This window comes from Ovis aries, chromosome 4, assembly GCF_016772045.2.
Source record: "Ovis aries strain OAR_USU_Benz2616 breed Rambouillet chromosome 4, ARS-UI_Ramb_v3.0, whole genome shotgun sequence".
Taxonomy (NCBI): domain Eukaryota; kingdom Metazoa; phylum Chordata; class Mammalia; order Artiodactyla; family Bovidae; genus Ovis; species Ovis aries.
Window position 1 is genome coordinate 58,347,696 of NC_056057.1, and position 1,153,433 is coordinate 59,501,128.

The 1,153,433-nt window shown below is 38.1% G+C and overlaps 2 protein-coding genes across 11 annotated transcripts; one reads left to right on the top strand and one right to left on the bottom strand.

The window, feature by feature from the left end:
- Positions 1-5,015: 5,015 nt before the first annotated feature.
- On the top strand, positions 5,016-963,949 carry IMMP2L (inner mitochondrial membrane peptidase subunit 2). Of its 10 annotated transcripts, none has more exons than XM_060414758.1 (7): positions 5,016-5,250; positions 5,576-5,648; positions 49,558-49,694; positions 88,785-88,888; positions 648,066-648,131; positions 731,627-731,729; positions 963,303-963,949. In XM_060414758.1, exons 3-7 carry the CDS (start codon positions 49,560-49,562, stop codon positions 963,438-963,440), a joined length of 546 nt encoding a protein of 181 aa, XP_060270741.1. In that variant the 5' UTR covers positions 5,016-5,250; positions 5,576-5,648; positions 49,558-49,559; the 3' UTR covers positions 963,441-963,949. The 10 variants fall into 10 exon arrangements, with proteins under 10 accessions (XP_060270741.1, XP_027824415.1, XP_027824414.1 ...); XM_027968614.3 differs by having other exon boundaries at positions 5,016-5,074; XM_027968613.2 differs by having other exon boundaries at positions 5,016-5,051.
- LRRN3 (leucine rich repeat neuronal 3) lies at positions 452,594-492,535 on the bottom strand. The gene is made up of 2 exons (XM_012176787.5): positions 492,155-492,535; positions 452,594-455,604 (listed from the first exon to the last, which is right to left on the bottom strand). The coding sequence occupies exon 2, from the start codon at positions 455,243-455,245 to the stop codon at positions 453,119-453,121; it is 2,127 nt and encodes a 708-aa protein (XP_012032177.1). The 5' UTR covers positions 455,246-455,604; positions 492,155-492,535; the 3' UTR covers positions 452,594-453,118.
- Positions 963,950-1,153,433: the final 189,484 nt, after the last annotated feature.

Here is a 1,153,433-nt window from a genome sequence, read left to right on the forward strand (position 1 = left end):
CTGAGTGAACTCCGGGAGTTGGTGATGGACAGGGAGGCCTGGCGTGCTGCGATTCATGGGGTCGCAAAGAGTCGGACACGACTGAGCGACTGAACTGAACTGAACTGAACTCTGCATATAAGTTAAATGAGCAGGGTGGCAATATACAGCATTGACATACTCCATTCCCGATTTGGAACCAGCCTGTTGTTCCATGTCCAGTTCTAACTGTTGCTTCTTGACCTGTGTACAGATTTCTCAGGAGGCAGGTAAAGTGGTCTGGTATGCCCACCTCATGAAGAATTTTCCAGTTTGTTGTGATCCACACAGTCAAAGGCTTTGGCGTAATCAATAAAGCAGAAGTAGATGTTTTTCTGGAACTCTCTGGGTTTTTCTGTGATCCAACAGATGTTGGCAATTTGATATCTGGTTTTTCTGCCTCTTCTAAATCCATCTTGAACATCTGGAATTTCACGGTTCACATACTGCTGAAGCCTGGCTTGGAGAATTTTGAGCATTACTTTACTAGCGTGTGAGATGAGTGCAATTGTGTGGTAGTTTGAACATTCTTTGGCATTGCCTTACTTTGGGACTGGAATGAAAACTGACCTTTTCCAGTCCTGCGGCCACTGGCGAGTTTTCCAAATTTACTGGCATACTGAGTGCGGCACTTTCACAGCATCATCTTTTAGGATTTGAATTAGCTCCACTGGAATTCTATAGCCTCCACTAGCTTTGTTTGTAATGATGCTTCGTAAGGCCCACTTTTCACATTCCAGATTGTCTGGCTCTAGGTGAGTGATCACACCATTGTTGTATCTGGGTCATGAAGATCTTTTTTGTATAGTTCTGTGTTCTTGCCACATCTTCTTAATATCTTCTGCTTCTGTTAGGTCCATTCCATTTCTGTCCTTTATTGTGCCCATCTTTGCATGAAATGTTCCCTTGGTATCTCTAATTTTATTGAAGAGATCTCTAGTCTTTCCCATTCTATTGTTTTCCTCTATTTCTTTGCATTGATCACTGAGGAAGGCTTTCTTATCTCTTCTTGCTATTCTTTTGAACTCTGCATTTAAATGGGTATATCTTTCCTTTTCTTCTTTGCCTTTAGCTTCTCTTCTTTTCTCAGCTATTTGCAAGGCCACCGCAGACAACCATGTTGTTAGGTCCTTCCGATTCTGGAAAATTCTTTCATATATTATAAAAAAACAACTTACCCTCAACAGCAGTTTGGTTTTCCGAATTACAATTAAATCAAGAAATACAGTGAAAGTTCTAATTCTTTTAATTGACATTTTTAGAATAAGCAGTGTGTGCCCTAGTTACTTCAAATAGTGTCTAGTGAATTTTGTTTGTTTGTTTATTTTTGTCTCCCTCCTTTGAAGCATGATTAAATGTGTTTCAAACAACAGTATTTATTACTTTTTTTGATTGTCCCATCTTTAGCCACAGAGACCCTTTGATTTTGATTTCAGTCACCTTGTGACACACTTTTTTATTATGAATGGATTCCTTTGTTTCGCAAGACATCACATTTGTCTTATGTATGTATCCTCCCCAGAGCTGAAATCAGACACTCTTCTGAGTGACCCAGGTGCCTTTTAGTTGGAAATTGTATTACAAATCCACAATGGATGACTTAAGTTATTTCATTTGTAGTAAAAATGAAAGTTTATACATATAAAGTTTTATTCCAAGGCAATAACTTTAGAAGCTAGTATTTATTTAGGTAATAAATAAAACTGTAATTGCCTATTTTATTTTTAGCTCACTTTTATATTACTTATGTAAAAGATGTGCATTGTTCATTATAAGTATACCTAAATTGGTTAATAACCATATACCAAGGTTTCATTTTTCCAGATGGCACAATTTATATTAAAAATTTCCCCAAAATGTTTGTAACGAAGGATATAAATGAAATCTCAAATGTTTTTATATGTACACAAAAAGAATATCAATTTCATCAGAGTTGCTATAGTAAAAGCCTTAAAAAAAACTTTCAGAAATTGGATGGGTCTGAGGTTAGCTGTCAAGTTAGAGTTTTAACGTGAAATAAGTGAAGGGCTATAATTTCAGGTATTAGTAAACTCTGGTGTGGGAATGCATGATATTCAAGTCAATGAAATGCAAAATGCTATCTAGCAGCAATTTTCAAAGTGAGGTCTGAGGACCCTTGGGTTTTTTTGAGACCCTTTTACCGGATTTGCAAGGTCCTTCCTTCTTCAACCAGGAGTTTAATTGAGGGCCAGTTTTCTCCATAATATCTTAGCTATTACAACATATCACAACCGACTGAATGCAGAGCTTCCAGCTCTGTCATGACAGAGAGTAAACGGACTTGCAAAAGACATGAAGAAACCCATTTTTCTCACTAATTTCTTTTTTAATGTAGTCACCATTAAAAAATATTCTTTGGGGTAAACAAAATGGTTTCATTATCTTAAAAATGAGTTAATAAACATATATCTACATTTTCTATGTTAATTTTTAATACAGTAAAGAGGGGCATATGTAAGCAGCACAAACAAAAACTCTTTAAAGTCCTCATTTTTAAGAATGTAAAGAGAGAATTTCAAAAACATTTATTCTATGATATCTTGCACTATTTGCTTACTAATTGTAAGTATGTATGGATAGGAATGGGCTTCCCAGGTGGTGCTAGTAGTAAAGAACTTGCCAGCCAATGCGGAAGACATAAGAGATGCCAGCCATAAGAAGATCCCCTGGAGGAGGGTATGGCAACCCACTCCAGTATTCTTGCCTAGAGAACCCCATGGACATAGGAGCCTGGCAGGCTACGGTCCATAGGGTCACACAGAGCTGGACATGACTGAAGCTATTTAGCACACGTGCATGCATGAATAGGAATAGATTTGAAATATAAATATATTCACAGAATTTATAAAATTTATTTCAAGTTAACTTTGCTTAAATATCTCCTTGCACATTAGACATGCTCTCTAACCACAGTTTAATTTTGTACCTTAGGAATACATGATTCATTTTCATCCTGATGACATTAATGCTGAATGGAAGGCAACTCCACACAGGAAGCCAAATATCCAGTTTGGAATTTAACTGATGAATTTGAAGAATATGGGATGTTCTGAGGCTTTACCCCCTCTTCTTTTTCTTTAGAAGTCTATTTCTTTTTTAAAGACCAGTTTTATGTTCATAGCAAAATTAAGCAGAAACTACAGAGACCCCACACCTGCACAGCCTCCTCAACTATCAACATCTCAGCACCTAAATGGTACATTTGTTACAGCTGAGGAACCCACAGTGACACATCACTATCACCCAGTCTGCAGTTTACAACAGGTTCACCCTTGGTGTTATCCATTCCGTGGGGTTTGACTAACGTATGAGGACATGCATCACCTTGATATCATACAGAATATTTTCACTGCCCTAAACATCCTCTATGCTCTGCCTTTTCGTACCTTCTTCCATCATAACCCTTGTCAACCACAGATCATTTGACTGTCTCCATTGTTTTGCATTTCGCAGAGTGCTAGATAGCTGGAGTCAAACAGTACACCATAACCTTTTCAGATTACCTCAGCCTTTTTTTTAGAATTTCGTATGCAAACTTTATTTTTAAATATATTTTTAATTGGAGGATATTTGCTTTACAATGTTGTGTTGATTTCTGCCAGATGACAATGCAAATCAGCCAAGTATATATGTATACCCCTAACCTCTTGAGCCTCCCTCTGACCCCACCTCCACCCTACCCCCCACACCACCCCTCTAGGTCATCACAGAGCACATAGCTGAGCTCCTTGTGCTATACAGAGGCCCACTAGCTATCTGACTGACACATGGTAGTGTACATGTGTCAGTGGTACATTCTCAGTTCATCCACCCTTGCCTTCCTTCTTGTCCACAAGTCTGTTCTCTATGGCTGCGTCTCTATTCCTGCCCTGCAAATAGGTTCATGGGTACCATCGCGTCAGTTTCTTTAGTACATTTGATGACTCTTAGTGACAGGTCAGACTTAGCCACTCTTTTTGTATGTTTAATTACATGCCATTATTATAAAAATCACACATACTTGTCTTGCTTGTCCACATACATTCCATTCCAGACTGTCAGTTCCTGGTTGCCAGGAACTCCATCTACTTAATTTGTGGCTGTTGCTTAGTTGGTAAGTGGTGTCCAACTCATGGTGGCCCTATGGACTGTTAGCCCACCAAGCTCCTCTGTCCATGGGGCTTTCCAGGCAGGAATACTGGAGTGGGTTGCCCCTTTCCTTTTCCAGGGGCTCTTCCCCACCCAGAGACTGAACCCATGTCTCCTGCACTGGCAGATGGACTCTTAAATCTCTGAGCCACCTGGGAAGACTCAGGAGATTCTAGAAGTTCCAGCTATCAGGTTCATCTAAGTCTCTGAATAGATTTCTAAATCTTTAGAATTAGTTTTGAACCCAAAGTACCAGTGTCTTGTCCTTTGATTTATATTGAATGATTTGCACAGATCAGTTTGTCAGTATCCAGAAAGAGAATAAAGGGAAAACGTGATTCCAAGTTCCTCTTTCTTTGAAGGTTTTAATAACCCAGTTTAGAGTTTGTCATTTGATGGCAAAAGCTTAGGTATGAAATTCCAGTTTCTCCAAAGTAAACCACTTGTTCTGGATTATTCCTTTGCCTGTGCCCACTTTAGTATAAACAACGTCATAATGAGGCCTCCAGAGGGGAGTGTCCCCATAAGATAGTTTGTCTCCGTAGCTGTGCACTCAAAGCAACTGCTGGGGTCTCGGTTTCCTCACCTGTAAACAAGGGGAGAGGATGGAACCACAGTTTCATACATTTTCAACTCTTGGTCTCCCTCTCAGCGGATAGTACAATGCAGAGCTCAGAGCTAGCACTAAGCAAGGGTTATTTTTGATCCGCTGCAGATCCAGGCCGGGTTTTGGGCTTAACCCGCGCAGGCTTTCGGAAGCGCAGCTTTACCGCCGGGGGCGGAGCTTCGCGTGGCTCCCGCTCGCTGGGGGCGGGGGCGGAGCTTGCCGCCGGCGGAGGGCGGGGCCCGCGCGGGGAAGTCCCTTGGGCTGAGCGGCGCAGCGGGTGCGGAGGGCGGGCGCCGGGAGGCGAGTCGGGGGGTTGTGAGGTTGGCGGGGGTGGGCAGGCGCGCTCTTGCTGCCGCCACTTGGTGATCCGCAGGGCTTAGGACCCTTCCCGGGGAGTTAGCTCCAGAGGGGAAGGGCTTTGCTGGGAGGCGGAGGGCTGCTTGGCCGCGAGTCCTTGGCCGTGATCGCGGGCATGTGTGCGTGCGCGTGTTTATCTGAGGCTCCGCGGGGCAGCGGCCCCCTCGGCCCCTTCCTCCTTCCGTTAACTCGGGTAGGAAACCCGAGCCGGAAAAGAGCTACGCCAGGCCCTGAGCCGGCCAGCCGTTCGCCGCTGGGCGGGCGCCCCATGTCGCGCCCTCTCTTGTACCCCCTAGCAGAGGGGACAACTCGGGCCCAGAGTCTGGCCGTGAGGGAGCGCTGTGGAGACGCTGGACGTGTCTGGACGAGTTGGGCAGGTGGTGGGAGTTCCTGAGGCTTGAACGTCAGGGTTTTAAAACACGTGTTTGTCATTTTTACTTTTAGGGTTTTGGCCAAATTGGGCGAGGGCACAAAATAACCACTTACCCCTTCTCACCGAGGAAGAACGGGAGAAAGGGTAAGTAAGGAATGATTAAGGGTGGAAGCATCTAGGACTTTATGCTGAGAGCGAGCGAGCCAGGAAGAGAAGGACTAGATCCAGAACTGCCCTTGCGGGATCTTGGGGCCAAATGCTACCTTCTTCCAGGAACCTGAGAGCCACCTTCAAGGGTCACAGGCTCCAAGCTCAAAGAGCTTATTTCAGATTTTTCGGAATCTGTAGAGTTACCTGGGAGTTTGACAGCTGGCATGCGTCCCCTTTAGCCACTTCACCTGGAGAAAACTGCGATTACCCTTAATCTCTCTGTAGTTGTCTGTCTCAGTCCCCTTAGCTCACTTGGACTAATCTCTGAGACTGTAAAATTAAAGCATCATGGCTCTCCGTGATAATTAACACGAAACTCCAAGGATCTTTACATGTAGAACTCCAAAGCATAAAGTTAATAGCAGTATTACAAGTGTTGACGTTCCTTTGGGATCTTCTTTCCAGCTCATAGAGAAAGGTATTTTCGGAGGGAAAAGTGACCAGACTGGGCCTTTTTCTCTTGACGTTCACTTTGATACCCATCCCCTACCCCCCAGCATTCTCTTCACTACTGAAAAGTTGCCAAACAGCACATTGACATTTCTAAAAGTTTGCTGTGATTTTCAGTGTGGGCTCTTTAAAAGATTCTTCTTTGGGACTTTTACATTCTTTCCTGAATCCACCACTCCATCCTCCCCTTGAATCGGTGAAATGAAACACAACTGCTCTCAGAAGTCTGGGAACACCTTATGCATCCCTGATGTCCTATATAAAGAAATGTTTTGAATTAGTTAAAATTCATGTTAGCCACAAGCAAGGAGTTTGTAAGTCACATTCTTGGATGCTTACACAGGAAAACTAGAATGGTCCTCCGTGACATCTTGACATTGGTTTCCTGTGTCCTGAACCTGCCTTCTTATTTGTTTGTGCTCAAGTGGCGGATGGCCCTTTAATTTCCTTTATGGAAAAACAGAAAATAGTTGTGTATTTGTGATAGGTTCATTTATTGATTCAATTAGATATTTATCTTTTTTATCAAAGTGCTGAGCACTTTGATGTGAGTAGGATGGGGGTAATGAGGAAAGTATGTTGGAGATGGCCATGGAGGTCAGACCTTTTACCAGTTTTCTGTGACTTTTCTAAATGTGCTGTGCTGTGCTTAGTCACTCAGTCATGTCTGATTTGCATGCCGATGGACTGTAGCCTGCTAAACTCCTCTGTATATGGAATTCTCCAGGCAGAAATGCTGGAGTGGGTAGCTATTTCCTTCTCCAGGGGATCTTCTAAACTGTGGGATCAACTGAATCTCCTGTATGAAGGTAGATTCTTTACCATCTGAGCCACAAGGGAAGCCCATAAAGTAGTGTGTATATGTCAGTCTTCTGTGTTTTTTTTTGTTTGTGTGCCTGCGTGCAACTTGCAGGATCTTAATTCCCCAACCAGGGATTGAAACCAGGCCTGTGGCAATGGCAGCACCGAGTCCTAACCACTGGACCACCAAGGAATTTCTATAACCTCATTTTTTTACATCGACATGAAAGAAAGTGTCTTTTTTTGGGTTACAAAGATTATATAAGGTTAAAACAAAGTTACTTAAATCTTGCAAGAATAGAAAAGGAGTGGGTTGGCCAAAAGTTCATTTGGATTGTTCTGTATGATCTTAGGGATGTTGCAATAGAAAGTCAATCTCAATCAGTGTCAGATGACTGCTGCTTGATAAAATTCTGAGTTTCTGCCTTTTACTTCTATATTCTTGGCTGTTTACCACTGCTCTTTGTTCCATTCCAAATACTATGTAAAAGTAGCATGCTTTTTATATAGTCTATTAGACATGGATGTGAATCTTGATTCTTATTGCTGAATGTATTAGCTCTGCTGCTGTTGTTCAGTTGCCAAGCTGTGTCCGACTCTTTGCGACTCCATGGACTGCAGCACCCCAGGCCTCTCTGTCCTTCACTATCTCCCAGAGTTTGCTCAAACTCATGTCCATTGTGTCAGTGATGTTATCTAACCATCTGATCCTCTGCCACCCCCTTCTCTTGCCCTCAATCTTTTCCCAGCAATCTTTCCCAGCTGACTTTTCCAATGAGCCAGCTATTCGTGTCAGGTGGCCAAAGTATTGGAGCTTCAGCTTTAACATCAGTCCTTCCAGTGGATATTCAGGGTTGATTTCCTTTAGCATTACCTGGTTTGATCTCCTTGTTGTCCAAGAGACTCTCGAGAGTCTTCTCCAGCACCACAGTTTGAAAGCATCAGTTCTTCAGCACTCAGCCTTCTTTATGGTCCAACCCTCACATCCAGACATGACTACTGGAAAAAGTGATAGCTTTGATTATATGGACCTTTGTGGGCAAAATTATGTCTTTGCTTTTTAATACACTGTCTAGGCCTGTCATAGCTTTTCTTCCAAGAAGCAAGTGTTATTTAATTTTGTGGCTGGCTGCAGTCACCATCTGCAGTGATTTTGGAGCCCAAGAAAATAAAACCTGTCACTGTTTCTACTCTTTCCACATCGATTTGCCATGAAATGATGGGACCAGATGCCATGATCTTAGTTTTTTGAATGTTGAGTTTTAAACCAGCTTTTTCACTCTCCTCCTTTACTCTTATCAAGAGGCTCTTTAATTCCTCTTCACTTTCTGCCATTAGAGTGGTATCATCTGCATATCTGTGATTGTTGATATTCCTCCAAGCAATCTTGATTCCAGCTTGTGCTTTATCCAGTCTGGCGTTTCACATAATGTACTCTGCACATGTTAAATAAGTGGGGTGACAATATATAGCCTTGATGTACTCCTTTCCCAAGTTTGAACCAGTCTCTTGTTCCATTTCCGATTCTAACTGTGCCTTCCTGACTTGCATATAGGTTTCTCAGGAGATAGGTAAACTTCTTTGCCCCTTAACTCTTTGTGTATCGAAACACAATAGTGAGTATATTAAGAATTAAGTGTAAAAACAGTGCCTGGCAAACAGGTACTGTTGACTTCCCTCTCTGTTCTCTATCTGGTCACAAAACTTTCTTTTGATCTTGCTTGGGATTATAGAAAGCAGTCTGGTCCTTACTTTCCTAAGGGTGCTAAGCTCCCCAGGTATTTACATTTTCACAGGTAGTACCTGTTCTGTCTGGTCCTCAAATTTCTGGGACAAGGACCAACACCTGATTCTCCCTATCAGATCGTTCCACAGCCCTGAGGAAAGAATGTCAGCTTGAAAAGTGAAGGGGAAATGTGTCCACCAGGTGTTTTAAAAAGCTCTGACACTGTTTCCAAAGGGAGAAAGATATACTACCACATTTAGCTTAAAGATAGGATTTCTATTTCAGAAATGTCTTTGGTTTATAAGAATTACAATAAAAATGCTGATGCTTCACATCCAAACTGTCATGATTCTGCCAAGTTGTGGGTTTTAACATACAGCTAAGCTGTGTATTTAGTGTAGCTAATGTTGCTCTGGAAGCCAAGAGAGAGACAAGTCCCCAGACATCTGCTTTCACTTTGCTAAGGACTATGTTTTGTCAGTAGATTACAGGCATATCAGCTGTACTGCTATAGTCTGTGGTATTTCTATCATAAGCTCTAGTCTGTAGGGTTTAGTATAATGTTTTATTCAAATGACAGCACACTATCAATGAACACCTGGTCAGATAAGCACATTTCCCACAGGTGTCTTCTGGTGTCATTGTTCTTACAAGTTAACAAGGCAAAATGGTTTCTATCCTTACTGATTTTTTTTTTTCTTTTTTTGTGGATGAAAATATTCTTAAGGAAAAGCTTCACTGAAGAACCCCTGGTATTCCCCCAATAAAATTTCAAGACCACTTTTGTCATTTTGAGCAGTGTCCTTACAGGATAAAATAACAGAGTATGTAGATTTCCAAGGCAGGATCCCAAAACCTTGTTAACTCATTGTGTGCCATTATGTATTTGTAGACTCTAAACCTGAGGGCTTCCATGGCAGCTCACTGATGAAGAATCTGCCTGCCAAGCAGGATCTGTGGAATCTCTGAGTTGAGAAAATCCCCTGGAGAAGGAAATGGCACTCCACTCTAGTATTCTTGCCTGGAAGATCCCTTGGATGGAGGAGCCTGGCGGGCTACAGTCCATGGATCACAAAGAGTCAGATATGACTAAATTACTGAACAACAGCAAGATTCTAACATACACTTACAATAGTGTTTTGGAGAATAATGTATTTTGAGTTCCAACCTAGAATCTGGACTACATCCCTCTCCATTTTGAGGTGGTCAGGGGTGTAGAAATACCCTGGAGGCTATCATTACGAGGTTCTTGGGCCAGCTCTGTCTTTGCTTAGCTCTGTGACCTTGGGACACACATTTTTCATATGTAAAATTGGGTCGTTACTTAGTATTACTGTGAGATTTAGTGAGCGTTCTTAACACAATAACTGGTACAGAATAGATTTCTCAGTAAATAGCAGTTCCTTTTCATTCCTCTAGGTCCTGGCCATGAGAACAAAGACTCCCCCTCTCATATCTAGGCTCATGGCTCCAGCTGAAGGGAATTACCCTTGGAAGCTGGGCCTTAGTGGGATGGGGAAAGGGATATAGAGAATCCTGACAAAGGAGAAGAGTGGGAACTGAGAGAGGAAGGTGCCAGTCTTTGCTCATTCTCTGGACTCAAGTTGATGAATTGCTTGACTCAGAGAAAGAACCACCTTTATCTCTGACCTTTCTGTTAATCTTTTGTCAGCTGCTCCATTGGAGACGATTAGCTCCTTATTGCCTGCTTAGTCCGATGACAATTTTTTTTCTTTTTCACCTTCATAATTCATGAATAACTATATATTTCTATTTTTAAAAAATGTGTGGGACTTAATAATGTCTGTACTTCCTTAAGATCAGGATTTTTTTTTTTTAAATTTTAATGCTTAAAGTCCCGTTGGGGCTTCCCTCGTTGCTCAGCTGTTAAAGAATCCACCTGCAGTGCAGAAGACCTGGGTTCAATCCCTGGGTTGGGAAGATCCCCTGGAGAAGGGAAAGGTTACGTACTCCAGTATTCTGGCCTGGAGAATTCCATGGACTGTATAGTCCATGGGGTTGCAAAGAGTTGGACACTACTGAGTGACTTTCACTTCACTTGACTTCAAAGTCCAGTTGATCTTCTTGTCCTGTCATTGGTCTGTAGTTCATTAATTTCTTTTCTTCTTTCTTTTTTCCTTTTTTTTATTCTCAGTATGCTGTGTGCCTTGAACTAGTGCTGAGGATACAAAGTTGAAAAGTCACTTTCCTTGACCGAAAAGCTTATAGTTTAGTAGGGCAGTAGACATCTTGACCAACAGATGAAATGTTGTGTGAAATGTGCTCTGGCGGAGATAGGTACACATGCAAAGCATGCCTAGCAGAAGGGCTTTAGCTGTGGTTGTATTTGAGCTAGGTCTTGAAACCTGAGTAGAGTTGGGCAGGGTGACAAGCAGCTCAGAGCATTTCCAGGTGGAGCTAATAGCACGAATAGTCACATGGATTATGAGAGCATTGTGTGTTCTGGAACTGTACGTGGGTCATTCTATTAGAGTGTGAAGGGCAAAGTCAGGAGTGAAAGGAGATGCAAGTGGAAAAGTAACTCTGGGTGCATTTGTTATCCCGTGCCTTGTAATGAGCTCTGAAGAACTCTTGAGTGGAAGATCACCATGAGCATAGAGTGCTGGGTAGCTTGGGGTGTTGTGTGATGGGGATGTGGTAAGATTGGGAGCCAGAGCGGACAGTGTGATTAGTGTGGATAATATGAAGTTGTGAGCACAGACAAAAGCAGAAGTTATGGTGATGCTCAAAAGTGAGAATGTTTAGGGAAATATTTAGGAAGATGGAAAATTGGCTGGTCTTTGGGATTGTTTGACTGTAAAGGGAATGGGAAAGTGAGCAGCTAGAATGACTGCCAGGTTTCTGGGTCGTGGAGGGATCAGAGCAGAGGAAGCAGTTCTGAGGAGGAAGTTCAGGTTTGAAGACATTGTTTACTGGGCATATCATTGGTGCGTTGGAGGCATCTTGAAGGCAACTGGGTATAGGATCCTGGAGCATCATGAGAGCTGGAGAGAGGCTGGAGATACAGGTTTTTGAGTGCTTGCCTTATGGACAGTAGTTGAAAGCATGGTAATTATGAAAATGCTCAGAAGAACTGCCTAGAAAGAGAAGAAAGGGCTGAATGTAAGTTTTAGAGGATAAACCAAGTTTGGGACAAACCAAGAGAAAGAAAGATATAAGGATGCTGGAGGAGAGTGACCGGATAGGCTGGGAGAAAAAAAAAGTAAAGCTTCTCAAGATTCAGGACAGAGTTTCACAAAGTCGAATGCAGTTAAATTTTAAATCTACAAATCATCAAGTACAATGAAGAGTGTAAAGTGCCTGTCATTAGTTGGAGTGATGGGCTAGACACTGAACTGCCCTGGGGGAAGGGGTGAACAGGAGAAGGGGAGTGAGGAGAGAGTCGACAGTCCTGGCTTCCTCCTCAGAGCTTCTGGCTTCACTGGTCTTTAGTCCAGAATTTTAAAAGCTCTGTTGAAAATACAGTTGCAAGCAATCGCTGTTCTTTGTCACACTTTCTTGGAAATGAAAAATCAGATTGTCCCTTTGTTTGCATAATCCTCCCTTAAAAAAAAAAATCATAACTGATCTTACTTTGAGTGTCTCATTTTATCCCATTCATCCTATTCTTTCTTGGGCTAGAGTTCCACCATTGTCTTTTTCTTAACCATATTTGACCTTTTTGCATACATTATTCTCTAACCTAATCCAGTTGTGTGGGGGGCATGTCCCCTTTGTTTTATTTACGTTGAAAAATTTCAGAAGAGTGTCTACTAGGAGGCCAAGGGGAAAATAACCATACTAAACATTAAAAAAAAATCATACCATTCAGCTTTTTAATATCTTCTATCTTCAAGGCTCTGGATAGACAAAATGTATTAGATGGAAAGGCTAAATAAGATAGGGACCCTACCCTTAAGGAGCTCCTTAAGAGAATAAAAGAATCCAGTAAGTGAAATGTATGTGTAAATAAATGCCTTGTGCACTATATGCTGTTTAGAGGTAGAGTTCAGGTAAGATGGATGCAAAACAATAGGTTTCCTTATTTGGTGTGATCTGGAAGGGTTCATGGAAGAGGTGATAACTTGAGTTAAAACTTGCAGTGGAGTTAAGGTATAGAATGGTGAGGTTCAGGGAGTGGGATAAGGGGAATAAAATATTCCTTGGCCCCAGGAAAGCTGTAGAATGGTCTTGACTTTCCCATCTCCTCTTCCTTCTTGTTCTGCTTCGTTTGTTGCCAGATTTCTTTGTCTTAGAGGATAAGGATATTTTAGCTTACATGGAATTGTTCAGTCATTAAGTTGTGTCTGACTCTCTGCGACCCTATGGACTGCAGCACACCAGGCTTCCCTGCCCCTCACTATCTCCTGGACTTTGCTCAAACTCATATCTATCGAGTCGGTGATGCCAAACAACTGTACCATCCTCTGTTCTTCCCTTCTCCTCTTGCCTTTCACCTTCCCCAGCATCAAGGTCTTTTCCAGTCATTTGGCTCAAAGTATTGGAGCTTCAGCATCAGCCCCTCCAATGAATAGTTGGAGTTGATTTCCTTGAGGACTGACTAGTTTGATCTTCTTACTGTCCAAGGAACTCTTAAAAATCTTCTCTAGCACCACAGTTCAAAAGCATCAATTCTTCGGTGCTCAGCCTTCTTTATGGTCCAACTCTCACATCCATTCATGACTACTGGACTTGTTCTGCTTTATTTGTTGCAAAGTTTTTTTGTCTTAGGGGATAAGGATATTTTAGCTTACATGGAGAGATACCCACAATTTCTCCCTTTGTGGCATACACTTTCTGTGAATTGATCACCACTGGTTTCTTATATGTGTATGTGTGTGGGCTGAGCTGCTTCAGTCATGTCAGACTCTTTGTGATCCTATGGACCATGGCCTGCCACACTCTTCTGTCCCTGAGATTCTCCAGGGAAAAATTCTGGAGTGGGCTGCTATGCCCTCCTCCAGGAAATCTTCCCAACCCAGGGATCACATCCGAGTCTGTTACATCTACCTGCATTGGCAGGTGAGTTCTTTGCCGCTAGCACCACCTGGGAAGCCAGTTTTTCATATATCAGATGACTAAAACAGACCAAAGCAATTAAGTCAGAATTTCTGGGGATGATGTCCAGGCACTGGTAATTTTCAGAGTGCCCTAGACGTTCAAGGCAGAGAACCACTGGCTAAAACATGGGGCAGAAGAAAAGTCTGGGATATGGAGCTAAAATATTGTAGGTTGAATTGTTGCAATTCCTTTTGATAACCATGTGTCTTTATTTGAGTTACTTAGACTTTCCTAAGCCCCATCATCTTTTGGAAAATGGGGGTGGTGGTATACCTGTCCTGTCTGTCTTGTAAGATCATGTGAGTCAAAAGGGGCAATTGTGCAAAGCAGCATTGCTTACAGATGCGGTTGTAACAGTGAAATGTTCTGTTCACCTTCTCCAGCGGTAGACAGGCTAAGAGCCAGCCATTATGTCTTGTAAGATAGTAGCCATTTGGTGGATTGGGACTTAAGATTTCACCATAACAAGCATTTTGATAATACATTTCACAATGTTTGTGTAATGTTAAAAGTTGGAGACTGAAAGCACAAAATCAAATCCTTAAAAAAAAAAACAAAAAACAGTGAGCAGTTGAGCTTTTCTTAGTGTGATATATGAATTCTGTTTAAAATTATACAAATGTATATTGTGATTAAGATTGTAAAGTGTATAAATATTCTCAATATCAGTAATGTAATTGTTTGGTGTTAAAATTCTATTAATATGTTAGATTTTAATTAAAAAAAATCTGTACATTGGGGAAAAAAAAAGTTCTTTTAGAAGATAGTTAAACCCCCCAAATATCATGTGCGGGCATAGTTGCTTCAGTGGTGTCCAACTCTTTGCAACCCAATGGACTCTATCCCTCCAGGCTCCCCTGTCCATGGGATTCTTGGAGAGTCACAAATTCAATTATATGGCAGGCCCTGTCATGTCTGTTGAATTTGTGGAGACATGGCGTTGTATCCCTGTGCTGTGGAAAGCCTGGTGTGTTAGTGCCAATCATGTGATCGTATAGGAATGATTGTTCTTATGGTATTATAAATTATTTTACTTGAGAAGTGGTGTCACTTAATGGCAAAGAAATTGAATCTGAAGCCTAGAGACTGGCTTCCAGATGTGACTTAAGTGCTCACTCCTATGACAGGAGGTGAGCTAGCCTCTCTGAGCCTCCTATGTAAAATCTGGATGCGTTTATTCTCTGTTACTTTGTAACGTGTCAAAGATTTAGTGGCTGCAGACTGCAGTAATCGTTTACTATCTCATGGTTTCTGTGGGTCTGCCATTCAGGTGGTTCTTGCTCAGGGTCTCGTGAGGTTGTCATCAGATGTCAGGTAAAGGTACAGTTAGTGAGGACCTGCCTGAGTCTAAAAGATTCTTCCACAGTGGCCTGCTTAGGGGGTTGGCAAGTCAGTGTTGGCAAGTTGGTTTCTCTCCATGAGGAAGTTGGCTTTCCATGGGGCTGTCCCCACTCAGACTTCCCCAGACTGTGATATGGGAGACCAGGGTCTCTTTGCTGTCTCCCTGCATCTTTACCCTAGTACTTTGTTGATGCTTAATTGGTATTTCCTAAACTGAGATGGGTTGCTGGTGAAGCTCCAGACTTTGTGCCTCCCTTGAAGCTTGAGATACAGAAGGTTGATTTTTGCTTAGGTGGTGGTGGTGGTGGTGATGGTCATGGGTCCTGCCAGAACCACTTTTAAGCCTGTCTTATGGGTCCCTGTTTTTGCCCCTGGAGTCCTGAGCCTCTTCCAAATGACTCAGGTGTTTGGGGCTTCCAGTGCTTGGCCTGACCTCCTCATAGGTAAACGGAGCAAGCCAGTGAACAGGCAAACAAGCACCCCCACTGTCTTTTCTGTGTAACTGCTTCAAGATCTCGTTGAACTCCTGCTTAACTTGGTAGCTCATAGCATGTTTCTGACATCTGAGATTAAGAATACCCAGAAGATACAAGTGTACATCTTTCTTCCACATAATAAAGCATCAAAATTTAATCTTTGCCATTTTATCCAAAAGTTTATTCTGAGAGCTAGGTCTGTGGCACTTTGACACACACACTTTTAGACGTATCTTTCTGTTGAAAAGTGTAGTATTTATGGTTTACTATTGAAAAATCATCTTGCTGTGACTGAAGGACACATTGTCAACGCATTATCAGGGTTGAGTTTTGAAACTGTGTCCAGCAAAGACATTTTTTAAAGAAAAGAAATGCTTGTAAGATCATGTTTTGTATTTTAAGGACAATTTAATTTCATGTGATTTTTGCATTATGTAGACCAGTAAGTTCAGAGCATCTTAGAATTGGTTCCTCCTCTTTACTCTCTCTTGGGAATTTTTCTGCAGGGATTATTTATCTTCTTAGTCACTACCTGACTTCTCCATCTGTTGTTTCTATTTAATTTTTCCCCTGTCTTTGGACTTAGTTGACCGATGTCATATACAAGGGTGAGCTGCTTGCGAGGGGTGGAGCAGTATTGGGAGGAGCAGAGGGTATGTAAGGCAGAATATCTCTGAAGGTTAGGGTTGATGGCCAAGGGTAATTTTTCACTAAATAGGTAAAAGTGGACCACTAAAGCACTGGTAGAAAAGGTTATATTTGCCACAGATATTTTAACCTTAATTTTTAAACTACACCTTATTTTTTTGGAGTAGTTTTTGGTTTATGGCAAAATTGAGAGCAAGTTGCAGAGATTTCTTATATACTTCCCATTCCTACACATGCAGAACTTCTCCCATTATCAACCTTACTTTCCAGAATGGTACATTTATTACAGTTCATAAACCTGTGTTGACATGTCATCATGCCTAATGCTCATAGCTTCTATTAGGGTTCCCTCTTGGTATTATACATTCTGTGGGTGTGGGCAATGTATAATGTCTTGGATTCACTGTGGATTCATCACGCAGAGTAGTTTCACTGCTCTAATAATCCACTGTATTCACGTAGTCATCCCTCTTCCTAACCCCTGGCAACCACAGATTTTGTTAGTATCTCCATAGTTTTGCCTTTACTAGAATATCATATACTTGGAATCAGTGTATATAGTATGTTGCCATTTTGCCTGAATTTTTAGTTTGCCTGGTGTAGCAGCTTATTTACAAAGCATTTTGGTATTTTTCCAAAAGCTTATTTGTTTAATAGTTACTTTAATAAGAGTTTTATTAGTGTCAGAGGAGGATGCTAAATAACTGTTACTTGGTTTGTTAAATAATAACTATTTAGTGTTGCTATTATCAAACAGTTTGAAGCACTTTATAAACTAATTAGCTTGTATTTTTTATGGGTCTCACTATTTCTTCTGGGTAAGAAAAGTACTATAATCTGAACAAATAGGTTGTGAAAATACATTAGAATATTAATAGTTTGAGGCATCTTTGTTGTATATGGTTGCATGGTATTAATACTGTAAATGATTTATTCAAAATCTTATTTTGAAATTACAAATAGGCATTAAATGTAAATTTCTAGACATTTATGTGGTGATATATAGTGAAAAGAATATGGAATGAGGTTATGAAGACTTTTATTCAAATGCTAGCTCTACTGTTATCTATGTGAACATGAACTTTTGGTCTCTGAATTTCATTTTCCTTTTGGGAAAATAGAGATAAAATATACTTCATTGGTTAATTTTGGGGACTGTGTATGTAAGCTGTTAGTGAGAATCCTATGTAAATTTAAACTTATTACAAAGAAATGTGAAAAATTATTTGGTTAATAAGTCATACTTGGTTACTATTTCCAACTTAATTTTTTTTTCCCAAGTAATCAAGGAAAACAATGATTTGGATTTAAGAAGGCAATGCTGCTGAAAAGATGCTTATTTAACTGTGCCTGAGGGGGGAAAAAACCCCTGCATTTTTAATCTGAATTTGTCTTACTGATAGGCCTGGTTGCTTCTTCTTATGAAAGGTATACACTTTGGGGTATTCTGCTGTGTACTTGGCTCCTGATCATATTTATTACCTGTCAGCTTGAAATGTTAGTCCTTCTTGCAAAAGCATGAGTTATAGTGCCACGTTCTGTACAGGGTCAGAGACACATTATTTCTTATTTATTGTGAGAAAAGGCTGGATTCTTAAGCTCTTATGACCAGTCTCTTGTGTGGTTGAAGTGACTGGGGCAGAGGAGAGTTTGGTAGAAAGATTCTGGAGTGAGAGAATAAAAATAGTCCCATAAAGTTGAAATCCTGATGCACCTGGTAAATTTAATATAACCTTAGTTTACAATCAAATGTCCCTCTTGTTTAATATACATAGAGGTATGGTCAGTGATATTGTGATATTATACAAAACTGTACACTTCTGAGTTTGAGAATGCTTGACAGAGCTTAATTAGTACAAGACAAAAGTGTAATAGTCACTTCTTGGCAGGACAGTTGGCATCTTTATTATATTGCAATCTCAACTTTTTGTGTCCCTACTAATTTACAGTATTTTAAGAAGGTTAATCTGACAGGTGTATGGAATCAGTTGGAGGTAGAAGAAGTAATGGGAAGTAGACTATTTGGGAAGCTGTAATTTGCTTACAATGTAGTGAGGATTTTCACTGTCATAATTGTGTGAATGGAAAGTAAAAGATGTTACCATTAAGAAAAGAACAGTAAAACCTGACTATATTAAAATTATGCATTGCCAAAAATAGATTACAAAACTATAAAAAGTGAAAACTGTAACAAAAAGCAAAGACAAGCTCGGAAGATTTGCAATGCAGACCATAGAAATAGGACTAATTTCATACATATATTAAAAATATCAACAACTCAATGGGGAAAAACCAACAATCAGAGGAAAAATGGGCAAAGATATGAAAGATTAGGAATAGGCAATTCATAAAAGAGAAATGCAAAATAAAACTTCAGTGAGAAACTCTTTTTTTAAACCTATCAAATTGTCTAACAAAAAATTTTGAAAACCTGAGGAGTTACTGAGAATATGAGGAAATAGACAATACCATTATTGCTAATGGATGTAGGTACTTTTGTAGTTTTTGTTGAGAACAATTTAGAAATAGTTATCAGAACTTAAAATGCACATATTATTTTATCCTCCTAGAATTTAACCCATAAATCTTGTACTTGTGTGAAATAATATATATTTAAGGATATTCTTGGCAGCAATTTGAAACAAATGCTCATCCTTAGGGGACTGGATAAATTATGGTACATGTAGTAGAATATTTAATGACACAACCCTTATGGCAGAAAGTCAAGAGGAACTAAAAAGCCTCTTGATGGAAGTGAAAGAGGAGAGTGAAAAAGTTGACTTAAAGCTCAACATTCAGAAAACTAAGGTCATGGCATCTGGTCCCATCACTTCTTGGCAGATGGGGAAACAGTGGAAACAGTGTCAGACTTTATTTTTGGAGCTTTCAAAATCACTGCAGATGGTGACTGCAGCCATGAAATTAAAAGACGCTTACTCCTTGGAAGAAAAGTTATGACCAACCTAGATAGCATATTCAAAAGCAGAGACATTACTTTGCCAACAGAGGTCCATCTAGTCAAGGCTATGGTTTTTCCAGTGGTCATGTATGGATGTGAGAGTTGGACTGTGAAGAAAGCTGAGCGCCAAAGAATTGATGCTTTTGAATTGTGGTGTTGGAGAAGACTCCTGAGAGTCCCTTGGACTGCAAGGAGATCCAACCAGTCCATTCTAAAGGAGATCAGCCCTGGGTGTTCTTTGGAAGGAATGATGCTGAAGCTGAAACTCCAATACTTTGGCCGCCTCATGCAAAGAGCTGACTCATTGGAAAAGACTCTGATGCTGGGAGGGATTGGGGGCAGGAGGAGAAGGGAACGACAGAGGATGAGATGGCTGGATGGCATCACTGACTCGATGGATGTGAGTCTGAGTGAACTCCGGGAGTTGGTGATGGACAGGGAGGCCTGGCGTGCTGCGATTCACGGGGTTGCAAAGAGTCGGACACGACTGAGCGACTGAACTGAACTGAAAAAGAATAAAGCTGCATATATACACTGAAATGGAATCATTATTAAGTCAAAAAAGCAAGGTACAGAAAAGTGGGTATTGATAGGTTACTATTTTGGAGGAGACTAAGATACATATTTTCTCCTAAATGCATATAAAGTCTCTGGAGGGAATTACAGCAAAATGGAAAATGCCCCTGGGGGTTGAAACTCAGATATTGGATAACTGGGATGGGAGGGGGTTTCATTTTCCACTATGTACCCCTTTTTGGATATTCTGAATTTTGTATTATATATATATATATAAAATCCTAAAAAGAAGAAACGTGTTCAACTCAAAATATATTTCTGTAATACTTACAGCCAACTCTGAAAAATTAGAGAGTAGAAAACTAAATTTAAAAAGAAGTTGTTATTCATATATTTGATAAGGGATTCATATCTAGAGTATATGAAAAATTCTTATAATGCAACAAAAGCAAGCAGTACAGTTAAAAATTGAGCAAAGGACTTAAACCATTTCTTGAATAAGATAGATAAGTGACTGATAAGTGACTGATAAGCACATGAAAAGCTGAAAATCACGAATCATTAGGGAAATGCACACTTATTAGGATGGCTGTTATTAAAAATAGAAAGTAACAGGCGTTGGTGAGGATGTGGAAAAATTGGAAACCTTGTGTACTGTTAATGAGAATGTGAAATGCTGCAGCTGCTTTGGAAAACAGTTCCTTGAAAAAATGAAAATAGTGTTTCCATTGTTGTTCAGTTGCTCAGTCATGTCCGACTCTTTGCAACCCCAAGGATTGCAGGACACCAGGCTTCCTTGTCCTTTGCTATCTCCTGGAATTTTCTCAAACTTATGTTTGTTGGGTTGATGATGGCATCCAACCATCTCAGCCTCTGTCGTCCCCTTCTTCTCATACCTTTGGTCGTTCCCAGCATCAGGGTCTTTTCCAGTGAGTCAGCTTTTTGCACCAGGTGGCCAAAGTATTACAGCTTCAGCTTTAGCATCAGTCCTCCCTTTGAATATTCAAGGTTGATTTCCTTGAGGATTGACTGGTTTGATCTCCTTGCAGTCCAGAGAACTCTCAAGAATCTTCTCCAGCACCACAGTTCAAAAACATCAATTCTTCGGTGCTGAGCCTTCTTTACAGTCCAACTCTCATATCCATACATGACTACTGGAAAAACCATAACTTTGAATATATGGACCTTTGTCAGAAAAGTGATGTCTCTGCTTTTTAAAATACTGTCTAGGTTTGTCATAGCTGTTCTTCCAAGGAGCAAGGGTATTTTAATTTCATGGCTGTGGTCACCATCCACAGTGATTTTGGAGCCCACGAAAATAAAGTCTTTCACTGTTTTCCATCTTTTCTCCATCTATTTGCCATGAAGTGATGATACTGGATGCCATGATCTTAGTTCTTTGAATGTTGAGTTTTAGATAAGGTTTTTCACCTCCCCTCTTTCATCTTCATCAAAAGGTTCTTTAGTTTCTCTTCTCTTTCTGTTATTAGATGGTGTCATCTGCATATCCGAGGTTATTGATATTTTTCTTGGCATGTTTCCATATGATCCAGCAATTCCACTTTTGGGTTTATGCCCTAAAGAACTGGAAGCAAGATCTTGAAGACCCATGTTCATAGTGGCAGTATTCATAATAACTAAAAGATGGGAGCAACACAAGTATCCATGGCGGGGTGAATGAATAAAAAAAATGTGGTATATGCCTGCAGTAGAGCTTTATTAAGTCTTAAAGAGGAAGGACGGAGAAGGCAGTGGCACCCCACTCCAGTTCTGTTGCCTGGAAAATCCCATGGATGGAGGAGGCTGGTGGGCTGCGGTCTGTGGGGTTGCTAAGAGTCGGACACGACTGAGCGACTTCACTTTCACTTTTCACTTTCATGCATTGGAGAGGGAAATGGCAACCCACTCCAGTGTTCTTGCCTGGAGAATCCCAGGGACAGGGGAGCCTGGTGGGTTGTCGTCTATGGGGTCACATAGAGTTGGACACGACTGAAGTGACTTAGCAGTAGCAAAGAGGAAGGAAATTCTGACACATGACAAGATGGACATTATGCTAACTAAGCCAGTCATGAGAAGACAAATACTGTATGATTCAATTTATATAAGGTACCTAGAGTAGTCAAATTCATAGAGGCAGAAAGTAGGAAGATGCGTGCCAGAGGCTGGGGGTAGGAGGGAATTGGAGGAGATGTTGTTTAGTGGGTAAAGAGTTTCAGTTTTACAAGATGGTGGAACAATGTAAATACACTTATCACTACTGAGCTGTATACTTAAAAAATGGTGAAGACAGTAAATTTTATGCCATGTATACCACACTTTGAAAAAAGATAATGTAACTCCACCCTGCCCCTACCAAGAACCCTGTGGTGTAGAGGTAGGGAAGATGAATATGTAAATAAATGGCTGTAATTCAGAATGTAATCTGTGTCCAAAATGGGTATAATTGAAGCTTTGGGGTGGCGTAGGATGGGACGTAGATAAGGGAGATTGCTTATGATTTCACATAATAGGGCCTGGTACTTTGAGCTGATATTAAGATGCAGCATTGATAGGGTAGAGAAAATAGAAAAAAATTTGGGACAGGAGTAGCACAAGTAAAAGTGAAAAGAGGGAAAGTGAATGGTATCATCACAGAGCAGAACAAGATGATGCTGGAAAAGAATCAGGGTAGATTCTAGGGCCAACTCTGGGAAATGAAGATGTGGTCAAAAGAAGTTTCATGGAGTTTGTAGGACGCCTCTGTGGGGTGGGGGGAGCTGATCAATCAGGCAAAGCTGTTTTCTTCTTGGTTTTCTCTTAATGTAAAATACGTCATCCTTTTGCTCTGAGAGTATGAGAGAGAGGGAAAGAGAGAGGGAAGTAAAGGAAGAGAGAGAGGAGTGAGGGAGGGAAGGAGAGAGGAGAAAGAGAGAACCAGAGCACCTGAATTCTGGGTTGAGACTTTGTTCCTGGTGCTGTATCTTATCCTATCTATCAGAGTAAATGAGAAGGTGGGGTTTTTGTCTTTTTCCTGCTGGAGTTTTCCTCACTCTTGTCTTGTTTGGGGGCGTAAACCACCCTCAGGGCTACTTAATCCCCTTGCTGTTTTGTTTCTTGCCAAGTTGATTCTGCCTGTTTCATTCTTAGAGTTGCCAGTTACATTCCGTTCCCTGTAAAAAACCCAGTATATTTGATTTTTACATAAATTGAATGTAAACCTTCCCTCCCCAGCTGCTTTTCTCCCATCTTGTTTTGCTTTCCTGTTAAAATATAGCTTGAGTCCTATTTGCCCTCCACCCAGAGGCCATGGAGACATTATATTTCACAGTTTTTCCCTAAGTAAGTCTGTGTACAATATAAATTCATTGAGCCTTATTGATTTTTCTCTGTGACAGGTGAAGGTATCTAATTTAGTTCCTTTGTTGATGTTTCATTGTTTTATCTCTTCATCCTGTAACCTTTTTCATTCTCTCTTTGCATTAAAGAAATATGAACTGAATTCCTAGAGTTGATAGAAACCATATTCAATTCTAAAGAGAGAATCTGTCCTTTAGCCAGATATTAGATTGTTCAGCTTGTTTTCTTGAAGTCTTTTTCTTCCTAATTCTCAAGTGTTAAAGGCAGTGGGATATATACATCTGCACCATTTAGTAAATGGGAATGGGGTAGATTCTGATTTCATTTTTCTGGCTAATTTTTCTCTCCTACTTGGAGAAGTGTAGGAAAAAAAAGTCTGAGAAAATGTATTTTCTGATCAGCTTCTATTGAAAATACTTAATCAAAGTAGTCAAAAGGGAAAGAGATTCTCAAGGATTGCTACTTAATTAGGAAATAAAAAAATTATGAGTGTCGATTTATCTCAAGTGTGATTCTCTCATGGGGAAAGTTTGCCATCCCATTAGCATCGATTTGCATATCTTTACTTTTAACAAATGTATGATTGGACCTGAAGTGAGAAGACTACATTTGCTCTCATTCAAAATTTAATTTTATGATAATATCAACTACCTAATTATTGTCTTTGCTTGAAGTATCTTTGATTGAGGAGACTGGTTGGTTAGAAGATGTGCTGTTGAGACCAGTGCTTTGGGATTAATCAAGTGTGGTCTTGTTGGCTGTCAGAGAGGGCCCAGTTGGCCTTTTCCCTGGTAGATATTTTTGCTCTCAAGCAGATGAGTATGGGTAAATTGGGGGAGAATTAGTCACACTAGTAGTCCCTACCAGTTGCAGGAGGTGACGGGTTTCATCAGCTTTGTATTTGAAAAGCTGAGTACCCTAATAGGGTTATGGATGTTTAAAAGGTAATGTAACTACTACAGAAGAAGTCGCAGTTTAAAATTAATTGCAGCTTTTGTTTAAAAAACGTGCTTGATTTTTAAATACTTTGTTCTGTATTTGTTTTTATATTTGCTGCAGATATTACACATGAAGATTATGCTTTAAACACTGTAAAATGTTTTTCTAGTATTAACTAAATGATTGTGGAAAATGTTACACTTTAAAGGTCACGTTGATTTTGCGACATTTCCAGTTTTACATTTTACACATACATTTGAATTGGTTTAGCTTCTGGTAGTGTTTAAAGATCCAGGGTAGTAAATGTGGAAGGGAAATTGCAAAAGGGCAGAATGCTTTTGAATGCGCTTGTGTTCCACCTTTCCTTTGTTTCAGCAGTGGAATTTCAAATCCTAAGAGGCAGTTCAGAGAGCTGAAAGGACTGCGAGATAGTATGGGTTTTGGGTTTTCAGTGCTTATTAAGTTCAAGGACAACTCTAATTATATCTTTCTATTAATTGATTCTATGTATATGTACTATACTTCCTTTTGTATCCTTTCCTGATTTGAACATTTATTAGAAATGAAAGAGACTTAAACATATGTCCTTTATATTTGTTGTTCAGTCGCTAAGTTGGGTCCAACTGTTATGGTGGATTGAATTAATTGTGTATTCAGACACTTTTCCTATAATTTGCACCTCAATGCTGTAATAACAGTTATGAGATCAATATCCTGATCTATGTTTACTGGGAGTGGTGAATATTTACTGGGAGCCAGTGGAGCATAGTGCTTAAGTGTACAGGCCACAGGGTCAGATTATCTGGATTCAGCTCTGCTGCCTAATATCTGTGTGACCTTAGGAAGATTACTAAATGCTCTGAGCATCAGTTTACATCTGTGTTTCGGGATAAAAATAGAGTTAATGTAGGGATTAGTTGATAGAATAACAAAAATTTTTTTTGTAGTGTCTGTCATTGACACAGTGATATACTATTTTAGACAAGACAAAATGAACTTTCTTCATTAGACTAAAATTTTTATTTCATTAGTTTCACAAAGTTTTTCTTTTTAGTGATTTTTCCTTCTTTTTCCAATTAAGTCTTCTGTCAGGGTTTATGGATTTGATAATTTGTGGAAGAGTACTTTTCACTGATTTTGTATGATTGGCCAATAGCTCTAGCTGTTAAAAATGAAACAAAACTCATGTTCTGTTAGTCAAAAATTTTTATGCAACTGTTTAATGTTGAGGTTATTGGGTGTTTGAGGTTAATACCTCAGATGTCGCAAATGTAATATGCTCAGTCTTGTCTGAGTCTTTGTGACCTCGCAGACTGCAACTGGCCAGGCTTCTCTGTCCGTGGGATTCTCCAGGCGAGAGTACTGGAGTGGATTGCCATTTCCTCTTCCAGGGGATCTTCTGGATTGAGGGATCAAACTCACGTTTCCTGCATTGGCAGACAGATTCTTTGCTACTGAGCAAGAATATCAAAAAGTGTTGGTGTAATTTTCACCAAGGAAACATAACATTTAAATATTTCCTGGAGGATTCAGATACCTATATCTCACTTGTAAAACTGGACTTTTGTCTGGATTTTATCATGGCTCTTTTTTTCTAGCTAAGAAGAACTGAAATTGCCACCCTACTTTTTAATTAATTGCTTAACAAGTTGCTTGGCTAGGGAAAGGTCTTTGAGTGATATGCCTAGTCATTTTGTAGTACAGAGATACATTAGGTTCTGCAAAACTTATTCATTATTTAAAATATTAATTTAAATTACTTTGAATTTCTATATGACTCATTTATTTTTTTATCTAGCTTATATATTCATCCAAATCTATCAAAAATTTTACTGGATTTTCTTTCTAAGTCATTTACTGTAACATTGTGACATTCCCTAATATCACTTAATGTTGATTAGACAGTAAGTTTCTTACAAAATTGAAAAGATCAGAGTATTGTTTTCAGGGCCACTGAGCTGTTGATTAGTTTGAGAAGAACCTATTTGGTGACCAACATGAAGATAATTTAATTTTATTTATTATTACTGGTGCTTCTTTGTAAATAGGGGTATACTTGTCTTTGCTGCTGAAAGCAGGGACATGTTAAGAGGTTTCCCCAAGTGTGTGTGTGTTGTTCTGTACTATCCAATTAGTTTCTTGATGTGTGTTAGTTACATAAAACACAGATATGAAATAAAGATCAGATGAGAAATTTAACAGTATCATCATTAGAAATGAACATACTTTCATGAGTATGTTAACTTACAGAAATCCGAAAGGTGTTGGAGGACAGGTGCAATGATGATAATGATGAGAGGGATCATGAAAGACAGGTAATTTTAGTATGGGAGGAAGGGACCATTCCATGAATTTCTGATGTGGAAGGTAAAGGTTTGAAATTAGTCTCATAGAATTAGAGATAGAGCAGAGAACCTCAGAGTTAGTCTACTTATGTAGATGAAATGTATTGCCTAGTCTTTGGCATAATTGGGTCTTGAACCCAAGTTTTCTGACTTCTAATTTGGTACTGAGCATGGGAAGAGGAGAAGAGGTTTGGTTCTAGGAGAAGCTGGGTACTTGGTTCTTTGGGAGTGATACATGCGTGGAGGTATTATCAGATTGATTGGGTGAATCTCAACACAGGCTGTTCTGGCCGACCGATTGTTCCCTTATGCTCCCAGGCGTTTAAAAGAATGGAGTATCAGACACAACCACGCCAAACTGTCTTTCCATCAACATTGTAAGTGGGTATTAATACAAACCATATGTAAAACTAAACAAACAGTCAAGAAATATTTATTTAGCACCTGCAAATGCTTAGTAAAATTCTCAGACTTTTAGGATATATAGGAAGGAATGAAACATGGTGCTTGCCTGTTGGTGGCTCACAGACTAGCTGGGGATAATGGACCTTCTATTAAAATATAACAATACTGGCTGGCATATGTGGGTGTGGCTAGTACATGCCAGAGGATTTGAGGGGTGGCAGATGGCTCTGTGAGTCAGGATACTCATGTAAGTTTTCCCAGAAGAGGTAAAAATGAGGTTCGTTGCTTCTGTTAAATAAGGAGGCCATTTGATCGAGGTAGCTTTAATGCCATGGGGAGTGACCTATATAAGCCAAAATCTAAGCCTGTAGGTGCTTCAGATTTACAAAATTGAAACCTAAGGACAACGAATCACCAGCTGCCAACTCAACTTTCATCAGTAGCCAATCAAATATTTCCATTCTTTGCTTCCTTCTTTTCGGTTTAAAAATGTCTCCTGAACTCCTCTTAGTGTAGCACTCCTCACTACTTTTGGTTTGGCACTGACCTGTTTGAATTGATTTTTGCTCAGATAAACTGTTAGCATTTTAATATGCCTCAGTTTATCTTTTAACCTTTCTCAGCTTATTAGAGCTTATCAATAATTATATGTGTTCAGCTCTAAAGATTTTGGATTCCCCTAACTTACTTCTTGGCTTCCCTGGTGGCTCAGATAGTAAAGAATCTGCCTGCAATGCAGGAGACCTGGGTTTGATCCTGGGGTTGGGAAGTTCCCCTGAAGGAGGCCATAGCAACCCACTCTAGTATTCTTGCCTGGAGAATCCCTATAGACAGAGGAGCCTTGTGGGCTGCAGTCCGTGGGGTCACAAAGAGTCAGACATGAATGAGAGACTAAGCACACACACACAACTTAGTATTAATACAGAGTTGAGACTTGATTGTGGGTGTTTAGCAGGTGTTCTGGGATTTCCCTGGTGGCTGAGATGGTAAAGAATCTGCCTACAATGCAGGAGACCCAGGTTTGACCCTTGTGTCGGGAAGATCTCCTGGAGAAGGGAATGGCAACACACTCTAGTATTCTTGCCTGGGAAAATTCCATGGACAGAGGAGCCTGGTGGGCTACAGTTCGTGGGGTCACAAACAGTCGGATGACTGAGCGACTAACAATTTCAGCTTATAGCATGTGTTCTCTAGTGTGTACCATTCCACAATCCCCATGCTGTTGTGCATAGACAGCAGAAGCCTTCTATTTGAGAGAATCCCACTTCTGCGTCTCATCTATGAGTGTGTTCAACAGCAGATCAGACTCTCCCCACTGGTCTTCTGAATGTTGTGTGTTAGAGGGCCTGGTTTCAGTTATCTTGTTCCTCTTCTGTTTCTTGGCAAAATAGCTAAAATTGCTCGTTAAATGTGAGTGTGGTAGGTTTTTCCACTTAAGACGATCTTTTTCCTAAGAGTATTAAAGTGAGATGGGGTATTTGTCGATAGTACATGAAAACAGCAGTAGCTGGCATTTACAGTGGGGTTTTTTGTTGTTCAGTTAGATTATTTTGGTAGTCTGTGTTATGAATCGTTAATTTGAAGATTAGTACATAAATAATGCCATTAAACATTATAAGATAAATGAATTTAGAAACAGTGGCATCAGAGATTAAGTACATTTCTTAAAACTCATGCTATTTTCTCTCTACCTAGATATTTCTGTATTCAAATGGTATTTCTCATTTTAGCACAAATAAGGGCCTATAAACATAACAGAGATGAATGTACTCTAAACAAGAAATATGAAAGACATTAAGGGCTTGAATTATAGAGTGTGAGCCTCAATCTACCACTGATTCTTTAAGGTGGTGATTTTTTTAACCTTTTTTCTTTTCTTCTTATTTTAATATGGTGAACACTTTTTCAAGGAAATTGTTTTTTTGGAATTCAATTATTATTTAAAAAAAAGATAAAAGCATAGTGGCTCTGATTGAAGCCAGGAGTCGGGGCTCAGAGCTCTGCTCACTTAGTGCCTACGTCCTTTGGCCCTAGGGAATCCTCAGGACACCATGGAGCATGGATTGAAAAACACTGCTTTTAAGGAAAAACAAGCTAAATACTTTGTAAAAGTAAGCCTTTAAAGAAAGTTCCTGCTGTCTGGTAATTGAACGGATTGTGAAAGTTACTTGATCTTTGTTACCCATCCTTACTGCCTTTAGACATGAGTGCTGTGCTATGATTTATTGAAGAAAAAAAAGGAAAAAAGCACCAAAAAAACAAAAAGCAAAAAAGCTCTGGAAGTTACACACACACACACACCACACACACATACACACACATCCACATCAGATGAGAAATGAAGATCATCAAATAAACATACACACATGCTCACCGGTGTGCGCACACACATACAACTCACAGTTTCTTTCATGTGACTGGGGAATTGCCTTTTCTCAACCCATGCATCTCCACCAGCCATCTTGTTCTGCATCTAATATAAATAGTTGACCTGGACAGGAAATTTTGAGGTTAGCGTACTAAAAACCATTAAATGAAGAATTATTTTTAGTAATGTTATTGGAAATGATTTAGTCATTGATAAAGCTGTATTGAATATTGAACACTTCATTGCAGGGCACTGAGGTATGGCAGTGAACAAATGTCCCTGCCCTCAGACAACTCACAGCTAATTGGAGGTGAGGATGAGAAAATCAAGTGTGATGAATGCTGTGTTGCTGGGTTTGGCTAGAACATGATATGCTATAGGAAGTGGAAACATTAAAGGACTTCAAGCCAGAATAGTTACTGTTTGTATTTTTTCAGGAGAGATCCCTTTGGTTAACTACCATGTTGACCTTGGGGAAGCTGTTTGGGTGATAAAGTCATTCTCTGAGAGTAGAAGGGCCAAAGATTATAGAATACAGTGTAGTTTGTCTTTCCATAACATCCCCAATCACCCCTGTCCTTTATGAAATTTGTCTGTCTTCATCTTATTTTTATGGCCCTTTTAACCTTATCACGAGGCTAGTGTAATTCAAAAGAACAATGTTTAATGTTCAGTATCTATACAGATACACAGATATATCTTCATTCTTTCAGTAAAGACCCTGGTATGATGCCTAGCACATAACAGGTACTCAATAAGTATTTATTGGCATGAAAGGAGTAAATGCTGAAGGAAGAGATGCCAGCTCAGTTCTCCTTTTTTGGTACTCATCACTCAGTTCCCCCCGGCCCCACCACCCTGGTCCCATATTTAGGTTTAGATCATTTTAATGTTTCATAAACCTGCAAAGATCTAATCATTTTATACTACTGGTGTAATTACTAAAACTGTACATTTGAAATAGTTTAGATTCACACACTGTTCCATTTTACTTTCCATTCTATACCTTCCCTGACCAGCCCTGGAATCAATCCTTTCTTGAAGAGCCCTGGTTCTTTATTGTAACAAATCATATTAGAACCTAGCATTCAAGTTCTGGATATACTCTTTGCTACTAGGGTGTCTTTGCTTTTAGGTGTTGAAAGGTTATTCCTTGGTTCTCCTCTGTGTATTTGTATCTCCTCTTTTCCATAGTGAGCACCCTGGCTCCCAGCTAACACCATTTCTCCTTTGCTCAGTTCTACAATCTATCTAACATGGTTTCAGAACTGCTCCCCTTGTTGTTTGCATTTCTCCTCCACCTACCTCAATTATTGTTGTTGTTCAGTCTCTTAGTCCTGTCCAACTCTTTGTGACCCCATGGACTGCAGCACTGCCAGTCTTCCCTGTCCTTCACCATCTCCCAGAGCTTGCTCTAACTCATGTCCATTGAGTTGATGATGCCATTCAACCGTCTCATCCTCTGTAGTCCCCTTCTCCAACTGTTTTCAATCTTTCCCAGTATCAGGGTCTTTTCTAATGAGTCGGCTGTTTGCATAAAGTGGCCAAAGAATTGGAGCTTCAGCTTCAGCATCAGTCCTTCCAGTGAATATTCAGGGTTGATTTCCTTTAGGATTGACTGATTTAATCTCCTTGCAGTCCAAGGGACTCTCAAGAGTCTTCTCCAACACCACAGTTCAAATGCATCAATTCTTCGGCGCTCAGCTTTCTTCACAGTCCAACTCTCACATCCATACATGACTACTGGAAAAACCATAGCTTTGACTAGAGAGACCTTTGTTGGCAGGGTAGTGTCTGCTTTTTAATATGCTGTCTAGGCTTGTCATAGGTTTTCTTCCAAGGAGCAAGTGTCTTTTAATTTTATGGCTGCAGTCACCATCTGCAGTGATTTTGGAGCTCAAGAAAATAAAGTCTGTCCCTGTTTCCATTGTTTTCTCATCTATTGGCCATGAAGTGATGGGACCAGAGGCCATGATCTTAGTTTTTTAAATGTTGAGTTTTAAACCAAGTTTTTCACTCTCCTCTTTCACCTTCATCAAGAGGCTCTTTAGTTCCTCTTCGCTTTCTGCCATATGGTATCATCTGCATATCTGAGGTTACTGATATTTCTCCTGAAAGTCTTGACTCCAGCTTGTGCTTCATCCAGTCCAGCATGAGGTACTCTGCGTATTAGTTAAATAAGCAGGGTGACAATATGCAGCCTTGACATACTGCTTTCCTGATTTTGAACCAGTCTGGTTCTAACTGTTGCTTCTTGACCTGCATACAGGTTTCTCAGGAGGCAGGTAAGGTGGTCTGGTATTCCCATCTCTAAGAATTTTCTATGTTTTTTTGTTGTGACTCACACAATCAAAGGCTTTAGCATAGTCAATGAAGCAGAAGTAGATGTTTTTCTGGAATTCACTTGCTTTTTCTGTGATCTAATGGATGTTGGTGATTTGATCTCTGGTTCCTCTGCTTTTTCTAAATCCACCTTGAACGTGTAATTAAATATGATATTCAAAAATTAGTGGGATTAAAAGAGGGTGGGAGAAAACTTTTGGAGGGGTCTGCTATGTTTATGATATATATTGTGGTGATGGTTTCACAAGTGTATACTTGTCTGTAAACTTACCAAGTTTTGGATACGTTAAATATGTATTGACAAGTTTTCTGTGAGTATGGTTTCAGTGTGTCTGCCCTCTGATTCCCTCTTGCAACACCTACCATCAAATCCCTTATGATTATACAGTGGAAGTGAGAAATAGATTTAAGGGCCTAGATCTGATAGATAGAGTGCCTGATGAACTATGGAATGAGGTTCGTGACATTGTATAGGAGACAGGGATCAAGACCATCCCCATGGAAAAGAAATGCAAAAAAGTAAAATGGTTGTCTGGGGAGGCCTTACAAATAGCTGTGAAAAGAAGAGAGGTGAAAAGCAAAGGAGAAAAGGAAAGATATAAGCATCTGAATGCATAGTTCCAAAGAATAGCAAGAAGAGATAAGAAAGCCTTCCTCAGCGATCAATGCAAAGAAATAGAGGAAAAGAACAGAATGGGAAAGACTAGAGATCCCCTCAAGAAAATTAGAGATACCAAGGGAACATTTCATGCAAAGATGGGCTCGATAAAGGACAGAAATGGTATGGACCTGACAGAAGCAGAAGATATTAAGAAGAGGTGGCAAGAATACACAGAAGAACTGTACAAAAAAGATCTTCATGACCCAGATAATCACAATGATGTGATCACTAATCTAGAGCCAGACATCTTGGAAAGTGAAGTCAAGTGGGCCTTAGAAAGCATCACTACGAACAAAGCTAGTGGAGGTGATGGAATTCCAGTAGAGCTATTTCAAATCCTGAAAGATGATGCTGTGAAAGTGCTGCACTCAATATGCCAGCAAATTTGGAAAACTCAGCAGTGGCCACAGGACTGGAAAAGGTCAGTTTTCATTCCAATTCCAAAGAAAGGAAATGCCAAAGAATGCTCAAACTACCGCACAATTGCACTCATCTCACATGCTAGTAAAGTAATGCTCAAAATTCTCCAAGCCAGGCTTCAGCAATATGTGAACCGTGAACTCCCTGATGTTCAAGCTGGTTTTAGAAAAGGCAGAGGAACCAGAGATCAAATTGCCAACATCCGCTGGATCAAACAAGAGAGTTCCAGAAAAACATCTATTTCTGCTTTATTGACTATGCCAAAACCTTTGACTGTGTGGATCACAATAATCTGTGGAAAATTCTGAAAGAGATGGGAATACCAGACCACCTGACCTGCCTCTTGAGAAATCTGTATGCAGGTCAGGAAGCAAGAGTTAGTACTGGACATGGAACAACAGGAAAATAGGAAAAGGAGTACGTCAAGGCTGTATATTGTCACCCTGCTTACTTAGCTTCTATGCAGAGTACATCATGAGAAACGCTGGACTGGAAGAAACACAAGCAGGAATCAAGATTGTCAGGAGAAATATCAATAACCTCACATATGCAGATGATACCACCATACGGCAGAAAGTGAAGAGGAACTCAAAAGCCTCTTGATGAAAGTGAAAGAGGAGAGCGAAAAAGTTGGCTTAAAGCTCAACATTCAGAAAACGAAGATCATGGCATCCGGTCCCATCATGTCATGGGAAATAGATGGGGAAACAGTAGAAACAGTGTCAGGCTTTATTTTTGGGGGCTCCAAAATCACTGCAGATGGTGACTGCAGCCATGAAATTAAAAGACGCTTACTCCTTGGAAGAAAAGTTATGACCAACCTAGATAGTATATTCAAAAGCAGAGACATTATTTTGCTGACTAAGGTCCGTCTAGTCAAGGCTATGGTTTTTCCTGTGGTCATGTATGGATGTGAGAGTTGGGCTGTGAAGAAGGCTGAGCACCGAAGAATTGATGCTTTTGAACTGTGTTGTTGGAGAAGACTCTTGAGAGTCCCTTGGACTGCAGGGAGATCCAACCAGTCCATTCTGAAGGAGATCAACCCTGGGATTTGTTTGGAAGGAATGATGCTAAAGCTGAAACTCCAGTACTTTGGCCACCTGATGCGAAGAGTTGACTCACGGACTCTCATCACGGACTTGGTGGACATGAGTCTGAGTGAACTCCGGGAGTTGATGATGAACAGGGAGGCCTGGCGTGCTGCAATTCATGGGGTCGCAAAGAGTCGGACATGACTGAGCAACTGAACTGAGCTGAACTGAAATATGTATAGCTCTTGGTATATCAATCATAAAATAAACTTAATAAGATAACTTAAAAATAGATGACAGATGAACTGCCATGGTGGGCAATGTAAGGTCAGTTTAAACTGCCCACTTCCAGAAATTTTTTATATCAGGAAAAAAAAAACAACAACTATCCCGTTTGTGCCACTTAAAAAAGTTAATCGAATTAATGCCCCTTCTTCCACCATAATTGATGCTTGTTTAATTTTCTGTCTTGCTTAGACTCTGACTTGCATAGCTATATGTATATAAATGTGTGGTCAAAACCAAGAATATTGAGATTGTTTTGTCCTGTATTTCATATCTTTTCTTAGAAACTCTTGCTGAATCAAAATAAAGTTTAATGTTTCTTTTCATTTTTCTTTTTTACTTATGGAATGTTTCTCTATCTCTATGTTTTACTCAGAATAGCAGAGGCAGTTCTCTCTTCCTGCCGTGTTTGCATTCCTGGGAAATCTTTCATTCTGCAAAATCTTGTGCTAAACGTGATAGAACTTCCAGGGAAAATAGGCTTGGGAACAGATGGTTTGAAACCAGTGGAATTTTGTAAACAGAACTGGCACCAAGAAATGACAATTGCAATAAAAATAACAGCATGATTAAATCTCAACTGGAATTTATACCCAGCATCACCATCAGTCCTTGGTCTTACACCCTGATTTTCCTCCTTTGAGTTTTTGGTCCTTAAAGTTACTCACTTTTAACAGAAACCATTTTCATCAAAGTTAAAACTCTGGTCCAGGGTGTTGACTTATCAGTTTTATTTTAAATACAGGGGGAAATACTTTTCATTTCTTCATCTGCTACTCTCAGCTTCCTTGGATAGTTTATTGTAGTGGAGAGTCTTGAAGGCAGGAAATGAGACTTTCCTGCTTGTGAACTGATTTACATTAAAGAAATACCTCTTGTAGCAGAAGAGGCTAATGTTAATTTGCTTTAGTCTATAAACATAATATATACACATTATAGAGAATTTAAATAATATGGGAAAGAATAAAGAAAGTAAAAATCCGTTGACTGCCAGTAAATACTACTGTCATTATCTGTGTGCCTGCTGTTCTCCATCTGACCTCTTTTCATGATGATGTGTGTATATAATATTTCACATAAATGAGTTCATGTTATACTTAGTGTCTTCCAACTTTCTTTTAAGACAGTGTCAAACAGTATAGCTATACAATGTCCGTTTTAAGGATTGCAAGTGATTTTACTATATGCATGTCGAAGTTCATTTCTTTATTTTTTTGTGGATGTTTAGGCTGTTTTCAGTTTTTCACTATTATAAAGAGTGGTGTACTGAAAATTCTAGATCATATCTTTGTACCCAGGAAGTGGTGTCTCTGCATCAGAGGTATGTGTTTGCATAACACTTTGGTCCTTATTGCAATGTTGCTTTCAAGAAAGAGTGTACCTATTTATGCTCCCAGGAGAGCATGGGAAATTCTATGTTCCTACACAGGATGGTTTTAGTTTTCTGAATCTTTGCCAGTCTGATAGGTTAAAGAGGCGATATTTTGTTTTTATTTGTATTGGTTTTATTATTAATGTGATTGAACATTTTTTTATACCTCTGTGTAACATCCATATTTTATTTTGCTTTCAGTGAAGTGCCTTTCTTGTATTTCATGTTACTCTTCTCTCGGAACATTTACCTTTTAAAAAATAAGAATTGTGTGATTTTAGAGATATTACACCTTTGGGGTTAATATACATTGCAATGTTTAATATCATGATGATTATTTTATAATCTTATTTATGAGATGTTTTGATTTTTATGAAGTCAAATCCATCAATATTTTTTATTTCCTGGATTTGTAAAATGTTCAAAAATGCCTGTTTCCACTCCTAAAAGACTGTCTGCATTTATTTTCTTTTATGGCATTTGTGTTTATTTCTTATATTTAATCTTTGAGTTATCTGGAATTTATCTTTCTATAATGAGTAAAATGAATATCTACCTTTTTTTTTTTCTCCCTCCAAACCCTGATTATTTAACATCATTTGTTAATTTAAGCTCCTCTCCATCAATGTGAAAGTCTTTATCATATACCCAGTTTCTTTGTGTCTTTGTTTTTATTTCTGGGTTTACTATTATGTTAGTTATTTCTGCAAAATAAATTACCTCCAAACTCAGTGGCTTTAGACATTTATTCTCTTTCAGAGTTTCCACAGGTGAGAAATGTGGGAGCAGCTCAGCTCCACAATTCTAGCTTATGATTTCTTTTAAGGTTGAGGTTAAGATTTCAACTGGAACCACTGTCATCTGAGGGCTTAACTGAGGTAGGAGGGTCTACCTTACAGGTGGCTCACTCCCATGTCTGGCCAGAGGGTGCTGGCTCTTGCAGGGAGGGAGGCCTCAGTTGTTCTCTGATTGAACTTTTGCTAGGTCTCGCTGTCCTCTGGACCTGGTGCTAGCTTGCCTAGAGGTAGTCATCAAGCAGAGAGAGGCAAGAGAAAGCTATCTTTTTTTTTGACTAGCTTCGGAAGTCACACAACATCAGTTCTACCACATTCTCTTTGCTAGAAGCAAGCCTCTTTCTAAGACCAACCCACCCTTAAAAAGACGGGAATTGGATTACTAATTTTGAAGGGAGACCTGACAAGGAATTTGCAGGAATATATCTAGACCCCCATAGGTCCCTTGACTGTTCCATTCATGTGTTTGGCTTGTCGTTTAGTTGCTAAGTTGTGTCTGACTCTTGTGACCCCGTGGGCTGTAGCCCACCAGGCTTCTCAGACCATGGGCTTTCCCAGGCAAAAATACTGGAGTGGGTTGTCATTTCCTTCTCCAGGGCAGGGATCAAACCCATGCCTCCCTCTTGGCAGGCCGATTCTTTACCACTGAGCCACGTGGGAAGTCCTGTATTTGACCACTTCTCTAATATCACATTAGTTCATTTAAAGAGTCTTATATTGAACTGATGGAATGTTCCATAATACTCTGCTAAGCTGTATTTGACAGACGGCCATCAACTCTTGCTGGTCAAGTATTTGAAAACAGATCCACAAAGTAATAATGATAATAATGGAGGGCTTTTTAAATCGCTCTATTTCTCCAACTTCAGAGAATTCTTTGGAATTATGTAATGGGAGTCATAGAAGTAGTAGTAGTGATCTGCTCAGCCATGTCTGACTCTGCGACCCCGTAGACTGGGGCCTATCAGGCTCCTCCGTCCATGGGATTCTCCAGGCAAGAGTGCTGGAGTGGATTGCCATTTCCTTCTCCAGGGGATCTTTCCCAGTCAGGAATCGAACCCGGGTCTCCCGCATTGCAGGCAGACGCTTTTACCGTCTGAGCCACCAGGGAAGCCCAGGACTCATTATAGTTCATTGCAGATCCGTGGTTACCTTACTGAACCTTCTTTTCCATACCCTTCCATATTTCTATGAGTAATTTTAAATACTTTGGCAGATACATTGGAACTTTAGGGCATTGCGTGTTAATGAAATTTCACAGATATCTGAAACAGAATCTTCTAATATACCAGCAAGGAAGCAGAATCAAAAGAAGGCATTTCTGTGCGGGGAGCAATCTAAATAAGCATCTCAGCTCCATATGCTGTAATGTTCACCAGGAGCTCGTCACGATCCCTGGACTTTCTGAGCAGCAGACACTCGAGTCCATAGAGTGCTGTGCTCCATCTGCCTGTACAGGAAGAGCCTCTTTGTACTCTGACCTCTAGGCTGCCTTAAAACACACACACACACACACACACACACACACAAAAAAAAAAAAAAACAAAAAAAACACATGATGCCAGCCTGGCCTTTGTTGCCATTTCAACAAGTGTGTGTGCCTGAGGGTGCGCTTACACTTAAAAGTTTAAAAGACCACAGCCACTTGCTCTCAAGACCTTGGTTACTGTTGCTCTCCATTTAAATTGCACGAGTCTTCTCATCCGGCTGCATCTTTATCTGGTTCTGAGCTGGCACAGCCACTGTGTTAGCTCCCCATGGACATGCAGCTGCTGTGGACCGGCCGTGGCAGCCTTCCAAAAATTGCGACCATAGTTTGGACAGGCTTTATTTTTGACAGACTAATAGAGCCTTAATGTGCTTCCCCTGCTGGGGGAGCCTGTGTTTCTAATTTATATTTCTGATTCTCTGAAGAGTAGAATAAGTCCCTGGCTGGCTATTTGCTGGTTAGCTTGTATTTCCTGGTCTCACATTTTTTTGTGACTTTCTCTTCCCATCTTTGCCTCTTTGGGGTCTGGTGGGCTTGGCTACCTTAAGAAACTTGCCTACATGCTCTTTCCAATTCTGATCAAAGGAAAAGTCATTAAAAAAAAAAGGGAGAATAGTTGCTTTTCAATGTTGTGTTAGTCTCTGCTGTACAATGAAGTGAATCAGCAATATGTATACATATATCCCTTCCCTCTTGGGCCTGCCTCCCACCCCCAGCCCCCATCCCACCCATCTAGGTCATCATAGAGCACCAAGCTGAGCTCCCTGCACTATACAGCAGGTTCCCACTAGTTACCTATTTTGCATTGTATTAGAGAAGGAAATGGTAACCCTCTCCAATATTCTTGCCTGGAGAACCCCATGGGCAGAGGAGCCTGGTGGGCTATGGTCCAGGGGGTTGCAAAGAGTTGGACACAACAGCGACTAAACAACAACAACAAAGTGTGTACATGTCAATCCCAATCTCCCAATCTGTCCCACCCCCTCCCTCCCCAAAAGCCATCTTTTTGCTTCTTATCTCTTGATGTGAAGTTGAGTTGGTGTCTATTTAAAGAAAGTAGCCTATTTGAGGCATGGTGGGGAGATGGGGTCAGGATAGGATTTTCATGAGACCCTAATAGCATATTTGTTTTAAAAAATTGCCTTTTCTGTCCAACCCACTGGAGACCCTTGTACCATATAAAAATAGGGCAAAAACAGAGGTATTGTGAAAAGTAGCATAAATGAGTATGACTTAGTAGTAGACAGTAGGACAGCTGTGCTCTAGGAAATATATGTCACATGGTATTTCTGGGGCCATTTCCCCATCACCCATATTATTGCCTGCCACTTACTTTCTAATTTTCTTCTTGTTTATCTTGTGTCCTTTTTCTTATACATTCTCAGTGTCATTATTTTTTCATTTCCCTTGTCTCACTTTTATTTCTTAGTTTTGATTTTTGAAGGGTTTTGAGATTTTGCTTTTGAGAAGCATGCTTTTTCCTTTTACAGGCTCACTTAACTTTTTAAAAGCCAATTGCACTCATGGCTTAAATGCTAAATAATGCGGTATTTTCTTTGCAGCTGTTCAGCAAGTATTCTGATGCAGGAAATAAGTTCTTTAGCTAATTCAAAATATTATTGCTTTAGGAATAAATAGGCTTATGGTGAAATAGTCCAAAGTCCTCTAATTACTTCGTTTGGGTTGTTGATAAGTACCTGGTCTGTTTCATTTACACATATATTTAAGTTGCCACATTGTTACCTTAATATCCACATTGCCTTTAGCTTCTTCTTAATGACAGCAGTTATGCTTTTCTATTAAATTGGAAAAAAATATATAGAGTGCAGTGTTGAAATTTCAGTTTTGTGGTTATTACAGTTTAAATCTTACCTAGCTTCTCCTTGCTAATGGTTATCACTTAATAGGATTTTTCTCATTCCATAAAGAACTATTTGCTGTCCTGTTAATTTTTATGGTAAACTGTTTTTTGCAGAATTTATGGCATCTTAATTACTGAAATTTGTGATTGGGCCTTAGTTGTAAATGCAGTCAAATGGTGTCTATGTGGAGTTAAAGGATAAGGATAATCCGTAGGATTAGGGTGGCCTGAGCCAGCTCTTAGAGAGGGCAACTGTTGTGATTTTGTTTTATGTGGTTTCCAAAAATATTGGAGTGATGAAGATTTTCATATTGCTAAGAAACAAAGCAAAACAAAATAAAAATAAGTATTAAATCCAGTCTTATCCCTCACTGCTCTTAATATATCTCTTGTTCCTGGTTTGGCCAGCATTCACACTATCTCAGTAGGCCCATATGTGCCTTTACTCTCATAATCACATTTTCCTCTTGCCTGAGACATTTACTAAGTGTAATTTATACTTCTTTTATTTTTCAACATTTCAATGAAAAATTTTAAGCATATGGAAAAGTTTTGAGAATTTTATAGTGAACATTCCTAAACCTGCCACCTACATTCCAATTCGTTTTTTTTTCTTTAAAGCTTCTTTCATGAATTTTTCCCTTCCAATTCTATCTCTTATTTTTCTTTTCTTTTTTTTCCCAGTATCTAATATATAATTTATTCCTGTGGTCCAATTTTGTTGCTAAGTCATATATTTTTTATATTCTGCTTAAAAATAATCCCCAAGACACCTAAGGCATTGCTGGTGTTGGCACTCATAATTCTTATTAATTGGCTGGTATCAGGAACTATGATCATCCTTAACCCATCAAATCTTAGAAAAAGATCAGGTTCAAAGCAGAAGAAAACTATCACTCTGGATATTAGGTGTCCCATTATTTAGAAGTAGGCTTTATTGGTTTAATTATAAGTAATGGACATTCTTAAGTTTCTTGCCCTTTTAAAATTTGTCATTGTTAGTCCTCTTCTTTGTACATGGCTAATGCTTTTATCTGAAGAAATAACTTTAATTGGATTATCTCACCATTGTTCTCTAATACATTGCACATAATATGCTAGTTTTATGGGTGTTCTCTTTCTTCATGCAAATGTTTACTAAAACACACACACACAATATGAACATTGTGAATATCCAAACCACCCTACAGGTTTTCTTATATGAAAAAAATTGTGGCTTGGAAAGATGAAGTAATTTGCCCAAATTCACGATTGGATCATGATTTGACTTGAGATCTGTTTCCTAGGTTGCACTAGTGGTAAAGAACCTGCCTGCCAATGCAGGAGACAGGAGAGACACAAGTTAGATCCCTGGGTCAGGAAGATCTCCCGGAGTAGGAAATGGCAACTCACTCCAGTATTCTTGCCTGGAAATCCTATGGACAGAGGAGCTGGTGGGCTACAGTCCATGGGGTCGCAAAGAGTTGGACATGACTGAGCGACTGAACATGGTTGGATTCACTCACCGTCCTACTGAGTTTCCCTGTTTGGTGACTGTGCCTCTGCAGAGCACTGCCAGCCTCAGCTCCAACAAAGGCAGAAGGAGAGGTGGGGATAAATGCCTGAGGTTTGCAAGTGGAAGGAGTCTTTCCCTAAACTCAGGAAGCTTATATGAAATTTCATTTCTTATTGATTTCTGGTGGCATTTTCTCTCTACATCAGTGTAGTACAACATGCCCTTAGAGTTCATTTGCATTTTAATATTTCTGACTTAAAATTTCACCTCTTTTAGCGTCCAGGTGTTCATCAGTCTCCAATAGACAATTTATTATCTCTGTCAGAGAAGTGGTTTTAGGTCAAAATAGAGGACCTTTATCTTCATCAGTCTACCAGTGTGGACTTTTAAAGTTGGGTTTCTTTGCCAGAACATGATTCACTTTATTTCTAACCCTATTATATTTCTCCCCTTTATTACTTTTGACAGTTTTTCATTCTTTATTTTTGCTTGCTCCTTCTGAGAATTTTTGAGTTAAACTATACATACAAGTCACACAGTTCAAGATAAATAATTTGATGCTGGAGTTCACATTTCTAAAGATTACTAATTATCTTTTTGTTTTGATCTTCAAAAGATATCTTTCAGAAAATAAAAAAGCCAGACACAAAGAAGGAGAAAATATGTGCAAAGCGTGTATCTGATAAAAGACTTGTACCTATATATCTATAATGATACATATACGCATGGTCTTCCCTGGTGGCTCAGATGGTAAAAAAATCTGCCTGCAATGTGGAAGACCTGGGTTCGATCCCTGGGTTGGGAAGAAGCCCTGGAGGAGGGCATGGCAACCCACTCCAGTATTCTTGCCTGGAGAATCCCCATGGACAGAGGAGCCTGGCAGACTACAGTCCATGGGTTCACAAAGAGTCAGACACGACTGAGCGACTAAGCACACACACACACACATACACACACACACACACATCCTTACAACTCAATAAGAAGAAAAACCAATTACAAAATTGGCAGAAGATCTGAGCAGACACTTTAATAAAGGCAAGACTTCCTACTAAGCTCATGAAAAGATGTTTGACATTATCAGTTATTAGGGAAATGCCAATCAAAATCACAGTTAAATACCATACTGCATGCTCATTTGAATGGTCATAATCTAAAGGACTAAGAATGCCCAGTGTTGGCTAGAATCTGGAGAAGCCAAAAACCTTCATGTATTGCTAGTGAAAATGTAAAATGATACAATCACCTTGGAAAACAGCTTGGCAGTCCTCAAAATAAAAAAAGTACACTTTTCATATAACCAAGAAATTCCACTCCTAAATAACTACTCAAGAGAAATGAAAGCATATATTCACACAAGGACTTGTATGCAGAGACTTACAGCAGCCTTATTCACAATAGCTCAAAACTGGAAACAATCCAAATGTCCCATCAGCTGATGAACAGTTAAATTATGACATATCAATACAATGAAATGTTGTTTAGCAATAAAAAAAATGAGCTACTTATAAATGCAACATGGATGAACCTCAAAAATATTGTGTTAAATGAAACAAGCCAGACCAAAAAAAAAAAAAAAAACCTACTAAAATTTCTTTAAAATGCACATCTCTTAAAGAAGAGAGCAGTATATTCCTGGGGCTTGGATGGGAATGGGAACTGGCCTTCAGATAGGCATGGGTGAACTTATGGGGGTGACAGAATACTCCAAAAATGTATTGTGATGACTCCACAACAGCATAAATTAGCTAAAAATCTTTGAAGTATATACACTTACAGTGGATGAATTTTATGGTATGTAAATGATACCTCAATGAAGCTACTAAAAAATATTTCCCTCTAAAATGATTTCCTTTTTTGAGCTAGTGGTTCTCTAATGAGGGTGAATGAGGATTGTGGACAGGGAGGAAGACCAGAGACAGCATATTAGAATCATCTAAGAATTTTTTTTAACATGCATGTATTTATTCTTCCCTATAGTATAATACTAGAGATCACAGAATATCACCATGTATTATGAGGGTTGGGTAAAGAATCCTCCTGCTATGCAAGAAATACAGGAAACTCGGGTTTGATCCCTGGGTTGGGAAGATCCCCTGGAGAAGGAAATGAATACCCACTCCAGTATTCTAACCTGAAAAAATCCCATGCACAGAGGAGCCTGGCAATCTATAGTTCATACAGTCACAAAGAGTTGGACACGACTGAGTGACTAAGCACACGTATATAATTTGCAAATGCTCCTCTACATGATTCTGATATACGTGATCCACACATCTACCCTTGAGAATCTCCTCTTAATCAGGTTGAGTCCCAGGAGTCTGTGTTTTCCATAAGCAACACAGGTGACTTTTGTGATCACTTAAGTTTAAGAAACTCTGCCCATGTTCTACAATGCTAAGAACTTTCAGCATTGTGGCAGAGCACAGTGGGATAATTGTTACTCTGGGAAAATCTATTTTCTGACCCTTTTAAAATCACATCTACCTAGATACTGGGAGCAGCCAATTACCTAGCAATTTTATTGAATTAAACCAATAATTAAGACTCCCAATTACTCCACTTTTGGTGGGGATTCTGGTTCATTAAAAGGAATCTGTCTGAACTCAATACCAAAAAGGCCAACCATTTTGTTACAATTATGACTTATTCATATTCATGAAATGTGTTAGCTGTGAGATGTGTGCTTGCATGCTCACTTATGTCCAATACTTTGTGACTCCAGGCTCCTCTCTTCATGGGATTTTCCAGGCAGGAACACTGGAGTAGGTTGCCATTTCCTAGCTATGAGATAATCTGCTATATTTGTGCCTAGTTGTGGTCTCTTATATGCAGGTCAGGAAGCAACAATTAGAACTGGACATGGAACAACAGACTGGTTCCAAATAGGAGAAGGAGTACGTCAAGGTTGTTTATTGTCGCCCTGCTTATTTAACTTATATGCAGAGTCCATCATGAGAAACGCTGGGCTGGAAGAAGCACAAGGTGGAATCAAGATTGCTGGGAGAAATATCAATAACCTCACATATGCAGATGACACCACCCTTATGGCAGAAAGAAAAGAGGAACTAAAAAGCCTCTTGATGAAAGTGAAAGAGGAGAGTGAAAAAGTTGGTTTAATGCTCAACATTCAGAAAATGAAGATCATGGCATCCGGTCCCATCACTTCATGGGAAATAGATAGGGAAACAGTGGAAAAAGTGTCAGACTTTATTTTTTTGGGCTCCAAAATCACTGCAGATGGTGACTGCAGCCGTGAAATTAAAAGACACTTGCTCCTTGGAAGAAAAGTTATGAGCAACCTAGATAGTATATTCAAAAGCAGAGACATTACTTTGCCAACAAAGGTCCGTCTAGTCAAGTCTGTGGTTTTTCCAGTAGTCATGTATGGATGTGAGAATTGGACTGTAAAGAAAGCTGAGCACTGAAGAATTGATGCTTTTGAACTGTGGTGTTGGAGAAGACTCCTGAGAGTCCCTTGGACTGCAGGGAGATCCAACTAGTCCATTCTAAAGGAGATCAGCCCTGTGTGTTCTTTGGAAGGAATGATGCTAAAGCTGAAACTCCAGTACTTTGGCCACCTCATGCGAAGAGTTGACTCATTGGGAAAGACTCTGATGCTGAGAGGGATTTGGGGCAGGAGGAGAAGGGGACGACTGAGGATGAGATGGCTGGATGGCATCACTGAGTTGATGGATGTGAGTTTGTGCGGGAATTGGTGATGGACAGGGAGGCCTGGCGTGCTGCAGTTCATGGGGTCGCAAAGAGTCAGACACAACTGAGCGACTGAACTAAACTGTGGTCTCTTGGGTTGAAAACTCTTGGGTCTCTACTTTCCCTTTTAAAAAGTAATGTCTTTTCCTTTGAAGCATTTTGTCATTCCTGAGTTGATAGAAGTCTCCCATTCTTGGAAGAATGCAGGAAACAGAAAATATAGAGCATTTGCAGTCACCTTCAATGGCTTTATTTTCCTGATTGTCAAGTTTGCCAAAAAAATTAGATTGCTAGAGATGATGGCTAAATGTTCCTATTGTTTTTAGAAAAACACAGTTTTGTAGGATAGAAAACATGGGAACTTCAAAAAAAAAATTAAAGTGCTGTTGCTATCCATTGAGGGGTCACTGCCAGTTCTGTGCATGTCAACAAGATTCCTGTCTAGTAAACTGCCTGAAATCCTGTCATTGTTCAGCATTGAGAAAACCTTAAGCGTTAATTATCTATTTTTATAATACATTATTTATTCATAATCTGAAAGGAGGAAGTTAGCGCCCTAGTTTTTTTTTTCTAGATTAGGATCCATCGATTACTTTCCTAGATCTGCTTCTAGTGGAATCAAAATTGTTCTCATTCATCAGTTATTATTTTTTCCCTGATTTAGTTCAGATGCCTCCTGCCTCCTAACATGCATGCTTAGGCTATGTTTGCAGAGTGAGATTATTGGCATCAGGAGCTCCTGGAGAGACACATGGAGAAGGGTAGCCAAATCATGTGTGGTCGTCTACTAATTTCTTGTGATCTTGTCACAGGCCCTTTGGGAAGGAACTGTGACTCTGTGTGCCTTTTTACTCTTGGCATCTTAGTGAGACATAGGTAGGCCTTGCATGCTGCAGTCCATGGGGATCACGAACAGTCCAACACGGCTTAGCAACTGAACAACAACAAAATCTTAGCATAGTGAGTAGCGCAAAGTAGGTACTTAATGAAGAAAGAATGAAAATGTAAGCTCCATGTGGCCAGGGACCACGCCTTCCTTGTTGTGCATTGTATGTGCCCCTTAGCACAGTTACATAGTAGATGATCAATAAAATATGACTGAATCAGGAATTTAATGTCAGATTTGTTTGGATCCCTGCTCTTGTATTTTCTGACATTTGTAGTTTGGTATACACTTTGAATTTACAAATAAAATTTTGATTTTGTTATCTAAATGTGTGGGCTGATTTCTATGATCGAAAGGTTACACTTTGTATAGGATACTGCTTTGTCATTTATTGTTTTTCTCTTACCTCCAAACCTGCCACACAGTTTTAAAATAGTTTTTATAATTAGGATGACTTGAGGTATATTTATTCACTTGGTTGCTATGGGTGAGTGATTAGTGACTTTGTATAAGATGAAATGTATGGGAATTTAAGAATGATTTTAGATGAATTCATGCGTGATCAAACCATAACACATGTGAGAGAAAAGACAGATATTTAGAGTGGAGGTCATTAGGCAGTTGAGGTCAGTAATGCCCCCAAAAATTTTACTTGCAGGTAAGTAAGTAAGTAAGTAAGTATACTAAGTGGCAAATATGATTTCAATGGAATCTGAAAGCTTATTTAAAAATATTCTGTTTAGGTACTTCAGCAGTGAATCAGGTGTGCCTACTATTTAAGCAGTAATTTTCTCAGGAGCAATGTTTTGAACCTAAATGACTTGCATGGTTGCTGGAAGAATGAGGTTACTGACAAAAATTATTCCTTTTTTGCTTGGGATACCACATTATTATTGCTTTAAGGGAAATTTTCTCAGAGAAAGCAGATGCTCAGTGCTTATTAGTATGGTAGTTTTAAATATTTAAGATGTGAACAAAAGACCAGATCATCCCAATGATTCTTTATAGAAAAGGAGATGCATTAACTTTACCAAAATGTGAATGTCACAGCCCTTTAAACATTTTATTTAATATAACTTGACATAGAAGTGTAATGTTCATTTCTTCCTTTGTGTATAGCTTTAGTACTTTAATGATAGAAGTCCCAAAGAGGGTTTTATTATTATGAGTTAAAGGTGTCATTCACAATTCAGATAGGACAGGACTGTACTGAGACTTTTGCTTTGAGCCTCTGAAAATAATGGCCCCTAATCTGCAAGGGAGCTTTTATTTTCTCCCCCATGCTTGGGCAGAGTCTGCATACCCTCGATAGATACACCTCCCACATAATTTTCATGGCAAATAGAAGGGGAAAAATAGAAGCAGTGACATTTTGTTTTCTTAGGCTCCAAAATCATTGCAGATGGTGACTGCAGCCATGGAATTAAAAGATAACTGCTACTTGGAAGGAAAGCTATGGCAAACTTAGACAACTATTAAAAAGCAAAGACATCTCTTTACTGACAAAAGTCCATATAGTCAAAGCTGTGATTTTTCTAGATGTTGTGTACAGTTGTGAGAGTTGGCCCATAAAGAAAGCTGAATGCCGAAGAATGGATGCTTTTGAATTGTGCTGGAGAAGACTCTTGAGAGTCCTTTGGACAGCAAAGAGATCAAACCAGTCAATCCTAAAGGAAGTCAACCCTGAATATTCATTGGAAGGACTGATGTTAAAGCTGAAGCTCCAATACTTTGGCCACCTGTTGTAAAGGGTCAGATCTTGGAAAAGACCCTGATGCTGGGAAGGATTGAAGGCAGGAGGAGAAGGGGGCAACAAAGGATGACATGGTTGGATGGCATCACTAATTCGATGGAATGAGTTTGAGCAAACTCCAAGAGATGGTGAAGGACAGTGAAACCTGGCATGCTGCAGTCCATGGGGTCACAGAGTCAGACATGACTTAGTGGCTTAGCAGCAGCAACAGCAACAGTAGAAAAGTATTCGTCCTGAGTTGTGCAGGAGATGGCAGCAGTGCTTGGATCAGCAGTGGAATTGTGAGCCTGAGAAGGGAAAGGGCAGTGGCTTTCAGGTCTTACTTGTGTTTAATGTCTTGTCACATAATTTGCACTAGTTCCAACTTTATCTCTGCTTCCCTTTTGTAACTAGTTGTATAATAAAAGTCTTTTTTCCTTTCAACATTAAAAACAACAACAACAAATTCTCAAACCTAAAATTCTCAACATAATTTCTCTTCTTGGTCAATAATAACCTAAGTGCCTTTCTTTATTTTAGTATCTTCTCAAAGACTTGGAGAAACAATAAAAAAAAATATATAGGGATATAGAATGACAGCCCTGGAAAGAATGTTAGAAATTGAATCCGAACCCTTACTTTTTTTTTTTTTTTTTTTGACTGCACTGGATCTTAGTTGCCATATGTGGGATTTTAGTTGCGCATGTGGGATCTAGTTTTCAGATCATGGAACAATATGAAGTATTGTTTCAGGAGGGTATTTAAATGATTTTATACTGTATATATATCTATCTTTATATCCCCTGCACTTAGCATTGGTGGTTAGCAGGCAATAAATAAATGTTTACTGAATTAAACATTAGCATATTAAAGTTTATGTATATACGAAACTGAATTTCTTGTAGTTTCTTAAATAACTTATGTTTTATTTCGCTCTGAGGTCTTCATGCACACTGCTGCTTTTGCCCGAAGTGGCCAGGTCTTACCTAGAATGCCTTTTCCTTTGGGACACATTTCTTAATCATTTTCTAATGCATGCACTTCCTTGCCCCAGGCACATTGGCTCTTTTCAAGGCTATTTTCCCTTGGAAATATTTATCTAAAGGCAATCTTCCCTGGCACTTTGTAACTTCCTGAGAGCAAGGACTGTGTCTGCTTTTCATTTGTGTATCTTAGTGGCACCCCACTCCAGTACTATTGCCTGGAAAATCCCATGGATGGAGGAGCCTGGTGGGCTGCAGTCCATGGGATCGCTAAGAGTTGGACACAACTGAGTGACTTCACTTTCACTTTTCTCTTTCATGCATTGGAGAAGGAAATGGCAACCCACTCCAGTGTTCTTGCCTAGAGAATCCCAGGTACGGGGGAGCCTTGTGGGCTGTGGTCTATGGGGTTGCACAGAGTCGGACACGACTGAAGCGGCTTAGCAGCAGCAGCAGCATCCAGCCCATGACCTTGTACTTATTAGAGTTTTTAGGAATTGAATTATTAGCATGTTTTTAGTACTTTGGAATGTGATCCAAGGAAATGATAAAATAACAGTGCTTGAATAGATCACAACTACCTCAACACTTTTCTCATCTCTTCTCCTCTCCCCAATCCTTGTCCATCCATTTTCATTTCTGTCTGTTTAACCTCCAAAATGCATATGTGAAGTTTGCCCATTTTGATCCATTTCTATCACTACCACCACCAACACTACAATCCATCCTACCACCATCTCTTGCCCTAGCCCACTAGAATAATCTGGTCTTCCTGTATTTATCTAGTCCTAGTCAAGAAATAGAACAGACTGAAATTATAACCTATCACATAGTATGAATCAGTATTATTTTGAGAAACTGGTAAACAAACTGGTCATTTATCTTCCCCAGCCAGGAGGGTTCTTCATCTGTTGGACTGGGTTTAGCTGCATTTTGGTCTTGTAGGGCAGAATCTCTTGATCTCTCACTATTTTGTTTTTCATTGTACAAGACCGTTAAAGGATTGCATTAGCCCTAGAAACTCTGAAAATTAACCAAGTGGTTACAGGGCTAAGTGAGAGTTGATAATTATCTGTACTGAATTCACATGCAGTGATATTTTTTCTTGATTTCTCATATATTTCATGGTTATATTAGGATAAATTTGGCTGCCATAACATAGGCCCCATAACATTGGTTTAAACATGATAGAAAGTGATTTATCTCTTAAATAACAACTTGAACATAAGCAACACAGGGCAGTTACAGTGCTTCCATGGTGCTGGAGACCTCAGAGGGGATGAGTATGAAACATATTGAGATGAGGTTGCTTTTTCTTAACTCTTATTTTTCTTGCACTGTTTTTTACGTTTTCTTTCCTACCTTTCTTGGGGCTGATCTCATATTTATTTTTGTTGTGCTTTTAGGCATGGCGCAGTCCCAAGGCTGGGTGAGAAGGTACTTCAAAGCCTTTTGTAAAGGCTTCTTTGTGGCGGTACCTGTGGCAGTGACTTTCTTGGATCAAGTTGCCTGCGTGGCAAGAGTGGAAGGAACATCGATGCAGGTAAAACTGATATGACTCCTTTCTTTGAAATGCACATTTGGTTGTTTCTCAAGCACTAGAAATGAGATTTCTGTATATTGTGTCCATGCTAGAAACTGAAAGGTTTTTAAAAGGCCTTGAATGAAATTTTAACGTTACTAAATGTCTTTATAAGGTCTTCTAATGCGGTCATATTATAAGCAATGGTGAATAAAAATAATTCTTTGATGCTTCTCTATATCTATAGTTCCCTCCCCCTTAGGAATGATAAATTGAGATTCTAAAGAAATTTTATAAAATAATATCACTTTCTGTGGCTGTGGCCTGAGATTTTAAGTTTTTTTTTTTTTTTTAATTATCCATATATGACTGAGATCACATTTATGAGTTCAGTTGCAGGATGAATTTGTCTCCAATTCAGTTACCTGGTTGTTTTACACTTGCACACATGCACTCACATTTATGCACACACCGAATTCTGATAGGTGGAAAAATCTACAGCACTGATTTCAGATATTCTAGTGTATTCTTTAAGCATGTTGCTGATTAAGAAGATTAAATGTCATTTACATTGGAAAAACTTTGGAGTAGAGATTTCCAAAAGTTATACGCAAGTAGTCTCCAGTAACTCAGAGAAAACTTGATTATTCTAATGCTGATGTCTGAAACCTAGCTGTTTCAGTAAGTTTATCAACTAAGAATTTGCATTTTGTAATATAATTTGTTTTCTTCCATTTTTTTGTGTATTAAGTTTATGCATTATAGTAAATATTTCTATAAAACAAATAAAATGAATATATCAACTTCTAAGAATTTAAAATGATACAGAGTAACCAGCTTACTTCCCGCCCCCCCCCCCCCCGCTCCTTTTTTAGTCTTTAAACTAGGTGAGGGCATAGACATCAGCTTTGAAGAGTTAGAATGAAATTGCTTTGTTAAAATTGTAACTATTGTACTGAGAATCAGGTCTCTTCCTGAGTTCAGGTGCTTAGTGAGATCCTGAGTGAGTGCTTTTGGGGTGAAGTTCAGTTCAGTTCAGTCGCTCAGTTGTGTCCGACTCTTTGCAACCCCATGAATCGCAGCACGCCAGGCCTCCCTGTCCATCACCAACTCCCGGAGTTCATTCAGACTCACATCCATCGAGTCAGTGATGCCATCCAGCCATCTCATCCTCTGTCGTCCGCTTCTCCTCAACTAGGGTTCTAAAGCATGTCTGCCTGAATATTTACTTATTGACTTGTGCTTCCATCATTTGAGAATGACGGGGGCCTTCTCTTGGGTTGGGGCTTCTGAGTTAAACCCTGTCTCTCATGTTTACTGTAGAGTGGGTCACCAGCTCCAAGCAAACTGGTCGCTTACTTTGAATGCAAAAATATTGTAGTGCATGGGTACAGCAAACAAAGGAAGAGGGATTTATAAGTGTATGGCTTTATTCCTAAATGCAGTTTAATAGATTTAACAGGAACGGGTTTTACATTTCCTTCCTCTTTATTTTTCAATTCCTCGCAGCCTCATCTTAGACCCAATTCTTTGGGGAAATTAAACTTTCTTTGTTGAGCTTTTGAATCAGATTCCTCATTTGAGATTAAAACTGCCTTCTCCATAGCCATCCAAATTCCTTTTGGACCCTTTCATCCCTTTGAACCCGGCAAGTGTTATTTTTGGATAACAAATAATCACACAAATAATGACTTTTTTCCAATTTTGTTAGTGCTGTGTTGTTACACAACCCTCACTATCCTGAGATGGAATTTTTCCAGAACACAAAACCTCATAATCTTGGATCTCATGATATTCCAGAGAATCATATGGCAATCATAGTTTGCAATTCTCATGCCTTTAGCCCAGTATATACTATGTTCATGACTTGTGCTCAGAGGGAAAAAAACACAAGGAAATAGCCATTTTATGAAAACACAAAGCTTATCCCTAGTGAAGAAGACAGTGAAGAAAGTCTTGAATATGCCAGATCTTGTCTTTTAAAGCCTTTAGATGACAAAATCTGTCATTTAAATGCCAGATCTATTGATTAAATAGTAAGCTTATTGCACATACATTAGAATTTCTTACAGTATTCCTGGACCACTACCCAAGAATCAAATTTGTTACCTTGTAGTTTGTTTGGTAGGATTTCCTTAGCTGTTGGTTAGAGAAGAACAGTCTGAATTGACTTTGATCTACAGGGAAATGGATTGGAAGGCTTATGAGTACGTTGGTGGAAGGCAGGAATGTGGCAGTCATCAGGAACAACTGAAAGCAGGGACGTGAATGCTGCCAGGGTGCTCAGTCTTTTCTCTTTCAACATCTGCTTCTGCCAGCATCTTGGCTCAGTTCTCTCAGACCAGCTTTCATCTCGACTCAGGGCACATGGCTGCTGGCAGCTCTCATGCCTTTAGATGCCCAATTTCTTTACCGTCTGAGCGAGATTTCTCCTTATGCCTTAATTTCACTTTGAGAAATCTTGAAGAAGGACTGTGATTGACTCAGGTTGGACCATATGCTCTGATCCATGCAAATACAGATCAACTTTGACCAGAAGGTTAGGGTGCCATGATTGGCCTACCTTTGGACAGGTGCATACCCCTAGCCTTGTGGCTAGGAGGAATGAGAAAGCAACAACATATATTTGAATCACATTTTTCCTGTGGGCTTTCAAGGTGAGGTAGTGGTGATACTTCCCAGAAGAAGAGGAGGTGTTATTTTTGAAATAAAAGGGTAAAGGATATTCTGGGAAGAAAGGAAAAAAAATGTATGTTTATATGGTTTTATCTATATTATAAGAATTTTAGATTACTTTTGAGGATAATGGATAATTTGTTTACACTTTCATTAGATATCACTGAATCATACTTAAAATTATTTCAGACTAGAAAATGCAGTAATGAGATATTGTTAATAATTAATTCAGCATATTTGAAGATATCTTTGCTATGCTACAGCTTTGATGAACTGAACATCTTTAGGCCATGGGGTTCAGAATTTTTGACAAAAAATTCAAAAAAATTCTTGTCTTCAAATTTCTCTAATGACGCAAGTACTAAATAGTTGGCAGGGTGTGTGGTACTCTCTGGAAATCCCTGAGCTTCCTGCAAGGCACACACCTGCTTTTATTGACTCTGAGGCCTGAAAATTATTCCCAGATTATTGCAGTTGGTTGATTTGTTGTGAACAGAAGGAGTATTCTGGATGTGTGGTCATGTCTTGTTATACCAAGGCTTAAAAGTGTGAAAGGAAGAGAGATAAAACAATAGGCAAGAAAGAAAAATATGTGGAGAAGAGGAGGAAGGAAAATAACACAGATCAGTTGGGTGACGGAGAAAATTAAACACCCGAGACACTGAGCAGGAGACGAGAGTGGCACAGAGAATCAGTGATGAGCAGAGAGAAGGCTGCTCCAGTGAAGGAACTCAGGGCTCCTTTTGAGGAACCTTCCTTGGAATTGTACCCTTGAATGCTGACCCATTTCTGCTGCATATCTGTGTATAACACCATGAGATTTGTCACCCAGCCATCCATTCTAAATCTCAGTATTCATTGAAAGAATCTGCGTGCCATTTTGAGGGAACTCCTGTTGGAACAGGTCATCAGTCTTCATTGGAAGGATTGATGCTGACACTGAAGCTCCAACACCTTGGCTACCTGATGTGAAGAGCTGATTCATTAGAAAAGACCCTGATGCTGGGAAAGATTGAGGGCAGGAGGAGAAGGGGGCAACAGAGGATGAGAGGTTGGATGGCATCACCGACTCAATGGACATGAATTTGAGCAAACTCCAGGTGACAGTGAAGGTCAGGAGAGCCTGGCATGCTGTAGTCCATGGGGTCACAAAGTGTCGGACCTGACTTAGTGACCGAACAACAACAACAACCAGTCTTGAGCGTCATTCGTTGCATAGTACCTGAGTGCTGCTGTGTATTCAGGTAGAAAGACCATATGTAGTCACTTCTTTCATTTCAACTATATGAATAATTTTGTGACTCGGGGCATTTGCACATTTGCAGGTATGGACAATAATAAAGGCACTGGCAACTGTGAGTTGGAATAGGGAATCATTTATCAAATGGCTGGTATGTGCAAAACTGCTCTTGAGGTATGGGAGTCAGATACAGATTCTGTATTCAAGGTCGTCTTGCTATAGCAGAGGTTTAAGAATTATTAATCCTAGATACTTGCTATATCTTCAGATGAGATTTGATAATGAAGATATCAAGCTGTCAGATATTTGGTCAGTGCCTAGCACATCCAGAAATGGAAAAAGAAAAAAAAAAAAACCAAAAAACCCAAAACTTGTTTGATTTAGCATACTAGTTTAGAGAATGAACCTGGAAATTTTAATTTGAGATAGAATGGTACCAGAAAAATAATACCTTGAGTCCTTTTATAGTTCAACACTATTATTTTTATTGTGGCAGCAAACAACCCCCAAATTTTAGTGGTTTATATAACATTTTTATTTCTTGCTCATTGGTCTGCAGATTGATTATAGTCACTCTAGGCTAAGGGTTTGGATCAGTCTGCTTCCTGTATCTCTCACTGTGGGCCCTCTGCTGAAGGAACAGTGACAGGTCTGGGGTGTGCTCTTCTCATGGGTGAGAGTGGGACACAGGGTGAATGAAAACGCTCAGAACATCTTAGGGCCTCCGTTCAGAACTTTTGCTTTTCTGTCTACATTCCCTTGGTCAAAGCAAGTCACACAGCAAAACCCAAAGCAATTAGATGGAAGTATATTCCACCCATAGGGAAGTCATGGCAAGGTAAGGTGGCGAGGATGAATTGTGAATAGGTAGGTATATCTACCACAGCCACTAGGATGCCAAAGATACATGCTAGATTTCAGAGGTAATATAAAAAGTTGTATTAACCTTTGAGTCTACCTAGAATAACCCTAATCTTTGTAGTTCAAGTCTGACAAAATTGTAATGGGTTTAAATTCTAAGTCACTGAATTCTGGAATGGATTGAAATAGCCCAGGGCCAATTGGATCTTTAGAATGACTTCTTAAAAAGGTTACTCTGCAACTTGTATACATGTTATTTAAGAAAATCCAAGAATTGAGAGTTTGAATTTCATTAAAAGTACATATAATGCCAATCTTTTGGAGTTTATTGAATAAATACTGTTATAGCAACCCTGGAAATTGGTTTTGAGTGACAAATTTTGGACTAGAGCTCTTTTTATGTCTTAAAAAAAATTCTGTTGGCTTGAGGTTTAATAGGAGAAACTCATTTTCAGGATTCTGTCTTATAAAAAATAATTCTTTACTTTTAAAATACTACTCAGTAGTTCTTTTTTGAGGTTAGGTTTTCCAGTATTAATTTACACTATGACTAGAAGGATAGAGGAGGTCCATCATGAGGAGTCACAGCTAGTTAAAGGTAAGTCATCAATGCAAACAAGGTATATGATGTAATTCAATGGAAAATAGGATTCAGTTTATGAAATAGTTGATCTTTTTTGTTTTATCAAGTTATATAGGCATGTCTCTTTTATTGGATGAGACGTACCTTTAGCCATGCTCTGCACACACAGAGCACTAGCAGACGTTGTTGGTTAATGATTATTCATACTGACCTCTTCCCCTCTCATGCCCATGAATCACTTCTACAGGCTGCTGAAAGGTTACTATGAAAGTAGATGCACCTTTTTTTTTTTTTTCAAGAAGCACCACATTACTCAACATTAATTTAACTCAGGAAACAAAGGCTGATATTGCATACAGTTGAAACTGCAGAGGGAATTTATGTCGGTGAGATGCAATTATTCAAATTAGAAGTTCAATCGCTTACAAAGGCTTTTAGAATAAAAAGGTGCCCTAGGAATAGTTCAACGACCTCACGCCAAAGTTTTAGAATTTATTTGAGCAAGAATGCCTGAAGCAGGGTCACTGGTTCTCATAAAAGGTGTATGTCTTCTACATGCAAAATTAGGATGTAAGACTTAAAAAAGCAACTGAAAGAAATCATTTTGTGTCACTGTCCTGTTTTTGTTGCAGTTGCCACATAATTTTTATATAGTATGCTGTTTTCCTTCCATAACCAGAGGGGAAAATGTTTGAAAACAGTGCTCAATACTGTCTCTTTACAATACTCTCAGACTTCAGAGAAAGATTTATACAGCATAGACTAGAAAATTAGAAAATTTGAGGGGAAATAGAGTCTAATCAACATTGAGGTCTTTATTTATCAATACCACACATTCATTGGTCCAAAATTGTCGATTTTCAGTTACCTGAGAATAATGATCCTGAAGAACCTGGCTTGTAATAAACCTCTTAGACTTCTGGCTGGCTCTTTGCACTCATTGTCTGTTGCCTTCTGAGTTTAAAATTAAAAGTTCTATCAAAAAAATAAGCAAAGAGGTTGATGCTCTTTCTCTCTTTTTGTCACATTATTTATTTTATTAAAAATAATTTAAACCTAAAGCTTAATATACAATGGTTGTGGTAGTTGTAATTATTCTTTGATATTCTGAGACACTAGATGTAAACAGACTCTCAAGAAGAGATGTATCATGATTTGCCTGCCATGGTTTAAGGTAGAGTTAGGGAGTTTTTGTTACTTGCTGAATTTGCACTTCCAAGGTGCTGGGAATTGCCTGGCACATATTTCCTGTGAAGCTGACTGCTCTGTGCTCTTACTACTTGCCCTTGGTGGGCTAGGGCTGACTTTGGGAAGCCAGGAGTTAATGTTGGAAGCCTTTATTGGCTTACATGTGTGCATTCTTCCCAAATTATTTTTGGCTCAAAAATCTCACCTGAGGTTTTTACACCTTAGGATGTAATGCATTTTTATATAGTTCTGCAACCTGTCATTAACAGAGAATTCAAATAGATCAGTTTGCATTTATAGCAACAAACATATGTGATACTAAAACCATGAATGAGTGATGACTTTAAAATGTTCCTTTGGAGATTTTCTCCATGTCCCATGATAGAATAACAGGGTGCTTCTGTTCAGTATAGCCAGGGTTAGATCTGTTATTTAAACATTGACTTCATAGCACTCTTTTTTTAATGTTGGAGTATTTTTAGACTTATAGAAATGTTGTAGGAGTAGAGCAGGTGACTCCCACATGTTCTCTGCTCGGATTCCCCAGCTTTCAATATTTTGCCACATTTATTTTATTCTCTTCCTCTTTCTCTTTCCTTCCCTCTGCACCCCCCGTTTATAACATATGATAGATAATATATAACATATATGCACCCATGTTTCTATGTATATATATTCACATGTATATGTGTTAAGTTGCTTCAGTCATGTCCAACTCTTTGCGACCCTTTGGATCATAGCCTGCCAGGCTCCTCTGTCCATGGGATTCTTGAGGCAACAATACTGGAGTAGGTTGCCATGCCTTCCTCCATGGATCTTTCAGACCCAGGGATTGAACCCATGTCTCTTATGTCTCCTGCATCGGCAGGCGGGTTCTTTACCACTCACATGTATACATGTATGAGAAGGTTCTGTTCAGTTGCTCAGTCGTGTCTGACTCTTTGCAACCCCATGGACTGCAGCACACCTGGCTTCCCTGTCCATTACCAACTCTTGGAGCTTTCTCAAACTCATGTCCATCAAATCCATGATGCCATCCAACTATCTTTTCCTCTGTCATCCCCTTTTCCTCCTGCTTTCAATCTTTCCCAGCTCTAGGGTCTTTTTCAATGAGTCAGTTGGAATGTATGAATAAATATACCCACAAACATTGCTATTGAACCAGTGGAGAGTAGATTGTATACAGTACTTCTGTATTCTCTGCTGAGTATATTCATGATGTTTGCTAATTGGCATATTACTGCTTTTCTATGTTTTTAAATTTAAAAAATGATTAAAATTTAATATTTTATTCAGATTCGTATGCATAGAACATTTGATACATTGAGATATTGATTCAAGTTCTAAATTTTACATTTGAAAAATGGAGGCCAAACATTGGAGATGATTTACATAAAGTGGCATAGCCATTAAGTTTGAGAAATGATTTGAACCAACTCTGTTAATCCTTTCCATTTTACTAAATAATAACCCACGAAAGTTGTGCTTTATGGCTGTGCTACAAGTGCCTACTGATAGTATTCCTGCTCATGGAGATATGTTCCATTTTGATTTTTATTTCTTAAATGATGTTTTTAGTAAGTTATTTAATTTGGGGATGGTTTTATAGCATATTTGGTATTTTAAAAAGATAGAAATTACATTTATAAGTGGGAGATGAAAGATTTTTAAATTTTGAAACTTAAGTTGGTAAAAGATACCCTATTTTAAACTGAAGGCTATAGACTTTCTAAGAAGGAATTAGACAAAATTAGGCAGAGTAGACATATTGAAAGTATTTCCCATGCAGAAATCATTAAAAAGCATAAATAAAACATTAAGAATCTTTAAAAATGCATAGTGACCTTGCTGGAAGGTAAGGGAAATGATCACAGACCACAGATAAGAGTAAATACATTTCCAGAGTAGTAAGTATGCATTAAAATAAGTAGCTTTCCTATGGACATTTGTCAATACCTGGTAACTTAGAGTTTTGGTTTTAGTGGCTATAAGGAGATCAGAAGACAAGGTCCTGGGTTCATACAAGGTAGTTGGAACGGGAATTCTGAATAAATTCAGGATCATGAAAGAGACACATCATTAGGGAATGAATAAACTAAAATCAGAATCTGTTCTGAGGGAAAAGTTGTCTAGGTTCTGAGTACAGAGGAAAAGCCCTAATGTGGGATTGAGATTTGAATTCACATTCACTATAACTGAAAAACCCTAAACAAAGGTATTAATTTATAGTGGCAAGGGGTTTAGGGTTGTCTCAGGCACCGGGCAGGAGCTATTTTCAGTCCTCCTGGGCACATGCAAAGTTTGATGAGCATGATCTCACAGTGAAAACTATCATACAATGAAGTGAGTGCTACTAGAGTTAGTAACAGCGTTTAGTAGAATCAGATCTTAAAGACTTTGGATATTAGAACTATTGTCTGTTAAATGTAGCATGTTCAAAGAAATAAAAAGGAAAGTGAAAATAATGTGAAAGCAACAAAAGCTTATTTAAAATGGTCAAGCAAAGTACCATTTTTTAATCACTTGTGCTTTAATAAATGTTTTAAGATGTAGAAATGGAATTGTGATTAGGTTAAAAATCCTTATCTTCTATACTATGAATCTTCTAAATTTTCAATGAAATATATATACAATAAAATATATATATAACATATATAATATATTATATATACCATATAATATATATATTATATATATATAACAGAGAGTTACTTTAATATGGAGGAGGAAAAGTGGAGGGAGTTACAGATGAAACAACATTGGTCATGAGTTCATAATGTTGAATCTAGATGGTAGATAACATGGTAGCTCATTATTTTATTCTGTTTCCTTTTTTAAAAAGAAGGTTTATACCCATTTTGAATGATTTAATGATTTTTAATAAATTTATAGAGGTATATAGTCATCACTTTTTAGAACATTTCCAAGATCCCTCATACCTGTTTGAAGTTAATTCTTGGTTCCATCTTGTGTTAGGCAGCCACTGATCTGCTTTATAGATTTTCCTTTTCTGGATATTTCTTGTAAATAGATGCAAACAGTATGTAATCTTTTTGTCTGGCTTCTTTTACTTACCATAATGTGTTTTGAGGTTTATCTCTGCTGTGAGTACATGCTAAGTCACTTCAATCATTTCTGACTCTTTGTGACCCACCAGGCTTCTCTGTCCATGAGATTCTCCAGGAAAGAATACTGGAGTGGGTTGCCATGCCCTCCTCCAGGGTATTTTCCCCACTCAAGGATGAACCTGTGTCTTTTACATCTCCTGCATTGGCAGCAGATTCTTTATCACTGAGCCAGCCACCTGGGAAGGCCTGTCTCTGTTGTACCATATACCAACTGTTTGTAAAGTTTTATTGTTGAATAGTATTGAATTGTATGGATATACCACATTTTGTTTATCTGTTCACCAGTCAATGAACATTTAGATTATTTCTGAATTTTCATTATTGTGAATAATGCTTCTGTAGGCATTTGTGTACAGGTCTTGTAAATAGGTTCCCCAGGTAGCGTTAGTGGTAAAGAACCCACTTGACAATTCAGGAGTTGTAAGAGATGCAAGTTCCACCCTTGGGTCCAGAAGATCCCCTGGAGGAGGGCATGGCAACCCACTCCAGTATTCTTCCCAGGAGAATCCCATGGACAGAGGAGCCTGGCAGCCTGGGAGGCTACAATCCATAGGGTTGCACTGAATTATACACAACTGAAGCAACTTAGCAGACATGCACACTCTGTAAACATGTTTTCATTTCTGGTGTTGGGCCAGGTTTTCCTTTGGTGTTTGGCTGGATTAGGACTGGTATTATAAAAATATTTTTTGTTCCCCTTAGCCATCCTTTTCCAGTCTTTTGGCTAGAAAGTGGGCTCTTCTTCAGTTTTTTTGTCCTGCCTGTTGGTATTTCCTGGTTGCAGGTTTCTCTGGCACCTCATCTAGGATGCACAGAAAGCAAAAGGGACACCCAGGGAACTCACCGCCATGTCATTCCTTATGTCCTCAGGTCCCCAGACTCCTGTATATCTTTACACCTTTCAGAATCTTCTTGTATTTGTTAATTATGTCTGGAATGTTTTAGTTGTGAGAAAGGACCAGTGATGAATAGAGCTACACCATTTTAGAAGCTAGACCATTTTGGTCCTAGACTGTGATTTTTATTTTTACTAGTAGTCAAATGTGAATGAGTTCTGGCCTGTGAAAAAAGACCAGAAAAGTGAGGTGCCATTTCCAGGCCTGATGCTCTATCTCCTGTCTGTTGGCCAGACAGAGGACCCGGTTGAGGAGTCAGACGACAGGCGAGGTGGTGAATCTACCATATAGAAAGAACCTGGGTTTCTCAATGACCAGGTATAGTAAATCCACTTACTGTTGTATCATACACTGAGCTTTGGAGATTCTTTTCACAGTTAGCCTAGTTCGGTTATACAATAAGACTTAATACTATACCTTTTCCTCTCTGCTTTTTCTTATTTTACACTTCTTTTAAAGCTAAACTCAAATTCTGTTGTTTTCATACAACTTTCCTTAATCCCATCATTCACTTATTTGAAACCCTACAGCCCTGTAAATTTAACTTATGATTATATATATATATATTTTTTTTGTATATTGTTCTCTAGTCATCTTAATCACATGTTAATACTATAAGCTTCTAAAAGATAGGGATCATATTCCTCTCACCTACCTGTTCAGGGGGATGCTGAATAACTGCATATTAAATTTGTTCTTTGAAGCATTGAAGTGTCTGAATAATTAAACCCTACAGCAATAATGATAAAATGAAATTATCATCATTAAATTTTTTTTCCTTTGAATTTGAGGGTGTTTCTGCACTTTTCACCTGAACAACTTTTAGCTTCTTGATGACTCTGTCTTATTCTTTATAGCAGAAATTTTCAAACCTTTTTACCTATGACTCATATCATAGATTTTCATTGTACACACAGACACAGAACTGAAACAAAAGTTTCATGTAATAGTACTTAAACTGTAATTGCCATCATTACGTGCAATGCCTTCTGATATTTTTTATTTTGGTCGCAATCCATTAAATTGATTCTATGATTCATTCGTTGGTCATGACCTGTAATATGAAAAATGCTGCCTTACTGCAAGAGGGAGGATTGAAAGGGTGAAGCTGCTCAAATTGAGCTATTAGCTAAGGTCGTGGAACACGTTAGCCCTTGATTCTGAAATTTTAAAGGTGGGCTTGTCATAAGAACTTCAAGCAGTAAATGTAACACACAAAGGATAAGGAGGCCTGTGGTCTGAGAAAGCCCTTTTCATAGTTAGTGTTGTCCTTGGATCTTTTAAATTAACACTACTTGGGTACCTGAGCCCCATTTCAGATCTATGGAATTAGAATCACTGCTGGGACCTTCGAATCTGCAGTGTGACAAGCTCTGTAAATACTTAAGTTTGAGAACTGTGGTGGTGGTTGTTTTTTTCCATAGAATTCCAGCTCTTGGGTATGACAAATTGTTGGGCGATTTACCAAGATGAGAACTACTTTTGCTTGAAAAATCCTGATTGCCTTGGTTTGTCAAGCTTTTGAATTCTCTTAGTAATTTTTAAATAGTTTTGTTTGTTGAGTTATTCACCATATACTTGGGCTAGTTTTAGCTTATTTTTGTTTCTAACCTCATACCAATTGTTATATAAATTTATATTTTCATTTTTGATTTTTCTAATTAGTTTCTAAACTTTGGTTTTATTTCTTCCTCCTAATTTTACTTTTATATTATCTTCCTATTTTATTGAATCTTTAAAAATGTGTGACCTACATTTTCTAGTTATCTATTGTGAAGTGAAGGCACTCAGTCATGTCCGACTCTTTGTGACCGCATAGACTGTAGCCTACCATAGACTGTAGCCTACAGGCTTCTCCATCTGTGGGATTTTCCAGGCTAGAATACTGGAGTGGGTTGCCATTTCCTTTTCCAGGAGATCTTCCCAACCCAGGGATCAAACCTGGGTCTCCTGCATTGCAGGCAGACACTTTACCCTAAGAGCCACCAGGGAAGCCCATAGTTATCAATTAATGATAGTTAACTATTAACTATCAATAATAATTAACTATTAATGATAGTTATCTATTAATTTTAAAAATCTAGTTTATTTGTTTTCCCAGCTGTGTTGTTCAGTCATGTCTGAAAGCATGTATCACTAAGTTGTGTCTGACTCTTTGTGACCACATGGACTACAGCACACCAGGCTTCCTTGTCCTTCACTGTCTCCTGGAGTTTGCTCAAATTCATGTTCATTGATTTGGTGATGACATCAAGCCATTTCAATCTCTGTTGCCCCTTCTCTTCTTGCCCTTAATCTTTCCCAGCATCAGGGTCTTTTCCAGTGAGTCGGCCCTTTGAATCAGGTGGCCAAAGTACTGAAGCTTCAGCTTCAGCACCAGTCCTTCCAATGAATAGTCAGGGTTGATTTCCTTTAGGATTGACTGATTTGAGCTCCTTGCCATCCAAAGGACTCTCAAGAGTCTTCTCCAGCACCACAATTTGAAAGCATCAATTTCTGGATGGGAGATTTGTAGGGTTTTATAGTAATTGCCCCTCAATGAATCATACCTCTCTCATTGATTTATATAGTTGCCCCCACCCCCCACACCCACTCATTGACTCTGGCCTTGTGCCTTGCTAGCATCAACGGATGTTATCCAAGTGGAAACTTGGTAAGCACTTGTAAACTGGGAACATGCAAGACACTCAGGCTATGCTTCTGGAGGGGACATTGGAGGACCAAAGAGACATTTTGGCTAACAAGCCCTAGGTAGGTGCCTAACACGTGACTAGGGCCATGTTGGGCTTTCCAGTTCCATTTGAACCCTAGATGGTTATGGCCACCTGAGTGACCACAGGAAAGAGCAGCAGAGGATGTGCCCCACTGACTAGAGCCCAGATTGCAGCATCACAATCAAATAAATTGTTGTTCTTTAAGACACAGATTTGGACTGATTTGTTAGGAAGCAATAGGTAGCTGAAACAAAAGCTGGTGTTATTAGTGAGGTGCTGACATAACAAGATCCTAAAATGTGTCTCATTGGTTTTGGGACTGGGTGGCATTTGGGGGCTAGGAAAGTGGTGATGGGATTGTTGGCAGAGGCTGGAAAAATGACAAACAACTATCAATGGAAGCTTGAAAGGTGGTGAGGAAACTGCTTTTAGAGATTGGAGTGGTGGCGCCCCATTTTTATGGTACTGAAACCATTTTAAAAGCTATTACCTGCAGGAACTTAGAATATAGATCTGTGTACTGAATTTGTGAATCTAGCTGCAGATCCAGGCAGAGCATTGATATTGTCAGTTGGGTTCTGATAGCTCTGTGTAAGGTATGGGGAGAGAGAACTGAACTTAAAGCAGAAATTAGAGGAAATACAGGGTATCCAGGAATTTCTGTGTTGGAAAATAAAACTGTCTTTAGTTCTCCCTGGCAGGCAAAAGATTCTCATAGTGAGAAGTGGTCTGGAGTAAATATCAAGTATTCTTTATTAAGATCTTAGAAAAATTTAAGATAGATCCTTTTAGCTAGATGAAAAGGATGATAAGATCATAAGAATGTTAAGGGTTTTGTGCCCTAGCAACCCAACACTTCAAAAATAGAGAAAGGTATAGTTTGAAAAAGAGTTATGGTTATAGTTTTAGGGGGAATAGAGTGAACCTCAGTTAAATGAATAGAAAGTCTATAAAGTTTTAAAGGGTTGGAATTAGCTTATACTAAAAGGGAAGGTCAGTTAAAAAAAAAAGCCTCTGGGCCTCAATTTCCTAAGAATAGAAGCATTTCTGTTTAAAAAGAACCCCAAAGCCTAGATGGTGCTAGTGATAAAGAACCTGCCTGCCAGTGCAGGAGATGGAAGAACGCAGGTTCAGTCCCTGGGTTGGGAAGATTCCCCTGGAGAAGGGCATGGCAACCCACTCCAGTATTCTTGTTTGGAGATTCCCAAGGACAGAGGAACCTGGCAGGCTACAGTCCATAGAGTTTGCCAACTTGGACATGACTGAAGCGACTGAGCATGCACGCAAAGCCCAGAGCCCTGGAGTTATAGACTAGGAAACCATTCCAGAGAACAGAAGTGGGCCCTAACAAAAAGAACATTTTTGTCCTTGAGGTAGGAGGCTCTCAAAACACCTGCTTCTGGATTTTAGACCTGCTGTAGAGAAATGACTTCTGTGTTTCTTCTCTTCCCTTTTAAAATTCATTGCAGTTATACTGTCCCTGTCTTTCCATTGTATGTTGGCTATTTGGGGGACAGACAGTTTCTCTTTTTGCTTTATAAACCTCTGATTCAAGATGAGCTGCATTCAACTTATACCCTAGGATTCTCACCCATATTTAGAACTGGTGCATATTATGAGGTAATAGACTTTGATCCTTTTGCAGAAGTCAGATGAGACTTTGGGAATCCTGGAAAGGGTCCTACATGTCTGCATGTGGGAGGAATGTGATTCACTGGGGCCAGAGGGCAAGACTTTGATAGAGTGTTATGTTAACATCACCTCCCCTGTCCCCAACCCCCATAAGTCATGCCTTTTGGTTCTCAAGCTCTTTTGTAGATCATTACCCTGACTCTTGACTTGGCCATAGGATTCCCTTTGGACAGAGAAATGATAGCAGACATTACTCAACAGAGGCTTGTTAAAGTTTACACAGTGGGGCTTGTCCTCTGACATCACTGCTGTCCCTATGACTGCAGTTGCCTGAATAATCTCAGGTCAAACTAGCTGACTAACCTCTCAGTTAGTCATTTGGTGGTGGTGGTTTGGTTGCTCAGTTGTGTCCAACTCTTGTGACTCCATGGACCGTAGCTCACCAGGGTTCTCTGTTCATGGGATTTCCCAGGCAAGAATACTGGATTGGGTTGCCATTTCGTTGCCTGGGTCAGGGATTGAACTTGAGCCTTCTACATTGGCAGTTGGATTCTTTACGGCTGAGACACCAGGGAAGCCAGATTAGTCATTTAGCATAGCCTAAATGCAGAACCAAGAATAAATAACTGAGTATTGTTTTGGAGTAGTTTGTTTTATAGCAGCAGGTGAGTAAGGATTGTTTGCTTTTGTCCCTTTCCTCTGCCACAATGGTTTTTGATTCCTTTCAATAGGTTCTTTGTTTTCTAATCCCTTCCATTTTGTTTTTGATTCCTTTCATTCTAATAGCTTTGATTTATATAATTCAGAAGTCCCATGGGCCAAAATTTCTGCTGATACCCAATCATGCTGCTAGAATGGAGTCTTTCCTCCACCCCTCCCCACCATATGATGCAGTATCAGGTTCAGCAATGAAGAGCTAAAGGGTATAAAATCCATGGTCTTATCTTCTCAGATTTGTTCACAGATATTGTAAAGTGAAGTGACTAGATTGCTGTGCACTGTACCTGTTTGGGAGGTTGGACTTTTCAGTTATGTATGCCTGAGGAAATAATTCCAGCACCCTTCTAAAATCCTTTTTATCTTTTGAGCCAACTTCTTGATGTTGCTAAATACCTTACTTTGAACTTCTTTTTAGGTCAGGAGGATGCATCAGAGGGAAACATGATTTCTTCTGGGCAATGGGGAAGGACATAGTGGTGAATAAGAAAGCCTTATTCAGTTTTATGAGGATGTTGAAGATTCATTGGTATATAGATGTATCTTGGTGTCAGTACATAGACATATCTATGTTGCTGACTTGGATTACGTATAGTAATCTGTCTTCTTGTTAATATGTAGACATGTTTATTATCTCAATTTAATATTTCATTAATTATATATAATCTATTTCATGATTAAAACTATTCATTTGAAAAGCTATCTCAATATCTGTTTTATTAGCAAGGAACACCATACACATATTTAATAGTAGTGTTTTCTAGTAACTGAATTATTTCATTGAACCAGAAAGTTTGCAAAATGTACCCTTGCAGTTTAGTTACAGTGATCTGAATAAAGGGGATGCTTAAACACTAAAGAATTTGTTAAGAAGACAGAAAACTTCAAAAGTATTTGTAATAAGAGGGTATAAGAATCAAATGCTCTTTTTTCCTTTAAAAAGTTAATTGCTTTATTTTTCCTTTAAAAGCATTACATTTTGATTGAAGAAAACTTGGAAAAAATTAAAAAAATACACAAAATAAAAATAATCCATACCACCTTCAAAAATTAGTTACTCTAAAATGTTATTTTATGAAACTCACAGTTAAATACTGAATGATCTATGTGTTACAGGCATTATAGTATTGTATTCACTTTAAATAAAGTAGTTTAAATGCCTGCAAATCCTGTGATGAAGGAACTATTACTAATCCATTTTATAGATGAAGAAAGAGGAGCAGAGAGATTAATCTGTTGAAGATTACATAGATTTAAGTCCAGACTTTTGACTTAAAAGTTTGCATTTCTAACTAACAGAAAATTAACAAGGAAACACAAACTTTAAATGATACAATAGACCAGTTAGACCTAATTGATATCTATAGGACATTTCACCCCAAAACAATGAATTTCACCTTTTTCTCAAGTACATACGGAACCTTCTCCAGAATAGATCACATCCTGGGCCATAAATCTAGCCTTGATAAATTCAAAAAAATTGAAATCACTCCAAACATCTTTTTTGACCTCAATGCAGTAAGATTAAATCTCAGTTACAGGAGAAAAGCTATTAAAAATTCCAAAACATGAAGGCTGAACAACACACTGCTGAATAACCAACAAATCACAGAAGAAATAAAAAAAGAAATCAAAATATGCATAGAAATGAATGTAAATGAAAACATAACCCAAAACCTGTGGGACACTGTAAAAGCAGTAAGGGGAAAGTTCATAGCAATACAGGCATACCTCAAGAAACAAGAAAAAACTCAAATAAATAACCTAACTCTACACCTAAAACAACTAGAAAAGGAAGAAATGAAGAACCCCAGGGTTAGTAGAAGGAAAGAAATCTTAAAAATTAGGGCAGAAATAAATGCAAAAGAAACAAAAGAGACCATAGCAAAAATTAACAAAGCCAAAAGCTGGTTCTTTGAAAGGATAAATAAAATTGACAAACCATTAGCCAGACTCATCAAGAAACAAAGGGAGAAAAATCAAATCAATAAAATTAGAAATGAAAATGGAGAGATCACAACAGACAACACAGAAATACAAAGGATCATAAGAGACTACTATCAGCAATTATATGCCAATAAAATGGACAACTTGGAAGAAATGGACAAATTCTTAGAAAAGTACAACTTTCCAAATCTGAACCAGGAAGAAATAGAACATCTTAACAGACCCATCACAAGCACGGAAATTGAAACTCTAATCAGAAATCTTCCAGCAAACAAAAGCCCAGGTCCAGACGGCTTCACAGCTGAATTCTACCAAAAATTTCGAGAAGAGCTAACACTTATCCTACTCAAACTCTTCCAGAAAATTGCAGAGGAAGGTAAACTTCCAAACTCATTCTATGAGGCCACCATCACCCTAATACCAAAACCTGACAAAGATGCCACAAAAAAAGAAAACTACAGGCCAATATCACTGATGAACATAGATGCAAAAATCCTTAACAAAATTCTATCAATCAGAATCCAACAACACATTAAAAAGATCATACACCATGACCAAGGGGGCTTTATCCCAGGGATGCAAGGATTCTTCAATATCTGCAAATCAATCAATGTAATTCACCACATTAACAAATTGAAAAATAAAAGCCATATGATTATCTCAGTAGATGCAGAGAAGGCCTTTGACAAAATTCAACATCCATTTATGATAAAAACTCTTCAGAAAGCATGAATAGAAGGAGCATACTTCAACATAATAAAAGCTATATATGACAAACCCACAGCAAACATTATCCTCAATGGTGAAAAACTGAAAGCATTTCCCCTAGAGTCAGGAACAAGACAAGTGAGCCCACTTTCACCACTACTATTCAACATAGTTTTGGAAGTTTTGGCCACAGCAATCAGAGCAGAAAAAGAAATAAAAGGAATCCAAATTAGAAAAGAAGTAAAACTCTCATCTGTTTGCAGATGACATAGAAAATCCTAAAGACTCCACCAGAAAATTACTAGAGCTAATCAATGAATATAGTAAAGTTGGAGGATATAAAATCAACACACAGAAATCCACTGCATTCCTATACACTAATAATGAGAAAATAGAAAGCGAAATTAAGGAAAGAATTCCATTCACCATTGCAACGAAAAGAATAAGATACTTAGGAATATATCTACCTAAAGAAACTAAAGACCTCTATATAGAAAACTATAAAACACTGGTGAAAGAAATCAAAGAGGACACTCATAGATGGAGAAATAGACCATGTTCATGGATTAGAAGAATCAATATAGTGAAAATGAGTATACTACCCAAAGCAATCTGTAGATTCAATGCAATCCCTGTCAAGCTACCAACGGTATTTTTCACAGAGCTACAACAAATGGAAATACAAAAAAACTTCGAATAGCCCAAGCAATCTTGAGAAAGAAGAATGGAACTGGAGGAATCAACCTGCCTGACTTTAGGCTCTACTACAAAGCCACAGTCCTCAAGAGAGTACGGTACTGGCACAAAGACAGAAATACAGATCAATGGAACAAAATAGAAAGCCCAGAGATAAATCCATGCACCTATGGACACCTTATGTTTGACAAAGGAGGCAAGGATATACAATGGATTAAAGACAATCTCTTTAACAAGTGATCCTGGGAAAACTGGTCAACCACTTGTAAAAGAATGAAACTAGAATGCTTTCTAACACCATATGCAAAAATAAGCTCAAAGTGGATTACAGATCTAAACATAAGACCAGAAACTATGAAACTCCTAGAGGAGAACATAGGCAAAACATTCTCTGACATAAATCACAGCAGGATCCTCTATGACCCACCTCCCAGAATACTGGAAATAAAAGCAAAAATAAACAAATGGGACCTAATTAAACTTAAAAGCTTCTGCACAACAAAGGAAACTATAAGCAAGGTGAAAAGACAGTCTTCAGAATGGGAGAAAGTCATAGCAAATGAAGCAACTGACAAACAACTAATCTCAAAAATATACAAGCAACTCCTGCCGCTAAATTCCAGAAAAATAAATGACACAATCAAAAAATGGGCCAAAGAACTAAACAGACATTTCTCCAAAGAAGACATACAGATGGCTAACACATGAAAAGATGCTCAACATCACTCATTATCAGAGAAATGCAAATCAAAACCACAATGAGGTACCATTTCATGCCAGTCAGAATGCTGCAATCCGAAAGTCTAGAAGCAATAAATGCTGAAGAGGGTGTGGAGAAAAGGGAACCCTCTTACACTGTTGGTGGGAATGCAAACTAGTTCAGCCACTATGGAGAACAGTGTGGAGATTCCTTGAAAAACTGGAAATAGAACTGCCTTATGACCCAGCAATCCCACTGTTGGGCATACACACCGAGGAAACCAGAATTGAAAGAGACACGCGTACCCCAATGTTCATCGCAGCACTGTTTATAATAGCCAGGACATGGGAGCAACCTAGATGTCCATCAGCAGAGGAATGGATAAGAAAGCTGTGGTACATATACACAATGGAGTATTACTCAGCCATTAAAAAGAATACATTTGAATCAGTTCTAATGAGGTGGATGAAACTGGAGCCTATTATACAGAGTGAAGTAAATCAGAAAGAAAAACACCAATACAGTATACTAATGCATATATATGGAATTTAGAAAGATGGTAATGATGACCCTGTATGCGAGACAGCAAAGAGACACAGATGTATAGAACAGTCTTTTGGACTCTGTGGGAGAGGGAGAGGGTAGGATGATTTGGGAGAATGGCGTTGAAACATGTATAATATCATATATGAAACAAATCGCCAGTCCAGGTTCAATGCATGATAATGGATCCTTGGGGCTGGTGCACTGGGACGACCCAGAGGGATGGTACAGGGAGGGAGGAGGGAGGGGGGTTCAGGATGGAGAATACGTGTATACCTGTGGTGGATTTATGTTGGTGTATGGCAAAACCAATACAATATTGTAAAGTAATTAACCTCTAATTAAAATAAATAAATTTATATTTAAAAAGTTTGCATTTCTAAACCATTATAAATTTCTCCTATCCTTTTCTGTGATTTTCCTTCTTCCCTCCCTGCCTCCCTCCTTTTCTTTTCTCCCTTCCCTTTTTAAACTTGATCACACCAATTTATTTTTTTTTCATTTATCATATTTTCACCTAATTTATTTTACCAAACATATCCAAATATCTTTAAATATTTCTCTGCAATGTGATTTTTAAGAAATTCTAATATCTAGTGTAGACTGGTAGTCTACAGTCCATGAGGTCGCAAAGAGTTGGACACGAGTGAGTGACTTCACTTTTACTTTCGGTAACCATATACCAGATGGTTTAACCATTACTATTTTATTTTATTTTTTTTACTTTATTTTACTTTACAATACTGTATTGGTTTTGCCATACATTAACATGAATCCACCACAGGTGTATGCAAGCTCCCAATCCTGAATCCCCCTCCCATTTCCCACCCCATATCATCTCTCTGGATCATCCCCATGCACCAGTCCCAAGCATCCTGTATCCTGTATCGAACATAGACTGGCGCTTTGTTTCTTACATGATAGTATACATGTTTCAATGCCATTCTCCCAAATCATCCCACCCTCTCCCTCTCCCTCACAGTCCAAAAGTCCGTTCTATACATCTGTGTCTCTTTTGCTGTCTCGCATACAGGGTCATCATTACCATCTTTCTAAATTCCATATATATGTGTCAGTATACTGTATTGGTGTTTTTCTTTCTGGCTTACTTTACTCTGTATAATCGGCTCCAGTTTCATCCATCTCATTAGAACTGATTCAAATGTATTCTTTTTAATGGCTGAGTAATACTCATTGTGTATAAGTACCACAGCTTTCTTATCCATTCATCTGCTGATGGACATCTAGGTTGTTTCCATGTCCTGGCTATTATAAACAGTGCTGCGATGAACATTGGGGTACATGTGTCTGTTTCAATTCCGGTTTCCTTGGTGTGTATGCCCAGCAGTGGGATTGCTGGGTCATAAGGCAGCTCTATTTGCAATATTTTAAGGAATCTCCACGCTGTTTTCCATAGTGGCTGTACTCGATTGCATTCCCACCAACAGTGTAAGAGGGTTCCCTTTTCTCCACATCCTCTCCAGCATTTATTGCTTGTAGACTTTTGGATCGCAGCCATTCTGACTGGTGTGAAATGGTACCTCATTGTGGTCTTGATTACTATTTTAATCAGTTTTCTGTTATTTGTATTTAGGTTGGCTTAGGTATTAAGCTATTATAAATCATGCAAGATGAGCATCCTTGTACATGTTTTTGATTATTTCCCTGAGGATAACTTTTCAGGCCTAAGGATAAGACCACTTTAAAGACTTAGATATATTTTGACAAATCACCTTTTGAATAGTTAGTAAAGATTTTTATTTGTGCAAGCAATATATGGGAGTGTCTGGAGTGTTTGTAAAACATTAATGTATCACTCTCTGTATATAGAGAGTACAAGTGAAGTCTAGGAGAATGAAAAATTAGCAACTCACTCTACTTCTAAGTTAAAATTGTATGTATCCATTTAAAAATTTATTAATATATCTTTAAAGGCTTGCTTTTTGAAGAAAAGTTGAGAAATTTAGTATCTACAGAAATGCAAGTTATTTTTATGTGAATAAAATTTCATGCAGAAAAATCAAAAGGGTGAGGAAAATATTCACCTCAATTTAAAGTGGATATTTTTTTAAAAGCTGAATAAAATGTGATTAGATTCATGTCTGGGCTTTCAAGGATATGGAATCCTGTTGCCTAACACAATGCTTGGCAGAATCAGAATTCCGAGTTTTTCAGTGATAAAGGAATGAACGAGTGAAAGAAAGCATAAATAAATTTTTATAGCTTCACTTCCTTAACGAAGGCATCCTTTGTTATCTTTTAATTTGGACATATGAAAATATATCTCTGTTCAAGCTCATGTGAAACCTGTACGAATTCTACACATGTGAGCAGAGAGAGGCTGCCAGGATTGTCTGGCCAAGGTGTGGTAACTGGTCTAGGCCAGAGCTCTGAAATAACTCTACAAAGGGGGCTTTCTCTCTGGGACTTACTGATTGTCACCAAATGCTCCTGTGGGCAACCTTTGGACATGGAGCAGGTGTGAGGAGCCCATTATTCTATACTTACTAATAAAGTGTCAGATGTCACTAGGAGTTAATAAGTATGAATTTCCTGAGATGCATTATGATTTGAATTTCTTCCTTGTAGTACTCAAGTGTAACTGAGTATGTATATGTGACTCTAGGCTTTAATCACCTTGCCAGGTTAAGGGCTCTGAGGTCAAAAGTTTGAATAATTTTTAAATTAGATGGATGGTCACTGTAGGGGGTCAAGTATTAAAGGCTATGGGTAATAAGTACCTTTTACCTGAAAAAAAAAAATGCCCCTTTTCTAACTTAAAGCTTCATGCAGACTTGGGTACAGCATAGTCCATTTTATTATGCACACCTAGTAAGACAAATCTGGTAACTCTAGAAGCCATGCAAACAGTTCTCTTCAGTTCAGTTGCTCAGTTGTGTCCGACTCTTCATGACCCCATGGACCACAGCTCGCGAGGCCTCCCTGTCCAACAGCAACTTCTGGAGTTTACCCAAACTCGTGTCCATTGAGTCAGTGATTCCTCCCAGCCCTCTCATCCTATGTTGTCCCCTTCTCCTCCTGCCTTCAGTCTTATCCAGCATCAGGGTCTTTTCAAATGAGTCAGCTCTTTGCATCAGGTGGTCAAAGAATTGGAGTTTCAGCTTCAGCATCAGTCCTTCCAAAGAACACTCAGGAGTGATCTCCTTTAGGATGGACTGGTTGGATCTCCTTGCAGCCCAAGGGACTCTGAAGAGTCTTCTCCAACACCACAGTTCAAAAGCATCAATTCTTTGGTGCTCAGCCTTCTTTATTGTCCAACTATCACATCCATACATGACTACTGGAAAAACCATAGCCTTGACTAGATGGACCTTTGTTGGCAAAGTAATGTCTCTGCTTTCTAATATGCTCTCTAGATTGGTCATAACTTTCCTTCCAAGGAGTAAGCTTCTTTTAATTTCATGGCTGCAGTCACCATCTGCAGTGATTTTGGAGCCCCCCAAAATAAAGTCAGCCCCTGTTTCCAGTTTCCCCATCTATTTGCCATGAAGTGATAGGACCAGATGTTGTGATCTTAGTTTTCTGAATGTTGAGCTTTAAGCCAACTTTTTCAGTCTCCTCTTTCACTTTCATCTTTAGTTCTTCTTCACTTTCTGCCATAAGGGTGGTGTCATCTACATATGTGAGGTTATTGATATTTCTCCCAGCAATCTTGACTCCAGCTTGTGCTTCATCCAGCCCAGCATTTCTCATGATGTACTCTGCATAGAAGTTAAATAAGCAGGGTGACAATATACAGCCTTGATGTATTCCTTTTCTTATTTGGAACCAGTCTGTTGTTCCATGTCCAGTTCTAACTATTGCTTCCTGACCTACATACAGATTTCTCAAGAGGCAGGTCAAGTGGTCTAGTATTCCCATCTCTTTCAGACTTTTCCACAGTTCATTGTGATCCACGCGGTCAAAGGCTTTGGCATAGTCAATAAAACAGGAATAGATGTTTATCCCTCCTTGCTATTCTTTGGAACTCTGCATTCAAATGGGTATATCTTTCCTTTTCTCCTTTGCTTTTCACTTTTCTTCTTTTCACAGCTATTTGTAAGGCCTTCTCAGACAGCCATTTTGCTTTTTTGCATTTCTTTTTCTTGGGGATTGTTTTGATCCCTGTCTCCTGTACAGTGTCATGAACCTCCATCCATAGTTCATCAGACACTCTATCAGATCTAGTCCTTTAAATCTATTTCTCACTTCCGCTGTATAATGCAAACTGTAAGACACCTGAATAGTAACAGAAGGAAGATGGCATTTTAGACCATCTTATACATGTTCTTTCAAAATTATGGCATCTAATAATAATAATAATTTTATGATCAGAATATACATTTACCTTAGCTGTACTTCATTGCTTCCTGGCTAGTGCTACAATGTTAAAAGTTTACAGCAGAGTACTATATCAGTTTCTTCTCTTACTTTAATAGTCCTCCACCCCCACCCCCTACCCCAATAATTTCTCTAAAATAATGGTTCTTCAAAAGAAGTTTGAGGGCCACTGTTGGTTCTTCATGGCTGCAACTGGGGACTATGTCATTGAAAAGCACAAGTGAAAATCGCTCAGTCATGTCCGACTCTTTGCAACCCCATCACTATACAGTCCACGGCATTCTCCAGGCCAGAATACTGGAGTGGGTAGCCATTCCCTTCTCCAGGGAAATCTCCCAACCCTGAACTGGGATCTCTTGAATTGCAGGCAGATTTTTTTTACCAACTAAACTATCAGGGAAGTCAGAAAAGCACAAAATTTTATTTAAACATTTTAGATTGTATATATAAGCAGAGTGGGTGGTGCTCTTTATAGAGGTCTGAAAAGGTTGACAGTATAGCTCCCAAAGAAGTGAGGTTAAAACTGGGCTTTGTTGGTAGATTATCGTTAGTGAATTGTGGCTGTGGACTTTTTTTTAAAAAAAATTAAAAAGTGAAAGAGAAAATGAATAAGAAATTTATAGAAAAAAATTGAAACTGTAATAATATCATGTACTGATGGATGGCTGTGGCTAAATCTTACAAGGTGAGAAATCTATCATGTCGCTGTTTAATTCTCTAGGGGAGTTTTATTTCCCTAAATCAAGACATAAATTTTCCCCCAACTGTCATATAATTTGAACTTAGACACAAGCTGAGAATTTAGGATACCTTGACAATAATATTTGTTTGTAGGAGGAATAAAAATCCTTCCACATCGTCTTTGATCAGGGAGAACATTAAAGCTCAACTTCTGTGTTATATTTGTTTCTAAAGCAGGTTTGATACCTGCTGTTTCAAGCTTTAGCATAATTTACTAACATCTGTTGAAATCTGCTGACTTATATGGTCTTTCTTAGAGTAAATGATGTAGTACTTAGGTCAGAGCAAAGCATGTAACCTTTTTTTCATGTAACTTAAAATTTTTCCAAAAGGAAAAGAAAATTGTATTTCATCAACCAGAGCTAAGAACTTAGATTTTTTAATGTGCACCTTTATTTATATATGTATATATGTTTTAAAAATGAAACTTGAAAACATAATGAGCATAATGTGTCTGAAGAAGATATTTTTCTTCTTCAGTAGTTATGCACATTGACGTTTTTTCTGGGTTAATTCCTGAGGTAGAACAATTGAAATCTAAAAAAGTAGGCTTACTTTATTTGCTTCGATGAAATGAAACACTGCACAAAGAATTTAGTAGTGGGGTGTGTGAAAGAAAGTCGCACATGTCCGACTCTTTGCGATTCTTGGACTGCAGCCTGTCCCGCTCCTCTGTCCATAGAATTCTCCAGGCAAGAGTACTGGAGTGGGTTGCCATTTCCTTATCCAGGGGATCTTCCCAACTCAGGGATCAAACTCAGGTCTCCCGCATTGCAGGCAGATTCTTTGCCAGCTGAGCCACAAGGGAAGCCTGGGGGGTGTGCGGTGGTAGTAAAAATTTCAGCCTGAAGACTTCCAGATTAGTCCAGGCATACCTCAGAGATATTGAAAGTTTGGTTTCAGACCACCTCAATAAAGTGAATAGTGTAAAGCAACTCACATGATGTTTTTTGTTTGTTTCCCATTGCGTCTAACAGTTACATTTACATTGTATTGTAGTCTACGAAGTGCAATAGCATTATATCTAAAAGTATTTGTTGTTGTTGTTGTTCAGTTGCTAAGTGTCTGACTCTTTGCAGCCCCATGGACTATAGCCTGTTAGACTCCTCTGTCCGTGGGATTTCCTAGACAGGAATACTGGAGTGGGTTGCCATTTTCTTCTCCAGAGCATCTTCTCGACTGAAGGATCAAACCCATGTCTCTTTCACTGGCAAGCAGATTCTTTATCACTGGAGCATTACTTAATTAAAAAATACTTCATTACTTAGCTTCTAAGCCTTTGAAAGTGAAAGTGAAGTCGCTCAGTCGTGTCCTACTCTTTGCCACCCCGTGGACTGTAGCCTACCAGGCTCCTCCATCCATGGAATTCTCCAGGCAAGAATACTGGAGTGGGTTGCCATTTCCTTCTCCAGGGGATCTTCCCGACCCAGGGATCGAGCCCAGGTCTCCCCGCATTGCAGGCAGACGTTTTAACTTCTGAGTCACCAGGGAAGCCTTTAGCTATTCATAATCTTTCTGCTGGTGTCAGGTTGTGTCTCGTTGCTGACTGCTGACTTATCAGGGTGGTTGTTGCTTTAAGTTGGGATGGCTGTAGAAATTTCTTAAAATGAGACAAAAATGAAGTTTGCTGCATTGGTTGACTCTTCCTTTCATGAAGAGTATCTCTGTAGCTTGTGCTATTATTAGATAGCAGTAGAACTTCTGCAGAATTGCAGTCAGTCCTCTCAAACCTGCCAAAGCTTTATTAACAGAGGTTGTATAATATTCTGAGTCCTTGTTGTCATTTCAGCAGTCTTCTCATCATTTTCTCCAGAAGTAGATTCCATCTCAAGAAACCACTTTCTTTGCTCAGTAAGGGAGAAACTGCTCATCCTTTAGTGTTTCATGAGATTGTAGCAATTCAGTCACATCTTTAGACTCTACTTCTAATTCTAGTTCCTTTGCTTTTCCTACCACGTCTGTAATGACTTATTCCCCTGAAGTCTTAAATGCCTCAAAGTCATCCAGGAGGGCTGGAATCACCTTCTCCCAAACTTCTGTTAGTGTTGGTATTTTGACCTCTTCCCATGAATTACAAGTGTTTTTTAATGGCATCTAGAATGGTGCACCCTATAGAGTAGGTTTTCAATTGACTTTGCCCTGATCCATCCAAGAAATCACTGACTGTGGTGGCTAAGGCTGACAGCTAAGGCTATAGAGTTACAAAATGTGTGTGTGTGTGTGTTTTTAAAGTACCAAGGATCTTTATTCTTAGGTCTGAAAATGTATTTCTTGAATAATGAGACTTGAAAGTTGAATTTACTCTTTGATCTATGGACTGCAGAATGGATGTTGTGTTAACAGGCATGAAAACATTAGTCTTATTGTATAATACATCCATCAGAGGGCTTTCTTGGTGGGTCAGTAGTAAAGAATATGCCTGCCAATGCAGGGGACTCGGGTTTGATCTCTGGGCTACAGAAGATCCCTTTGGGAAGGATATGGTAACCCACTCCAGTATTCTTGCCTGGAAAATTCCATGGACAGAGGAGCCTGGAGGGCTACAGTCAATGGGGTTGCAAAAGAGTTAGACACGACTGAGTGACTAAACAACAACATAGCCATCAGAGCTTTTTGAGAACCAGGTGCATCATTGTCAATGAGCAGTACTGTTTTGAAAGGAATTATTTATTTTTTTCCTGAGTAATATGTTTCCACAGACCTTAAAATATTCAGGAAACCATGTTGTAAACAGATGTGCTGTAATTCAGACCTTTTTGATCCATTTACAGAGCACAGGCAGAGTAGATTTAGCATAATTCTTAAAGGCCCTATGATTTTCAGAATGGTAAGTGAGCACTGCTTCAACTTAATCTCCAGCTGCATTAGCCCCTGATCAGCCTGTCCTTTAAAAGTTTTAAAGCCAGACATTGACTTCTCTCTAGCTATGAGAGTTCTGGATGGCATCTTCTTCTAGTATAAGCCTATTTCATCTACATTGAAAATATGTTGTTCAGCGTAGCCACCGTCATGAATTATCTTAGCTAGATCTTCTAGATAAATTGCTGCAGCATCTACATCAACACTTGATACATCCCCTTGTACTCTGATGTTAGGGAGATGGCTTCTTTCCTTTAACCTCATGAAACAACTTTGCCAGATTCAAACTTCCCTTCTGCAGTTTCTTCACCTCTCTCGGTCTTCATAAAACTGAAGAAATTTAGGGCCTTTGCTGTGAATTAGGCTTTGGCTAAAGGGGATGCCATGGCTAGTTTGATCTTCTAGACTTAAAACTTTCTCAATATCAGCAATAAGTGTATTTCACTTTCTTAGTATTTGTGTGTTCACCAGTATAGCACATTTAGTTTCTGCCAATAACATTTCCTTTGCATTCACAATTGGCTGACTTAGGGTAACTGGCTTAAGAGGCCTAGCTTTCAGCTTTTTTTGGCTTTCCACATGCTTTTCTCATGAAGCTTAATCATTTCTAGCTTTTGTGTGCAATTCTTTCTTTCCCTTGGACACAGAGGTGATTGTAAGGTTATTCATGGACCTGATTTCAATATTGTTGTGTCTCAGGGACTAGGGAGGCCAGAGCAGGGCAGTGGCTAGTTGGTAGAGCAGTCAAACCACAAATGACATTTATCAATTAAATTTGCTCTGTTACATGGGTACAGTTTGTGATGCCTCTAAACAACTATAATAACATGAAAGATTACTGACCACAGATCCCTACAGTAAGTATGTGGTGAAATGAAAAAGTTCGAAATGTTGCCAGGATTACCAAAATGTGACATAGAGACATGAAGTGAGCATATATTGTTGGAAAAATAGCACTGGTAGACTCTTGATCCAGGGCTGACACAAACCTTCAATTTGTGAAAACACAGTATCTGTGAAGCATAATAAAGTGAAGAGCAATAAGAAGAGATATGCCAGTATTTAAAAGGAAAAACATTCTAGGCAATAAGCAAAGGCTTGATCTTGTCTTGAATCTTATGGAAAGGATATTGTACTTGATTTTGTTTCCCTTTGTCCTATTGTTGCTATAGTTATCATTATCATCGTACTTGTTGACTGGTAAGAAATGAACTGTTAAGAAATTTCCTATATCTCTATTTTAACCTGGAACTGCAACCATTGATGTGGAAATGAGGTTTGAAAAAGGTTAAGTAATTTGTGTCAGATAATCTGGCTAGTGGGTTTCTCAGGTGGGTAAAGAATCCACCTGCCAGTGTAAGGGATGAAGGAGATGTGGGTTTGATCCCTGGGTTGGGAAGATCCCCTGGAGGAGGAAATGGCATCACACTCCAGTATTCTAGCCTGGAAAATTCCATGGACAAAGGAGCCTGGTGAGCTACAGTCCAAAGAACTGAACATGACCAAGTAACTGAGCACACACACACACACACACACACACACACACACACACATGCACACACACACACACACACACACACACACACACACACAGTCTGGCTAGTAAGGAAGAGGAGACCAGATTTGAACATAGTTTTTTCTCTTTAGAGGAAGGGCTATCCAAAAGATTTGTCTCCAAAAGATTGGTCTAAGTTGTTTGATTTTTTCTTTTTTTTTTTCCAGTTATAGATATACATGTATCTATTCTTTTTCAAATTCTTTTCCCATTTAGGTTATTACAGAATATGGAGCAGTATTCCCTGTGCTGTATAGTAGGTCCTCAGTGCTTATCTGTTTCAAATATAGCAGTGTGTACATGTCCAAAAGACTGATCTAAGTTGTTTTAAATATAGCAGTATGTACATGTCCAAAAGACTGATCTAAGTTTTTTGTTTTTTAATCCTAGTGCTCCAGAACAAAAGCTTAGGAATTGATTGTGTGAGAATGCAAGAAAAGAAAATTCTCTTCTTCATTTAAGAAAAGAAAGGCATGGCTGCTTTTGTTTTGTTTTGTTTTTTTGTCAGGAATCCCAATGACTAGTGATGTTTTCCCTCTTACTACTGGAAATCTCCACTGCTGGTAGGAAGATCTGATACGATCACACATTTTGAGATACAGGTAGAAACTCCTGCATAGGAAAGGGTATGGCGAAATGTAATGGTCCTGCATTGTTGGTAGGAATATAAATGGGTGCTGGCCCTATGGAAACAATTATGGAGGTTCCTTAAAAAATGAAAAATACAGTTACTATATGATCTAGCACCCCCACTCCTGGGCAGCTATTTGGAGAAAATTCTAATTTGAAAAGATACATGCACCCCAGTGTTTACAGTAGCACTATTTACAGTAGCCAAGACATGGAAGTAACTTAAGTGCCCATCAAAAGATGAATGGATAAAGAATGAAGTAATAACATTTGGAGCAACATGGATGGACCTAGAGATTATCATATTAAATGAAGTAAGTCAGAAGGAGAATATGATGTTACTTATATGTGGACTCTAAAATATGATACAAATGAACTTATGTACAAAACAGAAAGATGTCCACAGATGTAGACAACAAACTTAATGATTACCAAAGAGGAGCGCAGGAAGGGATAAATTAGGAGTTTGGAATTAGCAGATATACACTACTATATATAAAATAGATAAATAACAAGGTCCTATTATATAGCACAGTATTCTATTAATATAAAAAACCAGAATGAATATATTCTGTTACATATATATGGAAAATAATATTTAAAAAATATACAACTGGATCATTTTGTTGTGTACTAGAAACTAACACAACATTGTAAATCAACTATAAATAAATTAAAAAACCTCCTAAATTAAATATTCTCTGCTATTTCTTACTTCAGAAAACTTTGTTATTTTCTGTTGGTTGTAATTTTGATGTAGTCTCTGGGAATCTAGGATTTAAAGTATTAAAAACATGACAAGAAAATATAGACTTTCTGGTTACATCAAGTTCCCAAAGTTTATGACTTTTAATTTAGATTTCATACATATAACTTCTTTGGTTTGAAAGGACTGCTTGTTCTGTCTGAAGCAAACTGCCATTCCCATAGTGGGTAAAAACAAGATGTAAAATTTCTAAGAAATAACATGGTTTTACTAATTTTTCTAAAATTGCAGCATCCAAATGAAGTTTCTTTCATTTCTTATATAATATTTTCATTTTGAAGTTAGAGCATTATTTTTCTTCTGAAAAGTTTTTTAGAAAACTCAAGAAGTAAAATTTTTTTCTTTTTATAAAGAAATTTAATTGAAGTACAAACAACTGTGGGTTTTTATAGTGATGTAGGAACAGTTTCCTGATTAAAGAAAGTTTTTCTTTATGAATAATGTTATTTATATTCATAAGTATTATTTATATTTATAAATGAACTGTAAAGAAAAAAATTTGTGATGTTCTGATTAGCATTATTTCATTATGGATACTGTCCAATTTTATTCCTGAGGCTTAAATTACCTACTTGGCCCAACACAAAAGGTTTCTTACTATGCTTACTCATCCAGAGTGTGTTTTCTTTGAAAGAGATGTATACACTGTTAACATAATGTACATTCGGTAGGAAACATCTTAGTTAAATATGATTTCAAATTATTTTAATCTTTTAAACTTAAAAGTATAGACCTACTATTTTCCAGCCACTGTTCTGGGGTTGGGCATATACAAAAATGAATGAAATATGGTTCCTGTAATTGAGAAACTTACAGTTAAGTGAATGAAAGATTCATCTGTATAGGCAGATACCTATAATGTTTTAAGGGCTATCCCTGAAGTTTACCTGAATTGTTAAGGGAGCACAGATTGGGAGATGATTAATTTAGCCTTGTGCAAAAGAGCAAAGATAAAAGAAACTATTGTTTCTTTTATAAAATCAAACAAGGTCTTCCAGGTGTTGACTGATGATTCTAATATTTTACTGCTTGGAATTTGACATGCTTGCTTTGGGGATTTTCCTTTCCTCTGCATGAATCTGTAGTTTACAAGGCATTACCTTTAGGTTCTAACAATTAACATTAGAAAAGTTGGTGGATGATTGATTCTGTAGGGGAAAGATGAATGGAGGTGTCAAAATTTGAGTCTCTAGAGATTATTCTGTCCCTAACCATGGAGCACCAGCATGTAATTTGCTAATTTCCTCAAGGAAACTTCAGCTTCTGGGTCTCAGATGGAAAAAGGGCTCTTTATTGGGTATATTAATTTGGAAAGTCTTTGGAAATTTCATTAGTTTATTTTAAAAAAATTCTTTCCATTAAATGTATTAATATCCTTACTTTCCTAGGTGTCAAAAACCCAGACTTGAGAAGTAATCTCTTCTTAAAATGCTTTTATACTCTTGGAAAGAGAGACAATCAGATAATTATAAAAATGCTTAAAACTGCTATAATTGGGCATCTTTAGTGGTCCAGTGGCGAAGACTCTGAGCTCCCAATGTAGGGTCTCAGGTTTGATCCCTGGCCGGGGAGCTAGATCCCATCTACTGGGGGAACTAGATCCATATAACTCTTGGGAACCAAGAGTTCCCAAGCCACAGCTAAATATCTTGCATGCTTCAACTAAAAGGATCCCACATGCCATAAATAAGACCTGATGCAGCTAAATAAATTAATGTTTAAAAAACCTCTATGATAGTAACAGTCACAGGTTTTGATGAGGAACTTGGGGACATTTGTTTATCTAATGGAGACTGAAGACGGGAATGAGGAGGAGAGGTGAGGAGTGATGTGAAAGAATTCCTGGGAGATTGCCTCATGGAATTCAAGTGTTTTGTTTTTTGAAGTGTGAGTTAAATGGTGGGAAGGGGAAAGAGGGAAACATTTCAGCCAAAAATTTTGCTTATATTATGTCTTGGGAACTATGGACGGAGAACTATGGATGGAGGTTCATAACACTGTAAAGGAGGCAGTGACCAAAACCACCCCAAAGAAAAATAAATGCAAGAAGGCAAAGTGGTTGTCTGAGGAGGCCTTAAAAATAGCTGAGAAAAGGAGAGAAGCCGAAGACAAAGGAGACAAAGATACACTCAACTGAATTCAGTGTTCCAGAGAATAGCAAGGAGATCTAAGAAAACCTTAAGTGAACAGTGCAGAGAAATTGAGGAAAACAATAGAATGAGAAAGACTGGAGATCTCTTCAAGAAAATAGGAGATACCAAGGGAACAAAGATGGGCACAATAAAGGACAGAAATTGCAAGAAATCTAACAAGCAGAAGATACTAAGAAGAGGTAGCAAGAATGCACAGAAGAAGTATATGAAAAAGGTCTTAAAGACGTGGATAACCATGATGGTGTAGTCACTGTAACACTCAACCAGAGCCAGAATGCAAAGTCAAAGCATTACTATGAACAAAGCTAGTGGAGGTGATGGAATTCCAGTGAATTATTTCAAATCCTAAAAGATGATACTATTAAAGCACTGCACTCAGTATGTCAGCAAATTTGGAAAACTCAGCAGTGGCCACAGGACTGGAAAAACTCAGTTTTCATTCCATTTCCAAAGAAAGACAATGCCAAAGAACGTACAAACTACCATACAATTGTACTCATTTACATGCTAGCAAGGTAATGCTCAAAATCCTTCAAGCTAGACTTCAACAGTACATGAACCAAGAACTTCCAGAGGTACAAACTGGATTTAGAAATGGCAGAGAAACCAGAGACCAAATTGCCAACATCATTGGATCATAGAAAAAGGAAAGGAATTAAAAAAAAAATCTACTTCTGCTTCATTGCTTCATTGAAAGCCTTTGACTGTGTGGATCACAACAGACTGGGAAATTCATAAAAAGATGGAAATACCAGACCACCTTACCTGTCTCCTGAGAAACCTGTATGCAGGTCAAGAGGCAACAGTTAGAACCTTACATGGAACAGGGAACTGGTTCAAAATTGAGAAAGAAGTAGTACATCAGGGCTGTATATTGTCACCCTGCCTATTTAACTTGTATTCAGAGTACATGATGCGAAATGCCAGCCTGGGTGAATCACAAGCTGGAATCAAGATTGTCAGGAGAAATATCAACAGCCTCAGATATGCAGATGATACCACTCTAATGGTAGAAAGTGAAGAGGAACTAAACAGCCTCTTGATGAAGGTGAAAGAGGAGAGAAAAAAAGCTGGTCTACAATGCAACATTCAAAAAACTAAGATCATGGCATCTGCTCCCATCATTTCATGGCAAATAGATGGAGGGAAAGTAGAAACAGTGGTGAATTTTATTTTCTTGGGCTCCAAAATCACTGCAGATGCTGACTGCAGCCATGAAATTAAGACACTTGCTCCTTGAAAGGAAAGCTATGACAAACCTAGACAGCATATTAAAAAGTAGTGACATCACTTTGCCGACGAAGGTCCATATAGTCAAAGCTGTGGTTTTTCCATGAGTCAAGTATGGATGTGAGAGTTGGACCACAAAGAAGGTTGAGCATTGAAGATTTGATGCTTGCCAAATCACTGCAGATGGTGATTGCAGCCATGAAATTAAAAGACGCTTACTCCTTCGAAGGAAAGTTATGACCAACCTAGATAGCATATTGAAAGGCAGAGATATTACTTTGCCAGCAAAGGTCCATCTAGTCAAGGCTATGGTTTTTCCTGTGGTTATGTATGGATGTGAGAGTTGGACTGTGAAGAAAGCTGAGCACTGAAGAATTGATACTTTTGAACTGTGGTGTTGGAGAAGACTCTTGAGAGTCCCTTGGACTGCAAGGAGATCCAACCAGTCCATCCTAAAGGAGATCAGTCCTTGGTATTCATTGGAAGGACTGATGCTGAAGCTGAAACTCCAATACTTTGGCCACCTCATGCAAAGAGTTGACTCATTGGAAAAGACTCTGATGCTGGGAGGGATTTGGGGCAGAAGGAGAAGGGGATGACAGAGGATGAGATGGCTGGATGGTATCACTGACTTGATGGACCTGAGTTTGAGTAAACTTTGGAAGTTGGTGATGGACAGGGAGGCCTGGCATGCTGTGATTCATGGGGTCGAAAAGAGTCGGACACAACTGAGCGACTGAACTGAAGTGTGCTAGAGAAGACTCTTGAGAGTCCCTTGGGCAGCAAGGAGATCAAACCAGTCAATCCGAAGGAAAATCAATCCTGAATGTTCATTGAAAGGACACATGCTGAAGCTGAAGCTCCAATACTTTGGCCACCTGATGCCAAGAGCTGACTCACTGTAGAAGACCTTGATCTGGGAAAGATTGAAGACAGGAAGAAAAGGTGGTGACAGAGGATAAGATGGTTGGATGGCATCACTGACTCTATGGACATGAGTTTGAGCAAACTCTGGGAGACAGTGAAGGACAGGAAAGCCTGGTGTGCTGCAGTCCATGGGGTTGCAAAGAGTTGGATGTGACTTAACAACTGAACAAGAACAATACGATGTCTTGGAGTGTGAGGAAGTAACTTGTGCATGGAGTACTGCTTGTGATTGAGTGTCACTTGTAGGAACAATATAAGTAGGGATTGGTAGGGTCCTATATGTCGTGTGTATTGATTTTTATGTTGGAGACAGTCTTGCTGGTAGTCAGGGAAGCTTATTATAAAGGATTTTAGGTAGGGGAATGGCTTGATGAGATTTGATGCTGAACAACCAGTTAGAATCATGTTCCAGAATCTCAGAAATGCAGTTGAGGGTAGAGTATAAATTTAACTAAGGGACATAATAATGAGTAAAAAGTACATCTTGCTTGGTTGTGAGGCAGGTAAGTAAATATGGCATTACTGCATTCTGAGTGTTGTAGTATGAAGTGGTATGGATTGTATATACAAGAGGAGCAAGTTGTTTGGGACTGCACATTTAAGAGTCATAGGTCTATGGGTGGTATTTGCACCTAGAATATTCATGTGATTTTCTAAGAAAATAAAACAGAGCTGAAAGACCTGAAGGTAAACTTCTAGACAAAAGCAACCTTCATAGGATAATGGTTAAAGAAGAATCATCTCAATCTATGATGTTAGCACTGTGGGTTATAATTGATTATTAGGTTGCAAAATCAATAATGACTTAGCGACTAAACCACCACCACCAAAATCAATAATAGTGAATGGGAAATTAATATGATTGATTATAGACAGGATTTTAAAAACATGGATTAGGAGAGAATAGAAATTATGATATCAGGGTATGTGTGGTAAAGGTGATTATTCTTTTGTGATGTTTTGTTCAGATATGTGCATTTGTACTTTGGGTACAGTATAAAATGTCTTTATTATGAGTTGTAATCACAAACTTTTGAAAAACAACAAAAGAGACTAAGGAAGAACAGTTGGAAATAATTAAATCACTTTTGTTCTTCACTTCTCTGATGGCAAGGAAAAGAAATGGACCCAGTGAAAGTGCAGTGGGAAGTAGATTTTTCTTTTCATTGTACAGTTTCTTTCCCCCTAGGCCACCTTTACCACATCAGCTATGTAAGGAGGAAAAATACAAAGAAATAAGGGGAAAAGGCTTGCAAGATAATGAACTGAAGGATAGAGAAGGAGAGGAGGAAAGAGAAAATATGAATGAGAAATATGGATGAGAGAGAACAAACCACATATGGACGGCTGGCTTTTAGCCTAACCTGACTGAGTGACTCCAGAAGCTCCACTCCCTATCACCATGGCCCAACAATGCCCCTTGGATTTGTCCTGCCACTGCAGCTCTGTTTCTTATTAGGGATAAAGCTGGATGAAGAACCTGGGGTAAGGGTACGAAACTACCTCTAATTAAAATTGTGATTTAGTTATATGACTAATAAAAGTTATTGAGGGCTTAACTAGGGGTCAAGAGCCATTCTAAGCACTTTAAATGCATGATCTCACCAAGTAAGTAAATATTTGTTAAGCCCTTAGAACAATGTCTGGGACACGGTAAGCACTTGGTGAGTATTGGATATTATTATTATTTAATTACTAATTAGAGAAAAGTTACTAAATATCACCATTTTACTAGTAAGGAAATTGAAGTATAACAAAGTTAAGTAACTTTCTCAAAATCTTATAGCTGGAAAGAAATAGAATCATTCACTTTTGAGTTGGAGGTGAGCAACTGATTAGTATAGGTGCATAGCTACCCACTCCAGTATTCTTGCCTGGAAAATCCCACGGACAGAGGAGTCTGGTGGACTACAGTCCATGGGGTTACAAAAGAGTTGGACATGACTTGGCGACTAAACAACAGTGAAGGGTTATATGCTGATTGGTGCTTGAAAGATGATGACAGAAGAGAGAATAGACAAAATGGGTCTTAAGTGAAAGACATTATGAAAAAAAAAAAATCCCTTTGGCTTGGTGACTGGTTGGACATGAAGAAAAAAGGTAAGTAAGATTTAAAGTTGGTTGTCTGGGGAAATAGTGAGTAGGATGTAAGAAAGGGAGAAAACTTACGCTAGGGAATGAGGACAATTCCATTTAATAGTATTGAGTTTTATGTCAGATAGTCAAGTAAGGATTAGCAGGGAATTCAAAACTAAAGTTAGAGATGTTTAGGCATTATCACATAAAGGAGTTGCAGAAGCTATAAGAGTGTTTGAGATCCCCAAGGATAACCAATAAGTTTTTGGTCACAAAAAATCTGGGGAGTCAAAAATAAAGCAATAATAATAGCCCCCACACATTTCTATGCCTTTGTTCACAGCTGCTTTTTAGAAAACCTACAAGTAATTCCAGGAATCTTTAAAAAGAGTATGTCACTGCTAGGGCTTGTCTGGTGGGTCAGTCTGCAAAAAATCCTCCTGCAACGCAAGAGTTTGATGCCTGTGTCGAGAAGATCCCCTGGAGAAGGAAATGGCAACCCATTCCAATGTTCTTGCTTGGGAAATCCTGTAGACAGAGACTGGCAGGTTACAGTCCATGGGTCCTAAGAGTCAGACAAGGCTGAGTGATTGAAACATCACCGTGGCACTACTGCTCCAGGGCAGCCTGTTGCTGGACATGTACTGTTTTCCTCGCTGCTGCCCTGGCTTCTGTGGCTCTGTCTGTTCTTGCTGCCAACCCACCATCTGTGAATGAGGGGAGCCTCCGTTGTGGTCTAGTACCTTCCCTACCACCACAGCAATTGCTCTTTTAGACCAATGACGTTCCCAGAGACCCTGGAGAGTCAGTGGTGAAAAAACTCTCCTCCTTTTTCTTATTCTATCATCAAGTTTCAGACTTGACATCCATTGACTTTTTCAGCAGTCCTGTCCAGGTGATAGATGCATTGGCTTTATGGTTCCTTAATCAGTTTCTTATGCCTAGATGATTCCTGACCATCAGATGAACTCTTACAGAAAATCTTTCTCCGTGTCTGCCCCATTGGTCCTTAGGCATATCTAGACTTATCTAAATCCTAGGGTGAAGGCTGCTTACTAGGCTTAGACTGAAGCCAGGACCCTTCCTGCAAGCTCTCTGTAGAAAAAAGAGATCAAAATGGGAAATTCCCATATTTTCCAAGATTATTTCATCACTTGCTACTTCTGGTCTCTTTACTGTTTACTATGGTATTTTCCTGGTTGATTTGAGATTATTTCTTCTTCTCTCCAAATGGAGCAAGCGGATGTACCTACTATGGAATTAGGTCCTATCTGAATATTCTATGCGGAGGCTTGATTCACTTTTTTCTTATATTTCTTCTTAAGATTTTCCATGCCTCTTTAAGGGGTTTAGTTAAGAGTTGACTATCTAGCACATTTTCCTTTGAAATGAGTATTGGTAATTTTTTTTTCTGGTTACCTGTGAAGAATCCCGATGAGCCTTTTTGAAAACTCATCATTTGCAGTTATTTTAGAACAGCAATTTATTGAAAGCTACTATATTAGAAATGTTTTATTGCACGGCACTACAGCTATGAAGTGCAAGGAACCATGAAGATTGAAAATTACAAATGACAGATGTGTCTCTTTCTTCTTATTTTTTAGCCTTCTTTGAATCCTGGGGGGAGCCAGTCATCTGATGTGGTGCTTTTGAACCATTGGAAAGTGAGGAATTTTGAAGTACAACGTGGTGACATTGTGTCATTAGTGTAAGTAAATCAGAAACATACTATATTCCTATATAAGATGATTTATAATTATCTGATTTAGCTAGTAATTCCCTGTTTATACCATATTGTCAATTACTAAATTAATAGGTCATTTAAAATGTAATACATTTTTGAAAATCTATTTTGAAATGTAACAAGACTACGAAAGAATATTTTTTTCTATGATACTTAAAATTTATCACTTGATTGACATACTTGGTTTGGCCAAACGTGTTTGATGAAATATTGATTAGAAATTATTATATTGATGATCTAGAGTACGTGTATCTGGTATTTGAGTTGTTTTGAAATACTGTATTTTGGAAGCAACTTGTATGTTACTCTTATACTTTATTAGCTGTGTAGCTGCAAAGTATTTCTAGACCATTGTAAGTGTGACTTGAAATTCAGTGGCATTTATATATATGTATCAGTGATTTAACTGAAAAAAGGAAGTTTGGAAGATGGTAGACTGGAGGCTTTTGTTTGGGACCAAAAGGTGGCACTGTTTCTCTGTTAAAGTATTACGACTGGTCAGGAACAAGAATTTCATTCTAATCTTAGTGTAGAGAAGGAATGTCAAAATGTACATGACTGACACAATGATATTCCTATGTTTGAATGATTAAGATTTGAGGTTTGTTTATTTTAAAAGTAAATTTACACTGAGAAGACTGCAACAGAACTTGCCTAATTTCTACTCTTTTCAGCTACTTATACAAATGTTATAACATGATTCCCTGTTATGTCAGTTAGTGCATTGGGGAAGCAATTAATGTAGTAGTTACTGTTATTTGTTTTAATGATAGTAAAATCCTACTGTTTGGTGAAGACTTCGAACATATAAGTATGATTCTTGAATTAGAATAATTGTTTATTGTTGGGTGATAATTTATAATTGGTAAAAGTAAAACGTTATCTACTTGCTTTTACTTATCTTTGGTTACTGCTTTGTGGAAACAGATATTTTCTAAATGTGTCTCAGTCAAGCCTGTTCTACTAAGATTTATTTGAAAACATATTAACTAAAACTGGTCAGTAACTAATGAAATAAATTTGAGTGGAGTTTTGTATGGCAGACATCCAAGGATGGGGATTAATGCTTCTCATATTCTTGAGTGCTTTCTTTAATATTAACCTACTCTTCAGAGTATCCTTTTACTTTGTCATTGAGGGAACTGTTTCTGCAACCTCCTTAACAACCTTCCCATGCTGGGTTAGCCTGTCGTGTGCTCATTATTCTTTCGCTTTTGGTTTGACAAGGTTACATCCTCACTTAGTCTGTGATGGAGAGGATACCCACCCAAGTGAGAGAGGTCACCTTATAAGCAGACTATTGTGCGGTGTATTTTCTCTGTGAGAAACATGCTGACTGTCTTTAACCAAATGAATTTGAATAGGTAATTGGGGATAAAAAAAGGCTCCTTAAAATCCAAGTCTGCATGGATCCAAAACGGTACCCTAGCATATCCTAGACTAGATATAAAAAAAAGAAAATGTTATCCTTTTATGTAAATATTAAAGTGATTGATACTTATTATATAAATTAATTTCAAAAACAGTATATTCAAATTGAGGTTGATATACTAAATGATAGCTACCTCAATTGAACTGTATTTTAAATGAGTAAACTATGTGATGTGTCTCTGTTAGGTACAAATAACACAAATTTTCTTTCATAATGCTTGTTGTTAGTAGGAGCTATTTACATGTAAAAATGCTTAGTGATTGGTATCATATTATTTAACAACAAATAATCATCAAGCAATAACTGTTGCTTTCTTTTGGTGAACAACCAGGCTTATATTTGTTTAGTATGATGCAATACTAATAAAAGACACTTTTTAAAGTATCTTTTTAGTTTCATGAGCAAAAATGCTTTCTGGACACATGTTCTTACATTAGAATATCCTGTCAATATAAGAAATGTGTGACTAATACAGAAACACATGACTAAAATTTGAATTTATGGCTAAATATAAAATACAAAGATAAAAAATTGATGTTAATTATGCATTTTATTGATACATAAGTAATCTTTGGTAACAAAGTAGTGTGACAGCTTATATTTTAAATCATTCCTGGACAGCATTTTATGTATTCAGAGTATGTGGAAATGCAGCATTTCTACTATAATATTATATATGCCTTTCTGGAAAACTCTGTGGTTGGCAAATTCATTCTTAAATTGCTAGGGCTTATGCATCTTCATAACCTAGAACACCAATGAAAATCACAATAATTCCAATAGCATTATTTAAAAGACATCTGAAGTTTCTAATAAATAAACACTGCAGTAAATGTTGGATTTACTTAAAACAATAAAGGTGAAGATAGCTTGATGGAAGAAGATATAAGGAAGGTTTGAGGCTATCTATGTTTTCAAGGGCCAGGGTTATTATTACCAGAATTTGCAAGAAGAGAAAGATTGCAAGCTATGTACAAAATGTACTGATCGCAGAGATGGATGTTCAGCTCATTGTTTTGTGTTGTTTTATTTGTTGTAAGTTTTTTGTTTTAAGATCTGGGTTAAACTTGCAGTAAACTTTCTAGGAAAAAAGTTGAATGTATAATACTGATTCCGTCTTAGCTTGCTGCCTTTAGTGTACTCAGCCTTCAACTGATTTTAATGAGACATTGATGATTTTGGGAGAAAATCAGATGTGAACTAGTGAAGCTTCTGCTTTATACTGACTTCTTTCTCCATTCTTTCTCACCAGCTGCCTATGAACTAATTCATGTTACAGTAAGACATTATGTAGCAGAGAAGACTGTCCCATCTATTTCATTCAGTTTATTGACCAACTCTATTCCCTGATGCAAGGAAGGTCTGGGTGGGGGAAGGGTACATATTGGAATATGCCTCTTTGCATCTCTTCCTTCTCTTTTCCTGTCTTTTTCTTTCCGTAAAAGACTGTAGCAGTGTAGCAACTGTTTAAACACGTTACTCAGTAATGTTAAATCGAAAGGTGTCTTTGTTTAATAACATCACACAAAACATTATTTGCTGTCATTGAGTCCTTCATTGAGTCCTCAGTGTTACTGAGTGTATACAGGAGACATCATACTCTCTTGGTGGATTTGCAGACTAATAGTGGTGATTAAGGTGGATTTTCTATACCTCGGAATTGACTTTTCATTAACCTGTGTGATGGCCTTACTGCCATAGATTTAACATAAGTAGCACTATTTTATAATGATATATCAATTAACAGAATCATTGGGACAGAGTTTCCTTCATAATAAAGTTTCAAATAATCATGTTTAAGAGTGTTTCAACTTTTCATTTTGAGATATTATGGACTTAAAGGTTGTAAAAATAGTACAGTGAGTACCCACATATCCCCTTATTTATTTTTTTTAATTTTGCTAATATAAAATTGACAAAATTGTAAGATATTTAAAGTGTATACTGGGATGAACTGATATATGTACACATTGTGAAAGAATTTCCCTCATCAAGTTAATTAACTCACTCATCACCTATTTACATTTTGTGTGTGGGGGGCAGGGAGGGGGTTGGGCATAAGCTAGAAAGAGAGTGAGAGAACATTTAAGTTCTACTGTTGGTGAATTTCAGTTATATAACACAGTTTATTAACTGTCATCACCATGTTATACATTAGCTTCTCAAACCTTATTCTTATGCCCTCCAAATATTAACATCATACACAACCATCGCATAATTATGGAGACTGGGAAATTGACACTGATACAATACTGTTAACTAATCTACAGACCTTATTTATATTTCACTAGTGTTCCCACTAATGTCCTCTTTCTAGACCAAACTCCTACCCAGGATCCTATATTTTGTTTTTATTTTCTTATCTCTCTAGTCTCTTCTAATCTTCGACATATCCTTGGTCACTCTTCATCTTTTTTAAGCTTGACAGTTTTGAAGGGTCCTGGCCAGATAATTTGGAAAATGATCCCTTTGAATGTTTGAGGGTCAGTCTTGTCTCCAGTGAGGAGGTGGTGCTGTTGATGGCAGTTGCTGGGGAGGCTGCAGCAGTGGTAACAGTTGGGAAGGTGGATAAGACAGGGTCACAGGAGATGGAAATTGTCAGGCACAGAGCTTTACAGGTTCTTGGAACCACATATTTGTGTCCTGACTAAGAAATCCCATAGCCTCTATAAGTCCACACAGATAATTCTTTAGATGCTAGGAAGCAAGGAAGGAGGCCTGTGCAGCTGGGGAGAGCTACAGTTTGTAGTAGGATTAGAAGGGAAGGAACTAAGCCTAGGTGACAGATTATACTACACTGAGCCAGTATTCACTTCTACAGTAGAAGGCGAGGGTGAGCGAATTCTCCTTTAATGAACACTCCTGTATGTCAGGCATTACACTAAGTGCTTTGGGTTGCCATTTTATTTCTCATAACAGTAACAGGAAATAGTTATTATTTTTGTGGGTAGTGGACATTATTTATTTATTTTTCAATGTACTTTTTATTTAGGTAACTGGTTTATAACATTATATGTTTCATATGCAAACATTATATTTCTACTTCTGTATACACTAAATCTTGCAGACATAGTTAAAGTGATAAAACTAAGATTTAGCAAGTAAATGGCAGAGCCAGAATTTGCATACTGGTCCATTTGAATCTGTATTTGAATACAGGTCCAATTAAACCTGTATTGCTTGATATAGTACGCATATGTGGCTATTGAGCAGTTATACGTGGCTTTTGTTATTCAGTCGCCCAGGAGTGTCCCACTCTGCCACCCCATGGACTGCGACACACCAGGCCTCTCTCTCCCTCACCATCTCCCAAAGTTTACCCAAGTTCATGTCTATTGCGTTGGTGATGCCCTCCGTCTCATCCTCTGACACTCTCTTCTTCTTCTGTCCTCAGTCTTTCCCAGCATCAGGAACTTTTCCAATGAGTCAGCATTAGATGACCAAAATACTGGAGTTTCAATTTCAGCATCAGTCCTTCCAATAAATATTCAGGGTTGATTTCCCTTAAGATTGACTGGTTGGATCTCCTTGCAGCCCAAGGGACTCTCAGGAGTCTTCTCCAACACCACAGTAAAGGCATCAGTTCTTTGGCACTCTGCCTTCTTAACTTATGCTACTGTGTGCTTGTTATGTAATGTGGCTACTGCTGCTTGTTAAAATGATAGTATTTTGTATACCAAGTGCTTGTGTGCTTAGTCATGTCCAAGTCTTTGTAACCCCATGGACTGCAGCCCACCAGGCTCCTCTGTCCATGGAATTTTCCAAGCAAGAATATTGGAATGGGTTGTCATTTCTTTCTCCAGGTGATCTTTCCAACTCAGAGTTTGAACCTGAGTCTCTTGTATCACCTGCATTGGCAGGTGGGTTCTTTAGCACTGAACCAATGGGAAAGACATATTTTGGATATATTCAGTCAAATAACATGTATTATTAAAATTAATTTCACCTGTTTCTTTTTCCTTATTTTAATGTAGCTAGTAGAACATTTGAAATTACCTGTGTGACACACATTGCATCTTAAGTGGACAAATGCTCTGTCTAAATCTTCTTCCATTGCACCTGCTGCTTTCCTGGAGGGTGTCTAAGGTGTCTCATCTAAGGGTGAACTAAGATGAGATCCTAAAGTGTGAAGTGGAGAAATACTAATGTAGTTTCTATGAAGTACAGTAGACTCCCAAAGAGAGGTAAACACTGTGTTGGTGAGTGTTGGGATGATCAGGTTCAGAGACAAAGGAAAAAAGACATGTAATTTACAAAGAGAGAAAAGTACCCACTATAGTTTATAATTTTTTTTCCTTGTAGGACTGAAGTCTCTTTATTTTTTAAAAGTATTTATTTATTGAAGTGTAGTTGATTTACAACATTAGTTTCCAGTGTATAGCACAATGATCAGTTACATATATATCTATTTTTTCATATTATTTTCCACTATAGGCTATTACAAGATACCGAATATAGTTCCTTGTGCTATACAATACATGTTTTTTTTTGCTTATCTATTTTATATATAGCAGTTTGTATCTGTTGATCCTAAGTTCCTAATTTATTCTTTTTTTACCTCTTTTCCCCACTTTGGTAACCATAAGTTTGTTTTGTGTCTCTGTAAGTCTGTTTCTATTTTGTGTATGGATTCATTTGTATTATTTTTAGATTCCGCATGAAAGTGATATCATGTATTTGTCTTTCTCTGACTTACTTCACTTCATATGATATTTTCTAGGTCCACTTATGTTGCTGTAAATGGCAATATTTCATGCTTTTTTATGGTTAAGTAAAATTCCATTGTGTGTACATACCTCACATTATATATTAATATATATCTCATCAATCATCTCTTGATGGGCATTTGGATTGCTTCCATGTCTTGGTTATTGTAAATAGTACTGCTGTGAACTTTGGGATGCATGTTATCTTTTTGAATTAGAATTTTTATCTTTTCTGGATGTATGTCCAGGAGTGGGATTGCTGTATTATCAGTTCAGTTCAGTCGCTCAGTCATCTCCAACTCTTTGAGACCCCATGAACCGCAGCATGCCAGGTCTCCCTGTCCATCACCAACTCCCGGAGTCTATGCAAACCCATGTCCATCGAGTTGGTGATACCATCCAACCATTTCATCCTCTGTTGTCCCTTTCTCTTCCTGCCCTCAATCTTTCCCAGCATCAGGGTCTTTTCCAGTGAGTCAACTCTTTGCATTAGGTGGCCGAAGTATTGGAGTTTCAGCTTCAGCATCAGTCCTTCCAGTGAACACCTAGGACTGATCTCCTTTAGGATGGACTGGTTGAATATACTTGCAGTCCAAGGGACTCTCAAGAGTCTTCTCCAACACCGATGTTCAAAGCATCAATTCTTCGGCACTCAGCTTTCTTTATAGTTCAACTCTCACATCCATACATGACCACTGGAAAAACCATAGCCTTGACTAGATGGACCTTTGTTGACAAAGTAATGTCTCTGCTTTTCAATATGCTATCTAGTTTGGTCATAACTTTCCTTCCAAGGAGTAAATGTCTTTTAATTTCATGGCTACAGTCACCATCTGCAGTGATTTTGGAGCCAAGAAAAATAAAGTCAGCCATCGTTTCCACTGTTTCCCCATCTATTTGCCATGAAGTGATGGGACCAGATGCCATGATCTTAGTTGTATCATATGGTAGCTCTATTTTTAGTTACTTAAGTAACCTCCATATTGTTTTCCATAGTGGGTGCATCAGTTTACATTCCCATCAACAGTATAGGAGGGTTCCCTTTTCTCCACACCCTCCCCAGCATTTATTGTTTGTAGAAGTTTTGTTGATAGCCATTCTGATCAGTGTGACGTAATATTCCATTGTAGGTTTGATTTATATTTTACTAATAATTATAATTGAGCATCTCTTTTATGTGCTTCACAACAATTCTAATATTTATTGATTGTTTATCATTTCCCAGTCCCAAGACTGAATTCTGTATTCATTTTTATTTAATCCTCATTAAAATAAACCCCAGTAAAGTAGGTATGTGGTTATTCCCATTTATAGGTGAGAACGCTGAGGTACAAAGAGGCTAAGTAACTTGTTTAAGATCATAAAGCCGACTGGTAAATGGAAGAATGAAGGTTTGAAGGGCTTCCCATCAAACCCAGTGTTCTTGACTGTCAAAATGTAAAGCATCTGTATATAGTGGTGATGGTTTGGTTGAGGATCCTTACTCATTCTTAGCAAAGAATTCACACAAGCCTTTGCATCTCTACATCAGTTGGATTATCCCATGAAATTTCTGATACACTGGTTCTTGAAATGTAGTCTCTTCATTAATAGCAATAATACTTTATTATAAACATAGAATCTGCATACAATTTTGACAGCTGGTTTGCAATATGCTAAGCTAATTGCCGTTTTCTGTGATGGCTACATCTATAGCAGTAAATATGCAAAGAGTTATGGAGATGTGAGCCAGGGAAATAGACGAAATAGAATAGAGCCTTTGGGGAAAAAAAGAAAGGTGCTAGTTCCTTTGTGTCTTGAGTGCTCGTAAATCTTTAAAGGTCCCTTGACCCACCATTGGAAATTAACTGTAGTCTGCTAAAACATGGAAATTCATGTTTTGTAACAAATGCCCAGGGCAATGATAATACTGAATAATGACTTATAATTGTATTAAAAGCCATTTAATCTGTTGAGCTGGGAGGATATAATCGTGAATACTTATCTAGTCTATCCATTGTACTTATTCCTAATTTTTTTGGTTGAGAGCGATTTTTTTTTTTTTTTTTAGTTTGTAGTTAATATTGTACATTTCAGGAACACAAATCTAGAAAGAACATGACTTTAAGAGAAAGGTTCTATAGGTAGGAGGAAGTGCCTAGGCTTTTGTTCATTGTTTTTAATTAACTGGTATTCAAAATTCGAGAGAGTGAAGTCTTGGGCTGTAATTTATTTTGATGAGAGATTTAGGTTTTGGCACTTTCAATTACCCATAATAATTTGTATTCATTACTAAGTATATTTACAAATGATACTTTAAAAATGAGATAGTGTAAGTTTTGTTTGCTATTATTTGATCTAGATTAAATTGATTTTATAAATACTGTTTAGAGGCATATAGATAGAAAGTTGGTAACCTTAAGGTGGTCCTTAAAAGCAATTTCCTTTCTTGAGCAGGATGAATTGGCTTCACGATTTTTATACATTTAATTATGCAATAAAACATTTTCTTAGTTCAGAGACAAATTATAGCTTAGAGATGTTTCACTGATCATAAATTTCAATTTTGAATTATTGATATTTTATGGTAATGTAACTATAGGAGCTATCCATAGCCTCTGCTCACCCCTTTTCATAAATCTTATATCCTCTGAGAGATGACTAGAAGTTGTCAAAGAATGAAGTTATATAGGCAGCAGTCCATGAAATAGTGGTACTTATGTTTGTAACTTTTTATTTTTATTGTGAAAAAAACCCAGTCTCTGAGGACACTGTTACCTTACTTAAAAAAAAAAAAGTGTAGGACAGCATTTACAGAAAAGACACTCCTAAATGCTTGTTGTTTGTTATATGTAAGGTGTCAGATGAACTGTGAAGGAGAGGCATTTTGAAGATAAGCTTTAAATAATAATTCTAACAGAGGAATAACTTAAAATTTTAAGAAGTAAATAGTTGAGCTTTCAAGCAGAAAATATAATACACAAAAAACTAACTATCCCATATGTATGTCAACCCATCTTAAAATCAATCAGATATGCATGCACATATAAACAGAGACCACTGAGATCAATCAGTATCTGATTTCTTAGTTTATTTCAAACTAAGGCCCATTTTGAAAAAATGAGAAAATACTGTTAAAAAGAATATCTAAAGGCATTATAGTACTGCCAAGGAGGAAAGATCCCAGAGTGCAGAGCCACACACTGAGGTGAGCCCTGTATTTAGTGCCACTTCTCATCTTGGGTTTTTGTCGCTTTATAAACAGCTCATGCCATGAGGCTGAGAAGCGAAGCAGTGCAGGCTAAGATGGGAGATGCTGGGCATAATTTTTGGCAGTTTCACAGGGCTAAGAAGCCACAAAGTAGAATTCAAGCATATGCAGGACCCTGGTGAAGCGTTTTCAACTTTTAATTGAAATCCCCAAAAGGCTATGTCCTAGGAGTTAGGGAGAACTAGAGATAGACTATAAGTTACAAAAATTACAATGCAGCCTCTGATAAACTCAATCTTGATTTTAAGGTAATCTGCCTTCACTTTAACTATCTGTCATTGCCAGAAGCAACAGTACCTCACATTCTATAAAAAATTACCATGCATATCACAAGCCAGGTCCAAGCTTAAAAAATATAAAACAGCAAACAGTAGAAACACTCTCATGGTGTTCTAGTTTTTGGAGTTATTGGACATGATGTATAAAATAATTATAATCAATATATTAAAAATTGATGAAAGATCGAGTTTATTAGAGAATGAGAATGTAGAAGAAGAATTGAAAGGGATTCTAGAGACGAAAACTAGTGTAACTGAAGAGCTAGATCAGTTTAGTGCAAATTAGAGACAACTAGGGGGAGGATTATGAACTGGGTGATAGGTCAGTTAGGAAATATCTAGGCCATGGGTGATTGGTTCACTGGTGGGCACTGCATCTAAACAGGACCAATCTGAGTCATTCCTGGAAATGGATGTATAAATATTAAGGGTGAAAATTTACATTTTTGTTAGAGTTGTTAAGTTTGAACAATATGATCTGTTAAAAAAAAAGTCACATTTCTTTAAGGTTACATCAATAAAATAGGTGCTAGCTATAGTAGGCAGAATTTTGATCCTCAAGTTTCCATGCCTAATTCCTAGGACAGTGAATATGTTGAGATATTGTGCCCATGGATACGTTACCTTGTATTGGCAAAGGGACTTTGTGGTTGTAATTAAGGTTGACCTTCAGTTGACCTTAAAGCGAGGAGGCTAGCTTAGGTTATCCAGGTGAGTCCAATCAATGCTGTCTCAGGAATCCTTAAGAGCAGAAGCTAGCCTAGATTATCCAGGTGGGCCCAATGTAGTCACGTGAGTCTTTAAAAGCAGGCAGAGGCGGAAGTGAGGAAAGTGCAGTGGAACAAGTCAGAGAGAGCCAGGGAATGGGAACTCTTCCATGCGCTTTTGCTGGCTTTGAAGATTCAAGGACCATGAGAAGAAGAAAACAGACTACCTCTAGAGACTAAGAATGAACTCTTGCCAAAGGCCAGTCATACACAGAATTGAATTTTGCCAACAAGCTAGTGAGTCTGGAAATGGACTCTACAGTAGTCTCTAGAGAAGGACCCAGAGTTGCCTACAGCTTGATTTGGGCCTTTGGAGACTCCAAACAGAGTACCCAACTGAACTTGCTGGACTGCAGTCCCGGAGGACGCTGAGCTTTTTAAATTTTAAATGGCTGTTATTTTAACTTTAAACCCCTTCATTTGTTTTAATTTGTTAGAGTGGCAATATAAAATTGTGTTTAGCAAAGGAAAGATGCAAATAGTTCTAATATGCTTTACCGTCTGAGCCACCAGGGAAGCCCAATATTACCCTTAGAATGTATAAAGAGATCAACTTTTATGGAAGACTCTTACTAAGTATTTGAAAAATTTTATTAACCACTTGCCTAAGTAATTAAAAATTATTTTCTTTTATGTAAAACAAACCTGTAAGCCTCTACCTGCAAGTTGCTTTGTATAAGAATATAAGAGTGGTGGTGGTTTAGTTGCTAAGTCATATCTGACTCTTGTGAACCCAGAGACTATAGCCCACCAGGCGTCTCTGTCTTCTATCCAAGGAATTTTCCAGGCAAGAATACTGAAGTGGGTTACCATCTCCTTCTCCAGGGGATCTTCCTGACCCAGGGATTGAGCCATGGTCTCCTGCATTGCAAGCAAATTCTTTACCAACTGAGCCACTAGGGAAGCCCCAGATATAAGAATAAGCTTCAGAAAATATTGTTCCTTTTAGCTGTTTTCAGTCACTAAGTGGCTGAGTGACCTGGGAGAGATTTTCTTAACTACTCTTAAGGTCAAGTTTTAGCACCTGCAAAGTAAGAGGTATAGACTAGTTGATCTTTAAGATGTCTTCCATTCAAAGTAAATTATGTGAAATAGATTTAGGAATCCAGATGAAATTGTTAAAAGAGCTAGGCATAAATCTCAATCCCTCAGAATATTGGAAAAATATGTTGCAAACTTTTGAAGCTGGAGTCAAATTGATAAGATATTTTTAAAAGATGAGAAGCTCTGTAGATACATTAAACAGACACTTTATAACAGATAAGGGGACTTTGAACACCAGGGCTTTTTTTGTCTAAGAAGTCAGATGAATATATGCTTATTAAGATTGACTTCAGTTGAAATGATTAAAAATCGAAAAATCTAAAGTTGGCAGGCAGATATTTTACAAGAGGATGAGTGCAAAATTCTTTTTTTGTTTAAAATTATTCAGAATACGAAAGCTATAGACATCTTCTATTTCTTTCTCTATTGTCGTTTATCGTGGGTGTTGAGTTTTTGGCTCTACTGGTTAATCTAGTTCTGGTTGCTTCCATCTCCTTTGTCGACTTCATATGCACTTTGCACCTGTTCTTAGGAAAAAAAATGATCCTAGATCCCATAGTCCATTTCATAGCTTAAGTCCTGGAAAAGTGGAAGAAATCTCAGAACTTCAATATCACCTTATTTGATCTAAGGTCAATAGCTACCTTCCTGTTTTTTTTGTTTTTTTCCCCCCTTTTACAAAAAAACAAAAACAAACAAAAGCACTGTTTTTGATGAGAGGAGGTGGCATTGCTGGGAAATGTGTCTGAGGCTGATAAGAAAGGGAGAGAGCTTAAAGTGACAGCCACCAAACTTTATCAGTGTTTTGTAGTTCAGGAAAACATTTCTTTCCAAGAACAGAAATACCTTTTTTTTTTTTGGCAATTGTTTATTTCCATTAAAGAGAAGCCTCAATGACCCATTATTATGAAAGGTTACTCCTTGCATAATCTTGTGACTGGTTTACTCATATTCAGAGGTCACATTAATATTTACTGAAGGCACAACAAGTATCTATTTCATTTTATTAAAAACTGTATGGAAACTGCTGACAGAGGCTGACTCAGTTTGATTTGGCTATGAATATGATAATTGTAATATGGCTCTCTGTGCTTTTAGAGGTCATAAGTCATATTGCAAAGATTTGTGTATTTGGATTGCTGCAAAGTTACTGTAGAGTATTAAGACAACACAATAGGAAACATTTAAGTGTTAGTTGTATGTCTCACGTAAATTGTACTATATAATTAAGTATGAATCATCAAAATGTTCCAGGTTATTAAGAATTCATTATTCTACTAGAGGATCTTCAAAGAGCAGTAAGAACCCGAAGAAATAATAGGAAAGCTTTGGTAACAGTGACAGTGTGTTAATCGAGTTGAAAGAAGGTAAAGAATGTATTAACAGAATGGATACAAGTTTGGCAAAAAAAGAAAAAGATATGTAATAAATCAACGGGAGAAATCAGTTAATAAAGAGGCCAATTATCAGTGAAGGAGGGGGGTGTATTTAATGATTCTGAATGAAAGTTTAAACTGCTTCTGTGAATTTCTGTTTAACAAAAAGGAAGAAAAGCAATATGGATAATTAGACAGTAATAAGATCATACCAAAAAAATCAGAAAACTGCCTTAGGTGTTAGGGGAACATTGGCTAATGAACTTCACCTGCTGCAGTTATCTTCGAATATTCACTTTTGGTCTAGGAATGGAGAGGGTGGGGATTTTGGTTATTGTCAGGGAGGAAATAGCACATTTAGCACTTTAATTTTACTGTGGATTTTTAAAATGGTAGCAAATAATGAAATGGATAAAGGATTTCTCATGAGAGGCATATGTAACATCTGTCACTTGTTAAAATACTGTAATTTTCACTATATATGTTACTGGTTATTTACACTTGGATTCTGCTTTACTCATCTGTTTCATAGTAGAAACAACTTTAGAGACGATCAACCTACTTGACTCATTCACAGAAATTCAGTATCGAATATTACAATTCTTGGAAGAAAAAAATCTTTCTTTACACAATATTTATAATTTTTACTTAGGTGTTTTTAATAAGACCATAACTGAGATCCCAATAACATATGTAACATATGTATAATTATATATACACATATATAAAAATAAATTACAACTTTTAAAGATGGTAGATTCTTGGCCATTTTTAAAGCTTCTTATGCTTCTGAATTAAGGGAAGATCTTGGTGGTAATTTTTGGAATCAATATAAGGACTAATTTTATATGACCTCTATACTAATGATCAGTTAAGAGGTAATAGTAACCAAGATAATTAAGTTCATAGATGATTCCAAATTTAAAGATGGTATGAATATAGAAACTGGGCTAATCTCAGCTCCTATGATGCTATGTTGAGGAAAATGTCATTTGATTTATACAGAACTATATAATTATAATCTGTCTTTGTCACTGATAGTCTTACAATTAGTTTGGCTTTTCTTTATTAGATATTCTATCAAATGCTTTTCTGTGTTGGATTTCAACATTAATATACAGTGAAAAAGTCTGCTGTTCAAAATGTTAGCAGTTTCCCAATAGGTTAATAGCTCAAATAGGTAATAACCCAAGGGGCAGTTAATGATTACCTAGTCAAAGAAGATTTGGACCAGATACCAAGAGACCTGAGTTCTAGGCTTCCTCTGGCACTGTGGGACTGCATGTCAATTAACTTGTCAATTAACTACTGTGGAAAGGTTTTCCTTTTTAATAAAATGAAGGGATCACACCTGATAATTTCTAAGGTATCTTTTAACTTGATAGTTCTTTTCTGTATGATTATTTTATTTTCACATGTAGGTTAAATTTATTTTATGATGGGAGGCATATAGCGACTCCTACTGAATTTTACATGGTATAATTGACAATTAATTCCTTTGGCAATTAATTTTTCAAGTGTTTACTCTGGGCCCAGAACTAGCCATTTTTACAGCTGTAAAGAAAATAGACAAGCATCTTCCCTCATGTAACTTATGATTCCACGAAATAGATGTGTTTTGAATGAGCCCAAATTGAAAAGAGACATTTTTGAAAACTGTCAAAAATGTAGCAGGTGGGCCTATCAGAAGGGGAAACTTAATATTCAGTAAATTATGCTCAGCACAACTCAGGAGTTGTGGTGAGCATGGCACAATCCTTTGTTCTGGTTCCAGAGTCAGAGTGCCCATATCTTCCTATCCCAAGATTCAGCGACTTTATGTTGGTTGCTTGAAATGAGCCATGGTGGGAATATTTATGTCATCAAAATTGGTAAACACTTCACATGAGGGTTTACAGGTTTTAAAATTATCTGGTTTAATAGCATATCACTTGTGGAAAATGTCAGGTGGTGCAACAGAAATGGCAGACATAGTTCCTATCTATATGTATTTTATGATTAAAGTAGCCACAGCAGAGACACCAGGTGTATGCGAGTTTATAGAATCATGCTGCTGCTGCTGCGTCGCTTCAGTTGTGTCCGACTCTGTGTGACCCCATAGATGGCAGCCCGCCAGGCTCCCCCGTCCCTGGGATTCTCCAGGCAAGAACACTGGAGTGGGTTGCCATTTCCTTCTCCAGTGCATGAAAGTGAAAAGTGAAAGTGAAGTCACTCAGTCGTGTCTGACTCTCCGCGACCCCATGGACTGCAGCCCACCAGGCTCCTCCGTCCATGGGACTCTCCAGGCAAGAGTACTGGAGTGGGGACCCATTGCCTTCTCCAAAGGAACTGCTATTGATGGGATACTGAAAATAATGAGTTAGTGAAGGGAGAGGCATTGAAAGAAAAGTAGGTGTGAATTTGAAACCTGATTTTAAAGATGGAGTGGTTAATGCTTGACCAGAGAAGCAAAAGAGTTCAGAGATGGCATGTGTAACAATTTTGAGGCATGGGGAGGAGGTGGCATGTGTAAGAATTTTGAGGCGAGAATGAATAGCTGTGTGGGAGAAGTGGTTAAGTAGGTTTGTTGAACAAGATGTCAAAGCTTCACCTCATAGGAATATAACAATGTCTAAATCATGTGTTAAGCTGTATCAGAAGTCCTAAACATGACTAGGTTTTCACTAGCTCTGTAGTTTAAAATGGAAGACCATTCTTGAATTTTTTGACTTTATCTTAGTGATACTTTGAGAGTTAAGGAAATAAAAATCCTTTACAGTAGAATATAGACTCTATACCAAACTGAAGGCCTATAACATGTTGCTTGCAGTAAAAGTTTTATTGAATATTGATACTGAGTGAATCACAGATACTTATGCACTTTCCTCAGCATGAACTGCAAGTTTCTCTTACGGTGCAGTGGGTTGGCATGTGACTGTGCTCTGAAGGAGCAGGGACCCTCTGTAGCACCATGCTGGATTACGGTTTCCAGGAGTAGATGACAGTGGGACACCTGGCATCTCCTCTGTGTAGTAAGCTGAAAGAGGCCAGTACAAGTAGGGGAAACTGGAAAAATCTTTTAAGAATGTGCTGAAGCTCTGTTTTAAATGTGATGTCTGGAGCCGGTGGACAGGCTGCCATACAGGAATCTGGAATCTTTGAAATAGATGAGCACACTAATTCCAGTTATGTGAGGAGGGGTCACAAACAGCAAGCAAAGAAATGGAAACATGCGGATCAATATGGAAAAGGCCCCTTTGGAAAACCCAATTGGTATGTGCATGCCTGACTACATTAGCTAGATTTGCATCAGCCTTTTATCAGCCTGGTGCAATGAGAGAGCAGCACATAGACAAGAGGTGGAAGCTGGCATTCTTTATTTCGCTCAATCATGTCATTTTTGAAAACCAATAGTAGTTTTCTTTGTTAAAATAAATACAGGGTGTGTATATACAATATGAGATAAACATGCTGCCTAATCAAATACTCTTCATTTTTCAGCACTGCGTTTTGGAGCAGTAACTCTACAATGAAGATAGCTGTCATCATTTTGGCAGTTAATAGCTTATTAAACTATTTCACAAAATTTAGTACTATGTACTGTTGAAAGCAGTAAGTTTATTTTTTCAGTTTCTTATGGAAAATTAGCTCTAAAAGAACAGGTCATTAACAATACAATTGTACCCATTTTTACATGGGAAATATAAACAGATTTATAGGAGCTTGGAATATTGAAGAAATTATAACCAGAGATTTTTGGTTGGTTATAATTATTGGTGAAACTGTGGCTAACCTGTAACATAGAGATTAAATGAACTTTTAGGGTTTCATTGGACAAAGTTGGACTTTAAATTCTGTAAGAATTTGAAATATAGTATATTATATACTGTAGCTATGCTTTGGACATAGTAATTTTTAACTTCTCATGAGTATTGCACTAAAAACCCCTGCTGTTTTACTGAGTTACCACTCATGAATGGCAGACAACAATACAGGAATTGAGAAGTAAATTATTTGAGCTTTTTCAAATTTTTTCTTAAACCTATTTTTTAAGAGACATATACTTGAATTGATGATACTGTCTTTAAAACTAATGTATAATTGTGTTGAAAAAATTCAGAGTGCATAGATGCCCCAAATAAAAGCAAAACCTAGCATGGGTACCTTAAAAGATTAGTTCCAATATGGATTGAGTGGTGAACATAGGATACTGTTTTTACTGAGGTCGTGGTTTTAATGTTTCGAGGTTGTGTTTTTTGCTGTAAGTGATTTTATTAGATGTGGCATAGAATGGGATCTATATTACAGCCAAGCTGCTGTTACCTTTTTAAAAATTCAAACTTTTAAAATTTTCACTGACATTCCAAGAGATGGAATAATAGAAGTAATACTCATGGATGAGTTCTAGTTTGAGTTTTGCTTCTGACTAGCCAGAGAACCAGAGAAGGAAATGTCAACCCACTCCAGTGTTCTTGCCTGGAGAATCCCAGGGACAGTGGAGCCTGGTGGGCTGCCGTCTATGGGGTCGCACAGAGTTGGACACGACTGAAGTGACTCAGCAGCAGCCAGAGAACCAGAGTAAGCCACCTCATCAGCTAGGACCTAAGTTTCTTTTTGTTTTTTGGACCTAAGTTTCTTAAGTCACATTGTCATGACATTGTCCTGGGTGACCATATCATAAACTTTTACCCTAAAGTGAAATAGAAGGGCTGGTTTCAACAGAACCTTTTTGATTCCTATTCTTATTCCAATTTCAGTATTTATTCTCTAGATCAAAGATGCCTAATAAAAATACAATGTGAGTCATATATGTAATTTTAAATTGTCTACTTGCCACATTGCCAAACTAAAAAGAGATAGGTGAAATTAATTTTAATAATTATTTAGCTCAGTGTAGTATCCCAAATATTATTTCCACATGTAATTAATATTAAACTATTAATGAGATATTTTACCATGTTTGAGATGCTAAGTCATAAATCTGGTGTGGCTTTCCAAGAGCACATCTCAACTTGGGACTAACTCCTTTTCCCGCATTCGGTAGCTTCATGGAGGCTCATGGCTACGGTACTGGACTGTGCAGCTGAGATTACTGGATCTTTATATCACTACCCATCAATCAAATTTAGGGACTATAGAATCACCCTTAATTCCTCTTGTTTTCTCCCCTTTTCTATTGAGTAGTGACAGAGCTTAGAGCTGAATTGGCACATTTTCTCTTTATTTTCAAACATCCAGAAAAGAGTAGCCTGAGTTCTCTTCAGTTCCTTAACATACTTCCTTAGTTTAGTGAAATCAGACTTCTATGTTCAATACTGGACAGAAACTCCTTGAAAAAGTTCCCATACCTTCTTGGTGCTAAATACAGTGGCCACAGTGTGAATGCTTCCTGATACCATAGCTAACTCAGGCACTGTAAATACTTTCTCCTTGAAACTTCTCTGTCCCTTGTCATATATGGCACTCCTCTTTCTTGGTTATTCCCTGAGTTGTGTGTTTTGCTGATTCTTCTCTTGGATCTATTTTCTGTTTCCTTTGCCCAGTGTCCTTGACGACTTGCCTAAGAATCAAACCTATACTTTTAGCTATTTATTGGATATATCTGTACGATGATACTCTGTGAATTATTCCAACCCAACCTAGCCTTTGCTCCATACCAAACTTTTCTTTCCCTGGTTGTTATTTTGATTCTTGACCTCACCATATTTGGTTACAAGTCAAAGTTAGAGACTTTACTATAATCTTCAGCTTCTTTCTTTAAAAAAAATTTTTTTAAACAACCTCATACAATTAGATACTCAATATTTTTGGGTTTACCTGTGAAATACATACTGAATGTTTTTATTTTCTCTTTTTTTTCAGTGTTTTACTTCATGTCCCTCCCACCTGTGCTAAAATCCCACACGGTCTCTCTTTGTTTCCTTTAATACATTTTTGATATTGCTTCCAAAGTTCCTAGCACAGTTGGATAATACCCTTTGCCTGTCAAAACTTTTACTAGTTCCATTTGTTCTCTTGTGTGGCATGTAAGTCCTAGACTACTCTTCTATCTTTAACCGTAGACATACTCTTCAGTATTTTCCTTTCCTCTGAAACTCTTTTAAGACCTAAATTTATTTTAAAGATGGAATTTTAGGCTTCTTGATATTAGTGGAAGAAACTTGGCCTCAAGTGTGGATAGTATGGCTTGACAGCACTTGGACACTCATAATAAATTGGGAAATACATGGTATGCTTATGTGATACTCAAAGCTAGGTTAACAAGCAGATTTCTTTGTTTCCCTATAAAAGAAGTCCTGTATAGCGGTTTCAGTTTCTGAGCAGCAAGAATTAATAACATCCTGGCAGCAATGAATAATGTATGTTTTATTTACAAATATACTTTCTGTTCTTGGAAACTAATATAGAGAAATATCTTAGTTAAGCTGTTCAGCTTGGCTGACTTTTATAGGAAAACAATATATCCCCTGAGGTACTACTAATGTAAGTAGAAAGTAACTATGGCAGTTAGTACATCTAGTTGCATTGAGAAAGAATGACTTGTTGCCTGTTTCATATTATTACAATTGGTTGTCTCCTAGCTTCTTTATTCTCCTAGCATATTTCACTTGGATGAGATGTTCATTCTTTATAATGCAACGTATTATTTCATCCAGCCCAATCTTATTACTAACCTCATGTGCCTTAGGTGGCATGGGGCTTCCCTTAGGCAGCATAGTCACTGATGCTGGGAGGAAGAAGATAAATATTAATTGGAGGGTGTTAGATCTGGGAAACCTTAAAAAAATACTAAATATGGAGAGGAAGTCATTTTTGCTGCTATGTTATGGAAGTTTGTGTAAAATCTAATTGCTTGATTTGAAAGAAAACTGCAGGTCATAAACAGTGATGAATAAATTGTCCACAGGAATGTTTTTGCATATAGTAAAACGTTTTGCCCTTGTCTTAAAAGGAAAGCAAGATAACAGCCATTAATCATATTTAAAATGGTAGTGATACCTTCTCATCTCTAATTCCAGGGAAGTTCAGACATGAACTCAGGATTCAGCATATATTGTTTTAATGTAAACATGGGCCACGAGTGAAAACTTACTTTCTAAAATCAACAATATAATGGTAAAGTGAATATGAGCAGTGAGAGTTGTAAGTAGGAGCAGAAAAAAGTCCCAGACTGTAACTGCCACAGAATATTTCCTTTAAAGTAAAATTAATCTTTTTGTTTTAACAACATTTACTACCATTTATTTGGCACATACAGTCTTCTAGATACTCTGCTAAATACCTTTTAAACATTATTCCTCTTTTTTCTCAAACAGTATCATGAAGCAGATATTGTTATTTTTCCATTTACAGATAATTAAGCTGAGGCTTAGAGAAATAATTTGCTTGATTCCATCCATTTACCTAGTATGTGACAGAACCAAATTTGACTCAAATTTATTTAACTCCAAAGTTTAAGCTAATCATGCCATTTTTCTGTTAATTTTTAAGGAGAAAAAAATGCTTCCCCACATCCAGGTTCCAGGTTCCCTGTGAAGATTACTAAGCATGTTTTTGTTCTTTAGTTGCTGAGTTGTGTTCAACTCTTCAGTGACCCCGTGGACTATAACCCCTCTGGCTCATCTGTCCATGGGATTCTCCAGGCAAGAATAATGGAGAGGGTAGCCATTCTCTTCTCCAGTGGATTTTCGTGACCCACGGACTGAACCCTTGTCTCCTACTATTGTGGAAATTTAGACCCCACATTATTTCCTTACCACCATCACATGTTCTTCCTAGTCCAGAGTCTGGGGTATAACAATGAGAATGGCCCCTTGTACTCATTTTGGGCTTTATATATTCACTGTTTCATTTCAACATCACAAGGAGCCCTTGAAACTATGTTATGCTTGTTTTACTCATGAGGATGCCAAGGCTAAGGGAAGTCAAAGAACTGGCCCACATTCCCAGGTAATAATTAAGAGAGGTATTCAGAATATTATAAAAATGATCTTTTATGGAACTGTATGTAGTTCTGGATTGATTATATACAATTGGAAGTTTTAGAACTGAAAGTGTTTGAGAGTTTACTGTGTGTCAGGAATTGTTGTATTAGTGATTGTCCTAAATACTTTGTACATATCATCTCATTTAATCTTTCCAATATCATGGGAGATAAGAACTATTATTTTACAGTGAGGAACTTCTGGCATGTGGCAACTTTAACATGCCCGAGATCATTAAGTAAGTGTGGGAGTGAGGACTCTGACCAGGGCTTTCTCACCTCAGATCTGTGCTCTTGGCCACTGGGCCTTTCTACCAACTAGTCCACAAGGTCAGCTAGTCTGTCTGGTTTTACAACAATGATCTCTATAGCTACCAGTCAACTCAAAGCTAGTACTCTTATTTCTAAGTTGAACCTCTTTTGGGATGTTGATAAAATATTTTGATGTGTTAATAAATAAGTGCTTATATAAAAACATAAATTGTTGCTGTTGTTCAGTTGCTCAGTTGTGTCTCTTTGCAACCCCATGGACTACAGTATGCCAAGCTTCCCTGTCCTTCACCATCCCCCAGAGTTTGCTTAAACTCATGTCCATTGAGTTGATGATGTCATCCAACCATCTCATTCTCTGTCACCCCCTTCTCCTCCTGCCCTCAATCTTTCCCAGCATCAGGGTCTTTTCAAATGAATCGGCTCTTTGCACCAGGTGGCCAAAGTATTGGAGCTTGTGCTTCAGCATCGGTCCTTCCAATGAATATTCAGGGTTGATTTCCTTTAGGGTTGACTGGTTTGATCTCCTTACTGTCCAAGGGACTTTTGAGAGTCTTCCCCAACACCACAAGTGGAAAGCATCAATCCTTTAGCACTCAGCCTTCTTTATGGTCCATCACTCACATCTGTACATGACTACTGGAAAAACCATAGTTTTGACTATACATTATGTCTTTTTTTGAGTGACATCTTCTCCACAATTATAAAACCAAGTGTAAACATCTTGAGATGAAAATCTCTGTTAAAGACTGTCTCTCTGACTGAAGGAGGATTTTGATAACTATTGTTTAAAAGGCTGAATAGAGCTTGGGGTAGTGGGTGGAGGGTGGTGTCTCACATGTAGCCTGGAGTAGCCCAGATTGGGGATTGATGAACATCATGGGCTTGTCTGACAGCACGTGAAGTCATCAAAAATGAATTGTAAGGAAATAAAACTGACAATTGAAGGTATGTAATAGTGGTCAGAGAGCCAGATATGGCAGGAGCAACAGGTCTTATTGGCCTTCTGAGTTTGGTAGTTTGGATGGTAAGAGTTAAGGGTTGTCTGTGCTTTTATGTATTTCTAGCATACCTTTGAATGGGCAGTTGGGGTCCACATAAAGTGATGAGGCTAGATGGACTTAAAAGCATAGATCAAGTGAAAAACATCAAATTAATATAAGTAATTTAATGTTTGTCTCATATAGCAACCCTATGAATTATATACTATTACTTTAATGTCCATTTTATTAATATACAGCAGAGTTAAGTAACTTGCTCAGTTTACACCGTCTGGTAAGTTGTGGAGGCAAGAGTCGAAGGGAAGCAGTCTGCCTCCACAATCCATGCTCTTAATCCTAAGCTCTCCCATATATTCTCCAGATGGCGATGGAAGAGAGAGGGCAAAGAATAACAAACGCATATATGCTATAGAGTGATACCTTTACTACCACTTATTTAAAATATCGACTGGAGGCATCCATGCCTGAGGTTGCACTCTTGTTTGGAGTTTTGATAAACCATGTAGATCATCTGAAGTAAAAAGTGGCTTATCCCTATGTATCACACAGGGTCTTGGTGAGAAACAGACAGCACATGAGTGAGGGTGATGGAGAGAGGTTAATGAGTGGGGCTGTTCACAAAGGGGTAGGCAGTAGCACAGGACTCAACCAGAAAGAAACAGTGCAGCACCCAGGAACTAGTGGCGGTGGGAGGTCATGACAGCTTTGTGCTGGAGGGTGAGGAAGAGGGAACGGACGTCACTGGTGAGAGTGCGAGGCATGGGAGAGGGGCCAGCGGGCAGGAATCAGGGCCCTGAGTGACTGAATGTAGTGGCTGCCAAAACAGCAGCCTGGTGGGAGATCGGCAGTGGCAACAGATGTCCCGCCTTCTCTCTTCCATTAGCTTGTGATCTCCTCCAGGCGCCTCCTATTTGCTGAACCCAAATGGAAGCTAGAGGCAAGGAAGCTTGGGTGATGTAGTTCACAGACTTGGGGTGGAGGTCTCTGGGGTAGAGGTCAGAAAAGATCAGGGAATGGATCTAGAGGGCAACAGGGATTAACCAGTGTGCCATTTATTATGGGTCCAATTGTGTGTACTCTCATTCCCCTCCCCCCGTCCAAAACCTCATATATATTGAATTTTTAAACCTCAGTTTCTTAGAATGTGGACCTTTTCAGAAATAGGTAATCATATGAACTGAGCTCATAAGGGTGATCCCTAATCCAGTAAGACTGGTGTCTTTATAAAACGGGGAAATTTGAATGAACATACATAGAAGAAGATGACGTTGACACAAGGAGAAGATGGCTGTTTACAAGTCAAGTATTAACTGCATCTACTAGAAACTAGGCAAGGTGCCTGGAGCAGATCTCTTCCTAGCCACTTGAGAGAGAATGTGGCTGTGCACACCCCTTCATTCACACTTCTGACCTCCGTATCTGTGACACAATACATTGCCATTGCTCGCAGCCATTTAGTTCTTGCTACTTGGTGATAGCACATCCAGGAAGCTGATATACCGTATATGGTGATGAAGTTTCTCATTGACCAGCTGTTTTTAAAATTTTACTTTAACCTTTTATAGAATCATAGAGTCATAAAGAGTTTAGAAATGAGAACTAGTGTAAAACTCTGATTTTGGAGATGAGAGCTTTTCCCAGGGTCAGAGAACTTTAATGGTGGAATCAGAGCTAGAGCCATACAGGTAATACATGTATTTAGACACTGCATTGTTCAACTTTTAGGTAAGAAAAGCCTTATCACTATAAGTTTTCAGATTTTTATATGTTAATAATTTGGGGGCATTAATTGTTGGTATGTTCCTAGTTTGTACTTGAACCAGCATTTTCTTGTTATATGAGGTAGCTTAAAAACCATATGATAAATATTCCTATAGGTAAATAACTTAATTTTATTCTGCTTAAGATCATGTTTGCATGATAAACAACAGAGCATCAAAAAAGCAATTGCCAGTGTCCAGAATAAAGTGAAAACTCAGCATCATATCTCAGTAGAAAAAAATTTCAGTAGGTTGGAGAGATATGCCAAAGTCAATGTATAAACAAAGATTTCAAAGTTAAAGAATACTTCACAATAAACCTTAAGCTATATGTTGGAAGTAAAAATGATTACAGTCCTTGAGGGAAGCAATGTCACAATGTGCAGAAAGAGTCTTAACTTTCATGTTTGCTAGTATTATATAATGTTTGTGTATATATATATATATTTTTTTTTTTTCTCCCTCAGGACATTACCTGCTTTTTATTTTTGTTTGAACATACTGTTCTGGAAAAATTTAAATATATACAATCTTATTTGATCTGTAACTCCCATCCATTTTGCTACTCTGTATAATTTTGTTACAAATCCCAGACATCACATTGCCCTTTAATTTTTGATTATTGTTTTTGATAAATAGTTCAATTTTGAGGATTATATTCCAAGGAAAGAATTTGAAATAATTGAAAACCTTTTTACCCAATATGTTCCTTACAGAATTATTTATAATGGTAAAAGAAATTGAAAGCAACTATCGAGTACTAAGGCAAAATATAATTTGTAAAATGTCCATTTGATAGAATGTTGTATTAAACTGAAGCCTGTAAACAGTTGTAGGCAACTGAGTAAAGCTTATGTTTAAATAATGAGAACTTAAAAGATGTATAGAATAAAATAAGCAACAAAAGCTTGGCTTGGAGAAATCATAAGAAAGCAATCAACCAAAATATGAAATGATGATTTACTTGAATCATAGTATTGTGAGTTATTTTTCCTTTTGTCTGCTGTTCAGTATGTTCCATATCATGTATAGTTTTATGATGGGAAAAGTGCAATAAACTTGAATTGTGAGTAAAAACAAGAAACATGGTATTTGACTTTTGATAATCATACTACCTGGCTCTAATCATTTATGGTAATTGTGGGACCTACTTACAGGAATGCCATCAAAGAAATAATAGGATTGTCCTGGATTGCAAAATGCACAACTGAATGCTCTCTTTCCCTCCTTTTCTTAGTTACCTTTTCTACCTTTACCACTTCAAAAAAAAAAAAAAAAAAAAAAGGCAAACATTTATTTAAAAATCTCCCACAAATACCTTTACCTATGAAATACAAAGAAAAACAATTATAAATACTCCATTCTTCTAACTTTTGAGATGTTGATTGGCATTAAACTTGGTCCTCATTTCTGATTGGGCTTCCTTTAAAGTTCTTACTGGTCTTGAAATTTCCACTAAAACTCGTAATCCCAATGTTTAGCTGCATTTGTAGAAGTATTCCTTAAGAATCTGCCTGCAATGCAGGAGACATAGGAGAGGTGGGTTCGATTCCTGGGTTGGGAAGATCCCCTGAAGGAGGAAATGGCAACCCACTCCAGTGTTCTTGCCTAGAAAATCCCATGGACAGAGGAACCTGGTGGGCTAGTGTCTATGGGGCTGCAGAGAGTCAGACATGTCTGAGTACATGGCAAGCAATTAAAGTGTCTTTAAAAACTAAATTTCTGTATGCACATCTTTATATGTTTATTCTATTTGCTTTATTCTTTGCAATTCAGATATGTTGAGTTTGAATTACATTTTGTATCCGAGGTTCTGCCCACTTTCTCTCCTTTATCCACCCTGTCTTTCTGCTAGGCTAGCATTTCAGTCTATACAGCTGAATCTTAGTATGAAGCATTTTGCCTTGTTTCTAGATGCCTTTTTGGAGCTGGTAGAGCTGCGGTAAAACTATCTTAGAGCTGTACAATGAAGCATTTTTTTATTTCTTCTGAAACCTATCAAAATTTTATCTGAATTCTCTGAATTCAGATATTCTCTAATTTTTGAAGTCAGCTTGATTTCAGTGATCCTTCTAGTTTTTAGCAATTTCTTTTATTGCTCCACATTTTATCTTAGAAGAGGGGACTGCATACCTGCAATGTTCCTGTCAAAGGGCCTCCTTGCATTGAGCTCCCTGTTAGGAAGTTCCCTGTGACTTTCTGTTCAACAAAGAGGACATGTTTCAAGGAAGAAAACTGCATTTTACCATATGAAAATAATAATGATTCATTATAATAAAGTAATAGAAACTTTTGCCTATCATTTTCAGTGCCATGATAGAGGAAAAAATCTGACAAATGGCTCTTAAAACTTTTGTCTAGAAGTATCCCAGGTCACTTTCGCTCATATTTTATTAGTCAAAACAAATAACATGGTCACTGTTAAAAGTAAATGGAAAAGTATAGTGAGTATATAAAATAATGTTAAGTGTTTGAGAGTATTTTCATAGCTATGATTGATTGGTTAATTTATTTAACTAAACCTGAGTCCTTTTTGTTGTACACTGTTGTATTATCATACCTGCAATATATACGAAACAGTATATAGCTCTCCTGGAGCCAATATTCTTGTGGTAGCACTATTTAGGAAATCAGCTTGTCAATATTAATTAAGAATCTTCATTATGAATATATCTTCTGGCCCCATAATTCCACTTCTGAATTGCAAGAGTAAAGCAATATTCTTAAATACAAAACTATGGGAAATGATAAACTTTAATAATTCAACTTGTAATACTGAAAAATTAGCAACAATTATCCAGTAGGGAAATAGCTGTAATAAATTTGCTCATGGAATATTATGAATTTATGAGTTTCTACTGAAAGCAGTTGTTTCATTTGTAGTGGTGACTTAGTGACCATTATAGCATCTCTGATGAAATAAAGCAGGTAACATAGTTGTATCTGAGCTTGGGGGCTAGCAAGATTGTGAGGATTTTAAGTCTTTAGGATTACATAGACAAATTAGATATCTCCAAGTATGATTAAAAAGAGTCAGACATGACTGAGAGACTTCACTCAAGTATGATTAAATGGATACGAAAGTAAGGAGGATGGAGAGAAAGTTTTGAGTTCTGATAGGATGTCCAGTCATTCAAGTAGATAGATCCTGTAGGCAACTAGAAATATGGGATCAGAGATTGGTTGGAGATGAGGGTTAAAAATGTTCTTTGGGGATTCATCAATCTAGAAATGTTAGTTGAACTTGGAAATAGATGAACTTTAAGAGGAAGAAGAATGCAGGCAGAAAATCAAAGAGGAGTGGTTGTGGGAGAAAGGATGAAAAGGATCCTGGAAAAAGTGATGAAAAGTTGAGAGGGACAAGAGAGCTAGAAAATTTGCAGTTTGGGGAAATTTTTGAGGAAAGAATTTTTTGAGGGAAATAGAACTGAGAGGCAAAGGAGAAAGAGATTGGGGGAGTAATTTTATTGGTTATTTAAAGTAGTTGGTTTTTTTTTTTTTTGGAACAGGCTGGTACAATGCTAGATAACTTATTAAAATTGAAGCATATGATAGATATTAATGGTAATAATACCATTCCATAAAAACTGACAAGTTTTTTGGTCCATTTTAAAACTACTTTTAGTAAGAGGCTTAAGTGATAAGTGCAAATAATTTAAGTCTTAATAGAAATTTACTCATACAAAGTACATGTACTCATACAAGGAAAATTCATATAAAGTTACATGCTAACCAAGTAGTCAAAAATACCAACCTTATTCACTTACCAGTAGTCATGTATGGATGTGAGAGTTGGACTGTGAAGAAGGCTGAGTGCCGAAGAATTGATGCTTTTGAATTGTGGTGTTGGAGACACTCTTGAGAGTCCCTTGGATTGCAAGGAGATCCAACCAGTCCATTCTGAAGGAGATCAGCCCCGGGATTTCTTTGGAAGGACTGATGCTAAAGCTGAAACTCCAGTACTTTGACCACCTCATGCGAAGAGTTGACCCATTGGAAAAGACTTTGATGCTGGGAGGGATTGGGGGCAGGAGGAGAAGGGGACGACCGAGGATGAGATGGCTGGACGGCATCACTGACTCGATGGACGCAAGTCTGGGTGAACTCTGGGAGTTGGTGATGGACAGGGAGGCCTGGCGTGCTGCGATTCGTGGGGTCGCAGAGTCGGACACGACTGAGTGACTGAACTGAACTGAACTGAACTGAACTGAGAAAGATCAGTACCTTATCTTATGGCCTCTTCCTCCATCACTCATTATTCCATGTTACTCTTTTCTTTTTTTTTCCCTTCTTTTTGGCCACCCTATGTAGCTTGCCAGATCTCAGTTCCCTAACTAGAGTGTGAACCCAGGCTCTGGCAATGAGAGTGCAGAGACTTAACAACTGGGGCACCAGAAAACTCCAGAATGATACTAATTTTGAATTTCTCATATCTTGGGTCAGTAGATTGAATTTAGCCCAGATTATATTTGGGGGTAGAGAAAAAAATGTAAAAAAAAAAAACAAAAAAGAATTTACAAATTAAGAATTGGAACTTCCCTGTTGGGTCCAGTGGTTAAACTCTGTACTTTCAATGCACGGGTAAAGAGTTTGATCCCTGTTGGGGGAACCAGGATCCCACATGCTGCACAGTGTGGCCCCCCCCCGCCAAAAAAAAAGAATGCTTACTGATTACATAACTTGTTAAAGCCCAGCTAATTAAAATAATTATATTGCCCCAAGAATAATTATTAATAATGAAATTATCCAAAGTAAAAATTTCTAGTGATACTTTCTAGAAATGTTTCTTTGAAACCATATAAACAACAGATTCTTAATGAACTTAGCTATATCTGAAAATGATTCTTTGTATTTAATACCTTGTATACTTTAGTGAACTGAGAATAAAATGTTTCCATATTTTGTGTGATCTTAAATATGGAAAAATAGAAAATCATGTGTGCTTTGTAGAGAGAAGAATGAAAATTATTATAACAAAATATGTATTACTTCAAAATTGAGAGTAAATTAGCAGTTTCTTACTGTTTTTGACTCATTAATTTTGGAAACAGGTATTTCATTTTCTGGTAACTGTATGGCTGAGCATAAATTGTCACTTGAGAATTACTTCAAATCAAAAGTGTCTCAATTTATTGTTACAAAACTGCCTGTGTTGAATATATGAATGCATAAAGATCTTATTGAGTATCCAGGCACATTTTTTTTCATATGCTAATATGTTGGTAATACACATTTTTGAGACATAACCCTTTACCTAAAAAAATTTGGCATTCAATTTGGGCTGAATTTCCCAAACCATAGGGAGGTACTCATTAATTTAGCAAACATTTGAGTGCCTTCTGTGTACTAATCATTTGTAAATTGCATGTTATTTTAAGGAGTTTTTTTCCTTTCCGCAACTGAAAACAGGAATGATTGGGCTTAACTTTGTGGAAGTGATTTAGGGTTAGTTTGAGACTTTGGTAAGAGATAGCTTACCTGCACTGCTCAAAATCACCCTGTACATTAGTGGCAGCTCCCCTCCAATCTTTTTTTCCTGTCCCTCACTGATTCAAGGACAGATTGTAAAGTCCATATTAATAGTAACGGTCATCTCTTTGTTTCATCTGGTCTTGTAGGTGACATTAACCTCTATATGTACTTAATTTAAGGCTAAAGTTGACATCAAATAAAGCTACAACTTAATTTGAATACTTTTACAGTAATACATGTTACAACATCCATTTGTAAGTTAAATAGATTCACAAATGTGTCTATGAATCTATTACTAAGGAACTTTTCTTTTCTTGATCTTAAACAAGAGACATTATTTTCGCACAGTTCTAGAGGCTAGAAGTCTGAGATCCAAGTGTTAGCAAATGTTGGTTTCTTTTTGTTAGGTAGGTAGAATAGGGAAAAGGAGTCCAAAATGGCAGTGGCTAAAAGACAAGGAAGGGAAAAGCCCGCGAAATAGAACAAAAGAAGGTCCGAGGACCAGAGTGAAGACTTCAGGTAGAATAAACAGCACTCCTGGCTAAGCCCAATTTGCATAGGGCAGGCCCAGCTGGAGGAAAAAAACATAAAAGGAGGAACCAAAGCACTTTCTTTCTCTCCCACATGCATGCGCTCTTTCTCTCTCTCTCCCTCCCCCACACGCTCTTCCACTCTTTTCTTTTCAAGTCTTTGGGTTGGCATGCCCTCATGCTTCGAGGATGGATTCTCCTGCTATCTCCTAAATAAAATAGAGCTGTAACACTGATTTGCCTAAGAGCTATAACACGGTTTGTCCAAGACCCAAGAGCTGTGATGCGCCGAGGGCTTTAATGTCTATTGCTCCAAATCTTTGTTGTGATGAGACAAGGAACCGAGGAACATACACTTGCATGACATTTTAAAGGCTCTCTTCTTGCCTTGTAGTTGGTTGACCTCTTGTGTCTTCACATGATCTCTCCTTTGTGCACAAGACTCTTTTCAGATTTCCTCTTCATATAAGGATGGTGATGGTGAAGTCGCTCAGTCGTGTCCAACTCTTTGGGACCCCGTGGACTGTAGCCTACCAGGCTCCTCCGTCCATGGGATTCTCCAGGCAAGAATACTGGAGTGGGTTGCCATTTCCTTCTCCAGGGGATCTTCCCGACCCAGGGATTGAACCCAGGTCTCCTGCACTGTAGGCAGACGCTTTAACCATATTAGATTTGGGTCCTCCATAGTTATTTAATTTAATCATTACTATCTTTTATGTAGGGACTTCCCTGGTGGCTCAGACGGTAAAGCGTCTGCCTACAGTGCAGGAGACCTGGGTTCAATCCCTGGGTCAGGAAGATCCTCTGGAGAAGGAAATGGCAACCCACTCTAGTGCATTTGCCTGGAGAATCCCATGGACAGAGGAGCGTAGTAGGCTACAGTCCATGGGGTCGCAAAGAGTTGGACATTGAGAGACTTCACTTTACTATCTTTTATGTTAATAGGTTTCCATGGAGGTTGTTGAGGGACTTTGTTGATCAAGGAAAACTCAGAGAAGTGAATCTATTATAAAGGTGGGGCGGAGCATAAAGTAAACAAGCTAAAGGATTAGATGCTTCCATTTCTTAAGGCCATAAAATGAAATCAGCAGAGAAGTATCCTTAAAGCTTTAATAAAAGCTGATCTGTACAGAGAGCAGTTTCAGTTGTTTTAGACCATTACCCATGATAATGACAATAGAGTGAGAAAAGTCAAATGCAAATTAAGTAACCATAATGTATGTAGTTAGTGCAATCTCAGATGGGGGATTTGGTATAGATAGAGCCTCAGGCAAAGTGATAGTCTCTTCCTTCTTCTTTTTTTTTGAGTACCTATTATGTTTCAGGCACTGGTCTAGGTACTTGGGATAGGTCAGTGAACAAAAGGATAGAGATCCTCCTTGTGAATAACATGAGTGGTCTAGTATCTCCTAGAAGTATCTCTCTAACTCACTTCCACTGCCTATTATTCTATTAGTGATTAAAATTGTTTTAAGTCTGTATGGAAAGACACTATTAGTTTTACATTTCCAATGACCTATACATTTTATATTCTGTTCTGCTTAAGCCTTCCTTTTAAAAAAGTATTTAGTGATTTCTTATGCTATGAATGCTTTGTCCAGAAGAAATGAAGGATTTATTTCTTGACTAAGTAGCATTTGGGCATTTTGTTTTGCTAATAAGGTGTTTCAATCACTCATTAAGCTATTAATTTGTGGCCTTTGTGCAGTTGGTCTGTTTGATAAGATTTCATCCTTTAGGTGTGCCTTTCCTCCCTTTTTCTTTCCTACTTTGCTTTTTTGTCCCTCCCTTTTCTTCAGTTTCTCACGATGTACTCTGCATATAACTTAAATAAGCAGGGTGACAATATACAGCCTTGACGTACTCCTTTTCCTATCTGGAACCAGTCTGTTGTTCCATGTCCAGTTCTAACTGTTGCTTCCTGGCCTGCATACAGATTTCTCACGAGGCAGGTTAGGTGGTCTGGTATTCCCATCTCTTTCAGAATTTTCCACAGTTTATTGTGATCATGAGAAACGCTGGGCTGGAGGAAGCACAAGCTGGAATCAAGATTGCCGGGATAACCTCAGATATGCAGATGACACCACCCTTATGGCAGAAAGTGAAGAGGAACTCAAAAGCCTCTTGATGAAAGTGAAAGTGGAGAGTGAAAAAGTTGGCTTAAAGCTCAACATTCAGAAAACGAAGATCATGGCATCCAGTCCCATCACTTCATGGGAATTAGATGGGGAAACAGTGTCAGACTTTATTTTTTGGGGCTCCAAAATCACCACAGATGGCGAGTGCAGCCATGAAATTAAAAGACGCTTACTCCTTGGAAGAAAAGTTATGAGCAACCTAGATAGCATATTCAAAAGCAGGGACATTACTTTGCTGACTAAGGTCCGTCTAGTCAAGGCTGTGGTTTTTCCAGTAGTCACGTATGGATGTGAGAGTTGGACTGTGAAGAAAGCTGAGCGCCGAAGAATTGATGCTTTTGACCTGTGGTGTTGGAGAAGACTCTTGAGAGTCCCTTGGACTGCAAGGAGATCCAACCAGTCCATTCTGAAGGGGATCAGCCCTGGGATTTCTTTGGAAGGACTGATGCTAAAGCTGAAACTCCAGTACTTTGGCCACCTGATGCGAAGAGTTGACTCACTGGAAAAGACTCTGATGCTGGGAGGGATTGGGGGCAGGAGGAGAAGGGGACGACAGAGGATGAGATGGCTGGATGGCATCACTGACTCGATGGATGTGAGTCTGAGTGAACTCCGGGAGTTGGTGATGGACAGGGAGGCCTGGTGTGCTGCGATTCATGGAGTTGCAAAGAGTCGGACACGACTGAGTGACTGAACTGAACTTTCTTCAGTTAATCCTGTTTTCCAACCTTTACCCTTTCAGCATTCCACAAAAAGGATCTTGTAATTTGAGCTTTCAGAAGTATTTGAAAATGCTCATATCTTCAGTGCACTTGAACTCCTATTCTCTATTTGTACTTTAAATTACTCTCAGTCTTCAAATTGTGCCCCTTTTTATTCACCATAACCTTGTATGGTGTTGTTCCTTTGAAGCCTACAACGGTTTAAACTGATGTGTGTGTGTGTGTATGTGTGTGTGTATGTTTGTGTGTACACACATTTTTGCCAGTGCATTAGCTGTGTGTGTTTACTAACAGATATATAAACATGCAGATTGTGTTAAAACGTAAGAGAAAGTGATAGCTTACAGTGAATGATGTCAGATTCATGATCTCTGAAGACTTAGCTTTGGGACCAGGGACCAAGCTTGATCACTTAAAGGTTTCTGTGTAGCAGCATTTTATTAAAGTATAAAAAGGGACAAGGGGGCTGGAGGGCTGCAGTCTGTGGGGTCCCAAACAGTGGGACGCGACTGCGACTAAGCACAGAAAGGGACCGAGACCTCAGAAGGGGTGTCCTACTCTCTAGTCGTATCAAGGCATTATAGACTTTTACCAGATCCACTCCCACTACGTACATCCTAAATTAACAAGGCTGGAACTAACAGTAGAAAAGTCTTACCAGGCCCACTCCCATGTAAGATAATCAGATTAGTCAGAAGCTTCCTGTTAAGATGGAGAAACTTTTCCTTGAGCAAGATACGTGTTCTTATATAATTGTTAGTATAGAGCTTAAGGAAGAATATACCCTTGAGTAAGATGAGTTGTTTTGTTGTGTAATCATTACTGTGCCTCACTCAGTCCTGTCCAACTCTTTGCGACCCCGTGGACTGTAGCCCACCAGGCTCCTCCGTCCATGGGATTCTCTAGGCAAGAATACTGGAGTGGGTTGCCATTTCCTTCTCCAGGGGATCTTCCCAACCCAGGATCAAACCTGGGTCTCCCGCATTGCAGGCAGACGCTTTAACCTCTGAGCCACCAGCTCTGGGCTTAAAGAAAGTTAAAGATTGTTGTCATAACAACTCAGAGTTTAAGAAAAAATGTCTTATGTGACAAAGACAAAGCAATGTAGAAAAACAAATTCATGAGTTGGATAATAGGGAAACAGAGAAGTAAATAACAAGCTTATTTCTTCCAAAGGATGAGGGAACCGTTTTTTTCTTTTTAAATATACTGCATTTAAAAATTACTTTCATGGTAACTAAGGCTATACATTTAATGTTGTATGATTTATAGAGAAGTAATTTGAAATTCTGTTTAAACATTTTTGTTTTTCAAAATTGGATACTGTCAAGATATATACACAATATTCTTTACAGTTAAATTTTCACACATATAATGTATTTAAATTATATGTGTGATATAACGGATAGAAAATCAAATTACTCCCCTTCTACCACATCCCCATTTCTTTCCATTGTACCTCTGTACAAAGAGTTGAAAATACAGTAAGTTTTAGAATGTTTACAGTGATCCATGTATTTAAAAATGGAGGGAAAATGGGTAGTAGCTGAACACATTTGAATTCAACAGAATAGCTTTTGAGATTTTATAATTTCAGCCTTTTCAGTGTTTTGTCAGAGCATTTGAAAAAGTAGACTGTGAAATCCCACTTAGATATTTTGAGGAGAATTCTGTTGTGTGAAGGTTGGACTTGGAATGTAAAACAGCACTCTAAGATGTCCGCATAGTGAGAACTGTTCAGAGGGGCCTGATACACACTTGAGTTCTATGTGCTTAGGTGAGCCAAGATACTTCCGATTTCCTGGGGATTAAGTTCACACCATTAAGAGCGCCATGCTTTTGTTCTTCACCAGTCCTCTCAGGTTTCCTCTTCTGGTGACTGTGGTCATTGTGCTGTTTTGAAGGTAGCCTAGTGCTTGGATAGACTCACAAAATAACTCACTCTGTTGTATTTGAAGAAAGGGCTGTGTCATAGGGCACAGGAATTTTTTGTTTAATATATTGTGTAGTATTATGTGACTTACGTTTTCTAGGCTTTATTTTCTCACTTTTAAAAGGAAGAGGATTCATGAGATAATCTTGAAGTCTCAAAAAAACCCAAAACTATGTTATTATATGTATGTATTTTCATGGACTGATTTAAAAGTTTTGTTGGATATTCTGGGAAAAAAATAAAAGTGGAGTGAACAGCCCTCAGTATTTCTAAAGCAGTTGTGTAATTGAGACATTCTAGATTTTGTGTTGTGTTCCCCTTTGATATTCTTGTCAACATAGAGGCTTTTGTTCTGTTGTATTTAAATGGTAATTATAACTAGGACCAAGCCAGCTCAGTTTGGTTTTTGGATTCAAAGGACTTGCTTGGGTAGCAGCAGTTAATTATATGGGAAAATTTAAGGTTAAAAACACTTTTCTTCCTATGATTTACAAGGAGCCTCCTCACATGAAACTCTAGAAAATTTTGTTAGTATTTACATTCAGCATTACAGTGTTTTTTGCCTCATTAATTGCATCTAGTCCTACTTTATTTGTACCAGATTTTTCTGGTTGGTAGCTGGCAATCTTTTGAGGTAGCTCCACATACATTTCAATGAACACCTGGGCCTTCTCATTAGCACAGGCCATTACTGAAAGCTAGAGACATCCTTGTGTCCCTCTTTAATCTGACACCTGGTTTCAGGGTTATTTTGTCCAATATCCTGGCTTTGATGAAAGTTTATATTGGGAGCAGAAGGTCATTAAAGGGGTAAAATCCAGCATTTGGGAAGTCTAGAAAATCAGTCAACTGCAAATGATGAAGTTCTCAAATGTATGTCTCTAAAGCTACTTCCAGTGATTGAAACCAATTTTGAAAATGTGAAAACTTGAAATAGTTTCTAATAAAACTTCCTGTAGAAAAAGTGCAGTCAGACTATCTTGGGACTGATTTGTGGAACATGGTAGGTGGCTCCCAGAAGGGAATCTCTACTCTCCAGTGAACACTTATCTGTACATCTTTGGACGTTCCTGTGATGACCAGCTCAGATCACAGTACCTGCAGAGCTCTCATGCATTTTCACCCTGCCTTGTGTTCTAGGTAGCTGTGTCCTTGACTTTCTCTGATATAATGTGCAGACACAAGTTTGTTCTCTCCAGGTCATCAAGTCTGGGAGTGCAGTTCTGAGGAGGTTTGAGAATAATTGAGGCAGACAGAGTGCCTGAGATGGGGACTCTGGGTGGTAGAGACTGGAAGGATAATTTGGAAGAACCATTTCTGAAAAACAGAGGTGAGAGCATTAGCTGAGGAGTATCTGGGTGGAATAGCTAGGTAAGGAAATAAGCGCCAGAGGGAAGCAATTCTAGAAGAGGAGTAGATACTGGGGTGCATGGTTTGAGATGAGTCTGTCCTGGGTCAGTGCATGGCCAGGCTGCTTCTATAGCTGGACCCCACCTTGATTTGAATCTATTTCCATTGCTTCTTTGTTGCCAAATCATGCCTTCATATGAATGTGAAGCTTCTCTGGGGGCATTTAGTGTTTTTTCAGTTCAGTTCAGTTCAGTTGCTCAGTTGTCTCCGACTCTTTGCAACCCCATGAATCGCAGCACGCCAGGCCTCCCTGTCCATCACCATCTCCCGGAGTTCACTCAGACTCACATCCATCGAGTCAGTGATGCCATCCAGCCATCTCATCCTCTGTCGTCCCCTTCTCCTCCTGCCCCCAATCCCTCCCAGCATCAGAGTCTTTTCCAGTGAGTCAACTCTTCGCATCAGGTGGCCAAAGTACTGGAGTTTCAGCTTTAGCATCAGTCCTTCCAAAGAAATCCCAGGGTTGATCTCCTTCAGAATGGACTGGTTGGATCTCCTTGCAGTCCAAGGGACTCTCAAGAGTCTTCTCCAACACTACAGTTCAAAAGCATCAATTTTTTGGCTCTGAGCCTTCTTCACAGTCCAACTCTCACATCCATACATGACCACAGGAAAAACCATAGCCTTGACTAGACGGACCTTAGTCAGCAAAGTAGTCTCTGCTTTTGAATATGCTATCTAGGTTGCTCATAACTTTTCTTCCAAGGAGTAAGTGTCTTTTAATTTCATGGCTGCAGTCACCATCTGCAGTGATTTTGGAGCCCCCCAAAATAAAGTCTGACACTGTTTCTACTGTTTCCCCATCTATTTCCCATGAAGTGATGGGACCGGATGCCATGATCTTCGTTTTCTGAATGTTGAGCTTTAAGCCAACTTTTTCACTCTCCACTTTCACTTTCATCAAGAGGCTTTTGAGTTCCTCTTCACTTTCTGCCATAAGGGTGGTGTCATCTGCATATCTGAGGTTATTGATATTTCTCCCGGAAATCTTGATTCCAGCTTGTGTTTCTTCCAGTCCAGGGTTTCTCATGATGTACTCTGCATAGAAGTTAAATAAGCAGGGTAACAATATACAGCCTTGATGTACTCCTTTTCCTATCTGGAACCAGTCTGTTGTTCCACGTCCAGTTCTAGCTGTTGCTTCCTGACCTGCATACAGATTTCTCAGGAGGCAGGTCAGGTGGTCTGGTATTCCCATCTCTTTCAGAATTTTCCACAGTTTATTGTGATCCACACAGTCAAAGGCTTTGGCATAGTCAATAAAGCAGTGCGGGCAGAGCGATGCCGAGGTTGTGAGTGTTTTTTAGTCATATGTTATCCTATTGTTGCCTAGCACATATTTTTATATTTTCCAAGTGGGTTATAAGGGTTGTAATTTATATTTTATGTGTGTGGGGAGATGAGAAAGTTATTATTTAGTAACTGATAATCTTACTGATCAGCATATGTCTTCTAGAAGATGAGTGACCAAGCTTACACATTCTTTTCAAATTGGCCTTTGTGTGCTTTCTTTTGGCTATCAGCTTCATCCAGACTGTAAACAGCAACCCAGAAGACAAAGGTTTTATACTCCATTATACTTTCTTCTAGCCAAACAGTTTTGTGTGAATAGAACAGTCTAGTAAAGGAGAGGTTGTTTACCTTTAATTAGGCTTCCCAGGAAATAGTTCTAGCCTTTACCTTTGATTAAAATTGGAGTTTTTGTTTTCCAGAGTATTTCCAGACATTATTATAAAAGAACCATGTTTGGAAGCAGTAGGGGACTCTCAAATAAAATAATAATTTAAAACTACTTTGTCTTAGTAGTTCTGTAACTAGTTCTGTAATTTTTAATGTTAAAAATCCCTTCTGTGTTTACAGTTCAAATGGATTAGATTATGGTGTATGTGTGTGTGTGTGTGTGTATATATGTATGCATGTATAAGCAGTATTCTTTAAAACTACCTGGAGGTCATTTTAAAATTAAGATGTACCCAGTAGTAGGAAACTGAGTATTTTTGATTGAGAGATACTTTAAAAAATGTAGTGCTATCATCACTCATTATGGATGAACCTTTAATAGGTGAAGGCATTGGTTCACCAATCTTGTGGATTGGTTTCTGCCTCAGGAATATTTTGCTTTTATAAATTTCATGGCCTAACAAGAAACAAATTCACACATGCTAATGTGAAATAATATTAAAGAAAATTTAGGAGTTAAACTTTGAGGAACAGGTTTTTCTGGTATGCATGCTGAGAGTGTTGCATCATGAGAGACAATGACGTTGTTAAGATTGTGGTGCTTTATGACATGTATATAATTAATCATTTATAAGCAAGTCATATTCAGTTTTATAGGTTGTGCATTGCATAACTATAGAGATGTATATAGAGCTTACAAGTCTATATGATGCAACTCTGGGGGTGAACAAGATGGAAAATACTATTTTATTCTTGAGGTCTGTATTTTTGTATGCCAGGAGATCCAACCAGTCCATCCTTAAGGAGATCAGTCCTGAGTAGTCATTGGAAGGACTGATGTTGAAGCTGAAACTCCAATACTTTGGCCACCTGATGCGAAGAGCTGACTCATTTGAAAAGATCCTGATGCTGGGAAAGATTGAGGGCAGGAGGAGAAGGGGGACAACAGAGGATGAGATAGCTGGATGGTGTCACCAACTCAATGGACATGGGTTTGGGTAAACTCCAGGAGTTGGTGGTGGACAGGGAGGCCTGGCATGCTGCAGTCCATGAGGTCACAAAGAGTCGGACAGGACTGAGTGACTGAACTGAACTGAACTGCAGTAGTAAACTAGTAGATATTTCTGTCGAGTATATCAGATAAAAATAAGTGCTATACAAAAAAGTGTGATGTGATAGTGGCCTGATAGCTACTTTAGATTAGGTGGTCAGAAAGAAGTAATATAATGAGAAAATAATGCAAAAACCTTTAAGTGGCACAATTAAAATTATTTTTATACATCTTTTAAGATTGTCATTTTTGTACTTCTGTTGCTAAGGATACTGAGTCTGACACAGTTCTTTGTTTCACTCTGGAGGTTTTCAAACTGTTTTAGCAGTGGATATATTTTTTAAAAGATTTATTTTGGCTGGTTTTCATAAATAAAGAATAACTATATAATGTCAAATTCTTTGAGTTTAACTCAATGACAAGATTCTAAGTATAAAACAGAGTTTTAAAAAATTTGAGTAACTTTGTTTTTATACAATGAGAAAAAAAGTTTTTTTTTTTTTTTAAGTATTCAGTGATATATATATCTAAACTTGAAAAGATTCAGAAGGTAACTTAGTCTTCAGTTAAAAATGAATCTTTATTTAACTTTTCTAATGTCTGTGAAATGTTATGAGCAGTTTAGCTTTTGTGTTCTTACATTGTTTGCTTAAAAATGTTCATTTTTTAGGAAATACTGTATTTTTTTCCAGCCTACTTTCTATCTCTCTTTTGTTTTTCACAAAGTGTTTCCATGTTGCTACTTGGATTTTATGTCAGTTATTTTAAATAGCTTCAAAATAGAAGATAAAGTAGGTATGCAGTAATTTATATACTCATTCTTTTTTTACAATTTTAGAAATTATTACTGGAATTTCACTGTTATAAGTATTTCTGTAATAGACATTTTGTGGCTTACCGATTTTTTTCTGCATGTTGGGTATCTTAAGGGATATTATCCAAATGTGAATTTCTAAGTATTAATTTCTTTGTTGCCAAAAGAGTGTAATTCATGTCAATGTATGGCAAAACCCACTACAATATTATAAAGTAATTAGCCTCCAATTAAAATAAATAAATTAAAAAAAGTGTAAACATTTTTTTACATAGAATTTAAGGAAGTTTTCATTTTATGGTTGTAAGAAATTATGATTAGCCATTCTAGGAAGGTTTTAACTAGAAAAAACAAAGCGAAAAAATCTGAAAGAGAAACTATACTTTGTAGAACAAAGTTTAGAACTAAAGTATTTGGTATAGTTTTGGTAAAGTCTGATGGTGGCAACGATTTATTCAAGTGGGTATTCAAAGCTTGCCACCAGTTATATTTTTCAAAAAGCAATGTTAAAGTTTAACTGATTAATTTATGTTCTCATGTCTTAATTTCTTTGGGATCCTCTGAAAACTTTCTAATTAACAAAAAAAGATAAAAGTAGATAGTTCTTCAGCTAATCCTCAACTGTGCAGGTCATTTCTTTCTCTTACACTCTTCAGTTCAGTTCTACCATGCTTTTATGGATCTCCTGTCCTCTTATTTGTTTGATGACATTTTATGGACTTATCACCCAGTGATCAGACTTAGAAAATCTTTGAAGATTAATCAGACTAAAGAGAACCTTGGTTGTTTGCAGCCTGAGCATTGTTTCTCTGGCCACTTCTGGGTGGATTGGTGTTAGGATTCTGTGGTCTTTGCCAACGACAGGTTTACGGATTAATAAAACTAATAAGTAAAATGCTCTATGAGAACTGGAGATCTGGTAGCCAAACAGATTGCTTGTGAGTATACAGCACTTTCCTTTCTCATCGACCAGTGAAATCTTGAAGGTCTTAAGTGCATTACTGGTGGATGTTACCTTGTCATGAATTGCATTTCTTCTTTTTCTTATCTGGGTTTTATTATCTAACAGAAGTGCTATAAATTCTGGTCTTATACCATAGGAGTGCTGCACTTGTAGAAACTATTACTGAGATCGAGCATTTTTTATCCTCAACATAAAATAGGGCACAGTAATAATTAAATTTAATAGTGTGCATTATTTGTTCACTTCCTGGAGTAAAAAAGAAAATAAAAATATTCATGAGCTGGTAAATATTCTTAGTTTTTGCATACAGCATCCAGGAAAATACTTTGTTACCCTACTTAGATTCTTTAAAACAAAGTCCAGGGGTTAAGATTCTAAACTTCCAGTGCAGGGGGCACAGGTTTGAAGTGTGGTCCAGAAACTAAGATCCCACATGCTGTGCAACAGTGTGGCCAAAAAAGAGTTCATTATATTTGGCTTGCTTAAGTAAGGCTTTTGGTTTGAGGATGGAGTATCTGTTAAATTAAGAAAATTGGGTGTAAAGTACAAAAATTTTATCTTCAATTACTTATCTGTTCTATAAGCTAGTAGCAACAGATACTCTCCAGAATTATAGATCTATTATAAACGCAGATTAAGAAGAAAATTAAACAAGGTAAAAGGTAAGCTTGATATCTAACTTTCCCTAAAAATTTATATTTACGTGCTTTAAAAACTTCTGCCTGTGGTTTAATTGCTAAGTTGTGTCCGACTCTTGGACCACATGGACTGTAGCCTGCTGGGCTCCTCTGTCCTTGGGATTTCCTAGGCAAGATTACTGGAGTGTGTTGCTAATTCCTTCTCCAAGGGATCTTCCTGACACAGGGATGGAACCCAGATCTCCTACATTGCAGGCAGGTTCTTTACCAACTGAACCATCAGGGAAGCCTAAAAACTTCCTCCTACCGGGAATGAAAGGAAGAACAATATTTTCGTGTGTGTTATTTTTACATAAAATAGCAGTAGTTTCCAGATATATGTCATTTAGGTTATTCAGGAGGCATATTGCAGATATTGTGAAAATATTAAATACGTTTTTTCCTTGTATTAATTTCCAATATCCTGACCTTATTATATATTCTCAAAATTCACTTTTTTTTTTTCCCAATTAGAATGTTCTAATTTGGACCTCGAACAGGGCTTTTTATATATGAGATAAAGCCAGACAGGAAGTAGAGTGACTTAAGTATATAGTGTGTTATCTTGTGTTTGCTTTGTATACATGTGGCAGTAGCTACTTAAAGCCAGATGTATTATGACCATTCTTGTCTAGGAATTCTCATCCATCTATCTAGTTTTAAAGCTAAACTCCTAAGCTTTCTGATGTAATTCTGGTCCTGCATGCTTTCCATGTTTCCCTCTCCTGCTGTGAATTTGATTTTGCAGTCTGCATTTCTCAAAGTGTGAGCTGACATGTCCAGTAAAGAAACTTATGAAATCATTTGCCACCATGATAAATGTTTGTGAAAAGCTGGAAAAGGTCCCTGAGAAGGTATCATTTCTCTAAAGTTCTGTTGCTATTGAAAGGCAAAATTTAGTGGAAGAAGTTTCAATTTAAGAAACACTGTTTCATCTGGGTTGGAGTTAAATTAGATGAGACTTTAAATTCTTAATTCTTCTTGACTATTGTGAAAGGCTTGATAAATATGAAGTCAGGAATAAAAATTTTTTTTTGTTGTTTTGTTTTTGGCTGACTTTCAGTGGCTTTGTTATCTATTGGGTAGACAGTATCCTGCTGCTGTCAATTCAGGACCCATGCCTGCACCATCTGTGAGCACCAGACCTGCCTAGTCTGTGCAGGGAAACTTTGCTTGTTCAGGCTGCCTTGCCAGCCTCTTCACTTAGGTCTTGCTGCTTTTGGTGACAGATGAAAGACTCTGCTGAAGTAGACTTTTAAGAAAGAGTGGGTTAATATGTTTCTTGAGACAGAAGAAGGGACCTTTGGTATATACTTTACTAATTAGAGAGATGGTTATGTGTGTCTGTGTGTTCAGGTGCGCTGTGGGAACTCTGGAGAATTTTCCTTGCATAGAGTACTCAGTGCTGACACCTGAGAGCTTTTGCCTTCTAACTTCAGTTTCATTAAAAGTAAGTTCCGAGAACATTAAAAATGAGTTTTTGCCCATTTAAGCTTTTAATTTCATATTTTAAAAAGTGCTTTTTATGTTAAACAATACTATTTCCCACCTCTTAGGGTAGCTAACAACTCTAGTTAATGAGAGCCCTGAGTTTGAGTCTTTGTTTGCTTGAAATTCTTAGTATGGTTCCCCAGCTTAAAGAAGACTATCTAGTATTGCCCTACCATTTAATTAAACAAACAAAACAATCTAAAGTTGTGGCCCTTAGTCTTCTTCTAGGTCACTTTACCTTTTAGAAGCTCTTAATCTAATTCAGAAATACATGCATGAATGGATGTCTACACACATTCACCTCTCTACCCCAGTTCATGTGTATACTCATATCAACATGCATCCCCATCCATCCTAGTTCCTGGAGATTCATAAATCCCCTCTTGAAGTACATTGACAACCTCCAGTTTAAGAACTTACACAAGTTTTAACAGAAAGGAAGAAAGCAAGATGTTGTTCCCTCCCACCGCCCCCCACCCCCACTCCACCCTACCCCACACCTTGGGTAAAAGGTAGCTTATTTATTTAATCACAGGTCATTCTTCAGCATGTGTTCATCCACCCACCCATCTATCCATGTTTTATCAGGTGCTTTTTTTGTTGTTGTTGAAACACTTTATTTTCTGCTTCTCCTTTCTTTTCTTTCTTCTTAAATCAGGAACTAGACTGCTTTCTAAACACAGAAAATGGAAGAATGATTCATGGCAACTATGAAGCTGTTCAAGTAGAGAATATACACATATTTGCTTTTTTATAATACTACAATTTTAAGCATTTATAACTTTGGGAAAGTTGTACAGATATTCATTTTAGCTTGGCTTGGTTTACCGTCATCTCTTTTTTCCTCCTTTGCCAAGTACTCCTTTGAACCTTTTGTTCTGCTGTAGTTTTAAAATAAAGTACATTGTCAGTAAAGCAGAATAGGATTTTCTTCGGTAAAAATAAAATCACTAGGCATCTGACCATTTCTTCCAAAAGGTACTCTATCAGAGTATTTTTTAAAACATTTAAAATGAAGATTATATTCCTTTTACCAAAAGTTTCTTTTTTCTTTTTGAAGTTATTTGTTTATTTCACATATGAATCATTTTGTGAAGATATTTTTAGGACTGTAGGGATTCACCTAAGTAATTTTAGACATGAAAAATTTTCGTATTAAATTGTTTTTCTCCTAGTCCTTATTACTTAAAAAAATTACTGTTGAAACCTTATTTCTTTTTGATGTTTATTTTCAGTATTCATTTTTCTACTGTCCATGTCTTTCTCACTTAGATAAGAAATTAAGCATCTATTTTTTTATGTAGACAAGGAAAGCAAACTGACTTATTTTCTAAATAAGGTCCTCATTGCCCTATCATTTTCATTAAGACTGAAATGTAAGATCAGGGAAGAAAGAGTCACTCTCAGAGTACTGCACATGAGAAAAGCAGTGTGTTCACATGTGTACAATCTGCTGCAGAGTCTTAGCCAATGAGGAGTGCAGCCTGAGTGGATCCTCATAGCCAACACTTGTATCAAGAGCATATCATGAAAGATTAAAAAATACAAGTCAGCTTTGATAGCATTTAGGTTTTCAGTAAATATAATATTCTAGCAAAAAAGATTCATTCCTCTATCTTAAATTAAACATATTTCATGAGAAGAAAATGTCAATGTTATGGACTTGCCTGAGACATTACTTTGCTGACTAAGGTCCATCTAGTCAAGGCTGTGGTTTTTCCTGTGGTCATGTATGGATGTGAGAGTTGGACTGTGAAGAAGGCTGAGTGCCAAAGAATTGATGCTTTTGAACTGTGGTGTTGGCAAAGACTCTTGAGAGTCCCTTGGACTGTAAGGAGATCCAACCAGTCCATCTGAAGGAGATCAGCCCTGGGATTTCTTTGGAAGGAATGATGCTAAAGCTGAAACTCCAGTACTTTGGCCACCTGATGCGAAGAGTTGACTCATTGGAAAAGACTTTGATGCTGGGAGGGATTGGGGGCAGGAGGAGAAGGGGACGACAGAGGATGAGATGGCTGGATGGCATCACTGACTCGATGGACATGAATCTGAGTGAACTCCGGGAGTTGGTGATGGACAGGGAGGCCTGGCGTGCTGCGATTCATGGGGTCGCAAAGAGTCAGACACGACTGAGCGACTAAACTGAACTGAGCTGAATACAACTAAGCCTTAGGTTCTGTCTTTGCTCTTAGGGTTTGAAGGAAAATTTAGCTGTTTTGAAATATATGATATGTTGGGGTAGATTTGTAATTTAATGGTAAATATGAAGAATATTTCTTTCCCAGTGGAAATAAAGCATGGAGATTAATAAGCTCATCAATAGAAAAGATCTTTTTCTGTCTCTAAGTGACAATGTAGTTTTTTATTAAATACTGTGAGTCATTATTATATGTACTAAAGGATGAAATCAGGCTTTCTGTTTCATTTTTTTTCATCCTAGATATCTCTTTTCTGTAGACTTTCTGAATATTCTGCCTCTCCTTTAATAATGCAATGTTCAGTCTTAAGAACTCTCCACATATTACTTTTCCTACCTAACTTTTTCTCTAAGAACAAAAATATCTCATTCAGCCAGGGGATCATTTGAAGGAACCTATAGAAGATGGTTTGAAACAAATTATAAAGCGTCTTGAGTCTGAACTTCTGGCCCAACTCAGTCACTCAGTATTTTTTTAGAGGATTATTTGAGGTGAAGGTCCAGTGATATTTCTATTCTTGGCCACTAACGGATAAATGATAAAAGAATTTTAAGGTCTTTGCTAGTGAACTCTGTAAAGAGTGCCAGTCTTGGGTGAGCAGTGAAGTAAGGAGTTTGGATCTGAAAGAGAGGAAATGAAAAACTATTATCACTCTGAAGTGGTCAGTAATGCAGTAAGACTAAGAATTGGGACTTTGTAACTAAACAGAAAAGATATAATGAATTCTGGTTTACGTTTACTCTAGTTCATGACCCAGATTAAAAAGTGCCTGTGGAATTGCATGAATATGTATGGATAAACATTTTAAGCACCAACTGCATTTATTTCTAAACAAAATATCATTTAATTCTCATTAAACATGTGAGTATTTTAGTGATACCTACATTTTGTAGATATGATACATTGAAGTAAACCCACATATGCTAGAATTTTGTTAGAGTTGGTTAGAGAGGCAGACTGCTCTTTAAAGGTAATGTGACTATCCATATATGCCTTAAAAAAGGTTTAAAATATTTAAAATACCTAAGTAGATTATATACAATCTAGACAGTACTTTGATATCAGTATTTGTCCTTTGTGCATTTTCTAGTAGGCCAAGTTGCTGTGTGAGATAGTTACATTTTCATTTGCTGCCTTGTCTAGGAAACTTTTCTAATTCCAGAATATATACTCTTGGAATTTTAAGACTTTAGAGCAAGTGTTTTATGTAGTGAGTTCCAGGTAAAATTTGTAATGGAAAAAAAAAATCCCTATGAAGTAATAAAATCAGATGTGATATACTTTTAGTTAGGTTTCCCAAGTGGCTCAGTGAAAGAATCTGCTTGCCAAGCAGGAAATTTGATCCCTGGGTTAGGAAAATCCCCTGAAAAAGGAGATGGCTACCCACTCCAGTATTCTTGTCTGAGAAATCCCTTGGACACAGGAGCCTGGCGGGCTACAGTCCATGAGGTCATAAAAAAGAGTGAGACCTGACTTAGCGACTAAACAGCAACATACTTTCAATTATTTAAAATTCATTATTTGCAGCTTGGGTTGAATAGTAAACAAGAAATGCCTAGATTATATTGGAGACTGAAAAGATTGAAGAGTTTTTCAATAGCAGTATATTAGATAGTAAAAGAAGAGTCATATATATATATATATATATACACATATATATGTATATATATATGTATATATATATGACTGAAGTTGCTCAGTCGTGTCCGACTCTTTGTGACCCCATGGACTGTAGCCTACCAGGCTCCTCCATCCATGGGATTTTCCAGGCAAGAATACTGGAGTGGGTTGCCATTTCCTTCTCCTATATATATATATATATATATATATATATATATATACACACACACACATTTATTTTAAATATCTTGATATATTTAAGACACAACTACCATAAATGTGTTACTTTTTGCTATAAAATAAAGTTTTTGTATTATATGTTTATGTACACATTTTTCTACAGTTTAGAATTAACTTCCTCTATCTGGAAAAATTTCGCTTATCCTTCATGGTCCAGAAAATGTCCTTCCAGCCATATTCCTGAAACAGTAAAAATTATGATGTATTACAGTTAAGTTGTCCTCCTTCTTTAGGACTTGGAGACATCTGGTACATAGAAGGTGATTGACAAGTATTTGCAGAATGAATGAAAGAATGGGTGAATAGGTTATACTTTTAATTAATTTAACAAAATTTTTAGCTGGTTTTAGCTATTCAGATCAATTTATATAAACATCTGAAGCGTTCAAGTAAATGAGCAACTGCCATCATAGTTCATTGTCTTTGGGAACACTTGCTGATTCCTCTTTCTTTACCCAGTGAGTTTTAGAGTAAAAAGGGTTATGAATAATGACATTCTAAATTTTAAAGCATTTTATTATGGAAGTTTTCATACATAGGGAAGTTGAAAGAAATTTAGTGAATACCAGTTTACCTACCACTCATTTTAGCAATTGTTGTTGTTGTTTAGTTGCTCAGTTGTGTCTGACTCCAGGGACTGCAGCCCACCAGGGTTCTGTGTCCCCAAGCATACTGGGGTGGGTTGCCATTTCCTTCCAGGGGATCTTCCTGACCCTGGGATCAAACCTGTGTCTCCTGCAATGCAGGTGGATTCTTTACTGCTGATCCACTGGGGGAGCAAACATTTGTCAATTATCTGTCACGTATCAATTTGTCAAGTATCTGGTCCATTTGTTTGTCCCTCTCTTCGTCCCTCTATTCCATCTATCTTATGATACATTTAAAGGTAAATGCTTTAGCATGCATATCATCATCTGGAATTCAGTAAGAGTTTCCATTTTTTTTTCTTCTTGAGGTAAATTGAAGTACAATGGACATGCATAATCTTAAGTGAACATTTGCTAATTTTGACAGATGCTTATACCTGTTACAAACTTCTATCAAGATAACATTACCATCACCTCAGAAAGTTCCCTCATGTCCATTCCCAGTCAGCTTTTACCATCACACCTCATGGGAAACAATTTTTCTGACTTTTTTTCTGTTCCTTGGTAAGTTTTACCAAAACATGACATCTTTAAGGAGTCAAAGTATGTACATGTTTAACTGGAAAACATAGGAAGGTGACAGATTGTTGTGTGAAATGATCTTAAGAATGACAGCTCTAAAACCTGAGAGGGCAGTTGATGAAGGAAAGCTAAAACGACTTCTTGAGATGACTGTCACACAAATTTAGGGCAAGGCCAGCAGTACACACAGGGAGCGGCCGTTAAGTCTTGTAATTGCTTATAATGGTATTGGACCATATAAATCTGAAAGTCACTTGACAGATTTTTGCCTGGTTGTCAGTGAGAGTGACATAATTCTATGACCCAAATAAACGCATATCTTTACAAAGGTTATAAAGTTGAAATATGGCATTTGTTTCAAGTATTTTGCTTTTGTGATTGAGCTAGCTAATACTTGGCTTTTATAATGATCTATTATAAAACATTGATGCAAATACAAACTTTTGATTGTACAATGGAGAAAAATATTTTGGAATGTATAAAATCACTTTGTATTAAGAGTCTTTGTATTCAAAAATACAGTTTTAATAGTGTAGGGTTGTGCGGGTATAATGAATTAATCATGTACTTTGTATCCATCACTAATATGTTTAAATTCTGAACTTTAGCCAATAGAAAAAGAAATCACTATTAAAATCTATAAAATAGTAGAACATAGTTTGGGAACTGATCTTCAATTTATCACTATTTCTAGTCTCTAACCTCTCTTTTGCGTAAAAGCTGAATATTAGCTGATGGTTTGTTAGAATGTACACCACCAACTCCCACGCCCCACCCACCTTTTCTCTCTTCCTTAATTCTCTCCTTCCCTTTCTCCTTCGTTTCCTGCTACTTAAAAATGTATTTATTGTGCACTGACTATATAACATTGTATAAGATTCTGGAGATACTGTGAGTAGAAAATATCTTAATGTAAATCAGATTCTAAAACTAGTACTTGGATTTGTAAACATTAAATTCTGATGAGTTAGAGCTCACTTTAAAAGCAATCATGCATCTTAAAGTTTTTCAGTAGTTTTTGCAGAAAATGAAATATGGTGGTATACGTGATCTAAGTTGATTGGATATTTGTGGTGTGGACATAATTCTTTTATTTTCACAACTGAAACACTGGACCTGGTTTATCATTGACACCTGCCCTACCCATCAACTCTTCATGCTCAGTGTAGTCATCTGAATATTTAGCTCTCTTTTACTTTAATAAAGATTCACTTGTGCCTCTGCTTCTACAGGTAGTTTTTTATTTGTTTTAAAAGAGCTGTTCTTGGTCACATAAGTCTGGAATTTCTTCTGTGATCTCTCAATTTGCATAGTATTAGAGAACAAAGTTCATGGAGCTAGAAGTAAGGAAACTGATTTTCTCCATTTTATTAGCTATGACCTGGGACAACTTAGGTGCTTAGTTGCTGTTACTTACAATGAAGTACTTTCCAATTTAGGCTGCATCTCAGAAAAGAAAAAATATGTGTATACAAAAATTGAAGTGTAATTACTTTAGAACTATTTTTTTTAATTGTAGGAAAATATGCATAACATAGAATGTATTATTTTAACCATTTTCAGTACCTTAAACATATTCTCCTTGTTGTACCACCATCACCCCCGACCATCTCCAGAATTTTTCATCTTTCCCACACTGAAAGTCTGTACCTGTTAAATAGTAACTCAGTGACTCCTCACACCTCCCTCCCTGCCTCCTTTCAGTTCAGTTCCGTCCCATTCAGTCACTCGTGTCCAACTATTTGTGACCCCATGGACTACAGTGTGCCAGACCTCCTTGTCCATCACCAACTCCCAGAGTTTACTCAGACTCATGTCCACTGAGTTGGTGATGCCATCCAACCATCTCATCCTCTGTTGTCCCCTTCTCCTCCTGCCTTCAATCTTTCCCCTCATCAGAGTCCTTTCCAATGAGTCAGTTCTTTGCATCAGGTGGCCAAAGTATTGGAGTTTCAGCTTCAAACATCAGTCTTTCCAGTGAACACCTAGGACTGACATCCCCTAGGATGGACTGGTTGGATCTCCTTGCAGTCCAAGGGACTCTCAAGAGTCTTCTCCAACACCACAGTTTAAAAGCATCAATTCTTCGGCACTCAGCTTTCTTTATAGTCCAACTCTCACATCCATACGTGACTACTGGAAGAACTATAGCCTTGGCTAGATGGACCTTTGTTGGCAAAAGAATGTCTCTGCTTTTTAATATGCTGTCTAGGTTTATCATAACTTTGCTCCCAAGGAGTAAGCGTCTTTTAATTTCATGGCTGCAGTCACCATCAGCAGTGATTTAGGAGCCCCCCAAAATAAAGTCAGCCACTGTTTCCCCATCTATTTCCCACGAAGTGATGGGACCAGATGCCATGATCTTAGTTTTCTGAATGTTGAGCTTTAAGCCAACTTTTTCACTCTCATCTTCACTTTCATCAAGAGGCTCTTTAGTTCTTGTTCAGTTTCTGCCATAAGGGTGGTGTCACCTGCATATCTGAGGTTATTGATATTTCTCCAGCAATCTTGATTCTAGCTTGTGCTTCATCCAGCCCAGCATTTCTCATGATGTACTGTGCATTTAAGTTAAATAAGCAGGGTGACAATATATAGCCTTGACGTACTCCTTTTCCTATTTGGAACCAGTCTGTTGTTCCATGTCCAGTTCTAACTGTTGCTTCCTGACCTGCATACAGATTTCTCAGGAGGCAGGCCAGGTGGTCTGGTATTCCCAACTCTTTCAGAATTTTCCACAGTTTATTGTGATCCACAGAGTGAAAGGCTTTGGCATAGTCAATAAAGCAGAAATAGATGTTTTTCTGGAACTCTCCTGCTTTTTCCACGATCCAGCGGATGTTGGCAATTTGATCTCTGGTTCCTCTGCTTTTTCTAAAACCAGCTTGAACACCTGGAAGTTCACAGTTCACGTATTGTTGAAGCCTGGCTTGGAGAATTTTGAGCATTACTTTACTAGCCTGAGAGATGAGTGCAGTTGTGTGGTAGTTTGAGTATTCTTTGGTATTGTCTTTCTTAGGGATTGGAATGAAAACTGACCTTTTCCAGTCCTGTGGCCACTGCTGAGTTTTCCAGAAATCCCGCCTATGGACACCACCATTCTATCTTTTGTCTTTAGGATTATAGAAGATTTTGTTGTTGTTGTTGTTAAGAGGGCTAAGTTTTCTCTTTCCTTCCATTCCTCTTAGTTTTAAGAAGTGTTTTTCTTTTTAATAACTGTATTATTGAGGGTTCACTACTAGAATTATGTATATTCCAAGTCTAAATTCAGTTCTTTAATGTTTTAACATATTCTATATTTTTATTCTACAGCCGTGGAGACAGCAACAGAAACATTTTGAAATAAATGTGCCTAGGCAATTGTATAAGTGTAATGCATTTAAACTAGCCATTTATTTGATATTAGGCACTTCATTTGATTTCCACCTATGGCTATGGCTTTGAGAAGTTTGATTTACAATTTATTTGATGTGATTTCAGGTTGTGTATCTTTGTAATGCAATAATTAGAACTTAGGTTATTTGAAGTATGGCTTAATGAAGTGTAAAGGGTATGAAATGAAAGATAAATAACATGTAACCTAGGGAATATTTGCATAAATGGCATTTAGCTGTTGGGCATTTTAAAATTTATACTGCAAGTGCTTTTTCATAATATATAAAGGTGGTTTTACTAATGTTGGTATCATTTAGAACATTTTATAAAGGTAATTAGATGATTGAAATTTTTGTTTTTTATTTTCAATGATTCAATATTTTCAGGCCAGCATTTGGTTCAATATATTATGTACTAAAAGAAAAGTCCTAGTCATTTGAATAGCCATAACTCTAACTGTATGAAGAATTTCACTGGTGTAAGCAGTACAAAGCTTAAAGGCACTTGGTGTAACCTAGTTACCAGAAATGATGTTTGTTGAATGCCAGTGAGATATAATGATGTTTCTGTTTTTGCTTCTTTTTGGTATTGAAGGTTAAAGAGATACCAGAAAACGTCCAGAGTGGATGGGACACATGTTTTTCAAATTGACCTTTTTAAATCCTGGGATTCAATGACAGTGATGTAGCTGAGTTATTAATGACTCCTGGAATGAAGAAACAAAAATGTAGATATTGCTAATTGGTAGATACTTTAATCAAGACAAAATTTCCTAGTTTCAGGGGCATGAAGGCTTTGTTGCAGACCTGAAATTTAAACATTTTTTGAGAAAATTCAAAATTGCAACTACAGATTAATGTGTACAAGTTTAATGGTTACAATGAGAAAAGAAAATGGATGACATGTTTTTAAAAAGATTGCCAATGACATAATCATCAGAATATTGAAAAATGGATGTTTTTGAATTCCTGATCATACTTTAAAACTACTAAAATTTAAAAATTGACACCTATAGGATGTGTAGTCTTTGATTGCCTCTTCCTGTGGCATGGTTATGTTACATGTTTGTGCTCTACAAAGAGAGTTTGAGAAATTCTATTTCAAGAGTCCTACAAAGATGAAAAAGGAAATGTGTGCTGTATTTATAATTATATAAGACTTATCAAATATATTCCTAATAAAAGAAAATGCCTGATTTACTAGGCATTGACTACAGACTGAATTGTCTACTTATACTATTTCATATATCATGATTGGAAGAATTTACCCCAGACTACCTTTTAGCTGTGTTTGTTTCAGACTTCCTCCCCCACTTACCACATACTTGTAGTTCTAGTTTCCATGGGGCACATCATATGTCTCCTCAGACCTCTGTCTCTAAACTGTCATTTCATGACTCCAGGTAGTTGGTGCAATGGGTAAAAAAGGTGTATTCCTAGAAGCTAGTCCTACAGAGAAATCATTAATTACACATGGAAATGAGTGAGAACCACATACATACATCCTACTAAACCCAAATTGAATGTGTCACCAATTCCCTCTCTTTGTTAGAACCTCAAAGTCCCTGCTATGACTCACACCATTGACCTGAGAAAATAACCATGAAGCCTAAGCTTCATGAAGCAAATTTATGGTAAATTCACCTCTGTGGATTCTGTAGTGCTGTTTTTATGGTGAAGGAAATTTGCTATCTAATATGGTTGCCAATAGTCATATGTGCCTGTTGAATACTTGAAATATGATTAGTGCCCCCAAAGAAATGAATCTTTAATTTTATACTTTAAAGTTAAGGAGATATTTGTGACTAATGTACTGTGTTGAATAGTATAGGTCTAGCATCTTTATTACTATTTTATGTAAAGTTAGTGCTCCTGTAATCCTGTTAAATATACTATGTATTAATGTATCATATTCAGCTTTACTTAGTTTATTTAGATATAAACTCTCCATTGTAACCTGAGTTCTTGATTGCATGATACTGCCTATTGAGCAAAGTAGGGAATTCTCATAATTATAAACAAGATTTATATTTGAAAACCTATTTAAATTTAAGCTGAAAAAAGTGTTTCTTCTGATGGGGATATTATCTTGCTGGAAAATTGTCTTGAATCAGAAGTATTAAAATATTATGGGCTGAAATGTGTTTTCGAAGTAGGGGTTAAAGCCTTTTTGTATGAAGCATTTTATATTTTTCTTTAGAAACCTAATGGAACATTTCCAGAGACAGAGGGCAAGTGTAATATTTGGTTGATGTGTTTAATATTATTTTTGGCTGATTAGTTTGCTAATTCAAGTGCTCCAAACAAGATTCCAAGATTTGGGCTAGATCTTTTTTTGCTATGACTTGGCATTTGACAGTAATTCATGAATATTTAAATTAGTCAAAGAAAAGGGGAAACATGAATATTGCTCAGTAGAGTTCTGGGAACCACCTCTATGGCTTACATACAATTTTCTGAAACTTTGCAGATTTTATTCATTATATGCCTCATGAAGAATGGAAAATTTTCATAATTATTAATGCAGTGTACAGGTGACCTTTCAAGATTTGTGTATAAAATTTCAGTGTGTATTTGAGTGGAATAATTAATAATTTTCTGTTCATGTGCTGGTGAATTTTATTTGAACAGCTAAGTGTTGATAGAAATTGGGAATAGATGTTCTCTGTACATCTGCATGTAATAATTATAGTTAATATTTAGATTTCTGAATTGACTTTTTAAATTGAGGTAAAATTTGAATAATATAAAATTAACTGCTTTGAAGTATATAATCATTGACATTCACAATGTTGTTTTACCTCTGTTTAGTTTCAAAACATTTTCAACATCACTGAAGAAATCTCCCATATTCAAAATGGATACAGGTATTCCAAATCTTTCATAGAAATGAAATAATACAGCACATGGACTTTTGTTTCTTGGCTTCTTTTGCATTTTAATATAATTTTTTCAAGGCTTATCTTTGTATTAGTACTTTATTTCTTTTTAAGTTTGAATATTATATTGTAAGGCTTGCCTTGTGACTCAGTGGTAGAGAATCTGCCTGCCAGTGAAGGAAATGCACGTTCAATCCTGGGTTTGGGAAGATCCCCTTGAGAAGGAAATGGCAACCCACTCTAGATTTCTTGCCTGGAGAATCTCTTGGACACAAGAGCCTGGTGGGCTACAGTCCATAGGTTTGCAAAAGATTTAGGCGCGACTTAGTGACTAAACAACAAACAATAGCAATATTCTCTTGTATAAATATACCACATTTTGTTTTTCCATTCATCAATTAGACTAAGTTTTAAGAAATTAAAAAAAAATGAAATTGAAATAGAGTTGATTCATAATGCTATGTAGAATAGCTTTTAAATAAAATTGAAACTAGGAACTCCAGGAATTTTTCTTAATCAGTTCTAAGCCTTAATTGACCATGAACCTTTTTGTTTATTCAATACTCTTCAGGTTTAGCTTATTGAAACCAGTGTTTCATTTTCTACGCTCGATCACATTCCCATTCACTCATTTTTTAATGCTGTTTGTGCTAAACATTTTATATAAACCTCTCTTAAAATTATTTTTAAATGTTAGTGAGATAGTCTGATATAGTCTGCTGCTGCTGCTAAGTCGCTTCAGTCGTGTCCGACTCTGCCCCATAGATGGCAGCCCACCAGGTTCCCCCATCCCTGGAATTCTCCAGGCAAGAACACTGGAGTGGGTTGCCATTTCCTTCTCCAATGCATGAAAGTGAAAAGTGAAAATGAAGTCGCTCAGTCATGTCCGACTCCTAGTTACCCCACGGACTGCAGCCCACCAGGCCACTCTGTCCATGGGATTTTCCAGGCAAGAGTACTGGAGTGGGTTGCCATTGCCTTCTCCCTGATATAGTCTAAATTTATTCTAAATCATAGAATGATAAAGCTGAAAGAAAAATAAAATTTGATCTATGAGACTAATATTTTAAACTCTAATTTGATAAGAAAATAAACAGTAAAATCAAATATCCTTTTTATCCATTGAGGAAAGTCATTTGTAGGGCAGGAATAGAGATGCAGATGGAGAGAATAGATGTGTAGACATGGAGCAGGGGGTTAGGGAGGTGGGATGAATTGAGAGATTGGGATTGACATGTATACATTACCATGTCTAAAACGGATAGCTGTTTTAGACATGGTAATGTATACACCTGCTGTATATCACAGGGAGCTCAGCTTGGTTCTCTGTGGTACCTAGACTGTCTGTGGGGGGATTTGAGAGGGAGGTCTAAGAGGGAGAGGATAAATGTGTACATGTAACTAATTCACTTCGTTGTATAGCAAAAACTAACACAGTAACACAATATTGTAAAGTGGCTATACTCCAGTTTTTTTTTAAAAGGAAAATCAAAAGAAATCTCCAGATATTAGATTTTTAATATTCTCTTTCCTATCAGTGAATATAGATGTCTTTAAAAAATGGTGAGCTTCACCATATTGAATCTGTGATATAAGATGTATTATATCATGTTGTAAGGGCTCTTTGTTTTTAATCTCTTGTTCCATTAGGCTGGGCCTCACTTTTCTAGAGAGTGGCACATAGAAAGACATGAACATTGCTCATAGTAAATCTCTTCAGAAACTCAGGACTCATGATATGTGTTATTTGCAGATTTTTAAAATTTTGTTTTCTCTTGGTATTTTTTGGAGGAGCAGAACCTGTCTATGTTTTAAAAAAATTATCACTTGGTGACCATTGGCAAAAATCTCAGTAGCATCTTAAAAAGTTGCTTCCTGATGGATTTATTCTTGCATTCTTTCTTGATTGTGCACTTTTTTTTTTTTTAAACAGGCTGTGGTTGTGTCATATATGCTTGTTGTAATTTGGCTTTTCAAAATGTCAAATGCCAGCCATATGCAAAATAAGGTAATTTACATTTTATGACTGTGAAATTTAGCTCATTTTTCAGAATAAACAGAAACCTCAAATGACTTCTTTTAGTCTAATTTGTTGACTTTGGTGATTTGTCAGTGTGTGAGTAACAGACTGTATTAGTTTCCATCCCCAAGTAACAAGTTGCCACAAACATAGTGGCTTAAAACAACATAAGTAGCAGATCTTACAGTTTCTGTGGGTCGAGAGTACAGGTTCAGAATAGATGGGTTCTGTGCTCAGGATCTCACAGGCTGAGTTCAAGGTCTTGGCTGGGCTGAGGGCTCATGGGGTCTTCTTGCATATTTGTCTTGTTGTTGAAATAATTCATTTTCTTGGGGTTGTCTGATTGAGGCCCTAATTTTTTTTTTTTTTTGGCTAGCTGTTGACTGGAGACTGCTCTTTGTCTCTAGAGGCCCTCTTAGGGTCTTGCTGCATGCCCCTCTTATGAGGCCCTTTCTTAAAGGCAGCAGGAGAATCCCTCCTAGGCTCTGAGGCTCTTCCTTCAGAAAAGGCAAAGTCTCTTCTGAGAGCTCCCCTGGTTAGCCCAGGATAATCTGCCTTTGACAGACTTAAAGTCAGCTAGTTTTTAACTTTAATTACAGCTGTAAAATCCTCTTACCTCTGTCATAGAATATCATCTAATACAGAGAGTGAACCCTATCCTATTTATAGTCCTGCATTACTCAAGAGGAAGAGATTACAGAGACTCTACCCTGGGGACCAGGCATCCTCTAAGATGGAGGCCATCTTGGAATACTGTCAACTACACAGAAATTAGGTGATAATTTTAAGTTGTATCTGTATATATTTTTAAAAATAACAGGCAATACTTTCAAGAGAAACTTTAGGTTTACAGAAAAATAGAGCATAAAGTACAGAGCTCCCACATACCCCTTTCCCTCTACACAGTTTGCTGGATTTTTGTTGTTGTTGTTGTTATTGTTGTTGTTGTTGCATTAATGCAGTATACTTGTTAAAACTGAGCCAATACTGATACTATATTTTTAACTCAAGTCCATAGTTTATGTTAAGGTTTACGCTTCATATTGTTCTATGGGTTTTGACAGATGCATAATATCATGTATGTACCATTACAGTATTGAACAAAATGATAGCACCTCCCTAAAGAATCCCCTGTGCTCCATCTATTCATCCTTCCCTCCTCCCTCCCCTGGAACCTTTGGCAACTTCTGGTCTTTTTCCTATCTCTAATAGTACTGCTTTGCCAGAATATCATATAGGTGGGATCATAAAATGTATAGCCTTTCCAGACTGGTTTCTTTCCGTTAATAATAGGCATTTAATATTCTTCCATGTGTTTCTGTGACTTGATAGCTTATTTCTTTTTATTGCTGAAAAATACTGCATTGTATGGTTGTACCACAGTTTGCTTAATCTGGTAGGCTGCTCTCTAGGTCTTATTTGAATATTGCTGGGAAATAGCCTGTAGAGGTGTCTGTGAAACTCACTAGGAAGGCTTCTTTAGAATAGAAGGAAGGGGTTTCTCTTTCTGGTTCCAGTGCACTTTGCTCCTCCTGTGTGTGTGGTGGAAGTGAGCCAACCCCTAAGGGGTGGACAGAATCCACTGAGAAGATGCTTATGGGGTTGCTACTGAAACTCTCAGAGACTGCTGTTTATGGCATCTGTGAGACTTGCTGGGGAGACTACCTGGGGGATGGTGAAACTCACTAGGATGGGCTCATAGGGGTGCTGATTAAAGCTTCTGGGGGGTGATTGTCCCTGGGTGTCCCAGGAATAAGAAGAGCATAAAGCTCTTCTGTAACCAGAAAAAGAAGACCTCTATTCTAGCAATGTTCATGTAGCACTCTGTGCTAATAAAACTTAAGGCTATGGATACTGGCAAAGAAGAAAAGATACAGGGTACAGCTTCAGTATCATACAGGACAGTGAAGGACAGAAGGAAAATTTGGAGTTGACAGGCAAGAAGTTGATAACTAACACACTTTCTGTTTCTACTTTGCTGAGAGTTTTAAAAATCAGGAATGAGTACTGGAAGAAGATCCCCTGGAGAAGGAAATGGCAGCTCACTCCAGTATTCTTGTTGGAAAATCCTATAGACAGAGGAGCCGGAATGGCTATAGTCCATGGGGTTGCGAAAAAACTGGACATGACCTAGTGCCTAAACAATGACAGCAACATTGAATATTATCACATGCTCTTCTGCAGCTATCAAGATAGTCATATGGTCTTATCTTTTAATCTGTTAAAATGGTAAATTACTTTAATTGGATTTTTGAATGTGGAACCGATCTTGCCTTCCTACCTAAGCCATACTTGATTATGATGTAATTCCTTTATATATATATAAATAGTTGATCCTTGAAAATGTGTGAGTAAAGGACACTGACCCTCTGAATAGTTCAAAATTCAAGTATAATTTATAGTTGGCCTTCTGTATCCAAGGTTCCTCTGTATCCCTAGTTCTACATCCTTGTATTCAGTCAACTCAGATTTTATAGGATTGTTGTATTTATTTATTCCTGAAAAACGATCTGGGTAAGTGGGTCTCGATAGTTCAAACTGGCAAGTTGCAGCAATCAATTGTATTGCTGGATTGGATTTGGTAATACTTTGTTACATACAGGTCTTTATATCCATTAAATGGGTTGTCTATGATTTTCTTTTTCTGTAATGCCATTTGGTTTTGGAGGGTTTGGTGGCTTCATAAAATAAGTTGGGAAGTATTCCTTCTTCCTCTCTTTTAGTGAACAAGTTTGTATAGGATTTGTCTCAGTTCTTTCTTAAATTTTTGATAGAATTTACCAGTGAAGCCTCTGGTCGTGGAATCTTCTTTGTGAGAATACACTGAGTTACAAATTCAATTTTTGAGATTGATGATGAGCTTCTTTTTGAAACACTCGTACTTTGCATCTGTCAAGCAATTTATCCATTTAAGTTATCAAGGATATTGATATCAAATTGTTCTTAATGTTCCCTTATTGTTTTAGTGTTAGAAGCATCTGTAGAGTGTCTTTGTTTTTATTTCTTGTATTTGTAAATTTTATCTTCTCTCTTTTATTCCCTTAGTCATTCTAGCTAAAGTTTATCACTTAAGTTCTTTTTTTCTTTAAAGCGTCTTTAGTTAGTAAACTATATTCAAGTGAAAATGTAATATTCAAGGTTAGATATTAGCTATGGTGCTATGTATTATTGTGTGTGTGTGAGGAATAATGAACGAAAAGAATTCTGGAAAAAGTAATAAATTATAATTGAATGTTAAATACTATTTTTCAAAATTCAATTTTGTATTAGGGTGAGCTGATTAACAGTGTTGTGATAGTTTCAGGTGAAACTAATCTCCAAGTGTTGCTGTAAGTTTGTTTAGCTCATCGTTCAGTTCTATTAATTGTTGCTTCATGTGTCCTGATAACTCTCTGTTATTAGGCACATATACATTAAGGATTGTTAAGTATTCCTGATGAATTGACTCATTATAATAAAATGCCCATATTTATCTTTGGTAATATTACGTATTCTGAAATGTATGTTGCTATTAATGTAACTACTCAAGCTTTCTTATGATAAGTGTGTGCATGATAAATCTTAAAAAAATTTACTTTTAACATATTTTTATAATTAATCTGGATTTAACTTAGCATATATTTGGTCTTATTTTACTTACAATCCAAACAATCTGTGCCTTTCAAATTGAATATATACTAGCCTCACTCAGGTAGACTTATGCAAGAGAAATAAGTCTACAGAAAATGATTTGAATAGGTATCTTCCCAGTTTTCCTGAGTGTGAGGCTAAACACATCTCAATCTAGGTGCTCAGGGGAGAAGTTAATTTACTGCATACAATAAATGCCTTAGGCACTAGAGCTTGATTCTTTTGGGGAGCCCTGCTAGAAAGGCTGGGTTGAATTTCCATGTAATATAATTACTTAACTCTGTCATCTTTTTGTTCCTTTGTTTTTTCTTTCTTTCTTTCTTTTTTTTTTTGGTGGCTGTTTGTAATTTCTTCTTTTCCTGTGGCCTTTTTGGATAACTGAGTACATTTTATGTGCTATTTTATCTCTACTGTTATATATTGGTACTTTGCTTTGTACCAACCAACCAGTGGTTGCTTCGGAGTTTACAGCATGTGTTTATATATATTAGGGCTTCACAGGTGACACTAGTGGTAAAGAATTCCCCTGCAGTGCTGGAGATGCAGGTTCAATCCCTGGGCTGCGAAGATTCCCTGAAGGAGGAAATGTCAATCCACACCAGTTTTCTTCCCTAGGAAATCCCATGGACTGAGGAGCTTGGTGGACTATAGTCAATGGGGTTGCAAAGGAATTAGACATGACTTAGTGACTAAACAACAACAATTTATATATATTAGTACACAACTGTACTCCTTGGAAGGAAAGTTATGACCAACCGAAACAGAATATTAAAAAGCAGAGACATTACTTTGTCAACAAAATTCTGTCTAGTCAAGGCTGTGGTTTTTCCAGTGGTCAGGTATGGATGTGAGAGTTGGACTATAAAGAAAGCTGAGCACCGAAGAATTGATGCTTTTGAACGGTGGTGTTGGAGAAGACTCTTGAGTCCCTTGGACTGCAAGGAGATCCAACCAGTCCATCCTAAAGGAGATCAGTCCTGGGTGTGCATTGGTAGGACTGATTTTGAAGCTGAAACTCCAGTACTTTGGCCACCTGATGCAAAGAGCTGACTCATTTGAAAAGACCGTGATGCTGGGAAAGATTGAGGGCAGGAGGAGAAGGGGAAGACAGAGGATGAGATGGTTGGATGGCATCACTGACTCAATGAACATGGGTTTGGGTGAACTCCGGGAGTTGGTGATAGACAGGGAGGCCTGGCATGCTGTGGTTCATGGGGCCTCAAAGAGTTGGACACAACTGAGCGAATGAACTGAATTGAACTGACCTTATGTAGAATATGTATTAGTAACACCTTATAGTATACCTTCAAATAATTATATGTCTTTATACATAATTATCTTACAATTGTGTACTTCCAGTAACCCCTTCCATCTTTTGTGCTATTGTGGTGATACATTTTACATCTACATGTGTTTGAATTCCATAATACATTATTTTTGCAGTACACAAGTATCTCTTAAAGATATTAAAAATTTATAATAAACATAACTTTTTCCTCATATTCTTCACACTATTTTCTATTCATTTATGTAGATCAAAGTTTCTATCTTGGTATTACTTTTCTTTTAACTTGAAGAAGTTCATTGTTTTCTCTTAATGCAAGTATGCTGATGACAATGTCTCTGCTGTTATTTTGTGTTTATTTTTGAGAGACACTTGGGCTGGACATAGAATTTTAGTTTGTTTCTTTTTTTCCTTTTTTTGAGCTTCTAAAAAATGGTATTCCATTTCCTCTGGCTTACATAATCCTGATGAGACATCTGCTAGATTTTTATCTTTGTTCCTATGTATATATAATCTACTTTAATATTTTCCATGCTGCTTTTAAGATTTTCTATTAGTGGCTTAGAGCAATTTGGTTATAACATGTCTTGTGTGTGTGTGTTTTCTTTATGACTATTCTGCCTGGACTTTATTGAATGTCTTAGGTTTGTAGGTAGATTTTTTAAAAATTAAATTTAGAACATTTTTGGACATTGTTTTCTTTTCCTTCCCCTATTAGGACTCTAATTACGCAAATATTAGATAATTGATATTGTCTCACATGTTATTGATGCTATATTTACTTCTTTTCCTATTTTCCCCTCTATACTTTGATTAAGGTGATTTATATTGCTATGTTTATAGTTCCCTGCTTTATTTTTTTTTCTTCTGTGCTTAATTTTCTGATAATCCCATCCAGTGAAATGTTTATGTCAAATACTATATATTTATATTTTTACCTTTAGACATTTAATCTGGTATTTTTTGATATCTTTACTTTCTTTTCTCATTGTATTCATGTTTTCCTTCAAGTCTTAATTTCATCAAAGCTATTTTAAAATTCCTTTTATGTTAACATAATCTGTCTTAATTCTGGGCCTATTTTAATTGATCAATTTTCTCTGGGTCATAGGTAACATTTTTCCTGCCTCTTTTTTGCCAGTTTCTTTTTCTTTTCTTTTTTTCAATTAGGCAATGAGCATTAGGATTTATTGGACTCTAGGATTTATTTGCCAAAAGGTTCATTCAGGAAAGGAAAAATCCAAACGAACCTTTGGCCAACCCAGTACATTTTTTAGCTGAACTTTACTATTTCCTTTAAATAGGATTTAACATTTATTTATATATATAAATAACCTTTATTAAGGACTTCCCTGGTGGCTCAGATGGTAAAGCGTCTGCCTACAATGTGGGAGACCCAGGTATGATCCCTGGGTCAGGAAGAACCCCTGGAGAAGGAAATGGCAACCCACTTAAGTACGCTTGCCTGGAGAATACCATGGATGGAGGAGCCTGGTGGGCTACAGTCCATGGGGTCGCAAAGAGTGGGACACAACTGAGCAACTTCACTTTCACTTTCAACCTTTATTTATCCTATTCAGAACACATGGATACTCAGAGACTGTCTGGATTCCTATGCCAATTACTTCAGCTTTTTTCCTACATAGCTCTCCCCACCTTCCCCCCCAACCCCCATCCCAACCAGTACTCTGCCCCAGATAGTAACTTTTGTTTCTTACATGGTCTGTTAAGTTTCTTTTTTTGGATTCCCCTTCCCTATACCTGGAGAAGGAAATGGCAATCCACTCCAGTATTCCTGCCTGGTAAATCCCATGGACAAGGAGCCTTGTGGGCCACAGTCAGTCCATGAGGTCGCAAAGTGTCATATACAGTTTAGTGACTAAACAACAATTTCTGTACCACAGATTGGACTTTGCCTTTAGAATGAAATATGGGAAGTCTTAGCACCTGATTTGTTTCCCTTCTCTTAATTCACAGGGCTTATTGCCTTTTGTTCAATATCTGAAATAGCTTTATATATTTTATTCATTTTGTAGTTATATAGACAATTGGGAGAGCAACCTTACAGCAGTCCAGCAAAGTTACTTTTTCCACTGAAATGCATTGTGTTAAATGTAGTTGTTCTATACCTGAATATAGAATCTAGTTACTTTCAGAAGCAAGCTTTATGTTGTAGTACATTATTTTCAGAGATTTCAAAGAACTGTTTTATAAAGACCAAAAGATCACTTAATGAAAGTTATACCAATATCTTAGAATAATATCCATAGAGATTTTTTTCATAGAATATAATACCCTTTTGGTCATCCATTCCCTCTTTTTGGTGCACATCAGTTATTTAACTCATTACATTGACGATACCTACAGGTTCTTTTAAAATTGAATTGGGACTCAGAATGAATACATGCTGTTGTAATGGTTCTTACCATAGTGTGTATTGAGTTATGAAAGTCACTCATGGTTATTTGTTACTTAGGAGGACTACTAAATGTGCCTGGTTATATAAATCTGCAAATTTTTAGGTCTAGGCTGATATCCGTATTGAATAATAAATTTATTATTGATACATTGCTTTCTAGGCAAACATGTTTACATTATAAGAGAATTAAGGATTAGAATTACATTTCTGTTATGGAATGGTTTCTTCAACTTTAAATGAATGGTTTAAATATTCACATTACTGATTTGTATGCTGCTGCTAAGTCGCTTCAGTCATGTCCGACTCTGTGTGACGCCAGAGACGGCAGCCCACCAGGCTCCCCCATCCCTGGGATTCTCCAGGCAAGAACACTGGAGTGGGTTGCCATTTCCTTCTCCAATGCATGAAAGTGAAAAGTGAAAGGGAAGTCGCTCAGTCGTGTCCGACTCTTCGAGACCCCATGGACTGCAGCCTACCAGGCTCCTACGCCCATGGGATTTCCCAAGCAAGAGTACTGGAGTGGGGTGCCATTGCCCTCTCTGCTGATTTGTGTAGTCAATACATAAAAATAGTTGATTAATTATTAGTTTGGAACACAAATTAATTACAAAGTTTTTAAATAAAAATAGTAGATGAAAGATTTAGGGAAAAATAGTTCCACATAAAAGCAATTTAACTGACAGAAGCCTGTCAGTGCTTAGAAACATTTATTCTCAGTTATAAATGGCATTTTTAAAAGCATCATTTTTATTCTAGCCTTCATCGATATATCATTTAGGCAGAAAGTGCTGATGTCGATTTTTGTCTTAGGTTGGAAAGGTATTGAAGGTGAATTTAGTGTTATTTAAACATTCTGTTTCTTCTACTGTCTGGGTATTGTGTTTTATTAGACTGTTTAAAATAAATTGTTTTGAAATATATAGGCGTGGTGGTCATTTATTCAAGGTGCTTTAGTTTTAAAAAAATATTAGCTACTTACCAGATAGTTCATTTATCAGCTTTCTTGTCTAAATCTATACCTAAATTTAAGAGTATTTTTCTGGAAGATGCACAAAAAGTTATTGTCCCCAAGTTTTCCATTCAAGTTGGTTTACTGCCATGTGAAATTTATAACTAAATTTTTTTATATGAAAAAGACAGAATACATTGTCATCTCATCTTGTCTCATCATACATTTCAGTTATAGGAACAATGATATGCCTTCATTTTTGTGACATGTTGTGCTAGAAAAATTTTTATTATAGAGTGTATGTGACTCATCGTGTGTTTGTGTATGTTTATGCTTGACTCTAAGAGAATAAAGTTGTATTTACATAAAGTGTAGTGATATTTCTGTATCTGTATGAACATATTGATACAGTAGATAAGATCATAGATGTTTTTTGTATTTGTTTACAGTAATTCTCTCACTGAATATGCACCAGTTACTGACCAAACTGTCCTGTAATAGGATATTTATTGTTGGTTTCAATGGCTAATAGAGATAATTAGATATGTTGCAGGGTGGTCACCTGGACCATCTTAAGCATGCTTATGGTAAACTTGCCATGTTTATACACACATGGTATCTATTGTGATATCTTCTGGTTTTGCTGGTAATTCAGCTAAAGGCTATTAGTATTTCAAGGTAGAATGATTTATTTTTATGAGTAGGAGTCAATTAATATATTCTTAATATATTTTTTACTACTATATGAGCATGTTACTTAAATTTCCCTGAGCCTCAGTTATCTCACCTCTGAAATGAAGATGGGATTATGGTAAAAATTAAATGAGTTAATACATGTGAAACTCAGACTAATTCTTGACCCCTAGCAAACTCAGTGAGTATCAGCTATCACTGTCATTATATTACGTTAGTTAATTCAAGAATCAGCCAACAATCTTTTTTGTCCTTTTCCTTTATATCTCATAAAATTCACCCATGCTAAGACTGAAAGGCAATGATATTTTGAGAGTTGTGTAGTCATCACCTCTATCCAATTTTAGAACATTTCTGTGAACTCCCAAATATTTCTTGTGCATGTTTGCAGACGCTCCTCCTTCCTACCCCAGCTCCAGGTAACCAACATCCTGCTTTCTCCCTTTAATGGACATTTCATTTAAATGGGATCATAAATTGTCTTTTGTGTCTGGCTCCTTCTACTGAACATAATGTTTGTGAGGCTCATCCATATTCTAGCAGATACCAGTATTTTATTCACTTTTATTGCTGAAGAGTATTCCTCGTATGGATGTAGTCCATGTTTAAAATTTATTCACCATTCAATGGACCTTTGGTTTATTTGTGTTTTTTACGTATTATAGAGTGCTGCTATAAATATTCTTTACCAGTCTTTTCATATACATATATTTCTGTTTCTTTTGGTAGATTCCTAGGTGTGTGATTGCTGGATTGTTTGATAAATTTGTGTTGAACCTTTAAAGAAACTTTTAACTGTTTTCCAAAGCAGCTGTAGTACCATTTTACATTTCCACCAGCAATGTATGAATTTCTAGTTTCCCCACATCCTTGTCAACACTTGTTATTCTTTGCCTTTTTAATTATAAGTATACTGTCACTGTGTAGAGCAGTATTACATTTCCATAGTTTCTCTAAAGCATGTTCTTATGTGTCTTATCCAAAATCATGCCCCCTCTCTGGGAGAACTCTGAGCCCACATATTGGTGCATTATAACATGCAAAGAACTCAGGTTCTTGGCTTAGTTGGGAAATTCTGAAATGCCATTCCCACTCAAGGTTCCAGTGGCATTGACTGAAGTCTCTGTTATAACCTCATTGCAGTTCAACATCTCTATCTACCTGTCCTGCTTCCTTTACTCTCTTCCAGATGTTGTTCCTGAAAGTGCTCCCCTAAATGCATGCACATCTGAGTCTTGCACTGTTTCCCAGGGAATCTGACTACAGCTGGGTTGTAGAGTTGACAGGAGTCAATAACTCAGAGTGATTAAGGAAGGTGGCCTCTAGCTTAACATAATATTTGAACAGAGACCTGAATAAAATGAAGACGCACGGCAACTTGGTATCTGGAGGGAAGAATTTTCCAGAAGAACAGTAAGCGCAAAGAAACTGGGCAGGATGATACTTGAGAATAAGGAGGTCTGTATGGAGAAACCAAAGGAGCCAGATCCTAAAGGGCTGTGATGGTCATGCCCTGTGTGGCCTTTGAAGTATTTTCAGCAGTGGGATTCCATGATCACTCCAGATGCTTTGTGATAATACAATGTAAGGGGCAGAGAGCAGCAACAGGGAGCCAGTCAGGAGTTATTGCAGTGGTCCAGGTGAGAAATGGTTGTGACTTGAGTTGGAGTGATAGCATTACAGTGGGCAAGAAGTGGCCAGATTTTGAGTATATTTTGATAATATAATTTTCTGATGGTTGGGATAAGGATATGAGAGAAATGTAAGAGAAAGAAAAGAATTAAAGATGTATCTGAAGACTTTGGCCTGAACAATTAGATGAATTCTGATGGATATATTGAGACATGAAAAGCTTAAGAGCAGGTAGGGGTGGGTAGAAATCAAGCTACCAGTTTTAGACATATCAAATTTGCATGCCTACTAGAAATATGAGAGTAGATGGGCCCAAAAAGTTGGATGGCAATTCTGGGTCCAGACTGAAGATAGAATTCGGTGAGCTCTCAGAGTATAGATAAAAAGCTGTGGATCTGAGTGAGTTCCTCTAGACAAGGATTGACAAACCTTTTCTGAAAAGTCAGAAGCGCCAAGTTGTCTTTGTCGCAACCATTAAACTTTGCCCATCTACTGGCATTTTCTGTAATGATAATTAAGTGGGTGTGGCTATGTTCTAATACATTTTTATTTAGAAAAACTAGTGTTGGTTGCAGTTGGCTTGCAGGTAGGTAATAGTTTGCTGACCTCTGAGTTGGATAGTTGATAGAGAATGAGAAGAGATTTTAGCTCTTCCCTTAGCTGGGCCCTGGGCTAGTATAATACATGGAACCAGGGAGATTGGAACGAAGACAGTGATGCAGAAGGAAATCTCAAAGAATGTGTTTAGGTTACAATTTATGTTTATCTTAACTTACATTTGTAATTGGGCAAATAATGTAAAACATAAATATGAAATATTCTAATATTTTTTGGTCTTAGACATACTACTTCTTTAATATACTTTATTAATCATGCTCTAGAACGTATGGAGTGGTATCATGTAAAATGCTCAGAATTCTTTAGATATTTGGGTGTGAGGTTCTAATCACATTAGAATTAATGTACGTTGGTGCATTATTCCAAATACATTTTTTTGGGTATACTCTAATTTGTGGCATTATTAAGATGATATAGTTGAAACTTCCTGTTCCTGAATTTTCAGCCATTCTTTTTGTTGGGGAGAGCTGTGTATTCAGAAATAGTGAAATTAGAGGAAGAGACTTTGAAAATAACAGATAAATCCTTTAAATTTGAGCGTTTTTAATTATTTAAGACCTTTGGAGTCTTGAAGAATGTTGTTGTACCTTTCCTAAGTAACTAAAGAATGAATTCTGTAAGCAGGTGAGAAATCATCCAACTATAGTTGGTAAAAGGGATTTCACAGATGTGTGATGGCTTAGCTTAGAAATATGACTGAGACATTATAAGAAATCTTGGTTAAACTCGCATTTAATTTGTAGGTTTGGAGTTCTCACAAGCTATTCCTGGTGAAATTTTAATTTTTCTGACACTCTTAGAAGCAGCAGCTGCAGCTGCAAGGTGAAGTAGGAATTAAGGAACTGCTTAGACATATCTTTTTGGAATTTTGACACCAGAAGTGATTCTGAAATTTTTGCATTTCCTACTTATAGACATTATGTGTAGAAAACTCACATTATTATAGGTCACTGAATTAATTTTAGAAATACCAATTGACATGATTCCTTCAGGGAATTGTGGTTTGCTTTTTGATGTTATTGTCTTTGTCAAATATGAAAGTGTGGAATGAATTTGTTTTTAGTGTGTAGGGACTTTAAGGAAGAGGTAAGTTTTCTCTCCAAATTGAATTTTTTTTTTTTTCAAATGGACTGGAAGTGAAGTTTATATAGATTTTCTTTCTACCTCTCTTCACTGAGATAGTTAAGTGCTTGAGTTTTCTATGAACTGTTTTATGTAGTTGATTATTTCTAAATGGGGGAGGGGAAGTTCCATAAAGCACTAAAAACAGAGTTGTGCTCGAAAGTCATTTTTCACTTGTGGGTGAATGTGGTCGTAATTGGTATTCCTTATGTGCCTATTTGATAGCACTTATATGCTGTCAAATGTAATGTGTTACAGATGAGATCATTAGGAAAAATTTTCATTGTCATTACAATAGTGGTTGGGCAAGCCCTCTTTTGCTAAAAGGCTCTCAGTAAATCCTAATACTCCTAAGGCTCTCTATAATTTCTACAGCTCTTGGTATTTCAAACTGTGGTAACCAGTTTTAATTGTGTCACAATGAACCTGAGTTTTTTGTATACTAGTCATCTTTAGATAACTTTATGTCCTGTATTCCAAAGTGTTTTAGAAGAAACAGTTGACTAGTGTGAATTTATGTGGTATTTTATGATAAAGTCCTGGGAGCTAGGGCAAAAATGGGATGGGTAGGTCATGCTTCCATGACAAAAACTCCTTGTGTGTTACACTGTCATTTGGTATTAATTAGTGTATGTGTTTGGAGTTGTTTCAGGTATGGCCCTTACCATAATAAGTTGGTTAAAAAAACACCCACCCTTCAAAAGGCTTCAAAATAACTAATTTTGCCCAAATATTACTTTACATTTTACTACGATGGTCATTTCACATTCTGAGTTCAAGTTACTTTTTAAAATCAGAGGATCCCGACTTTAACAATATTATATGAAAAGGAAGGGATCTTTGCTCATACCCTTTCAGGACACACTACAGGATTCTTGGCAACCTGAAGAATACAGAATTTTAGCTTTCAGACTTGAGCAACCTGAAGAATACAGAATTTTAGCTTTCAGACTTGACTCTCAAACTGTTTGTGGTTTGGAACAGTTATTTAATGTTTTGTGGGTTTTTTTTTTTTTCATGTGTGAAGAAATTTGTTAGACTAGATTTTTTTTTGGATCCTTTTAAAACAGCACATACATTTTGAATGTTTACTATCCAACAAGTGGTATACTAAATATCCTAGGAGTTCAGTTCAGTCACCCAGTCATGTCCGACTCTTTGTGACCCCATGGACTGCTGCGCTCCAGGCTTCCCTGTCCGTCACCAACTCCTGGAGCTTATTCAAACTCATGCCCATCAAGTCAATGATGCTATCCACCCATCTCATCCTCTGGCACCCACTTCTCCTCCTGCCTTCAATCTTTCCCAGCATCAGGGTCTTTTCCAATGAGGCAATTCTTCACATCAGGTGGCCAAAGTATTGGAGCTTCAGCTTCAGCATCAGTCCTTCCAATGAATATTTAGGACTGATTTCCTTTAGGATACACTGGTTGGATCTCCTTGCAGTCCAAGGGACTCTCAAGAGTCTTCTCCAACACCACAGTTCCAATCCTAGGAAGTACAAAATAAATAAATGACAAACCACTTGACTTAAAAAATGTTAACCTAGTTGGTATGAAAATAGCAGATAGTAATTTAAAACTGAATAAGATTTGTTACCAAAATGAATGATACATGATAAGGAAGACAGTAGTAGGGATTTGGATGATCCAAGAGGACTTTCTGGAAGAAATGCTACTTGAGTTGAGCTGGAAAAAGTTTGGATAGGAGGGAGAGGATTTATTGTGTTAAGATGGCTATGGAAAAACAGATGTCAGTAGACATAAATGAAGATGATATACTTGTGGAACCAAGAGGGCATTGAGGCTGGAACAGAAATTTCCTGTTGGGAAGGTAATAGGAAACAGATTGGATATTCAGAGAGATGGAAGGTTTTTAATGTCTCCTTGTGGAATTTCAATTTGATTTGTAGTAAACGGAAGTTTAAGATTTGACTAAATAATGTGAACAAAGCAGCATATTAAAGAAAAGGGTGACTTCATTTCATTGTGTGGATATTCTATGTGTGTGTATTAGTTGCTGTCGTGCCAAATTCTTTGTGACCCTATGGACTGTAGCCCACCAGGCTTCTCTGTCCATGAAATTCTCCAAGCAAGAATACTGGAGTGGGTTGCCTATCCCTTCTCCAGGTGATCTTCCTGACCCAGGAATCGAACCAGGGTCTCTTGCATTTCACTTATCTATATATCCTTTAAATGCTAAAATTCTTTTATGCAGCTACAGGATTCACTTTTCTTTTTTTTTTTTTTCACTTTTCTTTAAAGAACCATTTTATTCTGCCTTGTGTTATTGTTAGTTGAGCATGCATCTCTCTATTTTACACTTGGGAGTATACACTTGGGACAGAAAACTGGTTTTAATTGCTTTTGGTCCCCCATATCTCTCAGTATAGGTAAGCAATCAGAAAATATTTAACATATGCTACTATTCTTAATAATTATGCATTATCACTATTGTTTAATAATGGAAGTTGAAATTTTATTTTACTGACTTAATTTTAACTCATGTTTTACCTTGGTGGGTTACATTTGGACCATAGGCTAAATTTTATTGCATCTCAAGATAATCTCAACACATGTCATCAAATCCTTAGAAAATAAAAGCAAATCTGTTTAGTCCAAAATGAAATTATTGCATAAATTTATGTAAATATTTAAGAAAAACTAGATTAGAGGAAAAAAAGCAGAAAATACAAAAAACCAAGCCTTGTTTTTTTTTTTTTTTTTTTTTTTTGGCTATTTGGGACAATGTGGATGTACCTTGAGGACATTTGTTAATTGAAATAAATTGGACAGAGAAATACAAATAGTGTATGATCTCACTTATATGTGAAATCTCAAAAGAAAAAAACACAAAAAATACTGAATAGGTATAGATACAGAGAATAGATAGCTGGTTGCCAGAGGCTGGGAGTAGAGGGTAGGTGAAGCTCATGAAGGTAATCAAAAGGTACAAACTTAGACTTAAGACTAAGTCCTGGAGATGTAATGTCTGCCATGGTGACTATACATAAGAATACTGTGTACTATTTTGAAAGTTGCTAGGAGAGATCTTAAAAGTTCTTATAACTTGAAAAAATATTTTAATCATGGATGAGTAACTAGACTTATGGTAATTATTTCACAATAGATACAAATATTGAATTATTATATTGTACAGCTGAAACTAATAAAATGTTAGGTGTCAATTACATCATGATAAAAACATAACCAATTTCCCCCACAAACAAAATTTTCCTCATCAGAATACATTTGAAAACCTATCAGTATAATCTTTTTTTTGATGCAACTATAAAAAAATCTAAGTGTTTTATCACTTAAATAAATCACTTTTATTGGCGATTATTATAGAAATGAGATTTGTAAAATTATGTTTTTGTTCAGTCACTCAGTTGTGTCTGACTCCTTGCAACCCCATGAACTGCAGCACACAAGGCTTCCCTTCCTTCACTGTCTCCTGGAGTTTGCTCAAACTCATGTCCATTGAGTCAGTGATGCCATCTCATCCTCTTTTATCCTCTTCTATCCTCTTCTATCCTCTTCTCTTGCTCTCATCCTTTCCCAGCATCAGTGTCTTTTCCAATCAGTCAACTCTTCGCATCAGGTGGCCAAAGTATTGGAGCTTCAGCTTCAACATCAGTCCTTCCAGTGAATATTCAGGATCGATTTCCTTTAGGATTGACGGGTTTGAAGGATGCTAATAATCTTCACTTTGAAGACATTATATTTCAGTAGATATGCAGTCATGTCTCATGCAGTATGCTTTTCAAAGATGTAAGCAGGTAGGCTGAGAGTTCCTTCCCACCCTCCATGTCTGAATATTCCATGCCACTGATATCTTCCCACTGAGTTTGGCAGTTTACTTGAATATAAACTGAGCATGAGGAAGATACATTAAACTGTATTGTCATTCAGACTACATATATAGATAGTTGATCATATAGAAAAGACTTAAAGAGAACAGGGTAGGAACATTTTAAATGGACATTGGGGTGAAGTAGAGAAGGTGAAGGTTGGAAAGTGGGCACAAGAGAATATCACCAGGTTGGAAGTGCAGCAGCAGGGAGTATAAAACTAGATTCTGGAAAGAGAAGTAACGTCATCATGGAATCTTGAAATTGTTGGAGAAAACTCTTGAGAGTCTGTTGGACTGCAAGGAGATCTAACCAGTCCATCCTAAAGGAGATCAGTCCTCAGCTTCCATTGGAAGGGCTGATGCTGAAACTGAAACTCCAATACTTTGGCTACCTCATGCGAAGAGTTGACTCATTGGAAAAGACCCTGATGCTGGGAAGGGTTGGCAGGAGGAGAAGGGGACAACAGAGGATGAGACGGCTGGATGAAATCACTGACTCGATGGATATGAGTTTGGGTGAACTCTGGGAGTTGGTGATGGACAGGGAGGCCTGGAGTGCTGCGATTCATGGGGTTGCAAAGAGTTGCACATGACTGAGTGAGTGAACTGAACTGAACTAAACTGAATAGGTAATCTTGTTAAGAAATGACCCATTTCTGAATTGGATGCCATGGCCTGTGAAGGTTAAAGGACTTGTTTGCTATTGTAATTAGTTGACCCTTGAACAGCATAGGTTTGAAGTGGTGAGTTCACTTACATGAGGATTTGTTTTTCCAATAATTCTATAGTACTGTGCATTCCTATGTTTTTGAATCCCTTGAGGGAAAATTGTCCAGTTAAAAAAAAAAAACACAAAAAAACAAACTATGTAATGTTGCCATAATTCCAATAATTGAAAAATAAAGTATGTATGTGTATACCAGACTGGAAGAATATATAATATGTAGACATTGTGGATATATGTATTAAATGTAATTTATAATTTAAAAACTTTTTTTTTCTGTAGCCTTAAACATTATAATAAGAAAATTAACAATAGCAGACTGGTAACATATGTTGAGTAATAGTGTTTTTATACTAGTAATCTGCCAGCCAGTATTTCTCTATATGATAGTCTGTGAGTCTGTGAAAGTTGCTCAGTTGTGTCCAGCTCTTCGCGATACTCCTAAACCCATATTCCTAGTTTATCCCTTCTTGCCTCGTTCTCCCCTATGGTAAAAAGATGTTTTCTATATCTGTGACCCTATTTCTGTTTAGTATATAGATTACTCTGTATTACTTTTTAGATTCCATATAAAAGTGTATCATGTAATATTTGTCTTTTCTGTTTTACTTACTTCATTTAGTATGTTATTTTTCTAGGTCCATACATGTCTCTGCAAATGACAATATTTCATTTTTTATGGTTGAGAAATATTCCATTGTATATGGTGTATATATATATATATGTACACATATATTCCACTGTATATGGTATATATATATCTATGTATATGGCGTATATACATACCGTATCTTTTGAAGCCAGTCATCTATTGATGGACATTTGGGATGTGCCTGTGTATTGGCTACTACAAATATTGTTACTGTGAACATTGGGGTATAGGTAACTTTTTGAACTAGTTTTCATCATTTTGAAGTATATGCCCGGGAGTGGGATTGCTGGGTCATATGGTAGCTTTATTTTTAAGGTGAGGAACTTCCATACTGTTTTCTGTAGGGGCTTCACCAGTTTACAGTCCCACCAACAGTGTAGGAAGGCATTCTTTTTTCCATACTCTATCTACATGCATCTGAAGTCACTTCAGTCATGTCTAACTCTTTGCGACTCCATGGACTGTAGCCCACCAGGCTCCTTTGTCCATGGACTTTCCCAGGCAAAATACTGGAGTGGGTTGCTGTTTCCTTCTCCAGCACCCTCTCTAGTATTTTATTATTGGTGGACTTTTGATGATAACCATTCTGACTGGTGTAAAGTGATACCTCATTGTGGTTTTTATTTGCATTATTCTAATAATTACTGATGCTGAGCTTATTTTAAAATCTGGCTATTTCTTATACTAGCACATCCATTAACAAGAAGTAAAATGATTTTCCTGAAGTTACCATATGATACAGTATACAGTAAAAACAAGTAGAAGTAATAGTAATATATGATTAGGAAAGCAAAATTGGGCTACAATTCGAAAATTTAACTGACTGCTCTCTAATTGAATTAGAAATACATTTCAGCTGATTGTGTATGGAGACAGAAAAAAATGACAAAGTGTAGCAGAGTGATGTCGAAGGAAAATAACATATCATTTGAAATTATAACTTGGTACTTTTAGTTTCCCTGGCAGCTCTGACGGTAAAGAATCCGCCTGCAATGCAGGAGATCTGAGTTCTATCCTTGGGTTGGGTAGATCCCCTGGGGAAAGGAATGGCTACCCACTCCAGTATTCTGGCCTGGAAAATTCACAAAAGAATCACAAAGAGTCAGACACAACTGAGCGACTTTCACTTTCACTTTTAGTTTTTTAAAAAAGAGAAAAGATTAGTGTCTTCTAGTCTATTATCCAGTGAGATTTTTTTATAGTACATTATACAAATAGTCTTTTGATCTGGTAGCTAGTGAAAGAATCTTATTGGATCTTAAAGGATATTAAAAGTCTTTGATATGAAAAATGCTAATCTATTGGATTTGGATACTCTGAGCCAGGTCATTTAGCATAACCTTTTGAAATTGCATCATATTTTTTACTGGACTTACATGTACATGGGGACAAATGAGAAGTATATAAAATTAGGACAGAAACAAACAAAATGCATTCAGAGACAAAGTTGAGTAAGGAGAATGCATCAGATCTCTAACTTAATCTATGTTTATTTTTGAATTTTCTGTTCTTTCATGTTTAGAAACATGAGCACAGCAAATACAATTTGAGTACTTTTCCTGTATTCCATATCCAATTCTAAGTGTTTTACATTAGTTATCTCTGGTGGCCAACCAGAGGCTGCTGGGAGAGGAACTTAAATTTTATCAAATCTGAGATGCATCCTTATTTTTATATACCACCAAGAAAGAAAAAGTTACTTAAACTATGCTGTCGTTGACTGTAAAATAAATGCTGATTCCAGAGATGACAGAATATTTTAAAAATTATATCCTAACAAATGCAATACATTGGTTGGCAGATGGGAGAGTGAACTAGCAGGCTGATCAATTACTGTTCCCTCTCTCAAAGATCAATTTTTAACAAGGTTATCATCACTGAGAGAAAATTTTGAAAATGTGACAGGATGGCAATGAAAAAAAATTGTTTTTCTGTTCAGAATGAAGTTTAGTTGTCTATCCTGTATCTCTTGGCTGTCTTTAGGCCTGTTCTTTTTGGGAAAAAAATACATGTATAGAACCCATTTATGTGAGCATAGCATCAGAGAAAAAGGATTCTAAAGGGACTGCTTATCTGTAAGTAGGGGTACATTTTTATGTAGGCAGAGACTAAGCTTTAATTTCCACTCATATTAGACATTAGACTGAAAAGTTGGCAGTTGGAAATGGCTGTGGGAGGATTTTAAAAGTCAAACAGTCAATGAACATTAAGCAATAGATATGTTCTTCCCAGAGGAATGGTGTTTCTAGAGACATTGAACCTGTAAGCAATTATTTCCTATATACAATGTCAGGAGTGAAGTTATTTGTGTGTGTGTGTGTGTGTAATTAAGTTTTATTAAAGTATAAAGGAGATAGAGAAAGCTTCTGACATAGACATCAGAAGTGGGCAGAAAGAATACCTGCCTGCTAGTCTTTAGCTGGATGTTATATAGTTACTAAGTAAAAAGTAAAAGTAAAAAGTCGCTCAGTCGTGTCCGACTCTTTGCGACCCCATGGACTGTAGCCTACCAGGCTCCTCCACCCATGGGATTCTCCAGGCAAGGATACTGTAGTGGGTTGCCATTTCCTTCTCCAAGGAGTGAAATTAAACAGCTCCTCCTAGCATGCAGAGTATACACACAGCAGATAGTCCAAGCAGAGCAGCTGACAGATTAAATAATCAAAATTGTGTAATGTAATTCTTAGCTGTTACCTGGTACAGACTTGGGCAAGGAAGAGGGAAAGAAAGGGTAAATGGGAGAAGTTTCTTTTAAGAGACAAAGTAAGTAAGTGAGTGAGTGAAAGTTGCTCAGTTGTGTCTGATTCTTTGCGACCCCATGGACTATACAGTCTATGGAATTCTCCAGGCCAAAATACTGGGATAGGTAGCCTTTTCCTTCTCCAGGGCATCTTCCCAAACCAGGGATAGAACCCAGGTCTCCCACATTGCATGCAGATTCTTTACCAGCTGAGCCACAAGGGAAGCCCCAGAGGTAGTGTGAGTGGAACAGTTAAAGAGGCTAGGTCACAGAGAGCTATTATTTGTTGTCTATAGCAAAAGGAAGAAAGAGTTAACTTATTATGGTCCTAGAGAGAGAGATTTGATCTATAGTTCCACCTTCTGGCACAGAGCTCCTAAAACAGTTGACGTTTTCTGAGTGGTAGGAACATCTTTTGTTCTAGTAAAAAGTACCTTGATGGATCCCTAGATAGCTTTGGATAGGGCTGGTAGCCAAAACAGCACCTGCCTTGACTGGAAACTTATAACTTTGAGCCCCACCCAACATCCTCTGGCTAGTGGAGAGAGACTGGAGATTGAGTAGATCACCAATGACCAGTGATTTAATGAGTCTTGTCTATGTAATGAAACCTCCATAAATGCCCTAGATGACAGGGTTCAAGGAGCTTCAGAATTGGTTGAATGCACCCATGTGCTAGGAGGGGAGCAGACCCCAGCTTCCAGGGTACGTATAGTCTCATGTTTGGGATCTTTTGGGATCTCATCCTATGTACCTCTTCATTTGGTTCTTCCTTTGTGTCCATTGTAACAAGCTGGTAATAGTATATAAGCATCTTCGAGAGTTGAATGAGCCATTCTGGTGAATTTTTGACTCCTGCAGGGAGAGTCTGTTGTGGGAACCCCTTGCCAAGTTGGACAGAAATGTGGATATCCTGGGGACTTGATACTTGTGACTGGCATTTATAGTGAAAGCAGGTTGTGGGGAGTCTGAAGCTAACCCCGGGAACTCAGTGTCACAATTGACTGGATTATAGGACACCCAGAGGTATTAGAATTCACTGATGTCAGGAGGAGAAACACTTGTCTGATGTCAGAAGTGGTATAGAATTAGAAACAGCTCAAGCATAATAGGGGAAGCACTGAGTTCAAGGCCAAAACGTTCAAGAAGGGAGGTAAGGATGTAATAGATTGATGGGAAATAGTTGAGTGGTAGCTCAGGAAGATGAGAGTAGGCTGGAACAGAGTAAAAAGTAGTCAGACTAGGTGCTTTGGGATCTCAAGCTACAAATGCTGGGCCCATGGCAGAAAACTATTTATGATAGCTCTTGAGCATTTCCAGTGGGCAGGAAATATTGACCACTAAAATGTGGCTAGAAGAATAAAAAGAGCCTTCAGTGGTCCAGGTACCCTTTTTCCTAGTTAGCCAGTATAAGCAAGAGTACTTAACAGGTTGGATATTTGTCTCACTAAGTAATGTACCTGTGGATCCAAGAATAAGTTCTTGTCTGAGTTCCATCTTGTGTAGCAGGTGTCCAAAGAGAAAATACAATTTTCAGATGTGATACACTGGACACAAAGAAAGTCTAGTTGGTAATGAAGGATCCGTATATGCAAAACAAGGCCAGGACTGTGAAGAAAGCAGGGAAAAAACACTTGCTGAGCCTTCGCTGGAAACCAGGAAACATTAGCCTGAGATGCAGGCAATGCCTATCGCAGATCAGGGATGAGGAGATGATGCTCACTGTCGTCCTTAAGAACAGATGGCAGTAATCGCATCTAATGAGTGGAGTCAAATGAAAGAGAGGTGTGGTTGAATTGATAGATATTAAAGAATCTTCTCCAGGCTTCCTTGAACTCATACTCTTATCTCTATTTGCCAGTTTCTGTTGTAAGGCTGAAACTCTTTCCTTTGAAAACTGTGGAATTTTGCATAATCATTGTTGTGTAAGGCACAGACGCGATGTGTTATCTGCAATAAATTAGTCTGGTTTATTTAAAAAGAAAAATTAAGACACAAAGCATTCTGAGTGTGGAATCCTTTTAGATATGAATAATTTTTTTCTAATTACCTAGTCTAGGCTTCTTCATACCGATTATGTTTATATTAATTTGTGTGTGTGTGTATGTGTGTGTGTGTGTGTGCACGCTCTAAGTCACTTCAGTCACGTCCAACCTTTTGCTACCCTATTGACTACAGCCCACAAGGTTCCTCTGACCATGGAGTTCTCTAGGCAAGAATACTGGATTAGGTTGCCATGCCTGTCTCCAGGGGATTTTTCTGACCTGGGGATTGAACCCGTGTCTCTTATGTCTCCTGCGTTGGAAGGCAAATTCTTTACCACTAGCACCACCTGGGAAGCCCCAATATTTTTAGTGATTAATCTTTATTAGATTTTAGTGATGTAAAGTACTTGTTTTTCTTAGTTACAATAATTCTTGCCTTTTTGCACTTTGCATCAGCTTATGAGCAATTTGCACAGCAACAAGAACAACTGATAATAAGTGTGGGAACAAAACAATCATCTTTGAGTGTACAACTCAGAGGGCTGGGAGGGAGAAAAGTGGTATATGGTAAAGATTGGCTGCCCAAGGGCTCCAGCCTGTATGTTTCACAGGGATGAATGGAGAGGCTGGTTAACTGAGAGTCTGGCAAGAGATCTGCTACTGTATTTGTGATGCTCAGAAATGCTGCAGTTCCTCTATTCCTCTGCTTTACTAAAGATTCTGTAGGTGTTTGAGAATCTTTCATTTACATATTATCCATAACCATACTTGTAATTATTAGTAAAAATGAACATAATGGGATATATTAGTAATTGGAACCGAAATTATAGTACATAATAGAGTCTCAAATAAAAAGTATCAAATTTTTAAGTAAGATTTTTTGTGATAGTTGAATGTATCCTGGTAGTAATGGTAGGGAGTGATAATATACATTGATGATCGAGATGTATTTTTTAAACTTAACCTTTAATTAGAGTTTCACTCTTCCTAGTTCTGTGCATATGAATTTGTCTATTTTCTTTGTTTCAAATGTGATACTGAAAATACACACACAGAAATTGAAATTTAGTCCCATCGCAGTCCTGTAATCTTCTTTTATTTTGTTCTGTAGCTAAGTCAGAATTCACATTTACTAGATTATTATCTATTGCCATGGAAATCATTTTGTTATATTTCAATTTCACTACAGGAACAGCCACAGGAGCTAATGGACCATAAGAGGGAAATTTGTTGTTTAAACAATGATTATCTTTTATATTTGGCTAACATGAAAAGGGGAAAGTACAATTCTTCTGTCACACAGCATGAGAAGGTAAATGGATGGGAGTTACGGGCAGAATTCACCTTAAGAAAATCACAACTGTCTTATGAATCAGAAATAATGTTGCCCGCTCAGAAGACAAAATTATAAAATGTGTGCCCATATCAAGCTGTGTCTTTACAAACAGTATAGGAGGAACTTGTTGTAGGTTAGATTCCCCAGAAGTAATCATTTTGAGATGGAATGGGGGTGAGATGGAATGGGGGTGCATGGAGTATGTCAGGGATCAACTACGGTGAAAGGAAGGGGAAGAAGATACAGGACTGGGCTGAGAAAGAGATGAAACTTGTATGCAAGAGGGACAGTCCCAGCCAAGCCAGCGAGGGTGGCTCTGGAGGTGATATTGACCTTGGCATTGTTTTGGGTCACCCCTGCTCTGTGGAAGGAAATGGAATGCCCAAGGAAGGGCTGCCCACTCTCTGTCTGCAGCTGAGGACGTGATTGCGTCTGCTGACGTGAAGACCCTCTACTGATCATACTCCTTACTAGTTCATCCTTGAAGCAGAATCTGGTTGACACATTTCTTTGTCTACATAGGTCATCTTATTTCATGAATATCAGGGATTTTCTGCAGTTTTATCCTGAAAGTATTTTTAATGCCCCCCAAAATATATCACCTCTAATCAGCAAAGTCTTGCATTAGAATTACTGTTCACATTTTTTTAGACTTAGAGTTGACAAAGGCCATTTTAATGTCCTTATTGTGTTTGAGGGCTTTTAGTGTTATGTAAGTTCTCTTCTATCTATAGCCACAGCATACCATTTTTTTTTTTTTTAATTCACAGCTGATTGTGACCCTTCATAGAAAGGTAAGGCTTTTTTTAATAGTGTATGAAAATTTATGACCAAATGTTTCTTTTTTGAACTTTTAGTTTTACAATGATTTCAAACTTACAGAAACATTCCAAGAATAGGACAAAGAACTCTCATATGTTCTTCGCTTCTATTCCACTAGTATTAACATTTATTACAATTGTCTTATCATATTCCCTCTCTTTCTCTATCCCTTTACTCTCACACATTTTAAAGATTTTTCTTGACTTGAGAGTAAAAGTTGCAGACATGATGCTCTAGTAATTCCTTAGTAATTCAGAAAGTGTTTCCTAAAAGCAAGGACATTCTCCCACATAACCTTCATGTAACCATCAAAATAGGAAATTCATATTGATACAATATTACTGTCTAACCCATGGATCCCATTCATAATTCTTCAGTCACCCAGTGATGTTCTTTATAGGTGCAGCGTCCAGGACCATGCCTTGTATCTATCATCCTGTGCTTTGATCTCCTTCATCTGGAACTCTTCCTAAGTCTGTCCTTGTCTTTTATCTTTGAAGAATACCACCAAATTATGCTTCTCTATTTGGGTTTATCTGGTGTTTACTCACGGAGAGTTTCAGGTGATGTGTTTTGGGCAGAAATATCACAGAACTGGTGCTATGTTCTCAATTCATCATGTTAAAACATAGTCCAGGCTTATCTTATACTTTTTCTTCCCAAGCCTCAGAATTATTAAGACTCATCTGGTTCCTTTGGGTGGAAATGACATTTATAAACCACCTCTAGAACCATCTGTTCTAGAGGTGCTCATTGCTATTAAGATATCTTTGTTTCTAGATCTTAGTAAACATACTTAGGAAATAGAGGTTTGTTTGTATGTGTGTATATGTATATATGCCTGTATATATCACATACCATATACAGTATGTATGTATATATCCCTGTGTATGTATATATCTATAAGTTGAGCTGTCTAAAAATATGTTCACCCTGATATCTCCAATTCCAACCCCAAACAGCAGGGTTTATTCTTTCTTCCATATTTTTATAGTTTCCTTTCACAGTGTTGAAAACCTTGGCTCCCATTATCCTCAATATGTTTATTTTATTTCTCAACTCCCCCTGTAATGTAACCAGTCTTATATCAATTGGTCACCTCCTTGGCTTGGCGCTGCTATCTTCAGCCAGCCCTGTTGAACATTTGGTCTTGGCCTTGCTGCCCATGCCAGCTGATTCTTCTGCCTCAAATGGGGAAGAGGCCCTGATGCCTTTTATGTTTCCTCACCCTTTTATTATTATTGATATTTTCCTTTCAGTATAAGGTACTGTAGGATCTCTAAAAGTGAGTCTGCTTAGCAGATAGCATTTGTTTTGGGTTATAACAAAAAAGAAATTGCTAAGTTAAAAATGGAATTTTCTAGAATTTTAGTTTTTTTTAATCGAAGTATAATTTATAATGTTAGTTTCAAGTGTAGACCAAAGTGAAGCAGTTATATGTATATACCTATATATACATATGTACTTATATGTTATATGTATATACTTATATATACATATATACACATACCTATATGTATTTGTTCCAGATTCTTTTACATTACGGGTTATTATAGGATATGGAGTCTAGTTCCCTGTGCTATACAGTAAGTCCTTTTTTAAAAAAAAAAAAAACTATTATTCTCAAGTATGAATGACAGGGTTTTAGTGCTTAGCTTGCCACTCTATTGTGGACGATAATGATAGCAGTGGGATTTGCGCTAGTGGTTTCTGATATAAAAGATAGTTTCTGAATAAGAAACCGCCTATATTGCAGAGGCAGATCTTTCTTTGGTTTCTTTTGGATTTATTTCTTGTCAGCTCAATAAGAAGCAGCTATTAGGAAAAATGTTTGAGCCTTGTTTATTGGTTTGCAATAATGAGAACCGTTACTGAGTCCTAATAATTTTGTGCTTTTATTTTCAAGTAAGAAAGCATTCTTGTTTTGTGATGATACCAAGGGAAGGTAGTTTAAAAGCTAGTTTTAAAGGATCTGGAGCTTTGAGAGGTTATAATTTAGAGTGGAGGCATGGTGGTCAGAGGAAATGAGCCAAAGTTAAAAGCCTTTTCTGTGCCATTGCATCTGTAACCATCCTCAAAGTACTGTGCACTTTATGTCACAAAAAGCCTCAGATCCTGTGGGTAAATGTTATCTGTAGGAACCTCATCACTTGTACAAACAGTTCTTTTATTCTTACAGTGTTTGAACAAAAATACAAATAATAGTGTTTTCTTTTTGCAGGGCAATATATGGATATCTGGATTCTTCTAGCTTTGAATAAGTGCTTTGTGATATAAAAAGAAAAATCAAATTTAAAATTAATAGATGGTAAGACAGAAACTGGAGGTGTTCTCTTGGTGAAATCTTTCTCTTTTTGTCTCTTTTGTGAAGCGAGAATACTAGTTTTTATTTTTCTTGAGACTGTTTTTATGCCTGATTTTCTTTTGGAGGATAAGATATAATTACTTTTCAACTAAAAGTTGGTGGGATAGGTGTTTTTGTAAACTGGCTTTAGAGGTAGATCTTGGTTGTGTTTAACCTGTAAGGAACATAGGGAGCATGCAGGATGCGGGCAAAGCAGTTAATGCACAGTCAGTATGATTGTAGACGGAAGATAAGTGAGTGAAGGCTCAGTTCATTCTTTTACTTTAAACATATTTGCATTTTCTTATGAGTCTCCATTCTCCTGACCTCATCTAGTGTAATTTTACTTGCTTCTTATCCCAGTCCCTTCGTTTTGTTTCTGTCTCTCTCATGATACAGAGTCATTCACACACATATAACATACCTTCATGCTTGAATCTAAATAATTGACATGCATAAAAATATTCCCGAATGAAGGTCACACAAGACCTATGTATATAATTGGTGTGTTATTGTGTAGGTGTATGTACATACACACATTTTTAAGTAGTTAATCACTCTGAGTACTTGGTTTATTGTAAATATCTGGCTCAGTTTATTAAGTAAATAAATATGAGCCTAAAACCAGAAGTTATTTTTAAGAACTGGCACAGATTGGGCAAAGGAAAGGACAGTCTTGTGGAGATGTCATTCATGCCACAAAGATTTATTTGTTGTAGAGGTGATTACTTCCAGTCACTTAGTAATTGTGTGCAAAAATTTTTAGGTAATCTCCTCATTTATCTCATCTTTCTGAATGATATTTTACTTGTGATTGGTAGGGAGTGATTAACTGGGCTGGACAAATAGTTCCCTGGGAAAGGTAAACCTTGCCTTGAGTGAAGACATGATATGGGACCATATTTTTGTACTTTTCCCTGGTAGTTCAGAGGGTAAAAAGTCTGCCTTCAGTGCAGGACACCCTGGTTTGATACCTGGGTTGGGAAGATCCCCCGGAGAAGGGAATGGAAACCCACTCGAGTATTCTTATCTAGAGAAATCATGGATAGACCATGGAGTTGCAGAAGAGTTGGACATGACTGAGCAACTGACACACTGCTCTGAATAAACTCTTCTTATTGCAGCCCATTTCCTGTCTTGTGACAGCTGAGTAACTCAGAGTAGAGTCAAATGACTTGCATGATAGGAACCATAACAAAGCACTTAGTACATCAGCCTTTGAAAACAGCAATGAAAGATCAAACAGTCTCTAGTTATAACTTCAACATTTTACAATTTGGGGTGGTTTGCTACTCCTGTCAATGAAAATGACTACGTGGCATCTTTTTGGAGTCTCTGACTCTGTGGTTGAGGACCCTGGTGGGCAGGGGATAGTGCTCTGTGTCTTGTTGGGGATTTGGGAACTGCTTTCCTAATGTGCCCTAAATGTCAAGAATAGGGCTCTTTCTCCTGCTGTTTTCCTGAACATCAGCATCTTCCTCTCCTAGAGGCAATTGCTTTAGTTTAAAGAGCATAAGCAGTGGAAATCCGAGATTTGGCTTACCCTTTACACTGGGACACCACCCACTTAGTTCTTCCTCCCCTTTCAGGTCTCTGCGCAAAGGTCATTTTGTCACTGAGGACTTCCTCCGCCACCAGAAACCCAACCTTCTGCCTATCCTGCCTGATTTTTTCATTAGCGCTTCATTCACATTGAGTCATGATTGATTTCTACTCTCTGTGGATCTTCCTTTGAGCCTGATGATTTAAGAATTTCCATAGCTCTGGGCCAAATGGAGCTATGATCTGCTGAGGCAAAACATTGCTCCTTTAGCTCTTCCTGGTTGGGCAGTCAGATTAGTTCAGATTGCTTATCTATGATACAAAATCCTTCCAATCTCTCCATTTCTTCCAAAAAAAAAAAAAAAGAAAAAAGAAAAGGAGTTGGGGGGATAGTGCTGATCGATTGCTACTGGACCGGGTAGGAGCCCCTCAAAGTGCTGTGGGAGTTCACAGGCAATGAGGTGTGCCTTATAGCAGGGACCAACCTTGACAATGTGCTCAAGGCCAGAGATGCACAGCTGATTTAGTAGGGGAGCTATATTTAAATAACTAATTAAAATAAAGTGCTTAATAGAGATATAAATAAGGTACATGAGGCGATAGATGAGGCGGTGATGCTTAAATCTAACTGGGCAGGCTGGGAGGATTTCCTTCAGAAGATGACATATTGAAAATTCATGGATTTGAATATGTGCTAGTAGAAGTGGGGAAGACTTCAGAAAGGTCAGACTGAGGTCAAGACACATGAAAAAAGAGAAAGAAAAACTTAGTGCAAATTTTCATTTGTCTGTTGCTGAGGGCTTCTGGATAAAGGGATTTCAAGGTGGGATTTTGACGTTTTCATCTTTCACTTTTACCCCTTCTGTGGGGTTCTGGACTGAAGAATGACTTGTTTCCCTACCAGCAGGGAAATGAAGTGCTGCTTCGTAGCTGGATGAATGCTTGGTAACCCTCCATGTCTGGCTTTTCCAGTGAGGGATTTGAAGGCTAAACTGTGTTTTCTGTTCCAAGGAGCCTCAGTCACAGTTACCTCCCCAGTTGTAGGTGGAGAATTGGGTCTGTGGAGCTATATTTGTAGTGACCATTAACCAGAGGAGCCTAGTGAGTCCTTTTTAACATGAAAGAAAGTGAAAGTGAAAGTCACTCAGTCACCTTTGACTCTTTGCAACCCCATGGAATGTCGCCTGCCAGGATCCTCTGTCTGTGGAATTTTCCAGGCAAGAATGCAGGAGTGGGTAGCCATTCCCTTCTCCAGGCGATATTCCCAGCCCAGGGATTGAAACCAGGTCTCCTGCACTGCAGGCAAGAGAGAGAAAGAGAGAGAGAGAGAATGACTCAGGTTCAGAAGAGTTGTTCACATGTGTTCAAAGACAATATTTAACCACCCAAATCAACTAGCTGCAACAGCTTGTACAGTGTTGTTTCAGTACTGGCTGACTGTGACACAAGCACCTGGGTGAAAATATGCTTCTCTTATTGGCTTGTATCTGAACCAGGAGCTCAGATTTGTTCTCTGTTTCTGGCACCATGGAAAGTGGTTAGCAGTGAGAGCAGTTGATGACTTTCTCTTAGAATCACTCCCAGATACTTAAAAGAAACAGTTTCTTGTACTTTTTTGTAAAGAGATCTGAACTTAAGTTTGTTCTGAGGTTAGCAATTTATGCATGGTATTTTAAAAGATAGAATGATACAACCCCAGAGTATATCAGAGATAAGCCAGATGGCTTGTTTCTAGACTAGTGTTACTGGTGATTAAAGAGCTGATTTTTCTCTCACATACTCAAGAGCGTGGACGTATTTATTGTCAACATATTCAATAGCTAGACAAGTTAAATTGGTCCGGGAAAACCTAATTGGGTGTTTTCCACCTTGCATAACTCTAGTGCTCCTATTTAAGACAGCCTGGGGAATAGCTGTTAGTGAAGGTATTGATTATAAGTCTGCTACTTTTTAATACCTGTGCATTAGCTCCACTTACATTTCAAGGGGCTAAAATTTAAAACAAAAGTAAAAATCTAAGCAGTTTGAGCTAGTTCTGTCACTTGCACTTAGGCTAATAGTTTTGCTTTGATTACTTTCTGAGAGTTGCTGTCAGCTTGGGTGAAGAGGACCACATTACTGGATCGCTCTTATTTTGACAAAAGATCATTATCTGGCTGGAACATGTCCTAGGAGCCAATAAATATATAATAGGCTCTTTCAGATTCTTTGAAGATATTACGCATAATCTCATTTGACTATAGACTGTGTTTCTTAATAAATGTTTAAAAACTCTCCCGGCAGAGCCTTGATATGACAACTAATAAATATACCATTGGATAAATGATAACAAAAAACACACGAACTACAGTTGATGTGCCTTCAAATTATTTAGGGGCAGTAATAAAATACCATTTTTTTCTTGACAAATATATTAGCCATAAGTGAATTCTTTCGTGGTACTTCATGTTGAGAAATATACACAGAAGGTTTTGCTGGGGAGTTACTTTTACTGACTGCTGGAATTCACTTTTAATTTTTATTCAGGTAGTTTGTAATAATAAATTATTTATAGAAAACAGTTGCTCCTTGAAATATATGTGAATTTTATTTTTTGCTTAAACTTACTGTGTATTTATGAATCTTGTCGTTAATGTTAGGAAAAAAATCTAATCAAGATCTTGGCTTAGAAAGTTGCTCATGATTGCTCTTTCATCTAAAAATTCAACCTAAACTGACTTGCTACTTGTCTTAATCTTAAAATGAGTTCCTGTTTATTTGATGAGAAGAGAGTTTGCAATTACCTGTTAAATAATTTTGTTATTTAGAGTTTGATATGTGCCATTTTGATGTGTATGGAGTTTTCTGTTCTTGAAGCTGAAAAGTGTTGAGATATATATTCATTAGTATCACCATTATTCAAGAAAGTGACTGCACTTTATTTGCTGTTCAGCATGGTGGGCTGCAGTCCATGGGGTTGCTAAGAGTTGGACACGACTGAGTGACTTCACTTTCACTTTTCACTTTCATGCATTGGAGAAGGAAATGGCAACCTATTCCAGTGTTCTTGCCTGGAGAATCCCAGGGACGGGGGCTGCTGTCTATGGGGTCACATAGAGTTGGACACGACTGAAGCGACTTAGCAGCAGCAGCAGCAGCAGCATGGTGTCTTACCAATATATTCATATGATTCAGTTCAGTTCAGTTCAGTTGCTCAGTCGTGTCCGACTCTTTGCGGCCCCATGAATCGCAGCACGCTAGGCCTCCCTGTCCATCACCATCTCCCGGAGTTCACTCAAACTCACATCCATCGAGTCGGTGATGACATCCAGCCATCTCATCCTCTGTAGTCCCCTTCTCCTCCTGCCCCCAATCCCTCCCAGCATCAGAGTCTTTTCTAATGAGTCAACTCTTCGCATGAGGTGGCCAAAGTATTGGAGTTTCAGCTTTAGCATCATTCCTTCCAAAGAACACCCAGGACTGATCTCCTTTAGAATGGACTGGTTGGATCTCCTTGCAGTCCAAGGGACTAACTGTTTTTTGGCTCATGAAGTATCAATAGGGTATTTCTGAGGTGCAGTAATCTAACATGGGGTTGTTTTAAAGTACAGCATATGTCATTTTATTTCACCATGTAAGCATTATGGCCTATCTTGCAATTAAAAAAAATGAGCTGTATTTAAATACCTGTAATAATGGTATCCCTGAAAAAATGAATATATAATTACATAGTCTCATTATATATAATTTATATACTCTCCTTACATAAGTTCTTTGACTAGAATATAAATTTGCCTTTACCTATCAGTTTACAAGGGAAACTGACATCGTACATGGTCTTTCTTATCTCTGATATGACTTCTTTACTGTAAGGTTTATGAGATACTTTATTTTTAATTTCAGTTTTCTCTGACTGTGTACAGATGTCACATATCTTGTTCTTAATAAACAACTTGTATTCTACCGTCTCATTAGCCTTTTAGTAAATGGGATTCAAAATGGTATCATTAGCCTTTTGATAAATATCATTTCAATTAGATATGCATAAATATAGAAAGATTTACTGTGTAACAAATGCAGCAATTACAATGTGTTCTATACTATTTTGTATTTTTATGGAACTGTGTACCTATTTCTCATGGACAATAATTACACCATTTAGAGTCTATACTAACCTGTTTTCTGTGTAAAGATCACAAGTCTATTGAGTATGTAGCTTGAATTAGTTTGATTTTGCCTTTATCATAATACTGAAGAAATTGATATTGTAACTTCTCATGTGCCAAGAAGTAAAGAACTCAGGTTTAGTAATTTTTCTGGCTGATTCAGAAAAGTAATTTGTTGCTTGCCGGGTTTTTGTAAATAGAGATGTTTTAATGTAATTTAATATTATAAAAACTCTTCAGTTCAATTTTTCAGCTGGTCATTAAAATCATTATGATATTACAGAAGTATTGGTTAAGAAAGGAACTCTTGGGATAGAAAGATTTGACTCTGAATCTCAGATTTGCCAGTTAAAGTGGTCATAATGCCCTTGGGTGATTATGATAACAATACCTGCCTGGTAGGATTGACTGAAGACATAAATGAGATAATAAGAGTTAGTAAGTACTAAAAAATATAGATGGTTTTTATAATCATAATTCTCAGAGTCATGGATGTTTTTGTCCTAAACATATTTAATTTTGCTGGAAATTTTATCAGTCTTTATATATGTGACAATTATAAAATATTGATTAATGGATGAGTATATCAAACTGTGAACTATTTTTCTGGATACCCTGAAGGATAATATAATCAGCACACTGAAAAACATTACATAGTTGATATTTAGTAAAATTGAATTGAATTTGCATAACTTCAACTGGTACAAGATGACTTGTGCAGTTTTGCTTATTTCCTAATACATAATTGTTTTGTAATTGTTATGTATTCTGTGTAAAACTAGATTGTAAACAAAAATTGATTAGAAATTATTTTTCACCTTCCTCTCATCTAAAAGTATGAAAAAAAATTTTTTCCCCAACCACCAAATATATTCAGTAAATGTTTATTGGATTTTAGCCAGATATATTTTTGATGGATGTTCCCTATTCCCCTTGATGCTAAAAGAAAAATGGATAAATAAGATAATGAACAGTTTGTTAGTAAAAGAATGACAAAATCAATTATCATGTAATCATGCTATACATACTGTTACACTGTTAAGACATATTTATATAGGTGGACACGTAATGGTATAGCCATAGAAAAAGTTGTCAGGATTTGTAGTCAGTTGTTTATGAAATTACTTCTAGACAAGGGAATGGAAGAGTGTAGGTGCTGGTGCTGGTGCTAATTCATTTCAGTCATATCCAGCTCTTTGTGACCTATGGACTGTAGCCTGCCAGGCTCCTCTGTCACGGGATTTTCCAAGCAAGAATACTGGGGTGGGTTGCCATGCCCCCCTCCAAGGGATCTTCCCAACCCAGAGATCAAACCCGAGTCTCTTACGTCTCCTAGATTGGCAGGTGGGTTCTTTACCACTAGCACCACTGGAAGAATGTAGAGTATATACCAAATAGTGTGTTGTGATTACAAGCAACCTAAAATGAGAGATTATTTAAGCATAGAAACCTGGGGGGTTTATTGGATAAAGTGTGAATACATCACAGAATTGGAAACAGAGTTGAATAAGTAAGCCTCAGGAAGTATAGAAATAGAAACAACTCAAGTGACAGGAATTTGTGAGCAGCTACTGTGGCTAGAGTGGCATTTGGGGACTTCCTGCAGTTGACAGCCCACTAGAATGGAGGTCATCATGGTGGGGTGTTTTCCTTATTATTTTAGATGAATCTTTTTAAAAAGTAGCTTGAGATTTAATCTGTACACCGTATGATTCACCCACTTGAAACTTATAATTCAGTGACTTAGTATATGAATCTGTGCATTCATCTGCACAATCAGTATTGTATTAGCCATGAAAGAAACCCTACTACCCTCAGCCATAATCAATATGCCACCCCCAACCTCTGCCCCTAGAAACCAGTAATATATACTGTCTATAGATTTTCCTATTCTAAACATTTTCAGTTCAGTTCAGTTGCTCAGTCGTGTTCGACTCTTTGCAACCCCATGGACTGCAGCATGCCAGGCCTCCCTTCCAACATCAACTCCTCAAGTTTACTCAAACTCTTGTCCATTGAGTCAGTGATGCCATCCAACCATCTGTCGTCCCCTTCTCCTCCCGCCATCAATCTTTCCCATCTCTCTTCAAATGAGTCAGTTCTTCACATCAGGTATCCGAAGTATTGGAGTTTCAGTTTTAGCATCAGTCCTTCCAATGAATATTCAGGACTGATCTCCTTTAGGATGGACTGGTTGGATCTCCTTGCAGTCCAAGGGACTCTCAAGAGTCTTCTCCAACACCACAGTTCAAAAGCATCAATTCTTCTGTGCTCAGCTTTCTTTATAGTCCAACTCTCACATCCATACATGACTACTGGAAAAACCATAGCCTTGACTTAGATGGACCTTTGTTGGCAAAGCAATGTCTCTGCTTTTTAATATGCTGTCTAGGTTGGTCATAACTTTTCTTCCAAGGAGTAAGCGTCTTTTAATTTCATGGCTACAGTTACCATCTGCAGTGATTTTGGAGCCCCCTCCCCCCAAATAAAGTCTGTCACTGTTTCCCTATCCATTTGCCACAAAGTGATGGGACCAGATGCCATGATCTTAGTTTTCTGAATGTTGAGCTTTAAGCCAACTTTTTCACTCTCCTCTTTCACTTTCATCAAGAGGCTCTGTAGTTTCTCTTCCCTTTCTGCCATAAGGGTGGTGTCATCTGCATATCTGAGGTTATTGATATTTCTCCCGGCAATCTTGATTCCAGCTTGTGCTTCATCCAGCCCAGCATTTCTCATGATGTACTCTGCATATAAGTTAAATAAGCAGGGTGAGAATCTACAGCTTTGACATATTCCTTTCCCAATTTGGACCAGTCTGTTGTTCCATGTCCAGTTCTAACTGTTGCTTCCTGACCTGCATACAGATTTCTCAGGAGGCAGGCCAGGTGGTCTGGTATTCCCATCTCTTTCAGAATTTTGCACAGTTTGTTGTGAGTCACATAGTCTGAACATTTTATATCAATAGAATTAAAGCAACATATTGTCCTTTATGATTCACTTCTTTTGCTTATAATATTTGCAAGGTTCATTAGGTTGTAGCATATGTCAATACTTCTATTTACGGCTGAGTAATATTCCATTGTCTGGATAATTCCACATCCTGTTTATCTACTCATCAGTTGATAGGCATTTGAACTGTTTTCACCTTGTGATTCTTATGAAAAACATTGCTGTAAACATTTGTATAGAAGTTTTTGTTTGAATACTTCTTTTCAGTTAACTTGTGTCTATAGCTAGGAGTGAAATTACTAGATCGTATGATAATTCTTACATTTTAGCTTTTGAGGAACTGCCAAACTATTTTTCAAATTGTACCCTTATTACCATGAAGTAGGGAGACTCAAATTTCTCCAAATTCTAACATGTTAAAAGTCTTGCTGTAGAACTATCCTAGAGGGTGTGATGTGGTATCTCATTGTTATTTTGATTTGCATTTCTTTGATTACTAACAATGTTTTTTTTTTTTTTTGGCTTATTGGCTGTGTGTGTGTGTGTGTGTGTGTGTGGGTGGGTGGGTGTGTGTATGTGCGCACACACATGCTCTGTTATGTCTGACTCTTTGCGACCCCATAGACTATACCCCTCCAGCTCCTCTATCCATGGGATTTTCCAAGCAAGAATACTGGAGTGGGTTGCCATTTCCTCCTCCAGGGGATCTTTCCGACCGAGGAATGGAACCTACATCTCTTGCATCTTCAGGTGGCTCAGTGGTTTTACTTGTCTTCCTAATCTTGTAGAAACAAAGATTAAATATCAAAAGGACCTTATAGTCCATCAGCTGTTGCTTTTGACCAATTTATAAATATATCCACAGGTTTGCTAAGGTCTGGTTGCTTAGTTTGGATTGTATGTTGTTTTCTACCTACATCAGAATCAGCTGTTTGTTAGAAATGCACATTTCCAGGCTTAACCCCCAGTTTCATGAATGAGTCAGTTGAATACCAGGCCCAAGAGACGCACTTTAAGCAGGTAGATGGAGAACCACTTTTTGGTGGTAGACATCTCACTATCTCACAAGGCCATTATTTTGTTGGATGTTCCTTCATTTGTTTCCTGGTAGCGTTTATCATTTGGCCTGTCTCGACTCTTTGCAGCAACATTCAGCAATCCTGTTCCCTTGTGATCGTTGGCAAATATAGTCCTGTTGTGCGTGGAGATAGGACATTTAGTCTTGCAGTTTGACCCTGCAAGTTCTGCTGAGTTAATCATTGAGTTAAGCATGTCTTGCTCAGCACCGCCTGAGTAGATGGTAGATAGCACCTCCTATGTATGAACTTTGTTATAAAAGAGGCAAAACTCTGATAGGAATTTTAAGTGTTAACCAAAAATACTGAAGTCTCCTTAATAGATCATGATACTGTATTTGAATGTATCTGATGTAAAAGCTTCATAATTTGTTATATAATGAAAGTCTAGTCTTGGTGATAATGGTAATTTTTTTGTTGTTCAGTTGCTTAGTCATGTCTGACTATTTTGCGAATCTGCGAACCGTAGCCCACCAGGCTCTTTTGTCCGTGGGATTGCCCAGGCTAGAATTCTGGAGTGGGTAGCCATTTCTTTCTCCAGGGGATCTCCCTGACCCAGAGATTGAATCTGTGTCTCCTGCATTGGCAGGCAGATTCTTTACCACTGAGCCATCAGGGAAGTCCGGTGACAGTTTTACCTGATTTCATGTAAGAAGTTTTCTGAATAGTGTGATAGCTTCAGCTAATATCAAGTGTAGCATCCAGTGTCTTAGTACAAGGGATAACCCCTACACTTTTTCTCACTTGAGTTGTCAAGCTGGGAGAGAATGTTGTTAAAGGGTCAGACTCATGTGTTCAGGCCCTATTAGCTTTTGATTTATGACCAAAGCCATCTCACTTATGTCCTTACTTTGTTTGACTCTCAGGATTGGACTGTCCTTTGGTTTTAATTTGATAAGAGTGGTATGAATGACATTCTTGCCTTTAATACTGTGAAAAAATGCAAGGAGCCTGATGATAAGTTGTGCATCAGATGAGTTATGATTGTTAGATATAAGGGCAATAATAATGTGGAGTTAGCATAGAGTTGGTAAAGCTCATCTTGTGAAGTTGTTAAGTCCCATCACTTTTTTCTAGTGTTGGATTTTTTTTTTCCTCCTGGGAACTGGCTTCTTATCACCAAGTTTTAAGGCTTTTATTTAGTCATTCCCATAGAATGCGTTTGTTTCCTTTCCATTTTTTTAACAAGTATCATTAGCCTCATTCAGGACCTTATCCACCAAAGAATGATCAATACTGGGAAAGGTTAAAAAGGTCAGATGTGAATTTATTACATGAATGTTCATTTGATTTACACAGATGCATTATCAACTGGTTACCAATTTGCATTATTCAATATTCATTTATAGGCACTTACGATGCTGTCAAATTCTAGCGTGTGAGCAATTTTAAAAGATCTGCTTTGCGCTTAGTTAAAGCTTTAAATAGTTTGAAGTAACTATGGTAAGGGTTTAGTTTTGTTCAGGAACAAGGTCTTTACTGAGACTTAAGTAGGAATTGTCAGAGCAAGCCAAGAATTAGAAGGAGGTAATAACGTTTTTTTCCTTCATGATTAAAAAAGCAGGGGACAAAAAAAAAAAAAAAAAAGCATTTTGTAACTTGGATTTGATTCGAAGCAGTGTTTTTCAAAGTATAAGCCATTCTTGTGATATGTGAGTGCTGTTTACTTTAATAATGGGTTCATTTGAATCTGATGTATTTTCCCAAGATCTCCATTCATGCTTAGGAGTAGGTGACTGATGAGCTACTACTCAGCAGAGGAGAAATTAACTTGGCACAGAATAAGTGGAATCAGCTCTTAGCTTTCTTGGGGGCAGGGTAAAGATTTATTCTACCCGCATTACCTCATTCTTGAAGGCATTTTCCTTTAGTTCATAATCTTCACTAACCAGTTTATCTCCTGGAGGAACATATAAGCATCTTGCTGCTGCTGCTGCTAAGTCACTTCAGTCGTGTCCGACTCTGTGCGACCCCACAGACGGCAGCCTGCCAGGCTCCCTTGTCCCTGGGATTATCCAGGCAAGAACTCTGGAGTGGGTTGCCATTTCCTTCTCCAATGCACAAAAGTGAAAGTGAAGTCACTCAGTCATGTCTGACTCTTAGTGACCCGATGGACTGAATCCTGCCAGGCTCCTCCGTCCACGGGATTTTCCAGGCAAATGAGTACTGGAGTGGGGTGCCATTGCCTTCTCCTATAAGCATCTTAGCAATACTTATAACCAAAATTGTAAAGAAAAATGGACAAATATCAGTGCAGTTTTTCATGTGGCCGCATGTAGAATACCAAGGGACCAGGGAAGGGATCCTAACCACATTGCTCGTTGTCGGCCTTGCCTTATTTGACAGCGATGAAAACCAGTTTTCTCTCCTTTAGTATTTTCCTCAGTTTTAACAGTTTTATGACCTGGCATTTTCCAAACATATTTACAAATGTCTCATCTAGTTCTCATAACACTGCTGCTGGGCAGGTGGTACAAGCCTTTCTGCAGCATGCCATACCCCCGCCCTCCATCCAAATAACTTTTCTGACCATCTTTGATTTGTTTTTCCTTTTCATAGAAAATCTATTGTTTTCCTTTCCCTAGTATATAATTTCAGTTAATATTAAATGCTTATTTAACAATTATTCTGTCTGAAGCTTTTGATCTCTCTTCCTCTGTAGTGTGTGTGTGTTGTTTTTTTTTTTAAATTTTTCCATTCATACCACTTTTAAGTGTTTTGGGGGAAGTCACTTAATTCTCTAAAATAAGAAAACTGTATACTTTTGTAGGCCCCTTCCCTTGTTAGGTAACAAAATAGATGGAATCAACTCTTGATTTTTCACTTTTGTCCTGACTGGGTGTTTACCTTAAGTGTGTAGACATATGACCTTTTTGTGAAAATGTTTTCGTGACCTCACAACATTTGAATAGGAAAATGAAAATGATTAGGAATTCTGACTGCTCACAATTATTGTTGATTTCTTTGTAGTCATGTAAAACTCATGTTTCTTGCCATCCCCACTCATACATTGTGTTCATGAGCTCTTGGATAGACTTGTAGCAAAGAAGAGATACGTTACATACAGCTTCAGCTTCCTTATCTGTCTGCTACTCTGTCCCCACCCTCACCATTTTCTTTATTAAATAGAATTAGCTTGTATTAAAAAAAAAAAAAACCTCATCAGAAGAGATGATGATGTCAGTGATCATTTGAAAGCTGGTAGACAGTCTGTTTATGCCTTTATTCAATTTTAAAATAATAAACTTTTTTTTTAAGAGTAGTTTTAGATTTACAGAAAATTGATCAGGAAGAACAGAATTCCTATATACCTCTCATCAGTGCTCACTTTGCAGTTTCTCCTGTTACTAACAACCTGAATTCGTGTGGAACATTTGTTGTAATTGGTGAGCAAATATTGATGCATTATTATCAACTGTATTTGCAAGTAATCATGGAAAGATTACTGGAAATCCTGGAAAGTAATCATTCAGATATGAAGGATGAAGAGTCCCTGGTGCCACTGGGGTTGCCTCACTATCCTTGGAGCCTTTTGGGAATAGAGATGACCTGAGATTCGGAGACATCTTTGGGAGCTGATGAAAAGAGGGAATAAAGGACATAATAAGATTAGTTTTGATGATCTCAGAGATGATACATTTGCCAAAAATGTGAATGTTTCTTGAGAGGAGGAAGGTTCTCAGTTTTCATTCCTGTCAATGGCTGTGTACACCCTGGAAAGACTGCTCCTGTCTGGAATTGCTGGGCCTCCCATTCATTTGTGCTGTGGAGGCCCAGGAGAAGGGAAGTGATGTCTTATCCCAAGTATGAAAGCCCCAAGGATCTTTAACAGATAAGTGAGAAGACTAGACCTGGGAAAGGTAGATGTGAGTCATAATCAGTGCCTTGACCAGGTCTGCGAACTCCCATTCCCGTAGCTCTTCGATGCCTTCTTTGGTATCTGCCTCCCTGTAAGCCAAGCAAGTCACCTTACAGATGTGTTTTTTCTTGTCTGCCATCAGAAAGAGAAAAGAGATGGGTATCCTTTTCTTTTATATTCCTCTGTTACTTTATTAAAATAATCATTATAAAGCAAATGGTAGTAATAGTTGTTCTGATTGCTTAGTTTTATAGTGGCTTGCAATTTTTATACATGAGGCCAGGACAGAGCCCTCTGGCTAGGAGTTGTGCAGTGCTGGCTGCTGCTCACTGGTAAAAGTGGAGCACTGAAGCAGGGGAACAGCTAGGCTGATTGCTCTCACCCAGTGTGGTGGCCATTTGTTCATGTACTCTGAGCTGCACAATTTGGAGACTGTCAGTTGTGGCTGAGTAGCTGAAATCTAAGACATGCCACTTTGCAGTGCATATTTGATGCTGACAGGCTCATCTTTAAAAATAGTGATTTTACAGTTTGTTTTCTATGTTTATATGTTATGTTTTTGTTTTTCTTTAAAGAATAGTTTCCCAGGCTGAGTTTGTTTTTTCAAAAACACATACCCACTTCATCACACTTTTTTTTGAATTTTAAATTCAAGTTTATATACTTGTTTCCTGTGCCTGTAAAGAAGTGGCCTTACTTTGTGAACATGACTTGTTCAGTCTCTGAACATACAGTCTCTGTGGTGAGACTGTATCTTTACATAATGAATACTCCGTTGAAGGTGCCTAGCAGTCACGCTGTGTCTTAGAAACTTCAAGATACCTACTGTGCCATAGTCTAATGAAGGGTGCCTTGTGCATATAATACCAAGTTGTCTGCCTCACCGTTGTTGTTCAGTTGCTAAGTCATGTCTGACTCTTTGTGACCTCATGAAGCACAACTCACCAGGCTTCCCTGTCCTTCAGTATCTCCCAGAGTTTGCCCAAACTCATGTCCATTGAGTCAGTGATGCCATCCAACCATCTCATCCTCTGTCTCCCCCTTCTGTTCCTGCCCTCAATCTTTTCCAGCATCTTGGTCTTTTCCAGTGAGTCTGCTCTTCACATCAGGTAGCCAAAGTATTAGATCTTCAGCTTCAGCATCAGTCCTTCCAGTGGTTATTCAGGGTTGATTTCCTTTAGGATTGACTGGTTTAATGTTGCTGTCCAAGGGACTCTCGAGTCTTCTCCAGCACCACAGCTCAAAAGCATCAGTTCTTTGGCACTCAGCCTTCTTTATGGTCCAGTTCTTACATCCTTACATGACTACTGGAAAAACCATGTCTTTGACCATACAGGCCATTGTCGGCAAAGTGATATCTGCTTTTTAATGTGCTGTCTAGATTTGTCATAGCTTTTCTTCCAAGAGGCAAGTGTCTTTCAGTTTCATGGCTGCACTCACTGTCTGCAGTGATTTTGGAGCCCAGGAAAATAAAATCTGTTGCTGTTTCCTCTTTTTCCCCATTTATTTGCCATGAGGTGATGTGTCTTACCACGTGACCCCATTATCCTGACCACTGGCTATAGGAAGGCAGGCAGAGGCGCACATCATGGAAGGGGCTGTGCGTGAGAACTCTGTTCCAGGGTGTACTGTCCACACCCCCTGTAGGATCGTTTCTCCTTAGAGGAGGGATGCAGTTATTAGAATGAGGTAGAAGTACTCAGATTTTCTAAGAGAAAGTAGGCTGCGGAATCCAGGAGGCTAGAGCAGCCATAAAGACAACATTGCCATGAGATAACGGGAGGAGGCATAGTAAAGAACTAGTAGCTTGCTAAAAGCGAGAAGCAGACCCAGAAGAGGAGTCCAACTGAGTTGCCCTGTGACTCCTCAAGTCACTGTGTTTTCTGAGGTCAATTCAGCTCTATTCTCATCTTGTATCCTTTCAGCAATCCACACCCTCCGCCTACCTCACCATCCAAATTCCCTGTCTTTTGACAAAATCTTGAGTTTCTGGAACTGCCTGACAGTTACTGAATTTTAAAATTACTTACCTAAGAATAAGTCAATTTTTGAAAACTGATAATATGATTCTTAAATAAAGACCTTGTGTAATGACATAGATGGTCTAAAAGCCAGAAATGTCAGATATAGAAGTGAAATATCTGAAAAAATGATATTGTAGATTTTTGTGTTTGCTTGCCATATACAGACTTTATTTATCTTTAAATAAAACTTACCTGGTTATATCATGCTCTTAAGAAACTATGTAATAGTTTAAGGAAGAAAAGGAAGGAAATAGTTTGAGGAAGAAAAGATGGCTGTATACTAAATTGGTTAGAGAGCTCATTAACATACTGTCTTTTTTTGTCAGGTTGCTAAGGCTCACTGATTGAATGTGAATTTAGAGAAACTATCATGTTAATGGCAGTGTTACTAACTATACTTCATCTTCATTTAAATTTCTCCTTTTGTGTTAATGTTTGTGTTTTTTCTTTTGTTTACCGGTGTTAACTATTTTAAATACACATGTCATACTTACAGGGAAATGATTGTGAACAAGGAGACAACAAAGCAAATAAATTATATAGATATAACTCAATATCTATCGAATTATAAGTTATTCAATAGATATTTTCTGTAATTTTCATGTGATTTTGGACTATTACATTCACATGTGCTAGAACACTGCCTGACATATTGTGGGTACTTAGTTGTACCCGCATATTGTGGGTAAATAGTTGCTAAATGAACACATCCAAAAGAGCATAGGAATTTCTGTAATATATAATATAGACTCATGTTAGAATCAGAGGGGGAAAGCTAAAGCTCTTAAAGCATAACTTCATGATTTCTTTCATAGATTTAGGAAATTGATGCCTAGAGAGGTGAAGAGAATTGCCTAAGATCACAGTTATTGGCAGAATAAGGCCTACTTTCTGTATTTCTAAACAACTTGATCAATTTTACATGGCCAACAGGAGGGTAGAACTGGGCTTGAAACTCAGATGTGAAAGGGTGCAAAGTCAATTATCTACATAGGAGTTTATTCATATTTTGAGGTCATTTTCATATTTTTGAGGTTTTTATAAAGGCTTCATCTGTTACCTCTTCTCTGTAGCTCTTTCTATGCCCCCACACAGAATTAATTGCATTCTTGAGAGATAGCACTGAATACCATCTCTTTTCTAGTTTGTGTGACATTATGTTGAGTTGGAATTCCTTGTTGAATTGTGTTGAGAGTTAGGAACAATTAGTATACCTAAGATTAGATTTAAGGAGATAAAACCTTCATGAGAGGAACAGAATCTCATAGTCTTTCAAATTCAGTTACCCCTTGATAAGTGTCAATATTGAATAATCATGTTTCTTGTAGACATGACTTAATGATTGTCAGTCTCCTTGGTTTGAATGGCTTTTGAGAAAGACTTTACTTTGTAATTTTTATAAGAATTCATAATAGTACTTTGCTATGTATGTAACGGTTTCAGTACTAACACAATTTAAAACATTTTGGCTGACCAGTATTTTTAGATCTCTCTTTTTTTTAGAAGATTTTTAGAAAAGTTTAACTGATGGTACTGTTATGGATATATTCCTTAGTAAGTGCACCAATCAATTTTATACACATTTAGCAGAATATATCTATCAAATCATCAACAAATTTTAAAAGGAATTATTTATTATATATTCTCTTGAACTTGAAACTTCTAGGTTACATTGGTATGGATATTAAAAATATAATAGTATTTACTGTGTAATAGTATTTCAAAACTATTTATTTTTTATAGGTAGATCTTCTGAAATGTGATGTCATTTCCTAAGGGAAATTGTCTGAAATTATTTTATTCCTATCTTACTTATATGAAAAACAATATTTAAAAGTGAATAGAAAATACTGAAGTCAACAATTACAACCATGTCCTAATTTCTGTAAAGAAAGTCTGTATTATTGGTGTTGTCAGTAAGACTGATCTTTTCTACAAAACGTTAACATTTTATGAATGCAAGAAAACTTACAGTTCAAACTGTCTTTATTCATAGATGAGCAAAAAAAATCGAGAATGAATGAATTCACACTGGAAATGTTAAAGCCTGCTAATGAAAGTCTGGACTAGAATCTAGATCTTCGTATTCTTTGGCTAGCATACATACCAAACTAATGGAAAAGAGTAAAAGTCATCCAAAGAAATGCTAAATAAGATTATATAATTTCATCCCCTTATGGCTTTATATTCTGTATGGTTATCATCTTTTTTGTCATCTTTGCCAGCAAAAGACACAGACTGATTTAAAATCAAAAGAGGAATTTACCTGAAATTTTTAGACTGAGGGAGGCTCTCAGGATTGAAGGGAGACTGCATAGTTAGATTGAAGGGAGACTCCTCTCCTTGAAACAGGGAGGTATCAGCCAGATCCAAAGGTCTTGGTAACAGGAACAGTCAACAAAATTGCCCAGGCTCTGTTGCTGACTTGGATCAATTCTGACCTAGTCCTTGGTATGTGCATAAGTTAGTAACTCAGTTTTATCCAACTCTTTGTAACCCTGTGGACTGTAGCCTGCCAGGCTCCTCTGTCTAAGGGATTCTCCAGGAATACTGGAGTGGGTTGCCATTTGCTTCTCCATGGTATATACATAGTCTGTTTAATAAACCAAGTCCCAAGAGACTGTGTTTTATTGACTAACCTTGTGTTTTGTGCTGGCCAACCGATGCCAGGAATAGTATAGAAATGATCCCAGAGCAGCCTCTGAAGGACACCTTTGGTTTCTGTAATTGGAGGGCATGCATTTAGATTTATGTTTCCATCAGGATGGTACAGTGAAGGAGAAGATTCCCTAAAAGAGAGGTGAGTAACATCAGGAAAGGGGCTGGGTGCCAGGCTGCCGCTAAATGACATATGTTCACTTCACCTGTCAAGTGATCGTATTATGCTGGAAAGCTTGTTCTACATCCAGTAAAATCTGCCTTTTCTAAATAACATACTAAGTATTTTTAAATGTGAGTTACCTAGTGTATATAGAATGAGACTATTTTAAAACCTTTTCTGTATTACATTATCTCTGGTAGCATTTTAATTACTCAACAATTTTTTCTTTTTTTCCACCATGAGGGGTCAGAGGAAGGAAGACACAGGGAAATTCAACTCTAAGATAGCACTGGTTTTTGAATTTTATATACAGCATTTGCTGCCCACAGTGAATAGAAATAATAGCTATAATTTATTTTCTACCTACTGGTTTAAAGTACTAGATGGTGATTTTACTGATATATTCAGCACAAGAAAAATTTGAGGTCATTAACTTAGGTTCAGGAAGGTAACAAAAACACAGTGGAGCCTAGAGTCTAAAAGTATGGGGTCTAGAATGAGATTTCCTGGGTTCAGATTTTGACTCTGACTCTTGCTCGCTGTATGACCTTGCATGAGTTACCTAATCTTTCTGTTGCTCGTTCTTCTTTTTGAAGAGTGGTGAAAAAAATAGGATCTACATCATAAGAGTGATTATGATTGCTAAAAGATACAATCTATATTCAGCGCTTACTAGTCAGACATGAATGAGCGACTGAACTGAACTGAACTGAACATGGTAGTGTTAGTAGCCTGGCACTTAGTAAGTAATAAATTTTAGCAACTAATATAATGATTCACATTAAACCTTGTTAACTGTACTATTTGTTGCACTACACTGCGCACACACACACACACACACACACACACACACACACACGTTTTTTGTTGAGGGGAAAAGACTTACCAAATTGAAGAAGCAGAAGAATTAAAGAACTGGACCTAAAATTAATACTATGCTCTTAACTCAGTGGAATAAAAACAAATTGATTATTACTTCAAAAATATTTATTAGTCTGTGGTGTGCTTCATTGTGAGGGCTTTTCATATTCTTTAAGTTTTCTAAAAATTGAGGTATAATTGACATATTACATTAGTCTTGGGTGTACAACATGATTCAATATTTGTCTGTAGTGTAAAATGATCACCACAATAAATCTAGTTAGCATCCATCACCATTCAAAATTATGTTATTTTTTCTCTGATTAGAACTTTAACCCATTTTTATTTAATTTTTATGAATGGTTTAAGATGTAATTGAGTTTTGTTCTTCTGCATGTGGCTGTTTAGTTTCCCCAACACCAGTTATTGAAGAGATTGTCTTTCCACATTGTATATTCTTGCTTCCTTTGATATAAATTAATTGACGGTATATGCTTGGGTTTATTTCTGGGCAATCTGTTACACTGATCTGTGTGTCTGTTTTTATGCTTATGGCATACTGTTTTGTTTGCATAGCATGTAGTGTAGTTTGAAATCAGGGTATGTGATGCATCCAACTTTTTCTTTCTCCAGCTTGCTTTGGCTCTTTGGGTTCTGTTGGGATTTCATACAAATTTTAGGATTGTTTTTACTATTCCTGTGAAATATGCCATCAGCACTTTGACAGGGATTGCCTTGAATCTGTGGATTGGTTTTCATAGTATGGTCATTTTAGCAATGTTAGTTGTTACAGTCCTTGAAAACAATGTATCTTTTCATTTATTTGTGTCTCCTTCAATTTTTTTCATTAATGTCTACAGCTTTCACTGTATAGGTCTTTAAACTCCTGAGTTAAATTTATTCCTAGGTATTTTATTCTTTTTCATATAATTGTAAATAGGGTTGTTCTCTGAATCTATTTCTGATAGCTTGCTATTGGTATATGGGCATATAACAGATTTTATTCTTAATTAATTTATTTTATTATTGAAGGATAATTGCTTTACATAATTTTGTTGTTTTCTGTCAGACCTCAACATGAATCAACCATAGGTATACATATATCCCCTCCCTTTTGAACCTCTCTCCTATCTCCCTCCCCACCCCTCCCCTCTAGGTTGACACAGAGCCCCTGTTTGAGTTTCCTGTGCCATACAGCAAATTCCCATTGGATATCTATTTTACATATGGTAATGTAAGTTTCCATGTTACTCTTTCCATACATCTCACCCTCTCCTCCTGTCTCCTCATGTCCATAAGTCTATTCTTTATGTCTATTCCTCCCCTGCTGCCCTGTAAATAAATTCTTCAGTACCATTTTTCTAGATTTCATATATATGCATTAGAACATGATAGTTATGTTTCTCTTTCTGCCTTACTTCACTCTGTATAATAGGTTCTAGGTTTATCCACCTCATTAGAACTGACTCAAATGCATTCCTTTTTATGGCTGAGTAACATTCCATTGTGTTATATACCACAACTTCTTTATCCATTCATCTGTCCATAGACATCTAGGTCACTTCCATGTTCTAGCTATTACAAATAGTCCTGCAATGAACAATGAGATACACGTGTCTTTTTCAATTTTGATTTCCTCAGGGTATATGCCTAGGAGTAGGATTTCTGGGTGGTTTTGGAGAAGGAAATGGCAACCTACTCCAGTACTCTTGCCTGCAAAATCCCATGGGCAGAGGAGCCTGGTAGGTTACCGTCCATGGGGTCACGAAGAGTCGGACACAACTAAGCGACTTCACCTTCACTTTTCACATTCATGCATTGGAGAAGGAACTGGCAACCCACTCCAGTATTCTCGGCTGGAAAATCCCAGAGACAGAGGAGCCTTGTTGGCTGCCACCTGTGGGGTCGCACAGAGTCGGACGCGACTGAAGTGACTTAGCAGCAAGTTTGAACTTTGTTCCTCATATTCTTATAGTAGTTTTGAACTAATTATTGAAATAACTTATAGAGCTTTATTGTACCTTTATTCTGCTTTGTAATATGCTACTTTACACATGTGAGAATAAGTAACATATATGTAGTTATAAAACATAGTAATAAGAAAACAGTCATGCATCTGTCGTGGAAGATATTACACTTCACAGTCACCTATCTGATTCCCCTGTCTGATTCTTCTGCCTCTCTTGTTTGGACTATGTGTTTATCATTCTTCTGCTTTTTAAAAATTTTATTTTATTTTTATTTTTAAAATTTTTATTTTTACTTTATTTTACTTTACAATACTGTATTGGTTTTGCCATACATTGACATGAATCCGCCACGGGTGTACATGAGTTCCCAAACATGAACCCCCCCCTCTGACCTCCCACCCCATATCATCTCTCTGGATCATCCCCGTGCACCAGCCCCAAGCATCCTGTATCCTGCATCAAATATAGACTGGCGATTCGTTTCTTACATAATAGTATACATGTTTCAATGCCATTCTCCTAAATCATCCCACCCTCTCCCTCTCCCTCAGAGTCCAAAAGTCCGCTCAAGCTTTTGATTTGGAAATCACTTTAAATTACACAGTCTCAAGGGTAGTACAGAGAACATCTGAATACATCTGTGTTTAATGATACTTATGTATACACTGTACACACACATACAGAGTGGGCATTTACATTCATGTTTTTCTTCAGAATCTTTTGAGAGTAAGTTGGTGATGTCATGTCATGAACCTCAGTCCATAGTTCATCAGGCACTCTATCTATCAGATCTAGGCCCTTAAATCTATTTCTCACTTCCACTGTATAATCATAAGGGATTTGATTTAGGTCATACCTGATTGGTCTAGTGGTTTTACCTACTTTCTTCAATTTAAGTCTGAATTTGGCAACAAGGAGTTCATGATCTGAGCCACAGTCAGCTCCCGGTCTTATTTTTGCTGACTGTATAGAGCTTCTCCATCTTTGGCTGCAAAGAATATAATCAATCTGATTTTGGTGTTGACCATCTGGTGATGTCCATGTGTAGAGTCTTCTCTTGTGTTGTTGGAAGAGGGTGTTTTCTATGACCAGTGCTTTCTCTTTGCAAAACTCTATTAGTCTTTGCCCTGCTTCATTCCACATTCCAAGGCCAAATTTGCCTGTTACTCCAGGTGTTTCTTGACTTCCTACTTTTGCATCCCAGTCCCCTATAATGAAAAGGACATCTTTTTTGGGTGTTAGATCTAGAAGGTCTTGTAGTCTTCATAGAACCATTCAGATTCAGCTTTTTCAGCGTTACTGGTTGTGGCATAGACTTGGATTACCGTGATATTGAATGGTTTGCCTTGGAAACGAATAGAGATCATTCTTTCGTTTTTGAGATTGCATCCAAGTACTGCATTTCAGACTCTTTTGTTAACCATGATGGCTACTCCATTTCTTCTAAGGGATTCCTGCCCGCAGTAGTAGATATAACAGTCATCTGAGTTAAATTCACCCATTCCCGTCCATTTTAGTTCTCTGATTCCTAGAATGTCGACATTCACTCTTGCCATCTCCTGTTTGACCACTTCTAATTTGCCTTGATTCATGGACCTAACATTCCAGGTTCCTATGCAATATTGCTCTTTACAGCATCGGACCTTACTTCTATCACCAGTCACATCCACAACTGGGTATTGTTTTTGCTTTGGCTACATCCCTTCATTCTTTTTTCAGTTATTTCTCCACTGATCTCCAGTAGCATATTGGACACCTACCGAGCTGGGGAGTTCCTCTTTCAGTATCTTATCATTTTACCTTTTCATACTGTTCATGGGGTTCTCAAGGCAAGAATACCAAAGTGGTTTGCCATTCCCTTCTCCAGTGGACCACATTCTGTCAGACCTCTCCACCATGACCTGCCTGTCTTGAGTTGCCCGGCAGGCATGGCTTAGTTTCATTGAGTTAGACAAGGCTGTGGTTCTAGTGTGATTAGATTGACTAGTTTTCTGTGAGTATGGTTTCAGTGTGTCTGCCCTCTGATGCCTTTTTGTAACACCTACCATCTTACTTGGGTCTCTCTTACCTTGGATGTGGGGTATCTTTACATAGCTGCTCCAGCAAAGTGCAGCCACTGCTCCTTATCTTGGATGAGGGTATCTCCTTACCACCGCCCCTCCTGACCTTGAATGTGGAGTAGCTCCTCTCGGCCGCCCGCGCAGCCACCGCTCCTTAGACGTGGGGTTGCTCCCCTCAGCCATGGCTCCCTCAAATCCCTTATGATTATACCGTGGAAGTGAGAAATATATTTTAGGGGCTAGATCTGATAGATAGAGTACCTGATGAACTATGGACTGAGGTTCATGACATTGTACAGGAGATAGGGATCAAGACCATCCCCATGGAAAAGAAATGCAAAAAAGCAAAATGGCTGTCTGGGGAGGCCTTACAAATAGCCGTGAAAAGAAGAGAAGCAAAAAGCAAAGGCGAAAAGGAAAGATATAAGCATCTGAATGCAGAGTTCCAAAGAACAACAAGAAGAAATAAGAAAGCCTTCTTCAGCGATCAGTGCAAAGAAATAGAGGAAAAGAACAGAATGGGAAAGACTAGAGATCTCTTCAAGAAAATTAGAGATACCAAGGGAACATTTCATGCAAATATGGGCTCGATAAAGGACAGAATGGTCTGGACCTAACAGAAGCAGAAGATATTAAGAAGAGCTGGCAAGAATACACAGAAGAACTGTACAAAAAAGATCTTCAAGACCAAGATAATCACGATGGTGTGATCACTCACTTAGAGCCAGACATCCTGGAATGTGAAGTCCAGTGGGCCTTAGAAAGCATCGCTACGAACAAAGCTAGTGGAGGTGAAGGAATTCCAGCTGACCTATTTCAAATCCTGAAAAATGATGCTGTGGAAGTGCTGCACTCAGTGTGCCAGCAAATTTGGAAAATTCAGCAGTGGCCACAGGACTGGAATAGGTCAGTTGTCATTCCAATCCCAAAGAAAGGCAATGCCAAAGAATGCTCAAACTACCACACAATTGCACTCCTCTCATGCGCTAGTAAAGTAATGCTCAAAATTCTCCAAGCCAGGCTTCAGCAATACATGAACCGTGAACTTCCTGATGTTCAAGCTGGTTTTAAGAAGGCAGAGGAACCAGAGATCAAATTGCCAACATCCGCTGGATCATGGGAAAAGCAAGAGAGTTCCAGAAAAACATCTATTTCTGCTTTATTGACTATGCCAGAGCCTTTGACTGTATGGATCACAATAAACTGTGGAAAATTCTGAAAGAGATGGGAATACCAGACCACCTGGCCTGCCTCCTGAGAAATCTGTATGCAGGTCAGGAAGCTACAGTTAGAACTGGACATGGAAGAACAGACTGGTTTCAAATAGGAAATGGAGTATGTCAAGGCTGTATATTGTCACCCTGCTTATTTAACTTATATGCAGAGTACATCATGAGAAACTCTGGTCTGGAAGCAGCACAAGCTGGAATCAAGATGCTAGGAGAAATATCAATAACCTCAGATATGCAGATGACACCACCCTTATGACAGAAAGTGAAGAGGAACTAAAAAGCCTCTTGATGAAAGTGAAAGTGGAGAGTGAAAAAGTTGGCTTAAAGCTCAACATTCAGAAAACAAAGATCATGGCATCTGGTCCCATCACTTCATGGGAAATAGATGGGGAACTAGTGGAAACAGTGTCAGACTTTATTTTTTTGGGCTCCAAAATCACTGCAGATGGTGACTGCAGCCATGAAATTAAAAGACGCTTGCTCCCTGGAAGGAAAGTTTTGACCAACTTAGATAGCATATTCAAAAGCAGAGACATTACTTTGCCAACAAAAGTCCATCTAGTCCAGGCTATGATTTTTTCAGTGGTCATGTGTGGATGTGAGAGTTGAACTGTGAAGAAAGTTGAGTGCCGAAGAATTGATGCTTTTGAAGTGTGGTGTTGGAGAAGACTCTTGAGAGTCCCTTGGACTGCAAGGAGATCCAACCAGTCCATTCTAAAGGAGATCAGTCCTGGGTTCTTTGGAAGGAATGATGCTAAAGCTAAAAGTCCAGTACTTTGGACACCTCATGTGAAGAGTTGTCTCATTGGAAAAGGCTCTGATGCTGGGAAGGATTGGGGGCAAGAGAAAAAGGGGATGACAGAGGATGAAATGGCTGGATGGCATCACCGACTTGATGGACATGAGGTTGAGTGAACTCCGGAAGTTGGTGATGGACAGGGAGGCCTGGCATGCTGCAGTTCATGGGGTCGCAAAGAGTTGGACACGACTGAGTGACTGAACTGAACTGAACTGAACTGGTGATATCATTGCCTTCCTTTGCTGTTAATTATTTCAATGTCATTTCCTAAGAATGAAGTCTATTTTAATATGACCAAAATAACCTAATATTAATTTTTATCTAACTTACTATATTTGAATTTTGTTAGTGCACCTGATAAGGTATTTTGTAAATATTTGTTTTTTTCTCTTGTACAAGATCCAGTATAGGGACACATACTGTATTTGGTTGTCATGTCTCTTTATAGTCTGAAACAATTCTTAGTGCTTTTTTCTCTTTTTTGTCTTTTTATATCGTTGACATATTTGAAAAATACAGAGTTCTGTTTTTTTTTTTAACAGAATGATCCCCATTTAAGTCTGATCTTTCGTCACAATTTAGTTTCAGGTGTCACCTCCTCAGACAGAATATTACAAGAGTGATATTTCCTTTCCAGATATTACATCTGGAAGCACTCAGTGTTCACCTGGTCAGGGTATTGTCCAATTTCTCCCCTTGTTGCTGGTGAGTAGGTTTTGGGGACATATTCTGAGGCCATACATACATCCTATTGCTAATAAAAAACTTTTCCTCTTGGCTGAGCATCCGTTGATAATTCTTGCCTGAACCCAGTGTTACGGTTGAGGTTGTAAGATAACTGGTTCCATTCCAATGCCAGCAGCAGTCTACTTGTATCAGTCAGCTCAGCATTCTATCAGCCTTTTGCAAGGCTCTATCAACCTTTCTTTCCCATTTCTATCTTTATGTTTTCCCTGTTTCTCCCCCAGTGACCTATAATCTTGAGTCTCTGTGACATGTCTTCTCATTCTTCGAATATTTCTTTACTTTCTGGTGTGACAAGATGCTCCAGGCTCCTCCTTGTGTACCTTCACTGCTCATCGCTGGAATCAGCTCTTTCTCCAAGGAACTATGGTTCTTGAGTGAGAAATGGAATGTGACATCTGATGCAAGGTTTATTGTCTTTGTAAGTTGATTAGTTGTGGTTTTTAAATCAGTTGGCGATTCTTCTTTTGTATTTAAGCCAAGTGGTTATTTATTGAGTTTCTCTGACTTAAGATACATCCTTCGAAATCTGTTACATTTTCATTCTCTTTGTGTTTTTTTAGTCCTTCATGTATCTGTGACACTTTTCCTCATGAGTGGCAGGATTGGCCACCATGTTGTAGGACATCCAATAGCTGCCCTAGTGTGTGATGAAATGAATTGGATTAGTATTGATACCCGTCTCAGGCAGGTATTGAAAAGGATGAACGTGAGGTGTTTTCAACAAATGAAATACTCATTATAGCAGATTGTGTTTTAGAAGCTGAATAGTTTCACATAATCCCTTAATTCTCTACATCCATCTTGAAATACAGGGAAGTAAAGAAATAAAGAATTGTTAATGTCACTCCAGGATATTAATATTATACTAAATTACATATTTAAAGTTCAGCAATACAAAGGTTAGGACCTTCTCATTTAAAGTTTATCTGTTTCTTGAGCAATTTCCTGTCAATTTAGCATGGTAACAGTAGGATTTGGTATATTGGATATGACTTTTAATAGAAATAAATGCTATGTATATAATATTTATAGTTTATATAAACATATACTTTTTTAAAGTTTATCTAAATATATACATAGATACAAGTATATGTACACATTTCATACTAGTTTGATACTTCCTATCTAATATGATCTTGCAATTATTGTTTAATCAATACAAAAAGTTGGGAATTCCCTGGCATTGATGTGGTAAGTATGACTCAGTGCTTTCATTGCTGGGGCTGGGTTCGATCTGTGGTTGAGGTGGTAGGAAACCATGCGGTATTGCCAAAAAAAAGAAAAAAAAGAAAAAGAAACTGTAACTAAGACAAATTATGTGGTTTTGTTGGAGACAGATAGCCGTGTTCTGTATATACATTCAAACCCTGCCGAGTTGATAAAAAAGAATTGAGGTAGATTATTTTTTAAAAATTGTTATGTACTGGTTTTTATTCTATCAGATGCCATAAAAATACTGAAGCATAAGAGTGGAGAAAAACAAATATGCTAATTGCAGCAGCTATTACAGTGCTATGATTAAGAACTAAATTTCATTTTATTCATTTTGACTCTATCTTCACCACCTGTTTCATGCCATTAATTTTATTAGTCCTTTGAGGAGGTTATTGTCTATTTAAGGAGACAGATTATTTGAATATGAAAAGTGATGTGAAAGTACAAAGCAAATAAACTTTACCCATTGTGTGTGTGTGTGTGTGTGTGTGTGTGTGTGTGGGCACACAGGCAGGCTTCCTGGAGGAACAGGTGCCTGAGTTGGGCCTTGAAGGACAGTTAAGAATTAGCCAGAGAATAAATAGGGCAAGGGTATTCTAGCCAGGGATAGCACTGTGGACAGTTACCACATGGTGTGTGCAGGGAGCTCAGATAATATGGTAGGTGATGGACAGTGGTTGCATGATGAAGCTAGAAAGGGAAATAGGGGCCAAATAATCATGTCCACTTTTTTTTTTTTTTTGAGTTGGAGACAGTTGAAGTGTTTTTAAGTAAAAGAGTGCCCTGTTAGACTTGTTATATTCCTCTACTCTTTCTGCTGTGGAGAGGATAGATTGAAGGAGGTAAGGACACTCTTGCAGTTGAGGATAATGAGGAACAAATGTGTTGCCAACATTTAGTTCAAGACTTATGGTCTTAGAAAATAAACTGGTGGTGCTAGTAAGGTGACAAAAATAGAAACATGAGGATCACCTAATTCTCAAGATCAGAAAGAAGCAGAGATTACTTTTTCAAAAGAAAAATAGTTTCTCTATATTAAAATGTTCAAAGAAGCATTTCTCCCCTTCTTATGTCAGTGTTTATATACTTGCTAAGTCGCTTCAGTCGTGTCCGACTCTGTGCAACCCCATAGACGGCATCCGATCAGGCTCTCCTGTCCCTGGGATTCTCTAGGCAAGAACACTGGAATGTGTTGCCATTTCCTTCTCCAATGCATGAAAGTGAAAAGTGAAAGTGAAGTTGCTCAGTCGGGTCCGACTCTTCGCGACCCCATGGACTGCAGCCCACCAGGCTCCTCCGCCCATGGGATTTCCCAGGCAAGAGTACTGGAGTGGGGTGCCATTGTTCTGTATGTAAATCAGAGTGGATTTTTGTTAAATCAAATTCTGATTTAGTGGGCTTCTGATGGGGCCCCCCAGTTTGTGTTTCTAACAGGATCACAGATGATACTTCAACTGCTGTTCTAAGTACCATCCTTGGAGTAGCAAGGATTTAGATCTTATGTAGTGTTGTGATGATTATGCCACTGACAGTACTTTTATAATAAATACAGAGGTGATCTTCTTGTGATTATGAATTGGCTTTGGGTTGCCGTGGAGAGAGGCAAGAAAGAACGGGAGGGAGTGAGGAGAATGGGGAAAAGGGAGTTAGTTTAAGATACTAAAATGAATGAAAGGATAATGTGTCCTTTCAACTTGAGGTCTTCAGGTTTGGTACCTGTTCATTTTGCAAGGGACACATAGTCGATTTTGAAGAAATCCATTTCTAAGTCCTAGATCTCCATAGTCTTGCCCAAAACTGGTTCACCTGGGACAGTGTTTCTCCAGCATGTTCTCTTTTATTAACTGCCTTCTCACAACTGCTCTTTCATATAGCAGGAAGAAATGTGGATAGGCCTCACACGTGCCTTTCTTACTTTGCTGCATTTTTCCAAACTGGAAAGTATCCCTTGCATCAAGCAGAGGATCAGTCAGAACTATTGGTATGGAGAAAATTAATGACTTCAAAACCCTAGGTAACAGATTCTTTTGCAGCTCAGATGGTTTCCTTTTTGTTGTTGTTGTTGTTTTTAAGAAACTTGTAGGAAGATGTGATTGAGTTATCAGCTGATACCTATTCTTAGAAATATTTGTATGATTATGTGTTTTTGAGTTATCAGCTGATAGCTTAAATATTCTTAAAATATTTGTATGATTATGTGATTTTGAAGAATTAATATTGCTATAATAAAAATGCTGCCTTTTCTAGCTATTTAAGTGAACAAGGTTTTTTCCATCCTTTCATAAAGAGAAAATGGAAAGAAAACTGATATGTAAGGTTATATTTCATACTACCAATATTTAATATCCAGAGGCCTATAAACAATTTTAGAAAAAAAAAGTCCCATCTATTTCATTAAGAAATGCATTTCCAATATATATTTTCAGTTTTAACTCAACAGTTTTAGGAAATAAAGTTAATAGATATCCTGTGCCTGATTCATGTTGATATATGGCAGAAACCAACACAATCCTATAAAGCCATTATTCTCCAATTAAAAATAAATTTAAATAAAATTAATAGATATATAAGATTTTAAGATATTTTTATTATAGGTAATAATATATTTTAATATAAGTATGATAGGGTGATCAATATAAACATTCAGAAATAAAATGTATTACTTAAGGGTAAAATTTACTGAAGAAGTGAGTATAAATGAAAGTGAAAGTCACTCATTCATGTCCGACTCTGCAACCCCATGGACTATGCAATCCATGGAATTCTCTAGGCCAGAATGCTGGAGTGAGTAGCCATTCCCTTCTCCAGGGGATCTTCCCAACCCAGGGATCAAACCCAGGTCTCCTGCATTGCAGGTGGGTTCTTTATAAGCTGAATCACCAGGGAAGCCCAAGAATACTGAAGTGCATAGCCTATCCCTTCTCCAGGGGATGTTCTTGACCCAGAAATTGAACTGGGGTCTCCTGGATTGCAGGCGGATTCGTTACCAGCTGAGCTACTAGGGAGTATAAATGAGTTCAAGCAAATAAGTTAAACATGTAAAATTTCATATTATTAAATATTGTATTTTACAAATGGATGATGATGGTATATATCAAATAGCTGTGGAATTTAGATTTCTTTGGTACTCTTAAGAGTGATGTGATGGTTCTGTTTAAAAATCAGAGTATTTTTAACATACTTGCAATTACATTCTTTGCCACTGTTCAAACTTGTAGTGAAACATTTTGAATGTCAACTGGGAAAGTGTACTTACTGCAAAACATTAGAGAATTCTTTTGGGAACATACGAGGGAAAAAATGAGAACTACCGCTTTGGAGCATGTTTCTCACACTAACTTTCCTTAATAAGACTTTGTAAAATTTAGATAGCAAAGTAATTGATCATATTCACTGAGAGCACATTAGATTGTTAGTAATGAAGGGTAGATTTCTGGGCTTTGGATGCCTGGTGAACAGGTGGTGAGAAAGTGGTCTTCTACTGGCAAAGATGAGTGTCCTAGACGGCTCTCTTAGATGAACACTTCTTCACTGAAAGGTAGGCGTATGCCTAGACTACACAAACATTTTCCTGAGAAGGAAATCTTTGCATCACGGCATACATTTGGACATGTAAGCATTTTGTAGAGACTCTATAAAATGGATACTTTAGGAAAAATTTTGTGATGGCTTGAGCGCTACTTAATTATGCTGCAACTGCTACAGCAGAATGTGTAACTCTGAACAGTGAGATAGCGATGAAATACACTCTCAGATAATTGAATTAATGTATATAATTATATAGAAATCACTGTGTAATCCTGGGTAATTTAACATTCAAGAATGCTTGCAAAATGCAGTGATTTTAGTTTTGATATGCTTACTGTTGAGTTTGTCATGTTGATATAAGTGAGAATGATAGGGACCAGATGTCCACACAGCTAATAAGTTGTGAAACTGGTATTTAAACTCATGTATTTAATACCATGTTTTTTTCTACTACAGGAATTAGAAAGGCTGCTAGTATTTTATACATGCAGAAGGCTGGTTAAATTTAATACAGTGTATCATTTCTATAAAAATTTCTGGCGGTGTTATAGGATTTTGCTAATTGGTTTACAGTTTTTTTTAAAAAAATCTTAAATTGAGGCCCCAAAGAGCTTTTGTTTAAATGGGTTATATTTGTTAATATTTAGCATATCAGAAATTAAAATTGGGAAAATTAAAAATGAAAACATTAAAAATAGTAAACCTATCAAATGTTAATCTAAATATTTCTATGAAATATATTTTTTCCTTAAACAAAAACACTTAGAAGAGTGGAACTGTTTTTACATTTTTGTAAATCTTTAATGTGTAGCTTAACACACACAGCTGGTTTCCCATATCTGCTCTTGCCTTCAGTCTGACATAATGTGTTGTTTTGTTTGAAGTGTATTTAGAAAAGAAGGCAATGGCACCCCACTCCAATACTCTTGCCTGGAAAATCCCATGGAAGGAGCAGCCTGGTAGGCTGCAGTCCATGGGGTCGCTAAGAGTCAGACACGACTGAGCGACTTCACTTTGACTTTTCGCTTTAATGCATTGGAGAAGGAAATGGCAACCCACTCCAGTGTTCTTGCCTGGAGAATCTCAGGGATGGCGGAGCCTGGTGGGCTGCCGTCTATGGGGTCACACAGAGTCGGACATGACTGAAGTGACTTATGGTATGGTAACCCTTGCATAGATACATACTTGGAAAACAGAGACCTTGTGGAACCTGTGACAGGTTCTTAAGGACCACCAGAGATCTTTGAACCACACTATTAGAAGTGCAGCTTTAAAATACTGTCATAAGCATTATATTACACCTTCATAATTTGTATGCACATAATAAAATAAGAGTACAGTTTTTGCATATACATTACTTTGATGTTATCTGCATTTGATTTTAGCTTCATGTACTATGAAAGTCTTTTCCCTTGTAGATGTGTAATTAAATTTATGACAAAATTATAATCTTAACCTAAAAACATTTAACTAAAATTATAGGGTATATTACAATATAAGTTTCTATAGGATAGCAATTTTGAACAAGTGTTTATCTCAATCAGAAAAATCAATAGAAAAGAAATTCAAATATATTATTTAATTAATGTGGTTATACTGATACCAAAGATTTCTAAACCTGAGGAAAATATGTATCCTATAAATCCTTTAAATTAATCTAGATCTCCATCCATCTGTCCATCTTTTTCCATTCTTTCCAGCTTTCCCTCCCTGTTTTCTATTCATTTCCAACTTCCTCTTCAAAATTCATTCAATAAATATTTGTTGGACTTTTTTATATTTTAGGGTAAGTACTAGTTTATGTATCAAGGAGGTGAAAATGTGCAGTGGTTCAGAAATTTATTTGTTGCTACATCCAAGGAGCATGTTTCTGTTTGAGATAGGGGTTGCTTATTGCGAGAGCTGGCTGGTCAGCTGGGCAGCTGTAATTTGTGCCCTATTTAGCAACTGTTTCACTACTGCTGGCTCTAGGACCACATGGTCTCAGCTATGATTCATACTGGTTATATGTATGACTGGCCCTGGCTCTTGATACTCCTGAAAATAAGAACTAGACATTAGGGTTTATCCTGCAGAAAAATCAAGCTTCTCTCCGACTGATTCTGCAAGTAAAAATAACAGAAGCCACAGTAGTCAGTTTGGGCTCTGCCTTGCTGTGTTCTGGCTCTGACTTCAAGTCCTGTTGGTGAATCTGCTTGGCAAGAGCTGGATTATGTGCCAAAGTCTAGCTGTCAGGGAGTATAGGAAGTGAGCTCTAGCTTTCTAGCTTAGCTTTCTTGTTTGGCATTCATTAAAGAATGCAGCTACATTTGGAGTTGAGGCACCCAGTGGAGTGGATTGCCATTTCCTTCTCCAGGGATCTTCCCAATCCTGGGATTGAACCTGGGTCTCTTGCATCTGCTGCATTGGCAGGCAGATTCTTTACGGCTAGTGCCACCTGGGAAGCCCGTAAGAAGAAAAGACTAAAAGAAATAGAAATCACAGCATCTTCTCCTTTCTTTACTGTCTTGATTTCTGTCCTTATGCATGTTAATCTTCCATACTTTAAAAGAATTTTGCCCTTTCTTTCCTGATTTTACTATATCTACCCTTGTTGCTATAAGGCCAGAAGACTAACTGTTAGAATTGGTCATGTCCAGTGGCTACAAGAAGACTGCTTCTAGTCTGAAAACTTTTCATTGATCTTGTGGGGATAGGGGCACATAGTGAACTGACTGAACGAGCCTTTCAGTGCAACTAACTACTGTACTAGTTGAAATGAGTCAGTCTAGATCATTCTCACTTTGCTACCTAGGGTGGATGCTTTGGGTTTCTCACTCCTAACTGAGCTTGGATATTAATGGTAACCAAAGGGTATCATGTCATGGAGGAAACCAAGATGATTTTATGCTTTGTGGTTTTTCCTTGAGCAGGTCAGAATTTCTTTTATCTCTTTTGCTCTGCTCTGAAGACTCTATATGGCAGATAATGGGAAAAGATAATTTGAGTAATGCTTGGAGATTGCCTAAATAACTGGTGGAGTAAAAAATCTGTCCTCAACTCTGCGTGGTATCTTGGTCTTTGAGGGACAAGAGAATAGAGGGTAATAAGGTCATGCCTTATGGTGGAGTTTGTGCGGTGCATGCTCAGTTGCTCAGTTATGTCCGACTCTGTGACCCTATGGACTGTAGCCCACCAGGCTCCTCTGTCCCTGGGATTCTCCAGGCAAGAATGCTGGAGTGGGTTGCTGTGCCCTCCTCCAGGGGAATCTTCCTGATCCAGGGACTGAACCCACATCTCTTGCATCTCCTGCTTTGGCAAGCTGGTTCTTTACCACTGGCGCCACCTGGGAAGCCCATGGTGTCAGTTAGGGAAGATGAAATGGTAGTAGATAAAATGGCGGAAAGGAAGCCATGTTCAGACTAGCTGGGTCTTCAAATCAAATGATTCTTTCTAGAGTTTGAGGGTGTAGCAACAGTAAGCCAAGTGGTTCTGTGTGTGTGTATGTGTGTGTGCTCATCATTCATTCAGACTCTTTGTGACCCCGTGGACTGTAGCCCTCCATGTTCCTCTGTCTGTGACATTTCCCAGGCAAGTTACTGGAATGGGGTGCCATTTCCCTCTCTAAAATTGTCTGTACTCTGAATCAAAAAGTAACTGGTTGATAGGCCAGGGAAAAAGGGTATACAGAGCTGAGGCAGGATGTCTAAAGGGTCTGGGCTGCCCTAGGGTGAAAAGCGTAGGGTTTTTATGGCTTGTGGGGACTAGTGAGTGTGGGGGTGGAAAGTGTGTGGTGTGGAATGGTAAAGCAGTAATTCCAACACTGACTGGTGCCTTTGCTTATCTTCAGTTTCCTAGTTCCTGAGAAGATGAGTATGTCCAACATGGTTAAAGATTGTTGTTCAGTCACTAAGTTGTCCCAGTCTTTGCAACCCCATGGACTACAGCACGCTGGACTCCTCTGTCCTTCACTATCTCCCGGAGTTCGCTCAGATTCATGTGCTTTGAGTCAGTGATGCTATCTAACCATCTTATCCTCTGCTGCCTGCTTTTCCTTTTGCCTTCAGTCTTTCCCAGCATCAGGGTCTTTTCCATCAGATAGAAATGGACAATAGCATTTATGTATATCTTTTCTATAAATTCTTCATGATAACTTGTGTTGTAGAAGATTGAGTCCTTTTTTTTTTTTAAACACATTGCTCATCTCATTAGGAGAATCAGTTTGATGGATTTAATTACATTAATTTGTTCAATAAAAATATTTAGACACAATAGCTAGAGCTAGTGAATGTTCCCAGTATAAGATAAAAAACCAAATGCAACATTTAGACAAAGCAAGTTAATTTAGTTGACACGATTCTGAGTTGTAAAAGCACAGACCAGCATCCGAAGGGAATGCATTTCGGATTTTTAATGTGGCAATTAAACATAGTTAGGGGGGCTATGTAAATTAGCATGTTTTAAACTGCATTTATGGTCATCTTAATCTGATATGGCCGACTTAATTTCATAGTCATTTGAGGATAGTTAATTCTACTTTATAGTTGCTTGCCAGAAAATTATGCTTCATGCTGTGTGGTGAGGTTTTGTAAAAGAATCTAAAGAAAATTGTTACTGTTGGAAAAAAAAAAGTTATTTGTTTAAGTACCATCTAGCATTGCTGCCTCAAAGGGATTGTTTCTGCATAGTATTTAAAAAAGATTTTAAATGTGCTTTATATCTTGCCAGTTTTTGAGCAGAAAAACATAGATGTGTGCTTAACAAAAAACTTAAGTACCACTTTGGGGCCAGTCTGGGTCCACATCTTCCTGAAGTATTAGTAATAAATCTCATGGCATAGATGAGCTTACGGAGATGTGTTTACAGTTTATGAAGTACTGTACCAGTTGTGAGTAATCTGGTTTGTACATATGTGCTTTCTAAGTCTTTCAAATAAGTTATTTGTTAAAATGTCAAATCTTTCTTTTTCGTTTAAAGTCAAGATTTTTAACCCCAGCTAAGCTGAAACTAATACTTTGGCTACCACATGCAAAGAGTTGAATCATTGGAAAAGACCCTGATGCTGGGAGGGATTGGGGGCAGGAGGAGAAGGAGATGACAGAGGATGAGATGGCTGGATGGCATCACCGACTCGATGGACATGAGTCTGGTGAACTCCTGGAGTTGGTGATGGACAGGGAGGCCTGGTGTGCTGCACTTCATGGGGTCACAGAGAGTCGGACACGACTGAGCGACTGAACTGAACTAAATATAGAAAAATAACTAATTTACTCATGAATAGTACCACACGAGAGAGGCCTGTAAATTTTCAATTCTGTGTTTAAAAAGTGAGCATTCTGGATCTGATATCAAATATCAACATAAAGATGTTGAATGAATCAATTATCATAAAAATGAATCTGAGTCTATTTAGTTTATAGCTGATTATACTTTGTTTAATACATGGCTTTGTATATTTGTGTAGTGTGTTTGTGTGACCAATTTTCTAAATTCTATGTTCAACCCCATGTGGCTCAATTATTGTCTTTGTGGGTTTATTTTTCAGATAATCACTGTATATTCATGGAAACAAGTATTTTAAGAATTGTATGGTTTTCTAACAGAATTCAGTATTTTCAGATGATCGAAAGACTTATTCCTAGAAAAATAACATAAAGTACTATTAATTAAGCTTAAATATAAATCTTTGAAATATAAAGGAACATTAAAACAGATTACACTATGTGAAGGTGTTGGTCACTCAGTCATGTCTGACTTTGCGACCCCGTGGACTGTAGCCCACTAAGCTCCTCTGTCCATGCTCCAGGTAAAGATACTGGAGTGGGTAGCCATCCGCTTTTCCAGGGGATCTTCCCGACCAGGTAATATACTTTGGAAACTGGGATTCTCAAAATGTATTTGAGGGAATGCTGAGGGATCCCTGAAATCCTTGTGGGGTGGGGGGTCTATGAGGTCAAAACAATTAGCATAATAATACTAAGAATTTATTTGCCTTAAAAAAAAAACTCATTCTCACATCAATGTACAGGGCAATTTTGCTGAAACTATGAGAGACATCAGAATATTAAGAGATATGAGAATCCAGTTGTCTCCTGAGATTCACAAATATGTAAAACAGTGTCACTCTTTAAAACTATTTTTGGGAAAATATTGATAATTTTAAACAAAACATGTTATTTGTGTTAACATGTAATGAGTAGTAGTATTTTCAAATGAATTAACAAAAGTTCCAGGTTATCAAATTTAGTTTCTAATATGTTATAACTCCCTGGATACAAACCATATAAAGGAATGGCTTTGGGAGAACTTAAAATGTTGTTTATTGTTTAGTCACTAAGTCATGTCTGACTCTTTTGAGACCCCATGGACTGTAACTGCCAGGCTTCTCTGCCCATGGGATTTAAAAATGTTAAGGGTTCCTAAATACAAAATGTTTGAGAATTATTGACTTAGGCTAATTAGAGCTAGCACCTGATTTGGAGGCTGAAAGTAAGAATAGAGATTGGAACTTGCCTGGTACCTGCATAACACAGAGTATGTTTATCAAATTTTGAGTCTCACTTTCCTTAGCTATAAAGTCAGAATAATATTTAATGTGTAAGATTAGAGACAATATATATGTACATTGTTCACTCTAATACTCTGTCCATATTAAGTGCCTAACACTTTTTGAATAGGTGGCTGATTCAAGGGATAGTTATATTACAGATATCATTGGGGATATTTATGTGTAAACAGCCTATAGTTTTCTTTTCTCTTATTCTGTCTTAAAACTCATTCAAGAATAAGAGTAAGAAAAAGGTTGAGAAGATTATTAATTTTCTTTCCGAAGGTAAAGTAAACACATTTATCGATACATATATGAGTCTATCTTACCCTAGCAGTTTTGAGTCACTCATTCATCAAGTGTTAAGTTTCCCTATGCCATGAATTTTTAATTCTTTAACTGCACGTCCAGATTTTTGTCACCTCTATACTGTGCATATGCTTTTTTTCGTCTTGTTTTTAAACACTTCTCCCACAGCCTGCCAAGCATTACAATTCATGTAGGCATCGTCATGACTAACTAAGGTGTTTGTGCTCGTGATTGCAAACAACTAGCTGATTGATTGCATGTATACCTTTTACTCTTGGTGATATGGACACATTTGTTGTCTTAACGACAGACAGCCTGATAAAAAAATGCTTCTTTAAAAAAAATGACACAGGAAAAGAAATATTCCCAGTCAAGTGCCATGTTTAAATAAGTGAATGTCATTTCACTGAAAAGCTGCAGCCTAATCAGATTCAGGTTTATATTAATAAATCATATGAAATATTTTGAGGTACTCTGTAGCAGCTGTCTTAAAATACACAAGTCAGAACCTACCTAAAGGGAGGTTCATTGGATGTGTGGTACAACATGGATGAAACTGAGATGGACAGTGTGTCTGCATTTTCTCATTTCAAAAGGACAGGTTACAGCTTAATATCGTTATGAAATAATTAGACAAAATGCTAAAGTATATTGAGTGAATGACTTTACTTTTGCAGTCTCATGTTACTCTAGCCACTCATTTAGCAATTTTTATCTGTGGTACTTGTTTAAAATCTATATATGTCAAAAGTAAAAGGTTTTTGTTGTTGTTATTGTTGTTGTTGTTTTTGGTTAGAAATGGAAGCAGAATTTGTTGAAAAATGATCTTGGTGATTGATGAATTGCTCCCATTGTTAGTTTTCTTCTTGTATTGGGGGTTATCTACAATGCAGTAGAAGAAAAACAGATGCCACCCTTATTCATTTTAACTTAGTGGGTTGGTATAGAATACAAGATAGCATTTTCCTCCAGCATACATGCAATAGTGAATTGAGTAAAAAAATGTATTAAGTAAGCTTTTTAGTTTTATATCAAAATCAATACCTGACTGTTGTTGAAAATTTTGATTATGATTTCCTCATCAATTTATGTTGTACTTTAATCTCTTACAGTGTAATAGTTGGCCATCTAATCTAACAGTATTTAATGTAATGATTTGAAAATGCAGTCAATTTTTCACCTATCTCATCATCCTGAACAATTACAGTCTTCATCTTTCTGTTTTAAGTCACTGTTACCTATGTGAGGAAATTAGTCTAGTGTGAAGTCTCAAAATTAAAAATAGATCAAAGGTGTAAAAGGTGAAAAATCTTCATATTGACTGTGAATAAACTGTTACATGTTTTGGATTATTTTTGGAGAAGTGTTAAATTCTGTTTCCATTTACTATAAAATATTCTGCAGAGAGAAAGTAAAAGAGTAGTGTTCATGGGAAAGTGAAGCTGAAATCTCTCCTTCTAATCAACTAGCCACTTCATATAGAATCTTCTGTTGTATGATTACTTATGGAGAATAATAGTAACATTCAGAAAATAAGTAGTCTTGACCCTCCTAATTGTGGGAGGAATATTGTCTTTTAGTAATGTATTGAGCATCTGCTATGTACTTCTAGACACTGGGAATACTCTTGCCCTCAAAGAGTTCATTACCTAATAATTTATAATAATAACAGTGCATGACTTCCCAGATGGTGCTAGTGGTAAGGAACCTGACTGCCAATGCACGAGATGTAAGAGAAACAGGTTCGATTCCTGGGTTGGGAAAATCCCCTGGAGGAGGGTATGGCAACCAACTCCAGTATTCTTGCCTGGAGAAGCCCATGGACAGAGGAGCCTGGTGAGCTACAGTACATAGGATCACAAAGAGTCAGACATGCCTCAAGCAACTTAGCATGCACAGTAAGTATAAAATAGTACTGAGTCCAACTATCTATATGCAAATGTACTGATATGGAATATATTTTATTACTTTAACAATTGATATCAAGATTTCCTGTTACGAAGGAAATATCTTTGAGTAAATAACATCATCAGTTCACATGGAGTAGATGAGAACTATGACATTGGAGGGCAATTAGGTGCTGAAGCTTTTCTGCATTAGGGAAGAAGGAGCATTCATTTTGATTTGAACAGGGAGCACATTCTGTGTGACAGGCGGAGAGAAGACCGAGAGGCCCAGGACTGGATTTGGGAATGTATAAGAGTCTTGCCTGCCTGGGGAAAGACCCACATATTTCCCTGGTCTGCCTCTCCCTCTGTTTCCCTGAGTGGCAGTTTGGCGCTTCTCTCTCCTTAAGTCAAGGTTCCCCCCTCTAGTCCCGTCACCGGCACTGCGTGGCCACCCTTCTAGATATATTGTTAGTTAAAGCTTGTTGTAGAGGGTTATCTGTTAATGTTTTATCACCTGTGTAAAACTCATATGGCGCTATGAAACCCAAGACAAATTTATTTGCTTTACTAAAGGGAGAAAAAAAAGCTGATCTTTAGAAATTTAAAAAGGAAGATACCTTGCTGTAAATTAACTGGCTGCATTTGTTGACTTCCTGCTCAAAACTTTTTATGAACTATTTTGTTCTCTCATGTACTTTCTATCCCACTTGCCTGTACAACTCCTGGAGGGTGGGAATAACATTTCCTGCGGCTTGGTTACCATCCCAATACCTCACATAGCTGCTGCCCAATACAGGTGCTCATTCATATTTTTAACCTAACGTTGTTCTCAATATTAGCAGTTAATCTTTTTTTTTTTTTCACTTAAATATTAGAGAAAACTAGAATGGAGATAGTCATTCTCTCTTCTGATTCTGGTAATTAGGGCTCTAGGAGGCTCCTCTGTTTTGATAATGTGGTTGTAGCTCAAAAATCATTCTTTTCCTTATGGTGCACTACTAAAATTGCATGAAACTGAATCTGGGCATGAGGGGGGAAAGCCTCTGATGTGTTCAGCATGGAAGACCAAGCTTATAAACTATTAACTAGTACACACAAAATCAGTCTACTTTGGAAGAAAATAAATAGTTGAAAGGATTTTTGATGAAGAAAAGATTTCTTTGCTAGTTTAAATTCATTCTAGGCAGGTCCTTAGGAATTTATGCTATGTATACATAAAAAGAACAGAAAAATAAATATTCCTTTCTTTCAGATATTATAACCCTTAGAAGGCAAGTCAGCCAGTAAGTAGATGGCAGAAGCTCAGTTAGGAGGACACCTAGGGCCAATGATGCATAGTTTAATGCTAATTTTATAGTTTCTAAAGACTGTCCCAGAATTCTAGTTCTGTTAATGATACTAATGATGTTATTTGGGCATATGGGGAAAAAAAATGTATGGACATAATGGCCTTATTTGTAGGGCAGATTCACGTGAATTATTTGCTATTATTAGAAAAAGATTTTATAAATATTCTGTATTTTACTTATGAAAAAATCTACTTTGGCTTCTAACATGGAGAAGTGTGGGACTGCAGTATAATTAGATGAATCAATAACTGGCTCCCTTTCTTTACATAAAAAGAGCATCTGCTATGTTTTAGAGAATGATTGGGAATTTAGCATTGAAGGAAACATGATCTAGTTTGAAAATAAACATGCAACTATTTTATCATAATAAATGCTTTAATAGGATTTTTAGATCAAATGTTAAGTTCTATTTATGAGAAGAAAGTAGTGGAGGATATCACAGGCCACAAATGAATTGGGCTCAGAAAGTTGTTTATCATAGGAATGCCTTTCCCTTGTCATTCTCACTCCATTCCCTTCAAATATTATTCTAAATCTTTGCTGCCATGCTCAAGTTCAACTTCCTGTTCCCTCCACCACCCTCTGCTCCCATGGAATTGACCTCAGATTATTATAAAATACAAAACTGGAAAAAAACTTCCTCAGTTTCTTACTATAAACATATCTACCTCTGTTTCTATACATTAAAAATATTTGAAGCACAGTTGATTTACAATATTAGTTTAAGATGTACAGCATAATGATTCAATATTTTTATCAGGTTCCATTTATAATTTTTTAATAAAATATTGGCTATATAATACATTCTTGTAGCATTTTTATTTTAAGGGTAGAGGATTCAGAGAAAGAAACTACTACCTTGCCACTTCTGCCTTCCCTCTCGCTGCCACTGGTTTGCTCTCTGTATTTGTGAGTCTATTTCTGTTTTGTTATTCATTCACTTGCTTTATTTTTTAGATTCCACATACAAGCGATAGCATAGAGTATTTGTCTTTCTCTGCCTTATTTCACTAAGCATAATACCCTTCAGGTTCATCAATGGTGTTGGAAATGGCAGTATTTCTTTCCTTTTTTTAAAATGGCTGAGTGATATTCTGTGGTATATGTATATACCACGTCTTCTTTATCCATTCATCTGTTGATGGACACTTAAGTTGCTTCCGTACCTTGGCTGTTATAAAAAATGGTGCTATGAACATTGTAGTGCATGTATGTTTTTAAACTAATGTTTTCATTTTCTTCAGATATGTGCCCAGGAGTGGAATTGCTGGTTAATACAGTATTCCTATTTTTAGGTTTTTTGAGGAACCTCCATAATGCTTTCCATCGTGCTTCACCAGTTTACATTCCCACCAACAGTATAAGAGGAATCCCTTTTCTCCAGCCTCACAAACATTTATTTGTGTCCTTTTTCATGATGACCATCTGACAGCTTTCCTGGTGGCTCAGATGGTAAAGAATGTGCCTGCAATTAGGAATTTCGATCCCTGGATTGGGAAGATCCCTTTGAGGAGGGAGTGGCTACCCACTCCAGTATCTTGCCTGCAGAATTCCATGGCCTCAGGAGCCTGACAGACTATATAGTACATGGGGTTGCAAAGAGCTGGACATGGCTGAGTGACCAGCACTTTTCACTTTCATTCTGACAGATGTGAGATGATATTTCATTATGATTTTGATTTGCATTTCTCTGAGTAGTGGTGTTGAGCATTTTTTTCATGGACCTATTGGCTCTTTGCATTTTCTCTTTGGAAGAATGTCTATTCAGTTCTTCTGCCCTTTCTCTAGTCAAATTTTTTTCATGTTGAATTGTATGAGCTATTTATTTTGAATATTAATCTGTTACTGCTTATATATTGTGCAAATTTTTCTCCTATCCTATAGGTTGTCTTCATGTTTTGAACACATATACCTTGTTCCAACTTCCTGTGACGTTATCTAGTTTAGACTTTTGTGCAGAGTTTATTAGGACTGTTGGGAGAGTTACTTTACTGCTCTCAGCCTCCAGTATGGCTTTCTTTCTATCCATCCACGCATATCAATCATTAGAGTTAAATGTAAAGTTACTTTAGTAAGTGTATAATTCTGTCACTTAAAGTATCCAGTGGCCTTGTAACTATGGTAAGCTCAGACTTCTTCCTGAGATATTGGACAACTCCATCCTCAACTTTGCCTGGTTTAGGCCCCCGCACCATTTTTTTGTTTTTGTTTTTTTTTCAATTTCTTGGAGAAGAGTTGTTAAACTGAACACATAGGTGGCTCAAGTCAGTTTATATAGAAAATAACATAATTAGGGTTTAACAGATGTTCAGAAACTTCTCTTACCCCCTTTTCCCCTCTCTTCTGCTCACATCTTGCCAGCTTATAAGTAGTCTTGGACAGGGGTCAGGCTTTGCAGTCAACCATGTATTCAATTCCTGTACTTGTCTCTAACTATACAAACTCTAACAGGAACTTCTATTTCTGTAGTTCTCAATATCCTCATTCTAAGATAGTACTTGCAGTTCTTCCCTTATTAGGATTTGATGGTATAAGATGCAAAACACTTAGTATATATGTTGGCTTTTAATGTTAGCTTAGTGCACTTGGCTTTGATTGTTGAGATATAGTGATAGCAACATACTGAGAAGACAGTGGTTAGATCATTAAAGTGACTCAACACCATGCCCTACAACCAAGGTTACAGTTAAATAAGCTACTGCAGTTTAATCTGAAGATAAGGAGAATGAGCATATGCACTGAACTTTTCAAAAGTTCATTCAGGTTTTTCCATAAGATGTTGCAGATGGACTTTGGCCCACCCAGTAATAGCTTTCTCCAAATGTTTGTAGGAATGTAGAAGACAATTTTGATTTATTCTGTTGGTTCTAGGGATTATAGATTATTTATACTGAATGGGTATAAATAGTTGAGGTAGATTTTCAGTTAATATAAAGAATTCTATAACAGAGCTGCCTTAAAAAAAAAAATCTACCCAATATAGCAGGTGTTTCAGTGGAGGCCAGGGTTGTCAAATGGGACATTAGTGCTTTGACTAGACATTCAAACCTGTTGACTATTACCCAGAACTGCCACCAGGTAATCCCCGTTGGTGCCACTCATCTCTGTTGTTCAGTGAGTCAATTCAGTTTTTGCACAACATACTATTTTTCAGCATTTCCCATCAGGGCCATTTACAGATCATAGTTTCTGTGGTAACCAATCCCTATAATAAGTTGCAGTCATCAAATAATCAAACACCATGTATTACTTCTCCTTCTGTAGTTGCTTGCTGGCTTTTATATTCCCCTGAAGTGTTAAATCTGGCCTTTAGGAATCAACATCCTGTAAACCCCAGGAGATGGTCTAATGTCGTCTGTGACATGGGGCTTATTGCACACAGCTGCTTATTGCTGAGTGGTGGGAGCAAATTATACCTCAGGTGAAAAATGTAAAATGAACCTGAGTGCATCCAGCTCTCATGACGCACAGTGGAAACATTTTCCTTAGAGTAGATCTACTTGGCATTTTTATCCGACCTCACATTAGTAATATTACACATTCAGCAATATTAGATTGGCCTAGGAGTTATAAAAGAATTGGTTGACTCATAAAATTTGGATTACATTCTAGGTCATCCTGTATGAAATTTCCAATTTTCATGCTGAATATTTCTGTACAGGGAAAATTCTAGGAAAAAAACCATATGTGAAATGTGAAATAATCAGGGTTTATCTTTGCTCCTCTGTCTATCCCCATCAGTATTATTCCTGTTTATAGTCACGTGTCTCTGGGGCTCAAATGTTGTTTTGCCTCATTTTTTTTTTCCTCCAAAGCCTTATCACAAGGTGGCTTCCTAATGCCACCACCCTTAAGTGGCACTTCATTTTCAGAACTTTCTGGATTTGTTTCTCTTATCAAAACTGTCAAGCACTTTATTTTCCATTTCCCCATGATCATATCTCACCTTTCTGAGGTAATAGCTATCTACTTATATTGACTCAATTATATCAATCCTTGCCTTATCTCAGGTAACTTATGCAATAACAATAATAGTCAGAACAGAGGGCATTTATCCAGCTTAACTGATGGATGTCAGACTGAAGGTGAATTTTAGAGAAAACAAGGAACCTGTGCTCACATCAAAATAGACTGCATATGTTCTGCCCATGTACAGCTTCCCTTCTTTTCTTTCTTTCTTTCTTTTTTTTTTTTTTTTACCTTAAAACATCTAAAGGAAATAGTCAGTTGCTGTGTACCAAGGCATGCCTCTGTACATGAGAATGTGCTGAATACAAAGAAGGAAAGCATGATAATAGAGAATAACAGGAATGCGAGCTGAGGGAAAAATTTAGATGCCATGTTCAGGGAAAATGTCTCTGAAGAGAAGTAACACTGAAGCTGAAGGAAGTAAAGGAACCAACTTTATAACACATGAAGGGAACAGTGTTCGAGGCAGAGAGAACAGCATATGCAAAGGCTCTGAGGCAGGACAAAGCTTGATACGATGCAAGATGTGAAAGGTGGCCAGTATGTCTGGAATTTTGTTTGGGTATAGTTGAATGGGATGAATTTGGAGATATTTTTAAGGGCTACATTATTTAATAGGGCAGTGGGATGTTATTGAGGGAGATTAAGTAGAGCAACAGTTAAATTTATAGTTTGATAAAGTTTTTCTGACTGCTCTGTGACAAATAACTTGGATGGTGGCAAAAATGGGAAAATATACCTGAAAGCCCAATAGAAAGGCTGGATTATCCGTGAGGAAAGAAAAAAAGAAATAGGGAGCAGTGGATAGATTGCAATATCTCTTTTTAGGTAGGTATAGACTTTTGGATTGGATTAGGTATGATAGAAGGAGAGAGAGGAAACAAGGATGATGGCAGGTTTTCTGGCTTTATCAGTGAATGGATAGTTACACCACAGGATGAAATCGTGAATGCTCCTCAGTTTACAGTAGCAGGAGATAAAGCTTGAAGAGGTAAGGTAATTTGGTCATGGTTACCTACTCTTATACTCTACTTTTTCAAGTTAAGCAAATGCCCAACCTAGGAAGTTATTTGGGTGGGAAATATATCCTTATTCTGGGTAGTGTTCCAAGAACCCAGTACCGATGTTATATCAACAGCTGGCATTTTATCATTCACTCATGTAACAGATAATGCATTTTCTAGGTGTCAGTGGGCTCAGAGCAGAGGCAGAGAAATAGTCCCTGTCTTGCTGATGGTGAGGAAGGTGGGTAAGTGCCATAACCCACCATGAGATGGCTGTAGAGGTGAAGCAGTGGGTATGTGGTGAGCCAAGAAGGTCTTCTCCATGAAGATCTTTCCTTTTTGCAAGTCAATATTGAGACTGAGTAGAAGTTAGGATGAAAGATCAGGAAGTAGTGTTCTAGGCAGAATTGACAGCTCATGTTTAGAGATGAGAATCCCCAAAGTTCAGAGAACCTGAAATTAGAGCCATGTGGTTGAAAAACTAAGTCCAGATGGAGTGGGGAGAAGTAAGGCCGCACAAGTAACCAGGGCATGTCACCCAAAGAGCCCTTTGAAGGAACTTATATGTGATCCTGTGGTAGAAGGGAAAAACATTTATGACTTTTAGAAGGGGTATGACTTGATAAAATTATCATTTTAGGAAGACCATTGTAATTATAGTGTGGAGAATGGATTAGAAAAGGCTACAGCTACACAATAAATATCTGTTGGTAATATTCTATAAATGTCTAGTGTGTATAATAGGCAGTTGCAAGGATTTTCAGCGTGGTTGGGTTTAACTGATGAAAGATAATTTGTGGCTACTAGGGAGTGGCAGAAACAGAGCAGCCTCAATGAGTTTCATTGCTGTTTTATTCTGTTATTTGAATTTTGAGGTGGTTTGATTTTAGTACCCATACATAAGTTTTTTTTTTTTTTTTTTAGTTTGCTTGTGTTTTGCACTTTTGTCCTAGAAGGTTATTAAAATAGATTTTAAGAAATAATATTGCTTTTTTAGAAATACATATTTATTTCTTTTTAAGAATGGTGTATTTACTGATACAAACATTCTTATTAACCTAGCTAGAATTAAAATAAAAATTGACATATTAAAAATACTTATATATAATATTCAGTAAAAAAGAAATATAAAATTTAATTTATGTTATACCATATATGTATAATTATAATAAGATTTTAAGATCTATGATAGAGTACTTTAAATATTAATTTATTATGAATGTAATTTTGTGTATGCCTTTTATTGTTTACATGCAATAAATATTTAAAAATATGTCATATTTTAATATATTTTCAAAGCTCCTAACTGATAATTTTATTCTTTGAATTAAATCATAGAGAAGTCTTGTAGGTCAAATCCCTCCCAAATACAAATTCTTGCTTCTTTACAATCCAGCATCAAGTTTCTCTTTTAACACTGCCTTTTAAAATATTTTGGTTGCTTAAAGTTCCTTCTTAATTTTGACCTAATCTCTTTCTTTGAAAACTCTGCCTCTTTGGTTCCAGTTCTGTCCTCTGTGATTTTAAGGAAATGCTTAAATATTTCATATGTTATCAAGACTTACTCATGAGGATTTATGCTGGAGTGTTAACCTTGGGAGAAGATTTACTTCAGAGAATAATGAAATAGTTATTGAAAGCGAGGTTCCCTTCTGTGTTTGTGTGTTCAGATGTGTTTATACTGGATTGAAAATTCATTTGGTGTGTGTATATCTATACTTTTCCAATTCAGGGGAGCCTGGCGGACTACAGTCCATGGGTTCGCAAAGAGTAGGACATGAAGGAGGACTAAGAAATCATACTTTCCAATTACTAATTGCAGTTTATGTCTTCCTTCTGCCCTTCTCATGTTTGCTGCATATTTTCTAATTTCTTTCCACTAGTGTAAAAGCGACAAGTTTCTGCAACAGTGTCTTATATATATTGGGTGAGCCAAAAAGTTTGTTTGGGTTTTCCCATACATCTCTATAAAAACCTGAACAAGTGTTTTGGTCAACCCAACAGTAAGCTCACATAAATATTTGTTAAATAAATAAAAATGATTTAATATTTTTCAAAAAAAAATCTCCAGAAGATCTGAGATGTGTTTGAATATTAGAATGATCAGTGAGGGGTTCAGTTCAGTTCAGTCGCTCAGTTGTGTCTGACTCTTTGCGACCCCATGAATCGCAGCACACCAGGCCTCCCTGTCCATCATCAACTCCCGGAGTCCACTCAGACTCACGTCCATCGAGTCGGTGATGCCATCCAGCCATCTCATCCTCCGTTGTCCCCTTCTCCTCCTGCCCCCAATCCCTCCCAGCATCAGAGTCCTTTCTAAGGAGACAACTCTTCGCATGAGGTGGCCAAAGTACTGGAGTTTCAGCTTTAGCATCATTTCCTCCAAAGAACACCCAGGGCTGATCTCCTGTAGAGTGGACTGGTTGGATCTCCTTGCAGTCCAAGGGACTCTCAGGAGTCTTCTCCAATACCACAGTTCAAAAGCATCAATTCTTTGGTGCTCAGCTTTCTTCACAGTCCAACTCTCACATCCATACATGACCACTGGAAAAACCATAGCCTTGACTAGACAGACCTTCGTTGGCAAAGTAATATCTCTGCTTTTCAATATGCTATCTAGATTGGTCATAAGTTTTCTTCCAAGGAGTAAGCGTCTTTTAATTTCATGGCTTCAGTCACCATCTGCAGTGATTTTGGAGCCCCCCAAAATAAAATCTGACACTGTTTCCACTGTTTCCCCATCTATTTGCCATGAAGTGATGGGACCGGATGCCATGATCTTCGTTTTCTGAATGTTGAGCTTTAAGGTTAAATTATATTAAAAATCACATGATTAGTTAGTAGAAAGTCATGACTAGAACTTGATGACTCTGATAACTCTGATAAATAATAATTCATTGCTAGGATGAATTCATTACTCCAGGATGCAGTCTTAGGAAAGTTCTAATGTATGATTAATGTTTGAAGTGATGATCTTAAGTCGAAGTATTAATATAACAGGCAAGGAGAAATGAGTATGCATTGTAAGAGTACTGCTTGGTAAACTTTGGCCAGGTGGTTGCCAGGTAACCACCACATAGATGAACGCAGAGAACATCATATTCCTCAGGCTCCCTTCTGGTCACTGTCTCACCCAAATGATTATTAGCCCCATAGATTAGTTTTGCCTGTTTTTAAAGGTGTATGTAAATCAGATTATGTACTACATACTCTTTTGTGTCTGACTTCTTTCACTCAACAATATGTCGATGACTTCATCCCCACTATGTGTAGAGAAAGTTCATTTTTACTGCTATGAAGTATTTCTCTGTAAGATTACTGGACAATTTATATTTCAGCTCTACTGTTAATAGACATTGGGGTTGTTACTGATTTTTTGGAAACTATAGATACAGCTTAAATTTTCTCATATATATATAAATGCCTCTTGGCTTTTCATCTAGGAATAGAATTTCTTGGGACATAGGGTATATGTATGTATGTCTTGCTATCAAAGATATAGCTAAAGATTATTCTAAAGTGGTTGTAGTATATTTTATGTATTAGAATATGGTGAACATTAGGGATGTGTTTTGATAAAATAGGAATCATAGTGGCAGAAAATACGCAATTTTAAAATTTAAGAAATGTAAATAGTATGTAATTAAAAAACAATTAAAATAATGTTTTTTATACTCTTTTGTTCCAGCTTTTTAATTTGATACAGAGAGAACTTGGTAAATATATTATTTTGCAATAGTAACCTTAATGTAAAAAGAGGTCTGTAACAGGACATTAAAAAACTTAATTTTTTAAGTTTAATAGGGCACATATTAAATTAACAGAGTGTACTTGATCCCTAGTACTAATAAGTTTTCCTATGTACTTTATAAAAAGTGAGTCTTGGAATTAAAATCAGAAAAAGACAAATTTGCAGATTTCAATTCACTTGACATCCAATAAATTTTTCTTTCTGTTTCTTTCGCTCTACTAGAGTTTCTTGGTTATGTTTAACATGAGCTGTCTACAGTATTCTGTATACAGAGTGGTAGAATCAGTGATCAATGTATGGTCTTTGGCAATTATAATTGCTTTTTAATCCCAAATTAGCACTTTAGAGTATATACGCAGGTCTTACCAATCATTTTTAAACATAGGTATCCTTATCTTAATATGATTATTGAATGCTATTTCAGGTTCACTTACATTAAGTGTAGAGTTAGGAAGGTATTTTAGTGTGTTGCAAATGCTAATGACTCAATTTTCACCAAATTCCTTTACTATGTAAGTGTAGGATCCAGAAGAAAAGGCTGAAGTTTTTAAATGACATAGAAGGATGAAAATATCACTAACTTTCGTATCTTTGTTTCATGTTTTGTTATCTAGCTGAGAGCAGCTTTTATCTAGCTGAGAGCAATAGTATAATATTGTTACCCCTCTTTACTTGTGGTTCTTTCAATCATCATTTGATTGGATAAACCCTTTACTGAGTCTTAGTTTCATTATTAAATCAGGGTTTGGGAGTTAGCTCCTCCTTAAGCTGATTTCTGGGTACAGGCTGTATATATTTATGTAGGGTATTAGATGTATATTTAATAAAGTTTTGCTTAGAGAGGCTTCTCTGGTTTTGTCTCTTCTTTACAAGTGAAAGGAAATGTTTCAGGAAGAGAATAACTGTCCTCCCCCTTCCAGATCTTCATAACTGGTGCTAGGAAAGAGAGAGATCTGCTGAATCATGGCATTGAACTTGGTGTTTCAAGCATTGTAATTTCTGATGAATAGTGTCTCAGGAGGCTTCTGTAAAATGATGCATCCTGACATCCGGTGACCTTCTAAACTAATATTTCTATTATGTAATTCAGTTGCTTCTGTTTCCTGGAGGTAATAGCATTAGTTTGTACTGAGGTAGATAATGATTTTGTTAGCAATTTCCTTTGTGGTAAGTGTTTTTGCTGTAATTTAGTTTGAAGGAAGAATTGTTTGTACAAATAAAATATAGAGGAACTCACCTACTAGTAGTGCACTGTGATCAAGAAAAAGGTGGTCCATGACTTCTGGGACAATATTCTTGACACTCTGGGTAAATACAGTCACATTGGCTCAATTTCAGGGAAAGATTGTTGCCAACTACTAATTTTTAAAAATCATATAACATGCACAGTGCTAATGACAAAGTAATGGGGATGTGGAATCAGACCTATTGCTAATTCTCTCATTGATGAGTAAGCAGTGCTACAAACTTGAATTTCATTATTTATAAAACAAGAGTAATGACAGGGAGGCCTGGTGTGCTGCAATTCATGGTGTTGCAAAGAGTTGGACACGACTGAGTGACTCAACTGAACTGAACTGAATGATACTTCACAAAAGTGCACAGTAAGTGTTAAGTGAAGTGATAACCAGAAGCATACCTTATAATACCTGACATGCATTGGTGTTTAATATGTATTATTAATAACAGTTTTCCTTTCCTTCATGAGTGCTATAAGGTCCTAAATGAGTCTAAGTTTTATGGGGTCGCAAAGAGTTGGACACGACTGAGTGACTGAACTGAACTGACTCACCTTTTACTGTTTTTATTATATTTTGATTCATGTTATATCTATTAACTTTTTACCCACAATTGACCATTTGGAATACCTGCTCCCCTTTGTTATGCCTGATAACAATTTACTGTAGGTAGAATGAGGAGGATGGGCTAGACAGTTGAACTCTTTTCATATTTTTATTTAAAATGTTTACAGTCATAGCAAAACAAAATGTGGTTAAAAGGAAGAGCATGTGTTTTCTTGCACAGTTTGCTTCTGTTCTTAGTCATGCATAACTTCCACACATTTCTGCTATTCTAAGCTAATGTCATTGTGGCCCACAGGTCATCATCTCTGCCACTGTGCATTTGATTGCAAAACCTTCTCCTCTACCTTAGTTGAGGGCTTGCCTGCTCCATGAGGTGCTTTTACTGTGCTTCTGCTCTTGACTTCTTCCATTTTCTCACCTTGTTCTATTTTACCTACTTGCCATTTGGTTTTGCCATTTCTCTGATCACAACTAGGTCACACTAGATTTGACTAATTTGAAATCAGATTTGCCTTTTCTCTGATCATAACTAGGTCATACTAGATATGACTAATTTAAGATCAGATTGGTGCTTTCTGCTGAATAGTTAATTCATTTCCATTCATCTGTTTATCTGTCCGTCTATCTACCCATCTATCTTAAATAAACTTTTAAGACCTTCATTTAGATAGTGCAGAGTATGTGCTAGGAGGTAGGGAAAACAGGAATAAATTAATAATAGAGGATGGTTATATTAATTACTTTTATTGTTCATGTATTCATGCTCAGTGGCTATATTCTTTCCAACTCTTTGTGACCCCATAGCCTGCCAGGCTCCTCTGTCTATGGGATTTTCCAGGCAAGAATACTGGAGTGGGTATTAGCTATTCCTAAATAGTTGTTTTGTATCTTTAAATAACATCAAAAGATTGACAAGTCAATGTTTATTTACATTTCTAAGTTAAAATGAACTATTTAATATCTTGCATTTCTCTTTATGATCCCTTGCTTAAAAAGAACCTATTTCACTTGACTGACAACTGCTGATCCTTGTTGTAGTATTTGGCACTTTAATCCTAATATAAAAATCTTAACTGAATAAAGAAAGTACTGCAAAATTTCTGAAGCCTGAATATCCAAACTTAAATAATACTGGAGTGGGTAACCTTTCTCTTCTCCAGGGGATCGTCCCAACCCAGGGATCGAGCCCAGGTCTCCAGCATTGTAGGTGGATTCTTAGCTGAGCCACAAGGGAAGCAATAAGCATATAGTCTTGCTTTTGAATAACTTCACGAAAATTTTAAAATGGAGTTGAAGCAAGATTGGAACAATGAAAATTAAACATTTATGATACTTGCTGATCTGTTTTTGGCACCATTCTCAGTTATTTGGTCTAACTCATCAGATCTAATATCTGCAGGGCCACTTTACCATATTCAGTATAAATGACATGAAAACATGAAGAAATCTACTTTTGAGAAAGACAGATATATCAGTTGCGCAAACATGAATTTGCTTTATATGTTAATAAAATTAGGTTAATGTATGGATCTGCTAAAAATTTTAAAATAAATATCCTTTTTTTCCCCCCATAGGGTAAGTGATAAAATAACTTTTATTGGACTAGAGTGAGAAATTAGTTAGTCAGGTGGAACCAAATAAGAATGTGTGGATATTAAAAAAAAACTAATTAGAAATTGTAGAAATGAAAAATGTTGTCACTAAAAGTAAAATACCATTAGAGATAGGATAAAGTTTTTAGACAATTTACTGTTAGAATTTTTGAACTGGAAGATATTATTGTGGAATCCATACCAAAATCTAAGATAGATTACAAAAATAGGAAAGCACAAAGGAAAGTATAAAAACACTGAGACTAAAGAATATGTTGAAAAGTGTCATTATAACCAAAAGTATCTGAAATATTCTAATCATACACAATATCTTTAATTTACTGTAGTCTTTTAAAAAAATAACTTAGGATATTGTACAAGTATGCATGAAACCGTTCTTGACATAAATATTCAAACATCAGGTGAGAATATATTGAATTAAAAAGTACAAGTACCTCTTTCCTCTTTTTACTCACATACAGTTCCTTTCCCATAGGAAACCATTATCCATTTGCTGCGTATTATTCCAGACCTTTATTCCTTTATTTATATGAAAATTTGCAAGTATGATTGTTTAGAATAAGAGAAAGTTAGATGTGGAAGTTAAATGGTATGTAGATTTTTTATTTTGGTGGGCATTGGCTCTGTTGCCCTCTAGTAAAGTTGTTTAATTTTACATTTTCACCAACATTTTACGAGAATGATTCTTTTTCCATATTCTCACTAATAACAGATATTGTAAAAATCTTCAGTTTGTAATTTCATGGCAAGAGTATCTTGATTTTATTTGTATTTCTTAAATTATTTGTGATGTTGGACATTTTTTAAATTTGTTTTTGTTTTAGTTGATATTGATAATCTCTGCCTGTTTTTATTTGAGTTGTTGTATATAATAAATATTAATCTTTATCTGTTACATCTGCTCTAATGTTTTCTTCCTGTCCATTTGCCATTTAGCTTGGTGTTTTCTACTCTATAGATATTTTGCCTTTTCTTGCTGTCATTGGGTTTTTAGAACTCCCCTGGGTTATATCACAATTTAGATATTTATCCTTATTTATCCTTAAAATTGTTCTTACATAAGAATGTATATCATTTTATCAAATGTTTTAAGTATTTAAGATAGCCATTAAAGAGAGAAGGTAAGGGAAGCTAAAATGCTGCTCTACTTGTCTACTTTTTCTGTAAGAAGGCCATTCTTGTCTCCCTTACTTCTTGTACAAGTGTTAAAAGCTTAAATACCAGAAGAGCATTAGTAACTGTGAATCTCTGCTGAGCTCATAGGAGTTGGCTGATAACCTGCTCCTGCCACAGGGTGAAAGGCCAAGGAAAGCTGCTTGTCAGAGGTCTGTATAGGATGATTAAAAATACAAGAGGGATGTGACTGCAGACAGAAGTGTGTCTCAAAATTTGGTTTCTGTAGGAACCTGACCTATTTTATCTGAAACTGACCAACTTTTTTCTTCTGTCTTTCTGTATATTAAGAGATGATGAAAAAGAGGGAATAGAATAAAAAATGAAGCAAAATGGAGTAAATAAATGAATTATGAAAAATCAGACCTGTCTAGTAGTCTGGTATCTCTGACACTAGGCCATATATTAATACCTTCAGGGAGTTCAATTCCCAGGAACTCTTTTGCCTTATTAGGACCAAAGAGAAAGAACAACGAGAACCTGCAATGTCTTTCTGTAGTTTTACATGTATGAATCACCATGTTATATAAAATTTTATTTCAAACACCTTTATGAGCTGATATTTTAATACATATATATCACATGAATCTTTAAAAGTGGAAAGCTTTTTTCTGACTGAGTCAGAGGTGGAACAGAAAAAGAGAGAGATGGAGAGTGTTAGAGACTTGGGCTGCCATTTCTGGCTCTGGAGATAATTCATTTGTTTTTGTACTTTCAGTTTCATTGAAAGGGATGTTTAAGGCTATGAGTTTTCCTCTGACCAGTCCTGTGAAAATATCTGATATGTAGGGTTTTCATGATCATTTTTAAAAGACAGTTTTTTGTTGGTATTTGCCCTTTTATCCAAAAATGGCTTAAATTTTTTTTTTTTAATGCCCCGTTAGGAGAGGCCTTCCACAGATCTGCTTAGATGATTTCTAGTTTTGTTTCACTGAAACAAGGGTGGTGTTTATATCTGTTTTATAGAACTTACTGATACTTTCCTTGTGACCTAATACATGATTCATTTTGTGATGTTTCATATAGAGAAAGGTTTATTTTCCATTTTCCAGATGTAAAATTTAATATATATAGGATCTTTCTTACTAATTATATTTTCAGGGTTAAAATTATTTTCAATTTTTAGTCTACCTCATCTATCAGCAGCGTGTTAAAGTCTCTTACTGGTTTTGCTCTAGCTATGCCTTTGGCATCTCTGAGTTCTTTATTTTTGTTTAAGTAGTCACATTTGTAATTTTGCCTTTATTCTCAACTTAAAATTTTAACTTTTTCATGTCTGGTTTGTCAGCTTTTAGTGGTATACCTACCTGTTTCCTATGCAACAAGCTTGTTCTACTTTATTCTTTCCCTTTCTTTCTTATCCCATTGTTTTATCAGCATTCTTTCTACTGTGTGAGAACATTCATTATATAATATACTGTGTATATCATGTAGCGTATTATTTCCTGTGTTTAACCTGTCTTTGTGTCTCATGTCTACAAATAAATACGTAAATGCACACTGTTAACTTTTAACTTAACTTCCCCAGTAATTGCTTAGTTGGGTGAAGTTCATCTTTTAACAGATTTCTCAAGGCCTTATAGACATGGAATTCCTTGAACTATTCCATGTTTAAAGCAGTTTTTTCTGTAGGTTTGATACTCAAAGGTAGATTAGCTGGATGTAAATCTTTAGGCGGAGAAGGCAATGGCACCCCACTCCAGTCCTCTTGCCTGGAAAATCCCATGGATGGAGGAGCCTGGTAGGCTGTAGTCCATGGGGTCACTAAGAGTCGGGCATGACTGAGCGACTTCACTTTCACTTTTCACTTTCATGCATTGGAGAAGGAAGTGGCAACCCACTCCAGTGTTCTTGCCTGGAGAATCTCAGGGATGGGGGAGCCAGGTGGGCTGCCGTCTCTGGGGTCGCACAGAGTCGGACACGACTGAAGCGACTTAGCAGCAGCAGCAGCAGCAGCAGCAGCAGCAACAAATCTTTAGGGTCAACTTTACTTCCTGGAGTTTTGTGAAAAAGCTATCAGTACTTTGCTTTGAGTTTTATATTTGATAAACTTTGCTAGTTTAATTCTCTTTTCTTTTCTTTGTACATTATTATAGGTAATTTTTTTTGGGGGGGCTGGATACCCTGATAATTTTTTCCTTTTAATATTTACTAGTTTTACTAGGAGTTGATCATTGAAAGTCTTTTTTCCGTGATGCCAAGTGGTCTTTTTCAGTGTATAGATTCAGCTCTTTCATAATGAATACCTTATTTAAGTAGTATTTCAAATGTTATTTCTATACCATTCTCTGTTCTATTAAAATATTCTTTAGAAATTTGATTTCCATGTAAATTGAATTTCCTTTTGCCCGTCTTCTATTTCAACCACTGTGTTTGTGACCCTTTGTATTTTTGTGTCAATTTCATTTTATTCACTTATACATTGCTATTTTTGTACTATCTCTTGTTATATTTTTGTATTATATTTTGTATTATATATTTTGTATATATCTTATACTATCTCTTGTTATATTTTCTTTGAAATCTTTTTGTTTAGTATTTTGTAATTTAGTCTTCACTGTGGTATGATGATCTCCTTTTTCTGAGTTCAATCAATTTTCATTTCTTTTTCTGATCATGCATTTCCTCTTAGTTTTACATTTATTTTGCATCTACCTAATGTCAGTTGGAGGATATTTAATCTTTGAGTGTTACATTACAGTTTCCCTTTGCTTTGAAAAATTTTGGGAGTGGGGTAGAATTTTCATCAGATGCATTGTTTGGGTTATCAGTCTCCACTTTATTTTTATAGAGTGTTTTGTTGCTCTCTGTCTGGTTTTTCAGTGTGTTAGGGTGGTTATGATGTTCCTAATTGAAATGCACTCTATTCTATCACTGCAGGCAAAGTATTGCTTTTTTCCTGGATGGCATGGCTTAGGAATTATCATGTGTCCTTTGATTTTTAAATTTTCTTTTGCTTATGGGATGCTAAATATTTCCTCTTATTTCTTTATTTCTCTGTGTATAGTTTCCTAAGAAGCTGTCTTCTCTCTCCAACATGAAAGCTTGCTGAGATTGCCTTGTCATCTCCAATGTATCTTTTCCAGTCCCTTCTCTATTCAGTGCTCATATCGAACTGTTGACTTTTCACAATTTTTACATATCTGATTGGCTTTTTGGAAGTGGTTGTAAATCACATTCAGATCTGCCATTAGTCCCCTCTTCTTTCTCTATAAATTCTCTTGAACTACTCTTGGTCTCTGTGAAAGCTAGTGGCAAGAGCTCCAGTGAGAGCATGCTCTAATTTAATGTTTACATTTATACTTACAAGTAATTTAAAGTTGACAAATTTCTGTTTTCCAGCTATGCTAAGTCATGAGTTTCTATAATTTAATTTGTTCCTCCTGATTTTTGGTTTTTGTTTGCTGTTTCTAGGGTATGTTGAGACTTTGAGATTTACACCACTCCCTTTGTTTTGGCTACCCAGAATCTTCTGTATCCATTGATTTCAGACAACATCCTATAGTAACTAAGATTTTTGAAAATTTGCTTAGTATGAAATTCAAATGTTGAATATATGACAGTTTTCCAAAAGAAGAGAAGATATTTTAAATAATTAAATTTATATATGGTAAGTTTTATCAGGCATGTAGTCTGAGCAGGTTAGAAAAGAGTGGGTTCTGAGGTCTTACCAAAGTCTTATTAATATAAAAATCAATGGCTTTTTATCTCTCTGTTATTAATGTTTAGAGTCCCTAAAGTGTTTTGTGAGACTAAATAATAAACAATGGTTTTCTTTTGAAGTGTGATGCATCATTCACTGCTGATTCTTTTTGCTAAAATTATCTGAGACAACTATGTATGTTTAGCAAGTCCAAGGACATGTTGAGATTTCATGTGGAATAGTTACGTGGGAATATGCTGAAGCAATTACTCTGCTGTTTAATGACAAGTAATTATCCACATCACTTCCCAAGCTATACATCTCTCTCTTGCCCTTCAGCATTATGAACATCTCACCCATTGGTGTGCACATTTATGCTGCACGGTATCCATCTGTTACCTACTCTAAGACGTAACACACCCCTAATTAATATAGCTAAATCTTGCTTCACTGGGGCTTGTAAATCTGAAGCATTACTTATTCTGATGGCCAATTTTTTTTGTATTATTTAGACTTTGTAGTACTTTAAGAATCTGTGGCCTCTGAAATGTTTTCTACCAATAACAAAGCAAGAAAGGATAATACTTTTTCTACTAGGGAAAGCTGAATTATCTTGTAAATGCATTTCTAATTATCATTTGTGGGCATCTTTTCATTTTTAGCTATCATGGTTTTCATTATATCATGTCATAATTGGTGTAATATAGTTTAAAATTTTCTGATATTGCATCAATTTTTGAAGTATCTTTAGTATTCCTTTGTAACCTGCAGCTGAATTGAAAAGAACCCCAGTTGTATTGACAATTTTCAAACTAACTTTTAAGAGCTTATAGGAGAATATTCTGAGAGAGCTTTCACTGGTGCTCTTTTTAAAACTAATACACGTTTTCTGAGTAAGATTGGATCATTGTACTTTCATTAGTTCTAATATGACTGAGAAGTCATGAAGTGGCTACCATAGTTATCTTTTATATTCTCTAGCTCAGCAGTGAAAAGATGGGAAAAATATTGAGCAGTTCTTGTGCTTCATGGTGCTTTATTTCTATGTTTATTTTCATATAGCATATATTACTATATTTACCTCTCCTCTCGAAACAGGTGATCATATATGCAGTTAAATCCCTCTTCACACTGAGATCAGGAGAGTTTCATATATAGACACCTGGAGAGTTCAGAATTTTTCACATTACACACTGTGTGTTTCTGCTTCCATTTCAGACATCAGGCAATTTGTGGTTCTCTCCTTCTACCTCTGCATTTATCTTGTGTAAACCAGAGGATTTTATGATAGCATTTAAGTTATTAAGATACTGTAGGACTGCTTTCTAGCTTCTAACTTACCTCTGAAAATAGTTTAAGATTTTACTCTTTTATTCAGAAACAGTGCCTTGATAAGCTAAGTTTTCCCATATGTGTTTAGCTTTTGTTTATTCACCCGTTGGAATATGAGGTTTGGAATAGATAATTTTAGATCATGTCCATAATAAGTTTTATATGGGATAGGAAATACATTGCAGAAAGGTAAATTTTAAGCTGTAATGTTATAGTGAACCCAAATGCTTACCTGATTAGTCAGCTGATTAAGCAGGATTAAAGAATTGCAAATTAACAATAAAAGTATGGAGGCCACCTTTAAAATTTTTCCTAAGTTGTTTTCCTTGATAAGACAATTATCTGTAGATGTCTATTTATAATTTAATATTATTTTGACTTTGGTATTTAGAGTTTTTTGTTGTTGTTCAGTTGCTAAGTCATGTCCGACTCTTTCGGACACCATGGACATCAGCATGCCAGGCTTCCATGTCCTCTCCAATCTCCCAGAGCTTGCTCAAACTCATGTCCATTGAATCAGTGATGCCATCCAACCATTTCGTCCTCTGTCGTTCCCTTCTCCTTCTGCCTTCAATCTTTCCAAGAATCTGGGCCTTTTCTAATGAGTCAGTTCTTTGCATCAGGTGGCCAAAGTATTGGAGCTTCAGCTTCAGGATCAGTCCTTCCAGTGAATATTCAGGATTGATTTCCTTCAGGATCGACAGGTCTGATCTTCTTGCAGTCCAAGGGACTCTCAAGAGTCTTCTCCAACACCATAGTTCAAAAGCATCAATTCTTCAGCACTCAGCCTTCTTTATGGTCCAACTCTCACATCCATACATGATTACTGGAAAAACCATAGCTTTGACTAAATGGACCTTAATTGGGAAAATAACGTCACTACTTTTTAATATGCTGTCTAGGTTTATCATAGCTTTTCTTCCAAGGGGCAAGTGTCTTTTAATTTCATGGCTGCATTCACCATCTGCAGTGATTTTGGAGCCCAAGAAAAGAGTCTGTCACTGTTTCCATTGTTTCCCCATCTATTTGCCGTGAAGTGATGGGACTGGATGCCATGATCATGTTATTTAGAGTTAATATTAATTAATTTAAACATTTATACTAGTCCTCTCCACACATTCCCAAGGTAATGATTTTTATCATTTTCAGAACTCTAATTATTATTAATATTACTCTTCCTATTAATCTTGGTTTTCAGTAGAGCAATTTGGGATTAGACATTTGAAGACCAATACTTAACATATTCATACTTACAGAAAAGATTAAAGCTATTCTCCTATATACCTCTTCACGTTTAAGAAAATTAGCAGTCATTTGTGATGTCATTTTGATATCCAGTACACAATTTCCTCCCCTAAATTTTTTGGATAGTTCCACCCCAACCCCGCCCCAGTACTGAGACCACTGAAAGTTTACAAGGTTGTTATGTCTTATACATCTTCGTAAATCTAGTTTTTTCTGTTTGTATCTGTGACTATGATAAAGAAAATGACTCTCTTGTAGTGAATATTCTTCCTCTTAAAAAAAAAAAAAGTAAGTTGGAAGTGTTTGCCACAAAATCGTAGTGATGTATAATGCTGAAGCCCTTGTTAGATTCCTGTATTGATGGAAGTGGAATCTAGCTTGGAGAGATGGTGTCATTTGGCTTCTTTATTTCTCTTCCTTTACACTTTGCCCTTTGACTTCTGCTATTTCATATTCATGAAGCAGAGATATTATTGGAAATTAAATACGGCTATGAGAATTTCTTTATTTTGCAGTAGAGAAGACAGTGGAAAACTGAACCATCTTGGAACCTTTCTTTCTGGAGGGAGATTACATATTACAATTTTGGAACTATTGTAACTTTGTCTAAAATGAAGAGCTATTTTATTACTTACCTTTGGTCTTCATTAAAATATTTTCTGTGGTTTTGAAAAATTTTTTAAACTTTCATTAAATTTAACAGTTGTTGGATAAGTACTCTTTTTTATAGTCTCACTATTAAATATTAATTCATATTCTTAATTGAGGGGTGATGATGGACCATGAAAGCTGCTCAGTCATGTCTGACTCTTTGCGACCCCATGGACTGTACAGTCCGTGGATTTCTCCTGACCAGAATACTGGAGTGGGTAGCCAGTACATTCTCCAGGGGATCTTTCCAACCCAGGGATCGAACCCAGGTCTCCTGCATTTCAGGGGAATTCTTTACCAGTTGAGCCACAAGGGAAGCCCAATGATGGACTAATTGCTTTTAAAATATCTAATACGTGAAAAACTCTTTAGGTATAATTTTCTTCATATTTGTATAAATCTGAATGAAAGAAGTGAGGAGATAAGACATTTACTCTGATTTGCTTTGGGAGATTTTATGAAATATAATTTTGAAAAACAGTACTGTATATAATTTAAGCACAGCATGTCACACTGTATGTGACTTCAAGCAATAATGAATTATAAATAGCAATTGTTGCTCACAATTCAATTATAGGACAAACTACATTATAGCTTAAATTCAAATTCCAGTAGATTATTACTACAGTAAAATTTTACAAGGAGTTCAACCTTTATAATAAAGAAATGCAAATGAATCAACTGTGATATGCTATTTTGACCTACCACATTGACAGTGCTGAACAGTAGTATCTAGTATGAGCAGGGGTTCAAGAGAATAGAAATTATATCCTTGTAGTGGGGATGTAAGATTATTCAGTCTTTTTAGAAGGGATTAGATAATATGCATTAAGATTAACAGCCTTTGATCCAGTAATTCCACCTCAAGGAATTTTTTCTAGGGAAGTAATCAGAGAGCTAGAAAACTAATTACATGAAGTGTTTTATTACAGAAGGATTCCTAATACTAAAATATTAAAACAAAAACATAAACACCAAAAAAATCATAGAATGGTTAAAAATGTTTTGGTAGGTACAAATGCTTAACAGTGTATATTTATTTAAAATGATGTTGGAATTTATTCACTGGTAAAATAAATTATGGTAAATTGGAAGGAAAGTTATGACCAACCTAGATAGCGTATTAAAAAGCAGAGACATTACTTTGCCAACGAAGGTCTGTCTAGTCAAGGCTATGGTTTTTCCAGTGGTCATGTATGGATGTGAGAGTTGGACTGTGAAGAAAGCTGAATGCCAAAGAATTGATACTTTTGAGCTGTGGTGTTGGAGAAGACTCTTGAGAGTCCCTTGGACTGCAAGGAGATCCAAACAGTCCATTCTAAACAAAATCAGTCCTGGGTGTTCATTGGAAGGACTGATGCTGAAGCTGAAACTCCAATACTTTGGCCACCTCATGCGAAGAGTTGACTCATTGGAAAAGATTCTGATGCTGGGAGGGATTGGGGGCAGGAGGAGAAGGGGGCGACCGAGGATGAGATGGCTGGATGGCATCACTGACTGGATGGATGTGAGTCTGAACTCCGGGAGTTGGTGATGGACAGGGAGGCCTGGCGTGTTGTGATTCATGGGGTCTCAAAGAGTCAGACACGACTCAACAACTGAACTGAACTGATAATAATATTAAAAAGTAGAATGTGAATTATAGTTGTTTTGCTTTCTTTGATATTTGTAGCTTTTTTTAAAGTGTATCTATTTCCATACAAGACTACAGAAGTGAAGTATACCAAAATGTTAAGAATTACTATTTATAATTTTAAGATAATAGATTTTTTAATGGTCCTATTTTACATTCCTGAATCTAAAGTAACTGGTGTTCCTTTAAAAGTAAATAGATATTTATTTAAAAAAACCTTATAATTAGCTCAAGTAATATATATCTATAAATATGCATGTAAATTATTTTATGACTAAAATCTCAGATTACTATTTTTTCCTTTTGACTAAGCTATTGTTGAATTTTATGCTAATAAAGTAATATTCACCAAATATTGCATTCTTTATGGATAGCATTTGCAAAACTCCTATTTAGAGAACACAATTATGTCAGTGAATTGAAATTAATGAAATGACATCCCACACTGGCACCATAATTTGCATATTAATTTCAATTAATGCTTTCATTTATATGACAGGATTATTCTAGACACATTTGATTTAAAAAGAAAAAAGATGGTTAAGCAATCAAATGCTGAGCAGTTGTTCCAGTAGATTCATAGTATTCCAAAAATATCTTTAATATGTTATTTTTTGGTACTTCAACTTTGGCTTATTTACTTTTTATTGCTTTTCCGAAGTACAAGTACATTTTGTTAATAAACAGGTCATTGTTGATGCTGAGTATTCTTTTTAATAATAAACATATGCCCTGGCCCCCTCTCCCTCCTGCCACTCCAAATACACATAACACTCTGTCAACCACTGATCTAGTCCCTGTATCTTTGAGGCTGTTTTCATTCTCTGTTTAGTTTTTTAGATTCTGCATATAAGTAATAACATACAGTATTTGTGTTACTCTAATTTATTTCACTTAGCATAATCCCATCAAGGTCCATTATGTTTGTCATAAATGGCAGGATTTCATTTTTTTTATGGCTGAATGGTATTCTGTGTGTATATGTATTAATACCACATCTTTAGCCATGTTGGAGACGGAAACGGCAACCTACTCCAGTACTCTTGCCTAGAAAATCCCATGGACGGAGGAGCTTGGTGTAGGCTACTGTCCATGGGGTCGCAGAGAGTCGGGCATGACTGAGTGACTTCACTTTCACTTTCACTTTTATCCAGGTATCCACTGATGGACATTAGATTATCTTTATAAATGTTTTGTAAATGATGTGGCAGTAAGCATGGGGTACATATATCTTTTTGAATTAGTGCTTTCATTTTATTTGAATAAATCCCCAGAAGTAGAAATGCTGGGTCATCTAGAAGTTCTATTATTAATATTTTGAGGAATTTTCACACTGGTTTTCATAGTGGCTGCAGTAAGTTATATCCCACCAACAACACACAAGGGTTCCCTTTAATTCATATCTTCAACACATTATTTCTTGTCCGTTTGATAGTAGCCATTTTATGATGGTGTGAGGTGCTATGTTAAAGGTGGTTTTGATGTGCATTTCCCTGATGACTAGTGACGTTGAGCACCTTTTCATGGGCCTGTTGGCCAGCTGTGTGGCTTTTTGGGGAAAAAAAAGTTTAATCACACCCTCTGCCACTTTTTTTTTCCTATTGTGTAGTATGATTTTTCTATATATTTTGGGTATTAACTGTGTATCAGATATATGATTTGCAGATATTTTCTCCCAAGTCAGTAGGTTGCTTTCATTTTGTTGATGGAATTTTCCTTTGCTGCACAGAATCCTTTTAGTGTGGTATCCCAGTTGTCTATTTATGCTTTTGTTGATTTTGGTTTTGGAGTCAGATTAAAATAATCATCAAGACTGCTGTCATGAAGTTTACCACCTATGCTTTCTTCTAGAAGTTTTATGGTTTCAGGTCCTACATTCAAGTCATTAAGCCATGTTGAGTTGCATTTTTTTATATGGTATAGGATGGTGGTCTAGTTTCATTCTTTTGCAAATGGCTGTCCAATTTACCCAATACCATTTATTGTGACCGTCCTTTTCCCATTGAATATTTTTGCATCTTGAAATTACTTGATCTTACATGTGTGGGTTTATTTCGGGGCTCTCTGTTTTCTGCTTTCTTTCTTTCTTTCTTTCTTTTTTTAAATCCATGTGTCTGTTAACAAGAATCAGCTGCTTGATAAGTTTTATAGTTTTTCTATTTATTAAAATTAATTGATTTTTTGTTGAAGGATAATTGCTCTACAGAATTTTGTTGTTTTCTGTCAAAACTCAACATAAATCAGCCATAGGTATACATATATCCCCTCCGTTTTGAATCTCCCTCCCATCTCCCTCCCATCCCACCCCTCTAGGTTTATATAGAGCCCCTGTTTGAGTTTCTTGAGCCATACAGCAAATTCCTGTTGGCTATCTATTTTACATATGATAATGTAAGTTTCCATGTTACTCTTTCCATACATCTCACCCTCTCCTCTGCTCTCCCCATGCCCATAAGTCTATTTTCTATGTCTGTTTCTCCATTGCTGCCCTGTAAATAAATTCTTTGGTACCATTTTTCTAGATTCCATACATATGCATTAGAATATGATATATATTTTTCTCTTTCTGACTTATTTCACTCTGTAAAATAGGTTCTAGGTTCTAGGTTCATCCATCTCATCAGAACTGACTCAAATGTGTTTGTTTTTATGGCTGAGTAATATTCCATTGTGTATATGTACCACAACTTCTTCATTCATTCATCTTTCCATGGACATCTAGGGTGCCTCCGTGTTCTAGTTATTGTAAATAGTCCTGCAGTGGACAATGGGATACGTGTGTCTTCTTCAATTTTGGTTTCCTCAGGGTATATACCTAGGAGTGGGATTGCTGGGTCATGTGGTGATTTTATCCCTAGTTTTTAAAGGAATCTCCATACCATCTTCCATAGTGGCTGTATCAATTTGCATTCCCACCAACAGTGCAAGAGTGTTCCCTTTTCCCCATACCCTCTCCAGCATTTTTTGTTTGTAGACTGTTTGATGAGGGCCATTCTAACTGGTGTGAGGTGATATCTCATTGTAGTTTTGATTTGCATTTCTCCAATAATGAGCTATGTTGAGCATCTTTTCTTGTGTTTGTTAGCCATTTGTATATCTTCTTTGAAGAAATGTCTGTTTAGATCTTTTTGTCACTTTTTGATTGGGTTGTTTGTTTTTCTGGTATTGAGTTGTATGAGCTGCTTATATATTTGGAAATTAATCTTTTGTCAGTTGTTTCATTTGCTATTATTTTCTCCCATTCTGAGGCTTGTGCTTTCACCTTGCTTATAGTTTCCTTTGCTGTGCAAAAGCTTCTAAGTTTAATCAGGTCCCACTTGTATACTTTTGTTTTGATTTCCGTTACTCTAGGAGGTGGGTCCTAGAGGATCTGGATTTGATTTATGTCATTGAGTGTTCTGCCTATGTTTTCCTCTAAGAGTTTTATAGTGTCTGGTCTTACATTTAATTCTTTAATCCATTTTTAATTTATCTTTGTCAATGATGTTAGGAAGTGTTCTAATTTCATTCTTTTAGATGTAGATGTCCAGTTTTCCCAGCACCATTTATTGAAGAGGCTCTCTTTGCTCCATTGTATATTCTTGCCTCCTTTGTCAAATATAAAGTACCCATAGGTGCATAGGTTTATTTCTGGGCTTTCTATCTTGTTCCATTGGTCTATATTTTTGTTTTTGTGCCAATACCATACTGTCTTGATGACTATGGCTTTATTGTAGAATCTGAAGTCAGGAAGGTTGATTCCTCCATCTCTGTTCTTCTCCCCAAGACTGCTTTGGCTATTTGGGGTCTTTTGTGTTTCCATATGCATTGTGAAATTTTTTGTTCTAGTTCTGTGAAAAATGTCATTGCTAATTTGATTGGGATCACATTGAATCTGTAGATTGTGTTTGGTGGTATAGTCATTTTCACAGTATTGATTCTTCCTACCCAAGAACATGGAATATCTCTATCTGTTTATGTCATCTTTGATTTTTCATTATTTTCTTATAATTTTCTGTGTACAGTTCTTTTGTCTCCTTAGGTAAGTTTATTCCTAGATATTTAATTCTTTTTGTTGCAATTGTGTAGTCAGAGAAGATGCTTGATATGATTTCAATTTTCTTAAATTCACTGAGGTTTGACTTGTGACTAAGATGTGGTCTATCCTGGAGAATGTTCCATGTGCATTTTAGAAGTGTATTCTTTCTTTGGATGGAATGTCCTGAAGATATCAATAAATTCATCTCATCTAATGTATCATTTAAGACTTGTGTTTCCTTATTAATTTTTTGTTCTGATGATCTGTCCATTGGTGTGAGCGGAGTGTTAAAGTCTCCTACTATAATTGTATTAGTGTCAATTTCTCCTTTTTTGTCTGTTAGTGTTTGTCTTATGGATTGAGATTTTCCTATGTTGGGAGCATAGATGTTTACAATTGTTATGTCTTCCCCTTGGATTGATCCTTTGATCATTATGTAGTACTCTTCCTTATCTCTTGTAATATTCTTTCAGTTCTATTTGTGTGATATGAGGATTGCTACTCCAGCTTTCTTTTGCTTCCATTTGCATGGAATATATTTTTCCATCCCTACCTTTTCAGTAAGAGAAGGCAATGGCACCCCACTCCAGTACTCTTGCCTGGAAAATCCCATGGACAGAGGAGCCTGGTAGGCTGCAGTCCATGGGATTGCTAAGACTCGGACACGACTGAATGACTTCACTTTCACTTTTCACTTTCATGCATTGGAGAAGGAAATGGCAACCTACTCCAGTGTTTTTGTCTGGAGAATCCCAGGGACAAGGGAGCCTGGTGGGCTGCTGTCTGTAGGGTTGCACAGAGTTGGACATGATTTAAGCGACTTAGCAGCAGCAGCAACAAGCAGCAGTACTTTCAGTCTATATGTATCTTTAGGTCTCAAATGGGTTTCTTATAGTCTTCATATATATGGGTCTTGTTTTTGTATCCATTCAACCAGTCTGTGTCTTTTGGTTGGAGCATTTAATCCATTTACATTTGAAGTAGTTATTGATATATATGTTCCTATTGCCATTATCTTAATTGTCTGAGGTTGATTTTGCAGTTCTTTTTTCTTCTCGTATTTCTTGACTATATAAGTCCCTTTAACATTTGTTGTAAAGCTGCTTTGGTGGTACTGAATTATCTTAACTTTTGCTTGTCTGAAAAGCTTTTTTATTTCTCCATCAATTTTGAATGAGATCTTAGCCTGGTACAGTAATCTTGGTTGTAGATTTTCCCCTTTCAGTACTTAAATATTTTGTGCCATTCCTTCTGGCCTGCAGAGTTTTTGCTGAAAGATCAGCTGTTAAGTGTATGGCGTTTCCCTTCTATGCTACTTGCTGCTTTTCCCTTGCTGCTTTTAATATTCTTCCTTTGTGTTTAGTCTTTGTTAGTTTGATTAGTATGTGTCTTGGCATGTTTCTCCTTGGGTTTATCCTGTATGGGACTCTTTGCGCCTCTTAAACTTGATTGACTATTTCCTATTCCATGTTGGGGAAATTTTCAACTATAATCTCTTCAAAAATTTTCTCATACCCTTTCTTTTTCTCTACTTCTTTTGGGACCTGTATAATTCGAATGTTGGTGGGTTTGATATTGTCCCAGAGGTCTCTGAGACTATCCTCAGTTCTTTTCATTGTTTTTACTTTATTCTGCTCTTCAGAAGGTATTTCCATCATTTTGTCTTCCATCTCACTGATTCATTTTTCTCCTTCAGATATTCTGCTACTGATTGCTTAGAGTATTTTTACTTACAATAATTGTATTCTTTGTCTCTGTATGTTTATTCTTTAAGTCTTCTAGGTCTTTGTTAATTGATTCTTGCATTCTCTCCATTTTGTTTTCAGGGTTTTGGGTCATCTTTACTATCATTATTCTGAATTATTTTTCAGGTAGTTTGCCTATTTCCTCTTTGTTTATTTGGACTTCCGTGTTTCTGGTTTGTTCCTTCATTTGTGTAGTATTTCTCAGCGTTTTCATTACTTTTTGAAAATGTTTGATGTCTCCTTTTCCCAGGCTTCAAGGTTGAATTCTTTCTTCCTTTTGATTTCTGCCCTCCAGGGAAAACTGCTAGATCATTCAGGTATGACCTAAATCAAATCCCTTATGATTATACAGTGGAAGTGAGAAATAGATTTAAGGGCCTAGATCTGATAGATAGAATGCCTGATGAACTATGGAATGAGGTTCGTGACACTGTACAGGAGACAGGGATCAAAACCATCCCCATGGAAAAGAAATGCAAAAAAGCAAAATGGCTGTCTGGGGAGGCCTTACAAATAGCTGTGGAAAGAAGAGAGGTGAAAAGCAAAGGAGAAAAGGAAAGATATAAGCATCTGAATGCAGAGTTCCAGAGAATAGCAAGAAGAGAAAAGAAAGCCTTCCTCAGCGATCAATGCAAAGAAATAGAGGAAAACAACAGAATGGGAAAGACTAGAGATCTCTTCAAGAAAATGAGAGATGCCAAGGGAACATTTCATGCAAAGATGGGCTCGATAAAGGACAGAAATGGTATGGACCTAACAGAAGCAGAAGATATTAAGAAGAGGTGGCAAGAATACACGGAAGAACTGAACAAAAAAGATCTTCATGACCCAGATAATCATGATGGTGTGATCACTCATCTAGAGCCAGACATCCTGGAATGTGAAGTCAAGTGGCTCTTGGAAAGCATTGCTGTGAACAAAGCTAGTGGAGGTGAGGGAATTCCAGTTGAGCTATTTCAAATCCTGAAAGATGATGCTGTGAAAGTGCTGCACTCAATATGCCAGCAAATTTGGAAAACTCAGCAGTGGCCACAGGACTGGAAAAGGTCAGATTTCATTCCAATTCCAAAGAAAGGCAATGGCAAAGAATGCTCAAACTATCGCACAATTGCACTCATCTCACATGCTAGTAAAGTAATGCTCAAAATTCTCCAAGCCAGGCTTCAGCAATACATGAACCGTGAACTTCCTGATGTTCAAGCTGGTTTTAGAAAAGGCAGAGGAACAAGAGATCAAATTGCCAACATCTGCTGGATCATGGAAAAAGCAAGAGAGTTCCAGAAAAACATCTACTTCTGCTTTATTGACTATGCCAAAGCCTTTGACTGTGTGGATCACAATAAACTGTGGAACATTCTGAAAGAGATGGGAATACCAGACCACCTGACCTGCCCCTTGTGAAATCTGTATGCAGGTCAGGAAGCAATAGTTAGAACTGGACATGGAACAACAGACTGGTTCCAAATAGGAAAAGGAGTACGTCAAGTCTATATATTGTCACCCTGCTTATTTAACTTCTATGCAGAGTACATCATGAGAAACTCTGGTCTGGAAGAAACACATGCTGGAATCAAGATTGCCAGGAGAAATATCAATCACCTCAGATATGCAGATGACACCACCGTTATGGCAGAAAGTGAAGAGGAACTAAAAGCCTCTTGATGAAAGTGGAGAGTGAAAAAGTTGGCCTAAAGCTCAATATTCAGAAAACTAAGATCATGGCATCCAGTCCCATCACTTCATGGGAAATAGAAGGGGAAACAGTCGAAACAGTATCAGACTTTATTTTTTTGGGCTCCAAAATCACTGCAGATGGTGAGTGCAGCCATGAAATTAAAAGACGCTTACTCCTTGGAAGAAAAGTTATGACCAACCTAGATAGCATATTCAAAAGCAGAGACATTACTTTGCCAACAAAAGTCCATCTAGTCAAGGCTATGGTTTTTCCAGTGGTCATGTATGGATGTGAGAGTTGGACTGTGAAGAAGGCTGAGCGCCGAAGAATTGATGCTTTTGAACTGTGGTGTTGGAGAAGACTCTTGAGAGTCCCTTGGACTGCAAGGAGATCCAACCAGTCCATTCTGAAGGAGATCAACCCTGGGATTTCTTTGGAAGGAATGATGCTAAAGCTGAATACTTTGGCCACCTCATGTGAAGAGTTGACTCATCGGAAAAGACTCTGATGCTGGGAGGGATTGGGGGCAGGAGGAGAAGGGGACGACAGAGGATGAGATGGCTGGATGGCATCACTGCCTCGATGGAGGTGAGTCTGAGTGTATTCCGGGAGATGGTGATTGACAGGGAGGAGTGGCGTGCTGCGATTCATGGGGTTGCAAAGAGTCGGACACGACTGAGCAACTGAACTGAACTGAAGGTTGGTCCAGTGGTTTGTTCAAGTTTCCTATATAGTGAGATTTGTGCTGAGTTTTTTTTTTTATATGTTTGTTTTTCCTTTGATGAGCAAGACTGAGTGATGTGATAATCCTGTCTGCTGCTGATTGGGTTTGTATTTTTGTTTTGTTTGTTTTTTAGATGAGGGTTGGGTGATGCCTGGTCTTGTATTCAAGTGGTTTCCTTTGTGTGAGTTCTCACTATTTGATACTCTCTATGGTTAGTTCTCTGATAGTCTAGGGTCTTGGAGTCAGTGCTTCCACTACAGAGGCTCAGGGTTTGAGCTGTGTTCAGGAGTCATGATTCTACAAGTGGTTTGTTATGGCATTAAGTGAGATTAAAACAAATACCCAAAAATGAGAAACCAAAGGTGAATCCCAGACAAATGGCAGGTGCAAAATCAGGCAAATAATCATTAAAATAATGGAATATACACATATACATATACACCCATCAGCAAAATCAAAATGGCCCAATAAAAATAGAGTAGAGTAGATTGACCTGGAGAATAAAGGAAATAAAAAATTATATTTATCATTTAAGAACAAAACTAACTAAAGCACAAACTGGTAATACTAAAGCAAGGTGCCAAGGGGGGAATAAAGCAATGAAAACAAAACTAACAAATATACTGAGAAGAAAGGAAAGAAAGAAAAGATAAAGAAAGACTAGATGTGCAAAGTTAAATAGAGGTAGATGAAGAAGATATATGTACATTAAAGATTAACTGTAAGGGGAAAGGAACCGTAGGAAATTCAAACAATTAAATAAATGTAGAAAAAATAATAATAGGTTTAAAAAAATTAAAAATTAAAATTAAAACGAGAGAAAAGAAAAAAACGGGAAGGAGAAAGAAAGAAAGAAAGAAAGAAAGAAAGAAAGAAAGAAAGAAAGGAAAACTCCACAGAGCTGCAAAAGTGCAATGTCGAGGCAGAGGTTTATAACAAGAATAAAAAGTGTGGCTGAATATACACATATATACCCATAAGCAAAATCAAAACAGTGAAACAAAAATAATGTAGAATAGATTGACCTAGCAAACAAAGGAAACCAAAAATTATATCTACCGGTTAAGAACAAAACTAACTAAAGCATAAATTGGAAAACAAAACCAAGGCAAGATGCCAAGTGGAGAATAAAACAATGAAAATAAGACTAACAAATATGTTGAGAGGAAAGGAAGAAAAGAAAGGATATTCAAAGTTAAATAGAGGTAGATAAAGAAGATTTATATAACATTAAAGATTAAAAGTCACAAAAACTTTTTCGTTTCCCAAGGCATAGGAAGGTTATATTTATATTATACTGTTAGTCTGTTAAGTGTTCAATAGCCTTATGACTAAAGCTAATATACATACCTTAATTAAAAATGTAATTCTATTGGGAAAAGTGGCACCAATAGACTTCTTGAAAAGAGTTTCCACAAACCTTCAGTTTGTTGAAAACATAATATCTAGGAAGTCTAATAAAGCAAAAGGATTATGAGCTTAGTCACTCAGTTGTGTCTGACTCTTTGTGGACCCATGGACTGTAGCCCCCCAGGTTCCTCTGTCCATGGGGATTCTCCAGGCAAGAATACTGGAGTGGGTTGCCATGCTCTTCTCCAGGGTATCTTCCCAATCCAGGGGTCGAACCCAGGTCTCCAGCATTGCACGCAGATTCTTTACCATCTGAGAAACCAGTGAAGCCCATAATAAAGTGAAGTGTAATAAAATAAGGTTTATAAAGTTAAAATAGCCTCTATTGAGATTAGTTCAGTTCAGTCACTCAGTCATGTCCGACTCTTTTTGACCCCATGGACTAAAGCATACTGCTGGGGTCCAGCCCCGGTGGATCCAGGGTAATTTGAAGTGGGGACAGAGTCAGTGTCCTAGGAATTAATTGCTTAATTAAAGATATAGAGGGAGATTAGAAAGAAATAGTGTAGCAGGAAAATACTAATGCAGAAAAAGAGGTTGAATAAGGTGGTTTACATGGAGTACCAATAAAATCTCAAGACAAGAGATTTGCACCACCTACGTAGGCCACCGGCACCCACTTGAATAGCAGAGGGTGCCCTGCCCTGGGCTTCCTCTCGGGTGGATCTTAGAAGCCAGGGCAAAATTAGCAGGCTTGGTGAGTACCCACGCTCCAGAGGGGAATTCAGCCAGAAAAGCGGAGAACAAGAAAGAATGACACGGGGGAATCAGTCTTTCCAGAAACTGATCCATTTTCTTTATTTTCAGGTTTGCTTATATACCTTTTGTTACACTTAGAGACAAATGGAAATTTTAAAGTCACATGGGGGTCAGCAGTCCTGACCTTTATCAAAATCAGGTGCTTCATATAAATGTATACAAAAAGGTCTTAGGGGTTTTACATCATCTTCTGGCCAGGGGGCCTGCTAACATTTTATGATCCTTTCTTTTCTGATAACAGTCAGTTAACCAGAAACTTATTTTCCAGGGGTGATTTTTCTTAAACCAGGCACCACCCTCTGAAGTTACCAGATAAAGTTGCATTCCTATAGGGTGAGGGTGTAGTGGGTTACAATTAAGAAAGGAATTTACTTAGCCTAAGGTTAACAGAATTAATCTTAAAGGTTAATACTTATTTCTCCTATATGTTAGTTATATATTTATTAGCATGTATAAGGGCAGGGGATTTAGCAGCAAACATTGGCCCAATAAATGAAAAACCCTTCACCAACATGATTTTTATCTTTAGAAAAACCCAGTGCTAACTAAGACTTTTAAAATACTCCAAACTCTCTGTGCTGCTTATGGTTGAGAGGTTGTAAACAATCATGTATGTAGTAGCAAGAGTGTGGATAATCCCATCACACAAGCTAGTCTGACAGCAGAGAGGTTTGACCTGAGACACCCTTGTCATGCCCAGGAATTTTTACTGACTAGAGCTGCAAGTTAACTCCTTCTCCGAGAGAGGTGGTGGACAGCCCCCCATAAAGTCAGAGGTGTAGGTGAGAGCATAAAGCAGTAAAGTAGGCAGACTCTGGTTTTGGGGGTAGATACTTGGGAACAGGTTGTTTCCTGAGGCTCAATCCTGCCTTTGCATATGCCGAAGCCTCCTTCCTCATGACCTTTGCCATGGGCAGAGTTCCTCACACTGGCTCCTGGCAGCATACCATGCTTCTCTGTCCATCACCAATTTCTGGAGCTTGCTCAAACTCATGTCCATTGAGTTGGTGATGCCATCCAACCATCTCATCCTCTGTCATCCCCTTCTCCCCCCACCTTCAATGTTTCTCAGCATCAGGGTCTTTTCCAGTGAGTCAGTTCTTCGCATAAGGTGGCCAAATATTGGAGTTTCAGCTTCAGCACCAGTCCTTCCAGTGAATATTCAGGACTGATTTCCTTTAGGATGGACTGGTTATATCTCCTTGCAGTCCAACGGACTCTCAAGAGTCTTCTCCAACACCACAGTTCAAAAGCATCAATTCTTCGGTGCTCAGCTTTCTTTATAATCCAACTCTCACATCCATACATGACTAGAAGCTGGAAAAACCATAGCTTTAATTTTTGGATTCAGTTCCTATTACCAACCAGAGTTTAGTTCCTTCTTCGTTTCTGGCACCTGGAGGTTTCTGTCCTTTGGTTTGAAATCTGACTATATCCCAGAATTAGTTTGTTATCTCCTTCTGCCTTATCATTTTATTCATTTGGAGGGAAAAGTGACTGATTTCTGTCTGCATAATCCATTATAAAATTGTTCTAAAGTTATGCTTATATTTTCTTCAGTTTTGAATATCTTTACAATGTAAACTAAAACTCTGCATCTACTGGGTCTGGGGGTTAATTTGAGTTCAGTGAATATTTATTTAAAATCTTTTATCTTGTCACATACTATCCTAGTGGGTCAGGCATAAAGGAATTTCTGTGACACTTTTTTATTTATTAGTAACTGCTTGGTAGATATCAAGTCCTAGAGTCATAGTGTCCATGTTCAGGTCTGATTATGCGGGCAGAAGTACAAATTTGAAGCCTTTATCTTACATTCCTATAAGGATGTTTCTGGGCATTGTTTTCTGTTGCATAAATTATAAGGTTCAAAAATGGAGGCAAGTACTATAAGTACGGTGAATGAAGAATGCGATATATTATGCTTTCAGTTTAACACAGGCATTTTAGGATTAGGGATTTATATCATCATAACTGGAGGTATTTTAAGGTAAGTTACTTAGTCACAAAGGCAAAGATGAAAGTAAAGTCTTAGAAATGTTTTACGGAACCTTTGAAAAGGCATGATGCATTTTTCTGTACTAATTACTGTATGTTTCTATACCTCTTAATTAAACAGTTATTGTTTTCCTCTTATTCTTGTAGTTTGAAGAGTGAGTCTAAGAGGATACTTAAAACAACATTCAGGTGTTTATATTGAAGGATTTCTGAAATTAAAGATTTAGGGCATAGTTACATAGTAACCCTGAGCTTTAGATTTAGGACTATAGTTGTCATTTGCAGAATTTTTGAGGATATCACCTACAGGATATGTTACAAACACCTGAGCAGTTCAGTCTGAAAGACAAATCATTTAGGAAAAAAAAAATGTGTAAGTTTTTTTCCCCCAGTCGAGAATATTTGCATTGAAGACATTGACTACATTATCTCAAATCAGAGATCTGAGCAGTTGTGAGCTTCCAAGGAGCACTCAGAATGGATGGAAAACATTTTTTATAATTACTGTCATTTTTTTAATCAGTGTGCTGTGATTAAATCATGTAATGAAGCAGGATTTTGATTAAAATCCCTTTCTTTCAATAGAGGTTTTGATCTGTTGACACTGAGCCAGTTGGGTGCTGACTTAAACTCTCACAGTTTGAACAGGTGCTTAATTGGTGTGATGGGAGACAAACGAGGATAAGGCAGACCTCAAGGCCAGCATCCCTCTATAGCTTCTCCATCAGAAAACTTTAGTGGAGTCAGTAGGAATGTCATGGAATTTCTGACAAACTCTTAGTTGTTATTTTCTTCTTCAGGTGGAGTAGCTTAGCCTAGTTCATGTACATTTGGTAGCCATTTTTTTTTTTCTTGAAGGAAGCACAGATTTGCCTATCCTCCCATCCCTATGTTTATTTATGTATTTTTTTATTCAGTAAATATTGAGAGTATCATGTGTTCCAAACATATATGAATAAGGTCATTTCTCCTTTTTAGTCAGGGGTAGGGAAAGAGAGGAAAAAAATGTGAACAATACAATATAGTGTGATAATTGTAAGTTCAGGGTCCTTACATAGATAGGTCAAATGTGAGAGGTCTAAGAACATTTCCTGGAGGGCTACAGACTGAATGAAACTAGGGAATGAGCAATGTGGGACTTGCTGCTGAGAGAGTATGGATTGTTCTCATTATATTATCAGTTGAAGTACTTCAAATATTTTAGTATTGTGCCATATGAAAAACAGCAGTGGTAAGAGAGGAGGCTTGAGAGTAAAGAGATCATAAATGACCTTGTAAGCTGTGCTAATGAGTTTGAACTTGATCTGAAGGTGATGGGGAACTGCTTAAAAGTTTTAGGAAGATTACTCTGGCTGTGTTTTAGGACATGAATTTTGGGGTCATAAAACCAGAGGTAGAGAAACCAGTTAGGAAACTGATAAAATAACCTGAATTAGAAATGCTTAAGCAAAAACTAAGACAGTCAGTTGGAGGCAAGTGAAGAGACAAAAGAGCTAACAGAAATTCTGACTGTGGGATGAAGGAAAGGCAAAGATGACTCCTAAGTTTCTGATTTGGTTGAGAAGGTGGATGTGTAAAGGTGATGACATTGTCTGAGGTGAATGAATGACAAGGCAGTTTGAGGGCCTGGACCTGTTTGGATTCACAGTGTGGAATTAGCTTCGGTCCTGGAATGACCGCCTGAGCAGATGTTCTCCACTTTGCAGCAGTGCGCAGGCCGGGTGTGAGTGCACTGTAGGTGAAGCCTCAGGAGTCTTACGCCTGAGGATCAGTAGCATGTCCTCTCTTTCTGAGTAGATGTCTTCCCAGGCTGAGGGATGCTGTGGTGATGGGGGTACTTTTTAAAAGAGGCCTTACACTAAATAAGCAGTAATGAATAGCTTATTTAAGAGTTTCATTAAGTTAAAAATATAAATGAAATAGAAAAATAGAAGCGATTTTCTTATAGAGTCATTGTTATTGCCTATAAAATGCTGCACCTGAAGTATTAGCCATTAGTTACTCCCCAGTAGGCCTTGGGCATTGCCTGAAAGTGGGCCCTGAAGGTATATTTTCAGCCAGCATTCTGACCTTTCTTTACTCTGTGTCCTTTTTTACGCTATATGCTGTTTTAGCTTTCTAGGCAACCTTAGGTTTTAAATGATCAGCACTGGAACTGAAACTCTTGCTTAAAATAGTACCTATCCCTGTAGAATGTAGTCACCCTTGAAACAGATTATAGGACCATTCTTGAGGGCTGATCATTGGGACAATATATAACTGTGAAAGATGATGAGAATTTTAATGGTTCACCGATAACTCTCCTCTGACTCTGCTTCCTAACCTCCTATGCCAATCCATTCCGTCTCACAAGGCAAAATGAGTCCTGTTTGGATCTGCTTTTCTGTAAATTTTTTACTCTTTTGGAAATGACATTGTATCATATTTGGAACATGTTGTTGTTACTTAGTCACTAAAGTTGTGTCCAGCTCTTTTGCTACCCCTTAGACTGTAGCCGACCAGCCTCCTCTCTCCATGGGATTTCCACGGCAAGAATACTGGAGTGGGTTGCCATTTCGTTCTGCAGGGGATCTTCCCCACCCAGGGATGGAACCTGCATCTCCTGCTTGGCAGGCGGGTTCTTTACCACTGAGCCACTAGGAAAGTCCTTTGAACATGTTGGAGAAGTCTGTAATATGTAGCATATTAGTATAGAAGGATATTCTACTTGTGTAGAGATGGCGTTTAGTACTTATGAGGACTTAAACTATATTCTTTATCACATAAAACATCAGGGTCACGGCTTGATATTGCTAAACAGTTCTCTGGATGCTGTGAGGGTGAAAAAAGAATGCTCTCAGCACCCTGTTGAGTGTGACATGATTACAAATGATTCCTCACAAAATCCTCAAAGTGTCAGGATGCCCTCAGCCTTGCTCTCCCACAGACAGATTTGGTAGTTTCTACTCAGACTCTTAAAGTCTAATGGAGTCACTTACCTTAAGACGCATGGTGATGTTTTGATTACTATGATGGCATGGGAGAGGGATATTTTCTTCTTTAGTTACCACAGTGTGTGGGCAAAATTTAAGATAATGATACAAAGAAATAGTTGCTATAGATGGCTAACTTCTGGCTGACTAGCCAACTAATCTTAGAGTTATTCAGTACAGTCTGCATAACACTGAATCTTGTAAAAAACAGACAATATATTTGCTCATTCAGTCCATGGGGTCACAAAGAGTTGGACATGACTTAGCAGCTAAACAACAACGACAGTGTTAACTAAGAGAAATCTTTCTTAATTGTGTCGCAGGTAGAGTCAGTCCTCCATATCCATGGGTCCATTTGTGAATACAGAGAACTAATTGTGCTGCACCACATTGTCTGCGGGAGTTCCTAGAACCAGCATCTGTGGATTATTGTCTCTAAGTGCTATCTTCGAGTTTGCCACGTATCAGAACTAGAAAACTGATCTGCGGTTTGATCTGAGCCGTACCAGTGTCCTACAATGAATGTTTTGGTTGAGGTTTAGTCCCATTGAAGACTGCTGTTGCTTCATGTCTGATCTGAGGCTTCTTGGTGATAACATTTGCAATGAAATCTTTTCATTAAGAGTGCATTCACAGATCTCCCTTTTCTCTGCTTCCTTCAGAGATCTGTCTGTAGCTGCTATCTATTACTACCAGATTTCAACCCTTGTTTCCCTTGCACTCAATTTGAAATTTTATTTGTGTACTCAACCTCGCTGTTGGTCTTTGTAAGGAACCCAAGTACCCTCTCAGCTTTCACATCTGTATTAACCAGGCAGCCTGGGTCAAGGCTGCCATCTGCTTTGTGGGCAGAATCCATCTGCTTTTCAATTCCACTGATACTCAGGCCCCTTAAAGGTCCTCTCCTGACACCTGTGGCCCTCTTTCACATTTTAACTTTTTAGCTTCTGGCCAATATTGGAAAGCACAACTGCAGAATCACATGCTAACATGGTTTCTATTTCTCCAGTCTTCCGTAGCTTGGATAAGTATAGCATTATAAGAACTGCATTAAAAATACCGTTTATATTCTATAAATAGTTAACATGGTGCTCATCAAAGGGCAGGTTGGAAAAAATGAATATTTTTATAGTGTAACTGCCTACTTGATAATCTTTTTTTAAAAAAGAAACAGAATGTATGGAACTTATAACAAATTGTATTCAGCCTTTCTTGACATTTTTAGTTTGATTTAATTCTGAGTAGTTTAGGAAGTAATGAAATGTTAAATTCACAAACATAAAAAATCTTATTTTTAATAGGTGTAAAGAACTGTAAGAGACTGAATTTTCCTTAGTTGGACAAAAAAGATATATATATCCTTTACTAACCTTGTGGAATCAGTGATTGACAGGCTGTTTCTAGCAGCCTTATAATGGTCTTTTTCAGTTCAGTTCAGTTCAGTCGTTCAGTCGTGTCCAACTCTTTGCGACCCCATGAACTGCAGCACGCCAGGCCTCCCTGTCCATCACCAACTCCCGGAGTTCACTCAGACCCACGTCCATAGAGTCAGTGATGCCATCCAGCCATCTCATCCTCTGTCGTCCCCTTCTCCTCCTGCCCCCAATCCCTACCAGCATCAGAGTCTTTTCCAATGAGTCAGCTGTTCGCATGAGGTGTCTAAAGTACTAGAGTTTCAGCTTTAGCATCATTCCTTCCAAAGAAATCCCAGGGCTGATCTCCTCCAGAATGGACTGGTTGGATCTCCTTGTAGTCCAAGGGACTCTCAAGAGTCTTCTCCAACACCACAGTTCAAAAGCATCAATTCTTCGGCGCTCAGCCTTCTTCACAGTCCAACTCTCACATCCATACATGACCACAGGAAAAACCATAGCCTTGACTAGACGGACCTTCGTCAGCAAAGTAATGTCTCTGCTTTTGAATGGTCTTTTTAGGCCATGGTAATTAGACTTGAGAGAGTGAAGATGAATTGTTGATTTCTATGATTTTTTAAAAAATTTCCAAATTAAAGAGCTCCATAAAATCTCATACGCTCTTACTAAGAATGTTTGCTTTTAATTTTGAGACGTTTGAATATTTTATTACTAGTTTATTCCTTTGCTTTATTACTTTTAGGTCTTCAAAATGCTAAATATTTAGAGTCTCTCTGAGTGATCAACCCCAATTTCCAGGGAGTTGTGTAACATTTTTTGCATATTTAATGTTGGATCTTAACATGTAAATCTTACGTTCAGCCAAACCACATTGAACATGGCTGAATCTTTCTTTGTACAATAGGTCTACATATCAAAAACGATGCACTGATAATTAGTCATCATTTAGATCAGGGTGGCTTTAGGTATTGTTAAATTTTATATCATATGTATCTTTTAGATAACATTCAAGAGTGGCTAAAGAATTTAGGGTCTGAGGCCTGAATCAGAATTTGGGTCTTCCATGTCCAATTAACCCCTTGATTCAGTTTTCACGCCTGGATGAGGAGGCAACAGTTCCTCTGTTACCAAGTTGGGAGAACTGATAGAGATGGTATATGTGAGGTCCTTTACAAATGTGCCTTTATAATTGCTTATAAATATGAAGATAAAGTTTTTCTTACTTGAGCATACATACTCATTCATTTCTTAATTTTCCCTTTCTTCCATCATCTATTGAAAACACTTGCTTATTTTTTCTTCTCCTTTATAAATAATTTTGTTAAGTTGAAGTCCCTAGTAGCTGGAGTATTCTAAGCTGTACCCCTTCAGAATGGAGTCTTAAAGAATCAAAAGAACTAGTATAGTGGTTTTATTCTTGGCTAAAATTTTTGAAGAATTTTTTCTTTTATCTCTATTGTTGTGTTTGTCCCTATATGGTACATTTAGATCACGGCAAAGAATTTTACTTTGTGGGCTCTTAACGCAATGAAATATGTATACTGACTTTTTGCCATGTCGTCTTCATCTATCAGTCTTTCAGTTAGGGTGGCTGGCTTGTGATTTGAGTACATTCAACACTTAACTGACTTTGTTGCTTATGGCTTTCCTTCCCTGGTGGCTCAGATGGTAAAATTGTCTGCTTGCTATGCTGGAGACCCGGGTTCAATCCCTGGGTTTGAAAGATCCCCTGGAGAAGGAAACAGCAACCCACTCCAGTACTCTTGCCTGGAAAATTCCATGGATGCAAGAACCTCATGGGCTACAGTCCATGGGGTCCCAAAGAGTTGGACACAACTGAGCAACTTCGCTTTCACTTTAGCTTTTACTTTCTTTCCACCTGCGTACAATTCCTTTCCACTCTTGAAGAGTGTGGAGTACTTTCCTATCAATAAGACATGGGGCATGGCATAAGACTTAACCTCCTCCATGACACCATGACATCTTTGCAGACTCCTCTAGCCAGAGTGGTTATTCTGTTTCTTACATTCCTATGGAAGGAGTGATTAGCTCCAGCACTCATGTTTTTATTAGCTGACTAGTAAGGAAGGCTTTTTTTTTTTTTTTCTAAGAGTCTAAGAAACCTTTTCATGTGTGTCATTTGCTTAACTTGAGCTAGTGTCGTCCATTACTGAAGCACTAGTTGGCGGTGAGGAGGTATGCCATGATGGTTTAAATTACTGAAGCACTAGTTGGCGGTGAGGAGGTATAGCCATGATGGTTTAAATTACTGAAGCACTAGTTGGCGGTGAGGAGGTATAGCCATGATGGTTTAAATTGCGTGCCTGGTGTGCATGTGTGCTCAGTTGTGTCCAACCCTTTGCAGGAAAGACCTGGTGAACTGGAGCTCACCAGACTCCTCTGTCCATGGGATTCTCTAGGCAAGAATACTGGAGTGGGTTGCCAGCCCTCCCCAGAGGATCTTCCTGATCCAGGAATCAAAACCGTGTCTCCTGCATTGGCAGGTGATTTCTTTACCCCTGAGCTACCAGGGAAGCCGCTGGATTAGGTTAAACAGAGCTTAACTCTGAAGCCGGGGTTGGATTTATTTGGGGGAGTAAACTGCATTATGTATGCAGATGATCTGACAACATTCCCCACCCCCCAAAAATGTCCATGTACATTTTTAAGAAACCTAAGAGCCTCAGAAATACTTTAAAAATCAAAGTCTTTTTTTTTTTCCTAAGGAATGCATTATGTCCAGAATTCTACTGAAAAAAAATTTAAATTGATCTTTGATACTTGAAATGGAAAGCAATATTTATTTATGAGTGATAATCCTGAAAGGACTAGTTAGAGATCAGATTGCTCTGGGCGATGCAGAGCAGTAGGCATATGTCATCTTTGACCTTTCCCTATTTTATCTTTCAGTACATGTCCTTTTCCACTACTTCTTTCCACATCTCTTCTTTAAGCATTTATTGAATGCTTATTGTGGGTCAGGCCTGTGATTTGTGCAGTGACGAATGAATTATAATTGTTCCTGCCATCAAGGACTCTCATAGGCTAGTGGAGAAGTCAGATAAATTTTTGGCCAAGTATTTTAAGTACTGTAATACAAATAGAAGCAAGATGCTAAGGAAATACTCGTGTTCTATGTTCCTGTCACTTGTCAAGGCTAGTTCTCTATTTCTTACCCTGTTGTTTGGGCTTCCCTCTGCCTAACTGCCCAAATTTTCCATAGCAAGAAGTTAATATAAGGTTTCATGCAGAACTATCAATTGCAATTGGAGAGGGCCACTTTCCTGGTTGGCAGAATAAAACAGGCTGTGATAGCATCATAAATGATTGCCTTTTATTATGATATACACGTCAGTCACTGAGGGATGGCGACCTTTCAAGCAATAACAATTGATTCTTAATTTTTCTGTGGGTGGGATTTGCCACTATTCCTAAAAATATTTTCCTTTTGGTTTGCTTTGGGCAACTTCTAGTTTGTCTAGTGATTATGTATGAAAAGAATATGGCAAAATTTAAATGATAACCTGAGCAACATTTTGAAGAGTTAGATTTGCTGTAAGAGAATTGTGACAAAATAGGTAAATAAAAGATAGAATATACATCACAATCTAATTCATTCTTTTTACTAGTTACTCTTTACATTCACATTCTACCTGTCTCCATCTTTTGTTTACAAGAGTCTATAGGGTGATTTTATTAATCTCAACAGAGAAATGGAATTATTTAGGTGGTCAATGAAAATATATGAATAGTTTTGAAGTGAGCTTAACTGACAGATTGATTAGAAATTGGGGAACTTACAAAAGGAAATATGGGAAGAGCTGAGCTTTCTTTAGGCTACGCATATGTAGGACAAGTGGGGATTAATTCAGTTTATTGCACCTTTAGTTCTGCTTTCTTTCACTTGAACAGCTAACTACTCTTTCATCCCCTCAGTGTTATCTTCTCTCATCAATCCTCCACTCCTCTGGCAGTTATCTTTCTAGAATGCAAATCAGATCTGACAATCAGTTCAGTTCCATTCAATTCACTCACTCAGTCATGTCCAACTGTTTGCAACTCCATGGACTGTAGCATGCCAGGCCTCCCTGTCCATCACCAACTCCTGGAGTTCACTCAAACTCATGTCCATTGAGTCAGTGATGCTATCCAACCATCTCATCCTCTGTCATCTCCTTCTGCTCCCACCTTCAGTCTTTCCCAACATCAGGGTCTTTGCAAATGAGTCAGTTCTTCGCATGAGGTGGCCAAAGTACTGGAGTTTCAACTTCAGCATCAGTCCTTCCAATGAATATTCAGGACTGATTTCCTTTAGGATGGACTGGTTGGATCTCCTTGCAGTCCAAGGGACTCTCAAGAGTCTTCTCCAACACCACAGTTCAAAAGCATCAATTCTTCGGCGCTCAGCCTTCTTCACAGTCCAACTCTCACATCCATGCATGACCACAGGAAAAACCATAGCCTTGACTAGACGGACCTTAGTCGGCAAAGTAATGTCTCTGCTTTTGAATATACTATCTAGGTTGGTCATAACTTTTCTCCCAAGGAGTAAGTGTCTTTTAATTTCATGCCTGCAGTCACCATCTGCAGTGATTTTGGAACCCCCCCAAAAGAAGTCTGACACTGTTTCCACTGTTTCCCCATCTATTTCCCATGAAGTGATGGGACTGGATGCCATGATCTTCGTTTTCTGAATGTTGAGCTTTAAGCCAACTTTTTCACTCTCCTCTTTCACTTTCATCAAGAGGCTTTTTAGCTCCTCTTCACTTTCTGCCATAAGGGTGGTGTCATCTGCATATCTGAGTTTATTGATATTTCTCCCGGCAATCTTGATTCCAGCTTGTGTTTCTTCCAGTCCAGCGTTTCTCATGATGTATTCTGCATATAAGTTAAATAAGCAGGGTGACAATATACAGCCTTGACGTACTCCTTTTCCTATTCGGAACCAGTCTGTTGTTCCATGTCCAGTTCTAACTGTTGCTTCCTGACCTGCATACAGATTTCTCAAGAGGCAAGTCAGGTGGTCTGGTATTCCCATCTCTTTCAGAATTTTCCACAGTTTATTGTGATCCACACAGTCAAAGGCTTTGGCATAGTCAATAAAGCAGAAATAGATGTTTTTCTGGAACTCTCTTGCTTTTCCACGATCCAGTGGATGTTGGCAATTTGATCTCTGGTTCCTCTGCCTTTTCTAAAACCAGCTTGAACATCAGGAAGTTCACAGTTCACATATTGCTGAGGCCTGGCTTGGAGAATTTTGAGCATTACTTTACTGTGCGGCAGTTTGAGCATTCTTTGGCATTCCCTTTCTTTGGAATTGGAATGAAAACTGACCTTTTCCAGTCCTGTGGCGACTGCTGAGTTTTCCAAATTTGCTGTCTAGGTTGGCCATAACTTTTCTTCCAAGGAGAAAACCTCTTTTAATTTCATGGCTGCAGTTACCATCTGCAGTAATTTTGGAGCCCAAAAAATAAAGTCTGCCATTGTTTCCCATCTATTTTCCATGAAGTGATAGGACCAGATATCATGATCTTCGTTTTCTGAATGTTGAGTTTTTTTTTTTTTCTGTTAAACATTTTTTATTATTATATTGCAATTAAAGCAAGCAACTCATACAAATTACTGCATTAGTAATTTTCTTTTTTGGATCTGTTATTTGAAACAATTTTGTGTATGTTGAATGTTGAGTTTTAAGCCAACTTTTTCACTCTCCTCTTTCACTTTCATCAAGAGTCTCTCTAGTTCTTCTTCACTTTCTGCCATAAGGGTGGTGTCATCTGCATATCTGAGGTTATTGATATTTCTCCCAGCAATCTTGATTCCAGCTTGTGTTTCCTCAAGCCTAGCATTTCTCATGATGTACTCTGCATAGAAGTTAAATAAGCAGGGTGTCAATATACAGCCTTGACATATCAGACAGATCTGACAATACTACTATCTAAATCCATAAAACACCATCTGATCAGCTGTAGGAGCTACAGACTCCTACTTTGCTCACTGTAACTGGTTCAGCCTTTTTTCTAGCATACCCCCTTCAATTCCCTCAACTCCTCACTTGATGTTGCAACCACCTAAAATTCTGCCACTTTCCAGACCTGCTTTGTCTTGTCTGTCTACCTCTGCACATTCTGTCTTTCTGACCTGGAATACCCCATTCTTGCTGTATTCTGCCCAAATTCTAATTTTCTTGCAAGAGTCACTTCTTTCCTGAAGTCTTCCTAGACTCATCCATTAGTCACGTTTCTCTTCTTTATCCATGGTACAAATCGACTAGTTCATATTATATAGTATTTTGTTTCTTTCCTCAGAGTAGAGTAAAAACTCCTGTCATTGATTTTGCATATTTAGCACAATGTCAAGTGCAATAAACACAGTAAATACTTGTTGAATATTATGAAAGGTAAGATAGAATGAAACTAGCATTTTGAGTACCTCTTTGCTACTTGTTTTTCTGTATAATTTACCATTCAGATTACTTTTTATATGGTTAATGAAGGATAAAAATGATCATACTTTAACCATTGCTGTTTGGTTTCCTGCCAGCTAGGGCTAACATCTCTCAACTCCATCCCTGCCCTATTCTACTCCATTGTAGAGATACAAAACATACGCACCATGAATGCCAGACCCCATTGCTAAAGCAAGTTCTCTGTCAGGTACAGTCAAAGGAAGGCAGTGGTGAAAAATGAGAGCATGAGAGGAGAGAAGCAACTATTTATTTCCTTTCATTGGATGGAAACATGCAGCATCTCTGTCTGTACTTCTGTGGAGTAATATGGGTTCCACTGAACAATAACAGAGCCGTCCCAGAGGCCACTGTGGCAGTGTTTCCAGGAGCTGAGCAATGATCGCAGGCGTGCGGTCTCAGCCCAGGTGGTAGAGCCCTGACTTTGATAGGCACCCCAGTTTTTGTTGTGTGCCTTTGGTTATGCCCCCTTCTCCCATTTTGTCTTCTAACCTGTTCAACATCTATATAATTAATTCCCTGCTCTATGTTTGAAATACCTAGAATACTTCCATCCTAGTTAATAATAATCAAAAGTGGTCTCAGAAAAGAGATTTCAAAGATGAAAATTTACTTAACTGATTGGGGTTAAACACAATAGGGTTTTACTCTCAATGGAGAAGTGCCCTGGGCATGCCCTGTTAGTTACTCAGATTATCAGCCTTCTTACTGAAAGTATTCTCTAAAATCAAAGCTTTGGGGAATCAAATGGAAGTTTTAATTGACTGTTATGGTAGGAAAAATGTCTCCTAGGATTCTCAGGGGAGTTGGTTGCTTTTCACTGCATAGAAAAAATTTAGAAAGGAAATGATGAGTTGAGGGCTTTAAACTCTCCATTCAGGTGTGGGGAGAGGAACAGAGCTCCATGTTGGTCCACTAAGATTGTCTTCCTCATTGTTGCAGTTCTTCTGCAGCTGAAAGTAAGACCCCAAATTTGACCCTGAGATTTGTAGTATTACACATTAAGTTGAATTCACAGCCTCCCAAGCTTAGTGATGTAAGATAAGAATTGATTAAGTAGACATGGGATCATGAGAATTGACATGAATATACCTAGATAAACTCAGATGAATCTGAGAGTTTTAAACCTTAGTTCTCTCTACACTTCACTTGCAGTTTCACCCATCCTTTATTGTGGAGCCAGCCCCTCCTGTATCTCTGATGGGATTAATTTTTCACAGCTTAAAGACTGTATAATGGCCTCTATCTTGCTAGGAAAAAATTTGAGGGAGAAGAGTGGATGTATCCTGTGTGACCCACAAGTACTTCGTTTTTTGAGACATTGGGAAATGTGTTAGTGAAGGGAGCACTCAAGTCCTGGAAAAATTATGGAATTTTCCCCTATCCTCTGATAGCCTTGGAATATGTTATGGTCCACTATTGAAATGGAAAGAAATGAAAGTGTTAGTAGTCTCTCAGTAGTGTCCAACTCTCTGCAACGCCCATGAACTGTAGCCTGCCAGGCTCCGCTGTCTGTGGAATTCTCCAGGTAAAAGTACTGGAGTGGGTTGCCATTCCCTTCCCCAGGGAATCTTTCTGGGCCAGCGATTGGATCCAGATCTCCTGCATTGCAGGGAAGCCCACTGAAGTGGGCTCTCATTTAAATGGAATCATGGAATCCTGTAGAGACAGAGCCTGGGTGTCTAGGTATTATTGCCAGAGGAAAAGTGGGCACAGTTACTGTAATGGGCAGAAGAGCCAAAGTGTCAGAACTTTGTGACCCCAGGGTTGTTATCATCAAGGTGGCTAAGCCCTTACAGTACACATTTAGGGCATAGACACTGTTGGGTCACAGGACCAGAAACCTGAATTCGTTCACCATCATGGAGCATCATGTCTCTTAAATTTCTAGACCTAAGCCAGTTCACAAGTCCACAATCCTTAAATAAGGTGGGAGAGTTCGATCCCTCTGAGAATAAACTGTTGCTATTGCTTTAAATATATACTGAAGATCTTCCCTCAAGTTATTCCCAGCGGGACCTCAGTTATTTACCAGACTGACTGAACATTATGGAAAGGGATGTTCTCAGCTCTTTTAAGGATTACTAGACATAACCCTTACTTGAGGCTAATCTTTTGAGGGAAACAAAATGCTACCATTGTTCTTGGGAAAATGAGACATTGGACAAATGGCGAATGGATGATGAGCTGATTTCCCTGTTTCCCCTCTGGATTGAGTTTATCTCACTGTAGTTCCAGGGAGTCTGTGTCTCCACCCTGCGGTCATTGTCCTAGTTGTTCAGTGTTTATCCTGCAGAATGCTCTACTGTCCCTGACTCATAGAATCAGGGACATTATGGGAGGGGCCAGGTGAAAGTCCTGGAAATGTTCTCCCGTCTAGCAGAGTAATCAAAAAGTACTGTGTCGCAGGAATTGTAGAGATTAGAGCCATCATGAATATGTGAAAAATTCAAAAATAGAGACTTTTGAGTATCACATCCTCATTTTACTCACCTTCTTGGCTTGTGCAAAAGGAGACTGGGCCTTGGAAGTTGTTTTATTGTAAGTTTAATCCAGTTGTGCTTCCAACGGCACTACCGTTCCAGATGTGAACTCTTCTGCAGAACTAGTCATCCTAATCTTGAGTCCTCAGTATACAGCGATTGATTTTGCAAATCCTTCCCCTCCTTATATCAATCAGCCAGGATTACAAGAAGCTGTTCACATTCACCTGGCATAGAAAGCACTATACTGTCAGGTTTATAAACAATCTGCTATCATAATCCAGTATACCTTGAAGTTATTTTTAAAACGAGTAAGTAAGGGCAAAAAATTCATACTTTTCCCGTTATTACTGTAAACTTTTAAAACAAAGAGCATTTCATAGATCCAATGAGGGGTGGAAGAGGAAGGTGTTTGTTAATGCTTAAAGCATTATTTTTGATGGGCTTCAGCCAGAATGATTGTTCTCTTGGGGTTAAAAAGTAAAGCAAAACTAAACAAAAACAAAAATTTACACAAAGTACAATTTTAATGTCCAGAATATCTTGCCTTCTTACCCTTCTTCTTACTTGTTAGACTAAAAATCAGAGGTGGTTAGCAGTTGTTTTTATTTTTTGAGACATAGTAGACTCCTTAAAGACACTTACTCCTTGGAAGAAAAGTTACGACCAACCTAGATAGCGTATTCAAAAGCAGAGACATTACTTTGCCGACTAAGGTCCATCTAGTCAAGGCTATGGTTTTTCCAGCAGTCATGTAGGGATGTGAGAGTTGGACTGTGAAGAAGGCTGAGCGCCGAAGAATTGATGCTTTTGAACTGTGGTGTTGGAGAAGACTCTTGAGAGTCCCTTGGACTGCAAGGAGATCCAACCAATCCATTCTGAAGGAGATGAGCCCTGGGATTTCTTTGGAAGGAATGATGCTAAAGCTGAAACTCTAGTACTTTGGCCACCTCATGTGAAGAGTTGACTCATTGGAAAAGACTCTGATGCTGGGAGGGATTGGGGGCAGGAGGAGAAGGGGACGACAGAGGATGAGATGGCTGGATGGCATCACTGACTCGATGGGCGTGAGTCTGAGTGAACTCCAGGAGATGGTGATGGACAGGGAGGCCTGGCGTGCTGCGATTCATGGGGTCACAAAGAGTCAGACACGACTGAGCGACTGAACTGAACTGAACTGAGACTCCTTTGCAATCTGAAGTCTGTGGATGTTGCAATGTTTTCAAATCCAATAGATTGCATAGGATTATGCAAGTCAATTAAGTTGAAATATAGTCAACAAAATATTTTAAAATCTCCAGTATAGTAATGTATCTATAGTATTGATAAATAAAAATTAGTATTACTAATAAGTATTTCAGTTTTGGAGTTAGTGATGAGTATAACAGTATTTCAAATTATCTGTGATTTCTATTGATCAAGTTAGTCTAATATTATTGTCATTTTTTGTCTGCCTTCTTAACAGAGGGATATTTAAACATTTAGTTAGATATGAGTAAAAATAAACATATGATTTCTTTTCCATCCAAATACACGGACCCTCCTCCCCCAGTTCCCTCTGTTGAAATTTTTGGTGGATGAGGGAGGGCTCCATGAATCTCACTTAAAAAGCTTCTGATCTGAGTAAGTTTATATGACACAATGGCTCTGAAAAAAATGAATATTTGTTATCTTTTGAACGTTTTTGCTTAATCACATATTTTACTACAATGTTTCATTTAGTTTACAGAGAAATAAAATTCTCTAACATAATGGAAAGAGGAGACTAAAATGAGTCTGTGTGAATCAGTACTAACTTTTTGGTCAATGAATTACCACATAGTGAATTAACACCTCTAATACATTAGATGGTGCCTCATGGACCTTTTGAAGTAAAATTATTTTAAACTTATGTTCTGTTTTCCTCTGTTATCAACTGGTTCAAGCTCATGTACTTGCAATGCTCACAAGACCGACTGCATAGTATGTAGAATTTTTGTTTCTGAAAGATTGAGTTTCTTCAGTAATCTGCACTAATTGACTGGTGTGAAATCATTACTAGAGTATTTACAGAAGTATTATTTGTTGTATATTGTTGGCTCATGCAAATAAAACTGCAAAAAATGAAAACAATTGCATTTTGCTCACTATAGTTACAAAATAATTTCTGTATCTTTTCCTTCTTTCTCCACATTTTCAGTCCCAAATTATGACAGTTTAACTAGCATTTGAAAAATTATTATGTTTATTGAATTATCTGCAGGTGGGGCTCTGGACTTTGGTCTACAAATCAGTGGTTAATTTAATGATGCACTAGTTTATATTTAGCAAAATGAAGCATAACAAGCTCAGCTGAAAAAATGATTCTTGTTTTAACCAGTGATCTTCACACAGCTGTTTAAATACCATATTGTACTTGTTTTTTTTCCTCTTTCCTTATTTAGGATGGCACATGGTACTTGTGTAATCTTTGCTTATTTTAAGCCAGCATAAAAGAATGGCTCTTGGCAAATTGGAGGCAATTTGCAAAACTAAGGGATATTCTTATGAATTCAGGCCAAGTTAAATTATTATTGAAGAATACATCTTTTTCCCCAAAATCTCTCCTGAGACTCTTTTTCATTATAATGTTATATTTCAAAGTTTATGACAGAGGAATGTTTTTTTCAATTGTTCCATGTAATTTTCTTTCTTTTGTATGATGATACCATTAAAATAAGATTGGCCAGGAAGAGTCCAGTGTTTTAAAATTGTAATGGTGCCCTTTTTGTGTTATCAATTTTATGTTCTCTGTCTAGAAAAAACTGTGGCTCTTTGTATGCAGATATAAATGATGACTCAAAACATAGCATAACACAGCATAACGTAGACGGAAATTTAAAATAATTTTCTATGACTGTTGTATTTATTTATTTTTTTCACTACTGGCTCATCCTCACTGCTTGTTGGATCCAGCCCCCAACTACTACACCACCACTAAAAATCAGTTCCTTTCCTTTGACATCTGTATGATGTGTACCAAGTGAAGCTTTCTCATAAGATTTCCTTATTTTGTTTGCCCTTATTTTTTATGTAACTTCCATTTTTTCATGAAGTGTTTTGTATTTTCCGATGGCTCCATTTTATCACAGTATCTTGTGAAGTAGGACACTGTGCCATGTCTACATCTTATACCTGCCTTTTTATGTGAAACTCTTTGCTGCATATTTACTGACTTAAACATATGATCTTGTAGACAGCGATCACAACTGAGATTGGAAAGACAAGGAATAGATACAGAACATAGTTACAACTTAGAAGATTGTGTTGATATATAAAAGTGTGATTGTTCTACTTAGTGAAACAATCCAGTCCACATTTCTGTTTCTTAGAATGTGTGGTATTGCTTAAGATGTTCAAGTATATTCTATATATTTCTTCTGGAGTCGCTGGATATCAGATCTGATTTTGATTGGTTGTACTCTTTTTTATTTGCCGGAAAGTAAAGAATCCGCCTACAGTGCAGGAGACCCAGGTTCCATCCCTGGGTTGGGACAGTCCCCTGGAGAAGGGAATGGCTGCCCACTTCAGTATTCTTGCCTGGAGAATTCCATGGCAGAGGAGCCTAGCAGACTACAGTCTGTGGATTGCAAAGAGTCAGACACAGATGAGCAACTAATACTTTCACTCTTGACTTGTCTTATTACTAGATTTAGATCTAACAGCTAGAAACACTGTCCCAAGAATGGATATCCTAATACAAGTTTGTACTGCTATGGGTTTTTAAAGAAGTTAGAAATGCAATGAGAACATGTAGGAAATAGCTGTAAGAGATGAATTTGTCAAAGAGTAAAGGTAAGCTGTGTAAAGTATGAGAGTGGGTAAAACTTGAGACTTGTGACTTATAGTTATTTTAAAATTAATAAACAATATTATATGTATAGTTATATTTTATAGAAATGTTTGTACCAAGTTAAACTTTATGTTTTATATATAGTGTGTATAACTTGAGAAGATGAGTTTTACTCTGGTACCTTCTATATTTTGACCTTCTGTGAGGTAGATAATCAAAGCTTTTCCTAAGTATTTTTTCTTTTTTTTTAAACAGAATATGGCATATATGAACATGTTTTGGGTAAAACTAAGGATTAAAATACTAAAGTGAATTTAGAAAGAATGGAACCAAAAATCAAAACTCAGTTACCAAAAATAAAAGTAAATGCTGATGAAATCAGAATAAAACACCAAATAGTAACACATATGATATAGCTCTCAGCCAAATAAACAAATGTTTAAAAATATTAAAATCTTTAAATTGTGAGATATATCAATAAAATACTCTTTAGGGTTAAACATTATAATGTATTAAGTTTTTGTAACATAGTTTAAGATGATGGGTATATGCTGTTTCTTTTCCTTTTTTGAGTTTTCCATCTTATTCACAGGTGAAAAATGGACTGAAATGATAAACTAAGAACTAAATGAAAAATGTTTTTAAAAAATACTTCTTACAGTTAATCAGTTCTTTAAATACCAGAAAAGCTCTTTTAATAATGAGTGATCAATTCCATAAGCATATGTTTTGAAAGTATAATGCTAATGTATACTGATAATTCATACACTTTTCCCTTCCATCTTTCTGAGGGTAGCAGGCTCGTAATCCTGTTAACTTCATTTTCACTGATTCAGCCTGAGGGATAGAAGTTAGACATCAGCAAATTGGTGGGGTAAATTGGTCTAGAGCTTTGATCATTGCTCCCTGAAATAAAAGATAGGCGCGATCAGCATCCAGTGTGGCTATTGTTTAGCACAGGATCTAATGCCTGAGAAGTCTGAGGTGGAGCTGATGCGATAGTGATAGAAATAATGTACACAATAAATACAGTATACGTGAATCATCCCAAATTGCTCCCCCCACTCCAGTCCATGGAAAATTGAGTTCTATGAAATCAGAGACCGCTGATTAAGAGCATGGTCCAGAAAAATAGCCAACTGATTGTGAGTTCCACTTAACCATGAAAGACTTATAGCAAAAGGATGATAGACTGTGCTTTGCTCGCCTTTTTCTTTCCATTTGCTTTCATGAGATTGTAGATTCTGATCTTATTGAGCCACCTTACATCTAAATTAGTAACAAACTTTGGCAGTTAATTGTGCTTTGTCCAGTTCCCCAAAATTCACATCAAAATCACTTCAAACAACTGAGAATGCATGCAAGCTAAGTTGCTTCAGTCAAGTCTGACTCTGTGTGACCCTGTGAACTACAGTCTTCCAGGCTCCTCTGTCCATTGGATTCTCCAGGCAAGAGTACTGGAGTGGGTTGCCATTGCTATCCTTCAGGGGGTCTTTCTGACCCAGGGATCGAACCCATGTTTCAGTCTTCTGCATTGGCAGGTAGGTTCTTTACCACTAGCGCCACCTGGTGCCCAAACTGAGAATAATTGGCTGTATTTTTAATTAAGATCAAGGAACAGCAAACTTGCTAGATATCAGCTATCATTTCATTCAATAAGCATTTCTCGGTAGTCTATTATGTGATAGATATTCTGGTAGGAACACAGAGATGGATAACGCTTGGGTTTTCATTGTCTGTGTGTACATAGACAATGGGGAACATACATGCATTGCACACATAATACACAAACGTGTATTATGTACAGGGTACAGTCCCGGGTTTTGAAGGATGTGTAGGAATTCAGCATGTAGAAGAGAGGGAAAGGGAGCCATGTGCCATCATGTGAATTGGTGGAAGAGATGTTAAATGAATTTTAAGTAGAAGATTAATACCAATTTGTGAGCTGATAGATTCTCTGAAGATGGAGTCATATGGAGTATGGAATCATATGGAGTCTCTGAAAATGGAGTAACTGAAACTGCCTCTGAAAATCTTAGGTCAATTATTATAACTACATTTCAGTCCCTTTGCTAGTTTGGGTACAAAGATGAGTGAAGTATATTTTTTGCCTTCTCCCAACTCTCATGTTGAATTGGGAAAGATAGATAATACAAAACACACCACAGCTCAGTGTGGTAAGTGCTGCAGTACTGTTAGAAACAAAGTCCTGTGGGACAATTCTAGGTCACTTACCTTTTCTTTTTGTAAATTTGCTTCTCTCAGTGGGTATTTTAAATGTATTTTCATCACTGAAAATCAACTTCGTTGAAGTAAAATTATATAAAATCCAATGCACCCTTTTAAAAAAGGAGGTGAAAAATATGTAAGAACATTTTTCCTGGTGAAGAATGGGTGATGTAATGTTATTCTTTGTAAGGAAAAGATTTGAATTTGGTAAGGCCCAAATTTGGCTTCCTCTGCTTAGATTTTTTATAACATTGAAAGTAGGCCTGTATTTCAGAAACAGGCCTTTTGCTTAGAAGGAAGTTTAGGGGCATCGAATTGAAGGATACTTTGTAGCAAGAATAGCAATCTCTGTAATTTTGACTGAGAGGAATAAAAGAAAAAATTCTATTTTTTATGCTAGTTTTAAAACTGTAAAGGGAAAAATATTTTTAAAAGATGTGTCAGTTATGAAGAGACATTAGTTCTAGGAGTATCAAAGGAATCAACAATAGAACACTTTCAGGTTTTCCAAATCATTAGTTAGGCTGAAGATTAAATGTAGTATTTATCCATATATGTGATCCCTGTAATTGAGTTACACTCCAGAGATTGGCTTTGCCACATTATTTTATCAGAAGAGCCCATCATTACAGCACCTGTAGCCTCTTCTCTGAATTAAAGAGGAAAAAACTCCATCCCAGTATCATCAATATGATTCCCTATAGAAAAATGAGAAGATTTTAAATCCTTCTGAAAATGTGTTCATGCTAATACCCAGTCAAGTCAGACCTGTGCTAGAATTTTTAAATGATTGTTTCTTATTCAAATTATAGACATGCACTTTGGAAAATTTTGGAATGTTAAATAAAATGAAGAAGAAAAAGAAAAGATAGTCATTACATGCATTTTGACCTAAGTCAGTTTCATTAATTAAACAAGAATATCAATCTGTGAAAATTGGCATACTCTTTTATTATACTTCATGATATTTAGAGATCTATATGCCTAAAATTGTTGATACTTGTAGAAGGTATCTACTGTCCTCTTTCCTATCTTAGTCTTTCTTTCACCACTTTTCCCTAGAAGCTGCTTCATAAATTCTCAAGTACTTTTTGTATAAAACACTGCAGGTAGCGCCAATGGAATGGAGACCTCATCCAGGGTAGTGGCAGTCTCAGGAGGCTGTTGTTTCAAGGACCTAGTTCTCAGCTTTGTCCTGAAAGTTGATGCTTCAGTGTCTGCACGTTCGTCAGTCTTTATGAGCTATACCCACCGAATAAATTAATAAACATGCATTTAATAATTTTAAAATTAATTTGTCACTCTAACCCTAAGGAAGTGAGTTTTTTAAAGACCTGAAATTCCTTTGTACTGTTCTAAGTTGCTGCCAAAATACCAATTCTTTTCCAATAATCTGTCCCTCTTTTTTGTTTAATCATACTCTGATTTTTTTTTTTCCATAACTAACTTACCACTTCCCTTCTCCCCAACCTTGCCACCCTCTGGAGACCCCATTTCATAGCACAACCGAAGAAAACAACCTCCCACAGTAGAACAATTTTTTTTCCCCCCGTATTCTTATAGTTGTCATGGAGCTCTTCTCTTCTACTTCCTTTCACAGCTAACATCTGCAACATGGAGCCACCTTCCTCAACAGAAGACTGTCTCTCAATCATACTTTCAAACTCTTATTTCTGGGGCTTTCCGTTTATGGATGTCATGTAGATCATTGTTCTTAGATTACTTGCTCTTTTTTTTTTTTAAGGAAAAATAGGAAGGGTCGTGTTTAAGCTTTTTTTATGGTCCTTCTCTCATACTTTTTGAAGTTACATGTGCATTATTCTGATTTTGGATATTGATGGCCAGATAGTTTGTTCTCCTGTTTCCTGATCTTTTTTTCTGAAAATATACATATATCCTATATTTATCATAATGTAAAATATTGAATAAAGCATACATTTAAAATTTATACATCTATGCACATATATGTATGTATCTGTGTGTGTGTGTATATATATATATGCATGTGTGTATGTATATAAAGGTATATGTATTTTGGCTCACAATATGCAAATGACTGAACATTACATTTTGATTCTTCCCAATTTATTTTCAGGGCCTTAATTTCATTTCCATATTGTGGCACAATATGTCCTCTGTCCATGGAATTCTCCAGGCAAGGATACTGGAGTGGGTTGTCATTCTCTTCTCCAGAGTGTTTTTCTCTTTCTCCACCCTACCAACCCGAGTATGTTTTTACTTTGGAAAAAGCTATCTCCATAAATGCTGTGGCATTTATTTTCTGTAATAGCTTTAGCTGCACATTTTATTTGGTCATTGATTTCTCATCATGTGACAGAAATGGCAAGGTTAGCATTTCAGGAGAGCTCCTCTCCTGTTAACAATATCTTCATCCTCTCATTAGTTTAATTCATGATAATATCCAGACAAGCTTTGACCATTAAATCCTTTTAGGCAGCAGAGTTTCCCAAAGGCCATTCTTTGTTTTTGAATAATAAGTTTCTTCAATTCATTTTAATGTATGAAGTTAATACTGTATGGGAATTCATTTTTTTCCTGATGCAATAAACTTTCCATTAATGTCTGAGGTTAACTTTTAAGTTGTTTTTTTTTTTGTTGTTTTCTTATATAGCTGCTGATTAGAGTATCCAACAGAATGTTTTATTCTCTTCTGAGTAAATCTCTTTTGGGGGAGATTGTGGTTTTTATAGCTGTTCCCTCCACCCTATTCCTCCTCTCACACCTTTTTCTTCTATTGCATGGAAAATGATGAGGCTTCGTCAAAAGCCATTTATGAAGAACCCTTGGGAAGGTGCTGAGATTGATTTATTGTGTTTCTTTTTTAAAAAAAATTCTCAAATTTGAGAAGCCCATATCTTTGGGAAGCTTAATATTCAAAAACTGTCTACCCAGATGTGAAAGATTGCCTTTGTTATGCCATTATTATTTCTGACAAAGGGATCAGGTATAGTTGTAAAGAACAGAAGAATCAAACATAAGTTATTTCTTCCCCAAATTAGAAAGGAGTGTCATAGAATAAAATACATGATATCCGAACTTTGCATAGTCACAATCATAGAATTGAAATCCCCAAGCACTTTCTAGAGATAAGGAAAGACATTGCAGAAATAAATAATAGATATTGGCTGCTTCCACACAGTGAGTGTGTGCAAGGACATAGAGATTTGCTTTACAAGGCTGAGCTTTTTAATGTTTTCAGCCAGAGATTCTTTGCTGTGAATCTCTGTCATTTCTATTGAAGGAAGGATTGAGGACATATTCACACTTGAAGTTGCTAATATTTACAGAAGTAATTTATAAATAGTAAATGTTTTAATTTTTCAGATTTCTATAGTTTGCTTAAGGGAAAAAAAAGCAGTACTTTGAGGATGCTTAGTATGGAGCAGAGCAAGGCAATCAAAGCAGAAAATGTTTACTTAGATATGCATTTGGGCTTTTTGAAGTTGATGTCTGGTTTCAAATTTGAAACTGGTTTCAAATGTTGAACTGTTTCAGAGTTCCAAATGAAGTTTATATAGGGGCATCTCTAGAAGACAGTATAGTCAACTCTCTTAAGGTTGCTAAGATCCAATTAAGTTTGAGGGGGAAATTTAGTGAATGCTTTATCTGGGGTTTAGGTCACTGGAGTCGAGTGAAAAGCTAGAGATGTGGCAGCCCTGTAATTATCTCACAAGTGAGTCACACTGAAGAAATTCTCTTAAAATTTGTTCTGTGTCATACCCTTTCCTGAGATAGCAATATTTTTCCTTGGAACTGGAACTAGAAGTAATCAAATAAAAGGTGCTAAGTAATAAAGATTTTGGCAATTGTCCTAATCTCTATCAGAGAAGCCAAACGGCGGGGGGGGTGGGGGGGTGGGGGTGGGGGTGGGGGGGAACCAAACACAAAAACAGTCCTTTAATTCACCTCTTTTTTTAGTATGATGACTAAGCACATAAACAGCCTGAGCTGAATCCTTGCGCTGCCGTTTCAAATGAAGGGTAACCTTGGTAAGATAGTCAATGTGTCTGTGCCTTAGTTTTCTCACTTATAAAATGAGGACAATAATAAAACCTTTTAGGATATTGTCAGAACTGAATGAACATATGTACATATGGCTTTTTAAGGGAGGTGATAAGTTAAGAACTGATGACAAAAATATGAAAATTTGGGGAAGAGCATTCTGGTAAAGTTTCTAAGAGGCGCTCAGAGAGCACAGAGCAGACTGATGGTGGGAATGAATAGCAGCCTGGGCACGAGCAATAAAAGGCACAAAGTGAAAAGCTGCATGAGATCTGGTTTTGTAAGGCTCTGTGAGTCTGCATAAGGACTTAGGATATCATTTTTCCATGCAACAGGGAGCTCTTGGAAATTTAGTTTTTAAGTTCAAGGCTGGCATGACCCATTTTTTTATAACTATTTTCATTAAGGCTTACTATAATCAGCACAGTGACACATAACTAAGTGGTACTGAATATGGACCCAAGAAAATGACCTGCAGAGAATTTTGACAAATTGAACTTAACAAAAGGGCAAAAGCAATTCAATGGGGGAAGGATAACCATTTCAACAAATGGTGATGGAGCAACTGGCCATTCACAGATAAAATAATGAAACTGACCTGAAACTCATAATGTAAATAAAATTAACTCCAAAAGAATCATTTGCACTTAAATGCAGTAAAAGGGTTTTAGAAAAAAATGAATTAACAGGATGAGATTTTTAGGATCTAGGGCTAGGTAAAGAGTTGCTAGACTATATTACCAAAAGCACAATCCACAGAATGGAAGGTCAATAAATTTGATCTCATTTGTTCTGTGAAAGACCTGTGTAAGAGAATGAAAAGATAAGTTTCAGACTAGGAGGAAATATTTACAAGAGACTTGCCTGACAAAAAAACTAGTGTCTAAAATACGTAAATATCTCAAAATGTAGCTTATAAAGCAAGCAGTCCAATAAGGAAATGGGCAAAAAACTTGAAGAAACATTTCATCATAGAGCAAATAAATACTTGAAAAGAGGTGCTTGTCTCTAATGGCATCATTTTCTATTAGGGAAAAGTAAATTATTGATAAAACCACAGTAGGTTAATACTGCACACCTGTCACAATGACTGAAGTACAAAAGAACAGCAAATACCACTGAGGATGTGAGGAAACTGCATGCCTCACACATTGCTGGGGAGGAATATAAACTGTTGCAGCCACTCTGGAAACAGTGCAGTGTTCCTTATGAGTCTAAACAGCAGTTACTGTATGACCCAGCAAAAGCATATCCCAGGGAAACCTGGACATGAATGTCCCAGCCCAAACTGGAAATAGTCCAGGTGTTCCTCAAAGGTGAAGTGTTAAATGATGACACATAGGTACCATGGAATCCTATTCAGCAACAAAAAAGAATGACACATGAAACAACCAGGCTGAGTCTTGAGTCAGTTATTCAGAGTGAAAGAAGCCAGTCCCCAAAGGTCACATATCGAATGATTCCATTTATAGAACAGTCTTGAAAAGACAGAGGTAGGACGTGGAGAACAGTAATGGTTGCCAGGGGTCAGTACCAGGGGTTGGGGGTAGGAAGAGGCAGGAGGTGATTATGTCTATGAATGGATAACAGGAGGGATCCATGTAGCAATGGAATCCTGCTATATCTTATCTGTATCACTGTGAGCTTCTTGGTTGTGAATTTGTGCTACAGTTTGTGAATTTGAGCTACAGTTTTGTAACTGCTTCCCTCGTGGCTCAGATGGTAAAGTATCTACCTGCAGTGCAGGAGACTTGTGTTTGACCTCTGGAAGAGGAAATGACAACCCACTCCAGCATCCTTGCCTGGATAATTCCATAGACAGAGGAGCCTGGAGGGCTATAGTCCACTGAGTCACGCAGAGGCAAACACAACTGAGCAACTAATACTTTTAACTTCTGCAAGATATTACCACTGAGAAAAACTGGACAGAGGGTACATGGCATCTATCTGTATTATTTCTTACAACTGCATTGAATCTACAGTTGTTTCAAAATAAGTTTAATTAAAGAAGGAAGCTTCCCTGGTGGCTCAGAGGTTAAAATGTCTGCCTCCAATGCTAGAGACCCAGGTTTCGATCCCTGGGTTCGATCCCTGGGTTGGGAAGATCCCCTGGAGAAGGAAATGGCAATCTACTCCAGTATTCTTGCCTGAAGAATCCCATGGTCAGAGGAGCCTGGTAGGCTACTACGGTCCATGGGGTCTCAAAGAGTCGGACACGACTGAGCGATTTCAACAACAACAACTTTGAAAAACCTCATTATTTCAGCTGATCACTAGAGAATATATGGCCTCCAGCCCATTTTTCTGATTTAACTGCTCAGAAACAGGATATTTGTCTTGTACTTTTAGGAGGGCTTTCAGGTGATGCTATATGCAAACAGGATGCAGGAGCTCTGCACAGCTGCACATTAATCCCCCTGGGCTTTGCATGCAGGATGTTGCTCATGCCTTCTTTAGGTTGTAATACCTACAATTTGACTTTATATGTCTATGACCTGATCTTAGGGGACCTGTGTCACTCTCTCAGCTGAGACCACCATCTAAGAATACTTAAGATGCAATGGCACCCCAATCCAGTACTCTTGCCTGGAAAATCCCATGGGCGGAGGAGCCTGGTAGGCTGCAGTCCATGGGGTCGCTAAGAGTCCGACACGACTGAGCAATTTCACTTTCACTTTTCACTTTCATGATTGGAGAAGGAAATGCGACTTAGCAGTAGCAGCAGCAAGATGCATATATGTATATCTATCTACACATATCTTACTATTTTACTCTTCAAAGTACATTTTACTGTTTTTTCCAGGGTCCATTCAGCATTTATTTCAGACACCTCAACACCTGTTGAGGTCCTTTCATAGCTGGTAGTTACTGTAATTTTGTCAGCAAGGATGCACAAACTGCTTGTTCATACCTGCAGATTGCTCTTCATCCTTCTGTTGCCACTTCTCTTGAGTATGGGCCCTGGCTGGCAGTCAAATCCTGTGTGTAAACACAACTCATGCAAGTCTTTTTGCAGGGTAGTTGTAGGAATCTATTTAAAAACAATAACAGCATCTGATTCAAATTTGGAGTTCCTCTTTTAAGTGCCTGCTGCTTATGATCAGAAACCACAGTAAACTTACTTTATAAGTTTTATGCTTTTTCATGAGAACCACTTTATCTTGTCTTTTTACAGTAATATTAGCATACATTTCATTTTTCTTTGCTTCAGCTACACTTTTAAAGAATATTCTGGCAAAACCCCACTGATAGTACGTTTGTATTTGCTCCTGGACTTGCCAGACTCTTGATTTTATATTGGCCACTTAATTCTCTGTTTCATTTTGAAGATTATTTATTTGATGTGGAGTTCAGAATGCTTAGCACATAGTAGGTATACAGTGATTGTTATTAAATAAGATTGACAGCTACTTAAGGGTTACTGCTGTGTATCAGCACTGTAGTAACACACAGTTACTACACAGTTGTCTGCATATAGCTTTCAATTTTGTGGTGAGATATATAAATATAGAAAATGGTCAATGGGACAGAGCTGAGAACCTGCAAACAGACCCACACCAATACGTCCCACTAATTTTTTTTAATAGACTTTATTTTCCAGTACAGGTCTAGATTCACAACAAAACAGAGCAGAAAGCAGAGAGAATACCAACACATTTTCTTCTTCCTTCCCTGGCCCCCAAAGCCTCCCCTGCTGTTAACATCCCCTACCAGAATGGTACATGTTACAATCAGTGAACCCACTTTGACACATTGTTATCACACAAAGTCCATAGTTTACTTTAGGGTTTACTGTTGGAGTTTTAGGTTCTATGGATTTTGACAAATGTATGATGATATGTTTCCACCACTATAGTATCACACAGAACAGCTTCTCTGCCCTACAGTCTCTTTGCTATGCTTATTCATTTCTCTCTCCCCACAACTACTCACAAATACTGATCATTTTACATCTTCATAGTTTAACCTTTTCCAAAATGTTATACAGTTGGTATCATAAAATATGTAGCTTTTCAAATTGGTTCCTTTCGCTTATTAATATGCATATGAGTTTCCTCCATACCTTTTCATGGCTCGATAGTTCATATCCCATTGTATGGATGTACAGATTATTTCCCCACTTATCTATTGAAAGATACCTTGCTTGCTTCCAAGCTATGGCAATTATGAATAAAGATGCTCTAAACTTAATAAGGAAATGATTCAAAACTTGTTAGAAAATTCCACTTGTTTGAACATGATGGAAACTCTTTCAAATTTACTTGGCACTCGTGTGTGTATGTGTGTGTTTGTATTGAATTGAACACTAGCCTGATGCCTTCTATTTCTTCTTTGCCTCTCATCCTCTTGATAAAATCTCACTGTCATTATTAGAGACCTGATGTTTATGGCTCTTGTAATTCAGGACAAACAGTGGAAATCTGTAGACTGTTCCTTTAATCAAGTATGGTCCAAATAATTTTCCCTTTTGATTGTACTTTCCCCCCTTTATTCCTTTTAAGTGTATAGAATTTGTTTGCTCATGGCAATTCTTGTTATTGCTCAGTGCATAGCCTCTTTTTATTTTAATTACTTTTTTCTATTGCCTGCATTCCTGACACTCCACTGTAAGTATCCATGTTTTTAGTGGTTGTCCTTATAATTTGCTCTTATAATTTGATACGGATATAATGATTTACCTGTTGAAAGACATTTAAATTGTTGCCACTCTTTGGCTTTGGCCAAAAAAAAAAAAAAACAAAAAACAAAAAACAAACTGCTATGAACTAATGTGTCTGTGCTTTTGTGTGGACGTAAATTTTCATTTCTCTGGGATAAATGCCCAGTAGTATATGTTAAGGTGTTGTTTTCGTTATTTTTTAAGAAACTACCAGACTATATTTCAGAGTGTTTGTACCATTTTACATTCCTACCAGCACCAGGAAGGTATGATTTGTCCAGTTTCTCCACATCCTTGCCAACATTTGCTATTGCATGCTTCCTGATGACAATCTGTGGCTATTTTATAATTCACTATTCTCATCTTTTGTGGAGGGGAAGGGTAAACTGGTGCTCCTTCCTGGCCTAAGTTGTGTCTGAATTATGACTACACAGGCTGAGAGTGAAGGCCTTAGGTTCTGGACCATTATTAGTTCAGTGCATAGGTGTTATGATAGGTTTTTGGCCAACTTGACCACTCTTTCATCTCCTTTTTGGTTCTCATCTTTGGTCCTTATTTTTCATGATCTTGAATTGTTGACCTCAGGTATGTGAGATATTAATATATATAATTAAGTGCCAAGTTGTGTGAAGATAATTTTTGATGTAGTTATGAAGGCTCTAGAGTTTCAGGTGAAAATATTTATGAGCAGATGGTGATGTGAGCAATAACTTCAGTACCTCAACATAGGTCACATCTTAAAAGTCTCTTATGTAAAGGATAAAGCCATCATGTTGAAAATATGCTGGGAAATGCTGTAATATGCACCTGGAAACTTTATGTATTATAAGAAAAACTTACATTGAACAGATGTTTCGAGTCTAAAGGATGCCAGTATAAACCAGTTAAATTTACATAATTATTTTATAGGTTAAAATATTAGTTGTTTTCTCACTGATGGAAAAGTTCATTTACTGCTACACAACACTTAGCTGGAGTAAGAAATACCTGGACCAGCATTTAACCTGAAATACTGACTGAGAAAATTACATGTGAAAGTGAAAGATTTCTTTTTTTAGTTTTCTCAGCTAAGTTCTTTCAGTACTAATATTAGTTTTGATTATATTTATAGAAACTGTCACTTGCATTAAATGTTGCTCGCATCTGGTGAGCGTTATTTCGCAGTATCAGCAATTTAGTTGGAATCTGTCCTTGCCAGTTTTGGTGTCAAAACTGGAAGATACTGAGAAATCTTTGAGCACCTTTGACAGGGTCTTGATAGTTTCTTTTCTATGAATGAAGTGTATATTTTTTTCCTTCCTACTTCTCTGGTAGTTTTGTGTTTAAATTATGTAAATACTGGGAAAAAGGGGGGGAAAATCACAGCATAGATATTATTTGCTTTATATGTGAGTTCAAACTGTTCTGCCTTGTTTAAAAAAATGACTATCACTGAACGTATTTTTTCCACACCATGTTTGATAGACAAATTTTAGTTTTTTTTCTAAGGCCATATATGATGCATTCTGGGTTGCTCAGGACAGTTCAGGTTTATGCCTGTGTTCCAGATGTAATTATTGATAGCATGTTCTATCACATGCTGTTAAACAACATGCTTGTCATGACCTACTAATTTGATTTCATGACCGGAACTGTATTGGGCTGAGATTTGTATCTAGATTCAGATATTCTCCAGTATTAGCCTTAGCTGTGTCATCCTGACTCACCTCCTTTAAAGTTCCATTTCTGCATCCATCTCTGGTAAGGATGTTGTGAGGATTAGAAAGATCATTTCTATAAAGCACTTCATATCATGTCTGGTGAAGGGAAGAACTTACTGTGTGTTAGTTATTCTCATTACTTATACCATAAACATGGTTTTCCTCTTCTAAAATTGTATTACACAGAATATAATTGATTAAAAGTGTTTTCCACATTATTGAGAGACCTTCCAAAATTAGAGATAAAACTGCATTGTTGTCAATCAGCAGTTTTAAAGCATACCCAGAAATGCCTAGACAAACAGTAGTTAAGTTGGTATATGACACCTATAAGAGAGAGAAATCTTTGGCTTTCCAGCTGAGTTGAGTTCCCCACCAAGAGGCCAAATGGAAGGGATAGCATTAGTGAAAATACATCATTTTGATATTTCTTACCCTATCCTGCGACTTTCCTTTCACTTTTCACTTTCATGCATTGGAGAAGGAAATGGCAACCCACTCCAGTGTTCTTGCCTGGAGAATCCCAGGGACGGGGGAGCCTGGTGGGCTGCTGTCTATGGGGTCACACAGAGTCGGACAGGACTGAAGCGACTTACCAGCAGCAGCAGCCTGCTTACTATTCACTATATCTTTAAAAAAATTGAAACGCTTTCATCTTGTTTTGCATTTAAAATAACATGTAGCCTCTTGATGTTGAAGCATTGATGCCCTTTTGAAATATTAGAATCAAAAATTATTTTGGTAAAGTCAAAGCATCAATATTTTGATAATGACTGAATCAATGTTATCGACTTCTTTTATAAAATGAGATGTTAAATTTGTATCTGAGCAGCCTTGAGCTAATACTCAATAATGACTGAGGTAAGTAGTCTAATTCAGATGTTTGGCTCCTAGGTTAATTTTGCCGTGTCAGATGACTGTTTTCTGAATTTCCCTGTGTTTCTTACCTATGCATGGTTGTCTGCATTCTACGTCTCATTACTGTTGTCCTGCCCGAAAAGCAGGACATGGTGAGGTATATGTGGAGAGTTAAGCCCTTTGACTTGTTAGTTTGATTAGCCTTGCATCCTCCACATTGAGTTTCATTCTGAGGAGGAATGAGTCCTCCTGACTTTGGCCATTGGTGCTGTGAAAGTAGCTCACAATGATTTGGATGGTTGTTTCACAAAGGTAAATAATAAATACTTTTCAGTGTTAAGGCAGAGTACTTCTTATTCTATCATATAATTTTTGTTTTTTTCCTGGCCACGAGATATGTGAGATCTTAGTTCCCTGACCAGGGATTGAACCTACGCCCTTTGCACTGGAAGCATGGATTCTTTTTTTTTTTTTTTAATTGAAGGCTAGTTACTTTACGATAATGTGGTGGTTTTTGCCATACATTCACATGAATCAGCCATGGGTATACATGTGTTCCCCATCCTGAACCTCTCTCCCCATCCCATCCCTCAGGGTCATCCCAGTGCGCCAACCCTGAGCACCCTGTCTCATGCATCGAACCTGGACTGGCAATCTGTTTCACATATGGTAATATACATGTTTCAATGCTGTTCTCTCAAATCATCCCACCCTTACCTTCTCCCGCAGAGTCCAAAAGTCTGTTTTTGCATCTGTGTCTCTTTTGCTGTCTCACGTATAGGGTCATCATTACTATCTTTCTAAATTCCATGTAGATGCATTAATATACTGGATTGGTATTTTTCTTTCTGACTTACTTCACTCTGTATGCTACTGCTGCTAAGCCGCTTCAGTCGTGTCTGACTCCATGCGACCCTATAGATGACAGCCCACCAGGCGCCCCTGTCCCTGGGATTCTCCAGGCAAGAACACTGGAGTGGGTTGTCATTTCCTTCTCCAGTGCATGAAAGTAAAAAGTGAAAGTGAAGTCGCTCAGTCATATAATAGGCTCCAATTTCATCTACCACCTGTGCCTCCTCATTGCCTCTTTATAACCGGAGGAACATTCTTTCCTCTACTGTCTAGTCTTGTCTAGGTTTTAGTGGAGGGTTGGTTTCTAATTAAAGTGACATCATAACTTTCATTATAAAGTTGTGAAATGCAGGTAAATACTAATATTAATATAGGATCTTTGTTTGGATTTCCTTTCTTTCCTCCTTTCTCCCATGAATAGTGACTGAAATCCTGCTAGGTACTAGGTACTGTTCTAGGCACTGGGGATACAAAACAGTCAAGACTATCTGCCTTGGAGAGGTGGATAAAAAGTCACATCTATAGTGTGATAAATGGTGACACGTGTCATTATATAGGACCCAAAATTCAATTTGAAACAGATTTGTCAGGAAGACCTCACATACCTAGGCACCACGGATGTTTCCGTTGCGTATTCTGAGTCTGCCTCCTTCTTGCCCTTGGTTGCCACGACAGGAACCAGTAGCTAGGCACATCACTTCTGTTGAACTGCTGACCTCTGATATAAATAGAGCCTGAAAGATTTAAGTCATTTACTTGTTTTTTAAAAAAGAAGTCCATCATGTTTTAATAAACACTGTGAAGTTGCTCAGTCGTGTCCGACTCTTTGCGACCCGCGAACTGAAGCCCACTAGGCTCCTCCGTCCTTGGGATTCTCCAGGCAAGAATACTGGAGTAGGTTGCCATTTCCTTCTCCAGGGGAACTTTGTTTAAAAATGACCTCTGAAAACATTTGAAACATCCCAATGGCCATGAATATGGCCAGAATTTAGCAGTCATAAAGCAGTCTTTTTCTTTTTTCTCTTTCAGTATATTTAGAGAAATATGTCCCCTCCCTTTATATCTCATTTTATGTTGTGTTTTGCAATTGTGATTTTTGCAAAGGTCGTCTGGCAATGGAGTATGAAAGGATTCAACAGCCACACTCAGAAAGCCCACATGATCACTGATGTTCAATAGCATAACCTTTATCTTACAAGCAAAGCCTTTTAAGACAAAAATAAGAATGATGTAGAATTATTGCTATAAGCATGGGAAGTAATTGAAGTATATCCTTGGCTTTTTTGTGTAGTGGTAAGTTTGGGAAGGGAAGGTGTTAAGAGATAAGGTATAGGTTAGAACTTTGCAATAATCACTAGTCTGAATTAATAATTTTCAGTGGATATATTTAATTAGGATGTGATTCAACTCAAAACTTTACTTTTGAGGTGTTGGATGTTAGGAGATATTTAACTGTTTTAATCTCCTGGCAGAGGAGCCTGGCAGGCTACAGTCCATGGGGTTATGAAGAGTCAGACACGACTGAGCAAATAGCACTACTACAACTAACTGTGCTAATATCTTATGTTCTTTAACATAATTCCCATCCAAATGGCCTTTAAAGTGATGTAAAACCTGGAGCTGTGTCAACATCAGGATTCTTCTATGTGTACAGAACACTTAAATGCAGAGTCTTAGCACTCAAGGATAAGAGAGGTGGGTATATTTTCTATTTCATTCTCAAGCTCTGAAATAGTTTGCGTTTTTTCGTAAAATTTCCAGAATTGGTCTTCTGGTTTGTACATCCCTTCAAAGGGATATTTCAAAATCTCTGAAAGAATAACATGTTGTAATTTCATGTCCAGGTTCAGTTCAAACCCATCATCACTGCCCAAATCATCCCTCAACATTCAAGGCTATTTAGAATTTGTCAGAAACTTGTCTTTCCAGGCTTTTCCCTACCTTTAAACAAATTGCCTAAGTCCAGGCAAACAGAAATCACCTGTTTCAGAATACTTTCTTTCTTTTGACAAAATTTAGTGTCCCCCACAATGACACATCTTTACTCTTGCTTACATGGGAAGTGATGTCACCTTTCTTTGAAATTCCTATCATTCTTTGTTTAATGTAGATATCTCACTGTTTCTGAAACAACAGTAATGAGGAAAACAATAAGAAAAAAAAAATCCAAAATAAATGACAGGTAAAACTTCAAGTGACTCTTGGAAATGTAATGTGGGTAGTTTTCAGTATGTTTATCTACGGAGTGAATTTGATTTTTGCTAATGGAAAGCTAGATTCTGTTTTGTTGAAATTTGAATCATTTATGTTTCTCAGCTTCGCAGATGACAGTCAAATGTTGCAGACTTGTTAGACGCCAAGCCTTCATGCTTTTTCCTAACTATCTCTTGTAGGAGGTGACCTAGTGAATTTGCCTGGTCTGTGAAACTGCTTGAGTACCCTTTCAAAGGGCAGGCTCCTTTACCTCACCCTGGTCAGCTCTACATTTCTGGTGTGATTGGGCACACAGTTTATATGCTTTTTAAAAGAATGATCCTTTTTCCTCCTAACTCTGGACTCAAATGTGAATATATGGCAGCTTTTAAATTCATTTCAACTTTGAAGCAAGCAGCCTTTGCAGTTTTCCTATTCAATGCCTTGAGGGAAATATCTTCTTAACAAAGCAGCTTTTGTTTATTAAAATTGTTTTGGTGGGGGAGGCTTGATTTTGGGGAACAGAAGGCTCTTACGTTACATTTATGTCTGTGATTTGAGTGTCCTTCTCTCTCTTCCATCCAGTTATGGTTCCTGTACAGAATAGTTATCGTGCTTAGTACCACAGTCAAAACCAGGGTTTGTAGATGTTCTCCTGACAGCTTAGTAGATACTTTTGAACAGTTAAAACTGGAATATGTTAGGAATTGCATTTTATATCTTAGTACAGTTCTACATACGTAGGCTATATCCCCCTTCTCAGTTTACTTCCCACCTGGAAACTAGAGAAATCAGGTTCTTTCTTATGCTGGCACTGTAAATTACCACAAACGAGGATGCAGGTGCTTGATGGTAGTGGATGTTTTAACGTAAAAACACATTTTATTGGCGTATAATTGCTTTACAGTGTTGTTAGTTTGTGCTGAATAACGCAGTGAATCAGCTGTATGTATAGTGCAGGGAACTCAGCTTGGTACTCTGTGATGACTTAGAGGGTTGGAGGGGTGGGAGGGAGTTTCAAGAGGTGGTAGTCTTTAAACCAAATTGTTTCTAACATCTAATTACTGTCAAGTTTAAGAATGGTGTCATAGAGCTTTCTCGAGTATCGATGCAGATGCCCTTTAACGTTTTATTAGTCTGTAGCTGACCATCCTGTAGAGCACGTTATGTCACTCATCTCTCGAGAGTAGATATTGCAGCCAGCTTATCTTGAAAGATAACTTGAAACATTACTCAACATGAATTATTTTTATAGATGGTATCTTAACAAGTCTTTGAAAGTGACTGGAAATGCCTCCTTTGGAAATTGGTTGTCCTAAAGCACTGGGGCCAGGTTCTAAGTCTCTGGAACCTCACACCCCTATTGATGAGTGTGACTGGTGACTGTTTTCTGAGAGAAATAGTCTTCTTCTGTTTACCATTGGGGTAATATCCATATGCAGCTGTTAGGTTCTCATGAGATGATGCAATCCTGCCTGTTAGCTGATGAGCAAGTTCAATATGCCCTTAATTGATTCCCGTTTCTTTTTGGAGACCACAGTTTCAAGCTCTGTGATGCTTTGTTCTTAACAGAACTCAGTCCTGATAAATAGTATTTGTGGAATATTACTGAGGAATATGTAATTTATCCATTCTGTTAGAAATTATATATTTTCCTTAATTCAAGCCAGGCCACTGTAGAGCTACCTTTTGCCTCCCTAGAGAATTGCTTATACTGAGTTATGCTGTGATGCTTTGTCATGGGCCAGATTGAGAGTCATTATTAATAAGCATCCTCAGGAAAGTCCTTATTGGATTCATCACAGTGCAGTGGGTAAGGAGAAGGTCCATTCAATGCACAACATTTGCTTTATGAACTCTCATGAAGAAAGTTCTCGAAATTTTCAGTGTTCGGAGAGACTGAACTTCCCTTGGGCAACTATTGCTGAGACTCCTCTGGCTAATGATATTGTTGCCCACCTCTAACTAAACTTTAGAGGTTAAAGCGTCTGCCTGCAATGCAGGAGACCCAGGTTCAATCCCTGGGTTGGGAAGATCCCCTCGAGAAGGAAATGACAACCCACTCTAGTATTCTTGCCTGGAGAATCCCGTGGAGAGAGGAGCCTGGAGGGCTATAGTCCATAGGGTCAAAAAGAGTCTGACAAGACTGAAACCACTTAGCAGACACACGCACTTCCTTACCTAATCTGCTTACCAAATGTGACATCTTTCTGGGTAAACATTTCTTGATTATGTAGTATTAAAAGATTTTAAAATTTAAAAAATAAAAACTAAAAATAAATAAATGAAAAAAAAAAGAACAGTTCTTTGCATTAAGGACTCTCCATGCATATTTTTGCATTAAATAAATATGAATTTATTGAACCTAAATGCTATTGAGTATACCAATATGAGTAAAATATGGTCCCTACTCTTAGGAAATTTATTTACATTTGAGAGAGAGAAGATTGTGTTAAGAGTTGTCACATGCTATAGGCATCTTGGGGAGGAAAAAATGAATTCTGATGGTGTGAGTCTAGAGATGACACTAAGTGGTCTGGAAGGATGAGTGGTATTTTACTGGGGGAGACTACCTTGGGCAAGTCCATTCTTAGCACTGAAAATTGGATTTGTATGGGAAATTTATGTAATTCTTCTATGATCCAAAATGATGTTCTATTTCCCTCAAGCTTCAAGTATTCTCCTTTAAGCTATTGGTCTGAAACGTGGAGAATTTACTGATTCTTACTGATACTATGATTTTTGTAGACTTCAGTCTACTCTAGTTCCAAACTTTTGAACCTTAATCTTTACAGTTTGTCTTGATACATTAACCTTTTCCTTTCATTTTCTGATCATTTGAAAAGCTTTCTCTGTACCTTCTTAAGTTAATTAGATCTTTCTCAAGAATTAAACCATGGTTTTGTACTTGATTTCTGCTTCTTTTGTAATTTTGTTTGTGTTTTTATTTTCCTCACAATCCATCTTATTTAGAAGATCCTGTGATTTGGGGATTGTTCTATAGGTCATGTCACTACATGTATTAAAGGCCATTGGTGGTCTCTGTCCTGATGACCTTTCCAGCATGTGTCCCTTTACTTGCCCCTCATAGGTAACACTGTTTCATGTCATAATATTAGCTTCTGCCTCTCCCTGGAAGGCACTTGTTGCCTCATGCTGTCTATACCAATTCCTTTCCATCAGTCATGATGCTTGTTCACCTGTGAAGCCTCTCCTGACCCCTCAACATAGTCACTTCATCCCTGCAGCTTATCACTCTAGACATACAACTCCTCCAGTTCTCAGATTGCAGATAATAATTTATATTTCTACTTCTTCGTTAGACTTGAGCTCACAGAAGGCCAGGGCTGCATTTTGCTTGACTTTCCTTAATGCTTGGTAGACTGAATTTCTCTGCATTTGCCTGTCTAGCCATAATCTCATAGTATATGAAAAATCTCTTGAACTTTCATTGCTTCATAGAGCTTATTGTCTTGGCTGAGCTAGAAATTTCCCTCTGCACTTCTTTAAAAACATGTTAAACAAGCATTGTATTAGAAAACATCTCTGAGGAGCACTAGTTTAAATTACTTTATCGGAAAAGTTTCCGTTCATTACAACGTTTTTTTTTTTTCTTCTCTCTAAATTATTGGTGATTAATAGAGCATTAGGTAAATACTGTTAAATGAATTATTGTTATTATTTTTTGAAATTTCTTGGGTCAAAAAAAAAAAAACAACTCCAATGCTGTTTAATCATATTGATTTTGGAAGACAGCAACTATATTCTGCTCACCCTCAATAATGTTAGGCAAAGCCCTCACCTATTTGTACACCCCTCAATACTTCTAATCTGATGTTAACCTGATTTTAAAAATCTTTTTAGTGTAAAACTTGATCTTGGTGTTTCTGTCTATGGACACCCCCTTGGGAAATTCAAGTAGGTTGGCCAGATGTCGTGTTTCCTTATGGAAACTGAAAGTGAAAGTCACTCAGTTGTTTCTGACTGTGTGCAATCAGGATGTTAGTTTTTGTCTTCCATGGTTCATGTATATGTAGGTATTTGGGTGAGAATCAGATACTAACAGGAAAAATGTTTTATAATTATTTTTATATTTTTCTTATGTATTTGTTCACCATAAGCTGGGTGCAAATTCATTTAATATCTGGTTCTGTCTTTTGCCTTCAATTATTTTGCAGATCAGAAGAAATTCTTAGTAAAGCTGTGGGAATTTACAGCAAGCTAGAAAGCAAGACTGTTTGCAAATTCTTTAATGCCTACATCTGGTTTCCACAAATAGTTCTTTGGCTTTAATTCTCCCTGATAGTTAGATACCAAGTACTCTCCTGATATTTTTACAAGGTAGGCAATGACTCAGAGCCCTATGATGGGATTATTTTATGTCTTCCCTATACACTGTATAACTAAGCAAATTATTTTATTATTGTGATTACAGTATTTTCTTGCAAACATTTTGAGTTTTTGGAAAATGTCAAGAAAAACTCTGAGTCTATATTGCTTTATCCAGTTGATTTTGGTTGATAGGAAATAAACCCGGCCAGTAGGAATTATGTTAAGCTGAACTGTGGTTTGTGTTCTTTCTAATTCCTTGCTGCTCAAAGTATATTCAGTGAACCAGCAGCATCTGTATACCTAAGATATTCAGAAATGTGGAGTATTTGGTCCCTCTTTAGACCTACTTAACCATAGTCTGCATTTTAACAAAATTCCAAAGTGGTTTCCGTGCACAGGAGAGTTTGAGAAAAGTTCCTCTAGTGCACGTGCCTACACGTCACACAGATTTTGGAGGTACTGAAATCTAGGTTCTTTTTACTCTTAGTGGTCTGCATTCCATCACGTCATTGTCATCTGGGAGCTTGTGCTCTATCTCCATCTGGACATTCTGGTCCAATCCCTGACCAAATGAATAGGAATTTACATTTTAACAAGATCCCCTGGTGATTTCTCTGAACGTTAAAATCTGAAGAGCCTTGATTTAGATTGCATCATCTTCCTGAAGCTAACTTAACTTGAATTCTAGTTTTAGAATAAATGCACAGTATTATTCTTTTTTCAAAATGCCTCTTTAGTAGTCTTTGCTGGAATATGGCCAGTTCTATTAGTATGCCTATTGTCTCTGCATACAAAGCTCTTCTGAGCGTCCTTACACCTTCTGACATTTGCCCTTGACTTTTCTCTCCAAACCCTTCAGTGGATGACTCTCCTACTCCCACTTACTCTCAAGAAAATAGAAGAGAAGTATGTCACATTTTCCCCCTGCCCATTGTGATTTCCAGAACATTGTTATGCAAGATGAATTAATGATTTCTTTTATGATAACACTTCTTTGTGTGTGTATCTTTCTCCATTCTTATTTTCCCCAGTCTCATTCCTGATGTTTGTTCTGTTTCTGGGCTTTTCCCCTCTTTCCTCAATTGCAGCTCCTTTCTCTTTTTACCTTCTCTCAAGGCCTGCCACTTTTCTTGTCTGTGGCATTTTCAGCTTCACTGACCTTTATTTCCACTTCCCTCTGGCTCGCCTTAAGTCATCTTCATCACTTCTACTTTCCCACTTGTACCCCCCGAAACCTTTCCACTTTCAAGGATCTTGAATTTCCCTTACAGTTTCTTTTCTGCAAGCTGCAGCCTTCTTTGCCACTTTCTTACTCCTCTTCTCTTCATCACGTCTTGAGTTCCTTAGGCTGACCACTGCAGTGAGCAATTGTAATGGAGCTTTCATGAGAATCTTTGGAAAGTTCTTTTTCGCTTTTGCATCCTTGAATATAAAAATAAATAAAGACGCCTCCTGCTGCCTGCTTTATCCACTTCTGTTTTCAGGCTATTAAGCTTTGCTTGAGAACTGTGAAACCAAGATGATGGAGTCATATTAAATTTTGAGCTTTATAACCTCAGCTGGATGGCTTCTGCCCCACTATCTTCTTATGTATTTCTCGTGGTCCCCAATCCCATGTGTATCTTTTTAGTTTCTTAGGCAAGGTGGGAGATACTCTTTCACTAGTGAATGATGGTAAGGCTTTATGCTTTGAGATTAAATTTGCTCATAGGCTCCTAAATTGCTGTGCTTTTATATCATTACATTTTTTTTTCCTAGAACAGTTAAAATAAATTTAATATATTTGGCACATTGCTTTGTTGCAGATTTTATTATGGTCTTTAGATGCAGATGGCTTTTACCTTCTTGTGGATATAAACAACAGTAACAAAGATCTGGTATCTTAATTGATCTTATTCCCTGTTAAGCTCTGTTGCTTTAAAATTGCTACACATAAGAAAGTCAAGTGGGTATTAAGTCTTTCCTAGTAGCTTTAAAGGGTAAAGAAACACAATTCAGGTCTAATTTGTTCAATTATACTGAATAGCCAACAAGGCTAACTAAATTTAAAAAATAAAAGAAACAATCTTCAGTTTATGGGTAAAAATAGCTCTAGGAATTTTGCACTCTTTGTGCAGTTAAAAAAAAAAGTATTTTATTAAGTTGCTGCAGTGTCCCCAGCACTGTGCAGTAATTGTGGTGGAGCCAGAGGAAATACAGAGTGTTTTGTTATTGTTGTTTAGTGCCCAAGTTGTGTCCAACTCTTTTGCAACCCCATGGACTGTAACCCCCAGGCTCCTCTGTCCATGTGATTTCCCAGGCAGGAATATTGGGTTGGGTTGCCATTTCCTACTCCAGGGAATCTTTCTGACCCAGGCATCAAGCCCACATCACCCTGCCTGGCAGGTGGATTCTTTACCACTGAGCCAGCAGGGAAGCCCTATACAGTGTATTTTACCTGGTGACAAAATCTTGTGTTTTATATTGAAGAGAAAATGGTGATATACACATGAACACTGTGATACAGAACGTGATGAAAGTTTGAAAGTTTAGCCACTCAGTCATGTCCAACTCTTGTCCGACGCATGGACTGTAGCCCACCAGGCTCCTCTGCCCGTGGAATTTTCCAGGCAAGAATACTGGAGTGGGTTGCCATTTCTTTCTCCAGAGGATATTCCTGACCCAGGGGTTGAACCCAGGCCTCCCACATTGTAGGCAGATGCCATCAGGGAAGTCCTATAGAATGTGATAGAAAATGTAAATCTGATCATGTGACTTTTCTTCTTACAAAAAGGTTAATGATGTCCTATTACCCAGAATAAAATTCAGAGACTTCCCTGGCTGTCCAAGGGTTAAGATTCTGCCTTCCAATGCAGGACATGTTGATGCAGTCCCACACTGGGGAGTTAGGATCCCACATGCCTCAGTCAAAAAACCAAAACGTAGAAAAACAGAGGCAATATTATAACAAAGTCAATAAAGAGTTTAAAATTGGCCCACATCAAAAAAAAAAAAAAAAAGAGAGAGAAAAAAAAGAAGAAAGAAATAGAAAATCTTTAAAAAAACCAAAGCCAAAACGAAGTTGATATTCCATAGACTAGTGTACTTGGTCATCAACCACCTGGCCCTAAGCTCCCTTGTAAGCCTCATCTTTCTCCACTGCATTTGTCCTATGAGGTGCCCTACCCTCCATTCACATTGATCTGCTTATTCATTCCAGAATGTAGCATGCACTTCAATGCCTCCCTGCTTTTGGTAAGCTGCCTCTGTTTACTTTGTTCTGCATTCTCATCTTTCGAGACCCACCTTAAAAGCTGCTTCCTGTGCTCTGTGATGTCTTGCATTTTGCCATAGTGTCTACTCTCTGTGTGCTCTTTTAGCTCCTTGCTAACTCGCATTCTGTTGTTTAGCACATTATTTTTTCTGATTGCCTTTTTCATTTCTTCTTTGACCCTTTGGTGATTTAGGAGTATCTTAGTCAGTTTGGTTTGCTATGGCAAAATACCATAAACAGAGTGGTTATCAATAACAGAAATCTGCCGTGGTTTTGAATTTGGAAATCTGAGATCAGAATGCCAGCGTGGTGAGGTCCTGGTGAGGATTCTTATCCTGCCTTGAAAATGACCATCTTCTCCTTGTAGTCTGGGAGTAAGCTATGTCCCTTCTTGTAAGGGCACTAATCCCATTTATGAATGATCCAACCTGTTTTGTTTTTAATTTTTACTAGAGGATAATTGCCTTACAGTGTTGTCCTAGTTTCTTCTGTAAAGCAAAGTGAATCAGCTATATGTTTAGGCATATCCCCTGTATTCTAAATTTCCTTCCCATTTAGGTCACCACAGAGCACTGAGTAGAGTTTTTTATACTACACAGTAGGTTCTCACAAGTTATTCTAATTATCTCTTGAAGACTGCACATTCTAATACCATCACATAGAAGGTTATGATTTCAACATATGAATTTGGAGGAACATACACATTCAGTTCAAAGAAGAAGTGTGTTTTTAAATTTCTATATATTTCAGAGTTTCCCACAATTTCCCATTTATTGATTTTTAAAGTTCATTCCATGGTGTTTGTAGAACATATGTTGTATTGTTTCTATTCTTTTAAATTTATTGAGGTTTATTTTATGGCCTACCATATGGTCTGTCCTGGAGAATGTTCCATGTGCACCTGAAAAAAAATGCATATTTAGTTGTGTGGAGTGTTCTGTAGATATCTGTTAGTTGGTTAGTTGGTTTTAAGCATTGTTCTAGCCTTCAATGGTTGATCTGCTATTTGTCCTATCCATTACGTAGAGTATTGAAGTCTCCAACTATTATTGTTGAATTGTCTATTTTTCTGTTGATTTCTATTAGTTTTTGCTTCATATATTTTAGCAGGCTATTGTCAGATGTGTATGTGTTTAAAATCGCTATATCCCCCTGATGGATTAATTATTTTATCATTTTAAAATGTCCCTCTTTATCTCTGAACTAGTACTAAGGAGAGAGGCTAAAGGCTTGGTTCAAATTTCACAGACTCCTGTTTTCTTACAGAATTTCCATAGACTTTCTTGAATAGATACTGTTTTTATTTACTGTTTACCTTGAGGACCATTTCCTGAAAGTTTTTATTTTTATTTTTTTAATACTTTTTACCACTTTTGCTGGACACCAGATCAGCAGAACGTTTTGTGCTGCTAGGCAAGAAGTTGATCCATTTGCCTTTTCCTATAATTTGTGTGTATGTGTGTGTTTAACAGATGATAAGTTTTACAAGCCTCATGCAGTGATTTATTCATGTTTATTTGCCCAGTACCTACCACAGTGATTTTGAAATATTGCAGGTCAGTGATTCTCAAACATTTTCTACTTTGGACACAGTTTTGAATGCTGAAACTTTTGGTGGTGCATTTGGAAGTGTTAAAATGGTCAAAATAACATTAAATGACTTAGCAAAAATGAAGCTTTTATTGGCAATTTAGCAGCCTCCATGTAGTGCCCATAAAAAGAAAAAAAAAAATCAAGGTGTCATCAGGGTTAGTTCTTGCCAGAGGGAGAATATGTTCCTTGCCTTCCTCCTAGTTTTCTGGTGGTTGTTGGCAATCGATAGAGTTCTTTGACTTCTAGAAGGAGCTCTGATCTCTGCCTCCATCTTTACATGGTCTTCCCCTTTGTGTTCCAGTTTGTATCCCCTTTTCTTCTAAGGATTTGTCTTTGAATTTAGGGCCAGTTTTAATTCAAGATGCTCTTATCTCAGGTTAGCTTAATTGCAAAGACCCTTTCTGCAAACAGGGTCACACTTATGGTTTCTTGAAGTTGGGACATGGACAACCCATTGTGGGAGGGTGATCACCATTCAGCTCACTGCAGCTGCCTAGGACCACTTGGAGGACCAGCTTTGTGCCCCTTCTGATGTTTAGTAACTCCTAGACACATGCCAAAGTCTGGTTTAAGTCTTTCTGTGTTGCTTAAATATAAAATAGTTCCGACTCTATGTGATTTGCTCTCCTCTTCAAGTAAAATCAATTACAAAAATATATTTGACTATTGGTATAAAAACAGCACAGCAGACTTGCTCCTTATAGATTACTTATGTGCCTTGCCCTTATTGATTATTCAGGGTGTTCAAATCCCCTCCTTCATGTTCTGTTTCTTAATGATCAGGACAAATATTTTATTCTCATGGAAACTTGTTTCAGTGACCCCAGAAACTGTTAGAAATGAATATTTCTACTTCTGTTAAGAAGTATGAAACATCTTATATGTTGGACTGGAGGTGGAGTTTGAAGTCTAATTTCTGGGGGCAAGTTATGCATAAGTTCCAAGGAAATAGTTTTGGTCACACACACAAAAGCTAAATTGTTGGCACATGTGAGACAGGTAGAGTAAAGTCAATGCATATAAGCTAGAAAATGGTAAAAGTGTTATGAATAAGAGACCATATTTTATTAGGTTTTCATTCCTCATGTTCAAATTCATAGCTTAAAGATGAAAAAGCATTCAGTTTGAGATTTAATACAAATACATATAAGTCATGCATTATTACAGAGCTTCACACCCGATGTGCATAAGTCATATGCTTCTGTATATGCCTATAGAGATAAGTGGGATAATGTTTACTGAAGCATTCACAGTGCTTATCTCTGAGTTAGTAGGATTTCCGGTGATTTTTGATTTTTGAAATCATCAGTTGTGATGGAATTTTTAAATTTACGATATAGCAATGTCATTTTATCAACACAAATACAGTGTTTATGGTGAGGGAGACAGAGAGTGGCTGTAGCCTCCAGGCCAGTGACCTCTATCTGCAGGAGTGGGTTTATATGTTTGTCCATGTTCCATGCAAAGAACACAATTTTTTCCACAGATGCTAGGATAGAAAGGACAGAGAGGTAGTGCAAAATGTATGTGTTAAGACTGAATTGTGTTGCTTTGTAAGTCACTCATGCACACACACATATACTTGGACACACCCACCCACCAGTCTTGTTAAGGTCTATATAATTTGTTAGTAGTAGACTCTTCATTATTAAAATTTCAATATACTTTCTTGTCTCCCTTGCCAGTCTCCCCCATGTGTTTGTGGAGTGTGGGATTAGTTATGGAAAGTAGTTCAAGTTAAACACGCAAAGGGAGGAAGGACAAGAATTCTGGTCCAAAGACGTTAAGAATTCATTCCATAACCTGACCATCATTTTTAACAAGGTGGTTCCCCTCAGAGATATTAGAGTTTGTTGGTAGACCTGCTTGTGTCAGAGTGCTTTACCATTATCACAGAGGAAGAGGCATTTGGGCCGCGTCCAGATCTCGTTAGAGGGTGCCCCTCCGTTAGTGGGCATTGTGGGTTTACTGACTTGCAGGCACTGACTTGTGGTCCCCATGTCCCTCTTAGCAGATCCTCTCAGAGCCTCTATGGGATTCTTATAAATATGTGCAGAGGAGTTGCATTTTTTCTGAACATGAAGGCATTCAAGTACACGGGAAGCTTGCCAAGTTTGATTTTGACACATGTCAAGATTAGAATGTGTAAATGGAACAGCATTGTGCTTTGGTACTACTGCTATGGGGTCTGAGGCTGAGAGTTGTCCAGGGGATGGAGCTGTAAATACTGATGTGTGAGTGCTTTACATACTGATGGAAATATTGGTATCTGTTCCTGTCTGTGCTCTGTTAATTCTCTAAACCACTGTAGTGTTACTCTTTCTGTTGGGAATAGCAAAAACAGCCAGTCTCTCTGTATTCCCTGCTCCTGGGACATGTGCCTATTTGCTTAAAGACTGGTCCTTGATTTCAGGGTTGCAGAACAGTTGTTCAGAAAACAAGCATAGCAGTCTACTTCAGAAAATCCTTCTCTTTTGAGATACAACTGGATTGGTGATTCGTGTCTGTTTGTTAATTGCAATAAAGCTGCTACTGTAATTTAGAATGCTTGTTAAGAACAGTCCAACAGTCCTCTAAGGGACAATAGATAACCTGCAATGTGTCTGGCTTATGGAGCTGGTAATTATTTTACTATAAATGAATCTAACAATAGCCTATCCGAAAACCACAAGAGGCACAGGCTTGAGGGGGGAGTGTTAAAATCAAGGCTCTTGTTTATTGACTACATTCATCAGCCCAAATAACTGGCAATAAGGTTTTAAGAGAGGCTCAAATAAAGAAAGTGAAATAATTAAGATTCTTTTCAGTTACTGTAAAAAAAATTCTTAGTATGAGTGCATCTTATTTAAGAATCAGTCTAACCTTCCTTTTAATGGAAGTTTTAAGGTTTCATGTTATATAATGATGACTTCTTTGCTTTTTAAAAGACTATCCTACCTGATTAGAGACTTGTCAATTTTTCCTGTAGGAATTGCTAGGCTATTCACACTAATTTTCCATCTTAGAGCTACCTACCATGTTGTATTTTGATTGTAATTATTTTTTTCCTTTGGGGAAAGTTGGTATAGTTAAAAACCAGGCAACAAGTAATAATTTTGGGTGGCATTGGTAGAGTATATAGTCTGCTATTCTTGCCTGGAGAATGTCATGCAGAGGAGCCTCTTGGGCCACAGTTCATAGGGTCACAATGAGTTACGCACAACTGAGTGAGTGAGCATGCACATAAAGGAAAAGCCAGAGAAGCACATTTTCTTTCCATGAAAAGACTTTCAAAATTAAGTATTGGTTGAGGAGACTCTAGACAAGATAGTAACTTTCATCAATTTCCAGAAATATCTATACTATATGAGCAAAAAGGAGTTGGTTATGTTAATAAAACTGATGATGCAGGTATATTCATCCTTCTGGCATTGGGTTCACGCCTACTTTGAGCTCTGCCCTTCTCTGTACTCCGCTCATGCTCCCACCAAGCCTAACTGTCAGTTCTCAGACTACTTAGTGCACCTCCAAGGGTTTGGTGTGATTTTCCCTCAGCTTTGACTGCTCCTAACTTCACCCTCCAAATGAGCAAAACTTAGGAACCCTTTGGACCCCACTCCCTCAGGAAGCACCCCCTAATCAGGCAGAATGAGTGTCCTCTGTCTGTGAAGTCCCACAGCAAGATACCCGCACTTCCTGTATCTTCAAGGCAGAAGCTCAGACTCTGTTCATGAGGACCCTGCTCCCACAGTAAGTACCTATTTTTCTGTCCTCTAGCATGTCCTGTATTTAGCGCTTATTACTCTGGAGTCCATTTAGTTTTCCAGATCTTCCCCATTAGGCTATGAGTTCCAACTCTTCCCATGCCTTTTTTCTCCATTCCTCCTGCTGCTTTGCTGGCATAGCTCCTCCTTGTCTGTCTGAGATGGCTGCAGTGACCCCTTTGTGCCTATCCCTGGTCTTGTACCCTCGAACCGCTTCTCCACACTTTCTTCTAAAAATATCTATCAAAGGGCATATCTGACTGTGCCAGTCTCCTCCACAAGACTTTACACTGATGTCATTTGTCACAAGAACAAAGTCTAACCTCCTTAGTATGTCAAGTAGAATATGGCCACCCATGATCTGACCCCCATCCATCTCTCCCATCCAAATTCCCACTACTTGCAACTCCATACTTCATTTTCCAGCCATGCTGAGCCATTTTTTTTTTCACTATGAGGCCTTTGATATTTTATAATTATGAACTTTGCTCAAGGCACTCTTTCTTTTTGTAATATTCTTCAAAACATAGTTAATTTCTGATTATCCATCAAGACTCCATCATCTCCTCTTCCAGGAAGAGATCAGTTAACTTACCTCTGGGCTCTTGCAGCATCTCAGTACATATTTCTTTGTAATAATCTTAGTGATCTCTTTATGTGACCTCTAAATGACAGGGCAATGTGATTTCTTATTTATTATTAAATCCTCAACATCTAGCATTGTATTTGTTACACAGTAAGTTCCCAGTATGTGTTTAAATGAATGTATGGAAGAACAGAGATTAACAACACTCCATAGGCCATATGAAAGACAAAAGTATGAATTTTGGTGAAATCAAGACATGAGTCTTATGACAAAGATTCTGTTGATAGCTTTCAACATAAGAGATGACTCTGAAAAGATAAGGGCTAGCAGTGTAGCTCTTGTGGAAGACCTGTATTGATTCTGCTTAAGTGTCCATTTGGGGCAGGCACATGCTTAGTGAAGAAAAGGTGACTGTTCAAGATTCAGACATATGGCTATAGTTGGGGAGGCTCTTAAAGGGATGGCCTGATTTTCTCTTTTATTTGAGGCTCAGAAGTATGCTGGATTTTGAGGCAGAAAAGCACTTAATGAGGATCAGGCTGAAGCACAGTCTTGCAGAATTGGCAGGGAGTTTTAGAATGAGGGAATCAGTCACAGCAACCGTATGGAAGCTTGTCTTTTGCAAAGCTGGGCTAGAACATGTAGGCAGTGCAAGAGGATTACTAAGCAAATAAGATGCTGTCTGGGAGGTTTTATTTTCTTTCTGCCATTGGCAAGGTTTGATCTGGATTCTGGGGTATGTGGACTAAAAGGAGGGCTAAGTGAGACCTGTTGAAAAAGTTGGAGCTGTTCTGTGAGAACAAACCATGGCCAGGCATTACAGCAAGCTTGGCCAGCCTCTTCCAACTTTTGCTTACTCCTTATCTCTATTCAAATAACAAATTTTTGCAATTGCATATTTATCAACCAATCAGTGCTTACTTTGGGACTGTTACTACTTGTTAATAAGCAGTAAACAGGGCTTGGGATTAAAATGGTGAACAAGACATAATGTTTCCTTGGGGAGATAACCAGTGAGGTCAATTTACAAGGAACAAGCAATTTCAAATGTGATTGATCAGGCTGAAGGGACAGTGCACAGAGACTTGGGAGAATGTGGTTGTGATTTAATTTATTCTCATGAATCAAGGAATGAGGGATTTGCTAGAAAAAGTTAGGTAGAGGATGTATAGAGGTGCCATCATAAGCAGAAGCCCTGAGGTAGGATAGAGAGAGATGTGACAGAAGGCCAGCATGGTGAAGCGGGACAGTTTACGCTGGATAAGCCTGGAGAGAGATAGTAGAAACCTTATTTAGAGGCCATAAGAAGCTATAGGAAGGGCTTCAGACCTTGTCTTAAAAGGTCTAGAAGTCATTGGAATGTTTTAGCATCACCATGCTTATGTTTTCAAATGATTGCTCTAGCTATACTGTGGGAAAGAAATGGGGCAAAAGCAGAAGTGGAGTGTCTGGTTAGAAGTCTGCTACTTGTTCCAAACATGAGATGATGCTGACCCTGATCATGGTCGTAGTGGGGATGAAGTAAAGTGTATCGATTGGAAAGATGTGTAGGAATAGATGAGACAGTTTTGGCCTTTTAGTTAGATGTGGCCAGAGAAAGAATAGTTAATAATGACTTCTAAGCTTTGCAGTTGAACAACCTGATATATAGTAGTACCACTTTTTTTTTTTTCCTGAGATAGGTTTTGGGTAGCAATTCAGTGTAGGGATGGTGCATTCAGGATCCCTTAAGACATCCATATGGGTAATGAGCCTGATAATGAGATTGGATGACTCCTAGAAGGCATCTGTGCGGATGCAGTTACCTGGCCAGTGGTTTTCAAAGTGTCACCCCCAGCCCAGAACCATTAATATCACCGGGGGAACTTAGACATGCAGATTTTCAGGCCCCAGCACTGACTCTGTCAGAAACTTTGAGTGTAGGGCCCAACAACCTGTACTAACAAGCTTTTCGCATGATTCCAATGTACGTGGAAGCTTAAGAACCACTAGCTAAGGTAATGAAAGGTAGACTGAGCGGGGAAAAAGTGGGTCTATGTAGGGCTTATGTGTATTTGTTATTTTACTCCAAAAACAGTTTAGTTTATGATGAACTTTATGTTATTCAAATGTTTTATGTTTTTCCATTCCATCATCTGGGTGTGTCAGTGGAGAATGTAGCAGTTTTAACAGGATCTATGTGGTCCTGGAATTGTACTTTTACATTAGAGTTTTGAGCTTTTTCATGTAAGGTAAGAGCTAAGTGCTCTTTTTTAGAGATGCCTTTTTTGTATGCATAACCTGAAATTCAATTGTTGTACCTTTTTGGAGGACTGAGGAAAAACTGCTCTTAGTAAGTCAATAAGGGATAAATACTTGTGTTTTCATTAGGTAGAGGTTTCTTCAAGGCAAACTTACAGTTTGTAAATTGTTGAAATAGGTATTGTGTAGGAGTTACTCCGATTAAACCTTGGAAACTACTTTCCAAAGGGTAGATGCTACTTGGTGAGTCTTTTAAAGTTGCTTTTGACAGCTAATTTACTCACATAATAACATAAGGTTTCCCCTCTTGTGCTTCATATTTTTCAAAAGAGAATTTTTTCCATTATAATGAACTCTGATAAATATATGAGATAATTGATGGACTACATCTGCATAAAAAGAATTCAACTTGCTAAATACAATGCTCATGACAAACAGAATGCATTTAGACTCCTCAGTTCTGGGATTGCGTTCTGTCACTGTGTCTCAAGAATAATGTGGAACATCATGAAGAAATGGAAAGTGGATCAGTAGAAGAGATTTCTTTAAGGTGGCACTGAAGTTTATTTATCATAATGGGAGGCAGGTAATGATAACTTTCAAGTAATGGAATCTATGCTATAGTACATTTGCTTGACACATTTTCTTTGAATGAAAAAGTTTCTTTTTTATTTTTTTTAATGTAAAAGATAAGCTGGCTTCCTTCTATCCCCATTTGATGGGCAGCTACATAGTAGATGCTAGAAAAGGCAAATTAGTGGTTTTTCAGTTGAGTGAGGAAGATACATACACATACACGTAATCACAGATGGTAGGAACAGGAATCACACAGATTCAAAGCAAATACCAATGAAGAAAGGTATTCTAGAATCAGAATACAGTGGAAATGGAAGATGGATGGAGGCATTAAAGACCGTGGCACATTCAGGGCAGTGCAGTTGTCCAAGATTGCATGATCAGAGCATTAGATGCTTGAGAAGCAGTCCAGTGATGCTAGAGAAATAGCTCAGTACTTGCTGGCAAATACCTTCCTGTGCAATGCTAGGAATTCTGACCTTGATCTTGAAGCTTTGGGTTTCAATGTAAGGATTTTAATGTAGGAAGTCATAAACTCAAATTCACATTTTAGAAAGATCATTGCATAATATTTCGTGTATCAGGAGGGACCAGCCTGAGATAGGTACGGATGTCTCCTAGGTTTTTGCCTCAAGCTATAGGTTTGACTATCTATGTCTTGGCCCATTTCTTTATTTTTCCAACAAAGTTTGCTGCTTATACAGGTTACAGACGAGGAAAGACCCAGGGAAAATCACAGAGAAGCATTGGATCACACAGAAGAAAAACAGAACACATTTTTAGATGTGGGATAGTGACTCAGAAGTGAAATGAGGGGAGAGTTTGAAATAGGAAGAGGGAGCCCACCGTGTCAAATATTAGTGGTGGGATAAGGACTAAAATTTCTCTAAAGGAAGTGTCACCGGTCAGTTTGAAAAGTGCAGTTTTGAGAGGCTTCTTGGGGCTAGGCAGAAGTGGAATTGTTGAGAGCTGAAGTTTGATTAAAAGCTAAAGAATTAGAGTTGGGGGTGTATAGTTGAGCAGAAAAGGAGGAAGGGACATAGATAGGTAGGAAACGGTATTATGTGAGGAGTGGTTTTCAATTGCAGGAGGTTTATGTGATTCCATATGATTCCATTACTTGAAAGTTATCATTACCTGCCTACCATTATGATAAATAAACTTCAGTGCCACCTTAAAGAAATCTCTTCCTGATGTTCAAGTTGGTTTTAGAAAAGGCAGAGGAACCAGAGATCAAATTGCCAACATCCGCTGGATCATGGAAAAAACAAGAGAGTTCCAGAAAAACATCTATTTCTGCTTTATTGACTATGCCAAAGCCTTTGTGTGGGTCACAATAAACTGTGGAAAATTCTGAAAGAGATGGGAATACCAGACTGCCTGACTTGCCTCTTGAGAAATCTGTATGCAGGTAAGGAAGCAACTGTTAGAACTGGACAAGGAACAATAGACTGGTTCCAAATAGGAAAAGGAGTATGTCAAGGCTGTATATTGTCACCCTGCTTATTTAACTTCTGTGCAGAGTACATCATGAGATACGCTGGACTGGAAGAAGCACAAGCTGGAATCAAGATTGCCGGGAGAAATATCAATAACGCCAGATAAGATATGCAGATGACACCACCCTTATGGCAGAAAGTGAAGAGGAACTAAAAGCCTCTTGATGAAAGTGAAAGTGGAGAGTGAAAAAGTTGGCTTAAAGCTCAACATTCAGAAAATGAAGATCATGGCATCCAGTCCCATCACTTCATGGGAAATAGATGGGGAAACAGTGTCATACTTTATTTTTGGGGGCTCAAAATCACTGCAGATGGTGACTGCAGCCATGAAATTAAAAGATGCTTACTCCTGGGAAGGAAAGTTATGACCAGCCTAGATAGCATATTCAAAAGCAGAGACATTACTTTGCCGACTAAGGTCTGTCTAGCCAAGGCTATGGTTTTTCCAGCAGTCATGTAGGGATGTGAGAGTTGGACTGTGAAGAAGGCTGAGCACTGAAAAATTGATGCTTTTGAACTGTAGTGTTGGAGAAGACTCTTGAGAGTCCCTTGGACTGCAAGGAGATCCAACCAATCCATTCTAAAGGAGATCAGCCCTGGGATTTCTTTGGAAGGAATGATGCTGAAGCTGAAACTCCAGTGCTTTGGCCACGAAGAGTTGACTCATTGGAAAAGACTCTGATGCTCAGAAGGATTGGGGGTAGGAGAAGGGGACGACCGAGGATGAGATGGCTAGATGGCATCACGGACTCGATGGATGTGAGTCTGAGTGAACTCCAGGAGTTGGTGATGGACAGGGAGGCCTGGTGTGCTGCGATTCATGGGGTCGCAAAGAGTCGGACATGACTGAGCGACTGAACTGAACTGAACTGAACTATGTGTTAGGTAAAAGTGCAGGAGAGGGAGGGAGAGAGATTAAAGAGTTAGAGGAGAGCAGGGAACACTGATAGATGGCATATTCGAGGGAAGTAGATTGGATGGGATCTAGGACCAAGGTGGTGGGTCAGTGATAGAGAAGAATAGATGTGCTTGCTCTCAGAGAAGGTGTAAGTAGCTGAGCTGTAGCGCCAGGTAAACTTCTAAGTGGACTTGGATTATGCTCTTTAGGAAAGCACTTCTGTGTGGTGGGTTTGCATTCTGTAAGTCTTCTTTTAGATGAGATAATGGGGGGTTAGCTCGATTTAAACACATTATTCCATATTTTGATAAAATAATTCCTTCTTTCCTGATGTCAACACTGGTTATTGTTTTTTTTAAACTGTAGTACATACTACAAGAAATTAAAATTCATATTTAACATCCTCTTACACATAGAGAAGAAAATATTGTATTCACCATAGGATATTTACAACAATCATTTTCATTCTTGAACTATAAGATGAAATAAGTGACTCTTTGGAGAGGCCAAAGTTTACATCAAACATTTATAGTTTTTGTATTAATATTTGTTATTCGGTTTTATAATTTGCATAATTGCTTATTTTCCGAGGTAATATGTACTTGATTTGGCTTAAACATCTTGTCGTTCATTCAGTCTTCTCCTATGAACGAATTTATCATACACAGATTACATTTCTTCATGTTTAAGTGGTTTTTTTTGTGGATGAGACAATGTAATAATACAAAAACTTAAAGACTGCTATTTGTTTTGACAAGAAAATGAATCATGTAAAGGTGTTCCTTATATGGGCAAATGCTGCTTTTTGACATAAATATTACATGAAAACCTCCTTTGTCTTCACAAACCCTGCTCTGCCACAATCAAATCATGCCTGGGTGTGTGATCGTAGACATTGACGGCTTTGCATGTAGACGTAGCATAGTCCCAATGCCAGGGTTCCGAGGCTAGGGTACTCTCTTCCTCTGAGGTGCTGGCTTTTGTGCCTTATGTGGTCACTGGGTTACTCTACCTACTTCAGAAACTATAGAATAGGCATGATTTGCAGATACTTCAAAGTTAGCAAGGATCAGCAAAAGTACCCTAGGGATATAGTTATCATTTTCTGTTTGTTTGCTGTTTGTTTTGTCTTTTATTTTCATTTTTCTTTTTTTGTGAGGTTGAATTTTTGAAATCAGCAAATTACCATTGTATTTTCCCGTTGCTACACCGCAAAGCGAAAGCCTATTACTGGAAGCCTGCCCTGGGCAAAACTGAGATAGGTGAAGTTTGTCTTAGACATCTGCTTCCTCGCTTTTCTAACTCTGCCAGCTCCCAAACACCTAATGCTCTGGAGTTCCTCCTGCCTAGGGGGATTCAGACAGTGTTAGTGATTGATTGCATCCTAATATCTACATCTTCCAAGGATATCAGCTTTTAAGAGACTATCTGGGAAGAGTAATATATAACAGAAAGGAGTAAACCTCTAATGGCAAAATACAAAACATCATTGATGGGGGGAGCTGATGAGTCAGAAAATGTGGGGCAGAGACCTTCTAATTATAAAGTAAGTGTGTAAGTGACTGCTTCCTCTGCTCTTTTTGTAAAGCTGAGGTTATTAATGATTGCGTGTACATGCTAAATCTCTTAGTCATGTCTGACTCTGTGCGACCCCATGGACTAGAGACAGCCAGGCTCCTCTCTCCATGGGATTCTCCAGAATCCTTTGAATTATTATACTTAACTGTGGTAACATACAGGCATGAATGGGCTGGCATTACCCTACTCTTCTTTGAAGAAGATACTCTGTAGTGATAGAGTAAATTGAGACTGTTTTTATACCATGGCTCATGAACTCAGAGACATGAGGGAATGATCCTTGTTTAGCATTTCAATTTGTGGTCTATCTTGGAATCATATTTTAATTAACTCAGCCAACACCTTAGTGGGTGATAAGTAATATTATCCCTGGAGAATGGTATATGAAAAAATGTAACCTAATCTGAAAGCTTGAGAGTGGAAAAAAAGATTGCCCTTATCAAGTCTGTTAAAGATCGGGTTAGAGAGATCACTCAAGGTTAAGAGTCTCCCGCTAAGAAGTTGCCCAGTAAATCAGTGAGAGAATTGCAAGGAGAATATCTGAGCTTCTGGCCTCTTAGGGCACAGAGTCACTGTTTACTTTAAGGCCACATTTTTAATCACAGTTAGTGACCTCAGGAGACCAGTGCTCCCAGCGATGAAGCAGATGGCACATTTCTTCTGTTACCCTACAGCTCATGAGCCATGATGCTAACCAAGTGAGATAGGAATGTTAAATAACAACAAATTAGGCTCTGTTAAAATCATGACATTGAATATATCTCTATAGCTTCCTGTTTCCAAAGGACTTTGCAGTTATATTTATAACTCTTTCAAATCACTTGAAATTCCTCTCATTGAAAATCACTACGCTTCTTTTCAATGCTTAAAGAAACAGCTCTCTGGTGGGATCATACATATTCTGATGGTAAGTATGTATTTAGGAGGAAGAAAGGTTATCCAGCTCTACAATTGGATGAGGTCTTATTAAAACTTATAGAAATATAGCATGTTAACACTAAAAGAGATCTTGGAGGTTGGGAGGAAATGAATTTCTAACTGGGCTCCTTGGACCAAACTCATGAAAACCACTAACAGATAACAGGGTGTTAAATCAGTTAAGGGTGGTCTTTGGAGAAACAAGTTTTTTGGAACACTGGGAAGCTAGGACAGAGAGATGGATCAAGAACATCTGGGCCCTGCTCTGCTTTCACCTTGTGGAAGAGGCTGTGACCTTGCCCACACTGAGCTTGATCCAAGAACTAGGAAAAATGCTGTTTGTAAACATCCTTTAAATGGAAACATGTCTATAGCAGCATAAGTTCTTTCTGGGTAAATGATTTTGACCATATGTATAAAAGGGCAGTGACATAATTAGAATTTGGCTGTTTCACAGGAAGGTCCTATATCCCAGGCTAAATAAATTGGGACTTAGTTTAATCCTGCAGTAGACATATAAGTTTAAGCCTCAGTTTTACAGATGAGGGAAACACAGTTTATAGAAGACAAATGACTTGCCTAAATTGACCGACCACCTTAGTGCCAAAGCAGGAGACAGAACCGAGGTCTCTTGACCCTGCCATAATCATCTATAACCTCATGACTCAGAAAAGAAAACCCTGATCCCACTAAAACCATTAATTTTCTGATAATGACACCATCATATTTCAGTCATTTTGGTATTTTTTCACATATTCATTAATTTAACCAATACTTAGTAAATCCCTGCAGTGGTAGTGTGAGTAAAACAGATTCAAGCCCTTGCTCTCAGGAATCTTACTTTATAGTTGAGGAAGATGGACCATAAACTAAATGAGTAAGATATGATGTAAAGTATGTTTTAGATTAGTTTATGTTAAATGGTGGTTGAGTGCTATGGAAAAAAGATAAAATGGAAAAGAGTGGAGTTGTGTGTCTGAGTGTCCTGATGTCATTCTGAGTAGAATGGCCAGGGAGGACCTTGCTGACTCTGTAGTCAGTCATTTCCCCAGTCATCGTGTATCATCTGCTCCTTCATGCCTACAGCATCTGCATTTCTCTTCCCATTCCCCAGAATAGCAACAGAACACTCCCTCTGTTGTTACTTGACCACAGTCTCTCTTTGTCTCATAAGCCAAGACATCCATTATCCTGCATCCAGCCTCAAGAAACCAGACCAGAATCCTGTCACCCTCTCCTGCCTCTGAAGCTTCCCTGATTCCTCTTTCAGCACAGCCTCATCACCAGGAAACTCACTGTTTGTGATATGAGCACCTCTACTGCCCACCTTCCCTTCTGTTTGGACAGGCTGCTTTCTTCCTCTGTTCTGTTTTTGCTCATTGAATGCTCTTCTACCAGTTGAAACTCTGACCATCTTTTACAGTCCATTCCAAATGATGTCCCTTTCCAGAGAGTTTCTGATCTCCTCATACCCTCCCCCCCAAAAAAAGTTCCAGTTTACTCTTTTAGTGTAAGACTTGGCCTCTTAAATCAGCTCTTCATTAGCACAGTTCTTGGTACATTGTAACTGCTCCATAAGGGTTTGTTGAATCAAGTTGAATGATACTTATCAGATTCCATTGGGAATCAGAAATCCCAACAAAAAGTTGAAGCTTCCATTTGGATTAAAAATACTACTCATGGAAATGTAGCCAAGATGTAGGAGAAAAAAAAATACCACTTTATAGAATATATTTTAAACAGAAAGAGGCTTTCAGTAATGTAGTCTGTTCTATGTTCAGGGACAGTTGCAGGGAGAATGAATTCACGTGAATTTATGTGGGAAGCTGGCTGTCAGCTGAACCATGTGAAAATGAATCTGCCTTAAACTGTTTTCTGCTAAAATAAGCAACATTTTAGAAATGTTGTCTATCTCTTTAGGTTAGTGCTAAATTATCCTACAGCTCTCTGAAGCTCATCAAGTTAATAATTGTTTCCAATGATCTGTAAACAAGCTTGCTTAAAATAATTAACCTTTTTACTTATTTGTATAAAAGGCTTGGGTAACAAAAGATTGGAAGTTGATGGGGTCAATTCAGGATATCTGGGTCCTCACCCATTGGTTCCTATCCTGAGTATCAGGCTGCACAGCTGTGGGTACCAATGACTTGCCTCTGGGAGATTTATCATTTTCTCCCCAATCTGCATTTGCCGTGACCTAAGAGCTGCTGCTTCACCAGTGGCTGGAGTATGGGGAGTAGACGGATGCTTCTATACACAGTGTCCCCAGCATTCGGATGGAGGGGCAACCTCCCTGGCAGTCACATGAATTTTGCTTGGATATCAACTTTACTGTCTAATCTTGTGTATAACTACTTGGCCCACTTCTGGTCTGTCAGTTTTGGTTTCTGGTTTGTAATTAATCCATGGCTAATGCTGGTATCCAGCCCTAAAGTTCCCATCCATAACTGAATTCCTCTTGAGCAGAAACCTAAAGAAAATTCCTGCTTAGAGGATTAGTTTCTTCTGGGCAATTTTTCAGATGTGTACTTGCCAAGAGGGTACATATAAAAGAAAACAAATGAAATCTTCATCTGCTGTCTTGAGCAGAAGTGATTTGGAAGCATCTTTTATACCTAAAGGATTAGACTCTATTGGGTGAGCTAATAGACCCAAATCTGGATCTCTTCTCTTAGAGGGCTTTTAATCCTGCATAATTTTGAGGACAGGCTCACTCACTGCCCTTTGTTTAGCACCATTCTTCCTAAAATGAGATTTCTTTAAGAAATCTTATTTTAAGAAGAGGTAGAAGGCAATAAATTATTTTGCCTTGAAACTATCTTTTTCAAGTTTTCTGGGCTAATATGTAGCTATTTTACTTCAGGTGTTAATACTTTAGTAGTGAGAAATATAGTAGAATATTTTAAAATTAAACTTGAAAACTGTGTGTGGAGAATCATGGCTGTATTTACTATGTCTGTCTGTGAATGTACTATCATCCACCCAATCACACTAGCCAGAACCCAAGAAATGATTTTTAGATAGAACCTATGCGTTCTACCTTTTAAATATCTCTTCTTATTAAGATTACTAGTGATTTCCATGTTGCCAAATACAATGAACAAATCTTAATCCTCATTTTTCTGGACTATCAGGTAAGGTAACTTTCTTCACATGGCTTCCAGGGAAGCCATATTCTTCTGGTGTCCTCCTTTTTCCCTAGTCACTTCTTAGTTGCTCTTTCCTTGTTCTTCTTGCTCTTTCTGATCTCTGATGACTGTAGTCCTCCAGTGCTCAGTGCTTGGATCTCTTCTCTAACAACAAAGTCTCCTGGTGATTTCATTCAGGCTAATGGTTTTAAAGCTTCCCTGGTGGCTCAGATGGTAAAGCATCTGCCTGCAATTCAGGAGACCTGGGTTCTATCCCTGGGTTGAGAAGATCCCCTGGAGAAGGAAATGGCAACCCATTCCAGTACTCTTGCCTGGAAAATCCCATGGATGAAGGGGCCTGGTAGGCTACAGTCCATGGGGTCACAAATAGTCAGACATGACTGAGGGACTTCACTTTGACTTTTGATTCCAGATTTATCTCCTACACTGCAGATTCAATTATCTAGTGGGGCCATTTGTCATCTCCATGATGCCTGATTAAATAAAGTCCAGAATATTCAAAACAGAACTCCTGATTATCCCTATGGAATCTGCTTCTCCCATAGTCTTCCTCTTCTCAGTAAATGGTCATTTTATCCTTCCAGGGTCTTAGGCTGGAAAACTTGGTGTTTATACTTGATTCTTCTCTTCTTATACTCCTCATCTAATCTGTCAGCAAATCCTGTGGGTTGTATCTTCAAGATACATCTAGAAAATAAGTATTTTTCACTACCTCTACCTCTCCAAGCCATCATCTTTTACCTACTTCTTATTCTAGCCTCCTAACTGGTACCCCGTTTTCTACCTTTGGGACCCTTTTCTTTTCTCACAACACCAGTCACAATTACTGTGCCATTTTTTTTCACTCCCAACTCTTCTTTGGTTTCCTCTCTCTCTCTCAGTAACTGGGAAAGGTCTTACAATGGCTTACATGGTACTGTACTTTCAGCCTCTCATTTACCACTCTGAACTCACCATTTTATGACTCCCTTCCCAATCATAATGTTCAGCACACTGGCTTCCTTGCTATTACTCTCTGAGCAAACAAATAGGACTATACTGTCAAATCAGAGAAACGTGAGTCAGAAATCTTACCCACTCAGTTCAGTTCAGTTGCTCAAGTTGTGTCTGATTCTTTGTGACCTCCATGAACTGCCGCTTGCCAGGCTTCCCTGTTCATCACCAACTCCCGAAGCTTGCTCAAACTCATGACCATTGAATCAGTGATGCCATCCAGCCATCTCATCCTCTGTCATCCCATTCTCCTAGGGTCTTAAATATTTCCCAGCATCAGGGTCTTTTCAAATGAGTCAGTTCTTCACATCACGTGGCCAAAGTATTGGAGTTTCAGCTTCAGCATCAGTATTTCCAATGAATATTGCGTACTGATTCACTTTCGGAGGGACTGGTTGCAACTCCTTGCAGTCCAAGGGATTCTCAAGAGTTTTCTCCAACACCGCAGTTCAAAAGCATCAATTCTTTGGTGCTCAGCTTTCTTTATAGTCCAACTTTCACATCCATACATGACTACTGGATATAGGCAATCAAAAGACTTAGACAAACTAGAGAGATGTCCAGGTTGGTGAAGGCACCTCCCAAGGTCCTACCCACATTGGAGCTGATCCTCTGGTTTAGAATAGATAAGATATCCAAGTGGGTTTCATGAGATTATCTCAGACAGAGCAATGTTTAAATTATAAGACATCTCCATTTTATCTTCTAGAGTTATATCTGTATATGATAGAGACAAGATACATATCCAATAAGGTGTCATTCAAGGAGACATCCTTCACACATCTAAGGTTCTATTCACTAGATAATCCTGAGCTAGGTACATCTTGCTGTAGGCATTTCAGAGATTGTCTCTTCTTCCTGGATAAACACCATTCATCTACTACTCAGAAGTCTAATAGCAAAAGATTTAGAGACTTAACTGCTTTCTCTGTTATCTTCTTCCATCCCTTCCCATTTCCACCTCCCCACTCTTTCCTCCCACTTAGGTAAGCACAGTCCTACTATAGTTGGTTGCACTTGATCTTATGTCTTCCTGAAGTGCTCTAGGCTCAGACTTCTCACAGGCTACTCTTAACTTCCTTCAGCTCTTCTACACTGACCTTTCTTGATGAGATTTCAACCCCATTCCCAGATACAGTCTTTTCCCAGCCTTTGCCCTTCTCTACTTATTCCTGTTTGAAATAGTATTAATTCACTAGTCATCTTTTTTATAGACAGTTTGTGTCATTAGAAAAGAAGTCCACGGGGATTGAGATTTATGCTTATGGCTGTATCCCTAGTTCCTAGGACAGTACATGGCAGTGGTGGGCTCTCACTCTGTGCTTGTCGAGTGGATTACTGTTTCTCCTTCCCCTACCCCACTAAGATGGCTGAAGACCTCATCTCTTCTCATGTTGACTGTTGTGGTCATCTCCTAACAGACTTCTGGTATACTATTTCCAATGTTTTCTTCCAAAACTTGAAGCTTCTCTGTGAGCATATCTCATTCCTGCTTAAAATCCTTCAGTGGCTCCTCATAGTTTTCAGGAGAAATTCCATCTTTCTTAGCATGACACCTGAAGCTTGATTACTCTCCAACCTCATTGCAGTCTTCCTCTCACTCACACATACGGGTTTTCCTTCTCATTTGCCCCCTAGATTTTCATACCTGAAATGCCTGTCTGAATCATCTGAATATCTGGTTCCTGATGATTTAGCCTAAGACTCTTTCCTGTAATGTTTCATCTTATTCACTTTAGTCTGGGTTAAACGTTCTTCTCCAATAGCAACTGTGCCTGTCTTTGCTGTAGCATTTATGCATTATGTAATAATTGTCCTTAAATGTATATGTCTTATTCACTAGACTTCAAGCTTCTTGAGTTCTATTCATTTTATATCTCTAAGACATTTGGTAATTTGATTCATAATAGACCCTCAAAATGTGTTGACTATATGAAACTCTAAACCAAAGGGCAAAAGGGACATTTAGATAAGGAGTAGCTTTAAAAAAGAAAAAAGAGTTCTAACTTGATTACACAAGATACAGAAGACTATCTCCTTAATCAGGTCTTGTAGAATACACAAGGTAGTAATCTTAGAGAGTAGCAACTAAGTAGGTACCCCTCCTCGGGTCAGGTCTGAGAGGGAAATGACATTGCCGAGAGTTGGATAATGCACAGGGAATTTATGCTGTGCATTTACTTCTAAGTTCTAAATTTTGAGAAAGGCATTTTGAGCAGGAGACTTGCTCATCTTTACCCCATCCTTAAAGGCCCTGGAGAAGTTGGCCACTATTGAATCCTTGTGATTTTATAGAATAGGTCAAGTTAAAAAAGTTAATGGAAATCTTTTGACCCACAAAATTATTATATTACACTGCAAGTCAAGTGTTAACTAGAGAGGGCACATTTTCCACTGAGACACACAACTCTTGGCCTCTTAGAATTTTTATTCTTGATTCCAAATATCAAATTTGTCATTTCCACCACATGTTTTATCATCTCCATGTGTGTTTACACTGAAATCAAAGATTAATAAGTGATAATTTTTAAATTGCTATTTTTATCTACTGATTCACTAATTTAGGCTGGTATGGCTTTTATTAAACTTGTTACATGGGGAACTTTATCAATTGGGTAAATAGAAAATTTCTATATACAATTTATCAGCTTCCTGGGTGGCTCAGCAGTAAAGAATCTGCCTGTAATGCAAAAGCTGCAGAAGACATGTACTCGATCCCTGGGTCAGGAAGATCCCCTGGAGGAGGTTATGCAATCCACTCCAGTATTCTTGCCTGGAGCATCCCATGGACAGAGAAGCCTGGCGGGCTACAGTCTACAGAGTCGCAAAGAGTCAGACATGACTGAAGTGACTTAGCATGCACACCTATATAATTTATATTCCTGTAATTTGTAATACCTGTTGCAATTGCATAGTTCTTTAGAGAAAACTATCCCTTTCTCATATATTTCACATAAAAACAACTAATTCTTGTAACTATTTTTCAGCAGTGCAATGCATTATGATTAAAATGTTTTGGGAAAAAGGTTTATAAGGTATATAAAATATTGTTATGAAAAGATTCTTGTGAATATAAATCTTCACTTGACTTATAGGTGTTCCCCTAAAATATCAAATCTGTTTTGATTTTATTTAATATAGTCTTTTTAGACCAAGTCCAAAACAGTCTACCTTAACTAGATTCTGCTCTGTAGTGAACTGGCCATAGGACCAGTAGAGTTTGATCTAAAAGGTTACAGTTTAGATAATTAATGTTTTGTTTCCTCAGTTATTTGCTAGTAACTCTAAGTACTGTAAAATGAAATTTTAACATGTTAACTTAAAAATATGCTCTTATTTTTTAAAAACCAGTATTTTTGAAGACATTGCTATAAATATGAGCCATTGCATAGATACAAGATACACAAACATGAGAGGGTGCTTAGTGAATTAATTGAAGACTTCCTGCTGTTTTGTGAACATTTGTTAACATATATTTGTGAGTATTTTACCCTTGATCTTCTTATTTTGAATCAATTCATATTTTTTCTTCTCAAGTATTTACCTTGTACTTCTTTGTGATCAACCCACATTTGAAGGATGACAAGTGAACTGATCTTTAATTCATTTCTCCAAATATCTGCTTCATTCAAATTTGTTATAGAAATAAGCACATAAGAACAAATCTTAGATCATTATTTTATTGATGCTCTGGCAATTTATTTAGTAGCCTTCATGCCAAAGTGGTGGGGTTTAATAATAATATGTTACTGTACTAGGAAAAAATTTTTTCAAAAAAACGCTTTATTTTTTTTTTTGCAATATGAATTTATTTATTTTAATTGGAGGCTAATTACTTTACAATATTGTATTGGTCTTGCCATACATCAACATGAATCCGCCATGGGTGTAAACATGTTCCCCATCCTGAACCCTCCTCCCTCTTCTCTCCCCATACCATCCCTCTGAGTCATCCCAGTGCACCAGCCCCGAGCATCCTATATCATGCATCGAACCTGGACTGGCGATTTGTTTCACATATGATATTATACATGTTTCAATGTCATTTTCCCAAATCATCCCACCCTTTCCCTCTCCCACAGAGTCCAAAAGACTGTTCTATTCATCTGTGTCTCTTTTGCTGTCTCGCATATGGGGTTACCGTTACCTCTTTCTAAATTCCATATATATGCGTTAGTATACTGTATTGGTGTTTTTCTTTCTGGCTTACTTCACTCTGTATAATAGGCTCCAGTTTCATCCACCTCATTAGAACTGATTTCAAACGTATTCTTTTTAAAGGCTGAGTAATACTCCATTGTGTATATGTACCACAGCTTTCTTATCCATTCATCTGCTGATGGACATCTAGGTTGCTTCCATGTCCTGGCTATTGTAAACAGTGCTGCAATGAACATTGGGGTACATGTGTCTCTTTCAATTCTGATGAAACCAGAATTTCCTCAGTGTGTATGCCCAGCAGTGGGATTGCTAGGTCATAAGGCAGTTCTGTTTCCAGTTTTTTAAGGAATCTCCACACTGTTCTTCATAACGGCTGTACTAGTTTGCATTCCCACCAACAGTGTAAGAGGGTTCCCTTTTCTCCACATCCCCTCCAGCATTTATTGCTTGTAGACTTTTGGATTGCAGTCATTCTGACTGGCAAGAAATGGTACCTCATTATGGTTTTGATTTGCATTTCTCTGATAATGAGTGATGTTGAGCATCTTTTCATGTGTTTGTTAGCCATCTGTATGTCTTCTTTGGATAAATGTCTATTTAGGTCTTTTGCCCATTTTTTGATTGGGTTGTTTATTTTTCTGGAATTGAGCTGCAGAAGTTGCTTGTATATTTTTGAGATTAGTTCTTTGTCAGTTGCTTTATTTGCTATTATTTTGTCCCATTCTGAAGGCTGTCTTTTCATCTTGCTTATAGTTTCCTTTGCTGTGCAGAAGCTTTTAATTTTAATTAGGTCCCATTTGTTTATTTTTGCTTTTATTTCTAATATTCTGGGAGGTGGGTCATAGAGGATCCTGCTGTGATTTATGTTGGAGAGTGTTTTGCCTATGTTCTCCTCTAGGAGTTTTATAGTTTCTAGTCTTACATTTAGATCTTTAATCCATATTGAGTTTATTTTTGTGTATGGTGTTAGAAAGTGTTCTAGTTTCATTCTTTTACAAGTGGTTGACCAGTTTTCCCAGGACCACTTGTTAAAGAGATTATCTTTTCTCCATTGTATATTCTTGCCTCCTTTGTCAAAGATAAAGTGTCCATAGGTGTGTGGATTTATCTCTGGGCTTTGTATTTTGTTCCTTTGATCTATATTTCTGTCTTTGTGCCAGTACCATACTGTCTTGATGACTGTGACTTTGTAGTAGAGCCTGAAGTCAGGCAGGTTGATTTCCCCAGTTCCATTCTTCTTTTTCAAGATTGCTTTGGCTATTCGAGGTTTTTTGTATTTCCATACAAATTGTGAAACTATTTGTTCTAGCTCTGTGAAAATACCGTTGGTAGCTTGATAGGGATTGCATTGAATCTGTAGATTGCTTTGGGTAGTATACTCATTTTCACTATATTGATTCTTCTGATCCATGAACACGATATATTTCTCCATCTATTAGTGTCCTCTTTGATTTCTTTCACCACTCTTTTATAGTTTTATATATATAGGTCTTTAGTTTCTTTAGGTAGATATATTCCTAAGTATTTTATTCTTGTCGTTGCAATGGTGAATGGAATTGTTTCCTTAATTTCTCTATTTTCTCATTATTAGTGTATAGGAATGCAAGGGATTTCTGTGTGTTGATTTTATATCCTACAATTTTACTATATTCATTGATTAGCTCTAGTAATTTTCTGGTGGAGTTTTTAGGGTTTTCTATGTAGAGGATCATGTCATCTGCAAACAGTGAGAGTTTTACTTCTGCTTTTCCAATTTGGATTCCTTTTATTTCTTTTTCTGTTCTGATTACTGTGGCCAAAACTTTCAAAACTATGTTGAATAGTAGTGGTAAAGTGGGCACCCTTGTCTTGTTCCTGACTTTAGGGGAAATGCTTTCAGTTTTTCACCATTGAGGATGTTTGCTGTGGGTTTGTCATATATAGCCTTTATTATGTTGAGGTATGTTTCTTCTATTCCTGTTTTCTGGAGGGTTTTTATCATAAGTGGATGTTGAATTTTTCAAAGGCTTTCTCTGTATCTATTGAGATAATCATATGACCTTTATTTTTCAATTTGTTAATGTGGTGTATTACACTGATTGATTTGCGGATATTGAAGAATCCTTGTATCCCTGGGATAAAGCCTACTTGGTCATGGTGTATGATCTTTTTAATGTGTTGTTGGATTCTGATTGCTAGAATTTTGTTAAGGATTTTTGCATCTATGTTCATCAGCGATATTGGTCTGCAATTTTCTTTTTTTGTGGCATCTTTGTCAGGCTTTGGTATTAGGGTGATGGTGGCCTTATAGAATGAGTTGGACATTTACCTTCCTCTGCAATTTTCTGGAAGAGTTTGAGTAGGATAGGTGATAGCTCTTCTCTAAATTTTTGGTAGAATTCAGCTGTGAAGCCGTCTGGACCTGGGCTTTTGTTTGCTGGAAGATTTCTGATTACAGTTTCCATATCCTTGCTTGTGATGGGTCTGTTAAGATTTTCTATTTCTTCCTGGTTCAGTTTTTGAAAGTTGTACTTTTCTAAGAATTTGTCCATTTCTTCCACGTTGTCCATTTTATTGGCATATAATTGCTGATCATAGTCTCTTATGATCATTTGTATTTCTGTGTTGTCTGTTGTGATCTCTCCATTTTCATTTCTAATTTTACTGATTTGATTTTTCTCCCTTTGTTTCTTGATGATTCTGGCTAATGGTTTGTCAATTTTATTTATCCTCTCAAAGAACCAGCTTTGGCTTTGTTGATTTTGGTTATGGTCTCTTTTGTTTCTTTTGCATTTATTTCTGCCCTAATGTTTAAGATTTCTTTCCTTCTACTAACCCTGGGGTTCTTAATTTCTTCCTTTTCTAGTTGTTTTAGGTGTAGAGTTAGGTTATTTGATTGACTTTTTCCTTATTTCTTGAGATATGGCTGTTGCTATGAACCTTCCCTTTAGCACTGCTTTTACAGTGTCCCACAGATTTTCGGTTGTTGTGTTTTCATCTTCATTCATTTCTATGCATATTTTGATTTCTTCTGTGATTTGTTGGTTATTCAGCAGCGTGTTGTTTAGCCTCCGTATGTTGGAATTTTAAATAGCTTTTCTCCTGTAATTGAGGTCCAATCTTACTGCATTGTGGTCAGAAAAGATGCTTGGAATGATTTCAATTTTTTTGAATTCATCAAGGCTAGATTTATAGCCCAAAATGTGATCTATCCTGGAGAAGGTTCCGTGTGCACTTGAGAAAAAGGTGAAATTCATTGTTTTGGGGTGAAATGTCCTATAGATATCAATTAGGTCTAACTGGTCTATTGTATCATTTAAAGTTTGTGTTTCATTGTTAATTTTCTGTTTAGTTGATCTATCTATAGGTGTGAGTGGGGTATTTAAGTCTCCCACTATTATTGTGTTATTGTTAATTTCCTTTTTCATACTTGTTAGCATTTGTCTTACATATTGCGGTGCTCCTATGTTGCTGCTGCTGCTGCTGCTAAGTTGCTTCAGTCATGTCCGACTCTGCAACCCCCAGAGATGGCAGCCTACCAGGCTCTTCTGTGCGTATATAATTATAATTGTTATATCTTCTTCTTGGATTGATCCTTTGATCATTATGTAGTGGCCTTCATTGTCTCTTTTCACAGCCTTTGTTTTAAAGTCTATTTTATCAGATATGAGTATTGCTACTCCTGGTTTCTTTTGGTCTCTATTTGCATGGAATATCTTTTTCCAGCCCTTCACTTTCAGTCTGTGTGTGTCCCTGGTTTTGAGGTGGGTCTCTTGTAGACAACATATATAAGGGTCTTGTTTTTGTATCCATTCAGCGAGTCTTTGTCTTTTGGTTGGGGCATTCAACCCATTTACGTTTAAGGTAATTATTGATAAGTATGATCCCATTGCCATTTACTTTATTGTTTGGGGTTCTAGTTTATACACCCCTTTTGTGTTTCCTGTGTAGAGGAGTTCCTTTAGCATTTGTTGGAGAGCTGGTTTGGTGGTGCTGAATTCTCTCAGCGTTTGCTTGTCTGTAAAACTTTTGATTTCTCCTTCATATTTGAATGAGATACTTGCTGGGTACAGTAATCTGGGCCTTAGGTTATTTTCTTTCATCACTTTAAGTATGTCCTGACATTCCCTCCTGGCCTGAAGAGTTTCTATTGAAAGAGCAGCTGTTATCCTTATGGGAATCCCCTTGTGTGTTATTTGTTGTTTTTCCCTTGCTGTTTTTAATATTTGTTCTTTGTGTTTGATCTTTGTTAATTTGATTAATATGTGTCTTGGGGTATTTTGCCTTGGGTATATCTTATTTGGAACTCTCTGGGTTTATCTTATTCGGGAATCTCTGGGTTTCTCAGACTTGAGTGATTATTTCCTTCCCCATTGTAGGGAAGTTTTCAACTATTATCTCTTCAAGTATTTTCTCATGGTCTTTTTGTCTTCTTCTTCTGGGACTCCTATGTTTCGAATGTTGGGGCATTTAACATTGTCCCAGAGGTGTCTGAGATTGTCCTCTTTTCTTTTTATTTGTTTTTTATTTTTTCCTCTTGGATTCACTTATTTCTACCATTCTGTCTTCTACCTCACTAATCCTATCTTCTGCCTCCATTATTCTACTATTTGTTCCCTCCAGAGCATTTTTGATCTCATTTATTGCATTATTCATTATATATTGATTATTTTTTATTTCTTCTAGGTCCTTGTTAAACCTTTTTGCATCTAAATCCTTGTCTCCAGGCTATTTATCAGTGATTCCATTTTTATTTCAATATTTTGGATCATTTTCACTATCATTATTCAGAATTCTTTATCAGGTTGATTTCCTATCTCTTCCTCTTTTGTTTGGTTTGGTGAGCATTTATCCTGTTCCTTTACCTGGTGGGTATTCCTCTGTCTCTTCATCTCATTTATGTTGCTGTGTTTGGGGTAGCCTTTCTATATTCTGGCAGTTTGTGGAGTTCTCTTTATTGTGGAGTTTCCTCACTGTGAGTGGGGTTGTACAGGTGTCTTGTCAAGGTTTCCTGGTTAGGAAAGCTTGTGTTGGTGTTCTGGTGGATGGAGCTGGATTTCTTCTTTCTGGAGTGAAATGAAATGTCCAGTAATGAGTTATGAGATGTCAGTGGGTTTGCAGTGACTTTGGATAGCCTGTATATTGAAGCTCAGGGCTGTGTTCCTGTGTTGCTGGAGAATTTGTGTGATATGTCTTACTCTGGAACTTCTTGGCCCTTGGGTGGTGCTTGGTTTCAGTGTAGGTATGGAGGCGTTTGCTGAGCTCCTGTTGATTAATGTTTCCTGGAGTCAGGAGTTTTCTGGTGTTCTCAGGATTTGGACTTAAGCCTCCTGCTTCTGGTTTTCAGTCTTATTTTTACAGTAGCCTCAGGACTTCTCCATCTGTACAGCACCATTGATAAAACATTTAGGTTAAAGATGAAAAGTTTCTCCACAGTGAGGGACACCCAGAGTGGTTCACAGAGTTACATGGAGAAGAGAAGAGGGAGGAGGGAGATAGAGGTGACCAGGATGAGATGAGGAGGAATCAAAAGAGGAGAGAGGAAGCTAGCCAGTAATCACTTCCTTATGTGCACTCCATAGTCTGGACCTCTCAGAGATGTTCACTGAGTTATACAGAAAAAAGAAGAGGGAGGAAGGAGACAGAGGTGGCCAGGAGGATAAAGGGAGGCGGGGATCAAAAGGAGAGAGATAGATCCAGCCAGTAATCAGTTCCCTAAGTGTGCTCCACCATCTGGAATACACAAAGAGATTCACAGAGCTGGGTATAGAAGAGAAGGGGGAGGGAGGAGATAGAGGCGACCTGGTGGAGAAAAAGGAGAGTCCAAAGGGGAGAGAGCAGTCAAGCCAGTAATCTTGCTCCCAAGTAAAATTGGGTACTAAAGATTGGGTTCTTAAAGGTACAAAATTGATAACAAATACCAAAACGCAAAGATTAAAAGTTTAGAATAGAAGTTGGATTTTCAAAAATACAGTATTAATGAAAAAAAACAACAAAGTCACAAAAATTATATAATATATATATATATGAAGTTTGCTTTAAGAAGATAGGGTCTCTCTTTTTTTTGCAAAGTAATAATAGCTTATCAAAATGAAAATTCAAGGAGTAATAGAGGACTTAAAAATAAAAAATATTAAGGAATGATAGTAAAAATAGTAAAAATATTTCTAGGACTTTCTCTGGTCTTGTTGTGGGCAGTGTGGAATCAGTTCATTTTCAGATAATTCCTTGATCCGGCTTATATTTCTCAAGATCTATAGGCCCCTTCCTATGTAGTTGGTACTAACTACAGGGTTTTATTCTATTGCACCTGTCTCTTCCAAGGCGGTTTCCTCTGTTTTAGCTTCTTCTGTTTGCTGGTCTCTTCAGTGTCTAATTTCCGGCCCTGACACAAGGGGGCGGTGGTGGACACTTTTTAGGCTCACTTGTTCAGTTGCACTGTGGGGAGGGAGGGACACTGCAAACAAATAACACTGGCATGTGCTCACGGTGTCTCGGCCACACTGGGTTTGTCCCCGCTCACGGCATGTGTGCTTTCCCTGTCTACACTGCTTAGGCTCTAGGTTGCTCTGCCGGGAACTGTCTGAGGCTGGCCCTGGGTTGTATGCACTTCCCAGGTCTAAGCTTCTCAGTTTCAGGTCCTTGGGTAGTCCTCAGAGGCGTAGACTCGGTTGGGCCTGCGTTTTGTGCCCTTCCCAGATCCGAGCAGCTCAGGTGACCATGTGTTTGGTGAGCATGGTTGCTGTGACTTATCGCCTCCCCTGTCCCTGCTGCTTGATTTTCTGGGTGTACAGCTGGCACACCTTCTCAGGCGGATGTTGACCATCCAGAATTCCAAGAAGTGTTGGTTAGCAATGAAGCCTGCTTGCAGTTTGATAGATAATGCCTCTCTGGGGCTGCGATTGCTCCCTTCCAGTTCTGGCTGCGCTTGCCTTCCTATCACTGGAGGGGAATAAGCCAGTCTGCAGCCGGTTAGTTCTGCTCAGTCCTTTGTTCTGTGAGCAGGCCTGGTGGTGTCTTAGGTTAGGGCTTTTCGCGTGGCAGTTATCCCACAATCTGGCTTGCTAGCCCAAGTTAGCTCCCTCAGATTGCCCTCAGGGCATTCAGGCCTGGTCCTTACTCTAAGCAATGCAGCCCGCACCTCCCTGACCAGCCCCTGCTTTCTAGTGGCGGGTGCAGGTGTCTGTGCTGCTTCTCCACTGGGGGAGTTACCGTTGGGCTTGTAATCTGTGGGTTTTAATTATTTATTTATTTTTCCTCCTGGTTATGTTGCCATCTGTGGTTCCAAGGCTAACCACAGACTTGGCAGTGAGAGTGTTTCCTGGTGTTTGGAAACTTCTCTCTTTTAAGACTCCCTTCCTGGGACGGAGCTTCATCCCTACCTCTTTTGTCTCTCTTTTTTGTCTTTTATATTTTTTCCTACCTCCTTTCGAAGAGAATGGGCTGCTTTTCTGGGTGCCTGATGTCCTCTGCTGGCATTCAGAAGTTGTTTTGTGGAATTTACTTAGCGTTCAAATGTTCTTTTGATGAATTTGTGGGGGAGAAAGTGGTCTCCCCATACTATTCCTCTGCCATCTTAGGACTGCCTCCCCATGCTTTGTTTAATTACTGGTTCAAACGGCCTTTGGAAGAAGGTGTTTTAGAGATGTATAGGGGTGTATATTTTGTACCAGAGTAATCATTCACTGTGTTGTTTAAGCAAGTAAGTTACTTTAAATAAGCTCATAATGAGTTTTTAATTTATAGAGAAATGAATCAGTAGGGCAAAGAGAGGTGCAAAGTCTTAGACGAATTTGCCTTGTATAATAATTGAAGAATCACTTGAGTAAAATCCCCACTGAACTAGCTTTTGTTGGATGAAAGAATGCAATTATATTAAAAATGAATACTTCAGTGTAATATGAAACCGATGCTGCCTGAATTATTATGTGCCAAATTAGGTTGCTGTAAACAATAACAAAATGGGTGACTGTGCAAATGAAAGCACTGAGTTATTTAAACTTGCTGTAGCATGTTTAATGAGATGCAGTGAAAGCAGAAAATGTTTAATTTAGTAACGGGTGACCTGAATCAATCTGTCCTACAGAATGACAGGCTTTGGATTAATTTTCAGTTAAAACAAAATAACTGAATAACCACCCTTATTAATATATAATATAGACTACTGCACATTATTCTCTTTTAGTAAGAGAAACGGCATCTTTCAGGAGGAATTATAAGTTCCACATGAAACACTGCTAACCAAATTAAGTCTTGTTTTTTTTTCCTTAGAGAATCTGGCAATGCTTTGTGTTTCTGGTTGGATTATATTAAGATCATAATCTAATAAACCCCTTGAAGGAAAAACTTGTGGCATTTGTCTGGAATATAATTGTGGAAGTCTAGTCTATTTTTATTAATTATAGGCAGTATAAGGTGGTTAAATTAAAATGATAGACTCCTTTCATATTTAGACAAATCTGTGGAGTTGATGGTCTACTCAGATATTTCTTAGTTAAATACCTGAAATAGGTATTTTTGCCCTTGTGTTTGCCTTCTTTTAGAGGCATCAGAATTCAGGAATTTTGAAAACTTCTTTCTCAGTGGGTGTGAATTCAGTATACCATGATATGTTTGGGCAATACAGGGCAGAGAGTTAAATTCTTGAAGGGCTGCTTTGCATCACTTGAGGGACACTCAGTTTTATGAGTTTCCTGTTATATAGAAAAATAATTCATGTTTTTTACTCAAATTAAAAAAAACTTTTCACTCTAGGCAGACTCTATAAACAATGGACATAAAGTGAGCATCCATATGGTAATGAGAAGCTGCAAGTATCTTTAAAAAATGAAATCTTTTATTTGGTGAAGTGAAATGCATTTTACTGTCTTAATCCTCCTCTAATGGGAGGTTTCCCTGATATATTTTACTCATTTGGCATTGGTTTCCAAACTGAATTAGAAGAAATAATGTGTAGTATCTTACACAGTGAGCCAAAATGTGTCCCAAAGGTCATATTTGCAACCACTTTAGTGTTAGGCATGTCATGATATTTCTGTGTCTAAATTCCGCACAATTGTGTAAGTATGGTATTTTTATATAATACTGAATATTGGAGTCAAACATTATTTTGCAAATTCAAAAATTATTATAGTTCACATGTGCAGCAGTTGGAGATGTAAGACCTTAAATCTGTTTGGTTTAAAGGCAAAATGAAGTTTTACAAATGCTGTTTTATTACTCTGTAACTTTGGTAAATAACTGTTTTTGTATTTAAAAACTTAATTACCATAATACTTTAAATCAAAAAGAAGAGTAGAAGCTATTTTTTATGAGTTTGCTAGAATATTATCTAAATCAAGTGACTAACTCTTTTGTTTAAAGTGAAAACAATCTTGTTTTTCCAAAGAAAGAGCACAGTAGTGTTTAATCTCTGTGTGTAAATCACTGTGCTTTAGTTTCTTTTTGGAGAAAATTTTTCATGGTTTTATTCTTTCCAGTGATGAGGCTTTATACTGTTAGAACTATTGAATCTCTCTAAAAATACAAGAAAAAAAAAGGCAAAAGCTTTTCTTGTCTGCAGAAACATTCCTTGGTAATTGTGGCTTTGAATAATAGAATGCAGATAAAGCTAGTATGTGGGAGTTATTTTCTAGTTAGAAACAGCATATAGATAACCTTTTCTTGAAAAGAATTTTAATGTTTAGTTAGAACTTTTGGTTTGAACAATGATTACTACAGGATGCTCTCTATACTTTGATTGTCCTAGAAATGCTCATGTGAACCAGAGCCTGAGCTTTGAAATTAGTATTCCTCTTTTCAAATCCTTGCTTGTCTCTCTGTGGCTCCTTTATTTTTTAGATCCTGGACTTTAGGGCTTATCCTTCTTGAGGCTGATTTTTTTCACTTGAAAACTTGTGTTCATAATTCATAACCCACAGAGTTTTATTAGGGCAAAGTGGCACATATGTGAAAGTTTTTGTTAATTATATACTATAATATTGTTATATATTATTAGACGGTACTCTATAAAGATATAATGAATCATTTTAAGTGGAGAATTTCTTTGTACAATGATCTCCACCTTCCTTTCTCTCTCACCATTCCTTTGTTCCCCTAATGTTATACTCTGAAATTTCAAACACTGTGTTTAAAATTGTGGCTGTTAATATTATAATATGTTTGAGAAAACATTCTAACCTCGTGGAAAATATGGTATTTAATTTGTGGTTGAATTATCTTTTTTTAATTATGATACTTGCAGTACTTTTGGAAGAGAAATTAGTCTCAGTATTGGCACCCATGTAGATCACTATGGGACAAATGCTTTAAAAATGTATTGATAATAAGTTTTTAAGTTAAGTTTTCTCCATGTCTTTTCATGGCTTGAAGTGCATTTCTTTTTGGTGCTGAAAAATATTCTATTGTCTGGATGGACCACAGTATACTTATTCATTCACCTACTGAAGGGTATCTTGGTTGATTCCAAGTTTTGGCAATTGTGAATAAAGTTCATGAGGCTTCTGTGTGTACAAAGGTTTTTATTACTTTGGGTGAATTCTGAGGTACTTGATTGCAACATTTCCAATCAACTATAAGTAAAACAAACTTTGAATCCCAGTTTTAAGGGAAATATGATTTCCTAACAAAGAATCCTATTGTCCACATTAGTAGACCTATTTACAAAAATCCAGTTACTATTATATTTTGGGTTTTTAAAAATAAAAGTGTGTGGAAATGGAAAAAAAATGTACTTGTGGTGGTGTTTATAATAGTAGGGGCTGTTAGAGTACCGGCGGAATTGCTTATAGATCTAGAAGTTTGATCAGTCCAGAATTACTTGATGTATTAGTTTGGAATATAGATGTAAAATGGGCTTCCCAGGTGGCACTAGTGGTAAAGAACCCAATCTGCCAGTGCAGGAGACTTAAGAGACCTGGGTTCATATCCTGGTTTGGGAAGATCGCTTGGAGAAGGGCATGGTAACCCACTCCAGTATTCTTGTCTGGAGAATCTCATAGACAGAGGAGCCTACCAGGCTCCACGTCCATGGAGTTGTGAAGAGTTGGACATGACTGAAGTGACATAGCACACAAGCACATAGATTAAAAATAGAAAGTGATTATATCTGAATATGGGATCATTAAAATTTTTGACATCATATTACTAGAATTTCATTGGAGAGTTGCTTATAAGCTTGGTATGTGAAATCAGCATTGTTAATGGCTGAAGATTGTTTTCCAGAAACAAAATGTACAGACTAGATAAGCATTTGTAAGTAACTTGATTTTTTTTTTCAGTATATAAAATGTTAATACTTTGAGCTCGTTAATTATACAGTAAACTAATATTAGGTATGCTGGCAGTCCACTGTGAGGATTAAAATAGTACTGTGAGTACAGTACTGGGGAGTGAAATATTCCTATTTCAGAGGAGTTTTTCATCCTTGAAATAGGATCCTGTGTTCATTTCTGTTTGCCAGATCAGAGATTGATAGATGAATTAAAAAATGTTCCATATTGGCTATGGTCTGTATTTGTAAGCTTTCCTCTTTGCAGACTTGCATATATTCAAAGGCTTTTAAGATCATTCAGGAATACTTAGGACCATCAACTTTGAGATGAGAAAATTCAAACCAAACAAAGGCTGATTTCTGCCCAAATGAGAACACAACAGGTTGCCTTACTTTTCTCTGCCAGTATTAGCCACCAAAGCAAATTTTTATCACTCAGAAATTTCTTCCAATGAAGCTATTTGGGGAAACATGTTAGCTCAAATCTGAGATAACTTGTTACCTGTACTCTGTGTCTTAATGAATTTCTTCTAAACAGTCTTGCAATCTGTGGAGTTAGATAATTTCTGAAAATATTTTTATATGGTACTTTAATGTTTTGATAAACGTTTACTTAGTTGCCATTAAAAATTAATGTATTTTGCCTAAAAATCTTGATTTCTGGTTTTCTTTAAATAAATGTTAAGTCAGGGCATGCTGCACCTAAAACTCTGCCAGGTAGTCGTTTGGGAGGCTGAGTTATCATAGACCTTCTGAGTTCACTACGGGCCCCTTTGGGCCTGTTCATTTGCTTATATTGATATTACTTGCCTGGCTTTTTGAAAGCATTTGATTTTTGTGAGCTTTTAAGTAAAGTTGGATGTAGCAGGTTTTGAGAGCTTTAGTACAAACTGATACAGACTTTGTGATTCTTGGTAAATTTGACCCAGTTAGTTTGTATGATTTTGCTGAAACACAACCTTTAGATCACCCTGACAAAAGCTCTTGGAGGGATTCCATCCATATATCATTGATGTTGCTTGCCATGACCTTGGCCTTGCCTTTCTCTAAAGGGCTTAATTTTCTGGCAGTCCCCACAGCCAAACAGAATCACATCTGACTTCTTACCTCGGAGCCTCGTGTGTTCTCCTGTCTGAAGCACTCTCCCACCCTCGTTTATCTGGCTTCACATTGTCCTTCTCCTCCGTGGACAGCCTGCCTCTCCTCCCTCTTCTTAGCTTGCTCACCGTGCCTGGCTGACGGCACTTTAAGACCCAGCAGGTGCCATCTTTGTTTCACTCTATCTCTACTCTCTGCAGGTGAATATTCATTAAATAAATGATTCTGAAGCTTTTCTGGTGTCATTTATGTGTCATAATTCCCTCACATCTGTGAAGTTTAGGTAGTTTATCTTTGGGGAAATGTTTCACCTTAGTGGAAAAATGACAAATCTCCCCCAGCCATGCCCTACCACATACCCCCTTCTCCTCCCTTTAAGCCCCTTCCTTACTTCCCGTAAATACTCTAGACAGGACCTTTTATCACAAAGAATTTTATTGGATTATAATGTCTTGTATCTTCCATATTCTCTTTCTTACCATATTTTACACTTAAAGTTGAAATTATTTGTAGAAATTAGAGGAAGCCTAGGTGATAGAATCCCAGGCATGGGGGAGCCTGGTGGGCTGCCGTCTCTGGGGTCACACAGAGTCGGACATGACTGAAGTGACTTAGCAACAGCAGCAGCAGGTGATAGTAGTAAAAGTTTTGCAAGGTTTTGATGCTCACCATATTTTTACTTAAAAAAAAACATTTTTATACAAATTCTAAATATTCATTCTTGTAAATAATGACATTGTCAATCTTGGAAGCTAGTAACTTTTTAAACATATTTTCAGCAAGACTAAGATTTTAGAATAATGCTCAATAGAAAACACCTTTTTCTAATGCTTAAGACTTAAAAAACATCGTGAATCAGAAACAATATCAAAAGATATCTCTGAATAATTATCTGCATATTGTGCCAGTGTTACTAATCTTAAATAGATATTTCATGGGTTCTCAAAAATAGGATTTTAATTTAAATGCTTAAAATGTCCAATTTAGCCTTGGCTTCAAGCCTAATGCAACATTGGAGCCTCATATGATTCTTCAGAAGCTGGTATTCTTATTCTCTCCTGCCTTACATTCCAAATTATTCCCTACCTCTTTTCCCTTTTCCAATGGCAAGGTCCACTAACTATTATCTTCTCAAGTTGTGTGACAACCATTTAAAATACCCCTGTGACAACATTTAGGATGCTTGCTCATCAGTCATACTACTTCATATCTCTGTAATCTGTCAAATCTGAGTTTATCCTTGACTGAGAATTTTTTTCACTGGCATATATCTAATAGCCCATAAACACAAGTGCACACATGCACAGACCTGCACACTCTTTGACTTCATTTGCTTTGTTGGTTAATGATGCCTACCTTTTGCATGATATGTAATGATTCCTACCACCAGATGGATAAACCATTGCTCAGCTGAACTCATTCCTGATAGAGAGAATCCTGTACATGAGTGTGGGATAGAAAGGAAGATCGTTCTTCATACTCTTGAATGACCCGCTTTAAGAAGCAACGGTTTGTGAGATCCCGAGATAGGTTCTCCTCTCCTTTTGTTAAAGCAAATTCTGTATCTCTTTTCGGTTCTTGTGACAGCTTTTTACAGATATGAGATGTTTTGTTAGGAGAGAGTGTACTAGGTGGGCCTTTGGAACCGAGTTTGTTTTAGAGAACACAACTCACGAAGAAAGCAGTTGATAGAGTGGCATTATGTTTTTAGATGGAAGATGGAAGTTCAATAGAAATAGTACTGTCCCCTCAGATGGATAGTTTTTTACCTTTAGAAGCAGTTTATCAATTTTTAATAACAAGAAGCAGATGTATGGAGTTGAGTTTTTACTTCTCTAACATTGAAAGTTTTAATTCTATAATAGATATAAGCTCCCTGTCATATAGGATTGTAGCCCAATGCACTGAGGACTTTAAGAACTGTTGAAATAACTACTCAATGCAAGAATATCAACCTTGACAGCTTGGAAATTTGCTAGTGCAGAGTACACTCCTGACAGGGCGCTTCAGTTATGTTACAGGTTTTAATTCTGTAAGAGGTTTAGATTGAGGATTACTAGTGGTGGTGAACACTTACAGCATATTAAGTATTTCATAATTCAGCATATTAATAAATATATATTCCATAACAAAAAATAATAAATATTTCTAGAATGATTGAATGGCAAGTGAACAATGCAACATCAAGTTTAAAAAATGCTGTTTTTCTGAAGCAAACTGCTATCTACTTGAGGTTAAAGAATATGGCAGGTGGGTTTTTTTTTTTTTTTTTTTTTGGTAACACTCTTTTTCACTTTTAGACACTTGAGTCACAAGGAAAAGTGCACAAAAAGAGATTTGTTATAGGACAAAAAATATCATATGGTCTTCTTTTTCTTCCCTAGTAAAATACAGCTTACTAAATGTAACAAGAAATGGTTATAGAAGATAGGATGATGGGTTGTTTCTAAATAATTGAGTCATTGTGGAAGATAACAGTATGTCAGAGTCCAAACTTAATTAGCTGATGAACATGCTCATTATTTCTGTTTGCTTTTTGGAGAAATTCTAACATATCTCCATTCTTAGCTGCTCAGATTTGCTATTCTTCTATCATCAGTAATCATGGTCTAGCTGTGCTTTTGTCTTTGGTTGAGTTGAAAGAGCATTTAGAGTGGTCATCTGACATGTCTGGCAATTTGGTGATGCAGGAGGCCTTCAGAAGGAAGAGCAATTAAAAAAAAAAAAAAAAGAAAGAAAAGCCCCCAGCTAGCTTATTTGCATGACGAGTGACCCACTCAGTGAACTATAACTGATACACAAAGAACACGGGTGGTTTAGGTTAATGAATTGTTCTTTGAGTCCTGTTAGATTTTTTTCCCACCCCTTCAGTAACTGCTTTCCCCACTGTTCCTTTATCTGGGTCCCTGCATTGTGAAGTATTGTCATCATGCAGTTCCCTTTTGTTTTCTTTTATGCTCCAGAGTTGGAACTGTGAAAGGCAGCTTCATTTATTGTTTAGTTGAATCAGAATGACTGCAATTCCACAAACAAATTGGACTTCAGTTAGGGGTGCTTTGTCATAAATAATCTTGGAAGAGATTGGATTCTTTCCTTGCTGATATGCTTTAGCCATGTGTTAAAATCAGCATCCCAAAGAGATTGATTTATTGCTACTCTGAGTGACAGCTGAGCAGCACATGCCTGTCCTCATCCTGCTCTCTTGCTGTCTCTTTCCCTAAAGTATATTCAGCAATAATTTATGGTAAGGGAAACAAATATTCTATTTTCTCAATTATCCTTTTTAATTTAGCCTTCACCTCAAAACAAAATAGTTCTACAATGCACAACCCTCTCAGTAAACACTTCTTCATTATCTGGAAAGAAACCTGTTTCACAGATTGATTAAGGGCCTTTTTCATAGTAGAGTCAGGTGATACTACTTTCCAAATAGAATGTTAGGATATTTTAAAATTTAACAATATGTTTTCCCTACAGGCTTCAAATACCTAAACAATAATTGTGAACACCTATTTTCATTGACTGTAAATTTTTTTTTTTGTCCATTATTTTTATTTTGTTTCAAGTTATTTGATGCTAGACATCATCTGGAGACATAGAAAATCTGGTGGTTTCCTCCTTGGTGGAAAAGATATATATGTGTGTATGTGTATGCATAAACATATTTATATATGTGTGTATAAATGTACTTTGTACTTGTGTATGAAGATATTAAAAGTGAAAAACAGTATTCATTCGACTAGACATTGGTCCTTAACTATAAATGCCATAATAAGTAACACTTTGCTTTCTTGATTCATAAATGCTGTGGTGAGTTATACTCTGTCAGTAACAATCATTTCATGTAAGTCGGATAATGGCATTAATTGGCATTAATATTTTTAATTGTTTTATTCATGCTTGATGCTTTACATGTGTTATTTAACTTGAAGCAAATATTATCTCCTTTCTTTCAGATGAGAAATTTAACATTTAGAACTGTTAAATGACTTACCCTCAAATCACACAGCTAGTAAGTTGTAGATACAGAATTTACATCTGTGTTTGTCTTGCTCCAAAGCTTGCATATTTCATCTTTGCCTTCATTTACTATTTTCTGTAGAGATAAAGTTTTGATGAAGCTGATCATATTTTCTATTTGATACATGATACAAAACAATGATGAGTGTGTTTAAGGTGATCTTTTTTTTTTTTGCAAAGATCTACTTATACAATGGAATTATTTTCCACAAATGAGGCACACCCATGGTAACTTAGAGTATATTTATAGATATTTCAGATGAACATACTCTTATGGTAATATTCAAAGGCATATTTCATAGTTTTAGAAAATAAGATGCAAGTATTAGTTAAATGTTTGTCTAATTCAAACATAAAAACATAAGGTATTGTTATATTAAGGGGTTTCAAGCAAGAGTGTGTGGATAACACATGTATACCTGTGGCGGATTCATGTTGATGTATGGCAAAACCAATACAATATTATAAAGTAATTAACCTCCAATTAAATAAATTTATATTTAAAAAAAACCAGTAGGATTGACTTGTGCCAGATGTGCTCAGGGATTACGGTTTTACCACGTGTGTTTTCGGTGCTCGATGGTTTACATTTTAAAAGCATTTAGTGTTTATAAGACATAAGGTCTGAGTAGGTCTTATATCTAATACATAGTTCATTGTGGCAGAGATTTAGGAGTGGGGATTGGGGTAGGTGATGATGTTTTATTTTTCTGACATCATACTAACACGCTTGAAAGAGAAATTTAGCAAAGCTAATTGGAGTGACTACCAATACCATAAATTAGGTCCATAGCTTAGACCTATGAGTACTAGCCTTTATAACAGACTTGACAGCAACACAAATCTGTTAAAAAAAAAATGGGACTGTTCCTGACATGAAATAATGGGATTGTCATATAGACAGCACATTGTGCAGTTTTTCCTTTTAATTACTGTATGAGAACAAAATTGTTTTGCAGCTGGTCCTTTTTCATTTCCATTTGCCTTGACTAAATCTCACACCTAGGAATTTGAAGCATGACAGACAACAGGTGTGAATCTGTGCTAATAACTGACTGTAGTTCCTATCCTTCCTTTAAAAATTGGCTATGTTGTAAACATCTGTAATACTAATCAAGAAAGCCTTTTCCCCTATGTGTTTAATGCTTTCCAAACCATGGTTAGATGCTATGTCTGAATCAGATCACAAACTCAAGTCAGGTTATTAAATTACTTTTGCTAAGGAGAATAGATTTTAAAGGAATGATGAGTTTCAGTCAGTTAAGTGCAGCTGGCAAGCAGCCATTCATTATGGCATAGTGTGACATTGATTTTTGACTAGAAGAAAAGGAAACATAGCAGTAACTCTGTATCCTTAAGGAAACATTCTATATTATCGATATACTTTGTTTCCTTAGAAGTCACTACCAAAACTTTATTCAAATTGAATTTTGATTGTACTAATAAGGAAACCTATTCATTGTTGAAGTCAAAACATTCATTATTATGAAAATAAGATGCTAATCCAAGACTATTACCTTAGCAACTATTTCTATCCCTCTTCCTTAAGGACACAAGACACAAGATGCTTTATTATAGACAAGAGCTTTTTTTTTTTAGCAAAAATTACAAAATACTCATAATTACCTTTAGTAGGAACATGTGGGCTGACTCATTGTGCAGATTAAATAGACTATTGAAACAAAATCAGTTGATTTGGCTCATTTTTTTTTTTCTCCTACATTTTCTCCAGTGATTACTGCTCTCATCTACTTGCCAAATTGATGGGACTTGGCAGTAAAAAATAAGCAGTTGAAAATGTGGGAGATTAAGTTTTCTGAATTTCATAGAGGGTCATCAGAGGGAAAGAGTATGAAAAGAGTTGATCTTCCTGGGTTGGCAGGATGCATCATAAATTGTCTGTTCTCAGTTACAGTCACCTAGACCTAATTTTAGAAACCTCACCTTAAGAGAGAGTTATTTTTATTTTCCAGATTTTGATAAATACAGTGGATTCTACAAAGAAAGTGTTTGTAATTCTTGCATGACTTGTCTTTGTCTTGTCATTCAATGTCAGAACCTTAGATTCAAATTGTATTAAAAGTATGTGAAAATTAATGGTGGAAAGTGGTACAGTGTCTAATTTGCATAAATTAGGTCATGTGGAAAGTAGGGTCTAGGATAGGATACTGAATGTTGGCTTTGAGATCTGATCATACTGAAAGCTATTCACAATAAAGTCTATTTGCATAAGGCAAGTAAGTGAGGGAGGTGGTTTCAGGACAGCAGGTAGTATTTACTCACAGCTGTAGCTTGGATAGCAAACTGGCTATAGAATAGTGTTGAATGTAATGGAGATTTGAGCCAGTCATTGTCGTTCCACTTGGCAGAGACCTGGAATGAGTCCAGATTTGCGTATGAGAAAGATGTTCTAAGGCGGAGGCGCTGGAAGGGCTGCTGCTACTTTGGGCTTAGTGACAACAAGGCTGATTCATCTTCTTCAGCTCGATTGGGAGGGGTGCATCTTGATCTTCTCTACTCCTCCTCCGCTCTAATAATGGAAACTACAACAACTGCAGTTACAGCTAGTACATTGCACATATTCCAACTTAATTTTCAGAATAATTCTGAAAGATAGTTGTTACTCTTATTTTTACAGATGTGAAAATTAAGATTCAGAGAATATAAGGAACTTAGTCAAGGTCATTCAGCTCATATGTGGCACGATTTGCACTCAAACTAGGTCCGTCTGATTGCAAGCCCTTGATTTTTTGACGCACCATACACTATTACAAAGTACCAAAAAAAATTTTTTTTTTCTCCATAGCATGTCTAGATTGGTTCAGCTCTCTGTTCAGCTTTTATCATTTTCTCACAGAAATATTTTACCTTTTAAGAGATCCTTATCAGTCAAATCTTTCTTTTAGGTCATATAGGGTGGGAGCTTAAAAGACAGGCAACTGCTGGAATTCTGTTTCTAGACTGACCCGGGCATCAGTGCTGCCCTGTTTTATCTGTCTCTACAAGCAAGAATGTGATGCCTTCCTGCCTCTCCGATCTCCCTGGCTTTTATAATATTAATTATTGAGTGTCTGCTATATATAAGGCTGATATGTAGTATTAATAAAGCATGAAAGAAGAAGAAAAAGAAAGGAAGGAAAAGAGAAATTTGTTGGTTTGGGGGGAAAAAAGAACCAAACTGCTGTATTTAAAATTGCTTCTCAGGTGGCTCAGTGGTAAAATATCTGCCTGCCAATCAGGAGACACACGTTTGATGATCCCTGGGTCAGGAAGATCCCCTGGAGAAGAAAATGTCATTTCACTCCAATATTCTTGCTTGGGAAATTCCATGGACAGTAGAGCCTGATGGGCTAGAGTCCATGGTGTCACGACTTAGCAACTGAACAACAATATTTAAAATGGATAACCAACAAAGACCTACTAATAGCACAAGGAACTCTGTTCAGTGTTATGTGGCAGCCTGGATGGCAGGAGAGTTCAGGGGAGAATGCATATGTATATGTATGGCTAAGTCCCTTTGCTGTCCACCTGAGACTGTAACAACATTGTTAATTGGCTATATTTCAATATAAAATAAAAAGTTTAAAATTATGTTTAAAAATTCATTGGTTTTGGAAATTGAGCATTTCAGAGACAGACTGGGGTTACTTGAGAGCCTGCCTTTCCAGTCTGTTTCTGCTGTGCTGTGCTGTATAACTTTCCCCTGAGCTGAGGTCTCCCCAGGTGATAGCTCCTGAGTTCATATATAGCTAAGTGACTTTTCTCTTCTCTTTTTTTAAAGCCCCCCAAATGAGCCAGTATGGTGAATTAACTAGGAAAGAATGTATGCATTTCTGTGAGATTTGCAAGTTATTTTTATTGGTGTTTGTAAATCCTTCAATTTGGAGATACTTTGTTCCTGACATTCTAAATTCTTTCCAGGTCCACAGAAACAAATATGCTGGCAAAAATTCTATATCCTAACACTTCTCTAAATTTTGTAAGAGTAATTGAAGTGTTGTATATAAATTCACTTTTTTCTGTCTACACTTAAAACTGTGAGAACAGTTGTAGGACTATTAGGCACTTATTTGTTTGTTGCACATTTATTATTTATTTTGTATCGTGTGTGATATTACATTTTCAGGTATGAGGAAATGATTTCGTTTAGTCGAGGATTTTATTTTTTAGTTTTTCTCCCCGTTTTCCATTTCGAATTGTTTTAAAATTCAAATTGACTTCCTAGAGGGCACTCTGAAATCTGGCAGTATTCCTTATCAAAAAATCACCACACTTGACAGTTGTGTCCTATGATACTGGGTGAGAAATTCTCAGAGAAGTATCTCACGTATTTTCCAAGTGTCTCCACTTAAAGAACTTTTAAATGAACATTGTAATGCATATTTATTTGTGGTTCTCTGGCTTTATTTTTTACTCATCTATTCAGTCATCTTTGATTCATTTGTTTTCACTTAATAAATATTTACTAAGCCCCTAAAATATGTGTTGCTCTTGAAAGATAAAATTGATGTGAATATTTCCCTTATGACTCTAATATCATATTAGGGAAGACAGATTAAACAAAGAAGCACAGTAAGATGACAGTTTTTACCTGCATGCATGCTCAGTCGTGTCCAGCTCTTTGTGACTCATGGACTGTAGCCAGCGAGGCTCCTCTATCCATGGGATTTTCTAGACAAGAATACTGGAGTGGGTTAACATTTCCTACTCCTGGAAAGATGACAACTGGCATGAGGAAAAGAACAGTGCATGATGAGAGAGGCGGCAAGCAGGGAGGGCTTGCTTAATATTCCCCTCCATGGGGAATATTAAGAAAACTAAGCAGAGACCTGATGGATGCTTAAGAGTTATTTAGCTTCATGGAGTTTTGGAAGAAAGCCTGTGTAAATTCAGTTAGCCACCTGTATTCACAGATTTTTATATCTGGGGATAAGGATGGACGACTGTACTGTGTCATTTTATATACAGGTAATGGATTTGAGATTTGCAGATGTTATTAGCCATGAAGATTCTAGAACCAATCTGCAGCTGACACTGTGGAGCACTGTATCCTAAGGTATGTATGGATGTGAGAGTTGGACTATAAAGAAAGCTGAGCACCGAAAAATTGATGCTTTCGAACTGTGGTGTTGGAGAAGACTCTTGAGAGTCCATTGGACTGCAAGGAGATCCAACCAGTCCATCCTAAAGGAGATCAGTCCTGGGTGTTCACTGGAAGGATTGATGCTGAGGCTGAAACTCCAATATTTTGGCCACCTCATGTGAAGAGCTGACTCATTGGAAAAGACCCTGATGCTGGGAAATATTGAGGGCAGGAGGAGAAGGGGACGACAGAGAATGAGATGGTTGGATAGCATCATTGACTCAGTGAACATCGGTTTGAGTAAACTCTGGGAGTTGGGGTGATGAACAGGGAGGCCTGGCGTGCTGCAGTCATGGGGTCGCAAAGAGTCGGACACGACTGAGTGACCGAACTGAACTAAACTGTACCCTAAGGAGGGAAAGAACTGGACTTTTTGGAAGAACCAAAGACCTGTGTGGCAGTTAAGAGAAAAAGTTAAATTTACAAAAGATAAGGTTTACCATTTGATTTTCATCTGTAAGTTTGAAGTGTAGTAAGCTTTCATGCAAAAAAGCTTAAAAAAGCTTGGGCTTCCCAGAAGGTGCTAGTGCAGGTTTGCCATTGCAGGTTAGACATAAGAGACACCAGTCGGATCCCTGGATCTGTAAGTTCCCCTGGAGGAGGCATGGCAACCCACTCCAGAATTCTTATCTGGAGAATCCTATGGACAGAGGAGCTTGCTCGGGGCTATAATCCATGGGGTTGCAAAAGAGTCAGACCTGACTGAGTGATGGACACTTTCACTTTTAAATATCAGAATAATTTACCTTAACCATTTGAAAAATGGAGACAGGTTAGGATTAGGTTAGTTATCAGTTTTTAAATACTTGGAAATAGAACAAGTACTTTGATTGTTGTAAGAGTTGTGAACAATTTTCAGTTTTTTTAATAAGTATTTTCCCTTTTTTTGTGTATGTATACATATACATTGCTTATTTAGCTGTTTTTCTTTTAAAAAGATATTTCTTATATTATTTATTAAAGTGTTTAGGAAGATATTAAAATTCTTATTTACCTACCATATTATCTTCATAAAGGCAGGGTGGAGATAATTTCCACTTTTGATTTATTGAATTATCATATTGCAAATGGAGAAGACGATGGCACCCCACTCCAGTACTCTTGCCTGGAAAATCCCATGGCTGGAGGAGCCTGATGGGCTGCAGTCCATGGGGTCGCTAAGAGTCGGACACGACTGAGCGACTTCACTTTGACTTTTCACTTTCATGCATTGGAGAAGGAAATGGCAACCCACTCCAGTGTTCTTGCCTGGAGAATCCCAAGGACGGGGAAGCCTGGTGGGCTGCCGTCTCTGGGGTCGCACAGAGTCAGACATGACTGAAGCGACTTAGCTGCAGCAGCAGTAGCATATTTCAAAATGAAAACCCAAAGTCTTCTTCCAAATTACTGTTTTAAACTGCTAAAGTAAAACAAAAGAACAAAAGACACATTAACCTCTGCGTTTGTAGGTGTACGTGAATGTGATTCTTTCAGGGACAGTGTGATCTTTGAACAGTGTAAACTAAATATTTTAAGCAAAGAGCTTCTGGAAGTGATTGTATTTTGTAACTGGTTTATTGTGTTTTATATGTCACTACCCCAAATTATTAACTGCTTTATTGTGATATTTATTATTAGTATAAAATATTCCAGTTGCATTCATTTGTTAAACTAGGTCCTCTTAAGTTTTGCTTTGTGGTCCCAAGTGTGGTCTTGAGAATGAATGTTTTTGTCCCTCAAGGTTACTTGAAATTCTTTGTTGCTTGGGTTTAAATTTTTAAATTTAAATATATTCGGTATTTTGTATTTATTCCTTCCAAAGACTTCTCTTGTGGCTCAGCTGGTAAAGAACCATCTGAAATGCTGAAATGTGGGAGACCTGGTTCAGCCCCTGGGTTGGGAACATCCCCTGGAGAAGAGAATAGCTACCCACTCCAGTATTCTGGCCTGGAGAATTCCATAGACTGTATAGTCCATGGGTTCACAAAGAGTCAGACACGACTGAGCAACTTTCACTTTCACTTTATTCCTTCCAAACTCCAGTACATTACTAGTTGACTAATCTGATAGACTGGTGAAGGAGTATACATTTGCTAGTTAATGTTTAATATCTTGCATCTTAATTAATGCTTTCACTACTTTAAAACCAAAGGAATAACAAATGCAATAGAATATTATTGTGAATTGAAATTAAGATCTCTAGAATATATACATATTTCATAACTGTTTCTTAATTCTTATTTCTTAAGTACTGTTTTATGCTAGGCATATTGTTGTAAAAATGGCATTTTTGCCACTCTTCTATTCTATCTGATTGCTATGCCAGATTTCTTATCTGAACTCCAGGCTTCATTTAATTATCTGTCTGACATCTCCACTTGTCTGTCTCAAGGGCACCTCAGACTCAGCATGCTCTAGACTGAACCAGCTTCTCTGTCAGTGTTTACTTAGTGAAGAACAGCCACAACATGTCCAATTGTATAAGAGCCATGTCTCAAATTTATCCTTGAAACCTTTTGCTACCTCATCTCTCTGTTGCTTCTACCACAGAGTCCTACTGATCTTATGTTCATCCACTGCTGTCCATCTCCCGTGACACATCTGAGTCCTGGAAGACTACAAACATTGATTAACCAGTGTCTCTGCATCTACTCAGCTTCATATACCCTTCTGCCCCACTCCATCCAAAGTGATCTTTTGAAAATTCAGTTTTACTCTCATGTGAATAGCCTTCATTATCTTCATTGATTTTAAGATGAAGACCATAGTTATTAATGTTGCCTAAATGTCCCCACAAAGTCTGTTACCTGCCTCCTCTCCACCCTTGCCTCCCATTTTCATATAACATTTTAAATAAAATAATGCATGCAACCCCGCTGTATTCGGTAAAACAAACAAAAGAAAAACAAAACAAAAACTGAACAAATATGAATCTGCCTCCAAATGAAAAATCACTGCATCTCCCTGTGGGTGTCTCTTCACTATCTTTATTATTATTATGTCTACGTGCTGAGATATGGACACTATCCTGAAGGTTCTCTTTTTATATACTTTGCTTAAAAAAAAAATAGTATGATCAGGGTGAGAGACTGATTTTTCTTAGAGATTTCCCTTACCAGAGTACATTAAATCTGGCTTGTTACTGGGTCTGCTTGTATGTCCTCAAGAGTTGGTCCCTATGTAACCTGAGGTAAAAGTCCTTTTTTAGGTTCCTCTGCTCACTTGATTTTTGATATTCCAGGTTCATTGTTTATTTTTGCTCCTTGGTGACCTCTTCTTTTTTCTATCTCCCAATCCCTGCCCATGATAGGGATTCTGTGCATTTTGTTGCTTTTGATAGATCTCACCTGCTTTCTGTTGATGTCCAGCCATTCTTTACTCTCAGTCCAAGCATTTCCTTTAAATAAAGCCTTCTTTGTCCCCTATCTTCAGTTACCCCAAGCCCAAGTTTGTGTACTTTGTTACAGATATTGCTAGCTCTGCATTTTCTTTCTTTGGATTGTACCTTATTTCATAATTGCATACTTAGTAACTTGTTTGATTACTATTTGTCTGTCTTTCTTTCAACCACTAACTAAACTGAGAAAGAGATATTATATAGCATTATAGTATCTTCAGGTCTCAACCCAGAGCTGGGCATCTGAGTAGTTGGTGAAAAAAAAGTGTGGAAATCAGTGCATATATGTAACACTACTTCAACCTGAAGTTTTCTATGAAACAGAGCTAGCATTGTCCCATATCCATTTTCTTTGAAAATAAACTATGAAGTTTAAGGTTTCTTGAAATTATACAACACTTTTATGAATATATTAACAGTATTATCAAAACTTTTTAAAATAAGTGCAAAATAAGTACTTGATCTTGTTGATCTTCCTTCTGAATTTTTTTTTTTTCTTTCCCATCTCTTTATTCCTCAAATCCCTCTGTGGTCTAGAGTATGGAGGAACTTGCTAACGTATAAGTTGATATCAGACCTCAGTACATGCTTGTAAAGCGAAGAAGTGAATTATTTACAAACAGAAAAGTATCCTTCGTGTGTATTAAATTAGTTGTAGAATGATTCAGGGATGAGGATTACTGAGCACCAGGTACTACTCCATTTTCATCATCAAAACAAATGCCTTCAGCACTCCTTTCTCTTTTCTTTTGTAAATAAAGGTCTTGGTGCCCCATTTAGCTTTTTTTTTTTTTTTTTTTTGTGCTTTGCTTTCTATTTGGTGAAGTCCAAAGAGATGATCTGTGGTTATGATTAGAAATTTATTGAAACATGCAAATCCCTGTTGTTTTATAGAAGTCAAAATAAACCATATGCTAGCCCAACCTACACTGTCTAGGGTCCTTCTTGAAATTACATCTAGAAAAAGTGTAGCACAGAGATTTCTACCAAAGCTTGCATAATCTTCAGTTCTGTACACCTGGGCTTTTTCTGAGCATTTTTCCAATGTAGAATTTCCTTCTCATTTAGACATTTAGTAAATGAAAAAATATGTCTAATTGAACCTTATCAAACATTTGCCTTTAAAATGCAAAAGCCTAGTACACCCTAATGGCATGGAGTGTTTAATATATACAATAATTCTTTGTCTCTTAGTCAAAAACATTGGAAATTCCTCAGTAAATCTAACTTTATCCCTTGTTGAGGTCATTCTCCATGATAAGTTAGGCACTTAAATGACATATTAACCTAGAAAAGTGGAAGATGGCTGGGAGGGGAATGGGGGAAGTGGTGTGGGAGCATTTGGAACACATGTATCATGTTCTGCAGAATCTTCCCTATAAGAAGGCAGGGAGGATTTCAACTCTTAAGAAAAAATAGTTTTCTTGATCACCTGATGATAATTTTCATACCCAGAGCTGATTAAATCATAATTGGTACATAGGTATCATTATCCTAACCCATAGATGGTATGCTTTCAATAATTTCAGTATTTGGAATACAAACTACTAGGTATAAAATAAATAGGTATAAAATGAATAATATTGTAGTTCAACTGTCTTCTACAATATAAAAAGGAAAAGGATTTTTACAAAATAATGTTTCAGTATTTCCTTGGAAACAGAAGTTGAGGACTGTTTAAATCAGTCACTTTTTAAAGAATTAAACAGGTAATTATTAAGAATTGATTTTGTTTCCATTGGAGTATATCTGTCATCAGTTTGGAGAGAAATTTTTTTGTGATAAATGTGGTTAAGTAGAAGAACTGTAGGTTTCTGCACTGTTGGTGTGTTGGTAAATTGTTAGTAATTCAGATATATGACAAATCAGGGCTTCGTGTGATGTTGTGTGTGTGTATGTGCTCAGTAATATCTGACTCTTTGTGACCCCATAGACTGTAGCCTGCCAGCTCCTCTGTCCATGGAATTTGCAAGGCAAGAATAGTGGAGTGGGGTTGCCATTTCCTTCTCCATAGGATCTTCCCAACCCAAGTATCGAACCCCCTTCTCTTAGGTCTCCTGCACTGGCAAGTGGGTTCTTTACTGTCTGAGCCAGTGGGGAAGCCCACATGTGATATTAATAATAGGTCATTAAAAGGAAAACCAATATTGCTAGTGCTTGTTGATTTACCTGTTTTGTACTTTAATGCATACTCTGTCTTGGTCATTTATGAAAGGTATAAACTATTTTACCTTTTGCCTTCCATATATTTATCGCTATTTTTTACAATATAATAAAATGCTTCTTTCCTAAAATGGCTGAGGTCCTTTATTAAATTTCTTTTTAAAAATTGATTTAATTTATTTAATTGTAGTCTTCCTTTTGTAAATAAATAGAAAATGTTTATGCATTTTGGACAAAATCTTAGTGGCAGGAATGCTGTCTTTGCTCAAGTTAAGAAGTCTCATACAAAACTTCCTGAACTTGCCCAATATATGATCATTTTCTGGGGATGAATACAGCTGTAAACTTCAACTTGTTCCCCAGTCCTCTGCACTTCCAACACATACTTGAGAGCTGACCTGAGGGACTGTGTTGGTCCCCACAATAATTATAGTCCCCACAATTATTAGGAAGCCACCCTGATATTTGTGCTTGGAGCTCCATGCTGCCTGGCATTTCGAAGATATTTCCAGATCAAGACCTTTTTTCCTTTTTTTTCCCTTCCTCATAAAAGGTAAGTTCTTTTTCTGGAGTTTGATTTTTTTTTTAAATGATAACCTATTCTTCTCCTGATATGAATTGATTGAAATAGATTAATGCAGCTAACTAACTGCATTATGTACTCTGATGCTAGATGCATGCTGTATCCTGGCACATGTCCCAAATGCTCCTGTCCTCACCTTGACAGCTTTTTAGTTCTGTGACTTATTTATATGCTGGCATCATGCAGCTGGTACTTAGTCTTAAATTTGGAAGAAGAGAATTATTTTGTGTTCAAGAAACTTTTAAAAAATAAAGTTCAAAGGTGAAACTATTTCAATAGCAGATCATCTCTCAATGGGAGGATTCTTGGTTAGCCTAACTGAAGTCCATCCTGATGCTATTTCTGAGGGATTTCTGTGTCCTAGGGCTGTGTTTCCATAGAAGCGGTTTAGAAATCACTTTATGCTTGTCATGTTAGGCTCTCTAACAAATACAACTAATAAAACAGATTAATAGTAGAAGGAAATTTTCGAATATCATTCCAAAGTATTGACTCATTTGAACTGCTATGAATAATAATCTGGGTTAATTTTTAAATGGGCTACCTACCATGTGATGTGTTTTTTTCTTCCTCATATGTCCTACAATTCTGCCTATAAGAATGCTTTATTGATAACATTTAAGCATAAAAATCACAGAAAAAGCAAGAGAGTTCTAGCAAAACATCTACTTCTGCTTTTCTGACTACACCAAAGCCTTTATTGACTACATTAAAGCCTTTGACTGTGTGGATCACAACAAACTGGAAAATTCTGAAAGAGATGGGAATACCAGACGACCTTACCTGCCTCCTAAGGCATCTGTATGCAGATCAAGAAGCAACAGTTACATCTGGACATGGAACAATAGACTGATTCCAAATTGGGAAGGGAGTATGTTAAGGCTGTATATTGTCACGTTGCTTATTTAACTTAGATGCAGAATACATCATTTGAAATGTTGGACTGGATGAAGTACAAACTGGAATCAAGATTGCCAGGAGAAATATCAGTAACCTCAGATATGCAGATGACACCACCCTTCTGGCAGAAAGCGAAGAAGAACTAAAGAGCCTCTTGATGAAAGTGAGAGAGGAGAGTGAAAAACTTGACTTAAAACTCAACATTCAGAAAACTAAGATCATGGCATCTCATCCCATCACTTCATGGCAAATAGATGGGGAAACAATGGAAACAGTGACTGACTTCATTTTTGAGGGCTCCAAAATCACTGCAGATGATGACTGCAGCCATGAAATTAAAAGATGCTTGCTCCTTGGGAGAAAAGCTATGGCCAACCCAGACAGCATATTAAAAAGCAGAGACATTACTTTGACAACCAAGGTCTCTCTAGTCAAACCTATGGTTTTTCCAGTAGTTGTATATGATTGTGAGAGTTGGACTATAAACAAAGCTGACCGCTGAAGAATTGATGCTTTTGAATTGTGGTGTTGGAGAAGATGCTTGAGAATCCCTTGGAGTGCAAGGAGATCCAACCAGTCCATCCTAAAGGAGATCAGTCCTGAATATTCATTGAAAGGACTGATGCTGAAGCTGAAGTTCCAATACTGGGGCCACCTGATGTGAATAACTCACTCATTTGAAGAGACCTATGCTGAGAAATACTCAAGGTAGGAGGAGAAGGGGATGACAGAAGATGAGATGGTTGGATGGCAGCACCGACTCGATGGACGTGAGTTTGGGTAAGCTCCGGGAGATGGTGATGGACAGGGAAGCCTGGTGTGCTGCAGTCCATGGGGTCACAAAGAGTCGGACATGGCTGAGTGGACTGAACTGAAACATAAAGAGACATAAGATGACAGACATGCATAGTCAATGATCAGATATGTTATGTGCTTGAAGTATTAAAAGGGATGCATTCCTGACTTAGGCAGAGTTATGAGAACAGTCTTATTGAAGGTCTCTACCCAGTTTTTGTCTCTTTAGATACTGACTTGATAGACACATATATGCCTAGAATTCTTTTGTACCACTGTCCTTTGAGACTGGCAAAGGAAATTGTTGGTAGATAACAGTTTTGTTCAGAACAGGTTTCTATGATGTGTGTTTTCTCTTGGGTGCTTAAAAAAAAAAGAAAGAAAGAAACTGGCTTTTAAGGTAAGCCTAAAACAAAATAGGTGGAAAATGTGTAATATATCCCCCCAACTTTCTTCTTTGCTTATTGATTTTTGGGGAATTGTGTGTTGCCCAGAGTTGAAGTTTGTGGTCTCTTTACGTAATGATTTAGGGAGCAATTGAAATGTAGAAAAAAGGGAAGAGGATAGAAAAACAGTGTTAATGGAATAATGCAGAAGAGCGTGCGAAAATGCATATTGGTCTAGGTGGAATACTGCCGAGAAGGAAATGGAGGTGTGGGTGCCTATGCTATGAAACCGGCTGTAATGTCTTAGGAGTACTGCTCTCTGTTCTGGTAGCGCCAGAGAAAAGAGTCTGGAACCTTTGAATGTTGCCTGCTCGCCTCACCTCTCCCTGGTCGCTCTCTCCCCTGCCTTGTTTTCCACTTCAGTATTTTCTGGGTGCTCATTTACCTTCTTATCCATTACCTTCCTTTTTATCCCGATCCTTCCCATTTCATTAGGGAAGTCAGTTCACCAGTCACCTTCTCGCTGGACATTGGTATTGTTTTCAGTCATTTCCTCTCCACTGATTATTATCTTGACCTACATCTTGCTCATATGGTTCTATGTACTTCTATTCCTTCTGTCCCATCACAGGATTGTTCTGGTATTTCCTTTTGCTTGTAGCCTGTTTTCTAAAAGAATGTTTTAATGTCGAGGACTCAGAAATGTTGCGTGTGATCATGGACTTTCTGAAAAAATGAAGCAAAGACCATAACCAGAATTTTGTTGTTGTTGTTGTTGTTAGCAGAGTTATACTTTCTCCCTTCCTAGTTCACTCACTTAATATTCAGCTAGAATTATGTTGATAGAAAATGAAGTTGTACACTACCCTTTCCATTACTGTGGTAATCAAGTTGATTATCATATACCAGGAATTCAAAGAGCAGCATTGATCAAATAAGTAAATGGCTTTTAACTAGCTGTTGGATGTTGGATTCTCTAGAAGCTACACTAGAATCTATACCAGTATCTACTAGAATACACACTAGCATTCTCTAGAATGCTACACTGAGGATTTATTTTCAAATAATAAAGTGAGAGAAGAGTTAAGAAGTAATAAATGGGAAAGGGCAGGACAGGGAAAGGAAAAAAGAGATGTAATTTCAGGCAAAGTGAAAGTGAAGTCACTCAGTCGTGTCTGACTCTTTGGGACCCCGTGGACTGTAACCCACCAGGCTCCTCCGTCAATGGGATTCTCCAGGTAAGAATACTGGAGTGGGTTGCCGTTTCCTTCTCCAGGGAATCTTCCTGATCCAGGGATCAAACCCAGGTCTCCTGCTTTGCAGGCAGACGCTTTAACCTCTGAGCCACAAGTCTCTCCAATTGCAACTGAAGTTTAAAATTTTGTGGGAGTTTCTGTAGTATGAGTTATGCTACTGTTTCAACCCAACTTAAATGAACTGGACATTTATACTTCTATACCTGTCAAACACTGACAAAAGACTACAGGACTAGAGGATAAGGGAGGGTAGATGCTTGCCCCAATTGGACAAAAGGGGTCTAGTTAACCTTAGGACAGAACATCACCTCTGAGTGCTCTTTTTTGAAGCAAAATTGCACGGAAGTGTGAGAGGTACAATATGCACTGTAGTGTGCACAGGTCTTGTTGAAGAATCATGTGATAGAACTGGATAATTTCCTTTCTTTCCACTGCGTCACTCAACTCCATTCTAAATCTACATTTCCTATGTTTTGGTTTTAGCCCGCTTCATTGATTGGAGAAGTGAGAGAAGTATTTTCATGAGACATGGACATTCTTCTTTAGGTCTGCACTGAAATTCGACAAGTGATGCTTTCTTAAGGATTATTCATAAACATTTCAATGAACTTTTTGTACCTTGTTTTAAAATCCATTGATCTATCATGTACTTTGAACAGTTACTTTACCCAGGCATAGTACTGTAATGTCATTTATTGGTCATTTAGAAAATGTTTGTTCACTGAGTTTTGTAGATTTTCCGGATGTTGATGCATTTCATTACACAGCATAAACAAATCCCATTTTTTAATATCACCACCAATCTAATCAGAAAATGTAGCACTGGGAAGCTGTTATGCTCTCAGAGGTTATTAGAAGTTTTTCAAACTTCTAACTTCTGCTTGAAAGCCTTAATGTTATTACTGGCAATGAATATTCTCAGTAGTTTTCCCTGAAGCAACAGTATTACCTCTCTGTTGAGGACTCAGTTGTGTCCAGCTGTTTGCAGTCCCACAGACTGTGGCCCACTAGGCTCCTCTGTCCATAGAATTCTCCAGGCAAGAATATTGGAGTAGGTAGCCATTCTCTTGTCCAGGTGATCTTCCTAACCCAGGGATCGAACCAGAGTCTCCCTCATTGCAGGCAGATTCTTTACCAAAAATGTCTGCCCCAAACCCAAGCCTGAAAAATTGTAGTCTGTCTGTCCGTTGTTCCTTCAAGTAAAAATGACGCTATATGAAAAAGGGCTGGTTCAGTTGACAGTTAAAACACACACACACACATAAGTGTACTGTTCCTTAAAATGCCTCTTACAGTTTAGTATGCAGCAATTGCTTTCTGTTTACTTGTCATTTTATCACACAGAATAAAAAAAAAATAATTGAGTCAAGGGTTGAGATATAATAGATTTTTTAAAAATTGCTTCATCAGGGACATTCTTATATGAGACAAACATTTGTTATAAAGCTTGCTAGTATGTGCCAGTGAAGACTATAAAGATGACTAATACTGTTTGGTCTCCTGGCCATGATTTGTGCTAAGGCACCAGCGATTCCTCCTTCAGTGCTTTTTCACTATCGGTGCAAGTTTCCACACAGCAAAAATGGCAAATGGCATCTTAGTGTTATTATGGAAATAATTTTGCCATCGTGAATTCCAGGAAGGTTCTGAGGGACCCTAGGTATCCACTGAGTATGCTTTATAAACCACTGCTTTGAAGAAAGCAAACATTCTTGGCGCTTTTCATCTTGCCACTCCCTTCCAGCTAGTGTCCACTTTAACTTTTAACACAGATTGCAATCACCAATTAATTCAGTCTCTGAATAATTTCTGAAGGAAGTACTTCAGTCACGTTCCTTCATCTTCCTTGTATAATCCTACTCTGAACAGAGTTCCATTATGATATCTTTAACAGTTATTTATATATTCTTGGAGATTTTCTTGCAGCAGATCTACTCACTCACATACAAACCATAGCTTCCAGAAACTGCCAAATTAATATTCCTTGTCTGTTTCTGAGAATTTTATTGTATCCATTTTGTGAGGATATTTTTTGGCTCTGAAAGGATCAGAATACTAACAGTCACACTTTGTGGTTTTTGAATGCTGTATCGTTCACAAAGCACTTCTGCGTGTGTCATCTCTTTCAGGCCTCACACCAATACTGTGAGGTTGGCAGGACATTGTCATTATCTCTGTGTGAGTAATCCCAGGTTGAGAGAGCGGGTGTGGGTTGCTTAAGGCCACAAGGAATGAGTGGCAGAACAAAACTGAGATGCTCTATTTTCAATCTCCAATTTCCTCCATTGTAGAGCCCTGTTTCTTTTCTTGTAATAATTTAAACTACATTTCATACTTTTTTCCATGGTCTATGCAGCACATTTCCGTTAGCATTTCATATCATGCGATGCCTGCACAGGCTGTTCACTTTGATAAAAATACTGTGCAGCTGAAGAAATGACCACGACCCGTAGGCTCTGTGATCTCAATGTAGCCCTGATGCTGCTCAGAATTCTGTTGTAACCATGAAGGGTAATACCTTTTTAGCCTTAATAAATATCATCCAACTCAGGTATAAAATTTCCAGCTTCAGGGAGAACTGCAGAAAACAACTTAAGTAAGCCCTGCAGCCAATGTGAGGCAAAACAATAAGAGAACAAAGATTTGCTGAGTAGTTAAACATATTAGAAAATAAAGTTGACTGACTAATCTATAATCATATGATGGGATTTATAATACAAAAGGCTGAAGTACGTGGTGTGAATTACTGAAAAAAGTGTTTTGATGAGTTTATAGTAGCAAAGAGTGTTTGCATATTATAGAAATTAATTAAACATTAGTTTATTATATTTTATTGTGGCCAAAGGTCCTCCTTTGTGGCCAAGAGGATTGAACTGAGCTTCTCTGCATTTATGTTGTTTAATTAGAACTTTTAAAATCTTTAAACAAAATTTGTTAGGTAATATCTTTGAAACACTGAAAATGATAGACAATGATAATATATATCCATATAGTCACTATCTAGATTTCTCATATTTTAGCATTTTGGTTTGCTTCTTCTCTTACAGAAATAAAATACTGTGAGGCAATTGAAGCTTGGTGTGTACCCTTCCTAGGTTACACTGGTCACTCCCCAAGGTTAATTATTATTTAGAATTTACTATTTAGTTTTCATCATGCTTGTTTTTATATATAGATACATATATTTGCACTGATAAATTTCTAGTACTTTTTATGTTTTAATACGTTACAAAATTTGGTATCATTGTATATCATTTGACAACAAACAGTTTTTCACATCAACATTACCTTTAGGATTATCCATCTTAACATATGTAGCTCTGATTGAAGTATTCAATGCATAGTGTTCATTAATAAGTATGCTGTAATTCATGACTCCCTGGTGCTACAGATGGTAAAGAATCTGCTTGCAATGCCTAAGACTCTGGTTCCATTCCTGGGTGGGGAGTATCTCCTGGAGGAGTGATGGCAACCCCCTCCAGTATTCTTGCTTGGGAAATCCTATGGACAGAGGAGCCTGGCAGGCTATAGTCCCTGGGATTGCATAGAGTCAGACATGACTGAGCAACTAACACTTTTGCTTTCATGTTTACATTCTATTTTTGATGACAATTTGATTGTTTCCAATTCTTGCTATAAGAAACAAAGTCACAAGAAACATTCTTACATATATTTCCTTGTGCACATGGTTAAGAGTTTCTTTAAGATATATATCTGCAAGTAGAATTGCCTTGTATTCTGCTCAATATGCTTCTTCAGCTTTGTTAAGTCCTAATGCCAAATCATTTTTTTTAATTGTAAAGATCAGATTTTACTTTTTATTTTGAAACAATTTTTACTTATAGAAAAGTTGTGTGGTAGTACAAAGAATGCTCAGAAACCATTTACACAGATTTAAGAAATTTATTTTTTTGTCCAGATCTTAAGACTTTGTCTTTCTATTTTGTGTGTGTGTGTGTATTCGTGTGTGTGTATAAAGTATTGTTTTTCTCACCAGAACCATTTGAGAATTAGGTTGCTTTGATCATATCTCTTCACCGTTTAATACTTAAGTGTGTCTTTCCTAGAACTGAGAATGTTCTCTTACATAATTACAGTACAGTTTTCAACTTAAATGCTGAAAATACTTGTATCCTTATTGTAGTGTTGTCAGTTGTCCCAATAATATCCTTATAGCAGTTTTTATTTCCCCTAGTCAAGGATGACATCATGTTAACATCTCTTCAGGCTTTTTACATGTGGATGATTCTTTAGCCTTTCTTTGTTTTTGTGACATTGATGTTTGTAAAGAACAGAGGAAGTTAAGTGTTTCTCAGTTTGTGTTTATCTAGAGTTTTCTCATGATTAGATTCAGATTATGCACTTTTGGCTGAAAGAAAACTAATATTTTAGTGATGATCTATTCTTCTCAAGGATTATTTATTAGCATCGATAGCATTAATCATTTTGGAATGCATTTACATATTTTAATTGACTAAAATTCTTAGCTCTGTTTTTTATATATATATGTATGTTGTTGTTGTTGAGTCATCCAGTCATATCCAACTCTTTACAACCTCATGGACTGTAGCATGCTAGGCTTACCTGTCCCTCACCATCTCCCGAAGTTTGCCCAAGTTCACATCCATTGCATCAGTGATACCATCCAGCTATCTAACCCTCTGATGCCCTCTTCTCCTGCCCTCAATCTTTCCTAGCATAAGGATCTTTTCCAATGAGTCAGCTGTTTGCATCAGGTGACCAAAATATTGGAGCTTCAGCATCAGTCCTTTCAATGAATATTCAGGGTTGATTCCTTTTAAGATTGGCTGATTTGATCTCCTTGCTGTCCAAGGGAATCTAAAAAGTCTTCTCCAGCACCAGTTTGAAGGCATCAATTTTTCGGCACTCTGCCATCTTTATGGTCCAGCTTTCACAATGATATTTTACTACTGGAAAGACCATAGCTTTGACTGTATGGACCTTAGTTGGCAAAGTGATGTGTCTGCTTTTCAGCACACTGTCTAGGCTTGTCATAGCTTTCCTGCCAACAAGCAGTCATCTTCTGATTTCATGGCTGCAGCCACCATCCACTGTGATTTTAGAGCCTAAGGAGAGGAAATCTGTTACTACTCCCACTTTTTCCCCTTCTGTTTGAGAAATGATGGGGCTGGATGCCATGGTCTTAGTTTTTTTATATTTAGTCTTAGGCCAGCTTTTTCACTCTTCTCTTTCACCCTCATTAAGAGGTTCTTTAGTTCCTCTTCACTTTCTGCCATTAGAGTGTTATCATCACATATCTGAGGTTGTTGATGTTTCTCCCACCAATCTTGATTCCAGCTTGTAACTCATCCAGTCCAGCATTTGCTACTTTCCCACCTATGAATAGCACTTTATGACACAGGCTGAACTAAACAAATATACAGTGTTACCTGGATCATTATGCAACACAGCTGCTAATATAGTCACCTTTGTGATAATGTTTGATAGTCTCAAGCCTGTGAAGCACATTATCTTGTAGACATTTTAAATATAAAGCTTTAATCAGAATAGGAAAACCACTTTAAAACAATGTTGAGCTGCATGTAAATTGTTCTTCTATACTTTAATTTTTAATAAAAATTAAAGGCATTGTTGACATTATTTTATTATTTGGTTCAACAGTCATTCAATTTCTCTTCCATATTTAACTTTTCTCCTTTGGAAATTAATAAGTAATTTATAGGGAAATACTTTGAGATGTTTTAAATATCCTGTTTATAATAAAAGCTTTCCCCTTAGATTTAGCATCCATTGATGGTGCTAGCCTAAATCAGGTTTTACTACTGTAGTTGGAAAACTGTGATTTTATAACTTCATTATTCCTTTGTTCTTTCAATATATAGTGACATAGATATTTAGTTGAACTTGAAGAAATACTTGTGAGCATAATTTCATAGTCTAAATATTAGATTCAGGATTTATTTTGTTAAATTTCTTTTCTTATTAGCCAGGAAAAGAAATTCCTGTTGGTTGGCTTTTGAGAAGAGAAGTTAAAATGGTATTCCCATTGCCTGAATCAATTGAGAACTACTCTGAAATCACTTATTGATTCGTTTATACCTCATTTACTTCTATTAAGGATTAGAGAAAGCTTTTCAAATTAAACACAATAAAACAGGACAAAAAAAGTCAAAAATCATGATTAACTTGGTGGTACTATTTAATCTTTATAGTTGAATATTGCATTCAGGTCCTAGAAAATCAGCAGCTAAACCAGAGAGACAACCATATTGAATTAGACATGATTTCTTTGTTTCATAGGACAAAGAATCCTATAAGAGCTTAATAAAAAATATTTAAGCAAGAATAGAGGCTCACTTATTTCAAATAGCTTATAACTTAATTGCATGACATCAAGAGGGCTAATTTTGTGCTAAGTCAGCTCTATTCATTGAAAATTTATGCGCTGGTAAAAACAATAGCTCCAACCAGTGCAGACTTATTTAGAACTTTTGTTTACAATTTAGGGTTGCAGGTCTCAATTTCCAGAGGCTGTGGTTCCTTAGGTCTTAGAAAGAGCCTGGGAGCATCACAGGTGATCTTTGGATCACACTTTGAGAAACAGTATCTCAAACAAAAACACAGAATTTGTAATTTTATTGTGATCAGGTCAGTATCGCAGACTTTATAAAGTGAAAGTGTTAGTTAGTCATGTCCAACTCTTTGCGACCCCGTGGATTATAGCCTGCCAGGCTCCTCAGTTCATGGAATTCTCCAGGCAAGAATACAGGAGTGGGTAGCCATTCCCTTTTCCAGGGAATCTTCCCGACCTAGGGATCAAACCTAGAGTTTATAAAGAGGCTTGTAAAATTCTTCCAGTAATCTCATATTTAAAGTATAATAACTTTTAGAAATTCCTGTTAAAGTAATAGGGTAGTTAATAAACAGCTAAATACTAATAACTGAACTGAACTGTTAGAGCATAGATTAGTAGTTGATTGAGTAAGTCTAGTTGATTGAGGGGTCTAGTCTTTTCCATTGCAGCCCAATACCCATGCTTCTTAGTATTTTTATAACCTCCTTAGTTTTTCATTAGTTTATTAACTTCATTAGTTTCAGTGGCTCAGCATAGATGACTTTTAAACTTGTGTACATATTCCAAGTTGCAAAGGTGTTGTTATTTCAACTTTTAAAAAGAAGCTTATTTTTTTAAAAATTCATTATTTTGTATTAGAAGAGACAGGCCGCCAGTTTCTAAGATTTATTACTCTTTTGCAATAACTTGCTTTAGCCAAGGGCCCAGATTTCAAGAACTGTTCATAGGAAAGTAATTTCCAGTGGTGTCATTGCTAACTAAGTGAATGACTTTGACATACATAGCTCTGGCCTACAACTGGCCAGCCTGAAATAATTAATCAGAAACAACAACTATTTTAGTAACACTGAATTCCATCCTTAAAGTATATGAAGTAGGTTAATTGGAGATCTTCTGTCAGTAGAGACTTTCACAATGGCTCTTAGGTTAATAAAAATATCTTAAGTCTAACTGAATGTGTAAGCCTTGGATGGGTCTGTGATTTCCTTAAGACTGTATGGGAGACATTTTATTTGTTGCCTGGGATTTATTGTTGCAATTCTCTTGAACACTATAGTGGAAGCAACTGATAAAAGTTCTGAAACTATACTGAAACTTTGTCTCTTTGTTTTATTAAATGTAGCAAATATAATATACAGTAGCACTGCTACATGCATCCTTGATTTGCAGCTCTTTCAAACAGAAGATGCTTATTTTTACAACAAATGTGAAACAAGGATTGAATAGCTTAAAAGTGTATGTACAGAGATTGGTAGGACCCATAAAACATTGGTTTACCATGCCTTGTTCATGACTTGTGCAAGACAACATTAGGACAGACACAGTGACTTAATTCCCAACTTGGAACATGTGTTTATACTTTGCTGTTTATTTATAAGATCATAGATGCTAGGTGAAACTATTTTCACATAGGGAAAGGATGAGTGAGAGAGAACATTCTTATTATTGTGCTTATGATTCAAATTTCCTGTCCACCGCAGTGTTTTGAATTTTGCTGCTTATTAAAGTACAGAGGCAAGAACATTTCTGTAGCTCATTATTTTGTAAGGGAAAGTGAGAAAAATGAAAAACAGTGATGAATTTCAGCATTGTAAGACCCTTGCTCCAAGAGAAGTCTTGAAGACCTTCAATTCAGAGTAGAGATCTAAACTTGTCAAAAATATGACATTTACTTCTATTACTTTATTATTATGTAGAAATACATGATTTCTAGAGTATGGGGGAATGTTGACAGTTACACCATCTCTAATTCTTTTTGTGCCTTATATTAGAGTTTTGTGCAAGTGGTTACTTTGCAGTTTGATGATTTTTGAGGTGAACGATTTCCTGAAGTTCAGTTCAGTTCAGTTGCTCAATTGTGTCCGACTCTTTGCAACCCCATGAATCATAGCACGCCAGGCCTCCCTGTCCATCACCAACTCCTGGAGTTTACTCAAACTCATGTCCATCGAGTTGGTGATGCCATCCAGCCATCTCATCCTCTGTCGTCCCCTTCTCCTCCTGCCCTCAATCCCTCCCAGCATCAGAGTCTTTTCCAATGAGTCAACTCTTCACATGAGGTGGCCAAAGTACTGGAGTTTCAGCTTTAGCATCAATCCTTCCAATGAATACCCAGGACTGATCTCCTTTAGAATGGACTGGTTACTATAATTAAATTCTAATCATACATAGCTGGCTCTGTTGTTGTTTTCTAAATGGAAAAAGTAAAGGAAGTGGAATGAGTGTGTGCATGCTAAGTCAACTCAGTCGTGAACTACCCTGTGCGACCCTATGGACTGAAGCCTGCGAGACTCTTCTGTCCATGGGATTCTCAAGGTGAGAGTCCTGAAGTGGGTTGCCATTTCCTTCTCCAGGGGATCTTCCCCACCCAAGGATCCAGCCCAGGTCTCTTAAGTCTATCTACATTGACAGGCGGTTCTTTGCCACTAGTGCCACCTGGGAAGTGCAAAGGAAGTAGACTAATTCAGTCAATATTGTCTACTCAGTATCCATTTCACTTCGCTGCTTTCCCTTCTGTACTCCTACTTTCTTTGTGCAGCTGCTCTGCTTTCTGAAGCATCCTGACAGATGTTTCAGGAAAAGCTGAGCCTTATCCCAGCTCCAGGAGTGGGATTGCTTTGTCTCAAGTGAACGCCCTCTTTCATACCTCTAGCAGATTCATATGAAGAGGGTCAAGTGAATGCCTAAATTCACTGATGCTAAATTCAGTGCTGCTGATGCCTTTTGGGAAAAATCTTCCTAATCCTCACCTGGAGACCTTCCAGAACTGATTCTCTGACTCTCTTTCTCCCCTGCTGGGCTACTGGCTGCCTCCTGAAGCTAAAGGGAGAACTAGCTTAGTGATAAACATTCATAGTGGATTAAAGAGCAGAGAAAAATGTTCCCAATTAGAAACCTTGTAATTCCCCTGTGAGTGCATGCGTGCATGTGTGTGTGTGTGTGTGTGTGAGAGAGAGAGAGAGAGAGAGAGAATGAGAGAGACAGGTATCAATAGATGAGGAACATCCTGGATAAGAACGTACAACTGCATTTTCCCCCCAGAAATTTACAGTGAAAATTAAAACATGCCATTTGTGGTTCTGCTTTAAAGTCCTGTATAAACCACATCATCTGCATGCCTTTGATGTCTTTTTTTCTGTTCCCCTCCCCCTCAAAGACACTTATTTTTCTTCGCTGAAAAACTTCAGAATGCTCATGTGGTTGACTGGATATAAAGTCATAAAGCCAAGCCTTCTGAAGTGGAAAGGTTTATTGCCTAAAATCATGTTCGTTTGATGATACAGTTGGTTTTCTAATATTTGCATATTTTGGTGCCTCATATGGTAGAATTGGACTTCTCATCTTTTGCTCAAAAGATGTTTAAACCTGAGAAACCATTTATTTGCAAATTTCAATTTATTAGAAATCATATCCTTAAAATTAAATTTCAATGCAAATGTAAAATGTGGGATGCACTTTGAATCATTCCTTTTTTTCTTACAGAAGAAAGAAAATACAGCTATAGGGAGTCCTTCACATGTTTTCCTGTTTTTCCATCTTGATAGGCATTTTAAAACAATGCTCTTAAAAAAGAGAATGCCTTTAAGAATATCTGCTTGGGGTCTCCTGGAAGGTGAGATGACAAAACTGGTGGTGTGTGATGCTGCACTCCTGTGACAGAGAAGATAATTGCAGCGAGGTCTCCAGAGTGATTTTGAGGTGAACTGGAATTTTCCATGAGAAAATGAAGTTAAATTTGTGAAGAAAAGACAGTGAGGGAAAATGTTATTTTAGATACATATTCTGGTTGTACATAACTTAAAGAGTTTGAATTTCAAGAGGACAATAAAAAAGAAATTATAATAATCAAGACAGGAAATTATTAAGGGCTTGGGAGAAAATTTCAGCCAAGAGGGAGTGTGGATGATTAAGGATAAATTCTCCCAGCCTGGCTGACAAGCTGATGAGCACATTTATAGATGAGGAATGCAAAAGTAACAAAAGAGTGACTTGCACAGTGTTATGTGAGAGCCGGTGCTTGCTTTGTGTTATAAAGAATAACTAGAATTTGAGCAGGGAAGTTTCTGAAAGGAGAAAAATAATGGTTTGCCAAAGTTTATTCTGAGATTTACCTCAAGATGGACACCCTTCTCTTTCATAGTTGCCTTTTTGTGGGTGGTCTGATGGCTTCTGTGTCTGACATTTCTTTTACTGTTGAGAGAAATAAGGTGAGGATTCAGAGAGGAGAGAATATATATATGGTTTTCAAGTTAAACTAAATGAGTATCTTTCTTATTTTGCCTGTTGTGTGTAGTACATTTTATTTGATGATGCAAAATTGGCTATATTCAAATGAAATAGAATATCTTCCTAAATCTTGTTTGAGAGAAATGTGTCACTCATTGCTAGCCATGTTAGCTATACCAAGACTGAAAAAACACTATATTTTGGGTCTGAACATGGAGAATAACATGAAAGCTTGTTATTTAGCAGCTTTTTACAGTCTGAGTGAGATGCTTAATGGCTTGAAGCAGAGGGTATGGTTGGATGTTTGGATGGAAGGCTCTCTAAGAAACAGAGTGGCTCCTGTATGTGATCGGGAAAGTGTCTGCAATGCAGAAGAAATAGTCCTTTTTTTTTTTTTTTCCTGTACACGTGCAATGTCTCTGTGTGGAGGCAACCACAGACTCTCTTAACCAATAGTAAACTGAAGAGTTGTGGAGACTGTGACAGACTGATCTGAATATGCCAGATTATAGGTTTTAACTCAGTGCAAAGCAATTGTTGACATGTGGGAATGCAGTTTTGCCAGAATTTGGATTTTTTGTTTTGTTCTGAGTTTTAGAAGCCTGAAATTTTCATTTTTCAGTGAAATTTCACACACACACGTACATGTAGTTAATTAAAAAGCAATTTTGCTACACTTGTGTATGAGTCAAACAAAACAAGTCTTTGAGCCAGATCTGCCCTATTGCTACAGTTTAGGTTATTCTTCTTTCTGGTTTTCTTAGATGTTTATTGAAATAATGATAATTTGCATAGCTTTATACTAGACTCTCTTTCGATGTTGAACAATATTCTAAGAAATTCCTAATAGGCTATTTTTTTACTTAGGTGATGTTTAAAATTTTACTTAAATTACTTAATAGGATTGAAAGTAAAGTTCCTAATAGTACACATGTTACTGGAGTGTGGGAAGGATTATAAAAGAAAGGATAATCAATTTCTTTAATTTTGTTGTTATTACCATAAACTGTTAGTCAATATTTCTTATATAATTTTTTAAATAATCAAGAAAAGGTACCTTTGAAAGACACTATGGACACTCAGAGGTGAAAGATGAATATTTATTAAAAAGTCTCTTCAAAATAAAACCCTCACTGCAGTATTTTAAAAAGATGTCTCTATTTTCAGGGTTACCAAAGCTAAGTAATGATAGTATATTTTCTGTTAGAAAAATATAAATAGTACAACCCTTCTTTATTTGTGTGATTCCATTCTGTTTTTCCCACAATAACTGAATTCTGGCCAGGTGATAACCTTTTGGTTTACATAAAACTCTGGGAGTACAGGAAACGGCAGTAGTTTGAATCAAATTACCCTTATGGGCGATTGGCTTCAGAGTGGGCATCTGTTTCAAAGACAGTAGGTCACTGGTCCTGTGTACAACCTGACTGAAAAATACCTGTGGATTTGACATATCAAGAAAAAGAATTAACATTTGAGACAAAGCTGAATGTCATGGAGTAGCAGATGGCCATGAGGGATCACAGAAAGTCCAAAATTTATAATGAAACATGCTATGGATAAGATGAGGATGCAGACATTATAAGAGACATGAAAACACGCCAAAGTGAGGACTGGAGCGTTGTAGAAGCATCCAAGACAAAATTTCTGCTCCAGGGCGCAGCCACATGAGGAATAGCTGGACCAAATGAATGCAGAGCACCAGGACGAAGATCCGCAAATGCTCAAGGCTGCACGCTCTAAGCTCCCTCCCATTCTTCCACTACTCAATCTGTTTTTCACCTTCTGTCAAGCCTCTTTCTTGGTTCTTCTGTCACAAGGTTTTTTCTCGTCTCTGGGTGTTTGCTCATATTGGCCCTTCCTGTTGAATTAATCCCATTTCCCTTCTCCTTTCCCCTTTACTGTCTCCCACTCCCTCTGTGGTTCAGCAAGTCTCACTCAAGATTGCTTTTCCTCCAAGAAATCTTTGACTCCCTCCTTTTCTACCCACCCCCCCCCCACCCCTAGAACCATGGAATTTTAAAAATACCTTCCTGGAACTGATTCTCTATTCTTTGCCCCCACTCTTCTTACGACCTCTTAGTTTGTCCCTCTTTATACCCTGTCAACCATGTTTACAGCCTCAAGCCCTCCCTTTTCTCTATCCCATCTGACCCAGTGTGGAACCCTCATTATTTCGTTTGGATCATGGGATTTAGCCTCAAGTAAATTTCTAACTGCAGTTCTCCCAATCCAGAATTTCAGATCATTTTTCATAAAGTAAGGGAGAAAATCATATCATGCTGCTCAAAAAATTACCACTAAATCAATAATTAATACTTGAGAAGTGAAAAAGTGAAAGTCTATTGCTCAGTCGTGTCTGACTCTTTGCTAGCCCATGGACTGCTGCCCGCCAGTGTCCTCTGTCCATGAGATTTCCCAGGCAAGAACACTGGAGTGGGGTGCCATTTACTTCTCCAGGGGATCTTCCTAACCCAGGGACCAAACCCACATCTCCTATTTGGCAGGTGAATTCTTTACCACTGAGCCATCAGTGAAGCCTTATTAATACTTGGAACCCTAATTAATACTTTCCCTGATGTTGGGAAGGATTGAAGGCAAAAGGAGAATGGGGCAACAGAGGAGGAGATGATTAGATAGCATTACCGACTAAATGGACATGAATTTGAGCAAACTCTGGAAGACAGTGGAACCTGGCATGTCCATGAGGTTGCAAAGAGTTGAACATGACATAGCAAATAAACAACAACGAAAGTGAGGTTCCAGTCTCCTGTCCTGCTTCTGACCGATACTCACCTGTGAGGATTCTGAGGGCATCAAATTCAGCCATTGACTACTTACACTCTTCTCCTTCTCAGCAGCCCTATTCATTCCATTCCCATCTCTTGGCTTTCCTCCTCCCTCTACCCCCATATATTTTTAAGCTGTTTTTAAGGTGGTACTTCTTCCATTCTGCCATGATTTGCTTGTTTGTTTTTCCATCACACATATAGTCTCACATACAAAAGGAAGTAGAGTAGAACTTTATCTATTCTTAAGCACCGTGATTTGAGGACTGGTCCCGGAGCCAAAGTGCTAAGTTTCTGTCTCTACTTCTTATTTTGTGGCCTTAGAGATGTTACGTAATGTCTCTTTGCCTGTGTTCTTATCTGTAAAAGGGAAATCATTAGTGCTTCTGTTACAGAGTTCTTGACCAGACTGAATGAATGAATACATGGAAAACACATAGGATGGTATCTAGCACATACCAAATCCTTAATATATGTTGTTATAGATTGTCAATGTATGAAACATTTTGTTGTAATGGGAGTGACTTTTTCATAGAAGTTAGCAAATATACAAAAAGAAAAGTAATAGAGAAACTCATCATCAACAATAGAAATTATTTAATTGAGTAAAGATTTAGTAAATTGGTAAATTAAGGCATTCTCTACTTCATTTTGGGCTTGGTTGTTAAGGTAATAACCATAGTCAACACCTCTGGAGTTTTAAGAATTTCATTAAAGAAAACTCAATGTGAAGATGGCTACTTTTTTCTTAACACTGAATTTTCAAGCTCTTTAGAGTAAAGGTAAGATCTGTGCTTATTTTTTTTTTTCTTCCATTTGAGATTTTGATGTCTTTTCTGTCTTATATTGCTTCCATTGATGAGAATGCCTTCCAAATCATGGTTTAGCCTGTCGATTTAATTGTGTTTCTCAGGAATAATAGGCTGTTTCATAATAATTGCCTGAATGACTAGATTAGAAGTGAAGCTGAGTACAAGTTGAAAAATTCAGTTTCAAAATGTGATTTCCAGTTGACCCTTGAGAAATGTGCTGTACAGAATGTGAGACACTGATAGTTTGAGTTTGTATAGTTAAGTATTTTTTGAAGATATGCCTTTAGTGAGGTAATACAGGGCATCTCTAACAATCTGCAATTTCCCTATGCATTTGGAACAGTGGGAGTGGCCTACAGTAGGGATGATGGATTCCCTATCAGATAATGCATTTCTTTTCTCTTCTCTAGTGAGGCTAATGTGAGTCGTCCCCCTGCCCTCCACCTCACCTCACCCTCTTCCCCATAACCCCTCTACCACCAAGGTTCTCAAAAACTGAGGGATGACATTTAGGTGGTATAGACTGATTTGTTCCTGGTTGGCCATCGTATTTGTTTGTCTGGGGGTTTTGGATTGCAAATGACAGAAATGCACATCAATCTAGCTTCAGTAAAGAATTAAAAGGAACAGATTAAGGGTCTTGGAGAATGGTTCATTGATGCCTGAAACTGGGAGGTCCAGGGGTGAAACTGACTTCAGAAATCAAGGTACTCAAATGATGCTGTGACATTGTTCTCCCTTATTGTTCCATCTTTCTCAGCTATGCCTCTCTGTATTTTTTTTTTTTTTAACTACACATTGTTTTAGTTAAGTTCTCCAGAAGACAGTCATTCTCTCTCATTGAATCCTGGGGAACAGCTCTAATTGACTTTGCTTTGCTCCTCTGGCCAACCATTGGCTTAAACACTGTGGATAAAGGTTCAAAGATCTGTGTAATTGGCTAGGCCTTTGGCAGAATTTGAGTAATAGGGATTGAGAACCCTACCAGAGCATGTGAATTGGGAGAATGGGAAGTCCACCCCAAGGACAGAGCAGAAAATGGGAATGAAACTGGGCAGTACCTGTCCCGTGATATTTACACATCTGACATTGGATTGTCTTTTACTTTTGGCATCGTTACTCTCTTTTCTTTACCTGAACCCTCAGTTGTGCAATAGTCATATTTTTTTTATAGTTGAGTTTTACCATCATTTTATTTAACCATTGAGTATAGTAAAGCACCTGTATTTTGTGATGACAGGAATAATATATAACTAGGGAACAAAAGTTGCTTGCTTTTTAAAGGAAAATCTATGATATATCCTTCTGTACAGTGGAATTAACTTTCTAGATAAGCGTTCCCAGACCCGACTCAGTGTTACAGTTGCCTGGAAATTTGAGAGACAGAGAGAGAAATATCTGGTTCAATACAGCAAGATGAAGAATAGGGGTATGAATGGTTGAGATGATTTAGTGATTATCCCAGTTCTTTTGAGGGTGAGAAAAAGCAAGAGCAACATTAAGCAGGATTTCAGTCTTCCACTCTGAATTTTTGGACCATCTATTTGCTCAGTCTTCTTATTTTCACGTCTGCTGGCAGAGGAGCAGGGCTTTCCCACTGCTGTTCTATTGTATGACTGCCTACCTGTTTGCATTCTGAACTTTTCCTTTCCTGTTTCCAAACTTCACTGTCTGGTGTTCTTGTCCCTCTCAGTAACTCATTTGAGGGAAATTCTGTCAATATTCCTGGGGATCAAAAACAAAACAAAACCCTTACTCCAAGAGCATGAGTTTCTAAAATGTAAAAGGTGAAGTTTCATTACAGGCTAATTTTCTTTCACCATATTGACTAGTGGCAACTCTTATATGACAATTGTAGCCCATTTAGAGAAGAATTGGATGACAGAAAAGTTGGTCCAGAGATGCTGTGATGTGTCTAGTCAAATCTGGCTCTTTGGAATGTGTCTTCTTGAGAAATCATACTCAGAATCTCACAAAGGCAATATTCAACTCTTTCTACTCTCCCTAAGTTTTTGCCCTCTACTTGCCATTAGCAGACCATCTTGACTCTTTCAGTTGTCTCAAAAACAGCTAAGCTTTTTGATACATCTTTCACCATTCTTTTTCTTCCTTAAAAATGTCCTTGGAACTTTTTTTAGTTTATTCCTTTCACCTTTTTCTATTATCTTGTTTAAGAAATGGCTTTCCCCTTATTCCTATATCTTCCATTGCTTCTTTTTCTCTGACTCAGCCAATATGCAGAATGTGTACCCTTTATTTCAGTTCTTCATATCTTACCCTATCACCCACTGTCAGATTTCTTCAAGGGAAGGGCAGTAGCTGTGGAAATTGATTTCTCTTCTAGCCTCTCGTTCTGGTCATGTGGCTTTGGATTCACCTCTCCACCAAAACGCTTGCTTTTGAAGTCACAGATGGTCAGGCTCAATGGCCTTTCCTTGCTGCTTTTCTTCCATGATCTCTCTGTGATATTTACTATGTTGCCCAGCATTTTCTAATTCAGGTCTCTTCGGCTTCAGGCTCTCTAGGTCCACTTCCTTCCTCTTTTCACCACCCTATTTGCTCATCTTTCTGCTTGGACTCTGTTTTGGATTTCCTATATATTTGATGTCCTATATTCTCTTCCAAGTTTTGTCCTTTATCCCCCCTCCAATTTCTTTTTTATCTTATCCCTTTAAAAAAATTGATTCTATACTAATAGTTTGCTGAACTTTTGCTAAATGTTTATTTTTCCATTCTTAGTCTTTCTTACAAGTTCTATTCTTTATTTTTAGCTCCTTATATCTAATATAACTTCCTTACTTTTGGTATTGCTCAGCTTCTTAAACTGCGCTTATTCTACCTCACTGATGCCTCACCAAACATCTTCTATTTCATTTTACCTAATGTCTGATCTCCCAGACACAGGGCAATACTTTGGAATTGCTATAATATCTTTCCATTTCCCTTTAATATTTATTTATTTATTATAATTATGTCAATTCTGAAATATGTTCCAAATAACTTAAAGTTAAATGTTACTATATGTAATAAACACAAAACAATACATGATATGCACAGTAGAAATTGTGTGTGTGTGTATGAGGCATAGTAACACAATGAAAATTCATGAACATATTATCCAGTCCAAGATCTAGATCATTCTATGTTCCAAACTTTTCTTTTCTAATTTCATTTAAGATTTGTGTTTCAAAAATCCTCCAATTGTTCCCTTGTTATATAATATGTTATGTTATGTTATGTAATATGCTTTAAAACTATATTTCTTTGCCAAGCTTGTGATCATGTGCCCTTGATCAAAAGCCTTCTTAAGTTGCCCATTACTTTCAGAGAAAAATAGAAAAATGGACTGACCCTAATACTCAACACCTCTTTGATTTGGTACAACCTGTGATACAGTCCCATTTCCCTCTATTGCCATTGAATCACTTGATGCTTCCTTCCTTCTCTCATTTCTTTCTTTTCATGAGCAAGCCATTGCTTTCATCTTTGCACATCTTTGCTCCTATAATTCCATACTGAAGTATTCCCTGGAATGTTCTCTGTCTTATCTCCTTGGATTAAAATCCAACAGTTTTTGTAGGGTCTATCTGAAATGCCTTCATATTTATGCAGACCAATCATACATGGCTTTTTTCCTCTGGAGCACTCTCACTCTCTGGTATTGCTTTGAAGTATTTATAGTTTTCTTATATTTCTTCCTATCCTACATGAGGTCTTGTATAAAGAATGCACCGACAAATATTTTTAAATGAATTGTTGAAGAGCATGAACTGAATATTTGTTCCTTTGTATAAAAAAGTGTATAAATTTCTTATTCTGCTTCTCTTTCCCTTTTCATCCAAGGTTCGTCCATGGAAGGCCAGAGGCCATATCCATAGTTAAAAAGTTGGAGGACTAATCATAAGATTCTCAAGTTCTGATATTTTCCATTTTGACTAGTATTACAGTTCTCATTCTAAGAAAAACATTATTCTTAGTAAATTTGAAGATTTCATAAATGCGTTTCTCCCTTCAATACTCACAATACTGCAGTAGTACAAGGGTACTTTTTGTTTTCGACTTTTCCTTAAATGGCAATGTCAGGATTAAGAGTATTTTACCAGCTGGTGAACCTAGAAGAGGAAGCACACTTTAAAATGAGTGATGGTTAAATATATCCGGCATAGAAAAAGAGAACTATTTCTTGCCTATACAGTAAGAAAACACCTTAAGAGGGTTACAGATAAGTTCCCAGATAGTCCTTAGAGTCTGTCTGGTTGAAGAGGCTTCCATCTAGAAATAGCGAAATAGATTAGATGAATTTTATAAGTTTTTGCAGCTTTCCAGTTTATATGTGAAAAAAACAAACCCAGCGTGAAAACTTCAAACTGACAAAGTAGAGATAACCACATAATTATGTTGGAAGTGTTCTCTATCTGTAAAGAACTCTTTACTTTTAAAGACAGATATGCCACCGAAATCTCTAGGAAATCTCTCTTCACCTCAGGAGTCCCTTCCTATGGAAATGCTGAGGCTGAGGTAATTTTAATTAAAATGAGTCAGGGAGTCAAGAACAGACAGAACAAAGTCTCAGTCAAAAGGCATTACTTGGAAGGGAGAAAAAGTAGACGGGCTTGATTGTTCACTTTGGAATCTGAAAGGACAGGGAGACCATGGAGCCTCCCTCTTCAGATTGGAGCTAGGCTGATAGGTAGTATGGGCTTCCAGGGGGACACAGTGGTAAAGAATCCACCTGCCAACTCAGGCAACATAGGAGATAAGGGTTCGCTCCCTGGGTCAGGAAGATCCCCTAGAGAAGGAAATGGCAACCCACTCTAGCATTGGACCATCAGTTCAGTTCAGTTGCTCAGTTGTGTTCAGCTCTTTGTGACCCCATGGACTGCAGCACGCCAGACCTCTCTGTTCATTGTCAACACTCAGAGTTAGCTCAAACTCATGTCCATTGATTTGGTGATACCATCCGACCATCTCATTCTCTGTCGTCCCCTTCTCCTGCCTTCAATCCTTCCCAGCATCAGGGTCTTTTCAAATGAGTCACTTCTTCATATCAGGTAGCCAAAGGATTGGAGTTTCAGCTTCAGCATCAGTCCTTCCAATGAATATTCAGGACTGATCTCCTTTAGGATGGACTGGTTGGATCTCCTTGGGACTCTCAAGAGTCTTCTCCAACACCACAGTTCAAAACACCAATTCTTTGGCCCTTAGCTTTCTTCACAGTCCAACTCTCACATCCATACATGACTACTGGAAAAACCACATTCTTGATTAGACAGATCTTTGTTGGCAGAGTAATGTCTCTGAAGTCTAGGTTGGTCATAGCTTTTCTTCCAAGGAGCAAGTGTCTTTTAATTTCATGGCTGCAGTCACCATCTGCAGTGATTTTGGAGCCCCCCAAAATAAAGTCTGCCACTGTTTCCACTGTTTCCCCATCTATTTGCCATGAAGTGTTGGGACCAGATGCCATGATCTTAGTTTTCTGAATGTTGAGTTTTAAGCCAACTTTTTCACTCTCCTCTTTCACTTTCATCAAGAGGCTCTTTAGTTCTTCCCTTTCTGCCTTAAGGGTGGTGTCATCTGCACAACTAAGCTGCATTGGGACCATATTTTGTGTTACTATTTGAGGGCATCTTACCCTGGGCTTCCCTGGTTGGGTTAGAGGTTAAAGTGTCTGCCTGCAATGCGGGAGACCGCGGTTTGATCCCTGGATAAGGGAAGATCCCCTGGAGATGGAAATGGCAACCCACTCCTGTATCCTTGCCTGGAGAATCCCATGGATGGAGGAGCCTGGTAGGCTACAGTCCACGGGGTTGCAAAGAGTTGGACACAACTGAGCGACTTCACTTTCACTTTCTTTCACTACCCTGATAAAGGTGGTAATTGTTTATCTAGATCAGCAACCTCGTTGATTGAATATAGTTGAACATTTGGCATTTGGGCTAAGGCATTCCTTTAGGCTTTATTGATATTGAGTAAATTTAAAATGACTATTAGTTGTACCACTTTTAATAGCTGAAATTACATACTAAGAGTTTAAAGGTAATTAATGATTGTTTATTTTCTGAAAATAACTTTTAAATTTCTTAAGAAATAAACTGTGCTCCTTATATTCTTGTCACTGTATTTTCTTAAATGCTGTTAGTTTTAAATTATAAACATGGAGTCAGCACCTATGGCAGTAAGTTAGTGAATGTTTAAGGCATCTGGGCATACAGTGCCTCAAAGGATAATTACATGATTATAATGGTGCTTGCTTTGAAATGGCTAATTAAAAAATCCTACAGCTCCCAAGTCTAGTTTTTTGAGTAATGATCACATATTAGCAACTATGAAACTTCATAGTTCATAGCCAACCTCATTGAAGAAAAAATAAATAAATAAGTTGGCAGTATTTTCTACAAAGAACTAAAGAATGACTCTAGACCAGTCTTTCCATTTTTTACTCTGTATTCTGTGCCCAACCTCTCATACATACCAACATTAAACCTCCTACGCTAGGCATCATTCATCTAATTTCTCTCTATTTGTTTTCATTTGTTTATAACTCTTCCTTTGGCACTAGGGAGGTAATTTTCTCCTTCTTTCCCACCTTTTGTGAACCTCTGAAAGAAAGCTTTTATAATTAGACTTCACAGCGTTAAGAAACATTTTATAACCTGCCAGTAAAAATGTCCATTCTCTGGACCAATGCATAATTAAATAAGTATCACTGTGTTAATTCAACTACAAAATAAAATCATTTTAAAGGGGTTATTAATTGAGAACTTGCTTTTATTTTGGAATTCTAATCAGTAATGAGCTATGTTATGGACAAAATCTTTCTTGCTTTCACCATTTTCATTACTTGGACTATTAAAAATACTAAATAAAACCATGTCAATAAATTTTTATTTTATTTTTCTGAATGGTTAATCACCGGAGAGAATCTTGTTAAAGTACCAACAAATTAGATATGGTCAAAATGAATGTTTTGCTATGAGTCTTTAAAAGCAAATCTGAGTGATACAAGCAATGTATAAAATGTTGTAATGGACTCTGTAGGCGGCCGTTACTCCCTGATTGAAAGCTTAAAAAAAAAGTGGAAAATTGAATTTTGGAGGCTAATCAGAGTTTGTTCTGTAGGAGTCCTTTGAGCTGAGAGCAGTAGGAGGAAGATGAGTGTGTAAAGTGAAGGGTACTGTAATGATGAGGTGTGGTAAAGGTTGATTAACCAGTTTGGGAAAGAGTAAATTTTGAGAACAAACTGAAATGCTGATGTAGTAAAAATCAATCTTTTAAAACTGAAAAGCTCAGCAGTTCCCTGGTGGTCTAGTGGTTAGGATTTGGTATTTTCACTGCTGTGGCCTGAGTTCAATCCCTGGTGGGGGAACTGAGATCCTTCAAGCTGTGCGGTGTGGCCAAAAATAAAAGAAAGAAAAAGAAAAAAAAAAAAACCCACACACACACACACACACACAAAACAGAAAAGGTCTACCTTTTGCTAGGAATTAATTGATTGGTTGTATATTTTAAAAGCTTTATTTGAAGCCTTGGAAAGATTAAGGGTGAGCAATGAGTTAGGTCTCAACATGATTATCACTGACATTGAACTTTTACTTTGTTCTAGGGGCTGCATTTTAAGTGCTTTAGTCTATCAACTCAATTCTTCCTACACCCTTGTGAAATAGGTCAGACTTCCTCGAGGAAACTGAGGCACTAATGTTTTATTAGTGATTTAGCTGAGGTGTTTAACCCAGGCAGCCCAATTCCAAAGCCCAGATGTTTGGCTACCACTGTATATCCCTTCCAGGGTAAATTTTCTTGATAGTGATGCTTTAAGAACATTTCAGCCTGGGCTGTATCCTAATGATGGTTTTTTAAATGGCTATTACTACATGGATGGATGGGCTTCCCTGCTGACTCCGTGGTAAAGAATCTGTCTGTCAGTGCAGGAGACACAGATTTGATCCCTGTGGCATGAAGATCCCCTGGTGAAGGAACTGGCAGCCTACTCCAGTTTTCTTGCCTGGAGAATCCCATGGACAGAGGAGCCTGGTGGGCTACAGTCCATGGGGTCGCAAAGAGTTGGACACGACTGAGGGACTAAACAACAACAACATGGTTGGATAGGAACTTTGTAGAAAGTTTGACGTTATATCCTATAATTAGGAAAAGCTTCCGTCCCACCCCAGTGTGAAGCTTAGCTCAGAGAATAGATTTTTCTGGATAATCTTTAAAACATTTTTGTGTGAAAATTATATTTATTCAGAAATGATTAAAGAACTAGATTGTTGATCTTTTATGTACTTGGTTGAAATGTTCACTTAATTATGCACCTCTGGCCTGTAAGATTAATACCTCAGGAAAGACGTCTCCTCTCCAACTTACTGTTTGCTTATTTGTTTTGTTCTGTTTTATTGGTCTCTTACTTGTGAGATGAAAATAAACTTCTAAGGCTATGCTCTCACTTAAAAAAGTATCTTAAGATCAGAGTTGCTGATTGTGTTACTATACAGCAGAAAGAACATAAACATGACCCTATGTTGACTGTAGTTTAAGAAACTGATTTAGGGGATTGAACAGAAAGACTAGAAAATTCGCTAGCAAATCTGGGCTTGTGTAGCTTAGAGCTGCAGCATTAAGGGGGACTTACTTGTATGAAGGGATATTAAAAGAAACGTTCTTGTTTGTTTCCTCAGGATGAATACAGAAGAAATAGGCTTGAATTAAATCAAGTGGAGTCCAGTGTTCTAAGATAAGATATAAGGAAAAACCTTCCGGTAGTGAGATCTCAAGGAGTTTGTCGATTTTTTAAAAAATTACGATGGTGTAAGAATAAGATAGTATATGAGGTGATTTTAAAGCAGTCTGGTATACCATTAGGAAAACCAATTTAGCATCATTGGGCTGTCTTTTGAAATTTAACACTGTGTATTGTAGCTTGTTGTAATTGTGCGCTCTAGAGTTGGGAGCTGTCTAGGCAGTTCTCTACTTAGAGTGATTGCGCTCCTAGACGATGCTGAAAGGCTTCCAGCCAGTTTTACCCATGTTGTTATGTAATGGCACTTAATGCAAGCAGGGCACAAATGAACTCACCCCAGCTAGTCTGGTTCCTGATGAGAATCAAATAAGGCCCCCTCATCGACTGCCTCAGCGTGTTCCCCGGGGCCCCTGGGTGGAACTCTGTTACAGGATTAAACCCAGCTCCACAGCAGCAGCTGAGAGAGCAGAGTGGGGAGTGAAATAGCAGGGTCCCCACACACTTCCTGATGTGATCGGGTTTTTTTTTTTTTTTTCAAGTGTAAAACCTTGCGTTTTTGTTATTTTCTGTAACTTAAGGTTATTTATTGTGTTTGTACTAAAATGGTTAGTATATACATTTCACTCATGAAATCAAATCAAAGAGATAAGATGGAAGGAGGGAGAAGAATGTGTTTGGCTAGCAGGAGAGACCTTTTTGACCTACAACGTCCTGTGACATTCAGTGGGACTGATTTCCCAGAGGAGTTGGTAAATTGGCTCTGTGACAGTTCCCATGGGGAAGTTCTAAAAGCGGCAATGACAGTGCCCTTGAAACAAATATATAGCCTGTCTAGGAAAATCTTTTGAAGGGCTGCTCTCATTTGATGCGTGAGATCTTGATGTCTTACATGTATGTATTGTATTTGATGTTTTTATGAGAAGAACTCAGTCTCAGAGCTCTATAGTCACACCTCACATCCCAATCTACCCTCCTTTTTATTTTTTTGGGCTAGGATAGAAAGACTGGGTTGTGTCAGTTTTGTGCCTTTAGTATATTTGCCATTTTTCAAATCACAGCTTTAAAGGTTTATTGTGTTGGTTTGTTTTTATATTGTGAAGGAATCATATGACAGAGATCTAAAGCAAGGACAATTTGATACAGCTGAGCACTGATTCATGCATAAAGTTCTTTCATGTCAGCAAAGGGCAAGATGGGAGTTTAAGTGCTGTTGTCCTGATACTCTCGGACACTAGCTATTCTGCCAGAGACATTTACTTGGAAAAATGAGAGTGGTACAACAAACTTTTAAGGAAGTTTTTTTTAGAAAAGAAAAACAGGCATCAGGGATTACTGTTTCACTCAGAATCTCCTCTAAAGCCTCTGTCCTTACAAACTCATAGTCCTTAATAGTTTATATTATGGTTATTTGTTTTTATTGCCCGTTTTATGTCAACAAGGACTCCTTCAAAGGTAAGAACCTTGCTTTCATCTCTCTCTCTTTTTTCCTTTGACTTTTCCTGCCTTGCATTTTGTCTGGTACAGAGAGGTGCTCAGAATACTTGTGTTTGATAAATATCTGACTCCTCAAATCTCTCTACAAAAATCTTTCTAAATGGTGTTCTTTTTTTTTTTTTGTCTCTTTTACTTTTTTCTATTTGTTTCTATAAAAATAGATCAAGTACACTTTTAGAAGGTTGTTGTGTCTTAGTGGAAACTTCAAATGGAAAAATAAATAGAATTAAATCTAGATTATTACTTTTTTCTTTTTATGTACTTTAAAATTTAGTTTTGTATTGTGGTGAAAATAAGTAACATAGAGATTATTTTTAGGTTAATTTATAGAAGTCTCAGAACTATAGTATGTGAAATAAAGAATAAAACATGTTCTTCTATGTTTCCAGATTCCTTTAGCATTAGGCCTTTGGTTAGAGTTATAATTTCTTACCATAATTTTATTTCTGTGTGAAAATAACATCAATTTATATAGTTCTTCTGTGTTTCCAGATTCCTTTAGCATTAAGCCTTTGATAAGGATTATAGTCTTATATTCAGAGAGGCAATGGCAACCTACTCCAGTACCCTTACCTGGCAAATCCCGTGGTCGGAGGAGCCTGGTGGGCTGCAGTCCGTGGGGTTGCTAGGAGGTGGACAAGACTGAGCGACTTCACTTTCACTTTTCACTTTCATGCATTGGAGAAGGAAATGGCAACCCACTCCAGTGTTCTCTCCTGGAGAATCCCAGGGATGGGGGAGCTTGGTGGGCTGCTGTCTCTGGGGTCGCACAGAGTCGGACACGACTGAAGCGACTTAGCAGCAGCAGCAACAGCATAGTCTCATGTTATAATTTTATTTCTATGATAAAATAACATCAATTTGTATAATTCTGATCTAAAGTTTGTTTTTGTTTTCTCTAGAAGGATTCTCAGAGAAAGCAATGGCACCCCACTCCAGTACTCTTGCCTGGAAAATCCCAGGGACAGAGGAGCCTGGTAGGCTGCAGTCCATGGGGTCACTAAGAGTTGGGCATGACTGAGCGACTTCACTTTTGCTTTTCACTTCCATGCATTGGAGAAGGAAATGGCAACCCACTCCAGTGTTCTTGCCTGGAGAATCCCAGGGACAGAGGAGCCTAGTGGGCTGCCGTCTATGGGGTCGCACAGAGTTGGACACGACTGAAGCGACTTAGCCGCAGCAGAAGGATTCTAGCAGTTGACTCTGAAAGACCTGGGGTTTGAATTCTCGTTCTTACTCTGTGATCTTGGGGAGGGGAGTTAACTTCTCCGAGCCTCAGTTTCTTTAAGTTTAAAACAGGGGTAGCAAAACACACCTCACATGCTGCTGTGAAGACTAAATGATATATTATATTAAAGTATTCAGCACAGTACCTGAATGTAGGTAGCTTCCAAGAAGTTTGTGTGTGTGTTAATAATTTGCTATTTTGTAACTTAAATAGCAAGGTATAGTATTATAGAATTTTTATGGGAAAAAGAGCTTATCCATCATTGCAATATTAATTGATATAGCTTCTTAATGTTTGTATGTTAATACTCATATGTCAGTCAGCATCACTGAATACTTTGTATGCGTGGAAAATTGCCCTGAATATTTTATTTTAATCAGATTTAAAAATATGTATTATAATGACAGAGGTGAGTATATGCTCTGGGATTTATTAAAGACTAAAATGAAATTTTCGTTTATGCTTTGCAGTTCATATTGCAATTCATTTAAGTAGAAGAGGGCTGAAACTGCATTTTAAAGGAGATGCCTCTCATAAGACATTTGCATCACTGAGCATTGTGGACTTTTGAAAGTATTTTCAAAACTGCTCACAGCAGAATTTATCTGAGTCATTGAAAAATTCTCGGACAGGACGTAATTTCTCATCCACTAGAGAAATGATATTATTTTAGAATAATATTTTAAAATGCAGATCCTGTAAAGCATGATAGATCGCTATTCTAAAGTGAGATTTATTTCCTTTCTGGGTGTAGATTGGAGTGGTTAGACTTGAAGAGCATGATTGATCAGTGAATCTGATCTATTCAGTTCTATAGTATGCAGATCCTCAGTATTAAATCAACCATTTAAAACTCATTTCTAATCAAATTCTTACAAGGACAGCACATGTAATGTGGTGCCAAAGACAGAAATCATTTCCAAGAGAACTTTTAGATTTTAGTGGTTTTTCAAACAATTGGGAGATATATTTTAGGCATTACATTGCCCTGCCGCTGATTGTACATTTTTATACTAAAAATCTTTAGGTTTTATGGTTCTTTATGTCAAACCCATGTTGCTTCTTACAAACAATGAAAAAGAGGAAGCCAGAGATAAATTATTTTGCCTCATGTTTGACAGTGACAGAAGTAGAACAGGTTGCACTCTGAGTCTGATTTTTGGGTTTCTTTGGTCTTCCAGCTCTGATTGAAAGAAAAACACTGGTGTTTAATAATGTAATCCTAGCCTATTCTTTTGCAAACATCATTAATTTTCTTCTTACAAACATATGCCTTACCTTCCTTGACACCTTATTGAAAATAACACCGTCCCCAGTATTGCCTATCCCTCTGGACGTCTTTCCTTTCCTCATAACACTCTTGCTGTCTGACTTACTATATATTTTTCTTGTTATTATCTGTCTTCTTTACTGTAAATGGCTTCCCTGATGGCTCAGGTGGTAAAGAATCTGCCTGCAAGGTGGGAGAACTGGGATTGATCTCTGGATCAGGAAGATTTCCTGGAGAAGGGAATGGCTACCGACTCTGGTATTCTTGCCTGGAGAATTCCACGGACAGAGGAACCTGGTGGGCTACAGTCCGCTGGTTGCAAAGACTCAGACACAACTGAGTGACTAACATTTATTATAAAAACTCTGCAAGAGCAGGGCCATGTATCTGTTTTATTTACTGATGTATTCCAGTGCCAAGAACAGCACCTGACACATAGGATGCTGGCAATAAATATTTATTGCATGAATGAAGTCAAACAAAAGAAAAATTAAGCCTTGTTTATTTACATGATTGAATAGTTCTTTTATGGAAGCATTTATTTCAATAATCTTAAATGAAATATACCTTTAACATTAGCCACTTGTTTTTCCTGATAATCTGGCTGAATATGTAGTCCTAGTTTGGGAGGTTTTAACTTTTACTCTTGATTTTCCAGATAGCAAAGGGCCTTTTTGTAGAAAGCTAGGTTGCTTCCCCATGACTATCAGTGTTCACAATTTAAGGTAGGAGATCACCTCTCAAGTCTTCGGTACTTGCTTAGTCTCTCAAAATGGTGGGCATTGGGCACTTACAGATTTCTTGAATTGTTTGCTTACTTGTTTGCTTATTTCTACCCACCACTTTCCAAAATGCATTTCAGGAGGCCAGCTTTCTATGAATCCTCAATGTTCCATATGCACTCATCTCTGTTTCTATCCTACTAATCAATCAGTGTTGGGTCAGCTAGAGTTCATAGAATAAAATCGCTTATTATCTCTTTATCCCATTCTTAAAACGAAGTAGTCCATTTCCCCAAACTCGCTTCTTGCTCAGATAATGTTTTCCTTTGATGCTATTTTTTTTTAAGCCATATTTCAACTAGTATCTGTGAAGAGTCAGTTCTACATATCCTCTTTACTGTCGATCATTAGAGTGCAGCCACCTAGAACAAAGAAGTGACAATTGAATTGCTGGCTGGGTTCACGAGCGAAACTAACTGTGAGGACACTCATCTTTGCCCTCTTGGATATATTTGGAGTAGATCAGCTTAAATGATGGGCCTCCATGGGAGAATGGAAGACACTTCTCTAACAATGAATTCTATGGGGTGGGAAACTCTGAGTGTGTGACAAATGAAGTTATTTTTGATTCTTGAAACTTGTCATCAGAGAATTATCAGACAGGTGGACTTTGGGGCCAGCACTTCAGTTAATAGCTCCCATTTTCAGACAAATTTAAGTTCCCTTAATGGATTTTAATTACACTGACTTTTTCTGCCAAGAGTGGGGATCACGGAAGTTAATAACCTGGTGTTAAAGTAAATAGAAATCCTTTATTTGACTGATTGTTTCTCAGTGACAATTCTGCTTTCTCTTTAAGAGTGGTATATTTATCACATGTGAAACAGGTTTAGTCAAGTGAAGAAGCTGCTTCTAGAAAGATGTGCTTTCAGATTAGTATCTAGTTTTTCATGTAGTTTGAGTAGCGTAAATCTCCAAAAATTGCATGGAGATTGCATTCCTGAAATTGAGGCAATTGCCTGTGGATTTGACATGATAAATATTGGTTGGGGACAACGCATTGATTTTCATTATGTAGTTGTAGGACTTAGGCATGCTCTGCATATTCCTTTAATGAACTGTTGCTGTTTAAAAGATGTCTTTGGGCCCTCCAAGCAGCTGTATGTGATGCTAGATTTTTTTATATGAATTTCTTAGAAGAGTAGGTAAGAACTGTTCTAAGCACCTGAATAAGTTGTGGGCTTCCCTAGTGGCTCAGTTGTAAAGAATTCACCTGCTAATGCAGGAGACATGGGTTTGATCCCTGACCTAAGAAGATCCTCTACAGAAGGAAATGACAGCCCACTCCAGTATTCTTACCTAGAGAATTCCATGGACAGAGAAGCTTGGCGGGCTACAGTCCAAGGGTTTGCAAAGAGTGAGCCTCAACTTAGTGACTGAACAACACAACAGCCTGAAGAAGCTAAGGTGGCAGTCAACATTGAATTATTAGGATTTAATTTTGCCCTTATGGGAGAAAATATATAGAAAGAACTGTTTTTTCCCCTCCCTCTATAATACTATATTTTTGAGATTTGTTGTTGACTAAAGTAAATATAAAGTATTCATTGGTGCACAGCGGCACAGCAGCAAAAGCACAGCGGCACAGCAGCAATCATGCAACATAGGGTTCTTCCTGTTGATTGCAATGACTTTGTATCTTTTATCTATTTAGTGAACTCCTAGTGATCTTTCAAGTTCCAGGTGGCACATCACCTCCATGAGGTCTTTTTCTCTGTTAAGCTGAGTTGGTAGCTCTTTCTCAGTGGTCCTTTTACTGCTCTGAATTATCAATTATGAATATGTGATGTCAGTTGCTCAGTTGTGTCTGACTGAAATGCTTTACTGGCTGAGTCACCAGGGAAGCCCCGTTATAAATATAGATATCTGTTATATCTACTATAGCCTTATCACAATGTATTATAATTACTTATGTCTTTTTTTTCCCAGAAGATAGTTTTCCTGGGCAGAGATGATACCTTAGTCACATTCTTAATGTCAGTTCCTTAATTAAGACCCCATATATAGTAGCTTCTTTTGCTGGGAAAGTAACAAAATTTCCTGCCTCTACCTTGAGTTTATTTGTAACAATCCCTGCTTTGGGGCCTGAATTAGAATTTGGTGTAAATAAAGCCACTATGTCTGAAAATCTTATATGGATTTTCTAGATACCATAAAGAGACTGATAAAAGATCCTCCAAGTTAAATTAAACAGAGTTACACTCTCCACTGCATCGTAAGTCAATTTAAAAGGATTTTATTATACTTTATTCAGAAAAGGCAATATCATGAGTCCTGCTTTATTAATACCTAAATATGTTATATACTTTGAAGTAGTCATGGTTGGTTTTGAAAGGTTCTGTATGATGGAAAGGATATTGAAGGAATCAGACTAGAAAGAGATTTTAATCTTCTGTACTTTTTCCTGTAATTTTGTAAGGTTGCATCCTATACATGTCAGTAAGAATAACCCTATCCCTTTATTAAAACTTCAGTATCTTCATTTATATTTAGAGTGGTAGCAACATAAAATTGAAAACTTGAGAGTTGTGAAGGATATAAAGTCATGTTTTAATAGGGAAACTAAATTGCTCCTTCAAAGAGCCTATAAAACTGAAAAGCATTCATTATAAATGTAATAAAAACTTATGAGTCCCATTTTATTAAAACTACACCCAGTTTCCTGTAGAGGCTGGATCATTTAGAGGTAAACCAGTGACACTTTATGTCTAGCAACAAACTTTCTGTGAGATAAGATATCTACTGAAATGAGGTTGGTGGTTTTAACATGATCCCTAATGGATATCCATTCATGTTAAAAGATTAGAATTTTTGCTGTAGCTGAGTTTGTAGCTTCTGATAATAATGCATCCACACCAGGTTAATGACCAGTAAATTTCTTACTACTCTAAGTTTCTTGAAGAAACAGAACAATTGTGAAAGATAAAGCTTATGCCTCTACTAATTGCTGTGCTACACCATCCTATCATACTATAAAATTCTTACTCAAGTCAAATTATGTAGATTAACACTGTCACAGGATAATAACTTTCCAGTGGTTACCTTTGGCCTCTCTTTTTTCCCTTCAGGTACAATAATATTTTTAATGTGTTACAGGAGAATCATTCTCTTTTAGTCTTTAGCTGCTTTTCAAAGTTTTCCAGTTACATTTTCCACATTGCATTCTATTTTGCTGGGAGGGATTGGGGGCAGGAGGAAAAGGGGACGACCAAGGATGAGATGGCTGGATGGCATCACTGAGTGAGTCTGAGTGAACTCCAGGAGTTGGTGATGGACAGGGAGGCCTGGCATGCTGCGATTCATGGGGTTGCAAAGAGTCGGACACGACTGAGCAACCGAACTGAACTGAACTGATACACATATTTCCATATTACTTTAATGGACTGTGGTTGTGTTGAAAGTGAAAGTGTTCAGTCAGTCATGTCTGACTCTTTGCAACCCCATGTAGGAGCCCACCAGGCTCCTATGTCCGTTGAATTCTCAGGACAAGAATACTGCAGTGAGTTGTCATTGCCTTCTTCAGGGAATCTTCTCAACCCAGGGATCTAACTGGAGTCTTCTGCATTACAGGCAGATTCTTTACTGTCTGAACCACCAGAAAAGCATGGTTAGTTAGGGGCAGTGTTTTTAAAATCCAAAAGGAAAACCCAATGAAGTGACAGCCAGTGGTTCAGTTACTCTTAGTTTTAGAATCAACTACTTTTAAACAGAGATACTTAAATGTTTAAATGAGAAAATTGAAGTGTTTAAGTTAATATGCGTAGGTTGTATTGATTTATTCAGAAAATAAGGCAAAGTTTCTGGTAGATGGTGACAAATTAAAAGTGGATTTATTCTAATTCCTTTCTTAACACACATCCAAAATCTAAATAATTATATGATTCTGAGAGCAGATCTGGAGCCTTGTTTACAGAAATTGTCATGTCAGGCCAAACCTTCGGCCACTTTATGCCGAGCAGAGAGAACATTTTCTTTAAAAAAAAAAAAAAAAAGAAATATGAGCAGAATGGAATCCTTGTTTATTCTCTGATTAGTAATTGCATTCTGGTGTTCTGGAGAATAAGAAGAGTGCTTGCCCCAAAGTGTATTGGAATCCTCAAATATTCTTAAACTTAGCTCACCTAAAAAAAAAAAAATTATTATTCTGTGTACTGTCATCTGATTTCTAAATTCAATGTTCTTTCCTTCTTGTTGATTTCCATTGTTACCATAAAGCAGATATTTGTCTCTAAATCCCTTCCAACATGTGAAAATGCCAAAGTTTGAGAAATCTTTTAATTTGAAAGTAATGATTTGATAGCAGAAATTTTCAAGGGAGTAAAATAATTTTAAAGTTTTGAAACTAAAATTTCAGCCTTAGGTTAATTTATCACTTGATAGAATTTGATGGTACTAAGTAAGCAGGTTGAAGGCTATTATATAGTGTACTAGTTCTGTTTTTCTTTTTTTTACATGATTATTTTTCACATCCTTCCAGTTGATACTTTTAAATTTTCTTGGAATTGGGGTTTATATTTAACCAGTATCTTCTTTCATTTTTAATTGATGACATATTTCACTTTGATATGTTGAACCCCAATTCCATAATTACTTCTACCTTTTTGTCCTTTTTAGAGATGTATGGAGACTTTTTCATCAGATAATAAACTATATTCTAAGATTTATTTCCCTATAAATGCTTAGTTAATTTACAGAGTAATTGATTGGTTTGTTGAAACGCCATGATGGCTGCTGTATTTCCTCAACCTTTTCAGTATTCTTCAGGTCATGTAAAAAAAATCTCATTTCAGGGAAACATCTTAAGTGTCCACATGAGAATGGTAGTTTGGTTGCTAAGTCATGTCCTGCTCTTGGGACCGCATGGAATGCAGGCCATCAGGCTACTCTGTCCATGGGATTCTCCAGGCAAGAACACTGGAGTAGGTTGCCATTTCCTTCTCCAGAGGATCTTCCTGACCCAGAAATCAAACCTGGGACTCCTGCTTTCCTTGCAGATTCTTTAACCAACTGAGCTACAAGGGAAGCCCTTATTTTAAGCCCTTATTTATGATTTCTAGAGACTGCATGGAAATTTAAAGTAATATTGTTTGTGATAGTGAGAAAGTGGAAGCAGCTCAAGTCTACCTCAATAGGTACAAAATAAATTGTGAAATAAGTATTCAATGAAATACTACACAGCTATGAAAACCAATCTGCTACCTTTGTATATACTGTTAAAGAGATGTATAAGATACATATTTTAAGTCAAAATGAATAAAATGTAGAGTGCAAATAGTATGAGTATGTTTATGTAAAGCTAAATATGTACAGATACATAAATAAACATATATACAGAGAAAATTTTTAAATGATTTCTGCTATTGACCATAGTTACTTTTGGGGAAAGAAACTAGGAAAAATGAGAAGGATTTACATTTTCATATTAATTTCCTATTTTTCTGCACTGTTTTGATTTTTCTTTTTTGTCTTTTTTTTGTCTCTGTTTGTATGCCTTAAAAAAATAATGAACATGTATTATTTTTAAAACAGAAAAACTTTATAAAAATAGTGCCCATTTACTTAGTAAACAAAGAATAGGAGATTATTCTTTGGGTGTCTTCTATAACCTTTTTTGAATGAAAATTGATTATCTTCTTATTTACAATGATTTTTAAGAAAGCTTTAGGAAAAATACCACATTGGTTTTCATTTAAAACTTCAAGTGTTGAGTAGTTCATTTTATTGAAAAAAATTTCCCCCTAATTTTCTGTTACTGTTTGATTCTGAGATTAAAGAGCAGGCTACACCTCTACTTGTAAGGTGTCACATAAAAGGTCACTTTTGTTGTTCAGTCGCTAAGTTGTGTCCAACTCTTTTGTGGCCCCATGAACTGTAGCCACCAGGCTCCTCTGTCCGTAGGATTTCCCAGGCAAGAATAGTGGGACAAGAATACTCCTTATCCAGGGGATCTTCCCAACACAGGGGTCAAACTCACTTCTGTGTCTTCTGTATTGAGAGGTGGATTCTTTGCCACTGTACCACCTGGGAAGCCCTTGAAAATTTACTACCCTAAAGCATTTTGTTCTTTAGAATGAGCAATGTAATCTTTTATTACATTCTCAACGATTAATTATCTTATTTAGTTCTCGTTAGGCCAGTATTAGGAGAAGGCACTGGCGACCCACTCCAGTACACTTGCCTGGAAAATCCCTTGGATGAAGGAGCCTGGTGGGCTATAGTCCATGGGGTCGCTAAGAGTCAGACACGACTGAGTGACTTCCCTTTCACTTTTCACTTGCATGCATTGGAGAAGGAAATGGCAACCCACTCCAGTGTTCTTGCTTGTAGAATCCCAGGGGTGGGGGAGCCTTGTGGGCTGCCATCTATGGGGTCACAGAGAGTCAGACACGACTGACGTGACTTAGCAGCAGCAGCAGCAGCAGGCCAGTATTAAGTTTGGTTTTAAAAATTAGGTTTGATTGAATATCACAGCATTCCATTCATATTGCCAAAGTAAAATTATAGATTTCGAGAGAATTCAGACAGACTCTTCTGTGTGTTAACTTTAATTTATTTAAAATGCCATCACCAACTCTATGGACGTGAGTTTGAGTGAACTCCGGGAGTTGGTGATGGACAGGGAGGCCTGGCGTGCTGCGATTCATGGGGTCGCAAAGAGTTGGACACGACTGAGTGACTGAACTGACCTGAACTGATAAATGAAAGCCAAAAATATCACTTGATGTATCTTTCATAGAATTTACAGTGTAAGTTACATGTAATGACTATTAATCTTTAAAAACAGACATTGTAAATATTACTAAAATACCAAACTCAGAAGTTTTGTATTTTTAATTTATTAGTTTTTAATTAATTTATTTTTATTGAAGGATAATTGTTTTACAGAATTTTGTTGTTTAAATAATTCATGAAAATGTATTATTTGAAGCTTATTATATGTAGAAAAGTATATAGCTCTGTTTCTGAAAATAATTAGTAAAAATTGTTTTATTGCAAGGGGGCAATTTACATGTATGGCAGAATAAACTGAAAATTTAGTGTCTCCTTACTTAAATATAGTTATAAGAAGTTGATGCTGACTGAATCAGTTTTGTTCTATATACATAATTTTGTGATTTAAGGTTGGAAATAATGGTAAATCTCCTGCCTTTCAGAGTTGGTGACAGTAATTTGTAAAATAAACTTTATAAATGAAATACTATGTTTTAGGTATTATTCTTTTATTTAAAAATGAAGAAAGAAAGTGAAGTCTCTCATCCATGTCAGACTCTTTGCAACCCCATGGACTATAGCCTGCCAGGCTCCACTGTCCATGGTATTTCCCAGGTAAGACTATTGGAGTGGGTTGCCATTCCCTTCTCTAGGGGATCTTCCTGACCCAGGGATCGAACCCAGGTCTCCCTCATTGCAGGCAGACTCTTTACCATCTGAGCCACCAGGGAAGCCCTAACAAATACTTAGTAATATTTTTATCAAATCCGTATGGTTTTATTGGATTGTGAGATAAGAGCTATTGATTCCCAAACATTTACTGAGTGTGTGGTGTGTACTAGACATTGTGCGGGAGTGGGTGTAGGGATAAATAAGATGAGGCTCTTGCATTGATAGAGTTCATTGTGGTTCAAAGGGAGAGAGCGTTAAACACAAATAATTATGATACCCAGTAACAAGTGTTTGGTAAACAGATGTAGAGAGAAAAAGGAGGAATTGATTCTGTTGGGGATCTTGGATTCTTTTCAGAGGCTGTGCTTGAAGCATGATAAATAGGAATGTTAAAAGTGAAATGGGATAATAGTGATCATCAAGTAGCCGGAAATTAGGTGAATGTTTACTTCAGTATTGAAAGAATACCCAATGCAGGGGAACAATACTCAGTTCATTAGATGCTAATTGAATAGCTTCAATGGATAAGCTACCAAGGGGCTGGAAAAGCTGCCAGGATCTGGTACCTGCTCTAAGGGAGCTCACAGTCTGGCCTGTGTGTGCAGGAGGAGCTGTGCCCCAGGGTGGGGGTGGAGGAAGTGTGCTGTGTAACTTCCTGCCTTCTGACCAGGTCAGGGCATAACTGCTAATTCCCAAAGAGATGCTTTGTGTAATTTAGTCTCTTGAGTACTGAGTTAAAACTGGACTGACACGAAAGAGGAAAGAAATTTTAAATCAATATATTGAAAAAACCACACACACATATGTACCATAGTGTTGAAGACTTAAAGTCAGTTAATGGATAGGGTGCAGTTTAAATAATGAGAAGGTGACCCACAATATGGCCAAAGTAAGTATCTGGAAGTAATAGGTACAAACAGGCACTTTCAAAAGGGATCAAAATTATGCTGTCTACAGATACTATTCCCTATCTCATCTTGAATCTCTTCACTAAGTTTACCAGTCAGCAGATTTTATTTATTTTTTATTTTTTTTATTTTTAAAAATCTTCATTATTTATTTATTTATTGCTTTACAATATTGTATTGGTTTAAGCTGTAGCCAATTATACAGAGTGAAGTAAGCCAGAAAGAAAAACACCAATACAGTACACTAACACATATATATGGAATTTAGGAAGATGGTAACGACAACCCTGTATGCGAGACAGCAAATTTTCTAGAGATTCCCTATTGATTTCTAGTCATTGCCAATATAAACCAGTTTTTTCTTCTTCTTCTTCTTTTTTTTTTTTTAACCCCTAATCTGGCCCCAAATCTCTAGTGTAGATCTCTGGTTGTGAGTACCTCCTGTGCACAGGACTGTATTTAACAACACCCTTCTCTTTCATCGCAAATAATCACTCTTCAGAGAATTCTAAAATCTGGGTGCTAAATCCCAGATTCCCTTCAAAATATTTTTTCTCTCTCAGTCAGTTCAGTTCAGTTGCTCAGTCGTGTCCGACTCTTTGCGACCCCATGAATCGCAGCACGCTAGGCTTCCCTGTCCATCACCAACTCCTGGAGTTCACTCAGACTCATGTCCATCGAGTCAGTGATGCCATCCAGCCATCTCATCCTCTGTCGTCCCCTTCTCCTCCTGTCCCCAATCCCTCCCAGCATCAGTCTTTTCCAATGAGTCAACTCTTCGCATGAGGTGGCCAAAGTACTGGAGTTTCAGCTTTAGCATCATTCCCTCCAAAGAAATCCCAGGGCTGATCTCCTCCAGAATGGACTGGTTGGATCTCCTTGCAGTCCAAGGGACTCTCAAGAGTCTTCTCCAACACCACAGTTCAAAAGCATCAATTTTTCGGTGCTCAACTTTCTTCACAGTCCAACTCTCACATCCATACATGACCACAGGAAAAACCATGGCCTTGACTAGATGGACCTTTGTTGGCAAAGTAATGTCTCTGCTTTTGAATATACTATCTAGGTTGGTCATAACTTTTCTTCCAAGGAGTAAGCGTCTTTTAATTTCATGGCTGCAGTCACCATCTGCAGTGATTTTGGAGCCCTGAAAAATAAAGTCTGACACTTTTCCACTGTTTCCCCATCTATTTCCCATGAGGTGATAGGACCAGATGCCATGATCTTCGTTTTCTGAATGTTGAGCTTTAAGCCAACTTATTCACTCTCCACTTTCACTTTCATCAAGAGGCTTTTTTTTAGTTCCTCTTCACTTTCTGCCATAAGGGTGGTGTCATCTGTATATCTGAGGTTATTGATATTTCTCCCGGAGATCTTGATTCCAGCTTGTGCTTCTTCCAGTCCAGCGTTTCTCATGATGTACTCTGCATAGAAGTTAAATAGGCAGGGTAACAATATGCAGCCTTGACATACTCCTTTTCCTATTTGAAACCAGTCTGTTGTTCCATGTCCAGTTCTAACTGTTGCTTCCTGACCTACATATAGGTTTCTCAAGAGGCAAGTCAGGTGGTCTGGTATTCCCATCTCTTTCAGAATTTTCCACAGTTTATTGTGATCCACACAGTCAAAGGCTTTGGCATAGTCAATAAAGCAGAAATAGATATTTTTCTGGAACTCTCTTGCTTTTTCCATGATCCAGCGGATGTTGGCAATTTGATCTCTGGTTCCTCTGCCTTTCTAAAACCAGCAGGAACATCTGGAAGTTCACAGTTCATGTATTGCTGAAGCCTGGCTTGGAGAATTTTGAGCATTACTTTACTAACATGTGAGATGAGTGCAATTGTGCAGTAGTTTGAGCATTCTTTGGCATTGCCTTTCTTTGGGACTGGAATGAAAACTGACCTTTCCCAGTCCTGTGGCCACTGCTGAGTTTTCCAAACTTGCTGACATATTGAGTGCAGCACTTTCACAGCATCATCTTTCAGGATTTGAAATAGCTCAACTGGAATTCCATCACCTCCACTAGCTTTGTTTGTAGTGATGCTTTCTAAGGCCCATTTGACTTCACATTCCAGAATGTCTGGCTCTAGGTGAGTGATCACACCATCGTGATTATCTTGGTCATGAAGATCTTTTTCGTACAGTTCTTCTGTGTATTCTTGCCACTTCTTCTTAATATCTTCTGCTTCTGTTAGATCCATACCATTTCTTTCCTTTATCGAGCCCATCTTTGCGTGAAATGTTCCCTTAGTATGTCTAATTTTCTTGAAGAGATCTCTAGTCTTTCCCATTCTGTTGTTTTCCTCTATTTCTTTGCATTGATCGCTGAAGAAGGCTCTCTTATCTGTTCTTGCTATTCTTTGGAACTCTGCATTCAGATTCTTATATCTTTCTTTTTCTCCTTTGCTTTTCACTTCTTTCCTTTTCACAACTATTTGTAAGGTATCCCCAGACAGCCATTTTGCTTTTTTGCATTTCTTTTCCATGGGGATGGTCTTGATCCCTGTCTCCTGTACAATGTCACAAACCTCATTCCATAGTTCATCAGGCACTCTATCTATCAGATGTAGTCCCTTAATTCTATTTCTCACTTCCACTGTATAATCGTAAGAGATTTGATTTTCTCTCTATTTCCATCTTTAAATTGCTGTTCTCACTCACTGTCTCTCTTTAACCATTTCCTATTAATGCTCCATCCACTGGCCAAACCATCCTACCATCTTACTGCGGGAGAGCTCGCTGAGACTGATGTGGACTTCAGGCTGCCAAAGTCTTCTCATAGTATTGGTCGCTGCCCCATCTACTGGTCAGCCATCCCGTCTCTAAATTCCTCTCTTGCCTCATCAGCTACCACCACTCCTCTTTTCTTACCTCTGTGACTTCTTTTTGGTTAGTGGTTTCCTCTTTCTTTATCCTGCTTTAAAATGTGGCTATTCACGTGAGCTCTGAATTTGATCTTCTCTTTTTAGACTGTGCACTCTCTTGGGCTCTCATCCACTTTTCTTTGATTAAACTGCCCATATGACTCCCAAATCCGATTCAGATTCCTCCCGAGTTCTAGACTTATAGCCCCATCTGGGGGGATCAGGCACTCCCGACTTGGAATATTCCAGCCCTTCACTGATTTTTATCTGTTATCCAGAACTGAGACTTCTCTCTTTCGAAACAAATAATACAATTTTATTATTATGAAATATTGCACATATTAAAGTTTATTGGAAGAAGGAAGAAAGAAATTATGGTTGGTCGCAATATTAGATTGTTCATTTTACAGAGTTAATACAAAGTTAGGGCAGTAGTATGGCAGGAAATAAAAAGTTCAACTTTTTAGAAGAATTTACATAGGATATTTAAAAAAATCATCAGAGGAAACAAAGAATTTTGAAGTTCCTTATACTTTCGTCATGGTGTAGTGTTTTTGCTTTTCCAGTGATACATAAGGGCATGAGATTTAATGCCCTTATCCATGTTTTAATCTGTGTTTAAGCCTTAATCTGTGTTTTCAAGGCTTAAGCTTTTTTGATCATGGTTGAATGGTGTTATGAAAGTTCATTGCTGTATTCTGAATTTTTTGGCTTCTGGGTAAGTCTGAAAGAAAATTGCTTCTTCCACTTAGATACATAGTTGATCAGCCACACTCTTGGTGATACCAGACATGAGGTTGCTCTGTGTAAGCACAGCTTCTATCTGCTCCAGTTGCCTTCTGACAGATCTTGATGAACACAGACTCCCATGTGGCCACTTCCCTCCTCTGCCTCTTGTCGACAATCCTCCTCACCTCCTCGTGCTGCACAGCTCCTGGCTGTAGAAAGAGAACCAAGTTGCCTTCTATTGCAGAATTTCACCTTAAACAGCATTTCTCCTTAAACAGCACTGGAGAACTAGGGTGATATGATGGGGAAAGGGGTGTACAGAAAGAGCGTGAAATGTGAGGTGCCCTTTTAAAAAGGTTTTCTTGCTTAGCTTATAGCGAATCAACTATTGCTTGGCCTGACTTCATTTTCTAAAGGCTTTATCTGGCCCCATGACACATTTAAGGGTAAGAGATGCTAGACTCTTCTTACTGTAAGAAGCTGGATTGTGCTACTAACCTAAAATACTTCCAAGTTAGGAGGAAGGGATATGCAGTTACTTGCCTTTAGGTGTTTGCTTTTTGCTTTTAAGAGTCCATGTCAAGTCAGTTCTAGTCAGGACAGTGTTTAGAAGTAAAAGCATACAGGTGGCTGGTGTGTGTGCATGTGTGTGTGTGTGTGTGTGTGTGTGTGTGTGTAAACAGCTGCATTTTATGCAGCTGGAGATGATAACTTTATTTCTGAAAGCATCCTGTTAGTAAATGTAACTGTGATGTAACAAATGCATTTTACATGCGGTAATGGAATTTAAATTGCTCTAAGAGGCTAAGTAAAATAGTTATTCTATTTTTGCCTTGATTTTCTTACCTGCAGTTTGGGGGTGGAATATAGCAAAGAATATTTTTTTAAAAAGGAATGTAATTCAAGATGCAAAATAATATACTGTAAATTATGTCAGTCACTGAACAATATTAAACTGGAAACTTGTAAGCCAGGCTAGCTCTGCAAAAAGTTGTGAGCAAGGCAGTATGCTTTTGTAGCTTCTCGCTCATTCTTATTGTCTCTTCAATGTTTTCTTCTCTCTCATTTTAAATATGCTGTGGTCAGTTCATTTCTATTCTTCAAAGCCTTCTCTAAGGAAAAAGGAGGAGCATCACTGATGCTTGCTATGTGTCAGACTTTGTACTAGAAGTTTTACGTGTATTTTCATTAACTACGATAATAATCATGCTTGTGACACTAGCTCTCCTTCCTCGGCTTCAAATTTTAGTTAAACTGCCCAGTTAAGATTGTTATGAAATTTACTTGCATCACATGATGGTATATACAAATACCTATATATCTACCTGTTGATGTAGATTAATAATCTTGGTCTGTGTAAAGAAGTAATATGCTCACAGTGGTAAAGAGAATAGTTTCTGAAGCCAGGCTACTTGAGGAAACCAGAGCTTTTCACCTGCCCAAGGTCACGTATCATTAGTGACATATCTTCTAGAAGGATTTGGACCTATGAGTGATCGACTCCAGCACTCATTCTTTCAACTACTTTCAGCCGCTACTCTCCACCCTCTTTTTCTATTTATTCTAGTATTGCATGAAAGAGTGAAATAGTTCCTGAAATCCTGCATTTTTGTCACATATGTCACATTTTATGCAAAACGAAAATAATTTTCACTTTCGGTGAGTCTAAAAAGTACATTTGATGATAAATGAAAAAGCTCTGTAGTCTGAGTTTGGTAATATGGTGATGCTAGATTTAATTTTACATTGGAGCCTGAAGGACTAGTAGAATCAGTGGAAACCTTGTTTTTTCTTAGATGTCACTGTTTACCTTGAGCATGAAAAATAGAGCAAGTAGTTAGAAAGCTCAGAGGAATAAAAAATAATAACCATCATGCTGCTCTGGAAATAAAAGGAAATGATAAAGCATACACCTACCAGCTCAGTGAATCAGTGATTTTAGCTGTTGGCCAGACATTTAATTTAGTGTAAAAAAAATGGTGTGAGAAACTGCTTTAAAACATGTATCTGCAGTTCTTATGTCACTATGTATTTTGATATACTGACCCATTTTAATTTGCACTTCTAGTACCACTGAAATTATCTCATGAATCTATACATCAGCACTCCTCCCCCACGTGGATTGTCCTGTTAAAAAAAAGAAAACCCCTATTATACTTGAACAGATATATGAGGGCTAATCTGTGATAATAGTTGGCTTGAACAAGCATTTAGACTGGAAAGGCATCCTTTCATCTTAAAAGGTATAGTGAGCCTTCTCTTCCCACCCCAAAGCCTGTCTACTTTCTATCACAGGGCTGAAATGGAGTTGGAGAAATCACCTTCAGTCATTTCAGTTTGATGTCATATAACCTATGAAGAATGGCAATTCTCTGAAACTTCACTGTATTAAAAATATCATCCTTATTATCTTACCTTCATCTTTGCCCTGGTTTTTTTGCTGAAGGATTCCATCATTTCTTCAGTACTTGTAGGGTTTAGGAGAATGTGGACCAATACATCTTTCTTCTTTTGATCACTTTCTGTTTGTGAGTTCTCAGGGAAAGGAAGGTTAAAGGATGGTTCATGAGTAGAGTGAGAAACATTAAAAGAAAGCTGTTGTGAAAATAACTCTGCCATATTTATTAAGGATTAACATGGGTTTTATGGTCATTAATGTTGAGCTAATTTTGTTTTTGGCAGGCCCTTGTAGTAGTTAATTTTTTTTTTTTCATTAAAAAGGTGGGTTCTGTGAAAGCACTGATGCCTTTCAATAGTTAAAATTGAACAGAGGATCCTCAGGTCTCTGGGGCCACAGAAACAAAGTTTCTGCTCTTGATATAGGTTTCTCTACTGTTTTTATCCCCCTTGAGATAAGTCTTTGATTTAAGAAATGGCCACAATAGAATGTGAATTTTCTCATGTTTTTGTAAGCTATTTTTATAGATCTGGTCTTACTTGAAGTTAGCTGTTTGGTATGAGGTTTGGCTTCAAAATAGGTTTAAAATTTGAAAACCTTCCTATTGAATGAGTATAAATTATTCTACAGGATTATTAGCTAAATAACTAGCTAGTGTGGGTAATGCACTAAGTCCCCCTCTTTTGGGGGATGTCAGAAATGGAAAGTTTATCAAGTGGCCACTCTCTGAACGCCTTCCCATCACTCACATGTGCCCAACTCTCTGTTTCACCAGGAGATTGACCCTTACCTTCTCACTGGTGGCTCAGCAGTCAAGAATCTGCCCACAATGCATGAGATGCAGGCTAAATCCCTGGGTCAGGAAGATCCCCTGGAGGAGGGTGTGGCAACCCACTCCACTATTCTTGCCTGGAGAATCCCATGGACAGAGGAGCCTGGTGAGCTACACAGTCCATAGGGTCGCAAAGAGTCAGACACAACTGAAGTGACAGCATACCTCCCTTGAGCTAAAGTGTCTGGCAACTTCAGGCAGATCCCACTGATAGTTGAGGTGGGAGAAGGCAAGCAGAACTGCCCTTGTGTTCCCCAGAGGGACCCTCCCCACAGACCCTTCCTGTGGTAGCCTCTCCTTCTCTGACCATGTACATCTACCTGGTCTCCTTCATCTCTCACCCCCTTAAAAATATATATATATATTTTCCTTTTCAATGCAAAGTCATCAGTGTAGAGGTAAACTGCATTGTGACTGGGCAGTGTAGGGGAGAGGTGAAGGCCCCAGACTCTGCCTGAATTTGCTGCCCAGGCCTGTAGTTACTGACGAAGTGATTTTTGACAGATGATTTAAGATCCCTGGGCTTTACTTGTGTCCTCTGTAAATAACACTCATGAGCCTTATCAAGACAGCTGAATGAGTTAGTATGTGTAAAGCCCTTAAAATAGTATCTACCATATGATAAGCTCTTTTCCAGTGTTTGCTATTATCATGATGATTTAAATATAATCATTAAAGAAGACTAAGGCACTCTTCTGTCCTGTCCTATTGACTATAGTATTCATTCATTCATTCAACAAATATTTAAGAGCATACTATGTGCTAGGCATAGTATTATCTCATTTCCAGTAGGCTCCATTCTATGAGTATGGCCTGAGCCCAATTATATTACAGCAGTCTGAATTTCTGTCCCAATACTGTATGTGAAATCTAAGAGTACATATGGCTTTTATTCCCTTTTAACCTTTTTTAAAAGGTTAAGTGCCTAATTTGGGCTTGGGTAGCATTGGCTTGAATGTCTGAGAGTTCTTGCTAAGTGGCAGGATCACACTCAGTTGACCCTAATAGGAAGAGCCTGGTGGCCCTAGAGCAGGGATCCTCAGCTTTGGGGATCTAATGCCTGATGATTTGAGGTGGCACTGATGTAGCAATAATAGAAATAAAGTGCACCATAAATGTAACACATTTGAATCATCCTAAAAGCATCCCCACTTTTGATGCATGGAAACATTGTTTTCCACGAAACCAGTCCCTGGTGCCAAGACGGCTGGGAACTGCTGCCCTGTAGCCTCAGCCAGCAAAACTTCCCCTTGTTCGTGTGGTTGCTCTGCTGCCGGAGGCTCACTGAGTTAAGGGGGTTAAGACTCCCTTTAAGCAGAGAAGAAAGGACCTAGTTTCCTTGGGGCCCACCGGCTGTTGGGACAACCCCGCCTCACTCCTCCTTTTCTGGAATGATCTTATGTCACACATCATGTGTGTTCCCTGGCCCCCCACCACAGTAATGTTTACTTGCATCTTACCCCCACTTTTTGAGTCTTTTCTTTTCCTACATAATAGTGCACACATTTAGGGGGAGAATAGAACCTACTACTAATTCTACTCCCAGAGATAAGTGAACTGATTTACTGGGGAGACAGGAAGATACAAAACCTGAAAATAAATACATAAATAAAAGGGTGTGGTTACAGACAGTTGTCAGAGCTTTCCAAAAACAAAAACAAAACAAGTGGCTTCTTCTCAGTGTTGCGCAGTCTGACCCTGTCCTTGTCACACGAATCCCAGAGATTCTTGAAGAACTGTGTAGTGAGAACCATTCTGAGATTATATATTGCTATTGATTTCCTCATCAACGTGCCTGATAAAAGCTGAGATATGGTCCTGGATGCTTAAAACGATAGAATGGAATGATACTAAGATATATTGTAGGCAAAAGAGAGGGATGATGCAGGCCTGAGTAGACGTGAGGGGGTGAGTATCTCATGGCTGTAACTCCACTTGTGGTGACAGACCTGTGCCAGAAACTTATATATAGGCATCACTTATATATGGGGTTGCCTTTACAAAAGATAACCTATACCCTTCCTTTGTATCATGGATACCTTTGGTGGGAATTTTCTATGACCTATAGACCCCTTCTTAGAATAAATTTTTAAATGAATAAAATATATAGGATTACAAGGAAAACCAGTTCTATTTCTACATATATATATATATATAACATCAAAATATTTTAAAGTTTGTGATGTACTATGTATGTGCTTCTTCATAATGTATTTTAATATACTAAATGCTGTGATTCAGTATGGGGTGTAAAAATGGTTATAACCTCAAGGTGGTTTTAAAAGGAAAAAAAAGTATTTCAAGATATAAGTGACTGCTAATATGGCAGAAAGTGAAGAGGAACTGAAAAGCCTCTTGATGAAAGTAAAAGAGGAGAGTGAAAAAGTTGGCTTAAAGCTCAACATTCAGAAAATGAAGATCATGGCATCCGGTCCCATCACTTCATGGGAAATAGATGGGGAAACAGTGGAAACAGTGTCAGACTTTATTTTTTGGGCTCCAAAATCACTGCAGATGGTGATTGCAGCCATGAAATTAAAAGATGCTTACTCGTTGGAAGAAAAGTTATGAGCAACCTAGATAGTATATTCAAAAGCAGAGACATTACTTTGCCGACTAAGGTGCATCTAGTCAAGGCTATGGTTTTTCCAGTAGTCACGTGTGGATGTGAGAGTTGGACTGTGAAGAAGGCTGAGCGCTGAAGAATTGATGCTTTTGAACTGTGGTGTTGGAGAAGACTCTTGAGAGTCCCTTGGACTGCAAGGAGATCCAACCAGTCCATTCTGGAGGAGATCAGCCCTGGGATTTCTTTGGAGGGAATGATGCTAAAGCTGAAACTCCAGTACTTTGGCCACCTCATGCGAAGAGTTGACTCATTGGAAAAGACTCTGATGCTGGGAGGGATTGGGGGCAGGAGAAGTAAGGGACGACAGAGGATGAGATGGCTGGATGGCATCACTGACTCGAATGACGTGAGTCTGAATGAACTCCAGGAGTTGGTGATGGACAGGGAAGCCTGGCATGCTGCGATTCATGGGGTCGCAAAGAGTCGGACATGACTGTGAGCGACTGAACTGAACTGAATATGACTGTGGTGGTTGGTGTTTTCCTACGTTCACTGTAGAATAAAATGCTAAGTTACAGGGAGAGATTAGCAAAAAAAAAAAAAAAATTTCCTCCCAGGTTTATACATATCTCTGAATTCAATGTATGGACGCCTGGGTTTGTGAGCCCTGGTTAGAGAACTCCTGTTTAAAAGCAGGACTGACGGCAGTACTGCCAAGGTGGGGAGTATGATAGATACTGTGAAGACAGTGGAAAATTCTGTATGCTGATATGGTAAGGGAGACTTGTCCTCCATTTTCATTATTTAATCAGAAATGTATGATTTTTAATAAATTTTTTTTCAAATTGCCAAGGCCCTTTTCATTTTCCATTTTAGTGCCTCTGCTGCTGCTGCTGCTAAGTCGCTTCAGTCGTGTCCGACTCTGTGCGACCCCATAGATGGCAGCCCACCAGGCTCCCCCATCCCTGGGATTCTCCAGGCAAGAACTCTGGAGTGGGTTGCCATTTCCTTCTCCAATGCATGAAAGTGAAAGGTGAAAGTGATGTCGCTCAGTCCTGTCCGACTCTTAGTGACCCCATGGACTGCAGCCCACCAGGCTCCTCTGTTTAGTGCCTACCTACCTGTAAGATTGATAGAACCTATGATCCTATGGGGGTTCTCTGGTGACTCAGATGGGAGAAAATCTGTCTGCAATGCAGGAGACCTGCATTTGATCCCTGGGTCAGAAAGATTCCCTTGGAGAAGGGAATTGGTATCCAGGGCTTCCCTGGTGGCTCAGAGGTTAAAGCGTCTGCCTGGAATGTGGGAGACTGGGGTTTGATCCCTGGGTTGGGAAGGTCCCCTGGAGAAGGAAAATAGCACCCCACTCCAGTACTCTTGCCTGGAGAATCCCATGGAGGGAGGAGCCTGGTAGGCTACAGTCCATGGGGCCGCAAAGAGTCGGATACGACTAAGCGACTTCACTTTCTTTCACTTTCCAGGTATTCTTGCCTGGAGAATTCCATGTACAGAGGAGCCTGACAGACTGTAGTTCATGGGGTCTCAAAGAGTTGGAAATGATGAGAAGTTTTTTTTTTTTTTTTTAATAATCTTCAACTTAATCATTGAGTATGTAATATTATAATAAAAGAATTTACGATTATGTTTGCCTATTCTGTTATATATATGTAACTAACTAAATAAATATATAATTCTCATTACAGTTTTTTAGATTAAAGCATATTCCCTTTCATTTAAAAAACCTAGGTGAGCCCACTCATTTCTGATTGTACTATTCTTGCTATTTAATACAAAATGCTTAGAACTATTGGAACAAATATTTGGATGAGCAAAGTCATTAGACAGGAATGCAAAGGGATCTAGCAATCATTTGGCTTCAATTTCCTTGCTATTCTTTTCATTACATTATAGAAATGAAAATTTCCTAATCTTGTTCTGACCTCTTAGAATACACTTACAGTGGGTTTTTAGTTTTGCTGGTTGCTGTTTACTAGTTGCTCTTTAGCTGCACCTCTCAGCCTGCAGGATATCAGTTATTCAGCCAAGAATCAAACACTGGCGCTGGCAGTGAAAGCCCAGAATCCTAACCACTAGGCAACCAGGGAAATCCCTTGTTCACTTTTCATGTACTTTTGTGTTTCACCGCTAAATTCTTTTAGAAATAAATCTTTGGAGGTAATGTTCTAGAACCTCTAGATTTTTAAAATTTTGTTGTCACTTTTATTTATTTATTTTTAATTTAAATTTATTTATTTTAATTGGAGGCTAATTACTTTACAATATCTTCATTCTTCCTATCGCCTGACATCCAGACTGACTTTTCCTCGTATATTTCTAGTTGCTAAATGCAGTGAACACAGTCAGACATAGTCAGGAAGAAAAGCCTGTGAGTTATGGGTGATTGCTTTTATGTATTAACGGTGCCTATGGAGGGTCTCATTAACACACACAGCATGGGGAATTTTTGCAGCTACCACATAGAGCTCAAAAAACCCAACTGCAAAGCAAACTTGATTGTTTATGTCTCAGTCTTTTTATTTGGGGCTTTAAAGGACGTCAGCGAAACTTCTTGGGGCAGGTGGAATGCCATATGGCACAGGGACTGGGCCACCGCCATAGCTTTTGAAATTTATTGAAGCTTCTCCTTGTGGTGGGAGTGATATGAGTCCTTGGACTGTTTCCATTCAGTGATGACATTCATGTACGGATCAGCAGTAAAGCTACTTGAAAGAAAGCAAACCAGTAACCATCTAGAAAGAGACTTATTTTAATATATGCTTATTGATAGGGCCTGAAAGAGAGTATTGTTAACCCTGTCTTTATTGGATTCAACTGTTTTTTTCACATATTGTCTTATTTTATAGGTTTTGTATAGATACTATTGTAGAGTAATTGGGGTGGGGATGGGGATATAGATGTACTGGTTTCCTATACACTAACTGAATACTCCTAAATTCAGATTTTATGTCATACACACACATGCCAAACCCCCCCCCCCCAACACGCATACATACATACATATCTAGGGATAGCTTTGAATGGTGGCATAGTCATTAAGAGGCAGTGTCTGGGAACTTCTAGGGTTACACCAAAAGTCCCGCTGCTGTTTGAGTTCTACAGTTAGCACAGGAGGCTTCCTTCACCAGTGTGCTTATGGCAGTCTTGAGGCAGGGTGGAAAGAACGGCCTTTCCAGTCCTGCTTGTAAGAAGTGCTCCTCATGGTCTCTATACTGAGCCCAGATGCTCTATAGAAGGAGAAGGCTTTTAGAGAAGGAAAGGGAAGCTTTTTCAGTGCTTGAGAGAGTGAATGGATTATATCCTTGTTTAACAGAATTAGGAGAAATTGAGTATTTGTGATTGTCACTGACTTCAAATTATTAATACATATGTGCCTTGGAATACTATAGATAATTGACTTTATACAATATAGTTTTCCTATAAATGGATGCTGTCATTTTATATGGAAGTTGGCTCTGCAAATAATTTTAAGACTAAAGTAAACATAGGACATTGACTTGTTGACTCCATTTTTACTATCCCCTACCCCCATTTCTGTTTGCAGAAGTATAGTTTCTCTCAGGAAGACCCCAGAGCACTCTGGTTCTTCATGGCTTCTTGTATACTTGTAATAAAGAGTGAACAAAACATACGACAAAAAAATTGTCTTTCATTGAATATAAAATATAAAAACTCCCATTCATGAGCAATTTCAATTTTTATAAATAAGTTATACTGCTTATATTTTCCCTATTATTGTGACAGCAGTACAAACTAGGTGCTATTATTTCCATTTTATAAATGCAGAAAATGAGACCAAGAGAAATCAAGTCACTTCCTCAAGCTCTCACAGGCATACCTATTAAGAAGCAGAGCTGGCTAAAAAAAAAAAAAAACCACAGTATCACTTCAACTCAAGAGTCCATGTTCTTTCCTTTATGTCTGAAATTCTATCTTTTATGTTAAATATTTCACAGGGATTTGCAATTTCCTGATTCAGGCACTTTGTTCTTTTGTGTTTAAAGACCCACTGTGATCTCCAAATATGCCCCATAGAAGAAATTGCTCTTTTAACAGTCGCCACGGCAAACTTAGACATGAAAGGTCATGCTAATGAGAAACAAGATACAATATAGCTGTTAAGGAAAGTGCCAACACAACTTCTGGCTGCTCAGTCTGAGAATATAGCTTCTGCTTGTCCCAGTTAAACTCTGAATGCATATGTAGTCATTTCCCTTTATAACTCTCTGTGGACAGAGTTTGTAATATCAGATGTGAGATGATAGAAGTGGCTCCCAGTAAAGTAAAGCCTAGGAAGTATGGCCTAAAATATAAACTCCTTTAAAAAAAAAAACAAAAAAACCTGTTTCCTTACTGAGCTTGCCAGTTTCCATAATTAGTCAGAGGCAATTAAGTACTTTAATTAGTTTGATCTTTATGGAATTTCCAACATATTTTTGTTTTGTAATCAGAACTAAATTTGAGTATGTGACTAATATTCCTTATAAAGGCTTACAGTAACATGCATCAAAATGATTCACTTCCCTTCCAGGATGGTGATATTTTATCAGTATAATTTTAACATGCATTTACAAAAGCATAGTGTTTATATACATTATTACTTATTTGAAATTTAACATCATTCATTTTTCAGGCAGCATGGGGTTAAGCAGAACATAATGGGTTTTCATTTTTAGTTTAGATGCAGCCACAATATAAACATTTAAGATGCACTTATAAATACTTAATGGCTTAGCACTTAACATGATAGTTTAAATTTTGGGTGCAATAGTATAAAAGTTTATAGAATCTAGCAAGGCATCAATTTAAGAGAGAACTGCCAATCTATTGTCTGTAAGATTTAGCATTCAAGTCATGATACAAATTATAGTTAATTTGATTAATGAATTGTAACTTCTAAATTTAAATTTACAATGTACATAAGGACTTGAGAGAATCCAAATTATTTAGAAACTAGCCTGAGTTAGTTTTCTCGTGCTTGTCTTTGCCTCTAGGTCCATTGAATATAAGTACTGGATCAAGGAGTTTTTTGTTTGTTTTTTTCTTATATCCACCTAAATCTGTTCTTAAAATCATGACTGCTTTCAACTCCCAACACACGCTCACTTCTACCCTCTACTCCCAGCTGTTTTCCCTGAAGAACACAATTGACTGTTTTGTTTTCTTATCCCCTTGAGTCATTTTTTTTTTTTAACTTTTTCATCCCTGGGGGTACTTTATGCTCTATTTCTACTTCTCATTTTTCAAACTTAATATCTTCCTTTATTTTTCCTTTTCAGTTGATAAATCAACTGACAAACTCTATCCTGAATCCCTGATGATTGCTTTCTTGAGTTTCAAAGAATCTGAAGATTCTTTCAGTGGAATCTATCATAGAGTTTGGACTCAGAAGCAGCCTGCCCCCTCTGTGCCTGAATCATGTTGAAACCACGGGATAGGTCTGGCTTCCTCAGATCTAATCGAGTCAAAGAAGTGGTAAACACCTGGGGGTAGCAGAAGGAGAGAAAGAAGAATGGATTTAGTTCCATTCGCTTAGTAAATGGGAATCTGTACCAGAGTTCCTTTGAGTACGCTGAGTCCTGAAAGCCTAAAAGGGATGACACTTGAACAGAATTGACTATACTGAGGATGGCTCATGGAAGGAAAAAATAAGATTCTGTATTTTATATATCAATTCTACACTCATTCCCTCTTTAGCCACTTAGAGGGAAGAGGTTTAAAAATCTTTTTTTTTTTTTCCCCTACTTATTTAGTTTACTGAAGTCAGAAATGACTGTGTATTGAAATGTTTATATTTAAAGCTTTTGAATCCAAAGAATTGTATTCAATATGTAAGCAAGGTCGGAGCCTGTCTAAAGTGACAGATTAGCTAGCTACAAAATCTATAGCTATAGGTTTTAGCAGTAAGAGGTAATGAACAGCATGGAAGCAACAAGAAGACCTCAGTATACTTCATTCTTGAGTTAGCTTTTATCATGCTGTTGAAAAACGTTAAGGGTGAGTCTTTTTTATTGTTTTTGGCAGGCAACTAGATTAAATAATGCTGGTCATTTATTTAGTATTACATAAAACCTTCACATTTATCCCAGAATCCACTTTCAGAACTGGAAAGTTCAACACTGTGCTGTAAGGCAACCGAGCCTTCCTTTGTGGCTCTCACTGAATACCTGGGTTTGGCTTCACCGTGCTGCCAAATATTAGCTGTGTATGTGGGGCTGTAGCCTATGAGTTTAGCTTCGGACACCCATTAGAATGTATATATTGGTTCTTCCATCTCTCCCTTCCAATCTATGACCTATTTCAGTGTTTCAGGATGTTCATATACATGATCTACTCCTTCATCTAATCCATGTATTGAGCACTTATGATATGTCAGTGAGTGTATAGAGGATTGCATGTATATAACGATGAACAAGACAGGCAAGCTTCCTGTTCACAGAGCTTACATTCTAGTAACCAAACATATAAAGAATCAGCATGGTGATAAGGGTGACAGAAGTAGCAGAGTGTTCATTAGAAGCTTGTCTACAGTATGAGGTTAGGGGAACTGTTATCCATTCCTACTTTAGAAAACCACATGAAGATACTGCTTTACGTGTTCTCCAGTAAATCACAGCAGGGGAAATTGGGCTCAGTGATCTTAAGACATTCTTATTATGTAGATCTCAAACATACATGCAAATTGTCTACTGGCAAAGAAAATAGTATGGTAATAAGGAAATCAGGTAATGTGTACTCCTAATTATATTTAAATAGGTCTACATGTAGTGATAATAATGGTGAACTAATATAGTCATAATTGTGTAATAGAAAGATAGTATAGAAATAATGGTATGGTATTTGGTGGTTGTAAAAACTAAATATCATTTTATTTTTTCAGTAGCTTCAACTAAGCACTATAATATGTTTTTTTTGTTTGTTTGTTTGTTATGCTCAATTTAACTTTAAAGAATAGTATTTTTCTATCCTGGAACCATCATAAGACCCTGATAAACAATATGTCAAAATTCTTCCTAGTTTATAAAATGAAGCACGTATCTTATATATAGCATCCAGAATGAAAAAGTAGTTTTGTTAATACCTGTGCATAATTGAATTGAAAGTAATTAATACATTCATTTCAGCAAAATTTTATTATTTGGTTCTGTGATTCATGGGAAAGATGCTTGCTGGTTCTTGGGAGTATGTAGATATTTGCTAACTAGTTGGAAACAGTAATATGAAAAGCATTTAGCATACTAAATCTTATACTGTGTTCCTCTCATGATATTAGATGCTTTCTTGTTCCATTTGATCCTCAGTAGGACCCCATTTTTACAGTGAAAGGAAGTGAAGATCCAGGCAAAAAAACCTAGGGAATGAGGAAGTTAGGATTGAACTTTCTGCCCTCTGATTCTAAGTACCTTGCAGGCTCTTCACACTCTCTGGGACATGAAACCTCCCACCCCATCTTTCTGTCATGTTTGCTGTACCCACATGTACATAAAAGAAATCTCACATATTCCTAGCTTTCACTGAAAGTTTTATGGCTAAGACTAATCTAGGTAAATTGAATTTGTGGGTCATCTCCAAAGGTCCTTGTAACAATGATTTTAGTCACTTCCTGGACTAATGGATGTACAGTTACTTCCTAACAACATTGACTGATCTTCAGTTTCATATTCTCTATATTACTCTATTTGACAACTACACCTTTTAAGTTGGAGATGTGGAAAGACAGAAAATAATAATTAACAGAAGGGCAAAGAAAAGAGGACAGATTTTCAAAACATAATGCAGTTTGAAACTCAGTAGTTAAATTATTTTTTTTGTTGTTGTTGTAGTGACAAATTACGTATTTCCCTGACCACATTCATCAATGAACTTGAGGGCTTGCTAGTCATCAACTGAAGTGTATATTCTAGAAGAAACAAATTGTATGAATAAACAGAAAGATGTTAAGGGGATCAGTTCAGTTTAGTTCAGTTCAGTGGTGTCCGCCTCTTTGTGACACCATAGACTGTAGCACGCCAGGCTTCCCAACTCCTGGAGCTTGCTCAAACTCATGTCCATCGAGTTAGTGATGCCATCCAACCATCTCATCCTCTGTTGTCCCCTTCTCCTCCCGCCTTCAAGCTTTCCCAGCATCAGGGTCTTTTCCAATGAGTCAGTTCTTTGCATCAGGTGGCCAAATTATTGGAGTTTCAGCTTCAGCATCCGTCCATCAAATGAATATTCAGAACTGATTTCCTTTAAGATTGAGTTGTTTGATCTCCTTGCAGTCCAAGGGACTCTCAAGAGTCTTCTTCAACACCACAGTTCAAAAGCATCAATTCATCGGTGCTCAGCTTTCTTTATAGTCCAACTCTCACATCCACACATGACTACTGGAAAAACCATAGCTTTGACTAGATGGATATTTGTTGATAAGGTAATGTCTCTGCTTTTTAATGTGCTGTCTAGGCTGGCCATAGCTTTTCTTCCAAAAGCAAGCATCTTTTAATTTCATGGCTGCAGTCACCATCTACAGTGATTTTGGAGCCCTCAAAAATAAAGTCTGTCACTGTTTCCATTGTTTCCCCATCTATTTGCTATGAGGTAATGGGACGAGATGCCATGATCTTAGTTTTCTGAATGTTGAGTTTTAAACCAACTTTTTCACTCTCCTCTCTCACTTTCATCAAGAGGCTCCTAATTCTTCTTTGCTTTCTGCCATAAGGGTGGTGTCATCTGCGTATCTGAGGTTATTGATATTTCTCCTGGCAATCTTGATTCCAGCTTGTGCTTCATCCAGCCCGGCATTTCGCATGGTGTACTCTGCATCTAAGTTAAATAAGCATGGTGACAGTATACAGCCTTGATGTACTCCTTTCCCTATTTGGAACCAGTCTCTTGTTCCATGTCCAGTTCTAAATGTTGCTTTTTGAACTGCATACATATTTCTCAGGAGGCAGGTAAGGTGCTCTGGTATTCTCATCTCTTCAAGAATTTTCCACAGTTTGTTGTGATCCACACAGTCAAAGGCTTTGGTGCAGTCAGTAAAGCAGAAGTAGATGTTTTTCTGGAACTCTCTTGCTTTTTTGATGATCCAACAGATATTGCCAACTTGATCTCTGGTTTCTCTGCCTTTTCTAAATCCATATTGAACATGTGGAAGTTCTCAGTTCATGTACTGCTGAAGCCTTGTTTAGAGAATTTTGAGTATTACTTTGCTAGCGTGTGAGATGAGTAAAATTGTGCAGTAGTTTGAATATGCTTTAGCATTGCCTCTCTTTGGGACTGGAATGAAAACTGACCTTTTTAAGTCCTGTGGCCACTGCTTCGTTTTCCAAATTTGCTGCCATATGGAGTTCAGTACTTTAACAGCATCATCTTTTAGGGTTTGAAATAGCTTAACTGGAATTCCATCACCTCCACTAGCTTTTTATTATTATTATTATTATTATTATTATTTAAATTTATTTATTTTAATTGGAGGCTGGGAGAGGAAGAGGGTGGGATGATTTGGGAGAATGGTATTGAAACATGTATAATATCATATAAGAAATGAATTGCCAGTCCAGATTCATTGCAGGATACAGGATGCTTGGGGCTGGTGTACTGGGATGACCCAGAGGGATGGTATGGGGAGGGAAGTGGGAGGGGGGTCCAGGGGAACACATGTACACCTGTGGCGGATTCATGTTAATGCATGGCAGAAGCAATGCCATATTGTAAAGTAATTAGCCTCCACTAGCTTTTTTCATAGTGATGCTTTCTATGGCCCACTTTACTTCACATTCCAGGATGTCTGGCTCTAGGTGAGTGATCACACCATCATGATTATCTCAATCATTTTGATCTTTTTTTCTATATAGTTCTTCTATGTATTCTTGCCACCTCTTTTTAATATCTTCTGCTTCTGTTAGGTCCATGCCATTTCTGTCCTTTATTGTGCCCATCTTTGCATGAAATGTTCCCTTAGTATCACTAATTTTCTTGAAGAGATCTCTGGTTTTTCCCATTCTGTTGTTTTCCTCTATTTCTTTGCATTGATCACTGAGGAAGGATTTCTTATCTTTCCATGCTATTCTTTAGTTTCTAATTTTCATTGTTTTGAAAATGCACTATGTTCAGCAATATGCCATAACTGGAAGGGAATCACTGGGAAACTGTAGGCAATAAAAGTCCACGCAATGGACCATTTATTTTTCTCTATGCTTTAAATGATTTTACATTATTTTTAAGCAACATATTTTAATTTTCATGATTAGAAAAAGGTGGAAGTATAGTGATTTTTCTCCATTACATTTATAAGTAGTTTAACAATATGCTATATACTTGACAAATGGCATCCATATGACAAGACTTAATTTTCTGATCCTTCTTCTCATATTAATGCATATATGATACTTCAAAGATGAAAGATATCTTTTGATTGTAATGGGGTAAATACATTTCTTCTGTTGACTTGTATATATATATATATTTCCCAATATAAAGTAAAATATCCTGCATTTAATAAAAGAAAAAGGTATGTTTCTTACATTTAATATATTTCACCTCTTATTTAAATTATCTTGTGCATTTTTGCTTTTAAAGTTCTATACTGCAGATCCATTTTGCATTTCTGCAGATAATTTCTGATCTTATTAATCATGGGATTCCTAATGGAGTACAAATTACAGATTCCTCTTTACAACAATCCTAGGATAGTCTATATAAATTTCTTTCCTACCTACTCCATTGTATATCATTACTCAAAAGTGCGTTTATAACATAGGAATTAAAATCATACACAATCCAGATAAACATTAGTGAATTTACAGTCTATGCCTCAGGGAAAGAAACTTCTGAAAGATTTGAAGTAACTGTTATGTCATACAGTTCAGATATCTCAAAAAATAAAACTCAAATGCATAAATTCTGAGAATAATGAACTGATGATCATTATGTGAGTAAAAGGTTACCATAAAGTGCTTGCATTTGCTATTTATTCCCCACCTCTTCTTTTATGGGGTTCCCTGATAGCTCAGCTGGTAAAGAATCTGCCTGCAATGCAGGAGACCCCAGTTCGAGTCCTGGGTTGGGAAGATCTGCTGGAGAAGGGATGGGCTACCCACTCCAGTATTCTGGCCTGGAGAATTCCATGGACTGTATAAGTCAATGGGGTTGCAAAGAGTCATACAGCATTGACTGACTTTCACACCCCTTTGTACTGATCAATACTTCTTGAGGCTTATTTCTCCTATAGATTTTGCTTTGGTATACAAGTTGTTAATGCCATTTTTTTCAACAAATTTAATTGAGCTAATTTACATACCATGCAGTATATTCACTGTATACAAGTCAATGGTTTTTATAGTCACAGATGGTTTTAACATCACTGCAGTGTGTGTTACAACACATGCATCACATCCAAAACAAAGCTAGGACCTGTTAGCTTTTGCCCTCTGCCCCTATCCCTCATCTCTCCCAACCCAGCCCTAAACAGCCACACATATATATTTTTTCTATGTAGAATCCTCAGTTTCAGACATTTTATATGTATGGCATCACATAAATGTGGCCTTCTGTGATTAGCTTATTTCACTTAGCAAAATGTCTCTAGGTTCATTCATGTCATAGTAAACGTCAAAATTCCCTTCCTTTATATGACTAGTACATTATTATATGGATATTCCACATTTTGCTCATCCATTCACATATTGACATACACTTGAAGTGTATGTCAGTACACTTGGGTTGTCTTCACTTTTTGACTACAGTGAATAATGCTGCTATGAAGAGTAGTGTATACGTTTTTGTGTGGATATATGTTGCCAACTCTCTTGTGTATATACTTAGCTATGGTATTGCTGGGTTATATGGTAACTGTCTATTGAATTATTTCTTCGCTTTTTATTCTTTATTGGAAAGTCCAGCTTACTTAGAGGAATTCTTTTAATGTTAAAATTTATATATGTCTACCTGTCCTGATTTTCATGTTTCTCTCTGACCATTTATAGCACATGTATTGATTTCAAAAAATCTTTCAGATTCCTTCCCAGTGATTTCAATTTGCATCTGTGCCAAGAAGGAATTGTATTTGTTGCCATGTACATGGGGCTATGTTCTTTTACTTTTTCAATAATTATTTTACCAGAGTCAATAGGAGGCTGGTTAATAGTTTTTCATATAGTAATAGAATTTTCTGAAGCAGAGAGAATGTAATCACAAAATGTAAAAATAAGCAAATAAGGACCAAAAGATTCAGGCTGTATATTTTTAGTAAGCACTGTGATCTTTGAAACCAGCAGTATATTCTTGAATTGGGAAAGGTAGTAGCTTCAAAAATAAAATGTATAATAAAAATATAGATTATGGCTCTAGGCAGTGTATGTGTAAATACACTTGAGTGTGTATATGGTAATAGGCATTGAATCAAGATTCGGAAGAGTAGGTTTTCTCACTCATCAGTTATTCAGTTCAGTTCAGTTCAGTTGCTCAGTCACGTCCGACTCTTTGTGATCACATGGACTGCAGCATGCCAGGCTTCCCTGTCCATCACCAACTCCTGGAGCTTGTTCAAACATTGTCCGTCATCATTGATGCCATCCAACCATCTCAACCTCTGTGGTCCTCTTCTCTTCCTGCCTTCAATCTTTCCCAGCATCAGGGTCTTTTCCAATGAGTCAGTTCTTTGCATCAGGTGGCCACAATATTGGAAATTCAGCTTCAGCATCAGTCCTTCAAATGAATATTCAGGACTGATTCCCTTTAAGCTTGACTTGTTTGATCTCCTTGCAGTCCAAGGGACTCTCAAGAGTCTTCTCCAACACCACAGTTAAAAAGCATCAATTCGTCGGTGCTCAGCTTTCTTTATAGTCCAACTCTCACATCCATACATGACTATTGGAAAAACCATAGCTTTGACTAGATAAACCTTTGTTGGCAAAGTAATGTCTCTGCTATTTAATATGCTGTCTAGGTTGGTCATAACTTTTCTTCCAAGGAGCAAGCGTCTTTTAATTTAAGGCTGCAGTCACCATCTGAAGTGATTTTGGAGCCCCCCAAATTAAAGTCTATGACTATTTCCATTGTTTCCCCATCTGTTTGCCATGAAGTGATGAGATGAGATGCCATGATCTTAGTTTTCTGAATGTTGAGTTTTAAACCAACTTTTTCACTCTCCTCTTTCACTTTCATCAAGAGGTTCTAGGTTCTTCTTTGCTTTCTGCCATAAGGGTGGTGTCATCTGCGTATCTGAGGTTATTGATATTTCTCCTGGCAATCTTGATTCCAGTTTGCACTTCATCCAGCCTGGCATTTCACATGGTGTACTCTGCATCTAAGTTAAATAAGTAGGATGACAATATATAGCCTTGATGTACTCCTTTCCCTATTTGGAACCAGTCTCTTGTTCCATGTCCAGTTCTAACTGTTGCTTTTTGAGCTGCATACAGATTTCTCAGGAGGCAGGTAAGGTGCTCTGGTATTTCCACCTCTTTAAGAATTTTCCACAGTTTTTTGTGATCCACACAGTTAAAGGCTTTAGTTATAAACATCATCTGTAGGAAGATGATGATGTTTGGCTATAAACCTGTAGGAAGTCATTAATCCATTTCTGCCTCAGTTTCTTATTTTTTCTTATTCTTGATACCTGCCTCATCTCATTTTTTAACTGTGCAATGAGATATACTATGTGAAAGGACTAGAAATTTTAGAGTTGTTAAATTGTGAAATAGTATTTTTATGAGTCTGTGTGTTTATAGCCAATTCACTGTTGATTTTAGTTCATTGTAATGAGTCTAAGGCTAGGATCCCAAGATTTACAAAACCTTACATGAATGTGTATCAGTCAGTCAGTTCAGTTGCTCAGTTGTGTCCAACTCTTTGTGACCCCATGAACCACAGCACGCCAGTCCTCCCTGTCCATTACCAACTCCCAGAGTTATCCAAACTCACGTCCATTGAATCAGTGATGCCATCTAACCATACTATCCTTTGTCGTCTCCTTCTCCTCCTGCCTTCAGTCTTTCCCTGCATCAGGGTCTTTTCAAATGAGTCAGTTCTTTGCATCAGGTGGCCAAAATATTGGCGTTTCAGCTTCAACATCAGTCCTTCCAATGAACATCCAGGACTGATTTTCTTTAGGATGGACTGGTTGGATTTCCTTGCAGTCCAGGGACTGTCAAGAGTCTTCTCCAACACCACAGTTCAAAAGCATCAATTCTTCGGCACCCAGCTTTCTTTATAGTCCAACTCTCACATCCATACATGACTACTGGAAAAAGCATAGCCTTGACTAGATGGACCTTAATGGGTGTATAATTTTTCTGTATGATATTCAGATAGTAAGAATTGATGGATGCTCTTTCACACTAATGGATGTGCAGGGTTTTCTACTTTTTTGTTTTTTGTGAGAAGTGTTGATGTTCGGAATTCATTTTAAGAGATGTTTAAGTTTATAAGTTAGCACTGTTACATTAATACATTTAACTTTATTGTAAGTTAGACATTTTTAGAGTATTTTGAAATTATAGGTTTGTTTCTTTCTTTTTGGAGAGGAGAAGATCGTGAAATGATAAAACAGAGAAAGGCTGGTTGATTGTTGCTTGTGGTTCTCTTGAAAGATAACATAATCTTAGAATTTTTTTTCATTATAATTGATCTCCATAGTCTTTTTTTAAATTGTTTTTTATTAAAGGATAATTGCTTTATAGAATTTTGTGGTATTCTGTCAAACCTCAACATGAATCAGCCATAGGTATCCATATTTCCCCTCCCTTTTCAACCTCTCTCCCATCTGCCTCCATTCCCTCCCCTCTAGGTTGATACAGAGCCCTTGTTTGAGTTTCCTGATCCATACAGCAAATTCCTGTTGGCTATCTATTGTGCATATGGTAATGTAAGTTTCCATCCATGTTACTCTTTCCATATTTCTCACCTTCTTCACCCTTCTCCACATGTCCGTAAGTCTATTCTTTGTGTCTTTTTCTCCATTGTAGCCCTGTAAATAAATTCTTCAGTACCATTTTTCTAGATTCCATTTATATGCATTAGAATGATATTTATCTTTTTCTTTCTGACTTACTTCACTCCGTATAATAGGTTCTAGGTTCATGTACCTCATTAAAACTGACTCAAATGTGTTCCTTTTTATGGTTGAGTAATATTCCATCCTAAAGGAGGTCAGTCCTGGGTGTTCATTGGAAGGACTGATGTTGAAGCTGAAACTCCAATACTTTGGCCACCTGATGCGAAGAACTGACACATTTGATGCTGGGAAAGAGTGAGGGCAGGAGGAGAAGGGGATGACAGAGGATGAGATGGTTGGATGGCATCACTGACTCAATGGACATGGGTTTGGGTGCACTCCGGGAGCTGGTGATGGACAGGGAGGCCTGGCGTGCTGCTGTTCATGGGTTCACAAGGAATCAGACACGACTGAGTGACTGAACTGAACTGAGTATTCCATTGTGTTTATTTATTACAACTTCTTTATCCATTCATCTGTCAATGGACATCTAGGTTGCTTACATGTTCTAGGTACTGTAAATAGTGCTGCAATGAACAATAATCTCCATTTTCTTGATAGGTAGGCTCTGTAATTGGTAGATCTTAAATTCTTCTTCCTTTCATTTAGTGCATGGATTACATTTCAGTCTTGCCTTGTTCTTCTGATAGTGTGGCAGACATCCCCGGATGTGCACTGTCTCTGCTGGTCCACTAGGGATTAAAAGATACACTGTTATGCCAGAAATACACTCACATCTAGCTCTCTGATAGGGAGCATACTAGTTCACTATTTACCAACGTGAGAAAAAGAAGGCATGCATGGATCCCCACACCACTGTGGTCACCAGTGTTTCAAGCCATGTAGAAAAATCACAGCCTCTGTGGTTCATTTTTTTCTGTTCTACAGACACAGATTTGCCATCTTCAGCATCTTTAGAAAGTTTACTAAGTAGCTCATAAGCAGTATGTAACAGAATACGTACGAATGGCCAAAGCCTGGACGAGTAATTCAATGCTTGAGGTGACCTTAGTTTACTTCTTGGAACAGTAATGTTTTTCTCCCCTGTGAGTATTTGTAGTCGGTCCTCTGTTGATTATTATAGATTATTCAAACTATTCTATAGACATTGTTCACAGTAGACATGCCAACGTGCCCCTGGTAGTATGTATGTTGTAGCACCTGATCCACAGTGCTTCCATGGCAGGGAAGTCCAATGTAGAAATAGTGTACAATAATAGCTCATTTAATATTGTAACCAGCCACATCGTCTATGTATTATTTTACAGATGAGGAAACTAAGGCAAAGAGTGTTGTATAACTTTTCAAACAGGTAGCAGCAGAGCTGCATGTTAAACTGTCTATAGTCCAAGTTTTTAATTCCTATGCTATGTTCCTTTCTGGTCAGTTATCAAATCACTCATTAAGTTAAGTGATACTTCTCTTGAAAATATGAGTTGCCCTACATGTCACCAATGGTGAAATTAGACCATGGGGTTTACCAGTCAGCTTGTGAGTGTGTGTATTCAGTACAGTGTCGGCTCATGGAGAAGCAACATAATGGCACCTTTTTAGTCTCTCAACTCAGATTTTGTTTGGAAAGTTGCTTGCAGTGGGTGTAAATTTTTACTGTTTCTATGATTAAGCAACTTGACCAATGAGACAGTTGGCTGAATCCTGCATTGGTAGTACTAGATGGCAGGTGCTATTCCGAACATAGAGCACATAATGGAGATTTATACAATGTCAGAGCAACTGGCAGCCTGGAGGTGAGCATTGCAGCCTTTGGCAAGTTAATCTGTTATGTGGACGTAAGACTCTTGGTTTACAAAATGAAGGAATTATTTTGCCTATGCTACATTTTATAATTTATAATACACCTAATTATCAGTGAAATATAACATGATTAAATACAATAAAAATTAAGTGAGCATACTTTTACCTGATGTAACCCTAATGAACCTCATTTAGATACTGGATTTTTTTTTTCTTTTTCAAATCAGTTATTTTTTTGTGTTAATAAATTTTTATTCATGTAGGAAAAATGGTGTAGAAATATCTTTTTAAAAGTCATTAAAATTTTATCAGAAAATGGTACTTTGACAGATAGACTTGTATTTTATCAAAAGAGAAGTTTTCAGATGCCATTATCTAGTTATATAAAATTCTGAAAAAGGAAATTCCGTTATTAGAAATCCCCTTTCTCTGACTATGGCACTTTGGTGGTGATGTTAAAGCTTTGTGAGAAAACGACTTCCAGGAGATTAGAATCTCCTAGAGCTTTCATGACTGGAGCTCTCGGTTATTCTCTGCTGGAATTCTTACTGACTTCACGTATTGTTCATTTGTCTGGAGCATATGGTGCTGTCACGGTCCCTCAGATTACATTTCCCTCCTTGCCATATAAAGAAGGGTAGTTCTGTTGTTTACATAGATTATCTCACAGTGGTTTTTCCAGCGTTTTACTGTGCATTCTCAGCCATTTTGCCAACTTCAAGTTGATTTTAATTAATTTAATGGTATATTGCTTTTAAAAATACCTTCATAACATACAGAACTTCACATTGAAGAAATGTTGACAGAGAATAAGAAATTGTCTCCTAGAGTATTTAAACTTAGAGATTAAATTTAATATGGATCTAATATCATTGCTAAATAAAGCTGTGAAGTTTCATTTTTTTCTTTCTCCAGAGAACTTGAAGTTACATGGATTCTGCTTAGGATCTAGCACCATGATGCTACTTGTATTTAGAAAGTCTCTTACGTTTCATACCATTTAGCTAACAGATTTAGCAAGTGACATACATAATTTGCTTATCTTCAAAACAGTCTAACAATGCTTGTGTTCACAATATTGAAGAAAGTCTTCTAAGCACACATTACTTTCTTGATTGAGATTAATAATGGTTTCTGTTAAACCAGAATAGAAATTAACAAATGCCCGTGCCCTTTTTCATCAAACCCATGATATTCACTCATTCTTTCCTTCAAGTTATGATTCCTTTTTGTTTCCCATCCCTAACCTTACTTTATTTCTTGGCCTTTATCTTTTTAATTCTTGATTTAATATATTCTAAGTTACATTTCTACCTGCTTTTAGTGAAACTACCTGGTAGTGTTGTTGTTTGGGGCTCAGAAGGATTATAGTTGAAAAGAAAACAATGTTCATGTTACTTCTAGTGTAATGGGCATCTTAAGACATATCTTAAGCAAATCTCACTTGATCAGAAAGTTGGTAAGTTTCCTTCCCCAACCTAGGTACTTCCCCCCCCTCCCCCAAATTTCTTTATTATAAACTGTGTGACTGTAGTCTTGAAACACTCAGTGTTATGCAATATATTTTCCATAAATGGTTGATCATGTTTTTTTTTCTCATCAAAAGAATCTTGAACTTTGGGACTGAAGGCAAGAAAGGCTGTAATTATTTCTGTTCTACAGATTATCTCTGAATGGTTCTCTCTGCCTCTCTGGAATTTAAAGACAAATATTTAGATATTCGTTGTGATATGTATAGACTTAGAATTTTTTCCCTTGAGATCAGTGATTCCCAGCATTGACTTTATGTTACCCTAGTGAGTTTCTCAGAGAAGGCAATGGCACCCCACTCCAGTGCTCTTGCCTGTAAAATCCCATGGATGGAGGAGCCTGATAGGCTGCAGTCCATGGGGTCACCACGACCCCATGAGACAGACACGACTGAGTTAGACATGACTGATTGACTTCACTTTCACTTTTCTCTTTCATGCATTGGAGAAGGAAATGGCAACCCCCTCCAGTGTTCTTGCCTGGAGAATCCCAGGGATGGTAGAGCCTGGTGGGCTGCCGTCTATGGGGTTGCACAGAGTCGGACACAACTGAAGTGACTTGCAGCAGCAGCAGCAGCAGCAGCAGCAGTGAGTTTCTAATGATTGTGAGGTGGTGCAGTATCGAAAGGGGCTTCCCTGGTGGCTCAGATGGTAGAGAATCTGCCTGCAGTGCGGGAGACCAGGGTTGCCTTGTGGGAAAATTTAATACATGGTGATTTTAAATATAAATGTATGTTGTATGGTGCTCTCTCTCTTTCCCATTCCTTTGGCCCCTCCTTCCTTCCCTCCCTCCCTCTCTATGCCTTCCTCTCTCCCTTAGTGAATGTGTATATGTCTGTCTATCTGTCTGTCAGTTTGTCTTATAGGCATATATTTCTGTTAGAAAAGGGTTGTTTGCAGTGCTTGTGAAAAACAATTATGCATTCATTGCTGGATACTTAGAAAAGTTTTGGATTTTTATACCGAGGTAAAAATGGACCTATGAAATACAGTCAAACACGTGATTGGAACTTTCCTCTTCCTTTTGAAGCAAACAGAACTATTCTGAATAGCCTGATCATGCAACAAAATCACTTCTTTTCCTATTTCATGCTCATGTGTCTGTAGCTTAGTTTTTCTGTTTTAAGAATCTTTTCAAGTACAAGAAAACAATATAGGTGAAATGATACCTTTGGTGAATAGTAGCTAGGAGTATAATGATGGGAAGTCTCAGATCCTGTTATTCATTGATTTGTTGATTGAATTATAGTTGATTTACTATGTTGTTTTAGTTTCAGGTATACAACATAGTGATTCAATATTTTTCTAGTTATAGATCATACTTGGTTTAAAGATATTGTAAAATATTGGCTGTATTACCTGTGCTTTACAGTATATCATAAATGCCCTCATGTTATCTTACCTCTTTGCCTACACCCCTTCACACTGGCAATCACAAGTTCTTTATTTCTGAAAGTCTCTTTCTATTTTGTTATATTCACTAGCTTATTGTATATATATTTTTAGATTTCACATATAAGTGATGACATATAGTACTTGTCTTTCTCTAACTCTTTTTACTAAGCATAATACAGATAGATCCACATTGTTGCAGTTGGCAAGATTTCATTCTTCATTATGGCTGAGTAGTATTTCATTGTATGTATGTGTGCATATATATGTATCATCTTTATTTTTTTGTCTGTTGAATACCTAAGTTGCTTCCATATTTTAAGTATTATAAATCTTGCTGCTATGAATGTTGAGGTGCACCTATCTTTTCCAATTAAGTGACTTTATTTTCTTTGGCTATATACTCAGCAGTGATCGAGGAACCTCCATACTGTTTTCCATAATTCAGATCTCTGTATCTAGACATGCCAGTCAGTGAGTGGTTTTGTAGGATTGTTATTGCTGGAGCTATTCTATATTCTCTCTACTTCTTATGTGTATTTCCAGTTAGATCAATTTCTTCTGAAAATGAGTGTCCTGGGCTCTAGTTCTTAAAATGCACTTGCGTAAACTCTAATATCATAGGCTTCTTTTCAGGCCTCAGCCTTCTTTCAAAAAATCATGTTTTTGGCCTTTCTGTTCTTGCCAGTTGTTCTGGACTTTCGCCCCTGCCATGGTCATCTGGAGAAAGTTTAGAAACAAACAACTCTTTTCTTAAATTGGCTTTAAACTCTGCCAATTCATCTGTTTGCTGCATATCCAAATTCTCTGGTGTGGAAGATGTCTTGATTTCTGAGTTTAGTTGTGTTTTCTGTGGGCTTGGGGGACCCAAGTTAATAAAGAAAGAGACCATATTTTATTTTTTAGGAGAGCATTCTTAGAATTATTTTTTCATTCCTAATGCTAATCCATAAGTGTCAAAATACAATGACTCAGTTTCAACAGTTTCACCGTTAATTCTTGGGTTGCTTTTCGAAACAAATCCTGAATATATGCATTTATAAAGAAGCAAAAAACAAAAACAAATTCTGCTGTTTAAGCCACCCAGTTTGTAGTACTTTGTTACAATAGCCCTAGAAGACTAATCAGATTTAATTCAGTAGCAAATGATCTAATATCCATTAAAAAAAAAAAACTGTAGTAACTTAATTTTTCCTATCAGGTGTAGAATCTAGGTTATTTCCTCACGATAATTTATTTCCTATAGAAAGAATGAAGGGGAAGTTTCAACTATCATTTACAACCTTGCTTAGAAGGTAAATCTTTAAGGTAATCTTTAGATCTGTTTTTCAAATTAAGGGGGCACTTGTTAAGGCAGATCTATATAGCATTATGGAAGATGTTTCAAAGGCAAGAGTACAAAACAAAGTAAATTTAACATAGGTCAATAAGTGTGTATATTGGCCCAGAAAGAAATATAAGCCAGCTAAGCATCAACACTCCTTTCTTCTTTAATGGTTTGCTGACCTTCCCTGGTGGCTATGGTGGTAACGAACTTGCCTGCAATGCAGGAGACCGGGGTTTGATCCCTGGGTTGGGAAGATCCCCTGGAGAAAGAAATGGCAACCCACTCTAGTATTCTTGCCTGGAAAATCCGATGGACAGAGGAGCCTGGCAGATTACAGTCAATGGGGTCATAAAGAGTTGGACCTACTCTCAACTTACAAGACTGGCTTATATCCAGAATTCCTGTTTATAGATGCTGCTAGGTAGTTTGCCTACCAACATACTTAATGGGACTTCAGGGAATTTCGTTTTCCAGCTAAATGAGTTTGGAATGCTCAAGTAAAAAGCAACGTTCAGTTGGAGGAAAAAAAAACAGGAAGAACTTAAAGCCTACAAGTGAGAACCAATCACAGATAATTAGATCATGTATCATATGCAGATAACTTTTTCAAGATTTTTTTCTTGGCAAATCTATATTCATAAATTTAGCACTCAGAATTCAATCTATTTTTGCAGAAAACATATCCTACAGAAAGTCAGGTTTTAGATTTCACCATAAAGACATTTCTTAAATATTCTTAAATGAATTTGCAAAGAACAAAACTTTATTTTTCAGTAACAGTACATTTTCCTGGCAGTGTTGAACTAAAAGGCAGGCATAGTAAGGGAGGGGAGTCATTCTTAGATGTGCCCTTGAGCTGTTAGAAATGATGTTAATATTTGTTCAAGTCTCTCACTGTGTGTGTGTTAGGGGAGGGGTGGAGGTAGTGCAATGCTTGGGATAGACAAAATCATTTATGTCAAAAGTGCTGTTCTTATAGGCCAAGACTGAGGTCTCGTTGAGAAGAGGGCTCAGAGAATCCTGATGAGGGTTTGGTAAAGGAGGGAGCATGCCAGCTCTGGGGCTTGGAGAGTACCCACTGTGGGTGCTAGAAAAAAAGAGACTAACTCAAGATCTAGAACTTCTGAGCTTCACAGACAAGACTACTGTAAAAGAAAAAACAACTTAACATCAGATAATAAATTAATCCCCAATGGAGATTGTGTCCTCTTTAGCTGAGCACGTTTGGTGACATACTTTTACCAAGTTTTGTCTGTTGTTCTCAGCACCATTTTTAAATGCCCCCTTTTCTCTTTTTAATTATTCCAAACTTACTTATCCCATACAATCTATGAACAGCATGTGTTTACTTGAGTCCATTGCTTCTTGATGTGATTTTTGGGACACATTCCAATACAAGTATAACTAAATCAAAACTTATTAAAAATTTCCCAATATTCTTCAGGTCTTAGACATTTGTAAAACCTTTTGTAACCATGGGCATATGCACATTTAGAGAGATGTTTTAGATGTAACAGTTTACGAAGAGTTCAGTTCAGTCTCTCATAGTCATCAATTTGTCAGTAATTAGTAAAAATGGTTGAAACTCGTTAATGATGAATGCAAAGTTAAATGTCCTTACATTTTTGACAAAGTTCCCTTAGTGTGTGATAATGTGTGATAATCCCCTGCTAGGGATTGAACCTAGACCATACCAGGGAAAGCACTGAATCCTAACCACTGGACCACTATAGAGTTCCCTCTATGAATAATTTTTATGCCAGTAAATTGGAAATCTTCTATGAAATTTAAATATATTTATAAAAATATAATCAATCTCAAGAAGAGATAATAATGAAAATCCAGATATATTTAGAACTATTAAAGAAATGGAACTACTGGCTTAAAAAAAAAAATCTTTCCGCAATAAGTATACCAGAATCAGAGGTCTTTAGATGTAAATGTTTTCAGACGCTCAGTAAATAAAGCATTTCAATCATGTACTATTCAGAGAATGGGAAAAAAGGGAGGGGAAAAAGGAGAGAGTGACTTGAAAACTGAGTGTGTAAAGACCCTTTACAAGTCATATTATTCAGTAAATGAAGAACCAAAAGCCTAAAGCTGCGTTGTACAATATGATAATACTAGCTGTAAAGCATCTGAAATATAACTAGTCCAATTTAAGATGTTTCATGTTTAAAATATGCTTTGAGCTTTGAAAACTTTGTATGAACAAAGGAATATAAAACATCTCATTAATAAATTTTATACCGATTGCATTTTAACGTGACCATTTTGTTTATATCAGGTCAAATGAAATACATTATCAAAAATCATTTTGTTTCTTTTTATTTTTTAATATAGTTATTAGAAAACAAAATTAATGTGTGGAGTATCTTAATTTCTATTAGACAGTGCTGGTCTAAGAGTTTACTTCTTTATGTAAACCTTCATGGCTAACTAGTAAGGAATTTAGAAACAAAAAGCCTATAGCATTTCAACAATTTCTTCTTTTCCTTTTTGTTTTTTGAGTTACTTTTTGCTGACTGGGAGTTTTCTTAATGTGGAGAAGTTATAAAACATCACCAAAAAAGCTATTGTTTCCTCAAATAAAGCACATGAATTAGATAAAAGTTATAAATTATAAACATTGCAAGCAGCAATATTAACAGAAAATACTCTTTCTTAGTAGAATGCTTCCAGAAATATTTTTAAATTTCAAAATAATTATAATTTTGAGTGACTGAGTTTAGAATGTTTAAAGTTACATTATTATACTGAGATTAACTCTATTATATAGATACTATAATTATAATATAGATATTAAGCATATATTGATAAAAGAAAATAATCTCAATTTAATTTTGGTCATGTTTATTTCATAGATAGTATAAATTTATGTGAATCTACAAAATATCTGTTGGAGAAGGATAAACTAACTTCTCATTTCACATTAGATTTTGTGTTATCCACAGACTGAATAGTTTGAAATGAAGGCTTAGATTCTACTCTACATAAACTTTTCATTGTTCTTCTTTTGGATAATTCAAGAAATGTGGAATTAACAGTTCTATTTAGTATCTACATTATCCAAGGGAACATACCTATGTGTGGATCTTTGAGAAAATGTATACACAGTATGGCGCCTTACCTGTCTAGAAAAAATAACACAAGAATTGTATAGCATTGTGAATACAGCAGTGCCCTGAATAACTGTAAGCAGTGTGATTTGAAAAATCAACATTTTGGATAGAAGCTGAATTTGTATTTCATAACATTTTTTCATGCTAAAATTACACTTAGTGATTTTAGGAGCACATCATTACCTCCAAGCTCAATTGCCACTACCTTCTGTATGAAGGGAATAGTGTTTAGTCATAAGTGCTATAATGGATTATACTGTACAATTAAAAAATCTCACCTTTATGAATTGTGTATTGACTGTCTATCATTGGCATTGAGTTTATATTGAATGCAACATTGTGTGTGCGTGTGTATATGTACCTATACCTATCAGTCATCAGAACTCTTTGAAGAGCTGGAAAAACTGGAATGTGTTCTTATTGACAAAAAAAAGAAAAGCAGCAGTAATTATAAATTCCTTTTGGAATTGTCTAATTATGTGCCACAACACATGTTTGCTTCTTGAATAGTTAAGAAGCTACAATAAGACGTTCATTTTGTAAATAGAGTAGGGGACCAGAGAAGAGTCACAGTCTAGAAGCGTCATGCAAATTCTGACAAGTGGTGCCGACAGCAGTGTCTTTCAATGTTGTCGTCGCAGAGTCTGGGTTTCCCCCCTGCTTGTCCTACTGTGTAACAGAACAAGTTAATGCACATTTAATAACCAGTAGTTTCTAGACAATGTGCATCCATTTTGCTTTTCCTTATTTTTTGGAACTTAAAATTCTGTAATTGAATGTTCTCTCAAAAATGAAGTGCATTTATAAAGTGTCACTTTATAAACTTTTATCTTTTCCGCCCTTTGGGATGTGTGTTCTATCATGTGGGGAAAATCAGTTTTCATTAATGAATGCTTAAGATTATTCATAGTAGAGAGAAACTCCAGATAATTTTCTCCAGGAGATACAGACTGATTGGGCAGAACTCTAATACAGATGCTCCTGAGTGTTTCAAATTGTAGTATTCTGCCAAAGTCCATTCCTTCAGCGGCAGCAGAGAATCCACCTATAAGACAGACTGTGTTCTGACCATTCCTAATTATTTCTAAGGATAGCAATTTTGTGGTTCTTATCAGTAAGGAGTTTTGACATTCAAAGTTCTATGGTCTTTAAAATATAGTGCAAGTTTATTTGCTGTATTGAAGGGTAAATCTGCCAGAGGATAAAAGTCTTATATGCATACTACTTAGTGATGTGTGAGGGGAAGAAAACACCTGTTTCACTACTCATAATGAAAAAGAAGTGGTTTCCATTCTTCTGTGATCTGTTTTATAAATTATTATGAAATATTAAACTGCTTGTACATGTGTTTGTTTTTTTGTTTTTAGCGCTATTGGGCTGAATTAGTATAGGACAATGATTTGATACTTTGTCCCGTAGTGTATCAGGGACCCAAGAGATCAAACCCTTTCAAGAGCAAGAAAACATTTTTTGTGACTAGAACATCTTGTATGTGCAAAGTGTTTTTCATAATTTTGTCTTTTAAACTTAAAACCATAATGTTTCATTGCAAATCTGCTTTTCTTTTTAGTCTGAAACATTCTCCAGACTAAACTGATACAATTTTTCTAGACAGGAGGATAGCAATATCATTAAGACTAATATTAACTTCTAGAAAGTTATTTTATGGAAGTAAATACTGTACAAAGATTTAGTATACAATAGAATTTATATTTCACTTATTTCTAAGTGGTAATCTGTTGGAAACAATGTCACTTCCAAGAAAAATATGTTGATTGAATTAAAAAATATATGGGACTTCTAATCTAATGGATTGGTGGTGATGGTTTCTTTGCTAAGTCATGTCCTACTCTTGCGACCCCGTGGACTGTAGCATGTCAGACTCCTCTGTCCATGGGATTTTCCAGGCAAGAATACTGGAGTGGGGTGGCATTGCCTTCTCCTGACTATTTACTCATGTCCTTTTAAAGATTGTCTGATAGTTTTTTAAATGGTACAACTAAATGCTAAGTGAAATAAAATGATAATCATAAATATATCTTGAATAGTATCAATTTTATATGAGAAAAAATTGCACCAAGTATATCTTAATTATTCAGCCTTGATATTGGATATATTACCCTGAAGCAATAGGTGTATGCTTAATATTTTTCTTGTTTTGACTTACTAGTGTTCTTGAAATTCTATACAGATGGATTTTGAGTTACTTCTATAATCAGTCAGTCACTATAAGTATTATTTCTAAAACCAAAAGCTGTAATAGGTTGTGCTGCCTCTACATTTCAGTTTCCGTCACCAGGTAACTGGGTGGCCTTAGCCTTTGGTGGTGAAAGTAAGATTCCAGTTCATATTGCTGTGAATTTCTTAAAGGTTAGAATCTTGAACTGTAGGTCTCTGTTTCCTCTTTACTTTTCATAAAACACATTTATGCCCTATTCTCATGAGGAGTCAGTCATTATTTCCCCACGCTATATCATGTCCTGGGAGGACACAAAGATAAAGAAGACAGAACCCTTGCGCCCCAGACTTTTTTATATAAGAGCAACAACAACAATAACAAGAACTGAAAGTGAATAACCAACCTATATGCAGTTGTTTTCCAGATAAATTTATTATCACTACACCACAGAGAACTGTTACCATCTCTTTTTTTTTTCTCTTGGTAGATTATACAAAAGAAAATAGTGAGACATATAGTTAAAGTTTTTTGATGTGAAATAAGTTTGTTTCTAAGGTTAATTATCAGTGAAAAGTCATCAATGGGCAGGACCCAGGCAAGTCATTCACTCACTTAATTCTATGAAATATATAAAGAAATACAAGGATTCCTTACTTGCATGTAAGTGAATTCAACTCCAAACGTGGTGTCTCTTGCTTATAATTACACAGCTAATAGTAGTTATACAGGGCTAATAGCATCGAGTCATCTGACTTTTTCTCTAAATGTACTGCAATTACATTACATAGTGCTCATATAGACTTAACATTTTAAGAGTCCTTCTAGTTTAGATTTTCCTCTCATTAAAAAAATTGTGAAGGAACTTCATTATCAGCTGTGATGATGAGTTGATGCTAATCTCTCCTTCCTGCCTAAAAGAACCAAAAGATAACAGGATAAATAACAAGAAGAGCCTGTTTGAAGGCATTGCAGTAAAACCAAGATATCCAAAGTTGTGGAGAAAAGATCAGGGTAGATGTGTGAACACTGCCTTCTCAGCAATTGTTTTTTTACCTCCCAGAACAATTGGAAAGTCTCAGAGAGCAGCATGGAGAAATAGAAAACAGTGGCTCATAGCAACAAAGTTACTGATATTAGGGATCAAACATTGGAATATAGAGTTCTGAGAAAGCCAGAACCTTCTGGTCCTAGAGAAAGAAGCAAAGACAGGGGACAGCAACCTAGTGTTTAGTTTACAATATCTTTTTGAAGTATTTACTCACTTCTTAGTGCATGTATGGAGAGTGAGACTCCAAGACACCAAGCAGAATTCGTGTAGCTTCATAGGACCTGAAAATTAGATTTCAGGACCAGCAAGGAAAAGTCCTGATTAATTATATCTCAAACTTTTTATTGGGTCCTCTGAAAAGGCTTTTCCTTAGGAGTAAGTTAGAAATATACTAACTTCAAAGGGATCCAAGGTAATGGTCAGTCTTCTATTTACTTGCCAGCAAAAATATCATATCTAATTTTTAGGGAGTTACTATACTGTATAGTTTTTATACATTCTAGCATTCTTTGAAAAATTGCAATTAATGCCCAGGGAATATGGCCAAATAAGGATAAAGCAATAGCAAAAGATGATCGTGACATTACAAAAGTCAAATATATACTTTAAAGTAGCTATCATTAACATGATAAGAAAATAGATGAAAATATTGATTATGTCACCAGAAAGCTGGACTCTAAAAGAAAAAAATCAAATGCAAATTCTAACTAAAAAATATAAGTAAGAAATATCTACCTTGAGCACAAAGAGAAACAACTTTGGAAAATAGAAACCAAATAAGATATAAAGGACATGCTGAAAAGATTTAGTAATTATGTAGTTGAGTTCCAAAAAGAGGAAAGAAAAAATGTGACAAAAGAAATATTTGGAGAGGTACTGGCTATACACTTTTTCAAACTAATGAAAGATACCAAGGTCTGTGAATAGCAAATGTAATTAATTCCTAGACACAAAAATTACGTATTGTGTGTTTCTGTTTGCATGAGACAAACAAAGTCAGTTATCACAAATTTTGGAGTCTTCTATTTCTTGAAACAGAGTCAGAAACAGACCGTATTCACCCTGTCTCTGGAGAAGAAGGTAGAATTATTGCCCGTACATCTCTAAATATATCTCTTGCACCAACAGAATTTTAATAATGACTGATTTATAGTGATATTTGCATCTAGACAGTCTCCTGAGTGAACGGTGAACTAAAGCAGCTACTAAGCACTTTATTGGTTATCCCTAGTTCACAACAATTAGCATTCAGAGTATGAGGCTCTGTATTCCAGTTAAAGTCCCTTTCTGTAGATAGTTACCTTTGTTGGTCCACCACCACCATTTTTCTGCTTTGTGAAATTAATTTGAAAGTCTGATTTAATAACTTGAGTGGTAAGAAAGAGACTTTTTTCCTTCATGTTGAAGTGGGGACTTTCTTGGTGTTTTTTTTTCCTTACTGTACTTTAAAAAGAAAATTCTGTTTGCTAATATGGTACTTATAAGTCTCACTGTACAAATCCTATACAATATATAGATGGTGGATAATAATGCTAATGCCAAGCTTTCAACTGTGATTTATCTTTGTAACAGAACTTTAAAAATCTCAGTGAGAAAAAAGCAGTCAGCTATTCAGTCCAGGATAAATCAGGAAAGATAAGGCAGCGAGGTTTTAAAAATATCCATTAAAGATATTGTAGAATAGTTTTAATTTCATTTTTCACGTTATTTAGCCAACTGTTGAATATAATACTGTGGCACAACAGGGCATATGCATCTTTAATTTTAATAGACTAAGAAACAGGATTAAGTAATGAATGAATCATTGTACTGTGAAATTAGTGGGAATTCTTTTCTTTTTCATAAAAAGCAAAAAGCAATGATACATGAGAGCCTTGTTAGTATGAATCTGACTGAGAGAAAAATGTGATGAAATGAGAAGACTATCTCCAGTGCAGTTTCTAGTCCAAAGAATTTGAATAAGTGTTAGGAATTATGAATTTGTTTCTGCTTCATCTAACTAGATTTGGTACAATGGGGTGTACAGTTAGGGAGAAAAAGTCTCTGGTACTTAATAAGGCAATAATTCATGCTGAATGGATATGAGCAGTCATTCAATGAAAAATTGATTTTCATAGTGTCCTAGACTTGGTAACTTTTGGAGATTTGTATGCTTACTGTGCAAGCACCATAAAGAAAATATATAGTTCTCATTAAAAGGTGAATACACTTTTTTCCCTGGATTTGATAGATATTTCTTAAAAGTTTGAGCAGTTTTCTTTGCAATTTTGGGCATTCTTACTAAGTTTCTAAGAAGAGTGTAGGTAAAGAGAAATAGCATGGCTCTAGAATCCACATTTTCTCTTAGTCATGAGTGAGTTTATACATAAATTGGTTGATTGCCATCCTTAGTAAGAGAGACTAGGTGCAGTTTAGTTCCTATTGCAAATCAAGACATCCTTTAACAGTTCAAAATGTTACAAGGTTCAGAGTACTCATCAGAATGCCTATTTATTATGCTGGAAATAAGACTGCAGCACTAATTCTACATGGTAGCATAGTGTTTATTGTTAGAGGGTGTCACACTTCGTAACACAAATAATTTACCTTTAGTAGATATAATGCCTTGCATTGACATTTTAATGACAGAGAAGTCTGAGTACTTGCAAATTAATCTGCTCTAATATTCCCAGATTCATCATGACTTTTAGACATTGCTACATTGCTTTGACAAGACATTACAAAAAAAGTTTGAAAAACTAGTTATTTGTCATAAGGCAGTACTCCCAAACACATATAATGTTCTTTTTGAAGAGATATGATTCTTTTTTCTTATTTTAATATTATATATTCTCTTTTGGTTTATGTAAAGACCTTCAGAATTCTTTACAATAAAACTGCAGGTTTTCGCATTTAAGTTACACACAGAATATTCCTTTGGAGCTTGGTATCCATTCAAATTATTTTTAAAAATTGTTGTCATTGTCCACTATATACTTGATACCATGCTAAGCGTGGGATACTAAGAAGAGCAATCAGTTCCAAACTTGTTAACTCACAATCCAGTAGTGATGGATAATAATTTAAAAAGAGACATTGAAGAGGTGGGACTAGAAGAAAGTAAGATAGGGATTGATGATTTTTGTAATTAAACCCCAGAGAAGATGAAATAATGGTCTGTTAGTAGGGAGGAGCTGAGGTGTGGATAAAGAACACAGAACATCCTGCTAGCATTTGCTATGTTCTCTTCGAAAGTTTTATGTGGCAGGGCTGAAACTAAGGAAGTGTTAATTCTCTTCATTAGGGAGGATGATGAAGAAATGACTCTGTGTAGCAATTTTCACTTTTATTTTCCCAAAATATTTTCTGCAGAAAAAGTTGCCAGCGTGGGAAACAAACCACAGTAATGTGTGATGCCTGCAGTAATAGAACGTGTGTAGCATGCAATGGGTGGGACAAGCAACACACTTTGCTCAATTGAGGCAAAATTAAGAGGCCAAGTGGTGTAAATATAAATACACTGGGGTGGGTCAGTACTTAATACAGAACTTTCAATCACTCCACTTGCTTCCTCTCTTCCTAGATTATTTGAAAACAAATCCCAGACATGAAATTATTTTATTTGTAAATACTTCCATCTGTATCTATAAAATATAAGGCCACCAAAACATAGCCATCATACCATTGTCACTTCTAAAATGTTGGTTGTAATTCCTTAATATCAAAAATTGTGTTCAAGTCTCCATGATTGCTTCATAGATATTTGTTTAGGTTTTTTTTTTTTTCATTTAGTTTGTTCAAATCAGAATCCTTAAAAGAAAAAAAAATCCACATTTTGAATTTTGTTTATGTTCTTTACATAGATTTTAAAAATCCATGGGTTGGTCAGTTTCTCTTTCTCTCTCTCTCTTTACAATTAACGTGTTGAAGAAACCAAGTCAGTTGTCCTAGGTAAAGTTTCTCACATGTTGGATTTTACTGATTAAATCCTTGTGTGGTTATTGAACCTAGTTTTCTGTGGCCTATATTTATACAAGCTAGTTATTAGATCTTTCTAGACATTTTAAAGATCTAGAGAAATGTATGAAAAATTACCTGCATTATCCCATGTAAGTGTCAGTAAAACTGAGACCTTCCCTCTTGCAATTATTATTTAAGTCTAATAAATGCTGATTGAGTCTTTTCTATGCTGAGGTTCTCTGACACATGACCTAGGCGTTCTGCAAATCAATAAAATTCAAGTTCTGTATTTAAGTGCTTATAATCATTCCTTGTTATACAGCAGCAAAGCTGGCCAGATTGCTCAAGACTCCCTGGGACTGTTTCCTCTGTAACATCCTGACCCTAACATAGGCAGACAGAGCAGCTCTCTGGTGGGAAATAGCTTTTCCTAAGACATGAAAGCCATCAGTGTTTATCATCTCTTCAGGCATCAGGAACAGAGTGTGACTAATGAAATGGCACAGCTGGTCCTACAGATGCTGAGCAGAACAGGTAATCTCAAGTCATCTGCTAGGAGACCCAAGGAGAAAACTGAGCTCCAGAAAGATTGGCAGAGTTATTGAAATAGATAGTACGCTTTTCTGCTGTAAAATGAATATATACATAGACATGTCTATAGACACACATTCATAAATATTTATATAGGTATTCTTGTTACTTCGAGTGCAAAATTATGAATAATATTTTGAGTATTTGATAGTAAAACAAAGCACAGGAAATATCCAAACCTTGCTTTTCTTGACTTGTCTCTGTTTCCTGTTTGAAACGTGCCAAGACACCCCAGGGGCAGAGCGAGATAAAGCAAAAGTCTGTCAGATCTAGTCCTAAGGACTCAGTCAGAAGTATGGTCCAAGATGGCACTGTCGAGATGAGTGGTTTGTTACATGATCTTAAAGGTAATAGCAGGTAATGTATTTGTAATGCCAGGGAGTTCATTTGCCTGTGCTGAAAGGGTACAGCCACAGAGGGAAGGTTTGTGGGCCTGTCAGAACAAGGGCCGGTGGACGGCTACTCAGGGATGAGAACACACCTGTGCTCTGAACATGCTTGAGAAATTAAGGAATTACTTGAAGACGTGATGAGAGGCCTTATTAAAAAATGTGAAACAGAGAGCATGCATCTCATGTTTTCTATCAGAGCCTTTGTCAGACTTGAATATTAGTGTCTATATTGAAAGAAAGTTAGTCGCACAGTTGTGTCTGACTTTTGTGATCCTATGGACTGTAGCCCACCGGGCTCCTCAGTCCTTGGAATTCTCCGGGCAAGAGTATTGGAGTGGGTTGCCATTTCCTTCTCCAAGTGTCTATATTAGTCAACATTTAACTAATATAGTCAATATTTAGCTAATATTTAATTTAATATTAAATTAGTCAATTTTAAGTATTAACTAACATTTAACCCTGAAAAGAGTTCATTGTCTTGTGTCTTTTCCATGTCCTGGATGAGATTTTAAATTTTCTTGAAAGTTACCACTTGACAAGGGCAGGTGTGATAGGATTAAAAATGCAAAGCAGTTCTGAAAATAAAAAGTGAAGTAAAATACTGCTAAGGCTTGGCTTTCTGACATGACCCAGATTTACTGGTTAGCTGACAGTGTGTTTCTTCATGGAGTATTAGAATAGCTAGGAGTTGTTTGGATGGTTTAGATAGAAGAGTAATTAGTTGTTTATACCTTCTAGTCTCTTAGAGAAAAGTAACCTTGAGCATAAAGTGATCTGTTTTTTCTTAGAAACAACTGTAGACAACTCACATGTCTATTTGACAATTTATGAATTTTGTTACAATATTTAAATTTCATAAATAATAATTTATTATTTTAAATATATTTCTTGTTTCTGCGGTTACCTGTCATGAAGAAAGCTTCAGTTTTTGCACGTATCTGCATCATCAGTGTTTTTATTACTAGAACCACTCTCTAAGTCATTAACAGTTTCAGAGAGCATCATCTTCTCTTCTGTGAAAGTTGAATTACATGTGATGTTCTAACTGGAAATTATACCCCAAGCTATAAGAACCTGTTTATAAAGCATGAGGAAATTGTTTTTGGTTCTTTTCTTTTCATTCTCCCTGAGTTTTGTGTTTGTGATACAGATACAGATTTACAATATAACTACTTATTGTATTGCTTTTAACATACTGCTCAGAAGTTCTTATTACAGAAGCTGCATGGCATGAGGTTAAAAGTACAGGCTCTGGAACCAGTCAGGCTAGATTCAGATTTCAGCCCCATCACTGACTACATCTGTGACCTTGGCCTAGCTAACCTTGTTTTATTTTTCCTATAGAGTTAATAATCGTCCAGCTGGCTAGAGTTGCTTTGAGAATTCATTGTTATTCCAAATGAAACAGTTAAACCAACTGTATGTGTTTGATGACTAAGTGTAAGCATTTGATAATAAATAAACCAACATAAGCATTTAGTAATAATACCACTCTACATACTCTCTCTCTCACTCCCCCAACTCCCTCTCCCCACTCCCCCCCCCCAACAATATCTGCTGTTTCCAATTGTGAGGTTATTTTCGCAGATGTAGTTTCTAGAATGAATAAAGTTGGAAGCCAATAAATCTGTCAGGTGACTTCTGCTAAGCTAAAAATACAGAATTATCTTCACATTTTCATGTTAAAATGTCTTCTTTAAGTGGTATTTTAGCCCCAGGAGAAAGCTGTCATCTACTGAAATGTTTTTAAAAATAACTTTATAGAGATACAATTCCTATACTATAAATTTCAGCATTTTGAAATGTGTAATTCAGTGGGATTTAGTATATTCACAAACTTTGGCAGTCATCACTGCTCTGTAATTTCATCACCCCCAGGAGAAACCCGTACTCTTGAGCATTCATTTCTTTTTTGTTTCTCCCACAGCCCTAGCACAGACTAATCTACTTTCGTTTTTTGTTTTCCTATGGATTTGCCTATTCTAGTTACATCATATAAATGGTCTCTTATAATATTTGACCAGTTATGACTGACTTCTTTTACTCAGCATGCTTTTTCAAGGTCCCTAATATTGAAGTATGTGTCAGAACTTCATTCTTTTTATTGCCAGGTAAAATTCTATTGTATAGATATACTATATTTTATTTATTCATTTGTTAGTTGGTGGAGATTTGGGTTATTTCTCCTTTTGCCCATTATGAACATGCTGCTATGAACATTGGTGTCAGGTTTTTGTGCAGACATTATGTTTTCATCTCTCTGGGTATACACCTAGGAGTGAAATTGCTGGGTCATAGTGTAACTCTGTTTAACCTTTTCAGAAACTACCAGATTGCTTACCAAAATGGCAGTTTAAAATGCCACTAAATTCACTCTTCTTAGCAAGATTGATCCATTTTTGTTCAGTAGGTGCTTCTCAGATTATTTCAAACCTTTGGTTAATTTGTAGATTTCTGAAAGAGTGTGTTTTAGCTATTGTGTTCCGATTGCTTTTATGGAAGAGAAGGTATTCAGAGGTCCTTAATTGGCTGGTCCATAAACGCTTCCTGGGTTCGATTCCTGGGTTGGGAAGATCCCCTGGAGAAGGAAATGGCAATCCACTCCAGCACTCTTACCTGGAAAATGCCATGGATGGAAGAACCTGATAGGCTACAGTCCGTGGTGTCTCAAAGAGTCAGACACGACTGAGCGACTTCACTTTCACTTTCACATTCAAAAGCTTCCCAGCATCTGCTAAAGTGGAAACAATGGGCCCAGGAATGGGTAAGGCCTCCAATGTGACTTCAGTCTGTGAGAGTAAGGCAAGATTGAGACTGAGGTGTCTCTAGAACTCACAACAGGAGAGAAAAGAGAGGGGACAGAAACTGCCTCAGGGAAGCATGCACAGGAGCCACCTATGGGACTGAGCTCTTTTCATTGGGACAGATAAATATCACCAGCACATTTTCTGATTTTTCCCATGCACATTGACACGATGCTTCCAGTTCTCATGCTTTCCCAGTTCTCTTAATACGGTTTGTTATAGTAACTAGAATGGTATAGATCCACTCATTTTGAATTAAAAGGCTTTTATGTATTCAGCTAAAAATTTAAAAATTTCTAGTTACCTGAAAAATATTTTTAGCCATTAAACTCATTTGTGGGTATATCACATTGTAACCTCTCTTCATTTTATTTTTCTATTTCTCTGCTTTTTTAAATTTTTTATAAAAAAAATATTTTTGACTGGTATTCCTTTAATATCTCCTACTAACTCAACTATTTTGGCTCCCGTGCTTTTCAGTAACTACTCTGACTTGACTTGGAATGACTTTAGAGCCAGCATGTCCAGAGAGCAGCTGTCCATTGGCATTTGCTCTAATAGTACATTTTCCAAAGCCATCCTTTGGAATTAAGTTTTTATTTATTAATTCATTTTTAATTGCCTGTAGTTTTACACATTGTTTCTCCTGCTTCCCCAGATTTTGCATCATAGACTTATGCTTTCTCATAAGAAGTGGCTCGTAATCCTTACAGTCCCTTAATATTGTTTTAATGTCTGTGATTAGCAGACTCGGCATTTGCCTGACGCTCAGTTGACACCCTGAGAGTGAGTGGAAGAGTCCACCTAATGACTCATCTAGGAGACACACCATTCCTCTGATATCTCCTTATTTGGCAAGTCCCAGTTTGAGTGGTCCAACTGATTCATATATCCATCCTAGGTGATTCCTTTCATGTGAACACTTAAGTTGATATTTGCCATCTGTGACTTGTTTATAATTAGATTCAGCCATCCAAAAAGTCAGTTCCATGCTGACTCAATACACTGTTTCATTTTGTGTTGCCCAAGAGACCTAGATCTGTTTTTTTTCATTTTACTTTTGATAAGACTTTTCCAAGAGGAGTTTATATTATTAAAATTTAATTATTTAAAAAAGAAATAGATATTCTCAATTTAATGCTATGTGTTAAAAGAACATGGATTGCTCTAGGTGATGTCATTTATTCCCATGGCTTAATAATTGTTAATATATTAATAGTTCAAATGTGTGACTTTAGCCCAGCTTTTTCTTTGAGCTCCCAGTATCTACACTTGACATTTCTGTTTGGATTCCTTAAAAGCATCTCAGATGTAAGCACGTGAAAAGCTGACTTTCAGTTCAAATCTCTTTTAATGCTTCCTTGGAGTAAATGATACTGCCATCCCTACAGGTACAAGTCAGAGACCTAGGATTCATTTTTGACAGATTTCCTTCTTGACCTTCATGATGCGATTCTGTTAGAATTGTTGACTGTTTCTCACTGTGATCTTATTCTCTTGCTGGCACCTAACCCTGCATATGCCACTGTGGTAGGCTTCTCTTTGTTCTCGTAGCTTTCACCCTCCCACTAATCATTTCTTCCTAACAGAGCCAGTGATTTCAAAATATTTACCGTTGTTTTCTTTTAAACAGGTAATAAAGGAACAAAGATAAATTTCAAAAGGCACAGCAGGCTGTCCAGTGAAAAGCTAATCTCCTTCCTGCCTCGGTCCTCTACAGCCTCTTGGTTCCTTTTTTCAGAGGCACTGCTAGTATTCCCTTCAGACATCATGTGCATATTTTAGCAAAACAACTTCTTTCTGAGTAAGACTTAAATCTGTAACTCTGCGTTTCCCATCTTGCTTGATACACTTGCCTGAATTTATTTCCTTAGCTATGTTTTTCAGCACTTTCGTTAGTTCCCTTCCCTCCAACCACACTGTGCCTCATACTTTATTTCAGTTGTTGACCCTGCCTGGCTTTCTCTAAACTCTTTACACAGGCTGTGTAAATGAAGGTTCTTTTCATTTAGGAATATTCTGCCTATTCAGCTGTAATATTCCAAGGTAAACTACATTTTCCCAAGGGAATCCTCATGCCCCCCCTCCCATAGTCCAGATCAGACCCCTCTGAAATAGGATCTCATATTTAGCCTTCAGAGTACTGATTGCAGTTTGTGTTTATATAGGTAGTGATGGTTTGGTTAATTTTTTTTTTTTTTTTTGCCTTTGCAAGATTTTAAGTCCCATGAGGGCTGTGTTTTGCTCATGTTGCTGTTCAGTATTAGTGCATGAACAGTCAAAAGCCCACTTGAGAGGACTCGGTTGCCTTTGGGAAACACCTCTCTCAAAGCACCCCATTGTTTCTTGGCTACAGTTATTGTACACACATTTGGTCCTCCACAACTTCCACCCTCTGTGCATTTATTTACCTAAGTAACCCTCAAATAAGCAGCAGTAAGTATTTTGGATAGTAAGGAAAGGGAAGAGGAGTAAAAACCATGGTAGCACAAAGGAAAGTGATTCTAGGAGTAGACAAGTTGTGTTTAAGCTAGTTTACCAGTCAGCATTATGATCTACTTCTCTATGGAAGCTGTGATTTTTCTCTTAGCAAACTCTCTAAATATATCCAGCTCCCATTTTGTGTGGTTTTTCACCTCTAAGATCCAAGAGGGCAAAAACTGTCATCTGTCTTGCTCAGTGCTTCCAGCGCAGCACAGTCAGCCCTTGGTATAGGGTGTGGGGCGGGAGGGTAGTGGCGGTGGTTCCTGTTCCTCCCTACTGCTGCTGCTGCTAAGTCGCTTGAGTCATGTCTGACTCTGTGCGACCCCATCCCTGGGATTCTCCTGGCAAGCACACTGGAGTGGGTTGCCATTTCCTTCTCCAATGCATGAAAGTGAAAAGTGAAAGTGAAGTTGCTCAATCGTGTCCTACTCCCAGCGACCCCATGGACTGTAGCCCACCAGGCTCCTCCATCCATGGGATTTTCCAGGCAAGAGTACTGGAGTGGGGTGCCATTGCCTTCTCCGTGTTCCTCCCTACTGTATGGATATAAAATTTGTGAACATCCAAGTCTCTTAGTTGGCTTCCTGATCCATGGGATGCAACCATGGATCTGAAACATAGTATATGTTCTGCAGTTGGTTGAATCTGCAGATGGAGAACCTGTGGATACTGATGTCAGACTATAGTTATTATTGTGTCTGGGAAATGGACGCTAAGTAAATATTTGCTAACTTGAAATTTAAATGTGACTGCATTGTGTATTGACTTAGAAATATTGTGTGAAAAGAAACAAATAATTATTCAGGGAGACTCTGGCACATTGTCTCTCAAGGCAGATAGTGGGGATGCATAGAGAAATGTTATTTGTGCTCCTAGTTTTGGGAAAAGTCGTGGATTTAATCAAACTATGGTGGGTTTGCTTTGCAAGTAAAATTCTTACAATATGGAGGTTTTGTTAGTGCAACAACTAAGTCTCATTTGACAAGGTTGCAGTGTACAAGTTGTGATGCTGAAAATTAAATAATAATTTCTAAAAAATTTTTTACAAAGCAAGTCAGAATAAAGAATGAATAAAATAAAGCTATTTTAAAGGTTTTGTTACATCACTTGTTTGTTCATAAGAGTAGTTTTGAATATACACTGTCTGAGTTCGTTGCTCTCTAAGGTACAACATGATTATCATTTAAAAATAGTGTATTTTCCCACAGAGGATGGCAAGATAGATATCCTGAGTCTCATAAAGGCCCTGGGGAAAGTTATTGGGTGTGGTTTCAGTTTACTTTTTTGTCCTTCAGTCCTGAGAGTCATTTTCATTAAAGGTATTATTCCTTCTCTTGACCTCAGAAGTATCTGTAAACAATGCTTTCATTTGAAATTGTGGAACAGGAAATATTCAAATAAGGAAACACATTTTAAAGAAATAAATACTTATAAAATGATCCAAGGTAAGATTTTTAAATGTAGACAGGATAGAGCATTTCTATTTTCCTTTTTAAAAATGTAATTCAACAATTTTGGCCTTTTACAGGGAATGGCTTCTCAGTATTTTAAGGGTAACCCATGATATCATGGATGTATTCCTGAAGTTTTTGACCTAAGAGTCAATGCTGTGTAGTCCGTAGTCACTGTAATCTACTCTACTTGTTTAGCCTGGGAAGAGGTTGTGGGAATAGGTGGGGGATGTATCAGAAAAGTAAGTTGTTTCTTTATAATTTGAGAAGTTATTATATAGTACCCTAATTATATAATGTCACTTTTTTTTAAAGTCAGTGCTTTTGCTTTTTTTTCTCATTTGTATAATAAAAGAGCAGTTTATAATGGACATCTTTTTAATGACATTCTGATTTTATAAAATTATATTTGCAAACTTTTTACCATCTTCTTTGATCTCAAAATAAACATTCAAACATAAACATTGATCGGAACTCACATAAAAGTTAGGAAATGTTTCAGCTACTTAATAATTAGAACTTAGCAAATTCTAATTAAAACTTAAAATATACAATTTGCCAGTGTAGGCGCTAACATAGGACAGGTTATGTTCTACTCTCTGTCCACAGCAACAAAAATGTTGCAATCTAAAAATAAAATCAGAATGATAAATTTCAATGACAACAATAAAAGTTTGGGGGCCAGGAGAGTTGTTCATCTAATTGAGGGCACCGCCTTCTGCTGTCCTCAGGTATAGAATATTGTTCCATTTTAAATCATTGAGGGAGAAGGGCTTTATATTTTAAATTGCAAGCTAATAAATGCTCTTTTTCTCATTAACACGCATGACCTCTATGATTTATGCTTTCACGCATGCTGGCCCACTTTCTCAGTCTCTGTTAATGATGTTGAGAACCTTTGTTTAACATGAATTATTTTCCAACTGAACCCCTATAAATCTGCAATAGACATTCATTGTAGTGATCTGCTTGTATTGTTCAGGAAGGAAAAATATCAAAATGAACCCTGCTTGTTGCACATTTTCTGATTTCTTCAATATATGTTGAAAATCATTCCATTTATTGGAATTTCACAGACTGCTTTGTCATACTTGTGATATTAGAGATAATACATGAGTCTCTCACTTCAAATATTAAGATATTTGCTGTTCAAATAGTAATTATTAGAGTTGGAAAGAGAGTGACAGATGAAGAAAAACTGATAAGTTTACAGGACTGTATATAATTTTATGTTGTTAATTTACAGTGAATTAAATATTCTCATATTATTTTGCCATCTTTGACACAGGTGGGTACGGAATTTGGAGTTAACTTCAAATCCACAATGTTTGCAGTAAAGCCCTTGAAGCTTCCCAGGCGATGAATATTAAAGAATCCACCTGCCAACCCAGGAGACATGTGTTTGATCTCTGGGTCAGGAAGATCCTCTAGAGTAGGAAATGGCAACCCACTCCAGGATTCTTGACTTGAAAAGTTTCCATGGACGGTGGAGTCTGGCGGTCAACAGTCCATGAGGTCACCAAGAGTTGGACATGACTGAGCAGACACACACACAAAATCCTATTAATAGAAAATTATAAATGCATTCCTAAATCTGCATAGTTCATTGACAGAGTTAATTTTTAGCTTTTTAAATTAAGGAAGAAGATAATTTATGGAATAGGGTTTAGCAAAATATGTCACTCACGGTAGGCCAGTACTCCAGCCTTTCCCCGCATCATTTAACATGACTGTTGGAATATCATTTCACTATAATCACCACAAAGATGTTCCTGGTAGCTCTCGTTTTGACCAACCTAGGAGGTGATATTGTTGGCAGCTAGCAAAATCACTCCATAATGAATAAAGTAGATTTTGTAAACTCATGGGATTATATAATATTAAAGTCATAAAGTGCTAGGGAGATTATTCAATTCAATCTCTTTCGAATATCTTGAGGAAACTAAGACTTAGTAAGACACGGTGGTTTGTCAAGTACATTTTGCCAGGTTAGTTAAAAGCCAGACTAGAATTCTGTTTTTAAAATACATTTGTCTTTATCACCTCGCTTTTTCTCTTAATTCATTTCTAATAAGAATGTATTTATATCTTAAGATAAAAGAGAATGCACTGAAACTTATCAAATAGAATACATGGAAGCTGTTGTATAGTTATTTGACTGTTTTTTGTCCTGGGTTATGGATAAATAGGAAGGTCTTTGTTATTCATGAGCCCTTTGTACCACGTCTAAGTTTATGGTGATAAAGTAACTGATGATGGACCCCTTGATAGCATCAGGTTAGGGGCTGGTCAGCTGAAAAGACCAACCACATGAAGAGAATGTTAAATTAAGGCTTTGTGCCATGTGATATTATCTGGCTTCCCTAGAGATTGAATTAAATCACATGACCTGGTAGAAACCCTGGACACTGGTCAGTGGAGTTTCCTGGTGGGTGAACTCACTGATGTGCTGGAAAGGTACATGGCCTGATTTAATGGGGAAAGAGCAGAGCAGCTCTGTGTTTTGGACCTTTTAGGACCTTAGCCCATGTTTCTTTTTATTTGGATGGTCTGGTTTGTATTATCTTTATTATACAATTATATTAAGTATAGTACTTTTCTAAGTTCTTTTAATCACTCTAGAGAGTGACCAACCTGAGGGTGGTCATTAGAAGCTCTCATATTTGTGTCTATTTGGTCAGATATGCAGGTGACCTGGGAGCCCAGTGCTGGCTGGCTTCTGAAATGATAGCAGTCTGATGGAACCCTGAAGTCCTTAACTTGTGGGGTCTGTGCTAATTTTACGTGATTAATATCAGAACTGAAATGTATTGCAAAATGCCAGTTGGGGTTGGTGTCAGAAAAGAACCATTGAAACATACATGCCATACCACTTAGCAGGACTGCATGTAATCTATTTGTTGATAACTGAATTGGTGCAAAAAAACTGGTCAGGTGTGAGTCAAGTTGACCATGGATTGTGAGTAGTGACCTGAAATGTCGGTTCCTCTTCCTATGGATGGCATTGTGCTTTCTCTAGTAAAGAACTTGTGTTCAGAACCATGAATTGGAAAACTTAAGAAATGTGCTAAGAATATATTTCCATGTTTGAGTAGATCTCCTCCAGTTTCTACCCTTTTTGTGACAAGATTAAATTGTACTTTCTAAAAGCTTGCTACTCAGGGTATAGTTCTTAGGCCAAAACCATTGGTATCATCTGGGGGCTTGTAAAAAAAGAAGACTTAAATGTAATCTATAGTTTAACAAGCTCCCAGGATGAGTCATAAGCATTGTAAAATTTGAGAAATGTTAATCTAAAATTTGGAGATAATGAGATTTTATATTAAACTAAAATCTAAACTGTTCTCTTGAAAAAATGAAGATGAAGGTTCTGGCTTTTTTTTTTTTTTAATCTCTTATTTTCCTCAGTAATCTAAACCCTTTTGTAATCAGTAAATTCTTCCACACCTACTTATTGTAATGATACTCTATCTTTCATGGCTCTTGGCATTTGCTAACATCTGTTAATATCTCAGTATTGCATGCAGGCATTAAAAATCAATCTCTAGTTCCTTGTTAAATATGGTTGATTGATCACATGCATTTATCTTCTCTCCTTGAAATGTCACTAAAATACCAATAAGGAATGAAAAGAAAACATCAACCCACAATGATACAGAGAAAGGAATGGATACTATGTTAGGCAAGAGATGTTAGCAGATTTATTGTTCTGTATAGAATTTGAGAATGAAATGTTCTAGGTACATTGAAAATAAAGTAACTGAAAAAGAAAAAAGAGTAATTATCTGAAGGGAGTCCAAAACTGTATAGGAAACAGTATAATCATAGTCATAGTATACTATGTGCTTCAGCACTTAAAATTTATAATAGGTGTATGCGTGAGTGTTAAGTTGCTTCAGTTGTGTCCAACTCTTTATGACCATATGGACCATAGCCTGCCAGGCTCCTCTGTCCATGGGATTCTCCAGGCAAGAATACTGGAGTGAGTTGTCATGCCCTCCTCCAGGGCATCTTCTCAACACGGGGATTGAACCAGTGTCTCCTGCATCTCCTGCATTGGCACACAGGTTCTTTACCACTAACTCTACTTGGAAAGTTCAGTATGTGATTTAGCAAAGTTGTGACAAAATTATATTTTGAGCAAACTTTTTGGGGATGTGGAGGTATATAAGGCAGCAAAATTCTCATTTTTAAAAAATATTATTTCTAGTCAGTTAATTATATCTAAGACTTTAACATTTAATATTAGTGGTATAGGTTTGGAATGTAGTAGTACCACTAGAAAAAAATAGTTGAGTTAATATTCTCTTTTGCTTCCTCTCAGTAAATATGTCAGAATTTATGGATACTGGTACACAGCGTCGAGATTATTGGAGTAACAGTCAGAAGATCTGAGTGCTAGTCCTATGCTGCCGCCATTGTACTGTGTACATGTCAATAAAAAGGATACTTTTTACCCACCATGATTCTTATTCCATTTTATCATCCAAGTTTTATACTATGCGGAGTAGCTATATTCCTCTGTTGTAAGAAGAATAGATAAGAGAAAATTTCTAATTGTTCCTTCAATGATACTGAATTTTGCTTTGCTTTGTCACTCAGCCATTTACCCAAGTGTCTTTAAAATTACCCTTTCACGGGAAGAATAGACAATTTTTCTTTTCAAGGAGCCGAATAGTTTTAATAACTTGGAGAACAGCACAGAATCATCATTAGCATGAATGAAGAGCAATAGTTCCTTTCATTTAGGCAGATGGAAACATTTTCAGTTCTTACATCCTGTAACATTTGTGAGAAGTTCAAATATTTCCAAAATTGCAAAATGCCATCTGGCTAAAATGCCTTGCCCCTGTTAACTTATGTCAACCCTGCCCAATTAATTATATATATTTTAGCTTTCTCATCAGTTGTGTTCCAAGTTTGTTTGTCCAACAGCAAATCTATAATAGTAAGTGAAGTTTAGTATCTTTGAAAGGCATGCAGCTATGACTTTGAATTTTGTTTATATTTCAGAGCCCTGTAGATTGCATGTACAAGCAGAAAGCATCTAGTATTGACCCACTTGGGCTGAGGAATATGTGATCCTTTCCAAAAGGTTCGTATTAGCCTTTGGTCATTGCCCTTTAGTGTCATATCTGCCTTTGCCAACCAATTTTCTAAAGGGCAGTAGGGAGCAGGTGATAACAGAGCGAAGCCAACATTTAATTAGGGCAAATAAGCTAACACGTCAAGTGGACAGAGGGCTTTGTCCTCTCAACGTTCCAAGTCTCAGTCTGTCTCCTTCTCTCCCTCCAACTCTGCCTGTTTTTGGTGCCTTTTTTCTTACCTTGCCTTTTGGTCTCTTTTCACTTTTTCAGCATTGATGTGCTCTGTTCTTGTTTTTCCTCCTTTTTTCTGCTTTTATTTTTTCTTTATTCCTGTTCATTGTACTTGCATGTGTGCATGCTTAGTTATGTCTGACTCTTTGCAACCCCATGGACTGTAGCCTGCCAGGCTTCTCTGTCTTATGCGATTTTCCAGGCATGGAAACTGAAGTGGGTTGCCCTTTCCTACTCCAGGGCATCTTCCTGACCCAAGAATCAAACCCATGTCCTTTGAGTCTCTTATATTGGCAGGTAGCTTGTTTACCTCTACACCACCTGGGAAGCCCATTGTACTACATAAAATCACAAAATAGGAAATTGAATTATAATGGTACCTGGTGTTTAGTAGATGAGACAATAGGAAGCTAGAAGGTTACTGAAGAAATAAATGAGACTTCAGTTTTTGACGTAATAGTGTCAATAGCATAAGGGCATCTTGTCAGATAAAAGAATTACCTAGTTGTCTCTTTTGCTGGGGAATTGTGAGATGAAGCATTTTCAGCAGGTGAAATATATCTTAATAGGTGTTCTTTTTTCCTAGCTTAAAATAGGATACTTTAATTCAGAGGAAAAATTATTTTTGTATTGTAGAAAATGAAGATTCATTGCTATTTTTATAAAGAGAGCAGGCACTATTTTATGTGTCTTCTGTTACAAAAGAACATGTTTTCAGGTAGGGGAGATTGTTATCTTGCATATCAGGATCAGTTTAATTACTATTATCTTAGAATTTTCACCAAATATATCTGGAAGCTACTTAATTGCTGTAGTATTTCTTACCTGTCTTTCCTCCTGCATAGTTTTTCTCACCATAGATAATTTTCTAAACTCTTGCAGGGCAAGTACATATCCGGTTCATCTTTGTATATCCTGAATCTTTTAACATTTTAATTTCTTAGTAAATACCAGTGAACAAAGAAATACCAACCTAGCCCAGTCTCTGGCAATTGTTATGGTTTATTACCTGTTTATAGAATCATTTAGGCTTCTTGCCTCTGGGTAATAGTGCTGCTGAGGTTCCCAGAGCACTAAAATTCTGTCTTAATTTAGCCTTTTATTAACTCAGTTCCAAAAAATTTTCTTCAGTGTACAATGTAAATACGAAAAAGATGAAAATACCAGATTTATCCTTTCTTTTCATGAAATACTTGACATCAGATGATCGTCATATTCACTTTTTTCCCCTCACAATAGCCAAATAGAAATTTACATAAAGTTTTCGATGGAGTTCCATTTTTAAAATCATGTCAGCTAAAATGTATTTAGCAGAATGGTATGTTCTGCTATATTTGTGGTACTTGAATGCATCCTAACTTTCAAGATTTTTTTTTCCCCTAAAACATAGATGCAAGCAGTTCTCTTTTGCCTTAAAGGGTTTTACAAGCAAGTTGTCTCTTATCTCTCATCTTTTTCTAGCTATGTTCCACTTTTCCTTCTGGACTATTTTAATTTACTGCAAGTCACTTTGCAGGGTTATCTATCTATAAGTTACACCTAACTTGGAGCAAGTGATATCATTTGTTTGTTTATGGATGACTATTAAAATTTAAGATGGGTTAGCATTTATATAACAAGCAATGAATTATAGTGCCAAGTAATAAAAAGTACCTACCACAAATAAACAGAGAGGCTCACTATTTCCCTCTTTCTTTGGTCCTCTGGCACCAGCCGTTAATGTAGGGCATGAAGTATCAGTGCGGGAGAGATGCCAAGTCACTGGGTAAAGTGAGTGCCTTTGGGTATTTTCTTTATGAGACTGTCACCCTACTTGTGCTAGTGCTGAACAGACAAAAGCAAAGGAAAACCTTTAGCCAGAGGGATCCTGTTTCCTCCGACAGAACGCAGGCATCAAGATTACTCTAGGCAATATGACATTATCCACATTCACCAAATACATTGAAAAGAATGAATGGAGTACATTTTTGTATTTTAAAGTAGGTTTATCCAAAGGTGCAGTGAATCCATCTGTTTTCTAACTGTATTTCGAAGTGAGATTTTTAAAAGTATAATTTCTTAACTCATTCATATTAAAGTTCTCACAAAATTTCAACACTGACTTCTGATCTTTGGGAAAGCTGTTGAAATACCTCTTGGTCTTAAGAAACTGAACTGCTTTTGACTCTGTTCTTTTATTATTCACAGCATTGAGGTGGTAATTTAATATCTTTACTCCTTAAATCAAATTTTTTTTCCTATCATTTGCCTGTGTCTTGGCTTATCAAGCTTGATTACATTTGCCTTTTCTTACTTTGGTCTGAAAGTGTGAAAAAAAAAAATTGGTCTTCCTAAGTATATAAAGCTACGTGCCAGTATTTTGTATAAGTTTTGTTTTGCATGATGGAAAATTGTAATTCCAGCTTAAGATCTTTTTTTTTTTTTTTGCCATGATTAGGAAATGGTGAAATGGATGATCAGCATTTGAATAAACAAGGATTTTAAAAATTCCTTACTTAAAACAGAAAAAAAATTAATAAGGCATCTAAATGGCTCTTTCAGCATGATAATTAATATAAATTGAACATAAAATTAATCCTCCTTGAAAATTAATTGAACTTTCTTTTGGTTTGCATGTTTGTCATACCATTGTGAAAGTTATCAAGAACCAAGATTAAGTTTCACAGCGTTTTACCCGTACCCTATTGCCATTCAAAGTTGAACCTACGCCCTATATCTTTACAACTTTCAAATTTTGACAAGAGTTACTTAGTTCACATCCTAGATTTATCCATTCTATCTGCTTGTAGTGGATTGAATTGCAACCCTAGAAAAGATATATTTAAATCTTAACCCCAGTACCTGTAAATGTAAATAAGGTCTTTGCAGATGAAATCAAATTAGTCCAATGACTGATACTTCATAAGAGAAACTGGAAGATCTGGGTATAGACAAGAGGAGAAGGCTGTGTGGTACTTTCTTGTGGCAGTGCTAGGAAATGAATGTACCACTCTTTCTTGAATGGAACTCAGGAAAACATTCCCAGGGATAGCCAGGGAATCTACCAGCATGCATTCTTTCTTAGAAATCTATATGAAGTTTATCTTAATACTTACACTAATACTAATACTTATACTAATATTAGTATAAGTATTATACTAATACTAATACTTATAATATACTTATAATGTATATACTCATTTTATCTGGTAAAATACTGATTTAAATTCTGAAGGAGATCAACCCTGGGATTTCTTTGAAAGGAATGATGCTAAAGCTGAAGCTCCAGTACTTTGGCCACCTCATACGAAGAGTTGACTCATTGGGAAAGACTCTGATGCTGGGAGGGATTGGGGGCAGGAGGAGAAGGGGACGACCCAGGATGAGATGGCTGGATGGCATCACGGACTCGATGGACATGAGTCTGAGTGAACTCCAGGAGTTGGTGATGGACAGGGAGGCCTGGCGTACTGCGATTCATGGGGTCGCAAAGAGTCGGACACGACTGAGCGACTGAACTGAACTGAACTCCCTGGTGGCTCAAATGGTAAAGAGTCTGCCTACAATGCGGGAGACCCGGGTTCGATCCCTGGGTCAGGAAGATCCCCTGGAGAAGGAAATGGCAACCCACTCCAGTACCCTTGCCTGAAAAATCCCATGGATGGAGGAGCCTAGTAGGCTACAGTCCATGGGGTCACAAAGAGTTGGACATGACTAGGTAACTTCACTTCTTCACTTCACTTCACTTGATACTGATTTAATTATTTTAAGATTTTTTAAAGAGTTTTTTAGTACAATATTATCAGACAGATGCATTTTAGAAATATTAACTATGTTCTTCTAGACTATTCTCTAATGCATATAAAAATTACAAACTTTGGTTCAGGTTTTAAGGCCAACCCTTCCTCGGGCAAGTTATTAAAATTTTCTGAGCCTAAATGTATATGTAACCTGCCCTTCCCTCCTCAATCCCTTCCCATAGCCACCTTTCAATAGCTGCCATTGCCATCTTTTCCTCTCTTCTCCTTTCCCCTTACTATCTTGACTGAAGAAACAAAATTAAACTTTGAACTAATAACTATAAAAAGAGGAGCTAAATGTCAATTCCATAATAATTCTTCATGTATGACTTATTTCTAACCATGGGTACTAGTAGGTGTTTACTGTTTTCCCAATGGCAAATTATAACCAATTGGTACCTATTTCAAAATGTAAAAGATGATGCTGTGAAAGTGCTGCACTCAATATGCCAGCAAATTTGGAAAACTCAGCAGTGGCCACAGGACTGGAAAACTCAGCAGTGGCCACAGGACTGGAAAAGGTCACTTTTCATTCCAATCTCAAAGGAATGAAATGCCAAGAATGCTCAAACTACTGCACAATTGCACTCATCTCACACGCTAGTAAAGTAATGTTCAAAATTCTCCAAACCAGGCCTCAGCAATACATGAACCGTGAACTTCCAGATGTTCCAGCTGGTTTTAGAAAGGCAGAGGAACCAGAGATCAAATTGCCAACATCATGGAAAAAGCAAGAGAGTTCCAGAAAACATCTATTTCTGCTTTATTGACTATGCCAAAGCCTTTGACTGTGTGGATCACAATAAACTATGGAAAAAATGGGAATACCAGAGCACCTGACCTGCCTCTTGAGAAACCTATATGCAGGTCAGGAAGCAACAGTTCGAACTAGACATGGAACAACAGACTGGTTCCAACTAGGAAAAGGAGTACATCGAGACTGTATATTGTCACCCTGGTTATTTAACTTCTATGCAGAGTACATCATGAGAAACGCTGGGCTGGAAGAAGCACAAGCTGAAATCAAGATTGCAGGGAGAAATAGCAATAACCTCAGATATGCAGATGACACCACCCTTATGGCAGAAAATGAAGAGGAGCTAAAGAGCCTCTTGATGAAAGTGAAAGAGGAGAGTGAAAAAGATGGCTTAAAGCTCAACATTCAAAAAACGAAAATCATGGCAATGGTCCTATCATTTCATGGGAAGTAGATGGGGAAACAATGGAAGCAGTGTCAGACTATTTTTGGGGGCTCCAAAATCACTGCAGATGGTGATTGCAGCCATGAAATTAAAAGATGCTTACTCCTTGGAAGAAAAGTTATGAGCAACCTAGATAGCATATTAAAAAGCAGAGACATTACTTTGCCAACAAAGGTCCCATCTAGTTAAGGCTATGGTTTTTCCAGTGGTCACGTATGGATGTGAGAGTTGGACTGTGAAGAGAGCTGAGCGCCAAAGAATTGATGCTTTTGAACTGTGGTGTTGGAGAAGACTCTTGAGAATCCCTTGGACTTCAAGGTGATCCAACCAGTCCATTCTAAAGGAGATTAGTCCTGGGTGTTCACTGGAAGGACTGATGCTAAAGCTGAAACTCCAGTACTTAGGGCACCTCATGTGAAGAGTTGACTCATTGAAAAAGACTCTGATGCTGGGAGGGACTTGAGGCAGGAGGAGAAGGGGACGACAGAGGATGAGATGGCTGGATGGAATTACTAACTCGATGGACATGAGTTTGAGTAAACTCTGGGAGTTGGTGATGGACAGGGAGGCCTGGTGTGCTGTGATTCATGGGGTCTCAAAGAGTCAGACACGACTGAGTGACTGAACTGAATTGAACTGAAAGTCAATTAATAATTTAAAATCATTCAGCAATTTTTTTAATTACAAAAAGTTTGAATTGTACAGTTAAACTTCTTTTCATGAAACTTTCATTTTATTTATGTGGGTGTCATAATGTATTATATTTACTTTAATATGGAACACAGTTAACAAGTTTAGAAGTCAATAGGTAAACAAAAACAACTTTACTTATTCTCATCTATAATTTCTTATTCAGTATCCTCTTAACTCATGATTGGGTTAGATTACTGTAAGTAAGTTAAGCAATGAAATAACAATGATGTGTCGGAATACCTTTCATTAGTTTTGTTTTGGGGATTGTCTTTTTTTGTGTTGACTAAAAGTCTTGTAACTCTATCAGTTTCTCTAATGACCATGGCATTAAGGAGGTACACTTGCTCTGTTCATATTTTCAATTTCTTAGGTTGTGTCAGGTTTTACTTCTAAAAGTATTCTATCAATAAAATGCAATTTTTAACTCAGTGATTCTTCATTTTCTGCTGTTAAGATTGAGAAATGCAGTATTCCTGCCTTATCAGTACACAAGGATTTCACAGTCCTCAGTGATTTTCACCCTCCAAATGTGACTTCCTGAGCCCTAAGGGCACCCATGAAGGAGAACAATACCTCTGATGAGGCAGCCACCAGGCTGCAGCCACTCCCCATGGTGAGCACTGAGGAACACAGAAGTGAAAAACACAAGATGCTGGCCCCAGACAGCTGAGATACACGTGAAATGAATATATGAAGGCATGATTTCAGTGAGCCTAGGCTTCTTCCTATACATAGAAAAGTGCTAAATTCCTTAACTTGGGATATCTGGTTTTCTTTAATTCAGAAAACACTTTTGATACTCAGACTACTTGCCCTTTGTTACAAACTTCTATATAACTTGACTCCCTTCCCCCACCTCCTCAGAACAGTTCTCTCAGGGTCACTTGAGGTGCTGTCTCCCAGGCTTATAGTCCTAAAAATTCCGCTGAATGAAACAACTCTCAACTTTTAGGTTGTGACTGCTTTTAACTGGACATTGCTGATGTTAATTAAGTTATCATAATACTTACTTTTACTACCTCCTTTGTGACTCTTATCTAAGAGATGATATCAGTTTATATGATAAATTCCAAAGTTTACAGTTCATTTCAGTTCAGGCGCAGTCGTGTCTGACTCTTTGCGACCCCATGATCGCAGCACGCCAGGCTTCCCTGGCCATCACCAACTCCCGGAGTTTACCCAAACTCATGTGCATTGAGTAGGTGATGCCATCCAGCCATCTCATCCTCTGTCGTCCACTTCTTCTCCTGCCCCCAAACCCTCCCATAATCAGGGTCTTTTCCAATGAGTCAACTCTTCGCATGAAGTGGCCAAAGTACTGGAGTTTCAGCTTCAGCATCAGTCCTTCCAATGAACACCCAGGACTGATCTCCTTTAGGATGGACTGGTTGGATCGCCATGCAGTCCAAGGGACTCTCAAGAGTCTTCTCAAACACCACAGTTCAAAAACATCAATTCTTCGGTGCTCAGCTTTCTTCAGAGTCCAACTCACATCCATAATGACCACTGGAAAAACCATAACCTTGACTAGATGGACCTTGTTGGCAAAGTAATGTCTCTGCTTTTCAATATGCTATCTACGTTGGTCATAACTTTCCTTCCAAGGAGTAAGCATCTTTTAATTTCATGGCTACAATCACCATCTTCAGTGACTTTGGAGCCCAAAAAAATAAAGTCTGACACTGTTTCCCCTGTTTCCCATCTATTTCCCATGAAGTGATGAGACCAGATGCCATGATCCTAGTTTCTGAATGTTGAGCTTTAAGCCAACTTTTTCACTCTCCTCTTTCACTTTCATCCACAGGTTTTTAGTTCCTCTTCACTTTCTGCCATAGAAGTGGTGTCATCTGTATATCTAAGGTTATTGATATTTCTCCCAGCAATCTTGATTCCAGCTTGTGCTTCTTCTAGCCCAGCATTTCTCATGATGTACTCTGCATAGAAGTTAAATAACCAGGGTGACAATATACAGCCTTGGTGTACTCCTTTCCCTATTTGGAACCAGTCTGTTGTTCTATGTCCAGTTCTAACTGTTGCTTCCTGATCTGCATATAGGTTTCTCAAGAGGCAGGTCAGGTGCTCTGGTATTCCCATCTCTTTCAGAATTTTCCACAGTTTATTGTGATCCACACAGTCAAAGGCTTTGGCATAGTTAATAAAGCAAAAATAGATGTTTTTTTCTGGAACTCTCTTGCTTTTTCCATGATCCAGTGGATGTTGGCATTTTGATCTCTGGTTCCCCTGCCTTTTCTAAAATCAGCTGGAACATCTGGAAGTTCACGGTTCACGTATTGCTGAAGCCTAGCTTGGAGAATTTTGAGCACTATTTATTAGCGTGTGAGATGAGTGCAATTGTGCAGTAGTTTGAGCATTCTTTGGCATTGCCTTTCTTTGGGATTGGAATGAAAAGTGACCTTTTCCAGTCCTGTGGCCACTGCTGAGTTTTCCAAACTTGCTGGCATATTGAGTGCAGCACGTTCACAGCATTGTCTTTCAGGTTTTGAATACCAAACTGACAATCTGTCAGTTTGCTTTTACATGGAGACTGAATCCCTCCCACCACTGCCCATTAAAACTTACTAGAAAAGACTTGGTAAGTCAGTTAAATTTTCTAAACCTGAATGTTCCCACGTATATACAAAATTGGGCTGCTGATATTATCTTCCTCTTAGGAATTCATTAGTTTATACATCTGCTTGGGCTTGCTGCTGCTGCTGCTAAGTCGCTTCAGTCGTGTCCAACTCTGTGTGACACCATAGATGGCAGCCCACCAGGCTCTCCTCTCCCTGGGATTCTCCAGCGAAGAACACTGGAGTGGGTTGCCATTTCCTTCTCCAATGCATGATAGTGAAAAGTGAAAGTGAAGTCGCTCAGTCGTATCCAATCCTCAGCGACCTTGGGGACTGCAGCTTTCCAGGCTCCTCTGTCCATGGGATTTTCCAGGCAAGAGTACTGGAGTGGGGTGCCATTGCCTTCTCCTCTGCTAGGGCTTAGCATTTACTAAATGCTGGCGGTGGTGTATTGGTGGTGTTGCTAACTACCAGACTTGGCATCAGAAATGTGACCCTTGTCTACATAGAGTCAGTGCTGCTCTCAATTGAGACTAATTCAGGAATTTTGTTAATACTGCTCCCCAACTAAATGAAGATAGCTTAGGACATCTAGATGGTTATATTCTGTTTCTGGTATTATATTTTAAGAGAGACTTTAATAACTTGTATCATCTCCATAATAGAGTGACCTAAATAGCTTTAAGGACATAGATTTCTTCAGTGTGGAGCAAAGAACACCTAGGGACATGATAGCATGATCAGCTTTGTGGGGCTGCCCTGTAGTACATATATTAAATTCATTCTTTTTTTTGCTTCCTAAAATAAAAGTGATAAGAACTAGAGAAGGGAATTCTCAGTTGAACATGAGCATAAAAACCGTTTTACTCCTAAAGCTTGACAAAAATACAATAGGCTGCTATATACGGGACTGATATAGGGAGTATGGTAACATCTGTCTATCATATTATTGGGAGATTTGGGGGCTGGGTGAGGAGATGATGGAGTGAGCAGTGAAGTCATCTTTCATCCTGAGACTGGAGGTTGTTCATGGCACTTTTCCAGTCTGGGCACCTCTAGTCTATACTAAAAGTGAAGGTAGTAGAGTCAGAGATCCTATAAACTTCATAAAAAATAGAATGACAGGTTTTTGTAAGAGGGAGACATGAATATGGGGCTCTCTTTTCTGAAGTTTTTGATTTTACATAATAACTACATGTTACTTTAATAATAAAAACATATTAAGGTAAATAATATAAAATTATGTACTTTAAATTATTTTAAAGAATAATGTGACATTATGATAAGTTTAGAATTTCAAATCAAGGAGATATTTAGGAGAGCTTTAATATAAAAACTCCTTTCTGACACCAGATTATTTAAAGATCATAGGGTTGGCCTTTCCCACTATAGCAAAAATCTTTATTGATAAGCCCAGTGCCACTGTGAAAGCACCCACAGGTGTTTAACAGTGCTCACTTTGGATCAGGGGAAAGATGTAATGGGTTTGCAAATTTGATAATACTTTTATTTAATATCTCCATTACTGGGACCAATAATTCATCAAAGTAGGTTAGCATAATTTTTATAACATCAGAGTAGCTGTGGATGATATATTCAAATGCTAGAATATACATAATACATATAATTCATAATATACATGAAAATATCTTATGTCTTAAAAAGTACTTGACAAATATATAATCAGAGGTTTATGATATGTTCATAAATTTAAGAGTGTAACTTTAGTTCCAACATCTGGGGCTACTGATCTCATAAAGTTTCTAGTATTTCATACTTTCTGATTTCAGTGAAACTAAAACTTGACTCATTTTTTCCAGAGTGAGGTGAGAGTTTGCGTTGAGCCACATACATACTGTTACCCACCATGAGTATTCACAATGAAAGACAGTTGGCCTGAGTACTACAGGCTATAGCACTGGGGCAGAGTTTACTCTCATCAATAAAACAATCGCTTATTACACTTATTCAGTATCATTTTGTTTAAAGGCTATGGCTCTTCTCTGTTAACCATACCAGACTGAAATGAAACAGACACCTTTGCCATGGTGAGTCAGTGTCCTCTTCATAATTAGGAGCTCACTTCAGAGTGTTGTGGAAGTCTTTCTTGGCATACCCAGAAATACTTAAAATATCATGGGAAGGTAGATGTGTTTTTACCCATTTTATTTTATATTTGGAATATTCCCTTCATTTTCAGGTTAAAAACTTCCAACAAAGTTTTCAAACAAAAGATATTTAAGGATTGAAAAGTAACTAACTTAATAGTCTTTGTATCACAGTTCCCCAAAACCTTTTTGAGAAAATGTAATAGCAAAACTATTTCTGAAATTTTATGCAAAAGCATATATTTTTATTTATTATGTCTATGTCTATTAATGTTTACCTCCTCTTAAATTTTAAGTACATCTTCAAGGTTGAACTTTCATTTATTGACATAGTTCACTTTTATAGTAATATAGATTAGGCTTGTATTAGACAATCTTCATAAAATTTTCTCCTTAACAGTGCTCAGTTATAAAATGAGTGTCCAATTCATGTAGGTCAGTATTTCTACCTATAGTGCTCTTTCTTACTTTAAGTTATTTTGAGTTCAAGGTCTCAACTGGAAACATATAAGAGAGTAATTCTTTTTTATATTATCTGAGGAAAGTGATATCTATGAGATCCACTTAGAACTATGTATGATATGGTAGAAAACATAATCCATTGAATTGAGACCACTGTTATTTCCTGGTGTTCCTAAATCTGTTTTTATTCCTAGTAACCTCTATGTAACATCTGTGAAATTTCTGAGAAATATACCTGACAGTGGAAATAGAACTGTATTGGTCTTAAGTTCAAACAAATAAACCCTAATTTTACATTACATGGGTTTCTGTGTACAAAACTGTCTTTCATTTATTTCCTCTTTAGGGAAACAGTGGAGATCTGGAGTAACATTTTGACCCTTTGTTAATTTCAGAGAAGGTGTATTTTTTTTAATATCTGAAAATAGAATACCTTGCATCTAATGGGCTATACTCACTCTGAACATGCATACTCTGTGCCTGAGTATTTGCTTGTGTCTTGAGAGAGACACTGTGTGTATATGTATGGTTTCAGATTAGGGAGACCTGAGGAGTAGTACAGACAGTGTTCCTCTATCTCTGTTTCCTTTTCTCTTTTATTTCCCACGTCTTCTCAATATTCCCAATGATGGAGGACTAAGAAAGGCATTGGATGAGAAACTGGCTTTGTTGTAGAGGGAGAGAGGAGTGAAACAAGCAAAACTAACATTTGTAACTTTAGGAATTAGTTCTGGTGTTTTAAATTTGGCCAAAGCTTTTCCCCTCAGAATATTAGTTTCCACCATGTTTGGTACCAAATAAGATTTGATTTTTTTTTTAAACCCATATCTTCATCTATCTTTTTGAAGCTAGCTCCAGCTTTTTTTCCTTCTTAGAACTTTCTCCCAGCTACTCAGCATGCTGTTGCTATTCAAAATCCTCAGCCTGTTGTGATCTTTACACTGTCCCTAGCCTGTTCCCAACATTCCTCCTCTCTTTAATTGGGAGATTGTGTAAAGGCAGTTTCAGTTATTAGAACCCTTTCTTGCCTTCTTTATAATAATCCATACCCAATGTATGTGTAAGATATCCCCATGCCTATCATAATGTTATTAACCTATATTGTAATTACCAGATTCATTTGTTAGTATCTACCTATAGGCTGCTGCTGCTAAGTTGCTTCAGTCGTGTCTGACTTTGTGCGACCCCATAGACGGCAGCCCACTAGTCTCCTCCGTCCCTAGGATTCTCCAGGCAAGAATGCTGGGGTGGGTTGCCATTTCTTTCTCTAACCTATGGGCTATAAGTTTTATAATGTCAGGGAATTTGTCTATCATAGGCAATATTGCATCTCTAGTAGCTAATACCATGTCTGGCACACAGCAGATCCTCAGTAATGAAGAGGGCATGGGTAAGATTCATGTATGAATGAAAACACTGGCCACACCTCCTCTGTATAGAAAGTTTGCTATTGTTATAGTAGCAAAGGAGTTCTTACATACAAGTGATTCATTAAAAAAGAAAATCAAAATGGAGTAGTATCTGTAGAATGAGAACATGGTTCAGCATAGTGACTTTGATATATTTGTAAGCACAATTAGTACTCATTAAATTTCTGAGATACTTCTCCACATATAAAATCTGCATGCCAGTTTAATTCCATAGAAACTCACTAATCTATGCAAATGTTCACTTGTTTTGATGAATCATTTTATTTCTTCCACTGGGACATACAGAAGATCCACTTCATAAATGGACATCTGAAGATTTTAATCTCATGGTTAAATTGATAGTCTCAAGTTTTTGCTTAATATTTTTTGCTGCCCCATTTATCAACAAACAATCCATGTTACCTAATCTATGGTAAGTAGTTTTTAATCCTCTAGAACAAATTCTTTATTAGAACTCCTCAGAACCAATTCATAAATCCTAATTCATATGTTAAAACTCCTCAGAACCAGAGGTTTGTAATAGACTACAAGTTGTCCAGCAAAGCTAAACTAAACTCTGTCAGAGTCCATTTACTTGTAATCTCTAAGCTGCTGATGTTTATGGCATCAATATACATGAAGATGGGCATGTTGGCAGAAAGTTGAAAAGATTTACCCCTTAAGCTTTATTGTATATGTACCTCCTTTCAAGGTGAGAATTATGTTCAGTTCAGTTCAGTTGCTCAGTTGTGTCTGACTCTTTGTGACCCCATGAATCACAGCACGCCAGGCCTCCCTGTCCATCACCAACTCCCGGAGTTCACTCAAACTCACATCCATTGAGCTGGTGATGCCATCCAGCCACCTCATCCTCTGTTGTCCCCTTTTCCTCCTGCCCCCAACCCCTCCCAGCATCAGAGTCTTTTCCAATGAGTCAACTCTTCGCATGAGGTGGCCAAAGTACTGGAGTTTCAGCTTTAGCATCATTCCTTCCAAAGAACCCAGGACTGCTCTCCTTCAGAATGGACTGGTTGGATCTCCTTGCAGGCCAAGGGACTCTCAAGAGTCTTCTCCAACACCACAGTTCAAAAGCATCAATTCTTCGGCGCTCAGCTTTCTTCACAGTCCAACTCTCACATCCATACATGACCACAGGAAAAACCATAGCCTTGACTTTGTTGACAAAGTAATGGCTCTGCTTTTTAATATGCTGTCTAGGTTGGTCATAACTTTCCTTCCAAGGAGTAAGCGTCTTTTAATTTCATGGCTGCAATCACCATCTGCAGTGATTTTGGAGCCCCCAAAATAAAGTCTGACACTGTTTCCACTGTTTCCCCATGTATTTGCCATGAAGTGATGGGACCAGATGCCATGATCTTCATTTTCTGAATGTTGAGCTTTAAGCCAACTTTTTCAGTCTCCTCTTTCACTTTCATCAAGAGGCTCTATAGTTCTTCTCCACTTTCTGTCATAAGGTTGGTGTCGTCTGAGTTATCATGTATGACAAACCTAAGCTAGAGTCAGAAAGCAGATAGCACAGGTAACTGACTATTCTGCACTTTTCTGTAATGGGATAGAAAAAGAGGACTATACATAGGATCATGAAATGGATGCATGGAAATAATTATAGAAAAGTCTTATAAGTTCCTAAAGTACCTTTCAGGCTTTGCAAGTGGCTCAGTGGTAAATATTCTCCTGCCAAGCAGTAGATGTGAGTTTGATCCCAGGGTCAGGAAGATCCTCTGGAGAGGGAAGTGGCAAAGCACTCCAGTATTCTTGTCTGGGAAATCCCATGGACAGTGGAGCCTCGTGGGCTGTAGTTCATGGGGTCACAAAAGAGTAGGACATGACTTAGCAACAAATAAGCAACAACAAAAGCCACAGAAGTATCTTTCAGCCAGTGAGTACTTAGTGAATATGCTGACTAAATAGTTTAATTTATAAGAATATATACAGGTCTTTGGGTTTTTGTTTGTGTATGTGTGGTTGATAAACCAGTGCTCGCAGTCTATCTTTGGCAAGCAGTAACACAGTTGGCAAATTGGAGCCCTTTACACCAATTGCTCATGCAAAACTGTGATAGGAATATAAAAATGAATATATTTACGGAGATAGTTAGATGATAAGCACAATTAATGAATCTGGTATACTATTAATATATAGTCCCTCCTCAAAATACCACATTTTAGTTATTTTTGTGAATTACGGCATGCCAGAAGAGTATCTGACTGTTACTCTATGATATTGTGTCTTTCGTTTATTTTTTTCTGGTCTATATTGTTATTATCTTGGGAATGAAAATTACTTCTCTGAGAATGATTTATAAAATGGGAGTGTTAGCACTGAACCCACAAGTATTTCATGAAAACTGAATTAATGTATATGTGTGTGTGTATGTGTGTGTGTGAGAGAGAGAGAGAGAGAGAGACAGAGAGAGGAACGTAAATATGGAGACACAGCAGGAGAGTGAGCCTGTATATCCGTCAGTATGCATGATACACAGAAAGATGGGAAATGTTCATTTTCCCCCACACCATTTCTCCTTTAGATCCAGAGTGGATTTACTATGACCATAGCACATTTTTAGTCTGGTACATATTCACCATTCAGTAAATGGCATTCCTTTCTAGTTTTTATCTTGCTACTCAAGGAACTATGAATGTATACCTGTTCAAATGCAATAATGTTATTAATGATATTTCCATTAGTTGCTATACATTATATTTGCCAGGAAAATCTCTCAAGCATCACATTATGATTTCAGGTCTGAGCCTGGACTGAGATGCACATAATCCGTTGTTTGAAAAACCTAACTTCCCTTACCCTGACACAGTTGTTTTTGATGTAACTGAATTTTTCAATGCAGCCTATTAAATCTCCATGAATGTGTGCATATGAGGATTTTGGCAGAGAAATAAATAGATGATTTTTGTCCTATGTTGAATCTTTTCTCTATTGAGTGAAGTGAAAGTTGCTCAGTCGTGTCCAACTCTGTGACACCATGGACTTAGTCCATGGAATTCTCCAGGCCAAAATACTGGAGTGGGTGGCCTTTCCTTTCTCCAGGGGATTTTCCCAACCCAGGAATTGAACCCAGTTCTCCCGCATTGCAGGTGGATTCTTTTCTCTATTGAAGAGTTCTTATGTTTATACTCACAGGTTTGGGTTGGTTAGTTAGAATCACATAATCATATAAATTAATACATTTTATATATAAATGTTTTCTAAACTCTAATAAAATAAGGAATTTAATATGAAAATCATATCAATATATGAATGTTGGTTTGTTTGGCAACTACCTAAAAAACAGGGATGGGAATTCCAGAAACCTTAAGAAGTTATTTCTAGACATGATTTTTGGTTCTTTTCTTAAACATATGACTCTTCCCTGTAATCATTATTAAAGGGATACCAGAGATATCTGTCTTTAATCCAAGTTTTGATAGTGAACTTCAGTTTATATAGTATTCTTCTGAAGAACTCTTTTGGTGTCTTTGAACATCAGTCAGTTCAGTCACTCAGTCATGTCCAACTCCTTGCAATCCCATGGACTATAGCATGTCAGGCTTTCCTGTCCATTGCCAGCTCCTGGAACTTGCTCAAACTCATGTCCATCGAGTTGGTGATACAATTCAAACACCTCATCCTCTGTCATCCCCTTCTCCTCTTGCCTTCAGTCTTTCCCAGCATCAGGGTCTTTCCAAAGAATCAGTTCTTCACATCAGGTGGCCAAAGTATTGGAGTTTCAGCTTCAGCATCAGTCCTTCCAATGAATATTCAGGATTGATTTACTTTAGGAGGGACTGGTTGGATCTCCTTGCAGTCGAAGGGAATTTCAAGTGTTTTCCAATGCCACAGTTCAAAAGCATCAATTGTTTGGTGCTCAGCTTACTTTATGGTCCAACTCTTGTATCCATACATGACTACTAGAAAAATCGTAATTTTGACTATATGGACCTTTGCTAAGTAATGTCTCTGCTTTTTAATTGCTGTCTAGGTTGGTCATAGCTTTTCTTCCAAGGATCAAACATCTTTTAATTTCATGGCTGCAGTCACCATTTGCAGTGATTTTTGAGCCCAAGAAAATAAAGTCTGTCACTGTTTCTCTTGTTTCCCCATCTATTTGCCATGAAGTGATTGGATCAGTTGCCACGATCTTCATTTTTTGACTGTTCAGTTTTAAGCCAGCCTTTTCACTCTCATCAAGAAGCTCTTTAGTTCCTCATTTTCTGCTGTAAGGGTCGTATCATCTGCATATCTGAGTTATTGGTATTTCTCCCGACAATCTTGATTCCAACTTGTGCTTCATCTGGCCGAGCATTTCACATGATGTACTCTGTGTATAAGGTAAATAAGCCTGGTGACAGTATACAACCTTGATGTACTCCTTTTCCAATTTGGTCCAGTCTGTTGTTCCATGTCCAGTTCTAACCATTGCTTCTTGACCTGCAGGTAAGGTAAGCTCTTTGATCATATTCCTGTAATAATGACACCTCTGTTGGTTTAAGAACTATTTGTCTTTATCGACCTTGAATCTGTTACCACAGATGACAGGGAGGTTATTTTATTACTGTCTGATTCTCTCTATTCTAGGATTAGGAGGGTCAACTTATGTCCAAGGTTTATTCCATTATTTGTTCCAGAGGCTGGTAAACATTGTAAATGAATATCACAACTGAATGTTGAATCAACACCTTCAGACACTGAACCATATGTTTTAGCGAGAAGCTGGGTTTTTCTTAAAATGGTCACAGAATTCCATTAGTTTCTTGAAGATATATCAGAATTAGAAAAGATATACACACTAAACACTATGAAAACTTCAAATATCATAACAATTCATCCTTCTGAAAGACTTGCTGAGGTCAGCCACAATTCATATTTTTTATGCTTTGTTATTCTGGATCACATTACACTAATATTGAAGTTCTATGTGATAAATTTGTTCTTAAGTCATTACTTACTTAAATACCTCACTTTACTTCTAAGAGAAAGCTATATCAATATATCTGTCATATACCTAACCCCTTATTTGATATCGACCATGTGGCTTTTTCTGAAGATAAGCTAAGCGTTCTCTGATGTATGTGTAACTGAACTAGAGTAAGTAAATTCATGTCTATATGGGTTTGTCTATTTTCAGTAAGAATAAAAAGGAAATGTGTCATTTTCATGTGTTCCAAATTTCATGTGTCTTCTCACCTGAGAATGCTGAATGCTTCCTAGTCAATTCAAGAGGACCTTTGCTATATCATTAATGGAATGTTTAGGCCAGATTTTGGTAATAATCTATATTTTAATAGACTATTATTCTTTAGTTTGTATTTTAATTCTTATTGGAATTTAAAGTATTTTAATATTTTAATTGGAATTAAAATTTGTATTTTAATTTTGGAATCTTTAGTGGATATACTGGCCATGGTAATAAAAATTAACTCAGATTTTTCCATTGTATTTCTGTGGATAAACAGTGTTTTATTTTTCCCTTGCCTCAGAGAAATAATACAAATTAATTTGGTGGCCAGCCTTAACAATAGATAAAGTTCTTCCTTTTCAAATTAACAAAGAAAAGTGGTCACTGTTGTATTGTTTAGAGTCAGATTCTTTCTTTTTCCAGACCTCCATGATACTGATTTTAGCATTTTGATTCTAGGCTGTTTTTGATATCAAATCATGGCTATTTCTTTCTCGTATAATACTGCCGTGCTCCTAAGCAACAGCCTAATTCACAATTCATCTGTTGGGGTAAAATAATATTATAATGATTAAAGACTGCAAAACTAAGGGTGAAAATACTAACATTTAAAGAGAAAATAATTTTAGTCTTTCTGTTTAGATTTATTCCCAAATGACCATTTGGGGTGTTTGATATTCTAAATTGCCTGGGATAATCATATTTTTTGAAAAACAAAACAAAACAAAACAAAAAACAAAAAAAACTTTTTACTTATTTGTTAGATTTTGTTTTGGCAATTTATAGAGATACAGAAAGACAGAGAATGAATCAAAGAACATGAGGCCACAATATAACTACTATTAATAATTCCCCATCTCCTAGAAAGTCAGCATTGTGGTGAACCTAAAGATGTTCTTGATAGTTACATATACGATGAGAATTCTTTTCAGCTACTTGTGATAGCTGTGAGAACATTTTTTAAAGGAGATATATAATTTTAGTTGTTTTGTTTGCTTTATTGGTTACTCACCTATCACTTCTAATTTTTCATGTAAAAGGCTAATCTATGAAAATGCTGTTCATAGCTGTTGTAAGATTTTATAAGAGTGGATAGGGTAAGTTGGTCTTCCTCATGAAATACATAAACATTTTGGCAGTGGTAGATTTACCTTCTTGAATTTAACTTGCTCATATTTCTTGGGCAATCAATCTGTGTTGAGAATAGGGGAAAGATAATAGTTATCTATGTTTCTGTGCTTTGAAATAACTTATGGTAAGTAGACAGGCATCTTGATGTTAACTAGTCTGAGGATGGTGTTAAGCTAGTGTGTATGTGTATTAAGAGCAATAATAAAATTAAGTTCCTATATCAACATGTGATAAATGAAACATTTTAGACCAAATGAAAAAAATTGATTTTCTGAATATAACCCTTCTGTGAAGGTGTGGATTGAAACTGCGTTTCCACTAGGTAACAGTTAACATGTATTTTTGAAAGCAGTGATACATTATCATAATGTAGTCCAGCCGAATAGAAGCCCCTTAATGGTGGTGAATTTGTCCTGTTCACTTCTATTTTTCCAGTGACTAATAGCCATATAATACATATATATTGAATATAAACAAAAGCAAATATATTTAAATGAATAAACTAAGGAATTATAATCTTGAAATTATGCTTACTGTTATGTAATTTTGCTTAATTTTTAATCTAATTAGAATAACATTTAAGTACTGTGGTAAATATTAAAGGACTGATGATGTATCATAAATCTATTTCATTTCTTGCTAAGCAAGATGGTCACACATGACTGGCCGTATGTCACATATTGTTACATGGCTTTGTTGATAGTCACGCATTTTACACCACATTGTTAGTATGCAGTTTTGTATTCAACTAGGCATTCTTGTTTTCCAAAAATTGGGATTTATTTTTTAGTGTAATTTATAAATTATTTTTTTCTAAAAAATGTTTTCCTTTATGCCAAGTGAGGGGGCCATTTGGCATCCATAGAGATATAAACTTTGGAGTTTTATGTATTATAGGAAAAGTTTTCATTTGTATTCATATGGTATCACCAAATTGTAAGTTACATGCATTGAGTACTCTGTTCAGTGCTTAGTTAATTTTATGTGAATTTTAGGAGGTAACATAGGGAGTATGAAGTGCCATTCTGTTGTTGAAGCAAATGTCTCCCCCCCCCCCAGTGGAAATTTAGATTAAAATTTGAGCAAGGAAATAGGATCATGATTTGCTTTGAGCATCTGTATTTATTCAGCTGTAACAGAAATACTTCATTTCTGTGCTCACTGTAAGGTATCTATTCAGAGTACCTATTTACTGCAATTTCTGTAAGAAAAATGTAGCTTGAAATGGATTCTCAGCTTCCCCATATGTTTGTTATAGTTCTTCATGCAGATAGACATATACAAGGTACCTAAGCAAGTTCTTGCTGACCTATACAGTACCTGCATCCTATCAGGTCATATTTCAGCTCCTATATTTTTGATAAATAGCCTGGCTCTTAAAAAGCTCTGTCCATGGTGCTGAAACCTCTTGTGATGTATGAGCATGTCTTGCTGATAAATTCTAATGTCAGCCTCTCTGTGATAGTGATTCATCAGGTTGTAAAATTTGTGTTTGGGAAACACACTGAATTAGCAAGTTTCATATTTTGTTTGTGGTTAAATTAACACAGTTTGTCCTTTTGTATTAAAGAATTTATAACAATTACTTTCAAGCATTGCATTAACAGCTTGGATTTAATTAGATACTGTTAGTGCTATCACAAAAGCAAATGTCTAGTGTTAACAAATACGTTGATATGACTTCAGTGCTAGAAATGTTTACAGGCCAGTGACATGTTGGTAATAAGAAGGAAGCTTCTATAGGAACAATTAAGCAATTGATGATGAACAGTTAAAGTAGCAATTAACAAGGAAGCCTTGTAGAGATAAGAAATTTGCATACAGAAAGTAAGGCTTATTACTATTGGTGATTTGTTTTTTTAAAAAAATAGTTTCAGGATGTTTTATTTGTACACAGATACATTTTTGGGGGCAGAACTATGGATTTTTGTTTGTAAATATGACTAAAGCCTTAAAAAATCTTGGTAGTTTTTTCCAGGTAAAATTCTTATATTTTTTGTATAAGATTCTAAATTATAAATATTAGTATCTCAATGATTCTCGATTTTTTAACCTGCATTCCTTTAGGTGCCTTAAATATTGTCATAGAGAACTGCACTTTTGTTTAATTTTATTCTAAATTAGTCTCAGAATCTTTTCATTAGTAAAACAGTCCTCTTAAATTTCTGTTTAACTCTGGAATTTCTACTATCAACTCTGTATATCTTAAGATTAAATTTAAAAATTCCAGTCTCAGAAAATTGTAGTCTCCTAAAATTCTAAAATCTATTGTTATCCTGGGATAAAGAACCATCCACTTTGATCACAACTATCTTTAAGTCCATACCAACTGGGTAAGTTGCTACACAATTATATAAACCTCCTTCTTTGGGGGTCATATAGAATATACTGTTTTCTTGCTGTATTTGCAACATAGAAGAGTATTAGGTTATTTGCTTGTTATTGCAGTGTCATTAACTGTTTACAATCACAAGATTTGAAAATTACACCTAGGTAAGTCCTACTGAGATTTGGTGATATTTTCTACAAAGCAAGCAGCCTAATATTGAGTCACTGCCAATTATTAAAATAAGACTTTCAGTTCCTTAAATATTGGGTTTATATTATGTGAACCTAAAAGTTAAATCTACTCCAAAAGCTTCGGAGAAGGCAATGGCAACCCACTCCAGTACTCTTGCCTGGAAAATCCCATGGGCGGAGGTGCCTGGTGGGCTGCCGTCTATGGGGTCGCACAGAGTCGGATACGACTGAAGCGACTTAGCAGCAGCAGCAACTCCAAAAGCTTCTTGTTAAGAAAATCTTTAAGTGAATACATAATTTCCTAGAGGATTTGTTTTTGTCAATAAGGGGTTAAGTACAATGTTATTATTGCTGTTCAATATTGATAAAGTGCCTTCCAGGATCCATTTTTGTGCATTATAGACATGTAGTTACACACAGTAAAAGTGTCCTACTCTTAGCCTTCCAAATTTCATTATAGAAAAACACTTTTGAAAACACTGTCATTTAAATATCTGGTCAGATGATATTTCCCAGAAATTATTCTTTATTTAGAAACAAAAACAAGACAAAAGCAACTGATTTTAATCCAAAATGTATTTTTCCTTATAAAAGAGGCCCACATACTCACTGTGTCTACTCTACAGAATTTGTCCATTTTATTACACCACGTGTCAATTCAAGTTTATCGGGTCACTGCGAAAACTCGTGGCTAATATGTGTAATACAACACAGGAGGAGGTATTGCTCAGTTCAACTATTCTTATATACTTAAAAAAGATACAGAAATGTTTTTGTCCACTTTAACTGTAGTCCAGACAGAAAAGTTACATGAAAGTTCTAGAAAATGGATTTATTTTATTTGGTTGCCACAGTACCCTTTGAAGCCAGTTAATTAAAATGCCAAACTTGTACATCTGTCCATTGGTCAGGAGCAGCACTGGTGAAGCTTAAACTTCTTTCTGCAAAGTAATATTTCTCTCCTTTTTTTTTTTTTTTTTAAGTACAACCACAGTCTTGAGTTTTTCCTTGAAGTAGATTTAGTTGGTTGTTTTTAGGACATGTTAGTTGGCACACCTATAACAGTTGCTTTTACTTCCAGTGCTGCACCTTTTTCTTTGCCTGTTTCCCAGAGGTTGATCAGAGGAGGGTAAAGCTCACTGAACGCAAAGGTTGGTTTCTGTAAGTAATTCCTTACATAGTTATGTCCACCATCACAGTTGACTTCTTGAGAGAGGAAGCTGAAAAGACAGATCACACCAATAATCCCCAGAGAGCCTCCAAGGCAAGCCATAAATGTTGTGGTGTTATTCTTTTCATACTTTTTTTGATCAGGGTCCAAACCTTTTGTGGTGACATTTACACATTGTTTTCTGCTTTTTTGATAGATGGTGGGGATATCAACACAAATCTTATACTCAGTTGCTGGGTTCAGATGAGTAAGATTATACACCTTGACATCAGATGGTATTCGTGCACTTTGGGCAGCATGGGAATTCTCAGCCTTGACAAAGGCTGTCCACTTAATACTGGATTTGAGAATTTTAGAACTTGCTTTCCAAGACACCAGAACTGAATTGGCCTGAACATCTTTTATTTTAATATTCAAGGATCCATTGTTATCCTGGGGAAGAGAGCCATCCACTTTGATCATAACAGACTTTAAGTCAGCACCCACCAGGTTAGTTGCTATGCAGGTATACAAACCCCCCTCTGCTGGGGTGATGCCACTTATGTCAAGTGTGCCTTCAGAATGGACATAGAACTTATTTGTTAGAGTATTAGGCAAGAGTTTTTTACCAGAAGGTGTTATCCAGTAGATTTCAGGCTGTGGCTCTGCAGTAGCTCTACAGTGTAAGGAAACATAACTCCCAGCTTCTAAATCCAGGTTGGAAGGGAAACTCTCAGGAGCTATAAGAGGGAGACAGATTTCCATCATTTCCCTAAAATGCACCTGCCGCACATTCTGGCCTTGGAATTCGGGCGGGTCCACACAAAACAGTGACTCTGGCTCCATAAATCGAATGTTGGTTTTGTTCATATTAATCCAACGGATGACACAGTCACACCTGATAGGATTGCTGTGTATGCTGATTTCCTTGAGGTTTGGCAGAGATTCCACTGTACCCTGGTACAGGGCACTAAGGGCATTGCTGTTAAGCATAAGTGATTCCAGCTTGGGCAGCCGGAAAAATGCATTTGGGTGAATGTAAGACAACCTGGGGTTGTTAGTAGCTTCTATTTTTCTTAAATCTGGTAAGTTATCCACAGCAAGACTGTCGATGGAAATCAGCTCAGGCATATTGTTTATTCCCAACTCTTTTAAGTGTAGCATATTGCTAAAATCTCCCCTCCGTATTCTGTTAATGGGATTTTTATTTAGATCCAAAAATTTGAGGTTTACTGCTTTTTGAAGAGCAACATTGGGCACTTTAATAAGCCTGTTGTCATAAAAAGAGATGCTTTCTAAGTTTTCAAGTCCAACCAAGGCGTTATCTGGTATTTCTGTGAGGTTTATACCAGCTATAACCAGGCTGCGAAGATTGATGAGAGGCTTAAAGTTCATATCTTTGATTCTGATGATTGGATTTTCCCCAATCATCAGAATCTCCAGATTGGGAAGAGCCTCAAACCACTTACTGTTGATCATCTGCAATCTGTTTGAATTGAGATGAAGTCGAAGAAGATTATGTAGGCCAATAAAGGCTCCTGGTGAAATTGCAGAAAGCAAGTTGTGATTAATATAGAGTTCTTGTAAGTTGCTTAGTCCAGACAGACATTTTTCAGGCAGCTCAGTAAGTTTGTTTTCTTCTAGGTATACAGAAAGAAGCTGAGGCATCTTTTTTACATTAATGTTGGTGACTGAAGATAAATTGTTTTGAGATAAGTCCAGGCCAGTAAGGTTTACTGGAAAGTCTATGGAGTATTCAATTTTTGCAATATTGTTAGTCTGTAGTAGCAGAATCTGTGTGTCAGCAGGCAGTCTGGTTGGGAAATTTGAAAGACCTAAATCATTACAATCCACTGTAGATGCCTCCATATAAATGGATCGAGGTGTAAACCAGGGCCGGATTTCACATGTACATAACTGTGGGCAATCTGCTTTTTTATCTACAGCTTGTACTAGGGTAGTGATAGCTAGGCCAAGTAGCACATGAATTCGGAGTAGCAGGTCCTTCATCTTAGCTTTCTTCTTCAGGAATTTAATGGGCCCTTAAGGATTCCACGGTCACTGCTAGTAAGATCAGTAAGAGCTGATTGATACAAAAAATAGTTGCTTTTGTCAAATGACGAATGCCAGAGAATGGCAAAGACTGTCTTCATGGAAATAAGTGCCAGTGCCCCAGTTGCACTGTCCAGAAATGCCATGCATATTACAGAAAAGGCTTCTATCTCCTTTACGGTAGGATATGGATATAACTTTTGAAGATGGAGTATGTATAGATGGTCACAGGAAATTAGGCAATTCATTTATTTAGGAGTATAATATTCACATCCCATGCTTGTTCAGTACTTGCAGGAATAGCAGCATGATGCTAACTATAATAAAATATAAAAGAAAAAAGAAAGATAATTAGTCCAAAGGGGAAAAAGAAACAATACCCATTAACTAATTATGATTCTTATATATAATAGTCTTATTTTACAGTTAATTCAATATGTTTTGATGACCTTATTCCCTGTTATGACTGCCCTTAATAGTAATTGACCCACACATTGGACAGGCTGAGAAACTGTATCTTTAGTAGACTTAAATTACATTAAACATAAAGAATTTTTCTCTGTTTTTCAAATCTTTGCTTGTTTTATTGCTTGTTATTATGAGCTATTATTTGTTGTTCTATTTGACAATTACGGTGGGGAGGGGAGAAAACCTTTCAGTGATGGCTTTTTTATTTTCTCTTAGAGAAGCAAAATTAAAAGGTTATAAATAAACAATAAATAAATAATGTTGTTCAGTTAAAAATCAAATGAGTTAGTCTGTGATTCCTCAGGTTTCCAGGAGATGACATTTAGAAACAAAATTATAAAATGATGTAGAAACTGTGGTATTCAGCTGAATTTTCCATTTTCATTCATACTTCCTTCCAAAGTCTCCTTTGTATAAAGTGACTTGAATTTTGTAGTCTTTGGAAAAGATTGTCTAACTTGCTGTAGATCCACTTGTATACTGTCATGCTGAGCTGAAATTCAGATTAATGTTAGACTGTTTGATTATCCCCCGAAAATAACTTACATTCCATTAGTTAGAACAATGAAAAAGTAACTTTATCACATCAGTAAGACACTTAGCTATACCTTCTTTTAAACGGTTACTGATGTCTTTGTTGTAATAATAAGCAACTGCAAAGCCAAGCTGCAATTTTGATATGTTCTATATTATAAAACACCCCACAACATTCAGATGTTCACTCCACCTGTTATCCTGCTGGTGAGTTCTCCCTGCAAATGCACGGGACAGCTGGAGCACGGCTGCCCTGTTCATTCTGAAGCTTGTGCTTACCAGGGATAACTGTGAATACTGTTCTTTCCTCTCTGCCCAGTATCGACATTCATAGTGGCATTGTTGACTGACTCTAACATGGGTGTTTCAATGACAGAGATAAATATGTTTAGAGATACGGCTGCCACAGAGAGACAAAACTTTTTTATTTAATTAAAAAATTTCCTTAGTTTTAAAACTTGTGAAAAATTTACAGTTCTAAGTCACATCTTCTCCTCCTCTTGTCCACTAAGACATCTGATAAAACTGGATCATGAAGCTCAGATAACTACTATGTTATCCTGAATTAAGTGTCTTTTTTTAAAATTACTTCACCTATTTAATGATCAGAATTCCTTTTTTTATAAAATACTCTTCAGATATTATTACTCTTAATCTGTTTTAAGTAGGCTCTAAGCCCCTTGAAAGAATTTAATGCAACTGCTTCTTCCCTGAAGATGCCTTATAAATCCTTAGACATCCATCATCTGGGGTCCCTCTTCTTTTTCTCCGTGTTTCTTGTCATTTTCTGCCATACTCCTGCATGCAGCCTTTTCTCTGCCTATAGAACTGTAAATCCTGCAACTTCTCTTTGCCTGGATTGCCTGTTTCTTTGTTTTAAGTTCATTCTTGCTCTTTTGTCAATCTTCAGTTCAAGCATCACCTCTCTAGGAAGCCTTCCATATAACTCCTCCTCCCAAGTTGTACTTAGCTTCCTGCTGGTACAGGTGGTTCCAGCGCCCCAGCACACATCTCTGCTAGAATTTTTAGTTGATTTTCTCCCTCATCAAATACTCACTTCCTTTCATGCCTGAGATCTGCCTGATGTTGCAACCCCAGCTACTGGGCATGATGATTAGAACACAGTAGATGCTCAAAAAAGGTTTTCAGTGAACTGATAAATGAATTACATTAATAAATATATATATATTCATCTTTCTATATGACTATAGAACCAACTTAAGCAGCTTGGTTTAATTTCCTAATTTCAAATCTAGTTGGTTTAACGCACATAAATCTACTATACAGAATATGTGTTATCTTTATTGCTAAAATTCAAGGTTTAAATTTTAATGTAATACAAAGGAACTAGATTTTAAAGAAAAGTCATCTAATATTATATCTTAGTTTATTCCTTAATTTATTCAGTCAAAACTTAATGAACACCTATTATGTGCCACTTTGAGATAATAGTTGGAGGATAAAAGGATGACTTAGATATGATTTCTTCCCTTCATAAGTTTTCAGTCTTTCAAGGGTGACACAAGTAAATAAGGAGAGGTACCAGGATAGAATTTGAAATAGAAAACTATTACATTTCTATTTTCAAAATGAAGAAAAGGCCTAGGTACAAAGTATAAAAGATATTTCAGTGTGTTGCCACAAATGTTAATAATTCAGTTGTGAACTGAACAATCATAATTTCGGCCAATTAATCAGTTAGATCCAGTTTCTCTAGCAAACAGAAACCTATATTCTCCTTTATGTTAACTAGAAGATTAGAAATGTTCAAGGTAAAACATTCTTTTAGGGGGGGAATCTTAACCTAATGCCATTTTTTGTTTTAAAATTTTTGTGTTTTCTTAAATTTATATTTACCTTTAATTAGAAACCCTTTTCTAACCTCATTTCATCATTTTGGCATAGTCATATGCCAAAAACAACCAAATCTGAACTACATTTATTCTGTAAGCTTTTGAAAATAAGGAGAGTTCTAAAAGTAGTGAACACATTTGAATTTCATTTTTCCAGGTCTGTAGGAAGAAATTGTCAGTATGGGAAGTACAACAGAGGATATGTAAATTGTGCCTTTATTGTAATATTGATTTTTTTCTCATTTGGAAATGATGATGATACTTTCACTAATGGATTATTTGGCATGGATTGTTTGCAGGATAGTAAGGCAGTAATAACATCTTACATATTAGTGCTTTGCTGTTTTCAAAGACCTTTGATATCCATTGTTTATTTTATGTTAATAATGACCTTGAAACAGATTGCAGAGGGATTTTAACCACTGTTTTTGTTTTGTTTTTTTCCACAATCTATCTGCCTGGAATCACACAGCTAATATTGATGAGGAGGAATTCGAACCCAGGCTTTATCTTTAGGCCTGCAGCTCTTTCTAGTAAGGCATGTTGCCTATACACGTAAACGTGATGAAATCGTATTGACAAAGGTAGTGCAGTGATTTATTTCTTAGCGTGGGCTGGCATTACCTTTGTCTTCAGCTTTTCAAATTTAGAATATTAATATTATCAATCTACTAATAGTGAGCAGGATGTGATCCACACTAACCAGACTCACAAGAGACAAGACCCAAATCCCAACACATTACAGTGAGAAATATGACTATCAAGAGTACAAATGTTAATACCTGAATCTGCCAGTCAATGCTTTGGCTTCATTTTAAAAATATACTTGGTAGTACAAATTATGAACCTGCACTTTGTGAATATAAAGTCAGGGCAGGGAATTTAGGTTAGACTTCTTATTGTCATCAGAAATGATAGTCTGACATGCTTGCTTTAGTAAAGAGCATATATCATCACAGGAAACTGAACCTCTTGAGCCTCATGGCCTTTAGCATGGCTTCAGCCCTCAAAAGCTTATTGTGGGAAACTTTTTCCAGATTTATTCTTGGTCACTTCTCATCTGTGTCATGATAATTATTTGTTTACACTTCTTTTTCCCCTTACTTGCCATAAAATTATTAGATAATAGATTATTGCTAGACATTTGATTATTAGACTATTTCCTTACTAGGTATAAGATTATTAGGTTGTTACTTTCTAAATTATGAGATCATTATTATTATTGTTAGAAACTATGTTCAGCTTCCTTTTGATTTGATTATATTGGTGTATTTGATTGCTTGATTAGTACCTAGGCCAGTATATAGGTCATTAAATGTTTGCTACATGATAACTCACAATTATCTTTCTATAACTTGTGTTAGATGATAGCATATGGACTAGTGATTAAAATTACTTTTGTCCTTAAGTAACTTACAACACCAAAAACAGTGCTTAAAATCCCTCTGTAATCTATTTCAAGGTCATCACCTGAAATGCAGGAGACCCCAGTTCGATTCCTGGGTCGGGAAGATCCTCTGGAGAAGGGATAGGCTACCCACACCAGCATACTTAGGCTTCCCTTATGGCTCAGCTGGTAGAGAATCTTCCGGCAATGTGGGAGATCTGGGTTCGATCCCTGGGTTGGGAAGATCCCCTGGAGAAGGAAAAGGCTACCCACTCCAGTATTCTGGCCTGGAGAATTCCAGGGACTCTATAGTCCATGGGGTTGCAAAGGGTTGAACATGACAGAGTGACTTTCACTTTCAACTTACAATTAGCAACACAGAAAAAAAAAATAAAGAGGAAAAGATATGCCCCCAGATTTTTATAGAATTTTTTTTCTTATTGTTCGACAGAAAGTAGAAATATCACAGTTATACTGCAAAGTTTCCAATGGGAAAACAGAAAATGGTTCACTTTACTAGCACCAACTTAAAAACATAGCTGGTCTTTAGGTACGCCTTAGCTTTATCAGTGAGAAAATGGTGTTTGTTGGTGGTGATTTTGAGACTTGGGCTAGATAGCAATTATATTGGTGATGTTGATTTTAGAAGGAGAGTTTGTCATTTGTTCTTTATATGCATTGGTGTAAAAATTTTTTGTTTTAATTAACAAACTAGTTATGTCATTAAAAAATAAATGGAGCAGCATCCCATCTTCACATTTTGAGAATTTTAATGTATGTGCCCTAAATCCTCTTACTTTTATCCTTCTTCTCCCTCATCTTTCCCTCCTCTGTTTTTCCTTTTTGAATATATTGGAGTAAAAAGAGAAACTCGCTGAAAAATTTTTTCAAACTTAGAAAACTTGTATTATACAATTATTGATATACTTACTGAATTTCCTATACTCCATCAATTTGCTTGGATTTTTTTTTTTCTCCTAAGGAATAGGAAAAGTATACTTGAAAATATCAGTATTTCAAGTTAGGTTTAAAGATTTAAGACTGTTGCTTGGGAAGATGATCTGGAACATTATATTGAGACTGGGATATAATAAGCCTTCAAATAAATACTTTATGATGGATGAATGTATGAATGGATGGATGTTTATAAAGTACGTATAGATAAAACATTGTCCTTCTCTTCTTCAAAATAAAGTAAGCCATATGCAATAAAACTTAATAATTGTAGATACATCTTCATTAAATGATTTCCTGTTGTTAGTGCACACATCATATACATGGTCATACCTAGGAGCTAAGGACCAATTGATACTTAACTATTGCTCATTTCTGTTGCTTTTTCATTTAAAGCTTCTTTTGTAAGGTCTTGTCTAGACTTCCTTTTAGTTTTAAAGGCAACAGAATCTTCCATATATTAAAGCAAAGGTAAGCTGTAATTGAATATTATACAATTTCAGAGGACATTGTTAGTGAAATGTCACCAGGAATGAAAACTGACATCTCAATGAAATGTATTATATCAAGGCTCTTTTAAATGACTTGAATGAATGACTCATACAAGTCTAAAGGCAAACCCTATTAGAGTTTACCATCTATCTACTTTTTCATTTATTCTTCCATTCAGTCTTTCAGTAAGTATTTGCTGAGAGCCTACTGCATCAGTCAATGTGCTTTCATTTCTAGTCATTACATTCCATAAGATTTTTAAGAATTGAAAGATTAAAAATGACTTTTCTTTGACAAAGTGTAATTGACAGTGTACGTAAGGCCTTTTTTGGGGTTGGCAAATTCAGAAGACTTTTAATTTTTTTAATTTAAAAGGCATTTTAAGATGTAATTTTTCTCATAGTATCTTTATTTTTTTTCTGTTGGCTTCCCCATGTCATTTTTGCCTGATATTCAGAATAGCATTGAAACATGTATATTATCATATGTGAAATGGATAGCCAGTCCAGGTTCAATGCATGACACAGGGTGCTCAGGGCTGGTGCACTGGGATGACCCAGAGGAATGGGATGGGGAGGGAAGAGGGAGGGGGGCTCGGATGGGGAACACATGTACACCCATGGTGGATTCATGTCAATGTATGGCAAAACCACTACAATATTGTAAAGTAATTAGCCTCCAATTAAAATTAATTTTAAGAAAAAATTTTTAAAAGTGTTTTATATGTTTTAAATTAAATAATATGTGCAAATTAGACTCTGACCAGCAGAGTAAAAGCTCCCAGTTTTAGCCATTAAAAGAAAGCAATTTTAAGAATTCTCATATCTTAAGGATATTTTTTAATATTTGTGGACACTCATAACTTTAGATTTCTTCAAAATCAAAATAGAAATAGTTTCTAGCTATAATTATATATGGAATTTTTGAGACCAAAGACTATTTTTTCCTTGGTAAAAAGATCTTAATTCTTTAGCTTCTTCTGTTTTTCTACGTTTCTGAAACATTGACCAGACACCTCCTTCTCAGCAGACACTGTTGTAGCCACTACACAGTCAACAATAGATAAGATAAATTGTCTGTTCACCAAGCTCTCAGTTATATTGAAGGAGAAAAGAGCAGAGGATGCTGCACTGTAGAGCTGACGTTGTAACAGTAGTATGTGCACTGCTCTGCAGATGCACAAAGGAGAGGAATTCCTAGGTCTCTCTACCCAGCCCGAGTAACTTGAGTCTTCTGTATTCTTTTATAATGCTTATAAAAACTCAACTGAAGTAGTGGGGAAACACATGGGTAAGGAGATTTAATATCCACTATCTTTCAGGTGAATTTTTACAATCCTAAAGCTTAAGAACAAAGTGTGGCTTCTTCCCCGTACCTCATTATGTGTATTATAGAGACTGCAGAGTCTGAAGAAGCAAAACATTTGGATGCTTAAGTTCAAAAATTGTTAAAGATAGGAGGTTGCTATGGCTACATTAAAGCCCAGTTTTTCCTTTTCTTCTACAGCAAATTGCTAGCTAAGTTCATTTGTGTAAAGAACTTAAATTCTATTCTCCCATTTTCTGACTTTACATTCCTTTGTTGTTAAGACTCAGTCTTTTTTCAATTCTAATTGAAGGTTCTGTATCCCAAAGGTATTGTTGGACTACATCAAATGCATCCCTATAAAAGGTTATTATTTTTTTTTCCTTGAGAAATATTTATTTTCCAGTTTTTCAGAACATAATTGTTCTCTGTCAACATTCAGGGAGTGGATAATGGTGACTATTTAGAGTAGTTTAATGAATACCAACTTAAAATATTTAGACGTTAATAAAAAAATTGATAAATGGGAAGAAAATTTGCTTTGCATTATGAAATATGGGTCAGGTTTACTAGGTGATTGTGTGATTGAGGACAGGGCATCTTACTTTCCTATGCCCCAAGTTATTGATCATTAGAATTTAGAAAATGGTTGTATGATCATTAAGGTTTTTTTTTTTCATATTCTAAGCTTATTGATACTACTCTGAACATGAAAAATATTTTTAAAAATATCTAAAAAATAGCTGTGGGTAAACAGTTTTAATCTTTGTATTTAATTGATCACTTGTTTATAGTCAGTGCTGTAGTTCTATGTCTTAAACACATTAGGATCACTGAATTTTAGTCATTACGGGTTTTTTTTAATGCTATCAGACTGATTACCTGCCGTTATTTCTATTTCATTTTATATTTATATCTAGTCAGTAAATGAAGAATAGAGTTACTTTAGTCATCATATTGAGGTACACTAACCACTGGGTAAGTAAATTGCCTGAATTAGGTCCCTTGATGGAATAAATGAAGCAAAAATGAGTTGCTAGTAACTATTAATATTGGCATATGAACAATATATGCCTTATGATGATTTTTTTTTGCTAATTTGAAGGATATGGATTTTTAATAATATCAAAGTTTCAGCCACCTCAGTAAACTTAGCATCATATTAAATTAGTGTATTTTTGATGTCATAGAAATTTTGAACTAGAGATGGGCATAGAGATCTATTGATTCTCAACCTCGTCTCAGTTATGAAACCCTTTGTTCAAATAATGTCTAACCTAGACTCACAGTATGTCAAACATAGGAAAGAAGATCTATTCTGTGATTAAATGCCAGGTGGATGGTAGAGGAGAGTCAGATTTGTGGAAATATTTAAATGCCACCCAGTCTGTCTTTACATCTGATCCTGAAGAGGCTCCAAAGACTGTGGTTTTCTGAACCATCTATTGCATCCTCTCTTAGAAATGAGGTAATAAAGGTCCTCAGAGGTGAAATGACTCAGGCAAAGTGGTTCATTCTAGAAGGGTGTTGAAAATCTGCAGAGACCTTAGTGGCTCAAGTGGTAAAGAATCCGCTTGCAATGCGGGAGATGTGGGTTCAATCGCTGGGTCAGAAAGATCCCCTGAGAAGGAAATGACAACTCACTCCAGTTTTATTGCTTGAGAAATCCCATGGACAGAGGAGCCTGGTGGGCTAGAGTCCATGGGGTCCACGAGGCCGCAAAAGTCATGACTTAGCAACTAAGCAGTAACAACTATGTTCTTAGACATGACTGAGTGACTAACACTTTGACTTTGACTTAGCCATTCTTTCTAATGCAAATTCCCCCAATGTCATCTCAGTCTAGGGACCTACCACAGTGAGGTCTCTCTTCCTTGGCCTTGAAGTGAAGTAGAAGTCACTCAGTCACTCAGTGTTCGACTCTTTGCAACCCCCATGCTCTGTACAGTCCATGGAATTCTCCAGGCCAGAATACTGGAGTGAGTAGCCTTTCCCTTCTCCAGGGGATCTTCCCAACCCAGGGATTGAAAACCCAGGTCTCCCACATTACAGGTGGATTCTTTACCAACTGAGCCACAAGGGAAGCCCTTGGCCTTGACTGCCTCTTAATTGGCCTTTGTCCTTTCAAGGTGGGAAGAATACCCAAGTGTGTTATGATAGCACCGAGTCTCCAAGGTAATTAGGAGCTGCACAAGGGATGGGGCAAGGAAGAAGGATGTGCTCTGGAGAAGAGTGGCTGTGGTAGGAGCAGTTAGTAACAACACATCAATGGCAAACAAGTCCCATGTAGTACTGGTCTTATGCCTTATGTAAATTGCCACAGGTATTCCTCATGTCATCTCTTCTTGTAAACTCTGACATCATTCTTCATTTTCACATTAAGGCCAAAGAGGTTACATGACTCTTTGGAAAATAAGTTTATTCCTCCTCAGATTCAAGTCCCTTTATTTTGCCTCTAATCCACTGCTAAATTAATTAAACACAGAGGCCATTAACTGATAGGACTCTAATTTTGCAGTGGCCTTTGTAAGCAAACCCAAATCTAAGCCTGTAAATGCTTCACGGTTACAAAATCAAACTGCTAAGGACAGCAAGGAAAATAGCTAAGCAGACTTTAAGCTACAGCCAATCATCCCTTTCTTTGCTTCTACATTTTCTCTCTTAAAGCCTCTTTCTGAGTTCCTGCCAATGGGGCCTCCTAACCACTTCCAGTTTGACTCTACTCTATTCAAATTGATTTTTGCTCAAATAAAGTCTTAAAATCTCAATATTCCTCAGTTAATCTTATCCTACCACTGAACCCTCATCTATGGAATTCTCCAGGCAAGAATACTGGAGGGATTAGCCATTCCCTTCTCCAAGGGGTGGGTCTTCACAACCCAGAGATCAAACCTGGGTCCCCTATATTGCAGGCAGATTCTTTATCATTTGAGATACCAGGGAAGACCACTGAACTCTACTTCGCCCCAAATGTTTACTGATATATACCACTCATCTTAGTAACTATTCAGAAATTTATTTCCTACAACTGGATGAGCACACTGACTTTTGTTGTTGTTTATTTCTCCTTCTTTGATAGAAAAGTTTTGCTCAGATGAAATATAGAAGGCAGTTGAGTGGTACAGAAGGGGAACTAGAATATGCAAAACTTATTTTCTAAGCCTAATTTTGCTGTGTGGTTCAGATAAATCATATTACTCTCTGAGTCTTAGTTTCCCACAAAATGTGGATTTTGGACATTTTCATTATTATTTCCAAATTGATAATGTTCTGGGAATATCACTTAAAGGTTTCTTATAGAGTTACTGTTATAAAGAAGTTCCCTTTATAGAGCAAAATTATTTTTGTTATTGTATAGGACTTATGCACGAAAATGCATATGATGAATCCCATATATTTAATTGGTACTATCTTTGAGGATGATTTCCTTAGATTCTTATATTTTGAGAATCTCAAATCATCTATTTTCAAACTGGCTAAAATTCTCTTTTGAATAATGATAGGAAATAGCTGTAGCTAAAAAGTAGGGGAAAAAAGAGATTTGATATCGTTTTGTGTCCTTGTCATATCCTGGACCTTCTGTTTAAACAGAGAATATTAGTGCAACTCTTAAAGCAAGTCATGTACTATTTTCATACCTCATGAAACTAGGCTCAGCTGACTCCTTTAGATTTAAATGTAATCCTTGCAATGAATTTCTTTTAGAGAAACCAGGAACAACTTAAATAGCACAAGTCTTTTTTTTTCCCCCTAAATCTTAAAATATGCTTTGGGCAGACTTTGAGAGTCTTTGGACTTTTTATCTTGTGTCTTCTGTCTTCTGCTCTTTTCAGAATTTGGGGGTTGTGCTATGTGGGGAAATCCATAGGGATAAAGTGAAAAAAGGATCAAGATAGTTTTCTTTAAAAAATAATTCCAAACATGGCACCCCAAAACAGCAGATCTGTGGAAGCTTGTTATAGCATAGCCAGAATCAGGAAGGATAATTCATAGTACAGAAATTCCTTATTTGTAATATTCTTTTAGAGAGTGAGGCATGCCATCTGAGTCTCAGGAAGGTTTCATATTGGTGTAGTGATTTCTGTATATTTATAAATAATAGCTTGTTGTGATACTGTCATTTCTCATCTTGAAAAGGATTCTGATTTGTATTTATTTTTAATTGTAGTTTTTGCTCAACTGAGCACTTCATTAATAGCATTATGTGTGAGGTTGATTTTTGTATGTAATTAGCAAAACAAACGATATTTCTAAGCCAGAACTTGTTCTGTTTGTTTATGCTTCTGTTTCTTCTATGAGAATAACTCTATGTATTCAGTTCAGTCTCTCAGTCGTGTCTGACTCTTCACGACCCCATGAATAGCAGCACACCAGGCCTCCCTGTCCATCACCAACTCCCAGAGTTCACTCAAACTCATGTCCATCGAGTTGGTGATGCCATCCAGCCATCTCATCCTCTGTCGTCCCCTTTTCCTCCTGCCCCCAATCCCTCTCAGCATCAGAGTCTTTTCCAATGAGTCAACTCTTCCCATGAGGTGGCCAAAGTATTGGAGTTTCAGCTTCAGCATCATTCCTTCCAAAGAACACCCAGGACTGATCTTTAGGATGGACTGGTTGGATCTCCTTGCAGTCCAAGGGACTCTCAAGAGTCTTCTCCAACACCACAGTTCAAAAGCATCAATTCTTCGGCGCTCAGCTTTCTTCACAGTCCAACTCTCACATCCATACATGACTACTGGAAAAAACCATAGCCTTGACTAGACGGACCTTTGCTGGCAAAGTAATGTCTCTGCTTTTGAATATGTTATCTAGGTTGGTCATAACTTTCCTTCCAAGGAGTAAGCATCTTTTGATTTTATGGCTGCAATCACCATCTGCAGTGATTTTGGAGCCCCCAAAAGATGTCCTTTTCCAAAAAGATGTCCTTTTCATTGTAGGGGACTGGAATGCAAAAGTAGGAATTGAAGAAACCCCTGGAGTAACAGGCAAATTTGGCCTTGGATACGGAATGAAACAGGGCAAAGGCTAATAGAGTTTTTCCAAGAGAACTCACTTCCAACAACACAAGAGAAGACTCTACACATGGACATCACCAGATGGTCAACACCGAAGTCAGATTGATTATATTCTTTGCAGCCAAAGATGGAGAAGCTCTATACAGTCAGCAAAACAAGACCAGGAGCTGACTGTGGCTCAGATCATGAACTCCTTATTGCCAAATTCAGACTTAAATTGAAGAAAGTAGGGAAAAACCACTAGAGCATTCAGGTATGATCTAAATCAAATCCCTTACGGTTATACAGTTAAATTGAGAAATAGATTTAAGGGACTAGATCTGATAGATAGAGTGCCTGATGAACTATGGAATGAGGTTCGTGACATTGTACAGGAGACAGGGATCAAGACCATCCCCATGGAAAAGAAATGCAAAAAAGCAAAATGGCTGTCTGGGGAGGCCTTACAAATAGCTGTGAGAAGAAGAGATGTGAAAAGCAAAGGAGAAAAGGAAAGATATAAGCATCTGAATGCAGAGTTCCAAAGAATAGCAAGGAGAGATAAGAAAGCCTTCCTCAGTGATCAATGCAAAGAAATAGAGAAAAACAACAGAATGGGAAAGACTAGAGATCTCTTCAAGAAAATTAGAGATACCAAGGGAACATTTCATGCAAAGATGGGCTCGATAAAGGACAGAAATGGTATGGACCTAACAGAAGCAGAAGATATTAAGAAGAGGTGGCAAGAATACACAGAACTGTACAAAAAAGATCATCACGACCCAGATAACCATGATGATGTGATCACTAATCTAGAGCCTGACATCCTGGAATGTGAAGTCAGGTGGGCTTCAGAAAGCATCACTCCATGTATTAGGGAACTCTATAACATAACAGTACTTCATTCAGTACTGTATAAGTACCAATGGAATTTGATTGCCTAATTGGGTTCTTTAACTTCCTTTTTATCATTCCCTTGTTAATTTAGCATTTGTATAGTCTCAAGTTTAGGTGTCTGTGAGGAAAAGTGCTCATTTATGCATTATCCTTAACATTCACTCATTTCAAGCATCTTATTTTCCAAATATGGAAAACTAAATAATGGAAATTTTGCTTCAGGTTATAATTAAACTATACATCTCTCTTTGGGTGATTAATAGTAGTTTAGCAGCCAGGTATTGTGAAAGCAAGGAGATTTCCCAAATTGGGAGAAGAGCTCACAACCTTTAGTGACTTGATTTCTAAAATGAGAAGGTCCTCCATGCTCTACAGTTAAATAATTTTTGTAATAATCTTAAATAAGGTCAAAACTGTTTGACTATATTTCCTGAAAAAACATCATATATTACTAACAGGTACTGACAAAAATTACATGAAGATTTCATGATATTTTCAATATTTTCAATATATTCAATATGTGGATGAGGTTTATCCACATATTTATTTGTATGTCAAACTATGGCATATAGATAGGGTGGGACTTTTTCTAGAATCAGAGGTAGTCCATAAAGGGATTCTTAGAGCCTGAACAATTCATAGGAATTTTGGAGATTTTTTTTTTTTACTTTTATGTCAGTGTGTAAAAAATAATTGTTCTCTTTGCAAACTGTGTGTGTATAGGCACATGTGTGAGATCCTTTCGCTCAGAAAATTCCCAATGTGACTGACAAAACTTAGGTACTAAGGTTTCCCATTTTGTTCTAGTTTTTATTCTTATCAGTAGATGTTTTGGGTGATTGATTTAGTTAGGCATCAATTTATATTTGAAAATTTTCTCATGGGTGGAGACGACAAGTCTGCCTAAATAAGCTTTCCTTTTTCCTTTGATGCTTTTGTTGTCTGAAAGCTTGTTCTTATTGTCCAGTTCCAGCTTATTTGAGAAGCTAGGGTGTGGGATGATTTGTAAATGATGCCATCCTTTTGTCTTCTGAGGAATTCCCAGCCGCATTTAGAGACAGCCTCTCTAGCAAACTCCTCTGAGTGTATGACATGAGAAATACTTAGGTGGTGCATTGTACTACAATGGTTTGGAAAAGGTTTCATGTAGACCTACTTTCAGTTTCCCTCCATTTCAGATAAAAATATATGGGGTAGTTTTCCAGGCAATTCAAACAATTTTTAAATATTTTCTTCTTCATTAGAAGCCAGTCATATATCCTAAACTAAGTCTTCGAAGTTTCCATTAGTGAGTCATCTGAGGACTGTCCACCTCCCTGGTGTAGTTAAAGGAAATAGAGTGATTCCAGCTTGAGCTGATTCTTTGGACCAGGTGCATGCATGCGGCCTGGTGCTTTCTGATCACAAGCACTGCTCTCCCTAGGGTCTTATACACAGGAGGACATGATAGGCATATAAACCACCCCCACCAAAAAAAAAAAAAAAAGGAAAAAAGTTTATTATGTATTGATTGCCACAAGTACAAGTAAATGCTTTCATACTGATCTCAGGAGGGTGTTTGAAGCAGAGACATACCATAAAGGATGACAGGTAGAAGATTTACATCATGTTTGTGTTCTTTCATTAGCTCACTTTGGCAGAACAGAAAGTCATCGGTTTGTGAAGAAGATAAGGAAGGCTCTGAACAAGAGTCCAATGAGGTACTGTAGACGGACAATAAAGAATGGTTCAGTGGCAATATTATTACAGAAAACTGAAAACTGCATTTCAGAAAGGGATGTTCCTCTGACGAGAATTCAGAGTGCAGGGTCTCTGAGTAGTTCAGCTTCTGTTCTGCATATAATTATTAAAAAAAAAAATGTTTTCATTGCTATTAAACAAAGCAGCATGAATATCAGTGTTTTGTGTTTTTGCTACGAATTGTGAAAATAAAACAAGTTTTGAAAGGAATTGACACAAAATGGGCTCCTGTGGTCAAACAGTTTCTTCAAGTGCAGTGAACGAGGGGTTGAATCATAGCACCACATTTCAGGTGTGCTGTGAGTCAGTGCTTGCCTGCCACTGAGGTTAGTGATGAATGATGCTCTGTTACTGCATCTGGGGGAGCTGGTAATACAGATAGGGTCTGTATTATTAGTTCCTTATAATGAACATGGAATTGCTTGTCCATTTTCATTTGAAAAGAGTATCTGATTTCCCTCATGCTCTGTGATTTTCCCCTCATACTCTTGTCAGACTGCTTAAGACAGCAGTGCTCTCCTTGAGCCCGGGGGCTACAAGAAAGATGTTAGAACAATAATACAAAGTCAATTGAAAGCTTGAGGAGACTTTTCTGAATTATGCTTTTGAGTTTTAAAAGTATCCATCCACACAAGGAACAGGGGTAGTTTTCACGCCTGTGTGCATCTTCGTGCATCTTTCAGTAAGAAGAAGCTTGTTACTGACAGGTCATGGGCTCCTTCTCTAACACTTGTGTTGACAGATGATCACTGTGAGATGATCTGGTGGGACCTTGAGAAAATCTGAAGGGGCAGACAAGGCTCGTTTTAATGCAACCAAAGTCAATGAGGCTTTATAATCTACCTCATGTGTAGAAATAGAAAGTGCCATATGCACCTTAAAGCTTTGAATTTTCTTCCTGTCACTTAACTTATAGCCACTGAACTTTTGAGGAGCCTCCCAATCGCTCTTTGTTTGGAATTAATTTTGTGGGACTACCTTCAGTAAACAATCTTGCAAAACTTGGTTGCCTAAAACCTCCTTGAATTCGTTTAAAATTATTATTGACAAAGGGGACACAATTTGATTATATTCTACCTGCTCATAATAGACTTTATGATGAATTCTACTTGAATGGCTCAGATGGTAAAGCATCTGCCTGCAATGTGGGAGACCTGGGTTGGATCCCTGGGTCAGGAAGATCCCCTGGAGGAGGAAATGGCAATCCACTCTAGTACTCTTGCCTGGAAAATTCCATTGATGGAGGAGCCTGGTAAGCTAGAGTCCATGGGATTGCAAAGAGTTGGACACAACTGAGTGATTTCACTGTTTGCTACCTAGTAATATTCAACGACTATACCATATAAGGACTAGACTACATTTGGGTAGTAAACATTTGGGGGATATGAGATGCCCAAAAACAGTGACATAAAAATAGAATTTGTGTTGCCTTTAAGTGGGGAGTAGAAAGGGTCAAAGTTAATGGAGGAAGTAAAAAAGAGCAAATGGCCATTTCTTTGAAAGGGAAAGTAGTACAACTTGTAATGCTTGCAAATTTTAACTGTATGTTAACAGGCAGCATAGGCTCTTGCTAACATGACTTCTTTTTACAACAATTACCTCGAGAAGAGCTTGGGCAGTATGCCAACTTAGCATATTTTTTTTGAGGTTCCACTTTAGCTGGAGATCTTGTCATGGAAATGATTCTAAATCTTAATTGAGAGAAAGGGTTCTTTCAAAACAAAGTTGTAAATTTTTCTCCACTTTACACTTAAAAGCCTGGTATTCATCTCATATGTGGATTAGGTAAACTAGATAACAAATCTCATGTTTGGGAGAATTTTTTAGTAATAAACTCTCCACAGAAAACACAGGAATACATTTCAAACTATCACTTTAGGCTTGGAAAAGCAAATAGTTTTATATCATTTACAATAGCTTCACAGGGTAGAATTTAATGTTTTTATATATTTTTGATACTGGATTTGAGTTAGGAGAAGAACAATTTCCCTTCACACATTTGGGTGATTCAGAACCTTTTAAATCTGATCTGGGACACTGACTAAAATTTACTATTCCCTTGTGCCCGAACTCAGATAGTAAAAAGCCTGCCTGCAATGTGTGAGACCTGGGTCCGGAGGATCCCTTAGAGAAGGAAATAGCAACCCACTCCAGACAGAGCAGCGAGATGGGCTATGTTCCATGGGGTGACAAAGTGTTGGATACAACTGAGCAACTAACACTTTGTGCCCCCAAAAAATTATTTTGTGAAGTCAAGTTAATTTCCCATTACTTTGTATTGCAGGAATATTTCACATTGTTAAGTCAAGAATTATTCAATATTAATTTGATGTTAAGGAGAAACTTTCCTTGAAGCTTAATTTTTTTTTGTATTGTTTGTATACTTACATTTTTCATATCATGCTTACATTTGAGATGTTTTCATAAGTATAGCCATGTAATAAAGTTTGCCTTAAGCCAGTAGGCAATTGGAATTTAAGATCTAAATTTCAAATAGGCTTATTTTTATGTGTGTGAATTCTTAAAATTGTAATATATAATGCGATTTAGTAAGCTATATCTTTTCCATTACTCCTGGTGTTGTGTAGGTTTTCTTGGAAGGTATAGTTTTGTTTCAGTGAGTGAAAATCATCCTCAGTGTATGAGAAGAATAATTAAACTGTGTCAGGATGATGAAAAATATGGAGTTAGAGATCATAAAGTTTCCTAAAGGTCTTGGTCATCTCCATGAAGATTTTGTTTTCTATCATATAACAGTAGGAACAAATAACTAAAACAATGGAAGTAGTAGGAGTCATACCATGCTAAATTCAGTTTCATATACATATATATACATATGTATATCCCAGAATAATCCCATTAGCATGTGTTGTTATACCTGCTGAAGAGGTAATGAAATGAGGTTCAGAGAGACTTAGTGAGTTGGTGTAAGCAAAAGGGCTGGTTAAGTTACGGCTCCTGAGCTTGATCTCGGATCCCTGACTTCATCATCAGTCATCTTTCTGTTAGGCTGTGCTGTATAAAGCTTTGTGTTGTAGATACACACGTACTTGATTGGCCCCTTGGTTAGTTGTTAATGAAATACTTTCTAGTCTATACCACTGTCTTACTCACTTCCTCAGCATACACAAAACTGAATATTCCTTTTTGTACAATAAAATTAAAGGATATGTGTGTGTGTTAGTCACTCAGTTGTGTCCAACTCTTTGCACCCCGTGGACTGTAGCCCACCAGGCTCCATCCATGGAATTCTCGAGGCAAGAACACTGGAGTGGGTTGTCATTCCCTTCTCCAGGGGATCTCCCCACTCCAGGGATTGAACCCAGGTGTCCTGAATTGCAGGCAGATTCTTTACTGTCTGAGCACCTTTTGTATAATAAAATTAAATGACAGTCCTTTTTAAAACTTATGAAGGAGAAGTTAATGGCTCATTACGTAGTTGGCAATGAACACGTTATATTGTACTGAAATTATTTTAGGCATTTAGACATTTGTTCTTTAATTTGGCTTTTAATTGTCCCATTTGGTGATACCTTGTTTATAGACCACCTTAACAAAGTACTGCTTCAAATAATTTTCCCTGTTTTGTTTTCTTTATATAGCATTCACGACTACTAGAAACTATTTACTTTTTGTTTATTGCCTGTTTCCCACCACTTCCAACTAGAAAGTTAGCTTTATTAAAGCAGTTCCTGTTTTGTTCAAGGCTATTCCTCTAATGTCTTGCTAGAATAGTGCCTAGCTAGTTAAGAAATTACCAAAAGAAAGAATGAATGAATGAATGAATGAATGAATATCAGTTGATTTAAATTGTAAATTCCCAACATAGCATTATAAAACATATTTACTGTATAAGATACTCATTTGTGACCTTGCTTTTCCTGATGAATGCTGGGTTCCTGACAACAGCTTCTATGAATGGAGTATTGAGTGATAACATAAAATTGGCAAACTGAGAAATAAATATGTATGTGTTTGTAATTTGGGCAACTATGGAAAGTGTTCTCTGGTGGCTCAGATGGTAGAGAATCTGCCTGCAATGCAGGAGACTGGGGTTTGATCCCTGGGTAGGGGAGGTATCCTGGAGAAGGGAATGGCTACCCTTTCCAGTATTCTTGCCTGCAGAATTCCATGGACAAAGGAGCCTAGGGGGCTATAGTCCATGGGATGACAAAAAGTTGGACATGACTGAACAACTGACACTTTCAAGGAAACTGTAGCAAAAGTCACTTATAAATAGTAGCAGGTGTAAAAGTATAGTTAATACAGATTGCTTCAATCTAATCAGTGCCTCTAATCCAGTCTTCACCATCATAATAGTATGTTGAATAAATCTGTCCAGAGAGAATTAATGACGGTAGTGTTTTATGAACATACCTTTTCACTTAAGACTTATTTTTTCCAGTTGATTTTTATAGGTCAAGTCTATAGTAGTAGTATAGTATAGTGAGGATGTAAGGTAGATATATTATTTTCTGAAATTTTGTGGCATTTCTAGTGAAGAATGTAGAAAGCTATGTGAATTTGGTCATAATATGTTCTTAATATCTGGAGTTGTCACAGACTTTAAAAAATATAAAATGCTATAATGGCAATAAAAAGGATATTAATAAACATTAAGATGGTATTGAGAACCCATACAAAACTGGTTTGAAGGGGCTGGCACACCTTACTCATGGCCAACTGATAATGATCAAATGGGAAGTGGTCATTATATCAACAATCTGATAAGCTGGCATTTTTAGTGAAGTAAAGAATTTGAGCTGGAATAATGTTACTTACAGAAAATAATGTATTTCCCTAAATACTCTGAGGCATAAAAACACCCTTGTTGTAAAGATTCATATACACACAGAGAAAAATATTGATACAAACCATAACAATATCTGCTGTTAGTCAAGACTGGGCAAAGATTATCAGTACCGATTTTTCAGCAGAAGTACACAGAATCCATGCAGTGCATGTTAAAATGAGTAAAATTTACTTAAATGTCAACTCTGTATTACTAGATTCTATAATATATATATATAATATATATATATTACTCTATATTATAACTCAGAGCTTTGAAATGGACAGCGAGTGTTGCAAATAAATCTTTGAAAGTTCATTATTATCCAACATTAATCCAAAATTATTGCTCACTATATCTGAAATAACAAATCTATGGCTTTGACATTTAATCAGAGCATGAACACATTTATTGAATCTCATATTTGAGATGATTATTTCAGTAGAGCCCCAATTAAAAGCATGTGGGTTTTAAAAATTCCTTTCAAATAAAGTAAAATGCACAATGCTTGTTTTACTTTGACAGATTCGTTTTATTCTTTGCTTCATGTTCAGTTGCTTTTTCTTAAACATGCTTATTCTGAGTTTTTAATGAACAGAAATGGCTGTAATGTAAGCATACAAAGAACAAACCAAGAACTGCTTTGTGTGTAACAAAGGACCTAGAAGGTTGAAACTGCCTATATTCCCCTGTGACTGTTCAGTTGAATATCAACTGTTTACAATAGAATGTGAAAGGAAGTTTCTATCTGCTCTGGGGTTGGTATTATAACGTAAGGTGTTACAGTATGTTTTATATGCTTACATAATTTAAATTATTAGACTTTAAATAAAGACTCCTTAATCTGAGTCCAAGAAGAAAGGAAGGAAGAGAAGGAGAGAAGGACAAAAGAGAGAAAGAGGAAGGAAAGATGGGAGAGAAGCTGGGTCTCTGCCACTCTCCTTTTTCACTTTCTAGTGAGAGAAACTCTAAGTATTGTCTATTCATGAGCTTCTGCAGCTCACACTGCAGCTTAACTGTCTCCTCTCCGATTTAATAGAAAATTTGATTGTTTTTCTAGGATTTACATCCAGAGTAATTGTTTTTGCATTTTAATATAGTAAGAAGTAGACTGAATAAATGCATAACATATTAGAAATGCTATTAAGCAAATGATTCTATGTGGTACTGTTGAATAAATGTTCTCCTTTTCTCTTATGAACAAAACACAAATTTCTCCAATTATTTTTAAATTGATTGTTCTCTATTGTTGCTGAAGGAAAAGTGAAAAAAAATCTGTGAGTTCACTTCATTTAATCTTCTGTATGAATAACTAGAGCAATAGAAGACACATCTATACAGTCAGGAACTTTTGCCTCCAAGACCTGGAAGGCCGGGATACATAGTGTTTTCACACACTGAAACTTTAGTCCTGTTATCTTATTGTTTATATTATAAATCACTGCTATCTTGTAGCAGCCATACCTCACCAATCCTTGCCCTATTTTAAGTCCCTGCCTTAAAATAATCAGCCCATAACTTGAGACTTGGGTGGTGAGAAACCTCAAAGAGGGTTTTCATATGGCAGTTCATGGTAGTGATAGAGGACATATCTGTTTTGTTTTGTTTATTTGCTTTTTAAGTGGGCCATTTTTCTAAAAGAGCATTCTGAAAATCAGTGAACTTTCAGAAACTTAGATTGTTCTGAGGCTGATAGTTCAGCTTTATTGTTTGTTTTTGTTTGTTTGTTTGTTTTTTTAAAGTTGACTTTCCCAGTGTGAACAACATCAGAAGTTTAAAAAGTTACCAGACTTGCCAATGAATAAGGACAACTCGAGTTTTTATTTTCAAGACCTTAACGGATCTACAGATTTGTGTCCATGCTTTTAGGTCTAAGTGGAGAAGTAAGTATGTAAGTAAGGGATGAGTGTTCTCATTTTATTCATAGTGGAGATGTTCATATGCTTTCTCCAGCATGCACAGATGTGGGTAACGTGATATGTTCTGGGGTCCTGCACAGCCTCCTGATTTGTGTTCCTGAGGTTAAGAATATGCTTCTGAGAAAATTAATCATCTCCTATTTGCACCTTGTGTTTGTTTTCAGTCCAGAAAAATAAGCCTGTCCTTGCTGATGCTTTAAGTACTGAGCTCTCGGTGTATTCCTTGGAGTATCATGCATAGATTTGATACATCAATAGAGTCAAATTGGCTAAAAGAGCTGTCAATGATAAAAGCGGGGATGCTATAAAAGACAATGGCCTGATCACATTCCTGTGACTCAGGCAATCTGTATCCATCTCTTTTATATATCAATGGATTTTTTTTCTTTCACATTTGCATAAATTGGTAGTATATATAATAAAACTGCAAACAACAGAAAGCAAGCCCATTTTTTAAATTATGAAAGAACAAAATTTCTGTCAGGAGATTTGTTCTCTTGGGGTGCAAGGAACAATAAAAATTCATGCTGTATTTGTGTTTTAGGAGGTACTTTGAGGTTTTTTTTTTTTCTCTCTCTCTCTCTCTCTTCCTTCTCAAGAAGCTAAATCGCACATGGCAGTTGCCACAGCAACCCATTTTTGTGATTTGCAGAATACGGGAGCAAACCAGATGTAAATTGTCAGTCAATAAATCTCTCTTCTCATAGAAGATGGTAACATATGCGGTCTTATTTGGTCAATTTATAAACTTTTGTGGTGTTTTGTTCTCATCTGTTCCTTTCCACATGCTGTCAGGAATTAGCTTTCTATTCTTTGGCTACATAATTTCCGAGTTTCATATATAATGTTAACTGGAATACCTAGATGGCAGAATTATAGAAGGCTGCTGTTGAAAAATGAAGGTTATTTGACATCAGTTGTGCCATTTTTCAGCATTTTGACCCATGAATTCTTTGGTTTATCTCATGGAGAGGAGTCAGATTAATTTTTATGGGGCATTTTAAAAGCCGTTGTGACTTTTACTTGGAAATCCATAATTTCAGTCTACAAAGATGGGTGTGCTTTTGTCTCCATGAATCCTTTGCTGTGGAAACAATTGCTTTAGGCTGGAACTGTTGGAAGTCTAAGGCCCTGCTTTTGCTCTCTGTATCCCGGCAAGTGGGCCCACATTTTGGGTCCAACTCATTTCAAATAGCTATTGTACTTCCTCTTCCTTCCTTTTATCTTTTCTCCTTTTCTGTGTATAAGGCTCTTCCCTTCCCTCTGCTTGCCTTTACTTTCTTCCCCAGTATTCCAGAAGTCATGATCCTCTCATCCTGAGGACATTTTGCCTCTGCTTCCAGTGGAATGAGAGCCTGGGTATTTGTGTGCATAGCTGTTAATTTGATAGTAATTTGATAGGTAGTGCAGTTTACAACTTATTAGGATACACTTGTATCTTTTCCCTTGCTGCCTGTTGGCAAGTCCTTCACCTTTTCTGTTCCTTTTCTGTTCCTAATAACAATCTTCCTTTCTCCTACATTTAATAATCTTTAGCATTTGTTCCAAAGAGCCGCAGCCTGAAAAGACTAGGTGGGGGAATTTATGATGAGACATTTCTAATGTTTAGCACTATTTTAAACAATTGCTGGGAACCAGATGGAGTAGTTTCACTTATAATATCCCCTCCTTCCTTTTAAAACTGCTGTCAGCAGCAACTGAAGTGATGGTGTTCCTTACTACACTGACAACATAAGGATACATGAAAATGTATAAATTTGGAACATTAGCAGCAGATGTGAAAACATTTCTGGAACTAAAGATGGCATTTGCTAAATCTAAAGTAGATGGCAGCAGATATTATTTTATTCTCTAGAATAATTTTGAATTGCGGCTCAAAGCACTGTACATTTATGGGAAAGCAGGCAGGACACAGAGGGAGAGAAAGACAATTGGATGACCACTGTCTCATCCTTACCTGGGGCTTCATCATTTCCCTCAAGCTGTGAAAAATGGAGGTATGTATGTGCATGCATGAAGGAAGGAAAGAAGGAATTCTTCAACAGCAGGAGACATTTTTCTAGCAAATTTGGCTTTCAGAGTGGTTGCTTGAATATAGGCCCAAACCCAGAGATACGAGTAGTGTTACACTTGGTAAGTGAGAGTGAAATTGCAGCCTTTCCCCCAAACCCTTATTACAGGCATGTAACTTTACTTTTCCTACTTCACCCCACATACTCCAATACTACTACTACTTCTTTTTTTGATATGGAACTTTTTAAAGGTCCTTTTTGAATTTGTTACAATATTGCTTCTGTTATATATGTTTTGGTTTTTTGACCACAAGGCATGTTGGATCTTAGCTCCCCAAACAAACATCAAACTCACACGCCCTGCATGGGAAGATGAAATCTTAACCACTGGGCCTCCAGGGAAGTCCCTCCCCAATACTTCTTAAGTAGCCAGTGCAAATGCTGTATCATAGTCTCTTGTTCTCTGGCACTCTCAGCTATGTTCCTTAGAGGCAGCCTAGTGATTAAAGGCTCAGACGTGGACTCTAGTTCCTCTTCCTCCTCTGTCACTGATTTCTCATCTATATAAATGATGGTTGATGATAGTACCTATGGGCTTCCCTAATGGCTCAATGGGTAGGGAATCCACCTGCACTGCATGAGACAGAGAGGCACAGGTTTAATCCCTGGGTCGGGAAGATCCTCTGGAGGAGGGAATGGCAACACACTCCAGTATTCTTGCTTGAAAAATTCCATGGAAGGAGGAGACTGGCAGGCTACAGTCCAAAGGGTTGCAAAGAGTCAGACACAAACTCAGCAACTAAGCACAAAAACAAGCAGAATATTACCTACCTCAGAGGGATGGAGTGAAAATAAAATAATGCATTAAAAGTTCTTAGGTAAAAAAATGTTAATATTAACTGCACGGGAAACAAAGTAATTACTAAATATTCAGTTCAGTCACTCAGTCGTGTCCGACTCTTTGTGACCCCATGAATCGCAGCACGCCAGGCCTCCCTGTCCATCACCAACTCCCGGAGTTTACCCAAACTCATGTCCATTGAGTCGGTGATGCCATCCAGCCATCTCATCCTCTGTCGTCCCCTTCTCCTCCTGCCCTCAACCCCTCCCAGCATCAGGGTCTTTTCCAATGAGTCAACTTTTCACATGAGGTGGCCAAAGTATTGGAGTTTCAGCTTCAGCATCAGTCCTTCCAATGAACACCCAGGACTGATCTGCTTTAGGATGGACTGGTTGGATCTTCTTGCAGTCCAAGGGACTCTCAGGAGTCTTCTCCAGCACCACAGTTCAAAAGCATCAATTCTTCAGCGCTCAGCTTTCTTCATAGTCCAACTCTCACAGCCATATATGACTACTGGAAAAACCATAGCCTTGACTAGATGGACCTTTGTTGGCAAAGTAATGTCTCTGCTTTTTAATATGCTATCTAGATTGGTCATAACTTTCCTTCCAAGGAGTAAGCATGTTTTAATTTCATGGCTGCAATCACCATCTGAAGTGATTTTGGAGCCCCCAAAAATGAAGTCAACCACTGTTTCCTCATCTATTTCCCATGAAGTGATTACTATTACCAAATGAATAAGTCACGCATGCATGCTAAATTGCTTCAGTCATGTACGACTCTTTGTGACCCTATATGGACTATAGCCTGCCAGGCTCCTCTGTCCATTGCGTTCTCCAGGCAAGAATACTGGGGTGGGTTGGTATGCCCTCCTCCAGGGGATCTTCTGGACTCAGGGTTGGAACCCATGTCTCTTACGTCTCCTGTACTGGCTGGTGGGTTATTTACCACTAATGCTACCTGGGAAGTCCAATAATACTCAAAATCATGGTCAAATTAATTTAGAATTTGTTGTAACTCAAATTTAGTTTGGAGGTGGCGATGTTAGAATAGAAGTAGCAGAGCAAAATAGAGCTGCCTGAATGACATTTGGCTGATTTGCATTAGAGGTTATAGAATTTTACTTGCCTTGCAGTTTGTTTGTTTGCTTTTTATCTTTGGGAGAATAACTCTTAAAATTCAACATAGTATTTGTTACCTCAGTTGTATGGCATGTCTGAGAAGAAGAAAAATTATTAGAAACCAGGTACAAATAAACACGGCTAGACACTGGTAAAAACTAACAGTTGACAGATGTTAAGGAAAAGTCCAGTGTCGGTGTGCATGCAAGTATACATGTATGTGCCTAATGCTTGTATTAAGTTTGCATTGAAATTGACAGAGTACTAGAAGTACACCGGTTAAATAGAAATCTGCAAAAATGCTAGCATAACTTTTTTGCGATGATGGGATAGGACAGCTGTCATTTCTTAAGATATGTTTATACTTGGGGGAAATAAATCTTAAAGAGATTGTTAGAATGTACTTTAAATGTCATTCATTAGTACTTATAAGAAGGATTTTTCAAAGGAGAGAAAATGAAAACTATATCTGAAGTCATTTTGGTAAATGGACACCGTTCTTTAAAAGAAATTCATGTTATCATCAGCAATTTAAACATTTTAATTTAGCAACTCAGGGCTTGGAGTACTCATTATTTGATACTACGCATTCTTTTGGAAGAAAACCTATGACAGGATTTGTAGAAAAAGTTAAAAAAATAAGTTTAAAATGAGATTTTTAATTTCAAAGATTGTAATTAATTTGTATGTTATAAAGCTTCTTAGGTTCCCAGCAAAGAGGATTAGGACAGAATGACCTAGAGGCTTTTAAATTTGGGACGGAACATCCAAGAGGTATAGACATTTCCAATAAAATAACACAAAGAACTGTATCATTCTATTTCCTTTTTGGATAATTATGAAACTTAGTTGGCTGCCATTTTTTAAATTTGTGACTTTCCATTTAATAATTTCTCTCTCTTATTTGATTTAGAAATGAAACAAACAACTCTTCAGCTAAAACCACTTTAGAGCACAAATTCAAAATCTGGGTCCCAAGTAATTAACATGCTTGATGCAGAGCAGCAGCAACACATTAATGTCAGTAAAATGTCAGTCTAGAGAGGCGTCTTGAGGAGTGACTGTATGATGGCATATTGGGCTTCTGCCAGACTCCAGCAGCAAAGAGCTGTACAAATACGGGCCCTTCCCAGGGAAGAAACTGCTGGGTTTCTCTACAAGGTTGAGTTTGGGAACTTTTGGTCGTAATGGTGCTTAAGAAAAGGAATGATTTGATGGGAGCATATGGTCCAGTCTTTCTGAAGCTCTGCCATCACAGTCAATGTGCTGTGAAATAACTGCTAGGCAAGGATTGAATCACCTGGCTTCTGATTCCAGTTATGTTTTTAAGTAGTGAGGTCACTTTGAGCAAGTGACTTCATATCCGTAAGATCTCTTTCAGTTTCACGATTCTGTTATACCAGGCCTGACTCCTTGTATCCTTCAATGGAATTTGAAGGCAAATGCCAAGGGAGTGTAGAACTGATTCATTAATGATGCCAGTGGTGGCTGCTGGGTACCCCTCAGTTAAGTTCCACAGAGAATGTGATATAATCTGAAAACAGGAGTTCATGAACATGTAAGGTAAAGGGTTTTGTCCATTACTGGTAGACATTCCTAAGAATACCTGATCTACCATCCTACAGACATCATCTGAGAACCAAGAGATGACTATAGGTAGTGGTCCTCTTTAGACTGGAGACTATTCTTACCACAGTCTCACAGGCATATTAACTAAGAATGTCTGCTTAAACATCTCAATCTTATCCCTGTCAATCAAACCCCTGTCTCATCTAGCTCTACCCTATTCTTGGTCTTTGCTTGGGAAAAATACAACACAATATACCTACTGCATGCATATTCTGTATGCATTCAAGCAAGTAATTGTTCACCAATAGTAAGCAGTTTTTCTAAACCTAAGATAAAAATGGCAGAAAATGGACAATGAAAAAAGATTTGAATCTTTAACCACTTGTTCTGAAACTTTGAAAAATCATTAGGTGTCACTCTTAGAGATTCTAAGATTCTGGGTTAAAAATAAACACTGTGAATTTGATGTCAATCATCACATTTACACCTTACTGAAATTTCCTTTAATGTTAAAAGTGAATCAAAATATAAAAATAAATGTATATGTTACACCTAGGCAATATGCTTCAAAATATTTTTGGAATATATGCCTTGTAAAATCTTAATAGAATGATACCTGTTGAGATGAGAACATTTAGATAGATATGGTTCTAGTTGTTGTATTATATACCAGCAAATAAATCATATACATAATTTCTTATCCATATCTCAAGGTTCTTTTCATTGACTTTGGATGCATTCTTAGTCATTGATTATATAGCCATGACGGGGCATGTCTAAGTGAATGAATAAATCATAAATTATTTTAGAATATCTTTCCTTTCAAAGATTCATAGAACTCTCTATCAAGTAAGTGGATAGAGTGGTACATTGATTTGTAATTAAACATAATTATCTGGAAAGAAAAACCTCATGCTTAAGTGAAGTTAAGAACGAAATTTACTACTACCTTCAGGGTTGGGTGGGAAGGAGAGTGGGGGCAGGATGTGGTGGTTGAGGAGGAGTTACTATTCTAGATAGGAAAACATTCTTTGTGGAGCAGATTCGAATTTATAAGTGTTTGTTATTTTTGCTCACAATGTATACAATGTACACAATGTATAAAAATATAAATAAGTTTCAACTAGTTCTCATATCTGGTGAGCTATATTGAAGGAGGAAGGAAAGAGTTGAAACATTTTTCTGCATGGTCAGTTTGCAAGGTATTTATGACCTGGAAAACTTCCCTTGTTTTATTCCTTATATCCATTCCCTAAAAAATGGTAAAGATCTTAGATGTTCACAAGTCCTTTCGGAATTCAACTATAATCATTTTTTCCATTACACTTTTGAAATTGCACAAATTAATGGCAATATTCAAATAGAAAATCTACAAGTAATAATTTTTTAGATTAGTTGTATTATAATAAGGGCTATTATATTGTTCATGAAATACTAATTGAGTCAGACATGTGACAAAACTGAAGTTTGATTATTATATGTTTTCTGAACTTTGCTGAGAAACTTACTACTATAGAAAGAAACTGTTGTTGAATGCTTCTGCGTGAAAAGTAAAATGCTTCCCAAAGGGGAAATAGATTATGCTTATTCTCATTTATATATGTTATGGGAGGCAAATAGCATGATTTTAAAGTGTGGGCTTTGGAGTCAAACATTCAGGATTCAAATTAGGACCCTGGTACAATGGAAAATTGGGCAAATGCTTCCCCTTCCTAAGCCTCTGCTCCCTCATGGAGCTGAGATATTAGGTGAGATGAGGTATGTAAAAACCTTAATGTTGAATAACTGTTGGCTAGCATCCCCCCTTTCTCCTCTTCCTCCTCATCGTTACGTATAAATGTAAGAAATATCAGGAAAAAACATCAAAACATTTAAAATTCTAAAAATATTTTATTTCATATCTGTGTTAGGTTATTCATGATGCACAGATATTTTACCTTTTATCACCTCCAGTTTAAATTCATTTTTCAGTTGCCTAATGGTAATTTTTTAAAAATAGTTGACTCTGACAAGAAAAGACAGCTGAATATGAGCTCTCTTAACACTACTCTTTATCACTGGGAGAATCCTCAGTAACATTTGGCCCTAATTTCACATTCAGCTTTTTCTATGTAGGACAGCCAGATTGAAGGACTCCCCTGATAGTTCTTTGAGGAGATCACTCAGCGAGAAACTCTGAAGTTTTGCAAAGGGCTGGGATAGAAGAGTTTTGCTGAAGTTTTAGGTTTGGCTCAGCATGCTCTGTTTGGAAAATGGATTGCAGCTTTCATCAACTATCTTTACAGAGCTAGAAGCTTACTGATGATGAGGAGGAATGATTAATTTCATTGACAACTGATGGTCATAGTAGCAGTGAAATAGTGTTCAGGCTGTTTTGACTTTCTTTGTTTAAAGGAGAATGCATGAAGAAAGGAAGGATCCACAGACTGGAACTGGACCCCAGAAGACTTGTTATAAATAATGAAAATTGAGACTTATGGGCTAAGCTTTGTATTTCTTCTTTGTGTCGGTTATTGTCCTGGGTGACCTCAGTTAAAGAAGCATGTTGAATTCTACTTGATGGAAAAATGGTGGAGGAAGAAGACTGTAAGCCCATAAGGTGCCAGTTAAATAATCTGGCTGTGCACTGCAGCAATCATTTTAGTTGAGCAAGTGGATGATACTCAAATACAACTAAGTAAATCATCACTTTTTCTTCAGAAACAAATAAAAGAAGAAAACATGAGTGAATGCTGCCAATAGATGATGCCCTAGTATAAGAAGAATGCATTCTGTGAAATGCTAAATTGGGAGATTGTATTTGGATAGAGAATCTGAGATCTGGAAGACAGTGTAGACTAGTTATATTTAGGTAATACCAACAAGGAAGCAGTGTTGCCTGGTGTACAAAGGCATGATCTTTACAACCAAACTGACTGTCTTTAATTAAGTGAGGCAAGTTGCCTTTTCTTCACTAAATCTTATTCTTTCAGTTGTAAAGTGGGATTGATACTAATTACTGTTAATTAATAATAATAGTTTGATATGATTATTGTGAGGGGTAAATGATAAAATGCACATGAAGTGTTTAGCATTGTTGGGCACAGAAAATGCCTGGGTGTAGCATAATAAATGAGTTCTGCTAATATCATGATCATTTCCTTAACCAGTAACGACTGTCAAAGAGACATAATGCAATTTTAACTCCTAAGGTCTCTGCTAACAGTATTTTAGGTCATAAAACACGTAATTCTTCATTCCTTTGAACATTTTGTCCAATAGCAGCAGTCTGTGACAGACACAGCTTATAGTATAAATGAAAAATGAGACTTTGGTATTTACATGGAATTTGCTTGCTCATTAAAAGTAAAGTAACTGATTAAGGAGATGGCACTTTGGCAAATGCCTCACTGATTTTCAAAAGTTTGCTGAAACTCACTTAATGACACTCTTTGAGTAGCTGGAGCGTCCGTGTAAAAAACGTGTGGATAACCAACTACAATAAGCAGAACAAGTATAACTTGTATGTTTGGTAAGTGAATCAGTTCATCTATTCACACAAAGAATTGACTTGGATGAATAGTCTAAGCTCTATCTTACAATGGCATTTTACATGCTTGTCATTCAGTAATTATTAGGAAAAGAGTGTCCAAGTTTTATAAGTGCTTAGAATATATTTCTTTTTCAGATATAGTGGTTGCATTGCCTTTTCCATTCCATTCTCTTGCCTTTTCTCTTCAGTGCTGTAGCATTGCAACCTGCTTTCAGGTTCATTTTCACCTCCTCTATTGTTTTACTCTCCATGCCTTAGGCACATTAACCCCTTGGTCTTTGTGGAAATCAAAATACCATTGTTTACATGTAAATTATCTCCTGCCACTATTGACATTTCAAAAAAAGTCCATTATGATCCCATATACTGTCTATTTGGTCTTTCTGCTTTTTTGATGATTTTTTGATTTTTCTGACTGATTTTTTTGATGACAACAAAATTAAACATGGGAGCCCAGAGACATTGTTAGCAAACAGCAATAAGACTGGTATGTCTCAGGCATATGAATAAAGCGATGAGAAAAACAGTCTAATGACATAAAGCCAATATGAATTGTATCTCAGAAAATACATGTCTGTTAACATTTTTTGAGTTTTTATTTTGTTTTGAAACAAAAGTAAGTTTCTGACAATGTAATTTAAATGCCTTGACCTTTCAATGTGATGAGACTGTAACATATTATGGACCAAATTTTATCAGTGGAATAAATTTGCTGGAACATTTGCCCTTGTTTCTTTGTAGTCATTTTATTAATATAATTTCCTAACTTTAGAGAGCATTGTAATAAAGCTCATTCCAGTCCTCTCTACCACAATGCCTCTTTAAGTATTTCCTAGAATCAAAATACTCAATATTACTTTTGCCACTGGTAAGTGTTGTGAGTCCAGAGACTTCCTGAAGGCCATTGCTTAGCCATGGCACATTAGCAGGCTCAATCCCAGGGGAATACATTCTTCCATTCCTGGATTCATGGCTTTGTACAAGTCAGGAAACTACCTCCTCTCTCGCTCCTCAGGGAATTAAATCCCAGAGGTTTTAGGCCTCTGGAAAGAGAAAATATTTTTTGTTGATGCTAAGCCTTTAATTGATTCAGTGGGTCATTGGGGAGTCCATGGGCCTTTTCAGTGCAGACTTGGAAAAAAGTGGTGATGTTTACACTCCTTCCTAAACAGAGTAGCTATTATTTGTGGAATGCTTTACTTTTTGGAAGTAAAGCTTGGCAAGATAACCTTTGGAACATGTGTTTTAGGAATTTTCATTTATTCCAAGGATGACATTACTTATGAAAGATAAAATCTCCCTCAGGGCCCTCAGAATAATCTGAATAAATTTACTGGCATTTTGAGTTCTTAGTGTGCCATTTTCTCTCCAAGACTAACTAGAAAAGAGATGCCAAACAGGCTGCTTTTCTAATAGACGTTATCCATTGGTGGTGCTTCAAATGACTTTGAAGACTTTGCTCATAATTTTCCAACAATCTGGAACATGCCTGAAAAACTTACTCATCACATTTTATCCAATTTTTGATACCTTTGCCAAGTATCTGTTTATCAGAGTGCTAATGCTGTCAGACAAACATATGGGTGAGTAGGTTGAAGACATGCAGAGTCTTTAACCTCACAGAGCTTCATTCTTCAGTCTTACAAGAAAAATGATCATCATCATTACTCCCCCAGCAGGTTGTTGGGAGGAAGAAACGTCATTTACTCTGTATACAGGATAGCTCTAGAAGAGTCACAATTACTGTTTGTTTGTTTTTTTTTACTCTCCTTTACTTCCCCTAAGTTTTAAAGTCAGTTCATTACTATTATCTTAGCAAAATTTGGAGAGCACACTGAGAAAGAAAAATTTGCTAAGAAGAAAAAAAATAGGGATGTGAAATTAAGGCACTAGGTCATTGTCTACAGTGGTTCTCACCGTAACGATGGAAATGGAAAGGTAAGGCAGAATGGGGGAGATGGTGAGATGAAGATAGGTGTAACTCTTCTGAGCATCTCCTCTGTGAGGTGCAGAAGCAAAATATGAGAATGGACAGTGCATATAAAGAGGACACCTATAAGTGCCTTAAAATATTACAGTTAAACCCAGTAAAATAGGATTGGAGAGTCTCTTCAGAATTCCTGGGAACTCTGAATTATAGTAGAAGACCAACAGCTGAATATGTGAAGAGTAGCAGTATTATTATTAAGATGTTTTCAAACCAGGGCAAGGGCCTAATTTTTATGACTCATTACAGAATACAGTAGACTATATCCCAAAGGCAAATTATGAATTTGAAATATTGGTTGTGAGATACTTCAATGAAAGGAAATTGCTCAGTCATGTCCAACTGTTTGCGACCCCATGCGCTTAACTTGCCAAGCTCCTCTTTCCATGGAATTCTCTATGCGAGAATACTGGAAGCCATTCCCTTCTCCAGGGGGTCTTCCTGACCCAGGGATCAAAGCCAGGTCTCCTGCATTGCAGGCAGATTCTTTACCATCTGAGCCACCAGGGGAAGCCCGAGATAAATAGTTATTGCTTCTATTGTTGACTATCTGCTCTAACTTTAAGAGTACTTGATTATCTGGATAAAAATCTACTTAAGGATTTTTTTTGGGGGGGGGTGGGTGCTCGTATCTATCAGCCTTTACTTATACTTTTTAAAGAATATTTTCTTTGGAAAAGAGGATAGGCAGACCTTTAGCAGACTGTTGGAGGGATCACTGTAGGGCATCTGCCCTAGACCTCCATAAAGAGCTGAGTGTGTTGGGGTAAAGATGTTAAACCCTTTGGGCCCCAGTTTCTTCACCAGTGAAATGAGCATACTAGAGCCTTTACTGAAGGTTGTATTACTATTACATGAAAACCTCTTCCCCGTCTTCATTTCCCCACACTGAGTTTGTGTGATGTACTTTTACGAATGGCACCTTAAAAAACAGCCCTCAGTTAAATGCAAATATGACAATTATGCAAATATATAATAATAGATAGCCCAGTGGGCACTGCATTTCTTCACAAAGTTTGAGATGAGCATTTGGAATCTCTGCTCCCCAGTCTTAACAATTTCTAAACAGCATCTGCCGAGATTAAGTTCTACTCCGTCATCAACGTAAACCATTTGTATTTCTCCCTGTTACTTCTTTTATCCTCTGGCACCACCTACGTTCTTTATGTGAAGTTTGATTGCCTTTTAGTTTGTGGCTGAAGGGAACAATTGCTGTCACATTCTACTTGCTAGGTGTCCAACCAGATATCACTTCATCAGGAGAGAGGCAGGGAGTTGTTCACTGCGCTTTGCGCGGGACCTGTGTTCAGTTGCTACAATGAGAAGCTTTCCTAAGTGCTGGTTGCATAGCCAGCATCAGAGAGTTTTATCTTTGGCAGCGCGGATAAGATACTGATCTGCTGCCTCATGTTTACCTGCTTTATTCAGTTGCTTGGGACCAAGGAGTGACACCTAAGTGGTTAAACTTTCACATCCAGGTCTCCATGGCCCATTTAGGTGGCTGCAGATGTGTCCAGTGTTTATCCAGATTGGCTGGAGCAACAATATTTTAAATTATTCTTTGGGGGCATCTTCACTGAAGCTAGAAGTAGGGACTCATTTTTTAGCATGTGACTAGCTTCCTTTTAAATGATCTCCTTCAGATTCCCCAACAAATATCTCATCTATGACCATCTTCAAGGGCTGCTAATTAAGTACTACTATTTAATTAACATAAGTGTTAGTTTGTAACTCAGATTACAAACCTTTCTTTTCAACATAATTATTTTGTAGTAAACATCACAATGTCACTTTACAAAGGCATTTTGCACCAGGAAAAATTCAGAGTGGAGGAGAAGAAAGTAAAATGTTAAACCATTTTATGACCGAAAAAAAAAGAGAGTTGGTATAAAATGAACAAAAATAATAAAATACAGTTAGTGAATTATAAGTTGATTATGGTTTTCATAGGTCCATAAATTGCTGGCTTAAAAAACTGATAACATGGTGTTTTAAGCCATTAACAGCAGTAACAACAACCAAAGGTAAAAATTCCACCTACTCATCAGCATTCTAACTCAGTGTGTTGCCTTTGACAAGCAACACTCTGAAAAGATGGTCCTTTGATGCTTGTCTTGCCAGAAATCTATTATTTTTGGTATAGCTAGCTACATGATGTGGGGAGACTGTGGCTTAGTCTTCCAGGCATGCTGATATGTCCATCAATTGGCATTGGTAGATGCCAATCAGATCTCTAAACTCCCTGGCACACATTGAGTGACAACCCTGGGGGCCTGGAGTGATTGTATCTCTTAGACTCAAGTGGGCACATTATTGATCTCCGTAATCCACAAGATATGTGTGTGAGCTTTACCAAGGTTAAAGAGTGAATCCACTGTTCTTAGGTGTCATTGATTGTAATTTTAAAAGAGGTTGGGTAGGATTTAAGAATGTGTGTGTTTGGTATGGAAAGTTTCCCCAGAAAAGGTCTGAGAAAAACTGAAATCAATACTGCAGTGCTACACTATACAGGAGTTTGAAATCTGGAGGTTGAATATCAGCTTCAGGCTTTTCTCTTGGCTAGGAACTTAGGAGGTCCCTCCAAAATATCAGATCTATTCTGTGGCAGAAGGTACACTCGCAGTAAATAGCAGAAAAGCAAATGCTACACCTTTTCCTCTTTGTAATAAATCATTTTGTTTTTCTATAGATTGTGTGTGGCATTTGAGGCAGAGCAAGCAAGCCTGCCGATATTTCAAGCTAATCCTTCAGCATCTTTTATTTTTCACTCTGAGCAGGAAACCTCTTCTTAAACTTGTTCATTTTACAGAGGGAAAATCGAAGCCCATGGCATGTTGTCAGAGCTGCTTTATTGTCATCATTTACAAAGGTCACTGGAATTAATTGACTTCTTACATTACACATTGTAAAGTGACTCATTTTTTGACACATTTGTGGGAAATTGGCAGGATCTAAGTGGCTGTTTATTGTCTCTTGCTTTCAGCTCATATTATAAACTAGAAAACCAATAATAACTCTGAAATCACAGTGGTAGAAAAAAATAACCTGCAGTTCAAAAGAAGCAGTCTCCATTAACTATTTGGTTAGCTGAACTAGAAGAAGGAAGGAGAGAGCTCCTGAAGATAAAATATAAATACTTGGTTTCTTTTACTGTCTTTACAGGATCCTCTAAGGGGGTAGTGAATATTTCCATGAACACACTCATGTTCTAAGTAGCTGGCTTCCTTTTACATGCCTGGAAGTATAAATTAACCCACACTGTATTCCATGAATCATCACCGCATGGACACTCATAGTTTACTGAGAGTAATTCTGTCTCAAAGGCATTGCTTCTGAAACTAAAGAGAAATACAGGGTGTAAGCAGTATTTATTGCGTGAGGGCACAGTATGTTCTAGGTAGGTTTTATGAATCCTTATTTCTTCCTTTTTTTTTGTTTTGTTTTGTTTTCACATTGTCCCCTTTTTACTAAATTAAGAAGGTTCGACTCATTCTCATAGCTTGGTTTCACGAAAATTAGAGGCACGGAAACAAGGACATATTGTTAAAAATGAATAAATTAGAGGTGAATTAAGCCTGCTAGCTGAGTAAGAGCAAAGGGAATATAGCAGTTGGTTTGAACAATCTTCTTAAATAGGAGATGTACTTTAAAGCCATCCTGCTGCGATCCTGTTAATTACCAAAGAAGATTAGAACTCTTCTGGTTCATGGGATCCTTTTACCTAGAGTGTATCAATTGCAGCTGCATTAGCAATCAGACATTTGCACTGTCCCTTCAGACCAGTGAGGGGATGTTATTAAAGGGAAGTCATTTACCCCAATCCATAAGATGTAGCCTGGCAGAAATTCAATAACTGTTTGTGATATGCTCTTTTCGCCACTCTGCTTAGTGGGTTTACTCTTGACTTAACAGCAGCATTTGCCTTTATCTCCAACCACTAGGTGAAAAAGGGAGAAAAATGCCCCATCTCTGAGATTGGTTTCACAACGCAGAATGATTTGTAATCTGCTTTTCATTGCAAATAATGTGAAGAAAAAGCAAAAATCCCCTAGCCCCTCTCTTCCTCTCCTTTTCTCCTCTGGTCTTCTCTCTTGCTGTCCCTCTCTCTCTCTCTCTCTCTCTCTGTCTCTCTCTCTCTCTCTGTCTCTCTCTCTCTCTCTCTCTCTCTCCTTCTCTACTCCCCCCAACCCCCAGCACTGCTTTTTCTCTCCCACTCACATCCTCTGATGGGCGTTCAAGCTAGTAAAATTCATGCTGGAGAATCCCACAAACACAGCAAGGCATACACAGAGCCGGAGGGCTTTTGCATTTGAATTTCGTCTCGAAAGTGAAATGGAAAGAAAACCGTTCTCAGAATTCACACAAGAAGAGAACATCAAAAGAGAATTTAAGTGTTAAAAAAAAAAAAAAGAGCATCAACTGAACAGGAAAGAGAGCATATTTAAATAGAAATGTATATTTCAAACTTACCCTGCAAAAGCGGTTTCAGTGCTACACCCCCTTCCGTGTCCCTGCGTGCTGGATTCCTCAGTTCCTTAGTAGCAATAGTCACATGGTTGCGTTCTTGCCCGGGTGGAAATTGGTGCATATGTGTGTGTACCAAAGTATACACAAATGTGTACTATAGGTATTCACACGAGCAAGAGAGCTTATCTCTGTATTCTAAAATATAAACGAAGGCGGGAGGTTACAGCGAGGATTCCTTCTTTTTCCCCCGAACTCTTTCTCTCAGTCAGCGGCAGGCTGAGCCTTTCAATCCAGTGAAGAGAGATCGTGGGAGCTGGCTTTATTTCTCCTGGTTTCCATGGTGGTTAGTGGTGCGTCGTTCACCCGATCAGTTGTCACACTGACATGGTGCTGCCTGCTCAGCGGTCATTAATAACTGAACACCCTCCACTCCCCAGAGAGGAGCCAATCGCTTCGGACTGCCAAGATGTAGCACTCGCAGCTGCTCGCGTCTGGTTGGCTGAAACAACCTGTCTGTTCTATGACACTGCTGCTTAGGATACAAATAAATGAAACAGACTTGCTTGTTTTGTTAGGTATTATTCCTCCCTTCCCTCCTTTCCTTCCTTCCTTCCTTTCTTCTTTGCTTCCTTTTTTTTTAGGGGGAGGGATTTTTTTGACAAGTTTTCTCATTTTGGGGTTCTCGGTCGCTCAGACACTGTCTTTTCTCTCTGAAAACAGCAGGGCACATTACTAACAAGGATTTCCCAAATATTAAAAGCACCTGGGAGAGATGCAGAGCCTCCAATGACTCCTCTGAGAAGTTCACCAAAGGCAGTATAATTTAAGAACAGCTTGAAACTGTTTTGAGTGGCATTTGGTTTTCTGTAAGTCCTACTTAGTTTAGGATATGCGTTTGCTGTTCAATAATTTTTTTTTAAAGCAATGGTTTTTCTTACGTGGAGTGACCAGTTTTTTGTTTTTTGTTTTTTTTTTAAAGTAACACATATATTTTCTTCATGACATTTCAGTACATTGGCATATTAAGGGGGTATATATTTTTCCAGTTAACATTCAGCCACTTTTCCTTATGTGATGAAGTTAACTTGCCAGCCACATGTGAATGAGTACATGTGCCATGGTGTTTGTGTGTGTGTGTTGGGAGGTATGCGTGTGGGTGTATGTGTGTTTAGGGTGTATGTTTTACTACTCTGGGAAAGCATTTCTGCTGAAATAAAATTAAATCCTCAAGAAAATGATTTCTCTCTGTTCTTAGACCTGCTAACTCTGAACTTATATTTACCAGAAAAATATACTCTGTACACATATGTAAAACGCTGAATTTTCTGAAATTTTGAAAAGAAACACAGCAAAGCATAACGGTTTATATTTCTGCAAGGACACCTATGAGCAAATAGACAGCAGTTTTTTAAAATGCATGTGTTAAAACCTTAATTAGCACACTAGAGAAAAATTTTGTTGAAAACCATGATACATGAGGATTAATTTAGCAACAGGTCAAAAATAGGTTAGATTCCTGACTCCAACCCTAGTTTTGAGAGACTACCCTCTAGTGGAGTACAAAGAAATGGCATTTTCATGTTGCTGGATTTACTGGGGGTGGGGATGGGGGGGGGGGAAGCTTCACATCTAATTACTCCTTAAGTGTTTATTGAAATGACATAGACCAGCAGTTTACATTTATTATAATTATAATACTAACTTTGTTTCTAACTACTAAATATTTTCGTTCTGTGGTTTTCCTTAAAATGTTCCCAAATGCTTTATTTTTTTTCCTTTTAAAAAACTGTATTCAAATAATCCTTAACCTTTTGAATAAAACTAAATTCAAGACAAAAGTAGTAGCTTCTCCATTAACCTAATAGCACTTATTTCAGAATGTTACTGCAAGATTTTATTCTTTACGCTAGGTACTCTTGCACTTCGTCTGTAAATGTTAGGAATTTGTAGTCCAGTGTTGGGGATGTTGTGATACACTGTGTCTATACTTAATTTAAAGTACTTGTGATAATAGTAACTCCCCCCAGTTTTATTCTCTCCAGCTCTAGTTTCTTGCCTATTCAAGATAATTTCACCACTGGCAGATTTTTATTTTCGCCTATGGAAAACTTACATTAAAATTGTGTTAATTACTTGAAAAAGGAATTTGAGTTTTATACCATTGGTTCCTTAAGCATTTCATTTTGGTTGATTGGTGTTGACCATACAATCAACAAATCCAATAATCAAACCAAGTATAATGGCCTCCCATAATGAGAGTGAGTAGTGATAATCAAGCAGATAGATGATTAAACTACTTTCATGGTTTATAAATAAAACCAACAATTGTAACTGATATAAATTTTAGTCTCAGATATCAAAAAAATCTAAGTTTTAATTTAGCAAGAGTGGAATATTTTAAATGCTACCTTATGCTCTATCATAGGAAGTTATTTTAACTTCCTTTGATTACCTTTTTGACATGTGGGAGATGAGATGGCATTTCTTGCAGTTGTCCTTTTTGTGTAGGTACATGATAAGTTCAGAAGATTTCATGGGACGTTAGAAATGAGATTTCAGTGTGAGAGAAAATAACTGACTTTGGATGAAAAGATGAGGATTTTGTTTCTTGGCTGTAGTTTCCTTTTTGCTACAAGAACAATAGCTGCTGAGTAGAAGCAGTGTATGTTTTATACGATTTACTATTCCACCGCATCAATCATTTATTAGTAATGAGAGGTCTCCAGAAAGACACATTAAATTATTTAATTATCACATCTATGTAATACAGTACCATGTGAAGACTTTAAATTGTGTCAGGATGAATATTTCAGGGCTTTTGAATTAGCACGATTGTAAATGGTCATCAAATGAGAAACATAAAACTTTTAAGCTCGAGTGCCTTGAGTCCTAAAGTTTAAGAGACTTAATACATATATACATCTGGTTACAGAGAGCAAGACTAGAACTCCCCAGGTCTTTCAGGATTTTTCTGTTATATCACCCTCTCAGTTCAGTTCAGTTCAGTTCAGTTGCTCGGTCATGTCCGACTCTTTGCGACCCCATGGACTGCAGCACACCAGGCCTGCCTGTCCATCACCAACTCCCGGAGTCCACCCAAACCCATGTCCATTGAGTCAGTGATGCCATCCAACCATCTCATCCTCTGTCCTCCCTTTCTCCTCCCACCTTCAATCTTTCCCAGCATCCGGGTCTTTTCAAATGAGTCAGTTCTTCACATCAGGTGGCCAAAATATTGGAGTTTCAGCTTTAGCATCAGTTCTTCCAATGAACACTCAGGACTGATCTCCTTTAGGATGGACTGGTTGGATCTCCTTGCAGTCCAAGGGAGTCTCAAGACTCTCTTCCAACACCACAGTTCAAAAGCATCAATTCTTCAGCGCTCAGCTTTCTTTATAGTCCAACTCTCACATCCACACATGAATACTGGAAAAACAATAACCTTGACTAGATGGAACTTTGTTGACAAAATAATGTCTCTGCTTTTTAATATGCTGTCTAGGTTGGTCATAACTTTTCTTCCAAGGACTAAGCATCTTTTAATTTCATGGCTGCAGTCACCATCTGCAGTGAATTTGGAGCCCAAGAAAATAAAGCCTGTCACTGTTTCCACTATTTCCCCATCTATTTGCCATGAAGTGATGGGTCTGGATGCCATGATCTTTGTTTTCTGAATCTTGAGTTTTAAGCCAATTTTTTCACTCTCCTCTTTCACTTTCATCAAGAAGCTATTTTGTTCTTCTTTGCTTTCTGCCGAAAGGGTGGTGTCATCTGCATATCTGAGGTTATTGATATTTCTCCCGGCAATCTTGATTCCAGACCTTCTCATCTACTGAATGATTGATAGATTTCCTGCTTTTTCTTCTTTTCCTTATTCTTTATTTTTCTTATTTTGTTTTTTTTTTCCCCCTTTAGAATCCATTGCAAATACAGTGTATTACTTACATATGCATGTCAGCTACCTCAGAATAAATGTATGCAGGGTTTCCTGAATGAGTACTTAGTTCTAATGAACATGTATTGAAATGATTTTTAAACATAAATGAGTAATTGTAGCCCTTAAATTATGTTGACAGAGTTCTGCCCATATCATCAAATAAGAAAATATATGGGTACAATAAATATTTATTTGTTGATTTAATGGTTGAATTTAAGTTACTCATTTGTGAAGGTTTATTGCTATTTCATGGACTCCTAGACAGGGTTTGCCTGTGAGCTTTCGTTAGAGAAGTAATTTATGTAGTGAATCAGAGCACAGCTTCTGAAGACAGACAACCTGGGTTGGAATGCTTACTTTGCCACTTTCTAGCTTTGTGACCTTGAGTACAAATTTAGCATCTCTGTGTCTCGGTTTCCTCCTAGGATTGTTTTGAGAATTAAAGTAGTTAATATATATAAAAGCTTAGAAAAGTATCTGGAACATATTAAGTCTAAATGAAATGTTTGAAATCACCATCACTTGTCATTATTATCATTGTCATAGTCATCACTATTTCTTCCACTGTGTCCTTTGGGGTGCCCTTTCTACCTTCTATTCTAAGTCCCTGCCTTTCACTTATCAGAAATAGTTAGCTCAGTTCAAATGCTGCTTCCCCCGTGGAATCTTCTCTGACCCTCTAACAAGATATGATCGCTCATTTGACCCATACTAGCCCACTTCAGTACTCTTGCCTGGAAAATCCCATGGGTGGAGGAGCCTGGTAGGCTACAGTCCATGGGGTCGCTAGGAGTCGGACACGACTGAGTGACTTCACTTTCACTTTTCACTTTCATGCATTGGAGAAGGAAATGGCAACCCACTCCAGTGTTCTTGCCTGGAGAATCCCAGCAACGGGGGTGCCTGGTGGGCTGCCGTCTCTGGGGTCGCACAGAGTCGGACATGACTGAAGCAACTTAGCAGCAGCAGTAGCAGCATTCATTATCCCTCCTATGACATCACTTTTTAAAAATACATTATAATTGTTTATGTAATTTCACTTTATAGTTTATAAGATTCTCCAGGAGGGACAGTCTATATCTTATTCAACTTCAGTATCCATAACATGGATAAAATTGTTCTTTCATAGTATTTCAATTTTAAGAGTTACTTAATCTTCACTACATCTCAAGATATTTTTATCCTCATTTGACAGTGTAGAAACATTGTCTCAAAGAAGTTAGATTACTTGCTCTGGTGTCCCAAAACTATTAAATAATGGAGCTAAAATTTGAACTCAGTTTGGTCTGCCTAAAGAGTCAAGGCTCTTTTCATTGCACAGGGCACTAAGTGTTCATTTGCAAAATAAATGAATGCTTGATTGATGACTGAGTCAACCAATTAAATGTAGTTAGCAACAAGGGATGCTAAAAATAGAAATACTATTTTTAAAAGGGAATACCTTTTATGCACTAGACAGAGGATGTTTTTATATAGTTACTGTTGTTGAGTGTTAATGACAGAATTTTGTATTGCTGGCACAGTTTGAGAAATAGAGCACTGAAGAGATGTAGTGCCTGGTTGGAAAGATGAAGTGATGTGTTGAATACATGTGAATGGCCATTGATGAAGGGTGCTGACACTGAGCAGACAAGATCGTCAGTGGCTTGTCCTTCCTCCTCTGATTCTGATAGCAAATTTGCTTTTAAGTTGGAAATAAGATGAAACGTGAGGAAGTTGCTCATTCCTTTATTCTTTGCTTTCAGGGGATTGACTTTAACTTCTTCTCTAGACAGGTGAAAAATAGTAAGAGAATAAAATACACTTTTTAGAAAGTATATAGCAAGTAAATAGGTAAGTAGCCTGATAGGTGGTTTTCAGGTTGCACAGAAATAACTGAAAAAGGAATTTATCAAAAAAGGAAATATTCTAAACTGTTGGTAGTCGTTATCTTTGATGGGATAATGGTTGGATTTTGTTTTTGATTAAGTGCTGACCTGTATGTGGCATCATTTTTTAAAAAACTAAAGTATAATTGATTTACAATATTGTGTTAGTTTCAGGTGTACAGCAAAGTGAAGTGGTTCAGTTACGTGTGTGTGTATTCTTTTTCAGATTATTTTCCATTATATGTTATTACAAGATATTGACTGTAGTTCCTTGTGCTATACAGTAGGCCCTTGTAGTTTATTTTACTTATAGAAATGTATATCTGTGAATCCCAAATTCCTAATTTATCCCTCTTCACCCCTGCCTTTAATAACCATATGTTTGTTTTCTATGATGGTAGGTCTGTTTCTGTTTTGTAAATATATTCATTTATATTATCTTTTTAAGATTCCACATTTATGTGATATCAAAGGATATTTGACTCTGTTTCACTAAGAATAATGATCTCTTGCTCCATCCATCCATGTTGTTACAAATGACATTACTTCATTCTCTTATGGCTGAATATTTCATTGTGTATATATATATATATATACACACTCATTGCATCTTCTTTATCCATACATCTGTTGATGGACATTTAGGATGTTTCCATGCGTTGGCTCTTGTTTTAAATAGCACTTCTATTTACATTGTGGTGCATGTATCTTTTCATATTAGAGTTTTCATTTTTTTTGGATATATGCCCAGGAGTGGGCTTGCTGGATCACATGGTAACTCTATTTTTAGCTTCTAAGGAATCTCCATACTGTTCTCCTTAGTGGCTGTACCAATTTACATCCCTGCCAACAGTGTTAGGAGATTTCCTTTTTTTCCCACATGATGATGAGTGGTTTTATTTCCTTCTTTGCTTCTCAGACTTTCTAAGTCACTGTTTCATTTTTACAATCAGAACTAATACCTATTCTTTGAAAAAAAGATAAATATTTCTTCTGGGGTGAAATTTTACTTCTATGTCTGAAGCTGTTTTGCTTAGTGAAATATCTAACCTTCTTAACTTAGTATTCAGTTCTACCTATGATAGAGTAATTTAAATAGCAACATGATAACAATAATCGTTCAGTTCAGTTCAGTTCAGTCACTCAGTTGTATCTGACTCTTTGTGACCCCATGAACCACAGCACACCAGGCCTCCCTGTCCATCACCAACTCCCGGAGTCCACCCAAACCCATGTCCATTGAGTCAGTGATGCCATCCAACCATCTTATCCTCTGTCGTCCCCTTCTCCTCCTGCCCTGAATCTTTCCCAGCATCAGGGTTCTTTTCAAATGAGTCAGCTTTTCGCATCAGGTAGCCAAAGTATTGGAGTTTCAGCATCAACATCAGTCCTTCAAATGAACACCCAGGACTGATCTCCTTTAGGATGGACTGGTTGGATCTCCTTGCAGTCCAAGGGACTCTCAAGAGGCTTCTCCGACACCACAGTTCAAAAGCATCAATTCTTCTGCGCTCAGCTTTCTTTATAGTCCAACTCTCACATCCGTACACGATCACTGGAAAAACCATAGTCTTGACTAGACGGACCTTTGTTGACAAAGTAATGTCTCTGCTTTTTAATATGCTGTATAGGTTGGTCATACCTTTCCTTCGAAGGGGGAAGCATCTTTTAATTTCATGGCTGCAGTCACCATCTGCAGTGATTTTGGAGCCCCAAAAAATAAAGTCAGCCACTGTTTCCACTGTTTCCCCATCTACTTGTCATGAAGTGATGGGACCAGATGCCATGAACTTAGTTTTCTGAATGTTGAGTTTTAAGCCAACTTTTCATTCTCTTCTTTCACTTTCATCAAGAGGCTCTTTAGTTCTTCTTCACTTCCTGCCATAAGGATGGTGTCATCTGCGTATTTGAGGTTATTGATATTTCTCCCAGCAATCTTGATTCCAACTTGTGCTTCCTCCAGCCCAGCATTTCTCATGATGTACTCTGCATGGAAGTTAAATAAGCAGGGTGACATACAGCCTTGACACTCCTTTTCCTATTTGGAACCAGTCTGTTGTTCCATGTCCAGTTCTAACTGTTGCTTCCTGACCTGCATATAGATTTCTCAAGAGGCAGGTCAGGTGGTCTGTATTCCCATCTCTTTCAGAATTTTCCACAGTTTATTGTGATCCACACAGTCAAAGGCTTTGGCATAGTCAATAAAGCAGAAATAGATGTTTTTTCTGGAACTCTCTTGCTTTTTTGATGCTCCAGTAGATGTTGGCAATTTGATCTCTGGTTCTTCTCTTTTCTAAAACCAGCTTGAACATCTGAAAGTTCACAGTTCACATATTGCTGAAGCCTTGCTTAGAAAATTTTAAGCATCACTTTACTAGCTTGTGAGATGAGTGCAATTGTGTGGTATTTTGAGCATTTTTTGGCATTGTCTTTCTTTTGGATTGGAATGAAAACTGACCTTTTCCAGTCCTATGGCCACTACTGAGTTTTCCCAATTTGCTGCAATATTGAGTGCAGCACTTTCACAGCATCATCTTTTAGGATTTGAAAGAGCTCAACTGGAATTTCATCACCTCCACTAGCTTTGTTCGTAGTGATGCTTTCTAAGGCTCACTTCACATTCCAGGATGTCTGGCTCTAGGTAAATGATCACACCATCGTGATTATCTGGGTCGTGAAGATCGTTTTTTGTATAGTTCTTCTGTATATTCTTGCCACCTCTTCTTAATATCTTCTGCTTATGTTAGGTCCCTACCATTTTCGTCCTTTATTGAGCCCATCTTTGCATGAAATATTCCCTTTGTATCTCTAATTTTCTTGAAGAGATCTCTTGTCTTTCCCATTCTATTGTTTTCCTCTATTTCTTTGCATTAACTGCTGAGGAAGGCTTTCTTATCTCTCCTTTCTATTCTTTGAAAATCTTCATTCAGATGGCTATATCTTTCCTTTTTTCCATTGCTTTTCACTTCCCTTCTTTTCACAGCTATTTGTAAGGCCTCTCAGACAGCCATTTTGCTTTTTTGCATTTCTTTTTCTTGGGGATGGTGTTGATTCCTGTCTCCTGTACAGTGTTACGAACCTCTTTCCACAGTTCATCAGGCACTGTGTCTGTCAGATCTAGTCCCTTAAATCTATTTCTCACTTCTACTGTATAAGTCATGAGGGATTTGATTTAGGTCATACCTGAATGGTCTAGTGGTTTCCTCTACTTTCTTCATTTTCAGTCTGAATTTGTCAATAAGGACTTCATGATTTGAGCCACAGTCAGCTCCTGGTCTTGTTTTTGCTGACTGTATAGAGCTTCTCCATCTTTGGCTGCAAAGAATATAATCAATCTGATTTCGGTGTTGGCCATCTAGTGATCTCCATGCGTAGAGTCTTCTCTTGTGTTGTTGGAAGAGGGCGTTTGCTATGACCAGTACGTTCTCTTTGCAGAACTCTACTGGGCTTTGCCCTGCTTCATTCTGTACTCCAAGGCCAAATTTGCCTGTTACTCCAGGTGTTTCTTGACTTCCTACTTTTGCATTCCAGTCCCCTCTAAGGAAAAGGACGTCTTTTTTTGGGTGTTATTTCTAGAAGGTCTTGTAGGTCTTCATAGAACTGTTTAAATTCAGCTTCTTCAGCGTTACTGGTCGGGGCATAGACTTGGTAGATGCCATTTATTGAGTTCTATTCCGTGAGTGCTTCCCAGGTGCTGCAGTGGGAAAGAACCCACCTGCCAATGCAGGAGATGCAAGAGACATGGGTTGATCTCTGTGTCTGGAAGATCCCCTAGAGGAGGAAATGGCAACACACTCCAGTGTTCTTGCCTGGTAAGTCGCATGGACAGTGGAGACTGGCGGGCTACAGCTGGTGGGGTTGCAAAGTCAGGCGTGACTGAGCACACACACGACATACACAGCAACTGTGTCAAGCTGACTGTTAAGAGTTTTTCATGAATGGCCTCTTTCAGTCCTCCCTATTAGAATACCAGGTAGCTAATCCTCTCATTTTACAAATCAGAAAACTGAGAGCTGAGTGTGCAAAAACCCACAATAGTCACTTATTAGCAGCATCAGCTATTGAACCAAAGTCTGTCAGACTCTAAGGCTGACATTTGTGACAACTGTGATACACTAACTGTGATAAGTTTCCCATATTCCTGTCCAGTCATTGTCTCTCTTCCTTATTCACATTCTATCCCTCAGCCACATCACGTGCCTCATCATTTCCTGAAAGTGTTTTGTGTGTTGGATTCTTTGCAGTTTATTTCTTCTTAATCAGTTCTATGAAGCTTCTGCTCAAAAACCCCATCTTTTAAGATCCTCCACCTCCATCTCAATGAGATAAGTATCTCCTTATTTTATCATAGCTTAAATTTAGTTTTTATTGTTATATTTCTCTTATTCTAATACGTACCATCTTTTACAGTTTAATTTTTCCTAAACCTTGATAGTAAGCAACTTGAAGGTAGAAAATATGTTTTATTTGCTTCCTATATTTAATAGTGCATTTACATATTTAAAAAATCAATGTTTGATTAATTAAATCCTATTGAGTGACTGATGGAGTAATTGACTACTCTCTCCTTTGTGCTGATTTTGTCCTAAGCATTTGAGTAAAATCAGGGAATTTTTTAGTTAAACAAAGCCTGTCCCTCAGGGGTCAATTCTGTCAGATCAGTGACTTCAGTTACACTTGAGGTTATTCATAAAAGAGCTCTTATTTATGGGAGAATAAAGTGCATCTCTTGGCCTGACTGAATTTTGCTCTTTTTTGTTGGTGATGGTGCTAGTGGTGGCTTCTTCCTCTTTTGATCTTCTTTGAGTTAGTACATATTAAACACAGTTGGGGTCAAATAGCCACTAAGATTCATGCAAGTTCTAGGCAGAAATTAAACTCCAGGGACCAAATGGCAGGTAAGTTCATAAAAATTCTAGGCATAAATTAAAAACCAAGTTGGCATGAGATAATATTTTGTACAATATTCTTTTGTAAATTCTTTTGGTATTTTCTTACCTTTACATGAGTTCTTTTGTAAAGGGGACTAATGAAAGGTGTAAGTTTATGTCTAAGCAAGAGATCAAGACAGTGATTTCTGAGCAAGAGAAAACAAACTTTTTTGTCAGTCAAATATTTAGGCATATAGATATATTGCATCATAGAAGTTAGAGTTGTTTGAATTTTCATGAATGTTTTATGTCTCTTTTGCTTAATGTCTACTAAATGGGAGAAGAAAGGTGACTGTTAACATTCTCGTCTGGTTCTCTTCCTTCACCGATGGAGAGTCTAAGAGGTCCAGAGCTAAATTTCGCTGTCTGATTATTCAGTGATTGTTCACAGAGTCCTTCCTTGTAGTGTAGGGAAAGTCTTTTCAAGGATGGAACCACTTACTACAACTAGCGATGATGCAGAAGATATGGGAGATTCTTGTTGTCATTATTTATACTGAAGCCATTGCTGAATTCTCAGTTTTAGATGTTAAAATTTTTTGACTCTTACCCTACTGTATTCTGCTAGGACTATTTGGGACAAAGGGTTCTGCTCTAATCTTTGGTCTTTAGAATATTTTCAGAAATGAGTTAATAAAATGATCAGGTAAAGGTAGTTCTGAGCAGACAGTAGGCACTCAGTACTTATTTATTTTTGACAGTTACTGCTTCATTTCTTAAAACTCTATATTTTATTTTTTCATTTTTCATTTTAAAATTTATTTTAGTTTGCTATTTTTAATTGGAGGATAATTGTTTTACAATGTTGTGTTGGTTTCTGCTGTACAGCAACATGAATCAGCTATAAGTATACATATATCACCTCCTTCTTGAGCCTCTTTCCCACCCTCACGTCCTATCTCACCTCTCTAGATCCTCACAGAGTACCAAGCCGAGTTCCCTGTGCTAAACAGATGCTTCCTACGAGCTATTTTACACGTAGTAGTATATATATGTCCATGCTGTCTCAGTTCATCCCTCTCCTTCCTCTCTGTGTCCACAAGTCCATTCTATATGTCTCTATCTCTATTGCTGCCCTGCAAAAAGTTCCTCAGCACCATTCTTCTAGATTGCATATACATGCGTTACTATATGATACTTGTTTTTCTCTTTCTGACTTACTTTGTTCTGTGTAACAGGCTCTAGATCCATCGACCTCAGTACAACTGATTCAAATTCATTCCTTTTTATGGCTGAGCAATAGGCCATTGCATATATGCACCACAGCTTCTTTATCTGTTCATTTACTGATGGGCATCTACGTTGCTTCCATGTCCTAGCTATCACTCTGTATGTTTTATTCAGGCCTGGCTCTCTTTGGAGTCAGCCTGTTTATCACCTGGTTTCTGATTTAGGAGCTTGGAAGGGTAAGAGAAGTTCTGAGTAGTATAAGAATGCTAAAATCCGGTCAAATGCAGGTGCATTAAGTTTGCAGGCTTTGCCTCACAGAATCTGAGTTCTGCCTATCAATAGCATTTGTTGACCTCTGGTTGTATACAGAGCATTCTTCAAGGAATCACAAGAAGGTTTCTGCCAGTCTTTTCTATTTTAAAATTGTAAATAACTATTCATACTAAATGCCAGGAAGACAAACACTAAACTAGCTTAGGTTAAAACTGCTGCAGTCCTAGTAGCTCAGACGGTGAAGTGTTGGCCTGCAATACAGGAGACCTGGGTTCGATCCCTGGGTCGGGAAGATCCCCTGGAGAAGGAAATGGCAACCCACTCCAGTACTCTTGCCTGGAGAATCCCATGGGCGGAGGAGCCTGGTGGGTTAAAACTAGCTTGGGTTTAGACCAGCTCAAGTGCAAAGGTGGGGCTATAGCAAGAGTGGTATAGTCTTAAATGCACTAACAATATGGGCAAGGGGGAAAACTGGACCTCAGAGACAAGTTGGTGGTAAACTCACATTTGCTAACAGACTCTTCTTCTGTCTTGTGTCTGCTTGTCATGGAGTATTGAGTTTATTCTTTTACTGCTGGCCAGTTTTCTTTACAATGTCTGCAAGTTTGGGTACCAGTAGCTCTCACATTCTTCACCTCCCAATTTTACCTCTAGAGAGACTATCCCTTTCTCTTATTTCCAGTTTGAAAAATCTGGAGGGAAGCTCTACTTGGGCCAAATGCTTATTCCTGGATAAAGCACTTTTCTGTCATCCCTGCTCAAATTAAAGGATAGGGGACAAGGAGAAGAATGCCGAGAAAAGAAAGATGTCCATTAGGTAAGCAATAAGGACTTAATAATATTAGGTATCATTTCTGGAGTGTGGTGTTCCTGATACTGACCTAAATAAGCACTTCCTTACAGCATCTCTTTGACACCATGGGGTTGGTTTGTAAGCAGATAGTTTCTTCCTTTTACAGATAAAGGGGAGGCAGATTATACCCCACTCCCTACAGTGGCATGGCTTGTGAATGACTCAGCCAGGGTTGGAATCCGTATCAGTCTGACTCCCAGGCTTGAGTTTAGGACCACTCACTGGACAGAGTGTCATGTGGTCATCCAGTGAAACTTCGAGCAGTGTCCACAAGGCACACACTTAATGTTTTTCTTCAGCACAGCGGTGTTGGACAGCCAGTCAGGCTGAGCTTCTTGCCATCAGTAGCCACCATGCCAGTGGTTGAGGACCTGAAGACCACCATGTATCCTGTCTTGAAGTGTTAGGAGGCAGCCAGTGTGGGCCCAGAAGCCCCTGCTTGGCCTGAACGCTGTCTTCCCTTCCTCTGAATCATGAATAACCTTTAACTGAGATCAGAGTTCTGTAACCTTTGCCATCTGTTGTCAAGTCACATTCTCAGATGCAGTCTTATTTCAGGCAAGCCTGTTCCCATTCTGCCCCTAATTCTACATGTTTTTCTCTTCAACAGACATCAGACATCAAGACACCCTCTCACATAGCAGCATCTAGCTGCTATATGCTATATGCTGCTGTATTTATTCATTCTACATAAATCCTCCCAGTTCTTGTTCCTTCTCTTATTTGTAAGCAGATTTCCCATCTTTTAAACTGTATTCTGTGCCTCTTCTATTTTCGCCTTTAGCTGAAATTGAATCTTACTTCAGGTCTTGATTATTTTTTGGCTCTCTCTCTTTTTGTTCCTAGACTCCCAATCAATTGCTGTTTCTCTTCCTTCCCCCTCATAACCATAAGTTCATTCTCTATGTCTGAGTTTCTACTTTTTAAATAAGTTCATTCGTATCATTGTTTTAAAGATTCCACAAATAAGCAATATCATATGATACTGTCTTTCTCTGACTTACTTCACTTAGAATGACAATCTTCAGGTTGTTGCAAATGGCATTATTTCGTTCCTTTTTATGGCAGAGTAATATTCCATTGTATATGTATGTACCACCTCTTCTTTATCCATTCCTCTGTCAGTGGACATGTAGGTGTCTTCCGTGTCTTGGCTATTGTAAATAGTGCTGCAGTGAACCCTGAGGTGTATATATCCATCTGAGGCTGTTTCTCTCAGTCATTCTCATCTCTCTCCCTTTCCTACCTGCTAAGAGTGGCCATCTAAACTACTCACCATTCCGTCACCTTGGCTTTCTTGCTGTAGTCTCCCACCACACCTGCTGAGTTGGCACTTCTGGACAAGACATGACTGTTCTCTTGTTTCCATGAGGTAAATTGGTCCTAGAGAAAATCACAGTAAGTGCAGAGTGTCATGTCTCATCTGGGTCTTCAGTAGGTCCCTCACATCCTTATATTTCTCCTAAGTCAGCTCCTTATCCAGTTATCTTCAGAGATGGCACCAAACCTGAACACTCTTTACATCCCTTGTTAGTCTCTGAGTGTTTGTAGGGACATGCCCTCACTTTTAGCCACATTGAATTCAGGCCTGTAGGTGTGGATTGCCTTTATTTCACAGCCTCCCAACCTACCAATGACTCTTTATCCACACTCATCATTGTCTTTCTTTTGTAGTCTTAACGGATGAGGCTTTTTTTCCTCAGTATATCCCTCCCTTTTTCCCCTCAAACTCACCTACTTCTGTGTTCTCAGGAATTGGTCTCTAGAAGCCTCTGTCCCCATTCTACCCGGAAGTTGGCTTGTTGCCATGAAATCCATAGACAGGCTTAATTCTTACTCATACTGAACAATAACAGTATTCCTAACCTTTGATCCTATTCTATTATTCTTTATCTGTCCTCCTCATATAGATTTCTCAGGAGAGCTGTCAACATCTGGTATTACCTCATCATCACTTTCTACTCACTTTTCCAGCTCATGTTTTTCTAGGTTCTATTCCCACCAGGCTACTGAAATTTCCCTTTGGAATCTCATCAGTGTCCTCCCAATTTGGTCCTTGTACATCAAAGCCTCCCAATCACACTCCTGCTACCTCCACATTCATTTTGCTATCATTGTTCATGTATCTACTTTTTAAATGCCTGTCTTAGGTTTCTTCTTTTGCCTACTCTTCATACACTCTCTTAGATAATATAATCTCTTCTTTGTATATTTGTTGCTCTCCAATGTACATCACCACTGCTCTTGGAAATAAAATTATTTTTTTGTATCTTTTTATGTATGTTTCTCAGACTCTCTGATAAATACCTCTACTTGTATGAGCCCAGGCACCTCCTACTCTCTGTGTCTAAAATTGACCTTTTAAGCTTGTCTCAATAAAGTGGCTTTTCTTCCTTTTAAAAAATATTTTATTTTAGTTGTAGTAGCATTACCCAGTTACCTCAAGGAGTCCAGGAATTTATTTATTTATCTTATGCCCTATATTCAACTCTTCACTGTTGTGCTATGCACAGTTGCTTAGTCATGTCCAACTCTTTGTGACCCCATGGGCTATAACCTGCCAGACTCCTCTGTCCATGGCATTTCCCAAGCAAAAATACTGGAGTGGGTTGCCATTTTCTTCAGGGTATCTTCATGACCCAGGAATTGAACCTGGTTCTCCTGCTTGGCAGGCAGTTTCTTTACCACGGAGCCACCAAGGAAACCCATTGTTATGGGTTAGGGAAATACAAATGATTTTCCTTAAACTGTCCACAAAACACAGTGAAATAGATCATAATTTGAAATGCATTGCTCTGCAAATGTGGAAATGACATGTGCTCAAATGAAGTATATAATAATAGGTTAATAATCAGTAGCATGTGTTGAGAGTTAACTGTATGCAAGACTCTGGAGTGTGGTCAGCTGTGCATGTTTACACTTATTCTTTCAGTACTGAGACATTCACGCAGCTGCCCCTTCTCACAGACGAGGGAGCTTGAGTTTCACAGAGGTTGGTTAACTTCTGCCATCCTAGAAACTGTCAGGAAGTCAGGCTGGAATACAAGTTGAAATCCAAAGCCAAAACTTTTAAAACTGTGTTTTCTTCCCTCTAGATATCTTCTGAGTCTCTCATTCTCTTCTTCTTAGCATGTTCTATAGAACAGCTTTTGCTTCTTGTGTCTGCTTATTTATAATAAAATTGGCACAACACATTAATAGGAGAATGCTAGCAGTAATTTAGCTGTGCCTCACTTTTCTCTCTTTGACTACATTTCTGTCTTTCTAATTGGATGTCTTCATCATATGGTGACACTATCTATGAACAGTTGTCCTCAAAGGTAAGCATTATATCAACTCAGATAATTTAAAAAAAAAACACACATTTTTTTTTTAATGCTGGTTTTTACTCTAGGATAGTGTCTGTATTCACCTGCCTTTTTGAGTCAATATTTGAGGTGAATGACAGTTGTATTACTCTATAGAGAAGCCAGTTTTTATTCCCTAATTATTGTGTTGTCCTGAAAAGTGTTAATATCATTCACTCAGTTGTGTCTGACTCTTTGCAACCCCATGGACTATAGCCCACCAGGCTCTCCCCATGGACTATATAGCCCACCAGGTTCCTCTGCCCATGGAATTCTCCAGAGAAGAATACTGGAGTGAGTGGTTGTTCCCTTCTCCAGGAGATCTTCCTGACCCAGGGATTGGACTTGGGTCTCCTGCACTGCAGGCAGATTCTTTACTGTCTGAAAATGGACAAGTAAATGATTAAATAGAAACACCTTCATAAAAGTTCAACACTGCTATCATGAAACTACTATTTTTTTAAAATATTTTTGAGACTATCAAAAGGCCAAATTTATACTTTTTGCTAACAACAGAATTTCAAAGCATGATCAAAGCATGATCAAACCTGATTATTACGCAGAAAACTGGGAAATCAGAAGCAGCAGACTTTAGGCACAGACAGAAAAATAATAAGACAAGCTTAGGCTTTAGGGTAAGAAAATGTTTTAAAATACATTCAGATGAGAGGACAACATATATCTGTTTTGTGAAATCCCTTGTCTTTCTTTCCATTTTGTAGATACGATGGAAAAAAAAAAAAGAGTAAATTAACCTGTAGCAGTTTGAGTACTTCTTACATCATTCACCTTCTCTGAAGGGTATGTTTTATTAGAAATGGAATGATTATTCAGTGTTTTAGCTGTGTTAGACTTTGGGGGTGCTCCCCAGATGTATGGTGCTCACTGAGAGCCTATGTTTGGACTGCAGGGCGGGGAAATCCTGGCCAGAGGGGCTGTGCCGAACTCTTTCACATAGTTCCCATTACTAAGGAAACCACTCGTTTTGTTTGAACATGCTCTGAATAGATGTCTCATTTGAAGTCTAGTGCTCAAACCATGAGGATTGCATTATGGAGCTGAGAAAGAAATGAGGGGAACAAAAATGCTTGAAAATGCCGCCAAGCATTCACAAAGCCTCATACTGTAATAACATTCCACGAAACAGAAGGTGCATTTATTTTTGCTGTATTCCAAGTTATTTTGGTGTCATAAAAGCAAATTCCTTTGCCTGCTCATGTAATCAGAATAAGCAAAGCAGATGTTCTTCTGACCTATTCTTAATCTCTGCTCTTGTTAGGATCTCACTCAGAAGTGTGACACTTAGCACAGGAAGGACAAAATATGGATTTTCATATTAATCTAGATTTGCTCCATTGTGCCTTGGAACTAAATGGTGTAGTGCTGTCTCTGTGCCAATAAACACATGTTCAGAGTCAGACCTCAGAATTTGCAGCCTCCCAATTGCCACTGCTAAATGCAGAATGGCTACTGCAAACTGGTGCTTGGTGTTCTTTAATGAGCCTCCCATTCAGAGTCTGTGTGACAAAATACTGCTTCTAGAAGTCCTCCTGCTCCCTTCTCTAGCTTCTGGCAACTCATAGCAAAGAGACTAGCTCCAGTTGAAAAATCAGATGGTCTTCTTTCTTCTTTACCCTGGAAAGTAGGGTTTATGAGACTTTGCAGTATAATCTTTATCATCCTACTTTCTATTCTTTGATAAAGGGTATTTATTTTCTTCAGTGTATGTCAAGCGCTGTACAGGCATCCTCACCAGAGGTTGCCACCTTTAAACCCATAAAGTCAAGAGCCATCATGATAGGGAAAGAAAAAGTTAGTCGCTCAGTCATGCTCAACTCTTTGAGACCCCATGGACTGTAGCCCACCAGGCTGCTATGTCCATGGGATTTGTCCAGACAAGGATACTGCAGTGGGTTACCATTTCCTTCTCCAGGGGATCTTCCTGACCCAGGGATGGAACCCGGGTCTCCTGCACTGAGGCAGATTTTTTACTGACTGAGCTATCAGGAAGTCCATTACTACAGGGAAGAGAGGCATTATTATCTTCATTTTTCAGTTCCTTTAAGCCGTTTAGCAAACAAGAGATATATCAATACATCAACTAATCCACAAATGCAGAAATTAGCACTTATTTATAGATTCCTTGCCATTTTACTGTTTTGCTCATGCTCATAGCAGGAAGATAACATATCTGCCTGACAGTCAGTGACTGAATGAAGTATTAGACTTGGAGCCTCAAGTTTTAATTTTGCATTGTGGATACAGGTTGGTAAGGCCTCTCCTTAGAATACCAGTGTGACAAAGAGATTCTCACAAGACCTAGAACTTGGCATGTACAGGTTTATTTGCTTACTAATCATGCAAAAAGCCAACAGCATTGTTAAAAGTTCTTTTTTTTTTTTTTTAAGATCTTCTTTTTCCTCAGATCATGCATGTTTACTAAACATGTATTTAGAGTAGATGTCATTTGCAGATTTCCTGCCTGACCAAGCTTAAGAAATACCAATAAACTGAGTTATTTCTAGAATTCAGTTGCATGACAACACCACATAAAAGACCCTAGATTTGAAAGAAAACTTATTCTTGTAAAAGTACGTAAGTACTTATTATATCAATAATCTCCTCGCTGATTCTGATTATGAACATTCAATTCATTTTGAAATGAACAGCCTGAAGCTGCCATTTGTTTCTGATCTGAGGTGCCTATAGAGTATTTACTCGGGGTGTGTGTTTAGCACTAGCTGTTGTGGCTACTGACAAGACAAATTCTAATACTCAGACTTATTAGAAGTTTGTTTTCAAGATGAATATACACTAGGTTCCTTATAGTTTATCCCCTCAAGGTTTGGCAGAGATCAGCATGTAGGCATCTTCCTATTTTTGATATTCAGCATGAGGCCTGGCATATAGTAAGCATCCAGTTGAGGAGATTGAACTGAGTTGTCTGATATGAGAAAAATACAGCAAACTCAGCATTTTAAAATGACTCTTAGCCTAGCCTAATTGAGTGTGAAGTGAAGGAAACATCGAATGTTTAACTTGATTTAACATTGAGCTTAATAAAGTCTAATTTTTCCATGGCCCTTTAATCACCCATAGTCCTTTTTGAAATATTTTTTTCTGTGAATATAAGAGTGATAAAATTTCACTGGAAGTATTCAATCAGATCTGTCCTACAGCCTTTGCTTTGTTTCAAGCCTACATAGTTATATTTGTATTTCATTCTCTTAATGGGAGAATTCTCAAAATGTCTCCAGGTACTGCAAATCATCAGATATTCATTATAATTCTGTTTCTGCCTGCAGCAATATATTTGCAGTCTGTTGTAACAATCATACATTTCAATTAATACCAAGAATCATTTTATTTGGAGAAGAAAGTCCTTTTTAGAAGACTTAAACTTGTTAGTAGACCAAAGAGATTTTAATTTGAACAAGAATGGAGAATTTACCATTACGTAGTAGTGATTTTAACAATAACTATGATTTGGTAAAGTTAGAAGCTCATTTTGTAATTTCTTTTAGGGAATCTTTACTATGCATCTTCAGCCATACATTTTGAATCATGAAGTATTTTATATATAATTTAGGAAGTTAAGACCCAAGTCAAAACTTATCTTACCAGGACAGATAACATTGTGAGAGTGATTAAAATATAGTGAATTTAAATATAAGTAAATACCCATCCATACAATGTTGTTTTTTGAAAGAGTGAATTTAGAAAAAAACTTACTGCAATATTTAACTCAATGAAACTTGTATTGATTCCTTACTCCTTTTATATTATTTAACTGAATATATATCTTTGTTTAAGGTTGTTTATTAACAAAAGAGCTCAGGTTTATTTTAGAAAATTTGGAAAATTTGGAAAGGATCAAGAAGAGAGTAAAACCTTTTGCCATCAAAGGAGGTATATACTTTTGCATACTTTTGGTCATATTTTTGTTCTTATGTATTAGAAAATATTCCAGTTTTAAAAATTATATAAACATAGAATAACTTATATAAAAATTATATAAAAATAAAATAATCTTTTTTATTTTAAGCACATATATTAATATCATACAGATGACCCATTCCCCAAATACTGCTGCTACTGCTAAGTTGCTTCAGTCATGTCTTCCCTGAATACTAGATATTTGTTAAAATCTTTTCATTGTTTTATATTGTAAATAATGCTGTGGTAAACATCACAGGGTAGGCAAAACCAATACAATATTGTAAAGTAAAAAAAAAAAAAAAAAGAAACACTGAATGAGGCAAACACTTAAATAAATAAACATCACAGGGGAGAAGGAAGTGGCAACTAGTATTCTCGCCTAGAGAGTCCCATGGACAGGAGATCCTGGTATGCTGCCATCCATGGGGTCACAAGGAGTCAGACACAACTGAGCGACTGAGCACAAACACACGCAAACATCCCAGGATAGGATTGCTATAAGTGGCTTTTCAGCTGCAGGTTTTAGTCATTCTAATACTCTTGATATGTATCATAGCTAACTTTTCTGAAACCACACACAACAATGTGTGAGTCTCCTTCCTACCATGCCCTTGTTAGCATTCATTAATTTATTGACTCAGAAAATATATTTGAACACCAAGGTATTGTTCTAGATGCTGGGAATACAGAGGTGAAAAGTCACTGATTTTAGGAATTTTATTTGTTGGGGAGATTTAAGAAGTAGATGATAAACAGGCAATGACAAATATGCAAGTATGTAACATGTTGATTTCAGAGATTGGTATCCATAGTTTTTTCAAAGTTAAAGCCCAATAATAGCATGGTGAATAACAAAGAAGGACATCTAATATACATTCTTGAAGGTGCTCCCTCTGAGAAGGTGACATTTGTTAAATGTTAAAAGGAAGGTCAGGCCCCAGTGTTTCAGGAAGAATAACAGTACATGCAAAGGTCCCAAGACATGAATGTTAATGTGTCTTAGGGACAGAAAAAGCCGAGTGCACCTAAGTGTAATGAAAAAAAAAAAAAAAAAGGAAGTGGTAGGACATCATGTCCAAACGGCACCCTGAAATGAGATCATTCATGGGCTTACAAACTGTGTCAAGGAAGTTAGATTTGGATTGTAATGGGCAGCCATTAAATGGTTTTATTAGAGGAGCGATATTACTGGATTTATCATTTTTATGCACTGCTTCAAAAATAACAAAGGTACTACACAGACAGTTAGAGCGAAATAGGAGTTAAGGGGTGAAACAGATGCTAAGGCTTGACTTCCATGATAGCTGAGTAGTGGCGAGAGATGGTAGGATTCCAGAGATATTTGAAATTTACACATGAAAAAGACTGCTGACTAATTGTGTGTAAAGGATATAGGAAAAGATGATTTACACAAGACTCCTACATTGTGTTGTCACTGTCTTGGTGGACAGGTGGTGATGATATTAAGGGAGATGTGAGATTCTGCAGGAAGAACAGGGTGCCCCATCCCCAGAGTTCTGTTTGGCCTGCATAATGAAAATAGAAGCATAGTGTTGCACAATGCTTAAAATGCTTTCATATTTTGCTTGACTATGTAAGGCAAAAAACAAAAACAAAAAAACTTTGCCATCATTGAGTCGACTCATTCACTTCCCTGAAGGAAGATTATAATTTTTCACAGAATGAATTCTGAAAAGTAGTCAGTACAATATTCATCTCTGTCTTTATATAAATAATTATGCAGTGAGCAGAAGAAACAGTTAGTACAAAGGCTCTAAGGTGTGGATTTCTAGATGAATATGACAAGCTAGACTTTCATTTTGAAATAAAGATTTCCCTGATTCCATCTGAGCCCAGGTGTCTCAGCCCATGTCATTTTCCTCAAGTTGAAGAAAGAATATCCACTCTTCTGTAGAATCAGAAGGAAGAAAAATAAGATGTCATGGAAGGAAAATTAAAGCTTTTTATTTGGCCTAGTCTGAGGATTTGTGAGAAGAAAAGAAGGGAGAGAGATGAGAGTAAGGTGATTGGAGAAATGTCTTTCAACATGTCTTCCTAGAGATGGATGAATGCATTAAGTAAATAAAATCATTGCTTCTATCTCTGGTGAAGAACCACACGTCTGCTCTCCTGTCACTCTTAACACTGAGCCAGAACAATCCAGCCACGCCAAATAGTCAGCCAAAAGGTTTCACTTTCCTGAACCACAGGAGCTGGGTCGAGACACAGTGGCCTGGTGGCTGGAGTCCATACAGCAGAGGCTGGGCTGGTACCTGAGCTCCACATTGGATAGAGAACAAGCCAGTCATTCTGGAGTTTGCCACTAGTGTAACCTGGGTTGAGGATGATTGGGCTACACAGAACTGCCAGGCTCTGAGCAAAATGGTGGAGACGAAAATCAAAATACCAAGCCAAACTAACCAACCACAATCTCACAAACATTGTAATAATCATAGATTGAAGCTCAGAGCATCGGCAGAGTGAATCACTTAAGGATCTGGTTAAAATGCAGCTCCTGATTCAGTAGGGCTGGAGAGGAGACTGGGGCTGTGTATCTTAAACAAGCTCCCAGGGGACATCAATGCTGCTTGTGCAAAGACCACATTTTGAGGAGCAAGGAGCTAGAACATAAGAAGGATTATCAAGAAAGCCAATGGACCCCTCCCTCCAGTGTCATGAGGGTGGATATTTGAAGTGTTATTTTCTCTCCCTGGGGCGAAATTAAATATTATCTGAAGGCTCTCCCAAACTATCAGACTAGGCCAAGTTTAAACAAGGTAGCATATTTTGTTCATTTGATATTCTTATAGCCAGTAGGTACAAGGCTGGGGAGAACAATTTCATTGGCTATAAATAAAAGCAAAGTATTCATTTGTTTTTTTTCTCTGTGTATTCCAGAATAGTGAGGTAGGCTAGGATTATCTTTTACCTAGATAATAATCTTCATCACAATTTTGGATGTGTGAACCTGGAGCCCAGAGGAGAGAGCAGAGTTGAAGAGGTAAATTTGGAAGTCATCCACATATCCTTAGATGAAACCTCCTGGGGAAAGAGTGTACAGAGACAGACATCCAGAGATCTGACCTGAGGCCCTCTATCATTTAGTGTGAACCATAGGTGGAATAGTTGCTAAGGGAGGAGAGGGGACAAATGGCAAGAAGGAAGCCAGAAGAGCTCAGTGTTAGGGAAACCCAAGAAGAATGGAGTGGCTAGCTGTGTTAATGCTCATGTGATTTTGAGGGTTATGAAAACAAAATATTGATCATGAGATTTGGTCCCTACAAGTAGAGATTTATGATGGTATATTAAGAATTTTTTTAAGAGTTTGAAAGTAAGCTGTTTAAAAATATAGCTACTAGAATATTCTGCTCCTATTAGAATCTAAATTCTAGAAAACACTGCCTTATAGCCATGGTCTCACTTCCTGACTTGCTGTGATCTTCATTCCATTCTATTTGGTTTTTTATTTTGGTCTTTCCATTGAATTGTTATCAGTCACTTGTATTTGCCCCAGAAATCCCCCAGATTTCTTTTTTCTTACAAATTTTCTATGAATAAATTTTCTCAAGAATTTCAGCATCTGTTTTTTTTTTTTTTTAATTGTAGTAAAAAGTACTACAAAGCTACATCGAAATTTGTTATGTGCTTACTGTCTTGGTCAGGACCAGAAATGGAAGGAAAACTAACCATTCAAATGTTTCTGGAAGCAAACAAACATCGTATTTTTAAGAAAACTTAAGACTCTGTCACCTTCTTCTTTTGTAATCAATGCTCATTAGCAAGAACATTAGAATGTTGATTCCCAACAGTGTCTGTATGGATGAAATCTCCATGAGCCAACTTCCCTTTCCAAAGTGTGCTACATATTGTTGAGAGAATTCTAGATAATTGGCAGAGGAACAAGCATTTAGACAGAACTGTGTCCCAAAATGAGAGAACTAAAGATTTGCTTCATGGGACCATGTATTTTCCATGGGACTGGGATTAACTGGATTTTGGTCTGAACCTTAAGAAATAAAGCTCTTTTAGCTTTGTTAAAATAAACCTTGCTTTGAAAGATTATTGGACGTGTAGTGTTTATGAAAAGCAAGTCAGTATTCTATAAATTTTCTTAGACATTTAAAGTAGTAATCAGCTAACAGAAAGACTGAACTGTTCTATGAGGTATCATGGTAGATGGAGAGATGAAAGGTCAGGCAATTAAAAGACCAGGTTGCTTACTCTCACTCTGGCCTCAATTTACTGTATTAGTTTGGGTAGGACATTCAACCTTTTTGAACCCTGTGCTTTATCTCCAAAATGAGAGAATTAAACCTGGTTGTCTCTGAGGTCCCTTTCAGCTCTGTTGTTTATTGAGACAATAGTTCAACAGTCAAAGTCATTAGGTAGAATCTAGGAAGTGTTTTCTGTACAAAAGTTCTTGCCATTTGAGTGGTTGGTTATCAGAGATTGGTTATTGTACAGGGTCCTAAGGAGAGGCCAAAGCCGGGCTAGGAAATACTTATGTCCTTACACATGATAATATATGCCAAATAACAGCATTTTTCTATTTTCCTCATGCAGAAGCCAAAGGTTAATAACTAAAGAAGGTTGGTGCACAGACCATTGGAAATAAGTATTATCTCCCTCAGTGGCAAATTTTGCAACATAATTGGTAACATGATTATTAATAAGCATTTCAGGATGACCTATATTTCAGCAAACAACAGTTAACGGAAGATATTAATACCTCTCAAGAGGATGGTGGAACCCCGAAATTTGAGCCTCCTAAAAGTGAACCTCAAATAATAGTGGAAATGATGCCATGAGGAATAATCTTGCACTGGCAAGTGGACAGACTTGATAAATAGGATTTCTCATTTCTGTTTGCCATGCTTCTAAGAAGAAAATGGCAGTGAAGTGATAGTATGGCTGAGAACATAGTCTTTGATTGGAACAAGTATATAGGCTTGAATGAAAACAAACTTACTTCAAAAATATAATTTTAAAAAATTTAGTTTTTAATTTAAAAAAAATCAAACTTATAGAGAAATCACAAGAATATTACAGTGAATTCCCAAACACTCACAACAATTAATAGCATCTTTGTGTGTTTGCTTGATCTTTCTCTCTCTCTCTCTATGTGTGTATGTATATATATAGACAACACACATATTGTCATTTTTATTGCTATCATTATTGCTGACCTACATAAAAATTAATTGTAGATATGATGACTCTTTAGTGTTAAGTTCTAAGAAATTTTATCTTATATAATCCTACAACAGCTGTCCAATTCAGGATTTTTGACAACAGAACAATACTATTATCAAATGTATAGTTTGATATTTGATAATATTAAATGTATAATATTCAATTTTCATCAGTTGGTCTAACAGTTTTCTTGATAGCCATTCTTAATTAAGAATCCAACTGAGCATCACATGTTGCCTTTAGTTGTTACGTTTCATTGAACTGGTTTTCATGACACTGACATTTTTTGAATTTTGTATGCAGTCCCTTAATTTTGGTTTTCCTAACATTTATTCATGATTGAACTGAGGTTTTGCATTTGAAAGTAATACAGCCTTAGCACGTCGTATCAGGAAGTAAACAATGTCAGTTTGCTTCAGTTTTAATGATGTCAAGGATGATCCCTTAGCAAAGGCAGTGTCTGCTAGGTTTATCCACTGTAGTATTAACTTTTTTTGATATTAGGTAATATGTTTTCGTTGTCAAATAATGTATTCATTGTCAACTCATGCAGTAGGTTTAGCATTCAGTGATGATTCTTGCCTGAAAGAGAAAAGTAAAAGTGAAAGTCGCTCAGTCGTGTCTGACTCTGCAACTTCATGGACTACATAGGCCATGGAATTCTCCAGCCCAGAATACTAGGATACTGGAGTGGGTAACTCTTCCCTTCTCCAGGGAATCTTCCCTACCCTGGGATCGAACCCAGGTCTTCGGCATTGCAGGTAGATTCTTTACCAGCTGAGCTACCAGGGAAGCCCAGTAGTAGCTCTAATTGAATATGGGGGGCCCATAGTATATTTATTAGTTGGCATCCTCATATAATGAATAGCTTTATATTTTCTCTCTTTTTGTTTAGTACCAATAAGGACTAATGGATTCATCTTCCTCTGAGTGAGTCGTAACCATCATTATTCATTGAGATTCTTCCATTGTCCCAGACTTGGCAGTGGACAATATTTCCTTTTAAAATTCTTTCATTCATTTGTAATAACCCCATCATTTTTTATGGACTCTTGACATCAGCAAAGTCTTGGGAAGTCTGCTATAAACTTAGAAAAAGAAGTGAAATTTATATAACATAAAATTAACCATTTTCAAGTATAAGTGGCATTTCGTGCCTTCATGGTGTTATACAACTACCACCTCCATCAAATTCCAAAACATTTTCTGTGCTCCAAAAGAAAACCCTATACCCATTAAGTAACCACTCCTTGTTCTCCCTTTTTCTAGCTCTCAGCAACCACCAGTCTACTTTCTGTTTCTATGAATTTACCTTTCTGGAAATAGTCTGGATATTCCATACAAAGGAAATTATACAGTATGTGACCTTTTCATGTTGGTTTCTCTCACTTAATATATTTTTTCTAGGCTCATTCTCATTGTAGGAGGTATCAGCACTTTTTATGATTATTCAACCTTAAAATGTTATTCAACATTCTATTGTATGCATATCTACATTTTGTTTATTCATTCATACACTAATTGGCGTTTGGATTTTTTCTACCTTTTGGGTATTGTGAATAGTGCTGCTATGAACATTCATGTACAAGTATTTGTTTGAATACCTATTTTCAGTTTTGGAGGGTATACACCTAGGAGCAGAATTGCAGGGTTACCTGTCATTCAGTATTTAACTTTTTAAGGAACCACCAAACTGTTTTTCACAGCTGCTATACTAGTTTACACTTCCACTAGCTGAGGGTTACAGTTTCTCTACATCCTTGCCAATGCTTATTTCCAGTTTTTAAATTCTCACCATTCTAGTGGATGTGAAGTAATATCTTACAGTTTTGATTTGTATTTCTTTAAGCCCGATTATTTTAAGTACCTATGCTTCTTAACCAGTTGTATATCTTCTCTGAAGAAATGTCTATTGATGTTCTTTGCCAGTTTTTGACATGAGTTGTTTGGTTTTTTGTTGTAAATTTGTAAATGTTCTTTATATGATATGAACTTTTAGTAATACTGTACATAGCATCATTTACTTAGAAACTAAGAAGTACAAATGTTTTTAAACTCATGATTTTTTCTGATATGAAATTTAAGTTGAGAGAATTGAATTAACAGTAGTGTAAGAAAAAGGTTAAAAAGGTAATCCTTTTTAATTACTTAACTGAAATTCAAATATATGTCTATGTATATACATAACTATGAAATGAAGGTTTATTCTATCTGGGGATTAGTTAAAATATTATATGATATGCCTGCTGTCCATGGCTCCTTCAGTGTAGCTGTAATGGTGCAGCAGAGAATTTTGGGTTCCGCAGTGAATCAGGAGTCCAAACTCATCAGGGAAAATCACTTTACACTCAGTATTTACCCAATGAGGCTCAATGTGACAGACTTGTAAAGTTTAGTTTGCAAAAACAACTTACTCTGGCTAAGTTTTGATGACCCAATTTTCTTATCTTCTTGGTAAAAATTTTCCAATCACCAGTTCCTTTCTTATCAGATAATATTTTTTACTTAACAACAATAAAACAGCAGTTTTTTCTAGCTAGCATCTCCATGCATGATTACTTCCCTAAACTAGTATCCATCAACTGAATACCAATCACTATTTGTCGTGACAGTTATCAGCAGTGCAGCCTTGGGACATACTGCTTTAAACTTTGGTGGCATGTTTTGCAGCATGTCAATTGCTATCATTTTCAGATGCCAAGGCTGCCTTTTGAGGTGGAGCCTGCAACCCTTTACAGTTTTGTGGTGCTCCTGGTTTTTTTCCAATAGAATTCCTAACTTTCTTTATAAACTGGTCAACCACTTGTAAAAGAATGAAACTAGATCACTTCCTAACACCGCACACAAAAATAAACTCAAAATGGATTAAAGATCTAAATGTAAGATCAGAAAGTATAAAACTCCTAGAGGAGAACATAGGCAAAACACTCTCAGACATAAATCACAGCAGGATCCTCTATGATCCACCTCCCAGAATTCTGGAAATAAAAGCAAAAATAAACAAATGGGATCTAATTAAAATTAAAAGCTTCTGCACAACAAAGGAAACTATAAGCAAGGTGAAAAGACAGCCTTCTGAATGGGAGAAAATAATAGCAAATGAAGCAACTGACAAACGACTAATCTCAAAAATATACAAGCAACTTATGCAGCTCAATTCCAGAAAAATAAATGACCCAATCAAAAAATGGGCCAAAGAACTAAATAGACATTTCTCCAAAGAAGACATACGGATGGCTAACAAACACATGAAAAGATGCTCAACATCACTCATTATTAGAGAAATGCAAATCAAAACCACAATGAGGTACCACTTCACACCAGTCAGAATGGCTGCAATCCAAAAGTCTATAAGCAATAAATGCTGGAGAGGGTGTGGAGAAAAGGGAACCCTCCTACACTGTTGGTGGGAATGCAAACTAGTACAGCCACTATGGAGAACAGTGTGGAGATTCCTTAAAAAATTGCAAATAGAACTGCCTTATGACCCAGCAATCCCACTTCTGGGCATACACACCGAGGAAACCAGAATTGAAAGAGACACATGTACCCCAATGTTCATCGCAGCACTGTTTATAATAGCCAGGACATGGAAACAACCTAGATGTCCATCAGCAGATGAATGGATAAGAAAGCTGTGGTACATATACACAATGGAGTATTACTCAGCCATTAAAAAGAATTCATTTGAATCAGTTCTGATGAGATGGATGAAACTGGAGCCGATTATACAGAGTGAAGTAAGCCAGAAAGAAAAACACCAATACAGTATACTAACACATATATATGGAATTTAGGAAGATGGCAATGACGACCCTGTATGCAAGACAGGGAAAGAGACACAGATGTGTATAACGGACTTTTGGACTCAGAGGGAGAGGGAGAGGGTGGGATGATTTGGGAGAATGACAGTCTAACATGTATACTATCATGTAAGAATTGAATCGCCAGTCTATGTCTGACGCAGGATGCAGCATGCTTGGGGCTGGTGCATGGGGATGACCCAGAGAGATGTTATGGGGAGGGAGGTGGGAGGGGGGTTCATGTTTGGGAATGCATGTAAGAATTAAAGATTTTAAAATTTAAAAAAATAATAATAAAAAATAAAAAAATAAAAGAAAATGTAGACTTCATAGCTTGTCAGCAAACATAAAAAAAAAAAAACAAAAACAAAAAACAAAGTTCCTTTGGACTTTACCCTTGGCAGGTGTTTTTCTCACTCTAGTTTTACATCTAGTTTTATATTTCTGACAAAAAATGTGACTCACTGTTGCTAAGAACTGTTTACCTTTCAACCTATAAATCTGTGTTGTGAAGTTCCAGATAATATTTATTACCTCATTTCTGTTATCTAGGAAACTGTCTTTGGAGAAGGGTAGGGATGGCAGAGATCCTGGTTGTGAAAGTTCCAGTATAACTGTACTAGAGATGGAAGCATCACTTGTTTCATGATATATTTGCAAGTAAAAAATAACTTTTGGGGGGACAATGTCCTGTCTTTGGCCCTGGAAACTGGCTTAATTGTCTATTCTGGACAGATCTGAAGAGAGTCCGGTGATCGTTTCTTTGAAATTTGTGTGGTCTTTCCACCTTAGCAATTTCTGCAGGAAGGAAACCAATTCTAGGTGACCCCATCTCCATTAGGCATCTGGGCCCTATGTGGTGATTGGTTGGGGATTAGTGAGAAGTACAACAAAGGTCCCAGGAGAATCATTGTTTTGTATACTTATACGTTTAGAATCTACGTGCTACTTAAACTGGTGAATATAATCATCAGTGTTCATTATAATTATTAATCTGTAAATAGCAATTAAAACACTTTAAAAAATCTTTTCTACCTTAAAACAGAATATTCTAGTTTTAAGAGACCTTCAGTTCAGTTCAGTTTAGTTCAGTCGCTCAGTCGTGTCCAAATCTTTGTGACCCCATGAATCGCAGCACGCCAGGCCTCCCTGTCCATCACCAACTCCCAGAGTTCACTCAGACTCACATCCATCAGGTCGGTGATGCCATCCAGCCATCTCATCCTCTGTCATCCCCTTCTCCTCCTGCCCCCAATCCCTCCAGCATCAGAGTCTTTTCCAATGAGTCAACTCTTTGCACGAGGTGGCCAAAGTACTGGAGTTTCAGCTTTAGCATCATTCCCTCCAAAGAAATCCCAGGGCTGATCTCCTTCAGAATGGACTGGTTGGATCTCCTTGCAGTCCAAGGGACTCTCAAGAGTCTTCTCTAACACCACAGGTCAAAAGCATCAATTCTTTGGCGCTCAGCCTTCTTCACAGTCCAACTCTCACATCCATACATGACCACTGGAAAACCATAGCCTTGACTAGACTGACCTTTGTTGGCAAAGTAATGTCTCTGCTTTTGAATATGCTATCTAGGTTGGTCATAACTTTTCTTCCTAGGAGTAAGTGTCTTTTAATTTCATGGCTGCAATCACCATCTGCAGTGATTTTGGAGCCCCCCAAAATAAAGTCTGGCACTGTTTCCACTGTTTCCCTATCTATTTGCCATGAAGAGATGGGACCAGATGCCATGATCTTCGTTTTCTGAATGTTGAGTTTTAAGCCAACTTTTTCACTCTCCTCTTTCACTTTCATCAAGAGGCTTTTTAGGTCCTCTTCACTTTCTGCCATAGATGTTCTTAATTATAATTTTCTAATTTTTTTGGATGAAAAGACTCAAGTCCAGTGTTATAGACTAGTTTATTATTATTCCTCATTATACCAAATGTTTGTCCTCAAAGGAAATCTAGCAGTCATCTAGGAAATAAATAGCGTGTCCACTGTGACTCACCCCTCTGCAGACATTGCTAATAGATCCAAGCGCTCCTTCCTACAGAGCACAAAGCCTCTTTCTTACATGCCTAGCTATCATTACCAGTGAAAAGGTGTTGCTCCAAGGCGAGGAATCTTTTTGCCTTCCCAAATGCAGTCCATTTCCTTCAGTTTAAAAAAGGGGCAATTAAAGAAAAATCATAGTGAATTTCTTTGCTTAGATTGCAAAAATAAAACATTTGCTGAGCAGCCCCCTCTCTGCTCCTGGGATAGCATCCACTCTCCTTTGCCAAAGCGTATCCACGCACCCAGCCTCTGTCATGGCTGTGAACCAGACTGAAAGCTGAGTAAAAAGCAGCTCTCTCAAGGAATTCCTCTTTTATTGTTATTGGCAGAGATGGCTGGCTTCACCGCCTGATTAGCCCATTAATCCAGTGAACAAAAGAACAGAAGAGATTTGAGTTAGACTTTTGAGATGTCTTTTCTAAAATTAGAATGACCTCATGGTTTGTTCTGGGAAGTTTAAAATTTAGAGAATAGTAATTAGGTATCTTTCAACATTGCTATTGTCTATATTAAATTTTAGTTGGAAAATAAAGACATCTTTTTAATTGCTTTTGATAACACTAAGAGGTTTTTCTTTCAATTGCCTAAAGATATATATGCTATTAAAAATTAAAAACAATATTAACTTGGAGAGATCATAATTTATTGTTTGATGTTTTTTCTTAATTTTTTTGTTTTGTTTAAGAAAGTTTGCTCAGTTTTAGAGCATATACATAGTGCATTCTGTCACTTTGCCCCCTAGAATTGGAAAGTAGTACTTTTTTACAAAATATGCATAAAATGACAAATTTAAATGGCATATTGATTTCATGAAAATATGAAAATCAATCATTTTTTTTTCTTGGTGCTTTTTGCATATTAATTTATACCGGCTTGGAAATGTGAGAAATTATTTCATACCAAATACATTTTTCTCTGCCAAAGTTTAGTGTGAAATGTTCCTTTTCCATAATGAATAATGCTCCTCGTCAGTCACAAACATTTCTTCAAAATTATTAGTGATAGATGAAACAAATTAGGCCATCTGTCTTCTCACATACTGTCTCTTATTCTGTATCCTCTGTGGTCTCTTTATATATGTGTGTTGTGTATGTAGGAAGGTAAATTTGTGTATGTACACTGATAAACATATACACATACTTTCATACACTGTATGCTTCACTACGATTAATTGACCGGCATAGTGTTTATATATTTATTTTTTATATATTCATTTCCTTATGCTTCAAATGCCCTGGTGTCACACTGCTTTAATTCAGGGTTAATTGAGCACTCTGTCTTCTTTGTAACGTTTTTCCATCTTCATGCTGCTCCCCGCCTGATCCTCAGTCTCTGGCTGAAATTCCCTGAGAAGCTGCATCTTTCTGGTTCCCCGCCTCGTCTCTTGCTTTCCCTTCATTATCTCCTTTGTCAGCTTGTTTTCTGCCTGTCATCATGGAAAGAGCATATGCTCTGCTGTTAGACAAAGCTAGGTTCCAATCTCACTTTTACCCTTAGTATGTGACTTTAAACAAGTGATTTTTTATCTCTTTGAGCCTCTCTTTCCTCATCTGTAAATTATTATAGTGCTTTCCTGTATGAGTGAGGCTCCTGATAAGAAAGAAAAGACCTCTTCAGGAGACCTCTTTAGGAGAAATTGAGAAGGATTTATTTATAGGACTAATTGTGAAAGTATGTGGGATATTGAGTAGTAACGAGGGGAGGATGTTCAGGAATCCATTGAAAGTGCGGTCACTCACCTTCACTTCTGCATCTTCCTTCTCTATCCAAAGGAGGGATGAGTTAACTGGATTCTAGAACGAAAAGCTGAATCATGTAGAACGTTCTGTCTTAATGGAAGTGGGGACTTTCTATCAGAGAGGAATACAGCCAATCGGAAGCAGTCCTACTGGGAGAGAACCACGTGAATAAATGCCAGCTTCTCTCTCCTCCCTCTCTCTAGCCTTCATCTGGGCTTCTCACTGACTACACTTAACCTTCAGTTAAAGATTGAGCTCATCTGTGTAATACGTACAGTTCAGCTCCCATATCTGAGATCATGGTGGATGCAAGAGTGTAAGCCAACTACAGAGTTAGAGGGAACCACCCTCAATGTTCCCCTCACTTCTGTCTCCAACTGCATTTGGTGAGGAGGGTCTCAAAACTACCTTCAGGTTCAATAGTCTGCTAGAAGGACTGACATAACTTACTGAAAGCTCTTAGACTCATAGTTATGGTTTATCGTAGGGAAAGGATACAAAATAAAACTGGCCAATGGAAAAAGCACATGGGGCAGGGTCTGAAAAAGTACAAATGCAAAGCTTCTATTATCTTATCCTTGTGGAGTCGCATTATGACACATTATTTTCCTGGCATCCATGTGCGACAGTATGCCTGTAGTATTGCCTAACATGGGAGCTCACCTGAGCCTTGGTATTCTATATTTTATTGTGTCTATTACATAAAGAAGATTGATTGATTGCCCACGTGGTTTATCTTAGTCTCCCAGTTAACTGACACTCTGTGATGCAAAGCCCATACCCTAAATTACATTGTTGTTTTTCTCTATCATGATGAACCCCTTCCCTCAGTTTTACAGTTAAACTATCCAGCATTATCTAAGGCTCACAGGCCATTGAAAGCAGTCTTAACTTTTCCAGGGTATAGAGATTACTTGCCAGATGTTCAAGGTGAAGGCCAGTGATAGATTTTTACTACACAGTGGAGAGAATGGAGAGTAGATATAGAAGAGCAAAAGTTAGCAGTCAGGAACATTGCCTTTAAGAAGTACTTCAAAGATTAAATGAAATAACCAATGTAACTCACTTCCTGCAGTGCCTTGAATATTTTGTTGGTGTTATGCAATTGCCTGGTCATGTCCAATTCTTTGCAGCTCCATAGACTGCAGCACGCCAGGCTTCCCTATCCTTCACCATCTCCTGGAGTCCACTCAAACTAATGAACGTTGAGTCAGTGATGCCATTCAACCATTTCATCTTCTGTTGTTACCTTCTCCTCCTGCCTTCAATCTTTCTCTTTTCCAATGAGTTGGCTATTGGCATCAGGTGGCCAAAGGTTAGAACTTCAGTTTCAGCATCAGTCCTTGCAATGAAGATTCAGGGCTGATTTCTTTCAAGATTGACTGGTTTGATCTTCTCACTGTCCAAAGGACTCCAGCACCAAAGTTAGAAAGCATCAAATCTTCAGTGTTCTACCTTTGTTACTGTCCAGCTCTCATATCTGTACATGACTACTGGAAAAACCATAGCTTTGACTATACAGATGCTTATAGGCAAAGTAGTGTCTCTTCTTTTTAATACATTATCTAGGTTGGTCATAGCTTTCCTTCCAAGGGGCAAGCATTTTTTAATTTCATGGCTACAGTCACCTGTCCACAGTGATTTTGGAATCCAAGAAAATAAAGTCTATCACTATTTCCATTGTTTCCCCATCTATTTTCTTCAAGTTATGGGGCTAAATGCCATGGTCTTACTGTTTTGAATGTTGAGTTTTAAGCCAAATTTTTCACTCTCTACATCACCTTCATCAAGAGGCTCATTTCCTTCTGCCATAAGAGTGGCGTCATCTGCATATTTGAGGTTATTGATATTTCTTCTGGCAATCTTGACTCCAGCTTGTGCTTCATCCAGCCCTGCATTTCACATGATGTACTCTGCGTATGAGTTTGGGTAAACTCCAGGAGTTGGTGATGGACAGGGAGGCCTGGCGTGCTGTGATTCATGGGGTTGCAAAGAGTCAGGACACGACTGAGTGACTGAACTGAACTGAACTCTGCATATCAGTTAAATAAACAGCCTTGTGATACTCCTTTGCCAATTTTGATCCAGTCCATTGTTCCATGTACCGTTCTAACTGTTGCTTCTTGACTTGCATACAGGTTTCTCAGGAGGCAGGTAAGGTGGTCTGGTACTTTAGGATTGACTGGTTTGGTATCAAAATCCCATCTCTTTGGGAATTTCCCATAGTTTGTTGTGATCCACACAGTCAAAATCTTTAGCATAGTCAGTGGAGCAGAAGTATATGTTTTTCTGGAACTCACCAACTTTTTCTCTGATCCAACAGATGTTGGCAATTTGATGTCTGGTTTCTCTGCCTTTTCTAAACCCAACTTGAACATCTGGAAGTTCTCAGTTCACATATTGTTAAGCCTAGCTTGAAGGATTTTGAGCATTACTTTGCTAGCATGTGAAATGAATGCAATTGTGCAGTGGTTTGAACATTCTTTAGTATTGCCCTTTTTTGGGGAAAACTGACTTTTTCCAGTCCTGTGTTCACTGCTGAGTTTTCCAAATTTGCTGGCTTATTGAGTACAGCACTCTAACAGCATCATCTTTTAGGATTTGAAATAGCAAAGCTGGAATTCCATCACCTCCATTAGCTTTGTTTGCAGTGATGCTTCCTAAGGCCCACTTGACTTTAGCTCCAGGTTATCTGACTCTAGATTAGTGATCACACCATTGTGGTTGTCTGAGTCATTAAGATCTTACATGTATGGTTCTTCTGTGTATTCTTGACACCTCTTCATAATATCTTCTGCTTTTGTTAGGTCCATACCATTCCTGGCATTTATTGTGCCCTTATTTGCATGAAATGTTTGTTGTCATCTCTAATTTTCTTGAAAAACTCTCTAGTCTTTCCCATTCTATTGCTTTTCTCTATTTCTTCTTATTGTTAACTTAAAGACTTGCTTATATATCCTTGCTATTCTCTGGAACTCTGCATTCAGATGGCCTGCCACAGTGTCAGGGGCACTGACTATGACAGTCCTGGGAGGCCTGGTGTGCTGGCATAAGTCTTTTTGAAGGAGGTCAACATTACCGCCATTACCCCCACCATAGTTTGGCTTCAGGCTAAACTTGAACAAGCCTGTTATCCTTATCTATCAGAATAGAATGAAAACCACAGTCACGGAAAACTAACCAAACTGATCACATGGACCACAACCTTGCATAAGTCAGTGACACTGTGACCCATGCTGTGTGGAACCACCTGAGATGGATGGGTCATTGTGAAAAATTCTGAGAAAACGTTGTCCATTGGAGAAGGGAATGGCAAGCTGCTTCAGGATTCTTGCCTTTAGAAAATAATAGCAAATGAAGCAACTGACAAAGAACTAATCTCAAAAATATACAAGCAACTCAATTCCAGAAAAATAAACGACCCAATCAAAAAATGGGCCAAAGAACTAAACAGACATTTCTCCAAAGAAGACATACAGGTGGGTAACAAACACATGAAAAGATGCTCAACATCACTCATTATCAGAGAAATGCAAATCAAAACCACAGTGAGGTACCATTTCACACCAGTCAGAATGGCTGCAATCCAAAAGTCTATAAGCAATAAATGCTAGAGAGGGTGTGGAGAAAAGGGAACCCTCTTACACTGTTGGTGGGAATGCAAACTAGTACAGCCACTATGGAGAACAGTGTGGAGATTCCTTAAAAACTGGAAATAGAACTGCCTTATGACCCACTACTGGGCATACACACCGAGGAAACCAGAATTGAAAGAGACATGTGTACCCCAGTGTTCATCGCAGCACTGTTTATAATAGCCAGAACATGGAAGCAACCTAGATGTCCATCAGCAGATGAATGGATTAGAAAGCTGTGGTACATATACACAATGGAGTATTACTAAGCCATTAAAAAGAATACATTTGAATCAGTTCTATTAAGGTGGATGAAACTGGAGCCTATTATACCAAGTGAAGTAAGTCAGAAAGAAAAACACCAATACAGTATATTAACACATATATATGGAATTTAGAAAGATGGTAATGATAACCCTGTGTACGAGACAGCTAAAGAGACACATGTAATTAACAGTCTTTTGGACTCTGTGGGAGAGGGAGAGAGAGTGGGTGGGATGATTTGAGAGAATGGCATTGAAACATGTATAATATCATATATGAAACGAATCGACAGTCCAGGTTCAATGCATGATACAGGATGCTTGGGGCTGGTGCACTGGGATGACCCAGAGGGATGGTATGGGGAGGGAGGTGGGAAGGGGGTTCAGGATGGGGAACACGTGTACACCTGTGGAGGATTCATGTTGATGTATGGCAAAACCAATACAATATTGTAAAGTAATTAGCCTCCAATTAAAATAAGTAAAATTTTAAAAAAAACTCCATGAAACGTATGAAAAGGCAAAAAGATATGACATTGAAAGATGAACCCCCCCCAGCTCAGTAGATGTCCAATATGCTACTGGAGAAGAGTGCAGAAACAATTCCAGAAGGAATAAAGAGGCTGAGTTGAAGCGGAAACAATGCCCAGTTGTGGATGTGTCTGGTGGTAAAAGTAAAGTTTGATGCTGTAAAGAAAACAATAATGCATAGGAGCCTGGAATGCTAGGTCCATGAATCAAGGTAAATTGGAAGTGAACAAATACTTGAGATGTTTGATCAAACATAGGAGATGGCAAGAGTGAGCATCCACATTTTAGGAATCATGAACCAAAAGTATCACTATGAACAAGGCTAGTGGAGGTGATGGAATTCCAGTTGATGCATTTCAAATCCTAAAAGATGCTGCTGTAAAAGTGCTGTACTCAATAAGCCAGCAAATTTGGAAAACTCAGCAGTGAGTAGCCACAGGACTGGAAAAGGTCAGTTTTCATTCTAATCCCAAAGAAAGGCAATGCCAAAGAATGTTCAAACTACTGCACAATTGCACTCATCTCACACACTAGCAAAGTAATGCTGAAAATTCTCCAAGTGAGGCTTCAAAAGTACATGAACTGTGAAATTCCAGGTGTTCTAGGATTTAGAAAAGGCAGAGGAACCAGCGATCAAATTGCCAACATCCATTGGATCATTGAAAAAGTGAGAGGGTTCCAGAAAAACATCTATTTCTGCTTTATTGACTATGCCAAAGCCTTTGACTTTGTGGATCAGAACAAACTGTGGAAAATTCTGAAAGAGATGGGAATACAAGACCACCTGACCTGCCTCTTGAGAAATCTGTATGCAAGTCAAGAAGCAACAGTTAGAAGTGGACATGGAACAACAGACTGGTTACAAATAGGAAAAGGAGTATGTTAAGGCTGTATATTGTCACCCTGCTTTTTTAACATCTGTGCAGAATACATCATGAGAAATGCTGGGCTGAATGAAGCACAAGCTGGAATCAAGATTGCCAGGACCTCAGATATGCAGATGACACTACCCTTATGGAAGAAAGTGAAGAACTAAAGAGCCTCTTGATGAAAGTGAAAGAGTAGGGTGAAAAAGTTGGCTTAAAACTCAACATTCAGAAAACTAAGATCATGGCATCCGATCCCATCACTTCATGGCAAATAGATGGGGAAGCAATGGAAACAGTGACACACTTTATTTTGGGGGCTCCAAAATCACTGCAGATAGTGACTGCAGCCATGAAATTAGAAGGCACTTGCTCCTTGGAAGAAAAGTTGTGACCAAACTAGATTGCGTATTAAAAAGCAGAGACATTTCTTTGCCAACAAAGGTCCATCTAGTCAAGGCCATGGTTTTTCCAGTGGTCATGTATGGATGTGAGAGTTGGACTATAAAGAAAGCTGAGCACTGAAGAATGATGCTTTTGAACTGTGGTATTGGAGACGACTCTTGAGAGTCCCTTGGACTTCAAGGAGATCCAAGCAGTCCTTTCTATTCTCTAAAGGAAATCAGTCCTGAATATTCATTGGAAGGACTAATATTGAAGCTGAAACTCAATACTTTGGCCACCTGATGTGAACTGACTCATTTGAACAGACCCTGATGCTGGGAAAGATTGAAGACAGGAGGAGAAGGGGATGAAAGAGGATGAGATTGTTGGATGGCATCAGCGACTCAATGTTCATGAGTTTGAGTAAACTCTGGGAGTTGGTGATGAACAGGGAGGCCTGGTGTGCTGCAGTCCATGGAGTCTAAAAGAGTCGGACATGACTGAGCAACTGAACTGAACTGAACTAATATGGACAGGAATGTGTGAATTTAATTCAGGTGACCATTACATCTACTACTGTGGCAAGAATCCCCTAGAAGAAATGGAGTAGTGTTCATAGTCAACTAAAAAGTCTGAAATGTAGAACCTGGGTGCAATCTCAAAAAATGAAAGAATGATCTTCGTTCATTTTCAAGGCAAACCATTCAGTGTCACAGTAATCCATGACTATGTCCCAACCACTAATGCTGAAGAAGCTAAAGTTGACTGGTTCTATGAAGACCTATAAGACCTTCTAGAACTAACGTTAAAACAAAATTACCTTTTCATCATAGGGAACTGGAATGCAAAAGTAGGAATTAAAAAAATACCTGGAATAACAGGCAAGTTTGGCTTTGGAGTACCAAGCAAAGCAAAGCAAAGCAAAGGCTAATAGAGTTTTGCCAAGAGAACACACTGGTCATAGCAAACAGCCTCTTCCAACAACACAAGAGATGACGCTACACAAGGACATCATCAGATGGTCAATACTGAAATCAGATTGATTATATTTTTTGTAGCTGAAGATGGAAATGATCTATACATAGTCAGCAAAAACAAGACCGGGAGATGACTGTGGCTCAGATCATGAACTCCTTATTGTGAAATTCAGACTTAAATTGAAGAATGTGAGGAAAAACACTTGACCATTTATGTAGGACCTAAGTCAAATCCCTTATGATTATACAGTTTAAGTGAGAAATAGATTAAAGGGATTACATCTGATAGAGTGCCCAAAGAACTATGGATAGAGTTTCTTAGGTTTTCTTCCTAAGCAGTTTCTTTGATTCTTTTCTCTTTTTACTTCAAAAATAACATATATTCCTGTGACTTCTCATTTATTTATTAATGATATTTTCGATTCTCATTCATTTTTTTAGTCTTTATTCATCATTGTTTAAAGAATTTACCAGGTACTTTCTTTATTCTGGTACTAATGTGGTTCCTACCCTCACAGAATTTATGGCATGGGAAACAAACAAAAATACCCAAACACACAAAACACACAGAGACGCAGACACACATACCTACACCTTCTCCAGGAGATTTTCCTGACCCAGAGGTCAAACACGGGTCTCCTGCTATACAGGCAGATTCTTTACTGTCTGAGCTACCATGGATGCCCTTAATACACGCACTGGTGAACAAAAAATGGAACAGCTCTAAATTGCAGAAAGTACTCGAAAGAAAAGAAAAGGTGTCGAGTCAGAGAATAACAGTGCAACCTCATTGAATCAGAAAGGAGAAAATCGTAAAGCTGAGATGCTAAGGCTGGAGAGGAGTCAACCCTGATATGATTTGCTTGTGGTCAAAGAACACTCCATATAGAAGGAATACTGTTTCCTGAGGCAGGAAACAGCTCGATATGAAGAGTAAGTGAAAAATATGTGTGTGTGTGTGTGTGTGTGTGTGTGTGTGTGTGTGGCTAGAATTTATTGTGAAGTAAGAGCAATGAAGAAGAACATAGATTTTAATGGAGGTGTCATAGGCAAATTATTAAAAGCTCTTTATGCAAATAAATAAAATCATTGTTAGCACTTTATTATGTTGGATGCACTGTGAAGAATGGGTAAGTCTTGGAAACTAGGTAGTAACAGGGCAAACTGGAAACCAGAATACTTTCTAGAAGTCTCTTTGGCAGCAAACGAGATGAGAGTGGCTTGAATATTGAGGTGGCAGTGAATATGGTGGGTCCCAAGCCCGTGGACTTGAGATATATTGGGAGTAGGTTTCATAGGATTTGCAGATGAGGATAGTGGGAGTGAGGGTAGGAATGGATCATGATTCCCAGCCACCCGTACTCACCCCATCTCTTTGAGAATTTGACCAGTTCCTGAGCTAGAAGGGATTCTCCATAGATTCAGAGCTTCATCATTTCTAGTGTCTCTTGACAAACCTACTTGGAGGTCCAACTATCCAAGGCCAACAGTCATCGTCACTTGGATAATGAATTTCAACCTCAGGCAGTTAGTCAAGGCCCTCTGTGATTTGATCCTGGCCTTTCATGCTTTATTGATCAACTCTTCACTAGTATCTATGCTTCACTAGGCAATCTGATTAGTTGTTGTGCTCTGAATGGCTTGCCTCCTTCTCTCCAGTCTGTGAACCTGGCTTAGCTCAGACTATCTGCCATGTTTACCATTGAAATCTTATTTGTTTTTCCTTATCCTGCATAAAACTGCGCCTATACCCAACATCCCCGTGTAATTGAAGAACTAGACTAAACATGTTTATATAAACAGTCGGAGACATGTACTTTAGAAATGCAACCAGATACATGAAAACAAACACCGTTCTATTTCAAGTTTTTAATCTTGTATTAGGCATATAGACATTTAAATATTTTTATAAAAGGATATAGGATCCTGACTAGTCTAAATCCTGGAAACTTGATGCTATAGGTTTCTTAAAATTTTGTGAGAGTGAAATGCATCTAAGTGAAATACCTCAACTGTTAAAGTGAAAGTGGAAGTCACCCAATCATGCCCGACTCTTTGTGACCCCTTGGACTATACAGTCCTTGGAATTCTCCAGGCCAGAATACTGGAGTGGGTAGCCTTTCACTCCTCCAGGGGATCGTTCCAAACCAGGGATTGAACCCAGGTCTCCTGCATCGCAGGCGGATTCTTTACCAACTGAGCTATGAGGGAAGCCAACTTTTAAGGCAGCATCTAAATCAAAACAAGAAAGCAGCCATTGAAAATATACTCAGCACTCAGTTACCCAAGCATCTTAGTTTAAAACAGTGATACATGTTGATGTGTAGTGATAATAAAAGTTTAATGAGTTGTTAATGTGTCACAAACATTGCACTAGCACTTTACATGAACTAATTCATTTAATCACTTGAAGAAAACAATGATGCTAAATGGTCTCCATTTTGTAGATTTAAGACTGAGGCTTAGAAAATTGAGATAACTTGCCCAAGAGTCTTAAAACCAATCCACTATCCATCCTGGGACTCAAACCAGTTTGACTTCAGAGCGTCTGTGATTAGGAGCCCCACAGCAGTGCCTCTATATATGATCCCCATGCAGTATGATGAATCTGAAACTGAAGGTTTTGTTCAGACATGGGGGGAAAGTAGAATTCTTGAGTATTATTTCATTTTGTAAATTTTTTATTATTGAATTTTCTGAAAGGTCAGAAAAATAATAGAGTACATGGATAAAATAATGTGACTCCTTATAGAAAAAGCCACAGGGATGCAGGTTGAGGGCATTTTAAGCCTGGAGTAGTGGCAGTACCTGCAAATGCAGTTAAGATAAACGAATGAGTACTACACATAGTCTTTCTGGACTGTCAGTAATAGGCTAGGGCCAAAAGGTCATATCCATCTGGATAGCAAATGAATATTTAATTTTAAAAAATTTTCTTTTTTGGCTTCCTTGAGTTTCTTACATTGCTATTTACAAACATAAATCACTAAAGACTTGGCACTTCACAGACTCTTTTTTCTAGACAGTGAAAGAAATGCTGGCAACATTTCCATGAGCTTACTGACTAATAAGATAGCACTGGCTACTTTCAAAGGACTTGGATTCTAGCAAGAGCAGCTCTTTTTTCACAATTAGGTATTTAATCTTAAAGTTATTACTGTATGCTATAAAACCAAACATATATGTACGTGTGTGTGTGTGTGTATAGGTTGCTCAGTTGTGTCCAACTCTGCAACTCCATGGACTGTAACCTGCCAGGCTCCTCTGGAGTGGGCAAGAATACTGGAGTGGGTTGTCATTTCCTACTCCAGGGGATCTTCCCAGCCCAGGGATCAAACCTGCATCTCTTGTGTCCCCTGCATTTGCAGGTGGATTCTTTACTGCCATGCCACCTGGGAATCCCATATGTATACCTGCTCTAAATGGAAAGGCTTTATGATCTTACGGCATGAAGATGACTATAACTTTAGATACTTGAAATCACCAATAGGAAAAGGCAAGAATTTTAAGTTTACCCTTGGGGAGAATTTGCCCCGTGATTTCCTGATAAAATTTTGAGCAATAGCTCAATGCCTGTCTCATGTAGTCAGCAGAATATATAAATGCCAAATATCTGCACCAAAATGTGTAAAATCAACTCATTGAAACCTTAATCGAGTGCCCTCTGTGTTACAGCCATTATTTTAGACCCTGAGAGAAGAAATGCTAAGGTGGAGTCTTCCTCTCAGGAAGTGTCTAGTCTAGCAGAGGAAGTTCAGTTCAGTTCAGTCTCTCAGTCATGTCTGACTCTCTGTGACCGCATGGACTGCAGCACGCCAGGCCTCCCTGTCCATCACCAATTCTTGGAGTTTAATCAAACTCCTGTCCATTGCATCAGTGTACCATCCAACCATTTCATCCTCTGTCGTCCCCTTCTCCCCCTGCCTTCAATCTTTCCCAGCATCAGGGTCTTTTCCAATGAGTCAACTCTTTGCATCAAGTATTGGAGTTTCAGCTTCAATATCAGTCCTTCCAATGAATATTCAGGACTGATTTCCTTTAGGATGCACTGGTTAGATATCCTTGCAGTCAAAGGGACTCTCAAGAGTTGTCTCCAATTCCACAGTTCAAAAGCATCAATTCTTTAGTGCTCAGCTTTCTTTCTTGTCCAACTGTCACGTCCATACATGACTACTAGAAAACCCATAGCCTTGACTAGATGGACCTTTGTTGGCAAAGTAATGTCTCTGCTTTTAATATGCTGTCTAGGTTGGTCACAACTTTCCTTCCAAGGAGTAAGTGTCTTTTAATTTCATGGCTGCAGTCACCATCTGCAGTGATTTTGGAGCCCCTCAAAATAAAGTCTGCCACTGTTTCCACTGTTTCTCCATCTATTTGCTATGAAGTGATGGGACTGGATACCATGATCTTAGTTTTCTGAATGTTGAGCTTTATGCCAACTTTTTCACTCTCCTCTTTCATTTTCATCAAGAGGCTCTTTAGTTCTTCTTCACGTTCTACCGTAAGGGTGGTGTCATCTGCATATCTGAGATTATTTATATTTCTCCCAGCAATGAAGAAATAGGTCTGTAAATAAATTTTTTACAGTGCTAACTAAAAGCTGAATACTGTGGACTATTATAATGGGATGTAGAGGGGATATGCTTAAATTTTCCCTAGAACAATTGGAAAAGGCCTAAGTTTTTCATAATCCTATATTAAATATATAAATTAAAATACTTTAAACAAGATAGTTAATTTCATTTTAGTTTATGGTCTTCTTTTCTATTGCAAAGGTGCTGCCTGTTTAATGATCACTGGTAAGCTGTGGGAAGAGGGCATAAAAAGGGAAGAAACATGGTGAGAAAGCATCTTTGTGAGAAAATATAATGAATTTTTTAAAAGAAAGGTTAAGGTTATGATTTCAGTTATTTGAATTTCAAGGGTTTAGTTTTTATAAAGCAGAAATTTTGTAGTAAGGCTTAATAAGTTTATGCTGGGTCATTTGTTGAAGATGGATATTTCCTTAAGACTCGTTAATTTCTCTGAAGGGTAGGGAGGATGACAATAATCATGATACTTCCTGGATTTCTATGTGCTGATGTGTTTTGGGGGTTCTTAAAGCTTCACACTGAAGAAAAATGGTTTAGAAGGTAGTGTGACCAACTGAACTAGATAGATTTACTTTTCTACCCTTAGTATTCTCATTTTCATAGATGCTGAAAACTTAATTTAAAAATATAAAGAATCATGTTGTCTTTTAAAATTTGTGATTCCTTCCTAAGTTTATTTTTAATGGGAACAGACTGTCCTACAAATACACAGAATTCTTCTTAGTCTAAGCTTGTTCTTTACAAGAACTGTTTGTTCTTTCATTTCTGAAATTTGAATTATTTCAAATAGCCTAGCCCATTTAAAAAATAAGTCTAAATGGATAGACCTAGAGATTATCGCATTGAGTGAAGTAAATCAAACAGACAATGACAAATATCATATGATATCACTTATATGTGAAATCTAAAAAATGATAATATGAACTTATTTATAAAACAAATCAAGTCACAGACATAGATAAAAAAAGAAACTTGTAGTATACATAAAATAGATAAACACCAGGGACCTACTGTATAGCACAGGGGACTATATTCAATGCCTTATAATAATCTAAAATGAAAAAGAATAAAAAGTAGGTATATTTATAACTGAATCACTTTGCTGTTCATCTGAAACAAACACGATATTGTAGCTTAACTATATTTCAATTTTAAAATATTCAAATTTTTTTAAGAAAAAAATCCACATTATAATTTTGTATAGTCATGGTATATATTTTTTATGGATACATATTTATTACTTGTCTTTTATTTGAACTCAGAGTAACTGGAAGTTATCTTTGAGGTGACAGCATGAGTTAGAAAGAATGTGGCTTTCTCTATCTATGGGGTATCTGTATTGACTTTTACATGGTTTTGTATTAATAGAAAAAAGGAGATATGTGTGTTTGTGGAAATTCAACGCATGCTTGTTTTTAGTTTCCCAAGTTCTGCCTTTTGCAGTGATTGAAATGTTACTTTGCGCTTGTATCTTGTGATGGTGAGAGAATCTACTGAAGAACCTGTAGTACAAACTTTAAAAGAATCTTTTGTTTAGAATACATAAAATTTACACACATGTCTGCTTTACAAAAGTGAGGACATTTCTCATGAATAAGAATGTTTTACAATTATCACATGTTTTACATTAAAGAAGGAAGTTTTACAGTGATTATTTTCTTTCTTTTTTTTTTTTTTACAGTGATTATTTTCTTTCTATTGTTGAGTAATTAAAGGCGGCATTTCATCTGGCTTGAAAGGATCAAATAATGCTTGATGAACATTAAGTTGATGAGAGTTTTGACCTAAGGGTTAAGCCTAATATCTATGATCCCAAAAGAGACTTTTATTAGATTTATCCGTATTAGTGCCACCGACAAGTATTACTTCACTGAAAAGTCTTGACTTGTAGGTTACCCCTCATTCAGTTCCATTTAATATGTATGCAGATTCCTATGAATGGTAAATATTACTAAACCCTCTTTAAAATAACTGTCTATAGAATATTAATCAAGGGATCACTTTTTATTTGTCACATTATTTTTAAAATTCTTAAATTTTTCTTCACTGAGACTTGTTTTAGTGTTTAGCTATAATGAGTAAGAATTACAGTTGGAAAGGGTATTTTAAAATAAACTTTGTGTCCTTTTCTGCTCTAAGAATAGTTGAACCAAAGCATTATCACTCTCTCTAATCTTCTGGAGAGGTGGAAGAGGTAGATGGCTAGTGCCCATCTCATGAAAGCCATCAGTCTATATGAGGTGAAAGTACTATGTCAATGAGTTAAGTCTAGAAAGTGGGCTCCGGGAAATGCAAAGAAGGGGAAATAGGATTTGTGAGCAAACATTCTTAAGTTAGTTACTATCCCTTGAAGTCAAAATGTCATGTCCTTTATGAGCTAAAAAAAGTATTATTTATGGTTTGGAAAAATTATATATGTGAGCAAAAATGATATGATTCAGGGTAAGTATACCTAGATGTGAATATGGATTTCATATTAAGTAGGTTAATTCTATTAAGCAGATTTGGAGTTCTAATTATTATAAAAGGACTTCATATTAAACATTTTAAGTGACTAAAATTTATAACTGTGGAACAATGTTGATATGTCAACTTATTTAGAGATATTTAACCCTATGATTTGCTTTTCAACTGTGCTCTGAAAGAATATAAAAGGTGTACATTCCTTTCTCTATAATTTAAGAAGTCTGCAATAAAGGGTATAGCACTGAGTACTGCTGGAACCCAAAGTAGGAAATCTGAAGCTAATCATACAGAATATGAAGGAACTCAGTATCTCTGATGGCCGTCTTCCCTGGTGGCTGCCTGCAGTGTGGGAGACCTGGGTTTGATCCCTGGGTTGGGAAGATCCCCTGGAGAACGAAATGGCAACCCACTCCAGTATTCTTGCCCGGAGAATCCCATGGATGGAGGAGCCTGGTGGGCTACAGTCCATGGAGTTGCAAAGAGTCGGACGTGACTCAGCGACTTCACTTTCACTTTCAACCCTATGATTATCTTGCCAAGTAAATAGTTAAAAGAGTATAGGAATATAAGAGCTTCCTTTTCTTCTGCTTTTATATCTCATGCTTCATCTTGACTCCAGGCCTAGGAGGCGGGAAGAAGATACCACTGAGCAAAATTATTAATGCCATGGTTCAGATTTACATGGTTGGCACAATGTCAACCATGTAAATCTGTCAGGATGTTTTATGTAATTGCATATACTGTAGATGATGAAGCCTGCATTAGTGTTATTTGCTTTATTTTTACTAGAAGACTTTTATTAATAACATTAATTGCATTAAATGATCTGCTATACTAAATAGCTCTGAATATACTCAAAGACACATTACTTTTTAAAATAAACAGCTCATTCTGAAATCCATCTTTAGATATAAAATTAGACATGGATTTAAAATAACAGCTATTGATCAGTTAGATTTTAGTTGACCAGCTATAAATCATCCTGAATATTTTAAAAAAGTTAAATGTCAGGAGTTATTATTAAATGTGCCAATTTCAGAAGCACCAGCCTTAACGCATTATTCCCACACAAACATCAGTCTATTAAGTATCTGATATTAACATGTGTAAGCCTCTAAAATTTACCCATATTAAAAAGCAGAGACATTACTTTGCCAGCAAAGGTCCGTCTAGTCAAGGCTATGGTTTTTCCAGTGGTCATGTATGGATGTGAGAGTTGGACTGTGAAGAAAGCTGAGCACTGGAGAATTGATGCTTTTGAACTGTGGTGTTGGAGAAGACTCTTGAGAGTCCCTTGGACTGCAAGGAGATCCAACTAGTCCATTCTGAAGGAGATCAGTCCTGGGTGTTTATTGGAAGGACTGATGCTAAAGCTTAAACTCTAGTACTTTGGCCACCTCATGCGAAGAGTTGACTCATTGGAAAAGACTCTGATGCTGGGAGGGATTGGGGACAGAAGGAGAAGGGGATGACAGAGGATGAGATGGCTGGATGGCATCACCGATTCGATGGATATGAGTTTGAGTGAAATCTGGGGGTTGGTGATGGACAGGGAGACCTGGCATGCTGCGATTCATGGGGTCACAGAGTCGGACATGACTGAGCAACTGAACTGAACTGATGCCAAGATTATAAGAAGGAATGTCTAAATACCAGTATCTGCTGGTGATGCTGGTGCTGCCAGGCTTGCAAGTCATCCATTCCCTCCCCTGAACTTCCTCATTCTTCTGCCCATTGTATCCTTTGGAGCCTAATGGATCATTTTTCACTTGGACATTATTATACATTCCTGACCATGAACAATAAGTGTGTGCAGAGGGGTACAGAATTGTGTTTCAAGGATTCAGTCCAAGAAAGTGGTTGAGGGCTTCACTAAGCCAGGCAGGGGTCTGAGTAGAATTGGAGCCAGCCCTCAGCAGACAGCCAGAAAGTACAACTGAGAGAATAGATCCAGGCATAGCTTGGAAACAAGTTATACAGGATTTCTGACAAGTATCTTAGCAACAGAAAGGCACTTCTGAAGAGGAAGTAAGGGCAGTGAGGTATTAATCAGAGCCCCTGCCTTCTGAGGTGCGGGCTTCTGGTCCTGGTCCTAGGACCACATGCAGAGACAGGCCAGCTCTTGACTGGAGAAAGGAAATCGAGGGCGGGGGTGGTCATTGCTACTCCTGGTGGTTACTTTTGAGCCAGCTCAACTTTTTTTTTTTCCGGTCAAATTTTTGCCATTTTTTCCTTTTTTTTCAAATAGAGAACCTGTACATTGAGACTGTAACTTTACTGATAACTCTCTTCTATCCTTCACTGTGTTCTTCTTCAAGTTTATCATACTGAGATTTTTGAGGAATTAGTGAAGAAAGGAAAATGTATCAAGGTTTTCTCCCCACTGTCATTTTTTAGGTTCTGCTGCAGGAAATACTCTTTATAATAGAGGGAGGTTCAGGCCATTTCCTCTGGCCACACCACCTCTCCAGAAGGCAATTCCCACCATCATGTTCAACTTGAAAAGTTTCTTCTCTTGTGTGGTAACTCACACACACACACACAACACACACACACACACACACACACACACACACACACATACACACACATACACACACACATACACCCTGCCCCCAAAAGTGTGCGTCTGAGGCAAACATCTGCGGGGATTCATGTGCTTTGTTCCTGAGACTTAGCTCATTGGTAAAGATAATTCTGCAAAAGAAACCATTTGACATTTCTTGGGTACATTTAAATTGCATGTTACAAAGTCTGCAAATGGTTTACTTGGGCCATTTGGTGTGCTCTGATGCCAAGCATATATGCCAGCTGAAGTCCCTTTGATAGTTTCTTCAAAATGAAGTATTTTTAAATGTCTTTAAGATAGGGAAGCTCTTATCATGGTTAACAAGTAGCTGAAAGAGTGAAAAGGACACTTTAAAAGTCAAAACAACAGAGTGATTAGAAAATCTTGTCTCTAGGGCATAGATTTTTTTTTTTTAACTGAATTATCTATGTATAGTTGAATTTCTAAATGCCTATGTATTGAAATACTTCAAATAGAATTCTTTTTACTGTAGTCTTAAAAATGTGTTCACTAAGAAGATGGAGGTTTTGAAGATTTTAGCACTGATTTGCTTCTTTCCCTAGTGACCCATTTTTTTCTTTTCTTTTTATTACAGATTGCCACTTCACTGATTCTTCCCTTTGTAATGCTTCCCATAAATCTAACTTCCCTTTGAAAATGATTTGCTTTCCTGGATTCCCTTACCTCACCGTTATAAAGACCTTGATTAATTTGAATTAAAATACTCAATACAAAATGATTAATTTGTTTAGCAATTACAGGTTTTAATATTCTGTAGTATGATATAGTTCAATCTTTCTAAGTTTTGCTACTGACTTCTGTCTCAAAAGGAGATTTGAAAGTGTGAAAGCTTGAGTTCTTGTAACTCTGAGAATTTTTATATTGGCATCAGCAGCCTTATATTTGTAGCAAAAAATTTATTTAAGAACATCCTAAACACTTTAGAAATGTTTCCTGATGATCGTAAGAATAGATGTGACTCTTCAGAATGCACAGATCCAAGACTGATCTCAGGTATCTTTGTCTTGTGTTCCATTCACTGGATGTATTTACTCAGAAAAGTTCTTGAAGGCTTTCTCAGGCTCCCCCGGGGACATATTCAGTGGTCTCAGAAACTAAATAACTTACTTACATAGGAGAAAAACAAAGCTTCATTTTAGTAAAAGTGCTGACAGAATAGAAATAAGGGGTGACATGCTAGACGCTCTTTGCCTTTGTTTTGAGAGTCGAGGGATGCGTAAAAACACTGAGACTGTGAAAACACAAACAAAAAACACTACTCCATCCCCTACCTTTGTAGGATGCTGAAAAGTTTTCTTTTATCCATCCTTTCCCGGTAACTCTTAAGTCAGCTTTCTCATTTGTTAATTTCCTTTCCTGTCATCAGCTCACTTTCGCTTTCACCGAGGTTTTTCAGACAAGAGGCTTGATGACTAAAACAGATTGAGTATATCCTGTGCTTTTCAAACTAACCTAACCTACTTCCTAGATCTGTTAGACATATCCCATGGATACACAGATGCATGTCTTTATGAGAGGGGGAAAAAAAAAAAAAAACCCTTTTGAAAGAATATGGTGCAGAGTAGACAGAAGTGTGGTTGAACCTAAAAGGGGATATTTTCTAGGCTTGCCTCAGTAGTTAGGCAGTAATTATGCTCAACATTGAGTCATTTGTAAAACTGAGACTTAAGCTACTAAAATCCACACACAGTAGATAATTCACAAGTCTGGCACAATCACTTCAAAATGGGTGGCAATCTGCCAGGCAAAAAACAGAAAAAGAAATTCTCACTCTAAACCAGATTGTATAACATTAACACACCTACGGAAAGAATGTATCAGTAGAAAGGAGGTAAGAGAGTGGGCTGACATTTTTAGTACTTCTTGGTATTATAAGGATACTTCACACTGGTTGTTTTTTTATTCAACACAGCTCTCCGATTAGGTTTTAGTATCCCTGTTTTTGGGTTTTGGGGTTTTGGTCTCAGAGGGTGAAAGTGAAAGTCACTTCAGTTCAGTTCAGTCGCTCAGTCGTGTCCGACTCTTTGCGACCCTGCAGTCATGTCCAGCTCTTTGTGACCCCATGGACTATACAGTCCATGGAATTTTTCAGGCCAGAATACTGAAGCGGGTAGCCTTTCCCTTCTCCAGGGGAATCTTCCCAACCTAGGGATCAAACTCAGGTCTCCCTATTGCAGGTAGATTCTTTACCAGCTGAGCCACAAGGGAAGCCCAAGAGTACTGGAGTGGGTAGCCTGTCCAGTGGACCTTCCTGACCCAGGAATCAAACCAGGGCAGGTAGATTCTTTACCTACTGAACTATCAGAGGGTAAAGAATTTGCCTACAGTGCAGGAGACCTGGGTTTGATCCCTGGGTGAGGAAGATCCCCTGGAGAAGGGTATGACAACCCACTCCAGTATTCTTGCCTGGGAAATCCCATGGACAGAGGAGCCTGGTGGTCTACAGTTCATGGGTCACAAAAAGTCAGACATGTCTGAGAGACTAACCCTTTCACTTTTTTCACATCCCTGTTTTACAGGTAAGAGAACTGAGGTCACAGATGTTAATTTAATTTGCCCCAAAGTATTAGGAAGGGAAGGTGACAGTAACTAATAGAAATATGATGAATTTGACTTCAGAATATGTAATTTTTTTACTGTATGGCCATAGCAGCATCAATTTCTGTGTAGTAAAAGCTTTGGAGGAATTAAAAAAGGGTTTTTATGAATGGGCAACTCAAGATTATCCAACAAGTGCTTATTGAATGCTTATTATTCATTATTATTAATAGGTATTATTATTCATTTCTAGAAACAAAACTGTTGGAATACCATCATTTTACTTTGCTAGCATGATTTGAATGACAAAAATCTTATGATTTGGGAATCCAGTCAATTGTCCTCCTACCTGGTTCAAGGGAAACTCAAGACTCAAACATTTGACCAGGGAGAAAGTTAGTAATGTTATCTTTTTGCCAATTTTTCTAAATGTCCTATGGACATCTAATAACAAAGTATGAGATATAAATTTATAAATATATTGTATAGTATATAACATTAATATAAATTACTTAAGTATAAATCTATTATATTTGAATTATTAAATATTATATTTAAGTTATTAATGACATAATTCAAGATGCTTCTCTTATTTTTTTCTGCACTTGATAAAATATTCTCAGAGAAATATTTATGTCTCACTATGATTATATGTTTTTTTCTTTTCCATTCTAACTTTTGCTTTATGTATCTTTGTTTCTTTGTTGTTAGGTGTCTAATGGTTTATGATATCTATCTTCTTTGTGAATTGTACTAATTATCATTAAAAATATCCATCTTTGTTCACTTTAAATAAATAAATAAAAATCTATATTTTTTAATTTTTTTGAATATTAGAATAGAAATAGTTTTAGATTTAAGTGAGACTAAGAAGACAGGGGATTTTTACTGTAGAGCAGGTGACTATCAGCTTAAATAGAAGTCAGGGCAGTCCTCTGAGATTGCAGAGTTTGGGGACTGAATATCCTGAGCTGATCTGCAAACCCAGGAGCTGGGAAGAGAATTCTGGTTAGCATTATCCCAATTTACTTTGTGTCTCATGATTTCCTCAATTAAGAAAGGAATCATTTATGATCTTTTAATAAGGGGCTAGTCACTTAGCTCCCACCATGAGATCACTGTCAATACCAAGTCACTATTGTCCTAAGGGAAATAACCAGATTACTTGCAGAGTGAAATACACCTGCATTTCATCTTGCTGTTTCTTTGTTAGCCTCTCTGATACTGGCTGTCTTTTCCTTGGCTCCTTTGCTTTCCCTTGGATGGACATTGGTATTTGAATCCCACTTGCAAATTGCTGAAGAAATGCCATTTAGGGACTGACAAAATATTCATCAGATGTGTGTCCTGATTTTCAGACTTAAATTAAGAACAGTTGGAATATGCATAGTATATTCCAATAAAATGCTGAACAGGTCTGTATCATGTTACATTACCAACTGTCAGAAACATTTAGAATAACTCTATACTGAGGATGTTTTCCATCTCCTCTACTAAAATACAGTAAAAAGATTTCTCTATGGCTCTTGAAATGTTTCTTTCCTATCTTATTTCCTTTGGTTGCTCTGTGCGCTTATCTTTAGCGTAGCTCATTTTGGGGATAGTGGGTATCTGATAAGTTACCAGTTGAGTGATTAGATGGTTGGAAAGTTTCACCAAGATTTAAGCTCTTACCTAAATGGCTCCCAAACTTGTCTTCACATTAGAATGTTCTGGGAAACCTCAAGAAGTGTTCATGCCTGGGCCTCATTTCCCAAGGGCAATTTAATTATCTGGGTGTGTGACCTGGGTTTGGAAATTTTAAAAGATCCCGGTAATTCCAATATGCAGACAATTTGGGGATCCCTGCTTTAGAATCTTCTAGGGCCCTTTGGATAATACTTCTGTTTAAACTCCAGTTCGAACCAGTCAAATTGGATCATTTGAGATTGGGGCTCAGGTTAGAGTATGGACAAGATTGCCAGCCACTCTCTCAGGGAAACTTCAATTGGATATCTTTCTTAAAAATGAGGTTTTCATTAAAACCATTAACTAGTCATTTGGTCAGTTACTAAGTAGTTTCCAAATAGTTGAGTCTATAACTAATTTTGGAGAAGGGAATGGCAACCCACTCCAGTACTCTTGCCTGGAAAATTCCATGGACTGAGGAGCCTGGTAGGCTACAGTCCATGGGGTCGCAGAGTCGGACATGACTGAGCAACTTCATTTTTGGGCTTCCCTTGTAGCTCAGTTAGTTAAGAATCCGCCTGCAGTGGAGGAGACCGAAGTCTGATCCCTAGGTCAGGGAAGATCCCCTGGAGAAAGAAATGGCAACCCACTCCAGTATTCTTACTTGGAAAATCTCATGGACACAGGAGGCTGGTGGGCAGCAGTACATGGGGTTGCAAAGAGTTGGGCACGACTGAGCGACTAACACTTACCTACTGTAACTAATTCACCAAGTATTCTAAATAAATATGCGATTGATTGAGAATGTGCATTATCCATCTTATCTCTAAGTACCTATAGAAAATAAGTATGGGTTGGCTCACTAATACTTATTCATGAAGACAGTTGAGAAGTCATCAGATGTGGATTTTCTGGCTGCCAGCTATCTTGTTTGTAGTCATTCTAATAGCCGCTCCTACGGCACTCACTGTTGATTCCTGAAGTGCCACTGACTGGTGGCTATAGAAGTTACTAGAGGTTTATAGATCCCCCTCCCCTCAAATCAGCTCAAGAAACATCTGCAACCAAATATGTTGTAGTAAGCAACTACCTGTCCTTACTAAGGATTTTTTCAGCTACCTAGAGATTCAGTTCCCTTTGTTCATCTATTACGCAAGTGTCGTTAGCACTTCCTGTGGACCATGTATTGTGGTAGGTACTGGGAGTATAATTTATGAATAAGACGTAGTCCTTGGCCTCAAGGGACTATTCTATTTCATTATGATGAATGCTAAGATAGTGGTAAATACAGATGCTGATTATTATTTTTTTTAATATGACCACTGGGAAAGTGCCTCAGCAGGCCATGAACACTTGTTCTCGTGCTCCCTTTCTGAAATTGGATTCAGCAGGTTACTTCACTGTCCTCAGGCAGAGATACGCATAACTCTACTGTATCTCTTTTCTTCTTTAAATTGATCAGCAGTCTCCTGAGAAGAGAGACTTAAATATAATTTCAACACTGGTAACATTGTTATCTATTAGCATGTTGGTTCACACACATTTTCTGTGTACATCTAAAATGACAAATAGGGTATATTCTCTAAAAGGTCACTTTATGGTTCTCATTTAATTTATAACACTTTCTCTGGGGTAGTTATCTTCATTTCATTTTCTAGATAAGAATAGCATGAATCTACCTAAAATATTGTAGCAGAGGTGAAAGAATATGGGGTTACATTCTTTACAGTCCAGTGTTTTTTCTGTCAAGTGATATAAACTTTGAGAAGTTGTTAATGTAAGACTTTGTCTGTGAAGAGCTTCCATCGTATGATATATGACGAGATTCCAGAGCCTCCTGGGTAGGTCTTTGTCCTGTGCTGTGCTGTGTTTAGTTGCCAAGTTGTGTCTGACTGTTTGTGATGCCACGGTCTGTAGCACGCCAGGCTTCCCTGTCTTTCACCATCTCCCGGAATTTGCGCAAACTCATGTCCATTGAGTCAGTGATGCCTTCCAACCATCTGGTCCTCTGTCATCCCCTTCTACTCCTGCCTTCAACGTTTCCTAGCATCAGGGTCTTTTCCAATGAGTCAGCTCTTCATTACCCCCAGATGATAAAAAGATTCAGTTAATAGCTATCCCATCTAAAACAGTGTCAGATTTTTTTGTTATATAAACTATAAGCTTAGACATTTGAGGTTAATGATTTTATATTTTTACACTTTTTCCCTTAACAAAGGCCTTTGATTATCTAAACTGTCCATGTTAATCTCAATTAGAATCTTTGATTCTAATATAGTCTTTTTACTATAAAATTCAAATATTTTTGATACTCTATTACTTCAGCTTCTGGAAACATTTTACCAATTTTTGTGTTTACTATTCAACTCCTTTCGGTTCTCATATTGCTAAAGTCAAGAGCAGATCTGATTTTGTACAGTGTGCAACTAATACACTTTAGGGCCTTCTTTTAATAAAATACAAAGTTAGGAATGGAGTTGTCTGTTTTTTAAACAGGGAAAGAAGACCCAGTACTTACTGAAGTGTTGAAGACTCAGGTCCTTTCCTTTCGAAATCTCTGTAGACAGTTCTCCAGAAATGCCTCGTGGATACATTTTCCCACTCTGTCTAGGACACTCTTCAACTTCCAACAGCTTTCAGCATCATAGGTTAGGAGCCTGTGCAAATGGGGTGGGGGAGTGTTTACAGCTTAAGATTCATTAGTTTAAACTATGTCTGCCTGTGACTGATACACGCACTTTAGGTTGGCTCATTCTTGATGTATAATTTAGGTCATATTGAGTTCTATTTCCTTCAACATTTTATAGATAATATTTAGTAGCCTTCTGTAGCATTGCTAATAAGAAATCTGCTGCAAATCTAATTGTCTTCTTCTATAGAAAGTCATTTCTTTCTGGTAGCATGACATACTACAGTTACCCATGTGGTAGATTTACAGGTTGATTTATTTTTTGTTTTCTTGCTGGGTCTTCAGTGTATAGTTTACCACATAACTTTTTTACTTCTAAGAACTTCTTATCCACCTTCTTTCCTCTTGTTCTCTCTGTTTCTCACTTTATCTTGTATAGCTTCTATTGGATATACGTTGGAGCTGCTCAGTCTCTCCTCCATGTCCCTTAAATGCTCTGTCAGTATTTCTTATCGCATTATCTTTCTGGGATGCATTTTGAGTCCCTGCTCAATACACTTTGGAATTTACTAATTACTAATTCTCTCCTTGATTATAGAAATTTTACACATTATTCCACCTATTTTTTACTTCAATAACTATATATATTCATCCTCAAATTTCTAGCTGGTTCTCTTTCATATATACTTGGCAGTGTTTAATTTATACCTTTTCAAACTTTTTATGTTTTATTTTATGTATTTTTTCCTCTCATCATTTTATAGTTTTAAAACCATTCTTGTGTTCAAATCCTTTTAGACCAAATTATTATTTTTTCTGATGAATACCTATCCCAAACTTTATTTTATTTTCTTTCCTTATCATTATTTTTAAATGTATTTTGAAATTTTGACTGTGTTCTTATCTCATGTGGGAGATAAAACTAATCTGTATTCTTTTCCTGTTGCTGCTCTAACAAGTTACGACAAACTTAATGGCTTAAACAACACAAGTGTATTAGTTTACAGTTCTGTAGGTCAGAAATCTGACATGTTATACTCAACTGAAATCAGGATGTCTGCAAGGCTGCATTCCTCTGGAGACTCTCAAGTAGAATTTGTTTCCTTGCAATTTCTAGTCTCTAGAGGCTGCCTTCATTTTTGGCTCATGGCTCCCATTCATCTTCAAAGCCTGAGCAGTCTTTCTTACATCTCATGGCTCTGATGCTCACTCTTCCTCTGCTTCTGCTTTTCGTCTTAAGTGCCTTAATGATTATTTAGGATGACTAGAGAATCCAGCGGAGAAGGGAATGGCTACCCACTCCATTATTCTTCCCTGGAGAATTCCATGGACAGAGGAGGCTACAATCCATGGGGTTGCAAAGAGTCAGATACAACTGAGTGACTAAAATTTTCACTTTCTTTCATAACATTTTCTCAGGTTCCAGAGATTAAGACATGGATATCATGGAGGGCATTCTCCTGTCTGGTATACAATCCCCACTATTTTTGTTGTCTGTCCAGCCAGTCCTCTGCATCTTGCAGTCTAACTAATGTTCCTTGACTGCTTGATATTTCTTCTCATAGAAGCTATCTAGTTAGATCATTCAAAAGGGGCACCATTTACATTTAAGCAATGTAGTTTATTATTTTTGGTGGTAGAGATGTTTGTATAGGTGGAAGCATTAAGAAGGTTGATTAGTGTTGAGATGTTTCTATTATTTTTTAAAATATTTTTATATTTTTAAATGCTCTTTTAGATAGTAACAACAAAACAATTGACATGATTCTGAGTGAACTCTGGGAGATGGTGAAGGACAGGGAAGCCTGGCATGTGGAGTCTAGTTCAGTTCAGTTGCTCAGTCCTGTCTGACTGTTTCTGTCCCCATGGACTGCAGCACACCAGGCTTCGCTGTTCATCACCAAATCCCAGAGCTTGTTCAAGCTTGAGTCCATTGAGTTGGTGATGCCATCTGACCAACTCATCCTCTGTTGTCCCCTTCTCTTCTTGCGTTCAATCATTCTCAGCATGGGTCTTTTCAAGTGAGTCACTGCTTTCCATCAGGTGGCCAAAGTACTGGAATTTCAGCTTCAGCATCAGTCCTTCCAATGAGTATTTAGGACTGATTTCCATTAGGATGGACTGGTTGGATCTCCCTGTGGCCCAAGGGACTCTCAAGAAGCTTTTCCCACACCACCGTTCAAAAGCATCAATTCACCGTGCTCAGCTTTCTTTATAGTCCAACTCTCACATCCATATGTGACTACTGGAAAAACCATAGATGGACTTTTGTTGGCAAAGTAATGGCTCTGTTTTTAATATGCTGTGTGGGTTGGTTATAGCTTTTCTTCCAAAGAGCAAGCATCTTTTAATTTCATGGCTACTGTCACCATCTGCAGTGAATTTGGAGCCCAACAAAATAAAGTCTGTCACTGTTTCCACTGTTTCTCCATCTATTTGCCATGAAGTGATGCAACCAGATGCCATGATCTGAGTTTTGTGAGTGTTGAGCTTTAAGCCAGCTTTTTCACTATCCTCTTTCACTTTTGGGACTTCCCTGTTGGCTGAAATGGTAAAAGGGTCTGCCTACAATGTGGGAGACCTGGGTTTGATCCCTGGATTGGGAAGATTCCCTGGAGAAGGAAATGGCAACCCACTCTAGTATTCTTGCCTGGAAAATCCCATGGACGGAGGAACCTGGTAGGCTACACTCCATGTGGTTGCAAAGAGTTGGACACGACTGAGCCACTTCACTTCACTTCTTTCACTTTCATCAAGAGGCTCTTTAGTGCTTCTTCACTTTCTGCCATAAGAGTGGTGTCATCTGCTTATCTGAGGTTATTGATATTTCTCCTGGCAATCTTGATTCCAGCTTGTGCTTCATCCAGTCCAGCAATTCTCATGATGTACTCTGCATATATGTTACATAAGAAGGGTGAGAATATACACCTTGACTTACTTGTTTCCCAGTTTGGAACCAGTCTGTTGTTCCACGTAGTTCTAACTGTTGCTTCTTGACATGCATACAGATGTATCAGGAGAGAAGTCAGGTGGTCTGATATTCCCATCTCTTAAAGAATTTTCCACAGTTTGTTGTGATCCATACCGTCAAAGGCTTTGGCATAGTAGAATAAAGCAATAAAGCAGAAGTAGAGTTTTCTGGAGCTCTCTCACTTTTTTGATGATCTAAGGCATGTTGGCAATTTGATCTCTGGTTCCTCTGCCTTTTCTAACACCAGCTTGAACATCTGGAAGTTCATAGTTCACGTACTGTTGAAGCCTGGCTTGAAGAATTTTGAGGATTACTTTGCTAGCAAGTGAGATGAGTGCAATTGTGCGGTAGTTTGAGCATTCTTTGGCATTGCCTTTCTTTGGGATTGGAAGGCAAAGTGACCTTTTCCAGTCCTGTGGCCCCTGCTGAGTTTTCCAAATTTGCTGTCATATTGAGTGCAGCACTTTCACAGCATCATCTTTTAGAATTTGAAATAGCTCAACTGGAATTCCATCACCTCCACTAACTATTTGTAGTGATGCTTTGTAAGGCCCACTTGACTTCACATGCCAAGATGTCTGGCTCTAGGTGAGTGATCACACCATCATGATTATCTGAGTTGTGAAGATCATTTTTGTAAAGTTTTATTTATTCTTGCCACCTCTTCTTAATATCTTTGCTTCTGTTAGGTCCATACCATTTCTGTACTTTACTGGGCCCATCTTTGCATGAGATGTTCCCTTGGTATCTCTAATTTTCTTGAAGATATCTCTAATCTTTCCCATTCTATTGTTTTCCTCTATTTCTTTGCACTAATCGCTGAGGAAGGCTTTCTTATCTCTCCTTGCTATTCTTTGGAACTCAGCATTCAAATGGATATATCTTTCCTTTTCCCCTTTGCCTTTCGCTTCTCGTTTTTTTCACGGTTATTTGTAAGGCCTCCTCAGAGAATCATTTTGCCTTTTTGCATTTCTTTTTCTTGGGGATGGTCTTGATCCCTGCCTCCTGTACAATATCATGAACCTCCATCCATAGTTTTTCAGGCACTCTATCTATCAGATCTAACCCCTTGAATCTATTTGTCACTTCCACTGTATAGTCATAAGGGATTTGATTTAGATCATACCTGAATGGTCTAGTGGTTTTCCCTACTTTCTTCAATTTAAGTCTGAATTTGGCAATAAGCAGTTCATGATCTGAGCCACAGTCATCTCCCAGTCTTGTTTTTGCTGACTGTATAGAGCTTCTCCATCTTTGGCTGCAAATAATATAATCAATCTGATTTGGTATTGACCATCTCTAATGTCCATGTGTAGAATCTTCTCTTGTGTTGTTGGAAGAGAGTGTTTGTTATGATCAGTGTATTCTCTTGGCAAAGCTCTATTAGCCTTTGCCCTGCTTCATTCTGTACTCTGCCAGGGTCTAGCCCCGGTGGATCCAGGGTGATTCGAAGGTGGGGACGGAGTCGGTGTCCTTGGAAAAATACATATTTAATTACAGATACATAGAGAGATTAGAAACGGATAGTGTAGTAGGAGGATTAGTGGAGAAAAAGAGGCTGAATAACTTGGATTACATGGAATAGCATCCATGCTCCAGATGGGAATTCAGCCAGAAAAATGGGGAGCAAGAAAGAAACGACATGGGGAATCAGTCTTTCTGGAAACTGATCCCATTTTCTTTATTTTTAGGTTTGCTTATATACCTTTTTTACACATAGGGATGAATACAGAGTCACATGGGGGTCGGCAGTCCTGACCTTTATCAAAATCAGGTGCTTCACATAAATGTATAAAAAAAAGCTCTTAGGGATATTACATCATCTGGCCATGAGTGAGACCTACTGACATTTTATGATCCTTTCTTTCTGATAACCAAAAAATGTATTTCTTCCAAGGGTGTTTTTTCTTAAACCAGGCACCACCTTCCAAATAAAGTTACATTCCTATAGGGTGAGGGTATAGTGAGTTACAATCAAGAAAGGAATTTATTTAACCCAAGGTTAACATGATTAATCTTAAAGGTTAATACTTATTTCTCCTATATGTTAGTTATATTCATTATAAGGGCAGGAAACATGGAGATTTAGCAGCAAACATCAGCCCAACAAATGAAAATCCTTTCACCAATGCTCCCCTTAAGATCTATTTAGTCTTAAGATAGCAATAAAGTTACATTTTTACATAGCAAGGACACAGTGATTTATAACAAAGCACAGTGATCTATTACAAAAGAGAAAATTCATTAACTCAAAAAGTCTAGTATTGCTAACATCAAAAACTACTATATTTCCTTTTCTATATTCCAAATACATTGATTAATATAGTCCCAGGTGCCTAAGGATATGCAGGCCTGGCAGCAATCATTGACTCAACAAGAAGAAAAAGCCCTATGCTAATTAAGACTCTCAAAATACTTCAAAACTCTTGTGCTGTTTATGGTTGAGAGGTAGTAAACAATCATGTGTGTAGTAGCAGGAGTATGGATAATCCTGTCATACAAGCTAGTCTGTCAGCAGAGAGGTTTGACCTGAGACATCCTTGTCCCACTCAGAGCAGGGAATTAGCAGCAATTATTGACACAACAAATGAAAAAACCCTTCACCAATATAATTCCTAACCAACCCACTATCCTAATAATTTCCAACTTCCCAAAGGAATTTCCCTTTAGTAAGTCTAAAACATCTCCTGCCTCTCAGGTTGGGAGGCTGTAAACAATCACATGTGGCCGGATGAACCTATACAGGCGGACTAGATAACCTTCAGAGGAGTCCCTATGCTGAAACACTCTTGTCACGCCCAAGAATTTTTATTGCCTTGGAGCTGCACGTTTACTCCTTCTCCGAGAGAAACGGTTATGGGGGAGAGCATAAAACAGACTCTGGTTTTGGGGTTAGATGCTCGGGAACAGGGGGTTTCCTGAGGCTTGATCACGCCTTTGCGTATGCCAAGCCTCCTTCCTCATGACCTTTGCCATGGGCGGAGTTCCTCACGCTGGCCCCCAGCAGTACTCCAAGGCCAATGTGCCTGTTACTCCAGGTATTTCTTGACTTCTTACTTTTGCATTCCAGTCCCCTATAATGAAAAGGACATCTTTTTGGGGTATTAGTTCTAGAAGGTCTTGTAGGTCTTCATAGAGCTATTCAACTTCAACTTCTTCAGCATTACTGGTCGGGGCATAGACTTGGCTGATACTGAATGGTTTGCCTTGGAAACGAACAGAAATCATTCTGTCACTTTTGAGATTGCATCCAAGTACTACATTTCAGAGTGTTTTGTTGACTATGAGGGCTACTCCATTTTTTCTAAGGGATTCCTGCCCGCAGTAGTAGATATAATGGTCATCTGAGTTAAATTCACCCATTCCAGTCCATTTTAGTTCACTGATTCCTAAACTGTCAGTGTTCACTCTTGCCATCCCGTGTTTGACCACTTCCAATTTGCCTTGATTCATGGACCTAACATTCCAGGTTTTTAGGCAATATTGCTTTTTACAGCATCGGACTTTACTTCCATCACTCATCACATCCACAACTGGGTGTTGTTTTTGCTTTGGTTCCGTCTCTTCATTCTTTCTGGAGTTATATCTGCACTGATCTCCAGTAGCAATTGGGCATCATCTTTCAGTGTCCTAACTTTTTGCCTTTTCATACTGTTCATGGGGTTTTCAAAGCAAGAATACTGAAGTGGTTTGCATTCTCTTCTCCAGGGAACCACATTTTGTCAGAACTCTCCACCATGACCCGTCCATCTTGGGTGGCCCTACATGGCATGGCTCATAGTTTCACTGAGTTAGACAAGGCTGTGGTCAATGTGATCAGATTGGTTAGTTTTCTGTGATTGCTGTTTTCATTCTGTCTGCCCTCTGATGGAGAAAGATAAGAGGTTTATGGAAGCTTCCTGATGGGAGAGAGTGACTGGGAACTGGGTCTTGGAGCCATGCTTAGGAAATCTTTAATCCAATTTTCTGTTGATGGGTGGGACTGTGTTCCCTCCCTGTTATTTGACCTGAGGCCAAACTATGGTTGAGGTAATGAAGATAATGGCAACCTCTTTCAAAAGGTTCCATGCATGCACTACTGAACACAGTGCCTCCAACCCTGCAGCAGGCCATCTTCTGACCCACCCCTCCACTGGAGACTCCTGGACACTCATGGGCAAGTCTGGGTCAGTCTCTTGTGGGGTCACTGATTCTGTCTCCTGGGTCCTGGTGCACACAAGGTTTTGTTTGTGCCTTGCAAGAGTCTGTTTCCCAGTCCTGTGTAAGTTCTGGTGACTCTATGGTGGGGTTATTGGTGACCTCCTCCAAAAGGGCTTATGCCACACCCAGGTCTACTCCACCCAGAGCCCCTGCCCCTCCAGCAGTCCACTGCTGACCTGTTCCTCCACAGGAGACACTCAAACACAGTTCTGTCTCAGTCTCTGTGGGGTCTCTGGGTCCTGGTGTGCACTAGGCTTGTTTGAGCCCTCTGAGCGTCTCTGGCAGGTATGGGGTTTGATTCTAAATGCAATTTTGCCCCTCTTTCCATCTTGCTGGGGCTTCTCCTTTGCCCTTCGACGTGGGGTATCTTCTGAAAGTCGCTCCAGCACTGTGCAGCCTGCACTGTAGCACCTACAGTCTTGTTGGGGCTTCTCTGCCCTTGGACGTGGGGCATCTCCTCAAAGTCACTCCAGCGCTACACAGCTGCAGTTCATGGGGCTGCAAAGACTTAGCTACTGAACAACAACAATGACAGTTTCCTTTTAAGTTTTTTTCCTCATATTTATCTTTTGTTGCTTGTGTTCCTAACAGAAGCATGGCCTTAAAGTATAAGTCACAATGTTATCTTGGCTGGAAAACTTCTTCAGATTATCTATTAAGAAACATATTTGTCAGTTCCTGGGTTCAATTAGTAATGAAAGTTAGATTCTCAAACACATTGCTTCTCCTTCCAGAATCTTGGTTGGGAGAAACAGAAGTTTATGGAGTATATGTGTTTTACTGTTCCTTTGAGATACTTGTCAGACCACAGGGAACTGAATATAGGAATTAAATGCACTGGTATTCACCTCTCCTCTACAGTTACCTTACTGAATTGCATGCTATTGTGTTGATTTTGGCCTTTGTTTTAGGGAAATACTGTTTATTCTGGAGAAGTTTTTGATCCAAGTATCTGGAATTTTCATTGTCTCAAGCTCAGTTCCATATTATGGGGCTGACAGATTCTCTTCTGGCACAAAACATACATTTTATTTAGAGGCAGAGAGGCCAACAACAGTCAAGGAAATTAATAAGATGATTTCACTAAGAAATGTCATAAAGAAAATGAAACTAGGTTATATGATTGTATGGGTGTGAATGTGTGGTGTGGGTGTACTCATTTTTGGGGTTTCTAGTAAAGACTTTATTAAAGCGGTAATATTTCAAATGAGTTCTGCCAAAAAGTTGTTAGTCACATGGAGGTTACTAAGTGTTCAAAGACTGAGTGTTCCGGGCAAGTGCAAAGTTTGTGAAGCAGAAATGGGTGTGGCATATATTGAAAAATAAAGAGTCCTTGCTAGAGCGTAGTGGGCCAAGGTGAGAGTCAAAGGAGAAGCATTCTAAGAAGGAGTCAAGGTACAGATCACAAAGGTCATGGAAAAGGGCTGGAAGTCATTGAAAGAAAAATAGGAAGCCATAGATAGTTGTGTACAGAGAAGTGACCAGATTTGATCTGTGTTTTACAAATGAGCCTCCTGGCTTCTATGTGGAGAATAAGTTGTAGAGAGAAAAGAAGTGTTTAGAATAATCTGGATAAGAGAAGGTATTATGTTGGACTACTGTGGTAGCATTGGAAATGAAGAAGAGTGAGCATTTGTTGAGGATATATTTTGGCAATAATACCTACAGAATTTACTAATGGAAAAATCTGGAGAGAGGAAAAAAAATCAGGGATGACTCTTGTTGGTTTGGCTGAGTAGGTTAACGAGCAAGCCAAATACTTGTGTTTCTAAGTTCTAGTCTTTTTTTAATCTGTGGTTGTTCAGCAGTTGTGATTTCGATTTGCTAGTAAGAGGAAGTGAGCTCAAGGTCCTTCTGCTGTGCCATCTTTCTCTCTCCTTGCCCAAATAGTTGTGCTTCTACAAAGAAGCAAGTTTTGCCTTATCTTATAGCAGTTGTGATCTTTGTGTCTGGAAGCTAAGAATGAAGCTTTGTGAGTTCCTTTTAGCAGTTTCTTCTAGCAAGATTTCATTACTGAAATTTATATGAAAACTTCATTATTATCTCCTTGTTATATTCTACCTCGTATTGCTCAATTTTTAATTATTTTTTTCATTATTCACATCTCTGTAAGCTGCCTTAAATCAGGACAGAGTATAAATAAATTATAAACAGAAATAAATCACAGATAGCAACCAAATGTCTACATTTGTAACCTTCAAAATGATCATCATTTATTAGTTTATATAATACACAATACACACACATATACCTTAACTTGTTGATGGTATAAAAAAGTATCAGTTCAGTTCACTCACTCAGTGGTGTCCAACTCTTGGCGACCACATGAACCACAGCATGCCAGGCCTCCCTGTCCATCACCAACTGCCAGAGTCTACCCAAACCCGTGTACATTGAGTCAGTGAGGCCATCCAACGATCTCATCCTCTGTCATCCCCTTCTCCTCCTGCCCTCAATATTTCCCAGCATCAGGGCCTTTTCAAAAGAGTCAGCTCTTCACATCAGGTGGCCAAAATATTGGAGTTTCAGCTTCAACATCAGTCCTTCCAATGAACACCCAGGACTGATCTCCTTTAGGGTGGACTGATTGGATCTCCTTGCAGTCCAAGGGACTCTCAAGTGTCTTCTCGAACACCACAGTTCAAAAGCATCAATTCTTCGGTGCTCAGCTTTCTTTATAGTCCAACTCTCACATCCATACATGACTACTAGAAAAACCATAGCCTTGACTAGACAGACCTTTGTTGGCAAAGTAATGTCTCTGCTTTTTAATATGCTATCTAAGTTGGTCATAACTTTCCTTCCAAGGAGTAAGTGTCTTTCAGTTTCATGGCTGCAGTCACCATCTACAGTGATTTTGGAGCCCAGAAAATAAAGTCTGACACTGTTTCCACTGTTTCCCCATCTATTTGCCATAAAGTGATGGGACCAGATGCCATGATCTTAGTTTTCTGATTGTTGAGCTTTAAGCCAACTTTTTCACTGTCTTCTTTCACTTTCATCAAGAGGCTCTTTAGTACTTCTTCACTTTCTGCTATAATGGTCGTGTCATCAGCATATTTGAGGTTATTGATATTTCTCTCAGCAATCTTGGTTCCAGCTTGTGCTTTATCCAGCCCAGCATTTCTCATGATGTACTCTGCATACAAGTTAAATAATATTTGATCAGTTGTTAAGTTTTTGTTTCTTAGTCTTTCCTTTCTGCATCTGTTGTCTAAATTTATTGTTGTTCCATTGCTTGTCAATCAATTTTGAATAGTTAAGGAGTAAGACTTTACTAGATTGAAATGGTTGATCTGGTTTGTTCTTAATATCGAAAACTACAATATTAGATTCTAAGTCTATAGACGTCAGAGGCATTGTGGGTTTAGTTTTGTCCATTCTTTCCATTCTATGCTGTGAAAAGATGTAATGGTGATGTTCCTTTTAATAATGATGGTAAGGAAACTTGCAAGCAAATCAGAAGGCATCTAGGGAACAGTAGGTTCACTCTACTAAGAGTGATTCAGAGAACACAGTTGCTTGGTATAACATCTTTTGATTGATACTGAAATGACAAGAATCAACTTGGTGAATGCCTCAGTGTTTTATTAGTTTTGATAAAGAATCACTACCTCTTGGACTGTGAGCTTTCTTAGACATCTTTATCAAATCCCTTCCCTGACAGAACAGCTGACAAATTATTGGTTGATGTCTCATATTTCAAGGTAGAGTAATGATCTCTATTTAATATTCCTGTCCACAACTTTTTTTTGTCTCATATTTATCAATTAAAGCATTTCATTCTATGTAACTTTCTTGTCTAGTACATTAACTAAAACTTCTTCATTTTGCCTCTGCAGAGATGATATGAAGAAGGCCACTGATGTTCTTGTTTGTTTTAGACTAAAAACTATTATATCACACAATAATATTAGCATTTTCTGGGGTTGAAACACCACTTTTTTACTGTTCCATTTGTTCCGTTTTTTAAAAACCCAATTTTCCGCCCGTAACGTTTATAAAGAAACATTTTATACACATTTATAAAGAAAAATCTCCAATTCGGCTAAGGTGGTGAATACTGAACTGGCAAGTTTTGAGTCTGCATTTCCTTAACTGTTTATGTTTTTTCTACAAGGCATTTTGGAGTACTGTGTAATAATCTGTTAAGATGTTAATGTTGAGGGGAGGAAGAACAAGAAGGTGAGACATTAAATAACCATGAAATCTAGGTTTCTTGGCAGAGCTAATTCTATCAATTAGTTGTATTATCTTAATACTTTTTTTGTCAATTTGTCATAGCTTTTAAAAAATCACCTTGTTGGCTGTGTTTAATTCAAGAGACCTTAAAGAAACCATCTTTTATCAATTAAAGGAGGATATAATAGAATGCCCTTGGCACTTGCTACAGCTCCCATTAAGAATTATAGGAGCGGGTGAATGTGGATGGGTGAACATGGGTGGAATGAAGTGGAATGGTACTGCGTCATGTGATTATTTCGGAAGCAAGTATAGTCATTAGAATCAGCTTTTGAAATAGGAATTTGACTTCTTTTGCCTCATTCACTTTTGGTGAAGGTGCTGGGGAATAGTGAACACTATATGGACCCCATTCAAAACTTATAGCCATCTTTCATTTCTTTATTTTTTTCCTAGCTTTAGAAAACCAGTGCTTGGAAGGAAACAAGGTTATCATGGGTTTGAGGGAATAGAGGAAAGTTGAGATTTCTAAGCTTCTTTCGTATCCTGAAGTCACAGTTTATGTGGTAGCTGTCTGATGTAACAGGGCAGACCATGCTTTTATGGTGTCATGGTAATGACTAAGATCCTTATTAGAGGATTAAACAGATCATTCTCTTACCAGGCCTGCCCTACCTCTCTGTTTCTTTTTGTTTACCCGTGGACCACATGACTCTTGCCAGCATCTAGCTTTTTGCTTGAGTTTATTGTTTTCCCAGAAAACAACAGAATGGGAAAGACTAGAGATCTCTTCAAGAAAATTAGAGTTACCAAGGGAACATTTCATGCAAAGATGGGCTTGATAAAGGACAGAAATGGTATGGACCTGACAGAAGCAGAAGATATTAAGAAGAGGTGGCAAGAACACACAGAAGAACTGTACAAAAAAGATCTTCAAGACCAAGATAATCACGATGGTGTGATCACTCACCTAGAGCCAGACACCCTGGCATGTGAAGTCAAGTGGGCCTTAGAAAGCATCACTACGAACAAAGCTAGTGGAGGTGATGGAATTCCAGTTGAGCTGTTTCAAATCCTGAAAGATGATGCTGTGAAAGTGCTGCACTCAATATGCCAGCAAATTTGGAAAACTCAGCCGTGGCCACAGGACTAGAAAAGGTCAGTTTTCATTTCAATCCCAAAGAAGGGCAATGCCAAAGAATGCTCAAACTACCGCACAATTGCACTCATCTCACATGCTAGTAAAGTAATGCTCAAAATTCTCCAAGCCAGGCTTCAGCAATACATGAACCGTGAACTTCCAGATATTCAAGCTGGTTTTAGAAAAGGCAGAGGAACCAGAGATCAAATTGCCAACATCTGCTGGATCATGGAAAAAGCAAGAGAGTTCCAGAAAAACATCTATTTCTGCTTTATTGACTATGCCAAAGCCTTTGATTGTGTGGATCACAATAAACTGGCAAATTCTGAAAGAGATGGGAATACAGACCACCTGACCTGCCTCTTGAGAAACCTATATGCAGGTCAGGAAGCAACAGTTAGAACTGGACATGGAACAACAGACTGGTTCCAAATAGGAAAAGGAGTACATCAAGGCTGTATATTGTCACCCTGCTTATTTAACTTATGTGTAGAGTACATCATGAGAAAGGCTGGGCTGGAAGAAGCACAAGCTGGAATCAAGATTGCTGGGAGAAATATCAATAACCTCAGATATGCAGATGACACCATCCTTATGGCAGAAAGTAAAGAGGAACTAAAGAGCCTCTTGATGAAAGTGAAAGTGGAGAGTGAAAAAGTTGGCTTAAAGCTCAACATTCAGAAAATTAAGATCATGGCATCTGGTCCTATCAATTTATGGCAAACAGATGGGGAAACAGTGGAAACAGTGTCAAGACTTTATTTTGGGGGGCTCGAAAATCACCACAGATGGTGACTGCAGCCATGAACTTAAAAGACGCTTACTCCTTGGAAGGAAAGTTATGACCAACCTAGATAGCACATTAAAAAGCAGAGACATTACTTTGCCAACGATGGTCCATCTAGTCAAGGCTATGGTTTTCCCAGTGGTCATGTATGGATGTGAGAGTTGGACTGTGAAGTAAGCTGAGTGCTGAAGAATTGATGCTTTTGAGCTGTGGTGTTGGAGAAGGCTCTTGAGAGTCCCTTGGACTGCAAGGAGATCCAACCAGTCCATTCTGAAGGAGAGCAGCCCTGGGTGTTCTTTGGAAGGAATGATGCTAAAGCTAAAACTCCAGTACTTTGGCTAATTCGTGAGAAGAGTTGACTCATTGGAAAAGACCCTGATGCTGGGAGGGATTGAGGGCAGGAGGAGAAGGGGACGACAGAGGGTGAGATGGCTGGATGGCATCACTAATTCGATGGCCGTGAGTGTGAATGAATTCTGGGAGTTGGTGATGGATAGGGAGGCCTGGCGTGCTACAGTTCATGGGATTGCAAAGAGTCAGACATGACTGAGCGACTGAACTGAACTGAACTGAACTGAATATTTTCCTGAGTGCCTCAAGTTTAGATAGTACCAATAAGTTGATCGTTACAGGAGATAAAGTATTTAAAGGTTATATATGGAAGCCATACTAAAAATCAAGACAGATTTGCTTTATAAATACATAGTGTTCATAGGGAAGAGTTTAAGAATCTTAAATTATTATAGCATGAATTCTTTTATTTAACAAATGACTTTATTTAGCCCTTGTTATACAACAAGCTGCATTCTAAATTCATTTCAGTCTTAGAGCAGCCCTAAAATATAAATTATTATTACCTACTCTTTTACTGATAAGGAAACTGAGGCACAGAACTATCAGTGCCTTGCTTAGGTTCATACACCTGATGGACCTGGGATTCAAACTCAGGCATTCTAGCTCCAGAACCTATGCTTCTAGCATTAACACCAGTAGGTTGCTTCATCTCTATATAACTATGCATGAGATATCCACGCATCTTGAAATTCATATGAAAGACCTGGGATGACAACAGATCAGAGTTCACAGGCATAGATATGGTGATTGAAGCCATGGAGTACATAAAATTCCATTAGGAGAAGACAGAATAAAGAAGGAAGACTCTCAAATATATGACCCTAGGATCTAGTGACATTTAAGTTATTGGTGAAAAAAGAACAATCAGAAAGACTGACTGAGGATGAAGCAATTCAGGAAGTTGGTATCTTGGAAGTCAAGGAAAGATAGAGTTTAAAGAAGGTTGAGCTTTGCCATGTACCCCTCATAGGTTGAAAGAATACAGGCTGAAAAAGATGCTATAGCAGGCAGTTAAGAGGTCATTGCTGCCTTTTCCTAGAGTTGGATATTTCTAGTGAAGAAGATAGACACATCTTAAGAAAACATAAGTACATGCTTATATACTTTAATTTAAACACATTTTACCTTATAGGCACATAGATATTTCTTCGAAAAAACAATGTCAAAAATATATGAGCCTCAGGAAAACAATAATTTAAGTTCCTTAGGTGGTACATGGTCATCAGAGTTAGCTTCTAATCCTTAAGCAGGATTAGTTTTTGGAAGATTTATCATACCAAAATACCAGCTGTGAATCATAATTCAAAACAACCAGAGTTACGTGATGACATTATGCATTTGTAATTGAATGTGTGCTAAAGTGAGCGATTTGAATATTTCCCTTCAGTGCAATATTTGAGCCAAATAATGGCATCAGTATTAATTTATGATATTTTCTTATGAGACTAAAACTTGATTTATCTTGCTGTAGTTAAAGTCTTGTACATCTTTGTTACATGTCATTCTTGAGGAATATGTCCTGAAAACACAGGAGAAGCAATAACTCTTCTTAATAAAGGAAGAGAGAGTTTTACATTAAAAGATATTTCAGGATATATAATCCAGTGTTAGGTCGATTTGATGAGATGCTCTTCGCTATAAGTGTTTAATGCAATACCTTTTATTTTAAACTTGGGTGAAAAGTCTCCTAAACTGGTCATTGACTTCAGTTAAGAACGAAAACTCAGGTTGTTTGAATTAAGTTTTCCATGCCACTGTTGTTGCCGCTTTATGTATATGGACATTTCCTAGTTTGTGAATACCGTTCATCATTTTGCTAACTCCTGTAATGATGTAAGGAGTTTAGCTGGTTAATGGAAGTATCAAATTCTCTGCAAATAACTCATTCTAGGTAATTTGCCTCAAATTGTCATTAGTGGAAATAACTGTCTAGTGTGGTGGCCGTAACATTTTCTGGGTTGCCATAGACATACAGAAGTGGGATGTTAGACTGCTGATGTGGACTGGTAGCTGATAACATACATGGACAAATAGAAAACCATTCTTCAGGTGACATTTGCACATGATTAAGGGAGCAGCAGAGAGGCTGGAATTATTTCCTGACTCCCATATTTTTGTGACCTTTGGATCAATGCAGTAAAAACTGATAGTTTTTATTGCTATTTTAAAAAATCATTACCATGTTAACTTGCTTAAACAGGCCAATAAATAAATAAATAGGGGATGTAGAGACGAGAGCTCACTGACCTGAACATACATGAATTTCTTTGAATTAGGCTCCCTATCAGTTCAGTTCAGACACTCAGTTGTATCCAACACTTGTGACCCCATGAATCACAGCATGCCAGGCCTCCCTGTCCATCACCACCTCCCAGAGTTCATTCAAACTCATGTCCATCGAGTAGGTGATGCCATCCAGCCGTCTCATCCTCTGTCGTCCCCTTCTCCTCCTGCCCCCAATCCCTCCCAGCATCAGGGTCTTTTCCAGTGAGTTTTTCCAATGAGTCAACTCTTTGCATGGGGTGGCCAAAGTACTGGAGTTTCAGCTTTAGCATCATTCCTTCCAAAGGAATCCCAGGGTTGATCTCCTTCGGAATGGACTGGTTGGATCTCCTTGCAGTCCAAGGGACTCTCAAGAGCCTTCTCCAACACCACAGTTCAAAAGCATCAATTCTTCAGCACTCAGCTTACTTCACAGTCCAACTCTCACATCCATACATGACCACTGGGAAAACCATAGCCTTGACTAGATGGACCGTTGTTGGCAAAGTAATGTCTCTGCTTTTTAATATGCTGTCTAGGTTGGTCATAACTTTCCTTCCAAGGAGTAAGCGTCTTTTAATTTCATGGCTACAATCACCATCTGAAGTGATTTTGGAGCCCAGAAAATAAAGTCAGCCACTGTTTCCACTATTTCCTCATCTATTTGCCATAAAGTGATGGGACCAGATGCCATGATCTTCATTTTCTGAATGTTGAGCTTTAAGCCAACTTTTTCACTCTCCTCTTTCACTTTCATCAAGAGGCTCTGTAGTACTTCTTCACTTTCTGCCATAATGGTGGTGTCATCTGCATATCTGAAGTTATTAATATTTCTCCCGGCAATCTTGATTCCAGCTTGGGCTTCTTCTAGCCCAGCATTTCTCATGGTGTACTCTGCATATAAGTTAAATAAGCAGGGTGACATACAGCCTTGACATACTCCTTTTCCTATTTGGAACCAGTCTGTTGTCCCATGTCCAGTTTTAACTGTTGCTTCCTGACCTGCATATAGGTTCCTCAAGAGGCAGGTCAGGTGGTCTGGTATTCCCATCCCTTTAAGAATTTGCCACAGTTTATTGTGATCCACACAGTCAAATGCTTTGGCATAGTAAAAAAAGCAGAAATAGATATTTTTCTGGAACTCTCTTGCTTTTTTCATGATCCAGTGGGGGTTGGCAATTTGATCTCTGGTTCCTCTGCCTTTTCTAAAACCAGCTTGAACATTTGGAAGTTCACGGTTCACATATTGCTGAAGCCTGGCTTGGAGAATTTTGAGCATTACAAAATTCTAATTCAATTCTAATTCTAATTCAATTCTAATTCTAATTCAATACTAGCGTGTGAGATGAGTGCAGTTGTGTGGTAGTTTGAGCATTCTTTGGCATTGCCCTTCTTTGGGATTGAAATGAAAACTGACCTTTTCTAGTCCTGTGGCCACGGCTGAGTTTTCCAAATTTGCTGGCATATTGAGTGCAGCACTTTCACAGCATCATCTTTCAGGATTTGAAATAGCTCAACAGGAATTCCATCACCTCCACTAGCTTTATTCGTAGTGATGCTTTCTAAGGCCCACTTGACTTCACATGCCAGGATGTCTGGCTCTAGGTGAGTGATCACACCATCGTGATTATCTTGGTCTTGAAGATCTTTTTTGTACAGTTCTTCTGTGTATTCTTGCCACCTCTTCTTAATATCTTCTGCTTCTGTTAAGTCCATACCATTTCTGTCCTTTATCGAGCCCATCTTTGCATGAAATGTTCCCTTGGTATCTCTAATTTTCTTGAAGAGATCTCTAGTCTTTCCCATTCTGTTGATTTCCTCTATTTCTTTGTATTTATCTCTGAGGAAGGCTTTCTTATGTCTTCTTGCTATTCTTTGCAACTCTGCGTTCAGATGTTTATATCTTTTCGTTTCTCCTTTGCTTTTCACCTCTCTTCTTTTCACAGCTATTTGTAAGGCCTCTCCAGACAGCCATTTTGCTTTTTTGCATTTCTTTTCCATGGAGATGGTCTTGATCCCTGTCTCCTGTACAATGTCCTGTACAAAGGAAGAAGGTAGATGTTGCAAGAGGGCATCAGAGGACAGACACACTGAAACCATAATCACAGAAAACTAGTCAATCTAATCACACTAGGACCACAGCCTTGTCTAACTGAATGAAATTAAACCATGCCCTATGGGGCCACCCAAAACGGGCAGGTCATGTTGGAGAGGTCTGACAGAATGTGATCTACTGGAGAAGGGAATGGCAAACCACTTCGGTATTCTTGAGTTGAGAACCCCATGAACAGTATGAAAAGGCAAAATGATAGGATACTGAAAGAGAAACTCCCCAGGTCAGTAGGTGCCCAACATGCTACTGGAGATCAGTGGAGAAATAACTCCAGAAAGAATGAAGGGATTCAGCCAAAGCAAATACCCAGTTGTGGATGTGACTGGTGAGAGAAGCAAGGTCCAATGCTGTAAAGAGCAATATTGCATAGGAACCTGGAATGTTAGGTCCATGAATCAAGGCAAATTGGAAGTGGTCAAACAGGAGATGGCAAGAGTGAACGTTGACATTCTAGGAATCAGCGAACTAAAATGGACTGGAATGGGTGAATTTAACTCAGATGAGCATTATATTTACTACTGTGGGCAGGAATCCCTTAGAAGAAATGGAGTAGCCTTCATAGTCAACAAAACAGTGTGAAATGCAGTACTTGGATGCAATCTCAAAAACGACAGAATGATCTCTGTTCATTTCCAAGGCAAGCCATTCAATATCACGGTAATCCAAGTCTATGCCCCAACCAGTAATGCTGAAGAAGCTGAAGTTGAATGGTTCTATGAAGACCTACAAGACCTTTTAGAACTAACACTCAGAAAAGATGTCCTTTTCATTATAGGGGACTGGAATGCATAAGTAGGAAGTCAAGAAACACCTGGAGAAGCAGGCAAATTTGGCCTTGAAATATGGAATGAAGCAGGGCAAATGCTAATAGAGTTTTGCCAAGAGAATGCATTGGTCATAGCAAGCACCCTCTTCCAACAACACAAGAGAAGACTCTACACATGGACATCACCAGATGGTCAACACTGAAATCAGATTGATATATTCTTTGCAGCCAAAGATGGAGAAGCTCTATACAGTCATCGAAAGCAAGACCGGGAGCTGACTATGGCTCAGATCATCAGCTCTTTATTGCCAAATTCAGGCTTAAATTGAAGAAAGTAGGGAAAACCACTAGATCATCCAGGTATGACCTAAATCAAATCCCTTATGATTATACAGTGGAAGTGAGAAATAGATTTAAGGGACTAGATCTGATAGGCTCACTATACTTGATGCTAAATATAATGTTTTACTCTGTAGGTAGTGCCTGCATTCTAATAAGCATTGCCAAACATGGGATCTAAACATACCCTCTTAAAATGTCCAAGGTATAACATTTATGTTAATCACAGAGATTAATAGACTTGCTTATGATATTTTAGAGAGTTATATTCTATTTTTATTAGAAAAATAGTTGTTTCTATGATTCCCTAAATGGAACATCCCAATACTTTTTATCCCAGTTGACACTGGCAGTTCAGTGGTCAAGATGCCATACTTCCACCACAAGGGACACAAGCTTGATCTCCAGTTAGGGAACTAAGATCCTGAATACCACCTGGCATGGCCAAAGAAAAATTAAAATAGATAACTTTCAAAAATAATCATGAAAGATATGAGATCAAAGTTACATTCATATTACTAATGCAGACTCTCCTATTGTATACATTGTAGTTATCAGAGTTTGGAACAGAAATTACATTCAGAAGGAAATGACACCTGTTTCCCACATATTTTAAATTTGAGATGAAAAACAAAACAGTTCTCTGAAGTCTAAGGCTTAGAAATGTATTTCGGTTACCCTTTAATTTGTATTAGATCACAAGTGAAATCTTAATTGTGGTTAGTGAGTTACCGTTCCCAAGGTCGACCTTAACTATTGCCTATGCTTTGAGAAGTTTCCCAGTATTTTTTCCCCAGAGTTTGTAACTTGTCTTTTAAAGGCATGATCTATGGAAATGATCCCCTTTGATTTTCAACTGTGCTTTATTTCAACTTATTTCAGATTAAAAAACAATGATTCCAGGAAAGTATTAGAAATGGTCCCCTCTTCTGTACACACCCAAGAACCAGTATACCCTTTTTACTGTTCATTATAGTTCCACTTAACTGAGTGATAGAAGCAGTGCATTTGTATGCCCATGCATTCATTTTTCTGAATGAGCTAGAACTCATTACCTCTCCATTTTAGTTTAAATGCTGGTGCCTAGGTCGTTGTGACTGCTTCATGCACAGCATTCAGGATCATAATTGAATTTGGTGAGCTTGCTAACCTTGGTTAGGGTCTTTGAAACTACCTTGTTTATTTCCATCCAGCAGATGGCTTTAGCAGGGGTTAAAAGAGGGTAGCATTCACTGCCTAATTTCCCCTACCTCCCTTTTATAGTTAATTATTGATAAGGATAAAAGTCCCGAAAATAACTAAGCCAAATAGTTCTGTGCACCAACTCTCTATTGCTCTTTCAGATCCACTAATCCATTGCTCAGTTTTTTATTTTTGCCTCCAAGGATATCTGAATAATCACACTTGGATTTTATAAGATAAGAATCTTAGGATCCTACTCCCTTTCTTTACTTTTAAAATTTTATAAGTCCTTTTGGATGGACATGAGCTAGTCTTTTAATTTAGGTTATAGTGTGTGACTACGTACTGCCAATCATATGAAAATATTTTAACTTCAAGTTAAGGTTCTTCATTGCAACACTTATTAGCTATAGTGTGGTTGCTATTTTACCAGTTTGTTAATAATCTCATGCTGACCTATGGAAGAGAGTTTTCCTGTGATACACTTTTTTAGTCACATATATTAGGTAGGGAGAGCACATCAACACAATCTTTTTACTTCTTAATAAAATACAGTGCATGTTAAACTGTCATCTGGAAATAGATACTTGGCTAGCCCTCTGTATCTCTTTTTAAATTTTCTGCAAATGTTTAGTCTATTTTCATTGCCTCCTTATTATTTTAAATTATCCATAATTAATTACCTTAAATTACTTTTATAAAGTTCACTTTCTGTCTCATACTGAAAAGGCCAAGATTCTATTATATAAATATTAATACATGAGAGAACCCAAAAAGTAAATACTTGAATAATAACTACTTGTTTTGAAGACACCTGAGTTTATTTATATTGTAAATATTGTTTCACAGTTCAGTTAGTTACCTTGCTGGTAATAAAGACCCAGAAATTAAAGTGACACCTTTTTCACAAAATTCAGCTCTAAGTTTTGTTACCATGAAGCAGCCTTGGTTTGATATTCCTCCTCCTGATACAGAAAATGATATCCTACTAATGCATCTGAAGTGGCTTTTAAACCATCCAAGACACAGTTGTGAAATTAATGACTACTGTTTTTGGCCTCAATTACATCTTGCAATTCTCCTGCTTCCTGTCCCCTGTTTCTTCTTTGAATTTATAATATTGGTTGCATTTCAGATCTTTTAGAAACCTCCATTTCAGAAAGACTGTGTTTACAGCAGTCTTGAAAACCTTTCAGTTCAGTTCAGTTCAGTAGCTCAATTGTGTTTGACTCTTTGCGACCCCATGAATCACAGCACGTTAGGCCTCCCTGTCCATCACCAACTCCCGGAGTTCGCTCAAACTCATGTCCATCGAGCTGGTGATGCCATCCATCCATCTCATCCTCTGTCATCCCCTTCTCCTCCTGCCCTCAATCCCTCCCAGCATCAGGGTCTTTTCCAATGAGTCAACTCTTCGCATGAGGTGGCCAAAGTATTGGAGTTTAAGCATCAGCCTCAGTCCTTGCAATGAACACCCAGGACTGATCTGCTTTAGGATGGACTGGTTGGATCTCCTTGCAGTCGAAGGGACTCTCAAGAGTTTAGACCTGTATAAGTTTGAACGCTTAATTCTTCAGGTTGACGTTCTAGACTATGATAGCTTAAGGTCATTTTAGCCTTTTAGGTATATAAGCACCTATCAGCTTAATAGAAAAAATCATCTTATAAGAAATGGTATCCGATCACTGCAGTCACTCAGTCATGTCCGACTCTTACTGACCCCATGGACTGCAGCACGCCAGGCTTCCCTGTCCATCACCAACTCCCAGAGTTTGCTCAAACTCATGTTCATTGGATCAGTGATGCCATCCAACCATCTCATCCTCTGTCATTCCCTTCTCCTCCCATCTTCAATCTTTCCCAGCATCAGGGTCTTTTCCAATGAGTCAGTTCTTCGCATCAGGTGGCAAAATTATTGGAGCTTCAGCTTCAGCATCATTCCTTCCAATGAATATTCAGCACTGATTTCCTTTAGGATGGACTGATTGGATCTCTTTGCTGTCCAAGGGACTTTCAAGAGTCTTCTCCAACACCACAGTTCAAAAGCATCAATTCTTTGGCACTCAGCTTTCTTTATAGCCCAACTCTCACATCCATACATGACTACTGGAAAAACCATAGCTTTGGACTAGATGGACCTTTGTCAGCAAAGTAATGTCTATGTTTTTTCATATGCTGTCTAAGTTGGTCATAGCTTTTCTTCCAAGGAGCAAGCGTCTTTTAATTTCATGGCTGCTGTCACCATCTGCACCCAAGAAAATAAAGTTGCCACTATTTCCATTGTTTCTCCATCTGTTTGCCATGAAGTGATGGGACCAGATGCCATGATCTTATTTTTTTGAATGTTGAGCTTTAAGCGAACTTTTTCACTCTCCTCTTTCACTTTCATTATAACAAAATGTTAATTAATTTTTTTTCTTGTAAAAAGATTCATTTTTAGTCTAAGTGAGCTTATACAGCAGTGTTGCTGAAAGTCAGGGATTTACTCAAACAGTTACAACTGCTTATTATTGGTTCTTGACATTTAGTTTCTATGCATATTTATTCTCTTGCAAAATACTATATCCCTTGAAACATTAATAAACAAAAATGTTTGTTTTTGTTTCAAAAGCTATGGAAATGATATGGTTATCTGGTTGTAGAATACCCTGAATATACCCTCTTATATGGGTGCATTACCCATAAAATGTCCTTTTGCATGATAGAATTAAAAAGCTTTTTGATAAGCAGCAGGATTAATAAAAGATAAGTATAACATCGCTAAAATTCTAGACTGCTTCTGCAGGTACTGATGGCTGTATTAATCCTTTATTTTTCTTTCCCTGGACATTTTTTGGGTAATGATTTAATTTCTGAATGAGCAAAGTGCTCTGGAGAGAAAGGAAGAATAAAAATCCTGTCCTAGAGGATCTTGATGCTTATAATGTAGTTAAGTGTCTAGAGATAAATTCTAAAGTGCCAAATGTCAAATTTATAATGCCATATAAATACATTAAAGATCTCTAAGGGATTTATTGAATCAAAATTTTAGCACTAAATGGGATCTTAGCAATTCTCAAGTGAAAACACTTTGTTTTACGAATGAGTAAGCTGGGGCCACCAAATGGAAGGTGGCTTACCTGGGAGTCATTGGCTGTCCTTGGTAGACATGAACTATAGTCTTTGGTTCAAGGTCTCATTTTTACTAAGCAACACCATTTCTGAAAGCACTAAGGGCTAACTACTAATTCATGTTGCTCCACTTTTTTGTTTAGAGTTGTATCTCTTCTTGTATTTCTTCCTTGCTTTAGAAAATTTTATTTAGCTTTTCATTCCAGTTTATTGAACACCAGCTGTTTATGTGAGAAGATGTGAACAGAGTAACTGATGGTACCTCTTTATTCTCGTCCTGTCTTTCCATTTCTAGGCATCAACTAGAGTTATTGGTCTAAGTGGTGCCAAGGATACCAAAGAGAGAAGCAGTAGTACATCTAGTAAAATGCCTATTTTTGTACACTTGGAGAAGCAGATACCTTCTGATGCCCTGATAGCTAAGTTGATAAAGAATCCGCCTGCAATGCAGGAGACCCTTGTTGGATTCCTGGGTTGGGGAGATCCACTGGAGAAGGGATAGGCTACCCACTCCAGTATTCTTGGGCTTCCCTTGTGGCTCAGCTGGTAAAGAATCTGCCCTCAATGCGGGAGACCTGGATTTGATCCCTGGGTTGAGAAGATCCCCTGGAGAAGGGAAAGGCTACCTACTCCAGTATTCTGGCCTGGAGAATTCCATGGACTATCCATGGGGTCGCAAAGAGAAGGACACAAATGAGCAACTTTCACTTTCACTTTTGATGCAAACCCTCTCAAATGAATATTGGATTCCTTAACGTTGTCTAGTTTCCTTTAATATTCTATTATCAACTTTACTAATAAAATGGTAAAAAAAAAAAAAACAAACCACATATAACTATTGAGGATTTGTGATGAAAGTACAATTTATTTATCTGTGGAGTTTTCCTCTGTGTAGTTTGATAAACTTTAATTAACAATCTATCCACTCTGTTTTCATTCAATGATATTTACTCAGCTCCCACTAGGTATTAGGTACTATTGTGGGTGCTGGGTTATGTGGCTGCTACTATGGCCATTAGCCTGTTATTGCTCAAGGATACATGTTGAAGTAGATAAATTTCTCATTGGATCAGATTTAAGTTTTTGAAGCCAAGGTAAAGCAAATACATAGTGTTATACAGCCTAAATTTATTCTAGCTATTCTGCAGAAGTTATTGACATAAAGCACAAGATAATAAATTTTTATGATACAAAGTCTGAAGTATTGCTATTCTGCAATACAGAATTCTGTCTATAATGGTGTTTTTTCTTCTTTTCTCCTTTCTACTTTTCTTCCTTTTTATTATAGAATCACTAGAAAAAATGTTAAATTAGATCTATAAATTAAACAGGTTTTCTATTAGTTCTAGCTAGTGAAAAAACAGACCATTATTTGGAACATTTGGTAATATCTAGAGAACATGTTGAAAGTGAAAGTGAAGTCACTCAGTCATGTCCGACTCTTTGCGACCCCGTGGACGGTAGCCTACCAGGCTCCATGATCCATGGGATTTTCCAGGCAAGAATACTGGAGTGGGTTGCCATTTCCTTCTCCAGGGGATCTTCCCAAGCCAGGGATCGAACCCGGGTCTCCTGCATTGCAGACAGACGCTTTACTGTCTGAGCCAGTAGGGAAGCCCAGAGAACATGTTGAATATACTCTAAAAATCTGCTATGATCAAAGTATACTCAAAATTTGGAATAATGTTTTGTAAGCTAATACCAAAACGCATGAGAGTTCAGTAAGCATATATACAGAGTTTGCTGTGCTCATAAATTTTGTATCTGTCACTATAATTGCCTTCCTGATATATCTGGGACGAGTGCCTGGAATTTTTCCAGTTTTAGCAGTCAGTCTCAAATCTCAGGAAACCCTTCTGTCTTGAGCAACCAGGAGAGTTGGTAACCCTAATTATATCTACATCTGAAGATTTATTTTCTCCATTTCAGAGATGAAGTGATTAATGCACAAATATCATGTGTGAACCTATTTAGCTAAAGGGCACATATTAGCATATTACTATTTATCTGACTACAGTGATAGATAATTGGAAGATGAGGGAATAGATGGATGGATGGATGGTTGGATCGGTAAATAATATAGGAAAATGACTATGTAGTGTCCCTTCTGAATGGTTAGGAAACATCATCTGTTAAAATCCTACTTGCATCTTAAGGGCCAACATAGCTCTCATCTTTTTGTCAAGATTTCTTTAAATCTTGCAAGTAAATCATTTTTCTCTCTGCCTACAAAATTCTGTATATTCTTTATTACTTGACTTAACATCGTTGTCTTATACTTTTAATATGCGTGTTTGTGTGTTCAGTCGCTCAGTTTTGTCCTACCCTTATTACTCTATAACCCACTGGGCTCCTCTCTCCATGGGGTTCTCCAGGCAAGAATACTGGAGTGGGTTGCCATGCCCTCCTCCAGGGGATCTTCCCGACCCAGGGATCGAATGCACATCTCCTGCATTGTATGCAGATTCTTTACCGCTGAGCCACCTGGGAAGCCAGAATTTGTTCAATGCATATCTGTATTCTTCACTGACTGAACTATGAATTCCTTGAAGAGCAAGAATTGTGCCTTAATACCTTTTTGTCCTTCACCTTCCATATACTGCCTGCGCCAAGCACAAACTGAGTATGTTATTGCCAAACTGAGCACTCATTTTCCCTTCAATTTTAATAATCTTTATTTAAACATAACTTTCCTATAATAATACTCACCAGTTTTAAATGTACAGTTCAATCAGTTATAGCAAAATCAAGATAAAACATTCCAATCACCTCCAAAATTCCAACTGTGCCTCAATGCAGTTACTCACTCTCTGTCACCCTGGCCTCTGGCAACTGCTGGTGTACTTCATAGTTTTCCCTTTTCTATTTTTTTATATGAACTTCGTGTGTTTGGCTTCTTTTTATATGTTTGGCTTTTTTGAATTAACATAGTGCTTTTGGAAAATTATCTCAGATTGTCTTCTATCAGGAATTTGTTTCATTTTATTGCTGGGTAGTATTGCATTATGTGGATACACCACATTATATCTGTTATTTTGTTAATGGACATTTAGTTATTTCCAGTTTTAGGTTATGATAAATAACACTCCTGGTGGCTTTTCTGGTGTCTCAGATGGTGAAGAATCTGTCTGCAATGCAGGAGATATGGGTCCAATAAGATCCCCTGGAGAAGGGAATGTCTACCTACTTCAGTATTCTGGCCTGGAGAATTCCATGGACAGGGGCGCCTGTCAGACTACATTCCATAGCATTTAAAGAGTCAGACATGACTGAGGTGAGTGACTTAAATAACACTGCTCTAAATATTAGCATTCCCAAAGAAAGGCAATGCCAAAGAATGCTCAAACTACTGTCCAATGGCACTCATCTCACACGTTAGTAAAGTAATGCTCAAAATTCTCCAAGCCAGGCTTCAACAGTATGTGAACCATGAACTTCCAGATGTTCAAGCTGGTTTTAGAAAAAGCAGAGGAATCAGAGATCAAATTGCCAACATCTACTGGATCATCAAAAAAGCAAGAGAGTTCCAGAAAAACGTCTATTTCTGCTTTATTGACTATGCCAAAGCCTTTGACTGTGTGGATCACAATAAACTGTGGCAAATTCTGAAAGAGATGGGAATATCAGAGCACCTGACCTGCCTCTTGAGAAACCTATATGCAGGTCAGGAAGCAATGGTTAGAACTGGGCATGGAACAACAAACTGGTTCCACATAGGAAAAGGAGTACGTCAAGGCTGTATATTGTCACCCTGCTTATTTAACTTCTATGCAGAGTACATCATGAGAAAGGTTGGGCTGGAAGAAGCACAAGCTGGAATCAAGATTGCTGGGAGAAATATCAATAACCTCAGATATACAGATGACACCACCCTTATGGCAGAAAGTGAAGAGGAACTAAAGAGCCTCTTGATGAAGGTGAAAAAGAAGAGTGAAAAAGTTGGCTTAAAGCTCAACATTCAGAAAACAAAGATCATGGCATCTGGTCCCATCACTTCATGGCAGATAGATGGGGAAACTGTGGAAACAGTGGTTGACTTTATGTTTCTGGGCTCCAAAATCACTGCAGATGGTGATTGTAGCCATGAAATTAAAAGACACTTACTCCTTGGAAGGAAAGTTATGACCAACCCAGACAGCATATTAAAAAGCAGTGACATCACTTTGCCAACAAAGGTCCGTCTAGTCAAGGCTATGGTTTTTCCAGTGGTCATGTATAGATGTGAGATTTGAACTATAAAAAACCTGTGCGCTGAAGAATTGATGTTTTTGAACTGTGGTGTTGGAGAAGACTCTCGAGAGTCCCTTGGACTGCAAGGAGATCCAATCAGTCCACCCTAAAGGAGATCAGTCCTGGGTGTTTATTGGAAGGACTGATATTGAAGCTGAAACTCCAAATATTTGGCCACCTGATGCAAAGAGCTGACTCATTTGAAAAGACCCTGATGATGGGAAAGATTGAGGGCAGGAGGAGAAGGGGACGACAGAGGATGAGATGGTTGGATGGCATCACCGACTCGATGGGCATAGGTTTGGGTGATCTCTGCGAGTTGGTGATGGGCATAGGTTTGGGTGATCTCTGCGAGTTGGTGATGGACAGGGAGGCCTGGGGTGCTGCAGTTCATGGGGTTGCAAAGAGTCGGACATGACTGAGCAACTGAACTGAACTGAACTGAAAGTATTTGACCAAATTTATACCTATTCATAATGAGAACTATCAGCATACTGTGAATAGACAAGAAATGCTGAAGTTTCAATTTCAGAGAGTCTATGAAAAAAAATCTACAGGTAACATCATACTGCTTAGTACTAAAAGATTCAGCACTTCTCTTTTAAGATTAGTACTATGTCCACACTCTTCTGTTCAACATTGCACTGTCCACCTTCTGTTGAATTACTGGTCAGCACTGCTCTGGAGCACCTGCTGTTGCTGCTGCTGCTAAGTCGCTTCAGTCATGTCCGACTCTGTGTGACCCCATGGATGGCAGCCCACCAAACTCCCCCGTGCCTGGGATTCTCCAGGCAAGAACACTGGAGTGGGTTGCCATTTCCTTCTCCAAAGCATGAAAGTGAAAATTGAAAGTGAAGTCGCTCAGTCGAGTCCGACTCTTTGCGACCCCATGGACTTCAGCCTACCAGGCTCCTCCGTCCATGGGATTTTCCAGGCAAGAGTACTGGAGTGGGGTGCCATTGCCTTCTCCATTGGAGCACCTAAAAGAGTCAAATTTAGAAATCTGAGGTAAAGATGTCTTAATTCACTCTTTTATTCAGTATATTTAAAGAGAAACTGTATTGGTTGAGAATTTCCCTAAATTTTGTGATAGGTTACGCTCTCTTGGTAAATACCCATACTTTCTTCAGAATATTATATCATTGTAATCATACATCGTGTAGCATCACACTGCCTTCTTTCCCCTAGTATTGGTAGTATGTATTTAATATTCCTCCATGTATTTTCATAAGAAGATAGCTTATTTCTTTCTAGCACCAATATTCCATTTTCTGGACATACTACAGTTTATCTATGCGTTTGTCTACTGAAGGACAGCTTTTTATTTATTGACTACACTGGGTCTTTGCTGCTGTGCATGGGCCTTCTCTAGTTTTGGTGAGTGGGGGCCACTCTAGCAGGTGTGCAGGCTTCTCATAGTTTTGCCCACTCTGTGGTGGAGCACGGGCTGCAGGTGCATGGATTTCAGTAGTCGCAGCACATGGGTTCAGTAGTTGTGGCTTGCAGACTATAGGGCACAGGCTCAGCAGGAGTGGCTGACGAGCCCAGTTGCTCCACAGTATGTGGGATCCTTCAAACCAAGGATTGAATTAGTGTCCCCTGCATTGCAAGGCGGATTCTTAACCAGTGGACCACCAGGGAAGCACTGAGGAATATCTTGATTGATTACAAGTTTTGGCAACTATAAACAAAGCTGCTATAAACATCCTTTACAGGTTTTTGTGTAGGTGTAACTTTTTAACTTTTGAGAGTAAATACCGAAGAAAGCGATAGCTGAATTGTACTGAAAGAGTGTACTTAGACTGATTGGTTTGATCTCTGTATAGTCCAAGGGACTCTCAAGAGTCTTCTCCAACACCACAGTTCCAAAGCATCAACTCTTTGGCGCTCAGCTTTCTTTATGGTCCAACTCACATCCATCGATGACTAGTGGAAAAACCATAGCTTTGACTATATGGACCTTGTTGGCAAAGTGATGTTTCTGCTTTTTAATATGTTGTCTAGATTTGTTATAGCATTTCTTCCAAGGAGCAAGCGTCTTTTAATCTAATGGCTGTAGTCACCCATCTGCAGTGATTTTGGAGCCCAAGAAAATAAAGTCTGTCACTGTTTCCACTGTTTCCCTATCTGTTTGCCATGAAGTGATGGGACTAGATGCCGTGATCTTAGTTTTTTGAATGTTGAGTTTTAAACCAGCTTTTTGACTCTCCTCTTTTGCTCATCCTCTTAGTTTAGTTCCTCCTCATTTTATGAGATAAGGGTGGTGTCATCTGCATATCTGAGGTTATGATATTTCTCCTGGCAATCTTGATTCCTGGCATTTTACATGATGTACTCTGCATATAAGTTAAATAAGTAGGGTCAGTTTGTAGATACCCTCAAAATAACTTGCTGTGATTTTCATTGGAATTGTGTTGAATCTATGTATCACATCAGGAGCATCTTGACAATGTTGAGTCTTCCTATTCATTTACATGGAATAGCTGTCATTTAGATCATTTGTATCTTTTTTGATTTCTTACATCTGGGTTTTACCATTTTCTTCATATAGGATCTTGTATGTATTTTGTTAGATTTATGTTTCCCCTCTGTATTTCTTTCTTTTCTTTTTTCTGTACATGAGTCTTAATGACAGCAACTTAATGCAATTTCTTTGTTGTTGTTCAGTCACTAAGTCATATCCGACTCTTTGTGACCCCATGGACTGATGCATGCCTGACCTCCCTGTCCCTCACTGTCTCCCAAGCTACTCCAGCATTCTTGCCACGATAACCCCATAAACAATATGAAAGGCAATTTCTTTAGGAGCTGCAAAACTAAACCATCATTCCAAGTCATCATCTTTGACTTCTCCATGTTTGCTCTATAGATCATTCCAACTGGACAAAGCTCACATGAAGAAAAGAAGCAAAGATGTTCCATAGTAACAAAATGAATTATATATCCTACCAACATTCATTATATAATTATATGCTTTCACAAATGAATAGAAAAATTTGGAAATAATAAGTTTGTCTAATGAAAGGAAAAAAACTTTTTAAATTAAGTCGCAGAATTTTCAGCATACTTGTGGTTTTCTTTTTTTTTTTTTAACTTCTTCACTTTTGATGATGAAATTGAGGAATGCAGCTGATTTTTTTTTTAAAGTAATTGCCTCAACTCTTATTCCTCTTCGGTGATCAGATGCAATAGGCTCAATCTCAAACTCTGCACCTGTTTTTCACACCATTTGGCTATTGAGGTAGAATCTCACCTGGCAGGATCCAGCCTTATTAATAGTAATGAGCTGGAATGAGCTAGATTCTATAGGAATCAGGAACTCGGGAGAAGTGATTCTGGCAGATTAAGTTTTAAAATTCTGTGACTGTGATTCTGTCACTGTCCCATTAGAGTGACTTCCTTTTTGTTCTCTTTTCACCTTGCCTGAGAAACATGATCTGGAATCATGCCAGAAACCACTCTCAGGTGGTGAATAGTTTTTAAAAGCTGTTCTCTTTGACTAACAAGGATTTTCTTAAAAATCAGCACCATCAGGTTCTCTTTTCAGTTGTGTCAGAAATATACTGCTGAATTGAAGTGGCTAAGGTTATAGCTGGTATGGAAAGCAGTGAGCAATAAATTGAAATGCCCAAATACCTTATTTTCCAAGTATAACAGTCATTTTTCCAACATGATAGGCTTGTATATATAAGCCATTTATGTAATTAGATTCATGGCTAAAGGGTCATATGGGATTTAGCATTGCTAGTGGTCTCTAGATATGACAGGTTACTTTGGGATGTTTAGTTCTCTGCTGAGGTTGCTGCTGCTGCTGCTAAGTCACTTCAGTTGTGTCCGATTCTGTGTGACCCCATAGACGGCAGCCCACCAGGCTCCCCTGTCCCTGGGATTTTCCAGGCAAGAACACTGGAGTGGGTTGCTATTTCCTTCTCCAATGCATGATAGTGAAAAGTGAAAGTGAAGTCGCTCAGTCGTGTCTGACTCTTAGTGACCCCATGGACTGCAGCCCACCAGGCTCCTCCGTGCATGAGATTTTCCAGGCAACAGTACTGGAGTGGGATGCCATTGCCTTCTCCATCTGCTGAGGTTAGGTGATTTTAATTATACTCTTTGGTTCTTGGGACAAACAGGTCTTACAAAGTTTACTCCTGCCTGGCCAGAGCCACCTTATGTGGAGAGACAGGTAGCTCTTTTTCTTTGGCTGCTTATTGGTAGTTTGTTCGAATCGTGTTACTCGACCTCTCTGTATTTCATTTCTTCACATCTGAAATGGAGAGAGTACCTCCCCAGTGGACTTTGCTGCTCAGAAGAACACTCAGCAAAATGTAGAGACAGTGTCTCCTGTCAGCTATTCCGGAGGAAGCTGTGAGCTGAAACCACAGCTCTCCCTGATGTAATTCTCTGCTTGACCTTCCCTGAGCTATGCCTAATGGAAGTCGTTAAACTCTGGTATTGCACCTACATTAGGCCCCTACTATATAGAAATGGATTCAATGTCCATGAGTTCTTAAAACTCATGTAATAAGTGATTATTTTAGAATAACATCTGATCAGCTCTAACTACTTGGAAAAATCATATTTGCTTACTTTAAAATTATTCTGTATAGTTTCTTTAGTATCTTTTAAATAGTGAATTTTCAGAAGTTTGATAAAAACTGTTTACTAGAACTTTATATGAAATACTTTAAAAAGTGATTTTAGCATGGCCCTTGAATATTAACCTGGAGAAGGAAATGGTAACCCACTCCAGTAATCATGCCTGGAGAATCCCATGGACGGAGGAGCTTGGCAAGCTACAGTCCATGGAGTTGCAGAGTCAGGCATGACTAACTATCATTCACTCACTCAGTTGAATACTAAAGAGCAATAGTTATTTTATGTCAAGATCAGATCATTTTAATTGATGGACAGTATATCCTAATCCATTAGGTATATCTCAGGTTTTCTTAAGAGGAAGGGTCAGACTCCAGGGATGTTTGAAGAAAATCTGATTTTATAACTTAGTTTCTACAATATTACCCATAAGATTTTTTCCCCTATTCCAAATGCAGTCATTTCAGATTGCAAATATATGTTGTTTATGTTTTTAATACATAGTTTTTCCTTGGCAACACATTGTGATATTAAGAGAAAATGAGAGAGAGCAACGAAAACCACGGAATACTAACAAAAAGCTTAGTATGTTAGCAGCATCTAGTGCATATCAGAGAAACGAGTTATGAAATAATGAGGCCCGTATTGAAATACAGCATAGTTTTTTTTTTTTTTCCCAGAGAATCTCTTTTTGATGGTATATTTAATAAGCAGCTTCACAGGCAGTTGTACCATGTTCATTACAAATAAATTGCGCAGTTTTTCCATTGCATAAAAATCTCATCACAGCCTTTTGCTTTTGTCTTTGTTTAGAAAGAAGGTGATTATTAAGTATATTCAGCAGTAATGGCAGACATAGAGATTTCTCTATGCTGATTGCAAAATCTAATTTGTATAATTTATAAAGTGAGAGACAGAGAGAATGTGGTGGAGTACAAGGAAAAAACACACGCCAAACAATATATTTTCAGTTTGTCACTGCCCCTGGTGATCAGTATGAGGGTGTTTGATGTGTAAGCTAATGGCAGAGCTGCAGAGTTTATAATTACTAGACTTGACACTGCAAATTCATTTTACCAAACTTTGGCTAGTGTTGCAAAAAAGCATCTGATTTTTCATGCTGAATTTGGTGACTGATTTGCAAAACATTACTAAAGGTTAATTTTGCCCCTCACAATTTTTCAGATGTCTGTATAAAGAAACAGCAGAGGTTGATCAACAATTGTTGTACTTTTATTATTTTTAAAGGATTTGTCTGCTTTGTGTCTTTGAGCTTCTTAAATGTTTAAGAACATGGAACTATGTAAGCTTTAAGAAATTAATTTTCTAAAACACTCAAGATTTATTTTGCCCCCATGTATTCAAATCTGTTAGCCAAATATCTGTTTCATTTTTCCTTTGCCTTTTAAGAAATCATTCCTCCTAGTCTGTCTTTCCACACTAAGAAGCTTTTATGGTGGTAATAATACTAAGAAGAACAATCTGATTTAGTCTGTGAATTTAGATTTCATCGTAATCAAATTTCTGCCTCGTGAAATATAAAGTTAGAATTTTTTGTCCTTTCTATACATATATCAGTGTTTGTCTCTGAATGCTGTTGAACTCATAGATGAACAGTATTAGACCTCCCTGCACATGGTAGATACTCAATCATGTATGTGGTTTATCAACTGAAGATGAAATTTATCAGAGTTCTCATTTTTGCAAGTCCTTCAACTGTGTCTGTAGGTCAGTAGTGCTGTGCACTGACCAGAAGCTCTCAGTGGACCAAGGGTTTCCCACTAAACATCCTTAGCCATCTCAGTTACAGATGGCTCAGCAGCTCTTCCTGCTCTTGTTCTCTTTCTCTCTCTCCCTCTACCCTCCATGCCCACATATCCCCCATTACTAACAGGAGACATTGTAGCCATTTTACCTTGTGACATTTTATCTGTGACATTCAGTGAATTAAGTATTTTCAGGTATCTACACAAAATAAATCCTTGTGATCTCATTTGTAATATAAAAACCATCACCAATGTTATTTCAATGTACAAATCATTAACAAAAGTAGACTCCTTTTCTCTGTGTATCAATCTAGATCCACAAGTAAATTCAGAAAATGAGAATTCAGCACATATTGGCCACATCCAGAGTTGTTTGTTTTCTGCCACACTGAGTTGTTTGTTTATGCCATCTATCAAATCTGGTTATGAAACTGCAGTAGAAGTTGAAGTGGCTCTTTATAAGAAACAGGTCAATAAATAGAGTGGTTAATTCATGATGAGTTAGTAATTAGAGATTGCTAATGAAGTTATATCACTACAAAATGACTTCCAGTGGTAAAGAACATGACAAGGACTAAAAATTTAAACTGAGTTATATAGAAAGATAAAAGCAACTTAAGTTGGACAAATGCATCTTGTTTCGTTTGTATCTCTTATAAGGCCTTAGCCAGTTCAAGAACTACCTCTGGTATAGACAGAAAAAAAACTAAGAAAAAAAAATTTAAAAAACAGCATTATATAATCCCAAACTTTACAACTCTGTACAATATTCAATCACTTTTCTTTTTTTCCCTAGCAAAAAAAAAAACCCTAAAAGCATGGTAAGTGAAACCTTGACTAAAAGTCTTAAAAGCAGCATGGGAATAATTTCAATAATTTAAAAAGATGTTCCTTGTTGTAATAAAAATCGATTCCTTTTATTTACTTGAAGGCATGCTTGTTGTAAACACCTTAAAATTAAATTGAAATGCACCTAATCCATGTTTTTCTGAGCTCTTGATTTGGTGTTTTCAGGTACATTTGTGTTGGAATTTCTGAGCTATTTATATGTAAATAGAAAGTCTTCTGTAATTGGCACAGGGAAAACCTGCCAGAAGCCCAGTAATCTAATCTAAGTTGCACTTTTTTTTCCCCCTCTCTGTTATACATTCATAATGGCATTTGAGGGCAAACAGTTTGATCCTTATGTCAACATCATTCTCCTTTGCAATAAGGGGAAGGATAGGGAAACTTTGTTTTAAGGATTAAATGGTGAAATTTCTCTGTGGCACACCATCTTAGACAGAGCTGCCAGGTTTTATAGGGAGCAAAAAGATATCATTAACTTCTAACTACTTGGAATAGGAATTCAAATGATTTGCTTCAGGTAGTAGAATGAAAAAAAAAGTAAAATTGCACAATTTTTCTGGCTGTAATAGACTTTGTTTTATTGAATTTTATTTTAAAGAATACGTTCTGCTTGAGACTTCGGTAGCTGATACTGAAGCAGTTGTTCTGTTTATGCATTTTTCCTTATTTGTGTTTATGGGGGAAAACATTAGCCAGAAGTCCTATCAGCGAGGCTTTCCCTGGTGGCTCAGAAGGTGAAGAATCTGCCTGCAATGCAGGAGACCCAGGTTCAACCTCTGAGTCAGGAAGATCCCTTAGAGAAGGGAATGGCAACCCACTGCCTGGAGAATTCCATGGACAGAGGAGCCAGGTGGGCTACAGTCCACGGGGTCACAGTCGGGCACAACTGAGAGACTACCACACATACACAGATAACTGTAGGAGCTTGTTATATGCCTATTATCAATCATGAGATGTTTAAAATTAAAGGAGCCTAGGGTGGGGGCACTGAATCCCAACTGCATTCTGGAGCAAGCAATATTTTTTTAAAAGGTTTCATACTAAATTAGTTAAAGTAAGGTTTATTACTCATGCTGCCATCTAGCCATCCATTCAGGTATCTATCCATTCATTCATTCTTTAGTAAATAGTAAATCATGCCCAGCTAGGCTTAAGCACTGGTCTGGATGCTGAGAGTACAGTAGTAAATAGGAGACTTACATGGATCTCATGAAGGGCAGCTTCTTGTAACTGGAACTGTAACCTATAGTCTTGGATTGGCCAAAAAGTTCAGTTGGGTTTGAGCAACCCGATATATCATTGAATGAAAGTTACATTAAAAATTTAAGTATTTCCCATTTTCAAGAGCTGCATGGTTCTGAGTATTTGTCTTTTCTAAATAGCTAATAGTTATCTATTGAAGCACAACCTGTTTTAGGTTAATCTCTTTCTAATATATGACCCCTAAATGGAAAGTATTGGATACAATTTTTATTTATGTTTCTGGGATCATGGTTTTGGTTATTATGCTGGCCTAGAATTCAATATTTAAATAATGTACATGACTAGATTATTGGACTTATTTTGATTTGTACTTCATTTTTGACTACCAGACTGATACTGTCTTCTTGCTAGTTATTATTTTCTGCTTCTGTAGCAGAAACCTTCCTCCCCTATTCTTATTATTCTTTCTAATTCATGAATATGAACACAAGCTCCCTAGGGTTGCTACAATTATTCCAATTATTTTCAGAATAAGAGATGCTTTATAAAGTAAAATGGCTTTTCCTATAAATAAAATGCATCTTCTTTGCTAAATTTATATTTTCTGCCTACAGGTCTTCTTTGGTTATACTGTTGACCCTTGAAAAGTGCAGGGGTTAGGGGTGCCAACCCCTGCACAGTCAAAATTCCCAGTATAACTTTCAACTCTGCCAAAACTTTACTATTACTAGCCTACTATTGACCCAAAACTTTGCCAATAACATAAATAATTGATTAACACAGATTTTGTATGTCATATGTACTATATACTGTATTCTTAAAATAAATTAAGCTAGAGAAAATGCTATTAAAATCATAAGAATGATAAAATACATTTACAGTACTATACTGTATTTATAGATATGATAAGTTTATGTCATCTGTTTATAAGATGAACCATCTCTGTAAGTACCTATATCAGTAGTCTTATATGAAAAACACTGTAGATGTTATATGCGTAGCTAACCCTAGATATCAAAAAGGAAAAGATAATGTTAAAATAAATTTCTATTTATTTATGGATATAACAATTCATGAGCTTCCCTGGTAGCTTAGAGGTAAAGAATCTGCCTGCCAATGCAGAAGGTGCAAGAAATGTGGGTTCAATCTCTGGGTTGGGAAGATCCCCTGGAGAAGGAAAGGGCAACATGCTCCAGCATTCTTGCCTGGGAAATCCTATAGACAGAAGAGTCTGGTGGGCCACAGTCCATGGGGTCGCAAAAGAGTCAGACAGGACTTAGCAACTGTCTAGTTGTTCAACGGCAACAATATAAAAATTCATATATTAGTACTGAAGAAGGAGAAATATGATTGCTTTATGGTAGCCTAGTGTACTAGTGTGGTTGCTTTATGGTAGCCTAGCCCATACACTAATGAATGAATCATAAAATGTTTGGAAACATTGTTACATTTGTTTTAATGACTGCTTACCTGTGATAATTGGTTGATACAGTTTCTCCAGTTATGAGAGATGCACATGTACAGTAATATAATTCCTTGATATCAAAGTTATAAAATAGTAAGAAAGCTAATATATAAATTTTTAAATTAAATATCACTCATCTTAGTACTCTGTAAGAATATATCAATATCTGTATATATTTTATGCCTTTAGGACATACCTAGATTTTTCTTAATTTTTTTTTTTGTATTTCTAGGCTGTGTGGTTCATCTACAATTTTTTTTAATTTGATGTGGATATCCAATCATTTTTGATATATTTATTGAAAAAGATCTGCATATAAATGGACCTGCACAGTGCCAGCCTTTATTATTCAAGGATCAATTGTATTCTTGGCCCTATTCCTAATAGATGAGACACTATTTTAACTGTACTTTTACCATTTGAGAAAAATCAAGTCAAAACAATGGCAGTACCAACAATGCAATGTAAATCAGTGCACATATTTGTTAGTATTTGTGGCAAAACATTCTGAATTTTGTGGATAACAAATGTTACGTTCAACACTAATATTCTCGGTTATACCATGGACAATAGCTGGTTTGACTCTAGTAATTCTTATAAGTAAAATACCTAGTATTGACACAAAACTTTGAGATTTACCAAAGGAAACCTTTTTTTTTTTTTTTTCATTTAATCTTCACTTATCAATAGCATCTTTAACATCTTACAGGCAATGAAACTGGATCATTTACACCACCTGTCTGGCGCATCTGAGTTTTTGACAAGTGGTTTGATGAAAATCACACAATCCCACATGCTGTTACTCACAAATTTCAGAGTACTATGCAAGATGGAGTGTGTGGTGGGAGTCAAAGGGTGATGGGGTGGAAAGAGCTAAAGGAATCTCGTAGATGAATCTAAAAGTGACAACAGTGAGATTTTGGAACTGTCTCTGTTCTCATTTGGGGAATCTGATAATTTGATAAGAATTACTTATGGGCAACAAAAACTGCAATAGTTCTCTGCAACTGAAAATATCCTTGACTATTCACACCTGTCTCTAAATTAGTGATTCTTAACCTTTTTGGAGTCTCTTACCCTCTTGCAGATTTGATCAGAGTCATGGACTTTCAGCCCATAGAACTGCATGTTTATTTCTGATGGTTTCATCCTCTAAAGTCCATACATTAACCACAGCACCCATAATAGTCTTGAAGTTTAAGAACCTATGATTTGAATAAAGTTCCAAATTTATATTTGTTTGAAAGGGAGCATTTTGAGATATCATAGTCTACATGATTTTTTTTTTTAACTAAGGCCATAAGGACTTGAATATCTAAGTATCAGTTTAATAAGGAAATAATGTCATTCTGTATGCATGGGTTTAGCTGATATATAAAATATGTGAACGTAAGAGTTTACTTTCAGGAAACTTTTACATTACTGCAGATGCTAAGTAAACAAGAACTTGCCTCCAGAGCATTTTAAAAGGGATGTGAAATTTCATCAGGCCCAGCTTCACACACTACATCCTTGTGTCCACAGCAGCAAATTTGCAGGGTCTTCTGTGACCATGTAGCCTTCTCAACAGCTTCACTGCTACATTTTGTGTCTCTCTCTTCTACCGAGGGCATGAGCCGTTGATACAGAGAAGCAAGTGTGATTCCGTGTTTTATTTAGTTCAGAGCCCAGAAGTGACTGGGTCTACCTTGTGTGTTTGCTGTCTTTCTCGTATAACTTCGCAACATTTTCCCATTAAAAAAAAAGATGGTCAACATTAAAAATGAACAAGATGTATTTTTGATCAGAGTTCCAGTATGTTTTTAAAGGCCATCTTGGGTCTGTTACACAGAGCTTTGGGGAAGGGATCAGTTCATTTGGTGACCCAGAAATTGGATGTCATGATATGAATTGGTGACCCCTCTGCTTCTGTTTTGAGTCCTGGAGCTACAGGATATAGATCATCCTTGAGGAGGGGCAGTGTTTCTATTGACTTTAGATCTGTGTTTTCTTATTTATTTATTTTGCTGCCCCAACACTCACTAGGGGCATGACACAGTCCCATCAACAGGAGCTAACACCTAATTTCTTAAGGGAACAGGGCATCTCAGAATGTCTACAGAGAAGAGAGTGGAAAATGTCCCATCCCCTCCCAGTGCTCTGGAGAGCCTATTCAACTCCACACCCTGAGATTGGAAAAATAAAAAAAAGTATAGAGATTGACTCATGACACTGAATCGGTCAGAACATAATGGCAATGTGAACCAAGATTTAGGCTTGGGCGTTGTTTCCTTTGTTGTGTCAGTGGGGGCCTTCGTGCTAAAGATGACACTTAAATCCTGAAATTATGATGCCAGAGAGCTGTAGGTTCTTGTACAACCAGTCTGTCTTTGTCGCTATCACCCTAGTCTCCTTAGATGTGTTAAAGCTAAGGTCATGTCTCACCTGTACTGGTGTGGAAAATGAGGTTTAGACAATGGCTGTATCTTCAGTCTGGAGTTTTCTTGGGTTGGACAGGGCCAGTTTTAGTTCATCTGGAAAGAGAGTAGCACAATGCTTAGTACAAATCATTCTACTTAAGAAATGCTCTTGATGGATTAGGATGACTGAGGAATCAAATTGCAAAGAATAGTTCTTATTTATACCCTGCTTGGTTGCAGAAAGAATTTTCTGAGGCTTATGAAAATATTTGCTCAATAGAATACAAAAGGAAATGAGAAGAGAGAGAAGACAAGGCAGAAATGATGGGTTGGATCATGGAAAGAGCTTCATCTCCTCCAAGGAAGTAGGTACCCTCTAGCCTCAAGCCACTATCTGATGGTGATTTCCTGGTGTAAAATAATAGTGTGCTGTAGACTCATCATCTGCAGAGAGCAGTATATCTCTCAGTAGTGTGACCACTTACTATGTAACTTATGAGTGATTTCAGTGTATTAGAGGTATTCATTATATTGCCGTTTCCCTCAATGCACTTGATGGTTTTGGAGATTACAGTCAGATGAGGAAATACTTCATCTATTCTTGTTATTTCAGATTGTCATGTTTCTTCAAAATGAACAGGAATTTAAGAAACACATGAGATACTTTTTAAATTTCCTTTGAAAATAATTTGAATTATGTCAGTCACGAATTTTCAGCTTGCTTCCTCCCCCCCTTCCCTTTAACTTATTTTAATAAACAACCCTTTGGGAAATAGCTCAATAATAATGTCTTTAAAAGTTTTTATCACGTCATTTTTAGTATATTGAAAAGACAAATGAAGGCTTTCCTTTCCTCTGGCCAAGTATACATGTATCTACTTTTAAATGTCTAGAATGTGTGGTGAAGGGCTTTTCTGGTGGCTCAGTAGTAAAGAATCTGCCTGCCAAGCAGGAGACACAGGTTTAATCACAGGGTTGGGAAGATCCCCTGGAGAAGGAAATAGAAACCCACTCCAGTATTCTTGCCTGGGAAATCCCATGGACAGAGGAGCCTGGCAAGGTACAGTCCATGGGGTCACAAAAAATCAGACACGAATTAGCAAAAATCAATAACAATATATGCTAAACTGTGAGAATTTATACCAAATCAGTTCAGTTCAGTTCAGTTGCTCAGTTGTGTCTGACTCTTTGCAACCCCATGGACTATAGTACTCCAGGTCTCCCGGTCCATCACCAACTGCCGGAGCCTACTCAAACTCATGTCCATTGTGTCAGTGATGCCATCTAACCATCTCATCCACTGTAATCCCCTACTCCTCCCATCTTCAATATTCCCAGAATTAGGGTCTTTTCAAATGAGTTGGTTCTTCACATCAGGTGGCCAGAGTATTGGAGTTTCAACTTCAGCATCAGTATTTCCAATGAATATTCAGGACTGATTCACTTTAGGATGGACTGGTTGGATCTCCTTGCAGTCCAGGGGATTCTCAAGAGTTTTCTCCAACACCACAGTTCAAAAGCATCAATTCTTTGATGCTCAGCTTTCTTTATAGTCCCAACTCTCACATCCATACATGACCACTGGAAAAACCAAAGCTATGACTAGATGGACCTTTGTTGACAAAGTAATGTCTCTGCTTTTTAATATGCTGTCTAAGGTGGTCATAGCTTTTCTTCCAAAGATCAAGTGTCTTTTGATTTCATGGCTGCAGTCACCATCTGCAATGATTTTGGAGCCCCGAAAGTAAAGTCTGCCACTGTTTCCACTGTTTCCCAATCTATTTGCCATGAAGTGATGGGACCAGATGCCATGATCTTAGTTTTCTGAATGTTGAGTTTTAAGCCAACTTTTTCACTCTCCTCTTTCACTTTCATCAAGAGGCTCTTTAGTTCCTCTTTACTTTCTGCCATAAGGGTAGTGTTATCTGTATATCTGAGGTTACTGATATTTCTCCTGGCAATCTGGATTCCAGCTTGTGCTTCATCCAGTCCAGCACTTCTCATAATGTACTCTGCATATAAGTTACATAAGAAGGATGACAATATACAACCTTGACGTACTCCTTTCCTGATCTGGAACTAGTCTGTTGTTCCATGTCCAGTTTGAACTGTTGCTTCCTGACCTGCATATAGGTTTCTCAGGAGGCAGATCAGGTGGTCTGGTATTCCCATCTTTTTCAGAATTTTCTACAGTTTGTTGTGATCCACATAGTCAAAGGCTTTGGCATAGTCAATAAAGCAGAAGTAGATGTTTTTCTGGAACTCTCTTGCATTTTTGATGATCCAGCAAATGTTGGCGATTTGATCTCTGGTTCCTCTGCCCTTTCTCAAACCAGCTTGAATGTCTGGAAGTAAACAGTTCACTCACTTACTGTCGAAGCCTCACTTGGAGACTTTTGAGCATTACTTTGCTAGTGTGTGAGATGAGTGCAATTGTGCATTAGTTTGAACAATTCATTGGCATTGCCGTTCTTTGGGATTGGAATGAAAACTGACCTTTTCTAGTCCTGTGGCCACTCACTGCTGAGTTTTCCATATTTGCTGGCATATTGAGTGCAACACTTTCACCTCATCATCTTTTAGGATTTGAAATAGCTCAGATTTCATCACCTCCACTAGCTTTGCTCATAGTGATGCTTTCTAAGGCACACTTGACTTCGAATGTCTGACTCTAGATGAGTTATCACTCCATCATGGTTATCTGGGTCATGAAGATCTTTTTTGTATAAGTCTCTGTGCATTCTTGCCACCTCTTCTTAATATCTTCTGCTTCTGTTAGATCCTTACCACTTCTGTCCTTTATTGTGCCCATCTTTGCATAAAATGTTCCCTTGCTACTGCTGCTAAGTCACTTCAGTCGTGTCCGACTCTGTGTAACCCCATAGATGGCAGCCCACCAGGCTCCCCCGTCCCTGGGATTCTCCAGGTAAGAACACTGGAGTGGGTTGCCATTTCCTTCTCCAATGCATGAAAGTGAAAAGTGAAAGTGAAGTCGATTAGTCGTATCCGACTTGTAGCAACCCCGTGGACTGCAGCCTACCAGGCTCCTCCGTCCATGGGATTTTCCAGGCAAGAGTACTGGAGTGGGGTGCCATTGCCTTCTCCGGAAATGTTCCCTTGGTATCTCTAATTTTCTTGAAGAGCCCTATACCAAATACATAGGTAAGATACTCTCTTGGAAACCTATCAAAGGTACATGTTCTAATACTGTAGGGAAATAGAGATTTCCTTTTGATTTCAGAAGGTTGAACTCAATTTTTTTTTTAAAGTAATGCCTGCTCTGTGTAAGACAGCCTTATAGGCACAGTGAGAATTCAACAATATAAGCAATATAAAAGATGCTTGTTACAAGTTTACTGTCTAGTAAGAGACTTATAAAATATGTAATACAAAGTATAGCAACTATAATTTAATACAAAATGTACTGTAGTAGAATCTAAGTTCCCTGAATTCAGGAATTTGTGTCTGTTTTGTTCCTCACTGGATCACCAGTGTCTGCAAAGATGCCTGGCACATGGCAGGCATGCAATAAATGTACACTGAATAAGTGAATGGAATATGCAAGTGACAGCCAAGAGCTTCCTAGACTCTGTGTCCTTCCACTGATCAGGAAAAGCTTCGTGGGAAAGATGGCATTTTGGAGATGTGTGGCAGTGTTTCAGAAAATGGTGAAAGTATGAATCAGGAAAGCAGAGGGAAGGAAGGTCATTGAGTTTCTTTTCAATTTATGTCCTTCCATGCAATATTTTTTTTTTCCCTGGGAATAATTAACAGTGTCAGCAGGCCAATTTCCAGTACCCAGTGGTAGCGTGTTCCTTCCAAAGGCATTAACTGCTGATTTACACTGGCTCTTGAAACGTTTTAACTCTCTAGGCAAGAATCTGACTTTCTTCCGTGTTCCCTTTCAACTCTGCCTTTTCCTTTCTAACATCATTTTCAAAGAAAGACTGAAGACCCTGAGTAAAAGGAGGTGAAATCCTTTTTCTTTCATTTTGACTTCTTAGTTCTTTGAAAAAGAGTGGTGAGGCCTTGCTGCCTGTCTCCCCCTCGACCCTCTTCCTGGTGCCTCCCTCCTGCCATTGCTCCCAGATGGGAGGTGGCTCTCAGCAGCAGCTGCTTCCCTGCCATGGGCGCCACCCCCTTTCCTGAACTCCCCTGCAGCCCTGCAGGGATACAGAACCCGGGCCCTGGAGACCTTCATAGAGCAGGGAAATCAAGGCAGCAGGGAGGAACTCTCCATTAAGAGTTGCTCCTTCCTCATCTTTCCACAGTGTGCTGGCCCTTCTGTGCAGCCAGAATTTCCTTTGTGTAGAGTTGATTTATTTACTTCTATGCTCATTCAACACATTTATTGAGTGTTTATACTAGGTGATCAGAATACAAAGACAGTAGTCATCTCTTTGAAAGAGCAGAACTATCAGTGTGGTATCTAGGAACAAAATAACTAGTCATCACAGTGGACAGCAGCATTTAACTTGTCTACATCCCTGCTAGTCTGAGCATATTAAACTAACAGTTGACAGTATTAATTGACCAAGCATGTTTATTGGAAAGATTGAGCCATGTACGTGTAAGTGTAACCCATGTAATTAAAAAATAAATCGATGCCACTGTGAAATGGATATTTATAAAAAACACTAATACTTGTGGGAAAATATGCAATTTTTAAAAGCTTGATTAAAAGCATGGACTCTGAAGCCAAACTATGCAATTCAAATTTTAGTTTCTCCATTGGCTAGCTGTATAATAGCAGGCAAGTCATTGAGCTACTCTGAACCTCATTTTTTTTCTTTTTACTGTGAAATAGGAGCAATATTACCTACCTTCTAGGACTGTTGGAATGGTTGTTTAATGATTTAATGAGTACATGCAAAGTACTTGGAGAAGAAAATGGCAAACTACTCCAGTATTCTTGCCTAGAGAATTCCATGGACAGAGGATCCTGGTGGGCTACCGTCCAGGGGGTCACAAAGAGTAGGACATGATTGAGAGACTTACACACACACACTCACACACACACACTCACACACACACACACACACACACACACACACACACACACACGCAAAGTACTTAGAACTGTGGCTGGTGCATACCAAGTGCTATATGTTAGTCATTATTGAAAGTGTGTCGGCTTTTTAAGGTCTTAACAATGGGACAGCCTGAGGTTAAATTCTTCTTTTCTTTAGAAACTGCCCTGTGTTTCTGTGCCCATCTTTTACACCCAATTTCACCCTTAGCAGCAGTGAACAGTCTAGAGATTCCAGTATATGTTATCATGCACAATTTGCATTGAGTATCAGAGCTTGTTTCTGAGACCTGCTAACACTGTGTCCCATTAATACTAGGTCCCACGCTCTGCCTGGTACTTTTAATGAACATCCAAGCTGGCTGTGCAGCAATGAAAATTATCTTGCTACCTCTCAGCATAATGTGCTTGTAGACAATTATTAGATTTTTCCTACTTCTGAGAAAGAACTTGAGCTCAAATAATAGTAGAATAATGATGCTGCCTCAGATTTGAAAAAAATAAAAAAAAACAAACAGTTTAAGAATAGCTGTAACTTGCATGTGATCAATATTCCATGTGAGTCTGAAGGCGTTAAAGATACTTGTCTTTTTCATTTCACAAAGTAACAGTTTGTCCCAAAGATACACTTATGTAGGTTTCTTGCTTTGGGAAAATAAGCCTTTGTATAATTCAGAATTTTTTTGTGAAGTCAGGAACCTTTCTTTCTGTTCTGTGGTTGTTTTCTTTGACATTGTTTCTGTTGGGTCTGTTCTCCTGGTGGTTCCTGCAATATCTCTCTACCTTCTAGGGGGCTGTCTAAAGCTGCCTGAGCCCTGGGTGGAGGACTGTGCCGGGGTCTGAGTTGGATCTCTTGGTGTAGAGAATATGAGCACAGCATCAAAGGTCAGAACCAAAGAGACCTTCACCTGCGGTAGGAATGATAAGGAAGGCATTGTATCAAACATAAAGCCCATTTGAAGGTAAACTGAATGCAGAGTAAAAAGAAAGGACAGTGTAAAATGAAGAGGATCTAAGACAATTTCCGTAACCAGGATGGGGTGTTTAAGCCTCCTTTTTTTTTTTTCTTCTCTTTTTTGCTCACTGATCTGTGGTATTTGCAATTACAGGCACAAGACTGAGAAACACCTAGCCCTCCTTCCAGCTGACCCATATAATTATTTCTGTTAAAAGCAAGAGGCATTACATTAATCTGGGCTTTTGAGATTACTGGAAAATAAGTAACAGCAATAGAGTTATAATAAGCAAATATATTTAGAAAATAGAGTTTGAAGTTCTATATTATGAAATGTCTATTGAGATGAAGTGATTGCTGTCATTTTAGTGAAATTTCTACTTTATTTTTTTTCTGCTCAAAATGTTATTAAATTATAAACATAATACATCCTCAAAACAGTTGTCATATTACTCTGGGAGATTTACAAATTTTTGAACTTTTTTCAAATTTGAGAGGGGAAGACAAATAATATTCTTATAACTAATCCTCTTCATAGTAAATCTTTATCTGAGTTTAACCTGGATGAAACACAAGGCTTTTAGTGCAAATTGAAGATGTAGTTTTAATTTTAGATGTTGAAATAAGATGTCAAAACATCTTAGTCAAGCTGACTGATCCATACAGTTGTTTTTGCAATGCACAATCTCAGGCAAGAGGATTTCATATTTTTATCCTTGAAATTCTCTGGCATTATGGCTTTGTTTTCAACACAGCATTATTAATGTTACATTCTAGTTTGTTGCCTTAGGATTCCTAGGGAGTTGAATGCAGTGACTTTGAGAAAATAATTAATAAGTTATCTGAAAAACTACTTTATATCTCTTATCATTTGAAGGGGGTACAGAATGGTTTGGAATGAATAGTCCATTTTTGGCAAGAAAAAGAGGCTGTATAAGGAGACACAGATGTCAATCACTAGACATCCAAAGTGTTTTTTAAACTTTACATTTCAACAATTTTTAATATACTCAGAGCTGTGCAGCCATCACCATTGACCTATCTCCCCAACCCTAGGCAACTATTAATCTGGTTTCTGTTTCTATAGATTTGCCTATTTGGACAGTCCATATAAATAGAATCATATAATATGTGTGTTTTTTAAGTGGTAAAAAGCACAAAATATAACATTGACAGGTTCAAAAAATCTTAGCCTTTTTAAAATGTGCAGTTCAATGGCATTAAGTATGTTCATACTATTGTGAGACAGGTCTCTAGAACATTCTCACTTTGCAAATCTGAAATATGCCCATTAGATAACAACTTCCTTTGGCCCTCTTCCCTTAGGTCCCGGTAACCACTATTCTGCTTTCTGTTTCTTTGTATTTGACTACTTGAGATGTGCAGAACTATGCAGTGTTTGTCTTTCTAAGACTGGTTTATTTCACTTGGCATAATGTCTTCAAGGTTCATCCATGTATTAGCCTGTGACAGAATTTCCTTCTCTTTTAAGGCTGATAATATTCCATTGTTTGTACATACCACATTTTGTTTTCGCAATCACCTGTCAGTAAACATTTTCGTAGCTTCCACCTCCTGGCTAGTGTGAATAGCGCTATAAACATAAATGTACAAATATCTCTTTGAGACCCTGCTTTCAATCATTTTGTGTACATACCCAGAAGTGAAGTTGCTGGATCATACAGTAGCTCTATCTTTAAGTTACTGAGGAACTTCTATATCTTCCGTAGCGACTGCATCATTTTACCTTGCCCCCAGTGGAGCACAAGGATAGCAGTTTCTCTACATCCTCACCAACACCTGTTTTCTGTTTGTTTTTATTGTAGCCTTCCTAATGGGTGTAAATTGATATCTCATTGTTCTTTTGATTTGCATTCCTTTAATGATTAGTGATGTTGAGCTTTTTATATATTTTTATAAACTTGTTGACCATTTTATATAATCTTTGGAGAAATGTCTGCTCAAATTCTTTGTTCATTTAAAATAGAATTATGTGATTATTATGTTATAGTAATTCTTTTAAAATTGTAGACATTAGCCACTAATCAGATTTATGACTTGCAAACATTTTCTCCTGTTCTCAATTTTCCTTTTCACTCTGTTGATTGTGCCCTTTGATGCATAAGCTTTTAAGTTTGATGTAGTCCGATTTGTCAGTTTTTGCTCTTTCTTGTGCTATTAGTGTCCTATTCAAGAAGTTATTTCAAAAACCTTTTACACATTCAAATATATATAGGTACAGTCAACTTTTGATTCTAAAAACTGAGGTCAGTAATTCAAAGATTAACCCAAGCGTCATTTATGTTTACATTTAAAATGCAATTTGTGTTTGTATCTGCTTATGAGTGTGCCTACAGTTCTGAAAGGTAACTACAGCAAAATAATGAAGCTTTATCATGAATATATAACTCAAGAAAAGCTGGAAATATGTCTGATTTTCATGGCTTAACCCCCTGAGGGAATGATTTACATGTCCTTCTTTCAAGAATTTTCTTAGTAGGATGAAGAGCTACAAAGGAGTGAATGTGATTCGCTTTATAAATAAATAAAATAAATAAATATATGTAAGCTATTTTATGCTTAATATGCTAAGATATGCTGGAATCTAAATTTGAATAAAAGATATGCATAATTAAGATTTAACTCTCTAATAATGCTCAAGTTACAGGGACTTAGGTTACTTTGCAAGTAAAATGGATTTTTTCCCCCACTTGTCTGCAGGCGTGTCTATGTGAGTATTATATGGGAAGCGTTAATTTGGAGTGAGGCATAGCCTAATCTCAAAAATGTTTCTTTCTCCTCCTGTGTATATTTTTGTGTGTGAATGGCTTACTGTCTCCTGCTTAACTAAAACAAGATCCTGGATACCGTTCCTCAGTCTTTATCTCCCTCATACATCACATCCAGTCACCAGATGATTTCAGTTTTACCTCCAAAATTCTAAAACCACTTCCCTATCCCAGCTATCACTCTCAGGCAAAGATGCCATGTTCTGTCCTTAAGTACCATAGTAGCATTTTTCTTATTGTTCTACCTGCCTTGACTTGCCTACTTCAATTGGAAGTCATTGTCCTAAAATATACTTTGCTCATGTCAATCTCATTCTTAAAATTCCTCCATGATTCTCAGTTGCTCTTGAATACTAAACCTCTTAGCATGTCTCACAAGCCGTCTGTAGTCTGGCGCATGTTCACCCCAGCAATCTCCTCTCCTATCGTTTACTTACCCCTCTGTTAGCCTTGATTTCAGGTTCTTCTAACTGCCTCTCTGCTAATCTGTATCTCTCAGTGAACTGTGTGCTTCCTGAGGTCAGAAATCTTGTCAGTCTAGCCCACTGCTGTAGCCCTTGTGCTTTCCGAATGCAGTGTATACTCCGTTAGGCATGCAATTAAAGTGGGCTGAGTGAATAAAAGCAACAGTGAGGGTAAGCATAGGGAACACTGTCCTCTTCCTAACTGCAAATTTTCTTACAGTGATTTAGTATATTTATTATTTTTTGTCATCCAAGGAGGCTTGAACAAGTTCTCTACGCTTCTCTTTCCTCATCTGTAAGATAAAGGATAAAGCTTTGGCAGATAAATCTGTAATTAAAAGGTAGTGGACCAGGTCATTGCAAACTTAACACTGTGATCCCACATATACATAGCCGCCTAACTTTACCTAAAATTCCAGAGTAGCTGCCACATGTTATGTGCATACAAATGTGTATGTATACATTGTATATATATAATAGAATATTTATAAAATTTATTAAGTATTTGTAAAACATTTTATGCATATATATTAGTTCTAATCATATATTTACCTTCGTAATCACTATTTAGGCTTGTTTAAACTTTTTCACTTAATCACTTTTAAGCTTAATCCCTATTAAGGTTTGTTTAAACTTTTTCAGTGTCAAATATGTCTTCTTCAACTTAAGCTTGATTGTCTCAATGTTAGTATCATATAAATATTACTATAAGTGAATACCTTTCCTGTAAATTGAGAAACTATAAAATAGAGGAAATGGATGTATGCATGCCTCTATGAAATATGCATTTGCTTTTATTTTGCTCGCTGCGTTATTGAGGTACCATTACCTCTGTTGTGAGATATTTCTGAGGGTACATAATATACATTCAAAATAATAATGGAAATAATTGTATTGTTTACGCTGAAAACTCGTGTTTGTACGTCTCATCAGAAGTGTTATGTGTTAGAATTAGCTAGATCAAATATTAACTGAAATAACCATAGACGTTTCTTTTGTTCCTGTACCTTTGATCTACACTGCATTCCATCTTCTTAATATAATCTGTCCTTGCATATCTTTTCTTGCTCTAACTCACTCAGTACCTGTGTTACCAGCATAGGCAGGAGGCTTTAAGAATTGACGTACTTGCTCTCTTGCCATCCCACACATGAGCAGAAATGAGTAGAAAAGCCAGTTCCAGTTATAAACTTCCCAGTCTTCAGAGTCCCAGAGGGACATGTGCATGAAAGGAAGTAGTGATCATGAAATTTCTTTGCTCTGCTTCTCTCACCAGAGACACAGCGGTTCCAAGCTTTTGTCGTACTCTTCCAAACGCCAGGCATACTTTCTTCCTGGTGAGAATTAATTTATAACCCACCAAAATCACACAAGCAATGAAGAGTTTCTTCTTTTGTTCATTTGCTTATTCATACATTCATTCTTTATGGAGAATTTAATTACTTGACACTCTTTCTTAGCTGCTTCAGTCTTTAATACAACACGGTGCCAAAATTCATTCCTTGCCAAACAGCAAAGTTGCAGACTCGCGGATCATGCCAAGGAAACATTTTGGCCAGGAGTGTAATTACTGAGCCATTGGAAATGATCCTGGCCCACAGAAGAAGAATAAAGGATCCCTTAGATTCATCCTGTATTACCTCCCGCTCCCAGGTTTCCTTTCAGAGGGATGATATAACAAGTAGACTGTTTTTCAAATGTGGTCCATCCCTGAAGGAAAATGTTTCTTGAACAAATGTCTTTATGAATATTTTATTCTTTGATGGTAGCACATATACCTATCTGTTTTGGGTGCACGTGGCTATAGGAAAAATGCAAGAGCATTCTTCTCCAGGTATACAGTTTGGTCAACAGTTAAAAATGTCAAGACTGAATTACATATTAATGAACACTGCTCTCAGCAAATGGAAGTCCATTTAAAATTTAGTTTCACAATGTGATTAACCCAGCGCACTACTGACTCTCTTTACACAGATCACTGGACCCATGAATTTGAAAGTCCTCTTTGATGGATATTTTTCTTTCTTGCTGCAGTCACTGCCAATCTTCCCATCTCTACCCCTCATCAAAACTACTCACTCCTGCAGCCCTTTCCTAGTTGTCACCATCGTCTACTGATCTCTGGAGCACCCTCTTTCCTTCTGTGGTGATGGGGCACCTGCCACATCTCATCCTAGGGACACATTCAACACCTAGACCTACCTCTTGACTTTTGTGTGAGTGTGTGTGTAACTCTGACAGCCTTATTAAGTAATCAGCTTTGAAGCTGTATCTCTAACTTGTCTTCAGTTGAAATTGCCCTCCATTTAAAGTCTTGAGCCCTGAGTGTTCTTTGTCTGTTTGAAATATGGGCGGTGCTTACAACTCTGCTGTTAAACTCACTGAACCCACCCTGTGCCCTACCTAGAATGAGCTTCAGTTATCTGATTTTTCTCAGTGTACCTGGAGTTAAAGATCCAGCTGGCTCTGTGACCTTAAGAAATCCATCAGATGCCCACAAACCACAATCTTCTGTGTCAAATTGTTGTCTGGCTGAAACCTGGAGGCTCCCTTCCAACTCTAAAATTTTTATAAACTTTATCAGCAGGAAGTCTTTCTGAGGTCAGCATGCTGAGTCAAGTTATAGATTCTTTATAGAATTATAAAGAATGCATTTTTTGATATTATAAAGTATCCATGTTTGATTCCTTATATCTGTGAGCGTGCACTCCTTGTTTGTTTATATTTTTCTAGTCTAAAGGTATCTAAGTGAATAAACTGCCATGTGAATATAGAGGAAGAACTCACTAAAATGATTAAATACGATTTTTGGTGCTAGAAGGAAAACGAACCAGTATAACAGGGAGAAAGCTCTGTCTCCATACAAATAATTGTTAAACTAAAATATCTGCTACATTACTGAAGACATAAGACTCTATGATTTCTCTAAAACCTCTTATTTGGTGCTAATGAAAACATTTATATTTTGGATAGGAGGTCTTTGAAACTATATGTCAGAAATGAGGTATAACTAAGAAAAATAAGCCGAATGACATGGTAAGTATTCTAGAAAATCTTGTGTGCTCCAAGGCTCTCTTTACTCTGCCTATGTAATCTATGGGAAATGCTTAGAATATTTATCTAAGGAACCTGCAGATATGCTGATATAGTTAAAACCATAACTGTTCAATTAGGAGCCCATTGTAAATCAGCCCATGGCTAGGTTGTTTTAATAGCAGGGACACTGACACAGGGAGTTCGTTTCTTAATTTCCTGAGTAAATGAGGGCATACATTTAAAAATAAAAATGTTGCCTTGAAGCGGTGTTAACAGAACACAAATAAGGTTCAGAGCATTTGTTTAATTTCTCTTCTTTGCTTTTGCAGTACTTTCAAAACCACAGTATTTGTTTTTCATCTACTCAGGATGTTCCAAGAACCCAAAATCCCTTTTCCAGAATGGAATATGAATATGAATGGGAGTGGCTTTGTGAGTCTTTCGATTCAAAAGTCAACTTTTTCTTCTTCTTCACTTTGGAGATAGACTGAACACAGACACAAAATTAAATATGGTTAAAGTAAAATATAACATGTAGCTTTTTAGTTCATCGTAATTTTGAGGTTTCACATAGTAACAGCTTAAATTGGAAATATTTCATCTTCAAGATACTCTTTTATAATCTGTGCCTCATGCCAGGGTCTATCATTACTGGCACGTTTTTAGTGCTCTGTGTGTGCGGTGGCTTTCCAGGTGCCACAGCGGTACAGAATCCACCTGCCAGTGCAGGAGATGCGAGACATGCAGCTCTGATCCCTGAGCTGGGAAGACCCTGTGGAAAAGGAAATGGCAGCCCACTCCAGTATTCTTACCCGGAAAAGTCCACGGACAGAGCAGCCTGGGAGGCTCCCATCCATGAAGCCGCAAGAGTTGGACATGACTGAGCGTGCACACACACACGCGCACACACACACCTCCGTGAGGTCCTCTGTTGGGTGCCCTGAGCACCACAAAGTCACTACCCTCATGGAGTTTAAAATCTTAGGAAAATTGTTTAGATCACAACTAAAATAATAATAATAAAAAAGACTGAAAAACATATATACACTGTATATAATCTGAAATTAATTTGATTTGCTATTATAGTATTAATGAAATTCTTGCAATTACAGTTTTTTACCAGATAAATAGGATGCCCATTTTGGTGAAAGTAAAAACATGATTTGCATAGGTACAGTCTTCTTAACTAGAACAATTTGATAAGGCCAGATAATCAAGGTTTGGTTTTGTTTTGTTTTTAGAGAGAATTACTCCGGCAGATTGTTATGGCAGGCACCTAGTAGATAAACAATAAATACTTACTGATCTTATTAAAAGAACAACCAGAAAAACACAGAAAATAATACTGAAATAAACATTAGATTCTGTGTTATAGATCTTACATGCTGAAGAAATTTCTATATGAGAGCAATCACTGTGAGTGAGACTAGTCTGTAGGGGAGGGGTCTTCATGAATAATTGACCACCACGGCGACCCAAAGTGGCACAAGATCAGTGCATATACTTGCTTTAAAAATATGCTGTTTCACTTCTGAAAACTCTGACTCACTCTTTGTAACTCAAGACAGGCCAGTATTGAGTCTTTTCACTGTAACTTCGCGGGACCTTCTCATGTGTTTATTTCCTACTTTCTACTCATTCAGTGAACTGTTTTGAGTTCTGACTATGTGCCAGACATTGTTCTAGCCACTGAGGATACGGCAGCAAACTCACCTGGTCCAAGTCTCTGTCAACATGTAACCTACACTGTCTTGTGTTTATGTAGCGATGGAGGAAGAGACATAAACAGTAATGGCAATGTTCGTGTGTGTCTACATATATAAGCGTTATGGAGAAAAATAAGGTACAGCAGGGATAAGTGCCCAGAAGCATGGAATGGGCAACTTTTATGTGACTGTCATGGAAGACTTTTTCTAATATGGTGACATTTGACCAGAGATTTGCAGAAAATGAGAAAGGAGATTGTGCAGACATCCTGGAGGAAGAGTGGTCTAGACAAAGGGACTTGACTTAAAAAAAGATGCACAGTGTAAGAGTTGCTGGTTAGATTTTATTTGGGGCAAAATGAGGACTGCAGCCCAGGAAACAACACCTCAGAGAGCTCTGAGAGACTGCTCCAAGGAGGCAGAGAAGGTCAGTATATATGTGATTTTGGTGAAGGGGGAGTACATTCAATCAACACTTACCTTACAAGAGATTTTCTACCAGTCACAAGGAGCTGATGTCACCTTGAAGGATTTAGTGCTTTTCTAGATATGAGGAGATGCAAGGATTGGGCTCATGAAATCCATTCCTGAAAATATCAATGTAAGGACCTGTTTCACCAGTTTTCTTGGAGCACAAAGTGCCTTAGTCTCCACCCTGAACTCCCTTCAGGATGTGTCAAAAGTCAACAGTGGCAGGAATATAGATTCAGTCCCCACAAAGGCAGGTGGCAAAGGCCCTTGGCAAGCGCCAGTTTATCATTGACAGGACCATCAGGTGCCAAACCCCTGAGATAGGGGCAATCTTTTCTCTGCACAGAGAACAGCAACACTAGATTATGTGAAGGTAGACGGAAGGTGACTTCAGGCAAGTGTCAGGGAGGGAGTCATAATGTGTAGGGCCTTAAAAGCCATTGGTGGATGTCAGCGAAAGAATATACAGATCTGGCCTGATGAAAGATTCACACTAGTGTTGCGTTGAGAATTGAGAACAGAAAGAAGCAAGAGAAAAAATAGCAAAAAGAATCAGGAGACTCTTGTAGTAGTCCAGAAGAGAGTTGATCAGGGCTGGGGCCAGTGGTAGGAGAGGTGGTGAAAAGTAGTTGGGTTCTGGATGTGTTTGGAAGACAGAGCAAACAGAATTTGCTGATATATTATATTTAGTGAGAGAGAAAGAGAAAAGCCACTAATGCCTTAAGATTTATAGTCTGGAAGGATGGAGTTGTTAACTGCAGTTTGCAAGGCCAGAGGAGAAGACTGAGGAACAGGGTGGAAAGTGAGAAGTCAGGCTTCATTAGGAACATGTTAGGTTTTTGATACGTAGGATACATCCGAGCGGAGATAACAAGTGGACAGTTGGATGTATGAATTTGAATTCAGAGAAGTTGAGAATGAATGTATTTATATACATGCAGACATGTGGGTGTATGTATGTATTGACAAAGTTGTATATGTATATATGTAGACACATGTATACATATATATATCTGTTAATGGCATTTAAACGCACAGCGCTGGATGGGTGAACTGTGGAGTAAGTACAGCTGAAGAGAGATATGAGGCCTAAGTTCTGGGGAACTCTAACCTTTAGAGGTCCGGGGGAGGAGGACATATCAGCAAAGGAAACTACAAAGGTACAGCTGCTGAGACAAAAGGAGAAGTAAGAAACTATCGATCTTGAAAAAACAAAAAAGCAGGAAAATATGCTTCCCCCAGTATTGCATCTGTCAGATTTGTGTTTACTAAATGTCTTGTGAATGAGTAAATGTTAAAGTAAATAGCTATTGTAGGGAAATGTGCTTTTGCTTTGGGGATTAAGCTGTTTTTTAAAAATCAGTTTTAATTTTAAAAGTCTATGAGCATATGGAAAAAGAAAGCCCTTTACACAATGCAAAGACAAAATATATGATACAAATGTCATCATTTTTCCTTTGTTATGGCCTTATCCGTTTTTGTAAATGTCATTTTACACTTTTTTTTTCTTTCTCGCTGAGTCAATTGTCCTTAGAATCTTTTCCATGTCATTATTTTTTTATTTGTTTTGGCATCCAGAGTCAAATCTGTGTATCATCACTAGTGTATATTTATTAGATGACAGCAACAATTATGTCTTTCCTAAACCATGTGTGAGCTGTAGCCAAAGCTCACCCTAAAACACGTGCATGGCATGCTCCCAGACTCAGACCTGGATGATCCCCTTGAGAGTCAGGAGAGGGAAAGTGTGCGTACAGGGAGGAGAGCAGCTCAGTGGTCATTGGTTACTTGACCAAGGGGTCTGTGACTTTAAGAACTTGGAAAAATCACTGCCCAAGCTGAAATTTGTTTCCATGATCTGCTTCGTATTATGTTGTTCACTGAGCAGTGATCCATCCGTTAGTTTAGTTCACGTGCATCCTAAAGCTACAAAGGATTATTCTGAAGAGCAGTCTTTAGCATTTAGTGACTAGAGTACAGTTGCATTCTCTTGAGTGGTTGTCTTATTATCAAATCTGAATGAAGGAATAAAGGAGTCCTTTCGTAACAGTTTAACTGCAGGAGACTAGACTTTTTCAGAAAAGAAGCTAATCAGGCCGTTCATAATTGTGGCTCTCCGTACAGGGACATTAGTAAGAGGTGAACTGTGTAGACCAAGTATCTGCCTATTTGAGGCAACTGTACTCTGATTGAATGTGATTAATTGTTTTGTACACTGGTGATGCGTATGCTAGATTTAAATAGTTTCCCAAAACTATCATCTCATGATATGTATATGTTTGTTCTCTCTGGGTGATCTCAGTCTTAACTTAACTTGGCATATAGGTTGGAATATTAATTTTGAAAAGAGCTACTTTCAAAAATAAAGAGCTACTGTATGAAACTATAAATATTCTTGCTAATAAGAAACACTGTATCTAGTTTTCCTCTTTTTTAACCTATATGGGAGATAGCATAATGATGAAACAGTTTTGAATGGCTGAATATATATATGCCAGCCATTCTGGGTGGACCAATAGCAGATGTACCATAAGGCAGGTGGGATTCTAAATGTAACTACCTACCAAGAAAGCAACAGAATGCAGGAAGTGCTGAAGTGACAGCCACATAAATAAGAATATGGACACAAGTTCTTTGAATAATAAATTCATATATTCCACCCCTTCTGATGATAAAAGTAATTTCCCTTAGGGTGGGCTCCCGAGCTATTCATGACTTAGCAGCTGTACCATATATTGGATCTTGTTGCAATTTGAGACAGTTTGAATTAGATTGAGCTACACTTATTGAATAGCTTTGATGTGATACGTAAGGGTAGTTGTGTTTTTTGTTGTACGTCTACCTTCAGATTTCAAAATCCAATTTTTATTTGTATTGCTAAATGCCTAGTTTTATTAATGGAACCATTTCTAGAAAGTAAGGGAATAAACTGCTGAAGGAATAAATACGCAGAAGGAATAACCATACCCAGATCTGAGAGGCGCTGAGTACATAACCAGAAAGCATATACTTCATGCAGAACCTGCAGGTCTTTGCATCCCTTGAAAGAGGAAGCTGCCTCTTCAATACAGAGGACTTTCTGTATTTTTTCAGCTCTGATCAGATTTTATGGGTCATGGTATTGCTTTTATTCTTCGGATAATGATTTGTTTCTCAGAAGACCTTAAAATGCCCCTTTTGCAAGGAGGTAGAATTAGAAACTTGAGACTGTAGTGTAATAAGTGTTAATTTCCCAGGTGGCTTAGTGGTAAAGAAACTCCCTGCCAGTTCAGGGGATGCAAGACAAATGGGTTTGATCCCTGGGTTGGGAAGATCTCCTGTAGAAGGAACTGGCAACCCACTCCAGTATTCTTGCCTTGGAAATCCCATGGACAGAGGAGCCTTGTGGGCTACAGTCAATGGGGTCACAAAGAGTCAGACGTGAGAGTGAATGAGCACAGCACCACACAATATTATTGTTATCAGATCTTTACTCAGTGACAAGCACTGATCTAGGTATTTTATGAATCTCAAGGGAAATCAACCCTAAATAATCACTGGAAGGACTGATGCTGAAGCTCCAGGGTTTTGGTCATCTGATGTGAATAACTGACTCATTGGAAAAGTCCCTGATGCTGGGAAAGATTGAGGGCCAAAGGAAAAGAGGGCATCAGAGGAGGAGAGGGCTGGATGGCATCACCAATGTAATGTGCATGGACTTGTGCAAACTTCAGGAGATGGTGAGGGACAGGGGGCCCTGGCATACTGCAGTCCATGGGGTCACAAAGAGTTGGACACAACTAGGCAATTGAACAACAACTAGTTGAGAATATACGAAGTAGCATCTCTCAATTTATTAAGTATATAATTTTCAGAATATATACTTATGTGACTAGCCCAAATATCTTTTTCTTATTTCACTAAATTTAATGTTTATTTGATATTTTATACTTTAATCTATGTGAGATTAAAAAAAATTAAGAACAGTAACATTTTTATGGCAATAACAATTTTTTATTTGCATAGTACTTCATAGTTTACAAAAGCAAAATATTTTGTTATAACTTCTGGCTTTATCTAAGGAATATTTTGATTAAGTGGATGAATAGGTAATTAAGTAAAGAAGTCCCTGATGGCTCAGTGGTAGAGAATCTGCCTGCCAGTGCAAGAGACGTGGATTCGACCCTTGGGTCTGAAAGATCCCCTGGAAAAGGAAATGGCAACTTATTTCAGTGTTCTTACCTGGGAAATCCCATGGACAGAGGAGCCTACAGTCCATGGAGTCACACAAAAACAGTCAGACATGACCGAGCAATTAAACAAGAAGAAGATAAGTAGTTTTATACTTTATATGTTATATTATAAAGAATATATTATTTGCCTTTGTCTCATACAAGTATCTAAGATGAAGAGGAAAAAGTATCTGTTGTTGTTGTTAAGTTGCTCCATTGTGTCCAATTCTTTGCAACCCCATGGACCGCAGCAAGCCAGGCTTCCCTGTCCTTCACCATTTTCTGGAGCTTGCTCAAACACATGTCCATTGAATCAGTGACGCCATCCAACCATCTCATCCTCTGTAGTCCCCTTCTCCTCCTGCCTTCAATCTTTCCCAGCATGTCTTTTCTAATGTGTCAACTCTGCATCAGGTAACAATAATAACAGCAAGGATGTGTGTGTGTGTGTGTGTGTGTGTGTGTGTGTGTATGTGTGCCCACGCGTGCTAAGTCACCTCAGTCATGTCCAACTTTTTGCAACCCTATGGACTGTAGCCCACCAGTCTCCTCTGTCCATGGAATTCTCCAGGCGAGAATACCGGTATGCGTTGCCATTTCCTTCTCCAGAGAATTTTCCCGACCTGGGGATTGAACTTGCATCTCTTACGTCTTCTGCATTGGCAGGTTCTTTACCACTAGTGCCACCTGGGAAGCCACCAACGATAAGGACACAGTAGTAGAAAATCCTCCTAAAGGTCATTGATGGTGTGAGGGTTCTAGATGCAGTGTCACTAAGACAGCATTCTGAATTTTCAGAGGAGAACATACATGGAAGGATTACCTGCATGGTGTCATCACCGCAGTCCTGGAATGTACGGCTTGGAAAACTTGGTTTTACCTGCCTTTCCCAAGCTGTTCGGCCTCCTGTGCCTTGACTCAGCCTCACTAAACTCACAAGAGTTGATGAAAACAGAACAAAATAATCAGAGTGCAACGGTGTTGTTTCCTAAAGGATTCTTTCTTTCTCGTGACCCAAATTGCAGATTCTGCTGTCTGGGTCATCTCCAGAGTCAGGCTGCATGGGACCTGAAAAACTGTCTGGAATACTGTGTGCTGAACCTACAGTCAGAATAATAAAAATAATTTCAACTAAGCCAGGAGTTATTCCATTTTTTAAGACACGTGTCCTTAGGTCAAATGTGTAACAGATGGAAGCAGAATGGAGTTTGTGTCTTCTCATCCTGCACCCCACCCCTTATAATTCCAGCTTCTGAAGGGGCTGCAAGAACTCAAGTCCTGAGATTTGAAACCACTCATCTGTGCTCTAGAGAATTTTGACAAAGTATCTCTACCGTAAATCTGACATGTATCTTTCATGAAATTGGCAGGTGGCCCAACTCCCCCAAATTTTTCATCTCTTTCCCTGACGACTTTGCTGGATAAGACTTTGGCCAATTTGATTGCTCCTTCAACTTTTTTTCTTGCTTTTTCCTGACCAGCCTCATTGGTATTTAACACATTCCTTCTCTGGATATTTATGCCTTTGACTGGACGACTCAGGGATTGAACCCGGGTCTCCAGCACTGCAGGCAGATTCTTTACAATCTGAGCCACCAGGGAACCTCCTTGATTGGATAATAGTAAGCGTTAATCCTCCCTCTTTGGGCCTGCAAAGAATTCTGTCACTTTAGGGTAACTTTTACCTATGTGTTAGTTCTTATCTATGCTCATTTTAGTAAAATTATTTTCCAAATTCTGTTTGTGCTTCACAGGGTCTCTTCATTCATCTTCATTCTTCTCTGCTGATGCTTCACTCTCATAGGATTAGGAAGTTCACTTAATGCTTTATGTACCATGAGCACTGAAGTTCTATTTCAGTTTGCTCAGTTCCATTGTAATTCCTTACATTGTATTGGCATGTTGGAGGAATCAGGGAGTGGTCAGCTTTGTAGCCCTGGGCTGTAGTAAACTGTTTACCTCTAATTGCTTGCTTCTTTCTCATAAGCATCAAAGTGTCTATATATATATAGACTATACAGTCTATATATGTCTGTTTTCTTGATTACTGATTTTGGGAGTGGTAATAGAGGGAAATCTTTTGGTAAAGAAAGAGTGAAATCTGATTATAAATTGAGTAGAATACTTTGACTTTAGTTTACCCCTAAGTGTTCATTTTTATACTTGGCCTTACATTCCAATGTGATTTTCATTATGCTTTAGCAATGAAGGATTTTGCCAGAATATTAATTGAGAAATTCTCCTAAATGTTTCTTTAATTGAGCCATGTGAGGTATAATTAACTATCTACCAAATTTCATAATATTTTTAATTCAAATAGTTATGATGAAACAAGATCTCTTTTTTGGCATAAAAACAACTGATTTTAACCTGTTCTCTCAAGTTTTCTTTTATATCTTTGAAACTAAACTGCAAAAGCTTTTATAAAGGACACTATATTTAATAGTTTTTTATTTTTATCATGGTTTCATACATGATTGAATACAATCATATAAGATATGAAAACTATGTAAGTTAAAGTTATGCTTCAATGGATTTTAATTACACTGGGACCCTCATAGAAGACTGGCTTAAAAGGATGTTTGATAATTAAACATTACATTATTTTATTTTATAGGAGCAAAATAATCCTTTGTACAGTAGCAACTGACAGGTGTTTTGGCACCTGTGTTAGGAATTAAAAAATGATGTCTTTGCATATCCTTTGTGACGCTGGAATCCTTATGCTATAATTGGACATGCAGAAGTTTACTTGTGTTCTATTGATAGTACTCTGTTCATGCATTACCACCATCTTGTGACATGTTGATGAATCGGCCAATCAATATCACTGTCTACATAGAACATCTATAAGTAGTTCTTGTTCAGTGCTCTTACTACTAACTTTGGCTTTTCTAGCTTTTTTGTATATTTACAAAACAAACAAAAATGTTTCAAAATATTGGTGAGAAGTTCCATATTTTCAGCCTGCCCCAGGGGCTCACCCATATGTTTTCTAAAGAGTATTTGTTAATAACTAATACATGGAACAACAGACTGGTTCCAAACAGGAAAAGGAGTATGTCAAGGCTGAATATTTTCACCTTGCTTATTTAACTTATATGCAAAGTACATCATGAGAAATGCTGGGCTGGAAGAAGCACAAGCTGGAATCAAGATTGCTGGGAGAAATATCAATAACCTCAGATATGCAGATGACACCACCCTTATGGCAGAAAGTGAAGAGGTGCTAAAGAGCTTCTTGATAAAAGTGAAAGAGGAGAGTGAAAAGGTTGGCTTAAAACTCAACATTCAGACAACTAAGATCATGGCATCTGGTCCCATCACTTCATGGGAAATAGATGGGAAACAGTGGAAACAGTGTCAGACTCTATTTTTCTGGGCTCCAAAATCACTGCAGATGGTGACTGCAGCCATGGAATTAAAAAACACTTACTCCTTGGAAGGAAAGTTATGACCAACCTAGATAGCATATTCAAAAGCAGAGACATTACTTTGCCAACAAAGGTCCGTCTAGTCAAGGGTATGTTTTTTCCTGTGGTCATGTATGGATGTGAGAGTTGGACTGTTAAGAAAGCTGAACGCTGAAGAATTGATGCTTTTGAACTATAGTGCTGGAGAAGACACTTGAGAGTCCCTTGGACTGCAAGGAGATCCAACAAGTCCATCCTAAAGGAGATCAGTCCTGAGTGTTCATTGGAAGGACTGATGTTGAAGCTGAAACTCCAGTACTTTGGCCACCTGATGCAAAGAGTTGACTCACTGGAAAAGACTTTGATGCTGGGAGGGATTGGGGGCAGGAGGAGAAGGGGACGACAGAGGATGAGATGGTTGGATGAATTCACTGATTTGATGGACATGAGTTTGAGTGAACTTTGGAACTTGGTGATGGACAGGGAGGCCTGGCATGCTGCGATTCATGGGGTTGCAAAGAGTTGGACATGACTGAGTGACTGAACTGAACTGATTACATTGTAAGTGATATATAATAAAAGGTGTTTACAAAGTGAAGTGCCCCTTCATCCAAATTCATTATCACCTAATTGCCTTTTCTGTTATATCATCTTCTGGTGATCCCTTGAATTTTGTTCTTCTAAAGGCAAGAGCTGTTACCCCAGCTAAATTGAGACTACACATAAAAGACTATTAAGAACTTTTAGTTAGAAGTAGTAGACCAGGAGTAGGGGCTTACCTTCCATACCGAGTGAAACATTTTATTTATTTATTTTATTTTTAAAATTTTAATTGGACGCTAATTACTATACAATATTGTGGTGATAAACCTTTAACAGAGGAGAGGAACTCTAGGCTGAGTTCACAAGGTCTATAGAGATTTTTATTAAGAAGGGTGGCTATAAATAGAAATTGAGAGACTTTCCATACTTCTCCCTAACTTCTGTTTTTTGAACAAAGTCATGTGGCAAGTGTTTAGTTAACAACAACAAAACTGCTGATTCTTCTGTAAAGAAATTGAATGAATTGATTTGGGAAAGCTAAGGCTTCTAGATGGATATTAATGGCTCAGATTAAAAGGAGTAAAGTCTTCTTGTTATGTCAACTGACATAACAAATCTGAAGACTGAAATCCAGCCATCTGAAAGCTGTCAGGTGGTTCCCTGTCCTTTTAATACCTTAACCGGCAGGGCTTCCCTGGTGGCTCAGTGGTAAATAGTCCACCTGCAATGTAGGAGATGCAGGTTCAATCCTTGGGTTGGAAAGTTCCCCTGGAAAAGGAAATGGCAACAAACTCCAGTATTTTTGCCTGGGTAATCCCATGGACAGAGGAGTCTGGCAGACTGCAGTCTATGGTATTGCAGGAGAGTTGGACATGACCTAGCCACTAAACAGCAAAACAAAGTAGTTGGAAATTTTCACTCTTTGCCTTCAACTCCTTCCCCTGCTACTTCCCTATGCCACGCAAATGTCCTAGTCAGCATTCCCACTCAAGGAAAAGACTTAGGAAAAAGTCCTTTCTTAATAACAGTGAATGAAACCTATATTAGCAACTCCACTTTCTGATCCAACAACATGAAATTAAACGAGAAAGAAGAAAAAAAAACAAGGAAGAAAGTTGATTCTAGATGAACATATAATAATTCTGGGCACATAAGTCTCTTATTTTTTAAATTTAATCTCAGAAAAACTTGAGAGTATAACGTATCTAAAATAAGAATTAGGGTTACTGTGATAAAGGACCTGTTCATTAGAGAACTAGACAACATTCTCAAAAAATAAAAAGAAAATTATTGTGGAAATTTTACATCAATAAAATTAGGAAACAGTTTTGAGAAAATCATGGAGAAAATAGAGCAAGAGGACAAATAGATGAAAATATGAAAAATAAAGCAATAAGGCATAGCACCAATAAAGGGACTGGAGTATAGGAATCTCAGACAAATAGAAAAAGCAAACAAAAAGAATTAGCAAGAAAATACTAGAAGACAATAACCTAGACCTGAAGAAGGAAACTTCTCATTTGATTGCTCCCATACAGTAATCCATACCATGATATTGGATTTTTGGAACACCAAAGATAAGCATGATATCATAAAAGTTTCAAGAGAAGAAAACAAAATCTTAAAAAACATAGTCCAGATTTGCATCTGATTTCTCAGATCCTGCACTGGACATCAGAAGACAGAGTTATGAAGGAAAATCTCCTTTGCAACGTTCAATGGTATTTGCCTTCCATTCTGTAAAGGCAGCCTGAAGACATGTTCAGATATCTAAGAACTGAAGACATTTTCTCTTGTCTGGAACACTCTTTGCTAAGCCTGGGTTAGCCCTCTTCATCCTTTATATCTTACTGGAAATTCACTTCTTTAGGGAAGCATTCCCTGATTTCCCAAACTAGGTCAGACCTCCTGTAATAACTCCCTGCAGTATTTTGATTTGTAATAGCACTTATCATACATTCAATTATATGCTTGTCTGTATTATTACTTGATCTTAATTTTGCAGTAGAATATACTGAAGTTTGGAGGTGATTTATAAGTTATACATGAAGTCCAGCGGTAAAGCTAGGATTTAACCCCAGGCCTCTCTGATGCTGAAATCCATGCAATTAATGCTGTGTTCTAAGGCATCCTGTGAGTATTGCATCTGAAGGGATTTCTTCTGCATTTTATAAATGTTGCAAAAGGATTTGTTGAAAATGACCTAACCCATAGAATTATATTTATTTATTACTCCAGTATTTTTGGTGGCTTATAGATAGCTAGGAAACACACACACACACACACACACACACACACACACACAGAGCTTGTGATTCATTTGACTAAGGCTACATAGACTGGCAAAAGCTGGAGAAGAGATGTAGCACTGGTTTTCCTTTATCCAGGATCCCTAATGGGGTTCACAGCTGCTTGTGATGCTACAAGACTATTTAGTCTTGCCAAAACTGGAAAAACAGCTAATTCTTAGAAACCTGAACCAGAATGAACTGAAATACAAAATCTGTGCACCAGGCATGTCCAATTCAAGGACTGTTTGTGGAGGTTGGAATCTCCCTGTCACTGAACCAAACTCAGTAACCACAACTCACTTCCTTATCTCAGAGAACAGAGTAATTTCACTGTGTCCTTGATGACCTTTTTGCCTCTTGCTGGTCAGCATCTGGGGGAAACAGTTTTCTTACAACTATTCTTTAACATAAATCCAAATATGATCAGTAACTAGATAACTATAAATGTGTTTCAGTGGAGTTCAGGTATGAACCCAGGATTTTTCCTTTCTACAGAAACAGTCTTAAATTTTAGCTTAGATTCTAGCATCTGTTGTGATCTATTCTGAATTTCCCTTATGCTTTTTCTTTCAGTTCCATTAAGAAAGTGAAAGTCGCTTAGTGGTATTCAACTCTTTGCGCATGGACTATACAGTCCATGGAATTCTCCAGGCCAGAATACTGGAGTGGGTAGCCATTCCCTTCTCCAGGGGATCTTCCCAACTCAGGGATGGAACCCAGGTCTCCACATTACAGGCGGATTCTTTATCTGCTGAGCCACTGGGGAAGCCCAGGAATACTGGAGTGGGTAGCCTATCCCTTCTCTTTGGTGGATCTTCCTGACCCAGGAATTGAACTGGGGTTTCCTGCATTGCAGGTGGATTCTTTCAGTTGCATTGCTCCTCTTCAATAGACCCTGGAATGTTTTCACTCCATGTCAGCCTGCACTGGGACTGCAGCTTCTGTTTCTCCTGACCCTCATCTCCAAGTGCTGAGTCTTTGTATGAGCCAATGACAGGTTCTTGTTAGTTTTACTTCTCTCTGTTGTTCTCTTCAGAATGTCTCCTTTTCTTCCTGATAGCAATGGTGTGATTGCTGCAGCTCTCTAATTTTCTATCTGCATCAAATGTCCTGTAGCTGTGGGCCTTTTTCTAGGAAGATTTATTTTCTTATTAGGGCCCAAACTGAAAATATGTTCCTCTATTTCTTGCACTATGTTCCTTTCTGTGTAATACCAATTCGACTTTTCCGTTGGCATTAGAAGCTACTGTTTGAATCTTTGCTCTACAGTATCTCTGGAGCCACACATGTCATTGTTGTTCACAAGGAGAAGAGGTGTTGGAGAGATTGTGTCTATTTATTAGATAACCTGTTTTATCAGCTACCAAATAACAGAATAAAATAACAAAGGCTTGTTTCTTTCACATATAAATATCCAAATTATAGGGACCTAGAAAAGAGGGATGGGAAGGCATGGTGCTGCTCCAGGAGTTTGTTTAGGACCCAGAATCCTTGTCAGTCCCCAGCCCCTAAGGTGTTTCTGGCATTGGTGAGATTAAAGATGGAAAGGGAGAAAGAAGTGGAGCGCCTGCTGCTTTCTTTTAGAGGCACAGTCTGAGAGCTGTGCATGTGGTTTCTGCTCATATCCCATTGGTCAAAATATAGTCACATGATCACCTAGCAATAAAAGAGGCTATTAAATATAGTGTATAGCTGAGGAGTATATTTTTCCTAGTGCTAAAAAGAAGAAGCTGAGAGTAGACATTCAGGACAGCTTATCTCATTTTGTACTTAGGCTTAATGTGGGGGTAGGGGGAAATAACCCCGAGAGCAGGGTTAACTAGTAGGTTGAGTTCCTATGGCTTTGGTAAAGGAGGTGAGATCGTAGGAAACTGTTTTGGACCTGAGCAAAGATCACCTGGGGTTGTCAGTAGAAGCCAGCTATGTGGTTTCTCTATGCAAAATGACATGGAGAAAGGATAATAGTCAATATTTAAGAAAATAGCATTGAGGATGGAATGCATAGGGACAAACAGAAGCTTAAAAAAAAAAAATTCCAGATAAGAGCCAGTGAGAACTAGCTCTGGAATGTGTATAGTGAGAAAGACAGAGATAAGACCAACATCAGAGACATTGGCAAGGCAGGCTCCCCTGAAATGGGCAGAGAGGGAATGGAAAAGTTGAATCTGACTCCAGTGTCCAACACGATTTTCTAGAAAAAGAGTGTTTTCAGCCAAAGAAATAGAGAAGTCAGGAGGAGGGTTCCAGTTCTGTGGGTTTGTGGTTCGTGTTTTGTGGCAGTAGGGGAGAAGAGAGATGAGTATATTTGGGTTTTGACCATTTGAGTTTGATGTATCAATGTGACACCTAGGTGGCTATGTTCACAAGAAAGTCAACTTACTGGATGGGAAGTAAGGAGAACTCTAGAACTTTGGGGAAAAGAGATTTTAGACCTTCTTCTCATTTTTATGGATCTAGTAGTTGAACACATGAGAATACCAAGGCAAAGAGAGATAAGGTCAGCTTTGGGGAAGTCCTCTTTCCTGGGGGGTCTGGCAGGAAGGGCTCAAAAAGGAACTTAAAAAAAAAAAGCCTGAATCTTCATTAACATTGAAAAGATTTTCATGAAGGAGAGGCTCAGTTATCAGGGTAGAATTTTTAGAGCAAGGGCAAGGAAATGAACCCAGCTGATTTTACTCACTGGGAAATTGTTATAACTTTGAAGAGGCCAGTTGTAGTAGAATAATAGGCGCATGAGTCCCAGCCGCACAGTTAGCTAACGTGCAGAGCTGGCCACCGAGAGGAAGGAGAGGAGGGCGCTGTGATGACATTCCCTTTTCCTCTTCATTGCAGCCATCCGCATGGCATGTGTCTGCCTGTTACTGTTAGCTGTAAGGAGCTGGCATAGGTTGAAAGGTTGAAAGGCAGTAAGGTCTTAGGAAAGCCTGACCCTTTGTTATTTGATATGATATAATATCACTTCTTTCTCCATTAGTTGCATTAGTCTCCTTATGATTTTGAAAATGTATACTTTTGTTTTCATATAACAAGATAAGGTTGAGAACTCAGTCAGTACAAGTAGGTTATTATTTCCTACAGTATGTGTCCCCTTTGATGCAATAAATTCTCACTAAAGAAATGATCTTTTTCCCTCCTAAGTAATTTGTCATTGGGGTCCAGCCAAGTTGTCTTAACTCCCGGGATTGAATACAAGTGGCCTACAAGGACAACATTAATGTATTTGCCAAGAAGTTGGCAATTTGAATAAGCATTAATTATGGCATTATTTCTGAATATATTCTTAATTATAGTTATATTGATATTGGCTAAGAGTTTTGATACATTTGGATGAACTTTCCATATGAACAAATGCTTCAGTAATCTGATTAAACTTCCTAATGAATCTGTTATATATTATAAAACTCTTGCCAAGACATTTCGGAAGTCAGTTAAGTTTTTTTAAAAAAAGCAATACATCTTTATTTGAATTTCAAATATGGCTGAGATTTTGTTTTGAAAATTAAGCTAGAATGTGATTATGATTTATCTTACTTTTGAGGGCTGATAACATAATTGATGCTATATCGTTATACTTCCTTCTTTGTTTAATATTTATAATGTATATACTTTAGCCTGATATAATTGAAATGAGTAGTAAATCTATAATTATTATACATGTTATTTAATAAGTTAGCTGTTAAATACATAGTTGGGTATTTATGTTATGAAACCACCAGAAATACTTACTCAAATAGGTGTGTTGCCAAAAGCTTATGGCTATTGTAATTTCTAATTAATATATATTTATCAAATGTTTACCATGTGTGATACATTAGGCCAGGGGACAGAGATAATGTAGAGATGCACACAGGATTTTCCTTTCCCTGAATAAACATATATCTGCTTGGGAAATAAATGTACATATAATATTATCATATAATTTATGTAGTGAACATATGTGAAATGCAATCAAGGATAAAAAAAAGCAAAATTCAGTAACAGTGACAGTTTCATGAAAGAGCAGATAATTTAAGAAAAGGCTTGGCTAATGGGATTTTGGTGGCAGAAATGGAAAGGGCTTTCTAGGCTGAATGAACAGCTTTTGCAAAAACACAGAGGACAGCAGGATCTAAATTCGCAGTTGGATAAATGGGCTAGGTGCAAAAAGTCTAAGTATGAAGTGTGATTAGGTAGGTGACTGTGGAAACCATGTTAAATTGAAGATGCTTGAGCTGACTCATTGGAAAAGACTCTGATGCTGGGAGGGATTGAGGGCAGGAGGAGAAGGGGACAAAGGACGATGAGATGGCTGGATGGCATCACCGACTCGATGGAGGTGAGTTTGAGTGAACTCCGGGAGTTGGTGATGGACAGGGAGGCCTGGCGTGCTGCAATTCATGGGGTCGCAAAGAGTTGGACACGACTGAGCGCCTGAACTGAACTGAACTGAACTGGTATTTCAGTCCACAGATAGTAGGAGCAGTTGCAGTCATGGTCATTATCGTTGTGTTAAGAGCCAGGTACTTCCTGTGTAATTATCAGGGTCTGACAGTCTGTGCCTGAGGACAAAAACCAGACAAAGAGGGCCAGGGTGGCCTGTGGATCCAGGTTTCCATTCAGAAGGGGCCTAAGTGGATTATTTTGATATTATCATGTGGTGACAAAGACATACTGACAAGATTGCAGAAAGATGGTCATCAGAAACCTTTGAGCTTTGCTTCTATTACTGAACCACACCACCTTTGATACATTGTGAAATATTCCTTGTGATGATAATGAATCTTAATTTGTGAGTTATAGTGCACAGTTTAATTTGCGCAGTTATAGTGCATCACATTTTTAAATGTTGAACATGTTAATCTATTAAATACAAACATTTAGAACAAGTCATACTATATTCAATTACATTTTGGCCCTTCTCTATTTTTTTTAATATACTGAGAGGCTCAAAAAAATAAAAGCATCCTGGTCTTTTCTCAACCTCTGAGAGGTTTTGTCAAGGCCACAACATTTTCTTGTATGTACAAAACATTCTCATTTATTAATCTTCTGTAGACTTTGCTTTGATCATCCTAAGTGTTGTGGTTTGAAATACCAGTACTATGTAAACATTTCATAGGATTTGTGCTAATCCAGTGTAACTCATGAAATTTACTTTTAATTATGAAACACACATTTTCATCTTATTGCATGAAAATTAGAAAACTTTCCAAGAGAGAAAAAAGAAAAGCTTTAAAATGTGCCATTAAGAAAAAGGTGCTGCATATGAATATGAGTCTATTTTTGTGCAGCAACACATCAGAGTATTCCTTTAAGGAAAGTAAGGTCAGATCTAATAGATCTAACTTTCTATATATCACATACCTGGAGAACCAACAAGGTTCTCAAGCAAGAAATGACGTCCCCCGGCTTGTTTTTAAAAGCTGTCTCTTGTGTCTCTTTCAATTCTGGTTTCCTCGGTGTGTATGCCCAGAAGTGGGATTGCTGGGTCATAAGGTAGTTCTATTTGCAATTTTTAAGGAATCTCCACACTGTTCTCCATAGTGGCTGTACTAGTTTGCATTCCCACCAACAGTGTAGGAGGGTTCCCTTTTCTCCACACCCTCTCCAGCATTCATTGCTTGCAGATTTTTGGATCGCAGCCACTCTGACTGGTGTGAAGTGGTACCTCATTGTGGTTTTGATTTGCATTTCTCTAATAATGAGTGATGTTGAGCATCTTTTCATGTGTTTGTTAGCCATCCGTATGTCTTCTTTGGAGAAATGTCTATTTAGTTCTTTGGCCCATTTTTTGATTGGGTCGTTTATTTTTCTGGAGTTGAGCTGCATAAGTTGCTTGTATATTTTTGAGATTAGTTGTTTGTCAGTTGCTTCATTTACTATTATTTTCTCCCATTCAGAAGGCTGTCTTTTCACCTTGCTTATATTTTCCTTTGTTGTGCAGAAGCTTTTAATTTTAATTAGATCCCATTTGTTTATTTTTGCTTTTATTTCCAGCATTCTGGGAGGTGGATCATAGAGGATCCTGCTGTGATTTATGTCTGAGAGTGTTTTGCCTATGTTCTCCTCTAGGAGTTTTATAGTTTCTGATCATGTTTGGGAATGCATGTAAGAATTAAAGATTTTAAAATTTAAAAAATAAAAAACTAAAAAAAAAAAAAAACATTAAAAAAAATCAGGAGAATAATATAGTCAGTGCACATGTAGCAATTTACTATTTTTCTGCAATTATCCACGTGACCAATTTTGTCTTTTTTATAATTCACATATTTCTCCTGATGGATTATTTTGAAGCAAATTCCAGAGTCATATAAATTCACTAATAAACATGTTAATATATATCTGTAAAAAAACAAGAACTCATGAACTATGTACCTAAAACACTATTAATAAACCTAAAACAAGAAGTATAACTTCCTAATGTTATCAAAATCTACTCTCTTTGTATCCATCACTATTGAATAAACTGAGTATAGTGTTACTAAAAAAAAAAATAAATAAAAATAAATAAATAAATAAATAAATAAAAGCTGTCTCTTGGTAGTTTGGTAGCCAAGAGCATATCAGCAGTGGATTTAGGCAGGTTGGTAATGAGGTTTAGTGATATTGCAGGTACCAGATAATAAAGGCTTGGATTTAGAAAGTGACAAAGATAAGGAGGCTTTCCAAGGTAAAAAATCCTGACCCAATGCCCCTGATCTTTCTACCACTCCAGATTACTTATGAAAGATAAGTATTGGTTCTACCCTTTTAGTACTTAACCATATAATTAGAATATAGCTAAAATAATTGAGATGAAATCTTTAGAGGAATAGTGCTACCTAGGAGTACAGAATATGGTATGGGTGATAGAAGTAGGTGTAAAATTAGTTATTCTGTGATCTTAATGGGCCTAGTCATATATCTTATTGACCTATTATACCAGAATATTTAAATTTTTGCCGAGTGTTATTTGTGGGGGCTGCTGCTGCTAAGTCACTTCAGTCGTGTCCGACTCTGTGCGACCCCATAGATGGAAGCCCACCAGGCTCCTCTGTCCCTGGGATTCTCCAGGCAAGAACACTGGAGTGGGTTGCCGTTTCCTTCTCCAATGCATGAAAGTGAAAAGTGAAAGTGAAGTCGCTCAGTTGTGTCCGACTGTTAGCGACCCCATGGACTGTAGCCTACGAGGCTTCTCCGTCCATGGGATTTCCCAGGCAAGAGTACTGGAGTGGGGTGCCATTGCCTTCTCCAATTTGCGGGGGCAGTGGTCATGAATTTCATAGTATTCTGAAAGAAGTTCACAAAAATACCTAGTTAAAATGTAATTTAATCTCTTTATAATTATTGGAGATAATTATAAATTAATTTAAAATTACAAAGTATTAAGGATATTGTCACCATATATATTGCTAAAGTTCCATAGTTGTGTGGCTATGTAGATATATATGTATATATTTGAGTAATTGCTTTACAAGCTTTTATTTTCTCTGTGTAGCTGTATGCTTCTCATCATAATCAATAAACAGAAAATAATGTATGAGTTTTTACTGAGCAAAGCTCTGGATAGAAAGTAATTGCTGGTCCATCGATCAACACAGATAATTGGTGGCACAAAATAACATTGGCCTTTGTCTATATAGGTTCATAATGAAGGCTCAGAAATGTTTGTTGTTGTTTGTTAAAATTATAAAGTAAAGATTGCAGCAATAGTTGAAGCTATTTTTTTCTCTATCAGCAATCATGTTCACAGTTTTTACCTCATGTCTTAAAATAATGTCCCCATCAGATATGTGGGGAAAGAGATCAAATACCTGTTTTTTATTTTGTCTTTACTTTTTACTATCAACAGCTTCAGAATTTTATAATTGATATATATTTAGTTACATTATCATATTTTATTTGAAAATATCATTTATGATAAGTATACTATGTATTTATTTTAAAAAATAAGAAATTGCAGATAAAAATTTAAAAATTAAATATCTATAATTTTAATACCCAAGGATAGTACTCAGAAATAATACCTTAATGACTGTCTTTCTAGGCTTTTTTCCCCACATACTTATAACTGCATATATATATATATATTTTAAAAAATTAGGTCAGATTGAATATACTCTATTTATACATCTTAATATCGTGAAAATCTTGCAAATTTTGAAACATTATGGCATTATTCTGCAACATATTTACTAACTACATAATATTCTATGAATCCATTGTTGTTTATTTGCTGAGTTGTGTCCAAGTCTTTGCAACCCCATGGACAGTAGCCCATGAGGCTCCACTGTCCATGGGATTCTTTAGGCAAGAATACTAAAGTTGGTTCCTATTTCCTTCTCCGGGGGATCTTCCCAACCCAGGGATCAAATCCAAGTCTCTGTGTCTCCTACATTGCAGGCAGACTGTTTAACACTGAGCCACCAGGGAATCATAATTCATTTAATTGTTCTATTTTTCATGTTTGGATTAATTTTAATGTTTCAAAAATAGCTTTTTGTGTTCTTTTTGTTTGTTTGTTTATGATGGTGCAAACAATTCTAACACTGAGCAATTGTATAGAACACATTTGTTTTTGTTTTCCTTGTGCTTTGTGACATTTCCCTACTGTGGAATCTCATTTTTACCTCTTTTTCCTTATACATGTGTAGCAAAGGCTACTATTTGTTAAGTAAAATGTATATTTTCCTCATGTTCCTATGCACCAGCTGGATCGCATTTCACAACTTCTCCTGTAGTTATTGTGGTCATGTGACTCTACTTAGCCAAAGAAATATGAGAAGCGATGCACACCAAGTACAGATCTCTAGTTTCAAAATATCCTCCTGCATAGACCTCTGATTTCTATTCCTTTTCCACTGGCTAAAATAGAGGCAACCCAAAAGGTGACCTTGGAAGCCATGTGTTGACTATGGAAGAGCTATTGACAGTATAAGAGTTGAGATGCATGCACTCTATGGCTCCTAACAAACCAAAGCATTTCAGATTGTTGACTGTTATTTGAGCCATAAGTGAACTTTACCTAGGTTTGAACCATGATACATTTTGGGGATCACTCAGTTTGTTAGAGCAGTTAGACTACACTTAATAAGAGCCCTAATAACTTCTTTCTTAATCCTCCAAAGACAGAGTTGAGGCTCTGCTTTGCCCTACATAATCTGCTTACTCTGCTTCTTATGTATATCTTTTTTTCCTTTCTTCCACTTATTTTTCTGGCATTCTCTGTTAAACTAATCTAGAACCAAGCTGTTAGAGATTGATAATGGGCTAATATTCCATCTTTCCTGAGAGTATTTTTATTTTAGTGAAATATTCTGGGAGACTAGGGGCCTTAGTTGTCAGGAACAACTGTAATTTTTAATTAATATCTTTGAATGTAATGCTTCTTAACCAAATCATAAAGAAGTGTTATTCATACCATCTGTGAGATGTTAACTTAGGCAAAAAAGAGACTCTATTCTGAAAGACATTTTGGACACCTGCATACTATACCCATCTGTTTGCAATGTGCAGTTCATGTTAGCATTTGACTCTGAGAAGCCTTGCAGTAAAGAAACTCATCTCTCTTCTCTAACCTAGTGTTCCAAAGCTTAATTTTCCATAGAACTCTTGCCTTAAAGTTGCCCTGTTAATATTTTTAAATCCCTAAAGTTAGTGTTCCATGAAACAGAGTTTGGTAAGCAATATCCTAGGATATTAGAGTCAAATAAACCTTCTAAAAGACTAACAAACAAGCAAATGGAAAGAACCATTTACAATTTTGTGTGTAGTTTTAAAAAGATAGATGTTCCAATTCAAAGAAGAGTTGTCATTGTATATTGAAAAACAGGTTTATTAAGTGGAATACAGTGCATGGTAAACACCTGTCAACTCTGATTATCCCTTCCTCTGTCAAGAGCTTAAAAATAACGAGAACACTTGTTTTATGAGAATTCAAGTATTATTTTTTTCTTAACATCTTTATAAATTTAAAGATTATTTAATGCAGTTAAGTTAGTTGTTCAAGGTGTCTCTTTCTTGACTTTTAACTTGTTGCCTACCCAAACATTGTTAAGTAAACATAAAAATGATGAGGTGATCATGTAAAGAACATTTATGATACTTTAAATTTTTTATTTTCTCACTCCACTAGTTTGACATGTGTTTTTCATACTCTGCTATTTGTCATTTCAGTGAAGAATTTTTTTACTATTTCAGCGTGGAAGTTAACTGGAGGTCCTAATCATAACATTGTATAGCACTTTATTTCTCCTTTGAAAAGTAGGTAATCTAAGAAAACAATTAAAAGATAAAATATGTGGAGTGTTATGTAAATTCCTAGGTTGTTTTGCTGAAGGAAGTGTTATGTTATTGTGTGACTTTAAAAAATATATATGAAAATGTCTTTCAACCTACCCTAGTCATAGTGTTACCGCACTGGAGGGGTTGTTGAGGAGATTGTGTTTTACAAATAAACCACTGGGGCCCTGGAGAAGCTCTGAGATATCACCAGGAATCAAAACTAAGTTTCCCTATTCTGAAGGTGCATTTGTTCCTCTTGGTTTATCTTTTCAAAATTCTCTTAACTGGGGCAGGCTTCGCTCTGGGGACAGTAGAGGACCATCTCTATGGCAGGATTTGCAAGAGACATGGGAAATCTTACTTTTAGAAGGGAGGGTAGATCTTTTATTTGTGTCTGCATTACCTGGACAGTTAGGCTCTTGGGCTTCCTTGAAGTCTGGGGTCAATTCTCTCAAAGTTCTAATTTGGACTAGTGTCTCACTGAAGACCAGTATTGATAGAATTAATCAGATAATTATGGATCACTGTTAATTTGTGTTAGTCCCACTTGAAACTTCTCATTCTGTTGGGAGTTAAGATCTGGAAAATCTTGTCATTGTAAAGTATTAAATTTTGAAAAGAACAGATTACAAAACAGTATGCAGTATATAGTTCTATTTTTAAAAAGTAAGTATGTGTGGAATTAGAAAAAATGGAAAAAGGTAAATACCAAAATTTTACTAGCAGTTATTTCTGGGTGATGAGGAAAAGGGTATTTTAAGAAAAAAAATTTTAAAAATAGTTGGAAACTAAAAGCAATGGAAAAGTCTTTGGAGGAATTTGTACTGATAGCCAGACAACATTGTACCTTCCGCCCCAGACAAAATTAGCATATGCTATATGGATTCATGAGGATATGTTGTACATATATGTATTCTGGAAAAGCTGTATGTATCTTTAATGTTATATGTACATTTTAAAGTTATCTGTTTTTAAAGTCATGAATTATAAAATGTTTTGACAAAATTGTAGATTTTTCTAAGAGAGGGATTAGTGTTTTTTAGATATAAACCATAGAAAGATTTATCAAAGAATTTTAGAAAGCAAAGCATCAGAAAAATAACTGGAGGGTTCTACAGGAACTTTATATCAATCATTAATCTATACATATTGTGATTAAATAATTTTATCTTTCATTATGGAAATATGGAATGCTTAGTATAAATGACAATCATATTTTAAGTAGGATTTTGTCTTTTTCAACAACAGCTTGATCTGTTATTTCATACCAGTATTCATAGTGAATATACATTTTGGAAAGAATGAAAATAATTTTAGACTGTCACCATCAATTTCTCTTTGGTGTTACTTATATATTTCTTTATATTAACTTCTTAAAAGTGAAAATAATAATGGTTACCATGAGAAATTATAACAAAATGTTCTGATTAATAAATGAAGAGTCTCATACACATGGTCCTAGTCTCAGTTCTAGCAATCTGATTTGTGCTTTTTGGAAAATATTTGTGTATGACATAACTTTCTTATTGTAAAATGTAGGTACTCATTAGAGTAAGACCCCTGCATATAAACAAGTTTGGTTCTGAGAGTGCTTTCATAAGTCCAGTTTGTTCCTAAATCCAACAGAGTTAGCTTGAGAGTGAAAGTGTTAGTTATTCACTCATGTCCGACTCTTTGTAACCCATTGGACTATAGCCCTCCAGGCTCCTCTGTCCACGGAATTCTCAGGCAAGAATACTGGAGTGAATAGCCTTTCCCTTCTGCAGGGGATCTTCCCAGTCCAGGGACTGAAACCAGGTCTCCTGAACTGCGGGAGGATTCCTTATTGCCTTGAGCCACCAGGGAAGCCCTAGGTACCCAACTAGTATAATCGGCTGTATAATTCTGTACTGTAATAGGTTTATAATACCTTTTTACACAAATCATACATAAAAAATGAAAACATTTTAAATCTTAAAATATAATACCTTGAAAAATACAGTAGTACCAGCTGTATCTGGTGGCTCAGACGGTAAAGTGTCTGTCTACAATGTGAGAGACCTGGGTTCGATCCCTGGGTTGGGAAGATTCCCTGGAGAAGGAAATGGCAACCCACTCCAGTACTTCTTGCCTTGAAAATCCCATGGACGGAGGAGCTTGGTGCAGGCTACTATCCATGGGATCACAAAGAGTCAGGCACGACTGAGCGACTTCACTTTTCACCAGCTGTATCACCTCTGCACTTATACTTGCTTCTGGACATCCTGGGTTTGAAATAAAGATGCTGTATTTCTATGGTGTACCGAACTCTGTACTGTACAGTAAAGTACGCAAACCCAACCACTTGTAGAGGATGCACTCACATGGCAGTGTACACCAGACAGGTGAACTAACTTATGTGATCGGACATGTGAAGACATGTTTGCATCTTGACAGTTTATATGTAGGGAACTTACTGTGTTTCTCTTTAAAAGTATTACCATAATTAAGTCAATTTTGACGTTTTAAAATACTCGGGATAAAAGCCTAGAAAACCTACCAATAAATGGCCTAGTCCATTATCCTGGAAAGGAATCAGTAAACATGAGACTGAAATGTAAGCAAGTGCCTGTCATGTGGCAACTTTCTGGTGGCTTATTCTGAATCTCTGAGGCCTTGGATTTCTCTATTTGTACCTGTTCTAAGGATGCTTTGTGAACTATTTGATGAATTTCCTGAACATTTTTAATACAGTATCACTGTTTTTGTTACCAGGTTTTTCACTGAAGGACAATTAATTAAAATACACAACAGACAGAACAATTAGATTCCCTTCACTTTCCCCACAGAATTGGTTGATGGAAATTTTGCGTTTCACTGGAGCAATTAAATTGTCCAGTAAGAATACATTTAGCTACAAATTTAACAGCTCATAAACTAATGAAAAAGAAAATCAACAAATTATTGGTCCTAAAAATAGCTTAATCTCTAATACACCATCTTCAGTTATTAACAGGTTTTATGAAGAGGTTCTAAGAAAGAAGGGAGGTAGAGAGAGAAGGGAAGGCAGGAGTGTAGAAATAAGAGAGGTGGGAGAGATCTGGGAATCTGGAGAGAGAGAGAGAGAGAGAGAGAAGCCATTTGACATTTATTTGGACGTAGAGTGGAGACTTCTCCTTGGTGGCGAATCTTTGCATGTAACAGACCAGAGCACACACCTCATACAGTGTTACACAGTGATCTCTGTGGTGAGAAGTGCTTTTTGTGGTCTCAGTTTCAGAGATTATAACGTCTTTCGTAAAGTAGGAATTGAACCCTTGGAATCGGTCAATACAACTTACTATTTCCTGAGGTTCATTCTATAAAAAGCAGATGGTCAGAAGCTTTTGTTTAGAAATTCATTTGCTCTATGAAGCAAGATTTGGGGGTCAGCGGTGCCAATTGCCATCCCCTCTTTTTATTCATACCACAAAAGATGCTATGAGCAGTAACTGAGTTGCTCAAGATGCTACTGCTTACATATGGGCTTGAATCGTAAACATACCATGAGTGCCATGAATTGTTCTAAGGTCTGCTTTATAAGTTAGTGCCATTCACAGTGCCTGGTACCTGATTGTCATTTGGCAGATATTTGTTGAATGATCTAATGATTGTAAAAAATAAATTATCTGTATCTAATACCATAACCTCTCTGTTACAGCATAGTGTCTGATCATTATGTTTATACTGAATGAGTTTTTTGTATTCTAAGGAACCCTGGAAAAGGAACATTTTGCTCTTTCTTACTTGAGTTGCATTGTTCCATACTAGCTGTAGATCCAATTCCATATTGGAGTTAAATATGGAATTATTAGAATGCTTTTTTTCCTAGTGGGAAATGGTGTTTTCCCACCAGTTTAGAATTTTATACATGCTCTGAAATTACTATTCTGTGTCCTATTCATTTTGGAAGGACTTTGTGACTATTCTTTGTGGCTTCTGTCTTTATTGGATATCTGAGGATCCAACATGCTGAATTTCATAGAATTTGCATGTGAGGGTTTCCAGCTGTGTCTGTCAAAGGTGGCTAGGACCACCAACATCAGCATCATCTACATCCTTTTTAAAACCCTAAGATTCAACCCTAGACTTTAAAGTTTCAGAACTACTAACCCATAGACTAAGATATGTAGGCTATAGAGAATCAATCATTTTCATGTCAATATAAATTCTCTTGGAAAGAATTGAGGAATTATGAGTCTTTTTTCCCAAAATTTCAGTTGCCATTTTATTAGATCATAAAAAATATGCCAAGATATTGCTATAAGGTTGATAAATCATTTTGCACATTCATGAGCAAAGACATGAAAATGACAATTAGGAAGTGGAATATAGATACATGAGATAGCATGGATAAACCTTGAAGACATTATGCTAATTAAAATAAGCCAGACACAAAGAATATATGATTTCACTTTTGTGGGCTAACTAATAGCAACATCTTGATATGTTTCTTATAAACTAATCACTATGGAATAGTACTTTTCTGTTCTTTTTTTAAGCCCTGGTAACTGACTTCGGACTGTATTCAATGAGAAGGTTAAGACAATCACTTTTTTCACATCTTCCATTCGACTGGAGGAGACTAAAAATAAATAACTAACAATCGGAAGCTTCTAAAATGTTTCATGGTATTAATATTAAAGGAATTCAAGAGAAGTGAGAATATTCTTGATAGATTCCAGGCTAGCTTTTGTCTTTATGGCTAGTTTTTCACATTTAAAACTTAAATGCTATCAGTTCTACTATATCCATACATTGCAAAAACCATTTTCATATTTGTTTTGAAGCTGTTTCCTTGTTCTAGTTTAGTGTTGTAGAATTTAATTATGAGATTACACAACTGAACTTAATGTAACCTGAAGAGTATATAGGAAAAACTAACAGCATGCGGGAGAAACCAACACACTGTTAATCAACAGACTTCCGGTTTACACTGAGAGCATTCCATTTTTGTGTTTGGTAAAATTTCTAATGAAACCAGTGTTTCACTGTAACTGTGACCATAAAACCCGTTGCAGTACTAGTGTGTCTCCTCACCTATGTCCAGGAAACAACATTACCACCAAGCTGCCCTTCAAAACAAAAGGGCTCTCCTGGAAGAGGATGAGCCACTAGGTTACTATGTCACTTCCACTGACTCCAGCATAAGACGTGTAGGCACTATAGTCCTGAAAATTAGCTTTCTGGGTCAAAATGGTTTATTTGTTGGCAGTTAAGAAATTCTGCGTGCATTCACTAAAGCTAAGGTTAAGGTGATAAAGCAACTGAGCCTTTTAACACTTAAAGAAAGGTGGAGGTGAAGTGAAATAACCATTCAAAACAGCAAATAATTAATTGACTCTCTTTGTTAACAGGCAGGAGGTCAAGTACACAGGGCCACAGCAATCACACTGACTGCATTCTAAACAGCTGCTGCTTTGTCTTAAAGTGATTAGGCTGGATTGTTGGGAACTCATTTAAAATGAGATTTTAATTTAGAACAGGAGTGGTAGAGTTTGAAAGATACTATCAGAGTTTCAACAATATGATCATTTACCTTACTTTTTAATCTTCTTTTTAGTGATGTAGAGTTGTGACCTTTGGGTTCCATTTCCTTGATTTTTATTTTATTAAATCATGTTATATATTTGTTTTAAATTTGTAACTGCCGGCTTTACTCTAGGATATTGATTATGTGACTAGATCAGTGTAATTATGAACAGTTAGACTTTTATGTATTAAAAGTTAATAAAAAGAAAATATGACTTTTCCAGAAACACTGGAATTAGCTACATCTCCATCATAGGACTCTGCTGAGTATTGTCTTCAAGTCTTTAAAGCCTGAAATGATAAGGACTTAGGGAACCATGATTGTAAAAGATGAGATGTTTAGGAAGTTTTCCTCCTTTGTATCACACAAGACAGTGTAACAGGAAATAATTGTGTTTGAAACAAAAGGCCAGAAGAAATGTACATAGTGTTTACTTGAAAAATGTTATCTGAGGAGGATAGTGTCCAAACTATACAGAGGGTAGTGTTGAAGAAAATCTTTGGGAAGAAGAATTGAAGACCTGGAACACTGCTTGGATGATGTGATTAAAGAATTTAGAGGCAGGCATTTGAGTGCCAGGGAACAGCCTACAGGGATAGGCAATGGGTGGGAAAAGCAAGCAAACAGATGGCAGTGGCAAGAAAGAGCTGATAAAATGTGGGAGAGATACGGTAGTATGTATCAGCAAGGCTTTGGGGCTCTACATTTTTCAAGGAAGCTGAATCAGAAGATTTTTGTGAGAAGTATTTTTGTGATTTTGTTATATCTTTTCAAGAACGACATTTTATTTCAGGGAATAGGCTTACATTAGTTAAAAGTCCAAAGCAAAGTTTAATAATGTTGTGTAAGTGAAAACGTCTCTTCATGTGGTCAGTCCAAAATATGATGCCATTGCCTTTAAACTCACACTAAAGTAGATTAGCACCCTTAAAACATGTTATTTACTGGAGATCTTTCTTAATCACTGATGTTTGGGCTCTTGTTTCTTGGCAAAGGTCCCATGCTACAGTGAAATGAGACTCATGAATTTCTACCATTCAGATGAAGAATGGTGGGTGGTGAGCATATGTTTCTGAGACTCTGCTTTTATTTAAATCAAAGCCTCCTTTATGCATTTTAACCTGTAGTCATGTAAGACCGGTTGGAGATTATTTCCCTTCATTCTGTTTGGCCTTGTTTTACTCCATTGTAGAGGTGTTTGAGGATTATGAATGGTTTTACCTGTGTCTGGAAGATAGTCCTTAAGCATCAGCTGTGGGAACCATATGGAAATCAGGTTCCCCTGTGAGTTTCTTGCACACACGAAGAGGAGAGTTTGCTTCCATTTTGACTTAATAATCTCTCACTGCTGTTCTGGTTTTGAGGAAAGCTGTTGATCGTGTTTGAGCTACAGAGTGGTTCCAGAGCCTGTGAAATGTACAGCTCATGAAGAGCATCAACATGGCAGCTGGAGAGATTAGAGTCCATTCTGTGTGTGTACAGAATTAGAGGACCAGTGCTTACAGAAGCAGGCGGGCCTTCTCACATTAATCAACGTCTTTTAACCGAGAATCAAAGTGGCTTCCTGTAAGGAAAAACACATGTGGGTAGACACTGTTTATTCCATTTTAAGTGGGTTCCCAGTATTTGCAATAAAACTTTATGGACTAGAAAAAAATGTCTACTATATATTTATACTAAAGAATGATAGAAAAGGGTAAATCATCTGGCAAATTGTAACCTCAACATACTCAGTTTTTATTTAAAAAGACATACCTGAACACATTTTATAGTTATTGCTGACTATATGCAGCCAACTAAAAATAGCAAGACAATGCATCACAGGTTGAGATATAGTTGTAGTTCTTGAAAAGGAATTCCTTTGGTGTTCTATATCTAAAACACTTGCAAGTAGGTAAATTTTGACCTCTGAATTTTCTTACAAAGAATAAAACTTTCCCAGGATAACCTAATAGGGGAAAGGACAATCATGACGTTGTAATAGCAGCATAACTGTCTTATTCTGAGGCTCTGATAAATGTTTAGAAACCAAACTGAGCAAATCTAAGGGCCTTCTGTCTTAAGTGGTCTCTTCGGTGGATCTACTGGCCCTGCACTCTCTTCCTCCTGGCTGTGTTTCTCTAGCCACTGCTCTGTACCTGTTTGGCTTGGTTTACCCGAAGAAGGTAGTTTCTTAGAAATATTCTCCCCTCTTTTCCTGCTTTGGTCTCCCAGATTCCCTTACAGTCTCTCGCAATTCTTTTGACCCCTCATAAAATTACTATTCTCATCCTGCCTCCTTTTTCCAAAGATATTTATTCTTGGCCACTAAAAATCCATATAAACCTTAAGCCCTTCTAGCTCTGATCCCTTTTAATAACTCTATGTACTCCGTCCAACAGAGAGGAAGAAGGTAATACTGGGAAATGTAGAAACAAACAGGAATTAGGCATTTGATTTAACTGTAGAAATTTTTTTTTTTAGTTTAAAACTTTATAAATAAGCTATCATTATAATAAGTTACTGCAGTATAAATAGCAGGAAATAAAATGCTTTGAAGAAGTATCTGATAATATAGCAGTGAGTAAAAGTTGCTCACTGGTGTCCGACTCTTTGGAACCCCATAGACTGTGTAGGATTTTCCAGACTGGAATTCTAGAGTGGGTAACCTTTCCCTTCTCCACGAGATCTTCCCAACCCAGGGATTGAACCCACATCTCCCGCATTATAGGCAGATTCTTTACCAGCTGAGCCACCAGGGAAGCCCAAGAATACTGGAATGGGTAGCCTATCCCTTCTTCAACGGATCTTCCCGACCCAGGAATTGAACTGGGGTCTCCTGTGTTGCAGGCAGATTCTTGTCAGAGCTGTGTTAGTGACTGTCAAGCTGAGAACACCAATGGCAATGCTGCTTTCAAAGGTGACCAGTTGTAGTTGGATTTTGTTAAATCTCAAACCTCATGCATTTGTTTTTTTCCCTGAAGCCAGTTTGTAAATACTATTGAGTGAACTCTTAGGGGCATAAAGTTGCTCCTTTCAAAGGAGCCAATTGTGTGTGGTTATTGGAGCCATAGAATTATCCTGTAAAACAATGTTACTGTATTTTAAAAATTAGTAAGTCCAACAGGGTTAGGAAAGAAATGAGCCGGAAAGCTTATATTCTAACTTCTACAATGTCAATATCCACCATGAGAGACAAGTATTTTAAGGTAATTAAGATAGTTTCCATGATCCTGTGGAATTTCACCTCTCTTCACACATTCAGTTTTGCTAGGAAAATTTGAATCCACGGCACAGTGGGTACATTAATAATGCATGTCACCACAGTAGCTAGAGATGGTAATGCACAGATACAGGCAGTAGATTAAATACAATGGAATGCATGCAAATATTCAGGCCATAAGATCCAGGTATACAAAATATATACCTTTATTTTGTCATTTCTGGATTTAGGTTTTTTATTGCTAGCAAAACCTGTTCTTTTCAAATTGAGGTAAACCTAAGAACCTTCTGAGGCAATTCAAGGCAAATTAAGTCTGTTTATAATTCTGCATCTTGTCAGAGTAGCATCTCTGCTTTGGGGATGTTGTGATAGCCTCAGGGGAGGAACAGCTGAACCTCAGTGCATGCTGGTATCTATTGAGACATATGTTGACCTGTCTGGGTCTCAGCTGTCAACCCCTCACCACTGCCACCCTCTGCTCTCATGCTGGCATCCACTGAAATGACCCCATTCCCATCCACCTCTTTTTTAATTTACTGCCTGACCCTGAAAATTATCCCATGGTAGCCAGAATCATGAGACAATAGGGCTGGGAGGTGGTACATCAGTTTACACGTCACATTTTTATCTGGACACAGAAAGTTACACCAAAGACATTTTGGCCGTGTCGTTTGGAGTACACACCTCAGATGGGCATGTATGAATTCAGCTGCTTCTGTCCATTGCAAGCACCTATTGGGCCCAATCAGGCAAACTTCAAGAACTCAATTCTCCATAGATAAAATAATCATTTTTTGTATTTCTAAGAATGAAAATTCTGTCTCTCTCTTTTTTTTGTTCAGATATTTGGTCACTCATCCTTGTTAGAAATGAATTCTGGGTAAAAAAGTGGGTGGGTGCTAAATGTTGGCTCCAGGTAAAAATGGTTGAGACTGTCTTAGTCCTCTCTCTGTTCCCTTGGGCTTCCCAGGTGGTTCAGTGGTGAAGAATCCACCTGCAATGCAGAAGACATGGATGTGTTCAATGTTTGGGTTGAGAATACCCCGTGGAGGAGAGCATGGCAACCCACTCCAGTATTCTTCCTTGGAGAATCCCATGGACAGAGGAGTCTGGAAGGCTATATTCCATAGGGTCGCAAAGAGTCAGACATGACTGAAGTGACTACACACACACTATTCTCTTTTACCAGGATTTCCCCTGCCCTGAACTTAACATGTCATGCCTTACAATATGACCAACATTGTGACAAAGTGGTGAGTGAGCTCAGTTAGAAACAGGATAACCCTTGAATCATGTTTCCAATAGTCTTCTCCAGCTGATTGCTAATACCACTATTATCTTGTATGAGTGCCCATGTAAATATCCTCATTTCAGCTCTTACATACTAATACGCTTGTCCCCCAGTATCCACAGGGGACTTCAGATACCAAAATTTACAGATGTTCAAGTCCCTCATATAAAAAGGTGTATAACTTATGCACATCCTCCTGTATTCTTTAAAACATCTCTAGATTACTTCTAATACCTAATACAATGCAAATACCATGTAAATAGTTGCTATACTGTATTATTTAGATACTAATGACAAGGAAACATCTGTATACATTCAGTACAATCACAACCACCATAGGCCTAACTACATCGGCAACAACATACCATTTTTCTTTCTTTGAATACTTACAGATTGCTTTCGTTTAATGACTAGAAAGAGAAATACATAGAATAAAACAGGATATTTAAAATACAAGTGCATATATAAAGTGTAATTATAAACAGAGAAAATATAAATTCACTTCTCTCTCAGCTACACACACTGTGTTGTTTTTCAGTCGCTAAGTTGTGTCTGGCCCTGTGAGACCAAATGAACCATAGCACCCCAGGCTTCCCTGTCTTTTACTATTTCCTGGAGTTTGTTCAAACTCATGTCCATTGTGTCAATGATGCCATCCAACCATCTCATTTTCTGTTGCTCCCTTCTCCTGCCCTCAGTCTTTTCCACATCAGGGTCTTTTAACCCTCACCAAAACCCTGATTCTTCTCTCTTGATAACCCTCATAAGATGATGATGGTGGTAATGATGATGACAATGGTGATTGTTTTAAGATGTACAGTGTTCATGGGGTGAGAGGATTAGACGTCTAACATTGTGGTAGTAAGTGGTGAGGTATCAGGCTAACTTGAATCTTTCGGCAGAACATTAGAAGAGTCAACTGGGTTTCCCTTACACCTGTTGAGACTTTGGAGGTGGCTCAATGATGCTAATATCAGAGTCTATGGAAGCTGCAGGCTGGGGCTCTTCAAGCTTGAAAGTCAGGGCTTCACAATCACAGGTCAGGTGCTTTAGTTGGAAACATTGTTATAGAAAGCTGTTTCTTCTTTTCATCATCAAATAGATCTTTCAGGGGTTCTAGGTGTGTTGTTATCTGTCAGGTGACACAGAGGCTTCATTCCATCAAAGGATCATATTGAAGTTCATATCCTTTAACACATGAAACTATTAAAAAATTGCTGCAGATTTTTCAAGTGTCCAAACTGATGGTTCTAAGTCTAAAACTGCTCTAAGTCCTCTGCATCACTATCATGGTCGTCTGTAGAGGATTTCAGTAGACCTTCAAGTTCTCTGTTGGTAAGGGTTTCTCTGTGCTTCACCATTGTCCTTGATCACATTTGAGAAGCTTTCCTCACCAAGTTCCTTGGAACATTCCTGACTCTTGCATCAGTAATGGGGATGCCCCTGAAATTATCGACAGCCTCATTCCATCATGGCTTCCAACACGCACTCCTGTCTTGGGCTTTGGGGGAATCTATGGTCTCTGTAATTGTGAAGCTCTTCCATAAATCCACAAGTCCTCCAGAATGCGAGGCAAGTCTGAGTCACTTTAGTATGCTTGATGTCTTGATCTAATGGCTGCAGCACTGACATAGTATTAAGGGGGCAGGGCATTACATCTGCATAATTGTCTGCGAAGCAGAAAGATAGGGGATGGCTGGGGACATCGCCAGTGATGAGGAGGCCCTTGAATGACAGCCTTGTCTTTTCTAGAATTTTTTTCACTCGGGAATGAAGCTCTGGTGGGACTATTCCAAGAACAAGATGACCATCACCCAAGCCTCCTTGTATTGCTAGAACACAGGCAGACGATTTTTGGTTTTCATCACATCTCATCACAAATGAAGCCTTGCTCTGGAAGATGGTCTTTCTCTTGCACGAGTTTCTCGAGCTCTTCTGGGAACACTAATGCTGCCTTGGCATCAGCCAATGCTAATTCTCCTGTGATCTTTATGTAGCTCACCAGTCATCGCTTACCAGCCTTCCGCTCCTTCCTCTCGCACTCCTCAGCTCCCTCACAGTGATCCCTCACAGAACACAGCAGTGCTCCTACAAATGAGTTGCTTTTCACACAAAAGTTTGCCATCAGCCAGGATATGCTCCTGTGACATCTCCTTTAGCCCCACACTTAATGCTTTCTCAGTCTTGGCGAGAGTTTAACACCAACTGGAGACACTGGTGTTGCCACTGTAGGAACAGCACTAACACTTCCAGAAACTGTAGCTTCTTTCTGCTTCATTGTGCAAATGCTTGATTCCTTCTTGCCTACCTTTCCACCCACTTTGGCAAGCAGCATGCCACTTTTTCAAAAGATCTCAGACTTTCATTTTCTCTTCTAAAGAGAGCACTTTATGCTCTCTCTTAACCTTTGAGGGATGCTGTGACCACTTAATTGCTTCTTAAGAGCCGTTTTCTTCACAGAAACAAAGAGTGTATACAGCGCAAGCAGCCATGTGCAAGATGCGAGGTGAGCAATGTTCGTACAACTAGGCACTGAACAGAGGCTGAGCATCTGTGGGATGGCAGGAGGCTATAGTGGCCTTCATATCACACCGTGCAGTGGATTTAGCATAGTGCTCAATGCAGGGCAAATTCCAGTTTTGCCTTCTGGAACTTTCTGGAATTTTTCCCCCCAAATATTTTCAATCTGTGGTTGCTTGAATTCATGGATGCAAAACTCAGGGACGCAGAGAATTGACTGTATTAATTTTGCGTTTCAGTTGGTCTGCTTTTTCTGTGTCCTATTGATGCATATGGAAATGGGTCGGTATAGAAAATATCAGTAGCTTGAGCTTTCATGTTTTGTGGTTTCTATATTCCCCTTCAAACCTATCACACATATGTGGCACTATTTCCTTACCTGTTTAAAGCTTAAAGCATAAGTCCAGTTAGCTTAATCACAATGTTAGGGTTATGATACTAGGTAGATAGCTTTAACTCATTTGAAGACCAGTTAATTTTGTTTTATTCTATGGCCTTAAGTGGCACTCTACTAAAAAGTCATACTCGATGAGATAGTATGGCTAGAAGGGCAAAACCTGTCTTGGCTATAGCAAAAGACCACACAGATACTCCTGAGTGCATGTTCTACTTTAGGGACAGAGTGGTAGTATTTCTATGTGAACATCTGCACTTTGAAAGTCTAAACTGAAAGAAGAGTAAATATTTATATTGATGTTAGCTATTCATCGCCTTCACTTCCACAGATATGTCAACTTGAAGCATATTCAATGTGTAGAAACCCAAATTGATAACAAAATAAATAAGGGAATGTATTTTTCAGCCCAGAAGTTTCTTTATGGTTCAGAGGAGTTTCTTTAAATAGTATGATTCCATATTGTATGGTAGAATACACACACATACACACATATGTGTATTACATATGTGCTATGTATTTTATGTATACACTATGTATATTCATTTACATACAATTCTGGACAGTGAAGTGTAATTGCAGTTCTGTTCACCACCTGAAGATGCAGTTTTATGTTTTGAAATGCCTGAATTAATAAACATTGGTAGGAATTAACTCATTATGATTACACTGTATTTCTTAGAGTTTTCACAGTTAATTAAGGACATTTGTGTTTTTCAGAATCAAAACAGTGAGTTACAAAACTATTTCAGCTTTTTCAATTACAGAAGTTAGTCATAATACACATTTAATTGATTTTACATAATCAAGACTGATTTACTCTTAAGAACAGTTGTCACTATTTGCTTATTAAAAGTCTTCTAATTGTAGTGAGTGACAGCCGGACAACTTTTAAATATAACCAAGAAAATGTTTATCAATAACAGCAGTTTAATTGTTTAAAGTTCACGCTTTTGTTGTTTCATAAGTACTTTCAGAATACATTTACTTGTGTAAGAAATTGTTAGTCATAAATCTGAAACATAAACTTCTTGTTCCTGCTGCTACCTTCTTGGATCATTTGAACTCTGACTGAAATCTCCGGGGGTCTCTCAATTCAGCTCAGTCATGTCCAACTTTGCAACCCCATGGACTGCAGCAAACCAGGCTTCTCTGTCTATCACCAACTCCTAGAGATTGCTCTAACTCATGTCCATTGAGTCGGTGATGCCATCCAGCCATCTCATCCTCTGTCGTCCCCTTTTCCTGTCTTCAGTCTTTCCCAGCATCAGGGTCTTTTCCAATGAGTCAGTTCTTCTCATCAGGTGGCCAAAGTATTGGAGTTTCAGCTGTAATATCAGTGCTTCCAATGAATATTCAGGACTGATTTCCTTTAGGATTGACTGGTTGGATCTCCTCACAGTCCAAAGGACTCTCAAGAGTCTTCTCCAACACCACAGTTCAAAATCATCAACTCTTTGGTGCTCAGCTTTCTTTATGGTCCAACTATCACGTCCATACATGACCACTGGAAAAACCATAGTTTTGACTAGATGAACCTTTGTCAGCAAGGTAATGTCTCTGTTTTTTATTATGCTGTCTAGGTTGGTCATAGCTTGTCTTCCAAGGAGCAAGTATCTTTTGATTTCACGGCTGCAGTCACCATCTGCAGTGATTTTGGAGCCCAAGAGAATAAAGTTTGTCACTGTCCATTGTTTCCCCATTTATTTGCCATGAAGTAATGGGACTGGATGCCATGATCTTAGTATTTTGAATGTTGAGTTTTAAGCCAGGGTTTTCACTCTTCTCTTTCACTTTCATCAAGAGGCTCTTCAGTTCCTCTTTGCTTTCTTCCATAAGGATGGTGTCATCTGCATATCTGAAGTTATTAATATTTCTCCCTGCAGTCTTGATTCCAGTTTGTGCTTCATCCAGCCCAGCATTTTGCATAATGTACTTGCATATAAGTTAAGTAATCAGGGTTATGATATACAGCCTAGATGTACTCCTTTCCCAGTTTGAAACCAGTTCATTGTTCCATGTCTGGTTCTGTTACTTCTTGACCTGCACACAGATTTTCTCAGGAGTCTCTGAAGGAGTCTATTCCTAATGCTCAGGAGCCTGTTTTGGGTGGGTTTTTCTTGGAGAGAATAAGCCATTCTTTCCATCCCCACCCAGGAAACAAGCTGCCCAGGAGCACTGGCCTTAGTGCTCTGAAATTCTACTCACTTCTCAACAGGTTTTTCTATATATAGAACAGTCCTCTGTGCCTTCCTGATGATCCTTTCCCAGGTTTTCCCTTTTCCTTAAGATTTATTTCCTATGAAAGACCATATGGTATTATAGAAGACAAATTTGAAGCAATAACCTGGGTTCTTGCCACCTCATCTGTACTTCACTTTTCTAATAATGAGGGCCTTGGATTGGAGCATTTTAAGAAGTATCTGGACAAGAGCAATTATTAGGGATTGCATTTATACACACACACACACACACACACACACACACATACATACACACTTTGTGAAACTGTCTCTGAAGTCATAGGCTTCACACTTGTGAAGATTTCAAGAATAAACCCAAAGAGCAATAAAAAGATCTTGTTAGTTTCTTTTGTTTAAATTCTAAAGACTTACATAATACAAAGAGAAGTCTGCAAGTGGCAAAAATGTAGCTGAAATGCTGACCTAAGTAAAAACTTTTAGAGTACTAATTAATAAAATTGCATTGAATTTAGAGAATGAACCATTATAAAAGGGGCTGAATGCACAAAGTTCACGCTACTACTGATAGTGAAGCAAGCATACAGAATCCAACATGGAAATTATTCATTTTTATCAGATAATACTCATTTAATTTAAAACTGACCTGTGACTTTCCAATATGAATACAATTATATTTAGTTTCGTGTTTCTTTAGTTAACTGTGTAATGAAATGTGACCAAACCTTTAAAATGCCTTTCTTGCCCTCTAATGCAACTGACTGAAATCAGTGGAGCGTTTCTGAAATAAATAAATAAATCTGTGTAACTCTTTAAAAAAGAGATTCCTGATGATTTTCTTGTGCTCAGATAACTGACCTCCTTTAGGAATTTATTTTAGAAAGAGATGACACTAAGATTTACTGAGAACCTAATTCCTGTTAGGGCTTCTCTGGTGGCTCAGATGGTAAAGCATCTGCCTGCAATGTGGGAGACCCGGGATCAATCCCTGGGTTGGGAAGATCCCCTGGAGAAGGAAATGGCAACCCATTCTGCCACTCTAGTACTCTTACCTGGAAGATTCCACGGACTGAGGAGCCTGGTAGGCTACAGTCCATGGGGTCGCAAAGAGTCACACACGACTAAGTGACTTTACTTTCTTTCTTTTCATTTTAATTCATGTTAGACTCGCTGATGGAGCTTTCATAGATGTTTTCTCAGTTGTGATATGATGATAGAGGTAGAAGAAATTGTCAGGATTTCTAGAGGTTCCCAAACTCACATGTCCTCAGACCCTTAAACCCACATGAAACAAACTGTTGGCACTGTGGCAAATCCTCAAGATCTCCTTCTCAGATCCAGTGGACTCTCTTTCATGCCAGAATGCAGGTTTTAGGGTGCTAGATCTTTGTATTTGTCTAAGAGGAACAAGAAACGTGAGATCTCTTGTTTGCTTGGCCAGCTCCAGATTTAAAAGTACAGAAATAAATGATGTATGGACCAAACAAAAGATTTCTACAAGCTAGGTTTGATTGTCTGGCTTCTGGTTTGATCTGACCTTATCTCCTTGAATTTGAGACCCACATTGGTTATGGAGCTTGCCTACAGTCAGCTGCTGTCTGTACCAGAGGTAGACTATGACCGTGATCATGGACTCCATTTCTACTGCCCGCCAGTCCATGCTTTTGTATGACACAAAAGCACAAGTTCTTAGGCCACGGAGAATGAGTGAGACTGGATATTGCCAGGAAAAGACTAGGTACATTCATAGGCCTTTCCTAGCTGTAACGTATGAAAATCATGTCAAACTCAGGCAACATTTTCCAAAATGACAAAAAGAAAAGGGGTTATCATTTGCTGCTGCTGCTGCTAAGTCACTTCAGTCATGTCCAACTCTGTGCGACCCCACAGACAGCAGCCCACCAGGCTCCCCTGTCCCTGGGATTCTCCAGGCAAGGACACTGGAGTGGGTTGCCATTTCCTTCTCCATATCATTTGCTAAGATTTTTAAAATGTAACTTTTTACTGTTGTGTGGACTTTTAATTCTCATTTTAATGATTAAAACAGCGATACTTTTTATCATTATGATGATGTAAAGTTAGATGATTTAATGCATGGCCATCTGGAGAAGGAAATGGCAACCCACACCGGTATTCTTTCCTGGGAAATCCCATAGACAGAAAAGCCTGGTAGGCTACAGTCTATGGGGTCGCAAAGAGTTAAGACGTGACTTAGCAGTGAAACAATAACACATTCTTTTAGACAGTTAAAAAAAAAATAAGCCTGTGAAATATAAGCCATCCCCAGGATATTAGTTTTTAGTTTTACCTCATTAATGAAGAGTTAAAATTCAGATCTTTCTGTGGCATATGCCATGGTAACTTCTAATCCTGAAGTTAATTCTAAAATAATCTGGGGCAATCTTGATACTTTTAAATATGAAAATCTACACAACCCACACAGCAAGGTATAAGAATTTGACTATAAATGGGAGAAGGGTGAGCATGCTTAGAGATATGGCATCAGGGTGACCCTGGGTTTGGGAATAGAGAGGGTAGGTGCACTTGCTAAGCTTCCCATTCTAAAGAACACATGGGGGCTCTCCTGAGTATTCCAGAGTACCTTCCAGCATTCCAAACGGGATTCAAATTACAACATTTTGGATCCATGAAAAACATGAAATTAGCTACAGAGACTCTAAGACCAAAGACATGGCTCTGTTGGCTTGTCACAGGTGAAAGCAACACTTCAGACAGGAAATGAAGTTCAAGAAGGTTAAGTGTCACAGAAGTCTTACTATGACTATGCTAACCCTTTACCTTTCCTCGCAACCATTCTCATTAGAGATAAATTCTGCCACATCAAACTGATCTACTGAGACCTACATGGTAGAGAGACCATTCTAGGCATCTTGTCCAAACCTCGGAGAAACTTGCCTAATTAAATCTTCAGCATAGAACAGAATGCTTAAAATCCAGCCTCCAGAAACAAATACTATAAAACTGTGTTTATTATGAAAATGTTAAATTTCAAATTTAAATGCAAATTGTTATTGGTCAGTGTACACCATGCTCCTAAAGTAAGGTGTAAGCTTTCACTTGTTATCCTTCACACTTTTAGAAGATAGGCAGTTGGCCAAGAAAATGCAGACAAAGGGAAGTTTAGGGACTATCAATGTAAATCTGTAATAACTCTCATAACATGTCTACTTATATCCCTGTAATGCATTCAGCAGCCTAATGATTAAAATATAGATATTGAGCAGTAATGGGATTAATTTTCATAATATGATTAGACACATGAGATTAATATTACATAAAAATTTATAGATATGTTTGAAGTAGTAATTTATAAAATTTTAAATATATAGGTAGCTTACTTTGTATATTCTGTTTTGCCTCATGATCTTAATATATAGATTATTTTAAATATAAAATACTTTTCACATATCTCAGAAACTTAAAATTTGTCAGCATAAATAGTGTTTTATGCTGTTAAAGGTTGCTTTTCGTATCATTTCATTAACATTAACATTGCATCAATATTAGAAGGGGGGACTTGATAATTAGTTCAGTTCTCACCCCTGTCTTAGAGCATTTCTTCTCAGGTAGTGTCACGTGGTACAAATATTTGTCCTCTTCTAATGATTTTCCAGTACTCTGAACCAAAAATCTGGACACATGTTTTATCACATAGAGAACTGTGCTTGCCACTTTGGTTTTATATCCTTCCTAACTTTTCCCAGTACAGTTGCATGCACATTTTCTTTTTTGTAATTACTGATGCAAAGTCATGGTTCAGTTCAGTTCAGTTCAGTCCCTCAGTCATGTCCGACTCTTTGCAACCTCATGAATCGCAGCATGCCAGGCCTCCCTGTACATCACCGTCTCCCAGAGTTCGCTCAAACTCACGTCCATCGAGTCGGTGATGCCATCCAGCCATCTCATCCTCTGTCGGCCCCTTCTCCTCCTGCCCCCAATCCCTCTCAGCATCAGAGTCTTTTCCAATGAGTCAACTCTTCACCTGAGGTAGCCAAAGTACTGGAGTTTCAGCTTTAGCATCCTTCCTTCCAAAGAACACGCAGGGCTGATCTCCTTTCAAATGGACTTGTTGGATCTCCTTGCAGTCCAAGGGACTCTCAAGAATCTTCTCCAACACCACAGTTCAAAAGCATCAATTCTTCCATGCTCAGCTTTCTTCACAGTCCAACTCTCTCATCCATACATGACTGCTGGAAAAGCCATAGCCTTGACTAGACGGACCTTAGTCAGTAAAGTCATGTCTCTGCTTTCAATATGCTATCTAGGTTGGTCATAAATTTTCTTCCAAGGAGTAAGCGTCTTTTAATTTCATGGCTGCAGTCACCATCTGCAGTGATTTTGGAGCTCAAAAAATAAAGTTTGACACTGTTTCCACTGTTTCCCTATCTATTTCCCATGAAGTGATGGGACCAGATGCCATGACCTTCGTTTTCTGAATGTTGAACTTTAAGCCAACTTTTTCACTCTCTTCTTTCACTTTCATCAAGAGGCTTTTTAGTTCCTTTTCACTTTCTGCCATAAGGGTGGTGTCATCTGCATATCTGAGGTTATTGATATTTCTCCCAGGAATCTTGATTCTAGCTTGTGCTTCTTCCAGCCCAGTGTTTCTCATGATGTACTCTGCACATAAGTTAAATAAGCAGGGTGACAATATACAGCCTTGACATACTCCTTTTCGTATTTGGAACCAGTCTGTTGTTCCATGTCCAGTTCTAACTGTTGCTTCCTGACCTGCATATAGGTTTCTCAAGAGGCAGGTCAGGTGGTCTGTATTCCCATCTCTTTCAGAATTTGCCACAGTTTATTGTGATCCACACAGTCAAAGGCTTTGGCATAGTCAATAAAGCAGAAATAGATGTTTTTCTGGAACTCTCTTGCTTTTTCCATGATCCAGCAGATGTTGGCAATTTGATCTCTGATTCCTCTGCCTTTTCTAAAACCAGCTTGAACATCAGGAAGTTCACAGTTCACATACTGCTGAAGCCTGGCTTGGAGAATTTTGAGCATTACTTTACTAGCGTGTGAAATGAGTGCAGTTGTGCGGTAGTTTGATCATTCTTTTGCATTGCCCTTCTTTGGGATTGGAATGAAAACTGACCTTTCCCAGTCCTGTGGCCACTGCTGAGTTTTCCAAATTTGCTGGCATATTGAGTGCAGCACTTTCACAGCATCATCTTTCAGGATTTGAAATAACTCAACTGGAATTCCGTCACCTCCACTAGCTTTGTTCGTAGTGATGCTTTCTAAGGCCCACTTGACTTCACATGCCAGGATGTCTGGCTCTAGGTGAGTGATCATACCATCATGGTTATCTTGGTCATGAAGATCTTTTTTGTATAGTTCTTCTGTGTATTCTTGCCACCTCTTCTTACTATCTTCTGCTTCTGTTAGGTCCATACCATTTCTGTCCTTTATTGAGCCCATCTTTGCATGAAATATTCCCTTGGTATCTGTAATTTTCTTGATGAGATCTCTAGTCTTTCCCATTCTGTTGTTTTCCTCTATTTCTTTGCACTGATCACTGAAGAAGGCTTTCTTCTCTCTTGCTATTCTTTGGAACTCTGCATTCAGATGCTTATATCTTTCCTTTTCTCCTTTGCTTTTCACTTCTCTTCTTTTCACAGCTATTTGTAAGGCCTCCCAGACAGCCATTTTGCATTTTTGCATTTCTTTTCCATGGGGATGGTCTTGATCCCTGCCTCCTGTACAATGTCAGGAACCTCCGTCCATAGTTCATCAGGCACTCTATCTATCAGATCTAGTCACACATACATTCTTCTAACTCGCATGTTTAATCTATATATTCTGTTGATATTGCCGCATCATTAAAAATTCTTTTGTAATATTTTGTAACATTCTTTGTAACATTAATGTTTGAATGATATTTTATTATATGATGAACTTTAATTTATTTAACAATCTTGTTGATTTTTTCCTCTTTAAAAATAGAATCCATGTAGCTAAAATTTTGTATATATATATACAACCATTTCATAAGAATAAATTTCTAAAAGTGTGATATGTTCAAGAGAGTATAAAATCTTGACATGTTTACAGAAAGGTATGTTACATGGTTATCTATTTTAGGACATGTACCCGTGTCCCTAAACACTCAATAACAAATTGTATTAATGGTATTATTACTGTTCCTTTTTTGATATAACAGGAAAACAGTGCCTGTTGTTTTAATGTACAATTCTTAGGCGATCACTGAGACTGAAAATTTTTTATACATTTCTTGTTATCTAAACCGAGAGACATGGATGGAGGCAAACTTTCCTAAATATCAATATCATATTTCCTTGCACAGAAAATATGAATTCCATCATCTTAAATGGGCCAGATCCCTCACTCTAGCTGTACATGAATGACATTAAGTTTGTAGATTTACTCCATTTCATGAAGGGGACAGATCACTCAAAAACTCTGATCAAATTTCCGTTTTAAAATAAAGAATGTTAATAATCAATCTAGTGAAAAGTTGTGTCAGTAAGTATGACATCTAAGCCACAAATGATTTAGATGATTTTCTTTTCTCTGCAATATATTGTGTGAAATGGACACCTTATTAAAACCTGCATGTTTCCCTTAATGAGGTATTAAATTCTGAATGTATTTAATCTTTTTAATATTTTTCCATTTAGCTTCCTTTTTAAAGGTAACTCAATTCAAAATGTGACTTGAATTGGAATTATGTTTTTATCTATCACTGATTTTCAAATCCATATTAAATGATCATTTATGTGATGTGTGATATGTTTTTTGAAACAGACCTTTTAAGATCAAAAGATTTAAAATGTTACTGCCAGGAAATTGGACATCTTAAGATTGCGATAACCATTGCTATATAACAAAGTGCTCGAACCTCCCACAGCTGAAAACAACCAACACTCATTATCTCATACATTTTCTAGGAATCAGGAAGCCAGAAGCATCTTCAGAGGGTGGTGTGGCTCAGGGTCTCTCACGAAGGTGCAGTGAAGCTGTTGGCTACTGCTGTACTTTCTGAAGACTTGACTGAGGCTGAAGGATCTACTTAAAAAAAAATGAAATGTATTTGATATACAATATTGTGTTCGTTGCTGAAGTACTGCATAGTGACTCAACATTTACATACGTTGGGAAATGATCACAATAAGTCTAATAACCATCTGTCCCCATACAAAGTATGATAATATTATTGACCGTATTCCTTGTGCTATGTATTAGATCCTGGTGGTTTATTTATTTTGATACTGGCAGTCTGTATCCCTATGTCTCTTTCATCTATTTCACCCAATCTGTCGCCACTCCTCTCTCTCCCTGCAACTACTCTTTTATTCTCTGTATCTATGAGTCTGTTGAAGGATCTGCTTCTAAGCTCACTCACAGCAAGGTTGCTGAGGACAGATATGGCTTCTCCCAGAGTGAGGGATCCCAGAGACAAAGTGAGCAGGGAGGAGGAAAGAGAAGGGGAGGGGAGTGTTTATTAGAGTAAATAGTATCACCTTGTAACATTTACCATAGCTATTAATCATAGGTTAAAATAAATGATGTCCACACTAAGCATATCATAATGTGTCAGTTGCCTTCAGTTCAGTTCAGTTACTCAGTCGTGTCCAACTCTTTGCGACCCTATGAATCTCAGCATGCCAGGCATCCCTGTCCATCACCAACTCCCAGAGTTCACTCAGACTCACGTCCATTGAGTCAGTGATGCCATCCAGCCATCTCATCCTCTGTCGTCCCCTTCTCCTCCTGCCCCCAATCCCTCCCAGCATCAGAGTCTTTTCCAATGAGTCAACTCTTCGCATGAGGTGGCCAAAGTATTGGAGTTTTAGCTTTAGCATCACTCCTTCCAAAGAAATCCCAGGGCTGATCTCTGTATTACATAATCTTTACATGGCTAAACCTAAGTGTAATTTCAAAGAAATTTCCTCCTCTTGTGCCTTAGCATTCCTAGAACTCAGACCCCGGATTCTCCCTCCATCTGCCTCTCCCTCTAGGAGTGTCCGATATTATATCAAAAAGATGGTAGGGTCTTGGAGGAAGGAAAACCCAGAGCTTACAGGAACCTCGAACACTGTCTCCTCTGCACTTTGATAGAATAATGCTAGTATCAATGACAACATTCCAGCAAGGCTGGGCTCTGCCCCTCTGCAACTGCTCCTTTAGCACAAGAGACAGAGCAGCTTTAACTGAGAAATGTGGTAAGGAACCAAGGGGTTAAGAATAGCCCCAACCTTCAAGTCCTTGTGGAAGCGATATCCTCTCTCCTGGGTGGGCTTGGTCCAAGTGCTTTGTTAGAAATAAACCAACATGGAAGAAAACAACAAAAAAGACTCCAAATTCTTTGTGTTTTAAAAATAATGCAGCTTCAGTGTTTTCTTTTTAAAATCGAACTTCTTTGCTTATTTTAAATAAAATGTAACAAGTATGTTATCATTTTAAAGAAATGCCTCATTATTTTCTTATGTAATTAGTTGCTTTATATTCATTGCCTCATTTAATTTAATATTAGTATCTTAATTTGTAATTCTCACAAGATCCTCTTTGCACAACCCTGTCCATTTTAAAGATAAGAAAATCCACATCTGAAGAAGAAAATTAGCCTGTCAAAATTAAAACTTCAAAAAGGGACTCAAAGCTGAAGCTTAGGTTTATGACTAAGGTTTATTTTTTTAGGGTAGAATATATTAGTGGTAGAAGTATTTAAAAAGTTAAGATGATGTTTACATAAATAGAATATTAGATCATCCTTAAGACTAAGGTCTGTCTAGTCAAGGCTGTGGTTTTTCTTGTGGTCATGTATGGATGTGAGAGTTGGACTGTGAAGGAGGCTGAGCGCCGAAGAATTGATGCTTTTGAACTGTGGTGTTGGAGAAGACTCTTGAGAGTCCCTTGGACTGCAAGGAGATCCAACCAGTCCATTCTGAAGGAGATCAGCCCTGGGATTTCTTTGGAAGGAATGTTGCTAAAGCTGAAACTCCAGTACTTCGGCCACCTCATGCAAAGAGTTGACTCATTAGAAAAGACTCTGATGCTGGGAGGGATTGGGGGCAGGAGGAGAAGGGGCCGACAGAGGATGAGATGGCTGGATGGCATCACTGACTCGATGGACGTGAGTGAGTGAACTCTGGGAGTTGGTGATGGACAGGGAGGCCTGGTGTGCTGCGATTCATGGGGTTGCAAAGAGTCGGACACGACTGAGCGACTGAACTGAACTGAACTGAAGACAGACTAAAATTAAAGGTATACTACCATTTGGAGGTCATATCTGAAATGATTTGTTTCATGAATCCTCTTTCCTACAGGTGCTTTGATAATTCCTTCTCACTTAAGACTTAAGTAGGACTGATGTCATGTCATGGTTGCAAAGGGTCCTGTGATGACTTTAATATAGCTTATTTTCTTGTAATATTTATTTCCATTTTCTTAAAACAACAGACATAACTGTTATATAACTTTATTTTTCTAGGTCCCCTAAAAACCCAGAACAGAAGATCATTAAGAGAGTGATTGCTCTTGAAGGAGATATTGTAAAGTAAGTACTTAAGCTATGGTTTTTGAGCTCAGCTTTTAAATGTCTAGATTTTTGTTGAGTTTTAAATCACACTACTCGGAATGTATATCTCAGTCTAGAAAGGTGTATTGGATGGCTTCAAAGCTTTGGAGACTTTCTAAATGAACTACCACATCTTTAGTGACTATAATCAATCATTTGATAGGATATGACATGTCCATAAGCTGACTGATGGTACTCTTATCCTTTACTGGGAGACACATTTGAAATAGATATTAATTAAGGTGAAATTAACCACATTTTGTCAAAAGACCACTAAATAACTGTATTTCATATATTTAAATTAGCATCATTTTTCAGATTATGATGTCAAGTTTCATTATTTTAGAAGCAGATACAGAAACAAAAGGGGAGATTTTATTATAATAAGGATGGGGAAAGATGTAAATGAATGTGAAACAGAAACTTCTGAATCAGTGACAAAAACAGTAGCTTTAGAAAATAACATTGGGACTTCACTGGCAATCCAAGGGTTAAGAGTCCATGCTTCTATACAGGGGGCACAGGTTTGACCCTGGTCAGGGAACTAAGATCCCATAGAACACTTGGCCAAAATAAAAGAGAATAACATTGTAACAATCAGCTGCTTTAACAATATGTAATAATGTTTTATTTATTCTGCTTGCTGATAAATCTAGAGTCATGTTTGAGATTCAACAAGTAAATACTGATGTAGTGTGCAATGTCTCATATTGATTGCTTACTTTATTATATGTTACAGCCAACTCTATACAATGTGGGATTCACTATGCTTTGAAGCTATATTTAGAAAGTTTTTTGATCCTGTTTTCCCAAAAAGCTTGATCCTAGACTATTTGATTAATGACAGTACAGTTTAAACAATCTCATTAAAATGATCTAGAGTAAAATCTCGACCAGCAGTTCTCAAAGGATGGCCCAAAGGGCACTGGGAGTTTCCAAGACCCTTTGTGAGGGTCTCTGATCAAAACTACCTTCCCTTTAATACTAAGAGGTTACTTGCTTTTTCACTGTCATTTCTCTTGAGTGAAAACTCCATTTTCCAGAGGTTACATAATGCATGATATCACAGCAGACTGAAGGCAGAAGTAGATACAGAAAGGGCTGTCTTCTATTAAGCCAGATACTAAACAGATTGGCAAACATGTTTGAAAAAAAAAAAAGCCTCCCTTCTCACTATTTTTTCTCTTGTTTTGAAAAACAATTGTGCTTTTCGTTCAAGTTGTTCTTTTTGTTAACATACAGGCTTAGTATTGTTATTTTATATTGAATAAGATATCTAAAAATTCTCCACTGTAATTTCTAATATGATAAATATTGACAGCTAGTATCCCCATAAACAAAGGTTCTTCAAGACCTCAGTTATCAGGAGAGCTATTGGGGTTATGATGTGCTTGGTCTGTATTCATGAGTATTTCTTTGGTCTTTTTTCCTTCCAAAATCCTTGTTGCTCAGTCACCCAGTCATAGCCTTATTGAAGTATAATTTATATGCTGTGCAATTCACCCACTTTATAATATATTGTGCAGTGTTTTTTAATATAAATCTATATGTTGTGCAACCCTCACCACAATCTAGATTTGAAACTTCCTATTACATTCAAACATTCCCTTCCCAGATTTGTCCTAAACTCTGGTTCCCACAAATCCCCACTGCTAATGCCACACAACCATGGATCTGCTTTTTATCGGCTGGCCTTTTCTAGAAATTTTACTTAAACATTTTAATATATGTCGTCCTTTGTATCTGGTTACTTTCACTTAGCTTAGCATGTTTTTTTGGCGGGGATGGAAGGGGGGGTTTCTCCATGCTGTGCATCTATAGTTTATTCCTTCACATTATTGATTACATTTGATTACATGAACATACAACTCTACGAATATATTCAAATCAGTGAGTTCCACTCTTTAAATGGGTAAATTATATGAATTACGTCTCAATAAAGCTATTTTAAAAACAAAACAAAATAATTGATCAACAAAACAGGGAAACTTTCATCTATGTAAAGTAACAGGATTAGGAATGGCAAGGGGCTCATTTTATAGTATAATTCAAGGAGAACACAACTTTAATTCAGATGTAATATTATTGGCACTAGATAACTGGTACACAATGTGAGACTGCAAAGCTTGGTTGGACATCAAAAAACAAACAAACGGGCAAAAAAAAAAAAAACAAAAAAAAAAACCAACCCTGTGCAATCAAAAGCCCTACAACAGAGCTTTCTGAAAAAGAGGCAGAATTGTTACTTTCCTCAGTAAATATAAATATTCTGTTCACAGAGGAGAGGCTGGGCAAGAAAAAGGGCTAATAGTACAGGATTGAAGGATGAGAAAAGGGTTTATGGGAACGTAGTAGGTTTACACCTTCTTTCCCCATGGCTGCAACCCACATGTTGAACCTCTAGCTTGTTCCATTCTGCAAACTGACACTTGAGACATACATCCCTTTCTACCCTCTTCGCTATTCTTCTATCATGCAGCAATGAATGATATAAAGCATGAAAGTAACAAGGCTCAAGACCTTTCTACTCTGTAACCTCTAAAAACTGATTAATACTTGATTAAAAGAGAACTAGTTTTGTATTTGGTGTTTTAAAAGAAAAATTTAACTTTTATTCATCTGATACTTCCGTATCCTGGATATCCTAGCCTTCTTGTACTTTTAGTTAGTAATTGAATATATTCCTATAATGATTTTCTAACAATGTTGAAAAACATTAAGGGATAGTTAGGGGATAAAATACTGTTTATTAATGTGGTTACTCCCTTTCTCTGTTACCCATTTTTAAGTGTATGAGAACATATAAAAAGTTAATATGCTATCTGTCTACCACTCATACCATATTAAAATTTTATATGTTCTCATATGCTTAAAATGGTAATGAAAAGTATTCTTGCCTGGAAAATTCCATGGGCAGAAGGTCTAGTGAGTTATAGTCCATGGGGTCACAAAGAGTCAGACACGACTGAGCATGCATGTATACACGCTACCATTTGTCAACTAGTGTCCTAACTTGTAGTAGGCAAGGTGCTTCTGTCTATGCTGCTGCTGCTAAGTCACTTCAGTTGTGTCCGACTCTGCAACAACATAGATGGCAGCCCACCAGGCTCCCCTCTCCCTGGGATTCTCCAGGCAAGAAAGAATACTGGAATGGGTTGCCATTTCCTTCTCCAGTGCTTGAAAGTGAAAAGTGAAAGTGAAGTCTCTCAGTCATGTCCAGCTCTTAGCGACCCCATGGACTATAGCCTACCATGCTTCTCCATCCATGGGATTCTCCAAGCAAGCATACTGAAATAGGTTGCCATTTCCAGACCTAGAATTTCCAGTCCTACTTTTACCCTGGGTAATACCAGATTACCTAGTAGGCAAGCTAAGCACTAATGTAGGTTTCCAGAAAAAAAAAAATTTTTTTTTTGGAAAAAAAAAAAAAGTATTATTTCACTAAATGACTAAAGATGGAGGGTCGTGGGGAGATAACACTTATCAGGACTTGGCTATCCTTACTGTGCATTTTATGCTATTTTTATTTTGAATTACACATAATTAGAGGCTATAAAGGGAACCCTCATCTTTTCAAAGGTTAAGGCTTTGAAAAGCTTGATCAAGTCCTCAATTTAATGTTCTGTTGGTTAAACTCCTTCAGATTACAGTTAAGTTAAATGTTAGTCACTCATTTGTGTCCAACTCTTTGCGACCCCATGGACCGTGGCATGCCCGGCTCCTCTCTCCATGGAATTCTCCAGGAAAGAATACTGGAGTGGGTAGCTATTCCCTTTTCCAGGGAATCTTCCCAACCCAGGAATGGAACCCAGGTCTCCTTCACTGCAGGCAGATCCTTTACCATCTGAATCACCAGGGAAGCCCAAAAGTGTTAGTTGCTAAAAGTGATTTGTTTCTAAAGGTGGGTTGTGTCTCACTTTTTGAGACCCCACAGACTGCAGTCCACCAGGCTCCTCTGTCCATGGAATTTTCCAGACAAGAGTACTGGAGTGCATTGCTGTTCCCTTTTCCAGGGATCGAACCTGAGTAGAATCCAGTTTAAAGAGCATTCGTTTGAAAGTCCGGGTAAAGGCAGGGTGACAGAGCCCAGGAGCAGCACTTCTGGTTTCTGTACACCTGTGCCCTGTCTGCTGGCACAGCGCTTCTGTTGCCCTGTCTATGTTCCCACTGGTATTGCTCCATTGTCAACTGCTGACTTCCTTGGGTGTGGGTCATCCTTAAACTACCCGAGAGAAGTCTGAGTTTGCACCTCTGATCTAGAATTCATCCTCCCTACAGGCCACTGGTCAACTAATTGGTCAGCTGCCTTTGGAGTAGGTGCCCTTGCCTGGTTTAGTCAGCTGTGTCTAGGCAGGTAATTTACCTGGTTCTGATGCTACGGTTATAAGGAACCGCTTGAACAGAGCTCATATAGCAGATGCCCTGAAGCCTCCCACATTCTGGCAGTGAGATTAGGAGTCACTTTCCTTAGCATTGCCCTTCACTACTTCATTTTTGATTAGACTACACCTGCTCTCCTTGGTATTTGCTCTGACCTTACTCTCTAGGGAAGTTGTTTTTTTTTTTTTTTAATTGCAGAAGTAACATAAGTTTGAAAAATGTAAAGTACTGTCATGAACAACCTTGCACACATGCTTCCATACGCTTGTGTGTTTACTCTCATGGAGTAGATACCAATAAGTGGAAATAGTCAACAAATGCTTTGCTATTGCTGCTGTTGTTACTTTTCAGTTTAGTTCAGTTCAGTTCAGTCGCTCAATCATGTCCGACTCTTTGGAACCCCATGAATCGCAGCACTCCAGGCCTCCCTGTCCATCACCAACTCCCAGAGTTCACTCAGACTCACGTCCATCAGGTCGGTGATGCCATCCAGCCAGCTCATCCTCTGTCGTCCCCTTCTCCTCCTGCCCCCAATCCCTCCCAGCATCAGAGTCTTTTCCAGTGAGTCAACTCTTTGCACGAGGTGGCCAAAGTACTGGAGTTTCTGCTTTAGCATCATTCCTTCCAAGGAACACCCAGGGCTGATATTTAGAATGGACTGGTTGGATCTCCTTGCAGTCCAAGGGACTCTCAAGAGGCTTCTCCAACAGTACAGTTCAAAAGGGTCAATTCTTTGGTGCTCAGCTCTCTTCACAGTCCAATTCTCACATCCATACATGACCACAGGAAAAACCATAGCCTTGACTAGATGGACATTTGTTGGCAAAGTAATGTCTCTGCTTTTGACTATGCTATCTAGGTTGGTCATAACCTTTCTTCCAAGGAGTAAGTGTCTTTTAATTTCATGGCTGCAGTCACCATCTGCAGTGATTTTGGAGCCCCCAAAAATAAAGTCTGACACTGTTTCCACTGTTTCCCCATCTATTTGCCATGAAGTGATGGGGCCAGATGCCATGACCTTAGTTTTCTGAATGTTGAGCTTTAAGCCAACTTTTTCATTCTCCTGTTTGATTTTCATCAAGAGGCTTTTTAGTTCCTCTTCACTTTCTGCCATAAGGGTCGTGTCATCTGCATATCTGAGGTTATTACTTTTAGTTCTAATATATACAGCCAAATCCCCCTCTCAAGAGGTTTGTGTATATTTACACTCTTACCAACACCACATGAAATACCCTTTCAGAAGAAATTGACTTTATCATGTCCAGAAACCAAAACACTGCATCAAAAAATTTGAAAATATTTCTAGATGATCAAGTTATATTTAACATAAACAGTTCACTGACAGTATAGTCCTTACAACTGTTCATTTAATGAACACTAGTGTAGACACTAGAAAGACGTAGTTGAGCAAAAAAGACAGTCTTTTCCTTCATGGAGCTTACATTCTAGTGGTTGGAAGCTAATAATAAACAAAGAAACATATCGCATAATGCAATGTCACAAGTTAGAAGTGCTATGGAAAAAATATAGTAGGAAACGAAGTATAGAGTGATGGTGGGAGTCTGACTGCTAGTTTAGGTAGAGTGTTTACTGTAAAACTCTCTAAGGAGAAGGGATTTAAGCAGATATGTAAATTAAGGGAGAAGAGGAGGAAGAGAGCCATTCTAGAGTCTGGGGAAGGACAGTTCAGACTAAAGGAATAAATAACAGATGCAAATCTGAGAAGGATGCATGTTAGATGAGTTTACAAGATGTCAGCATGTTGCATTTTCATGCAGGAAGAAAATGGATGTAGGAGATTAGATTTTAGAGACTTGCAGAACCTTGTGGGTCATAGTAAGGACTTTGGATTTTATTCTAGGGGGATGGCAAGCCAGTGCAGAGCTTTGAGCCATGTAGTGGTATGATCTGATTGGTGTTTTTAAAGGATCACTCTGCCTGCTGTGAGGAGAATAGGCTAAAGGGAGGCAGTCTGACCCAAATAACCGGTCAAAGTATTTTTCTCTTGGGAAAATCACATCTAGCTTCTTCTAACAGTAGTTAGGTAACCTTATTTATGACATGAATGATGACTACTTTGATTTGTTATTTCAGAGTGATTCTCAGAAGTAGTCACATTATTTGTAATCACTATCATTATGATTATATTGACAAATGATAAGTAGAGCTGAAGTATTTGAAAAAAATTCAGGTAACTGCTGCTAAGACTGTAAAAGAGGAGACTTTCAGGGGTCCAAATGTTCTATCTTGATGTCAACATTGATTAAAATCACAAAGCAATTGCTTGATTCTCTGGATAGCTTAGCTAGGAATGTTAGCTTTTGTCATAAAGTTAACCCAAATGAGGATGTTTATCTATAACATTAACAGTCAAAAGGTAATGAAAGTAATATCAATACTCATTAGCTCCACCAAAATATTTTTCATAGTTATTTGTTTTTTCTTATTAATTTGTTATGACTCACAGAGAAGCCCTGTTTTAAAGAAGCATAAAATGAGTACATAGCACTAAATTGCAGCAAGTCAATAGGAATCAACCACAATTGAAAGTTCTAAAGCATCAGTATTTTTTATTGGGACATTTATATTTCTCTTTCACAGATTTTGTCAGCCTGGTCAGAAATGAAATCTTGGCCCTCGTCCTTGGTCAAATACACTTTACAGACATTTGGAATCTGGGCTTCCATGTGGTCTGCAACCTCAATGAACTAAATGAATAGTCTTTGTAGCCCCTAGTGAAGAGGGAAATCAAATACTTTATCACCTAAGCTGGGACACTTTTTAGAGCAAAAAGGGATGATGGTAATTATTGCATTGGAGTAATCAGCGTAAACAGTACTGCCCAAACTGCGACAAGTGGTCACTCTACCAGAAAATATAATCTACTTTCTAATTCATGTCACAAAAATTGATTTTATTTAGTTTGTAGCCTTCCTTGTTCAGAAGAGTTCCAAGAAGTGTTCATATAAAACAATCACTTTGTGGCCCCAGGGATGTATTAGATCCGGTGTGATCAATGGTTATGTATTCACAGCAGTGATTTTCCTTTTGTGAAGTATAGCGTAAGGCTTTTTCTCTCACAAGTATTGATACTGCAGTGTAGTCTGAGGTAGACAATTGTGAGACTTCTCTCACTGCAAAATGTTTAAATAATTCCCCTTCAAGTCTGGAGACTTTTACTTTGTAAAATGTCAAAACACCCTAATGTATTAAAAATAACTTTCTGGTATTAGCAAAAAAATATCTATTGAATCACTGGAATTTAAACATTGTAAAGCTTGTTGATCTTAAATGTGCTATTGAAGATAGGAAAATCAATATTAACCTATCACAGATGGTTGGAACATATTATATTCCAACAAATGATGAAGCTTTATATGAAGAATAAGAGAACTAAATTGAATTTTCCCCAGTAAAGCTAAAAATGATGTTTGTTTAATAACTGCTTTTTATGGTTGGTGTAATATTCTGAATAATAGGAACCTAATGTGTCTATTGGGCTTCCCTGACGGCTCAGGCAGTAAAGGATCCGCCTGCAATGCAGGAGACCTGGATTTGGTCCCTGGGCCAGGAAGATCCCCTGGAGAAGGAAATGGCAACCCACTCCAGTATTCCTACTTGGGAAATCCCAGGGCCAGAGGAGGCCTGGCGGGCTACAGTCCATGGGGTCGCAAAGAGTCAGACACCCCTGAGTGACTAGGCACAGATGCATATGATGTGTCTATATGACTCTCTTTGAAGACCATACATTGGTTTATGGCTTTTTTGGTAGATTAGGAATTCATCTGTCCTAAAAGGAAGGATAGAATGAAAAAGGAACTTGAAAAGAAGCCTGTGTCCAAAACCCTGATAAAGATTGGTGAAGGCATTGTTTTCTACGAGTATGGAAAACAACAGTTTCTTTTATAATTTTCAAATGGGAATGAGATAGATGGTTGCTGCTGAAGACAGGAGCGTGTTTACACACTGGGTCCTAGCTGTTGTTAAATTGAACAGAAAGTTTTCAGAAAGCTCTAAGGCCCTTTGCTGCTGCTGCTGCTGCTAAGTCACTTCAGTCGTGTCCGACTCTGTGTGACCCCATAGACGGCAGCCCACCAGGCTCCCCCGCCCCTGGGATTCTCCAGGCAGGAACACTGGAGTGGGTTGCCATTTCCTTCTCCAATACATGAAAGTGAAAAGTGAAAGTGAAGTCGCTCAGTCGTGTCTGACTCTTCGCGACCCTATGGACTGTAGCCTACCAGGCTCCTCTGTCCATGGGATTTTCCAGGCAAGAGTACCAAGGCCCTTTAGCTTGGTTTAATTTGAACAGTAACTTTTCCAAAGCAAAATACCATGGCACATCTATGCTTAGTACTTAGAGTCTAACCAGTGCTGTTAGTTAATAGCTAAGAGTTTGAACAATGAAAATATGTGTTTCAGAGTCTGCCCAAGAGTTCAGTTACCACTAAATTAGAGGCATTTGTGAAAAATCATCAGCTTCCCTCCAGTGTGAACCTGGGAAATTATTAATATATTCTGGACATTTTTACCTTCTTCTTGCTAGAGAATTTTAAGTCTCCTTTATTAAAGAATTAGGGACTGATAGGTAACTCATACTGCTTTGGAAATATTTCTTTCTTTCATGTAGTCGTAGATGGTTATTTGTCACACTACTGCTATATCCGTGAATAAAATCGGAATTGCTAATAAAAACTCTATGCCTTAGCAATAGGTATTTCTTTCCAAACAATAGAGAGATAGTTACCTTAAGTTCCTGTGTAGAAATGTCGACCTTGTTTTTTTTTAAAGTTCAGATTACTTCTGTGATCAATTTAGAATTGTAGGGAGATTTATATTATTATTTGCTCTTGTTCAGTTACTAAGTATTATTATGGTGTTACTAATATACCATAATAATATTATTTTTGTGGTATTCTCTCCACTCCCCATCAGTGATTCTCTGGTTTCATTTTCTGTCTTAGAAAATGTCCTGTCTCTTGAATAGGAATCTTCTTTAGACATGAAACTCTTCCATATTTGTTCATTCATACATAGTCATTCATTTATTCATTCCCTGTGTGTAGAGGTTATAAGTACAGACTCTGAATTCAGTCTTCCTTGATTCACATCCCAGCTGTACCTCTTAATGTTTTACATTGCCAAATTACTTAATTCTCTAAACTTAAATTTTTCATCTGTCTTTAAAATAGAAATTATAATAACAATACTCCATAGAGTTTTCTTAAGGATTATATGCAGCAGTGGATATAATGTGGTTAGCGCAATGCTTGGCACGTAACTGTGTGTTCAGTAAATATTGGATATTATTAATAGGTATCATGATTTAATCATTTATTGAGTGCCTGGGATATTTACAATGTGCTAGACACTGCAGGATTCTGAGGTTATAAAAAGTCATAGGTAGTCTTTGCCTTCTAAACTTATAGTTTGGTCTGAAAACAACAAAATCAGCAAAAAGACAAAACAAAACAATGTAATGAAAGAATTGCCACCAGGGAGATGTGGCAAGGCCCATGGAATATTGGAGGGAAAGCATCTGGTTGACCTAAGGATCTGGGTTGTGTTAGAGACAGCTTTCAGGTTGAAGATTGAGATGAACAGGACATTTCCAGCCTCTTCCTTAATTGTGAAAGTAATACAGGGTTAGTAGAAAAAATTCAAACAATACTGGGCATATGAAGTAAAAAGAAAAGGCCCCTTTTTGCTTAGCCTTACAGAGGTTTATCTGGTATATATCCTTCTAATCTGTGTTACATAGTAGGAGAATGAAATAATTTGAAAATTATTTATCTTATAGCAGAAGTTTGTCCCTAAATACTCCACAAATAAAAATATATACTTGAGATTTCCCAATGTGTATATACTCAGGTATATTTACGTTCTACTAGTATACTCATATGTCTACACTGGGTAGGTATTTGTAAACATGGCAATCCAGAATTGCTTATTTAGTAAGGCCTAAGTAATAACTAATAGTCCCAGGAGTAATGTACAGTAGCTGTGACTTATGATCTAGAGAAAACCATTTATAGAAAATTAAAGGCAAGAACATGAAAATAAATATTAACTAATATTCTCATTATTTAATACTCTTCAAATTAAACTCACCATATCTAAAAGGAAGTATTAGCACCATCATGTCCTCTCCAGGTAGTCCATGGACTGAAATAACTGTGGTATTTCAGGTAGGAAACCCACTGGCTTAGCTTGTGGTAAGTTGCTTCAGTCGTGTCTGGCTCTTTGCAACCCTAGGGACTGTAGCCCTCCAGGCTCCTCTGTCCATGGGATTCTCTAGGCAAGAATCCTGGAGAGGGTTACCATGTCCTCCTCCAAGAGATTGAACCCAAGTCTCTTACAGCTCCTGCATTGGCAGGCAGATTCTCTACCACTAGTGCCACCTGGGAAGACCCAGGGAGCCTGTCAGGATGCTGTGATGTGGCTCCATCCTGGTCTACATCTCCTTGCTTCTCTCTCGGAGATAGTAGTCAGTTTCCAACTACGCTTTCACTAAGCTCCTATTCTCTCTGCTTGAGCTGGCTTTGGGACTTTGCTCCTCATTTCTGCCATTAGCCTCATCCAGTTACCCAGTACAGATAGGATATGTGAAGTGCTCTTCTGAAATCTGATTCTTCCTGACAGGAAGTGTATCACATTTAAAGCTGGCTGGAGTATCAGCGATCAGTGTATTAGCCTTCTTTGCTGCTAGCTTAATTACATTTCTTAGGAGTATTACTTTCTGAAGTTGTGGACTCCCAGTTAAAATAGAGAGAAATGCTAACTTTTGTACACTTCTTTGAACGAAATATTGACTTTTTTTACCTTTGCTCACAATAATGTAAGTCTGTCAAATATTTCGAAAAGACATATAAGTATAATTATCTCAGTAGAAAACTAAAAAGATTGTCTTAAAATACCTTTTTAAGCTTAAGAAGCATGCCAGGAAGATTCAAGAATATTCCAACCTGAATAATTACTTAATAATTACAGAACGGGTAGCTCTTCTATTTTTGTGAGATTTCAGCTAACCTTGTTTAAACTTAACTTTGACCATGGTTTCTCTTTTAAAATGTTTGAAGGAAGAATTTCATGTAGGAAGCAGATGTGTTTGATATGTTGATTTAATTAGCTGTGGATGCTCTAAAGGTTTTATTAATTTTTTTCATCTCAAAATGTCTTTAAAATGCCTAAAAGCCATACAGGTCGCATAATAAAGTGGAAAGAATGTTACACTTGAACTAAAATGATAAGAGATCCAGCGTCAGCTCTGTTTTCTTCCAAGCTGTGTAACCTTGGGAAAGTTATTGACTTCTCTGAGTTTTGATTTTTTAACAAAACCTATTTCCAGGGTTATTGTGAAGAACAAATGAGGTAAATTAGTATATGTACTAATCCTCTCTTATGAGTTTTAACATGCTATCAAAATGTAATGTGATTTAACTTTCTACATGAAATAACAGATATAATTTGATTAGCGTAGTGCTAAACCAATGCTTAGAAGACTGTCTTGCCCATTTTAGATTTATCATTTTTTCATCTTTGTTGAAGTAATTTGACTGTGCTTCTAGGCTAAGATATAGCTCCATATTTTGTGAATCCAAGAGTTGGAAGAAAAACCACTTTTAAAACTTTCTATTCACATACTCCCAGGTTGGCTATACCTTATCTTTAGGATCTTGACCTGCTTTTTTTTTTTGCACACTGTTACCTATTGGCAAGATATTTCATAATTTTGATATTTGTTTCTTATTGTACTATAGTAGGGATCAGAATACTTTCTCTGTCAAAGGCCCATAATAGTTTTGGCTTTGCAAGCCATGCTGTCTCTGTCAAAAGTACTCAACACTGATATTGTACCAAGAAAACAATTCTCAGTGATACACAAAATGAATGCTGTAATAAAAATCTATTCACAAATACAGATGTTGGCCTAGATTTGGCCCGTAGGTCATAGTTTGCCAATCCTTGGTCTGTGTTGCCTACTTTTATTCTCATAACTGGGAAATCAATAAAAAATACACAACTTACTTCTAGTCTTGGCCAATACTTTAAATAGAAGAGAAGAATTAGCCTAAAAGCCATGGGTTCTTTGGTTATATGTTAGCTGAATCAAAGGACAGTAGGAGAGAAAATACTGAGCTGCTCCTCTGAGATTTTTGCTGAATTGCCAGAAGCCACATGAGTGTACCTGGACAATGAGGGTATTTGTCTTGATCTGGATGGGGAAAAGGTATTATACCATAAGAACCCTGCAAACCATCTTTACTGGGGAGCAGTCACAATGCTCATAAAAGAGTAGTATAAATTTCATTGCCCAAATAGTTTCTTTTAATACAAAAGGAAGAGCCCTGCAGTTGGAACAATTCAGTACCCACATATTACCCTCATCCTATTTTTGTCTCTTCTTACAAGGCCAGCACAGAAGTCCAGCTATCTTTTGGCTTTTATTTCAGCTCAGTCTGCCTATGCTGGATTAAACTGAGAGTCCAGAGAAGAAGGAGCTGATATAACCTAGAGGTTCTGTTCCTTTAAGTAATTTTGTTTCTCAGCTTATTTCATTGTATAATGAAAATATTCAAATGTTATCTAAGTCATTATGGTAGACACTTATGTATATAGTAGCATCTTAGGTACAAGCAGTAATTATTCCCATACTTAAAACGTTGATTTTGAAATTAAAGTCTACACAGTTTTATACAACTTGAAAATATTTGTTAATGTAAATATTAATTGTAAATTTCTTGTTATAAAAGAAATCTTCTTTTTTTTTTTTTTCCCCCTCCTGGAAAGTGATCCTACATAAGAATCTGAATGGTTCAGGCTAGCAGAACTAATAAGATTTTGAAATTGATCATTCTTGTTATGATTCAAATGAGAATCAGAGTGAAAATAATTAAAAATTTCTTCATTATTAAGGGACTGACAATTGTTATTTTCTTTCAGAAGGGGAAATTGTATGATGACAGTTTAAGGTTTGGTTTATGATGAATAGCAAGTCATTAACTTCAGGCTTCCACAACTGGTCACCTGGGAACCCAAGAGATTTTTTACTTTGTTTATTACACAAATAAATTCTGCACCCTGACTATTGTGTGATACCTGATTTTAATATGCAGCCTGGAGCAGGCAGTGATAAACAGTGAGTCCCACACTGCTGCACCTCTAGGCATATTGATAATTCCAAGGAACATTTCTGGAGTCCGAATTTCAATTTTACATACATCAAAAAGTAAATGACTATTTAATCTTTTACTCTAACATGAAGAGGAGCAAGTAATACATACTGGAATAGAGTTTAGTAGCATGGAAAGCCAAACTGAAAGATTTTCTATTTGAGATGAAACCATAATAAGCAGAAAGGTTTACAAAAGCATGGAATATGATAATAGAAGTGGGAGCGAATGAGCGGATTAGAATTTGGTATATATATGGGAAACTAATGTGACCTTTAATGGATTTCTGGGAAATCTTTGGGGGATCATGTAAATCAAGCCTGAATTCTAAATCTAATACAGCTATCATTAAAATCAAGAGAATGCCGACTGCATGATGGGAATTGAAATGACTCCTAACTTTATAATGTTTCTGAGCTCTAGTATTCTCATAGGACTTTCAAAAAATAATGCTTTTTTATTAAAACTTGCAACACCCTTAGTAATAATGTAGAGGAAGGCAAGGAGGATATGATAACAAAATTTGTATGAAAGTTTCACTTTTCACCTTTTCACACTAACAAGATATGAAAATTTCACTATGCCTTGAGTCAACAATATTAACATAATTTTAATTTTTACTACTAAGAAAGGTGAAAAAAATGTTATTGCTGTTTTCGTTTGTATTATTATTGCTAATTAGGATATAATTTTATGTAACTATTAACCTTTCATTTCTTTTTCTAAGAGCTGTCTTTACCAGAATTGTTCATTTTACAAAGGTATTAAGAGTTTTCTTCTCAGTTTGAATATTTTATGTATGTTAGCTCCTTGTCATATTTAGATCAAATATTTCATTTGCCATTTAGTTTAATTCATTCTCATAGATAATTTAAGGAGGTAAGTCTTTTAAAGTCATTTCATCTTATTTTTGACAATTATAAGTCCCAAAATAGAACTTTAGAAATTGAATTCTCTGAGATAATTTTACACATTTGTCTACTGTGAGTAGTTAGTGCAAAAATACTAATCTATTAGTTTAACAAATATAGAGAAATGAGAGTTCACTCTAAAGTTTACAAAATGTTTCTTCAACATTTTAAGGTTTTAAAAATCTAGAAACACGGGATTGTAGAAGAGGTGGTGCTGGTGGTAAAGAACCACCTACTAATGCAGGAGACGTAAGAGGTGCAGGTTCAACCCGTGAGTCAGGAACATCCCCTGGAGAAGGGCTCAGCAATCCACTTCAGTACTCTAGTCTGGAGAATCCCAGGTACAGGGGAACCTGGTGGGCTACAGTCCATTGAGTCCAAAGAGGCAGACATGCCTGAAGCATCTTAGCACAGCACATAGCGCATACACATGTCAACCTACCGCACAAGTGCTCTCATTTTACATGCTAGCAAGGTAATGCTCAAAATCCTTCAGGCTAGGCTTCAATAGGATGTGCACTGAGAACTTTCTGATGTACAGGCTGGGTTTAGAAAAGGCAGAGGAAACAGAGATCAAATTGCCAACATCCTTTGGATCATAGTAAAAAGCAAGGGAATTCCAGAAGAAAAAAAAAAATCTACTGCTGCTTCATTGTCTATGCTAAAGGCTTTAACTCTGTAGATCACAAAAAACTCTGGAAAATTCTTAAAGAGATGGAAATACTATATCACCTTGCCTGTCTCCTGAAAGAACCTGAGAAACCTGTATTCAGATCAAGAAGCCACAGACCCAGACATAGAACAATGGACTAGCTCAAAACTGGGAAAAGAATACGTCAAGGCTGTATATTGTCACCCTGCTTATTTAACTTATGTGTAGAGTACATCATGAGAAAGGCTGGGCTGGAAGAAGCACAAGCTGGAATCAAGATTGCAGGGAGAAATATCAATAACCTCAGATATGCAGATAATACCACCCTTATGACAGAAAGTGAAGAAGCACTAAAGAGCCTCTTGATGAAAGTGAAAGAGGAGAGTGAAAAGGTTGTCTTAAAACTCAACATTCAGAAAACTAAGATCATGGAATCTGATTCCATCACTTCATGGCAAATAGATGGGGAAACAGTGGCTGACTTTATTTTGGGGGGCTCCAAGATCACTGTAAATGGTGATTGCAGCCATGAAATTAAGAGATGCTTACTCCTTGGAAGGAATTTTATGACCAGCCTGGACAGCATATTAAAAAGCAGAGACATTACTTTGCCAACAAAGGTCAGTCTAGTCAAGGCTATGGTTTTTCCAGTAGTCATGTATGGATGTGAGAGTTAGAGTATAAAGAAAGCTGAGTGCCAGAGAACTGATGCTTTTGAACTGCAGTGTTGGAGAAGACTCTTGAGAATCCCTTGGACTGCAAGGAGATCCAGCCTGTCCATCCTAAGAGAGATCAGTCCTGGGTGTTCATTGAAAAGACTGATGTTAAAGCTGAAACTCCAATACTTTGGCCACCTCATGCAAAGGACTGACTCATTTGAAAAGACTCTCATGCTGGGAAAGATTGAGGGCAGAAGGAGAAGTGGACTACAGAGGAAGAGATGGTTGGATGGCATCACTGACTCAATGGACATCAGTTTGGGTAAACTCCGGGAGTTGGTGATGGACAGGGAGGCCTGGCATGCTGTGGTTCATGGAGTTGCAAACAGTTGGACACAACTGAATGACTGAACTGAACTGAACTGAACTGAACTGAACTGAATGGCAGAAAGCGAAGAGGAACTAAAGAACTTCTTGATCAAGGTGAAAGAAGAGAGTGAAAAAGCTGACTTAAAATTCAACATTCAAAAAACTAAGGTCATGGCATCTGGTCCCATCATTTCATGGCAAATAGATGGGGAAAAGTAGAAAGAAAAGCTATGGCAAACCTAGACAACATGTTAAAAAGCAGAGACATCACTTTGCCAATAAAGATCCTAATAGTCAAAGCTATAGTTTTTCCGATAGTCATGTACAGATGTCAGAGCTGCCCCATCAAAATGGCTGAGCACCGAAGAATGAATGCTTTCTAACTGTGGTGCTAGAGAAGACTCTTCAGAGGCCCTTGGACAGCATGGAAATCAAACCATCAATCCTAGAGGAAATCAGTCCTGAATATTCACTGGAAGGACTGATGCTGAAGCTCCAGCTCCAATATTTTGGCCACCTGATGTGAAGAGCCAACTCATTGGAAAAGACCCTGATTCTGGGAAAGATTGAGAGCAGGAGGAGAAGGGGGTGACAGGATGAGATAGTTGGAGGGCATCACCGACTCAATCGACATGAATTTGAGCAAACTCTGAGAGATGGTGAAGGCCAGGGAAGCCTGATATGTTGCAGTCCATGGGGTTGCAAAGAGTTGGACATGACTGAACAACAACATACATATCTCTCGGTACATTCTATTGGAGAAGGCAATGACACCCCACTCCAGTACTCTTGCCTGGAAACTCCCATGGATGAGGAGCCTGGTAGGGTGCAGTCCATGGGGTCGCGAAGAGTCGGACACGACTTAGCGGCTTCACTTTCACTTTTCACTTTCATGCATTGGAGAAGGAAATGGCAACCCACTCCAGTGTTCTTGCCTGGAGAATCCTGGGGACGGGGGAGCCTGGTGGGCTTCTGTCTATGGGGTCGCACAGAGTCGGACACGACTGAAGTGACTTAGCAGCAGCAGCAGCAGCAGCAGCAGGTACATTCTTTAGGTAACATAGTTACCATATGGAGAGTGGCAGTTTCTAATAGAATGTTTCTCAAAGAGTGCTCTCCAGATGACATCAGTGTCAGGTTTTAGGAACTCACTCCCCCTTTATTTGTAATGCTTTCTGTAGGATTTCAACCTTTAGGAAGATGGTAATGACTTACAATAAATTCAAAGATTCTTAGACTAAATAAGACCAAATGATTTTGGGCATGTGTTCTAGCTCTTAAATTCTATACTAGATAATTTTTGTAGGAAAGAAGGAATCAGTCCTTACCTAACTTTAGTAGACTTCATTGCACTGGAAGAATCTGTCCCCCTTCCAGGGTGGAGGGGTGGATCCCAGTGCCCATCATTCCCTACAGCTGTTGCTTATGCTGAGGAATCTGAGACACTGACCTTGGATGTGCTCAAAAGGGAAAAGCATAGGAGACAAGCAAGGGAGAACCTTCTTTTATTGTGTCTAAAGGATGGGTTACTAGGCCTTTGCCCCCCACCCCATGCCAGATAGCTGTACCTGTATCCTAACTGATTACCCTATTTTAGCCTTGCCTATTCACCCCCCACATTTCCACCAGAATGATTTTATTAAAATGTTAGTCTTGTTAAGAGCCAACTCATTTTTGGAAAAGACCCTGATGCTGGGAAAGGTTGAAAGGAGGAGGAGAAGGGGATGACAGAAGATGAGATGGCTGGATGGCATCACTGACTCAATGAACATGCGTTTGAGCAAACTCCGGGAGATGCTGAAGGGCAGGGAAGCCAGGTGGGGTGCAGTCCATGGCGTTGCAGAGTCAGACACGACTTAGCAACAGAATAATAAAGCCTTGCTATGACTCCTACCCTCAGGAGTACAGATGTACTGCCCACTCATGACCTGCTGATCTGTTAGTGTCTCTCCAGCTGCATTCTCTCCACTATGTTCTAGCCACCCTGGTAGTTTGAGGTTTCTTGGCAGTTAGGCACCTTCTCACAGACCATTGCCTTTGTAGGAAGCACCCTGCCTCTGGTCTTGTTCCCTTTGTTTTATTTTTGTCTGGGTAACTTCTACTCCACCTCTAGGAATTCATCTGGAGTTGGACTTGCGCTTGAGTAGAAAGGAGTGTGTCCAAGACATCATTGTTTATAACAGCAAAAGACTACAGCCTTCTACATGCACATGAGTAGAGTTAAGGATGTGACGGTACAGTCGTGAAATTAAACACTCTGGAACAATTAAGAGGAAAGGATGGCTCTATAAGCATATACACACACACACACACACACACACACACACACACACACACACACACAGTGTGCTAAAGCTGTACTATTCCAAACTTTCAAAAAATGCTCTTCATATGCTCACATAATCTCCTGTATTCAGCAGACCCTTCTCCATCCTCGATCCATTTAACAAAATCCTGTACCCTTTTTCTGACAAAAATGGCTGTCCTCTTTCTTGCCATAGTACTTTATTGATCTGACAGGTGTAAAATGCATCTAATTGTATTACAGCCATTTGAACATGTTTCTTTCTGCCTGTGAGCTCTCTGAAGTCAAGGGCAACATGTCATTCCTGGAGCTCAGCATCTAGCAGAGTCTAGTCTTATGAAATCGAGCGCCTTAAGACACATTCTCAATAAGGATTTGTCATACGTAATGACTCCAGAAGGCTCTGTGCAATATTTATAAAATTTCAGCCCTGCATCTTGCTCTGTGAAATGATTCTATTTATTCTGGAAATTTTTCAGCTTAGTCCAATTAGCATCAATCCCAACCCCTTATCTTTAAAAATGCAAGCTCTCTAAATTGCTGAACATTAGTTTTTCATGTTGCTGAAGGTTAAGGAAAGCAAATGGTGAGGAACATGAATCCCAGCCATCTGTTTTCCCTTACTCTCTCCAGCAGCATCAGTGCCGCAGGGGCCTGTCCCTGCCTAGCAAGGGGTATGAGGATGTGCCCGTTCATTATTGAAAAGGCTTACACAGGCCCCGTGTCAGTCATCTTATGCTGACTTACTCAGTGATAACAAGACTACCTCCAAATCTCAACAGTTTATTGTAATAGAAATTTTTTGTTTTTCTTTCCTCACTCGATTTGCCGTTGGCTGTGTGAAGCTCTGATCCATATTTCCTTCCCTTAGGGACACAGGCTGACAGGGTATTTAGAGTCACAGGGAAGATGGAAAAGAAAGCATGGTGCAATCATAGGATGGACCTGAAGGTTTCTGTTAGGAAGAGGCACATATCATTTCCACCCACGTGTCATTAGCCAAAATGAGTCACAGGGCCATGCCTGTTCTTAGCAGGGCTGTGTATACAGCCATTCCTCGGGAGTGGGCAGCAAATATTCACCATAACAGACTCTACTAAAGCCTCCTTTAGAGTTCTCCTGTAAATGAATTTTCTTTGCTCTGGTCAGTGTGCCTGTTCAACACACATGAATTGAATATGCATCACAAATAGAGCATAATAGCAGGGTCTACAGTTAAGTCAGGCGGCTCAGATGGTAAAGAATCTGCCTGCCAGTGCAGGAGACACAGATTCGATCCCTGGATCAGGAAAATCCCCTGGAGGAGGAAATGGCAACCTACTCCAGTATTTTTGCCTGGGAAATCCCGTGGACAGAGGAGACTGATGGGCTACAGTCCACAGGGTTGCAAAGAGTCAGACACAACTGAGTGATTGAACACAAGATTAAGTCAGACTCTTTTTAAGGGTCTTTTAGAAGGACCTGAAAATACTTGTGATGCTTTCCTAGGCTGTGGTCAGGTCCATATGTTGGTAAGAGCACTTGAAGGAAAGAAAGCTGATAGTGTGAAATTGTAGGCATTTGTTACTGATAGCTGAACAGATTTTTGTATAATTATTATTTTTTAATCTCACATGTTAAGGTGTACTGCTCAAAGGTTCATCATGTTTATTTGTCCTTTAATTCTGCTCATTTCAGAAATTTATGTTATACACACACCTATATAATTATTTCATAAACATTTGCATGTGTGGTGATAAAGTGATAACAGTTCAAAATAGCCAATGTCACCTTATTAGTCAGAATCCTTGGGTATTGGATGTGTAGAGGCATACAATACACATTGCAGAAATTTTGCAAAATCCATTAAATATTCTATTTTATAGTATTTTTTTATCTCCTGCTTATTTATTTAATTTTCTCTTCTTTGTTGATTTGTGTAGCTCTCATTTCATTTTTGAAGAAAGAGATCTACTGTGGCCTTGCATTTTCAGGCTTGGGAATTACTCTCTTGCCTACTTACTGAATACATGGTGCTTATACCCTAAGCTGTCAGAGAGTTTTTCTCTTGGTAGATGATTCCACATCCATTGCTTTTTAAATATGTATTCAAGAGGATCATATCTTAGGAAAGGATTAAGTATTTCAAAGGAGAAAAATCATTATTCTGTTTCCAAAGCATACACAGCTGTTAAACTTTAATTAAACACGTTTGTAGGAGAGGGGACTGGAGACCAAGTTCATAAAACCAGACAGATATGCTTTGTAAATGAAGAAGAAAACTAATTAAGCCAAGCGTGGCAGCTTAATATTAATTTTTAGAACACCACCAATATATTTGTTGTAAACCTTGAAACTACTGTTGCATATTTCCTAATGAGTTATTCTACAATTTCGGTGCAGCATTTGGATGTCAAGGCTTCCCAGTCAGTTGGAAAATTATAGGCTCTTCCCACATTATGTTAATATTTATTGCAAGAAACCTAACTCTTGAATGAAATGTAATTCATCAATGAAAATAAATGGTGGATTGATACTTCGGAAATAGAATTTGTCACGTGAGCCACAAAAATAATCCAGAGCAACCCATCGGTTTTTTAAAAAAAAAAATATTTGATCACCAACAGATTCTGTGCCAAGCAAGACTAATACAACAGTAGTGGTGTTTTTTAACTTATTCTTAAGTCTTTTTACCAAGACGTGATTTTTTTAAAAACTGCTAAAGGGTAGCTGTACCATTTTAAGAGAAGATTTGAACTCAACAGTTCACTCAAATCTGTGGAGGAGGAGGAACAACAGCAACAAAAAACCCTAATGAATTAGAATGTGTTGACAACGCTGTTGGACGCTAAGAAACCTGCAGATGCATTCAGTTATTGCATTGAGTTTATGATTTTCCTTTGTGTTCTGTTATGCATAGACTTTATGAAGGAACACTTTTTAAGATATAGATTTTACCTTCTCAGTGAAAAAGGCATACAGGAGAAACTTTCAAAGCATAGAGGTGTTTAAATTAAGCCCACTGGAAAGGAATGCAGTAAGTAAAATCAAATTGGGATTTATTTCAGTTATTTACGAGTTGAAACCTGTTGTTTCTCATTGAACACTGTGTCCTATTTAATTCTCTAAATAGAATTATGACCAATAAATTAAGTTTTAACTGTATACTTAAATGCATTACTATAACCATAAGAATTTCATACCATTACTTAATCATAACTGAAAAGATTTCTTTTGTTCGTGTTGAGCAAAAGGATTAGAGCCACTGTTCATTCAGAAAACCACCAAAGAATAAGAAGATATTTGAGACCATTTGTAGTTTTTCCAGAGAGTCACAATAGCTGCAAATAAATGAAGATTTAAAAACAAACTATGCTGAGCAACATACATTGTGTAGTATGTTGTCTTGTGGTGCTTCAGTTTGATACAGTGTGTAGCCACAATACTGTCAATAGAATCTCTGAAGATGGGATATTTCTCCCAGTAGGTTTCTTGATAAAATGAAATACTTAACTTGTGTTGAAGATGTGACATGCGCAAACCACTCTTCTGAGAGATGCAGTCAACCTAAAAAGATGCTGTTACTCTAGGTTCTGATTTCCATTTTAAAGACAGTATTATCACTGATTGTGCTGAATGAAACTCTCCTTAATAGCAGTTTCCTCTGTCATGCCAGATGAATGGAAACAGTGATGATTGGCCCCCTGAGTATTTTTTTTTTCTCATATCTACTTCCTTCATGAGGCACACTGTCAGCATATTATGTGGTCATGATTAAAACCCCACTTACAAGCATGTTAGTCAGAAAGACTTAAGCTCTTCTGTCTTTTCCCTGAGTCATCTGGTAGTCTGAATTCTATCTTGTGCTTTTCCTTTCTCTTCCTGATAGTTGGGGAGTTCCTCCAGGATGTCAGGTTTCTATAGGCCACCTGCTGAGTGGGTCAAATCAGCTAAAGATGTTGCCATCTTTGTGCATTTACATGTATGCTCAGTCATGTCTGACCCTTTTTCTACCCTGTGGCCTTTAGCCTGCCAGACTAAAGTCTGCCCATGGAATTTTCCAGGCAAGAATACTGGAGTGGGTTGCTATTTCCTTCTCCATGGGATCTTCCTGATCCCGGAATTGAACCTGCATCATTTTTGTCTCTTGCATTGGCAGGCAGATTGTCATCTTTGCTTGTGAAGTCACTCAGTCGTGTCTGACTCTTTGCAATCCCACAGACTGTAGCCTACCAGGCTCCTAGTCCATGGGATTTTCTAGGCAATAGTACTGGAGTGGGGAGAGTGATATACATTTGCATAACTGGACCCAAGAATTTCTGAGATCAAGTTCAGTTCACTCATGTCATAGATGAGGAAATGGAGACCTGAAAAGTTTGTGACTTTCCCGTGTTTTTGTAGCTATTAGTTAATGAATTAAAGTAGTTAGGTCATTCAACACCCTAACCCTTAGTCTAGCTGGATCGGATAATACTCGTTGAAAATCTTAAACTTTACCACGTTTGTCATTTGATCTGTTGGGTTGATGAGCAGTTGAATCTCTGAAGACCCTTGTATTTCTGTTATACTGTAGTTATGTGAATTTTTTCTTTGGCTGGGCTCTGCCAGATCTCAGTTGTAGCATATGGGATTTAGTTCCCTGACCAGGGATCAAAGCTGGACCCTGTGCATTGAGAGTGCAGAGCCTTAGCTACTGGACTGCCAGGGAAGTCTCTGTTATTTCTAATGAATAAGCACCAAGTATGCATATGTAAAATCTTATTTTTCTCTTTGCCTATATTATTATATAATATTTACATATTTATAACATTTTTAATGGTTACCCCACTGTGATATTTATGAAGTTAGATCGCCTTCACTTCCAAATAAGACTATGGGCCAATGGTGCGCTTATGTTGTAGTTTTACTGTTTTGTCCTATTGAGTTTATAATGTTAAGCTTTGTTTCACCTTTCAACAGAATTCATCAGAGGATTCCCCTCTGTCTGGTGTCAGTGTCAAAACTCTCATTGGCCCCTTCTGTGTAAAATCTCTTTTGTTGCACTTAGCTTTTGAGATGATAGCTTTCCTGACAGTCCACTATATCGTTCTCAGTTGATGCAATGAGTATAGTGAGATGCCCACACTTTATTTAAAGTCAATCACTGAGATATACTTTAATGACCATTTATCTGGCTGTTTACTGTGGGCATGCTTTTCGAGGGGGAGATAGACTTGTCTTCCCTCATGTGGGAATGGAGAAGTCTACCTTTTTAAAGCTGAGGGTTCAAGAAGGAGAGGTTTACTCATACTTTATAGTGTTATGAACATTACTTTCTGTGTAACCCAGGAAATCATGAAGCCTTCAGGGACCCTAGGCCAGCCTTTGTCCCACAGCAGAAGGATCCCCGGTACATTATAGTTTGACCCCTCTGTACTTGTACTAGCTTTATGATTTTGGAACCAACTAACTCCAGTTTCTGCAGTTTTGCAGTAGATCAGTGGTTTCTAAAACCTGTCCAAGCACAAAAGTTCTCGGGACACGTCTTAGAACCAAGATTCCTAGAAGTCATTTCAGATCAACTGAATTGGAAACACTTAGGAATAGAGTCCAGGAATCTGTAATCCTTAAGAACTTACTTACCTGGGATACTTAAAAAAAAAAAAAATGCTGGATTCTATGTCAAAGCATTTAGATCCAAATTGATAGAGGTGATGCCCCAGGATCCAGCATTTTATAAACTCCCCAGGGGATTCTCACATGTACCCAGGGTGGGGGAAAAAAAAAAAAAAACCCTCTAAGCTTTCTTCCTTCTCTAAGCATTTCTTTTGCTTAGAGGATCTAGCAGTATAAGCTTTGCTCTTCAGGAGCAAATAAAAGAATCCATGTCATTTGTATGTTCCTGAGTAAAGTGGTTTGGTTAACCTCTGTGCCAGTTGCAGGATCTGTATCATCGGAAGCTTAAATTTAGTGGTATATTTAGACTTCCTGATAGCTTTAAGGAAAGTGATTCACATTTAAAATCCTCTAACATTTAGGTCTCCATTCTGCTGTATCACTCTCTACTACCTCATCTTCTAGTGGGAACTGAGTATTGCATTTTAAAGATATTTTTCATCTTAGCTGTCCATTAGAAAAAAAATAATTTTTTCAACCAAAATTCTATCAGCATTTACTTTATTCAAATGTATAAGCCATAATTAGCATGTGTGTACATATATATATATATATATATATATATATATATATATATAAATTCATTTTAGAGGGGCTATTTGGATTTCCTGTTGTTTCATTTAAAGTAAGGAGTTTATTCTATGCATCTTTTCAGTAAAATACATATTTCCTGTGTTATTTTTTTCTCAGTCAGTCTGGCACAAAAAAGTGTTATCACAGAGCACTTATTCTCTGTCCCTTGACCAAGTTGCCTTTTTGATGAAATGTCTACCTATCCAGCCAGACTGAGTTTCTCAGCCATGAGGCGTTTTGGATCCATTGCTTAATGTGGTCCCCCACCTGCTAGCACCTATGAATAGTCTATAAATGTGTGCTGAACCATGTATTGATAACCCAAACTGCATTTTGAGAGAGTAGATCCTGCTGCATTGTTTCGCCATCTACCTAATAGATGAAAACATGGACCTTGGGAGATGAGAAGCCAGGGTGAGTTGAACTGATACCATTCAAGGAGACAGGTGTGGAGCAGCCTTGCAAGGGAGACCACAGGAGCAGGAAAAGGAACAGGAAATGGTGGGGGTGGGGGATGATGAGATAAAGAAGACCATTCAGATGGCAGAAGGCTACTCCCTAAGGTTCGCAGGTTTCTCAATAGTGCTTTTTAAAATTCAGATGCTTGGTGTTTGTGGATTTCTTATAGAAACCATCCAGGGCTTTGTATGCATCCTTGTTGGTAAAACTGACACTTAGACAACAATCACTGAAGGAGGAGCCAGAGGCCCAGTTATTCTGAGAGCATCAAAGTTCTTTCCTGTTGTGACATGGGGCAAAGTATAAAATGGCTTTGTATTGGGCTTCCCTGGTGACTCAGTGGTAAGGAATCTTCCTCCTAGGAGACATGAGTTCGATCCCTGGTCCAGGAAGATCCCACATGCCTCAGAGGAACTAAGCCCGTGTGCCACGATTGTCTGTGCTCTAGGGCTGGGTAGCCACAACTACTAAGCCCAAATGCTGCACCTGCTGAAGCCTGAATGCCTAGAGCCCGTGCTCCATGACGAGAGAAGCCACCGTAATAAGAAGCCCACACACTGCAACTAAAGATTACCACCCCCACCACCCCCACCCCCGCAATTAGAGAAAGCCCACATAGCAACTAAACACCAGCATGGCCAAAAATAAAATAATAAATAAATATGGATTTGTATGTTCACAAATGAGAGACTGGTGATAGGAGCAAAACTGACTTTGCAAAGTGTAAGGGGTCTGAAAGTGAACCTTTTCTTCCCACTCCCATTCTTACCTTCAGTTGTATGTGGCTGAACCAAATAATACTGCCATTTTGTAGGTCCGGTATGAGCAGTTGTCTAAAATCAGGGTTAGAATGAATAGCATCAATCAACAGAGACTCTTGCCATTAAATCTCAGGGCTATAAGTCACTCCTGGAATTTAGGGTACTCTGAACCTGTCGTCAGATATGTAAACTCAGCTGGACTCCTCTCCATATGAGACTCTTCACCCCACCCTGCAGACTGGGTGCACATGAGCACAGTGGCCCACTCTGCTCAATACTGCTATTCAGACTGGATATGCCATTATCAATAGGCCATTACTTTCTGTCTTTTCCTTTTCCATTTGTTTTTATCATTAATTAGGAACAGAAATCTTAGGAAGGAGAATCTGTACTTTCTCCTTATTGAAAAAGAGCCTCTGGAGCCAAGGCCGACCTTATATCTAGTCAAAGCCCAAAGGCCTACCCCATAGAGAAAGATTTGAGGAAAGACTGAAAATATCTCCTGAACCAATAATCATAGAGCCTGGAATTTTAGCATCAAAGATGAAAAGCATAGAGCAAGACTGAAAGCTTTTTAAAAATCTTCAAGATCCTGTGTTAAAAGAGCACATTCTTTTTACAAAAGCATCATATAATTTCTCCCTTCTGATATCAGAAGAAGGCTTAATTCAGTGAATTCTTCCCTTTGTGTCTACCGCTGTCAAAGAAAAGTACCTGGGAGTAGAGAGAGAAATAGGTGGGGTGAGGGGTGGCTTTAAATGAGGTGGAAATTATGCAAAGACAAGCCTTGTGGACGTAAGTATACCTTCCCTTGGGTCATCTGCCTGGGGCGCTTCTAGCTATTTCATCTCTGCTCCCCATGGTGTGGGCCAGAGAACCCAGTGTTTGATCAGTGCCTCGTTACCCGCCTCCGGTCTGTGGGTATCTGGCTGGGCTGTTCAAGTTCACTGCAGCTCTGTCTCATCCACCAGGCCCTTGCTCCAAGTCTGTTTCTTTAGGGAGCACACCATGAAAACGAGGGAGCAGTACTTTCAAGTGTGTTGAATACTTAACTGTACATGATAAAGTTAATAGAGCTGTCGTTTCAACACACTTCTTATTTGTGATTATGTTTCAAGTAAGCACAGTAACAGCAATCTTAAAAACCCTGTGGCAAAAGTGGAGAGTTAGAGCTCTTCCCTGATGTAATATTCTGAAATAACATTTTTGCAGGTTCCCCTTATTACCAAGGGCATGTGTCGTAACACATCATTTTAGAAAATGCTGTTACATTCTCCAGAAAGGCAACATGAAATTTTTTACACTATTTCAATTATCTCTTTCATCCTCACATTATAATTCTGAGGTTAAATTCCCATAGGGAGGACCACTGTATTCAAAAATGTGTATAAGAAAAATGTAGGTGACATATCCTCCCTTTTTTGCTGCAGTAAACATACCAAATATTTTCTCTACTATCATCAGTGAGTGTAAAAAAGTATTTAGCACACTCAAACAGTAAATTCTTAAGCAGCAGTTTCAGAGAGGGCTTAAACACAGAAGACTTTTCCTGTGTGTGTGTGTGTGTGTGTGTGTGTGTGTGTATTTGTGTGTGTGTGTGTATTTGTGTGTGTGTGTGAGTGTGTGTGTGTGTGTGTGTGTTTTATTATTCTGGAAATAGTTATTGAGTCTTGCTATGTAACTGGTGTTGTAAGCAATATGTCTCTACTCTCATGAGTCTCTATGAACTGTGGTGTAAGTGTTAACAAACCAATCTTGGGTCTGCTCACCCAGGTGCAGTTAAGTCAATCTACTGTTCACGTTTATTCTTCTCCTTCACCACATTTGTTCTTCTCCTTCTGATGATATCATAACAATCCTTTGATGACATGAGTCTTGTCAACCAAGTGTTTTCAGGTACCAGCTGCCTGAGGATGGGCCAATTCCTGGAGCTGGGGGAAAAAGATAATAGCAAAAAGTTTGCTCTCTTCCAAGGGCAGATCACAGTGGAAAGATAATGATCTTGGTAGAAAAAGGTAGGGCTGCTCTGGTGGCTCAGGCGGTAGAATCTGTCTGTGATGCAGGAGACCCAGGTTCCATCCCTGGGTCAGGAAGAGCCCCTGAAGAAGGAAATGGCAACCCACTCCAGGACTCTTGCCTGGGAAATCCATGATTAGAGGAGCCTGGGAGGCCACAGTCCATGAGCTCGCAAAGAGTTGGACAGGACTGAGCGACTAACACTTTCACTTTCAGAAGAAGGTAAAAGAAGCAGGACACAGTGAAGGAATCTTATTGGTACAGGAGTTGGTCACCGTCTTTCCAAGTAATTGTACCACAGAGGAAAAGGAGGTAAAGATTTTAGCATGATGATGAAGTTTTATTGTTCTGCAATGTTGAAACACCTATTTACTATATATTGACTTAACGGGGTTTCTGATTTACACTGCTCAGTCCTAAATAGAAGAAATGATAAAGCACAATATACTTGTTAGCTACAGATCTGATGACTTCTCCTGAGCTAAGACAATCTCCCAGGAAGATTCTGATAAATGTGTCTCTTGAAAAACTAGTATTTAATAGCTGTTATCTTCTACCATCTACCACCTCCTTTTTGTGGTCATATTCTTATTATTGAGAGCTAGAAGAAATCCATAGTTCAATCATTCTATGACATTTATCTTTGTGCATGGCACCTTCTCTGTCACTTCTTGATCAGTGAAGAATCAGATAGTAAGTGACTCATCCCTGATTTGTTAATGCAAAACCTTTTTTATTGAAGCGTTTTGAGACAGTCATGGGTAGCTATTTAGCTCTGCAGATTCTTGCAAGTCATGAGCCTGCTTAGGCAAAAGGTGTTGAGGAACTTGTTGAATTATGCAAAGTTAGGTTCAAAAAGTCAATCTTGATTTACAGCTGTTGCATGAACAAGTCAGTGCAGGCTCAGTGAAGCTCATCATTGATCTGCACATAATGCTCTGTACTTGTATAGAAACAGCCTGAACAGGAAGAGACATCATTCTATATGATTAATGTACAGGTGCTTTGTAAACTGGGAAGCACTCTACTGGTACAAAATAGAATTTGTAGGCAGCATTTCTATAACCATTGGTGAACCTATCTCAAGGGAAATGAGGAGTTCCTATTGATATCCAAGATTAAAGGGGACCTTTCCTTCTCAAAGGCTTCCCTGGTGGCTCAGATGGTAAAGCATCTGCCTGCAAGGCAGGAGACCAGGGTTTGATCCCTGTGCTGGGAAGATCCCCTGAAGAAGGAAATGGCAACCCACTCCAGTGCTCTTGTCTGGAAATTCCATGGACAGAGGAGCCTGGTAGGCTACAGTCCATGGGGCTGCAAAAGAATCAGACATGACTGAACGACTTCACTACCTTCTCAAGTGGACCTTACTTTCTCTCCTCCAGGGGGAGTCTATTTCTCAGCCATCTCATACGTGGCTTTGTCTTTTGCATACACTTTGGAGCAGGAATCCAGCCAGTAGCATTAAACAGAGAGGCGAGACAGAGGTACACATTTAAAAAGTTGTCCAGACCACATATTACTTTCTTAAATGCAGGTAAACATCTTAGTGTTACTTAACCCTATACACTGTTCCACCAGTTTCCATGTTTTGTGGATTTTGGTAATGAGAGCAATTTTAGTTGCCATTAAATCCTGTGGGCATTCAGTACCAACCATGGCAGAGTTACAAGGAAGTCAAAGGTACAATCATTAAGAATTTCCAAGATGTTTTTCTTTTTTCAAATTGATTCTCAGTAGGCAAATAGCTTTGCTCAATCAGGGGACTCTGCAGAGATCGGACTATAAATACGCCTCAGCAGTGTTTTTGTTTCATTTTTTTCTGGCTTTTAGTTGACAAGCAGTATAACCACATCTGCCTCCATGTGAGGGGAATCTTCTGCCATTTCTTTTTTGGGCAAAATTGTAGAGATCTCAAGAAGGGGTCTGAAATTATAAATTATAACATTGAAAGGGAGTAGAAAATTGCCTCCAGGGGGAGTTTATGACTAGGTCCTCTCATGCAGTGGCTTTGCCTTTCACGTATGTTTTGGAGCAGGACTCCAGCAAGTAGCATTAAGTAGATAGGAGAGACAGAGGTACACATTTAAAAGGCTGTCCAGACCACATATGCAGGTAAGGGTAAGGGCAGGTAAGGACAACTGAGGGAGGCAGAAGCCTAGTGACAAGAATGTGATCTACATGGAGATGGTTGCAGCCAGGTGGCAGGTACAGAAGAGTCACCTAAAGCAACTGGAAGGATCTCATTTGTCAGGTGATGGCTTCTACTCTGCACTCTCTGCCCTGGTTACCTCTGGCTCAGGACTAGGAGAGGCTGAGCTGCCTTCAAGGAATGTGATTGCTGAGGTTGAGAAGACCTGAGAAAGGCCAGGTACACTGGGCTTAGAGAGTAACTGCTGAGAGAGAGATCATGTTAAAACCCAGTGTAATATCAGAAATACTCAGTAACAAGGCATATGCTGGGAGTGTTAATTATGCCATGAATGTGCCTTTCTCTTCCTTCTGAGTGGACCTCTTTTTATTGCATGTCTGTTTGACTGTCTCCTGTGTGTCTCTGAGGGGATCTCTTTCTCTCTCCCCACCATTCTTTTTTTTTTTTTAACATCTTTTTCTTTCTGTGTTTTTCTCTGTCAACTCCTGATATTTTTCTCTTTTTTATTCTCTTTTAACAGACAATACAAAGCTGAAATGTGTCTATATCAAATGCATGTATACACATATATAGTTTTTAATTGTATTTTAGATGTTTTATTTCATGGTCTTAAATTGAAAAACAGAAGAGTTGAATACTTCCCTAATTTTAGGAAATATTAAATGAAATGAAATGTTTGCTTCTGTCTTGGGTTGATGATCTCCAAAACTGTTGATCTGCTTTAGAGGTTTGGTTTGGATTTTGCTAGAGACAAGAAGAGGGTGCTTTTCATGCTGTCTGTTTCACTACTTCTGATAGGTTATGATAAATATCAATGTATCATTTTAGTCAATCTTATTTATTTCTGGCCTGGTTCCAAAAGGATGTGAGGTAATATATAAAATATAAGCACAGTGCCAGAGAGAAAATAGAGCAGAAGAAAGGGAAAATTAGAGTGGAGATATAAGATCCTACAGAGTTGTCCAAGATGGTTCATTGATTGCGTTGAGCTTCTTATAAGTCAAAACTAAGAATTAAGCAAGGTCTCTGTTGCAATTACAGAATTAATAGATAAAAAAGCCCCCCACCCCAAAACTTAGAGGCTTAAAATAAGAGTATATAGTTTTGTATTGATGCCATGGATAGAGGAGCCTGGTGGGCTACAGTCCATGGGGTCGCAAAGAGTCAGACACGACTGAGTGACTTTCACTCCACTTCATTTCATTGCTAAAGTTATAAATTATAACAAACAATGACAACACAAATTTATTGTTTTAAAGTTCTGGATAGAAGAAGTCTCACATAGATCTTACCAAGTTAAAATAAAGTCGGACCCTATTTCTTTAGGCAGAGTTCTGGGAAAGAGTCTGTTTCTTTGTCTTTTCCAGTTTCTATAGGTTACTGTGTTCCTTGACTTATGGTTTCTTACCTGCATCTTCAAAGGAGTGATGTTGCATTTCACTAATCATACTTCTGTACTCTCCCTCTGACTCTCGTCTGCCTCTCTCCTCCCCTTTTAAAGACCTTGTAATTACACTGACCATTGGATAATCCAGAATAATCTCCCTATCTTGAGAGCAGCTAATTCCGAGCAAACTTAAAACCATCTGCAACCCTAATTCCCGCTTTCTATATAACCTACCCTACCTGTAGACTCAAGGGGGCAGGATATGGCAATCTTTGAGCAATGGGAGAGCACATTTCCATGCCTATCACTCAAGAATAACAACATTTATTTTGTTCATGCATCTACAGTGTGGACAGTTTAATGGAGGCGGGGTCACTTCATTTCTCTACTACCTGGCATTAGCCATTTTGTGTGGAAAGTTGGGGCTGGAATCGTCTCTGTGTTTTCTCACTCAAATGGTTGGCACTTGATGCTGGGAAGACTCAAAGAGCAGAGGGTGGGACAATTGGCATGCCTTGAGCATCTCTATCTGTCCATATTATCCTTCCATGTGGCTTCTGTGGCATAGAGGCCCAGGTAGCTGAATTTCTGTATGTTGACTAGGGTCTCCAAGGCATGGGGGTGGGAGAGGAGGAGACAAGGAGGGAAGGAGGTGAGGAAGGAAGGAGCAAGGAAGAGAGATAAGGAGAAAGAAAATGGTAGAAGCTGTGTTGCCTTTCCTATCTTAGCCTCCTAAATCATGCAACATCACTTGTATCACTTTCTGTTGACTGAGACACCAAAGCAAGGCCACATTCAAGAGATGGGAACTAGATTGAAGGAATGTCAAAGAATTTTCACACATGTTTTAAAACTACCACAGCCCCTTAAAATATTTACAGTGTCCCCTGAACAGCTTTTCTGGGGGATAACAAGTAAATATATATTTTTTTCATGGGTCTCATAAAAGGACACTATGTGTGATGTAAAAATTGATGGCCTCACAAATGTCTGCACACACACAAAAATGATGATAAAATTCACAGAGAAATTTATTATAGCATTTCTGGGTGCTAGTACCAAAGTACATTTTTGGGGAAAAAAATTGTACAAGTTTCTAAAGCCTTTATTCCAAAGTCTCTAATGGACTAAAAAGAATCCAATCAAAAACTTAAAGACTATAGAAAAATTAATGGACTATCCTTCAGCTGATCTTCTATGAATATTATATTTTATGATAAAACATTTAAAAGACTTAGGCAGAAAAGAGATCATGATTATATTTCTTGACAAGAACCAGAAGTAAAAATAATCTTTGTGGCCAGTTCACGGCAGGTTTTTAGATTTTTAAGTTAGTTTGGTGTTGAGTTCTTAGATGAAATCAATAAATTGTGCTCCTCCTCATGTAATCACTAATTTCAGACAGAAATCAACCCAGACCATTTTTAATGTCTGGAAGATAAATACGTATTAACTTGAACATGGTTATTTTCAAATTTCAGTGGAACAGCCTTTTAGCAGATGTCCATTTGCTACTCTTCAGCTCCCATCCTTGCACATAAAATGGTTAGAGTAATTGCTTTTCATCATTAATATTTCTTTGCAGATGTTTGAATCTGATGTGAAATGTATTTTTTAAATTTAGGGTAAGATTTATGAATAAAATGAGTAAGATAAAGTGTGGAAGTTAATCAACTTAGTTCTTAGACGATCTGTTCTTAATTCACGTTTTTCTAAGAAGGCAGTAAAAATTTTTGTGGATGATTTTCGTCTCCTTTATATTGTCTTCATTAATATGTTTTTTTTTTTTCTCTCAAGAATTGAGAACAAGATCACTCAATCACTTATGAGTTTAGCAGTTAGTATACACAGGAGCGGTCTACTCTTTTCTTGGCAATTAAGTAATATAGGACACAGACTGTGAAATGAATGAGTGAATAAAAGGTAATTACATGGCATACTTAATAGAAAGCCAAGTTCACCAGCTTTTTAATGTTCTTTCATTTAAGTATCCATACTAAATTATTGAGTTTTTTCCCCTACTGCTACCTAGTAAAACAGGAAATTACAAAGAACTTCTGAATGCTGTCAAATAACCTAACCTGTTTCTATCTCAGACATAATGTCAGTAGATCTACATGGAAATTGAATATAGCATCTATGCTAAAAATCTATAGCAAATTGGAGCTATGGGAGTATTTGGAGGCTGGACCCTTTGGAGTTTTTCATTTTAAAATGATAGCTTCTCATATACTCTTTATGCCTAGAAAGACTGTTGTCCTTGTGTGAAGCTATGCCCCTGAAGTGAGAGTTGCTGATCAAGGCCAAATATAAAAAAATTATGTATAACTCCTTATTTTCTGTTCATTCAACCTACTAAAAACAGCATGGTTTACATGTTTGAATAGCTCTGTACAGAAAAGAAAACCTGATCTTTTTTTACTCTTGATTGTTTACCCCAGGGATACAGTTTTTAACAAGGACTTTTCCCTGCCAAGCCCTGTTCTTTGCCTTCATTATGATGTATAGCCATAAATGGGCAGATAAGAGTTAAATTTTTTCAACTGTTCCTTTTGCTTTCTTTCTCTTAAGAAGACAATCTTTTGTTGAATGATATATGAAAGACTCTAGGGCAGTGTAGGGGCAGAAGAATAGAAAAAGAGCATTTGTCCGAATTGGTTAACTGTATAGCAATTCTACTATGAAGTAATAATTATAACATAGATGGGATAAAAAATGAAACATCCAACAACCGCGTTCGGTTTCCCACAGTGGCAGAAACATAAATGTGATGCCTGCAGCCAGCGGGCCCTGTGACACAAGGCGGATGGTGCCCTGAAACATCTTCTGCAGGCCTCCTTTGGCAAAGATTCTGCCAAATTGGAACCTCCAGAGGCCTTCTAACATCCCAGCGATCTTTTTCCCTGAGATTGGATATTGATTCTAAATTATTTGGGGAAAAATAAAAATGCATAAATCCTGATCCCTACCTTTGCGATCTTATCTGCCTGAGGAACTACAGATGTTGTCACCAGAAGCCTCTTCTCAATTTTTGCTTAAATAAAGTGGATTGTAGAAGCACTGGGGAGAAAGAGAAACAGTTCTGTTCCTGTCTTCATCAGCTCAAACCTGGCTTCGGGCTGATAAAGGCTGACTGTTCAAATAAAGCATTGTTCCCTGTGAGATCACGAAGTGAGGGGAGAAAAGTTTTAGGTAGAAGGCAGAATTTAAAATAATCCTGTGAACTGTTACTTTGTCACACACAAGACTCAATTAGGTAAACTTGCCACCAAGTGACAAGGTGAGCTGGATGCTCCCTTAAAGCCACAGAGAAGGGTAGGTTCTACCTCCTTTGTGCGTGCATACATAGGGGACTATTCCTGGGCAAGTGTGGACCTGAATTTCTGTTGTCCATCAGCAGAAATAAGGCTACAGCGTGAAATACTCTCCAGTACTTTGGGATATTGCACTCGCATTAACCTTAGTTCCGGGAAATCAGTTTCAGTCTACCTCAAAGGAGAGCTTAAATAAAGACTGTAACACTACAAGTGATAAGAAATAGTGTTCTAACTTAAAAGTGAGATCTTTTGAGTCAAAATTTAGATCAAATTAACAATGTGTTAGCAGTATATTTCAGTTATGAATCCCAAATTGACTGTGGCCAAAATATTTGCGTGAAGTTGACTTGGTAGACTTAATGAAAAAGTAATGCTTAAATATATAGTGGGCTTGGTGAATTATTATTAAATGTCCCAGTGTTACAGAACTAAACTTGGATTTACTCACCCATGTGCCGTAAAGCTAATCTACTGACCTGGGTTGTGGTGAAAGAAAGTGCAGCATTTATTATAAGGTCCTATACAAGAAGCCTGGAGGAAGGTACAGCAACCCACTCTAATATTGTTGCCTGGAGAATCCCATGGACAGAGGAGCCTGGCTGGCTGCAGTCCATAGGGTCACACAGAGTCAGACGCAACTGAAGTAACTTAGCATGCACGCACACATACAAGAAATCCTGAGCAGCTAGTGCTCAAATGACCTGAACTCCCTGTGGGTTTCAGCGGAGCATTTTTAAAGGTCAGGTGAGGGAGGGAAGACCCAGGCTGTGTGACCAGCTTGTGCACACTTCCCTGATTTGTTGATAGTGAGGTAACAGGGTGGTGTCATAGGGGGTAACATTATCAGTCCTTAAGCTGCAATAGGCCTGGGGGCTATGTGCTCACTGTCATCAAGCAGTTAACATCTTCCATTTGGTAGAGGTTTTAGCATCCATAAAACACTTCAGGAAATGTGTATCAGATACTGTCACCTAGATACTTTGGAGAAGGAATATAGCAGAGGACATGGGGGGTGAAGGTCTGTCCCAGGAAGGCCCTATAGGGTCCTGTTTGGTTGCACTGGTAATAAAAGTATAGAATTTTCTTTAAAAGTGAAGTGATAGTAAAGCCTACTTTCAGATAAAATCTATATTTAAGGGTTGATATTTTATGAACTCACTTTCTATTTTCTCTTGAAAGTTTACCTTCTATTTATTTCTTTTTCTTTTTTCATGACAATAATGACACCAAATGCATATGTAGTTTGTCTTCATATAGAAAAGTAATTTGCTGAGTAAGTGACCCTATCAAATACTTTCTTTTATTGTCAAAATAATACTTGTTTTTAACATTTTTTTTTTTGGGGGGGCGGGTTGTGAGGCATTTGGATCTTTATTCCCTGAACAGGAATAGAACCCAGGCGCCTACATTAGAAGGCTGGAATTTTAACCACTGGACCACCAAGAAAGTCCTTTAAAATGGTACTTTATAACAGGAACTTATCTTTTTCTTGTATTTATGCTTAGGGAATAAACATTTTCTCTCCAAACACAACATTGTAAAGCAACTATGCTTCAGTAAAAATGATTTTTTAAAAAATTCTGTTAGTACAAGAATTACTTATGTTTGAGAATAAAATCAGTCAGTCAGTTCAGTTGCTCAGTCATGTCCAACTCTTTGCAACCCCTTGGACTGCAGCATGCCAGGCTTCCCTGTCCTTCACCGTCTCCTGGAGCTTACTCAAACTCACGTCCATCAAGTTGGTGATGCCATCCAACCATCTCATCCTCTGTCATTCCCTTCTCCTCCTGCTTTCAATCTTTCCAGGCATCAGGGTCTTTTCCAATGAGTCAGTTCTTCACATCAGGTGGCCCAAGTTTTGGAGTTTCAACATCAGTCCTTGCAGTGAATATTCAGGACTGATTTCCTTAGGATTGACTGGTTTGATCCTGCTGTCCAAGGGACTCTCAAGAGTCTTCTTCAAACCACAGTTCAAAAACATCAATTCTGTGGCACTCAGTTTTCTTTATGGTTCAACTCTTACATCCATATGTGACTACTGGAAAAACTATACTTTGACTAGACAGACTTGTGTCAGCAAAGTCTACTTATGCTAGTCTACTATATGCTGTCTAAGTTTGTCAGAGTTTTCCTTCCAAGGAGCAAGCATCTTTTAATTTCACGGCCGCAGTCACCATCTGCAGTGATTTTGGAGCCCAAGAAAATAAAGTCTGTCACTCTTTCCATTGTTTCCCCATCTATTTTCCATGAAGTGATTTCTTTGGAAGGAATGATGCTAAAGCTGAAACTCCAGTACTTTGGCCACCTCATGCGAAGAGTTGACTCATTGGAAAAGACTTTGATGCTGGGAGAGATTGGGGGCAGGAGGAGAAGGGGACGACAGAGGATGAGATGGCTGGATGGCATCACTGACTCGATGGCCGTGAGTCTGAGTGAACTCTGGGAGTTGGTGATGGACCCGGAGGCCTGGAGTGCTGCGATTCATGGGGTCGCAAAGAGTCAGACACTGAGCGACTGAACTGAACTGAATGTGACTGGATGCCATGGTCTTAGTTTTTCTGAATGTTGAGTTTTAAGCCAGTTTTTTCACTCTCTTCTTTCACTTTCATCAAGAGGCTCTTCAGTTCCTCTTCACTTTCTGCTATAAGGGTGGTGTCATCTGAATAGCTGAAGTTATTGATATTTCTCCTGGCAATCTTGATTCCAGCTTATGCTTCATCCAGTCCAGCAATTTGCATGATGTACTCTGCATATAAATTAAATAAGGGTGACAATATATACCTTGATATACCTTGATATACCGCTTTCCCAATCTGGAACCAGTCCATTGTTCCATGTCCTATTTTAACTATTGCTTCTTGACATTAACTATTGCTCCTTCTTTAACTATTGCACCATACAGTTTTCTCAGGAGGCAGGTAAGGGTGTCTGGTATTCCTATCTCTTGAAGAATTTCCACAGTTTGTTGTGATCTACACAGTTAAAGGCTTTAGCATAGTCAATGAAGCAGAAGTAGATGTTTTTTCTGGAATTTTCTTGCTTTTTCTATGATCCAGTTCAGTTCAGTTCAGTTCAGTCGCTCAGTCGTGTCCGACTCTTTGCGACCCCATGAATCACAGCACGCCAGGCCTCCCTGTCCATCACCATCTCCCAGAGTTCACTCAGACTCACATCCATCGAGTCATTGATGCCATCCAGCCCTCTCATCCTCTGTCGTCCCCTTCTCCTCCTGCCCCCAATCTCTCCCAGCATGAGAGTCTTTTCCAATGAGTCAACTCTTCACATGAGGTGGCCAAAGTTCTGGAGTTTCAGCTTCAGCATCATTCCTTCCAAAGAAATCCCAGGGCTCATCTCCTTCAGAATGGACTGGTTGGATCTCCTTGCAGTCCAAGGGACCCTTAAGAGTCTTCTCCAACACCACAGTTCAAACGCATCAATTCTTCAGCACTCAGCCTTCTTCACAGTCCAACTCTCACATCCATACATGACCACAGGAAAACCATAGCCTTGACTAGATAGACCTTAGTCGGCAAAGTCATGTCTCTGCTTTTGAATATACTATCTAGGTTGGTCATAACTTTTCTTCCAAGGAGTAAGCGTCTTTTAATTTCATGGCTGCAGTCACCATCTACAGTGATTTTGGAGCCCCCCAAAATAAAGTCTGACACTGTTTCCACTGTTTCCCATCTATTTCCCATGAAGTGATGGGACCAGATGCCATGATCTTCGTTTTCTGAATGCTGAGCTTTAATCCAATTTTTCACTCTCCTCTTTCACTTTCATCAAGAGGCTTTTAGCTCCTCCTCACTTTCTGCCATAAGGGTGGTGTCATCTGCATATCTGAGGTTATTGATATTCCTCCTGGTGGATGTTAGGAATTTTATTGCTGGTTCATCTGCCTTTTCTAAGTCCAGCTTGCACATCTGGAAATTCTCAGTTCATATACTACTGAAGCTAAGCTTGGAGAATTTTGAGCATTACTTTGCTAGTGTGTGAGATGAGTGCAACTATGCAGTATTTTGAACTTTCTTTGGCATTGCCTTTCTTTGGGATTGGAATGCAAACTGGCCTTTTCCAGTCTGATGGCCTCTGCTGAGTTTTCCAGATTTGCTGGCATATTGAGTGCAGCACTTTAACAGCACTTTAACATCATCTTTTCAGATTTGAAATCTCCACTAGGTTTGTTCATAGTGGTATATCCTAAGCCCCGCTTGACCTTGCATTCTAGGATGTCTGGCTCTAGGTGAGGATCTGGGTCATTAAGATCTTTTATATCTGGGTCATTAAGATCTATAATAGAGAATAATGATATTCATTGTTTCTTCATCAGGAAAAGTTGATTCGTGATCAATAAATGATTCACTGTTTATGTATTCTTTGTCCTTGCTGCCTTTGCTGTTTAGTCACTTTGGTCATGTCCAGCTCTTTGCAACCCCATGGACTGTATGTAGCCTGCCAGGCTCCTCTATCTCTGGGATTTCCCAGGCAAGAATAATGGAGTAGGTCACCGTTTCCTCCTCCAATTTTTTGTCTTTATTGTTGTCCAATAACTAAAATTCAAGAGATGGTTATACTGGTGGGGCAGTGTATTTATGCCTGAGGGCCTAGCCATACAACTGCTCTAGGCTTTCCTCTTCCCAGGTGAAGATTTGGAATGGTGAAACTCTTTGATATAACTAATCAAATGATTGACTGTGCCATGCAGTGGGCCAAACCAGAAAATCAATCCAAACTACCAGCTTCCAGCTTCTCCCTTGTTACACATTAAATGAGTCTTGACTATCAATCTGATGAGAAATACATTCCATCCAGAAGTTAATGAGAAATCACATGTCTTGCTCATACTATATGTCTGAAATATCAGGGCCACCTCGTATTCTCTCAATCGGTCATAGAATTTTCCATAATTCTAAATACTGCTTGAAGTGTATACAACAGGACACAGTTTCAGATCACAGTTGTTTTTTGTTTTTTGTTTTTTAATTTCTGGGGTCCCTTCAGCCTAACCCAAGCAATAGAGTAAGTGAAAAGGAGAAAAATGACATTTTATAGCTTCAAACATTAATTATAAGTTTTGAGTCATTTAATTTTTAAAATCTTCTCTTAAGGATATGAATATGTCAGATGGATTTAAATGGTACACATAAATTATATTAAAAACCTTCTAAATTTGATACCAAATTATAGGAAGCTCTAAGTTGATTGGAGGTTACATATATATATATATATATATATATATCTGTATATTTTTAGTGTATTTATTTAAGTATAATTTATAACTTTGGCATCCTACCAAGGTCTTTTGGACCAAATACAGTAGACAAGTGACAAAACATTTTAGAATTTTTATATGCAACTATCTGTGGAAGGAGTAACGTTGTGTTTAAGCCTGAAGTTTGCATACTTTTGTATAGTTCGTAAACATCACCACATACATTCTCTCCCAAGCTCTGGACCTCCCAACACACTTCTTAAGTAAGTAACAATTATTTCCACAATTTTATAAATACTTCTATTTCCAGAGCAGAGTGGAATTCTTATTTTCATAGCATCTGGGCACTGTGAATGTTGTATGGGAGTGGTGGAAGATACTAATGGACTCAAGTTTATTCTTATTTAACCAAAGGAAATAGTGTAGCTGTTAATTTTTTTTTTTCCTACCTAATGAACCAAAGCTATAATAAGACTCCAGGTTTCAGCAGAACTGCAAGTGCCTTGCAGTACCCTTAGAAATGACGCTGCAAGAAAAGAGAATTTCTGACTAGTGCCGAGGATTCGAGAATTACTAAAAGGCGACTCCCCAACCAGTTGTACTGAAGTTGTCTGCTGTTAACTTCTAGGAGAGATGGAGTATCCTCCTTGTGCCAGAGCAATTTATACTTCCAGTTTTCATATATGTGTCAAAATAATGTTCCTGGTGGTGCGCCATGGGTAGTTAAGCACATTTGTTATTCCAAGATCCAAGCTTTCACATTACAGAATACATGAAAATATAATGTGATCTCAGCTAGTGCTGCCGGTCTGAGAAGGGGAACAGAAAAAGAAACAAGCAGAGACTGTCATCCCAGGCCTTTCTCTCCCTGGCCTGGTCTTCTAGAATTCTTATGTGCCCTTTACATTGCCATTCTTCAAAGGGAGAATAATTTGAAGCAGAGTTCATTGTTTAATTGGATGAAAAGCTAATGCAGAGTTAAAAGAGTCATGTACATAGGTGCTGGTAGCAAATCACCTCTTGCTTTGGCATTAGGCAGCGGAGGCACTGGTGCTTTTAGCAGATGCGGATTCAGTGTGACTGCCTGCAGCTACCCCTCTCCCACTAGGACAGGGCACTTCTAGATGCTACTCTCCTATGAAACCTCACCAGACAGCGCTGAGCCTTCCACGCCCAGTGTAGCGAACTACCTTTAGTTTTAAATAACAGGGGAGAGTAGAGACTGAAATTAAGAAAATATGTTTTTGTGCATCTATTTGTTATATGTCAGAGTACAGCCAAGGTTATATAATAAGTAATGCATAAAATAACATTGGACAGAGCTTGAACAATTATATTGATATTTCAAGCATAAAAATAGTCTTTTTTATTGATTTCTTATTTTTGGCTGTGCTGGGTCTTTGTTGCTGCTATCTGCTGGCTTTCTCCAGTTACAGCGAGTGGGAGCTACCCTTCTCTGCAGTGTGTGGGCTTCTTACTGCAGTGTCTTCTCTTGTGGAGCACAGGCTCTGGGCGTGCGAGCTTCAGTAGTTGCAGCACCTGGGCTCAGGCGTTGCAGCTTACGGGCTGTGGTTGTGGCACAAGGGTTCAGTTGCTCCAAGGCACGTGGGACCTTCTTGCATCAGGAATCAAAGCTATGTCCTCTGCATTAACAGGCAGATTCTTATCCAGTGTGCCACAAGGCAAGTCCAAAACAAAAATATTCTTAATCATGAATGTCTCATTTAAGAAATGGCGATTCTAATTCCTGTTCTTTTTTATTTCTCAAATAACTAGTCACTCACTAAATTATTTTAAAAAAAAATGTCAAGCTGCAAGAGGAAAAAAAAAAGACAACTGTGGAAGAACTTTTGCAATCTGAATCAATTTTGCAGTTAGTTAATAGTATTAAACCAATTATGTTGATGATTATGCCTTGGTTATGCAAGCTATTAAAATTAGGGAATTTGGGGTGGGAGTTATATGGGCACTCTCTCTACTATTTTTCTAACTCCACTCTATAATTAGGTGAAAATACTTTGTTTAACAAAAACTCAGACCATTTAGTGGGGGAAAGGTGTGGCATGAGTAAGAACTATGATAATTAGTGGGATAGATTCCCACAGTGATGATTTATTTTTTAAAATCTACAAGTACAAAGAGAGTGAGAAGCTTAGGAAAGCATGTCAAATGTAAAAACACTATTTCAAAAGTATAGAAATGCATAGGATCAATTCCCAGCTTCCAACTTTCAAATTTACGTGTTAGCTGGCAACTACTTCAGTGATACAGGGTAAATTATGAGATACTTCATCTGAAAGGAGCAAAGAACCAAATTACTTCTAAAATCTTTAAAAGAATAGCTCTTCCATGGCCTTTTTATCTCAAAGACATATGTGAAAAGTTTCTGAACTCTCCAGAACAAATCAGCTGCCCTGTGCTCTGTGGACCCTTGGGCTTCACATGTTACCACCACTTAGCACAGCCATAACTGGGGGACCATTCTCCAGATCAGAACCTAATTATTGTGTATCTTCACTAATACCTTAGTCCATAAGTATTTGTAGATATATTTTTTTTTCGAAGGATCAGTGAATTTGTGGGAAGAATATATATTGTAAAACTTTTTTTTTTTTTTTTGGTAAGAGCTTCTTTGGTTCAGGGACCTCCCTGGAGTTCAAGGGAAGAATAGCCAAGAGATAAACATTTCACTGAAGCCCTTGCTACCCTGAGGATGCTGAAGACACCCCTTCACTGCTCCATAGAATTAGATGTCATTGATCCTGAAAACAAGTGGTGATGCTATGAGAAAAGCCTTGAGTAGTGTCAGCTCAAGAGAAAGAGAAGGCAATGGCACCCCACTCCAGTCCTCTTGCCTGGAAAATCCCATGGATGGAGGAGCCTGGTAGGCTGTAGTCCATGGGGTCGCTAAGAGTCGGGCATGACTGAGCGACTTCACTTTCACCTTTCACTTTCATGCATTGGAGAAGGAAATGGCAACCCACTCCAGTATTCTTGTCTGGAGAATCCCAGGGACAGAGGAGCCTAGTGGGCTGCCGTCTATGGGGTTGCACAGAGCTGGACACAACTGAAGCAACTTAGCAGCAGCAGCAGCAGCGTCAGCTCAGTTTATTAATATTTGTTGATTCTGTTCTTTCTCAGTTCCATTTTGATTCCTAATAGTAAAATCCTGGTTACTTGAAAGTTTAGTGAGTTGAATGTACCATGGGCATAATTTTCTACCCCAGCCAGTTTCTGTATCTAATAGTTCATTTCAGTGAGTCAATCAAAGATTAATACTCAGCAACCAGTTTACCATTTTAATTACTATATTGAAAGTAGCAAAATAAGAGTTATATTTGCAAGTAAATATACTGAAAAAGGAAAGTCATGCGAAAGTCACCATATGGAAATACATCACTCTCAGAAGGCCCTGATTGGTTTCAGCTTTATCAAAACATCTTGTTCATGGGTGGTGTGTTTAGTATGCACCGTGGCTGCTGCTCTTTGAAGGTTATTAAGTTTGACCTAGATTTTATTGGTGTTCACTCTAATCTACTTAGTTATCTTTGGGGGTTTGCATGTGTCTCTGGGAAAGATGAAGTACTGGCTTCGATTGGTGTATTGAGTAGTTGTAAAGATTCGATAAAATGCTGATTGATAATAATTTAAAAATGAGTCACTACTTTGATAAAAATTTATTTTCTTGTTCTTTTGTAAATTATTTGAGAAATTATTTTTAATGCAAAGAGGCATGCTTAATAAAGAAGAGTCCTGGGAAGAAGAATGTAATAATAAGAATCCCATTTGTGTTGGTATTTTTGTAGCTCACCCAGTTTAGATAGAAGGATTATGGTGAAAGGCACTAAAATGCTATAATTGTAGGTTCAGGAATAGCTATTAGAGATCATAAATATTCCCTTCTAGGAATAAATGTAAATCACTTAAGACAGAAATTTTCAGTTTTCTTAACTAACATCCAGAGACTAGATTTATAAGTCCCTTGATAATAATTTCACAGTGTATATTTTGAGACCCCTAGTTTAATACTCTCTCGGGTTACATTGTTAAACTTTTAAGAATTACAGCTAAAGGAAGGGAGAGAAATTCCTGAGAGAGAGACTTATACACTGAACCTTGAGATATATGGTTATCGTTGTCCGCTCATGTCCTGTTGCTCGTGGATGCTTCTAAGTGGAACTGAATTTGGGGAGTAGGACATGTTGTAGGAAGGGTTGACTTTTATTTAAATAATTACAATCAGCAAACTCCAGGAGTCACCTAATACTTTCTTGAGCTGTCTTCTTGTTTTCTAAGTCTGATATGATTTTACTTCTATTCTCAAAATCGTAGTCTTTGCTCATAAATTTATAATTTTATTAATTTGTGTTTCATTTGGGATTTTACCATTTTTCTTTCACTAGGCAATTGCTGTTTTCTTTGTTATTTTAATACATAATAGATTAAGAGGGTTCAGAAATTTTTTAAAAAAAATGCAATAGAATGAAAGATACTCTCCCACCCTGCCTTTCATCTCTCACTTCCTCCCCTCCTTGCAGAGACTTTATTAATGCACATGTAGATCAGGAAGTATTCATGTACTTTATACTGTCCCTTCTTTTTTAGTATCTTTAGTGGAGGATGATAGACTGATATCAGACTGACTTGGGTCTGAATTCTATTTGTCAGTTTCTTTCTCTATGATGAGTTAATAATGATGTCAACCTCAAAGCTGGAGAAGGAAGGCAACCACTCCAGTATTCTTGCCTGGAGAATCCCATGGACAGAGGAACCTGGTGGGCTATGGTCCATAGGGTCGCAAAAAGTTGGACATGACTGAAGTGATTTAGCACAGTCCTCACAGGGTTAAGAAGGTCAAATGATTAAAAAGAAAAAACTGTTAAAAAATTATCACTATTTCTGACATGCAGCTAATACTCAGCAAGCATGATATCCTTAGTCATAATCTTGAATGAAAGGAGGGACCATGAAAGGAAAAAATGTATTAGTTCCCTAGGGCTGCCAGAACAAATTACCATAAGCTTGGTGGCATAAAACAGCGGGAATGGCATCTCACAATTTGGGAGCCAGAAATCTGAAATCAAGATTTAGAGCACTGTGCTCTCTTTAGAGACCCGAAGGGACATTCTATGTTTGCCTCCACCAGCCTCTGCTAGAGGGCTGTGCTAAGAGTTGCCATTTCCTCCTCCAGGGAATCTTCCTGACCCAGGGATTGGACCCACATCTCTTGTGTCTCCTGCACTGGCAGGCAGGTTCTTTACCACTAGTGCCACCTGGAAAGCTGGTTGTCAGCATTCCTGGGCTTGTGGCTCTATTACTCTTGTCTCTCCCACTGCCTTTGCATGGTTTTCTCTCTTCTTTATGTGTTGTTTTTCTTGTGTCTCTTATCAGGACTTATCTAGATTTAGGGCTGCCTAGATAATGGAGACGGAGAAGGCAATGGCACCCCACTCCAGTACTCTAGCCTGGGAAATCCCATGGACAGAGGAGCCTGGTAGGCTGCGGTCCACGGGGTCGCGAAGAGTCAGACACTACTGAGCAACTTCCCTTTCATTTTTCACTTTCATGCATTGGAGAAGGAAATGGCAACCCACTCCAGTGTTCTTGCCTGGAGAATCCCAGGGACGGGGGAGCCTGGTGGGCTGCCGTCTATGGGGTCGCACAGAGTCAGACACGACTGACGTGACTTAGCAGCAGCAGCAGCAGATAATGAAGATTCCTAACTTGTGTGCATCTGTAAAGACCCCTTTCCAAATAAGGCTCCATTCACAGGTTCTAGGGATTAGAATGTGGACATATCTTTTGAGGGCACATCAATCACACACTACAAATATCTTTTAAAATTTATTTTGTGATGTTTAATTTATTAATACAAAGTGTATTCTTAAGGACCATTAATGTCTTATGAATTATAAGGCAAATATGGAAGTATCAATTGGCATTTGTTTTTTGTCAGTATTATGTCAATATAATATCAAGCTGCAATCAAGATTGCTGGGAGAAATATCAACAACATCAGATATGCAAATAATACCACAATAATAGCAGGATAGTAAAGAGGAACTAAAGAGCCTCTTGATTATGGTAAAAGAGGAGAGTGGAAAAAGCTGGCTTGAAACTCAACATTAAAAAAAGGCAAAGATCATGGCATCTTGTCCCATCACTTCATGGCAAATAAATGGAGGAAAGTGAAAGCAATGAAAGATTTTATTTTCCTGGATAGCATAATCACTGAGGATGGTGATTGTAGACCTGAAATTAAAAGATGCTTGGTCCTGGAAGAAAGGGATGACGAACCTATACATTGTATTAAAAGGCAGAGACATCATTTTGCAGACAAAGATATGTATAGTCAAAGCTATGGTTTTTCTAGTAGTCGTGTACTTGGACCACAAGGAGATCAAGCCAGTGAATCTTAAAGGAAATCAACCCTGAATATTCATTGAAAGGACTGATGCTTAAGATGAAGGTCCAAAACCCTGGCCACCTGATGTGAAGGGCTGACCCACTGGAAAAGACCCTGACTCTGGGAAAGATTGAAAGCAAAAGGAGAAGGAGGTGGCAGAGGATGAGATGGTTAAATAGCATCACTGACTCAATGGATATGAATTTGAGCAAACTCTGGGAGATAACGGGAGCTTCCCAGGTGGCTCAGACAGTAAAGAATCCGCCTGCAATGTGGGAGACTGGGGTTCAATCCCTGGATCAGGAAGATCCTTTGCCACTCCAGTATTCTTGCTTTGAGAATTCCACAGACAAAGTAACCTGGTGGACTACAATCCATGTGGTCACAAAGAGTCGGGCATGACTTAGTGACTGAACAACAATTATGTCAATATTATACCTAGTTAAAATTTATTGATAACCGATGAAATATAAAATTATTAAATTTATGGTAATAAAACAGGCCCAGACAAACATATGAATTCTTTTTTGCTAATGCCATTATTTGGTTTCCCTGCCACCGTCTAATTCTTTAGGTATATTTGTGTGGGGAAAAGGGAAGGAAATAGAAATTTAAAATAAAAAAAATTTGATGGGTTTTAATCCCGCTTGACAACAGAAACTTGAATTGGCTTGTCACATATTCAAAAAGTCACTTTTACTCTCTGTTGTAAATTTCTTGTCCCAATGGTGACCACCTCCTTTATATACTAGTAGAATGGCTTATTAATTCTTATTAATAACGGGAAAGAGGTGGAAGTCATCGAGGCACCAGATGTACTTTTTCTGTCTTTTGAAACAAAAAGAGTAGCGAAAATGTTAATATTTTTGTTTGAAATCCATATCACTCTGCTTCAAAAAAATAACCATTTCTAAGGGAAAAATTCTTTATTGCATTCAGTTCAGTTCAGTTGCTCAGTCATGTCTGACTCTTTGCAACCCCATGGACTGCAGCATGCCAGGCCTCCCTGTCCAGTGCCAACTTCTGGAGTTTACTCATGTCCACTGAATCGGTGATGCCATCCAACCATCCCATCCTCTGTCACCCCCTTCTCCTCCTGCCTTCAATCTTTCCCAGCATCACGGTCTTTTCAAATGAGTCCGTTCTTTGCATCAGGTGGCCAAAATATTGGAGTTTCAGCTTCAGCATCAGTCCTTCCAAAGAACACCCAGGATTGATCTCCTTTAGAATGGACTGGTTGGATCTCCTTGCAGTCTAAGGGACTCTGAAGAGTCTTCTCCAACACCACATTTCAAAAGCATCAGTTCTTCGGTGCTCAACTTTCTTTATAGTCCAACTCTCACATCCGTATATGACTACTGGAAAAACTATAGTTTTGATTAAATGGACTTTTGCATTACAAGCATTCAAACAGAATTACTTATGCTATAAAAATTTCAGTTCATCTACCAGTATCATCATAGTGACTGCTGCTGCTGCTAAGTTGCTTCAGTCGTGTCCAACTCTGTGCGAACCCATAGATGGCAGCCCACCAGGCTCCACCGTCCCTGGGATTCTCCAGGCAAGAACACTGGAGTGGGTTGCCATTTCCTTCTCCAATGCATGAAAGTGAAAAGTGAAAGTGACGTGTCTCAGTCGTGTCCGACTCTTCACTACCCCAGGGACTGCAGCCTACCAGGCTCCTCCATCCATGGGATTTTCCAGGCAAGAGTACTGGAATGGGGTGCCATGGCCTTCTCACATAGTGACTGCAGTATTCTTTAATTCGTGTATGACCAAATCGTATGACAAATACACTGATATCCTATTCTAATTATAATATTTTTTACATTTGATTAACTTACAGTAACGCCATACATCCATAAAGTTAGTAGTATGCTAGAGGCATTGTATATAATGTTATCCTTTCAATAAACATTTTATTAATTGTCAGAATTAAAAAATATTGGCCATCACAAGCAGTTAACCTCGTACTAGCTAAAAATGTCTTACTAGTTTCTTTAATTCACTACTCAGCCCATATGATAAGAATGGTTTAAAAGATTATATAGTTTTCACTAGTAAATAGTTTCCAGTGTATTATTAAACTTTTCACATTTAAAGTTTGTCTAAATCTTATTCTAAGTTATGCTTTTATGTAACAGTATTTTCACTGATGGAGACTTGTTTTGTGGATTTTTGAGGAAGGTGTAACTCAGCTCTATTTGGAATTTGCTAGCCAGCAAGATATGTAGTTTGTTCTGGGCCCACCACTGCTCATTGAATCTTAGTGTCAGATTTTAAACTGAAAGGCAGTGTAAATTCATAGCCTCTCACCTGTTGCCCAATACCCGGTGTTTATTCATCTACCAGGATCTTTCTAGGCAGGAATGAGATATCTGCTCCAATTTTGTTCTGACTGTGAGGAAAACTAGACATAGCCTAGCGATCCTAAATCAGACTTGAGATATTCCTTGGTGACAGAACATGAAAAGCTACAGCTACCAAACTTTCCTGCTCCTAGAGTTAAATATGTAAGAAGTTTTCTCCCTAAAATAAGGTACCATTATCCTACTTCCATGAGGTGAACAATCTTATCATTTAAATGTATTTCCATCTATAATTTCTAATTCTCATAGAAACACATATGTATGTATCTGGGTATATATATTTCTTTAATACAGAACTTTGGTTTTCTGTAACTCCATATTTTCAATCTCAGATGCATCATGAACTTCATATTATCACAAATCTAACTCATTTGTAATCTATACACAGCATTTGTCAGTTTAAATGCATTATAATTTCTAAGCCATTTATTTATTGTTGAACACTTACATTGTTTGTTATTTTTTGCTCTTACAAATAATTTTTCAATGATCATGTTCATACCTGTGTCATTATGCAGTAGAATTTTGTAGTAATCATGTTCATACATGTGTCTTCTGCCAAATAGAATTCCAAATTTATTAGGTCAAAAAATTCACCCATGTTAAAATCTGATAGGTGCAGCCAAATAACATATTTTTTTAAAAAGTGGAGAGAAATAAATGATTCAGCCTTCTTTCATTTTCAGTTTACTTGAGAGTATTTTCTTTGATTTGTTTGTGTATTTGTTTCTTCTTTTGCATTTTAACTGGATTTCAGGAAAGGCTAGACCTACATTTGCAATGTGGGTACCTAACCAATATTTGTTACACTGTAGTGATCCATACTATACAAAGCCACCTTCTTCTAGAAACATTTTGTGCCTTCCAGGAGAAATTTCTCATTTCATTTACTGTGATTTCAGTAGAGGAAATTATTTTGATACATATTTACTATTCCATTAAGTGCCTGAAAATAAGTACATGAATTTTCCAGGAAGCTTTGAATAGAAATTGAAGAATTAGACAGGTTAAAGTAGATAGCAAAACAGTTGTCTCTTTATTCCTTAATAAATATGGTTAGAACTAGAGAAAATGTTTTATTTGTATTGCCAGAAGACAAAATGGGGATATTGCTGTCAAGATGGGAAAGTAAAAACATGCAGTTCTGTTCCATAGCATCTATTTCATACCTGACCCCAAGAAGATTTTTCAAAACTGTCCTTTCAACATCTTTTAGTGAATTTGGTTTATTAAGACTACTTAGTATTTACAAGTATGAATCCCTTTATTTGTACAGTTTCTGATATAGTGTTTCAATCAGTAACAAGTCATTTATTCTTTATTCATTTGTTTTCATGTTCATGAAGATAGAATAATTCCTACATAAATTAGAGCATGACTGCTAAAATCAAGGTTTTGAGTGCTTGAAAAGCTTTAGGGGGAAAAGCAATTTTAGCATAAATTAATGCCATTTGATTTACATTTTGTAATGTATTTTCAATTTGACTTGTAAGGCTGAATTTGAATTCATTCATCTTTATAACTTCTTTTTTTTTTTTTCAATTTTTTTTAATAGAGTTTTTTTTTAATTTTAGTTTTTATTTTTTAAATTTTATTTTATTTTATTTTTATTTTTTTAAATTTTTTAGTTTTTTATTTTTTAAATTTTAAAATCTTTAATTCTTACACGCATTCCCAAACATGAACCCCCCTCCCACCTCCCTCCCCATAACATCTTTCTGGGTCATCCCCATGCACCAGCCCCAAGCATGCTGCATCCTGCGTCAGACATAGACTGGCGATTCAATTCACTTGATAGTATACATGTTAGAATGTCATTCTCCCAAATCATCCCACCCTCTCCCTCTCCCTAGATTTAAATTTCTTGCTATGCAAGATAGTTTAGGTAAATGATGGTTAGAAAGCCTGCAGTTCTTGTTTGAGTCATTTCCTCTGTGGCTTTGTATATATTATCATTTTAATTTCTAGTTGGTCATAAAAACCCACATTTATGACTTGTCTTAAATAGTAAAACATTCAAAAATACTGTTTGAATTGTGTATGTGGAATTATTGATTGTTTATTTGAATGGGGTGCTGAATAGATGTTTGGTTCTCTTCCACTGCTTGATTCTGAAAAGCTCTACTATCCACATCTCTGTTGAAGGAAATTTGTACAAACAAAAATATACATATATTCTGTGTATGTGTGTATAGACACATTTATGCATATGCATATACATACTCACAAACACATAAGCACCCTTAACATTTATTAAGGGTAATTTAAAATGTTCTTCCCTAAATATCTTTGATTTTCACACATTCTGCAATCCTCTCACTAGGCACCTTCTATTAAATCTCATTAACATGAACACGCAGGCAGAATATGGATGTAAAGGCTTCCGCTAAATCAAAAGTATCTCCTGCAACGATTAGTATAATAATATGTGTCCCACATCCCAGCATTATGCATTGTCAACCAAAAATAATGAGTGGAAATTGAGGGTTATCAGGCCCTACATGTGTCAGTGGGACCTCCCTACTTGATGAAATCACTCATCACCTGAAACGCAAATTTCATAGATGAGATTAATCCATTTCCCCCCAAATATGACCTAATTTTCTGCTTGATGCAATAGTCTTATCATCTCAAAGTTCAAGCAGTAGGGTCACCTTTAACTCCCTCCTTTTGACTCAATGATTTAATCTGTGATAAAACTTTCACAGTCTTTTGATACCTCCTTTCTATCACTACGTCAGACTTTTCAACACTTATTTTAATGACCATCTTCCTTACTAGTTTATTGTGTGTCCTCCTAGCACCTATTTCTGTGTTTGGTGGCATTATAGGAATTAAATAAATATATGGTGAATAAGTAGATAAACACTACAAGGTTCATTGTAGGAATTTATTAAAATACATTTGTCAGCAAGTTACTCCCTGTGGATCTCAGACAAATAACAGAGAAAAAGACCAAACTCCTCACTGTCATCTTTGGGGTTCATTAAGATCTTGCTCTCCTTATTTTATTATCTCTGGTTTAGTCGCTAAGTCATGTCCGACTCTTTGTGACACCATGGACTATAGCCCACCAGGCTCCTCTGTCCATGGAATTTTCCAGGCAAGAATACTGGAGTGGATTGCCATGTCCTTCTCCAGGGGATCTTCCCAACCCAGGAATCGAACCCAGGTCGCCTGCATTGCAGGCAGATTCTTTACTGACTGAGCTGTGAGGGAAGTCCTTAACCACTAGACCACCAGGGATTCTCCCTATAAATGCTCTATTGTACTCATGGTAGTTTTTATATTTTCCCTAGTATCTCATGCTTTATCCCAAGCCTGACATATCTCTTTCCTTTGGTCAATGTTTTCATGCCTGAATTGCTTACTCTAGTGCCCCAGCCTGTCCAGTCTTTCTCTCACCCCAGCACTTAACTCAAGTATTCATATTTAAAAGTTCTCTCAGCTTTGGCCCATACTAGTATTTCCTCATTCTCGTTGATTGAATGTATCACTCTTTATTAACATGGCTGCTTTTCCTGAAGGTAAGGCTTCTACTTCCAACTTATGAGAGTGAGAACCCATCCTTTCCTTTCCTTGAAGAATACAGCTATCAGTTCAGTTCAGTTCAGTTCAGTCGCTCAGTCGTGTCCGACTCTTTGCAGTTGATTGAATAGAGCAAGTGGTAGATACAGTTTGTAAGCCCTGGGTGCCTGCAGATGAAGGATGGAGAAGAATGAAATGCCTGGATGAATGGAGTGGGAGTTTGTTTTTGGAGGACAGAGATGTGCTGAAGAGGGCCTGGAGGTGGAATTAGTTCATGCTAGACCCAGAGGGTATTTTCTAAAAGAGAAGAAAGTTCACTCAAAAAAGGCTAGAGAGATGAATGTTTCTTTCTTCAAGATTTTACCTTAACAGACTCTCATGTGGCGTGTCCTAGTTAGTAGAAATAATTTCATGGCCTTGTTCTCTGGGTGTCAATTCATTAGAAATCTCTGCTGGTGCCTTTAGGTGAAAGTCCTGTGACCTCATTACACCCTGTCCTGCTGCACAGTCCTGTCTCCACAGGTACTTCTTTTAGGGCCATCAGTTACTGCATGTCTATGAAACATGAACTCCTTTCCTTGTGATTAAGTATGCAATTATTTCATCTACCATGAATAAACTATTTATTTGGGTACCTAATCAACTGAATAAACAAAATCACTGAACTGTAATTCTTAATTCTCCCGGTAGAATGCAGCACAATTTGGTTCCCGCTCATCACTCTTCCATCATTTTCTTCTGCTTTGCCACTCCTTTGGCCTTCCGCTCCTCTGGCCCTCTCTCCAGCTCCCAGATGTCCTGGATTTCCTTTGGACATAGGTCTTCTACATATGCTCTCAATCTGTGCGAAACTTTCTCTTCACTGTCCCCTTGATTCTCCCAGACTAGGTCAGGTTCCTCTATTATTTGTGGCTACAAGTTCCCTTCTTTCGTAATTCTTAGCATAGCTATGATATTACATTTTTTAAAATGGAAATATTGTTGATTTACAAGTTTGTGTTAGTTTTAGGTGTATAGCATAGTAATTCTTTTTCAGACTCTTTTCCAACATAGGTCATTACACGAGACTGAATATCTTTCCCTGTGCTATACAGCAGGTCCTGGTTGTTTATCTATACTATATGTGAAAGTGAAGTCACTCAGCCTTGTCCAACTCTGCGACCCCACAGACTGTAGCCTACCAGGCTCCTCTGTCCATGGGATTTTCCAGGCAAGAGTACTGGAGTGGATTGCCATTTCCTTCTCCAGGGGATCTTCCCGACCCAGGGATTGAACCCGCGTCTCCCACATTGTATACAGACGCTTTACCATCTGAGCCACCAGGGTAGCAGTGTGTATCTGTAGCCCCACCCCATCACCTTTGGTAACCATAAGTTTGTTTTCTATGTCTGTGAGTCAATTTCTGTCTTGTAATTTCATTTGTACCCTTTTTTAAAGATTCTGCATGTAAGTAATATGGGCTTCCCAGGTGCCTCTAGTGATAAAGAACCCGCTTGACAATACAGGAGACCTAGAGATTCAGATTCAATCCCTAGGTTGGGAAGATCCCCTGCATGAGGCCATGACAATCTATTCCAGTAATATTTCCTGGAGAATCCCATGGAAAGAGGAGCCTGGTGGACTACAGTCCATAGCGTTTGAGAGTCAGACGTGACTGAAGCGACTTAACATATATAAGTAATACATTTGTCTTTCTCTGTCTGTTGGACCTGCTGTATAGCACAGGGAAAGATATTCAGTCTCGTGTATGACCTGACTTACTTCACTTAGCATGAGAATCTCTAAATCCATTCATGTAGCTGCAAATGCCACTGTTTCATTATTTTTGATGTCTTAGTAATATTCCATTATACACACTCACACCACACTGTATCTTCTTTATCTTTTCATCTGTCGAGGTTGCTTCTATGTCTTGGTTATTGTATATAGTGCTGCTATTGACAATGAGGTGTATGTATCTTTTCTGATTAGAATTTTCTCCAGATATATGCTTAGGAGTAGGATTGCGGGATCATATGGTAACTCTTGTTTTTAGTTTTTTAAAAGAACCTCAATTCTGTTCTCCATAGTGTTTGCACCAATTTACATTCCCAACAATAGTGTTGGAGGATTCCCTTTTCTCCACATCCTCTCCAGCATTTATTATTTGTAGACTTTTTGATGATGGTCTTTCTGAGTGGTATACGGTGATTCCTCATTGTGGTTTTGATTTGCATTTCTCTATTAATTAACAATGTTGAGCATCTTTTTTGTGTCTGTTGGCCAGCTATATATCTTTGAAGAAACATCTATGTCTTTTCCCATTTTTTGATATTTTTTTATACTGAGCTATATCAACTGTTTGTATATTTTGGAAATTAAACCCTTGTCAGTTGTACCTGATATTACATTTTAAATGATTACTTGATTAATATTTATCTTCCCACCAGACTTGAAGTTCCTTGAAAAAAATAGACTGTGTTTGCCTTTGTCATTTTTATACCACAGTGCATGGCGCCTTACAAGGTACTCAATAAATGTTTATTAAATTAAGTGAACTGAGGACTTAATTTTCACCTGTAAATCTAGTTATTTTACTACTCCATTAACCCAGATTTATTGTGTAAATTGTTACCCTATTATCTAAACCCTCTAAAACATGAAGGAACTTGAATACATATGAAAAGGCTTCTAATCCTAAGCAGATGAAAACACGGTTTCTGTAGTTACATGGTTATCTATTTTAGACAAATATTAATTTTTGTCCTTTACATAATAAAGAGGACATGGTGGCAGTTCTTTAGAGTATATTTCTCCCTCTGTGTGGATTTTGGGAAGCACAAATACATTTTAAGAATAAATATTTGCCCAATTCCAGGGAAGATTATACACCGAAAAATCGGAAATATCCTCAAAGGCTTTCAGGTTTCAATAGAGGGAGCATAATGATTTACTACTTGACTTTGTTGTATAGAGTTTTCTCAGCAGAATAAACACTGAATCAGTTATCCAGCAAGTTCATATTAAAAAGAAAGATGTTCAAAGAATTATTCCACAAGACTTCTCATGTTTGGATCTTAAAAGACTGCCTGCCTGGTTTAGTGCTACTAAACTATAAATAGTTTTGAAGGGGAGAGAGAAGTTTGATGGCTTAATAAGAAAGGGGTCAGTTAATTCTGGTCACTGAGGTTGCTAGATGCAGAGAGACTGCTCATGAAGATAAACCTTTTGCTCCTTTTGTAGCTGATTTTGTGAATTTCCTAGAAACACCTGCTTTGACTTCCTTACTACTTCTCTGAGTTCACCCCTAAACTAAAACAGATGTAGTATTTGAGTGCAGCTGCATGAAAAAAGGCATCCGTGATAAATGTCTTCAGCTCCACCCTCTTGCTCCTGAGCTGCGTCCAGCCAAGCAGCAGGCACTCCCAGTTCTGCCACATGAGTAAGTCCTGACTCCTACGTGTCCTCTCTCTGTCCATCCCAGGACTGTGTTAGCTCAGCACCCGTAAATGACCAAGCATTTTTCTCCTGCTTTGACACCCACCTCACTCCTTAATACCTCGCTGTCTCACTGTTGATATGGTTCCTTCTAAAGTGCAAACCTGATCACTCTTTCATTTAAAACATTTAAATGGCTTGTAACAACAGCAAATTAATACAAAAATTTTTATTACATGCCAGGTCATATTCAAAGTACTTTACATATATTCAGTCATGATTATGCCCTGGAACAGCATATCTGGAAACTTACCAGTTATCACTTTGGTATGTAATAATAAAATTGATGTTAATTGAGCCCCTATATTTTAAACACATAATTACAAATTAACTCATGTAATCCTAACAACATCCCAAGGATAAGGACTCTTTTAAAATTTTGGAACCTTAATGAATATATAAGGGTAGTATAGTATAAAGAGCTTGTCCAAAGATACATGGCTAATGAATGGAGAACATTCACACTGGCATCCACGGTCTGAAGCACTACTCCACTGCTGTTCCTAATAAGCTCCCTAGGTCTAGAGCCTAGCTTACAGCACTCACCTGGCTCTCTTTTCCAACCTCCATTTTCTTTGATGTTGCATTCTGCTGTCGGGCTGATCTGCCACACTGACCTAAACAAGTGCTCTCTTAAATGAAGTATCACCTGAACAAGCTTAATTCATTCAAGCTCTCTTATTCCTTCTGTAAAAGTTGTCCGAGCTCTGTGACCCAGGATACTCACCACTAAGAGGTTACACTCTGCAATCCTATGTACTTTTGTTCCCATTAGCTAAACTATATGCTGAAAAAACATCAGTTGTGGTTATTAACATACATGTTTGTGCTAGCTATACCTATTATCATAGATATCTAATTTAATTAAATGTTATACAGATTGATGAAATGTGAACAAGAAAGGAAAAAAAAACAGTCAAATGTTTTGAAAGACTAACTTATAATGAGTTTTCTTTTTTAAATGGTTGTCAAATGTGGCGAGACAACTGTGAAAGCCTGGGGAAAATTTGTAAATGTCTAGAAGGATTCTGTATTCAGATTTTGTCACAAATAATCCTTACGTTTTCACTCCAACATAAAGAAGCTAAAACTGGGGATTTAAACAGTGTAGCTTGAGTGTGGTTTGTAAAACACTTCTGAGAATTTCAATTTGTGGACTTATACCCAAAGAGAATGACATCTCAAATGATGGTGAATTAATTGGGCATTATATTTTGTATAATACAATGATATGATTAATAAAATGAATATATGATATATTGGTACTATCTGTGCCTTGCCAACTTAAAAAGAATTAACTGAAAAGTTGTCAGTCAGGACTGTGTTGGATGAGAGGATTTCTAATCTCTTTGAAATATGGTACCATATGTACCATCATATCCAAGCACCAACCAAAGCACAGAACTCAGAGGTCTAATATTAACCTAGGAGGCACTTTCTGATCTCTCATTTTCTGTCTTTGGACATGCTGTCCTTTTGCTTGAAATGCCTTTTCTTAATCTTCTTTGCTGCCTTTGATTTGTCTCTTCGTTTTAGGTTTTACTTGCTCTGCAGCATCTTTACAGATCTCCCCAAACTGGCTATATTCTCCTCTAAATGTCTATTGGAAACAACTACCTGAAAAAAATTTTGTGATTAAAACTTTAGAGGAAATGATGAATGCATTCATCCTTTTTGCATTTGTTTCTTTTATGAGAAATAAGTAATAGTATAGTTTTAAAGAATATAATTATAAGGATAAGAAATAAATTTACTAATATTTCTAATCCTAATATCCTATCCAGAATCTACAGGACAATCACCGACTTGCCCATGACTTAAGGATTAATTATATTGTGCTAATAATAGAATTCATGTGATAAGGGAATCCTGTAAAATACTGATTTGAGAAGAATCAGCTAGAAAAATTTGTTTGTTTGATTTTTTTGTTTGTTAGATATTATGATTAGGTCAATCATTTGTGGGAGGGAAAACTGTTAGTAGTTCAAGGCAGGTTACTAAATACGACTCATAACTGAGACAGTAATTAGCAAAGTAGGGTTTGGGTGGCTGTAGAGGTTTCCCTGGTAAGTGTATTTTATCTAATCAAAGTGGTATTTTGTAATTTTGAAAAGAATATAATTACAAGCATTTATTATCTAAGTGGGATGATTTTTGATAAGGGTGATACAGAGTTGTTTTTATTAGGTTGAGACTGATATCCAATCCAAACATACAGTGCTGTGTGTGTGTGTGTGTGTGCGCGCGCGCGCGCGCGCGCACACGCGTGCACACACGTGTCCTAAGTCACTTCAGTTCAGTTCAGTCACTCAGTCATGTCCAACTCTTTGCCACCCCATGGACTGCAGCATGCCAGGCCTCACTGTCCATCACCAACTCCCAGAGTTCACTCAAACTCATGTCCATTCCAACCATCTCATCCTCTGCCATCCCCTTCTCCTCCCACCTTCAATCTTTCCCAGCATCAGGGTCTTTTCAAATGAGTCAGCTCTTCGCATCAGGTGGCCAAAGTAATGGAGTTTCAGCTTCAACATCAGTCCTTCCAATGAACACCCAGGACTGATCTCCTTTAGGATGGACTGGTTGGATCTCCTTGCAGTCCAAGGGACTCTCAAGAATCTTCTTAAACACCACAGTTCAAAAACATCAATTCTTCGGCACTCTGCTTTCTTTATAATCTAACTCTCACATCCATATATGACTAATGGAAAAACCATGACTACTGGAAAAACATCTAGCCTTGGCTGGATGGACCTTTGTTGCCAAAGAATGTCTCTGCTTTTTAATATGCTATCTAGGTTGGTCATAACTTTCCTTCCAAGGAGTAACTGTCTTTTCATTTCATGGCTGCAGTCACCATCTACAGTGATTTTGGACCCCCCCCCAAAATAAAGTCTACCACTGTTTCTCCATCTATTTCCCATGAAGTGATGGGACCAGATGCCATGATCTTTGTTTTCTGAATGTTGAGCTTTAAGCCAGCTTTTTCACTCTCCTCTTTCACTTTCATCAAGAGGTTCTTTAGTTCTTCTTCATTTTCTGCCATAAGGGTGGTGTCACCTACGTATCTGAGTTTACTGATATTTCTCCCAGCAATCTTGATCCCAGTTTGTGCTTCATCCAGCCCAGCGTTTCTCATGATGTACTCTGCATATAAGTTAAATAGCAGGGTGACAATATACAGCCTTGATGTACTCCTTTTCCTATTTGGAACCAGTCTTTGGTTTCATGTCCAGTTCTAACTGTTGCTTCCTGACCTGCATACAGATTTCTCAAGAGGCAGGTCAGCTGGTCTGGTATTCCCATTTCTTTCAGAATTTTCCACAGTTTCTTGTGATCCACACAGTCAAAGGCTTTGGCATAGTCAATAAAGCAGAAATAGATGTTTTTCTGGAACTCTCTTGCTTTTTCAATGATCCAACGGATGTTGGCAATTTGATCTCCGGTTCCTCTGCCTTTTCTAAAACCAGCTTGAACATCTGGAAGTTCATGGTTCATGTATTGCTGAAGGTTCATGTATTGGAGAATTTTGAGCATTACTTTACTAGCGTGTGAGATGAGTGCAATTGTGAAATTGTTTGAGCATTCTTTGGCATTGCCTTTCTTTGGAATTAGAATGAAAAGTGACCTTTCCCAGTCCTGTGGCCACTGCTGAGTTTTCCAAATTTGTTGGCATATTGAGTGCAGGACTTTCACAGCATCATCTTTCAGGATTTGAAATAGCTCAACTGGAATTCCATCACCTCCACTAGCTTTGTTCGTAGTGATGCTTTCTAAGGCCCACTTGACTTCACATGCCAGGATGTCTGGCTCTAGGTGAGTGATCACAGCATCATGATTATCTGGGTCATGAAGATCTCTTTTTAAAGTTCTTCTGTGTATTCTTGCCACCTGTTAAGTTGCTTCAGTCGTGTCCAACTCTGTGCAACCCTATGGACTATAGCTTGCCAGGCTCCTCTGTCCATGGTATTCTCTAGGCAAGAATACTAGAGTGGGTTGCCATTCCCTTCTTCAGATACAGAGATTGTGTCAATTATGTGGTTCTGATGCTTAAGAGAGAACACTTGCTTTTTTTTTGGACTCACTTTCACTTGCAAAAAGCCATTTAACCTAAAAGGTGCAAAAATTGTACAGCTGCCGTGCTCAGATATTTTGCTTCCCTGGTGCCTTTCTATAGCAAGTCCCAATATCAGGCGGATGAGTTGAATGCAGGTAGCTCTCAGAACCATCAACCATCAAGTAAAGTAGACTCACTACATATGCACTGATTTATTGTCCCTATAATCGGTGGAAGCTTGGTGTATGTAGGTAGCAAGGGCTCCACTCTGGAGATTAGTTGAATGTATCTGGAGGGATGGTTTTCATTGGCAGCTGACCATTCAGGTAGTCCTATGTGAATAATTCCATATGATCTTCCAACTTTTTTATTAACACCCTTCAGATATTCCTCTTTGCCCAGAAAACAGAACATATATATATTATATTATACATACATATGTATGTATATATATATATGATATTTAGGCTTAGATATCATTAGAATGATATTTAGGTTTCTATATGGTCAGTCCATACTCACATTACATTTGCTACTTAAACTTACATTTGTTGGCTTCCATTAAACTATCAATACACTCCAGCCAAACCAAAGAATTCTGTTATTTTAACATGTACACTTGATGCACTTTATCATCTACCTACCCTTTGTCACATGTTATACCACTCATGATCATATTTGTATTTTTTCTAATTTCCCAGATCTGCATTAATCTGGTCAGAATCAATCCTTTTCTTAAAGGAGTGTGGAATAAGTAATTAAGTATGCAGCTTTCTGTGTCTGTATTCAAAGTCTTTACTATTTTCTTTGCTTGACAAAGCCTAAATTACTATCATTTAGTACACTGCTTGTTACTACTACAATAGCTACTCAGCAGATAGTAAGCAATTATCTTGATTACATCTCAAATCCAGCATTTATCAGAATATGCTTGTGTTGTGGTTTCTATGTACTTACTTCATCTCTTGTACTATATTATGCTATAAGGTTTTTGAGGTCAGAGGCTTTACGGTACTTAACTTTTTAATCTCCCTGAACCCTCCAAAATAATGTACATTTTAGGTGCTCACTTTAATAAATATAAATTAAGTTGAATTGATAGTAATCTCACTACTCATGTTAAAAATTATCATGAACTGTGGTCTATGTTTCAACTAATAACCTCCTTAAATAATGATCTTGTACTCAATACCGATAACCTCATTCAATTAAAAATTTCTAAAAATCTAGTTTGTAAATAAAATGTCCAATAATCTCAGTAAAATGCCCACCAGGAAGACTGTAGGAGAAGCCCTGAAATTTGGTTTTCATCTTTTTGATTTTTAAAGGTCAACTCAGATAAACAATTAATGATAAATTGTGTCATTGTTGACAAAGTAATCTCTCCAGGCCTCGAATTTCTTACTTGTAAAATGACTGTGTTACCTGAAGATTTCTAAAAACCTCTTTGGTTAAAGCATGATATGAAACTGTTGTAGAAATAAGAGAGACAACAACCTCTAAATGTTTATAGTAATCTAAAGAGGACTACTAGACTTCTCTGGTGATCTAGTGGTTAAGACTCCATGCTTCCAGTGCAGGAGTTTCAGGTTCATTTCTGGGTCACGAAAGCTCCACATGCTCTTTGGTGCAGCAATAAATAAATAAATAGGACTACTATCAGAATGCATACTTATTCATCCAGTTATCCAACATATTGAGCAACTGTTGAAAATATAGAGAGGCACTGTTTTAGAAATCAGAAAGACAGTGTTGAATAAAACAGCTCAAGTCTCTGGCATTGTGGAATTTCATCAAGTCAGGAAGATAGACAAAAATTATCTCAACTGTGAGATAGACTATAAAGCTAAGGAGCAGATAAGTGCCATGAAGACAAGTATGCTAAGGGGTAGAGGCTGGCAGAAGGAGATATTTTAGATAGAGAGGACATTTAAGCAGGGACATTAGAACACGTAGAGTATTCTATTCAGAGAACAGCAAGTACAGAAAAAGGCCAGAGTCAAGAGGGCTTTTGGTTTGTGGGAGGAACATAGATGAGGCTAGTGGAACTGAAGTCCAGTAAGCCAGAGAAGATGAGGACGGAGGTGTCATGAGGGGCCATATCACGCAGAGAAGTGATTCCTGGAAGGGGTGACTTTGCCCATGAGGTACATTTGGCAATGGTGACATTTTTGGTTGTCACAGCTGTGAAAGGGATGTGACTGGCCTCTAGTGGCTGGAAGCCAGAAATACTACTAAACATCTCAAATTGCATAGGACAGCCCCTCATGGCTAAGAATTATCTTGTTCATATTATCTGTAGTTCCAAGACCCGGAATCTCAGATGTAAGGTCTCGTAGGTTACAGTAAGAAATTTGCATTTTATTCTAAGTGTGAGAGGAAGCCACTGGACATTTTTCAACAGGGCAGACATATGCCATGAGTGGACTTATGTAGAGAATGACTAGAGATAGAGGTGGGTAGAGACATGAAAACCAATGAGGACGTAACTGGGAGTCCAGGAGGTAGATGCTGGTGGGTGGACCAGCATGGGAGCTGAGGAGGAAGGAAGCAGTGTTAGACTCCCCAGATAGAAATAAAAACGATTTTTTTTTCTTTTTAACTGTAGTTTTTCCACCTGGTTTCAAAGTCTCACAAGGTATAGAAAGCCCAGAGATAAATCCACACACATATGGACACCTTATCTTTGACAAAGGAGGCAAGAATATACAATGGAGTAAAGACAATCTCTTTAACAAGTGGTGCTGGGAAAACTGGTCAACCACTTGTAAAAGAATGAAACTAGATCACTTTCTAACACCGCTCACGAAAATAAACTCAAAATGGATTAAAGATCCAAATGTAAGACCAGAAACTATAAAACTCCTAGAGGAGAACATAGGCAAAACACTCTCTGACATAAATCACAGCAGGATCCTCTATGATCCACCTCCCAGAATTCTGGAAATAAAAGCAAAAATAAACAAATGGGATCTAATTAAAATTAAAAGCTTCTGCACAACAAAGGAAACTATAAGCAAGGTGAAAAGACAGCCTTCTGAATGGGAGAAAATAATAGCAAATGAAACCACTGACAAACAACTAATCTCAAAAATATACAAGCAACTTCTGCAGCTCAATTCCAGAAAAATAAATGACCCAATCAAAAAATGGGCCAAAGAACTAAATAGACATTTCTCCAAAGAAGACATACAGATAGCTAACAAACTAATGAAAAGATGCTCAACATCCCTCATTATTAGAGAAATGCAAATCAAAACCACAATGAGGTACCACTTCACACCAGTCAGAATGTCTGCGATCCAAAAGTCTACAAGCAATAAATGCTGGAGAGGGTGTGGAGAAAAGGGAACCCTCCTATACTGTTGGTGGGAATGCAAACTAGTACAACCACTATGGAGAACAGTGTGGAGATTCCTTAAAAAACTGGAAATAGAACTGCCATGTGACCCAACAATCCCACTGCTGGGCATACACACTGAGGAAACCAGAATTGAAAGAGACACATGTACCCCAATGTTCATAGCAGCGCTGTTTATAATAGCCAGGACATGGAAACAACCTAGATGTCCATCAGCAGATGAATGGATAAGAAAGCTGTGGTACATATACACAATGGAGTATTACTCAGCTGTTAAAAAGAATACATTTGAATCAGTTCTGATGAGATGGATGAAACTGGAGCTGATTATACAGAGTGAAGTAAGCCAGAAAGAAAAACACCAATACAGTATACTAACACATATATATGGGATTTAGAAAGATGGCAATGATGACCCTGTATGCAAGACAGCAAAAAAGACACAGATGTGTATAGCGGACTTTTGGACTCAGAGGGAGAGGGAGAGGGTGGGATGATTTGGGAGAATGGCATTGAAACATGTATACTCTCATGTAAGAATCAAATCGCCAGTCTATGTCAGATGCAGGATACAGCATGCTTGGGGCTGCTGCACGGGGATGACCCAGAGGGATGTTGTGGGGAGGGAGGTGGGAGGGGGGGTTCATGTTTGGGATTGCATGTACACCCATGGTGGATTCATGTCAATGTATGGCAAAACCAATATAGTATTGTAAAGTAAAATAAAGTAAAAATAAAAATTAAAAAAATAAAAATAAAAAAATAATAATAAAATAAAATTTTTTTAAAAAGTCTCACAAGGTGATTTATATCATTTCAAAATTTATTTTAGGACAGCAATTGGCCTACATGGTAAAATATCAAGAGGCTGTGTCTATGGAGGGAGAATTTACACTTCAATTTATATCTTTACAAAAATATGAGAAATTACATCTTCTTAAGATATACTTTACCCACTTGAATTCAGTTTCTTACAAGTCAGTCTTCACCATATGGACTCAGTGGGTACAGAAGTCAATTTTATGCTGCTTAATATTATGCTCGGTTACATTAGAAGTTTAATAAGACCTCATTAAAAGTGATTTCCTATTCTTTCTATCTGAATTGAACATTCTCTGTATTTTCTCCTCCATAATGGAAAAGTCAGACATACACTCCAGAGCACATTTCTTGGAAGTGGATAAAATTGCTTGCTACTTACTTGAAATTTACATCATTGGTAGCAAATATCCAAACATAATTATGAAGCAAAGTAGTCTAGGAAGCCTTTAGTGAACTTTATGTTTACAGCAAACCACTTCACCTCCAGGCACTTGATCCATAACTTCATCTATGTTTTGTAGCCCAGAAAATTCCCAGGTCAGGGCCCTGCCACCATGTAATAGTCCTATGACTAGAGCAGGGAAAACATCATCCTTTGTCACCTACAAACAATTCTCTCACTTATTTATATAACACTGGCATTCTAAGCATTATAATGTGGATTTATAATACAGTTTCTTGTAGGCTGAAGCAATTTGGACTGAAATTAGCAATTTGCGTATTTGGTACTTTACAGTACCTGTTTTATTCATATTTATATTTTATAAAGACAAATATATTGCTGTCAAATGTGTAATCTAGTATGGTAATTCTTTTAAGAAGTCATTATATTCTCTCTCTGTAGTACTTGGTTTGAATGAAACTATTAAATAGAGACATATTAAGGAATATTTGGTTGGAAAATGATTGATGATTAAACTAATCCCTGCTGACTTTGATTAGTTAGTTCTACTATTTTGCAATATTGATCATGTATAAAGAAGAATCTCAATTTGAATTTAACTAAAGTCCAGTTGGTCCTTGTAATGTAGTTATGTATCAAAATGTTATTATTAGGTAATTAAAACTTAAAAAGAAACACTGATTAAAAAATAAATGAAAAGTTATTTCAAAAGATACTGCATCAGGCTACATATTGAAGATCAAATAGTTTCATAACTGTTGTAAGCAATAAATAATGAGTAGAGTTAACTCTATTATTATAGAGTTAGTATGAGTAGAGAAACCCATTCTCAAAACATAAAATTGCAGGCTTCCACGAAGATCAGAGGAAAAGGAAACAAATCGGTCAATTCACATGCCTCAATTAAAAAGTTGTTTTTGTATCCCAGAAGGCCTTAAAATGGCTTAAAAACATTAAATCATCGACTCTAAACAGGAGTACAGAGGAAGAAGTTTTCCAGAGCTTTCTACCCCAAAGAGGATAGTAGGTTTGAATCTAATGACTATGTAGAATTGTGGCTGAGTTTTTTCATTAAAATGAACTTAGGAAAAACAACTGATTTTGCAGCTGGAGGATCTCTTTTGATTATGAATTTTCTGTCAGAAGACCCAGAGCAGCCTCAGCCCATCAGTAGGTATCCCATCTCTTGTATCTTTCTATCTTAATTTTAGTCACAGATGGGGAACAATTTCTCAGGAAGTAGAAAACATATTCTTTTGTTGTTACTCTCATCTGGTTTGATTTTTTGTTGTTTCAGTTCTTCTTTATTTTTAGGTTTTACTTTTGCCTGTGAGGGGTGGTAGAATATGTCACTCCAAAATATGCCATCTTGGCAAAAGGATTCTTTTGAGTTTAAAAGACTTGAAAAATAGCAAATCCTGTTCCCCTTTTCTTAAAAGCAGGAGATGGACTTCTCACGTGAATGATGACTTTGCTGTAATAGGAGCAAAGTAACATTCTTAATATCAAGGACAAGAAACTGAGACCCAGAGATTTCTACAAAAGTGGACCTTCTAAAATAAGTCATCTTCCTTTAGCCTCTGCACATAATTCAGTTACTTCTCCATAATTGCCTCTCTTTGTTTAGCCAACTATAGAAAACGTGTGGGTAGGTTCTGCCTTTCTTTGGGTCTTCATTGCTTATGAGGGTTCCTATTGCTGGAATCAAGATTGCCGGGAGAAATATCAATAACCTCAGATATGCAGATGACACCACCCTTATGGCAGAAAGTGAAGAGGAACTAAAAGCCTCTTGATGAAAGTGAAAGAGGAGCGTGAAAAAGTTGGCTTAAAGCTCAACATTCAGAAAACGAAGATCATGACATCCGGTCCCATCACTTCATGGGAAATAGATGGGGAAACAGTGGAAACAGTGTCAGACTTTATTTTTTTAGGCTCCAAAATCACTGCAAATGGTGACTGCAGCCATGAAATTAAAAGACGCTTACTCCTTGGAAGAAAAGTTATGATGAACCTAGATAGCAGATTCAAAAGCAGAGACATTACTTTGCCAACTAAGATCCATCTAGTCAAGGCTATAGTTTTTCCGGTGGTCATGTATGGATGTGAGGGTTGGGCTGTGAAGAAGGCTGAGCGCCGAAGAATTGATACTTTTGAACTGTGGTGTTGGAGAAGACTCTTGACAGTCCCTTGGACTGCAAGGAGATCCAAGCAATCCATTCTGGAGGAGATCAGCCCTGGGATTTCTTTTGGAAGGAATGATGCTAAAGCTGAAACTCCAGTACTTTGGCCACCTCATGCGAAGAGTTGACTCATTGAAAAAGACTTTGATGCTGGGAGGGATTGGGGGCAGGAAGAGAAGGGGACGACAGAGGATGAGATGGCTGGATGGTATCACGGACTCGATGGACGTGAGTCTGAGTGAACTCCGGGAGTTGGTGATGGACAGGGAGGCCTGGTGTGCTGCGATTCATGGGGTCGCAAAGAGTCGGACACAACTGAGTGACTGAACTGAACTGATGTACCATAAAACTTACATAAATTGTATCCAGTTAGTTGTCCCTTAGTATCAGAGGGGAATTGCTTCCAGGACCCTCCTCAAATACCGAAACCTAGGGATGCTCAAGTTAGTTTACTTCACAGGCCTTGCTGAACAGTCTAAGAGGGCAGAGATGAAAATTTGCCTTTCCTAACCTTCAGTATCTGTGGATGAATTGAAATTTTTTGACTTCTAAATACAAAGACATTTCATAATCACAACTTGAGTAGAAATGACTTATCTTACTGGAACTAACATTTGACAGATCCTTTGCTTAGTATGGTGAGTGGCTACTTAAAGACTCTTAGGTATAGCAAAATAAAAGATATTTCTGTAAACTGGTATGCCCTTTGTCCCTGCCGCCTTGCAACATTTATCTGCGGATGCATTCAGCCTAAAACGAAAGACCCCAAGTGGGAGGACCTCTGGAAATATTACACCCAATTAACATTTCTGGCTTTTATAAATTAGTGTCTGTTTTACTCCTTATTGTTATTTTTTGTCTAGTTTCCCTGCTATGAAACGATGCTTTTTAGCTCATCTCTAGATGTTTATGTTTTGCGTTTATATATACATATACACACACATATACATATATTTGCATTTTGTCTATTTTAGTTATTTTTATATGAATCTACTTAAAGTTTTCAGGAAGGCATAAGTATGGTGATACCATAATGCTTTATTTAGAAATGCTCTTTGATTTTTTTGTGCATGTGCTGATTGTCTTTACTCTTTCTTCTTTCTCCTTTGTATTGTTTTCCTCACCCGCCTCTCAGATCTACACCCTCTTCTGAATGTGGTTTTCTTTATTCTGACAAAATACTTCCTATATTCACATTTACATATATGGTGATATTTTGTCATCGTTTTTTCACAAAAGTAAAAGTAGCACAGGTGCTTTTCTACTTTTATCATTCAACAATGCTTTTGGAAAAATCTCTCAAGTCAATTAATAGCTTTATTTTTGTTCTTTTCCTGGGTTAAATAGCATTCTGTGACATGGGGTCTGGCATCATTTCTTAAATAATTCCTCTGTTTGTAGTTACTATCTTTGCTTCCAGTTTTTTTGCCATCATGAGCAATGTTGTAATAACCATTATTGTACCTGTGTCCTTATACAAGTATTTTTATGGCATTGAATCCCAGTACTGGAATTGCTAGGTCATAAGACAAATGAAGTTTTAGAATTTTATAGGTGTTGCCAGATTGCTTTCCAAAAAGATTATAAATCTTCATATTGTTGCCAGTGAAAGAGTATTCTTTTCCTGTACCTCTGCTACCCGCAGATGTTAAAGCTCTTTTTTAATTTTTCAGCTGTTGATTGTAAAGTATTGTCTTGTGTTTACTCTAATTTGTATTTTCCTGACTGCTAGTGAATTTTTCATATGTCTCATCAGTAACTTGCCTATTTATATCTTGTACCCATTTTCTGTTAGATTGTTTTACCCTTTTTTTTTTTTTTTAATGTGAGTGACTTTGTGAGGGCTCCTTTATGGTATAGGTATTATCCCTTTATATGCCATTTGTGCAGCTTCCTTTCAAAGTAGTGTTAATCTTGATTTTAAACCTTATGATACAAAAAGTTTTTAATTCTTAAATATTCAGGTATTTGTATATTTTATTTTATAATTTTGGGTTTAGTCTTGCTTTAAAAAGCTTTCCTCAATTCTAGCTTATACATATAGCTTTCAAATTCTTTTTAAAAATGATTTAAAATACTGGTTTATTAATGGTTGTATAAGTTGGGGGAAAAAAAAAGCACAACCTGAAAGTTGAGAATTATGTTTTATTCAAAGATTTTCTGAAGACCCAAGTCTGGGAGGCAGCCTGTCAGGTAATGCTGAGTGACTGCTCCCAAGAGGTAATGGAGGAGTCGATACACAGGGGTTTCACAACAAAACCCAGATACTCAGGACATCAAAAGATTACTGTTAATTAAAGAAAACCAGACATCTCAAGTTAATGAATTTAGTGCTTTTCTATATATAGGAAGATTGCCAGAGTCTGTCAGGGCTCATTGAAATCACTTCTTTGATTTATAGTTTAACTGTTTAGGGCCCATATCCTGCCTTCCCATACTGAGCCCTCTCAGGACACACAGTCAGGGCTGGGGAGGGGGCTGCCTTAGTGGCTGATGGCTTGAAATCCTTTGTTTACTGATGTGGCAGATGATGTTCTTCATCCACAGTGGCAAAATTATTCCTTGGCTTAAATTTGGTGGTTTAGGGATGGTGACAATTTATATTCATCATGTGATTCATAGATGTTGATAATTAATTTCAGAATTATAGGTATAATGTATGAAAAGTGTCACCTTTTCTTGAAAAACTATTCAGTAATCCTAGCTGACTTGGATATCTCTTACTCAGCTCCTTATTTTGCCCTCTCTGCCCCTATAACATTGACTTACCACTTTGAGTTGAAACTGTATGTTTTAAAAAGTTGTCTGTTTACCTGGCTAACCTACAAATTGTTCCAGGGAAGGACTGTGTCATATTTATGTTTACATTTCTAGTATATAACAGTGTTTTGAAATCACTGGAGGGTGTGTGTATGTGTTAGTCCCTAAGTCGTGTTTGACTCTTTGTGATCCCATGGACTGTAGCCCACCAGGCTCCTCTATCCATGGAATTCTCCAGGCAAAGAATACTGGAGTGGGTTGCCATTCCCTTCTCCAGATACCACTGGGTACTTAATAAATATTTGTGGAATTAATTTGATTTAGAAAAGCTTTTTTGTTTTCCTAGCTGCATTAATTACTATATCATAAGAACAGCTAAGCTTATTTCTTAATTCTGATGATAATTTATTGGAGTTTATTCTGCCAGATACTATTCTAAAAGTGTTACATGTATTATCTCATCTCTCATCAGGCCTCTATGAAGCAGATAGTATTATCCTCTGTTACAACAGGTGAACTCAAGGCCATGCAAGTAGAAAGTGGCACACCTGGAGTTCAACCAAAAGTCTGTCTAGCTGGGGAGCCCACATTAATTTGCCCTCTGCCACACTGCTTTCCAGCTTCAAAATTATCTGTTGTTCCTATTCTAAAGAGATACTTTTAAAGAAGACCCCTTGTTTTATATTCTCCTTAGCTCTGAGGCATTTATATTTTGTTTTATTGGTAATTAATCCAAAGGGTCATTAATTTTGTTTGTAGGGAATAAATAGTAACCATTTATTTTAACACTAAAAAGTTAAAGTTATAAAACTGAGATTAGAGCAAACAGAAGGAAAATTGTTCATAGCTTCTATAATAACTAGGTGTTTCTGGACCTTACATTAAAAAAGCACTGAAATGTGTCCCTCCCCCCTTTAAAACTAGCATGTGGGAAAAACCTTTGAAACTAAATGATAAATGAAGTGGACAATCAGGAAATTATTTCAAAAGAGAACTTTGTAAACAAGTGTAGCAATACCATTTATAATACATATTGATTTTTCTGAAAAATAAAATTATGCACTACAAGTTCACTGTTCTGTTTAAATTGGTTTGCTAGGAAGCCATGCATGAAATAACAATATAAGTCACTATTTTTATTATGTGATAAGATCCACTGATTATAGTATATACACCTTTGACATTTTGTATAATTGATGATCATTTTAGCAAAAAAATTAATTTTAAATATATGTGTGTTAGATACATTATTTTCTTTATGGATTTATCATTTATATATTCAGATAGCTTATATAATGTTTATAATTATGTTATAATTCAACAATATATTTATTAAAATTTTTGACTCAATATGATCTAAGTTAGGGCATACTATAATAACAGATAGAATATTTAAGAGAAAAATCAATAATATACTTTTAGAATAAAATAATTTAAATACATTTCATTTTTCTATATAAATATAACAATTGAATGTCTTAATGAGAAAGTGATTTATAAAATATCTCCCGTATTTTATAGTGGCATATCTTCAGAAAATAAAGTAGTAAGAAAAAAGAAATCCATTTTTTTGTTTTTGTCTGTAAGTGAATGAGATTTGAAATGCACACTACGTTCTTTACCTTTTTGTTTTTATCTGTTCTTCACATCTTGATTCAAAGAGACACAGTGCTTTTTCTGACTATTTGAGGCTGAAACAACACCATACTTTGAATACCTATGCAGTTAGCAACATTTGATGTTCCTTCACTTATATATTCCTCCACTCACCAATTATTTTCTGGCAGATGCTTCCAACTTGTGAAATTTTGTTGTGGTAGTTTAGACTGTATATGTGTATACGTGTATTTATATATATTTATTTATAGACTGCTTTGTGGCTTATGACTTCCCTGGTGACTCAGACAGTACAGTTTCTGCCTACAATGTGGGAGACCAGGGTCCAATCCCTGGGTCGGGAAGATCTCCTGGAGAAGGAAGTGGCACCCCACTCCAGTACTCTTGCCTGGAAAATCCCATGGACAGAGGAACCTGGTAGGCTACAGTCCATGGGGTTGCAAAGAGTAGGAAACGACTGAGCAACTTCACTTTTACTTTGTAGCTTATGTTTTGAATCATGGTATAATTTACAGTCTTGGTAGAAGGGACAGGATCTTATTCTTCTCCGTGCTCTGGCCCACACCTTTATGCCGTTCATAACCTTATCCTCACAAACTAACCATAATACAAGAAATAACAGCATAAACTGCCACCCCATTTCTGGATCAATCGACATGGCCTCAGTATGGGTTAAATACATGCCTGATACAGCATGGGTGGAATCTGATTGTTGATATCTTTCTCCAGTTCTCACTAACAGTTGCATTGGTTTTTATGTACACAGTATTTTCAGAATGCATGTTTAACAAGAGAAAACATTCTGTATATTAAGGAAATTGTCACAGTTCATTTTTGTCACACACTCCTATAATTCAAATTTAGAAAAAATATATCAAGAATATTCATCACAAAAAAAATTCTTAGCTGTAGTAGGAGCATTCACATTAAATTTATAAAATTAATTCTGTAACTTTATTGTGAAGATGTATAAATCTAATTTCTAATTTAAATGAGCTAAATAGACTTTCTCTGATTACCTAGCAACAGGCTATAGTTTATTTAGAAAATGACATTTCATTTTTTTCAGCAAAATATGTTAAGACATATTCTTTGAAATCTCAAGTACTTATGATCCATGCAATGGAAAGGAAATTATGGAATCTGGTTTTCATTGCCTGTATTTGCCCTGCCACTAACTAATTAGGTGATTTCACCTACATGCTTTTTGTATCCATTTTGTCTGTGCAAAAAGGAGTTATGTTAGATCACTGCTAGGGTCTTTCCAACTGTGAGCCTAAAAGACATAATCCTTATAGTTAGCTATATGCGATTGAACTTCCTAGAAATTTTATCACTTAATTTGCTTAAATTCAGCCTCTATTAATTACATATATTTCATTTCCAATTCAAGTCAAGCTCCACAGAAAGGAGCACTGAGTCTCCATATTTCAGCATTTAATTGCTAAACAACATAATGATTGGCAACATGTATACTGACAAGAGAGAATTGAATAGCAAAAAGCTTGTCTCATTGTGGTAACAGAATTATTTGCAGTTTTTAGAACAGTACCCCAACCATGGACTTTAGGAACAAAATTTAACTTTATTCATTAAAGACTTCTAGGCTCACTTTTCTGGTTAAAATCCTTCTATAGGGTAAAATAGACATCAGGAGTGTTCCATGATCAGGTTCTATTGCAACTTGTCTTATCTCAGAAATGTTTGCATTTTGTCTGATATTAATTATAGTATATTATTATATTGTCAACTTCTCTATGTATCTATGTCCTTTTGCTTTGTGTATCTCTCTTATAAGCAGCACATAACTAGAATTTTTCCTTAGTTGAATAGTTCTTTTTTTTTTTTCAGACAGCTAGATTAGTTCATTTACTTTTATTATAATCACTAATATATTTATATGCCATCTGATTTCTGTGCTTTCTATTGATCTTACTTTCCCCATTTTTCTCATCTTCTCCTGCATTCTTTTGCCTTAATGGATATTTTAACATACTATTTCTTATTTGACTTGGAAGTTATACACTACATTATTACTCTTAAAACTTTTAAAATATGTAGTTAACAAAGTCTAAAGGTAATTTTTATACCTACTCTTCCCTTGAGTTGAGGATTGGTCACTTAGTCATGTCTAACTCTTTGGGACCCCATGGACTGTAGCCTGCCAGGCTCCTATGTCCATGGGATTTCCCAGGCAAGAATACTGGAGTGCCATTGCCATTCCTTCTTCAGGGGATCTTTCCGACCCAGGGATTGAGCCTGGGTCTCCCACATTGCGTGAAGACTCATTACTATCTGAACCACCAGGGAGAATTTATAAACATGTTTCTCCTTTCCTACATGTTATTAGTTTAAGTGTTCATGTAGTAGAGAAGGAGGCAGGGGATGAGCCACCTCTGTGGTCTCTTCTAATAAAAGTACTAATCCCATCATAAGGAGCCTAGCCTTAAGACCTCATTTAAACATAATAAACCTCCCCATAGCCTCCATCTCCAAATGTCATCACACTGGAAGGTAGAGTTCAATATATGAATTCTCAGGGCACGTAACTCAGTCCAAAGCACAAGATAATTTAATAAAGAAAGGATAATGTTTTCAAAGAAGAGTGCTAGAAAATTTGGATTTCCACATGCAAAAAGAAAAGAAAAGTAAGATGAAATAAAAATAAATTTGAACTTTCTTACCATAGTTTTTGTAAGTACTAAAACTATAAAACAGGGGAATGAAAAGGAGAGAATCTTTGTGATTTTGGTTTGGGCAAAGATTTCTTAAAGTATAAAAGGCAAATACCATGAAAGAAAAGAATCGGCTAAGTGAACTTCATCAATATTTACTATATTCGTTCTTTGAAGAAAAACACTGTTAAGAAAATGAAAAAAAAGAAAGCCACATATTAGGAAGAAATACTTGCCAAAACTCTGGTAAATTTTATAAAGACTGTATAAAGAAATCATACAACTAAATAATAAAAAAGCAAACAAAAAAACAAAAATTTAATTTTTAAGAAATTTAATAGATCTTTCACCCATGAAGAAAACAAAGGATAAATAAGCACTCCAAATCATTAATCACTAGGGAAATGTATGCCCCTGCTAGCTCAGTCAGTAAAACATCAACCTTCAGTGTAGGAAACCACTTGCCAAACAGGAGATACGAGCTTGCTCCCTGAGTGGGGGAACATCCCTTGGAGAAGGAAATGGCAACCCACTCCAGTATTCTAGCTTAGGAAATCCTATGGACTAAGGATTCTGGCAAGCTACAGTCCCTGGGACGTGACTTAACAACTAAACCACAGCCACCAAAAGTTAAAAGAATGATATTTATCAAGTGTTAGTGTGTGGTGAGAAATATCAGTCTCAGATATGCAGAAGATACCCGTCTAATGGCAAAAAGTAAAGAGAAACTAAAGAGCCTCTTGATGAGAGTGAAAGAGGAAAGTGAAAAAGCTAGCTTAAAATTCAACATTGAAAAAACTAGGATCATGGTATCTGGTTTCATGGCAAATAAAAGTAGAAAAGGTGGAAGCAGTAACAGATTTCCTTTTCTTTTTCGTGGGCTCCAAAATCACTGTGGATGGTGACTGCAGCTATGAAATTAAAAACATCTTGCTCTTTGGAAGGAAAGCTATGATAAACGTAGACAACATAATCAAAAAGCAGAGGCATCATTTTCTCAACAAAGGTCCCTGTATTTAAAGTTATGATTTTTCCAGTAGTCATGGACAGATGTGAGAGTTGGACCATAAAGAAGACTGAGCACCAAAAAAATTGATGCTTTTGAACTGGGGTGCTAGAGAAGAATCTTGAGAGTCCCTTGGACTGCAGGGAGATCAAACCAGTCAATCCTAAAGGAAATCAACCCTGAGTATTCATTGGTAGAACTGATGCCAAAGCTGAAGCTCTAATACTTTAGCCACCCAATGCAAAAAGCTGACTCATTGGAAAAGACCCTGATAGTGGGAAAGATTGAGGACAGGAGGAGAAGGAGGTGACAGAGGATAAGACGGTTAGATAGCATCACCAACTCAATGGATATGAATTTAAGCAAACTCCAGGAGATCATGAAGGACAGGGAAGCCTTGTGTTCTGCAGTCCATGGAGCTGCAGAGTAGGACACAACTTAGTGACTGAACACCAACATCACAAGTGTTTGTGGAACAACTGGAACTCACATACTATTGGTACAGCTCCTTTGAAAGTCAGTTTGACAAATTTGCCATGAGGTTAAACATTCAGTTACTATATGACTCAGCTATTTCACTCATAGATATTTACACACGAGAAATGAAAACATGTATCCACACAAATATTTTTACGTTCAGTTCAGTCGCTCAGTTGTGTCTGACTCTTTGCGACCCCATGAATCACAGCACGCCAGGCCTCCCTGTCCATCACCAACTCCCAGAGTTCACTCAGACTCAAGTCCATCGAGTCAGTGATGCCATCCAACCATCTCATCCTCTGTCGTCCACTTCTCCTCCTGCCCCCAATCCCTCCCAGCATCAGAGTCTTTGCCAATGAGTCAACTCTTCGCATGAGGTGGCCAAAGTACTGGAGTTTCAGCTTTAGCATCATTCCTTCCAAAGAAATCCCAGGGCTGATCTCCTTCAGAATGGACTGGTTGGATCGCCTTGCAGTCCAAGGGACTCTCAAGAGTCCTCTCCAACACCACAGTTCAAAAGCATCAATTCTTCGATTTTTATGTTCATTGCTGCTTTATTTATAATAGCCAGAAACTGGAAGCAACCCGTGTCCATGAACTACTTAATGATAAACTAATTGTGTTATTGACATACCTCTATAGTAGTATAGTATTAATAAACAAGTAGCAAATGACTAATATATGCAGCAACATGGATTAATCTCAAAAGCAAATAGAGTACGTTCGAAAACAAATAAAGGAATGCATATGGAATGATTCCATTTGTATAAAATTCTAGAAAGGGGACAACAGTATGGCATCACTGACTCAATGGCCATGAGTTTGAGCAAGCTCCAGGAGAAGGTGAAGAACAGGGAAGCCTGGTGTGCTGCAGTCCATGGGATTGTAGAGTTGGACATGACTGAGTAACTGAACAACATAGTGACAGAAAACTCAGCTGGGAGCCAAGGATGGAGATGGAGGCAGATTTGCTTGGGGAAGAGCATGACCAAACATTTTTGGGTGATTCAGGTGTTTCATATATTGACCTAGTGATTATGTGCTTGGGTAGATTTTGAAAATTCATTGAATTTCACACTTAAAATTGCTGAATGATGTTTCTGTCTTAACAAGGAAACTCTGTTGGCAGGTCATTATTCCTTTGAAAGTAATCTTTTCTTTTTTGTCTGGCAGCTCTTATAAAATTTTTAGGGAAGAGGAGTTCTTAGTGTTCTGCAGTTTTATTACGGTATATCACAGTGTGATTTCTTTCTTTTTGTTTATCTCACTTGTGATTTACTTTGATTACAGAAGCTGTAAGTCATACTTTTATCATTTGTAGAAAAGTATGTTACTATCTCTCAAATGTTACATCTTCCTTGGTCCTTTTTTATTCTCTTCCTTTGGGACCCTAATTACACTGACCTTACATTTTCTAATAACATTCTCCATCTCTCCTACTTTTCATTTCCTTATCTCTCTGTGCTAAAGTCTAAGCAATCTTTTAGATAGATATGGCAGTTTTTCTTTCTTTCATTTATAGTCATCCAATCCCTGGGCCAGGAAGATCTCCTAGAGAAAGGAAAGCCTACCTACTCCAGTATTCTTGCCTGGAGAATTCCATGGACAGAGGAAGCTGGAGGGCTGCAGTCCATGGGGTTGGACATAACTGAATGACTAACACACCTTCTTACTCATTAATGCTGGCTACTTCCTTGTGAGTTCTGTCTTTGGATAGTAAGTGCCTATTGGTAGGAACTTATTTATAGAAAACTTGAAAACTCGAACTCTGAATTGACAGATTATCCCTGAAAAGTTTATAGTTCCTTCTGCCAGATTCTTGGAGTCAATTAAAATGAATTCTTAACTGTTCCAAACCATAAGCAATGTGAATCTTAACCCCAATCACACCTTGAGAGTGGTATGTGGATTTTCAAGGGAGAATCTTTTCCCTTCCAGAAATCACCCTAGATCATCAGGCCCCAACCTTTTTGACACTAGGGACCAGTTTCTTGGAAGACAGTTTTTCCATGGACTGGGAATGGGGTTGGTTTCAGGATGATTCAAGTGCATTACATTTATTGAGCATTTTATTTCTATTGTTATTACTTCTCTTCCACCTCAGATTGGAGTTTGGGGACCCCTGCCTTAGACAGGCAATATTCTTTTCATTTTCTTTTCCTGATGATAGGTATCTTTTTTTCTAGTCCAGTCTATTAATGATGATAAGAGCAATCTGGTTCTAGCTCTTGATCTTACACAGTCCTGAACTCGGTACTCTTAATCCCTTCTTGACAATGAAAACTCAGGGATATAGGATCCTGGGAATGTCCAGTGAACACCCTCAGGGCAGCATCTACTTTGTACAATGAAAATAAATTAACAGAATTCTTTGAAAAATAAATAATTAAAAATACCTTAAACAATCATGATTTATTAATACTGATTACCGACATTAAGAATATCTATGTGTGTGTACTTATGAGATACTTTAAATATGAATTTGTTTCCTTCTTGTGACATCAGGGATAATATAGACAATTTTGTGTTCAATTCGTGACTCAAAATATTCAGAGATTTAAAAAATCATTGTTTTCAAGGTCAAATCAAATTGGAAGCAATCATTCTTCATTCCATTTATAAGACCTAGGTAACTTGTCTTGGTAGAACTAGTACAAAAAAATGCCTTTTTGTAGATAGATAGTTAGAATACCATACAGAATTAATTTTTGTCTGTCAAAACCAAAATTATTTGCAACCCATAGATACATACAACCTTGTAGGCTGACACCTCACTTAACTGTTAAATCACCTAAAAGATTATCTTGTCTTTCTTTTATGTGAATTCAGGAGCACAAAGCTATTTAAAATTCCTTCTCTAGAGATATTCTATTAGGAGTATTATATTTCTTTGACAGTCCTAAAGAGAACCAGCTCAATATTTTAACATCATATTTTTCAAAGCCACTTTGGGTTATTTTTTTAAAAGTTAGATTGAAACCTGAGGGGGAAAAATATACACTCTGTATATGGGATGCATTTCAGCAGGGTTCTATAGCTCACACCCTGTCTAGTGTCTAGGTAAACCATTCTCTTTTAGCATAGCAACATTCAAATATGCAAGTGGTTAGTAAGTAAAAGCATAAATAGGTAGATTGTGCTTTCACCTACTACTCTCTGAGTGTTTGAATATGCACAAGCATATATATTGTGTTTTCACATATAAGTTTTAGGATGTCCCAGAAGGGCATAAGAATAAAAGAAAAAATAAGATTCACTGTACCATTAAAAATAGTCTACAAGGCCAGCGCAAATGTAGGGAAAAGGAATTATTGAAGCATAGCTCAGGTAATTTTAAGACTGATGCTAATAAGCAGTAGAAACTGAACACATTCTGAATTATAAAATGAAAGAAACTAGTGGACAAAGAAGATGATAGCAATAATAACTACCGCTTACTGAGCTTACTGAGTTCTTACTATACATTAGAAATACATTGAGTGCTTTACTTAGAAAGTCTCATTTCTAAGAGAATCCATTTATCAAGTGTTTAATACACACCACTTTTATCCATAGAACAGTTTTTGAGTTAGGTACTATTATTTGCCCCATTCTGCAAATATGGTAACTGACATTTAAGACCTTTATCGACTTGCCCAAGGTTACATAAACTTTAAAGTGTTAAGCCAGATATCAACTCCAAGATAGGCTGTCTGCAGAGACTATACTCTATAGCAGCCTCTCTGTTATATTGTCATCTAACTACTTAAGCCTTCTCTCAACCCCATTGTTGTTCAGTCACCCAATTGTGTCTGACTCTTTGTGACACCATGGACTGCAGCACACGAGGCTTCCCTGTCCCTCACCATCTCCCTGAGTTTGTCCAAGTTCATGTTCAATCAGTGATGCCATCCAGCCATCTCATCCTCTGATACCCTCTTCCCCTGCCCTCAACCCCGTTCAGTTCGGTTCAGTTCAGTTCAGTCACTCAGTCGTGTCCGACTCTTTGTGACCCCATGAATTGCAGCACGCCAGGCCTCCCTGTCCATCACCAACTCCCGGAGTTCACTCAAACTCATGTCCATCAAGTCAGTGATGCCATCCAGCCATCTCATCCTCTGTCGTCCCTTTCTCCTCCTGCCCCTAATCCCTCCAGCATCAGAGTCTTTTCCAATGAGTCAACTCTTCGCATGAGGTGCCCAAAGTACTGGAGTTTCAGCTTTAGCATCATTCCTTCCAAAGAAATCCCAGGGCTGATCTCCTTCAGAATGGACTGCTTGGATCTCCTTGCAGTCCAAGGGACTCTCAAGAGTCTTCTCCAATACCACAGTTCAAAAGCATCAATTCTTCGGCACTCAGCTTTCTTCACAGTCCAACTCTCACATCCATACATGACCACTGGAAAAACCATAGCCTTGACTAGACAGACCTTTTTTGGCAAAGTAATGTCTCTGCTTTTGAATATGCTCTCTAGGTTGGTCATAACTTTCCTTCCAAGTTAGGGTATGTCTAATCTGTCCCATTTTAAAAGTATACAAATAGAGGTAGAAACTAAGTAACTTGCACAGGATTACTTGTAAGTAATATTAATAGCATCCAGTTTAAAACTGGTTTAGTCTATTTCAAGACTCTATGTACTTTGTACTATATTAGTCGATCTTTGTGACAGTATTTTTCATTCTTCAGTTATACATTCCTTTTGTCATTCATTTGGGGCTTCGCTGGTGGCTCAGATAGAAAAGTGTCAGCCTGCAATGCAGGAGACCCAGGTTCGATTCCTGGGTCTGGAAGATCCCCTGGAGAAGGAAATGGCAATCCACTCCAGCACTCTTGCCTGGAAAATCCCATGGACGGAGGAGCCTGATAGGCTACAGTCCATGGGGTCACAAAGAGTCGGACACAACTGAGCGACTTCACTTTCACTTTGGTCATTCATTTAACAAATGTTTGTTGAGCACTTTGTACCATGCATTCTTTTCCATGTATTTACAATTTTTAAATAAGATAGTCAATGCAAGAAAATGTGCAACTATCACTGGTAATTTTATGATACTATGATTTTCTATTATAAATATCTTAACCTCTTGGTTTATATGACATTGAAACTGAGTCTAAGTTTTATATCGGATTCGGTTTCCAAAACAATATGCTTGACTTAAAACCTACCCTATAATTGCAGAGATGATTAGTTTTATTTCATAATTCTGCTTGAATGATTATTTAAGTAGACAAAATGGGTAATTGTTTCCTTTCTAAGTCCTTATCCAAAATAGCCAGTTTAATAAGGTAAACCAATATTTGGACTTATCAGGAGAATGTGCTTTGCCAACAAGTAATTAAAAGGGTTTTTTCCACATCATTAACACTTGATGTTGGGATAGTAGTTCTTAGAAGGAGTCTCATAATAAAAGCAGTAGTGATGTCAAGAACTAATTGACTGATTTTAATTGAAGAACATTTGTATGACAGTAAGATATATTTAACTTGGTTTTGCTTTTCTTTAAAAAGCTGAAACTCTTCTTCCCAGTAGTAATTAAAAATAAATAGCAGTCATTTACTTACTGTGGGCTTCTAATGGCCACAGCATTGCTTCCTTGCATGAATGATTTACTGATCTAAGGCAAAGTAATTCAACACTGAAATTATCTTGAAAATTAAAAACCATTCTAGATAATGAATAGTTTCAATTTCTATAGCACCAATTTATGTATAGTTTTCCTTTTTAATGTATTCTTTTGCACATATACAATTTACTAACAAAAATGGTCTGATTGAGACTCCACCTCCATGAACCATGTGTAAAGCTCAGACTCTAGGGTTAAGTCTATAGACTTGGGAGTGACATTTATTAATTCAACTATCATTTACTGCAAAGTTTCTTTAAGCTAGATATTTTCTAGAATTCTTTTGGGAATAAAAGAAGAAAAAAATTAGTCTCTGAAAAGGAATTATTATAGGCTTAGGATAATATTTAATCTAATTTCATCCCTTTTATTTAGTAATATTATAATTTATGTGACCGATCCCTTATTGATTATTTAAAAAGATACTTTTTTATTGCTATAAAAGGCCTATATTGAGCATGCTGCTGCTGCTGCTGCTGCTGCTGCATAGCTTCAGTCATGTCCGACTCTGTGCGATCCCATAGACAGCAGTCCACCAGGCTCCCCCGTCCCTGGGATTCTCCAGGCAAGAACACTGGAGTGGGTTGCCATGTCCTTCTCCAATGCAAGGAAGGGAAAAGTGAAAGTGGAGTCACTCAGTCGTGTCCGACTCCTCGCAACCCCATGGACTGCAGCCATTGCCTTCTCCGCATATTGAGCATATCTGGTAATAAATATTTGTTAGTGTTTCTCATTATTTCCTTGGAATGTATTTCTAATAGTAAATAACTAGGTTGCTACTGCTGCTACTAAGTCACTTCAGTCGTGTCTGACTCTGTGCGACCCCATAGACGGCAGCCCAGCAGGCTCCGCCATCCCTGGAATTCTCCAGGCAAGAACTCTGGAGTGGGTTGCCATTTCCTTTTCCACTGCATGAAAGTGAAAAGTGAAAGTGAAGTAGCTCAGTCGTGCCCTCTTAGCGACCCTATGGACAGTAGCCTACCAGGCTCCTCTGTCCGTGAGATTTTTCAGGCAAGAGTACTGGTTAAAAGAGACATATATTTTAGTTTATTAATAAATTTGACAAAAGTCTACCCCAAATGTCAAAACAGGAAAAAAAATTTGTATCATCTTACATTGCTACCAACACAGTATGAGAGAGCCTTTCCTTATTTGTTTTCTTGTCAGACTTCAGAAGATAGAATATTTCATTAAATGTATGTCATTGATCATTGCTCTCCAAATACTGTCTTCAAAATTGTTAAAAAGTTTCTCATTTTCAAGAATGATTTATAAAATAAAATGGCACTAATGAAAAATTTTCAGTTGACATTGTTAGTTTGTCTTTGAAGAAATTATTTAGCTTTCTTTCTTAAATATTCTGAATTTTAAAGCATTAAGAGGTTATGAAAATTCTGTCATTTGGTTTGAGACATTTATTTGACTAAAAAAGTGAAGACTGCAGCTGGGCAAGATGACCAATGAGGTAAAAGCAAATGTCAGAAATGAAATAGATCTGTATTTTGTTGGGGCTTATTGGGTTTTATAAAAAAAAAATACAGGATATTATGAATTAAGTAGCAAACCATTTTCTTGTACTAATGCATCTTGTTTAAGCACAAAATGCTACCTACAAAAATATGAAAACAAAATACTGTGGGTAGGATTACAGGGTCCTCAGTTCAGTTCAATTGCTCAGTCGTGTCCAACTCTTTGCGACCCCATGAATCACAGCACGCCAGGCCTCACTGTCCATCACCAACTCCCAGAGTTCATTCAGATTCACGTCCATGGAGTCAGTGATGCCATCCAGCCATCTCATCCTCTGTCGTCCCCTTCTCCTCCTGCCCCCAATCCCTCCCAGCATCAGAGTCTTTGCCAATGAGTCAACTCTTCGCATGAGGTGGCCAAAGTACTGGAGTTTCAGCTTTAGCATCATTCCTTCCAAAAGAAATCCCAGGGCTGATCTCCTTCAGAATGGACTGCTTGGATCTCCTTGCAGTCCAAGGGACTCTCAAGAGCCTTCTCCAATACCACAGTTCAAAAGCATCAATTCTTCGGCGCTCAGCCTTCTTCACAGTCCGACTCTCATATCCATAAATGGCCACAGGAAAAACCATAGCCTTGACTAGATGGACCTTAGTCAGCAAAGTCATGTCTTTGCTTTTGAATATACTATCTAGGTTGGTCATAACTTTTCTTCCAAGGAGTAAGTGTCTTTTAATTTCATGGCTGCAGTCACCATCTGCAGTGATTTTGGAGCCCCCCAAAATAAAGTCTGACACTGTTTCCACTGTTTCCCCATCTATTTCCCATGAAGTGATGGGACCGGATGCCATGATCTTCGTTTTCTGAATGTTGAGCTTTAAGCCAACCTTTTCACTCTCCTCTTTCACTTTCATCAAGAGGCTTTTTAGTTCCTCTTCACTTTCTGCCATAAGGGTGGTGTCATCTGCATATCTGAGGTTATTGATATTTCTCCCGGCAATCTTGATTCCAGCTTGTGTTTCTTCCAGCCTAGCGTTTCTCATGGTGTACTCTGCATAGAAGTTAAATAAGCAGGGTGACAATATACAGCCTTGACATACTCCTTTTCCTATTTGGAACCAGTCTGTCCTAACCACATGTTATTTAAAAATAAACTTCTACAGTAGCCTTGCACTTAACGTATAATAATCTGTTGCATTTTTATAATAGCAGTTTTGTCCTTCCTGAGTTTGTATGCTTCCATATTTGAGCTCTTTCCTTTCTGATCTTTTCTCAATAGTTATTATTATTTTGTTTTAATTTCTAGAACTATAGGACACAAAAACCGTTATGTCAGAGTCCCCCGTGGTCATATCTGGGTTGAAGGTGATCATCATGGACATAGTTTTGACAGTAATTCATTTGGGCCGGTAAGTCATCTTATTATTGATATTATTGGATATAAAATATAGAAACAGAAGTACATCACAGACGTTACTCAGATAACCCAGTCAAGACTTGGCCACAAATTTTACAGTGGGACACTTTACGTTTGAAAATTTCCTTTTAAATATCACATGAATAATGTAAGCTGTCAGTGGGTGTGTAGGTGTGTGTGTGAGTGAGACATACATATTAGACAACTCAGTCAAGTGATGCTTTCAGCCTGCTATGGTCTCAGTAGGAATGGTTGTTTTTTTCTCCCATAAATGTTTTGTACCTTATGTTTTCAATTAGTGTTTAACAGAAATAATGTCTTAAAAGACCTATAGACATCAATTTTCTAAGTCAGTACTTTAAAAGGCATTTATAATGGAAATCATATTGGTTAAGTAACATTTTTCAGCTTTTAATTTATAACAGAAATGCTCGTGTTCCTTATAACATGTTTATATTCCATAAAATATGTGACTAAATTCATATTTTACATTTTTTTTCAGTTTTGAATGCATACAGAAGTGCTCTATTTATGAACCCCTGCAATAACTCATTATAAAAAGAATATTTTAGTTAATGGAAACTGCATTATTTCTCTTTTATAAATAAGATTAAATCTGTTAAATGTATCATGTTGGCCAAGTCCACATTAAAATGTCAACTTTAGTTTGGGTTTTAATTGAGAGAGTAAGTGTCTCTGAAATGAAGTGTTAAAAATGTTGGTGTTCTATTATCTACTCACCTATGTCTCTTTAAAATCCTGGATCTTCAACGCATTAGATTTTCCTATATCTAGACATGTCCATACTTGTATGTATATAAAAGATAATATTGAGCTCCATTAGTTACATAGGTTTGCAAAAGTATTATTCACATCCTTTTGTCTAAAACTAAATGGTTGGTGGTCTATATAAAACATTTTTCTTCACCTGTTGTGAGGAACCACTATTACCGTCACTGCAGGAGAAGTCACTTTACTCACCTTTGACTAAAAGTACAAGAGGCTTGGGATTGGATAAATGTTTATGTGTGAAGTGGAAAGGGAACTTTAAGGAGACAACATCTACTTCTTTTTCTAGCTGCAATGATAATAATAAAAACACCTAAGGTCTTTCTTGCTTTTGCATAGTAATTATTAAAAAAATAAAATTTAACTATTATAAAGTGTATCAGAGATGAAGTGAACAGATTGAAATTGTTGTAGAGGATCCCTTGAAGAGTGTAGTAAAAGTGACTGTCATGAAGAAACTTATTAGCAATTTGAAAGTGAAAATAAATTACCTAAAAGCAGTTTTATTTCTTTTTTATCAATAAAATTAAATCTATTAAGTGTATCATGCTGGCCAAATCCACATTAAAATGTAAGTTTTAGTTTGGGTTTTAATTGTGAGGATGACTCTGAAATGAAGTGTTAAAAATGTTGTTCTGTTATCTGTTGCACAAGTGGGATAAATAATTACTAATTTAATAAGTACTAAAGCTTGAAATTGAGTTGCTTTTTCTTTATTTCTAAGTGAAGCCAATGCAATCTTATCTATATAATTAGTATTATTGTCAGTTACTTGTATTCCAGAAACTTTCTTATTTGGGAGAGAAAAATAATAGAGTTGATAGCCAGAATACTGCGAATGGCAATTCCAGCCTTCAGGATCATATCTATTGTGTAGTTCTTTCTGGGTTCTCTTTCCTGCTGTGTACTTCATAGTAGTTCTGTGAACCACTGAACTTTAAGTAGACCTATGTAAGTTGAAAATATATCAGCAATGAAAATATCTTCTGTCACTTATGTGCTTAAAAAAAGAGAGAAAGAAAAAGTGAGAGACACGTATGAAGGGCAGTCTCATCGGGTTTGTTACAATAACAAACTACAATATGCAAAACATTGACAAATATATTCTGTGTAGGACCTTAATGCCATTGATTTACATCGTTTTTAAAGTAAATATACCTGAATTTACAACTTGAACCAGTAATATGAGTCAGAGACATATAACCACTTTGAAATTTAGTGATTTTCTTCTTTTTATAATGGATATAAATATATAGATGCAGAATGGCTTTTGGTTCACAAGTTGGAATAAACTATAAATTTCCATTCACTTAATCTGTATTGTTTTTATTTGTCAAAATTAGATGAAGAACCTGTACTAGAATGAAAGAAAGCGTTTGTCACATCAAATACTAACCTATTTGTATTTATGACTTTTAGTACATATATTTTTACCCTTACAGTAGATTTCATATTTACATTCCAATAGCATTCACTAGGAATAGTGATTAGTAATGATGCTCCTAAAAGAGTTTAAAAGAATAGAGGGGAAAAAAGTGAATTAAAGGCCTACCATTTTTATTTAAAGCTAAACTCTGATGTTTGAGTAAAGAGATTTCATATTATATTTTTGACCAATTAATGGTTATCTGAATATTTTAATTATTTTAATATTTTTATACTTCTAAAAAATAAAAACTAAAGTTTTACAATTCTAAAAAAGGCAAAATAATCTTGAATCTTAAAATGTGTATGGACTTGAAAGCTGTTATATTTTTCCAGTAATTCTCAGTTGAAATTTTTGACTTATCCATCAGTAATACTGGAGAGTGTGGAAGATCAGAAAGTTTCAGGCTTTCTGGATTGTTGATTTATTTCTCCCCCTTGGAAGAGGGAATGCACTTTTCCTGGAAGTAAGCTTCCTATCTAAAGTTAGCCAGAATTGTCTCTAGGATACTTATCTTGACTTTGTAAAAATTGACTGAAGCCTTTACCCTTCATTTCCCTCCCAAATAACTTCAGAATTGTAGCCAACTATTTTTAACATGCTTTAACTTTTTGAATTGTAATTATACTTTATCATAGAATCTCTTCAATTGATTTTAAATTGTTGCCTACGGGTAATCACGTTGGAGATGACTTTTTCCATATTCAAGTAAATTTTTAGTTGTAATCTAGAAAAGAAGAAGAAAAGAATGTCTTACTCTATTTTTTCCCTCATTTGTTCTAAAATTTCCTATTTAGTTTTTAATATTTGAATTTTCTTTTCTGATTTGGTTTATTACTACTGTATGTAGGCTCAAGAGGAAATTAAATAGTTTTATGGATGAAAGATGAGTAATGGGTTGTAAATTTAAAGATAGCAAAGTTGTTATAGTAATAGAATGCATTACAACAGAATGAGATCCAAAATCTGCACTTTTAACTTGTAGAGGGTGATGTTATGGAGAGAATCCAGTAGACTGCTTTACAAACATAGATATAGTAAAATGGAAAATTAGATGACTTTAGTTTGGGACCTCATCAATCACATAACTTATATGGTCTACATTTCCTCATGTATAAAAGGAAGAATTTCCTCTCCTCTGAATTCATCTTTCAGTTCAGTTCAGTTTAGTCGCTCAATCATGTCCTACTCTTTGCGACCCTATGAATCGCAGCACACCAGGCCTTCCTGTCCATCACCAACTCCCGGAGTTTACCCAAACTCATGTCCATTGAGTTGGTGATGCCATCCAACCATCCCATCCCCTGTCGTCCCCTTGTTCTCCTGCCCTCAATCTTTCCCAGCATCAGGGTCTTTTCAAATGAGTCAGCTCTTCACATCAGGTGGCCAAAGTATTGGAGTTTCAGCTTAAGCATCAGTCCTTCCAATGAATACCCAGGACTGATCTCCTTTAGGATGGACCAGCTAGATCTCCTTGCAGTTCAAGGGACTCTCAAGAGTCTTCTCCAACACCACAGTTCAAAAGCATCAATTCTTCAGCGCTCAGCTTTCTTCACAGTCCAACTCTCACATCCATACATCTTAAATAGATATTTAATGTAACGAGCATCAGTTCAGTTCAGTTGCTCAGTCGTGTCCGACTCTTCGTGCTCCCATGGACCACAGCACATATAATTTACTTAATGCACTTCTATTTCAGATTGCTGAGGATGTTCACTAGAAACAATGATGCATTTTTGAATATATATAGATATATAATTTTTAAAGAACATCTTCAGCAACCTAAAATACGAATATAATTTAAGTATGTTTTATCGATAGGATGAAATATTATGTAGTCATTAAAAATCTGTATTTGTGAAGAATTTAATGACAGCACATTCATGATATTGTTTTAAGTGAGTACATGAAACTGAAAAATGGATTGCAATGTTATGTTAATTGAGCCAGGAGTTATGATTATGGTCAGTTCTTTTTTATACCTTTGCACTTCACTATATTGTAAAAGGTCTACAGCAAGTTTTTATCGTTATAATCAGAAGAAAACTAAATATTCAAAAAAATAAGATAATGGTGATTAAAGTAATGACTTCTAAGTTTCATTCTAAATTCTCTAAAAATGGTTTATAGTGCCATGGCCAAAGGGAAAAATATTGATATCACAGATGTGATTGGGTAGAAAATGTTTCAATTGTGAATGTCTCTATGGAAGATCTCTGTACATAGAAAGTGTCCAATCTTCTCATAATATGGATTCACTAATGTATGACTTTAGCTCAGATTTCCAGTGTGAAAAATATACTTTATTAGTATCCTTTAATTATTTTCAATAATTATTTTAATTATTGTCTGAAAATGTTTTTCAGTACATATTACTGCTTGATTTCACTGGAGTATGCATTAAAGATAGCTAATGATTGCTTAGAAAATTCAGAAAGCACTTCTCTTAATAATTTTTTGCTCTGTGAAAGACATTATAGCCTTTCCCTTTACCATCCCTACTTCTGTGTAGATGGAATTAATATAATTTCTATTGAGGTACGTTCTTTGCCACCACCCAAAAGTAACTGATTACAGTAGATATTGTTGAATTTTCTGCTTGCTTTAGAAGGAAAGCACATAAAAGTCAAGCTTTTTTTTTTTTGTATGTGTGTGCACATAGCTATGAATTTTCAAATAGTGATTTTTTAACTATTTCAGATTAGCAGACTGTTCATCAATTAAAAAGACAGGTAGCAGTTCTTTTTTTTGATTTATTATAAATATTCATTTTATTACTTATATTTGAAATGGTTTCATAGATACCCATTCTTTTTGGTGAAAACATAGATTGACCCTTTCTATGGCCTCCATTTAGCTTGTATATTCCCTATCTTTGAATTTGTTTCAGTTAGTTTAATTTAGTTTTAAGTCATGAGGCACTGAAATTCATTCATTACTTGCTGTATAAAGATTTGTTGTCAGAATGTATGTCATAATTGAAATTCTTGGGTTATAGTATCTAAAATAAATAATGTTTTTAATTTCATTCACCAAAGGATATTAAGAAGAAGAAAAAAAAAACATTTCAGGTGGCATGACCTTTCTAATCTATTTAAAGTGTTTTGACTTTTAGATTTGTGGTCATAGTATCACCTTGTGAGCAATTTCTATGTAGGAACCATGAAGCAGAACTGAACAATTTGGTGCAGAAACTATGTATGATATACTGCCTCTATCTGAGAGAGGAGACCAGGGAATTATACTAAATATGAATTCTTTTTAGTTCCAAGTCATTTGGAAAAGAGCTAACCCAATCACTTATTTCATAGATGCCTAATTAAATCAAATAGTAGCCCCCTAAAATGTTTTCTGGAAGGAAATATGTCTAATAGATAATAGTTTTTAAATAACTGAGTATTAGCAATATTCTTTCTTAATTAAATGATTGATATAAAAATGATAATCTTTAAGACAGCATTGAAATGAAGATGAAAATTCCGTTAAACTCCTTTGAACTTAGCAAAATTCAAAACATTTTTTACTTTTTACAAAAGTACCAAAAAAGTAAAGGAGAGGAAAATAAAGTGTATGTTTTCCTATCATGTAAGTCTTTCATTCTGTCTTCAAGACAAATTTTTGAACATCTTTAAGTTATCTACATTAATTTTAGCCTGGATTGCACTGGCTGGAATGCATCAGGAGAGATGAGGATTGTACTAACTACAAAGAGAGTACTAGAGTAGGTAATATGTGGGAAATGAACATTGAAAGAGGTTTATTAGTCATTCCTGTTTTGAATTTTCTCCCTATGTTATGGATTTTTGGTAAAAAAAAAAAAAAAAAAGACAAAGAAGAAGAAATACAGTATGTGATTAGGGCAACAAAATAAGGTTCTTGGAGATACAACGAGGCTAAAAGGAAGAGTAAGGGAAGGAGTGTTAACATTATATAGACCAATTGACAAAGGGAAGCATCGGGATGGAGTCTGGGGACATGTTTGAAGGATTCAGAGTGTAAGGACAGAGATTCAAGTTGTGGATAATAGGAGTGCACTGAACCTGGGAGTCTCCCCAGTGCTTTCACCACTATCATCAAGAGATGCCTTGATGCCTAGAAAGAGCATAAGTGTGTCAATAGATAAAACGACTGAGGTATAAGCCCAGCCTGGAGGGAAGCAGACAAATAATAGGGCAGAAAACAATGCAGCATCTTAGAGGTATGAGACAGATCATCTTAGAAGAGTAGATATTTGTGTACTGAAAATCCATAAGAAAAACCTACAGTCTTCTGAGAGGGTTTGCTAAAACAGAGTGTTCTGAATCCATGAAAATAATAATTATTTGGTATAATCTCACACTGCAAAAAAAACTCTGGATACTGCATGTTTTGTGAATGAAGTGGTTTATGCTTGGAGTGGTTAATATGTTTCAGCTGCATTGAAAACTTTGTTTGAACAGTACAGAATATTCTTGTGGGCTTATGAGAATGAATTGACATTTCATTTTATGTATTGTTGAAGTATAGCATTTTCCTTGTGTAAATTCTCTTCTGCAGATAGAATAACTTTTATTTAAAATCAGCCATCTTCAAATAAAGAAAAAGGTCATTAGACCATGTTGACAGAATTCAAGTAAAGTGTTCTGTTCACACTTTCTTTGAAATGTGTTGCTTAGACTTTAATTGGTTGTATTTTCCAGTTTCCTTGTAGCACATGCTATTGTTCATTAAAATTTTTGTTAGGAGCTAAAACAATCTCTCTTTGTAGAAGAATATTTGTGATAGAAGTCCCTTGGTTCCTAAAATTATAAAAGCTTACTTTGGTGTTTTCCTTCAATTGTTTTTCACAATTTCTTTTAAACAATGCCAGAACCTAGCAACCTCACATATTTTACTTAGGAATAATTCTTACTTGGGTGGTATAGACAAAAGCATGTATTTCATAAAAAGGCCAAAGCCAATGAGAAGAAATACCATAATAATGAAAATATCTGTATATCCAAAGTGCTAAATCTCAGAAAAGAATCAATTCTCTGGAGCAATATTCAAAACAGAGAAATGTTCATACAGCAAAAAGAAACAAACAAAAAACCCCACAAAAATCCCTTAGGATCAGCATCACTGTTAGTTGGATTTAGTTATAATACAATTAGAACATCTATATAAATTATATCTATATATGTATATATATATGATTGTTTTAAAGAGCATGGAAACATAATACCAACTAGAGCTAGTGGTGAAGTACATCTTCCTCCCCATGAGAACAGAGACAAACTGAGCTTCCATTTCTACCAAATTTTGTTTGTTTTAATTATTCTGCTACATAGAAATCATTTTCCACATGATTTCATTTTCAGAATTGTCATTAAACTTCATTGCTATGGCAGATACTGTCCCTTAGGGCCATTTAGTTAGAATTAAACATGTCCATTACACTAGAAATGTTATATTTACTGACAGTGGGTCAGGAGACGAAAATTAGTGAAATATATGCAGTATTATTAATTTAGCAGTTTTACAAATTCTCAAAAATTTTAAGTGGGATTGAAATCCTTATCTTATTATTTATAAGACATAATCAGTGTCTATATTACACATCTACATAGAAAAATAAGATGAAAAATATAAGGAGCTCAAAAGAGAAGAAAAATCTACTGACTAGCCTAACAATATAAGGGGAAAAAAAATCAGCTCTTGAATACTTTGCAGTTTAAAGTTTGAGACTGAATTTCCTCATTTCGATAGATACTTTCTTATAAAATATGTACTATTTCCTGTCTACCAATATGCAAGTGCAAAACAATGTAAATGACTCTGTCTTTCTACTGAGCTTCTGAGAGATGACTTTCTTTAGAAATTTTTAATTTTCCTAAAGCTTTTCTTCAGTCAGTTCAGCTCAGTCGCTGTCGTGTCTGACTCTTTGCGACACCATGAACCGCAGCACGCCAGGCCTCCCTGTCCATCACCAACTCCCAAAGTCCACCCAAACCCATGTCCACTTAGTCCTAAAAAATGGCTTTGCTTTGTGTCAACATCTTATTGGGCTATTTCCTGAAAAATTTGCAAGAGAATTAAAAGGTCAGTTTGATTGTCAAAGACTTAAGACAATTCTTTTCTGTGTAATGGAGCCATATATGGAGTCTGTAATGAAGTAAAATAACCATAGTTTTAGATATTATCCACTGGAAGACCCATGTGGGTTTGTGTAATGCTAACATTTGTCTAACTTGATGAATCAAACAAGCGAAAATGGAATTCTTTATTACAGTGTCAGAGTCAGAATCATGAGGTGTGTTCTACTGATGGGGCATCACAGGCCCCATCACTTTTTCACAAAATAGCATTGATTCCTATAATACGGTTCCTAGGTATTTCTGCTCCAACTCATCCTCCTGTCAGCAAGAGTTTTTCTTAAAAAAACTCTGATCACATCATTTCACTTCTTGAAATAATATCATCAGCTGACGGCACCTATCATGCTTAATGAAGAAATGTTAGAAGCTTTCCCTCTTAAATCAGAAATAAGACAAGATGGTTAGCTTACCACCTCTGTTCAACACTATGCTAAAGGTCATTGCCAGTGCAGGTTAAGGCAAGCAAAAATAGAAAATGTGGCAATTGGAAAGGAAAATTCCAAAGTTTTTTTGTTCTCAAGTGTATTATTGTCTAGTTAGAAAACCTAAGAGGAATCTGCAGAATTATTCAGACAAGTACGCAAGTTTATTTGTGTAAGAGCTATCATATACGGTGACAAACAGGTCTAGACTTCATCAACAAATAGAAAACACCTTTAAAGAACTTGTCATTTGAAATAGCAATAAAAAATGCAGGATAGTGGTTATCTTTGGAAGGCATGGAGTGAACATAGGTGGAGATGGGTGAACAGGGACACCAAATTACCAGTACTGTCTTAAACCTTAAATAGGCTGGTAATGATGTAGCTGTTCATTATATTATGCGTTATACTTTGTATGTCTGAAGTGGAATATTTTTAGTAACTACATAAATATTAAAAGTTGGTTTCAGTGGCCACACAAAACTCACGGCAGATCTTTCTAATATGTTTGGGTCATGAGGTATGGAGGTCCACATACCACACATCTAAATATTTTATAGCTATAAATCAAATTGATCTTTTCTCTTAACTTGACAATTATACCTGCATGTGGCTAAAACCAGCAAACATGAAAGATGATGGAATTTAATTATTATAAGTCTACATATTCTACTGAAAGGCCTGGGATGTTTGAAAAAGTAATGTAAAGCATATAATTCATAAATTATTGTATGTTTATTCATAAAATTTTTCTGACCTTCAGTTTAGCAAAATCATGATATTGTTATAATATTTTCATATAATTTGCATTTTACTTAAACAATTATATAAAGGATTAAAATATTTAATTGCATTAGAGTATAGAAAATTTGAATATATATTTATCAAAATGTAAATTAAAAATGGAAAAGTAATTTTTCCAAATTTTTCTAAAAGTTTTTTGTAAAACATCAAAAAACTGGGAGTGGTGATAGACAGGGAAGCCTGGCGTGCTGCGGTCCATGGGGCTGCAAAGAGCTGGAAACAACTGAGTGACTGAACTGATCTGAAAATCTCAAAAATCCCTCTTAAAAGTCAAAAGGCAAAGTGACTACTAATGAACATAAAAATAATGTAAAAATTATTGAATTTTTAGGTATTCAAAGAATTTAATCTTTTTAAATATTTTTATAAAAGTATATCTATTTACAGTTTGAGGGTTTGAGTTCGATATATTTGTCCATGAAAAGAGTCTATATTACCCTTTATGCATATCATATCCTGAACTACATATATGAAAATTTAAGAAGCACTTAAGCATTTAAATTTTTTGCTCAGGAGGGTAATGAGTAAGAAGAGCCATGACAGCAAGACTGATCTGGGAAAATAATGAGAGATTAGATTGCAGATAGACCACAGCTAGAGAATGCAGTTTGGAGAAGGCAATGGCACCCTACTCCAGTGCTCTTGCCTGGAAAATCCCATGGATGAAGGAGCCTGGTTGGCTGCAGTCCATGGGGTCACTAAGAGTCAGACACAACTGAGCGACTTCACTTTCACTTTTCACTTTCATGCATTGGAGAAAGAAATGGCAACCCACTCCAGTATTCTTGCCTGGAGAATCCCAGGAATGAGGGAGCCTGGTGGGCTGCCATCTATGGGGTCACGCAGAGTCGGACATGACTGAAGCAACTCAGCAGCAGCAGAGAATGCAATTACTCAATGATATTATTGATTGAAGTGGGAGATGATAAAGTGGCAATAATAAAAATATGAAGAAGTGGGTTGATTTGAGTCCTTAGGAAACAAGAATTAATTAGATTTTTGTTAGATTCCTTTGACTAGAATTAACTCACCATATCTGTCAGGGAAGTTCCCAGCTCAAATACTCAGTTACCTTCATGCTTACCTATGATGGATCAAATCTTAAAATTGAACATGATGAGCTTTAATCATAATGATAGTTTTGTGATGATCTTCATGTGGAAGAATAAAAGATGGAAGTGACAAGGTAATGTCTCCAAGCTTCTTTGGTTAGCAAAATGTATGTAGAGAGATTGTGGCAGTCTTGGCTACCTGGTGAGAATTGTGCTCATACTGATTAGACTTGCTATTCTAACCTTAGGAAAGATAACTGAGTTTTGCTTATGACTCATTAGCACTTAAAGACAAGTATTCCATCAATATTCTGTTGTCAGGACTTTCCGGGTGGTCTAGTGGTTAAGACTGCAGGCTTTTACTCTAGAGATGCAATTTCCACCCCTGGTCAGGGAAGTAAGGTCCTACATGCCATTCAGAGTGCTCCCTCCTCTCCCCCACAAAAAACCATTTCTGTTCCTTTACGTTTAGCATCCATGTCAGCTGATCAACTACTCATCCATTTCACAGGCCTTCTCTGCTCTTTTTCTAAAGTTCTCACCCATTTCAAAAGGTGAGAAGGTGAATCCAAGAATGCAGAGGCTAATGAGAAGGAAACATATTATGTACAATAAACATTTTGATTGCTGGCCGACAGAAAAGCAGGTTTAAAATTTTCTTTTCACTGTTGTTATTTAATATTATTATTTGAAATGTAGATATGTAGGATATACTTCATTTCAATAGTTTGAGGAAGCAAGAAAAATAATTAGTTTTGATGAAGGAATGATGTAGAGCATTTGCACTAATTTTCCACTTACATTAACTGATCATCCCTTTAAATAAAATTTTAGTATTAATATAATGGTATTCTGTTCAGTGGAAGGAAAGGGGAAATTATATGGCTTCATCGATTTGTAGATTTTGGGGCCTTGCTTCTTTCTAAATCACTAAACCTGGTTTTCATAAAGATAATAATTATTAACTAGAATTTACTTTAGACTAAGATCTACATTAGGCTAAAGTTTTATGTAGACCCCCAGTGATTTTATTTATAGTTGAAGAGCTTTAACTGAACATTTTCAAAGCTACTTAAATCTCCCTTGTTGTGAAATGTATTTGCCTATTCCCTACAGAGGCTTTAAACTCTATCTGCCTAGTATTTACTGAGAAGCTGCAGTCAAATGAAAGATTCTTGTCAAATGAGCCATGATTATATTTAGGTTGTTCATATAAATTAAGTTTCACTTCAAAAAAAAAACCTAATAAGATTATAAATTATGTAATTTCTCCAAGTCATTATGGAATTATATAATCTCTGGTCTAGGAAAAGTTCTAACCTTAAAATATTTGGTCCAGAGGCTTTTAAAACAAAATTACTTAATTTTATGCTTCTTTTGACATTAAAAAAAAAAGCAAAAAGCAAACAGAAAAAAAGTATTTGCTGAGTCTTTCAAACAAATAAAATTTATGTACTGCATAGGGAATGGTAATACCATTAAAGGAATGAATTATTCTTTAAATCTAAAGACATGATTTCAATGGACTGCTGTCTTCATATTCCATGCATTACCCTGAAATGACTGAAAACTAATGGTACAAAATGGGCAAGGCCATTAAAAAAGTCATTCATCAAAGTGCATGGTATTTAAGTTACCTTTTGACCAGATGGACATTGCTAGTTAACTGTTATATCTTTTCAAGTAATAGTTACTGTTGAGTCACAAAAGTATACTTTATAAAAAATTTTAAATAAATTTTCAAGAGTAAGTTTTCATTTGATTTTATTTCATTTACCTAATACTTTGTATTTTAATTTGGGAGGGGAAAAAATATCCTACTATGCTTTAGCTGAAGTATTTTTCTCTTTAGATGAAACTACCATTTGATTTCAGAGAGGTCTCTCTACAGCCTTTATGTATTTCACATAACATATTGTATCCATGTGAATTTTTATTCTGTGCTTCTTCACCCTATCACTACCCCTGACTGTCTCAGTCATTCTTTTGGAGTTCATTATCTATAGCACCTTTTTGTTTATTTGTTTTAGCAAAGGAGAATTGCTATTTGGTTTTAAGGAAGAATATGAATAAGATATCCTTTTTGAAAGGATTTAAATAGGATATACCTATATATGAGGATATTGCCCTAAATTGAGGTATGATTATCCTTTACGTTCAGGAAGAGTGCCTTCTTTATGCAGTTATTTTCTATATTTTCTGTTTTTAATTCCTCAAAATCTTCAATATGGTATAGGGACTATCACCATGATCTTTTGCAGAGTATATCTGTTTGAATGTGCTTTTCTATAACTTCAATCTAGTTTAAAAATAAACCAATCAAAAACATCATGAATCATGCCAAACAGAATCATTTACAGATGCATCAGATATATGCTCTATATTCTTCTTGCTTGATTGAAAATAAACTGGCTTAGAGTAAACTATAATGTCTTCAAAGTTCATTATACACTCTATGTTCTTAGCCCCTATTTCTTTTAACACACAGTAGAAGCCTCCCCCTGCCTTTGGTGTCCAGATCTCACCTGCTCTCAAAATTCTTTTCTTCCCAGATAGCTCAGTGGTAAAGAACCTGCCTGACAAGCAGGAGATGAGGGTTTGATCCCTGAGTCAGGAAGATCCCCTGGAGAAGGAAATGGCAACCCACTCTAGTATTCTTGCCTGGGAAATCCCATGAGGTTGTAAAAGAATCTGACACATCAGCAACTAAACAACAAAACCACCCCTCCCCAAAGGAGGAAATCTAATAATCTTTTAAGACAGAGACAGAGAGAAAGGGTGGGGGCATCAGGGAAGGTGGGGAGAGAAATACTATCTTTTGCAAGTATTACTTTAAACTTTTTTATAAATGTAGCATGAACTTTCTCTTCCACTCAACATCCCCATATAAAGAAAAACTAATAAAGTGGTAGAAATAAGGTTGCAAGCAGAGGAATTATTTGTGTGGTGATGGCTCCCTCAAAGTATCACGAGGTTCCCTTGCTTGTCCCTGAGAGCAATGGTGAATAACAATTTGAAGTGGCCTCCTTACACAGCCTTACCCTGAGTTGATGCCCCACCCCAAGGCCTTCTGAAGCTGAGGGAAGCCCAATCCCGTGTCCAAAGCTGTACGATGCTTCCCAAAGTTACAATGCATATCACAGTTGGTGTCTCAGACTCTCAATCCCTAGGGTTGGTCATGTGCCAATCCTGAGCCAACTAAATATGACCTGTGGAACAGAATCTAGATGAGAAAGGACTGATGGGCCTATGATGCCCATCCTGGAACAATCAATCTTTGTCAAGTAGTGGAACACCATGGTAGCCATAGCTTGCATCAGGCTTCTACTTCTATATCAACTACTGTGGCCAGAAGGCAGTATTACACAAAAATTGTGGCAGTCCTGTTGCAGGAAGGGGGACCTCTTCCAGGACCTGAACCTGGGCTCTTGTCTAACACTCAGAAATGAATTGTCCAAGCAGACATGTGCCGACAAAGCAAGAGATTTTACTGGGAAAGGTCACCCAGGCAGAGAGCAGTAAGTTAAGGGTACCCAGGAGAACAGCTCTGCCACGTGGCTGGCAGTCTGGGGTTTTATGGTGATGGGATTAGTTTCCGGTTGTCTTTAGTCAATCATTCTGATTCAAAGTCCTTCCTGGTGGTGCACACCTTGTTCAGCCAAGATGGATATCAGCGAGAAGGATTCTGGGAGGTGGTCGAACATGTGGAATCTCCTTTTGACCTTTCCCAACTCTCCCAATTGGTGGTGGCTTATTAGTTCTGTGTTCCTTACCAGGACCTCCTATGGTGAAACAACTCATGCAAATTATTACTATGGTGCCTGGCCAGGGTGGGAGTTTTGTCAGTGTGCTTCCCCTACCAGTCCCATGGAAATCTTATTTTGCTGATACCAGTGTAGAGAAAGGAGTTGTTTTTCCCAGTTTCTGCAAGGTGCAAATAGGCCACACTGTCATAGAATAAAAGGTAGAACGCATACACCCTGTAGCAAGAGACAGAGATAAAGCACTATGATGTTCACAGAACTTCTGGCAGGAAAGAAATGGATAGGCTTCCATGAGTTCAAAGAAGAGACAGAATTTTGGCTTCTGAGCAAATGAGAAAGTAACTTTCTAGAAGTAGAGAGCAAGTTAGAAGCAGGGATGTAGAAGCCTATAGAACATATACTGGGTATTTGAGCAATTTTATATTTTGGTGGAAACTAAGCTGTGGGAAGGGCAAATTCTGAAGCCATGACTAAGAACCTTGAATATCACACAAAGAAGTCTGAACATTATCCTTTGGGCTGTGAAGCACTCAGAAGGCTTTTGGGCAGGGTAGAAAAATGATTATAACAGCAATTTAGGAACACTAATCTGACAGTATGCTGTAAAATGAGTTGGAGAATGAAGCAAAAGGTGAAATATCTTACCCTGCAAATATGCTATATAATCATCCATAGTACACAAATTAGGCCAAGAGTTCATACCCAAAAAACACTAAGGGGAGCTTATTAGAAATGCAGATGTCTTTACCTTCCCCTTAGATTTTGGTGTATAAATGTGAAGTGGGGCTTTGAGATTTGCTTTTTTTTTTTTCCTCCAAGCACCAGGTAAATGTGGCAGGAGAACACTGCTTTGAGAAATGCAGATCTTGGGATGCAATCTGGAGAATCAGTTTAGGATCTGAGTGTGAAAGAGTCCTGGTTCATCCTTGCAACTTGCTCAGAGCCCTGGATTTCAGCCTTGGTTTTGGTGTAATCTATCTGAAGTCAGAGCCAAAGCAGAAGGTTGAAGACATGAAGCCTTACTTCTCTCCCAAGTTTCTATGGGCTCTATTTCATGTAGTGCCATCTCTCTGTGGATAAGTCGGCTGGAAATTTTACAGCATGACTCACCAAGGAATAGCACTGAGTTCTGTGGTTTTGGTAGGGAAGCAGTGCCAGAAAAGTTTAATGTATTCTGTTTTAAGACTGAAGTGAGGTTATTTTATGTAGCTTCAAGATTCCTTCTCTACTTGCAGTCTATGCAGATTCAAATTCAGTACAATTTAAATGACAAAGAGTGACTTGGGCTGTTTAACAAATGGGAGATTGATATTAATCATCAGGTTTTTGGAGCTTCACCCCGAACAGAGTGGGGAGTGATAAGTCCTCCTAGGAGTACTTCCACAGATGCACTGTATTAGTAGATTTTGCTTGGCTATTCTTTGTTCAATAATTAATTAGGAGTCTTTTCAAAAGTCTCCTTATATCTCCTGAACTTGGAGCAATAAAATTTTTATCCTGTGCTGATAAATTCTAAGATTCATATTTAGATTGATTTAATATGTGTTCCAGTTAGTATGTGATATTTATTTTGTTTTTAATCTTATTGTTAGTTGTTCTTGTATGACAGTTTAAGATTAAAAGCTGCTAAGAGTTTGAAGCTGTGCTAAGATTTTCTTTGCATCCTCTTCCTTTTCACCATTGTACCTTTCTTCAATCATTTCCTTTGTCAGCCCAGGTAGATGCCTAGGCTTTGAAGAGATGACTCATTCATTTGGCTTAGGGTTTGTCAGGGTTACCTTCATGTTGCCAAAACCAGTGATCTTTCCCATGTATTCCTCTTATTTAGCCTTTCAACAGTATTCTATATAGTTGACCACTTCCTCTTTAAAACATATTGAGAATTTTTTTCTCTTAGCTTCCTTGAAACTATACAACGAGTCATTTTTTTCTCAGCCTCTTTTCACTTTCATTTTTCTCTCCCTTGGCCTGCCCCTGAGCTCTGTCCTATTCTTTCATCCCCATTTAAAGCTCTCCCTGAGAAAAAATGAATCTAATGTCTTTAAAAGATGTATTTTATGCACTGGTGTTTGGAATTATATCTCCAGATTGATCTTATCACACTTGGATAGTCAATAAGCATCTCAGATTTAACATGTCTAGAGTGAAATTCTTTGTTCCTTCCCACTCCCATCTTCTTTCCTCAGATTTCTCAGATTTTAGTAGATGACATCACCGTCTACCCAATTACTCAAGCCAAAAAGCTCAGCGTCCTTAATGTCTCCCTTTTTATCACTCCCGTCTGCACCCCACCATCAGAGCCTGGTGATTCTGCCACCGTCATATCCTAAACTTGCCTTATTTCACCCACTTCGGTTACTGCCTCTCTCACCCAAGTCATTGGGAGGTCTGTTCCTTAACTGGCCCACAAGCTTTCCTTCTTCATCTAATCTCTAATATCCAGATAGCAGCTGGGGCCGTCTTAGCCACAAATCAGGTCTCTCTCCTACAAGAAACACTTCAGTGGCCTCCTGTTGCTATTAGAATTAGAAACCTTCTCCGCAGCGTTTTCTCTGACTCGCTTGACCGTGGGCTTCAGGGGTCTCGCATCAGGAGGCTCCCGCATCTCAGTCGTCCCTACGCTCTGCACCACTCCAGTCTTTCAGTTACTCGAACAGGCCATAGGTCTTCTGTACTAGGCGGATCTGCTTCCTGAAATTCTCTTCCCTTAGGTCATTCTGTAGCTGGCTCCCTATTTTTGGAGAAGATTTTGCTGTGTACCCAGTTTAAAGTGAAACACACACACATACACACACACACACACACAGTTGTGCCATCACTATTATTACTGTGCTATTTTTTTCATAACTTACCACTATCTTATTTCACTTCTTTATTTACTTTCTTTTTAAATCCCCATTAATAGAAATTAAGCTTCATAAGGTCAAGAACCACGTCTTTCCAGTTCACTGATATAAAACAGTGCCTGGCTCATCACAAGCACTTAATACTTTTTTTTTTTAATGGATAAGTGGTTTTCTGATCTGTGAATGAGCTTAGCTCTAATGGTGCCTCCTGGTTTAGAAATAAGTTAGTGGAACGTATCCAAGGACATTTTTGGAAAAAAGTGACTGACTGTTTGTAGATGCTAGTGGAGGTTGGAATTGGGCTCATGGCATGGTGTACATTCCAGGAAGCACTGGATGACTGTAGACAGTGATATCAATTCCACTTTAAAAACAAAGTGATAATCCAGCAATCTCACTTCTGGGTGTATATCCAAAGGAAATAAAACCATTATCTCGAAGAGGTATCTTTACATGTACATGAATGTACGTGTCCATTGCAGCATTATTCATAATAGACAAGATATGAAGACATCCTAAGTGTCCATGAGAGGATAAATGAATAAATATCATGTATACATGTTGTACATACAGATGTACAAAATAGTGTACATACAAACATGTACATATATGTGCACGCCATAATTTCTTCATTCATTATGTGCATATGTATATATGCATACACACACAAAAGTATATTTATTATTCAGCTGTGAGAAAAAAGGAAATGTTACCATTTGCTGCAACATGATGGACCTTGAGGGCATTGTGCTAAGTGAAATAAGCCAAAGAAAGACACATATTGTACAGTATCTCTTACATGAGGTAAAGAAAAAAGAATTCATAGAGAGTTGTAAAGTGGTTGCTATGGGCTGAAGGACTGAGTAAATAGGGAGATGTTGGTAGAAGGGTACACATCTTTACATGTAAGATGGATAGGCTCTCAAGAACTAATGTATAACATGGTGAATACAGTTAACAACACTGTATATATAACTGAAATTTGCTAAAAGAGGAGAACTTAAATGTTCTCACCAACCACCCCCCAAACTATCTATATATAGACAGGTGTGTTAATAACTAGATGAGTAGAATTCTTTCACAATATGTATGGATTTCAAGTCATCACATTGTACACTTAATATATATTACAACTTTAATTGTCAACTATACCTCAAAACTAAAAATAATTTTTAATTAAAAAGATTATAGGGAAAAGAAGGTTCAACTAAGTAGGTTTTTGCTCTAAAACATTCAGACTCTAATACTAACAATAAAACAAACTGATCAAAAAAATAAGTAAATAAGAAGGTGATTCAACCAAAACAAAATAAGAAGAAACAACCAAGGTTTCTTACAGATAGAGCATGGGGCTTTTGTGATAAGTAAGCGGACCAGGCTGACTGAAACCTGGAAAAATGGAAGAGTGTATATACAGGGATAGTAGGAATCTTTGGTGACAACCAAAACTTAACCTTCCATATGTAGAGAGCCAGAGTAGGACTCTAAGATATTGGTTCTCTCAAGGTATTACTGGGATGTTAAGACCATAGAGTCTTATTTAGTACAGAATCATAAAAGAGCAATAGAGCCAAAGCTTCTGATTCCATTTGGAAGCTCTCTAATCTGATTCTTTGTCATCCATAACTAAAATCTTAGAGCGCTGTTTTACAAAGTTGAGAGTGGGTCAGAATCAACTGGGATGCTTGATTGAAAATAGAGCTTTCCCATCCTCTGTGAGATACTGGTTTGGTAGTACTTGTATGGGTTTTGGCAAACTGTATTTTAGCAAGTATTCCCCAAATCAAACTAATACCATCCTTGTGCAAGGTCCGTCATGACTTGATAAACAGTGGTTTAGAGGAACCCACGGTTTTACCTATTCTCATATAGCATTTAGACAAAGTTCAGTATTGTTTTGAGTGCTTGAAGTTCTGCTTGGTATTTAATTGTTGGTTATTTAGACATAATGAAACTCTATACATGCCTCTTCCTAAGAATTGGGTGTTTTAATTATTACAGTTATGCATACTCTACTTTTTCTTTTTTGGTTGAGTATTGAAAAATATGAGTTTTAGATAACATAAATTATTTGAATTTATAGGATCTGACTTTATAACATTAGATGGGAAAAATGAGAAAGTATGTTAATTAAATATGTATTTTCTCTTATTAGTTTTAGTAGCCCCATGTATAATTGCTTCTGTATGTGTGCATGCCAAGTCAATTCAGTCTTGTCCAACTCTTTGCAACCCCATGGACTGTATAGCCCACCAGGTTCCTCTGTCCATGGGATTCTCCAGGCAAGAATACTGGAGTGGGTTGCCTACTCCACAGTTGCTTCTACCTATGTGATATTCCTGAAGTCTGGGAACAGAAATTCCACTGTTATTTGTGTAAGCAGTTCATGTATGACCAAAAAACCTAAAGAAACTATTTAAATTGTAAACATGATTGCATTACCTAGAGAAAAATATTCTTAGAAAAACTTAAAGCTTCCTTTTCAAGAGAATATTTAAGCTAATTGGAATTTTTCTTTGTTTAAAAAAATGATTTCCAGAAATTGTTTCATTTTTTTGCACTTTCTTTTTATATTTAGTTCAGAAACTGTTAAAACTTGGCTATTTTCCGAAACAAAAAATTGATTAGAGTGTAGAAAGAATAATGGAGATAGACTAGTTGATTCAAGGAAAATTATATGTGTAAGAAGCACTAAATACAGAGTTTAGTGGGGGTGTTCTGTGCATTACAGTTATTAATTTAAAGACAAGGGATGACTGACTGCTTACGTAAACAGAGCAGTGCCTGCCCTATGCCATATATATGTCATGTTCTCTACTGTTAGAGATTTTCTGAGGGTAAATGTGTAACCTTTGTATCTGTCCTCTTTGCCTAGCCCAAATCCTAACACTCACAGGGTTAATCCATGTCTGGATTAGACTAGTGCAGTTTAGAATACAATATGCAATCATAGTACTATGATTCACACCCTCTCATCCTTTTAATGATCAAAATTGTAATGATATAACCTACTGGGCTATAGTTACATTTCGGGTGATTGATTTGAGTTCATGTGGATAAACTAGCTCTGAGGGTTGTCTTGATCTAACATAGCTACTCTTGCAATAATGACTGAATAGACAAATTTCATGCCTCTTATTTCAATCAGAAAAAAATGGGCTGGGGGCATATAAAAAAACAAAGAAATCCTTAAGCAACATAATATAAGCCAGGTGTTCTTTTTCTCAGCTTGACTTAGTTTTGCTCATCCAATACCTCATGTTTCTCTTTATCACTGAATTTTAAAGTCAGTTACACATTTTTTTTTTTTTTTAACTCACAAGAATCTTGTAGTCAAAATAAAAAGAACTTGGGTTAGAAATGTTTTGCTTTAAGTTTATGTCTCTTTGAAGGTCAGCTGCCTTTAATTAATTGCTGTGTTTTCTGGCTTGGAATGTTGATTACTTTCATCTGGAGCCCTAAAGACCCCTGGGGAGCTCCCAGGGTGACATCCTCTTGACTGAGGAGTGCTGGTAAGGGGCTGAGAAATGTCTGCCTTGCAAACCTCAACATGAGGATAATGAGTTCAGGCATTTCAGAAACCAGCCAGTTTCTGAGAAAGGCACTTGAGTGGAATCCTGCTTATTTTTGAAATTTAAGAGCCTGAGGCTCACCTACTAAATTAAAGAGCTTTCAAACAAAAGCCTGGAGGAACCTGGAGTGGTGGTTGTTCCCATGTGCATAGGAATGGCCATGCTATTCAACTTGATCTGAAGTGAAATCTAGAGATGAGGCCAAAGAAAATACTCAGGGATAGTTAAACTCGCAGGAAGTTCTTATTAAAAAAACATCGTAAGATTTGGGGTAATAAAAATCTCCCCACATATACATAATTTTATTGTTCATACTTATTTTTAAAATTTCAAGGAGTGTTCTTTCACTGCCATGGACTAAATTGTGTCTTCCCAAAATCCATGTGTTAAAGCCCTAGCCCCTAATATGATTATATTTAGAAATAGAGCCTTCAGTGTATAATTAGCTTTAGATGACATATATGGGAGTTGGCTGGAGAAGGGAATGGCAACCCACTCCAGTATTCTTGCCTGGAGAATCCTTTGGACAGAAGAGCCTAGCAGGCTACAGTCCACAGGGTCACAAAGAATAGGACATGACTGAAGTGACTTAGCACACGTGGGAGTCAGAGCCTCATGAACAGATTAGTTCCCTTATAAGCAGAGGAAGACACACCAACACCCTGTCTGCCATGTGAGGACACTGCAAGAAAGCAGCCTTCTGCAAGCCAGGAAGAGAGCTCTTATTAGAACCTGACCAGAATGGCAACTCTGACTTCTGGCCTCCAGAACTGTGAGAAAGCACATGAAGTCATCCACTCTATGTATTTTGTTATGGCAGCCTAAGCAGACTGATGCACTCCTACGATAATAAATAATTACAGTAGGAATAGATTATTGGTTTACTGTTGTTGTTGTTTAGTTGCTAAGTTGTGTTTGACTCTTTGTGACCCCATGGACTGTAGCCTGCCAGACTCCTCTCTCTCCATTGGGTTTCCCAGACAAGAATGCTGGAATGGGTTGCCATGCACTCCTCCAGGGGATCCTCCTGACCCAGGGATCGAACCTGTGTCTCCTGCATTGGCAGGTGGGTTCTTTACCACTGAGCCTCCAGGAAAGCCCAGGTTTCTGCTTAGGAGGTGTGAATAAAATAATCTCATCGACGTAAAATTTCCCTTAACCAATAGTGTACACAGGAGTGTAATTTTTTTGGTATATGATACTCTATCATTGTATTTGCAACTGATAATTGTAGACTGAGGTTCTTTTCATTCGTTTTGAGTCCTTTGAATATTTTATAAAATACCTCATGGCCAGTGTACAGGAAAACCAGCAGCCACGTGTGTGATTTGATTTAGGGAACACCTGAAGCTCCCAGGAACCAAATGATACATGTGAAATGCCTAAGATTTGAGATTCATTCCTTTAGATTTAAGGCTTTTGTCTCTGGGAAACCCTTAGTCAAATGTCGGTATCCCTCAAAAAATAATGTATTGATACTTCATTAATATTTTTCTCAGCATAGAGTAATCTTTGAGGTTGGCAAGTTTTATTTTAGGAAGGATGGTTAAGACTCTGAATAAGAAGAGATAAGAATAAGGAGATAAGTCACAACATGTCCACAAAGATGGGATGTTAGAGGGCAGAGCACCCGTGGGAGAGCTCAGGTGACAAGGGAAGACCCCATTGTCTCTGAGTGGCTGGAATACGCCACTCTCTGCTCTGTGGCTCAGACAGTTTCCTTCTCTCTGCCCCTTGTTTAGAGTTTGAATATTCTCCAATCACTGCCTTTGTGTTGTTTTAATCCTTGCTCTCATCTTCCAGATACTTATATGACCCTTAAAACTGTGTTCACCTCCAGTCCCCTTTCTGTGAAAAAAAAAAAAAAAAAAAAAGGTTTTCATCTTTTCTTCTCTTTAACCCAGTAAGAAATTACCCAAAGCACAATGATATCAAAGAGCCTTACTTTGCTTCGTTGCTCAGGCATGGCCAACCCTTTGTCACCCCCTGGACTGTAGCCCACCAGGCTCCCCTGTCCACGGAGATTCTCCAGTCAAGAATCCTGAGTGGGTTGCTGTGCCCTCCTCCAGGGGATCTTTCTAACCCAAGGATGAAACCTAGGTCTCCCGCATTGCAAATGGATTCTTTACTGTCTGAGCCACCAGGGAAGCCTTAAAATACTGGAATGGGTAGCCTATCCCTTCTTCAGGGGATCTTCCCTACCCAGGAATTGAACTGGGGTCTCCTGCATTGCACGTGGATTCTTTACTAGCTGAGCTACCAGGGAAGCCCAAAGAACCTTAAGCCTGAACCAAAACAACAAATATAATAGATACTCACGGATAAGGATTTGTGATGAGGCTTTGCTATTGGAAGAGAAAAGGCAATTTTTAAAATGTGTCAATTATGTTCTTAAAATATTATCCAAAGATTATAGAAATCTGTCTTCTAAGCAGAATCCCTTAATTATTTTTTTCCAAAGATACTTTTGCCTTCTCTGTATCCCTTTACTCTCATCACTGTGAATATTTCATGCACCTTGACATGCCTAGATGATTTTGATGTAATTCTGCCCTGTATTAATTTTTTACACTATACTTAAGTGCACTGATGCCCACATACTCCTTAAAAAAACTGAGGAATAAATGCAAGATTCTTTCTTTATGTTCCCCATGAAAACTGAAGCTAAAATCAAGTTAAATACTATAAATAGCAAGCTGCTTCAACTGTTAGCCTCGTAATTAAAGAAAATAGAAAAATACAGAAAAGTCTATATCTAAGATGACTTTTTTCTTTGGGTTCATCACTGCTGCCTAGATGATTGTTTTTTTGAAGGAGAGTGTCTTTTGTGATTAAGTCACTTGTCAGATTTGCATTGATATGCAAAGTCTCATTTTATATCTCGAGAAGCTCCACCATCTGTTACTAACATTCTTCCAGCAGGAAGTTCAAGAGAATAGTGTTTGTAAGGTAAAAATACATCAGCCATAGCTAGAGCTTCAAACAATTGTTTATCATTAAGAAGTAGAATTCAGAGTAAATGTGGATCGAATGTAGTTGATAAGAATGAGATGAAGAATAATACTGGAAGGCTGAGACAAGATGTGAAAATGCTGAAGGATAGGAAGTATGTTTACATTTCTTTTTGGAAAAATTTCAGAAAGGTCTCAGTCTTATTTTGTACTTTCAGAAGATGGTTCAGATTTAGTGTTTGTCTTAATTTGTCTTTATTTTTCTTCATTCAATACGTACTTCCTGGACCCAACAATGAATAAAAAGTAAAGAATATGCACGGGCACACAGATGCACCAAATGCACAGTTGAGTGCCCTTATTCATTTCATGCCCTTAAAGTCTCATTTAAGTAATACAGGATGTAGCTGAAATCTACTTTGAAGTATATAAATTTCAAATGCTGAAATGAAAACACTTATGTTAATCATGGAGAAGAACAGTGAAACAATTGAATATCCTAAATGATGTTATATAAATAATGTGGTAACATGAATATTTAGATATTAAAATTTGGGTATTTAAACACTTAGGTAATTTAGAAAATATCCCTTGAATAGAACATAACCAGTTTACAATGGTGGAATGTAGTCAATAGATCAAGGCATGTGGGATTATTAAATTGAAGAGACAATAGTAAAGGATTAAAAAGACTTGGTAGACTGGAGTTGCTTGTTATAGTTCTTAGAATCCCGAAAGTATGACTTATGGTTTGAAATTAGTCATAGAGACTAAAAAGGTCATTTTTGATTCATTGAGGTTCATTGGCCTCAAAGTAAGGTGTGTTTATTCTGTGCTGAGTTGGACTGTATATGTGGCAGTATACAGGTAATGAGTTCAAAGAGATTATGTAGTGGAAAGATGGCTCAAAGGATGATTATATCTGAAACAACCCAGTGGAAAAATCACTAATAACCCTTCATATACCTCTGTTTCTTGGTGGTGATTTTGAGAAAAACAACAGAAAATTTCAAGAGGGAATAGAAGAGTTGCTAAGCATATTTGTGACATAATTCTTCTAGGAGCTTTGGTTTTGATTGTTAAATGACAGCATGATCAAAACTTTGTATTATGTATATGTTTATTCTCTTAATAGTAGTGAAACATTTCTCTTAATCCCTGTTAAAAATAGGTTTTTCATGTTTTTGTGTCCCTGTACATGTTTGAACACAAGCACACCCATTGTACTCTATTTAATTTATATACCATCCTGTTGAACCCATTCCTACTATCAAGATTTTTTTACAAAAATCATTGAATGTTGGTATGTTCTTTACTGTCGCAGGTATAATACAGAACTATGAGAAACAGTTTTGAAACCTGGAGAAAATCTTTTAAATTTTTTAATTTGTCTTAACATAACTAATTATGTCTGTCATGTCCTAATATAACTCATCCTAACATAGTTATCATTTACTGAGCATGTGTTATATATATGTGGAAGAATGTATTACTGTTTCCATTATGCATTCTCCCACCTTGTAAGCAGCTTATGCATCCTCGCCTTTTTCCATATGGGGTGAGAATACTTCAGTTCTTCCTGTGAGAGGAGTGTAATTTGCCATCCCACTAATACCAGGCCTATCAATGTGACTTGCTTTGGTCAATAGAGTATACATGAAAGTGATGTATGCCATGACCAAGCAGATATTTTAAAAGCTACCTAGGTGGCTCCTCCATTGCTTTTTTCCTGGGCCATTAACAGACATGTCCAGATGGGGGCTGTTCTTTCAAGTCTTAGAGAAAGGTGCCTGAAGCAGAGCTAAGCTGACCTACAGTGACACATAGCCTACATGTAAAGTGGGCAGTGTCTGTGAAAAGGAGAAATAATCCTACGTTATGATAAGCCCCTGAAATTTGGAGGTTTTTGTTAAGAACCTCGGAGGGTTGAAATTTCATCCTACTTTCAAGCTAATAGATTAGCCAGTTTAAAGTCATGGACACTGCCAGAGGACTTGACACCCCTGATTCAGCGACAAAGGACAATTTAATATTCAAAGCCACATGAAGAGCCAGAATATCAGATTTTGTGCTGTTCCCTGAGCCCCAGTTTCCACCGGGTGATGTGAAAGTGGCCCAGGTGACAAGCACAAACTTTGTGTATTGTGTTACAGGAGAACCGTGAGTTTAGGGAATCTGAATCATTTGTAAGAGGAGGAAGTATGGCTCAAGGTTTCTAAGGGAGCTATCTCTGTCTTCTAAGGCTGTAAGCAAAACTGCCCTTAGGGGCATGTTATCTTCATCTTCTAAGGCTGTTTACTATGCAAACATCTTTGAAAGATAGTCTGGAGCAAAGACAGTCTGCTCACAAGATAGGCAATAATGCAAGAGACCTATGGAGAATTATCTCCCAATATTTCTTATTTCAGTATAATCCAGCAAAAGCCACACACTGTGTGTTATGCACTACCTTTTATTCTTTCATATCTATCCAGACCTCTAATTTTTTGAGTTATCATATGAATGACAATAATTTATTGTGAAGTGAAGTTCGCTCAGTCGTGTCCGACTCTTTGTGAGCCCATGGACTATACAGTCCATGGAATTCTCCAGGCCAGAATACTGGAATGGGTAGCCAGGGGATCTTCCCCAGGGGATCTTCTTCTCCAGGGGATCTTCCCAACCCAGGGATCAAACTCAGGTCTCCTGCATTGCAGGCAGATTCTTTACCAGGTGAGCCACCAGGGAGACCCAATAATTTATTGAGTGTCGATTATATACATGCATTGCACAGTACTAGGGACTCAAACATACATAACTACTCTCTGCAAGGCAGTTATTAGTATTTAGTTTATAGTAGAAAAACTAAACTCCAAAGAAGTCAAATAGTTTGCCCAAGGTGATATTAATCTGAGAAGCTAAGATTCAAACTCAAGTGTTTTATACACCAAAACCTATGTCCCTAAGCCACTCCTTCCGCTAGTTATTTTAAATTAGATAAATATGCTTCTAGTTCACTATGATAAAAAAAAAATCAGCAAATAATGAGTCAATAAAAAATTCTTGTCATAGCTGATATCTATCCATTCATCAGTCAATGTGAATATTTAACCATTTATGAATCCATGCAACTGGATTGTTATCTAGCTCTCAGAGTTCCATTTTGCCTTTAAGAGACTGTGAGGGGCCAAGCCACTCAACCTAGCCATGGAATAATCCTATCACAAAAGAAGATATGAATTAGATTGGCATGTGTTTCCATGTCTTTTTCTAATTAAACAAAGTAGGTCCTTTAAATCATTGCTTTCTTTTCTAATGGGATGTATATACACTCAGTTTCTTTAACCTACATTTTCATATCTGTTATATATTTTCTTAAGTTAAATTTGGGTTTTTGAAAGTGGCTTACAATTGAGAAAATCCACTTGGAACAGTACTGTTGCTGATTTAGGATATACGACAAAGAAACAAAAGAATAGGCATTTAGCATAGTCCTATAAACAATCTAGGAATCTATTTGAGAACAAAATAACCCTCCAAGCGAGTGCACATGTATATCCTTTCGATGTATTTGTATATGGCATACCAAAGGGCCTGATTTATACAAGTTCATGTAACCTGGGCTGTTTTGGGGGAAATTTTATATTTTGATATACGTGAAGCATATCAGCCAAATGCTGTGCTGGGGGGCGGACAAGGCAGAAGTGGTATCTGCCTTCACAGAGTTTACAGCCAACAGAGGGCAAGATTCATTCATAAAGAATCGCATAGATAAATATAAAATGATAACTATAATAAATGCTAGGAAATAAAACCCACATCATACAAAAGAACTGAGAAAGAACTAGTCTTTGTAGGGAATGTAGTAAGATTCTACTTTTAAATATTATTATCCATAGGTAAAGAGGATTAGATACAGCAAGTGTGCCATAGATAGACATTCCGCCCCCCGCCCCCAGAAATCTGCATTTCAAAAAATCATCAATTTGAGTAAACATCATCACAATTTTCCCGCAATGAGTAGCAGAGGAGTTTTTTCTAGCACCTCTAGCACTAATCTGTACGCTACAAGCTAGAGACTTGTATTCTGCTGAATGGTGTTGCAACAGCAAGTATATGTTGAGCAGAGAGAACTATTCCAGCCCTGAAGGAGCTTTCATTCTAACGGGGAGGTAGAGGAAATGACACAGGTAATAAGAACAGACAAAATGTTAACATGCCAAAATGACTTGATGGATGACAGTTTCCTCCTTTTAAGGAAAGGCATGATATCAGTTTTGTTTCCTTTGTTATGGTTTCAGAAGGCTGGAATCAGATCCACCTTTTTCCTTTTCTCTGTATTTTTCCCCCAGTCTGAATGCTGTCTTACTTTCATGCATAATTCTTGCTTAATCCCAAAGAGTAAGGATATACAACAAACTATCACATTGGTTAGTTAGGAAGAATAGATCAAAATGATCATATTCTCCTGAAAAGAAGTCAGTGTTTGCCATTATTTTAGATTATTATTCAGTGCATTTATAAAACAGAATTATTCTTTTCTGGAAAATGGACTATGTATCTAAAAGAAATTCATGTGTTTAGAAAGCAGAGTTCTTTATATGTGCTGGAATAATTGGTAAGATTTAGTGATTTTCAGAGAAGGCGATGGCATCCCACTCCAGTACTCTTGCCTGGAAAATCCCATGGACGGAAAAGCCTGGTAGGCTACAGTCCACGGGGTCACAAAGAGTCAGACACGACTGAGCGACCTCACTTTCACTTTTAATTTTCATGCATTGGAGAAGGAAATGGCAACCCACTCCAGTGTTCTTGCCTGGAGAATCCCAGGGACGGGGGAGCCTGGTGGGCTGTCGTCTATGGGGTTGCACAGAGTCAGACATGACTGAAGCGACTTAGCAGCAGTAGCAGTGATTTTTGAGAATCCAAAGTGAAGTTTTTCTTTCTCTATTGAATTTTACTTTAAAAGTCTACTTTTCTGAAGAAATTCCTTTCCCCACCTAGGGTGTGCGGGTAGATTAAAATCCATATATATATATGTGTGTGTGTGTGTGTATGTGTATATGAATGTGTAATATGTGTTGTTTCAACACCTATTCAAAAAATTTTTAAAAAGACATATGGTCTACTGGAGATATTTAAAAATTCTAAGATATAAGTTAATACTCAAATTTATTACATTAAAAACATTTTAGAAATAAATCATGCTGGTCATGTGGACATAATTTTTGTAATCTCTGTGTGAGTGTTCAGTCATGTCCAACTCTGCGAACCAATGGACTGTGGCCCACCAGGCTTCTCCCTCCGTGAAATTTTCCAGGCAAGAGTACTGTAATGGGTTTCCATTTCCTTTTCCAGTGAATCTTCTTGATTCAGGTATCAAACCCATGTCTCTTGGATCTCCTACATTGGCAGATGGATTCTTTGCCACTAGGAAGCCCATATAATAATGTTAATTTGAGTTAATAACCAGTTTTCTTGTCTTCTGAGTCTGCTGTCAACATTTGGATACTACAGTAAATACTTATATGTTCACATTATGTTACTTTGGTCATTATCTTAATTTTTTGAATTAGAAATATGCTTACTGTTGGTCAAACTCGTTAGAATTAGTTGAGGAATAAGAAATGTGTATTTCTGATTTATTTTTTCTTTTTGGCCTATGGTTAATGCACAGGCTTTTGGTGACATTTGAACTGTATTTTCAGGTTATCAAAATGCAAGCTCCAAGTTTTAGTATATAAACGCCTCCTAATTTTTTTAAAAATGATTTTTTTCTGCTTAATGAAAATCACCAAAATGTGTTTTAATGGTGGTAGTACATTTGATTTCCTCCTATTGGTGGTTACTAAATTATCCAAAATGATTTTACTCATTTGTTTACTCTTTCTCTTGGAGTAGACCCTTTTCTTATCAATGATAAAACCATTAGTAGTGCAGCCTAAAACAATTTTGATGTTAGTCATTCATTTTTCCTCTTGGCTTTGAGATAAAACAAATCTCTTCAAATAATTTGTAAACTTTTTGTAATCAGAAAATATTGGTATCAGTATCTATGCATATTTGGTGGATTCATTATATATGCTTTTATCCCTTAATATTATTTGATTGATTACAGGCAAGTGTGTCTATTTGAGCTTTCAAAATTGAAAGCAGTACTCTGATTTGTTTTTAAACATGCAAGGAAACTTAGTTAATCCCTGTTTTAGTTTTATTAGGTTTTCTTTTATTTTTCCAAAATGACTTTGAGAAATACCAAGGATGTAGTAAGTAAAGTTGCTCAGTCGTGTCCGACTCTTTGCGACCCCATGGACTGTAACCTATGATGTTCCTCCATCCATGGAATTTTCCAGGCAAGAGTACTGGAGTGGGTTGCCATTTCCTTCTCCAGGGAATCTTCCCGACCCAGGGATCAAATCCAGGTCTCCCTCATTGCAAGCAGATGCTTCTACCCTCCGAGCCATAGTCCAGGAGGATGTATGAGTTCACTTACCAAATATGTTTGAAACAGAGCATGTTATGATTTTGGAGCTGTTGATGACACATGTAAAGGCAAGTACTATAAATTTAATCTCTATATTAGTGAATTGTCAGCACAGTTGTAGCATCAGTGAAAGAATACATTATTTTTCTCCATTTTTATAAGAAATGATACCACCTCTGATCTAGTTACAAGAATCTGAGAGCCAGCTTCTGATGACACAGTATCTTAGTGACAGACATGGTTTCAGGTAACAAGAAACTTTTTTCTTTGGCTTCCAGGAAGTACTTTTTTCAAATCTGTGTGTCTGTCAACCTTAAATTGGCCAATAAAAAATACTACCTTCAACTTGGCATTGCATTTTAACTAATCTCAGGGAATCTGGGAACATACTATATAGGTAGAATATCTCTATAGAAGATAATGAATATATATTATTGTATTTATATTAATTAATTACTATTAGTATTTACTATCAACTTATGTCTCTAGTCATAGCATATTCAAATGACTGGAATATTTTAAAATAGGGGAAGTGAAAAATGTGTTATTTATAAATTAAGTGTTTTAATTCTCTTATATTTTCCTTTATCCCCCAATCCAGTTTATTTACTTTGCTTATTCTATAAAATAGAACATGGTGCTGCCCAGCAGTTGATTTGTTTATTCTCCCAAACCTAAACATTGATGTGATCTCTACTTAATCAGTTTGGAACAGACTAAATGTTGATTATAACAAACAGTAATTTATGTTGCAAATTAGTTTCTACGTCCCTCATATTAATATTTTAGGCTAAATATATAACAGCCAGTTAAGTTCTTGGTAGATAAGATCAAGTAATAAATTTATAATGCATAATTCTATATGATTATGAAGAATAGTCTCTAATAACTTGGATACTAAGCTTATTCTAAGTTTCAAACTGAAAAACTATGCTACTGGTAAAGGATATAGTTAAGATTTTATTTGCATGACATTTTACTCATAAAATACATATTTTTTTAGTAGAGTTTATTTTTTAGAGCAGTTTTTGGTTTACTGCAAAATTGAGAGGAAGGTATAGACATTTCCTTTATATTCCCTGTCCCCATATACACAGAGCCTCCCTCACTATCAAAACCCTACACCAGAGTAGTACATTTGCTACAGTCAATGAGCACATGTTACAGCATTGTCACAAAAGTCCATATTTTACACATTAGGGTGCACTTCCTGGTGTTGTACATTCATTCTATGGGTTTAAATGTATCATAGCATGTATTTATCATTATAGCATCACACTGCCCTAAAAATCTTTTGTGCTTTACCAAAGTGATCTCTCACTCCTCCCCAACCTCTGACAAGCATATTTCTTCTCCATGGTTTTGCCTTCTTTAGAATGTTATATGGCAACCCACTCCAGTGTTCTTGCCTGGAGAATCCTAGGATGGGGGAGCCTGGTGGGCTGCCATTTATGGGGTTGTACAGAATCGGAAACGACTGAAGAGATCTAGCAGCAGCAGCAGCAGCAAGGATCATAGAAAAAACAAGAGTTCCAGAAAAATATCTATTTCTGCTTTATTGACTATACCAAAGCCTTTGACTGTGTGGATCACAATAAACTATGGAACATTCTGAAAGAGATGGGAATACCAGACCACCTGACCTGCCTCTTGAGAAACCTGTATGCAAGTCAGGAAGCAACAGTTAGAACTGGACATGGAACAACAGACTGGTTCCAAATAGGAAAAGGAGTACATCAAGGCTATATATTGTTACCCTGCTTATTTAACTTCTATGCAGAGTACATCATGAGAAACGCTAGACTGGAAGAAGCACAAGCTGGAATCAAAATTGCCAGGAGTAATATAAATAACCTCAGATATGCAGATGACACCACCCTTATGGCAGAAAGTGAAGAAGAACTAAAGAGCCTCTTGATGAAAGTGAAAGTGGAGAGTGAAAAAGTTGGCTTAAAGCTCAACATTCAGAAAACAAAGGTCATGGCATCTGGTCCCATCACTTCATGACAAATAGATGGGGAAACAGTGGAAACAGTGGCTGACTTTATTTTTCTGGGCTCCAAGATTGCTGCAGATGGTGACTGCAGCCATGAAATTAAAAGATGCTTACTCCTTGGAAGGAAAGTTATGACCAGCCTAGACAGCATATTAAAAAGCAGAGACCTTATTTTGCCAATAAAGGTCCATCTAGTCAAGGCTATTGTTTTTCCAATGGTCATGTATGGATGTGAGTGTTGGACTATAAAGAAAGATGAGCACCGAAGAATTGATGCTTTTGAACTGTGGCATTGTAGAAGACTCTTGAGAATCCTTTGGAGTGCAAGGAGATCCAACCAGTCCATTCTAACAGAGATCAGTCCTGGGTTTTCATTGGAAGGACTGATGAAGCTGAAACTCCAATGCTTTGGCCACCTGATGCGAAGAGCTGACTCATTTGAAAAGACCGTGATGCTGAGAAAGATTGAGGGCAGGAGGAGAAAGGGATGACAGAGGATGAAGTGGTTGGATGACATCACAGACTTGATGGGCGTGGGTTTGGGTGGACTCCAGGAGTTGGTCATATATAGGGAGGCCTGTCGTGCTGCGGTTCATGGGGTCGCAAAGAGTTGGACATGAATGAGTGACTGAACTGAACTGAACTGAAAGTGATATATGATGTGGAGCATATATTCATTTGCATCTTTGCCATCTATGTGTCTTCATTGAGAAGTGGTCTTTTGCCCTTTTTTAAAATTGGGTTATTTGTTTTCTTGTTGTTGAGCTTTAATCTTATTTTGTATATTTTGCATAATAGTCCTTTATAAGATATGTGTTTTGTGCAAATCAAATTTGCACAAAATTTGTGATTTGTGATTTGTCTTCTCACTCTCTTGACAGTTTTCCCCCATAGAGCAGAATTTTAATCATCTTATCAGTGATTTCTTTCTTTCATGGACTATGGCCTTTATGTTATATCAAAAATTCCTCACTCTACCTAAGGCCATCTAGATTTTCTTCTGTGATATCCTCAAGGAGTTTGATAGTTTTGTGTTTCATATGTAGTTCTCTGGTCCATTTTTAGGTAATTTTTGTGAAGAGTGTAGGGTCTGAGTCTAGGTTCGCCTTAAACAAATGGATATCCAGTTGTTCTGGGCTTCCCTGGTGGCTCAGACAGCAAAAGATCCACCAGCAAGGCAAGAGACCTAGGTTCGATCCCTGGTTTGGGAAGATCCCCTAAGAAGGGAATGGCTACCCACTCGTGTTTTTGCCTGGAGAATTCCATGGACAGAGGTGCCTGGTGGACTGCAGTCCATGGTGTTGCAGAGTTGGACATGACTGAATGACTAACACTTTCATTTTTTCTGTATGTCAAAGATACGAGGCTGCCATAGTTAAAGACTGAAAAAAGACTGTCTTTGGAAAGCTCTAAATTCTCTGATAATACAGTTCTTTCAAATAAAAGCCTTTAAAAAAGACCTTGAAATTCTCAGAATTTTGATGAGTACTCTCAGTTTTATTATGAAATTTTCACTTTGGCCCAAAGAATTCTACACTTACCTTTTACATTAATCAGAGAAAGTAACCCACTAGTCATTTCCAGTTAAACGAAAAAGAAACAAAGGAAAAGAACATCAATCAGTTGTTTATGTGTTGTGAACTATCTATACAGAATGATTGATCTAATTATCTTAAATGTGATCAGAAAGCAGAAATGAGTGATTTCTTAGTTTTCTCAAACTGGTATAGGCTTCTAGCAGGTCTATTCCAGTTAATCTTGTGGGTTCCAGGTATTTCTAAGACATAAAGCTGAATTCTGAATCATGAGTTTGGGTTGGTCATGGATCATAGATTTCAAACTAGTTAATAGTTGGTTTTCATTCTCTCCCCTTCTGCTGTTCCAGAGAATTTTATTTATTTCCAAATGTTCCAAAAACTTTAGTTTGGAAGCAATAATCATCTCCCTGGAGTTCTTAGGAACTAAGGATGCCTTGTGACTAATCTAGACCTACATTTTTGTACAGATAAATGTATGGAGAAAAATAGTATAAAGCCATCCGCAAATGTATACCAATGAATATTCTAAATCAAAGAAGATAAAAATTTAAAAACTACTATAATTTTTGAGATTTTTTTTCATACCTGTCTTTTTCCAAGAGAACTTTGGGGAGTGTTTTTCTTCTAAACCTAAATAATATTACAGATGTCATTGAAAAGGAACAGAGAAGAAAAAGGAGGAAGCAATAATTATTGCTGTGAAGATGAGTGTGATAGGTGCAGTTAAACATCAGTTTGGTGGTGAGCTTCCTGTGAGCCCAGGAGAAAAGAGAGATACTGTAGATAACATAGTTTTTATAGTCAGGAAAATGAATTCATATCATTTCTTATAAAGAGAGTTGACCATGAGTGATGTATTAGCAGTGTCCTTCTTAACATTTTTATGGCAAAGGGTGTAGCAGAAATCACATAACTCTTTGTGATCAGGATCAAAATAAAAAATGATGCCATAACCTCAAAACACTTGTAAATCAAGCTAATTTTTCATACAGTGAATTGTCATTCATCGCTACAGAGATTTAATCAACCCAAAGATGGAAGAACCTTGAGTACCCTGAGGACTGACTAGATTCTGAATCCCATAGGCTGGTTGTTTTCAATTTGAGTATCCATTAGAGTCAAATAAAGTTCTTGTTAAAAATAAAGGTTTTTTTGGCTCTATTCCTGGTATGTCTGATTTAGGCAGTATATGATGAGATCCAGGCATACCTTTTTAACAAGTACGTGATAGGATTCTACTGCAACTCGTCTAGCTCTTGCAAACCACTCACTTGGACTCTCTTTATTAGATTTCTTTTATGTGAGTTAAAATTTTTATAGGAATTGGGTAACAATTTTCTCAGTGTTATGCTATCTGAAGACAGCCTAGATGGCAGGTATTCTATAGCACTGATTAAAGGCAGGTCTACCAGGGATCAAACAGATGGTAGGGCTTTCATTCTATTACAAGAATTACAGGGTGAGACGGGCACCCTAGGCTAGACAGACCAGCTACCCAAAGATTTCTTACAGTTAAGGCTAAGTTTTCTGCAGAAACAATTGTGACTTTGCTCCAGCATTTGGGTCACTGATGAATTCAAATGTCTAATTACAACAAGTCAGAGATGGTTTTTATTTAGAAATCTTTGAAGAAAGTGTTACCTATGTCATACCATATCTATCCAAAAAGCCTTAATATGACCCTGTACAGGGTCGTGTTAATATGACCTGTACAGGTCTCCAGATATGTCTGCCAGGATGAGTGAGAGGCTAAATGTTCCTCAGACAATTGAACACATTGACCTGTTACATGATGCGATTTAATATCGATCAGATGAATGTCTGCCAGAGGCAGTGGTTTTTGTTACATCAAGGTTAATGATGAGTCATTCTTGCAACAGCTGGCAGATCCCAGAATTCCTTGTCTCTTAAGACCACTCCTGTTTAATGAGCATCATGCATTTCATCAGCATTTAGGAGCCCTATAATATTGAGAGTTTTTGCTTTTTTATTATTAATTTAAAACCCCTGGTCTGAACCTCTATTGATTAACTGGCAACATTCCAAGCATATCTTCATGTAAATGTTCATTTAACATATGTATTATTTTTTATACCAGAAATAAAGAGAAAATGGACATTCTCCCTTTTCCAAATCAATGTCTCTTAAGTAGATGACTGATTTGACATGTCAGGTCTTGCTGGCTGTTCAAGACCCATATAATTTTTGATCTTTTATAAGAAAATACTCTGATTTTTCCTTTGCATAAATTTGTAGCAGATAAAATAATGTCACTTTCACTGTACATCAGCCAGCTTATGGACGGCTGCTTCTGTCTTGCATTAATTTTTAGATGGCATGTTCTAGGTGATTGGTTTCCCTTCTAGAAGTTAGCATCATTTTTCCACCTATCTTGACAATGGCATCACTCTGCCTTTAACTAAATGTACTTATAACCTTTCAAAATCTGTACATGCTTGTTAGCTGAGAACCAAAGAGAAAGAAAATAAAACGACACAAAAGGAACTCTTGCCTTTAAAAGGTAGAGTCCCTTAGGTTGCTCTACCCTACAATCTCACTTTAACAAACTTGATGATGAGTATTTTTAAGTAGTAGTTTTGATGCAGTTCTCACTGTTTTTTTTTTTTTTAACTGAAATTTCTATAAATTTGATAGCTTTGGAAGAAGGCACCTTTAATCAGAAGAATGGTCACTGTAGTATATGAGTGGCTTAAAACTTAAAAGAGTTATGTGGCAAAAGAAAATTGAGACTTTACATATTGTCAAAACTTTTTCTAAGACTTTAGGAAATAATGTAGCTTACAATAAACACACAGTTATCCATTGATGGGTTTATCATATTTTATGAGCATTGAGTTGATTGATTAGTTAATGCTCCCATAATTGAATATAATTTGTAAAGAAAGTGCCCATATATAAATTAAAATATAGATTGACAAGTGCATGTCTAATTTTAACTTTAAGAAGTGACATATCTAATTGAACTATAATGGTCAAATAAAGGTGGGATGTTTGTCAAGGAAACTTGGAAAAGAGTGTTGGCAGAGTTTTGGAAGAAAGAAGAGGAACAAATTTGGACTGGGAAAATAGAAATATCATTCAAGTTGAGTAAATCGACAGATGGCTAAAGATACAAGGGATACCAAATGTTCCCTTTAAGATCATGAAGAATTATCTTCCTTCTTTTGCAGAGTCTGCTTCTTCTCAGAATGGTTTTTAGCATAGAATTGGGTGTTTGGAAGATTGTCTCATTCATCTTGCACATTTTACCCTGTGAAACAAAGCCCCAAGAAGTAATCTGACTTCTCTGTACCCAGACTACTGGCTGTGATGGCGGTGGAGCCAGAACGCCCAGTTTCTAATTCAGAATACATTATGCTGCCTTGCAGTACTGCTGCGGCTGCTAAGTCGCTCCAGTCGTGTCTGACTCTGTGCGACCCCATAGACGGCAGCCCACCAGGCTCCCCTGTCCCTGGGGTTCTCCAGGCAAGAACACTGGAGTGAGTTGCCATTTCCTTTTCCAATGCAGGAAAGTGAAAAGTGAAAATGAAGTCACTCAGTCGTGTCTGACTCTTAGCGACCCCATGGACTGCAGCCTACCAGACTCCTTGGTCCATGGGATTTTCCAGGCAAGAGTACTGGAGTGGGTTGCCAGTGCCTTCTCCAGCCTTGCAGTGCTATATCACTCCATTTTTCAGTATCTATTATCCTGAACATTTTAGACTTATAGAGAAGATAGAAGTGTCTATTGTAGAGGACTTTAGGTTACTAACCTCAGTGGCCCGTTATTATTATTTTTTTCTATTATGATCTATTTCTTCCTAGGGAAAACTTTGGCAATCATTTAAGATTTCTTTCTAAATTACAGTTAACCTTGGTTCTCCACCACATTTATATATTTTGCCTGTTATCTTCATAGTGTGTATTCTTAGATTGACTGACTTTTTGTTTTTTTAAACTGTCTCATCCTGGTGTGTTTTCTTAAATTGTGATGAAACTGTCCTTAAAAACGTAACTGTCCCTTCATAGGTTCTATTGTTCTATATTTCAGGCATCCTCTACACTCTGGGATACAAAATCATATGTAGATAGTCACAGACTTCTAAAACTTTACAGTCCAATAGGGAACAGATATGAGTAAGCAAACAATACTAGACACTCAGGCAAACAATTTTATTTTAAAAATATGGTGTGCAGTTTGAGGTCTGACCATTTGGTAAAAACTCCTTTTAGCGGATTTTTACTTAAATTGCTTCAGTCTGTATGAGTTAGATATGTTTTTAAAATGATAATCTTAAAATCATAGTGTAGTCACATATCAATTACTTTTTATTATTTCATTTAGCTAGATTAATTATTTGTCATGGGATTTAAGGTTTAGTCCTATGGCTAGTCAAGGTCTACACTATTCAGTAATGTTTCAAGTTACAACATTGTTAAAATGGATGAGAGAAACACATTCGTATTATTTTTGACACAATAAACTTTAATGTAGAACACTTTTAAAAACCAGCATTTTACATTAATAAAAAGACTACATAATTCTTTCCTATGGATTTTCAAAAATTACTCGGAATAAGCGTTCCACAGGATTCATTCCAGAAGGGTTTAGTCTAATAGGTATAATATTCTTTATTTTTCCTGCTGATAATAACAGTTGTCAAAATATTTTTTAAAAGATTAATATAAATGTGCTAAATGAAAAATGTAGATAGCTATTTCTAAATTTTTGGTATTATTAGAAACTTGTAGAAAATTAGAATGCATGTATTTCAAAAAATGTGTCTGCAGTATCTGAGTAACACTATTTTATTTTAAGAATATGGTACAATTTATTGATGATCATAAGAAATATGCTTCCCTGGTGGCTCAGACGGTAAAGAATCCATCTGCAATGCGAGAGACCTGGGTTCGATCCCTGGGTTGGGAAGATCCCCTGAAGGAGAACATGGCAACCCACTCTAGTATTCTTGCCTGGAGAATCCCCACGGACAGAGGAGCCTGGAGGTTGCAAAGAGTGGGACACGACTGAACTACATGACACAACTAAACACAGACAGAAGAAATATACTCTTGTTTTTAGATGATTTAATAATATTCTTAGTAAATATTGAGCCCACACCTTTAAACAGAAAAATTATTCTACCTAATGTGAAAACAGCATTTTAAAAATGTATTAAAGTCAATCCATTTTTGTGGTTATTGTTTATTATGAAAGTTATAGTTTCTTTGGCTGTTTCATATTACAGCCAAATAACCCACATAAATAATCATTATTCATTATTTTGCTTTGAAACTCTAGTTAGTTGAATTTTTATTTCATGAAAAAGTCAGATAAAATTATGTCTACCATTTTATTTTTAACAATTGTGTTTTCAATTTTTAGCATTTTCTTAAGTCTGTCTTATAAAGGTATTTCTGAAGAGAAAAATAGGAACATGACAATCAAGATCAAGTGTCAAAAGAATGATAGAAAAGGCACTATCTATCTTCATGTATAGCAGAGCATTTTCTTCTGTAAAAGTCCCCTAAAGGTCCCATCGTCTCATATGCTATAGAAAATGGCCTGACACTCTACCTTAAAAGAAACCAACTTTTACTGTCTGAGAGCATTCCCACTGCTACCTTAATTACCACACATCACTATATTTGCACTCAATGAGTACTGTTTATAGAAACTTTGGGAGGAGGGAAGAAAATATAAGGAAGAATAGAAACTCATGAACATAAAATCCAGAGGTTAAAGTGTTTAACTATTTTACAAAAGCAATTTTTAACCGATAAAACTATATATATCTTTTTTAAAAACAAACCAGCTAATCATTGTTGTTCAGTCACTATGTCATGGCTGACTCTTTGTAGCCCCATGGACTGCAGCATGCCAGGTTTCCCTGTCCTTCACTATGTCTCAGAGTTTGCTCAAACTCATGTCCACTGAGTTGGTGGTACCATCCAACCATCTCATCTTCTGTTGCCCTCTTCTCCTCCTGCCTTCAGTCTTTCCCAGGATCAGAGTCTCTTCCAATGAGTCATCTCTTCGCGTCAGGTTGCTGAAGTATGGAAGCTTCAGCTTCAGCATCAGTCCTTCCAATGAATACTCAGGGTTGATTTTCTCTAGGATTGGCTGGTTTGATCTCCTTGCAGCCCAAGGGACTCTCAAGAGTCTTCTCTAGCACCGCAGTTTGAAAACATCAATTCTTCATTCTCAGCCTTCTTTAGGGTCCAACTCTCATATCCATATATGACTACTGGAAAAACTATGGCTTTGGCTATACAGACCTTTGTTGGTAAAGTGATGTCTCTGCTTTGTAATATGCTATCTAAGTTTGTCATAGCTTTTCTTTCCAAGAGCAAGCATCTTTTAATTTCATGGCTGCAGTCACTGTCCTCAGTGATAAAACTAATACATATATTTTTAAAGTGAAAGTGAAGTCGCTCAATTGTGTCTGACTCTTTGTGACCCCATGGACTGCAGCCTACCAGGCTCCTCCATCCATGGGATTTTCCAAGCAAGAATACTGGAGTGGGGTGCCATTTCCTTCTCCAGCAGATCTTCCCAACCCAGGGATTGAACCTGGGTCTCCCTCATTGTAGGCAGATGCTTTAGCATCTAAGCCACCAGGGAAGTTGTGGAAATCTTTTTAAAAACAAATCAATTAATACATATAGGTATAAAATAGAAATTTCAAGTTCCACCAGAATGAACCATTTTGGTTTATCACCGTAATGTTTTTGTGTTTGCATATGTTTGTGTTTGTATTCTTCCTATTTCTATGTCTAGATTTGTATATGTACTCAGAAATGTATTTTCCAATGAAACCAAGTTATAATTTTGTTCTATGACCACTTGTAGAATTAAATTTGTCACAGACATTTCCCCCTGTTTGCTCCATAATCTATTGCTGCATAAGAGGCCATCTCAAAATTTAATGACTTAAAACAACGGCAGCATCTCCAGTCTTGGGCAGGCTCAATGGGGGCAGCCCGTCTCCATTCCACTTGGCATCAGCTGGGATGGCTCAAAGTCTAGGGGCTGGAATCATGGGGAAACTTGTTCACTCAAGTATCTGGCAGTTGATGCTGGCTTTTGGCTGGGCCCATCCTTTGGAATGTTTTCTACTTGTGGTTCCCATGTGGCCTGGGTTTCTACTGGGAGACATTTCCCCATGAATATTTCATGTTTCTACATGGTCCAGTTCTTCTGAACAGAGGCATTTAGAGCCAATTTAAGAATGTTTTTATAAGGAGTTTTCACAGATAGTAAAACTGAGGGACATCTTCCTCCCAGTCCAAGGTGGTAAAGATAAAATCCTGTCCTTCCCTTCCCCAGAAGATGTACTTATCCAGAACCAAAATAAAGTCTGTCTCTTCTTCAGGGAAGACTGGACATCACCAGCAGCCCTATGTTATATCAGAGTTTCCTAGTGTGGGGATTCTTCTATAATGCACCCCACTGCATGGATTCATTATAGATGACGGCCACTATGTCGCCCTGCAGGGACTGGGGTTGGGAAACTCAAGCAAGGTATTGCTCTAGTTCCTGCTTCTACTGTGACTAATAAGCTGTCTTTGTTTCTGATCCTGAGGCCTCATGTTTTCTGTGGTGTGTGTGTGTGAGAGAGAGAAAGGAAAAGAAAATGCAAAATATTATATGTATATATGAGTGTACATATTACATACATACATACTGTGGCAGTCTGCTGCTGCTGCTGCTAAGTCACTTCAATCGTGTCTGATTCTGTGCGACCCTATAGACGGCAGCCCACCAGGCTCCCCCATCCCTAGGATTCTCTAGGCAAGAATACTGGAGTGGGTTGCCATTTCCTTCTCCAATGCATGAAAGTGAAAAGTCAAAGTGAAGTCGCTCCGTCGTGTCCGACTCTTCGTGACCCCATGGACTGAAGCCTACCAGGCTCCTCTGTCCATGGGATTTTCCAGGCAAGAGTACTGGAGTGGGGCGCCATTGCCTTCTCCAACTGTGGCAGTCTAGGAATCTTTAATAGCAAATAAGGTTAAATCTCATTCCTTTCATATTGCCTGACTTAACAGTTTCCTTCCAAAGTGGTCACTGTGTTCAAAAGGCAGTTGTTTGGAGACACACAGAATCAGGTGGAAGATGTATCACCTTGAATATCACAGCTTCAGAAGCCATGCTGTGTCAGTCTTGATGGATTTTATTGGTCAATCACTCACAAGGGCCTAAGTTCAAGATTAGAAGAAGTAGATACCAACTCTTAATAAGAGAGTGGTAAGATTCTGGAAGAAAATGTGAGACTGGAAATATTGCTGGGACACTTTTTTAAATATCAATACGACTGGGACTCAATATAATCAATACAAGTTGTATATCAATACAACTGAAGATATCTCATCCTATTTAACTTGTGCATAATTCTTGTTGATGGACACTGAGAATTTCCACTATCCTTTAGCTTAGGATTCCTAAGATAGTAATGAGTAAGGCAAAGGCTTGTGTGCCATAACATTATGGATTTGTCCAGTCCTAGGCGGTTAGTGGCACCCCACTCTAGTACTTTTGCCTGGAAAATCCCATGGACAGAGGAGCCTGGAAGGCTGCAGTCCATGGGGTCACTAAGAGTCGGGCACGACTGAGCAACTTCACTTTCAGTTTTCACTTTCATGCATTGGAGAAGGAAATGGAAACCCACTACAGTGTTCTTGCCTGGAGAATCCCAGGAACGGGGGAGCCTGGTGGGCTTCCGTCTATGGGGTCGCACAGAGTCAGACATGACTGAAGCGACTTAGCAGCAGCAGCAGCAGGGGATTAGTAAGAGAGAAAAGAGAGTGAGACAGGATGGCAGGAGAGGCAAACTGAGGATGATTTATTGAGTTGCCCCAATGCTCAGTATACAGCACAATTGATTGTTCAGTCTTGCAGAACCATATTCTAAGAGGTGACATAAACATTGTCTCAGGACAAGGAAGGAAGGGAGAGTAATTTATCTGCTGACTCCCACTTCCCATTGTTCAGTCTCCTTGTGGGACATGCTTTCCTTTGTGCTTGAGTACTGCCACTTCTACCTTGGACTCAGTAAATTTGAAGTGGCTTACAAGAGGTGTTGAATATTTTTCTTACTGTCATGAATTTTTATATGAAAATCATCTATCCAGATTAATTCACATGTACTTGCCAAATAATATTCTTAACATAAGTTATAGAATTGAAATCTCAAAATGATCACACATGTACATTTTAAATTTTGCAGTCTATTGACAAATATTACTAATTTTTCCCCTATGCAATGTATATTGTACCAAGGAATCACAGAACTTAATCTTGTTGTGTAGACTTAATGTTCTGTGTGTGTTAGTTGTTCAATTGTGTCCAAATCTTTGAGACCTCATAGACTGTAGCCTGCCAAGCTCCTCTGTTCATGGAATTCTCCAGACAAGAATACTGGAATGGGTTGCCATTTCTTTCTCCAGGGGATCTCCCCAACCTAGGGATCGAACCCAGGTCTCCTGCCTTGCAGGCAGATCCTCTACCAACTGACCCACCAGGGAAGCCCAAATCCACGTCCTAAGTGCTATCAATCTAAAAGATAAACAGAAAATAATTTTTTTTGTTTTCCTTGTTTCTATTTAATTTGTTTTCTGAGAGTAAACTTCTTTCACGATTGTTATTATCATTTTTCTTTAGTCAGTTGTTTTTCTTATATTTTTCTTTTTTTTTTTTTGCCATAGGGTATATTCCCTTTTTCTTTTTGATGGTTTAGCTATGTACACAATGAAGAAGTAGTGTTTAAGTTTGCACATATGTTTTCTAGTTTTCATTTCTCTTTTAATTTTATTTTTCAGCTTAACACATTTTTATCATCCAAAATCCATAGTTTACGTTAGGGTTCACTCTTAGCGGTATCAGTTCAGTCCAGTTCAGTTCAGTTGCTCAGTCGTGTCCGACTCTTTGCGACCCCATGAATCACAGCACACCAGGCCTCCCTGTCCATCACCAACTCCCAGAGTTCACTCAGACTCACGTCCATTGAGTCAGTGATGCCATCCAGCCATCTCATCCTCTGTCATCCCCTCCTCCTCCTGCCCCCAATCCCTCTCAGCATCAGAGTCTTTTCCAATGAGTCAATTAGCATGAGGTGGCCAAAGTACTGGAGTTTCAGTTTTAGCATCATTCCTTCCAAAGAAATCCCAGGGCTGATCTCCTTGCAGTCCAAGGGACTCTCAAGAGTCTTCTCCAACACCACAGTTCAAAAGCATCAATTCTTCGGTGCTCAGCATTCTTCACAGTCCAACTCTCACATCCATACATGACCACTGGAAAAACCATAGCCTTGACTAGATGGACCTTAGTCGGCAAAGTAATGTCTCTGCTTTTGACTATGCTATCTAGGTTGGTCATAACTTTTCTTCCAAGGAGTAAGCATCTTTTAATTTCATGGCTGCAGTCGCCATCTGCAGTGATTTGGGAGCCCCCAAAATAAAAGTCTGACACTGTTTCCACTGTTTCCCCATCTATTTGCCATGAAGTGATGGGACCGGATGCCATGACCTTCGTTTTCTGTATGTTGAGCTTTAAGCCGACTTTTTCACTCTCCACTTTCACTTTCATCAAGAAGCTTTTTAGGTCCTCTTCACTTTCTGCCATAAGGGTGGTGTCATCTGCATATCTGAGGTTATTAACATTTCTCCAGGCAATCTTGATTCCAGCTTCCAGTCCAGCATTTCTCAAATATATATTATGACTATACAAATTTGCCTGCCAGTGCAAGGAGATGCAAGAGACACAGGTTCAGCCCTTGGGTCTGGAAGATCACCTTGAGAAGAAAATGGCAACACACTCCAGTATTCTTGCCTGAAGAATCCTGTGGACAGAGGAGCCTGGTGGATGCTACAGTCCATTGGGTTACAAAGAGTCAGATACAACTGAGTCACTGAGCATGCACACCTGTGATACATTGTGATACATTCAGAATATATTCATTCCCCTGAATATCTGTGCTCTGCATATTCACCCTTCTCCCCCTGATAACCTCTGGCAACCACACACCCTTTAGCTATCTCCAAAGTTTTGTCTTTTCCAGAATGTCAGGTAGAGTTGAACTTTGGACAACATTTGGGAGGTAGAAGTGGGTTAGGAGCTCTGACGCCCAAATCAGTTGAAAATCCTAGCATAACTTATATTAATGGTTGGCCCTCCTTGACTGTGGTTGCACATCTGCAGAGTCAGCCCATCTTGGATCATGTGGCACTATAGTATGCATTTAGTGGAAAAATTCACATGCAGTGCACCTGTGCAGTTCACATGGTTGTTCAAGGGTCAACTGTAGTCGGAATCTTGCAGTATGCAGCTTTTCCAGCTGTGGGGTGATACGCCCTTGGGAACAAAGCATCTCGTTAACCTCAACTTTTGGTCCTGCTCCCGAATTCTGGGACAAGAAGACTTATTCACTGCCCTATTACAGAAAATAATTATAAAACATATATACCAAAATATTTTACAGTGATCAGTAAAGAATAAATTTTACTTTTTTCCTTGGTATAGTCTACATTATCTGAAATTTTTTCAAGTAAGAGTGTGTTACATTTATTATAATCAGGCTAAAAGAAATATAAAGTAAAATATTTAATGCTAGTACAAAAATACAAGGAGAAAGTCAGTTGTTTTGCATATATTATGTTCTCCCCACCCATCCTGTACATTTTTGAAAGTTTTACAACAAACCTTTTTTAAATTAAAATATATTTGATTTACAATGTTGTGTTATAATAACTTCATATGTATACCAAAATGATTCAGTATATATATTTATATATATATTCTTTGTAGATTCTTTTTCATTTTAGGGAGGCCTGGCATGCTACAATTCATGGGGTCACAAAGAGTTGGACATGACTGAGCAACTGAACTGAACTGAGTATAGTTATATAGTATATATATATATATAGTATACATACTCTCTCTATATATAATATATATAGTACACTAGTTATATAGTGAAATATAGTAGACCCTAGTTGGTTATTTATTTTTATATATAATAGTGTATATATGTTAATCTCAAATTCCTAGTTTATCCCTTATTCCTCCCTTCCCCATTTGTTAACCATGAGTTTGTTTCTTTATGTCTGTGAGTCTGTTTCTAAAACAAACTACTGTATGCTGGCTACAATTTTCTAAATCTTATTGAAACAATACTATAATTTTAATTTGTTATAATGTATGTATTTTGATTCTTAAACAGTGGCGTAATTCAACACATATTTCTGACTGTGTGATAAGCAACACTTTTTGTGTCCATGTTGTATGCTGCTAAGTCGCTTCAGTCGTGTCCGACTCTGTGTGACCCCATAGACGGCAGCCCACCAGGCTCCCCTATCCCTGGGATTCTCCAGGCAAGAACACTGGAGTGGGTTGCCATTTCCTTCTCCAATGCATGAGAGTGAAAAGTGAAAGTGAAGTCACTTGGTCATGCCTGACTCTTCGCAACCCCATGGACTGCAGCCTACCAGGCTCGTCCATCCACGGGATTTTCCAGGCAAGAGTACTGGAGTGGGGTGCCATTGCCTTCTCCCGTTAAATGTATAGAAATGCAATATTTGAGAATGTGACATAACAGGAGTTTATAGGCTACAGAGGAGAATTACCTAGGAGCTTTTTAAAAATACTAATGATCAGGTCTCACCATAAATAATTCTAATTCTGGGCATTTTGGAGTGGAGCTGATACTTTCCAAAGTTCTCAGACTGAAACAAAAATAAATAATGAACATGTATTTTTCACTCATCATTCCTCAGTTACTGTCATTATGTAGTGGTGCTGTGCTCTGTGGTGTCCAGCTATTTGTGACCGCATGGACTGTAGCCTGCCAGGCTCCTCTGTCTATGGAATTTTCCAGGCAAGAATACTCCAGGGAATCTTTCCTACTCCAGGGAATCTTCCTGACCCAGGGATTAAAGCTGCATCTCTTGTGTCTCCTGCATTGGCAGGCAGATTCTTTACCACTGTACCACCTGGGAAGCCCTAAATGAACCGTAAGCTGATACTGTGTACTACTTGCTAAGCACTGTGCTAGCTGCTAAAGAAGACAGATATAAAAATAAATAATATATAAGGCCAATGAATGAAAGAGAGGGGAAAGGAAGGTGAGAGAGCGGTCTGAGCATACTCTAGCACAGAATCAGCTGCTCTCTTGAATTTTAGGTTGAAATACTAACTATGGCACACATTACTTTAAAATTTCAGCTGCTGAGAATTGGGAGGTAGAAGCACAAGCTACCCAATTTCCTAGACAAAATGAGAAAGTAGGGAAATTTGTTCCCAGGGCTCCCTAGCCTTCATTTCTGGGACCCTTCTTCTAATCCTCTTCATTGCAGCTTGACTCCAGAGATCCTTATGTTGTCTTTGGTGAACATGCAATGGAACCTGGTGGCTCTGCAGTAAAATTCCTGGCCATAGGTGGTTTCAGGAGAAGCAAAGATAGAAGTGTGAAGGAATTGAGAGAGCAATTCTCTCCATCCAGGGCATTTCCACACTCCATTGTGGAGGTTATGTCTTAGTCATCTTAGTCATCTTGGGCTGCTATAACAAACTAACATAGACTTGTTGATTTATAGACAGCAGAAATGTATTTACTGGATTTCTAAAGGCTGAAAATCTGAGATCAAAGGTCTCAGTGTGGTCGGATTCTGATGAAGACCTTCTTCCACATTATAGACTGATGACTTTTTGTGTCCTTACATGGCAGAAAGAGAACTTTTCAGCTCTCTTGCCTCTTCTCATAAGGGTACAAATATTATTAATGGGGGCTCCACCCTCATGACCTAATTACCTCCCAGCGGCACCTCTAAGTACCATAACATTGGGGATTAGATTTTAGCATATCAATTAGGGGGCACAAAGAAATTCAGTCTGTAACAGCATCTCTTTCACAGCATCATCTTTTAGGATTTGAAATAGCTCAACTGGGATTCCATCACCCCCACTAGCTTTGTTTGTAGTGATGCTTTCTAAGGCCCACTTGAATTCACATTTCAGGATTTCTGGCTCTAGGTGAGTAATCACACCATCATGATTGTCTGGGTTGTGAAGATCTTTTTTGTACAGTTCTTCCGTGTATTCTTGCCACTTCTTCTTAATACCTTTCTGTTAGGTCCATACCATTTCTGTCCTTTATCGAGCCCATCTTTGCATGAAATGTTCCTTTGGTATCTCTAATTTTCTTGAAGAGATCTCTAGTCTTTCCCATTCTGTTGTTTTCCTCTATTTCTTTGCATTGATTGCTGAAGAAGGCTTTCTTATATCTCCTTGCTATTTTTAGAACTCTGCATTCAGATGCTTATATCTTTCCTTTTCTCCTTTGCTTTTTGCTTCTCTTCTTTTCACAGCCATTTGTAAGGTCGCTTCAGACAGCCATTTTGCTTTTTTGCATTTCTTTTCCATAGGGGTGGTCTTGATCCCTGTCTCCTGTACAATGTCACGAACCTCAATCCATAGTTCATCAGGCACTCTGTCTATCAGATTTAGTCCCTTAAATCTATTTCACACTTCCACTGTATAATCATAAGGAATTTGATTTAGGTCATACCTGAATGGTCTAGCGGTTTTCCCTACTTTCTTCAATTTCAGTCTGAATTTGGCAATAATGAGTTCATGATCTGAGCCACAGTCAGCTCCTGGTCTTGTTTTTGCTGACTGTATAGAGGTTCTCCATTTTTGGCTGCAAAGAATATAATCAATCTGATTTTGGTGTTGACCATCTGGTGATGTCCATGTGTAGAGTCTTCTCTTGTGTTGTTGGAAGAGGGTGTTTGCTATGACCAGCGCGTTCTCTTGGCAAAACTCTATTAGTCTTTGCCCTGCTTCATTCTGCATTCCAAGGCCAAATTTGCCTGTTACTCCAGGTGTTTCTTGACTTCCTACTTTTGCATTCCAGTCCCCTGTACTGAAAAGGACATCTTTTTTGGGTGTTAGCTCTAAAAGGTCTTATAGGTCTTCATAGAACCGTTCAACTTCAGCTTCTTCAGCATTACTGGTTGGGGCATAGGCTTGGATTACCAACATTCAGAAAACTAAGATCATGGCATCTGGTCCCATCACTTAATGGGAAATAGAGGGGGAAACAGTGTCAGACTTTATTTTGAGGGGCTCCAAAATCACTGCAGATGGTGATTGCAGCCATGAAATTAAAAGATGCTTACTCCTTGGAAGGAAAGTTATGACCAACCTAGACAGCATATTATAAAGCAGAGACATTACTTTGCCAACAAAGGTCTGTCTAGTCAAGGCTATGGTTTTTCCAGTGGTCATGTATGGATGTGAGAGTTCGACTGTGAAGAAAGCTGAGCGCTGAAGAATTGATGCTTTTGAACTGTGGTATTGGAGAAGACTCTTGAGAATCCCTTGGACTGCAAGGAGATCCAACCAGTCTATTCTAAAGGAGATCAGTCCTGGGTGTTCATTGGAAGGACTGATGCTCAAGCTGAAACTCCAGTACTTTGGCCACCTCATGTGAAGAGTTGACTCATTGGAAAAGACCCTGATGCTGGGAGGGATTGGGGGCAGGAGGAAAAGGGGACAGCAGAGGATGAGATGGCTGGATGGCAACACCAACTTGATGGACATGAGTTTGAGTAAACTCCGGGAGTTGGTAATGGACAGGGAGACTTGGTGTGCTGCGATTCATGGGGTTGCAAAGAGTCAGACATGACTGAGCAACTGAACTGATCTGAACTGAATAGCACCTCTCCTCTGAACTACTGGAGAATTTTCTTAACTTTTCTCCCTGTTACTAGTACCTTCCTGCTCCAGTTACTCTTTTGCATGGATCTGTAATTATCTTTCTAAAATGCAATATCTTGTCTGACTTAAATTCATCCATGTGTCCTCACTGAACACAGGGTAAAGTTCAAATCCCTTGGCACATAAAATAGCACCATCAATCCCATCCATTTGTCACAGATTTACTTTTTCCCATCCTTTTTTTTTGTTTTGTTTTGTTTTGTTTTGTTTTTTCTCTTAAGTGCAACATTGCTGAACTTCGTTTGTCTCCATTTCATTCCATACTCTCATATGCCTCAATTATTTTGCAGTTGCTACTAGCTGGAATATCTTCCCCCATAAGATGCAGTTCAATGTTTATCACTTTTGTATCTTTTCCCCTTGTTTCCCTGAACATTTTGTACATGCCTCTAAATACACATTTATCTCTAATAAATCATATTTATTTACTAATTTGTTATATTTCTGGAAAGCAAAATCTAAGCCTTATTGATCTTTGCATTTCCCATCTCTTCAGGGGAACTGGCAAACAATAGATGCTGAAAAATGTTTCTCAAATGAATATTAAAGGAATGCACTAACCAGTGTGCTCTGAAGATTCAGAGGCCTCTCTGTTGGCAATGTGGGCAGTGACAGCAATCTTTTAAAAATGCAGATCTAGTCATGTCACTTTTCTGCTTAAATCCATCCAAAGGCTTCATGCTTTGCTTCGATCCCAAGCCTTGGTGTGAAATCCACAATCTTTTCTGGCCTGCTGCCTCTTCCTCCTCCTCCAATCTGTCTCTCCTCCCCTCCCCCCACTTCCCTGGAAACTGTCCTCAGCTGCCCCAGACCCCTCTGCAGGGGATACTCTTCCCCGGGCACCAATTAGCTGTTAGCTGTTGCCCTTCCTCCACCTCCAGGTCTAGGTGTGGATACCGATTCCCTGAGGCCCTCCCCAAATCACGTTTCCCTAGTATCATCTCAGTTTGGTGCTTTATACATTTTATGATGCTTATTTCAATGCGTGATTTATGTTCACCTCTGTCATTTTGTTTAAAGTCTCTCCTGTTTACTCGCCTTTAGTCTCCACTATGGCAGAGACCTTGTATATTTTGTTCTAAGATGTATTCCCAGCATAGTGCTTGAGACTTATTTGCCCAGTGAACATGACTGAATGAGCCACAAGCTTTAGGATTGTAGTTACTATAAATATTGCTCTACTCCTCTAGTTGCCCTTTATTTTTAACCCTAATGACCCCTTCTTATCTAGTAATTAAAGGATTCTTTTAACTGTTTGGCTGGCCCCCTCCATATGTATACCATTATCACCTTTGAATCACAGGTTTATGTAAATTTATAGCTCTAAAATGAATAATAAATTGGAACATTTGGTTTGTTTTTTCTTCTAATATTTTGCCAACAAAACTGAAATTAAGTTCTCCTCTGCATACCATTTTTGGATTTCTTTAAGATAATTTGGCAGGAGACAGTTATTAAATCATCTTCTTAAACCTTCAAGGTTAGTAATGAATGCAGTACTATTTAAGGTCTGTGCTCACTATCCTCTGTCTTTTTGTTATTGTGGTTATTCCTCATAAAAGTTGACTTTCTCATCACCAGAGCAACACTGTACAGATCATCATGAGTAATCCAATAATGATATGCATTTTATCTTAGAATTTTTTTATCTGATTCACTGATTCGATAGAGCTAATTAAGTTTTTCTAAGCTCTGGTTTTAAACCTAATTAAGACATCTTAAATTGCTCAATTTCCATTTGGGTAGCCTGCCTTGTCTATAATTTTCAGGTTTCAAGACTTCTCTAATGAATTTCTTCCATTGCTTTTCTGCAATTAAGCATCTCTTCCATTAAACTGTCAGTCTTAGTCATAAGGTATACCGGTAGCCAATCAGTCTCATTAATTAAGAGCAAAAGATTTTTTTTTTTTTTTTTGAGAAATTCCCTTTGTATACAACGTGATTTAGAGGGACGACTTACCATTTAGCAAATGTCCACAAATCCTTTTCTCGGCATGACCAGTTATGGGTATTTTGGAAACCAATTTTCTTCCCTCTTCTTCCTCACTCTTTTGTGCCTCTGGTCTCTGAAAATCACCTGTCCCTCTAACCCCAATTAAAGGTTAAAACACAGGAGCAGCCACATGCTGAGATAGAGCAGGGGCGTGTGGGAGATGGCCTGTGGTTTGCCCTTTGGTTTCAGAGCCCAGCATCAGTTGCCAGCCCCAGGCTTTCCTAGTTGAATATGTCACTTCCCCATCACAATCTGCCTCTGTTGTCCCATGGCCTGTGGCCTTAAACTCACGCCTCCTTTTCAAAGGCATTATGCTAAGGCACACCATCTGGTCAGCTGGCCCCGCATCCAGAGAGACTTGGAATCACAGTGCAGAGGAGCTAATTATGTTCAGTGCATGTTTCGTGTTTTGCTATGCCAGCCAAATAAACAAAAATAAATTATTTAAATATTTCCTTTTTGTTCTTCCTGTTCATTAGATTCAAAAGTATAGGGGGAACAAAATCTCAAAATAGTGAGAAAATGATTGGAGAAGCTATTGAATCCATTTTGCATAACTGATCCCACATATGTTCTAAATTCTAATCCTTTTGGACTTGAGATGCCTAAGAATATTTAATGTGTTTCTGCCCCATTTTACAGTGGACAGTTTTCATGCTAAGTGCGTTAATGTATGTCTGCACTGTTAATATATCACTTGGGACTCTAGAGTTCAAAATGTTGAGTATACTTTATGAATTTGAAATTTACTGACCTAGTGTTTATTTTAATGAAGATATATTTATGTTTGTACCATTTTGAAAACCAGGCCATTGGGACAGAGGCAAATTTCAAAATCTTAATTCTTTTCTTAGATATAGTTTGATAATGGACCTGTTCATTCTAGTTACTTCTGCAAATGCTTAAGCACCTTCTCTTTGCCAATCCAGATATAATCCAACTTGTATTCAGTAACTCTTACTATAAATTAATATCCCCCAAACCCCATTTCTCAGAAGACTTCAAGCAACAGTATTCTAGTATTTGTTAATTCTGTAATATGTCTAGTGAAGTCATGTAAAATCTGATTTGAAATGCAGTGTGAATGACAAATTTATTATGATGAAAGAAATCCAGGAAGCTATAAAGTAGCAGGAACATATTCATGTGGGAATATATGTCAAAAGTCTAATTAAACTAAATGATTCTAGATTAGCCTTACTAGTTATCTAAAAATAAATACCTATAGAGAACTGATCCTGCTTTGTAATCTATCATTAATTTTCATGCAGATTTCCCATGATAGGATTTTAAGGAGAGGAGCTATCTCTTTTTATTTTTAGTCATTTCATCTGTTGTTTATACATTGAGAACATATAACTGTCAATTGAAATTTTTGAAGTAACTATTCTGTTGAGAAGCATGTATTATACGCTTGTTAATCCTTCTGACACGGATATTCAAATCCAAGGCTTTAAAGTCTAAAGCTAACTATACATGTAAAGGTGCTACTTTTTTCTGCTTTATTGAATGACCCACTGAATTAAATAAATGGCATTAAATAGTATCTTTTTTGCTTGAACACTTAGTGTCTTCTCATTGCTAGAACCCAGCCAATTGTTTATTATAATTAAATATTACCAAAATTGAGTTTATCCCCAACAGATTGCTAAAATGTATAATTAACAGTTCCATTAATACAAGATAGTTTTAAATAGTCTCTGAGGGAAAGTTTAGTGTGTGGGCTTGTATGCAAAAGTTTAAAAAAAAAACTAGCATACAGAAAATAAACAAGAAGTTTTTTCATAAGTATGCATATGAAATTATCCATTGGGGCAAAGGCAGATAATTTTTCATTGCTTTTACAAATATCACATTGCATGTACACAAATTATAGAAAGATAGACACTTTTTAAAGTCTTGATATAATGTTTCTGAATACAGTTTCATTCTGTCATATGTAAATTTAAATTATTTCAAGCTAGCATTTAGATAATAAATCATTTCATGGAATGTTCTACCATTCTTTTTCCCCTGCATTAATGTGACAATACACTCACCTTCTCACCTCTATCTAAGCAAACCTTAACTAATAATATCAGATAGTGCTCTCAAAAGCTATAAACTGTTTGAGAGCAGAAACAATTTATAATTTATTTCTATGTGTTAACAGCACTCTTAGTAGATTCTTAACATGTCAAAATATGGGTCAGAATCCCATAATGAAAGAGACGGCACATTTCATTGGTGTAACTGAGGAGTGTTTAGTGAGGGGACTATTTATAAAGATGTGAGCAGACTGAACTGAACTGAACTGAGCAGGGATAAGGGGTGGAGGACAAGAAAGCAATAGTGGAGAGCTATTACCACTCCCGGGCCTGAGGGTCAGAACTGTGGAGAGGGTACCAGGATCTGAAAGGTCTGTAGCTGAGCTTCTTGCCCTAAGGGAGAACTGCTGGCAAGAGCTGTGGCCTTTAGAAGACTTCAGTTCAGTTCAGTTCAGTTAAGTTGCTCAGTCGTGTCCGACTCTTTGCAACCCCATGAATCACAGCACGCCGGGCCTCCCTGTCCATCACCATCTGACATAGTTCACTCAGACTCACGTTCATCGAGTCCGTGATGCCATCCAGCCATCTCATCCTCGTCATCCCCTTCTCCTCCTGCCCCCAATCCTTCCCAGCATCAGAGTCTTTTCCAGTGAGTCAACTCTTCATATGATGTAGCCAAAGTACTGGAGTTTCAGCTTCAGCATCATTCTTTCCAAAGAAATCCCAGGGTTGATCTCCTTCAGAATGGACTAGTTGGATCCCCTTGCAGTCCAAGGGACTCTCAAGAGTCTTCTCTAACACCACAGTTCAAAAGCATCAATTCTTCGGTGCTCAGCCTTCTTCACAGTCCAACTCTCACATCCATACATGACCACTGGAAAAACCATAGCCTTGACTAGACGGACCTTAGTCGGCAAAATAATGTCTCTGCTTTTGTCTAGGTTGCTCATAACTTTTCTTCTAAGGAGTAAGCGTCTTTTAATTTCATGGCTGCAGTCACCATCTGCAGTGATTTTGGAGCCCCCCAAAATAAAGTCTGACACTGTTTCCACTGTTTCCCCATCTATTTCCCATGAAGTGATGGGACTGGATGCCATGATCTTCGTTTTTCTGAATGTTGAGCTTTAAGCCAACTTTTTCACTTTCCTCTTTCACTTTCATCAAGAGACTTTTTAGTTCCTCTTCACTTTCTGCCATAAGGGTGGTGTCATCTGCATATCTGAGGTTGTTGATATTTCTCCCTACAACTTGATTCCACCTTGTGTTTCTTCCAGTCCAGCATTTCTCATGATGTGCTCTGCATAGAAGTTATATAAGCAGCCTTGACGTACTCCTTTCCCTATTTGGAACCAGTCTGTTGTTCCATGTCCAGTTCTAACTGTTGCTTCCTGACCTGCACACAGATTTCTCAAGAGGCAGGTCAGGTGATCTGTATTCCCATCTCTTTCAGAATTTTCCACAGTTTATTGTGATCCATACAGTCAAAGGCTTTGGCATAGTCAATAAAGCAGAATTAGATGTTTTTCTGGAACTCTCTTGCTTTTTCCATGATCCAGTGGATGTTAGCAATTTGATCTCTGGTTCCTCTGCCTTTTCTAAAACCAGCTTGAACATCAGGGAGTTCACGGTTCACATATTGCTGAAGCCTGGCTTGGAGAAGTTTGAGGACTTCAGGCTACTGCAAAACTGAACCCCGGCAGAAAGACAGCCTCATTCTCTGATGCCTTCACAATGCTTTTCACTGGTCTATTACTGGCTAAACCCCCCAAACAGCCAGGGACAAGAGAAGCCTATCAATATACTCCATCAAAGATTGCATCTATTGGCACAGAGAGATGGAGAAAGGCAGAGAATAGATGGAAGCAAGGGAAGGAGGGTTGTGTGCCAACAGGAAATATCTATCTTAGTAGATGTTCAATTGATGAGTGGAACAATGGGGAACGATGGTGAAATCTTTAAATGTTTCAACACTAAAATGTGTTTGCTAAATTCTGGGGCGTGAACTTCACTGAACTCTCTCATTCATTAATGGTGTGTATACATCTGAGTACTTGAGTGGAAGGATAGCTGTGAGAGAAGGCAGCAGTTCAGGGAGTCACGCCCCACATATGCTTTAAGGGCTGATCTTTTCTGTCATAAGTATGGATTTTTGATAAATCTATACACCATTTACCACAATCTGAATTAGTCTAATAGGCCTTTTGTTGTTTATTTGTTTCAATTGGTTAAGTATTGTTTACAAGTCCTAATGAATATCACTTTGTTCACTTGATGTTTCTGCTGATGTCTATCTATAAAAATAGCATAATTTTGCAAAATAACTAATGGTCTTAGTTACTTAAAGGTATTCCAAGATCTGTTTCTCACTGAACAAGATAATCCCTTTATATGTGACTCAAAGTCTCCTAATCTATCTTTTGTTTAAATTTGTATGTTCCTATATTAAAGTGGCTTAAATCAAGGGATTTAAGGGACAGATAATAACACTGAAATGAGTAGTTGAAGAATTCATGTGACATTGATTGTGTTGTTAAATCAGTCATATTGATAAGGACATCTAATAGACCTAGAGTACTTATGGGAAGTAAAATCACTAGATCTTAAAACATTTAAAGCTACATTAATTGATGACAGGGATTTCTCCTTTTGATTTTTTTCTGACTCAAATAAACTAGCTGTTCAATTTTTCTGTGCTGTGTGCTGTGCTTAGTTGCTCACTCATGTCTGACTCTTTTGCCACCCCATGGACTGTAGGCTCCTCTGTCATGGGACTTCCCAGGCAAGAATACTAGAGTGGGTTGCCATTTCCTTCTCCAGGGGACCTGCCTGACCCAGGGATTGAACCCGCATCTGCTGTGTCTCCTGCATTGCAAGTGGATTCTTTACTTTCTGAGCCATCAGAGAAGCCCCTCAGTGTTTTCAATGGAACTCATAAATGCATTTAATAAATAAATCATTAGGATCAGTAAAACCATAAATCCCAAAGAGTATACAATTCACAAGAAACATAAAGAACGATCCATTGGGATGCATTAAGAAAAAAATAATAATATACCTCTATTTTCATCAAAAATTAAGTCAAAATGTTGATTAATAGTAGAATATACATATCAGCTATAAATAAATTTACATTTATTAGGAAGGCATGCTGAAAGATTTTTAGGAAGATAGGATTAAAGACTCAAATAACTGCTGACTGAACCTGAATTCCACTTCAGTTATCTTACAGTTTCATCCAACTAAAAGTTGGTTCCTTCCCACCAAATAGTTGGAGGTTCCTACATGGTCTACATTACCATGTCTTCTTTGGATTGTGTTGCTATTTTTAAACAATGGTGGGGTCAACAACAATTATCCGTGTGTCAGATATACAAGCATCAGATAAAACCCTTCAGTTCAGTTCGGTTCACTTCAGTCACTCAGTCATGTCCAACTCTTTGCGACCCCATGAATTGCAGCACACCAAGCCTCCCTGTCTATCACCAGCTCTTGGAGTTCACCCAAACTCATGTCCATCGAATCAGTGATGCCATCCAGCCATCTCATCCTCTGTCGTCCCCTTCTCCTCCTGCCCCCAATCCCTCCCAGCATCAAAATCTTTTTCAATGAGTCAACTCTTTGCATGAGGTGGCCAAAGTACTGGAGTTTCTGCTTTAGCATCATTCCTTCCAAAGAAATCCCAGGGTTGATCTCCTTCAGAATGGATTGCTTGGATCTCCTTGCAGTCCAAGGGACTCTCAAGAGTCTTCTCCAACACCACAGTTCAAAAGCATCAATTCTTCGGCACTCAGCCTTCTTAACAGTCCAACTCTCACATCCATACATGACCACTGGAAAAACCATAGCCTTGACTACACGGACCTTAGTTGGCAAAGTAATGTCTCTGCTTTTGAATATGCTATCTAGGTTGGTCATAACTTTTCTTCCAAGGAGTAAGCGTCTTTTAATTTCATGGCTGCAGTCACCATCTGCAGTGATTTGGGAGCCCCCCAAAATAAAGTCTGACACTGTTTCCACTGTTTCCCGATCTATTTCTCATGAAGTGATGGGACCAGATGCCATGATCTTCACTCTCCTCTTTCACTTTCATCAAGAGGCCTTTTAGTTCCTCTTCACTTTCTGCCATAAGGGTGGTGTCATCTGCATATCTGAGGTTATTGATATTTCTCCTGGCAATCTTGATTCCAGCTTGTGCTTCTTCCAGCCTAGTTTTTCTCATGATGTACTCTGCATATAAGTTAAATAAGCAGGGTAACAATATACAGCCTTGACATACTCCTTTTCCTATTTGGAACCAGTCTATTTTTCCATGTCCAATTCTAACTGTTGCTTCCTGACCTGCATATAGGTTTCTCAAGAGGCAGGTCAGGTGGTCTAGTATTCCCATCTCTTTCAGAATTTTCCACAGTTTATTGTGATCCACACAGTCAAAGGCTCTGGCATAGTCAATAAAGCAAACAGATGTTTTTCTGGAACTCACTTCCTTCTTTGATGATCCAGCAGATGTTGGCAATTTGATCTCTGGTTCCTCTGCCTTTTCTAAAACCATCTTGAATATCTGGAAGTTCATGGTTCTCATATTGCTGAAGCCTGGCTTGGAGAATTTTGAACATTATTTTACTAGCGTGTGAGATGAGTGCAATTGTGCAGTAGTTGAGCATTCTTTGGCATTGCCTTTCTTTGGGATTGGAATGAAAACTGACCTTTCCCAGTCCTGTGGCCACTTCTGAGCTTTCCAAATTTGCTGGCATACTGAGTGCAGCACTTTCACAGCATCATCTTTCAGGATTTGAAATAGCTCAACAGGAATTCCATCACCTCCACTAGCTTTGTTGGTAGTGATGCTTTCTAAGGCCCACTTGCCTTCACATTCCAGGATGTCTGGCTCTAGGTGAGTGATCACACCATCGTGATTATCTGGGTCATAAAGATCTTTTTTGTACAGTTCTTCCATGTATTCTTGCCACCTCTTCTTAATACCTTCTGCTTCTGTTAGGTCCATACCATTTCTGTCCTTTATTGAGCCCATCTTTGCATGAAATGTTCCCTTTGGTATCTCTAATTTTCTTGAAGAGATCTCTAGTCTTTCCCATTCTGTTGTTTTCCTCTATTTCTTTGCATTGATCCCTGAGGAAGGCTTTCTCATCTCTCCTCGCTATTCTTTGGAACTCTGCATTCAGATTCTTACCTAACGTAACCATTGTTAGATAGCTATCTGCAGCATAGCATTCCTTCTCCATGCTCTTATAAAAATAGATAAGCACTCACTGAAACACAGTTTTGCTTTTTCCCTTAACTTTCCTGTTTCATTTTTTCTCTTCCCCTACCCCATGCCTGCTTCACTCTTCTTTCTCCCTCTTTTTTTTCTCCCTCCTTTTCCTAAACTGGAATGATACTATACATATATTCTGTCACTTGTTTCTTTTTATATAATGTATCACGTGCATTCCCCTGATGTCAATACTTATAAATGCAATCCATTCTTTTTAATATTTGTGTAATATTCCATAATATGGAAGTCACATGTTTTATTTAATCATTCCTCTATTGATCGACATTCAGGTTACTTCCAGTCTTGTACCACTACTGACAATACTATTGAAAATGACTTTGTACAGAAATCCTCATGTATGCTCTTTCAAATGTGTATGAAAAAAAATCCCCCAACGTTAGATTGCTGATTCAAAAGGTACCTTTACCTTTAAGTTGTAATGTATATTAAGGCTTCCTTGATGGCTTAGATGGTAAAGAGTCTGCTTGCAATGCAGGAGACCAGGGATTTGATTCCTCAGTCAGAAAGATTCCTTGTTACTTTCCAGAAAGGTGATAACTCTAAACATGGCCAGTAGCAGCGAATGAGTTCCATTGGATTCCTAGGCATCCTTACTAGTACTGGATATTATCCATCTTTTCCATTTTTCAAATTTGATGGGTAGAAATAAAATTGTTATTGTTTAGTTGCTAAGTCATGTCCATCTCTTTTGTGACTTACAGATTATAACCTGCCAGGCTCGTCTGTCCATGGTGTTTCCCAGACAAGAATACTAGAGTGGATTGCCATTTCCTTCTCCAGGAGATCTTCCCAACCCAGGGACTGAACCTGAGTCTTTTGCATTAACAGGCAGACTGTTTCCACTGAGGTCCAGGGAAGCCCAAAAATAAAATAGAATCTCATTAATGCTTTGTGTTTCATTCTTCCAAAGCAGCCACCTGAAGTGCAAGGGCAATACATGGTCCTCAGTTGGTAAAGAATGTGCCTGCAATGAGGGAGATCTTCCCCGATAGCTCAGATTGTAAACAATTCCCCTGCAATGTGGGAGACCTGGGTTCAGTCCTTGGGTTGGGAAGATCCTCTGGAGAAAGAAATGGAAACCCACTCCAGTATTCTTGCCTGGAGAATCCCCATGGACAGAGGAGCCTGGCGGGCTACAGTCCTTAGGGTCTCAAAGTGTTGGACACAACTGAGTGACTTTCACACATTCACACACCTCTTCTCCAAATTACAACGATATTTGTAAATTCAGGTCTTACCCTCAGAGAAATTCTGGGAAACAGCCAGCCTATGCAACTGAGTAGGTTGACACAGCAGTGAAAATACAAGGACTAATATTAACTCAACCTTATCATTTCTTAACTGTTTCTGCCAGGTTATATGTTTACAAAGAGATCAGCTTCTCCCCACCCCAACTGATGCAATACTGACTGAGATTTGTTTTCCTATTAACTCACCACAGGATCTGTAATTCATTAAAACATGTCATTTGTAGGTGCTTCCAGCTACAAATAAGAGTGAACAATTGGGTGTTGCCCTGGGTCTAAATGTAATTACAATGTTCAATTCCGCATATGCCATGCTCTACAAAGTCAATGACCCATCAGGGTAGACAGCAGCTCCCTAATGTGATACATTTGAAGAAAGATTTGTTAAATGAGAAGAATAAGAAAAAACAGACACTGAGAATAATACACAGGATAATAAAAAGGTTTTAAATCTTTTATTATTTAGAATTTATTGAATATAGTTTCATATATGTAATGATGATAGATCTTATTTCTGCCCAGTTAAATTCACAAAGAAAGAAAAAAGGTTTAGGAACAGAAATATAGCTACTAAGTTTAGCTCAGAACTGTCTTTGGGGAACAAAGGAAAATATGTCAGGGAAATAAGTTGACACCTACAACCAACTAACTTCTTTTTCCTGGCTCTGCTACCCCTGGTCGTATTCTCTAGTTTCTGGTTTTCCTTGGTGCTAGGCTCTATAGATGTTTGTGAAGACTTCTTGACAGTTTTTCGAAGAGTCTTTCTTTGCTAATCTGAGATTTTTGAGGACAAAAATTTTAAAAAGTACTGTCATGTCCCATATTTGGTTGGTGGGTCAGATCTTTGGTCTCACATAATGCCTTTGTTCATCAGAACACAATAATAGAGTCATACTACTCCCATCCAGAGAAGTTCTCTCTCATTACTAAGATGGGTCCCTTGGCTATATATATATATTTTTTTTTTTGATACTTTAGCAGTAAGGATTTGTTTTCTTTATTGTTTTCTTTTTTGTTATGTTTTATTTCTTTGGTGAAGCAAATGCGTTTCCTGCTCTGAGCACTAGAGGTGACTTAGTTCTTTATTTTACATAATTATTCTTTCTTGGGGTACTCATACAGTGACATTAAGATCCCACATGGCACTGATATGACTGGTCCATAATCAGGAAGAAATTTCCAGATGAATGCTTTCACTGAAGCCACCTCTGCACTCTCAGTGTTTATGTCTCATCTCTTCTTCTGAGGCTGACTGGTTACATGGTAAGAGAATGGACTTCTGGCAGATGCAAAAAGCACCTGTGACAAGGAACCATGTTCTGTTTTGCTTCCCAAAGTCAGGATCTCTGAGAGGTTCACCATTGCTGACTATGATCAGTTCTTTTATTGCTTTCTGTTAAGTTTTTATTAATCTGTACAATTCTCTGTAGCAGGAAGCAAGCCCAACCCTAGACTGTTTTCATAATCTGTGCTGTCACATGCTGTAAATACTCTTCAACCCAGAATTCAGTGATATGTTTTTCATTATGTAATAAATACTAAACTACAAAAGCTTTAAACATAAAAATTTAGTTCTTTGTTCCAATAATGGTAATACAATTGGAAGGAAGGAAGGAGGCAAAACTTCCTTCCTTCCTGTGACTAGGTGCTATTTTGTCACTGGTCTCTCTTATGATCAGTTGCTAGAACAATTAGACACATCCTTGCAAAATTGATTTGTGCTAATTTGTGTATGCATGGTTGGGGAGGACAATCCTTCTTCTATCCTCTTAGATTCTGTGGCTGGGCCTGAGAATTAAACTGATATAAGATAGATGAATGAGAAAAACATTTAAATACTTTATGGGCACATGAGGTTTCTTATAAGAAAAAGGGAGGCTCGAATAAACAGTTAGGACTGAGAATTTATATACTTTTTTTTTTTTAAACAAATAATAAATTTGTGGAGAAATTACAAGACAAAGGAGTTTCAGATAGGGGCAGTAAATTGTGGGAATATGATTATGAGATATATGGGGGAAACTAATGTAAGACAAGGGTTATTTTAGTTGATTTGTTTCTATAGGTCCATTTCTAGGTTCCCAGTTTCCAGTGAGAAGAATGTTCTTCTGGGGAGTTCATCTCTCTCATGGGAAATTTTATGATCTGCTTTTAAGTGTAAAGGAAGTGGTTGGAGACCCCTTCCTACATCTGCTATCTTTTAAGTGTCTTCAGCTCAAAACAGTCAATAGCCAAATCAGAATATTTTGGAGTGGCATGTTCTCATCTCCTTAAGTATGTAATGTGTATATTGGCTTAAGCCCTTGTTAACTTCTTTGTGTTAATATGGCAGATGAGGCCTGATTTATGTCTGGTGGCTGTTTCTAGGCTGGAAAGGGGCTGTAATAAATTGAGTGTACTACAGAGGAGACTATATCTAGTATGTTTGTGTGGAAGATCCTATTTATAAAATATAATTAAGATTTATTGTTTATGAGAAAGACTTAAAACTGTAAATTGCAGTTAAAAGCTAAGAAACTCAAAATAAACTCAGAACAAGCAATGAAATTATAAGGAGGAAAAGTTAGAATCAACTTCAAATGAATTTATTAATATAGATGAGCACTAAACCTAACTCAAGTTATTGAAAACCAGAGCAAAAGAAAAAAAAAAAAAAGACATTTTGGTTTACCTAGTTCTCCGTGTTGAACTGAAGAGAGCTTTCATTTATGAGCTTTCATCCCAGGGGCTGCAGTGCACAGGCCAGTAGGTAAAGGAGGATGAGGCTTGGTGTGAACCATGGAGAATGGTACAGCTTGTGTTTGCCCCATCCAAAGAAATTCAAACTAAAACCAAACCAAACCAGAGTCTTTGCTGTCCAGATAAGACCGGAGGTGGGGATAGGGATAGATACCAATTAATAATAACTCCTGAGCTAGAATTGAAATACAGGAGAAACATCACATATGTCTATTTGGCATTCTGTAATATAAAATAAATGGATAATGTAAATATTTTATTAAAAGAGCACAGAAATGGCCATTACTATAAAGTGTTGATTGTTCAGTTGTGTCTGACTCTTTGCCACCCCATGGACTATAGCCAACCTCCTCTGTCCATGGGATTCTCCAGGGAAGAATCCTGGAGCAGGTAGCCATTCCCTTCTCCAGGGGATCTTCCCTACCCAGGAATTGATCCCTGGTCCCTGCATTGCTGGCATCCCCTGCATTTACTGTCCGAGCCACCAGGGAAATCCCATTGCCATAAAAGGTCTAATACTGAACTGCTGAAAAAGCTGAAGATTTAATGTTATGTTTTACCTTATGAATATACTATGAATCCTCTAGAAATCAGACATGACATCAAATGGTGTTAACAATGCCCATAGGTGGAAGGGCATACTTAATTAAGGATACTTTGATTTAATGATTAGAGTTCTTCTAAGAGATCCACTTTCCTTTGTTTTGGAGTAAATATCCCCCATGATTTTGAGTTCCAATGTGAAAACTTTTCTATGACCTTTCAGTTTAGTAAGAGCAGCACCATTCAAGGTTTATTAATTACCTCTTATATAATCAATAAGGAATGATGGGGAGGAGCTGGGCATTGTGCATCATCTGTAGAGTTTCCAGAGGAAAACAGATCAGAAAATGCACTGGAAGAAGCAGAGAAAACACATCTAATCCTTTCTCTTACTAACCTGTTACCAAAGTCAGCTTCTCAGGTCAAAAAGTCATTTTGTATCATAAGTGGTTATGTCCTTTAAATGGTGAGAATAAACTTAATCTCTCCCCTATTTTCTAATTACTTAGTCATTTTTGGTCTCTAGAATTCCTATGAAAAATTCTAAATTGCTTTATGGTACTTTTGTGGGGGAAGGGGACCTGTTCACCGTCATCAGTGTCAAATACCTGTGAAATGCCTGTCCAAGGTTCACTGGCAGGTCACATGATATAAACTCAGTTCTGGGTAGATGTAGGGATGTACAGAGCAAGCTTGGATTTCACAATGCTCTAAGCCAACCCTTGGCTTCCAGACCAGGTAAAGTGACAGAGAAGCTACAAAACATGCCACCAGCAGTCCCCCTTTTAGACTATGAAAGAATTAAGGGAGGCTGGCTTGCCAGCTGAAGAAAGTGGTGAAAACTCTGACCTTTGGGCCTAGAAAAAGTTGTTGTTGTTGTTTAGTCACTAAATCATGTCTGATTCTTTTGTGGTGTCATGGACTGTAGCCTGCTAGGCTCCTCTGTCTGTGAGATTTTCAAGGCAAGAATATTGGAGTGGGTTGCCATTCCCTTCTCCAGGGAATCTTCCCTACTTAGGGATCAAACCATGTCTACTATATTGACAGGTGGATTCTTTACCACTGAGCCACCTGGGAAGCCCAACTGACATGCTAACTCTTAGGAATCCTGACTTTCAGGATGGCTGACTCTGTTCAAATGTCATTTAGCAAAACCCAAGAATATGCCAGGATAAAGATAGTACAGTGCAAATACCCAAATCAGAATGACATAGTGCTTTTGAATTCAAGTCAGTTTGGAAGCATCTCAAACCCCAGCTGGAATTTTTAGATTCAATTAAGGATTTTCACCTGGGCGCTGAACATTCTTCAATATATCTAACCCCAAATATCTAGAGTACAAATGAAGCTTCTGCAAGCTCTTTCCCTCTAGAATTTTTGTCAGTCTTCCTTTAGTGCATGTTTATTTTTGTACCTGCTCTTTCAACTCTTTTGTTTTATTCAAATCTTTGTAATGTCTTATAATAGTCCTCTTTGATATGTTTTCGTTTGGTTCTTCATTTTGCAGTGAAATCCTAATTGCCAACCTGGCCACTTGTGACTTTTGGCTAAATGTGTAATACAATTTAGGGTATGTAAGGGATGTGTTTGAGAGGTATGTATTACAGTGTATAGGCAGAATAATAAAGGTGTCTTCTCAAGAGGACATTTTTAAATCAAACCCTCACCTAGGAACTGCTATGGAAGGACTTTATAGATAGTTAAGGTTAATCATCAGCTGGTCTTAAAAGAGGGCAAGGAACTTGCATTTTTCCAGGTGGGTTCAGTTTAATCACATGCGCCTTGAGAATCACAGGAGAAAGGCCAAGAGAGTCAGAGAGATGCAGTTTAAGAAGGAAGCGGAGAGACGAGAAGCCAGAGGGGGAGAGGCTGAGAGATTTGGAACAGGAGACTGAATCAGTCCATTGCCTCTGGCTTTAAATATGGAGAAAGGGCTGGGGCCAATGTGTGACCTTTAGAAGCTGAGAATGACCCCTGCCCCACAGCCAGTGAGGAAGTAAGACCTCAGTCCTGTGGCTGCATGGAAGTAAATTCAGTCAACAACCTGAGTGAGCTTTCAAGTGGATTTTCCCCCAGAAACAGTGGACACCTTGATTTCAACCCTGGGAAACCCAGAGCAGAGAACCTAGAGCAGCTGGTCCCACCCTCTGACCTACAGACCTGCGAGGTAATAGATCTGTGTTGTTTCAAGCCTGCATATGATCTAATTGTTTTAAGTTTGTGTAATTGGTTATAGCAACAGTTAACCGGTACAAATAAAACTCCGAACGCCTAGGAGTGCCTTAGTGCCCAGGATGTCTTGAAGTCTATACCTAGTCAGTGAGAGAGATGGCTGAATGCAGAAAGAGAGAAAATGAAAACAGAAAGAGGAGAGAAGGAGGTCTAACATAACCAAGTAGGGATAATTTGCCTCCACTCCTTTTAGGGAGATGTGACCCCCGAGTGGCTTCTTGCATGTCTGATGGTGGTAGTTTCTCACAAGACTGATTCTATCTTTAAATTTTGGAAAGGCTTTTTTGAGGCTGCTATAAGATGGACTTCCGGCTTATAAATTGTATAATATCCAGTACATTATATATATGCATAATTAGTGGATTATGTATCCAAAGCCATACCTAATGTACTTCAAGGAAAATACAAGAGTTTTTCAAGGGTATTTTGATTTCTTTTTTTTCCGCCTAATAGACTGATTTTAGAAACCAATTCCCACATAAGATGCAACCGTTGTGCTGCATACCACCTCTCCCAGCCACAGTCTTAGGAGAACTTAAGCAGGCTGCCTCCAGAAGAGGCAGCCTGCAAGAAAAAGTGGAGCAGTTTCACTCCCTATTGCTACAAGTTATTTGACACGTATTCACACTGTCCATCCATGGATTCCTCCAACTTGCTCCACACAAGAGTGGAATGTACCTTTCTCCTTTCCAAGGATTCCTCAAATTATTCTTTTCTTACTTTTTTTTTTTCTCTTAGAAGGTAACCTGGGGTGTTAGCAATCTGATTTAATCTATGAACAGTTGAAGTGTGGGTGAAAGGGAAGAGCACCAGGCACACGTGTGACTTGCCTAGTGCCGCTCTTCTCTTGGTATCCTCGAAGTCCAGGAAACAAGCTGATTGAGAGGAATTTCCTGATCCATGATAGTCTTTCTCTTTGGATAACTGAGCTTCAAATTGCTGCTGCTTTCTCAACTCTTTGTAGTTTTCTGTGTAGGGAACTGTGGAGGCCTCCCACAGATTGGCTTATTTGAATAAAAATACATTTCTTCTGCCCTCTACAACCTTCAGGAGCCTTCAAAGATAAATTTAATTATACATATTTAAAAAAACTCAGAATTTTGAGGCTTTCGTTCTGAAACCAAATTTATTATGTTCAAAGCTGTGTCTGGATTAAAGGCAAGTATAACATTAAAATATTAATCCATTCATGCCATTTAGTGATTTGAATTATTCACAGCTGCTTGTATTTTATTTTTATAAGAATATGGCTTTTATCTATGAAGCCAATCAAATTGAAAGGAATATTCTTTGCTTTTAGAATCCTTCCTAGTCAAGGTTGTTTTAATATAGGACACCCCTCCTCCCCCTCGTACATTTTATGAGCTGTAGTCATAAAGCATTTACATTTGCTTGAAGCGCTTAGAAAAACCAGGTAAATTGAACACTAAAAGCTAAAGTGAAACGCTCGGCAATCATTTCCAAGTTTACAGTGCTTTGATACTGGTAAGCTAAATCCCACTCCCCCAAGTTCTCTTCCTCCTAGAATAAAAAGGAGGTGATGCTTTACAAAATATTTGTGAGTGTCTGTTTTTAGTGTTTAGTATATATTTTCAAAGCTGATCTGAGAGCTTAGCTTTAGTCCCTCCACTTTATATAACATATGTTAAGAATTTCCAGGTGGAGAACAATCCTTTAGAATTTGGGCTTCCTTATTTCTAAAAAGACTACGATATTTACCTTTGCCAATCTCATAGGGCCAGGAAGTTCAAATGATTTGCTGCGCAAAGATACTGAAACTAAATGGCTGTACAAATATAAGAGGTTGGTGATGTTAATTTAACATTATTATGAGCAATAATTTTACAGACTTAAGATATTACAAAGGTTCAGAAGACACAGCACTTAAAATTGGTCAGAACCAAGAACTCAGAAATAGTATTCAGACCTAGGATATTTTAAGTTCTAATCTTTGTTTGATTCTAAGCATTTGAAGGGCTTCCCAGGTGGCTCAGTGGTAAAGAATCCTCCTGCAATACAGAAAGTGCAGGTTCAGTTCCTGGGTTGGGAAGATCCCCTGGAGAAGGAAATGGCAACCCACTCCAGTATTCTTGCCTGGAAAATCCCACGGACAGAAGAGTCTGGCTGGCTACGGTCTATGCAGTGGCAAATGAGTCAGACACAACTTAGTGACTGAAAACAACGAAGTATTTGAAGAATATCATGTCCACTGTGTTTCTGCTTTCTACTCTTTAATACAGTTCTTTCAAATATACTTGATTTGCTAAAGTTTCCAGAGTCTTTAGGTCCCTGGTTGCTCTCTCCTGCGCAATTTTATTACTGTTTTATTCATAGTTGAACTTTACAGAGTGAAGTAGACCTGCCCTCTTTTCATTTGAGGTAAGCATTTCTATTACTATCACCAAAAATCACACTGCTTATTCCATGATGGAATGGATTAAGAATATTGTGGGTACAAGAGTTTCTTTGAGGCAATTCTTCAGAATTTAAGAGTGATCATATAATATAAAGATCCTTGAAATGAGGCAAGAAACACAGGCCAGAGTAAAGCAATTTGCCTAAGATCACATAGCTGGTTAGTAGTGAGGTCAAATTAAAAGCTGGTTCTCTTGATTCCAAGTCTCCTACAGTTCTCCTGAAGGCATATGTGGTCCACTGCCTGTTCCATAAATAAAGTTTTATTGAATTCTGCCATACCCATTCATGTACGTTGTAAGCTGAATAGTTATATCAGAGATCATCTGGCCTACAGAGCATAGAATATTTGCTGTCTGCTTCTTTACAGAAAAAGTTTTCTGACCTCCGGCTTAGAGGAAAGGTAACTGGAAAAGTCTGGTTGCAGCATTCTGTGAATCGTCTGTTTAGTTTGTGCATTAGTCCCAACTGTGGTTTGGCTTAAGCTATTCAGATATTAGGCAAAATCAGTGGGGTCTCATGATTAATTACAGGTTGATGTTAACAAATGTAAAAATATATTTGCAAAAGAATGATAGACATGTATTTTCAGAAGACATATCCCATAATTTGGGGATTTGTTTCCTATATTTATCCTCCTAAGACATTCTCCAAGCAATGGAAATACTTAATTCAAAGTAGTGAAAACTTATGCAGAACACACAATAGCTGTATTCAAGTATGTGAAGGACTATTCTGTGAATAAAGAGATTAGATGATATATTTGTCCTTCAAGTCCGACTCAAATGTAATTTCTCTGTTAAGCCCCAATCATCCTTCTTTGGACAGAATTGATCACTGTCTCTTCTGTGCCTCCAAAATATGTTGGACAGAGTACTATTACAGCATTTATCACACTGCATTACAGGTAGTTGTTTATTCATTTATCTTGCCAGTCAATGTTGAAATCCTTCAAAGTGAGGGCAATACCTTATTCATTTTGGCATCCCCATCATGGGGCTCAGTCCCTGGCTCATAGTAGAAGCAATCTGAATACTTGATGAATGAGTGTATATTATAATACCAGAGGGCAAAGAAAGGGCCAGTGCACAATTTCAGTAAAAAGAACTTTGTGATAATATTGGCAGCAATTGGGTTAGAATTCCTAGGTTTGAATTTCTGCTGTTGTGTTTTTCCTGTTTGTCATTATGTAGATTTCTTAATGTCTCAGTTTCCTTAACTTTGAAATAGAGATGATTTAGGCACCAGTTTTCTAACTATGGTTCGCAGAACACAGAGCATCCCCAAGATCTTTTTAAGAAGTTTGTGACTGTCAAAACTGTTTAAGAATGCTAAGGCATTATTTACCCTTTTCACTTAGTTTCATTGATGGTGCAAAAGCAATGGTGGGAAAACTGTTGGTGGTTTAGCGTGAATCAAGGCACAAATTTGAACTAGCAGTAATATTTTCTTCATTATACACTGTCAGAAAAAAAGAAAAATGCCAGTTTCATTTATGAATGCCCTGGATGAAGGAGTAGAATTACTAGTTTTATTAAGTCTCAACCTTTGAGTGCAATGTCCTTTTTAATATTTTGTGTGATAAAATTAGAAGTACCTATTTTTGCAGCATTTTGAAGTATAATGTCTGTCTTGGGTAAAGATACTTGTGCTATTATTGAGTTGCCAACTGAGCTAAGCCACTATTGTACATGGTAACATTGTTTTTGCTCGAATCACTGATAAATTGCAGTATAGTTATTCAGACTTTGGTATTTGACAGATATCTTCCCAAAAGTTGATAAAGTGAACTTAACTCTTCAAGGAAAACAACAGCAGTATTTGTCTCCAATGATTGAATTATGCTTCTAAGCACCAGTTTTAATTTTGGAAAGCTTCCCTTGTGGCTCAGCTGGTAAAGAATCCTCCTGCAGTGTGGGAGACTTGGATTCAACCCCTGGATTGGGAAGATCACCTTGAGTAGGGAAAGGCTACCCACTCCAGTATTCTGGCCTGGAAAATTCCATGGATTGTATAGTCCATGGGGTCACAAAGAGTTGGACACAGTATCTTTTACCATAAACTTTAGAGTTGTTCAGTTCTTAAGGACTTCTGTGAAAAGATCAGTGATATTATAAGTTCTTTTTAAACTATTATACAATGAAATAAGACTATATTTGAAACATCTGCATAATCTAGTAAACTAGGATTTTCCAAGTGACCAGTACATAATGTTACAAAATTGTGCGTTAAAATCATACAAAGATAAAGATCAATTCAAAATGTGTTAATATAATATGGATGCCTCAAGACTAATACATAGATTTTAATGTAAGAGAGTCATTATCATGACTCGCTTATTAAGAATTATTAAGTTCTTCGGTAGGATTTCAGATTCTATGTTGCAATTATTCTTTAAGAAGCTACCGCTGTTGAGTTTTGGTATGCTATCAAAGAAGAATATCTGCAATTATGTGAAAGGACTATTGAAGCGCACGTCCCTCTTCAACCACACACCTGCTGCTATGTGAGGCCAACTTTTTTTTCATATACTTAAAGCAAAACAGCATAATGCAATAGATTGGATGCAGATATGAAAATTCAGCTGTCTTTTCTTAAAAGAGACATTAAAAAGTTTTACAAAAAATGAAAACAAAGTCATTACTCTCACTGTTTTTTGTATGTTTGTTTGTTTTTAGAGTAGGTTACTTAACCTTTGAACTTCAATACAAAGATCAGATTATGGTTAGTTATCATCAAAAAATTATACATATTAATATATAATCATTATATAATATATATCATATATTAGCATATATCATATATATATCACATATAATCATCATTTTAATTGAAAATATTTATAACATTTAAAATATTTTAAAGTATCTATAATTGCCAGGATATGGAAGCAACTTAAATGTCCATCAACAGATGAATGGATAAAGCAGGTGTATCATGTGTATATACACATGTGTATGTATACGGCTTCCCTGGTGGCTGAGTCGGTGAATAATCTGCCTATAATGCAGGAGACCCTGGCTCCTTGGTCCCTGGATAGGGAAGATCCCTTGGAGAGGGAAATGGCAACCCACTCCATACTATTCAGACATAAAAAAGAATGAAATTTTGCCATTACAATGGGATAAACATGGAGGGCATTATGCTAGGTGAAGTAAGTCAGAGGACTAAATGACACCTCTTATATGAGGAATCTAAAAGGTACAACAAGCTAGTGAATATAACAAAAAAAGAACCAGACTCAGAGATGTAGAGAACAAACTACTAGTGGTGCAATTGAAAAGGAAAGGGGCAACAGGGATAGGAAATTAAGAGACACAAACTATTGGATACAAAATAAGCTACAAGGATATGTTGTACGAATGGGGAATATAGACAGCATTTTATGATAACTATAAGTGGAGTGCAACCTTTAAAGACTGTGAATTGCCATATTATACACCTGTAACTTATATAATATTATATATCAATTATGCCATATTATACACCTGTAACTTACATAATATTATACATCAGTTATACCATTAAAAATGGTTAATATGAAAAAGTTGAATGTTAAACATTTTTAATTTCTCAATTTTAATTTCTAATATGAGAAGTTTGAATTGATAGAATTCACATAATGAAAGCTCTTTAAGTTTCTCCATTTTTAAGAATAGGAAGAGGTCCTGAGCAGATGTGGTGGAAACAGACATTCTCATATATATCTGTGGAACTATGAAAATACTGCAAGATATTAAAATATTAAAGAATTTTTTGAAGGATGCAGGGAAATTCATTTTTCATTTCACACCTTTCCAAATTTGATTTTTTTAACCACATTCACTTTTTTGTATAAAAAATTGAGGTGATAATACTTAGAATTGTAATGAAAACTAGTTGAGATAATGTTAAATCTCCTGACCTATAATAATTTGCTCTGTGAGCAGTGGATGGGTGAGTAAAAGACAGCGTCATGAATTTGTGTTGGTGCCATCGGTAGAGCAATCTCCAAACAATTACTGAAGGATAGCTTGATTAAAATATCATAAACAAGAAAGGATTGTGTCTCAAGAAAGAATTCTGTCTCTGAGTTTATCAAATTGACCTCTAGTGTTGAATTCTGATTACTTTTGATCCTACTTTTTTGTGTGTGAAAGAATAGCCACAGTATTTGAAAATGAAAGTTCTACAGCAAATGTCTTCCATATCCCTCAGAAACTTTAAAATTTTTCAGAATTTCATATTTGGCCATTTTCATAGCATTTACTTTTCCTACTCAATTTTATTCTCAAAGTATAGAAGGGCCACTGAGACAAATAGGCCACCATTCAGTTAATTTTGTACTATACCATGGCAGGAAGCACTCTTTCATAATCTTCTGACAAGAATTTTATCTCACAATTGCCATTCCCATAAAGTATAATTTACTTAGTAGAATTCCCCTATTCTTAGGATAAATTTATCTTTGCAATAGGTTGAGGCTAGGAAACAAGTGATACATTTTGCCTTAAGAGAACATAGAGCAAAGAGTAGAGAGCACATTCCAGATTTTATTGTATTAAAAAAAAAAATCACTTGGTAGTTTCCAGTACTGCCTTTTGAAGGGTCAACATATGATTGCACCTATAGATTGTATGTGCAAATATATTTTTATAAATCAGGGCTTAGGTCATTGTGTGAAAAATGGATGTACCTTTCTGGAAGAACAGATTAATAATTTATCCCAAACATCTTATTGAAAGAAAAAAGTGCATTTGAATAATGTAGGGAGATAAAGCATAGCAATTTTATTCTTTATTTCTTTTATTAATGAGTTAGGATGTAAGGAACTCAATAAAAATTACATTAAAAACTCATAAGCATTGTTAAAATCTTCTTTCCCCATTAGTCACATTTATGAAACTGGCATTCTTATTTAAATGGTATTTAATAAAACAACAAGATTTTATATAGTGAGTCAAACAGTTCATGGGCTCATTCATTTACTCACGAGACATTTGTTGAGTGCCATATTGTGTACCAGGTACTAAGGCCTTGGTGATGAATAAGATATATTTCTTGTATTTTAAGAGTTCAGTTGCCAGTGAAGCAGACAGACATATAAGCAAATAATAAAGTGATGTAGTAAATAGGAAGAGAATAGAGTTTTGGCAATAAAAAAATTTAAGTCTGGACTTCATTTCTGAATTATATAGCTTTCTAATCTCTATATTTCAGGGATTTCATCTGTAAAATGAAAAAATATGCTCATTGCATGCTGTTTTATGGATTCAACATATTCAAAATGCAAGACCTAGAACTAAATCTCATCGAATGGAATGTATTACCCTAAAACTGCAGTATGAAAGGCCCCATAATATGGGCATGGACAAAAAAGAAAGTGATTCATTTGGGGGTGGAGACAGGTAAGGAAAAATATCTTAGAGCAGGAGCTGTTTAGAATAAGGAAATGTGCATAACCAAGAGAATTCCAGGCAGAGAGAATTTTATGCACAGGAGCTTTGAACTTGTGGCAAAAATATAAGGAATTCTGAATATAGTTTGATGAGGCGATGCCTAGGGTACAGAAGAGTAAAAATGAGAATGGTGAGTTTATGGTCCTCAGACACAGAGGATCTTTCACAGCCTGCAAATGATTCAAGACTCTTAGCAATAGCAATGGGAATGAGATATAGAAATAGATTTGGGCAATATTTTCAAAGTAGAATTTGTGGAAATGAATGACAATGTGGGATTAACAGAGAGACTTCTCGATTTTGCTTTCGATTAATAATTGTTGACATCATTAATCAAAAGAAGGAGTTTAGGAGAAAAAGTAGGTTTGAGGAGAAAACGATAAACTTTATTTCATTTTATCAATTCTGATTTGTTGCTTCTTAGACAGGAGAGAGACCGACATTGCAGAAAGGATTTGAGAATGCTAAACATTTAGGCAAGAGTAGAAGCCAGGAATCTGAAGTTTCTAACTGGGTTGCATAATCCATTGACTTTGCTACAAGTTATACCTTTCCCTGTTCTGTTAGAGATTTAATGCAGCTTAACTTTGGAGGTCTTTTAAATGTCTGGGTCTTAGCTCAAAATTATCATAAATGAAATGCAAGTGTAAAAAAAAACTAGTCAATATTCTTCACAGGGATTTTTTAAGAATCACATATTTTGGTAACTGAAATCCCTTTCAGTTCAGTTAAGCCGCTCAGTTGTGTCTGATTCTTCACAAGCCCATGGATTGCAGCACACGTTCAGCTTTCTTTATGGTCCAACTCTCACATCCATACATGACCAATGGAAAAACCATACCTTTGACTAGACAGACCTTTGTTGGCAAAGCAGCGTGTCTGCTTTTTAGTATGTTATCTAGGTTTATCATTGTTTTTCTTTCACGTAGTAAGTGTTTTTTAACTTCGTGGCTGTGGTCACCATCTGCAGTGATTTTGGAGCCCAAGAAAATAGGGTCTGTCACTGTTTCCATTGTTTCCCCATTTATTTGCCATGAAGCGATGGGACAGGATGCCATGATCTTAGTTTTCTGAATGTTGTTTTAAGCCAGCTTTTTCACTGTTCTTTTCACCGTCATCAAGAGGCTCTTTAGTTCTTCTTCCCTTTCTGCCATGAGAGTGGTGTCATCTGCATATCTGAGGCTGTTGATATTTCTCCCTGCAATCTTGATTCCAGCTTGTGCTTCATCCAGCCCGGTATTTCACATGGTGTACTCTGCATATAAATTAAATAAGCAGGGTGACAACATACAGCCTTGATGTACTCCTTTGCCAATTTTGAACCAGTCCATTGTTCCATGCCCGGTTCTAACTGTTGCTTCTTGACCTGCATACAGATTTCTTAGGAGGCAGGAAAGGTGGTCTGGTATTACCATCTGTTGAAGAATTTTCTACAGTTTGTTATGATTCACTCAGTCAACAGCTTTAGCATAGTCAATGAAGCAGTAGTAGATGTTGTTTTTTGGAATTCTCTTGCTTTTTCTATGAAATCCCTTTAAAATATTGCATATATAAGTAGAGAGTTCAGATATAGCAGTTAAAGATTTAAATTAGACTAATATTAGCAGAAATAAAGCTATTAGTAAATTCATTGATAAGGACTCTATAGTTACATTGAAAAGCATGATCAGATATTATGCAATAGCATAACAGTTAGGAGTGTGGGCTCCTGGTCAAACTGCTTGCATTTGAATATCAGCCATTTATTATCTCTTTGATTTCAGGCAAATTGTTTAACCTCTTTTCTAAAATGGAAATAATCGGACTATCTACCTCACAGGTTGCTGTGAAAATTAAATGAGTGTGTATAAAGTATTGGAGAAGGAAATGGCAACCCACTCCAGTATTCTTGCCTGGGAAATCCCATGGACAGCTCCAGTCCATGGGGTCATGAAGAGTTGAACTGAGTACCTATAAAGAATATAGGGTAGTGACTGACCAATAATTGTGCAACAGTGTGTAACTGACAGCATCAGAGGCAGTAGCAGCATCATAATCATTTCGTATCATCAAATGGCATGATTTTAGTCAGTGAGGGGATATTGGAGATAATCATATCAGTGTACATGAGGGAAGAGGAAGCCTGGAATCACCTAGAAAAAGACAAGCCAGAAGATGTAGTCCTCCCCAGCTCCATGTCCTTCTTGTCACTCTCTGTTAAAGTAGGACCTTGTGCCTTCATGAGAAGGTTGAGAAAACATATAATTTTAGTCAATAGTATGTTTTCAATATAATATGAATATTATTCTTTATTAATGATTTGCTAATATCCAAAAGTTCAAAGTGTGTGGATATTAGTTCAAGTTGGACATTAACTGTTATGTACATGTGTGTATGTGTGTGTGCATTCATTAGAATGAACTATTCATAAAATTCATTATGTACATGTATATTTATATGTATGTTTATAATATTATACATAATAGTTTTTCTGTAGTGGTTTGCAGACTACCCAAGATTCAGTGGGAAACAAAACAATAAGATACCATAAAGTAATTTCTTGATACACCCTCAATTTTATATATTTTTTCTGATTTATTAGGTACACTCATACTTTCTGAGGACAATTTCCTGTGTTGTAAACTCACAAACTTAAAATATTATACCTCAGGCTAAAGTTATTGAATATTTGCACATAGGTGCTAAAAACACTGTGATAACATCATAGAATATTACTTAATAATACTTGAGTTTCATCTAAAATATTTTCAACCTGCAGAGCCCAGAGAACTTTATAAATATAAATGCTGTTAGTCAAAAGACTTGAATAAATATATAGGTTTTGTATTGTACCCTGAAGATAAGTAGATTTGGATTCTTTGTGGATTTGTGTAGTCTACTCTAGGAGTTAGGCTGTGGTGATTAAAAAAAAAAAATTTGAGCACAGCTTTTTATCATCTGTCCATAATAAATGGTGCCAAATAAAATATTTCTGTCATCAAAAACAAACAATAGCTTAATCGTCAGGCCCTAAATATGAAAAATTAAGATAAATATGGCAAATTAAAAACAAATTCTCAAACTAAATTAGTTACATGATACAGAGAACTTATGAGGAAAAATGGAATTGATCTAAGAAGCACACTTTTATCCAGTCTAATTTAAGCACATCATGAAAATGACTAGTTACAGCTTTGCTCGAAAGATGGAGTTTGTTATAATTACTTAACTGGAAGTTTTACCCTCTTCCTTTTAATTTGCACTATCACTCATTTTGTTCCCATTCTGAGCTCCTGTAGTGCTAAAATTCCCAGGATTTTTTTTTTTTTTTTTTTGCAGTGGGGCATTTTATTTAGTAAAATCATTGAGGACTTGCTTATTTAAAAAATAAACTGGGTAGTTTAAGAAGTTCATAATGAAAATCTAACAACCTTGCTGGCTATGGTCCCTGCTTTTGTTACTTTTGATCTTGGTGCCTTGGTTTGCCCCAAGGATGAAAGAGTGGAAATGATGGAAGCAACACTTCCTTCATCAGCACATCTAAGAGGTCCCTTTCCTTGCATTTACCATGTTTCTGCCAGACCTCCTGAGCCCTCTTCACTTGCTCCAAATTGAACATACTTCTGCATATCAGTCAAAACCTATGCTTCACATTTACACACAAAGGTCAAAATCACACCCTAAAGGCTTCAGCTTAATGGCCTTTCTCAGTTCCACCTCAGCCTTATTTCCCCCAGCTCTCTGAGGCTCGCTCACATAGACACCAAGCTTCTTCTCTTCCTGTACTCATCCACACCCTACATTCCAGCAAGGGCCCACAGCAATCTCAGCTAATGCCTGAACCCTCTGTGGACTCCTCCAGTCTATGCTGATTTACTGAGTTATACTCGCAGAGCACTTTTTCGTGGCACCTCACAGTTGAGCAATTATGGTTCAGTGTGGTTTTATGAGGCTTGCTATCATCTCAATTATATTTTAATCTTCTATAGGAAAAGGACCATGTGTTTCATTTCTGTAACCTGCATAGAACCCAGCTCAATGAGGAGGAGATAGATTAAACATCATAGTAAATGCATGTTAGCAAGTTAAGTACTGTGACTGCATTGTGTCTTACGGTTTATTACATATTTACAATATGCATTTATGATGAGATTAAAATTTTCTGAGCAATAAATTACTGGAAATCTACATGAAATTAAATTTTAATTTACATAGTTCTATACGTCACAGATTTTTTTATTGACAAAAGAAATCAGACTTTTTTGGTAAATGCAGGACATGTGTTAACAACCAAAATAGTTTATTGGTTTGTGATGACATTTTTAGGCAAAAGCATTATATTATTTAATTATCAGAATATTATACTCTGGTAATTTTTTTTTTGGCCACATAGAACTGTTTTCTCAAAGTTGTGGCTGTTTTAATCTTCAGTTCAGTTCAGTCGCTCAGTCGTGTCCGACTCTTTGCGACCCCACGAATCGCGGCACGCCAGGCCTCCCTATCCATCACCATCTCTCGGAGTTCACTCAAACTCACGTCCATCGAGTCCGTGATGCCATCCAGCCATCTCATCCTCTGTTGTCCCCTTCTCCTCCTGACCCCAATCCCTCCCAGCAGCAGAGTCTTTTCCAGTGAGTCAACTCTTCGTATGAGGTGGCCAAAGTACTGGAGTTTCAGCTTTAGCATCATTCCTTCCAGAGAAATCTCAGGGCTGATCTCCTTCAGAATGGACTGGTTGGATCTCCTTGCAGTCCAAGGGACTCTCAAGAGTCTTCTCCAGCACCACAGTTCAAAAGCATCAATTCTTTGGCACTCAGCCTTCTTCACAGTCCAACTCTCACATCCATACATGACCACCAGAAAAACCATAGCCTTGACTAGACGGACCTTAGTCAGCAAAGTCATGTCTCTGCTTTTGAATATACTATCTAGGTTGGTCATAACTTTTCTTCCAAAGAGTAAGTGTCTTTTAATTTCATGGCTGCAATCACCATCTGCAGTGATTTTGGAGCCCCCCAAAAATAAAGTCTGACACTGTTTCCCCATCTATTTCCCATGAAGTGATGGGACCGGATGCCATGATCTTCGTTTTCTGAATGTTGAGCTTTAAGCCAACTTTTTCACTCTCCTCTTTCACTTTCATCAAGAGGCTTTTAGTTCCTCTTCACTTCCTGCCGTAAGGGTGGTGTCATCTGCATGTCTGAGGTTATTGATATTTCTCCCGGCAATCTTGATTCCAGCTTCTGTTTCTCCCAGTTAGTAGAGACTTAATAAATATTAAATTAGCTTGGGAAAATATCCATATGGAAATGATGAAATTTCTGAGTATTCACTTGGAATTTCTGTTCTTTCTAAGCAAAATTAGAATTTTTAGCTTCCTTGTGTTAGAGCTACAATTAATTGTAGTAATACATTCTTCTCCCATTTTCCCTGGCAGCTCCATTTTGATTAAACTTGATGTTTTTAGGTAATCCAAACTCTACAGACATTTAAGAATTACACAGTACAGACATGAAGTAAATGTTGCAAAATGGTACTTTTTCCTGATAAAATGGTTCAATCAAAAAGGAAAAAAACTTTGACCTTGTTTTCTCTTGCTCAAATGAGAGACTTTTCCATTTAGAATGAGAATTAGTTATTGAATAAAATATAAAAATAAGATGATTTCAAAAGTTAGGAAGACTCTTCATGTACCTCTTTTCACTCAATATCCTTTGATTTTATGACAACTTTTCCACAATGTGCTTAATCCTGAAAAGAGAGGATAGTGCCTAATAAAGGGAAAAACACTTAACTGTGGAGTGATTTCATATAACTCTTGTTCAGTTTTGTGCAGCTTTAGATGTTCTGGGGGGTTATTAAGTATTCTAGCTGGCATAGGAAAGACTCAGTACCATTTGAAATGCCACTTATGTGAGTATACATGTACTTTGGTATAATAAAAATAGACTTGACATTTGCTTGACCTGCCTTTTTGAGAAGGGAGAAATGTGTAAGGAAATAAAGTCTATATATAGAATTTTAGGTATGAATAGATGAAAAACAAAAGGGAGCCATTGTAATCTGCTTCCTTCAAGCCATCCTGTTCTTAGTTACTCTGCAAAAAGATCTTGTCTTCATGGGATAATATTGCAGACTATATGCATGATTTAGAAATGTTTTTTTTTGTTTGTTTGTTTTCTTCTTTAGGCTTTTTCTTTATCTTTCATCTCCATTTTTTTTTCACTTCTTCTCCTCTTTCCCTCTTTTCTCCTCCTTTTTCTCCTACTCATTGCTCACAAACACACTGAGCAAAATGCACTGGCTAGGGCAAACACATGGCGTATATGCCAGAGATATACTACAGAATAAAACAGATGTGGTTTCTTTCCCAAAGGAACTTAAAATCTCATAAACAAAAGTCTTTAAGCACATCATTACAGTTAATTAAATATTCAATAAGTATGAAAAAGTAAAGGGTAAGAGATATAAATCTTCAGTAACTTCTCTGAACATAATATACTGTACACATAAAAAACATGTTTTGTATATGGAATATTGAGGGAATATGATTCCTGATCTAAGGATTTGATACTTAGGATATACTAGTTGCTATGGTCCACATATGGAAACTTTTTATTTAATGATCAATTAAATGGACACATGCAGTTTTGGACTTTGATAAAGCCAACTCATTTACATATGTTTGCTTATGAACCTATGAACAGCCGGTGGTCCCCTGGGTCTTGGTTTTTGCATACTTGTAATTTCCTCAGATCTGCATTCATTACTGCCAACTTCCGTCTCCTTTGAGTCAATTGAGATTTCAATCCCAAACTCTCAATTCTGATTCAGGAGTTAGGGCTCAATTCCAAGGCTAATGTAAGCCTGGTTTTACTAGAAGCAAAGCATGATTTTTCTTTTTTTCTTTTTTTTTTTTTTTGCCCTGTTAAAGAAAGAAAGTCTTCTGATGTTAGATCTTGCTCTCTCAGGTGAGAATATGAGGAAGATAGCAGTGAGACTGGGTACAAATGACATCTTTCTTTTTCCTTGAGTTCCGCTGAGTCTCTTTAACCTTTCTCACAGGCTCAATTTCTTCAGAAGGACTCTGTCCCCTTAGCAACGCATTCCAAGTCACTCAGTCGCGTCCAGCTCTTATGACCCCATAGACTGTGTAGTCCATCAGGCTCCTCTGCCCATGAGAGTTTTCAGGCAAGAGTACTGGAGTGGGTTGCTCTTTCTTCCTCCAGGGGATCTTCCTGCTCTGTGTCTCCTGCATTGGCAGGTGGATTCTTTACCACTGTGCCACCTGGCTACTTCTGCATCTTACGGCATTCCTGAGGTGCCACCTAATGATAGTGGCAAATGAGATTCGCAAATGAGATTATTGTTTAGCCAGTGTTTTTCTCCTATCATAGCTCACTGATAGAATACCCTACTAGTGATATAAAGTATGCCTTTTCTATGTGATAGAGTATTATGCTGTGATTAAGCAAAGTAATGTGTGTCTGTTGCCCTAAAATGAAAAGATGTGAGTAAAAGTAAATTGGTTTCATACACTTTACCACTCTATTTAGAAACTTTACTTGTAGGCATATATATATGATCATCAGTGTGTATGTGTGTATATATATACACATATATACATATATATATACACATGCATATGTCTGTATAGCCTTATTTTATTGTCAAATATATATAACAGAGAAATAAGTCTGGATGGAAACATACCAAACTGATATTAATGATTATACCTGGAGAATGGAAATAGAAGCAGAAGAAGCAGCCATGTTATAAAATTGAATCTTGGTAAAATGGCTTAGTTCATTGGCTTATATTTGTGCCAGTTTTTTTGGCCAGAGGATGAGAGTACTAGTATTGGGTGGATTCACCATAAAGCCAGGAGACGATCTACCCAAACCTCAGTCTTAACAGCTGGGGATGGATGGTTTTTCCATGAGGAACACCAGGATGCTCTTTCCAATGGGACAGTTGGTGCTGAACAGTAAATACAGCAGTTCTGCATGATAATACTCCCTTCAGATTTCTTGCTTTATTTATAGCAAGTACGTACCACTATAGTAATCAAAAGGTAACATAGCATAAATATTAAACTATATATATAAAACAAAATACATGGAAGATTTTCAATTTGAATTAAATTTTTATAGAGTTGAACTAATACTTAGGACAAATCATAAGGATAAACATAAAGTTTTTTGTACAGCTGCCCTTCATCTATATAGGCACTTTGATGAAAAAGCCCAGTACGCTATTTATAATAGATTGTCACCCCTTATTTGTTCATGAATATATTACCCTTTATCACATTTCTCACTAGCTGATGCTTGGCATTAAGGCTGTGTAGAGGTGAGTTTTAGGATTTTCTGTGGCATTGTCTTTATTAGACACTAAGGTTACTCTAGAACTGGCAAAGTAAAAGTCTTTCTACCCTTTGAACCTTATGGTCCTTTTAGATTTCATGGAACATTTAAAGTATTTTGCAATGTTTTAGGAATAGAGAAAATTGCTAAAAAATGATAGCAATCCTTAGGAAAAAGGACTAATAATCCAACAAAGAACTGATGCATTTTACTGGTCTCATTACCTAAACATCATAACCTGCCAAGTGAGTAAAAAATACCCAAACATATGGGTATGGTATCATCAGAAACTTGTCTGAAACGTCCTTCATTCAGCCCAGGCTCTGCTTCCTGTGCTTGCACTTGAGCCCCTCTTCTCATCCTAGGATAGTAGGTGCTCTGTGTTGGAGTCTTCACAGAAATGGAAATGGTTTCAACTTTACCCAGCTCAGTGCTTTTTCAGGGAAGCATAATCTTTTAATAATGAGTCATGGCACCCACAATTGAAGTTTCAGACAGATTTAATTGTATTATTAGTTTGAGGGAAACCATGTTATTTGAGACCCAAGTAATTTCCCAGTACTATGTAATGGATTCATGTATCTCTCATCATGACGAACTCATTCTCAAGCTGAATCAAGCTATAGGCTCTTTCTCCTCCAGCTTCAGGCTCTGCTGCTGAGAAGCAAGAGCTTCCTCAGGATACCTGAGGCCCATGAAAGCCCTCTACAGGGCCAGAGGACTGACAAGCAGCTGTGTGTCACAAACTTAAGCGTTCATTCCCATGCCAACACTTCAGCATTTCTTTTAGGCTGGTTAGTAACTGATGTATCTAAAAAAGTACCTCCCAGCATATTAAGGCAGTCTTCTCAGCTTCTTTGGAAACATAGTCTATCAAGTTGGAACCGATTATTTCTTCAATGTGTTATAGCACAACTTTCCTGGTTGAAGGATTCAAATGTAAAGCATCTTTTTACTCATTGGGCTGCAAATGATAGCAGCAGCCATATGTGAATTTGGTATTGTCCTTTTTAGCTGAACATTGATAAGATAATTAAATGCAGCCATTGTAGTGTTTTACCAAGTTAAGTGAAAGGCAAGCAAGTGAGAAGAAAGGAATTCAGGGGACTAAACAAGGGATATGCAAAACAGTTTTAGCTAGAAGTTGGGAATGAGATGGATGCTGGCAAGACAGAGCAGTGAGGATGCCTGCTCCAGATGGCAGACATTTAGGAAAAAAGACGTCACACCAACGACCAACCATTTAGAGCTGGCATTGGCATGCAGTGTCTTTGCCTTTTTTTTTTTTTTTTTCATAATGCAAGGCAATTTCTGTTTGCTTTATGTATGGGGAACTCAAGTATGGGGAAGACTTGGGCAGTGGAGAAGAGGAAGAGTTCATTTTCATTTAGATTACATGGGGTTTGATGCCATCGGATAGTAGGGTTTCAGAACATAATTTGGCTAAATCATATTGCTATTTACAACTCCAGAACTGTCCAATTGATGAAGTCCATAGTTGCTCTGTTAGAGAAATGAAGTGTTTATTTCAGTTTCGAGGAGACCTTCATTGTAATGCTTGACTTCTAGGAAGTTTGGAAATTATTCTGTTTACCAAATGTATAACTTACTTTTACATAAAATATCAACTTTTGATTGAGGCCTTCTTATTATTAATATCACATCATTTTTTAAAATAACTTTTTAAATATGAAAGTTGTTTATTTTAGAAAGTCCAGACAGCATCTGACTGAAACAAGTTAGCTAAGAAAAATTATCCATAAATGCTCGCCATAATCTTATCCGTAATTAGAAACTAAAGTGGCAGTATTTTGGCAATGTTCTTCCTAGTTATGTATGAAATTGAAAGTATTAGTCACTCAGTCATATCTGCCTCTTTGTGACCCCATGGACTGTAGCCCACCAGGCTTCTCTGTCTGTGAAATTCTCCAGGCAAGAATACTGGAGTGGGTAGCCATTCGCTTCTCCAGGGAATCTTCCCAACTCAGCGATTAAACCAGGGTCTCTTGCATTGCAGGCAGATTCTTTACCATCTGAGCCACCAGGGAAGCCCCATGAAATACTAAGCATATGACAATATTTTGTTATTGCAACAACCAATATGGCTAGAAGAATATCAAGCACATTCATATAACTGATTCTTTTGTGTATTAATATCATAAAGCTTTCCAGTGGACTTAATATACTGTTATTATTTCCTAGCATGTTAACAGGCCAAACCCCTTTGTTGACATGACTTTGCTTTTTTCCCCTACTGACTAATCTTTGATGTAGCATTTTCTTTCTGTCACACTAGAATAAATGATGTGAAGTTGAAATGGCAAGCGAGCTTCACTGTACAATTTAATTTAAAAGGAAGACAGCATGTTAGGTTGCTACACCAGAGAGCAAGAATGAAGGTTAACAGATGACATGATTTTCAAATACTTCCTTTAGCAATAGGTGATTTCAGCTTTATTCATCTCAGCTTATTTTTAGAGAAACCTAAACTTTTGATGATGTGGAGGATTATGAATCATGACACCCATAATTGAAGTTTCAGAGAGATTTAATTATATTGTTACTTTGAAGAAAACCACACAGAACCATATTTAGGTACAATTTCAAAATCATTTTATTCCATTTTCACATCTCTGTTTTCCTTTCAAACTATCTGGTAAACATCCAGAGTTTCTGAATGCTTCTCTCTGATGGATGCAAAGAGCATTTAAACTAACACTCAGCTGTTTGTTTGTTATGTTTTCAAACTTTTTCCAGTTTCTGTTTAGTATTCAGTGAAATGGTGTAAAGAAAACCATCTGCACTGCAGCTGCAAAGGGATTACCTTCGGTTCTTCTCTACAAAAAGAAGCCAAATGCCCTCTGTGCACGGCTCTGGACAGTTGCTAAAATCTTACACCATATGTTTTATATAGTCATCCTGGAGCTAAGTCAATTAATAGCTCAGAAGATACAATTAGCCTTTCCGTGACTGTGCTGCCTAAAATAAAGAAACTCTTTATTCCTTACCCCTATTATAATTTTAGGCTAAAGATTTGAAGTGTTGGATGACAGCAAGTGTAGTAAGATCTTGAGTCCCTGGTGGATGCTCTGAGTTATATAGCCTTATGCCACCGTGTCAAATTCCTAGGTGTGTATAGGATATTGGCACAACCTAAAAATGAAATTATTCTCAATGGAACATATGTAAATGAAGTTTTATAGTCCTTACTATATCTTGAGATTGCTTTTGTCTCTGTCAAAATATATATTTTAAGCAGAATTGACTGAGAGACGTAGTAAAATGTCATTATTATAGTGAAAATTCATAATTTTTACAATTTACCATCCTTACATCAACAATCTTTTATTTTAAGGTGAAGTTAAAACCCCTTGGAAATATTGCACCTAACTCACTTGTAACTTTTTTCTTAAGCAAAAACCTCTCTGCAGTGTGTAGCTTTATAAAACATTGCAGTCTTAACACATGGATATTAAGTCAATGCATATCATCAACTGGGGCAGAAGTTGCACTCATTTCTTGCAACTTAAATCTGTCTTGAAGGAAAGTTGAGAATGAATCAGTGGTGTAGCTGGGGGTCAGTTTTGTGAGGACGACAGGACTTGCATATTAAATTTAAAACTTTGCTTTTTCCTACATAGGATGATATCTGAAATAACTAAGATTAATAAGGTGGTATAATTTAGGTGGATAAATTTAGATTTCTACACATAGAGACATTTTAAAGACATATGTATACATGTATTATAATAATTTTCCTGAATAACTGTTTGCGGAATACGAGTAGCTTTCATGCTAAGTCCTAAGTAATTTATTTCAAATAATCTTATACTTACTTGGCAGAAATTAGACTTTGTGTCTGATTGACTGTAAGAAGGAAGGTGCAACTAACAAAGGGACATCATTACAAAGAGGGAGGGGGGTTGTTTCTTTTTTGTTTTATTTGATATGGAGATAGTTAAAACAAACACAGGATTTTCTAATACACAGGAAATTCAGATACACTCTTCAAATTGAGTTTTCCATGGCCAAACAAAGAAATGTCCTCCTGGGATGAGAATAAGAAAGAGGATCCTATGTTAGAGTGGAGCTAACTATATCAGTGTTAAAATGGGGCAGAACTCCCTGATGACTAGAAGAATCAGCTCCAAGAAGGAAGGTGCTCAGAAAAGGGAAACCAAAGTAAGAGTCTACAGAAAGTGAAAGTGAAGTCGGTCAGTTGTGTCTGACTCTTTGCGACCCATGGACTGTAGCCCACCAAGATCCTCCGTCCATGGAATTCTCCAGGCAAGAATACAGGAGTGGGTTGCCATTTCCTTCTCCAGGGGATCTTCCCGACCCAGGGATCGAGCCCAGGTCTCCAGCATTGCAGGCAGATGCTTTAACCTCTGCGCCACCAGGGAAGCCCCAGATGTTGCGGGATATATAAAACTGGAGCATTCTTGGCTTTAATGTACACACCAGAAAAATTATAAAACTAAGACCCAAAACAAGCGTTGTCAACAGTGACTTAAAAATTCATGCAGAGAGTGGGGACTACTTGATTACCTAGCAATTGGTCCTAAGAAAATATTTAACATTTTTTTCTGACTGCTTTTTACTTTTTAAGATTCCTTTATATTTTTCTGGCAAGATTTAAGATTTTCTCATCTTTCATATTACCATTCTCAGAATATGCCAGAGTATTTGAAGAGGGGATTAAATAAAAAGCATTTGAATTGGAGCATATTTCTGTATTAGGACATTAATCAGAAATTAGCAGTCAGATGTCTGAGCAAAGAAATATTTTACTATCGTAACTGCTATTTTAGTGTGCAGTATACATTGCAGTGGATATATTTCTTGAGGCCATTTCATTTTGGAAAATTTGTGGAAAATTCTTCATTCTTCATGTATAATGAAGAGGATTATCTTCTAAAGCACACAAATAATGACTGAGACATAAAATACTTCTGAAACTGTGCGTAGATCTTCACTAGTAATAAAATAAGTTTAATGCCATCTTGGATTCATACTGTATCTTTCTTCCATATTCCCTATTCTATTTTAATGCATCTTGTCATGTTATTCTGTTAATGTTTCTATGAGTTAAATGGATGGAAAATAATATCTGCAGTAAACATATTGAAAAATTATGTCATAGTGAAGTCTAAACGGAGTCACCCTTAATGATGAACCACAGAGCCAGAACATGAGCCAACTCTTAAACTTATACTTACATTTGAGCTCATTACCTTAAACGTATGCAATGGAGCTGAGCTGTTTTCCAGGTAGTTTTACAGATTACCTATCTATCAAATCACTCAGTAGGATCCCTCTGCAATCGAATGGCAAGAATTCCCAGTTAAGAATGTGTTCTTTGGCCTTAAAATGGAGCAAAGATACCTGGTTCACTGACTGACTTATAGAATTAATAGTTGACTGAAGCCCTAGACTAGATAATGCCAAACCTAAAGTCTTTTTGATCTTTTTTGCCTGGTATAAAGTATGTGCACTGGGTTTAACATTATACCACTTCAATCATTTGTAGATTTAAGAAAAGTTTCAAAATACTATTTCTAAAACATAACTGTAGATAATAAAAGCCATGTTTAAAACGTGCCAGGATTGTAAGTCCAGTATTGGTCCATTATTATAAGGGAACTCACTGTTTATTTAATAGAATACAATTTCATATATTTTACATTTTTCTTGAGTTCTAGGAGCTTATATTTTCCCATGACACAACTGTTCATAAACCTTGAATTTTATCAGTGAGTTTAATACTGAAAGTTTTGTTATAAAATCATGTTTTTTTTTCTTTATGTAATTTAAACAAATACTTCATTGTGGTTGATTTTGAGAAGGTTTGATATGTTTCAGGATAAATAAAAATCTTTCAATACTTTGTAGGTATCTGTTCTTTTTTTGTTGTTTTTTTACAAATGTTAGACCATGAAAGAAATTACACTCATTCATTCTACAGTCTTATACCATGCCTATTACACGCCAGGAATATTTTCTAGGTTCTGTGTATTTGGCAAATAAGCCATTAATTACTTTCATGAAGCTTATGTTCTAGAAGTGATTTATACTTAACCAAAAGTTATCAGATATCACGCTGGTAAGGCTTGGTGTTATAAATGTTACTTACAGAAAATTTTTAGTAAGTTTTCTATTAAACTTTAGGTAATTGACATTATGTCAGTAATAGATAAAGCACTTCCTACATACTTTAACAGTACATCTGAATGACCTATCTTAAAACTGGTCTGACTTAGTTTGTACTATCTTCACGAATAGGAAATACTTCAATATGCATCTATGATAATACTTAAAATTAAGTTGAACTTCTTTCCAAGCAGTTCAGGAGCTTGAAGGACATAAATGACCTAATTTCCTTATTTAACTAGAAGTACTTTCTTCTGATACAGCTGTGGATGTACAATTAAAGGTAAAGGTTAAACAGTCAAACAAAAATAATAGGTTTGTTTTTCTCTCACGTGACAGTTCTGTCTTAGCATGACAGTTTTGTTCTGCACTTTTAGGTCATTTGGAGGCCTAATTCCTTAAATGCTGTACTTCCATCTTTACGAGTTGCTCCTTCTTGCACTTTGAGAACCACTGCCTTTTGCACTGTTAAGTAAAACTGGTAATTATAACTCAGATTTTCTTTCAAGGAATGATTTGTCCCAGCTGCTGAAAGTGCTACCTGTGTCCAAAAGTTGGCCTCTGTGCACTGCTGCCAAAGCAAATATCAGAGACAGGGTTTTGAGTGAAGTAGAAATAACAGCTTTATTGTTTTGCCAGGTGAAGAGGGGAACACAGCATGCTTGTGCCTCTCAAAACTTTGTGTCTCAACACTACAGGATTTGGTGAGGAATTTTCAAGCACTAGTTCAAGGACAAGCCTCAGTCTCCTTAGCTCAGACGATAAAGAATCTGCCTGCAATACAGGAGACCCGGGTTCGATCCCTAGGTTGGGAAGATCTCCTGGAGAAGGAAATGGCAACCCACTCCAGTATTCTTGCCTGGGAAATCCCATGGACAGAGGAGCCTGGCAGTGGCAGGCCACAGTCCATGGGGTCGCAGAGTCAGAAACGACTGAGTGACTAACACACTACTCAAGGGCAGGGTTGATAAGGATCAGGGTGTGTGCAAGGCCTGTACTTTATTATTATTGTGGCCTCAGGTGTTCTCCTTTTCTTGAGGTTGTCTAACTGTGACCTTCTCTGAGATGAAGAATACTGACATCTTTCACTTGTTGGGGCTTTTAGTTCCATAAAACAGCTCAAAGATACTGTTATATATGTATCCCTTGAGGTGGAACCAGGACCTTGCCCCATGAATGTATGCTAAGTTGCTTCAGTCATGTCTGACTCCTTGTGACCCCCATGGACTATAGCCTGCCAGGCTTCTCTGTTCATGGGATTCTCCAGGCAAGAATATTAGGTTGGGTTGCCATTCCCTTCTTCAGGGGATCTTCCTAACCCAGGAATCGCACCTGCATCTCTTATGTCTCCTGATTTGGCAGGTGGGTTCTTCACTTCTAGCACCACCTGGAACGTCCTAGGACCCTGCCCCAAGGCTGCACTATTGTTTTTCGGCTGTTCCTCCCTTTTCTTTGCATTTCATCTCTTCCCTGATTAGAAACTTCTCTCTGGAACTCAGGGAAGGTCATGAAGGCTGAAAACTAGTGCCTACAAAAGGAAACAAAGGACACAGAAAGGTTTCTGTGTCCAGGAGTCACACCTGCATGGACTTAGTACCAGTGGCCAGCATGTGAGCCATTTCAGGGATTGCCCTGGTGACAGATAGCTGCATGGTCCTATTCACATCTCTTCCTGGAATGGCCCATAGGTAGCGCCTTCTTGCAGAAGCAATATAAAGACATAATACCACTTTTCCTGGCTTCCTGGCTATTTCAGCTCCAGAGCTCCTGTGGAGTCAGCTGACTTCTCCTTGGGCTTTATTCTGATTTCTCATCCTCCCTAAGTGTTAACATCAAGGACACTTCTAATAAACATCCTGAACACCAAACTGTTCAGAGCCTGCCTTTCTAGAGACCTTAGTCTGTAACAGGAATGATTCAGCCTCCAGTGTTTCTCTGTGGCCCATCCAATTGAGTCCCATCTCTGAGTTGGTATTCAAGTTTGAAGTCCACTCACCATCCCTAGGCTCTGCAACTCATGGCTCACAGCCACTTTCTAACCCCCATCTCCTGTCTGATCTTCACACATTCCCTCCACAGCTCCTACTACAGATTCCTGCCTTAAGGTTTTTATCCTTAACACCCAAAATACCTCCACAGAGCTATCCTTTTATCTGTCCTAATCCTTGTGTCTTTCAAGGCTTAGATTCAAACTTAGCTATTTCAAGAAGCCTTCAATAGAAAAGCACGATAGTACTGATCTTGAGAATATCTTAGTAATTATTTATAATGATAGCAAATATTTATAATCTGCACTTATGCACATTTCCTGTAACATTATGTGGTACTGAAAAATGAACATTTTTAATATTCATTTGTCTATCCTTCCAGACAATGAACTCCCTGAGGGTAAAGATCATACCTTTAGTCATCCTCGAACACATAACTGATCCATAAGTGTGCCCTGTTAAACAGGGCCCTGCAGCTTGCTCATGTTGCCTTGTAATTTCTCTACTATTTCTCCGTATATATCTTTGCACTTTATTCTCTTTACATGTTTCTCAAGGACAGGCTTTTGTTTTTTAGCTTTATGTGCTCATGGTTCTTAGGGCTATGCTTTGTAGAAAGCAGATGTTCCATTACTACTTACTGGATAAAGAAACCTTGTATATAGTTGGTGGTTTTTATGGCCCATAAGAAAGAACATGCTAATAATATGTATTCTGAATAGAAGGCTATATTTTATAATTTTATTATACTTTATTTTTAATCCTTATAGTATCCCAAGATAATGAGCTCTTTATAACTTGAATATTTTACGATAGACTTATAAATAAAATTACAAAATAATGCTATGGGATATTAACTTGAAGTAACCTATAGCACTCCACCTAACAATATGGAAAAAATAGAATTAAAAAATGTGGTGTTATGCCTATGAAACTACATACATAAATTATCTTTAAAACAAAAATTCCTTTTAAATGTAATCATACCCCCAGTTCAGTTCAGTTCAGTTGCTCAGTCGTGTCCGACTCTTTGCGACCCCATGAATCACAGCACGCCAGGCCTCGCTGTCCATCACCAACTCCCGGAGTTCACTCAGACTCACGTCCATCGAGTCCGTGATGCCATCCAGCCATCTCATCCTCTGTTGTCCACTTCTCCTCCTGCCCCCAATCTCTCCCAGCATCAGAGTCTTTTCCAATGAGTCAATCTTCGCATGAGGTGGCCAAAGTACTGGAGTTTCAGCTTTAGCATCATTCCTTCCAAAGCAATCCCAGGGCTGATCTCCTTCAGAATGGACTGGTTGGATCTCCTTGCAGTCCAAGGGACTCTCAAGAGTCTTCTCCAACACCACAGTTCAAAAGCATCAATTCTTGGGTGCTCAGCCTTCTTCACAGTCCAACTCTCACATCCATACATGCCCACTGGAAAAACCATAGCCTTGACTAGACGGACCTTAGTCAGCAAAGTAATGTCTCTGCTTTTGAATATGCTATCTATGTTGGTCATAACTTTTCTTCCAAGGAGTAAGCGTTTTTTAATTTTATGGCTGCAGTCACCATCTGTGGTGATTTTGGAGCCCAAAAAAATAAAGTCTGACACTGGTTCCACTATTTCCCCATCTATTTCCCATGAAGTGATGGGACCGGATGCCATGATCTTCATTTTCTGAATGTTGAGCTTTAAGCTGACCTTTTCACTCTCCACTTTCACTTTCATCAAGAGGCTTTTTAGTTCCTCTTCACTTTCTGCCATAAGAGTGGTGTTATCTGCATATCTGAGGTTATTGATATGTCTCCCGGCAATCTTGATTCCAGCTTGTGTTTCTTTCAGTCCAGCGTTTCTTATGATGTACTCTGCATATAAGTTAAATAAGCAGGGTGACAAAATATAGCCTTGACGTACTCCTATTCCTATTTGAAACCAGTCTGTTTTTCCATGTCCAGTTCTAACTGTTGTTTCCTGACCTGCATACAGATTTCTCAAGAGATTTCTCATACCACCAAGTTCATCCCAAATCTTCTACTTTCAGGAAAATTCAGAAACAAATTTTTACTAATGTGAGCTGGCTTTAATTTTCATTCTAAATTATACTTTCTATCTGTGCCAAGCTAGACCAAGGAATCTTACTTAGATTCAAAGACAGGCAAGATCATTGACTTGGAGTTGGTTTGAAATTTGATTTTGCTTATGTTCATTCCTAACACAATGAAGAATATATATCACAGAGTCGCAGTGTATCCCCAGGGTTTCACATATTTAGAAGAGATACACCTGAGGTTTGGTGATCTTGGGTGCTGCATAGAATGAGACCTATTAACTAAGAGGATCCTAAGATTATGGGCTTGCTGTCTTTTATCTGTCTGAGTGAGTCAATGCCAGAGAGAGCACATATAAGGCAATCATTCTATCAGTCAGCAAGTAAAGCCATCCAGGATCTGCTACTTGTCCAGTATCTGTTATCCTGTCTTTCAGGTCTTGACAACCCTGCTGTGTCACCCTGAGAGATTGTCCTTTACAAATGCATGTGTCCAGGGCCTAGCTGTCTTCCATTTATACCCATAAAGGGACTTTGGTTGTGTCTAACTCTGACCTTCCACCTATATTAGTTTCAGAGGGTTTGCAGCTGAAATAATTGAAGATGAAGTCCATTTTCACATTCTACAGTCCTATTCAATTTCTAATTCTAGCTAGATTTTCAGTAGCATAGATAAGCAGGAAGGTCAGTTATTCTCTTACCCAATCCTCTAGAACAGCAGTCCCCAAGCTTTTTGGCACTGGGGACCAGATGATGGTTTCAGGATGATTCAAGGACATTACATTTATTGTACACTTAATTTCTATTATTCTTACATCAGCTCCACCTCAAATAATCAGCATTAGATCCCAGAGGTTGGAGACCCCTGCTCTAGGATCTGATTAAAGGGCATTGCTGTTTGTTTGTTTGGTTTTCTTTTTTTACAGTCTTTATTCAGAATCTCATTCAGCCAAGTTAGTCCACATAAGAACAGCAATTTCAACAGCATAAAGTACAAATCAAGCACATAGTTGAAAAATCCACGTTTGAGACTGAGATATATAGCACATACATTCATTTCTAATTTGGGCAGTTTGAATAAAGCTAACACAAGCAACATATGGGAAAACTCAATCCAAGCAGAATATTAGATTCAGACAGCAAGACAACCCTAAAAGGGCAACTGTATCAGCTATGTAAATAGCAGGTAACATGTGGGCTTTATGTCAGGATGTGCATGGCTTTGATTTTTCTGGACAGATCTAGAAAGCTGGTGGAAACTTAGGTCTGGCATCATTTTCAACTATTCACAGCAAAGTCAATAAGCTAAAAGGAATCCATACATTAACAATGAACCTATCAAAGTATGACCATAAGCGTTGTGCTTTGGTTTTATTAGGATTTTTTAAAATACTTGATTCACATTCCTTATTAAGGTAAGCTCCAGGCCCAATGGCTCCCATTTCAAAGTAGTGGGCTAAAGCTGTGGAACAGACCAGTTCATCTTGGGAGCACTTCTTCACCCTGCATCATAGACATTCTACCCTTACCAACTGCACCATGTAAAGAAGTTATGATTGGTTAATATCCAGCTACATGAGACTTGTAGGGGTAATGTAGTTGGGGCCAAATGGTGCCAGCCTGTCATCATTTTCAAGAAAATGTACAAATGCCCTTTGTCACAATGAGTAAAGATGCCATGATAATCTTAAAAGTATTATCTTAGGGAGGTTTATTATGAGAAAAATAGTTTATATAGATATATTTTCATTCAAACAAGAGTATCAACTCTGGACAAACTGGTTCATTCCTTTTTATAATTTCTCAAGGGGTTGGTGGGTGTGCACATCCAGGAGATACTTTATGAATTTTGTAGATTTAGTATTTTTGTTGCTTAAGGTGTGTCTGCATGTTTTCTGGTTTTGTTGTCATCCTACTAGGCCATTCAGAAATTCTCTACTGATCCATGGGAAACTCTAAAAATTAGTTTACACAGAAAAGAAATATCATTAGATCAGGTGCATGTGCCATTCAGCTGTGGATGAGAGGGAGTCTGATTATGTGCTCTCTGTCTTCCTTGACAATAAGGTCATGCTTAAAAGCTTTCATGCTAGGCTTCAGCATTATGTGAACCAAGAAATTCCAGATTTCCAAGCTGAGTTTAGAAAAGGAAGAGGGACTAGAGATCAAATTGCCAACATACACTGGATTATAGAGAAAGCAAGGGAATTTCAGAAATACATCTATCTCTGTTTCATCGACTACGCTAAAGCCTTTTACTGTGTTGATCTTGGCAAACTGTAGAAAGCTCTTAGATGGGAATACCAGACTATCTTACCTGTCTCCTGAAAAACCTGTATGTGGGTGAAGAAGCAACAGTTAGAACCCTGTATGGAACATTTGATTGATTCAAGATCAAGAAAGGAGTACAAGACTTTCTGCTGTCCCCCTGTTTGTTTAATCTATACACAGCACATCATGAGAAATGCTGGGCTGGATGAGTTACAAGTTGGGATTAAGATAGTCAGGAGAAACATCAGCAACCTCAGATATGTGGATGATACCACTCAATGGCAGAAAGTAAAGAGGAACTAAAGAGCCTCTTGATGCTGGTGAAGGAGCAGAGTACAGCTTAAGACTAAATATTAAAAAAACTAAGATCATGGCATCTGGCCCCATTACTGTACGGCAAACAGAAGGGGAAGAGGTGGAAGTAGTAACAAATTTTCTCTTCTTGGGCTCCAAAATCACTGCAGATGGTGACTACAGCCATGAAATCAGAACACGATTGCTTCTTGGCAGGAAAGCGATGATAAACCTAAACAGAGTGTTGAAAAGCAGAGACACTACTCTGCCAACAGAGGTCCATATAGTCAAGACTGTGGTCTTCCCAGTGGTCACATATGGTTGTGAGAGCTGGACCGTAAAAAAGGCAGAATGCCAAAGAATTGATGCCTTCAAATTGTGGTGCTGGAGAAGATTCCTGAAAGTCCCTTGGACAGCAAGGAGATCAAACCAGTCAATCTTAAGAGAGATCAGCTCTGCATATTCACTGACGCTGAAGCTCCAGTATTTTGGTCATCTGATGTGAACAGACAGCTCATTGGAAAAGCCCTTGATGTTGGGAAAGGTCGAGGGCAGGAGAAGAGGGCATCAGAGGATGAAATGGCTGGATGGCATCACTGTTGCAATGGACATAAGCGTGGGTAAACTCTGGGAGATGGTGAGGGATAGGGAGGTCTGGTGTGCTGCAGTCCTTGGGGTTCCAAAGAGCTGGATACAACTGGACGACTGAACAACATCATATTCATTCTCAAACTGTTTCTAACCCACAGTTGTATCTGTTTCTTCAGATTTCTCCCTTAGTTGTTCAGTCACGAAGTCGTGTCCAACTCTTTGTGACCCCATAGGCTGCAGCATGTCAGGCTTCCCTGTCCTTCACTGTCCCCTAAAGTTTGTTCAAACTCATGTCCATTGAGTCAGTGATGCCATCCAACCATCTCATCTTCTGTCACCCTCTTCTTCTGCCCTCAGTCTTTCCCAGCATCAGGGTCTTTTCCAGGGAGTCTGCCCTTTGCATCAGATGGCCAAATTATTGGAGCTTCAGCTTTAGCATCTGTCCTTCCAATGAATATTCAGGGTTGATTTCCAGTAGGATTGACTGGTTTGATACTTCCTCACATTTCCTGATGATCTTCTCTACAATGATCTTCAAAGCTAAATGCTTTGTTTGTGAAACAAACAACACCCACAATGAATTAGAAACTTGGAAGTGAAAAGAAAATAGGGATCAGAGAAGAAACCATCAGGCTCCTCTTTCAAGTGCGTGAATTCTGTTGAACAGATAGGACTTTGCAATAAAGAATATATGATTAATAAATATTTTAAACATTATGTATTTAATATTTTAGGGCACCTTTAAGGTCAGTTTTGTGTTAAAATAATTTATGGCACAACTTCACAGAACTGTTATGGAAGTGAATTTCAGAATCCACCCTCATTGTCATGGATGATGTACTGTGGAGTTGGACTAGCAGTTATCATTGCTAAGTTGCTCATTTTAGAAACTCTTACATGAACTGCAGCAAAGCATCAACCAGTAGAATTGGTGATTCAGACAAAGCTGTCAGTATTAACAGTTTTCTTGGCCTATGGTATCTTGACTTTGCCTGCACACTTTCTCCTTTTGGTTTGGTGTAATAAAATTATTGATGGTAAAGAAAAAAGGAAAATTCTCATCATTATTTTTTCTTTAAGAAATTATATAGGCATAGTTCCTTGAGTAAATATGATCCTAGTATGCTCCTCTTTACTGAAGTATTCAAATATATAATTCAATATGGATGATAATTCATACTTCCCATGAAATGCTTCTAAAACCATTCACTGATATATAAAAATAGAAAAAAAATGTTTAACACCTTTAAAAAACCTAAAGTCTGAATTTCTTGTATAATATCCTCAATAAATTAGTCTTAATAATATATTCTAGCCTGACTTTCAGAAATAAAAGGAAGTTGTTCACTTAAAATGTACTGAATTATCTGTAAAGTTCCTTTGCTCTTGGTTTTAGTGAGGGTCCCCTTTTTAAAAACTGGTTCTAACATCCTCAAATTCAGGCCTTTATTTTCTAACTCTAAGCTTTAGATGTACATGTGGTAAACACTGAATTAACAAACACAGGAGTCTTCTCTCTGAGCTTTCTTTGCCAATATCTTGCCAATAGAATCTCAGGGAAACTGCTGGCATTTGAGATTGGTGATATTCACCACTTACTCCTCTTCATTGTCCCCAAATTTATGTTAAAACCATCGCCAGAAAGCAACAAGCTTAGCTACCAATAAAAATGCTTTTTTGGGGCTATAGTTCATTACCATTCTTTAAGTTTTTATCAAAAGTAACTTAAAATACATGAACATCGCAAGAGCCTTTCTTCATCTTCTCCAAGAAGCTTTTAACATCATTGCTCTTTAAGTTACCCAGAGTTCCTTCTATGTAAGCTTCTACAAGAAAAAAAAAAAAAATTTACTTGTAATATAGTTCAAAGAAAATGTCTTTCTCTGAAGACTGGTGTTTTCCTTTAGCCAGACAATAAGAACTACAAAATTGCTTCCTTCTTTCCTTGACTGCTAGGGATCTCAGAAAGAAAGATGATATTCAGTTGATGTAACCATCTTTCCTCAGCTCTGAGTGGTTTTTCTCAGCCCTTTGTACTTGTGTTCTTATCTTTTTAGCATTGCTCTTAGCTTTCCAATTGCAAGTTAGTACAATATTTTTCTAAGAATAGATTGAGACCAAGTTAGGGATTCAGTCAGCCAGTCAGTCAGTCATTCCTCTAAGTTCATTTCCTAAAAATATGAACACTAACCGATGATCCCCTCTGGGCTAGTGCTACACGCTATGGATAGAATTGTGAAGAGGTATATTCCCTACATCAAGCAGCTTCCCCTCTGATTCTTCTCTGTATCTCCATAAAGCAAAGCACAGGGCGAATGTTCACCAGAAATGCGTTGTCTGATTGAGTCTTCTCGTAACCATCTTTCAGTCCTGCTTTCTTTGGGAATTTTAAAATAGGATGAATTTTCACATGTCTGAATAGTTAATTATAGCACCTAAACTTTAAAACGTGTGTGCATTTTTTCTGTAATTTTGTCATAGTGGGATTAGAATCAAATACAATATTTTATATTTTGCTTAATAAAATTAGCCATTAACTCCATAACCTCCAAGAATTCTTGACTGTAGTTAATTGCAAAGCATACCTTATACTTTGATATTTCTTTTGCTTAAATAACCATAGTTTGTCCTTCTGTTATTCTCAGGGATGGTAGTTATTCTTTAAATGTCTTCTTCATCATTGAATTTTTCACAGGCAAATGCAGGAATTCATTTAAAAACAAATAAACTATGTTACATAATTTGGCATTTCTTAAGGCAGACATGATGCTTATACAGTGATGCATTGTAAACATTCAGATATAAACTTTACTTCTGTTAATAGGTCTCAAATTCGAACAGGTCAAGGATTGCCTTATAACTTGACAGGGCCTTGCACAGTGTCTTTCAAATAGTGAGTAACCAACAAATATCAGATAAATAAATTAGTTCCTAATGTAAAATATAGGTGTTTAAAACATTCAGTTCAGTCGCTCAGTCGTATCTGACTCTCTGCGACCCCATGAATCACAGCACGCCAGGCCTCCCTGTCCATCACCAACTCCCGGAGTTCACTCACACTCACATCCATCGAGTCAGTGATGCCATCCAGCCATCTCATCCTCTGTTGTCCCCTTCTCTTCCTGCCCCCAATCCCTCCCAGCACCAGAGTCTTTTCCAATGAGTCAACTCTTCGCATGAGGTGGCCAAAGTCCTGGAGTTTCACCTTTAGCATCATTCCTTCCAAAGAAATCCCAGGGCTGATCTCCTTCAGAATGGACTGGTTGGCTCTCCTTGCAGTCCAAGGGACTCTCAAGAGTCTTCTCCAACACCACAGTTCAAAAGCATCAATTCTTGGGTGCTCAGCCTTCTTCACAGTCCAACTCTCACATCCATACATGACCATAGAAAAAAACATAGCCTTGACTAGACGGACCTTTGTTGGCAAAGTAATGTCTCTGGTTTTTAATATGCTATCTAGGTTGGTCATAAATTTTCTTCCAAGGAGTAAGTGTCTTTTACTTTCATGGCTGCAGTCACCATCTGCAGTGATTTTGGAGCCCCCGAAAATAAAGTCTGACACTGTTTCCACTGTTTCCCCATCTATTTCCCATGAAGGCATTCCTATACTAGTATCTTGGAGAAGAAAATAGCAACCCACTCCAGTATTCTTACCTGGAGAATCCCATGGACTGAGGAGCCTGGCAGGCTACAGTCCGTGGGGTCACAAGAGTCGGACACAACTTAGCAACTGGAGAGAGAGAGAGATACTAGTACCTAGTGAGCTCACACATGTACATAGTTACTCTGGGGCAACAGAAATGTGTTATCTAACCGATTGCTTTTTAACTATTTTTCAGGCTTGATTTACTTGTATGTTTCAAAATAATGTTAATTTTACTTTTCTGAATTACAGCAAGGACAAGAAAGATATGAAAATTGTGTTTTAATTCAAACAAAACTTTTAAACTATTTTTTTCCTGTTAGCTTCTATCCTTATATAATGGCAGTTTCTTAAACCTAGCATTATTTATTATTTCCCCCCTCAGGCTGCTTCTGGTATTTTCCCTGTGGCGTATCATGTGATTTTGTTAAGGACTCAAATTAATTGACTTGGTCCATTTAGAGGTGTCCCCCCCCCCAACCCCCGACTTAGATGTTTCAGTGTGTTGAAATAAGATAATGATAATTTAAGTTGCATAGTATCTTTTCTTCTTTTTGCATGAGCTGAAACTGATGCAGACAGAACTTATTCCCTGAGCAAAAGGATCATGAAAGATAACCTTGCTCTTCACCTTTGAAACTGAGAAGCCAAGTTCTGTACATTCCTGCATGTTAATACCTGGAGTTGTTTATATACAGGCAGCAAGGAAAATGAGATACTGAAGGGAACTTTTCTGGGGGAAGGGCTTGTAATGAATTAACTTATTATTTGCTGAGCTCTTCATGATTCTCATTAAGAGAGCAGCTAATGTGGGTTAGGGCTTCCTAGGTGGTGCTAGTGGTAAGGAATCTGCCTGTCAATGCAGAAGACAGGGGTTTGATCCCTGGGTCAAGAAGATCCCCTGGGGTAGGAAATGGTACCCCACTACATTGCCTGGAAAATTCCATGGGCAGAGAAGCCTGGCGGGCTACAGTCCACAGGGTTGCAAAGTCAGACCGGACTGAGAGACAGAGCACAATGTGGTTTAAGGCACTTAACTCTCTCTATATATTGCAAACGGGATATTTTCTGGAGGTCTTGGGTAATACCCTATAAATCAATAATTTTAATCAAATATTCCATGGAGAAAGGCTGTCTTTTTACCTGCGATCTTGCTTATGAAGTAACTAAGGTTATGACATCAGATTCCTGTTAGTATGCAGAATCTGTTCAGAGTCTTTCTTACCTGGCTTAAATGGGTTCCTCTTTCTTTTAAATGTATTCTGTGATATAAGATAGGGTATGTTTTTAGTACTGGGGGAATCTCTCAAGTTGAAATTATGTTTTAAGCTATCAAGGATGAGAGCGAGTTTCAGTGGTATTCACTGAGAACGTTTTGACTAGGAAACTTCCTTCTAAAAGTTAGAAACAAAGATCTTGGACCCTGAAGATCAGCAAAGATGGTCAAACAGAGTATGTTTTCATTTTGAGTTTTAAAAACAGCGCTAAGTCAGGATTCAGAAAACTGGAGCTCTGCCAATTTCAGCCACTGCCAAGAACTCATTACCTTTCCATGCCTTGGCTTCTAGGCGAAACATCGGATGAATTCTAAGTTCATCCATCTCTCCCTCACTGCAAGGTTAAGTACTTTATAGTGCTGTTCTTGAGGGTTAGAAACGTGCTTTACACTCTGTATCCCAGACCCTGGAATTTAGTCACTATTTTCTGAATATTAGTTAATTCCTATTGGATTCCCAGATGTATTACTGGTCTTTGACTGATTCAATGCACAGAGCCTCAGTTCTGGGGCTGAAAATCAGGATAGACTTGAATTACAGAGAGCCCTTATTTCCAAAGCCATCTTCTCTTTTGGTCATAGATGTAATGTGTCTTCATATTTCTGGTTCAGCAGATGTTTCTCCATGGCTGCTATGCTTATGCTTGAGTTGGTTGTCAGGGCTGTTGGGAAAAAGCACTGTCAGCACACTGCCTTGTCCTCAAGAGAGACTTGTATGACAGTGTTCATCATTACTGACGCAGGAAAGGAAGTCTCATGCCTGCTTCTGGCCTACTTGCTCAATATCTCTTATTTAACCCATCCTAGGTTGCTTATTTTTACAAATGGTGTCCTTGCTTTAGGTTTTTAATCATAGTAAGTAGAAGAATATGAAATCAGGTGATAAATGTTGAATCAACAGCCAGGCAACTGTACTAGCTTGCTTCTGTGCTCAGGACAAGAAGCAGGGCCAGGTACAAACAGCAAACTCAGGAACACAATATAATCCTAAACCATATTTTGTTTGGAACCCCATCATGAAGTTAGCCACTTTTGTTTTCAGCATATTCTAGCTGGTATTTGCAGTCATCCCTTTTCTCATTCTCTCTGTTCTCAAAGTACTTGTCTCCCTGAGTCCTGAACCCATCCACTCTGCTTTCCTCCCTGTGTTTGAACCAGAGATAAGAACATGGAGCCGAGAGTCAGAAGGCTGAGTCCTGTCATTGACTACTAATTGTGTGATTTCAAGTCATTCAAACTCTATCTTTATATGAATATAAATTTTTAATTAAAGGATTAGAATTATAATAAAGTTCTTTCTAACTAAATATGTATGATTCTGTAGGATCTTCATCTTATGAGCAACACATTCTCCTTTGTACCTGCCCACTATGTAAACCTGGAAAGTCCTTTGTCCCAAGGTGGAAATGGCAATGCTCATCTACTGTGGTAGTCACAGGATGCTGAGGAGGTGTGTTTCATGGTGGTGGTTTGTCTTGCGGTTGTTACTTTTTCTTTAAAGATTCATCCTGTTACTTTTTCTTTAAAGATTCATGCTGTTTCTTTTTCAAAAAAAGAAGAAAGAAACAGCTGACTGAGTTTAAGCACTAGATGAAAACAGTGGAAGATGTCTTTTCTTAAAGTAAGCTTTTATTAGCACTGAAAACAAGACCACAGAAGCCTCAGGTTTATTCCCAGCGACTATGGAGATCAACCAAGTGGCAGTGTCTAGAAAAAAGTTGTGGACTTTTGTTCAATACAAAATTTAATCCCTGTCTTAGTACTGAATCAGGTAGGGAAAGGAGGAAAATTAAGTCAGTACTCGTATGCCAATCCCTTCAAGTTTATTTCCATCTAATTCTGACAAAACCCTAGCAGATAGTATAGCCACTTTTCAGGTTGAACTGTCTCCTTAGTACCTCCCCCCCTTTGTTTTTGCTAAATTCCATAAGTTACAGGTGGAAGAAGTAGCTTTCATGCTTCTCTGTCCAACCTGTTCGTTGTCTTATTCATGAATGTGAAGAAAAATGAAAGGGGGAAGTGTATGTAGATGTTGGTAAAAATTCAGCTCCACAATTAAAGATAAAAGTTAGTTCCCTCCTCCAATTTCAGAGAGTGAGATGAAGGAACATTTACTCCTAACTCCTTACATTTTCATGGAGGGAAGTAATTTCCACTCCTCTGTCCAGGAGGGAAATGCATGTGAAGAAGATATGTTCTTCTCTCCACCTCATCATTTGCTGCTCCCAGGACAGGAGGAATGGCTTCTTTTCACAGCAGAGCTTTGCAGAAAGAAATGACCGTGCCCATGTCACCCCTTTGGCTCCTCTCTGTGACACAGACATCTCTGCTCCTCTGCTCCAGGAGCTTTCAGTCCAGGGTTTCCTCTGAGAGAGTGGTTGGCAATTTCCAACGTCACTGGGAACTGTGCAGTTCAGGGGTATTAGGCACTGTTAGTGGAAATCACCAGAGTGGCACCTCTAAGTCGCATTCTTTGATCACCTTCATCAATAATAAAGCTGACATTTTGATCTTCTTCTTAGTCTATCTCTCAGCTAGTTCCAAATTGGGAAAATAAAATTTTTTCTTTTGGTGACCAAAAACTTCAAAAATAGACAGGACAAGGTAGAGAGGATCAGTAGTTTTTGAAAATGTTTTATATATTTTTATATAGATTTATGGGCTTCCCTGGTGGCTCAGCAGTAAAGAACCACCTGCAATGCAGGAGACACAGGCTCGATCCCTTGGTTGGAAAAATCCCCTGGAGGAGGCATGGCAACCCAGTCCAGTATTCTTGCCTGGAGAATGCCATGAACAGAGGAGCCCGGCAGGCTTCAGTCCACAGAGTCACGAAGAGTCAGACACGACTGCAGCAACTATGCCCAGTGCACATGTGTGTATTTATATGTTTTATGTAAATTATCATTAAAGATAATATAGCAATAAGTTTCACTTCTGCTTCTGGAGGAGAGAGAAAGTCACTGCCAAATTGTCTTAGGGACACTGAATGACAATGTTAAAGGAGCTACTATCTTATGGAAAAGAAGGGATGTCCAGATAAGCTTGCATTTTCTATTTGGGTAGCACCAAGTCAGCAGAGCCCGTTTTACGGGTGCTCCCTACAGAGCTGTACTTCTTATGCTCTTTCAATATTTTATATTCCTTTTTAACTCTGGTCAGCAGCTGTCCTACAAATTTGCTTTCTTTTATGTACATGTTGGAAAAAAGACATGGGAGTACTTAAGTCTTTATATGAGTGGTTCTATTGTATTAGGATTTTAGTATGATTTTTTTTTTCCCTCCAGAGTATCTGTAAGTGTTCTGAAGAGATATGTCTCTGTGGACAGATGTCTGTCTGTGGAATTTTCTTGATGACTTGCCTGCCACATGTCAATCCTGTCAGTCTTCACGGCATCTAGTTAGGCCATCTGTGCATGCAGGGGTCAGGGGCGCTTCTTCAAGACAGTGGTACATATTGGCCTCCATTACGTGAGGGTCTCTATGCGTCTCTTGGCGTATTTTTATTCAAGTTTAGGTATTATGTCCAGGACTCTGTGAGAATCGAAGAATTTATGCATCGGTTCTTAGAACTTCTGTTGACCTAAACCATCATACAGTTGAGCATTGATCTGAAACTTTCTTGCCAATTCTGAATTCATCCTATAAATAGTGGACCCTTGTTTAGAGTAAAACTACTACTAAAATGATGCCACTGTTTCAGTTCAGTTCAGTTCAGTCACTCAGTCATGTCTGACTCTTTGCGACCCCATGAATCGCAGCACTCCAGGCCTCCCTGTCCATCACCAATTCCCAGAGTTCACTCAGACATCCATCGAGTCCGTGATGCCATCCAGCCATCTCATCCTCTGTCGTCCCCTTCTCCTCCTGCCCTCCATCCCTCCTAGCATCAGAGTCTTTTCCAATGAGTCAGCTCTTCACATGAGGTGGCCAAAGTACTGGAGTTTCACCTTTAGCATCATTCCTTCCAAAGGACACCCAGGACTGATCTCCTATAGAATGGACTGGTTGGCTCTCCTTGAAGTCCAAGGGACTCTCAAGAGTCTTCTTCAACACCACGGTTCAAAAGCATCAATTCTTCAGCGCTCAGCTTTCTTCACAGTCCAACTCTCACATCCATACATGCCCACTGGAAAAACCATACCCTTGACTAGACAGACCTTTGTTGGCAAAGTAATGTCTCTGCTTTTGAATATCCTATCTAGGTTGGTCATAACTTTCCTTCCAAGGAGTAAGTGTCTTTTAATTTCATGGCTGTAATCACCATCTGCAGTGATTTTGGAGCCCAAAAAAATAAAATCCGACACTGTTTCTACTGTTTCCCCATCTATTTCCCATGAAGTGATGGGACCGGATGCCATGATCTTAGTTTTCTGAATATTGAGCTTTAAGCCAACTTTTTGACTCTCCTCTTTCACTTTCATCAAGAGGCTTTTAAGTTCCTCTTCACTTTCTGCCGTGTTTAACCACTTGCAAATCCCATGGAAATAGGAGCCTGCTGGGCTATAGTCCATAGGGTTGCAAAGAATTGGACATGATTGAAGCTACTGAGCATGCCTGCAAGGCAAAAACCTAGGGGTAATCTTTGATTGTTCTCTTTATCTTATGTGTAAATCATCGAGTCTCTTCAGCTCTGGTTTCAAACATATCTGGTCACCTTGGAGTTCTCTGTCATTATTATCATAATTCAAGGCATTGTCATCTGTTATTTGTCTAAATTACTGCAAAATCCTCTGGAATAGTCTCCCTAAGAGTTTTATTTTTTAAATGCCAATCAGATCATATCACTGCCTTTTGGCTTTTGCCCACTAGTCTTTGTCATAAGGAACTGCCTGGCCCTTGATTTTCTCTGCTACCTCATCTGTCTCTCATTTTCGTTCTGTCAGAGTCACCCTGTTTCTCTAACATGTCAAGCTAGTTCCTATTTCAGGATCTTTGCTCTTGATCTTCCCTCCACTTGGAATGGTCTTTAACTTGCCGAGTTCCTGCTATCTCTAGGTATTACTACAGTCCTAGGAACTAGAGTTTTCAACAAGACAAAGTTTTTGTCCTCAGGAAGCTTCTCCATGTAGAAGAGAGACAGAAAATAAGCAAAACACAGACACACACACAGACACACACACAGACACACACACACACACACAGACACACACACAGACACACACACACACACACACACACACACAGAAAACCCAAATGTAAAATAGTTTAGGTGATGGTAAATCAGTATAAGAAGAATAGAGACCATGTGGCCACATGGCTATTTGGAGGGAAGCACATTCCAGGCAGGGAGAACAGCAAATGCAAAGACCCTGGGGCGTGAATATGCCAGATATTTTCAAAAAAGAGCGAGGAGACCAACATACTTAGAATAAAACATCAAGGCAGGGAGAGTAGTAGAAGAATCAGAGCTAGCAAGGTAGTGGAGCTCCAGTTCATGAGGAGTTTTTTGTAGGCCATTAAGAACTTTGACTTTTTAGCTGTATAACAAAGAAAGCCATCGGAAGATTCTGAGCATTGAAGTGACATGATCTTACGCTTTCAGAAGAGTATTCTTCCTACTGTGTTGAGAGGAGACAGTATAAGAAAGAAGGTGTTAATAGAAGCAAGAAGGGACTAGTTAGGCGTCTACTGTAATAGTTGAGATGAGAGAGAGAGTGGTGTGAAGTCATAAATCCTGGATATATTTCAAAGGAAGAGCTAGATATCATAGGGTCTGCTGATAGCTTGGGTGTGGGTATGAGAAAAGGGAAAGTTGAAGGCAATTCTAAGGATTTTGTCCTAAGCAGTTGATAAATCTATCCTAGTTACTAGTGTTATAATGTTTAGTGGCATAAAATAGCCATATTATTTTGCTCACAGGTTCACTGGGTTATGAATTCAAACACGGCCTAGGAGGAAGTCCTGGTCTCTGTTCCACAATATCTGGTGCCTCTATTTGGAAGACTCAAAACCTGGAGTTGACTCAATGATGGGAAGCTAGAGTTATCTGGAAGTGTCTTCATTCACATGCACAGCTTTTGGTTAGGGCCTCCGCTTTGTTGTAGCTGGAACACCTGCCCATGACCTCTGCAGGTAATCTGCAATTCCGGCTTCCACAAAGCAAAGCAGCTAGGTTCTGAGAGTGAGTGACCCAGGAGAGCCAAATGGAGGTACATGAAACTTTCATAACCTAGTCTTAGACATCACATAATGTTACATTCCCCATATTCTATTAGATAAGGCAGTCACAACCCAGATTAAAGGAAGAGAGGACAGACACATTACCACTCAATGGAAGCTATGTCAAGGCAAGCAGGGCACATGCAATGGATGATATGGTGGCAGCCACTTTGGAATGCACAGTCTGTTTCAGTGGGGAAGACTGTGAGAGTAGCAAGTATGTGTGATAAGAATTAGTTTGGAAACATTTTATTTGTGATATGTATTGGACAACAAAGCAGAAATATCAAGTAAAGCAGGTGAATGTCTGAATTTGAAGAGGTTCTATGGGCTGCTGATATGTCTGGAAGTTATTCATCTACTTAAAAACATGGGTGAGACAGAGTGGGGATAAATAGGGAAAGGAAGGTCCCAGGACTGAGGCCCAAACCACTTCATAATTCCAAGTCAGGAAGACGAGAGGGAACCAGCCAAGAAGATTGTGGGTTGCCAGTCCTGCTAACAGAGTGGTGTGCTCAAAACCAAGAGAAGAAAAAATTAACTTTGGCAATGTGAAAGCTAGTGATGACTCTGAAGAGCTATCTTTTTGAGTGGTTGAGATCAAAACCAGCTTTGTGTGGGTTCAAGAGGAAACAGGAGGGGCTTCCTTGGTGACTCAGTGGTAAAGACTCCACCTGCCAGTGCAGGAGACATAGGTTCAATCCCTGATCCTGGAAGGTCCCACATGCTTCAGAGCAGTGAAGCCCATGCGCTTATGCCTCTAGAGCCTATGCTCTAGAGCTGGGGAACCAAAACTGTTGAGCCCGTGTGCCACAGCTGCAGAAGTGCCCTAGAGACATTGCTCTACAACAAGAGAAATCACTGCAATGAAAAGTCCGTGCACTGTAACTAGAAAGTAGCCCCCATTCTCCGCAACTGGGAAAAAGCCTGCACAGCAACAAAGATCCAGCACAGCCAAAAATAAATAAATAAATACAATTAGTTTTTTAAAAAAGAACAAATGGGAGGATGTTTGTTTCCTATCACCCCTCAGAATGTAAACTCTCTGAGGGCAAGGATTTTGCCTGTCTTGCTCGTTGACCTGTTCCTAGCACCTAGAACCTGGCATGTAGAGGATATTTTAAAAAAGTGTTTTGGGTGAATGACTGCTAAATGAATGCAAGAGTGACTTATATTCATGTGAGTCTTTGTTTTGGCTTAGGGCCTTTAAATGTTGTTTTATAAACATTAGCTGTTAAAATGTGATTTTGACATCACTTTTCAATTAGGACATCATTTTGAAACTTCTAGGGATGAAAGCATGAGTTAATGGGAAACTAATTCGACAGATTTTATACTGTCTACACTATCCTTAGCAACGTGATGACTTTGGAAAATGGATCTTCATTTGATAGACATGCTAGAAGAGAAATTGGTATATACACTTGTTTTATACCCTCCTACATCCTCCAGTTCTCATGTTGAATAGCAAGCAGTTCAGTGGCTCAAGGGAGGGGACTGAATGTCTAGAGGAAAGCCGTAAGGAAGGTCCTGTAAGGTTCTTAAAAAAATAACTGTCCTTCCTCTAACTTCTCTTACCTGCTAGGAAAATGCTTGATAATATGTTGGTAGTTCACTGGGGCAAAAGGGTATCAAAACATTTTGAAATGATGTTAGAGAAACACTTTGCTTAGACAATCTGTAAGTTCACAGGACTGTTATCTAGGTAACTATGACAAATGAAAACATTCAGTCCACTCTCCTGTTATAAGACTTCTCATTGATTTGTCATGTCAGATAATATTGTATTTTCATACTTATCTTTTTTTCTTTTTTCCCCTTTAGAGTAAGAAAGTAATTTCACAACAAGAAATGAATACTATTGTCAGGGAATATCATCACACACACACACACACACACACACACACACACACACACACACAGAGTTTCTCTTCTTTGGTGAGCACTCCAAATTCAACTATCGACTTACAAAGCTGTGTTATTTTTCATGATGTTTTTGGCTTTCAATATTATGGAGAAATGCCTGATTAAAAGGAAGTCTGCAAGTAAATTCCCAATGTGCCCTTTGGCAGCTTTTTCATTTCACTTAGAGGTGGGAGCAGGTGGTGTCATTTAGAATTAAATACATCATGTCTCAGTTGGCAGGAAAACAGTGTTCAGTGATGAAATATCCCTGCAATGAATCTCATTAATTGTTCACCAATTTGTGCTAACTTTATTTATATTTGCATACAGTAATACAAGTACAATGAGGTATCGTATATTCAGATTATGCTTAGCATTAAGTTTAACTGTAAGCTGTAAAAGACCTTTGGTATAACAGCACTAACACGCTGGCAGGTGAAGGCCCATCCATCCGTCTACAGCAGCCTCCCTGCTCCTCCTCACCAAAGCAGACTTGTTTCATTTCCTCCATTTTCCTGTGAAGTTATGGCAGTTTCACAAAACTGTGGCCCAGCTTAAGCCCACTCTATTTTTGGCAACTTCACTCTGGAAAAAGTTAGAACGGATTCTATTTGAACTCTCATGTGTTTCCAGAGGCATGGTATTCCTGCAAATTATAATGTTTTGCTAGCATGTAAATGTTTTTAAATGCCAAATTGCAGCTAAAAATTCACCTGATTTTTTTATTGAAAGATATACTTTTAGATTCAAATAATCATGCATTATATTCAACATAGTTTATTAGAAAAATAACTCTAAAACATTATTGTTATTATTTAGGTGCTGAGTTAGGACTTTTGCCTCCCCAAGGACTTTAGCCCACCAGCTTCCTCTGTCCATGGGGTAACCCAGGCAAGAATACTGGAGTGGGTTGCCATTTTGTTTACACTAAAATAATTATTTTCTTTTTATGTGGCTGTTTCCTTCATACAATATTTGAGCAAGCATGAGAACTTAACAGTAGTTAAAATAAACATATTAGTAGGAAATAACATAAAAAAAGACTATTTCTTTTGTTGTTGTTTCTCTAATTTTATTTAGTATTATTTTTTTAATTGAAGTATAGTTGATTTACAATGCTGTACCAAAATCTGCTGTATAGCAAAATGACTCAGTTACACAAACAAACATACACACATACATTGTTTTTTAATATTCTTTTATCATATATCACGGAACATTATATATAGTTCTCTTGCTATACACTGAGACTTCGTTGTTCATCCATTATAAAGATAATGGTTTGTGTCTACCACCCTAAACTCCAGCCCACAGCTGTCATCCTCCTACCTTGCTGACCACCAGCCTGTTGTCTATGCCTATGAGCCTCTTTCTGTTTTGTAGATAGGTTCATTTGTGCCACATTTTAGATTACACATAAGTGATATTGGACTTCCCAGGTGGTGCCAGTGGTAAAGAACCCACCTGCCAATGCAGGAGATGTGAGAGACACGGGTTCATTCTCTGGGTCGGGAAGAGTCCCTGGAGGAGGGCAACCCCCTCCAGTATTCTTGCCTGGAGAACCCCATGGACAGAAGGGCCTGGCGGGCTACAGTCCATAGGATCACACAGAGTCAGACACAGTGAAAAGGACTTAGCACATATGCATGCATAAGTGATATCATATGGTATTTATCTTTTTCTTTCTGACTTATTTCACTAAGTATGTTAATCTTTAGCTAAGTATGTTAAGTACTTCACTGCTGCTGCTGCTGCTAACTCGCTTCAGTCATGTCCAACTCTATGCGACCTCATAGACTGCAGCCCACTAGATGCCTCTGTCCCTGGGCTTCTCCAGACAATAATACTGGAGTGGGTTGCCATTTCCTTCTCCAATGCGTGCATGCATGCTAAGTCGCTTCAGTCATGTCCTACTCTGTGTGACCCCATGTACAGCAGCCCACCAGGCTCTTTTGTCCACGGGATTCTCCAGGCAGGAATACTGGGGTGGGTTCCCATTTTCTCCTCCAAAGTACTTCACTAAGTATGTTAATTGCATCTGTTGCTGCTAATCACATTATTTCACTTTTTTATGGCTGAGTGGTATTCCATTGTTATATGTACCATTTCTCCTTTATCCATTCATCTGCCAATAAACATTTAGATTGTTTCCATGATTCGGCTATTGTGAATAGTGCTGCTATTCACAGCAGCACACAACGTAGAATGTAGCAGTGCATGTATCTTTTTGAATTATAGTTTTGTCGGAGTATATTCCTAAGACTGGGATTGCTGGATTGTATAGTAGCTTTATTTTTAGTTTCTTAAGAAACCTCCATACCGTACTCCACAGTGGCTGTGCCAACTTATATTCCCATCAACAGTGTAGGAGGGTTCCCTTTTCTACACACCCGCTGCAGCATTTGTTATTTTTTGGTAGACTTTTTAATGATGGCTATTCTGACTGGTGTGAGGTGGTACTTCATTTTAATTTTGATTTGCATTTTCCTAATACTTAGTGATGTTGAGCATCTTTTCATTTGCCTACTGGCTGTCTGTATGCCTTCTTTGGAGAATGTCTATTATGGTCTTCGGTCTATTTTTCAATTGGCTTGTTTTTTGTTGTTGCTGAGTTGTGTGAGCTGTTTGTATATTTTGGAGATTAAGCTCCTGCGTGTCACATCATTTTCTAATTTTTTTTTCCATTCCATCAGTTGTCTTTTAGTTTTTTTTTTTTTTTTAAATGATTTCCTTTGCTGGGCAAAAGCTTGTACGTTTCATAGTTCCCATTTGTTTATTTTTGCTTCTATCTCTTTTACGTTGAGCGACTAACCTAAGAAAACATGAGTACAATCTATGTCAGAGAACGTTTTGCCTGTGATTCCTCTTTGGGGTTTTATGGTGTCATGTCTTCCGTTTAAGTCTTTAAGCCATTTTGACTTTATTTTGGGGCATGATGGTAATAAAATAAACTGGCAACAAAAATATACAAGGAAATAAAGCATACTAATAAGCATTCTTCTCTGAGTTCATAATTTTTATTTCTAAAAGGACTTAAGTGCTGAGGTCTGGGCTGCCTTGTGGAAAATGTGGAAAAAAAAAAACAAAAAAACCACACTTATGATAGCCACTCTCTTGCAAGGAATCTAAACTGCCTTTGAAAAACAAGATCCAAATGTATGAAAAAAAGAGAACTATCAATGTGCAGTTAATAAAATTATGCAGAACCAAAAAGGTGTTATTACAGATCAAAATAAAGACATTTTGTTGCAGTGATTTCTATCATTAAAAGATTTTGGTTATAATAGGTACCCAGTGGTAGCCTATTGGACAGATAAGACATTGCTACAATAAAATAAAGCCTATGCGGTTTACAGTCACATTATATTGATAAATATGCATTTCTGTCATTGGTGTATCTGCATTTCTGCCCAAGGATATTATCTTGAAAAGACTAATAAGGGATGGAAGACAGTGATTATATCTTTGCTTTGAAATCACTTCTTTTCTTTTTTTTAAGTTAATTTTTATTGGAGTATACTCAATTTATAATGTTTCGTTTCTGCTGTACAACAAAGTGAATCAGTTGTACATATACATATATCCATTCATTTTAAAATTCTATTCCCATATAGTTCATGACAAGACTATTGAGCAGAGTTCCCTGTGTTGTATACTAGGTTCTTATTAGCTACCTATTTTATAAATAGTAGAAGTCATTTATTTTCTGATTATTTGTCTAGTAATAAAATGGGGAGGTGAGTGGAAAATCTTATGTATTAGAGCTCTTCCAGCTCCTTGACGTTAGAACTGTGTTTGACTTCTTGCTCTGCTTTCTATTCCTGTATGATTTTAAGAGAATCATTTCATATAAGTGACCTCAGTTTCTTCAATTATTGAATTGGATCAGTGAGAGCTACCTTGCAAAAAAGCTCTTGTAAGAATTCATCAGGTCACATATATGCAAAAATGTAAACGGCAAAGCAAGATGCAGTTATAAGAAAAAACATCAACCTCTAAGAAGAATTAAAAAAAGAATTAAAGTACTGTAGTAAAATTTCAACTGGAAAGTCGTCTTCATAGTTTTCTTTTGATGAGTCCATGGTTAATTTTATAGAGCCAGTTACTTTCCTTCTGAATCTGGAATTAACTAATAATACCCTACAGCCTAAACCTGGCCCACCACCTATATTGCAGTAAAGTTATATAGAAATACAGCCATGCTTGTTTGTTAGCACGATGTCTGTGGCAGCTTTTATGCCATGACAACAGAGATGAATATGTGCAGCTGAGACTGTAAGGCCCTCACAGGCTAAAATATTTGCCATCTGCCTCTTTATGGAAAAATTTCACTGACCTCTGACCTAAATCATCATATTTAGCTGGATTTCATTTATTGTAGACTATTGGAAGGTTAATTTTTCTGATATTAAAAAGAGAATTTGAATTCAGTTATTTGAGATTATGTAGGACAAAGTATTTCTCCACCTAGGTCAGTGAGTATATATTTTGATACTTTTGCCATGATCACCCTCCTGGGAGTTATATCACACACTCTTAAAATAGCGAAAGTTGCATTTTGGCAGATTGACAAATCAAGAAGGAAATAAAGAAGGCTTACTATTATCTCACAGGATTGTTGCAAGGTGTGATAACACTTTGTCTATGAAAGAGCTTTAAAAATTATTTGTAGTAATGCATTATGTCAGTGATTATTATTGAAGATCATTTTAGATACCTTTATAATACAAAAAAAAAAAAAAAGAAGGCTTACACCTCATTGGCTTCCCTTAGGGGAGACTCACTTTAGTAGAGAAAGGAGCTGATTAAGATTCCTCAGCTGGGTTTGTAGAGTAAGACTGGGTATGAGGGTCATGTTAGCTCTTTTTAAAGTCTCTTTTTGCATTGAGTGTCATCATTACCTCTTCAGACTACAATAAAATGGGATTTATACATACACACACACACACACACACACACACACACACACACACATACATATATATTTGGCAGTAAACTACCAGACTTAATAATGATATACATTGAAAAAGAACATAGAAGGAGGTTACTCTTGAGTAAATTTTACTCAGGCAAAAAGGATTATCTGTTAAAATGTTGGAGAATTATATACCTTCCACTTTGAAATGTTTACAGACTTTCTGAAGAACCAAGAAGCATTCTTTGAGAGATTTTCTTCTGTTCCTTTAGATAGTAGTATTTTTCTTTAAAATCTTTATTAAAATTATAGTTTCTGTTGCCATGCTAAAAGTGAATTTTTATACCTGTGAATAGATTTTTTGCAATATCAAAATATGAAAAATGACCTTGAAAGTGAAAAGTGAAAGTCACTTAGTCATGTTCAACTCTTTGTGACCCCGTGGACTATACAGTCCATAAAATTCTCTAGACCAGAATACTGGAGTGGGTAGCCTTTCCCTTCTCCAGGGGATCATCCCAACCCAGAGATCGAACTCAGGTCTCCCACATTGCAGGTGGATTCTTTACCAGCTGAGCCACAAGGGAAGCCCAAAATTACCTTGGCATGTATGTGTATATTAATATACATACATACATACACACATTTCTTTACATATATATCTACCTGTATACTTGAGTAAAGAAATGTGTATATGTATATATGTGTATATGTATGTTTATATAGACATACATATATAAACATATATCATTAGTTTACACTCTTGGGGTGTCACTGTGACAAGTGAAGAGTGTGTATGTCCTAGTCCACAAAGTTTAAAGTTTATTTTATGTGTTAGCAATGGACTGTCTGGCACATGGATGAATATTTTATAGATTCAGTATTTCTAATGTGACAGTTCCTATACTTTTGTTTCTGGTAATATGTCATTTATTCAGCACATATTTAAATCTGAGTCATCATGCAAAAGTATATATTAACCTGTGCTTACAGAGCTTACTAGTAAGAGAAGTGGACATTATATAGTCTCAGAAATGTGTGCATGTGAGAGAGAGATGCCTGTGTGGAGGGTGTGTTCCAGTGTATTACCCCTTCAGATGAGATCCGGAGGATAATTTGCAGTTAACCAGGAAAAAAGGAGGAAAAGAATACAGCTCAGGCAGAGAGCATACAAAGACCTTGTGGTGAGAAGGAAGAAAATCTCAGAAATGAAGAGAAGGTGAGGGGCAAAGCAGGAGAGGGGGAGTGTGGTGCTACATGAAGCTCTTATGGCACTGTCTGATGGAAATTGAATATAAGTCACATAGGTAATTTTTAAGTTTTTGTTAGCAGCCACTTTAAAAAGTGGAAGAACTTGGAATTAATTTTCATAATATTTTATTTAACCTGATATTTCCAAAATATTATTTCAGCACTTAATCAATATTAAAAATTACTGATATATTTTATTCTGTTTCTCATACTGTCTTTATTTTTTTGGAGAAGGCGATGGCACCCCACTCCAGTACTCTTGCCTGGAAAATCCCATGGACAGAGGAGCCTGGTGGGCTGCAGTCCATGGGGTTGCTAAGAGTTGGACATGACTGAACGACTTCAGTTTCACTTTTCTCTTTCATGCATTGGAGAAGGAAATGGCAACCCATTCCAGTGTTCTTGCCTGGAGAATCCAAGGGGTGGGGGAGCCTGGTGGGGTGCCGTCTATGGGGTCACACAGAGTTGGACACAACTGAAGCAACTTGGAGGCAGCAGCAGCAGCTTTATTTTTTTAAATATTTTTATTTTATTTTTGGCTGTTCTAGGTGTTCATTGCTGCGCAGGCTTTTTATCTTGTTGCAGCAAGCAGGGGCTACTGTCTAGTTGTGGTGCACAGGCTTCCTATTGGAGTGGCTTCTCTTGTTCTAGAGAATGGGCTGTAGGGCACAGTAGGCTTCAGTAGTTGTGGCAAATGGTCTTAGTCATTCTGTGGCATGTGAGATCTTCCCGGATCAGGGATCAAACCTGTGTCTCTGCATTGGCAGGTGGGTTCTTTACCACTGAGCCGCCAGAGTAGCTCTACAATGTCTTTAAAATATACTATATGTATTATAGTCACAGCATGTCGATATTCAGAGCAGCCACATTTCAAGTGCATAATGGCCACATATGATAAGAGATTACCATACCACATCAGATGATGCACCTCTAGATCACTAGTTCTCAGCCCTGGTCTAATGGGAGAGCTCTCACTGAAACTTGCAAAAACCCAGCTGCGTAGGCCCAGCCTAGGCTGATTACATCAGAATCTTTGAGAGTGGGACCTAGGCATCAGGATTTTTATTAAAGTTTGCTGAGTGATTCCAATGTGCAGCCAAGTATGAGGAACAGTGTGTGGATTGCGGACCTTGTTGAGGGGTTAGAACAACGAAGAACCTTAAAAAGAGTTTTAAACAGGAATATGGCATGATTGTATTTACATTTTTTATTTAATTTCTTTTTTTTTTTTTTGCATTGGAGTATAGCCAATCAACAATGTTGTGACAGCTGCAGGTAGACAGTAAAGGGATTCAGTCATACATATACATGTATATACTCTCCCCCAAACTCCCCTCCCATCCAGGCTGCCAAATAACATTGAGCAAAAATTATACAGTAGGTTCTATGCTATACAGTAGGTTCTTACTGGTTATCCATCTTAAATATAGCAGTGCGTAACCCCCCAGATTAATTACATCAGAATCTCTGAGGGTGGGGCCTTGGCATCAGGATTTTTATTACAGTTTTCTGAGTGATTCACAACTCTGTGGATTGAGATTGTTGAGATGTTTTGCTTTTATACAATGATAAACCTTTAAGAGCTTTAAACAGGAATATGGCATGCCTATATTTACATTTTTTAAAATTTAAATTTATTTATTTTTGGAGGATAATTACTTTACAATATTGTATTGGTTTTGCCATACATCAAAATGAATCCGCTAAGGGTGTACATGTGTTCCCAATCCTGAACCTCCCTCCCACCTCCCTCCCCATACCATCCCTCTGGGTCATTCCAGTGCACCAGCCCCAAGCATCCAGTATCATGCATCGAACCTGGACTGGCAGTTCATTTCTTATATGATATTATACATGTTTCAATGCCATTCTCCCAAATCATCCCACCCTGTCCCTCTCCCACAGAGTCCAAAAGACTGTTCTATACATCTGTGTCTCTTTTGCTGTCTCGCATACAGGGTTATCATTACCATCTTTCTAAATTCCATATATATGCGTTAGTATACTGTATTGGTGTTTTTCTTTCTGGCTTGCTTCACTCTATATTATAGGCTCCAGTTTCATCTACCGCATTAGGACTGATTCAAATGTATTTTTTAATCTGGTGGAATCACTGAGAACAGAAGTGAGGGAAATAAAGTAGATATAAATGCTAGCCAATCTTTAGGAGCATTTAGAAGTAGCCCAGCTCAGAGATGATGACTTTGTGGTATATAGAGATGGAATCAAGAGTTATTTAGTAGATGAAGAGTCCTGATTACAGATTGAATGTGCAGTAGGAGGGTAGAGATGCTGTTCACTGTGGACAGAGAATGCCGCAAAAAGAAAGATGTAAAAGTTACAGGATTTTTCTATACTTTTTTTTTTTTTTTGCTTTTTTTAGTTTTAATTGGAAACATTAAAAACAGCTTGAGTACTCCTAATAATTTATAAAACTGTGATAGTTAAATTATGCTATCATTTAAGTTCAGTCACTCAGTCATGTTGACTCTTTACAATCTCATGGACTGCAGCACACCAGGCTTCCCAGTTCATCACCAAATCCTGGAACTTCCTCAAACTCATGTCCATTACTTTGGTGATGCCATTCAATCATCTCATCCTCTGTTTTCCCCTGCTTCTCCTGCCTTCAGTCTTTCCCAGGATCAGGGTCTTTTCCAATGAGTCAGTTCTTCACAACAAGCGGCGAAAGTATTGGAGCTTCAGCTTCACCATCAGTCCTTCCAATGAATATTCCAGACTGATTTCCTTTAGGATGGACTGGTAGGATCTCCCTGCAGTCCAAGGGATTCTCAAGAGTCTTCTCCAACACCACAGTTCCAAAGCATCAATTCTTCGGTGCTCAGCTTTCTTTCTACTCCAACTCTCACATCCATACATGACTACTGCAAAAACCATAGCTTTGACTATACGGACCTTTGTTGGCAAAGTAATGTCTCTGCTTTTTAATATGATTTCTAGGTTGGTCATAGTTTTTCTTCCAAGGAGTAAGTGTCTTTTAATTTCATGGCTGCAATCACCATCTGCAGTGATTTTGGAGCCCCCAAAATAAAGTATCTGACTGTTTCCACTGTTTCCCCATCTATTTGCCATGAAGTGATGGGACCAGATGCCATGATCTTAGTTTTCTGAATGTTGAGTTTTAAGCCAATTTTTTCATTCTTTTTTCACTTTCATCAAGAGGCTCTTTAGTTCTTCTTCAGTTTCTGCCATAAGGGTGGTGTCATCTGCATATCTGAGGTTTTGATATTTCTCCCGGCATCCTTGATTCCGCTTGTGCGTCATCGAGCCTGGCGTTTCTCACGATGTACTCTGTATATAAATTAAATAAGCAGGATGACGTACTCCTTTCCCGATTTGGAACCAGTCTGTTTTTCCATGTCTTGTTCTAACTGTTGCTACCTGACCTGCATACAGATTTCTCAGGAGGCAGATAAGGTGGTCTGGTATTCTCATCTCTTCAAGAATTTTCCACAGTTTGTTGTGATCCACACAGTCAAAGGCTTTGGTGTACTCAATAAAACAGAAGTAGATGTTTTTCTGGAACTCTTGCTTTTTTAATGATCCAAAGGATGTTGATAATTTGATCTCTGGTTCCACTGCTGCTGCTGCTAAGTCACTTCAGTCGTGTCTTCAGTCTGTGTGACCCCATAGACAGCAGCCCATCAGGTTCCCCCGTCCCTGGGATTCTCCAGGCAAGAACACTGGAGTGGGTTGCCATTTTCTTCTCCAGTGCATGAAAATGAAAAGTGAAAGTGAAGTCGCTCTGTCGTGTCTGACTCTTCGCGACCCCATGGACTGAAGCCTACCAGGCTCTTCCACCCATCGGATTTTCCAGGCAAGAATACTGGAGTGCCTCTATCTAAAATCAGCTTGAACATCTGGAGATTCACAGTTCATGTACTGTTGAAACCTGGCTTGGAGAATTTTGAGCATTTCTTTGCTAGAGTGTGAAATAAGTGCAATTGGGCAGTAATTTGAGCATTCTTTCTCATTACCTTTCTTTGGGATTGGAATGAAAAATGACTTTTTCCAGCCACTGCTGAGTTTTCCAAATTTGATGGCATAATGAGTGCAGCACTATCACAGCATCATCTTTTAGGATTGGAAATAGATCAATTGGAATTCCATCACCTCCACTAGCTTTGTTCATAGTGATGCTTCCTAAGGCCCACTTGACTTCACATTCCAGGATATCTGGCTCTAGGTCAGTGATCACACTATCATGGTTATCTGGGTTCCTAAGGCCCACTTGACTTCGCATTCCAGGATGTCTTTCTCTAGGTGAGTGATCACAGTATCGTGGTCATCTGGGTCATGAAGATCTTTTTTTGTATATTTTTCTGTGTATTCTTGCCACCTTTTCTTAATATATTCTGCTTCTATTAGGTCCATACAATTTCTGTCCTTTATTATGGCCATCTTTGCAAGAAATGTTCCCTTGGTATCTCTGATTTTCGTGAAGAGATCTCTAGTCTTTCCCATTCTATTGTTTTCCTCTGTTTCTTTGCATTGATCACTGAATAAGGTGATCTCTTGCTATTCTTTGGAACTCTGCATTCAAATGAGTATATCTTTCCTTTTATCCTTTGCCTTTTGTGTCTTTTCTCAGCTATTTGTAAGGCCTCCTCAGACAAACATTTTGCCTTTTTGCATTTCTTTTTCTTAGGGATGGTCTTGATCCCTGTCTCCTGTACAATGTCTCGAATCTCTGTCCATAGTTTTTCAGGCACTCTATCAGATCTAGTCCCTTAAATCTATTTCTCACTTCCACTGTATAATCATAAGGGATTTGACTTAGGTCATACCTGAATGGTCTAGTGGTTTTCCCTAGTTTCTTCAATTTAAGTCTGAATTTGGCAATAAGAAGTTCATGATCTGAGCCATAGTCAGCTCCTGGTCTTGTTTTTGCTGACTGTATAGAGCTTCTCCATCTTTGGCTGCAAAGAATATAATCAATCTGATTTTGGTATTAACCATCTGGTGATGTCCATGTATAGAGTCTTCTCGTATCATTGGAAGAGGGTGTTTGCTATGACCAGTGCATTCTCTTTGCAAAACTCTGTTAGCCTTTGCCCTGCTTCACTTTGTTCTCCAAGGCCAAATTTGCCTGATTACAAGTATCTCTTGACTTCTTTTGCATTCCAGTCCTCTATAATGAAATGGACATCTCTTTTGGGTGTTGGTTCTAGAAAGTCTTGTAGGTCTTCATAGAACCGTTCAACTTCAGCTTCTTCAGCATTACTGATCAGGGCATAAACTTGGATTACTGTGATGTTGAATGGGTTGCCTTGGATCTGAACAGAGATCATTCTATCATTTTTGAGACTGCATCCAAGTACTGCATTTCGGACTCTTTTGTTGACCATGATGGCTACTCCATTTCTTCTGAAGGATTCCTGCCCGCAGTAGTAGATATAATGGTCGTCTGAATTAAATTCACCCATTCCAGTCCATTTTAGTTTGCTGATTCCTAGAATGTCGATGTTCACTCTTGCCATCTCCTGTTTGACCACTTCTAGTTTGATTTGATTCACGGACCTACATGCCAGTTTTCCATGCAGTATTGCTCTTTGCAGCATCAGACGTCTAGTTCTATCACCAGTCACTTCCACAATTGGATGTTTTTGCTTTCGCTCCGTCTCTTCATTCTTTCTTGAGTTATTTCTCCACTGATCTCCAGTAGCAATTGGGAACCTACTGACCTGGGGAATTCATCTTTTAGTGACCTATCTTTTTGCCTTTTCATACTGTTCTTGGGGTTCTCAAGGGAAGAATATTGCCATTCCCTTCTTCAGTGGACCAGGTTTTGTCAGAACTCTCCACCATGGCCTGTCCTTCTTGGGTGGCCCTACAGGGCGTGGCTCATACTTTCATTGAGTTAGACAAGGCTGTGGTCCATGTGATCAGATTGGTTAGTTTTCTGTGATTGTGTTTTTCAGTCTGTCTGCCCTCTGATGGATTAGGATAAGAGGCTTATGGAAGCTTATGGAAGCTTCCTGATAGGAAAGACTGACTGAGGGGGAAACTGGGTCTTGTTCTGATGGGCGGGGGCATGCTCAGTAAATCTTTAATCCAATTTTCTGTTGATGGGCGAGGCTGTGTTCCTTCCCTGTTGTTTGACCTGAGGCCAAACTACAGTAGAGGTGATGAAGATCACGGTGACCTCCTTCAAAAGCTCCCAAGCAGGCACTGTTGCACTCAGTGCCCTCGACCCTGCAGCAGGCCACTGCCAACCCACACCTCCACTGGAGACTCCTGGACACTAACTCACAGGCAAGTCTGGGTCAGTCTCTTATGGGATCACTGCTCTGTTCTCCTGGGTGCTGGTGCACACAAGGTTTTGTTTGTGCCCTCCAAGAGTCTGTTTCCCCAGTCCTGTGTAAGTTCTGGGGGCTCTATGGTAGGTGTAATGGAGACCTCCTAACAGAGGGCATATGCCATACCCAGGTGTACTGCACCCAGAGCCTCTGCCCCTGCAGCAGCTCACTAATGACCATACCTCTGCAGGAGACATTCAGTTACCATTCTGGCTCAGTCTCTTTGGGGTGTCTGGGTCGTGGTACATACAAGGTTTGTTTGAGCCCTCTGAGCATCTCTGGTGGGTATGGGGTTTGATTCTAATTGTGGTTTTGCCCCTCCTACTGTCTTGGATGTGGGGTATCTTTTTTTGGTGCGATCCAACATTCTTCTGTTAATGGTTGTTCAGCAGTGAGCTGTGATTTTGGAGTCCTCCCAGGAGAAGATGAGCAAATGTCCTTTCATGCCACCATCTTGGACTAAATGCTATCCTTTAGGAGTCATTTGTTCATTTTGTAGACCTGAAAGGAGCTATGCATACTTGTTTTCTGTTCTCCATTCACAGGAAGATTATGAAAAGAGGGTCTTAAAAGGCAAACATGAAAGTTTCTGCATATTATGAGTTTTAAGTCTGTGTATCCAGATAGTTAAAAATGTATAGGACATTTCCATTGCTGAAGGAGCTTATAGGTTTTGTTTATTCACTAACTGTAACACTGAATGAGTTTAAGAATTGTATCACTGAAGAGGACTATTATCTGTTTTACTTTTGCTATCTGAAAGTAAGTCATCCAGGGAAGGCAGATTGGAGAGTTAATGCTTTAGTTGTTGGACTCATGAGTCATTAAGGTCCTTGTAAAGAGAAGATTTATTTGTTCCAGAGTTAGAGCATGTTATGGTGTTCCCTGTTTTGACTATTCCTGACAGCTGAGTTTAAGCTAATTAGACCCAAGATAGAGAACAAGGAAACATGTTATCATATACTCCTATGAAATTTTCTGTCCCTATGCCAACCCCAGTGTCTTCCAACACTTCCTCCCCTAGTCCATATCCTCCCAGAAAGAAATCACAATTATCCTTAATTTATTCCTCTTCTGTGGGCTTCCCTTGTGGCTCAGCTGGTAAAGAATCCGCTTGCAGTGCACAAGTCTTGGGTTTGTTCCCTTGGTTGGGAAGATCCCCTGAAGAAGGGAAAAGCTACCCACTCCAGTATTCTGGCCTGGAGAAAACAGAATACTGCAGTATTCTGGCCTGGACCTGGTACTCAAAAACAAATTAGGTAAATATATCTAGCTGAGTACCCAGCACATATTAAGTATCTATTGTTAGCTTAAGTGTTATGCTTATATCAATATAAATAGAACTTCCTCATATATTTTTTAAAATTGAAAGACATTATGTGTTAAAATAAACACACCTTAAGGGGAATACTAGGTCAAATTGCCTAAAAACTATCAAAACAGCATTTAAAAAAAAGAGTTTGGAAAGAACCTGTACGGTTCCATTGCTAATCTCTTCCCCCTTTCCTATTGAAGTTGCATCAATATATTTAAGTAAATAACTTGTCAGGAAAGGAAGCTGTAAATTGGAAATGCTAAGGTAAAGTCTCCCAAAACTGTTAGAATCACTTGGCAGGATAGACTCTCATACCTTGTTTGTAGATTTTCCCACTATAGTTAGTTCTAATTTAAAGTATTTATGTATGTTGTCTTTGAAAGTATAATCTTCCTGAGGATTGGAGTTTGTACCCTGCCTACCTGGGGCTTAAAGTATGTTTTCAGATATAAATTATAAGTCTAGTGAATGTCTCAGAATCTTTTTTTTTTTGCATATTTTGGATTTAAAGGCCAGAAATGACCAAGAAATAAGGCAAAGTGGAGGTGCTTATAGGATGGACTCAACTCTATAAGTTATCTTCAGGTCTCATCTCTTCCACCCACAACTAGGTTAACAAGAAACTGGGATAACAAGCTAATCTTTTCCTACTTCATATTCAAAGAAGGTATCTTTAAACTAATTGCATAAGGTGATCATTCTCCTTTGTTGGAAAAAAGAATTTGATTTTGATTGCCTATTAATTTTTCAAAGAAGTTTAAGGGTATGTAGCAGATCACCTTAGGTATATAATTATAATGAAACTTTATATGTACTTTTTGTTATTAAAATAAGTACAATTAGATAGACTGGCTTGCTTTATAATTATCTCTTTAAAGTTTTATTTCAGGCATAGGCTATTGTTAATATTTTATATGGGTCTGTTTTATTTTGGATGAAGATTTTTGACAATTCATAGCATGTTGTCAGATAAGTTCCATTTATATCTTACCTAAATTATATCTGAATGTGCAAAATGAATATTTTAGTTCATATTGGGAACATATCTTGTGCATAGGTTTCTTAAATTATAAAATGTCTTTATTTTAGAAAGAAAAATAATATATTAAACTGATATTTGATATTATTGATGACTAATAACACCATAATGGCAAACTAAAATTTGGTAATTTATCTATTGCCATTTTTTTTTTTTTTTTTTTGCCTGTCTCTGAAACTGGAGGTTAAGGGGAAAACAATGCATTTAATTCATTTAAAAATTATTTGAAAAATGTACTTTTTTTTTTTTAGTTTATATTTGCAATTGTGGAATAAAACATAGGCTGTACTAGGCTGAGAATTTTTACTTAGTGAATCTCAGTGAAAATCTGTAGTGAATATAGATGTTCTACATTATTAGAGAAAAGAAAGGAGTTAATTTCTTCAACTGCTCATTTAGTAAATGAATGCTTTTTGTAGCACAGGATCAAATACATTACTGAGGAAAATTTACAGCTTTTTGGTTTGCTCTGTATTAATAGTAAACCTGGTATATATAACTAAAAGCCTCTTCAGTGTTCCATGAGTTCTTATAAGATCATAATCAAAATTATCCTTACATTTTATAAGGTTCAGTTCAGTTCAGTTCAGTTGCTCAGTCGTGTCTGACACTTTGTGACCCCATGAATTGCAGCACACCAGGCCTCCCTGTCCATCACCAACTCCCGGAGTTCACTCAGACTCATGTCCATCGAGTCAGTGATGCCATCCAGCCATCTCATCCTCTGTCATCCCCTTTTCCTCCTGCCCCCAATCCCTCCCAGCATCAAAGTCTTTTCCACTGAGTCAATTCTTCGCATGAGGTGGCCAAAGTATTGCAGTTTCAGCTTTAGCATCATTCCTTCCAAAGAAATCCCAGGGCTGATCTCCTTCAGAATGGACTGGTTGGATCTCCTTGCAGTCCAAGGGACTCTCAAGAGTCTTCTCCAACACCACAGTTCAAAAGCATCAATTCTTGGGTGCTCAGCCTTCTTCACAGTCCAACTCTCACATCCATACATGCCCACTGGAAAAACCACAGCCTTGACTAGACAGACCTTAGTCGGCAAAGTAATGTCTCTGCTTTTGAATATACTATCTAGGTTGGTCATAACTTTCCTTCCAAGGAGTAAGCGTCTTTTACTTTCATGGCTGCAGTCACCATCTGCAGTGATTTTGGAGCCCCCCCAAAATAAAGTCTGCCACTGTTTCCACTGTTTCCCCATCTATTTCCCATGAAGTGATGGGACCAGATGCCATGATCTTCGTTTTCTGAATATTGAGCTTTAAGCCAACCTTTTCACTCTCCTCTTTCACTTTCATCAAGAGGCTTTTTAGGTCCTCTTCAGTTTCTGCCATAAGGGTGGTGTCATCTGCATATCTGAGGTTATTGCTATTTCTCCCAGCAATCTTGATTCCAGCTTGTGTTTCTTCCAGTCCAGCGTTTCTCATGATGTAAGGTTAACAAATGGTAAATACATATAAACTCTAACTTTGAACATTTTAGTCTTCTAATTAAAACCCTGCATTAATAGTTAGTAAGCCCACATTAGTGGGAAGTGAATGTGAAGTCGCTCAGTTGTGTCCGACTCTTTGCGACCCCATGGACTGTAGCCTACCAGGCTCCTCTGTCCATGGGATTTTCCAGGCAATAGTCCCAGAGTGGATTGCCATTTCCTTCTCCAGGGGATCTTCCCGACCCAAGGATCAAACCCAGGTCTCCCACATTGTAGACAGACGCTTTACCGTCTGAGCCACCACACTAGTGGAGCTACTGTCTTATGCAGCTTCTAAACTCAGGAGGCAGAATGAATAGACTGACTTCTAATGAGGAATAAACCACAGTGGGAATGCAGAAAGGGCAATGGCAATGGGAAGAGATGTTGTGAGGGGGTAGGCAGGTTGTTAACACCTCGCTGGTGGCTCAGATGGTAAAGAATCTGCCTGCAATGCAGGAGACCTGGGTTCAATCCCTGGGTCAGGAAGATCCCATGGAAAAGGAAAAGACAACCCACTCCAGTATTCTTGCCTGGGAAATTCCATGGACAGAGGAGCCTGGTAGGCTGCAGTCCATGGGGTCGCAAAAAGTCAGACACAACTGAGTGACTAACACTTTCACTTTCAGGCATGTTGTGTGCTTGAAGAATTGTGAAATGAGAAGGGAGGAGGTGTCCAAAATAACAGGATCAGTCAAAGTCTAAAAGTTTACCACTGACTATACAACTGATGTCTACCTGGGTGTTAGTTCTACATTTGCAGAGAAAGACACAGGGAAGATGTTTGGTTTTGTTTTGTTTCATTTCAATAGTACTTCCCTCTTTATGCCAGTGGTGAATTGTTACCAGTGTAAACCATAACAGTTAGGTTTTTAAACACCATATCTTTTTTCCATCTATTGTATAGAGAAATAATCCAGATAATCAGTTTCTAACTCAATTTCAGGAATTAAGAAGTACACTTAATTTCTGAATACTAAGTTGTATTAACCTTGTTTTTAAAGTTTTGGTGCAAGGCATTCAAAATATAATGAAGTAGAAAAAGGAACAAGGAGATTGCAGAGCTTCCTAAAGAGACTCATATCTAGGCCAGCCAGATAAATAAATCCTGTATTAAAGATGACGCTAAAAACAGTACAAAAGGCAGAAAAATATGACCAACAGTTTTATTTAATTAGCACTAGAGGAGATGCTCTTAATAATATTTATGCTAAAAAGCTTGTAGGAAATAGTCATTTTGTATATTTCCTTTATAGCCAACCTGTGACCAACCTAGATAGCATATTCAAAAGCAGAGACATTACTTTGCCAACTATGGTCCATCTAGTCAAGGCTATGGTTTTTCCAGTGGTCATGTATGGATGTGAGAGTTGGACCGTGAAGAGAACTAATCCCAAGAATTGATCCTTTTGAACTGTGGTGTTGGAGAAGACTCTTGAGAGTCCCTTGGACTGCAAGGAGATCCAAGCAGTCCATTCTGAAGGAGATCAACCCTGGGATTTCTTTGGAAGGACTGATGCTAAAGCTGACGCTCCAGTACTTTGGCCACCTCATGCGAAGAGTTGACTCATTGGGAAAGACTCTGCTGCTGGGAGGGATTGGGGGCAGGAGGAGAAGGGGATGACCTAGGATGAGATGGCTGGATGACATCACTGACTCGATGGACATGAGTCTGAGTGAACTCCGGGAGTTGGTGATGGACAGGGAGGCCTGGCGTGCTGCGATTCATGGGGTCGCAAAGAGTCAGACACGACTGAGCGACTGAACTGAACTGAACTGTGGCTTAAAAAAACATGGACCTCAAAGTTCTGATCTGTTAAAACTCCTTGGGTAGAAAGTTCCTTAGGACATGTATTCCTGTTTCCCTTACTGTGGCAAGAGGAATGGTAATTATTGCTGTTACCACAGCCCATGGATACACATTTAGCAGCGGTCCCCAGCTTCTGGAATGTAATGCCTGATGATCTGAGATGGAGCTGATATAATATTAACAGAAATAAAGTACACATTAAATGTAATACACTGGAATCATCCTGAAACCACCCCCCTCCCAATCTGGTCTGTAGAAAAATGGTCTTCCACGAAACCAGTTTCTGGTGCCAAAAAGGTTGGAGGCTGCTGGGAAGTTTCAGAGCTAACACATGAGCAAAAGTAGAAATAAAGATAGTAGAACAGCACATGAGCAAAAATGCCCATGGGTTAGAAGTACCATATTCCCCATGCCATACTTCAAGGCATGCTCTTCTCAGTCTTTGAACTTCCAGTGTTCACATTTAGTAAGGATAGTCCCTGGTGACTCCAATTTGCTTTGCCTCCGTCTTTGTGGTAACTTCCTGTATCTTTTGGGTGTAAAGAAGTTTGAATAAAAAAACAATTTGTTAGTCACTGCATCAGTTCAGTCTGTCAGTTCAGTCGCTCAGTCGTGTCCAACACTCTGTGACCCCATGAGTCACAGTGTGCCAGGCCTCCCTGTCCATCACCAACTCCCGGAGTTCACTCAGACTCACATCCATTGAGCCGGTGATGCCATCCAGCCATCTCATCCTCTGTCGTCCCCTTCTCTTCTTGCCCCCAATCCCTCCCAGCATCAGAGTCTTTCCCAATGAGTCAACTCTTCGCATGAGGTGGCCAAAGTACTAGAGTCTCAGCTTTAGCATCATTCCTTCCAAAGAAATCCCAGGGTTGATCTCCTTCAGAATGGACTGCTTGGATCTCCTTGCAGTCCAAGGGACTCTCAAGAGTCTTCTCCAACACCACAGTTCAAAAGCATCAATTCTTGGGTGCTCAGTTCTCTTCACAGTCCAACTCTCACATCCATACATGACCACTGGAAAAAGCATAGCCTTGACTAGACGGACCTTAGTCGGCAAAGTCATGTCTCTGCTTTTGAATATACTATCTAGGTTGGTCATAACTTTTCTTCCAAGGAGTAAGCGTCTTTTACTTTCATGGCTGCAGTCACCATCTGCAGTGATTTTGGAGCCCCCGAAAATAAAGTCTGACACTGTTTCCACTATTTCCCCATCTATTTCCCATGAAGTGATGGGACCAGATGCCATGATCTAAGTTGTCTGAATATTGAGCTTTAAGCCAACTTTTTCACTCTCCTCTTTCACTTTCATCAAGAGGCTTTTTTTAAGTTCCTCTTCACTTTCTACCATAAGGGTGGTGTCATCTGCATATCTGAAGTTATTGATATTTCTCCTGGCAATCTTGATTCCAGCTTGTGTTTCTTCCAGTCCAGCGTTTCTCATGATGTACTCTGCATAGAAGTTAAATAAGCAGGGTGACAATATACAGCCTTGATGTACTCCTTTTCCTATTTGGAACCAGTCTGTTTTTCCATGTCCAGTTCTAACTGTTGTTTCCTGACCTGCGTACAGATTTCTCAAGAAGCAGGCCAGGTGGTCTGGTATTCCCATCTCTTTCAGAATTTTCCACAGTTTATTGTGATCCACACAGTCAAAGGCTTTGGCATAGTCAATAAAGTAGAAATAGATATTTTTCTGGAACTCTCTTGCTTCTTCCATGATCCAGCGGATGTTGGCAATCTCTGGTTCCTCTGCCTTTTCTAAAACCAGCTTGAACATCAGGAAATTCACAGTTCACGTATTGCTGAAGCCCTGGCTTGGAGAATTTTGAGCATTACTTTACTAGTGTGTGAGATGAGTGCAATTGTGCAGTAGTTTGAGCATTCTTTGGCATTGCCCTTCTTTGGGATTGGAATGAAAACTGCCCTTTTCCCGTCCTGTGGCCACTGCTGAGTTTTCCAAATTTGCTGGCATATTGAGTGCAGCACTTTCACAGCATCATCTTTCAGGATGTGAAATAGCTCAACTGGAATTCCATCACCTCCACTAGCTTCATTCGTAGTGATGCTTTCTAGTCACTGCATATAAAAGTATTAACTTTGACTTGATTTTATTTGCATATAGCAGCAGCTATAAGGTTAAGTGGTAGAATCTTTTTCTTCATTTTTACATGTCTATCAAACTGATGTGAAATAGTCACATAAAAGAGTCAAAATAAAATGACTTGTCTAGCCAATGTGCTGAAGCTGACTTATGCTGGTTTTTGGGAACCAATTATTAAAATTTTCAGGAATTTTGTGAGTGGTTGTTAAAAAGAAGCCATTGTTAAAATTTTATAAACTTGGAAAATAACTATAATTTAAAATGAAGGTAATAAATTCCCCAAACCTCACTTTCTAATTCTCTGGCTCCAGTTTACTGTTATACCTGGTGAACATAATGATGTGCCACTAGGCGTCTTTTGCCGATTCCACATCCAGGAATTTCATGTTGGTGGCTTGAAATTAGCCATGCTGGGAGTATTTACACCATGGAAATAGGCAGACCCTACAAGTCAGTTTCACTGTACCCTGAGAGCCAGTTTTTGAAAATTTTCTAGCACTCCTTTTTTTTTTTTTTTTAATAGCAGAGTTTTGTTTTACATGTTAAGACCACCCAGGATGGCTATTCTCTCTCTTTCTGTACATCTCCTGCTTGACCAGTGCCTGCTTCACCTATGGTGGTGGTGGTTTAGTCACTATGTCATGTCGGACCCTTGTGACCCAGTGGACTATAGCTCACCAGGCTCCTCTGTCCATAAGATTTTCCAGGAAAGAATACTGGAGTGGATTGCCATTTCCTTCTTTGGAGGATCTTCCCGACCCAGGGATAGAACCTGGTCTGCACTGCAGGCAGATTCTTTATCCCTACCCTGTGCTCATGACTGATCTTCGTACACACTTTCCTCAGGCCCCAGCTAGTGATTCTTCTTATCAGAGGGGTGGTGAGGGGGGGTGTCTCTCTACTGGTTTCCTGGTAACTAATGAGCCCACCTGATGTCAGTTTCCCTATAACTGGTAATCAATCTCCCCTTCCACTTGGGAGCAATGACTTTCACCATGTTCTGCCCACCATCCAGCACACATGGTGGGGTCTTGCTCGAGGATTTTGCTTCAGACATGTAAGCTTGCCCATCTATTAAACCACTGATGTCTCTGTTGCTGTACCCAGGCTCTTTCTTTGGTCTTAAAGCTAGGCAAGTGCAGGCTGTGTAAGCCTGTGGAATGTCATCTCACATGCTGGAAAAGAAGAGATGCTGTTACAGTTCTTAGGGCAGTGGTTGTATCTCAATTGGTGGTTTTTATAGCACCTGTGTTTCAGCCCTCTCCTGGGCTTGTTTAAAACTTGTCTCTTTGGTCCCACCCCTGTCTCTCAATAGAGTTGTTTTGTCCAAGCAAGTTATTTTCTACACTAAAATTTAAGAACCTTTGTCACAGAGGCTTCTAAATTATGGAGGAAGTGAAAATAATTTTGCTTTTCTCTGTTTTAGTTTATTTTTGCATTGAAAAATGGTAACTTCAAAAAGAGTGGGGGTTTCCCTGGTGGCTCAGATGATAAAGAATCTGCCTGTAATGCAAGAGACCTGGGTTCGATCCCTGGGTCAATAAGAGTAAAGTTAGAGCAATGAGGATAAAAGCTGACTAACTTACAACAGAAATAAGTAATGATATACATATGTACCCTAGGAGATTGTCTTCATCTTTATATTACCAGTACTGCTTTCAATATATGGCACAGAGGTCTTTCTTGAATAGAAGACAACATTCTGGATTGTTCAACGTCTTCTATTTGTTAATTCTGTTTAAAAAACTATTTTCTTTAAGATGTGTATTTACCCACATGTAAAAACACAGATTTCAACTCTGCACTTTTGTTTATCTACAAAAGCTTTCAGATTCTCTGTCCATTAGATTTTTCCATCAGAAAACTTTCATATGATGAAATATGTTTTACATCCTACATTTTTGCCTTCATTCCATGGCTCTAGAAGCCAGATGTTCATCTTAGTTAAGTTGACATATTCTCATCATCTTCTTTCTAACCCAGCCTTGCCTTAAAAACTGCAAGAAGTTTTAAGTGTGGGTGTTTCAGTGAAAAAGAATTCATTGCTGTCCATCAGTTACAAAATGTTAGACTTCCTTTTTTAGACTAGCAGAACAATAAACGAAAAACAAGTCAAAGTCTTAGAACAGAAAAGACTTATTTTCTGCCTCTTAAAATTAAAGTAATCTATTCATTTTAAAATAAGAGAGTGTATCCACAACCACCGAACCATATCTTTTTTGACAGTTTATTTGGTATTTAGATTATTTTCTCTCTTGTAACTGTCAATATGGAAATTTTAGTATAGTGGATCTGCAAGTCACCACTATAACAGATCCTCAGAATAACATATTGTAGCAAAAATAATGCAGAATGACACTTCTGCCAAACATATTTATAGAATGAAGCTTATATAATGTAAGACATCCTTTTCTAGAAACAGTATTCATTCTCTAGCTCTGCAGCTTTCTCAGCATTCAGTTCAGTTCAGCTCAGTTGAACCCATGGACTGCAGCATGCCAGGCCTCCCTGTCCATCATCAACTTTTTAGCATTATTTCTCAGTATTACTTTTGGTATAGAATGTTCACAGTAAATTAATGGGATAAAGAAACTATGTGATTTATGGGGTCTTATTGGAGCAGCAAGTTTAAAACTGTTTTTCTTAGGGAAAAAATAAGTGTAAGAAATACGTGTAAGTGGCAGGTTTCATTGCTCCCAAATTCTCCCAGATAATTGAGTCTTGCTTATTAATATTGCTACAAAACTCATTCTTCCCCTCATGGAAAACAATAGCCTATGGGGTTGCAATAGCCTAGAGGAGTTACATTCATATATTTTTTGTCTTTAGCTTCCAAGTGTGGCCTGACCAGGTGATTGTCAGACACATGTACTGAGATGGGCCCCTATGATGTTTGCACAGGGATGCAGAATTTTGTCCAAGGAACCCACAGCCCAGAATGGTGTGCTAATGCGAAGAAGGCACACAGAAAAGAATTTGAGACATTCCCAGGAATTTCCAGTGATGCTAAGCCCTCACTATTTTTTTTTAACCTGAAGTTTAACATAGAGCCACTGTTAAATTTATAGCTAAAAATATTAAAAAGCACCATCCTGGGATGAAGTTAAAATGTTCCCTACTCTAAACTTTTAAATATAAAGAAACACACAATCATAAAAGATGCATACAAAAAAAAAGTAAATGCTTTGCAGTATGATACAATAAATACAGTACCCTGTATGGTGGGAAACATAAAGGAGAAAAGCAAGATGTTGAAAAAGAAAGTGACCCTTGAACTGAGTTATGTAGTTGTCAGTCTTTTGTGTTAAATACCAGTGACTTCTAGAAAGTGAGGGTAAATGAAAGATACAGGTCTTTACCCCTATGTTAAAATAAAAGTGATGTTAATCTGTACCCTGCCAGACCTTTAGTAGCATGCAGGCACAAAACTAGTCTACTCTTTGTCCATTTAGGAACTCCTGACAATTAGCTTTAATGCAAGGTTCCCTCTAAAGAAGATGCAAGGATATTAAGGTGGCAAGACAGGAAGCCCTCTGTCTTTCTCAAATAGCAGATAAGGTCTTCCATTAAAGGATACACAGTTAAAAGGAGTTCTACACCTTGAGTGCTATTTGTCCTGCTGAGTTTTTTTATTTCATACATGGAAGGGCAGAGAGAGCTGTGTAATCTTTCTAGGAAACCACCTCTCAAATACCACTCACTTTTTAAAGAATAATTATTTTTACCATTACTCCAACCCTGTGGTACAGATGGTGATATTTGAAATGTATGACATAGCCATCCCTAGAATGTGAACTCTTAATAATGATCTTCAGATGCTAACTATCCTGGGGTGTGAATTCTGATTGGCGTACTTACGTGCTCATTAAACTCACTCATGGTATAGATTAAAGATAATTGGCACATGCACAGGCACTATTTATCATGAAATTTATTTTGTAAATTATTAATACAGATAATTTCTTATTTGTCAGAGTTTGACTTTTAGCTCTCTTCCGAGGTTTATAAGTTCTTTCCTCAAGAAGTTATTTTTTTGTAGATGTTTCGTTGTTGTGAGTTGTGGTGATGGGGACTACTCGAGTTGCAGTGCACGAGCTTTTCATTGCGGCGGCTTCTCTTGTTGCGGAGCACAGGCTCTAGGATGTGGGGGCTTCAGTAGGTGCAGTACGTGGACTCAGTAGTTACGGCTCCTGGGCTGTAGACCACAGGCTCAGTAGCTGTGGTACAGGGACTTAGTTGCTCAGCAGCATGTGGGATCCTCCCAGATCAGGGATCGAACCCATGTCTCCTGCATTGGCAGGCGGATTCTTTACCACTGAGCCTCCAGGGAAGCCCCTGTTTTGTTTTTCTAATAGCAAGTTGACTTTGTTGCCCCAGGCTTGTGCAGAACCAGAGTAGTGTGTGGATGTAGTATACTAAAGGAGACACACCTTTCCTTCTCAAGAGTAGCTCTCATAATCCCCCCACCACCCCCCACCCCAACAACCCCACAGGAAAACACTGAGTTCCCTTCATCTCTGGTGGCTGCTTTACTTTAATTGTATTTGCTTTACATTAAATATTTTGTTTTCAAATGAAGAAGAATAGCATTAGATGTAGCAAAAAGGAAAGTATTTGAGGGTCTTTCTTGGAGTGCCTTTGAACTAGAGACAAATGTCTTTATTTGAACGTTTAAATTCAAGATATATTTTTATATCTTGGAATGACAGAATGAAACCTGCATGGCCTTTTCTCCACTAATCATTTTCTCTACCAGTTCAGGGCTAGAAGACATTTTATACAGCTGCCGCCTCCTTTAGGTTTCCAATTGCTATCAGATATGTACCTGGAATCTAAATAGAATATTTCTATTTCAGGTGACATTAACCTTAACATTGAACTCAACCCTCTGTCATTTTCATATTTGAAATTGTTCACATTTGAGCAACAAACAAGCTAATATTAGATCAGAACCACACGTAACACATGACTGACTTAAGCATTGCATGCTCATAGTAAAAATTTTGGAAAAATCAAAAAAGTATAAGAAAACATGCATGATCTCGAGAAGATGCTAACACTAGTGTTTCTTCTTAGTCTTTTCTATATGCATACATTATTATTTCAAAGTTGTAATACAATATGTAAAGTTTTATGTCTTTCATTTTATTTGCTATGAGCATCTTCTTTTATCACTAATCAGTGAAGGTATGATTTCTATTGGCTGCATCATATTCTATTCTATGGATTTCCCATGATTTATTTATTCCCTGGAGATTTATTCCCTTTTCAGTTTTGTTGTTAGGCAAGCCTGCTTTCTAGATAATCACTAACTTACAGGGGTGTCCCATACTTTTTTCTTTATTTATGATCCCTTAGTAGGATTTACTATTTAATCACCTACTTTCCCTCATTACTGTCTATTCTTCTTAACATTTAGAATTTTTGTTTACAATTTAAAATTTAGTCCCTAAAGATGTGGGCATATATATTCATATGTGTTTAAATTGAATGTAAAAAAAGTTTTTGAAACAGATTTAAATTATTTTATGATGTAGTGATGGTTAGTTTGTTTACATCTTAGTAAAAGTAATAAAAATTTATCTCAAGATGAATATTTGTATAGGTTGTCATTTGCTGTGGAATGTAGAAAAGCAGCTGGGGATATTCACTTTGCACCATGTTTACATATGAATTTTGCCTTTTCCATCTTGGCTTGGTGAGCTTTGCCGTGCTGAAAAACAGTTTTGAAACTGCAAAAATGCATCTCAGGGTAGGGATGGGCTCTGAGGAGCTCTGATTATTTATGTTTCAGGGCAGAAAGAATTCAACGAGAGGCAAGGTGGTACATAAGAAATGGTTTATTAGGATAGGATGCTTGTGAGGTTTACAAGCAACTGGGCAAGAGGGTGCTACCCTGAGAACTTTTTACAATTTTGTAACCAAGGGAAAACTGGGGAAAGGAGGAAGACCGCCTTCTTCCTCATTTTGAACATGTGTCAAGTTTCCATGACCACTTTCTCCTCCACATCAGGCAGGGGGAGTTTTTGTGTCCTGCCGTGGTCAAGCCAAGACTGTTGCAGTGCTATTTAAATTAACAGAAGGGTGGTAACATATGGTAAAAACTGTTAATCATCTCAGGTTTTATTAACATTATAATACCGGATTTTCCCTATATTTTGTCTTTAGTGAACCCAGAGGAGTATGTATTAGGAATCATTAACTTACTGAGCAGGTTACGGTTCTCTCTTTACCATTGTGTTATTGTTTGGGGTCGTTTCTCATGCTTCTGTTCCATGGTGGGGTTTTTTTTTTGTTTTTTGTTTTTTTTTTTGTTTTTTTTTTTTTTTGCTAAGCAAGTCTTCTCAGTTTTGCTGTTAGGCAAGCCTGCTTTCTAGTTAATCATTAACTTACAGGGGTCTCCCATACTTTTTTCTTTACTTATGATCCCTCAGTAGGATTTACTATTTAATCACCTACTTTCCCCCATTACTCTATCTCTATCAATTTCCACTTCTAGCTAACCAAAGAGTATGATCAAATTTTTAGTAACTGAAGGTTTACCAATCACTGCTTCTACCTTCTTTTCCTTTGCAAAATGTTTTCCACTCTTCTATAGACTAGTTGTCTTTGAACTTGGTGAAACTCCAAAACTCTAGACACAATTTTTATGGGACATACATGCCATATTTCAACTTGGTGTTCTCTCAAAGGGTAGTTAAATATAAAAAATCTCAAACAGCAACAGTTTATCAGAGACAAAAGGGAAATAATTTCATTTCTAAAGATATAGAAAATAAATGTATCTGTTTCTAATACTACCCTTTTAAAAATGGCTACTCATAGAGATTTTTAGATTGTTTTTCCCAATGTTATCATTTGGACTCTAGCAAAAAATAGTTTTAAAAATACGAGTGCAGAATCTTTAGAAAATTTAAAAAATGAAAAAAATTAATTGTCTGGTTACTCTCCAGAATGGTGTAACCTCCAAGTGAGATGGATGATTGAATCATGCTGATCTTTCTTACCTGCAACTCTTAGCTTGGATGGCCTGGTTGCTAGATACCTTTCTGGACAACTAGGTTAGCTGATGTAATAATATTATCATAGATTTTTTACTGTGATTGTTATTTTTATATTTATGGATCTTTGGAAATATAGTTGAAGGAAAATCTTAACGCATCATAATACAAGATAGTATTTGGCCAAATTTCCAAATGTAATCTATTTCTGCACCTGACACTTAATGACGTTTAATTTTGTAGACAAGACCCCCAGTGTAAAATATTCCATAATATTCAGTTGAGATGCTCATTCAGAATATCTTCAGAGTGATCTAATGAATCATTTTTACTGTTTTCTGAAACACCTGAAATTTCTGTGTGTCTCAGCCTATTAAGAGGTAGATTGAGTGCTCTTTGCTTAAAGCAGTTGCAAGATTATAGCCTCAGGCAGGTTGTAAACACTTTGTCAGTATAGAGACCTTGAAATATTGAAAGGTTCATCCTGTCATTTGTTTATACAGTTGAAAATCCTTGATTTTCTAACATACACTAGACTAATAATGCCGCATTTCCTGCTTAATAGTCCCTTATGAAACCTCGCTCCAAGATGACCAAGAATATTTTTTAGCTCTTGTTATCTGAAACTTAGTCCTGATATACAACAGGTACACGTACATATATGTGTGTACATATGTATGTCCACATGTTTGTGTGTGTGTGTGTATATATATGTGTGTGTATATGCTTTCCAAGTGACGGAGTAGTAAAGAATCTGTCTGCCAATGCAGGAGACGCAAGAGACACGAGTCTGATCCCTGGATTGGAAAGATCCCCCCAGGGCAGGAAATAACAACGTGCTCTGGTATTCTTGCCTGGGTAATCCCATGGACAGAGGAGCCTGGTGGGCTGTAGTCCATGGGGTTGCAGAGTCATATATGACTGAGCACACACACACATATGTATATGCACACACATGTGTTAGTTGAACTACTTTTTTTAAGATTCTATGTTTGTAATTATTTCAGGAGGAACAACACATTTGAAAGGACAGAGGGAAAAAGAATTAAGAATGGCAGTTAGTTCTTCTAGTTGTAGGGTTTCTCTTGACACAGTTCTCTGCAAGTAATACACTGCAGTTAGTCCCTGCAAGGCAACACTTGAGGCCTCCCACAGTAATAGTGTGATGACTGAAGTCTGAGTTTTCCCCTCCCAGTGCTCTGTACCCTAGGGATTGTGTGGTGCTTACAAGTGACAGGAGCAAGGGAGTCAAGACCAACTTGGTCTTATCTCAAAGCAGCCAAGAAGCCCTGGCTATTGAATAGAAACTTGGTAAGCTTTGTCTAAAGCCTAGAATCCCAAACAAAATGCCCCCCGGAACAGTACCCATAAATGTTAAAGCAGCATCTTTTGAAAGAATTTGCTGACTCCTCAGGATCAGGTTCATTGAATGGACACCCAGCCAAGCTGGCCATGGCCGGTGAGGGGTGAAATGATAAAAATGTAAGTTGCGGAACAGCTGTGGGTTAAGAGAAGTGTGTGGCTGCTGGTGTTAGTCCTTGTTTCAGATGAGGAAACTGGGATCTAGATAGGTTCAGTAACTCACCTCAGGACACACAGCAGCAGATCTGAGTGTCAGGCAGTCTGATGGTCCTTGTTCCCAACCATTCTGCTGTTCTAAATCTCCACTTTCAAGTCTTTGGCGTTTATTTAGCTGCCCTATATACTCCTACTGGGTTTCCCAGGTGGCACTAGTGGTAAAGAACCCATCTGTCAATGCAGGAGACATAAGAGACGTGGATTTGATCCCTGGGTCAGGAAGTTCCCCTGGAGAAGGGCACGGCAACTGACTCCAGTATCCTTGCCTGGAGAATCCCCATGGACAGAGGAGCCTGGTGGGCTACAGTCCATAGGGTCACATAGTGTTGGACACAACTGAAGCAACTTAGCAGACATGTTGCATACACACATTGTCCTGTATTAGGATGAGCCTTCCTTTTTTCTCACTTCTCAAAGATACAGCCTAATTGATTGGAGGTACTGCCCCCTAGCAAGGAGGCCCTGGACATCTTCCTCATCCATCTTACAATCTTACCATCTTACCAACAGCATCAACAGTTATGCTCCACTGGATCCTGCTCGAGGAGATTCTCACCCAGTATTTCAGTCCCACAGGCTTTCTTGACCTAACTTCACCTTCCTGAAGTAAATTTGCTCTAAAAGCACATGAACAGCAATCCAGTCTTTGGGGAAATTCAAGTTATTTACCATTGTGATCCTCCAGAGATGAACTTCCCCTGGCCATTATCATGTTTTCTTCCCCTTCCTACCATCAGCCTTCAGTCTCCTGCCCAGATCTCAGTGGTTAAGCCAACTTTAGGTGTCCCTGATGGAGCCCAGAAGTATAACACAGGTCCATGGAGCAAGTGTGTAAATATTACAAAGGACAAAATTGACTCTGTAAGATTTGTTCTTGCAAATTTGTAATAACAATTGTTATTACAAATCCTACATGTTAGTAGGATGTTAATACATGATGATTTTGCCAGAGTGGTATTCTTTTCACTATAAAATGATGTGTGTTGCACAGAAGTCCCAAACTTTCCTATAATATCATCTGTAGGGGCACATATTCCAGGAATATTCTATCCACCTAATAATATAATGCCTTCAAGTAACCTCCTTCATCCAAAAATTGTCTTTTTCTATACACCCCTAAGGTAGTAATTACCCAAATAAGCATAACTTTCAATATCTTCCATTGAAGATATAGAGTGGCTCAAAAGGAACATTCACCATATTGTGTATATATATGTAAACGTGGGTTTCCCTGGTGGCTCAGATGGTAAAGAATCTGCCTGCAGTGCAGGAGACCTGGCTTTGATCCCTGGGTTGGGAAGATCCCCTGAAGGAGGGAATGGCAACCCACTCCAATATTCTAGCCTGGAGAATCCCCATGGACAGAGGAGCCTGGCGGGCTACAGTCCATGGGGTGGCAAAGATTCAGACATGCCTGAGCAACTAAGCACACAGCATAAGATATGTAAATAACCGGAAACATCTACTGCAACCAAACACATCAAAAAGATTTTGACAGGGATAAGATAATGCATGCCAGCATAAAGACTTGAACTTTTATGGGGTCTGAAGGGGAGGTGGGAGAGGGGGTACTTCATTGTAATTTTAATGTATTCAAAAAAGTCCATGAATTGAAATACATTCTCACTGTTGTTTTCTAATTATAAACAAAGGCTAATTTTTTTTAACCTTCTAATATATTCACAGAAATGTACATTCACTAATGAGTACCATTATACTGAGGGGCACATTGCACACAGAGGATTGCATTAATGCAGGAATGACCCTGCATAAATGCAGATGGTTTCACATTAGCTATATTGGAATTAAGGATTAGACCCTCTATCCCCTGACTTCTCCACAGAAAATAGTTAGCTATTGCGCTACGTAAGTGCCCAAGACTTCATAGCATTATCCGTTTTTTCTTTTAAATTTTCTTAAAAGAAAAATGCAAGTCTCTAGGTCCCTTTGGTATTAGGAAAGCACTAATTATATGTCATTGAGTTGTGTACGTATGTGTGTGTGGGTCTGTTTGTGCCAGTATTTGTGGACTGGGGTGTCTTCAGTGGCTCATCTCCACTGGAATGGTTATAAAGCGAAATGGTTCAGATAGTCAACCTATTGGATTTTTAGTGTAGTACATACTCAGCACATCAGATACATGAAATATTAGATGGATGTTTATCCACAGGTTTGTGCTGTTTCCCCATCAGAAAACACAGTGGAAACTGCTTCAAGTCCAGGGCAGTCTCCACCCTGTCTTGGGCTGAGCTCTGCTGCACTTTAACTTCTTTCTCACTCCTTGCTCTTTCTTTTCTTTTGTCTCTAGTTTCCACATTCTGTCCATTTCCTTTCCAATTATCCACGTTGAACGATGACCAGAAATTGCATGGATAAGTGACATCAATCGACAGTTTAAAACTCTATATTAAACCCCTCACTTCATCGTTTTCCACCGAATCCTATTATGAGCTCACTCAAAAATGATCAGAATGGATTCATTTGCATTTCATGGCCTGTCTTCACCTCTGCATATTTTTTAGTGAAAATACAAACATGGCTGTGGCCAGAAGATGGAAAATGAAGTGGGAAAATGAAGGAGGAGATCTTAACGAGGAATGAGTTCACTACTAAAGTACAAGCCAATATGCAAATGAAGGGTGGTAGGAAACAGGCAAGTGTTCTCTGCAAGAGGTCATTCTTGCCACGCCAGATGAATATGGAGTGGTTCAGAAGTCAGCGTGGCAGGTCATGAGCTTAAGAGGCTGGATGTAAAATGGGGAACGCAACCAGGAAAGAGTGAGGAAGGTAAAGAAAATAGCAAGGAGAGAGGATTGGTAATCAGGAAAATAATTTAGAAAAATAGTAGAGAACAGTGGGAGAATACAGTGTGCACTTAAGAAATGTGTGCTGAGAAAATGAAAATGCATTCAAAAGATTGGATCAAAAATCTCGAGGTACTTAAGAAATTGTGGTATCAGACAAAGAGATACCAGGACATATACAAGAAGTTTTGGTGCCTACTCTGTTTATTTTCTTTGAAACATTTTAAGCGCACCTACTTGTATTCTTGTTTCCATAAAACCATCTTTACCTGTAAGCACTCAATAGCCACTATTACTTTAAAAAGCCACTTTATTCATTCAGAAAACATTTTGAATGCCTGCTCTCCATCAAGGCTCTGCACTGGTGCAGAATAAACAGAAATTGACTAGGCAATGTGAGTCTCCAAGAAGCTGATGATCTAGTAAGGGAGATAGACCGCTAAGCAATCTCAACATGTTGGAATAACTGCTGTGTAGCTGAAACTTGAAACCATAAAGGAGGGATATGTGTCTCAGTCTGGGAGGGAGCAGAAGACTTCCTCCAGGCAAGGATGTCTGCATTGAGAGGTACCAGGGCTAAGTGGGAGCCAGCAGGGAGAGACAGAGTAAGGGTGGCACTGACGGAGTTAGAGATACTCCAGGCAGAGGGAGCAGCATGTGCACAAGCCTGGGGAAGGAGCACTGGAGAGTTGTGACACCAAATGGCTACAGAACAGTAAGAGAGGAGAGGAAGAAGTGGAAAAAACCGAAGGGAATCCTTTCAGGTTTCCCCTACCCCCAGCTTTGTAGAAATATAATTCACATAGAACACTGTGTAAATTTAAGGTGGTGGTGGTGAGGTTTAGTCGCTAAATTGTGTCTGACTCTTTGTGACCCTGTGGACTTTAGCCTGCCAGGCTCCTCTGTCCACGGGATTACCCAAGCAAGAATACTGGAGTGGGTTGCCATTCCCTTCTCCAGGGGATCTTCCTGACCCAGGGATCGAACCTGCATCTCCTACATTGGCAGGCGGATTCTTTACCACACCACCACCTGGGAAGTCAAATTTAAAGTACACAATGTGATGACTTGATACATTTTTATACTGTGAAATGTTTACCACATAATGTTAGCACATTCTTCACCTCGATTATTATCATTTTGTCATTTTTAAGGAGAGAATGTTAAAGCTCTAATCTCATAGCAACTTTCAAATGTACAATTCAGTATTATTAACCACCATAGTCACCGTGCTGTATATTAGATCCCCGGGATTTATTCATCTTATTATTGAAAGTTTGAACCCTTTGACCAACATCTTCCCATTTCCCTCCCCTTTTAGCCTCTAAAAGGCCTTACTATACTCTGTTTCAATGAGTTCAACGTTTTAGATTTCACATATGAGGTCATACAGTATTTATCTACCATATGGAGGGTTGGCACTCCATCTCCTCCGTTGTGCAGGAGTCAATTCTACATTGTATGTGATGACTAATTAGATAGGCATACGAGGGAGGAGGCAGAGTCAAGATGATATCCAGGCATTTTTCTTGTGTAACTGAGCAGAGAGAAGGAGATGTAGTGAGATATCTGGATTTGAGAGTCACCAGCAAATAGACGGAAGAGGATGCAGGCGTGCTGAGGGAGAGGGTGGCAAGAATGAGACTGAGAGGGTTGACACTGAAATCTTGAGGTACACATACAAATTCAAAATCACATTTAAAAAATGTAGACCCCTATTAAGAGTAACTTAAAAATTTTAGGTTTGAGAAGCTTCACCTTTGCGTGAAGTCTCTTTCTAGGTCTGTCTGCTTGTTTGTCTCCGGTTAATTTTCAACTTGGTTGAAACAGGTAAACTGTCCTGTAGTAGGTAAGGTTACCTTGAGTTAAGTCTCCCTGACTCACAAGCAACAACAGTATGGCTTAATAAGATAAATAAATTACATGACAGACTGAAAGGTCAGTGTTGCATCTTGAAAAATAAATATTTAGCACAAGAAAAACAGGAAATGCTGATGGCATCATAATGATGCTAATGTTAATACTTTCAGGTAATCATTAATCAAATCATTTTAAATGCCAAAGAAACAAGACCTTCTTTCCTCCTCTCACACAGACAGGATCCAATGGCCCAATTAAGCACAAAAACTGCCAGAAGTTTCATCGTAAGCACCTAGAACTCAAACATCGGGTCTTAGCCTCTGAATAGTTACTGCCTAAAGTTTCTGATTATAACTCTCCAAGTTCATCAGAATTTCTAATTAGTTATGATTGTGTTTTCTTTATAGGAGACTAGAAATCAAGGTTTTAAGCATGTTCTCTTGAAGAACTAAACAATGAAATGTAGATTCTCAACTTTCATGAGGATTAAAAAATAATTCTAAGGGATTTAAAAATTAGTATGATTTTTATTCCCAATCTCCATCCCCACTGTAAAATCTTATATTCCCAAATAAAAAATGAAACACTACTTTTCTAGGTCACATACATTTAGCAATGTATTGTTTCACTAATACTTGACAAATAAAGCCTTTAAGATTGGAATCAAATACATTTAGTAAAGAGTAGTTGGAACAAGCCTACCTTTAGCTTGTATTTCACCAATTAATTCATTTATGTAATCTCCATGTTATTTGGAAATGTTTAATTTGTTCCACTTGTAGGTAGCTCAATAACCAATACAGTCACAAAAAATTCTAGTATTTAATAAAATTTTTGGAACCAATAATTATATGGCAAATAAATTATAGCCAAGCAATATGGAATTTCTACCATAAGGAGATATATGAGCCTAAAAATACCCACAGTCTGCAAAACTATACACTGAAAATAGTCATTTATGGGGGAAAATAGTTTTCAGATAGACCACTCAAAACTTTTACAACTTTGCAACCAGAATACTATCAAAAGCAATTTAAAAAAATCTAGTAAGAATACCAGTTTAAAAGACTTGTTAAATTCCAATTTCATAAATACTTGAGTATTATAGTATATCCAGGACTTGCTGGTAAAGAAAAATGGAAGGTAGCTTGATGTAAGAGGCAAAATAAAATACTGAGGCTGTTCAACTATGAAAAAAGACAAAATGAAGCAGTGTGTGGGAGAGGTGAAGAGTACGCCCTTCTGATGGGCAGTGTGGCCAACGTGAATTAGGAAGGATTGAGTGAGATGATTGGGTGTCGTCACAGTAATGATATTTAAATATGTTTAGCAGCTAATTCTTGCTGGGGAAAATGTTAGAAAATTGGATACAAACAAAGTCATATCTATGACTTTCTGAATTCATTCTGTAACTGAAGGGACTCTACCAGCATCTGAGTAACTGGTATTATTCAAATAGTATATATATATATGCACATGTATATATGGTATATGTTACACCAGTTATATTCAGAAAGGCATGGATGTGACTTTGTTTTGTACCCAATTTTCTAACATTTTCTTCAGCAATAAAATCTTGTAACATATAATAGAGGCTCAAATTGATATGTATAATAGGGCTGAAGCTTACAAAGTTATTAGCCTAATGCTCTCTGGATAAGATTATCCATAATTTACTATTCAGTCACTAAATCTCAGTCACTAAATTGTGTCTGACTTTTTGCAACCCCATGGACTATAGTACACCAGGCACCTCAGTCCTCTACTATCTCCTGGAGTTTGCGCAAATTCATGTCCACTGAGTCAGTGATGCTATCTAACTATCACATCCTCTGCCTCCCACTTCTCTTTTTACCTTCAATCTTTCCCTGCTCATGTGGGGAAAGGGTCTTATTCAATGAGTGAGCTCTTCACATAAAGCAGCCAAAGTATTGGAGCTTCAGCTTCAGCATCAGTCCTTCCAATGAATATTCAGGGTTAATTTCCTTTTGGATTGATTGGTTTGATCTCCTTGCTGTCCAAGAGACTCTCAAGAATCTTCTCTAGCACCACAATTCAAAAGCATTGATTTTTCGATGCTCAGCCTTATTTATGTCCCAAGTCTCATATCTGTACATGACTACTGAAAAAACCATAGCTTTGACTATATGGACATTTGTTGGCAAAGTGATATCTCTGCTTTTTAATATGCTGGCTAGGTTTGTCTTAACTTTCCTTCCAGAAGCAAGCATCTTAATTTCATGGCTGCAGTCACCATCCACAGTGATTTTGGAGCCCAAGAAAACAAAATTTGTCATTGCTTCCACTTTTCCCCCTTCCATTTGCCATGAGGTGATGGGACCGGATGCCATGATCTTAGTTTTTTAAATGGAGAAAAGAATGTGGTCATCTCATTAGATAAAGAAAACCTTTGATACTATTTTGCCTTGATTCATTATTTTAAAAATTCACCAAGCAAACTAAGAATAGAAAGGGGCTCTGTAGCTGTAACAAGATGTATCTACCTAAAGCCAGTGACAAATACCATTCTAAGGTAAACATTTAAGTGCATTCCCTTTAAAATTGGGAAGAAAGGGTTATCTCTTATCACTTCTGTTCACTCAGTAGTAGAGGTCTTTGGCAAGAAGAAGGAATGAAATAAAAGAACTGGAAAGGAAGAAATCAATAAAATAGGCATATTTAAATTTCCATTTAAATCACTAAAGGAGTACCTGTGAAGTAGATGGAAACTACCAAACCAATGGGAAAAAAAGTGAAATTGTAAGACGTAATCGAAGAACCAAGAAAGGAAAAACATAGGAAAATAAGAAAGGTGGGATGAATTAAAGTGTGTGTGCACACACCCAACTTTAACAGTATAAGAATCCAGTAGGTAATAGGGAAAAACACTTCAAAGAAATAGAATATTATTGATAGAAATAGATTTAGACACCAAAACACACTGTTTCAGATCTGTTCCCAGGTGTGAGAATCAATCATAGAAAGGGCCAAAAGAAAATTTCAGAATAGTTGTTAAGGCTATTCTGATTAACATATAAGAATGAGTGTATGTGTGTGTGTCTGTGAGAGAGAGAGAGAGAGAGAGAGAGAGAGAGAGAGAGAGAAAGTGTGTGCACTTAGTCTCTCAGTCATGTCCAACGCTTAGGAACCCCAAGGACTGTAGCCCTCCAGGCTTCTCTGACCATGGGGATTCTCCAGGAAAAATACTGGAGTGGGTTGCCATGCCCTCCTCCAGCGGATCTTCCCAACTGGGGATCAAAACCAGGTCTTCCACATTGCAGGTGCATTCTTTACCATCTGAGCCAACAAGGAAGCTCAAGAATACTGGACTGGGTAGCCTATGCCTTTTCTAGAGAAAATTCCCGACCCAGTAATCAAACTGGGGTCTCCTGCATTGCAGCTGGATTCTTTACCAACTGAGCTACCTGGGATTAGAAATTAGATTAAATCAATAATAAGATAAATCTCAATATTCAAGTTTAAAAAAAAAAAGTGTTCTCCAGGATTGTGTAATTTGTTGTGTGAATAAAGTGAAAGTGAAAGTCGCTCAGTTGTGTCCAACTCTTTGTGAACCCATGGACTATACAGTCCATGGAATTCTCTAGGCCAGAATACTAGAGTAGGTAGCCTTTCCCTTCTCCAGGGTATCTTCCCAACCCTAGTGGTAATGTAAAGATTTATATAATACATTGATAATATAAACAGAATTTTTAGTAAATACTTTCAGAGATTTCTTGAATGAATGAATTTTATCCCCGGTAGTAAACCACTCTAGTATTCGGGCCTGGAGAATAAGGTAGTAGACTACAGTCCATGGGGTCACAGAGTCGGACATGACCAAGCGACCTTCACTTACTTAGTAAACCTTTAATGCCAGCTAGTGACACCATACTCTAATTATAGGCATCTGAGCCACCAGGGAAGCCCTCAGCGTAGACAAAGCACTGAATACTGAATCTGTACTCAAATAAAAAGTAATTATGATAATGTGAGTTTGGGGAAAGTCATTTGAAGACTATTTGGCCTTCTCTTGTGTCCATACAAAGTCAGAGAAGAGCTGACTCATTTGAAAAGATCCTGATGCTGGGAAAGAATGAAGGTGGGAGGAGATGGCAACGACAGAGGATGAGTTGGCTGGATGGCATCACCGACTCAATGGACATGAGTTTGAGTAAACTCCGGGATTTGGTGATGGACAGGGAGGCCTGGCGTGCTGCAGTCCATGGGGTTGCAAAGAATCAGACACAACTGAGCAACTGAGCTGAACTGTGTCCATAGTGCCTCCCTCCATCTGTTTTAATGGCCATATATTGAGAGTTATGATAACTGTTTCAGCCTACCCCACAATTTTGGGAAACTTGGGATCTCATTAGAAATCTTGCCTTCTCTTCTGGGATATAAATAGGTCTATCACTTTCCTCTATAAGTATTTAATTTCCTATGATAATGTGTACAGTTAGAAACGTCTATCCATCATTAACCTTAGTGATTTGATTTATTATAGGCATATAATGCCTTATGAAGGGAAGAGGAAACTATTCTACCCAGTTTTGCATAGCAATGATGCACCTTTCAAATCTACAGAATATCTGGCACCTTGATCTTGCGTTGCAATGCAGACATTAAGCTTTTCCCCTTTGGGTTGCTGACTAAGATTATACCAGTAGAATGTCCAGGTCAGCACTATTTCTTCATTTTACAGGTTAAAAAAAAAAAAAAAAAGGTTTGGAATTCACATTTGAGCCTTTACTGAAATGGTATAGTTTTCAGTCTCTTCCTATTGTCACTTTGCATCATTACAAAAACCCACAAAGATATTATGCCATTTTAAATAACATCCTGGTTGGCTGGAAGATTAAAAGTAAAGTAATAGTAGCATTTATTCTGAGTTTGATGGATTCATGAGTATCACATTCAGGGGTAGAGATGCTACAATTAAAATCTTAACATTTTCTCCCCCAAATAATTTAGTAACACAGAAAAGAAGCTGGATATTTGTTTTCCTTCTTTGAGGTCATAACTCTCTTTCACTGACATACTCATTTCTCCTAGATTTGAATTTTTTATTATTGTAATTAAGTACTACTTTATGAGCAGTCATTTCAAAATGCGTATTTGTTGGTTTCATAAGTTCACATTTTTTTACCCAAGTTTTGTTGAAATGAAATTAATTGCACCTTATACAGAGAATTCCCAGAACCAAAGAGTTATTGAAAAGCTTGAACATGATATGCTGACATGGTAGAAAATAATTTTGATTATCTTTTTAAAATTTTTATTAGAATATAGTTGATTTAAAATGTGTTTCTGCTGTAGAGCAAAGTGAATCATTATACATCAGTTCAGTTCATTTCAGTTGCTCAGTTGTGTCCGACTCTTTGTGACCTCATGGATTGCAGCATGCCAGGCCTCCCTGTCCATCACCAACTCCCGGAGTTCACTCAAACTCATGTCCATTGAGTCAGTGATGCATCCAGCCATCTCATCCTCTGCCATCCCCTTCTCCTCTTGCCTTCAATCTTTCCCAGCATCAGGGTCTTTTCAAATGAGTCAGTTCTTTGCATCAGGTGCAGTTATGCATACATCCACTCTTTTTTAGATTCTTGTCCTAGCTAGGTCATTACTGAATATTGAAAAGAGTTCCCAGTTGGTCCTTATTAGTTATCTGTTTCATATCTAGTAGTGAGTAAAAATATTTTGTGTAACTATGTTATCTCATCTACTCATTTGCTTTTTGGTGACATAAATAAAATGGAATATTTGGCATTTCAGAGGAGGAGAAACTCTTAGTTGATTTAAATGAACTAAAATCCTGAAAATCAGAAACCCTCTTCGGTTAATATGCAGTAATGTTATAAGTACTAACGTGATATTGTGAGCCTGACTGCAAATAGGAAAGGGAAATAGCACATGTAACTTTCTGCCGCTCTTCAAATGGTCATATAGTTGAAATTTTCATTGGATAATCGGAGCCCTCGCATTTTGCCAGGGGATAGACTTTGAGGGTGTTTTCAATGTTGGCACATACTTATCCAGCTCTGTTACCCTGCATTCAAGTCAGATTTACATTTCTTGATTGTTATTTTCATTAAATGGAAACAAAGATGTGTTGCTTCATTTAAGGCTCCTGTGAATTCAGAGCTTTGAGTAAAACCTCATTAATCTGTACCCCATTTGTTCAGAGGATGTAGTAATTTAGAAAAGTGCTGGGCTGAAGTTTGCTTTCCTGCTATCTAGAAAGAGAGGATCACTAACCCATTAACCAAATTAATAGTGCAAACAAGATTGGAAGAACAAATGGTGTTGAACACCCTAAAGCACTTTTGAAGCATCCATATACCTAAAGCCTATCTCAACCTAGCTGTGTATCTAGCCATATACCTAACCATATATCTCAAGCCTATCTCAAAATTTATCCTCAGAGTTTCTTAAAGCAGGATCACTATCCAGCCACAGTGAAGAGAATTTTAAATAAATGGCCCTTATTTGGAATAGTCCCCTAATTCACTCTCCCTCTGCTTTAAGCCCAGTTATTCCAGATCTGTGAGGCTAGGCTGAACTTGGCAAATGAGTTGTTGAGTTTGTGTACAGACTAGGTTGCTTGTCCGTGTTACACAGTGATCCTAAAGTGGAGACGATCTTCCCAGTGAGCAGCATTCAGGTGGACCTTTACTTCTGGAACAGCTGACTATTTGAGACGAGGACTTTTAAATCATTCTCGGTACAGTACTTTTTAAAAGTTTATTAAAAAACTTGTAAAGATGTCAGTGTTTTACCGGAGTTTTAGGTTTACAACCAAATTAAGAGAAACAGAAGTCTCCTTTTTCACATACTCCCTGTCTCCATACTTGGAAAGGCTCCCCCATTGTCCACACCATTCACCAAAACGTTACTTCCTTTTCTTTCTTTTAAACCAAGAATGAAGCTACTTTACTCCCTCGTAATTAGCCAGAGTCTACCCTTTACCTTAGGGTTCACTGTTAATGCAGTACATTCTACATTCTATAGGTTTGAACAAATGTTATAAGAACATGCTGTGCTTAGTCGCTCAGTCGTGTACAACTCTTTGTGACCCCTTGGACTATAGCCTACCAGGCTCCTCTGTCCATGGAATTCTCCAAGCAAGAATACTGCAGTGGATTGCCATGCCATTTTCCAGGGGATCTTCCTAAGCCAGAGATCAAACCCAGTTCTCCCATATTACAGGTGGATTCTTTACCATCTGGGTCACCAGGGAAGCCCATAAGAACATGTATCCATCAGTATAATACCATGAAAAGTATCTTTACAGCCCTAAAAGTCTTTGGTGCTCTATGTATTCATTTCTACCCCTTGCACCAGCAACTAGTGAACTTTTTATTGTCTATAGTTTTGCCTTTTCCAGAATGTCATATAGTTGTAATCATAGTAGTATGTAGTATTTTCAGATTGACTTCTTTAAGTTGGTAATATAAATTTAAGTTTCCTTCTTGTCTTTACATGGCTTAATAGCTCATTTCCTTTTAGCATTGAATAATACTCCATTGCCTAGGTGTACTGTAAAATAGCTTTTCACAAAGACTTGTCATATAAAAACCCACAGGGCTTGGACTCTAGCACATCACCAGCCACGGGGATTTGTTTGCAAATACTAGGCACCCAATGAATTTTGAGTGAGTGAATGAATTCATCTATTTCTATATGTGCTGAAAAGTGTGGCATCATGGTAGAGAGTTCTTTTCTGCTCTATTGAGTAGGAAATGCTTTTTTTTCATCTCTCTAGGGAACTAAAATAAAGGATTTATTTCAAAGCTAGAAATTCCATAACTAGTTTAATGATATTTTAAGCATGATCTGCCACTTGACTCTATTTTCTTCCCTGCCCTGCTTCCAATTACCTCCTGAGATTGCAGATTTCTTTTGCAGGATATTATTCCCAAGGAAGGAAAAAAAAAAAAAAACCAGTGTGGAATTTCATCATTTCCTTCTCCTCCTTTTCGAACTGTGATCACACACTGAAAGCTCCATCCTGAGCTGATGTTTTAGAATCTGTTACCATGGAGCTATTCCTCAGCTCTAAGGATGATTTTACTGCATGCAGTGTTATAGGAAAAGAGAATGATTAAAATTAAACTTTAAAAAAATCCTGATTAATAATAGAAATGGGAAAAAACATTAAATCAAATACCTGATGGAGTACAATGCATTTTTATGGTCTCCCTTGCTCTCCAAACATTGCTTTCATTTATTTATTTATTTTGCTTTCTGTTTTTGTAATTGTGTTGTTTTTGAAAGACCCTGCTGTCCACTAGCTTCTGGGCATCTGTCCAAAATACAAATGGACATTAACCCAATTCAGCAGATCAGATTTCTGTAGAGACCTCCAGAAGACCCCACTAGTCCATTCCTACCAACCTGCCTCTGACCTGTGCCCTCCCAGACAAAGCTACTTTAAAGAAAAAATAACAAGATTCGGTGCTTGTGAGGAGGTCAAGAAGGATACAAAAGTGCAAGCAAGATCTGAGGTGACTTTGAGAATGAAGGTAACCCAGACACCAAGGCAAGTCTGAAGGGGAGTTGATGTTGAGGCTATGTGATAAGCTATTGAAGTGAAGGTCTGCATCAGCCATGCACTCTGTCACTGTGCAGCCAGTAATGATCCTACCGTGACAGTGGTGACCTTTTCCTTACATGGATTGAGTGATCAGGATTTATCATTTTATAAACCCTTGATTTTGACAGTTCAGAAATTTTCAGCTGTACTCTATTTCAAGTGTTTTTTCCATTTTATAGCACTTAGAAGTATAATAATGATGGAAGAAAAAAATGGCATATTTACCAAAAGTCTCTTTCCCTGATAAAACCTCTGAAAAAAAAAGTTGGTTTTTCTTTTTTTGCATTTAGGAGAAATGAAATTTAGAACTGCATGAGGAGGCACATGAAATGAGTTTCAATTAAAGCTTTCAAAATGTCTTAAAATAGCCATTCAGATACTTGTCACATTTCCTGATTCTTTGTAAAGAAAAAGACAATAGCTTTATTGTAGGAAGAATTCAAAGGGTTCTCTGCTTCTAAGACCTTGGTCCAGATAGAAGCTCAGAAGTGTGTCAGGTGCTGGGAACTGGGCCCAGTGCTGGCCAGGAGCAGTATTTAACTTTGGTGCAAACAACACAAGATATGTTATACAGACCTGACAATTGCCGTTGTGACCCCAGGGGTCAGAAGTTAGAGAAATGAATAATTTGTGACTGATAGTCAACATAGAATAGGGGTTAAGAGCTCAGCGTTCCAATTAATGGTCAAGTGCTTGTTTCAACTCTTTAAGCCTCAGGTTTCTCATCTGTGAAATTGGACTCATAATTGTATGTACCCCATAAGGTAATTGTAATGATGGAATTAGACAATATGTGTAAATTAGTTTAGCCATTTACACATAGTGAGTTCCCAGCATAGAGAAAGCATCTGATAAATAAGAGAGTTAACTTTTGTAAAAATTCAAAGTCTTTTGAGAGGTGCTTGGTGGATGCAGTATCTACTTCAACTTTAGGGCAATATATATCTCCCAGTAGAATATGTTGAATTTCAGATATCATTTGGGGGGATTCTGTTGTATCATTTTAGATTTCTTACAACTGGTGTCAGTTCAGTTGAGTCGCTCAGTCGTGTCCGACTCTTTGCGACCCCTTGAATCGCAGCGTGCCAGTCCTCCCTGTCCATTACCAGCTCCCGGAGTTCACTCAGACTCACGTCCATAGAGTCAGTGATGCCATCCAGCCATCTCATCCTCTGTCATCCCCTTCTCCTCCTGCCCCCAACCCCTCCCAGCAGCAGAGTCTTTTCCAATGAGTCAACTCTTCGCATGAGGTCGCCAAAGTACTGGAGTTTCAGCTTTAGCATCATTCCTTCCAAAGCAATCCCAGGGCTCATCTCCTTCAGAATGGACTGGTTGGATCTCCTTGCAGTCCAAGGGACTCTCAAGAGTCTTCTCCAACACCACATTTCAAAAGCATCAATTCTTCGGTGCTCAGCCTTCGTCACAGTCCAACTCTCACATCCATACGTGACCACTGGAAAAACCATAGCCTTGACTAGATGGACATTTGTTGGCAAAGTAATGTCTCTGCTTTTGAATATGCTATCTAGGTTGGTCATAACTTTTCTTCCAAGTAAGCGTCTTTTAATTTCATGGCTGCAGTCACCATCTGCAGTGATTTTGGAGCCCCCCAAAAATAAAGTCTGACACTGTTTCCACTGTTTCTCCATCTATTTCCCATGAAGTGATGGGACTGGATGCCATGATCTTCGTTTTCTGAATGTTAAGCTTTAAGCCAGCTTTTTCACTCTCCTCTTTCACTTTCATCAAGAGGCTTTTTAGTTCTTCTTCACTTCCTGCCATAAGGGTGGTGTCATCTGCATATCTGAGGTTATTGATATTTCTCCTGGCAATCTTGACTCCAGCTTGTGTTTCTTCCAGCCCAGCGTTTCTCATGATGTACTCTGCATAGAAGTTAAATAAGCAGGGTGGCAATATACAGCCTTGATGTACTCCTTTTTCCTATTTGGAACCAGTCTGTTGTTCCATGTCCAGTTCTAACTGTTGCTTCCTGACCTGCATACAGATTTCTCAAGAGGCAGGTTAGGTGGTCTGGTATTCCCATCTCTTTCAGAATTTTCCACAGTTTATTGTGATCCACACAGTCAAAGGCTTTGGCATAGTCAATAAAGCAGAAATAGACATTTTTCTTAAACTCTCTTGCTCTTCTGATGATCCAGTGGATGTTGGCAATTTGATCTCTGGTTCCTCTGCCTTTTCTAAAACCAGTTTGAACATCTGGAAGTTCACGGTTCACGTATTGCTGAAGCCTGGCTTGGAGAATTTTGAGCATTACTTTACTAGCATGTGAGATGAGTGCAGTTGTGCAGTAGTTTGAGCATTCTTTGGCATTGCCTTTCTTTGGGATTGGAATGAAAACTGACCTTTTCCAGTCCTGTGGCCACTGCTGAGTTTTCCAAATTTGCTGGCATATTGAGTGCAGCACTTTCACAGCATCATCTTTCAGGTGTAGATGGGTCTAATTCTATTTCTCAATCCAGGTGAACAGTTCAAAATATTTCTGGGATGGAAATGGCATCCCTGATCACTTGCAAGTTTTATTATATACTTATTATTCAGCAGGTAGATAAAAAGGAATGGCTGTACTTTTCTTGAATGCTTTCTTCTGTACTTATTATTCGGGAGGGCTTGATGTGAGGTGGATAAAGAGGAAGGGCTATACTTTTCTTTTTTCCTTTCCTTTTCTTTCTTTTTATTAACCATCTCCATCCTCCAGATGTCATGATTTCTGTTAAGCAGTCTCTTCTTTCTCTGGTGGAGTGTTAGTGTTCCATAGACAGAGGGACCACTTAGTTCCCTCTGGACTCTCACATTGTTAGAGATATTAGCAGAGACCAACAGTTTAATATCTGATTGGCTAAACACTGGACTACTCTAGCATCTCAACTGTCCAGACAGAGCAGTGCTGAGGCAATCACCAGTCCTTCTCTGTGATTTACCAGCAAATGTTCTTGATTCATTAGTTTCCTCACTATTATTGCATTGCAACTTTTGTTCTCTCTTTTCCCTTCACCCCAGTAGGCCTATTTATGTAACCTGGAAATCTGGTTTGGCTTAAGGTCTGGCTCCTGTGATTTGCTGGGCTCAGATTTCCTCAGGGTCTGCGTGACACCTATGAGGCACTGGTTGTTATTGCCATATGTGGCGTTCTACACTTGTCGTAAGAAATGGGTGTTTAGTCAGAGCTGTTACAACAGTCAACAGACCTTTTGAGATCTCCCGGGTATGGAGTGCTGTGAGAGTTTTTCAAATAATCATATTATAGAACAAAAAGAAAACACACTCAGAAAACCAGTTCTGTAGTGTGTCTAGAGAGAAGCAAAACCAGTGCGTTCTTTTCTCCCTTTCACTGTGATCTGTTATCTAGACGCTTCATTCCTTCTGAGTAGTTGCCCTCCTGGGACTTGGGGATAGCAAAAGCTCGCTCGCTCTCAATATAAGCTGAAAGCAATGAATAGTAGACGAGAGCTTCAGACTTCTTAGTGGTTGATGTGGGCATTTCATTTCTGACTTTCAGTGTATTTACTTACACAAGCATCTGATAATGGAAGACATCAGCTTCAAAGCCCTTCATGGCTCTGAAACATTTTCATCTACTGCTGAATGATTAAATTTCCTGAAGACTAGTGGGATATAGATTATCTTTACTGGGAAAAAAAATGTTTCTAATTTAAGCTTAATGTGAAGGGCGGTTCAATACTGGATGTAAACAGCATACATCCGAGCAGATGCAGATAAACACTAACAGAAAGGTAATGAGTCTATCTTGGGCCTGGACTTGGGGAATTAAGACTGAATTCTCAAGGTGGCACAAAGGCAAGTGAATTCTTCCTCCAAGGCTGATAAGCAGATAATAATTAGAAAAATAAAACTGTTTACTTTTTTGATGACGAAGCACAGATGTCTCCACTTGATTTCATATGAAATGGAAGCTTTAACTGCCATTGTGGAGGGAAATGAAGCTTTTTCTTTTTTTTTTTCCTCAGAAAAGTGCTGAAGCAGATTGTCCATTGAGAAATCTACTAGAGAATTTGAAGACAGAGACCTCACAGCAAGGGAAAGAGAATGACTAGGTTGGGAAAGAGTGAATCTAACAGTGATAAGTCAGCTTCCTTCTGCCAGGAAGTTCAGTGCTGAAAATTCACATAGTATAAACTCTATTTATATACTTTCTTACTTGAGAATCTTAGATCTATGGCTTCTGTAGTTCATTGTTGTCAATACACTCCTAAAATAAAGGTTGGTCAAGGACATATGTGTACTTTCTTAAGAAAATCAACCCCTAAGTCTTTTTAATATAAGTGTTACCAAGAGTGGAAGTAGAATAGATCAGAAATCTGTTTTTAATGCTGAATAACCTAGTCAAAAAAGTCTCTCCGGACTCTACCAAAGCAATTCTTTAAAACTAGAGTGTTTTCATCACATACTGCGAATTGTAAGTATGTGTACTATGAGACAGAGAAGGCAATGGCAACCCACTCCAGTACTCTTGCCTGGAAAATCCCATGGATAGAGGAGCCTGGTGGGCTGCAGTCCATGGGGTCGCAAAGAGTCGGACATGACTGAGCGACTTCACTTCACTTTTCACTATCATGCATTGGAGAAGGAAATGGCAGCCCACTCCAGTGTTCTTGCCTGGAGAATCCCAGGAACGGGGGAGCCTGGTGGGCTGCCGTCTGTGGGGTCGCACAGAGTCGAACATGACTGAAGAGACGCAGCAGCAGCAGCAGCAGTACTATGAGACTGCCTTTCTAGTGAGCATTTACACAAGCCTCCTATCTTAGCAGGCTTTTACTCCATTTCTTTCCTTGCATACCATGCCATTTTATTTGATCAGCCTCCATTCGGAAGTGTATACATTGAAATTCATTCAGCAAATATTTATCTCGTGTCTACTCTGTGCCAGTCACTGACAGCACAGGAAGAAAAGGATGAGGTGCTTACAATCTGGAAAAGGAGACAGAAATGTCAACAGATTACACGCTGGCCAGTGTCAGAGCACGGGTGTGAATAGGCTGCAGTGGGGCCAGAAGAGGAGGCATTCTCCCCAAGGAGACCCAGGAGTGCCTCCCGGTGGGGGTGATATTTGTACTGTATCTCCAAAGATGAACAGGGTGTACTTAAAATATTTAGTCAAGCTTAACGTGTTAACAGCCTGTGGGAATAATAGCTACTAGAAGATTAAACGTGTGTTGTTTGTGTAAAAGGTAAGTCCTCTCAGAAATTAAACTTAATTATAGAGAGTGTTCAGACATAGAGAGTAAATATATTTCATTTGGAGGAAATTGAAGATATATAAATGGCAATAATGCACTATGACATCTTGCCTGGAGAATCCCAGGGACGGGGGAGCCTGGTGGGCTGCTGTCTATGGGGTTGCACAGAGTCGGACACGACTGAAGTGACTTAGCAGCAGTGGCACTATGACAGGACCTGTACGTGGCTATTGCTATGTAGACATGGTGTGTAGTGTGTTAGTCACTCAGTTGTGTCTGACTCTTTGTGACCCCATGGACTGTAGCCTGCCAGGCTCCTCTGTCCACAGAATTCTCCAGGGAAGGATACTGGAGTGGGTTGCCATTCCCTTCTCCAGGGGATCTTCCTGACTCAGGTGTAGACATCTGAGTCTACAAATACCTTTTTTTTTTTTTTTCCTCTATATGGATTCTGTAGGGTCAAGAATCAGAGAGATTTGGTGCCTGGGGAGGTTTATTTAGATAACTTATTAATTTGCCAGGTACCACGTTGACCAGTAGATACTGTATTTCTTAATGAAAAGTAAACTAAGTCAAAGAAAGGTTAGATGTCTTGCTTGAGAGTCTTCAGAGCTCATCAGTGACAAAACCGTGAACTGAACTTCAGGCTCTTGACTATATACTAATGCCCAAACTGTTCACAAAGTATTAGGAAGTTTAACTGTAGGAAGACTGAAATTCAATATTGATCGACTGATTATTTACTAAATAGCTCAGTGTCACAGGCCACGAGATGTCTGTCTCCCCGCTGGTCACTAAGGCCGATGCTTACTTACTAGATCACATCCCCTTTCACCTACAAAGACAATTCTTACCCTCTGTCCTGCATCATCAATATCTTCCTGTCTATAAGATCCTTCCTAATAGCATACTAACATGCTGGGTTTTATTCTATCACTTAAAAAAAAAACCTTAGTTTCTACCTCTAGTAACCTCCTACTTTTCTCATTTTCATCTTTTCATCATTACCAGACTGAGAGTTGTCGATGCTCCCTGTCTGTGCTTCCTCTTGCCTCCTATTCTCTCTGAAGTTCACTCCCGGCAGGCTTGCAGCCACATCACTCTGCAGAAATTGCTCCTGTGAAGGTCAGCAGGGAACTCCTGGTTGTTGACCTCAATGGTCGCTTCTTCAACCTCATCCTAATGGCCCTGCAGCTGCACTTGGCAGTGAAAGGCCAGTGCCCCAGAGTCCTTTTCTGTCTGTCGTAGAGTGGCCTTCCTTCCTTCTTAAAACATTTTTTCCTCAACTCGCAGGACAAAGCATTGACCTTCTGCCTCAGAGCTACTTGTATGCTTAATCAGACTTTAAAGTTCATGAAGTCTGAAACTGAACTCACGAGCTGTGCCACAGTCACTCTGCTCTTACCCTGTCTCCCCTCCCCTTCCACAAACTTTCCCGCCTCAGTTCATGATGGCTCCATACTTGTAGCTGCTCATGAAAGAAAGCTGTGGTTCAGTCTCCTTGCACACTTCACATTCAATCCATCAGTGAATTAATTTGGCTCTATCATGACTACGATAGACTCTGACCACTTCTCAGCAGCTTTACTGCTACAAAGCTGCCATCACTTCATTTCTGGCTTATCAAAAGAGTATGTCCCCTCCCCTACCCCATCTCTCAACTTTTATCCTTGCTTAAGACTACTCTTAAGGCAATAACCAGAGTTATCCTGGTAAAATGTAAGTCCTTCCCTCAAAGCATTTCATAAGACTCACGAGGCCCTAAATCACATGTCCTCCTATTTCTTCTGTGACACTGTCTTCTGTCACTCTCTGCATCAGCCACTAAACTCCAGACTCTCTGGTCTCCTTCCTAGTCACCTGATTCAGGGGTTAGCAAGATATCTGTAACAGAAAAGATAGTACAGTAAGTCCCCTACATACAAACCTTTAAGTTGCAGACTTTCAAAGACGCGAGCGTGCATCTGGCTGCATCAAGGAACCAGAACCTGTGCCATCAGTGTCAGGTGTGAGTCAAATGGCAGCTCGCCCTCCATCTCCTGTTGATGATGATCCTTCAGCTCCACCATCTCCCACCTCCTCTCCCTTCTCCAGTCAGTAACTCCTCTGTCTATTCACTTGATGCCAGCTGTGTGCCAGCTGTTGTTACAAGGTTCTGTACTGTAAGACAAAAAATGATTTATTTTTTGTGTCTGCTTCTTATGTATTATATGTCTGAAAAGCATTATAAGCCTATTACAGTGCAGTATTATATAGCTGGTTGTGTTAGTTGGGTACCTGGGCTAACCTTGTTAGACTTATGAACAAACTGGACTCACATGTCTGGAAGAAACTCGTGTGAATGTGGGGTACTTACAGTACATAATTCAGGCTCTGTGGGCATGTGCTTTCTGTCACAACTACTGAACTCTGGCATTGTAACACAAAATAGCCATAAGTAACGCATACAGGAGTGGATGTGGCTTTGTTCCGATTGCACTCTATTTACAATAACAAGCAGCAGGCTACAGACTACAAATTTGTCCTGCAGACTAGTTTGCAGACCCTTTGTGATTCCAAGACTTAGCATTGTCTTCTCCAGATAGCCCCACTGCTTTCCCCTCCCCTCTCATCAGGATCTACTCAAGTGTCACCTTCTTAATGAGGGATATTTCAGTCAGAGTACTGGCATTACATTCGTGACATACTCAAATGAGAAAAGTTTAAGTATGATTTATTAAAGATATGGGCAATGAACAGGTAGACCAGCAGGGCATGTACATGGCAGGCTTGGTCAGCAGAGCCTTAGATGGGCCTTAGATGGACACAGAAACAGCTGTAGAACATAGGTCAACAGAAGTGGGTAGTCGGGACCTCTTGAGAGAAGCAATGACCTCTTGAACTTCTGCCTGGGCTCCCTGTGATTGGAACCAAATCCACAGCCAGAGGGCAAAGGAGGTCCGTGATACTGTCCGTGTGGTCAGCCTCCTGGGACAGAAGAGTTCAGAGAAAGGTGGAGAATCTATCTGGTGAGCCAAAGGAAAGATACCACTAACAGCGGGCTTTCTTACCCACCATATTGACAATTACAACCAGGACTGAGTGGATCATTTCAAGGGCCACTTGTTTAAAAATTAAGAAGTCTAAGACATTGCAGTGGAACGTTATACCCAACATGGAGCCCTTCTGCACCTGGGGCCCTGTGTGACTCATAGCCTGCATACCCAGGAAGCCAGTCTTGATTTCAACCCTTGCCCCCAGTGCTGAATTCCCAGTTTTTCTTCCATACTTTATTTTCTCTACTACATCTGTCCCAATCTCACTTGCTATATAATTTAATTTATTTGGTTAATTTATCATCCCTCTGTCGCAGTCAATTTGAGCTCCCCAGGCAGAGATTTTAGTAGTTTTTGTTACATATGGCAAATCTTGTCTCAAACACTCAATGATACATAGTAAATGCAATTAACATGTGTAAATATATACTCCTGGAAAAGAGAAGAAGAAAAGCTCCAGAAAGGGATCACACTTACTGATTTAGCTTGTTTCCCCTTCCCTAGCCCTTCTCTCCACAAGCCAAAACCCAAAGCTGACTGCAGGCCAATATCTCTCACTGGAAAGGATCATTTTTTAAATCCTCTGTATTTAAGATCATCTATCTGAATAATCTCTGATGTAGAGGAAGTAATCAAAACAAGACCTCTAACTTAAATGAACAGTTGGCATTTAGAATAGAAATGTGTGCGTGAATATAATTTTCAAGTTTTCTAAGGATTATTTCTGTGGTGTGAACTTAGCTACTATTCTTTGTGGTCTATTCCAGAATGACTGCTTCTCAGAGTTCTGTTCCTGGCCTACTTCTCACTATACATGCTTTGCAGCAAGCTCGTCTGTAGCTCCTGGATCAAAATAGCACTTAGATGAGGCACAGACACTGTCTCCAGCCTGTATCTTTCACCTGGGCTTCAAAATGGACATGGTCTAGTCTAGCTGCCTACTACAGTTTCATTACTCGTGAATTCTCATAGATGCATCAAGCCCACTCAGAACAGATATCACTGCTTTTCCCTTTCCACTCCAGCTACCAGCCTGCTCTTCCTGCTTTGCCTCTGAGGACAGCATCTTTATCCCTCGTGATCCCTGCAGGAAAATGAGGAGTCTCTGGTGACCTCTCTCACTTCCTCACCTACCATATAACTATCCACACAGCCTATTGTTTTTCACCTCCTAAATACCTCTCATATCTGAATCTCCTTCTCATCTCCCCATTTGTTAACCTCATTCGTTTTGATGGTGGTACCGTGAGTAGCCTTGTTGCCTTTAACCCTGCTGTTAAATCTGTCATCTACTATGCTGCTAATGCTCCTTTCCTTCTTACATGTAGATCTTCCCATGTGTCCTATGTAATTTTTCACTATTTTCTCTTCATTAATAACATGAAACCTCAGCTTCTTTAGATGCCAAGTAGAATCCTACAAGGTATTATCTGAGATCTCGATGTCTTACCAGCATATGCTGCTTACCCAAGTGACTTGCACATATCGAACAGAATCTTTTCCATGATCTTTAATGTCTCTCCCTGCCTTAGCACCCAGAGAAGGCAATGGTAACCTACTCCAGTGCTCTTGCCTGGGAAATCCCATGGACGGAGGAGCCTGGCAGGCTACGGACCACACGGTCGTGAAGAGTTGGACACGACTGAGAAACTTCACTTTCACTTTTCATTTTCAAGCACTGGAGAATGAAATGGCAACCCACTCCAGTGTTCTTGCCTGGAGAATCCCAGGGATGGGAGCCTGGCGGGCTGCTGTCTGTGGGGTCGCACAGAGTTGGACACGACTGACGTGACTTAGCAGCAGCAGCGGCCTTAGCACCCAGTGTTATTCCTCCTACAGAGAATGCTTTCTCCAGTCTATCCAACCAGCAAATTTCTGCTTCTCTTCTAAACCCACCTCCCTCCCTCTCTTCCCACAGCACCTTATAATGACCCCCTGATTGCCTCACATCACACATTGTAACGGTTGGTTTAGATACCTTGCTTTCCACTAGATTCTAAACTCCTTTGGAGAAGAGACATCTTATCTTTGTAGCCCCTAGCCCCATGTCTAGCACAATAACCAGCACATATTATTGTCAGTGCTAAATAAATGAGATGGACAGATGCTACATTTTGATTCTGGCTATTACACGAAGTGCATACATGTGCACAAATTTAAACCACAGGTCTAGAACTGCACAATTTGTAATTGAAAATACTTAAATGTTAAAGTCTTTTAAACAATATTGTAAATAACTATCAACTATTCTCTAATGATTTTTGCATAGAAAGTATGAAAGGAAGCTAGTTTTGTTTTGTTTTTAATGACTATGAAAAAGTTACCTTTTAAACAAAAAATCAGTGGTTTGTAATTATTAAATTTATTTATAAGCTTTAAAAAGAAAGATAAATATACCTCTCTAAATAACTGTACACAAGTACACAATATTTAATCACACTTACAAATAAAATATTTCAAGAATTTTAAAAAGTATAGTTGTATAAACTATCAGTTATATTTAATTAAAAGTAATATTGCTGACATTATTTATGTATAATTATTAATTAGGTTTTAACACCACAGTTCTGTCATTCAGCTTCAAATCATAACTCCTTTCAGTTCAAACATATACTAATTTTAGAATACATTGTCAGAGTCTGAAGGTCAGATTAAAATTTGGCTGTGATGTTTGAAAAGAATAGCATGTGTTGTACCCATGCCATGTTCCCTGGTTTTCTGAGGGGCACATTAAAGGGATTATGTTCTTGTTGGAGGAATATATAGGGCAATAAACAGTTTTGTGGGTAATTAAACAGTGAAGTGAAGCCGAATCTTCCAATTACCAGCAAAAGGCTCTTACTGCAAATATGTTATGGTACCCTGAAAATTTCCTTTTTTTATAACATTTTATGAACTTGATTATTATTAGTTTTATACTGAGCAGAAAGCAGATGTGTACACTGCGAAAACTCCTAAACTGAATTTCCAAAATTCAAAATCCAATCTAATATCACCAGATCCAAAAATAACTTTTCACTTTCTATAAACTATTTCTGTGCCCATAGAAAAGCAGGGAGAAAAGACGAGAGGACTGACATTTAATCCAGAATAGATAGGCCTTTGGGTAGAGATAGCTGCTGAGTAAAGCTGACAGATTTCTACAAAAAATGCAGTTCGTAGATAGAAAAACTGTATTCTACATCCCCAGGCTATGAAATCTGGACTTTCTGAACAAAGACAGTGTAGCTAACCCCAGTCATCTCTGAAATAAGATATTATTCATCTTAGGGTAGCAGCGATATTCAGTGATTATATTAACTGGATCATGATTACTTAAAACATAGTAAAATATAGAAAAAAGAACTGGAAAACCATTACATTATTTTTCTTCTCTGGCACTATGAATTGAATGTTGATATATTTTACCCTTTGACCTCATTTTTAAAAGACGTGCTTCAGAAAGAGGTACATTATTTCATGGAAATGTATAAGCTTGGAGAAAGGTTTGGGAAAATTCTAGCCAGAAAACTTTCTCTGATACTGTGATGGTGGTTTTATTCTATGCACCAAATCTTACGGAAAGAAATTCAGTGCCAGTCTGCTGGGAAGATTGAATGATGCCCCAAAGCTTTCATGATGGAAAGTAGAGGTGGCTGGGCCTCCATCTACCTAACTACATCCATTGTAAAGTGACTCAAGATCTCCTGAATGGAGACTGTTCATTATACTCATGTTCAGACTAAGTTTTCTTCTATTGCCCATGTTTTCTTCTATTTCATCTCTCTTCATGTTTCCCTAACCACACACAAACACACATACGCACACACACACAAATACTGACACACATACATTTTCAACAAAAGACTCACCTCTATGACCATTTTCCTTTGACTGTTCTTTGAAAAATCAAACATGATATGCTATCACATGTCCCTGGTATGTCCCAGTATGAATGTCCATTTAAGGACCATCAGTCATGAATAAGTTATGATTCTGTGAATGGTTGTTAGAAAACAAAGTATCTTCATGTTGCTCTGATAGTTTAGGATTCTGTGTTTCACTGAAGCATGGGGTTTATGTATAGTTCCATTATGACATTGTGTGGGATTTTGTCATAAGAGTTAAATATCAGAGGGTATGTGCCTATTTGCAGGGATCGGTAATGAAAACTGCAGCTCAGCTCTTTGGTTATGAATAAGTAAATGAAGCTGAAACTCCAATACTTTGGCCACCTGATGCAAAGAAATGACTCCTTGGAAAAGACCCTGATGCTGGGAAAATTGAAGGCAGGAGGAGAAGGGGATGACAAAGGATGAAATGGTTGGATGGCATCACCAACTCAATGGACATGAGTTTGAGCAGGCTCCGGGAGTTGGTGATGGACAGGGAAGCCTAGCATGCTGTAGTCCATGGGGTCACAAAAAGTCAGACACAACTGAGCGACTTAACTGAACTGAGGCAAATGAAAAAGTGTTTAGATCAAAAGAAACGACCACGGATCATTTTATACTTCCTTCTATTTTATACTTCCTTCTATTTCTTTTCTAACATCTAAGGTCTTTTTAATTGATTTTTAATTGAAGGACAATTGCTTTATAGTATTGTGTTGGTTTCTACCAAACATCAACAAAAATCAACCATAGGTTTACCCATGCCCCTGCCCACTTGAACATCACTCCCCATCCCACCCAAAAACACTAGGTTATTCCTGAGCCCTAGTTTGAGTTCCCTGAGTCATACAGCAAATTCCCAATGGCTATCTATTTTGCATATGATAATATATATATTTCCATGTTACTCTCTCCATACATCCCATTCTCTCCTTCCTCCCCGCCACTCAGCCATGTCCATATGTCTGTTCTTTATGTCTGTGTCTCCATTGCTGCTCTGCAAATAGGTTCCTCAGTACCATCTTTCTAGATTCCATATATATGCATTAGTATATGACATTCGTTTTTCTCTTTCTGACTTGCTTCACTCTGTATACTAGGCTGTATGTCCATCCACCTCATTAGGACTGACTCAAATGTGTTCCTTTTTATGGCTGAGTAATATTCCATTGTGTATATGCACCACAACTTCTTTATCCATTCATCTGTCAGTGGGCATCTAGATTGCTTCCATATCCCAGCTATTATAAATAGAGCTGCAGTGAACTTTGGAGTACATGTATCTTTTTTCAGTTTTGGTTTCCTCAGAATATATGCCTAGTAGTGGGATTGCTGGGTTATTTGGTGGTTTTGTTCCTAGTTTTTATTTTTTAAGGAATCTCCATACTGATCTCCATAGTGGCTGCATCAATTTACATTCCCACCAACAGTGCAAGAGGGTTCCCTTTTCTCCATACCCTCTCCATCATTTATTGTTTGCAGATTTTTTGATGATGGCCATTCTGACTGGTGTTGAGGTGATAACTCATTGTAGTTTTGATTTGCATTTCTTTAACAGTGAGCGATGTTGAACATCTTTTCATGTATTTATTAGCCATCCGTATGTCTTCTTTGGAGAAACCACCATGGATTATATCATTTTATACTCCCTTCTATTCCTTGTCTAACAGCTATGATCTTTTTTGAACATTCTTTCATTTGAGTAGATAGTCTGAAAGCTAATTTGACTCCTTAAGTCAACTATGTGAGGTAAGAAGATTCAAGGAGATTTAAAAAGTAGCTTAATTTACACACACACACACACACACACACACACACACACACACACACACAAAGTTGTCAATTTAGAGAGCATTTACAGTCTTTTTTTCCTTCCCTTTACTTTCAACTTTCCTAAGATTGAGCAAGCATTGCCCATAGAGTATAATTACTATGAAGAGTAAGTTCACATATTCCGTTATGGGCTAGAGACTTCATGGAGACCATAATAAACAGTGTTACTGTGGTGATCCTTAAGATCTTTCTTTTCAAAGACCTAGCAATTTACTTAACTGTTTTCTGCTTTTACTTTCTCATTGGTAAAATGAAGGGCCTTGTTTATATGTCCCCTCAAATCCATTCTAGCATTAATAGTCTATAATCTATAATGCTTGATTTGCTACAGATTCAGTTGTCCTTCTGTTTCCCACTGATGGATGGGGATGCGTGCTCAGCCCAGCCTCTTCTTTAGACAAGCTGGCCCTTCTTTTCTCCAGGTCTCTTCATGGTGAGACCCACCTCCATGATTGATTGAAGCTTCCACTTCTGCTTCCCTTGAATGTTGGAGAAGTATGTGTCAGAAGATCTTCATGCTGGCAGAATAACCATGCCACCGTGGCAGTGGAGGGTTGAGAATCCAAAGATCCTGAAATACTAGGCTTGAAAATAATAGCAACATTAATAGTAGCCTGTGTCCCAGTCATTTTCTGTTGTTTAACAGAACTGAAACTAAGATTTCAGAATATAAATAAAATAATTTTACATACAAATAGTGAAGAAATTAGTACTTATAAGCTTTCATAATGTAAGGCACTAACAAATTATAGTGTTCTGTGTTTTTTTAAATCTTTATTTAGACATTTTAAGACTGAGACACTGAAGAACTGGAACACAGTTTTTAGTTGTTTTTTTTTTTTCCCCCCTGCAGTAGTGGCCAATTATGCTATTGTAATTACCTAAGCAAGCTATTATAATTACCATCAGTCAACCTCAGTTTAACTGAATCAAAGAAACAGAACTTAAATCCTATAAAAATGCTTTGGAGCGGATCATTTTATAGTACTAAACCTAAAAATTTGTCCCATGAACTATTTCCATCATTCCTGTTTTTAAAAATCCAAATTAAAGCTCTACACTCAGCAACAGTTCTCAAACTTCAGTGTGTAAGCCTTGCCTCAGGAGCTTCTTAAAAATGTAGTTTGTCAGACTTCCATGGCCATCCAGGGCTTAAGACTCTGTACTTCCAATTCAGGGGGCATGGGTATGATTCCTGGTTAGGGAATAAGATCCCATATGCCATATGATGTGGCAAAAAAAAAAAAAAAAAACACCCAAAAATGCAGTTTCTCAGGTTCCAACTCTAAAAATATTGATTTAGAATATTTGACATGGAAATTAGGAATTAGCTATTTCAATATTTCAATAATCCTACCTCATCAAGGAGATGAGGATTTATCAGATGAGAATCTACAGTGCAATACAGCAACTCAGAAGTTAATCAAAGTGTTTGTATATGTATAATCTTCTGAAGTCATATTCCTATATTCATTTATTTTAAAATACTATTAATTTACTTTTCAAAATCTTCAAACATTTAATATAAGTGAAGAATTTAGTTACATATAATCACTGAATTATTTGGAAGTAACAATTTCATTCAAAGAATATAGCACAGGTTTAAACAAACTAGTCTTTAGTTCATTAAATAACCAGAGTTCCCGATTTGCTAATTTGATATTCCATAGCTCTGAGGTTACTTTCTTTTCCTTATTTCAATGTATTATGCTATAGCTAGTTCTTGTTCAGTGTTCCAAAGAAAATTTCCTGCAGCACTAGCTGGTTATCAGGGGCTATTCTTTTTTCTCTTCAGTGTTCTTACTTTTGTTTCTTGTATATATTTCATCTTATTTCCTCAAGGCTTCTCAGAGTAGCATGAATGTTGGCTTTCAAAAAGATTGTTTGTAAAAGGCTTGGGGAAATAAGTCAGTGTCTAGACCATGAAAAAAAGGTTAGTCAAATATTAAATACATGTTTCTAAAGGAGTATCATAATAATTACAAAAAACGTTCTCTTCTTTTAACCATCCCTCATGAAGAATGAGATTTGCTTTGTAAATACCAATGTTTTATTTTATGTTAATGGCTTTCTTCTGAAGATCCATGTCTTACACACGATTTCCTTTCCATCTCTTAATGAGGGACAAAGCTGAAATATTCTGGGTAGTGTTTCATTTTGATGTTCTTAAGAGAGAATTATGTGAAGATCTTAAAGTCTTAAAGATATCTATGTAAAAGGTCTATCTTCTGTTCATTTAAAAAGCATTTTTCCTTTGTTGTGCAGAAGCTTTTAATTTTTAATTAGATCCCATTTGTTTATTTTTGCTTTTATTTCCAGAATTCTGGGAGGTGGATCATAGAGGATCCTGCTGTGATTTATGTCTGAGAGTGTTTTGCCTATGTTCTCCTCTAGGAGTTTTATAGTTTCTGATCTTACATTTAGATCTTTAATCCATTTTGAGTTTATTTTTGTGTGCGGTGTTAGAAAGTGGTCTAGTTTCATTCTTTTACAAGTGGTTGACCAGTTTTCCCAGCACCACTTGTTAAAGAGATTGTCTTTACTCCATTGTATATTCTTGCCTCCTTTGTCAAAGATAAGGTGTCCATATGTGTGTGGATTTATCTCTGGGCTTTCTATTTTGTTCCATTGATCTATATGTCTGTCTTTGTGCCAGTACCATACTGTCTTGATGACTGTGGCTTTGTAGTAGAGCCTGAAGTCAGGCAAGTTGATTCCTCCAGTTCCATTCTTCTTTCTCAAGATTGCTTTGGCTATTCGAGGTTTTTTGTATTTCCATACAAATCTTGAAATTATTTGTTCTAGTTCTGTGAAAAATGTGGCTGGTAGCTTGATAGGGATTGCATTGAATTTGTAAATTGCTTTGGGTAGTATACTCATTTTCACTATATTGATTCTTCCAATCCATGAACATGGTATATTTCTCCATCTATTAGTGTCCTCTTTGATTTCTTTCAAAGAACTAAATAGACATTTCTCCAAAGAAGACATACGGATGGCTAACAAACACATGAAAAGATGCTCAACATCACTCATTATTAGAGAAATGCAAATCAAAACCACAATGAGGTACCACTTCACACCAGTCAGAATGGCTGCGATCCAAAAATCTGCAAGCAATAAATGCTGGAGAGGGTGTGGAGAAAAGGGAACCCTCCTACACTGTTGGTGGGAATGCAAACTAGTACAGCCACTATGGAGAACAGTGTGGAGATTCCTTAAAAATTGCAAATAGAACTACCTTATGACCCAGCAATCCCACTTCTGGGCATACACACCGAGGAAACCAGAATTGAAAGAGACACATGTACCCCAATGTTCATCGCAGCACTGTTTATAATAGCCAGGACATGGAAACAACCTAGATGTCCATCAGCAGATGAATGGATAAGAAAGCTGTGGTACATATACACAATGGAGTATTACTCAGCCATTAAAAAGAATTCATTTGAATCAGTTCTGTTGAGATGGATGAAACTGGAGCCGATTATACAGAGTGAAGTAAGCCAGAAAGAAAAACACCAATACAGTATACTAACACATATATATGGAATTTAGGAAGATGGCAATGACGACCCTGTATGCAAGACAGGGAAAGAGACACAGATGTGTATAACGGACTTTTGGACTCAGAGGGAGAGGGAGAGGGTGGGATGATTTGGGAGAATGCCATTCTAACATGTATACTATCATGTGAATTGAATCGCCAGTTTATGTCTGACGCAGGATGCAGCATGCTTGGGGCTGCATGGGGATGACCCAGAAAGATGTTATGGGGAGGGAGGTGGGAGGGGGGTTCATGTTTGGGAATGCATGTAAGAATTAAAGATTTTAAAATTTAAAAAAAAAATAAAAATAAAAAATAAAAAAATAAAAAGCATTTTTCCTATAATAAATTTTCTTTTTTAATTGTGGTATAGTTGACATATAATTTTATATTGTATACACACACACATATATATATATATTAGTTTCAAGTATACAACATACTGACTTGATACATTTGTGTATTTATAAAATGATCACCACAGTAAGTCTAGCTGACATTTGTCACCATACATAAGTACATTTTTTTCCCCTTGTGATAAGAATTTTTAAGATCTACTCTCTTATCAGCTTTCAAATATGAATTACAGTGTTATTAACTAGAGCCACCTTGCTATCTATGCATTATGTCCCCATGACTTATTTATTTTATAGCTTGAAATTTAGCACTGGAAAACATTTGTAATGTGAATTTTTTTTAAATAAGTAGTATTTGGTACATGTTTTCTGACACATCTTATCTATATTTAAATTTGGATATTTTTATTATTCATTTTTTGCATTAGTTCTATTTTTTAATATTTTGTTATTATCTTGATTAATGAGGTTTTTGTGCCCCTTAAATTTGATACCCAAGGTACATGTATAAGTGTCCTCACCCTAGACTGTCCCTATCCCCTATTAATATGCTCTGTAGAGAGAAAGTATATTATTTAGGAAGCATTAACAGTGGATCTCCAGAGAAGGCAATGGCACCCCACTCCAGTACTCTTGCCTGGAAAATCCCATGGATGGAGGAGCGTGCTGCAATTCATGGGGTTGCAAAGAGTCAGACACGACTGAGCAACTGAACTGAACTGAACTGAACTGAATATGAGTGAAGGTGAAAGTCAGTCCGTTGTGTCCAGCTCTTTGCGACCCCATGGACTATATATATAGTCCATGGAATTCTCCAGGCCAGAATACTGGAATGGGTACCCTTTCCCTTCTCCAGGGGATCTTCCCAACCCAGGGATCAAACCCAGGTCTCCCTCATTGCAGGCGGGTTCTTTACCAGCAGAGCCGCAGGGGAAGCCCAAGAATACTGGATTGGGTAGCCTATCACTTCTCCAGGGGATCTTCTGAACCCAGGAATTGAATCGGGGTCTCCAGCATTGCAGGCAGATTCTTTACCAACTGAACTACTAGGGAAGCCCATAATATGAATAATTACTATCTAAATTATAATTTAGATATTTTCTGCCATGTGAAGTAAAATTAACTCTCTAAATTGTCCTTTAAGCTACCCTTTCTTCAATGCAGAGGCCATCTGTCTCTCCATAGTCTAGCACTATAAACCTATAGATTTCTATTTAATGTTTATTAACTTTGAGAATCTATATACTTATATTTTCTGTCATGATAACCTTCATTGAGATTGATTTTCAATAACGAGTTCTGATTATATAAATATAACATGAATTTGTGCTAGGAAATTTAGAAAATACAGAAAACTATGAATAATGGTAAAAAGCATCACTAATATAACTCCCTAGGCAAAATTAAAACACATGTGAGCTTCATGGTCCCCTGGAGAAGGGAATGGCAAACCACTTCAGTATTCTTGCCTTGAGAACCCCATGAACAGTATGAAAAGGCAAAATGATAGGATACTGAAAGAGGAACTCCCCAGGTCAGTAGGCCCAACATGCTACTGGAGATCAGTGGAGAAATAGCTCCAGAAAGAATGAAGGGATGTAGCCAAAGCAAAAACAATACCCAGCTGTGGATGTGACTGGTGATAAAAGCGAGGTCCGATGCTGTAAAGAGCAATATTGCATAAAAACCTGGACTGTCAGGTCCATGAATCAAGGCAAATTGGAAGTGGTCAAACAAGAGATGGCAAGAGTGAATGTCGATATTCTAGGAATCAGCAAACTAAAATGGAGTGGAATGGGTGAATTTAATTCAGAGGACCATTATATCTACTACTGTGGGCAGGAATCCCTCAGAAGATATGGAATAGCCATCATAGTCAACAAAAGAGTCCCAAATGCAGTACTTGGATGCAATCTCAAAATGACAGAATGATCTCTGTTCGTCTCCAAGGCAAACCATTCAATAGCACAGTTATCCAAGTCTATGTCCCAACCAGTAATGCTGAAGAAGCTGTAGTTGAACAGTTCTATGAAGACCTACAAGACCTTTTAGAACTAACACCCAAAAAAGATGTCCTTTTCATTATAGGGGACTGGAATGCAAAAGTAGAAAGTCAAGAAACACCTGGAGTAACAGGCAAATTTGGCCTTGGAATGCAGAATGAAGCAGGGCAAAGACTAATAGAGTTTTGCCAAGTAAATGCACTGGTCATAGCAAACACCCTCTTCTAACAACACAAGAGAAGACTCTACACATGGACATCACCAGATGGTCAACACCAAAATCAGATTGATTATATTCTTTGCAGCAAAGATGGAGAAGCTCTATACAGTCAACAAAAACAAGACCAGGAGCTGACTGTGGCTCAGATCATGAACTCCTTATTACCAAATTCAGACTCAAATTGAAGAAAGTAGGGAAAACCGCTAGACCATTCAGGTATGACCTAAATTAAATCGCTTATGATTATACAGTGGAAGTGAGAAATAGATTTAAGGGCCTAGCTCTGATAGATAGAGTGCCTGATGAACTATGGAATGAGGTTCATGACATTGTACAGGAGACAGGGATCAAGACCATCCCCATGGAAAAGAAATGCAAAAAAGCAAGATGGCTGTCTGGGGAGGCCTTACAAATAGCTGTGAAAAGAAGAGAGGCGAAAAGCAAAGGAGAAAAGGAAAGATATAAGCATCTGAATGCAGAGTTCCAGAGAATAGCAAGGTGATAATAAAGCCTTCTTCAGCGATCAATGCAAAGAAATAGAGGAAAAGAACAGAATGGGAAAGACTAGAGATCTCTTCAAGAAAATTAGAGATACCAAGAGAACATTTCATGCAAAGATGGGCTCAATAAAGGACAGAAATGGTATGGACCTAACAGAAGCAGAAGATATTAAGAAGAGGTGGCAAGAATACACAGAAGAACTGGACAAAAAGATCTTCATGACCCAAATAATCATGATGGTATGATCACTCACCTAGAACCAGACATCCTGGAATGTGAAGTCAAGCGGGCCTTAGAAAGCATCACTACGGACAAAGCTAGTGGAGGTGATGGAATCCCAGTTGAGCTATTTCAAATCCTGAAAGATGATGCTGTGAAAGTGCTGCACTCAATATGCCAGCAAATTTAGAAAACTCAGTAGTAGCCACAGGACTGGAAAAGGTCAGTTTTCATTCCAATCCCAAAGAGGGCAATGCCAAAGAATGCTCAAACTACCGCACAATTGCATTCATCTCACATGCTAGTAAAGTAATGCTCAAAATTCTCCAAGCCAGGGCTTCAGCAATACGTTAACTGTGAACTTCCTGATGTTCAAGCTGGTTTTAGAAAAGGCAGAGGAACCAGAGATCAAATTGCCAACATCTGCTGGATCATGGCAAAAGCAAGAGAGTTCCAGAAAAACATCTATTTCTGCTTTATTGACTATGCCAAAGCCTTTGACTGTGTGGATCACAATAAGCTGTGGCAAATTCTGAAAGAGATGGGAATACCAGACCACCTGACCTGCCTCTTGAGAAACCTATATACAGGTCAGGAAGCAACAGCTCGTACTGGACATGGAACAACAGACTGGTTCCAAATAGGAAAAGGAATACGTCAAGGCTGTATACTGTCACCCTGATTATTTAACTTCTGTGCAGAGTACATCATGAGAAACGCTGGCCTGGAAGAAACACAAGCTAGAATCAAGATTGCCAGGAGAAATATTAATAACCTCAGATATGCAGGTGATACTTCCCTTATGGCAGAAAGTGAAGAGGAACTAAAAGCCTCTTGATAAAAGTGAAAAGGAGAGTGAAAAAGTTGGCTTAAAGCTCGACATTCAGAAAATGAAGATCATAGCATCCGGTCCCGTCACTTCATGGGAAATAGATGGGGAAACAGTGGAAACAGTGTCAGACTTTATTCTGGGGGGCTCCAAAATCACTGCAGATGGTGACTGCAGCCATGAAAGTAAAAGACGCTTACTCCTTGGAAGAAAAGTTATGACCAACCTAGATAGCATATTCAAAAGCAGAGACATTACTTTGCCGCCTAAGGTCCGTCTAGTCAAGGCTATGGTTTTTCCTGTGGTCATGTATGGATGTGAGAGTTGGACTGTGAAGAAGGCTGAGTGCCAAAGAATTGATGCTTTTGAACTGTGGTGTTGGAGAAGACTCTTGAGAGTCCCTTGGACTGCAAGGAGATCCAACCAGTCCATTCTGAAGGAGATGAGCCCTGGGATTTCTTTGGAAGGAATGATGCTAAAGGTGAAACTCCAGTACTTTGGCCACCTCATGCGAAGAGTTGATTCATTGGAAAAGACTCTGATGCTGGGAGGGATTGGGGGCAGGAGGAGAAGGGGACGACAGAGGATGAGATGGTTGGATGGCATCACTGACTCGATGGACGTGAGTCTGAGTGAACTCTGGGAGTTGGTGATGGACAGGGAGGGCTGGCGTGCTGTGATTCATGGGGTCGCAAAGAGGCGGACACGACTGAGTGACTGAACTGGGCTTCAACTTAGGCTTTCATCTGTGTGATCCAGATAGGAACGTACATGTGTGTGTGAGAGAGGAAGAGGGGAGAAGTGTGTTTGTAAATTAGTTTCTTATGTTGCTTTCCCCAGTTAAGAATAAAATACCCATAAGAATGGGCATTTTTATGTTATATAATATTCTTTGAAAGTATAATTTTTATTATTTGCAAAATGTTTCATTTTTTGGCTGTATCATGATTCACTTAACTATTTTCATCTATGTTTTTGGATATATAAGCTGTTTCTAATTATTATGAAATACTGGTGTTCAGGTCATACCTTTATTTATACATTTATTTTTAAATATATCACCACATTGCAGATTCTTTCCCTAGGATTAATTTTTAGAAATTTATTCATGAAGTAAAAACATTTGTAAGGCTTTTGGATACTTATTGTCATTGTACTTTCCAAAAACACTGGTATAATTATATTTTTAGAAACAAGTCCCCATTTAGAAGAATTATACAAAAATAACTTCAAAATCTTCGTGTACTAACACCTAGTGATTTATATTGTCTCTACTTTCCACATTGTCCTGTAGTACTGGTGTTTTTGCATGCTAATGTTCTGATTCTTACAGTGATACTTAGACTTTTTTCTCATCTTGCCAATGAATTAGCCCAACTGTCTGAGTGATCATTTTTCTCAGTGGAGATAACTCATATCCATATAGACTTTCTAGAGTGTGACTATTTTCTTGCCAATCTGAAGAAGTAGAATATAAGTGTTTTTACTGATTGCCTCCTAGAGCAGTAGTTTTTAAAGTGATGTATACATTACAATCCCCTGAGGTTTAAAGGACAGTATAGGACATTTAATTTATATTTTTATTTTAGTTTTTAAAAAAATTATTTGTCCAGATTTTATAAATTCTATAAAATAATAGTAGAATATGTATATAATTTATAAACAAACATATACTGGGGTTACAGGCTCACATTTTTAAATTGACAAATGTGTACTTATGGCAGAGTTTGAAAATTGCCTTCTGATATCTATCCTTCCTTCCTTCCTCTTTAGTTAGAAAAACACACTTTTTCAGTTGGATTCTTTTTCACACATCTTAAAAAAAAAAAAGCACTCCCTGGGCTCTCTGTAGTTAGCTGGAGCCTCGTGACTAAATTTTGGCAAATAAAATTTTAGTAGAATTGTGTACAACTTCCCAGAGGGAGCCTTCAAAGGGAGGAGGAATGCCATTCCTCTCCTTCTTCCTCTCTCTTACATCTTCCACTCCAGCTGTGATGCCTGGCATCTCAGCAGCTATTTTGGACTATGAGGGCACTAGCACCTACAATGGTCGAAAGTTGGCATGCAAGAAGACTATTCCCTGATAAACCTGTAGAGCTGTTGCTCTAGCCCCTGCCAGCATAACTGCAACTTGTATCTTGTTTAAATCACTGTTTGGGCGGGGTGAAGGGAAGCTCTGTTTCTTGCAGCCAAATCCAATCTTGGGCTTCCCTGATAGCTCAGTTGGTAAAGAATCTGCCGTAATACAGGAGACCCCAGTTTGATTCCTGGGTTGGGAAGATCCGCTAGAGAAGGGATAGGCTACCCACTGCTGTATTCTTGGGCTTCCCTTGTGGCTCAGCTGGTAAAGAATCTGCCTGCAATGCCGGAGACCTGGGTTTGATCCCTGGGTTGGGAAGATCCCCTGGAGAAGGAAAGGCTACCCACTCCAGTATGTGTAACTTAACTGATCTTAACTGATCCAGTAATCTTAACTGAAAAGAAGTGGGAATCCATTGTACTTGAGTGTTTTTCCTTTCCATTTAGCAACTCTCACACCAGATCCCTAGCCATTAGGCAGGGACAGTCTAGATACTTGTGTACTTAGGAAATCATCATCTATCAATAAATTGAAACTACTGACATGTTTCTAAAACCCCATTATTTGGCTTTGGGAACATTAATTTTTCTATGAGTTCCTAGTGTTCATGGACAGTATATAACGTTTATGAAGGCACATTAGTATAAGGCCAAAGGAAAAGTCTCCTTTCTGCAATCTGTGTCCGTTTTTTCTCAGAGAAGGTGAAATCAGTACCATTTTCCGTGTTCTCAAATCGTAATACACATGGCCAGAAGTGGGGAGGCACAGTTCTAAAGATCTCTTTATTGTTGATTAGAAAAGGATTTAGAATGGCTTATTTCAGATCTTAAACTCTTTCATTTTTAGTTAAATTCTGAAGTTTTTAAGGAAGCAACTGGCTATTAGTAATAATAGCAGCAGAAATGAAAAAGTTGGACAAAAAGGATTGTTATTCAGTATTCAATCCTGTTTTAAATTCAAGATTCTTAGTTTTTCCTGAGGAGTCGTACCTCCTAAGACATTTTATGATCTGTCTCTCCCCACTCGCAGTCTCGCAGGTTATTGAATTCTCCATGCTGTCCAGTCCCCTGAACATTCACCATCCTCTATGTTCTCCTACTACAGTACCCCTGCCCGCCCCCAAGGTGCAACTCTGACATCACTTTGCACTGTGAACTCTTCTAAAAAATCCCTCTCATGGGTTCCTCTTCATTACTTCCCCATTCCTAGCAGATATCATACCCTTTCCTAAGTGCTGGTTGATTGTGTGTGTTTCTAACTATTCTGCAAACTCTTCAGAGGGGCCACTCTTGTAATTCAGTATCTGCTACATCAGTCAGTTTAGTTTAGCTCAGTTGCTCAGTCGTGTCCGACTCTTTGCGACCCCATGAATCGCAGCACACCAGGCTTCCCTGTCCATCACCAACTCCCGGTGTTCACTCAGACTCACGTCCATCGAGTCAGTGATGCCATCCAGCCATCTCATCCTCTGTCGTCTCCTTCTCCTCCTGCCCCCAATCCCTCCCATAGTAGGTACTTAATAACAATGGAATGGTGAATATATTATATGTTATTGGTGATGGCACTTTTATCTATCTCATTCTAATAAATGGATTTCTCAATCTCATACTTATGACATAAACACCATAATATTCTAGCATGTCAATATTTCTTCATCTAATAATTACAAGGTATTATTTTTAATGTCACTTATCACGCTTCTATTTGTACATTTGCCAAAGCTCTTGGGGGGGGGTGGTGGGGAAACCAGAAAAGCAAAAGCATAAGTTTGAATTCCAGATTCAGGACCAATGTGTATTCTGTGTGTCTTTGTAAGCTTCTCTCTTGTATTTTCCTTAAACTACAGAAGCTCTAGGTAGACTTCATTATCATAACAAATGTTTGACGTTACTGCTCACCTCATTTCTGAATGCTAGGTGTGTTCCCGCTGTTAGTAAGGAGCTCAGCGCATCTGCATCTATTAATTAACATTTTGGAACACCTTCTGTATGACAAGCGTTGTACACTTTGGGGCAGCTAAATATTTATATTTAAATTTTTGATGATATTCTATATATTAAAAATAGCAATATTTCATAACAAAGAAATGCTTACATTTTACAGCCTTTTATACCTAAAAAAATAATTTTTGTAAGTATATACACTTTAACTTATTTATATGCATATAATACTTAGCTTTTGTGTGTGTGTGTGTGTATGTGTGTGTATTTATTTCATTTAAATAATCCCCGTTTTAAATATCAGGGACTGGCGGCTAAGAGGTTAAAAGAAGATATGGCATAAAAATGACTTCAGAAGCACTTACCTGATTGGATATTGTGCTTTAAATTCATTTAAATTGCTACTTCTTTTTATTCCTACTCATTAAATGGTGGACCCATCAGTTGTAGTATGCGTTTAATTACTGCTTGGTTTTGTATGCACTCTAACATGAAAACTTTCCACTTGAAGTTGAAGGGCAGTCTGTTTGATTTTGCTGCATCATGTTCAATATATTCTAGAAATACTTATTCAGTATGACTAAAGAAGGACTGCTTCTTCATGAAAGTTGCATCACTTTAATCTGGGTTACTAGTAGTCTTTAGTGAAATCCTTTTGAACATGTAAATATCAGGCCCCCTAAAGATACTAGTTTTCATTAGCAAAATAGTTTTTGATGGCTATAAATTGACAAAAATGCTGACAATAACTACTTATCCTGCTTCAGCCACATGCTGGTTGTTACCATGGACAAGGTCCGTAACCTTTCTAAGTCCTAGTTTCTCATCATGAAAATGGGGATAATAGAGTAGCCGCCTCTGGGGATGTGGGGAGGGACGGGTGAGAGAATGTATCCAGAGTCCAGAGTTCAGTGTGTGGTAATATCAGGGAGGCAATAAACATTAGTAGTTGTGACTTTTATTTTTGTTTTTTCTGAGGCTGGGCTTACTACTGTCTTTTGGATGGGAGGAATGGCAGTGGCAGTATCTGCTTCTGCTGATCTGCGAGTACTTTGTGTTAGTTGCTTAGTCATGTCCGACTCTTTGCAACCCCATAGATGGCGGCCCACCAGGCCCCTCCATCCATGGGATTCTCCAGGCAAGAACACTGGAGAGGGTTGCCATTTCCTTCTCCAAAAGAAACTTTAGAAAGAAAGAAAGGGAAGTCGCTCAGTTGTGTCCGACTCTTTGTGATCCCATGGACTGTAGCCTACCAGGCTCCTCCATCCATGGAATTTTCCAGGCAAGAGTACTGGAGTGGGTTGCCATTTCCTGGGCTTAGATAAAACATAATAGTGATGAGCTTCCTGCTCTGGCTGTTCTGAACAGGTAAGGTATGTCTTAAAGAACCGTTTACGGTTCTTAATGGTAACAACATCTAGCATGGCAAATATCATTTGTGGAGTGCTTACTATGGATAAAGCACTATATTAAATGCTTTCTCATATAGCTTCACTTAATCCTCCCACCAACACTATGAAGTCTATACTATTGTTATTTCTGTTCTCAAGGCACATTGGTCCTAGAGCCCAGACCCTGAAGCTCCTTGTGCTGCCTTTTATGTTGTGAATAGAAGTGAGTAGAATTCCATGTGCACACATGTTCAACACAGAGATTGCCATATATGTAGCTGCCTTGTTGATTAAGTACAATTTGTTAAATGTAATGATAAAGCAAATTTAGTTAAATCCACTCTGTGCAGCAAGTTTTTTCCTTGCCCACGGGACACTACTGACTTTTCTGGGCATTCTTAGATAATAATATTTCCTGTAGTACTTTTTAGGCAAAATCAGATTCAGTTTAATCATTTATATCTCCAGGCCATGTACTCTTTAATATCCTAAGCTTTATTAAAACTTGCGTCCCTTGACTCCAGGTTCAGGGCTCCAGAGGCTGGAACTGTCCCTTTCCCTGCTCCGGTCTCCTGTATCTTTCACCACCTGGCTGTCTGCTCCTCCATCCTGTTTGGCGATGTTGGGTTGTGACTCCTCTGAGTTTGGAGCACTAGAATGGATGGAAAGATAGTAAAGTTCATAAATACCACAGTGTTAGTCATTGGCTTCCCAGGTGGCGCTAGTGGTAAAGAACCTACTTGCCAATGCAGGAGACTTTAGAGACATGGGTTCAATCCCTGGGTCAGGAAGATCCCTTGGAAGAGGGCATGGCCACCTACTCCAGTATTCTTGCCTGGAGAATCCCATCGACAGAGGATCTTGGCAGGCTATAGGCCGTGGGGTTGCAAAGAGTCAGACACAGCTGAGCTAGTAACACATTCACTTTTCACTTTTTTCAGTGTTTGTCTAGCGTTGCTGCTTTCTGAACTTGGGGGGTTAAAGCAAACTTTATTGTGAAAGGTTTCAGTGGTTCTAGGTAGACTCTCCTTGCTGCAATTGTTTTAACTGGGCAAAACATGTCTTTGCTGACCAAGAATGGCAGTGGTCTCTCCACTTTATCTCTTTTGAGACCTGTTACCCCTACCCGGATGGTCTTCTTTGATATGACCCACTCTGATTTGCTCTTCCAAAATGCCCATATCTATTGGTTGCAAGGAAAACTCTCAAACATTAGGAACCCCAGTGTATGCTTGGAACTGGTGATTCTTGACTTAGCAATCTCTTTTCTGCTCTAAGGGAATTAACCAATCACTCTCATGCATCAGCCAGACACCAATCCATGTGCCCATCACATTGCAGGGAACAAATATTGAGGTCTCCAAGAGGTCCTGTTGAAGTCTCTCTCCAGTCTGAGGTGAGGAGGAGATATCGTCTATATTCCAGAGTTGAATTCACAGCTTAAAATAACTTTCCTTCCCCCAAATTCTCCTCCCTAACTTCCAGCTCTAGAATTTGGACATGGATTTGGCACTTAAGAATTGTGTAATTGGCTCTTAGAATCTTCCTTTGGGAATTCAGCACATGGTCTAATTCCTCCTTTGGAATGTGTTAATTATTTTCTTGGTGCTTCAGCCAAAACTCTTCTTTTTAATCTTCTTTTATGTCCATGGGGTTGCAGAGTTGGGCAGGACTAAGTGGCTAAACATGCACATACATGTGTAATAATTTACTTTCAGATAAATTGGATTTCCATGCTTTTGTGTACTTTCCTTTATCCATTTTCTTCCTTTTCTCTCTCTCTTATTAAGACAGTGTGTCTTGAATTGAACTGACAGTGTGTGGTGAGTGGAGTAAGGATTTGCTATATACTTCACATATCTACTCAGAGGGCAAAGGAGATGTTCAAGCAGCCCAGGTACAGAAGACTATCTCATAACTCATCCTCTGTTAACTGTTCCCTCTGTTTAGGATGGTCTGTTGACCCTCCTCCTTGGTGAACTTTTATAGGAGGGGCAGTTCAATATAGTAGTTATGAGTTATAGACTCTGAAGCTAGATGATTTGGATCAAATCCCAGCTCCACAATTTAGTTGTGTGTCCTTGGGCAAGTCATTGAATCTCTTTGAACCTCACTTTCCTCATCTGAAGAACAGGGATAATGTGCTGTGTGCTCACTCGGTTGTACCCAACTCTGCGACCCCATGGACTGTAACCCACCAGGTTCTTCTGTCCATGGGATTGCCTAGGCAGGAATACTGCAGTGGGTTGCCGTTGCCTCCTCCAGGGGATCTTCCTGACTCAGGGATCAAACCTGTGTCTCCTGCAAATTGGCAGGCAAATTCTTTACCACTGAGCCACCTAGGAAGACCTATAGGGATAATAGCACTTGCCTTGTAGCATTATTGTGAGAATTAAAGGAGTTAATATATCAAGGGCTCTTAAAACAATGTTTGGCCTATAGCATGAGCTGTGTAAGGGTAATAGCAATAAATGTAATTATTGTTATTGCTACTACCACTACCATTAGTCTTTAAAAAATTATTTATTCACGTATTTGACTGTGCTGGGTCTTCATTGCTGCGCTTAGGCTTACTCTATTGCGGCAAGCGGGGGCTGCTCTTCATTGAGGTGTGCAAGCTTCTGATTGTGGCGGCTGCTTTTTGTTACGGAGCACAGGTTCAGTAGTTGCGGCATGCCAGCTTAGCGGCTCCACAGGATGTGGACCTTCCCAGACCAGGGATCGAACCCGTGTCCCCTGCATCGGCAGGCAGATTCTTAATCACTGGACCACCAGGGTAGCCCTTCTATTCATCTTTTAAGATTCAGTTTAAATATCTCCCACTTGGGGGAGTCTTTGAGGATTATCCCACTCAGAATACGGTAGTGTTTAATCTTTGGTCTCAAAGCACTTTCTCTGCTTTGCTGTCACCCTTGTCACAGGTGCCCAGGTTAGTGCTAGCATATAACTTCTCTCCTAGCCAGTCCTTCTTTCAAGGTCATTCATTGCATTTCTTGCTGGACACAGAGCTCAAACATAGCGGACATGGTCAGCAAGCAATAGCTTCTTTCCCCTCTTCTTTTTGTTGAATGGTTGAATCTAACTTTTAAAATCTCAAAGTTACTTGTTTTTAAGATTGGCTATTGAATTTTATTTTTATTACTGTGATATAGACATATGTAAGCCTTCCGTGATGGCTCAGATGGTAAAGAGTCCTCCTCCAGTGTAGGAGACCTGGGTCCGATCCTTGGATTGGGAAGGTCCCCTGGAGAAGGAAATGGCTACTCACTCTAGTTTTCTTGCTTGAAGAATTCCATGGACAGAGCAGCCTGGCGGGCTGTGTAGTCCATGGAGTCACAAAGAGTCAGACGCAAATGAGAGAATTTCACTCACTCGCTCAAACATACGTAAGTATAAAAGTGTGTGTAAATATGTACATTTTAATATTACATGGATATATATAATATATATTAGACTTTTTTCTATTACATTTCTATTGTTTCATTTCTAATTTAAAACATTGAAATTAAAGAATATTATAAAATATTCTTTTTAAAATGTGTGTATAGAAGACAAATACCATGTGAGATAAAAGCATTTTCTAATTATTAATAAAGTCTGCCAAATATTTGAAATTGATATTAGACCAAGAAAAGATTCTATTTTGTAAATACAGTAACAAAAGCCAGCATTTGCCCAAATATTGGCTTCTTAAAAAAGCAGAAAAGCAAAATATTTAGAACAAGCATGCTTTCGGTAACTGAGTACATGTCCATGCAAAATGTGAGCTTGGATTCAGTTGTTTATGCATAGCATCATCTCTGGTTTTCTGTATATAAAACAGAGATAGGCAAGCCTTATCTGTGTCTGAGACCCTTTTGTGGCAGCAGTGATAAGGTGAAACCTAGTATAATCAGTGTAGTTTCAAAGCAAAGACTTTGAAAATACCACAACTAGTGGTAACAACTGTGTTGTTTAGACAGGTTCTGCCTCATTTTCTCTGTCTATCCTGAGGGTCTTGGAGTTTTACTATTCTCCTGCACCCACAGTCACAGACCTGTCATCCAGTATAACGGTCCAGTTAAATGAATTGTACTTGGAAATGTGCTCACTTGAGTCAAGGTGGTGAAAGTTTTAACATCTCACTGCCAAGTCTTGAGCCACTCACAGGTAGAGAATCCCTTTAATGTTAGTAATTCTTGGCTGAAAAGGGAGGGGTCAGACCATTATTGATGGGAGGAAGCTTAGTTTAGTTCTTGCGAATTTGGTAGTTGTTAACAAAGAACCTGAGGGGTGAGAACTGTATTTCTGAAACCACATTTGCAGAACGAGTGAAATTGTTGGAATACCTTTCCTTCTTGTGTGAATCTAATTTTTAAGCTATCTCTTTTCTGACACACACAAAAAAGGTGGAGGACATTTTCCCTCATCCTTAGCAACCTTGAAGAGGCCACACCAATATTCCTCAGGGAATTTGCAACATTACTCTAATAAAGGACATTTTAACAGTGTATCTATACTATTGTATATCCCTGTACCTACTGCTTTCCTGCACTGTAGCAAACAGACACCTTGGATCCAGAATGTTCTTGAGTGCAACCCAGTAAAATGTTTTGATTGAAATACTCTGAAAGGGATGTCATTAACAAGATCCAGTTTGAAAGTTAAAGTGTTAACTCTGACTATACTTCCTTCCCGCCTCCCCAGCCCCTGGCCCCTCATTAAGCTTAGTTTGGGAAAGTTGGATGTGGTAAGAATCTAGCTAATTAGTCTATTTCAGATGGAAAACTGCACCAACAGAAACTCCAAACCAAGCAAATAGTGACCATTTGAAATCTGTTTTCTGGTTATCAATCTCAAACTATTTTGCTTGCTTAAAATACAAAAAGATATGTTGACAGTCACAAATTGGTTCAGATATCATAAGTGTTTGGTAGTATTTTGAGAGTTGTTAATAAAATTGCATAAGAAACAAAATAATCAGAAATTATATAAGTCAAAGTAAGATATCATAATTTAGCATAAACACATTCAGTTCAGTTCAGTCGCTCAGTTGTGTCTGACTCTTTGCGACCCCATGAATCGCAGCACGCCAGGCCTCCCTGTCCATCACCAACTCCCGGAGTTCACTCAGGCTCGTGTCCATCGAGTCAGTGATCCCATCCAACCATCTCATCCTCTGTCGTCCCCTTCTCCTCCTGCCCCTAATCCCTCTCAGCATCAGAGTCTTTTCCAATGAGTCAACTTTTCACATGAGGTGGCCAAAGTACTGGAGTTTCAGCTTTAGCATCATTCCTTCCAAAGAAATCCCAGGGCTGATCTCCTTCGGAATGGACTGGTTGGATCTCTTTGCAGTCCGAGGGACTCTCAAGAGTCTTCTCCAACACCACAGTTCAAAAGCATCAATTCTTCCGTGCTCAGCCTTCTTCACAGTTCAACTCTCTATTATAATTCATATAAATTATTTATAGGCCCTTTCTACTATTTGCAAACTTGTGTGCTAAGTATTTGCTAAGTAGTATTTCCCTCCTAAGGGCTTCCCTGGTGGCTGAGAGGTCCTAAATTGCTGTTGTTACCAAAACATCTATTCTTAGGTGTGGGAACCACTAGAGATGGCAGCTGAGGGTTACTTGGCTTATCTCTATAATTACCTCTGTTTTCTAATTCATTTGTTTCCATGACCATAAGCAGAGACTATAAAGCAAAGGTTTTAGTTAGTATCTCTCAATGCTGTGATGTTTTTTATTTTCATATACATTTTACAGTAAGCATTTTATTAAAACATATTGCCAGACATATGGACAGTATCTTTCTCTACCAGTACTGCTTCAGTTGCTAATCAGCAAAGATTCATTAACAGCATAACAAAATAGTAATAACCCCAATGAGTCACGACCCACTACTTTTTTTTCCCTTTGGGGAGTGAAAATATCGATCTCAAAAAATTAAAAACCAGACACTCATAAGCACCTGGATTTCACTTTGCTTGCGAGCAGGACTGCCCTGTGACAGGCACATAGAGACTAAAGGATCAAAAACTAGGGTCAGGGTTTGGGGTCATGCCGCTGGTGGTTGATTCCATTAGCTGGTATGACAGTGACTTCCAGCCATCTTCCTTGCCTGGAGGGGAATGTTTACACACATGCATAACTTCTGTCTCTATTTGTGAACACCTCAAAATCCTCACTGTAATACACTTTGGCATCCTCATCTATGGTCCGATGACTAAAGTTTCAGACTATAGTGTATTGGCCATTTTATTATTTATTACTTATAAAAGTGTTTTTTTCAGCTTTCAGTTGGCATGTCTTTTTTTAGAGAATGCATTTCAGTGTCCTAGAACCAGGAAATCTTCCTTCTAAGGAAGATTTGGTGAGTAGGACACAGAGCTAAAACGAACTTTGACAGGTTTGCCAAGGTTGCCAGCTCCTCAGCTTGAGTTTTTCCTGCTCAGGTTGTAACAAGTTCTAGACTTTTATGGCATGAGAAAAACCATGTGTGTGCTTAGTCACTCAGTCAGGTCTGACTCTTTGCAACCCCATGGACTGTAGCTGGCCAGGCTCCTCTGTCCATGGGGATTCTCTAGGCAAGAATTCTGGAGTGGGTTGTCATGCCCTCCTCCAGGGGATCTTCCCAACCAGAGGATTGAGCCCAGGTCTCCAGCCTTGCAGGCATATTCTTTACCATCTGAACTACCAGGGAAGCCTGAGAGGCACAATCAGTTCAGTTCAATTCAGTTCAGTCGCTCAGTCGTGTCCGACTCTTTGCGACCCCATGAATTGCAGCACACCAGGCCTCTCTGTCTCTCACCATCTCCCGGAGTTCATTCAAACTCACATCCATCGAGTCGGTGATGCCATACAGCCATCTCATCCTCTGTCGACCCCTACTCCTCCTGCCCCCAGTCCCTCCCAGCATCAGAGTGTTTGCCAATGAGTCAACTCTTCGCATGAGGTGGCCAAAGTACTGGAGTTTCAGCTTTAGCATCATTCTTTCCAAAGAACACCAGGCCTGATCTCCTTCAGAATGGACTGGTTGGATCTCCTTGCAGTCCAAGGGACTCTCAAGAGTTTTCTCCAACACCACAGTTCAAAAGCATCAATTCTTCGGCACTCAGACTTCTTCACAGTCCAGCTCTCACATCCATACATGACCACTGGAAAAACCATAGCCTTGACTAGATGGACCTTTGTTGGCAATGTAATATCTCTGCTTTTCAACATGCTTTCTGGGTTGGTCATAACTTTTCTCCCAAGGAGTAAGCATCTTTTAATTTCATGGCTGCAATCACCATCTGCAGTGATTTTGGAACCCCCCAAAATAAAGTCTGACACTGTTTCCACTGTTTCCCCATCTATTTGCCATGAAGTGATGGGACCAGATGCCATGATCTTCGTTTTCTGAATGTTGAGCTTCAAGCCAACTTTTCACTCTCCTCTTTCACTTTCATCAACAGGCTTTTTAGCTTCTCTTCACTTCCTGCCATAAGGGTGGTGTCATCTGCATATCTGAGGTTATTGATATTTCTCCTGGCAGTCTTGATTCTAGCTTGTGCTTCCTCCAGCGCAGCGTTTCTCATGACGTACTCTGCATATAAGTTAAATAAGCAGGGTGACGATATATAGCCTTAACGTACTCCTTTTCCTGTTTGGAACCAGTCTGTTGTTCCATGTCCAGTTCTAACTGTTGCTTCCTGACCCGCATATAAGTTTCTCAATAGGCAGGTCAGATGGTCTGGTATTCCCATCTCTTGAAGAATTTTCCACAGTTTATTGTGATCTACACAAAGGCTTTGGCATAGTCAATAAAGCAGAAATAGATGTTTTCTGGAACTCTCTTGCTTTTTCCATGATCCAGCGGATGTTGGCAATTTGATCTCTGGTTCCTCTGCCTTTTCTAAAACCAGCTTGTACATCTGGAAGTTCACGGTTCGCATATTACTGAAGCCTGGCTTGGAGAATTTTGAGCATTACTTTACTAGTGTGTGAGATGAGTGTAATTGTGCGGTAGTTTGAGCATTCTTTGGCATTGCCTTTCTTTGGGATTGAATGAAAACTGACCTTTCCCAGTCCTGTGGCCACTGCTGAGTTTTCCAAATTTGCTGTCATATTGAGTGCAGCACTTTCACAGCATCATCTTTCAGGATTTGAAATAGCTCAACTGGAATTCCATCACCTCCACTAGCTTTGTCCGTAGTGATGCTTTCTAAGGCCCACTTGACTTCACATTCCGGGATGTCTGGCTCTAGATGAGTGATCACACCATCGTGATTATCTGGGTTGTGAAGATCTTTTTTGTCCAGTTCTTCTGTGTATTCTTGCCACCTCTTCTTAATATCTTCTGCTTCTGTTAGGTCCATACCATTTCTGTCCTTTATTGAGCCCATCTTTGCATGAAATGTTCCCTTGGTATCTCTAATTTTCTTGGAGAGATCTCTAGTCGTTCCCATTCTGCTGTTTTCCTCTATTTCTTTGCATTGATCACTGAGGAAGGCTTTCTTATCTCTCCTTGCTATTCTTGGAACTCTGCATTCAGATGCTTATATCTTTCCTTTTCTCCTTTGCTTTTCACTTCTCTTTTCCCAGCTCTTTGTAAGGCTTCCCCAGACAGCCATTTTGCTTTTTTGCATTTCTTTTCCAGGGAAATGATCTTGATCCCTGTCTCCTGTACAATGTCAGGAACCTCAGTCCATAGTTCATCAGGCATTCTATCTATCAGATCTAGTCCCTTAAATCTATTTCTCACTTTAACTGTATGATCGCAAGGGATTTGATTTAGGTCATACCTGAATGGTCTAGTGGTTTTCCCTACTTTCTTCAATTTAAGCCTGAATTTGGCAATAAGGAGTTCATGATCTGAGCCACAGTCAGCTCCCTGTCTTGTTTTTGCTGCCTGTATAGAGCTTCTCCATCTTTGGCTGCAAAGAATATAATCAATCTGATTTCAGTGTTGACCATCTGGTGATGTCCATGTGTAGAGTGTTCTGTTGTTTTGTTGGAAGAGGGTGTTTGCTATGACCAGTGCGTTCTCTTAGCAAAATTTTATTAGCCTTTGCCCTGCTTCATTCTGTATTCCAAGGCCAAATTTGCCTGTTACTCCAGGGGTTTCTTGACTTCCTACTTTTGCATTCCAGTCCCCTATAATGAAAAGGACACCTTTTTTGGGTGTTAGTTCTAAAAGGTCTTATAGGTCTTCATAGAACCATTCAACTTCAGCTTCTTCAGCATTACTGGTTGGGGCATAGACTTGGATTACTCTGATATTGAATGGTTTGCCTTGGAAACGAACAGAGATCATTCTGTCATTTTTGAGACTGCATCCAAGTACTGCATTTCGGACTCTTTTGTTGACCATGATGTCTACTCCATTTCTTCTAAGGGATTCCTGCCCGCAGTAGTTGATATAATGGTCATCTGAGTTAAATTCACCCATTCCAGTCCATTTTAGTTCGCTGATTCCTAGAATGTTGACGTTCACTCTTGCCATCTCCTGTTTGACCACTTCCAATTTGCCTTGATTCATGGACCTAACATTCCAGGTTCCTATGCAATATTGCTCTTTACAGCATTGGACCTTGCTTCTATCACCAGTCACATCCACAACTGGGTATTGTTTTTGCTTTGGCTCCCTCCCTTCATTCTTTCTGGAGCTATTTCTCCACTGATCTCCAGTAGCATCTTGGGCACCTACTGACCTGGGGAGTACCTCTTTCAGCATCCTATCATTTTGCCTTTTCATACTGTTCATGGGGTTCTCAAGGCAAGAATACTGAAGTGGCTTGCCATTCCCTTCTCCAGTGGACCACATTCTGTAGACCTCTCCATGACCCGCCCGTCCTGGGTTGCCGGCGGGCATGGCTTAGTTTCATTGAGTTAGACAAGGCTGTGGTCCTAGTGTGATTAGATTTACTAGTTTTCTGTGAGTATGGTTTCAGTGTGTCTGCCCTCTGATGTTGTCTTGCAGCACCTACCGTCCTTGGGTTTCTCCTACCTGGGACATAGGGTATCTCTTCATGGCTGCTCCAGCAAAGTGCAGCCGTTGCTCCTTACCTTGGACCAGGGGTATCTCCTCACAGCTGCCCCTCCTGACCTTGAACATGGATTAGCTCCTCTAGGCCCTCCTGCGCCCACACAGCCACCGCTCCTTGGACTTGGGGTTGGTCCTCTCGGCCACCGCCCCTGACGTCTGGTATGGGGTAGCTCCTACTGGCTGCCAGCCCTGGCCTCGGACTTTGGGTAGCTCCTCTCAGCCGCCGCCCCTGACCTCAGACGTGGGGTAGCTCCTCCTGGCCACCACCCCTTGGACATGGGGTCCTCCTGGCTTCTGCCCCTGATGGACGAGAGGCGCCATAGTGAAAAGTTATTAGCTTTTATTTTCAGAATGTGTTTTGCCCACACGTTTCTCTGTTCTACAGCCCTACCCTGTTCTTCTAGCATTCACCACATCTTCAAAGCATCCCAGTTCATAATTTTAAGAAAAACTGGCTGAGTTAGGATCTATTCTCTTATCATTGTAGCAAGGACTCAGAAGATAGGCTCTTATGTCCTCATCAAGAAGAATAATATGTTTTAAGTTTGCCTTTCAAAGTTTTAATAATAACCTTTTTTTTTTTCATAAAAACACAAGTTGGAATATATTTTCAAACTGATTACAATATATAACATCTATTTGCTTCCCATTACACACACAAAAAACAGAAAAACAGTAGATTCATCTATGTGGAAAAGATGGATTATATGATGTCTTTGTTTCATATCAAAGAAAATATTCATGTGAATTAAATAAATAGATTTTGGAGTCAGTGAGATCTATTTGAACCCAACTTACCACTTTTACCTGTATTACTTCTGGCAAGTTTCTTAACTGCCTTGAATCTGGTTTTTCATTTTAAAAGACAGAGATGGTACATGTCTTAAGGAGTGGTTGTAAGAAATGAGATAAAGAACATGAAACTCTTATTAAGTACCTGGCATGCAGTGAGTCGGAGAAGGCAATGGCACCCCACTCCAGTACTCTTGCCTGGAAAATCCCATGGGTGGAGGAGCCTGGTAGGCTGCAGTCCATGGTGTCACTAAGAGTCGGGCACGACTGAGCGACTTCACTTTCGCTTTTCACTTTCATGCATTGGAGAAGGAAATGGCAACCCACTCCAGTGCTCTTGCCTGGAGAATCCCAGGGACAGGGGAGCCTGGTGGGCTACAGTCATTGTGGTCGCACAGAGACGGACACGACTGAAGAGACTTAGCAGCAGCAGCAGCAGCAGCATGCAGTGAGTACTAAATAAGCATTAACTACTTAACTAGTCCTGCTATTACTAATATAATTTCTACTTCTGCTCCCACTGTTATTTCTATTAATATTTGTTAAGAGTCCACCGATACTCAAACCCTTTCATGCTTTCTCCATTGCTCCCTCTCCACTCTAGTCTGTTTATTTGACCATTGCCCTATGTTTTACAAATATTCCAGAATACTTTTATCCTGCTGTTCATCCTTGGAATGCTCTCTTCTTTCTCATCTATTGTAATCTTATTCAACTTTGAAGTACCAGATCAAATGTGTCTTCTCAACTAAATCTTCGTCAGTGTGCCCGGGTAAAATCAATCCTTCACACAGCTGTGCTTTCAAATCCCTAGGTCTTCACATTTATTACAGAACTTTAATTTGTTCTTATGGTTGTTTAGAACTCTCTTTCTCCCCTCCCCCGACCCCCGCATTGTATTGTAAGGTATTTGAAGTACTTTCTTATCTTTATTTGCTCCTGCTACATACAGTCTTCTCCTATAAGCACAAAGCTTTTCCATATGGTTATAATGCAATCAATACTTGTTGAAATAAATTGGTATCCAGAATTTTCTAAGAGCAAGGGTTTCCACTCTTTGCTGGTAAAATGAAAGTTGATGGTCATACAGATAAATCTGAGACAGTATAAGAGACTGAAATATTCGCTAAATAATCAAGTGACCTTCACCATGTTTTAGAATTGTGGGTGTTTTTTGTTTTTTTTTTTTTTTTCTGTCATATTGTTCTTTTGCTTGTCAGTTACCCATAGATGATGTATTAATTTGTTAGGGCTACTTTAACAAAATACCACTGACTGGGTGGCTTAAACAGAAATTTATTTTCTCATCCCTCTGGAGGCTGGAAATCCAGGATCAAACTTCTTGCAGGACTGGTCTCTTCTGAAGCCTCTCTCCTTGACTCAAAGATGACCATCATTTTGCTGCTGCTTTACATGGCTGTCCCCTGGGCACATGCACCCTGGTCTTCTCTCTGTTCTTATCTCTTCTTACAATGACATCAGCCAGAGTGGATTAGAGATCATCCAGAGGGCTTTATTTTAAGTAAATCACTTCTTGAAAAGCCCAACATCCAGTATGCCATCAATCGCTTCCCTGTTGGCTCAGATGGTAAAGAATCTGTCTGTAATACAGGAAACCTGGGTTCAATCCCTGGGTCAGGAAGATCCCCTGGAGAAGGGAATGACAACCCACTCCAGTATTGTTACCTGGAGAATTCCATGGACAGAGGAACCTGGCAGGCAGGTTGCAAAGAGTAGGATATGACTGAGCGACCAACACACACACACACACACCAAAATATAGTCACATTCTGAGGTACTGGCTGTTAGGACTGCAGTGTGCAAATTTGGGAGGAACACAATTCAGTCCATAACAGATGACAATTCATTTTCTAGTCAGAATTTTCTGTTTTCCAGAAAATCTCATTTCCTGATAATTAGCCCCCCTGATAATATAACTTATGGTACTATGATTCCTCACACATGAGATTTTCAAAATGAGTAATAGAATACAAAGTACCTGTGGGATACTAGGTACTGCTTGAAAGAAAAGGTGTTAGTCTCTCAGTTGTGTCTGACTCTTTGCGACCCATGGACTATAAGCCCGCTAGGCTCCTCTGTCCATTGGGTTCTCTAGCCAAGAATACCGGAGTGGTTAGCCATTCCCTTCTCCGGGGATCTTCCTGACCCGGGGACTGAACCCATGTTTCCTCTGTTGCAGGCAGATTCTTATCAGCTGAGCCATCAGGGAGTTGCTCTGACTTTGCATTGGCAGCAACTGTAGAATCAGGTGGTGCTTTGGGATGGCTTAGCCTCCCTCTTTCTCCCAGCTGTCTCATGCTCTCCTCCATCCAGCAACATCAGGATTCACACACAATACATAAAAATAGTGTTTTTTACACAAAATCCATTTCAAGAGGAGTGCCCTTGCCTCATATCCAATGGAATCACCATCCTCGACCATTCCTGTATCTGATGTCATCAGTGAGTGACAGTATAGCATACTGGTCAAATACATGGACCTAGGCATCAGATGGACTTTGACACATAGCAGAAACAAGCTAAAAGGGACTGACACCATCTCTTTCTATGTTTGTGACCTTGGGAAACTTCTAACCTCCCTGAGTCTCAGATTCTTTAGGTTGCTTGCAAGGACTACACGAAATAGCACATTGTGAAGTGCTTGGGCAAATAGAAAGTACTCAGTCAAGGCCAGTCATTTTTAATGTTATTGTTAGTGATTGTATTCACGTTTCTTTCAATTTTCCCTAGCAAATAGCTTATCCAATGGGAAAAATTGACAATAGTAACCATGAAAAATTATAGGAAATGAAGATATCTTATAAAGTTTTTTGCTTACTAGTAAGCAGTTCATGGGCTACCCTGGTGGCTCAGCTGGTAAAATTTGCCTACAATGCAAGAGACCTGGGTTTAATCCCCAAGTTGGGAAAATCCCCTAGAGAAGGGAATGGCCACCCACTGCAGTATTCTTGCCTGGAGAATTCCATGGACAGAGGAGCCTGGTGGGCTACAGTCCATGGGGTTGCAAAGAGTCAGACACCGAGTGACTTCCACAGAGTCAAAAGGAGAAATCTGAGTTCCTAGGTACTTGTGAATGCAAGCTCACTTTGGATTCGGCCTATGCTGTAAAACAGGGTGGTGAGAATCAAAAAGTATTTCTCTGCTGTTTTACAATAGTAGTCATAACTGCTAAAAGAGAAGCACTTAAAAGATTGCAGAAATATTCAGCACAAATTCTGAGTTTCCAGGGGTTACATTCCCATCAATACAAGACTGCTCACGTATGAACAGAAGGGCCACGGGCTCAGCCCCCCACTTCTGGTTGTTAGTATATTTCTCTGCTGTTAACAGTGGAGCAAAGACTACATTATCTTTTATTTTCCAGAATTTAAATTATTTTAGTGAATGTGTAAATCATCCAGTGGCTTCATTAAATTATTTTAAGATAATAATACTGAAAGAGACATTTTTACCTACAAAACCTCAAACAATCATAACAGTATTCCCCATTGGTGCTGAACTGTTTCATTAGCGTTTATATTCTTGCTTGAGCTCATCCCTTTAGTCCTCTTTTATTTCTTTTACTAATTGTTACAAAAGACTTAAAGAAGAGTGATTACTTTCTACGTAAATATTTTGTTAGTATAATTGCCAGACTCACCTGGGGCTCTGACTCTCACCTTAGCTGACTTTCTAGAATAAATCAATCCATCTGTATTTTAGCATCTTGTAATAGCCACACCTTCATTCCAGTTTAGGTCTCTGTTAAAATTTTGTTGTTCACAATCTCTTGCTTTTGGCTTCTTAGTTAATGACCTCTTACTATGATTCTCCTGTGAGGTTCATCCAGTAACAATATCTGCTCATGCCTCTTTTAGCTAAATTCGCAGACATCATGAGATTTCCAGGATTTTGGTTGGAGTGGATCCGGTCATCCAAAATTGTGATTTTTTTTTTTTTTTTTACACTTCAAACACTGAGATGTAAAATAACTCTCGAGTTTTACAGCTGTCAGGGGCTAGAACATATTGAATCAGTTTGAGCCAAAAATATTTCATCTCCAACTTGATTTACTGGATATTTTGGCCAGAAGTGCAGAAATACCATAAATAGTGGTTAGTGATTTACAGGGTAACTACATGAAAGAGTGCTATAATTCAGAATCACAGGATAGAGCGTGTGATGAACTCTCGTTATTGTAATATGGCCAAATTGACAGCTTCTTTTCATTTAAAGCTGTTTGTTTTCTATGAAGATCACAGACCAAGGTCATTTGACAATGCAGATGACATTCTGCTTCTTTGATCATTCCTTCAAAGATGTTCAAGCAGAATAAAGCATCTAATATTCTACTGACACATAAAAAAGGTTATTCTTATAAGAATCCCAGACTTAACAGAACTTTGTTAGCTTGTGCTGTTGCCAAAGAGAAAAATGTTGGGATACATGTCGAGAAGTGAACTTTTGTATTTACATAATGCCTCCCACCCCCACCCCCCACCACCGAGCACTATTGTTTTATTTGTAAAAACTCTACAGCTTTTAAATTACCTATCTTAAAAAAAAATCCTGATTAATTGCCTGTAATACTTGGTTGTGTATTATATGAGTAATTAAAATTACTAGAAGCCTTACTTCTTAACACCTTGAAATACTCATTCTTGAATCCACGGACTGTAAATATCACCTTGACTCTAAATGTCAAGGCCATCAGTACAATAGTCATAGGGCTTCCCCTTTGGCTCAGCTGGTAAAAAACCCACCTGCCAATGCAGAAGACGCAAGAGACATGGGTTTGATCCCTGGGTTGGTTAGATCCCCTGGAGAAGGAAATGGCAACCTGCTCCAATATTCTCGCATGGAAAATTCCATAGACAGAGGAGCTTGGCGAGTTATTGTCCATGGGGCCGCAAAGAGTTGGACACGATAGCATGCACATAAGTCATAGATTCTTTCTCTGTAGCCTATCCTTGCTCTCTTTTCCCTCGTCCAGTTCAATGTTTGCCTGGACTTAGATCCTATTAGCTTTGTTTTGGGGCTTCCCTGGTGGCTCAGACAGTACAGTATCTGCCTGCAATGCAGGAGACCTGGGTTTGATTCCTGGGTCAGGAAGATCCTCGGGAGAAGGAAATGGTGATCCACTCCAGCACTCTTGCTTGGAAAATCCCATGGACAGAGGAGCCTGATAGGCTACAGTCCATGGGGTGGCAAAGATCCTTACCTTTCTGAGATATGTCAGTAGTTACTTGATTTCCCTGAGTTTGACCTTCAATGTTTCCTAAGGCATAATTTTCCTAAACCAAGTGTGTTCTGCTGCCCAGGCAGTGAATAGATGAGAGCTAGTTATCAGTGTCTGGGATGAGTTTGCACAGAAGGAGTCCTTGTCAGCAGTCACTGACAGTTTCAGGCAGCCTTCTTTCATTCAAGAGTGCCAGACAAATGTCAACATTTTGAATGTGTCCTGACTAACAGAGGGTGCTTACACCCATCCTCCTATCTTGCTGCTTCTGCCTTTTTCCTTTAAACCCTGAGCTGACCTACCAAGGGCACTGAAGATCCCACCCAGTGTGGAACCACACCCAGCTAAGTCTGCCTTTTATTCTTCCTCCTTGAGGGAAGGATTCAGGAGCATAATCCTTTCTCATCCTTGAGATGTCCACAGGCCCAGATATTAGGCCTTATCCCTTCTAATTCCTCTTCCTCTTCATACTCTTGAAGTCTTTTAATCTTTTCCATCCCATCCTTTTAAACTTAAGATACTGCCACCTTTCTCTCTCTCTCTCTGCAGCCTGATTCCCAAATGTGTTGATTTCAGCACTGTCAACTCTTCAGCTCCTACCCATCCTATCATACTTCTTCTCTGCCAATGTTCTGCCTTGGATTGTCAGGCCTGCCCTTTGCCTTTTGGGTCCTTCTCCCAGCACTGCTGAATGCCACTGGAGAAAACCAAACTGTTGAAGCTGATTGGTACAGTCAACCCAAATATGTCATCTCCTCTTCAGCTGCACAGTAGCAGCCCTTTCCATGCATCCCTGTTATCTTCCCTAATCTAATACCAGAGTTTGCTCCAACTATCTTCAAAATCCCTACTTTATCCTTAACCTCCTAAAAGGTGGCTTCATTGCTACTTCAGTGAAAAATATGAGAAATAATTTCCCTCAAATTTCCTATTTTTACAGCAATAAACATGCCTGTATTTGTTCCTTTTCTTACTTGTTGTTGGAGGTGTGAGGTAAGAGGTATAGATCACCGAAGCCTGGATATGGACTTTGACTCTTTCCCCTCACGCTCAACTTTTAAACACTACTTAAAAAGAGAGAATTTGCCTTTCGTCAAAGACTGATTCTTCCATCTTTGCTGTAGAAAATATCCACTCCATGTCCCAGCTACTACATTTGCTCTTGTTTTACCTTCTCAATTTTTGCTTCTTTTGGTTTATTTCCCAATACATACACCTTCTCAGATCTCCCCAACTTGTTTAAAAAAAAGTGCTACTAATGTTTCCTCCTCTCGTTTTATCTGCTAGTAATTCCTTCTGTTCTCTCCCAGGCTTTTTGAAAGAGAAACCTGTTTTCAACATCACTGCTTCATTATGCATCTGCTCCTCCAGTCCCCACACTCCACAGATTTTGTTCTTGATAAGGTTTTTGAATGACTTTCTAATTTGCCAGATCTAACATCAGTCTCTTGGTTGGTTTGTTCATTTACTTAACAATGATTTCCTATTGTGTCCTGGGCAATCTAATAAGGTGCTGTGGATCCTCAATTAGATGACAAGCAGTATAGACATGGTGCCTGCCCTTTGAGAGCTTACGCTGTGTGCTGTTTATATTTTAGACTGTGCTTTTTTTAACTGTTTAGATGCTGCCTCATCTTTCAAATAAATCTTTAGATATTGCCAACCAGTGGGATTTCATCCTCTGCCTTCTTTTTCATTCCAAGTAGTCTGTCAAATGAACTTAGCCAAGTCTTCACCAACTTGTATTCCTTGTGTTCTTATGACTCTCACATCCGTCATGAGTTATAATTCTATATTTCTAAATGCTTCCTTATCTTCAGTTTCCAATTTCAATGAGTAGTACGAGCATCTTATACCAGAAATTTGGGAGTTATCCCTTCATCCGCCTCCGTTTTTAATCACACTTACTCAGTCAAAAAACTTCTGCAGATTATATTTGTCTTTTATCCTTCACATTTCTAAAAACTTTATTCTTTCCAGGATAACTCATTCCCTCCTTTGATAATATTTATACCAGAAATATTGGGACTCCCCGAAAAAAATGACTGCATGGGCATAACAGTGAAAATTAATGGAAGAAAATACTTTGATCCTCTTCAGCCCTTTGCATTTCTTTCAAGACATTTTATAAACTTATACCAGGTTAGTGACATTAATTACCTGAGGGAATATCTCTTAGGGCTTAGACAAATCAGTTCACATCAGGCAGGTATGATGTTTTTTAAGTAAACAATAAAAATACCATAGAGTAAGTTTAAAGTTGCAGTGGTTTTTTTAAGTCTGGGATTTAATCAAGACATTTACTTTCTGTTCATACCTGGAACACTACTAGACACATTTAACAGTCTGTTTCTGCTAACCCAACCAACTGTTGAAAATAATGTGTTTTATGAGGTGTTAGAGGTATTTTAGCCACTCTTGATCTCTTGATTGTCTTAGGCAATAGATCAGCATGGATGAAGGACATTTACTGATCATTTCAAACTGTCTTCTTAGCCAGTACCTATAAATTCTTCCATCACTAAATTGCTCATAATGCCTGTTAATAAACAGCGGAAAGTATATGTCTCGTTTAGTCTCTTTCTAGTTCTCTATCATGATTTCTGATGGAAATAATAATAATCAGCTGATTATATATAAAACTGACTACTGACTTTTACATTGGATTATGAAATAAGCTTTCCACCCCCCCCCCCAAAAGGAAGTGATTTGATCTGATCTAAGCAAACACTTTACTGGAAAGTTTTCTCACATTTGGCAGATGCTATAAAATCAAAGTAAACATCAGTAAGTACCCAAGTGTTAAATTCAGGGCAGAAGAGCAATGTTAGATAAACAAGATGAAGGAAGAATCTTAATAATCTCCCAAACTGGTTAATTAACTTAAAGATGGTTCACCCCAGTTCTTGATTTTTCCCTGAGAGACTTCTGAGTTTAGTCTTCCTAGTAGTCTTCCTTCCTTTAATTTTCCTTGAAAACAGGCAATTTATTCTTAGTTTGGAAAAAGCAAGTGAAAAGAAATCAAATGAATAGCAATTGACATTTAGAACACAAAAACTTGACAAGCTGGGTTAGGCAAAGTTGATAGTCTAATGAGTAGCTTACGTGTGGTCTAACGGTCCTTGCTGTCACCTGAGTTCTGCAAGGGACAGTTTCGGGGGAGCACTGCCACAATAGCGGCTCTCAAAGATGCCATATTCCCCACATATCAAAGTGGTTAGGATAGAGTCTCTTAGCAATTAAGAGAACTGTAAACATCACTGGGAATAGTTTATAGTTACACATTGCTTTGAAATGTTGCGGTCTTCAATAGGTGTGATAACATTGTAAGAGAGATTTGGAAACGTTAGGAAAGAGGGATACTCCTCAGAGAAATAATCTACCCAAGGTAACTCAGACTTGATTTTTCTTATTCAGCAATGTGAAAGCTGTTACTAACACATTAAATTGTTTATTTTCCCACTACACATATTTCACAAGTATAGTTACTTTGACTCTTTTATTTCGAGAGTATGAAAACCCCAGTGGAGAATATTAGGAATTTGAGGAGAAAGCAATTAGAAAACTGCCCTGCTCTATATAGTTAGGATTCAATATGATTTTAACTATTATACATTTTATTTAAAACCTAGTCAATATGCGAGTGTAGCTTTCTTCACACACAGCCTTACCTGAAAACATCATTTATTTTCTGAACTTGGTATCGTGAGTTTAATAAGGTTAAGGAATATAAGATCAACATAGAAAATCTCTTGTGTTTCTAAATATTATGAATCAATAATTGGAAATTAAATTTAAAAAAATATTAATTGTTCTATTTGCAATAGCAACAAATCCATGAGATACTGAGTAGTAAATTTAACAGAATATATGAAACACTTTAATTCTGGAAACTATGAAATATTTGTCAAATAAAGAAAGCCTAGATAAAATTTTAAAATATGCTTGCTATATTCTTGGATTGGAAGACTTAATATTGTTAAGATGTCCATAATTTGGTTTACAGATTCAGTGTAATCCCAGTCACTTAAATTTTAATATTCATGTTTTGCATTAGCTTTTCCCTGAAACTATTGCCTGTGATTTATTTATTCATAGGTAAATATTGAACCAAAAAATTTTGTGAATACATACACACAAGTATACACACACAACATTTTAAATGTATGCATGCAGTAGAGTCAAATAAGATGTGAGCCAAGAAAGAATCCAAATTTGTGCCCCAAATTAACTGAAAAACGTTAGAAATCTTTCAGCAACAGTTTATTTGACTATGTAGGTATAGAAAGAGTATTCGAACTGGCACATCACAATAGGGGATTAAAACTTGGGTTTAAATCCTGGTTTGCAATGTTGTTATCTTTTGAAATTTATCTAGTGTCTTTAATCTTCTAATTTCTCATCTATAAAATGGGAAATGCTTTGTCATCATATTTTGCCTAGATTTAATGAGATATTGTATCTAAAGCATTTAAGATGTCTGCTACTTCAGTTCAGTTCAGTTCGATCGCTCAGTCGTGTCTGACGCTTTGCAACCCTATGAACTGCAGGAGACCAGGCTCCCTGTCCATCACCAACTCCCGGAGTTCACCCAAACTCATGTCCAGTGAGTCGTTGATGCCATCCAACCATCTCATCCTCTGTCATCCCCTTGTCCTCCTGCCCTCAATCTCTCCCAGCATCAGGGTCTTTTCAGATGAGTCAGCTCTTCGCATCAGGTGGTCAAAGTATTGGAGTTTCAACTTCAACATCAGTCCTTCCAATGAACACCCAGGACTGATCTCCTTTAAGATGGACTGATTGGATCTCCTTGCAGTCCAATGGACTTTCAAGAATCTTCTCCAACACCACAATTCAAAAGCATCAGTTGTTCGGTGCTCAGCTTTCTCTATAGTTCAACTCTCACATCCATACGTGACTACTGGAAAACAATAGCCTTGACTAGACGGACCTTTGTTTGCAAAGTAATGTCTCTGCTTTTGAATGTGCTATTTAGGTTGGTCATAACTTTCCTTCTAAGGAGTAAGCATCTTTTAATTTCATGGCTGCAATCATGATCTGCAGTGATTTTGGAGCCCCCAAAAATAAAGTCAGCCACTGTTTCCACTGTTTCTCCATCTATTTGCCATGAAGTGATGGGACCAGATGCCATGATCTTAGTTTTCTGAATGTTGAGCTTTAAGCCAGCTTTTTCACTCTCTTTCACTTTCATCAAGAGGCTCTTTAGTTCTTCACTTTCTGCCGTTAAGGGTGGTGTCATCTGCATATCCGAAGTTATTGATATTTTTCCTGGCAATCTTGACTCCAGCTAATTCCTTCTCTATTTAGTTTTGGTTGCTCTGGGTCTTCTTTGCTGCATACAGGCTTTCCTTGGTTGCAGTGAGAGGGGCCTTTTCACTGAAGTGGCCACTCTTGTTGCGAGGCATTGGCCCTAGGCACATGGGCTTCCGTCATTGCGGCCCGTAGGCTCTAGAGCATGGACTCAGTGGTTGTGGTACTCAGGCTCAGAAGCTCCACGGCATGTGGAATCTTCCCGGAACAGGGATCGAGCCCGTGTATGCTGAATTCTCAGGTGGATTTTTATCCACTATGACCAGGGAAGTCCAGTAGTTTTTGTTATTCTGATAGTGATGGTGACCTGATATTAGAAGCAATAAACACTATATACTACACATTACATAATATATACTACAATACAGAAAATATCTAATGATCATTACAATTAATTTATTAAAACTACAGTATGGTAGATTAAAGTAGATAATAACTTTCTCATCAGAATTTTATGTAAGTGTTTGTTATGTTCTTGTTCAAAATAGCCTCAAGATAAAATGTACCACATTTCATAAAACAGATTCCTTGATGATGCTATTTCATAATACTTTAGATCTATTAAAAATCACTTGGGTCTCTTTTAAAACTATGGTGTGAGGTCTATAAAGTGGAGATATTTTGCAGATACTTATTTGACATTACAATTCCAGTTTCCCCTAAATTGAACTTGTGAAAAATTATACATACAAAATCAGCACATAGGAGTACTAATATGTTACCCATATTAAACAGTTAAAAAAATTATATTATTTAAGTATAGTTGATTTACAGTGTTAATTTCTGCTGTATAGCAAATGATTCACTTATATATAGATATATATCACATATATATATATATCACATATATATATATATGGTAAACATTATGGTTTATCACAGGATATTAAATATAGTTTCCTGTGCTATACAGAGGGGCTTCTCTGATGGCTCAGTGGTAGAGAATCCACCTGCCAGTGCAGGAGACACTAGCCCAACCCCTAGGTTGGGATGATCTCTTGGTGAAGGTAATGGCAACCCACTCCATTATTCTTGCCTGGGGAATTGCATGGTTAGAGAAGCCTAGTGGGCTACAGTCCAAGAGATCGCAAAGGAGTTGAGCATGACTAAGTGATCAAACAACACAACTATACAGTAAGACTTTGTTGCTTATCCATCCATATACTAGTTTGTATCTGCTGTACCAAACTCCCAGATCTTCCCTCCACCACTTACCTCCCCCTTGCTAACAAGTCTGTCCTCTGTGTCTATGAGTCTCTATCTATTTCATAGATAAGTTCACTTGCATCATAGTTTAGATCCCATATATAAGTGATATCATATGGTATTTGTCTTTCTTTTTTGACTTAGTAAGTATGGTAATCTCTAGTTGCATCCATGTTGCTGCAAGTGGCATTATTTCATTCTTTTTTATGACTGAATAGTATTCCATTGCATGCATATACCAAATATGACTTAATGGGGTTCTCTGCTCAAAGTCTCTGAAGGCTGTAATTAAAATGTTGTCTGGGCTGTGCCTTTACCTGGAGGCTTGACTGAGGGAGAATCAAGTTTCCAAGCTCATTCAGGTTTTTTCCTAGAATTCATTTCCCTGTGGCTTTAAAATAGAAGCCCCTCCTCCCCCGCAAAAATGAGGCCTCTTGTTTCTTACTATTAATTGGAGGCCCCATTAGGTCAAAGAGGCTGTCCCTACTACAAGGCCCTCTCTGTCAGCAGTTTGCAGCATGGCTGTTTGCTTCTTCAAGGTCCACAGAAGAATCCCGTGCATGCCAGTGTGCTAAGACAGAGTCTTAATAACACATAATCATAGATGTGACATCCTATCACTGTTTCCATATTCTCTTGATTAGAATAAAATCACTTGCACTAAAGGGGAGAGGAGCCATCCTGGGTGGGTGGAGATCATGCAGGTCATTTCAGAATTCTTCCTACCACAGGGAATGAACCCAGTAATATTTCTTGGTGTAAAAAGCGCTAAGTCCTGATATTCTGGTCCCATTAAATGGGATATTGGAAAGAACAGGTACTTCAAGACTCAGATGGGAATGGAACAGGGTCTAGGGTACAAGCTTTTCTGCAATAGTGGTTGTCTTTTAGTACGAGTGAGAGAGGCTTGGGGAAGCTGAGGCAAAGAGAAGTAACAGGAGGTGGGGCAGCTCTGAGAAAGGGTAAACTCTGTTTCTTCAGTCGGTGCCAATTTTAACAGCTTGATATCATTCCAAGTTAAGGATCACCAAGAATAAGGGCTTTTAAATCCCCTCAACTTTCACTGCCACAGCCTATTCGACACTTTACTGACAGCTGTCAAAGCACTTCACCCTTTGTTGTAAATATAGAAAAAACAATTACCATGTATTAGCATTTACTTAAAACAATATGAATTCAAGGTATTTCTCAAGGTAGCTTAGCTGGACACAAGGCCAAAAACTATCTAAGCATGTGCTGGTGTCTTTCCGTACTTCATTATTTGTAAAAGCCTTTAAATGAATTGTAAACATTCTAGCTTTGAATTAGACAACATCTTATGTCTGGAAAGGTGGCGTGAAAAGGTGAGAAGATGAATGCTGGATACACGAAGTGTGTATTAGTTGTGGTTAAAGTTAACTGTATACAATGAAAAATCCATTTCTCTTTCTTCCACTTTTAAGACGTCCAGAATGCTCTCTGTCTTCTGGCCCTGCCATCCTTTTAGCACAACTTTAGGTCCTAATGGCAGTGAGCTGAAATTTCTATGTCAGTTTCTATGGCTGCAAAGCTTCTGATAGCAGCCATCAGTTCTGAATTCTAGAAAGGAAGAAAGAAGAAGACAGTCAAGGGTAAGAGAGAGGGTATCCTCTAAAAGCCCCCCCTTTTAAAAGCCTTTGTGGACATTAACTTCCATTTTCATCTCCTTGACCAAACTGGTAATGAAGGAGGCTGGGTAACACAGTCTTTACTGGCATATTGCCACAGGAAGAAAGTCAGTGTACTGTAATAAGGAGAGAGGGCATGCTGGTTTTGCAAGGAGCAGTCTCTGCCACATACTACAAATGCAATTTTGCAGTGGTATCTAAACTGGGGAGAAGATTGCTTATCCTTTCATCCATTTATCCTTCACAATTCTGGATTCCAAAGGTAGAATTATAATGAAATAAGATGACTCTTATATTTAAGGGTAACTGCTTTGTAAGTATCATTAGTAAGGATAATGTAACTTATGTTTTATATTGAGACATAACATTAATATCTCAACGACTAAACGTATTTATTCCACTAAGCAGCAGTTAATGGATGATGGATTTCTCTTTGCAGAGAACATATTGTTTTTTTAGGCACTTTTCTAATACTTTATTTTCAGTGTATTTTGCAAATTATATATTGGCTCTCATAGTCAATGACTATGCTGGAGAGTTTGGATAGAAACTCAATTTCTTCATCTTCCCTGTGCTTAATACCCAGGTCCTGCTGATGACTCCTCAAGGAATTTTACTAATAAATTCCTCATATGGGAATTACTGATGATTCAAAATATTGAAAGGCAACATCTTGATAACAAATATTTTAACAAAGATTAACATATAGTGACATGTACATTTGGCAGTGGTATTTTAGAAAAAATGTGTAAGCTTTCCAAATCATGAAACAGGAAAGCTTCCATGTTTACACTGTATAAAAACAACATGCTGTGTTTAGCAGTTTCTTTCCAAATAATATTCACAAGTAACAGGTATATTACTCATTTGAGATAAATTCTTAGAAATTCTTTCTGTGTTCATGTTTAGTTAAAATGCCAGACCATGGAATGGCACTTTAAACCAACAAAATATTTTGTTAGGGTTCTATTGGAGTTTACCTTTCTTTAAGGTAATGAACATTTCAGTGTAAAGTTAGAGGTTTTTGAGGCTTTCCTGTGTTTGCAATCATGTCATAATCAATGTGATTCAGGTATGGTTGCTCAATCCACTACAAATCCATCTATATCTGCTTTTGTCCCTGATATGCTTCCAAGGATATAAAATATTTGTCACATGTTTAGCTGCAATCAAGATATACCATGTCTAGAACAGTTCTATGATTTACAGTCAAGCTATCTGTCACAAAGGAATTGAGGTTAATTTGGCATAACTAGTTGGCAGAAAACTTGTACTTACTTCTGGTTAATTTCATTTCCCCAACTGCTCACCAACCATTTGCATAACAAACTTCAATCACATTTCAATACTTAACACCTTTATGATTATTTCCCAGGCCTCTCATCTCCCCCAGGCTTTATTACTATCTATTGGAATCTCCACTAGCATTTCAAACATAATACATGCAAAATGGAACTCTTGTTTGTGCCATTTCCACCTTCTATCTAATTACCTACAACACTTTCTTTCTTTTTTTTTTTTTTTTTAAGTTAATGACCAAATTACCCTCCTGGTCTCCCTGAAAGAATTTCTTGGAGTATCCCTTTTTTGTTCCCTACTTCCAATCAGCTTTCTAATACCTGTTTTATCTATCTCTTTTCTCTGATCTCAGGGCCATTATCTCAGTGCAGGTGCAATTTCCTCTTGCCTGGACTATTAGAATCGACTTCTTGTTGCTCACCCTGAGTCCCTTGTTCCTCTAATCAGCCATACACATAGGTGCCAGATTAATTTTCCTGAAGCACAGCTCATGTCATTCAGTGCTCGCAAACCTCCATGGCTCCCCACTAATACATAGAATTTAGACTCTTTAGCCTGGCATTCAGGCCCTAGTCTAGTGACAGCCCTCTTTGCTGACCTTGGTGCTGAGAGAGCCTTCAGCGCATGGGACGTGCCTTGTGTCTCTGTGTGCTTGTTCACTTCTTCTCCTACCCCCATCTCTGATCATTCAGCAAGGGACAGTGCAAACATTCGTGAAGCCTTTGCTGTTCCCACTTTTGAAAAGTGTTTTCTTCTTCCTCTGAATGATCCTAACTCTTCCATCTTTCTCCATCATGGCACAGGTCTTCTGAAAGTCACAGCTATATTAGAGTGTTAGCCTAGAGGGACAGAGTGCCGCTTACTAACCTTGGCAGTGTTCAGAGTATATGTCACCATCTGAATACATCATTCATTTTTTGTCTCTGTTATTCGTTTTTAATTAGAAGGCATTGTTCTTAATGGTCTTCCTGGGTTGACTGTCTTCCTTTCATAATTTGGTGGCCTCTGCCTTTCTCTACACTGTTAGTCTTGTGAAGTACCCCACATTATAAGCATATCTCTTTCTATCATGTACCACCTGCCAGTCCCTCTCCTCCCCTCCCCGCCCCTCACTGTCTTTTAAAAACATTTTTAAGAAGTGTTTTTCACCTTTGAGATTGTATATTTTTATTGAGATGAAATTCACACAATTTGAAATTATTTTAAAGTGAACAACACTATGGTATTCAGTTCATGTACAATGCTGTACAGTTGGCATCTCCAGCTAATTCTAAAACATTTTTAAGATATTGAAGGAAATCCCATACCAATTAAGGAACTAATCCCCTCTTTTCCTCTTCTCCAAGCCTCTGGCAATGATCTATTTTCTAGGGTTCACCTGGACATTTCATATAAATGGAACCATATACCATATGACCTTCTGGCTTCTTTCATTTAGCACAATGTTTTCTAGGTTTATCCATGTTCACGTATCAGCACTTCATTCCTTTTTATAACTGAATAATTTGTTATATGTCTCTCTCTGTGTATATATATAATACACGCACACACACACACACACACACACACACACACACACACACACATATATGTTGTCCATTCAGGTGGTTTGGGAATTGTTTCCACTTTGGACTACTGTGAATAGTGCTGCTGTGAGCATTCGTGAGCAAGTGTTTGAGGACCTGTTTTCAATTCTTTTGGATATATAACGAGGATAGGAATTGCTGGGTCATGTAGTGATTCTTTATTTAACTTTCTGAGGAATTACTAAACACACACACACTCTCTCTTAATCAATGGTGTGTTCAGTCCTGAATACCTTCTCATAATGCCTTAAGAATATCTAAGAGATCACATTTACACCCCTGTGTCAGAATTTATGCTCTGATTCACAGTTATCAGCCTAAATACTAGACTTCACTTCCCTTCCCCTTGCCCTTCATTCCCTTGACACTTACTAGACTGTCTACCACTGTGGTTCTTTTTTCCTATATCACATCTATTGTTCTCTTTGTATCTTATTTGATCTGGGTTTAGAACATCTTTATCCAGTGGGCAAGGCTGCCAAACACTTTCTTGCTCATCTCTTTGCAATTTTGCTCTGTCCCTACTAGGAGCCAATGATTCCAAAATTGTAAGTCACTATCCAGAGAAACAAACTCTACTATATTTCTCTTTTGCAGGCAGCTTTTCACTTTTATGTGATTTTTTTCGAAGGCCAGAGCTTGAACTGGAAAAAAAAAAAAAAAGAAAGAAGCTTAATATGTATTCCGGAATTTCACAAATCTGTAGGGAGATAGTTTTATATTTTTATTCTTCCAGGGCCATCATCAGAAATAGTGATGTCTGAAGTCTGTTATATTTGGGATACTCATCCAAGGTAAGAAACATAGCACCTGATTGAGATGATAGTCCATCTGTGGACCCTCAAAAGGGAAGCTTCCATAATGAGCAGAGGACCTCCCACTTGCTAGGGTCTCTATAGCTTCCTTTGCATCATTGCTACTGCTGCTTTTCCAGAGGAACGGTTTGACCTTCTCTTACAAGAAACTGATTTCTGTCAAGAGTTCCAGGAGCTCAGAAGTTCTACCTCTCTTTCCCTTTGGTGTGAGATTCCTCCTTATTTCAAACTCATGACACTGGTTTGCTTTGCCCACCATCCACAATACATCTTCCTTTCTGGTCCAACTCGACTATTTTTTCCTAGTCTCTCCAGGAATTCCCCGTTCTAATAAACCAAAAGAGAGGGCTTCCTTAGGCTCATTCATCAACAAGTATTTCTTGACATGTGCCCTGCAGTCTTCTAGGCACTAGGGATATAGCAGCTAGCCAAACAAAGTCCTTGTTCTCTTAGTTTTATAGTCTAGTGAGTAAATATATCTATAGAACAAAGAAATAAATCTATGATATGTAGTTTATCAATTACATATGACAACTGATAAGTGCTGTGAAGAAAAGTAGCGTAGCATAAGGAGAACCAGATGATGCTATTTTAAATACTGAAGTCATAGAAAGCTTTTCTGATAAGGTGACCTTTGAGACTGCCAGGGGACTGGGGAAATAGTCCTAGTAAAAGATGCTAGTGTCTTGGACTAGAGTGGTTGGGATGGCTGTGATTTTTCTTCTGCTGAGAGCTCACTTTGCATTGCTGCTAAGTCACTTCAGTCATGTCTGACTCTGTGTGACCCCATAGATGGCAGCCCACCAGGTTCCCCCATCCCTGGCATTCTCCAGGCAAGAACACTGGAGTGCGTTGCCATTTCCTTCTCCAATGCATGAAAGTGAAAAGTGAAAGTGAAGTTGCTCAGTCGTGTCCTACTCTTTGCAACCCCATGGACTGGAGCCTACCAGGCTCCTCCATCCACGGGATTTTCCAGGCAAGAGTACTGGAGTGGGGTGCCATTGCCTTCTCCACACTTTGCATTAGAGCACACAAAAACCTCCACTCTTCTTGAGAAGCAGACCACTTAGTGCACATCCTGTAGTTCATAAAAGGTGTCTGTAGTTTTCATTCTTCTTTGTCTCAAATGGAACTTCAGTTCTTTTCTTACATGCCCTGTATTCTCTCACAAAAATTGTTACTTTTATATACTTAACCAGTTGATCTCAAACTTGAAACATGGAGAAACATCACCAGTAAGGACTGTTTAAAATGGAAATTTGAATAAGGACCCTGGCAGGGTATTATGCAGATATCTTGGGCTGTATTTTGAGAAACACTATTTATAGTCCAAATCTCCCTTAAGTCCCAAACTGCTCTCAATAACAAAAGCAATAAAACGAGTTACTAAGCACTTTCTGCCTTTCTGATCATCACAACTTTAACAGAATGTAGTCTTGATATTAGGTTAAAAGTTTTGTCCACGTTCACATGGCTAGTATCAGGCAGCTGTAGCATTCAAACCTACCCTGGCCTACGTCTTGAACTGTATGGGTTCCTCTGTACTATACTGTTTAATAAATCACTAACTGATCACACTGACATTATCTAATGGAATCTCCTGCCTTTCATAGGAATAAGCAATGTTTTAATTTCCTGCTTCTAGCTGTTTTCACACTGGTTAAGATTGCTTGGAATTTTCTTCCTAGAAAGAGCTGTTTATACCCCTAGTGATAATCTATACCAAAAGAAAAATTAAACAACAAATCTTATATAATCATCAAGGCTTGAGACTTATTTTCTTTAAAAAAAGATTATTTTCAGTTCCTAAAATCAAGTGCAATGATTCTCTTTAATAATCGATAGATAAGAATCTAAAATACTATGTTAAGCTTAGCCCATTTTCAGTAACTGAGGTTTTTTAAATTAATTGCAAGAGCAATATAACAAAATTAAAGGAAATGCCATCAATTTTAATCCAAATTAAAGAAGTGCCATCAATATGGCAGGCTGAATGAATGTTAAATTCCCTCTTTCTATAAACACTTAAAAAGACCAAATATAATACAAAGTTGACCTTGAGGAAAAAAATTGCAGAGAAAACAAAATGAAATAAACTCAACACATGAAGGTGTTGCAGTCTGGGTAGTTACCAAGCTACATACAGGTCCTATCTTAGTGCAGGAAATGTGGTTTGTGCAAGCTGAGGTGTGTGTGAGAATTGAGACAGAAACCTCTATAGAAGGCCTGGGCCCTGAAAGGCCTGACCTCTACAAGGAAAGGCTAACCAGCAAACTTTAGTTGTTTAGTTGTTTCCTAATATTGTGGGTAGTTTGTTCTGTTTCAGGACTCTGAATGACGAACAAAAAAACAAATCAACAACAAAAAGCAAAAGAAGGCCCAGGCTGCCACTGTAGAGAGTGTATTTGTTCTTTGCGTGCTAAATTGTGTCTGACTCTTTGGCACCCTATGAAGTGCAGCAAACAAGGTTTCCCTGTCCATCACCAACTCCCAAAGCTTGCTCAAACTCATGTCCATTGAGCTGTGATGCCATCCAACCATCTCATCCTCTGTCGTCCCCTTCTCCTCCTGCCTTCAATCTTCCCCAGCATCAGGGTCTTTTCCAATGAGTCAGCTCTTCACATCAGGTGGCCAAAGTATTGGAGCTTCAGCTTCAGCATCAGTCCTTCCAATGAGTATTCAGGGTTGATTTCCTTTAGGATTGACTGGTTTGGTCTCCTTGCTGTCCAAGGAACAGATTGATATGTATCCTTTTAATCTTTTTTTTTTTCCTGAAAGGAAAAATATATGTGTTAGGGGTAGGAGAAAAGGGGATACATGTATAACTTTACAAAAAGACAACTATGTTCTTCACAGTTTTGTATTTGGCTTTTTACATTTAACATATTAGGAACATTTTTACTGCCAATGTAGCTCTATAATTATTTTTAATGGCTATATACAGAATTTTAGTATTGGGATACATCATAATTCATATAAACTAAGAATGGACTTACCAGAATACATTTGACAACTTTTCCAATTATTTACCTACATCTTGTGTTTCTTTAATATTCTTTAACTATATTTCTTTGATATTCTACAGCTTATTTTTTAACTTACTTTTTAGTGTACCTTCTATAATAGAGGCTGGACTTGGAAAATATTAGAGATAAGAAATTCATGTTTCATATTAATTTTTTGCTAAGGACATAATAAAGGAGCATTGGTACTAATTGGCTAGTATTGGGTTTTCTCAGCATTTAGGATGCACAGGATATCAGTTTGTTGTTTGTAAGATTAGCTGTCTGCTTCATTGGCATGCTATTTTAATTTTGTATTTGCATGGGCCCAGCTCTGCATGTCTAAAGCAATGAGTAGTGTTTATATATTGCTGTGTAACAAGATATACCAAAACCTAGTGGTATAAAACAAACATTTTATTTTGCCCACAATTTTATGCATCAGGAATTCAGAAAAGACTCAGCTAGGTGGTTTGTGTCTGACTCATGTGGCATCAACTAGAGTGGGAAGGGCTGGAGGACCCATTTGAACATCTTTGCTGAAATGTCTGGTGCATCTGTGCTCTTTGTTACCTCCCTCTCTCCTCTCATGTGACATTTCATTTTCCAGGGCTTTTCAGTGTGGTTTGGGCTGCTCACAGCATGGTGATCTCACAGAGTCACAATTCTCATATGATAGATAGTTTCCAAGAAGCGTAAGCTGCCAGAGCACTTAAGTGCTCTGACCAGAATTGATCAAAGCAGTCACAGGTACCCACTCCCAACCAGATGAAGAAATAGACTTCACCTCTTAAAGGGAAAGTGAGGTGGCAAGATGACACTGCAGAGGAGCATTTGGGTTGTGAGGTACTTTTGTGGTCCTCTTTGAAAAATATGATGTGCCATAGGTAGTTTGTTTTTGTAAAGTAGTCATTAGAATCCTTTATGTATTCAACTTTGGGTGTTTTGCCAAGAAGTAAAAGCTCAAAGTTTATTTTTAAAGATATATTTCTATGCTTGATGAGAGATCCATATTTGAAAGTAATCAGTGTTATAAAATGCACTTCCTGATAAAATCAGTAAACAGACTCATGTTGTCAGCCATACGTAGTTAGTGGTTCTTTCCTAAACTGGCCTTGTCTAGGGGAATGTGATTATTTTAGGCATTCTATTATTTGTTTATGAAGAAGGTATTTGTTGAGTGCCCATTATGGATAGAATATTACATAGTAATATAAGGAATGAAAAGATATATTAGACACAGGTTCTGCCTTAGAAGACCATATAGTCATCTAGGGAAGATAAAGGCATAATATATAATTACAAATAAGGTAATGAGAGAGAATATATGGAACTGAGAGTGGAAGAGAGTTTTTCTAAAAATCTGTAAGGAAATGTTGCTAGAAGTCAAGAGCTAGGTAGAATGAGAATGTGGAGGTGATGATAAAGATATTGAGAGGAGGCAAGAGTACAGGCATAGGTGCAGACGAGCCAAGCAATAGTTGTGACCATTTCAGTTTGCTTATAATTTAGGGCAGTAGTTCTCAAGCTCTGATGGACACTAAAGTCACCCTGAAAAACTCATTTGGAGCTTGTATGAGGTACATGGTAAAGGAAGAGTGAGAGAAAAGAATGAAAATGTAGGTAAGTGGGCCTATTATTGTCTTGAAAGCTATGCTGTACTTCTCTTATTTATATGAGGCAGTGAAGAACCACTGAAGTGTGATAATCCTGGGAATTACCTGATGGAAGCCAAGCTTTAGAAAAGCAATCTGGTACCAGTATGGATGGCAGTTGGAATAAAACAAGGTTGGAACTGGGAAGTTTGGGATAGAGGTTGCTGTGTTTATTCAGGAAACAGGAAATCAGAACCTATCCCAGGATGACAGCGGTGAAAATAGGAAGGAGCAGAGGGACTCAAGCGAGGAAGAATCTGCAACGAATTTGATAAGACAGTGGTGAGGCAAAGTCAGACATCTAATTATGGCTCTAAGATTATATAGTTAAGACTGGGCAATAAGGAGATCTCCAAATCAAGAACCCAGGGTAAGGCGCTCACTTGAGGGGACTGCTGATGAGCTGGTATGGTGTATACATTGTGTTTGCCTAATGAGGAGGACTCCCTGTTTGGGGAAGATTCAGGTCTGGAGGTAAGAGAGGCTAAGGCTGAAAATAGGGATTTGAGGATTATTGACAGAGTGGTGGGGACTGAGACATGGCAATGAATGATCTTACCAAGGGAATACGTATACAGACAGAAGATACAACTCCAGGGGATACCTATATGCAGGAAATCGGGATGATGACAAGCCAGCAAACCTGGAGTACATTTAGAGCACTAGGAAGAGAAGGAATCACCGGGGGTGACTTTCTAGCCAGAAGTGATCAGCAGGGCTGAAAATTACAGAGGAAGATGGAAACTGAAGACAGGCCACTGATGTTTAAGTTCACTATTCCACAGAATTTAGGTAAACAGAAGTCAGCAAAGGTTAAGGGATGAGTCAATGGTCAGAAACTGGTATCATTTATAGTGCAGCATTATTTTGCTAAGAAAATGCTTGCTTCCTGGGGACCTTCATTCAGCTGGTATTGAAGAGCTGGGAGAAAATCAAGAAAATATTGCTCATTTACCTAAAAGCAATTCTTTGTGATCCGTCACACATGTAATTTAAAGCAACAACAGAGTCCTCTGTTCCTCTTTTGTTCATTACTGCAAATGCTTGTACCAGCGCCAGAGGTCTCTTAGGGATGTTACCTTAATCCAGAGGATTTTGATTTTATTGAACTCATCTCTGTATAGAAAAGCTCCTACAAAGTTTAGCCCTGTATCCAAAAAAATGAAGCATAACAGCAACCATGTTTTATTGCTGTTGTTGATGGAGCTCCTAAGAAGTAACTTTATTGGGACAAGAATTCTTGCAATCATTTTTGAACTTATAAACCAATATCATAAACTAACTAAATACATGTTTTCTCAAAGGCATAACCTATCATTGGACACTACTCATGGTTGACAATGGGATGCCATATAATGTAGCTATTTCAAACTTCATTTTCTTCTCTTTTGTTGTGATTTTGTTATATACTTCAGGTTTCCTTGGCACTTGATTTACCATGGGGCTAACATAGTAGTTAGTGTGTAACAGGCTCTGTTAGACCTGTGTAATTCCCGCCCTTTCATTCTTATGGCAACCTTGCAAGGTGGATTATTTCTGCTCCCATTTTGTCGATGGAAAAAAGTAACACTGAAAGAAATGGCGTACTTACCAAAGATGCACAGCTATTGATTTTTCCAGGCTGGGTCCCACCCCTGGGATTTCTTGACTCCAAAGCTCTGCTCTCAGCACTCTGCTGCTGATGCTCACTCTCCTCCTTTTCCATGGACCACCCAGGTATCATGTTACTCCAGCAACATGGACAGTGTGCTATTGATGCTGAATCATCAGGATTTTTTATGATTAGAGAGGATCTTTTTTGACTCTTGTCTTTCACAGATTCTTTTGGGTTGAGATATCCCTTCCATCTCCTTAAGTTAAAAATTCTTTTTAAAGTAATGAAGCAGTTGGCTTTTCCGGTTTAAGAAGACATGGAAAAGCCAGCCAAGGGCAGGGAGGGAATACTAAAAGGAAAGGGAAAGCTAATTGAAACTGTTGCTATCGGCACTGAATGTGTAACAGGCTAAATAAAGCCAGGATCTTCATGAGAAGACTGTATCCAGAGGCAGGGCAAGCTGTACTCGCAGTGTTTTGTGTACTCCACCTACTTTGGTAATGATTGATTACACTTTCCTAACACTGACAAGGTGGCACAGAGCAGCCGTGAAGACAGAGCGCCCAGTATGTGCAGACCACCATCATCGGCCAAATCTCTCCTCACCCCGGGGCAGCAAATATTTCCACCTAGCTGTGGGTCCACAAGGGCTAAGCCCAGTCTCTCCTTAGGCTTAAGTCCTGACAACTTAACATAAATCTATGAATTTATTAATATAAAGCATCCATAATTTTAACAGTGCATATCAGCCTATTGCACTGTCAACATTAACATATATATGACAACAAAATTGTTTGCTACAACATTAAGAGGATTCATAAATTAGACAGTGTTCAATTATCTGAGTCAGTGGAGGAAAGTCATGTATAATGCATAGTTCCAGATCAAAGATACTTTGTAATTTTGTGCTAGAAAAATAAATTTGCCCTTATTAAATTTCCTTAGGCCACTATTGAAATTATCCACCTTTCCAAGGTACATACACACACACACAGCCAATATAAAGAGAGGAGATATGACTTAGAATCATTCATACTAACTGAGCAAATAGTTTGGAATATAGAAATTTTCTGTAAATAATCCACACATAGTCCATAGTTAGCTCTTAGGGATTCCTTTGGTTTCTTAGTAGTCCAGCCAGCATTTGTCTTATTGCTGCTACACCATTTTTGACATGGATTATCTATCATTATACAAACTTCAACTTTAAATATTGTCTGTTATTTAGATAATAACTGTGCATATGAAAAATCAAAAGACTAAATGTTGTTTACTCTTACCCTGATTTCAATATCCTGCAATTGCTGTCTCACACAGCATCCCAGCTCCTGGCATTATGTTAGCATGTTTATTGATTGAATGTTGAGTAGTCCTCGAGAGATTTCTTTGAATTAACTACTGTAATCAAAGTACAAAAGCCAGACAACTATTATTTGTAGAAGCTCAAAACAACCAAAAAATCATAGCAGCAGTACAAAGCATACAAAGCTGAGATGATTCCATTAATTTAATTCTCCCTAATGCACAAAATAATTAGGACTATATATTCAGGACTTAATATTAGAATTGATGATGGGCCAATATGTTTCCCCCTCCCAAATTTATTGAATAATACATGACAAATATACAATTATAGTGCACAATGGGATGGTTTGATATGCATATATACTGTGGAATGTTTACCAAGGCCAAGATAATTAACACACATGTCATATCACATAGTTAACTTTTTCTTTGTGTGTCTGCTTTTCACATGATCACAGTATCATTATTTCTTTGTTGATTCAAACTATACTAGCAAGATGTCTTCTCAAGAAGCCAACAAGATTCTTTACAACTAATAAAAATAGGACAAAAATCTATTCAATACATTTTTTTTAAATTCACTTAGGAGTGAACCTGATTAAAAGTAAATAAATAGATCATAATATTTAAACTAAAAGGTTTATTATTATTCCTCATAAACAGTATTATTTCTCATAACTAATAAAGCCATTTAAGTAGCATTTTTAGTTCACACAGTCTGAAATGCATTTAAAACTCAGCCAAAATTCTTAGAAAGCATTTTACTTACCTTCTGAAAACAAAATGTTTAAAAGTAACAAAACATTTCTTTCCATTAGAGGATATAGTTTGATCAACCCACTGATCTGTTATTATATTACATGTTTATTCCATATGAGTTATTACATATATACAAATGTATAACCATACCAGGTGAATATCATTTTTAGAATTTAGTAATTTTTTTTTCCTGGATCTTTATATGTTCTCTAGGCTCAGTCAAAAAAAGAAAAAAAAAAAAAAACTGGTGACTGTAGTTTTAAAGGTGATTTACAAGTATTTCCTCCCTTAATCTTTGCTTTTTTCTCTATGCTCACCCTTTTACAAGCTGAGAACAATATGTCTCTACTTGTGCAAAAGGTTCACAAGCTCTAGTCTGGAGGTGGATGTGTTACTGCTCAAGAAAATGTATTGATTCTTGCATGTAGCTGACAACCTCCAAACATTACCTTTGAAATGCAATGCCCCCCAGGCTGTGTCCTCAGCAGTCTTTCTTCTTCTCTAGGTGAGCACATTAATTCCTAGGGTACAACTGGGTGAGTCCTGAATGTTTAAGTTCTACTTCCCACCCTTATCTAGACTCTTGCACAGAATTTTCAATTGCATTTGGGTTGTCTTCCCATTTGAATAAAATCCTCAGATTGGTAATCCAAAACTGAATTTTGTGTTTCCCATATCTGTTCCTTCTATTGTGATCTGTCTATTGTTAATAGCATTACCATCTTTCAGGCAGGTGAGAAATGAGCCATCTCCAAATCCTGTTCTTTTCTCGGCTACCAGGTCTAACCAGTTGCTAAACTGTAACCAGTCCAAATCCACATGCTCTTGGGTTTCATTTATTTAATCAATCAGCATTTTTTGAGCTTCTTTCTACTTTCATGCCATGGGTTTATCAACAGAATATGAGACAATACCTGCTTCAGGAAGTTCATACCACATAAGATACAAAGAGTTGAACATACCCTCCCTGTACAGGGTGGTAATCACTAGTTATCATAAGTAAGTCTGGACTGTGGAGACTGGGCAGAGGACCTGAAGGCCTTCCAGGAGAAAGTAACATGTAAGCTGTGTCTGGAAGGATGAAAAGGAGTTTTCCAGGTAAAGGGTGAAACAAAGCCTCTCAGGAGGCAGAAGCAGTAGTCTGTGTGCAGAGGTGTGAGCCCGATTCTAGCACAAGTTGAGGAGTAGGGAGCCAGGTCCACCATGCTAGGGAATGTGGACTTCATTCCCAAAGGTTCCTTTCTTTCCATTTCTCTTATTCACAATCATATCTCTCAGTAGCACCATCGTAAAAATCTCCTGACTGTTCTTGCTTTCCACGCTCTTTTCTTTTCTTTCCTCAGACTGTGGTCAGAGGCGGCCACCCCTATTACTCCTCTTGATCCTTCAGTGGCCTGTGTTACTCACCAGGTCACTTGCATTCCCTGCAACCTCCACTTGTGCCAGACATATTCTGTGGATTAAGCTTGTGCTTGATCTTCCCCTCTGAGTAGTAAACTCAAGTTCATATTTATGGGTTATATATCTTGGTACATTTAGAACACCATGTCCTGTGCTTTGCACATAGTAGGCTTTTACCTATAAGTCTAGTGGAGTTAAGTGTTAAGTCACTCAGTCATATCTGACTCTTTGCAACCCCATGGACTGTACCCAGCCAGGCTCCTCTGTCCATGGGATTCTCCAGGCCAGAATACTGGAGTGGGTAGCCATCCTCTTCTGCAGGGAATCTTTCTGACCCAGGGATGGAACCCAGGTCTCCTACACTACAGGCAGATTCTTTACTATCTGAGCCACCAGGGAAACCCCTGAGTGGGAATATCTTTTAGAGTCTTTCCCTATTTCTTCATTTTGCAGGCTCTTTCATGCATGTGGACATAACCACATGTCTATAGTAAGCACTGCCTTTCCTGTCACTGCCAGCAAGCGTTCCTTACAGCCCAGTGACTTGTAACGTGCCCTGCTGTTACAAATCAGCAACAGCTCCCAAACAGAGTGGTGTGGATATGTACAAACTTTAATGTGCAATGTTTGGTGGTTTTTTCCTTCCCTGCACAAAATGAAAGGCCTCGCTTTTCCCTGGGATAAATGCGGGTTCAGAAAGCAGAGCCCCATGCCAAACATTACAATTTCCAGGGCTCTACACTTTGTATCACTGACAGGTATGGTGAAAACGACTTTAAACTAGGAGCCAGAGCTGCATCCCAACTCTAACTGAGCTAGGCAGCTTTTCTGAGCCTCAGTTTCCTCACCTGAGGGATTGGGGATTAGACTTAATTTCTAATATCCTTATAAACATTATTCTTGTACACATATCTTTATGGCAGTGTATCAATCAGGTATCTTGGTTGCAAATAACACAAATTCATCTTGACTAATTTAGGTAGAAAAGATGTCATTGGAAGGGTATTGATGTTTGATATCACTGAATGAATGGGATGAAAACAAGGCTTGGGAATTAGCAACATAGGATGCCCTTATTTCACACATAGGAGCAGGATGATAGGGTCAGCAGCTGGCATCATTGTGCACTTCCTGGCACTCTTGTCTCTGCCAGAAATCTCTTACTATTCCTGTGTCTTTGCTTAACTCACTCCACACTCATAGTCCTGGATGTGGGTGTCTGAATGGTTGAGCCCTAATCAGGTGCCTTCCCTTAGCTACTGGCAGTGGAAAGAAGGAATATCTGGGCCACCCAACTTGGGGGGTAGGCAGTGGATGATGCATTGCTTCTCACTAAGACTTATACAGACACACAAAGGTGCTTAAGATGGGTGGTTGCCTATGCATACCATGCCCACACCTATAATGGTCTCACTGATCATTAAGATCCTACTTCACTATGTGTACCTTTAATACTTCAAACACCTGGCAGACATTTCTCCTAGAAAAGCCAGTTTTGCTATGGTTTAGACCATTCTCTCAGTTACCTTTTATCGTACTGTGTACTTTATTTTTTCCTTGTCAACCCAGTTTTTTAGATTTTGGTAAGCTTAAATTTAAGAACCGTACTTATAGCTCTGACCACCAATATATTGTTCTGGGATGAGGAGAAGGGCAGAGTTCAGTAGATCACTAATCTACTCATCACTCACTGGTAGATACACAGCAAGATTCTGGGGGTCAGGAATTATCTCCAACCACAAACCACACAAAACAGATCTTGTATATCAGAAACACAATGGAAATAAATGATATTTCTAAAAGACCATTTAAAGGGCATTCTATCTATTTGTGCTGCCAGGTAATCCAAGTACTTATCACTGGAATAAGTTAGACCAACTCATTGGACATGAGTTGGCGCAAACTCTGGGAGATTGTGAAAGACAGGGAAGTTGGTCACTTGGCAGGTCATAGGGTCACAAAAAGTCAGACACTACTTAGAGACTGAACAACTAGACTACATACAAGATGATGTTGCCTTAATCTCTTACAGAACAGAATTCAGCTAATTGCCAGCAAATTGAATTGTTCTACAGTCTTTTGGGTGGAACCTACTTCTATGCACACTGTCCATTTTGAGGCTTTAAGTATCTTGTGGGAAAGCCCACATGTGAGAGCTTGTAGAAATTTACTCAGACAAAAACTTAGTTTCCCTTAAAAAATTGGGATATTCCCTCCCCTCCTTTGAGGGTTGTGTAAGCTAGCTATCTGAGAGTCACCACGAAGAAGAAAACATACCGGGTGTGTTCTCCACAGCAACCATCTGGGCCCTCAGTGCTGTCATTTTGATGGACCTTCTCTTGTTTCTGGTTCATTGCTTGGAAAGCCTCCTCATTTTCTTTTGGAAAAAAGGAATAAAAGAGGGATGGAAGCAGGGAGGGAGAGATAGAGAGAGGCTGGATGCCAGAAAACCACCCACCGTTTTAGATCTGGTATTACTGTCTTTAAATATCTGCAAAGATGAATATTTACCAGGAGGATAAATGTCACCAGAGTTTTGGCTCAGCCCTAGGTGGGATGGGACCCGTCTAGGATCTCACCATTTGCAGGAAAGACAGAGTTTACCATGGCCAAGAGTGGCTGCATCTACCACGGCAGCAGGGCTGGCAATGGCTATTGGAAACCTTCTTGTCCCAAATCCTCTCCTACCAATGGCCCTCTAGGTTGTCTCAGTGCTGTCTGCCCAATGGTCTAAGCATGGTTTAAAACAATGTCAACAACAGTAAAGACTTCTATACCTCTCCCCTCATGTATTTATGCAAACTGTTTCATCTCCTACGTAAAAATAGCCTGCAAAACATGAGATACTAGGGAGAACATCAGTCAACATCCAAGGCATCGTCAGTAAGTCACCCTCCACTGTGGTTTATTGTGGATACTGTGAGTTTCTAACTCTCCAAATTATATTCAAGTATTTCATCACCTGCTCAATCAAGCTGCAAAATAAGGAGTTAGGCCACTTCAATTCCAGTGATTTGATTATGTGGTAAAGAGACTGGTGCATAAACATTAATCCTGAGAAATTAATTCATGAAAATTAGCTGGAGATATCCCTAGAGGACTGTTTTTTTATCTATTTCTGCATAAAATTGTTACAAAAAAATTGAACTACTTACTCAAAGAGTCTAGGGGGGGACTAGAATGATTATGTATGATTCTATAGTTATCTAGAGAGAATTGTGAAGATGCCATGAAGTGACATGAAAATGCATTCTGATTGAAGCTCAGTCTTGAACAGGAAAATTGCTTTGAAATGATTAAAGTTAAAATTGTTGGTTATGAAGGAAAACACTTGTCCTAGAATGAGGCCTTTAGATGAGAGAATCTCATTGGAATCTTGTGTAAAGTACTATGGCTTTCCTTTTCAATGACAAAATATTGGGTTGTATCAACCTATCACATCGTCTCAAATCTGCACCTCAGTGGAAGGCATGAAGGATTAGGAGGATGCTCTAGACAAAAATCTGGCAGGAGATGTCATTGGCAGGAGATGTCTATCCTCAGGAGAGAGGTCGCCAGCGTCCCTGGGAGGCAGCTTAGATGCACTGGCTCAGAGGAAACTTCCCAAGGCGTGACCACAGCCTCTGCTGCCAGGCTCCTTCTTATGTCTGCTCTATCGGGTTGTATTTTGATCCTCTGTTTAAATATCTCTCTCTCTTGTCAGACAGTGAGATCCTAGGTGGGGTCCCATCCTACCTAGGACTGAGCCAAAACTCTGGTGACATTTATCCTCTTTGGTAAATATTCATTTTTGCAGATATTTAAAGACAGTAATATCAGATCTAAAACCTTGGAGGGCAGATACTTCAGAAATCAGATTGTTTGGATTTTGGGAAGGTAGTGTCAGTGTGCACAAGCAGCAACTGAATGATATCTATACCGTAATGTAACGCTCCCAGTAGAATCTGGGGTAATGTCTATAATCAAGCACATTAATATTTCTAGAGCAAAAATTATGAATAGGCACACTGCAGGGGATAAATAAAGGGTATGATTTTCTAACAGTCTGGGTCAAGTCTGGTTTTTGCTACTAGAGATTACACAACAGTGAAGTTTTGGAGCTTGTTGGATTTTGGAATTGCAGATGAGATATTGTCAGCCTGTATTGCATCTTTAGGAAGAGAAGTGTTCTCATCTAAGGGAACTATTCCCCAACACAAGGACCCTTCCTCTTGTCATTTCAAGGAGCAAAAAGAGAACAGTGCTGGGTTCTTTTCTGGATGGCAATGTGTCCTCATAACTGGTGCTGCTACTTGGGTCTCTGTGGGAGGGGGCAATGGACGTGGTTCATTCCCCACAAATAAAGCTTTCTCATTGTGCTGCTTCTGCGCCTTCTACTTGATCAGCTACTGCTTCCCCTCTGTTCTTCTCCATTTTTCTAGTTTTCCTTCTCCCCTCATTTACTCTTAAATCTGTTTTTTGACTTACCAGTGTAGGTCTTAGAAGTGTTGATATTTTTCTTGTTTGTCTTCTGCATAATTCTTTGGCACATGGCCCTTTTGCCTCTCATTCACCTCAAGAGCCAAAGCACTGAATTATTAGTTTGTCTTGGAGTAGATGTCCATCAGTGCTTGCTCAGAGTGGAAGCGGTCTCCCTGCATGTTTTTGTTTGGAGGACTATGTTTTATCTGCTCAGTGCTCTGTTGATAAGCATCTTGGGAATGTGTGCTGAATGACAAGCCACTACTCCTCTCTTTATGACCTTGCCTACTGCATCAGACAGTGTTAATGAAATGTCAAATCTGTAAATGTTAATCCATGTGTAAGAATCAAGTAGGTTGCAGCATTTCTATCCTTCAGACTCTTAAAAAATATTTTTCATAATAATTTGAAACAGTGTTGCTTATTTTTCCATATGATACATTTTTGCCTGTCTTTATTTCTAATTGTTTGATTTACTTAGACCATACATCTGCTTGTTTGTTCATATATTCAAGAAAATTCACTTTTCTGCTACCTGAAAGGGAATTATCTTACTCTCCTCAACCTTTCTCTCTCTCAGTCTTGTAGGTTATTTGTAAGTAACTGCTTTTAGTGTTGATGTTGTCGTGTAGTACTGATATTACCAGAAACTGGTGACCACAGAGGTAGGCTGAGGAAGGCAAGTCCCTGCACAGTCGGGGCATCCTTCTCTGTGGAGCTGAGTGTCACCGACACCCATGAAGGAAGCGATCTTGCTCTGTCTCTTCTCTATGTGAGCAATACACCGTTCTATCCAGTGCTTGATGGCACTGTGTTTTTCTTCATGACTCTGACACCAAGATGTGGTGAGCGAGGGGTCAGATGTCTATTCCTGGTGGCTTGCATTGTGATGATCTCTGCTGTCCTCCGTCTAGCTAAAGTCCTTCCAGGGCATTAGTACCTGGTGTACAATGCCCTGCTCCTTCGGGAGCAGTGCACAGGACTCTGCCCTACACTCCCCACCTGCAGCATCAGATTGAACCACAGTACCAAAGATCCGGCTCCGAGTGCAGTCCCATGTTCCTAGTGGCCTGCTCTCCGCGTACCATCCCATCCCTGGTATTAGCAGCAGTTATTGAGACAACATCCTCTCTTGTGGTGCTCCAGTCCAGAAGCAGCCGAAGTGCTCTGTCAGGGTACCGCTGAGTAGTGTTCCCTGGCTGCCACTGTGGGCGTACTGGAGTGGATGCTGTATTCAGGAAAACTGTCACGTGTGGAAGAGGACAAACAACCAGGATTCTGGCCTGTTACTCAAAACATCAATGGTACTTATCCCAGGAGAATGAAGACCAGGCATTATAAGTTTCTCTCCTTCCTAATCTTGTTCATTTGTTTTGGAGATAAATGGGGGTCACCAGAGGCAATCCAAGCCAATTTTCTTGGCCTGTGTAATGTATTTTAAAAGTTCTTAATCTGCAGTAAATATAAACATTTAAAATCTATGTATTACATATATATGTTTTTACATTTCATATTGTACCTTTTAAAAATTATTTTGAGACTGCATTGAAGAATTATATCAAGAACGGTATCACAGTCATTTGGTAGCACTAGTTGATGGCCAATCCATTGTGGCACGTCGTCTGTGAAGCTCTCATGCCTAAATAATATTGTTTTCCAGAAAACTGTGGCTGTTTCTCTTAAGTTAGGGAATTTCCTTGATGCCCAGATCAGAAAATGTGGCATTTCCAGATTGAAGACTTCCTCCTTAATGAACATTCACTTATTCAACAAATATTTGTTGCTGACAAGTAGTTCCTAATCTTGTACAAAACACTTCTCTTTTCAGAAAACCTTTTTATCAAATAACCTTGGGAGTTCTCATTGCCCATTTCTCTCCTGACCCTGGTTCTGGTTCTGAAAGGAGTTGCATGACCAGTCATTTTCTTTCTTTCTTAGTTTCTTTTCTGTGTTTCCCCTCTGCCCTATCCTGGTAGCTCAACTGGTAAAGAATCTGCCTGCAGTGCAGGAGACCCTGCTTCCATGCCTGGGTTGGAAAGATCCAATGGAGAAGTGATAGGCTACCCACTCCAGTATTCTGGCCTGGAGAGTTCCATGAACTGTATGGTCCATGGGGTTGCAAAGAATCTGGACACAACTGAGGGACTTTCACTTTCACTTTCTTTCTGCCCTATCTCTAGACTTATGTGCTTATGTTAGTCCTTGGTCAGCAATGACCAGTACAAAGTAATTGATTTTATTTTTATTATTTTATCGCTGTACTCACAGCTTGTTCTTGCAAGCTCTTACTTCAAGGGAGGGTGTCCTGAAGCCAAAAGCTGGAAGAGTGTTCTGTAAACTGTAGTCCCGTAGTAAGGAGGGAAAGGAACCAGAGTAACACATCATCTCTGCCCCTGGCACTTGAATCAAAATCTGGGCCCATGAAGGCTGTGTCTATCAGATGCCAAAATAACTTCTCAGTGGAGCCAAGTCAATCAAAGACAGTCAATTCACTGTAATTTCAGTCCATGTGGTTTCTTGGCATCATGTGGACCAAACAAACCAATTGACTGATAACACTGATCACTTTCCAACCAGTAAACCCTGTGTTTTCCAGAGAAGGGATTGCTAAAGAAGGAGCAGAACTATACAGTGGGTGTCTATAATGATGCCCTGGATACAAAATAAAGTAGAACTTTGGATCTAAAAAATAACAATTTGAGCTTTACCTAACATTTGCTTTTATAGAGTGTTAATACTAATATATGTATAGATTATTTTGATATAATTTTACATATTTTATATTTACATATTATATGGATAATTTTAAATGTGTGAATACAAGTATTTTTGCTGGTGGGGTACACAGTCAAACTTATTTGTTTGTTATTCTAGATTCTTGATTCCCCATCTTGAGGCAACAGAGTTTTGTAAAGGCTCCTCAATACATGTAAATGGACCTATTTTCTCATTCAGTAGATACTAAAAATACAATAATCTGCTAAGGGTTTATAATGTTTTATTTAATATAGTTTGAGTGCTCTGTTTTAAAATTTACTGTGAAAGTGAATTCTTGTAGCCTAAGAATATTGTGAATCTATTGGAGGAGACGCACCTACACAGGGTCACAAAAGAGCAAAGAGACAGGAACATTGGGAACCAATAAAATATTAGGTTGGTCAGTCAGAGTATTTGAGCTATTGAAAAAAAATTGTCTGTGCATAAACGTCTCTCTCTCTCTTTAATAACAGACTTTTTTCCCCCTTTTTCTCATCCTTTGTTCCCCTATTTTGGGTGAATATTGGGCTCTCTCAGGAACTGCCTTCCAGCAATGTTTCTTTATTTATGTCTGTGTTGGTTTGGTAGGGCTGCCATGACAAAATACCACAGACGGCAGGGCGTAAGCAACGACTTTTCTCATAGTTCTGGAGCCTAGAAGTCCAAGATCATAGTGTTGGTGGCTCCGGTTTCTTCCAAGGCCTCTCTCATCGGCATGCAAGTGGCTATCCTTCTGCTGTGTCCGCACATAGTCTTTCCTTTGCCCACATGCAACTCTGTTATCTCTCTGTGTGTCTTAATCTCCTTTTCTTACAAGCGTATCATCAGATCGGGTTAGGGCCAAGGCCCTCTCTCCAAATACAGTCACCTTCTGAGGTGTTTGGGGTTAGAGATTCGACATAGCAATTTGGGGGAACACAATTCAGTCCATAATGTGCATTTCTTTTTGATAAATCTACTTATCACAGGAAAGTATGTGGGACTCAGCAATATCAACAAGAAGTGTGATTAGGGTGACCATATCTTGATTTGTCCAGGAAGGTCCTGAACAAATTTTTATCCTGACTTAATTTAAAAAGTACTCCCACTGGCTGTCAGAAGTCTCTCATTTGTATGATAAATTATATTGTAATCCTGTTGTAGAGTTCTCAGAGCCAGAGGGCGTGTATTAGAGCTTCAGCTTCAAAACCTGTTTTGTTAGACCTAGGTTTCCTTAACTACGAAGTAGAGACAATAATAGTACCTGCATCAGGGTTATTAAGAGCATTAATTGAGGCAGTATGTATGATTCGTTCAGAACTCTGCCCTGAGTAGAGTCAGCACTGTGTGTGTGACCCTGAGTAAGCACAGAGGAGATGTTTGTCAGGTGTGACTACATTTGTCAGGTGTAATGGTTAATTCTGTGTGTCAACTTGGCTGGGCCCAAGTGTCCAGATATTTGGTCAAACATCATTCTGGATGTTTCTATGAGAGTCATTTTGGGTGTGATTTACATTTAGATGGCGGACTTTGAAAGCAGGTTGGATAAGTCACACTCACATATTGGAGATCAGTCAGTTGAAGGCCTGAAGAGAACAAAGGGCTAACATTCCCTCAACCAGGGGAGAATTTACCAGCAGATTACCTTTGAACTTCAACTTCAACTCTTTCCTGAGTCCCTAGCCTACTGGTGTTCTGCATCAGATTTTGGACTCACCAACCTCCATAACTGTGTGAGCAAATTTCTTAATTCTGTTTCTATATATACACATATCTTGTTAGTTGTTTCTCTGGAGGACCACCCCTAACACAGTATGTGTGGACACCAAAGCTGTACCTGAAAAGAACTTATAATTTTTTAAGTGTAATATATTTCTGGGTTTTTATGCCCTTTAAAATTCACTGTGTTCTTTGCATGTCTATGTACATACCTGTAAAAAAGATATGACAAGATAGCTAGGAGAGTGACTAGGCACTTTCTGTATTAATCAGTCTTTAAAAAACATATATTCTGCATTCACATACCATGTTTGAAAATGATACTGACATTATCCATCTGTGAGAATTTTTACCATTATTTAGAATTATGATGATGAATCATTTTTTTTTCAGGAAGTGAGAGTAGTGTCTTTAATAAATGGAATAAAATTATAATAGGTTTTGGTAAAATGAAAGATTAAAAAAAAGAACCAAAACTGAATCACTGTGTTAAAACTGAGCTCCAAAACTAGGAAATCAGGCAAATATGTTGGCAAGAGTTCAGCCAAGTTAAAAGACTGGCAGATCAAACCTTAGGAAAAAAGTTAAACAAGTTGGAAAAGCAAATAAAGGCTTGAGGAATAACCGAGCAGCAGCTATCAAATCTAAAAAGGGTTACTGTGGAGGGGATGGAGACCAGCTGTTCTCTAGCTTAGCTGAGCCCAGACAAGAACAAAAATAGAAAAGAACAGCGGTGTGGCAGACCATTTAGAGCTAGGCTTCTGCAGTTAATTTGGTTAGAATGGTTACTTAGGATGTTCCAAAAACACTTAAAAGTCTTTAGTGTTGGTTAGGTTTACCTTTTCTTGGTGTGAAGCCAAGTGGAAAACCCAGATCTAGAAAACCCAGATTTCTCATGGGGTTAATCAGGATTGCCTGGGTGTGGGGTAGAGCTTTTATAAAAAGCACAGGCTCCATTTCTATGAAATGATAGGAATTGGTTTCCAGGATGTGCTAAGAATAAAAGTACCATCAAAAGGGAATATGCCTAACAGTAGCTACCTTCAGTATGAGAAACAGGGAAATAATGTATATGTGTGTGTGTATAAAATATGTACACATTAGATAGACATAATATGTACTCATAAAAATATACATAGATACAGATAGATAAAAACTGATAAACATATGTATTTGGTTTTCTCTACTGGAAAAGAAGGATAAGCCAGAAATTAATGAATATAGTTATCCTACTAGAGAGGTAAGGTAGCAGATACTGGAATTTCTCTGTGTGCATTTTTGTTAGTTTATTAGTTTCCTATTGCTGCTGTAATAAATCACATGTTTAGTGGCTTAAGACAACACGTGTGTATAATTTTACAGTTCTGGAGGTCAGAAGTCCGAAATGGGTCTCACTGGGCTAAAATTCAGGTGTCAGCAGGGCTGGCTTCATTCTGGAAGCTCTAGGGGATAATTTGTTTCCTTGCCAGCTTGCAGAGTCCACCTGCATTCCTTGGCTCATGGTCCTGTTTGACATCTGCATCCTCAAACCTCTCTCTGAATCTGACCCTTCTACCTAGCTGGTCTATACTTAAGACCTTTGTGATTACACATGTCCATGGGCTCATATAGGATAGTCTTCTTATCCTCAGATCAACTGATTAGTAACCTTAATTTCCATTTTGTCCTGAGATATTCCATATTCACCATGTCTGGGGGACCGGTGTGTGTACGTCTTTGGAGGTGTGTGTGGGGGCATTATTCTGCATGCCATACCTTATGAATCATTTAAATGTTTATTCACAAATAAAGGTGACTCAAAAAGGATAACAAAAGTGAACTCTAAAATTGAATACAAAAAGAAACAAATGGGCTTAACCATATATCAAAAGGAAACATAACTGTATTGGGGAGGAAACAGACTAGATTCAAGCAAGATTTTTTGAACACAGGACTTTCCCGGTATACTGGAATTATTTTAAAGACCAAAATAATTGCAAAGAAATCTCAATTTTTACTGAATAAATTTGTTGTTGGTATTATTTATAGTGAACTCAAAACTACCTTTTTGTACATATTGTAGGGTAGCGTAAATGTTGTTATGGGGAGACAGAGCATTCACTGTGGAATAAGGGAGACAGAAATTTGGAACGCAGGAAGGTGAGAAAGATGCGTGTGGCATGGGGCTTTCTACGTCCATCCCCTGAAACGGCATAGATTGACACCACCAGGAGCAGGCAGCACATTTGCTACCTAATCTTGGTTTCTAAACAGCATTCCTTGGTAAAAGAAATCAAAGCCTCCTTAAAGAGATGTCTAATTTCAGATGGAACAGGTTTAAAGTACAAGGGGGTCTTCCCCGATGTCCAGTGGTTAAGAATCTGCCTTGCAATGCAGGAGACATGGGTTAAATCCCTGGTCAGGCAACTGAGATCCCACATGTCCTGGAGCAACTAAGCTCACCTGCTGCAATTACTGAAGCCCACATACCGCAGCCAAGATCCAGCACAGCCAAATAAATAATATGTGAACAATAAAATAAAGTGCAATCGAAAAAGGAAGAGAGTTCCAGAAAAACATCTATTTCTGCTTTATTGACTGTGCGGATCACAATCAACTGTGGAACATTCTGAGAGAGATGGGAATACCAGACCACCTGGCCTGCCTCTTGAGAAACCTGCATGCAGGTCAGGAAGCAACAGTTAGAACTGGACATGGAACAACAGACTGGTTCCAGATAGGGAAAGGAGTATATCAAGGCTGTATATTGTCACCTGCTTATTTAACTTATATACAGAGTACATCATGCGAAATGCTGGGCTGGATGAAGCATAAGCTGGAGTCAAGATTGCTGGGAGAAGTATCAATAACCTCAGATATGCAGATGACACCACCCTTTGGGCAGAAAGTGAAGAACTAAAGAAGAGCCTCTTGATGAAAGTGAAAGAGGAGAGTGAAAAAGTTGGCTTAAAGCTCAAGATTCAGAAAACGAAGATCATGGCATCCGGTCCCATCACTTCATGGCAAATAGATGGGGAAACAGTGTCAGACTTTATTTTGGGGGGGCTCCAAGATTGCTGAAGATGGTGATTGCACCCATGAAATTAACAGACTCTTAATCCTTGGAAGGAAAGTTATGACCAACCTAGATAGCATATTAAAAAGCAGAGACATTACTTTGTCAACAAAGGTCCGTCTAGTAAAGGCTATGGTTTTTCCATTAGTCATGTATGGATGTGAGAGTTGGACTATAAAGAAAGCTAAGCACAGAAGAATTGATGCTTTTGAACTGTGGTGTTGGATAAGACTCTTGAGAGGTTGCAAGGAAATCCAACCAGTCCATCCTAAAGGAAATCAGTCTTGGGTGTTCATTGGAAGGACTAATGTTGAAGCTGAAACTCCAATATTTTGGCCACCTGATGTGAAGAGCTGACTCATTTGAAAAGACCCTGATGTTGGGAAAGATTGAAGGCAGGAGAAGGGGATGGTAGAAGATGAGATGGTTAGATGGCATCACCAGTTCAATGGACATGAGTTTGGGTAAACTCCAGGAGTTGGTGATGGACAGGGAGGCCTGGTGTGCTGCAGTTCATGGGGTCTCAAAGAGTCAGACATGACTGAGCAACTGAACTAAAAGCCAACAATACCTAGTGGGATCAAAAAGTTACGATGTACTCAAAGGTTCATGGAGACATGTCCAAACATTAACAACTTTCACTGGCCCAATGTAGAATATTTGAGTATCAAACAAACCAAAAGATAGTAAGATTTTAAATTTTAAAAGAGATCTTTTATATTAAAATATAGGCATTTGAGGTTGGTAGGGACAGAACTTTTTAAGAGAAAATGGAAACTAATAAATATAAATGAAATAATAAATTTGGAAAGCCGCTTTTCTGTAATCCTGAATGCAATAATTGTTTCAGGCAGGATAATGGATGTTAAATTTTAGATGGTTTCTAAGTCATCTTCCTTCAGAGAGCAGTGAGATTATATTATTAATTACAAAAGGAAAATCATTAATTTATAAAAGAGAAACCTGATCAATATAACCTTAAATGATCAAATAATAGTGAGGTAAACTGATATTTTGTACCTCCTGATGTGATAAAATGGGAAGGATTATTGTTATCTAGTCGCTGAGATGTGTCCAACTCTTTGTGACTCCATGGACTACAGCCCACCAGGCTCTTCTGTCCATGGAATTGCCCAGGCAAGAATAGTAGAATGGGTTGCCATTTCCTTCTCCAGGGGATCTTCCTGACTCAGGGTTTGAACCTGCATCTCTTGCATTGGCAGATAGATTCTTGACTGTTGAGAGACCTGGGAAGCTCCAAAGACAGTAATATTTTGAATTTAAAAAGGAATCTCTTATGTTAAAATATAAGCATTTGAGGTTGGCAGGAACAGCACTTTTTAAAGGAAGAATGGAAACTAGTAAAAGTGAAAGAAATAAAAAAATTGGAAAACTACTCTTTTATAATCCCGCATGTAATAATTGTTTCAGACAGCCTAATCAGTGGCTGTTAAAATTATTTTAGATGCTTTAGAAACCATCTTCCTTCAGAGAGCAGTGAGATATGTTATTAACATATGGGGTATTTACATGTTTCAAAATATCATCTCCTCAATTACTTTTTAGTTACAAAAGGAAAATGACTGATTTACAATAGAGAAACCTGATCAACATCACCTTAATCAAATGATCAAACTTCACATGACAACAATGGGATGAACTAATATTTTGTGCCTCCTGAGGTGTTAAAATGGGATGGGTACAATACCAGTTATATGATATTCTTGCCAAGAACGCTTCATTTGACTCTAATCAGGAGGGGAAAAATTGGGCAATTACAGATGTAGGACCTCAAGATTAACCTAAATGTAAACTGCAGCAACACAGGGACAATCCCGATGCAATTTGTGACCTTCAATTAAGAATTCTAAAAGTAGAAGCACTTTAAAAGACATTATTTGGACAGTTAAAAATTGTATATGGACTGTATATTAAGTAATTTTATATTAATATTTAATACCTTGCATAAAAGTGTTCCTGTAGGAAAGAGTCTCCTTAGGATATATATGTTGAAGTATTTGGGGATAAATTCAGCATGGCGACAACTTCAAGTGATTCAGGGAAAGGTATATGTGTACAAATACATATACAGACATAATGAGAGGGGAATAAAGGCAGCAAAATGTAAATAACTGGTAAATTTTGGTGACTAGAACTGTTTTTTACACAAAATGTTTTAATTTTCTGTAGGTTTGATTTTTAAAGTAGCAACTTGAAGAAAAATTCTTTTATTGGGCCCATGGGCTTCTTGTTTCCCTTTGGGCTGATTTAGTTTATATTTCAAGTTGTTGTGAATGTTTTCTTTCTTTTTTTAATGTTTGTGGTGATCTCTTTGGAAGTGTCTCCCTTGACTTTCACATCTGAATCTCTGGGCAATGTGATTCTTCAAATGCATAAAAACAGAACTTTAATGAAAGGAATGTTGTATGTCAGTCTCTGTGGGGTTCCAATTTATAGGAAAAACATTTGAAAATAAAATGGACACATAGTTACCTGGTTTAGTGATGATACTCAATATGAGTGTGTTTTATAATTTTCCACATCCCTTAAAATATTACTTGATAGCTGATTCCCACTAGCTGTTTTACACATGGTAGTGTGTATATGTCAAGCCGAATCTCCTAATTCCATCCACCCTTACCTTCCCTCCCTGTGTCCAAATATCCATTCTCTACATTTGCATCTCATCCCTGCCCTGAAAATAGGTTCATCTGTACCATTTTCTAGGTTCCACATACATGCATTAATATATGATAATTGTTTTTCTCTTTCGGACTTTACTCTGTATGAAAGACTCTAGGTTCAGCCACACCTCTTCAAAAAATGACCCAGTTTTGTTCCTTTCTGTGGCTGAGTAATATTCCACTGTAGATGGGGAATGTGGCAGGGGGCCCAAGAGGGAGGAGATATAAATATACATATAGCCGATTCACTTCCTTGCACAGCAGAAACTAACACAAAATTGTAAAGCAATTATACTGCAATACTTGATGGCTTCCCTGGTGGCTCAGGTGGTAAAGAATCTGCCTGCAATGCAGGAGACCTGGCTTTGATCCCTGGGTCAGGAAAATCCCATGGAGAAGGGCATGGCAGCCCACTCCAGTATTCTTGCCTAGGAAATCCCATGGACAGAGTGGCTTGCTGGGCTACAGTCCATGGGATTGCAAAGAGTTGGATGTGACTGAGCAACTAACACTTTGATTTTGATTTTTGATAGCACCAACAAAGAATACAGATTTCCATGCCCTCCCTCAGACCTGTGAAGGGTAATCTCTGAGCATAGGGCCTAGATCTGCATTTTCATCAGATTTGCCACAGTCTTTTGAGCACTGAAGTTCATGTCCCTGATACATCTTTAAGGGCCTTCTCCCGCTCAGGACTCAGTCTTACAACCTCTAGGGAAAGCTCCCTTCCCTTGCCTCCTCTTCCACCCTGGTACATCCTGGATCATCCTGCAGTGATCTTCATAGATTTTCCTCCACTTATGATGGGGTTATGCCCTGAGAAAGACTTCCCTGGTGGCTCAGATGGTAAAGTGTCTTTCTACAATGTGGGAGACCCAAGTTCGATCCCTGGGTCGGGAAGATCCCCTGGAGAAGGAAATGGCAATCCACTCCAGTACTATTGTCTGGAAAATCCCATGGACAGAGGAGCCTGGTAGGCTACAGTCCTTGGGGTTGCAGAGAGTCGGACATGACTGAGCGACATCATTTTCACTTTCACTATGCCCTGAGAAGCCATTGAAGGTTAAAAACATTTTAGGTAAAAAATACTGCACTTAATTCATCTAACCTATATTAAACATGCTCAGAACATTAAAGATTAGCCTACAGTTGGAAAAATTAACTAACAAAAAGCCTATTTTGTAATAAAGTACTGAATATCTCATGGAAGGTATTGAATACTGTACCGAAAGTGAAAAACAGAATGATTGTAAGTGTATCGGTTGTTTATCCTTGTGATTGTTTGGCCCAAAGCCACTGCCCAGCATTAGAAGAGAGTATCAGTATCATATTGTATATTGCTAGCCTGAGAAAAATCAAAATTGGAAATATTGTTTCTACTGAACACATCTCACTTTCACACCATCATAAAGTCAAAAAAATCCTGAGTCAAACTATCATCAGTTGAGGACCATATACTGGATTTTTTCCCCTTGTTTTCCACCTCTCTCTGTAAGCACTAAATTCACATTGTTCTGTATACTGTCTGTGGAAGTACCTTACACAGTCTCACACCTAACTCCTGCTACTCATCCAGTAGGTGGGACAGTATTTCATTTTTTTTTTAAACAAAATATAGACTTTTTTAAGGGTATCTTTGTTTCCCCTCCCCACCCCACCCCCCAAAAAAAGTCTTTCTGAGATACTGGGAGTTCTGGCAGAAACTCTGAGAATGTAAACCAGATTCATACTCGCTGGGGTTTTCAGCTTCTAAAACAGGACTATTAAGCCCTAAAGCCAGTTTCTGTGGCTTGGTAGCTATGTGACTTAAAAAAATGGCAGGCTACTCCAGTATTCTCTTATGCAAAAAAGGGGATAATATCAGTACCTACCTCAAGTGCTTGTATTAAAGGTATTTACATATACAAAGAACCTAGAAAAATCCCAGTAAGTGTTTGTTTATTCTCTTAATCATCATCTTCCCATGGAATATCAGACCTGGATCAAATTCTGCTTTCAAGATGTTAATGATGATCCTATATTAAAAAAATATCTCTCTTCCTTTCTTTGTGTCTCTTGTGGGTTCAGGTTTCCCTAGGACTCCTGCATGCCCATGCTACACATATCCTGTGGCCTCCAGAACGCTGGCAGAAATTAGAGTCTGTTCTTCCTCCAGAGCGCTTGCTGGTTCAGAGTGAAGAGGACTGCCTGCAAGGATCCCCCTAAGCTGCTGCCCTGGAGAAACACCACTACCACCAATCACAGGAAGTGGGATGGAGAAGAACAACAGCGAAAAGGGCAAAGCTTCTTGCAAGAAATATTTCTATCACATTAAGATGATCTGTATTATTAGAGTTTTAAAATATTAAACAGTATTAAATAGCACCTGATTTTATGTTAAATTGTAATACCGTGTTTAATGTCCCCAAAATGCAGACTTTGGGAACTATGAAAATTTTATTCCCAAATGTCTCAAAGGGGATACATTTTGGATTTTTATGCATACATGTTCCATTCATTGTTAGATTTTGATTTTGGAGCTTTCTGCTGGAAGAATATGAAAAGTAATATTTGATGAAAGTAGCTTCATTTACTCTTAAGATGGAACATGAAGAAACATTATATACATAGTGATAGGAATTACATTATAATTGACAGTATCTACAATGCAGTGACTGCCATTTAGGAAGAACAGGAAACTATGATGCAAAAATAAAACATTGATTTGTTCAGGTTCTGTTTTGGGTGTTTATCATTAAACCGGTAATAGTCCATTAACAATGAATATATTCTTTCTTTTGGAAGAAAAGAATTAAAATATTGGGAACCAGGTCTCTCAGTATTTTTACACAACCAAATCTTTCTTACTGGCCCTCTGTAATTCCAGAATTTCTTAGTGATCTCCTGCCTATTCACACTGATGAGTAAACTTATTTTTCAATATTTGGCCACTATTTGATAAAATGTTCTGGGTGAAATGGAAAAAATCACTTCAACCAAGTCTGATTTTCTTTTTCCCTCCTAGTGATTTTTCAGTGCTCCTGTCTATAGTTCTGAAATCACCTACTAAACAGGGGGGACAATACTGACAGATTTTATAATTGTATAGCTAAGAAGGTAGATTCTCTGTATGCAAGCCTGCTTTTATGAAACTTTTTTTTCCTCCCATTGGTTGGAGGTTTGTGCTTATGGAAACTACATCTCTAGATCAATCTCCTCTGTATGCCTGGTTTCATTTTCTTTTGTTTCATCAGCAGATGATAAGATACCAAACAAGAATTAACCATCTTGCAAATGTGGATACAAACTCATTATTAGCGAGCAGAAACAGAGCAACCACAAAAAACATGCATATTGAGAGCATATGTTACTAATAATAATTCATTAGAATCATAATAGCTAGTTCAACACACATCAGTGACTACTTATACACTAAGATTGGTCAAAATTATCATTTTAAAAAACCTGCTTAATATCTCTTGATGAATCTATATTATCCTTATGAGTTCTTTTTTTCTACTTCCCTCTCTTCCCCAACTTAAGCTTCACACTCTGGCCTTTAACTGCAAATTACCAAATTCTCATTGCTATTTCAAGGCTTGTAACTTTTTTCCCTTGGTAAAGTGCATCCCCTAGGATTATATGTAAAATATTGAGTGCATAAAAGTACTAACTCTTTCTTTAGTTGTTAGAGCATAGGAAAGTCCAGGGACTATGGAAGATAGGACTGGGGGAGACAATGAAGTGAGACAGAGAACAAATAAAGGGGTACCTGGATTAACTGCTATGGTTCCCCTGGTGGCTCAGATGGTAAAGTGTCTGCCTGCAATGTGGGAGACCTAGGTTCGATCCCTGGTTGGGAAGATCCTCTGGAGAAGGAAATGGCAAACCACTCTGGTACTCTTGCTGGAAGATTCCATGGATGGAGGAGCCTGGTAGGCTACAGTCCATGGGGGCGCAGAGAGTCGTACACAACTTTTGCTTTTCACTTTATCCTGCTATGGAAGAATTTGGTATTTTAACAGTTCAGTAAACTGTCTGTCAGCCTTATTACCTCATTGACTGACTGTATCTTCCTATTCCAACTATTAATTCAATATTATAAGTATTAAGACAGGAGACAAATGTTCCTCCTATTTACTTTTGTATTCTCAAACCAACCGAGTTTTAACATGTGATGCTTGTTGAACAACTCAGCTCATAAGCTACCTCCTCAAAGATGCAACTCCTGGCAGAGATTATAACTGTGTTACCTAGTATGTACTTTCATGAGTCCATCAATCACTCTAAATATTAAGAAAGAGTTATTAACTGTCCACCACTCCCAGGGCACAGCAAGAAGTCATAGACCCAGGAGCCCAGTCTTTCTGTGAAAGAGGCCTAGTAGCTTATATTCATAGCTATGATCCAAGGGGCAGGCTTCTAATTAAACACAAGTCTAAGAGGTGACTGTAATCCTTTCCAGAGGCCTCAGAGGGCAGGCACTATCTTTGCACTCTCTGTCTGTTACATTCCAGAGCACTAGTATCTCCCAGAGAAGAACCTTACGCATGTCTGGTGCCCTTGATTTTTGTGACTGCCACTCATGGGACACCCTTTGATCACCTGACTCTGATGGCCAGCAGTGCTAGCATTCATGTGTCCCACAGAACTAACAATTGGAGAGTCACTTCTTGGCTGATTGTCACCCCCGGGCAAGGCACAGATAGGTGCCTAAAACAGATGCCCATGCTTTCAGGAAAGTGGCCTGTTTGCTTGACCTGGAACTTTGGTCTGAGGGGCAGGGGTCTGGTTTGGCACACATCTAGGGGCCTTCTGAGGTAAGGACACCAGGATGGAGGTGGGTGGATATCTTATCTGTGCTCTCCCTCTGCCTCATTCCAGGTTGCCAACATCTTCCAGAAGAAAGCTTGTATGACACTCTGATTTTTGGGACTACCACACAAGAGACCCCTCTAGATTGCATGACTCTGAAGAACAGTAAGATTTACACTTGTGATCTCATAGGACTATATGCATTTACATACTTTAAAAGTTGCTGCATGAAGGCCTAGCTTCCAAACCACTTGAATCTAGGTGCTGACTGAGATCCTCCCCTCCACTGACAGGTCTTGGCACATCCTCAGCTAGCAAGAGCCACTAAATATAAGACAGACTTCAGGGACAATCACAAAGGATTGAGAAACAACCAAGCACTAAGGCAGAGCAGAACAATAAGGTTTATCTCCTTTACATGGCTACTCCTTTAAGACTGGCAGAGATGGTTGTTTTATTTAGTGCATAGAAACCAATATGGAGAGTCAAGGAAAATGAAGAAATAGGAATATATTCCAAATGAAAGAACAAAATAAAACCTGAGAAAAAGTCGATAATGAAACAGATAAATAATTTACCTTAAAAAGTTTTCAAAATAGTGGTAATAAGGATGGTCACCAAACATGGGAGAATAAATGACCACAGAACTTCAACAAAGAGGCAGAACATATAAGAAAGTAATGCAAAGAGAAGTCACAGAGTTAAATACAATAACTGAACTGAAAACTATACTAGAGGGATTCAATAGCAGACCAGACAGATGAAACAGAAGAAAGAATCAATGGAATTGAAAACAGAGCAGTGGAACTCACACAATCAGAGCAGCGAAAAGAATAAAGAATGAAAAAGTGTGAAGATAGTTGAAAGGGATTATGGAACAACATCAAGCAGACCAGTGTTTACATTATAGGGATTCTATAGATGACTTACTTGGACAATGGCTGAAAATTTTCCAAACCTGAGGAAGGAAACAGACACCCAGATGCAGGAAACCTAGAAGTTCCAAAAAAGATGAACCTCAAGAGACCAAAACATGGTATAATTAAACTGTCAAAAGTAAAGACAAGAAGAAAATCAAAGCAGCAAGAGATAAACAACATGGTATACAAGGAAAATCCTGTAAGATTGTTAGCAGGTTTTTCAACAGAAACTTTGTAGGCTAGAAGGATGTGACGCAGTATACTTGAAATCCTGAAAGAAAACAAACAAAAACTTCCAACCAATAACATTCTACCTGGCAAAGTTGTTGAAGGAGTGGGAAAGAGTTTTCCAGAAGCAAAAAGTAAAGGAGTTCATCAGCCCTAAACCAACTTTACAAGAAAAGTTAAAGAGAATTCTTTAATCTAAAATGAAATGGTACTAATTAGTAACAGGAAAATATGAAAGTATAAATCTCATGAGTGAAGTTAAATATATAGTAAAATTCAGAATAATCTAATGTACAGGTGGTAGATAAATCATTTAGAAAGCTAGTATGAAGGTTAAAAGACAATGCTAAGAAAAATAACTATTAGCTACAATAATTAAGGATACTCAAGATTAAAAAAGAATTGATGCTTGTGAATTGTGGTGCTAGAGAAGACTCTTGAGAGTCCCATGGATTACCAGGAGATCAAACCAGGCAATCCTAAAGGAAATCAACCCTGAATGTCCATTGGAAGGACTGATACTGAAGATGAAGCTCCAATACTTTGGCCACCTGATAATACAAAAAGCCAACTCATTGGAAAAGACCCTGATGCTGGGAAAGATTGAAGGCAAGAGGAGAAGAGGGCAGCAGAGGATGAGATGGTTAGATGGCATCACTCAACGGACATGAATTTGAGCAAACTCCAGAAGATAATGAAGGACAAGGAAGCCTGGCAGGCTGCAGCCCATGGGGTCACAAAGAGTCAGACATGATTTAGCAACTGAACAACAACAATGAGATTGTTTATATTATCTAAATAAAATGTCTATACATCCAAAGCAATCTATAGATTTACTGCAACCCCTATGAAAGATGCATGAATGACATTTTTCACAGAACTAGAACAAATACTGCCAAGATGTGAAACCACAAAAAATCCTGAATTGCCAAAGCAATCATGAGAATAAAGAACAAAGCTGGAAGTTTCACACTTCCTGACTTCACATTCTACTCAAAGATATACATCAAAACAGTATGGTACCAGCACAAGAAGAGACTCAATAGAAATCCCAGAAATAAATCTATGCCCTTATGGTCAATTGATCTATGACAAAGGAGGCAAGAATATGCAATAGAGAAAAGACAATCTCTTCAATAAGCAGTACTGGGAAAACTGGACACTTACATGTAGATTGAAATTAGAATATTTCTCCTACCAAATTTCAATGGCGTTTCTCACAGAAATATACCAATCCTAAAATTTACATAGAACCACAAAAGACACTGAATATCCAAAAGCAATCTTGAGAAAGTACAAAACTTAAGCCACCATCTTCCTTGACTTCAAATACTGGGTTGACCAAAAAGATCATTTGGGTACTTCCAAACTATCTTACAGAAAAGCCCAAATAAACTTTTTGGCCAACCCAATACATTATAAGGAGAGAGAATACAGCAAGGAGATAAGAAAGCATTCTCAAGTGATCAATGCAAAGAAATAGAGGAAAACAATAGAATGGGAAAGACTAGAGATCTTGTCAGGAAAACTAGAGACACCAAGGGAACATTTCATGCAAGCACGGGTACACTAAAGGACAGAAATGGCATGGACCTAACAGAAGCAGAAGATATTAAGAAGAGGTGGCAAGAATACACAGAAGAACTATACAGAAGAGATCTTAATGACCTAGATAACAATGATGATCACTCACCTAGAGCCAGACATCTTACAGTACAAAGTCAAGTGGGCCTTAGGAAGCATCACTATGAACAAAACTAGTGGGAGTGATAGAATTCCAGCTGAGTTATTTCAAATCCTAAAAGATGATGCTGTTAAAGTGCTGCACTCAATATGCCAACAAATTTGGAAAACTCAGCAGTGGCCACAGGACTGGAAAAGGTCAGTTTTCATTCTAATCCCAAAGAAGAGCAGTGCCAAAGAATTTTCAAACTACTGCACAATTGCACTCATCTCACATGCTAGCAAGGTAATGCTCAAAAATCTCCAAGCTAGGCTTCATGAGTATGTGAACTAAGAACTTCCAGATATTCAAGCTGGATTTAGAAAAGACAGAGGAACCAGAGATCAAATTGCCAACATCCATTGGATCATAGAAAAAACAAGGGAATTCCAGAAATAATCTACTTCTGCTTCACTGACTATGTTAAAGATCTTCACTGACTCTGTTAAAAATCTTTGACTATGTTAAAAATCTTTTGATTACAACAAGTTGTAAAGAGAGATGAATACCAGACCACCTTACCTGCCTCCCAAGAAACCTGTATGCAAGTGAAGAAGCAAGACATGTTAGAACCAGACATGAAACAATGGACTGGTTCAAAATTGTGAAAGGAGTACGTCGAAGCTGTATATTGTCACCTTGCTTATTTAACTTCTATAAGAGCACATCATGCGAAATGCTGGGCTGGATGATGCACAAGCTGGAATCAAGATTGCTGGGAGAAATATCAATAGCCTCAGATATGCAGATGTTGCTGCTGCAGCTAAGTTGCTTCATCATGTCCGACTCTGTGCCACCCCATAGATGGAAGCCCACCGGGCTCCCCCGTCCCTGGGATTCTCCAGGCAAGAACACTGGAGTGGGTCGCCATTTCCTTCTCCAACGCATGAAAGTGAAAAGTGAAAGTGAAGTCGCTCAGCCGTGTCCGACTCTTAGCGACCCCATGGACTACAGCCTACCAGGCTCCTCCATCCATGGGATTTTCCAGGCAAGAGTACTGGAGTGGGGTGCCATTGCCTTCTCTGGATATGTAGATGACATCACTCCTAATGGAAGAAAGTGAAGAACTAAAGAACCTCTTGATGAAAGAGGAGAGTGACAAAGCTGGCTTAAAACTCAGCATTCAAAAACCTAAAATCATGGCATCTGGTCCCATCTTTTCATGGCAAATAGGTGGGGAAACAATGGAAACAGTGACATATTTTATTTCCATGGGCTCCAAAATCACCATGGATGGTGACTGCAGGCATAAAATTAAAAGATGCTTGCTCCTTGGAAAAAAAGCAATGACAAACCTAGATGATATACTAAAAAGCAGAGCTATTACAATGGTCTGTATAGTCAAAGCTATGATTTTCCCAGTAGTCATGTATGGATATGAGAGCTGGACCATAAAGAAGGCTGAGCACCAAAGAATTGATGCTTTCAAACTGAGGTGCTAGAGAAGACTTTTGAGAGTCCCTTGGACAGGAAGATCAAACCAGTCGATCCTAAAGAAAATCAACCTTGACTCTTCTTCACTGGAAGGGCTACTCTGGCCACCTGATACAAAGAGCTGACTCATTGGAAAAGACCCTGATGCTGGAAAAGACTGAAGGCAGGAAGAGAAGGGGGCATCAGAGGATGAGATTTTTGGATGGCATCTTTAATTCAATGGATATGAGTTTGAGCAAACTCCAAGTGATAGTGAAGGACAGGGAATCCTGGCATCCTGCAGTCCATGGGGCACAAAGAGCTGGACATACTGAGTAACTAAACAACAAATATACTACAAACTGTAGTAATCAGAGCAGAATGGTCCTGGCATAGAAACAGACACATACATCAAAGGAACAAAATGGCCAAGAAATAAATCCATGCTCATGTCGTCAATTAGTTTATGACCAAAGACCAAGGATATACAATAGGGAAAGGACAGTTTTTCAATAAATGTTAGGAAAAGTGGACAGCCACAGGAAAAAGAATGAATATGGACCACCATCTTCCACCATACACAAAAAATGTCTCAAAATTGATTAAAAATGTGGACACCTGAAATCATTAGCTCCCAGAAGAAAACATAGGTGGTAAGCTCCTTGACATTGGTCTTGGTGATGATTTTTTTGGGATTGACACCAAAAGCAAAAGCAAACAAAGCAAAATAAGCATGTAGGACTACATTAAACTAAAAGCTACTGCACAGCAAAGGAGACTTATCAACAAAATCAACCTACCAAATGGGATGAAACATTGGCAAATCATATATCTTGTTAGGGCTTAATGTCCAGAACATATTAAAAAAAAAAAACTCATGGGGGTCGTCCTAAGATGGCAGAGGAATAGGACAGGGAGACCACTTTCTCCCCCACAAATTCATCAAAAGAACATTTAAATGCTGAGTAAATTCCACAAAACAACTTCTGAATGCCGGCAGAGGACATCAGACACCCAGAAAGGCAGTGCATTGTTTTCGAAAGGAGGTAGGAAAAAATATAAAAGACAAAAAAAGGACAAAAGAGGTGGGGATGGAGCTCCATCCTAGGAAGGGAGTCTTAAAAAGAGAGAAGTTTCCAAACACCAAGAAGCACTCTCACTGCTGAGTCTGTGGCGAGCCTTGGAACCACAGAGGGCAACATAACTGGGAGGAAAAATAAATAAATAATTAAAACCCACAGATTACGTGCCCAATAGTAACTCCCCCAGCAGACAAGCAGCACAGACACCTGCACTCGCCACTAGCAAGCGGGGGCACGGTGGGGTAGGGAGGCACAGGCTCCATTACTTAGAGTAAGGACTGATCCTGAATGCCCTGAGGGCAATCTAGGGAACTAACTTGGGCTAGCAAACCAGACTGTGGGATAGCTACCACACAAAAAGCCCTAACCTAAGACACCACCCGGAGAAGGCAATGGCACCCCACTTCAGTACTCTTGCCTGGAAGATCCCATGGATAGAGGAGCCTGGTGGGCTGCAGTCCATGGGGTCGCTGAGAGTTGGACATGACTCAGTGACTTCACTTTCACTTTTCACTTTCATGCATTGGAGAAGGAAATGGCAACCCACTCCAGTGTTCTTGCCTGGAGAATCCCAGGGATGGCAGAGCCTGGTGAGCTGCCCTCTATGGGATCGCACAGAATCGGACACGACCAAAATGACTTAGCAGCAGCAGCAAGACACCACCAGGCCCGCTCACAGAACAAAGGACTGAACAGAGCTAGCCCGCTGCAGACCATCTCCCTCTGGTGACAGGCAGCCAGAGCCGGAAGGGGGCAATTGCAGCCCCAGAGAGACATTATCTACCAAACTGCAAGCAGGCTTCTTTGCTAATTAAGACTTCTTGGGGTTCTGGACGGTCAACATCCGCCTGAGAAGGTGCGCTGGTTGTACACCCAGAAAACCAAGTGGCCATGAGCGGGGGCAGGCCCAGTGTGGCTGAGACACTGTGAGCACATGCCAGAGTTATTTGTTTGCAGCGTCCCTCCCTCCCCACAGCGTGACTGAACATGTGAGCCTAAAAAAAGTGTCCACCACCGCCCCACTTGTGTCAGGGCGGAAATCGACACTGAAGAGGCCAGCAAACAGAAGAAGCTAAAACAGAGGGAACCACTTTGGAAGTGACAGGTGCAGTAGATTAAAACCCTGCAGTTAGTACCGACTACATAGGAAGGGGCCTATAGATCTTGAGAAATATAAGCCAGACCAAGGAACTATCCAAAAATGAGCTGAGCCCACACTGCCCACAACAACACCAGAGAAAGTCCTAAATATATTTTTGCTATTTTTACGATCATTCTTTTTTTTTTTTAATTTTTAAAAATTTTTAAGTCCTCTGTTACTCCTTTAATTTTCATTTTTATAACCTACTATTACTTTGCAAAAAAAAAGGACCCTCCCTATTTTTTAAAGCAAACTTCACATATATATTTTTTAATAATTTTTGTGACTTTTGTTTCTTTTCTTTAATATTGTATTTTTGAAAATCCAACCTCTACTCTAGATTTTTAATCTTTGCTTTTTGGTATTTGTTAGCAATTTTGTACCTTTAAGAAGCCAACCTTCAGTATCCATTTTTACTTGGGAGCGAGATTACTGGCTTGACTGCTCTCTCCCCCTTTTGACTCTCCTTTTTCTCCACCAGGTCACCTCTAACTCCTCCCTCCCCCTTCTCTTCTCTACCCAGCTCTGTGAATCTCTTTGTGTGTTCCAGATGGTGGAGAACACTTAGGGAACTGATTATTGGCTGGATCTGTCTCTCTTCTTTTCATTCCCCCCTTTATCCTCCGGCCATCTCTGTCTCCTTCCTCCCTCTTCTCTCTGTATAACTCCGTGAACATCTCTGAGGGGTCCAGACTGCAGAGCACACATAAGGAAATGATTACTGGCTAACTTGGTCTCTCCTCTTTTGATTCCACCTCATCTCATTCAGGTCACCTCTAACTCCCCCCTCCCTCTTCTCTTCCCCATGTAACTCTGTGAACCTCTCTCGGTGTCCCTCACTGTGAAGAAATGTTTCATCTTTAACCTAGATGTTTTATCATTGGTGCTGTATAGATGGACAAGTCTTGAGGCTACTGTAAGAATAAGACTGAAAACCAGAGGCAGGAGGCTCAAGTTCAAATCCTGAGAACACCAGAGAACTCCTGACTCCAGAGAACATTAATCAATAGGAGCTCATCAAACGCCTCCATACCTACACTGAAACCAAGCACCACCCAAGGGCCAACAAGTTCCAGAGAAAGATATGCCACGCAAATTCTCCAGCAACACAGGAACACAGCCCTAAGCTTCAATATACAGGCTGCCCAAAATTACTCCAAACCCACTGACATCTCATAACTCATTACTGGACACTTCATTGCACTCCAGAGAGAAGAAATCCAGCTCCACCCACCAGAACACTGACACAATCTTCCCTAACCAGGAAACCTTGATAAGCCACCCATACAACCCCACCCACAGCAAGGAAATTCCACAATAAAGAGAACTCTACAATCTGCCAGAATACAGAAAGGCTACCCCAAACTCAGCAATATGAACAAGATGAAGAGACAGAGCAATACCCAGCAGGTAAAGGAACAGGATAAATGCCCACCAAACCAAACAAAAGAGGAAGAGATAGGTAATCTACCTGAGAAAGAATTCCAAATAATGATAGTGAAAATGATATAAAATCTTGAAATCAAAATGGATCACAGATAAATAGCCTGGAGACAAGGATTGAGAAAATGCAAGAAAGGTTTAACAAGGACCTAGAAGAAATAAAAAAAGAGTCAATATATAATGAATGCAATAAATGAGATCAAAAACACTCTGGAGGCAACAAATAGTAGGATAACAGAGGCAGAAGATAGGATTAGTGAAGTAGAAGATAGAATGGTAGAAATAAATGAATCAGAGAGGAAAAAAGAAAAATGAATTAAAAGAAATGAGAAAAATCTCAGAGACCTCCAGGACAATATTAAACGGCCCAACATTCAAATCATAGGAGTTCCAGAAGAAGACAAAAAGAAAGACCATGAGAAAATACTTGAGGAGATAATAGTTGAAAACTTCCTTAAAATGGGGAAGGAAATTATCACCCAAGTCCAAGAAACCCAGAGAGTCCCAAATAGGATAAACCCAAGGTGAAACACCCCAAGACACATATTAAAAGTTAACAAAGATCAAACACAAAGAACAAATATTAAAAGCAGCAAGGGAAAAACAACAAATAACACACAAGGGGATTCCCATAAGGATAACAGCTGATCTTTCAATAGAAACTCTTCAGGCCAGGAGGGAATGGCAAGACATACTTAAAGTGATGAAAGAAAATAATCTACAGCCCAGATTAATGTATCTAGCAAGGATCTCATTCGAATATGAAGGAGAAATCAAAAGCTTTACAGACAAGCAAACGCTGAGAGAATTCAGCACCACCAAACCAGCTCTCCAACAAATGCTAAAGGATATTCTCTAGACAGGAAGCACAAAAAGGGTGTATAAACTTGAACCCAAAACAATAAAGTAAATGGCAACAGGATCATACTTATCAATAATTACCTTAAACATAAATGGGTTGAATGCCCCAACCAAAGGACAAAGACTGGCTGAATGGATAAAAAAACAAGACCCTTATATATGTTGTCTACAAGAGACCCACCTCAAAACCAGGGACACACACAGACTGAATGTGACTGGCTGGAAAAAGATATTCAACGCAAATAGAGACCAAAAGAAAGCAGGAGTAGCAATACTCATATCCGATAAAATAGACTTTAAAACAAAGGCTGTGAAAAGAGACAAAGAAGGCCACTACATAATGACCAAAGGATCAATCCAAGAAGAAGATATAACAATTATAAATATATATGCAACCAACATAGGAGCACCGCAATATGTAAGACAAATGCTAACAAGTATGAAAGGGGAAATTAACAATAACACAATAATAGTGGGAGACTTTAATACCCCACTCACACCAATGGATAGATCAACTAAACAGAAAATTAACAAGGAAACACAAACTTTAAATGATACAATAGACCAGTTAGACCTAATTGATATCTATAGGACATTTCACCCCAAAACAATGAATTTCACCTTTTTCTTAAGAGCACACGGATCTATTCTTCTCCAGGATAGATCACATCCTGGGCCATAAATCTAGCCTTGGTAAATTAAAAAAAAAAAAAAATTAAATCACTCCAAGCATCTTTTCTGACCACAAAGCAGTAAGATTAGATCTCAGTTACAGGAGAAAAACTATTAAAAATTCCAACATCTGGAGGCTGAACAACACGCTGCTAAATAACCAACAAATCACAGAAGAAATAAAAAAAGAAATTAAAATATGCATAGAAACAAATGAAAATGAAAACACAACAACCCAAAACCTATGGGACACTGTAAAAGCAGTGCTGAGGAGAAAGTTCATAGCAATACAGGCATACCTCAAGAAACAAGATAAAAGTCAAATAAAAAACCTAACTCTACAACTAAAGCAACTAGACAAGGAAGAAATGAAGAACCCCAGGGTTAGTAGAAGGAAAGAAATCTTAAAAATTAGGGCAGAAATATATGCAAAAGAAACAAAAGGGACTATAGCAAAAATCAACAAAGCCAAAAGCTGGTTCTTTGAAAGGATAAATAAAACTGACAAACCACTAGTCAGACTCATCAAGAAACAAAAGGAGAAAAGTCAAATCAATAAAATTAGAAATGAAAATGGAGAGATCACAACAGACAACACAGAAATACAAAGGATCATAAGAGACTACTATGAGCAAATATATGCCAATAAAATGGACAACTTGGAAGAAATGGACAAATTCTTAGAAAAGTACAACTTTCCAAGACTGAACCAGGAAGAAATAGAAAATCTTAACAGACCCATCACAAGCATGGAAATTGAAACTGTAATCAGAAATCTTCCAGCAAACAAAAGCCCAGGTCCAGACAGCTTCACAGCTGAATTCTACCAAAAATTTCGAGAAGAGCTAACACCTATCCTACTCAAACTCTTCCAGAAAATTGCAGAGGAAGGTAAACTTCCAACTCATTCTATGAGGCCACCATCACCCTAATACCAAAACCTGAAAAAGATGCCACAAAAAAAAAGAAAACTACAGGCCAATATCACTGATAAACATAGATTCAAACATCCTTAACAAACTTCTAGCAATCAGAATCCAACAACACATTAAAAAGATCATACACCATGACCAAGTGGGCTTTATCCCAGGAATGCACAATATCCACAAATCAATCAATGTAATACACTACATTAACAAATTGAAAAATAAAAACCATATGATTATCTCAATAGATGCAGAGAAAGCCTTTGACAAAATTTGACATCCATTTATGATAAAAAAAAAAAACCTCTCCAGAAAGCAGGAATAGAAGGAACATACCTCAACATAATAAAAGCTATCTATGACAAACCCACAGCAAACATTATCCTCAATAGTGAAAAATTGAAACCATTTCCCCGAAAGTCAGGAACAAGACAAGGGTGCTCACCTTCACCACTACTATTCAACATACTTTTGGAAGTTTTGGCCATAGCAATCAGAGCAGAAAAAGAAATAAAAGGAATCCAAATTGGAAAAGAAGAAGTAAACCTCTCACTGTTTGCAGATGACATGATCCTCTACATAGAAAACCCTAAAGACTCCACCAGAAAATTACTAGAACTAATCAATGAATATAGTAAAGTTGCAGGATATAAAATCAACACACAGAAATCCCTTGCATTCCTACACTAATAATGAGAAAATAGAAAGAGAAATTAAGGAAACAATTTCACTCACCATTGCAATGAAAAGAATAAAATACTTGGGAATATATCTACCTAAAGAAACTAAAGACTTATATATAAACTATAAAACACTGGTGAAAGAAATCAAAGAGGACACTAATAGATGGAGAAATATACAACGTTCATGGATTGGAAGAATCAATATAGTGAAAATGAGTATACTACCCAAAGCAATCTATAGATTCAATGCAATCCCTATCAATCTACCAACAGTATTTTTCACAGAGCTAGAACAAATAATTTCACAATTTGTATGGAAATACAAAAAACCTCGAATAGCCAAAGCAATCTTGAGAAAGAAGAATGGAACTGGAGGAATCAACCTACCTGACTTCAGGCTCTACTACAAAGCCACAGTCATCAAGACAGTATGGTACTGGCACAAAGACAGAAATATAGATCAATGGAACAAAATAGACAGCCCAGAGATAAATCCATGCACCTATGGATACCTTATCTTTGACAAAGGAGGCAAGAATTTACAATGGAGAAAAGACAATCTCTTTAAAAAGTTGTGCTGGGAAAACTGGCCAACCACTTGTAAAAGAATAAAACTAGAACACTTTCTAACACCATACACAAAAATAAACTCAAAATGGATTAAAGATCTAAAGTAAGTCCAGAAAGTATAAAACTCCTAGAGGAGAACATAGGCAAACACTCTCCAACATACATCACAGTAGGATCCTCTATGACCCACCTCCCAGAATGTTGGAAATAAAATAAAAAATAAACAAATGGGACATTATTAAAATTAAAAGCTTCTGCACAACAAAGGAAACTATAAGCAAGGTGAAAAGACAGCCTTTAGAATGGGAGAAGATAATAGCAAATGAAGCAACTGACAAACAACTAATCTCAAAAATATACAAGCAACTTATGCAGCTCAATTCCAGAAAAATAAATGACCCAATCAAAAAATGGGCCAAAGAACTAAATAGACATTTCTCCAAAGAAGACATACGGATGGCTAACAAACATGAAAAGATCCTCAGCATCACTCATTATCAGAGAAATGCAAATCAAAACCACAATGAGGTACCATTTTACACCAATCAGAATGGCTGCAATCCAAAATTCTACAAGCAATAAATGCTGGAGAGGGTGTGGAGAAAAGGGAACCCTCTTACACTGTTGGTGGGAATGCAAACTAGTATAGCCACCATGGAGAACAGTGTGGAGATTCCTTAAAAAACTGCAAATAGAACTGCCATATGACCCCTCAATCCCACTGCTGGGCATACACACCGAGGAAACCAGAATTGAAAGAGACACGTGTACCCCAGTGTTGATCACAGCACTGTTTATAATAGCCAGGACATGGAAGCAACCTAGATGTCCATCAGCAGAGGAATGGATAAGAAAGCTGTGGTACATATACACAATGGAGTGTTACTCAGCCATTAAAAAGAATACATTTGAATCAGTTCTAATGAGGTGGATGAAACTGAACTCTATTATACAGAGTGAAGTAAACCATAAAGAAAAACACCAATACAGTATACTAACACATATATATGGAATTTAGAAAGATGGCAACAATAATCCTGTATGTGAGACAGCAAAAGAGACACAGATGTAATGAACAGTCTTTTGGACTCTGTGGGAGAGGGAGAGGGTGGGATGATTTGGGAGAATGGCATTGAAACATGTATAATATCATATAAGAAACGAATTGCTCATCCAGGTTTGATGCAGGATACAGGATGCTTGGGGCTGGTGCACTGGGATGACCCAGAGGGATGGTACGGAAGGCGAGATGGGAGGGGGGGTTCAGGTTGGGGAACACGTGTACACCCGTGGCAGATTCATGTTGATGTATGGCAAAACCAATACAATATTGTAAAGTGAAAAAAAAAAAATACATGCAAAACGAAACAAAACTCATGAAACTCAATAGCTAAAGAAAAAAAAAAAAAAATCCAAAGCTTCTTGGAGATTTTTCCAAAGAAGACACATACATGACCAACAGTTATGTAAAAAGACGTTCAACATCATGCTCATTGGGGAAACGCAAATCAAAATCACAATGAGATATCACCTTACACCAGATAAAACATCTGCCAAAAAGAAAAGAAGAGGGAGGATATGGGTTAAAGGGAACTCTTATGCACTGTTGGTGCGAATGTAAATTGGTACAGCCACTAAGGAAATTATTTGGACTTTCCTCAAATAATTAAAACTACCATATGCTGTTGCTGTGTTAGTCACTCAAGTCATATCTGACTCTTTGCGACTCCATGCACTGTATCCCACTAGGCTCCTCTGTCCATGGGATTCTCCAGGCAAGAATACTGGAGCGGGTTGCCATGCCCTTCTCCAAGGGATCTTCCTGACCCAGGGATCAAATCCAGGTCTCCTGCATTGCAGGTGAATTCTTTACCATATGAGCCACCAGGGAAGCCCATATAATCCAACAATTCAACTTCTAGGAATTTCATCTGAAGAGAACAAAAACACTAACTCAAAAAGATACACCCACCTTCATTTTTATTGCAGCACTAATAGAATAGCCAAGGCATAGATAGATACAACCTAAGTATCCATTGAAAGATGAACAAAGACACATGGGATATATATCCAATGGAATAGTATTCAACCATTTAAAAAATAGAGATCTTGCTATTTATGACAGCATAGACCTTGAGAATATTATGCTAAGTGAAATAATTTATACAGAAAAAGACAAATATTGTATGATTTCTCTTATATGTCAAAACCAAAAAAGGAAAAGAAAGAAGATGAAAAAGAAGCTCACAGGTACAGAGAACAAATTGGCGGTTGCCAGAGGTGAAGGGGTGAGGTGTAAAATGGGTAAAGGGGGTCAAAAGGCAGAAACTTTCAGCCATAAGTCGTGGGAATGTGATATATAGCATGGTGACTCTAGTTAATGATACTGTATTGCATATATGAGCATTTCAGAGAGTAGATCTTAGAAGTTATCACTAGAAAAAAAACTATGTATGGTGATACATGTTAACTAGACTTACTGTGGTGATCATTTCATAATACATGGAAATATGGAATCATTGTGTTGCATACCTAAAGTCAATATAATGCTATATGTCAATTACACCTCAATAAAAAAAATAATTTGGAGACACCCTTTTTCTACCTCGGGTTTTGATCTCTTAATATCTTTGAAATTCTCTCCTTTCCTGATGAATTCAAGAAGTGAAAGTGACTCAAGCTATAAATTTCTCACCAAAAGCTATTTTCCTGTACTACTCATTTTTCTCCTTAAACACAGGAGAATAAACCTCTTAAAAATTTATATTTTAAAAGTCAGAAATCTCTCATGCATCTCTCTTATAACTGACTTCCAATAAACAAAATCATCAGCAATGTCCTTATTTTGCCAGATTTGCTCTTTCCTTCATTAGTATGGTAGAGGTTTTAAGAAGTTCACTAAAATAATTTCCCTCTTTTTCCTAGAAATAACATTAAGTTATGTTTTCCAGGTTTCCCTGCAGTTAGTTACAACCAAGTTTCTGAGTTCTTGACAACTCAGATTATGACTAAAAATGATTGATGTGTCTGGCACAAAACCTCTCATGGGCTCCTCTAGGCTCTTCCCATGTCTCCAATGGGAAGCTAATGATTATAAGACCTTAAAGGTTAACAGAAACATGTGGTGGAAAATGTGAGAGGCCCTGAGTGACCACCTGAATAAAAGCCAACACAACTGAAACATTTTTCCTGGACTATCAAGTGAGCAAGAAACACATTTCTATTCTGTAAATGCATTGAGACGTTGAAGTCTGTTAGCACAACTAACATAGGTTAATTAATAGAGATTCCTATAGAGAAAGAGAATAAAATGGTTAGATAGCATCACCCACTCAATGGACCTGAATGTGAGCAAACTGCAGGAGATAGTGAAGGATGGAAAAGTCGGGAATGCCGTAGACCATGCAGTTGCAGAGTCAGACACGACCTAGCGACTGAACAACAACAACAACACAGAGGAGGATTCCTTAGTATAGTGTAAAGGACTGTCTTTGGGTTAACTCTTTTTTGAGACAAGACTATTACCTCTGTCTTTCAAAGGTTAAGATCTCTATTTCTAAAATTTGATAACAAACTTTGTATGCATATCAGTAGCAAAACCAACAGATTACTTATTTTTTGATCTTCAAGTAGGCAAGACACCATTATGAACCATTCTAATATATACAGATTATATATACAGAATGGAAATGTCACCTGGCAGAGTAAAATGGGAAGGTTATTAAATTCACTTGGGAAAATACATCAAATTCAGGAGGAATTTGTTATGTTACATACTTTTCATGATAACAGAGATTCAATTTGGGCTTTTAGTTTGATCTTACTGATGTTTAATTTGAAGCTACAGTAATTTTGCATTACATTAAATGATTTAAATCACAAGATTAGCAAGTCTCTAATCAGTTCTACTAAGAGGGTGGTATCCAATCCCCAGTTGCAAAGAGTCCAAATCCACCCACAAAGAACCTGAAGACCCTAACAAGAGGGTTCATCTCCAAACACCACAAGCAAGAGCTGACAAGCAGGGAGGTCCCACTGACATTCTCAAACACAGGTCTCTAGTGCTACTCTTCTCAGTCTTCTCACAACATATATATCCTCTATTTTGGGTGAAACATTACTTTATGAGGAGCATGGGAGCCCTCGGCATACATGTTTTTCCCTCAGATCATCCTAACCCCATTGGCCATTTTTGCAAGAATAAAACATTTCTCACCATTTTCTCCTATTCCTATAATTCTGCACTCTTTATACAAAGCTTTGCTCTCTCTGGGTGATGTCATAGATTTAAGAAAAAAATGCTGTCCAGATTCAAAATCTCAGTATGTTTCTATCCCTTTCCCACTATATTTATCTAATTCATCCATTCATCTTCTTCAAAGATTAATTTATATTTTCCCATTCAGAAAGATTTTACATGTTTTCCTAATGCTCACCCTGAACTAATGACTTTATTTCCAATTTAATGAGAATATGCAAAGAATAAGAAAAGGATGACAGCATCTTGCCAGAACCATGTCTAACAGGGCTATGTGTACCTGTATCCATGTATTCTGCTTCCTGACTATTCTGATAAACACATTTAAATGCACCTTTCCATTTCAGAAAGTTGAATCCATGACTAGGAAGATAAGTTTGAAAATATATTCAGACTGCAGTACAAATTGGTTTTAAAATGTATTATAAAATTCTTATAAGCCCACTCTTTATTAGACCCAAGCCCTTTTTCCTGCTCGAGGAAATTACTATAGTAATTGACCCCTGTCTCTACATTACCACTTTTTCTTTTCTTCCCATCACTCCCATCAGCATGTCACTATGCTGTCATTTGTCCTACCTGACAACCCTTTCCCTTGACACATGCCCCCCTTTATTCCAGTCAGTCTCTTGCATGCCTTATTTCTATATAAATCAACTCCTCAAAAGAGTTGCCTACACTTTGTCTCAAGTCCATTCAAGTATTGACCCCACCTCTCAATTAGAACTTTTTGTGTCAAGGTTACCAAGGACCTCTAATATACCAAAGTCAACTCCTTCAGTTCAGTTCAGTTCAGTTCAGTTCAGTCAGTTCAGTCATTCAGTCATGTCCGACTCTTTGTAACCCCATGGACTGCAGCACACCAGGCTTCCCTGTCCATCACCAACTCCTGGAGCTTACTCAAACTGAAGTCCATCGAGGGGTGATGGCATCCAACCATCTCATCCTCTGTCGTCCCCTTTTCCTCCCGCTTTCAATCTTTCCCAGCATCAGGGTCTGTTCCAATGAGTCAGTTCTCCACATCAGGTGGCCAAAGTATTGGAGTTTCAGCTTCAGTATCAGTCCTTCCAATGAATATTCAGGACTGATTTCCTTTAGGACGGACTGGCTGGATCTCCTTGCAGTCCAAGGGACTCTCAAAAGTCTTCTCCAATGCCACAGTTCAAAAGCATCAATTCTTTGGTGCTCAGCTTTCTTTATGGTCCAACTCTCCCATCCATACATGACTACTGGACAAACCATAGTTTTGACTAGAAAGCTAGTCAAAGTAATGTTGGCAAAGTAATGTCTCTGCCTTTTAATATGCTTTCTCGGTTGGTCATAACTTTTCTTCCAAGGAGCAAGCATCTTTAAATTTCATGGCTGTAGTCACCATCTGCAGTGATTTTGGAGCCCCCCAAAATAAAGTCTATCAACTCCTTAGCCTTCATTTTATTGATCTTTCAACAACATTTGGTACTGCTTTCTGCTCTTTCCCTTAGATTTTATTCACTTGCCTCCAGGGGAGTGACTATTTCTGTGTCCCTGTAGTTCACGAACAATTCCTAGTCAGTAACCTTGGTTCTTTCTCAATGTCTAGTAGCATACTCTAGGGATATTTCAGCCTCTTTTATCTACAGTCATCCCACTCATGATTACTGAGCCTTGGGGAGAGGAAGCTTTCTGTCCAGAATGCTCTGAACCCTGGAGCCATCTGAGAATCAAAACCAGATAAGTATTGCATTGCAAGTAGTTTCTCACTTTGTAGTTTGATGCCCCATGTATTTTTTAACTTGATTATGGTAATCATTTCATAATGGATATCAATTTATAACATTGTACACCTTAACTGTATACAATTTTTATCAGTTATACACTAATGAAGCTAGAAAAAAAATGATACAGCTTTCACTTTTCAAAACTAGCTATGTCAAAATCCCCTGGGAAATATTCTCAAATCTTATTTCCAGAGAAAAGGTCATTCCAAAATTTTCACTGAATGAAGAAACGTGAATTTCCTACTATATTTTTAAAATTTTAATTAAATGTAAGCACCAAGCACCACTTATTTAGTAAGCTATATTTTTTGTGGAATAGATAAATGAGCTTAGTTCTATATCCACTCCCACCAACCATCAATATAATGACAATGGTGATAGATGTATTATGACTATGTAGGAGGGTATAATTATTTTTAGGAAATATATGTGGAAGTATATCAGGTAAAAGTATTCTACAAAAATGTTCCAATTGTCAAATAAGGGAATGGCATATTGTGACCTATTATATCATTCTTTCCATTTTTCTACAGGTTTGAAAATTTTCAACTTTTTAAAAATGAGGAAAGGATATAAGAATAGTAAGGATAAAGCAATGGTTCTCCACTTTACTGCTTTCCTTCTACACCTTCCTGGAAAAATGTGTAAATAAAACCAGGACAATGCTGTTACAATTTATTTCAGTACTACCTCAGTGTTCTTCATTTAGGGGTTAGTTTATATTTTGGCTTTTTCTCCTCTGTTTATAACAAGAAGTCTTCTCAAGTACTTTCATATACCTCCAGCAGGAAAAATCAAAAGAGGAAACAGAGAAACAGACATCCATCATGAAAGAAAAAAAAAAATTTTTAAAGCTTCTAGTATGCTTATTATTCATGACTCTATTTGAAGTCAATATTTTACTCTCTCCTCTGGCCTGGTTGCCATTCATTTGTTTTGTGGGTGGTTTGGGGCAGGTTGGGTCTTAGAATTCACATCCGAAGAACACAGTAGTGAGTAGAAACTGGGGGAGAGAAAAAGTAAAAGAATGTGGGAGAAGAGTAACAGATTAAGAAGTATAGTCAGAAGGAAAGAGCAATTTTGACAATTTGTGGGGCTATAAGAAGTCTTTTTGGAGACTACAAATCATCCCCTCACTCATAAGACCTCTTTGTTCCCTAAATGGTTTTAGTTTTCCTGAGAGCAAATGGATGTTAAAGGTTGTATAGAGAAAGAGAAGCTGGAAAGATCTTGAGAGCAAAGCAAGATTAGAGGCTGTTAGAGAAAAAAAGGAGATGATGGTAATAGAAAGAAAGTTGGTGGTGGCACTTTATTTTTATTTTTTATTTATTTATTTTTGGTGAGACCACACTTGCAGGATCTTAGTTTCCCCACCAAGGATCAAACCCATGCCACAGCAGTAAAAGCACTGAATTCTAACCACTAGACCACCAGGCAGTTCCCAGTGGTGATATTTTAAGTAGTGAGTATGTGAAGGAGATCAACCCTGGGATTTCTTTTGGAAGGAATGATGCTAAAGCTGAAGCTCCAGTACTTTGGCCACCTCATGAGAAGAGTTGACTCATTGGAAAAGACTCTGATGCTGGGAGGGATTGAGGGCAGGAGGAGAAGGGGACAACCGAGGATGAGATGGCTGGATGGCATCACGGACTTGATGGACGTGAGTCTGAGTGAACTCCGGGAGTTGGTGATGGACAGGGAGGCCTGGCGTGCTGCGATTCATGGGGTCGCAAAGAGTCGGACACGACTGAGCAACTGAACTAAACTGAACTGATGTGTGTGCTAAGTCGTTTCAGTTGTGTCAGACTCTGTGCACCTCCAGGGACTGCAGCCCACCGCGGTGCTCTGTCCATAGGATTCTCCAGGCAAGAATACTGGAGTGGGTTGTCAGACTCTCCTCCAGAGAATCTTCCCAACCCAGGAACTGAACCTATGTCTCTCATGCCTCCTAACATTGGCAGGGGTTCTTTACCACTAGCACCACCTGGGAAACTCATCGTGAGTGATAAGAACTAAAACCAGAATAACACCCTATTTCTGGGTTAAAGATTAGTAGGTCCAGAGGCATACTCTTCCATTTCTGCATTGAGCAGTACTGAGACAAAGCAAAATAACCTATCTGAAACACTACTCTGGAAGTTAAACTTGTGACGAAACCAAACAGCTTTTCCACCAAGACTAACTCTGAGACTCTCCCTCAGTTTGAACATTGATCCAAAACTATTATGTTACACATAATCTAATCACAAAAGCCTCTCTCCTTGGCAGATTCATCCTATGTGACACGTGCTAGGTCCTGAATTCCCACAGATACCCTTTCCTAATTTCCCTATTTTCAGACGTTACCACTACAATTTTGGCAAAATGATAGTTTCCCTTACTGCAGTACATCTTTGCTTAGTCAGGTTTTCCTGGTGGTCTTTTGAGAAACTGGCAGTGAACAAATAGAACAGGATATTATAATTGTAGAAGAGACAGTTTAGGGTTCTATAAAGTAAAAGCATCTGAGTAGTTATGAGTTATGAAAAAAAAGTGGGAAAATTATAGGGAAGAAAATTGGGAGTTTCTAAATATATACATATATACATATATACATATATATATATATATATATATATATATATATATGGTTCTAATAGTGAAGAAAGCTCGAGATACTGTGAGTAGAGAACTGTGATAGAAAATGTTTGAATGCTTTCCTTGCTGCAAAAATTTGATAAAATATTGATATTTTTAAGAGTCTCCATTAAAATTCCATCAAAAGATACCTCAAAAGCAGACTTTGTCCTAATTCCTTTTATTATCTCATGAGGCCCATCACTTTTGGAAAATACTGAAGAGTCAACTTAGCAAAGCAATCCTTTAATGGGCATCTCGGGGCTTTTCCCCTTACCCCTCCTCTTCTGCCAGCTCCCTGGGGCATTGTGCACACAGCAGTTACTCCACTAAATTAATACCCAGACCTTCCAGATCATCATCTTTACACGAGGTACAAGATTTCAAAATATTAAATGATTTACTGCTGTTTTATATTTAGAGACTGTGTGTTAGTCACTCAGTCATGTCCAACTCTTTGTTACCCACAGACTGTAGCACTCCAGGCTTCTCTGTCCATAGAATTATCCAAGCAAGAATACTGGAGTGGATTGCCATTCCCTTCTCCAGAGGAACTTCCCAACCCAGGGATTGATCCCTGGTCTCCTGCCTCACAGGCAGATTCTTTACCATTTGAGCTACAGGGATGGCATGCCCTAATGGACACTTGATAGTCTATATCTTTATTTGCCAAGAAATGGAATATTGAAATACATAGAATTAAATATATATATATATATATATTTTAATATACAAAGCATAAGCCAAACATTGATCCCTATCGGTGAAAAGCAAAAATTATTTTCAAATTTCCAAGAAGTGTTTTTAAAAATTAGTTACATAACAGATGAGAAAGAGAACACTGATGAATTCCCTAACTGGAAATTATGATAGTCACATTTTTCTGACAATAATGTAATAAAGCTAGCCATTAACAGAATTGCACATAACATACACACACTCACGCACATAGGGCAAACTGGAAATCTAAAAATACAACCTTAAAAAAAGGAAAAGTCCCTAGACTCTTGAGTTAGTGACCTAAATATACAAACACAGACACTTGAGAATATAATTAAAAGAAAATAATACACATAAAATTAATGAATACAGCCAGGGTAGAGAAAAAAAAATTAATTAAAAAAATAAAACTGTTTATAATATTTAAAATAAAAGGTATGGAGGAAACTTACCAAGCATTAAACTCAAAACAAGAAGAAAAATAAAAGTATACAGTTAAATTAATGTACTAAAAAGTAAAAAGGCAATACAGTCAATAAATAAATGCACTAGTTCTTTGAAGAGATTAACACAAAACAGACCTCTGGCAAATGTGAACACAGTTTTAAGATTGAATCCCTAGGCCTTGGCTTCCCTTCAGGCCCTGGAATAACTAAAAATACTGGGAGACGGAGAGAGAAAAATGTCAAGGGATGTTTCTTTCAAACCTTCCCTGAAGGAGAAACTTTCATGTAACTTTTACTTTCTAAGTATAGCTTCCGGAGTTTCTCTTTCATTACTGAGAGAAAAATGAGAAAAAGAAGGTATAGTTTCTAATCTAATTTGGTTCAATTACAAATTTGTCTTTGTATTTTTAAGCAGCAAATTAGCTAAATCTTTTACCTCATTTGAAGGGGATTCTATTTCTGATTACTGAACCATACTATGGGTAAAACCCATAAACACCTTGGAGAAATAGAAAGAGAAGCAAGTTTTCTAACTGAATTTTAAAATTCTCTCTAAATAATATCAGGATTATATATGATTATTAATAGTGTACTTTGTGTTGAGAAAAAACATAATGATAAAGGGGCATGGGCATAACCACGAATATGAGATTATGACACATAACTCTATCTTTGTATTTTTAAAAACAAGTAAGAAAAAATATCTGAAAAAATTAAAGAAACAAAAGTAACTCAAAAAAAGTGCTCAAACTTTTGGTTAAGCAAAGTAAAACTGCAACTTGAAATAAAACCCTTCACAGCATCTCATTTTTCCCAACTCTTAAATGACTTTATTCTTTCTCAACCCTTATCCTTACTGTTATTTCCATCACAAATAATAAGTTTCAGTCTAACATCATATTTTAATTTAAAATTACACAAGTAAGAGAGGAGTTGCTTATATGTCACTATGAAAGCATAAACTATTACATGTCTAGAGAGGTATCAACTCTCTAAAATGTCAGCATGACCTTTGGCCTATAATTTTATTAATATCTGCTACAAAATAATAAAAATGTGTACCAAGTTTTGTGTACATAAATTTCAGTGTCTAGAGGTGTACCCTGCTCGCAGTAGGTTTAGCACATTTTAATTAATAAGTGATCATCAATGTGTTTTTTGAATACTATGAAATACTGGAAACTACATTTAGACTTAAATGTCCAAGTAAATTGTGGCATATATGAAATCGACAATTATGTACTCATTAGCGTAAGAAGAGCACAATAAAGCATTTAGCAGGAAAAAGTGGAAAGTGCTACATCGCATACATAACATGATGACAGGAGTCTGTGTGAGAGTCATCATATATAAATTTGGGTAGACATGTATCTATATGTAAACAATATCTCCATTATGCAATTATTGGTGATTTTTTATTTACTTCTTTTTCCTTTCTATATTTTTAACATCTTATTTTGGCACAAAATCCATTAATTATAATCATATATAAATAATACATATAATAAACAATATATTTTAAATTTTTCTGATATTTATAATTACTTTATTACACTTTGCAGTACGTGTGTTAAGTTGCTTCAGTCATGTCCAACTCTCTGCAACCCTATGGACTGTAGTCAATCAGGCTCCTCTGTTCATGAGATTCTCCAAGTAAGAATACAGGACTGGGTTGCCATTTCCTTCTCCAGGGGATCTTCCCAACCCAGGGACTGAACCTGTGTCTCTTAGTCTCCTGCATTGGCAGGCGAGTTCTTTACGACTAGTGCCACCTGTGAAGCTCTTATAGTATACAAAGCATTTTGGAATATCTATTTTAGTATCTAGTCCCTGGCTGAATATCTATTTTAGTATCTAGTCCCTCACCATATAATAAGGAAGAGAAATGTACAGATAAGTAACCATACTAAAATACTCTATATTCTATAATAAAGAAATACGTAGAATGCCAGGAGAGCATAAAGGAAGAAGAAACCACTCCATTAAAGATATTTATAAAGCAGAGAGGGTAACGGTTGGAGCAGCACAGTTTCAAGAGCACTCACCGATAGCCAGAGAAAAGGAAGGAAACAGTGGTCTTAAGTAACCCAGTTGTTTGCCCTAAGGTCGAATGATATATGTGCTAATGACTTACTGAGTAAAGATCAAACCTATAAAGAGTGATAATTATGTGACACAATACACATTAAGCATCAAGTAGTAGATGGGAAAAAAAGAAATTAGGGGCAAGAAGCTTTCTCCCTACCACAGCCCTGGATCACATAGGGTCTATTTCTATACCGTTAGCTCCCCATGTAGGTGTTCACACTGACTCCTCTGAGTGGCCATAGCGCTTATTTTTAAGCCTGAAACAAGCTATTTCTAGCTAAGCTTTTTGAAATTTTATGTCTCATTTTTATGTTTTCTAAAATACCTCCCAGAGCCTTGTATATGGAAGTACTCAATAAATATTGCTACAATGAGTCACTAATATAGAAGATAATACTGGAATCTATAAAAAGTTATTCATTTGGATTTATGGTCTTTCTTTTCAGAGTTGAGAGACTGACTGAAGAAGTAATGCCAAAGTGGAAAATGAGACAATCAGGAGGCAAGGTGAGAACAGATGGCTACAGGGAGGGGAGGTGACCATGCTGAAAATGTAGACAGTCACAAGGAGAAAGATCCCATCTCATTTCCATGATTCCCTTGGAGCAGCTCCAAGACCATCACAATTTCTGCTGTAAATGTATTCTTATATCAAGTCTCATTCACAATTTATTGTGTATGTGTGTGTGCACAGTTACTGCAAGGATCTTTGGAGAGCAGAGCTTTTGTCACTAGTCCCAGACACCATGACAAAGAGAATATTAAAAGACTCAGACTGGCCCAAATCCAGGGGAAAATAGACAGACTGAAAAGATAAGTCAGATAGTTAATCTTCTAGAAGGTACTGCAAGTGGAGACAGGTTTGTTCACCCAGCTCACTGTCTCAAGTCTACTTTTGTCTGATTTGTTTTCTTACCCAATAGGAAATCTGTGTCTTAACACTGAATCACAAAGCAAGGATGGCCTGGGCCGTTAAATAAGAATAGTCAATGAAGGAAAAAAAGTCTTTAGTCAAACTTTATACCAGAACTGAAATCTAGGCAAAATTTTTCTTTAAATATATTTATTATTATTTGAAGAAAAGTGAAACCAATGAATTAGAAATTAGCCTTATTACTGCAAAGCAATTTTTATTATCATTCAATAATGACTACAGATAAATATCTTAGCCATAAAGCTGCACTTACTCTAAAAAATGATATTATATATATTACCAAAGATGACATCTCAGTTGTCAAAAACAGTAAATGCTAACTAGGTGGATCATGGTATCTAGTTCCATTACTTCATGGCAAATAGATGGGAAAACAGTGGAAACAGTGGTTGACTTTATTTTGGGGGCTCCAAAATCACTGCAGATGGTGACTGCAGCCATGAAATTAAAAGACTCTTACCCCTTGGAAAAGTTATGACCAACCTAGACAGCATATTAAAAGGCAGAGACATTACTTTGGCAACAAATGTCCAGCTAGTCAAGGCTATGGCTTTTCCAGAAGCCATGTATGGATGTGAGAGTTGGACCATGAAGAAAGCTGAGTGCCAAAGAACTGATGCTTTTGAACTGTGGTGTTGGAGAAGACTCTTGAGAGTCCTTTGGACTGCAAAGAGAGCCAACCAGTCCATCCTAAAGGAAATCAGTCCTGAATATTCATTGGAAGGACTGATGTTAAAGCTGAAACTTCAATATTTTGGCCACCTGATGCAAAGAACTGACTCATTTGAACAGACCCTGATGCTGGGAAAGATTGAAGGTGGGAGGAGAAGGGGATGACAGAGGATGAGATAGTTGGATGGCATCACCGACTCAATAGACATGAGTTTGAGTAAACTCTGGGAGTTGGTGATGGACAGGGAGGCCTGGTGTGCTGCAGTCCATGGGACTGCAAAAAATTAGACATGACTGAGCAACTGAAAGGAACTGAGGTGGATAGCATAGATACTACAATAGTCACAAATGGCTGAATGTTTCACATTCATTCTTTAATGTGAATTTCTTGGCCGGATATAAGCAAACGTAGTATTTTAATAGAACTAATATTGGCCGAGAGGAGCCACCCCGCATCCGAGGCCAGGGGTGGCAGCCGGGAGGAGCCACACCACATCCAACGAGCAGTGGCTGCGTGGGCACAGGAGGGCCTAGAGGAGCCATCCCACATTGAAGGTCAGGAAGGGTGGCGGTGAGGAGATACCCCTCATCCAAGGTAAGGAGCAGCGGCTGCACTTTGCTGGAGCAGCTGTGAAGAGATAGCCCACGCCCAAGGTAAGAGAAACCCAAGTAAGATGGTAGGTGTTGCAACAGGGCATCAGAGGGCAGACACACTGAAACCATACTCACAGAAAACTAGTCAATCTAATCACGCTAGGACCACAGCCTTGTCTAACTCTATGAAACTAAGCCATGCCAGTGGGGCAACCCAAGATGGGCGGGTTATGGTGGAGAGGTCTGACAGAATGTGGTCCACTGGAGAAGGGAATGGCAAGCCACTTCAGTATTCTTGCCTTGAGAACCTCATGAACAGCATGAAAAGGCAAAATGAAAGGATACTGAAAGAGGAACTCCCCAGGTCAGTACGTATCCAAGATGCTACTGGAGATCAGTGGAGAAATAACTCCAGAAAGAATGAAGGGATGGAACCAAAGCAAAAACAATACCCAGCTGTGGATGTGACTGGTGATAGAGCAAGGTCTGATGCTGTAAAGAGCAATATTGCATAGGAACCTGGAATGTCAGGATCATGAATCAAGGCAAATTGAAAGTGGTCAAACAAGAGATGGCAAGGGTGAACATCGACATTCTAGGAATCAGTGAGCTAAAATGGACTGGAATGGGTGAATTTAACTCAGATGACCATTATATCTACTACTGCAGGCAGGAATCCCTTAGAAGAAATGGAATAGCCATCATGGTCAACAAGAGTCCGAAATGCAGTACTTGGATGCATCTCAAAAACAACAGAATGATCTCTGTTCGTTTCCAAGGCAAACCATTCAATATCATGGTAATCCAAGTCTATGCCCCAACCAGTAACGCTGAAGAAGCTGAAGTTGAATGGTTCTATGAAAACCTACAAGACCTTTTAGAACTAACACCTAAAAAAGATGTCCTTTTCATTATAGGGGACTGGAATGCAAAAGTAGGAAGTCAAGAAACACCTGGAGTAACAGGCAAATTTGGCCTTGGAATGTGGAATGAAGCAGGGCAAAGACTAATAGAATTTTGCCAAGACAGTGCACTGGTCATAGCAAACACCCTCTTCCACCAAAACAAGAGAAGGCTCTACACATGGACATCACCAGACGGTCAACACTGAAATCAGATTGATTATATTCTTTGCAGGTAAAGATGGAGAAGCTCTATACAGTCAACAAAAACAAGACCAGGAGCTGACTGTGGCTCAGATCATGAACTCCTTATTGCCAAATTCAGACTTAAATTGAAGAAAATAGGGAAAATCGCTAGACCATTCAGGTATGACCTAAATCAAATCCCTTATGATTATACAGTGGAAGTGAGAAATAGATTTAAGTGCCTAGATCTGATTGATAGAGTGCCTGATGAACTATGGAATGAGGTTCTTGACATGGTACAGGAGACAGGGATCAAGACCATCCCCATGGAAAAGAAATGCAAAAAAAGCAAAATGGCTGTCTGGAGAGGCCTTACAAATAGCTGCGAAAAGAAGAGAAGCAAAAAACAAAGGAGAAAAGGAAAGATATAAGCATCTGAATGCAGAGTTCCAAAGAATAGGAAGGAGAGATAAAAAAGCCTTCCTCAGTGATCAATGCAAAGAAATAGAGGAAAACAACAGAATGGGAAGGACTAGAGATCTCTTCATGAAAATTAGAGATACCAAGGGGACATTTCATGCAAAGATGGGCTTGATAAAGGACAGAAATGGTATGGACCTAACAGAAGCAGAAGATATTAAGAAGAGGTGGCAAGAATACATGGAAGAACTATACAAAAAAGATCTTCACGACCTGGATAATCACAATGGTGTGATCACTCACCTAGAGCCAGACATCCTGGAATGTGAAGGCAAGTGGGCCTTAGAAAGCATCACTACCAACAAAGCTAGTGGAGGTGATGGAATTCCAGTTGAGCTATTTCAAATCCTGAAAGATGATGCTGTGAAAGTGCTGCACTCAATATGCCAGCAAATTTGGAATACTCAGCAGTGGCCACAGGACTGGAAAAGGTCAGTTTTCATTCCAATTCCAAAGAAAGGCAATGCCAAAGAATGCTCAAACAATTTCACAATTGCACTCATCTCACATGCTAGTAAAGTGGTGCTCAAAATTCTCCAAGTCAGGCTTCAGCAATACGTGAACCGTGAACTTCCTGATGTTCAAGCTGGTTTTAGAAAAGGCAGAGGAACCAGAGATCAAATTGCCAACATCCGCTGGATCATGGAAAAAGCAAGAGAGTTCCAGAAAACATCTATTTCTGCTTCATTGACTATGCCAAAGCCTTTGACTACGTGGATCACAATAAACTGTGGAAAATTCTGAAAGAGATGGGAATACCAGACCACCTGACCTGCCTCTTGAGAAATCTGTATGCAAGTCAGGAAGCAACAGTTAGAACTGGACATGGAACAACAGACTGGTTCCAAATAGGAAAAGGACTAAGTCAAAGCTGTATATTGTCACCCTGCTTACTTAACTTCTATGCAGAGTACATCATGAGAAATGCTGGACTGGAAGACACACAAGCTGGAATCAAGATTACCAGGAGAAATATCAATAACCTCAGATATGCAGATGACACCACCCTTATGGCAGAAAGTGAAGAGGAACTAAAGAGCCTCTTGATGAAAGTGAAAGTGGAGAGTGAAAAAGTTGGCTTAAAGCTCAACATTCAGAAAACGAAGATCCAGATGGGGAAACAGTGGAAACAGTGTCAGACTTTATTTTGGGCGGTTCCAATATCACTGCAGATGGTGATTGCAGCCATGAAATTAAAAGACGCTTACTCCTTGGAAGAAAAGTTATGGCCAACCTAGATAGCATAGTCAAAAGCAGAGACATTACTTTGCCGACTAAGGTCCGTCTAGTCAAGTCTATGGTCTTCCCAGTGGTCGTGTATGGATGTGAGAGCTGGACTGTGAAGAAGGCTGAGCGCCAAAGAATTGATGCTTTTGAACTGTGGTGTTGGAGAAGACTCTTGAGAGTCCTTGGACTGCAAGGAGATTCAACCAATCCATTCTGAAGGAGATCAACCCTCGGATTTCTTTGGAAGGAATGATGCTAAAGCTGAAACTCCAATACTTTGGCCACCTCATGGGAAGAGTTGACTCATTGGAAAAGACTCTGATGCTGGGAGGGATTGGGGGCAGGAAGAGAAGGGGACGACAGAGGATGAGATGGCTGGATGGCATCACTGAGTCAATGGACGTGAGTCTGAGTGAACTCCGGGAGTTGGTGATGGACAGGGAGGCCTGGCGTGCTGCGATTCATGGGGTCGCAAAGAGTCAGACACGACTGAGCGACTGAAATGAACTGAACTTAATATCAGCTTGTAGGGCAAGCTTAAATGTTTTTGTCATCTTCTAAAATACACGATTGGTATAATGGCTTTGCTTCCTCTAAAAATGTGCACAGGAAAGGATATACATGTTATACCGCTGACACTGTGGTTTTCTTCTCTACATATGTATCACTTGTGCCTACCATTTGTAAATATACCGATTGGGGACTGACCAATCCAGAGGTGAACTCTGATTAACTTGAGGCAGTCAAGATAGTCTCATGTACTTTAATAAATTGTTTGGTTTTAGGGTGTACAAACTTGGAAGTTTCCTGTGTGGGCGCTTATTGAGAAATGGGTATATAACTTGTTCCAGAACATTGAGACCCAAGGCTAAATTTCATGGGTTCCTCTAGAAACGGTTTTTTTTCTCACACTTGAGAGAATTTATCTAAGCAAGTCTGTTTCCTCCTCTCAGCATTATGAGGTATAGTTACAAAGCCATGGGAAAGGAGCTAATGGAAAACCAAAGACCACAAAGAAATGAAGCTAAAGCCATGGAATTTTAGCTGATTTTAAGTTATCTGCCATTTAGACTCACATTTACATGAGTAAATAATTCAGTTACTTGAAGCCAACCTCTTTCTGATACTTGCTGAATAGATACCTATTTAAAGTATATATTAGAATTACTTGATAAGTATCTGCCCAAGATATAACAAACCAAAACTAATGGATGAATTGGTCAGAGAAGAAGCGAGAAGAGAGTAGAAGGAAGGAAAGAAGAGAGGATGAGGAAGGAAAGGAGGGAAGGAGGAAGGAAAAGAGGAAGGAAGTGGAAGAGGAAAGGGAAGGGGGAAAGTGCCAGGTCACACTGGTAAGTTTTTAGGAAACTGCCTTACTCTTTTCCAGAGAGGCTGTACTTTTTTTGTTGTTGTTTTTACCAGCAGTGGATGAGAGATGCAGGGTTTTTTTTTTGCATCTTCACCAGCATTTAGTACTATTAGTATTCTTTATTTTACACATTCTGATAGGTGTGTAGTGGTAGCTTATAGAGACTCTAATTTTCATTTCCCTAAAGGCAAGCAATGTTGAATGTCTTTCCATGTGTTTATCTGCCATGCATACATCTTCAGATGCAGTGTCTGTTCAGTTACTTTATCCATTTTCTAACTGAATTGTTCTCTGACCATTAAGCTGGCAGAACTCAATAGATATTCCATATGCAAGCAATTTGCCTGATATTTTCTTCTCCCAGTTGCTGAGGCCTTTTTACCCTCATAACAGGATCTTTTGCAGACCAATCTTCATTTCTTTTAATGAAGTCCAATTTATTTTAATTTTATGGATCATGCATTTGATGTCATGTCTAAGAAATCTTTGCCTAATCCTAGGTCATGAATAATTAATTTTATTATTCATTTCCTCTTACTCCATTATATAGCCAGCATTTCAATTTCTTCTTGCCTATTTTCGCTTTCTGCTGTTTCCTTCCTCCATTTTTTAACCACCTGGTCCTCTGAGCCTGTGTATCAGACAATAGAGTCAGTATATCAGTCCTGGGCATAGTTTATGTCTTCATCTGAGTCCACTGTAGCTCCTTATTTGTGCTTCCAGTTTTTCATTCTGATGACATATTAAGACCTACTTCATGATCTGGGGTTTCTAACCCTAGCTGGAAGCCCAGGTGAAAGGCAACCCTCTCTTGAGTACCCAGGGATAAGATAATAGAATGCAATGCAAGGTGCTTATTTATCAGAATGAGTAAATAACAGATATTTTGCTCAAAGGGTCACCAAAGTTCAACAAAGAACAGCTTATAAAAAAAGTCTCCAGTTTTGAAAAGAGGCTAAGACAGAGAAACCAGGGAAGCAAAGGAAATAGGAGAATTGATATATGCAAGGGGAACTGAAAATGTGAACTGATATCAGCTAGGTGTTTTCATTAACTTTGGAAATAAAGTTAATAAGAATAGCTAATTTGTATAATTAGGTTCACTCTGTGACAGGCACTGTTTTAAATACTCTCCATCAGTAGTTCTCAAACTGTGATCATGCACAGTACATGTACATGTTCATGTACCTCCAAGACCTTTTCAGGGATCGCCTCACCCCAATCTATTTCCATGATAACAGTAATGCATCATTTGATGCTTTCTGTCTTTATTCTCTCATGAGTGTTCACTGGAGTTTTCCAGAGGCCATATGATGTATGATATTACAACAAATTGAAAGCAAAAGTAGATATGAGACCCCAGCTGTCTTCTATCAAACCAAACCAAAGAGTAGATTTAAGAAATGATGCCACTGTCTTGCAATATTTTTCCTGTTTTGGCACAGAGTGTTGCAGGTAAGGAGCTAGTTAGAACTGGAGAGAGAGAAACATGAATACTCTACTGAGGGAACTGTGTATGGATTTATTTTAGCCAAATGAAAAGTTATAGCTAGTATCCAGTATAAAGAATGCTCCTTTAACTACATTGTAGTTTCTCCCAGGAAGTTCTACACTTTCATTATGCCCTATTACACTCTATATACCTCTGTGTTAGTTGTACTGTGGGGATACTGCAATAAAGCAAAGAGCAATCTAGACAGCATCTACCAGGGGCATCATGATGCTATAAGATGATAAATGGCTAGCCTAGGGTTCCAGGGGCTAATTAGCAACAGAGCAGTGAAGCTCAGAGTTAGCAATAGAGACTAGACAAGAATGGAAAAACTAGCTATGGCAGAAAAAAGAAGGGACAGGGTAAGACAAAAAAAATTTCATCCACCAAATACATTAAGATAAACAGATCCTGGAATGTGAAATGGCATGCAATTAAATTAGGAAATGCAACATTGATAAAGGTCATGGGGAAAGAGTGGACTATTGTCAAAGAATCTCTGAGAAACATGAAAGGGAAAGGAAGCCAGGCTATGCAGTCCTAAGAAACAGACTCTATAAAAAATTATTTAGCAAACCAAAATTAAGCATGTGAAAAACTGTTCTTGACCCTGGTTCTCTAGTTCTCAAACTGGAATGTACCTCAAGGGTTCTGGGATAAAAAACACAGCATAATATGACACATATTTGAGTTGTGGTGTGTGTGTGTATGTCAGTTGCTCAGTTGTGTCTGACTCTTTACCACCCCATGGACTATAGTCCACCAGGCTCCTCTGTCCATGGAATTCTCCAGGCAACAATACTGGAGTGGGTTGCTATTTCCTGCTCCAGGGGATCTTCCTGACCCAGTGATCAAACCCAGCTCTCCTGCATTGCAGGCAGATTCTTTACAATCTGAGCCACCAGGGAACCCCTTTGGGTTGTTAGTTCTATTTAATAGAAAGTATTTTAAAGTGTACATTTATATTAAAATGGTTATAGCTGTGTTATAAAGAGAACACAGAATTCACATGTATATTTTAAGATGATCAGTTTGGCAGGGTCTTATCTGTTGTTGCTCTTTCAAGAACTGGACAGTCTCCGACTGGCTCATACCATGCCCCCATCTCCTATGGGTAAAATTGTATTTTGCTTATTATTGCTGTCATTTTACTCCATTTTCCATCTCAAAATGAAAGTACACACAGAAATTTCCATGTTATGGAAAAAATATCAAGGGGAAATATTTTTAAAAGATGGGAAATTATCAAAAAGGTCCAATATTGCCTATGTCCAAAACTTGACCATTGATTTAATGCGTCCCTGTTAATAAAATTTCTTGAGGAAAAATATAAATGATTTTATATTTGGAAGTTAAGTAGAAACAAGAAAAATTATTTTGTAGCTATATTTGTGCAATAAATATAGCCTAAGAAAATTACGATGCATTTTGACTGTGTATCATGTGCTTCATCAGGAAAAAGAAATCCTACCATCCTACCATGGTGATGTTGTACTTTTCAAGGATCTATTCTTGAAAGTATCAAGCTTAGTCTACAGCGGTGCTGAAACTGTAACTGTTTCTTAATCCCAGTAAGTAGTGAAAAAGAGCTACACACTGTTAAAACAGAGGGAGAATTCAGAGGTCACCAACCTTTTAGTGCTGTGCTGGTTAAGAAATGAAGTAAACCAAACAATCAGAAAGCATGTTCTTGAAGTAAATGGTTAAGTACATGGAGTAGTTAAGAGCATACAGTTTGGAGGGAGACAGACTTTGGTTTTTATTCTGCTCCACCACTTAACTATCTAACACCAGAAATGTCTAAATTTCAACCTCTGCATTTTGACATTGAGACTATAGCTAAATTGATGCTTGAAATATGCTGTAACATATTTTATGGGGATAAAAATACTGCAGAGTAAATGTAGATTTTCTCTATTAAAAATCTATTAATCTGATTTTAAGTTATAGAATTTAACTACAGAATATATTTAGTTATAGCATAGTTTTTTTATGGTTATAGAATAGATTGGCAATTTTATCCATTTGAACCATGTTAAGATATTATGGTAGAAAGTGAAGAGGAACTAAAAGCCTCTTGATGAAAGTGAAAGAGAAGAGTGAAAAAGTTGGCTTAAAGCTCAACATTCAGAAAACGAAGATCATGGCATCTGGTCCCATCACTTCATAGCAAATAGATGGGGAAATAGTGGAAACAGTGTCAGACTTTATTTTGGGGGATTCCAAAATCACTGCAGATGGTGATTGCAGCCATGAAATTAAAAGATGCTTACTCCTTGGAAGAAAAGTTATGACCAACCTAGATAGCATATTCAAAAGCAGAGCCATTACCTTGCCAACAAAGGTCCATCTAGTCAAGGCTATGGTTTTTCCAGTGGTCATGTGTGGATGTGAGTTTTGGACTGTGAAGAAAGCTGAGCGCTGAAGAATTGATGCTTTTGAACTGTGGTGTTGGAGAGGATTCTTGCGAGTCCCTTGGACTGCAAGGAGATCCAACCAGTCTATTCTAAAGGAGATCAGTTCATGGGATCGCAAAGAGTTGGACACGACAAGACAACTGAACTAAACTGAAGATATTACCATGGGTAAAAATATCATGCAGTGTAGTATTAAAAAGGAGAGATGAAGCATATGAGGGTGGGAATTGCCTAATTTTACACACAGGGAACCAAGATACATTGTTAATATTTAGACTCTAAATTATATATTTTATGGTCCATGTTCAATTTAAAGTTAGGAAATATAACATGTGAATTTATATATTTATATAGAAATGAGCCCTCAACTCTCATGGTGAGATTGAACCATATGAAATTTATATTCAATCAGAAATAAAATTGTAGTATAAAAAACTCTAAACTTTGGAAGAAGGAGAAGTAATATAACCATAATAAAATGTTCAACCTTAATTTGATAATCAATGGAGACATATGTATTATTTAGTGTCAGAAGTGTAATCTTCAAAAACTCAAGAGTAAAATTGGGGCTAGAGTTAATGTGAAGGTAGAAAAGGCTTTTAGCTTTCAATGTATAATTTTCTACATTTTATAACTTTTTTCCAAGTATATCTATTACTGCTATAATAAGAATTTTCAAAAACTAAGGTAATTTCATAATTCATAATACCCCAAATGCATACTTACCACTGTTAAATATGAAGTTCTTAACTTTTAGAATGTGTATTTTCAGAAATACAAAAGTATTTTCAAAGTGTTCCCATTGTTATGCTTTCTACATAGGCTTTTAAAATTTTATTTATTTATTTATTTAAATTGGAGGCTAATTGCTTTACAGTATTGTGGTGGTTTTTGCCATGCATTGACATGAATCAGCCATGGGTGTACATGTGTCCCCTATCCCAGACCCCCCCGCCTCCTCCCTCCCCATCCCACCCCTCTGGGTTGTCCCAGTGCACTGACTTTGAGAGCCCTGATTCATGCATCGAATTTGGACTGGTGCTCTATTTCACATATAGTAATATACATGTTTCAATGCTATTCTCTCAAATCATCCCACCCTCACCCTCTCCCACCGTGTTCAAAAGTCTCTTCTTTATACCTGTGTCTCTTTTGCTGTCTCACATACAGGGTTATCATTACCATCTTTCTAAATTCCATATGTATGTGTTAATATACTGTATTGGTGTTTTTCTTTCTGACTTACTTCACTCTGTGTAATAGGTTCCAGTTTCACACACCTTATTGGAACTGATTCAAAGGTGTTCTTTTTAATAGCTGAGTAATATTCCATTGTGTATATGTACCACTGTTTTCTTATCCACTAGTCTGCCAATGGACATCTAGGTTGCTTCCATGTCCTAGCTATTGTAAGCAGTGCTGTGGTGAACATTGGAATCCACTTGTCTCTTTCAATTCTGGTTTCCTCGGTGTATATGCCCAGTGGTGGGATTGCTGGGTCATATGGCAGTTCTATTTCCAGTTTTTTAAGGAATCTCCACACTGTTCTCCATAGTGGCTGTACTAGTTTGCATTCCCACCAACAGTGTAAGAGGATTCCTTTTTCTCCATAACCTCTCCACCTTTTATCATTTGTAGACTTTTTGATAGCAGTCATTCTGACTGGTGTGAGAGGGTACCTTATTGTAGTTTTTATTTGCATTTCTCTGAAATGAGTGATGTTGAGCATCTTTTCATGTGTTTGTTAGCCATCTGTATGTCTTCTTTGGAGAAATGTCTGTTTAGTTCTTTGGCCCATGTTTTGAATGGGTCATTTATTTTTCTGGTACTGAGCTGCATGAGCTGCTTGTATATTTTTGAGATTGATTCTTTCTTGTTTTGGGTTCAAGTTTATAAACCTTTTCTGTGTTTCCCCTCTAGAGTAGATCCTTTAGCATTTGTTGAAAAGCTGGTTTGCTGGTGCTGGATTCTCTCAGCTTTCGCTTGTCTGCAATGCTTTTGATATCTCCTTCATATTTGAATGAGATCCTTGCTGGGTATAGTAATCTGGGTTGTATGTTTCTCTTTTTCATCACTTTAAGTATGTCCTGCCATTCCCTTCTCGCCTGAAGAGTTTCTGTTGAAAGATGAGCTGTTATCCTTATGGGGATCCTCTTGTGTGTTATTTGTTGCTTCTCCCTTGTTGCTTTTAATATTTGTGTTTGATCTTCATTAGTTTGATTAATATGTGTCTTGGGTTGTCTCACCTTGGGTTTATCCTGTTTGGGACTCTCTGGGTTTCTTGGACTTGGGTGGCTATTTCTGTCCCCATTTTAGGGAAGTTTTCAACTATTATGTCCTCAAGTATTTTCTCATGCCCTTTCTTTTTGTCTTCTTTTTTGGGACTCCTATGATTTGAATGTTGGGGCATTTAACATTGTCCCAGAGGTCACTGAGGTTGTCTTCATTTCTTTTTTTCTTTTTTTTTTTCCTCTCTGCTTCATTTATTTCCAACACTCTATCTTCCACCTCACTTATCCTATCTTCTGCCTCAGGTATTCTACTGTTAGTTCCCTCCAGAGTGCTTTTGATCTCAGTTTTGCATTGTTCATTATTAATTGACTCTTCTCTATTTCTTCTCAGTCCTTGTTAAACATTTCTTGCATCTTCTCAATCCTCGTCTCTAGTGTATTTATCTGTAACTCCATTTTGTTTTTAAGATTTTGGATTATCTGTACTATCGTTACTTTGAATTCTTTTTCAGGTGGACTCCCTATCTCCTCCTCTTTTGTTTGGTTTGGTCCACATTTATCATGTTCCTTTACCTGCTGAATATTTCTCTGCCTTTTCATTTTGTTTAGATTGCTGTGTTTGGGGTGCCCTTTCTGTAGGCTGGAAGTTCATAGTTTCTCTTTATTGTGGAGCCTGCTCCCTGTGGGTGGGGTTGGACTAGTGGCTTGTCAAGGATTCCTGGTTAAGGGAGCTTGTGTCTGTGTTCTGGTGGGTGGAGCTGGATCTCTTCTCTCTGGAGTGCAATGAAGTGTCCGTTAGAGAGTTTGGGATGTCTATGGCTCTAGCATGGCTTTGGGCAGCCTGTCTTTTAATGCTCAGGATGGTGCTCCTGCTTTGCTGGAGAAGTCTTGCCCTGGAACTTGTTGGCTCTTGGGTGGAGCTTGGTTTCATTTTAGGTATGGAGGCTTTGGGGTGAGCTCTTGTCTATTAATGTTCCCTGGAAACAGGAGTTCTCTGATATTCCCAGGTTTTGGAGTTAAGCCTCCTGCCTCTGGCTTTCAGTCTTATTCTTATAGTAGCCTCAAGACTTCTCCATCCATACCGCACAGATGACAAAACATCTAAGTTAATGGTGAAACGATTCTCCACAGTGAAGGACGCCAAGAGGGATTCACAGAGTTACATGCAGAAGAGAAGGAGGAGGAGGGAGATAGAGGTGACCAGGATGAGAAGAGGGGGAGTTAAAAGGGGAGAGTGTAATCAAGTCAGTAATCACACCCCTAAGTGAAAGTGGATACTGAAGGTTAGATTCTTAAAGGTACAAAATTGATAACAAATACCAAAAAGCAAAGATTAAAAATCTTGAGTAGAGGTTCAGTTCAGTTCAGTCACTCAGTAGTGTCCAACTCTTTGTGACCCCATGAATTGCAGCACGCCAGGCCTCCCTGATCTAGAGTAGAGGTTAGATTCTCAAAAAAGCAATATTAAAAAATACAAAACAATATCAACCACAAAAATTATAATATATAAATATATATGAAATTTGCTTTAAAAATAGGGTCTTTTTTTGGTAAGGTAACAGTAGGTTATAAAAATGAAAATTAAAGGAGTAATAGTAATAAAGAACCTAAATTTTTTTAAAAATTAAAAAGTGATAATAGTAAAAACATATCTAGGAATTTGTCTGGAACTTTTGTGGGCAGTGTGGGGTCAGTTCAGTTTCAGATAGTTTCTTGTTCCAGCTTGTACTTGTTCTCAAGGCCTATAGGCCCCCTCCAACACTTGGACAATGTCAACTACAGGGTCTTAATCAGTTGTACCTGTCACTTCCAGAGCAGTTCCCTGTTCTTTATTTTGGCTTCCTCTGTGCAAGCCTCTTCATTGTCTAATTTCCACCCTGACACAAGGTGGCGAAAGGTGGTCACTTATTTAGGCTCACTTGTTCAGCTGTGTTGTGTGGAGGGAAGGACCCTGCAAACAAATATTGCTGGTGTGTGTGGGGGAGGGCTTGCACTGTATGGACCACACTGGGTTTGCCCATCTCGAGTTGGCATGTGCTTCCTGGGTCTACACTGCTCAGGCTCCAGGGTGGTCTGCAGGGGCACTGTCCAAAGTGGGCCCTATGTTTCGTGCACTTCCCAGGTCCAAGCTGCTCAGGTTTTCAGGTAATCTGCAAGCGCACAGGCTCAGTTGGGCGTGCATTTTGTGCCCTCCTCAGGTCCAGGCAGCTCAGGCGACCAGGTGTTTGTGAGCGCACTGTCCCAGGGGAACTGTGCATCTTAATCACCTCCCCAGTCCCGGCCACTCGGTTTCTAGGATGCGCCGGTAAGAGCACCATCTCAGGTGTGCCGCATGTCTCCTCTCAGGAGCTGATCTCAGGCTGCGACCCTCCTGGCGGATGTCAACTGTCTAGGACCCCAGGAAGACGTGGTTAGGAACTGGGAGCCTGCCCACACACAATTTGGTGGAGGATCCCAGTCTCTGGGGCTGAGACTGCAGCAGCCCCCTGCCTCTGGCTCTGGCTATTGTGTGCCTGCCTCTGCCTCCAGCAGGGGGAGGGGCCTGTACACAGCTGGCTAGCTCCCCTTTGGTATTCGCTCAATTCTTTGTTCCATGAGCAAGCCAGGCTGTACATTAGAGCCTTTCACAGGAAAGTTATTTTTTTTTTTCTCTCTCTCTCTCTGGCGATCCCACAGTTTGGGTTGCTATCTCAAGTGAGCTCCCTCAGATAGTCCTCAGGGCATTCAGGCCTGGTCTTTACCCTAAGGACCGATGATGCAGCTTGTGCCTCCCTGTCCAGCCCCTGCTCGCTGGTGGTAGACTTGAGCCTCTGGGTTACTTGTCTGCTGGCAGTTGCAGCTGGCACATATTCTGTGGGTTATTATTATGATTATTTTTTTTTCTCCTGGTTATGTTGCCCTCTGAGATTCCAAAACTCCCCACAGACCTGTCTGTGAGAGGGTTTCCTTCTGTTTCTGTGAGAAACTTCTCCTCCTTCACAACTCCCTCCTCGGGGTGGATCTCCATCCATAACTCTTTCATCTTCTATATTTTGTTCTATCTCCTTTCGAAGAGAATGGGCTGCCTTTCTGGGCTCCTGGTGTCCTCCGCCAGCATTCAGAAGCTGTTTTGTGGAAGCTGCTCAGCATTCAAATGATCTTTTGACGAATTTGTGGGGGAGAAAGTGGTTTCCCTGTCCTATTCCTCCGCCATCTTCTCTACACAGGCTTTTCCACAACAAAGTTAACTTCTTGTCAACTTTAACTGAATGTTTATCTCTTTGTCTTAATTTTCACAATATTTTGAGGGGATATATTCTTATAAAAGGATAGGTGCACAAATCTCTTCTTGTTTTGCATATGAAGTAGATATTGGGCTAAGAATAATAGGTTTAACCTACAGCAAAATTTGAATGTTGTTCTTTAAACTGTCTGAATTTATTGCCTTCCTAAGAAAACCATGTTCTTTGAACTTGTCTCTTCCTTTTTACTTCTATTATCAGAGGAGCATTTGGCTTTTATTGATTAATTTATTTTTTGGAGTGGGGAGAAGAGGGATAAGGAGGTTTTAATTAAAAATTTTTATAATTGGACTAATATTTAGAGCAGTTTTAGGGTTACAGAAAAATTGAGTGGAAAATAGAGATTTCCCATATAGCCCCTCACCTTGCCAAAGACTGTCCCCTATTATTAACATCTTGCATTAATGTGGTTCACTTCCTACAATTTATGAACCTGTGAACTCAAGTTACTTATTTTTTTCATTTCCATATCTATTCTGACTCACATAAGTCCATTTCTACAAAAAAACACAAAACAAAAAACACCACTGTCTTTGATATTCTCTGTGGCACATACCACATTTATATCACACGCATACTACATGCCAAATGTAAGGCTCTACTCCACACTGTCATTCAGGGATCCTGGCTGGGGAAGTTTCTATTATATTGAAGATATTTCATTTAGAGTCTTGTGCAAGGTGTGATCTGCAAACCAGCATCACTGATATCATTAGGAATTTTATTAGAAATGAAGAGTATTTGTCCCTACCTTGGACCCAAGTGAGAATCTGCATTTTAACAAGATCCCCAAGTGATCTATCTGCACATTAAAGTTTGAGAAGAGTGGAACCAGAAGACATGCTTGGAACCCTATGCCAGTGAGAGAGAGATGCAAAACCTCAGCTCAGAAGTGACACAATCACTTTCCTTCCAAAACCACTAGCCAAACCCATATGTATTTGGCCTCATTTAATTTCAAGGAGACTGGGAAATACAGGTGAGATATTTGATGAGCATCATTATATTCACATGGCTTCCCCGAGGGCTCAGATGGTAAAGAATCTGCCTGTGATGTGGGAGACCGAGGTTCAGTCCCTAAATCAGGAAGATCCCCTAGTGAGGGAATGAAATGGAAACCCACTCCAGTATTCTTGCCTGGAAAATCCCATGGATGGAGGAGCCTGGTGGGCTACAGTCCATGGGGTGGCAAGGAGTCAGACAGGACTGAGTGACTAACACGTTCAACACTTCACTATATTCACATGATTTCAATATCCTAGACTGATCACAGATTTTTTGAATGATTATGGGTGAAAACCTCAGAATCCTGAATGTAAAGCCTAATCACTTAAACATATCAATTACAAATTTATCTTTTTCCATTTTTGTTAATATGAATAAGTAATATAGTGGCTTTATATCAAATAATTCAGTAGATTTGATTAACCAATGTGCTCAGTTCAGATATTCTAGGAAAAATTCCAATTCCAGTTGCTTTTATTTTTATCATGAATATCAATGTTCATCATCAAAATTGATATATATGTGACACAATATTTACATACCCTAAGAAGTTCCTGGATTGCTTATGTACTTCACACTCTTTGAACAAACTGTAATAAAACTGTTAACAGTCCTTAGGCAATAAACGAAACTGATGATTACTTTCATTCAAAGCTCAGTATTCTTACCTGAGGTTAACAGAGGCCTTATATATCACAAAGTGTCCAGAATACAGTACCAGAGAGGACTAGGTAAACTGTAAATAACATACAGGGACAAGAGCAGAGTCTAAGAATGAAAGATGGTCAATTATTATTTATAAAAATGTAGGAATCTAAAAACCTTCATAATCTATGTCAAGGTCAGAAACCAAAGTGAAGGACAAGTCAGTGACCTAACAAGGCATGGAAATCTGAGCAAGAATTATAGGTCAGTTTGAATTTATTTGGAATATGAAATCTTAAGAACTACTTGGGAATACTTTTAAAAGAGCTAGCACAAACTATCAAATTCATTCATTCATGCAACAATACTTATTCTCAATTGTGCTCTGAGGAATTTTAAAGCCACTGTCTAGTTTCTAGTTTGCCTTATATAGTCCTTAGTTATTGAATTTTTTTCTTATCTTTGCACCTTTTGAAATAAAACAAGTTAATATCAACCATACTGTGTCAACTATTTAAAATTTCTTATAATAGATGAACAAATATAGAATGTTCATATCTCACCTCAAAGCTGACCTTAATTACATGGAGCACATAGAATCATATCTTAAAATTTTAAAAGCAGCACGGCATAGCTGAAGTTCTACCAAAATGAATTCAAATGCTGGTGCTGGTACTTATCACTTTGGACTAGTTCCTTAACCTCTTTAGGCTTTATTTTCCTTATCTATTTATAGAAGATAAAAATGTCTATCCCTTGTTCAGTTCAGTTCAGTCACTCAGTCGTGTCCGACTCTTTGTGACCCCATGAATTGCAGCACGCCAGTCCTCCCTGTCCATCACCAACTCCCAGAGTTCACTCAGACTCATGTCCATAGTGTCAGTGATGCCGTCCAGCCATCTCATCCTCTGCCATCCCCTTCTCCTCCTGCCCCCAATCCCTCCCAGCATCAAATCTTCTCCAATGAGTCAATTCTTTGCATGAGGTGGCCAAAGTACTGGAGCTTCAGCTTCAGCATCATTCCCTCTAAAGAAATCTCAGGGCTGATCTTCTTCAGAATGGACTGGTTGGATCTCCTTGCAGTCCAAGGGACTCTCAAGAGTCCTCTCCAACACCACACTTCAAAAGCATCAATTCTTTGGTGCTCAGCTTTCTTCACAGTCCAACTCTCACATCCATACATGACCACAGGAAAAACCATAGCCTTGACTAGACGGACCTTTGTTGGCAAAGTAATGTCTCTGCTTTTGAATATGCTATCTAGGTTGGTCATAACTTTCCTTCCAAGGAGTAAGCCTTTTTTAATTTCATGGCTGCAGTCACCATCCACAGTGATGTTGGAGCCCAAAAAAATAGTCTGACACTGTTTCCACTGTTTCCCCATCTATCTGCCATGAAGTGATGGGACCGGATGCCATGAGCTTCATTTTCTGAATGTTGAGCTTTAAGCCAACTTTTTCACTCTCCTCTTTCACTTTCATCAAGAGGCTTTTTAGTTCCTCTTCACTTTCTTCCATAAGGGTGGTGTCATCGGCATATCTGAGGTTATTGATATTTCTCCCGGCAATCTTGATTCTAGCTTGTGCTTCCTCCAGCCCAACGTTTCTCATGATGTACTCTGCACAGAAGTTAAATAAGCAGGGTGACAATATACAGCCTTGACGTACTCCTTTTCCTATTTGGAACCAGTCTGTTGTTCCATGTCCAGTTCTAACTATTGCTTCCTGACCTGCATATAGGTTTCTCAAGAGGCAGGTCAGGTGGTCTGGTATTCCCATCTCTCAGAATTTTCCACAGTTTGTGGTGATCCACACTGTCAAAGGCTTTGGCATAGTCCCTTTGGGTAGAAAGTAAATGTAAAAATTTAGTGCAGAGCTTAACATCTAGTTAATTTCAAGAAATTATACTTATTATTACTTTGGAAAAGAGCTCTTTGTTTATCTCATTCTGTATCCCACACAGTATAGGTGTCACTGCTGTGATATTTCGAATTTCCGTTAGAACTTTTCCACTAACAGGGGCTAACCCTAGATGCTCAGATGGAAAAGAATCTGCCACTAATGCAGGAGACCCAGGTTCTATCCCTGCACTAGAAAGATCCCATGGAGAAGAAGATGCAACCCACTCCACTATTCTTGCCTACAGAATCCCATGGACAGAGGAGCCTGGCAGGCTACAGTCCATAGGGTCACACAGTCGTACACTACTGAGGCAACTTAGCACAGCACACACACTAGCTTAAAAGGCTAGCCAATCCACTCATGAACACCTCTAATTTTAAAAATATTTTCTTTTGCAGATCCCTTTTTACTCTCTCTCTTTCTATATATATATACACACACACACATATATACATGTATACACATATGTATATATGTAACATACATATAATTAGTCTTTTTAATGGATTCTGGGGGCTTCCCTGATGGCTCAGACAGTAAAGAATCCACCTGCAATGCAGGAGACCTGGGTTTGATCCTTGGGTTGAGAAGATCCCCTGGAGGAGGGCATGGCAATCTCCTCCAGTGTTTTTGCCTGGAGAATTTCCATGGACAGAGGAGAGGAACGTGGTGTGCTACAGTCCATGGGTTAGCAAAGAGTCTGACATGACTGAGCAACTAAGTACAGTGCAATGGCTTCTGAAGTAACCCAATATTAAATGTAAATATTTTAATTTGATGTCAAAAGTAATGGTGTCAAGTATGTTCTTTATGAAAGGTTAGTTTATTAATTCCATATGCCCTCTATTACAAAGTCATCCTTTAAAGTGCTTTTTCCCAGGCTTCATCCACAAGATGTTTAAACAAATGCTTCAGCTCTTGATTGCTGCATAGAAAAGTGGTTGTAAGTCAAGCACACAACACATTTCAGGCACCTCCTAGAGAAAGAACAATGATGCACTTCTGAGAACTATTCATTCTTTGCTTCAACCTAGCTTCATATAATACACGCTTGTTTTAAACAGTATTACATTTTACAAAATTGAGCACTAAAAATAACAAGAATCATAGAAAAAGAGACTCGGCACTAACTTAGAACTTTGAGATCAGAACACTCACAAAAACAATAATACCTCTAATAAAGGATCTAGTAAAGTTAAGTCTTGGAGAGCATCACTCTTGGAAAGGTTTTTGCAGTGTTTTCCTTGTGCTTCCTCCTTCCATATATAGATCCTAGAAGACACACACTTTTGATAAAAGACTTTTCATCAGAATTTTTTTTTACTACATTATTTTAATTCAAGATGAAATGTCTCCACATGTGTGCTTCCCAGACAGCTGAACATAGAGGAAAGCCTAGAAACTCTTAAAGCAAATAGCCACTTTTTGCTCTAAAAGAGGGCATTTTTTTTTAGATATTTATACCTTTAAAAAAAAAGTGCTTCAGGTACTGTAAAGATGGTCTTTTTAATTTTGAGAAGCTTGCCCCCAATTGCTTCAAAACATTAACAGGCTGGACATAATTGTGCATAAACCAACATAACCTCTACTTCACACTCACATTATGTTTTAATTTACCAATAGCACATGAGGTGGTTCAGATCAAAGGGAGAGTGATGAACAGCTAATACAAACCCTGAGAATATTATTTATTCAGGCGCTTTTCAACAGTCACAGGATAGAGACCCTCCTGAAGGACACATAGTACATCAGGGTTTCATGGGCTAATGGCACTGACTTATTCCTCCAAAAAACAGACTGTACTTAGAAAGTCTTTGAGGTGAGTAAAGGGCATTTTAAAATTTTATTTATTTAAAATTTACACACCACTTACTTCCAAAAATGACTTTAGGTAACTGCCAGAGAGGAAGGGACACATGCCAAAGAGAATTTCATGCTCTTCTTGTTTGTCATAACATATAAATCACATGTAATTTCTATATAAATTTTAGTGGCTCCAAATGGATTGAGAGCTTAGTGATTAAGAACAAGAATTTCGGACCTAAGCAAATCTAGGTTTAGATCTTGGCATGTCACTCACTAGCTGTGTGACATTGAGTTAGTTCTCTTCTCCCAGCCTTGGTTCTTTCCTCTGTGAAATGAGGTTAATGACATCTGATAAACTTTTCATGAGTTGGGTAAGATAATATATGTAAAACAACACAACAAATGATAGCTAAAAGCCTTTTTTTTTTTTTTTTTGGAACAGTAATTGTATTTATTTATTTTTTAATTGATACCTTGTGTTTATTTATTTATTTATTTATTTATTTTAAATTTTAAAATCTTTAATTCTTACATGCGTTCCCAAACATGACCCCCCCTCCCACCTCCCTCCCCACAACATCTCTCTGGGTCATCCCCATGCACCAGCCCCAAGAATGCTGAAAAGCCTTCTTAAAAATAATTATTTTGGCTTTTGTCAAGAGTAGATCTTATTTGGTGCAATCATGTATCTATGCATCACCTATCTACATTTTATATGGTTTCAAAAATTGTTAATTTACAGAAGAAGTTCATTTTTATATAAGGCCCTGTTTGCTTTTGAATTGCTAGCCCAAACTTACAATATGCCCTGGCATCCTTTAGCAGCACGGAAGGTCACTGAAATCACATCATAGTTATTGTGAATCCAGACAAGGAAAAGTGAAATGTCAGGAAATAAAAGTAATGCAGACAACTCACTTTGTTTAGTCAATAAAAGTGATTAGACCTGGTTATCATTCCTGCCTCTTTCATTAGCCCAGGAGACAGTTGGAGGTTATAACTTAAGCTGCTTCTAATACAAGATAAAAGAAAGAACCTCTTTCTGAGTATTAATATTTTAACAACCAGTTGATAAACCTACCTTTTAAGTGCATGTTTGAGAAAAATAAAAGGAATATGGGTGTTCATCAAATATTTTTTTGTTTTTTAAACTCTTGATTAGTTTCAAACTGAATCTTTTAGTAATGATCCTGGTTTGTTTGGGAGACTGGGAACAAGTCACATCATAACTTGAAAAAAAAAAAAAAGCTTCATAGTGGCCCAGTGCTAGATGGTGCCTCTTCAAATTGCTACCTGTCCTTCTGGCTTCTGCTACTTCAAGTATCATCCCCAGGGTAGCAGCAAGAATCACTCAGAGCTTGTTAGAAAGCAAGATCTAAGCTCCTATCAGACCTACTGAATCAGAATCTGCCTTTTAAACAGGATCCTGGGCTGCTTCCAATGCATTTAAAATTTGAGAAGTCCAGCTTTATGCGTCTCTAACCTCAGCACCTCTCCTTTCCCTTTATTCTCCTCCAAACACCATTCCAGAGTCCCCTTCTAACACCTTGCTGCTGCTACTGCTGCTGCTAGGTCGCGTCAGTTGTGTCTGACTCTGTGCGACCCCATAGACGGCAGCCCACCAGGCTCCCCGTCCCTGGGATTCTCAAGGCAAGAACACTGGAATGGGTTGCCATTTCCTTCTCCAATGCATGAGAGTGAAAAGTGAAAGTGAAGTCACTCAGTCGTGTCCGACTCTTAGCGACCCCATGGACTGTAGCCCACCAGGCTCCTCCGTCCATGGGATTTTCCAGGCAAGAGTACTGGAGTGGGGTGCCATTGTGGTAATGTTTAATTTCTACTATAGTCCCAAATATGTATTTCCCCCAAAACTCATGTTCTTCGAAATCCTGCTAAAGAAACAGGGCTGGTGGGAAAAATAGAGTTGGAAGATCATTCAAATCTAAGCTATTTGGTAGCCAGAGACTGAGCTAAACTTTAACTGGTTCCTCCAGAATTCTCCTGGACAGCTAGGCAGGCACTGAGCTTGACTGGAGGCCACTTCAAGAATGTATAAGATTCACATAAAGCCATGAAGTAGAAATGCTGGCTTACAGGTGCAGAGACAGTGCAGATGAAAGTGGTGCTCTGGATAGAAGGATGAACAAACTGCCTGAGGGGGGAAAGCTGGTTAAAGTAGAGGTCTGGCTTTCTGGAGAGGAATCCCCAGTTAAAAGTTCATTTTCCATTGTCTTAAAATACGATGAAAAGGACTCCTATCTGTATAACATCCAACCTAATGGATTTTTCTTTTCCTGCAGAAATTTCTAATTATTGCTATACCAGCTTTTTGCCTAGAATTGGTCATATATGAACCAACCTAACTTCACCTTTATGTTGACATAATTCTCATATTTATAAGAGACATCAAGATCATAGTCATTTTACAAGCAGGTATTCTAGCATTATTATAGTTGTTTTTATAAAAGGAAAAACAAAATGTCCCCCTGAACTAATTCTCACTAACATGGTAAGGAGTCATTCTAGGTGTATGTGAAAATACCAGTGTACAATACTCAAAAGCAAATATTCATGATGAAATTTCAGATATTTTAGAGATATATTTTAAAAGAGCTCCTTCTCCAGATCCTATAAGCCACACAAAACAAGCAAACACTTATACCCTACTGCCATCTTTCCTCCTCCTTTCCTTTTTCTTTTCAGCTTACCTTTCTTCAGCTGTCATCTATGGGGCTCCACTACCCGCATGGTGCTGTGTTGGATGCTATAGCTAAAAAACATTTTCTAATGGCAAGGCCATTTTTAAGAAAAGTATTTAGAAAACAAGAGTAAAACCAAAAAAACTGATCAATATGTATATATATATACATATATTTTTTTACAAAATGAGAATCTGTACAGAAACATCAGAGGGAAGAAAGTTATTTATCTTGCATAGATTGCCAAGGGGTTACCTCATGAGCGACTGCAAGTCTTGGAAATACTGTTTGACCATGTAGGTCGCCCAGCAATTTCAGGGATTCTGTGAAGACAATAAAGAAAGTAACTTAGAAACTGAGAAAATGGTAATTGATTAGGTGTTTAAAGGACTATCCTAAATTACAAGCTATTGTAATGGGGCATAAATCTTAAAGTGTGGAAAGGTCAAGTTGGCAAACTTAGAAGAAGAATTTTACCCAACAGAAAACCTCATCCATTTCTACAAAACACATCTGATCTTGCTCTTGCAGTAAGGCACTCTCATGCAGGTGAGCAGTTGGGTCCACATGGGAATTCTGTCCCGATAAAGCAGAGGACAAGGATGCAGTTCATTAGCCCCTTAGTGCCTTGGTTGGTAAAACCTCCCTTTGTGTGTAACACCATTATCTTTATCATCAGTGTCACCACCCGTCCACAGAGTATATGGACTCTATGCCCAACATTTGTTGCACTGAAGAGCTTCACTTGCACCCTCTGATCTAACCCTCATTAAGTAAGACTATCTCATGCCAATCGGCCCACGTGGATTGGGAGGGCACTGTGCAAGTGAGACTGTATGACCTCAAGTCTCATTAAATCAGTTAGCTGAAATACCACTCTCTTTAGGCACTCTAAATCTTGGCCTTTTGACAAAGCTTCAGTTATACAAGATGGAAAAGTCTGAAGATCTAATATACATTAATGTGACTACAGTTAGCAATACAATACTGTGCCATTGAAATTTGTTAAAAGGGTAGATCTCAAGTATTCTTATCACCACAGAAAAAGAAGGAAAGAAAGAAAGAAGGCAGGAATTGGTAACTATGTTGGGTAATTGATAATTAGTTTAGCTGCAGTTATTATTTCACAATTATACATGTAAATCAAAGCATCAAACTGTAAAACTCAAATGTAGAATTTTAATTTTTATTTGTCAATTATACCTTACTAAAGCTGTGAGTAGGAATGGGAAATAAAAGTAATTCCTGTCAGCTGGGGCCTTATAAGGATGAATATCAACCCCTGACCTGAATTTCTCTCCTTCTGCTATATTGTTAAGACTTTCTCTAAAGGGACTGGTAATGTGATTTCCTAAAAGATCTCCAGGTAGAGAATTTTCAGAACCTCTTTTGGTTTTCAATTCTGTTCCTGATTTTAGAGAGGTGGGAGTTGTTCTAGCTAGTCTGCCTTACAAATTTGATCCACTTAATAAATTCAGCTCTACAAAAACAAACAAACAAACAAACAATTATGGACTTTTGTTATTCATTTCAGATATTTTAAAATCAATCTTATATAGGCAGATTCAAGGATATTCTGCCATAACATTGAATATATCATATATATATGTTACATTTACAGACTTTACTGCTGATAGAATAGTTTTGGATTTTTATGGATGAAGAGAAGTCTTTCCTTCAAGGAACTAAACTTGGTTACCCTGTTAAAATTGCAGAAAAGACATTATTTTAACGGATCTAGAGTCACGGAACAGAGATCTGTCTACTCCTGCTAGAACCCCAAATTCGGTTGCAGCTTCTCTATCGTATATCTTGTATCTTTCACATCAACCCCGTTTCTCCTCTTTGAGTGTGAGTTCAAAGATTGGGCTCTGAAAAATCTAGTACTTTTACCTGGGCTACAAACGCCCCTTGCATTTGCTTCGGTCGTGTCCATCTCTTTGCAAAGCTATGGATTGTAATCTGTCAGGATCCTCTGTCCATGGGATTCTCCAGGCAAGAATACTGGAGTGGATTACCATGCCCTCCTTCAGGGGATCTTCCCAACCCAGGGATAGAACCTGTATCTCCTGCGACTCGTGCATTGCATGTGGATTCTTTACCGCTGAGCCGCCCGGGAAGCCCACAGATGCTCCTTACCTACTTCCAAATCATCTAGTTTTCTAGATTTGCACTTAAGAGCTAGTTAAATCTAGTTTTCTAGATTGCCACTTCAATCTCTTTTGGTAAAATCAGGAAACTGTCAAAACTGTATAGCTAACTACCATACACATACGCAAAAACATTTCTGTTCTTCAGTTTTGTGTGTGTGTGCACATACAAATTTGGAGAAGGCAATGGCACCCCACTCTAGTACTCTTGCCTGGAAAATCCCATGGACGGAGGAGCCTGGTAGGCTACAGCCCATGGGGTCTCGAAGAGTCGGACATGACTGAGCGACTTCACTTTCACTTTTCACTCTCCTGCATTAGAGAAGGAAATGGCAACCCACTCCAGTGTTCTTGCCTGGAGAATCCCAGGGACGGGGGAGCCTGGTGGGCTTCCGTCTATGGGGTTGCACAGAGTCGGGCACGACTGAAGCGACTTAGCAGCTTAGCAGCAGCACATACAAAGTACATGTATCTATGTATGCTTGTGGTGCATGCTTTATATGCATGTATGTAATATAATGAGAGAATGAGACTAAGAACAAATAAGAGTAAGAAAAAGCAATTTCTAAAATCTGTATCCAATATGTTATTTAATTCTAACCCATATAATGTTCAACAGCTTTGCGTTATAGTTATACATGATGAGTATATTTCTAGTTTCAGTATAAATCCCTTTCTTTACCCCAGACAAAAATAACTATCTCTAAATGTTACCCCTAATAATACTAGTCATTTTTATTCAGTGGAAGTTCTAATATATCAGTGGGTTATGCTTTGTATTTTTGTATTTCATCAATGGTTTTTAGATTTAATTTTTTTTTCTAAGAGATATGCTGCTTGAATATTTTAATTATGTTTTGCCAATGATTTTTTTCACTTATTGAGAATACAGAGATGAAAGAGATGAAATATATTCACAAACTTCCTAAAAGTATAACAATTATAGAATAGCTGTCAGTATCATGCTTCCTCTTATGAAGGAAGGTAACTATTCTGTGCAAAATGCTCTTATAAAAACATTAAAACACAAACATTAGAGTAAAAAAAAAAGAGCTTTGTAAATTATACATTTTATTTTCTGCAATTTAATGGCACATTTAATCTAGCAAATAATCCTTAAATTATGTTTGACTTCCTACTGGAAGTCACTGAGAGGATGTGACTGCTGGTTTGACCCGTCTGCTGGGCCCAGGCAACCGAAGGCTCCTCACCCATTCTCCTGTTTTTGGATCTTGTATTCTGTTCGCCTTTCCCACTGTCAGAAGCTGCTCCTAGATTCAGCTCTGACCTAGTGATGTAGTGATGAAATTATTTGACTGGATACGTGACTGAATCTAGTTTAGGCCTTAACATAAACTTTCAAGACTGTGGTGGACTGGCATGGAGATCTATTTGCCTAGAAACCACTCAAGACAAACCTCATAAGTTCTCTTGCATATTAAATCTTCCAGGCACTAACCTAGAGTGTCTGCCTCCTTCTTTGGTCCCTATATGACCTCTGTGTCCAGAGGCCAGTTTCAGATCAGACCTGGGAAGCTCCTAAGGAGGTTTTGAATTAACACTTTTTAACAAAACCAAGGTTTTTAGTAAGTTCCCGAGTTCTTGGTTTACACATTTATTTGATGTAATCAACCTGGAAAATTTTTCCAAAGGAATAAAATTCACTAATTTTGAGAAATGAAGTAGGACAAAATGTACAGTTATATGATCTCTAATCCTTTGTAAATAAAGTATCAGGGCAAGACTGGGTCTTAATCTACTTATCTTTAATATGGTAGAGTTCTAAAAGATAATAAAATGATTTAATTCCTTTTCTGTTTTAATTCTTATTTCAAGGAAACATAGTTACATACTAGGAAGAATTTAAGAGGTCAATTAATCCAACTTATACCTAAAGCTTAATGAATAACCTCTATAGTATCTCTTCAAAAAGCAACAGAGGCTGCTTGAAAATACTCAGTGAAAGGAAAATCAGTTCTCTCTTGGATCTCTTGATTGACAGATTTTGTAGGTTTTTTTTTTTTTAAGTGCAACATTCAAACTCTATGAAGATGACTCCCAGAACCCAGATATTGCTCATAAATAATGAGAGACAAAAATGTTTAAATTATAGAGATTAAGCTTGAAAAGAAATGTCCTCTAGCCATCTAAGTTAGAAAGATGCTTGTTGAATCTGATGGAGAGAGCTTGTTCTGGTTTGGTGATGAATGCCTAAACTCATCTCTCAACAGCCTTAATGTCATTTTATGTTTATACAGACCAGATAACAAATATCTTATATTCTTTCTTAGATATTTAATCTGTCTCCTTCAAAACAATTGTATGTACAAGCAAACATCTTTCCTTCCATTCTCTAGTTCCAAAATCTCAGTTCAAGTGCCATTTCAGCAAGAAACCACATTTGTCTTTTCTTCGGTTCTCCTAAGGGCTTCTCTCATCAGTTCAGTTCAGTAACTCAGTTGTGTCCGACTCTTTGCGACCCCATGAATCGCAGCATGCCAGGCCTCCCTGTGCATCACTATCTCCTGGAGTTCACCCAGACTCACGTCTATCAAGTCCGTGATGCCATCCAGCCATCTCATCCTCGGTCGTCCCCTTCTCCTCCTGCCCCCAATCTCTCCCAGCATCAGAGTCTTTTCCAATGAGTCAACTCTTCACATGAGGTGGCCAAAGTACTGGAGCTACAGCTTTAGCATCATTCCTTCCAAAGAAATCCCAGGGTTGATCTCCTTCAGAATGGACTGGTTGGATCTCCTTGCAGTCCAAGGACTCTCAAGTCTTCTCCAACACCACAGTTTAAAAGCATCAATTTTTTGGCGTTCAGCCTTCTTCACAGTCCAACTCTCACATCCATACATGACCATAGGAGAAACCATAGCTTTGACTAGACGGACCTTAGTCGGCAAAGTAATGTCTCTGCTTTTGAATATACTATCTAGATTGGTCATAACTTTTCTTCTAAGGAGTAAGAATCTTTTAATTTCATGGCTGCAGTCACCATCTGCAGTGATTCTCTCATAGCTCAGTTGATAAAGAATCTGTCTGCAATGCAGGAGACCCTGGTTTGATTGCTGAGTGGGGAAAATCCACTGGAGAAGGGATAGGCTACCTACTCCAGTATTCTTGGATTTCCCTTGTGGCTCAGCTGGTAAAAAATCCACCTGTAATGTGGGAGACCTGGGTTCGATCTCTGGGTTGGGAAGATCCCCTGGAGAAAGGAAAGGCTACTCACTCCAGTATTCTGGCCTGGAGAATTCCATGGACTAAGTCTATGGGGTCGCAAAGAGTCAGACACAACTGAACGACTTTCACTTTCAGTAGGTTCTCCACCTTTCTCAGGTTCCTAGCCATAATGTTGTGATTAATTTGGGCACAAGGACTTTTCTTTCTGTCATCTTAGCTCTTTCCATGACTTGCTCCTTCCATAGGATTGTTACATTGTTAGAACAGGAAAAAGGAGTCCAAAATAGTGGTGGCTAAAACGCAAGAAAGGGAAAAGCCCATGAAAATAGAACAAAGGAAAGTCCAAGGACCAGAGTGAGGACCTCGGGTAGAACAAGCAGCACTCCTGGCTAGCCCAGTTTACACAGGGCAGGCCCAAGGGAGCCGAGAAAGCCTACAGAAAGAGGAGCCAAAGGGCCGGGGGTCTCTCTCCCTCTTTTCTGTTCTCCCTCTCTCCTGCTCTCTCTCTCTTCTCTTCAAGTCTTTTGAGTCGGCATGCCCTCGTGCCTCAAGGATGTATTTTCTTTTATTGTCTAAATAAAACTGAGCTGTAACACGAAGTTGCAATACTGACCTGTCCAAGAGCTGAGACACAATGTGTCCAAGAGCTGTGACACGCCAAGGGCTTTAACGTCCGTCACTTCAAATTTTTGCTGTGACAAGACAGAACCAAGACAGACACACTCTCTTGACATCTATGGTGCCATGACTCAGATTTAACCTGGCTGAAACAACCTCAGCAGTACCTGCAAGGAGGAGGCCAAGCAGAGCAGGAGCCCAACTTGGTGAAAGCTTGCGGTAGAAGCGGAACGTGAAGAAAACCCAGCGCAGGGAAATTGACAAGAATCCCAGCGTGCTAGAAACTGGGACAGTGAATAATGAACTTAGCAGAAAGCTCACGTGGCTCAGTCTCAGGTTCCAGGAGACCTCCGTTTAAGGTAGGAGATCCTCACTCCTATGGCTGGAAGGGCATATGCCTAACAAAATCTTAATTCCTTTACAATCTCTCCTTTCTTGCTTCCTTGAACCCCTCTGTGAACAGGTGAGTGGCAGTGGGCACGACTGAGGGACACTGGAGAGGCTATGCCTCAATATGTCCCAAAGGCTCACTATCTGCTGAGCCCCAGTAGCTGTTACCCAAGCCGGTGATGGTTCTTCTGTCCTTAATCTTTCTGCCAAGGATTAGGCCAATGAAAATTATGAGCACAGGTCAGGTATTTAGCAGATTTTCCAGCAGACTATGAAGGGGATTCCTTGGCACATTTTTTCCACTCCTTTTTCCTCCCATCCTTCAGCTCCTTTCTCCCGGGACTTGAGCCCAGCCAAAACCCATGATGCTTGGCTTTAGGACCTAATGAAGCTCAGGCTCTGATGTCTCATTGCAAAAATTCAGTGAGATACAGTGATAGATAAGAGGTGGATTTGTTAGGATTCAGAGAGAAACACATTCAGCTGGTTGTGGGCCATTGCAGAGGGCAAGGGCTTTGACCATGGAATTCAGTCTGGCTAGTTTTTTCAAAACTGCGTTTTTTTCAAAAATTTGGTCTGGCTTCCCTGGAGACTCAGAGGTTAAACCGTCTGGCTGCAATGCGGGAGACCTGAGTTCGATCCCTGGGTCAGGAAGATCCCCTGGAGAAGGAAATGGCAACCCACTCCAGTATTCTTGCCTGGAGAATCCCATGGATGGAGGAGCCTGGTGGGCTACAGTCCAGGGGGTCGCAAAGAATGGAACACGACTGAGGGACTTCACTCACTCACTTAGGTTTTTCAAGCTAGGTGAATTCATATGCTAATGAGTGGGAGGATCATCCCAACCACTGGGGAACCACCCATTCGTCCCTCTTTTGACAGTTCCTTGGAGCTGTCCTGCCACCTCTGGGTGTGTCATTTAGCTTACAGATTGGGGATTAAGGTTTACTTGAATTTGACTTGTCGTCTTGGACCCAACTGATTTTAATATTATGCCCTTGTGCTATGTCATTCTTTCAAACGTTGTGCCCTGCCCTCTTCCCTCCTGTTTCATGCTTTTTTCCTGAGCCCCATCCAGGCCCACAATATTGCCTCTACAATCTTCTGGAGGGACAACCAGAAAATAGCTGACCCTTGGGAGGGTCTAGACCCAGTCCATTTAGATATTCAGGCCTTCGTCTTCCTTATTTCCTACAACATGGGCAACAACAGCATCTCTCAGTGAACCGGCTAGGGCGGGCGACAGGCACACAATGCCTGCTACAAGTCCATCTGTTGGCATCCCTCCAAAGGCAACTGGGCTTCCAGGGATAATGTTTGCCACTTTGGGAGTTAGCCCTGCAGGCTGCTTAGGCCCAAATCCTTACTACCCTTCTCCTAAAGTTATAAACATACCCCTGGATCAAATCTCCATTCCCCTTTTAATGAACAGCTGGTCTGTTGCCTCTTACCAATTTGTTCTTAAGCCAATTACTAACTCCAACCAGGACCCTGCCCCCTTGTAGGCAACATTGCTCCACCCAGCCTATTATTAAAATACCTTAATGCCCCTAACAGGGCCAGATAACCCACTCCTTTCTCATTACTTCTGTTGTTACCTAAAGTGGGTCTATAACAATGAAATGGTTACCATTGGAGACACCCTAAGCTGCTCTTATGGAGGACTAGGGGAGGAAGTCAGTGACTTATAGTCCTTTAGAGCAGTAAGAGGACAAGCCTTATGACTCCTTGACCAGGTTCCCAGTCTCAGGGCACAGGCTTGGATTGCTTTGCATCATGGTATCTATTCCCATCTGTGGTGAACAAACTGGCAATGAGTTAAAATTACAATCCCTAATCCTACCTAGCACTGGTCATGCTGGAGACCTTGGGGATGCCCAATTCCAGTCCAGGGGTCCCAGGAGGTCAACCTGTCTTGACCTGCCTAGGGACCTGGTCCTCAAAAGGTTGTCACACCTCAACCTGCCTGGGGATCTGCCAGTCCAGGGGTCCCAGGAGGTCATCACACCTCAACCTGCCCAGGGACCCAATTCTTGGGTGGCTGACTTGCCTCGATCTGCCTGGGGATTTAATCTGCATGAGGCTGTCACACCTCAGCCTTCCTGGGGATCTGCACCCTGACCCAGGAGTGCCCGGGTTACAATAGTACGAGGTAGGATAAGCTTCAGAAAGACTCACCACTAAGGAAGTCCACCCATGGAAACAGAAGGAAGGCTATTACTTGTGGGACTTTGCACAGTCTCAGCAATAACTCAGAAGCCCAATGAGAACCCCATTGCCTTTCTGGAAAGGCAAAAAGAGGCCCTCCAAAAGTTTACCAATCTGGACTTAGACTCTTATGAGGGACAGGTGATTTTTAAGGACAAATTCTTGTCCCAGTGTGCATCAGACATCAGAATGAAGTTACAACATCTACAGCAGCAGGACCCTGCCGCTTCTTTAGATGAGATGGTCCAAACAGCCATCAATACCTTTTATAACAGACAACAGGAGAAGGAGGCCAAGGCCCAGGAGAGGGAGAAAAGGAAAGAGACAACACGTGCCCAGATGCTGGCCACCCTCCTGGGAAGCCCTATGGAAAACCCAGAGCCCTTGAAGGGCAATTTCTAATCTGTAGACAGGTGGGGCACTGGGCTAAAGATTGTCCAAACCATGACAAGTCTCCTAAAATGGCTTGCTATAACTGCTATCAATTGGGACATTGGGCAGCACTCAGAACTGAAGTGGCTGCTCCAGCCAGCCCACCTGTCACAGATAACCATCACGGGGCTGGAGCCAAGGGTGCAACTGGTTGTGGCAGGTAGATCCAGGAACTTCTTGGTGGACACAGAGGCTACTTACCCTGTCCTGAGCTCCTACTGCAGAGCCTTCTCCTCCCAAACCTGTACCATTTTGGGTGCTACAGGAAAAACAACTACTAAAAGATTCACCCAAGCACTTCTTTGTTGCTGGGATGGACAAATATTTTCCCACCAGTTTCTGGTGGTTCCTGAGTGCCCTACTCCCTTACTGGGAAGAGATATGTTCACTAAACTGGGAACCACCCTTGTGATGGGAAGCTTTTCAGCCCCTAGAACCCTGCAGCTTCTGATTACTACTGAAGAACCTATTACACCCTCTCCAATAGAGAGGGAAAAAAACTATGGGAGGACAAAATTAACCCCCAGGTATGGGACTAGGGGACTCCTGGACGAGCCCACCAAGCTGAACCAGTCATCATTAGGTTAGGATCCCACTCGATTTCCTAACTGGAAACGATATCCCCCCAAAAGAGAGGCTCAGGAGGGACTACAGTCTCCAATAAATAAATTCCTTGCTTGTGGGCTATTGGTCCCCACCAGTTTACCAAGTAACACCCTAATCCTCTCAGTAAAGAAAAAGGACTGAACCTGGCAAATGGTTCAAGATCTCCTGATCATAAATGAAGCTGTAGTCCCCTTCCATTTCACAGTACCCAATCCCTATATAATCTTGGGAGAAATCCCACCCAGTGCCAAATGGTTTACAGTCTTGGATCTCAAAGAAGCATTTTTTTGCATACCACTGGCTAAAGAATCCCAATACCTTTTTGCCTTTGAGTGGGAGGCTCCAGGAGAAAAACACCAACAGATGACTTGGACAGTATTACCTCAGGGGTTCAGAGATAGCCCCCACCTGTTTGGACAGGCCCTTAGCCGGGATCTCCTAGACCTGGACTTGGGGCCTAATGGGAAAATATTGCAATATGTAGATGAGCTACTAATCTGCTCTCCAGATCAGAAAAATGCCCAACAGGCAATTCAGATTTTAAACTTTTTGGCAGAGACGGGATATAAAGTCTCCCGTGCTAAGGCACAGATGGTCAAGACAAAGGTCACTTACCTGGGAGTTTTGATTACACACGGGTCCAGGAGGCTGTCCTCTGATTGGGTACAAGGAATCCTCCAGTTGCCCTCCCCCATGACTTGAAAACAACTGTGAGATTTCCTGGGGCTAACTGGGTATTGTAGAATCTGGATACCCAACTATGGTCTAATAGCCCAGCCATTATATGAAAGGGATGGGATGATTCAATCTCGCTGATGTGGGGAACTCCTCAAAAGAAGGCAGAGGCTACACTAAAACAAACCTTAACTCAAGCACCTGCCTTGAGGTTGTCAGACCCAGAAGAAGCATTCCAATTTTATGTCCATGAAAGAGAAGGAATAGCCTTGGGAATGTTAACTCTAAGGTTGGGATCTGAGCACCAGCCTGTAGCTTACTTATCCAAGAGGCTTGACCCAACTGCCTGAGACTGGCCTCCCTGCCTTTGAAATCTTGCAGCTATTGCAATCCCGATAGAAGATTCTTTAAAATTCTCTTTTGGGGGCAAACTAACTATTTTTATCAGCCACCAAGTGAAACAATTCCTAAATGGGAGAGGCCATTTATGGATGTCTGATCAAAGAATCCTCAGATATCAAGTAGTGCTGCTGGAAAATCCAGGCCTCACTATATCCCCTTGTGAGGTTCTTAACCCAGCCACCCTCTATCTCCTTTCTCTCTTGCCTAGAAACCTTGGACCACTGGACAAAACCCCGAGAAAGATTGTCAGAAGATCCTCTGACCAATCCTGAGGAAATCTGGTGCACTTAGGGAAGCAGCTTTGTCTTGGATGGAAAAAGAAGAGCCGGATATGTAGTAGTCTCCAGTTTTGAGACCATAGTGGCTAAACCTTTGCCACCAGGTACTTCAGCTCAATTAGCTGAGCTCATAGCCCTGGCTCGAGCTTTAGAGCTGGGAAAAGGAAAAAGAGTAGCCATTTACACTGACTCCAAGTATGCCCTTCTGGTGCTACATGCACATGCTGCTATTTGGAAAGAAAGAGGCCACTTGACCACCCGAGGGTCCCCAAGCAAACATGGTGATCAAATCCTTAGACTCTTGGAGGCAGTCCATCTGTCCGCTGAGGTTTCAGTCTCCCACTGCAAAGGACACCAAAAAGGGAGCACGGAAGTGGCACGAGGGAACCAAGCAGCTGATCAGGCAGCTAAGAGAGCAGCATTACAGAACAATGGCTTAATAGGGGTTGTCACCTTAGTTCTAGAGACTAGTTTGCCAGAAACTCCTTCATATACTGAAGGTGAGAATCTTAAAGCTAAGAGTGAGGGCTTTCAAGAAAGTCATATGGGGTGGTTCCAAAAGGAGGGACTCCTTTCTCTGCCTGGGAACCTCCAATGAAAGTTGGTTAACTCCTTACATGCCACCACTCACTTAGGGGAAAAGGGCCCTCCAAAGATTACTAGAAAGGTCCTTCAGAAGAACAGACCTCCAAACAACAATAAGACAAGTGGCCTCCACTTGTCCCACTTGCCAATTAAACAACCCCCAAGGAGCTCAAAGACCCCAGTTGGCCAAATCTGTCCAGTGACATGGGGCCTGCCCAGGAGAGGACTGGTAGATGGACCTCACCCAGATGCCAGTTTCTCAAGGGTATTAATATCTACTAGTCATGATAGATACATTCACAGGATGGATTGAAGGCTTTCCCACCTAGACTGAGAAGGCTGAGGAGGTGGTAAAAAAATTGCTCCATGAAATCATTCTGAGATTTGGTCTGCCCAGGTCATTACAAAGTGACAATGGGACATCATTTACTTCTAAGGTCACCCAAGGGGTCTCTAAAGCATTGGACATTACTTACTATCTCCATTATGCCTGGAGGCCTCAGTCTTCATGAAAAGTAGAAAGAGCCAACCAATTCTTAAAATCAGTGATAAAAAAAGATAACCCAGGAGACCTCCCTGGGATGGAAGGAGGCTTTACCGACAGCTCTCCTCCACACCTGCATTGCCCCTAAGGAACAGGCTGGTCTTAGTCCTTATGATATGCTATCATGGGAGACCTTTTGTTTACGTCAATGACCTCTTCCTAGATCCAGAGGCTCAGACCCTCCAGTCTTATACCATGGACATTAGTCAATTCCAACAGGATATATGCTTGTGGGGTGTGAACCAGGACCCAAAAGATTCTAAGAAGTCACCACTATATGCTCCAGGGACTCAAGTCCTAATTAAAGTCTGGAAAGGTAGGTCCCCAAAGGCTCAACTCCAGCCCACATGGAAGGATCCCTACCCTGTAATACTTTCTACCCCCATAGCAGTCAAGGTACCAGGACATGACTCCTGGATTCCCTACTCACAAAACAAGCCATGGAAGAAAACAGAAGAGGACACTCAATACACCTGTGAGCCTCTAGGAGATCTCAGGTACCTATGCAGGACTACCAATGAATGCCATTCTAATGAACACCCCCAAAATCTAGTTTCTGGGGATAAGATTTCTCAGGACAGCTCTAAAGAGCCAACACAGCTTGGCAGGGATTGTACTGCAAAACAGACAGGAGATAGATCCTCTGATCCCTAACAAGGAGGGACTTGAGCCATCCTGGTGATGGGAATTTGGAGTTGGCTAATGCCCCTACTAGTCCTGTTATGACATATTGATGATGTGTATGATTGCTCCATGTATTGCTGCTGCTAAGTCGCTTCAGTCATGTTCGACTCTGTGCGACCCCATAGACGGCAGCCCACCAGGCTCCCCCTTCCCTGGGATTCTCCAGGCAAGAACACTGGAGTGGGTTGCCATTTCCTTCTCCAATGCATGAAAGTGAAAAGTGAAAGTGAAGTCACTCAGTCGTGTCCGACTAGTAGCGATCACATGGACTGCAGCCTACCAGGCTCCTCTGTCCATGGGGTTTTCCAGGCAAGAGTACTGGAGTGGGGCGCCATTGCCTTCTCTGGCTCCATGTATTATCAATTGTCTAACCCCTTTTGTCTCTACCCAGGTCAACAAGCTACAACTTGCAGTGCCAGTTCAACAAGGATATATGAAACTACAGCCGACCACGAAAAACATCACTCACCCTTAGGCGGACACTGCTATAAGGACTCTGAGGCCTGAGGCTAGCAAGAGGGGGAAGCCCAAGCCCCTCGCCATCCCAGTTCAGCAGGAAGTAGCCAGAAAGACCTTGACACCCCTATTCCCAAAGAATTGGGCCTCCCATCTCTTGAGAGGGGAATGTCAGGTAGTTAGAATAGGAAAAAGGAGTCCAGAATGGCGGTGGCTAAAAGACAAGAAAGGGAAAAGCCTGTGAAAATAGAACAAAGGAAGGTCCAAGGACCAGAGTGAGGACCTCAGGTAGAACAAACAGCACTTCCGGCTAGCCCAATTTATATAGGGCAGGCCCAGGGGGAGGAGAAAACATAGAAAGAGGAGCCAAATGGCCAGGGGCCTCTCTCCCATTCCTCTGCTCTCCTTTTCTCCCGCTCTCCTGCTCTCTCTTGTGCACTCTCTCTCACTCTCTCTCTCTCTTCTCTTCGCGTCTTTTGGGTCGGCATGCTCTCATGCCTTGAGGATGTAGTTTCCTTTATCTTCTAAATAAAGCTGAGCTGTAACACTGATCTGTCCGAGAGCTTGACACGCCATCCTTTCAAATTTTTGTTGTGATGAGACAGAACCGAGGAAATTACACACTTCTTTGACAGGATAGATGACAGTCACATAGGATAAATTATCAGTTACATCAAACAGAAAGTCTTTATCTCTTCTCTCAGGTCTGGTCTTATACTGAGCTGTGTCTCCTAACTTTGATGAAAAGAAATGTTTTCAGAAAGATTCCTCCTGCCTTTGCTTAGAGGGTTTAGGCAAATAGTTATGATCTCCTTTAATTTCTGTTACCTATTTAAACTCTCAAAGAAAGAACCATGTTGGTTTAAATAGTGAGCAATCAGAAAAGCATGACCTAATGAGGGAGATTCCTCATGACACCTCTTCATAGGCCAGCCTCAAGACTGATCACTCGCAGCTCAGGGATCCAGGCCTGGTTCAGCCTGTAGCCTTAGTGTAAAGTCATGTCAAGGATCACATGATGTGTATCGTGTATCACATGCTCTGACTTATAAAGGTAATGAACTCCTCAGAATAAGGGAGGGTCCATGTCACTAGCCAATGGTTTGCATGGCATAACTACCAGTAAAATAAGACAAGGAACTATTAGGTAATTTGAATATGATTTGTTATATGTCAAAAGTGTTTAGAGAAATAAGAAGGTAAGTTTTATATTCAGTCAAAAAAATATTTTTAGGTGGAAAAAAATTACAACACAGGAAAGAACAGTAGGGCCCAGGCAAAGGCATGAAAGCAGAAATAAGCAAGATAAATGTGGGGCGGCTGGAGGGGTTTAACTATATTGATTAGTTTCTACAAAGGATTGCTGGGGCCCCAGGCATTCAACTAATGGCTCCTAGTCAAGCTTTGTTGCTGTTGTTTAGTCACCAAGTTTACTAAGTTGTTTAGTCACTTTTGTGATCCCATGGGTATTTAAGCTTTAGGCATCAACTAAAATGTACATTCTCATTCAGAGTGGCTTTCTGTGACTACCCATTCTCAAGGAGATTCATAATGTTTTCTGCTCTTAAACCATTATGTTTTTTTTTCTCCTTGGTAGCATTTATCAAATATTGCAATATAGATTTACTGTTATACTTATTTGTTTGACACAGTCGTTAAGTATATTAATCTGGAGAGTGATTGCCTGGATTTCAAAACTGGTTCTGCCACTCACTAGCTTTGTGACCTTGGACAACATTCTCTGTATCTTAGTTTCCTTATCCATACACTGGAAATAAAAATACTGTTCCACATTGAGTCATTTTGAAAGCAAAAAAAAAATAGATACATTTAAAAATATTTTATATGTTTAACATTTTTAATTTTTTTTTATAAAATATAAACCTAATGTCTAATAAGAAGAGAGGATAAATAGCTTCAGAAGGAATGAAGAGGCTGAGCCAAAGTGGAAATGATGCCAGCTGAAGTTGTAGATGTGTCTGGTGGTGAAAGTAGAGTCTGATGCTATGTAGAACAATACTGCATAGGAACGTGGTAAGTAAGTTCCATGAACCAATGTAAATTGGAAGTGGTCAAACAGGAGATGGCAAGAGTGAACATTGACATTTTAGGAATCAGTGAACTAGAATGAACAAGAATGGGCAAATTTAGATGGCCATTATATCTACTACTGTGAGCAAGACCCTTAGAAGAAATGGAATAGCCCTCATAGTCAATACAAGAGTCTGAAATATAGTAGTTGGGTGCAACCTCAAAAATGACAGAATGATCTTCATTGATTTCCAAGGCAAATCATTCAATATCACAGTAACCCAAGTATATAAGCCAATCAGTCATGCTGAAGAAGCTGAAGTTGAACAATTCTATGAAGACATACATGACCTTCTAGAACTAACACCAAAACAAGATGTCCTTTTCATCATAGCGGACTGGAATGCAAAAGTAAGAAGTCAAGAGATAACTGGAGTAATAGGTGAGTCTGGCCTTGGAGTACACAATGAAGCAGGGCAAAGGCTAATAGAGTTTTGCCAAGAGAATGCACTGGTCATTGCAAATACCCTCTTGTAACAACACAAAAGGTGACTCTATCCATGGACATCATCAGATGGCCAATATCAAAATCAGATTGATTATATTCTTTGTAGCCAAATATGGAGAAGCTCTATACAGTCAGCAAAAGCAAGACTGGGAGCTGACTGTGGCACAGATCATGGTCTCCTTATTGCAAAATTCAGACTTCAATTGAAGAAGGTAGGGAAAAGCACCGGGCCTTCAGGTATGACCTCAATTAAATCCCTTATGATTATACACTAGAAGTGACAAATATATTCAGGTATTAGATTAGAGACAGAGTGCCTAAAGAACTATGGACAAAGATTTATAACATTGTACAGGAGGCTCTGATCAAAATCTTCCCCAAGAAAAAGAAATGCAAAAAGGCAAAATGGTTGTCTACAGAGGCCTTACAGTTTAGTTCAGTTTAGTCGCTCAGTTGTGTCCGACTCTTTGCGACCCCATGATTCGCAGCACGCCAGGCCTTCCTGTCCATCACCAACTCCCGGAGTTCACTCAGACTCACGTCCATTGAGTCAGTGATGCCATCCAGCCATCTCATCCTCTGTCGTCCCCTTCTCCTCCTGCCCCCAATCGCTCCCAGCATCAGAGTCTTTTCCAATGAGTCAACTCTTCTCATGAGATGGCCAAAGTACTGGAGTTTCAGCTTCAGCATCATTCCCTCTAAAGAAATCTCAGGGCTGATCTCCTTCAGAATGGACTGGTTGGATCTCCTTCAGAATGGACTGGTTGGATCTCCTTGCAGTCCAAGGGACTCTCAAGAGTCTTCTCCAACACCACAGTTCAAAAGCATTAATTCTTCAGAGCTCAGCTTTCTTCACAGTCCAACTCTTACATCCATACATGACTACTACTGGAAAAACCATAGCTTGACTAGACGGACCTCAGTCTGCAAAGTAATGTCGCTGCTTTTCAGTATGCTATCTAGGTTGGTCATAACTTTTCTTCCGAGGAGTAAGCATCTTTTAATTTCATGGCTGTGGTCACCATCTGCAGTGATTTTGGAGCCCCAAAAAATAAAGTCTGACACTGTTTCCACTGTTTCCCCATCTATTTCCCATGAAGTGATGGGACCAGATGCCATAATCTTCATTTTCTGAATGTTGAGCTTTAAGCCAACTTTTTCATTCTCCACTTTCATTTTCATCAAGAAGCTTTTTAGTTCCTCTTCACTTTCTGACATAGAGGTGGTGTCATCTGCATATCTGAGGTTATTGACATTTCTCCCAGCAATCTTGATTCCATCTTGTTCTTCTTCCAGCTCAGCGTTTCTCATGATGTACTCTGCATATAAGTTAAATAAGCAAGGTGACAATATACAGCCTTGACGTACTCCTTTTCTTATTTGGAACCAGTCTGTTGTTCCATGTCCAGTTCTAACTGTTGCTTCCTGACCTGCATGTAGGATGCATTACAAGGAGCTGAGAAAAGAATAGAATTGAAAGGCAAAGGAGAAAAGGAAAGATACACCCATTTGAATGCAGAGCTCCAAAGAATAGCAGGAAGGGATAAAAATGCCTTCTTAAGTGGACAGTGCAAAGAAATAGAGGGAACAATAGAATGGGAAAGACCTGAAATCTCTGTAAGAAAATAAGAGATACCAAGAGAACATTTCATGCAAAAATGGACACAATAAAGGACAGAAACAGTATGAATCTAACAGGAGCAGAAGATATTAAGAAGAGGTGGCAAGAATACATCGAAGTATACAAAACAGGTCTTAATAACCCTGACAACCACGATGGTATAGTCTCTCACCTAGAGCCAGACATCCTGGGTTGTGAAATCAAGTGGGCCTTAGGAAGCATTATTACAAAAAAGCTAGTGGAGGTGATGGAATTCTACCTGAGCTTTTGTAAATCCAGAAGATAATGGTGTTTAAATGTTGCACTCACTGCTACTGCTACTGCTGCTGCTAAGTCGCTTCAGTCGTGTCGGACTCTGTGCGACCCCACAGACGGCAGCCCGCCAGGCTCCCCCGTCCCTGGGATTCTCCAGGCAAGAACACTGGAGTGGGTTGCCATTTCCTTCTCCAGTGCATGAAAGTGAAAAGTGAAAGTGAAGTCGCTCAGTCGTGTTGGACTCTTAGTGGCCCCATGGACTGCAGCCCACCAGGCTCCTCCATCCATGGGATTTTCCAGGCAAGAGTACTGGAGTGGTGCCATTGCCTTCTCCATTGCACTCATTAGGTCAGCAAATTTGGAAAACTCAGCAGTGGCCACAGGACTGGAAAACGTCAGTTTTCATTCCAATCCCCAAAAGGCAATGTCAAAGAATGTTCAAACTACCCCACAGTTTCACTCATTTCACATGCTAGCAAGGTAATGCTCAAAATCCTTCAAGCTACGCTTCAACAGTACATAAACTGAGAACTTCCGTATGTGCAAGCTGAATTTAGAAAAGGCAGAGGAACCAGAGTCAAATTACCAACATCCATTGTATCACAAGAAAAACAAGGGAATTACAGAACAACATCTATTTCAGTTCCTTGACTACAATAAAGCCTTTTACTGTGTGGATCACAGCAAACTGCGGAAAATTTTAAAGAAATGGGATTACCAAATCACCTTACCTGTCTCCTAAGAAACCTGTATGCAGGTCAAGAAGCAATAGTTAGAAATGAATATGAAACAAGGGACTGGTTTTCCAAATTGGGAAAGGAGTACATCAAGGCTGTATATTGTCACCTTGCCTATTTAATTTATATGCAGAGGACATCATGCAAAACGTTGGACTGGATGAAGCTCAAGCTGGAATCAAAATCACCAGGAGAAATATCGATAACCTCAGATATGCAGATGACACAACTCTAATGGCAGAAAGTGAAGGGAAACTAAGAGCCTCTTGATGAAGTTGAAAGAGGAGAGTGAAGAACCTGACTTAAAACTCAATATTCAAAAAACTAAGATCATGGCATCAATTCCTATCACTTCACTGCAAATAGATGGGGAAAATATGGGAACAATGACAGAATTTATTTTGGGGGGCTCCAAAATCACTGAGGATGGTGACTGCAGGCATGAAATTAAAAGACACTTGCTCTTTGGAAGAATAGCTATGACAAAACTAGACAGCATGTTAAAAAGCAGAAACATCACTTTGCCAAGAAGGTCCATATAGTCAAAGCTATGGTTTTTCCAGCAGTCACGTATGGATGTGAGATTTGAACTATAAAGAAGGCTGAGTGCCAAAGAATTGATGCTTTCAAATTGTGGTGCTAAAAAAGACTCTTTAGAGTCCCTTGGACAGCAAGGTGATCAAACCAATCAATCCTAAAGGAAATCAACCCTAAATATTCACTGGAAGAACTGATGCTGAAGTTGAAACTTCAATACCTTGGTCACCTGTTGTGAAGAGCTGACTCACTGGAAAAGACTCTGATGGTGAGAAAGATTGAGGGCAAGAGAAGACGGTGACAGAGGATGAGATGGTTAGATGACACCAGTGACTCAATGGACATGAATTTGAACAAACTCCAGGAGATAGTGAAAGACAGGGGAGACTGGCATGCTGCAGTCCTTGGGGTCACAGAATTCAACATGATTGAGTGACTGAATAACAATATACATATGAACAGAAAATAACAAATGTTGGCAAGGATGTGGCAAAAGTCTGTGCACTATTGGTGGGAATGTAAACCAGTATAGCCACTGTGGGAAAAATAACATGATTGTCCCTCAATATTTAAAAATAGAATTACAGTATTTCAGGAATCCCACTTCTGAGTATATGCACCAAAGATCTAAAATCTAGGTCTCAAATAGATATTTGTATACCCATGTTTATAGCAGCATCATTCATAATAGCCAAAATGTGGAAGCAAACCAAGTACTCACCTATAGATGAATGGATAAGTGAAATATGGTGTGTGTATGTGTATGTGTGTGTGTGTGTGTGTATGCAATGAAATATTATTCAATCTCAAGAAGGAAGAAAATTAGGACATATTTTACAGCATGGATGAATGTTGATAACATTTTGCCAAGTGAAGTAAGCCAGCCACAAAAATACAAGTAATGTTTTATTCCACTTATATGAGGAGCTTAGAGTGATCAAAATCAAAGAGAGAGGAATGGTGGTTTCCAAGGGCTGAAAGGAGAGGGGAATAGGAACTTATTTAATAGGCATAGGATTTCAGATTTTCAGGATAAAAAGAATTCCACACATGTAGAGTGGTTATGGTAGCACAGCACTGTTAATGCTTAAATGTCACTGAAGTGTCCACTTAAAAATGGTTAAGATGGTAAATTTTATACATATTTTACCACACTAACAAACAATGGATAAAAATACAGTTAACACTTGAAAAACATGGATTTGATCTACATGGGTTCAATTGTAAATGTATTTCAACAGTAACTATTACAAGTAGTTTAATGGCTATACTCCAACATAAAATGAAAAGTTAAAAAAAATACTACAGTAAAACATGATGCTAATTTGGTTGAATCTGAAGATGTAGAACTATGGACATGGAGGAACCTCAGATACTATGTGGTGGCTATAAGTTTTATGAGGATTTTCAACTACATGGAGGATTGGTATTCCTAACCCTTATGTTGTTCAAGGGTCAACTGTAGGTATAAGTAACCCTAGGAACAATAAGATATAGATTAAAAACTAGGGAAAAAGAGACTACAGGGACCTGAATCTCACTCTGATCGAATGAAACATGCAAATAACTTTTCTTTTATAACAAGGTACTGAAAATGCTACTATATTGAATGCTAGGTAGAGTATTATACAGGAGCTGCTTCCAAGGACCAAGGGAGAGTGTGAGGGGAAGGTTAAACATACTAAACCTTTGTTGCACTCAAAGAGTCACAACAAACTTAGCCATTGATGGGTAATATTTGTCCTATGTATTGATGAATAACGACAATGTTTCTAATAGAATACTAATATAAGAGTTAAAATAACAATATTTATTCTGTCCTCTATCCAGACATAAACTTAAACTTTCTCATAGACTAGTTGCTCACTTGCTCTCTTCTTCAAATTATAAATACTTAATATTTTCTTTAAAATATCTGAATATATCTGATATATTATAGCTATATTATGATCACAGGCTCATATTATATTTTTAATTTATAGGTAAAAAATGGAGATTATAGAATTACTCTTAAAAATCACTGGTTCTTTGATGAATGAGGTTGTAAAAAAAATCTAGTAGAGTTGTTAGGGGATTTGTTTTAATAACTAGAAAAGAGTTATAATTTCTAAAACAATAGTGGTATGAAACTGGGTATAATTCAAGAAAAAAATGTACTTTAAATTTTTTTCAATAAATTTTAAAATGTTTTTAAATTTGGCTTCAACTATTCACTTGTTTAGAATATTTTATAGACAGACCATAGAGATGCACATCAGTTCAAACTTAGGCCAAAATAATACAGATTTTTAAACTGGTTATTTGAGAATTAATGAGACTTCATGGCTGGAGCAGTATAAGCAGAAACTATGTCTGTCATTGACCAAAAAGGCCTGAATATTTTCCTCCATTTCAGTTCAGTTCAGTTCAGTTCAGTTGCTCAGTCGTGTCCAACTCTTTGCAAACCCATGAACTGCAGCACACCAGGCCTTCCCGTCCATCACCAACTCCTGTAGTCCACACAAACCCATGTCCATTGAGTTGGTGATGCCATCTAACCATCTCATCTGCTGTCGTCCCCTTCTCCTCCTGCCCTCAATCTTTCCCAGCATCAGGGTCTTTCCCAGAGAGTCAGTTCTTCACATCAGGTGGCCAAAGTATTGGAGTTTCAGCTTCAACATCAGTCCTTCCAATGAACACCCAGGACTGATCTCCTTTAGGATGGACTGGTTGGATTTCCTTGCAGTCCAAGGGACTCTGAAGAGTATTCTCCAACACTACAGTTCAAAAGCATCAATTCTTTGGTGCTCAGCTTTCTTTATAGTCCAACTCTCACATCCATACTTGACTACTGAAAAAACCATAGCCTCAACTAGACGGACCTTTGTTGGCAAAGTAATGTCTCTGCTTTTTAGTATGCTGTCTAGGTTGGTCATAACTTTCCTTCCAAGGAGTAAGTGCCTTTTAATTTCATGGCTGCAATCACCATCTGCAGTGATTTTGGAGCCCCCCAGAATAAAGTCTGACACGGTTTCCACTGTTTCCCCATCTATTTGCCATGAAGTGATAGGACCAGATGCCATGATTTTAGTTTTCTGAATGTTGAGCTTTAAGCCAACATTTTCACTCTCTTTCACTTTCCTCAAGATAAAGCTTCCTACCTCTGCCTCTAGTGATTCTTTTCTTAGAATATTTACTTTAGAAAACTTGTCACTGTCAATTCTTTCTCTGTCCCTTAAAAAAAAAAATCTTCTTGCTAGATTTATAACCCAGAATGACTTTCTCTAAGATTCTGGAGCCCACTCTCTGCAATGCTTTCATCTAGAATATAGTGCTCTTAGCTCACAGTTTCTGTGGGTGGGTAGAAGCCTAATTTAGATAGATACCAATTAGGACTTCCCTGGTGGCTCAGATAGTAAAGCATCTGTCTACAATGTGGGAGACCTGGGTTCAATCCCTGGGTCAGGAAGATCCTCTGGAGAAAGAAATGGCAACCCACTCCAGTACTTTTGCTTGGAAAATCTCATGGACAGAGAAGCGTGGTAGGCTATAGTCTGTGAGGTCGCAGAGTCGAACATGACTGAGCAATGTCACTTTTCACTTTCAGAGCTTAAAAACACATCATTTGTTTCAGGGGAGCTGAGTTCAGTTTCTCTGCCAACAGCAAGAGTCAGAATAGTCTTTCTTGCTTTTTTTCTTTAAATTTATTTATTTTTAAATTGAAGGATAATTGCTTTACAGAATTTTATTGTTTTCTGTCAAACCTCAACATAAATCAGCCATAGGTATACCTATGTCCCCTCCCTCTTGAACCTCCTTCGTATCTCCCTCCCTATCCCCCCCCCCCCCCCCCGCCCCCGCCTAGTTTGATACAGAGCCCTTGAGTTTCCTGAGACATGCAGCAAATTCCCATTGGCTATCTGTTTTACATATGGTAATGCAAGTCTCCATGTTACTCTCTCCATACATCTAATCCTCTCCTCCCCCCTCCCATGTCCATAAGTCTCTTCTCTATATCTGTTTTTCCATTGCTGCACTACAAATAAATACTTCAGTACCATCATTCTAGATTCGGTATATATGCATTAGTACACAACATTTCATTTACTTCACTTCCTTCTTTAATTCTGTCCAATGCACTTTTTGCATTGACACTATGAAAGATATGGTCCCAAACAAACCAACAAACCCAAAACATTATCTGAACTGCTGTTGTTACTACTGTCTACAGTGATAAACTGGCCTCAGGCATTTCTTGTCTAGACCAACCTCATACAGCCGCCTCAAAAGTGAAAAGCTTGATTGAACTGACAGAAGATGCTATCTCCATTCCAGTTCCAGATCCCAGTAAGGGATCCACCAGAAAGAAAGGGAAATAAGGGAAGTAGCTTTCTTCCTGAGTGTACAGTCAAGAAAAGAGAGGAATTCTGTGCAGAGACAATAATTTTCCACTTTCAGTTCAGTTCAGTAGTATCCAACTCTTTGTGACCCCATGGACTGCAGCATGCCAGGACTCCCTGTCTATCACCAACTCCCAGAGTTTACTCAAACTCATGTCCATCACGTGGTGATGCCATCCAACCATCTCATCCTCAGTCAGCCGTCCCCTTCTTCTCCTGCCTTCAGTCTTTCCCAGCATCAAGGTCTTTTCAAATGAGTCAGCTTTTTGCATCAGATGGCCAAAGTATTGGAGTTTCAGCTTCAACATCAGTCCCTCCACTGAACACCTTTATGACGCATTTCCTTTATGATGGACTGGTTGGATCTCCTTGCTGTCCAAGGGACTCTCAAGAGTCTTCTCCAACACCACAGTTCAAAAGCATCAATTCTTTGGTGCTTAGCTTTCTTTATAGTCCAAATCACACATCCATGCATGACTTCTGGAAAAACCATAGCCTTGACCAGATGGACCTTGTTGGCAAAGTAGTCTCTGCTTTTTAATATGCTATCTAGTTTGGTCATAGCTTTTCTTCCAAGGAGTAAGCATCTTTTTATTTCATGGCTGCAGTCACCATCTGCAGTGATTTTGGAGCCCCCCAAAATAAAGTCTGACACTGTTTCTACTGTTTCTGCATCTGTTTGCCATGAAGTGATGGGACTGGATGCCATGATCTTTGTTTTCTGAATTTTGAGCTTTAAGCCAACTTTTTCACTCTCCTCTTTCACTTTCATCAAGAAGTTCTTTAGTTCTTCACTTTCTGCCATAAGGGTGGTATCATCTGCATATGTGAGGTTATTGATATTTCTCCCAGCAATCTTGATTCCAGCTTGTGCTTCATCCAGACCTGCATTTCTCATGATGTACTCTGCATATAAGTTAAATAAGCAGGGTGACAATATACAGCCTTGACGCACTCCTTTTCCTATTTGGAACCAGTCTGTTGTTCCACGTCCAGTTCTAACTGCTGCTTCCTGACCTGCATACAGATTTCTCAAGAGGCAGGTCAGGTGGTCTGTATTCCCATCTCTTTCAGAATTTTCCACAGTTTATTGTGATCCACATAGTCAAAGGCTTTGGCATAGTCAATAAAGCAAAAAAGATGTTTTTCTGGAATTCTCTTGCTTTTTCAATGATCCAGCAGATGTTGGGAATTTGATCTCTGGTTCCTCTGCCTTATAAAATCAGCTTGAACATCTGGAAGTTCACGGTTCATGTATTGCTGAAGCCTGGCTTGGAGAATTTTGAGCATTACTTTACTAGCATGTGAGATGAGTGCAATTGTGCGGTAGTTGGAGCATTCTTTGGCATTGCCTTTCTTTGGGATTGGAATGAAAACTGACCTTTTCCAGTGCTGTGGCCACTGCTTAGTTTTCCAAATTTGCTGGCAAATTGAGTGGAGCATTTTCACAGCATCATCTTTCAGGATTTGAAATAGCTCCACTGGAATTCCATCATCTCCACTAGCTTTGTTCATAGTGATGTTTCCTAAAGCCCACTTGACTTCGCATTCCAGGATGTCTGACTCTAAGTGAGTGATCACACCATCATGATTATCTGGGTTGTGAAGATCTTTTTTGTACAGTTCTTCTGTGTATTTTTGACACTTCTTCTTAATATCCTCTGCTTCTGTCAGGTTCATACCATTTCTGTCCTTTATTGAGCCCATCTTTGCATGAAAATTTGCCTTGGTATCTCTAATTTTCTTAAAGAGATCTCTAGTTTCTCCCATTCTATTGTTTTCCTCTAGTTCTTTGCACTGATCACTGAAGACAGTTTTCTTATCTCTCCTTGCTATTCTTTGGAACTCTGCATTCAAATGGGTATATCTTTCCTTTTTTCCTTTGCTTTTGCTTCTCTTCTTTTCACATTTGTAAGGCCTCCTCAGACAGCCATTTTGCTTTTTTGCATTTCTTTTTCTTGGGGATGGTCTTGATCCCTGTCTCCTGTACAATGTCATGAACCTCCGTCCATTGTTCTTCAGGCACTCTATCTACCAGATCTAGTCCCTTAAATGTATTTCTCCCTTCCACTGTGTAATCCTAAAGGTACCTGAATGGTCTAGTGGTTTTCCTTACTTTCTTCAATTTGTCTGAATTTGACAATAATGTTCATGATCTGAGCCACAGTCAGCTCCTGATCTTGTTTTTGGTGACAAGCTGTCTTGTTCAGCTTCTCCATCTTTGGCTGCAAAGAATATAATCAATCTGATTATGGTATTGACCATCTGGTAATGTCCATGTGTAGAGTCTTCTCTTGTGTTGTTGCAACAGGGTGTTTGCTATGACCAGTGAGCTCTCTTGGCAGAACTATATTAGCCTTTGCCCTGCTTCATTCTGTACTCCAAGGCCAAATTTACCTGTTACTCCAGGTGTTTCCTGATGTCCTATAATTCCAGTTTCCTATAATGAAAAGGACATCTTTTGGGGGTATTAATTCTAGAAAGTCTTGTAGGTCTTCATAGAACTGTTCAGCTTCAGTTTCTTCAGCATTACTGGTCGGGGCATAGACTTGGATTACTGTGATATTGAATGGGTTGCCTTGGAAATGAAGAGGGATCATTTTGTTGTTTTTGAGACTGCATCCAAGTACTGCATTTCAGACTTTTTTCCACTTTAGTCTACCATATTTCCAGGTGAACAACAATCCACAGAATTGGTCTGAACTACCCTATGCAGGACCAAAAAAGAAAGCCTTACTACCCAAGAAATAAATAATCTTCATTGAAGACCTTCAAAGGTAAGCACAATTATACAGAACTGGGTTTCAAAGAAAAACCCTTTTTGTATTGTACTTAGTCATTGCTTTCTGTGGGGGTGATAATTTACTGACATTTAAGAGTAAAATGGATAAAAGAACATTGAGAGAAAATTGGACGAGGTGTTCAGATAACAAAAGACTATTCTGCCTTTTATTTTTTTCTTATTCCTCAGTAGGGTATGGATTTACTAAAGCTATGGGACAAAACAGCTCTTGTTCCAGACTTGCCTCTGCAGGTGGAGGGAAGTTGTGAATAAATATGAATGTAAAGATATTGGTAAGACACAGGAGGACAGAAAGTTATAAATTATTCCAAGTATCTATGCCCAAGCCAGAAAGAAAAACACCAATACGGTATACTAACGCATATATATGGAATTTAGAAAGATGGCAATGACGACCCTGTATGCAAGACAGGAAAAAAGACACAGATGTGTATAACGGACTCTTGGACTCAGAGGGAGAAGGAGAGGGTGGGATGATTTGGGAGAATGGCATTCTAACATGTATACTATCATGTAAGTATTGAATCGCCAGTCTATGTCTGACGCAGGATACAGCATGCTTGGGGCTGGTGCATGGGGATGACCCACAGAGATGTTATGGGGAGGGAGGTGGGAGGGGGGGTTCATGTTTGGGAACGCATGTAAGAATTAAAGATTTTAAAATTAAAAAAATAAAAACTAAAAAAAAAAAAAAACCACAATTACCATTGTCCTGTTATTAACTCAAGGTAGAAATCACCAAAGGTAAAAAATGGAAGTTCATTACAAGTGAAGTATTTTGAAAGATTAAACTGAAACAACTTGATGTGAGAGGATGGTGCGATTCATCCAAGAGTATGGCATTATATTTAAAACTTCAGTGTAGCTGGAGGCAACATTTTAAGGTAAAACTGTTTAGATTCTATCTAACCTTTCAAAGAAAATATCCAAAGTTTATCTTTCAAGTGTTTGACAGAGACTGTTTTATTTGGTGGCCATCTTCCTGCATACCTTACATTTCCATAACTAGATCATCTCTGTCTTCACCTATCATTCAAATAAGCAGCTTAGAGGAGTGATTAACACTAAAACTATTGATTAATCAGAAAATCATAATGATTATTGGTAATAGACTCCAGAACCCTGAGATGATTATAACAATTAAAATGATAATATTGCATTTTAAAACACAAAACTTCAATACTATGTAAACTTATTAATTAATTTCAATTTGAAAATAAACAAGCTAGTTTTCTCTTATGCTTAATCTACTTTGGGGGAAAAATCTATAGTAAGTAGAATAATTTTCCTTGAGTTTTAAAGACCAGAAGATTGAAAGAGGTGCCAGATAAGAGAAAAATTTCCCTGCAATTACTCACAGTTTGAGGGAACAATGGCAAATGTTTCACTATTTGAAGACAGGTGACAATGGTATTCTACATGTTGATTAGTGCTTCTGGTTCAAAAGGACATCAGGTATAACCCTAAGATTATGCCCTCAACCTTGTCATCTTTTTCATATTATGCTTGACTTTCATGGTTGGAAAAATTATGCTGTTTTGGAAAATTCAAATGAAAGAAAAAATGGGGAAGGTACATACACAATCAAAAACATATCGGTTTACTTGGTGTGAAATTTAACAATAGCAAAGATTTATAAATGCATACATAAAAATTAGCTAAGCAGTTGTTTGTTAACTGCTTACCAAAAATATTGTAGGGAAAAGGCTTTTAAACAATAATTCATCACTACAAAATTGGCTGTCTGTGAATATAATAATCTCTTTCAGCAGAACAATACACTTATTAAAAAGTATAATTTGCTGTTTCATCATACCTTCTATCCATCTTGGATTTGAAATGCTAATCACTCATGCTTTGCTGCTGTTGTTTGCAACACCTTTAAAATTCATTACAAACTATAACAAGACTGTAAACACCTGTATATTTCTGCATACATATGTATTGAAAATCAATATTGCTCTGCTAAAGTGTTTGAAAAAATATTACAACTATCTCAGCAGTTCTACCAGTTGGTTACTACTTTGATTTCCCTTTATGGTATTTTTTATGTTTTTGCAATATGAAAAAATATATGGCCCCAGTTTACTTATCCTTCTCGTTGGTAGATAGTTCACCAAGTCAATTAAAGTTTTTTTTTGGAATGTATCTTTCAAAGTATAAAAAAGTCTTTATCCAGATGCTAAAATGAGCAAATGAATATTTATCATAATTTAACAGGTCCTTTCACAGGATCCCTCCTACACAGTTATTCTCAGGCTACAAAAAAAAAAAAAAAAAAAAGGGAGAGAGAGAGAGTAGTTTCCTTGGATACAATACTGAATAAACCAACTAACAATCCTAGGCCTTTGTTTGAGTATTTTTCAAATGTTTTGGAAAATTATCACAGGAGTCTACACAGCCTTCTTTCTAAGAGCAAAACATTGGCTAGCTTGCAAAAAAATTTGCCAATTTATGACTCTCTAAATGAGGGGCATTCATCCACTCTTTCATCTTAATCTAAGAACTCTTGATTTAAAATAAATTTTAAGAGGACAGTGTGTACATCAAGTGAAAATAGACCCACCTGGGGATAAGAGCAGGAACCAAATTATTCAGATCTCCACTTCTTAAAGAACACTGACTATAGGTATTTGAATACTAATCTTCAAAAATTTATAGCACGTCACATTGTAAATTTTTCTGCTTGATTTAAGAGAAAAAAAATAGGGCATCCTATCAAATGACTTCATTTTTTCACTCCAGTAATAATTATTACCAGTGTGACTGGGGATACATTTTTTACCTTCTGGTTTTTGTCCATTAGCAACATAAAGACAGTTTTGTCTACACTGGGTAATTCCTGACATATAGTTGGTCCCCATAAAAAATTAGTTTATTCTATTACTATTACTGCTAAGTCACTTCAATCGTGTCGGACTCTGTGCGACCCCATAGACAGCAGCCCACCAGGCTCCCCCATCCCTGGGATTTTCCAGGCAAGAACACTGGATTGGGTTGCCATTTCCTTCTCCATTGCATGAAAGTGAAAAGTGAAAGTGAAGTCACTCAGTTGTGTCTGACCCTCAGTGACCCCATGGACTGCAGCCTACCAGGCTCCTCCATCCATGGGATTTTCCAGGCAAGAGTACTGGAGTAGGGTGCCACTGCCTTCTCCAGTTTATTCTAAATTTAAGGAAAAACAATATCAATGTATAATTCTACAGCACACTTCCATTTTAACCTCAAAGTCTACGGGGAGTAAGATAGAGCATTTGTTTCTCTTTAGACTGATTGGGGGTGAGCGTACCTGTCAGAAACATAAGTTGCACAGTGTCATAAAGGAAGTATGGTAAATACCAGCATCTAGACGTGAACTCATTTTCCTGAGATAAACCCAGAATACCGTCATACTTCTGTTACTTAGTTAAATGGACATATAATGGTGCTAATGGGGTCTGTAAAAATCTCAAACCTAAATTATCTGCCTATTTATTAATTTTTATCCACATAAAATAAGTAACATATTCACTGTTTGGGGAAGAGCTAGTTTCTCTATTTGTGACTACCACAGTGACTCTTTCAGTCTCAAAACAGTTGGGTAAATATTCACATGTGTTCTCAGGAAAGCCTAGGCAATTCAAGTTATGCAAAAGCAAATTCAAATGCTTCAGTCTAGGGTATTAAGTACTCTTTCAATAATTATAAGGACCTCTTAAGAGGGAAAGGAGCTTGGAGGACATCAGGTGCTAGAAAGCAAAATATAAGACAGCTTGAAGCTCATCTTCCCAGAAAATTCTGTTCAGCATGAGGTAAGGGGACACTGTCATCATCACAGGGAAATTGCGGGGCAGCCTGGAGAGGCCCAGCAGCATGCAAGGACGTGGTGACCTGGGAGCCCATGAAGACCATGTCTACTCTTAATCTTTATGTTATTCTGTTAGATTCTGTCACAGTACTTATTGCTATCTTTACTTTGTTTAACATTATTTGTATGTATCTCTTTTCCAGGTGGCAACTATAAATCAAAAAAGCCAGTGTTATGTCTCTGGTTTTCTACCACTGGCTCCTCAGTTCCTGCAACAGTGCCAGGTAAAGAGGCACAGAAAATATATTTATTAAATGAATGAATGGTGCCCAAAGCAATGTTAGGAGCAGTGTACATCAGTAAAAATAAGAGCATATGTTAGTGGATTCATGGCTGTAGCTAGGAGATGCTGAATGAGAAACTGTGGTCTCTTATTTTGTTGATGAAAAACATTATATCCAATAACAGCCAGTTAATAAAATGGGAAATAGATAGGGAAACAGTGGAAACAGTGTCAGACTTTATTTATGGGGGCTCCAAAATCACTGCAGATGGTGACAAAGCCATGAAATTAAAAGCCGCTTACTCCTTGGAAGGAAAGTTACTACCAACCTAGATAGCATATTAAAAAGTAGAGATGTTACTTTGCCAACAAAGGTCCGTCTAGTCAAGGCTATTGTTTTTCCTGTGGTCATGTATGGATGTGAGAGTTGGTCTGTGAAGAAAGCTGAACATCAAAGAATTGATGCTTTTGAACTGTGGTGTTGGAGAAGACTCTTGAGAGTCCCTTGGACTGCAAGGAGATCCAACCAGTCCATTCTGAAGGAGATCAACCCTGGGATTTCTTTAGAAGGAATGATGCTAAAGCTGAAACTCCAGTACTTTGGCCACCTCATGCGAAGTGTTGACTCGTTGGAAAAGACTCTATTGCTGGGAGGGGTTGGGGGAAGGAGGAGAAGGGGACGACAGAGGATGAGGTTGCTGGATGTCATCATTGACTAGATGTACATGAGTTTGGGTGAACTCTGGGAGTTGGTGATGGACAGAGAGGCCTGGCGTGCTGCAATTCATGGGGTCGCAAAGAGTCAGACACGACTGGGCAACTGAACTGAACTCAAAAAACAGAAGAGGAAAAGTTTTATTTTTTATTTTTTTGTTATTGCAAACAAGATTTTCACTATACTACAGGAACTGTATGAGGTTAAAAGGTTAAAGCTTTCCTTGACCTGGCTTTACAGATGGGTTAGCAGCATGAAACTATTTTAACTCTTTCGGCCTTTTTCCTGACTACTCTGTAATGTGGCATGTACAAACATTCTGGCCATTTCATCATAAAAAAATAGAAGATTATCAGTTATCTTTATACCTGTTTAGTTAAATGTTTGGAAGACATAAACAGTTTTAATCAATTCAGATATTAAAATCCCACTGTACTCAATTTATCATGTATTGTAATCAGCAGACATAAGTACCAAAATTTTCTTTCGTATTACATTTTTTTCCTTCCCCTGCAGCTATACTGTTGGTATAAAAACCTAACAATCATTACCTAAATCACACATAGAAGTTCAGTGAATGAAAAATCCTGTTTTTCAGTGTGCCACAATTCTAAGATTTCTATATTCTGAATCTAACATTTTAAGAAATTCTTCCAACCACCTGAGCCCATGTTTTGTTTCTCGTTTGGTCATAACTGAACAAACAAGACAGAATTTTTAAATCCTGCACTCATCACTGACTCAATGGACATGAATCCGAGTAAACTCTGGGAAATAGTGAAAGACCCGGAAGCCTGGCATGCTGCAGTCCATGGGATCACAAAGAGAAGGACAGAATTTAGCACCTGAACACCAAAAGCAAAAGTTACTAAAGAAACAAATCTTCTTCATCATTTTACCTTAGCTATGCATTTTTCAAACATTAGGTGAACACTTTATGTGCTTGCTCACCCCAAAACAAAGCCTGGCACCAAGCCTTCTTTCTTTTCAGTTAAGTTAATGGGCTCTTATGGAAAAAGGAAGAATTAGGGAATTCAGTGGTGTTTTATGGGCCTGATAATCACGAAAACTCGGTATGAAAGCAGATTAGATTGCTACCTCATTTGAATCACAGAATAATTAGATTCTTCCTTTTGGGAATATTTTCACATATGTGTTTAGAAATAGTTATTTTAGTGAAAAGGCCAAATTGCAATTTGAAGCCCCTGACTGGCACTCAGTCATCCATTTATTCATTATTTCATTTATCCATGTGTTGAGTGCCTACTATGTGTCAGATATCACATGCAGGGCTAGGGTTTCATGGTTGAAACAAAAAGAGAGTTTCTGTCCACAAGGTTCTTACTATACGATGAAAAATTAGGCAAGTAAACCAGTAGTGGGAGTGTGTCATTCAGTAAGTTGGAGATATACAAAGTATAAAAGAGAACATATGTATGGGTGACCGAACAGTCAGGGCAGCAGGCTGTGAGGGTAGGGGATATTAGGAAAATCTTCCACAATAAACTGATATATTGACTGAGTCTGAAAAACCAAGTTTATATGATTCAGGCAGAGAAAGAAAAGGCCTCCTAAATGCAGAAGGCAGCATGCTCAAAAATACAGGAGAATGAAAACCATAGGCTGCCCTTCCTTCTGCTGCAGGTGGTTGGTGAAGAATCAGGAAGATGTAGTCTGGTGTTGACTCTTAAAGGAAGCCACACCATTAGGAAGATGTCAAATTAGGAATCTACTGCCTGCTGAATCAGGAAGCTGCCTCTACAACTATTGGCTCTAGAACCGTGATGCTTCTGCAATAATCTGACTTCCCATAATGGACTCCCTTAACCTCAGGCTATTCAGTTCTGAATACAAGTCTTATCCAAGTGCATTCAATCTATACATAGAACTGCGGCTACAAGGGAGTGTGAAAAAATGTAACTTTTAGCCCTCTGTTTTTAATAGTGTAGAACAGATTCAGAATGAGTAATGAATGACCCAAACCCAATTTATGCCAGAGATTTCAACTTAAAATTACAAGTCAAAATAATTATTTATCCATTTTCAATACCAACTGTAAAACTGGCCTAAATTTGTCTACGACAAATTTTAAAAGTAGTATAAGTAATATACAATAATAAATATCACAGATTCTCTATAGTAAAAACAATTACATACTGCTATGACCTTCTAAACATTTTTATTCTTAATTGTATATGTCTCCAGGGTTGAAAAAGACTCACTAATAGAGAGACATTATCATCTTAACTAACCAAGCTGAGGACAGTATTTAATGCTTGTTATATCATGAATTCCAAAATTTAAGGGGATGAGGATCCAATGGTCCAAGCTACTGACTGTCAGGCATTTTATTATCTTCACATCATGTTAGGGCCTGTGACCTATACTCTGTCCGTATTATATGCTGAGCTTTCTCTGATCAAGTTATTGCTTTTCTACTTTCTCAATTATTTTTATATTTGTCCTATTATAACTAAAGTTCTAAATATATTAAAATGTCAGTCAATTAAATTTATAGCTCTCATGTCTTTGACCAGCAGTCAGCACTTTTAAGGTCACTCTTTTGCCAGGTCAGGAAGAATTCTGAGAAATATCACTATTAAAGCAGAGGTAGTATTAGGGAACCCTGAAAAGAAAGGAGGTGTAGGAATAAAACTGAGAGAATAATGTCATAAGAGCAAAGGGGAGGAGAGTTTGGTTAGAGGCGTTTGGACAAAAAAAATGAAATGGCCAGGGTGAAAGAGAGAAAAGGATCAAAAAGTCCTCCCTCAGTCTGGAATTCAGAGCTCAAAGGTGGGGAAAGCAGTCTGAGCGGTGTGCCGGGAGAGGGTCTGGCTTTGAAGGGGAAAAACAGAGTGACAGCTAGACTCAAACATAACTTTGATGGAGGATTTTTGTTTGGTTTGGTTTGATTTGATTTTAATGAGATCACTAAACATCATTAAATGACACAGAACACATTTTAAGAACCAATCCCAGTGTTTAGTCCAGTCTTGAAATGATGACACCACTTATTTGGCATTTATATGCTGGGTTGACAAAAATAGTCTGAAGTATTTCAATTTTCATGCTTTAAAGAGGCAATATGCCTCAATATGCCTCACTCTACTGGGTGTTGTGAGTATAGAATCAAAGACTTGCTGTGTCCCGTCATTCTATAGAGAACCCGTTGGGGTCAGACATACCCCAGGTGTGTTTGAAAATCTGTGGGGGCAATGTAGAATTTTTACAAATAAAATCTGAAATTGAATTTTTTCTTGTGATTGCAGTAAATTAATGAAGTGTTAAGTTTGTAAGAAAATTCAGAAAATTCATAGAAAGTGAAAGTTTTTAAGAGATATAATAGGATTCACAGCTCATTATGGGCCAAAGAAAGAAAGAAAGATCTCCAGAGGGACCATTTAGAACACTTAAAGGATGATAAGGATGATAAAAATTCATCTATTTTATATTTTAGCATATAATGAACAATTCATATATTCACTCTCATTTTCAGAGGAACCTCAATTCCAATATCATGCACGTTAGCTTCATTTTCCTAGAGGGTTAAAGAAGATAATGGAATAAAAATGTTTTAAGAGATTATTTAAAAGTTCCAAGTGTAGTTTCTTTTTATGTATAGTTCAGTTTTGTAGTCACCATTTTGTATATTTCATTTTATTTAGAAAAATAGAGTTGATAAGAAAAAGTTTTAAATCCCATGCAATTCCTTATTAAACATTCTAAAAAATCATATGTAAGCCATACTATGATGGAATATCAAATGTATTTACACTAAACATTTTTAAAATGAATAGTATGTTCTGCATAAAAGGTAAATGGATTAAGCATCACATACTTGAATCAAGCTTATAAAAAATGGGTCATCTTTGAATCTTTGAATAGTTAACTAATTAATAAAGTTATGAAATTAATATATTGCAAGTTGAGATCTGAATAATTTTAGGGATCTTAGATATTAAGCTCAACATTTTTACTTATTCCTGAAGAAGTCAAGCTCTTGATAGATTTCCTCCCACCCCCCCATCTTTTCATATTTTAATCAATTAATTAAAACTGCCAGTAAGACATCTCAAATTATTTTTGATGAAAAGTGTGTGTTGGGGAGAAGACGTGGACATGGAATATAGAGAATGAGGGAGGGAAAGAGAGACAGGAATGAAGAGCAGAGGAAGAAAGAGTATCTGAGGGGAGAGAGAGAGACCCTTGGTCTCATGTAGTAGCTAAGGACATCTTCTTGGTCTCACGCTGTAGCTAAGGGCATCTTCTCTGAGTATAATCCCAGGCCTGCTTCACTACTCAGAGACATGGCTCTAGCAATTCTCCCTTCTCCCCTCTTTCTCCTGTAGTATCAAGATTTCTGTCTTTGACCACCAGTTTTCAGCCATTACATGAATTTCTCTAATCTAAAAAAACTGACAAAACTCTACTGACTTAAGTTCTTCTAGTCAAGACCTCTTTCATCTGTTCTCCTTTATAATAAATTCTTCAAAGGAATTCTCTATATTCATTGACGCTAACACATTCTCTCCTCCAGTTCTGTCTTCAACCTAGGCCTCTGCCCCACCATTGCTCTGAAACTGCTTGGCCAAGGTCACCAATGGCCTGCATGTTGCTAAATGCAATGTTGTATGAGCAGTCCTTATTTCTAGTCCTATCAGCGTCATCAGACACAGTCGATTACTCATGCAAATGCTTCTTTTACTTGGTTTCCAGAACAACACTCGACTGAATTTCTTCTTTATATCATGCTCTCCATTCTCCTTGACTGGTTCATCCTCATCTTTCCAATTATAAACATGGAGGCGGCATCCCTGGCTTTGGTCCTTAGACACTGTCTACTTTGTTGTTATTCAATAGCTAAGTCATGTCCAGCTCTTTGTGATCCCATGGACTGCAGCACACCAGGCCTCCCTGTCCTTTGCTCAAACTCATGTGCTTTGAGTCAGTGATGCCATCCCACCATCTTATCCTCTGTCAACCCCTTTTCCTCCTGCCCTCCTTTTTTTTCAGAATTAGGATCTTTTCCAATGAGTCAGCTCTGTGCATCAGGTGGCCAAAGTATTGGAGCTTCAGCTTCAGCATCAGTCCTTCCAATGAATATTCAGGGTTGACTTCCTTTAGGATTGACTTGTTTGATCTCCTTGCTGTCCAAGGGACTCAAGGGTCTTCTCCAGCACCACAGTTAGAAAGCATCAATCTTTTGGTGCTCATTCATTCATTCAAACACCAGGTAGAGGTAGATGGATCCCAAACAGAGAGCCCTAGGCCTCAACCCTGAACTCCAGACTCATGAATTTAACTGCCTTCTTGATAACCCCACTTGGAGTTCTAGTAGGTATATCAAATTTAATATGTCCTGAAACAAATGTGTATTAAGATGTGAAATTTTTTTTCCTCTGATGATCTTATTTACAAAGAGACAAAGATGTAACAGATGTTGTGAACAAATGTATAAATACCAAAAGGGAAAGGGAGGGGTAGGATAAATAGGGAGATTGGAATTGACATAAAAATATATAGTTTAGTTCAGTTGCTCAGTTGTGTCTGACTCTTTGCAACCCCATGGACTGCAGCATGCCAGGCTTCCCTATCCATCACCAACTCCTGGAGCTTGCTCAAACTCACATCCATCGAGTCGGTGATGCCATCCAACCATCTCATCCTCTGTTGATATATACAGTTAATATTACATATAAAAATAACTAATCAGAACCTATTATATAGTACAGGAACTCCACTCAGTGCTCTTTGGTGACCTAAATGGGAAGGAAATTTTAAAAAAGGGGATATATGTATATGCATAGCTGATTCACTTTGCTGTGCAGTAGCAGCACAACATTGTAAAGTAACTATTCTTCAATAAAATATTTTTTAAAATGACAAGGGGGAAATTACATTTTTAATTCACTCTTGAAATATGTATTAGTAAAATAACTCAAAGAAAAAAATGTCCTAAAACAAATCTCTTATCCTCAAGCCTGTTCCTTCAACAGCCATTCAGTAGATGGTAACACCATTCTTCCAATTGTACAGACCAAAAACTTTGAGGTCATCCTCAACTCTTTTCTCTCTCAATCCACATGCAATTGTTCAAATTCTACCAGTTGAACTTTCAAAATGTTTCTAGTCAAGTCTCACTACCTCCATTGCTAATCCCATGGTCCATTGTCATTGCTAATCATCACTTTACCTATATTACTACAATTGTTGTTTAGACTCTAGGTTGTGTCTGAGACTTTGAAACCTTATAGATTGAGGGCAGGAGGAGAAGGGGGTGACAGAGGATGAGATGGTTGGATGGTATCATCAACTCAGTGGACATGAATTTGAGCAAACTCTGGGAGACAGTGAAGGACACCTAAGCCTTGTGTGCTGTGGTTTATGGGGTTACAAGGAGTTGGACATGACTTAGGAATGGAACAACGAACAACAATAACTGTGTAGGAAAAAAAGTGAAAATAAAATAAAAATTTTAGGACACAATAGTAGAGTATTGTCTGGAGATTTTCTCTTTGTGAAGAGAAAACTTCATCTAGGTTTATTTGATTTTTAAAATCCATTGAGTTTCATCTACTACTGATTAAAGTTCATAAAGAAGTAAAAGCATCACCAGTTAGTGCAGTGTTATTATTAATTTATGCAGAGTCATTTTTGTTTTATTTAATGATAAGAGGAGGATTCAAAAACACATTTGGAAAAATGAGCTGACATTTGTTTCCTATAGAGGCTGACACTAAGTTCAGAGCCTGGCCATGGCAGTAGTAAGACTGAAAATTATTGTGTCCTCTCTCAAAGTGTATGCATATTCTAAAAAAATACTAAATTTTAAAATGAGGCTATAAAAGTGAAAGTGAAGCTGTTAGTTGCTAAGTTGTGTCTGATTCTTTGTGACCCCATGGACTGTAGCCTGCCAGGCTCCTCTGTCCTTGGAAGTCTCCAGGCAAGAATGCTGGAGTGGGTAGCCATTCCCTTCTCCAGGGGATCTGCCCAACCCAGAAATCAAACCTGGTTCTCCTGCATTGCATTTACCATCTGAGCCACTAGGGAAGTCAAAGGTTATAAAAATCAAACACAATTCTGCTTTTTCTGATTATTTCTATTTCATATAAACTTTTGAAACAAACATCAGATGTATTCTTTAAAACTTATTCAGCACCCTGCTGTTATGGAAAGACAGTGTCCTCCCAAAATTCATATGTAGAAATCCTACCCTCTGATGTATTAGGAGGTGGGGAAGAACTAGGATTGGAATAGAGCATGAGGTTGGAGACCTCATGAAAGGGATTATGGTCCTTATATGAATCACAAGATAGCTTGTGCTCTAGTAGCTTAGACTTCCAGCCTCCAGAATTCTAAAATAAATTTTTATTGTTTTTAAGCCACCCGCGCTATGGCACCTTGTTATAGCAGCCTGAGCAGACTAAAACACTTGCTTTGCTTTTGCCTGAAAGCCTGGATGCATCAGAAGAAATGTTTACTGAAAGAAAGAGTGAGTAGCTATTAATCCAAATGGATTGGAAAAAAAAAAAAAAAAAGCTGGGATGAGTCAGTAAACAGAACCTTGCCAGATAAAAGTAAATTTGAAAAATAAATGTACTTTCTTCTCACTATCATACCCTGAAGGAAATTTGGCCTGGCTCTAAGTACTACCTACACTCCAGTGATTCCCAAATAATTTCCTCCATCTCTGACTTCTCCCTTGAGCTACAGAGTGATATATGCAATGGTCTAGATGACATACTTTCTTGGCTCTTCATATATAACATAGCCAACACTGAGATCTTCATTTTATATCTGTCACCTAGCCTCCAAACCTACTCTCTATCCAGGCTTCTCCATCCCACGGCAGCAACAATATTCACCTAGTCACTCAGGTCAGAAATTTTGAGCTTTCCTTTATCCTATTTTTAACCTCTATCTATTTCTTCAGCAAGAAATATACATCTTCATGTATGTCAAACTTCCCTAAGGCTGCTATTACCAAGATTTGTACTCACATTACTGTAGCCGCCTCCTAACTAGTCTCCCTGCTTCTGCCCACCCACCCCCAAATTCACTTCTCATACAGCAGCTTTGGAGGTCCTTTTATGTGTAGATTATGAAACTCTCTTCTTTAAACTCATCAACGCCTTCCCAGGGTCCTCACAGTAAATTCCAAACTTCTTCCCTGCAAAACATCCCTGGTCTGGTCTGGGCACAGCTCTCTGGCTTCAGCCACAGCACAGCTCCCTCCCTGCTCACTCCACTATAGCCCTATTAGCCTGTTTTGACTGCTTCTCCAACCTCAAGCTTGATGTTCTGTGGTGGCCTTTGTGTTTCTTCTTGCCTCGGTCTCCAGTGTTTGCTCAGATCTGTTCAGGACTCTCCCTCTCACTTCCTCTAGTTCTCTGCCCAAACGCTACCTGTGACCAACACGGTTTTAATGTTCCTCTTAGCTTGACTAAGCTTTACATGAGTTTCTTCCTAACTATAGGCCCCTGGCCTCCCTTTTCTTTCTTTCTCCCTTTACTTTAGAAAACTGGCAGTGTTCATTCAATTCTCAGTCCCATTTGAGGTATAAATCTTCCTACCTCTTGCCAGTCTTACAACCAACGAATGTGTTTCTCAAGGACCTGGGAACCATCCCTTTGATATGGAATCATCATTGAAGATGGCACCACTGTCTTCCAGTCTCTACGGGAGGACAGACGCCTAAATTCTCTAAGGGAAAATTAGCAAACACAGATGGCTAAATCACTTGATTGCCTACCACTAATATCCTCTAGTGCTTTTCCACTCGCTCAACTCAGTAATTAAAAATTCTCCTGCCTTTGGTGTCACCAGAATTCAATCTGTTTCTTCTATTGACTTCCCTATAGTAGTCTTGAATAAAATCTCCTGTCTCTTTAATTCTGCCCAGTGCAATCTTTCTTTGACATCTTCTCAGAGAATCTGCTCTGACCCCTCTGTCTTGAATAGCCTATTCCCTCTGTCCTCCCCATACCTAAATCTAGTCACTGTTTATGCCTCAGTCTACTTTGTTTTTCTTCAGAGCACTTATCACTACCTGACATTCTATTAATATTACTCATTTATTTACTTATTGTCTCCACTAAAATATGAGCTCCATGAAGTTGGTGGTTTTGCTTTTACAGTGGTGAATACCATTGTATCCTCCCCACCTAGAAGTGTACCTGGCGTGTTATAGGCTCACAGCAACTGTGTGGCCAGTGGGGAGGGAAGGAAGGAAGGAAGGAAAGCCAGTCAGCAGGTTAGAATTAGGGATTTTAGAAGACTGAACATGGGAGAAGAAATGTAAAAGAAGATTCCATATTTTAAGTTCTGCCAACCCTTTATTTTCTCAGACTTCCTGAAAGCTTAGGACATTTTTTTCTTTGCCCCAGTATTTTTTTTAAACTACGTCTACATTTTAATTCTACATAGTTTTCTACAAACATCAGATTGTAATTAAAGTTCCTATCCCACGTTCACTTCTTTCGCCAATTTGAAGCTTTCAGATCAAACCCAGGAAAGGGATAATGTTCCCCTCAAATAGCCCAGTCTTCTCTGTGAACAAGTAATTTCTGTCTATTTCGTCTCTTTGTGTATGCGTGCTCAACTGTGTCTGACTCTTTGTGACCCCATGGACTATAGCCTGCTGGGCTCCTTGATCCATGGGATTTTCCAGACAAGAATGTTGGACTGGGCTGCCATTTCCCTCTCCAGGGGATCTTCCTGACTCGGGGATTGAACCCTCATCTCCTGCATCTCCTGCACTGGCAGGCCGATTCTTTACCTCTGAGCCACTGTGGAAGCCCATATTTTCCCTTTTTTGGGGGAAAAGTCTGTGCTTCATCGTGTCAACCACTCTCTCAATTTCCAAGTAGTCTAGGAAAAGAGAATCTACTTTTCAGCTGGCCATTCATGGCCCTGGATCTCAGAGAGTGTGGAAAAGTTAATTCATCCTTTCATTCAGCAAACATTATGGAGTCATGGGCATCTGAGAGTAAATAAATGCTGAGTAAAAGCTGGGGTACCTTTTCTGCCCCTACAGTTATCATGGAATGCCCATTCTCATGATGAAGATACATCTACAGTTATCACAGGGATGTGAAATGAGGATTACAAGAAGGAACTAAAAGGTCAGGAGTAGAAGAGCCTAATCAAGGAAGACCGAGGCTTAAAAGATACATGGGAGCAAGCCAGTAAGGCAAGAAAACGTAACAGGGAAAACAGGACCATATGTCAAAACATAAGAGGAGAGAATAGGAGAATCAGGGGCTATTTAATTCAGTACAGAGAAAGGGGGACTGGTGAGAGATAAAGATGTTCAGGATTCTGGGCTTTTGAGGACAATAGGGACATTGAAAATTATAAGGATTTCTGCCTTTCAGAAAGATTATTCTGATTTACAGTGAAGTATACACCACAAGGGACCAGAACTGAAGCCAGGAAGATATTTTGAGGACAGTTTTAGGAATCCAGGCAAGGTACCTTGGAGGCACGACTTTGCAGAGAAATAAATGGATGCATTAATTATAATAAGATTTGGACTCTGGATGTGAGAAAACAGGGCATAGGGAAGAGTTACATTGGTTTCCAGGTTAGTATTGGGCCTCCATTCACTGGGATGAGTAAAACTGGAGGAAGAATAATGTTCAAAATAAAGGTGTGAGGTTCACTTGTTCTGTTCAGAGCATTTAACCATGACCTGTGTCCTCTTGTTCCCTAGCACAGGTAGGCAACCAGTCATAAACGTCAGGGTTACAAAGGTTTGCAAACTACTGTGTTCATCCTCAGCTCAAGTTGCCAATTATATTTTACAAGCTGCCTCCCAGTCATTTCTTATCGAGAGCAGAGAAAGGGCTGCAGTTTTGATGCTGGAAATTGATGAGTCAGATCATCGTGGTTGTAGCAAAAATCTAAGGCATATCCAGTCACCTTTTGAAAGTGACCCTTGATAGGAGGCCATAGAACCTCTGCCTTATTAGGCTCTTGAAGATGTGGCTTACGATTGCATTTCACGCTAGTCTTTTTTCTTCTCCTTTCCTTTCTCTTTGGATGTGGATCTTAGAGACACTATAGATGGAGAAAAAGGAAAAAAGCTCTCATGGAGAAAAGACTAAAAGATGTCAGCAACTCTTCTCTCAGACAAGAGCGCATGGCAGGGAGTTGTCCTTTTCTATACCTGTAGCTGGTCAGGCAGTTTACAATACTCTTGATGGATACATTTCAGACTCATTATTTCCTCTTTGGAACACTGGACTTTCTTCATATTGAAAGACTCACAGTGGCCAAGTTAGAAAATAGAAGGGTACTAGTAATTGAGTGCTCCTTTTAGGACATAGGTCGCAAGCGCTGAATGGTGGCAACCGGTTTCCATGCTGAGTCAACTTCTGCAATCCAGGTTAAGTTGCTAGTAAGGGATTTCTTTCTTTTTTATGGCTGCTGGACATGTGGAATCTTTAGTTCCCTGATCAGGGATCAAACCTATACCTCCTACAGTGGAAGTATGGAGTCCTAACCACTGGACAGCCAGAGAATTTTTCACTATTAAGAGTTGGACACAACTTAGCAACTAAACCAAGGGATTTCTAATCAAATGAAAGCATTGGAGCTTTAACTTTTAAAGGATGCTTATTTATATTGCAGTGATGAATATCAGAGAGAATGATGTCTATGTAAAACAGAAAGAGCAAATAACAACAAAAGTCATCAGATCATTCTGGGTACTTGATGGCGCAGGCAGGATTGCTGGGCTAGGAAGTTCCAATTCCAACACAAACACTGAGGAAGCAAAGAACAGCCAGTAAAACTCACTTACTGCCTCATCATTTTTATACACATAAGTATTATAAGTTCATTTCCAGGATGAACAAATAATAGAAAAAGGAATAGAAATCTTAGTATATATAAGATCTCCATAATTGAGCATATATGTATTCCTGGCTTTTTTGATATTCTCAAATATCTTTTTCTGTTTGTCTTAGGATTCATATTACAGTAATGTGTCTGGCTACTCTTGCTAACACTAAATGAAAGAATGGGGCTTCCTGGTGGCTCAGTCAGTAAAGAACCCACCTGCAATGTGGGAGACCTGGTTCCATTCCTGGGTTGGAAAGGACATGTCCCCATGGAGGAGGACATGGCAATCCACTCCGGTATTCTTGCCTGGAGAATCCCCATGGACAGGGGAGTCTGGCAGGCTGAGTGACTAAGCACAGCAGCATATGCAAATTTGCTGCAAACGCAAATGAAAGAATATGCAGATTCCAAGAAAATAAAGTCTTTTAGGTAACAATTCTAAAGTCCTAATAAAAACAAATTTTGCTCATCCCATGTGAGATTAAAATGGTTTCTTGTGTTAGTTTTTTTTTTTTTTACAAATAAAAATACACTAGTGAAAGAAAAATTCTAGACCTAAAATTGAGTATACTTCTATACATGTTTAATCTTTATTTGTAAATTGACCTTGAAATAATGTTAAGAGATAATCTAGAGTGGTCCAAAACTGAAACTGAAGTTATTTAACAAATCCAGAAAATCTAGGTATATTCAACAAAAATAGTACATAAATGGCTTTATGTTACCTGCCAATTTTGTTTCTCTAATGAACCTTTACAAGCATGTCCAACCTAAGCCTTCCATACAGGCCCACCAGAGAATTTCCCTTCTATCACTGCCCCAGTAACTAAAGATTGTGTGTATGTGTGTGTGTGTGTGTGTGTGTGCGCGCGTGTGTGTGTAGTCACTATCATCACTAAAGCCTTAGAACCCCAGCATTTTCTCCTCTTTGGAATTTGCTGATTTCACCCCAAATCCAGTTTATATTTAGCATACAGCAATCTGCTTTATTTTCCAGGTAAGAAATTTTGGGACAGGTAAGACAAACTAAGAAGTCTGAATTTTGCTCACTTCTAGAGTCAGCTGGTGGTTTCACCTCATGTTTAGCTTGTAGAAATTTACCTGCTTTTCCAAGTGAGGAATCTGAGGGCAGGCAAGTTACAGAGAACAGTCTAAGTGACAACAGCTAGGTCACCTAAGCTAATTCTGTTTGCTAAGTCTTAAGGAAGCCCAGTCTATTCTGACTGTTTAGTTTAGACTGAGGCTGAATCTATCCTCAGCAACTGACAGCTCACCATTTCTCCCCTGTGCTTTCTTGATGTACACGCAGAATGTGTGTACACAAATGTAAGATGGTGTGTGTATGTATAGCTATCTGTGCTCTTTATAGTATTCTCTCTCTCTAGATCCTTCAGGTCAAAATACTTAAATATTTTCTCCAGTTCTTACTGATGAATAAAGAACACCAACCCTCAACAATGGTCTCTTAATTAAGACTTATCCCTCTGTATTCTAGAGTTGTTGTTTTTTAACCTAGTTAGCACTAGTGGTAAAGAACCTGCTTGCCAGTGCAGGAGACATGAGACATGGGTTGGATCCCTGGGTTGGGAAGATCTCCTGGAGGAGGGCATGGCAACACACTCCAGTGTTCTTGTCTGGAGAATCCCATGGACAGAGGAACCTGGTGGGCTACAGTCCATAGAGTCACAGTCAGACACAATGAAGCGAGTTAACACACACAGTTACTTCTTTGAGTACATTTCTTTGCATACATCCAGAATACCTGCTTCTTTAATGTTTAGTAATTTTTTCCCAGCTTTATTATGGTATAACTGACAAATAAAAATTATATACACTTAAGATATAAAACATGATGATTTGATATACCTTTACCTTTTGAAATGATTATACAACCAAGCTAATTAGCACATCCATCACTTGACATAGTTTTGAGTGCGTCTGTGTGTGTGCATGTGTGTGTATATGGGGGGAACACTTAAGATCTACTCTCTTAAATCAAGTGTACAACACTATTAACTACAGTCACCATATGGTACATTAGATCTGCAAAACATATTCATGTTATATCTGAATTCCGTGCTCTCTTACCAAAATCTTCCCTAGGAATTACTATCTTATAAAACAACTTTATATAACACATATTTAATAGACTCCTATAGCAATAGCTCCTCTATTAATTAAAAAAAACTGAGTTGACTGAAATAGACGTGCCCCTAAAAATGAGGAAATTCACCATAGTGACTGTTCTATAAAATTAAGCAAATCAATATTTACCAAGGAAGGCATTTTCAGCAAATAAACCCTATCAGTGTTTAGCATCATTTAGCTACCATGGGCTAAATTTCAGTCTGTAATTTTGAGTAAATTACATTGGTATCTCTAGTTTCCTGAAACACAGAAAAGATACTCCATGTATATAGTTCTGGGAATGCTGCAAATGAGAATTTAGTTTTGGTAAAAACATCTTGGTACAAAAAGGCCCCGACCTAAGGTTAAATGAATTGAATAAGAAAGAGCTAATGAAGAAAGGGAGGTAGGGAGGAAGAGAAAGATGGGAGAGGAAGAAAGACTCAGAAAAGGAGGAAAGCAAAAAAAGAAGAAACAGGGAGGGAGGGAAAAATAGGTGTGGAAGAGAGAGGGGAGGGAGTAAAGAAGATATACATAAGAAGAAACAGGAAAGTTACGTTGAAAACTACTATAAGAAAATATTTGAAAGGAAAATCTTTTATGGTGATTTGGTTCAGTTAGATGGACAAGATTCAATAAAGAGCAATATGATTGGTGCCCAAAGACAGTCAGAGGAATCAAGACCCATCAAGTCTGAGTATAAATAGTTTTGCAGAAAGTATAGAGAGATGGTTCTAAGTTTTGTGAAGATGTATCATCTGGCCAACTTGGAAGTGAAATGGAAACATACACAGTTAGAACTTGACCATTAAATTAAAGTGGCATTGACTCATTTTAAATAATACGTCTCTGTGTTAGTAAACTAATTTCTATATTGTTTGAACATTTTAGACATGTAAATTATACTTTGCAATTGGGTATTCTGGCTTTGTGTTTATATTAGTTCAGGCTCAAGTCATTCCTTCCCAGTCATTAATGTGTAGATTATATTACTAAACCTCCTTCACTTATCAGTGAAAAGAACATTGTGAGGTTAAATATAGCAATATGAGATCAATGGAGAGGAGCTACAAGAAATTAAATCACTTAAGTGAAGGAGAATGAATTTATGTTGAACAAAATAGAGACTACATCTTTAAATTATATCTAAACTTGGAATACTTAGAGGAAAATAAACTTCGAGAGTATAAAATGTAAGGAGGTAAACAACTAGGTAAGTAATTACAAAAGAAAATACAACTCAAAGTCTTAAGGTCCCTCAATCCCTCTATGGATACATCTTCTACCATTCAATGTTTTAATGGATACTACTATTTCTATCAGTATTTCATAAACATTCAAGATTATAAGAGGAAACTGTCTTCAGAATATATCCCCATCATGTACTCCTTTAAACATAACTAAGTTATGAATCCTTTTGAAAGAATTTTTAACTTTTGTAGGCTAATTTGTAAGCAATTAATTTCTTAAAAAGTCATCTAGCTACTTCTTTTAAAGTTCTAATGCTTTGATATAAAAGTACCACAATATTTAATTACAGTTATACCTTGAAAATTTTCAACTATAATATATGCTGACCATTAAATACTGTTTTACTAATAGTCTACTGAGTTTTCATCTTTTTCATGACTTCAAATGATTCAAAATTTCTTTAAAGAGAGAACATGTTTGCTCTTTTACTAAAGTTCTGCTGTATTCCTAGAAATCTCTTGTGTCTTGCATAGAATTTGGATCTTGTAGTTTATGAAATTCTGTAAATGATATGAAGCTAACCAGTGTCAACCACTAGAACTAATCCATCACATACAGTTGTCACAGCACAAAGAATGCCAATTATCTCTCACAAAGTAACTGAGATGGCAAAATCGATCCAAGAAGGTACAGCAAATTATCTTCTAAATATAGCATGAAAAGCTGGAGTCTGTGGTATTCTCAAAAGTTGCTTCCCTAAAGAAAAAGCCAAATGACAGTCTGTTGCACAACACGCCTGATACAGAGATTTGAGCCATGAATAAAAGCCTTTTAAAAAGGGAAAATTCCAATGTATCTCAAATGGAAGAATCCGAGTATAATGAAGAGGTGAAGAAGAGCAATGGCTTTCAGTCACGAGCTAATCTCCTTTTCTTGTTGGCCCACTAAAACAGGATTTGCGCTAGTTTTCCAACTGTAGAGAGAGGAAGGAAGAGCATCCACCTAGCAGGATTTCATTTATTCCTGATTTAGATTAAAAAATCCAATCTCTCACATGTGGGGTTTATGTGGATGAATTATGACAGAATCTAAAACATAGTTTTAAGTGGTGCTTTATGTAGAAGCTTAAGGTCAATTGCTTTGGATTAGCATTATAAAAGAAGTAAAATACTCACAAAACATCACCTAAAACAGGGATATTGTTATTTGCTTACACCACTGAAGGCCAGATATATACAATATTTATGTTAGAATTTGCATCATTTAGTCTGAGTAAACAAGGTCAGCAGCATGACTTATTTGCTAACATTTATTGAGTATTTATTGTACAAGCACTAGGCAAAGCAATGATATATAGTTATGAATAAGCTTAAAAAGGACTACTGCCCTCATGGAACTTATACTGTGTAGAATAAAATGTAATTCTTAAGAAACATCGTACTAAACATCTGTCATGGGATCTCTCTTTGTGCTTCAATGCTGAGATGTCTACCTAACTATATTAAGATAAAAGGGCTTTGTCCTGACAATATGTAATTGTTCTAAAGTAGTGAAAAGCAAACGTGTTAGTTTCTCAGTCATGTTAGACTCTGTGACCCCATGGACTGTAGCCAGCCAGGCTCCTCTGTCCATGGAATTCTCCAGGTAATACCGGAATGGATAGCCATTCCCTTCTCCTGGGGATCTTCCCAACTCAGGGATCAAATCCAGGTCTTCTGCACTGCAGGCAGATTCTTTACCATCTGAGCCACCAGGGAAGCCCCCAAAAGCCATATCCAATGTGGGGCCCTACGTACAATTGCCCTAAGGATAATGCAATTATTTTGCAATGCCATATAGAAAAACAAGCAGTAAGGGAATCGAAGGAAAGCCTCCTCTGAACAAAGAGGACTAATAGATTTTATTAACAGTTTCAAATAGAGAGTAAACGTGTTTTAATTCTGCTTAGAATTTAATGATCCCCACCTGACAATGAAAAGTGAGACCCTAAGAAATCAAAATTAGAAATTTAGTGAATATGTACAGTAGAAATTAAAGAAATTGCATTCCTAAACATATTTTATTTGTTTATTTTGACAGATGCAAATTAGTTTCAATTAGTTAAGGTCATGTTAGTAGTATTGTGTTACTGATCTTGTAGAACATTTCAGAAAATTGGCTAATTAATTCTTTCCTAGGAAATTAATGGCATGGATGAGCAATTTAATGGACATACTTGGATTTTCAGATTAACAAAATAGGAAATATTAGTCTTTACCAAACATCTATTTTATCCCTTAATCTGCCAACAAATGAAAAAAGGCCACTGAACAGATTGATTTTTCCAGGAGGTATATGTGTGTGGTTTTCTATGGAAGCAAGATACTAACTGGTAATTCCATACAAATGAACCACAAGTCAGTCAAAAAGTCATGACAGTGCTGAATTATATGATGTATAAGGGGGTGGGAGTGAAAGGAGAAAGAGTCCTTGAACCTCATTGTCTAAGCCATTTTTAAGTGACAGAGCAAATAAATGGTACCCCAAGGGAACAGCAGACCCAGATGAATTAATCTTTCAGGCTTAGATTTATGTTCTTAAGAACAATGTTTAATGAATAAACAGGATCTTATGGTTTCCCAGTGACCATTTAAGAAATTGACTTTTAACCTTTGACTCTATGTTGCTAGGCCCTTGTTGTAGAATCCAAAACGATGCCACCATGCAATCCTCTTCCTCAACACACTATTCTGTTGAGAAGCAAAGAGTTACAGTATGTATGTGTTTGACCTTGGTATTTTGAACACTGCCAAGAGCAATATTCTCTTAAATTTTCTCCTCCTAATTAGTACAAGCTGTCTCTTGCTTTTTATCTCTCTACATTTAAGTGGAAATATGAGTCAAAAAAAGACAAATTGTTCTTTGCTCCTTTCCCAGCTGCCACCAAGACAAATGATGCTCCTATAGGTTATGGGAACACTTCAAGTAGCTAAGAGCCCTTTATTACTTTTTTACTAGTGCCATGTGTAATAAAGGAATGAGGAATTAGCAGCACGGCACATCACTTAGATAATGAGCACCTACTGAATCCGAAGCGTTAGATGCTCCGTAGTCAACCATTCTATCATTCACTCCTTTATTTTTTTATATTTGAAGTAAAAAAAAAACGGGGGAACAGAGGGATATAAATAAGTATACACATATACATGCATGCATGGGGCTTTAATTGTGGCTGATGTGTACATTCTGCAACACATTTTGCAGGTGCAGATGTAAAGATAGTCTCAGAGACGATAAAAAGTAATGCCAATATCAGGAAGCATATTTATGCATGTATATATAAAACTCACATGATACAAGGCATAAAAAAGATTTCCAAATGTGTTGGCATTGGAGTTCTACATAACAAGAAGGATAATGGATCTTAAAGGACAGATAAATCTGGGTCTTAAAAGATGGATAGAAAATTCTTTGCCCATATGAAAGACAAGTTCTCCAAAAAATCTGCCCTAGTACTTCCCCATCCTTTGCCTCTGCTCCAGAGAAAAGCTGAGAATGCATTCAACCATCTACCTATCTACCTATCTACCTATCTATATACATATACCTATATATATAGATGCAAAACAAAAGTAGAGTGAAGAATACACACAGATACTGACAAGGGTATAAACTATGGAAGTGAAAGTATAGAAGAACACAATCAGAGGTGGTGGTTAAGGACCCTTTTACTCTCTCCACAGTGATTTCTTTTCCTTTTGACAAATAAAAATTCTGTAATAAAAGATGATAAATTGGAACTTGCCTGGCAGTCCAGTGGTTAAGACTCTGTACTTCCACTGCAGGGAGCATAGGTTCAATCCTTGCTCGGGGAACTAAAATCCCTCATGAAGAGAAAAAAGATGCTAAATTCATGGTTTCTCAATCTGAGTGGCAAGAATATGGATGCTTATTATATGACTAATTATTTCACTCACTTACTTTTTTAAAGGATTGATCAAATTTCCATACATGGGAAGAGAATGGAGAAAGTTAATAGTACATATTGAAGAAATGGTCGATAGTTCAGCAGTCATCAAGATACATAAATCATACAGTATCACTGTGGATTTTTATTACCAGAGTAAGAAATCACAATTTTCTTCAATAAGCAGTATGTAATCCTATGAAACTTTTGAAAAATATGGTATAATAAAAGCTGTTTCCTAAGATGCTAAACCTAACAAAGAATTCATAAAAGATTCAGCTCTTAAAATCTGCATGTATTCATCATGTGTTGATTTAACCCAATTCTCTTGTCTGGGCTAGAGAACTGAGAAAGGGCAAGGCAATAGGAGTCTATTCAAATTGTCCAGTGAGATGTTAATAAAGGACTGAACTAAGCAGCAGCAGGAAACAATAGACACAAGAGGCATTACTGATTTACTGGACGTAGCAAAAGAGACAGAGAGAAGCCAAGAACATCTCCTAGGTAATTGGTAATATTAACAGCAAAAAGGAAAATGGATTTTTTTTAAAGGTGAGACATACTACAGCTTTTTAAATCTACCAATAGGAAGGAACAAGATAAGAAGGAAAAATGGGTGCTTCTGGCTTTGTCAATGGTGCTGCAGTGAACACTGGGGTGCATGTGTCTTCTGGGATCATGGTTTTCTCCAGGTATGAGCCCAGGAGTGGGACTGCTGGATCATATGGTAGCTCTGTTTTTGGTTTCATAAGAACTCTCCACACTGTTCTCTATAGTGGTTGTACCAATTTACATTCCCATCGACAATGTAAGAGATTTTCCTTTTCTCCACACCCTCTCCAGCATTCACTGTAGATAATGGCCATTCTGAGCAGTGTAAGGTGATATCTCATTGTAGTTTTGATTTTCATTTCTCTAGTAATAAGAGATTTTGAGCATCTTTTCACATGACTCAGCCATCTGTATGTCTTCGTTGGAGAAATGTCTATTTAGATCTTTTGCCCATTTTTTGATTGGGTGGTGGCTGTTGTTGTTGTTGTTTTATACTGAGCCATAAGGAAATATAAATAAGAGGGGATGTGTGTGTGTGTGTGTGTGTGTGTGTGTGTGTGTGTGTGTAGTGTGTGTATAGAGAGAGTACTGATTCAGTTTAAGCAGAAACTAGTGAAACATTGTAAAGCAACCATACGCCAATAAAAATTTTTACAAAAGAAGGAAAAATGGATGCTGCAGGAGAAAAGGGTCTCTTGTAGTAGCCATGTCCTATGGTAGGTGGAAAGGGTGGAATCCAGTGCCTTTATTGAGGTCCGAGCCTTAGACAGAATCACTGAGTGTTCCTCCACTGTGTAGATGGGTAGATCTGGAGATGCAAGTATGTTCTGATTGCTTCTATGCTCTCAGTCAAATAGAATGCAAGTTTTTTTTTTTTTTAAAGAGACTCACAGACTTAGAAAATGAGCTTATTGTTGCCAGCGGGGAGGGATAGTTAGGGACTTTGAGAAGGTCATACACACACAGCTATATTTAAAATGTATAACCAAAGACCTATTGTATAGCATACAAAAATTTAAAAAAAAAAAACAAAAAAAATTTTTTAAAGTGCTTTCTTTTTTAGCTCAAAAAGAGCAGAAGAAGAGAATGGTAGAGATGGATGTTTGACAAAGAAGTGAAATAATCATCTAGGAGAGTAAGAGAAAATTTATGAAGGAAATTCAAAGAGTCAGAGGACAGAACCAAGATCCAACTTGAAGTTGCATTTATTTAAGGTAAGAGAATATGCGTGTGTACTTTTGTCCAGACATGAGTAGATGCAGAAGAGACTGAGAGTTGAATGTGACATGAGCTGGGTTTTGCAGGCATATGAGAAGATGTAATGAAAAAGACCAAATGGTTGAACACGTAAACAAGAGGTAAACATAAATACGGGCTACAGAATCTAAGTTTAGATGAAGGAATATGAGAATTTTAAAGATTTGAGAAAATGTCTGGAGTAAAAAATCCATATGACCCATAGACTGAAGACTTCAGATAAGTTGATGAATTGTCTGATGAAGGAAACAGCAGGAATGTGTTAGAAAGATATGAAGAGTGGATTGGAGAGTGGGGTACTTAAAAGTGAGGTTATGGAAGGAGAGCTGTTGCTAGTAATGACAAAGTCTAGGATAACCACATGAGATTGGGCAGCTGATACAGTAGGGAATAGGATTCTAGCCAAAAAGGAGAATAAGGAACTAAAAAGCCAGGAGTGATCAGATTTTCTGCATGAATATAGAATCACCAAAAATTGTGACAAAGTAGTAATGGAGTGAATCATACGATAAAATCTTTAAGACATGAAGAAAAATGATCTGGGGCTTGGTTGGATAACTGCAGCAAGTTTGGGTAGTGGGTAATCTCTTAGTAACAATCTCAAAAGAAATCAGGGGGTCTGGAGGACAAGAAGGAACAAAGGTCTGAAAGAGATGAGAAGAATCAGGAAATAAAATTATCTAAACTCCAGACCCAGTAGTATGAAGGGGATGAGAGAGAAAACCATCACTACTTGAGAAGACAACTCTTTAAATGTCCTCTAGAAAGAGCCAGATTTTAGAAAAAGAGGGTGAAGGCAATAATCTGAGAAGAGCTGAAGTAGAAGGGGATGTTTCTGATGACTGATATATCCCTGAGGGTGAAGAAGAAAGGTTTGGGTGTTGAAGAAGGTGGAAGATGTGAGCTAGTTACAGGATAGTTCAAGCTGCCTGAGAATGAGCATCCGTGTGATGGGATGAGCTACGTCTCTTGGACTTCTTGTGTGGTGCTGGTTTAGTCACTAAGTCCTATCTGACTCTTGTGACCCCATGGACTGTAGCCCATCAGGCTCCTCTGTCCATGGGATTCTCCAGGCAATAATACTGGAGTTGGTTGCCATTTCCTTCTCCAGGGGATTTTTCCAATGCAGGAATCAAACCTGGGTCTCCTATGTTGCAAGCAGATTCCTGGCTGACTGAAGGCTTCTTGTGTGACTGACAGAAATTCAGATATAGGGCACAGTGGGGTACTATTGGCATTTTCTGAGGGGGATAGTGTCTGTGGTATTGGAGGACATCATCTCCATAGCAGTGCATGTGACTCTGTGTGTCACTTCTTCAGTTGCATCACATGTTGAGGTCAAAGAGGAGCACATGGGGGTCTTCTGGATGTTTCCCATCAGCTCCCTCAGGATGACAAGCTGGAAGAGGGTCAGTCTTCCCTACGAGCTCATAGGCCTCTATGAGTACTTTTGGTATTCTTTGTCTATCAGGAGCTTAAGCTCTGTGACAGCCAACTTGGTATCTTTTAAGAGTGATTTGGACCGCGCAGCTATTATTTTTTCCCTACCAAACACATTTCTGCCAATTTTGCCCCTCACCCACTGAGCAAAACTGCCCTGAGAGTTATATGTATGGGTAGGCACTCATCAACCTTCGGCAAAGGGAAAAAGGAAGGACATGCCTTTGAGAAAACTTTCTGGATCTAAAAACAGAAACAGAAAGAAGAGAACAGACCCTAAGCAATACCCTTAGGTATTAGATGGATGAACAGAAGTAAGAAAAATAACAATGGCACAGCCGCTGCATGCCTCAGTGTGTAGTGAGGGGATACTAGACAATTAGAGAAAGGAATTTCTAAATCTCATTGGATTCTTCTGGTTTAGGTAGTCTAACCCAGGCTTTTATCTTTTCTACTGGCATACTCAAAAAGGAGTGACAACTAGTGGTCACCAATGGCTTTGAGTTTGAAACTTGGAGTCATTTTGCAAAGCAAAACTACACACTGACTACCGAAACCAAAACATGGATGGCCACATGCAGTCTTTTAAAACAACTGAACCCATGAACACAAATGGTCTGACTCTCTTTTTCCTATTCTCAAGGACTTAACTGAAAAGCTGACATTTCTTAATTTTCACTTACTTTACGGAGCATAATAATTCAATGAGAGAATGTTCAGCTTGTCATTCATCATGGAAGGGACAGAAAGCCCAGATTAGAATTAAGGAGAAGCAACATGATTGCCCCACATCCCTGGTATCTCCAGGCAGTCCTAGGATACCTCCTACATTTGCAGACCCAACAACACTCACAGAGTAAGCCCTCCTGAGATCAGTGTGTGCTCTCACCTCCCACTCTAGAGGTGTGTGTATGGACAGTCATCTCAGAAAAGCTCCTTCCACAGCATTGTGTGTGTCAAGGTTGATACAACAATATTAACATTTATATTTCTGGACTCTCAAGTCTATATTGTCAATTTAAACATCCAAATGACCCCAGTGTTCTCATCTTGCTTTTATGTGCATTTACCTATGTATGTAAAAATATATCACACTGCATGACTAACCACTGCCTCAGGTTCCTGAGTATACATTTTCCAAAGACAAGTATTTAAGTATTTTTAGTTCCCTGATGTTGCAAGGATCCTGAGTAGCGGTTATTCTGGAAATATGTGATTGTACCAACATCAACAACAGCAAGGAGAAAATAGGTTTGACTCTGGTATGCTTAATTTATTTTATTTTTAGCAATTTTCTGAGAACCACTCTGCCTCTGAAGCAAATTTCTATTAGACGGAGATTACTTTCCAGGTATCAATTCAGCTAAACCACTAGTTCCTTAATGGTTCTTTTTAAAAAACTAAATAATTAAATTTAAAGGACTTTTTTGAATGTTCCCTCAAAATGTGTCCTTATTCATGGTGACCTTTGTACATCTGCCAAATTACTAGCATAAAACACATTGGTCTTTCATTGCAGTGACTCATTTTCTTTCCTTAAAGATTTAGGGGAACTCAGTGTATAAATATTTTTAAATTATTTCCTAGAAGTTTCCTTGGCCTTCTAGTGATAATAGATTGCCCTTCTGGGTCAATCTCATTCCACCCATAGGTCCTAGATAACATTAAAAAATACAATACTCTCAGATTGTTAAAAAGAAAAAACAAAGTCACCATCCTATGTCCAACACAGCATAAGCATTTTCTCCTTAAACCACACCCATTAATGGTAGAATACCATAGTTTGACAAAGAAACAAATAAATTTAAATGCACCTTATCTCCATCCCTTGTTTCATTTCATTATCAATGCAAAAAGTATCAAAACATATGTTCAGAAAACGAAGCCATTAAACAAAGAGATTCACACTTTTTTTTTTTTAGGTGTAAAATTCTCAATCATAAAATAAGAATAGGTAGAATATATAAACTTATAACTTTACTACAGTCACCTTTTCAGAAGTCAGCAGAAAGAAACCAAAAGATCACTGGCTAGAATCTGGGGGCTTGGGTTCTGGTCAATGTTCTGATCCTTACTCTATGAACTTGGAAAGCCAGACCTCAGTTTCCTTATTTGTAAGTTGAGATAAGAACAAGTCCCCTGTGTACCACAGAATTGCTATAAGAATTCATTTTTGTAGACATCTAGCTACATAGTTTACTAACAAGCCTTCTGCAAACTGTGAAGTTAAATATGAGTGGGAATCATTATTGTTGCTACAATTATCATGTGAATAAGACACATGATGGAATCCAGAAAACAAAGTATCATTAAGTACTTTGTTGTTTCATAAACCTTAATAGCTAAAAGGATTATTTATACATGCATAAATATATAATTTGTAAAAAGAGTGTGAATAGCAGTTTTTTTATTCACCATCATGACTGTACATTTTTTTAAAGCCTTTCAAAACACTTAAAATGACCTCCAATTCATTGTTGGCAAGATGATAAGATTTAGATGCTAATGAGGCTTTGTACAATGTGTAAAGCTCTGTATGTTTTCCCCAGAAACGTTAACAGGAGAGGGTTAGGGAGTTTATTCCTTTGGAATATCCAAAGGTAGAATAAATATGACTGGGACTGGGTTAGAGGAACTCAGACCCAGAGCTTAGGTGTATGATTCCTTCATCTGCATGGGCAGAATCAGAAAAAAAAAGAGTAATAGATAATAAATTACTTTCCTAGAGCTGCAATAACAAATTACCACAACAAATTCTCTCATAGTTCTGGAGGCCAGAAGTCTGAAATCAAGGTATCAGCTGGGCCATGCTCCCACTCAAGGATCTAAGGGAGAACCTTTCCTGGCTTCTTCCAACTTCACATGGCCCCTGGCACTTCTTGGTTTGTGGTGGTCTAATCCCAGTCTCTACCTGCATCCTCACAGAGCCTTCTTCTCTCTATCCCTGTCTCTGTCCCCTTCAGTCCAAGCTGGCATAATTTCAACATTCTTAAAAATCTCATAGGCTTATTGTGTATCATTAGATGTGAGGGGCTCCACAGATCTTTCCTGAATAACCCCATCTCTATTACTTGCGCCTGCTGAAGTGCCTGAACAGAACCATGAGCCACATACCTAATCTCTTCAGCCAAAGGTTTCCCAGCCATGTTCTTGGACTTCACTTCAGAGTCTGCTTTCCCAACAATGAATTTCCTCATTTTAGCATCCTTTGCAACCTGGGTACCCTGAAAACATCCCAAATCATCAAGTGCTGCTTCCTTTCTGTTTAGCAGTTCCTTCCTCAATTCTTCCCTTTCCCTTTGCATTTTACTATAAACAAGGGAAAATCAGGCCACATCTTCAACACTTTGTTTGGCAATCTCCCCAGCTAAATATCCAAGTTCATTTCTTTTCCATCCAAAAGTAGAATGCAATTCAATCATGTTCTCTGCCACTCTATAATGACAATCACCTTTCCTCTAATAACATGTTCCTCATTTTCTACTGAGTCATTACAGAAATAACTTCAACATTCACATTTCTATCACCATTCTGCTTATGAAAATATAGTATCCTTTCAGGTAAAAGACACTTTCTCTACTGTACTTTTTATTTCCTTCTGAGCCCTCACCAAAACAGCCTTTAATGTATTTATTTTCATTAATTAGATCTTCAGTACAGGCTTTTTCTATCATACAAATCAAAGTTCTTCCAGCCTGTGAAAGTATCAGTCACTCAGTTGTGTAGAACTCTTTGGGACCCCATGAACGGTACCTGCCAGGCTCCTCTATCCATAAAATTCTCCCTTCCCTTCTCCAGGGATCTTCTTGATCCAAGGATTGAACCTGGGTCTCCTGCATTGGAAGCAGATTCTTTACCATTTGATCCACCACTCAGATGGTCCAACTGAGTGGACCACCTGTCCAATTCCAAATCAACTGTTCAATTCCAAATCAACTTGCATATTTTTATATATTTGTTACAAAAGTAGCCTGCTTCCTAGTATCAAAGTGTCTATTGGTTTCCTTGGACTATTCTAACCAATGACCACAACTTAGTGGCTTAAAACAACTGAAATGGAATCTCTCACAGTTTTTAGAGCCTGAATTCCAAAATCAAGGTGTCAGTAGGGCCGTGCTACCTCCAAAGGCTCCAGAGGTAAAACCCACTTTGCCCCTCAGCCTCTGGTGTCTTGAATGGTTCTTTGGCTTGGGACTGTATCCCCCCCACCCACCTCAACGCATCTCCTCACCATCTTCACAAAAATTTCTTCCCTGTATGTCTATGTCCTCTCCCCTTCTTATAAGAATATTGAGGGTCTGCCCTAAGTCCAGGATGATCTCATCTTGCAGTGTTTAATATAAAGGTCCTATTTGCCAACAAGATCATGCTGAAAGGTATTTGGTGTTAGGACTTGGACACATTTTCCTGGGGAACACTGTTAGGCATACTAAAGATAGAAACATATGACTTTTATCTGTAGTCTCCACTAATATCTTGGGGTCCAAACTTTATGGCAAACTGGGGGAAAAGTAGAAACAGTGTCAGATTTTTTCTTGGGCTCCAAAGTCACTGTGGATGGTGACTTTAGCCACAAAATTAAAAGATGCTTGCTAATTGGAAGAAAAGCAATGACAAATCTAGACAGCATATTTAAAAGCAAAGATATCACTTTGTCAACAAAGACCCATTTAGTCAAAGCTATGGTTTTTCCAATAGTCATGTACAGATGTGGGAGTTGGACCATAAAGAAGGCTGAACACTGAAGAATTGATGTTTTCAGATTGTGGTGCTGGAGAAGACTCTTGAGTCCCTTGGACAGCAAGGAGATCAAACCAGTCAATTCTAAAGGAAATCAACCCTGAATATTTATTGAAGGACTGATCCTGAAGCTCTAATACTTTCGCCACTTGATGTGAGAGCCAACTCATTGGAAAAGACCCTGATGCTGGGAAAGATTGAGGGCAGAGGAGAAGGGGGTGACAGAGGATGAGATGGTTGGATGGCATCACTGACTCAATAGACATGAATCTGAGCAAATGCAGGAGACAGTGAAGGACAGGGAATCCTGGAGTGCTACAGTTCATAGGTCACAAAGAGTCTATAACACTACTTAGTAACTGAACAACAATATCTTGGGATTTCTGTTTTATCCTCTGAGAAATGTGGCAGAGGTTGTCCATTACTTCATTACACAATTCCATGCATTTGGTATTAGAAATCCTGGTCTAGACGTTGTGGAGAACCAGGCTTCCAAACTGGACCTGAGGAAGTCACTATGCCCAAGTGAATTTTCCTTCAGAAAGGCTTTTAACCACACAAATTGTAACAAGTAGATTCTAGATGTGTGAGATGAAGTGAGTTAGGAGAAGGAAAAGGAGCTGATACCTGAGCTCTTAAGTCAAGTGAAAAAGTTGTGTAAATCACAACAGTGGTGAATAGTACCTTGCTACCTATAGATTTCAAAAGGATAAAATTCAATTGCTTTTGATTGTCATCAATTATTACCCATATGTCTGTCAAATCTATTTTCTTCCTTGGTGCTAATCTGGTGAATTCAAGCAAAAAAAAGAGAAGGAGAAATGTAAACAAGATGTTACAGAAAACTGTTGAAAATGACATATTACTTTGAATAAATTTATTTCATTTTATAATAGTTTTCAGCAAAGCTACTATTAGTAGCATTAAGACACAATGAAAGTTGCAAGCTTATCAAGTTTACTTCAAAGATACACAAAGCACTCTGATTTAGAAAAAGGAGCAAAAGGATTGCATCTGATCAATTTAAAACAATAACATTTGGTTCACAAAATGTCACCAGGAGTCCATAGCTTACTGCTGCAATTTTTCTAAAGAATCACACATTTCAGTGGTTTCTGAAATTAATTAGAAAATTCATCCCAATTACCAGTGGATAAGCTGATAAGATTTATCTGTAGCCAAACCTTCACCCTCCCACAGACACAAAGGAAATGGAAGATGTCAAGTAGCTTATGGAATTTTTGCTGAGGGAGGGGTAGATTTCTCTCTAATCCAATACGTGGTTGGAAGAGATTACTTGTCTACAAAATCAAAAAGTAGATTATTTTTTGATGTTATCAAAGTCATATATGCTGAGTGAAGAGAAAAATGCTAATGATTTAGAAATTTAGAAAGTAAAATCCTATCCCCATTTTTGTTGTCAGAACTTACTGTTGAATATTCCCATTGTCTTTACTCCAGTCTTACATGTTTGTATCAGGTTTGAGTTTTTTTGAGGAGAAGGAAAGGGTTTTTGGTTTTGCTTTGGTTTTATTGATACATAAATGATGTGTGTGTGTGTGTGTGTGTGTTAGTTGTGCAGCCATGTCCAACTCTTCGTGACCCCATGGACTGTAGCTAGCCAGGTTCCTCTGTCCATGGAATTCTCCAGGAAAGAATGTTGGAGTGGGTTGCCATTTTCGCTCCTATTGTTTTCTCAAAAGAGGCACCCAATTAAAAGTACCTACAAGAAGTGGCTGAAATATAGAAACTAAGGCTCAAACTGGGATTGACATACTGAAGTAAGCTTAACTGACCCTCACCTCTCCACTCAGCTCTGCTTGCATGGAGGAGGTACCTTCTTCAGTGCTACCATAGTACCCCCACATTTGTATCTATCACTGTTCCCACACCATTGTTAACTCATTCTCTTTTGTAAGCAGTGTTTCCCATTAAGATCCAAATAGGATGCAGCATCTTAAACCATTTCCCTCCACTCATGCGCAAAGCAATCACAGAACTGGAGAAGACCAAGAGACATATGACAAACCACACATACAGCATGCATTTTGGGATGACATCAATTCCTGAATGAATGCTCTTTAATCATGATTTTTCAGTCAACTGCAATTTCTTATATTGATGCTTACAACCAGTTCTCATACTTCTCTTGTTCACAAGTATTTCACAGAGAATACAATAGTACATGCCCCTAATTTGCTGTTAGTAAATCCATCCTATAACAGAAATGAGTTCAGGTTTCCATGACTGCTTTTATTAGAACAACAGCTGAGTTCTCCACACTATATAGCAAAGTCCCTGGTGCCTCGGAGAGTAAGAAAGAAAAAGAGTGACTGTAATCACAAGTCATCTTAGAAAAGCTGTTCTCTTTTCAGTCAAAGATAAGACAGGCTAAAATAGTTAATGCTTCTTATAATCACAACACAGAGGCAGAAAATAAAGGTACACTTTACTAGTGCTTCCAGTAATGAGAAACCATAGAAGGCATTATCACAGATGCTTGAGCACTTCCTTGATCTCTAGCTTGTCATAGGGCTGTGCCATAATTACTGTAGCATGGATTGCCCAGGAGGTTTAAAAATAAATAGTTGATGAAAACTATAAATAATGTGTGAACCTCATCACTGTAGACATATTCCTTGCAATCAGTATCATACAACATATAGGGGAGTGAAATTTTGTTTTTGTTCATAGAAGATGTAGAAAGATGAAGCAAAGCTAGGGTACAAAAAACAGGGATAAAATAAACACATCTTTTCAGTCAGACCTGTCCAAGCATAGAATCAATTCTGTGAGTAGGAATTAGAAATCAATGCCCAAACATAAACTATGTTATTTGTAGGATGGTTAATTTTACATGTTAACTTAGAAGGTATTTTTCAATGAGATTAACAGTTAAATCACTGAGTAGAGCAGATTGTCCTTCATAATGTGGGTGGGTCTCATTCAATCAGCTGAAGGCCTGTTTAGAACTTAAAGGTTGTCCTCCCTGAGCAAAGAGTTTGTCCTCAGACCGCCTTCAGACTTCACGTGTGCCGCTGGCTCTCGTAGCTCCAACCTGTCAGCCCACGCTGCAGGTCTTAGACTTGCCAGCCTCTAGGGTCCATGGGGTCACTGAGGGTTGCACACAACCAAGCGACTTCATTTTCACTCTCATGCATTGGAGAAGGAAATGGCAATCCACTCCAGTGTTCTTGCCTGGAGAATCGCAGGGACGGGGGAGCCTGGTGGGCTGCCATCTATGGGGTCGCACAGAGTCGGACACGACCGAAGTGACTTAGCAGCAGTAGAATTGTGAGAGGAAAAAAAAATGTGCTGGTTGTTTAAGTCACTCATGTTGTGATATTTTGTTATGACAGCCTAAGCAACCTAATAAGGCACCAAACTGGGTGATTCTATTACTTCAGACATTAGTTTTTCCTTTTCTTCTGCCTCCCAAAGCAAGTGCCTCTCATTGGTATACTATTATCCAGAATTACATAGGGAAGGGATTTTGAGCAAGAGAATTCCAGGATCACTGGCAGTGACACTGAGTTGACACAGAGTCCAGTACAACTGATTTCCTAAAAACTTAGAACAAGAGGTCTAAAAACCTAAAAATCTAGAACTCTAGACAAAATCTAAGCATCTGAATGTATTCTTTCTCCTTTTTTTCAAAGATAAAATGTACACATACTGATCCTGTTATTCTAAAGGTAAAGAAGATAAGTATTATATAATATCACTTAAATGTGGAATCTAAAAAATAATACAAATGTATATGCAAAAGAAAAACAGATGAACAGATACAGAAAATAAACTAGTGGTTACCAAGGGGAGAGAGAGTAGGGGGCAAATTAAGGGTATGGGATTAAGAAGTATAAACTATTATGTATAAAATTGATAAGCTATAAGATAAGCTATATATATTAGTTAGCATAGTATAATCATTATCTTGTAATAACTTTTAATAAATTATAATCTGTAAAAATACTGAATCACTATGCTGTATTCCTGAAACTAATATAATTTTTAAATTAACTATTCTGTGCTGTGATTAGTCACTCAGTTGTGTCTGACTCTTTGCAACCCCATGGACTAAGGCCTGCCAGGCTCCTCTGTCCATGGGGATTTTCCAGGCAAGAATACTGGAGTGGGTTGCCATGCCCTCCTCCAGGGGATCTTCTCAACCCAGAGGTCGAACCTAGGTCTCATGCAGGGAAACCCTAGTAGCTCAGGCAGTAAAGAATTCACCTGCAATGCAAATTAACTATACTTCAATTTAAAAAATAAAACAGATAAAAAAAAGTGTAAGTCCACCCATAGAACCTCCATTTAGGTCATGACTTACAAATACGTCTCCCTAATCATTATACAACCCTTTTCCTCCCAGCAACTATCCTGATTTCAAAACATAGATCACTTTTAAGGTTTTGGAAGTTCATATAAATTGAATTATAAGATCCATTCATTCATTTCAGATTGTGTTTATAATGTCATTCAGATTGCTGCGAACGGCTATAGTTCATACATTTTCACTGCTATATAGTATTTTCTTGTATATCACAATCTACCCTCTATTCTACTGTTAATGTACATTTAGATCATTTCCAGTTTTTTCTTGTTAATAATTACTCTAAGAATATTCTTTTATAAGTCTCTTGGAGCACATGTGTCTGCAACTCTGCCAGACATAAATCTAAGAGGGAAAGTTCTGGATCATGAGATCAACATACCATGAACTCAAGCAGATACCCCCAGGACGTTTTTCCAGTGCACTTGAGTGAATTTCGCTCCTAGCAGCACTATATGGGAGTGTTAAATTTTTGCCTTCCTGATGGCTCTTCTCATTTAGCTATCACTTTATCATTTTCAAGCAACTTGGAAAACTCTTCTTTATCATATCCATGGCTTAGCACAAAAATAAACTCCAACTATGATGCCAGATGGAAACATTTTTTAACCAGCTGTGATACATTTTAACACTGGGAAATTTTCCTTAAAAATCATTGATGTGATACATAGTAAATCATTCAGTGTCTCAGAGACACTTAGAAACCAATAACTCAACTTCACTTATTATGATGCAAATTATTAAGATTTTATTCATTGGCAATCCACAGTGTCCTACTTGATTAATAAGAGATTTTTGTCCCTTCCTATGTATTCTTGGGGATTGCTTGATCTTTCTTTTATTAAAGATTCCTATCCTCTAATTTCCTATTTCATTCCCAAAAGCCTACTGTACTTCTCACTTAAATATGTGTTGCTGAATATATTACTTTTGCTTGCAATTTTAATTATTGTTATTATATATCAATATAACTTTCACATTGCTGTGTGTTTAAAAGGAAGTTTTATTCACTGTTGTAAAGGGGTTGTGATCTTCCTACAACACAAGGTGGTGATGTAACAGGCATGGTAGCTATCATCTATTGAAAGCGGGTGGCCGGCACTGCACTAAGCATTTTATTTTACCTATCACAATTGACTCTCAGACCACTCTTAATAAATCAGAGGTTCATTTTTTTACTGCATATCTCTGTTTTCTTTCCTCACAAGCCTTACTGAAGAACCTTATTGCTTTAAATTTTCTGGGGGAAAAAAATCCATTTATACTGCAAGAATTATTAAGCAATAGAGATTTTAGCAAAGATATTTTGTTTGATTTATTTGCTAAGTCATGTCTAAGTCTCTGTGATCACATGGACTGTAACCTACCAGACTCCTCTGTCCAAGTGCACATACCTACATATACACACACATTTAATCTAAAGTAATAATGTCCCATAAAGTCATTGTCATGTAAGAGAAAATAGCTCTGATAGTCCCTCTCCTTTTCTGGAATATCATTCCTTTTTGACAATCTTGTCATTTTATCTGGTTGCACATCAAGGGTCTAAATTACTTCCTTCAGAAATCTTTGTCTGTGAAATTCTATTGAAAAATGAACTCAGAGTACTCAATGTCTAGGGGCTTTAAAAACACACCTGAAGGAGTACTGGTGGCTGAAGGAAATTTGATTTGTGGTTTCATCTGAAAAACAATACTCTCCTGAGAAGTGGAACAGGCTTGACATAGGTTAGAATTGAATTTGAAAGTCTTAAAAACATGGACAAGTCTCCAAAATGAGCTTCATGTAGCCCAAAAGATAAGCAAGACAATCCACTGGAGGATGGAAGAAGAAGAAAAATACTAGAATGCATATTTTAACATAAGAATGTTTTGCTAATATTTGCTATTCAGGTGGGTCCTGGTCTTTGTTACCCTGCCATGCTCTAGGGTCCTAGATCATGTATGTGTCTAGAGTACCCTGAAGGAAAGGTGAGGATAACTGATGACTGAGATCTCTTTCACCTGCTTTTGGCATATTATGAAGATTTGCAGCTTATTATATCAAGTTCCCTGGTGGCTCAGATGGTAAAGTGTCTGTCTACAATGCAGGAGATCTGGGTTCAATCCCTGGGTTGGGTAAAGTCTCCTGGAGAAGGAAATGGCAACCCACTCCAGTATTCTTGCCTGGAAAATCACATGTACAGAGGAACCTGGTAGGTTACAGCCCATGGGATCACAGAGAGTCAGACACGACTGAGCGACTTTATTTTCACACCAAGTTCACAGATAATTACACTGTCTAATTCTATCTATACTAATCCTTTTGAAATGTCTGGGAAGTCTTACAAGAGTCCCACTAAGGAACCATGTATAAGACACCTCCACAGACAGGTGTTGGGTACAGCACTCCAAATACCATAGAAAATGATATGATGATATTACCAGATCAGACAAGAAGCCCAAACTAAGTAAATAATCTAGAAGCTTACTTAAAATATGGGTCCGCATCCACCATACTAATGCTGTTCTTTTTTTCACTGTACCTTTCCTTTTATTTGTTTTAGGGCTTTAAAATTTTTATTTATTTTTAATTGGACGATAGTCATTTTACAATGTTTTGTGGTTTCTGTTATACATCTGTGTGAATCAGCCATCGGCATACATATGTCTCCTCTCTCTGGAACCTCCCTCTCACCCCATCCCATCCCTTTAGGTTGTCACAGAGCACCTGATCTGAGCTCTCTGTGTCATACAGCAAATTTCCACTACTGTTTATTTTAGACACGTGTGTGTTAGTTGCTCAAGAGTGTCCAACTCTTTGCAACACCGTGGACTGTAGCCTGCCAGGCTTCTCTGTCCATGGGATTCTCCAGGCAAGAATACTGGAGTGGTTAGCTATTCCCTTTTCCAGGGAATCTTCCCAACCCAGGGACTGAACCTGGGTCTCCTTCATTGCAGGAAGATTCTTTACCATCTGAATCACCAGGGAAGCCCATTTTATATACAGTAATATATATATTTCAGTACTACTCTCTCAATTCATTCCATTTTCTCCTGCCCTTGCTGTATCCAAAAGGCTTTTATGTCTGAATCTCTATTCCTGCCTTGCAAATAGGTTCATCAGTATCATTTTTCTAGATTTCATATATATGTGTTAATATACATTTTTTTTCTCTTTCTGACTTACTTCAGTCTGTATTACAGGCTCTAGGTTCATCCACCTCACTAGAACTGACTTAAGTTTGTTCCTTTTTATGACTAATATTTCATTGTATAAATGTACCACAACTTCTTTATCCATTCATCTGTTGAAGAACATCTAGGTTGCTTCCATGGCTAATCCCATGTATATATTACACCTTTTAGGTATTAGTTAATGTAATTCAATGCCATCTTCCACTTGTATTACTTTATATATTGGGTTACCTTTATTCATGTAATTTAATTACTTAAATCTAATATGGAAACAAACTCCACTTGGAAACCCTCCACCCTCTTTGACTCATTATAGCATAATTCTTAAACCAGGATGTAAACCCAGAGGGTCAATAATCAAAAATATATTTTAAAACTTCAATTACTTTGTATAATTAATTTAATACTTTGGCAAGAGAAAAATATCTTTAAACAGTAAAAAGTAAAGAAAGAGAATGAACATGACAATTAAAATGTTCTCATTTTTCTTCTCTAGATTTCTATTTTATGTGTGCTATAATGTTCATAATACATTATTGCATAGTTATATGTATGTAACTTTTAAATAAATACAATAGGTTAATTAGAGCAGAGAACTCAAAATTTTGGAAACCTTTGGTTTAGATTCTTGTTATTTGAATACCTACTCATAAAGGTTATTTATTTATTTTTTGCCTCTTTAAATCGCATAAGCACAACTTATCAAACTATGTTTCTCTAGTCTTTTATTTGGGAAAAAAGAAGTTAAACAAGTCAAATCACTTTTTTTTTTTTTAAATGAAAAGCCTCCAATATGCTAACATGTCAAGTGAATTTCTGAGAGGAGGATTGAGCATGCAGCATTTCCTGCTTTTATTAATCCATGGAATCCTGTTTTCATAAAACATCGCATGGAATTGATGTTCCACATAACACATTTTAGAAGATACTACCCATCTATATGTAGAACTCTAATAGATATTTCTGTAGCTCCAATGGCAATAAAAGTGAAGCTAACCTATCTACTTCTGTGTTAAACAACCCTTCCTTCGGTCAACCACTATGTGCTTACATTTAAACCTCTAACTGTCCCAATCCACCACTTTCATCCTTTACTTTATCTAGTCCCTGAATCTGAGTCCCCAAGTATCTCATTTTTGATGGCTTTCCTTCCTCTATATCTGATAGAGTAACTCATGGTCCTTCCAGGCAGCTCAGTGGTAAAGAATTTGACTGCCAATGGAGGAGACGCAGATTTGATACTTGGGTTGGGAAAATCCCCTGGAGAAGGAAGTGGCAACCTATTCCAGTATTCTTGCCTGGGAAATCCCATGGACAGAGGAGCCTGGCAGGTTACAGTTCATGGAGTCACATCCACACTCACACTCACACACACACACACACACACACAAAGAGTTAGACACGACTTAGAGACTAAAACAACAAAAGCAACTCATAATTGTTTCTAGATGTTAGAGGCTTCTTTATAGATGTTATAGTGTCAACCACAACACTTAAACTGAAATTTGTATATTAAAGTAGAAGCAAGGAAGCAGAGAGCAAGTCACCTAGGTGAGAGTTCAGAAAAGTGCCTATGGACAATCTGAGGATGCCAGAAACATGGTTTTCTATGGGGCTGGTTGTGTGGTATAGGGAGGGCATAGGAACCTAAAGACAGTTCTCTCTAAGAAACATGCATTTTAGCGGCGTCTTTAGTCACACAGTTCAAAGGAGTGAGTGATGTTGTCAAGTAAGCCAATATGGTGGCACTGAGTGAGAAAAGTTGCTAGAGAGCTGAGCCTGGGGAGTGTGTTCTTCAAGGTTATTTCAAATCCCAGTAGAGACAGCTGGCTACTCAGTCTCTGTGTGTGGCTGGCTCTGGGCTGTCACTTGAGCTCACTGCCACCTGGATCACATGGTCCATTTGTTCAAAATGAGTTCTCTATCTGTGATGGCTAATGGCCAGATGGGTCTGTCAGCTGTAGTGACTCAGTAGAAACACAAAGCTCAGCTGGCACTGGAGAGCGAGTTCTTAGGTAGGGATGCATGGCTGGAATCTCCCAGGCTACAGCTCTGGAAAATCTCACATGAACTCAGAAAGCTATGCCATCTAATGGTGCAGCAGGGGATAAGGTTTACATCAACAGGACTAGTGAGCTTGTGCATGGGCAACTGTTAATCATCATATAAAATACAGTATTGCTAAATTAAAATACAGACTGAAGTCAGAAAATAATTACAGTGTTATCATGCACGTACACCCAGTTGTGTCCAACACTTTGTAACCCCTTGGACTGCGGCCCGCCAGACTCCTCTGTCCATGGGATTCTCCAGGCAAGAATACTGGAGTGGGTTGCCATTTCCTTCTCCAACAGCATTATTATAAACTCTTCTGGGTGAAACTTCAAAATATCGCAAGGGGACTCAACTGCCCAATTCCCACAAATGCCTTGAAAATGTACTCATTTCTGAATAATTCTGTAACAGGAAATAACAGCCTTGAGTTTATGGGCTCTGCTACATTTTTTTTTTCCTCAGTCATCTCTGCCCCACTTTCTCAACTGAGGGGAGTTAATTTATAGCAAAAACACTTGGTATACAACACTATTCTTATGCCCTGTTGTATGCTTTGATATCAGAAACTCTAAATTTCACAGCTTTAGGGTCCTAATCAGCTTGAGCCTGAAGAATTTTTGAAAGAAACTTGCATTGGATAAATTTAAAGTCACACACGGGAAAAATGTTACCTGGAAATTTCCAATGCCATTAAAAAATGATGACAGATATAGCATTTCCTTTAATGTGTCTTCAATTTTACAATAATCTTGATTTCAGAGAGTTTTTTTTAATGTACATGTTAGAATTGATAAAACCTTTAAATACAGTTGACTACAGATCAACAGTGACTTTTAAGCTATCTTTATATTATACCATTTAAAACTGACATAGATTTGACAGGGATCATCAATCTATATCCCTTTTTATATCAAATATAAATGTGCTTTTGTGTGTTTGTCCTATAGATGCAGCCTCAAAATGCATCTCAATCCTGTCTACCTCTCTTCTTACCCACTGCTTCCATCCATGCCCACGCTCAACCCATTCTTTATCTCTAGCTTGGACTACGAGAATGGCTGCCCAGTTGGATTTCCTGCTTTCATTCTTGTTCCAGCAACATGTTCACTATAGAGCAGATGGCCTAAGTTGGACCCTTTCAATAACCTCCTGTTACCCATCCCATTAACTCCAAACTCCTCACTGTAACCTAAAGCTTTGAACTAATTTGTCCTGCCACTTCTCTTGCCTTCAACCTGTCCCTGAGTGGCTTCTTTGTCTTGGCTCCATCATTGTAACCTTCTTTCCTAATCTAGCAAAGAGATCAGGTTAAGATTTTTCCTTCCTTAGGGCTTCACGTGATGGGACTCCTTCTGGCTGATGACTTCTCCATTCCATCTTGTTGACATCATTGTATTCTCTTGGTCTTTAAAGTTTCACCTTAGATGTTATTCTCAAGGCAATTGTCTCTGCCAGCCAATTTTAAATATTAATAGATCTTCTTACATTACTCTCTCTCTCTCTCTCTCTCAGTCTCCTAGATTTCTTTCAGAGCACTTCTTCATAATTGAGAATGATACAGTTACATGTTTGCTTGTTTATGCCCCATATAAATAGGGATCGGGTTGATTTTGGGTAGATTCCATACCCTACATCCACCAAAGTAGATTCTCAATAAACACTCACTGAATAAATTAATGGATACACCCTATTCTGCCCACATTTGTAACATACATCCTTCACTCTCACATCTCTTCATTACTGAGTTCTTACTTATCACAGCCAGACACTGTGCTAAGAAAGGTGTAGGCATCAACTTATTTAAAATAGCTAATCAATATGCCTTCTTTCTACTACATGCTAACTTGCGATGAAGATGCAGGCACAGAGCACTTGAATAACTTGTGCATCTTCTCACATCTGTAAATGATGTTCAAGCAGGCAGTCTCATATTAGAGACAATCCTCTTAATCATTCAACCGTGGAGCATCTCCTGTAATGGAAACTGTCCTCTTATATGATTCATGCCAAGGGTATTTCCCCAGGAGGCTCAGAATTACCCTACAGGCCTACTGATGGCCAGCATCCTCAGAAGCATCAATTATACATAAGCGATTATCTTGATATGTCTCCCTTAAGTCTCAATAAACAAAACCTAACACTACTTACATCTCTTCCGTTTCATCTCTGTAGTAGTGGTTGGTTTATGGATAAACTAGAGCACATCTTGCTGGCAGACCTGCCCAGAAGGTCTGGTCAACCCCAGCTATTTCTTAGATGTCTTTATTGATTTCTGCATTGCTTCTGGCTTGTTTTTAGCACATCGCTTTAGTGTCTTAACTTGACAGCCCTCTGACCTATTCACTATTGAATTGTTGTTCAGAAATGTACTCACTTGCCCTGCCTACACGATAGAGCTGAATTTCTATAGTGTTCTGATCAGCCAGCACGTCGCAGGGGGTGACCATAGACGTGTGGTGAAAGTTGCCATGGTCTTGATCTTGTCATGCTTAGCAAAATGGGTCTCTGAATGATGACTGTAGTATTTATTTTACCTTTAATCAATTTAGTGCAACTATATTAAGTGACTTATTTAGTTCATTTATTAGGTATTGAGCATTTGCACTATCAGGCTAGTATAATACAAAAATAAAATGGTATGATACAAAAAATATTGGGGCCTCCCTGGTGTCCATATTCTCTTAAAGACTATGTAATCTAATGGGGAAAAATTTTCCCTTAATAAACACCTTAGATAATCATCAATGATAACATAATGTCAAGTGCTGGAATGAATGTTGCAAACAATGCAATTGGAATGAAAAGAAAGCATATAGCTATGAACAGGAATTGATGGTTATGGCTTTATGAACATGTAAAGATACTTGATTTACCACAGGGAGCAGTGTGGCATAGTGGCTAAGAGTATGGCAGGTGCTGTCAGAGGACCTAGATTCAAATTTGGATTTCTCCATTCACTAACTGAATAGCCTTGGACAAATTACTGGATGTCTATGGCACCAATTTAATTATTTGTCAACTGAGAACAGTAATAGTATTTATCTTATAGAGCTGTGATCAGGATTAAAGTGAATAATACGTACACACACAAATTTACTTTAGTGGTGGGACAGAGTTAACTACCATTAACTACCACAGTGTAACTACCATTGGCTCATAGTATGAAGGATGGATGATAGCTGCATGAATGGATGGTCTGGGCAAGAATTTTATGAAAGGAAACAGCACCAGCAATGGCCAGGGGCTGGGGATGAGCATGGCATGTGCCTGGGAAGAATGGAAGACCAGCCTTAGAGGAATCCACAATAGTCTAGTACCGTCTATCAGATTTTGGACAAAAAAACAAAACTAATGCAATAGCAATCTACCAAGAATTTTACCCTGTCTCCAAAGAGAATTCAATAGCAGTCTCCCTTTGAAGTGTTGATTTTCATCTGCATGGCACACTGCTCCATTACCATTCCTGCCAGTCTCCCAAGAGATGCTCTCACTTTCCTAATGCAGGTTGTTATCTCCTTGTCAAATGATGCCTCAATGCAAGGAACATTCCCAAGTTACCACGAATACAGATACAATTTTTAGCTTTGGACTTTTGATAGGCTAGCAATTCAAAGGCAGGACAAAGTATAATATATGCCTCTGCCTTTCACCTGCTCTGTGATACACAGAATAATTTTTTTTTTTCATTTTCATGAGACTGTCCTTGTGTCCTTTGTGGATTTTATCAGCAGCTACAGTGAGATGTTCAACAGAAAAGTTAGACTCTAGCTGAGCCTCTCCATAGATACAAGGATGACAGACCTCAGGCTTGCTGCATAGAATGGCAGGGCATGGGAAGCTGCGCTGCAACAAGCTAATCTCTTTATACTAGAAAACTCACTCCTTATTTCTTTGTGCAGACAATAGGAAAATTCTCCCATCATTTCCATGCAGTCTGTAACATGGAAATAGAGTTAAATGGCCTATGAGACAAACAGTGTTCTCAGAGAGATACTGTGACCGTCTTACCTTTTTATCTGAGAAACTCTTAATACATTCAGAGGGTCACGTGGCTAGCAAAACTTTCCAGCCAGGCTTTGCTTTAATCCCTTCTAATCCTCACAGCATCCCTGTTCTGTCAATGTTTTTCTTCCCTTTTGGTCCAAAGCACATAGAACGTGTAGAACCCTCTGAACAGTTTGTGGCTCCATGCTCACTGCCCTTTGCCATTAAGATACATAATCATCCCACACTCAAGATATTGTGTCTAGGGAAAAAGAGGGGATGCTACAGCTGTGCTAATCTGATACACTCAGGCTTAACAGAGAAAGAGGGAGGAGAGGTTAGTGGCTTCTGCTCATACAACCTTGGCTTTGGAGAGAAGCAACAGATGATCTGGTACAGGCAGAGGGCATCCTGTTACTTCTGGCTTAATATTCAAATAGAACCCTGACACATTTGACCACATTAGACTTGGTCCATTTGATGGAAAAACATTGAGAGCAGAAGGTAAACAAATCATCTCAAACTCTAGGATTCTGGAGTTATATTGACAAACTTTCATAAGATTGGGTGAAATGTTGACTTTTCTTTGGGACATGCTGGCATCCCACATAAGGATGGGAATGTCTCGGATGGCTGAGCAGAGTGAAATCCAAAGAGCATCCCCATCCCCCTTCAGCTTCTTATGGGCAAATGTCTACCTGCAATGCTTTCAGACTCAGAAGGCCTCATGCAGCCACAGTGGGACACATTTCCCCTCTCAGGAACTGACAGCCCTCAGCCCACATAGGCTGTGATGATGCCGCAGCAGTGCCCACAGACCAGGGCTGGCTCTCCCTCCACAAGCAGGGAGACAATGGACCACTCCATCCTGGTGCCACACTTGGGCACTGAAATCCTATTTTTTAATGTAATTCCATTTTTAATAAAGCCAGATAGCCTTTTGATGATTTTTCCTTTTTGCTTTAAAATAACTTGTTTATTGGGTTTCTCATGTCCCCCTTCCTGAGAGAATAGGAAGGACATCTGAACATCTGGGATATCTAAATACTGCCTCGGCATTTGTGTTTATCCAAACCTAATCTCTGCCAAGCCCCCAAACTTCAAAACTCTGCAGTCAAAGAAGACTGGAAAATGTATAAATCATGATTTTGCTCTTGGGTACTTAGCCACAGTGATGAGGTGCTTAGCATCCTATCCCACCTGCATCCTAATGGGCCATAAGCTATTCTGGTTTTTCTGAGGCTTCACTGGAAGTAGAGAGGATACGCAGCAGGCTCCATCTTTAGTATTCAGGACCAAGAAGAACTGCACTGTAAGCCATCTCTTATGCTTTGCTGTCGGCACAGACTTGCAGGGGGAGCCTGTTATATTGGATTGCTTTAGAATAGCATCCAAAGTGATCTTGAAGGAAGAGGCCACAGACTGGTTAATGCCTACAGCGCTCGTGACGGTGGTCTCAGAGCTCCTCATTGTTAGGAGTCCTGAGGTGATTGTAACTATGATGGCCATAGGTAACACATGGAGAAGGTAGAACTCACATGCACCTTAACAAAGTCAACAGCCATGCTCTTTGTTTTCAGTCACTTTTCCCCTGTGCCTCGAGGTGGCCTACCAGTAGTCAGACATCAATTTTTTGATGTTGTGTAAGCTCTAAAAGTATGATAGGGGAAGAGCTGACATCTGACAGCACAGATCCTGTGGGATTTATAAAACTGACAGATATCACATGTGAAAAGCATGCTTTGCATCTGATACCCAATGGTGTTACAAAAAAGTCACTTTTAATGCAAGATGAGAGCCAAATTTTAGCATCCTTTAAGAAAAGAAGTTGACAGTCTAAGGCATATCTCTTATAACTTCCATAAGAATTTCTGCTACATTCATGTCACAAATGACATTGAAACATTGCTTAGATATACATTTCAGAGAGAAGTTCATAGAAAGCAGACTTTGGCTATGATCTAGAGCTAATCATCTTAATAGTTTCTTAATAAGCATTAGTGTGTGTGTGTGTGTGTGTGTGTGTGTGTGTTCAGTTGCCCATGTCCAACTGTTTACAACCCTCCAGACTGTGGCCAGCCAAGCTCCTCTGTCCGTGGGGTTTTCCAGGCAAGAATACTGGAGTGGGTTGCCATTTCCTCCTCTAGGGGATCTTCTTGACCTAGGGATAGAACCCGTGTCTCCTGTATTGCAAGCAGACTCTTTACCACTGAGACATTGGAGAAGCCCCTTAATAAGCAATATTTCAGTCTTATTGTTCTCATTAGGCCCAAGTGTCTTCTGCTTGACTCTCTGGGATAGCAGTGTTGTCTGATGGATTCATCGTTGGGTACAAACAAGCTTCCATGAGTCTAGAGAACCATCTCTCCTTTAGGCTTTCTGCTCAGCTCATGTGGGAAGGCCCAGAGCATAATTAACACTAATTAAAGAAGGTCTCTTGCTGTTCTGGAAACCCTCAATCTCTGAAAAAAGCAGAAGAGGCAGATCCCATAGGAAGTCTTTCCTTCTACTGTTAACTGTGTCACGTAGTAACTTGACACTGGGGACCAACTGTATAAAAGCAGTAAGTATATACTCACATTTCTCATTCAAATCTACTATCATCTCTTAAAAATATAGTGAATGCTTATTATGTGCTATGCATTAATTTTCAGTACCACAGATAGAGGAACAAATGAAAAAGGCAAAAATATTAGCCCTCATGGATTTTTATTCCAGCAAGAGAGACTGATGACAGGCAAGAGTAATAGGTAAAATATGTACCTTGCTGAGTCATGGTAAGTATTAAGGAGACAAAAAGACAGACGTGATGGAGTAGGAAAGGATTATGGAAATTTCAGGCAGGATATCCAGGAAGAATTGCTAAGAAGATGATTTCTGAGTAAATGGCTAAAGAGAAGGAGGTAACAAGCCATGCAAAGATCAGGAGATGAGTACTCCAGACACACAAAATAACAAGTTTTAAATCCCCGAGGTATGGCGTGTTCAGGGAAAAGCAAAAATGCTAGTGTGCCCAGAGTGGAACACGTGATGGCAGAGTAGGAGGAACGGTCAGGGGCAGATCCTACAGGCCCCTCGAGGCTGTTGTAAGGACTTCTGCTCTTATACTGAGTGAGATGGGAAGTCAGGAGAGGCTTGTAAGCAAGGTAGTTACATCATCTTACATTGTAATTGTCGCACAGGCTGATGTGCTAACGGCAAACAATATTAGAAGCAAGGATGGGAAGAAAAAGGTAGGAAAGAGGCTACTGCAATAATCCAGTCAAGAGGTGATGGGTTTTGTCCCAGACTGTTGATGGTTTGTACCTGCAAGACATGGCTGGATTCTGGACATATGCATATAGGCTGCTTTAGTAAAACTTAATATGAGATCAAGCCAACTACTATCAGAAAGTCTTTCAGACACACATAGGGTGCAGAGAACATATCATGTCCTCTGCAAACACATGTAGTAAAAAGATCGAATTCATATACATTCTCCATACTTATGTTCTCTACCCAGGATACATATTCATTCTTAGTTACCTTATTACTAGAAACATTTTGAATGAAACAAATATAATGACTTAAACTTTGAACTCCTTTAGGAAAGCATATTTTATATACAAATAATTATACATTTGCCAACTTCAAAGTTTCAGTCTTTAAATATGAAAAATACATTTTCAAACTTCAATGTAACTACTAAGTGGAAATCCACCATTGGCATTAATACTCATAGTCTCTATAAAATTTCTCATGTGTCTGTTATAATTTGTGGAAAACACTATAAAACTCTGGTCCTCCTATGCCATACCTGTCTCATAAGGTTAGTTTTTAGTCCCAGACAAAATACCCCCAGCTCTTCATTTGGAAGTTACATTTTGCAGAAATGAGCTCTCTGAGATAAGGTTGTATTCCCTCCCAGGGATAGCACAAAACCAATGGCTTGTCCATGTTTGGTATGAAGTCACAGCCCCTCAGCCTTGATTCAGAACTCTGGAGGACCCTGCCAGCTCTAGAGCTCCCTGTGGACTTGACCGTGACCTCTGCCGTAGCTGCATTATGGTTCAACTTCTTCCTCCGCCCATCCTGCCTTTCTCACTCCCTCACAGTTATTGTTCCTGAGAGCACTCACCCTATAAACTTACTGCATGCAAACCTCAGTCTCAGAGCCTGTTTTCCTGGAACTCAACTTAAGATATCATGACCTTATTTATACAGTTTAATGAAATTGAATACTGAAGCAAAGATACAGCCAAAGTATCAGCCACCTAAGTAAAATAATGAATACTCAAAGGGAATGAATGTTAACTACTACTATTTTAAGCTTCAATTGTGACTTACTCCCCAAATTTCTGTTTCAGTTCATTATTTATCTTCTGGAAAAGACTTTTAAAATGAAAGACCAACTTCCAAGAGAAAATTATTTGCCTTTATACAAAATGTATTTCCTATTTTGTAAGTTATAGAAAACATACATGCAGAATTAAAAAGACAGGTGTCCTTAGAAGTCAGAAGCATATGACAATTACCTGAGCATGCATATATCTTGGAAGGAGATTAAGACAGCTGCATCTGAAATTGTTGCTGAAGTTCCTCAGATACTCTGCCACTAATGAAATGAGCATTATGTGTGTGTATGTGTGTGTGCGTGTGTGTGTGTAAAGGTGCACCTATGTATAGGTAAATATACTTAGACTGAGGGTTCTTTAATAACATACTTTTTACACAGAAAAGCATTGTCTGCCACTGGAGACATCTGTACGCAACTGTCAGTTCATCTCCCTGGAAACAGAAGAAAGGTTTATAATATAATGTATTCTGGTAGTAGCAGTAACTCTGATAATATATGACACAGATGTAGCAATTTTAACTATGCAGCACAAAATACTTTATCTATGCATTAATAAATCCAGTAAAATTTAAATACAGAGTTGGGATTATTTTTTTCTCATTTGTTTGACTAACAGCATCTCGAGATCAGGGACTCTCTATCTGTTATTTTGGTTTTGACTTGGGAGTGATTTTTGTTCTTCTTAATGCTTTTATAAAAGCCAGATAAACAAATTGTTCTTTGGGGGACTGAGAATTATTGCATGATCACAATAAATCTCTGTAGTGAGACACATAAATATTCTGAGAATAATGATGTGGGAACAGTTCATTGTAAGACTTCACTTGTCACATGTGGGTGGAGCTATATCATTCAACTTTGTAATGTGAGAACTAGAAATAATTTTTAAAATCTCCTATTTCATGTTTTTTTTCAGAAGAAAAAAAAAAAACAGGCACAGTAAGATAAAGTTATTTACTTCAAGGTCACAGCACTATTTTGTTTTTGTAGAATTAAAGTCAGAAATCCAGCTCTCGTTCCTTTCAAGATGGTGAACTGAATACAAATCTAACTTTGCCCCTCCCAACAAATCACAAAGTAAAGGAAAACATACAAGAACTATAATTTTATAATTATGCTAGAATTCTAGAGAGAGTATCATCAACAGGACAGAAATACTGAGAAATTTCTAAAAGATATAAATGTGCTTCTCTGCCTCTTAAATCTGTTCATGTTGAGTATATTTGCCTCTCTCCTGATTCCACTCAGTGAACCCACCAGCTTATGTATCTGCTACCTGGTAAATAAATTCACACAAGTGTGAGGAATAGATCACTCTGCTTGTTTAACAGTGAACCCAGGTTTACTGGGAGAATTCAGTGTACCTGCCTGGAGTTACTCTTCCTGGCTATATAGCTGGGACTCAATTATACCAGTTCATAACTGAACATACTATTTACAATCTTGGAGACTGAGTTCACTTATGAATTAATAATAACAGCACCTATGTTTGCAGCTATTATTTTTTGTTGTCTTTAATTATCATTTTTTCTTCAAGTCTCAAATATAAACAAATCTATTTTAAAAATACCAAATGGACTCAGACACGCTGAAAACAAAGCACTACATGTTCTAATGCGTGTACAAGAGGATTGACAAAGGTGTGAGCTATTCCTCCAAACGAAGCTGGTAAGAAATTCTGAATTTAGAGGGAATAACTATAAAGAACAGAGCTTTAAAAAATAAAGTGTTAAGAATAAACTAAGTAGAAAGTCAGCTTACGGAAAGCTTGGGCAATCAGGCCACTGCCCATCCTCACAAGTTAAAAGAGCTGACAGTGGACTTGGTTTTTAGAATAAAGCCAAGGAAGCATTATCTAAATTAGAAGGTAATTTAACTGCGCTAGGGGAGGACTTAGACATCCAAATCTTTTAACTCTAGTCACCTAGCTCTCTAGGTGACTCTGAAGTTAAAGGCCATTTTTCTAAGTCAATGGTTCTCAAAGTGTGGTCTCTGGAATAGCAGCAGCAGCATCATTTGAGAATTTATTAGAAATGCAAATTGTTTGACCTGAAACAATGATGCTAAACCTGCTAAGTCAGAAATTGTGTATGGAGCCCAGTAATTTGTGTTTTAATAAACATTTTGGATGATTCTGATGCATTTTAGTTTGAGAACCACTGCTCTTAGTGAAGTGGATGATCTAATTTAGAGGACTCTTATTGGCTTGGAAATTTGGTGAGACAGTCAATTATAATAGCATCATTTATTTCTTATGAATAAGAAACCTGACTTTGACTACAACACTTGGTGCTATCAAAGTAAATTATTATTTCACCTGAATAGAGTTAAATTTTCATCCATTTTCCTCCTTCCTCCTTCCCTCACCTTTTTTCCCACCCATGTAAGTTCTAGACCTATATCATACTGTTCCCTAATTTTAGAAAGTGAAAGTCACCAAGTCATGTTGGACGCTTTGCAATCCCATGGATTATAGCCTTCCAGGCTCCTCTGTCCATGGAATTCTCCAGGCCAGAATACTGGAGTGGGTTGTCATTCCCTTCTCTAGGGGATCTTCCCAACCCAGGGATCAAACCTAGGTCTCCTGAATTGCAGGTGGATTCTTTACTGTCTGAGCCACCATGGAAGCCCAAGAATATTGGAGTGTGCACCCTGTCTTTCTCCAGGGGATCTTCCTGACCCAGAAATCAAACAGGGATCTCCTGCCTTGTAGGCAGATTTTTTTCCCAGCTGAGCTACCAGAGAAGAGCCAAAAAAGACCCTTAACAACATGTATACACAAATATATATGTATATATACACACATATATATTTAAAGACATACAGGAATCAAATGATATAAACGTATATATGAATAACCAGTGTTAGAAATAATTTCTTTAATAAGAAATATGATTTAATCAAATAAAAACACATATTTGACCACATGGGGTTTCCCAGGTGGCTCAGTGGTAAAGAATCTGCCTGCCAATGCGGGAGACACAGACTCAGTTCCTGGATCAGGAAAATTCCCTGGAGCAGGGCATAGAAACCCACACTAGTATTCTTGCCTGGAGACTGGTGGGCTAAAGTCCATGGGGTCTCAAAGAGTCTGACATGGCTAAACATGCACATCTGTCCACATGAACATGCTCAGCATCATTTCACAAAGAGTGACTGGTTTATTTTTTAAAAATGATCAAGGTGAAAAGGATAAATTTTCCTTTATGAGGAAGACAGATTATAAAAAAAGAAATTCAAATGATTTCTATGGAATGATGCCCAATCCTAAAGGTAGTCAGGTAAATGTCAACTGAAACTATATTCCACTTATCAGACTGACAAAAACTGATAACTGCAATAATACTCAGATTTGGAAAGACATAGAGAAATTAAAAGAATCAAATATTGTTGAGAGGGATGTAAATTTAAAATTAAAAGCTTCTGCACAACAAAGGAAAATATAAGCAAGGTGAAAAGACAGCCTTCTGAATGGGAGAAAATAATAGCAAATGAAGCAACTGACAAACAACTAATCTCAAAAATATACAAGCAACTTCTGCAGCTCAACTCCATAAAAAATAAAATTGGAAAAATGTACATATCTATTTCAAATCCTAAAATATGATGCTATTAAAGTGCTGCACTCAATATGCCAGCAAATTCGGAAAACTCAACAGTGGCAACAGGACTGGAAAAGGTCAATTTTCTTTCCAATCCCAAAGAAAAGAAATGCCAAAGAATGTTCAAACTACTGCACAACTGAACTCATTTCACATGCTAGCAATGTCATGCTCAAATCCTCCATGCTAGGCTTCAAAAGTCCATGGACCGAGAACTACAGATGTACAAGCTGGATTTAGAAAATGCAGAGTCCAGAGATCAAATTGCCAACATCTGTTAGATCATTGAAAAAGCAAGAGAATTTCAGAAAATCATCTAACTCTGCTTTATTGACTATGTCAAAGCCTTTGACTATGTGTATCACCATAAACTGTGTAAATTCTTAAAGAGATAGGAATACCAGACCACCTGACCTGCTTCTTGGAACAACAGACTGGTTCCAAATCAGGAAAGGAGTACGTTAAGGCTGTATATTGTCTTCCTGCTGATTTAACTTCTATGCAGAGTACATCATGAGAAAAGCTGGGTTGGATGAAGTACAAGCTGAAATCAAGATTGCCAGGAGAAATATCAACAACCTCAGATATGCAGATGACACCTCCCTTATGGCAGAAAGTGAAGAACTAAAGAGCCTCTTGATGAAAGTGAAAGAGAAGAGTGAAAAAGTTGGCTTAAAGTTCAACATTCAGAAAACTAAGATCATGGCATATGGTCCCATCACTTCATGGCAAATAGACATGGAAACAGTGGAAACAGTGGCAGACTTTATTTTGGGGGGCTCCAAAATCACTACACATGGCAATTGCAGCCATGAAATTAAAAGATTCTTGTTCCTCGGAAGAAAAGTCATGACCAACCTAGATCGCATATTGAAAAGGAGAGACATTACTTTGCCAAAAATGGTCCATCTAGTCAAGGCAATGGTTTTTCCAGTGGTCATGTATGGATGTGAGAGTTGGACTATGGTATGAGGAGGGAGGAGGGAGGGGGGTTCAGGATGGGGAACACATGTATACCTGTGGTGGATTCATGTTGATGTATGGCAAAACCAATACAGTACTGTAAAGTAGTTAACCTCCAATTAAAATAAATAAATTTATATTTTAAAAAATAATAAAGAAAACTGAGCAAAAAGAATTGATGCTTTTGAACTGTGGTGTTGGAGAAGACTCTTGAGAGTCCCTTGGACCACAAGGAGATCCAACCAGTCAATCCTAAAGGAAATCAGTCCTGAATATTCATTGGAAGGACTGATGTTAAACCTGAAATGCCAATACTTTGGCCACCTGATGAGAAGAACTGACTCACTGGAAAAGACCCTGATGCTAAGAAAAATTGAAGGTGGAAGGAGAAGGGGACGACAGAGGATGCGATGTTTGGATGGCATCACTGACTCAACGGACATGAGTTTGAGTAAACTCTGGGAGTTGGTGATGGACAGGGAGGCCTGACGTGCTGCAGTCCATAGGGTCACAAAGAGTCAGACAGGTCTGAGTGACTGAACTGAACTGAGAGAGCCTTTTGATGAAGATGAAAGAAGAGAGTGAAAAAGCTATGGCTTATTCATGTTGATAATTGACAGAAGACAACAAAATTCTATAAAGCAATTACCTTTCAATTAAAAAATAAATTAATTTTAAAAAGAAAACCTCAACATTAAAAAAACTAAGATCAGAGCATCTGTTCCCATCACTTCCTGACAAATAGATAACAATGAAAACTGACGGACTTTATTTTCTTGGGCTCCAAAATCACTGCAGATGCTGACTGCAGCCATGAAGTTAAAAGATGTTTGCCCTTCGGAAGAAAAGCTATGATAAACCTAGACAGCATATTAAAAAGTAGAGACATTACTTTACCAACAAAAGTCTGTATAGTTCATATAGTCAAATGTTTGGTTTTTCCAGTAGTCATGTATGAATGTGAGAATTGGACTATAAAGAAGGTTGAGCACCAAAGAATTGATGCCTTTGAACTGTGGTATTGGAGAAGACTCTTGAGAGTCCTTGAACTCCAAGGAGACCAAAACAGTCAGTCCTAAAGGAAATCAACCCTGAATATTCATTGGAATGACTGATGCTGAAGCTGAAGCTCCAATATTTTGGCTACCTGTTGTGAAGAGTAGACTCTTTAGAAAAGACCCTGATACTGGGAAAGATTGAAGGCAGGAGGAGAAGGGGGTGACAGAGGATGAGATGGTTGGATGGCATCACCGACTCAATGGACATGAGTTTGAGCAAACTCTGGGAGATGTTGAAGGATAGGGAGCCTGGCATGCTGCAGTCCATGCAGTCACAATAGTCGGACATGACTGAGTGACTGAACAGCAGTAACAACATATGTACCAAAAGAGAGTAAAATAAAATATATGCATTTAAATCAAGAAATTCTATTTTTGGTTATCTACTCTAGATTAAAAGTACAAATATGTAATACCAGGTAAAGTCACTCAGTCGTGTCCGACTCTTTGGATTGCTATTTCCTTCTCCAGGGGATCTTCCCGACCCAGGGATCGAACCCGGTCTCCCACATTGTAGACAGATGCTTAACCATCTGAGCCACCAGGGAAGTACTTATGTAATGCCAAGTAAAGTTATTTTTACTATATCATTGTATGTAATGACAATAAAATCAAGTAAACCTCTAACAGAGCAATGGATATTTGTTAATCTTTCGTTTTAAGAAGTGGAAGACTTTTCCCTTGGCAGGCAACAGCATCTACCCAGAGTTTAATTACACTGTTATGTTTAAGGGTTATTTCATGTCCACTTATTTATGGCATAAAGGGCAGTGATATAAAGCTTTTATTTAAAATAATAATAAAAAAATACAGGATCAAACTAAGTTAAAAGAACAGTTGGTCTTCATGTTTGGCAAACTTCATGAAGGTGACAGGTACTGACTGAAGTTAGGGAAATAAAGTCATAAATTGAACTCCCCAACTCTGTTCCTCCTACCAATCAGCAAAGCATAGCAGACTACAATTTCCAATAACCACTGGGGCATATTTTCCATGACCAGTGCGCTGGCTGCTCCAAGGGGATTACAGTCAATAACTCTCCTTTAATATTTCCCCCCTTCATGCAAAGGACACCAGTTCACCCTAACACTCTCTACAAGGAAATCAAAACTGGACAACAACTTCCATCAGGCTCCAAGGCAAGCTTGAGCCTCAAGGGGACTAGATTGGCTCAGTATTACCATGTGACTATTCAAAACACATACTTTAGATTGTATGTATTTTGAACCAATGATCAGAAGAATCATTAACAGTTGAATGATATCTTCTTCATTAAAATTAAAGGCAAAAAAATGCTCATATGTATTTGTGTTTATGTTTGATCCCTAGGTTGGAAGGATTCCCTGGAGAAGGACATGGCAACCCTTTCCAGTATTCTTGCCTGGAGAATCCCATGGACAGAGGAGCCTGGTGGGATACTGTCCATGGGGTCACAAAGATTCAGACGTGACTGAAGCAACTTAGAAATTGATTTAAAGGATTAACTCACTTGGAATTATCATCTATTCTCCCCCATGCACACACACATACACAAACACACATAGACTTTCAGGATGAAATATAATAAAGTTACCTTTAAACATTGAAAATGCATAGCTGAACTTGAAACTGAAAAGAGTTCCTTGAAAACTTGGGAACTGACCATAAGATAAATACACAGAGTGGTGATCAAAGGGTGCAGATAAATGGTTTGCAGCTATTACAGGTGCATATAAACCCTCATGTTAATGTTGTGGAAAAGGACCTTTAACAGCCCGAATCACTCCCAGTGCTAGAGGAGGTCTAGCAGCAAAATACCGAGAAACACGAAAGGCTAGGAAGAGGGACTTGATGTGGGAAATGAGAAAGTCCACCAACTGATTCTGAGACTAAACTAACTGCTTACGATTCACATAGGCCTGCGGATGAAAAGTAGAACCAACCATAAGAAACTGGAATTGCATACCAAAGTAACTAAGAACAACAGCCAAGAAGTTCGCAAGAAAACAGATCAGAAATCATGGAATCCATGGGGTCAGAAAGATGGAAATGGAAAACCGCCATCTAGGATTGACTTCATATCCAGACAACTTGCAAAGGAAAACAAAATAACAACAAAAATTCACTGAAGATAAGCACCCAATGTACGATAATGAAGAAAATAATGTGCAGTGGAGATACAGAAATCCCAATTTCTATCAACTAACATCACTGTGCAAAACATATAAGGAAAAAACTGATGGAATTATAGGGAACAGTTTAGTAATCCAACATTCAAGCAGAATATTTTAAGTCATCTGTTGGAAACTGATAGGTCAAATACTAGTAAAACTACTATAGCAACAGAAGATTTTAACAACAGAAATTAACATCTGTATTTACTAGATATGTTTTTAATTCCACACAACTAATTTTCAAGTGCATATGAAAATGTTCCAAAGCTGACCATTCAGTAGTCCATAAAGTCTCAGCTGCTGCTACTGCTGCTAAGTGGCTTCAGTCGTGTCTGACTCTGTGCGACCCCATAGACGACAGCCCACCAGGCTCCCCCGTCCCTGGGATTCTCCAGGCAAGAACACTGGAGTGGGTTGCCATTTCCTTCTCCAATGTACGAAAATGAAAAGTGGAAGTGAAGTCACTCAGTCGTGTGTGACTCTTTGTGGACCCCATGGACTGCAGCCCACCAGGCTCCCCCAGCCATGGGATTTTCCAGGCAAGAGGACTGGAGTGGGTTTCCATTGCCTTCTCCAAAGTCTCAGCAAATCCCCCCAAATAGCTCCTGTACAGCCATATTATATTGTTCCATAACCGTTAAATCAGAAATGGCCAATATCAGAACTATTTTAAAATGTGAGTGAAACTAGAAGTCACATTGCTAAAAAGTACCTGGGTTGAATACATGATAATGAAAGTTATGAAAAATTGTATATTTAGAACAAAATAATAACAAATATCAAAATAGACCACCAAAGACATCGAAACCTAGTATATATAATAGAAATGGAACTAAATATCATGGGAAAATGTTAGATATTCAGTGAATGGCATAAGTAATTGGGATATTCATATGGAAATATTGGACCCTTATCTAAAACTGAGATAAGAAATGAGATCCAGATATTTTAGAGACCTTAATGAAAAAAAAACCAACAAAGAATAAAAAACCTTTGAAACCACCAGAAGAAATTATACAAGACTGTCTTTGTTAACTTGACATAGAAAAGAGCTTAAACAGAGCTCAAATAGCATAATCAATGAAGGAAATAGTTTATAAATTCAACAATAACAACATTTTAAAATTCAGCATTAGACCCCATAAACAAGGTTAAAAGGCCTTCAAGAACATTTGGAAATACATATATTTACATAATTTTATATATATATATATGAAGAAGGAAATGGCAACCCACTCCAGTATTCTTGCCTGTGAAATCCCATAAACAGAGGAGCCTGGCAGGTCCATGGGGTCGCAAGAGTTGGACACAACTTAGAAAATAAACGACCATATATGTGTGTGTTTGTGTGTGTGTATATATATATATATACATATATATATATATACAGTTAAAATATTTTCACTCAGAATATCAATGAACTACAAATCAATAAAAAAAGGTCAAATCAATGGAGAAGGTATAGGGAAAGTAAAAGTGAAATCGCTCAGTCGTGTCCGACTCTTTGCGACCCCATGGATTGTAGCCTACTGGGCTCCTCCGTCCATGGGATTTTTCAGGCAAAGGTACTGGAGTGGGTTGCCATTGCCTTCTCCAGAAGCTACAATTCACAGAAGAGGTTTGCAGCAGCCAATAAACTTCTAAGATGCTACACTTCATTAGTAATGAGGGAAAGGCAAATAAAACAATAAAGAAATACCTCTGGTTGCCACAATTTACAAGTCTGAATATGTCAAATGCTAAATAAGTAGTAGCCAACAGGAGCTCTCATATTCCAGGGGCAAGAGTGTAAAACTGGACCACTGTTTTGCGTAGCAGCCCACCAGAGCTGAGGATGGGGATTAGGGTTTGCTGGAATAGATGGTTAGTTACAGCTACATGTATACTTCACAGTTAACATAAGGAATGATTTTTCTCTTAAAGACCTCAAAAATTCAACATGAGTTCTGGGTTAGGAGCATTTTCAGCTCTCCAAATATGACCAAAAAGACTAAGGGTATGGGAAGGTAGACAGTCTCATACTCTATTGTGAACAGTGAAAATTGAGGCTTTCTTCTTCATGATAAAGAATTGGTAAAGTATATCAAAATTGAAAATGCATATAAGTTTAGTGGAAAAATTCTATATCTGAAAATATATCTTCACAGCGTATTTGCTTATGTACACATATATATATATGTTTAGGACATTATTAAACACAGCTTTTTCTGTAATAGTGAATAAACAGAAGAAAAAATTCAATGTTTTTTATAGCATTTTTACAAGAAGGACTAAAAATAAATTTGAAGTCTAAAATTCAGACCTCCCTATACACACACACACTGAGCAGTAGAAGAAAATATTAGGTTTTGTGTCTGGCATTCTCTAATTTCAACTGTCTCGCTAATTAGCTCAAGTCTTTAGCTAAATGTCAGGAATTTAACCACCTTCCTTTACCCGTTCTTGCTCATGATGATCTGCGTGGTATCTATGGGACTTGTGTGTCCTCCTGATGGCTCAGCGGCGGGAGGGGTATGTGTACAACTTTGGTGCTACCGTCTACCACAGTGATGGTCTCTACTGTGTATCCTGCAAGCAGAATTCAATGTTTTGTCCCAGTTTATTTGATTGATCTTAATGAAGATCATACATCAATCTTCATGGCCCTGGATAAAGAGTAGAGGCCTCTGTTCTCTACTCGTCCCCCTCTGTCTCCTCTGTCCTAGACTGTATGTGTCATAGAAGCTACTCCAGATCAACTTGCCTCTATCTATGGCGGCTTCAAAGAAGCTCCACCATCTCTCAGTACAGCTACTCTCAGACATTGTTAGAGGACTGTGGGAAAGCATGGCTCCCAAACCTGACCTATAAGAACTGGGAACATCCCAGAAAGTCTTGCTTTTCTCCTGCCTAACTAGACTGCACTGTGGAATTTACTTGATGTGGTTACTTCCAGGTTATCTCTGGAGGTCCCATCTGTGACAATCTTTTTCTAAACAGGAACTGAGATAGAAACTCCAGACGTATCTCAATTTCTCTGAAACTCTTTGGACATTCTAAGTCACAGTGAAGATTGGGAACCACATTATCCCCTCTGCTTTTCTCCTCATCTGTATGATGCATACTTTGGCTTCTACTAGGGCTAGATTTTCTCTTAGATTTCCTGCTCTGCCAATGTCATTTTCCCTCACGTTCTGGCCATGATAGGCAGAGGGGGATTATCACTGTACTGTGCCAGACATCCCGTAATCTGAGTCCTTATGACTCGATTCTTAATATAATGATTTTCTAGTATTCTCTCTATATTAGTGCCTGGTTTTCAAGCTTGGGGTTTTGTTGTAGAATTCTGTCTTGGAAGTTAGAAGCTGAAAAGCTTCTCACTGAATGCTTACTGTACCACTTTGTCCCACCCCTTCCTCACCCTACCAGATACACACTTCACCATCAAGAATGGCAGAATGATGCCTTAAGCTGACTGGAGAAGAGCATGCATGAACACAGGCAGATGGGAAAAGTACAGCAACATGTTTTAATGCACTACGCTCACTTCTTATATATACATGGTTTTCCTGGAGGCTCAATGGTCAAGAATCCACCTGCCAATGCAGGAGATTTGGACCCGATCCCCAGGTCATGAAGATCCCCTGGAGAAGGAAATGGCAGCCCACTCCAGTATTCTTGCCTGGGAAATCCCATGGACAGAGGAGCCTGGTGGGCTACAGCCATTGGGTTGCAGAGTCAGACATGACTTAGCAACTAAACAACAAAATATTACATGTAACAAGATGTTAAGTAGGACTTTTTCTGTAATCCTATGATTGCCTGCTAGGATCAAAAGCTGTGGGATGTGTTTTCAAATACCAAAATTTTCCAAGACAGATGCCAGTGAGTGGTGTCAGAATCCTCCCTCAGTTTCTTGAGATAGATGAGTAAGCTCCACTACTCCAACCACTTCACTAGTTCCCCTCCTCAACTGTCCTGACACCTCACTCATCTAGAGAACAGGAAGAACAAGGAAGTGGGAGCAAAATACATACTTAACTGTTGGGGTTGGAAGAGTCAGCAGGAGTGCAGTTTCCGTGATACCTTGGAGCATTCATCCCCGAAGTGAGGTTAGTCCATTTCATATCCCTCCTTCTGGCCCAGAGGTAAATGTACTTCCAGACAAACTCCCAGGTGCAGGAATGAAAAGGAGTGCTATTTGAGCAGATCATCCACACACCTCTCAGTCCATAAGGAGGGAGTGGGAAGGATGAGAAGAGTGAAGTACACACTCCTCTCCCCACAAACTTGGCTGAACGTGCTTTAACTGGGAAAGGAGATGGCAGTCTTCAACCAGAGAAGACTGGTCTACTTTTGTGTTTGCTTCCTGTTGTTTATATGCTTGAAAAAAGGGAAATGATCAGAAAGTTTTGGAATCTATGCAACTTTTTGTGAAGTGGTTCAGTCACGTAGTCTAGAAGATAGGGAGTAATAGAAGAAAGACAAACATTTTCACATCCATGCTCTACTAAGTTTGGGCTACTTAATAGAATGGCTACATGCGCAAAGAACCTAAAAGGCTTGATGTATATATATACCAAAATATCAACAGATATTTATTGCTGATAAAATTATGATTTTTTCATTCTATTGAATGTATTTGTGAGTCTTTCCTAAATTCCACAATAAACTTTAAAAGTCAGAATGAAACAATTCTTTTCAAATGAACAAAGGAGTAGAATGTCACAAGTGTATCAACCATTTGAACTCTGATGTTAGAGAAAACCCTTGAGACTCTCTTGGACTGCAAGGAGATCCAACCAGTCAATCCTAAAGGAAATCAGTCCTGAATATTCATTGGAAGGACTGATGTTGAAGCTGAAATTCCAATACTTTGGCACCTGATGGGAAGAACTGACTCACTGGAAAAGACCCGAATGCTGGGAAAGATTGAAGGCAGGAGGAGAAGGGGACAACAGAGGATGAGATGGTTGGATGGCATCACCTACTCCATGAACATGAGTTTGAGTAAGCTCCAGGAGTTGGTGATGGACAGGGAAGCCTGGTGTGCTGCAGTCCATGGGATCGCACAGTCAGACATGACTGAGTGACTGGACTAAACTGACTTTTATAGCAATTAGTCTTCTACTGAATTCTCAAGATAAAGAACAATGGTAATCCCAATTGCCACTGTACATTTAAAATTTAGTATTTTCTGAACACCAAAGTAAAATGAAAAATGACAGTACTTATTAGAACCCCAAGAAGAGAAATAAAAGTGTTATAACCCTTTCCGTCTACATCCTTGAGATCTGTATTTTAAGCTTTAAAAGAATGCATTTGAAGAGAGGCCTGAGGCTCAACAGAGCTTCCACTACCTCTGGGCACAGCTGCACTTTCCTGTCTCTTCTCACACTGGTCTCACTCCTATATCTTCAGTCTTCAAAGATTTCTTTATCTTGGGAACAACAGGTGCTGAATAAATGAACAAATGACTCATACTATCCAATTGGCAGCCAGCAGCCTCTAGTATGCCCTTCAGAAACTGTCATTAATGCAATGTTGTCATGGAATTTGATCATTCCTTCCTAAATGCATTTCTGTTTTGATCACCAAAAAGACTTTCCTTGATAGTCTTTCCTACTATAGACCAGAAAGTATTCAGTGATGCCAAGCAAAATTTTGATCATCTTAATTCCAAGGACACTAAGTTCTTAATTGTTATTTTTTGGAATAAAATAATTTTCTGGGATATTGTGTTTCCAGATGGATTATTCTTTATCAAATATTTTAATTTAGCAACTTTATCACTTTTAGCAAATCTTATTCCACCATGCAGTGGGGAAAGGATGGAGAAGGAAACTAGATTAATGACTGAATTATTGTTTTATCTTAAGCTGAAAATCCTTCAGTCAAAGCTATGAAATCACAGGGCCAAATTAACATGTAATTTACTCTTTTCTTCATCATTTGATATTAATGTTTCTCATAGTTATTCTATAATAGCCAATTTTGAGTCACAAAAGGAAACAGCATTTTTTGCTCCTAATTCCATAGGGCATAATTAAATGCAAGAAAGAAAATCTCTTAATTATTTTTAAAAGATATCAAGAAAGAAAACACAATTTTACTAGCAGTTTTATTGATTGGAAGAAATCTGTTCAATTAACCTCTTCCTTTATTGGCCATGATAATTTTTAGCTAGGTTCTTAGGGGAGTCTTGCGTTATATTAACATCTTGGATCAAAAGGAATCCAGAAGGAAAAATTTCTTGGCACAGGCCAGTATCGACCCAGACTTGGGAGAGCCAGTTAGCAGAAGCTTATATACCCCTGCTTCCTCTCTCCCTCTGTGAACATACACTTGACGCTTGCATGACTCTGACAGAATCACGTTGACCTCTGACATGCATGTCCAGGCTGCTGCATTTCATGCTGAGCCAAACTTCAAGCATGAGCTACAGATAACAAGCTTACCTCCTTAGCAGTTAAGGAAAGATACCTACATGGTCAGTTCATCAGTAGTCTCAACAATGTCACAAATGAACACCCTGGCCCAGAAAGCAGAGAAGCCTCTGGAATAGTAGCTTCTCACTGCCTCTTGGTCAGTCAAAGGATTATATTTCCTCTGAATTCTCTTGTTTCTGCTTTCAGTGAGCAGAAGAAAACAGTCCTGTCCCTGGTTCCCGCGAAACATCCCTCTCCCCTCCAGCCAGGTTTAATTGCAAACCTGAAGGAAGCATTGTGACAGGAGCCTCTGCATTTTTCTGATAAGGCACAGGTTTTCATTTCCCCCAGGCTTTATGATCCTCCAGGGTGGGAAAGTGCTGACAATGCACGTCAATGACCAGAGGTGCTGACTCTCCAAGTGCTGATTTTTCTAAAGGAAGGAAGGCAGAGAAAATCTAAGAATTAAAACTGTGGTGAGGAAGAAAGCGTGGCCATGGCAACTGATTTGGATACTTGAAGAGGGAGAAAGGCTTCAAAAGGAACCAGTATATCTCTATCTAAGTCAGTGCCAATTAAAGAGAAAGATAAAAATGCTCAGTTACCATGCCTTTATTTTTGGGAAAGGCTTGGTGTTTACCTCCCTCCTAAAGTAGGAGCACTATTATTGCAGTTATGCCTGCTACTACTTCTGCCTGTTGTAGTTGTTGTTTAGTCCCTAAGTCCTGTCTGACTCTTTGTGACCCTGGACATTAACTGACCGGGCTCCTCTGTTTGTGAAATTTTCCCAGCAAGAATACTGGTGTGGGTTCCCATTTCCTTCTTCAAGGGATCTTCCCAATCCAAGGACTGAACCTGATCTCTGCACTGGCAGGCAGATTCTTTACCACTGAGCCACCAGGGAGGATCAGTAAAAATAATAATGGTAGTTACTATCTACCAAGTAGATAGTATCTTGATAGTAGTACTATCTACTATCTTGATTCCTATAACCAAGCTTTTTAAAAATTAATTTTATTAGAACATAGTTGGCTCGCAATGCTGTGTTAGTTTCTGCTGTACAGCAAAGTGGGTCAGCTATACATATACATAAAACCACTCGTTTTTAGATTCATTTCCAATATAGGTTATTATAGAGTGCTGAGTAGAGTTCCCTGTACTATATAGTAGGTCCTTTGAAGTTAACTATCCTTGCCTGGAGAATCCCCATGGACAGAAGAGCCTGGCGGGCTACAGTCCATGGGGTTGCAAAGAGTCAGACATGACTAAGCGCAGCACAGCACACTGTGTATATGGGAGGCTTCCCAGGTGGTGCAGGGGTAAATAATCTGTCAATGCAAGAGACAAGAGATGCAGGTTTGATCCCTGGGTCGGGAAGATCCCCTGGAGAAGAAAACGGCAACCCACTTCAGTATTCTTACCTGGGAAATCCCATAAACAGAGAAGCCTGGTGAGCTAGAGTCCACGGGATGGCAGAGTCGGACACAACTGAGCATGCACATGGGGCACACACATAGCGTATATGTCGATTCCAATCTCCTAATTTATCCCTCACCCCCGTCCCCCTTGGTCACCATAAATTTGTTTTCTATATCTGTGACTCAATTTTTGTTTTGTAAATAGGCTTATTTGTACCATTTGTTAAAGATTCCACGTATAAGCAATGCTATATGATTTGTTTTTCTCTGCCTGACTTCACTGCATGTAACTGAGTTTTTACATTTATCATCTAAGTAGTTCTCACACATTGCTCTCATATAAGCACAATCACCCTCCCCATCCTGAAATAATTGAGTCTTAGAAAGATTCAGTAACTTCCCAAAGGCCAACAAGCAAATAAGTGGTAGCGCAATGTTGTAGCCATCTAAATCCAGTCCTCTAGCTCTGCTGCCCCAGGCTCAGGGTGACCAGAATCACTGAATATGAGGTCGTACTTGGTCCTTCAGGCTTCTGAGGCAAAAGCCAGCTCGCAAATCTACCCTCTACTGAAAACTTGCCACTATGGAATGAGCATCAATGCCTAACATGTTTGTCATAGTCCAACCTCCTCCTCTAAAGCGTGCCCCGCTTGTAACACTGCTTATGACAGCTACAATTACACGTTCAGTCAAGATTAGCAAATTTCATTTTTAAAAACGCCTTTCTGTCTTGCCGTGCCCTTATCACAACAAACTCTTAGGTCTCTCTGAGATTTCTAACAGCTCATCCAATCCTCTGAAGGACGTAGGAGCCTGAGTGCAAAAGCCCTCGCTTCCAAGGTTTTCAGTTCCATCAGTTCAGTCACGCAGATGTGTCTGACTCTCTGCGACCCAGTGCACTGCAGTGCACCAGGCTTCCCTGTCCATCACCAACCCCTGGAATGTAGTCAAACTCATGTCGGTCACATTGGTGATGCCATCAAACCATCTCATTTTCTGCCATCCCTTTCTCCTCCCACCTTCAATCTTTCTCAGCATAAGGGTCTTTCCCAATGAGTCAGTTCTTAGCATCAGGTGGCCAAAGTATTGGAGTTTCAGCTTCAGCATCAGCCCTTCTAATGAATATTCAGGACTAATTTTCTTTAGGTTTGACTGGTTGGATCTCCTTGCAGTCCAAGGGACTCTCAAGAGTCTTCTCAAATGCCGCACTTCAAAAACATCAATTCTTCCATGCTCAGCTTTCTTTATAGTCCAACTCCCACATCCAAACATGACTGCTGGAAAAAACGTAGGTTTGACCAGACTGATCTTTGTTGACGAAGTAATGTCCCTACTTTTTAATATGCTATCTAGGATGGTCATAGCTTTTCTTCCAAGGAGCAAGCGTCTTTTAATTTCATGGCTGTAGTCACCATCTGCAGTGATTTTGGAGCCCCCCAAAATAAAGTCTCTCACTGTTTCCATTGTTCTCCCTCTTTTTGCTATGAAGTGATGGGACTGGATGCCATGATCTTAGTTTTCTGAATATTGAGTTTTAAGCCAACTTTTCCATTCTTCTCTTTCACTTTCATCCAGAGGCTGTTTAGTTTTTCTTTGCTTTCTGCCATATGGGTGGTGTCATCTGCATATCTAAGGTTTTTGATATTTTTCCTTGCAATCTTGAATCCAGCTTGTGCTTCCTCTAGCCCAGCCTTTCTCATGATGTACTCTGCTGCTGCTGCTGCCAAGTCGCTTCAGTCGTATCCAACTCTGTGTGACCCCATAGATGGCAGCCCACCAGGCTCCCCCATCCCTGATTCTCCAGGCAAGAACACCAGAGTGGGTTGCCATTTCCTTCTCCAATGCATGAAAGTGAAAAGTGAAAGTGAAATCTCTCAGTTGGGTCTGACTCTTAGCGATCCCATGGACTGTAGCCTACCAGGCTCCTCCATCCATGGGGTTTTCCAGGCAAGAGTTCTGGAGTGGAATGCCCTTGCCTTCTCCAGATGTACTCTGCATATAAGCTAAATCAGCAGGGAGACAGTATACAGCTTTGATGTACTTCTTTCCCTATTTATAACTAGTCTGTTGTTCCATGTCCAGTTCTAACTGTTGTTTCTTTACCTGCATACAGATTTCTCAGGAGGCAGGTCAGGAGGTCTGGTATTCCCATCTCTTTAAGAATTTTCCAGTTTGTTGTGATCCACACAGTCAAAGGCTTTGGCATAGTCAATAAAGTAGAAATAGATGTTTTTCTGGAACTCTCTCACTTTTTCAATGATCTGGCAGATGTTGGCAATTTGATCTATGGTTCCTCTGCCTTTTCTAAATCCACTTTGAACATCTGGAAGTTCACAGTTAATGTATTGTTGAAGCCTAGCCTGGAGAATTTCGAGAATTACTTTGCTAGGATATACCCACTTGAATGAGGAGTTCCAAAGAATAGCAAGGAGAGATAAGAAAGCCTTCCTCAGCTATCAATGCAAAGAAATAGAGGAAAACATTAGAACGGGAAAGACTAGATATCTCTTCAAGAAAATTGGAGATATCAAGGGAACATTTCATGCAAAGAAGAGCACAATAAAAGACAAATTGTATGGACCTAACAGAAGCAGGAGATATTCAGAAGAGGTGGAAAGAATATACAGAAGATGTGAGATGAGTGCAATTGTGCAGTAGTTTGAGCATTCTTTGGCATTGCCTTTCCTTGGGACTGGAATAAAAATATACCTTTTCCAGTCCTTTGGCCACTGCTGAGTTTTCCAAACTTGCTGCATATTGAGTGCAGCACTTTCACAGCATCATCTCTTAGGACTTGAAATAGCTCAGCTGGAATTCCATCACCTCTGCCTCCTGTACAATGCCACGAACTTCCATCCATAGTTCTTCAGACACTCTATCTATCAGATCTAATCCCTTGAATCTATTTGTCACTTCCACTGTATAATCATAAAGGATTTGATTTAGGTCATACCTGAATGGTCTAGTGGTTTTCCCTACTTTCTCAAATTTACCTCTGAATTTGGCAATAAGGAGTTCATAATCTGAGTCACTGTCAGCTTCTGGTCTTGTTTTTGTTGATTGTATGGAGCATCTCTATCTCTAGCCGCAAGGAATATAATCAATTTGATTTCAGTATTGACCATCTGGTGATGTCCATGTGTAGAGTTTTCTCTTGTGTTGTTGGAAGAGGGTGTTTGCTATGACCAGTGCATTCTGTTGGCAAAACTCTGTTAGCCTTTGATCTGCTTCGTTTTGTACTGCAAGGCCTAATTTGCCTGTTACTCCAGATGTTTCTTGACTTTCTGCTTTTGCATTCCAGTTTCCTATAATGAAAAGGACATCTTTTTTGGGTGTTTGTTCTAGAAGGTCTTGTAGGTCTTCATAGATCCATTCAACTTCAGCTTCTTCAGCATTACTGGTTGGGGCATAGGCTTGGATTACCATGATATTGAATGGACTGCCTTGGAAATGAACAGAGATCATTCTGTCGTTTTTGAGATTGCATCCAAGTATTGCATTTCGGACTCTTTTGTTGACTATGATGGCTACTCCATTTCTTCTAAGGGATTCCTGCCTGTAGTAGTAGATATAATGGTCATCTGTGTTAAATTCACCCATTCCAGTCCATTTTAGTTTTGTGATTCCTAAAATGTCAGTGCTCACTCTTGCACTCTCCTGTTTGACCACTTCCAATTTGTCTTGATTCATAGACCTAACATTCCAGGTTCCTATGCAATATTGCTCTTTACATCATCAGACTTCATTTCCATCACTAGTCGCACCCACAACTGGGTGTTGTTTTTGCTTTGGCTCCGTCTCTTCATTCTTTCTGGAGTGTTTTCTCCACTCATCTCCAGCAGCATACTGGGCACCTACTGACCTGGGGAGTTCCTCTTTCAGTGTTCTCTCTTTTTGCCTTGTCATACTGTTCATGGGGTTCTCAAGGCAAGAATACTGGAGCAATTTGCCATTCCCTTATCCAGTGGCCTACATTTTGTCAGAACTCTCAGCCAATACCCGTCCGTCTTGGGTGGCCCTACATGACATGGCTCATAGTTTCATTGAGCTAGACAAGGCTGTGGTCCATGTGATCAGTTTGGTTAGTTTTCTGTGATTGTGGTTTCAATAACATTGAAATTATAACCCCTGGCACAGTCTACTCCAGGACATAAAGAGCTGCTTCTCTCTACCTTGTGCTCTCTTCAACAAAAGTGATAAGTAAAAACAAAAAGGAAAACAGAAAAAATTCTGTCAAACTATGGGAGAGCAAGCCAATCAAATTGTTTTGTGGAGAGAAGAGTATGGCAAATGGTACAATATTGATATGAAGCATTTTTCAAAGTTTCAAGTGTCGGGTTATGCCTATCTTTTCAGGAGTGTCAATTTTAAATTACAAGTGTTACTGGCCAAAACCTTGGCCTTCTCTGCCAACTGAAGCTGAATGAGACATAGTTTGGAGGAAATAGAAAGGTGGCTTTAATTCTCAGTCGGTGGAGAGGGGAACACAGTAGACTCATGCCTCAATAAGTGTCCCCCAGCTCCATGTGGAGTCTAGGGCTTTATGTAAGGCAAGGAGTCAGCAGTCAGTGATGGGGAACAAAGGTGATATGATTTTGCTTTCTTCCTCTTGCATTGTTTCAAAGACAGTCATAAACCAGATCAGTAACCCAGTAATTGAGTCTTGCAATTTGGTGGCTCTTTGGCTTTTTTCTGATATGTAACTACAAGGGGAAGGGTGTTGTAAGCATAAACACCAGTTAGGGGGTGTATTTAGCATAGAGTCAAAGGAAAAACTGTGAATTGTAGCTCTTGCAGAGTTAGGGGACAGAAAAGCAAGCTTAGTTATAGACATGCGGAGTTAGGAGCAGTTAAAGTAAAAGAAAAAACAAAAACTAGGGATGTTCAGGGGGGCTCACTGTTTTCTTTATCTTCTTTGTTCTCAGTAAAGGGAAAGAGAAAGACTCATTCCTCTTTTTTCCTTTTCAGTGCAACATGAGTAAGTAGCAAATATTTTGAGCACTCATGCACAACATCCTACACTAGTTTCAGGGAGAAATACAACACATAAAACCTTGTTCTTTCAAATATCTGTTATCTAGTTTCAAACTCCCGCAGTTCAAAAAGCAATATAAATAGCTCCCCAAGAAATGGGTAACATATTTGAACAGACACTCTGCAGAAAATTATACAAATAGGCAATAAGCATCTGAATAGGTGCTGGACTTTGTTATTCATCAGGGAAACACAAATGAATATCACAAGATACAACTACAGCTTCCATTAAGATGGAAAAGTCTGACGGGGTAAAGAAGGATGTAGACGAGCTGAACTCCCCTGTATTTCCAGTGGGAATGTAAAGTGGTAAAATAACTACTTTAGTTTTTAATTGTAGTTACATTTACACTTAAAATGTAAAATAACTACTTCAGAGAAGGGAGTTCTGGAGTTTTATTTTTTAAAAAAGTAAACATACATATGCTTTATGATCCAGCAATTTCTCTTTCAGGTATTTACCGAAGAGACATGAAAATATATGCCCACAAAAAAACATGCACAGGAATATTCAGAGCAGTTTAATCATAACAGCCTGGCACAGAAAACAGCCGCAGCACCTTCCATAGGAGAATGGATCAACAAAGTATTCATGCTACCAGGAAATTCTATTCAGCAATAAAAAAGAATGAAACACTGATAATTTAACATAAATCTCAGAATGTGCTCAGTGAAAGGATCCTTATATAAAAGAGTATGTGCATTCCTGTTTATAGAAAGGTTTAGAACAGATAGAACTAATCTGTAGTAGAAACAAATCAGAACAGCACTTGCCTCAGAAACAGTGGCAGAGGGGCTTGACTGAAAAGGAGCCTGGGACAACTTTCTGGACTGATGGCGCTGTTCTACTTTTTGATAGAAGTTTGGGTTATACAGCTGTTCAGTTCCGTTCAGTTCAGTTGCTCAGTCGTGTCCGATTCTTTGTGGCCCCATGAATCGCAGCACGCCAGGCCTCCCTGTCCATCACCAGCTCCCGGAGTTCACTCAGACTCACGTCCATCGAGTCAGTGATGCCATCTACAAAAGCAGCAAGTGTACACTCACGTGGTTTTCATTGTACGTAGATTTGATCTTAAAAAGACTATTACATGTTTACAGTTCTAGTTAAAAGATACTTCTGCTGAACTGTTTAATAGAAGGTGAACTGATAATGAAGAAGGAATTCATAGGGCCTGGACTCCATCTTAGGCCTGTTCATGCTGATCATGCTCAGCCACCTTTCCAATGGACTCTGAACTCTGTGTTTAGTGCCTATGAAAACAACAACAGAAGGATAAGACCCCTCCAGACAGGGGAACCTTGAAGATTGTATCTAGGGTACTCATCACTTAAGAGAAAACATACACTAATCACCCCTTTTAGACAGGCTATAAATTTTTCTGTATCTATCGGAGTGTAACCTCGGGTTTATTGATTATTGGCTAATTGTTTGACTGTTTGAGCACATGAGCACATAGCACGTGAATGATGGGGTTTTGGGATTGTATTTTCCTTGGTTTATGTAAGTCTCAAGGAATTTGGGGCAGTGGGTTCAGACACATACACCTGGGGCAAAAAAGATTTTCACAAATGCTGGTCAGGGTCCTTGGCTAAGAGGAGACTCTGCCTTGGGCCCGCTGGTGTAATAAAGTCCACTCCACTATCTGCATTGTCCTTCTGAGGGAGTTTGTTTCCCAGAATGCGTGGCTACAACAATATCTTCAATTTAAGCGTATCAAGAAATGAGATGAACCAAGGATTAACAAAGGGGTAGATAAGTGGCTAGGTATATGATAAACAAATGTAAGAAAACAATGATAAGATAGTAAAAACCAATTTAATGGTGGACACATGTGTGGTAACAGTAAAATTCTTTGACCTTCACCATGTATTTGAAAATACACAAAATAAAATGTTGGAAACAACATGTTTCAATTTTTCAGTCTTTACATGAAATGGTTGAAGAGAATGCATGTAAGGAGGAAGGAAAGAGAAAAAGTGATCAAGAAACAATAGCCTGGTGGACATTATTTTCTGCGCATATTTAATTTCCATGAGTGCATGCATGCCCAGTCTCTTCAGTCCTATCTGACTCTTTGTGACCATATGGCCTGAAGCCCTCCAGGCTCCTCAGTCCATGGGATTTTCCAGACAAGAATACTGAAGTGGGTTGCCATGCCCTCCCTCCAAGGTGTTTTTCTGACCCAGGGATGGAACCTGCATCTCCTACATTGCTGGAAGATTCTTTACCACTGCACCACCAGGGAAGCCTAGTCTTTCTCAGTTGCTACACAGTCTTTGTCACACATTTAACAGCTGTTTATTGAGTTTCTACTATGTACCTACCCTTATGCTAGACAGATTCAGACCCACTGACTGACTGATTTCAAAAAGCTTAGGATACATTTGGCATCCAAAGTTTTGATATAGATAAGCCCTTAATCAGACGCTATCATCCTACAATATTTCCTCAGTTTCTAAACTTGGAATCTTTTTAATACTTGAAAAGTGAAAGTAGAGCAATGACCAAATTAACCAACTGTACTATGATGCTGAAAGCAATTATATACTTATTCTATATAATAATTATATATATATAATTAAAAACATACATATATAATTATTCTGTCATTTATTATATGGCAAATAGGCATGGCATTTGCTAAATTATTTTAATAGAGCACTCTGTCCATTTAGGGAGTTAAAATATCATGATAAAATCATAATAATTATGATATTTAGGTTACTTCATATAAACCTGTAACTTCAAATGCTATTGATGACTCCCAAATAGATATTTTTGTCCAAAGGTTTATTTCTGAGTTTCAGAAACTTGAAAACACCCTGCTAGACATTTCTACTAGATAGTCCTCAAGCACCTCAGATTCAAAAGGTTCAAATATAAACACAATATTTTCTCCCATAGAGCTGCTTTACCCTCCAGTACACTTTAAACTAATTATCCATCCTAGTCCCAAATTAGGAATGAAAGGGTTAACCTAGTCCCCTGATCCATACTTATTCACTACTATCAATCAGTATCTAATACTATTTATTCTAAGTTCTAGAAATCTTAAAAAATTGTTTTTATTATTACAGAAATACAAATTAAAACTACAATAAGGAATCACCTCACACTGGTCAGAATGGCCATCAGCAAAAAATCTACAAATAATAAATGCTGGAGAGGATGTGGGAAAAGGGAACCCTCTTCACTGTTGGTGGGGATATAAATTGATACAGCCACTACAGAGAACAGTACGGAAATTCATTAAAAACTAGGACTAGAACTCCCGTATGACCTCACAATCCAACTACTGGGCATATACCCTGAGAAAGCCATAAATGAAAAGATTCATGTACCCCAGTGTTCGTTGCAGCTCTATTACAATAACTAGGACATAAAAGCAACCTAGATGCCCACTGACAGATGAATGGATAAAGAAGTCATGGTGCATATATGATGGAATACTACTCAATCATAAAAATGAACATATTTAAAAATGAGCACATTTGAATAAGTCCTAATGAGGTAGATGAAACTAGAGCCTGTTAAACACAGTGAAGTAAGTAAAAAAGAGAGAAACAAATATGTATTAATGTATATATATGGAATCTAGAAAGATGGTGCTGATGAACCTATTCACAGGGCAGCAATGGAGAGACAGATATAGAGAACAGATTTGTGGACAGATAGTGGGGGAAGCTGAGGGTGAGACAAATTGAAAAAGTAGCACTGAAACATATACATTACTATAGGTAAAATATATAGCCCGTGAAAATTTGCTGTATGACACAAGGAGCTCAAATCAGGTGCTCTGTGACAACCAAGAGGGATGGGATGGGGTGGGAGGTGGGAGGGAGGGGACATATGAATACTTATGGCTGATTCATGTTGATGTATGGCAGAGACCAACAATATTGTAAAGCAATTATCCTCCAATTAAAAATAACTTTTTAAAAAGTTTGTTTTCTTATAAAAATAATGGTATCAAATAAAATTGGAAAACATAGGAAAACAATAAGAAATATAATTGCCTATGATTTTACTGTATAATAGATGAAATGCCATGTTTTACTGCTTTTCTTTCCTAAATATAGACCTCTATGGAAGGCTTTTTTCCTCTTAGTAAATATATAAATGATTTAGTACCCTGCTTTAAAAATTTTAATGCTATATCATAATTTGTTTTCAGTCATGCCATTTGGTCATTGTAAACTATTTTAAAATGGCTATAAAATTCTTAATTATCTAATGTTCCAACTGCCGCACTCTGCCATCAGGTCCACTTACTTTTTCTGTATTATTATGAAAGTTTGTTTTTTTTTAACCTGTGTCCTCTAAAATCTGTAATCTACATTGAGCTATGGCTTCTCCAGTGGATCAACGGTAAAGAATCTGCCTGCAATGCAGGAGATGCCAGAGACATGGGTTCAGTCCCTAGATCGGGAAGATCCCCTGGAGGAATGCATGGCAACCCACTCCAATATTCTTACCTGGAGAATCCCATGGACAGAAGAGTCTAGCAGGCTATAGTTCATGGGGAAGCAGAGTCAGACACAACTGAAGTGTCCTAGCATGCTCACACGTTGTACTATAGTCAGCATTCAAATTAAAAAATGATTCACTTCCATTCTTAAAAAACCTATGTATCCAGCCAAGATAGAAGGAAGGTAACTAATTAGCTCTTCTGCTTGAAAAAGTGGAAACACTCAATAGAATATGTAATACATATTTTTAAACATTGGACATCATATTGCACAAAACAGTTATGCCCATGATAGGGAAACAAAAGGACTAATCCCTATGATTGCCCAATTCTATTGTTTGGGAAGTGTTTTCTGGCTGTGGCCCGAGATGGGGTAACCCAAGCAAACTCTGGAGATCTTACAGAATGGAGTAGATGGAGTTGAGAGTTCAGGGAGGTCAGTGTGACTGAAGTTTACAGAATAGAGTACTAAAGAAAAGACAGCTGAAAAGATGACTCGATATCTTTAGAGGAAACCCCTTGAGTATTCATCAATGTTCTGATTAGCACACACATAGAAAGACACTATCTTTGGCTAAGGAAAGAGCTGCTTGAAAAGATAAGAGGATTTATTTATTTATTTTTGGCAGCACAAATAGATCTGGGGATAGTACTGTTCCCATGGGCCAGGATAGAACACCCCATAATTCTCAGAGTATCAGGTAAAGTAGAATTAGGTAGAAAAATCCTACAAAATCTTACCCAAAAAAAGTAGGAAAGAAAAATTTTTGCCTCGTTGAAGTGATAGTCTCAGGTATGTCTAACTAACTCTTTGCAACCCCATATACTGTAGCCTGCCAGGCTTCTCTGACCATCGGAATTCTCCAGGCAAGAATACTGGAATGGGTAGCCATTCCCTTCTCCAGGGGATCCTCCCAACCCAAGGATCAAACCTGGGTCTCCTGCACTGCAGGCAGATTTGTTACCATCTGAGTCACTAGGGAAGCCCTTTGCCTTATCAGTGGGCAAAAAGAAAAAAAAAAAAAAAAGAGTTTGAGTAAACATTAATCTGACCCTGCCTAACAAAGATTTAAATCAAATTCCAAAAAGATTACATGATTTCCATGGAACTTAACTATGACCCAGAATAAAGTTCAAGAAAACTTTTTAAGAATGAAAAAAATTTTTTCTCACCAATAAAGCAAAATTACAATTTCTATCATCTAATAAAAATTACTGGACATACAAGTAAACAGGAATATATAACTCAAATTGAAGAGAAGGCAATGCCAAAGAATGCTCAAACTGCTGCACAATTGCTCTCATCTCATATGCTAGTCAAGTAATGCTCAAAATTCTCCAAGCCAGGCTTCAACAGTACGTGAGCCATGAACTTCCAGATATTCAAGCTGGTTTTAGAAAAGGCAGAGGAATCAGAAATCAAACTGCCAACATCCACTGGATCATCGAAAAAGCAAGAGAGTTCCAGAAAAACATCTATTTTTGCTTCATTGACTATGACAAAGTCTTTGACTGTGGATCACAATAAACTGTGGAAAATTCTGAAAGAGACGGGAATACCAGACCAGCTGACCTGCCTCTTGAGAAATCTGTATGCAGGTCAGGAAGCAACAGTTAGAACCGGACATGGAACAACAGACTGGTTCCAAATAGGAAAAGGAGTATGTCAAGGCTGTATATTATCACCCTGCCTATTTAACTTAGATGCAGAGTGCATCATGAGAAACGCTGGGCTGGAAGAAGCACAAGCTGGAATCAGGATTGCCAGGAGAAATATCAATAACCTCAGATATGCAGATGACACCACCCTTACGGCAGAAAGTGAAGAAGAACTAAAGAGGCTTTTGATGAAAGTGAAAGAGGAGAGTGGAAAAGTTGGCTTAAAGCTCAACATTCAGAAAATTAAGATCATGGCAACTGGTCCCATCACTTCACGGCAAATAGATGGGAAAATAGTGGGTAACTCTATTTTATGGGGCTCCAAAATCACTGCAGATGGTGACTGCAGCCATGAAATTAAAAGACGTTTACTCCTTGGAAGGAAAGTTATGACCAACCTAGACAGCATATTAAAAAGCAGAGACATTACTTTGTCAACAAAGGTCTGTCTAGTCAAATCTATGGTTTTTCCAGTAGTCATGTTTGGACGTGAGAGTTAGAGTATAAAGAAAGCTGAGTGTCGAAGAATTGATGCTTTTGAACTGTGGTGTTGGAGAAGACTCTTGAGAGTCCCTTGGATTGCAAGGAGAGCCAACCAGTCCATCTTAAAGGAGATCAGTACTGGGTGTTCATTGGAAGGATTAATGTTGAAGCTGAAACTCCAATACTTTGGCCACCTGATACAAAGAGCTGACTCATTTAAAAAGACTCTGATGCTGGGAAAGATTGAAGGCAGGAGGAGAGAGGGACAACAGAGGATGAGATGGTTGGATGGCATCACCAACTTGATGGACATGAGTCTGGGTAAACTCTGGGAGTTGGTGATGGACAGGGAGGCCTGGCATGCTGCGGTCCCAAAGAGTCAGACATGACTGAGTGACTGAACTGAAGAGAATAATTAATAAATGAAAAGCTGTATTATGCAGATGATTGAAATCTTAGGCATGAACACTAAGACAGCTGTTATAACTTCATTTATAATGGCAAAAAACCAAGACAACACAAATTGGTATCAGTAGGTAAACAGATAAACAAATTGCGGCATATTCATATAATAGAATATTACACAATATAGATGAATATAAAAATATTATTCTGAATGAAAATCTACACTTAAAACATACATAACTGTGTCTTTTCTTTCATATAAACTTTTAGAAAATGCAAACTAATCCATAGTTAGGAAACATATTACAAACTTTCAGCAGGAAATTTTTGGGATGATGAATATGTCCATTATTGTGACTGTATTAAACGGTTTTATGAACATGTAGATTCTTGAAAAAGTTTTTCAGATTGTACCTTCTAATGATGTGTGGTTTTATAATATAAGAGAAACAGAGAAAGAGGAGAGACTACAATAGACCAGATTAGACTAGATCGAGAAAGAAATGGAAAGAGGAATAGAGAGAAGGGGGAAGAAACTGTCCTTTGTGACTCCTTGGAGCTTTCAGATGAACACACAAGTTTTTGAAACAAATTGGTGTCCTTCCATGAATGGCTCTTGTTTCTTTCTACAGTCTCATCTATCACAACTCTAACTCCCATATATTTCCAATTTCTTTCACTGCATCTACATTCTAGTTTACATCATCTAAAGCTAGTCCCTAAAAATTGTATTTGTCTTCCAATAATCAGTGTTAGCTGTCCTTCCACTGAGATGCTACACCCAGGGTGAGTTAGTTACTCCTGCAGTGCTCCTGGAGCAAAAATTCATAACTCTGACAAAACATCCTTCACTTCATTTGGTCTCTTTTTCCTGAGAAAATCCTGAAGAAAAAAATCTTCTTGTGCACCCCTACTGCTAAGTTGCTTCAGTCGTATCCAACTCTGTGTGACCCCGTAAATGGGAGCCCACCAGGCTCCCCCGTCCCTGGGATTCTCCAGGGAAGAACACTGAAGTGGGTTGCCATTTCCTTCTCCAATGCATGAAAGTGAAAAGTGAAAGTGAAGTTGCTCAGTCATGTCTGACCCTTCGCGACCCCATCGACTACAGCCTAGTCTCGCCATATCTCATATGGTGTCTAGTACATAGTATGCACCTAACATAATCTGACATAATTTAATGCAACATGAAGGAATGGGCCTAATTATGTTAATGTATACTCCTTCCCACTGGTGTCCTTTCATTACCATAGCATATTAGTATAAAGTCCTAAAGAGAGTCATAGCTTTTATCTCGATATTTATATGAGGATAAAAGGGAACAGATTAGTATAAGGATAAAAGAGATAAAATTAAAATATGCATGAGAATATTAAAAATGTCATCACGTGATAGAAAAACATCTTACCTTTAAGGTTTGTAAGAGGCTACACAGGCTCATTGTAGAATGATTTGCCAAACAAATAGAATGTCTATGTAGATTTTTATAAGGATGTCCTGATTGACTTTTATCTATGTTTTCAACAAACACAGCATCAACAATAAGACTTAATGGAGTGTGCTGCATGAGAAAGAGCTAACAAACTGCTTCTTTGAGTGCAGGTACTTACTTATGAACCCTTGAAACCTAAAACAGTCTGGCTCACAATTTTGCTGTGTGAAAGTGTCTGACAATCAAGAAGTAAATGAATTTAGTTCTCAGAACAATCCCCAGTGGGAATTATAAAGAAGTGAAGAGAATTCTCTGGGATAAAAAGATTTTTCATCAGACTGTTTTTCTCTCTATTTTTGAAAGTGTTTATGAACTATTCACAAAATAAGCATTTAATATAAACAGGTATTTTGTTGCCTGCTTATGCTTAGGAGACACAGTTCCTGGAACAGGCCAAAATGAACCCAGCTGTAGTGTTTTTGCATTATCCCAAATGGAAGATCAATATGAAAAGAAGTTTTGAAATGTCACTGGACTGGATGCTAAATGTACTCCATTGTGAAATGAACCTGAGAGTACTGTCACTTAAGATATTGTTCTGTGTCATTTAGGTCAGACAGCAGATGCAGAAGAGAAAATGCAAGTAAAGAATATTTTAAGCTAAGCTTTAAAAATATAGCTCAGAACACTTGGGTGAGGATGTGTGAATTTCAGGCACTATGGGAAGACGTGCAAATTAAAATCTAGCTGGTAAATCCCTTTAGAACAGGTTGTTTCTTCCTCTTGAAAAACATAAAGAAGAAATCATGTATCAAGGAAAGCCAAATCCTTTTAAAGCTTCTGTTAGTAGTAGGTTCATTTATTTCTCCCCTGAGCAAGCACCATCAGATTCAAATAAAAGGCTTGAGGCATGTTCGGTAGACGATAATAAATGATGAAGAATCTATCTAGCAAAGCTGCAGTGGAAAATCAGAATTGTAAGGTTACTTTTACAAACATTTATTTAATAAAGGCATGCAAAGAAACCTGAAGGCAAAAAAAAAAAAAAAAAAAGGTCTACAGGAAACAATTATGATATACCTGGGGGCATCTTTCAATATCTATTTCAAATGGATGGGAACTGAAGAGAGAAAAAAAAAAAACAGCAAATGAAATCTTCATCAGTCAATCATAAGAAACATGAAAAGTAGCAACATGGAAATATCACTCATCTTCTGCATATGCAGAGATAAGGGGAAGTCTCTTTCACAGAGTTTTATTTCCAGTCATGGAAATAAATTTAGAATAACTGAAAAGAAAACAACAACTGTTTCAGTCTGAAACACAGCCCAAGACTTCCACCTGTTACCTATTTCTAAATAGGCTCTTTAAAAAGAGAAGCTGATAGTAATTCAACCATTTTTTTTCTTTCAGACACGATTAAAATATATGAAGAGTTTAAACTGCACTGTAATGGAAGATGCACATGCGTTCGTATTAGGCAACAATGGCATGCATGTGTTTGTGTCTGTGTGTGTCAATTAGTATCTCATTGCATTGTGGATCACTTTTGCTCCTGAATTTATGTGCCACTTCAATTATAGAAGGAAACACTGCAGAAATGACTCATGACATCAGGCATCTTCTCACACACCAAGCTTAGAGGATAGGTAAAAGAATCTAAATGCTAAAAAGCTTTTCTGCAGTGTCAGTAGCAATTCCAGAAGCCTGTACTCTTTGAAGCATTTATTCTTCAACCCAAAAGGGCATAAAGTGGCAAATTTTGAAACAGTAATACCATAAAATATTTATTACAAACCACAGTCTCCTCTTTAGTTGCACTATGCATAGAAACTAGCTATCATCAACATCACATGCTTGAGGCAGGAGAAGGGTAGAAGACAGATTTTTCAGTAGCTACCATGCTCTGGGCATGAGATCCAGCATTCTGCAGACATAATTTGGAGCACCCTGAGTCAAGTATGATCAGCATTTTATGGCCGAGTATGAGATTAAAGGACTAGCCCAAATTGACCAACTTGGTAAACAGCAGCCTGGGAATAAAGCCCAGTCAGTCTGACCTCCAAAACCAAGGTTCTAAATAGCACACCAATCAGTTAAATTATAGGTCCTGTTTATGTTTCCAGTGTGGTTTTATTCCAACAAGTTAACCATCCAGATGAACTTTCACAGAAAGTCCTTCCTTAAAGTTCCTAGATTGTGCTTTTCTGCAGTTCCAAATGCCAAGCAAACATTAATCAAAATATCTTTCTTGTTTTTGTTCAGTTGCTAAGTCATGTCCAGCTCTTTGTGATCTCATGGACTGTGGCATGCCAGGCTTCCCTGCCCTTCACTATCTCCCAGAGTTCACTCAAATTCATGTCCATTGAGTTGGTGATGCTATCTAACCATCTCATCCTCTGCTGCCCCCTTCTCCTTTGGCCTTCAGTTTTTCCCACCATCAGAGTTTTTTTTCCAACAAGTCAATCAAAATGTTGAGCACATTAAATTATGCAATAAATTCTCTCTAGAAGGTAAGGCCTGTGAAGGTTGGAACCACAGGTTTTTTTTTTTTTTTTTTTTTGCTGTATTCTAAGCACATAGTGGAAATGGTAACCCACTCCAGTGTTCTTGCCTGGAGAATTCTATGGATGGAGGAAACTGGCAGGCTACAGTCAATGGGTCGCAAAGAGTTGGACACGACTGAGTGACTAACACATACACAAGCACTTAGTGGAGTATCAGTAATGTAGGAGATGTTCAACAACTATTCAGTGAATTATAAGTGAACAGAGGGCTGATTAGATCAAGAATTTCTAAACTGTGCTCCATAGAATTCTTTAGAACTCACTAATGGGAGAGCTACCCCATGCCTGAGGTCAGGGGCGGTGGCTGAGAGAAGCTATCCCATGTCCAAGGAGCATCAGCTGTGCGGGTGCAGGATGGCCAAGAGGAGCTACTCCATGTTCAAGGTCAGGAGGAGTGGCCGTGAGGAGATACTCCTCGTCCAAGGTAAGGAGCAGCGGCTGTGCTTTGCTGGAGCAGCTGTGAAGAGATACCCCATGTCCAGTGTAAGAAAAACCCGAGTAAGACAGTAGGTGTTGCGAGAGGGCATCAGAAGGAAGACACACTGAAACCATACTCACAGAAAACTAGCCAATCTGATCACACGGACCACAGCCTGGTCTAACTCAATGAAACTAAGCCATGCCGTGTGGGGCCACCCAAGATGGGCATGTCATGATGGAGAGGTCTGACAGAATGTGGACCACTGGAGAAGCGAATGGCAAACCACTTCAGTATTCTTGCCTTGAGAACCCCATGAACAGTATGAAAAGGCAAAATGATAGGATACTGAAAGGGGAATGCCCTGGGTCAGTAGGTGCCTAAAATGCTACTGCAGATCATTGGAGAAATAACTCCAGAAAGAATGAAGAGAAGGATCCAAGGCAAAAATGATACCCAGTTGTGGATGCGACTGGTGATAGAAGCAAGGTCCAAAGCTGTAAAGAGCAATATTGCATAGGAACCTGGAATGTTAGGTCCATGAATCAAGACAAATTGGAAGTGGTCAAACAGGAGATAGCAAGAGTGAATGTCGACATTCTAGGAATCAGAGAACTAAAATGGACTGGAATGGGTGAATTTAACTCAGATGACCATTATATCTACTACTACAGGCAGGAATCCTTCAGAAGAAATGGAGTAGACATCATGGTCGACAAAAGAATCCAAAATGCAGTACTTGGATGCAATCTCAAAAACCACAGAATGATCTCTGTTCATTTCCAAGGCAGTCCATTCAATATCAAGGTAATCCAAGCCTATGCCCCAACCAGTAATGCTGAAGAAGCTGAAGTTGAACAGTTTTATGAAGACCTACAAGACCTTTTAGAACCAACACCCGCAAACAATGTCCTTTTCATTATAGGGAACTGGAATGCAAAAGTAGGAAGTCAAGAAACACCTGGAGTAGCAGGCAAATTTGGCCTTGGAATGCAGAATGAAGCAGGGCAAAGGCTAATAGAGTTTTGCCAAAAGAATGCACTGGCAATAGCAAACACCCTCTTCCAACAACACAAGAGAAGACTACACATGGGCATCACCAGAGGGTCAACATCGAAATCAGATTGATTAAATTCTTTGCAGCCAAAGATGGAGAGGCTCTATAGAGTCAACAAAAACAAGACCAGGAGCTGACTGTGGCTCAGATCATGAACTCATTATTGCCAAATTCAGACTTATTTTGAAGAAAGTGGGGAAAACCACTAGACCATTCAGGTATGACCTAAATCAAATCCCTTATAATTATACAGTGGAAGTGAGAAATAGTTTTAAGGGACTAGATCTGATAGATAGAATGCCTGATGAACTATGGATGGAGGTTCCTGACATTGTACACGAGACAGGGATCAAGACAATTCCTATGGAAAAGAAATGCAAAAAAGCAAAATGGCTGTCTGGGGAGGCCTTACAAAGCGCTATGAAAAGAAGAGAAGCAAAAAGCCAAGGAGAAAAGGAAAGATATAAGCATCTGAATGCAGAGTTCCAAAGAATAGCAAGGAGAGAAAAGAAAGACTTCCTCAGGGATCAATGCAAAGAAATAGAGGAAAAGAACAGAATGAGAAAGACTAGAGATCTCTTCAAGAAAATTAGAGATACCAAGGGAACATTTCATGCAAAGATGGGCTCGATAAAGGACAGAAATGGTCTGGACCTAACAGAAGCAGAAGATATTAAGAAGAGGTGGCAAGAATACACGGAAGAACTGTATACAAAAGATCTTCAAGACCAACATAATCACGATGCTGTGATCACTCACCTAGAGCCAGACATCCTGGAATGTGAAGTCAAGTGGGCTTTAGAAAGCATCACTATGAACAAAGCTAGTGGAGGTGATGGAATTCCAGTGGAGCTATTTCAGATCATGAAAGATGATGCTGTAAAGTGCTGCACACAATATGCCAGCAAATTTGAAAACTCAGCAGTGGCCACAGGATTGGAAAAGGGCAGTTTTCATTCCAAACTCAATAAAAGGCAATGCCAAAGAATGCTCAAACTATCCCCACAATTGCACTCATCTCACACACTAGTCAAGTAATGCTCAAAATTCTCCAAGTCAGGCTTCAGCAATGTGTGAACAGTGAACTTCCAGATGTTCAAGCAGGCTTTAGAAAAGGCAGAGGAACCAGAGATTGAAATGCCAACATTTGCTGGATCATGGAAAAAGCAAGAGAGTTCCAGAAAAACATCTATTTTTGTTTTATTGACTATGCCAAAGACTTTGACTGTGTGGATCACAATAAACTGTGGAAAATTCTGAAAGAGATAGGAATACCAGACCACCTGATCTGACTCTTGAGAAACCTATATGCAGGTCAGGAAGCAACAGTTAGAACTGGATGTGGGAGAACAGAATGGTTCCAAATAGGAAAAGGAGGACATCAAGGCTGTATATTGTCATCTTGCTTATTTAACTTCTATGCAGAGTACATCATGAGAAACGCTGGACTGGAAGAAACACCAGCTGGAATCAAGATTACCAGGAGAAATATAAATAACCTCAGATATGCAGATGATACCACCCTTATGGCAGAAAGTGAAGAGGAACTAAAATGCCTCTTGATGAAAGTGAAAGAGGAGAGTGAAAAAGTTGGCTTAAAGCTCAACATTCAGAAAACGAAGATCATGGCATCTGGTTCCATCACTTCATGGGAAATAGATGGGGAAACAGTGGAAACAGTGCCAGACTTTATTTTTTTGGGCTCCAAAATCACTGCAGATGGTGACTGCAGCCATGAAATTAAAAGACGCTTACTCCTTGGAAGGACAGTTATGACCAACCTAGACAGTATATTCAAAAGCAGAGACATTACTTTGCCAACAAAGCTCCATCTAGTCAAGGCTATGGTTTTTCCAGTGGTCGTGTATGAATGTGAGAGTTGGACTGTGAGGAAAGCTGAGCACCGAAGAATTGATTTTTTTGAACTGTGCTGTTGGAAGACTCTTAAGAGTCCCTTGGACTGCAAGGCGATCCAACCAGTCCATTCTGAAGGAGATCAAACCTGGGTGTTCATTGGAAGGAATGATGCTGAAGCTGAAACTCCAATACTTTGGCCACCTCATGAGAAGAGTTGACTCATTGGAAGACTCTGATGCAGGGAGGGATTGGGGGCAGGAGAAGGGGACGACCGAGGATGAGATGGTTGGATGGCATCACAACTCAATGAACATGAATTTGAGTGAACTCCGGGAGTTGGTGATGGACAGAGAGGCCTGGCATGCTGCGATTCATGGGGTTGCAAAGAGTCGGACATGACTGAGCGACTGCACTGAACTGAACTCATCTCAACCATCATCAGAACCACAGTCACCTTGTCTCCATGGAGCATTTCTTCCTCAGTTTTTTTTTTACTATTGAATTTCCACATACCGATTTATTTGAATAAAGGAAAGTATGGTTTAATAAATATTTAGAACTACAGTATTAGATGGTCACACTCTCACTTGCAAATTTACAGCACTGCTTTCACTTTTCTCTTAAAAGTCCATACCTGGGATTCAAGTCATTGAATGTATGCCAAGCATATATGTAAAAGAAGTTGCTGTGAGAAAGTAGTGTTGGGGGGTATGGTATACTTCATGTGTTCGTGAATTTCATGGAAGAAAATTGTGGAACTTATGATGACATTTCTCTGTGTGGTTCTTGGGGAAGGATTTCTTCATCTGATTTTCAGGAATGTTGAGAGGCCAACATGACTGTGAAAAGGCATGAGTCACCCCAAGTTTGGCATTAATCATAGTGCAATTTTTTAGCAATCATGGAAAACAATGAACTCTATTAGGGACTCTTCTCTGAGGAGTCACTTCCTAGAGTCCTTAGTTGTAGGAGATTGAAATCACCCCTAAGGGAACAGTCTTCAGAAGCAGCTATCCCTGAATATTAGGAGTGGGTGGGGGAATCTAGCAATGGCTAGATAATGTGCAAATTTTTACCTTTCTCTAAATGTCAGTAATTTGTAAGTAGATAAAATTGACCAACCACAAAGACAAGGAAAGCCCAGAACGTGGTTGGAGTCACATGGTTCAGACTGGAGTTCTACTGCCCATATGCTAATAGTAGCGGGAGTGCCCACTCCTCCCTGCCCCATGCCCCCACGTCTTAAGGCTGTGGTATCAGGGGCCAAGATGGAGGCAAATGAAGTGAGCAGTAATTAGAGGCTAAGTCAATTGTGGCTGCATCCACTCCACAGGATCAGATGCTGGGGAGTTCATTAAGACGTATTTAACACAGAAAAAGAATAAAGTCATGAAAGAGAAATGCTTGAGTTGATGTTCTCAGGAGTGTTTCTGAGTACTGGGCACCTGTGACACTGGACACCCAGATTCAGGGCAGTTCAGCCAATAAACAATGCTGTTTCCTATCTGTGGTTTTTGCCTATTATCAGTACTGCTGGAAGGGAGCAAATGAGATGCTCTGTCTCTAGGGCCTCATACATACTCATCTGTCTTGAGATAGAGCAACCTGCATCCCTGATGCTGGGTTGTTCTTGCTGTTCTTACTATCCCTTTAGGGAAGCTGGGGTCTGGGGCTCCCCACAGGGAGGTACTAAGTGAAGAATCATCCATTACAAGTTTTTATCTTTGACTTTGTTCTAGGACTGAAGTGGCACCATCATCCACATCTTATAGAAGAGTCACCATGCAGAGGTTAGTTGAACTGCCAAGCTCCCACAAAGTGAGTGATCAGTGGGGATTTGAATGGGTTTAGTTTCACTCTGGGCCTCAGGACCCTGAAATAGTCCCTTCTGATACTGCATTGCCTCTCTCTTGTTAAAGTCTTGAATACGGTGATGCTTCTAGGATGGTGTGGGAAGCTACCAAAGTCAAGAGATATACAGGCCCGTGTTCAAGGGTGGATAGCTTTGTGGAAATGATTTGTGCTAATGGAGCACAAGCAAGTGCATGCTGGCAAAATCACACGAATGGAGGGTGAGTGGTATGATGGCATAATGGTTGAGGGCGAGGGCTGTAGAATTATCTAGACCTGAACCCAGGTCTTGGTTTTGCTGTTTATTCATTGACCTTGAGAAACTTAATTTCTTATTTGTGAAAACTTCATGGGATAGCTAACAAAAATGAGTGAAATAAACGATGTAAAGTCTTGGCACAGTGCCCAATGCATAATAAGAGCTTTATCAAATGCCAGCTATTATTATTATTGATGTTGCTATTATTGTATTTGCAATCATGTTTCATTATTTCATTTTATTTATCTTCTAGCAAAAACAAGTTTTGCCTATTCAGTTCTTTCTCATGATGCCACAGGACACAGCAGAGATCTTAAATGTATTGATAAATGATTGCTTCTAGAGAATTCTAAATAGAATACTCGTGAGTTAGTCGCCATTACATATACTTGTATGTGCCAAAGAGTCTAGCAAAAGAGGAAATGAAACAAGCAATTTTTTAATAGTTGATAACTAACGGTAATTTTCTTAGAAGTGATAATGGCAATGTGGCCATGAAGGAGAATGTCCTTAGTCTTAGGAGATGCATACTGAAGTGGTTAGAGATGAAGGAAGCCTGTAATGTCTCACAACACAGTTCTCATTGGGGCCTCCATTTCTAAACATCCTGTGAGCCTGGACACTAACGGATTGTTTTCTGCACTATCTTTTCAAGGATGTTTGTATAGTGAACAGCCTTGAAAGACAGACAATGTTTCCCTTTGGGACTAAAGTTAACCAGATTCGCTTGAAGTCCTCTTATTAAAGTTTGATGCCCCTCAGCTGTGACACAAGTCTATTGTGCACCCAGCCTCCACCTGGACCTGCACTGAATCACTCCCCTAGGACTTGGGGACAAGGGGTTGAGGACCAATGTGAGCAAAAATACTCATGGTGCCTGCTGTGCTGTGAGCTGTAAAATTTTGGTTTCTGACCCAGAAGTCATAGGTCTTGCACCAACAAACGTCTATGAAACTCGAGCAGACTACCTTGGTTTTCAAATATGGTACAAATCTCTCCTCAGCCTTTGACTTCTATTTTTACTTGGTTAAGCAAGTAAGATAAAATGTGTGTCTATGTGTGTATACTGAGATTGTAAAAGTCAAGGGATGAATTACCTGTCTTATGGACATAGGTGTATTACCCTCAACTACAGATCACTGAACTCTATACTTGAGCACATGTTCCCAAGTGAAAGTTCAAAGAAACCAGGTGTTGCCTGGATCTGTGTGGGTGGTCATGCAGGCACACATCCCTTAAATTTTTCTTCAGGGATATCCAGTTGTTGCTTTAGAAATGAAATTAAATGAAAATGTACTCAAAAGGGTCGCAGGGGATCTGAAGCAGCATATATGTCTGGCTTGATACTTAGAAAATAGATAGATAAACATTTAGGTGGATACACACAATTTGCATATTGCTTTCACTTACTCCTTGGAAGGAAAGTTATGACAAATCTAGACAGCATATTAAAAAGCAGAGACATTACTTTGCCAACAAAGGTCTGTCTAGTCAAGGCTATGGTTTTTCCAGTAGTCATGTATGGATGTGAGAGTTGAAGAATTGATGCTTTTGAACTGTGGTATTGGAGAAGAGTCTTGAGAGTCCCTTCGACTGCAAAGGGATCCAACCAGTCCATCCTAAAGGAGATCAGTTCTGGGTGTTCATTGGAAGGAATGATGCTAAAGCTGAAATTCCAATACTTTGGCCACCTGGTGCAAAAAGCTGACTGATTGGAAAAGGCCCTGATGCTGGGACGGATTGGGGGCAGGAGGAGAAGGGGACAACAGAGGATGAGATAGTTGGATGGCATCACCAACTTGATGGACATGAATTTGGGTAAACTCCGGGAGTTGGTGATGGACAGGGAGGCCTGGCGTGCTGCAGTTCATGGGGTTGCAAAGAGTCGGACACGACTGAGCGACTTAACTGAACTTACTCCTTTATACACATGTTCTCCAGGGTTTATCAGACTTTTGTTAAGGACCTACGTTGTGTCAGGTGTCATAATAAGTCTTGAAATAACAATGTAATAGGTGGGTGAAAATCATTATGAAATCTTTTCTGCAGAAGAGGAAAATGAAGCATCCTGAAATTTAAGGACTTTTGCCTGACACTCCAAGTAACAGAACTTGAATGTGAATTATAGTAAAATCTTGAAGTCTTTCAATAGGCCTTGGATTTTATTTTCTAACCCACATATCACCAAGGTTACTAGGGTTAACTTTATGCTCTCCTTCTCAATTAGAAAAATTTAACACAGCAAAGATGTTACTGATGTAAAAACTACAATCTGCTATTTTTAAAGATATATCACTTCTTTGCATATACATATATTCAAAGGCTAGTTTAATAATGCTTTCCAACCTGTTTTGGACAATCTATATACATTTTCATTACTAATATTTACTTTAAAATCTGAATTTAAATAAAAATTTCAGCCATAGCTGAAAAACTTCAGCTATTTTAATAATCTTTCAGTCAGTTGATTAGAGAAATTCCAAAGACAGACAAATTGAAAACAGAGCCAGATCATTTTGTTGGCAGTATGCCATTTTACCAGGATACATATGTAAACATTTAGTCAATACAATCTTTGTGTACATTCAAGTAATACCTCTCATGGAATGCTATTTTTCGTAATTGGGTATTCATCTGTCTGTGAAATGTAGCTACTGGCTTATGAAGTAAGTTCAAGCTGACCCCAGCCTAGATGTATTCACTGACTGCCTTAGATCTGAAAAATATATGACCAACTACTGAGCCATTTGAATATTTTGGGCTGATTAATAGGGTAAACTATCTTAAAAAGATAGACTTTGCAGTATGATTTCTGATATTTTTTCCATCAAAAGACAAGAGAAAAATCTTAATAGCTTTTACTTATGATATTTCATCAAATCTAAAGCAGTTAAAAGTGTAAATTGCCCAAAATGAATATAAAGTAAGAAGCCAACAAGTAGCTCTGAAACATATACAATTGCATTTGTACAGAAAGAAAGGAGACAGAAGGAGAGAGGAAAGGAAGGAAGGAGAGAGAGTGAGAGTGAGGGAGAAGGAGAGGAGGGAGAATCTCTTGCATTAATCTAATTCAACCTAACTCAATCTTAACACAACCTAATTCAATCTAATTCAACCTAATAGTAGGACTGAAGGATCAAAAAAAAAAAAAAAAAAACCAGTATTGTTATACTAAGAAGAGTTATAAAAGAGTTCTCTGAATTTTATACCAAAATGTATAACACTCAATAGATAAGTACAGACATATGTAGAAAGTAGTCAAAAAAGGAAAAAAAAAAAAAAAGTTTTTCCTCTTGCAAGACTAATGGACAGAAAATAGATTATTATATTCAACCTGATCACAGATGGGCATATGCAGTGTTCTTCATGACTATTCTGGGATTTTTATGAGGTAAACACACAGAGCAAGTCTCTAACCCACTCCAGACTTCAGACATTTTATCTTAGGAATTAAACTAGATGACTTTTCCTTCACATTCCTGCTTGTTCTGATACTACTCTTAGCTCCACGAAGGTACCCAGAATTCAATCTCTTCATATGCCAGGAATCTTAGAACTGTTAGGAAAGATGTCCTCTAAACATTATCATAGTCCTTCAGTTTGGCCCAATTTGACTTAAATGTCAATTTAACTTTTTACAAGTTCTCCTTTCATTTTGTAAATTAGCTTGAGCCTATAGACGTGACTGGGCTTCTCAGGTGGCTCAGTGGTAAAGAATCCACTTGCCAAGTAGGAGACTCAGGTTTTATCCCTAGGTTGGGAAGATCCCCTGGAGTTGGAGATGGCAACACACTCCAGTATTTTTGCCTGGAGGATCCCATGAAGAGAGGAGCCTGGTAGGCTACTATCTATGGGGTCGCAAAGAGTCAGACATGCCTTACTGACTAAACAGCAGCAGCATAGATGTGATTAAAAATTCTTTTTTGCTTTTGTTTGATCTGGGAATTGTGTCATTTGCTACCACTCTTACTTGGGTTATTCTACAAAGTTAAATACACTTGGTACTTAAATGATGGTTTTAAAATGAAAACTCTGCCATGTTGAACAGTTTTCTTTGTGTTTGTCAGCGAGTTATGGTCTGCTCTATCATTCTTATTCAAATATCTATGGAAGTGAAAAATAAATGGAGAGAAAGATCTGTTTGAAATGGTTCTTGTTAAATAAAACAACAGTAAAACATTATAGTTTAGGAAATGTTTTTCTCATATATACAAAACATTATAGAATGTCAGGAGAGCAAATGATACAAAAATTTAATGAAAATACAGATAGCACTTAACACCAATCAACATATCTGTCTTCTCCATTCTATGGTTTCTATCGTTAAGGGGACTATTCTCAGCACCTGATCCGTATTAAAGCTGAATGAATGTTTGCTGAGTAAGTCATGCTCTCTCTCTCTCTCTCTCTCTCTCTCTCTCTCTCTCTCTCTCTCTCTCTCTCTCACTTTATAGATAGCTACGGAAGTAAAGAGATTGCACCATTTGCTAATTTATGGCAAATCCAAACTTAGAATCTAGGCCTTCTGACTCATAGTCCAGTGGTACTTTTTATATTACACAGATACCAGAATTTTGATTTAGGTAAGACACATAATAAAGATGAATTTAGCTATACAAGAATTTCCATTTAGAAACTCATGACTTTTAAAAGTTATTAGCTCAACTGGCAATGCAACCCAGAACAGCTGCTGTGCCTTCACAGAGTACAGCAAAGTGGTCAGGGATGAAAGGGACCGAGTGACTAGTTCTCAGCTGCGCTGCTGCTCTGCTTCCTGCATTACGTGGAGGCAGCCTGAGTGTTTTGGTTGCGAGGCCTGCGCTTTAGCAGGCTCTCTACAATCCAACGGTATTCCAGAATCCTGAGGGACCCGGTGGACCTCTTCTAGGACCTCAGAATTGGAAAAGAATTAGAAGTTAGCTTGCTTAACATCTCACCAAATCCACAAATCGTTTGTACACCAGCTCCTGCAGAGAGAGGTGCCCAGACGGAGCTGAAACTCCTGCTAATACTTTGTACCACTTCACAAAGCTGCTTGAGGTAAGGGAAAGAGCTCAAGGCTTGAATGAAAAGATATGAGTAACTATGGTAAATGTTCTGAACTTTTTGGAGCCTCTTTAGTTTGTTTGTTTTAAACTTTTTATTCTATATTAGGGTATAGCCAGTGATGGACAGGGAGGCCTGGTGTGCTGCAATTCATGGGGTCGCAAAGAGTCAGACACAACTGAGTGACTGAACTGAACTGATAGCTAGTTAACAATGCTGTGATAGTTTCAGGTAAAGAGCAAAGGGACTCAGCCAAACATATACATGTATCCCCTCTCCCCCAAACTCCCTTCCTATCCAGAGTCTGCTTAGTTTTTAAAATGTAGCTACTAATACCTGCCTCGCAGATTATTATGAAAATGAGACACAATAAATTATATAAAATTCTCTTACAAATTAGGCAGTTAGAAATACTCATTTTCTCCACAGATGCTTTACTAATCAATATGGATAATTTTTTTTTCCCAGATGTATTAGTTTCTTAGGTCTGCTATAACAAATTACCATAAACTGGTAGGTTTAAACAATGCAAGTTTATTTTCTCACAGTTCTGAAGCCTAGAAGTTCCAAATCTAGATGTTGGAAGGGTCAAGCCCTCTCTAAAGGTCCTAGGGGAGAATTACCCCTGGCTACCTTCCTGGCTTCTGGCGGTTGCTGCTTGGCATCTCTTGATGTGGAAGGAGATGCGTCACTATAGTCTCTGCCTCCATCATCATATGGCACATCCCTGTGTGTCTCTGTATGGAAATTTCCCTTTTCTTTTTAAAATTACTTATTAATTTTTACTGTCCTGGGTCTTCATTGCTGCATGAAGGCTTTCTACAGTTGTGACAAGTGAGAGCTACTCTTTAGTTGCAGTGCATGGACTTCCCATTAAGGGGGCTTTTGTTATAGCTCATGGTAGTGGTGAATGGTCTTAATTTCCCCACAGTGTGTGGAATTTTCCTGAATCAGGGTTCAAGCCCATGTCCCCTGCAATGGCGGGCTGATCGCCAACCACTCGACCACCAGTGAAAGTGAAGTGAAAGTTGCTCAATCATGTCCGACTCTTTGGGACCCCATGGACTGTACAATCCATGAAATTCTCCAGGCCAGAATACTGGAGAGGGTAGCCTTTCCCTTCTCCAGGGGATCTTCCCAACCCAGGGATCAAACCCAGGTCTCCCACATTGTAGGCAGATTCTTTACCACCTGAGCCACAATGGAAGTCCACAATTTCCCTTTTCTTACAAAGCCATTTGTTATCTTGGATTTAGGGCTCACCTGAACCCAGTCTAAACTCAACTTGATTACATCTGCAATATCCCTGTTTCCAAATACGATGTGGTCCATCTAGTCAAGGCTATGGTTTTTCCTGTGGTCATGTATGGATGTGAGAGTTGGACTGTGAAGAAGGCTGAGTACTGAAGAATTGATGCTTTTGAACTGCGGTGTTGGAGAAGACTCTTGAGAGTCCCTTGGACTGCAAGGAGATCCAACCAGTCCATTCTGAAGGAGATCAGCCCTGGGATTTCTTTGGAAGGAATGATGCTAAAGCTGAAGCTCCAGTACTTTGGCCACCTCATGCAAAGAGTTGACTCATTGGAAAAGACTCTGATGCTGGGAGGGGTTGGGGGCAGGAGGAGAAGGGGACGACCGAGGATGAGATGACTGGATGGTATCATGGACTCAATGGACGTGAGTCTGAGTGAACTCTGGGAGATGGTGCTGGACAGGGCGGCCTGGCATGCTGTGATTCATGGGGTCGCAAAGAGCTGGACACGACTGAGCGACTAAACTGAACTGAAACTTATAGGTTCTAGATTGATATGAATTTTAGAAGAACACTGTACAATCTAGTACACTTGTTATTACAAGTAAATGAAATATTATATAAGCTACAAAATACAAGTTGACTCCATTTCTCCAATTTCCAATTGTTAATTCTCATGTATATCTATGAAAACAAATTACTAAAGAATTATTTTCAAGCATAGTAAAAAAAAAAAAAATTATTTACCAGTTAGGTAGAGGAGAAATGAGATAACTTCTACTCCCAAATAAAAAAGTTATAAAAGAAAATGAGTTCTCTGTTGAGTTTTGTATTTTATCATATAAAATTCATCCATTTTAGAAAATCTATAGTCATGGGATATATGAGGAAGGAATTGTAATGTATTGAGCATCAGATTTAATTTTCCATTAGCTTACATTGATGATTAATTTTTGTTGACGTGAGGGTTATTGTACCCTTGAGCCAAAGCTTAACACTTCACTTCCAGTCTTTTAACAGGAACTTCTGAGGAATGATGATTATGTCACATTGTAATAGCAGGAACAGATTTAGTTCAATGATTATCCACATACAAATATTTAAATGGAAACGTATGGCATCATTCATCTTTTATATTTCTTTGATTGTGTTACATAGTGAAACTTGGGGATGTTTCACTTAGGCTTAAATTGTGAACATTGTAAGTATCAGCATTTAAATTAGTATTAGGGGAACAATTGAGTTGGCTGAAGTATTTTCTACACAGTAACCTGTATCAAATCAATCAATGTCACTTGAATTACTGCACTTGGACTCACAATAACATATGATTTTCACTAAGTGGTACTGTGTAAAATACACCTCAAATACCATGATCAGCCCTAGGAGAGACAAAAAGGAGACCTTCTTTACAAAGACAAGATGTGATCATAAGAGTACTTCACACTTCCTGCACTGAAGTAGAAAAAATCTATAAAAACAGTAAAAGGCCTACATTTTATCAGAGCTCTGATACTCATGTTTTGAATACTTGAAGACATATTAGGGCTGAATTTTTTATATAAATAGCCAATTGGAAGAAAATGAGATTGTTTTCTTTTAATTATCTGTAGGAGAGAGGGGATGGCAACTAAATAACTTTTCATCTTTAAAACATTTTACCCTCTAGAATTAAAAATAGAATCTCTCAAGGTTCACAAGTCCCTTTCTAGAATCAAGTTGTCAGGTCTAAGGAGCTACAGGAACTTCAGTGGATTTCTAAAGCATTACTAATATTGCCATTGTCTCCAGCCTAATGTTCGTATCACTGTCACTTGAAAACACTGTATTTAAATCTAATCATTCTCCCTGCTGTAGTCTTTACTTTTCCTTAATCTACCCTACTATGCATTTCAGACTGATCTTCCTAAACATATCTTTGCTCAGGCCATTTCTCTGAGGAAATATTTGCATGTACTATAATGGCAGGCTACAGTCCATGGGGTCACAAAGAGTCGGACACAACTGAATGACTAGGCACATACACACATCATTGCAGTCACAACACCACTGCTTCATTCCACTCTGAGAGCTTACCGCAGCCAGGTTCTCCAGTTTTACTCCCCACATCTTCCTCTCAAATTTTACACTTCAGACCATCTAGATTCTTCTCTATTGGGTGGAACAAATCAACACTTTTTTTTGTACAGTTCTGTGTATTCTTGCCACCTCCTCTTAATATCTTCTGCTTCTGTTAGGTCCCTACCCTTTCCCATTCTGTTCTTTTCCTCTATTTCTTTGCACTGATCGCTGAGGAAGTCTTTCTTATCTCTCCTTTCTATTCTTTGGAACTCTGCATTCAGATGTTTATATATTTCCTTTTCCCCTTTGCTTTTCACTTCTCTTCTTTTCACAGCTATTTGTAAGGCCTCCCCAGACAGCCATTTTTCTTTTTTGCATTTCTTTTCCATACGGATGGTCTTGATCCCTGTCTCATGTACAATGTCACGAACCTCTGTTCATAGTTCATCAGGCATTCTATCTATCAGATCTAGTCCCTTAAATCTATTTCTCACTTCCACTGTATAATCATTAGCGATTTGATTTAGATCATATCTGAATGGTCTAGTCATTTTCCCTAGTTTCTTCAATATAAGTCTGGATTTGGCAATAAGGAGTTCATCATCTGAGCCACAGTCAGCTCCTGGTCTTGTTTTTGCTGACTGTATAGAGCTTCTCCATCTTTGGCTGCAAAGAATATAATCAATCTGATTTTGGTGTTGACCATCTGGTGATGTCCATGTGTAGAGTCTTCTCGTGTTGTTGGAAGAGGGTGTTTGCTATGACCAGTGCATTTTCTTGGCAAAACTCTATTAGCCTTTGCCCTGCTTCCTTCTGTACTCCAAGGCCAAATTTGCCTGTTATTCCAGGTGTTTCTTGACTTCCTACTTTTGCATTCCAGTCCCCGATAATGAAAAGGACATCGATTTTGGGTGTTAGTTCTAAAAGGTCTTGTAGGTCTTCATAGGACTGTTCAACTTCAGCTTCTTCAGCATTACTGGCTGGGGCATAGGCTTGGAGTACTGTGCTATTGATGGTTTGCCTTGGAGATGAACAGAGATCATTCTGTCGTTTTTGAGATTGCATCCAAGTACTGCATTTTGGACTCTCTTGCAGACCATGATGGCTACTCCATTTCTTCGAAGGGATTCCTGCCTGTAGTAGTAGATATAATGGTCATCTGAGTTAAATTCACCCATTCCAGTCCATTTTAGTTCGCTGATTGCTAGAATGTTGAAGTTCACTCTTGCCATCTCCTGTTTGACTACTTCCAATTTGCCTTGATTCATGGACCTAACATTCCAGGTTCCTATGCAATATTGCTCTTTACAGCATTGGTCCTTGCTTCTATCACCACTCGCATCCACAACTGGGTATTGTTTTTGCTTTGGCTCCATCCCTTCATTCTTTCTGGAGTTATTTCTCCAGTGATCTCCCGTATATCTTGGGCACCTATTGACCTGGGGAGTTCCTCTTTCAGTATCTAATCATTTTGCCTTTTCATACTGTTCATGGGGTTCTCAAGGTAAGAATATGGAAGTGGTTTGCCATTCCCTTCTCCAGTGGACCACGTTCTGTCAGACTTCTCCACCATGACCCATCCATCTCGGATGGCCCCACATGGCATGGCTTAGTTTCATTGAGTTAGACAAGGCTGTGGCCCATGTGATCAGGTTGGCTAGTTTTCTGTGATTATGGTTTAAGCGTGTCTGCCCTCTGATGCCCTCTCACCACACCTACCAACTTACTTGGGTTTCTCTTATCTTGGACAGAAGCAGAAGATATTAAGAAAAGGTGGCAAGAATACACAGATCTGTACAAAAAAGATCTTCACGACCAAGATAATCATGATAGTGTGATCACTCACCTAGAGCAAGACATCCTGGAATGTGAAATCAAGTGGGCTTTAGAAAGCATCGCTATGAACAAAGCTAGTGGAGGTGATGGAATTCCAGTTGAGCTATTTCAAATCCTGAAAGATGATGCTTTGAAAGTACTGCACTCAATATGTCAGTAAATTTGGGAAACTAAGCAGTGGCCACAGGACTGGAAAAGGGCAGTTTTCATTCCAATCCCAAAGAAAGGCAATGCAAAAGAATGCTCAAACTACCGCACAATTGCACTCATCTCACACGCTATTCAAGTAATGCTCAAAATTCTCCAAGTCAGGCTTCAGCAATACGTGAACTTCTACATGTTCAAGCTAGTTTTAGAAAAGGCAGAGGAACCAGAGATCGAATTGCCAACATTTGCTGGATCATGGAAAAAGCAAGAGAGTTCCAGAAAAACATCTATTTCTGCTTTATTGACTATGCCAAAGCCTTTGACTGTGTGGATCACAATAAACTGTGGAAAATTCTGAAAGAGATGGGAATACCAGACCACCTGATCTGACTCTTGAGAAACCTATATGCAGGTCAGGAAGCAACAGTTAGAATTGGACATGGAACAACAGACTGGTTCCAAATAGGAAAAGGAGTACGTCAAGGTTGTATATTGTCACCCTGCTTATTTAACTTATATGCAGAGTACATCATGAGAAATGCTGGGCTGGAAGAAACACACGCTGGAATCAAGATTGCCAGGAGAAATATCAATACCTCAGATATGCAGATGACACCACCCTTATGGCAGAAAGTGAAGAGGAACTAAAGAGCCTTTTGATGAAAGTGAAAGTGGAGAGTGAAAAAGTTGGCTTAAAGCTCAACATTCAGAAAATGAAGATCATGGCATCCAGTCCCATCACTTCATGGGAAATAGATGGGGAAACAGTGGAAACAGTATCAGACTTTATTTTGGGGGGCTCCAAAATCACTGCAGATGGTGACTGCAGCGATGAAATTAAAAGACACTTACTCCTTGGAAGGAAAGTTATGACCAACCTATATAGCATATTCAAAAGCAGAGACATTACTTTGCCAACAAAGCTCCATCTAGTCAAGGCTATGGTTTTTCCAGTGGTCGTGTATGAATGTGAGAGTTGGACTGTGAGGAAAGCTGAGAGCTGAAGAATTGATGCTTTTGAACTGTGCTGTTGGAAAAGACTCTTAAGAGTCCCTTGGACTGCAAGGCGATCCAACCAGTCCATTCTTAAGCAGATCAGTCCTGGGTGTTCGTCGGAAGGAATGACGCTGAAGCTGAAACTCCAATACTTTGGCCACCTCATGTGAAGAGTTGACTGATTGGAAAAGGCCCTGATGCTGGGAGGGATTGGGGGCAGGAGGAGAAGGGGACTACAGAGGATGAGATGGCTGGATGGCATCACCGACTCAATAGACATGAGTTTGAATGAACTCTGGGATTTGGTGATGGACAGGGAGGCCTGGCGTGCTGTGATTCATGGGGTTGCAAAGAGTCAGACATGACTAAGTGACTGAACTGAACTGAACTGAGTCAACACTTTTCAATCTTTCTGCCTCTGCTGAGATCCTTTCATTTGAGTTGGCCTTTCTCCCTCCAAATCTTTTCTGTCCTACTCAAATGTCCTTCTCTTCATGAAGATTCTCTGATTCAACTCCCCTTCCTCACAATCGCCTTCCAACTACTAGGTGTAGTTGTATAGTCCGTGAGAAGAGTAATCGTGTTTTCATCACATATGAATCATCCCCAGAAACTAGCATCACATCTTTTTGAATTAAGTCAAATGAGTTTTTAATGTGAATTTTTCTGAAAATTTCATGGGAGAGTATCATCTTAGACAGAAAACTAATTTAAGACTCCTTCACAGATTACCAGATGAGGTTGATAGAACTAAGAGAAGAGGAATTTGGAATTGTTACAAACTTAGTTCTCAGCAGATAGATGAAGGGAAATTATATATAGTAGCTTCTTCACTAAATACTGTAGAGACTGTCCCTAAAATAAAGTCTGTACAATTCTACTCCCCCTGAGTTGTCACAGCCCATATTTCTTTATCTTCTTTATATTCAGGATTTTCTTTGGCAGATGTTGCTATAATTCTAAATGCAAAATGAAGGTGAGATTTGGAAATTTTTAGTATTTTTAAGTCTATTTGACCGATTTTTTCACAGACTGACTTTCAGCGGGGAAAAGAAAAGGATTGTATCTTAAATGCCATTCCTAAGAAATTGGTACAAAAGAAATAAGGGTAACCAATCTTTCTCCTACTTATTTGTGAGGCAAACAGAAGACTCTCAAATAAAACCAGAGTGACTGAAATACCTTTAAATAGTGTTAGAGTATTTGAAGACAGTCCCTATAAAAGAGAAGTTGCATCTCTCTTCACCTGGCCTTCATTCAACCTCTTCTCATTTTGTTGGGCTCCCTTTTCAGCAGAGCCTCCTGATGATAGAAAACACAACTTTACATTCTGCCAGTGGAATTGCTTGGCACTAGAGTTCTGGCTGGATGCTCCCTGATGAGAAATTCACTTTTAGTATGCATTGTTGAGCGTCTTACTGTGTATTTAGATAAAGCTTTTATTTCATGATTTCTTAGTCCCTCTTCTTTATGAAATCCAGGTAGTGTAAATCAACTCCTTTGACTTGTACATATTAATTAGAGTAGTTAAGAAAGGGTATTAATGAAATCCTTCCTTCCATTGAAATGGAGGTCAAAAGTGGCATATCACTACTCCACAGGGAGTTTTACCAAATTTAGAGGAGCAGTGAGCTTGTTGGCAGATATTAGGCTCTGAAGAATAAACTCCTATAAACTTTCTTGAAAAAAATCTTACTATCAATTAGGCAATATTTAATGAAACACTTGGATTTTAAACTATTGGATTATGTCTTAATGTTAGCACTATTATTCATAAAAATGATTATTCATAAAAAATAAATTGCTCTCCTATTGCATCTTATACTATTTATTAGAAGAATTTTTAAAATTTTGTTTTCCTTTGTTTTGATATTTAGATACATTGACTTCCTCCATTAAATATTAATGTCTGCCTGTTTTAATTTCATTATTTATTTGATCATAGTACATAGGAGTGTGCAATGTAATATTTGCTGTCATTTAGATTTCTCTCCTGGGGCAAAAATACGAAAGAAGTTTCATGCCATGTGTTTATCAATATCTTATATGGAGATATTCATGGCATTTGATGAGATCTTCACATATAATGAAATTAAGAGGGACAACAATCCATAGACAGTCAGGATCCAAAAGACCACAAAGCCCTCAGTGAATGTCTCAGTTCTAACAACATAAAGCTTCATTAGGTTAAAAGTTCTTCACTCAAGTATTTTAAAATGCTGTACAAATATAGAAGAGGAGCTACACATGAAAAGTAACTCATAGAGGGACTCCCCATGTGGCTCAGTGGGAAAGAATCCACCTGCCAGTGTGATTTGATGGATTTGATCCTGGTACGAGAAGATACCACATGTCCTGGAGCCACTGAGCCTGAGCGTCGCGACTACGGAGCCTGTGTTCCAGAGCTCAGGAGACACAACTACTGAAGCCAGGCACCCTAGGGGCCACGCTCTCCAACAAGAGGAGCCACTGCAGCAAGAAGCCTAGAAAGGCCACTGCAGAGTAGCCCCCATTCTCTGCATCTAGAGAAAAGCCCGCACAGCAACGAAGGCCCAAGCACAGCCAAAAATAAACACATAATCTTTCAAAATAATTCATATCAGTGTGCTGCATGCTCAGTCACTTCAGTCATGTCTGACTCCTTGCAACTCAGTGGACTATAGCCCACCAGGCTCCTCAGTCCATGGGATTCTCCAGGCAAGCTTATAAACATGTAAGTTCTAAATGAATAAAAGCAATCTAAGAGTTGTTCCAAGCCCTTTAAGTTTAAACAGGAATGAGATGCTCCAAGTCAAGAATGACTTTCCCAAAGGGACTCAGTTACTGATAGTTGCCTGGGATATTCTCTCAGCACCTCCAGCTTCACGTCTGTGAGCAGCCGCATGACCGTGGGACAATGACTGGGCAGTTTTAAGTGTCTCTAAGCTGAAAATGTGAAGTGACTCCAAAAATGATGTTATTTAAAGTCAAATACTTAACAAAGAATAATGCTGAGCATTGAAGAAATAACATGCTCCATCAGTCCTACCCCAGCGGGGTTTTTCACTGTTTTTTGGCTATCAATTCAGTATAGCTTCTTAGGCTTAACATTTCTTCTTACCTTTCCCAGTGCTTCACTCCAGTTCCTTGGGCTCACTATCCTTGATTCAGGTTTTCTTTTAAGAAGAACCATTTAAAAGACATGCCAAGTCTGCCTCAAGAAGACACAGCAGGCTGGACTTTAAAATATACTGGAATTTTTTTAAAATTCATTTCTTATCTAGGGTATTCCATAGAACGTTCTCAGGGAAACACAGCACTAGATTTATTCTCTCTCAACATAAAATAGAATCCGACTGGCTTATCTTGATTTCCTAGAAGAAAATGTGATGCAGAAATGTGACCTATATAATCTGGACCCCAGCTATCTATTCAGGCATGTGTGCATGCTAAGTCGCTTCAGTCGTGTCTAACTCTTTGTGGAACTGTGGACTGTAGCCCGCCAGGTCCCTCTGTTCATCAGATTCTCCAGGCAAGAATACTGGAGTGGGTTTCCATGCCCTCCTCCAGGGGATCTTCTGACCCAGGCGTTGGACCCACATCTCTCACATCTCTTGCTTTGGCAGGTGGGTACTTTACCACTAGCACCACCTGGGAAGCCCAATCTACTCATACTCCTATGTTATCCCTGTCCTTCTTGCTCCCTTTACTCCAGTTCACCTCATCTTCACACTCTTCTTTAAACATGCCAGCATGTTCCTGCCTCTGAGCCTCTGTCCTTACTGTTCCCTCTATCAAGGACAGTTATTTGTCCAGATAATGGCAGAGCTCACTCTCCCATTTCATGCCTGTCTCCGTCTAACTGTCACCTCAGCAGAAATGCCTATCACAGTATCTAAAATACCTCCCCCAGTCACTTTCTTCCATACAGTTTTACTTTTCTTCAAAGCACTTCTATCTGAAAACACTTTTCGCTTATGTATTTATTGGCTGTCTCTCCAGTAGAACATACGCTTCATAAAGGCAGACTTTGCCCATTGTCGTATTCCCAGTACCTGGGAAATCTGTGTCTTTGAAAATGTGTGTGTGTTCTTTATCATCCCCATTTTCCTCATTTTGTGACGGACTCATGACAATGAAATCCCAAACCAGCTTCTGGAGGAATGCACTGCTCTTTAGAACTGAGAAATTTCCTTAGCATAACATAATGCCTTCGCTCATTCTGTCCCTTTTTGACATTTTTGTTTTTCCTTCTCACACTCACCTCAAGAATTTTCCCTCCTAGGCACTCAGACTTAGCTTCCAACCTGCATTGAACCTGGCTGATGGCTCATACCATCGGGGCAGACACTCTGTTCTGTGTGCTCATTTGTCTTAGAATATGTCTGAGTGTGCCGTAAGGCGCTTGATCACACGTCTGCACCACCAGCCTCTCAGTTCCTTGAGGGCAGTGATTCTGTACCTTTAGCATCTAGAGCAATGCCTCTCTCAAGTCTTTGTCACCACCAGCATCCTCATCTGACACACTGTGTTATTGAATGGAACATTTCTGAAATGGCTTTGTCTTTTCCTTACTAGAACTTAGAAGCTATTTCTCTATCAAATGTGGTCTGTTCTATAAAGCCTTTAGTCATGCAGTGTTTTTTTTTTTTTTGCATTTTATTTACAATCTTTGAGTAAAATGAATTGTGAATAATACAGTGTACTACTGGATGGCTTAATAATATTTATGTATGATTAGTGTGTGCATCCCATGGCTGATTTACAGCAGTGATTTCACCACCAAACCAGAGATCACAGCTTTAGGACCTAGAGACCCATCCATTTAGCTCACTGTAGCCTGTGTGATCTTTTGTAAATGTCAATCTGTTCAGGTCACACACACTCTTATGTGCTTGCTGTACTGCTTCTCCTCACAGTCTTTGCCAGTGTGGTTCCCTTTTCTGAAATTTTCTTTCTTCCCCTGTCCCTTCCCTATGGCATATACCATCCCAACTTTCAATCTCATTGAAACACCCTACTCTCCAGATGACCATCCTCAAATATGAACATTTATATTAATAGCACCAATTATGTCTCCTTTCAGTATCTTTCACATTTGTTTTTTCACTTTGGTCATATGATTAATGTCTATTTCTCTCCCAAAGAATAGGCTCCAAGAGGGTGTAGACAGTAGACAAATAGTAGGTAGTCAATTAGTCAATAAATCCTCTTCAGGTAAACAAATGACTGCAGGTATAAAAGCACTTATAAACTAACCAAGTCTGCAACATGCAATAAAAGGGTTGCTATGGAAAATGAGAACACTTTCCAGGTGTCTCAAGAGGATTTGGTTTCTAAAAGAGCCTTAAATTCTTACAGAGTTAAAAAAGGAGTAACTTTTTGAACCCAATCATTTTTACAATGCTAGCCTAGGCTGTAAGTCAAAGGGAGAAAGTTTTATGTTCACCAACCCCAAGGGGTTAAGGGCACGATCCAGGGAACCTGAAGAAAAGTCTGCTACTGAAGCATGAAAAAGGCAGTGTAAAAGAGCTTTCAATTCAGGTCCACTTGTTAGGAATTCTAAGTTTTACAGTCCTTGATCCTCTCTGTATCAGATTACTTTGTAACTCAATTGTTTCCTCAACTCAAAGGAACACGATTTTTCTTTTTCTTGATTTGGATGTTGAGTGAACTGAGAGAGAGAGAGAATAAAGAGATTAATTAAAGTAAGATAGCCATGGTCAACTTTGCTCTCTGCTGAGTGGATCGCCCTCATCTTAAATCTTCTTAAACCACACACAATTAATTCAAAAGCCTGAGGGCACTTGCATGGAAAGGATAATGGGGTGAAACTTTAAATGATAGAAAGTTCTTAATTTGAAGTCTCTCTGCTTTATTGGTTTATGTTAACACCTTACTGATTAATCTTGTGATGACTGAAGCTGATTCTATTCACAGATATCAAATTGACTGAATCTATCCTATTTTTGGTTACTTTAAATTCCCAGTCACTACACAATGGATTGCATTGACTGTACTGTAATCGAAATCTTAAACCTGTAGAAAGTGCCAGATTGGTCACTGTTTAATCCAATATAGACATAAATTATCTCTATGACATTCTCTAAAATTTTTAAGTAGATGTAGACATCTATACATTTACAACCACAGAAGGCTAATTTGTAAATAACCTACATGTACAACTATAAGAGGTTGACTTGTAAATTATACAGCACATCTATATAAGCGCTTTTCTGATGCAACTTTTTAAATAGTGTTTTCAGAGACAAGTTAATGACATCAGAAATGCTCACATAATGTTAAGGGAAAGGGCAAATGGCAAAGCTATACAATGAGTATAAAGACACTTTGTTCGGAGGGATTTCATACACACACAAAAGGACTAGAGGAAGGAGAGGGCTAGAAAGTAGGAGAGAAAGAGGGGGATAAGAGGAAAGAAGAGAGAAAAAGACAAAGTGAAAATACACTGAAATGTTAACACTGGCTAAATATTTGATGGAACTACAGGCATTTTCCCCTTTCATCTTAATTCTTTATAATGAGAAGAAATCAGTATTTTAGAAGTTAGAATATATACTCTATGGCCTTCAAATGAAGAAAATACTTTTCAGAAATGTCTCATAGTTTGGCATGGCTATTTGCAGAGAAGTAGGAATGAAGAAAAATATTTACCCTCTTCTTCCCCTCCTCTCCTACCATAACCTTCTGCTATGACTGCAGGGAGACACGTGTCTCCCTCCCCTTTCTTTGCCTATCTCCCTGTCTCTCCATCTTTCCCCCTAGCTTACTCTCTCTGTCTCTCACTCACACACCCTCACTCACACAGTGACACCATTATAGGGCCAGCGGCTTGACGTCTAAAAGCTGTGCTGTACCAGAAAAACTGTAAACATCTACTTATGTGTTCTTAGCTTCTGGTAACCTAGAACTGTCGCAGTATTCCAAACAAGCAAGAAGTCCTCTTCATTGCTGACTGCAAATGTGTCTAGCAACCAAGGTGCTGTGGGGCCACGATCAATTGTGAATAAAGAAAACGATAAGAGAGGGAATGCAAAAAGACTCACAGAGTAAGACCTCTCCTGTGATGGAGGTTCCATCTCTGGTAGATAGATTTTCTACAAAGATTGCCATTCCCATGGATCAGAGCCATTAGCCTGTATGATGTAGCCTGGCACTGTGGGGGTTTACACAGGGAGGTCTCTCTGTCAGCCTCTTCCTGGGGTCATAAACACTTTTTGGAGATCCATGGTAGAGAAAGAAAAAATAAAAGTGAGCCTGAGGACATTCTGCAAGGTGGCCCAAAGATTTGCAGGGCCCAGAGTAAAATGAAAATCTCATGTTTCTGCTGCAAAAAGCTGGAACCAAGTGCCAGTAAAGGTAATAAAACAAAGCTTTTTTCCTTTCTTCCTCATCTTCCTCCTGACTTTTTAATTTGCTGTTAAATATCATTCTAAGAAGAATTAAAAATTTTTTAATTATTAGCATGAATTTTATCATTTGTGTAAATTTATGTAAATTTTACCAATAATGTAATTGGTTTACATTCTACCAACATTCTCTATGTTTACCAATAAATTAGAAGGAATGAAGGGAAAAGGAACTATGCTTTTCCTATTCCTTTTCCTTCTACGTCATCTATGTCATCATTTTCAGCATAAGTAGCTGGCTAATACAGGGAAGTAACACGAGTAAGAAAGGATACGATATACTTCCTTGGTGATTATATGAAAAAAGTACTCTTGGTGTTTCTCCTAAACTACTCATACAAACTGTAGCAATGGAGTTAAAAGATGCTTGGTCCTTGGGAAAAAGCTATGACAAACCTAGACAGTGTATTAAAATGCAGAGACATCACTTGGCCAATAAATAATGATCTCCATAGTCAAAGCTATGGTTTTTCCAGTAATCACGTATCAATGTGAGAGTTGGACCATAAAGAAGGCCAAGTGCCAAAGAATTGATGCTTTTGAACTGTGGTTTTGAAGACGACTCTTGAGAGTCCCTTAGACTGCAAGGAGATCAAACCAGTCAATCCTAAAGGGAATCAGTCCTGAATATTCATTGGAAGGATTGATGTTGAAACCGAAGTTCCAACACTTTGACCACCTGATGTGAAGAGCCAACTCATTGGAAAAGACCCTGATGCTGGGAAAGATTGAGGGTGGGAGAAGAAGGGGGTGACAGGGGATGAGATTATTGGATGGCATCATCAGCTCAATGGGCATGAGTCTGAGCAAACTCTGGGAGATAGTGAAGGACAGGGAAGCCTGGTGTGCAGCAGCCCATGAGGTCTCAAAGAGTCGGACATGTCTGAGTGACTGAACATCAAATCACGCAGAACTCTGTGACACTTCTGAACATGTCGGTATATGGGGAAGTTTCCCCAAACCAACAATTCTCCAACATCAACTAGATGTCCCACAGACTCAATTCTAATGCCATCTATCTGGAGATCCCACAGGTTAAAAAAGCTCAGTTCTGCAAGACTGCGCCCTACTTTCACTTTAGAAGGTAATTATAAACTTCAGATTGGCACCTATGCTTCTGGCTAATTGGCTATAAGTTTGGGTTCCCATGACCCCATTTCAGGTTTAACAATTTCTGAAAATTGGTCATAGAACTCACGGCAACACTTATGTTTACTGGTTTATTATACAAAGATCTTATAAAGAATATAGATGAACATCCAGATGGAAGAGATGCAAAGGGCACGGTCCAAAGGGTCCCAAGGAAGGACCTTCCACCCCTGTGGAGTAGGGGAGGGCCACCCTCTCAGCACATGGATGTTCACCAGCCTGGAAGCTCTCCAAACCCTACACTCAGGATTTTTATCACAAAGGCATGAGAGATGGCTAACTCAGTCTCCAGCTCCTCTTCTTTTCCTGGAGAGTGAGAGGTTGAGCTGAACATTCCCAGATTATCCTTTAGAACTAAAGACATTGCAATCACCTGAGAAATTGCAAGGAACTTAGGAGCTCTGTGTCAGGAATTGGGATCAAAGATAAAATACAAGGGGAAAAATGTTGTTAGTACTCTTATCACTCAGGAAATTACAAGGGTTTAAAGAGCTCTGTGCTAGGAGCTGGGGGCAGAGATCAACTTATTTTCTATTATCTCACAGTTCATATTTCTTAGAACACTACTGCTTTCTTTTCACATCTGAAGCAAATTCTGATTCAAACAGAAAACACGGAACCCCAGGCTGTCAGTCCACCCACTTTCTCAGTTGCAGATAGCACACGCTTACCTTGGACTCACTTTCTGTTTTGCTGAGTGTTCATACATTGTGCTCCTGGGGCATCCTAAACACTATATGCAAATGAGGTGGCCCAAAAGGTGAGCACACAGTTTGTGCTAATCTCTTCTGCTTACACAAATGTTCCATTGTCCTATTGAACTGCACTTACAAAATACAAATTGAAAAAGAAAATTGTTAAGAATTTCAAAATAACACCAAAGCATTCAACAAAGGCAGGGCCCTTCTCATCACAAGTCTACTTAGGCTGTACCTCCATGAAGCCAGCCTGGACACACTGCCTTGTTTTTTGGCCAAAGTACTTTCTAGTGCACTCAGCAGCCTAAAACACCTGCTTATCTAATGTAAAAAATTAAAATTCACCTTGCTTAGGGGCAAAACATGGGATACGTACACTCTGAGTTCTACACAAAAAGAGATTAGAAGAAACTCACTGAGTAAGCGCGCTAACCACAGTGATCTGATAGTCACATGACATTAAATGACTATTTCACCAAAATCCAGTTTTACAATTTATGGATAAAGCTAGCAGTGGAAGAGAGATTAGGAAGCAGCAAAGAAGGAAAGTTGGTTCACCAGCTATTTCAGATGCAATTCCCGAGATTGACTGGGACACTAATTGAAGAATCATTAAACCAGAAGGCACAGTCTTACATATATCAACGGTCTGTTTTCTTTCTGGTTGACAAAACGAACAATTCCAGGAATCATGCTGAACACTGTAATCTGATAATTAAGGAAGGGCTCAGTGGAGCAAGGAAAAGAAACAGGGAAATTAAATTTAGAAAGAAGCTGATGAAGAGCCAGGCACCAGCTGACATAAAATCGTCCATTGAAGATGTTCTTAAAGAGAAACTGAAAATGCTCTTCATAAATAAGGTTAAAGGGCATCAGAAAAAAAGAGAGAGAGATTGAGAGAGAGAAGCTTTTCTGTAAGGCTGTCAAGGCGATGCACTTCTTAACCAAGCAAGTTAATAATGCTTTTGTCTAAAGCCTGCTTCAAAATGGGTGAGGTCAGCCTCATAAACTGATCAAATCAAGGGCAGTTGAAGTGAAATGTTTATTCACATTCTGTTGTTGTCTATATACACAAAGCGACTCTCATATCAACATATCAGGGAAGCAAGAGCAACCAGAGGTTTTTTGCTAGACATTAATTTGGCATAATTTCTAGCTCAAATTGCCCAGTTTCCTGATTTTCCCCAAACAGACCAGAGTTTATGGCCTCTGTCCTAACAAACCATTTTCACTTGACCTACATTCTATTACCCATGCTTTCCAGTGTGGTTACTCTCTAACGTGTATATGGAGCAATCTCCATTGGTCAAATGCTACCTGCCTGAGTTATGAACTGGACACCACCATATGTTGCTCACTGTATTCCCACTGCCATCATCCAGATTAGAGCTCTGGGTTCAGATCATCCAAACCCAAATCATCCTGAATATTGTTGCTTTGGACCACCCACCTCTCAATTCTGAGATCATTCTTTATGAACTCATGTGGTTTTCTCCTCTCTTCAGTCCACAAACTAAGAAGGTTGTATCCATCAATAATGTGTTCTGTGTGCTAAGTCACTTCAGTCGTATCCAACTCTTTGCAACTCTGTGGACCATAGCTCTCCAGGCTCCTCTGTCCATGAAATTCTCCAAAGCAAGAATACTGGAGTGGGTTGCCATGCCCTTCTCAGGGGATCTTCCAGACCCAGGGACCAAATCCATATCTCTATGTCTCCTGTATTGGCAGGCAGGTTCTTTACCACCAGTGCCACCTGGGGAGGCCCCATCTAATAATGGCTTGCTCTATTGCTATTGGCACCAAGTTGTCAAGAAATCAACATATCTTTAGTTTGAGTTCATCTGAGATCTTAAATGAGTCTCAAGGTCACCCAGATGCAGCATCCTAGTGTCTGTTATCTACCCCTGTCACCCAAAGTCTATAGAGTTGGGGAGTACTGCTCTTCCGCATCAATGGTGCAATGATCTGTGCCCTCGGATCCCACTGTAACTTGGGAGGAGGAAAAAAGCACAGATATAAGAATTATTAAGAAAGTTCTTTATTTCAAAAATTGCCCCAATCCAGGTGCCCAATTATTTGTAGTATCTTCACTATAATTCAACTCAACACAAATTATTTTAGCACTGGCCAAAAATGATACTATGGGTAACTCTATGTGTAATGACGATAACTAAGGCACAGCTCCTACTCTTGAGGAGCTCACAGTTCAAGTAGAAAGAAATAAGGTATATTGCACTATATTATGGTTATTTCATAGATGCAGAGAATAGAAACATTTATGGAGTGTTATGAGGATATAGGGCTTTCTTGATGGCTCAGTAGGTAAACAGTCCACTTACAACACATGAGAGATAGGAGACACAGCTTCGACTCCTGGATTGGGAAGATTCCCCGGAGGAGGAAATGGCAACCCACTCCAGCACTGTTGCTGGGAAAATTCCATGGTCAGAGGAGCCTAGCGGGTGAACAGTCCATAGGGTTGCAAAGAGTCGGACACAACTGAGCTACTGAAGTGATGATCATGATGAGATGAGGATAGAGAATGAAGATCATTTTCTTTTGGTTAATCATTGCTCTCTTCCAGACATTATTTCATTCAAATTATTCCAAATAGCAGTACATCATTTATTAGAACTATCAGCCCCTTACCTCTTCTGCAAACTGTGAGGTACAAGGTGATAAGCGTGGAGGGAAAAATTAGAGCAAGAAGCATCAGGAAAATACTCATTAATGCATTTATTCATGTATTCAACAGTTGTAAATCACCAAATCTATGGCCAATATTATGCAGGTTGAAAAGTGCTATCAAGCATAGTTACTGTCTTCAAGGGAACACATGTTACTACCTGTTCATTGATGTTAAGAAATTAAGTTGGGACTTCCATAACTTACAGTTTAACAGCTGAACTTTTAATATTTCAGGACTTTAATATCCATATTCCATTATACAACAAGTACAAACCTGCCTTATACCTTTTATTCCACCGAGGTGTCACTCAGGTTCATTCCTACCATAACATCTTTTTTTTTTTTTTTTTGGAAGGAAAAGATTAACTGCTTATATCTATATTTCACAGAATGGAATCACAGCCACTTATACCAGAAAGAATCACTTGGTTGCTTACAAAATACAGAAAATCTGACTCAGAATCTCTGCAGCTGAGCGTCAGAAATCTACATTTCTAATAAGCACACAGATTATTCTAATGAACACTCAAGTTTGAGAACTACTATTCTAGCACCCCTTTACCTTTGCCTTATACCCTTGAGGGTTTAGACGATTCTCCCTTTTAAGCAAGTTTCTGCCTCCTGGACTCATTTTCATTCAGAATAAAGTGATCAAGCAGCTTGTATAGATAGCAAGAATACAATTAACTCATGATGTGGCTTCATGGGCCTGCAGATCTGACTTGTGCCTTCCTTTCTGAATCCATCCTTTACTAAGGTCAGCTGCCCTCTAGCTACCCACTCCAGTGTTCTTGCCTGGAGAATCCCAGGGACAGGGGAGCCTGGTGGGCTGCCATCTATGGGGTCACAAAGAGTCAGACACGACTGAAGCGACTTAGCAGCAGCAGCAGCAGCCCTCTAGCCACAGTCTGACCTCCACTTTCTTCCCTGTGTCAAGCTCCTCCTCAAACCATAGGTTTCTATCATGTCATGTCTAACAACTACAAGGTTTTTCCCTAAATTCTTTGCCTGGATAATTATTTTTCATTCTTCATATCTCAGATCAAATATCCTTTTCAGAGTGAGCCTTTCCCTAACCACTCAAAATGAATTAGGTTTCATCTAATATTTTTTTATGGATCTCAGTTCCTTTCTGTCAAGGAGTTTACCACAATTTACTATTAAACACTTGTGTATATTTTGCCTGACACATATTTCTCCTGCCACTGCAAGCTACTTCAGAGTGGATACCATTATATTTTTATTCTGCCATTGCATATCATCTCCTAGTAAAGTGCCTGACACAGAGTAGACACTTAATAAACACTTGAATGAAAAGCAAAATAAATAAATAGTGACTACCTTCATATGAGTGAAGACAGGGAACAGAACACTGTATAAATAATATGTAATAGCTAATTAATTAATTATATGCAAGTCACAAAATGCTTTAAGAATTCAGAAGGCAAAGACACCAGTGTACACTGAAGTGGTCAGCAAAGACTTAGTAGATGAAATGGAACTTTAACTGGGACCTAGGTAATAATTAAAATAGGCAAAGAGGATGAGAAAGGTTTCATAGATAAAAGTTCAGAGGCCAGAATTACTGAATTTCCAAGTTAAAATATCCCAAGACTTATTCCAATTCAGCACATTCTGTTTATAGATAAATGTGGTTAGAAAATCTTTTACTGTGATTGATTCTCTTACCCCCAGAGAAATGGTCCACAGAAAAAGCAATATTATAAATTTCTCAGTAGTTTTATTGATCCCACCACCAATCCCCAGAAAAAATAACTCTGTGTTATTCAAAGTATAAAGAGAGGTTAAAAGAGCATCAAAATGTGACCAGATATCAAAGCTGATATTATGAAACATGACAGAAGTGATGTAAATATTGAAACAAACCACCCCCAACTTATCAGGGAATTAAATCTGAACATGAAGTTGCTGATTCCTCTAATGCAGACTCTGGTTAAAAAAAAAATATATACACATACACACACACATATATATCACTGGATAGGCAAAACAGGCGATTATACACTGATGGAAAAAATAAATCAGTACTTCTGAAGACATAGAATAAAAAATATTCAAATTGAAACAGAGAAAGTGACTAAGTGTAAAACTGAACAGAGCCAAAGTGACTTATGGGACAACCTAAAATGTTCCGACAGATATGTAATTTAAGTGACAAAAGGTAGAGTCAGCAGAAGCAAATTATGCAAAGAGAAATTGTCCAGAAATTTTTCATATTTGATGAAAAGTGTATATTTGATATATATATACACCATGGATCCAAGAAACTCAGTGACTCAAAAGAAAGAAGAAAATAAAGTATAAAGTAGCCATACCAAGACATGCATAATCAAAAAGAGAAAATCTTAAAGGCAATCGTGGAAAAAAAAAAGACCTACTAAATATACATGAAGGGCTTCCCTTGTGGCTCAGCTGGTAAAGAATCCTCCTGCAATGTGGAAGACCTGGGTTTGATCCCTGGATTGGGAAGATCCCCTGGAGAAGGGAAAGGCTACCCTCTCCAGTATTCTGGCCTGAAGAATTCTATGGACTGTATAGTCCAGGGGGTTGAAAAGAGTCAGACACAACCTAGTGACTTTCACACACACAAATATATATATGAAAAGGAAGGACGAGAACTTTGTTCAAAAACAATGCTATCAATAAGAAAGATAATTTCTTTAAAGTGCTAAAAATTGTTATTCCAAAGTTTTATATGCAACAAAAAAAACAGACGGTAAAAAATGTCATTTTTAGACAAACAAAGCCAAAAAAAAAAAAAAAGGGTATTACCAGCAAATATGCACTATAAGAAATGGTAAAGAAAGTTCTTCAGGCAGAAGGAAGAAGGTACCAAATGACAACTTTGATCTGCATATATCATCAAGAGCTTCTAAAACAGTAATCATGTGTGTAAATGTAAATGATATCCACATTTTAAAATTTCTTTAAAAGATAACATGATAACAAATAAAAATATATTACAAAATTACGTAGAAATAAAATGTTTTACAACAACAGCATAAAGGATGACAGAATTAGGGGGGAAACTAAGTTTCTGAAACTATGTCTGAAGGGATATCATATTATTCTCAGGATGACTCTGATAAGATAAAGGCACTCACTGTTAACCCTACAACCACTCATAAAAAAAGCTATAACTTATACTTCAGTAATGTATATAAAATGAAAGACAAAATGTAATTAATGCAAGAGAAGGCAGGAAGCAAGGGACAAAGGAACAACAGCAGAAAATGGCACAAATAGAAAATGAATATTATTTTGCACTTAAACTCAACTATACAAAATTTTATACTAAATATACATGAAGCAAAGTAATCAAAGTAGAAATTATTAGCCTGAATAAAAATCAAAACCAAACTTCTACATGTCTATAGAAATACTCTTTAAATATAAAGACACATATAAAAGGATAAACAAAGAAAATTACAAAACTGCTAAATCATAAGGAGGCTGGGAATGGTTATATTAATATCTAAGTAGATTTCTAGGCAAGAAATTTATCATGGATAGAAAAGAAAATTTCATAGTAATAAGAGGGACAATTGATTAAGGCATAACATAAATATGCTTGTCCATTTTGAATGGTGACTTCAACAGTGTCCTCAGGAATCATTAAAAATAGTAATTCAAAAGTAAGTGCAAAGAATAATTGAATCACACTATCAACTAACCTGATTTAATTGACATTCATAGAACAGTCCTTTCCAATTATATTTTAAGTGCAAATGGAATATTCACCAAAACAGATCATCTGCTGACCCTAAAAGCTG

Coding starts and splice junctions, on each gene's coding strand:
- IMMP2L (XM_060414758.1), top strand. CDS start 49,560: ATGGCGCAGTCCCAAGGCTGGGTGAGAAGGTACTTCAAAGCCTTTTGT. Junction 49,695..88,784: donor TGGAAGGAACATCGATGCAG/GTAAAACTGATA, acceptor CTTATTTTTTAG/CCTTCTTTGAATCCTGGGGG. Junction 731,730..963,302: donor ACAGTAATTCATTTGGGCCG/GTAAGTCATCTT, acceptor TTGTGGGTTCAG/GTTTCCCTAGGACTCCTGCA.
- LRRN3 (XM_012176787.5), bottom strand. CDS start 455,245: ATGAAGGACCTGCTACTCCGAATTCATGTGCTACTTGGCCTAGCTATC.